This window comes from Typopeltis vanoorti, chromosome 23 (genome assembly GCF_054136105.1).
Source record: "Typopeltis vanoorti isolate ZY-2024b chromosome 23, IOZ_Tvanoo_1.0, whole genome shotgun sequence".
In the NCBI taxonomy this organism is placed as follows: domain Eukaryota; kingdom Metazoa; phylum Arthropoda; class Arachnida; order Uropygi; family Thelyphonidae; genus Typopeltis; species Typopeltis vanoorti.
This window is the reverse complement of record NC_143571.1, coordinates 35,585,386-36,738,818: the sequence shown is the minus strand read 5'-3', so window position 1 is coordinate 36,738,818 and position 1,153,433 is coordinate 35,585,386. Positions and strand designations below refer to the sequence as shown.

At 35.9% G+C, this 1,153,433-nt stretch overlaps 1 protein-coding gene, 1 long non-coding RNA gene and 3 other non-coding genes across 5 annotated transcripts; 2 read left to right on the top strand and 3 right to left on the bottom strand.

Moving 5' to 3' along the window:
• The first annotated feature begins 166,790 nt into the window (after nt 1–166,790).
• TRNAE-UUC (transfer RNA glutamic acid (anticodon UUC)) lies at nt 166,791–166,862 on the top strand. Its single transcript has one exon. It is a non-coding gene; the product is annotated as a tRNA-Glu (tRNA).
• A 1,846-nt stretch (nt 166,863–168,708) lies between these two features.
• TRNAE-UUC (transfer RNA glutamic acid (anticodon UUC)) lies at nt 168,709–168,780 on the bottom strand. The gene has a single exon. It is a non-coding gene; the product is annotated as a tRNA-Glu (tRNA).
• Nucleotides 168,781–174,367: 5,587 nt separating this feature from the next.
• TRNAE-UUC (transfer RNA glutamic acid (anticodon UUC)) lies at nt 174,368–174,439 on the bottom strand. The gene has a single exon. It is a non-coding gene; the product is annotated as a tRNA-Glu (tRNA).
• A 68,194-nt stretch (nt 174,440–242,633) lies between these two features.
• LOC150093779 (uncharacterized) lies at nt 242,634–243,290 on the bottom strand. The gene is made up of 2 exons (XR_016550346.1): nt 243,089–243,290; nt 242,634–242,823 (listed from the first exon to the last, which is right to left on the bottom strand). It is a non-coding gene; the product is annotated as an uncharacterized LOC150093779 (long non-coding RNA).
• A 328-nt stretch (nt 243,291–243,618) lies between these two features.
• On the top strand, nt 243,619–1,134,435 carry mgl (low-density lipoprotein receptor-related protein megalin). Its single transcript, XM_090412774.1, has 79 exons — nt 243,619–243,724; nt 302,042–302,161; nt 317,765–317,899; nt 326,697–326,819; nt 336,730–336,849; nt 341,605–341,721; nt 342,642–342,764; nt 353,278–353,397; nt 359,044–359,169; nt 369,626–369,786; nt 372,103–372,338; nt 372,448–372,636; nt 373,767–373,981; nt 386,225–386,365; nt 398,628–398,837; nt 406,514–406,709; nt 419,854–420,107; nt 429,850–429,999; nt 432,312–432,605; nt 452,592–452,705; nt 467,687–467,806; nt 479,088–479,327; nt 487,041–487,175; nt 498,976–499,101; nt 500,650–500,781; nt 501,712–501,831; nt 511,664–511,789; nt 527,562–527,764; nt 531,534–531,718; nt 536,596–536,824; nt 543,777–543,954; nt 560,688–560,819; nt 576,387–576,571; nt 582,074–582,226; nt 600,786–600,886; nt 608,747–608,921; nt 615,876–616,101; nt 620,367–620,591; nt 639,119–639,301; nt 644,739–645,046; nt 649,582–649,810; nt 665,465–665,602; nt 677,839–677,994; nt 703,110–703,347; nt 709,971–710,138; nt 736,501–736,622; nt 741,256–741,366; nt 754,481–754,609; nt 759,631–759,756; nt 771,004–771,120; nt 786,392–786,680; nt 810,322–810,545; nt 826,631–826,903; nt 842,126–842,635; nt 863,907–864,165; nt 879,992–880,120; nt 891,757–891,933; nt 912,213–912,439; nt 914,886–915,131; nt 915,252–915,371; nt 925,540–925,662; nt 933,557–933,682; nt 948,419–948,673; nt 971,417–971,556; nt 985,054–985,212; nt 997,520–997,598; nt 1,005,588–1,005,842; nt 1,022,345–1,022,479; nt 1,040,440–1,040,562; nt 1,042,374–1,042,502; nt 1,049,579–1,049,732; nt 1,059,418–1,059,564; nt 1,061,333–1,061,553; nt 1,070,271–1,070,450; nt 1,075,020–1,075,142; nt 1,081,805–1,081,978; nt 1,096,125–1,096,215; nt 1,110,192–1,110,309; nt 1,131,978–1,134,435. Exons 1-79 carry the CDS (start codon nt 243,637–243,639, stop codon nt 1,132,314–1,132,316), a joined length of 13,773 nt encoding a protein of 4,590 aa, XP_090268900.1. The 5' UTR covers nt 243,619–243,636; the 3' UTR covers nt 1,132,317–1,134,435.
• Nucleotides 1,134,436–1,153,433: the final 18,998 nt, after the last annotated feature.

Sequence of the window (1,153,433 nt, the reverse complement as noted above, 5' to 3'; positions counted from 1 at the left end):
GCGAAAATAGAAATTTTCAAGAAGTTCTGCTTATTTTGTGACGGAATAAAAAAAAGCTAACAGGAAAAAAATTATTGTTATTATATTATTATTCGTCTGCTTATTATTTTCAAGAAAAGATGTGTTTAAAATAAATTCTATAATAACTTTACATTGGAGCTAGAATAAATCAAAAAATAAAAATCTTTATAATTCGTTAGAAAATTGATTAATAAAATAGATGAAAAATATTCATTTCATTTACTACGTTTTTTTCAGTACGACGTATAGAAACTTTGATTGTTGTTTTATACCACGAAAATATGATATCTTCAATGCATTTATCTCAAACTATATGCTTTTAAAGTTTTTAAATAATAGTCAGTGATGCTTTGTCGCTTCAGCAACTCTCGAAGAAAACTAAATATGGGTCACTGAATTATTTCCGAGATGCAGTGACCCTAGTTGAAAACCGGCACTGCTGCATTTTCTAAATAATGAACGTTCATACATAAAACAAAAGGTAAGAAAGAAAGAAGCACCGGGGTCTAAAACTTAGCATTGAAATAAATTGAAATAAAAGCCAACTTTTCTATTCGCTGTTCTGCATCCATGCAAGTACGCGCGCGCACACAGACTCCGGGCTACGAGCAATCACTAGGAATGCTATTTGTTGTCATGTCTACATCTACTACTTATTATTAAACATGCTGTTTGAATGAGCATACTATATTCTACATTCTAACAGTAAAATATTCTCTAGTTTCTAGAAGGAAACTTATGCTGCTCAGAAAAATGCTTTGCAATGCAGTTTTTCCTTCTTGGTACAATCCGGCTTTTGTTGGCATCTGCAGCAACAACGTTTTAAATAACTAGTTTCTTTGTGACTCGCCATCGTAAATAGAATGGAAAGTAAAAAAACTATTTAAATTGTATACTTGACATGTTCTCGTTTCCTCGAGCTTTTCTCCTTATTGCGCCACTTTTGCTTAACCTGCTTGAAAACCATTTTTGAACACACAAACATCCTCTCTGGTTTGCTCGCTTTTTTCAGGACTACATTTCGATGCTAGTAAAAATAAATAAATTAATTAATTAATTAATAATAAATAAATTTTAAGCGATTGTAAATACGAACCGGTTTAGAAACTGGTGGACATCTCTCACCTGAGTCTTAATGGAATTAGGGATTAGGAGGGATAAGAGAGAAATAAATAAGAGTGAAATCTCCCGATTTTAGGAATACATATGATAAACGATATGAAAGAGCACTGCGATAACAATCTCTTTTATTTATTTATTTATTTTTGCTTTGACTATCTTAAAACATTTGAAAGATCCTTTATTTATAATACTTTTGTCCCTGTCACAGAGCCTCCGTAGCTCAGTTAGAAATTTCTGGGTTTAAATCCCGTCTACTGAGCATGAAAACTTTCATGAGGCTTTTTTAACATGCAGTTTTGTTACTCGATCTCATGTGTATATGGGGAAGTTTCTACTTCTATAAACACGGGCAGTTTATTACCCGTGAAATAGTCAAACCGGCCACAGAACACACACGCAATTAATAGACTAGTTGGCAAGAGAATTCCTATTCTTAATAGTGATTGCTTTGACTAGAGCACAGCAGGATTTCGTTAAGGAGTGATCCAGTTCAAAAGGTATGATAATTTTTTATAAAGAGACCGAGAGAGAGAGAGAGAGAGAGAGAGAGAATGTAATAATGGGCACGAAGTGGTTTATTTATATTTAAGCAAAGCCTTATATGAAACTACTGATTAAAATATTGACTATTATTTACTAAAAATAAAGAGCCTAAAGGCTTCACTTCGGCGATGCAAAATTATAATAAATATTTGGGTTGGGGTAACTCGTAGTATGGCGGCGAGTGTATTCCGATAATCTCTCTGGTCAAATTTCTCACGAAACTTTTATTATTTCTGTATTCGGCTTTGAAATAATGTTGGATTTCTTATCCACTTACTTTATTATTGACTATTATTTTTTATGTGGATCCCATCTAAGGAAGAAGAACACAAAACGGATATGAATTGAATGGAAGTTTGTAAAAGTCAATGAAAAGAAAGTTTGAATATTTGGGTTTATAAACAATTTATGTTAACGAATCATGTTGGAATAAATTCAGGCTTATTTAGAAATTCTTTTAATTGACAAATTGTGTGGATTGTCTCATAATAGTTACGAGATTCGGTTACTTATCTGTAATCGAATTACCTTAACTAACAAAAGAAAATAGGGAGTTGAAGTTAACAAGATTTACGAAATATATACACCGAAAAGACAAATTAGATTGAACTTGGCTGAACCAGACTCCACTCAAGAGCATAATCAGAAGTTAGTGAAGAAACCGACTGGAATTAATATGAGTTCACTGAGGAATTATATGAGTAAAGAACAATTATTTTGAGAATTAATTATGACATTGTTAGGGATGAAGACCAGATTAAATCATGTTAGTTGATAATATGGATGTTCAATATGTAATTAGACAATATATTGTTAATAACAATAGATTTCAAAATAGCAATTTGCATAGCGGTACTAACGATGCTTGATATAAGTCAATTAGCATGCCGTTGATTATGTTATTTTCATTATTAATTACGATAGTTGATTACTATACATTTACTGCATTTTAAGTGACAGTTAATATAATAACAAGTGCTTATCAGGATTATTATTAAGCTGTTTGACTGTGCACGTTAATTATTAAAGATAGTTAAATATTATTGTTCTCTTTAATGGGGTTATTACAAACTGCGGTAAATTAAAGATGAATAGGCATCTTAAACTATTAAATCTATCAGTGTTGTTCCTGCGCATAAATAAATATAATAATAATAATAAAATGAAATGAGGGCTAAAACTAAAAGGATGAGAGATCATTTCTTCCAGGAGAGTGTTTCCTTTGTTATGTTTTTTTTTTTTTTTTTTTTTTTTTTTTTTTTTTTACGAACCTTCCTGAGAGTCGTTTTTGTCGTGTTGTAAGGTCGTTGACATTCGGAACACTATAATGTTTGGAATGAATCAAATATTTGATTGGTATTCAACTCATTTCGCTATATTTCTTAGCTCTCTTCGTGACATTTCGATTCTTGCTATGCGATTTTGTAATTTGTTCGCCAAAGAAACTGGTACGTCAACTCACAAAAACAGTCAAAACAGTACCAGCAAATGTCTCCTAATCTCTAGCAATGACGTCACCCAAACAGTCGTATTCAGCAATATAAATGACAAACTACCCAAAAAATGAAGTTTATTCTCTTGTGTATCTTTGCTCTGATGGCAGAAACTGTACGTACTGACAGCAAATGCAAATATAAGGATGGGAACAGTCCAATCGATTGTAGCTTCGATGTTAAATTCTGATTGATTGGTTGGGCTTTCTAAAAGATGTAATAGCGAAAAGGAATGTCTTTTCAACAGTCGCTATTCAATATATATGAGTTCATTTCTTTCCAGACATACATAACAAACTTTTCTTTGTTGATTGCTTCCCAATATTTTCTAGATATCAATATTTTGTTCTTAAGTCGATCCAAAGTCTTGAAAGATGGAAAACCCAACAACAAACCAACATGTCAACCTCATAACGATAATGGATACAAAGATAAATGGTCGATCTCGAAGAGAAATCCGACAATCTAAGATATTATATCTGTTGAGATTATTCTGAAAGATAGATTAAAGGAATTTCTGATTTCTTCATAAAGATTAATTTGTTCTTTTTAGTTTAAAACTCGTATTGTATTTCCTGAGATTTCTGATAAAATGAAGAAAGCTTCTGAGCCTAGATTTATTTGTAGTTTGATGTTAAAACAATGTAATCACTGGGGAAAAAATTGGAGACTGGCGATACTTCCATGGTTCGAAATATTATGTCGAATATGCAATTCTCATTCACATGAGAACTGCATCTTTGAGATTCTTCTATTATGCAGTTTAAACGATTTTCCATTCTATTAGATCAAATGGCCTGCTAAGCCTTTTTTAATCTAATTTTTACTAGAAAAAGAAGGTTAATTCTATTTTCTAGTCCCAAAAAGCGTCTGAAGAACCATGACTGTAGACCATGCAGACTGTTCCACTTCTGCGTGAAATCGGCTAACTAATGCTAAGTTGAAATGTCTTATAATATGTTTGTCGTCTCCCAGATTGGATTCAAAAACTATCTTTCCAAACTAAATGGCATCCTTGTTATTTCTACTTAATTTCAGCCTCGCGGGATCTAAGGTTTTGTGTTTGTGAGTTAAATTTAAGTATGCCAAGTTTTACGTCTTCCCTGTCTCCTCGAAATCAGTTATTACAAAGAGTGGGATGGCGTGACTATAAATTCTTCGTGAGTACTTCTGGTGGTGCATTCTGTCAACATAAAGGCAGTTGGTGACTGCATCTTTGTAGTTTGAGGAGAAAATGCCTGCATTACATTACACATCCATATTGCTTAATGTCTTGATATTTTTTTAAACTTCGTGTTAATCTTGTAGTTACAGAATAACCATATGAATAATCTCATAAATAATAATTACCTATAATCCATTTACGCCTATAAGATAAAACACTGATATAGCTAAGAAACATCGAAGTAATTTTATGGACAATAAATGTAACTCATGCATTTGCCAACAGTTTTATGGCATACAAAAATCTCTTCATAAAAAACCTTCTCAAACCCGTTTTAAATCTTTTTATTAGCTTTATTTTTTATGTTTGTATTCTAAAAATAATACTTTCCTGTGATTTTTTATGGTTTTTATGATTAATATTTTGAAGAAAAGGTGAAACGATCTTAAATATTTGGCTAATATCTTTTTGCTATGTTTCCCTATAAAAATAAGAAAGAAAGAAAACATTAACTACTTCAATATGTTCTCGGCTGTGCGACCAGTAGCTCACTCTGAAACTGTCAGTGCTTAAGATGTTTAATTATTGGAAAAACATGAACCGGAGGCATCGGTCAGAGATGAACCATGATCGTCAGATCAGGATATTCTGAAATTGAATTTTTTTCTAACATGTCTGAAGAACTGTTATACAAAAATGGAACTCAACCCGAAACGGATTATAAGCTTATCCATTCCTTTACAACAAAAACATTTAAATAAGTCAACAGTCATGTTTAAAAAATCTACTCTCCGGATTTTATTATCACAAAATTTGACGATCCTTCCGGCACTAAAAAAGGTTATCAAATGAGAAGACTTCCAATTTGTTTTCCTGTTTAATTAATTAATATATTTTATAAGTGTCCTTTGATGTCTTACTCCATCTTGTCGGGCTGTCACTAATTCGTCAAAAGTAAAAAAAAATGGGTTTTTCATTGTTTTTGTTTCGTAACTTAATTTCAACGCACTATCACGAAGAAGGAAAGAATGTTGGACATAATGTTAAAGAAAGACAACGTCAGACAAGGGAAAATATTAATTAGATGCGAAGAAGAAAAAAAAAAAAATTTTTGAACATGTAAGTTTCAGGATGGTCGGTAGGGCTGTTTTAGATTTCTAAACCTTGTTTAATTCATGCGTCCACATTATTATAATTAAAGTTGCATCTTAAATTTTTTAAATGAAAACTTTTAATACTCTTCATCAATAAAATATATTTCTGTTGAGTACTTTAATTAACAAAACAAATAATGGCGTATTTTACTTTCCACTTAGTCAAAATAAATTCAGTCATTTCGGTGACTAATGATTTTATAGCACTAAAAGTAATTTCAAAGACATGGTTTAATATTAATTACTGGCTGTTTATTAATAATTAGCTTTACTTCTATTCGTAAATTACTACCAAACGATAAATACAATAAAACTTTCTTACCTTACTGATTTCTACATTAAGTGATGATCAACTCGCTTTGTCAACAAAAATTAACTTCGTGGCAGATCACGAATCAAAGTCGCTAGACTGCTGGCTACACTTATTATAAGCATCACTGGGGCCCAAAAATTCCACTCACGCTCTAAGTTCCATATTATCAGACGTGATAATAATGCCACCTCCATATGAGAAGCTAACTGACCTTCACTTGAAAAGCCCTGATAAAGGTTCTTCCAGTCTTAGACGGAATTCGATCCGTCCAGTCAAATGACTCCAATTTGAATCGTTCGAATTCCGTCTAAAACATTATGACAACCAAGTAGTCACCTTTTTTTGTAGTCAATGAAAATAGGAAATTCGTCTTCATCTTCTCCTTCTCTGCAAATACCTCTATGAGTTATATCATTCAACTAATTTTACCCACTTATTTGTTAATTCCTTCTTCATCTAAAACCCTTAAATGATAGCTTTTAAAATACAACTCGTGTCATATGTAAAAATATGAGCCAAGTACTTTGGAAGAAGGAGATTGACTACAAAAAAAAGTGACTACTTAGTTGCCATAATGTTTTAACTGTTGAGCATATGTAAATTCCCTTCTGAAATTTGAGAAATCAGCAACAAGTAATATACTAATTATTAAATATGATATCCGTAAAGCAGCCTTTTAAGTAGCGTATAATTTAAGTTTAAGGGAGATGGTAAATCCCGTATTATTCTACAGCCGGATACGAAACTCGGATCGAAATCCTAGAGTTTCATGCCGAAACAACTATCGGCGAGCCCAAGCGTAAGTAATCACTTGGGAAGTACAACACCAGGGCAACTCGGAGCAAAGGTGGAGCAAGATCCGTCACTATCCTTAATATTCTCTCATAATGTAAAACGCAGCTCCTAGGAGATGTATTACTGTCTTACATTATGAGAAGAGGTCACTACCCAGACCGGTTTCAACCCTTTTTGAGGTCTCATCAGTGAGTAGGTAGACCTGGAATATCAAGGTTTTAAGTGAACCGAACTTGCATATACCTCTACTAACGAATATTAACTATTAACTTATGTCGCCGGTAAAATAGCCTTTTCGCTTGTTATAGTAGTAATAACAATATATAAGTACCCGGCTGTAGAATAATACGGGATTTACCATATCCCTTAAACTTAACTTATGTCGCCGGTAAAATAGCCTTTTGGCTTGTTATAGTAGTAATAGCGTATAGTTTAGCAAAATTGCAGCCGAATTCTTTCTTAGTACATATCTTACTTTTTTTAATTTACATACGAAATGTTCTTTGTAACTTAAATATAAAGAGCGAATAGGCTTCAGAAATCAGTTCTTTGTAAGGTTAATGTTATCTATAGTTGTCCTTATTTGTTAATCCCCAACATAAAACGGTTGACCATTTATATGATAGTATTATAACGTCATATTTCATCAATAGTGGAACGAATATCATTATTTTTATCTCCTACTAAATTTCATTCTTATTGGGAATCTTTTTTCTTTATTTACGTATCTATATTTTTTATTAAAATAATGTAACTGATATTTTATTTTCAAAAATAATTTAGATTTTAAATATGTTTTTTAAATAATTCTAATACTCTAATAATTGCGAACAACACCTTTATTTTTTCATAATATATTATTATAATTAACCTGAAGTGTCGACAACAAACACTTAACTGTGGGAGGTGGTGAGGTAAGAATAGATAGGACCTCTACAGTCCTTTTTAGGACTTCCAGGCTAACAAATGGCAATGCTGTAGCCAATGAAGTTTTAACTGAGGCTCGGCTATTGCCGTTACTCAGCCATGACCAGAGCTTTTTAGCTCAATAACACCCAATCCATACAGATACAGATTTTCTTCATTCAGATGACGGGATAAAGAGTCACGGACTCAGTCCATCGCCCAGTTCTTTTAAGAACTTTAAGACACTTAACTGTTTCATTATTACTGATGTAAATATAAATATAAATATAAATATAAATAAATATATATAGTTTAAAGTGAAAATGGTGTTCTAAATGATTTTTTCTGATGTGTAAATGATTTCTATCTAGTTTTCATATGTAAAATATATCGTAATAAAATATTTTTTTCGCATTTTTACTTGCAAAAATAAATAACTATTTGGTTAGCAAAATTTAATGAAGCAGAGCAACTCCAATAATAACTATTCACAGAGCTAATAAATCTTTTAAATTTTAATAGATTTATTAGCTTTTAAAGTTTATTTTAATAGTACTGAACTAATCTTTGATAGCCTCCATAGCTCAGTCGAGTCGGTTTAAACGATATTGGAAAGACCTGGATTCGAATCTGTCCAAGACGCGAAGAACAGACAACTGCTGCCATTTCATGACCCCAAACCTATAGTAGTATTGCCTGAAATAGTGTGTTACAGTTAATATTTTTGAGATGTTGGGTTAAAAACCCGAGTTTCCGAGTGAGAAAACGCTCTTTGCCTCTACCAGAGACCACTAACTGCAGAACGGCTAAAATACTCAGAAAAAAAATATTTCTAGTCGAAGGCTAGAATTCAAATGACAACAGTTGTTCTTCTTGCTAGCATTATGGTAAAAGAAACGTAATCACAAAACTACAAAGGCTTCTTAAATCGTAAATGAAGAATAAAATATGGGTGCTTATTTTCATTTCAGGTAATACGTTTTTGTAAAGTATTAAACATATAACCGTACAGTAATAATACAATTTATTATAAAATTTCTCCCTTGTTTTTACCGCTAATAATAACATTCACAAGAAAATATTAAGGATGCAATGTACAATATATATCTCATACTTAAAACAAACGGATATTCCATTATTCTAAACATTGTTTTAATTGATGAATGCATCGATTTCCCAATTTGCCTGTTGGCAGCAAAGTTTCAATAACTGGAATCTAAATGAGACACAGGCGCCATCTGGCGATATTAAACTTTCTGATCAAAATCTTTAATTATTTCTGCTCACTGAGCGATAAAAAAAAAAGTATTTTTTATGACCACTTGGTTTTGTGCTACACATTTCGGGATGGTGTAATCTAGTTGCGACACAGCCAACGTTGATACTAAAGACAGTTATTATCGTAGAGAACGATCCTCACCAACATCATTAGCAGAGCAATGACCCACGGCATCAAATTTGCTGCCACAACTTTCTGCATCAGATAAGTATAAGTCGTCAAAGTGATCCGGATACAAATCTATGAATAATGAAAGGCTTAGTAAGCAAAATGTATTTTATCTTCGGTAAAAGTCACAGAATTATCGATTATACATTTCAGGTATTTTTTTTTCCAAGAGATTCTTCTTAAAGAACACCGTATACTATGATATACATTGCAGATTTCAGGGACAGTTTTCGAACCTTCAAAGATTATAGTTTCCTTTTTTTAAAGTTTGACAATTATTACGAGTAAAAGCTAGTAAATGTACATGGGAACATTCGAGTATAACGTTTATTTAACTTTTTTCATCTCATGACACGTCTTTGAATCTATCATACATGAATCTCTATTCAGCCAATCTATAGTTATGACAATTGTTATTCATGACCATTTATGGCAAGTGCTTATAAATTAAACAGGAAAAAAATTAAGCTTTTTTTTTTTAAATGGCAAAGCTCAATTGCATACAGTCCTGTCTCGTGGTATCGTCAAATATGTAAAACAATATTTAGATCTCTGATAAACATCAGTATTTGGATTTTTGACAAACATCGGTATTTGGATTACCAAAATATTGAACTTCTGTATTTTGGTAAACATCAATCAATATTTTAAAACACAGTTAAAAATCACATTCTAAATATCATTTTGGACTCTATTGTTAATTAGAACCTCAGTCCTAAATAAATACACTTTGTATTCCTATGTATCATATAGTTACTAGCACTTTTTAGTGATTAAATTTACTTAGTATACTTACTATCTTTACAGAATATCTTTTCAGTGTTTGTTCGTTTACTATTAAAAAGTTCATGTTTGTTTGCTATTAAGAACAAAAGAGAAGTATTTTCACTGGCTCATCACATGTACTAGGACTGACAATAAGGAAAAATACTGCACTAAACGCAGGACCTTACTGACAGGATGGGTGAAGCATACATGCTTTTCGTATTCCCCTTTGTCTGTAGTGGAAAAACTATGAGTGGGGAGTTATTGAGCTATATGCTCGCCCTGTGAGATTAGTTGTGTTCAGCTAGATGTAGGATAGACATGGGTCTTTTGTATTTGCAATAATCTGCTTCACTGTAGTCAGTAGCTTGTTTGATAAGCGGGTTTGGATGATTCCTTGTGCTTGGATAGAACTTTTCCACTAAATCATGGAAAATACAGTAATTTTCAATTCAATAGTATTGAAATATTAAGAACATTATATTAATAAAAAGGTGTGTTTATAAAACTTGAAAATTTGGAGAGTTAAAAGAAAAAATTTATTTTTATCTCAGAATAAAGCTTTATTATTTCCTGTTATTAAAAATTATTTTATAAAAAAATTAAAATTAAAAAAATTCAAATATTACCCTAGTAACAATGGATTACAACGAAATTATAACAGCGTTTATAATATACCGTACTTGTTATAACATTTTATATGAATACCTAATTCTGAGCATGTTTTTCGTTCTGTTTTTTTTTTTATTCTTTATTTTCATAACTTTGCCTAAAATAAAAATCTGGCATGCATTGATAAGCGAAGGGTACACCTTAAAATCTTAAAAGAACTGGGCGATGGACTGAGTCCTTGACTCTTTATCCCGTCATCTGAATGAAGAGAATCTGTGTGAATGGGGTGTCATTGAGCTAAAAGCTCTAGTCATGGCTGGGTAACGGACATAGCCGAGCCTCAGTTAAAACTTCATTGGCTACAGCACTGGAAGTCCTAAAAAGGACTCTCCCCCCCTATAAATCGTAATTCGCGAAGGGTACACTACCTCCTGTGGGTTAATTTATAGATACAGTTGCCATGGTTGCAGACGCAATAAAATATGGAAGGAAGAATTGAATAGCAATATTCCATATGGAAACCGCTGCATTCTCTCTCTCTTTCACACACACACACACACACACACACACACACACACACACACACACACACACACACACACACACACACAAGAACCATCTCTTCACGGGAGGCCATTGTCGAAAGACTGCGGTGGTTTCAGCTACATTCCAGTGGAGCCCTACAGGAGAGAAAAAAGTGTGCTGGCTGACAAGTCAAGATTCTTGCTAGAGAATGGCTACCCATATGTTTCATACAATACAATCGCTGGATCGTTCGCGCATAATATCCACTATCCGTCAAAGTGAATTTAGAGTCATTATATGAAGCGTAATTTGTTTGTCATAATTAGGACTCGTGTTACGTATTGGCCAATCTCATATCGAATAATAACTCAATACTAGAAAAGAGAACATATGAAGTATTTTAGATTCCACACATACATGAAAATAGTAAAGCCTACACTAAGTCATATACTGACTCAGTATAGGTTTTATACTGAACCGAACAGGAACCATATGCCAGCTTAGTTGACACTTCCCCTCTCCAATCAAGGTCGTAGATTCCAATCCCAGTATAGGAATGTGGACGGTTGTGATGGTTTCTGCGTGTCAGATGAATTTGGTCGCCAGTATTAACACCACCCTACTTATAGGAAGTCTGAAATGGCTAAAGAGTTCCATGATGGCTTTGAATTCTCTGGTCTACAGTTACTGTGGCAAGAAGAAGAATTATACCGTAGTCATGGAAGTGCTCCTTGGATCTGAAATGAAATCAGAAATTTCTTTGAATGTGGTTTGTTTTGATTTACTTTAGAGTACATAGCCAATTATCTTGTCTTTATAGAAACGTAATTAATACTTCGATAAGGCGATTAATCTCATTGTCTGTATAATACCAGCTAACTCAATTTCACTGAAGAAATCTTTTTAAGTAAATGCCATAGCCAACAACTTCCCAGATCTTTCCAACCAAAGACTACCGCCGGTAAGAAATCAGGTACGAATGTTATTTTTAGTTTATTAACATTTATTTATTTATTCGTATGGGTTCTCCCCCCCCCCGTTCCTCCACCGTCCCCTAGGGCTGGTTGAGCGCTCCTAATGAGGAATTAAGTATGTATTTTATGATTGTAGATCCGTGTGTGTGTGTGTGTGTGTGTGTGTGTGTGTGTGTGTGTGTGTGTGTGTGTGTGTGTGTGTGTGTGTGTGTGTGTGTGTGTGTGTGTGTGTGTGTGTGTGTGTGTTCACGGGCCATTTCGCCTGTTCTCAGGGATGAAAAACCCTAGTTTCCGGATGGAAAAAACCCTCTACCACCGTATGAGACTGGCTAACTCACCTTTCGTCGAAAGAGACCAGATAAAGGTTCCTCACGTCATGGACGGGAATCTTACGCGGGTCTTTCCGACCAAAGGGCTTACCGACTGAGCTACGGAGGTCCTTCATTAACATTATTAGCTGAATTATAGTTTTGTTAGAGTAGTATAATAAGAATGCACTCGATGTACTTTTATATCATGATGTGTTTTTACATTAGCTAAACATGTAAATTATAACACACGCATATTTGCATAACCTTATGTTATATAACAGTCATTTGTTGATATGGTATGCATGCAACACAAAACAAACCATGAAAGCAGAGTTTAATCTTTCCCCATTGCGATATTTGCATACAAACGAAACAATGTATTCACTTTCTATCGTCTGCTTAATCAGATCTAACAATGGTTAAACCGGTAACTACAGCAACCATGTTAATGTTGGGTAATTATTATCATAAATAAAAATTCTAAGATTGTCAGCGTGGTAACTCAATTAGCAATCAACTGAATTTCTCCAGTATAGTCTGCATGAAAGTTAATTAAATTTCTACAGAGTGTCGAGTACGGCGTGCATCAGAACGAATCCACTAAACGCCGTTTGCTTCATTCTTTAAGAAATCCCTTTGTGCTTCTTAACGCGAGAGCATGCTGAGGTGTAACGAAGCCGAACAAACACACCTCTACGGGAGGTCTTGTGTTCTGCCTTCAAGGAGTGGCCGAGATAAAAAGCAATTCTCAAGAAAAATAAGCACAAAGTTCTTTTACTTCGTTGGCCGTTCGTGTGTCAGGAATCAGTTGGCGGCGGCGGCATCTTTCCGCTGACGTACATTCTCTCTCTCTCTCTCTCTCTCTCTCTCTCTCTCTCTCTTGTCGGATAATCCGTTCAAAGGGATTTCTATCGATTTCAATGAAGGCTTTCAGAGTCTTTCTAGTTTCTTGGCCTTTCTTCGTCTTATTGAAGGCGGGAATTGAAATCATCTTCTTTCTAACGGCAGATTACCGTAGCTACGTTACCTCCGGATCCGGCATATGTGTGTGTCTTCACATAAAGTGTTAAAGAATTTAATAGTAGCACTTACAGCACTTACTGTTGTCAGTGAAAGAACGTAGCATTTCTGTAGTTTCATCCGTGGAGAGTTTTTCTTTTTCTTTGTGGAACTTTAGAAGCGAATAGGTTAACTGTTATATAAGAGGCACGCTTTCTTTCCAAAAGAAAATTCTGCTTCTTAAAAAAAAAAAAAAAAAAAAAAAGGTAATTTTGAGTCTATTGTAAAATTGTTTCTAAATTGGATATTTTAACCTCGTTTGCTTTCATCGTTATGTCCATTTTTATTGTCCCTAATAAACATTAAATGATTCCATGTGTAATGTGAGCACCAAGAAATCCTTTTGTACCAAATTATTACGCTCTGATTCTTAAAGCGTACATGGTAATGTTAAGAGTCGTAAAATAATGCTGTTATGCATGTTAGGGAATCTTTTCTTACTAAGGTATTAACATTACTATTAGTTGGGTCATTAATGTGCCCTGTTTGGAGCAATAAACCATCTTTTTAAGTAAAGGCCATAGCCAACAACTTCCTAGACATTAAAAGCAAATAGTTAAGATTCTGCCATTCGGGGTGACAGCGTGTTAGCCTCCATTATTACTTTTTTTCTGTGCTTTTTTTATTTAAATATCTGAGTGTTATAGAGGAAGGAATCCTGTAGACTAACATTTCGGTTTAGATCAAAGAGATGACAAAGAAATTAAAGGATATGTATAAAAAGAAAATAAAACTAATAGACGAAAAAAGAGAAGAGAAGAGAGAGAGAGAGAGAGAGAGAGAATACCGAAAATAATCAAATATAACAGAAAAAAAACAGAAAATCTGTCTAACATGTTAAACAGATTACACAAGGTGGAGCTTGGGGGTATCCGGAGAGTTCGTCGATAAACAGTTAATCGAATGAACAATTCATCGGACGACAATTCGTCGAAAATGCAATTCATCGAAAAAACAGTTCACCGAAATTTTTAACTTTTCGAAAATGTTATGATAAAAGTGATCCCTTTAGAACAAATACTGAACCGTGCGGAGTGAGAAAGCAATGCTACTTTAATAGGGAATAATTATAGAACAATATCGTTTCTGATTGTCTTTCTTGTCCGATAACTGTTTCAAGTATGTTCATGGGACTGATTTGCCTGTTTCCGGGAGGAAAATCCCAGCCTACGTAGACTCCATTATTATTATTGTTGCTAGTAGTGATATGCGACTTCAATACAGCAATTATTATGGGATGAATTTTACTCTGATTCGCTAGTTGAAACTTTTACAAGAAAATATCGAACCGTTTTCAGTTCAGGTATATTCGGGGCAACAAAGAAATCACGTGTTCAAATTATGTGTTACAATAACTGTCTGACTTAGCGGAATTAGTGGAAGTTGTCGGTACAAGAAGTACCGACTTCTACTAATTCCTCTACAAAAACAGAACCGTGCAGACAGCAAGAAGCTGTCTGCACGGTTCTGTTTTTGTTCTAAATGGATGGCTTTTATCATAACATTTTCGAAAAAAAAAAAGATTCCGAAATGATATTAGCAATTCCGCTTTGGCTGGATCAATTTAATGAAATTTTAGTTACATTTTCCGGTGAATTGTTTTTGAGATGAATTGCATTTTCGACGAATTGTTTTTCGATGAATTATTCATTCGATGAGTTGCCTTTTATGAATTGTCTTTCGATTAATTGCTTTTCGATGAATTTTCATGGAACCGGAGATTGGAGCTATTTGCTTGCATCATGGCGAGTAGATGTTTCTCATTCTTTCGTTATTATTACATTACCGAATGGTAATTCCATTCTTTCAGTTCAACTATTTGAGCTATTTGGAGAGGGCAGTCGTGTTGCCCATGATGCTATACAACTGAAAGATAGCCATTCTTGTAACTGATCGAACAAAAAATAAATCAGCATAGATAATAATTTTCTTTATGATATGCCATTTGTAGTAAACATTATAATTACTAATATAACTAAATTACACTTTTTTTTCAAGCATCGAAACTTGAACATGGTACAAGCAATGCAAATGCGTTTGTTCCTTTGAAAAACAATAAGCACAGATAGTTCAAGTATCTCTTTCAACATAAAGTCTTATTACAATGTGTAAAGTACAATAAATGTTATGATATCATATTCTGTATTTAACTGAGTTGGAAAGTATGGATCGTGTTTACAGAATTCAATAGTTTTCTTTGTGTAGCAAAGAAAAACCCTTGATAGTCTTCATATACGTTTTGTTCTTGTAAAGACGACAATTTTCTTTGAATATCTGGTAAAGTACTATTGCTTTTCTTTATTTTCTCTGTTTTATACATTAGAAGGCTATATTATCTTATCCGAGACGTTGTTTTCTATATTATTGTCATTTTCAGCAAACAACACAAAGCTATTGGAAGGAGTAATAAAAGTAAGTTGAGACTACTGAAAATCTCGTGTTATCCCTTCGTCAGTGGAAAGCAGATTCATTCGATGAAAGCCATTAAAATGTTCGTAGCTCTGTCTCCAATAGCGGAAGAATTTTGAAACATTTCTGTTTTCTTTATTATAGTGATTTTCTTAAAATAAATATTGCTTGCGTTTTTACCTGTGCCTTGCAAAAGCTACAAAAACCATTTAAAAAAAGCAAATAAAATGCCGGAAATGGGAGCACTGTGATGATGAAAACAGAATTATCAGTAGCTTATCGAAAACAATTATATTTGATAGTCAAACTATGCCAGTATTTCCCTTGGGTAAGTTAAATCTAGTTGTTTACATCATTGCAAGCACTATAAAAATAATTTAAAACCCTATTCTACTAGAATTTTTTTTAGCGTAGAACTATTCTACGTAAACCCTATGGCCCGTGAGCATAAACTTCAATCCCTTAATCTCTTTCTTTATTTTTATAATACTTTATACAGCGTAGACATTTTCTCCAGTCCGGACATTAACGAAGATTGCAATCTGGGCTTGGTACGATGAGTTGTATACTCTACATCATCACTCCAAAACGTGCTTGATTAGCAAATAGAACAGAAATAATAAACAATTTCGTAACAATGATACGAACGTGACACGAGCTAAAGAATCGAGTTGCCTTTCTCAGTAAACGATCGTATTTTAAAAGGGAACTGTTCAACAAGATTCATTCGTAAACGGATCTTGTTAAACAGAATCAACAAAATCCGTCAACATTTCCTGAAAATTTATCCTTCAAAGTAAAGATTTGTCTAAGTCAACATTTCTTAAAACCTCACTTATTGAAACTAAAAATACTTCGTTTCCGTAAGTCAGTTTTTCAGGAAACGTTCAAGGCTTGATGTCCCTTGAATGTTTACAACATGAAGAAGAAAAAGAAAATTAATTTAATCTGCAATACTCCACAAAAGAGTTTATTATATATGCGCTTTTGATTGGAAGCTTTTACTAAGAACCACACACACACACACACACACACACACACACACACACACACACACACACACACACACACACACACACACACACACACACACACACACACACACACACACACACGTGATGCTTTTCAACTATTGATCAAAACGTTGTAGTAGCTTTTAAAGCTAAGTGTCTCCATCTTAAGCCTCTCCATGTCAAGAAAACGTGTAGCAAAATCCATACACATGATACATGATTTTCAAGGATTTACGGTTGCCAGCTTAATATCAAGGATGATGATAAACATCATTCGCAATGTCTGAACAGTCACTTCACGGTGTGTGAAAAAAAGTAGCCAGAAGTCGTAAATATTATGAATAACATCGTAGAAAAATGTTCCACCGCGAAGATAACCATTCTTGACAAACAAACACAGTAGCTAAATTTACAAAAGTTGACAAAGAAAATGAGCAAGAGTTATTATGTACTCACATGAAGCACTTCGGGCTCTGAATGAGAACAACACAGGAAATTGGAGTTTAGCCATAAGGAAGTTAAGCCTATGAGAACACTCCCACGGAAGATTAGGGTCTCAGGCACTTACGATGATCGACAGGGCTATGGGTAACATGTATGCAGCAAATGAATAACATGACCCATATTTGATAAATTCTAAGGCACTAAAGGAAGTTGAAAATATTCTGAAATACTAAGAGGAACTCTTTAAGATAAAGATTTCGACTCGGGCATTGGTCGAGAAGTTTTTCAAAAAAAAAAAAAAGAAGAAGTTGAAGAAAAACAAAAATAACCTTCAGTCTTTATATCACCTTTACTTCGTCTGAACCTACCGATTCAGCCTGGATTATGCGATATTTATTTATTCATTTCTACAAACCTTTTTTTCTCTCTCATTCTGTTTAACTGATGTATTATTATGGCCATGGCCAGTTAAATAGAATAAGCGAGAAAAGGATATCGATACAGGTGTTTGATGCTGGAATGGTAGGTAACAGTCTCAGAGACAGACCAAATTAACAATGACGAAGATTACTGAAATATAAGATTGGCAATGCGGAAGATAGATTAATTTTAATGAAAACGTTCATGTAAGCTAGTAGTAATGTATTACTAATGTAATACTATCATAATAGCTTGTACATTCATTGAGGTACATATCGGTAAATAATATGTATCTCAACGGGCATACGGTTATGAAATCACAACACCGAAATCTCTATTTATTCAAATGAGATTTACCTTCTTGGGATTACTGTAATCTCGATTGATTTTCTGGCGTGAACATATTATAAACGTTTCCCCTTCTGTATCCAAAATATTAGGTGGTTCCGTCTTGCACCAGCATTGCTTTACCTACAAACAGCTTCTAACTAATCAGGAATCCATCTGACCACTAATATTACTCTCGAATCTGGGATGGTATCTCTAAGAGTGCTCTAATAACAGTGGATTCTATACAGAACACAGCAGTTAGCTTTCTTTCATCAGTTCGCTTTCTGATGCATGCTTCGCTTACAAATCTCTGCCCTATTCATCAGAATTGGCATCAGTAATTCCCACACTATCAAATTCGCTCAAACGCTTGCCTGAGCTAATCAACTCTCCATTATAATAATAAATTATAACAGTTTAAAATAATAATAAATTCGATAATAATCTAAACATTCAGTGGACAAACCAATATCCATGCTATGCAAACCTCACTTACGAAAGACTGTTAATCTATCGCACATGTGGGCTACAAATTACATAATCAGGAAAATATCTACTCGGAGTCTGTGTAGCTCAGTGGTTGTAGCGCTTGATCGTACGAAGGAAGACTTGCTTTCGAATCTAGTCGGCGACTAGAAGAGATTTTTCTAAGCCTTTTTTCGAACGGTTCCAGAGTTAGTCGATCTCGGGCACAGGCAAGCGGGTGTTTTCTCCCGGAAACTTGTGTTTTCAGTCCCGTAAACTCAAGAAAATCGACCGTAGAACCCATATTATTTCAGACATTAAATATATTATGTTAGGGTTAGGGACCACGCGATGGCGACACTTGATGAGCCGTCTCTATTCACTGCGTGCCACTTAATTAGTGATAGCCTTGGGCCAGCAATCTCTGATTGGGTACCAGTGGAGATTGAACTGCCCACTCACTCTCCAAAAGTTAAACAGGGCTAAAACGGCCTCGCCTACTCCCTATACGGAATAAAAATGGCTTTAGCTGATTTTTTTTCTGATAGATCAAATATGAATTTTTTATTATCTTAATAAGGAATTATGTAATTGTATCATTGCTTCCTTTCTTCTACAAGTGAAGTTTCATTTTAATTGGCTTTACTAGTATTCTTATCGATATGGCTCTATAACTTTAATTCTCTATCAACCAAAATACGCAATTTCTACTTATATCCATCGAATGCTACTTTCTTCTGAATTAGATAACTTTGCATTCATTTACATTAAAACACACTTTCCTATCATCTTTTCTGATCTTTTTAAATAATTCTGTAAAGAACTGAGATCATCCAAAATTGACTATTCTATCTAGCTTCTTATCACCAGCAAGGAAAGATCCTAAATCATTTATTTAAATGTCTCCTCTCCAGTCATTTGTTCTGTGACGATGTTGTCTAAAGAAGGCATAATTAATACATTTGTTAAAGAGAGTAACTTACACCTTTAATAGCCTCAAGGGACTGAAAATTAACGAATCCAGTCCTACATGCTGATGTATACTGAAAACAGCACTGCGTAATTTATGAACGATTCTTTGTTCATCCGACCTAGCATTGCTATATAATTTATTCTTTCTTCTAATCCGCTAAAACATGTTACTAGAACTAGTTACCATTGAAGTTTACAAGTAGATTAAATGTGTGTAACTTCGGAGGGATCTTTTCATTTCAAGGAGATGGACGTTTTAATATTTTGTAATTTCAATTCAATATCCACAATACTGGTTCTCTCTTTAGTATTCCAAATGTATCATTCTTTGTCATTTACACTACTACTTTAATATTATGTACAGGATGATCAACATTAAAGTATCCGTATTTAAGTCCTTGCGGAGCACTACTCAGTGAACCAAATGCTGCGACACTTTGCAGAAATGCATTATGTGTCATGCGGAAGAGATATCAGAGAAAAAAATAGTTCCAAAATTCACCATCAGGGGCGGTATGATGAACCGAATGTACATGAAGTAATTCTTCTCTGTGTGTAAGAAGGATTAAAGCAACACAAGCATACAAAACGTATTTTTATTCACTTCCATTATGCATTCACAGACTGTGCTGTTCAGTGTGTTGCCCTTTCCGGTTTGCAACAAACTGCAGACTTTGCACAACGTGTTTAAGCGCAGAATGCTTATGGTCGGGAGCCATGTTGCATTATGATGTCTTTCATCGCTGGCAAGTTATCAGGATGATTCCATTAAAACCTTTAAGAAATCTCCACAACTGGAAGTCAGAATGGGTCAGATTAGGTGAACGAGGATTCTATGCAGTGTGAAACACACGGCTCATCACTCTGGCTTCGGTGAAATGCTCCCGAAGAACCTTCTTTACGGATCAACCGATTTGTAGAGGTGACCGATCCTGCATGAAAATGATTGAATCCATGCACAGGCGCTATTGTGGCCGTGGCACATCAAAAGTGTTTATCATATCGCGATACCTCTCGGCAGTAACCGAGCAGGTCACAAGACCCAACTGGAGAATATTCTCAAAGAAGAAAAATGGTCCAATGATAAACGAAGTTGCAAACTCGCAACAGACAATAACTTTGGGTGAATGCAAAGGAATTGTTGGATTGCATGCTGGTTTTGAGTAGCCCATACCCCGCAATTGTGAGTATTCACAGCTCCATTCAGGGGAAAGTCAGCCTCATCTCCCCACAAAATCATCCACTGCCACGCAGCGTCCAACTTCACTCGATCAAGGAATGTTAAAGAGAATGTCATCGACTTTCAAAGTCCTGCGGGCGCAACTCCTCTTATTATTTATGTTGAACGGGTAGAAATGCAGAATCTTCCGTAGAATTGTTCAGACAGTTGTGTGTAAGACACATCCATATGTTTTCATACGGCACCTGTACCTGAAGGAACCAGCTGTTATTCATGGCTTGCTCCACAACGGAAGTAGCAACTTCATTCACTTGTTGTGAACTGATTGGTTTGCGACCTCTTCCAGGTTTAACTTCCACACGACGTACAATGTATTTCTGAATTTGAATCGCTGGATGGCGCTTCCAAGGCCTTAAATACTTTACTTTTGATCACAATTACAGAAAAAACGTCTATTGTATATATCGCCTATAAAATTTAATCATTTGCTGTCTTGGTTGACCTGGTGGGTTGTGCCCTGACCGGTCCGAGACACTTCGCAAGTGCGGCGGTGAGGGGCCTCCACGTGGCGTTCCTGGACACCTTGACGAGTCCGATTGGCTCACTACGCTATTCCTCCCTACCCTGGTTAGTTCCCCTCCGGTAGGGTTTTGTTTCCTCGCTGGCACAACTTCTACTGATGAGAACAGCTCTGGCTCTGATTGGTTAGAGTTAGGAAACTTCTCAAGAGTAGATCCCAAGGTCTGGGACTTGTTTGATGGCACATCACTCACCCGCCCCAGCAGCGTCCTGAAGAAAAAGAAGAATCGTCATTGTAATGATTGTGAGCATTTTGTACCTGCCAGAGAAAAACAACAACCATCCCGTGGTCCGTCAGTTCCAGCTTTGAGACATTTCTTCTGCCCTGCTTGCAGTCCTGCGTTTTCCACTGCAGTAGGCCTCGGAGTACATCGCACTGCTAAACATCCTGCTGAGGTGAATGCTGCTATCCGCACCAAACGCGTTAAAATGCGTGTGACCGCCTAAGACGAAAAAATGCTAGCCACTCATGATATCCAGTTCTTCGCTACAGGTATAAAGAACATTAATGAGACCTTGGCTAAGGTGTTTCAACATAGATCGCTTGATGCCATCAAACGCCATAGAATAAAGGCCAGCTACAAGCGGCTGGTTCAGGAACTGACTGAATATCCATCTCAGGAAGGGACGGGTAATACTTCCGTACCTCCCGTCCCCTTCTTCTTCTTTCATCCATCAATCCCATGGGCTGTCTTTTGAATCAACTGAGGAGGCTTTGATTTCCAGATTGGCATCTTCCCTCGACAAGCCCTCTCTTTCTGAGTTCAGCCATACCTTTCTACAAGAAATTATCATTGCCCATTTGATGGGCCAGGATGTTGAAGATCAACTGAATCACTACCTCCAGAAGGAATTTTCTCAACACCGAACGTCTCGTCATCATCATCGGCCTCAGCCCCGCCCACCATTAATTGTGTCTAGGAGAAAGCTGAAGAAGAAGGCCTATGCAATAATGCAGGACCTCTACAGGAAAAACAGAGGGATGTGTGCCAAAACCATTTTAGATGGCGCTTCCCCTCGACCTCTGGAAGAACAAGACGAAATATTGGTGGAGTTTTGGAGTGCGGTGTTCTCCATTCCTCCTCCGCATTTTTCTGAGAGTGACTCGCCCACGGTATTGCGATCTATTCCTGCATCACAGCTTTATCGTCCCGTAGCCATTCAAGAAATAAAATCAGCTTTCTCTGCAAATTCATCTTCCCCTGGACCAGACAGTTTCCCAGCATGAAGACTTCGTACGGTGCCTCTCGTTATCCTATAGGACTTAAGAGATTTTCTTCTCTCTACAAGAGTGGCTCCACCATACCTTCGTGCCTCAAGAACTATTTTTATTCCCAAGAAGGAAACTTATACACATGCTTCAGACTATAGGCCTATTACTATATCACCAGAGATTCTTAGACTTTTCCATAAGATATTGTTCAGATGACTACAGCAATATGTACAGCACGACAATCGGCAGAGAGCCTTTATCTCTTCGGATGGCTGTACCTTCTTTCCTCTCTTCTTTCAGATTCCCGACGCCACCTTAATACATGGCGTCCCTGGACCTCCAAAAGGCCATTGATAGCGTCTCCCTTCTTGCTATTCTTAGAGTGTTATCTATTGCCGGATGTCCAGAACCTTTTCTTACCTATGTTAGGGAGCTCTATTGGTGGCTCCATCTCTATCGCAACAGGGGTCGTGTGACCACAATACCCGCCATGCGAAGTGTTCGACAGGGCGACCCTCTATCTCCTTTATTCTTCAATTGCATCATAGATGAGTTTCTGCGCTCTCTTCCTAACCATATTGGTTACTCTCTAGACGCCTTATTCTCGTAGCCTCCACAAAGATGGGCTTTCAGGAACTCCTTGACTGGGCAGTTGACTTCTTTCATATTAAAGGCCTGAATATTAATATCGAGAAGTCCTGTTCATTAGCTCTTGTCCCTTCAGGTCACGAGAAAAAGGTTAAGGGCGAGATTATAGAGTTTTCCCAGCGCGCAAGACCATTGCATGCTTTGACCATCCTAGAGGAGTGGAGAGAGGTGGTTGATTCCACAGCTCCACTTATCTAGAATAAGAAAACTTGCAGCTTCATCCTCTCCTATCTGTAGAGAGGCTTTTCATAGTCCTAGCATTCAAAAGGACTTTAGACGTGTGAAGGGGGTGGATCCAGTATCACGGCGCCCAGATTGAAACAGCAAGAGATGAGTATAAGAGATGGGCGTCTTTGGTTTACAGTTCTGTAGACGGTGCCTCCTTAGTAGAGTCACACTTGATACCCCCCCCACACACACACACAACATCACTGGGTACGCGACGGGAGTAGATTACTTCCAGGTTTTGAGTTTACTGATTTAATAAGAATTAGAATAAATGCTCTGTCCACTAGGGCCCCCCACAGCCCGATAGGGAAGTGAAGACATTAGCTGTAGGGTTAGCTGCCGTTACAGCGAGATTTTTGTCTCATATTTCCCAATGCTGTTTCAGGACACATGGCGTCCGTGTGCAGAGACATGATGCTGTGGTCTCCATATTGACTAACCGTTTTAATAACAAAGGTTGGGAGACCACAGTTGAACCACACTATAGAATAACTTGTGGCATTAGAATGCCAGATATAGTAATGAGGAGAGATGGTGGTGTTTGGGTAATTGATGTTCAGGTAGTGGGTACTGGACGCTCGCTTATCTATTGCCATAAGAGCAACGTTCAGTACTACGAGCGAAATGCTGACCTTGCCAGGCAAATAGAAGAGGAGTTTGGGGCGACTCCTCGTTTTACCAGCGCCACTGTCTCTATGAATCGCGTGTGGAGTGCCGCTAGATATAGAGATTTGTCTTTACTTGGTTTATCCAAGAGTGGTGTTAAAGTTATTTCTTTGAGGTGGCCTGACGTTACCATCAGCGCATGACAAATAGGATACCAAGGAGTGGCATCGGGTGATACCCTTGTAATCTTCCTTTTTATGTAAAGTAAATTGTAAAGGCTCCGGCTTTCTTAAGTCCTTTTGGACGTTATGTATGAGTAGTACTGCTCTATCAGTAGGAAGTATAATAAAATAAAATAAAATAAAAAATGGATCACTGGAAGGTGCTTCCAAGGCCTTAAATACTTTACTTTTGATAACCCCGTATATTTCCATTTCAGAAAAACGTGAATTGTATATATCGCCTATAAAATGTAATCATGGAATAATGACATTTATCCCTTGAGATTATAATAATAATAAAAAACCTAATTTAGTTGTTAAAACTTTTAAAAGCATTTTAATATATCAGTCATTATTGCCCTGAGTCGTTGACCATAATGCGAACACTTTATCAAACACGTACATTTTACTCGCTAGGTGGCGCACAAATAACAGAAAAAATCATCGTTATAATAACTCTCGTGATAACTTTCGTTCCTCTATGGCTGCAGAAAGTTCCTTACACGGTAGGTTAGATTCCAGTCAACGACTAGAAGAACTTTTGTGGGTTTTTATTTCCCAATCAAATAAGGACAAAAAATCTAACACAAATCAGTAACCAACTTTGTCAAAAGTGAATGATTAGTTTTTATTCTCAAGTCTGGTCGTAGCATCTTCTCTCTGGCCACGCTAGATGTTTTAAGATGAGAAACAATTACTTTTGCCTCAGAAGATGAAATCATTCGTACTTGAAAGAGTCTAGAAAAGTATCATCAGCTAGTGAAGAAATTTTAATACGCCACATTATAATCTTTTAGAAATTACAGAATATAATGCCGCGTATTAAAATTTCTCCAGCGTTCGGAGAAACCAATGCGATGAGCAGCTGTCAATAAAATATGGCTAATATTTCGATTATTATTTTCTTATTTTTAGTGTAATATTTATCCTAATTTTAATGGCTCACCACAAACTTGTAAACCATTTTTAAGGTCTTAAACAAATCGATATTGTTAATGTATACGAAACATTTCTTTACAGAATATAAATAGCAAACAGCTATTGATTGGACGTTATCCTCTGACCTTTCTAAACTAATCATAAGCTAGAGTAACAGACTTTTGAATGGGATGCAGCGTAACTACTATCGGATTTGATATTGACAATCAATCAGTCTTTTCCCTAAGAGTACGTTATCAACTGATTATCAGGGAAATCGCACTTCCATAAAGACAGGAAGTAATAAAATGAGGTCACCGAGAGAGATATTTGAATAATAACAGTGGCTTGTAATATTTAACAACGCTACAGTAACGAAAAATTCAAATAATCTTTGGAAAGACACATTAGTGTCTTTTCAAAGAATCTTTGAAAAGACATCTTATGGAAGTAATGAGGAATCGGATGTTTTGTTTGATAAGATTCTTAAAAACACAATCTTTCTCTCTCACACACATATATGCTAAAATTATATATCATGAATTGCAACGCCCTTTTGGTCTAAGTGGATTGATAAATAATTAGTGTTAAAGTATTGGAAGTCAATAACAAGATATTGGCAGAATGATTTAGCAGTATTGAAAATACTCTTTTATTTTTCATAACCACTCTGTTACAAGAATCACTTTCACTTTGTTGACGAGAGGGAAGTTGTTACAAAATTACGAAAGCGTTATTTAGGCGAATGAATGTAAATATATAAAATTGAATAAACTACCCGAAATAGACTATAATATAATAAAAACTAGTATAAGGTATCAGAATCCGCAAAGAACATACAACGCCTTATTTGTCCTTATAAGGACTGGCTTAAAGGGGCGAAGCAAGAATGTTTTTCATCTTCCCGTTATCTGTAGAAGACAGTGTAGGGATAAGGTGTTATTGTTCTATTAAAGCTCTGATCATGGCAAGAGGGTAACAGCAATAGCCGAGCCTCAGTTAGAACTTCATTGGCTAAAGCATTGCCATATCTCATCTCACGGTCGATTCTCCATACAACGCTTTCTTAAAAGAACTGCTGGGAGATAGACTGAGTCCTTGACTCTTTATCCCGTCATCTGAATGATGAAAATCTGATGTCTGATGGGATGTTATTGAGCTAAAAGCTCTAGTCTTGGCTGGATAATAACATCCATAGCCGAGCCTCAGTTAAAACTTCACTGGCTACAGCATTGCTATCCCTGGAAGTCCTAAAAAGGACTCCCATACAACGCCTTTCCCTTTATTTAAAAAATAAATGAAGAAGTATAAATATAACATAATGGTGTTGATTCAGTTTCTCTTTATAAGATAATAATTTAATAAAAAAGGATTTATTAAGAAATCAATATAGTACGAATTATAATTTCAATCCTATTTTATAGTTAAATATAGACAGCAACTTAACAAAAGTTTAAAAAATTCTAGAGTGTATATAAGATTATAACCTTCGCCATCTGAGCTGCCTTGGTTTACACCACGTAAACGATATGCCCTGCCAGGTGCCCGTATGCTTGTCTTTTATGAATGCTTAAACTAGTCTACACTGGCCTCATATTTGTTTCGAATTGTTGGTTCTTAATTTTTCGAAATTATTCTTATATATTTTCTAAATTTAGCCATAAAACACGACTGGATCCATAATATCCTTCATTTTAATAAATTACTAATTCCAAATTGAAGCCTTTTGGCACAATATTTTAACAATTTTACTAATTATTGAAAGGTCGTATTTGATCTAGATGTAATTAAAAGTGATGTGAATTTCTAAGTTTGGAGAGCTATAGTACTAGTACTATATCTAAGAACGCAATCTAGTTCATAAGGAATATCGTTAAGATGCACATGCGCAAGATACATAAAGGAAGCAGTGCAGCGCAGTTCCTAAACAACCTGATTTTCTTCTCATTATTTCTTAACCAAAGGTAGCATTTTAGCCTTTACAAACGTTAGTTCTTCATTTATTTATTTATTCAGAGCTATAGAAACAGTGAAATATTTGGAACCCTGTTGTGTTGTAGAATACTCGTGCTTCGCTTTCAGTCCATAAAGGAAAGCAAAGTTTGTAAAAAAAAAATCCACTGATTTGATATCCGACTCGTGAAGTGTGAGGCTCGCGTTTAAACCGATTAATATCCACGAGGGGAAAAAAAATCGAGGAGCCAATCAACGATTCTTTTCACTTACTGGAGGATTTCTTGACAAGAGACAGTATTTGGTAATTTAAACTTTTACGAATTAAGAATTAATTCGTTTAAAATTAACTTCGTATCATGAGACAAACGGTGTCAGCTAAAGTTGAATAACTAGCTGTGGCATTGCCATTTACCTCTTAGCCATTGTGCTGCACCAAATAAGTCAGTTGGGTTTTTATTCACTCCTCTGATGGATGGTCATTAGCGAGGGAGTTATTAACATTACAAAGAGATTCCGCCTGTCAAAGGATCTCTTTACTTTCCATTTACAGATTCGACTTAATTAGAAATTCTTCCGTCCGTAGTTGAAGTTGTTGTGCGAGTCGATAGCGTGGTAATGTCTGCGTTTTTATAGTAGGGCTGTTCATTTCAAACTCGTGAGGAAATTTATTATCCGAGGGTCTGAAACAAACTTTTAGGCTCTTAGATTCGTGCTTACCGAAGTGAAATGAATAGAATAACTTGAGAAAATTCCAACTGTAATTAATAAATATCCAATATAAAGAAAACAAGTATTGAAAATCTCACTTTTAACTAAAGTTTACTGAAATGCATCCTGCTTAGAGTAAATCAGTTTTGTTTAATTATTTGGATTTTTCGTAATTAACCTAAAAATCGAAATAAACAGAGACAGAAAGCAGCATGTCGTGTAGAAAAATTGTTAGTTTCCACCACAGTTAGAACTTGGGTTTTGAATTTATGTAGTAGTAGCAAATTGCGTAACCAATTGGAGCCTTCCTAGAGTGCTATCATTAGGCTCGGTTCGGCTTGTTTAATATGACTCAAAAGACACCGCTATAAATGTATTTTATTCATTAGGAAATGAAAGTTGGAACTTTAAAGAATACATTGTTTTGGTTACTACAGATCTCATTTGCAATGTTGCACTGCTGTTTCAATACCACAGACGGACATCCTCCCACTATAGGTCGTTTAGAATTTCGGCCAAAATAATTAAAGCTGAAGCCAGTGCACTGTGTTGTTATTTGCGCCTTTTTTTTTTCTTTTGGTCACCTCCGTAAAAGACTAGCTAAATGACCTTCAAATGAAAAGCTCTAATCAAGGTTCTTCACGTCCCTAACAGAGCTCCACCCTAGGTTTTTACAACAAACGGAGCACTGTCGTTGTTATGAGTTGTACTGTGGGAGAATGAACTCAAAGCTTATTTCTGAAGATATAATTTTACATCAATGTATGCACCCAAATAACTTATTACACAACCACTTGTTATTTTGATTTCATTGATGCATTCACAGATTAGCTTTTTGGTTACTTTCATGCCAATAGATTTGTAGAAGAAAGAACGAAGTTACATTGTTTTCTTCAATTAGAAAAAAAAATTCTCTAGGTTTTTCCCAGTTTTCTGAATTACTCGATATTTAGCATAGAAAGGATGGTCCCTCTCCCACTTCAGGAAGGGTGCTGCATTTTTAAGCCCCAACTCAGGAACATCGATGTAAAATATAGATTTATAATTCTGGTTACGATAATTAACGTGAGATGGGCAGTTGTCTGACATCATCAGGTTAGCATATATCTACATGCTAGCAAAAATACACTCATCTGACATAATGCAAATATTAAAGCTGCATATATATCAACAACCGAACAGTTTTGTTTTGCTTACCAAAACAAAACTGTTGTAAAAAGATAACCATGTCAGTAATAAGCACGGCCCTGCTTAAATTTCTGTAAATTTGCTTCAAACATATAATGACTACCAAATAGTTATCCAATTCAAATTAATATATGGATCAGAAGTATCGATCCTGTTGTGTTTTTATAAATAAAAAAACTCCATAATATGGAATGAATATCTTAAGTAACTCTGAGTAAAAGTGAAAAGAAAAATATCTTTCATTAACAGTGAGTCATCTTAGTATAATCCGGATGTTATTTGTCCTCTACATAATTCAAATTACAGCTTAGTGTTGATTTCCCTTTCCATCAGTGAATTAGCCGATCGTCCTACGAAGTCAATACGGTTGTTATTTTATCCAGAAACTTGGATGTTTCATCCTAGAAAAGCACGCAGTCCGCCTAAACGAACCTATGCCATTAACAGAGGCAATACACTGGCCTCATAGCCTCGGGTGCTTTGGCAGTAAAAACAACCACAGCCATGTGTTCGTCTATAGAGAAACACTCGCAGCTCTGTATGGTGTGCTGTTGCTTTATAAGAAAGTCAAGAGATGATCATTCTTCATAATTATCATGATTCAGTTCTTTGAGTGGATGCCTGGGTAACCTCAGTTGCTTTCGTGTAAGCTGAACTGTTTTTTTTATTGATTACGATTCTAAATTATTTTATGATTTGTTGGGTTGGTAAGTTAAATTGTTGTTTAATGCAACTAGTGAATCAGAAGGCTGAAAACAAACACTGGTATTTATTCTGCTGTTTGAAATTAGTGTTCAGCTTTTTGTTATGAAGGATGAAAACCAATGAGAGTGCTTTCTCTATAGCTCTAGAGAAAACCAATTAATACAATTTCTAAGCTACCGAAAAGCTATTTAACTAACAAACAGTCGCTAATATTGCTGACATCACCGTCGATCCACAGCGCATCTTCTTACTGATGTCACACATCTTTGGATAAATACCATAGAAGAGTCTGAAGAAACTCGGGAGTTGTTCTTAATATCTCTAACATATCTGATATCCTGGATATGATTATTTTGATGGACGGATCTTTATACTGAAACTTTGCTGGAATAAGAGATAACCGTTCTTTCATTTTCACTTTTTCTTTTATAAATATCCTCTGTACAAATTACCGAAACTCAATATTCTCTTCTTCAAACCATTCTGGAGTAAACTTTGATAGCCTTGTAGACGTTACATTTTTCATCCCTTCAGAAACTGAAATCTACAGATATTACCATGGTCACAAGTAATCAGAAATAGCATCAATAATTCACTCATCCTTATTCTTGTAGTCACCAATTCTTCACGCTTCGACTTAAGAAAGCTCATGGATCAAAGATTTTTCTATCTTATTATTTTTTCTGTTTACAAGATAACCATAGTTTTTGATAAAGAATACTTTACTTTCTTTCTTGAAGTGTCATTATTTGAATTTACTGCACTGTGTTCCATTACATGAATAGTAATAATCCATAGGTCTTCAAATCCAATGTTAAAATTTTTTTTTTGTTTCTGAAACTTTTTGACTACCCACACTGTTGTACTGAAGTTGAACAACTTCACATCTGTGGATAAAACAAATTAATGCGCATATCAATGTCTTCAAAATTAAAGTTAACGACAATTAATGAAAACATTACATATATGAGAAAAAAGAATATTAAGTCTGATTATTTTGAACAGAACATTTGAAGTAATTGTTTTCACAGGTAAAAACTAGTAAAGTGGTAAAGTGAAAATGACATTTTAACTGAATCTACTAACATACTTTTTGAAGCTGAGGAAGCTAACTCTAGAACACTGTAATGGATGTTCATAACGTGTGTTCTCAGGCCAATGTGTGTGATCAATAGATTTTCTCAAGCTTCAGCCGACAGGGGATCTAGCTATTAGCTTTTTGGTTTCAGTAAGATTGCTCTTACTGAAATACTGTTGCATATATCAGTCATATTATCTTGAATATATATATAAAAAAAACACTGTACTGTTACACGTACACTTTGAGTAGTTTGTGCGCTATTACGCTGTCCACCCTTCGCTTTCTGACTTACTACTCTGAGACATCACTAGCCAGGACAATTTTCATTCTTGTTCTTCCAGAAATTTTCTACACGCGAATATAAATTACAGGCGATAATTACCGAACGCATAATTGAAATCAATATATAACGCACTCGAACAATGTTAGATTAGTAATATTTAAAGACTAATTAGGCCCAGATGAATCTAAAAATTCCTTCACCACAGCTCAGATTATCAATAATCTGGAATCGAGTAACTGAGATAAACTAGCGTAGGTACTGGCCTACAAGTTGAAAGAAACACTAACTAGTATAATGTGGCGCAAGCGTGTCTCAAGATTGATTTTTGATAAAATAACATTTTAGTGAAGTCTATATAATAAGACTATCTGTAATGTTTATTCCTGCATAAGCTGCCTTTCTCGATCAAGTACTGATTCCAAGAATAAATGAACGTCTACATAACGTTTCAACATTAAATTCTTTTGGAAAAAAAGTCTAAGACAACAAACACGGATCTGGTTTCATAAATCGATAACATAGAAAGTATTTCTATTGCTCCCAGTTGCCGTCGTACTAACACTAAAGTTTATCCACCTTATGGAAATGGTAGTTTTCTACTGTTGAATAATCATTATGAATGTATAACATATATATAAAAGATGAGTGACAGAAGAAGCTAATTTACGAAATAAATGCATTTAAGTAGTACGGACTTAACCTTTCTACAGTTATGAATTTGGGAACTTCATATTATGGTAGAATCTCATCTCATCTTCCTTTTTCCCTCTTTTACCTTGCAGTTTCGAGGGTTTATTAATCAGTGTTAGCACTTTAAAGACATTTCTCCTTGATTATCGTGAGATATTGTAAAAAGTCGTTGTCATAAAAGAAATGTATTTCGATCGTTAGATGAAAACCCCCCACATAAGTTCAACGTCCTAATGTCCCATCGTGATTAACAATGATCGCATAAAAGTAAGCTGTTGGAAATGAGTATTGATTAAACCGTTTCCTTACATAGTTTTTAATAAAAAGTGTGAAGTGAACAATACCATCTGAATCTCCCAACTCCTTGTCACTTTGACGTCGGCTAAATTTTAATTAATCGAATCGCGTTTATTGCAGTTGGTAAAGGTCAGTGTATCTTACATTATTATTCCTTTACAGCTAATTACACCAGTAGGAAGACAGCAGCTTGCTAATTTATTGCTTTATAAGCATTTATGAGTTACACATTTTTAATATGCATGATCAGAAAACTAATTATAGACTTTTTTTGTACTTTAATTAAAATGTGGCTTGGAATGGATCGATGGTTTCGGTTGAGTTTAATAAACTTGGAACACGGTATTTAAAGACAAAATTTGGAATATGTGATTTTTTTTTTTTTTTATTAAACTACTTTTCGTGAGAAAAATCTTCGTAAATTCTCTAGGCTTAATGCTCTGTTTGTTAGTAGAATCGATAACAAATGACCTACTTATAGTATGAAAAAGTGTCATAGAAACTGCTCTATAGAAACCAAATTATCAATCTATTATTTCGATGCAGATTTAATTAATAAATTCAGCTAATAAGCTCCACTAAATGAACACCTGATTTTCTGTTTGTCTTCTATGAGTGGTAACACAGTCGTAAAAATGATACTGATTGTTATTGTGGCGATGCATGAATTACTGTAGTTGCCTTTGATGATTAAACCTTACAATACTCACTCTACGCATGTACTGAGTAAGAATATGTATTTGCATGGAAAGACTTAGATTTGAATCCCGTAAAGATACAAGGACCTTTTATAAGGTGTTTTTTTTTTTTTTCAATTAAAGGCGAGTCAGTCGCAGCAATATCTAGTTACATGCTGTTATGAGCTACACCCCAACTGAGCTCAACTTTTAAGGCTAAAAATATATATATAAATTACTCTGATATCCTTCTTCGTTTTCCTCAAAAACAAATATCTTTAATGTAGAGCGGTTCACCTTACAAGCTATCCTTATTTGGGTTATCGGCATAATCATTAAGGAAACAAGAATATCCCAACAAGAAATTGGATTTTTTTGAACAATTACTTTAAAAGGTCGGCAATTTTGTAACAAAAGTGAAAGTCTAGAACAAAGCTTCAGGTTGCTGATATTAACGTAATGATACTGTTAGAATAAAAGATGTTATGAAAGATGAAACACACTTTGGGAATTATACGAAACTCAGCTACAAGAGCCTCGCTTGTAATACGTGGAAAGCTGTTAATATTCCACAGTGGAGAATAGAAATTAAAAATTGATTGGGTGAGTATTTTGTCCCATTTCCGTATATTTTTGTAAGCTATAATTAAAGGGAACAGATAAATGTAATAATGTTTCATAATTGCTGGGGGAAAAAATCGAGGAATAATATAAATGTAATAATGTACAAATCAACAAAACTGAAACAGTGAAATAAATATTTTAATAAAATATAACTAAATCAGAATTCGAGAAGAAATATAAACATTAATATTACGCATTGAAAATTTCCCTCCATAGAAGGGAAAAGTGGCATAATCATCTGGTGCTCAAAGGGTTCATTCAACACGAACAGTTCGCAGTAAACGCAATTTGTATTTTCAACAAATTGAAAGAGACATTGCAATACTGAATCAACCTATGACGAAGGTTATCTTAGTACATCTTGTCATTAAAGCAACTGTTGAGCTGAAGATAAACACGTAGCAATGTGGAGAGGGAAAAAAACAAAAGAAATAATATTGCCCTCACTTCTAGAAGACAGGAATGAAACAAAACAATAAAATTTTATCGGAGAATGTTGCAGCTTTCTGTCCTTCCTGTACTAATATCGGGCTAACTGCTCCAAAACCTTGAAGGAATGGTGAAGTACAACACGAGCTCTTGGCACCAGATGTTGGCCCTCCGTACAGGAAAGAGGAGGATATAACGGATTTTCTGAGAATTCGATCTGATCCTAAGGATTTATTGGAGCACTAAATTACTTTCCTTATTAAAGTGTCACCGCCGAACGCAACGTCTGATCTTACCGTTACGCCTTTATCGGGATGAAGTTTCTCTATAATGACAAGAAAAGAAGACTGTGAACTTGGACATCTATTCTAAACGAAGAGAACGACGTGTAGTGTACTTGAGCTATTACTTTGATCGATTAGCAAATGGAGCACCGTCTATTTATCTTTCTAAATGGTTCTTATCTTCTACTGTTTGTCCCATACATAATTCAATTGGAGGGAAAGGGGGTAAGAAAGAAAGGCAGAAAGTAAGAAAAACGTTAACCCTATCTGTTACTGCTATTAAGAGCGCAGACAAGGGGGGGCCCATTCGGGTATGGAATACAGCAAGTAGTGGGTTTGACAAGAAAATGCTAAGAATGCAACCTGGGCTCTCAATCAATGGATGAAGTATAAGAGCGACTGGCCAACCTGCTGTTTCGACTAAAGTATTCAGCTTATTTTACAGATGGAAAGTGATTTCGATTGTCTTCAGCTTGTAATGGCCTGAAGATCAGTAGTAACAAATTAAGGTTATAAAATTCAGATATTCTTCTGCAAACATGACTTTCCCTTCTAGCAGCCTAAAACTGTTTCAGACTAGCGAAACCAAAACTTGGTGGTCTCGAAAACATCGCTGCTTTGCTTTTAAACCCATCTCTCTCTCTCACTCTCCATCTTCATCTCGGTCTTCCTCTGCTACTCTTTCCGTTTGGTATGCAGTTATTTAGTTTCTTTTCCATTTGTTGTTATGCATTATTTATGTTTTCATTCTTTTCATTTTCGGATTCAAAAAATGATTAAAAATTCCTTTTCAGATTCTTGTTTGTTTCTTTACGTACATTCTTATTCTTCTAAATGAAACTGCTGAGATATCCAAATATTCTATTAACTTTTCTTGCTTGTTATTGTACTTTCTTTTGTGATGCCATAAGGATTTAGTTCTACTCCTAAATATTATCTTATTAACTTGTTCAATGATTTTTCTATCGATTTCTAATTTACATATTGGGAGTTCTCTAGCAACTGTCATAATTTTAGTTTTATCTGTTGATATCTTCATATTTTTCTTTTCTATAATATTGATTGATTTATTGATCTTTATAAATCGTCTTCATTTATTGCTACTCAGATTATTCAAGTATTCTTTATTTTTCATTTTTAATATTTATTTAACACTTTTATTCACTTCTTTCATTATTTCATTCATCACTAAATTTAATAAAATGTTACTACTTAATTAGTCACCTTCTTTCAATTAGTTTAAATGCTTCAATCTTTCCTGCTTCTGCTTTCATTATGTGCGTATATGTGTTAATTGGTTCTGAAATTTAATATAAAGTCAATTGCCAATATTTTGATAATTATTCACCATGTATATGAAGTATTTAGTCAGATACGAAATTAGTGAAATATGGATGAGCAATTTGTTCAATTTCAAATTTACATTTCTTAAAAGAACTGGGAGATGGACTGAGTCCTTGACTCTTTATCCCGTCATCTCAATGAAGAAAATCTGTGTGGATGGGGTGTTATTGAGCTAAAAGCTCTAATCATGGCTGGGTAACGGCGATAGCCAAGCCTCAGTTAAAACTTCATTGGCTACAGCATTGTCATCTGTTATCCTTTAAGTCCTAAAAAGGACTCAAAGCTCAGGTAAATTCGATTAGTCTTCAAATTTACATCATTATAGTCCTTATAAGGATTGGCTTAAAGGGGCGAAGCAAGAATGCTTTTCATCCTCCCCGTTATCTGTAGAGGACAGTGTAGGGATAAGGTGTTATTGAGCAATTAAAGCTCTAATCATGGCAGGAGGGTAACAGCAATCTGTAGAGGACAGTGTAGGGATAAGGTATTATTGAGCAATTAAAGCTCTAATCATGGCAGGAGGGTAACAGCAATAGCCAAGCCTCAGTTAGAACTTCGTTAGCTACAGAATTGCCATCCATTACCCTGATTACTAAGTAAAGGGTAAAATCTCAAAAAATCGGACGATCTCCAGGCCACTTCTTAGTGGGCGAAAGACCGTCCATGTCTCAGCGTTGGTTCCACTCATTGACGGCCGCCCCGTCCAAGCACCCCGACGGGCTCCCCGTGTTCGCTCAGCGTTGGCTCCACTCAGTGTCGGCCGCCCCATCCTAGCACCCCGATGGGCTCCCCGACTCCTGAGCAGAACCGCTCAAATTCCGAGGAAAATAATTCACCAACAAGAACCCCTCAGCGGGCCCTGCCGGAGAACACCTTCCCCGGAGACTCAAGGTGCTCCCTTAAGGCAAAAACCCTAAGGGAGCGAACTCAAAAACTCATCACCCAGGATAACAGCAACAGCCGAACCTCAGTTTACTTCCTTGGTTCAGCATTGCCATCCATTACCCTGATTAGTAAGTAAAGGGTAAAATCTCAAAAAATCGGACGATCTCTAGGCCACTCCATAGTGGGCGAAAGACCGTCCATGTCTCAGCGTTGGTTCCACTCATTGACGGCCGCCCCGTCCAAGCACCCCGACGGGCTCCCCGTTTAAGCAGAACCGCTCAGCGTTGGTTCCACTCAGTGTCGGCCGCCCCATCCTAGCACCCCGATGGGCTCCCCGACTCCTGAGCAGAACCGCTCAAATTCCGAGGAAAATAATTCACCGACAAGAACCCCTCAGCGGGCCCTGCCGGAGAACACCTTCCCCGGAGACTCAAGGTGCTCCCTTAAGGCAAAAACCCTAAGGGAGCGAACTCAAAAACTCACATCCAGGATAACAGCAACAGCCGAACCTCAGTTTACTTCCTTGGTTCAGCATTGCCATCCATTACCCTCCAAGGGTATTGGATTGAATGAATCAATCACCGCATCTCACGGTCTGGGAGTTCCGTTGAAAGTATATTTGATATGTTAAAATGTAAATGGTGTGCTAAATAATTTTCAGAATAACATGAAAAATATAGTTAGCAAAAAAAATGAATTTTCAAAAACAAGTATAATAATTTAGATAAATATAATTAACTTAGATTAATATATTTTTAAATTTTCTTTAAATTTTAAAAATATTTAAAAATTTGAAATCCCAAACTCAGAATATATTATCACATAGAATAGCTGGAACTTCAGTCTTTTAACACTTTCATTGGCAAGCTGAAAATTGGAATTTCGTGTGGTGGCCAAATTTTTTTATTTGTTTATTTAGTTAGCGACGTCCACGCGATAACGCGTGATCGGCCGTTTGGTGAGAACTCTCGTCACGCGATATCGCTTGCTTGGCAATGAACATGTTAATCTAATACCTGAAGGAGGTTTTACGAATACTTCAAAAAAATGTAAAAAAAAAAAAAAAGCAAAACATACGGGAGTTCTGTTTATCAACGTAGGGCTTCTATAGTTCAGTCCTTATCGACAAAGCCCGTTGACTTAGTTTAGAATCCCATCTAGGATACAAGCATGATGAGAGTTTTTTTTTTAATGAAAGGGACTAAGTTCATTTCATATGGATTTACACATTATATTATATATTATTTATTACATTCATGAATGACGCGATTTATTATATTATACGCCCCCATCATTCACGAAATTCTCTGCTTCCTTCGTATCATCAGAAAATGTGCAAATATCCCCTTCACGCTATTTAAAGCTAAGTGATACCGAGCGACAGTGTGGATTTTGTGTGATCACCACGGTATAAAACCATTATAACAAATTTCAGTATGTAAAGACACAGTGGAAAGCATACAGACACGATTGTGCCCCCCCCCACACACACACACACGTGCAGTTAGCGTGAAAGATTTTCGAAGGAAAAAACAGAGCGGAAGAAGTTGTAATCCTAACACAAACCAAAGGGTGATCTTCTAAATACAGAATTTGCTATGAAGGGAACAAAGAATCGACACAAAGTTTGCAACTCTAGATTTCTGTAAGTAAGTGAGGTTATTTTAACTAATATTAGCGCTTTCGAGATTTGATTTAGTCTGAGTAATGATTCTTAAAGGAGATTTAGATCTTCGTGGTGTCAGCAAACTTCCTTTGCTATTCTTTCTGTTAATTTCAAATCTAATACCACCGAATTCCAGAATTAATTAATACGTCGCGAATCACCCATTATTACTCCATTACGATCAAAGGAGAAACATACTTATCATTGCATGGAGTCAAAGCATATCCCTCCTACCCCCCCCCCCACCCCTCAAAGCAGAACATCTTTCGAACAAGGCCATCCGGAACTGTTAGAATAAAAGTAGACGAGTCCTGGCCTGTGGAATCAAAGCAAGCGTGACGATCCTACATCAGACGAAGTAACGAACCATAAAGGAAGGATTTGTAAGAAGTGAGCGATTCTTTATTTCATTTGTAACTTCCGGAAATGGAGAGAGAGATATATCAGCCACAAATATCTCGTGATCGTAATGTAATCATGTCACCTAGCATCCAACATTACGGAAATGATCCTATAGAGAATATCACAAAGGGGAACAACGGAGAGAGAGGAAATTATCTAAATGACCTAAGAAGAAATGAAAGCCAAAAGTGATTTGCTTAGATTGTTCGTAGACTACTGTCTAAAAAGAATTCTCTTTGAAGATTGAGTAACTCGTTTTAGGATGATTTAAAATAGGATGAAAATTATCTTACAGAGAAAGAAACTTCGATCAAATAGGATAGGCCTTCCCATTGAAACTAGACTTTTTTTGTTATTTTCATTTACATACAGGAAGCTTAAAGATATCTTTATTACACTTCAATTTGCATTGCCGACATACTGAATTGCTTTACGAAAGGTAGCATTTCTTCCAACCCAATTTCAGCATTGAATAGTCAACAAAGTCTCTCTTCTCTCTCTCTTAATACAATTCACGAAAGCGATCTCTGCAACGTTTGATTAAACTTAGTGCAGCTAAAAGTATATTTGGTATGTTAAAACGTAAATGGTGTGCTAAATAATTTTCAGAATAACACGAAAAAGAAAGAAAAGTTAGCAAAAAAAATGAATTTTAAAAAACAAATAAAATAATTTAGATAAATATAATTAACTTAGATTAATATATTTTTAAATTTTAAAAATATTTGAAAAGTATTCCTTCCCGCCCAATTTTACCATTCATATCTACCCCTCCTCTATATTATAATGATCCTGTGAGCTATACCGGAAGTAGCATTGCTACCAACAACATCACAGGTGAAGGGTCAGACGAATAGGGTCATTCGGGTTGGAGGTTGAGCATAGGGTCGACAACTCCATCTCCTAACTTAACTAGTCACGAAACATGTACCAAGTAATCTTCTGGACCGATTTAAATAAATATCGATCCAAGCTTTGGGTCTTGGAAATTGGCAAAGAAGAAATATATAAAAATATTATTGGAAACCAAAGCCTTCATGAAGAGACAAATATTAATAAAAAAAGATAAATTTAATTTGGTCACATCCAGAAATTTCATAATAAGCAGCATTGTGTTTATGAGGAAGAATGTACACAAACCAATATGGAAATCTCCTGATGATCACAAATTCAATCAAATAGACCGTATCAGAATGAAGAAAATATGAGTGTGAATTAAAATAGATGTTGAAAAATATACAACGGGGAGAATGAAAATACAGTATTGAAAAAACATCTGTAATCATAAGAAGGATATCATAAAAAGTAGCAGCAGAAAACTTAATTGGAATTTAAAGTAAAATACAGCTTAAAAATGGTTCAATGAAGAATGGGAAGTAAAGAAAAAAGATAGAAGCATTTGCCTTAAAAAATCAACTGATATTCATGCCTCTCTGAGGTACAAAAAGAGAGCAGCAAGGAAGCCAAGAAAATAATAAGACAACAGAAAATAAAATTTTCTCGTGAACAGATTAAAGAAATCCAGAAATACTTTACAGTAAATAACTCTAGAAAAATTTGCCATGAAATTAAAAATCAAAAAATAGGCTCACATATGAAAACAACAATAATCAACAATAGCAATGGGTAAATATTAGCCACTAGAGATGAAACAGCAAACAGGTGGAGAGAGTACTTTAACAACTCCTAAATTCTGATGAACCTTCCGAGTCTTTTAAACAGAATACCTATCATACTTTACACCCAGAAATATTTAAACTTTCACTAGTAGAAGAGAGTATAAAGTAGCTCAAAGACAACAAGCCACCAGGTACTGATGGAATAGTAGCCGAACTCATTAAATATATGGCAGTAGTGAATAAGCTGGTAAATATAATATGGCAAAAAGAAGAGAAATTGAGATTATTCTAGTATATAAAAAGGGAAACAAAAATGAATGTGAAAATTACAGGGTAGGAGGGTTTCGCTACTGTCCGCAGGCTACAAAATTTTATCTAATATTATACTAAACAGAATCTTACCTTATGCTGAAGAAAATATATGCGAATATCATACAGGATTCCAAAGAAATAAAGCGACAGTTAAATAGATTTTTACGTTGAATAGACACTAGGGAAAAAAATGGGAATGTAATCTGCAGGTCCATGTTTTATTATAGACTTTAGAAAAGCATAACAGAAAGGGAAAAAAAGGCATACAAAACCTGAAGCATAACAGACCAAGATGTAAAAAAGTGTTGCAGATCTTTGAAAACGAAATCTTCAGAAAAATTATTGGACTTGTAAGAGATAACACAATAGATGAAGGAAGAAGACATAATCAAGAACTATTATTCCCACTTCTACCTGATGAAATCAGAGCATGCAAACATGTGAGGAGAGAACGGCTAAACAAGTATTCACAATGAAGCCTGGTGGAAAGCACCCTGGAAGTAGATCGCGGATGAGCTGGATGAGCAATATCCATAAAGATAGCTGAGATGGGATTCCAGGAACAATAAAAGAGCTCAACAAAGAAAGGAATGGAGGAAGTTGATACACGCAGCAAAGAACTCAAGCGGTTCAACAATACTCGTTACTATACGTAGAACGAAAGCGATCACTGCTGCTTTTGAGGATAATGGTACTCATTCAAGGAGTGAAGCTAACCGCTTTTATATTTCCCGTCGTCTGATAGTTGGGAAGCAATGGAAGAAAACATTTACAAGTATATATCTCGCCCTGTGAGGGCAGACGGGTTAAATGGCATTGGGTATTAGAATGGCTTTAGGTCTGTTGTGTTTGTAAACATCATTTTTGCTATAGTCTGCAGTTTGTTGTACCAGTTGATTAGGCTGATTTCGACAACAACAACATTACTGATTAGATGGGTGACGCAATTATTCTTTTCATATTCCCCTTTATCTGTGTAAGGAAATTTGTGGGTGGGGTGGGGGTTTGTGAGCTTTAAGCTCGACCTTTTGGGGGCTGTGGAGTTAACTGTGTTCAACTGAGAGCAGGATTGTCTTGGGTCTTTTGTGTTTGGGGTGTTCAGATTCTGTAGTTGGCAGCGTGTCTGACTAGTGGGTTTGGGTGGGTGCTTGCATTTCAGAGGAACTTTTCAGCTAGGTCATAAAGGAGCGAGCCTCCCTAGCTCTGTCAGTATATAGACGAAGCCCTTTGGTCGGAAAGACCTGGGTTCGATTCCCGTCAATGACGTGAGGAACCTTTATTTGTTCTCTTTCAACGAAACGTGAGTTAGCTGGTCTCATACGGAGGTAGGGACTCGGGTTTTTCGTCCCCCCCCCACAGAACAGGCAAACCATGGCTGTAATCCGTGAACACACACGGATTACAGTTATGAATACGTCCAAGCCATATGCCAGTCCTGAGTTCCGTTAAAATTGGGGGGGGGGGGGAAGTAATGGTGAACTACCCTGTAAAAATCTTACCAGGAGTACTTTGTGGGCAAAGCCTACAAAGTCACCTACGGTCGGAAACGACTGAAAGGGAAAATCAGATCAGATGAAGGAGCGGAAGGATATATGGGATTCTGGCCTCTTGGTGGATCTGGGTGTTTCTAATAAACCATGGGGCGTCCAGTATCATCCACAGGCACTTATTCTGTATTCGCTGCAATTTTAGAATGTTTGATTTCGAGGTATGTCTCCATGCTGGAGAGGCGTGTGTGATTACAGTGCGTATCACCATCTGGTATATTAGTAGTAGCCTGTTTCGTGTGTATCTAGTTTGCTGCGATTGATCATGGGGTAGAGTTGAGCTATAGCTTTGGGTCCTAGCACCTATGAGTTTGATGCGACTGTTAAATCAGAGTTTTTTTTGTCGAGTTGTACTCAGAAATATTTGATTTCTGTCTGCCATGGAATCTTTTCTTCGAAGAGATGGATATCATCATTGATGGAGGCTTTTCTTATGGAGAATAGTATGACTGTGCTTTTGTGGGGATTTAATTGGATCCTCTAGTCGGAGAACTATTTCTTCAATGTAATGATACTGTCCTGGAGTCGTCGGATTATCAGGTGGGACGGAGAGATCTTGCTAGTATCACCGTATCGTCTGAGTATAGGGCTTGGATTTTGTGCGACGTCTGCGACGTATATTGCGAATAGTAGGGGAGCCAGCAGGGAGCCCTGTGGAACTCCTGCGCCTGGTTAAGACTGTTCCGTTGATTTTTCCGTTTCTCTGCATGGTTATTTCGCAGAGGTATGTTTTTATTAATCTTATTAGATTTATTGGCATATTTGCTCTTATAAGTGTGTAGAGAAGGCCTTGGTGCCAGATCTTGTCAAAGGCCTTAGCGATGTCTAGGAATACCAAGCCGGTGTGCAGATTCCAATTATATTCTGTTGTGATGTATTCTACTATTCGGTGGATTTGCTGAGTTGTGCTGTGCTCTCTTTGGAAGCCAAATTGTTCATTTGGTATGATTCCTAGTTTATGTGTTGTTTCTTGTGGTCTGGAGAGGATGACTCTTTCTGTGACTTTTCCTAAGTTGGATAGTAGACTGATTGGTCGGTAACTTTGGGGAAGCTGGGGTTCATTGCCTGGCTTCTTTATGGGTATGATGTCGGCGGTTTTCCATGCTGTGAGAAATTGCTGTATTCTTATTATTGCTTTTGTTATGTTCACTAGGTGCACTATAGCCTTTCGTGGAAGCAACTTTATAATTTTGTTGGTGATGCCATCTGGAAGTGGGGCTGTTTTATTGTTGAGATGCTTTGTGATGTTCTTTATTATCCATATCGGGTATGTACAGAATTCCACTCGCTGGAACCCACAATCGTCCGTTGTCGGCTGGGGTTATTGCTGGCCTTGGATACTCTTATGATTTGCTCTGATTCAAAAATGTTATCCACAGGTTTTAAAATAGCAAAAGTAATGTATTAGAAATACATTACTTTTGCACAACCGGAGAGCTTAGACTTAACAGTTACAACTACTTATACTTTATAATATAATCATTTCAAGTCAATCAATACTAGATAATTTTCACTAACAATATCAGGAAACACGAAATTACCTGAACATCCGCGTATTACTCAATTCACTGCTTAATCTTCATGAAAAATCGCCAATTGCCAATTAATCAGACAATCCCAATTCACTGTTGATAATAATCAGTCATGACAACCTAGAACATAATCTTTTTCATTACTTCACTATCTCGCTACTCACAGCTGTTATCATTCAAAAAAAAAAAAAAAAAAAAAAATCACTACTCATGTATTCCCCTGATTTTGACTTTTTTTTTTTTTTTTTTTGGCTAGATGGTTGAAGCAAGAATGCTTTCATATTCCCGGTTATCTGTAGAAGACAATGTATGGATGGGTAATATAGTGCTATAAGCTCCGATCATGGCAGGAGGGTAACAGCAATAGCCGAGCCTCGGTTAAAACTTTTGGCTACAGCATTGCCATCCATTACCCATTTTAGTCGCCTCGTACGACATGCATGGGGTTATTTTTATTCCGGCCACCACACGGGATCAAATAGCGTTTTTTTTTTGTTTTTTTTTTTGCTAGATGGGCGAAGTAAGAGTGCTTATCGTATTCTCCGTTATCTGTAGAGGACAATGTAAGGATACGGTGTTATTGAGCTATGATCATGGCAGGAGGGTAACAGCAATAGCCTAACCTCAGTTAGAACTTCATTGGCTACAGCATTGCCAGCCATTACCCTCCTGGCTACCCATTTTAGTCGCCTCGTACGACATGCATTGGCCGCAGTGGAGCTATTCTTATCCCAGCTACTACACGGGTCAAATATTGGTTCTTAAGTCCTTATAAGGACTGGCTTAAAAAGGCGAAGCAAGAATGCTTTTCATCTTCCCCGTTATCTGTATAGGACAGTGTAGGGATAAGGTGTTATTGAGCTATATAAAGCTCTGATCATGGCAGGAGGGTAACAGAATTATTCAAGCCTCCGTTAGAACTCTATTGGCTACAGCATTGCCATTCATTACTCTCCCAGGGTTCCCATTTTAGTCGCCTCGTAGACATGCCTGAGCTACATTGGGGCTATTCTTATCCTGGCCACCACACGGGAGAATCAAATATTTATTTATTGATTTTTAAAGCTCTGATCATGGCAGAAGGGTAACAGCAATAGTCGATCCTCGGTTAGAACTTCATTGGCTGCAGCATTGCCATCCGTTACCCTCCAAAGGTATTCTCCAGTTTTTAAGTTCCCAAATATTGGTTCCTTATAGTCCTTATAAGGACTGGCTTAAAGGGGCGAAGCAAGAATGCTTTTCATATTCCCCGTTATCTGTAGAGGACAGTGTAGGGATAAGGTTAATGAGCTATTAAAGCTCTGATCATGGCAGGAGGGTAACAGCAATAGCCGAGCCTCAGTTAGCACTTCATTAGCTACAGCATTGCTATCCATTACCCTCCAAGGGTATTGGATTGAATGAATCAATCTCCAAATATTGGTTAGGCTTAGTCTCATGGAAAATATCATTGATATGTTAAAATTTAAATGGTGTTTAAAATAATTTTCAGAATAATTGGAAAAATATTAATAAATAAAATAAAAATTACGTTTTTAAATATTGTTTAAAATTTACAGTATTTTATAAGTACACATAAATATTTTAACAGTAAACTTGATTTTATAACTCTACCTTAAATGTTCTTGTCATCTGATATTTGAAATGATTGCAAAAAGACATTGAAAATATTAACTGAAATTGATAATGGCAGCAACATAATATTGCCGTTTTCTTGCATCAAAAAGAAATAATTGTAAAATTATAGATATACTGCATACAAGATTACATTTCTTGAACCAAAATCAATTTTAAGGCGGGCGAGAGAAAGAATGTTGTTAAGGAATACATTGCATTATTTTTAGCAAAGCTTCTAACGCGTACAAGAATCTTTCGGAAAGGGATAAAAAAACTTTTCAAACTCTCCAACATAAAGTATTTTTTTCACTTCAGTTGTTTTCGTACTTTTGCCGTTAGAAACAAAAAAGCTGCTCGCATCAATATTAGATTAACGTCCTCTCATACACGGTTAGATTAGAATATAGTTTATTGGTCGCTTAGGACAGAAATAACTTGAGAACCATCCACAGCAAAGGGGAAAAAAAATCTTGGAATACATCCAGTGAATTACAAGAATGGGAATCTCTGATTTAAAAAAAAAAAAAAAAATATATATATATATATATATATACACCACAGCCACTGCAGTTTCGAAAATGTTCAACATTATTATGGTAGTCGTAATGCTTGCGACAGTTATCTTATTTAGGGCGGGCCGTATATTATAAAATGTGATCTAACCTCAGATGGAATTTCAAGTTTATCATTTTCTTAATTTAGCCGAATGTATTTTCAAAATGTAAATTCCATTGTGACCAGTTTTATTTTTTTTTATTCTTCATAAAAGAAAGTGATATTTTATTTTATTTTATTGTTATTCTTTACACTTGACGTGTGTGTGTATATATATATATTTATATATTTCTTAATTTAAGAAAAACGTTACCTCCATTTAAAATTTTTATTGTACGAATAATATCTGCAGCCCCATTAAAATCTAAACACAATTCCAAAGATAATATGGAAAAAACTATTTATGTTGTACACATTTTAGCTTCCATATGTGAAGAGGGCGCTGCAGTATCTTGAATGATTACGTTGCCATTTGACCAAAAGGATTTTATGTTCGATGTCACAGCACAGGATTTCACAGATTTCGTTGGATTTCAATTTCAGGAATGCGATTGCGTGTGTGTGTGTGTGTGTGAAATAAATGTCAAGAACTGCTATCAGCCTGCTTTTTGTTCGTATGAAGATTATATTATCAGTAAATAAATGTTTCGTTGTGTAGTTGTTTAGAATCCAATAATAAAATAGTCTTTTCACGATGAACACTTCAGGATGCATTCTTTGTTTTGAAAATCCCAACTTTCGGACTACCAAAAAAAAAAAAAAAAAAAAAAAAAGATAAATCATACAAAATATAATGATTCTATTAAGAAAAGAACATAAACGAATTCAGTAAAATATAAAAAAAAAATAATATATTTTTTAAATTTCCTTCAAATTTTCAGAATAAAGTTGCAACTGTATTTTTTTATGTTGGGCATCAAACATAAACAAGTTGGTTTCGTCGTATGCATAATAAGGAACGCTAATTTAATTGTTTTACTGTGAGGATCGATATAAATGTTGCGCACAAAAGTTCATTTCCTTATACAGGATGTCCCAAAATTCACGCAAGATTTAAATTTAGCGCCATTTGTGCGGTAAAGTGTTGCCAACGAGAAAAAAAAGACAGCGTGACAGCTGACAGTTCAGGGTTATTAAAAATGACCACACACAGCGAAGAGAGTTCGTTGAATGGATTATGGAACAACAACAAGTGGATGCTTATTTTTCGAACAAAATCATCTTCAGCGATGAGGCTCATTTTCATCTTGATGGCTTCGTTAATCGACAAAATTGTCGCATTTTGGGTTCAGAAAATCCACGAGTGATTGTTGAGAAACAAATGCATCCACAACGTGTCACTGTTTGGTGTGGATTTTGGGCTGGAGGCATCATCGGTCCATTCTTCTTCGAAAATGCGGCTGGTAAGGCAATAACAGTTAATGGTGCTCGCTATCGCGACATGATAATCCAGTTTTTTGTGCCTAAATTGCAAGATATGGATGTGGACGACATGTGGTTTCAACAAGACGGTGCCACATGCCATACAGCCCGAGAAACAATTCAATTACTGCATGAGTCATTTCCTGGTCGTGTAATTTCCCGTTTTGGTGATCAGAATTGGCCGCCCAGATCATGTGACTTCACGCCGTTGGACTTTTTTCTTTGGGATTTTTTGAAGTCTAAGGTTTATGCCAACAAGCCCACGACCACCCACGCCTTGAAGGAGGAAATTGAGCGCTGTATGAACGAAATTCAGCCACATTTATTCAAAACGGTCGTGGAAAATTTCGACAAAATAGTGCGTATGTGCCAGCAAAGCCGTGGAGGCCATTTACCCGATATACTATTCCATGCATAACCCTATACTGTATACTTTATGAATCAATAAGAAATTACAATTTTTAATTAAAAACCTGTGTTTTCTATCAAAATTACTTCTTGCGTGAAATTTGGGACACCCTGTATATATATATGGCAACCTACATGGTCTGTTGCTTCCTCATTTGTTCGTATTTTGAGAACTAGAAAATTATTAGACTTTTTATAAGGTAAATGTTTTAATGGTTAGGAAGAGAGAGAGAGAGACGTTAATTACTGCCTTCCATTGAAAGAGCTAACCAATATGCCTGCGTTGTTCATCATTTTCTCAGTCAAAGGATATCTAAAGATTGATTCCTTGAGATCTCTCTCTCTCTCTCTCTCTCTCTCTCTCTCTCTCTCTCTCTCTTCACTTCAATATGCTCAAGCTACCCAAGACGAATATCTGCATTCATTCATCCATTCATTTTATATCACTTTACTAAACTGAACTGTTTCAAAGGGAAACAAACAAAATTGTATTCTTTCATGGTTCAACTCTAAAGAGATATAACGAAACTTTTTTTACTTCCGGCAGACAACATTTTCCACCAGCACTTTTGAAACTGCTAAAACCTTATAAAATTTAATGTGTGCTTCATTCTTTATATTCTATTTCATTGAACTCAGACCAGTTATATAAACTATTTCCTAAATGTAATAAATATCTACCATTGCATATCTATAAAATGATGTGCTATCCGCTGCTTTACAAATGTACAACTATTTCTTAAAAACATGAAAGATCTTTAGAATTCTTCACCCCATTCCATCCACAGTGCGAAGATGCAATCGGATTTTTGTGTTTGTTTGTTTGTTTGTTTATATTTGCTTGGAAACACTGATGATGAATTCTGTTCAACACGATGGTGGCATCAGAAATGAAAGAAGAGGATCTAATAGTTAATGCACTGAGTTCGAAGATGAGTTAAATATAATTTTTTAATTACAGACTGGGATTCAAGACTTTTCAGAAATAGAAAGAGTTAGGTGGAACTACAACAGAACGCTGAAGTGGGCGATGTCCACTTTAATATCTGCAGAAAAAGCAGAGAAAAGAGACTGAGCGTGTGTACTACCGAGTTGAGCAATCAATAAAAGAAAATGGTTTAATCATCCAGTCTGTTTTCTGTTGAACATAATCCATGATTTTAAAGACGCTTTCAGGTACTTCTTCAAGCATGGAAGTAGAAAGCATTTGGAATTGATTTGCAAAGTGTAAGTGACTTCTTATTGGAGAATTGCTCTCTTGGTAGAGAGCAATTCTACTATTCAGTCATTTGAAAAGCTGAATGAACATGGAATTCTTGGTGGCAGACTTGGATGAATTCAGCTTTGAAGTCAGGTGATGAGGAGCCATTTTGTAAAATTACGCACAAATGGATTTTAAAAGAATTAAAATTGACTGAATTATCTTCACACCACTGAAGAATAATATAAAGATGGACATTTATGGAGTCTACCGGAAATATTACGGCAGTTTGGTCATGCTAAGTACATGACCAAACTTCGGATTGAGGAGTACTGTCATACGCAAAGATATGTATCAGAATGGTGATTAGTGAAAAAATGTCATTAATACACGTATATAGAATGGAGACAATGGAGAAGCGGGAAGGAATTAAAGCAAAATTCCAGGGAACTCCAGGATTGGTGGAAATGGGAAAACTGTAGGATTAAATTTTAACCATTCTCATACACAACGAACGAAGAGAAAAGTAACCAGACACCTAATTATTAAATTCATACGGAAAAACCATACGATGCCAGCCTTCTCAAGAGACCTTTGTGTCATACTCAATCTGACCTTGGATATATTGAGAACAGACTGAATTTCTCCAAATCTTTCCGTAGCATTTATTTAGAAGTGGAAGAAGTGGGTGTAATAAACTGACCCAAACTACATATATGTTGGAAATCACTGATGAGGAAAGATATTTTAGGAAATAATTAATTATAAGAGCTACGTGTTGATAGATATTTTCGTTATTTTGGAGAAAACTAATAAGAATAATACATTATTATTTTGCCGAAACACATTTGTCACTCTTTGTAGGATGCATTAGATATGGGTAAATTATATGCTGAAGGTATATGACCATAGAAGGAACATGCAAAAAATCCTACATAAGAGTTTAGCTCCGGGACAATACGTGAGGATAACTGGAAGAATACCATCTTGATTTTAAGTGTTTCTAGTTCATGTAACTCAAAATTTTCATGATTTCTCGCTAACAAAACTTGATGAAGAATTCACTGAGTGTGAAATAATACATATATTGCAGAGGAGACCTCCTTTGGTCGTTAATGTTGGAGTTTGAAGAGATGTACGATGCTAGATTATGGAGTCTAGATTGGGTGGACAGAAGTTATTACCAGACCTTGCCTCTTTCCATTTAGGTAAAAAGACAAGTTTCTTATTTATATATACTGTATATATATTTGGTTATGTGTAGTACCAAATCAAACTACAGAAAGAATAATTTTATGGGAAGGGGCATTACGTGTATAGAAAAAGATGTATATTGAATTGCGATGTTAACTACCTATCGGGAAAGTAATATTTATATATCTGGATAGATTATTATTAAACAAAAGGTCAAGAGTGTTTAAGAATGGCTATGATAATCAGTAATTCCGGTGAGTTCTTTTATCATTGGAATAGTATCATAATACCTCAGCATCTCCTCCAGCTGAATCTGTCAAAGTGGAAAACAGGTTAGCCAGTCAAATTGTGTATCTTAGAGTCTCTATGGAGAATGACCTCGATGCTGGAGATGATTTGTTTTCTTCAGAAAGTCTATAAGAAAGAGAGAAAATCAAACAGTTCAAATATTTGCTGAGCTAAGGAAAAAGGGAAACAGGTAATGAATTATAAACGATGAGATAAGAATATATTTATCCAGAAATGATAAAAATATGAGATGTATTTTTTCATTTACGAACGTATGATATCAGAATGCCTTTTCAGACAGAGAGAGCCTTGCAATTCCTAAACTCTATCTGCTGCTGATAACAAAACACTCGAAATAAACAAACTTTTTTTTATTATTTTAGTAGACTTTCATCACTTACGAAGTACCGAATCAATTTCCATTGAAGATGCATTTGTATTTCTGAGGACTTAACATAAAAAATAAATAAATAAATAAACTTCTAGAGATTATTTGTTATTTTTCTATATTTTCTTTCTTTGAGAAATTACAAATATTTAAGCAAATTTGTTTAAATATTTTAAGTAAACGTATTTGATCGGTGAACTACTTAAGTGATTTAATAATGGTTGTATTATGTTTTGAACTCACACACACACATTAGATGATACTTCTGTAAAAAAATAAACTTATCTTGAGGTTTAGATTTAAAACGCAGGTGGGTATAATGTAAAGGCCTTGTTTATTCTATTTGTGTCACATAAAATACATGCTCTCGCACAGCAGTAATGTTTATGAAAGGCAAAACGAGATTTATTAGTGGAAACTCTCCACTTTCATGGATCTTGGATGGGCTGAACTTGGATCATTTTAAATCAAGAAAGTATGCCCTTTTGAGTTTCACGCTTTTCCGATGGCGTCGTTGACAAAATCAAATTTTAGTATCAGCAGATTTCATCGTATAGATCAAATCTTGCGTTAATGTACGAATTTCCACTCTATAGAAAATGTAACAGTTTTGATCTAAGGCAGAAGAAAAATATCATTTATTTTATACTTTATTGAATGGGGGTGACAATAACACACTGTACAAGACAAGAAAGAGTTGTTAAAATCCACAGCAAAAATCAGTAGCAATAGTTACTCTGAATCTCTTGACAGCAACCTTCACAATAAAGTAGAAAAGACGGCTGACTAAATAGATACGCTATCTATTCATCTTTTGTGCCTTCCTGTCATGATTAAAATCGCGAAAGGAATGTATGTAGGAGAGATAAACACTGCTCTTTTTTTCTTTTAAGTAAATGTCCTTTAGAAATAAGTTTAATTAAATAACATAACCCATCCAACCTTTGTCTGCACTCCAACTAGTCGCATTTGTATTATCTGATGCATCTAAATTATATCCGAATTATAAAAGTTTTAAATCTCATCGCTGCCGTATCTAAATTAAAAATATCTTCTGCACATTTGTATAAACAACAGTTACTTAATGAATATTTAATTAATGAAATACATTCGTCTTGTAAACTAAGCTTCTGTAACCTCTTTAACTTATTAAATAAAGGTGACCCAAACTAATCTGAGATTCTTTAGAATCTTTTCGTTCCCGTGTGAATAACCATAATTGTATTATGATATAAATCGTTTTAAACTGAAATTAAAAGCAATAGACAGACCACTTATCTGCTTCAGAATTTATAAGTGCTACAAAAGTAGCACGAGACAACATAACTATGTACATGAAACAATAGGAAAGAACTGGAAAACTGGAACTTGAATCAAATTGCACGATCATTTTAATACTAGGGTTAGATTTTAAAGAATAGATGTATTATTCTAGAAATAAAGAACTGAATGTGGATTCTCAGTAGAATTTTGAACAAACTTTGCATATAATTCTATAGATAATTTTAATGATTACGTCATATTAGACTTATTTTAACAGTACATCCTATTCCATCTAATTGGACTTGATACGTATACATTTAAAGGCTTGTAAATAATTTGGTCTTTTATAAACCAAATTTTATACAGAAATCGGTATTTTATAAACCTAATTATAACTATAGAAGAACACGTATGACACAGTAAATAACTTTTTCGTTATGTAAATATTTCGTCTTATGTATCATAGACATCATCAGTACACTTATCGAACAACAATAGGAATTGAATTTTAAAAAAAAACCGTAGCGCGCATGCTTAAATTGGAATCCCTCTAGGGCTGAAATTAAAACAAATTAAATTAAATTAAAATATAATTTATGATACTACCTGGCGTATACGAAGTACCTTGTTCGTGTAACTTGTTTTACTATGGACAAAGAGGAAGATTTATAAATAAACGTATCTCTGAGCATCAAGACCACCTCGGTCTTATCAAACCTCACAAATCTGGCCTTGCACAACATGGAATTGAGAACACTAACCACAGAATCCAATGGCAAAACGCTAAGCTACTACATAGATCCATATACAAACATGAACGTTCGTATAAAGAAAGTGCTAAAGCCTTATTTCATAGACCTAATCTTAATCAGAACGACTGTCTCACTATTCCAAAAGTTTGGGAAATTGTTATCCTCCATTGTATTAAATAAATTGATCTGATATATTTTAATGTAATTTAATTGGTTTTAATTTCAGCCATTAGTTTTAATCCATGAATATGACTGTATACTTAGAGGGATTCCAATTTAAGCATGCGCACTGTTTTCTGAAATCAATTTTTATTGTTGTTCGTTAGTTGTACTGATGATGTCTTATGATACATAAGACGAAATATTTACATAATAAAAAAGTTATTTATTGTGGCAATGCTTTCTAATCCTTCTAATTCTTCTGAAAATAAATTTCAGAAGCGAATGTTGTGATACTTTAGAATTTTCAATAATTATTTTTTTCCCGACATTTTTGATGGACTTGTAAGTTCCTAATGATGGTCGAAGCATTACTTACTGTTAGGGGAACAGGTTTATGTTGTCATCATCACTTTACATAATTTTAATGATATTTGAAAGAAAACGTGTATTTTTCCTTAATCCCTTAAGCTGTTAACATGCAAATGTTTCTGTATTTGATTTATATTTGTTCACATACGCTAGAGACATTTGAACATTTGGATAATCAAAAGTTGAATTTTTCTTCAACATTTTCACAACAAAACGATCTGCTAACTACGGTATCTTGTGACAGTTAGAATGTCTTTGGCTTGCAGCAAATATTCATCCACTTTCTCTTTTGTAATTGTAATTATCCAAATACCTTTAAAAAAATACTTCTCGCCATTTCAATTGCGAGTTGACAAAGTTTGGTATAAGTGACTGTCTTTGTTTTCTGTCTTGCTAGCTGAAATAAATCCATCTTTCTCTTCTTTCTAACATTCTCATCACAAATTTTCTGTCTAGTTGAGCAAGTTAACTCTCTACAGTTTTGCTACCTGAGATGAAATTACGTAATGTTTGTAAAGAAACATTTTTACGAAAGAAATACAAAACTTCGAAGTTTATTAAGTACAGCACAGTTTTGTAACTTCTTTCTCTGGTGGTGAAAGTACATTTCGACTTTCATTTTTCCACAGATGCGATCTTCGGTCTCTCCAAGTTAGTCTGCAAAATTGTCAACATTATTTTGTTTACGTGCGAAGCTAGCAGAATGCATATTTATGAAGAACAAACCATGTACTCATAATTTTCTCTTGTAGTGTGTTAAATTTGAAGCTGAGTGTTGGATTAGTCAGAAATGCGTTTTTAAATCCTTATGGAAATGTAATCGGTCATTCTTAATACATCCAATCTTAGTGACAGGCAAAATATATAGAAAGCCATAGCCATGTCCTAACCATTAGCTAAGTTTAAAACTGTGGATGTCTTTCACACATCAGATGTTTCATTATACTCTAAACTGTTCCTTGGGTGTTATTTTCTAGCATTTTAAGAAATTGCTTAATAGAATCTCTTGAAATTTATTGAATCTCTTTTGGAATTCCCTTAATAGGGCTTCTGATATAAATGACTGTGCTCTGCGAAGGTTTTGCTTTGTCCTGTTACAGCTCAGTTTTGCTGATACAAGAATTCTTTCAAGTTTATAAATGAGCCTGCTTTCAGAAGCTTGTGAGACGGGTTGTCCACGTCAAGGAAAATTTTGTGAACTTCAGCGAAAATTGCAAGATGGATTATAAAATGAAAATACGCGTTTCAACAAGTAGTTTTATGTAATGAATTATAGAGATAAGTTAGTGTATGTAAGGCTTATCTTATAATTCACCACTTGTCATCACCACTGAATCATAGAAAGACCGTACGTGGGAACGAATCTAGGGCTTTTCGACTAAACAATGTCGATGATAACAAATTAATACTAAATCTCTTTGATTGTAAACGAAAAGCTTCCTTAAATTATTTAGATTCCAAACAAACTAGGCTTGTTTGCAAAATCAAGTCTTGAGAACTCTAAAATTTTTTATTTAACAATTTGATCTATTCTTAAAAATTAGAAAGATAAAATGTTACGAAAAGTTAACACCGCATAATAAATTGAATTTTAAACATTTTAAAGTTCAACTATTTTAAGTTGAAGCCAGTTTCTCTACAGCATCAACTGTTAGTCAAATAATTAAACTATATAAACAGAGAAAAATCAAGACGTTGAGAGTTAAATGCAGTCACATCAGACAAATAAATAGTAAAGAAAAAACATTTATTTAGAAACACCGTACTTGTGCCAGCGCACATTGTTATGTTCAAAAGGTGGAGAAAATAACTCGAACATGAAAAGATTACTAATTGCTGCTTATCACGTGCAAATAACCAAGTTGTAAGTTTGCTCCAAGTATGTTGACCTACAAGCATAAATTTATTACTTAAAAGAAATATTACTTCATCAGTAATCTTGTTTTACTACATTAATCCGTTCTTTGCGTTACTACCACTTCGTTTAATTGGATTATTTACCTTCTCGCCAAGATAGTAGCGCTAGCAATAAGTACTCACTGCTACAGCATTCTATACGCCAACTAATTTGCTGGCAGATGGAAGTCCACACACAGACTGTCAACTATAATTTTATTAGATTGTCCCAAACGTCAACTGAAAATGTTTCCCCTGACAACGAACAAACTTCCCTGTTTAATTAACTGACAGTTTATTATTTGAAATTCGCAGTATACTGTGAGGATCATGTGTGATGGAATAACAATGTCGGTGTTATTCTATCACGCGATGCCACGTAGACTTAGGTGATCTTATTCCAAAAATGTGCATATTGTTTCACACGTTCCTGTTTTGTACAATGTTCAAGCACTGTTTAGATTTCTATTTGTTTCATAGCTGGCATCGGATCACTCATAGTTGTAAATCTAATCCTAGAGTTCCTTAAAAATATAAATCATTCTATAATAATAATAATAATAATAATAATAATAATAAATTGTTATACAGTTTATTTGAGACGTAGTTTCATTGTGTTTTTACACTACACGATTTAAAATAATAATTTATCATTATGTATATTCAATATATTTTAAACTATTTTTAAATACTAAAAATATAGCATACGCATTAAACTTTTCATATTGCAGCAGCCATATTGGAAATGGATTCTGAAAATGACTACAGTTAGTGATGTAATATGGAAATAGTTTTCGCAATCTAAATGATCTAATCCAGTATAATAAGTTGCTTCAGTTGTTAACGTACTACATGAATAGCATAATTTATAGGTATCTTAACGCTACATAATATTCTATAATAAAAATCAACGATGCTTACAGGACCTCAGTGCTCACACCCTAAACAAATTGGCTTTCATAATCACATATGCCTAAATATGTGTTCATGAGCGTCAAGTGCTTGTGTCCTCGGTCCATATTCGGGTTCTGGAATAAAAAAAATATAAAAAAAACTTCGAACCCCGTATGATATTAGCTGCCTCACCTTTAGTCGAAAAGTCCTGATAAATGTTCTTCGCATTCCGAACAGGATTCGAATCCAGATCAGTCATTTGAAATTGACTGAGCTACGGAGGTGCAGTCATAATATAACGTACAGTACCGTAGTATTGTATAGTGTAAAATATTTTAACGTAGCATACATAATATTGTATACTAAACAGAACAAATAATTTCTACTATATAATATATAATAATAAAACTGTTTCACATGCTTCATTTAATATTTACCAGTCATGATATTAATCCATTGAAATTATTTCACTTCTAGCTTGTAATGTGATTTTATTGAATAAAAATGAAACTAAAATTGCAATTCTTTTTTAATGTATTTCTTCGTTCTTTTCAGTTTTAAAATATTCAAAATTGCAAATGAGATTTATAAAACAAAATAGTTGAATATTTAATATTATTTATATTTATATTATTTTATTTTTTGAAATGTTTCTTTATTTATTATTTATTTACTTTTTTTCTTGAATATTGTCAGAAAATCCTATATTTTAAATTCTTTGCTAATGAGAATAACGTTGCTTCTAGGAATCAATTTTTTATCCTATTTTTCATAACTCTTTTACGACATTCTATCTTATAACATTTAATTCAGAGAAAGTAAACTCAGCACAGAGTAATATTCACATTAAATTATATTCATGTTACAACAATAGCAGTAAAGGAATACAAAGAAAAACAAAAAGTTAGTGCCGAATTAAATCAGCACAGTAGTATGGGGGCCACATCAGACAAGATCAAGATAAGATAAGAAATCGTGACGTGATTAGTTGTTGAGATGATGACGTCATTGTGTGCATGACATCATGAGTTTGGAATGTTTGGAAATTCCCTGGGGACATAAATGATAATGGCTTCAGTTCTTCTGTTTTGTTCGCGTATGGAATTATGAGTGATGATTAGAGATAAGGATACGTGTCGTGATTGTTGGGACACTTCTGACAAGATTAAGATCCAGATAAGATAAGGAATCGTGTCGTGGTGTGTGTTATTATCAGATGTACATAAGTGACGTCATTTGTTAGTTGTAAACAAGTCACGTTATTGTTTTGAATGGAGAGGGACACATATTAGTGGATAAGGCTTCGTATTGTGATTGGTGGGACACTTTTAACCATATCAAGATCAAGATAAGATAACGAATCGTGACGTGCATGTGTGTTGTTTTCAGATGAAGATCTGAAAACAACACACATTTTTGAGATAAGATATCAGGTTTTGAGATAAGATATCTTGGAATTTTCCCAAGGTGACACACATTCGTCATTATCGTCATGTTTTGTCTTTGGTTGTCTATAGATGACTCTACTAAATTTCCAATACATTTTGGGTATTTCTTTCCTGTTAAGTGGGAATTCTTAGAGTAGAGTCGTGATAGCGGCAGTGATTAGGCTTTGCTTTTCTGAATAATTTAATTATATTCTGGTGTCCCCCAAACACACACACACACACACACACACATTAGACATGAAAAGTCGCTAATGTATCCATGTTGATACTCTAATATGTACCCTATGATTATTCTTATGAAAAAAAAAACTATTCAGTATTAGAATTACACTTACCAAAACATACGGGCAGTGATTATCGAAATTACAATTATCAACTGTTATGTTTAAGTTAAAAAAATTAAATTACATTTCTTTCCATAATGGGAACATCTTGGTACTATTTAGGTTTTCTGAATATTCCAAACTGTTGATTTTTAACATATATTAACAGCACAGAACACAAACACAAGTCTGAAAATGCAGTTGACTTTTTTTTTATTATAGGTTACTGGGGCTAACATATATTCACAGCACAAAAACACACAAAACATAGGAGTTGAAAGATATTTCTGTAAATAACCAAACAAAGCAAGTTGACTACTTAATTTAGATTACTATCCGATTGGTTCTCTGTATTAATTCTTTCCCACAGTTGCTCATGCTATTTTCCCAAGCTTGGTAGTAAAGTAAAGTAGTAAATTAATGCTTACCTTTATTTTTTTTAAACCAATATGACTATTAATTTTACCATCGAGTCCTTCTGATCTTAACCTATTTCTGTAACTGAAATTGATTTATTTTTTTCTTTAGCATTAGTAATTGTAAGTAACGGATATGAAGCAAACAGGGTTTTGAACTTGCTGTAGCATTTTCTTTTAGAAACTTCTTTTGCCAGCACAACACATAAATAGTTATTTCTTATTATTTCAAATGAATATTAGCTCTGTAATATACACTTTGTTAATTTCTATGTTACCTTTTATTTGCCTGTAATATTATTAACAAATTGTGTTTACTGAATACAGAAATTAAATGAAGTGAAAAAGACAGTATTTTTTTTCTTATTCTTCTGCTTTAACATTTGCACTGATGTTCATAGTGTATGATTTGCTACTGGTGTTTACGTGTACTTCATGTGATTATTCTCCATGTGACATTTCACAACAAGTTGAACTATGGTTTTTACATAGTTCAACTATGTAAAAATCATTTCCGTTAGTCCCAATTGACTGTTGTCCTCTCAAGCCGACATTTATTTCACAGTAGGGATATTTATATATATTTTTAACACAATTATTATATTAGATATTCTTTCCAATACAAATAAATAATTATTTAGTTTTATTTCAAATAAAACTTAGCTCAAAAAGAAAGAAAGAATTAAAGAAAAATTGTAAAGAAAAAAATGTTCACCCTCAAATAAATATTTATGATCACAGCAAACAAGAAATTCATCAGCTTTTTCAAAGTTTTGAAATTCATGCACATATTGTTTTCATCATTTGGTATATATTTAAATTAAGAATGCATCTGGCTATTAAGTTCGTTAATGGATTTTGATTTTTCTCTTCCAATGGCGAGTATTTTTTTATATATGCATGTTGATTCACTTGTTATCTGCATGCTATGATACCTTTTTATTTTTTTGTCACTTTTCATGCGAAATATTCTCCACTGAAATTCTGCCTTTTAATTTAATACCCATTTCCTTTTGCTTCCCAGAGTTGACACAGCCTCAGTGAGTGGATTTTCAAAAAAAAAAGTCTCTGGTTATTTTGTGGCATGAAATTTCACAAGGGAAAAAAAAAACGTTATGGTCTTACTTAAATTTGTATAACACATCAACGACATCCAATTTGTTCATTTAAATTTGCACATTTTATTTGAGTGAAATATTATTTACAAATTGTATTTACTGAATCTAACATGCAGAAAATAAATAAAGTTAAAAATGCAATCTATTTTTTTGTTCCTTAATCTTCTTATTGTTAAATTTGCACTATTGTTCAAAGGTTCTTCCATGCTTGTGGAATTGCCATCATCTGGTTTTTGACAATTTAACTCTCATCTGAAAGTTAATTTTCATTTGGTGATCGTTGGGAATTTATTACTGTAGTAAAATTAAGGGTTGCATATTTATTTTTTTGAAACCAATACATATACTTCTAAGAATTATTAAAAGCACAGAATCTTTCGTTATTTTTCCAAAAGCATTTAAAAGTGCACGTTATGTTTTCATGTTTTGGGCATCCAATTTCATTTAAATCAAGAACACGCCTCCCTATTAACCTCGTTAATGTTTTTGATTTTTGTCTTCCTTTGGCGAGTAATATTTGATATTTGCATGTTGATTCTAAAAAAAAAAAAAAAAAAAAAAAAAATCAGCTAACGCCTTTTTATTCCCGTATACGGGAGTAGGCGAGGCCATTTAGCCCTATCTAACTTTTGGAGACTGAGTGGGCAGTTCAATCTCCACTGGTACCCAATCAGAGACAGATGGCCCAAGGCTATCACTAATTAAGCATTAAGCGGTACGCAGTGAAGAGAGACGGCTCAAATGTGCCGCCATCTCGTGGTGCCTAACCCTAACACAATATATTTAATGTCTGAAAATAATGTGGGTTCTATGGTCGATTTTCTTGAGTTTACAGGACGAAAAACCCGTGTTTCCAGGAGGAAAAACCTTCTTGCCCGTGCCAGAGATCGACTAACTCGGGAACCGGTCGAAAAAAGGCTTAGAAAAATTTCCTCTAGTCGCCGACTAGACTCGAAACCAAGACTTCCTTCGTGCGGCCAAGCGCGGCGGTGTGCAAACGCCACATCCACTGAGCTACACAGGCTCCTTTGTTGATTCTATCATCCAATTTCTTAGTTTGTGCAGAGATAGTGAACCAATTTCCCACTTCAGCTGATGGTTAATTTTATTAACCAAGAATTCTGTTTTTTATATCTTTCAGGTAATTCTTTCCAAATACAAGGTGATTTTGTCAATGCATATCTTGCAATAATTCCATCAGAAATACAAATTTCTTTAGGAAATAAATTTGAAGTCTTATTTATTAGAAATTGCACATCAATTATTGCAGTGATAACCAAAAATTCGTATTTTTAACCAGCTGTAGATTTTTCATATTCGTTTTCCTTCATTCTTCTTCTTACATTACTTCATTTGGCACCACAAATAAATAGTTATTTATTATTATAATTATTATTTTCACTGATTATTAGCTCTGATCTTATTTTTTATGTTAACTTTCTGTTACTAAATTCTGAACAATTAGAACTTTTCACAAAGAAACTTTCAAAGAATTTTGTGACTCACCCATTATTTTTACATTACCAAACACAAAACATCACAACAAATACAGCAGTTGCAGTGGATGAATGATTATTACCTTAAGTCCAAAGTCACTCAACTGTATGTTTTTTTCTTATAGTACTGTTTACCCTTACTATGCCCTACCCTGACCATCACTTCAAAATGAACCTCTTGTTCAGATAACTGAATGACATGTTTTCACGTGGTGCTGGATATGCTGTTGGCGTATTTTTATCTTACTTTGTGTAGGGAAAGGTAAGCTACAAAATTCGGGTGAGCCACAAAATTCTTTGAAAGGTTCTTTGCAAAAAGTTCTAATTGTTCAGAATTTGGTAACAGAAAGTTAACATAAAATATAAGATCAGAGCTAATAATCAGTGAAATAATAATAATTATTATAATAAATAACTATTTATTTGTGGTGCCAAATGAAGTAATGTAAGAAGAAGAATGACGGAAAACGAATATGCAAAATCTACAGCCAGTGAAAAATACGAATTTTTGGTTATCCTATAATTGATGTACAATTTCTTTTGAATAAAACTTCAAATTTATTTATAGTGGGAAATTGGTTCACTATCTCTGGACAAACTAAGATATTGGATGATAGATTCAACATGGCGAGATTCTTCCTTTGGCACGTAATATCAAATATTACTCGCTAAAGGAAGAGAAAAATCAAAAACATTAACGAGGTTAATATGGAGGCCTGTTCTTGATTTAAATGAAATTGGATGCCCAAAACGAGAAAACATAACATGTACTTTTAAATGCTTTTGGAAACATAATGAAAGATTCTTTGCTTATAATAATGTTCAGAAATATATGTATTGGTTTCAAAAAATAAATAGGCAACCCTTACTTTTACTATAGTAATAAATTCCCTAAGATCACGAAATGAAAATTAACTTTCAGATGCGAGCCACATTTTCAAAAACCACATGATGGCAATTCCACAAGCATGGGAAGAACCTATGAACAACAGTGCAAATTTAACAATAAGAAGATTAAGGAACAAAACAATAGATGGCATTTTTAACTTTATTTATTTTCTGTATGTTAGATTCAGTAAATACAATTTGTAAATAATATTTCACTCAAATAAATTGTGTAAATTTAAATGAACAAATTGGATGTCGTTTGAAGTGTTATACAAATTTAAGTAAGACCATAACATTTTTCCCTTGTGAAATTTCATGCCACAAACTAACCAGAGACTTTTTTTTTTTGAAAATCCACTCACTGAGGCTGTGTCAACTCTGGGAAGCAAACAAAAATGGGTATTAAATTAATAGGCAGAATTTTAGTGGAGAATATTTCGCATGAAAAGTGACAAAAAAATAAAAAGGTATCATAGCATGCAGATAACAAGTGAATCAACATGCAAATATCAAAAAATACTCGCCAATGGAAGAGAAAAATCAAAAACCATTAACGAACTTAATAGCCAACCTGTTCTTCATTTAAATGATATGAAATGATGAAAACAATATGTGCATGAATTTCAAAACTTTGAAAAAGCTGATGAATTTCTTGTTTGCGTTATCATAAATATTTATTTCAGGGTAAGCATTTTTTCTTTTTTTCTTTACAATTTTCTTTAATTCTTTCTTTCTTTCTGAGCTAATTTTCATTTGAAATAAGACTAAATAATTATTTATTTGTATTGGAAAGAATATTTAATATAATAATTGTGTTAAAATATATATAAAAATATCCCTACTGTGAGATAAATGTCGGACTGAGAGGACAACAGTCAATTGGGACTAACGGAAATGAGTTTTACATAGTTGAACTATGTAAAAACCATAGTTCAACTTGTTGTGAAATGTCACATGGAGAATAATCACATGAAGTACACCTAAGCACCAGTAGCAAATCATACACTATGAACATCAGCGCAAATGTTAAAGCAGAAGAATAAGAAAACAAAATACTGTCTTTTTCACTTCATTTAATTTCTGTATGTTAGATTCAGTAAACACAATTTGTTAATAATATTACAGCCAACTAAAAGGTAACATAGACATTAACAAAATATATTACAGAGCTAATGTTCATTTGAAATAATAAGAAATAACTATTTATTTGTTGTGCTAACAAAAGAAGTTTCTAAAAGAAAATGCTACAGCGAGTTCAAAACCTTGTTTTTCTCATATCCGTTACTTACAATTACTAATGCTAAAGAACAAAAAATAAATTTCAGTTACAGAAATAGGTTAAGAGCACAAGGAATCAAAGGTAAAATTAATAGTCATATTGGTTTTTTAAAAAAATAAATATAAGCATTCATTTACTACAGCAATAATTTCCCACGGGAACGAAGATTTCCAACCTAAACACACGATTTCTCAGATTTCTCTCCTACATGCAACAAAATTGGCGACGAGATAAGAGGGATATCTTTTAGATAAGACTTAATGAGAAATCTACAGTGTTGGAAAATGAATTTACATACATTTTATTTATATATTAATTTTGCTCAGTTATTCTGTTAGAATATGCAGTTAAACCGAATTTTAAAAGTAAAATAGAAAAAATAACCAATGAATTTGAAAAAAAAATCATTTCACTTGTCAGAATTCCATACTCTAACAACTCTCTGAATTCGAAACCGGAAATAACACTTAGACTAAACAAAACGGTGCATATACATTCCCACCAAGCTTGGGAAAATAACATGAGTACCTGTGCAATCTAAATTAAGTAGTCAACTTGCTTTTTTGGTTATTTACAGAAATATCTTTCAACTCCTATGTTTTGTGTGTTTTTGTGCTGTGAATATATGTTAGCCCCAGTAACCTATAATGAAAAATCAACTGCATTTTCAGACTTCTGTTTGTGTTCTGTGCTATGAATATACATATGTTAAAAATCAACAATATCGGAATATTCAGAAAACTTAGATAGTACCAAGATGTTCCCATTCTGGAAAGAAATGTAAGTTAATTTTTTTACAACTTAAACATAATAATTGTAATTTCAATAATCTCTGCTCGTGTGTTTTTGTAAGTGTAATTCTAATACTAAATAGGTTTTTTTTTCATAAGAATAATCATATGGTATATATTAGAGTATCAACATGGATACATTAGCGACTTTTCGTGTCTAATGTGTGTGTGTGTGTGTGTGTGTGTGTGTGTGTGTGTGTGTGTGTGTGTGTGTGTGTGTGTGTGTGTGTGTGTGTGTGTGTGTGTGTGTGTGTGTGTGTGTGTGTGTGTGTGTGTGTGTGTGTGTGTGTGTGTGTGTGTGTGTGTGTGTGTGTGTGTGTGTGAGGGACACCAGCACATAATTAAATTATTCAGAAAAGCCTAATAACTGCCGCCATCACGACTCTACTCTAAGAATTCCCACCCTTTAACAGAAAAAAAATACCCCAAAATGTATTGGAAAATTAGTACAGCACAATATGATATCACAGAGAGACAAAAGTTCCCGAGAAATTTCCAAACACATAATGTCATGATTACTTATCTCTAAATGACACCCACAATGCTCTATGTGAACCCAACACACCACGTGATGTCCCTGGCAGTATGGGGGGCAGCGAAATTCCAAACATTGCAAACTCTATCCTCATCTGAAAACAACACACATGCACGTTATCATTCATTATCTAATCTTAATCTTGATCTGGTTAAAAGTGTCCCACTAATCATGATATGAAGCCTTAGCTACTAATATATCTCCCTTTCCATTCAAAACAATAACGTCACTTATTTACAACTAACAAATGACGTCACTTATCTACATCTCATAAAAACATACACCCACATCACGATTCCTTATCTTATCTTGATCTTGATCTTGTCACTAGTGTCCCACCAATCATGACACGAACCCTTATCTGTAATCATCATGCATAATTCCATATGCGAACAAAACACAAGAACTGAAGTCATTGACACATATGCTCCCAGGGAAATTTCAAACATTCCAAACTCATGATGTCGTGCACACAATGACGTCATCATCTCAACAACCAATCATATTACGATTCCTTATCTTATCTTGATCTTGATCTTGTCAGAAGTGACCCTCATACTACTCAGCACTAAACACAAACACTTCAGGAAAAATCAAATTATTTCTCTTCGATATTTTTATGCTACTGCTTTTTTTCGAAGACAAACAAGGCATCTATGTTATGATGAAGTTACGATCAAATTATGCTTTCCATGATAAACATACAAAAATACATATAAACACAACATCATTTATGAGTGTTTTTTTTTCATTCCATCTATTCCTCTTTTCATATATTTTCAATTACTTTTTTTGTAAAAAGACAGCAGAAAAAGAATGTACCATCCTTGTAAAACAAATTTGACTATTTCTCTTCCATTCTCCGAGCGATTTTAATGTATTGATAACGTATTATATAATTCACTTACAGTGAGTTTGATGATCGAAACATCTGACTCCGATATACATAATGAACGAAGTCGTAAAATGGAATAAAAACTCACCATCTGACATTTAAAGCTTTCGAAAATATTCTAGTAAGTAAATAATGAACGTTTGCTGTCTCCATCAAATCAAATCTTTGGCCTGTCTATGATGCATGCACGTACTGGATGTGTATAGAACTGACAAAGTGACATAGTAACCTGGTTATCACAAGCAAGCTATTTACTCTGTTGTTTTTTTTTTCAACTTCTCCCAAACAATTTTTATTCCTACACGACAAAAATATTCGGTGCATTTCTAGATGAAGAAGATGAGCAAGGTTGAGAGCCTCAACCTTGCCTCGTATTTCTAATACGAATACTTTTCAATTCAGAGTTTTGCACGCATGCTACTGGTGAAATCTATCCTTACTGCAAGTTGTCAAAATGGCGACAGTTTAACAACTTAATCCTTTTTACGATACACAAAATTCCAGTGAATATTTCGCATGTAACAACAATTTAGAAACTGAATCAGGCTAATCCATGTGAGGATATGCGTATCAAACAGTAGTATAACATTTACAAGAAAGTAAGAATGCATGAAAAAAATAAAATAAAGTAAAACAGATGCCCATTTCTCTGTTGTCTGCGGGATTTTGTTTATCTCCCTCGATTTCCGACTCTTTTATTTTTGGTGGTATATCCTTAGATATTTTTCTGTGGAGTTACCTAAATGATAAAAAAATGTACCATCAAAAGTTAACACTTCACTATAAGGCTCTTCGCTGCATGTTATACTTTTGTTGTATCTCATTTTTTAAATAAATATTACATTCAAATTAGCAATTTTGAAACATGTGGTTACCTACTCATTATAATAATGACATTCTTGGGAAACTCCGATACAATATTCACCAGACTTAAGTAGCTATCGCGTCATACTGTACACCCACAGATACGAGACCCTTCGACACTTCTGCGCCTGTCAGAAGAAGGAGAATCCATTCCGATAATAGGGTGATCAATCCGTCTTGGGAGATGAGTTGTTTATTATTACACGTCGGAAAATCACCTTTTCTCTTATGAACATTGTAGTTTTTAAAGTGGTAACTATTTTCCTTGTATAACAGTTGGAAAATTTTACGTATAAAGCACGTGATTTGCGTGTCAATGACCAATTCGTACATCGGCCTATTTCTTCTTCCCCTTCAAAATAAATTGACTCTTCTTGGCAAGTTGCGAAACTAGGGTCTCGGATCTGCGGTCGGACAGTGGAAACTTATTGTAAATCTTGGATCAATTACGTTTATAACTATTATTTTATGAAATTAATTATTTACAACGAAATAGAAATTGATTACTAAATAAGTGGTCAGTTTTAGGGCAATATAATTTCTATTTCAGTAGCTGTATAGATAGCACTAATATTGATTACACTTATCCATAATATGATGAGCAAATGTAATGTAATCTTTGTCACTTAAACAGACTCTTTTATCTTTTCCTGATAAACAAGTTTCTTTCATTTATTACAAATCTATTTGGAAATTTCGAAATATTTCTTCCTCACATTTTTATCCAAAAGAAACCTTAATTAAATACAAATTGGAAGAAAAAATGTTCAATATTTAAGTCTTAGAGACGTTTCGAAATAAAACCACAATCGTCTGCCTCTCACGCGAAACAATCACCAGCTTACCAAACGACAGTTCCAAGTCGCGAGCCGGAAATGGAACATTTGTAGGAAAGTTTGAAGTGAATTATTTTCCCCAGAGCAGTAATTGTCAACACGTTAGAGTGATGTGTATGGCTAATGACACGGGAACACTTCCTTCGCAAGAAAACGCAATTTATTAGACTAATTCTCTACGCGTAGAACGAAGAAGTTTTCTGTTCATTGTCGCGTGCATCTGAAAAGGAAGGTTTTCTGGAACTACGCATGCCTACCCACCAAATTAAATTTATTTGGCAACAAACGACGGCAAGCGATGCACATCAAACAAGCTTTGTAAAGAGTTGAGTGGGGGAGGAGAGAATTTAACGATATCTACGTTCTTTTCGTTACTGAAATTCCTAGAAGGAGACAAATAACACCACGAATAATTGGCTACGAAGGCCTCCCCATACGCACACATCCTGTCTCGTGTCCTGATAACTAAACACATGCTGTCATTCAAGGAATGCGGTATTCCTCAGCTGTCATGGCGACTTGGTACTGTTAGAAGGTGCGCTAATGAAACACTCATACTTCACAGGCAGCTAATTAGGTGATTTCGGGGAAGAGATTCATGGAAAAATTCACGCACATTGCGGCTACAGAAATGGTTATAAATAGAGCCATCGTGGTGGATAGTTAACCTCGATAACAGGGTTATAAATGTAGCAATTCTGATCAATTGAGTTGCTATTTCGTTATAAGCATTGATCATACAATCTGGATACGTTTTGATACATTTTAGACTTTCAAAAGCCGAATATTCAAATGTGCAACTGTGGACATTGATGTAGAAAGCATTGATTAGGCTTGGGATCTTAAAGTTATGGTGGATAGGAAATATGAATTGTAAAGGTTGCATAGCAAAATATTTCAACAACTTAGGAGATAATTGCGATGCTGAAATGAACGTTGAGATTAGGAAAATAAGTCATTTTGCCTCTTTACAAGACCTTGATAAGATCACACTGGACTATTGTGTGCAGATTTGGCCTCCTGACTTTCGGAGGGGATAAAAAAGCGGTGGAAAGGCCGAAAAGAAGAGTAACGAAGATCGTATCGGGATTATGCAATGTAGACTACGATGATAGTTGGAAGTTTTTTTCCCCCACTTGGTTATACGACAATATATTTAGTTTAATCCTTTATCCAAGTGGAAGCAAACAAAGTTTGCGCCTGAAGTATCTTCAGGACTGAAGCAACTCGGGGTAAAGGTAAGGTGAGACATCTTTTGGCAACTCGTATAGGTACATATGACTTCTCCGTTGCTTCTGCCTTAGTATCACCACTTCTGGGTCTGGCTCCACTGACGAGACCTCAATTAAGGTCGACACTGGTCTGGGTAGTGGCCCTTCCCTTAATGCATATCATTATACATGTCCGCAAGAAGATGTGCTTTGCATTATGGGAGATACTGAGACAAGGAGTGATGAGAGCTTGGTCCACCTTTACCACGAGTTGCCTCAGTCCTGAAGATACTTCAGGCGCAAACTTTGTTTGCTTACACTTAGATAAAGGATTAAACTAAATTTACTACGATGATAGATTTAGAGGACGTGGACTGCAGACACTTTTAAACATATGATAAAGAGGGGTGATATTACAGAGGTCTATCATCTTCTGAATAGGTGTTAGAGGATATCGGGTGGTGAAATTTTTCATCATGTGGGAGAAGGACATGGGTTATTCATGAACATTAAGTTTGTGTGCGGTTATGAAAGGGGTAAGAGTTAGATTTTTCTCTCAGAGAGCAGTGAGAGAGTAGAATAGTTTTCCTCTTGAAGTGGTGGGTGAATCTAGCGGAATTGAGTTAAGAGAAGGTGCGACAGCTGGTTAATAATAATAATAATAATAATAATAATTTCAGAAAGATTGTTTTGCTGTTAAAATAATCTCCATAGATTGCATTTATGCAATCTATGGAGGCATATATATCACTATACAGGCATATATATCACTCCCAAACACGAGAGGCAGCAAGGCTTACAGCAAATAAATGTGCGACTTGGGCTGCACTCAAGAACAAAGTGATCTGTTTGTATCTCCTTCTAATCTGCTGATAATCTTCTTGTCCGTCGAGGATACCTTCACGAATAGTGCTATGGATAACGATGAAAGTTTTTCCCCAAAGAACGAATGTGAAAGGAAGACGTAACATGAAAAATCAGTGGTGTCATCAGTAATTTTTCTGAGCCTCAGAACCTTACAGCTTAATAGAGATCCTGAGCGAAATGAATTAAATATTCTGGGTGGTGTAGGCCAAATCCATTCTAAAAAAATATCCAGTGTTGGAACTTTAATACTCAAAAAAGACCCTTCAACCTTACTCTTTTTTTTTTTATTTTGACGCTATCTAGAAATTTTTACACGATTATCGTAAAAATAACTTCCAATAAAAAAAAATTAAGTGAATATAAATTTTGGTAGTTGTTACACACACAAGCTACTAATGGGTAAGTATAGTATTGCTGCTTTGGAATTACTGCAGAAGAAATTAAGGCTATTGTATGCTAGTGTATACATACAGACAGCACACTGAACAGTACAGCCCGTGAAAGCATAGCGAAAGTGAATAAAAATGTGTTATTTATGCTTGTAGCTTTGCTCCTTCTTACATACAGATAACAATTACTACATCAATATTCGGTTTGTCATACAGCGCCCCTGGTAGTGAATTTCCGAACTATTTTTCCCTCAGATATCGCTTTCGCATGGCGCACAATGTATCCCTGCAATGTTTCGCACCGTTTGGATCACAAGGCCTTAAAGGATATTTTTGATAATTTTGATCTCCCTATATATATATATATATACATGGGTGATATATATATATAAATATATATATATATACAGGGTGATATATATATATATATATATATATACAGGGTGATCAAATTTCTTCTTCTATATATATATACATATATATAGAAGAAGAAATTGCCAAAGAATTTATCGATTTTTCAGAAGAAATGGTTAACGTAAACATTTCTAAACTCTTGTGCAATCCTCCTACACACCATGTCGAAGACAGTAGTGATGTAAGAGGATATATATATTACTATTTTATGTATCAGCTCTATTTCTAAAAAAATGGCAAAAATCCTCAAGCAGTAAAAGATTCATCCCTTATTCACCTCCCTTAAGATAGCTTCAACCCTGGCTTCTACCAGTAAAACCTGAACATAACACTTTTAAATATCCAGGTGTGTACTCTTTGGTGATCGCTGTAATATTTCTCCATATTGTGGACAAAAACGGAGAAATCAGTTGAATTTTGTATCGAAGAGCATTCTCAGAAATATCACCAATGGTAGAACCTGGATCTTAGCCTAATCCGGTCATGTTCTTAATTCTTGATATCCCGACGACCATCAATCCACTATACACTTAGTAAACTGGGATAGATCCGAAATTATATACAAATACTATGATGAACTTGAAAGAAAAACCTTGAAATTAGGATATTTAAGGTGAAACAGGGTTTCAACTTAATGCTAACCTCAGATACAACCTTAATGAATGTTACTCCTCTGATATTCAGCTATGATAGTCGCGAAATCGCGTTGTTTAGCACGAGAACAACAATCAATCTATTCCGAGAATGAGCAACCCATTGATCATTTGAAACTATGTTAGATGTATTGAAGTAATTTGTTTTCTATGTATCTCTGATTTTTTTCATTTCCATTTAATGCACTTGATGAAGTCTTCTAGAAAGAAGAAACTAGTGGTGCCTTTAAATATAAATGAGGGAAAACTATTATTATTCAGACAGAGAATATCTTCTATTGTTGCACTGCTTAACTATTTCAGTTTATTTTTTTTCCCTATGAAATGAATTGACATGTAAAAAAAGATCTTTAAATATTCCTGACAGGTAGTATTTTTCCCAAGACAAGCAGCATTAATATTTGTTTTTCTGTGTTTGTTTTGCTGTTAAGATTGTTCTTTAAGTGATACCTTACGAGAAAATGTTAACAGAAGACCAAATTAGTGAGAGAGCTTAGTTCACCAGATTAATGATTATTTGTTATTCCTTTCTTCCTTAATAGGCTGCTCGTCTTATGGTTTAATGACGTACAGTTTACTAATGATGATAACACTCGAGAATGTCTCAAGAATTGGCACGAAATTTCATATAATAAAGCGCTTTAACAAAGTGTGCGTTTGAACTACCTTCAGATAAAGTCGATCTCTCATTAGGAAACAATTTTGCCCACATTTTGTTTTGTTCCTATTATAAAATTGCAATATCGAAATAAGAATAGATTCGATAGAGATTACACAGATTTGAATAAATTAATACGGCTGCATTTGTCTAAGATGAAACAATACCAGAAACAAAACAACAAAGCAAGACCAATGAATGAAATTAAAGTTTCAAAGGTTCCACTGGAAAATCATATTCGCGAAATTCTCTTCCAAACTATTTACTACAAAATTAGCGGCGCAGGAGTGCTAAGATTATGGGAGATTAATCTTACTTATTGCCTTCTATTCAGACACTTCAATCCCAGAGCTCTAAGGAATTGTCTTCGATGAAAAAAAAAAAAAAAAAAAAAGACATTTGGAATTTGGAATTCTCCACGTCACATATGACGTCACATATGTACTTTAAATAAATATTTTAAACATATTAATACAGTGAACAGTTAAAAATGGCCAAGCTTTCTAACATAATAATTGTGAAATATACAATGAGTTCATCATTTGATTTTATTATTGCATAAAACTTTTTGATAGGATAATATAATGCATAAATTCAAAATATTTCTCAAAAAACTCCGCAATCAAAAATCTGTAAGGCATTTAAATTTTGCGATACTCGTACCATCCAATTCGAAACTCGAGATGCTTCAAAAAAATCTACGAACACCAAAACAATATAAGAAAAAGCAAGGAAAATAATTATAAAAAAAATACTGAACGCTCTATTTTTGTCAATAGTTTTAGCATCGAAAAATATTAAACGAAAAAATAGCAGCAATTATTTTGTTACTTTGCTATCAGGCAATTATTGCCTGATAGCAAAAAGAAAGAATATCTATTATTCCTTCTTTTAATAATTTCATATCTAATTTGAATTTGTGCTTATTGTGATTGGAGAACTTTCATAGAAATATTTATAATGTTAATTGCAGGCTAAAATTATTTGGAGTAAATATGAGGCTGGGGATTTAAAATTTTAAGACTATGTGTACTTATTATTAAGTAAAAAGAATTTACACTATAAATATCATTAGTAACTTTAATATTCCTTAATATTATTAATTTATTTTAAATATTTAAAATAAATAAAGTGTAGAGATATTTTAAAAATATCTCTACACTCTTATTTTAATTATCAATATTATAAATATTAGAAAAATACTAAAAATTTTCTGCACTGCTTATAGAGTTTTGGTCGAATGAGTGTGATTACGAGAGACCGGCATGATGGTTGTTGTTGCGAAGAATGTTTTTGATTTCAGTGGTGATTAGTGAGTTTTAGATTTTGTGAATCTTCTTTCATAGCGGAGTACAAGGCAAGACTTTGACTTTTGATGCAATTTTTCGGCCCTTGCCCGTTCTCTTCGCCATTATATATATTTCTCAGGTACGCGTATTTGAATACTTTTAAACATGAACAGTTTAAGTCCCGACGACTTTGTCCAATCTCTGGATAAGAAGCTGACGCTCGACCTCCTCAAAAAAACTGTTGAAGAAATTTGAGGTAGAGTGGCCAGGGTTTCTAAACCTATATTCACCGACAGATGACTCCACAGAAGGGGACAACTCAACACCAAGGGAAGATGAACCTGATAATCTCTGCTCCCACACCAAAATACCATACAGAAACCCATGCTCGAAAAAGCATAAAACAGAGGAGACTCAGGTAAACGAGGGGATGGAAGAAGATGCCCCCAACACTGACCTTCCCACACCCAACAATGAAAAAGTCCCGCCAATTTTACTACGGGAAAAAGAACGATGGACGGCCCTTAGGCCTATTATGCAAACCCACCAAATTGCCTATTCATGGGCAAAAAACGTAGATGACGGAGTTAAAATACAGCCTGCCACAATAGGCGACTACAGACACCTCACAAAAACCATGGATGAGTTAGATATTAAATATCATACTTAGTCACTGAAGTCAGAGAAAAACCTAAAAGTTGTACTCAGGGGAGTAACAGAAAACATCTGCACAGATGAAATAACCGCCTCCACGATCTCCCACCTGTCAGGGTCAATAGAATGTTACGGGCCGACAAGAGTCCAATGCCCCTAGTACCCGTATACCTAACACACAAAAGAACATACAACATAACAACGATCTGTGGTCTGAAAATCACAACTGAACCATTAAGGAAAAGAGCCTCGTCGGGCCAGTGCCACAGATATCAGAAATACGGACACTCAGAGAAACTCTGCAGAGCAGACTACAAATGCCTCAAATGTGGACAAAACCACCCCTAGCAACCTGCTTAAAACCCAGGACCTCACCAGCCAAATGCGCGAACTGCGGGGTCCCCACCGGGTAAACTACAGAGCCTGCAGTCACTACCCTAAGAACAAAACAGACAACAAAAGAAAACAGATCTCTGGACCCTGCCCACAGACACCAGAGTCGACGGCTCCCCAGTTGCCTGACACCCAACAAAAGACAACAAAGCACCAGCTCTAACAAATGGAAAATATCAACAGTCCGGAAAGCCACCGTCGAAGCAGGACATACGCCGAAGTAGCCCGCCCATCAAAAGATATCCAGCAGGACCAAATTCTTCCAAACATGACAACAGTCATCACAGCCTCATTGGCAAACATGCTTCAAGACATCAATAAGTCAAACCCTTCACCAAACTCCACAAAAAGATTTCTAAAAGAAACTCAAACCATCTTATCAATACTTGTTAACGAACAAAACTAGATTACTCCCAGACTCACCACAGATCGCCGCTTGGAACGCCAATGGCCTAAAAAAACAAGACACTCTGGAGCTTCAAGAATTCTCTCACAGATACAATCATCCTAATTAATGAAACTCATCTAAGACCTGCAGACAATCAAAAACTGAGAGGCTACACACTGTATAGAAATGACCGACTGGACTACAGAAGTGGTGGTACAGCCATATTTATCAGGAACTGCATCAGTCACAATGGAATACTCAACCCCCCAACCTCCAACCTAGAACTCACTGGTGTCGAAGTCCACTCAAACCCCACTGGAAGACTTAAAATCTACGCCGCCTACAAATCCCCCGCTAAGACCCTGCTATTTTCTGACTTGCATGCTGTACTGGGTATAAATGAATCCATCATCGTCGCTGGGGACTTAAACTTCAAATATCCCTCCTGGAACAGTAGAACCACAAATAAAAATGGCCGTATCCTCTTCAGCTACACAGGATTAAACAATGCTGTCGTAACAGGACCTACCGAACCAACCCACAGCCCAACTGGCACAGCCGACATCCTAGACATCGCCATCCTACACAACATTATACCAGTACAGCATTCAAGCACTGAACGAATTATCATCAGATCACAACCCAATCCTACTTCACTTACGGAACAAAGACCAGTCACCTACCCCCCCCCCCAAACCTCCATTGTCCGGGAGAAACTTAGCAAAGTGCTACCAGAACACATTGGTCCGGTTCCCCCATATAAAAGCCAAGGAAGAAATATACACCGCAATAAAGAACCTCACCAATCAAATCAATAAAGCCATAACAGCAGCCACAGTATCCACGATTACCCACAAACAAAACCGTCTCTCGGAAGAAATCATGGATTTAATAAGGGAAAAAAAACAGACAAAAAAGATACCATAACACACGTGCTCCCCAGAACAAAACAGCCCTCAACAGACTAATCAAATCGGTCCGAGAAGCTGTCCAGAACCACAGGAATCAACAATGGGACAACAAGCTCACCTCCATCTCCACAGCAGATCATTCCATATGGAAATTCCTAAACAACCTCAGGAACAAGCACAAATCCCTCCCCTCTCTCCAAGCAGAACAGCACCTTGCATACACAGATGCTGACAATGCTGAAGCCATAGCAAGAAACCTAGAGAAACCATGCAGTCCTGCATATGAGAACCTTAACATCAGCCATGTATACAAGATCCATCGTAAAGTCAGGTTCACGGGAAATCGTCCCGATGACAATCCAAGCATTATAATGCCTATCTCACCTACCGAAATAATCGGCATCATCAACCACCTCAAGATCAAAAAAGTCCCAGGTCCCGACGGCATCTTTACCAAAGTCATTAAGACACTACCACGAAAAGCCATAGCACATCTGGCAAACATCATAAACTCCATCCTCAAATGGCAGCACTTCCTCCAGTCATGGAAAATAGTTGACATCATCCCAATTCACAAACCAGGCAAAGACCCACACCTACCTATAAATTACCGTCCCATCAGCCTGCTATCCAACTTAGGAAAAATAGCAGAGAAAATCATCCTCATCAGACTCCAAGATCATGTCAACCAACTAAATATCATTCCACATGAACAATTTGGCTTCGCTGAAAACAACAGCACCACCCAACAGATCCATAGACTGATAGAATACATCACCACAGGATTTAATTGGAATCAGCACACTGGAGCCGTCTTCCTAGACATCTCAAAGGCCTTCGATAAGATTTGGCACCAAGGGCTCCTCTACAAACGTATCATCGCAAACCTTCCACTAAATATGATACACCCGATTAAATCATACCTCTCAAACAGGAGGATGCAAGTCAAAATCAATGAAACAGTCTCAACCCAACGGAAAATCCTCGCTGGAGTTCCTCAAGGATCACTGCTAGCCCCCGATCCTGTTCAACATCTATATGGCAGACATCGCTCAAAATCCTCTCACATCCACCATCGCTCTTTATGCAGATGACATGGCTATACTAGCCAGATCCTGTCAACCACATCTCGTAACCAAAAAACTACAAGACACCATCCTGAATCTAGAAAAATGGTTTACAGACTGGCGACTACAATTAAACCCCAAGAAAAGCACAACGATACTCTTCACAAGAAGACGAGCATCCCCCAAAGGAGACTTCACCCTGTTCAACTGTAAAATTCCCTGAAGTTATCGCCCAGCTGTACCCCTTGATCAACAGACACAGCAAACTTAGCACAAGAAACAAAATTCTACTCTACAAGAAGTGATCCAGCCCACAATTATATACGCCTCCCCAGCCTGGAGCCATACCTCCAAGACAAACATCCTCAAGCTACAAAGACTACAGAGCAAGCGCCTGTGAATGATACTGGATGGCCCATGGTTCATCAGGAACGCCCAGATCCACCCGGATATTAATATCCCCTAATTTCTCCACTACTACGCTCCCTAGCAGAAACATGCTTTATGAAGACATCTACGCATCCAAATCAACTAATACAACAAGCCGGAAATTATGACGGTAATGACCACTGGAACCATAAAAGACCGAAAGCCATCCTAAGACTCCACGACGTGTAACCACTTCTGCCCACTCAGGGCGAGCTAAAATAGTTCAAAAATCTCTCCAATCACTGCTCCCGAAACAGACAACAGGGAATATAAAAAGCGTCAAGCTTCACCCTCTATGCTATATATGTCCTGCGTCTGCACTGCTTAACGCCTTGATGGTAGCATGTTTCAGCGAGATATTTAAGAAGGTACTAATTTTAGTATTCATGTATAATCTGAAGTTTTACGATCTTTTCAGCAATGAAATATTGTATATCTATCTATCTATCGCAAATTACCAGCTTGGTTGGCTGTAGGATTAGCATATTTGCTATCCAACCAACAGTCTATGGTTTCTAAACGCCTCATAGGCATGGATGTTTGTGAATGTCTTTACGTGGGAGGCGAAATTTATCGCCCGGTGTGAGACTGCTTCCCCGCTTACTAGAGGTCTGTATTGGTTTGAGAAAGTTCCATATTTCGAGTGTAGAGTGAGGTTTCTCTATTATTTCATTGGTGTGAGTTACGTGAAAAAAAAAAAACTTTCATGACTTCAGTTCCTCAATAAACAGAATGGTGAGCTTATACAAGGCAACCGACTGAAACTGGCTTAAAATTACTTTAAAAAAAGATTACTTTTTTATACAAAAAAGTAAGTCGTAGTTATTCCATCTTGTATTGTTTGCTAAGGCTCAGATAAAAATACAAGATGAAAATAAGAATACAGTTGTTTGACAAGTATAACTAAATTGCGTTTACAAAGTGACTGTACTTTTTGGATTAGTTGGAATTACAGTCAAACAATTTATACTATGCATGTTGTATGTTATATCCTTTCTTCTTCTTCTTCCTCTTATATGTTTAGGTTCAATAGCCCATCATTCCTAAGTAACTAGGTATCTTAGAAATCGATTTAATGCTCTGATAAATCTCTACATGCTGTATTATGCTTATCAACTGCGTGTATTTTTCTGGTCGGTTGCCTATTTTGTATGGCTAAAAACACGAAGAATTTCTGTCAGGGAAATTCTTCATGTTTACTATGAAACTAGGTTTCTTCAATCACGTGTTATGTCATCCTGTCGACTGTGCTATGGAGACATGTTCGTACTTATAAGCTGATTTAACGTAGCTACTATTTTTTTTTCTTTTATTCACTCATTTGTCTGAAAAATACTGCTAAAATTTACAATCTTTAGAAACACAAAATCGATTATTTGTATTTTTAAGATATTTGTAACTTTTCCACTCCTTCTTGTACAAAAACGAAATAAATAAATAATAATAACACTGACATTCCTCTCTGTACATAGCCATATTTCCTCTTACAGTTCTTGAGTGGCTGAGGTGAATGTAAAATGTACATTGGATGTACATAAGTCCAGTAGAAGTTGCATACATTTCATATTTCCATGCTGCTCGCTTTACGTCCTTTGATTCAGTCATTTCCCACTAAATATCACCCAATAACCAGAAGAAATATTCAATGGATAATTACGTTTGTCGTATATTGCCATAGTCTTTTCTCCTATCTACGAACTTGCCAAAGAATTGCAAAAATTTCTTAACTCTTCTGGGCGATTGAGCATACCATATTTACATTGCAAAGGCAATCACTATTAACATGATTCCTGAACTACTCTTAAGTCATCGCATTCATCTTTCTAACTCCGTGAAATGATTCACTAAATCCATTGTTGTTCATCTAAACACATGAGTGGGTCTAAAAAATGCGTTATTCTTGTATATGTATTAGCGACTGTAACGATATAAAAATATGTCTCATGAAGCAGTAATAATTAACGATTAGAATTCTGTAAGAAGCCCTCATATGTTGGTACATTAAAAGTAATTTTTCATCTTTTAGTATCTCGTTGAAGAAAACGTATCATTATGGAAACGAAGCTACAACATAAATTTAAAATAATTACAGTAGCAGTGTCTTCAGAATAAAAATTACTTTGATCCCACAAAATTTAGCAAGGAATTTTGCTTTCTTTTTGCTTTTATAATCCTTTCAAATCTCCAGTGATAACTTTATCTTAAGTTCCATTTTTTATGTGCTTTCTCAAGCCGTTCATCATCACTTTCTTTTTAATCTTATGTGCGTAAGATGGTTAGTATTAAAGCCTCGAGTTTTTTTTTCTGTTGATTTACAGACGTGTTTTATCTCCTGCTTTTCACTTTTTTCCCCTCTACACTATGACAATCCCGCAAAGCTATTTTTGAAAATATTTTGCAACACACAAAATTAATTAACATACATGAATAACCAATCTTTAGGCAAAATGCCGTCGATGAAGAAAATAAAATATTGCGTTGAGTTCCATATATATATATAATTGGTTTTCCATAATTAAAGATAATTAATTAACTATAATTATAGATAAAATTTATAATTAAAGTTAATTATAAATTTTAATTTATAATTAACTTTTAATTATAATTAAATTTTAATTTATAATTAACTTTAAAATTAACATAAACTTAATTAACATTAATTCAAGTTATAATTGGGTTTATTTCTTAATGTCTGTTAGGTATTGCTAAGCTATGTCAACAAAGCTGTCACGCATGCGCGAAATAAACAACTAATTACAATAAATCACCTATAACGATCAGGGGAAAAAATAGTTCCATACTTCCCAGTGCAACTTTAGTAATTAAGTTGATTTCATATTGCTATTTTAACCATAATTATTTCTAACAGCATTAAACGGCATATTTAGTTTATTAACAATTTGCTATTCAGCCCATAAAAGACATAATAATTCATAATTCGAGCGAGTATTACGTCTATATTATAAGTATCTAAAGTCCATTCAAGTGTACTATTATTGTTGTAATTATTATTATACTTTTGGTATGCTTATACTAAGTAAATCATTGTGGTTGTGATAGATTCCATCTCAGCTCGTACAATGACGTCGAATTTTCCCTTATGATCAAAATTTCCTGAAATTGCCTAAAAATCGAAATATAATCCACTTTCAGTGGTTCTAACAACTACTGAGTAAGTTAATAACAGAATATTAATGGCATTAATATTCATATGATAAATGCAGATTATAAAAAGTCCCTAAATGAAAAATCATATTCGTCAAAATATCCATTACCATAGAAAAACATATTATTATTTATTTGCAAGATATCCTGTCAACTCGGTACATTTATAGAATTAGCCAACAAATTGAAAAAAATCGATTTTTTCCAATTACAACTGGTTTCAAAAAAATCAGGAATTTATCATAAATAATAAACAATAATTACTTTTAAAATAATATATAAGTATTATTTATAAGTGTATTTTTTCTAAAAATATAGAATAAATATAAGCATTTTAAAATATTTTACAAATTATTAATACACCTTTTATTTATTTATTAGTAAATACTTATCGATCTGGATTTTAAGACAATCCAATACCCTTGGAGGGTAATGGATGGCAATGCTGTACCAATGAAGTTTTAACTGAGGTTCGGCTGTTGCTGTTACCCTCCTGCCATGATCAGAGCTTTAATAGCTCATTAACACCTTATCCCTACACTGTCCTCTACAGATAACGGGGAATATGAAAAGCATTCTTGCTTCGCCCCTTTAAGCCAGTCCTTATAAGGACTCTTGACATTCGTGAGGGAGATCGACCGTGAGATGCGGTGATTAATACCCTTGGAGGGTAAGGAATAGAACAATTTCTTTATCTCCAATTTTACTTGAGATTCTGGATTTTTGTATGCTGTATGTTTTTATTATTTTACGCTGTGTTTCACTTTATTTATGTATTCCAAAGAATAAATATTATTTTACGCTGTGTTTCACTTTACGTATTCCGAAAAATAAATAGGGTAGGAGTCAAATGTAAATAGGATATGAGTCAAGTGGATGTCTAATATTATTATTATTAAGCAAGATATTCCTAAGAAAATTATGATGTGGAAGGAATACCGTGTGCATAAAGATACTGTTCGTTATGAAAATTATATTATAAGCAGCAGAAAGGAACAGTCACAACAGCTGTACGGAAAGCAAATTATGAGTATGAAAAGAAGCAGGCTCTGCAAGTTAAAGAAAACCCAAAAGAATTCTGTCAATATCCTGCAGGTAAAAAGAAAAAAAAAAGAATGAACATGAAAGAATAACTCTTCTGTCGATTTTGCTAAAAACTATCAACTTTGTATATGCAACATGGAATTCACTGCTACATTTTCACTGGATGTTAGAACTGTTGCACAAGCTGAATAAGAATTCAGCAATAGGGACTGATGGGAATATCAGCACGGGTGCTAAAATAGTGTTCAGCAGAACTGGCAATTCCTTTGACCAGGCTGTTTAGTATGAGTCTCAAAATAGGGAATATTCCACGGGAATGGAAAGAATGTATGGTAATTCCATTGCACAAGGATGGTGAAAAGACCAGTGTATCCAACTATCGACCAATTAATATCTCAGGAGTGGTGGTGGTGGTGGTGGTGAAAATTTTGGAAAAGTTGGTTAGGGTTCGGATTCAGAAATGGGTTGACAGTGAATCTCTACAATGAACAGCGTGGGTTTACTAAGGGAAGGTCATGTTTTAGCACCTTGCTCACATTCTATAACAATGTTACCATTGAATTAGACAAGAGGAATGGATACACCGTGATACTTTTGAATTTTGCTAAGACTTTTGACAGATTACAGCATGATAGACTGTTGCATAAATTGGAGAATATGGGTTTGAATTATAAAATATTGGCCTGGATAACAGGATTACTACTGGCAGATATCAAAACGTAGTACACGGGAAATGTGAGCCTGCAAGATTTAAGGTAACCAGTGGTGTACCACAAAGATAAGTGCTTGGTTCACTGTTATTGAATCTGCACATTAATGATATTGGGAAAGATTTGACATGTGACGTACTGCTATTTGCTGATGGTGCAAATGTGATGCCGACATTGTCATCTTTATTGAGTACAAATAGTAAATTTTGAAAAGCTCTATGCAGGAGAGTGTATCTTGATCTATGCAGTACTTGCAGAATGATTTGAATAGGCTGGAATTGTGGGCATGGGAAAATGGTTATTCAGTTCAATGTCAGTAAGGGTAAAGTCACACACTTTGGCGTGATTAGAGAGCCAATGTCGGTGGGTCTATTGGTCTATTATATTGGTGGGATTATGCTAGAGATCGTGGAGTGTTAGTAGATAACCAGTTGAAGTTTAGGAGCCTTGTAGCAAAGATTTCAAATACAACTCAAAAGATAATTGCAATGCTGAAACGAACTTTCACATGTAAAGATAAGGACGTTATTTTGTCTCTTTACAAGGCCTTGATAAGACATCACTTGTATTGTTATGCGCAGGTCTGGTCTCCTGGTTTCCGTTGCAATTCTGATACAGTGGATAGAGTGCAAAGGAGAGTGTTAAAAATGATCTGTAGAGGGATGATGTGATTGAGACTTACAAACTTCTGAAAAGATCATACAGGATTTCAATTGATGGGGAATTTTTCACTTTATGAAGGGTCGGGAAAGGATAAGAGGGAATCTTTGGAAGCTGAGAATGAATGCCGCTAAGAAGGGAGGTGAGGACTAGATTTTTTTTCTCCTACAGTGGTGCGTGATTGGAATGCATTGCCATTGGATATTGTGTGTGTGTGTGCAAGCAGTGTGAATTAATTCAAGAACAAGTATGATAGGTGGTGCGTATGATATGTGGCCTCCCACGATGAGTCCCTGACTCTGTGGAGGTATCTCAATAATAATAATAATAATAATAATAATAATAATAATAATAATAATAATAATAATAATAATAAATGGATTGCCTGATTATCATAATTACAAGAGAAACTTAGACCACATCTTCTCTGAATACCGTGTACTTGGGGGAAAAAAAGACTCGAAAATTGCGTCTAGTAGATTTATTAGAGACAAAGTGCTTTTGTACTTCGCAAATGTTTTGTTACGAAGCAAGCAAGATACGAGTTTTCGTTCGGAGAAGAAGTACTATTTTCGTGAGATCGACAGTGTGATCTTTATTGAGTACCAATAGTAAATTTTGGATAAAAGCTCTTTGCAGGAGAGTGTATCTTGATCTCTGCATATGCTGTCATGCATGCCTTCAGGATTATAATCTAAAGTTTCCAATTTTCTCTAGGCGAAAATCAGACGTAAAGGTATTAGCGGGGATAAAGCTATACAGCCTCTATGCCAGAGTTTCATAATCAAATGGCTGTCACTTATTTTCTTTAAAATAGGAGATAGCTTAAGATAAAACAATTAAAATAATAGTTTGTTGATAGGTATTGAAGATTCCAGAAGTCTTCTCACAAGCAATAAAGCACCGCGCAGATTCCTCTGGGATTCAGAAGGCCAGTTAGCCAGCTGGCTTATGAAAGATTTCGAAAAAGTATCCTCACATATCGGAGCTCATAGTAGCATTAACTTTCCTTTAGTAATTAATGGTATCAGTGGTGTAGCTTACTTTGTGTAATGCCTAAACCGCTTTTAGTCAATCGGCTTAACAGCTTACATCATCCCCTGTTGAACTGAAGAAGCACTTTTAATAACATCCAGTGCAAATCCGAAGAGATCTTCTTCCATTGAACTAGTATAGTTGCCACTTGATTCCACGATTCCATTCAAGCCAAATTATAAAGTATTAGATGTTCCAATTGGTCCCTCGAGACTCGTAATTTAGTCAAAGGTTATATTTTGAGTAAGGGAAATAGAGAGAGAGAGAGAGAGAGGAGAAGGGAAGCATAGTTTAGTGTTCTTGATAAAAGAGAAAAACCATTATGCCAAGAATTGTAATATTTCCTAGCCTTAAATAACTAGTATTTTTCTTAGATACCTAATAGTGCAAATGATCGGCATGTATTATAAGATTCTTAATGGATGCCTATAGGTATATTTTGTATCTCTAAATTCCGTGTAGTCTTCTGGCCGGTAGGATGAAATAACCCTAGTTTCTTGGAGGAAAAAAAACCCTTACATCTTCATATGAGACCGACTAACTCACTTTCACTTGAAAAGCCCTGATAAAAGTTCATGTCCTAGATGGGATTCGAACCGAGTCTTTCCAACCAACAGGCATCATCAAAATCAAATAATTACGAGTCGCTCCCGAAGATTTGTAGTGAATTCATTTATCCATAAAGCATCATCTGTATACAAGTTAAAATCTGAAGTTAATATCGCCGATTTTGATAGCATGTTTAATGCCACTTTCGTTGATAATGTGATCTATCATGATTACAAAGAACGGTGAGGAAAAAAGGTTTTATACCTGATGTTATTCATCATCTTCTTATTATTATTCTCCCTAACATGGATTTTAAGCCAGGTGTCATGCCATCTCTTTCTTGGTCTTCCGATTCTTCTTTTCCACTTATTTTATATCTGTATAATGTTTTTGGTAATCTGCTGTTGTCCATTCGATCTAAATTTTCTCTCCATTTTTGTTTATACTGTCTTATGTAGTAATTAATGGTTTTATATTGAAGGATTGCAAAATTTCTTCATTTGTTTCGTGGTTCCACTTGGTAGATCCAGCTGTTTTTCTGAGAAAAATTTCTACTGTTTGAATCCGTTTTCTTCTCTCCTTTTTGTGGTCCATGTTTCACTTCCGTATAGTAGAGTTGGTTTTGAGAAGACATTATGTAATCTGATTCTAGTGTGATTTTGTACTAGGGATGGCTTACAAATATTATTTATTATGCCATTTACTTTGGCAAAGTCTAATATTTTAGTGTCTATGTCTTTTTCTTCTTCGCATGATAGATCACATCCCAAGTATTTGAAAGTATTTACTTGTTCTAATATTTTATTATCTATCACTATTTTACTTCTGATTGGGTTTTCTCCTTTGAATGCGATTATTTTTGTTTTTTAAAAAAATTGTCATATTATATTGTTTTGAGATATTTTAATGATTTTAATGATCTTTGTAAGTCATCTTCTGATGTAGATAATACTATTTGATCATCTGCAAAAAGTTGTGTATCTATCTTCATTTGTGGGGTTATTTGTATAGCAAATGGGTATACAAATATACAATCTGGAAACAGTAAAATCCCAAATGGATTATACTGTTTCCAAATTGTTATAATTTTATTTATATATATATTGGAAAGCAGAGGTGATAGGGTACATCCTTGTCGTACTCCTCTTGATATATCTTTCCTTATACCTGATTTTAAATCAAACAATCTTCGAATATGTATCTTTTCAGTTCTAACGGCTGAATTACAATTTAATAATACGTTTGTTCTTTGTTATATCCCACGTACATCACACAAGTGTAATGTTTTGAAGCACTTTCCATCTTGACACTTTATCCTATGCCTTCTGAACCTACACATCTTAAAATAGACACTGTTTCTATATTCCCACCCATAATTTTCCGACTGTTTGTGCTAAAGTAAAAATCTGGTCTTGACAACTTTTCTTATCGAGTTCCAAAGAAAACGTAGTTAGGTCTAATAGAATTCTACTCTTTTACAGTTCATCCCACAGATGTTCAATAAGCATTGAGATCAGGGCTCTGTCGAGGCCAGTCAAGTGTGATGACGTTCATGTTCACAAACAACGCAATTACATTGTCTTACTGAAAGAGAAAATGGTCATTTCTTAGAAACGCCACAAAGTAGGAAGCATTACATTGCCCAGGATGTTCAGAAACATCTTGGACGTCAATGTTCGTGGCACCACAAACAGAGGTCCTAGGCCGAACCAGGAAAAACAGAACCATACCATCACACCGCCTCCTCCGAATTTCATACTTGGGGTTACGCACTGTGATAAGAGACGTGTACCGGGCGTCTGCCACACTCATACCCTTCCATCTGCTCAGAAGAGGGTATAGCGTAATTCGTCGCTCCATAATACAGCTTTTCAAGCTTTCACGTCTCACTATATACGGTTTTTGCACCACTGAAGACGACGCTGCATGTTAGTAATGTGAGTTTGCATGTTGTGGTTCGACAATGGAAATCCTTGTTGTAAGACTCGGTTCTGAGTGTTTTTGTGCACATTCATGTTCCAGTCGATGCCCGGAACTCTGCATTCAACGTATCAGCCGATGAATATCGATTTTTACATGTTATCCTTCGTAACACCCTACGTTCACGGTCAGTTTAGTGCAGTATTTTCTCCGCTGTGGGTAGCAGTTGCAGATTCTATCTCAGTATGGTATCACTGATTGTTGATCGGGGATGGCCCAATTTCTCAACAATTTTGCCACACAGATAGGGCTGCAACATTGCATCCTATCACAACGCCATTTTCAAACTCCGTCAGTTCCCTTCTCGCAGCCATTTTCAGCAGGACGCAGTTGTATTGACTTCACAGCATCATATTCCTCCAATTTATACTGTCCACAAATACGTAACTCGTTACAAGTGATAAAGGATTCGAAAGTTGATCGTCTGTTTTACTGCATGATGCATCTTCCCTATGGGGTGTCCGCTGACTTCTTTCCAATCAGTGTATTATATATAATAGAATCAATTACCAGGCATGTTGTATTACCATGTAAATACTCTGAAATGTCTACATTTGTGTTGTATTTGTATACCGAATATAAAAAACTGAATTGAAGACATTGCGGATAATATTAAAAATTAATAAATGTAATGCCAGTAGAGTAAGCAAAAAGTGATTCTTCAGTAATTCTAATTAGTATTTATTTTATTTTATTTTTTTTTTTAAGTTTGTATGCGTTAGGCAATTAGGAATAATAAAAAACGGGAGAAGAGGTAATATTCAAACAACACTGTATCATCACCGAGTTTATTTTTCTACTTAACGTCTAAATGCTATTAGCGTATTAGAGTCCATCAGCATGCATTCTAGATCATGTTAGAAAAATTGAGTTCCTTTTAAAATCTTTCGTAAATTAGTATTTGATATACTAAGGCTAATATTTTTTATCGTTTCATAGTGAGTACTTATTTAGAGGAGAACGAAATTAGGTTTTTCTTGTGGTCAATAAAAGTTCTTTCTTTTTGCCCATTATAAGAAAAGCAAAGAAAGTGCTTAATACGCATGATTTTCACATTAGGGAAACTATCAATACATAAATAAACAAAAATTGATGTGAAGTTAATGATAAATTTATAAACTTCAAAAAAAAACACACAAGTTGCTGAATATTTTCTCTAGATGTCGCTATGATCAACGTTATTGCAATAAACATCATCCACAGAGAACGTTGTAATAAATTCCAATCTAAGAGTCCGGAGATCTTCACACCCATTAAATCAAAAGCCAAACTATAGTAGGATTCTTTATTTAAACAAAAGCGAAGAAACTTTAAAACCAACTCACGAAAATGTGACGAATGCTTTTCTTCACCTTCAAGATTTATAACGAATATAAAAAAACCTACTCGCAGAATTTTGAAATAGGGAAATAAGAGCACATTACTGGCATTGGAAAAGCAGAACATTATTTGATTCGTGACCCTTACTAATATTGTCAGCTAAATTTCCGCAAGCAAGCTCTGACGCCATAGTGGCTATTCTTTAGCGCTATGACAGCGTCTAATGTTACGGTTCCATTTCGCAGAAGTCATCTTTGCCATATTTATAGGTCAGCTGAGTGCTCTGGCATATAATGGAGATCGGTGGAATACATTAAATATGAATGAGCTTTGCTAGAGTTTAAGTTTCTTCTTTGATGTATTAAGCCATGAATAAATGGACCACAAAAGATGAAAACTGAGTTTTTGACCAACACGTTTTGGACATTTCGAATATCTGCCCTTATTAAAGAAAGTAAACCTGACGTCCATCTCTTTCACTTAATTTTATGAAATATATAAAAGCTTCTCTAGAAAACACAAAATTGGCGATATAAAAACAAATCGAAGTCAGAAAGAGTTTTGAGTTGTATCGTGATCCAAAGTATCAAAGTGTAACTTGGAGAATTTTTTTAACTTTTTATAGCAAATTATAGTCTGAATAAATACAGATTAATGAATGTCCTACACGTGAATAAATGCAACTTCTTTTAAGTGTACCCAGTTCCCTCTAGCGATATTTTAGCTATTTAAGATACATTATAAGTATATGAATTTATAACTAGTCTTTGGTGAGTTGAGATGTCATTTATTTCTTTCTTAAAGTGCGTGGTCCGCATATTTATGACCTAAATTGAAGTAGGCTGGCATTACTCCTCTTGATGACGAAAACTTTTCTACTCTGCCACCTGGTTACACTCACAATCAATTGTTACCATGGGAAACAGAAATAAAATGTCATACTATATGACATCAAGTATCAAATAAAACTATTTTATTATATATACAGAAATATAATGTTTAAAGTATTACCTTTGACTAAAGTTACATTAATTGTTATGATTACCCAAAGAGTAAAAGTTATTATCAGATCAGTACGCATCTCAGAGACTCCAAAATTTTAATCAAGGAGCAGAATTTTTCTTTCAATAAGTGTAAATTTTTGTTACGCTTTAGAGAAGAAAATATAAAAATAAACTCAAACGTTCTTTCGGTCCTAACTCAGATCTCCACACATTTTACCATTGCTGCTGTTGAGTGCAATTTTGTGATAGAAGAAAGGCAATGCCTATCTAAGTGCTATTTATTTGTATGTACTCATGTACGTTCTGCAGTCGATCTTCCTAAGTATCGGGGTTTAAAACCTGAGTTTATTCCTGGAAGAAAAAAACTTACTATGCGTGGTCAAAGAACAACCAAAGCCGGAGTTGGCTGGGGTGGGGGACTCCTAGAAAAAGTTCTTTAAGGCTTAAAAATATATAAAAAATTATTCAAAAATATTTCTTTGGAAAACAATGAGGGTATGTTTTCTTAAAATTTATTATAATTATTAATATTAACATGTAACATCTAATGATCATGTATATCATATAATCATGTAACATGTAACTCTCTCTCTCTCTCTCTCTCTCTCTCTCTCTCTCTCTCTCTCTCTCTCTCTCTCTCTCTCTCTCTCTCTCTCTCTCTCTCTCTCTCTCTCTCTCTCTCCAGAAGTCTGGTATTTCGTTAATCATAACATGAAAACAGGCCAGAAATCATACGTCATTTATTCTTACGGCAAAACCAGCAGGAGTGAAATTCGAACTGTTATGATGCCGCTAAATAACCGACAGACATACCTAATATTTTCCATTATGGAGAAGCAACAAAAACAACAACAACAAAATTCCTATTAAGTACAGAAACCGTTTCATCATAACAAGATCAATAATTCCATCAATCAGATAAAACAGGATTGTTCAGAGAATGATAATAGATTCACTTCTTCGCGAAACATTCTGCTGGCCTTTCAAGATCTGTTACTCTACGCACCTAAATAGTCCTTATATTTAGTTGACAAGAAACATTCCTGAATTTTACGTATCTGCACTAAGATATCCGGTCTTATAAATCATCTTTTGGATGGTGGTTAGTTCAGGAAGTGTTCATATATCTGATAGTTTCCCATGTGATCTATTGAATTTAGTTCTTCGAATATTTCAGCTGGTGGCATGTTTTAGCTATCATTTTCAGCTGTCTAGTGGGGTCTTGATAGATTAACATTTTCTTGATCTTCAGCAATGCATTCAACAACTTATTTCTGATATTTAACTCACTGTGAAATTTTTCAAACAGATATATTTCCAGTATGATATCCTTTTATAATCTCTCAAGAATGCAGCTTTTCTGAGAGTTATCGGGCTTCGAATTTTAGGATCCTAAATCGTAGACCAATTAAATCTCTTTCAAATATTCAACTTTCTTCTAAAGGTAAAAGGCCAAAGATTTTATTTATTTCACTATATTTGGCTATAAAATATGGATGGATCCATATTTTATAGCTAAAATATAGCCAAAAATGCACTACCTGATCCAAAATAGCCCGACGCCTGCTCATCTCAACTCTCACTCTAATATGAAAGACATTGATATGGAGTTGAACTACTCTTTGTTGCTATAGCAACCTTCAACCTTGTGGGAAGGCTTTCCACTAGATTTTGGCACGCTGATGCGGTAATTTCCTTCATTCTTTCAGAAGCGCATTAGTGATGCGGGTCATTGTTCTTGAGCGGTTCGGTCTGGCTCACAATTGGCCTTTCAATTCATCCTAGGTGTTCGATGGTTCAGATCAGCGGCTGGCCAAGTTCTTCAATCAACCATCAACCATCTCTGGAATGCCATTATAAGCCGTAGCATTACGATTCCTCTTCAGTGAAACTAGTGGTTTTAGCCAAGACATTAAAAAAAAACGCCTCAAACCATGATGACCATTTCACCAAACTTCAAAATTGTCGTTTAAGTAATGCATTCCAAAGCAACTCCGATGCCAAAGATTATATTATCACAAGCTCTCTAGTAAATTTCGATTCTTTTAAGTTTCTTTCTATATTTCTACATTTGCCAAATCAAGACTCATCCGTAGAACTACGATGGTGAAGAGTGATTTATTATCCAGAGAACGCATTTCTACTGCTTCAGAATCCAATGACAATAATCTTTGCACCACTCAACGACGCTTAACGTTGTCCTTGTTGATGTTAAGTTTGAGTGCGGCTGCGCGGCCATGGAAATCTCTACTTCAGCTCCCGATGAAGAGTTGTGGTGCTAGAGTTGTTTGCAAAGGCATTTCGGAACTCGGAAGTGAATATTACAACTGAGGACTAGCGATTTTTTTTTTCGCTTCAGCACTCGACGGTCCAGCTGATTCTATGCGGCCTACCAGGTCCCAATTGTGTGATGCTCCTAGGAATTTCCACTTCACAATAACATCATGTAAAGTTAATCGGGGTAGCTGTAGCGGGAAGAAATTTCCCGAACTGAGTGGCTACATATGTGGCATTTCGACGTGGCATGATAGTGCAACGTTGAAAATTACTAAGCTTTTCAGTACCGTCGATTTTACTGTTAATATTTCTCTATGAAGATTGCAAGACTGTGTGCTTCCTCCTTTAATATGTATTAGCCGGGGGGGGGGGGGGGGAGTGATTAAAGAGATGTCTTGCTCCTCGGCAGAGCTCGTGTCGTTTAAGTAGTGCATTCCAAGGCGACTCCGATGCCAAAGGCTATACACTCTCTGTGCAAAAAGAAACCGAACTTTAAAAAAATATAAGGAACTAGTGGCGCCATCTGTTGTGTCTTTTTGTTAACGAAAGCGGCAACCTTCCTTAGTGTTGTATCAACTGTTTATGACATTTGTTTCATTAGAAGCCGAGTTATAGTGCGAAGAGTGACATTGTGTTTTGACGAACGGTCGGAAAATGAGTTTCAAACAGAGAGCTGCGATTGACTTTTGTGTTAAACTTGGTATACATTTTACAGAAACGCACCAAATGCTTCAAAAAACATACGGTGATGAATACTTATCTCGCACTCAAGTTTGCGAGTGATTTAAGTGATTTCAAAGTGGTCGTGAGACGATTGAGGACGACGAAAGCCGGGGCGTCCAAAAACTGGACTGAGCGAAGTTAACATCCAAAAAGTGCGTGATTTCATCAAAGAAAACCCGAAATCTTCTGTGAGGTTGATTGAAGATAAATTGGGGGATTCCAAAATCAACTGTGCACAACATTTTGATCGAGAGTTTGGGCTTTCGTAAATTGAATTCACGATTTGTTCCCCACAAGATGACCGCAGACCAAAAAATGTATCTAATTGAACACTGCAAGGACCCCATTAAAACCGCTCGTAGGACTCAAACTGCCTTGAAACGATCGTTATTACTGATGACCAAATGTGGTACTTTGAGTATTAGCCCGAAACAAAGCGCCAGAGTGCTAAATGGAGACCACCGGAAGAGGGGTATCCCAAACAAAAATCGCTTGGAAAAGTCAAAAGTAAAGACAATCTGATTTGTTTCTACGATTCCAAAGACATTATCCACAAAGAATTCGTTCCGTCTGGCTAAATGGTCAATGGTGAGTTTTATATCGAAGTTTTGAAGCGATTGATAGCGAGAATTCGTCGCGTACGGCATGAATATCGTGACCACCGACCGTTCGTCAAAACACACTGTCACTCTTGGCACTATAACTCGGCTTCTGATGAAACAAATGTCATAAACAGTTGAAACAAAACTAATCAAGGTTGCCGCATTCGACAACAAAAAGATACAACAGGTGACGCCACTAGTTTCTTCTATTTTCGAAAAGTTCGGCTTCTTTTTGGACATAGGGTGTATTTCACAAGCTCTCTAGTAAATTTCGATACTTTTAAGTTTCTTTCTATATTTGGCTTTAAAATATAAATGGATCCATCACAAACTCCTTTTTAATGTCTTACATGTGCCAAATTGAAGCGTTTTGTTTTATACTTTATTATCCAAGTAGGTTATATCCCATGGAACAATTTCTGCAGTTAAGGAAGCGGAATAATCTAGTAACAAAATTTTGTCGGAAAAAAAAAAAAAAGAGTTCTATACCTCCAAGAAATAATTAGCCTCAGTATTTATGGACTTAGCATCGAGACTCGTTATTTATAGACAACGAATGCATTATTGCCCACATAAGTTGGAGTCAGTTGCAGCAATTTTTTTGACAAATTTCGAAAATCAATGAAATCAACATTAATTGACAATAACGAAACAATTCTAAAAAATAGTATGTGAAATCATAAACACTTTAATTAATTAATTTATTTATTGGCGTTGACGAGGAGCCTGTGTAACTCAGTGGTTGTGGTGTGTACACACCACGACGCTTGACCGCACGAAGAAAGACTTGGTTTCGAGTCTAGTCGGCGACTAGAGGAAATTTTTCTAAGCCTTTTTACGACCGGTTCCCCAGTTAATTGATCTCTGGCAGTGGAAAGCAGGTTTTTTCCTCCCGGAAACTTGGGTCCTGTAACTTATGTTACATAACGTAACGTTATGGGACGTTTTCGTCCCGTAAAACTCAAGAAAATCGAACGTAGAACCCACACTCTTTCAGACATTAAGTATATTGTGTTAAGGTCAGGGACCCAGAGATGGCGGCACTTGTTAGTGACAGTCTGGGTCCAACTATCTTTGATTGGCTACCAGTGGAGATTGAACTGTCCCCCTCAGTCTCCAAAAGTTAGAAAGGGCTAAAAAGGCCTCGCCTACTCCCTATATACGGGAATAAAAAGGCGTTAGCTGATTTTTTTTTTTTTTTTTGCGTTGACGTTATTGCTTATGGTTGGGTTTAATGCTCACTGACGTTATAAATATCTTATATACTCTCTCTATGTTTCCTGATAGAATAACTAATGAACATTACATTAGACAATTATGTCTTTAAATTAGACTGCTAATTTCATTTCTCTCTCTCTCTCTCTCTCTGATTCCTAAACAAATTATTCAGAGCCCTTAAAACGAAGTGATTTTAAGCATTTGTAATTAGCATCGGTAAACTTAACAAATTTATTAAGAAGAAAAAGGAGAAAAATAAAAGTAAAGAACCCGCTCAATTTTCCCATTATAGTTAGTGACAAGAAGAGTGTTTGGACAGTGACAACACCATCGCTGTCAGGTCGCGTAACCTCCGCTATACAACGTAACACGAAGTTTATTGTCATGCTGTCAATGGAGAGGATCAGCTTACAGCTCGTTATGACAAGCCACAAATTATATCTGAACTTGATAACTAACCAATAACGCTCTCAAGTAGAGTTTTTAAAGATGAAATTCACTTCTAGTATTCACTTCTCTTTGAAATTCAAATAAAAGAAAACTCAATAAAACGTCAATAGGGTCTCCTTAATCTTTTTTGATAATAAGATATTGGGTAGCACGTATTCTGAAGAAACTTTAAAGCCGAAAAAAATAAGAATTTTCGATATTTCGATATAAAATGTGTATTGTCTTGCACACTTCATTTTTTCTTTCCTAGAAATGAGAATAATGTTTCTGAAAGTCTTTATAATATAATTTATTCATATTTCTATATGTAAAAAATGTTTAAATATGTATTAGAATTCTATAAGATAGCTTCGAGGAAATAAACAAAAACATCATGAATATTTCGTAATTTATGTTACATACTAGGAGGAAAATGCCACTAGAGTGCGCATATAGCAGGCAGTCAAAAATTAATTTTTTTTTTTTTGTAAATTTCATTCCTGTAACAACACGCTGAACCTCAGCGTTAACAACAGTTGTGACTATAAATAATGCAAAACAAATGCATACGACGTTCCCAAAAGATTTGAAATTTCTGTATTTGTTTTGATGTATTGAAGCGATAATTTCTATTCTAAATTGAAATTAAAGAATTCAAGAATTCCTATTATTATTTTGTCCAATATTTCGGTAATGCAAATATCAGAGTAAGGAATCAAGAGACGACAATATATTTTGAATACGCTTATTTGTTTTACGGTTTATTTAAATGAAGTCTTTTCGATTTATCTATCTTAATTCTTCACTAGTGCATAATAATTCAACTTGGGGTGTCTCTCTGTCGGTCTTTTCACCTTTGTGACGAGATTAGTATTCATCAGAAGTTTCTAAACTGGCAAAGTTTGTTCAAGTAATAAACTCGAAAACCAATCTTGCTCGGTAATATTATTTTCTGAAGTCTTTAGAAGTTCTTGTTTTTAATAACTTAATAATAAGTTACAGAGTACGCCAATTTTGCAAAGTGATTTTATAAAGCTTTCTTTGAACGGGTATATGAGCTTCCAAGGCCACCAAAAAAAAAAAAAAAAATCTATAAAAATTTCTATAGTCAACCGGAAAGTATTGTGTTGTACAAAGTTTTCGTTTTATTTGTTTTGATACGACCAATCAAAACCGAGACGCATGAATGGCAAAGGTCAAACGTGAGTTGTTAAGTAGTAAGAACGAACTAACAAAAAAAAAAAAATAATAATAATAACTGATCCACTTTTTCTTGAGTATCCAAGCACATCTTAATTCCTGTTACTCTCCTTATCTACGAAACTAGAGCAAGAGATAAGTCGTTAAATTTCTCTTCCCTCTGGTGACCTAATAGATGTTTGCCACCAACAACCAGAAAGTCTAGATAATATATTCATAACGGGACTTGGACCCGACACACTTTTATTTCCATCAGGGAAGAGCGCGCGCATACTAATAGCCCAAGAACAATATTGTTTAGCGTCTCTGCCGTTGCTGTTTTTTTTTTTATGAGAAACTTTCTACCGTTCGTAGCATATTTATTTTGCACGTGACAGTACTCTATCCCACATAAAAATCGTTCAAACAAAGAGGCACCGAAGATTGTGTTAGATGTAGTCAGTAAAGTGTAGAGGAGATTATCTTTAAATAAGTAATGTTTCTTTTCTTCGATGTTTGCGAGATGCATGCGTTATTTCTAAACATCCTTACGACTCTGTCTAGACGTAGAGATAGGAATCCGTTTTGATGGCCGTTCATAGGGGAACCAAGTCACTTTTTTTTTTTTTATTCTGTCACCATTGTTTCTTTGGAAAACAGTGGGGAGAAAGTTTGCAAAAGTTTGCTAACATCAGCGTACCACAGCTGCCCTGGAGAGTCAAACATCCTAATGATGTTCGGAGAGTTGCGCTTCGACTTATCTTTCAGTGAAATCGGTATCCTGTTGGAGGTACAATAAAAATGGGTAACGTGCATATTGGTGTCCCATTTCATGGCGTATGAAACTTATTTCACAGTTCTGTTTTTGTCTTTTTCATCTCTTGTGAACATGCAGACGTAAGTTTTGGAAATTTCATTCTGGATTTTTTTTTTTTTTTTAAGTTTTGTTTTTTCATTTGCATTCAAAACAAAGAAATTTATTCAACAATTGCTCGTACAGTTTTCTTTCCTAAGTGTACAACTTCAACAAAAGTTCAAAAACAAATAAACATTTTTTTTTTTTTACTTTTGATATTTTTGAATATCAAAATTTGAAGTAACGAAAACATTTGATTTCAAATTCAAAACTTATTGCTTTTATCTTGGATTGATCTAATGTTATTCGTGAACAGCCTTTATGAGTTATATACTTATTTATTTACGAATTTATTTATTCTGATATTAAAAATGACAGTCACTTGTATTGTCAATAATTCAGCATCCAATTGCAAATCTGCCCAATAAAGTGTTTTAATTTTATTTATATTCATAATATCAAAACAAATAGTATGTATTAAAGATAAGCAATTCTAAATCTAACTTGAAGTTCCAATTTTTTTTTTTACTTCCAGTCAGGTGACTGTGTTTAACTTAAAATCATTTTTCTTAGGTTTCAATACTACAGAAGGTTATCAGACTGTAACAACCACCTTGGGATGGAATATTTTTGTAATTATTTATTTTATAATGTTCAGAAATCTTTTCCTAAGATTTTTGACATATATGTCTAAAGATATATGTCTATATTGTAAAACGAATTTCAAATCTTAGATGTTGCCGTGTTTCGTTGTGCCTTCTTAGAGGTTTTTACCATTTCAATAATGTTCTCTGGATAGAAAGTCCTGGGTTATTTGATCTTATACGGCGGTTAAAGTCTTTCTCCACCTGGAAAAAAAAAAAGCTTTAGCTGTATTTGCGGACGGCTAAATAATAGCATAAGAATGAAAATAGATTAATTTTTACTTATTTTATTTTTTTATTATAAACCTAATTTGGACAGTTAATCTTATATCCATAGTTGAACTGTCCAAATTAGGGTTTATAATAAAAAATAAAATAAGTAAAAATTAATCTATTTTCGTTCTTATGCTATTATTTCGTCGCCCGCAATAGCTAAAGCTTTTTTTTTTTTTGCTTCACTGTGTTCTTTTGTAATTATTCGAATATAAACAAAGCAAGTACTACTTATCTACTGAAAAAGCTGCAAGTTTGGGTCTCTCAAAAGGCATAATATTTGTGAAGCCCTACTCCGCAAAAACTAAATAAGATCTTGAATGTTTAAGGTTCTTTTTTTTTATAAAAAAATAAAATATTAATATGAATTCATTGTTTAGTATAATGTACAAAGATGGAATATTGTTTATTTGTGCTTTGCAAAGAACCGATATTCGGAATTTATATGTTATTATTGTACCATTCATTCTATTGTTCATATATTATCATGCTTCTGTTATTGCCAAACGACACTTGGAAAAATGACAACAATGCAAATACACTTAACTGCTGTAGACAATCAATAACCAGCTCATTATACAACAATAGATAAATTCTGAAGCACCAAATATTCTTATGCCAATCTCATTCACGAAAGTCAGTCAACTTTTATATCTATAGATACGACAATTCAAGATTTTAACAATGAACGAATTACAAATAAGCAACAACAAATTGTTTCTTCCGTAGCAATAAATAAATAGGACTGATGCGTTAGATTCTATAACGAAATTCTTGGCAAAAACAAAAATAATTTTGCTATTACTCTTTGGCAGATTTGTAATTTGGCAAAAACAAAATTATTGGAAAGAACTTTTCATCTTTTTATTCTATACAACCTGATTGTGAAGCTGATATAACAAACAATGCACACTTTATATGAGGAAATAAATGAAGACTGCAGCCTAGAAAAGGGTGTGTATTGTCATGTAAATCGCAACTATCATCGCTAGATGGCGTAATACACAAGACACTGCTGCCAAGAGGCTATCTTCGAAAAATAAAAAAAAATAGAATCAATTCTTTATCTTATCTTTAAATATTACAGACTGTTTGGGAAAAGTAAAAAATTCCATTTTAAAATAAAAATGATAACGAAAAACCTGCTGATAAATATGCACATATTTCTTGCGGAACAACAACTGTGTTAAATCTCTTTGAAGGATATTGAAAGTGACTAATGCCAGTTCTGCATATAATATGACGTCCAAACCCATTTGCTTCAAATGTTCCGTATTGTGGCATAGGAAATAAAAACCTGTATTACGAGTGAAATGTATATAAAGATATCTCTCAACTGTAATCGGATTATATAATTCAATACGAGTACGTGACATAAAATATTTTGCTGGTCGTTCATAACTAAACCAATGGATGGAAAGATTTTAAAGAGAATCCGAAGAATGTTTGGTTGTCTTGCATTTATTCTACCCAAGTTGAAAATAGACCAAAAAAGGATCCTCCTCTGTTTCTTTTTATTTCTTGCTCGCCAGTATCTCCCAAACTATTCTTCAGGGGGGGGGGGGTTAAGAAGACCATCGACATTTGACCGCATCTCATACGGTTAAACCCTCCACGTTCTGTGTGTATGATATTTCATGTAAATTAGAAACAAAATTATAAAATAAAAATAAATTTGTCATAGATATTCTTGAACAAACAGTCTCTAATAGCGATCCACATTGCTGCTAAAGAGAAATTTATATTTCATTTCTAAGTCGAATGAAATAAAGTTTGATTTTTTTCCATCACTTTCAATGGTGTATCAATTTCTATCGCAACTAGAGCCTTAGCTACTTTTCCAACAGGCTGAAGTTTTCTTATGTGATTGTTGGCCTCTTAAGGGTTCAATGATCTTACTAAATCCTGTAAGCATCTTACCAACTCGTTTCCTTTTCAAGCCAGATAGATTTGGCGTAGTGCAGGTTTAGACCGATAAGTGTTACCTTTGGTAAGACATCTGTAGATAATATGAACATGCTGGTCAATGTGGGAGAATGGCTTTTAAAGTAACGAATAGATAAGCTGGTTAGTTCCCTTATGAAACAAAAATATTGTTTGAGAAATTTGTGGAGCTCAAAACCATATGAAACTATATTTGATATAAATGTAATTTTATATAAACTTATGTATATATTAAAAATAAATACGTAAATAAATAAAAATTAAAATATATCGCTATCATAGTTACTTCTAATAGTTGAAAATTCTGTAAACTAATACGCGAAACGGTGATCGCTTCTGTATATTGTTCACTTTTAAGCAATTGATAGCCCATTGAGTAAACCCTGAGAATATCTGAAGATAATTTTAAAATAATAGATAATAATGATGATGTCAGAACTGAAAATCTTTTAAGAACAAACAACTATTTTTTCTTAACTTGGTTAAGAAAAAATAGTTGTTTTCTTAAAAGATATTTTCTTAACTTGGTTAAGAAAATATTCTATCGTTTGTTGAATTTGTGAAAACAATAACCTTTTGGTTACTGAATAAATGGTGACGTCAGTAGTAGGGGTGACGGTTCTGACCAGATCAAGATCAAGATAAGATAAGGAAAGTGGGTGTGGCTTCCTGACGTCATTGTGAGTGACGTCCATGAGTTTGGAATTTCCATGTGGGCAAGTGTGTGAATGGCTTCAGTTCTTGTGTTTTGGTTCGCGTATGGGATTATGGGGGATTTTTTTGGTTCGCCTATGGAATTATGGGTGATGGTAGAGATAAGGATTCGTGTTGTGATTGGTGGGACAGTTTAAACCAAATGCTTCCGGTGTGCGTGGCTTCATGAGTTTGGAATGTTTGGAATTTCCATGTGGGCAAGTGTGTGAATGGCTTCAGTTCTTGTGTTTTGGTTCGCGTATGGAATTATGGGTGATGGTAGAGATAAGGATTCGTGTTGTGGGTGTGTGTTGTTTTCAGATGTAGATACGTGACGTCATTTGTTATTTGTAAATAAATGTCGTCATTTGTAAATAAGTGACGTTGTTGTTTTGAATGGAAAGGATGATATTAGTGGATAAGAAATCGTGTCGTGATTGGTGGGACACTTCTGACCAGATCAAGATCAAGATAAGATAAGGAATCGTGTCGTGGGTGTGTGTTGTTTTCAGATGTAGATAAGTGACGTCATTTGTTAGTTGTAAATAAGTGACGTTATTGTTTTGAATGGAAAGGGAAATATTAGTGGATAAGTAATCGTGTTGTCATTGGTGGACACTTCTGACCAGATCAAGATCAAGATAAGATAAGGAATCGTGACGCGAATGTTTGTTGTTATTGAGTTTGGAATGATAATTTAATTTAACTATATTCTATGTCACTCAAACATACAGTTTTTTTTTCTTCTATAGATGGTTGTACTAATTTTCCAATACATTTTGGGCATTTCTTTCCTGTTAAAGTGTGGGAATTCTTAGAGAAAGTCGTGATGGCTCTCGTGTTTCGAGTTTTTCTGAATAATTAATTATATACTTAAAAAACCTGTCCTTAAACACACATACACACACACACACATATATATATTAGATATAAAAAATCGCTAATGTATCCATGTTGATACTCTAATATATACCCTATGATTATTCTTATGGAAAAAAAAAAAAAAACTATTCAGTATTAGAATTACGCTTACCAAAAACATACGAGCAGTTGTTATGTTTAAGTTAAATGTGACACACATCTGTCATTGTCGTCTGTGGAAATTCTTAGAGTATGTCGTGATGGCGGGTGTGATTAGATTTTTATGAATAATTAATTATATACTGGTGTCACTCAAACATACCGTTTTTTTTTATTTTTATTTTTTTTTTATTTTATATAGATGGTTGTACTAATTTTCCAATACATTTGGGGTATTTGTTTCCTGTTAAAGGGTGGGAATTCTTAGAGTAAGTCGTGATGGCTCTCGTGTTTCGAGCTTTTCTGAATAATTAATTATATACTTAAAGTACCTGTCCTTAAACACACACACACACACACACTAGACATAAAAATTGCTAATGTGTCCATGTTGATACTCTAATATATACCCTATGATTATTCTTATGGGAAAAAAAAAAAACTATTCAGTATTAGAATTACGCTTACCAAACAACATGCAATCAGTTATGTTTAAGTTAAAAAAGTACTTACAGCTTTCCAGATGACTCTTCGAAATTCGATTATTCCAAAATAGTTCAATTTTATATCCACAACACAACACAAACACAAAAACCACAAAGAATGAAATTTCTGTAAATACTGTAACCTGAACTAGTTACTTCGTCCTTTAGATTACGGAGCGTATATGGTGAGGTTTCGTCATTGCAATATCCCCCAGCGAGCGCTTTTCTTCAAAGGGGATGACATGAGTCACAACCGTAAATTGTGAATTTATTTTCCAATTTAGATTACTATCCGAATGGTTCGTTCTCTGTTTAATTCCTTCCCACAGTTGCTCATGCTATGTTTCCTAAGCATGGTAGGAAAGTCTATGCGCCTTTTTGTTTAGGGTAAGTGTAATTTCCTGTTTCGAATTCCGAGTGCTGTTAAGGTATGGAATTCTGACAAGTGAAATTATTTTTTTTTTTTTTTTCAAATTGAATGGCTATTTTCTGTATTTTAAAATTCAGTTAACTACATATTATAACCAGAATAACTGAGTAAAATAAATAAATTGTGTGTGAATTACTTTCCCACACTGTTAATTTTCATTAAGCTAGTTTGTAGATAACTGAGTGACTCATTTCCGGTCAGCCAGTCATCGTTCTTTTCATAGCCGTATATAGCGCTTACTTCAAAGGTAAAATATTTCCAGGGTAGTGTATTAGTCAAGCTTTCATGTGAGTAATGTTTACAATAGTGTTAGGTAGCAAAGATTTGTAAATGACCTCATGTGATCTTTGAGACCTAACTTGTGCGCATCACTTCCTATCCTACACATATTGCACTCAAGCTTAATGTTGTGACTAAGAGTTTTCGAGGGTGTTACTCTACTGATGGGTAGCAAAGGTTCGTAATTTGACCTTGTCTGATCGATGAGAACTAAATTATTCATTGTCACATGTTGTGATTATTGGTTTTCCATTGGTTCTGATTTTTCCCACACTGTTAGTTTTCATTCATTAACTTTGTTTCTAGATAACGAACAAATAAGACTTTTACTTCAATGAATCAAAAAAAAAAAATTCTCTGGTTACTTTGTGGCATGAAATTTCACAAGGAAAAAAAAAAAAAAAAAAAAAAAAAAAAAAAATGTTATCTTCTTTCTTAAATTTGTATAACACATCTACGACACCCAATTTGTTCATTTAATTTACACATTTTATTGAACGAAATATTATTTACAAATTGTATTTACTGAATCTAACAATACAGAAAATAAATAAATTGAAAAATACATCAAAGGTTCTTCCATGGTTGTGGAATTACCATCGTATGGTTTTGACAATGTGATTCTCATCTGAAAGTTAATTTTCATTTGGTGGTTGTTTGTTGGGAATTTATTACTGTAGTAGTAAAATTAAGGGTTGCATATTTATATTTTCGAATCCAATACGTATACTTAATAAAAAAAATAAAAAAACGCGTTTTTTTATTTTTTTTCCAAAAAAGTTTTCATAAAAAACGCGTTTTTTTCCTAAAAAGTTATCATAAAAAACCAGTTTTTTAAATTTTTTTTTTTCCCAAAAAAGTTATCAGTATCAATTGGAGGTGACATCACTAAAAGATATCCGCAAACGATGAGCTCACTCATCTCCACTAGGCTGAGCAGACATCTTCTGGAGGAGAGGGGATGGTGTGAGACTAGGGTGATGGGGTTAGGTTGGGGGAGCTTTGCAGGGAAGACATCTGTCACCCTCTGTGATATCACAGTATGAGAGACATATGTTCCCCAGAAATATCCAAACACATAACGACATTGTTGTCATGTTTTGTTTGGCTATGGAATTGTGGGTGATGTTTTTGAGATAAGATATCTTGGAATTTTCCCAGGGTGACACACATCCGTCATTGTCGTCATGGTTTATCCAACACCATGTAGAAACATGTCCGTGAATCATCTGCGCAAAAGTTTCATTTTGGAAGGAACGGGCAGGGTTAAGGGTCAGGTAAACAGTACTATAAGGAAAAATAAACGAGTCAAGTGTCTTTGCAGTTACGACAATTCGTTCATCCTGTGAAGTTATCGTATTGTGTTGTGGTGATTGGTATCCAGGAAAGTAAAGTAAAGTAAAATAATGGGTGAGCCACAAAAGTCATTGAAATTTTCTTTCTTCAGGAAAATAGCACGAGACAAAACTCTTCACCTAGCTCTAAAAGGATGGAAACCGATTATTATTTTAGAAGACACGTACATTGTGATGTATTTATCCCGGACCACTTGGGAAAAATTATGCAGGAAGTGGTCTGATATCCTCGGCTACTTGCAAAGAAGAGTTGACTACGAAATGGACCTCGGTGATTGTTATATTCTGAAATGCCAAGATGGGGAACTAATACTTGATGATACAGGAGCTGCTGGAAGTAAGGTTTTTTCTATTAGTTGTGAAGAAGCTGAGAGATTTTCAACAAAAATGTACGACATTGATAATCATTTACTATTTTTGGAAACTGAATTACCATCTGTCAGATTAATGGGAAAAATTATCGCTCAACATTTAAATTCATCAATGGTAAAATTAGATTTTCAAGATTTTATCCAATTCGATAAAGATTCTTTATTTTGGGACATTTACGAACATTTTACAAAAACTGTTTGTGTATATTTGCTGACAAAAGAATACACAGAATGTTTAGCGAGGCATGGTGTCATTTCCAGACTGACACAATATCAAACGTATGGAAGTGTGGTTACCATGGTATCTGATTTAAAAATTCTTTTGCGTGACCAGCTATTTTGATGTAATGTAACCAAGAAACAGTGAGTAACAAAAATTTTATTCATTGAACTCTTTGGAAAATGTTAAGAGTCTAACTAAATATTGTGAAATATTTTAGGTAATTACATGTTTCGAATTTTTCTCAGTGAATATACTTGTAAATAGTATTTCAGCAAAATAAAATGTGCATTTGTAAACTTAAATGAACAAAGATGTGTTTTTGTTGTTGTGTTTTTCCACAGTGAATTTTTACTCAGTTATTCTGATTAGATCTTGATATTTAAATCCACAACTTTATATCTTAATGCAATTCTGTTTAATTATTTTAAAAAATCACAACTGTGAATTAATGCCAGGACAGGAAAAAAAAAAAAAGTGTTGAAAACGAAAATCCATGTATTGATTATTTTAGAAATTGTCTAATGCTATCTATTGACATTATTTGAGTTATCTGAAAACAAATCGTTCACATAATCGAAAATCCGAACTGTTAGAATTTGGTTATTTTACAGAGAGAGAAAGAGAGAAGCATCTAATTAAACCAACAAAACGTGACTTTAACACTTCTTTAAAGTTTGGCATAGAGAAAATGTTAGTACTCTACAGATAACACATATACAAAATTTTACCTTTCCCTACACAAAGTAAGATAAAAACACACCAACAGTATATCCAACACCATGTGAAAACATGTCGTTGAGTCATCAGCGCAAAGGTTCATTTTTGAAGGAACGGTCAGGGTAGGGGATGGTAAGTGTAAACAGTACTATAAGGAAATACCAGAGAGTCGAGTGAGTTTGGACTTAAGGTAATCGTTCATCCACTGCAGCTGCTGTTTTGTGATTTGTGTTTGGTAATGCAAAAATAATGGGTGAGCCACAAATTCATTGAAAGTTTCTTTGTGAAAAGTTCTAATTGTTTAGAATTTTGTAAACGAAAGTTACCATAAAGTATACGATCAGAGCTAATAATCAGTGAAATAATAATAAATAACTATTTATTTGTGGTGCCATATGAAGTAATCGAAGAAGAAGAATGAAGGAAAACGATTATGAAAAATCGACAGTGGGTGAAAAATACGAATTTTCACTTATCATTGGGATAATTGATGTACAATTTTTGTTGAATAGCAGTTCAAATTTATTTCCTAAAGAAATTTGTATTTCTGATGGTTTTAGTGTAAGATATGCAGTGACAAAATCACCTTGTAGTTGGAAAGAATTACCTGAAAGAGTTAAAAAACAGAATTCTTGGTTAATAAAATATAACCATCAGCTGAAGTGGGAAATTGGTTCACTAGCTTTGGACAAACTAAGAGATTGGATGATAGAATCAACATGCAAATATCATATATTACTTGCCAAAGGAAGAGAAAAATCAAAAACATTAACGAAGTTAATAGGGAGGCCTGTTCTTGATTTAAATGAAATTGGATGCCCAAAACGTGAAAACATAATGTGTACTTTTAAATGCTTTTGGAAACATAACGAAAGATTCTGTGCTTTTAATAATTCTCTGAAGTATACGTATTGGATTCGAAAATATAAATATGCAACCCTTAATTTTACTACTACAGTAATAAATTCCCAACAAACAACCACCAAATGAAAATTAACTTTCAGATGAGAATCACATTGTCAAAACCATACGATGGTAATTCCACAACCATGGAAGAACCTTTGATGTATTTTTCAATTTATTTATTTTCTGTATTGTTAGATTCAGTAAATACAATTTGTAAATAATATTTCGTTCAATAAAATGTGTAAATTAAATGAACAAATTGGGTGTCGTTTTTTTTTTTTCCATAAGAATAATCATAGGGTATATATTAGAGTATCAACATGGATACATTAGCGATTTTTTATATCTAATATATATATGTGTGTGTGTGTGTATGTGTGTTTAAGGACAGGTTTTTTAAGTATATAATTAATTATTCAGAAAAACTCGAAACACGAGAGCCATCACGACTTTCTCTAAGAATTCCCACACTTTAACAGGAAAGAAATGCCCAAAATGTATTGGAAAATTAGTACAACCATCTATAGAAGAAAAAAAAACTGTATGTTTGAGTGACATAGAATATAGTTAAATTAAATTATCATTCCAAACTCAATAACAACAAACATTCGCGTCACGATTCCTTATCTTATCTTGATCTTGATCTGGTCAGAAGTGTCCACCAATGACAACACGATTACTTATCCACTAATATTTCCCTTTCCATTCAAAACAATAACGTCACTTATTTACAACTAACAAATGACGTCACTTATCTACATCTGAAAACAACACACACCCACGACACGATTCCTTATCTTATCTTGATCTTGATCTGGTCAGAAGTGTCCCACCAATCACGACACGATTTCTTATCCACTAATATCATCCTTTCCATTCAAAACAACAACGTCACTTATTTACAAATGACGACATTTATTTACAAATAACAAATGACGTCACGTATCTACATCTGAAAACAACACACACCCACAACACGAATCCTTATCTCTACCATCACCCATAATTCCATACGCGAACCAAAACACAAGAACTGAAGCCATTCACACACTTGCCCACATGGAAATTCCAAACATTCCAAACTCATGAAGCCACGCACACCGGAAGCATTTGGTTTAAACTGTCCCACCAATCACAACACGAATCCTTATCTCTACCATCACCCATAATTCCATAGGCGAACCAAAAAAATCCCCCATAATCCCATACGCGAACCAAAACACAAGAACTGAAGCCATTCACACACTTGCCCACATGGAAATTCCAAACTCATGGACGTCACTCACAATGACGTCAGGAAGCCACACCCACTTTCCTTATCTTATCTTGATCTTGATCTGGTCAGAACCGTCACCCCTACTACTACTGACGTCCATTACTTGTTTGGCAACAATGAGATAGTACTCCTCTTTCTTGTATCTAACTATAAACCAATTAAATGCATTAAAAATCATTAATAATAATTGCAAGATGACTTTGCTCCTGCTGATGCGTCCTCAATAAATGTTGAAATCGTTCTAGATAGTGATCCTTCCATAATCCATATCAAGATATACACGTCTTAAAGGAAGTGTGCTGTGCATTATGGGATAATTAGGCAATTGATCGACCTTTATGTATAAGTAGTCTATTCGTGAAGTTATTTGACGAGCAAACTTCACGAGCGTTTAACCAAAATAGACTAATTATTTTGGTTAAATGCTGCCTACTGCTACTTCCATATTTATCTCCGGCAAGTAATCAATATTATAATCCAATTAGCATATGTCAAAACTTCGTATAAAAATGACTATGCATATATTACAAAACACTACGTGCTGCGAATTTGTTGTTATAACCATAAAGCACAGTACTGAATAATTACCGGTGATCTAATTGCTGTTGTGAACTCAAACTTGCTTCATATGAATTTGAATATTACACAGTTGAAGACTGTTTCATTGCAAAAAAATAAACGAATAAAAGAAAATTAAAAAATTTAAAAAATAAAATAAAATGAAGAGGCAATGTGATCTTAGTTTCATTAATATTCGCATGCAAATGATAATCCTTTTTTAAATATTTTTTACCGTTAGTTTCATTAGTTTAGTAATGAAGAAAGAAGAATGTTTCAAGGTGTATAAATTACATATTAATTCACCAATTTCATTTTCAATATCGACGCATCTGCAATTATAATCAGTATGTGTTTACATATTGATTATAATTGTATACATGCCGAATTTTAATAGCTTTGACAAAGTGTTATCATACAGAATATTTACATTTATACACTTTCACATGTTACATTTTCAGTTTTTGTACAAACATACTATAAAAAGTGTATTCGTATGTAAATATACATGTCAATATTCCTTGCTTCATAATGTATTATTATACACCGTATTTACATATATACAATTACAGACATTATTATTCCATTTTTATTGCTACAGAAACTCAGTATACCAATTACTGAGTGCATTAAAGTCTTTTGACTCCATAAAGGTTTGATAATAATAACAATAATAATAATAATTTTTTATGAATCAAAAATTTTTAATTTTCATGCATACGTACTATTTACAATTTAAAATTATTGTAAATGTATACATTTACAATGTATACAAGTACATATATGAGCATAGATTAAATGCATAATAGGGTAACAGTGACGGCATTACCCTATTACGTCCATTACTCCATTATCCTAAAATGGGTTAGGTACTAATATGCGCAGTAAAAGGATGATGAGGTGGAGTAATCCACTGATTTCGAAGCTAGCATTAGCTTTTCTGAAGCCAGTAGGAATAACGATTAATTAAATTAACTTTTTAAAAGATTAAAATTTTTTTAATGTTCTGCAACTGTTCAGATGTGTTTACATTACATGGGAAGTTGTTGAGTAATGTGGGTGTAAGATGCTACTCACGGTAACTCCTTACAAATTGTTATAATGCCTGGTTGTGTAGAGAGTTGTGTTTGGTTTTGTTATGCGTTTCTCCGTTATTACGATAACCGTTGTTGAAATAATATCTAAGTACGTATTATCTTAGATGCTTTATACAGAGGATTTTGTGTTTTGCCATTAAGGGTTCGGTTATTTCCTGGTGTGTATTGGGTCTCCAAAGCACCGTCGAAACGATTCTCCGGTGAAGATTTTCTAAATTGTATAAGTGACTGTTCGGTATGTGTATATCTTCTGCTGATATTATTATAATTATTATTATTACATGACACCTCCATAGAGTCTCAGGACTATATACAAGCCACTCTACACCACACGATCCAACTAATATGCTTATAATCCACCATCTACATTACATAAAAATCACCGTCTGCTCTACACCTCTGTTAATTCCATGCATTTTCTGAGCAGATTGCCTATTTTTGAGGGAAGAAAAGCCCTACCACCTTCAGGAGAAAAGTCTTGCCACCCTACTGAGACTGGTTACCTCGCCTTCAGTTGAAAAACCTATAATTATTCCTAATTAAATGAAGAGTATTGAACCGTGGGTTTTCTATTCCAATAAGGCATGTCCCGTTGTTCTTCCAACTGCGCAAAGGAAGCGCCATTATCATTAAGTACATACAATGAAAAAAAATTGTTTATTTTCTCCCAGGTTTCTAAACGTAAAGGAAAAAAGACGGTCTCATCATTGTATGGGCCCTTCCATTTTATTGCGTACTTTGTTCTACTAGAGTTGATGTTTGTTAGGCCATCGAAGTTGGTTCTCGTTTTATACCAAAATAAAGCAGTTTATGTCTTCGCTTTTCACGCAACATAGCTTACTTAAGATTAATTTGTCTCTCCTTGAAAGTTTCGCACCTTTAAATTATTCTTAAGACATTACTCAGTGGAAATTATTCCACTTAACCGCATGTACTCATCTGAAGAATGATTCTCTCCAACACCAAATTTTGTTTGAGTATACACATTGTCAAATTAACTTCGCCCTTCAACTACTTTGAGAAGTACCTTGCGAAGGTCAATTTAAGTGAGAGGTGTACATTCCGTTAAAAAATATTAAAGTAAAATATTGTTAGATTCTATTGAGCATAACAAGTTTGAATAAAGATAATTATTTTATTGCTTAAAATAGAATAATCGTTTGCAAAAATAAATACATAAATAGCCAATTATATTCTTTCGCTAGCAGGGGCGAATGCTGGTCTTGAAATTCACGCTTGCTCTTGTTATTGCTCAGGGAGTGAGAGGTGTGATTGAAGTCTGATTAGCGGAATTATGAATTACTGACCATTTAAAACTATATATTTAGAAATTTGTGTACATTTAATCATACAAATACAACATTTATTTTACAAATGATATTCTATCATTTTCAATTTAGCTACTTGAATACAAATTCTACCCTACGGTTCTTCTTTAGAACTGGTCAATAACATCATCGTAAAAAGTTGGTTGTAACTTAATTTTCCCAAGCAACACGCACACTTTTAAAGGCTGGCTGAAGCTCACTGGCTAGAGCTACTTTGACTGCGTATGCCCTGTGTTTAAGACGACGTGAAGGGAGCGGAAATGGCTATGCGCGCGCATGAAATCACAGTGCTGCAGCGAGGACCTGGAAGCTCCTACAACTGAGCAAGCCAAGGTAGCTTTCACTAGACGAGCAAGCATCGGCCTTCGATACACAACGCAAAGCTCAATTATTGCCGCGCAAGCTTAAGACGTCTTCCGTCTACAAAAATAAAAGCCTAAATGGAATGTTTTTAAATGCATGCATTTATTAACAAATAAATATTACTTCTTTCTCAAGTAATGAGCTTGCGCAGCAAGCATAGCAAGCATGGAGAATTCACCACTGTTCGTCAGCCTTGAGAAGAGCAAAGTCATGCGCAGATTAATGACGCCCAATCCCAACATGAAATATTGAATGACACCAATAGATATTTCAATTTGGTTGACGTCTTTCACAAATTTTAAGTTCTTAATCTGTTTACAGAGAAAATAAATTCTTATTATGTTGCTCAATCATTCACGAGACGTTCCCCAATTTCTAACCAATCATTATTATTTTATCAACCTTCCCAATGTATTGAAAATATAAATTATCTCGTAATAGACACACGTCATGGGGCAACATCTAATAAACTCTGAGTTACTTTTCCCATTTTCGTCAATGGAAATAGATGGACACACGCATTACAACCATGGAATGTTCTGCAAGTTACAGGCCATAAATATCGTATCGGAGTTCTCATTTCATCTTCTCATCTTCACCATCATTATTTATTTTCAAGCACCTTATAAAATGAAAGGCACAAGGAAATGCAAAATACATGTCGTGGAGATAAAGAGAGGACAGTTTTCCTTCACACTGTCCATATGAAGCAACATGAATACAAATCAGCCTTGACCAAAACATTCGTTTACCCCAACCCTGAAAGAGAGGCGATAACAAAATACCAGCAAGCTCTCTTTTAGCACGATTTTTATGCATTTTTAAAATATTAAAAAATTAGTAATTTTTTATAAAAATTATACGTAATTTTAAATAAAAACAAATTCTGCTAATTTCTTTTATTTTTCCTTTCGATGGGAAACATAAAAAACATAGCCTTGCTTACTCCATCAATACTGTGAGCTGGATAAAGAATTTTAAAAATTTTTTGGCGCTTTTTTTTTCCCCATTTTTTTTTATATAGTCTACAAACTCTTCTTTACAGTCAGCACGTAGAACTTTATGAAGCCGCCTCAGGCTTCTAATAAGTGGCACAGTAGTCTCACACCAGTTGATGAAAGTCATTTTCAACCTAAAGCCAATCAAAAACATCAATGCTCGCTGCAGGATGCGAACCAACCCATAGGGTAGTCATTCTTCACACTTAGACATCAAAAATAGCTGGCCAAGGCTGGTACTCATTTTCATAAGTATCTAGAGAGGAGAGTATGGCAGACATCTGTCGCCATCACGTAGTTCCCTAACCCTAACACTATATATTCTTGTCTGAATAGTCTGAATTCTCGGGAACAGGCTGATAAAAAATAGATTTGAAAAAAAAAAATTCTTTAGTTGGCTACTAAAATGGAACTACGGCCTTTTCTTGGCAGTCTGTATAGACGTAAACAGCATTTCCCTATACAACACCTGTGATTTATAAATAAATTTAAATAATAAATATATAATTCATTCATTTCGTATGGTGATTCAACGACCGTGAGTCCCTTTTACAAGAGGTACAGCACCACCTCAATCTCCCCCCCCCCTATTTTTATCCGGGCTCGAGACCGGCATAGCTGACAATTCAGACCTATGGCTGGAGGGATTGTCTGAAGTATTCCTGACTGGATCCGTGTGTGTTCACGGACCCGGTTTGCTTGCTTGCGGGATGAAAAACCCCAGATAAACTTGGGGGGAAAACCCTGCTGTCCACGCCAAAGACCGGCTAACTTGGCTATGGCTGGGGAAGATCCTTAAACTCCTCACGTCGTCGACAGGAATCGAACCCCAGGACACTCCTTCCCCAGGCATATGGTTGCGAAGCACGCAGCCACTAGGCTAACCGCGCAATGTATAATAATCATCATATAATGTATGAATTTTGTTGAACATTATGACTAAATAACGCATAATTATGACCTGTTTGAATAACAAAAAGTCGCACCGAAAAAAATAAGCGCTAAAAAAATTAAATTCTGGATTTTGTGTTGATGTATTCCCTCGCTATTGCACACTTGTCGAAAATTATTTCCAAATAAATAAAATAATAATAATGATGTGTTATTATAGTTATAAATGTTATTTTAATTATTGAATAATAATTCATAAAATAAATTAAAATATAATTTAAAATATTGCTTTGATATATTTTTATTAGCCTTCTGCTAGTGCGGTTTGGGACCAGCAATGGATTATATTTTCTGTAATGAAAATATCCTCAAATTTCTAACGAAAAAAAATTAATCCTCCCCAAAGAAATCTAATTCGTGAACCTTGATTTTTATACGGTAATAATACATTTAAAAGGGTATCACAATCTTCCTCCTACTAAGCAAATGGAATCTTTCGGTACATATGAATTTTACCATCTGCAACATGAAACGTGATTTGCGTCTCCATCAAATTTAGATTAGTCGTATTGGTCTAAACGAAATTATTTCTAGGTACGAATTAAATTTAGATCAAATGTATATTGAACCTCAAGCATACAGGTATGAAACTGTAATGATGACATTATGGTTGTAACACTCACATTTGATGAAGTTATTTTATTCAAACCTAAACAACGGTGGCTTGGCTAGAAAACAGTTGCATTCAAACACCATGGACATACGTCAGAGTGCTCGATGAATCATAATGACATGGATTAATAACAATGAAGAGTATGGAATATTCATTTTATTATAATTATGCCACTTCGCGGTTAGCTAAGCTTGCAATGGGATTTAAAAATTAGCTTCTCTGTAATGTCCAGTTAAAAAGGGTCATGATTGTACTTACGATAAGCACTTGTGTAATTTAAACTTGAATGTGGGGTAAGTTTGCCAACAGATCTACATAATCAGACACCATGACGCAAAATTTAGCGAAGTTAATGGAGGCTTTTCTATTAGCAGAGTGCGTTTTGCCATTAAGGGGTCAATTACATTTGCACACGAAACTAGACTGAGAAATGGATCTACGTCTTAAAATAAAAATAAACTTGAGGAAAATTGAAAGGTGGGGGGGGGGAAGACGCTGTAGAATGAGCTCTGTAGATCTGCGAACTTAGATTAGAAAAGCATGGGCAGAAAAAAAGAAGAAGAAAAAAACTGATTATAGACATTTCGAACGTCAAAATCGACTAATACTTATTTTAATACTTGTTGACTAGATTCCTTTTTTCATTCATTCATTTTAATAATTATTAAATAATGAAAAATAATAACGTACCAATATTATCCAACTTACAGGCAAAACTGACTTGCTTTTCAGTGCATATTTTAAGTAGTATAACCAGAAAAGTGGCATGGAGGAAAAAAAAGAAATAAAAGACATTGAAAGAAAGGATAATAACTCCTCTAGAAAAGTGCGAAACACCAGGCGATCTCATCTAGATAGTAGCAGCTTAAAGCTAATCAATAAATAAAACGTTAACGGACTGTCGGTCTTCGAATGGTGCACGTATCTCCACGATCCCTACAATAAACAGAAATAACAAGGTCTGTATTCCTTTGAAAGGACTGCAGCCCTTATTAATAATCCACACGCACATACAATCCAAGAGAATCTATATTCGTCGCGTGCGTGATTCTATCTTCTCACTTTAGTAAAAACAAAACTAGGATTTCTTGTGATATATTTTTCTTGATTTACTTCCGAAAAGTTCTTTCGCAACTTTTTTCTTCTTTCCTATTATTATTATTAGTATTATTATTCTGAAGCACAACATCATGGATCGCTTGCAGACGTTGCTAAGCTACTTCCAATCTCTTTCTCTCTCTTCCCCCCAACCCCCACCACCCATCCTGCCTCATACAGTTACTTCTGTAGGCTGAAGTTTCTCAGCTTCAGCAATCACTTCATCGTGAACGGCCCGAAAATTACATCGAAATCCAATCGAGATATTTATTCGTGCATGGAAATACCATCCTCGCCTCTTGCGCCCGACTGGCGCGTCATCTACATTGCTTTGGCGAGCGTCTCCAGCCAAGTAAAAATACCTTTAAGCGTTAGAAATAAGATTTACGAACTGCAGTTTTATTTACGTGTAAGGTACAAGGGGGAGGAATGTGAGGGGGGGGAGCAAAAACTCCTTAATCGGTTCATTTTGTTTCTTACGTTCATAACGCCAGAAGCAGGTTAGTGTGGGAGAAAAGACAGAAGAACTTTCTCATCCGTGTACAAAACGATCAACCTTTGTCTGACTTGCCATCGAAGATAGAAGTTTTTACTTGTTTGATTTCCTTCCTGGTAGAAGAAGCTCATCGCCTTAGGATTTCTCTCCCATCTGATTCGGTAACTCTCGTCTTATCTATAAAGAAGGGAAAGTAAGAGAGAGAGCGAGAGAGAGAGATCAGAAAATGGCTTTAACTAAATACTTAATATCTCCAACTTTATCATCTTCACTGAGCTATCAGAAAAACGAAATATCAGTATCCCTGCGAGCTCACAATCCCTGACATTCTGGTTGTACAGAGCACTTGCGTTTCTGGTTGTGCAAGTGCCGCTTCTATCTAGAATATGCACACTTCGTTTTCCTTCATTTACATTAGGGAATGTTCGTTAAATGCAATTGAAGACACAGCGTGATAAAAATATATAACTCGTCAGTTGATTTTGTCATCTATTGTGCACGCTTAAAATAAACTTATATTAAAAAAAAAAAAAAATGCGCAGAACTTGTTTCTTTCATGTTTGTTTGATTAACTAAGTATTTCGCAACACATACATTAAAAAAAAAATCCAATTAGCATCAGAAATCATTTTTGTTTCCATTCTACTTTTTATATGCAATGACAGGAGGGATCATTTTTAAATGATAAAAAGACATATGGGAATGATACATCAGCTGATGCAGCTTTTTTTCGAGTTGTTTTGACATGTTAAGAAGGTTCAATAGAGACTCCAAGAATAGTTCTAGAAATGAAGTTCAAGTGATATATTTTCCAGAGTTTTTTAAACTAATCAAGGACACATAAACAAGCAATCGGTATCACTGAAGATTTGCAGGATACTCACCAGAGATTTATGGCACACATCGGACTTGTGTGTTTCCTTCCAATTATAATTCCCTTTGGTCGGAAAGACCTGGGTTCGATTCCTGTCAGTGACATGAGGAACCTTTATCTGGTCTCTTTTGACGAAAGGTGAGTTAGCCGGTAGGATTTTGTTTCACCCGGAAACCCGGATCTAGACACATCGGGAGGACTAGGACTAACCACCTAGGACTAACCACCACGGTTTGGAAGGGCTAAGGACAGCTCCTTAACAGGATACTACGTAAAAGGAAGATGAAGATAATTCCAATAACTGAAGCCCGAATTTAAAAGTTGATTTAAGCATTGCTGATGTATGATAAATAATGATTATTTTGTTAAAATATTAATGTTAAATACCCGCTCTCCAACCACAATTCTCAAGATTCATCTCATTGTGAGCATGCACGTGATTGTCTGTTGAAAATGTTCAAGAATATATCGTTAATATTTAGAAAATTGCAGTTGACAAAACCAACTTTAATTAAACAATTTAAGTGGACTTATTGTTTTTATCTCCGTTATTTATAAGATTATTGCCTTTAATTAATTCAAATAAAGAATTTCAACTAATTTAACACGTCATATACCGAAGTCAACGTAGATCGATTTTTGCATGTCTAAATCCTCGTGCTATCGCACGAGGCACACTTTATCCAATTATACAAGCACAGGTTTACACATCAGTCACTGCTACTGTTTTCAGACATGCAGATATGGTGCAGTACCGATGCCATAATGGGTTTTCATAGCTGCTGTCACACTCGATTCACGTATTCTGATGATAAACAGTGGCCCTCAATCAAAGAGCTGATAGTGAAGTGTCAGCCCTTTAAGTCCACTTAATTCCACCCAATAAATCTACCGTAGATAAGTTCGGAGTGTGATAAATGAAGACCTATTTCTGCACACATCGAGCATGCTAACTATATCTAACAGTTTCCCTCAAACAATGACAGATTAATCATAGTGGACTCGAGGAGGACGAGCCTCCAACCTCAGAGCCTTTCTAATGCTGATGCATTTTCTCCAACGCGGTCAGCACAGATGGAGTCACGTGACCGGCCACTACACCTAAATGAGTCGAAGGCTGAAATTAGAGTGTATTAATGCTAAGGAAAACAGATACAGCGAATATAGTTGAGCCTTCCTCTTAGAGGTCAAGAATGAAATATTGACAGGTTAAAAGGCAAATATCAGATGAGTGCAATAAGGAATTAGGTTCTCACCTCTCTCTCTCTCTCTCTCTACATAATAAAACAGTTTTGTTTGTATGATACATGACTCATAAGATGGAGGTGAGGTTGTGTGTTCTACATTTCCATGACAACAGTTGGTTGTGCTTGGCGTCCACCAGTTGAAGCGTGGCATAATATTTTACGTTGTTAAGAACGATTCCATCCTTTGCTGAGAAATGGAAACATTTCTCGGAAATGCATTCCCTTTATATCTCCAGTAAGCATAGTGATGATGGCGTTACAGCGGGCCATGAACATAGCCTGATGATTTTTCAGAATCATCCATGTTCCGGTGGGATTCAAGTCGACAACATGTTGGTAACAAACAGAAATAGTACTGTAAAGGTGTGATACGCTTGGTATCAATATACGAGTATATTTGTTTTTCCAATCTGTCTTTACAAATGCAATTTCCTTCTAGATCGATGGTAATTGATTTTAATAGATTTTATTAAACTTTGACGAATCATCTCAGTTTGGGTTTAAACATTCCGTTTTATTTCCAAAATTAAGTAAACGTAATTCAATATGATGCAAAAAGGGTGTATAATGAACGACAGTTAATAAATTGAACCGTATGTTATGCATACAAAAAAACAAAAAAAAATTTTTGGATTCAATTGCTATGTTAATACGCGCTGTGACTGACTATATTAAAAATGCAGATGCATTATTTATAGATCGAATTAATCAGCAGATTGGTATGTAACAATTATAGCTTTAAAAAGCTAAAGACATTGCCTGCAGGTCTATTAAAAACAAAAAAAATGGCCTTGTTGAGGATATAAATTGTTCGCATGTATATAAATGTATATACAATATGTGTATTTATATATATTTAGCATAAAATATATAAGAATGTTACCGAAGTCTTAACAAATCATGTAGCAAAAACAACTATTGGATGTAAATCTGAAGCAGCAGTTCTCCTTCCAACTGTATATTGAATATTGACGCCCTCCCTTCACAGTTAAGCAAAATAAGGCTGCGCCAATAACAACTATAATGTATTGAAGCAAAGCTGCAACAGCAATAAATAAATTCCTAGAACAATATATGTAATAGGATTTTAAAAAATCCTGTAACCAAATAGAGAGACGTAAGCTGCCTGAAACAATAGATATAAGAACAATAACACAAAAACAATATATTAAATAGATAATACAACTACAGCTAAATGTATTACAACAATAGATTTTACATGAGATAAATGTCTTGAAAGAAAAACATAACAACAACAATAGGAAAAATGTCCTGAAACAAAAACACAACAACAATAAAAAATTATACAATATAGACACAATAAGTATATGTATTCTTGGAAAATGTATCGGAAACCTACATCCAATAACATAAGACAAATGTCCTTGTATTATAAATCAAACAGCTGTAGATAAATGCATTGAAATAACAGATACAACAATTATTGTACAATAGATCAGTGTACTGAGACAATAGATACAATAACAATAGATAGGTACCTTTGAATAATATAGAACAATAAGAACAGATAGACAGATACGCAACAACAGAAACGCAGTAACAATAGATAGATGCGGCAACAATAGAAACGCAGTAACAATAGATAGATCTGGGAACAACAGAAATAAGACAGTAACAATATATAGATGCTCTGGAACAAGATACGACAACAATATATAAAGACCTTGGCACAATTGACACAAGTACGATATGTAAACGCCCTGGCACAATAGATATAACAATATGTTGTTATTGTATCTATTGTTCCGAGACTCATAAAATTTCAACAATTATGTAATAGCTGACCTGTGCGAAACTTTTACCTTAAGATGAGGTTATTAAGAACACCACTAGGAAGCGCTGCTGAAGTTCGGCTTTCCCAATAGCAGTTGTCGTTATTTGCATTCTCTATAGGCTTGCTTGTTCTAGAATTCTTATCGTCAAATCGACGACTACCCACCAAGAGACGGAGTGAAATGTAGCGCGTGATCTGTGACGTATTACCTAGCGGCAACTGAAAGATTAACTGTCATACTGTCCATTCGAGGCCTTTTGTACGGTGACAGAGGAAAGAAATACAACCAACACGCATCTTCGCTTTTTCCATCGGTCACTGAAGGTCGAGTGTCAGTCGTACATAAAAATGAAAAGAAGGAAACTACACACTCGCTGATAGAGTGGCCTGAATTCCTTTTATCTCCACTCCACTTTCCCGTCACCCAACCCCCCCCCCGAGCTTTTATTCATGCTTAAGAAATACGAAGCAAATTTTTTATCTGCCTCTTTTCGCAGGTCTATTATTCTTCGGCGGTCCGAAGTTGTGTGTGTGTGTGTGTGTGTGTGTGTGCAACTGTCATCAGGTAAATCGCATGTAATCAATCATCATATCAACGATGCCTCTTCGACTGAATCAAATTCGGTCTTTGTGAAGTTCTTAACCATACACGTTAATCTGCAGCACTTCGTTCTCAGAGTAAAAGTATATTGTCACGTGATTCGATAACAGAATATAAAACCGGATTCGTTGACGTAAAAATAACTCTATTCTAATACAGTTGCGTAACAAAAATAAAAATAAAAATAAAAAAACATTAATAAAAATAATTGCTCAGGGAAAAGTCCTTACGATCATCTATATATGATTCCCCAACATAATTAAATAAAATTAATTAAATAAATTTATAAAAATTAATTTACTTAATTAAATTAATTAATAATTAAAACGTTCCCAAAAATAATTAAATGCCTTCTTTAAAAACATAGTAACATGCACCATTAACATCCAAGAAAGAAATGATAATACCAAATTGCGAATGGCCTTAGGTAAGGTTTAGTACCAAGACTTTCACCAATCTCAAAAGGCTCTAAAATTTCATTTTAGTACGTATTATGCCTTATAGTTACACGGAAGCATATAAGGATGAAAGAACTTGATGTCTTGTCTTCTTTCTTAATGTTTATACGAAGTCAGTGGGACGCCTATGAACACTTTCCTCTGTGAAAATCTATGCATGCCTTCATCTAAAAAATCAGGGTGAAGGAATAATTTCTTCTGTACATCTGGATGGCTTGTTCACATGCAGAAAATCTGTAAGCGTACCTTATTCCCTTACAGAATTTTCCCCACATAACTTAGTCACCTGCAAGGAATGTCTGTATATTCCTTATTGCTGATAATTTTGACGGTAATATATCAGAACAGATAAAGATAAGTAAACAATTATTTATTGACTTATTGCTGATATTTCGCTGGTATTATAACCAGCATCTTCAGAGCACAAAACAAAATTTGTCACAGTACGCGAGACTACAACATGATGTAATAATGGGACTAGTTTGAAAAATTGTAGAACAACACAAAGACTAAAGTCTTAATTAGGCGCCCTCTATGTTTAAAAAAAAACCGAGAAAGCAGGTGCTAGTTATGTCTTAAGATGACTGTCTCCCGAATTTATACAGCCATACTTGTCAAGATTCGAAGTATGTTTCATGGCTTCTGTTGCTTCTAAGAATAATCTCTCTGACTTGTAAAACTTTCTGTGCAGTACTTTTTGTTCTCTTCCAGTTGATCCTGTGTGAAGGGGTATCCAAAGCAAGGTCTGCTAGGTCCGACTTGCCATAGCGATAGTGCCGGATGTATCTTTTATGTTCACCGATGCGGATGTCCACAGTTCTTCATGTTTGACCATAGTAAATTTGATCACACGAGCAGGGTACTTCGTAAACTCGTGGATGTGATAAAAGAGGGATGCTGTCCTTGGGTGAACGGGTGAGAGTTGCTAGTTTGACACACGGTCTGAATACAGTGCGTAGTTGATGTTTATTGAGACCTCTAGATATCTTTTCCGATGTGCCTTTAATGTTGACTGTTTTGTTGTAGTTCTCCGTGGTGGATAGTGGGAGGAGTTTCTTGGGAGCATTTAGTATTTTGTCTATCTTGTGGGGATTGTAGCCATTGGCTAAAGAGGTATGGCATAAGTGAGCCAGTTCAGCAGCAAGGTCATTGGAACAGATTGCTTTCGCTCTGTAAGTTAGCGTTTTTAATATACCATACTGTTCAGAAGAGTGAGTGATAGTGCGATTGTTTGTGTAAATATCTCCCTGTATGTGTGGGTTTTCTAAAAACTTAGAATGATAAGGAACCATCTGGAAGACGCGTGATTAGTGTATCCAGGAAGGGCAGACAGTTATTAGCTTCCAGTTTCATTATAAAGTAGATTTTTGGGTGTTGGCTATTTAAATACGCTAAGAATGTATCCAATGTGCCTGGATCATGTGGCTAAATAGCAAGCACATCGTCAACATAGCGTAGCCAAAGCGTTGGATTGAGTGTGGCTGTATTGATAGCTAGTTTTTCCAGGTGTTCTATGTAGAAGTTAGCTAACGGGAGAAAGAAAGGGTGGGAGCCCATAGCTGTCCCATCTAATTGTTGGTATATTTTCCCTTTCCATGTGAAATTTCCTGTATTGTGAATTTAAATAGTTCAAATATATCAGGGGGAAAGTGTGACTTTAGCAGATCAAGGGTTTCAATTAGTGGCATTTGTGAATAGTGAGGTGACATCAAAAGCTCACCATTACGTTTGAACTTATTAAGGTATGGTGTTCTAAAATACTTTTTAGGTGGGCAGAATTTTTGACAAAGGAGGGAGAATTGTTTGTGAGAGTGGCTAGTAGCTTAGCTAAATGTCTAGCCAGTTTGTCCAAATGTCCATATAGAGCACCAAAAATTCACAAACAAGGTACACCCTTACGCCCTATTGTGGATGGTATAAATATTCCCACATACAAACTAGCTAGAGGGATTATTCTTAGAAGCAACAGAAGCCATGAAACATACTCCGAATCTTAACAAGTACGGCTGTATAAATTCGCCTAAGATTTGGGAGACAGTCATCTTAAAACATAACTAGTAACTGCTTTCCCTCTGTTTTTTTTTTAAAGATAGAGGGCGCCAAATTAGGACTTTAGTCTTTGTGTTGTTGGTACAATTTTTCAAACTAGTCCCATTATTACGCCATATTGTTGTAGTCTCGCGTACTGTGACAAACTTTGTTTTGTGCTCTGAAGATGCTGGTTATAATACTAGCGAAATAGCAGCAAGAAGTCAATAAATAATTATTTACTTATCAGTCTGCGTTCTGATATATTACCGTCAAAATTAGTCATGTGCGACGAACACGTAAGCTTTTCTACACGTTTATTCCTTATTGCGTTCATGGTGTGACTATGTACACTGCTTGAAAAGAAGTCAAGAGATACCCCCCCCCCCCATGGGCAAGATGCATCGTGCCATGTAACAAGTCACGTGTTTGTATCCAGTATAAAATGGAAGAATGTAATATTCCCAAGAAATGGCTCTGAGAAGACAAAAAATGGCTCTGACGGAGTTTAAAAGAGGTGTTGCGATACCATACTGAGATGAAAGCGCAGGGAATCAACTGCAAGTACTACTCACAGTGGACGAGTCACCACACTCGCCGAATGTCTGAGGTGTTCGTAAGGATAATATGTAAAAACTGCCATTCGTCGGCATGAACGTTCGATGCAGAGTTCCTGACATCGATTAGAACACGAATCTGCACAAAATCACTCAGAACCAAGTCTCACCGCATGGGTTTCCATCGTAGGACCGCAATATGCAATCCCTGAATTACCTGAACCAACATGCAGTGTCGTCGTCAGTGGTGCAAAGAGCGTGTACAATGGGAAGTGGAAGCTCGGAAAGTTGTCATAGAGGGGCCAATCACGCTAAACTCCACTATCGAGCAGATGGACGGCTGTGGGTATGGCAGATGCCCGGTGACCGTCTCTTACCAGAGTGCGTAGACCAGCTATGAAATTTGGAGGTTGCGGGATGATGGTATGGTCCTGTGTTTTCCTGGTTTAGCTTCGGACATCTGTTTGTGGTGCCACGAACTTTGAACTCCGAGAAGTATCTAAACATTCTAGACAATGTAATGCTTCTTACTTTGTAGCGTTTGTACGGAACTTACCATTGTCTCTTTCAGCAAGACAACCGTGTCATAAGATTGCTGCTGTAGCTGCGTGGGTTGTGGACCGACCATTACCACACTTGACTGGCCTTCACAGAGCCCTGATCTTAACCTTATTGCACATCTGTGAAATGAAGTAGAGCGAGATCTGAGGTCAAGGGACATCTGCCCCACCACAGTCCAGGAACTCATTACATGCCTACAGGAAGTATGGTTCAAAATTCTCTAAATTGATCGCTATAGTACGCTTACGGCGACTTTTTTCTTAACAGTGTATGTATTTATGACTACTACTTCAGAAAGTGCCTTTGTCTTCTTTTGCGGAAAATGTCTATCTTTTCTTCTTCTTTTTTTCTGCAAATGAAAGTCTATAGAGTCGCGTGAGTTCTTTCTACTGCAATACAAACCAATCAAAGATTTCAGTGCCTTCACACACGCAGCCAGTACAACATGAAGCTAGAAAGATACGCTCACACGGAGTATTGTAATCTGTATAACTTCACTGACACTGTTTTGCTTTTATTCGGAATAGATAGAACGTTTTAGACAAGATGACCAATTCGATAATTCCCAAGAGTCTGAGTCACGAAGAAATGGTCAGTCAAAAAAAAAGAAAAACTAAAACCTTATTTTGGTTTTAAAATTTCATACTAGCGATTGTGTACAAAATATATTCAGATAGCGATGGAAGATGTCACATATCAAAATTTCGAACATCAGTGATTTATATACATATGGCAGTAAAACATAAGAAGATAAAAGCTTCTTCATGCATGTTGTCCGAAAATTTTCTCTTCAAGTTTTGTCTTTCAACTCTCAGGAGATGGACTCGAGGGTTGGGTTATAGTAAACAAACTCACTGAAGCCAACAGAGACTACTGAATAAAAAATATTATAAATAAAAGGTAAGCACAGATGTACTTGAGCTCTCTCTCTCTCTCTCTCTCTCAGTCAATCTAGAGAGAAAGAGAGAGAGAGATTTTGCTTCTTCTTATCTTCCATACATTGTTGAATTGCATCTGAGTAGATTCATGATCTTTAGACACGAGACCATTTGTTTGTTGTTTTTTTTCATGACAAGAGGCAAATCATAAACTATACACTGAATGAAAAAGTATTTCGTACTCACATATACATTTTAATTTAGCTTTACATTTGTGTTTATTAAGATTGTCGTTCGTTCGTTAGTTCTGTTATTGCTGCATTCATCGCAGCGAATGGATGTCCTCCATCTTATTAAGGTGGTTGTTATGACTATTTGTTCCCTACGCCATGGTGACTTTTTTTCGAAGCAGTGTATGTATTTATGAGTACTACTTCAGAAAGTACCTTTGTGCTTGGATTATTCACAGTTAACATGAGATAATTCGGCTGACTTCAATAGCGGAGTGCGGCAACTACCTTCTCTCTTGCATATAACCTCGTCAATGTGTGGTTTGCAATAGTATGGATTTTTATTGTTTTTTTAAACTAGTTGAATTTAAGAACAATTTTGGATAATCAATATTTCAAAAATATACTTACAGAATGATCAAAATTAAAGTGTCTCTGATTAAGGCCTTTTGGAGCGCCACCCCACCCAATGATTCAAATGCTGCGAAATTTTGCAGGAATACATTTCGCGTCATGCGGAAGTGTCAACTGAGAAAAAAAAGTTCCAAAATTCACCACCAGTGGCGCTGTACGATGTACCGAACGTAACTGTAGTAATTTTTCTGTGTGTGTGTGTAAGAAGGAGAAAAGTGACACAAGCATAAATAATGCATTTTTATTCATTTCCATTATGCATTCACGGGGCTGTGCTGTCCAACGTACTGACCTTCCCGGTATACCACAAACTGCATCCTTTCCAGTGTTCAAGGCAGAACGCGGCTCCGAGGTTGTGCACATGCTACGTTGTGGTGTCCTTCAGGGCTGGCAATTTATCAGGATTTTCCCTATAAACCCTGTCTTTGAGAAATCCCCCAGAACCAGAAGTCACAGAGGGTTAGATCAAGTGAACGATGTGGCCATGCAGTGGGAAACGCAAGGTTGATCACTCTATCTTCCGTGAAATGTTCTTGAAGGACCTCCTGTACGGATCGGCCGATGGCTGAAGGACTCCATCGTACATGAAAATGATTATATCCATGCACAGGAACTGCTGTGGCTGTGACACAACAAAATTGTTTATCATATTGCGATACCTTTCGGCAGTAACTGAGCAGGTCACAGAACCCGACTGGCGAATGTCTTCAAAGAAGAATGGTCCAATGACAAACGAAGTTGCAAACCCGCACCAGAGTAAATTTGAGCGAATGCAAAGGAATTTGTTGGATTGCCTGCTGGTTTTGCATATCCCATAACCGGAAACTGTGGGTATCCACAGGTCCGTTCAGGTGAAAGTAAGCCTCATCTCCCCACAGAATGACCCACGGCCTCGTGTCATCCAACTCCACCCGAATAAGGAGTGATAAAGCGAATGTCAGTCGACATTCAAACTCCTGAAGGGGCAACTCCTGTGTAAGGGTTATCTTGAATAGGTAAAAATGCAGATTCTTCCGTAGAATTTTCCAGACAGTTATCTAAGGCACATCCATGTATCTTGATACTGCAGAAACCAAAGCTGTTATTTATGTCCTGCTCCACAATGGCAGTAGCAACTTCATTCACTTGTGAACTGATTGGTTTGCGACCACTGCCATGTCTAACTCCCAACGATCCCATTTCGTGAAAACGACTAAACATTCGTCGTAGAACATTGGACATAGTGGACCTTGTCGACATTTGTTCAGGCGACGAAATTCGCGGAGTGCAGCAACAGCATTGCAATTGTGTAGGTAGTACAGCTTCACGAGCAAAGCACGTTAGGGCAAGGTTAGTGTCATCACTGTGGACAGTATTATCAACCAGAAGAAAGGGAAATATCCCGTGTACATCCCTTATGGCACCTTCTAAATTATATGTAAATTCCATACATTTGGTGTTTGCAGTACCCCCTGGCAGTGAATTTTGGAACTACTTTTTTTCAGATATTGCTTCTGCATGGAGTACAATAAATGTATTCCTGTAAAGTTTCGGATCATTAGGAGATTACATAATAATAATAATAATAATTTTTTCATACGTTCTATTTATATTACAGAGATATTGTGTATATGTACATACACACGACATTAGTTATACTACTTTTATTTATTTATTTATTTTTAATTAGTTGAAGAAGTTCGGGATTGACAGTGGCATGCCTGTCCAGAAGCCACTAATTTCTGCGAAGATTCTAATGCAGTGGGCGGTATGTGTAGGATGATATAGTTTGTACAGTTTATGTTTCCAAAAGATCATATCTGGAACATAGAAGCTCCGGGTGGCTTTTCCCTAGTGGCGGTTATATTTATATGTGGTATAGGTGGTTGTCTGAGATCTTGTTTTACGGCATGTACTTCTATCTCTCCTGTAGTTTTAACATTTCGGTTAGTATTTTATGTTCTGTCATTTCAGTATGGATAAAATATTGTGTCTTTGTTCCCGAAAGATTAGCAGCATCCTTTTATACTGCAATGATTTTATATTGAAAGGACTGACAGAGTTATAATAACTAAACCATGAAGATACTTTGCAGTTTACAAGCTTCGAGCTTTCAGTACAACTAGTGAATAAATAAAAAAGGATTTTGTAGAAGTCATGTTTATCAGGACCAACAAACAGTAATGTTTTACTAGGCAGGTCAATGTACTCGTTTTGGATCCTACAAAGTCAGGAGCACGCAATTAATTAAAATGTACAGTCCAAAAAAAAATTTTTATTTTTTTATTTTGTGAATTTATATTTATTAATGTTTTTTTTTGTTTTTTTTTCGAAAAACTGGAAGGGAGGCCCAATTATAAATATTTAGAAACGAAAAAGTCTCTCAGCACATACACGGTCCAAAAATGCCAAGCGATGTATTTATGACCCTTTGTAAATTATAAATAAATAAATAATGAATACTTAACTTACTTATGTGGCTCCCAGACGCGAAAGTTTTTTTTTTTTTTTGTCAACTTGTGGTTCGGTGTCAGGGTGGGGTAATATTTTTTCAATTTTTTTTTGTATTTTTATATATTTTTTCAGAGTGCTGTAAATCTTGCTGTAGAGACCAAAACCACAGAACCCTTTGAAGCCACTTCAAGCCTCCAATGAGCAGGGGTGTGGTCGTACACCGGATATTGAAATCCATCTTCAACAAAAAGGCAATCACAAGCAAGATTCGAACCCACAGCCAGTTGATTGGAGATCGCAAATGCTGACCATTCACCCAACCAGTGTGGCATTGGGTGCCTTTACTTTTTACGTGATCATTGGGCAGAAGATTCCAAACACCAAATAGGTCTTCGTTGACAGACTAACCCACCTAAAGGAACCAAAAAAAAAAAAAAAATGTAACTTCGACATATTTTAAGAACGATTGCCAAACTTCTCTGTAAAACGATACGCGTATACATACTTTGATTTTCTGAGAGAATGGAATGGGGGGGGGGGGGGACATGAATAAATAACACTGTGATTTCGTTGTGAATGTATTCGCAATACAAATCAAACATAAGTCAGTACGTGTTTTATAATATATTTCTTTCTTAATATGAAGTAGCCACATCAGCCATCGGTTTCGACATATTCCACTAAGTTTTTCACTCCTCAAAAAAATTCGAAAAAAAAAAAAAAACAGATGAGATATTCTATAGGTGATGTTTTGGTTTCAGAAAAACTCCGAGAGTGATTTGAATAAAAGGACAAATTTCCGTTAGTTTAGTATTCACGACAAAATACAGAAGAAAGTCAGACGATTTAAATGCAAGCAGCAGCTGAATGGAATTTCGATTTTACGATAATGTTTTCGCTGTTCACGTTAAAGACACGTGCATGAAGAACGGTGCCACCGAAAGTATTTGTTATTCGAAATGAAACCCGAACTTTTTTTTGAAGAGAATACAAATACAAGTTATGAATTATTAAATATTGAATACTTAACTGGATGTAAAATAGGTCGTCATTAATGTAGCTCTGTGGAACAACCAAAAGACAGATACAGTGTACGGTACATTGTTGCGAGTAACCTATATTTAAAAAGTCAAAATATCATCTAGTGAAATACATATCACTAGACAAGCTTGTGCTGTTATTTCTCTTGCTCATTTCTATGACGTAACAATCATATTTCAGACCAGTTGTGTGAAGGCGTTTTGTAATAAGCAATAAAAATGGGCTGTATTATAAAAAATGTAAAAATGTAATCCATTTCCTATTGGTCTTATTAAAGATACTGCAAATATTGATGTAATACAAAAACGGGATATGACAGAATATCATCAAATGTGTTAAAATCATGTGTGAAGGAATTGGGTAACACTTCTGACGCGGAAGTGTAATTTAAATCTCTTAACTCAATCACAGTGACGAAGTGCAGTAATGTAACACAATTCCATTGCACAAATATAAAATTAAAACCAAGATAATAAAGGCTAGTTTGTATTTCTGAAGGAATTATTAAATTTTTGGAAAAGTTTGGTCAAAGTCGTCAAAAGGGGATATAAAATGAATGAAAGTTACGTAAGTTGCTTGTGTTAGATAAATACGATGATTTCATGTGGTACACTGCTTGGAAAGAAGTTAACGGACACCATAGTGTGAGGAACAAACAGCCATGGCGCCCACCTTAATAAGATGTAGGACCACCTTGAGTTGCGATGACTGCAGCAGTCCTACGAGGCATACTTTCTACAAGCGTACGATTCCGATCAATTTAGGGAATTTTGGACATGTAAGGAGGTCCTGGACTGTTGAGGGGGGGGGGGGAGACGTCCCTTAACCTCAACAGTGCACGAATCTGTTTTTGTGCAGATTCGTGCGCTAGTCGATACCTGGAACTCCGTTTTTCATATTATCCTTCTTTGCACCGTACAGTGACGTTCCGTGAGTGTGATGGGTCGTCCACTGCGGGTAGCACTTGCAGTATGGCATCACTGATTGCTGACTTGGGACGGTCCAATTTGTCAACAGTTTGCCGAACAGATAAGCCTACAACATGGCATCCTATCACAACGCAACTCCATCAGTTCTTTTCTTGCAGCCATTACACCCGGACACAGCTGCACTGACTTGGGAACATCCTATTCCTCAAATTTATACCGGCTATAAACACGTGACTCGTTCCATGGCGGGACGCACCTTATCCATGGGGGGTGTCCGTTCACTTCGTTTCAAGAAGTATAAATACTAGCAGAATTCATGGCTATAATAGCCCAATGCAATGAATGAAAAATTGTTGTATATGTACGTTATATGATATAAAATATCAGATAACGTACATGGGATGTGATATAAAATAATTGAATAGGCAGCAGGGATATATTTGGGTGTTTTCAGCTAACAATAAACCACTCAAGCAGAGGTTATAGATCTTTTCACACAGAAAATAACAATAAATGCATCTTAAGTCCAATTTCGAAACAATTAAATGTATCATTATGTAAGTTTAATGGCTTTTATACTAAAAGAACAAAATCCAGTTAATATTGGTTTGGCCTTAGGTCACTTTTTATCTGCTTGAATTCATAAAATTTTTATTTTATGTTATCCCACCTAAGCAATAAAAATAAACCGAAAGGAACATTATGTTGGATTATCCTGTGAGTTACCTAGAAATTCTCTTTCCTATTTGTGTTTCAATAGACCCCCATTACATTTTATTAAGAATCATAAATCAATGTGCTCCGGTAATTACCACCGATAGCGAAACTAATCTGGATGGCCTTGACAATAGACAGGTGTGCCTGAGAACACACATGCAAAGAAATAAAAACATAAAAAAAAGTATCCAACAGTTAGGAAGTAATGGTCAGTTGCAAGTGCTCATTATTCACTGACACCTTTAGAAGCAATTGGAAAAGTTCTGCGCTTTTATTGATGACGCTATCAATCTTATAAGTTCGTAAATCTGGTTATAATAACATCTTACACTTTTGGCAGGCTCCATTTATCTACTTCGACCAGACAGACGTATACGAATGAATGAAAAGCAGTGAATTTTAAATAAAAAATAAAAAAAATACGCTCCTAAGATAGTTATTGGAGTATGATAACAAAAAAAAAAAAAAAAAAAACGGTGCTCATGAAATAAAAGCTAAGAGAAATTTTCAAAAAAGTTCAGAACCAACTTCGCAACGAATTGTAATAATTTTTATAGAAATGGGTTAAGGATTGGATTTTATAATTATCAAAGTGTTCATGAATGCCAATGGTGTTAAATTGATTTTTTTATTGCGACAATAGGGTAGCCATAAAAAAAATATGGATGAGATAGTCTAATAAATAAATAATAAATTTATTTATTACACTATCTCAGAAATAAATAAATAATAATGAAGAGCTACAAGTTGCCTATTAAATCGGATCAAAATACGGAATGCATTGTGAGAATTGATGAATATATGTGAAGGATTTTGTCCAAAAAACTTATCATACACTTGGAACTGACCGATGATAATATGGAAATGGGTTTAACGCTAGAAGATAATACAGTCAGAATTACCATTTATCCTTCAAACATACATATTTTTTTAACCTTTGGCATTGCATTCTTCGTGGACGAACTCCTCTTGTTCCCTCTTAAATGTGATCCATCAGCTATACACATGTTAACTCACACCATCCAATCCAGTGAACGGTTTCCAGTGCCTGATCACTGCTCACGGATGCGACAAAGCCAGCTGAACATTCCTTACTTGTCAAGCTTGCAGGAAGGATGCCCTCTCTCTCTCTCTCTCTCTCTCTCTCTCTCTCTGTTTTATTCATGCTATGAATTCTCCAGCTGTAAATTTGAAGAACATTCGGCTGATAGTTTGTCATAGGATATAACAGAGGAGGTACAGAAGACACCATCTCTGCACGAAGAAATCATCTCCTGCACTCTCTGGCAGAGAAATGATGCACAGAATAATGAACATCTTATGTTCGTTATTTAGAGTTTGATGGCAAAAATTAGCGACGTAATTTTACTGGCTAGGTGGAGAAAGAAATTCGAATAATTGCACCTTTGCAGACATACCCAAATACCCCACTAGATCTTCTAAATGTTATGAGATAATAACAAGGGTAATTCATTCTAACTAGTTCGCTTTTCGTGTAATAAAATCTGTGTTTTCCCAGTAGGATAATGTGAGGAACTTCCATTTATTCTTTTAGCCACTTTGGAGTGAGTATATTTCGTCCAAACGATAGTGCAGAGTCGTTCCAGCAAGGAGGGCCTAAAATATTTTTTTTCTGTAAACACACATTATATCTTTGTATATAATATAATATATACTTGAAATTTACTGAAGACTTCTATTTGCTGATTATAACTTTTAGCAATTGTTCTCTACGATTTATCATTTTTATAATCAGTGCATTTCGCTAATTTATATATATATATAATGAAAAAAATCTGTGTGGATGAGGTGTTATTGAGCTAAAAGTTCTAGTCATGACTGGGTAACGGCAATAGCCGAGCCTCAGTTAAAACTTCATTGGCTACAGCATTGCCATTCATTACCCTGGAAGTCCTAAAAAGGACTGATATGTAAGTAAAGCCCTCTCCAAAAATTAAGATGATCCCCCGGACCACCCCCTACGAGTGGCCGAAGGACCTTCCAACTCAGCGTTGGTTCAACTCAGTGACGGCCTCCTCCCCCCACCATTGAGCAGAACCGCTCATATTCCAGGGAAAAGCATCCAAAGGCCCCTCACAGGCCACGCCGGAGAACACCCTCCCCGAAGACTCAAAATGCTCTCTCAGGGAAAATCCCCCAAAATCCAGTTCCCCCCCTCACCGGGGATAAAAATTCCGGAAGAAACCTAAGAGAGAAAAAACTCTGCGTCCATTTTAGTCGCCTCTTACGACATGCATGGGCTACTCTTATCCCGGCCACTACACGGGAAGAACAGACTCTCACCAATATTGAATGGCAGAGATGTGACAGCTCTGCCATTCAATATTGGTGTTCTCGAGACCTTATACGCACGCATGTGCATAATGATACAGTGAGTTTATTCTTCTGTTTAAACTCTAGCCTTTATTCTTTTCAGTGTTAGATACGTTACTCTGTGTTTTAAAAACCATTTCCTTTAGATTGGTTACTGGTATTTATATGTTTATCTCACACCTATTGAAGTTTACTCAGAGCAGAGATGAAGGTTACTCAAGCACACAATTTATTAATTAACAACACCTTATAGTCCTTATAAGGACTGGCTTAAAGGGGCGAAGTAAGAATGCTTTTCATCTTCCCCGTTATCTGTAGACAGTGTAAGGATAAGGTGTTATTGAGCATAAAGCTCTGATCATGGCAGGAGGGTAACAGCAATAGCCGAGCCTCAGTTAGTACTTCATTGGCTACAGCATTGCCATCCATTACCCTCCAAGGGTATTAATCACCGATGTTTAAGTAAAGGCGAACTCTAAAAATTCGGACGATCCCTAGACCACTCAATTGTGGGCGAAAGACCGTCTATTTCAGCGTTGGCTCCACTCAGTGATGGCCTTCCGCCCACCACCGCTCATATTCTGAAGAAAAGCATTCACTGACAAAGCCCCTCACCGGGCCGTGCCGGAAAACACTTTCCCCGGAGACTCAAATTGCTCCCTTAAGGCAAAAAACCTCAAGAGAGCGAACTCAAACTCTCGAAAAATCTGAGCCCGAGGGGTTACCAGCAACAGCCGAACCTCAGTTAAACTTCATTGGTACAGCATTGCTATTCATTACCCTCCCAGGGTATTAATCACCGCCTGTATAAATAAAGGTGAACTCAAAAAATTCGAACGATCTCTAGGCCACTCCATAGTGGGCGAAAGACCGTCCATATCTCATGGTTGGTTCCACTCAGTGAGGGGCTCCCCCACCACCGAGCAGAACCGCTCAAATTCCGAAGAAAATCATTCACCGACAAAGCCCCTCACCGGGCCGTGCCGGAGAACACTTCCCCCGGAGACTGAAATTGCTCCCTTAAGGCAAAAACCTTAAGAGAGCGAACTCAAAACTCTCGGATCTCATCGCCCAATGGGGTAACAGCAACAGTCGAACCTCAGTTAAACTTCATTGGTACAGCATTGCCATCCATTACCCTCCAAGGGTATTAATCAATCACCGACTGTTTAAGTAAAGGTGATATCTCAAAAAATCGGACGATCTCTAGGCCACTCCATAGTGGGAGAAAGACCGTCCATATCTCAGCGTTGGTTCCACTCAGTGACGGGCTCCCCGACCACCGAGCAGAACCGCTCAAATTCCGAAGAAAATAATTCACCGACAAAGCCCCTCAGTGCGCCATTGCTCCCTTAAGGCAAAAACCTTAAGAGAGCGAACTCAAAAACTCATCGCCCAAAGGGGTAACAGCAACAGCCGAACCTCAGTTAAACTTCACCGGTACAGCATTGCATTGCCATCCATTACCCTCCAATGGTCGCCCCAACCTCCATTCCTATTAACAACACCATAGTCCTTATAATAAGGACTGGCTTAAAGGGGCAAAGCAAGAATGCTTTTCATATTCCCCGTTATCTGTAGCGGACAGTGTAGGAATAAGGTTATTGAGCTATTATTATTAAAGCTCTGATCATGGCAGGAGGGTAACAGCAATAGCCGAGCCTCAGTTAGAGCTTCATTAGCTACAGCATTGCTATCCATTACCCTCCAAGGGTATTGGATTGAATGAATCAATCACCGCATCTCACGGTCGATTGATTCCCCCTAACAACACCAATTCTTGAAACTACATTAAGTATAAAGATCATATTTAAAAATAAGAGGTGTGTTTAAATACTTTCTATTCTTTATAAAATATATTAACTATTTAAGATGTATGGAGATATTTTATAACAAATTCTTAGATTGTTTCCTTATTTTATATACAATATCTAATAACAATCTGTGAATTAAATTCTATTTTCCTTTTATTTACTATAATTTACAGTAGGCAACTATGTGTGTATATAAAACAGTAAATGCATGTGTCTGAAAATCTCAATATGCATAATAGCTTTGTTATTTTGAAATGGTTATATTTATTATTAATATATATAGTAAGTGCACTATGCTATCAAACGTTAGGGTACACTTGCGATTGGCAAAACTTTAAAGAGAAGATGGAGGGAGGGATTCTTCTTCTTCTTTTTTTTTTTTTTTTTCAGAATGATTTCATTGGGTTTTTTAGTAGAAAACTTTCATATTATCCTACAAAAGAGACTACAAAATTTCAGCGTTATCCTATCTTCTATATATATATATATATATATATAACTGGTGTTCGATGTTGATGACAGACAAGCTGTAATAAGATAAGAGCGAAGTAAATGCGTGAACAAGATGGAGTATCTGTTTCTTCCGTGCGTGCTTTTAATAAAATCAATGCATTCCCAGGACTTTTGGTTCAGCCCAAGAGAAAGAGAAATTTAAGAGATTAGTTTTTATGGAGCGAAACATCATTGTGTAATTCTCATACCGTTGCCATAGTTTCCTGTACTCCGCGCTGAAATGCAGACGGTAAAACTAGAAACAAAGGGGAAAAAAAGTAGCAAAACAAACAGGCAGACGAAAAGAAATAAACGAAATGCTTTGTTATTGGAAGAGCTGTAATGGTTTTGAATAAAAGACCAATTTCTCAATGGTTTGGCGTGCAAGACAAGATCCACGAAGTTTCCGAACAACTTAAATGCCTCACCGAACTGAATAAGATTTCGATTTTACAATAACGTCCTTCAGAAGTACGCCTTAAATACACATTGGAAGCAGAGGGAAGAGAATGACCAGATGCACTCTGTAATGGAAAGGACTGTTTGGACTTCGTAGAAGCCTCTTCGAAACGAAAAAAAAAAAATGCATTTAGCGATATTCGTGTTTTCCAACTGTCGTTCTCACGATGGGAAGCTGGTCACGTTCTTCTCGTAATCCTTCTTGTCTGAGAAACGTCAGTCTTCGCTGATTCTCACCATAATTCTTAAAGGCAAAAAGCATTTCATGATGAAGATGTGCCCTCTCTCTCTCTCTCTCTGTATGTGTGTCCGTCCTGTGCTCTCCCGTTTCTTTTCTTTTCTTTTATTTTTTGCTTGCTATTTTGACTGTCCTTTCTTTATCCCTCTCCCTTTTTCTATTCTATTGTTTTCACTTTTTCTGTTCATCTTTCACATTTCTTCTCTATTTTCATTAATTCTCTCGTTTTTTTCTCCGGTTTTCCATGTTTTACTTCTATCCTCCTCCATTCTTTACCTCTTCATTTGCATGCCCCTTTCTCTCTCTTTAACTCTGGCTAAACATAACACGTAACCACAGTAATAATATTTTATAATAAATAAATATTTCGTCCTAAGTATCATAGGACATCTTCAGCACAGTTAATTCAGTACAGTTAATTCTCCTAAAGACAAACTCTCACCTTTGATGCTACCTGGGTGTACGTGGTTCCATGTTCCTGTAAACTGTCCTACTATGGACAGACTAGCAAACGCATTTTGGAACATCAAGACCATATCAGTCTTATCAAACCAACGTCACAGACCCAATTGCACTGTAATGAAGTTCTTACTGCCCCTAAATTCTGAGAAATTGTCCTAAATTGTGTTAAATAATTTTATACTCATTTTAATGTAATCTCTCTCTCCCTCTGTCTCTCCAGACATAATTTAATTTAAATTATGTCTCTATTTTTATTTTTATTCTTCTTCTCATTAATCACACACACACACACACACTGGCTTACTGATTAGAATTAGTAACGATAACGAATCCCTTTTGGTTTGAATCCATGAATGGGAATCATAAAATTTCTTAGGATTTCGCTAGCAATGGCGAATTGGACAGTCTCATGTGGAGTTGGAAGAACTTTATCCCTCTCGGAAACTCGAATTTTTACCCCCCCCCCGCAAAAAAAAGAAAAAAAGTCCAATCGGCCCGAAGCGAGCATGCTCACGGACGTGTGCGTGAAATTCCAAACACGCTAAACCAAAAGGAAACCTAGGTTCAATACCAATGGTATCGGAGTGTGAGAGAAACATACAGAAGTGCTATTAACCAGATAAGTCCATCTCATACGTAGTTGGGCGCTGTTTTTCTTCCTGAGCATTTTCATTCTCAAAACGCGTCAACCAAGCACCAAACACTTTCAGTTGACCGACAATACGCATGCCCTTAGTTGTTTTTGCATAAAGATAAACGACAGACCGACCAACTCTTAAAATTTGGAGTTTGGAATTCATAACCGGTGTCCAATATTAATACTGTACCATAAGTGCCTTTTATAATATTTTATGCATCAAATATTTGAAGGAATGACATTTTTCTAAACAAGAAATGATTTGTGCTTATCTGTTGCAGTGCAGCATTCCACCGCTCTAACACCGAATCCAATAACTCTTTCCATCATTTACATGAGAATGGCATTTTATTGAGAAGCCATAAACACATCCATCTAACGTCGCCTAAAATTTATTGTGAAATGGAAGGACTAAATCGATAAACACTACACCGGGCACCTCATCCCACTAACATTTCATTTCTGCGAGTTTATACGCTGCAAAAGAAATAACTAAAATTGCAATATGGTAATCAATTTATTATGCCGTTCATGGAAATATTGAGCATGCATACAGATAGCAATTGATGTGCTTAAAGTTACGGGACAACCCACTAAAACCGGGGAAATGTGGAGAAACGAATATATTACACAAAGACTTACAATAAATGGATGAGACTGATTTTATTGCTGAGCATAAATCGATGGCGATGAAAACAAACAGAAAGGAGTAACACGTTCTCTGGAAAGAATTAGTTTAATTTTAGTGAGGATATGTGTGTGTGGGGGGGGGATTATCTCAGTCGCACAATATATATATATATATATATATACAAACTAATACAAACAGATCACACTTTCACTCAATATCCAGAAGAAAAAAAAAAGGTTGTTTCGAAGACTAGAAAAAGGGATGGTATCATTCATAGGTGCATAAATAGATTACTTATTGCGATTAGAGGTCATTTTTCATTAATCATGGCTGTCCCGTAATCGCTCATTCCTTTATATCCCTCCTATATCCCACTTTACTGCTGTAAAAAAACAAAACAAACTCCGATATTCTGCTGTGTTTATAGAGAAAGGCTGGTTCGTACACGGACAGTTAAAGTCACATTCATTAAAATGCATGAACAGGTCATTTAGACGCAGTTTAATAGAACACGTTCATTAGCTGTTCTCTTATCTGTATTTTAATGAGCTTGAAAAGAAAGAGAGGGGGGGGAGTGATCTATCGAAGCTCATCAAGTATTGCCAAGTATAATTTGGAAGTCACAAATGCACTACAAACAATCGAATGCGATTCCAAAAGGGTAAAAAAATGTTAATGAAAATTATGAGAACAATTTCAGACATTGAGGAGTACGAGCATGAGATGTAATTAAGGTTTTTGCACATGTACGATAAGGACTAGGGAAAACGTATACCGAAATGAACGGTACGTAACTTTTGAAGGGGGATGGGTTACTTTTAACGTATGACATATACATACGGGAAACGTGCAGTATCTTATTGCACACATTCAGGGCATGCACCATTGCTCAAGACTATCGACCTGGTAAACAATCCCTGGATGGAAGAGGATTCTATTGACACTCTGTACACCTTCTTTCGGCTGAATAAATTCATAAAGCATTTGTCCTGTCCCATTAGCCAGTTCCATAAATTAGCATCAAATGGAGAATTCGGGGGAACCGATGGACTGTTTTTCTTAAGAGAAGGTGCAATGGGACATAATAATGAGCTTTATCATTCTTAAACAGATAAAAGCACTCTTGGCTTTGTTGGCGCGCCTTTATTATTTCGGTCTTCTCTATATTAGCGAAATTAATACTGATGAATGAAAATATCCTCTCACATGCTTAGTACTATTGTTCCTAAGCAACCGAACTGTTGCTGAACACGTCACATTCCATCATCATCATCATCATCATCATCATCATAGAATTGTCCGAAGGTCAATAGTTGCTGTGCTGCAGCATTTCGTGGCGAAAATTCCCCTATGAATTTCCGATGTCTATCATAAATAGCTAAATTTCAAGTGCTTTTAATCTGAATTTAATGTCTGTTATATCTGTTGTATTGATCATTTCTTTGTAGACAAAAAAATGTGTAAGCTTTTAGGTAGAAAAACCGCATTCGTCATTTAAAGCTGCTCGAAATAGCCATAATTGATGAGTCTAGATCTGAATTCCATGATTCTCTAATCCTTAGTCCATCCACGGTATTAATGTACCTTCCCATCCACAAAGTTACAGACTTTGTGATCACAAAGTCTGTAACTTTGGGATGTGATCACACCCACACACGCATACACACCGCCCCAATATGACATGCCGAAGGAAGTAAAACTTTTCGATGTGTCGATTTATTTGAAAGCCCGAATTTTATTTGCCATCTATGATAGGCGTAGCCTACTTTTCGATATACTTCTGTATGCCTTCATTTCTTGAACTTCCCCTAGTTCATTATCGAAGTCAATTGTTGCGTATACTGATCTAGGTCCTGAGACCCTGAGGATTTTATCCCTACCAAGAGGGGAAATCAGTTGAGTTGTCCAAGAAGCGTTAGTGTGATATACTTCTCAACTATCCACGTTCACAGCAGTAAAAATCTTAATGCCCCCAGAAAAAAATCCCCACCTCTGTCTGACAAAAATTGGGAAAAAAATCTAGAGTTAAGAAATAAATTTCGCAAGCATTTTTGACGCTATTCTAACTTGCAGCCAAAATACACCCATCTTACTCTTCCGACAAATGAACAGAAATAACAGTAAGCGCCACGGAGAAGTGCTCACGATCATAGATGAGTATAAATGAGGCTCTAACTATCCTAGACTAATCGTGATTCTCCTTGGGAGCTGCAAAAATTAATAATACACGCCCTAATGTAAAAATCCGTTTAGCAAATCACTGGGTTAATAAGAATCTCGTACGCACTTGTGTGACTTCTGTCACTGTTTGCATCCTAGCCGTAATCTTAACATCAATAAATCTTATTTATTCAAGTAGCGCTCTTCCTGGTCGTATTAATCAATAGTTGGTGTCACATAACTATGCGTGGCATGCTCTTCGCTATAATTAACTCCTTCCTCGGTGAGAAAGCAGCTAGTGTCCATCATTAAGAGAAGTTCTGTGTTAATTAGTATACCGGAAATGAAGGTAAATTATCCTTATTTTACCTTTCCTGTATCATTTGTCTACTTCTGTCTCCGGAGAACACTCCATCATAGCAGTACTTGTGCGAGTCTTAATGATCGTATTACCAAATGGCCTCCTTTGTAAAGCGTCTTCATCCAATAGTTTCCACAGCATGTACAGCCAACGACCCTGTTGACGTAGTTGCGTATTTTTAAGTTTTTGTCCTGCTCCGGGAAAGTCTTATAAACCGAATATTCTTTGGACGTTCCATAAATTCTACTCCTCCCCCCCCCTCCCTTCACACGCAATTAATTACTTGAAGCAAGTGATTTATTTTCTGGTAACCATGGTGATGTCATTACATTAAAAAAAATTAATTTCAAAATTTTTCTTCGTTAACTCTAAACCTTTCCGACTTTTCAGTGCAAGTTTCGTTTTTAATTCCAGTCCTTTCTCTGATCTCTCTCTCTCTCTCTCTCTCTCTCTCTCTCTCTCTCTCTCTCTCCACGTTATGGTCTTCAGCTGTAAATAGCTTCTCTTCGCCTCCCATTTTTCTTCCAATCTTTGAATTTGTCCCCGGACCCATCCTAGTCACTTAATGGTAGGACTCAGAAGTAATGGTCGCTCGTAGCTTTTGTATTCTGACATTTTTTATTCTAAAATAGTCAGAGATTTTTAAAAAATTGAAAAAAAAAAAAAAAAACGGACAGCATTAGGCTAACAACTAAATTCACTATTAGGCAAAATATATCACTCCTTTTTAAAAAAAAAAAAAATGAAGAAAATGTAATAATAACTTTTGTAATTATTTCCTACAGTTGCCTTTTATTACAAAAAATGCAATTCGTTATAATTTTATTTACAAACTTGTATTATTCTTATTATAAATAGATTAGCGCTAGAGTGTTTAGGTACGCAGGCAGCGCTAACCACTGAAAGAAATATAATTGACCCTTGAAAAACGCGGGTTTGAAATGCGCGGTTCTACTTATACGCGGTGTTTTTTTATGAATAAATATATGGAAATAGTTTAGAAAATTTGAGACAATTTGAAAAAACTCGCACATGAACCTCGTAGCGTAGAAATATCGAAAAAATTAAGAAAACGTTTGGGATGTCATGAATACATAAAATACATGTAGATGCTAGTTTATTTTATCATTGACTACTATCAAGTATACATAAATCGATTATAAAAAGTTAACATTTATCAAAACTTACGCACACAAACACTTACATACCGTACATGGCCATTTGCAGTCGAGAGAAATGTAAACAAACGTAAAGACGCAAGGTTAAATCATAACTGTATAAAATTAACTATTATTATTTAGTTAAGTAGTTTAATTAATTAGAATAAAATAAAAATTTTATAACGATTCATTCATTAGTGTATAGGCTAGACCAGGGTTTCCCAACCTGTGTTCCGCGGAAAGGGAGTAAGTGTTCTGTGAAAAATTATCATGATATGAGTTGGAATGATTTAAATACTGCGACAAGTTCAAACATGTTTGAAAATCAGGCGCTCCTCACTTTGTGTGTGGATTGTCTATTAAGGCTAGCGTGCGCTGGTCTTGACTCATCCGCCCGCGGTTGTCGACACCTCCTAGCGCGAGAGAAGTACGGAGATATCCAATCTAGGAAACGTTCGGTCACAAACAAGGTCAATGCGATGCGATGCGGACGGCAAGCCTATGGTGTACGCTGTCGCATTTTTAGGATGCGATAGTGCCTCTTCGGCGATAGTGGCTTTCGGGTCAACAGTAGGTATTAGTAATTAAGTTTTTGGGGAGTCGAAAGCTATACACGGATTTTCCAACAACGCTGGAGGTCGCCGTCTCTAACTCCCGCAAGGGTCAACTGTACTTAAAGGTTCGATTTCACTCACCCAGTCCAAAAACTTTTCTAGGCTTTTTGTTGTTGTTGTTGTTGTTGTTGTGCGAAAATACCTTAGCATGTAGTCTATTCCGTCCTTCCCCAAAAAATATTTAATTTTTATATAAATACTAGGGGAATCCTCCCCCCGAGTTCCGGACTGGTAGACCGGTTCTCCTTGAATTCTGATGACTCGAATTTTGAATACTCGACACTCAGGGTAGCCCCTGAGTTTCAAAACGTTTCATGATTTTTATATTATAGGGTAGATTTATAAAAGTAAATAGTTATATATTTCAAGGAAGCTTCGTTTTAATCATAGTATATTTCGTACAAACATGCTTTTATTTGCATATTTCACATTTTCTTTTTATAGATAGACAAAAGATACTTGAGATTCTTTGAAATTCCGAAAATTTGTTACTAATTTTGAAATTAGTAAGCAATAACGATCACAGATGGCGCTTCAAATGTGGACACACGTAATAGGTTTGTTATTGTTGTTTGAAATTCGATTTTAATTCCAAACCTTTCGATGGTAAAGCGCAAACTCTACGCCACCAAGGCCGTCTTTCCTTTTATTTTCGTATTGTTTTCCGACGTATTTTTAGACTAGAAGATAGTCGGTATTTATCACTTGTTTTCTTCTTAAATTCGTTTTAGTCACATCTTTTTCTTTCGAGATGCTGTTACAATATTAAATTCTGCCTGAAGCAATGTACTATTTCCCGACAAGCAAAGTCCCCTAAGAGTACTCCGTCTCTGTTGGCATGCGGATGAAGTTCAAGCTTCTTAACGGATTTTGAGAAACAAGCAGATTAATTTCTTTCAGCCTCTTTGGCAAGAAGCCATACAAGTCTTAAAAAAGCTTGCTGTTTGTCCACAAAGAACAAAGAAAAAGAAAAGTAGTTTAAGACTGCATAAGAATTGGGCGACCCTTTTATCTACATGTTGAACAAATTCCAAAAAAGATTTAACAAATATGAAACGTAAAGTAATGAGAATGGATTTATTTAGAAGTCATCGTACAAATCGACGCCTTGCTGTTGGGGATAATAAAATGCTCGCTGAAGGAGGTAAAAAGCAATCGTAGCCAATAAATAACTGTAATGGATAATAAGACTTTATTTATATCTCGTCACACGTTCTTAAACACAATATCTGTCGGAAAGAAGAAACGGGACTAATATTTATTGCAACATCCTTGTCCAAACGGGGTCTGTAATATTTCCAAAGGAACACCAAGAGTATTTCTCTGTATTCGTTCACGGCTGTCAATTGCGACATTACAAAAAGGAAAACCGTATACGAAAATTACACACTGCGTTGTTTTCGATAAACTATGAACTCCCAATGGCGTCACTAAATGTTGTTGCTATGGTAACAAGAAATAGATGGTTGGCTAACGGCTACTTCCATAGCAGAAATTTCGAACTGCTCACTGGTATGTTTTAGAGCGGTTTGACCTCCAGTCTCCATTTATTTTATACGATATTGTATATACGAATGCCCATAACAATTCTTTGAATGATTTTTTTTTCTATCTTTTCTTTTTTTTCCTGGTTTCCTGAACGTTTGACAATGCATGCTTACCGACAAATCAGGCATGCCTAGACAAAATTCAATAAGATGTGACTTTTTCAAAAAAAACGAAATTTCCCCAAGAATGGATAAATTTCCAAACTGCGGTAGACGCAAGTTTAAGATTGTTTGTGTCTGCCGTTCTAGATCTATTGATCTACAACAATAAATCTAGATCCATTGTTCTAGATCAGGCAGTGCAAGACGTTACACTACGTGATCTGGAACTCGAGCATATTTTTTAGGAAAAAATTTCCATTGGACACAGAAATTTGCTAACCTATAGAAGAACATGGGTTCTTCTATAGGTTAGCAAATTTAATTACCAAAATATGGTAATTAAGAGAAAACACACGTAGCAGACAGAGTATATTATGCATTTTATCTTTTTTATGATTTATAACACATTTTTTTGTATTAGACCCAATGACTTTTTTATGTATTAAGTCACTAGGCCTAATACTAAAAAAAAAAAAAAACAGGGATGGCAGAACCAATTTTTTCTGCCCTCAATAAAGTTTCGAAAATCTAACTTGACTATTTTTTTTTTTTTACCTTGGGGAGAAAAAAAATATCTATAAGAAATAATATAAAGTATTATTTTCTATTTGGCAGAAATTCAAAAGTGCAAACTCAGCAAAAAATATATTTAAAAAATGTATTTTCGAAATTTTATTTTGCAGGGTCTGAGAACGAGTCTATGATTTGATCCCAATTCATTTTCTATGTTGTTTCGTTTTCAATGGCAAGGATTACTTGGTTCGATAAGCCTTCTCAACTCATCATGTTTAGCATTGACGCTTGAACTAAACTGAAAGTACGGCCATAAAATTTGTAATGCGCATTTCACATATTTTTAATTCTAATTTTATTCGCGTTCAACATTTTTATTCTTGTTTTGTTTTTGCTGTCCGACGATGTTGTCTCCGTGGACAAGTGTCTCTGCTTCTCTTCAAATCTCCGATTCCTAACAGGGTCAACATCGGTTAATACGAAAAAATAAGAACGGATTTCTAACTTCGGAAGAATAAAAACTGAATAATTAATGACGATTTCAAATGTGTGCGTGTGCGTGTATGCCTTTACTTTTTTCACATTTATCATTCATGTTTATTACCAAATGTATTATCAGTTTTATTTTTATAGTATTTTAACACATCAAATTTATTTCATTCGGTTGAAATTATTATTGTTATTGTTGTTCTGATAATTATTGCAATTCTTGCGGGAAAAAAAAAAAATTTTAATTCATCAAAAAAATTTTATGTAAACTGCAGCATACAAAGATGATTCTATGCTGTATATGTAACTGTAAACTACAAATGTAAATTATTATTGTAATTATTATTAATATCAATAATACATGAATTATACTTTTATATCAAAATTATGTAAACTATAATTTTAGTTAATTATAATCTTGCTGAACCATTTGTAAGAAAAATTTGTAATGTCTCCTAAACCTAAATTTACCAGTATATGCAAGTAATTTATTTGAGTGCTAATAAACTGTTAAAAAAAATTATTTTCCGTTTCAATTTGCGAAAACAACATTTTGTTGGCGTTTCGGTATAAATAAATAAGTAGTCTAAAGGAACACATCTCCAGCTATTTAAGAAAAATATTTGAAAATAGGATGAACGCTGTTTAAAATACAGACTTACTGTAAGTGCTAATTATCTAAAATGAGCTACATGCGGTAAATGTCTTCTGAGAGCTTGCTGCCTTTGAACATTTAATGACATTTGGATTTAAAAAAGACATTCGTAGGCTTTTCAAATTCTTAAGAAACAGATTTTTTAATCAAAAGGGTTATTACAGAAGCAAGACGAAATCCCTTGAATTCTCACTGTGTGTGTGCGTGCGTGCGTGCGTGCGCGCGCGCGCTCGCGTGTGAGAGAGAGAGAGATCGTTTTAAAAGTTACTCATATATATATAAAGTACACTTGCAAAGCCTTGCTACATTTATTCGAGTGTAAAAGATTCAGAGTGTAATATTCTTACGTGAATATAACACATTAGTCCTGTCAATTGACTAAGAGTTAGATACTATGAAACCCTTGCTCTATAGACCAAACGCAAAATTTTTCAAGCCATTTCAGGACCCCAATAAGCAGGGTACAATGAAATTCTTTGATAAATGATTTCATTTATCACATCGCTACAGCGATGTGATATATCTATCGCTACAGCGAGATTCGAACTCGCAGTTTGTATTTGAAATAATCCCAATAATTATTTTAACATAGTTTATTTTAAGTAGTGCATATACTTTTGCTTTTTTTAGTTACCAAATATTATAAAAAAAAGTTTTAAAACTAGCCATTAACACTGCACTATTGTTATTGCTATGGTATTTTCAATTTCGAATCCTAAATAGGAAAGATGTAGTTCGGGGCGATTGCTGGTCTTGAAATTCACGTTTGCTCTTGTTATCATTCAGGGAGTGTGATTGAAGTCTGATTAGCAGAATAATGAATTACTGACCATTTAAAACTATAGATTTAGAAATGTATGTACATTTAATCATACAAATACAACATTTATTTTACAAATGATATTCTATCTTTTTCAATTTAGCTACTTGAATACAAATTCTACCCTACGGTTCTTCTTTATGAAGTGGTCAATAACATCGTCGTAAAAAGTTGGTTGTAACTTAATTTTCCCAAGCAACACGCACACTTGTAAAGGCTGGCTGAAGCTCACTGGCTAGAGCTACTTTGACTGCGTTCAAGATGACGCGAAGGAAGCGGAAATGGCTATGCGCGCGAATGAAATCACAGTGCTGCAGCTGGGACCTGGAAACTCCTACAACCGAGCAAGCCAAGGTAGCTTTGACTAGACGAGCAAGCATCGGCCTTCGATACACAACACAAAGCTCAATTATTGCCACGCAAGCTCAAGACGTCTTCTGTCTACAAAAATAAAAGCTTAAATGGAATGCTTATAAATACATGCATTTATTAGCAAATAAATATTACTTCTTTCTCAAGTAATGAGCTTGCGCAGCAAGCATGGAGAATTCGCCCCTGATGTAGTTGATAAATTAGACGGAGGAGGGGGGAGGAAATGCACATAGAGCGAAAAATACGAAATAATAGAAATAAATTAAAAGTACTAGACATCTCCTGAGAAAATTGGATTTCGAGGAATGCACGTTTAAGTCCACGGCTGCTCAGGTTCGTTCAAGTTAATAATAGATTGTTGTTTACACTAAATTCGAATTTCGACTTAACCAATGCTAGTGGATGCTTACGATGTGTTGATTAGGACATTGAGAGAAGAAACCGGGAACGAAACTCGAGTATTTAAATGAGACATTTAACCAAATCCAATTAAAGACGTAAAATATACATTTTACAGACATTTCGCCCTCCGCGAGTTGATTGATGAGGGGACAGTTTTATTTGGAAAAATCTTTTAAGACTTGGTTTTCGATGTTGATGGAATCGTAGATCTAGAACCAGTGTTTGATCATAATTTGTGAATTAACAATTCTTGGGGGGGGGGGGGGGAATTCTGAATAACTAAATCTGTTGTGAATTTCCATAATGCAAACATTAGTAATTATGTTTCGCGATAAAACGTAAAAATAATCTTTTCATTTCACAATAAATTTCAACACTAAATATAGCCTTTAAGGCTCCTTCTTAACAGTAAACACTTCGCTTACACCAGGGGGAGATTCGCTTTGAAAACGCAGTTGAGTGGGATTTGGGAAATTCATTGATTTACCACATCCTAGGATCAAATCCTTGATCCACACTGTTTCTTCTTGCATTTTGTAGACAAAATACGATCTTTGTAAAGGAAAACGGCAATGGAAGATAAAAATGGGAGTTTATTAACTGATTTTAGTACTGTTGGATCCTCCTTCCTGTCTTTTGATCCGCCATCTTGTTTTAACGTTGTTCTTATTAAGGTTAATTAATTGTATGTTGATTACTAATCCAAATATAGGGAAATTTCTATTATACTGCACCACCCTATATTCAGATTAGTCTATGCAAAATAGTGTAATCAAATATTAATTAACTTTAGCAGTCTAATGTTTATATATAGGCCGAATTTTACATTAACATTTGCGGTTCCCGCTAGGTCCGATAATTTTATGAACGGTGCAGTGAAAAAGAATCAGACTGACAACAAATTGAAGTCAATAAAACAAAACATTTAATGCAGGGTTATATAATATATACATAAGCATACTTTGGATACAAGATAATGCAAAATTATCTCAGTTCAACTACACATAACATTCACTTAACTTTTGGTATTAAACACTGAGCTTCAAAATCTAATTTCTCCCTAATAAGCAAAGATAGTTCTAAAGTTCTTTACCACTGAAATTCACAGCAAATATTTTAACAATTGTATTCTCTAATTATCCCTTAGTCAGGAATCACATAGCTCAGTCAAGAGATAGCTATCGCTTTAAGGAGGGAAGACTATTAATCTTCTAGCTTTGGCAAAATTCAGCATAAACACCACAAGTTAATATTAGGATTTAACAGAAGGAGATAACTCTTATAACTTCACCCTAAAATGCTATAAAGTAAACGCACTACTAGGCTCGCGCTTTCTATTTTTAACTCCGTCTCCATGACAACAATTAGAGCAGTACATAAGCATAAGCATTACATAACATTAGATCTTTACATACAGAAATTAAATAAAAGGATAGTTTTCAATTCAAATAATATATAATTAAATATGATGAACACAAATTCTTCTACTATTAAATTAGGAATAGATAAAATAATCTGAACGTCATTTTTATACAGAGTCCTTTCCATTATTAATACATATTCTAGATTAAATAATTAAATAAAAAAACTCAAAGGTAATTATATGAATAATAGTTTATAACAAGAGATTTACATTAAATAATATCTACAAATGTAGCCTTTGATATGGTGGATTATGTTGGATTCTGAAGGGAGTATTAATAATTTTAATTTCTCTTCATTCAGAATCCAACAGTACTTTACTATTACTGTTGTCTATTGTTTTAATATAACGACAGGCACGTTCTTCAAAATTTGAAGGGGAAAAAAAAGAAAGAAAATTACAGTAGATGCTGAAAGAGAGTATAAAGAATCGATCGGAATCCCATTGCCATGGATAAATGTGAGAGTTCATATATATGTCAAATGATTTTTACTATCCTGTATGAACCACCATCGTGTTTATTGGAGGTTTGAAGTGGCCTCAAAATGGTCGTCGAAAGAGAGAGAGAGAGTTTGAATTCGCTGTTATAGCATCTCAAATATGGCTTCTATCTATTGTATTCGTTGTATAAATAGCTGTCAGTTTCAACTGTACCTTGATAGACTGGGTTCGAATCCCATCTAAGAGCAAAGAATCTTTATTGGGATTTTTCAAATGAAGGGAGGCTAACCGATCTCATACGGAAGAGCATAATTTTCTCCAGGAAAATCCACATTTTTCAGCAAACTAGATAGCAGAACACCACACACACACACACACACACACACACACGAGAGTGGTCTGAAAAGTTCTCGGCCTCTACCATAGATGGCAACACTATCGGTAAGATTTTTTTTCTAAGTTGGTACATCTGTCATAAGCATCCATGTGAAATTGCAAGTCATTCTATCAAGTAGTTTGTTTAATACAACTGTCTGAAGCAAAAGTGTTGTCTGTATCCGTTGAAATGGATAAAATTGAGCATCGTGCGGTTATAAAAGAAGATTTTAACACCAAACGAAATTCATTCGAAGATCATAAACGTTTATGGGCACTCTTCTTCGTTTTCGACGATTAAGAAATGGGCTGCCGAGTTTAAACGTGACCGTACCAGCCCTGAAGATGATCCACGTGAAGGACGTCCAAAAAAGTGTAACAACACCAGAAATCATCGATCAAGTGCACGATATCGTATTATTGGATGACCGGCGAGTCAAAGTGCGTGAAATTGCTGAGACTAGAACGTGTAGGATATATTTTGCATGAAGAATTGCAAATGAAAAAGCTGTGTGAGATGGGTGCCGCGCTTGCTCACAGCAGATCAAAAATGCACTCGCATGAAAATCTCTGAACAGTGCTTGGAGCGTTTTAACAAGAATAAAATTCATTTTGTGCGTCGATTTATTACTATGGATGAGACTTGGATTCACCATTACACACCAGAATCCAATCAGCAGTCGAAACAGTGGACAGAAGCCGGTTGTTCAGCGCCAAAGAAGACAAAGTCGGTTCCATCAGCGGGAAAGGTTATGGCATCGATGTTTTGGGATGCCGAAGGCATTTCATTTATTAATTATCTTGAAAAGGGTAAAAGAATAACCGGGGAATATTATTCCGATCTTTTAACCAGACTAGACGAAAAAATTCGTGAGAAAAGACCCGGTTTGCAGAAGAAAAATTCATCTTTCATCAGGAAAATGCACCTACACACAAAGGTGTTTTGGCAATGGGAAAATTAAGAGATCTGCACTATGAATTGTTGGAACAGCCACCCTGTTCCCCAGATTTGGGTCCCTTTGACTTCTATTTCTTCTCAAAAGTAAAACTCTTCCTCGCTGGTCAGGATTTTTCTTCGAATCAAGAGATGATTGCAGCTGTAGAGGGGTATTTTGCAGATCTTACTGAGAACCACTACAGAGACGGGATAATGCCGCTGGAGCATCGCTGGAATAAATGCATTAGTCGTAAGGGAGATTATGTTGACAAATAAAAATAATTTTGAAATTATAAATTCGCTTTTTCATTGTTAGGCCGAGAACTTTTCAGACCACCCTCGTATATATAAATATATATAAATGTTCGTAACACAATGTTCGCATAGACTCTTATTTTCTTCCGTAGTCAATGTTTCTTGATGAGTGGGAACACCATGAGAATAAAATAAAATAAAATAAAAACATTGCTAGTGAACTAACGAACTATCGAAGTCCAAATCCCGCACTACGTGCGAGATTTGGACTTCGATAGCTGTCAGTAATAACTTGAATGCTGAGTGGGAATGTTTGAATTCTGTAGAAGATTAAGTCAGGCTTAGGAGGATTTCACTGAAACACTATTGACCTTGAGAACGCACACAGTTTAGACCAGTGTTTTTTAACGTTTCCAAGATTGCAGAACGTTAGATAAAATTAATTCATTTGGCAAAATCCCTCTCAAAATTGTGATAAAAATTACATGAATTATGCTTTTATATCAAAATTATGTAAACTATAATTTTAGTTAATTATAGTCTATCAAAATCTAATTTCATGTTCCGATCAATGTGTTTGGAAGACTTGCACAAGGTAACACTTGTGTAATAAAAATATTATGATTTCATCTATTAGCTCAAACAGTCTAAAAATATATTTGACATCGCGAAAGCCATTGAACTTCCGTGTGTATTAATCACATTTAATGAGAAACCTGTTTCATCGCATAATATTGGAGTCTCCAAGAGAGCTGATTTGATAAAATTTGTTGTTAGCACTTGATTCAACTCAGCACTTTTAACTTTTGCCTGTATCCATTCAGTGCTTAGCGCTGCTTCTTTCATTTTTGCAATTAATCTTGTCTGTTAGCGAGCATATTAACCCCATCATGAATATAAACTGAAATTCTGTCGGTCATTTTTAAATTAACATTTAATAACTCGATATCCTTAATTCCTACCAATTCAAAAATTCTTTTGAAATTTCATTTTTCTCTCAATCTTCGAATCTCGCATCGGTGAATAGCAAATCCTTACAATCTCTGTCAACTTTACTGAAAACGTAAACTTTGATATTTTAATTATTTTTCAAAGTTGTTAATGGCATATGTTTGCTCATTGTGATGATGGGATTCGAAACTATATTGTTAGTTTCGAAACTTATCTTCTAGCATTATAAGACATGTGTCCAATTTGCAAAACCTAATAATGTCTTCTCCTATGGTAATAATAAAGATAAAAAAAAAGAAAAAAAGAAAAAAAAAAAAGAGATTTGAGAAATATATAGTATAGTATGCTTATATCAAGGAACGATAGAAATTAAGCTCATTCTTTGGAAAAGAGAAAGCTAATCTCTATCAAAACCTTAGAATCTCGACCAATATATCGGTGTCAGTAAACTTAGGTTCATACTCACAACAAGTAGGATGGAATAACTTTAAATCAATACCAAAACAGATGAAATCAGCACAAGAAAAAAAGAAAGAAAAGAGAAATAGAAACGAGCATTTATGAAGCTAACAATGGATATTTGAAAAACTATAAAACAGAGAATTAGTATCACATGATAAAAGATTTTTTACTTAAATGTAATGAACTCATCACGCATGCGCAAAAAAAATAAAATAAAATAATAAAAAAAAGGTAAACCAAAGAGAGGATTCTACTAAGTCTTTCTAAGTATGTTCTGATATATTAAATTCAACTGCATATGAAATGTCACCAACGACTACCTGAAAATCCCTAAATTTTTCCATTACAATTCCCTAAATGCTGTAACATAAGCATAAAGATCCCCTGCAGATTTAAAGCGATGGAATCGTCACTGGCTTCATTAATTAAGTGGAAAGTTTCAATGTTATTTATAAGCGCGATGTTAATGGATTTTTCTATTTGCTTTACTACCAGTTTAAATAAGGACGATAATTTAATGGTAAAGATTTATCTTGCATTTAGTAATTGGTGTAAATATGGGCTCAGCTTTCTACTTTTAGGGATGCACTGACAGAATACAACTGTGTTAAAAGGATTGGGAATTAGATGATAGAACTCGCTTACAGAACAATGGGAGAATTGCTTTCAACTTATGGGAATTGCTCAAGTTTTTGCTTCTCTTTTTTTTACATATCATACTTAATGTATTCCCTTCCATCTTATTGTTCGCATTGGGACAAACGCTTTGTTAAAGGAAAGTGCTTTCGACAAAGCTAATATTGGAAATGACAGAGTTGGTGATTGGGCTTACTCTCTCGTGTGTGTGTGTATGCGCGTGTTTAACAAACACGGTCAAATTGTAGTTGGTTTGCAGGACACCAAGAGCGTGATGATTATGTGAAAGAAATGCATGCCTTAGGAATCATTCTTGCCGGTTAGTCTGCAATGAACAGTATTTCTTAATCTCGGTTCGGTGGTTATGGAAAGATTTTCCAGAAAAATAAAAAAAAATGTCGTGCCTAATTATACCAAGAGATATTTGGCACGCGCGCTCACGAACACCGATTTGTCCGTGCATTGGGAAAATAAGGAGTCCATTGGAATTTTGAACTTAGTCTAGTTAAGCTTCGTTATGGGTTTGGCGCGATGTTATTTCCACTTTTACAAAGGAAAGCAATTTATCACATCATTCAATGACGGCAGAGCTTTCACTTTTCACCTATTGACTTACGACTTGTCACAGCAATAGCGGCATTCAAAGCTCACGCTGACAAATGTAAGACATTGACCAATTTTTTGCTTGTACGTTAAAATTTTCTAACGCACAGAAGCACTTTTTCTGTTTAGATTAGGTGATGTGAATCGGAGATGAAATGATATTTTCAGGACAAATCGTGTTTTTTGGAATGAGCGGGGAAGGATAAAAGAAAATTACTAAAGTTTTGGAGCTATTTAAAGACTTATCACAGCCAGTTATGTAACTATATATCCAGATGGAATCTAAACACTATCCTGCTGTAATAAATCTCTGAGTCTCGAGTTTCCATCTTAATAAAATTCGAAACTACAAAACCAAAAATTCGAAACTCCTAAATGCCAAAGCAACTTTTCACGAAAATTCACTTCTGCAGACAAAGCAAAGTCTAATTTTTCGCAAATGCATCTAAAGTTGTGAAGGTGCATTGCATTTAGGTTTGTAAAATCATGAATTGTCGAGATTATTTGTCAATTGCACCGTTAAAAATCGGAATTTCTAATTGAAAAAGAAGCAAAAACTTTCTTCTGATTGAAAAGCAAGATCACTTCACTCAATAAGAGGTTTAAATGAATGAGGATGAGAAGGGAGAGAGTATCTTTAAGACAAGATTTTTCCCGATACTTTCATTTCATCGGTAATATCGTATTTATGCTTATTGGATCCCAGCTGGTATCCAAATATGAGTACGAAGACAAACGGGACAAATCTTTTCCCAATTTGCACAACCTATTAAAAATTCACTTCTGCAGTGAATCGGGGGTGCCGAAGAGCAATACTCTTCTTAATATCAGTCAACAGTTAGTAGCACCCGAATTGCAAGTCTTTGCGAAGCTCCAAGCTCGAGTATCTTGTGGATGCCGTAATTTTAAAGCACTTCTGACTGACTTTTTAATTATTCTGAAAATTAATCTGAAAATATCTGAAAATTAATCTGAAAATGTTGCGATCACTTACGGGTGGCTACAGGCCTCCGTAACTAAGCTGACAATAATAGTGACTTTGGGTTGGAAAAGATCGACTTGTGTTCGAATCCGCTATAAGTCAGGACGAATTTTTGTAAGGACTTTTCAAATGAAGGTGAGTTTGTCTCATACGGAGGTGGTAGAAATCTTTTTTTTTCCAGAAAAAATTCGAGTACTTCATTCCTTAGAACAGATAAACTAGAAGAGTAACGCAATTAGCATTCATAATACGGTGGTGACCTCATAGCGATGTTGTTTTGGGCGTAATTACAAACTACAACAACCTGAGCTGAACTCAGGAGCTGCCTCTTGACTCTTTCTCCGATTGCTATTTCTTTATGAGCTTAAGTTCGTTTGCAGTGTTAATTCCTGGTGTATATGATATATATTAATTAAGCACAAATTCTAATTTGCGTTTACAGGTTTACATTTGCGTAATATTTCTAACGATGTGATTGAGATTCACATAAGCAGGGGCGGCTCGTGCATAGGCATTGCGGAACTGCAGCACCCCCAAATTTTCTCGATATATATAAATAAACTATTCATTTATTTATATTTGCTTGTAATGTTTAATTTAATCATCAATCCTATACAATTCTCTTATTTTGTATAAAAAATAATAAAAATCCATCTCGTAGCACTTAGGAGGGCGAAGGACGCTAGCAGCGCTGTGTTTACCACAGTGTCATATTGCTACGCTCGCAGGCATATGCACGTCATAGTGAGATGCGAGCTATTAGCGTAAATTAGCGGCACTGTCCGTCGCGCAGTTCCACTGTTGTTTATATGCAGTTTGTGCCAGTATAGTACGCCCACAAATTCGAGACCCTTCGATAGTTCTGCGCATGTCAACAGAAGGAGAATCCATTCCAATAATAGGATAATCAATCTGTAATGTGGGATGAGTTGTTTATTATTACCGGTCGGAAAATTAACTTCTCTTTTATGATCATTGTAGTTAACTATGTTGCTTATATAACAGTTGAAAATTTGTACCTATTAAAGCACGTGATTTCGCGTGTTGGCGACCAATTCGTATGTCGTTCATTTCTTTCTCCCCTTCAGCATGAATCGACTATTCTTGGCAAGTCTCCAAGCGAAGATCTCTAAAGCGTGGGCATACATAGTAGAGTGTTTGTAGTGCTCATCGTGTTTACTCCTCTCTTTAAATATTTGAAATAGCACTATCCAAAAGTTGTAAATCCATTCCTTTAATTACAATTAAAGGAATGGATTTTATTTTTAAGTAATTTTGAATTATACTAAATTATCATTTTATCGATAAAAAACAATATTTTTTCATAAAACAAAACAAGAAGAATATATTTTATTTTTAAGTCATTTTGAATCATACCAAACTGTATAATTTTATCGATAATAAAAAAAATTTTTTTTTAAATTTTTATCATAATTTTGATATTTTATCCAAACACACAGTGTGTATGTATATTTCGAAAGTTGCAGCACCCCACGATTTCAAGCCACGAGCCACCACTGCACCTAAGTAAATAAATAATAAACTTATTTGCCTCTCAAAACTGTTTTAATCTCTCTCTCTCTCTCTCTCTCTCTCTCTCTCTCTCTCTCTCTCTCTCTCTCACTCAGGAAATATTAGTGCAAAGAAGTCACCCTTTTTGAACGAAAGCTTATTTAGCTGCATGATGATCGCGCTAGTCACATCACCAAATCAACTATATCTAAATATGAACGACGCAACTGTGTTGGTAATTCAGCAGAAAATTCTTCACTGGATTATTTAACGTACGTATCAATATTAATGAAAAACTTCAATAAATAGTATGCTGTTTACATAAAGTAATGAAATGTGTTGTAGGGTTAAGGTAGAAAGGGCTGTATTGTGGCGCCATCTCTGAGCAGTAAAAGATAATCAATTTTAAACCAGCTGCTTAATATTTTAAAGGATAGTACACATATGATGAATGCCTAAAAGACAGGTATTACACAAAAAAAAAAAAAAAAAATCAGTACTTTTTTCCCCTTAAGATCCGCTCTCTCGCAATATCTTCAGATAGTAATTAAATGTCACGGTTAAAAACAAACTCTTCAAATAAAAACCAAATTTTATAACGCTAGCAAAATTCGATTTTCTTGTGCATCTCGTAGTGATGAGTTGCAGAGATAATGAGTTCTGCACTCACGAGAGAAGTGCGATAAGATTTAAATTAGAGACTTCTTCGTGTGTTTCATTAAAACGAAGGCATATTCCATGTAGACATCAAACTATCGTGTTTCTTAAGTAAGGCGTTTTAATTTTTCTTCCTTCGCTTCTAAACTCCGTCCTGCGATTTGCATATTCTATTATAAAATTACGTACATTTGAGGTCATCTTAAACAATAAATTGATTATGATTTGAGTAAAAATAAAACTTCAAAATTATTATAATTACTTTTCGTCTAAGACGGAGCAATATACTTAGCTCTGTATCAAAATATTCTTCAAGGACTAAATAAAATACAATATTTGCTTTCTGTCAAGAAATTAACAAACTTCGTATTTTAATTTACTAGCGTAGAAAATATGAAGCCGCCACCTATCCGAATGTTCTTACATAAACCAATTATGGTATCGAAAATAAATTTTACTTCCTAATAAATGGTAATTCGCTTTTAAAATTATTATATATTTACTAAAAATACTTCTTTTTGACAAAGGATAATAATAAGGAAAAAAAGCGACTAATATACAAAGCATATTAGTCGTTCTTCATACAATTAAACTTGGCATTTTCGGATTAACACCATTAGATATGACGACCTCTATCGGAGTATTTTTTTTAAGAACGAAAATGAAATATAATAAACAGAAAATAAATTTTATTTCCTAATAAATTGTAATTCGCTTTTAAAAATATTATATATTTACTAAAAATACAATTTATTTGACAAAATATAATAATAAGAAAAAAAAAGCGACTAATGTACAAAGCATATTAATCATTCTTCATACAAATAAATTAGCATTTTTGGATTATCAGAATTAGATATGACGCCCTCTATCGGAGTATTTTTTAAGAACGAAAACGAAATATAATAAACAGAAACACAACAGATGTTTACGTACGTTTTACTAACATTCATTAACAAAGGTGCAAAATGTAACAACATACTGTAGTCAAAACCAAAACAACTTTTTTTTTTCTTCTTTGTTTTATTTAATTAAAAGCAGCTCGGTAACTTTTTCCATTATGAATCTTTGCAAACATGTGCAGTAAATCTTGTGAATCATTATCACATCAGACATAAAGTTCAAAACTTCTGTTACGTTTTTTTTTTTTTTTCATTTCTTCTTGAACAACAGGAAAGAATAGCATTCTCTTCACTTCCATCTAGAATCTCGTTTGCAGTTTCTGAAGCAAATATCACGAAGATACATTTGGGTTTTTTTTTTTTTTCCCCTTCAAGAATGAATAATTTTGTCGGCTCAAGGATATAAGCCTCTAGAAATGCATCAAGGAGAAAGGTTTTCTTAGAATGAAATACAGAAATAAGTAGCGGCAAATTATATTTAGGTGGAGTTAAATATTAGCTTTGATAGCCCATCTGCTGAATAAAACTTGATTTAGGCATTTTGAAGATTTCCAGGCAACATTTTTTTTTTCTATGTAAGCGTAATCTTGCTTTTTGCACAATATCACTAATCTGAAGTTAGCTGTTGTTGTTTTTTTTTTTTTAATATCTCAGCAGTCCGATTTCTTTTTTTCTTTTTTTTATGGAGAAAAGAAGAAAGTGTTTATGTACCACTAAACTGGGTATTTGAAATGTTTACTTTTTTTTCTGCATCTTAAATTTTTAATTTGCTTTTATTCTGTTATCTAGCATCGCTCAACACTTAAAAAATCATCTCTCCAAGAGATATCATTTTCTATTTTTATATCCCAAAATTTGAGGAGAAAAAAAAAAAAAAAAGAATAAATGAAAGTGTTTTAAAGCTTGCGATTTTTTGTTTCCAAAAATAAGATAAATCAGCCTAGGAATGATATGACAGGCCTTTTATAATTGCGTTAGAAACTTGCTGTAATGGACAAAGTGACCATGAATGCAAAAAGTGCTTCCGATACGTAATTTAGCTGTTCGAGTACAACAACTATCGTTAGACTGAAATTATTAAATTTTTACATTCCCACTGCTTTGAATCAAACAAACAAACCCATTGATTTGTCTATTTTTATTCAAAGATATATCCATTTAAAAAAACTAAGCAGTTTACAGCAATATATAATGTGTTAAAATGTTTTCTTGATTATGAAAGCGCACGCACGCACACACACGCACACACACACAGTTAACATACATAATATACTGGCCTCAAAGCCCTTTAGTTGCTTCTACCATTATTTCAAATAACTCGACCCTCAACAGAGAATGTTTTTCTGGGCACAAAATCGCTACACTCCAGAGCAACAAATCAGCATCCATTTCTTTGTTCTTGATAATATTCCAATTTTTTCTCATTCTAAAGTTCTTTCACAATCAGTTTTTCTGTACATAAAACAGTTTATTCTGTCTACTTTCAGTTTTACTAATTCGACATCATTTAATAATAGGGGTATAAAATATTATAAGGGGGGATATTAAGAAAATGACATTTTAAAAATTTCAACCTCTTCTCAGGTAATTAGCAAACACCTTTTCCATAATGCTAAACCATTATAATCAGTTGTAGGCTCGATCCTAGTAGCCAAGTATACGAACCTTTTCTAGGCTTTTTTTTTTCAGCAACTTCCCAATTAATCGAGCTAATGCCAACAAGTCGGTTGTTCCGACTTGTTGGCATTAGATTGAGTTGACAACAGACCAGGATTTTTGACAATGCAACTGAGAAAAAATCCGCCGTAGACTTCATACTGTTTCAGACGTTAATACTATTTACGTTCAGGAACACAATATGGCGGCAGTTGAGTTTCGCATTCTCTTCCTGATATCTTCAAAATCATCGGTAGTCACGAATTCCACTATCGTATATCGGTGATGGCTATGAATGGAGACTTCACTGGCTTGAAAGTTATTTGGTCTAAAAGAGCATCGCTTACTTTATTTGGAGAATTAAAGGCATTACAGAATTTATTATTTTATTTATAATGAAGAAGGAGACGATTTTGCTAAATTTAAAGCAACAAATGAAATATATATACATACATACTGGTCACTACATTAGAGACTTTTATTTTTCATATAGGCATGTGACTGTCAATACCAAATCTCTTCAATTCCCAGAGCAGAGCTGGGTGATTTTTTGGGTGGGGAACAGCCTTCATTAAATGCTTTGGTCAGCTGCTACACACTGGAAGTTCTCTTTGTCCATACAGGCCTCCTTAGACTATGCAGTCTAGTTCCTGACAGACTGTCTTAGGACCACAGTTACACCTCTTAGACAAGCAATGTGGGTTATTTTTCTACTGATTAAACACCCAGAATAGCTCTCCTTTTGGGAAATGGTTTCCCAGAACATGCGGTGGACGCTCGTGACCAAGTATTTTGTCTATACGATGCGTAAGTGACATTTACGTGCATCTGCATAAATATTTCTAATTCATTAGCTGGTATAAGTATATACAAGAGTGGCCCATAAGCCATGAAGTGGTTTGAACATTTAATAACTTTTTTTATTTATTATATTTTTTGTTATAATGAGCTACATTATACAGAACCTAAAGATTTTTTTTAATTAATTATGAAAAAGCAGTTATTTTAAACCTCTTATTGACTTATGGGCAACTCTATATACAGATTAAAAATGCTGATATGAATTCAAGTGATTTCGCTGTCTTCATGTTATTAAATATATTGAAAGATCTTTAATACAAACGTCTCCTTTGCATAGTCGACAGATGAATTCGACATGCACCCTTTGATGGAAAGAGACCGCGTACCAGAATCTACACGACTCGCAAAATCTTTATAATGTCTTTTCAATTGATAATGAGTTAGCCAGTTCATATGATTACAGATGTAGCATCGTTTTTTTCCTCTGAAAAACTTAGAATTCTTTCCAACAAACCGATCAGGTAACACATGCAGTTAATAGACGTAACATACATTTGAAAAGTGGAGTAAAGTTTGGGTAGATTGTAAGGTCCCAGGAGATGTGTATAATTCGATCAGTATTCATGTAGTGCAGATGCATCCACACATGCTAATTTATCGCATTTTTATGCATAAGGATGGTCGTCAGAGGATATAAAATATTCGAATATATGTTCAGGTATTTTTTAAAGAAAAAATCTCTCCTTTGGTTGGTTGGGTTTCAATTATTTTCTTCCATATTTTCAATGGAAATAATATGGTGACAGTATATGAAATATTTTTGAAGTAAAGAAGGGAGGAAAAAAGAATTGGAAAGGTTCTATAATTTTGGTATGCATAGTTGGGATAGAAGAGGTTTAAATCTTGAGAGTTATGGAAATCTGAAGTGATCAATACTTTGTGATGAATAGGGGAGGTGAACGAATTACATGAAGCGTATGCAGAAGGGAGAGAAAAAAAAAAAAAAAGATTCCAATAAGTATTTGGATACAGAGAGAGAAGCTTCAAATATTTATAGAGATGTTAAAAAGAGGAAGTAGAAAAATTAAACCTAGGATCCATAGGATCGAATATTCAACATAACTGTAGGCTATGTGAACCCATTGAGAAACAAAACATTGAAATTATTCATTATTCTAGCCTCTGTATTTTATGCACTTTTATGTAGTTCCATTGGTAAAATATCCCTCGAAGCTAAGTTTTTTCTTTCATATTTTTTCCTTTAGTCCAGTAAAAGTGACCAATCCGAAAAACAACACGACAAAATTAAGGTTGAAAAATAATAATTTAAAAAAAATAGCGTAAAATAGTGTGGATTATTCAGATAGACTTGTCAGAGCCCTCTGCTAAATTCCTGCTTCTCCGAATTCATCGCTATTTAGCAAATCGCAGATGTATTTGTATTCTGTACAGCGAATCAGTTGTTACAAATGAATCAATTATCAGCACACACATCCTGCACAGAATACATCAGTCAACGAATTCTACGAAACAAACAACATTTTTGCACAAAAATATCCTTCTTCCATGATAAAACCAGGGTCATGATACCATTCAATTCCTCTGAGCTCAGTGCAGACTACAAAAACCTGTTTGCATAGACCTTAAAAGACATCTCTAGTCAAGGCTATCATTAAATTCAAACATCCTGCTTGGCAAGAATGCAACAGGTATTTCCAAAATAAATTTGCCTTTTTCCGTCATCTCTATAAGAAAAAAAAAGTTCAAAGTAGGGACGAGTATTATTCCAATTTGACATGAAAAAGATGTCTTATGTTCAAAATAATAAATCAACCGAAATAAACAATACTACAGAAGTGGTTATAACAAAATTTATACCTTATTGCGAAATCTGATATTTATACCGATAGATGGAGCCACATTTCTAATACCGGCGTAAGTACTTACCTACAAAATCTGACACAGATAATGTAAAAATAATTTATAAAAATTGCAAAATAAATTATGGAATTTAAATATTGTTTCATACTCATATTACACACTAGTATATCGTCCCTTCACCTCGCTATAACTTGCTGTTTTTGCAATAATCGACCTAATTTATAACACTATATCCGCACAGACATGCTGGTTAAAATGAGCTTAGACATCTGCTGTAATCAACCCGCTTTTAAAATATTACCACACCTCTGAACACATGCCGGTAGAAATAATCAACTGTTAAATATCTTTTTATTTTTAATGTCTAAAGTAGAAATGTACTTTAAATACTAATACTAAATAGGGCGTTGATTTAATCGGAAAGTAAGATTATCTTGTTGCACTCCTTGTGAAATTTGTTTCTACACGTATTGCACACGAATTTGAGAGGATATCCTTAAATAATCGCGTGATTTACGGAAATAGATGAGTAATGAATAAGGAAATGCGATATCGTAATATAAGGGAAGGGCATATTTGAACTGTCATCACAAATGCGATTTTGTTCCCTTATTTTTAGCTTCAAGTTGCAGTTTTGTAGAAGTCGCCATCATCAGTGTAAACATTGACTATTTATGAATGCTTATGGGATAGTATTACAAATTTACGCATCGATGCCTGTGGAGTATTTTACGTATATACATATCACATTTGTCTCTTTGGGACCGCCTTCTGGGTCATCTATTGATGTCACCAAAGCGAGCACGTGCGGTATTGAAGCCCAGTGAAGAACAACGAAATGGGTAGAATTCATAAAATATCCCAATTCTATAGTTTTATAAACATGCTAGTGATAAACACGCACACAGTTACCCTGCACCATCGATTTACATATCCCACGGTTGTCTGGGATGTTACGCAACCTACCTTTAAATGGTACCGTGTCCTACTTTTTTCGTATTACGTTTGGAAGGGGAAATGACCTTTTACCTATTTTGTACCTTGCATTCTGCAATCTGGTGTGTCATCCGACTCGGCTATATGTGGTGTGTAAAAGAAAACTCCCACCTGTCTTGAAAAACAACTCTTTATTCCCCCCCATCATCCCCTTCTAAACCCTGAATGAATCTATGTTAATAGCACACGGAGAAAATTGTGTCATCTAGTGTTGTGTTAGGTATGGTAGCATTCTTAATGGTCATTACATGTTTGTATTTCGTATATCTCGTCATCACCATCACAAAGATCCACCAAATAACTTTTTAAGTTAAAAAAAAAAGCTAAAAATAAACTCGCATTAGTACATTCGCCATTTATTTTTTATTCTAGAAATAATTTCAAGTTCATTGCTTCCTGACGTCACCATGCCAACAGCATTCATCGGCACGTGTAATCCAATACAGAACAATGATTATGCTAGCAGCAAAAAAAAAAAAAAAAAAAACCATCCGCTTTTATACCTGCTGCGCTAACAGCTATGCATGTGTCTTAACTTGTTGGTGGTCACTGCACTTTCGCCTGCGCTAGACGTAACATGCGCCAGTGGTATTCGTTACTTTTTTTTTTCTTTGTTAGACTTGTTCTTCTTTCCTTCCTACCACCCCTTAACCTGGAATGAACTGATATAGTTGCGCGGTATTTGATACTAATCACTCACTTTGTACCAAATCCCACATCTCATGGTTAAAAGAATTAGGGTGAGAATTTTATATCTTTGCGCTTGACTAACCAGTAGCTTTTCCAGTTTAAGTGGCTCACAGCTATTCATCGTTGTTCTACAATGGTTGCTCCCAAGAATAAGAATAAAGCATCGTGCCTTTGACTTGCATGACTGGAAACAATAAAAATGAGTTCAAATAAAAATTTGCATTCTTTTTCTGTATGGTAAAAGTACATCTGTTTATTGGAAGCTATTTATATTTACTAAATTTACTAAAAAAACCAAATATTCTAATTAAAATAATCATATATGGGGAAAAAGTCTTATCTTCGCAAATGTTTTTTGAATAAATTAAATTTTTAAAATAACACCTTTTTCTTTTTTTCATGACCAGAGATGAAATAAATGGCAGGTCAGCTGAGAACTTTAATTTATACATGTCAGATATTCCGCACAACTCAATTCATCCGTCATGGATGATGATGATAAAGCATTATTAGCCAGATCTCTCCGACCACACTCCTTACTAGAAAACTTCAAGAAAACCTTCTAAAGTTAGAGAAATGATTCTCCAAATGGAGACTACAAGTGAATCTCCAAAAAACCTCAGCCATTCTCTTCACGAAAAGATCGATATCTCCAGCAGGAGACGTCTTACTATTCAATACTAAAATTCCCTGGCAGACAGAAACAAAATACCTTGGTTAAAAGTTAAAAAATTAACTTTTAATCAACACTACGTGTTGATGTGTTGGTTAAAAGTCATCGCCCAGATCTACCCCTAATTAACAGGAACAGTAAACTAAACATCAGAATCAAATTGCTTTTATACCAGCTGCTGATTCGTCCCATGGTCACTTACGCTTCTCCAGCCTGGAGCCACACCTCCATCACTCACATTTTCAAACTGCAGTACAAAACAAGTGCTTGCGAATGATCCTAAACGCCCCATGGTTCGTCAGAAACAATCAACTTCATCGAGATACAAATATTCCTTATCTCTTCTCTTTCCTACAATCTTTAGCAACAAAGTTTTTCCTAAAGACGTCCATACACCCCAATGAACTAGTTCAGCAAGCTGTAGCCTACGAAGTAACAACGGATATATTTAAACATAAAAGACCAAAAGCCATTGTAGCTTCCTGTAGCGATGCATAATCGCTACAGCCTGTATAGCTCAGTGGATGTGGCATTTGCAAACCACGGCGCTTGGCCACATGAAGAAAGACTTGGTTTCGAGTCTAGTCGGCCACTAGAGGAAATTTTTCTAAGCCTTTTTTCGACCGGTTCCCGAGTTAGTCGATCTCTGGCACGGGCAAGCGGGTTTTTCGTCCCGTAAACTCAAGAAAATCGACCGTAGAACCCACATTATTTCAGACATTAAACATATTGTGTTAGGGTTAGGGACCACGAGATGGCAGCACATTTGAGCCGTCTCTCTTCACTGTGTACCACTTAATTAGTGATAGCCTTGGGCCATCTACCCCTCATTGGTACCAGTGGAGATTGAACTGCCCACTCAGTCTCCAAAAGTTAGATAGGGCTAAATGGCCTCGCCTACTCCGTATACGGGAATAAAAAAGGCGTTAGGTGATTTTTTTCATTAGATTCAATTATAATTAATTAATTAACAATTATACATTTCCAATTAATGATTATTCTTGAATGATACAATTTTTTTTTGGGGGGGGGGGGGGGGTACATAAGTATTTTCAGCCCGCTAGAAAAATATACACCAGTTTTCCCTTAATTGCTATGCTTTTGAAATCAAAATCACCGCTGCCCACATTCCCCCCCCCCAAAAAAAAAGAAACTTTCCCATTACAACATTTTTTAAACCAACCCAGGAACCGAGCGACCGGGATGAAAGTAAAGATTTTGCCATTTTCTATCAGAACATGTTTGTAACTTTTAGATGAGTCAAATTCCATTCGTTTGGGTCGCATACTTGCATACCAAAACTTGTAACGAATTCCGAAATGTGGGTGCATTCGCAGAAAGGCTCACTAGACGGCAGTGAAGATTTCGTCTCGCGATTTCTGTACCGAGAAATGAAAGCTCCCGGATGTATCTGATTCAAGTGACATACCAGATTCGAAGCAGAGACAGTTCTTTAGCTTAAAATCTCACTTCCAGAATTAGTAGAATCTTTTGATAGATCAAAATCTCATCTGATCATTCAAATCATTCTGTGTGACCTGTCGGATGCACTTTCTGTTTCGGATATACTTCCTGTTCCATAGTGGATGCAGAAGGTTTTTTTTTTTTTTTTATAATTTTAAATTTTAAAATTAGAGATTTTAAATCAGATATAAAATTCACTGCCGAACTAGAACGAAATAACTGCCTTCCATTCCTGGATGTATTTCTCACACGATGCTCTGGTAGATTTAAAATCTCCATATATCGAAAACCAACTCACACAAATAAATATCTGCACAGTCAATCTCATCACTTTCCACCACAAAAGCTCGGAACTATTTCTACCTTAGGACACAGAGCACGCTCTCTTTTAAATGAAGCAGATGAGCTCAAAAAAGAAATTAGTCACCTTTCTCTTATCTTTAAACAAAATGGATATTCTGAAAAAACGATTAAGAAATTTCTTCTGGATCCTCCTAGGCAGTGTACTATGGAAACTACTGATTTTAAAGGTAGCATTCAATACCTTACATTAATTCAGTCTCCAATAAATTGGCTAAAGTCCTTAAAAAATACTACATCAGGACCTTTTTCACTACACTCCCTAAAGTCCGTTCTCTTGTAAGCCATCCGAAGCCTATTCATCACAACCTGAAATATCCAGGTGTTTACAAGTTGTGGTGCGATTGTAATATTCCTTATTTTAGACAGAATAACAAATCTGTTGAACTTCGTATAGAGGAGCATAAGAGAGACATCTCCTATAAAAGATCACATGCATCTGCCCTATCCAGTCATGTTCTTTTCTCAAACAATCCTCATGATGATCTACAAAGTCACTCAGTGTGCTGGGATAAATCCGAAAACATTTTTCGCTGTAGTGATGAGTCTGAAAGGAAAATCGTGGAGTTCAGGGAAATCCTCCTTAATCCTAAACAATTGAACAACAATTTGAGTTACAACATCCCTGATAGCCATGCTGCAGTTGTTCAATACTGGCGTTCACTAGAACCTGCAAGCACGCATGCAACAAACAATACCACGTTAGACAGAACAACTTGAAAAATACGTTTTTGTGTCAATTATGTATTGCATTTTTTGCCTGTAATTCTCAGTTTTTTGTAACTTCAATTTTTATTGCTGTGTTCTACCTTTAGTGGATACCTGAAGAAGGCTGTAAAAGGCTGAAACTAGTTGTATCATTTTCATTAAAACTTCATATTTTATCTTGGTTTAAGTCATTAAATATTTATTCTTTAAAATGTACCATTACAACAGAGTAGAAGCTCAGGAATATATATATATATACAAAATAAATTATTCTGCTATCAATAAAGAATATTTTCATAATACCATCTTTGCTTTCTCCACTACATTTTTTTTTTTTTCTTTGTGAATTCACTTACATCCCCAGGAGTTCCCAAACGGATGACTGAAAATCTGAAGGATACTTCAGGATGGACTGTTTTTCATGTAATTCTGCTTGGTTGCATCTGAATTGGCATTTGTGCTATTCAGTAGATATGAGGTCGGGTCAGACGCTTCAAAGATTCAAGTTTTCTCTTTCTTAATTTAAAACCACTGAGCAGAAGGAAGCAATTGATTAGCCGCATCTTCCCTTGTCAGAAAGTTTTCCATTTTTTTTTTTTTTATAGAATGAATAACGAACAAAAGGTATAATGTGCAGGAGGTAGACAAGGAGAGGAAGCTGAAAGCTGCCCTCAGGCGATATTCAGTATTGTCGAACAACAATAAAACGACGGTGAGTTTAAAATCCTGCAAACCCCAGCACCCGCTTGGATACTGAGAATACTCAAAATCCACGACACTACGTCATCTCTACTGATCTACAACCAGGTGTGCTTACCAGATAACGTAAAAAGCAGTCTGAATGTGTGTGTGTGTGTGTGTGTGTGTGTGCCGGATATAAGATTTCGAAATAAGATATTGAAATAAATACACCCCAAATTTAAGTTATTTGAGACAACAAAACAAGACCTTCAAAGAACCCGATCTTCTAATATTTCAGATCAACTTGAAATCGTATTCATATTATGTTCACCTCTATTAAACCTCTTGGTGCTATCAGAGGCCACTTTGACTGAATAGGTTTCACATGACGCTTCTGTTTGTGCAGACAGAAACCCGACAATCAGATCTCTTTGATGATGGAGCGAATTTTCCGTAGCATTTTCTTAATAACGATAAGGCAGGTATCTTTAAGTGTAAGCTGAATGTTTTCGTTCCTGAGAACATAAGTAACTGATAACTAGATTCCTCGTGATTTTAATTATTGAAAAAAATCAACCAGTCTACAAATTTAGTCAGCTACTACTACTACAATAATCCACATAATTATTTAAACAGAAAACCCGTTTCAAATGTTGAGTCACAGTTGCACAAAAAACCAACAGCAAAAGACAAAATCAACAGGGATGTCAATTACAGAAATATTTTCACGATTTGCGCAGTCCCAGAAGAATCAAACACACCGGATCATATGCAAGCTAGCTTAAGTTCACTACACGTGCAGTCTGCGTTGAAGTTTTAAAAATCATAACACCATTTCAATAGATTCCCAGTGTGTTCGATAGTTTCGTAAATAGCAAACATGGGTTGACAATAGATCTCTCCAAACAGGTCAATTGTGCCTCGAGGAAACGGGTGGGCAGAGAGCTCCTCTCGTCAAGCCCGTGCATTACAACAGATATATGGTCCACTCCTAGACAGGGAGGGGGAAGTGCTATAAAACAGTAATTATTCCCCCTGCTCCATAGGTAGCAGGCGCCATGATGGCTTCCCTCTTTCCGGTCAAACTGATGGTTCTAAATTAAGAACAGCAAACTCGAACTTCAACATATTTCAGTTGACTGTTAAGATCATTATGTAGTTGGTGTAGTTAGGTATAAGCAACGAACCTTTCGTATGTGCAAGACTTTAAGTATTTTCTTCACGAGAATCCTTCCTTCACCTCGAACAGCACACAAATAATTAATTTTATTGCTGGCTGTCTTCACTAGACTAATGAACTTTGACTTAGATGTGACCAAAATAAGGTGTCGAATATGAGTTATTAGCAAGTCTTCAATCCATTGTGCGTGTTTGTGTGTGCGTGAGTTTTAGAAAATATTTACAATATAAGCATTCCCCCCCCTATTAATTTAGCATTAATAGGGGGGGGGGAATCCAGAAAATAAATACAAGTCTGAGATAATTGTGTGTGCGCAAATATGTTCCATTACACCTCTGCTTTAAGGCGTGATTTTCTATGGGCTTATCTGTCTCTCCTATCAGAAAGACAATTGGCAATAAAACTCGGTGACAGTTGCTGTGGAGGACGCCAAAGCGATATCAAGAGATGATAAGGCCGAAAAAGTAAGGGGGGGGGGGGGTTGTAGGGGGAGATTATAAGGTAAGCACTAGATAGTATCGTACACTATCCTCGATACGTTTCCTTAGAAATGCAAGAAAATGAGAAAAATAACTCAACTATCCAAGTAAGTTCCCGCATATAAACTAAACCGGAATTAAACTGAAACTCAAAATTTAAAAGTCATACGAACATGGTATTAAAGAAATGGACACAAACAAAATTTAAAGACATCAAATACACGTTAGCACAGTGGAAAGATATTTAATTAACTGTAATTAAATATAGAAAGATTTCGGTTTAAGTTTCGTACACGATCATTAGTGGGACCAAGTAGAACTAAGCAATACAAACAAGAACAGTGAAGGCGTTTGGGCAATTTTATCTTTTTTTCAGGTGCAGTCGCGTAGAAAATTAATTACTTACACTGTACATCAGTCAAATGTAAAGCTAAAGAAATAATTTGGTACGAATCGAAGCAACATTACAGTTTCACACATTTTCGAAAACTGAAAATAACTCAGAACTTTTTAATCTTTTGCATGATTTCGCAAAACGAGTTTTGATCACTTAGTCTGTCTGTCCGTCTGCCAGTTCTGGAAAGAAATTGAAGGTAAACTAAACAAGGAAAGAGATGGATTGATAGATTTTTTTTTTATTATTAAACTTGATAAAATGTACATTGGAAGATTAACAAAAAAGGACTACTTACGTATTATAAGAATGTATATGACAGAGAAAAAATGATTTTCTTTTTAGATATACAATAGAAATGAGGGAAAAAATATACATTAGTGGTAGACAGGATGTGTCTTTTCAGCAGGAATCAATATTACAGTTCAGCATCACTCTTAGTTATCGTTCAGATGAAGTGTATTGTCTTCGGCAATCCAGAACAGGGTACCAGTTGGATTCCACTCCTCTATGAATTTTGCGACTGTTCCTGTTTCTTTGTAATAATCAAATTCCAGTGAAAGCCTGCTTTGTAGTTTCCTCAGTAGGCTACACATGAAGGTTTCTTTCGATTCAGTGATGGATGGATGTTGGTTATTTCTGGTGTGCTTAAACTGTAAATGACGGCCTTGGCGCAGATGAAGAGGAAATTGCATATATTGTGTTTGTTCTCTTCTGTATGGACTAAATTCCAGTAGTCTTCTTGGCTGGGTACGTAGTTACAGGTGCTAGAGGCTGTATTCAGGGCGTAGGTGATCATCGCTTTGTTTGCAGGACAAATTAGATATGTGTGTTCCGCATTGCCTGAAACTTCGCGGATTAGACACCGATCCGATTGTCTTAACTGAAATTTGTGGAGCTTAGTAGGAGTTTGCAAGATGTTATGCCATAGCCTCCATTGTATCGGTATCTGGTTTGGCACACCTCGATTGATGTGGAAGATTCCACTGAAAACTGGGATGGCATGTGCAGCTACTAAATGAGAGGGTTAAGGATGAATATACGAAGGGCAAGGTTGGAGCCATTGATATGAGGAAGTGGTATATTTTCTTATATCTCCCATGTGGTCTAGTGGCTAGGATACCTGGCTTTCACCCAGGAGGCCCGGGTTCGATTCCCGGCATGGGAATATATTTTTTTTTATATATATTTGATAGCCTTCATAACTCTCTTCTCCGGAAACGCTGTGTATATAAATACCTTCATTTTCTTTCCTTCCATGGATAGATAGATAGAGATAAAGGAAGAAACAAATAGATAAAGAGACTTTCGCACTACCTTTAAAAATTAAACGTATAAACGTATATATCTCCTCTATGTATCAATGTATATCCTCGATAAGTCTTGACTCCAGGAGGTGTTTATAATAATAATAAACATGAATCATGTATGTTCAAATATCTTTCCTTTTAGATCTCGCATTCTTATTTTTTGAATATGTGATAAAAATTGAAGTTGATTTATCGTGGCAATTTTTAAGCATTGTAACGTTTTTTGTTCTTTAAATTTTAAATTTCATTTAAAATTAAATTTTTAATTTTTTTAAATCTTAAATCCTCTTTCCTTAAACTGTAACGTAAAAGTTTTTAAAAAAAATTCATATGAATGCTATTCTGTAGACAGCATATAGAAAAAAGAAAAATGCAGAAAAGGAATGAAAAACGAATAGGGAAAGATAAGAATGCCTTGAAGAAAGTGAAGTTAGGGAAAGAAATTTTCCCAGCAAATATATCCAGTCTGCGTTTTACAGGCTATAATTGCCACACTCCTCTTCCCTTCTTTGTACTCATGTCGGTCCTTTGTTAGAGGTCCAAAGTTCTTTTAGTTACTGTGGCATTACAATTTTAACCTTGCCAAGGTCGAGCGAAACATTATCTCGTACTCTTTGACCCTACCTTCCATCCTACCACACCGGAGGGGCAGAAATAGTGACGCCTAGGTAGTAATCTCTGTGGAAGAAATCGTACCGCTTCCCACACCCCTGCTAAGACATGCAGGGAAGAAGAAGAAATTGTAAACAATGGCAAACAAAATTCTTCACAAAAGAGTTTGGGGGTGGTCCGTAAAAGGGAGAGTGCATACCCCTTAAGTTGTTTTCGGTGTTTCGGTGACCCACTGCCTTTGGGGAAAATCTAAACGAGTTTAACCTGGTTTAGAAATTTTGGAATTGTCAGTTTTGAAAAATTAGCGAATTTGGGTGAAGATAGTTCCAGCCAAGGGCGGATCCAGTCTTCACGTTTGAGAACAGATTAAGAAGGGAGAAACAAGCCTTTGTTCTTAGCATGGGATTAGCGAAAAGAATAATAATAATATTAATAATAAAATAGTCCAGAATATATTCTACAACGCTCTTAGTCTAAAATTCAAATTAAAAAAATTTATTACAAAGAACTCTAAATAAGCTAATTTAAAAAAAAAATCTTGGTTTTCTGATATAAATGCATGCTATTTTTTTAGCCTCATGCATATAGATTTAATCTTGGAGGGGGCGGAGCGCTCAGGATTTAACCTTTGGGGAGGGGGAGAGTTGAGTAGACGTTTTGCGAATACACACTACACATCGCATACGACCTATGACTGAGCATCTGCAGTGATCGCTAATTCATAAGTAGCACACAACATAAATAAAAAATAATGAATTTTAATTAGGAAAAGATTTTTGGAAATTTTTCTAGTGAGTTTTCCTTTTCTTTTGGGAGTGCCCGGGCCACTTGCCCCCCTGGGTGCGCCACTGATATGAAATACAGTATTATTTCTTTTATGAAAACCATTATAGTTGTAGTACTGACTATAATACTCAGCACTAGTGTTTCTGTAACCTCATCTGATATAACAGATCGACATTTAGAGGGAAAATTAAAAAAAAAAAAAAGAAAAGAAAAAGGAAAGAAAATGAAGGCATTTATATACACAGCATCTCCGCAGAAAGGAGTTATGAGGGCTATTAAGTGCAAATGCGTTGACAAAAATATATATTCCCATGCCGGGAATCGAACCCGGGCCTCCTGGGTGAAAGCCAGGTATCCTAGCCACTAGACCACATGGGAGATGTTCTAGTTTTTCCTAACTAATTCTTTTGCAGTGAAGACCAATGGATGATTATAATACTAGTGATGTTTAATAGGAAACCATAAACTGATATGATGTTGCCATCGATCATTCAACAACTCTGCAAACACGGTTAAGGTTACATTATATTTTGAAATTAAAATTTTAATTGAGCTTTTAAGTTAAAAGAATCAAAATCGTTTTCCTTAATATAAAATAAGGATAATTCCTATGCCGAGAAAAACATCAATCAATCAATTTATTTGAATAAGGTAAATTTATTGCTGACGTCAGATAGCTTCTGCAAAAACACCAGCTTTTTTATTCTTTCGTATGCCATTTTGGATTCTAAATGCATTGTTGTTGACACCAATCCATGTTTCCAGCAAATACTGCTCCAACTTATGAAGTCAATTATTATCATTTTGATTCTAAAAATTTATTCACGAAAATGCTGCTATAAGTAAATAAAGTTTATTTCTATTAATTAAATGTTAATTATGCATTTCATTTATGAATTTTAATAATAAATATTTTATACCTATTAGAGGGAATCTTTAAAAAATGCAAAAATTATAAACTCAAGGAGAACTACAAGTTTTATTTCTTTATTCAATTTAACTTATACAAATTCGAACCCCACAGCATACGCGTCAAATAATAGCCGCCGCCCCCACCCTCCTGTGGTCGAATTACCACAGCCTGAATTCACTGATAATTTTGCATGGGATGGGGAACGACAATTCCCAATCTCTCTCCCATTGTAACTCCTGCTGAAGGATCGTTAAGGGTCGCCGTGCAGTTTCGTTTGGGCAAAACAAAAAGTAGACTCAGAACTAACAGAGAAAAAATTCCGCGTTGTGCGGAGTCATGATGGAGTGGTCCCCCCCCCCCCCCCCCAATGAGTCATGGGACTCCGAGAAGTGGCATCTAATAAAAATAATGTAATATCTTCCCAATGCAGATGGAGTTAATTTGTTCTGCACAGGCGCTGTGAATAATGTAAACAAATACGACAGACAGCATACGTTTTGGTAAGTGGTATAATGCTATGAAATATTAGAAGCATGCAGTGACGAATGCAAGGAAAGAACGATAGGAGAAATTTAGATTTTCCTTCTAAGGAATCAGAATTAAGAAATATTCTAATGTAAAGTTATATTGAATTGACGAGTGAGGAAGCCTGCAAATGTTAAAAGAAAGCAGAAATACATCAGCAACACTGAAAGACGCGTTCGAAACAAATTGGAATGCTACAAGTGCAAAACAAACGAAAACGGGAAGACGAATACCGAAATAATGCATTTGTACTGCTTCTTTTAAGTTTCTTGCGCATTCGCATAACGTTGTAGTTGTCGTTCATTGAAGTCGATTTCCAACCTGCAATTTCGAAATACTTAGGATAATAAGTACACAGATCACTAAAGAAACGTGTCTTTAGAATTCTAGACGAGATGTCAACATGAGCATCATGTTGACATCATGTGGGCTTATCGATAAATTCAAAGAACTGACTCAACTCTGTTGCATCTGCAAACATGACTTTTTTATTATTATTGTTTTTTTTAATAGTTCATTTATCCCAGAAAGGTTTCCGAAACAGGAAGATGGGAATTATTTGTAATATAACCGGAATAATCCATAAACATTCTTGACAAGATAACAGAAACTGAAATCCTATATTAAACATTATAAAAATTCCTCCTTCGTTTCATTTCATTTGAAATATTTCCTGTTTGTTGGGTAATAATCGTGCAACATCCGTACCGAAGACTTGTGAAATACGATGGTGTTGCAAGTGGTGTAATTTTGACAGGATTCTTGCACATATCCAGTGTATAGCTTGGAAGTCATGAGTAGCAGCGAGTGCGAATGTTACGAGTGATATTCCTCACTGTTTATGCGATCAGTTTTGGTTTAACGCGTGTTATGTAAAGGTCTGTGATATTTCATAATAAATTGTATCTGAGAGAAACCGCGATCTCCGATGTCAGTATATTATGGTTTATTTTTTTTTATTATTATTCTTTGTTCAATAATTTCTAGATTGTAACTGAAAATAAATAAACCATCATGTATTATATTTGCAGTGTTTTTTTTTTAAAGTTTTATCACATTTAACACATACTAGTAATGAATGTATCTGTCAGATACACGCGACCCACGCTGCAATTTTTAGAGCATGACCTCCGCAGGGTTAAGGAAGCGCAATTAAACAATTTTGTCACACTACTGGCGAGCATCCTACACAGAAAACAGAGTAGACAACAAGATTCAATTGCCATACGTTGTTCAAAGTTCCCATTGGTCGTAGCATTCATATATATACACATGGCACGTATTTCTAACAGGCAAGTTATTCTCGTTTTATGACATTAAAACCTTAGGTTGTAAATAATCAGAAATCCCATGCATATGTATGATCAAAAATATCCGGACAGCTGGCCATCCTTATTCCCACTCTATTACGAAAGGCATTAATATGGAGCTAACAGCCTTCAATCTGCAAAGGGTTTTGACTAGATTTTGGTACGTTGCTGCAGTAATTCTCTTTCCTTCTTCTAGAAAAGCATTAATGAAATCGGTGTGTGGTGCCAGGCAAATGGGATTGAGATCAGGACTCGGCGCAGGCCAGTCAAGTGTTTCCTCGTGACATTCCTGCACAGACTTCGCTTCGTGGACGAGGACATTGTCATATTAATACAGGAAAGGAAATAGGGACTATTTCCCTATTAGGGACCCGTCAATGGAAATAGGGACTAAGCCCAAACCATGAAAAACATCTCCTAAACCATAGGCCTCCTCCAAGAAACTTCACAGTTGGCACAGCATATTCAGGCATGTAGCGTTCTCCTGGCATTCACAAAATCTACTCTTCCGTCAGACTGCCAGATGGTAAGCGTGATTCACCACTCCACAGCCCTGGTACGGATACGACGAGCTTTACAACACTTGGCGTTGCCCTTACTGATGTTAGGTTTCCATGGGTTGGGAGCTGAAGTTTCCAGAGTGACTGCGGGGCTATGGAAACCGATGTTTTTCAGCTTTCGAGTAGCGGGTGTGGTACTGGTCTTGCTTCTAGAGACATTTCGGAATTCCGTAGCGAGTGTTTCGTTTGAAGACAGGTGATATTTTCGCGCCATGCGCTTTTGTACTCTGGTTACACTGTGTGATTTCATGTGGCCTGCCAGGTGGCGATTGTGCTGTTATTGCTCCTAGGCGTTTCCACTGTATAATATCACTTAAAGTTTATCGGGGCAGCTGCAGGAAAGTTTTTTTTTTTTTTTTTTTTTTTTTTTTTTTTTTTTTTTTTTGCCGTGTTGCTTTTTTTCCTCATTTCCTCACATGATGCCTTTTCCTGGTATAAAGCTACAATGGAATACGTCTCTTTTTATTATAAATACTACCACTACTGTTACTACTACTACTACTACTTATAATAATAATAAATTGTTAGAAATAAAATAATATAATAAAATAATAATAGCACACTGTTTTTTTTTTAAATAATTTAATTGAAAACGATGAATAATAAAAATTTAAAATAATGGAAAATAATTTGTTTAATTTTTTTTCCCTTTTTTTTTTCCTTTGTTTAATTTTTTTTCCCTTTTTTTTTTCCTTTGTTTAATTTTGCTCTCAAAAATGTTAGCGCAGATTATGTTTTGTCCTAAGTCTTTGTTGAAGCTCGAATTTTTTGCAGCGTCCCCCCTTTTTTTTCTTTTTTAATTAAACATATAATAATTAAAGTTATTTAAACGTCTTATTCAGTCAATTTTTTTTATTTAACATTGATTATAAATTCAAAACGATTCGAATTGTATAAAATTAAAATTACTATATTATAATAAAGTGTTTAGAATTCATCCCGTTTAAAAAAAAAACCTTAGATATTTAATATTTTTTTATAATTTGGCGCAATGTTTAGGAAAGCTCCTAAACTTTAATTGTATTTGTTTGCACAGCGTTACATCAATAATAACGAAATGCAATTAACATTAATATTAATAATCCACATATACGGATCCTGATGTTTTTCCCCTTTGCTATTTTTGCTTCAACTGGTAACGATATATAATCCTTGTCAGTTTTAGTGTCCCTTGTTGTTGGCTACCTCCAGGTGGTTTCCATTTATGGGAAGAACTTTCTCTCCACATATCTGGAAGTTAGAAACCACCCTGAAGATATCATCAATCTCTGAGGCGCCAGCGATGCCTGGTGGTGATCGCTCTAAACTTATCTAGATTAGGATCTTCTTTACAGTTCCAATCGCCCCTCCAATTACCATTTCTGTACCACCACCCCCCTAAGGTAAACTGCAATTGTCTGAAGAGAATGTTTTCTCCTTGGCTAATTTTGAAATACAATTGCTGGACTTGACAAGCGAAGACTTATGGAGCTCCAAATTTGTACGTCTTGGTACAATAGAAGAACTGGTAAAAGAAAAATACATACTGATTTCACAGCGCAGTAGCAGACTGCTATAAAAGAACTACAGAAGGCAGACTCAATGATTTTCAATACTTGGAATAGTCTTCCGGACTCATATCATGAGTTGAAAAATAATTGCATTTGGTGTTCTCAATATTTTTTACAATATCAATATCAATTATTCATTTTTAAATTACAATTTTTAAATTGTTGTGAGGGACAGGTTTGGCTCTTCCGTCTCAAAAGTTTGCCGACCCCTGTCATAGACGAACTAACTTACCGTATGCCGTTTATCTTGTTGCTCATATATTCGTATGTATATTCCAGCACAAGGATTAACATTATGAGAGAGAGTATGGAACTTTCTCCACCTTTTCCACAAGCTACTTCGATATTTCAGTAGTAAAGGAGACGATTCCAAGGAATCGTTTTTTTCCCCCTTTTTCTGTTAGTACATATTTAGACTTAACTGATGGATAGCATCACGTGGAAAAGATGGTGCAAGTTCTGTATGCTCTCTTTATGGTATTATCTGAATAATTTGTTTGCTTAAACACTAATGGGCTAACTTCGTGAGAAGTAAATGATCCGTCTTTATTCTAAACAGGTAACCAATAGGATTTAGAACATGTTTAAAATATCTGATTAAGTTACCTCATATCACCAAGAAGAGAAGCCTTAAAATAAAAAAAAAAAAAAAAAAAAAAACATTGTCAGACCTATTTCCATTAGGGAATACGTGGTAATTTCATGGTGTTAAGAATTTAAAATTTTAAAATTTTCCCAAAAAATTAGGCATGACTTATTACGGCTTAAAACCTTGACCGCTTTGAAGATCAGGTGGTTAGCCCTATGTCTGTAGATGCGTGTGTTCACGGGCCGGTTTGTCTCTTCTGTGGGACGAAAAACCCGAGTTTCCGGGTGAAAAAAAAAACCTACGTCTGTAGGTTTTTTTTTCACCGCCTAACTCACCTTTCGTCAAGAGTAACCGAATAAAAGTTCCCCACGCGTTTGGCGGGAAGCGAACCCAGATCTTTCTCACAAAAGAACTTCGTCAATACCGATTGAGAAAATGAAGGCATTTATATACACAGCATCTCCGCAGAAAGGAGTTATGAAGGCTATTAAGTGTAAATGCGTTGACAAAATTATATATTCCCATGCCGGGAATCGAACCCGGGCCTCCTGGGTGAAAGCCAAGTATCCTAGCCACTAGACCACATGGGAGATGTCGTCAATACCGATTGAGCTACTTCTTTATTTCATTTTTTTCAGTGAATTATGTTAACATTTTAACTGCACATTCTAAATACACTTATCCTCCAATTATCCTGCACCAAAGTATTTCAAGACGACATTTTAATTTCTCGAGTCAATTTGTTTTCACAGTATCGTAGATTTTTTCTTGTCAGTCTGTAGCTATGCCTCTTGGTAGTGCATTTTAGCTCATCCCTCGTCTGTGTATTTTCAAAGTGCTTCCAAATAGCGTTCTTTGTCTAGGTGTGTTTCTTTTAATGTCTTTTAACAACAGCATTTGTGGTATTATTTCGAATTCACTCCTTCTGTGATAGGTACATCTGTAGGTCAGTCGGAAGGAACCTGCTCATTAGTTGGAAATATCTGCGTCCGAATCGCAAACGCACACACGCACGCACACACACACACACACACACACACACACACACACACACACACACACACACACACACACACACACACACACACACACACACACACACACACACACACACACACACACACACACGATACTTTTAATCTCACATCCACCAATACACACACCCTTATTAAGATCTTTGAATATGTTCGGATATTATGAGAGAACCGAAATGATATCAGTACGATATTTCATGTAATAAATGAAAACATCAAAATACAAAGAAATAGATGAATTTCAAATGAAAAACAAATGCTTTCATTTGCATGAAATGGGCATTTAAATGCATTATCTAACCTTCTTGCATTTATATCTCCTGTTTTTATCTTGAATTTTAATGGACATTTTAAAATATTTCATCATACTCTTCCGTGTGGACTGCAAACATGCTGATTACCCATATTTAATTGCTTAATCGTAACCTTGCTGACCTGTTGGGTTTTGAAATTGAGGACTGAGGAACTTGTTGTAACAATGCAATACGAACGAACAGGATTCTTTGTTTTGTTCTTGTCGTCGTTGTTTCTTAAGTAATATGGCCGACTCAAACTGACCATAATTTCATTTTGTGTTGCGACAGAGGAAAGTTAAAAATTAAAAAAAAGAAAAAAGAAGAAATCTAGAAAAACACAGAGTTTTTCTTGAGTTTTTTAAATAAAAAATTCTTTACCAAAGAATTACCGATTTATCGGTGATATTATAAATTCGTATTATTCCAAATATCGATAATATAATAATCTATTATCGATATTTGGAATCCTCTCAGACCACCCCTGTTACATGCATATTCAAAAACGAATCGACGCTAGACAAACACTTCAATTCACAATTCAGATGCAGATCCAGTTTTCAGTTCTCTCTACCAGCTTTTTTTTTTTTTTTTTTTTTTTTAAGGGCGTAATGCCAAATGTATTTAATATACATCTATGTATATTAATATAATAAAAACATATATAGGATATTTTTTTATTTAACTGAAAATTCAAAATTTTTTTCCAGATTTGTTGATGAGGATGTGAGAGGGGGGGGGGTGAATGGCCTCTTCCTTGGATCGGTTACTGTTTCATATCGTTATGAACATTACATGACTTTTTTTTTTTCCTTTTTGTAATTCTTTTTAGTTGCAATGTGTTATTGACTTTCCAGGAAGGACGGTATATCGATCTTGTCATCCTGTATCCTGTATCCTTTATCCTGTGCATCGTTAGCACTTTCCTCGAATTCATTTAAGTCACTTTCTGCAATGACTCGTCGATCGCAAGAATTGTTCATGTTGAAATTTGCATGAAATAAATTCGAGGAAAATGCTAACGAAGCACAGGATACAGGATCGAATTCGTCATATCGAACGATTCGATATGACTATTCGTAAGCACGGAATTAAGCTTTAAATCATTTCAAAATTAATGAATAGCAGAAAAATGGAAGAAATGAGATACACAACAACAGCAATAAGATGATCAACGGAAAGGAGAAATGTCAAATGACTTCTGACATCGAGACATTCAATATTGGCAGTTGTCACCCACAATAAATTAGCATCTTATATATACAATTGCTTAATTTATTATTTACATATGTGTGTGTATAATAATTTAAAAAATCCCATGTGGTCTAGTGGTTAGGATATCTGGCTCTCGTCCAGGTTCATGTTGAAATTTTTTTTTTTCCCGATTGGGATTTTAATACACATTTAATGGTGCTAATAACAAGCTTTTAATTTATGTACGTCGATGTTGAACATAAACACGATTTTAAAATGCATAAATCAATACAATAAGCAGAAAAGATCAGCAAGAACTTTATAACAGAGAACTTCTACTACTTAATCTTCTATCGGAGACGGCCCATGAGTGAACGTGGAAAGAGCTGAAGGTATTCCATGGAATATTCTTGGAATAAGTAAAATATAAACTAAAATTGAATATAATCCAAGATCTAAGAAATAGATACCTATTAATAACAAGTGGAGAACAAGAAGAAAACAAATCTATTGGATTTTGAGTTAACAATAAAATAAAAGATAAATTACAATAAGTAAAATACACATGAAAAAAAAAAAAACTGTCAAATCACAATAAGGCTAAATAAAAGTAGCTTGGATAGTGCATGTTTATCTTCTTGCAAGAGTTGTTGTACTGATGAACAAGCGGAATCTGTTTATGAGAACCAAAGACATCTCTAGCTTCTAGAGATGGGCAAATATTATTTTAATATTTTAATGCAAACGTAGCGAAAAGGAAAAATCAGAATGAATCATCTGTTGGTATTAATGGCGTGGACACAAGAAATTAAAGGGGGAAAACTGCTAATGGCATTTGCAGAAGAAAGAAATCTAAAAATTCTGAACCTTTAAAAAAAAAAAAAAAAAAAAAGAAAGAGCCCAATATAATTATTATTACATGATTACTAATGACTTTCTTAAAAGTTAATTAACAAACAGAAGTAGAAAAATTAAAGCTATCATTATTTATATAACTTTTTTTTGTTCTTTCCTTTTATTTATTTATTGATGGTGTCATTGGAAGGAATAAAAATGCTGTTGTGAATAGATTCAATTTTTTACACCAAAACCAAATGGTAAAAAACGCAGTTATTTTCACACCAAGATTAGGCTAAGTTTATTAAAATATTAATACGTTGCAGAAATCCACAAAATGTACCGACGAAATCTACAAACTTCACATTTTCATCTATAAACTAAATAAAAATAATTAAATAAAACCTTCGTTAACTTAGCCTGTGTTGTTTGCATTACTTAATTATTGTCGTTGACTGCCATGTAGGCAACATTGCTTGACCTAATGCCTCTGGGATACTAAGAATAGCCAACATCTTGCTCATACTGAATGCAACCCCTTGCTGATAACAAATGATGACTCTTGTATCTGGACTGGTCACATTATTATCATTAATTTGGCTCAGGTCATTCACTGGAAGGCAGCGACGCTCTTCACAACTGCACATACGTGGCATCATGGTGGACCGAAAGTCACGAACACTTTAAAACAGACTGACAGACGTACAAAGAAAAGGAAGAGCTGTTCTTTAAAACATTTTCTTGAACATTGGAAACGTCTTCTCTTAGTGATGTGCGGACAGTTCATACACATATTTACAAAGGCAAAATAACAAGAGCCGTATTGTGTTGAAGAACGAATTGCGCCTTAGGGTGGAGTAAGAAAGAGACCATTGGCATTCCGAGGAAGACTGGGCCCCCAGTTCGGTGACATTGAGAGCAATAAAAAAAATATATATATAAGATGCAATGTAAAGTGTGGAACGTGGGAAGAAATAATGCACTTACATAATCATAAGGGAACATAAAAACCACAATGGATTTATTTTCTTTGGGGATAATTACAAATGTTACTTAACTTCTTGTGTATGGATAGGTATTACTGGCATGCCACATAACATATTTGTTCGTTTTTTTAATTCTTTTTTTTTTCTCTCCTGTAATTGTGAATTGTCGTAGCGCCGCTTGCAATCTTGAGTATTTTTAAAACCAGTTTTTTTTTTTTTAGGAAGAATAACTACTGCACATTTCTCTTTCTCTGAGAAATGTGTTTCGCCTATAATAACATTTTTATGACGGACTATAAAGTATTTTCTAAACTTTTCCAGTTATATAAATTCTTTTTTATTCTGCCAATTTTTGTGGCAGAATTAGACAAAGCACTTCGACCAGATACACAATTATACATGACGAATGCCATACATTATCTACAAGGTATCGCAAACTGGGAAATCCACAAAATCATTTCCATACGCTTGTCTGAACAAAATGACACTGTTATCGAAAATTAACTCCAAACTAGAATCAGAAGAATAATCGATCGGACTGTTCACAGATCCATAAGGAGAATGTTGATGTTGATTTCTGATTACCTTAATGCAAATAGAAATGTACAGTAGGTGTCTTTGTGAGGTTTCATTGTTTATTTTCTTTCCTTTTTTTAAGGCACGAAAACTTACCTTTTAGTTTTGATTTGGAATAAGTTCAAATTCCAAAATCAAATGAACTAAGTTAGCCGATCACAAACGAAAATGGCCCAATATTTTTTACTGCAAACTGGATGTTTTCAGTCCTAAATCAGACAATAGAAGGCCTGGCCTATGACAATAAGCCAATCGATATCCGTGATATATGATGAAATAGAGAATTTTCACTTGGATAAAATTTCGGAAACTTTTTTCTGAACAAAAACTAAGATAAATGTCTACAATTAGTTAATTTTTTGTATAAGTATAATCGATAAATATATTATTAACTTTTAATATTGTTTAATAGCACATGATCCCGATGTTTATTTACCTTGAATTTAGGAATCCACCAAATGATCACAGTTTGGTCCCGATTTCATTCAATTGAGACTGCAGACATAGCATAAGAGAGAGAGAGAGAGAGAGAGAGAGCGAGAGAGAGATTACACAGAAAACAAGAAAGAAAATGTAAATTAAAGATATCATGCGATTAGAATATTTTCAACAATGTTCCTATTGTTTCTTGTTGTTTTAATTAGGAAAATTTTAGAAATAATAATAAGAAAAAACTTCAAAAGCTCATTGTTGTATTGTGGTACATGCTGACTCCTTTCTTTTCATTCATCACTTGCTTCTTCTGATTAAAATTAATTCTCACCTACAGTCACATAAAATTACCGTTCAATTACTGCTACGAATATGTGTTACACGGTAATTAATTCATTTTCATTGATATTGTAAGGGAAAAGCAACAGACTAGAAAATCTACGCTGTCATTTATCGTCGAGGAAGGAGACTCATGGGAAGAGAGAAAAAGAGAGAAATGAATTACTGAAATAGCTTTAGGCCATGTGTCTGGGTGAAATAGACAGCGTAACTTTCACTTGACTCGTCCCCGTGCTTTGCAGAACATTGCCCCTAATACTTGTTCAAAACAGGCCACTAAACTATCTACTCAACCTGTCTGCTGAAGTAATAATTAAAACTTATATAAATTCCCGACGAGCTAATTGTCAGATTGTCATTTTTAAAACGTAGTTTAAATATTTGTTTTATAAATGTTATTTGTTGGAAAAACGTACACTAAAATATTGTCAAATGCAACAATAGGAGAAATTAGAAGTATTATAAAGAATGAGAAATGACGTCATCAATTGTTAGATGTCTTTCATTGTTGTGTTTCACGATGTATTTCATTCTTTCATTGTTGACAATAGAATAAAAGAAATGTACAATTTAAAAAAAAAAACTTTCTAATCACTTGCAGAAGTTGCGATATTTACGACTACGGTAAAGCAAAGTCCAAAAGGTTCTGAGAGAGAGAGAGAGAGAGAGAGAGAGAGAGAGAAACGAGCTTAGAATAGTCTAGACTGCAGCACTTAGTGCCACGTCTCCGCTTGGTTTAGTGTCCCTCTTTACTTCAGTGTCCGGGACGCCTTCTCCCTTCTCCGCATGTTACTACTACACACACACCTGCTTACATTTCTTCTTCTTATTTAATTATTCATTCGCCCGTTTTTGAGTTCTCATTGTACATTATATGGCAGGATTATTTATTTATTTATTTCAACCGGACCCACGGTATAGGCGGGAAATGGTTCGTTCCGGGTCAGGTACTGTCCTCGCATCTGTTAAAACAGATCCACTCAATTACGTTCTTCCGCAAAGTCTATATTTAATCAATTGTTTAGGTAGCTTGTATGACAGTATTGTGGTCACTTGGTCATTCATTGTTCGAATCAACTTACTTGTAGGGCTACGCATTGTTAGAACCGATCTCAGAAACATCATTATGATACCGGTTCGAACAAGCTCATCCGTCTCTAGTAGGACAAATAGTGCCCTGAGGAATTCCAATGTATATTTATTTAAATTATCGTATAGTAGTTTGAGATTTACTTCATGGAAATGTCCTTCCCAATAAGCCTGATATTATAGAGTAAATTAAGGATGAAAACTATAAATAAATTGAAAGAAATACAGATAGGTATATAATTTGTATAAAATCTATGTCATTTGTGTATAATCTCTATAATATTCATATCTATGTCATGTCAAACTTACTAAACACTTCCTATATGCTTTTAACGTAACATGTTTTATATAATACTCAGCAGAAGTTATTTATGGATATCCAACTATAAAATATGGAAGAACAGAGTCGTATTTAAGTCGCTCTGCGTCAAGGGAAGGAAGATTTCATCAATCTTCGATTTCTCTCATTGTTTTCTAGGAAATTGGATAGATATTTTAAAAATAACAATAACCTATGCTAAAAGCATATGTTGTAGATCTAATTTCATAGTATTTTGTTAGTGCATTTCGTTGACGTTAATAAGATCAGATTTGAAGAAAATTCAAATAAGGAGCAGGGTAAAGGAAGAGAATTATTATTTTTTTTTATCATTTCATTTCTTAAATGGTTCTTTGTAGAAAATAGTATGATCGTATAACAATCAGGAGAGAGCTCCTATAGTTGTATAAAAAGAAAAGAATTACAGTTGCTATTTTTTGAGGAAATGTCAGATTTCAATACCTGTTCAAGTGAACTGATAGATTTTAAAATGCTTGTTCCAGGGCCGCTACCTGGTACCGACCGGCACAACGCTTTACTAGGAGTACAAGTCCAGGTCTTGCTTGAGGCAACACAGGTATAAACAGGTTTTTGTGGATCCCTGTTGTATCTCCCGCGCCCTCTCTCTCTCTCTCTCTCTCTCGTTCGTTCGTTAGCTCGTTCATTGCTTTGCTATTTGACTTCGTATGCATCTGACCCGCCAGTATATGCTTGGCTTTCACTCTTCAATCATAGCTAATCAAAAGCCAAATAAATCAGATTATAAATAATAAAATATCTACAATTAAATTATCTCCTTCAAATAAATATAAAGTATTTCAATTTTTTTTAAAATTAATCTTTAATTACACTTGGCTTTTTTTGTAGTCTGAAAGGTTCGAAATTTCAATAAAGAAAAAACAACAAAAAATACACCCAGAAGCCCTAAAAGGATAAAATATCATTACGTGCTTGGCGTCTGCTACATATGAATAAACATGCACGCGCAGCACAAGTATTTTCTTTGTTAAAACTTCTGTGTATCCAGTATGTAGGTTTCATGCAGAGAATGACGTATTATATCTATTTTTTTTTTTAATTTCTTTTGCTCATATTAATAATATTTTTATTTTATCATTAATTGTTGTTTTCTTTTCCACTGTAAATGACGTGATTGTTTAGGGTCATTTTCTAGGAACAGCTGAACGAATCAACACGGAAAAAAAGTAGGAAACATTTAAAAAGAACACACTTCATAATATTCTGTAATTGTGAAACATCTGATCTGTTACTGGTACCAACTGTCACACAAGGACACCAAACAAGAGGACACTAAAGAAAATAATTTGTGACATATTAAGCTGGATTTTTAATGGATGGCTGTGTTACACGTACTGTACTGTCTATTTACAGCATAATATAAATACATGCGCGCACGTCTTTTTTCTTTTCTTTTTTTTTTTTTAAATTGGGATCAATTTTTTAAATATGCTTATTTGCGAACTAGTTATTTACTATAACTGATATTACAGCTGAATAAGAATTTACAGTTTTTCGTGGAAAAACGAATGATTAACTCGGTTAATATAAAAATAATGTTTTTAAATTTTAAAATGTAAACTAATCGAGATATTAAATAATAAATTACTAATTGATTACGTGTGTGTGTGTGTGTGTGTATGGAGAGAGAGAGATAGGATAAGATTTGCAGTTCATTATTTTTTATTTATTTTTGATGAAATTGACAAACTTGAAACAGTCCGGCTTTCCCGACTCAATATTTGCCAAAAGAAACTTTCATTGTTGCCATTATCGTCTGCTACAATCAAAAGTTGCCAAATGTTATTGTGACTGCTGCAAACAACATATTGTAAACGAACCAAAATATGTAATTACTGCAATCATCAAAATTGCCAAACGATAGTAGTATTCTGGAAATGACGAATATAATTACTTGGGGGGTGTTTTTCCCCACTTTTTTTTTTTCTTTCCTATCAGCAAGTAGCTACACTTGAAGTAAATTGAAACTGTTTGTCAATTTCTATACAAAGATACGAGTTCGAAGCAGTTTCTGCCATCATTCGATAACATGGTTTCTTCACCTGTGTGTACTTTGCGACGGCTGACCACAAAGATGTCAACTTCCCCTTCGAGGGTGCTTTATTTTTTCCACGACTACCTGTTAATCATGGAAAGTAATTTATTGTCCTCAAAACTCTTCAGAGGCACTCGAAAGATTCCACGTTCACAATTCCTGCTTTCTCTCGTGACCCGCCCGCAGCCTTGTTTCTCTCAAAAGCCACGTGCATCGCAAACACTTCCTTGCCGGCTACCTGGAACGATAAGTACCGTACCATTCGGTGCCACCCAGAAACCCCCGTGGATTCAGCTACTCTACAGCTGTATCACGCAGTCCCGGTGGTCTTTCCTGCTTATTATGAAGGACAACTGTGACACTATCTTGTACTGGTTATTTCTTGCCAAATACTGAGGTTATGAAATAATATGTGCTAAAGAGCGCTCCTGAGAAACAATCTCATGATTGTGGCAATTATCGCTTGCCGCAATCACAATTTGCTAAACGAAACTGATCGTCGCAATTAACGTCTGCTGCAAACAAAATTTGCTAGGCGAAATTGTCTCTAATTGTTGCATTTATTGCCTTCTATAATCAAAATCTATCCTTGATTGTTGCAATTATCGTCTGCTAAAAACAATATTTGCTAAGCGAAACTCGCATTGTTGCAATTATCGCGTTACTTGTGACAATCAATTGTTGCAATTATCGTCTGCTGATGACAATGTTTGCCAAACGAAACTGCCTCTCATTGTTGCAATAATAGCTCGTTACTTGCTACAATCAAAATCTGTTCTGGTTGTTGCAATTATCGTCTGCTACAAACAATATTTGCCAAACGAAATTCTCATTATTGCAATTATCGTCTGCTACAATCAAAAGTTGCCAAATGGTATTGTGACTGTTGTAATTATTGCCTGCTGCAAACAAAATTTGTTAAACGAATCAGTATGTAATTATTGCAATCATTAAAATTGCCAAACGATAGTACTATTCTGGAAATGATGAATATAATTACTTGTTATTTCATTTTCTCACAAAGGAAATGCAATAAATAATAATTGAAATAATAAAAGCAAATGCGATTTATTTCATTTATGGGCCTATTGTAAAATGGACGCAATGCAAATGAGCTCATTTTCATTTGATTCAGAAACAATGCTTGTTCTTGAATTAACATACGCTATTCAGTGAAAGATTACTTTTATATAACTTTATATAATCTAATCTTAATTAACCTTTATATAAAGATTAATTTTATATAACTAATTACTTTTAATAATGGAAGACTTTAATCAGTTGTCCTGAAAATATACATTGAAATGAGATTCTTTGACATGAATGATAAAAAAAAGGCTAACTTCAGGACAATGCACTCAACTTAACTTTTAAAGTTTAAGAGAGCAAGGAAAAGAGAAGGGAGTTAACTTAAAATGTGAGAAAAAGGGAAGTGGGATGGTTAATCCAATGCTTGAAGTAAAGGTGAGGGAGGGAAAAGGTGAGACAATTTATGCCAAAGTTATGCATGCATTAGGTGTCGGTGTGTTCCTCCTCCGTAAAGTAGGGTTCACCTTATGAATCATCCACGAAGTTTTAATGGCTAATTATTCTGAAGTTCCCTCACCCTTGATTTTGTTTCGTTGTTTGGCCTGAAAAAGCCATAATAAAATTCTTTTCTTGTCTCCAGCTGGATTTGGACTCAGGTCTTTTAAGGTTTCTTCATTGGGTTATGGAGTTCTGATCTGTCCCTTGATAATAACCAGCCTATGTGTAATCAATCCTTTGGCAAGACTATGTGATCTCTCTCTCTCTCTCTCTCTCTCTCTCTCACAGTGTCGGCTCGAGGGTATGTGCCGCCCCTAGGTCAGTTTTATCAACGCATGGTAAGACAAGACAGGCATCATAAAATTCTTTATTGTTAAAAGCAGTTTATAGTTATTGTATAAACTGCTTTTAACAATAATGGGTGGCACTGCTTTACCACCAACGCTTCGACTCTCTGGTCCTCTTTAATACTATTACTTTTTTTTTTTTTTTTACGATGTTGCCGCTCCAAACCCATTGCGCCCCTACGTCGGTGCCTCTTGTGCCTAAGCTTAGAGCCGACCCTGGATATCCAGGAACTTCCCCGCTCATCTTGGGACAGATGCCAGAAGGAGGAAAAATCTCTGCACTTGAGGTTAAGGATACAAAGAGCAGGAGAGTGGAAGAAATAGAGAAAGGCGAAAATAATGTAGGATCATCACAACGAACACCAGGACGGCTTGACTTATTTCAGTTTTTTATTATTAATCAAGGTTTTACTAATTTTTTTCGAAGGTTGAAATTTTACCCCGAACTATGTAGCAAAATCTGGCGCCCCGTAGTCTTAGCGCCCCTCGGCGATTGCCTAGGTTCGCCTAATGATAAAACCGCCCCCCCCACACACACAGTCTTCCTTGTACGAGTATATATATTAACGATACCTCCTCCACTTCAGAATCAAGATGAAGACTCCTGAGAATTTAGTACTTCATAATTTTTTTTTAATTTTTATCAACTTTCCATTTTTTTTATTTCTTATTTTCTTACTATTCGACATAAGACAGTAGTAGCATGTACTGCACTATAGTTTTTATAGAAAAAAAAAACATAAATCAATCGTTTTTTTTTTTTAATGTTTATCCTAAACCCTGATTAGTATAGTTAAATCCTTTTGAAGTTTAGCTTATTTTTTTATCACCCCTCCCCTCGTTAGTATTAGCATTACAAGTAGATTATCTACGTCTTCAATGATCTTAGACATTTTCTTCTGAGATATTTCATTTGGGGTATTTCCACTCTCCCCTAAATTTTTTCCAACTCTCACCTTCCAGGAAGTTCCATCTTGTATTGCTGCAACCTTGCATCATCAAGAAAAATCGGTGTGCTACTCACGTCTGCCGAGATTAAAAGTTTAGCACAAAGGTCAGCAACTATTTTATCCGGGTTACTTTCCCATGCGGACCTGTGGTACTTCCAGTCGGTTATTTATTACCCTTTTAGTTGCGTTTCGCAACAGTACTAAAATACCTGTGTCGTTTTTTCAGTTCGTCCGTAACAGATGGACAAAGAACTGCTCAACAAGTCGCTCTGCCCATATGGATTTTGATTAAATTTGGTATTTACGATGTAAAACATTGCATTTAATTGAAATGAAATAACATTTACGTAATTATATACCAGTGAATTATAGAAAATCCAAATACGTTGTTGCCATGGTGATGGCAACAATGTTTTGCTGACGTCTGTTGTTGTACAGTCTATGGTGCCACGGGTATTAGCAGAGAGGTCCTTAACAGTATTTATTCATTTCCGGGATTGTTATGTAACTATCGCGCACACGAGAGGCTCCCAAACCTATAACACATCAGAACCGTGTATGGGCAAATGGTCAAAAAGAACAAAGTAACCTGTTAACATGTTTTTGAACTAGAGGTCGTCTTTGGAAAAAATTGTGCATGGAAGGCTGTTCCAAATCGCAGAGGTAGACAGAAGGGTAATGTTTGGACTTAGACAATGCTAATTTGGATCTTTTGGGTTCAACTGGCTTGAGAGAAATAAAAGGAATGGTGGCAGCTATTTAGCGATACAGCGTCCATGAAAATACTTATCGAAGAAATATCAGGCAGAAGTAGTACATCTATGTAGTGACTGGTGACACTGTGCTAGATGATGTCGTCTTCTGAACATTGAAATTGACGAGGTTGTTCTCAGCTCACTGAAATATAACAATGCGACCAGAGTCGCCCCTAGGAATTTTGCCGCACATGCAGTAGCATACTTTGCCGCCCCTTATTTTTCGTATAATTTATGACAATTTTGCCGCCCCAAAAAACTTGCAGCCCCTTGCAAATACACGTCTTGCACCGTCGGTACAGCCGGCCGTGAATGCGATCAATCTTTGAGGCATGGATCTCATGTAGCTAATGCATGAGCACTGTTGAATAAACCTTCATTTCATTGGCAATGGTAGGATTCTGGGTAGGTGTAGATCACTTAGAAATAGGAGTAAGAGCGTGGATGCAAATAAAGGGCCATGGGATACTATGGAATTAATGAGGTGGGGGGGAAACAAAGACACCCGTATACCATGAACTACTGGGAAAGAAATTAGCAAACCATTTGCAAAGAATGGAAGGTACACAATCAGAGATTAAATTGGTAAGTAGGCTTTTTTCAGACTCGATCGAATATCTGAAAAGGTCGGGAACTGCTACAATTGGTTCACCAAACAATTCCATAACTTGTGTCCATAAGCGCGTGATGTTGGCAAGGTCAGGACCGGCGCCTAGTATTTTTTCTTGAGTGTGCTATTAATGTTCGGCGCCTTTCCAAAAAAGTTTTTTTTTTAATAAAGTGTGAATAAAACGAACAGGAAATGAAAAACAAATGAAAACCGCTTTACAGTATAATGTTACCTACGGATCAGTCCTGCTTATACAAATTTTTTCAAGTTATATAAATTTTCAAAATAATATAAAATAGTAACATAAAGGTTATATTACTATTTACCGCCCTAACAGCCCGCCAATATAACAGGCTCGAATGTCGAGATGAATGAGTCATCAGTAGTAAGCCGATTTTTAGGGCTGGACCACATGCATCCCATCCGATTAAAATTAGGATATGGCCCTTACACGGAACTCAACAATTAATCATAAGTTGATTTATGATACATCAAAAAATAAGAACTATTTTAGGTATATTTTCGTAAATTTTTATAAAAAAAAAAATTACAGTGATATATTAATCGGGTCCAGGATACAATTTCAGAATTTATTTGTTCGTTTCCGGGAAGATCTGAAGGGGCCCGAACTGAAGACGACGTACATTCATAATTATATGTACCATTCGTTGTTCGTTTAAACTCGTATCTCATATTTTTTGACATCTTTTAGGCGCCTTTTCTTCTGCGACGCCTGTGTATATTGCACACTTCGCACACGCCACCAGCCCGGCCTGAACAAGGTGATTCGTTGTTTGCCAAGATAATTTGTTTTAATTGACCAAAACGATTGTGTTACTTAGGAAACAACATTCTCTGGGAGAATTTATTGAAGTAAATTCTAACGATAGATAAACCAGCATATCTTTAATTTAGAAATAAAAATATGATTATTGAATTTTAATAAAAGCAATCACAACTCAAATGGAATGCTAGTCGTGTACATTGTTTTTAACCCTCGGGTTAAAAACAATGTACACGACTTCCATAAATTCTTTTGAGGCTAATCTATTTATTTGTTTTTTCTTTAAGTCAGTTTTCAATGGCTCATTTACCCGACCCACTATTTACTTGAGATGTTTATTTATTTATAGCAACACTACCCAATGTGCATTAAACTTTATAAAGTGTTGATTATGTTAGCTAGAAATTTACGTTTATTTCCGTTTGTTCAGTAAACAAATTGCAGTAAAAGCTTCAGTTTAATAGACTTCAGTTTGTATTAATAGTCATTTCTGTATCATACAGAGATTGAAATTTGCACTGAAACTACCAAATAAACAACTAAATAAACTAAGCCCATTAGCGCGTGCACCGTTAAATCTCAAAACACAAACGATCGTTTGGTGACATGTAAAGAACTCGTTTCACACTTCAGTGATTTCGCATTACTTTTTTTTTTTTTTTTTTTTTTTTACGTGTTGGAGCATAAATAAAACTATGCAAAATAAATATGAAACCAATTTCGAAATTGCTCAAAGGTTGCTATTTTCAAACAATGGTGATGATTAATAATAAATTTAGAATTCTTTCTGTATTTTGTGTTTTATGTTATGGGAAAGAAAATATGTGAGGGAAAAACAATGCATTTACGGAAATCGGGACTAAAGATACTTAAAGATTAATACGTAATAAATAATTATATTTACATTAATTTGAAATATATTTAAGTACGTTCCAACAGCAACAATACGGTACAGCACGAATATCCAGTCTAACGAATTTAATTCGGCCCTGGAAAATTTAATCAGAAAATCGATAAAAAAAAAAAAAAAAACAAGTCTACACGAACTCATACCATTAAAATGAGCTTGCTTGCATGGATCCAAACGTTAATATTCGTGGGATTTGAATTCACAACCTGCTGGTTGGAAAGCGGATGTTCTAACCACTGCTGGCGCCATCTTCAGAACCTCAGTTTAAAAGAACAAATGGTTACAAATATACAACAAACGTTCTATTCAATAAGATGTATTTTATTTAATACGGTATTACCTAGTTTTCTATAGAGATAAATTTTGATAACTTTTAATAATAAAACTTTTGAATGAATCTAATAATAGGTATTGTTGCGTTTTTTATATTCATATTCATTTCCTTACCATTTTTTTACAGCTAATTTGTCCATCCTCAAGTTTGCATATGGATGACACGTCTTTCGTTTGAAACCCCTTTCTCCTTCATGTCTGTATGAAAAGATTAGATGGTGTGACACCAACTACATTACCGTATTTATCACCACAGAGAGAGAGAGAGAGAGAGAGAGAGAGAGAGAGAATTGCTCTCTTTTGGGCAGCAGCATATTTTGGTGCACCACCCCAAACATGAGAACAGCATTCTAAAGTTGAGTTGATTTGGAATTTTTTAATAGTCATAGAAGTTGTACACATTAGAAGAAGCAGCATCTTGAGCAGGAAAGAATATCACGTGTTTTAGAGGCTCGAGAAGCTATGGATGTTGTGTTTGTGACATGAAAGACTAGCGATGTAACTGAGCCCTTGAAGAGAAACCGTATCTCGACTGTAATTCGGAGTATTATCAAATATAAGGAGAAGTGACGTGAGATTTCTTGAGGAGAACAACACAGATCTGTGTTTTCTCGAAGTCAAGTCCACAAGGGTGAATAGTTCCAAAAGGTTAGCAAGTCAATGATTACGCTTATTATATAAGCGTAATCATTGACCAATATTCGATCTACTGTAACTCCGGTTCTAAGCATTATCAGCCGATCTCTTTTATTGCACAGAGATATACAAACAGCTTGAAATATTTGTAGTGTTTAAGTTCAGTTAATAATAGCAACAATAATAAAATCCAGAACACTTTGAAAATAGTCAACCCCACTCCCAAGAAAGTTTTTTTTTCTTCTGTTTTATTTCCTTCCCACTCCAATACGTCAACAGTCACATGATTCAGTTTATCTTCTACATCCACGACATATTGCAGTAGCCATTCCTTCCATAATAATCATGTTCTCATGCACACACACACACACACACACACACACACATACACACACACATTCTAAAAGGTTGTTTTTGAATCGATTGTTGCAAAAGTCACATGCTTACTGCTTACGTCAGCAGCTTATGAATCAAAATTTGCATTCCAATTTCACTTATCATCCCGGATATGGTCGCCATGACCGGATGTGGCTGATTTCATACCGTACCTGTTTACGAAATCAAAAAACAACCCACGAATGATACAGATAAGATTGTTTTCAGCAATTAAACGAAACTCCTTGGTTGCAATGCCACATAACAATCGCCATTTTGCAACTTGTGCCACTTTCGGAGGTCACACAGAGTACAAGTTTCCGATGAATATTTATGGTGATAAGTATCTTGAAGAATTAACTCGAAAACATCAAGTACGAGGTGTAACTATGCCATGCGAAGAAAACATCCCCGTATTCTTTTGTAATTAATTCATGACTTTACAGAAAGGTGTAACATCATTCTTGGTTTTAAAACAACCCCACCTGCGACACCATCGGATTACTTTGTCATTTTAATGACAACAAGCACATTTCCACTCCCCTATTCTCATATGCATATCTCTGTGGGTTCGCAATAATTAAAAAAATGATTTATGAATAAAAGATTTCCACATCTGGTAACCTTTCTATTTTTTTTTTTTTTTTTTCTTGAATCAAGGCTATCTAAAGTCGTCTGACCTAGTTTGCTGTTCTGTATGTTCAAGCCAAGAGCTCTTAGACGGAATGTAGAAAGAAAACTAATACTGATAGCAAATTAAACTATTTGGTATTTCCTTAGCGGCAACTGAAGTACCTCATGGGAATTATATGGTCCTTTCTTCAGATTTTAATCACCTGTTATTCGTATATCAATATTAGAACCATAAAGGTATTCGTTATCGGTCGGTATCAGAACCATAACATTTTTAAATCTAGTTTGTTTTACTCCATACCAGCATTGTGGGAAATAAATGCCTAATAAAATTAGAGCAAGTTAGCTTCTGTTTATAGATACCGGAGTGCACTTAACTAGGATAGTATGAGCTGGACTAGAGATAATGAATAGAATTAAAATAAAATATTATACTTGATGTGCAGTGTTGTTTTAAAAAGTACCTAGTCTCTCTCTCTTCGCCTATCTTTGATTCTGCATTCAAAGAGTAGCTTTGCTAGTTAAGGTTGGGAAATTATTGATTATTTAAGTTTACAAAATATCAGCCATCCAGGAGGGAATTTTCTCAATTTTAGTAGTTGATTTTTTTGAGAAAGATTAAACAAAACAACTTTATATTAACATGAGTTAGGCTGAACATGGGTGTGGGAGATACGATCATTTCACGATTCGACTGTTAATAGCTGCAATGTCATCTAACTATGCACGTATCGTGGTCTAGTTACGTAGTTCAGTTCTTGCAAGTTCTTTCGAAGATTGTAAACCATGTTCGGTTGTGTTAATAAATGACTGATTAACTGTGTGTTTTTTTTTTAATTTTTCCAAACAAGAAGGCTGACATAACAAGCCAAAAGGCTATTTTACCGGCGACATAAGTTAAGTTTAAGGGAGATGGTAAATTCAGTATTATACTATTCTACAGCCGGGTACGAAACTCGGATCGAAATCCTAGAATTTCATGCCGAAAAAACTATCGGCGAGCCCAAGCGTAAGTAATCACTTGGGTAGTACAACACCAAGGCAACTCGGAGCAAAGGTGGAGCAAGCTCCGTCACCGTCTTTAATATTCTCTCATAATGTAAAACGCAGCTCCTAGGAGATGTATTACTGTTTTACATTATGAGAAGAGGTCACTACCCAGACCGGTTTCAACCCTTATGTATATAGGTGAAGCGAGCTCTAAAAATAAGACGATCCCGAAAGATCGCTCAAATCAGCGTTGTTCTACTCGATGACAGGCTCACCCCGTCACCGAGAAGAACTTCTCAGCATTGGCTCCACCCAGTGGCAGGCTCACCCCCACCACCAAGCAGAGTCAAAATCTCAGCGGTGGCCCCACTCAGAGACAGGCAAAAACCTACCTTCAAGTGGAGCTTCTTAAAGCCAGATCCGCCCCGCATCGGTTTCCACCCTCATTGGGGTTAAGTAGGTAGAATGGGAGTTCATGTCTTTCGTCATCGGCCTTTGGAGTATAAAGATTGCTTGAGGGTCAGTTTTATATATATATATATATATATATATATATATAAACGTGACTTAAATTAAATTAAACCAAGTGTCTGTAGACGTCTCTTGTTCCTACAAGAAAGAGAAATGAAAAACAATTTAAACTTAAATTATATAGGATTGAATTTTGGAACTTGACTAATTAGCTTAGTGCCGAATTAACATGATCCATTGTTTTGAAGGGCGACTGACTGGAGAAAATCTCCTGACTTCTGTTCTTTACAGTTTACACTGCAACATATCTGAAAGAAAACTTTAAAAAAAGGAAAAGAAAAGAAAAAAAAATTATTAATTAAATCTGGAGTTGGTCTGAGGAAAAGAAACCTGATATGACTTTGAAAGAAATCAATGGAACTTCAAATGAAACTCCCAAAATAAAAAGGGATGGACAGAGTGGGGGGGGGGGAGAACCTGGCCCGAGAGATGCAGCCCACAAGGAGCTGCACCGCCTCGATGTAAGCCTTCGCAGCTCGGGTTCTTAGGTCTACCCCCTCCTTTGTGGATTAATAATCATAAATCTGTTGGGGCAAGCGAAAAAAATTATATATATATATATATATATATATATATATATATATATTTTTTTTTTTTTTTTTTTTTTTTTTTTTTTTATATATATACTCTCTCCTGCGTGAACTAACTCAACTTTCCTAGCTGTCGTAACCCATGGAAGTATTTACGTCCAAACCACTCAGTGTCTTCTTTGATCTCTCACTCTGTTAACTTTCTGAAGGTGCTGCAGAAGTACTTACTCTCGACCTCTGTCAGGTCCAGATGACCTGTTACCTGGTTGGGCACGGCCATGGCTATCTCCTCAATATAGATATCCTTCCTCTCCATTTCTTTATTATTGCAGTCCCGTTTTTAAACATATTTTCACCCATAACTAGTTTGATTTCTTCTACAGAAAATTCTTCAGCCTCTTCCTGTATTGTTGTTTTGGTCTCCATTTCATCAGCTTCTGATGAAATGGAGACCAAATGAGGTTGTGTTATCTGGTTTTATGAACATTAAAAAATCAAACTACCTGGTTTGATTTTTTAATGTACCCTTCTTCAGGGCTTCGTGACCGCTTTTGTGTACCTTCTTCTTTAGTAGTTTCCATTTCCTCCTCCGTTTCGCATTCTTCCTCTGCTTCGTTTTCCTTCTCTGTATCTAAAGTGGTAGTTTCTTGTTGGTTGTGTTCCTTTATTTCTTCCACTGCGGTTTCCGGGGTGGTGGCTTGATCCTTGGCTGTTTCGTCTTCCTCTGTTCTTTCTTTGCTGGTCGTTTCTGCATTCTTAGTTACGGGCGCTTCCTTCTTATCGCGTTTTTGATTCCCTGTTGCTATTGTGTTATGTGCAGCCTGCAGGGTTGGGAAGTCTTCCCGTTCTGTGTCATTAATATTTACTGCTGGTGTTACTGTGGCTGGCGTGATAGCACCTCCCATCCTTTCTGCCTGGTTTCTGGATGGGCAGATGTCTACTTTGTGATCCATGGTGCCACATTTAAGGCAAGGTGCCTCACACTGAGCTAGGGCATGTCCTGCCGCCATGCAGTTCCTGCATTTGTTCTTGGGGCAGTCTTTACCTAGATGCTCCAGAGAACCGCACTTATAACACTGTTTCTTAACTCCAGGGTAGTTAACTACTACCCTGGCAGAGCCTAGAAAGACAAAATTGGGGACTTCGGCCTTCATTTCCATACGGAAAGTTACTTCGCCAGTCTTCCAGTCAGGGAAATCTGTATCGCTAGCGATTTTTACGTCGCGTACGACTCCCCATTTCGAAAACACTTTGTTGATTATTTTGGTTCCCCCTTCCAGATATTCTACAGGGAACCTCTCTATCCTTATTGTCTTGAAAACACTCCCTACTACAAAGGGAAATTTTTTTTCCCTTGACATTCTAGTCCTTTACTTAACTTGTTCCTGGTTTCCACATTCTTTACTACTACCTGGAACCTGCCTGCCCCATAAGGGGTAAAGCCAACTATATTTTCTGCCCCTACTGCTTCGCTAAGAGTTTTCGACACCGTCCTCTTCGGTATGTCGGCGTCCGCTTCGATGCCAGGGGTCCTGACTCGCGGTGAAAACGAAATCATGATTTAGAGAAAAAACTAAGTTCCAGAAAGGAAGAATCTTCAGAAACAGGGCTAAGCGATTCCTGTTTGCCGAAATCTCCTGCTAGAGGCGGTAGACTGCAAAACAAGCACAAGGCAAAAATAGACAAAAATAGAAAAAAATAGATTGCAAACGATCTTACACTAGGATCAGGGACAGGTTTCTGGAACATGGAGCTCTCTCTCTCTCTCTCTCTCTCTCTCTCAGGGTCGCTGGTGACAAAGAAGGCCCTCCTATTTGTCAATAATAGAAGAGTTCTTCACATCAGTAATACATCAGCTCAGCTAAATTAACAATTAATGAATACATCACAAAATAACCAAGGTGTTCCATGAAAATTTCAGGATTTGTGAAGTGTTTCCGTCGTAGGAAGTTTGGGAAACGCTAGATTACCTGGAATATCAAGGTTTTAAGTGAACCGAACTTGCATATACCTCTACTAACGAATTGCTAAACTGGTGTACTTATATATTGTTATTACTACGGTAACAAGCCAAAAGGCTATTTTTACCGGCGATATAAGTTAAGTTTAAGGGAGATGGTAAATCCCGTATTATTCTATAGCCGGGTACGAAACTTTCATCGAAATCCTAGAGTTTCATGCTTTTTGGCTTCTTATCGTAGTAATAACAATATATAAGTACACCAGTTTAGCAATTCGTTAGTAGAGGTATATGCAAGTTCGGTTCACTTAAAACCTTGATATTCCAGGTCTACCTACTCACTGATGAGACTTCAAAAAGGGTTCAAACCGGTCTGGGAAGTGACCTCTTCTCATAATGTAAAACAGTAATACACCTCCTAGGAGCTGCGTTTTACATTATGAGAGAATATTAAGGACAGTGACTGATCTTGCTCCACCTTTGCTCCGAGTTGCCCTGGTGTTGTACTACCCAAGTGATTACTTACACTTGGGCTCGCCGATAGTTTTTTCGGCACGAAACTCTAGGATTTCGATCCGAGTTTCGTACCCGGCTGTAGAATAATACGGGATTTACCATCTCCCTTAAACTTAAGAACGCTGACATTTTTTGTAAAAACAAATTCTAAGGGAGAAAAAAAATTATTGACAATAAATATTGTCCCTAACCAAACCATATGTAAAAAATTCCTATAATATGGAAGCAAGAAAAACTGACTGGCGATTTCTGTCATAGACAGTATGGTTTTTTATCTATTTAGAGAGGAAACTCTCTGTTAGCAATATTATTGAACGTTTTTTGTTGTTGTAAAAAAAATATTTGAATGACGTATCATTTTGTAACTTTTTGGTTTTTATTTCGATAAAGAGCTGTTATTTATTATTATTATTAGTATTATTATTATTAGGGGCCGAAGCAATTATGGCTTGAGAGCTGTATTTGGTCTGTTAATTGCGTGCGTTCTTTTGTCCGGTTTGCCTGTTTTGTGGAATAAAAACCCCGATTTTCCGAGAAGATATAAAAATGAATTTTTACTTTCTTCCATCTTCTGATACAAACTGTTTAAACCTCCTTCCAGTTGCATAAGAAATAATTATAAAAATACATGAAATAAATACAGAAGAAATGTAATATTATATGATATTGTAAAAGCTGACAATACCGTGTCATATAATACACGTTTGTGAATTTGCGTGTTTAAACAAAAAAAGTAGACGAACTGGATTTTTAAAAATGCGTGGAATGCTACAGATGACATCCGCAAATCATTCTCTTCTTTCCACGTGTAATGTTGACAGACTGGGCGTCTGATATTACAGCTGCACGTCCATCGTCCTTGGATCAAGTATGAACATTTTTTTTTTTTTTTTTAATTTTCTATAACCACTAAATAAACTGAATTGCGTAATAGGAGGGAAACCGTGCCATCCCGTGTTACCCAGGAAATCTTTTCATCAACTGCAGGTATGTTGTTATAGCTTGAACACCGCAGCATTTCCAACAACAAGCGAAGCGTGGGATTAAACTACATATTGATATCCTATCGTGGTCGTGATGAATTATGATGCGGGTAGCTGAGGCACGCGAAGCTTTTCCCTCTGACACAGTATCAAAATCGACAATAGTTTTTTGTAATTCATTTATACTAATTATTTATGTATAATTTAATTAACATTGGATTATTCCTATAATAAACAAAAATGGATGAGATGAATTCATTTTTATAAACTGCTATTTTATTATAAAATGTTAAAAGAAAATACTCGCAATGGCGCTGTGTTAAAGATAAATAATTATTGAAGTGAGAGCGATAACGCTGTTTTCGTGGAAATCATTTTAGGGAAACATTTAGGGAAAACGGCAGGAATATTGAAGAGAACGTTTTACGTTTTCTTTCTTTTTAAAGACAAGCCCTTATAAACTCAAGTAGCTATACAAGCTCGTCCATAACAGGTGTCCCATTTGGGATTTAAACCCACGACCTACTGATTGAATAGAGGTTACTTTTTTTTTTTTTTTAGAGCGAATAAACTGTACGATATTATTTTTAGCGATATTTTAATAGACTGTATCAAATAAATTTTAAAACAATGAGAGCCAAGTGGATATAACTTGGTATGAAAATCTTTGCTTTTGGATTCTGCGTAAACTGACTACATGCAATTATTCGGGGTTTCACAATCATGGGGAGATTCCCCAAATCATGTTCCTTATTAAACATGTTAAACACTAGTGATACAGGTATTCAAGATTATGTGCGCGCTAAATACTAACATTTTCAATATTATACATCTACAATGTACAGCCTATGAATAAGTCACGAAACTAGAATAGGAGAGAGTGTTGATGGGTAAGCGTATAGGATCGGGCCTCCTGGTTAAAATATAATGATTTTTATTTAGTAGTTTTTTATTTAATAGATAAATCAAACGAAGCATCTATATTTTAGGAAATTATCCCTGTCGATAAATATTTATAATACAATTTAGGATATTATTCCATCACATACAATGTATCTTCCAACCACTTTAGTCATCTTTGAGATTCTAAAATCTAAGTAATTTCTTTTAAACACAGATTCATCATTCGTAAACAAAGATGATCCTGTGTTAGATGAACCAGGATGAAAGTTTAGAACATTCAGAATTGTGTAAGATAGGACTCTGTTCTCGGTTCATCCTACTAAGGATCATCTTGTTCTATTGGAATACCTCAGGACAGAATCAGAGGCCGATTACCAAAAAAAACCCTGCAATTTGGGTATGAACGCTATAAGAGGGTTAACAAAGGTTTGCTTTACCCACAAATGCTCATTTGCGTATGCAAATTTAAAACGTTTTACGTACAAGTGTGCTAAAAGGAACTTTTGTTGCATATTACTAACGTAACAAGTTGCAAACATAGAATATAATTACGTAATTACCGTATGTACTTTCTAGTACAATGGATACATTTGATTGCTACTTTCTATCGATACATACTGGCAAATTGCAATACTTAATAGATGAGGTAATGTTTGGTTTAGAACAAATTTAAGCATTAGTTCTACAAGTGTTGTTATGCAGCAGTTAAGTGAATGTGCAAATTCCTATTGTGTGTCGTTTGTGTAATGGAACGCTGATAATCATCTGAAGATGTCTTCATTATCAGAGTAATAAGACAATTACACGAAACTACTCTGTTTATCATTCCTTTTCTTCTTCGTGTTGGTACATCAGATAGACTAGTTGCTTCTTCATACGAACTTTAATCTCATTATAGTATTAAATTGCTTCAATGTTTTATGTCCCTTCTTCAGGGGACTAATAATGATGATGGATACCAAGCTCTACATCAATGTTATGCTATTATTATTGTTAATATTTATCGTAAAATTTGTGTTGAATATTACGCTGACAGAGACGAATATTATTTCAAGCTTTGACTATATGGAGATATTTAGATTTTTTTTTTCTTTTATTTTTTTAGAAGTTATTTCTTGCTACAATCATAGCACCAAGAATATCCATGCCACTATTTTAATTTTTACAAGTTTTTAAATTCGGTCCCTAATATAAATAGCCACACACTAACATGGCAAATCGCTTTGTATTTGAACTTGCAACATATTGATACAAACAAACGCAAATGATCAAATCAAACATCTCACCACATTTTTTTTTTGTAATAGTCTTATTGGGTCCATTCACCATACCATGAATTATAGTTCGTTAACCTCAGCGTGATAGAATTGCAATAAAAAACGAATGTTATACAAACAATTTTTAAATCTGTCTCTTAGTACTATCATATACAACCATTCTTAAGTACCATAGCTTGCATTTTAATTGGGTCTCCTAACCACCATATAAAATTAGACTACTTGTCATGATTATTTATTATATAATTATTTAAAAAAAAGTAATAAATTAACTGCTTGTGTCTCATGGTACTGTTATGGTAGCGATGACAATATGCAAATCTCATTCTCTTAGGAAGTGATGGTCTAAGTAAGTAGGATATCTTAGCCTTGGGCAGAAATACAAGATGAGGAAAAGAACAGATAAAAGTTCAGTTACCAATGCTGCATTTAAGATTAAAACCAGGAAGACTAGCTCTCAACTATCAAAATAAATAAAATAAACAAAAATGGTCTCGTTTGTGTGTTTATGGATAAACAAAAACATAGAAAACTTTGCTTAATGCAGAGGAATTCAATGAATATCAAAAGGATTAACATGTGAAGCTGTTTAAGACCACACACACACACACACACACACACACACACACACTGAAAGAGCAGTAGCACTGCATTGAACTGCAAGGTTCTTTTCCAACCTTCCAATCAATTGGTATGTCCGTTCCCATAATAACTTCCACCTATTCCTGTATTGAATTTTAAACTAAACTAAACTTCCTGATATATTGTTCCTTCCTCTCTCTGAGTGTGGCTAAAAGACGTCTTTCAGAAGATGTATATAATCCATGTTCATACAAAATTACAACACGAACTATGAGAGAAATACTAGATGGATTTCTAATTGAAGATTTCAAAATTCACATTCGTATTATTATGTACTTAAATAGACGAAAACTATCGCCTATTTTAAGTACAACATTAAATGACAATTTCGTTTCGGGCTGCTTACCTTGTTCGGAATTCAATGTATGTTAGAAATTGTTATACTTTCATGTATTTCTCTGCAGACTTCTTTAGAGTAAGTTAATGGGAAACAGACGGAAATTGAGTACTTAGTTACTCATCAGTGGATCTAAACTGTTTCTAGGAGATGGATATTGGTCATAAAATACATGACGCGAAGAAAAGACAGAGTAGATGGCCAATTACTATGAACTATGATGAGAAAAAGAATGACGCTGCATTTCTGAAAGGAGGATAAAAGAAAGTGGAAATTTCGCGAATGTTTTTTTCTTCTTCTTCCTGAATTTTACAGCAAATTGCCCTCCCCCTATAGTAATGTCTTTCTAAAATCCTTAAATTTATGTCCAATAGTTTATTATAATTACAAACTTATTACGAAAATTTTTTAAATAAACTAAGTCTTGGTGATATTTACGCATTGCACAATATTATATATGATGGAATTCCCCCCTCTCCCTTGTATCGCAAATTGTGTTCCGCTTGCTTGCTCAAAGGTAGTGTGGGAACTGTTCTATTTCAGTTTATTATAATATTGTCCTACCTTTTCTCTGTTGGAATTTAACCGCACATTCAATGATGGGTTACAGACATCGTTTATTGAAACCCAAGGACACGCCTCACCAAACAAACTCACATAGGATGATGATTTAGGGATCTAGAAATTATCTTTGTAAGGAAATGACTAATTTAGATTTTTTTAAAAGAAACTATTGGACCTATTATTTCGTGAGAATTTTAAAATTAAACTAACTTTAAAAAAAAAAAAAAGAATTCTTTGCCATTTGAAACTGCAGGGTGGCGCATAAGTCACGAAGGGGTTTAAATATTTTAATATACTTTTTATTTATTAATTATTTTTATTCTCGTTTGTTATAATGAAATACAGAATGTGGAGTTTTGTTTTATTTTATTTTATTTTGGTGAGTTTTCATTGTCGCACCGCTAGAGCCACAGTGGAACTCCTCAGGCACATTTTTGAAGAGTGGATAATTTCTCCAGGAACTGCAATTAATTAACCATCGCGTTCTCCAGATCTGATGGTTCCCAACTTCTTCCTATGGGGCTACCTAAAGAAAAAGGTGTATGCGAACAAGCCCTAAACAATCCAACAGCTAAAGGAGAACGTTCATGCAGAAATGAGGGTGCTGAAGTCAGTAACAGCTCTCATGGAACATGGCGTAGAAATGGCCGTCTTTGTCAAGCGATTAAATGATTTTGTCTGCCGAAAACTGCATGTTTTATGAATTAAATGATTCATAAACTGTGAATATTTTTCCTCAGCTCAGGAAATCTATTCAGGGAAAACATTTTTAAATGATTCAAAGATTTGATACTTCAATGACATTCTTCTTACAAACGGGAAACGTGATAGTGAAAGGATATTATGAAATGTATCAAATAATAATAACACAAGTCGTGGCTTTAGAGTTTGCTGGATTCAAGGTAGTACAATGCTAACGGCATTTAGTGGTGGAGGTTCCAGTAAGCTATGTATCTAAATTTGTCGATCAGATTGCAGTACGAACTCGAGACAACTAACTTGCTCGCTTTGTCCAATGAAAGGGACCTTCATTGGAAAGATATGAGTTTGAATCCCACCTAAGATATGACTAATCTTTATGAAGGATTTTTAATCCGAAGATAAGTTAGCCGATCTCATACGGAGGTAGATGATTTTTTCACTATTGTTAAGTCTTGCTTGTTTTCTTTTTTTCCAGACAATCATCATAGGGATCCAACGCCCAGCCGTTTTTACCATGACACCCATAGATATCCGAAAATGGGGATCCTGGTGTTGTGCACGCAATGCTTTATCGCCTGTTTCTGCAAACGAGCAGGCCTACATGGTTCAGCCATTATTAATAATCTAGTGAGCATGTCTGAAAGGATCGCTGGCGTTGTAGTGAATTTTCCTCCACATGATTTGAGGATAGGGCTCAACTCCAAGCTTGCTGCATGCTAGTATAATCTAAGGTAATGCTAGTATTGCACTTTCAAGACCATTTATTGTTGCCGGATAGTGAGCGTCCATATGCAAAGATCCTCACCCACCAGGGCGAGAATCTCTTTCGCAATCTAAAACTCCTTTGAGGCTGAATTCTTCATCTAAAAACAGTGTCCCTCACAAAACCTAACCAAGTAGGAAAACCGTAGATACCTAATTTTCTAACAAAAGTAGGGAAGAAAAACATGTAAATGTAAATGAGTAAATGTATATTCAGAGCTTAAAAACCACGGACCGAAAACAACACAGCACATCCTGCTACCAACTAGAAATATCGTTCTTATTTTTGACACATCTCTAAACCTTCTACATCCCTAAATACACTTCGACGCTTTAAATATCAGAAATACGGGCATGCTCAAACTGTCTGTCTGTCGTGAGTCTACTACCCGTGCCAGAAAGTTGCTGTCTTTCGCATACCAAGAACAACTTCGTCAGTTATTTCCCACATTCTTTCTTACTGAGAGATGGATGATGATGATCGACTTAAAATGCAATATTGTAAGTCGAACACTAATCTTATGCTATGCCATTTTCTCGTGGCGTGCCACCACTTTACCTAAGTGACCATAAAAGTATTTTATATCTATATACTACCTAATTAAATTAGTTTTCTTTATTTCCTTGTACATAAAATTTTATTTACTCCTTTCATTATTTATTTTACCTTGTATGACGTTGTAATCTTTTAGCATGGGAAATCTGGCCTTAGCTGTCCTTGTGCTAATAAAATCAAACAAACCAACTTCAGCGTTACAAATTTAACAGGATTTATTAATGGGTCAAGTTCCAGTGACGAATTAAAAAGACAATAAGAGTGATTAATTCTCCTGAGAAATCAGAAGGAAAAAAAAATCTAAATTTTAGATTTAAAAAAAAACAAACTTGGACATTTTTTAATTATAATACAAATTCTAAATTTGAAATACAAGCTCTGAGTGAAATATTGAAGTAAATCATATGAATAAAACAAGAAACGTTAAAAAAAAAAAAACTATTAGTCAATTGGTCTGCCGCTGAGAGCCCAGCCATCCCCTTCTATTCATCAGTCTCCTTTTCCTTGAAGCTACAGTTCAGATCCATCCCATGGGCATCAACGTAATACTGTAATCTCGCGTTGTATCAGCCTGACTTCTGTTGTTGTCTTCTGGTGATATAGTCTGGTGGTGAAATGGCATCTCCATTTGTAGGCAAAATGACCAACTGGCAGAAAAACTGGCGAGAATGAAGAGAGAGAGACTGAAAAAAATTATTACTATAAATATTGTGTATGAAGAGGTGTTCTGAATGTGACAGGTATCCAATACAAATCACAATAAAGTTTCGCTTCTCAATTTTATGAAGGGTTATAAGACAAACTGTCATATCGAAATAATAAGGAAGAGCGTGCATACTTTATTTATTTATTGTTTTTAATACTTCCTTGTATAAGAATATAACAACAATAATCAGACACTAATAATCAAATATCAACAATAAGGTGCATATTAACATATCGACATATAAATTAACATATAAATTATTAACACAATTCCAAAATATTAATATTAAAATGATAAAATATTAATATTTGCAAGCCTGGTCGGTTGTACGATTAAACGTGTGCGTTTTTCAACCAAAACCGAAAGCTAGTTTGAATCCCAGGATGGACAAGAATGTTTGGGATTGTCTTTAATTGGGAGATAAATTTCAACTCCAGATATGAAACCACCTTCCTGGAGGCCTGAAGTGGCTTGAAAAAGTTCCACGTTTGTTCTTTAGCACAGGGTTTCTGACGATGTAAAAATAATATTTAGTTTTACATCGGCTAGGGATTTAAAAAATCCCTAGCAGCCCGCGGTACTGATATACTATAGGTTTCCAATCTTTCCTAGTGGGAAACATAAAAAATTAAAATATGAAATATGTTTAATGAACATACAGATTAATATTTTGATATGGAAATATTACTTTTTTTTTTATCTTATTCATCTCCCCACTCCCCAGAAATCAATGTTATTCGGTCTAGAATACGCGGTTAAAATAAACTTTAAAACTTCCATTTAAATTGTTTTAAAAATGGGACGATGGCGCCTTGCTAAGATGAACTACTTGTTCAAAGGCTACAGCAACTTCAACTTAGTTGCAAACAATAATTAACTACAAACCTCTTCCTACATAACATTTTTTTTTTTCATCTTGATAAATAAAATCAACTAACAGGCCATCGAGTCCCTAAGGCTGTACAGGTTCGTGACCAGTTTAGCGACTCTCATCCTTTCGAGTTGCCACATGTTCCTTTTTTTTTTTGCTTCTTTGTGGTTTTTGCTATCAGCACAGAAAATGGTTCGTAAAATCATAACATTAATTAAGTTGATATATATTGGATTGGAGGGCAAACTGAGTAGAGAAAAGAAACGTAAAAAGGGGGTGAGGTGGGGAAAGAGAAAATAGGTTTTTCCCTAATAATAAAAATAAAGCTGTCTTACTCAGGTCAAAACAAAAACAACATAATACAAAACATTTTACTTGCTGCCAACAGTAAGTCTATGTAATTAGGCTCAGAGCATCATCATGTATAATTATTATGCCAGACATTGTCTTCTGGTATACAAGAATTCGGATGCTTCATTGCAGAATCTAATTATTTTTGGAATTGTTTTCCCATACTGTGACATAGCTGCACGTATGTTAGCCAACGTGATGTGACAGCATAATGAGAAACTATCTAAAAAAAAAAACTTAATTATCTAGAAAAAACATTAATACTACTCGCGTCTAAATACAATTCAAACAACCATTTCTAACAAAAGTTAACTTCTAGTTGATCCATACTTTTTATTATACGAAATTAAAGTATGGAAACGGAACTACTATGCCAGCCAATTCTTCTCCAATCCCTTTAATCAATATAAATCAGGAATTTTTGAATTTGGAAGATTTAAAGATGATTAAAGTTTCAGAAAATACGACATTCAGGGTTGGATTAACGAAATGTGTGGTTCTATTATTGAAATACTCAGATAGCCCTTCCGCAAAACTGTCGCCTGAACACAAATAGTTTGTAGATTCTCAGTGAACCGTTTAAAAATGTAGCAAGACAAGCTTAGATGATGTCATTGCTCCATGACTGGGTGATGCTCTCGAAAAGCCACTTCCGTAGCATGAGGTGGGAGTAGACGAGGGGGGGGGAGAAGATGAACAGAGGAAGGGGAAACAAAAGAGCAGGGGATGGGTTTAAGGGGGAAAGAACAAAATGTCCTTCTCATATCTCGGCGAACGAGGCGTTTTCTATGCTGCTTGACTTCCACGCACTGACTCACTCACTCGCACCCGTTCGGCAGAGCAGAAAGCGTGGTCGACAAATTCGGAGATCAGCAGTATACGAACAGAAATGCGAATTTCATTACGGAGAGAGCGTCTGCCTCTAATTGCCTGCGTGAAGATCATCTGGATAAATGCCACGGAGGGAAGCTCCAAAGTAGCAAAAGATTAATGAGAAAATAAATGTGATTCTTAAGTTGCTCGATGTTTTTTCACTTGGATCCGTTAGGGTCCGGTAATAGATACGAGCTTGAAAACGATGAAATAGAAGAGGAAAAGACAGTTTGGATTTTTATCTCTTGCTTCGATTTGGCGAATATTTCATTCCTTTGTGTTCCCAAAAGGTCAATGACCTCTCAGCGAACTGGGAGGGCTCTTAGAAAGAAATATGATTTTGTATTATATTTTTGATTGCTTTAGAACACCATTAGTTCTTATTGTTCAGATAATGTTTGTGGGTTCAATGGGGCAAATGTGTGCCATGTTGTGGCATTGTTTCATTGTCTATACAACAACTTGTACTACAGTGGGTATTAGAATTTCTTTGGTCTGTATTTCTTGTTTCTCCTTCTATAGCTGTCTGTTTTTATTCTTTTTTTTTTTTTTTTGTCCTGTTTCTTTGGTTGCTCTTTTCTCTTGTTTTGCTCTCTCTCTCTCTCTCTCTCTTTCTTTGATTTGCATCACGAAGAGGAGAATTATATTTTTCAGACGAAAAGATGCATTCAATAGGAGTCAAACAACACTTCCACTAAGAGGAAAGATTTCACAGTTTTTTTTGTTGTTGTTGTTTTTTTAATGTTGGTGATTAGAACGAAAAAAAAAATAATAAAAGGATCCATTTTTATTTTCCTTTCCCAAAATAATTTCTGAGAAGGGAAAGAATTTCTTAGGAAATTCTTTAAAATTTGCTCTTTCTTTAAAAATAGCTCAAAGAATTTTTAAAAATTTTAAGCAATTGTTTGTTTGCATTCTTTAAACAATGTTCATAATACCCAAGCAATTTTCTCTCAAACACTTACAGAGAATAAAAACAAAATAAATAAAATAAAATATATTAAAATGAATTAAGATATTAAATATTAAACTTGGAATTTAATTTATCAAATGAATTTATACGAATTCTATAAATCGATTTTATTCGAATTCTATAATAAAAATTTTCTAGAAATTTTTTTCTGAGGAATTGACAGTTAATAAATTTACTAAATTATTATCAATAATTTCTGTATTTTATTTTAGAATTTTCAAATAATAAATTATCACGTCTCAAATTCTGCTTTATGTTTGCTTCGATACGATGATCAAAGAACTTCCCCTCTCGAAGTCTGAATATTCCAATTGGAATATTCAGACTTGGGGGAGGGGAAAATACCTCCAAATATAGTAAAAAATCTCTGCACTTTCATTTAATATCGGTGTTAGTAATCCTGTACAAGATCAGATTGCTGTGAATCTATCATAAAGGATTTTGGGAGTCAGGGAAACATCGTTATCATTTTTACGTGCGTGTTTGAGAGACAGGGGTTGTGTTTGAAAAATAGTAATAACTGGAATTCGCTCTCAAATAAATAAACAAATAAATAAAAATGAAAACGGATGAAATTTTCTTTTAACCACCAAAGCAAAGACAGAATACCTTAAGGATTATATTATGCTTTTATACATTTTCCGGGAACCGCATATCAAACATAGATTTGCTAACATAAAGATCATTATTCAACTTATGCGTTTTCAAAAATATAATAAAATTATATAATAAAAATTATAACAAAACCAAAATATGATCATTCGATTAAGAAATTATCTATATCAAATACATCCTAGTCTCCATGTTTCTAATTTAGTACAGTATTTCTTAAAAAAAAAAACGAACAAAAAGTGCGGTTATAAAATTTGCTTATCAATAATATAAGATTCCAACTTATCTACAAAGTGACTTCAACTTTTGGTAAAAATCATTAACCTGATTATTCAGATATCTTTATGATCGTTGAAACAACAAACTAAATTAAACTACTTTCTTAATATATTTAACTTAAATTAACTACCAAGCTATTTACACAAGTCGATCTATATAGGTACTTTAAATTAAGCGTAGGCAGCCATCTTTCTTGTCGATAATCGAAAGGTAGCTACATCGTTATCTCTTCTATTTACCGAGAAATTCCATCATTAAGGAATCCTGCATTAAGGAAATGAACGATAGAGTGCCATTAAAGATCTCAATTTTCCTGTTCTATCATCTTCTGTTCAGCGACCCACTTTTGAAGTCGTGCATTTCTTAAATTAGATGGGAAGTGGTTATCCTGTCTTGTTTTGTGCTTTTGTGAGAGGTGCTTTACCCTATGATTGACCATTGAGAAGGGGGGAGGGGGTTGTTAGGGATCACTGAAGTAAAACAAAGCCGGTGCATCAAACAACTTATAAAGGTGATTTGGTAAGAACAACAACAAAAAAAAGTACTCTCGTGTCTTCATGTACAGAATACAGAATATCAGACAAGTCCGATTTTGTTTAACAACAAAATATATAGGAAAATATACACTTGTCAAGCGCGGTACACGGAAATCTTAGCACTTATTTGTTTCTTTTTTAGGAGTAACATCTTTGAGGCTAATGTAGAATGTCATAGTTGATCACATTTTCCTCCGTTATTCTTTTAAGTGTATTGCAAAGGACTGTTTTTCTTTAAACATTTTTGTTTAACTGCAAGTTTTTAAGAAGGTGGCACAATTAAAGGACATCTAGCCACATGATCTGTAGCTTCAAGGTTATTTACCCCTCGAGATGTCTTATCCATTGACAAAAGATTTCACTATTTATCATTAGAGTGGTCATCAGAGACCACTCACTGAATTTAATTTATACATCATTATGTAAATGAGTGATCTTAGCATAATACATCGCTTAAAGTGAGTTTACTTTCGGTGAAGATAGACTATTCTATTCTCTATATTTATAGGTAATTACTAATAACCCCTCCTCTAAATAAGTGGTTTCTCCTCTTCCTACTCCATTTCACTACTGAATAAAGAGTTTTAAAACTATAGTTCCATTACTTCTCTTTACCTTTGTGCAATACGATATATTATTAGGAGATTAATAAATATAAACGTTATGCTTTTAATAAATATTTATTATTCTTATTAATCCATGCACTTAGAGGCCTATGATCTGTTAAGAATGTCTGGCTTTCGTAACTATAACTTCTGGATAATATGATTAGTTTTAAGCCTAAATATATATTTTTGTGAGTAAATTGCGCGTGTTCTCTGGCCGATTTAGGGGAAGAAAAAATCTCCCGCTTCCATACGAGACCGATTAACTTACCTTTAGTTGAAAAGCTATGGTTAAGGTTTTTCTTCCTGGTGGGATTCCAACTAAAGAGTATTGTCAAAAAAGACTGAGCTACATCGTTTATTACAACTGTTAATAAATATTCAAAGATTGGTGACATTAAGTTAACTTTAAAGAAAATTGCCATTACAGGAAATACGGATTTGCTTTTGTTAACAACCATGCAACAATTTCTTGATTAAAAATCACCTTAACAACATCTGTCATAATAATAATAAACGTAAGTCTTTAGTCCTTAAAAGGACTGGCTTAAAAGGACGAAGCAAGAATGCTTTTCATATTCCCCGTTATCTGTAGAGGACAGTGTAAGGATAAGGCGTTATTGAGCTACATAAAGCTCTGATCATGGCAGGAGGGTAACAGCAATAACCGAGCCTCGGTTAGAACTTCATTGGCTACAGCATTGTCATCCATTACCCTCCCCGGGTACCCATTTTAGTCGCCTCGTGCGACATGCATGAGCTACATTGGGACGATTCTTAAGTAAAGCCGTGTATAAAAATTAGAACGATCCCTAGACCACTCAATAGTAGCCGAAAGATCGTCCAACTCAGCGTTGGCTCCACTCAGTGATCCCCCCCCCCCACCGGGCAGAACTGCTGATATTCCAGGGAAAAGCGTCCACCGACGAGGCTCCTTACGAGCCACGCCGGAGAACACCCTCCTCAGAGACTCAAAATGCTCTCTCAGGGAAAACCTCCCGAAATAAGCCCCCCCCCCCTCACCGGGAGCAAAATTTTGGAAGAAACCTGAAGCGAACTCTCGAAACTCAGCGTCCATTTAGTCGCCTCTTACGACATGCTTGGATTTGCATTGGAGCTATTCTTATCCTGGCCACCACACGGGAGTACCGTCATAATAAACGTAAGAAGGAGAAATTGTTTTAAAGTATGCAAATTTTATTAATAAATAAAAGGTGTTTTTATAAATCTTAATAAATAAGTAAAAATTAATGCAAAATAAATTTTATCTTTTTTATATTTTTTATAAAAGATCCTATCTTCTTAACTTTATTTTATAAAAGGTGTTTTTATAAATCTTAATAAATAAGTAAAAATTAATGCAAAATAAATTTTATCTTTTTTATATTTTTTATAAAAGATCCTATCTTCTTAACTTTATTTTATAAATTTCATGGACTTCATGATTTTCTTTTCTCTTTACAGGGATTTTGCTTCCTAGTTACATATAATAGACAGTATGAGCTTATTCAAAATGTGTACCGCCATTTCATAATTTTACTATTATACTACAAATGATACAAATAATAAATAAAAGTAGAAATAACAAAGATAAGGTACACTTTAAGTTTGGGTTGCGTTGTATTTCGTTAGCGATTTGTTACATGACAAATTTTAAGACGGTATTCAGGTTGCTTTCACTGAGTAGCCATTTTACAAATATACTGCACAAGCGCCTCTACTCGACGTTGCAGCAACTATGGCTATCTACGTATTTCAAAACATGAACTATACATTGTTTCATTGTTTGTAATTTTGAATATTTGTTTATTTTAAGAAATAATTTTTTCTTAAATATAAATCACACTATTTTTTGAATATTTAAGAAATGGTGTCTAACATTTTTAACAACCCTGTATTTGCTTGCTTGTTGTTGTTACCACATCTCAACAGTTAAGATGGACGGTTATTATTATTATTATTATTATTATTATTATTCTGTAGAATGAATGTCAGATGAAACACTAATCACACAGTGAGTATGATCGAAATATTTATTCAAATCTCGATATTGAGCATCCTTTTATCAATCAACTGGAGATGCGAGAGGTTGGGCGATGGAAAAGGTCAAGAAGGGCTGCTCCCTAGTTAAATGAAATATATTTATATTAAATCTAGAGTTAATTTGTGTTTCAAGATATTATTTTCAAATAAACATAATGTCTGTAAACTCAGATCAATTCACAGCGAGTATGAGTTGTAAGTTTGTGTAAGTTTGTGTATTTAGATATTTATTTTTATATGTGAATCGTACCTTTGAAAGGCTGTAAACCTAAATAAAGATAGATAAGTATCTACAGCAAATTATAATGTGACCAGTGACCAATCAAAAATACAATTTTAGTACACAGTGACTTGGTAATTGCCCAACATTGCCTTCGTAAAATGATAAATTTGCAGATTTTAATGTTAAATCTGCGATCAATTTATTCACTTGGCATTCTTACTCATGTATTGAAACTATATACGATTTTTCTCATTATTCTTAACAAATTTTCAGTGGATTCAGTTAAGAACTTTTGTTGATGTTCATGTTTACAATTAGAAATAAAGTGTAATGAACCACACACGCAAAAACTTAGCAAAACGGTACATATGGCAAAAAAAAAAAAAAAAAAAAAACCCGACCATTCCTCTTCACTTGAGTGTCAACTTTTTTTTTTTTTTGCTACATTAGTTTTGTTCTTTTAATGCTAATATTATTTCTCCGTGTTTAGTATATATATTACACAGTGAAACAAAGCTTTATATTGGACAACTTAAACAAAATATAACTGAAGCAACTATTTTGCTTAGCAGTGGCAAAGACAAAATGTAGAAGTTGCATTGATAACAAAAAAGTCAATTATTGCCAACAAATATGCCATTTCCATTCAAAGGATCGCATTTCCCTGATTGCTACACATTAGCTAAGTCAATCAATCAATACAAAAACAAACATTCAAGTTACAGTGGTGGACTTCAGATTCGTACGTTAGCGATACTACATCAATCAAGAGTTCTGATGGAAAAGTAGTTTTGCACGCACAAATGCACGAAAAAAAAAACTTCATTTATATACAGGCAGTATTATAACACAGTTGCGTAATGTTATCAACGCTATCCTCATTATTGTTATAAATGAAATGTTTCTATCTGTTCCTTTGTGTACATGCTAGTATTAAATATATATCCTTTATAATTTTATGTGGCGTAGAAAATTGCCAACTTATTATAAGTATTGAGATTTTATCTATTGAAACATATTACAAAGAAAATATGACTCTTCGAAATAATATAGAATTTTTTTCAATTTTTTTTTCGATGAATAGTATATAAATGCTAGGCTTAATCCTTATTATCAAATGCAAATGGTTTCGGTATTTAAGATTCCCGTATGATTGACTATCTGTTGTCTACTTATCAGACATAAACTCTTGTATTCGATGTACTGCAGGTGCAAGGCTACTTAATACACTTCTCTAAAACTACAAGAGAAATACGAATCCTTGTGAACTGTGTAATCGAAAGCTGGTTATTGGTTGACATCACGGAAAAGCAGCATTTCAAACTATCACATACGTGCTACTAGAGACCGTCATCGCAAAGGACTAAGATTTTAATCCTGACATCGATAGAAACAAACGTGTTTACTCAGAATAGGATTATCAAGTTCGAAGTCTTTTGAGATATTCGATAAGACAACTTGAGCCATCATGACAGAATAATTTAACAAGTAAATCCTATACGACGAAGGTATTTTTGCGTAATTCGAGTTGACGATGGTAAATCAAGAAGGAAAAGTATACTTCGCAGTGAAATAAAAAGGCTTTCAAAGGAGTTCTTTACTGAGCGTTTAATTAAATTTAGGATATTATTAACTTATCTCCCAAGGTCAATAGAATCCTAAGTTAAACATTACTCGTATTTATCTGATTCCACTTCTTCGTTGTGCCTTTGTGACTTCAAATGAATGCATATTGGTAGCAGATTATTTTGTTTTTGCTTTTTATTCAGGTGATTAATATTTTTTTTTAATATTGCGATTTTGGTTTAGATAATTATTCTATATGTTTACAGACATATATAATACATATCCTAATATATTTATTCTATATAAAGCATAGAATAAATATCTTATATAATTCCTCTTGTGCCTTTTTATTGCACGCACATCTGGCAACATATTTCGCTCACCCACCAATAGAAAGATCTGCTTTTTACTTCCTTGATAACTATACTCTTACTCAACCTCCAAGGAGGAGTCTCATTCTTTCACTTCTTAGGTGCTTAAAAATCTTTCCTCTTTCTGTCTTGTTAAGTCCCTACATCAACTTATACCTCCCCATCATATTTCCTCCTATTCTCCAAACTTTGCACTTCACCCCGCTTTAATCTATTCATATTCAACATTCCATAGTCCTGACATCACCTAAGTTATCCGCCTTCTACCGTTAAACCCAGACGATAAGCCTACACGCAATAGTCCAGTAAGGGCTGATCAAAGCTTTATTTAGAGAAACAACTTCCTTATTCTTACTCAGTACCCTTTGTTATATGCCCCCCCCCCTTAAACTTCAACTCCTCGTCCATCGCACCTGACCTGATCTCTTCAATCTCCTAAAGCTCAATTCTAATCTCATCAATATGATACAAACCTTTTTCAGTCCAAAATACAAACCCTTCTTTGCGAAATTAAATTCGGGTTAATTTTCCTCAGCATCACAGAGTTCACATCACTGCGAACTCATGCTATGTTGAAACCATTTCACTCTTCTGTGCATCATGAAAAAACAACTGTACACCTTTCAAGAAATCTACAGTATCCTTAATATTGAAGTTAAATAGCAGTGGTCCAAGATTAGGAGTCCTACAGCACACCCTTTGTCATGCTCCTTCTCCTTAACAACAAAAGATAGCATGGGATTTCTCGATTCCAAACTTTTTGATATCTGTCAGAGAGTTGCCCTCTTATCCATGTTATCAGCTTATTTATGAATCTTTTCTCAATCACCTTAATTTCTGTAATAACCTGTAGTACAATATCTCTGTTAAAGGCTTTGAAAAGTCCAGTAATATTGTCCTAGGGTTAATGCCCTTATCCAACTCAGTTGTCACTTTATTATAAAATGTAAGTAGATTTAATATAAGGTGTTAACAAAGCCATGTTGTACCCAGTATCTATCCATGTTTGAGTTATGTCATAACGAACTTTTCCGGGATTAAGGAATTTTAATCTCACTTTGTTCCCAATGTATAACTGGGTGTAAACATATATTTTCTAATTATTATATTTAAAAGCCAAGTGAATTAAATAAACGGCCAATAAGGTAAATACCAAAACAATTAATAAAGTCCACACACACACACACACACACACACATACAAAAAAAAAAAAAAAAAAAAAAAAAAAGCTGCCTAGCAACGGCAAAAACGTAACATAATTGACACTTAACAACAAAATTATGAGTGTAAGATGACGTTCACTGGCGGCGATTGAAGTTTTCCTCACATTGCCCACTGACTACTTTAACAGGCCTCCTCGCGAAAAATACTTGTCGCGTGCAGTATATCGTAATAGGAGATTTAATCCGAAGTTCAAATTAAGTTAAGAAGCAAGTCACTTACTATTAACAAAATGCAATATTGATGAAACAATTGTTCGTTATTTTAAATAATTTCTGATAGAGAAAAAAAATCGAGAAATAATTTTAAAAGTATACTTGCAATAATCACTCACAATTCAGTAAGAGGTTTTGCCAACTAAACTCTTCAACACGCTAATCACTGAACTAGGAAATTTGCGTTCTCCACAATTAGTATATTCTCGGGTGCAGATTTCTTACGTTCCATCATTAGTATAAAATTCATAAAATAGACATATTTCAAAATGACTACATCGACAAAAGTCAGTCTAAGAGTTATTAGCTATCCCTAAAGGAGTGATAGTTTTATCCAGTAGGAAGGCTCTTATTTCATATTATTCTACATTTATTGCAGTTCTTTCTTTCATCTTTCCGCTAATCAACATCTATATATTAATCGTCAAAATAGGTTTAACTGTCACTCGACATAAGTGAAAATCAGTACTGTAGAAAACAGCGCTTATATTACCTGATGTATAAATAGCGATATTTATTCACGTACAGAGTTTAGTTTATTTATTCCCAAAATCAATACTTCCGCAAAGTAAAACTGCATCACAATTTACTTTATAGATATCTTTATAGATATAAAGCTAGATTTAGTATATAGAGATACTATGAACCATAGATAACTTTTTATTTGGTTTTTATATGAAGAATTTGGACCACTCCAACAATACGTCTTATTATTAAAGTGGTCCAGAATCCTTATGCAAAAACGCATGTGGGACCAGAATGTTCCACATGTTTCAGCAGATTAAGGAAGTGTGCTTATAGCCTATGATTTATATTTAAACCCATCATGCTCTCCAACTCATTCTTGAACCTTTTTTTATCTCTCGATGAAATAATGGAGTTGTCATTCTGGGTTGCCACCGCCACTATCTTGACGTGACTTGAAAAAAAGTAGCATTTTTGGTATCTAGAGCAAGGTTTCGTAATTATCTTTCCCTAGCCCACCCACGTTACTGATGTACAATGAATTTACGACCTTTTCGTGGGTTCGATACATATCTGCAGTCATTGCATAAAAAATCAATCTACGTAATATGATCAAAGAAATTAATTATCCATTCTGCAAGAAACATTATCTTAGAGTTTATATTTTCGGAAGAATTATTTTATATCAAACGTCAACAAAAATATAACAAGTGGATTTAATAAAGAGAAAGAAACTCGCGATACTTGGTGAAGCCGATGGAGGGATAGCAATTAATCATTAGGCGTTTTTGTAATCAATTGTTCTTGTAAAAAACGCTTAATAAAAATAAGAAAAAAAAAACGAAATTAAATAATCAAAATGAAGTAAACATTACCCTGATTTTAAGAAATTACAGTAGTATTATTTCTATTATTGCGACAAGGTGTATTGTTTTACTTGAGCTAACGGTTATCAGATGGCTAACAAAACAGATGAAAAGATTCACCTGGTATGTTATCTTGGAACGTTTGCCAAGAACCCCCCCCCACACACACGCACACCACCAGCTTGAGGTGTTGCCACCCAGTATGATAGAACAGATGATTCATACTTCTTTCGCCATATCCCAGCGCTAACATTAGACTCAAACAACAGGAACCAGCATTCGTGGTACCAGGAGACCTTATCCCATTCTCAAGTGTCTGGTGCGAGTGCTTATGTTCCACTGTACTCGTATCTGCTTATTTTTAGCTGGCAGGAGGGAAAAACATGACGAGGTTGTCTTCTGTTCTATCTCATCTGTAATAGATTCCAATAGATTGTGCATTCCAACATACCCATTTGTAGACCACTCTTGTATTGTGTTGCCATTGGAACCGATTTTGACTCGTCTGTTGGTCTTCATGATTTATGTAACCCTCAATGGCTTTGTATATCAACAAACTGTCACTGGCCACACGACTGTCCGGCGAATAGATTCTTTTCTGATTGTTGGACCATTCTTGGTACATTCTAGACACTTGTTTTTCATGAACATCACAGGAGATTGTTTCTATTATATCAGCATGCCATTCTCATAAAATCAGTTAATAGAACATACTGAGTTAAGTATTCTCAATTCCTAAGAATTCTTAATTTCTTTATTTATAGGAATTAAGAACACAAAATACTTATTTATTTATTTATTCTTAGGAATTAAGAACATAAAAATATTGACGCCATTTCGAATGCTACGTACCGTATTTACATGATTAATTTAGTTTTTTTTTTTTTTTGTTTGTTATTTATTTATTCGGGTTCATGTGACCTGAAGATATGTTAAGTGTTTCCAGGAAGCCAAACGACTTAAGGAGAGAAGCAAGAAAAATCCCAGCGGTACAAGTGGCATACGAAATTAGTTGACGAATGTGTAAGCGGTGTTTATGATAAGTGTGAGAATCTGAGAACAGAATACACCCACAAATCGCGTATGATCACGTGAGAGTTCGCAGTCATTTATTCAAATATATCCGACTCCTTTTTTTAGCCCGAGGCTTGGAAAGTGTGGCCTCATAGTGCAATAGACTTGAATGTCAGGTGTCATTAACCTCTTTACTAAAAAAAGAAAATAAAATCGTTAACGAGATAAGACTTCGGTTCTATTCGAAGCGCTATCGTGAAATCTAGAAGCGTCCTATATATTTTCTTTAACCTTACAAATATTGATGCTCATGTTGTAAAGAAAGTTAACATATGAACAGACAGCTTCTTGTACTGGAAACTTCTATTAATTCCGCTAGAGTCAGACAGTTATTATAACACATAATTTGGACACGTGATTTCTTTGTTGCCCCGAATATACCTGAACTGAAAACGGTTCGATATTTTTTTGTTAAAGTTTCAACTAGCGAATCAGAATAAAATTCATCCCATAATAATTGCTGTATTGAAGTCGCATATTACTACTAGCAACAATAATAATAATGGAGCCTGCTTAGTTCAGTCGATATATACATGTATATATATATATATATATATATATATATATATAGTGTATTTGTTTTAATCCGTAACATAAACTCAAACATATACGTAACATATACTAGGTGGTAGATGACCTTCATCGCCCGGTGAAACATCACCACCACCACCCTGCTTACTGAGGGGGGGGTGAAGTGGCGCATGCTATGTTTGACCTTCAGAGCAGGGATTCCGGACTCCCCCCCCCCTCCACCTCTCTTCTCCATGCAGTGTTCGTGGCATCCTTCAAGGGCATGAATAACATACGTAGAGACTCAGACCCTCCTCCATTTCGAGGGTAATACTTAAAACGGTGTTAACGAGGCCGGTCGCCAAAGAGTATACAGGCCTCCGAACCAAGTAACGAGTCGGAGGACCACTCTGCCAGGTCGTGCCTGGAGAGGGCCTCCGAGTAGTGGTTATGTGGGAGGCACTGTCGAGGCCACATAATGGCAAGGAAAGTGGTCGCTCTCTGTATGGGTTTCATGTTCACGAGTCTATCTTCCTCCCGCTGCATGTCTCCACTCTTTCCTTTCATCTAATAACAAACCGTAAATGAAAAATGAAACAGACAAGCAATGACGGCAACACGGCGAACATAACAACCAGATCATTTAAACAATTCAAACCAAAGACAATATTCCAAATTTACCAGGATCCATACCAAAATAAAATAAAATAAAATAATTTCCACATCCACTTCACAAACATTCTCGGCATAAATTCCAACATAAACGATGTTCATCGTCATCTTACAGATATCCAAATCAGACCTCGTTCTCTTAACAGAAATCCAAATGACAGCTTACATCAACCATAGTTCACCGTCAATCCTCAAATTATATACTTCGCGATTCATTTCGCCACAAAGGTGGCACTTGCCTTTGTATGTTCTATCATTGCCTGCTGGAAAATTCCGAATTTAGAATTCCCTGCTTTTGATCTCTGGTTGAAGGTTACTTTGTCCCATTTAATAAAAACATTCATCTGCTGCATTTACCAGTCTCCAAACTCTGAAAACCACAATGATCTCTTTACTTTCCTCTCTATGAAATCGACCCAGCTGGAGTTATGGACCTGCATGTCTATAACTCCAACTGGGTCCCCTTCTCCATATTACAGATCAGACCAGTCGTAATGCGGAAGTTTTTGTTATAAGCAACGATCTAACGCAAATCGTGCAGCTACCTACCCGAATTCCAGATAATCCCCTCTACTCTTCCAATACTCTTGATACTCCTTTCAGACACATTGTAGAAGTTACTTCTCTCCTAGGTAACTCAGACCACAATCTAGTGCAAGTTTCCAGTCTCGCAGAACGCCCTCCTCTGACCACACTCAATCTGGTGTCCTCTGGCACTACAAAGGTACAAAGTGGGATGATCTCCGGAACTACTACTCTTCTTTCCCATAACATGACTATTGCTTACTCTTTTTATACATAATTGACCTACTCTCAATCATTACAAATCCCATCCATAGTTTTCCCGCAATAGCACTCTCCACTCTCACCCTATTCCTTTGACAAACTATGTAGTTCCCAGCCATCCCTTATATCAAGATAATCTGCAACCAGTGCCTTAATTTTACTATCAGGGTTAGCTAGTCTCATACTGAAGTGGGTGGGCTTTTCTTCCTTTAAACGCTGTTTTTTCCCCCCCAAAACAGACTAAAATGCATTGGTTCGGAAGAACACATGCAATCAACAAACATAGTAGACCTCGTTGCTTTGCTTGCTTCGATATAACTCAAAATTTTTTTTACTAAAAACACTTTTTAAACTAAAATTAAAACGATGTCACATATTTTTATCAGAGATCCTAAACATGATATTTCGTTAACTTCTAGAGTTGAAAAAAAAAAAAAAAAAAAAACTTAGTAGAGAATATAAACGCCAAATTGCATAAAGTTTACTCATCAATCGCTAGAGGTTTTCTTTTCCCTCTCCACCTACTTTTTATCATCTCAACACATTTTATTCCCTGGAAAACATTAATTAAACCAAACTTCGGATGACTGGAGATATTTTTATCGAGATTCCAAATTGCCTGCCTCGTTAGCTGAGTGGTTAACGTATCCACTCTCAAACCAACGAGGTCCAAGTTTGAATCCTTGTAGGCATGGATATCTGTGATTGTCTTTTAGAAAATGAAAATTTCATCGCCCGGTGCGGGACTACTGCTCCGCTTATTGGAGGCCTGAAGTGGCTTGAAAAAATTCCATGTTGGTCTGTTAGAGCAGGGTTATCGGACTGTGTAAAAATAAATAAAAAATACAAAAAATAATAAGAAGAAAAGATTCTTAGTCTGTCCACGGGTACTGATGTACTATCGGTTTACAACTTTTCGTGGGTAGGAGATACACACGCACACACACACAGTATATAGCAAATAATAACGAAGTTGCTATCATAACAGACTCAGTTAAAACAACCAGCAACAAAATGTAAGCGATACTCATTCTTATAATGTCACTTGAAAAAAGTCAAAATTCATGATAACTCTTGGGATCAATAAGTATCTTTTACATTCTGAAATGGTTACCATAGAATGTTAGTCACTAACTGCATTCCTCAAATGCCAAGTAAATGATTAAAGGAAGCAGGGCAAACCCATTGCCTTAGAAACCGGCTTTTAATACTAATATCTCGTTGTATACATGAGTTCCAAATTATGCTTTGTAATATTATTTATTTTTATTTACTGCTTTAGTTTCCAAGGTTACGATTGCGCAAAAGCTATTATCTCTTTTAAAAGGAATACAAAATTCTTGTCAATAAAGCTGTAAGACTGAGCCATTTACAGAACTAAAATTGATGGTGAGAAGAAGGTCATATTTCTTTGCAGAAAGTCTTTCTATTTTTAATAAGTTTGAGCATTTGACGATTTTATGAATTTATTTAGTATAATTTTACCTGCAGACTGCACACCAAAGTATTGTCTCGTGATTTCATTTTCTCCACGGAAGGCTTTATCAAATAATAATTATAAGAAATATGCTGGGTAATGGATACCTCCATGGGTGAATGTTTCTGTATGAGTCCCATCCCTGAGAATTTGTGTTCAAATCCTGTTCGAAAGTTTTAAGTATCTTCTAGGAAACGTTGATTTAGTCTATAGGTTTTTGTTTTCTAATTATTGCAGAAAACAGACAAATCAGCCTACGAACACACAGGTAACGGACATATTATAGTGACATCTCATATTTAGTTTCCTTTTCCGTGTTATGTGAGATATCTAACATAAGCTTCAGCCAGATTTAAAGAACTTATATTGTATCTCGTATGTAAAATGTATTTTAGCGAGTTTCGGACAATGCATAGGATTTTAATCAAATTTAGTATAATTTTTGTCGGACTATTTTAGGCAAAAATTATATGTCATGTTGTCAGAAGTAACGCGATGAATGATACTAGTAATAGCATCTCGTTTATTTCCAATAGCATCACAAGTAGTAGTATTCTTGTGTAATACATAAATCTCTATAAATAAATAGAAATACTGGATGGGAGGAAGGCATGAATGAAAAATCGTATAACCAGGAAGTTGTCACGGGCGAATGCTGGTCTTGAAATTCACGCTTGCTCTTGTTATCATTCAGAAAGTGAGAGGTGTGACTGAAGTCTGATTAACGGAATAATGAATTACTGACCATTTAAAACTATATATTTAGAATTTATGTACATTTAATCATACAAATACAACATTTATTTTACAAATGATATTCTATCTTTTTCAATTTAGCTACTTGAATACAAATTCTACCCTACTGTTCTTCTTTATGAACTGGTCAATAACATCGGCATAAAAAGTTGGTTGTAACTTAATTTTCCCAAGCAACACGCACACTTGTAAAGGCTGGCTGAAGCTCACTGGCTAGAGCTACTTTGACTGCGTATATGGCCTGTGTTTAAGACGACGTGAAGGGAGTGGAAATGGCTATGCGGATGCATGAAATCACAGTGCAGCAGTGGGGACCTGGATGCTCCTACAAACGAGCCAAGGTAGCTTTGACTAGACGAGCAAGTATCGGCCTTCGATACACAATACAAAGCTGAATTATTGCCGCGCAAGCTTAAGACGTCTTCTGTCTACAAAAATAAAAGCCTAAATGGGTTTCTTATAAATGCATGCATTTATTAACAAATAAATATTATTTGTTTCTCAATTAATGAGCTTGCGTAGCAAGCATGAAGAATTCGCCCCTAGTAGTTGTACACTAGGGGTTCTAATACACCGGACGATGAAATTCATCTCTCACTTAAAAGCATTCACAAACGTCCATGCTCACGGCGAATTTGAACCCAGGTTTATAGGTTGGAAGGCAGAGTTACTATTCACAACCAATCTTAAAACTCTATTGCTTCGATGAAATGAAGTAATAGCAAGATAAATTTAGCAGAAAAATGTCTGAAAAGTTCTTATCAGATACTTAATCCTACCAAGAATCATACGAAGACCTCCGATTCTTGAAAATAAATGGGATTGCTCAGTTCAATTTTTCCCATAAAAGCAATCAACGGTTCGTTCGGACATTCCCACCTTGTATAATGAATGGTCAGTGTATATGGAGAGGATGAATGCTTTTCAGAGAGAGAGCATGACAACTGGATGTAGCTACATGCAATCTTAAAAGGATTTCAACAACACATAAGATGCTGCATGCCAAGAAAGAGCTCCATCTTATAAATCTTTGGCAACAATAAAGAAGCATTGCCGATCGGGAATGGGTCAAGACACACCTCATCTTGACCATGAAACAATGGAAATCGTTCTTAAGGTGCATCGAGGTGCATTGTAAATGCTCTTACAATGTAATGGGCTTGTTTGCGTCTTTGGAGGATGTCGGGAAAACGCTTTATAGCTCTCTGCTGTCTCAATGATGAAGTTTTCGGGTATCGGTGTAGCAATGCGTGTGTGCTGCTTCTAATAGTATGGATTAGGTCCACTGATTCTAATTTGATCACAGTACATGGTATATTGATTTCATCACAGTACATTGATTTTCTGGAGAAATCTGTGTCCCAAATTGGAGCGATATTATGTTACTGAATTTATACGTTCCAATGCGATTTCAAACGTGATGCAAATATTGTGGTTGCCTGGAATTATGGTAGAATATATAATAAGGTTATATTATATATTCTATAAGGTTATGAAGCCAGCATATTATATCTATAAAGTGCGTGGATCATTCTGGCTGGTTCGTCTATTTTGTGAAATGAAAATCCCGAGACTTTCCATAGAAGAAACTTTGCTACCTCTCTATGAGACCGGTTAATTCACCTTTATTTGAAAAGTCCTTAGACTGAATTCGAACCCTGGTCTTTCCAACCAAGAAGCATTGTCCATGCCGACTGAGATAGAGAGATCTGTGATATGAAAAGAATAACTTTGTATTACAGTGGCTACTAGAAGAGCTTAAAATTCATAGAACATAATCAGGGAAGAACAAGACAGCCTTATCTATTTGCTGAACTAATTCAGAGGAAAAGTGGAGAAGGATTCTACCATTTTTAACAGAAATTATTAGTGAATCATCCGTGAAGCATTAAAACAACCTATTAAAATGACTTATTAGTAGGATACTATATACTAGCGGTGGCAGTATCAGTAACTTACTTTTATGATGTCTTACGATAAGTTCAGTTTGGAACTTATAGAAATCGCACTGAAAACAAACAAACAAAAAAAGGATCCAACTAATTCTTATAAAACAATTGTTTAAATACAAAGTAAGACAAGTGAATTATCTAAATTAGAATATCAGTAGGGTTGGCTGAATAAGGGCAAGGAAGCAGTAAGAGATATAGCTTTCATTTTAACACCAGCTTTCTTACTTTACAAACACAGTCATTATCAATGAACCATTTTATAATTATATGGAGTCATACTCATGGTTATTCTTCCATTTAATTAACAGAAATCTTTCTTTACATAATGCAAGTATGTAACGTACTTGAGTTTCGTTATGCTTGACGAACAAGTCAAGATTTCGCAACGAGCTCAGATGAATTCAGCTGACATGGGGAAAGGGGAGTACAACATTTCCTTTTTTCCTAAATTCGGTCACCGTATATTATTCATATCAGATCTTCCTTGTAGACAGTTTCTTATTTTACATAAGGATAATTTGAGAGGTCAAACATAGAAAAAAAGGTTACTGTTCTTATGGCACAGAAGTGAGCGACTGGAATGAGCAATGATGCATCTTAATTGGATTGTCATTCAACAAAATTGTGTTGTTCATAGTGATGAGCACGTGTTCACAATTATGCTTACTGGCAGTGATTACGAACGCCTTTCATGCACACTCAATCCAGAATGTAATAGTGAAATATGCTACGTCATCACACGCAGCATTTAATGCTATTTTAAGGTAGCAGATGATTTTCACCACCTGTTATGAGACTACTGCTCTGTTTTTCCTCTGATATTGGCTTCAAAAGTATCTCCAAATTATCTATTTTTATTCCATTCACGGTGTTAATGTACTATATGTTTGGAACCCTTCATAGTGATTAATGTAAAAAATGTTTATGTCAATCCGATATATCCCTACAGGTAGAGGTGACTGTACATCAATAGGCTCACAATGGCAGACGGAGAACTTACTGACATCTCAACGGTTGTTATCATATAGTTCCGTGGCAGTAGCCTATCCGTTTGTGGCAATGGTAGATTTTGCATTACCTGAAATCAATAGGTAACATTATCAGCCAACGAAAATGTGATGCCACTCCAGTCAAATTAAAAAAAAAAAAAAAGAAAGAAAGAAAGAAAAAGCTAACACCATATCACCAAGAGACAGGAAAGGGTAATCGGAAGCGTGATGTGGAAGTTTTATCGATATGGAAACGATAAACCAGCTGCTCAAAGAGTATAACGGGAATCAGGATAGCAATATAATATATGTAAAGAAAAATATGTAAAGACCTTCGGGATTTTTCTACAAATGCACAACTGCACGTATGCCAAACATCCACCATGGCAATCAGCCACTGTTCATTCCCATCTACAAACTGGTATATAGAACGTTTGAAGTTCCTAATATGGAGCGAAACCATAATAAACGAATTTTCCATCAGAAAGTCGAGTGTGATGTTGCAGATGCGTGGAGAATGACTTATGTGGTGGAGATGTAATGGTATGAAGTAGTTTCCATTGATATAGAGTTGGACTGTTGGTTATAACGTCTTGAAAAAATAATATTGTCGTTTAAGCGATGATGCTTCTGCATAATACAATATTTCATGTCAGTTTTTCCGACCAGACTGGTTTCACTTTCATTTATGACAATGCACGATATGCAGGTACCACCATCAAACCAGCAGAATACATTCAGATGGTCCACATCTGAATGTGTTCTGTACTTCTATACAGCGCAATAATATGACGAAATATTCAGCCTCTCCTGATAAATTCTTCTCATGATGTGTCCTGTTTCTACTAAAGAAATTCTGGCTATAGGGAGTATTCCCGCTGCAGAGGGATACCTTGCTAGATACCTTGGACCGAACCAAATGGTAAGTAACGCATTTTTAGGAGGCTTCTTGATTAACTAACGCATAATCTCGCTGTCAACTGCACCACCAGGTCATGCCTGGAGGAAGGCTGTGTAATGGTATGCGAGGGGCACTGTCGAGGTACATATTATGGTTTGGAAATAGATGCTCTATGTATGGACATGTTTAAGAGTCTATTTTTCTCCTACTGCATGTTTCCCCTTCTCTTTTTCTCTTCATCTTTTGAAACATTAAATATAAAACTGAGCCCGAATAAGTATAGTGTCTCTGCGTTAAACTAATAAATAAAACTCCCTCCAAAATTAAAGAAAAAAAAAATTCAAACTCAAAAATCTTTCATATTAATTTTACCAACATCTGTTGCATCAACAATAACTTAAATTACGTGCATTATCATTTCAGTAATCTAAACTTGATGTTCTGTTTCTAGTTGAACCTCAAATTTCTGCTAAATCAACCATAACCCATCTTAACCATCCAAATTACATCCTTTATTATTCCTTCCACCATAAGGGAGATACTCGTGCCTTTGTGTATTATGATATCCCTTGTCAAGGTATGTCTAACCTATAATTCCACCTTTTCCTCTCCTGTGACTTAAGATTTTTTTTTTGCTATAAATTGTCTCGTTTTGACTTCTTTGCCGTTCTATCTTCAAATCTCTATTTCATTCAGTCAAAATTTCGAAACCATAAAATTATCTTTTTAAGGGATTTCAATGTTCACAATTCTAATTGGCTCTTTTTTTAAATTTCACTGACCAAGCTGGAACCAACAACTAAAAACAGATCATTAATCTCCCTACCACAATTCTTGACGATCCTCTTCACTCACTCAACACGCTGGACTTTTCTTAACTTGTTCTCCTTCCAAGTACTCTCATGAGACTGCTCCTCTTGGTAATTGAAATGACGAACTCATCCAAGGTTCATCTCTGGTGGAATCCCTCTTTCATCCATTAGTTCTACTTTCCATGGCTTGACCACTGTTTTCATTCTTCCGATCCAGATACCTGTTGCAATCTCGTTACACAAATAATCCATGTTGGAATGGAGGCATTCATTCTTCACTCTGTTCAAATTTCTCAACCCATATCTAAACTGTGGTTTTCCAACAAGTGTTCCAAGGCAGTCCAAGAAAAGCAAACAGCATATCACGAATGACTTGAGACCAAAACATCAGCTTCCTATATGCTTAAACAGTTGCCCACAACATTTGTAAACAATCATCAAAAGGACAAAATCTAAATGCAACAAGGATAAATGTAGAAAACTCGCTGCTTATGCTACGGAGACAGTCGCGCTGTATGTTCTCTAGCCAAAGCTATTGGGAGCAACCTTTCTCAATCTGTGCTATCTACTTGATCTCACCCTAATGGTAGCATTGTAATTTCACCTAAAGACAACGCTGATGTCCTACCTTCATTCTCTTCCAGTTCTTCGGTAAATAAGCATGACAAATTACTTTCTTCTATGCCTAGCACATTACATTTCATGCCTCGTGTGACTTTCCCACCAGAATGATATCAAAAGAGGCGTGAATAACTTGGATACCACATAGGCAATTGACCCCGATGGAATCATGACATTGTACTCAAGAGAGAGAGAGAGAGAGAGAGAGAGAGAGAGAGAGAGAGAGAGAGAGAGAAGAGAGAGAGAGAGAGAGAGAGAGAGAGAGAGAGAGAGAGAGAGAGAGAGAGAGAGAGATGTGCTTCTAAATTAACACCTGTTCTTTGTCATCTGAAAGTCATTCAAAGTAGCCACATTCACATTTCGAAATGACCCTGCTGTACCTTAGAATTCTTCCCTAGCTCAATATACCAATAAAATAATATAATTGAAAGAATAAATTTAAAGAAAATTTTAGAACAAAATTTAAAGGCTACGGATAGGTCCTTACGCGAGACCCATGAGCCAATTAATCAACATTTATCAATAAATGCAGTTGCAACTTTATTATTAGGTGCAAAGCCTACTGGAAATTCTGCTTATAAAAATATGACACTTCAGTTTCTCCCGGCAAGAAAACCACACACAGAAAATAAGTGGCTCGCAGGTCTCAGATACACTTTTATGCATATTTTGAAACAACTGGCGAAATCCATATGAGAATAATAAGACGCGTAATAAGTGTATTGCAATTAATTGCTAACGTAGACGTTCCGCGATGAGTCTTGAACTGTAGGGAGATACCGGGTTAACAACAACAGTAAGCCAGGTAAGTCAGCATTTAGGGCTATTGAAAAGTTTGTCACCATTTAGTTCGGCGCATGTTATAATTAATCTGTTCTAGATAATGAAAATTATTAATAGACTTGAACGTGACTAAAAGCCAAAGAAGCAATAAAAATATGATAGACACTAGGGTTTATATTTAGTTCTCAGATTGGAATTAAATATAAATTGCAATAAATAATATAAAATATTATCCCAGAAACAATAAATTTCTCTGTAAGTTAAAAATTGGTTAACTTCTCAAGTAACTAACAGTATTGTTTATTAATCTGCTTAATATTTAACTGGATATTCTTAAGTTAACTACGATAAAAAGATTTCCGACAAAAATTATCACATTGAAAAAAAAAAAGAATAGTTTTTGATGCTTTATTAATAATGTATGTTATATTTTATGCTATATATTACATTGTATATTATGCTACATTCGGTATTATAAGTACTTGTAGTCGATTGAGTGTTTGCCGTGGTAGTTTAAAGTATATTGCAAAAAAAAAAAAAAAACTATAAAATTAGATACAGTTTTCGTATCATTATACACTGCTTGGAAAGAAGTCAACGGACACCTCTACGAACAAGGTGCATCGTGCCATAAAACGAGTCACGCGTTTGTGGCCGGCATAAATTGGAGGAATATGATGTTCCCAAGTGAATGCAACTGTATCTGGGTGAAAGGGCTGCCAGAAAGGAACTAATGGAGATTGAAAAATGCGTTGTGATAGGATACCATATTGAAGGCCTATACGTTGTGCAAATTGTTGACAAATTGGACCGTCCCAGGTCAATAATCAGTGATATCATACTAAGATGGTAGTACTTACAGGGATTCAACTGTAAGTACTACCCACAGTGGATGACACACCACACTCACGGAACGTAATCGTAGGGTGCTACTGAGCATCATTTTGGACTATTGTCCAAAATGATGGTCCAAAATCCCCATTGATATCGCTATCGTACGCTTGTAAGAAAGTATATTCCGTAGGACTTCTGTAGTCATCGCAGCAAAAGGAGGTCCTACATCTTATTAAGATGGGCGCCATGGCTGTTTGTTCCTCACACTGTGGTGTTGTGACTTCTTTTCAAGCAGTGTATATATATATATATATATATATATATATATATATATATATATATAAACTCTCTCGCCTCTTGGGAAGTAGAACTCCGATCTCCATAAATATATGGAGACCAGAGATACTTCCCAAGAGGCGAAGGAGTTTATTTTTCTTTTATTATTATTATTTAATTATTTTAATTCTTTATGTCTACACATTACTGTTGTGTTATAGGTTTTGTAGTCTTTCATGTGCGTGGGGGGGTTTAAAATTTTTTTTTTCCTGTGCTAGGTATATCAAGAAATCATCAGGTTTAGCAGACATAAAGAAATTAATACCCTTTGTTTTTATATCCTTTAACCCATGCCACAGTGATTTGCGAGGGGGGACCATCCATAATTTCTGGAAACCTATGTGAATAGCTCAGGACATTGGCGCACCCAGGGAGGGGGCCAAGGGGCCTTGGCACCCCCCAAAAGAAAAAGGAAAAAAAACACCAGAAAAATTTCCAAAAATCTTTTCCTAATTAAAATTCTTTTTTTTTTTTTTTTAATTTATGTTGGATCGTGTCTTCTATTTCTATGTTCGTTATATGTTCCTTATGAATTAGCGGTCACATAAGGTGGGAATACCCTATAGCGCTCGAGAATCCTGGGCGCTGTGAACGCAAGGCGAACGAAGTAGTGCTGGGGAGCTACTTCGTTTGCCCGAGTCGGGCCACAGGAGATCACGGGTATCATGTATTGGCGATCGCTGCAGATGCTCAGGCATAGCGCGTATACAATGCGTAGTGTGTATTCTCAAATCGTATACTCAACTCGATCCCCCCCCCCCCCCAAGATTAAATCTTGAGTGCTCGGCCCCCTCCAAGATCAAATCCTGAGTGCGCCACTGGCTCAGGAGAAAAAGACACTAAGTTCTAAATAATCTACAGACACCCCCCCCCCCAAAAAAAAAAGCATAGACTATTACCCTTTCTTCGATGCGAAATGTTTCACAAGTCCCTGCACAAATACTTGTATTTGTGAAGGGACTTTTATAACTGTATTAAGTGTATGGTAATTATAAAATAAAACCTCTCTGACGAAACTGTGTGTAGGCCCTATCTCTTTCTTAATAGGGGCGTGATTCACTATTTATTCCAGCCTGGTGAAGGCGTTAATGTCACTACACTTATTTATTAAATTCATATACAGATATGAGTAAACCGTGTAAGTTAGATTTCGTTTTTATAACGATAGAAGTTAGTGGATTTACTAATAAAAACTGCCGAAGAGTATACACTACACCATCAGCGAGAGAATGTAACTACTATACCTGAAAGTGCAGAATAACATACATTACTAAAGATTGGTTTAAGCACGAAAATGTCACATCTCAAAGTATTTAAATATCACATCTCCGGAGATGAAAAGAAAGAAGGTTTTATGTTAGTTTTGGATCTGTTCAGTTTCAGCGGTAAAGCATGAATGAAGAATGAAAAATATGTTGCTAGAGCTTTCGACATGACATTAAAAATTGAAAAAGTTTATCACTTGATAAATGTGCACAGCGAACACAGGCCTTGAAGTGAAAGCGCATTTAATATCCCACTCCGTTTTCCTTGAAAGTTCTTATGCGAAAGTGAATTACTGTCCAAACGAAACATCGAAAGAGGTCAAATTTGACCTACTTTAAGGTTATCTCGGTAATCTATAACATTATTATTGATAATTTATGTCGTTCGATGTACACTCATATTTCTTAATTACTCATATTCAAGATTTGTGCATTTGGTGAGGTGAAATTTTTTCTTGAACATCTATGTTGCTTATTATTTATAATAATTATGTATCATATATTTTTTGATTAAAATATTTTCACGTAATCATTCATTGTCGTAATTTCATGTTCTGCAATTATTTTTCTCGAAAAACACCTATTCCGTGAAAAAGGAATATTTTTATGTTGGGCTTCATATTCTCAAAAGATGTTTAAGAAACATTAGTCTAGAAATAATTGTTCGAGCCATTTCACAATCATCTCCATGGAATTGCCCATTTATAATAATAATAATAATTGACGCTAGAGGGAGGCTTATGAGGCAATAACCTGCAAGTATTTTTTATTTACTTTTTTTTTTGCGAAATAACTAGCCTTTTACATTTACAGAGTCGTTTTGGATTTTATTTTTATCGTTTATAGCTGAGGAAATGTACAATAAGTTTCCCATAATATAATAATACTGGCGGTAAGGAGATTAAAATATAATACATATCAAAGGTCATACGTATCACACACAAGCATGTCTGTATTCATTACAGTGTCTCTTTCATCATGAATCTAGATTACAATTCAGAATAATGCTTAGCGTAATCTAATTCAATTTATCGTCGAGCCATTGTAAATAAATAGCCTGTCTCACTGCGACCTATTTATGTATGATAGCGCTTTGTTTTGTGTCATTACGTAGTTATGATTGATTATAAAAATCTATTGATTTTTTCCATTCGCCCTTTTATTCCTAGAAAGTTCATTTACTTACCACTTTGCCTCTTTATAGTTTGTTACAGTAAGCGAAGTTAAAGAAATAATTCGTATTCTGTATTTGTGTATGAAAAGTGGCTGCGTAAGTCTCATTGAGATAATTTCCTTTCATTCATCACTGGAAGTTTCAGTAATCTAACTATGGCGCATGTATAATAGCCCTGCTTTGTGCTTTCATATAAATTCTGTACTTTTTTTTTTTTTAAAAAGAAAAAAAGATACTTCAACCCACATTGCAAAGTTATGTATGATTCTTTTCAGTTCGTATACAGTTAACATTTGTTACAAGCAATGAAGAGTGCGAGCGATTAATAGAAATTCGCAAAGGTAACATATGCTTTAAAAAAAAAAGTAGGACAATTAATCATTTTAAAAATTGAATTTGATATTTATTCAAACAATAAACGAAAAGATTTTTTTGCCCCAAAACTTTCAAAACAAGGTTTGGATCTTTAAATATATATATTTAAATATATATATATATATATATATATATATATATATATATATATATATATATAATTAAAATATATATATATATCTTAACTGAATTCAACTTCGAACTTTGTGCCCAGCATAAGCTTTAGTGTAACAAATGCGTTTGTTTTTATTAAGTCAGTTTGAATTCTTGTTAAAAAGATTTTTTTTTAAAACAAAAATCCTTCATGTAGCATGCGTGTGTGTGTGTGTGTGTGTGGTGGAAGAGAGTGCTTGCATGTGCGCACACTCCCACATCGTTGTACACATAAAAAACAGCTGCTTTGGGCTAACTTTTGAAATCTGTTGATCTGTATTTACCTTTAATAAGTAGAGTTCAGGAACTACAGACCCTTGGTGTGCAGTGTCCTAGCATAGTACAGGGACATCCGTCTCATGGCTTTCATGCATACCCTACTGCTGTTTCATAAGCTCATATTGTAATAATCTTCTACTTCTCGAGAAGTAAATCTTATCCCCATTCAAGTTGAAGCAGAATACTCCGTCTCCTTTCATCACTGGACTTAGTACTAGATTTTGCAGAGTTATCGTATATGTGTGCTAGAATGTCTAGGCTTAAGAAGAAAGTTTATGTGTACCAAATGAAATTTTTTCCTCTGATTTCTGTAACACAAAATTACACATTTCTTTCTACAAGGCATCCTTTAATTCTTTTCACGAATTAAGCTTTTTTGATTTCTTTTCGCTTCTTTTGCTTTTTGGCATTTTTTTTTTTTTCAGATTATAACCCTTATGCACTTCATATATTTTGTTCTGCCGTTTCCTGTATCTTAGTTTCTGCGTTTTCTAGCTGGTCGTTGGCTATTTAGAGGTACGATAAAAAGCTGGGTGATAATTTACGCAATTCGATATTTTGGTTAACGGTTTTTTCCGTTCAGTGTGATGTCTGTGTGTCACTGAGTACAGACTTTTAATATTATCTTTAAGATATGAGTACTTTATTTAAAAAAAAAAATATTCCATAATATATTGTAGCCATTATGGAAAGAGTTCTCACAATTTGCGAGAAATCATTCGTTAAGTCTAAGTCGGAACCTCATTATCGGAACATGACAATGAAGTGACGAATGGTTAGCGTATCCACTCTCCAAACAGACCGCGAGGTTTTTGAATTAGTAAATTCAAATTAGTAAAGACATTCACAGAATCACGGTGAGATCGAATCCACAGCCTTGATGGTGAATAATGAAGATGCTGTCCATTCGACAAACTAGGCAGCAACATTTACGTCATTATAAGATTTCGCTTATCGAGAAAACGAAAGAAGTTTCGCTGAAAAGATCAACAAATGCTTGTGACGTATTATGCCTCCTTTCTGTGCAAGTGTTCTTCTTCTTATTATTATTATCATTATTATTCGTATTGTTCTTGTTTTGTATTTGGAATATGGCGTTATTCATTATAACAAAAGTGTTGCTATATTTCGTTTCCTACACATAAGACATACACATTCATTTACAGGCAAACCCCAACTTACGAACATCACATTATGGACTCATTCCGTGAAATGGGTCCGTAAGCTGAATGTTCTTAAATTTAATTTTATTTATTTTTTCATAAGCTATATTGTTAAATTTATTAACATATCAGTGAATTTCGAACATTATAAAATGTTCCTAAGCGTGGGGTTCTGTGTTCGTTAAGTGAACTAGGGGGTCACAATTTCCTAGCTAGTGCGGTGTTCGTAAGTATGAATTATTCGTATGTTGAAAGTAAGTAAGTATTTATTTTTAATCTAAAGGATTTCCTAAATAAATTTATAATTTTTAATTATAAATTTATTTAGGAAATCCTAAATAAATATATATATATTTATTTAGGAAATCCTAAATATATATATATATAGATTGAAAATTAATTTTTTTTTCACTTTCGATAAATTTAGATTTTATTTTTCTTTAAATAAATTTAGAATTTAAATTGGAAAATTTAGATACATGTTTTTCAATTTGTATTTTAGTCTTACTGAATCTCTCTGCTTCAGGGACTTATGAAAAGTGCCGCTCATCCTAAAGAAAGTTTTTACCTTAGGCAAATAACGCTTCTGGCGACGATGTATCCATCTATGGACTTATTGATACCCTATTCTATAAACGTTTACTGTTAGAACCGAAGGTCTGCGAAGAACGAGGATACATCATTGAGCAAAAAGTGGTACTAAATGGTCAGACATAGACCTCACACAGAAACTTGTCGAATGAGATTTGCATTCGAATAGCTTAGCATTACCTAACTTTGCAACTCTAATTTCAAAAAAATATGTCCATATTGTTCATGATTACACAAGAATTTTTCATAAATCAGAAATTATTTACACAAGCCTTTGATGATATAACGCATAACTGAAAATTTCGCGCCACCTATTATTCTATTCATAGAAAGTTCTTTTATCACGAACAAGCCATATATTTCCATGAGACTTGGTTCATTAAGCAATAGTCTCACACTGGGCGATGAAATTCACCCCCCCCCACCCCCACACACTTAACGATATTCATAAACATTCATGGTCAAAGAGGGATTCGAATTCGAATTGTTGAAGACTGGATAAGCTTACCAGTCTGCCAACCAAGCCGAAAATTTTACCATTATAATGAATACATAAATACAAATAAAGAAAACAGTCTACGATATTTATACGATATGAACCATTAGTTACAATTTTTTTCTCAGCGCGCTTTGAATTTAAGACAGCTAAATATTCATATAAATATATTAAGTAACCCTAATGAAAATGATGTCAGCTCAGCAAGGCTCAGTTTAGAACCTTTTCTGCTCTTGATTTTCATTAGTGATATCGATATGGAAGTTAAGTTTATAATCCAAGTTTACATATGGATAAAAAATGAGCAACAAGGATGACTATAAATATTCTATAAATGGATTTAAATAACCTGAAATTATGAATTTCAGGTTTAAAAAACGAAACAGAATTTTAATACTTCAATGTGTAAGGGACTCTGCAGTATAGGCAGGGAATAACTCCCAGATCAAAATATAAGTTAGAAGTATTCAACTTGATGATATTCTGGAATAACTGGACCATTAAATATATCGGATAAACATGGTCTGATCATACGTACCCTTTTGAACAGGACAGCATCGTTTTTTTTTTTTTCCCCATATTTCCTGGCCGTCCGGTCGTTTTAATAAAAATGCTAATTTTGTCCTGTTTTTAATAACAACTATAAATATTCATAAATTATTGGTCAATCATAAATTATTATTCATAACCTATAATCGTATATCAATATCATGGATAGCAGTAATTTGTGTAACCATGGTGTCGCATTGTTCGATACCAAATATCGATATCTGCAGTGATTTATTCAGAGAAAATAAAAACTAAATGTTGGCAACACTTGCGCCTCAGACGCGGCGTCTGTTATGCTGTAGCGTTAGTTTTTGTTTTGCCTGTATGTTTACTGGTGGCTTTGTTATTCAATGTCGGTGGTTTAAATTTCATATTTTTTTAGTTTTAAGTCTATCCTTGCAATGTCAAAGAGGCGAAACTGCAGTTTTAATGAAGATCTCCAGAAAGAATTCAAATTTATTAAACTGGACAAGATGAATGGAAAGAAATACAGGACAGCCTGAACGAGGAACTCATCACACGCACAGAAACAGAGGAAACTCGTGTATTCGATCAGTGAACCCTCATAAAATCTATATTATGAGGAAGTTGGATACATGGAATAAAGAAAACATTCTTGTATCTGATAGATGGGTACAGATTTTGTTTTCTGAAATGAACGAAAAACGCCTAGATTTTAAGACTTTTGTAATATTGTAGAGTTTATTCTTTGTCTTCCATGAAGTAGAGCACCTGTTGAGAGAATATTTTCTGTTATGAACAGTATGTGGTCAAAGGAGAAATAGATTAGTGTTGAGACAATGAGGCTATGTTAGTTGTAAGACAAAATTGTGTCAATCAATGTGAGAAGTTTTATGATAAGGTGTCGAAAGACCGAAATTTGCTGTGTAAGATCACTTCATCGGAGATATATTCATGATACGATCGTGGTGAAATACAGTACTCCTCTACGTCTACCTACATTTTTGCAAGAGTTCTGTCACTGAAGAATAATGGTAAGCTCAATATGTTTATGTACAATAATAAAACTTTTTTTATCGTCTTACTTTTTCATGAATAGAGAATATTCCATAAATCCCGTCCCTAATGTCCCATTTTTGTCTCAAGGAAATATGGTCAGCCTAGATAAACAGTAAAAAAAATCTACAAAATCCCAATGGAATGAAATTTTAATTTCATTCTATTGGGATTTAGTTTCAATCTAAATCCTGTGACATGGATGTTTGAAAGTCTTTAAGTGATAGTTTTCATCGTCCAGTGCAAGGCTGACGTTCTACTTACTAGAGGCTTAAAATTGATTTGAAAAATGACTATATTTGTTCTTTAGAACACGGTTCCAGAATTATCTAACCCATATTCTACCTACTGTACGTGGTAAATTATGGGCTTTTTTTTAATTTTTTATTTAGTTGTTGTAGTATTCGCATTATGAAATTTGCATCTCGGTAGAGAGAGTCTCAGTCTTTATCGACGATGCCCTTTGGAGTATTGATAAGATTGGAATTCGAATTCCGTATTGGAAACACAGAACTTTTATAGAAGATAGCTGGTCTCAAAAAGGAGATTTTTTTTCAATCTCGGCAAAAGAGATTTTCATGCCGTAATCCAGTTAAACCGACATGAAAACACACACACTTTGAGAGCGACGCACAGCAAACAATATCGATAGGATTTACCGCCTATCCCAACACGAACTGGTTTATATGATGCCAAGTTACTGGATCGTGAGCGTAACACGTTTAAGATGATGGTGGAGGCATTTCGACAGAAAGAATTACTCTAGTCAGCTGAACTTGGATATGATATATGGAGACCGTTATGGGAAGGATGTAAATTTGTTAAATTTAGTAGAGACTAATTGGAAGTGGGGCATGTCCTTGTCTGCACGGGAATCCATGGGCATCGAGTCTAGGTGTATCAAAACAAAATAACAATGAAAAACAAATAAGAAAAGGAAATAAGAAACAAATTAAATTATGGCGTATGCATGTCCCTGTAGATATGGTTTTGCTTTTACTGTTTATGCCATTCAAATAGTCCATTTACAGCTAAAACACTAAACATTATTTCAAATCGTTTTGGTAATAAAAATGTAACTATACAAACCTTATTATATACTATAGTAGTGTTGAACATGGATTAGTTCATGGGTGATGCATAATATACAGCCACTGCCGTTGAAGTCGACATCACCTTCTCGATGTGTAGCCTGTTTCTACCAAAGGAGGACTGGTGACTGCACCGATCATCCCTGCTGTAAAGGATACCTCGTAGTTGAAAGAAATGCCAACTAGATTTACTAAGTAGTAGAAGATGATCTTAAAACACGCAACCACCTCTTGAGGACTTGAATTGGCTCTTGCCATGTCTGGTTCCCAGAGTAGGGGTAGATTCAAGTTTCTATCCCCTAACCTTTCCAATATGCTATGATACCCAGCATAAGTAACACCCATCAAAGGTATACCAAACATACTCTAGAGTCTAGAACCTCTCTAGCAGTTCAGTAGGCTGGGTACCAGACAGCGCACTGAAACAAACCAGTGAGATTATGCTGGCGCATAATCTCACTTCCATCTACGCTGCGATGTCCTGGCTGAAAGAAAAACGTGTAATGATATGTGTGTGAGGCAGAAGTCTAAAGTCTATCTCCTCTCGTTGTACGTTCCTCTGCTCTTTTTCTCTTGGTCTATGAAATATTAACATCACTTTAAACCCAAATAAAATCGCCGTGATTAAAATAAAAAAAAAAACTCCTAAATATCCCCCTAAAAATTAACAAGATTCCCCTAAAAGATCCCCTTAAAAATTAACAAAAACTAATCAAAATTTCAAAAAATGTCTTCCACATTCACTTTGTCAATATTCGTATTATGAACACAATCTAAATCGGGAGCACCGTCATATGCAGATAACCAGATGTTTTATTTTTGATGGAATCTCTGTTACAACAACCACGGTGCATCTTAACTTTCAAACTACCCTCTGTATGAGTCTGATATCAGATAAAGCCGATCTCATATTCCTTACCAGTTCGTTTTTTTTTTTTTACCTTCTAGCTTAGGATTTCCTTGCCTTGTTATGTATCGTTCGTTCATCTGCTGAAAATCAGATGTTTAAAATCATTCTGACCTCTTTGACTTCTTATCCGTGGAGCTTGATTTCCTGTAATTCAAATTCCCTTACAATGAAATCCTTGATAACTTTAATGTCCACAATCGTTAATATATTCCCTTTTCACAACATCCACTGACTCAACTTAAAGAGAAGCGGAGGTACTTGCCGTAAGCAATGACCTAAAATAAATCATTCATCCCCAAACCAGAATTCTAGACAATTCTCTCCACTCAGGATCTTTTCTTTACCGGTTCTCCTTTCAGGTACACTGTTCAGGTGACTATTCATGTTGGTAATTCAGATCCCAATCTCATGTAAGTTTCATTTCTAGTACAACTCAAACTTTTTATAACAATCCAAATGGGAATGGGAAGATCAGAATTTTTGCTCCTCCTTTCTCTGGTTAGACTACTGTTTCCACTGCTTCTTCTCTAGATCATGATGCATGCTGTAATCTTGTTACAGAAGTTATCCATGCTGGAATGAAGGCTTTCATTCCCATCTCAGTTCAAAATTCTCGTCTTATATTCAAAAGACCTCAAAAAAGGCTAAATGTAGAAAACTCGCCACCTGTGCCAATGGCAGTCATGCCTTCAGGTCCCTTGCCAAAGTTGTTTGGTGCAATCTTTGTCCATCGGTGCTTCCACCTCTTCATCGTTCATTTTCTCTAAATAGTCATATTGCAATATTAGCTAAAGATAACGCTGATCTTCTGACGTTAGTTTTCTCCTCCAACTCCAGAATAGATAACCAAGGCAGATCGCATCCTTCTTTAGCTAGATCATTACGTTGCATGACTCATGTGACCTTCTGCCAGAAATATATCAAGAGAATCTTGAGAAACCAAAAAGGCTTCTGGTCCTGATAGAATCCCATTACTTGTGCTGAAGAGATGTGCAATTATCATCTGTTCTTGTTCATCTATACATTATGTTATACTGATGTGACATTAACCAACAGCATGAAACAAGCTCATATGTAGCCAATTCCAAGAAAAAATAATAATAAGATATGTGTATAGAGGTGTATAGTGTGGATGGTCTGAGAGTAAATGCCATCAACCTATTGTTCTAACCACAACGTTGCGTGAAGTAATGGAGATCATCACTAGTCAACTTCTCTGAAACCCGGAGAACTGTCAACTAATCAGTAGTCACCAATATGGATTTCAATAATCAAGATCAACAACAAATATCCTCTCTTATATACCTACCATTTCCAAGGCATTTGATAAGGTTTGGTATCGAAGGCTTCTCTACTAATTGCCATCTTATGGTCTGCCTTTCTCCTTTCGTAATTGGAATAAAATTTTTATCCCAGTTCGTGTAATGGTGGAAGATATTCTTTCTTTACAGATTTTCTTATTAATGCATGCATTTCCCAGGTTTTTTTATTTCTTCCATCCTTTTCATCATATACATAAACGCCATGTGGACAATTCTCATACTTCTGTTTGGTCCTAAAACCATTCCCTAACGATGTGCGTGCGTACATGTGTGTCTGTGTCGCATTATCCTGCTGTAATGGTAGATGGATCAACTGTGAGCCTGCAGAGACCTGTTTGGTAACAGTGTTTAATAAATTGTGATATTCACAGCACCAATATCAGGGGTTATAATTTGCCAAGAATGCTACCTGAACGCAACCACCAGTACCAGAAGCGATCACACATATATTTCTATTCTGCAGTTATGTTTATTTTTCCAGTACTTGGACAAATGCACCTAGTCCAGATCAGGAGAATTATCTCAACCCTAACGCTTTCAATGTCATACTTAACAGAAAACATGATGAACTGTGGTATCGGTAGCGATGTAATGTTCAAGCACGTCTACCTGATTCGCACTCGGTATGAGTCTTCTATTTACCATCTCTGATCGTAGTGAGCTCTACATCGTATTTCAGGTCGGATAATTGCTTGGAGTTATGTTGGGTGTGTATGCAACACCCCCTCCATAGAAACCGAGGATATGAATTTCAATACGTAATGTTCGGATTCAAAACCTCTACAGTTGTGGATATCCTGAACTACTGGATTTGATAATGCGCATCAATAGATTATCAAATCGAGAAGTTCAGGATGTCCACAACTGTAGAGGTTTTGTAATTGTTCTTGTCCCTTTTTATCAGATTTAGTGGTGGTTTCTCTGATTTTTTTTTTTTTTTTGTGTTCATTTCACTGCCACCTTTTTTCCATCTTTTAATGAACTGTCACAATTAATCTCGGATGTTGTAATTGTGCAGCATTCGGGAGCGAGCTGATTAATGACTAATATGGCATTCTACGATAACATCTACCCGGAAGTTCACAGCTCACTTGTGGTATTAATTACAACGCTAGTCATTTAGACCTCTAGTGTAAGGTTCCAGATAATCCAACCATTAGTCTGCCCACGATACTATGCAAGACAGGTTTACAACCTTTCATGGGTGAGGATTATTATGTGTAATAATAATAATAATAATAATAATAATAACTTAACATACCACTCTTGTCTTTACACTTTATTGTATCATGTGATTTATGACATGCAGTATTCGTGTAAAATGAGGATATCTGTATTAATTTCGTAACAAAGTGTACATAGCAAACTTCTCTACACATACAGGCTTATTTATTATTTCAGGTAATCCTAGAAATCGATGGGAGCGGGGTGAAAGCGATACTGGCAAGAGTTACAAGAATTGAGATTTTTGTGAAATAAAAGTTCTATTAGATTATTTAAAAAATAATTCGCAGCAGGTATATAAATTATCTGGAATGGGATGTTCGGTTGCTACACTGGAAGATTTAAAAATATTTTCCACACAGATTTGCAGCCTTTTAAGTGGATGTAATAATTTTGGCATATAGAACAACTTATGAAATTCCCATTGTATGATCTCTCATTGACAGTTTCCTCTCAGGCCGTTCAGTGCTTGTCGGTGGACTTCCTTTCTTCAGATTTCCATCCCAATGCTGGAGTACTCTTTGGATACTCCAAGAGAGCATTTATGAATAGGAGGAAGGGTACTCCTATTCATAAATGCCCTTCTCTCTAACCTCAAATCCTATCTACTGTTTTGACGATGACAGTATGCTTCGTCTGTTGGTAAATTTGTAGTGCCCATATATTCCACGCTACCACATCTTTCATAATCTTCCAAAAAAACTTGCCTATCAGAACTAAGTAGATCAGGGCTGTCCACAGCACTACCCGCGGGCAGGATTCGGCCCGCTGTGCGATTTTTTGCGGCCCGCCTGTGGGTTTTGATTTTTACGAGCAAAAAAATAAAATAATCTGTATCAAATGCGTATTAGATACTTTAATTCTATCACTAATCGATAATCTCGATGTTGGTTACTTTATTTGGTGTTTTTACATCACTATATACCCACATGTTTTTCAAATATTCGATGAGTCAAAGAAGCGTTCTTACGCTGTTTCGTTCCAACGCGCATGCTACGGGCGCTCACGGGGAACTTGAGCGCGCAAATAGTGTTGTTCGTTTGTTCGGCTATTGAGGTTGTGCCGCTGCTGCTCACCAAATTACTAGATATGCATTGTGATGCGGCCCTCGGATTAACTAAGGTTGGACAGCCCTGAGGTAGATGATGTATCTATATCTTCAGTCTGTGAATTACCACAGATTGGAGATATAACTTTAATACTATGAATGAAAGGAAATACTTAGCTGTTCACTGATGATGCAAAACTGTAGTTACAGTTAAGTAAGCTGATGTATATATCTTGCAGAATTATTTAAATAGACTGACAGTATGGGTAATGGATAATCACTATCCGTTTAATTTGGCAAAGTGTAAGGTTGTGAATTTTAGGATGAAAAAGATTACAAGCTGTGTATTAAATTTATGGAACAGGACTGCAGTAGATTCAGGACTTAGTTGTGATGGTGGGCAGGGAGTTGAAGTTCTGAGGCTATTCATGATCGATAGTTTGATGCATTTGAAGAGTAGAGTATTTTGTTTGTTTTTCAATATCAAATGGCTTAATTTTTTAGTAGTAATATTAGATTGGTTCATTTTATAATCCTAGGTTAGTAGTCTTAGTAACATGGCTTACAACTCATTCTGTTTTTGTTTGCAAGTTTTTAATTTTTATTTTGAGATTTTTATTTATTTATTTATTTTACATTTTCTCTGCATCATACTCAATGACGTATAAGTTTTTTCCCCCCTTTTCTTTCGTTCTTTTCTTTTTTCGTGGGCGTTGGAAAAAAAAAAACAACAACCCCGTAATACGATATTAGTATAGGGATGTTAGTTTTCGGTTTTGCACATCATGCCAAGAGCTTAGTACATCTACGATAATATGGCTTTTCAAAACAAACAAACAAACAAACAAAATAAAAAAAAACAGCATGTGTAAGGGGATTTTTGTTCATAGACATATGTAGATAACATGCACTTGGAAAGAAGTCAATGGACACCATAGTGTGAGGAACAAACAGCCATGCCTCCACCTAAATAAGATGTACGATTTTCTTTGGCTGCGATTACTGCAGGAAAAACGGGACCATACCATCACACCGCCATCCGTGAATTTCCTAGTTGGGGTTAGTTATGCACTTGGTAAGAGACGGTCACCGGGTATCCTCCATCTTCTCAGTAGAGGATGTAGCGTGATTCGTCGCTCCATAATGGGAAGTGTGTACAATTGAAGACGACGCTGTACGTTGGTTCGGGTAATGTGGGGATTGCATATTGCAGTCCTACCATGGAAATCCATGTTCTGAGGCTTGGTTCTGAATGTTTTTGTGCAGATTCGTGTTTCAGTCGATGCCCGGGACTCTGCATCCAACGTGTCGGCAGACGAATGGCGGTGTTTGCATATTATCCTTCGTAGCACCCAACGGTCATGTGTGGTTGATTATCCACTGTTGATAGCACTTGCAGTTAACTTCCTGCTCTCAGTATGGTATCACTGATTGTTGACCTGGACAGCACAATTTCTCAACAATTTGCCGAACAGATAGGCCTGCAACATGGCATCCTAAACGCCTCTTGCAAACTCAGTCAATTGCCTTTTCGCAGCTGGACATCATATTCCTCCAATTTATACCGCTTACAAACACGTGAATCATTACGTGAACACTGCATCTTGCTCACGGGGATGTCTGTTGATTTCTTTCCAAGCAGTGTATTCAGAATGGTAAACGTCCATCATTATATATCTTTGCATAAGAATTGATATACTCATGTTAATAATGTGATGCAAGCAATATATTTTCCCTTTCAAAGTCTTATAAACTTCATGGTTTCAGGATTCGCTATATTAATTTCCAGGACTTGGAATTCCAAAAAAATAAGCATTCAGTAGCTAAATTGTGCTAAAATTATATAATCTCATTGTGGTACTATTATCACTAATAATCGTAATAAGACTACAAAATGTTGGCATTCGTGTTTCCGAAACTTTCAGTACTCGCGTAATCCTTATGAATTTTAATAGCACGGGAGTATTCCCTCTCAGACTAAGGCAACTTGGGAGAAGTTATATTAGTATTTCATTCGAATACGAATAATTTTTAAAGTATTTTTTTCACATTTGCGTTATAATAAATTTCCAATACGTGAAACATTTAAAAAAAATATTAAACATATTTTAGTTATACGAATACAATACACAGTGTAGAAACAAAAATTATGAAATTTAAATTTGATAAAAATAAAAATCTTGAATTTTTGAAAACTGAGCATAACTACCATACCAAAACTCGCAGTTGATGGATCTAAGGTCGGTGCAAGTCGTTAAAGAGGACTTTAATTTATTTCTTGCTACGGGAAGGGTAAAAGTAGTACTTGCAGTACAACACAGTTATTGTTTTATATGGTTTTAAGTTTGTTTGTTTTTTCTCAGTATTGGCACGAATTTGCTAGCATCACTAGGTATACATACGAAACATACTGCCATGCTTCCAATCTGTGCCTAAAAATGTACCGAAAAAAAAAAAAAAAACTGACATTGGTGCTTATGTTCATACATTTTCATATAAAGATGGTTGCTTATTAGGCGGAGCAACAATTTATGCCTGGGTAAGATGATTAAGAAATACTACTAGGTTTTAAATATTTTATTAATATAATTTACTTCAACATCTCACTACTAGTGTTTATTTAAAGTTTTCATCAATATTCTATTTTAGAAAAGCATATAAATGTTTCATTTTTGTTATTTAACCGAAAATTCAATATTGTTTTGATTTCTCGAGGAGAAAAGCGATCACATCTGTCGTTTTGCACGAATTTCTGCAAATAAAAATACAATATGTATATTATTTTTTTCGATAGTCGCTTAATACTGCAGCCTAAATTAATATTCATCAATAAATATTAATATATGCCGAACTTTAAACTATTTTTTTTTTAAGTTTGTGAATGGTTTTGATATATAAATGACAATATCCGAACATTTAAAAAAAAAAAAAAATCGTAACACAGCATGTGCGTAATAACATATGATAAATATCGCCTCAGTCAGTGTATAATAAATGTGAAAACTTCAAACACTCACAAAACCATGTGACTCCGAACTTCACAATGGCATAACAGCGAGTACAGATTCTTTATAAATCCAGGCTAAGTGCGGAACTTCAAATAATACAAACTTACACAAACAATGGCGTTTTAACGATATATGTGATATATTGAAAATTTGACCACGATACAGATATAAAAACATTCCCGGAATAAAATCTCGCTTCGAGTAGCCTTTAAACTAGCGGGTTTGTGAATGACAGATAACTGATTGTAGTAAAAGACTAGTAAAAGAGAGAAAGAAGAGATTTAACTTATGCACGATCCTTGGCCAGCTTTGCGCACTGTGAATGCGCACTGCCACGCCACCGTCGATTCTCCGATCGCCGGCTAGAGAACCTGTTTTGTGGTTGCAAGTGTGTAACCTGTGCGTGACATCGTACCTGAAATGTTTACTGGTCGATAACGTGGAGGTAGTGATGAGCTGGATGAAATCTTTATATGTTTGAAGTGTGGTGATGTTTTGTGATCGTGTTTGCCACCTGTGACCTGTGATTTGTATATTGTGTTGATTGCAACTGAAGAATGTGTCGAAACTTGTGGAAATTTTGGCTTTTCTTAACAATATTAACTATTTGGGAATGTAAAATACTCACGGATTCAACGGGATCTGGTAAGATGTTAATTTTGTCTCTGTCCTAAGAATGTATATAAAGCTTAGCCGAGAAGTGATTATTATTAATATGATCGATATATTGTTGACTCTTTTGTAAGAACAATTCGAGGAAACCTTCTTGAAACAAAAAAAAAAAAAAACTTTGACTTTAGATACATTAAGAGATGTGCATTTGTTCTCATTTTTTAAAACATTAATACAAAATTGAATCATAGGTGATTTTCAAATGCAGATATGCTACTGTCATACTGTATTGTATATGTTCCCCCTCTCTAAAAGAAAAAAGAAGAAAAGAAAAACAAAAACAAAAACAAAAAAACGCCGAAGTGCGTTTGTATGATTAACTTTCTGAGATGATACTAGCAACGTTACCTGTGACAAACGCTGTGGACACGTGGTTGCGTCCTAACTGATATAATTACTTGGATCGCGTGAATGGCATCTGTGAATCCAGCTTAGTATAGTGATGAGAGTGGTTTCACAAACAGGAACTTAATGATAAATATGAGAAAATAATTTTTTGTGTGTACAACTTTTCTTTCACAAAAAAAAAAAGAGAAAAAAGTAATTACATAATTTAAATATTATCGTACATTGAGGTCGGTTAAAGTATTACATTCCATAAACTATTTACATTATGATATAGATTCTTCTGCAAATGGCAATTGTTTTTTCGTTTATTTTGAAAAAAAAAAAAAAAAAACAGATTCCGTGTGTTATAATTAAATAGGCTCAGAACATGGATTATTTCTATAGTATGCTTTATTTATTGTTTATTTCTGATTGCCCTCCTCGATGAGTCTTTGGACTTTTTGGAGGTATAATAATAATAATAATAATAATAATAATAATAATAATAATAATAATAATCTAATGCGCTCCTAACCAGCAGCTTTCATATTGCCCGGGCAAAAATAAAATAAAATAAAATAAAAATAAATAAATAAAATAGAAATAAATAAATAACATAAAATAGAATAGAAATAGAAATAAATAAATAAAATAAAATAGAAATAAAATAATAATAAAAATACTAAGAAAACCATTTTTTAAACGTGACTGGCATTATAATCATCCCTTTATTTGATATAAAATGTATTTATTTTTTGTTCAAAGAGGCTAACAAAACCTTGACTATTTAGCATTTACCATATTATTTAATATATTCGTATCTCACGCAATCATTATTTGAATATGAATTCTGTCAAAACTCTTTTTTACATCTTTGTATTCTCATTCCCTTTGTACATTTATCCATTCTGTCTTCCCTGTGAATATATCCCAGACGTGCTAGGTTATTGTTTGGCAGTTGCGTTGCTGCTGTTATTAATTCGTAAGACTTGCTGCGAGAAGGGCTTTGACAGTCCTTTCCGTTTCATCTTGATTTTTTCTCTCTCACTTCTTTCTCATTTTCCTTATCCTCTGTCCTTTCAGATCATTTGCTCTCCCTTCTCCTTTTCTACTCTATAGAAGACACTTTAAACTCCCCCCCCCACAGAGAATTAAACTTTCTTCTGTTTTCTTAGTATGCTTAATAACATGTTATATATATATATATATTTATTTATTTATTTATAAACTCACATTTTAAATAATTACCAAACACTACGAGTCGTTTTTATAGGTCTTAAGTAATAGATAAATCAGATTTTGTTCCGGCAGCGGTAGATGATGTCATACTAAATTTGGACCGCATTCCATCAGAAATTTGGCAAGTCGTTGTTATTCATTGGTTAACTAATATTCTTTCTTCTGGTTTCGGTTTTCCTGATGCAGTAATTAACAAGTAAAATCAATGTAATTCACGTTATGTATACTGCAGATAATAATAGTAGCTTGCGATGCGATATGTTTTTTTTTAGTGGTTTGTGATTACTTTGTTGTTTGATTATGCAACATAAAGGCACCTGCCAATTTAGATATTGCGTTTGATTCCATAACTGGAATTAGTCAATAAAAACTTATATTGTATGCTGCGACACGTTAATTGTGCTGATTTTTTTTATTTATTTATTTTATTATTATTTTTAACTGAAGGCTTGTTTCTTACACCTGATATCGCTTCTTTCAGTCGACTATTTATGGAACCTGTTGGAATACTTTTTAAAGTATGAAATGGGAGTTTTCCTGGAGTCACTGAGATATTTCTGAAGTGAGAAAAGTCGATATTTTTATTTGGTTCACTTGCATCCGTCTAATCTTACCGGAAATTAATTTGCCAAAGACTGCTAGCAAGTTTATAAACTTCCATGTTCATAACCATTTTCATTCAAAATTGCTTTATTTTTACATATATTATTGATGTGAATGATTTGGTGGAACACCTGGAATGGAGACGAATGCTAGAGGAAGTATAAGTGAAAGAATCGGAGGCTTATGATGTGTTGAGTGGGTTAGGGAATGGATATTATCACCATATATTTTTAGGGAAAGTGTTGACTGTGCCTTTGACCTTGTTTAATGAGAGTCTTACAATGGAAAGAAGACAAAATAGCTGCTACTCATTGGTAGTAGTAGGACACACGATTCCAGTTTTTATAGACCACTCACATTTTTCACATATCTGCAGTTGTATAATGTTAAGAAATTGGAGCATTTTGAGACAGAATTTGATTGATAGACATAGGATTCTGTTAGCATGGATTTGTAAAAGACAGGAATTGCTTTAGTAGCTTACTTGCATTTTATGATCCAGTGATTGAGTGTTAGATAAGGAAAATGTGGTGATATACGTGGTGATATTCTTTGCAAAGGCATTTGAGAGATTGCTTCATTTTAAGTTGGTGTACAAACAGAGTAAGATGGGGATGGATAATAGACTGGTCAAATGGTTGAGAGATTGGCTTTCTATATGATGCATGCCATCAAGTTGTGCATGGAGCAACAGTATCCCAAACAATAATGATAATCAGGTTCTGTTCTTGGGTCCCTTCTGTTTATTTTATTTCTTAATGATATTCCACGTGGATTGACAGTATATTCAGTTTATTGTGGATGATATAGAATTGAGAATTATAAGGGAGGGATGCTGATGTGAACTCCTGTGAGGAATTTAAGATAGATTTTTAGCTTGGATGAATGAGTGGAATTGCAGTTTTTAATGTTATATAAACACAAGATACAGGAAGTACAAAGGTATAGGGCATTGTACGTTATTGAGGGAATAATATGGTGGAATGTTTTTAAAATATGGATGAGATTTGGGACGTGGGGAACTGATGTCTTACAATTGCCTGAAGTTCAGAGAACATGTGACAGCATTGATCATACATACTACACATGGACTGTGGTGCTCAGATTTGGTTGATTATTTTTCTGTTGTGATGTGGAAGCTCTGAAAAGAGTTCAGGGATGCTCAACTAATTTAATATCAGTACTCAGGATATGTTGGTTATGGGGAGAGGTTCAGGAAATGTAAATTGCAGAAGTTAGTGAATAGGTAGAAAAGTGACGATGTGATAGAGATGTTTAAGTTAGTTTTGTGGATTTTATTGGATTAATACAGAATGCATTATTACACAGGGCAGAGAATGAGAGGCCATTCAAGGAAGTTATGTAAAGGTAGTAAAGAAGGGACTGAGGAGTAGATTTTGTACACAGAGAGTGGTGAGCAAGTGATTAGAATACCTTACTGGAATGAATAAAAGTGTGAAGGAGTTAAACATAATAGAACCTTATCATTGCATGACATCGTCATGATAGGAGGTTTTGTTATAAAACAAATGATTATAGCAAACATCAATGATAGTTTGTTATAACGATAATAATAATGATTCCATGGAGGTCTGAATAATGATAATAACAAGTAAAGCTTGAAATATCAGTTTGATGGTTTGAATGATAATTATCTCAGTTTTTAGTTATATTTTGCAATGTGAATTCTAACTATGAATCCCATCTTTGCTTCCCAAATTTTAAAACCTTACACTATGCCATTGAATTGGTAGTCCCACTCATTTGCCCATCTACACAGTCTATTGAAGTCTTCTTGCAAGGCTACATCATCTGTTCTACTCTTCGAAATTCTTTCCAACTTCACATCATTGCCAGCTATATATATCACCTTTCATGCCCTTTCCAGTATTATTTACATACAGATTAAACAGCAACATCCCCAAAACCAACCACTGAATCACACCACTAGTGACTTTCCTCTTCTGGGATATTGCTCCTCCATATACAACTTGCTGACCCATCAGACAGCCAATCTCCAATCCAACTACCATTCAACCTCATCTGTTTTCAATTTTGGAAAATATAAATAGACTACTATGTATGCATCACCTATGTCCAATGCATTTGTCACCTTGTTATAATAAGTAAGTAGATTGCTAAATCCATGCTGTCCATTAGTGAGAATGTGGGCCTCTAAAACCTTGACCACAATCTCACCCATATAGATCAGCCTATAATTTGGAATAATTTTGCTTTCTTTCCACTCCTTTATAAATTGGATCAATCTGGGACTCATGTCAAAGAGGTACATTAATGTTGTTGTTAATTCTGTGGAACATTCCGTCAAGCCACATGGTGATATACCATCAAGCCCTACATCCTTACTGACATCAACTCAATTCCTTATATACCTCCTGCTCACTGACCATCAGTGGCTCCTCCTCCCTTTTCACTGCTCTCTCAAGTTTGCATAATGTTACATCCAAGAGGATGAAATGCCTTTATGAACTGATCATTCAACATTTCAACTGTATCCTCCTCAGTTATCATTTTACTGTTTTTCAATAACCAATATCATCATTCTTTCTTCCTTCTACTTCCTTTTACTTTTTCTGCCATTATCAAGTGATTCACCTTTCTTGCTTGCTTTTTTTGTACTCTCATACATCCAGTGGTGAGCTATGCTATAAGGGGCTCGCACGAGCCCTTTTTTAAATTTTTCTCAAATTTGCGAGCCCCTTGTTCTTCTTGTTTAATAATCTTGTAGAACTAGAAAATACCACCATGGAATGTATACATGCTACTATAATTGCTACTTTAAATTCATATGGATTTTCTGATAACTATATAAATAATCATTTCATTGCATTTTGTTCAGATGGAGCTAGTATAATGTTAGGAAACAAATCAGGTGTTGCAATCATCGTTTACACTTAGCATTAGACGATTTGATAAAAAGCATTAAAGAAATAAATCATTTTGAAATATTTATGGATAAATTATATGCTTTTTATCATCAATCACCAAAAAATCAACGAGAATTAAATACGATTGCAAAAGACCTTGGTATTGAAATTTTAAAGATCGGCTGTGTTTTTGGACCACAATGGGCAGCTTGCAGTTTATGAACGGTTCTTGGTTTGTGGAGAAATTACCAAGCTTTATGCAAGCATTTTGCATCAAATGATAAATATAAGAGCTTTTTAAACCGGCTTCTCAATTTGGAATTTTTAAAAGATCTAGCTTTAATGATTGATATCCTACAGGAATTATCATATCTGTCAGAAGCTCTACAAAGTCGCAATATAAGTATTATAAGGGCTAAGTCAGCGATGATGCGAGCCCTTTGTTAAAATTTCCACAGCTCACTACTGCATACATATGACTATTACCACTCATCTTGTGTTGCCTCCATAGTGCCTTCTGATTCCAAATTACATGCCTCACCTCTTCATTCATCCATTTCACACCTCTCCTATCGACCTTGAGAATGTATTCAGGTATAGCTTGTGCTGGACAGTTCATGAGTAAATCTCAAGCAGCACCTTACCATCCAATTCTTCATTTCATGATATAGCTACAAGCCATCTCTTGAATTTATCATAATCACCAGCCTTATGGTTCCACCTATATCCCTTTCTCACAGAAGAAGTCCTCATATGGCTGGTCACCACCCAACTAATCACTTGATACTCACTTCATCAACTGCAGAAAATTTTGACACGTCATTGACAATAACATCCTCTGATGAGATAATAAAATCCAAGATATTTGATCCTTGCGTAATCTCTGTTACATATTGCCTAAGGTAATTGTCTCTCAGAAACTCAAGAAATTCATTCTCTTTGCCCCCCCCCCCCCAGATACTGCTTATTCATTCCAATCAATGTTACCACAATTAAAATCACCTATAATGATATCACTTTTTTTTTTTTTAGCCAGATCAATTTGCCTATACATTTCCTTCTCACTGTCCTCCACATTACTAGTTCTGTCTAACGATAAGCTTAGATGTTGATGGTTATTCATGACTTATTTTTAATGGTGCTAACAACACCAAACTCACTAGTTTATAAAAAGATGTTTTATTAACTTGCTTATATTTTGCTGAATTTCAGCAAAATATAAAAGCACAACACAACATGTATTTGTTAAAGTGAGTAAGTGGAACAATACAATTGTAATGGACAAAAGATCTAAAGTCCTATTTTGGTGCCCTCTAATATTGTAAGGGGAAAAAATTACAGCTATGTGGGAGTTGCTTTTAAGATAACAGTCTCCCAAATTTTTAACAAATTAATGCAACCATATTTGTTCAGGTTAGGAGAATTCTTCATAGCCATGGTTGACTCAAAAAATAATCTTTTGGATCTGACGACTTCTAAATAGCACATTGGTTTTCTTCCATCTAATTCTGTGTGAAGGGGTTTCCAAAGCGTGGTCTGCCAGTCCTGACTTGCCATAATAATGATAGTGAATGTATTTTTTATGTTCTTCCAGGTGGATGTTAACAGATCTTCCTGTCTGCCCATAGCAGGCCAAGTCACAGTCACAAGGAACTTCATACACTCCAGGGGTGCTAGAGGATGAAGTTTATCCTTAGGCGAGCAAATCAGACTTGCTTTGATTTGCTCTGGCTCTGTGTGTCAGAGTTTAAAACATTTTAAACTCTGCTTCCCTTTCTCCCCTGTCTGTTTTCATGAAAAAACATTATATCCCTTCATCTCTATCTGTCAGGATGTCATCTTCATCCAACCACTTCTCACTTATTCTGACAATTTTTGGGTGACTGTTCTCTATCAATACTACAGTTTCATTCTCCTTATATGAACTTGAGGTTTCAATGTAGTGTGAAGGCCATGTTTCATTCGTGCTTTGGCTATCTTTTCTGATGTACCTCTGACATAATGAATAGATATGGTAACGTTGTGTTCTGTCTATTAGAGCAGTGCTTCCCAAACTTATGGATTTAATTTTCCAAACTTATGGAAAAATTTAATTTTTCCAAAGGCCAATTCCCCCACCCCCTTTGGAAAAATTAAAATATTTCACAGCCCACATCGAAAAAAAAATCCTAATGCAGACATATATTATTGTAATATTTATTGTATTTATATTCAATACAATTTATATTCAAGATTTTGCATTTGTAAGCTTTTTTATACTTCTTATCAATACCATTGAAATGAAACTTATATGAATAAGCATATATTTACTAATATTCATTAAGCACACCGAAATATGCAGGAAGCAAAATTTGTGAACCAACACCAATGTTGGATTTTTTACATTAAAATATTAACAACAACATAAAATAAATAATAAAAATTAAATACGTTTCTTTTAAGATTAAAAAAAAATCTACTTAGTCTTAAAACATTTAAAATTTGTTTTCATTATTTCAAGCCCCCCCCCAAACAAAACTTATGGCCCCTAGTTTGGGAAGCACTGTATTAGAGGAGGGAGAAGTAATGTGGACTATGTAGTATTTTATTTATTTTGTAGGAATTGTAGCCGTTGGCCAAGAAAGTATGGTGAAGATACTTGAGTTCTGTGGACAGAGCTGCATCGTTAGAACAAATGGCTGTGGCTCTGTGTGTAAGTGTTTTTAAAATGCCATACTGCTGGACTGGATGATGATGATGTGATTGTTTATATAGATATCTTCCTGTGTGTGTTTCACTTACTTACTGTTGCATACACATGTTATGTTCTGCTCTGATGATGCTGGTTTGAAATTCAGTGAAATATGACCAATTTAATTTTTATAAAATAGTGCATTTGATGTTGTTAATACCATTAAAAATAAGTCATGAATACTAGTTCTGTATTAACACCAAACTACATATTTCATCTTGTCCACCTCTACCTTACACCATACTGCTTCAAAACCAGTGCCATATGTGCTCTTTACATCTCTAGGCCATAATTCCTCTGCTACTATTAAGAGTACTCTGCTTCCCTTTCTCTCCTGTCTGTTTTCATGAAAAAACATTATATCCCTTCATCTCTATCTGTCAGGATGTCATCTTCATCCAACCACTTCTCACTTATTCTGACAATTTTTCGGTGACTGTTCTCTATCAATACTACAGTTTCATTCTCCTTATGTGAAATACTTCTGACCTTCATAAACCTAATTACTAAATCATTTCTGGTTCTATAACAAGTCTTACTGATTCCATTTCTCGGATATGACTTCTCCATATTCTTTCTCTTCCCTCCCCCTCCATTCCTCTCTATCATCACTGATCTTACCTTTCCTCAGACCTAAATATTGTCCCACATCCCTAGTCATCTCAATCCTTTCTTTTACACTCACACATCCACTCCTGTATCCATTATCTACACTTTCCACACAGTCGCCATATCTGCCCTATTTTCCTGTCTGTCTTGTATGCCTTTACTCTCATTTTCTTCACTCATGCCACTTCACCTCTCTATTCCAAATTCCCTCTTCTATTCATTTCAGTCATTACTCTCTTGCAGCAACAATTTATCCAGCTGACTTACACCAAATCCATTTATATGTAACTCATCTATCACTTATACAGCTTCATCTGTCTCTCAAATTTATCCCATACATTCATGAAATGAATTAATTTCTTCTCACATAACTCTGCTGACATGTCCAAACATGATCCAAATATACAGACACGATCAAATTTCCCTTCTTTACCTGACCTATACTACCAACCTTACCTAATAACAAACCATTCATAATCTTTGCTAACTGTCTCAACTCATCACTATTATACTTGGGAAACACACTGCCTACCTTTTCTATCAAGCTCTCCTCAACAACCTGATTTCCATCCTTAAATTCTTCTTGTTACCAACCAAATCATTTGTGCCTACTACTTCTACTACTAGCAACTCTTTTGCTCGCATAATCCTCGTATCCATTGCTTCAATCACTCTGCTCATTCTGCTCCCAGAAAAGGAAACCTTATTCAAAACCTTGAGCCTCCATAGTTCAGTTAGTACAGACGAAGCCCTTTGGTCAGAAAGACCTAGGTTCGATTCCTGTCAGTGACGTGAGGAATCTTTATCTGGTCTCTTTCGTTGAAAGGTGAATTAGCCTGCCTCATACAGAGGTGGGAATTTTTTTCACTCGGAAACTCGGGTTTTCATCCCCCAGAACAGGCAAATCAGCCCCATGAATACACACATACACACGGAGTACAGTCATGAATACATCCCAGCCATATGCCAGTCCTGAGCCTAGATAAAATTAGGGGGTTGGGGAAATCAATGGTGAACTACCCTGCAAAAATCTCACTAAGAACACTTTGTGGGCATTGCCTACAAAGTCACTTAGGTTCAGAAATGACTGAAAGGGAAAAACCACTATCACCATACAAATTCTTATTAACCACACCTCTAATAATTGAATCCCCATACATAGTCACTCTCGAATAATTTGTCACCTCTTTCACACTGCCATCTTTTAATCCAGTCTTTCTCAATCTTCTATATATATATATATTTTTTTTTTTTTTATTATAGTATATATATATATATATATATATATTATAATAGTATATTATACTGGTGGTAGTATATATAATAATATATATACTATATATATATATACTATAATATATATACTATATATATATACTATATATATATACTATATATATACTATAATATATATATATATATATATATATATATGTATAATATATATATATGTATAAAAGATATATATATGTATAAAAGATATATATACAGTATATATCTTTTATCCTCATCATTTCACTTTGTCTAATTATTTCCTTTGTTTCCCCAAAGATTTTTTTTTTGTTTACTGAGAGTTTCAATTTTCTTCTTTGTTCTGTTACTTGAAGAGCTTCTTCTGACAGCCATTTACAGTGATTTAATCAGATTTTCTGTGCTTTTATTATTATATATTTTGTTTCTTCTCACAGTTCTTCCATTTCTTTTCCTGTTTTATCCAAACTTAACTTCTTTCTTCCAACTTCTACTTTAAATGCTTTATTTATATGATTTAAATCAAATTTGATACAGCCCTTAATTTTACTTAAACTTCAGCAATTAGTAATTAATGATCAGTTCCACACTCTGCACCAGGCAGTGTTTTTGCTTTGATAGCACTTCTTTTACTTCTGTTGCCAACAGTAATATTTTTTCCATTATTATGCAACACCTCCAAGGAGTTCAAGGACTCATCATGGGAGCACATACTATTCCATTATCCAACTTACCCTCTCCTCTACTTAATCCTATAACTACACAATGACACTGCTATCATCAACACATAACATCATCTACTGCCCACCACCTCAAATAGAATTTGTTGCCTGTATCTCATGGCCAGTTTGCCTGTATGTGGGATGAAAATCCTGAGTTTCTAGGAGAAAAAAACTCACTCTATTTTTTTGCTACTTCTGTATGAGATTGACTTACTCATCTTCAGTTGAAAAAGCCCACATAAGGATTCCTCTCATCACAACGAGAATCAAACTCGGTTCCTTTCCAATCAAAGGATGCCTTGTTCTATTGTTCTTCCAATTGCACTATGGAGGTATTTCATGAAATGAACTCCTTTCTCCTCACATAACTCTGCTGGCATGTAAGCATACTATTATACCTGGGAAACACACCACTGCCTACCTCTCCTACCACACTTATCTTTCTCTCTCTCTCTCCTCAACAGCCTCCTGATATCCATCCTTAAATTCTCCTTGTTACCAGCCAAATCATAATCTATTTGATTTCTGTATTCACTGTTTGGTGAAGTATATGTGTACTACCTTCTTTTATTATTATTATTATTATTATTATCATTATTATCAGAGACCTTCAAGGAATCAAGGACGTATCGAAAGAGGCTGTACATCACTCATACAAGCTGTGATATCTTCTCTTAAACTCATTCACACTAGATCTAACCACTTTAACAGACAAACTGTTGCACTCACTCACTGCTCTATGAGAGAAAATTGCCTCTTTCTTTGCTGCACACAAATGCAACTTCAACAGATCTCCCCTTCCTTGTCTTCTCCCCACCTTCCATATAATGAAAAAATTATGAAAAAGATGCAGTCTTGTGAGTTACCACTGGTCACCTTCAATCTGGCAGATTCAAACTTCCCATAAGGGGAATATACTTAAAGTTTTTTTTTTCTATGTGACCTTGGAACTTCAAATTCCTCTCCATCATAATTCCAAGATTTTTAGCCTCATCAGTTTCTCTAAGCATGATCCCACCAGTATAATATGCCACTTGATTTCTCATTATACCAAAGTGCAAAACTTTACAGTTAACTAATTGAGAGCTGTTATCTTAGGCCCACACTTCAGCCTATTCAATTTTTTTTCTAAGTACTATATATGAGTAGCAATCTTGATTGCCCACTATCTTTGCATCATTATCAAATAATTGAGCATCATTTCTCCTGTCAGTTTTTTTTCCAATAACATTAATGTATAGGTTGAACAACAATGGTTCAAGGAATCACAGTACACCACCGGTCACCTTCAATCTGGCAGATTCAAACTTCCCATATACTACTTTCCGATACCAGAGTGTCAGCCATATTGTTGAAAGAAAGTGATTGCATTAAAGAAATTGTTCTCAATACAGAATTCCAATATCCTTTCTTCTGCATCATTCCTTGGCACTAAACTAGATTTTCCAGGGATTCCATATTCTTCTTTTCTCTCACTTTTATATTTTAATCACCTAAGCAATAGAAAATCTGCCTTCTTAATACTGCACACTACCTGTTACAGTCTGTTGTTAAATTCTTCTATCCCAGTGCCCCAGGGCTCTGTACTGGGAGCACTACTCTTTAATTTGTACATTAATGATATATCAAAAGATTTGAAGGGGAATATTCACTTGTTTGCCAATGACAACTATACTGTTCAAAACAATTAGGGATATTTTGATTTTCTTGTAAATTATAAAGTTATGAAAATAATTTACAAATGTAACACATTTATTTTAAAATACTCTTAATATACAACAGTGTAGAATACGCAGCTGCGGCTAAGACTTGTCGAAACATGTCTTAGCCGTATTAGCATGTGGAAGGTATAAAAGCGTGGCTTGTTGCACTCACTTCCACAGTGCATAATTATCACTTCAATTGTAAACTTGTGTCACCTACCACCCATTATTTTGTTAAAAATGGTAGAGCAACACGATTGTTGTTCTACCATTTGGTCGATTAGAAGCTGGACAAACACAGCAAGTTGTCGCTCAAGCATGTCGTGTATCTTAAAGCGTAATTTGTGACTTTGGAATTGCTTTCTGGAGACGGGAAATGTTCGAAATCTTTTCATTCCATAGGTTTATATGCTCGAAGACCGATAGTTTGCATTCCACTTACTGCAAATCACAAAAGAGCCCGAAGATGGGCACAGGAACACCACAATTGGACAACGAGGATTGGGCTCATGTACCTTTTAGTGACGAGTCCAGGTTCAGTCTGCAACCAGATAACTGACATATCTTGAGATGGCGTGAAAGTGGAACAAGGAATAATCTACAGCTTTTTCGTGAACGACCTCAACGTCAAGGTTGTAGTTTGATGGTATATGCTGGAATAAGCATAGGTAGCCATACTGCTCTCTATTTTATCAGAAATGGTTCCTTAACAGCCCAAAGGTATTGCAATGAGATTTTGAAACCTATATTTTGTCCATATGCTGCTGCAATTAACCAAGAATTCATTTTTATGGATGACAATGCTCATCCACACCATGCAAATTTGGTGCAAGAGTGGTTTGAGGAAGAAGGTATTGAACGAATGGACTGGCCTGCCTGTTCACCGGATTGTAATCCAATCGAACATGCCTGGGATGCTTTAGGTAGGTGTGTTTCTACTAGATTGGTGCTGCCACGATTGCTTCAAGAGCTCGAAATTGCTCTCACAGAAGAGTGGGGAAATATCCCACAAAAAGTGTTTGATCATCTTATCCAGTCCATGAAATCAAGATGTACCTCTGTTTTGGCTGTTAATGGAGACCATATGCCCTGTTAGAAATTAACAAAAACATTTTTGGCTATTCTTGTTGTTATTCTTGTTAAACTTATTTCATACTGAAATTATAATTTGTTAAATTTGTAATAAATATTGATTATTTAAACAATATATCATCAATTACACCCTATCCATAAGTAAGAAATATTGATTCATGTATAAAGTACCCAATAGTTATAATTATTTGCAGAAATTTATAATTATCTGACAGAAACTAAAATATCCTCTAATTGTTTTGAGCAGTGTAGATGGGAGGGCTGTAGATGTCTTACAGGATGATTTAAATAAATTGGCAGTATGGGTGAAAGACAATGGTTGTCAATTCACTGTTATAAATTGTAAGGTAATGCACTTTGGGATGAAAAGATTACTATAGTGATGATACTAGTTTACAGGAAATTGATAAGACTTTGATCTAGGGGTGATGGTGGATAGAGATTTGAAATTCAGAGGACATATTTTTAGCCAGCCTGGTTGGTCGAGTGGTTAGCATATCTGCTCTCCAGCCAAAAGGCCATGGGTTCAAATCTTGTCGTGGGCATGGACCTTTGTGATTGTCTGTGAAAATACTAGCGGTGGTGGTAGTGGCCAGTAGATGGTGTTGGAGCAGTTGCAGTTCATCATAGTTGGTGGATTGAGTGGTGGAGACAGAGAGTTGTAGAGTAGGTGACCTACCTCGATGAGTCTTTGGACTCCCTGCAGCTGTCACATAAAAAATATAATAATAATTATAATGATATTGGATAGATTGGCAGACTGGGCAAAGAAGAATGGATGTCAATTTAATGTGGCAAAATGTAAGGTTATGAATTTTGGGGTGAGAAGATTACAAGCTGTATACCACATTGATGGAAGTATACTCCAGGAAATAGATGAAGCCATGGGACTGGATAGGGAGTTGAAGTTTAGGTGGCATATAGCAAAAGTGTCTAAAGCAGCTCATCCGATCACTTAGTTACTGAAGAATAGATATTTTGACGGGTAGAGACAAGCAGGTTATTGTTCCTCTTTATCAAACCTTGATAAGACCCCCATCTTGACCACTGTGTACAGATCTGGGTACCAGAGTTTCTTGGAAATGAGTGACCAAGATGGTAACAGGTCTATGGAATGAACCTTACAAGAACAGGTTGAAGTTTTGTGAGTTACAGAAACTGATTGATAAGCGGAAAATGGGTGATATGATTGAGGCATACAAATTACTGAAGGATTTTTACAAGATTAATTCACAGGAAATTTTTCAGAATGGGTCTGGTGGTGGGAAAACTACGTTCCATCCATGGAAACTGAGTAAGAGTGTAGTTAGCGAGGGTGGTAGAACTAGGTTTTTTGCTTGGAGAGTAGTGAATGAGTGAAATAGGTTGCCAGAGTCTGTTGTGGGTGCGATGACTGTGAATGAGTTCAAAGCAAAGTGATGCTTTGAACACGATGTTTAGGACCTCCCTTGATGAGTCTAAGGACTCCTTGGAGTAGCTCATAATAATAATAATAAAATTGCAAGAGTTGACAGAATAGCTCAGAGGATTACTTGGATTCCAAAGAACACATCGACAAGTAAAGATAGGGAGATTATTATCCCTCTTTATAAGGCTATGATTCGAGCACATGTGGACTATTGTGCACATGATCACGTGCGTTTTTGATCACCATTTCTCGGTGAGTGGTGGAGAGGATTCAGAGACGAGTGTCCAAACTGGTGACAGGTCTGTCATTCTGTGGAATGTTCCCTGTGAGGATAGATCGAGAGTGTGTGGGTTGTAGAATTTAGCTGACAGGGAGGAGATGAAATATGATAGAAACTTATGAATTACTAAAGGGATTCTATGAGATTGACACACACAAGAAATTTTCAGTGCATGGGGAGTAGGAGGATAAACAAGTCGTCATAGTTGGAAGTTCTCTAAGAATGTGGTTAGTAAGGGTGTACAGACTATAGGTTCTTTACTTGGAGAGTGGTGAATGAGTTGAATGGATTTCCAGAGGTGGTTGTGAGCTCCCTAACAGTGAATAGGTTTATCATAATGTGTGATAGGTATTGTGTTAATGGATAGAGTGGGCGTCCCACAGTGAGTCTTTTGACCCCATGGAGTGCCCATATAAATAATAATAAATAATAATCTTCTGCATTCTTAATACCGTTCCCTCATACACAACACTCTGATATCTATCAGACAGCCAGTTCCCAATCAAGTTCACAAAACTGACATCTAAACCCCCATCTGTTGTAACTTAAATATCAGCTTATCATGTGGCACCCTGTCAAATGCCTTTGTAAAATCCAAAAAAAATGGCAGGATATGCCTTTCCCTCATCAACCAATCTTGTTACTTCGTTATAAAAAGCAATCCGATTAATAAAACAAGAAAAGTACCCCCTTAACAAATCCATGCTGACTCTCACAGATAATAGGACTCTCTCATCTGCCCAATGTCGTAAATGAACCCTCACTATTTTCTCCAAAATCTTAACACCTGCTGATGAAATACAAACTGATCTATAGTTTGATGCTTTAATTCTACTACCACCCTTATGCAATGGCACTATCTTGCCCTCCTTCCATCCCTTGGACACCTTTACCATAGCCAGACCCCTCACTGAAAAGTCAGGTCAGTGGAGCCATGAATTCTTTAGCACATTTTCTCAAACCCATTGCAAAATCCCATCCAATCCCATTACTTTATTGACATCCAGAGTATCAGTATTTGAAACACACTGTCTTCTTGCACTTCTAAAACTCAAACCAGCCCTGTCCCTCTAGTATTAAAATTTACTTCTCCATGATGAAATGTCCCAATAAAATATTCATTGAACAACTCCACTATGTCCTTTGCATCAGTCATTCCACTCTCATTTTTATCCACCAATGTTACTCTTCCACAATCATTCCTCCTCTTACTGGCCACATAATGAAATAAGTTCTTAGGATTTTCTTTGGATCTCAGGACCAGATCCTTCTCATATTCCAGTTTTGCCTTCCTTACCATACTAGTTTATCTCCTAGTCTGAGTCTTAAATTCTTCATGCATCTACTCTCTTTATATCTATTCCATAATCTCTTTTTTACTTGTAGTTCCCATTTGATATTGTTTGTCATTCACCAAATTGTGTTCTCTTTTTCACATTTGAGTCAAATGTGAAAAAGAGTCACAAAAAGTCACATTTGACGGGTGTCAAATGTGACTTTTTTTTTAATCACAAGTAGTACACTGTGAATAAAAAAAAAGTCACATTTGACACCCGTAGATGCCATATGTTCACTCCCATACCTCACCAAGTTTTGAGAGTGAAGTCTTGCTAGAAGAAGTGGTAGAGTTGTAGATTCCCTTTCCACACAGAGTTAGTAGGACAATCACAAACATCCATGCCCATGGTAGGATTCGAACGTGCAGCCTGTTGGCTGGAGAGCGGATACGCTAACCACTTGGCCAACCAGGCTGGCAACCTCTCCTGCTCCTCTCATCTCCTGCTCTTCACCTTCTAATTTCATGGCTTATAGGAACACCCTGCTAAATATTCTGTCCTGCCCACCTCCACCTCACACCATATGCTCTCAAAACTATTAGTATCATTGCCCTCCAAATCCTCAACTCTGAAAGGACACAACTTATGACTACTTGTGATTGCTACTAATAAATATTTCTTCACCAACTCCCAAGCACTGATGAGATCTTACCCTTCCAATTCCTCCATTCATGGAACTGCCCCAGGGTGATTATAGTAATCTTAGAAATCAGCTGGGGCAGTTCCATGGATTCCACATACATTCCTATCTCTTTGATAGACCTGCATGTCTATTTATCTTCCAAGTCAAACCATGTGGCCACTCTTTCCAACCAGGGACACAGATGCTATCTCAGTTACAATCAAATCTTCCAATGCTATGACAAAATTCAAAACTCTCAAACCTCGTGTTCTTTCTTCTACATGCTGCCTAAGACATTTGTTCCTCCTCCTACCAATTTATACTATAGTTAAAATCTCCCATAATGATCATTCTTTTTTGTACTTGCCAAGCTTCACTGCCTGAACATCTCCTGCTCTTCACCCTCTATACTCCCTGGCTTATAGGAACATTCAGCTAAATATTCTGTCTTGCCCACCTCCATCTCACACCATAGGCTCTCAAAACTATTAGTGCCATTGCCCTCCAAATCCTCAACTCTAAAAGGACACGATTCATCAGTTATCATAAATAGTACTCCACCACCATATTTGTTCTTTCTATCCTGCTAAAAATGCTATACCCTACTACTTGTATTCCTGTCAGTATATCATCTTCTGTCAACATGTCCCAGTGATACCAATAATCTTTGGATATGCTGAGACTATCCACACTACCAATTCACCTCCTTTATTTTGGATGCTCCTGGCATTATCATAAAGAATCACCAAGGCATCGTCACTGTTCCTATATCCCTGTTATTATGCTGACATAGTATTCTGTACACTGCTTGAAGATACATATCAGGACTTTCATTTGATGATGATGTGATGTACAGTGGCTTGAGAACAAACAGAATCTAGTTTTGCACTCGGCCTACACTGTAGCTTACAACACAAATCAGTAAATCAAATTTCAACTTTCAAAAGGCAAAGTTCTAAAAACTTACTTTTTGCTCAAATAACATTTGGGCATTCTCCTCCCTCACCAGGGCCATTGGATCCGCCTTCTAGTTTTCCATAGTTCCATATTACAGCATCATCCAAAGCTTGAGGCTGATATCTGAGACATACAAGTAGAAATAGTGAGGTTATTATTACTCTTTATAATCTGTGATATGATCACATCTTGACTGTGCACAGATTTGATCACCTGCATTTCTTGGAAATGTGTATATGGTGGAGAGGATTCAGAGATGAGTAACTGTGGTATGATAGATTTGTTATATAATAGAAGCGATTATATAAGATTGCTACAAAAGTAATTTGTGAGGACTAGTTTTTTTGTTTGGAGAGTGGTGAATTACCAGAGGTGGTTGTGAGTGAATGAGTTTAAGGAGCAGCATGTTAGGTATTATGTGAATAATGGTTAATGAGGTTCTCCTGCGATAAATCGTCTGACTACATGAACGTGCCTATAATAATAATAATCTTATGTATTTGGATTCACCATAAAACATAAATAAAAAACCAATAGCACTCATTAAACAATTAGTTCAAAGGTATTTTTAATTTTCTTTAAACATATAATAGAATCACATCCCTTTCTCATAATATTATCAATATCTAGAATAAATTTAGTTTAATCCTTTATCCAAGTGTGAGCAAACAAAGTTTGCACCTGAAAATATCTTGAGAACTGGGGTAAGGTAGTACAACACTGGGCAACTCGTAGCAAAGGTTGACCAAGCTAACATCACTCCTATCTCAGTATCTCTCATAATGCAAGACACATCTCCTTGTGGATATGTATAATGTTATGCATTAAGTTTAGCCCTTCCCTTAATGTCAGACGATTTATTGTAGGAGAACCTCATTAACCATTATTCACATAATACGTAACATGCTGCTCCTTAAACTCATTCACTCACAACCACCTCTGGTAATTCACCACTCTCCAAACAAAAAAACTAGTCCTCACAAATTACTTTTGTATCAATCTTATATAATCTCTTCTATTATATAACAGATCTATCACATCACAGTTACTCATCTCTGAATCCTCTCCACCATATACGCATTTCCAAGAAATGCAGGCGATCAAATCTGTGCACAGTCAAGATGTGATCATATCATAGAATTATAAAGAGGAATAATATCCTCACTATTTCTACTTGTCAGTCTCAGATATCAGCCTCAAGCTTTGGGTGATGCTGTAATATGGAACTATGGAAAACTAGAAAGTGGGTCCAATGGCCCTGGTGAGGGAGAAGAATGCCGAAATGTTATTTGAGCAAAAAGTAAGTTTTTAGAACTTTGCCTTTTGAAAGTTGAATAACCAACATTGTATACTCCTGAAACCATCTTTGTTATCTGCCTCTGTACCCTTCCCACAGGTAATTTATCCCCTTCAAATCCTGGGGACCAAATCTGAGAACACAATAGTCCAAGTGTGGTCTGATAAGGGCTTTATACAGTGGAATGACAACTCTTTTATCTCTGCAGGTCACCGTCCTTCTCAGTATTGCAACAATCCTCGGGGTTACTTTCACCACCTTTGCAATATGTTCCCTGAATTTCAAGTTTCTATCAATCACCCCCCCCCCCCACCGATCTCTTGTCTTCCTTACTTCCTCCAGTACAGCTCCTCCAACAGAGTATGCTGCATCCCATCGATGTATCCCAAACTTCAAGACTTTACATTTTGCTGCATTAAAGTGGTTCCCCCCTTTCATTTGCCCATCTCCAGTTTATTCAAATCCTCTTGCAGGGCTGCCACATCTGCACTATTACTAATAACCCTTCCTAGCTTCACATCATCTGCAAACAACTGAATATCACCCTGCAATCCACTGACAATGTCATTTATATAAAGGTTAAACAATACAGGTCCCAGTACTGAGCCCTGTGGGATCCCACTTGTAACCTTTTGCCTCTTTGATATTGCTCCACCATACACAACTCTCTGATACCTATCAGATAGCCAATCCTGAATCCAGTTGACTAACATCTAAACCCATTTGCTGCAACTTAAATATCAGGTTATCATGTAGCACCCATCAAATGCCTTTGCAAAATCCAAAAAAAAAAAAGGCAGAATATGCCTTTCCCTCATCAACTTGCTCTTGTCACATTATTATAAAAGGCAATCATATTACTAAAGCAAGAGTGCCCCTTAACAAATCCCTGTTGACTCTCATAGATAACATTACCCTCATCTGCCCAATGCTGTATATGGTCCCTGACTAATTTTTCCAAGATCTTAACAACTACTGATGAAACACAAACTGGTCTGTAATTTGACACTTTTAGTCTAATACCGCCCTCATGCAATGGCACATGCATCCTTCCATTTCTTGGGTACCTTTCCCGTAGCAAGACTTTCATTGCAAAGCAAGGTCAACGGAACTGTTAGTTCTTTAGCACATTCTCTCAAAACTCGTGGTGAAATTCCATCCAGTCTCACTGCTTTTTTGATATCCAGAGTACTCTGTATTTGAAACACGCTCTCCTCCTGCACCTCTAAACCTCGAACCTGCCCTATCCCTCTGGTTTCAAAATTTAATCCTCCAGTAGGAAATAAAGGTGTTCATTGAACAACTCCACTATGTCCTTTGTATCAGTCACTATTTCCATTTTTATCCAACAATATCATTCTTCCACAATTATTTCTCCTCCTATTGGCCACATAGCTAAAAAATTCCCTAAGATTTTCTTTGGATCTTAGGGCCAATCTCTTCTCATATTCTAGTTTTGCATTCCTTACCATACTAGTTACTCTCCTGGCCTGAGTCTTATATTCTTCATTCTCTTTCTTTGCCAGATTGGCAAGAAAAAGACCCAGAAGGAGACCAAGATGTAGGTGGATTGATACAGTGAAAAGCATCTTAGAAGACAGAGATATAAGATCTTATAATGATGGCAGTCTTGACAGATAGCAGGTTAATTTGGGGGACAACGATTGTTGATTGGAAGTTACTGATGATGTAGCTTTTTCATGTAGAACCTGTGCACTCTCCCCTGAGGGTACAAATCAGGAATTTGATGATGATGATCTTTTATTCAAGTGTAAGCAAGCGAAGTTTGCATATGACGTTTCTTCATTACTAAGCTGCCTGTATATAGAGGCTAATAGCTTTACATTAATTGCCTTAGTATGCCATAATGCAATGCATGCATCCTTTCACATGTGTGTATTTCTATGCATTATAATAAGAGCCTCCCCTGAACAGTTTCTGTCATTATATAAGTAAAGGATCATCTCCAAAAACTAGGCTATTCCTCAGATCACTCTAACCTCAATGAGTGACTTGAAACATCATTTTAACTTATTAACTCTCGATCATTCACAGATACTCAGTGATGGTTCTACCCAGTGACAGACATACACTACCACTAAGTAGAACCATCTATCTCTGAGAGCAAAGCATCCACTGAAGGGTCCTGATAATGGCCAGGTCTGTAGAAGCCATACCATAGGCAATCATCTAATGGAACGCTGTTATTGGGCAGACATCCCTTCTCTATGGAAAACCACATTAGTGGAAGCCAGACCCAGATGACATATCAAGGATTAAAGTAATGCAGATGTCACATATATATCCCATATACGACTAACAAAATGGTGTAGCATTTTATTATTAAAATACTGTGGATTAGAGCTAGTTGTAGAAAGTTTTTTTCACATTATAAATTAAATTAAAATGCCAAGAAATTATATTCTTATTTAACACTTTATCTGAGTGTAAGCAAACAAAGTTTGTGTATAAAATTTCTTCACGAAAAAACTGTGCACAGTAGCGAGATGCAGCTCTATCATAGCCTTATATCTACTTGCCACTGTGTTCTTCAACATCCAAGTAAGCATTTGAGCTATTTTTCCAACTTTTCAAACATGTCCCCTGGACTTCAACTCTCTGTCCACCATTACCCCCAAACCCCTAGTCTCATTAGTCTTCCTGCACTTCAGTGTCATCAAAGTGATACACGGGATATAACATTTTCAATCCAAAATACATTACCCACAAAGTGAACAAGGATGTAATAGTTGTCAATTTATCATGCTAGTCACCCATCTTGCCTGTGCTGTGTGTTGCTCATGAGAATGCTGATACCTTTTTTTTATATTCCCTCCACAGTGTTTTCTTTCTTTGCAACCCTTGCTTTATATTGCTGCTTATCCATTTAACTCCTGCTTGGTTTATCTTCCTGATACTGCTTCCCACAAACAATCACTGACAATTTTTCTTGCACTATTGACATTCATCCCTTGTAGTTTCTTATACCAAGGCACTACTCTAGCTGTCTTCTAAGTTTGCCATAATTACCAGCTTTGCAGTTCCACATAATACTATTGCTTGACAGAGAATTTCATATGATAAGCAATCTCTCAGAACAAGACAGCATGGTGACATTCTCTGATCAGAGGCAGATTGGCTATCTTGATTATGGATGCATTTTCTGATGCTATTACCAGATCTAGCACTCTCAAACTCCTGGTCCCCTCCATCACATAAGATTTTTGTCTTAACCAACCTCTCCAATACTCCTACCATCACCACTCCTGAGATGATGATTGGTCGATAATTTGCTACCCAAGTCTTGGAACCTCCTTTATGCATTGGAACTATTTTCCCCACTTTCTACCCCATTGGGAGCAATCCAGAGTTGAAACTTAAATTAAAACAATGTAGTTAAAGGCACTGCCAGTTCCATAGCTGTATTCACATTCAAGTTCCATAATATGTTATGCACCTCCAATTCATCTATTTCCATATTAGCCCCCCCCCTCTCTCTCTTTTGTTGTTATTGCAGTATCACTATCTGGATGATATACTCTTATAAAGTGCTCACTTAGTAATTTAACTATTTTGTCTGCTTCAAGTTACCTCTCTACTGCATTCATCAAAATTACTTTTCCATAATCATTCTTCCCTTTACTTCCCACATACTGAAAGAACTCTGTTAATTTCCTCTCATACTCTGATGTTGCATATCTTACCATATTTGGCACCCTTTTGACCTATGCTTTGTATTAATCATGTGACTGCTGGTCACCCTCCTCTTTGATCAAACTAATCAGTTTAACTTGTTACTCCCCTCAAACACTCCTTTACCACCTCCCATGTACTTATTTATTTATTTAGCATTTGGCTAAGAAGAATATATGCATATGCCACCATACACACTCAAAAAAGGACATACAAGATATTAAAATGTAAAAGAATACATTAATGTGAAGTGACACTGTAGTCATATATACATATAAAAATATACAAATAAACATAAAATTAAAATTGAATGTATAAGTTCAATAGCCAATCAACAGCATGTGTAGAAACTGTTATAAAGTCAGTTACTGGTCCCATGTAGGCTCCATGAGGACAGTCAAACATGATATGTTATATAGTTTTGTTATCCTCACCACAGTCGCAAGATGAGTTTGGTCTTATTCCCCAAGTAAATAAGGAAGCTCAAGTTTTGGCCCTAATGACTCATATAGAATCTGGTTTTGAAAAATAAAATGCCTTTAAACTGGTGCAGTCTTTATAGACTTGACAGCTGCATATGACACCATATGGAGGAACAGCATGATCTACAAACTCCTTAAAATACTGAAATGTAAAAAAAGATCCATCTGATCAATGCCATTCTATCAGTTCTGGCCCTCTTCTATTCAATTTGTATATTTCTGACCTTCCAAGGACAATGTCTAGAAAATTTGCATATGCTGATGATCTATGTATCACGTTCTAACACTAGATCTTCTGCACTAAAGAGCACGTATTAATTAGTGACCTAGATAAGCTAAACCACTTCTTTGAGAAGTGGTGTCTTATTCAAGCACTACCAAGACTGAAATGCTGTTTCCATTTGAACAATAGCATGACATGAGACATCTTTAAGAGTGCCACTAAATGGGAACATGCTACTGCACAATTTTAATCCAAAGTATCTGGGCATAACCCTGAACAGAACCCTCTCCTTTAATAGACATCTCTCCAATACTGCTGCCAAGCTCAGAACTAGAAATAACATGTTGCATAAACTTGCTGGAAAACAACCTGGGAGGCTTGTGCTCCACATTAAAGACATCTGCTCTGGGCCTCGTTTACTCATCTGCTGAATACTGCTGTCTGTCTGAACAGTGCACATGTTAAATTAATTGATACTGTGTTGAATCAGACAATGCATATCATTTATGGAACAATAAAGACCTACTCCATCATATTGGCTACTACCAGTTCTGAGCCACATACAATCACCACAAGACAACCCAATATAACAAAATTTGCCAGAATCCACTGCTTCCTATACACTCTGATATTGACAGCTTTACATCACAGAAGCTTAAGTCAAGACACCCACCTATTGTAACAGCATGATGACTTGCTCATCATAGCGTTATAATAGTGACAGAATGGACTGCCAAAGCCCTGGTAATCTGGCAGACTGTCTTTAACCAAATAGCCCTCCATCGGGGTTCAACCTACCTCGAAAAATATGGACCTCTCTAAATAGGGTTCGCACCGACCATGGTAGATGCAGAGCTACCCCATGCACTATCAACATGTAACCCTTGCAGTTTCTCATACCATAGCATTGCTTGCTTCCAGCAGTCTTCTGAGTTTGTTATACTTACCAGCTATGTAATTCCACATATACCTCATATTAACTGACATGAGGAAAAGAAATTTAACACATTTAGACACCTCACCTCCATGGTCAAGACCACATGATCACTCTCACCAGCTGTTGGAAATGTGGTCAACTTGGTTATAGCCAAATTCTCTGATGCAGTTACTAGATCTAGCACTCTCATACCCCTTGTACATTCCATCACATGCTGCCTCAGATAATTATTTCTTAGTAACTGCATAAATTCCATTTCTTTTCTCTCGTGTCTTTTCCTCCTTCTAGTCTGTGTTCCCATAGTTGAAGTCTCCTATAATAAATATTCATTCTCCACTCATTGAGCTTATTTATTGATACATGCTATCCCATCATTCTTCATATCCCCTGTCTACAGCAACAAGCAACTGTATTTTGTCTTACTGGCCTCTTTCTCATACCAGATGGCTTCAATGCACCATTTTCACTGACCTCTAGTTGAACTCTTGCTCTTTTTGGCTGTTCATCAACTATCATCAACAGTGTCCCTGTTGATGATAAACCTGGAAAACCGCCCCAGGAGGCAAAAAGTTATAGACCTATCGCTTTATTCAGTTGCACCTATAAAATGTTAGAACTCCTTCTTTACAACAGATTGTCCATACCTATCATGCAACACGTCCCATTTGAACAAGCTGGTTTTAGAGAAAAATGTGTTGCTGTGATCAAGTGCTTATTTTAACATCATACATAGAAGCTGGATTCCAGAAGCAAGAAAAACATTAGCTGTCTTCCTGGACCTAATAGCAGCCTATGACACAGTATGGCATGAAAGTCTTATATATACATTTTTTAGTATTGTTCCATGTAAATGGACTGTGCACTTAATTTCCTCTATGCTCACAGAATGTTGCTTTTAAGTTATATGAGGATATAAAATGTCCCGACAACGAAAACTTAATAATGGTCTTTCACAAGGGTCAGTATTGGTGCCCTTACTTTATAATCTATACACATATAAACTTGCCGCTACCATCTCATGCAAGTTCTGTTATGTTAAATATTACAGAAAATGGAGGCTACAGCTCAATCCAGACAAAACAGCAGTATCAAGCTTTCACCATAATAATCACATGTCAGATCCCATTTTGCATATCTGCTTTGAAGGATGTTTACTATGACACAATAAGTTTCCAAATTACTTAGGTGTGACCTTGGACCGCATGCTCTCTTGTAAGCAACATCTAACAGACATTGCTGCTAAGTTAAGAACCCCTAATAACATAATACAGAAACTAATAGGCACGACACGGGGTGCAACAAATGATAATCTATGGATTACAGCTCTCGGACTAGTTTTTTTTTTGTTTCCGAATATTGCTGACCAGTGTGGCTAAATATTAAACATGTTAAACTTGTTATTATTATTATTATTATTATTATTATTCAGGCCTCCACGGAGTCAAAAGACTCATCGTGGGAGGTTAACATGCAATAGCCCTTCTATGTCCACCACTATCCTTACACGTTATACTAACTATCCCATTCTAGTTTGTAACTAGCAGTACTAACTTAGACATTTTTTGTATGTTCTCACACTTAATCACTCCATTGGTATCTGTGGACTCACTCAACAACCCCCCCACACACAAATAGCTCTTTCAGACTCTAAACACCAGATTCATTCAAGTACAAATCATCTGCCTTATGAGTTGCCAAAAGGTGTCTCACCTTATTATTAAGCTACTCTGGATTAGAGAGAAAGATGTTGAAAGTTTTTTCCACTTGGTTAGACTATAATAAATTTAGTTTAATCCTTTATCCAAGTGTAAGCAAACAAAGTTTGTGCCTGAAGTATCTTCAGGACTGAGGCAACTCGTGGTAAAGGTGGACCAAGCTCTCATCACTTGTCTTAGCATCTCCCATAATGTAAAGCAAATAGAGGTAAATATAAAGGTTTATCTCATATAGGTAAATATGACTTCTCCATTACTTCCACCTTAGTATCACCACCTCTGAGTCTGGCTCCCACTGACAGGACCTCGATAAAGGTCAAAACCAGTCTGGGTAGTGGCCTTCCCTTAATGCATAGCATTATACATGTCTGCAAGGAGATGTGCTTTACATTATGGGTGATACTATGACAAGTAATGAGAGCTTGGGCCACCTTTACCACGAGTTGCTTCAGTCCTGAAGATACTTCAGGCACAAACTTTGTTTGCTTACACTTGGATAAAGGATTAAACTAAATTTATTATAGTCTAACCAAGTGAAAAAAACTTTCAACAGTTAATTACTTAAGAGTTCATCAGTAGTATCAACATTGCAGTGTCTTCTACCATCTGGGTGCACACTGTCTCAGGGTTAAATGCTTTAACTGCTTGAGACTAGGCTATTTTTTAAGGGTCATGCAGGAAATACAGAGTAGCATACACAAAGTCAATATCTGCCCTCAAAGAATTTATGCATAGAAAATTAGAGGCTCAGTAGAACCTTCCAAACAAAGCAGAAATCCTATCCTTCAATCTGCAAACATATTCTGAACTACAAAAATAATAGAATAAGAAAATACATTTCTAGAAGACCATGCTGAAGAGTATTAAAAAGAAAACTTCTCTATCAAGTTATTATTATTATTATTACACCCTCCATGGAGTTGGTAGACTTGTTGTGGGAGGTTTATTCAGCTGACAACATATCTATCATTCCATCAGTGGCTCTAACAGGCACTTAAGAGCCCACGGCCTTCCAAGTATCCTTGGATTTCCTAACTGTCATATGAGGATAAGACAGTTACCCCCTATGCCTCTAAGTATTCTTGTCTCTAAATTGCATGTGTTCTACTGGTCGGTTTGCCTGTTCTGAGGGACAAAAAACAAAACCAAGTTTCTGGGAGGAAAAACCATCTACTTCTGTATGAGACCTGCTAACTCATCTTTAGTCGAAAGAGACCAAATAAAGGTTCCTCACATCATGGACAGGAATCAAACCCAGGTCTTTCCGACCAAAGGGCTTTGTCTATTCCGACTGGGTTATAGAGGCTCTACATCTATCATACTGAATCTTAAAATTCTTAACATTCTGTGCATTTCTCCATGTAAAAAAAATCCACTCTTCACCACATTCTTACATAACTTCCAAGAATGGTCTTATATAATCCTCTCTGGATTAATCCGATAAAATCTCCTCACCAACTTAAACATCTCTATCATATCACCTGTCTTCCTCCAATCCACATTTCTTCAATCACTCTCCATAGCCAACTTTCCATAGTCCTGATATTGCCTTAGTCACTCTTCTCTGTACCCTATCCAAAGTTTCCACATCACATTGAAAACCCAGTGACCAAATTGGAGCACAATAGTCCAAGTGTGGTCTGACCAGTGCTTTATACAATGGCACAGCCACCTCCTTATTTCTACCTGTTAGAGCACTTCTTATCATAGCGGCACTCTTGGATCTCATCCACTTCCTGCAGTACAGCACTTTCAATATAGTACACAGCCCTATATTTCTGCACTCCAAAATGCAGCACCATGCACTTGTTAATACTAAAACTACAACCCCTAGTCCAAGTCAAAAGTCTGTTCAAATTTTCCTGAAGGGAATTAACATCAGCTGTGCTACTTATAATTTTCCACAACTTTGCATCATCAGCAAACAAATGAAGATTCCAGGAAGTCCACATGATATATCATTTACAAACAAGTTAAACAGCAGGGGCCAAGAACAGAACCCTAGGGCATATTCTGTGGCCATATTGCATCTAATTGGTGAGAGAGTGATCTTTGCAGTCTTGACCTGCAGGTGGTTAAACATATGGAATTTTCAGTTAATTAGGGAATGGTAAAGAATTATTTAATAGCAGACTGCCCACTGAGAGTTGGGGAAAGGGATAAATTGGGAGTTAAATTGGGATGAGTAGGAGTGGTATCAATAAACATGAGCTACAAAAAAAAGAAGTTTGTTGAAGGATTTAAGGAGAAAAGAGTTCAGCAAGAAGCACATGAGTAGTACAAAATGCAACCAGTATGATAAGGAGGACTGAATCAGAGTATGAGTAGACAGGCAATCCTAATGAGTTCTTTCAATATGGCAAGTAAAAGGAAAAATGACTTTGATGAATGCTAATGATAAAAACAATAAAGGTAGATTGGAGAGATAGAAGGCTCATATTTAATCTTTACAAGCATCAAGAAGCCCTAATAGAAATAGCCAGCAATACAACAAAAACCGCAATAGTAAAAATACGTAGAGGTGTAAGACAGGGGCACTCTCTTTCACCCATATTGTTTAATCTGTACATTGAAGATGCAATAAATAAACTGAAAGAACTAATAGAAACCGGAACTAAGATAAATGGAATTGATATTAACTGGCTACGGTTTGCAGATGATATAGCAGTTTTAGCTGATAACGAAAACAAACTGAAAGCCACCCTAACAAAGATGGAAGAAATCTTCACACAGTACAGCCTAAAAATTAATTATAAGAAAACAAAAATATTAATTACAAGTAAAGCAAATCCAATGAAAATAAACCTGGAAATAAATGATAACCTACTACAACAGGTATCCTCTTTTAAATATCTTGGAAGTCTTATCACAGAAGATGGAAGAAACCAATCAGATATTAAAGCACGAATAATCCTAGCCAAAAAAGCATTCTATAACAGAAGAAACATTTTTACCAGTAAAGGACTTAGCATCCAGCTCAAAAAAAGGCTAGTGAAAACATACATATGAAGCATTGCATTATATGGTTGTGAGGCCTGGACTCTAACAAAACAAGACATGAAAAAGTTGGAGGCATTTGAAATTTGGTGCTGGAGAAAGATGATGAAAATTAGTTGGACAGAAAAGAAAAGTAATGAAGAAGTTCTGAATATAGTTCATGAAGAGCGGTCATTAATGAAACACATCAATAAGAGAAGAAAAAGTGTCCTAATTGGACACCATTTGAGGCATGTGGGGACTGATTACAGAAATAATGGAGGGGACTGTAGAAGGACAGAGGCCACGAGGCAGACCGAGAGTTTCATATATAAATAACATAATGATGCTAACTGGCACTAAGAGTTATGAAGAGATAAAAAGGAAATCACAAGACAGGATGTCGTAATGTGCTGCTATATTTACCAATTTTCGGATTGATGCACCGAAGAAGAAGAAGAGAATGCTAATGGTATGGAAGTTACTCCAGCTGGCAGTTGAATTACCAAGTGAACACTTTGCAAAAATGTATCGTATCATCTGAAAATATTGCAGCAACAGGGGATCTTACAGAACCTTGATGTGAATTCCACTGTGGGATTAGATAGTTTATTAGCTAGCTTGTTGTGAGAATGTGCCTTTGACTAGGTTGTTTAAGTCTTTGCTTTGGGTGGATACCAATGCAGTGGAAAGAGGGAAAAAAATAGTTTCATTGCATAAAGGTCACAAAAGAGAAGAAAATTATTAATCAGGCATTAAAGTTGGTTAAAGCAAATTTCTGGAATGGTTGGATAGAAACTGAATATTCTAGTGGGGGGGGGAGAGCATGGTTTTGTGGCAGGTAATTTACTCATGTTTTATAACAGGTGACAGCTGAGTTGGATAAAGGGAATGACTAAACTATGATAATGCTTGAATTTGCAAAGTTGTTTCACAAGATACCACACGAAACTTTTTTACATAATTTGGACAAATGAGTATGGATAAGAGGCTGATGATTTTTGATAACAGGATGGCTGATGGAGAGACACTGGATAGTAATTTATGGAGGAGTAGAGTCCAGGAGAAAGCCTGTTACTACTGGTATGTTGCAGGGCTCTTTGTATCTTTGCAACTGTTCTTTAATTCTTATTATTAACATCTGACTTTCATGATGTCAAAGGACTCATCACAGGAGGTCTATACTTTCTCATGCCACAATATCATTGAATCATGCCTTGAGCCCATTCACAGCAGAAACTGTGAATGAGCCTATTCACAGTTTCTGCACTCACCACACTTTCAGGCAATACATTTCACTCATCAGTCACTCTATATGCAAAGAATATACTTCTTACTCCACTGGTCATACCCTCCTGATACAGCTTCCATGGATTAATTTGGTAACAACCCCTCACCAACTCAGTCATATCCCCTCTTCTTCTTATGTTCAAAGCCTTTGTAAATTGCATTCCCTCAGTCTCTCCTTATATCTGAAATTCCATAGACCTGACACTAACTTAGTAAACATTCTCTGGACCTTCTCAATACATCATCATTCCCCTGGACCAGGTGACCAAATCTGTGCACAGCAGTCCATATGTGGCCTGATCAAGCCTCATACAAGGGAACCATAACCTCTTTCCTTCTGTATGTCAATGTCCTCCTCCTCATCATTATTATTACTATTATTACATGACACCTCCAGGGAGTCCCTGGAGGTGTCATGTAATAAGTAGAGAGTAGGTGTAATATGTAAAGAGTAGGTGACCTCCCTCATCGAGGGAGGTCACCTACTCTACAACTCTCTGTCTCCGCCACTCAATCCACCAACTACAGTGAACCGCATCATCTACTGCCCACCACCAGTATTTTCACAAACAGCCATGCCACGGTAGGATTCGAACCCACAGCCTTTTGGCTGGAGAGCAGTTATGGCAAATTATTGCCATAATCTGTTGGGATGTTCTTACAATTTTAGCAGTGTTACCCCTAAATTTCAAGTGTCTGTCTACCATCACTCCCAGATCACTCATTTCCCCATCAGTCAGATACTCTGCATCCCAACCTTGCCTACCAAATTTCAAGACCTTCACTTTGGAACATTAAACTGACAACTCCACTAATTTGCCCACTCATATAGTCTATTCAGATCTTGCTGCAAGGCCACACCTGCTCTACTTCTCATAGCCCCTCCCAACTTTGCATCATTGGTAAACAGCTGCATATCCCCAGTTAAGCTAGTCCCAATGTCATTAGTATACAAGTTAAACAATAATGATGCCAGAATAGATCCCATTTACTAACTTCTCTTTTGGGATACATGTACAACTTGCTGATACCTGTCCGACAGCTAATCAGCCATCCAACTTACTAGTCTGTTATCTAATCCCCATCTGTTTCAGTTTAGCTGCTAACTTGTCATGTGGCAGTCTGCTGTATATGCATCTCCTTTATCAAGTGAATTTGTCACCTTGTTGTAATACATAAGTAGATTGCTGAAACATGACCTCCCCCTAACAAACCCACACTGATTATCATAAGGAATACTACTATTATCAACCCACTTCTGAATTCTAGTCTTCAGCAACTTCTCTAATACCTTAACAACAACCCTAGACACACAGATTAGCCTATTATGGCCTTAGTCTTATTCCCCTGCCCCTTATGAAGTGGAACAATTTTTCCCGCCTTCCATTCCTTTAGGACTCGCTCTGTTTCAAGACTCATGTTAAATAGTTGTGCCAAAGGTGCCATTAATTCCATATTCCATAGAACATTCCCTCAAGTCATGGCAATATACTGTCAAATCCTATTGCCTTAATAATATCAAGTTTACTTAATTCCTCATACTGCTGCTTATTTACCATCGGTCCCTCCTCTGCCATATGCAATGCCACTCCAGCTTTTCCTGATGTTGTCATCACAAGGATGAAATACACTGATAAACTGATCATTGAATAATTCAGCTATATCCTTTGCTGGTTACTAATCTGCCAGTGTCATCAACTAGCATCATCCTCCCACAGTAATTTTTCCTTCTACTTGTCACATATCAAAAGAACTCACTAAGATTTTTCTTAGCTCGATTGGCTAATTTCTCATACTGCACTTTTGCTGCCTTTACCAGCTACCTTCCTTCCATGCAATGATCATTACCATCATTTATTAATTTGAACATTAATGATATAAGAAATGATCTGAAAGGAAATATTCAGTTGTTTGCTAATAATGCAAAATTAAGTAGGGAAGTAGTTAATAAAGATGATATAGAAATCTTGCAGGATGTTTTAAATAGACTGAACTGACAACATGGGCAAATGAGAATTGCTATTATAAATTAAAGATAACAAGAAATTATATACTTGTTTTAATCCTTTATCCAAGTATAAGCAAACAAGTTTGCACCTGAACTATTACACTTGGATAAAGGATTAAACCAATTATATAATTTCTTGGTATCATTACTTTATAGTATAACCAAGTGGAAAAACTTCCAACAAGAATGGCTATTGGTTTAATGTGGCAAAGTATAAGGTTATTTGAGATTCAGATGATTGAGATGGCACTTTGAGATTCAGAGATTACCAGCTTGTGCTATATTGATGGAACTGGGAAGTAGGAAATTTATGAGGGCAGGATTTTGGGAAATTGCTGGTGTCCTGTGAGTTAAAATTCAGAGGGCATGTTGCAAAAATGGCTAAAATAGCTCATAGGGTAACCCACTTATTGAAGAAGATACTGATAAGCATCTATAAGGTGGTTATTATATCTCTTTATAAGGCTCTGAAATAGCCCTATCTGGACTATTGTGCAGATTTGGTCTTCTGGGTTTCTTTGGGCAGAGGTTGAGAGGATCCAGAGGCAAGCGACTAAAATGGTGGCAAGTCTATGGAATGCTCCTAATGAGGATAGGTTGAAGATTTATCGGTTACAAAAATTGGTTGATAGGCAGAAAAGGGGAGATATGATAGAGACACATGTAAGTTACATGAAGGTTTTTATAGGATATTTTTAGCAATGTGGCCAGTAGACGGAGAAACAATTGTGGAAGAATGACATTGTGGGATAAAAATGAGAAATAGAGTGACTGATGCAGAGGACATTGGAGTTGTTCAATGAGCGCTTTATTGGAGTATTTCATCCTGGAGGAGGTTATAATACTAGAGGGATAGGGCAGGTTCAGGATTTAGAGGTGCAAGAGGAGTGTGTTCCAAATACTGAGTACTCTGGATACCAGTAAAGCTGTTGGACTGGATGGTATTTCACCAAGGGTTTTGAGAGAATGTGCTAAAGAACTGACAGCTCCATTGACCTGACTTTTCAATAAAAGTCTGGCTGCGGTAGCAGACTGGAAGTGTCTAATTATAGGCCTGTTTGTGTGTCATTAGTAGTTGTTAAGGTCTTGGAGAAATTAGTGAGGGACTATATACAGTGTTTGGCAGATGAGGATAATGTTATCTGTGAGAATCAACATGGATTTGTTAAATGGCACTCTTGCTTTAGTAATGTGATTGCCTTTTATAATAAAGTGACAAGAGTAGTTGATGAGGGAAAGGCATACACTGCCTTTTTTTTTTTTTTGATTTTGCAAAGGTGTTTGACAGGGTGCCACATGATAAACTGATATTTAAGTTGCAGCACATGGGTTTAAATGTCGGGATAGTCAACTGAATTCAGGATTGGCTATCTGATTGGTATCAGAGAGTTGTGTATGGTGGGGCAATATCAAGGAAGCAGAAGATTACAAGTGGGGTTCCACAGGGCTCAATACTGGGACCTGTATTGTTCAACCTTTATATCAATGATATTGTCAATGCATTGCAAGGGGACATTCAGTTGTTTGCAGATGATGTGAAGCTGTGAAGGGTTATCAGTAATAGTGCAGATGTGGCAGCCCTCCAAGAGGATTTGGATTAACTAGATAGATGGGAAAGTAAATGAATGAATGCAGCAAAATGTAAAGTCTTGAGGTTTGGGGTCCATTGATGGGAGGATGCATACTCGATTGGAGGAGCTGTACTGGAGGAGGTAGGGGAGACAAGAGATCTGGGGGTGATGATTGATAGAAAACTGAAATTCAGGGAGCATATTGCAAAGGTGGTGCGGGTAACTCAGAGGATTGCTGCAATACTGAGAAGGACGCTGACCTGCAGAGATAAAAGAGTTATCATTCCATTGTATAAGATCCTGATCAGACAACACTTAGACTATTGTTCTCAGATTTGGTCCCCAGGATTTGAAGGGAATAAATTGACTGTGGAAAGGGTACAGAGGCGGATAACAAAGATAGTTTCAGGACTGTAGAATATGAGTTATGTGGGTAGACTGAGGGAATGTGGACTGCAGAATTTGGTGGATAGAAGAAGGAGAGGTGATATGATTGAGACTTTTAAACTGTTGAAAGGCAGTTAGTTACAGGATAGACATTGAAGAGTTCTTTCACTTGGTGGAACGGTGGGAAGGAGCGATGCCAAGGGGCCATCCCTGGAAGTTACGAAAGGAGGCTGTGCGCAAGAGGGTGAGGAGTGGTTTCTTTGCATGGAGAGTGGGTGAACCTTGAAATGCATTGCCTGAAAGAGTGGTTGGAGTGGGAATGGTCAATGGGTTCAAGGAGTGGTATGATAAACTTTGTGTTTCCTAAAAACGACCTCCCACGATGAGTCTTTTGACTCCATGGAGGCCTGGATAATAATAATAATAATATTGAGGAAATTTTTCAGTACACGACTAGTATTAGTAGTAGTTGTGTGTGGGGGAGGAAAGAATTATCGGTTATCGCTGGAAATTGAACAAGAGTGCAGTTAAGTTAGCATTGCTCAAGGACTAGACTTTTGCTAGGAGAGTGATGAATGAGTGGAATGGGTTGTAAAAGTCAATTGTGAAGTAAGCTTGACAAATTATGCAAAACCTACTCACCATGCAAAAAATATACCTCCCCCCTCCCTTTTTTTTTAATCATATTTCCTAATAACTCAATAGAAGTTCCATTGATTAGTGATGCTGCATCTGTGTTTTCTTTGAACAAAATATTCTCTTTTGTTGAATCTGCTGCTTCTCACCTGCTGGCAAAATCTATTTACCGCATACAAGCGGGAAAACATATTTATTGAGCCCAGTGAGTGCTTTTCCATATTAAATAAGTACAGAGCAAAATATGATGGGTATTGCATAAAAATGGTTAGTATATAATAAACTGTGGTCTCTTTGAAGATTCCTGTATAATAATAATACTAATAAAAACAAAGATATAAATCACCTTCGAAAATTAAAACAGCAGCAACAGTTATTTGTTATGCAGTGACTTTGGTATGGGGGTCATTTTCTCTGTGAGAAAAGGGTATATGTGGAACTACAGGGGGGGGTATGAAGAGCTCAGGAGACAGCTTGCGGGTGTAGCGTGTAATGAGGAGTTAGCTGGAAAAGAGATCAATGCAGCTTGGGGGATTTTCAAAAATGTTTAGTAAATGGAATGTCTAAATGTATTCCAAGGGTGAGAAGGTTAAATGAGGTGGGTGTGAGATGGATGAATAAAGAGATTAAGCATGTGATACAGAGAAAAAGGGCATTGTGGAGGCAGCATAAGAGAAGTGGAAATAACCAATTCCATGACGTCTACAAAGACCAAGCAAGGAGGGTGACTTGGTTGGTGAGGGTAGCTAAAGAGAGGTATGAACAGCAGTTGGCTAATGAAACCAAAAAGAATCCTAAGGAATTCTTTCGATATGTAGCCAGCAAAAGAAAGAATAATTATGGACGGATGACATTGATTGGAGAAAATGGTATAAAGACAGCTGATGCAGAATGCTTGGTGGCGATACTTAATGAACAGTTCATAAAGATCTTTCAATCTTGTGAATGTGACTTCATGGAGGGATTGAGAGCAGTTGATGATGGGGAGGAGAGACTGACTGTAGGTGAGCAAGAGGTGTATGGGGAGTTGAGTAAACTAGATGTTAATAAGGCTGTGGGACTTGATAATATATCACATTGTATTCTGAAAGAATGTGCCAGGGAGTTGACACCTGCTTTGACATATTTTTTTAATATGAGTCTTGCAAGTTCCTAAGGAGTGGAAGGAGGGCAAGATTGTGCCACTTCATGAAGGAGGTGATCGAACTCAAGCATCAAACTATAGGCCTATCTGTGTGTCAGGTGTTGTGATTAAGTTGTTGGAGAAGCTTGTGAGAACTAGGATCCAGAGTTGGGGTTATAACAATGGTATTATCTTTGATGGGCAGCATGGATTTGCTAAAGGGAGGTCATGTTGTAGTAATCTACTTAATTATTACAATAAAGTGACTGCTTCCTTGGACAGAGGAAAAGGATACACTTTTCCTCTGTCCAAGTAATATACTTGGATTTCGCAAAGGCTTTTGATAGAGTACCTCATGATAAGTTGACAGTCAAACTAGAGCAGATGGGGTTGGATATTAGATTGGTGCATTGGATTGGAGACTGGCTATCCGATAGGTATCAACAAGTTGTGTATGGGGAGAGCGATATCCAGGAAAAGGAAAGTCACTAGTGGAGTGCCTCAGGGGTCTGTTTTAGGTCCATTACTGTTTAACTTGTATATTAATGATATAGGTGAAGATTTGGATGGAGATATTCAGTTGTTTACAGATGCAAAGTTGGGACGAACCATGAAGTGTAGTGAAGATGTTGTGGCCTTACAGGAAGATTTGAATAGATTGAGTGATTGGGCACGGAAATGGGGATGTGAATTTAATGTTGCAAAATGTAAGGTTTTAAAATTTGAAAAACAAAGATGGGATGCAGAATTTATGCTTGGTGAGAATATATTGTTGGAGGTAGAGGAAATAAGAGATCTGTTGGTGATAGTGGATAAGGATCTAAAATTTAGGGGACACATCGCCAAAATTATGATGAATATGATGAGCTGTGTGTGTGTGCAATAAAAAGACCTCCAGATGAGTCTTTGACTCCATGAGGTCTTGGGGTGGTAATAATAATAATAATAATTGTGAAGACAACACAAAGGCTTCTGGGAATGATGCAGTGGACACTGACGTGTAGAAGTAGGGAGATTCTTGTTCTGTTGTATAAGGCTTTGATTAGGCCACACATGGACTATTGTGCCCAGATTTGGTCACCGGGTTTTCAGAAGGATGAAGAGATGTTGGAAAGGGAGACTGACTAAGGTAGTTTCTGACCTCTGGAATGTCGAGTATGAGGAAAGATTGAGAAGATGTAATTTGCAGAGTCTAGTGGACAGGAGGAAGAGGGGAGATATGATAGAGACCTACAAGTTGGTAAGGGATTGTTATTGGACCAATGCTGGAGAAGTTTTACAGAGAATAGTGGGACATCAGGGGAGAACCAGAGGTCATCCCTGGAAACTGTATAAAGAGGGTGTGAGTAGGGGAGTGAGAGGCAGGTTTTTTTTGTGCAGAGTTGTGAATGATTGGAATGCCTTGCCTGAGAATGTGGTGTTTGCAAAGAGTTTGCATGTGTTTAAAACACGGTATGATGAGCTGTGTGTGTGATAAAAGGACCTCCCAGATGAGTCTTTGACTCCATGAGGTCTTGGGGTGGTAATAATAATAATAATATGGTTCCCTTCCAGTCAGCTGGATAAAATACCTCTTTAATAATCCACTCTATAATGTATGTAACTGCCTTGAAACAGTTGAACGCCATTTATTTATTTTTTACTTCTGTCCTTCAGCTCACTCCCTCTGGCTGTGAATAGCCCATACGTTACAAGTTCTTTTCTTTATCTTGGATATAGTCCTAATCTAGTTTTGCTTTTCTTATCATGCTAGCCACCTTTCTGGTAAAGAATGTAAAAAATGCACTTTGTACTGCTCATAAGTTTGCTGCTAACATCTCACTTTTTATTCCCTCTGCAATTTTTTCCCCTTCCAGATTCTGCTGAATGATGCTATTCATCCATTTTACTTTAACTTGATTTATCCTCTTATTTATCCTGGATATACAGTCTAATGCCACTTCCCTCAAATGCTCCTTGATCGTTTTCCATTCACATCCTTTCCTTGCAGTTTCATATGCCATGATATGACTCAGACTCACTTCCAGAGTATAGGCATATCCCAGTCATATGACAGTTAGGTTCCAAACCACTGTCTTATAGCAAATTAATGCCTTTTTTTTTCACTTATAGATACATGTAATGGTTTAATAATGTTTTTAAGAAGTCATATACATAAATAAATGACATTGCCAGCCTGGCTGGGCGAGTGGTTAGCATATCCTCTCTCCAGCCAAAAAGCTGCGGGTTCAAATCCCGCCATGGGCATGGATGTTTGTGATTGTCTTTGGAAATACTAGTGGTGGTGGTGGTGGTCAATGGTAGATGGCATTGGTGTAGTTGCAGTCAGTTGGTGGATTGAATGGTGGAGACAGAGTTGTAGAGCAGGTACCCTCCTTTGATTAGTCTTTGGACTCCTTGGAGATGTCTAATAATAATAATAATAAATATAGCATTTATTTATGTTAGATATGCAAACAAAAATTTTAAATTTTCGAAAAGGAAAAATTTTGATTTTGAAAAACTTGGCTTCAGAAACATGGCAACCAATTTGGTCATTAATCTATACCATTAAAAGTTTTTCCATTGCAATAAGATTGTCACATTTAATTTATGGATAACTGTAGTAATAACTAGTATAGGCACTTTCCACTTCTTTAAGAACTTTGCTTTAAACACTATAACAACAGTTGTGTGAGGTAAATTTAACCTATGGTCTATCTCATTGTTCATCATCAGTAAATATAATAATTTTAACCTTAGTATCTAATATAATCTGTTGACGTGCTTTTTCATCTGGAAGCAACAGCATCCTTACTTTGAATTCTATCTGCCATTATTAGCAGCAAAAATAAAATAAAATAAGAATTATAACCAGCTTACAATTCATAGCAAAATACAAAACACAGATGTAGTGAGCAATGATGTTGTAAGTAGTCATGAAAACTCTGAAGCATCATGTCACTAAAAATGTCATAAAATTTAACCTTAGTATCTAATATAATCTGTTGATGTGCTTTTTCATCTGGAAGCAACAGCATCCTTTTTGAATTCTATCTGCCATTATTAGCAGCAAAAATAAAATAAAATAAGAATTATAACCAGCTTACAATTCATAGCAAAATACAAAACACAGATGTAGTGAGCAATGATGTTGTAAGTAGTCATGAAAACTCTGAAGCATCATGTCACTAAAACTGTCATATGAACGAATGCAAATCATCATGTAATTGGCAAAAAGCATTGTATGAACAGATTGTCTCATAAACTGAAGGGTTATAATGCAGGATATTACTGTGTATAGTCCGTGTGGTTAGCCTAGTGGCTATGCACTTCGCAACCATATGCCTGGGAAAGGAATGTCCTGGGTTCGATTCCCATCGCCAACGTGAGGAGCTTAAGGATCTTCCTCAGCCATAGCCAAGTTAGCCGGTCTTGGGCGTGGACAGCAGGATCCCCCCCCCAGTTTATCTGGGGTTTTTCATCCTGCAAGCAGGCAAACCGGCTCCCATGAACACACGGATCTACAGCTATAAATACTTAACCCCCATGAGGGGGCTCAACTCGCCCCAATAGGGACGGGGGAGAAAAGGGAGGAAACTCCATATGAATAAATAAATAAATAACTGTATATATATATATATATATATATATATATATATACATACATGTATATTATAATTTTATATATATATATTTTATAATATATATATATATATATATATATATATATATTTGAAATAATTAAAATTTTTTTTGTATTTTTTATTTATTTAAAATCCATTTTCCACTTAAAAATAATCACAAACATCCATGTCATAAGCAGAATTTGAACTAACATCCTGTTGATTAGCAAGCAAGTATGTTAAGCACTTGACCAACCAGGCTGTGACATATACATATATTGCTTCTTATATGAAAATTTCACATCTTTATCTGTCTTTCACATCAAAACCAGATGATCATTTTTCCCCATTCGGATACCAAATGGCTGTGTTGGTTAAATCCTCTGGTAGTATTACATGGTATCACCATATCAGGCACTCTTAAACTTCAGGTCTCCTGCAATTATATGTTATTAAGATAACCATCTTTCAGTAGCTGAATAAATTTCATTTCCTTTATCATGATGTGTCCCCCCCACTTCCAGTATTTAATCATAGCAGAACTACTATCTGAAAATATCATTAAAATATTGAACTTATACCATGGAGAAACCATATAATTAATTATTATTATTATTATTATTACGAATCAGGCCTCCATGGAGTCACAAAACTCATCATGTAGGGCCCATCCTGGAAAACACAAAGTCTATCATACCACTCCTTGAACTCATTGACCATTCGTGCTCTTGTCACTACATCAGGCAAAATGCATTCCAAAGTTCAATTCCCCCCCCAGCAAGAAACCACTCCTTTCCCTGTTGTTCACAACTTCCTTTCATAACTTCTAGGAATGTTCCTTGTCTTTGCTCCTTCCTTCTGTTTCTGCCAAACGAAAGAACTCCCCCAGTGTCAACCCTGTAACTGCCTGTCGACAGTTTAAAAGGCTCAGTCACCTCTTCTATTTACCAAACTCAGCAGTCCACATTCCCTCAGCCTATCTTTATATCTAACATTGTACTGTTCTGATACCATCTTTATTATATCCCTCTGCACTCTTTCCATGGTTAATTTATCCCCTTCAAATCCTGGAGACCAAATTTGAGCACAATAGTCTAGGTGTGGTCTTATTAGAGCTTTATACAATGAAATGACAACTCTTTTATTTCTGCAGGTCAGTGTTCTTCTTAGTATTGTGGCAATCCTCTTCACCACCTTTGCAATATGTTCCCTGAATTTCAGGTTTCTATCAATCATCATCATCATCTCCAGATCCCTTGCATCCCCCACTTCCTCCAGTACCTCTCCTCCAGTAGTCTTCCATCGATGTACCCCAAACTTCAAAACTTTACATTTAACTGCATTAAATTGACACCCACATTCATTTACACATCATTATGTCAGCTTCATATCAGTTGCTAACAAATGAATATCCCCCAGCGATCTATTGATAGTGTCATTGATATAAAGGTTAAACAATACATGTCCCAGTAATGAGCCCTATAGAACCCCCATGTGTAATCTTCTGCCTCCTTGAAAATGCTCCCCATACACAACTCTCTGATACCTATCAGATAACCAATTCACTAACCTGGCATCTAAACTGATGTACTACAACTTAAATATCAGCTTATCATGAGATACCCTGTCAAATGTCTTTCTAAAATCATAAAAAAAAAAAAAAAAGCAGAATATGCCTTTCTCTCGTCAACTACTCTTGTCACTTTATTATAAAATGCAATCATATTACTAAAACAAGAGCTCACCTTAACAGATCCATGCTGGCTCTCACAGATAACATTACTCTCATCTACCCAATGCTGTAAATGGTCCCTCACTAATTTCACCATGATCTCAACAGCTGCCGATGAAATACAAACTGGTCTATAGTTTTACACTTCCAGTCTGCTACTACCCTTATGCAGTGGCACTATCTTAACCTCCTTCCATTCCATGGATATCTTTCCCATGGCCAGACCTTCATTGAAAAGACAGGTCAAGGGAGTTGTCAGCTCTTTAGCACATTCTCTCAAGACCTGCGGTAAAATTCCATCCGGTCCCATTGCTTTATTGATATTCAGGGTACCCAGTATTTGAAATACATTCTCTTCTTGCGTTTCTAGACCTTGCACCTGCCTTATTCCGCTAATATTGAAACCTTCTTCTCCAGGATGAAATACTCCAATAAAGTGTTCATTGAACAACTCCACTATGCTCTTTGTATTGGTCACTCTATTCCCATTTTTATCCAACAATGTCATTCTTCCACAATCCTTTCTCCTCTTACTGACTACATAGCAAAAAAATTAATTAGAATTTTCTATGGATCTCAGAGCCAATCTCTTCTTATATTCCAGTTTTGCCTTCCTTACCATACTAGTTACTCTCCTGGCCTGAGTCTTATAATCTTCATGCATCTGCTCTCCACTCCTCTCCTTGTATTTCTTCCATAGCCTATTTTTTAACTGCAGTTTCTGTTTGATATTGTTTGTCATCCACTTTAAACCAAATTATACTCTCTTCTTCACTCATGGTATACAGCTTGCCATTGCTGCTAATAAATTTTCACAAGTTCCCAAGCATTGATGATATCTCGCCCTTCCAATTCCTCCCTTTATGGAACTGCCCCAAGTTGATATTTAAGAATATTATAATCACCTGCTTTATAATTCCACATACATTCCTTTCTCTTCGATATTCCAGTATGTCTATTCATCTTCCAAGTCAAAACCACATGGTCACTCTCTCCAGTGGAGGGCAGAGATATATCTCATTTATAATCAGCTCTTCTGATGCTATGACTAAATCTAAAACTCTTGAACCTCATGTTTCTTCTATTACATGTTGTCTAACACATTTGTCCTTCAAGAATTTCAGAAATTCCACTCCCTTGTTACTATATGCAGTTGTGTCTTCCCAATTTATACTGCTACAGTTAAAGTCTCCCATAACAATCATTCTTCTTGCACTTGCCAAGCTCAACTGCCTAACATCTCCTGCTCTTCACACTCTGTGCTCACTGGCTTATAGCAACACCACTAAATAATCTGTCCTGCTTACCTCTACCTCATACCATATGCTTTCAAAACTATTAGTGCCATTGCCCTCCAAATCCTCCACTCTGAGAGAACATAAGTCATCACTGCATTTTCCCTTCCTGTACAGTCAAAAAATACTATACCCTGCTACTTCTGTTCCTGCCAATATATCATCTTCTGTCAATCATGTGTCAGAGATCCCAATAATCTTTGGACAGGCTGATGCTATCAGCACTACCAATTCATCTCCTTTATTCCTGATGCTCTTGGCATTAGTATAAAGAATCAAGGCATTGTCACTGTTTCTATGTCTATCATTATCCCCCTTCCAGACTCCACTGGATTCAGCATTGTCTGATGTATTCCCCCTTCTCCGAAGCACCTATTCCCACAAGAGGCCACCCCTGCTACCATCCATACTGATAATTCTAGTTTTCCTGCTTTGATAAACTGACTCGTTCAGAGAACAATCCTTCCTCATTCAAACGCAAGCCATCTCTTGCATACAATTCCTTTCTGTTCTCAAATGCCCTACAAGCATCCACATAATCCAAGTCCCCTCTTTAGATATGTTCTGACTTTTATACTATTCATTATTGATGCTCTTTTTCCCAGCTCTGCATTATCACACCTGGGCAACACACTATCTTCCTTCTCTCAGTCTTGTTCTGTACAACCTCTAGCATGAACCTCAGATCTCTTGCCACCTGATTCACACTGCCTCTCAAGTCATTCATGCCCACCGTTACAATCATCTCATCCACCCTTTCACCTTGCTTAATTGCCATAGTCACACTGTGTATTGTTCCTCCAGGAAACATTCCTCAGACTTTCTATTTTGTACACCATGGATCATTTAGTCTCCATACATCACATCTCTTACCTCTCTGTTTCTTCCTTGCTCACCTGCATCTCTCACTCTCTTTCCTCTAACGTTTTCTTTCCTTGTTCCCCTATTTACCTATTGTTCTGTCATCTCTCCATCTCTGGTACCAACATTCTCTCTCTCTTGTGATTTTCTCATTCCCTCTCTTTTACTGGTTCTCCTATTCTTTCCCCCTTCTATCATTCCATGATTCTCTCTCACTCCTACTCTGATTCCCCTTGCATTTGTTGTTTCCAGTCACCTAATTTCTTCTTTCAGTGCATCTATCTCTTTCTGCAAGCTACCTACTCTTGCCTGTCATATTAAGAATATTCAATTTATTGCTTACTGAAATACAATAACCCAGATTGTACCTTATGTCAAATTGTTAACTGTAGATACTGGTACTTTTGTATAGCTAAATACTTACCTATCTTCTAGACTCCATTATTAGTCATTCAAGAACATATTAAAAGCACAGCTCATTTTAACCAGAAATAAAGGACATAAAATTTAAGCTTGAAGAAAACAATGTTTAGCTTTGACATCACTTCCCTTTTTCACAAGTGTTTCATTAGCAGATATGTTACAGTTTCTCATGACTTTTTACTAGACATAAAATTATTTGAATTATATCTCTATAAAGAAGTTGGATAGCTGATGTGACCTGCTCTCTTACATGGGTAAAAGACCTTGTTTCATTTCTCATCACTGATGTGAAGAACTTTTCCCTAAAAAAAAAAGGCTATGAACCCAATAGAATTATCAGGTTTTTTCCCTTCCAAGATGATGTGGGTTTTTCATGATTATCTAAAGAACATCATAAGCATTACTTTTTTTAAATACTTATTTTCAACATGAAATAAACAACATCAAGAATATCTAAAATGGTTAGTTAGTTATCCAGAAAATTGTAGACTACTATGTCCTTAACCTGATTAATCTCTCAGGAAAAAGAAGAGTTCCAATTTCCTACATAGCATAGCTGGATTATCAGAACATATTGTGCAGATTCTAAAAAAAAAAAAAAATCATCTGTTAGCCACATTCAAATCTATCAACAATCTTGCTGACATTGTGCTACCAGTTAAGAGCAGATTAGCATTATTGCCATTCACTAGAGTAATCAAGTGCTGTAGTCCTGTAATCTCTTGCATTTCAGTCAAACTGACTGTGCTGCAGAAAAAATGTTGATGCATCCTTTTTTCCACATGTGTGAAAAAAACGGATGGCTCAGACAGTCAGCACCATAAACTTTTTTTGTCTTGGTACACTTCCGTAGCAGTTTTTCCTAATTTACAGTAAAATTTTTTCCACAGAACAGGCAAACCAGTCCTTTGAACACACACTTCTACAGACATAGAACACCTCCAGGAATAAGGAGTAACCAACCTATTCCGTAGGATTTCGGTTCCGAATGGATACCTACATGGTAAAATGTGTAGGTCTATGAGTGAGCATAAATTAGGATAGGAATTAGGATAGTCTTATAACCTCCCTTATGCAAGGGAATTATTTTTCCCTCTTTCCACTCCTTTGGAAATCTACCAGAGCTTAGCCAGCAACATTGCTAGTTCCCTTGCACATACTATCAAAACCCAAGCTGATATCCCATCTAATCCCACAGCTGTATTTACATTGAGATTCTGCAATATCCTAAGAAACTCCAATTCATCCACCTCTTTTCTCACATTAATGTCTGTCACATATGTTAAAGCAGTAATCTCACTAGGATGATATACCCTTGCAAAGTGGTCACTCAGTAACATAACTATTTTATCTGCTTCTGTCTCCTCGTGACCATCATCATCTCTCATTAAGGTTAATCTTCCATAGTCATTCTTCCTCTTATTTGCCACATAATGAAGGAACTCTTTGGGATTTCCTTTGACCTGCTTGGCTAGATTCTTCTCATAATCTGATTTTGCCATTCTGGTCATCACCTTTCTTGTCTGATCCTTGTACTGTTCATGAGTGTGCTGGTCATCTTTCTCTTTATATACCCTCCACAGCATTTTCTTCTTCTGCAGCTCGTGCATATTACTTATCCATCTAACTTCTACCTGATTAATCCTCCTTACCTTAAGTATACAGCTTAATATTTCTTCCCCTAGATCAGTGCTTCCCATACTTATGGATGTAAAAGCCCCTTTGGAAAAATTAAAATATTTCACAGCCCCCATTGGAAAAAAATTGTAATACAGACATATTATTATAATATTTATTGTATTATAATATTCAATACAATGCAAAAATCAAATGCAAATATTACATTTTTAGCATCTTACATACACATTTGACATGGCACACTTAGTCCTAAACCATTTTAAATTTGTTTTCATTATTTCATGGCCCCCTGAACAAAACTAACAGCCCCCAAGGAGGCTGTGGCCCACAGTTTGGGAAGCGCTGCTCTAGATAACCCTTAACTATATCCCATTCACTACTAACATCTTTACCCTGCAGTGTTTTATGCCATGGCACAGATTTAAGCTTCTTCCTGAACTTGTCATAATCACCTGCTTTGCAGTTTCACATATACCCCTTCTTGACAGAATATTCCTCATGTTTTACAATTTCCCAAATCAAGGCCTCATGGTCACTTTCACTAATCAGAAGTAATGTGGTCACTGTGGTTATGGATAGCTCTTCTGATCCTATGACCAGGTCTGATACTCTCCCCTCCATCACATGCTGACTTAAGTAATTATCTCTTAGTAGGTGTATAAATTCTATTTCCTTCCTGCAATGTGATCTTTCTTGCTTCCAGTCTATATCTGCATAGTTGAGTTTCCCCCCCCCCCCATAATAATCACTTAATCTGTATTCATTGTACTAATTTGGCAATGCATGTCTTCAGATCGTCTGTGGAACTTCCTGGCCTATAGCAACAACCAACTGTATATTTTGTCTTACTGTCCTTAATCTCACACCAGACTGCTTCAAATGAGGCAGCCACCATCCGACCTATCTCCTATTCTTTTTGGCTGCAATTCATCTGCTGTCATCAGCAGTACTCCTCCTCCTTCCCCTATCCTATCTTCTCTATCTTCCCTGAAAATACTAAACCCTTCACATGTAAATGATGTAGTTACAGGGAATAGCTCCCTGTAACTACATCATCTATTGTTAGCCAATTCTCACTAATGCCTATAACTTTTGGTGAGGTTGTACTAACCAATGCCAAAAACTCCTCTCTTGTTTCTGATACTTCTGGCATTAGAATACAGAAACTGCAGCATCCCTTTATGCTCTCGCCCACCCAACTTTACTTCCTGAATTGACTACCCTATTAAATTTTTTTGCTTGAGAAACTAGATTCTGCACTTTCCATTCTCACACTCACTCGCCTCATGAGTACCTTCACACAAAGTCACTGGTTTCCACCCTAATTGCTTAAGTTTTCCTGAATTTGCACTTCAGCATGTTTGGTGAACAAAGCTCTCTCTCTCTCTCTCTCTCTCTCTCTAACACCAAAACCATTTAGATGCAGTCCATCAACATTGTACAAATTTTCAAGCATTGTCAAACACAGATCACAGATAGACAAATCCTACATCATTCCTTCTGTACAATCTATGTATAGACTCATTCACTACCAATGTTATCCTTTTCAGTTCACCTCTGTCATAGCATGGTGGAAGACTTGCATTCTTCACCTTTCTTTTTAGTTTTGCCTCTTCTAATAACTCCTTTACATCCTCCCTCATAGAATATTTCTTGCCTCTCAAATCATTGTCTTGATTGGTAAATCAAGACAATCATTTCCTTGGACTTTCCTTTTTACATCTGGATGACATGGCTGATATGGTGAATTTTTGCACCTGTTTATATTAAGATTGATTATTATTATTATTATTGTTATCCCAAGACCCCATGGAGTCAAAGACTCACCTAGAAAGTCCTTTTATCATACACACAGCTCAACATACCATGCCTTAAACATACTCAAATTCTCTGCAGACACCACACTCTCAGGGAAGGCATTCCAATCATTCACAACTCTGCATGCAAAAAAAACATGCTTCTCACTCCCCTGCTCACACCCTCCTTATACAGCTCTCAGGGATGACCTCTGGTTCTCCTCTTATCTCCCACTGTTTTCTGTAGAACCTCTCAAACATTGATCCTATAACAACCTTGTGTTAATTTGTAGGTCTCTATCATATCCCCCCCTCTTCCTCCTATCCACAAGACTCTGTAAATTGCATCTCCTCAATCTTTCCTCATATTCGACATTCCAGAGGTCAGAAACTACCTTTCAGTTTCCTTTGGACCCTTTCCAACATCTCTTTGTCCTTCTGAAAACCAAGTGACCAAATCTGGGCACAGTAGTCCATGTGTGGCCTAATCAAAGCCTTATACAATGGAACAAGATCTCCTTACTTCTACAAGTCAGTGTCCTCTGCATCATTCCCAGAATTCGTTGTGTTGTGTTGTCTTCACAATTTTGGTACTGTGTCCTCTAAATTATAGACCCTTATCTGTCATCACCCCAAGATATGTTATTTCTTTCACGTTCAACAATATATCTCCACAAAACACAAATTTTACATCCATTCTTTGTTTCCCCAATTTTAAAACCTTACATTTTGCAACACTGAACTGGCATCTCCATTTTCATGCCCATTCACTCAATCTATTCTAGTCTTCTTGTAAGGCCACAACATCTGCTCTACTCATAATAGTTCATCCCAACTTTGCAGCATCTGCAAACCACTGAATATCCTCATCCAAATCTTTGCCAATATTATTAACATACATATTAAACAGCAATGGCCATAAAACAGATCCCTGAGGATCCATGACTTTCCTTTTCCTGGATATTGCTTTCCCATACACAACTTGTTGATACCTATCAGATAGCCAGCCTCTGATCCAATGCACTAATCTAATATCCAATCCCAACCGCTCTAGTTTGACTATCAACTTATCATGCAGTAATCTATCAAAAGCCTTTGCAAAAGCTAAGTATATTACTTTATATCCCGCTCCTCTGTCCAAGGAAACTGTCACCTTATTGTAATAAGTAAGTAGATTAGTAAGACATGACCTCCCTTTGGCAAATCCGTGATGTCCATCAAAGATAATACCATTATTGTCAATAGTCACACCAGCCTCCAATCCAATACACTAATCTAATATCCAATCCCAACTGCTCTAGTTTGACTATCAACTTATCATACGGTAATCTATCAAAAGCCTTTGCAAAATCCAAGTATATTACTGTGCATCCCTCTCCTCTGTCCAAGGAAACTGTCACCTTATTGTAATAAGCAAGTAGATTACTAAAACATGACCTCCCTTTAGCAAATCCATGCTATCCATCAAAGATAATACCATTGTTGTCAACCCAATTCTAGATCCTTGTTCTCACCAGCTTCTCCAACAACTTAACCACAACACCTGACACACAGATAGGCCTATAATTTGATGCTCGAGTTCTATAACCTCCCTTATGAAGCAGCACATTCTTGCCCTCCTTCCCTCCTTTGCAACTTGACCAAGTGCAAGACTCGTATTAAAAAATTATGTCAAGGCAGATATCAACTCCCTGGCACATTTCTTCAGAATACATGCTGATATATTATCAAGTCCCGTGGCCTTATTATCATCTAGTTTGCTCAACTCCCCCATGCACCTCTTGCTCACTTACAGTCAGTCTCTTCTCCCCATCATCAACTGCTCTCACTCTCTCCATGAAGTTACATTCACAGGAATGAAAGACCTTTATGAACTGCTCGTTAACTATCTTCACTATATCTTTACAACAGTTGTCCTTATACCATTTTCTCCAATCAATGTCATCCTTCCGCAATCATTCTTTTTTTTTTTTTTTTTTTTTTTGCTGGCTACATATCGAAAAACTCCCTAGGATTCTTACCAACCAAGTCTTGCCTGGTCTTTGTAATCCTCATGGAATTGGTTATTACTGCTTCTCTTATGCTGCCTCCATAATACCCTTTTTTTCTTTGTATTGCATGTTTAATCTCTTTATTCATCTATTTCACACCTACCTTATTTAACTTTCTGACCTTTGGAATACATTTAGATATTGCTTCTACCAGATAGTTCTTGAATATCCCCCAAGCTGCATTGATCTCTTTTCCAGCTAACCCATCATTCCATGCAACCCCTGCAAGCTGTCTCCTTAGCTCTTCATAATCACCACCCTTGTAGTTCCACATATAACTTTTGTCACAGAGGTTCTCACATTGCTGTCCCCATTTCACCAAACTAAAAATGCATCTTTTAAAAACTAAAAGTTTTTTTATAGAATTGTTATATATTTTTTTTTACTTTTGTAAAAAAAAAATATAATTATCAAACTGAAGTGTTTGAATAAAATTAAAAAAACAAACAAAAGAAACTATTCTTAGAATTTATCAGGCTTGACACTATCCTCAGTGTGATATTTTTGTTGGACATAATTCAATTGTGTTTAAATGTTGTATACAGTGTTTTATGTAGCAAGATGATGAAAGTAAAACACTGATGAAATGTAGGTTGACTATATTTATTTCATTGTCCTGTATTTATTCTCCAAAATTTTGGATTGTCTTAATGTAGAAATCTTAGTCAGTGTGCACATACAGGTGTTCCATGAAAGAATACGAGTATTTTAAGTGCAGAAATTTTTCAAATCAAATTCTTGATTTGAAAATCCTTGCCTTTGTTTTGTGTGCATGCATGCAATCATCCCATTGTAATCAGTAAATATTAATATGGTTAGCAGTTCACCAAAAATGGTTAATGTGTTTTATGGTATGAAAAATTTGAGTCAGTGATTCCTGCAGTGAGAATTTCAGGAAATTTATCTGACCAACCAATCTAATGATAAATGATTATTACCCCCCCCCATTTGGTTATGTAAATGATAAAGTGTAAACATCAAAAGTGATGATGGCTTCACTGCATAAGTTAAAAATAAAATTAGAGATGTAATTACAGTTATGCTAGAAATTTATGCTATATAGAGGCCATCCCTGGAAGTTACGAAAGGAAACTGTGAGCAAGAGGGTGAGGAGTGGTTTCTTTGCATGGAGGGTGGTTGAACCGTGGAATACATTGCCTGATGGAGTGGTGAGAGCGAGAACAGTCAATGAGTTTAAGGAGTGGTATGATAGACTTTGTGTTTCTTAGGAAGGACCTCCCACGATGATTCTTTTGACTCCATGGAGGCCTGAATAATAATAATAATAATAATAAAAATGAACAATGATAAATAAACAATACTTGGATACCTGTGTAGGTCTGTGGAAATGGCATCGATAGTACTATGCTACCAAAGAGAAAGACTGTCGTAAATTCTGCTGGATTCCAAGATAGATAGTTGATCACTAGCAGAGGCAAGTGGGGTTTCCCTTCCTAAAAAATTGGTTTTTTATCCCATATATGTTAAAAATTGACTGTAGAAGTCACACTAATTTTTATTTATTTATTTATTTTATTTTTTATGTAAAGCTCACTCACCGATGGTTGTAACCTGTAGTACTGCATACCGTGGATGGGTTAAGGATTTATTTTTATTTTATTAATTTTTTATATATATTTTTGCTTTGGTAACATAGCATTAGATGCAAAAGACTTATCATGAGACATTACATTGTCACACACTTAGCTCATCATACCATGTCTCAAATGCATTCACTCTCCATACTCACCACACTGTCAGGTAATGCATTTCAATCACCTATCAGTCAATGCAAAAAGTCCTTCTCATTCCCCATCACTGCTCACACCCTCCTTATGCAGCTTCCAGGGATGGCCTCGTTCTCCTCCTGTTTCACCCCATTCAATGAAAAACCACATCCATATTAATATGGTAATAATCCCTTACCAACTTGTATGTCTCAGTCATATCACTCTCTTCCTCCTCATATCCACTAGACTCTGCAAATTGTATTATTATTATTATTATTCAGGCCTCCATGGAATCTAAAGACTCATCGTGGGAGGTCCTTTCTAAGAAACACAAGTCTATCAAGACTCATCGAGGGAGGTCCCTCCTAGGAAACACAAAGTCTATCACACCACTCCTTAAATGCATTGCCTGTTCTCGATCTCACCACTCCATCAGGCAATGCATTCCATGGTTCAACAACCCTCTATGCATAGAAACCACTCCTCACCCTCTTTCTTACAGTTTTCTTTTGTAACTTCCAGGGATGGCCCCTTGTTATGACTCCTTCCTGCTGTTCAACCAAGCAAAGGAACTCCCCAGTGTTAACCATGTAACCACCTCTTAACAGTTTAAAAGTCTCTATCATATTGCCTCTCCTTCTTCTATCCACCAAACTCTGCAGTCCACTCTCTCAGCCGATCCTCATAACTAACACTGTACAGTTCTGACACCATCTTTGTTATCCGCCTTTGTATCCTTTCCACAGTTAATTTATCCCCTTCAAATCCTGGGGACCATATCTGAGAACAATAGTCAAAGTGTGGTCTGATCAGAGTCTTATACAACGGAATGATAACCATTTTATCTCTGCAGGTCAGTGTCCTTCTCATTATTGCTGCAATCCTCTGTGTTACCTTCATTACCTTTGCAATATGTCCCCTAAATTTCAGTTCTCTATCAATCATCAACCCCCAGATCTCTTGTCTCCCCCTACTTCTTGCAGTATAACTCCTCCCATAGAGTATGCAGCATCCCATCAATGTGTCCCAAACCTCAAGACCTTACATTTTGCTGCATTAAACTGAAACCCCCATTCATTTGCCCATCTGTCTAGCTTATTCAAATCCTCTTGTGGGGCTACCACATCTGCACTATTACTAATAACCCTTCCCAGCTTCGCATCATCCACAAACAACTGAATATCCCCTTGCAATCCACGGACAATGTCATTGATATAAAGGTTAAACAATATAGGTCCCAGCATTGAGCCCTGTGGAACACCACTTATAAAACCTTCTGCCTCTTTGATACTGCTCTACCACAACTCTCTGATACCTATTAGACAGCCAATCCTGAATCCAGTTGACCAATCTGACATCCAGACCCATGTGCTGCAACTTGAATATCAGCTTATCATGTGGCACCCTGTCAAATGCCTTTGCTAAGTCTAGGAAAATGGCAGTATATGCCCTTCCCTCATCTAATGCTCTTGTAACTTTATCACAAAAGACTGGCATATTGCTAAAACAAGAGCGCCCCTTCACACATCCATGTTGATTCTCACAGATAACATTACCCTCATCTGCCCAATGCTGTATACGGTCCCTCACTAATTTCTCCAACATCTTACTAACTACTGATGACACACAAACTGGCCTATAATTATACACTTCTAGTCTGCTACCGCCCTTATGCAATGGCACTATCTTACCTTCCTTCCATTCCATGGGCACCTTTCACGCAGCCAGACTTTCATTGAAAAGACAGGGCAAAGGCACTGTTCAGTTCCTTAGCACATTCTCTCAAACTCGTGGTGAAATACCATCCAGTCCCACCGCTTTACTAACATCCAGAGTACTCAGTATGTGGAACACACTTGCCTCCTGCACCTCTAAACCTCGAACCTGCCCTATCCCTCTAGTATTAAAATTGATTCTTCCAGGATGAAATACTCCAATAAAGTGTTCATTGAACAATTCCACTATGTCCTTTGCATCAGTCACTCTATTCCCATTTTTATCCCACAATGTCATTCTTCCACAGTCATTTCTCCTCCTACTGGCCACATAGCCAAAAAATTCCCTAGGATTTTCCTTGTATCTAAGAGCCAGTCTTTTCTCATATTCCAGTTTTGCCTTCCTTACCATACTAGTCACTCTCCTGGCCTGTCTCTTATATTCTTCATGCATCTTCTCTTCACCTGTTTCCTTATATCGCTTCCATAGCCTCTTTTTTGCATGCAGTTCCTGTTTAATATTGCTTGTCATCCACTTTACTCCAAATTGTGTCCTCTTCTTCACTCATGGATTACAGCTTACCATTGCTGCTAACAAATATTCCTTCACAATTTCCCAAGCATTAATGATATCCCGGCCTTCCAATTCCTCCCTCCACAAAACTTCACCAAGTTGACATCTAAAACTTCATCAGCATGTTTTCATACACTACATTCTGACCAGAAACTACTTCAGTCAGTTTTCTCTGGACCCTTTCCAATATTCTTCATCCTTATGTAAACCAGGTGACTAAATCTGTGTGCAATAATCCATATGGCATGTGATTATAGCTTTATACAAGGAAGCCATAACATCCATATCCATTCCAATATTCTTCATCCTTCTGAAAACCAGGTCACTAAATCTGTGCACAGTAATCCATATATTGTCTGATTAAAGACTTATACAATGGAACCATAACATCCTTACTTCTATATGTGTGTCATCCACATCATTGGCATAATCTGTTGTTGTCACAATTCTAGCAATATTTATGTTTTGTAAATAATCTAGAAACCCTGCTATAGAGACTGAACATGGAACCTTTTCAAGCCACTTCATGCTTCTAGTAATTAGAGTGGTGACTTTACACCTGGCAATGAAGTTCATTTCCCACTTAAAGACAATTACATATCAATGCCTAGGGTGGGATTCAAACTTGGAGTGGGTACATTAACCACTCAGCCAACCAGACTGCAAATTACAGACAGTAACACGAGTGTTAAGGTTTAAGGCTATACTTGCAGTTGTATGTTGTACTTTCTCTCTCTCTCTTGTAAAGCTTTGATTCATTGAAAGCTTGAAGGATGAAGACTGGCTACCCATATGTCTTCAGAAAGTTTGTTAAAGGATCTCCTCCTCCTACTTCTTTTAGAAAATAAAATGTTAGAGGATTTATTTTATTTATTTGTATGATATTTGTTTATGATTTATTTATTGTTGTTTATTATTGAAACCTATCAAGACACGTCTAACACATCAGAATACAGAAAATGAATCTAAATGCCACAAAGTATTATAGAGAGAGATCAGTACTTCTATGCCAGTGATACCAGGGATTATAGAGAAAAATACTCCTACGATCAGTCTAGTGACTCCACAGTGTTCTTGAAATAATAAAATACAGTCTTCAACTTATGACAAGGTTCTCTTCCAATGATACTTTCATAAATCAAGAAGCTCGTAAGTCAGAAATCACTATATGAACTGTATAGATGTATGAACATTCAGTAACATTAATACATCCCTAAATGCTAAAATGCATAGATCTGTTTTGTTATAATTTTGGCTAATTTTACTCCTTGTTTATAGTGAAATAACATCATCATCATCATCATCAAATTCCTGACAGGTACAGGATATTACTACATGAAAAATTTACATCACTACTAACTTCCTATCTACAATTTTCCTCCAAATCATTCTGTTACTTGTCAAGACTCCATCATTGTCAGATCTTATATTTCTATCTTCTAAGGCACTTTTTATCGTATTAGTCCACCTGGGATTAGCTCTGCTAACACATTCCTGGATGCTAACAATGTCAAGTTCTTTCCTAATTTCCTAATTTTTAATATGATATTGCCATTGATGCCATCTGTTCACATTCCTAATCTTTCTCAGGACTCTCATGGTCTTGTATACAGCAAATTTAGTGTTTTGACTAATTTCTCTCTTATTCCATATAAATTTATTCAGTTGACTTCCTACCATACCAGCTTTGTTGATTCTGTTGTCTATTTCCATATTACTGAAATGTTTTACTTGTTCTGTAGGTTCTCCATTCACAATGCAGTTCATATTTTCAATGCTTCTGCCTATTTTCATTGATTTGTCTTGTTATTGCTGACCTTCATACCATATCTATTACAACAGTTATTCAATTTAGTCAAGGAATCTTGCAGACTTGTAGCGGATTTATTTAGAAGTATAACATCATCTGCATCAAGCAAAGAGCTGTCAGGTTTAATTTTGATACCAGGTTTAATACCACTTTCCTTTATAATGCCATCTATATAGATAATGAATAACAGAGGGGATAATGTAAATCCTTGTCTGACACCAGATTTAACATTAAACCATCTTCCTGTACTTCCTTCGATTCTAACTGCTGATTTACAACTCAAATAAAGACTAAGTATTGCATGATATAATGCCCTACTGACACCATACAACTGCAGCATTTTGAATAGCTTCTCTCTTAGCACCTTGTCATATGCTTTTACAGATCTACAAAACTTAAATACAGATATTTGTTATATTCTCATGACTTCTCAACTATTTCTCATAAAATGAAAATCTGATCCTGACGGTCTCTATTTGGCCTGAATCCAGCTTGTTCTTCACCAAGCTTCCACAATCCTTCTCAACCATTTCTTACCAGGAACACTCAGTAGAAAAATTCCTCTGTAATTCTCACATTCAGTTTTACTTCCCTTTTTATATTTGGGTACTATGAGAGCTCTACTCCAATCATCTGGAATTCGTCCCTATGTCCATGCCTTCTGAACTATGCAGTGCAGTCACTGTAAGACTTTTATACCACATACTTGAGCATATCTGGTCGAAAACCATCTACTCCAGCTGTCTTTCCACATTTCAGGCTTTTGATGGCTTTTTCTACTTTACGTTTGGATATATGTATTCCTGATTGCATGCCTGTTGAGTTTTTTTATGACTGTGCTGTCACTGATTGTTTCATTTAGCAATTTTTCAAACTAATTATTCCATACTTCAAAGCTTTCTTTTTCTCCAGTTTTCATGCCACCTTTATCATCTCTAATTCCTTTTACAGCACTCTTTCCTTCATTTCTGAGTTTCTTCAACAACCTCCAGAATATCTTGCCACCTTCTTGATATTTATTTTCTATGTTCTTACTTCCCATGACTTTTGTTTAGCTAGTTTTACACAGTGTTTACCTTTCTTACATTTGTCTCTGTATTCTCTAAGAGCACAAGCTGATTTATTTGCCAGGAACTTTTGATATGCTTTCTTCTTTTCCTTCACTGCCTCTTTAACTTCCTGTGTTCACCATGGAGTTCTGATTTTTCTATCCTTGTAGACAACCTCACCACATGCCTCTCTGGATGAATCAATCAACATTTTCTTCAGGGCTGCTTGGCACTGAATCTCCAAGGTTTTCTTCCTGTTCCCGAAGTCTTTCATTTTTTCTTGAATAATGTTTGTGTATTTTAGTCTACCATTCATGTCTGAGAGCTGCTCAACTTTTATTCGCTTTAAAACTTTCTTACATGTTATTCTTTTCAATATGAAATTCAATTTTATCCTGCTCAAGACCAAACGATGATCACTTCCAATTTGAAATCTTCTGTACACTTTGGTGTCCTGTGCCAAGGAGAAAACATCACTATGAACAATAACATAGTCAGTGAGACTTTTCTTATTCCTTGCCTCTTCTCTCCATGTGAATTTGTGGACATTTTTATGTTAGAACATGGTGTTAGTAATAACCATTCCATACCCTGAGCAGAAATCCAACAGGTCTTTGCCATTATTATTAGCTTTGCTCTTTTCTCCAAATTTTCCCAAAACATCTTTGTATGTCTGACAATCATTTCCTACTCTGCTGTTTAGATCCCCGACAAGGACGAACTTTTCTTTTTCATTGTGTCAGTTGCTTTCTCTAAAGTCTCAAAAAATTCATCCACTTCTACCTTAGTAGAACCTTCTGTAGGACCATAGGTACAAATAAGTCTCATTGTCCAGTTCCCCATTCTCATATTTGCTCACATCACTCTACTTGATATTGCCTAGCGAAATAACTCGGTGTTCAAATTATAACATAAAATTTCTGAATAATAACAATAAAATAATCAGCTGAAACAATTGGAGCAAGAGTGATTCTTCAAATTTCTCTATTCTTTAAATAGAGAAAGATGTTGGAAGTTCCACTTGGTTAGAATATTAATTATATATTTAGTTAAAGGATACTTCAGGTGCAAACTTTGTTTGCTTACACTTGTATAAAGGATTAAACTAAATATATAATTTATAGTCTAATATATAATTTATAGTCTAACCAAGTGGGAAAAAACTTCTAACATCTTTCTCTAATCCAGAATAATTTAATAATAAGGTGTGACACCTTTTAACAACTGGCATATGGAAATATGACTTCTGCATTGCTTCAACTTTGGTATCTCCTCTGGGTCTGGCTCCCGCTGAAGAGACCTCAATAAAGGTCGAAACCAGTCTGGGTCGTGACCCTTCCCATCATGCATAGCATTATACATGGCTGCAAGGAGATGTGTTTTGCATTATGGGATACCAAGGAAAGTGATGGGAACTCAGTCCATCCTTGCCACTAGTTGCCCCAATCCTGAAGATACTTCAGGTGCAAAAATATTTTCACATGTGTTACACTTGGATAAAGGATTAAATTAAATATATAATTTATAGTCTAACCAAGTGGGAAAAAACTTTCAATAAATTAAAATTTGAAAACTTTTTAAAAATCAAAATTAATCAGAAATCAAAATAGTGTGTTATTTTGCTCATATAGTTATGACCCAAAAGTTGAATAATGAACATACTCGTCTTTACATTTGTCAGCTTGAATATTGTTTTACCATTTCCTATTTTATCCTCCATATTTCATACTTATAATGAGGATGAAATATGGGAGGCAATAAATCCATTTTATTCCTACATATATTTTCACATGTGTTGATCATTTACTTTACAAAAAATTTTGTTGGTAGTAATTCTACTGGACACACTGTGTTGAAAGAGTAGTTTACATACTTTTGGTAACAAAATATATATTGTTTTTTAGAAGAGCCAAAATGTTCACCCGATAGCTTTCGCTGTAATAATGGTCGATGTATACCAAGGCGATGGGTTTGTGATTATCAACGAGATTGTGAGGATGGGGAAGATGAGCATCAGTCTTGTCGTAAGTAATGTAAACCCCCCTTTTTTTTTAATCAGCATTTTCTTTCTGTAATTTTGTTGCTCTGTATTATAGATGATGTGTTAGAAATGCTAAAAAAAACAAATTTTTAAAAAATTCAAATTTTACTATCTCTGAAGTTGATGTGAGGTTAACATTTGGAAGATCTGAGAAAATATACTGTATATGTTGGGGTATAAGCTGATATCTGATGTTAGGAAAAACATTGCTGAAATATGGGATCATCTTATACTCTAGGTATGCGGTACAATCTAAACTTTTGAATTTGACATGGAAAACATTATCTAGCTCCTACAGTCAAATATACTGTACTCTAATAAGGTTTTGCTTTGATATTATTAATTTGAATATTAATATATTGATATTAGTATATTAATATATTTTGTATATTGTAATTTGTATTTTGTAAATATTGTATTCAATAAATGTATTCATAGTTTTTTTTTTTTTTTAAATCTTAATGAAATTTTACTCATGTGGTGACATGAATTACAATATATGAAACCAAAGACTGATATGAACATAATAGTAGTTTTAATAATTGTCTTGTGCCAAAAGACATTGTTCATAAATTACAGTAAAGAAAATACCAGCTGTGATTATTTTTATTTATTTACATAATTGATACACAGTCAAAACAAGTTTTAAACAACAATTTGACTGGTGATACAGAACAATTCAGATTCTACCCAAGAATCTAAGAATAGTCTTTCAGGTAGCGTCATAAAATATGGACTGTTCCAAGTAATGCTGTTTTTTGTAGGTCATATGGGGTCACTTTATTGATGTTTAATTGCTGTAAATAGTTGAAGAGCTTCTTGGGATACCTTTAGTTTGTTTAAACCACAGCCTGCCAACTTTGTTTGCCAGATCTCGATATTTAATAATTTTTTCCAGTTCTTTGTTGTTAATGTTGTTATCACTGGGTACTGCAATATCGATAATCCAAACCTGTTGATGTTCGATAATTGTGATGTCAGGTCTGTTGTGTTCCAAATGCCGATCAGTTTGTATTCGAAAGTCCCAGAGAATTTTTGCCGTTTCGTTTTCCATTATTATTATTATTATTATTACAGCATCCTCTATGGAGTCAGCAGACTCATAGTGGTAGGTCCACTTGCATGCACATTATATGCAACATACATATCATATTGAATCTTGAACTCATTTACACTCCCTGCACTTACAATAATACATTCTGGCAAAGTGTTGCATTTGTCCACCACTCTCCATATAAAAATTCTACCTCTCAAATCCTTCTTTACCACACTTTTACACATCTTCCAGAGATAACCTCTTGTTCTTTCCTTCTCACTCTCCACTCCTTATATAACTCTCTCTGTATTAATCTAGTAAAATTCCCTCACTAACTTAATTGACTCTATCTTATCACCTATTTATCTCCTATTCACCAAACTTTGGGATCCACGTTCCTTCAACCTCTCTGCATAACCAACATTCCAGAGTCCGAATGTTATCTCAGTTCTTTATTTCTGGATTGGATCCTCTGCAATGTTTCTATTATCACCGTGAAAACCAGATAACTAAATTTGGGCACAGTAGTCTCTGACCAATGCCTTCTACAATGGCACCACTACTTCCTTATCATAGCAGAAGTATGATGCAACACTTGCAACTTTAGTTCACTGTCTACCATCACCCCAGATCTCTTTCAGCACAACTCCACCAATACGATACACAGTTTTGTATCTCTGCACTCCAAATTTTAATATTAATATTAAGTATTAAATGAATATTAAATTTATTGTTAATATTAAATGAATATTAAAACTACAACCCCTCCCCCCACTCATTTGTCCAGGCCAAAAGTTAGCTCAAATTTTGCCAAAGGGAATTAACATCAGCAGCACTCCTCATAATTCTTTTCAACTCTTCTTAGAAATATACTCAAGAATTATGAAATTAGAAGAAAAGAAGGCCTTCAAATCATATTTTGTCATATCCTCCAAAATGGATGACTACTCAAAAGAAGTTACTAGTTACCAAAGAAACTCTTATTTTTTCTGATAAACTGTCTTGTGTTAACACCCAGTAATTAATTAGGACATGGTATGGTCTCCTTACCATATGTTGGCAACACACACACTCACGTGTGCGCGCACGCGCGTGTACACACACACACACACACACACACAGAGTCCAATTATTAAAATCAGTCAATCAGAATAGCCTTCGAACCAGTTAATACCTTATGAAGTTTCTGACATTTTCTGCCACATTCCATTCTACAAACATGTTGTGGGTATACACGATTCTTTGTTCTTGCAGTAAGTTGTATGTGAGTTAAACTGGCAGAAGTTTTGAAATTTGTAAGACTTGTTCTTGTTAAGACCTATGCAGTAGAGTAAGAAATGAATTCCAGACTTACAGAAATGTTCTAAGAAAGAAAAGGGCATTTCTGCCAGTAATTTAATTACCTGCTGGATTTCTTTTCTGGACATGGACTAGTGTGATTACGAGCACTATGCTCACAGAAAGCTGTGCATAGCTTCACATGCAGAAATCTGCATGAAACATGACAAGTCTTATTCATTATATCATTGGCAATATCCAGAATGGAAGAGATCTAATTTCAGAATGGTAATTTGAAATAAGAAGTGATCATCGCCTGTTTCCCTGCAGGAATGAATGTTGCAGTGAAAAGGCAAATTTATCAGAACAGTTTAAAGATGTAAGTTTCAGCTGAAGATAATAAAATATTATATATATATATATATAAGTGAAAGAATTTCAAACTAAGAACCAATCTAAATTGAGAGACCAGTTGACAAAATCTGAAGAAAGCATTAGTATATATGCCAAAAAGTACATGGATCAGTTTTAAGAGCTGTAGCTGATTTTCCTTATCCAGTGTGAGAACATTATCCTGCTTGTTAGAGGGCTGAAGTAGCTTGAAAATAAGAAACGATAACTTTGTGGGATTGACTTTTTGTTGCTGAGCTGAAATTTGTATTTTAAAAAGAAAAATAAAAAATAACAGTAGCTCTGTAGTGGATTCTCAAGAAAGTAGAGAAATCGATTAGGAAAGGAGAAAGAATCATATAGAATATTGTGGGCAAGTAAATCAGCATGTGCAGGGAACAAAGAAAACTATATGTGAATGCTAAGTTACGTATAAAAGTAGCTAATGAAAATACTTGAGAAAGGAAACAGAAAATAAATACCAGGCATCTCAGGATTGAAACTTATGTAAATAAATTCCATTTACAGAGCACTTTGTTTAATTGCAACTTATGTTTGTACCATGAATATATAAAACATATTACAAACACACACATATACATATATTCCTCAAGTGTCTTTAGCTTATTTATCTCATTTTTAATCAGATTCTGACATGGATGCTATCTGTTCATTTCTCTAATTGTTTTTGGGACTCTCATATCTGAGATCTCCAGTATTTGATTAAGTGTTATATTTCTAACCCAGCTCTCAGATTCATAAGTTAAAATTCGTTTCAACACTGTCTTGTGTTGAAAGTTTAGTGTTTTGATTAACTTTTCTCTTATTCTTATAAATTTATTAATTTGACTTCCTACCTAGCTTTGTTAATTCTGTTATTTATTTCCATATTTAATTTTCCATATTCACTAAAAATTGTGCTTAAATAATTGAAATGTTTTACTTGGTAGATTCTCCATTCAGAATGCAGTTAATGTTTTCAGTGTTACTGTCTATTTTCATAGTCTTTGTCTTTTGTTTCTAATTTTCATACCAAATTTATTAAGTGTTTTTATTCTGCAGGCTTCCTGGATCTGTTTATAACATCATCTGCATAAAGTAAAGAACTGAGTTAAATACTTCCAGTTTTGATATCAGTCTTAATGCCACTTTCCTTCAGAATGTGATTCATTATACATGATGATCAACAGTGCAGATAATGTGCACTCTTGTCTCATACCTAATTAACATTGAACCATCTTCCAGTACCTCCTTCAATTGTAACTATTGACTTACAATCCAAATATAGACTGTATTGCTTGATATAATGTCCCATTTCCACCATTTAATTGTAGTGTTTTGCCATTTATCCTATGCATTTTCCAGATGTACAAAACTTATTATTATTATTCCTGATACCTCCAAGGAGTCCGAAGACTCATCGCGGGAGGACATCTTCAACTGTCTCTACACCTTACCTTTACTACGAATCAACGCCATCTACTGCCCACCTCCAACACCACCACAACTAGTAATTTTTGTCTGTAAATTGCGTGTGTTCTGAAGGGCCGATTTGTATGTATGCGGGATGAAAAACCCGAGTTTCCGGGAGAAAAAACCCTGCTAACTCCATATGAGATCGGCTAACTCACCATCGATTGAAATCGACCAGATAAAGATTCCTCCCGTCGCGACGAGAATCGAACTTAGGCCTATTCCAATCGAAGGGCGCAATGTACCGTCGTTCTTCCAATTGCGCTACGGAGGCGCTCCGTTATTATTATTACAGCAGTCTCCATGGAGTCAATAAACTCATCATGGGAGGCCCACTCAACCAATAACATCTATCATATTGAACTTTGAAATTATTTACAGTGCCTGCATTCACAATACACTCTGGTAGTTTGTTCTATTCACCATCTCTCCATGTTAAAAATCTGCTCCTCACACCCTTCTTTACCACATCTTCATACAACTTCCAGGGATGGCCTCTTGTTGTTCCCATCTTAATCCTCACTCGTTTTATAATTCCTTCTGTATTAATCTGGTGGATTCCCTTAACCTCATGTCAATATGAAGGTCTCTATCATATATTTTCTTTTCCTCATATCCACCAAACTGTAATCCATCTATTCTTCTGTATAACCAACACTCCGGAGTCCCAATATCACTTTGGTCATTCATCTTTGGACCTTTCTAGTGTTTCCACATCACAATTAAAACTAAAGCAACCAAATTTCATGCATTCACCACTCTCCAAGCAGAATCTTGTCCTTGCTAACTGCATCTTTACTCAATTTCCAAGAGTTACTCCCTAATTTTCTCTAGGGAGTTGATAGATGGAAAATATGGGATATCATAGTATATACAATACAATTAAAGAGGGTTTATAGGTTTGACACTCAAACTTTTCAATACGTGACAAAAAGAGAGAAAACTAGGGAGTGACTCTTGGAAATTGAGTAAGGATGTGGTTAGCAAGGACAAGATTTTTTTGCTTGGAGAGTGGCAAATGCATGAAATGGATTGGTTAGAGTTGGTTATGAGTGCTTTGTCAATGAATGCATTCATTGATAAAGCACTTATGTTTGAATAATGGTTAGTGTGTGCCTCTTCCATGATGAGAAAAATACCCATTGTGGAGATGCATCGAACATATACATTGGTTTCCAAAAGCTAAGGATGAACTACATTTTTACTTGTATATAAAACCATTTTCATTACTACAACCAAATGTGTATATATAACTTTATTGCCAGCATACTAATAAATTATATTACATAAAAATGTGTTATAAATTTTGTACAAATTAAATTACAATATGTTTTTGGCAAAAGTTACTAATTTCCTAAGGATGTAGTTAATGAATTAATGTATAGTGCTTACAGAAAACTATGTGGAGAGGCATTTCAGTAAGGAATATGTCCACCCGAACTGCAATGCAGCTCTCACAATGTTGTACCATGCTTAGCATCAAGTGATCCAGGAGTGCTCGAGGCAAACTGGCCTACTCTTACTTCAGAGTAAAGATAAGGCCTTGTTTGTTTTCTGGAGGGGAATTTTGAGCGGCAATCTGTATCAATATTGCGTCCCAAACATGTTCTATGGGGTTGAGATCTGGGAGTGTACTGGCCACTCAATTCAATTAATATCCTCAGTCTCCAGAAGTATCTCCACTGCTTGTGTACAATATGGTGTGGCATTGTCATCCACAAAAATGAATTCTTCTTCTGCATTGCCACAGAACAATCGAACATGACGTAACTTAACTGCAATATCATTCACCAGTCACAGTCCCTTTTTTCAGCACTTGTACGTCCATTACTTCCATTACTTACCATAGCTTGGTATATCCATCAACCCTGCATTAGTAAGGTGGGGGTGTCACAGTTGTAGTCAATTTAAAATCTTTGGGGTCTCTGATACCCCCACCTTACTAATGCTGGGTTAAGTGTAATGCCTCCCAAAACCATGACCCCAGCACTGCCATATCTATCCCTTTCAAGAACATTCTCTCAATAGTAAGCATTAGCACTTTCATGGCAGATCAAGTGTTGTTAGAATTGGAGGAAAGACTAAAATGACTTTCATCTGTAAAGAGTACATTAACCCATTAGTGTTTTGTTAATTTTTATGGATACTACACCACTGAAAACTTGCTCTACGTTGAGCTGTGGATAAAGGAATGCAGAACACCTTTGGACGCATAGGACTACTTGTCGCAAATGTCTTACCATAGTTTGTTGAGATATTCATGTAACTGAGCTTGAATGGAGATGACTTGTAAGATGACAGCCATGGTGCATCGATTATGTATGCTCTTATAACTAAAAATCTGTCCAAGCACCGTGGTAGAGTGAGGGTGACTTCTTTGGGACCATTGGTTTCAAATTTTCTGGGCAGTATTTCAAACCAAATTGGTTTGAAACACTGTGTGACAATCCAAACTCTGGCAATATCAGTAATTCTATCAGTAATTCTTTCTTCAAGCTTTCCAATAATTCTTCTCGTGTGAAATCATCTTGATGATGTCTTTGAGACATTAGAAGACACTCGAGTTTGCAACTTTATTTCTTCACGAAAAGAGCTTCATTCAAACACAATTCGCTTAGAAGCCCTTTGCCTCTTTTTATCCTGTTGAGTGCTACCATAGTAATCCCTTTGCACGTGACTCGAAAATTTGAATGTCTACTTGATATCGTCAGTTATACAAATTGCAACAAGCTGATTCAGCTGAATTTGCAGTTGTCATTTTTAGAAATATTTTCCGTCCTTAGGTTTTGGACACCAGTGTAATGATGGCATCATCTGCATAAACTAAAAAGCTGGGTTGAATGTCTCCAATTTTGATATTAGTTTTAATTTTACTTTCATTCATTATGTACTCCATATAGATGATGAATTACAGTAAAAATACTGTCTTACACCTGATTTTACATCAAGCTGCCTTCCTTCCTTCCTTTATATCCTTCAGTTCAAACTGGTTATTTCTGACTTAAATATAGGATAGGTCAGCTTTTCTCTTGGTGCTTTACCATGACTTTTCTAGAGCTAAGAAAAAAAAAACCATATACAGAGATTCTGGTTATGTTCCCATGATTTCATGAATCACTGTTTTAACATAAAAATTTCGTCTTGATAAGTCCTATTTGGTCTTAATCCAGAACTTAGCCACCTAAGTTCTGGTTAATTTCTAGTCTTAATTCTGACAGTGAAATGATGACCTTGTAAGCTCTGAGATGCAAATTCTCTTTTCAGTGGTCTTACAAATGTATCTAAATTGGTTTTCTTCAAGTTACCGCATTGGTTTGACTTTTGTATTCTATTTAAATTGATGAAATTTAATATGCAATAATAAGAACAACTTTCTTCTTTCTCACATCTCCATTCAGAAATCTGGGATAAAATAGCATTATTATTATTATTATTATCATTATCACCCAAGACCCCCATGGAGTCAGAGACTCATCTAGGAGGTCCTATTATCATACACGCAGCTCATCATACCGTGCTTTAAACATACTCAAATTCTCTACAGCACCACACTCTCAGGCAAGGCATTCCAAGCATTCACAACTCTGCCAAAACATCTACTTCTCACTCCCTTGCTCACACCCTCTTTATACAGTTTCCAGGGATGACCTCTGGTTCTCCCTTGATCTCCCACTGTTTTCTGTAGAACCTCTCCAACATTGATCCTATAACAACCCCTTACTAATCTGTAGGTCTCCATCATATCTCCCCTCTTCCTCCTATCCACAAGACTCTGTAAATTGCATCTTCTCAATCTTTCCTCATATTCAACGTTCCAGAGGTCAGAAACTACCTTAGTCAGTCGCCTCTGGACCCTTTCCAACATCTCTTCATCCTTCTGAAAACTAGGAGACCAAATCTGGGCACAGTAGTCCATGTGTGGCCTAATCAAAGCCTTATATAATGGAACAAGAATCTCCCTACTTCAACAAGTCAGTGTTCTCCACATCATTCCCAAAAGTCTTTGTGTTGTCTTCACAATTTTGGCAATCTGTCCCCTAAATTTCAGATCCTTATACACTATCACCCCAAGATCTCTTATTTCTTCCACCTCTGAACAGTATATCCTCACCAAGCAAAAATTCTGCATATCATCTTTGTTTCCCAAATTTTAAAACCTTACATTTTCCAACATTGAACCTGCATCTCCATTCACAATCATTCAATTTATTCATGTCTTCTTGTAAGGCCACAACATCTTCTCTATCTTCATGGTTCATCCCAACTTTGCATCTGCAAACAACTGAATATCTCCATCCAAATCTTTGTCAATATCATTAATATACAAATTAAACAGTATAATAAATTTAGTTTAATCCTTTATCCAAGTATGAGCAAACAAAGTTTGCACCTGAAAGTATCTTCAGGACTGGGGCAAGGTGGTACAACACCAGGGCAACTCGTTGCAAAGGTGGAGCAAGATACCAACACTCCTCCAACACTCCTATCTCAGTATCTCCTATATAATGCAAAACACATCTCCTTGCAGTTATGTCTAATGTTATGCATTAAGGGAAGGGCCACTACCCAGACTAGTTTCGACCTTTATTGATGTCTTTTCAGTGGGAGCCAGGCCCAAGTTGAGATACCAGGCAGAAGCATTAGCAGGTCATCTCTACCTATAGGAGTTGCCAAATGGTGTGCCACCCTTTTTTAATAAATTACTCTGGATTTAGAGAAAGATGTTGAAAGTTTATTTTTCACTTGGTTAGAGTATAATAAATTTAGTTTAATCCTTTATCCAAGTGTGAGCAAACAAAGTTTGCACCTGAAAGTATCTTCAGGACTGGGGCAAGGTGGTACAACACCAGGGCAACTCGTAGCTTGCTCCACCTTTGCAACGAGTTGCCCTGGTGTTGTACCACCTTGCCCCAGTCCTGAAGATACTTTCAGGTGCAAACTTTGTTTGCTCACACTTGGATAAAGGATTAAACTAAATTTATTATACTCTAACCAAGTGAAAAATAAACTTTCAAAATTAAACAGTAATGGCCCTAAAACAGTCCCTTGAGGCACACTGCTAGTGACTTTCCTTTTCCTGGATATTGCTCCCCCCCTTACACAACTTGCTGATACCTATCAGTTAGCCAGCCTCCAATCCAATGCACTAATATAATATCCAACCCCATTCGCTCTAGTTTGACTATCAACTTATCATGCAGTAATCTATCAAAAGCCTTTGCAAAATCTAAGTATATTACTGTGCATCCCTCTCCTCTGTCCATCAAAGATAATACCATTGTTGCCAACCCAATTCTGGATCCTAGTTCTCACAAGCTTCTCCAACAATTTAACCAGAACACTTTACTCACTGATAGGTCTATAATTTGATGCTTGAGTTCTATCACCTCCTTTATGAAGCAGCACAATCTTGACTCAATGCAAGACTCATATTAAAAAAATATGTCAAGGCAGATGTCAACTGCCTAGCACAACATTCCTTCAGAATACATGATGATATATTATCACGTCCCACAGCCTTATTATCATCTAGTTAGATCAACTCATCGTACACACTTGCTCACTTACAGTCAGTCTCTCCTCCCCATCAACAACTGCTCATTAAGTATCTCAACTACATCTTCCACAACAGCTGTCTTTATATCATTTTCTCCGATCATTGTCATCCTTCCATAATCATTCTTTTTGGCTTCATTAGCTAACTGCTGTTCATACCTCACTTTTGCTACCTTTACCAAACAAGTCATCTCCTTGCATGGTCTTTGTAATCATCATGGAATTGGTTATCACCACTTCTCTTATGCTGTCTCCACAATGCCCTTTTTCTCTGTATTGCATGCTTAATCTCTCTATTCATCCATTTCACACCTACCTTATTTCACTTTCTGACCCTTGGAATACATTTAGCATTGCTTCTACTAGATAGTTCTTGAAAATCCCCTAAACTGCATTGATCATCTCTTTTCCAGCTAACTCCTCATTCCATGCTACACCTGCAAGCTGTCTCCTGAGCTCTTCATAATCATCCTCCTTGTAGTTCCACATATATCCCTTTCTCACAGAGGCCCTCACACTGCTGGCAACCACCCAGGTAATCACTTCATGGTCACTCTCACCAATTGGTGGGTGATTAGACACCTCATTTATGATTACATCCTCTGATGAAATGATCAAATCCAAGACCCTCAATCCTTCTGTGCTCTCTGTTACATACTGTCTGAAGTAGTTGTCCCTCAAAAACTCAAGAAACTCATTTTCTTTACTTCCATTTGCTATCTCATCCTTCCAGTCTTTATTGCCATAATTAAAATTGCCCATAATGATCACCCTTTTCTTATTTGCTTAGATATCAGTACAAATTTGAATGCCTATTTAAAGAGAGTACTGAAGCCTTGTTTCACCTCTCTGACTTGAATTGGAATTACTGTCTATCCTTATCAAAAATTTGGGAGGTTTGATTTAAATAACATATCATTAAAGTTTTTTTTACTAATTAAGACCAATAATGATATATTATAAAGACATAAGGTCTTAAGAAACCAACTAGATACTACATCTATCTGATGATCTGTTTGGTATGATATTATAAATTATATATGTGTGTGTGTGTGTGTGTGTGTGTGTGTGTGTAATTTTTTTAGGCTTTCATGATTAACCTTTTCTTGAGTGAAAGCATAACATTATTGGCAATTTAACATCAAATGGCTCGTTCTATTTCGAATAAATCAATTGTTTGCATTCTACCTTGTAAAAATTACTTTTAAGCCACTGACGATAGTCTGTTAATTTGAAACTGAAATAGATGGCAGTCTATTTAATAAGTAATACTTTTACCTTATGTTTTCGTGAATATATTGTATATCCATTGAAAGGATTAAACCATGATTGACTATAAAATCCATGTTGCCAGTTTTACTAAGTCATATTTTATGTCACTATGATTGTCTAGATCAGTGGTTCTTAACCGGTGTTTCACCAGCGAAAGATGTCACATGACACAGTTTTGAGTACAGTTGGCTACTCTGATCCTAAAAATTGAAGACTGCTATGCCCGTTGATTTCTACACCAATAGACTGCTAGACTGTATTAAAGGATTTGTTAGAGTCCCTAGTTTCAAAAACATTACCAGCAATATTAAAACCTGTATTAGACCAAGTTGTAAACATGGTAAATTACATCAAGTTAGCATGCCTTTTTAAAAAACTTTGCATATCTATGGAAGCCAAGTACGAATCTTTGCTTTGGCACACTGAAATAAGATGATTATCCAGGGATAAAGTGCTATTCCGAATTTTAGAACTTCAGAATGAATTATTGGTCTTTTTTCAAAACGAAGGTACAGATGCTTTTGTAAAATGTCTTCAAAATGATATTTGGTGTGCTAAAATGGCATATTTAGTCGATATTTTTAATTACTTAAATAGCGTTAATACAAGAATTCAAGGGAAAAATGAAAATGTTTTGCCATCCACCGACAAATTGTCAGCTTTTCAGAAAAAAGTATCTCTTTGGAAAAACCGCATATCGGAAAAAAAAACAGTGGATATGTTTCCCTCGCTCCATAATAAAAATGTCGAGGGAATTATTTCTGTTATGACAGAACATTTAACAATATTGGAAGAAAAGATTTCAAGTTATTTTCCTTCCATACGAAATCCATTTGGCACAGTCAATACATCGAGTTGTGAATTTTCGTCACACGAAGAATAATTAGTTACCTTGTCAACGAATCGTACTCTAAAAATGAAATTCGCTGAAATAACTCTTGAGGAATTTCGGATTTTTGTCCAAGCCGAATACCCAGCTCTCTCCACAAGGGCACTGAAAATTTTGTTACAGTTTTCAACATGATATTTGTGTGAACTCGGTTTCTCAATTATTAGCGAATGTAAAAAGTAAAAAGAGTGAAAGACTTACCAATATAGATAAAGAGATGAAGGTAGCTATATCATATGTTAGACCTAATATTGCCGACATCTGCAAAAGCCAACAAGATCAAGTATTGCATTAAAATAAGTTCCATTTTTTATAAAAGGCAAGTCCATGAATATTTTTATTTTTAGTTTTATGACTCTAATGCTTTCAGTGTTCCCCAAATTTTTCTTATAATCAAAAGTGTTCTGTGACTTCGAAAAGGTTAAGAACCACTGGTCTAGACACATACTTGCAGCAAAAATTTTGTTTCTGCAGTAGGTAATTTGATAGATACTTTGTTCACATTGCTGTACTGAGAAATTTATGGTGTGTCAGCTTCCAAGTTGAATTGACACACCAGCTTGTTTTCTTTGTGATCCTTTGGAAAATATTTTATAATTAGTTGGAAAGCCACATATTTCGTTGTTGATGTTGTAAAGTTCTTGTATTAATGCTAATCCTATATTTCTTCTGTTTATGAATTCTGTTAGGTTATATACAGCCTTGATGGAGTGCTGAAGATTTATTTGAAGGCATGCCAGGGAAGCAGTGCTGTTTTGGCTAGCTTCATTATTCCTTTCCATAATCGATGTTTTTAATTTTGAGCTGTTTGTAGTAGTTGAATGTTGGGCAGTCTTTTAGTGCCATGTACTTGCTGTCATTTTTGGTTTTGGCATGTTTGTTGATTTTGGCGCTTTATACAGTTCATCTCAGATTTATTTTGTGGGCACTTGCTTAGCTTGTGTTTCTTAGAGAAGAGAGGCACCTCAGAATGTTTATGTAGTCTGTACAGTGGCAAATTCTCTACAGCATTTTAATACTGGTTTACAACAATTTTATTATTATTATTATTATTACAGTGGGTGTCTCTATGGAGTCAGGCGCCTCATCACAGGAGACCCTATATTGACATACTAATCATTATTCACACAGTATCTGTCATAATTCTCCTTAAACTCATTCACAGACGAAGCACTCACAACCACTTCTGTCAGTGAATTCCACCCATTCACCACCCTCCAAGCAAAAAATCTAGTCCTAACACCTGTGTTAACCACACTCTTACACAATTTCCAGGGGTGAGTGATCCCTTTTATTCTCAACATTGGATTGACTTCAATAATTAGGTTTCTGTTGTATGTTTTTTTATTTGTTGCGATAAAATTTTGTGATATCTTTGTATTCCCAGTTAAGAGTTCTTTGTTCTATAAGCATATTGAGTCATTTTCATTGTTTGTATCAGTTTCACTGAGAATATCATATATAATTAGCCTTGGAAGATGTTTATTAGTGGGATTTGTTTCTAATGTGTCTTTACATGTAGTAAGTCAATGTCTCTCTTTTCTTTAGTTGAATTAAGACTCCATTATTAATACGTTTGCTATTCCGATTTTGATTTTTCTTGGATGTATTTTATTTTTTATGATATTTTTAGTTTCTTTGCTGTTTAAATAAGCTATTGGTTTGACATTTAATTTAAGGCAAGGTTTTTTATCTGCTTCATGTTTGTTTTCATTGCTGTTTAAATTAGCCTGTATTTGTTGTTGTAGATTCTTCCTTGAATACTTTTGTTTCATTTTTCATTTTCTTGAATACATTCATTAGTTCACTCACTGCAGTTAGTATGCCCATTTTTTAAATCATTTTTTAAATTACTGCTTACTTTGGCAACATTATGCAGAAAATCAAGGGCTCTCTCAAACTTGACCTCACAGTGTGCCACCATCGTAGAGTTTCTTTCTTTATATGCAAGATTGCAATATGATGTTTCAACTTGTTCTCCTAAGTTTATGTAAGGTACAAAGTTTTAGAAAAATATATTTACAGATATGCTGTGTATTCCTAGAAGTGACACTTCCATTGACTTGACCTTCGGAGGACTGTTCCTTGTGATCTTTGTCCCTCCAGAGGTAGTAGCATGTGTGTGTGAGTGTGAGGGAGATACTGACCATTGCTATAGCAGTTAATCATATGGTGAAAGGGACGTTGTCTTTAAGGTTAGCTGAACAATGGATACAGTGTCACCAGCTGTATTCAGACCAAATGGGTAGAATAAAAATCACTTATACACTGTTTGAATTATGATACTGCAAAGTAAATTACTCACTGTTATAAAGGACATGGTATAGCTATCAGTCACTACTAGATATATCCAGTTTTCCTGTTCGAAACCACACAAAATCAGGTTTAAAAGAGTATTGATCAGAGGCACGTCTGAGCAATGTGTGAGTGTGTGTCATAATGCACTTTTATATACTGAGAAGAGAAGTTTATGAAGGTTTAAAGCTCGAGTTTTAAGTTTTTTACTGGACAGTAATAATGATTCAGGAGGTTTCAAGCCAAAGTTCAAGCTTACCCACAACATATTGATACCTTTTGAGTGATAGTGATATTTCAAGGAGTATCTGCTGTCATCAATCTCTAAGAAGATAGATGTTCAAGAAATATCTTCCATTCTGAAAACTTGAGGTCTACAATCTGTACCTTTTTAGAAGTGGCAGTCCTTCCACCAAACTGAACTCTGCTGGTTCAACCAGTGAATCAAATCATTTCAGTTTTCAAGTGCTTCTACCGTCCGTGCATTTTGCCTAGTGGCTGTGCACTTCTCAACCATATGCTTGGGAAAAGAGTGTTCTAGGTTCAATTCCCGTCGGTGACGTGAGGAGCTGAAGGATCTTCCTCAGTCATAGCCAAGTTAGCCAGTCTTGGGCGTGAACAGTAGGGTTTTTCCCTTAGTTTATTCTGGGGTTTTTCATCTTACAAAGCAGGCAAACCAGCCTTGAGAACTCAACACTACGGACATAGGATAAACCACGGCGTAGGGCTGACCACCTTATCCTGTGAACGGTTTGAGGTCTGATGATAAATAATCCTCGACACCACAAGGTAAAAGAGGGAAAAGAAAGATGAGATAAGATGATATGAAGTGCTTCTACCAGTGATCCATCTTTAAAAGGAACTAGACAAGGAGACAGATGGTAAAGATAAGCACTTGGTCAGGGATTGGTGGAAGCTTTTGGACATAATGAGGACATCAAAAACATTGGCTGGCTGACTGAAGTTAAGTGCTTCTCCATAAATACTCATTCATGGAGAGGCCTTGTTACATTGCCCTGATTTAAACTGCAATGATGGTATTAACTGAAAGTTTGGGAGATTCTTATCTGATGCAACTGCAATTAGGTTTTTTTTTTCTTTGTCTTGTTTTGCTTAGTCAAATCTCTGAAGCAGTTATCTCTGTTTATTTTAATTTTTAATTTTCTCAGCATGCAGCACCTGCCTTAAATGGTTGGCTGATTGTTAAATGTCTGCCTTGTTTGAATTATTTACTTTTACTCTGAAGATGGACTACATGTAAGATTCAGTGCAAAATACTTGTATGATCTTTTATGTACCATTAAATAATTTGTTTTTACTACTGTGGTAACGTGTATTCACTTGATATTATTATTTTGTTATGTTTGTCAATCCTTATTTTTATTGCTTATTTTTAGCTCCACCTCAGTGCAATTCTAACCAGTTTTCATGTGGTCAATATGTATTTAATCGATCTTATTGCATTCCTCATTATTGGCGCTGTGACAGAGTTGTTGACTGTGTGGATGGTACTGATGAAGGAGAAACATGCAGTAAGTATATTTGTGTGTGCGTGCGTGTGCGTGTGTTTCGAGTGAAATGCAGTTTATATAAATGCTTAATATTTTATGCAACATACCACTGAATGTGGGAGGGAGGGTGCATGCTTCTCCAGTTTCCTATCATACCATCAATTATCTAATTTATATTGTATTATAATTATACTGACAGTTATGTATGATGTTGGAACCACTTATATTCATATTTAATACATTGATTCTGATTCTGGCTGGAATTTTAGTCCATAAGCTTGAATTATCATTTTGGTTATTTGTTTTTGTTTATTATGTAAACAAGGAAAAGAGCAGAGAGAGAGAGAGAGAGAGAGAGAGAGAGAGAAATCACAAAAATACGAGGACAACACTCTATGTTAGTCAGGAGTAGACAGTCTTGATATCTTTTGACAGTGGATTTGAAATTATTCAGTATTTGGCTTGTACTATACATTGGTCATATATGTAACTGGCCTTCATCACTTTGACCAGTTAAGTAAATGGCTGGTTTGTAGTATGAACTAGATTTGACCATTTAAAATATTGATCGATATGGGTTTTCTGTCCACCAGTGGACATTTTAGGAATGGAATTTGGCGAAAATGTAAAAAAGAGCCAAGCATAAGAAGACATTCATTTTCATTTTGATCTTTGCACTAATGTTTTTATTTATTTATTTTTTATGAGACTTCCACCCATGAAAGGTTGTAAACCTTTCATTAGTACCATTAGTACCATTGATTAGCTATGGTACTAATGGTACTAAGTACATTAGTACCATTGATTAGCTATGGATTTTTTTTTCTTTCTGATTTTATTAACACATTCGCTGCCAACTACGAGTATACTCATAGTTCATATATGAGCTTTACAAGCCAACTACGAGTATACTCGTATGTCGATTTACCGACCTCTTATGTCAAACACGAGTTAACCCTTAATATATTTACCTTAATTTGGACCCTTGGATTCTGAATAAAGCAGAGAGCACGTCTAGGGGCTTGGTAGGAGGGAAATAATTTCAACTAAAATATTGTATATTATATGTGTGCCTCAGAAGCCAACTACAAATATACTCGTATGTCGATTGCCAACCTTCTATGCCAAGTGCGAGATAATCCGTAGTATAACACGTAATTTCTAAATCAATTTAAAACTAATGAAATCAGTAAAAATAAAAATCAATCAATAAAATAAAAAAACAATTTATTCAAATTAAGAATGGTACATTTTAAAACAATTTTCCATGCACAATGGTGGTTTTTCCTGGCAAACAGGACAATAATAATGTGTTTCGCATGTTCGTTTGTTTCGTGTACACACACGGCATGGCTTTGTCCGGCGATTCTTTTTTTCTCTTGGTTGTAAAATTTCCAAATAATGAAAATCCTGATATTCTCTGATGTTGTAAGCTCATCCATTCCAACAAAAACTGAGATAAATTGATCTCTAAATTTTAACGCAGTCATTGCATTTCCAGTAATCGTTATAAAATTTATGCGCATTTTGAATGTATACCTCAAAAATGCGTATTGCCAATTTCTTTGGCAATTCGCATCGTAAGGTGGAATAGTAAGAAAGCATTTGATCAGAAAGATCAGTGCCTGACATCCCCAAATTATAATCCCTAACGATGTTTGGTTTTAATTGAAATTTACCATTCTGATTTTGCATTTCAACCATTTCAAATTTGTGCATATTTGAAATGGAAAGAACTTCCCTCTTATCCTTCCATTTGCTGACTACAACAGGACCTCTTCTTTGCCAGACAAATTCCCCTTTCTTTAGTTTCTTCTGAATAACATCTGGCGGAATGTTTTTCCTATTATTTATCAGCGTTCCACACACGTACGATTTTCTGTCGGTAAGCGATTCCGTCAGAGCTACAGAATTATAAAAATTATCCATATGCAATACATAACCCCTGTCTAAATATTCTTCCATCAAGTGGAATACAATATCATATGCATGACCCATTTTCGCTAAAGAGGATTCAGATTTTTTTGTATAAATTTTTATTTTTATCACCAAGCCATTCTATTCGCATAGTTCATAGAATTTCACGGCATATTTATGTTTGTTGTTTTTTATGTATTGCTGAAATGCCAGTCTATTGCACCACAACACCATTGACTCATCAATACGAGATTACTCGTAGTTGGTGTATGAAACAAAATTCGTCTGATAAGCCGGCTACGAGATCACTTGTAGTGACCTTGAAGATGCAAAAAGGGCTTGGCGTGTGGGAACAAACTATGCCTGAGGAGCGTGTCAGCGAACATGTTAATTTATATATATATATATATATATATATATGTTTTTTTGTATTTTTTAAATTCATTTTTACTTGGTATAGAAACTCTGCTCTAGGACCAAACATGGAACTTTTTCAGGCCATTTCAGATCTCCAGTAAGCGGGGAACTGGTCTCGTGTAAGTGTAAATTCATGTAAGTAGAAAATCCTAGATAACAAAGTAGCTGACATATTGACCTGTAGTTATGCTTAAACATAGTCCAGCCATGGCAGTTAAAATATATATCAACCATCTTACATTCCATGTCTGTGGAATATGTCAGTGATAATAATGTTAGTGTCAGTAGTACACATTTACTAGCCATGATAATTATTTATATTGTGGCCAGTAGGAAGGTTAATGACCTATAGATCACGAATCTGGGAATACTCCTGTTTTCTTTAATGAAAAAACACCTAAGTTCGCTGCTTTTTTTCTTGATAACATTACCAGGGCAGATCTGTGCAGAAAAAATGCATGATTAGATAGCTTCACTGAAAAGAATAACAGTTGTTTTTTGAAACAAATAATGACTTGTAGGTGAAATCAGTTATTACACTTGATGCATCTCCATATAATTCCTTGCTTCAAATAGCTCAGATATGACAGCTGTGCTTCAAGACTAGATAAAAATTTCCAAGTATTATGGAAAATAACTGGATGGTGTTTCACCACAAGTTTTGGGAGAGTGTGCTGGGGAGCTGACAGTTCCTTTGACCTGGCTTTTCAATGAAAGTCTGGCTGCTGGAAAGGTGCCCATGGAATGGAGATGGGGGGGGGTGAGATAGTGCCATTGCATAAGGACGGTAGCAGATCATCAGTGGTTAGTGAGATCTTGGAGAAAGTAGTGAAGGACCGTATGCGGCATTGGGCAGATGAGGGTAATGTTATCTGTGAGAGCCAACATGGATTTGTGAAGGGACGCTCTTGTTTTGGCGATGTGCTAGCCTTTCGTGATAAAGTTACAAGAGTATTGGATGAGGGAGGGGCATGTGCTGTCATTTTCTTGGACTTGGCGAGGGCATTTGACAGGGTGCCACATGATGAGCTGATATTTAAGTTGCAGCACATGGGTCTGGATGTCAGATTGGTCAACTGGATTCGGGATTGGCTGTCCGATGGGTATCAGAGAGTTGTGTATGGTGGGGCAGTTTCAAGGAGGCAGAGGGTTACAAGTGTAGTCCCACAGGGCTCAGTACTGGTTCCTATACTGTTTAACCTTTATATCAATGACATTGTCAGTGGATTGTAGGGGGATATTCAGTTGTTTGCAGATGATGCGAGACTGGGAGGGATTATCGGTAACAGTGCAGATGTGGTAGCCCTGCAAGAGGATTTGGATGGGCTAGATAGATGGGCAAATGAATGGGGGTGTCGGTTTGATGCAGCGAAGTGTGGGGTCTTGAGGTTTGGGAGGCATCGATGGGACACTGCATATACTCTATGGGAGGAGTTATACTGGAGGAAATGGGGGAGACAGGAGATCTGGGGGTTGATGATTGATGGAAACCTAAAATTTGGGGGACATGTTGCAAAGGTGGTGAGGGTAACACAGAGGATTGCTGCAATAATGAGAAGGACACTGACCTGCAGAGATGAAACGGTTGTCATTCCGTTGTGTAGGACCCTGATCAGACCACAATTGGACTATTGTTCTCAGATTTGGTCCCCAGGATTTGAAGGGGATAAATTAACTGTGGAGGGGATACAAAGGTGGATGGCAAAGGTGGTTTCAGGACTGTACAATGATAGTTATGAGGATCAGCTGAGGGAATGTGGACTGCAGAGTTTGGTGGATAGAAGAAGGAGAGGCGATGAGACTTTTTAACTGTTGAGAGGTGGTTACAGGGTTGACACTGGGGAGTTCTTTCGCTTGGTTGAACAGCGGGAAGGAGTGATGACAAGAGGCCATCCCTGGAAGTTACGAAAGGAAACTGTGAGCAAGAGGGTGAGGAGTGGTTTCTTTGCATGGAGGGTGGTTGAACCATGGATGCATTGAATGCATTGCCTGATGGAGTGGTGAGAGCGAGAATGGTCAGTGAGTTCAAGGAGTGGTATGATAGACTTTGTGTTGGGGGGGGGGACCTCCCTTCTTCGATGAGTCTTGATAGACTTTGTGTTTCTTAGGAAGGACCTCCCATGATGAGTCTTTTGACTCCATGGAGGCCTGAATAATAATAATAATAATAATAAAGTCTCTACTTCCTTTTCACACTGTTATGTGGGCAAACTACTTTGCTACAAGTGATGGATAGGAAGTTATTGTTGAGATAAGGCATCAAACCTATAGACTAGTCTTTTTCGTAGTGGTCTTCAGAGTGTGGTGACTTCTGACATATCTCTTTGATTGTGAATGATGTCAATATAATGTTCACTCTCCCAATTTCATAATTTTTTTCACTTGATATGTGTAAATTGTCAACAGTAAATTTTATACAATCTGGATATTTCTCGAAAGGAGTTGTGTTTTTGGGAGTATCTTAATAGGTTTTAAAGTTTTTGAACTGATTTATAAGAAAATTCCAATGTATGTCTTGTAGTATAGAAGTAATGACAAAAAATTGAATTATTGTATCTTAACTTTGCAATGTGTTGCATGGTGTTTCTACTCTGCATAATAATTTATGAACAGCTATTTTTGAATAACTGATCAGAGTGAACAGTTTGTAGAGGTCAAGTTTCTTTTTCTTCATATCTTTATCTTCTCTTGAAGTACAAGTTGCTTTAAATTATACTTTACAAGAAATTATATTCTTGTTTTTTTAAATTTTCCATAGACTTATTTTCCATAATCTCATTTTTAATCTAAAGCATAAGCAAACAAAAATTTACCTTTGAAATTGCTTCATTACTAGGTTATATGTATATAGAAGCATTTGACTTCATTTCAAGTTGGCCCAGTATCTCATAATACACAACATGCTCCCTTCTCGTGTGTGCTGTTGAGTTTGCTTTCAATGTCCCCATAAGTCTTGCTCCCATTGTTACAGCCTCAATAAAGGTTGAAACTGCATAATAATCTGTTTTTAAGAATTACTGATGTTGATTTTTATAAACATAGGAGTACTCTAACTGAGATATGAGAACAATATTCTGTGGTGGAGTGGATTTGAAATTTGTGCAGGGGTGGTATATAATTATTATATACCATCCCTTATTGTTAAAAATTAGCAAAAGAGAAAACCTAGTCTCTTAGATCTGAGGAAAGAAATATCTAAGAAAGCCTGAGGTTAAAAATGATCCTGAGGGTATTATGGAAAATCAAAATGCAGAAATAAGACAGGATTGAGATTAACAAGTGAGCATCATCTTCCACTCAATTTTTTTGTCAGCACTTCTAATGATGTTCATCCATTGTATGAGAAGGAGGCATGACTATTATGTTTTTTTATTTTTATTTTATTTATCACAAATGGAAGATGTGCTCAGCAACTCTGATAATGTATTCAATATTGGATGCTGACTCAACATGGCCCATTTGCTACAAAATCAATAATCTACTGAAAAGTTTTTATAACTGGCCAAACAAAGTTATTGATTGGCTGATTTCCAGACATCTAATGGTACCAAGGATTTACAGCACTCCCAAGGTACTCCTAAGGTATATCTTTATGTCCCATTGGAAATGCCAGGGACTCACTCGCATCTAACCTGTGCAAGTATTTATCCTGACTGGTGATTCATATTGACAAGACTGAGACATATGTAAAAAATTCCCTTCATTTCATTGAAAAAACAAAGGAGTCTCTGCAACCAACTTTTTTTTATATGAATCCCCCCACCAACGCACATATACAGCCCCTCGTAGCATATCAGTGCCATGTGTGAGTTACTGGTAAGCCCCAACATTATTAACTTGATTATGGATGTTCCCATAGATGACACCTTACAGCTTTTATAGAATCTCTTCCCACCTGATAATGTATCATCGTTCCGCTTGTTTTTTTTTTCAGTTTCGTGACAAACAATGAACTGAAATAAGGGTGAACTATGTGCTCATCCTTTTCTCCTATAGTTGGTGTACTTATCGCTGGAAGATTTTGCAGTATAGACTAAAATGGAAACTCTGACTGTGATTTGTTGACACAATTTTTATCATTTGGCTGAGGCCCAAACAACTAGGAAAATTTTATTATGGAAGATCAAAATATTGTCCTTGAACAGTCTACACATTACTGCAGAAGTAGAAAACAACAGATCTCCCAATACTCAGTTCATTTGTGTATTAGAGAAGGCCAGCTCACATAGAGAGAGAGATACTTACATGCCCCTTCCTACCACCATTCAGCACAAAAAAGTGATATAATCAAGACCTTTACATGACAGAGTGTACACCATCTCAAATGATAAATCAAGAACTTGAGCACCTTTGTACAACATTGTCATAAATTGATTATGATTATAAAACTAAATAAAATAAAATAAAATAAAATCTTTCAAACAGCTAGGACAGCCAGTACTACAGAAAAGCCATAACTTTATCATATCTTAAACATGTAGCAGATACAATAGCAACTATTTTTATACTGCAACAAACATGTGAGCAATGCTTAGTGGATTAAATATTGCTTAGTCTGGAATACTAGCTAGGAAAAGTGCCCCTATGTAGGCACTAGAAGGAAGCCTAGATTATAACTTGGGGTGTGTAAGAATTGTTTCTCATATTTTGGGAAGTTTAACATAACCTTTTTTGTTTAAGTTAGATTGGTTTTCAAGGGCAGCTATAGCTCTGCAAAAAAAAGTCCATTTGAATTTGCTGTAAGAAGCATGGTTGTTTTTTCCCCATTTGTGGATGATTCCAAGATGTAGTCCAGACTGTCTATAGTCTGATTGGAGATGTATTTTTTATGTATTTCAAGGAGATGTTGGCTGATCTTCCATTTGCCTGTACTAGACCAACTTGCAGTAACAAGAAACTCTAGATACACCAGGAACTGAGATAGAAAGGGGTTAGTTCTTCATCTCTCAGTCCAGGAAAATGGATAAGAATAGCCAGTTTCTAGCAGGAATTTTGAAGCAAGTGGAGTTTGTATTCTTTAAAATTCTGGTGATCCCTGGACATAGGAAATAGTGATAACACTACTGCAATATGTATGTAGAGAAGTTTGGTGATTGAGGGGAGGATTAAGTACTTTGCTAATCCATTTGGAATCTTAGATAGCTATTAGATAGTCTATCCATAGTTAGAGCAAGCTATCTAATTTTTGTCTTATCTAAGATTCTGATGAAATTAGCAATTACAAACAGTCAGATCATGCAGATCATGTTTTGAAAAAAAAAAAAAGAAAAAAAGAAAACTATTTTTTTTCATAGTACTTCAATTATGAGCAACTTAAAAAAAAAAAAAATGCAATTGCCCTCAAAAACCTGCCTAATTAAAATAAATATGGGTTTTGTTAAATTTAATTGTGTTAAATTCTCCAAAAACAAGAAACAGTAATTTGTAGACATTGTGAATCACAACCTGGGCTACTTACTAATGCCCATAGAGGATGATCGTCTTAGCTATAAATCTAGACTTTACTCTTGGAACATTAAAGTGTTGTTTAATTCAACAATTTAATGCTTCCATTATTTCACTGTTTTAATTCCATTAAACATCTAATATGAGTTCTAATCAGCACCCAAGCTTTAACACACTGACATTGTAGTCCTTCCTCTAGGACACTTAATCCACCCAAAGTGGAAATGTTATAAATTCACCAATTCTCCAAATTTACACTTCCCACCTTTCAGTACATATAATTACTACTACTACTATCAGATGTTTTCAGTTTTATGTTTGACAAGACCTAACTGTTTGCATTTAACATGAAACAGTAATAATAATGATACTAAGTATCTTATTATTTTCATTATCATTATTATTATTGTTATATATGTGGATATATTTTTGTCATAATAATTATATGTTTTGTAACATTATGTAATTTATCCTCTGATCCTGATTTATGCTCATGTGTAGACCCACATTTTACTGTGTGGGCATTCGAAACCAAGATCCGTATGGAATGGGTTGATTACTCCTTATTCCAGGAGTGTCTTATATCTGTAAAAATGTGTACTCACATGGCTGGTTTGCCTGTTTCTGAAGGACGAAAAACCTGAGTTTCCAGGTGAAAAACCCCTCTACCTCTATATGAGACCGGATAACTTAACTTTAGTCAAAAGAGACCAGATAAAGTCCCTCACTTCATGGATGGGAATCAAATCCAGGTCTTTCTAACCAAAGGGCTTTGTCTATACCGAATGGGCTACAGAGGCAACATTTATCATATAGACTTCTTTTTTTTATCTTTTTTATCTATATTTCATAAGTAGTAATATTATTACTTATAAAATTGATCAACATGATTTTATTTTATTAATTCACTAGTTGGATAAAGCAGTACTCATTTATCTTCACTGTATGCTCCATTAAATGAGCAGAGTTATGATCAAAACATTATTTTATATTATCTCAGATAAGCATTTCATTAAATGTGAAACAACTTTTATTATAGATTATAGGCATTGTCAGCCCAATGATCATAAATGTGGAAGTGGTCTCTGCATAGCAGCCAGCAAAAAATGTGATGGATATTATGACTGCAGAGATGAAAGTGATGAGAAACAATGTGCACAAAGTAAGTAACATGTGCATGCACATACACTATATACATGACTTTAAACAGGTTCATTACTAAATATACTGTACTTAACAAATTTTATTTAAATTTATACAGTTAGCAAAGTCTAAAGCATATAAAACAGCAGTATTAGTAGACCATGAAACATCTCCTTATTTATATGTTCTTAGATATTTATTATTATTATTACCCTAAGACCCTCATGGAGTCAAAGACTCATCTAGGAGATCCCTTTGTCATACACATAGCTCATCATACCATGCCTTAAACACATTGAAATTCTCTGCAGACTCCACATTCAGGCAAGACATTCCAATCATTCATAATTTTGCATGCAAAAAACCTGCTTCTCACTCCCATGTTCACATCCTCCTTATACAGCTTTCAGGGATGACCTCTTGTTCTCCCCTGATATCCCACCATTTTATTAAAAACCTCTTCAACATTGATCCTATAACAATTCCTTACTTGTAGGTTTCTATCATATCACCTCTCTTCCTCCTATCCACTAGACTCCGTAAATTGCATCTTCTTAACCTTTCCCCATATTCAACATTCCAGAGATCAGAAACTACCTTAGTCAGTTCCCTCTGGACCCTTCCCAACATCTCTTTTTCCTTTTGAAAACTAGGTGACCAGATCTGCGCACAGTCCATGTGTGGCCTAATCAGAGCCTTATGCAATGGAACAAGATCTCTTTACTTCTACAAGTCAGTGTCCTCTGCATCATTCCCAGAATTCATTGTGTTGTCCTCACAATTTTGGTACTGTGTCCTCTAAATTATAGATCCTTATTGACTATCACCCCAAGATATGTTATTTCCTTCACATCCAACAATATATCTCCACAAAACATAAATTCTATATATCTTCTTTGTTTCCCCAATTTTAAAACCTTACATTTTGCAACAGTGGACTGGCCTCTCCATTTCCATGCCCATTCACTCAACCTATTCAAGTCTTCTTGTAAGGCCACAACATCTGCTCTACTCCTCATAGTTCATCCCAACTTTGCATCATCTGCAAACAAATGAATATCCTCATCCAAATATTTGCCAATATCATTAACATACATATTAAACAGCAATGGCCATATAACAGACCCCTGAGGCACACCACTAGTGACTTTCCTTTTCCTGGATATTCCTCCTCCATACACAACATGCTGATACCTATTAGATAGCCAATCTTTGATCCAGTGCACTAGTCTAATATCCAATCCCAACCACTCTAGTTTGACTATCAACTTATCATGCAGTAATCTATCAAAAGCCTTTGCAAAATCTGAGTATATTACTGTGTATCCATCTCCTTTGTACAATGAAGCCATCATCTTATTGTAATAAGTGAGTAAATTAGTAAGACATGACCTCCCTTTAGCAAATCCATGATGTCCATCAAAGATGATACCATAGTTATCAACCCAATTCTGGATCTCACCAGCCTCTCCAACACTTTAACCACAACAACTGACACACAAATAGGCCTATAATGTGATGCTTGAGTTCTGTCACCTCCCTTATGAAGCAGCACAATGTTGCCTTCCTTCCACTCCTTTGGAACTTGACCCAGTTCAAGATTTGTATTAAACAAACATGTCAAGGTAGATGCCAACTCCTTGGCACATTCCTTCAAAATACATGGGGATATATTATCAAGTCCGACAGCCTTATTAACATTAAGTTTGCTGAATTACCCATATACCTCTTGCTCACTTACAGTCAGTCTCTCCTCCTTATCATGAACCGCTCTCAAACTCTCCATGATGCAACATTCACAAAAATGAAAGACCTTTATAAACTGTTCATTAAATATCTCAACAATTTCTTCTGTAGCCGTTGTTCTTATACCATTTTCTCCTATCAGTGTCATCTTCCATCATAATCTTTTTTTTTTTTTGCTGGCTACATATTAAAAGAACTCTCTAAATTTCTTGTTGACTTCATTATTTAACTGCTGCTCATACTTTGGTACTGTTACTAACCATCACCCTCCTTGCCTGTCTCACCTATCTTATTTAGCATTCTTACCCATGGAATACATTTAGACATTGCTTGTAATTGTATATAATGCTATAGATTTAACCTTTTGTGGGCAGGAGACAAATGTACACGACAGCATAAAAGGTTTTAAAATAACGAAGGTAAGTTTTCTGCTTTCGTAAAAGAAAGAAACTGCTTAGTGGTGTGCTAAGAGATGTTAAAAAGATATAGGTGCAGTGGTGAGCTATAAGGGGGCTCGCAGGGGCTTGTGCGAGCCCTTTGTTAAATTTTTCTTAAATTTGCGAGCCCCTTGCTCTTCTTATTTACTCCTTTATTTTTTTCAAAAAAAACCCTTTTTTTTTTTAAACATATTAAGCGACAAACTCATACGGTAACCTAACAAAAATGAGTCTATTCAGCAGTGTATAGATTATTTGAAATTATTGTTTCAACTCCTCTATAATGAATGTGCCCAAGTTTAAAAATAAAATAAATACATGCGTGTCTTTATCCTTCTCTCTTCTGGTAGCCAACGTATGGAAAAACCAGTAGCCAATCAAATGTTTTATAAAAGATTATAAAAGATTTCATTATTATATTTTGATAGTTAAAAAATGTTTTTCTTATGTAAGAAAAACATTTTTTAACTTGCACACAATAAACTGTGCTGTGTTAAATTAACACAGCACAGTTGATTGTGTGCAAATATTTCATGTTTAGATCATGAAATATTTGTTTAAAAATGATAGCCTTTAGAGATTGATTGTCCTCTCATTGTACACAAGCTGTATTAATAAGTTTTTGTGTGAAATATGTTTTTTTTTTTTTTTTTTTTTTTTTTTTTTTTTTTTTTTTTTCCCCCACGATGCGAGCCCTTTGTTAAAATTTTCATAGCTCATCACCGTATAGATGCATCGGCAGAAATGATTTGTAAGTGAGTGTGGACCATATTTCCTGATCTGAAAAAAAGAAGATCCAAGTTGCACATTCAAATTTGAAGCAAGTTATAGGTGGTCCAGGATTTTTAAAACTAGAACTCTGATCAAACCAACTACAAGGCATGGGAAAGCAGCATCAACAGAAATTTTGTAGAACTTTTAAGTTACTCACTTTCCTGAAGTGCTCATCTTCTACAAAATAGTCTTTTCTGTATGAAAAAAAAAAAAAAAAATGCAAAAAACATATGATGAACCAAAACTACGAGAAGACAAAGCATCCAGAGATAGTCTAATATTGTTGTTGGAATCAACTACCTAGGGAAACTTCAAAATGAAGCAATTTTCTAATATTATCTATCCGGGTGATTCTAGTTCATCCCTGATGTCTTTTAGCAGAAGTCAAGTCCTCCAGTGCTAATTTAAGTAAGCTATTGGATCTAGCTATATGGCCCAGCCACCAGAGCTGTTTCTGATGTATTTTAGTGATGATATTTTCTTATGTTGTAGTGAATTTTCCTTCTAACCTCATTATTTGTTGTGTGTGTGTCATATATTATCTCCAAAGGTTTTCTGTAGAATTTCATCTCAAAAGCCAAAAATCTTTTCTCATCTTTCTTTAGCAACATCTGACTTTCAAATCTATATAGTTTTTTATTTCGTATCCAAACACAAGTGGGACAGTAGTAAGTAATTGGTACAACATTATTTACAATAAATTAGGATACATTACAAATGAGAACAGCTTAAATTTAGTAGTAGGTAAATTATACATGGAATAATAAGTAAAATATGAAGGAAAAAGAAACTATACATAAGTTATATACAATAAATATGGTCAAATATAATAAGCCGAAAGGCTATTTTACCGGCGAATTTGTTAATTAAGAGGGAGATGTCAAATCCCGTTTTATTTTATAGCCGGGTACGAAACTCGGGTCGAAATCCATTAACCTCATTAGAGTTTCAATGCCGAAAAAACTATCGGCAGAACCAAGTGTAAATGATCACTTGGATAGTACAACACCAGGGCAACTCCATGCAAAGGTGGAGCAAGCTCCCTCATTAACTTTAATATTCTTTCATAATGTAAAACCCAGCTCCTAAGAGATGTATATATATTGTTTTACATTATGAGAAGAGGTCACTACCCAGACTGGTTTCAACCTTTTTTGAGGTCTCAGCAGTGAGTAGGTAGACCTGGAATATCAAGGTTTTAAGTGAACAGAAACTTACATACCTCTACAATCGAATTGCCGAAGTGGTGTACTATATGATTTATCATATGTTGCAAAAGAAGCATAGTCGTACCTGGCTATAAAATAAAATGGGATTTAACATCTCCCTCTTAATTAAATATGGTCAAATGTTCCTCCAAAGTATGTGCAATCAACTGTTCTTTCTGTGTAGGATATAAGGTCCTCTTTTGTGCAAGGTGATTGAAGAAGGGGACAAGAAAGAAGGTGTTCCATGGACTGGGTTGTCCACACACACTCACAATTATCTGGTCCAGTGAGGTAGCCCCCATTTGTTGAGGTTTTGTTTACAGTGTCCTGTCGTTCATAGTCTGTTGAGGGTTCCACATTTTTAGGTGGTTCAACAGTTGCTAGGAAGTTATGTCAGGATCTTAGTCTTTGGGGCACTGTAGTCTGGCTAAACAGTGGGTGGCACTCATCATTCATTTTTCTGCTTCTTTCATCAGTTGAGAATGCAGATCTTTGAATTGAAGGGGGAGGAGTGCAATACCAGCTAAAGTATACAGGTCTCTTAGTGGTGTTGGTTTCAGGCATCCTGTAATTAAGTGGCAGTTTTCATTCAATGCTGGGTCAAGTTTTTCAGCATAGCAGGATCTGGACCATACAGGGCAGGCATATTCAGCAGAAGAATAGCAAAGGGCCAAGGCAGAAGATCTCAGTGTGCTAGGGCAGCACTTCCCAAACTGTGGGCCACAGCCCCCCTTGGGGGGACCTTAGTTTTGTTGAGGGGGCTGTGAAATAATGAAAACAAATTTAAAATGTTTTAAAACTAATAAGATAGATAATATCTGTCTATATAAAAATATAAGATAATGTGCCATGTCAAATGTGTATGTAAGATGCTAAAAATGTAATATTTGTATTTGATTTTTGCAATATTCGCTGTGTATGTTTTGTATTGAATATAAATATAATAAATATTATAATATATGTCTGTATTACGAATTTTTTTTCGATGGTGGGGCTGTGAAATATTTTAATTTTTCCAAAGGGGCCTTTACATCCATAAGTTTGGGAAGCACTGTGCTAAGGTATGCACCCCATTTGGAGGAAGTAAGCTTTCTTAGTATGTTGTTTCTTGCATTAACTTTTGCCTTTGTTTTTTTCTGTGTTTTATATGAAAGAGTGTGATCGAGAGTTATACTGAGATAAGTTAGATTCCAGGAATGTTCTATATTAGAGTCTTCCCAAGAAATCTGTTGTTTCCTGTTGGCTTCCTTATCATTAAGATGGAAATGACCAGTCTGGGTTTTCAAGGGATTTGGTTTTAATTGATTACTGCTATAATATGTGGTTAAACTATTTAAGGGAAATGATAGAGTAGTTTCAATGGATTTGAAATTTTTTGATTGAGTAGCTATGTCAAGATCATTAGCATAGATAAAATTTCTAGTTCCTGGAAAGATGGGGAGTTCATTGAAGTAGATTTTTATTTCTGAGTATCAGATGGTTTATGGTATCATATGCTGCAGTTAGGTCTACAAAGACTGCTCCTCTGGCTGCTTTTTGCTCATAACCATTTTCTATATATTGAGTGAGGTTGAGAATTTGTGATGTACAGGATTTGCCTGGTCTAAATCCAGCCTGCTCAGTAATAAGATGGGGTTCTATTAGGGGTTGTAGCCTATTCAGAATTAATTGTTCATAGAGCTTAAAGAGGTTGCTGAGTAGTGATATAGGCCTGTAATTTTTTTGCTTCAGTTGGAGTTTTCCCTGGTTTCAGAAAGGTCACAACTTTAGCATGCCTCCAGATAGTTGGTATCCTTAGGATTTGGAGACAAGTGTTGTATAGGTTTAATGACCACTTTTTAGTCCTGGATCCAAAATAACATTTTGGATCCAGATATCATCAAGGCCTGCAGATTTTCTAGGTTTTAACAGGTTTATGGCAGCATTGAGTTCAGTGATTGTAAAATCTGAGTTAATCATATTTTCTTCCTCATTTGGGGTTCTAAATATCTTATTTTTTGGGTGCTTTTTAGGGAATTTTCCATTCAGCAGCAGCTAGTGAGCAATTTGATTAGCTGTTACCTGTGGATGCTCATATGAAATCCTTCCTAATTCTGTTGATAAAGTTCCATGCCTTTCTGCTACTATGAGTCATATCAAGGGCTTCTATTTCTTTTTCCATGAGGAATGCCTTTCCTCTGCCATCTTGTTGCATAATTTTTCTCCTGCATGGATAGTCTCCTCTGAGAAGGGGTTGGTGTTGTAAAGTTGTAAGTAAATAAATAAATTCCGTATGATGATACAGCATTCCCCCCTTTTTACGGGAGTTCATGGTACTATCTAGTCCCCCCCAAATTTTATCTGGGCTCCGGAACTGGCATAGGCTGACGAATCAGACCTATGGCTGGGTCAATATGCCTGACTGTAATCCATGTGTGTCCTTGGACCGGTTTGCCTGCTTGAGGGATGAAAAGCACCAGATAAACTGGCGGAAAAAACCCTGCTGTCCAAGCCCAAGACCAGCTAACTTGGCTATGGCTGAGGAAGATCCTTGAGCTCCTCACGTCATTGACGAGAATCGAACCTAGGATACTCCTTCCCCAGGCATATGGTTGCAAAGCGCAAAGCCACTAGGCTAACCGCGCGGACAAGTTGTAAGTAATTAGCATACTGGGCTTGTATATCACTGACTGGAAAGTAGTTTGTGTGACATCCTTGGGGGATGTGTTTAGTGGAGATTTTCCTCAGTATTTTTATGAATTGGGGATGCACTTGAAGATTTGGAGGGACTGGCCCTATGAAGACATCAAGATCTTCCATGAAACTCTTCCAATTAGCTTTTTTGAAATTAAATCATCATGTTAAGCATAATGGCTGGGTTAAATGGTCTATGTTGAGTATGTGGAATGGGATTTAAAACCTTTTTAACACAAATGTTGGATATTTTTGTGCTAACAAACATGAGGTCCGAGTTATATCCCCGCTTCCATCTGCCACTGTTGAAAGATGCAGGAGTTTTGGATTATGGAGAGGTTTAGAGAAAAGATTTCAGCCCATTTTTCATCAAGTTCTCCATCTTCATTGGACTTTGTGCAACCCCAGTTAATATTATGGCTGTTAAAGTCACTTAATGCAACATTAGTCATGTATGCGCTATTATTGAGGAGGATGTTGGGGAAGGAGGAAGCTTCTTTTGGTGGTTTATAAACTGAGGATTGAGATATTATTAAATGTGATTGTAATAATCTCAATGTTTCTTTGTTCGTTGGGTCAGTGGATGATGGAATTAAGTTTTCTTTAGTAAATATTGCACTGCCATGTTTATCATGGGGTATCTCTTTGAGGAATTTCATGCCAATGATGTAAGGTGTGGTGGCACCTTCCCCTCTGTGAGGTTCTTGCAGGCAGAGCACATCGCAGTCATTATCTCTGCAAATATTTGCAATGAGATCTTGCTTGACACTGGAGAAACCTTCAGTATTAAATGATATTATTTTAGGCCTGGCCCCAGGTGGGATCCTTTAGGGCAGGAATTTGGGAATATTTTAGTTTGATCACTTGCATTTGGTTGGTAGCAGCTTTAGCTTCCCCTAATGGGTAGTCACAGGGTGCAGGAACAAGAACCTAACTGCTGTGCACCCCAATCTGTATAGTAAGACAGATTTACTAAGGGTATTGATGAGGTAGAGTCTTGTAGTTTGCTGTATTTTATTGTCCTTGCAAAGGATGTAATCTCTGAAGGACAACAGTTGCTTTGACAATGCATGCTTTAATGCCATGTTTAAACCAGCCATCTCTGTGTTGTACACTTCCCAAGTAGGTGAAATTTTCTACTTCTTCAAATTTTTCATCATTAACTGAAAATTTTATAGAGTTATTGCCTGAAGACATCGTTTTTGATTTGTGAATGCTGATCTTTAATCCATAATCATTAAGTGCCTTAGAAACTCTCTCTGTTAATTCTTATAACTGATGTTCATTCTCTGCCATTAGGTCACTGTCATCGTCGAATCTGAGATTATTGATTTTTTTTGCCACCAACTGTAATTCCAATACCACTGTTAATCAATGGTAACTACAGCAAGCCTTTCAAAGTGGAAAGAGGTGTGTGTCAAGGCTGCATAACTTCACCAATGCTTTTTAACCTTTATTTGGAACATATAATAAATTTAGATATATGTTGATTGATAACTTAGATATAATAAACTTTTCTTGTGAAACTGAAGAAATCCTTGAGGGAAACTTTTCAATTATTGACTGAGGCTTATGTGGAAGAGTGCATGCCTCATGCACACGTTTTTGAATGGCACAAACGATTTTTGGAAGGCAGAGAAAGAGTGAAAGATGATGATCTCTTAGGCTGCCCACACACAGCAGTTACCGATGACAATATTAAAAAAAAAGTGCGAGATGTGATTCGAAAAGACAGAAGGTTAGGTGTTTGAGCTGTAGCTGAGAAAGTTCATTTGGACAGGAAAGGTGTTCGCTGCATTTTAACAGAAGAATTGAACATGAAAAAGGTTTGGGCAAAAATGGTTGTCAGATGAACAAAACGAACGTCTCAAGGAACTGTGTTTGGACCATTTGCAACGCATTAAGGATGAACCAGATTTGTTGAATTCGGTAATTGCTTGTCATGAAACTTAGATATTTATGTGTGATTCGGAAACCAAGCAACAATCAATGCAGTGGAAGTCAGCAACATCTCCAAGACCAAAAAAAAAGCATGCATTAGTTGTTCGAAGTTCAAGGCCATGTTGACTGTTTTCTTCAATATGCAGGGTATTGTGATAGCAGAGTGAATTTCCAGTGACCAGACAGTAAATCAGCAGTATTACCTTGAAGTCTTGATGAAATTGCATGAAAAGATATTTATGTGTGATTCGGAAATCAAGCAACAATCAATGCAGTGGAAATCAGCAACATCTCCAAGACCAAAAAAAAAAAGCATGCATTAGTTGTTCGAAGTTCAAGGCCATGTTGACTTTTCTTCAATATGCAGGGTATTGTGATAGCAGAGTGAATTCCCAGTGACCAGACGGTAAATCAGCAGTATTACCTTGAAGTCTTGATGAAATTGCATGAACGTGTGAGAAGGAAACAACCAGAATTGTGGAGAAACGGTTGGATTTTGTTCCAAGACAACACGCCAGCCCACAATGCTTTGTCTATGAAGCAGTTTTTAGCTAATCACAACATCACTGTGCTTGAGCACCCACCCTATTTGCCAGACCTGGATCCCTTCGACTTCTACTTCTTCCCAAACATTCAAGTCTGTGCTCAAAGGAACCCATTTTTGTTGGAAGAAGATGTAAAAGCAAAAATGATGGAGATCCTTAACAGCCTTTCAGAAAATGATCTGCAGAATTGCTTTGAACGTTGGCAGCATCGTATGTAGCTCTGTGTCAACTCAGAAGGGAACTATTTTGAAGGAAATCATAGTTGATTTTCTCAATTTGTTAATTAAAAAGAGATAAGGCATAGTCTCATTTTTTTCTGAGCACTGTGATATTATTTTGCAATTACTACTGGAATTTCCAAATTAATTCTGTATATGTTGTAATAGGTTTCATGGTATGATAAGAACACAGATGGTTAAGAAAATAACTATTTATTAACTTAAAAGCTAATATTTCTTATCATACCGTGAAACCTATTACAACATGTCTGACGAACACATAAGCCTATCCATGCGTATAAATAATTCTGTATAATTTAGTAAAATGCAGCAATATATTTGATTTGCCTTTATTGACATTGTTGACATTGTCTTTATATTTAACAGATGAAACAAATTGTCACTTAAATGAATTCCGTTGCTCAAATGGGGTAAAATGTATTGATGAAAGCAAAAAATGTGATCATTGGAATGACTGTGGCGATAATTCTGATGAAAAAGACTGTGGTAAGTAGCTGAAAGTAGAAAATAGACCAAAAATTAGTTTATTTATGCATAAAAATGAATGCAAAAATTTAGATTTAACATTATCACAGAATTGTACATGGAAGAGAGAAAGAATTGATGAAATATGCTGGTAATTGTGATTGTGAAAAGTATTTGTAAGTTGATGTCATTTGATAGTGATTTCCTAGTATCTGGGTACAGAAATGTTTAAATTTTAGAAATATTTAAAAATTTCTTAATTCAGTCTTGTAAAGTTGTATGGTTAATTACTACTTCTGCTGATTCTTTAAATCATTTTTAAAAGTATATATAGCTTTATGAATTACTCAAGTTTCTTTCCGTAGAAGATATTGGCTTTTTTGCTATAGTCCACTATGGCAGGAAAAAAATAGTCTTTGGTTTCTATACTGTGCTTTTCTTATATGTGGAGAGAATGTTCATAATAATATTGTGTGGATGTTGCTAATAAAATATTCCCCTAAAATTTTAGGTTCTTGATTTAGAAGGTTTTTCATTTGGCATCAGCACCTGAGCATCTAATAATGACATATTTTAGGAAAAAGTGATGGAACTTTTTATGTAAGTGGCTTGCATAAAAAGTTATGTTATAAAATCATGTGAAAAATCGGGTATGTACTATCAGTGAGAGACCATGTGGATACTTTCATCACCATCCATGTATGTTAAGTATGAAACTGTTCACCCCCCCCCCTCTCTCTCTCTCTATCATTTAGCATACTTCATTCAAACACACCATGATTTTTCTCAGAACATTGTCATTAATCTTGGATGAAATGCCAACTATCCCTACTTCTTCTTCATCTTTTCCATCCTCAAGATGGGTTGAGTCACCCACAGGTAAGAACCTTTCATTCTTCTCTTTTCAAAGCAAGCTCTTTCATATGTCAACAGCTTTGAAAGCCCAGTGCAGTTCTAAGGACTTTATGCATATCACTTTTGGTCTTCCCCTTGGTCTTGTATCCTCCATAGTGCCCTCAAACACTAGGTGAGGAAGTCCCTCCAGTTCCTTTCTCACAATGTGACTAAACCAATGGAGTTGATGCTTTTTAACTGTGTTAAGAATTGTTGAATTAGGGATATTCAAATCTTGAAGCACTTGTGCATTAGTCTTATGTTCTGCCCAATGAGTTCTGTTTATTTTCCTGAAGAATTTCATTTTAAAAGCCAACAGTGTCTTCTCTGCTTTTTAAAAAAATTTTTTTTAAGACCTCTTAAGTTTCTGCCCCATGGAGAGCTGTTGGCAGTATTATACTTTCATATAATTTTATTTTGTTAGTTGTAGGATTTTTGTTATTATTTTTCAAATTTCATTAAGTTTATTCATTGTTGACCATGCTATAGAGAATGTATTTTATTGTTGTTATGTCATTTAAATTTGAAAACAAGTATGGTCCTAGATAATCCTCATTGCCTAGTGAGATCTGTACTTACATATTGACACTAACAGAGAATTGTCATCCTGTGATGTCTTCTTTCTCTCTCTCTCTCTCTCCTTTTACATGCAGTATAAGAGATATCATCCATGTGGAGATAATGCAGTTATTGATATTACAAAAGAGATAGCATGAAATAACAGCAGAGATGATAGATGAACTTCAGGTACTCAGGATATTAAAACATCATCATGTGAATTTGGTAGTGGGCTTAGATGCAATATCTGTGCATATATTATGAAAAAGTAGAAGAGAATTGGCAAGGCTTTGACCAAGTTGCTTAAGCCCCAGCACTACAAAGTACCGAAGAAATGGAAAAGCAGCAAAATAGCTTGATTATTTAAAGAAGACTCTCCCAGCACAGTTATTTGAAGGAAAGGTCATCTTGCCTTAGTAATGTCCACTTGCTATCTGCAAGTGTCCGTTAAGTTAGATAAGGAAATAGCTATGCCAAGTTTTGCTGGACTTTGCAAAAGCATTTGGTTATCTGAATCCATTGAAGAATGGTTTGGAGATCTGAATTTGGGATTTTAGAAGTTGATATTCTGATATCTTGATTTGTGTAGTGCAAGATTTGCCAAATGAGAAAGAAGAATGCAGTGTGCTATCATAAGGAGAGGTAAAAAGAGAGATTGTATGTACAGTCAGTTGAAGAGGATTGTTGATATATAAAAAGAGGAAAGTAGCTACCTCAAAATTAATTGTTAAGTTTGAGAAGAAAGATATCCACCATCATACATAAGGTACACCCAACAAAGAATCCAGCATCCAGCTTGCTCTTCCTCAAGTTTCTCTAAACATTTCCATTTGTTTAAAGTGTGTCAGATAATTTACTATCTAGAAGCCACACACAAAACTCTTTCAAGCCATTTCTGGCTTCTAATAAGTAGAGTGTGATCACATTAGGGATTGAAAATTTTCTACTACTTAAAGACATTCACAAACTCCATGCTCTCAGTGGGATTAGAACTATGACTCGCTGATTGGAGAGTAGAAGCATTATCCACCAGGCCAGTCATGTCGATCAGTTTTATTATTATTATTATTATTATTACTAAACAAGACCTCATGGAGTCAAAGACTCATCTAGGAGGTCCTTTTATCTTACACACACATCTCATCATACCGTGTCTTAAACACATTCAAACTACTTGCAGACATCACGCTCTCAGGCAAGGCATTCCAATCACTCACAACTCTGCACGAAAAAAACCTGCCTCTCACTCCCTTACTCACACCCTCCTTATACAGTTTCCAGGGATGACCTCTGGTTCTCCCCTGATCTCCCACTATTCTCTGTAGAACTTCTCCACCATTGATCCTATAACAACCCCTTACCAACTTGTAGGTCTCTATCATATCTCCCCTCTTCCTTCTCTCCATGAGACTCTGCAAATTACATCTTTTCAATCTTTCCTCATACTCAACATTCCAGAGGTCAGAAACTACCTTAGTCAGTCGCCTTTGGACCCTTTCCAACATCTCTTCATCCTTCTGAAAACCCGGTGACCAAATCTGGGCACAATAGTCCAAGTGTGGCCTAATCAAAGCCTTATACATTGGAACAAGTATCTCCCTACTTCTACATGTCAGTGTCCTCCGCATCATTCCCAGAAGTCTTTGTGTTGTCTTCACAATTTTGGCGATGTGTCCCCTAAATTTTAGATCCTTATCCACTATCACCCCCAGATCTCTTATTTCCTCTACTTCCAACAATATATTCTCACCAAGCATAAATTCTGCATCCCATCTTTGTTTTCCAAATTTTAAAACCTTACATTTTGCAACATTGAACTCACATCCCCATTTGCTTGCCCAATCACTCAATTTATTCAGGTCTTCTTGCAAGGCCACAACATCTTCACTACTCTTTATGGTTCGTCCCAACTTTGCATCATCTGCAAACAACTGAATATCTCCATCCAAATCTTCACCAATATCATTAATATATAAGTTAAATAGTAATGGCCCTAAAACAGACCCCTGAGGCACTCCACTAGTGACTTTCCTTTTCCTGGATATTGCACCCCCATACACAACTTGTTGATACCTATCAGATAGCCAGTCTCCAATCCAATGCACTAATCTAATATCCAACCCCATCTGCTCTAGTTTGACTGTCAACTTATCATGAGGTACTCTATCAACTCTATCATTTTGCTGGACTTTGCAAAAGCATTTGGTTATCTGAATCCATTGAAGAATGGTTTGGAGACCTTTTCATTACTAAGTTCAAGTGATCTTGAGCAGTTAAAAAATGATATCCTTACTGAGCTCGAGTATACTGAAGCACACTTTTACATTTAAAAAATCTCCACTAAAACAAATTTTAAACAATTTGAATTTCTAAGGCATGTGGAAACATCTATTTTGAATGTAACTCAGTTAAACTCAAGCATTTCTTTGTCTTCATCTGCTTTCTGTAGGAAAATATTTGCATTTTCTTATAACAGAAGTTTTCAGTGTTTCCCCATGTATAATGAAAATAGTAAGAAGTGTGCATACTGACTATAAGTCATAAAAATTGCATGAAATCATCAGAGAAAGGGAGACAATTAGACTAATCAGCTAATAATGAAGTCCCACCATGGAATAAGCCTATAGTACATCGGTAATGTAGATGGGCAAAGGATTATGTTAATTTTTTTTATTAATTTTATATTTTTTAATTATTTTTACATAGTTCAGAAAATCCTGCTTCAAAGACTCAACATGGAATGTTTTCAAGCCGCTCCAGGTTCTTTAATAAGTGGAATGGTGGTCTCATACCTGGCAGTGAAATTTGTCTCTTATCTAAAGACAATCACAAATTTCCATGCTCACTGTGGGATTCGAACCTACAGCCTGTTGGTTGGAGACAGCAGATACACTAACAGCATTCGGCCAACTAGGCTGACAATTTACTCAATTCCCATAATATAACTCCTTTATTTGAGATATGTTAAGAGAGTTTTGTATTGTTATAAAATGAGATGGTACATAGACTAAGGTGCATTATTATTTATATGTGCTGAAAGATTCTGATGGTGCATGTCAGAAAATCTTATGCATATCAAAAAATTTTCATATCTTTTAGATACTTTATTGTTAAATTTTAAATAAAAAAATGGACTAGTTTATATCTCATTTTTAAACACTGTTGGAAGAATTCTTTTGAAATATTAATATAATTCTTCATATCAAAATGGGTTCCTAAGATTAAAAAAAAAGTATTTCTTGCAGAAATTATTATAATTGAATTAAAAGTTTTTAGCATGATACATAAATAATACAAGCATTAATGAAATGTGTTTTTGAACAGATTTTCCACCATGTCATGCCGGCCAGTTTCGTTGCTCAAATGCGATTTGTATTCCAACTCGTTGGAGGTGTGATGGACATGCAGATTGCACAGATCAGTCAGATGAAATGAATTGCAGTATGTGAAACATATATTTACATTATAATTTCTTTTATATTATCATGAAATCATCATAATAAAATTTAACTTATTATTCACTTGGTTTTATACATATTGATTATTTAATTAATTATTATTGTTTTCAGTTTAATGAGTTATTATAAAAGCATAAGTTGAGATGAGCACACAGCCAGCACTGTTGAACATGTTGGTAGTAAAGTTATTAGTATTTTTAGTTATTATGTTCATTTCGATTGTTAACATTGAATATCATGATTATATTATCATGATAGTCATAAAATATTGCCCAATATTATTGCCTATTATTAATTCATTAATAATATTTATAACCAAATCTAAACTTACATTTGATCACCTGCATTACTGTGTCAAGCATGTGTATTGATCTGTGCACCAAGATCAATAGTTTGCTTCCTTTCAAAAAGATGGGAAGCAAAATAAGACAACCACTTGTCATTTTGATCATACCATTTTGATCATTTATGTTTGCTATGTCAGAAATTACTTGTAAGAATGAATATATCATTTTTCAAATAACAGAAAATGAAGCACTGTAAGAAGCTGATAACTTGTTACCAGCAATTATTGATTTAGCATAAAAAGTTATCAACAGAAAAAAAAGCTAAAAAGTCTTTAAACTCACTGAACTTTTTGATGATTTTTGTTTATTAGTGTGAATTTTTCCTTTGTATTTTAATTATTGTAAATATGATCTTAATAAATTAACATTAAAATATACTTAAAAATTTATTTAATTTGGAAACTAAAATTAAATTTTAAAACTGTCATAAAATTAAGACATCAGTTTTTGAATTACAGAAATTTATGTATGAACTAGGCATTTTTAAAATTACTTCTATGGTAATTGCAAAAATCTGAAAACTTTGTGACATGTATGCTTTGTTTAAATTTTTTAGCATTGATATCCTGTCCAGATACAAAATTCTTGTGTCCATCAGAGAAACGTTGTATTGAGAAAGAAAGATTATGTGATGGTAAAAAAGATTGTGAAGATGGTGCTGATGAGAAAGATGCTTGTTGTAAGATTTTCAGATGTATTAATTTTAAAAAAATTTTATGAAAGCAATTTGAAAAGTTTAAAAAAATGAAAAAAAGTATAAAAATCTGTAGCATCTAAGTAAAAAGGAAATACTGTATATTGTATAATTATTATTTTTTTTATGTTTTAAGTTTGGCTCTTGATATTTTGCTCAGGAAGCCTGAAAGTGATCTACTTGGATAGGGTAGTATAGTGCACATCTCACTTTCTGTTGTGGCCTCAGACTTTCAGTTAAGCATCATCTTGCTTGTTGGAAGCTTGAAGCAGGTAAACTATGGGAATGAGCTTCAGCATTGTGAACACCTTTAGGGTAACAGGAAAGTTAAAAGGAGAAAGAATGAATTTTAAGTAATAATTTCATCATTCAAGATATTTCATTGTACATGTATCAAGAATTGTATACAGTGATGCATAAGTCACACCACATAGACCATTAACAATATTCAAATTATTGGCCATACACTTTCAGATGCTTTATGCAAGATTATTATTATTATTATTATTATTATTATTATTATTATTATGGGCAACTTCAAGTAGTTGTTAGACTCATCGACAGAGACCCTAAAGATCATGTCAAAAACTATTCAACAGTCATGGCATCCACAATAGACTCTGACAAACAATTCCACTCATTCACTACTCTCAAGCAAAAAACCTAGTTCTAACACCCTTGCTAACTACGCTCTTACTCAGTTTCCATGGATGGCCCCTAGTTCTCCCACCACCAAACCAGTTCTGAAAAATTTCCTCTGAATTAATCTCGTAAAAATTTGTATTTATATTTCTAAAAAAAGTAATTTGTATGCCTCAATCATATCATCCCTTTATCACCTATCAACAAGTTTCTGTAACCTGCAAATTTTATCCAAGATTTATCCAAGTGTAAGCAAACGTTGTTTGCTAACACTTGGGTAAAGGGTGAAACCAAGAATATAATTTCTTGGCATCTTTAATTTATAGTTTAACCAAGTGGAAAAACTTTCAATACTGATGTATAGCTTGTATAAATTGCTGAAAATTAAGCAATATTCACAAAATGTACAGTATTTTCTTTAGTCTGAAGTTTAAATGAAAGTTATGAAACATTTTTAGGTAGCAGCTCATTTTATATTTGAAAAGCTATCTATGAGGTAAAATTATAAATTTCTGATTTAGAATATTTCAGTTATTGACCTAATTTTCAATCTGAATTGTAAAAACCAAACTTTTTTACAGTCTGTGCATATTTACATTAGCTTATTATGTAGATTTCAGATAAGTAACATTAATTTAACCTAAAATGTAAACCTTTCAAAATTTAAACCTTAATGCCAGAATTTTATAATTTCTCAGACTAGTTCTTAGTTCTGATATTATTGTTTGCATTTGTACTTTTCATGTTATCATTCTCTGTGCTTTATTTATGGTTCCTTCATGGTCTGTCCTAATGTTCGATTTCCATCAGTATCATTTGTTCTGTTTACCATGATTTTTATTATTTTTTTAAATTTTTTCCACAATTTTTTACATTTCCTTTTATTTTCTTTTGTTATATTTCCTGCCATTTCCTTTATCTCCTCATTTTGATTCCATTTTCTTGGGAAATTCAGTTTGCTATAGTGAAGATTTTCAGCTTTTACTGTTTGTAATAGTCAGCTTAAAATAGCATTAGTCCTATGGGAATCATACACCAGGACTGTTCCATATTTCATTATAAGCACATCATTTGTTATAGTGATTTTCACTATACAAGTAGTGTATATCTGCTGAACTTGATCTCTCAGTAGGTGTTTTGTTGTTTTTTACCGACTGATGAAATCATAAGCAGAGGTTATTCTTGAGTGCTGCTCATCCATATCTTTTGCCTTTTTATTAGTACATGATGTCTCTGTACTACCACAAAAAAACAAAAAAAAAGTCAGTATAGGTAAAACTAGTGACCCATGCTGCTATGTAATCAGATTCACTCTCCCATATCTTTGGAAATTGCTCATTCTGGAGGGCTGTCATTGGCTGTCATTCAAAACATTACTTTTCATCTGTCCAGCTACTAATTCTTACAAATCCTAACTCCACCCAACTGTGGAATATTGCTCACACATTTTTGGCGTCTAAAACATCTAAAAATTCTTGATACTGTTCAGAAGAATACTGCTTAGCTAATTACCACCTCTTTCGCAGACTCTTACCAGTAGCGCACTTTCTCACATATGATAAAATTGTGCATTGTGTCTCTTCTACAGATATTTATTTGAGTACTGTTCAGTAGAGAACCTACAGTAACACAAGCAATTGCTGACCATCATCCTTTTATAATTGAACTATTGACTCACTGAACGTGCAACCACCATTCATCTTTCAGTTCATCCATTTCAGTTTTGTAGAACAGACTTCTCGTGTAATATTTCCAAACAAAAGACTATAACCTTCACCTCTTTTAAAAGAATACTAACAGATTACTCTTCTCTTGATCCCTGTCAGTGTATGACATTGGTTTACTATGGGTTTTGTAGTTTGGTGTGTCGGAATGACATATGTATGTATATATATATATATATAGATATATATTTTCAGAATTCATTTTTACTCGGTTGGAATATTATGAAAAAGCTTTAATGACTGATACTGAGAGATAAAAAGATGACATGATATATTTGAAAAGATACTACTAGTTTACTAATTTCGTTGAATTGATCAACATCTTCAGGTATCACAATCAAAGAAGTATATAAAGAATTACAGAGACTTAAAATTGTAATAACAGAACAAGTACAAAAAGACAGTAGCGTGTTTGAAAACAAAATGCGAGCTTGAGTTCCAAACAAGCGTATACTACGTGCTGTCGCGAGTGCATCAGTACTGAACAGAGGCAACGTGTGCATCAGAGAGATTAAACCTCAGGCTGTTGTTGATATGAGAGGAATCTAGAGAAATTTCCCTAGATTCGACAATCTTTCTCTCGAGTTCATCATAGCACACGTGGATGTTAGAAGTTTGAGTCCAGTTCACAATGTGTTGGCAGCCTTCGTCTGAAAAGAGAACATGGCTAGAAAGAGTGCTAGCTCTAGTCCTGTTATATGAGATATCTCGACGATGTTCTTCCAAATGTAGAAGGATGGATTTAGCAGTCTGGCCATAGTATGGCTTTCCACAATCACATAAAATCTTGTACACTCCTGGAAACTGAGTTGGAAGATGTTTCTCTTTAGGTTTGCTAAGTATTGAACGAAGTTTTGGAAGCGTAGTGAAGCAAGTTTTGAAGTTAAACTTCTTGAGGATCTTTGACAGTTTTGGTGAAATAGAGCTGATGTAAGGCAAAGAGATGAAGGCTCTTGGGGAAGAGGGATCTTCTGAAGTAGTTGAGTGACTGGGGGAAAGAAATTTGTCAATTTTCTTAGGAGAGAAACCATTATTAATAAAAGTTTTTTTAAGAAAAAGGAGTTCATTTTCAATTTCTGTTTCTTCTGTAAGTAATGATTTGGCTCGGTGAGCTAAGGTGGAAATAATACCAGATTTTTGTGGGGGATAGTGATGGGAGTCAAGCATGAAGGTATCTATCAGTATGAGTAGGCTTTCTAAAAATTGAGATTTTAATACTCTCAGCACATCTGGTAAGTTTCAGGTCTAAAAAGGGAAGGCAGTCATCTGATTCCAGTTCGAAGGTAAAAGAGATTTTTTCATGGCACTTGTTTAGGTGGTCTAAAAATAAATTGAGGTTGTTGACACCATCTTCCCAGATGAGGAAAATATCATCAACATAGTGATACCAGAATTTTGGTTTAAGATGGAAGGAGTTAATAGCTTTTTCTTCAAAATCGTTTAGAAATATATCTGCGAGAATCGGAGAGAGTGGGCTGCCCATGGCCAGACCTGAGTTTTGTAAGTAGATCTTATTGTCATATTTGAAGTATCCTGGCTTTATGCAATGGGAGAGAAGAGCAAAGAGTTTTTTTGATAATTTGTTCTTGAGAAGATCGAGGACTTCTTGAGCAGGTACATTTGTAAAGAGGGAAACAATATCGAAATTGGCCATTAAATCTGTTTTTTTAAATTTGATATCCTTGATTTTAGAAACAAAATCTGCAGAGTTTTTAATATGTGAAGAGGAAATTCCAGAAAGATTTCTTAGAAGCCTTGCGAGATATTTGGAGAGGTTATAGGTAGGAGAGTGTATGCCCTCAACTATAGGTCTGAGTGGGCAGTTTGTTTTGAGAATCTTGAGGAGACCATACAGTCGTGGGATTAAGGGATGAAGTGACCTAAGAGAAAGACGAATGTTTCATTGTAACTCCAAGGTGGTTTTTAATAAATTATTAGTTCTATTGTGTAGTTCAATCATAGGGCCACTATTAATTTCGGAGTAAGTATCACTGTTTAAAAGTTCCAAGATTTTATTATGGTAATCAGACTTGTCTAAGATGACAGTCGCATTCCCTTTATCTGCAGGAAGAATTACTATGTTATTATTATCTTTTAAAGACTTGATAGCTGTTCTTTCAGTGTAAGAAATGTTGTCTGGTGGAGATCTAGCTTTATTTATGGTGAAAATTGCTTCCATACGGAGGAGATTAGCTTCTTTGTTTGGTAATAAAGAAACTGCCTTTTCTATCTTTGTTAAGAGATGTTCTTTAGAGATGGATGTAGGAGCAGTGACAAAGTTGAGACCTTTAGCAAGTATGCTTTCTTCTGCCAAAGATAGTTGATGGGATGACTTATTGATAACAACTTTAATAAATTTAGTTTAATCCTTTATCCAAGTGTGTGCAAACAAAGTTTGCGCCTGAAAGTATCTTCAGGACTGGGGTAAAGTGGTACAACACCGGGTGACTCCTTGCAAAGGTGGAGCAAGATACCAACACTCCTAACTCAGTATCTCCCATAATGCAAAACACATCTCCTTGAGGATATGTATAATGTTATGCATTAAGGGAAGGGCCACTACCCAGACCAGTTTCGACCTTTATTGAGGTCTCTTCAGTTATGGGAGTACATTATGGGAGATACTGAGATAGGAGTGTTGGTAGCTTGCTCCACCTTTGCAAGGAGTCGCCCGGTGTTGTACCACTTTACCCCAGTCCTGAAGATACTTTCAGGCGCAAACTTTGTTTGCACACACTTGGATAAAGGATTAAACTAAATTTATTATGGTCTAACCAAGTGAAAAATAAACTTTCAACATCTTTCTCTAAATCCAGAGTAATTTAATAAAAAGGTGGCACACTGTTTGGCAACTCCTATAGGTAAAGATGACCTGCCATTGCTTCTTCCTTGTATCTCCACTTCTGGGCCTGGCTCCCACTGAAGAGACCTCAATAAAGGTCGAAACTAGTCTGGGTAGTGGCCCTTCCCGTAATGCATAACATTATACATATCCTCAAGGAGATGTGTTTTGCATTATGGGAGATACTGAGATAGGAGTGTTGGTAGCTTGCTCCACCTTTCCAAGGAGTCGCCCGGTGTTGTACCACTTTACCCCAGTCCTGAAGATACTTTCAGGTGCAAACTTTGCTTGCACACACTTGGATAAAGGATTAAACTAACTTTATTATAGTCTAACCAAGTGAAAAATAAAATTTGATAAAAACTTTCTTTAAGTAGGTAGAGTCAAAATGAGAAGTTTTGCTATCCTATATATATTTAAGAGAATCATATTTTCTAATGAGGTTGATTTTATTTAAATTCTGTATTTTAGAAGCTTTAAGAGTGCTAATTTCTTTTAAATAGTTCCAAGATGAACTGTTTAGAGAATGAGATAAACGTGTTTCATGATAGGTCTTCTTAGAGAAATAAGCGGCAAGACAATGTTTGGTATTCACTGGTCAAAGAATATCAGAAGAATCTCAGAGCAATTGGATTATACATCAACAGATTTGTATTTCTCAAAAGATGTAAGTGCAATTCTCTTATTTCACGCTTCCTTAATTTTAAAGAATCGATAAAAACCGCTAGAGCTGAAAGGATTTACAAGAGAACAAAACTAGATCTTTTATCGGAACGCATTTGTGATACCAAACGTTGTCTTGCCGCTTATTTCTCTAAGAAGACCTATCATGACACTTCTAACATCCATGTGGGCTATGATGAACTCGAGAGAAAGATTGTCAAATCTAGGGAAATTTCTCTAGATTCCTCTCATATCAACAACAGCCTGAGGTTTAATCTCTCTGATGCACACGTTGCCTCTGTTCAGTACTGGCGCACTCGCGACAGCGCGTAGTATATGTTTGTTTGGAACTCAAGCTCGCATTTTGTTTTCAAACATGCTACTGTCTTTTTGTACTTGTTCTGTTATTACAATTTTAAGTCTCTGTAATTCTTTATATACTCCTTTAATTGTATCTTTTCAAATATATCATGTCATCTTTTTATCTCTCAGTATCAGTCATTAAAGCTTTTTCATATATATATATATATATATATATATATATACATACAGATACATACATACATACATACATATATTAGGTCAAGTACCTTTTGTCTACTTGTATATGAGATATATATGATTTCTGCACTGCATTACTTCAACCTTGATATCTCTCTCGGGTCGGCTCGTACTGATGAGCCCTCAAGTTGAAACTGGTCTGGGTAGTGATCCTTTCCATTATGCATTGCATTATACATGCCCAAAAGGGGGGGGGGGTGCTTGCATTATGGGATACATAATGCAAAATTTCATGTGCAGAACTTTGTTTTGCTTACTTGGGAAAAGGATTAAAACCAAGTATAAAATTTCTTGGTATCTTTAACATATATATATATATATATATATATTTATATATATATATATATATCTTACTCAGTGGAGTGTTTGAGATCACTTTTCTTCTGAAGTTCTAAAGGTTTTGGTTTTGCATCTGTGAGTGAAACTGTATGATTATTTATGTTGCTTTATGACATATATAATTTTCACATGGCATATTCCGGTAATTGGACCACATTTTTTTAATAAGCTATATAAAACACAATGAATTAATAAAAGACCTGACAAGTTTCGTAAGTCGTTTGACTTGCATCTTCAGGGGTAAAAGGTAACTGAAAGTTAAAACAACAAAAAAGAGATTAATAGTTCATACTATACAGTTGTAGCCGTCTGACTATTCATAAAATTAAAAATCAGAATGCAGATTCAAAGCAGTGTTGGGTTTAAACAATGCTGGATGATGCCACGTTCTGTTGTTCACGTTCATAATGTCTGAGGTATATTTTTTATTAAAGCTGACCAAACTTGGTGGAGAATTAATCCTTGATTTTTCTTGCTTTGTGTTGGTATTTTAAGCATGTTAGCAGCCTCTTTAAATTTCCTTATGTAACAGTTTTTTTCTACGTACGATGTTTGTATTCTTCCATAGTACATTGTGGCCGGTGAAAGTGGTATGGAAAGCTAGACCTGATTTTTGTTCTCTTCTGATTTGCACATCCTTTTGGTGTTTGTTCATGCGAATTTCCCCAGATCTTCTTGTCTGTCCTACGTAGCAGATGCCGCAAGAACAATAAATTTTGTAAACACTGGTTTTTTTAAAGGATGATGAGGAGGTTTCGGGGGATGTAGAAATCTCGAAATATTTTCCAGCGGCAGAAAGGCTACTTTGATGTCATATTTGTTAAATAATTTAGCCATTTTGTCTATAACATTTTTGATATATGGAAGCGCGATAGCGTTTTTGAAATCTTGTTTCTGAGAGATGTTTGTAGGAGGTGTGTGGAGGATTTTTTTGATAGTCTTGGTTTCATAACCATTCTGTTGAAAGATCTGTGTTAGATATTCTAATTCTTCGTTTCTCTGTTTTTCTGTGCTGGAAATGTTATACGCTCTGTCCCTTATGGTTTTTATTAGACCTATTTTTTGCAAAGGGTGGTGGTGGTGTGAGGCCGCATTTAGAAATCTTCCTGTGTTGGTGGGTTTTCTATATATTGAGAAAGAAAGTTCATTATCCTTTTCATTGACTTCTAATCGAATGTCTAGAAAAGGCAGTTTCCTAAGTTCTTCTTGTTCTAAAGTTAATTTTATATTATTATGCAAATTATTTAGGTAATCTTTGAAAGCAATGAGTTCATCTGTTGTTCCTGGCCATATGATGAATATATCATCGACATAGCATAGCCACATTTTTGGTTTTTTATGATAATTGTTTAAAGCATTATTTTCAAAGTTTTCCATAAATAGGTTAGCTAAAGCCAGAGAGAGGGAAGTGCCCATAGCCAATCCTTCTTTTTGTTCCCAAAATTTGTCTTGATACATGAAAAAAGTATTATTTATACAATGTTTATAAAGATCTATGATGTCCGGAGGAAAAAGGTCTTCTAGGAGATTCACAGTTTCGTTTCTTGGAACATTTGTAAATAGGCTGATAACATCCAAACTTGCTAAGATGTCTGAAGGTCCAATATAAATATCTTTTACTTTTGAACATGAACAACAGAACATGGCATCATCCAGCATTGTTTAAACCCAACACTACTTTGAATCTGCATTCTGATTTTTAATTTTATGAATAGTCAGATGGCTACAACTGTATAGTATGAACTATTAATCTCTTTTTTGTTGTTTTAACTTTCAGTTACATTTTACCCCTGAAGATGCAAGTCAAACAACTTACGAAACTTGTCGGGTCTTTTATTAATTCATTGTGTTTTATATAACTTATTAAAAAAATGTGGTCCAATTACCAGAATATGCCATGTGAACTTCTAAACCACAGAAACCTCCACTTACAATATATCATTTCGTTATCGTTATTGTTTTTGATATTGTAATATCTTCTTACTTTACTCTATATGTGTATAGTATGTTTTCATAATGATCTTTTCCTCACTTATTCCCTCAAATAAATTCCTTATCCTAACTTCAATAAAATACCTTGTTCGGTGCATCAAGTTAATATACCTAAATTCTTAAGCAGTCTCAATATTCAATCTGGGTCTACTCTTAAGAATGGTTCCAAAAAGGAACCATTCTTAAGAGTAGTGTACGTGGATAGAAGACAAATTGATTGCTGTTGGACAACACCTATTCCTTTGTTTCAATACTGGCGGTGATTCCTTTTTCGGATTCAGGGAAAATTTCTGTTATACTGCACCACCCTGAATCCTAGATTATTGAACAGTGCAAAATGAAGTAACCAGGACTCAGTTTAGCACACTTTCTTAAATCTCTTAAACACTTTTGGTAAATTCTAAACCTTATCTAACAACTAAAACTTAATTCACAGTCGTAGCCTCCCTTGTAATTTACCTCACGCCGTGGTCCGAACTTAATGAGCGGTGCAATAGAAAGGAAACAGGCAAGTCATCAATTAAACTTTAAAGAAAAACATTTAATCAAAAAACAGACAGTTTACACATTACGAACAAATACTGACATATATTTGCACTAACTTTAAGGAATGAGTATAATTATGCAACTGGTCAAATTCTCCCATAACATGTATAGACATCAATTCACGTAGGAAATTCTCTCTAAGGTCCATCATGCAATTTATACACTACAATGCTAAAGGTTATTCACTTATCAACAGCACAGTTAGCTCTATGTACTTCCACACTAATTCCTTCATTTAAATCTTAAGGTTCCACTACTTTTTTAAACACAATCTCTAGTCCTTTCATTAATCGTAGCCTTCAAAACCCTTTTACAATTACAGATTTCCTTCTTTAACACAATTACTAAACAAACCAAAGTTTCTACATTACCAAATGCTGGGGAACTATTTGACCTTCACATACATCACAACAGAACTTCCGATTCTTGGTCCCTTCTCTTTGGTAGACTGGCTCGGCAATCTCCATGGCGATCGGGAACTCTGCTCTGTTTGGCTATTCGTTGACCCGCGATCTACCCATTGACATTTCACCGTGCTCCAACAACCTCCGAAGGACCTTTATCTCGAAGCCCTCTCCAATGCAGGGGGAAGAAAAAAAGCTCTCGAGCTGCCTCTGCAACGTCTTTTAAATCCCATGCCTGATGCTTCCTTTCTACGTCATCATTCTCTCTCCCTTTGCCCACGATACCTTACTTCTCCCAGCACAACTCTCTCCTAGCGTGCCTTACGGGGGGGGGGGAGAGAACTGCATGCACGTCCTACTTGGTGCACGTGTTTAGCTTCTGGCCATCAGTATCTAATCCAATTATCTTTCTCCCAGCAATACACAAGAATTTACACAAAGTTAACATAGCTTAAACATTAGAAAATTTACACTAATTATTTACAACCCAATATACGGGTAAGTATTTTCTCAAATTATTAGTGTTGCTGATAAATTACAATTAACTTTATTCATCTTATATATCAATATTAGCCCCAGAAACATTAATGCATGTTAAGTCTGAAGGAAACAAACTGTATTAAATTTCAGTTTCATTCAGAACTTAACAATATGCAGTATTTATTGCCTTTTCATTTATTATTTTTTGATTACATAACATTTATTGTTTTTGTGTATTGTTTTTGATCGTATTGTTTTACTATGTTGTTTTCAGTGAACTGATATGTATGATTTTTCTCCCTCAGCCAAAATTTTATGTCCATCTCTACATTGTCATTTTAAGTGTAGAGCTTCTTTAGAAGGAGGAGAATGCTACTGTGATTCTGGTATGCAGGTTGATCCAAATAATAGCCACAGCTGTACAGGTAATTTTAATATTTCAATTTTATGTTTTGGTGTTCTTGTTACCGATACATGTATCATTTTGTTGACATTTTTTACTGCATTGATATGTTACTGCATTGATATGTTTCTTATAAACTCATTCAAATCAGTCGTTTTTTCAAGCAGAATTTTTAGATCAGACAAATTTCTGTTGGATCTTGCAGTGTAAGACCTACTCTCCAAATTGATGATTGTAACTGATGTTGGACAGTCTACATAATGATGTATTGAACAAGTCAATATTTATTTCAGCACTATTTATATCCTCCTGGAAAAACCATTTTATGGTACAGAGACTGGGATTATCAAACAGAAAGAGATTGAAAGGCTATGAAAACAAGTTTTTTCACTGTGTGGCATATAAAAGCAGGGTGTATATTCAGTGTTAGGTGTGCAACACATCAGTAATATTCATGACGTAGAATCTTTGAGCAGTTATTTATTTATTATTTATGTTAGTTATTTATTTGAAATAAATAGTCATGAACTGTAACAAATCAAGACATTCACAGTGTGAATGTAAATCAGATAATAGTAGTGTGTTGCAGTCGAAGCACATACATTCTGTCTAGTCATATATGAAGTGAAAGAAATGTGAAGTCTGCAGCAAGGCATTAAGTATGCATTCTTAATGGCTAAAGGTTAGCAGTGATTTTGCAGCATGTGTGCTCTCTCTCTCTCTCTCTCTCTCTCACACCACACAAAATTTGCTCATTCGTGCTGGCACTTTCTCTCCTTGCTCTCCCACTTACCTGATTTCCTGTCATCTCTCCATTCCTGGCTCTTGCACTGCTCCCGCCGTCCTCTCATTCCCTCTTTTCCCTTGGTTCTCGTATTCTTTCCCATTACTCTCACTTCTACTCTTATTTGCTTCACATCTGTTCTTTCCAGTCTCCTAATATATTCTTTCATGCTTCTTAATTCATTCCTTATACATTCACTTCATTTTTCAGTGCGTCTCTCTCTAAGCAGCCTACCTACTCCTCTTGCTTGACATTCACCCTGCCACCCAACACCAACAATAGTGGAATGTGAATAATTTTATATTCTTATTCACATTCCACTTGTCTTCTTCTCCCTTGATCATGCTCCTCATCTCTCTTGGTTAGCATTCACTCTGTCATAACACTGCTGAAGTCTGTGATGCTAATTTCAATATTGTCAAGTTCTTCCCATTCTGTACATTTTAAGCTGACATGCACTACCTGGTCTCTCAACTGCCACATTTCTAACATGATGCAAACATACTGCAAGCACTACATACCACAAAATCCCATAATATGCTGTGTAAAATGTAGTTTTTAATTTCCTTAGATAATTTCCTTATCTTTACTTGTTAGCCTGTTTTTCAACATCCAAGTAATTTGTTGAGTTATTTTACCAATTTTTGCAATATGTCCTCTGAACTTCAACTCTTTGTCTACCATTATCCTCAAGTCCCTAGCCTCATCGATTTCCTGCAATTCAGTACCATCAATATGATAAACCATATGCAAATGTTTCAACCCAAAATGCATAGCCTTACATTTTGCAACATTAAATTGACAATCATTATCCTTTGCCCACGATGCAAATTTATTTAAATCATCCTGCAAGATATCTATCCTGCAGGATATTTAAATCATCCTGCAGGATATCTACATCACAACTATTGCTCTTCCCAGTTTTGCATCATCAGCAAATAACTGAATATCCACTCTTAAATATTTCTCTATGTCATTGATATACAAATTAAAGACTAGTGGCCCTAGTACCAAGCTCTGAGGTACTCCACTAGTCCCCATCATTCTCCTAAATTCCACTCCACCATATACTACTCTCTGGTGTCTCTCCATCAGCCACCCTTCTATCCATGCAACTAGCATTATAGCTATTCCCATTTGCTTCAGTTTTTGTAATAGTTTTCTATGTGGTATGCTGTCAAATGCCTTGGCAAAGGCGAGCAGTATCATGGTGTAGCCATTACCTTTATCAATTTGGTTAGTTCTGTTGTCACTTTATTATAAAATGTGAATAAGTTACTAAGACAGGACTTACCCTTTATGAAGGCATGTTGTCCACTATAGAGCATTGCATCCCTATCCACTTACGGTTGTATTTTACCTTTCACCAACTTTTCCGATATTTAAAAACTACTCTGGATATATTAATTATTCTGTATTTTGCTACCTCTGTCTTGGAGCCACCTTTATGCAATGGTACTATTTCATTCTCTTTCCAATCCTTTGGAAAGAGCATGATAATAATAATAAATTTCATTATTTTTAAATTATGCATTTTTATAATTAACTGTTTAGAATCAATTAATTCTTTTTGAATTATGCATTTTTACACACTAGTCAATTTATTTCAAAACTGCATAAACAAAGGTAATATATTATGAAAAAAAATTAATTCAGCTTACTAATGAAACACATTATATTTGTAAGTTGGAATGTGCCTGCACCTGGTTTTAATACTCCTTTCCTTAGGGAAAATGTTACATATAGATAATATAGTCCATATAGATTATAAATAATTGGAGCAGTAAACAGCTCTGCCATACATTCATAGTATTATTTAACCATCTTGTTGTACATCAGTCAATTCTTCCTGCTAACGTTCAACTGAAGTTTATAATTTAGCATTTTTACTTTATAACTGGAATATTTTGGACAGCCCTTCTCTTCTCACCTTATCATTTGCTTATCCAGATCTACAGAACTTGAAAAATACAGTCAAGCCTTTGTCATGTGTTGCAATGTTTTTTTTTTTTACTGTTGTCTTATAAATCTGGTCCAGACAGCTCAATTTGGTTAGATTTGACCACCTTGTATAATATTTTTTAGACTCTTTATGAATTGAGAAATTCAGTTATAATTCTCACATGTAGTTTTATTTATCTTTTCTATAGATGGGTATTATGAGAGCTCTGATCAAAAGGCCAAACATTATACAGTGTATCCACTAGAAGTTTTATAATTTCAGCCTATATTTGGTGATTTATTTTCAAATAACAACTACTTCATCTATATTTCCATATTTTAGATTTCTGACTGCACCGCTTTTTCTACTTCCAGTATCTAAATATACTCATGATTGCATTCTTCCTAGATGTTTGTTACCACTATTTTGAGAAATTCTTCTTGTTTAATTCAATAATTAAACTTCATTAATTAAAATATTAATTAATAATTAAAAATAATTAATTCACATCTTGTTTAATTTAATAATTTTTGAAATTAATGCAGACATCTAGAATATCCTTACCTTCAGTTTTTATCTAATGTTTATCATCTCTGGTTCCTTGTAAAATACTCTTTCTTTCTAATCTTTTTCAATAGAAAACACTTAAAATTTGAGAATATTTTGGTCATAGAACATTTTGCCTTCATAATACTTATCTTCTGTGTGTGCTTTTTGAACTCACATCATGATTTTTGTGTAGCTGTTTTGCTCTGTATACTTCAAGAGCAAATGCCAAATTACATGCTAGGAAATTTCAATAGTTAGGCTATTTAGACACAATTTTTAATGAAGATGCCAAATTAAATATGGAAATAGATAACAGGATTAGCAAAGTCGGCATGGTAGGAATGTTTAATAAATTTATATGGAATAAGAGAGAAATTAGTCAAAGTGTAAACTAGCTGTATACTAGACAGTGTTTAAATCAATTTTAACATATGGATCTGAGAACTGGATTAGAAATAAAACATTTGATCAAAGACTGTTGACCAAACATGTGAGAGCTCTGCAAAAGATGGGGGGGGGGTGAATAGATAGCATCAATAAGAGTATTATATTAAAAATGAGGATATTATGAAAGAACTCAACATTATTATCATTCAAAAATGTGTGACAGAGCTGATCTCAGTTGGTGTAGTCATTTAAACAGAATGAGAGAGAGGTAAGGTTAGCAAAACAAGTGTTTTTTTTTTTTTTTGTCAGGATGGCAGGGAAAAGACCCAGAGTAAAATCATGATTGAGGTAGACTGATACAGTAATAAGTGCCTTAGAAGATATATCTGATGATGTTGGAGTCTTGACAGAGATTACTTTGGATGAAAAGTCTCCAAAGGTTAGTAAAGATGTAATTACATAACCCTTTTATGAAGTACACTACCTTAGAGTACTTGCTGGAATTGGATGATGATGATGATGAATTTTCAGTATGATTTCTTTTCCATGACTGACCATATAACTTCTTGAATTCACTATGAATATCTAATATTTAGCCAGTTTTTCTAAGTTTAGTTCTTGTTTTTAAACGTTTTCATTCTGTTTACTCCAATAATATTTGTGTACTGGTGAAAACAAGTAGACTTTGAAAACTGCTGCCTTCAAAACTTATATATGATACTCACTTTTTTTCTTGCTGAAAACTGAATGGTGATCATTTCGATGGCCCTGAACCAGTGTGAATATACCAGTATCAATAATAACATTGAAAAACTTTTCTCCATGTGAATTTATGCACATATTTATGCTTAAACATGGTCTTAGTAATGAATAGTCCAATAGTCCTGAATAGAAATCTGGCAAGTACTTGCTTATTGTTATTAACATTAATACTACTGAAAAATTGATTCCCCAAAAAAAGTTTTGTAAAATATTTCTATATTTCTGGTATTCATTTCATGCTCTGTGTTTTTTAGGCCTCCAACATTTTTGCTTTTCCTTCTATCATCTCCACTGTAATTACTCAAAAAATTCTACTTCTTCCTTGCTGAAACCTGGTTTGACCATAAACACAAATAAGTTTTTTCATCCGATTTCCAATTTTGAAATTGTCTACATCATTCTGTGTTTGCAATCTCATTCCATTCAAGGAATTTATCTTTGTATTAAATATTAGCTACTTATTCCTTTTCCTGATCACTGTAGACCAAATGTAACATTATATACTTATAAGTATCCCATCTATTTGTTTTGTTTTGGTAACAGTAGCACTTATATCATCATGGGATTTCTGTGATTATCGATGCAAAAGTTTGTATTATCATATTAGTTCCATCTATATTTCACCAATACTCTGATGTTAATAGTGCTGCCTTTGGTTCTGTTGATTTGCTAGTTGTTTTAGTTTTAGTAAGGACTTTTTTTTTTTTTTTTTTTAACAAAATCTCTCTGTTTTCATCAGGGAACAAGTAGCTAATTCCCTGATGAAAACAGGACTTTGTTTAACTGGGTAATGTTCCATCTTGCATCATTTGATTGAGTACCATCGTATTTGTTTGTGGTTTAAGTCAATACAGAATAGAGTTTGGTAGGATAAGTCTCAAGCTGAAAATTACCATTATCCTTCTTCATTTGGTAACCAGGTGAAAACCTAATAAGAGGATAGACCATGAGAAGTTAAGGACCAGACTTCAGATGCTCTCATCACTTTGTTTGCATTCTTTACAGGGAATGTGGAGGTCTCTTCAGTTAAGTAGCTTTGACTGAAGTAAAAGTATGAAATAAGTTTCAATTTTATATTGATTTTGTGTATGGCAGAAAGGAAAAAAACTGTTTGATGAGGTTTTATTGCAAATTATTCGTCATATGCCACTCTTTTTTGCACATATAAGTCTTTTTGTTCTATTTGTTTTAATAAATCTTTTGTATTATCAGATTATGTGATTGGATTTATATTATTGTTTTAGATATGGATGAATGTAAAGAATGGGGCTATTGTGACCAAATCTGTGTAAATACAATGGGGAGTTTTTTATGTTCATGTGTGGCAGGATATAGTTTGGTGCCACCTCGTCATTGTCGAGCTGATAACAGTAAGAAGAACTTGTTCATTTTGAATATTATTAAAGAAAAGAAAAATATATTTTTGCAATTTAATATAAGTTTTATATTTATCTCTACTAATTTCACATGTATGTTTCTATTGAGAAGCATTATGTACATATATATGATATTTTTTAGCTTAAAGGCTGATTTTTTTTAATGTGAATTTCACCTATAACACTTTATCAAATCTATCATAATACTTAAGTACTGTGATTTAAGTAAGCCATGTGTTTTGTAATTTGGAAACCCTACTTCTGAGACTAAATATAGTAGTTTTTGAGCCAAGACAATTCATTGTCTTGGCTCAAATTGTCTTGGCAAATTGTCACATTGTCTTGGCTGCCACTGTGGGATTTGAATATAAAAGCCTTTAGGTTGGAGAGATGTTATATCTAGCCAAACAGGCTAGCAAAATGTTTTTTTTATTTATTTATTATTTTTATTATTATAATTTTTTTTATATATAAATCTCACACATGAAAGGTTTTTGACTTATAGCAAATTTATATTAGTACATTTGTGTCAGTACATTTTGGCCTATAGTACATTTCACCAGTAGCAGCTTGTGTGTTTTCACCAGTAGCAGTTTATTAGTTTGAGGGAAAGTAGTGGAATCGTGTCAGCCAGTTTTGGTGGAACAGTAACCATGAAAATACCTCTATAAGAACAGAAACAGTGAAATAATGACTGGAATGAGTCTTTGAGAGAAGAGTCATCAATTAACCGAATTGCCCTTTCTGGACCACACAAGTATTTTTAGAGAGGTTATGGTGCACTATCCCATTTGTGAGAACAATATTCTAAGGTAGAACAGATTTGAGATTTATTACTATTATTATTATTTGACACCTCTAGGGAGTCCAAGTACTCATCGAGGGAGGGTACCTGCTCTACAACTCTGTCTTCACACCAACTGACCGCAACCACACCAACACCATCTACCGCTGCCGGCCACCATTCGGATTTCCACAGACAATCACAAACTTCCATGTCCACGGTGGGATTCGAACCCACAGCCTTTTCGCTGGAGAGTGGATATGCTATCATTATTATTATCATTAATTATTATTAGTATCAGTATTAGTAGTAGTATCTTCATCATTATCTGAGATGCCCAGGAAGTCAAGGACTCATTGAAGGTAGCCACATGTCACTCCCACATCAGCTGTCATACCTTCTCTTAAACTTGTCCATACTTAGTATACTATTTCGTTTTTATTACAAAAGAAACATTAATGCAAAACGATTACATAACAATATTAACACGTTCGCTGCCACGCTACTTTGGCATGGTCTGTTCCCCTACGCCGAGCAGTTTTACTTCTTCAAGGTCAGTACGATAATCTCGTTACCGGAGGTAAACGTCCTACGAGTATACTCGTAGTTGGCTTGTACAGAGCATATACGGTCTATGAGAATACACAGTTTTGATGCTAGCCCCACAAGCCAAGGATTTTCACTTCTTCAAGGTCACTACAATAATCTCGTTCCCTGCGGTAAGCGTCATACGAGTATACTCGTAGCTGGCTTGTGAAGCAGGTTTAGCCACTACGAGTATACTCGTAGTTGGCAGCGAACGTGTTAATTAAATGTTTGCTCTATGGGGATATCGCTCACTAAAACTGTTTATAAGCTCTTCTAAATTTAAATTATATGCCTGTCCGCCTCTATCAATATAGTTGCTAGACCAACCAATCTTTCTTGGCCATTGCTGTTCACAAATAATTTTTAATCAGTTTAAGCTTGGAAAAACTTTTTTCTGCACTTGCTATGCTAACAGGAAGTGTTAGTGTAGCAACGGTGCCTACTGCAGTATGGCTGAACGAGCTTCCTTATTAAGCTGCACCATGAGGCAGGCTGCCTCTATGCTACCCCCTGTTGACAGTGCTGCAGGTTGATAAATCTTAGCAACGTGAATACTCATTATTTGAATAATCTCGTTAGCTTCCGATCAAGAGTATCATCTTCATTCATAAAGTTATTCTTCTACATTCATTCTTTCTTTTACTCACATCATAATGATAAACTTCTTTTGGGTTGCCTTTAGCTTGTACAAGTGCTTTCTAAAAAAATTGTGATAATCACCACAAAGGAAATGAGGTAGAACCATGTTTTAGTGTTTATCAGAACTTTTCAACCTCCCATACAGCCAATGTCTTTTTGATGCTCCTACTTAGATTTCTGTAAGATGCTTGTAACTTTTGTATCATGAGCTTTTTATGTTTCATAACTCTTCTCTCCCTTATTCTCACAATACTCCTTCCACATTATCTCTTGCTTAATAAGGTTGCAGGTCCGCGCGGTTAGCCTAGTGACTATGCACTTCGCAACCATATGCCTGGGGAAGGAGTGCCCTAGGTTCGATTCCCGTCGGTGACGTGAGGAGCTGAAGGATCTTCCTCAGCCATAGCCAAGTTAGCCAGTCTTGGGCGTGGACAGCAGAGTTTTTTCCTCAGTTTATTCTGGGGTTTTTCATCCCGCAAAGCAGGCAAACTGGCCTTGAGAACTCAACACTACAGGCCATAGGATACACCGGGGCATAAGGCTGACCACCTTATCCTGTAAACGGAGTGAGGTCCGATGATCAATGGACCCTTGACACCGCAAGGTAAAAGAGGGTATAAGGAAGATGATGATGATGATGATAATAAGGTTGCACATCCATTTCACTTGCATCATATTTGTTCTTCAAACTCAAGGGACATATTCGGAACTTTTCAGAACTTTTCAATCCCCCCCCCATACAGCCAATGTCTTTTTGATACTCCTACTTAGATTTCTGTAAGAGGCTTGTAACTTTTGTACCATGAACTTTTTATCTCTCCCTGATTCTCACAATACTCCTTCCACATTATCTCTTGCTTAATAAGGTTGCACATCCATTTCACTTGCACCATATTTGTCCTTCAAACTCAAGGGACACATTTGGATACTATATTATTTAGCATCTTTTCAAACTTACCATGCACTGCTGATCCATTCAGTAACTAAATAAATAAATTCCATGTGATGATACAGCTTTCCCCTTTTTATGGGAGTTCGCGGTACCATCTAGTCCCCCCAAATTTTATCCGGGCTCCGGAACCGGCATAGGCTGATGAATCAGACCTACGGCTGGGTCAGTATTCCTGACTATAATCTGCGCGCGTGTGTGTCCTCGGACCGGTTTGCCTGCTCGCGGGATGAAAAACCCCAGATAAACTGGCAGAAAAAACCCCGCTGTCCACGCCCAAGACTGGCTAACTTGGCTATGGCTGAGGAAGAGCCTTGAGCTCCTCACGACGTTGACGGGAATCGAACCTAGGACACTCCTTCCCCAGACATATGGTTGCAAAGCGAAAATCCACTAGGCTAACCATGCAGACATTCAGTAACTGATACCATGGGATTGAACATTGTATTCTCCTGAGAATGTCATTATTTCCAGCTTTGTAATTCAGCATGTAGCCTATACTAACTGGAACATCCGTATAGTTTGCTACTTCTCAGTTCAGTATGGCATGATCACTGTCAACAACTGGTGGCAAAGAGCAGTCACACTCTTAACTGAGCCAGCTTCTGATGCCATGATCAAATCTATCTTTCTTTGGCTTTGAGTTGCAGTTTGTAGATATTTGGGATGGCGTTTGTAGATAATCAGGATGTGTTTGAGTTGCATTTGAATGAGCATGAAAATTTGCATTTAGGGGAATTATTTTGGGCAGGATAAGGAATGGAAGCTAAGAACAAGGTTTGATTTTCTTTTCTTGACTACTTGTATAATAAACTATAACACTTTTTTATGAATATTAGTCAAGTGAGTTTTAATTTTTCGTCCTACTAGTTTCATCGATTTTTTGCTATCGGCATCTTCAGGGATACAATTGTAAGCGATATGAACGTAACAGACTAGGTTTTAACTGACAGTTCTAATTCATACAAAATTAGTATTGTGCGAAACAATGCACGTTTCTCGGGAACATGATTTATTTGTTACGAGACATAATGTAATTGGCGTGAAAGTTCATTTCTTTGATGTTTAGTGATCTAATTAAAGTTTTCCAAATTTCCGGTAGGATTAGACCTTGATTCTTATTTAGGTTTCCTGTTGAACGGGAAACCATAGCAGCCTCCTTGAAGGTTCTGGAATGGTAGTTTTCTTCTATATAGGGCATATGACGCTTATCCCACTCAATAAGATGGTTAATAGAGGCAAAGTAGGAAAAAAAGCCTGAAATATCTTGTCTGTTGTTTCTAACATAGCCTATGTGCTCCTTCAGACCTCTAGAAGCCTCGTTTTGAGGCTTCTAGAGGTCTGACCAATGTAACTAACACCACAGGAGTAAGGTATATTATATACTCCAGAGTACTTGTAGAAAGGATGAGGGTCTTTCGGTGATCTTAAAAATTTTCGAATAGTATTGACCGGCTTGAATGCTACTCTAATATTGTGTGGTTTTAGAAGGATAGCCACTTTTTTGGAAATGCTGTTGACAAATGGAATAGTTATAGTACTAATGTATTGGGTGTCATCACGTTTTCTTTGTGGTATATCCGAAAAGAGAATCTTGTTATAGAGTCTTTTAGGATAACCATTTAAGGATAGCTCTCTCTGGATATTGTAGTTAATTCTTTTTGTAAGTCATCCTGGTCTGTGGTGTACTGTATAGCTCTTTTCTTAAGCATATGGATAATGCTAAGTTTCTGGGATATATGATGTGACGAGTTGAAATGGAGGCAACGTCCAGTATTCCTAAGTTGAAATGGAGGCAACGTCCAGTATTCCTAAGTTTTCTATACACAGACTGGTTGATACTGTTATTGGTTTGTTTCTTTATTAGGATGTCTAGGAATGGAAGTTTTTCATCTTTTTCAATTTCTAATGTAAATTTGATGGTATGGTGGAAACTATTGATTTGGTTGAGATAATCCATTAATTCTTCTTTCGTATGATTCCAAATGATAAAGATGTCATCTACATATCTGTACCAAGTTTTCGGTACCAGGATGACTTACAAAAAGAATTAACTACGATATCCAGAGATCTATCCTTAAATGGTTATCCTAAAAGACTCTACAACAAGATTCTCTTTTCGGATATACCACAAAGACAACGTGATGACACCCAATACATCAGTACTATAACTATTTCATTTGTCAACAGCATTTCCAAAAAATTGGCTATCCTTCTAAAACCACACAATATTAGAGTAGCATTCGAGCCGGTCCATACTATTCGAAAATTTTTAAGATTACCGAAAGACCCTCATCCTTTCTACAAGTACTCTGGAGTATATAATATACCTTGCTCCTGTGGTGTTAGTTACATTGGTCAGCCTCTAGAAGCTTCGAAACGAGACAGAAGAAGCATATAGGCCAGTGATGGCAAACCTTTTTACCCAGGTGTGTCAAACATCTTTTTTTTTAAAAAAATATTGACATTGTTGCATTATAAATTTAACTACTTAATCATAGATGGTGACTTATACATATCGTATTAGGCTATTTATTTACTAGGACATTGATATACAATCTATGAATTCATATTATACAATTAATTTAATAAACTGAAATTATTGAAATTAGTTTTTTCATCAGAATACCAATATTTTTCAACATCCAAGGTGTGTCACCTGAAACCCTCAAGTGTGTCAGTGCTGACATGCGTGTCGTAGGTTCACCATCACTGATATAGGCTATGTTAGAAACAACAGACAAGATATTCAGGCCTTTCTTCCCACTTTGCCTCTACCAACCATCTTATTGAGTGGGATAAGAGTCATATGCCCTATATAGAAGAAAACTACCATTCCAGAACCTTCAAGGAGGCTCCTATGGTCGCCTCTTCAACAGGAAACCTAAATAAGAATCAAGGCCTCATCCTACCGGAAATTTGGAAAACTTTAATTAGATCACTAAACATCAAAGAAATGAACTTTCATGCCAATTACATTATGTCTCGTAACAAATAAATCATGTTCCCGAGACACGCGCATTGTCTTGCACAATACTAATTTTGTATGAATTAGAACTGTCAGTTAAAACCTAGTCTGTTACCTTCATATCGCTTACCAATTGTATCCCTGAAGATGCCAATAGCAAAAAATTGGTGAAACTAGTAGGATGAAAAATTAAAACTCACTTGACTAACATTTATAAAAAAGTGTTATAGTTTATTAAGAACAAGGTTGTTGAGAGGGAAGATAGATTGGACGGTTTTGGAGTTGAAGTTCTAGAGGAGGATTAACATTGGAAAACATGTTGTATAATTTGGTCAAAACTTGAGTGAGAATAAGTAATAGTATTTTATTTATTTATTTATTTATTTTATATTTATCCCCCCCCCCCCCACATGAGACGTACAAGACCTGTAGCACATTAGTGCCGTGTGTGAGGTGAAATGAGGATTGAGAAAGAAGAAAACTTATTGACATTCTTCTTAAAGAGATGTAAGTTGAAATTACTGGGAAACACATCATGGGGATGGCTGTTCCAGAGGACAGAGGTAGATGGAATAAATGAGGAAGAGGAGAGGTGCAATGATTTGCAGTATTTTGGGATTTTGGACAGCCACTGCTCTTGTTTTAACAGACCTAACAGCATGTAGAGGAATGATATGGAGCAGTGACCATGTAAGTACCTGTAGAAGAGACAGAGAGCTGAAACATTGCATCTCCAAGACGGAGGTTGAAGTGAGCGTATGAGGGAAGGGTCATCTATGAGTCAAATTGCTCTCCTGTGAACAGTATCAAGAATTTTTGAGGAAGTTTTAGGTGCACCACTCTAAATGTTTAAACAGTATTCTAAGGATAGGCAGATTTTGAATTTATATAGGGTTTCCTGTTGCTAACATAAGCAACAGGAAATCTGAGATATGTGTTGTGGTATTCTCTTTTCTACCGAGCATCCAGTTTGTCTGAAGTAAGAATGATGACAGTCACAAGGAACGTGTTAAACACCAGGAAGAGCCAGAGGAGAACATTTATCTTTGGAAGATGGAAATCATAATGATAATTTGTTGATAGGGAGAAAAGTAGCCACTAAATTGTATTTCTTAAGAATTCTTGAAATGGGTTTTGAGATGCCAGAAACGTATGGGATTGGGACTTGGCATACTGTTTCCTTGTTATTTGAGCTAGGATTATAGAAATTAAAAAGCTATTGTGTAATCCTATTTGAGAAGCCATTGAGTTTCATGTGGTGTTGTTTGATGTTTAAGAGTTCTTGCTGTAATTGTTTAGGTGTAGAAGAAGTAGTGCGAGCACATTATATTAAAGTTTTTATAATTCCTTTTTATTATATGGTATGAAGGTGATCAGATCTTCTGCTCTACTCACCATCAGGTGAATTAATTACTTCCATTTCTCGAAAGCCAACTTTCGCTGGATGCTACATTCAACAGCAATCTGCTTACCATGTCCTCACAGAAAACTGGAATTATAAAAACTTTAGTATGACATGCTCACTATTTGTGCTATGTCTCAACAATTACAGGAAGAATGCTTAAGCATCAAACAATACATGAAACTCAATGGCCTCTCAGAAAGGACCACACAACCGTTTTTTAATTCCTATAATCCTAGCTCAAATAATAAGGAAACAGTATCTAGTCCCAATCCTATACATTTCTGGCATCTCAGAACCCATTTCCAGAATTCTCAATTTCCACAATTTAGTGGCTCCTTTTCTTCCTATCAACAAATTATCATCATGGTTTTCATCTTCCAAAGATAGACATTTTCTTCTGGTTCTTCCTGGTGTCCACTAAGTTCCTTGTGACTGTCTTCTTTTTTTCTTTGGACAAACCAGACACTCAGTAAAAAAGAGAGTTCAAGAACAAAAATCTTATATTAGCAACAAGAAATCTGAGAAATCTGGCTTTGCATCACACTGAATAGATACAGACCACTATATCCTATGGTCTCAAACATGCTTACTTTATCTGTATCACTATAAATTTGAACATTTGGTTAAAGTAAGTGTTGCGGTCATATTAAACCATTTGAACTTAAAAATCAGGATAACTGCTTCTCACTATCTAAGTGAGATATGGGATATGGGATAGTCCTATTCCAATCACTCATCACAAATTTTTTTAAAAAATAGATTTAATGAATAATTAATGCAATGTTTCCTCAGTTATACCATTGTGTTATTTTATGTATAACATCACACAGCTCTTACTGTTTCAAATCAATCAATTGCTTGTGTTCTATCTTGTAATTAACTATCGCTGATGATGGCCTGTAATATTCAAGCTGAAATATAGCTTTAAATAAATATTCTTACTTATTCCTTATGCTTTTCATGTGAATTAAATAATTTTTAGTTAAGAAAGGATATGTGAAATTAACAAGCAAATTATTATGACTGCTCCGAGCTGGCTCCTTCAATCTGAGGAGCTAGTGTGGCAGTGCCGTGGTATATGAATCTGGATAGAAAGATGTTGGCCATGCATGAGAGATAGTAAAGGAGTATTTGAAGAAAGCAGCATCAGACTATATACCCAGAGTTAGTTGGATAAATCATTTAGATAGATGAGTATTATTGTTAAGCAAAACTCGTAGAAAAAGAAAGATTCATGGAGGATATATAAAGAGAAAGTTGATAAGCTAGATCATAAGAAGTACAAATCACTGGTATGAAGTGACTAGTACGGTTTAAAAAAAGGCTAAGGTGGATTATGAGAGGAAATTAGCTTGGCAGGCAAAAGAAAATTGCAGAGGGGGTTCTTATACTGAGTGAAAAACAGCTATGGAAGGATAACTTTACTGAGTGCTGATGGTAAGGGGGCTAAGAGAATCAAATGGAATGGTTTAGTTGCTAAGTGATTGTTTTGCAAGTATGTACCATCTAGGTAGAGATGTTGCAATGCCAGATGTGACATTTACTGATGTGAGAATAGAGATAGATGAATTGGTGGTGTTTACAATATTGCAGAACTCTAATGCAAATACAGTCACAGTATTCGATGGGATATCATCTTGTGTATATGGAAATGTGTAAAGGAATTGAGAGCTTCTCTGGCCAAGCTGTTTAGTATCAGCTGTGGGGAAATGCCACAGAAGTGGAAAAAGGGCAAAATAGTTACATAAAGGGAAACTCCAAGACAGGTAGCAAATTATAGACCACTCTGTATCTCAGAGTGGTAGTTCAAGTATTAAAGTTGGTAAAAGGCAGAGTTCAAACTGATGGGGAACGGTACAGCATGGATTTTGAGAAGGGTAGGTCTTGCCTTGGTAATTTACTCACTTCTTGGAGCTTCCCTTTATGTAACTGTTTTGCCCTTTTTCCACTTCCTTGGCATTTCCCCACAGCTGATACTTAAACAGCATGGCCAGAAGAGCTCTCGGTTCGTTTACACATTCTCACATAATCAAGCCAGCCTGGTTGGCCAAGTGGTTAGCATGTCCACTCTCCAGCCAAAAGGACGCAGGATTCGAATGTGGGCATTGTTTGTGATTGTCTGTGGAAATGCTGGTAGTGGCGGGTGGTAGATGCTGTTGGTGTAGTTGCGGTTAGTTGTAGTTGGTAGATTGAGTGTTGGAGACAGAGTTCTAGAGTAGTGCCCTCCCTTGATGAGTCTTTGGACTCCCTGGAGGTGTCTTGTAATAATAATAATAATAATAATATTTTAACAAGCAGGGATAGAAAAGTTATTATTTCTCTTTATAAAGCTTTAATAATAGCATAGCATATTTTGACTACTGTGTATAGATATCGTCACCTGAAGATTCTGACAGATCTGTGAAATTCTCCCTGTGAGGATATACTGAATGCCTCTGCATTACAATGGCTAGATGATGGGTTGAAAAGAGGGAATGTGACAGGAAGATATTATCAAAAGGGGTTATTGAAAAGGCAGAGGATGAGGCTTTTTTTTTTTCAATACATGGCAGGAAAGCAGAGGATGAGGGTTATCCCTGGAAATTGAGTAAAAGTGTGATTATAAAGGGTGTGGGCCTCCCACAATGAGTCTTTGACTTCATGGAGATACAGAGAAAACACTAATAACAATGAAATATTTCTGGTTATATATGTCACTATGGATGAAATATATTGCTCATGCACTCTGTGATCACCATATATTTTAGTGTAATATCAATGGTATGTATTACAGTTTTAATATGCATTTTACATCCATGGCAAACTTTGATATGCATACCTACCAAGGCCAGTTCAGTAGTTAACAATGCTGCTTAGAAAATTTGCTTTTCAGCTTAATGGCTGAAAATAAAACACAGAATCATCACAAAGCAATATTTTTGCCATATGTCTTCCAACTAAAACCAGCTTAAAACCATTTCTTTGTATATTTTCATTTCATTTTTTTCCCCAATAATTTTTGTTGTGTTTCTTATTGTTATTGACAAAACACTACCTCTTATGCTTCTGATAAAAATGGTAAATACATTGAAATTTTGAACTGGTGAAGATCATCGCTATTATATTTTATTTTCATAGGTACCTCCATGAGATTAATATTTGCCCATCATAGTACCATTTTTAGGATTGATTCTGAGGGGCTTGTATTAGATGTAGTAACTAATGCTACAGCAGCTAGTGGATTGGATTATCATTATGACCGTAATCTGCTTTTCTGGTCTGATACAGAAACTAGAAAAGTATGTATGATTATATTATTTGTGATTATTGATTAGATTCTTTTAAATGCACATCATATTTATTTTTGATACCAAATTAATTTTTTTACTCCATGAAAGAATGGATTTAAACATCTTTGTGTCATTAAAATGTGATTAAATGAATTTCATTAATGTGTATTCATGGTGCCACACATACATTAGACACTTGTTATAGTAAACGCTACAATAATGAAATGCTGCATTATAATTTACTAAAAAAAAAAACCCTGTCTGAAGTTTCCTAGCAACATTACTATTATTGTTGGAATTGCAAAATTCAAAGACATTCACTATTTTTAATTGCAATTACTAGCAGATGATCTAATTCATGCTGAAATTGCTGATTTGCTGAATGCAATAGATATACTTTAAACCAGGGATCAGCAACCTTTTCAGACTCATGGGCCACATTCAACTTTTATTTTTAATAATCGGGCCACAAGCGTTTATTTAAGAGAAATAGTGAGTGGAAAAAAAATACTTAAGTTATCAATTTTTATTATGTCAATCTTAAAAAACACCGAAATATTACAAGATATGAAACAAGCATGAAAATGAAACACAATAAAAAATTATGATCACGTAAAAACAAAGTAATATAGTGTATCCATCACAATATATACATATGTCTCCCTGCTTAATGTGACTTTTGTGATTGTTTTCTCTTAGCCAGATTATCTAGATCCACTTTATAACATGAGGGTTCAAATTTGAATCGAAGCATGCAAATGTTCATCATTCAGTCGAGAAGAAATTTTATTTTTTCTAAAACACATGGCAGAAAATGCTTATTCGCAAATGTAGGTGCTTCCAAATGTGACTATCATCTTTGCGAAACTGATTAATCCTTCAAAATTTTTTTTTTGGTAAGCATTGATTAATGTCGACATTAAAAGCATTCAAACATAATCACATTTCGATGCTATTTTTTATGAAAATCCACAAATCTTGTTGAAAATTCCATTTGTAAATCTTCAATAATATCAGCAAAAGTTTCCTTTTGTTGGTATTTCCAAGTTGCATGGGAGATATCACAAAGTATAGGTATAAAATTATTTTTAATTTATTATTCATTATTATTTATTATTTAAATAATACATTATAAAATGTATTATTTAAATAATTCAACATACAGGACACATGGCATATAAGTATGGTCAACCTTTTATGGGCCACTAAAAATGCACATTTGGGCCGCATGCAGGAAGCCGGTTGCCGACCCCTGCTTTAAGCTCAAATCTTCCCAGCCTGTTACTGCATCTGAAAGATGAGTTGCTATGGCCACAGATGTGAAAGGAAGTCACCTAGCTTTAGATGTTTCGATGTTGAAGTTTAATGGAGAAAATACACATCTAGAGATAATAATTATTAGCTAAATTTATTTTGCTAATAAATTACTCAGAAGCTCAAAGCTGTGAGCTTGGAGGTGTTGCTTGCTGATCTGTTTGGTTTTCTTTTACTAAGATGAATCTGTTTAAACAGAATAACAAAAATAGGAAATGATTTATAAAATTATTGTAATTATCATTAGTGAGATTTGTTTAGACATTCTTTCATGTAATTTGAAATACAGATTTTAGTTCCAACTAATTTTTCTATTTTTGCATTGTTTGTCTTCTGAGTATTTTTATATGATAATTTTGTATTTTGTGCTATAATTGCATGACATCATCATAAAATATTGTTTAAGTCCAATCATAGTAATTTTTTAATGGCTTTGATAAAATATGTAATTATATTTTAATTTTTCTACATTCAAAGAGTTTAGAGATTAAAAAAAAACTAAATAGAGAAATATAATTTCTGTGTTTTTTTTCTGATATAATTTACATTTTCATATGGAAGTAGCAGGATTTTTTCTCCTAGAAACTCAGGTTTTTATTCTGCATACAGACAAATCAGTCTTCAGAAAATGCAATTTACAGAAAAAAAATACTAGTGGTGGTGGGCAGTAGATGGCATTGGTGTAAATAATTATAGCTGTGGTTCGTTGTAGTTCGTGGATTAAGTGATAGAAACAGGAAAGCTGTGAGTAGGTGCTCTTCCTCAATGAGTCTTTGGACCTCCTTGGAGGTGTCACATAGTAATAATAATAAAATTTACAGACCCTGTCTCTTTATATGTAATAAATAATAATAATATATTTTGGTGGTATTTTCCTTCTTACTCCAACCTGTCCCTTTATATGTAATATATAAATGCATACTCTTATAAACAATGTTTTTTTTTTCTTCTTTTTTTCTTATGCATATGATAGCACTTACACTTATTAATTATATTTTTAATTTTTTTTAGATATATTCTATTCGGTTAGATAGTTGGAGACAACCCAGAGTTACTGGAGATATTACAGTTCCTTTTCCTTGGAGTCCTATATCTTTGGCAGTAGATTGGGTAGGAAATAAATTGTATGTTTGCGATGCACTTGGACAAAAGATTGACATTTTAGAATTGGATGGAAGGTGGCATGCTATTCTTATTAGCCGTAATTTATCATCTCCTTTGGATATTGCCCTTGATCCTACCATAGGGTATGCTTAGTAATTAATTCTGATTATGCAATTATTGTATATTTTATTTTTTCCTGATTGAAACTGTTACATTTCTTTATATAATTATCAACTTTAACTCTGTTTTTAGGTATATGTTCTTCAGTGATGCAGACAACATTGATCGGGCACACATGGATGGGACTCAAAGAAAAACAATTGTGAATACATTCATATATAAAGCATCAGGGATTGCAGTTGATTTTGTGACAAAGCGACTGATATGGTGTGATTCCCAGCTTGACCAAATAGTCACAGTGGACTATGATGGCAATCAGAGGTAAATATATAATTCAATCTTTTTTGTTTACTATAAACAGAATCTTTATTTTTGTGTAGTTTATGTCATACACCTAATCATATGCTTTTGTCTAGACACACTGATCACTTACACGCATGTGCACAATGGACACTAAATTAACATCACTGTTGTGACAGTGATGTTAATTCAGTATGAAAGCATTTCTATATGAAATCATATAGAAAACTAATCTAAAATAATGCACTAAGATTCCTCTGATATATCCATGAAATGTAAAAATCTACTGCTAGATATTTACTTGAGAAATTGGATTTGTTATTATTATGGACTTAATAGGAACATGTGTCATGACTACTCATAACAATAAAAACAAAATTTCAGTATATCATCCCTTTTATGAGGGTGCACATTAAATGTATATAATATAATTTTCATATGATTTATTTAGCCCAAAAAAACTTTTGCCCTACTCTTAAGGGCAAAACTTCATCTGGTGCATGTGTGCGTGCGTGCATGCACGCACGTGCACACACACACACACACACACACACACACACACACACACACACACACACACACACACACACACACACACACACACACACAAAATAAACATTAGAAATAGAGTAATTATTATTTGAATTGAATTGTCGGCGATGAATTGTCCGGACACAGATTAATGTTATGAATGGCTATTTAATTTCAACAGCGATGACCTCGATTGACCTAAGTTGTAAATGTAGCATGCATTTTTATTGTATGTTTATCTGTTTTGCCTGCATGCACTTTTTTCAGGACTTGTTTGAAATGATAGTACCACATTTTTTGTAGTTTTGGAATTTCCTGCAGGAAAAATTGAAAATTATTTTCTTTTATTTTTATGTTATCAATATATACATGCTGCAGTTTTTAATCTTTGATCATTTAATGCATTGTCTTTGTGCCAATGAAATAGCTCTGAATTAAATGACATATAAAATAATTATATTTATATTCTTATTGAATTTATTAAATCTTATTTACTAAGGGTGATGGATGAAATATACCAAATAATACCAAATCAAAGTTTGTTTCAGGCATTCTTTTTTTACTAAGTGTCATTGAATTAAATTGAGTTATATTATTTATTTATTTATTTATTTTTACAGACATTCCATTGTTCGTGGCAGTACTCGTGTCCCATCACCAAATAAGTTAACAGTATTTGAAAATAAAGTTTATTGGACAGATGGCACAAGACAAGGAGTTGTAAAAACAGATCTGTATAATAATTCACAAAGTTTGTCGATAATTTATAGAGATCGTAGTCTGTTAAAAGAGCCAAAAGCAATTACTGCATACCATCCACTTCGTCAACCTTTAGGTAAGATTATACAAATAACAAAAAGATAAACTGATAGCCAGTCTTTTTTATTGACTCATAATTTTATATTTCTGATTAAAGTTTCATTTTAGTAATCCAAATTATTACAGTGAATTCTCATTATAGCAAACTTGCAAGAACCACTGGAATAGTTTATTATTATTATTTTATTCACATAATTGATACACAGTCAAAACAAGATATCATTTAAACAACAATTTGATTGGTGATACAGAACAATTCAGATTCTACCAAAGAATCTAAGAATAGTCTGTCAGGTAGTGTTGTAAAATATGGACTATTCCAAGTAATGCTGTTTTTTTTTGGTCATATGGTGTCATTTCGTTGATGTTTAATTGTTGTAAAATAGTTGGATAGCTTCTTTGAAGTTGCACCAAGTGCACCGATAACTATTGGGATGACTTTGGTGTGTTTAAGCCACAGTCAGCCAACTTCGATTGGCAAATCTCTATATTTAGTAATTTTTACAGTTCTTTGTTGGAATTTTTTTTTTTTGTCTACTTGGTTAGACTATAATATATTTCATTTAATCCTTTATCCAACTATAAAAAATATGCTTAATGCATAGCATTATACATGTCCGCAAGGAGATGTGCTTTGCATTATGGGAGATACTAAGACAAGGAGTGACGAGAGCTTGGTCCATCTTTACCACGAGTTGCCTCAGTCCTGAAGATACTTCAGGGGCAAACTTTGTTCTTATACTTGGATAAAGGATTAAACAAAATATATTATATTTCCAGTTCTTTGTTGTTAATGTTGTTATCACTGGGTAATGCGATATCAGTAATCCAAACCTGTTAATGTTCGATAATTGTGATGTCAGGTCTATTGTGTTCCAAATGCTGATCAGTTTGTATTCTAAAGTCCCAGAGAATTTTTGCTGTTTCATTTTCCAGTACTGTCTCTATTTTATGCTGCCACCAGGTATCAGAAGTAGAAAAGTCATATTTTCTGGATACATGCCAATGAATTATTTTAGCCACTTGATCATGGCAGTATTTATAGTCAGTTTTAGCTATTTTGCTGCAGACACTGATTGGATTAGTCTCACCTTCTGATCGCATAATCTGCATTTGCTGTTATTATTGATGTTCAAAATTTTTGCTTTCATTGCATTGTAATGGCTGTTCGTGAGCTGCTAGAATAAATCCTTCTGTTTCTTTTTTAATATATCCATATTGTAGCCATTGCCACATGTTGTTCACTTCAGTTTTGTCGTCAGTATCTCGAAGAAATTGGCATGCAAGGGTTTATTTTTCCAGCGCACATATCGGTTATTTTGTTTCCTTTTTGTAATCGGATTTGTTTTCTGTTGCTTTTAGAAGGCTCTATTGTTGATGTAACTTCTTAAACTAATTTCTTCTTCCACAGTCTGTCTCACTTGCAGCAGACCCTGTCCACCTATTCTCCTTGGTAGGTACAACTGGTCACACTTCGTGGATGTAATGCATGATGCATAGTCATTAATTTTCTAGTTTTGCGGTCCAGTTTGTCGGTCTTCTTTGTCCAGTCTATTATGCCAGCTGTTTATTGGATCACTTGTATAGCCCAAGAATTTATTGTTCTAATTGTGTTTAATCCATTTAGTTTTGTTTTCAGAATATGTCTAACTCTTTTGATCTATTCTGATTCTTCCTGTTGTTTAACTTTCAAGTGGAGAATATCACTGGCTTCTGATATTCCTAGGTATTTATAGTGTTTGTCAGCTGAAATTGCTTTTATATATTTCTCTTGATCAAAATTAAAATTGCTAGTGTCATTAATTTTTCCTTGTTTAATAGATAAAATTACGCATTTATCTAAACCATATTCCATTTTGATGTCCTGACTGAAAATAAAACTGTGTTCACTAAAGAGTCTATTTGCTAGGCCGATTTTCCATACAAGATCAAGTCATCCATATACTATGGATGGAAAATTTTAATATTATATTTAGGAATTTCATATCCAGTTTTGTTTTCTTCAGAATCATAGACAAAAGTATCAAAGAAATGTTGAAGAGCAATGGTGACAAGGAATCACCTTGGAAAATTCCACGTTTAATGCTAATATCTCCGAATCATTCATTATTCACTATTAAAGTTGTTTTCCTTGATTTCATAGCAGCAGCCAGAAACGAACTATGTTTTTGCTAATTCCAAATATTTGTAGTGATTTTAGGATCCAGGAGTGTGCGAGGGAATCGAATGCTTTCTTTATATTGGAAGTTTTTTTTACCACAAGTTGCCTCAGTCCTGAAGATACTTCAGGTGCAAACTTTTTTTGCTTACACTTGAATAAAGGATTAAACTATAAGTTAAATTTATTATAGTCTAACCAAGTGGAAGGAAAGAAAAAAAAACTTCCAACATCTTTCTCTAAATCCAGAGTAATTTTGATAATAAGGTGAGACCAGTTGCACTCCAGACACCTTTTGGCAACTCGTATAGGTAAATATGACTTCTCCATTGCTTCCACCTTAGTATCACCACCTCTGGGTCTGGCTCCCACTGACGAGACCTCAATAAAGGTCTAAACCAGTCTGGCTAGTCGCCCTTCCCTTAATGCATAGCATTATACATCTCCGCAAGGAGATGTGCTTTGCATTATGGGAGATACTAAGACAAGGAGTGATGAGAGCTTGGTCCACCTTTACCACGAGTTGCCTCAGTCCTGAAGATACTTCAGGCACAAACTTTGTTTGCTTACACTTGGATAAAGGATTAAACTAAATTTATTATATGCTTTCTTTATAGTCTGTCCATGCTATGTTTCTTTTGAATTTCTGAGAATCATTTTAAGGATCTGGTCTTTTGTTCCTCTAGATTTTTGAAAACTGCCTTTTTGTTCATTCGGATAAGTCTGATTATCTCTCTTGATCTCTATAAGTAGTGGTATGTGGAGTTTGCTATGATTGCAGTGAACAGCTTAAGCATAGTAGGTAGGCATGTTATTGGATGACAGTTACTTGGGTCTGCACCCTTATCCTTATCCTTCATGAAGAGAAAAGTGCACCCAGATATCATCCAGTCTTCCACTGAGCCTGACTGCAACAAATAATTAAATTGTTCTGACATTCAATCATGTAGACTGGTTAGATGCTTTAACTAAAATTCATGTAGTTCATCTTTGCCAGTTGCACTCCAGTTTTTTAATTTTCTAGCTTGTGCACTGACCATTTTTTAATGATAATGACATTTTGCATTTGTTTAATTTCTGATTCTATTTCTATCCATGAGGTATCTTTATTGTGTTCAATAGGATTATCCCAGATGGACTTCCAAAATTTGGGTGTTCTTCTTTTTCTGGTGGATGATTGTTTGCATTTGTATTTCTCTAGAGATACTGAAAGAACTGACGTTGGTTCTGTCAAAATTGCACATTTTGTACATATTGGTTTATTCTTGCTTCATATCTTTTAATTTTCTGTGCTGTCACTATAATTCTTTGTTTTAGCTCTTCGGTAACTTCAGCAATTGTTTTGTTGACCAAATTATGTGGTAATCAGTTTTTGATGTTATTTTTCAGCTGTCCTCCTTTAAAACTCTTTAAATTGCTTATATCAGCTCGAAGTTTGTTGACATTTCAATCGAACTGGATTTTCCATGGTGCAGATTGTTTCATCCTCAGCTTTTGCTGTTTGCAACCAAGCTTCACTGTAATGATATAGGCTGTGCTGTGTAGGATCTGATTTGTTTCCTTTATACTGTTAGTTATGATGGTTTTAATCACAGCATTTCATCTAAGAGGGGCTGTTTTTAGTAGATTTATATAAAGCTTTTAATGGTGGTAGTCTTATGTGGTCATTTATGGAGTTCATATGTTCCAATATCCCTGACCTCATTATAGCAAACTTGCAAGAACCACTGGAATAGTTTATTATTATTATTGCATAGGCACCTCCATGGAGTCCTAAGACTCATTGTGGGAGACTGAAACTATCAACACCGAAACGCAAGTATGAAATTTCTGTGGGACACAGTGTTTTCTCTCACCCTGTCAGATAGTTATGGTGACAGCAAGGGAGCTATGATTGCCCCGGTGTGAACATGTTAATATTGAGTCGAATAAAAGAGTAGTCAGAACTGTGTGAGATGGATGGAAGTTCACAAAAAAGACATGCTTTAATCAGTTGTAGGAGTGACCAGTTTATTTGGAACTTCATGGATAAATTCATAAAGTTCCATGTACCTATAAACATATAGTAGGACCTACGATTTTTGTAGGTTTTACTACAGATATTAAACTATTCACTGCCATTTCATGTAAAAAGGTCAGTCATTGTCAAATTGTAGTGCTTATTATCGAACTATGGAATTGAACAAAATTGACACACTGTTGTTGATAAAGATGCTTTTAAAGATGACTAGTGAGGTGGACACAATTTTGTTCAGTGCAAGGTTTTATTATTATTATTATTATATTTATTACACCCTCCATGGAGTTGACAGACTCATTGTGGGAGGTTCATTCAACTGACAACATATTTATCATATAAAATCTTAAAGTTCTTAACATTAACAGTTACATTGTTAATGTTAAGAATGCATTAACAGCACATTCTGGTATTGCATTCCATTCACTGACAATTCTACATGTAAAAAATCTACTCCTCACACCCTTCTTCACAACACTTTTACATAACTTCCAGGAATGACCTCTGGTTCTTCACCTCTACTCACCTTCTCCCCTCACCTTCTACTCTTTTTATAATCCTCTCTGTATTAATCTGATAAAATCCTCTCACCAACTTAAACATCTCTATTATATCACCTCTCTTCCTCCTATCCATGAAACTCTGCAATCCACATCTCTTCAACCTTCCTCCATAGTCAGCATTCCAAAGTCTCAATATTGTCTTAGTCACTTGCCTCTGGATCCTCTCCAATGTCTTTACATCACATTGAAAACCAGGTGACCAGTTCCTTATACGGTGGCACAACCCATCATAGCAGCACTATGATGTACAACCTTTGCAACCCTAGCAATATGCCCTCTAAACTTCAGTCTACTGTCAACCATCACTCCCAAATCTCATCCACTTCCTGCAGTATGGCACCATCAGTATAGTACACAGCCTTATATTTCTGCACTCCAAAATGCAATACCTTGCACTTATTGATTTTAAAACTACAACCCCTCTCTTTTGTCCAAGTAAAAAATCTATTTAAATCTTCTTGAAGAGATTCAGCATCAGCAATGCTACTTATGATTCTTCTCAACTTTGCATCATCGGCAAATAACTGAAGAACCCCAGTCAGTCCACATGATATATCATTAACAAACAAGTTAAACAGCAGGGGACCAAGAACAGAACCCTGGGGCTAGCCACTGGTTACCCTTCTTTTTTGAAGGGTAACCAGTGGCTAGTTCATATTCAACATACTGGTATCATTCAGAGAGCCAATCTCTGATCCATCTAACCAATATGCTATCTATTCTCATCCTCTGCAGCTTGTACCCTTATCATGTGGTAATCTATCAAACACTTTTGCAAAGTCTAAGAATATCACTGTATATGATTCTCTCTTATCTAACACACTCGTCACCTTATTATAAAATGCAAGTAAATTACTGAAACAGGATCTACCCTTTACAAATCCATGCTGATCTTCATAAAGAATGCCATGTCCATCAACCCAATTCTGTATTCTATTCCTTACTAATCTCTCCAACACCTTGACCACAACTGCAGTTATGCAGACTAACCTATAGTTGGAGACTTCTGTCTTAGAACCATGCTTGTGGAGTGGTACTATTTTACCCTCTTTCCACTCCTTAGGAATCCTACCTACTGCAAGACTTTCATTAAATAACCAGGTCAAGGGCATAACCAACTGTGGTGCACATTCCTTAAGCATACGTGGTGATATGTCATCCATTCCCACACCCTTATTCACATCTAACCCAACCAACATCTGATACACCTCTGTTTCTTTCACTTCTAATTCTCCTAATACTTGCATTTCTTCTCTATATTGTACCAGTCATTTATACCAGTATGATATACGCTGATAAAGTGATCATTCAATAATTCCACTATATCCTTTGCAACTGTTAGTCTTTTGCCATGACTATCCACAAATGTTAGTCCGCCATAATTATTCTTCCCCTTGCTTGCTATGTAACGGAAAAATTCCCTTGAGTTAACCTTCGCCCTGACCAATCAATCACCTCTCATACTGCACTCGATCACCACCAACTGTCTTGTACTTCCTCCATAACATTTTCTTATCTAGCACAGCTTGCTTGATTTCGCTGTTCATCCATTTCACTCCCAGTCTATTTACTTGCTTAACCCTCGGTATGCAATTATACATTACTTTCATCAGATACTTCCTTATGAGTTTCCAAGCATTGTCAACATCTTTTCCGCTCAGCTCATCTACCCAACGTACTGATGCTAACTGGCTACAGAGCTTCCTATAATCACCTGCTTTATACTTCCACGTGTATCAATTTTTGGCATTGACTTTTTCTTGTTTCATCACTTCCCAAACAATCACTCTCACCAACTGGAGGCAGTGTCAACATCTCATTAACAACTACATCTTGTGAAGTTATCACCAAATCCAAAACATTAAAGCCTCTAGTTGCTTCAATCACGTGCTGCTTAAGATACTTATCTCTCAGAAATTCCACAAACTCACTGTCCTTGTTCCCATACGCTATCTCCTCCTTCCAGTCTATATTTCTGTAATTGAAGTCTCCCATCAGGATCACCTTCTTTTTACATATCCAACTAATATTAAACATTTCACAATCAGTATTCTCTACATTCCCTGGTCTATAACAGCATCCTATCAGATATACTAACCTGTTTATTTCAACTTCGCACCATACAGATTCAAAATTTGTGCATGTACCATCAACTTCCACTCTTTGCAGACATAATTCCTCTGCAGTCATTAACAGCACTCCCCTTCCTCTTTTCACATCTATGTCCTTCCGGAAAATTATATAACTTTCTAATTCTATTTCCGATATCACATCCTCTTCAGATAACAAAGTTTCACTTATTCCAATTACTTTAGGGCATACTAGTCTCAATCAATGCCACAAACTCAGCTCTTTTGTTTTGAATACTCCTTACATTTGTGTATAAACATAACATTTGCTGTGTGTTTGAGGCCATCCTACCAGCACCAACATTCTCTATTCTGGTTGCTATACTACACCTCTGTCTTCGGTTTGACCACTCCCATTTCCCTGATCCTGACTGTGAACTTTTAGGTAAGCTAGTTTACCTCTCAAAAAAATAATACTACTATGAAAGAATATAATATAAAGCTAGAGAGTGACAGTTTCATTCTTTAATTGGTGAATATAGGAAAAAATAAAAAATCTGCTTCATGGATTTGAAATTTAAAGCTTTTGATCAATTAACAATACATTTTTAAAGATGGCAGAAGTAATTTTAAAAACCAGAAGGCTCTTTATGAATTCAAAACTGGAGAAGCACTTTTTATTAGCTGTGGATAAACAGTGTTTTTAATAAGGAAAAACAATTTTGTGATGATAGTCAATCTTCTCCTGCTTGTACAAAGTTTACAGAATAAATGGGTGCAAGTTTATTTATATCACCTGTGTAGCTCAGCGGATGTGGCATTTGTACACCGCCGCGCTTGGCCGCACGAAGGAAGACTTGGTTTCGAGTCTAGTCGGCGACTAGAAGAAATTTTTCTAAGCCTTTTTTCGACCGGTTCCCGAGTTAGTCGATCTCTGGCACGGGCAAGCAGGTTTTTCCTCCCGGAAACTCGGGTTTTTCGTCCTGTAAACTCAAGAAAATCGACCGTAGAACCCACATTATTTCAGACATTAAATATATTGTGTTAGGGTTAGGGACCACGAGATGGCGGCACATTTGAGCCGTCTCTCTTCACTGCGTACCGCTTAATTAGTGATAGCCTTGGGCCATCTGTCTCTGATTGGGTACCAGTGGAGATTGAACTGCCCACTCAGTCTCCAAAAGTTAGATAGGGCTAAATGGCCTCGCCTACTCCCGTATACAGGAATAAAAAGGCGTTAGCTGATAGCTGAAGTATAAGCAACTTGTTTGATTATTCTACACTCATAGTAGATGAGAGTAATAGTATCACGGCAGTACAGGAGTTAATTTGTGACATTCATAGTACCTTTGCCATAGCTGATTTGTGTAGTTTGAAAGAGAATAAGTGAAGATTTTTTCATGAAGTAATGAAAACATTGCTTCTTTGACATTGGACTAAGAAAAGTGGAAAGGATAACAATAAACAATGCCAAAAATGTGTAGTTCTGAGGCTAATTTAATGTGGATTTTCGAGGAAGTTTACGTTAGTTCTTAAATCTTGTTGGTTTCTCACTAGTATCATTCATCAGGCACTATGCTGCAAAATCTATTCATTTATGGATGTTATGGACATTATTAAAGATCCTTAAGAAAACACAAGGATCTTTTAGATGTTGTTAAAGAGAAAATGGGAGTTAGAAAACAAGAACTCGACTTCAAAGACTCAGTGTAAAAATCTGAAGAAAACACTGATTGATTCAGTCAGGGAAGCATGTGGTGAAATTGTTTGCAAGGATAGAAAAATTCAAACTTCATAGTGACCTCAAGAAGTAAAAGAAGCAGTCCTAAAAAATAAGAAAGAGCATATAAAAATTCCTGGTAAGTGAGATAAAGAACGAATAGAACAATGTGTTCTGGAGGCTATAGCCGAAACTGTAAAAGGAATTGCAGATGATAAGAGTGACATAAAAACTGAAGATAAGGATATTCTGGATATCTTGACTAATTCCTTTGACAGATGGTTAAATGAGATAAGTAGTGGAAAATATTAAAGATGAATGCTGTCAGGAGTTCATATCAATACTTAATTTTTTATAGTACTTGAGGCATAGTATCAAGATAGCTAAACACGTTAAATCCAGTAAATAACTTTAATAAAAATAACACAATTATATCTTACTGAAATTAAGAGCAGCAGCATAGGTAGACTTTTAGCTCTTGGAAAATTTGTAGATATGTGCCTTTTATAGTGTGGCAATTTTGATAATTGATAAAATATCCTGCCACTGGTGCCTTCTAATACTCTTGCCCTTGGTAACTGCCCCAATGCCAAAGCATTCCTATGCCTTTGTTTAACAGTATATCATGTGACACTAACAAGCAATTCAAAGAGAGAAGAATAAAAGATAAATGCAATAATCAGTTAACCACTGAAATGGTTGTCACTTGCTAGCAGGATCATAATAATAAATTTAGTTTAATCCTTTATCCAAGTGTGTGCAAACAAAGTTTGCACCTGAAAGTATCTTCAGGACTGGGGTAAAGTGGTACAACACTGGGCAACTCCTTGCAAAGGTGGAGCAAGCTACCAACACTCCTATCTCAGTATCTCCCATAATGCAAAACACATCTCCTTGAGGATATGTATAATGTTATGCATTAAGGGAAGGGCCACTATCCAGACTAGTTTCGACCTTTATTGAGGTCTCTTCAGTGGAAGCCAGGCCCAAGTGGAGATACCAGGCAAAAGCATTAGCAACTGGGGTAAAGTTGTACCACTTTATCCCAGTCCTGAAGATACTTTCAGGCGCAAACTTCGTTTGCACACACTTGGATAAAGGATTAAACTAAATTTATTATAGTCTCACCAAGTGAAAAATAAACTTTTAGCAGGATCGTATTAAATTTATAAAAAAAATCTGCTTTTACGTAGGATGAGAATCACCCAAACTTTCAGGAGGAAGAGGCAATCATTTAATTCAAACTAGATGTAAGAAGGCTTGAAAATTTTCTTTGAAGAGATGTTTATAATTAAAACTACTTCTATGGAGAAGGTGGGCCTCATTCCAAAACATTTTTTCAGAGACAGAGGTGAAAATTTATCGTTTGTACATGGCAGGATATTAGAAATTTTGTTGATAGGAAAATATATAGGTATGAGGTGAATCTCCTTTGAATTTTTTTTTTAAGACAAGCCTTATAAACCCAAGGAGCTATACAAGCTCACCCAGAGCAGAGGCGTAGATAGGGGAGGGCGGAGGGGGCGGCACTTTGAATCTTTTTGAACTTTTGTAGTTATTTCTAAGATACAGTCTCGAGAACTCAGTTCCAAATATTGTAATACTACTGCGAATTTTCCTCACAAGTGCTGTAAGTGTTGCTAGTTGTGAGAGGAGTTTTTCTAAATAAAATTGATTAAGAATTACCTACATTACTATAAAATAGACTTCGCAATGTCATCGACAATTTTGCTAACAGAAAAGGAAGAAAAGTAACATTTTAGAATGTTGAAATTAAAGTTTTACTTCAAAAATAAGCATAGTGTTTTAATTTATTTCCCTATACATCATTTTGACTTTTTGTAGTATTTGAGAGTGGCGGCAAACTCAGGGACCGCCCCGGGCAGCAAAAGCTCTAGCTACACCACTGACCCAGAGCAAGCTTTTACAAACATCCCTGTCCATGGTTGAATTCGAACCCATAACTGTTAGTTGGAGAGCATGTATGCTATCCACTTTGTCAACCAGGCTGCTATTTTCATTAAAATTCTTCAGAGCTGTTTGAAGTTACAGTTATTTACTGCATTTAATGTGTTTTGCTATCACTTGAGGTAGAAAATCCCTTTAGAAACAAGTAGGCGATATTCTACCAGAAATGCATGATGCTCCACCTATATACTTATCATATCTCTCGTCGAACACATTTATACTCACAACTTTTAATGATAGTACATTTCACACACTCACCACACATGCCATCAGAACTTGGGCCTCACATTCTTCTTAACAACATCCTTATTCAGCTTCTAGAGATGACCCCCCCACACACATTCTGCCTCACCCACCATATGCTGAAAAATCCCAGTTGTGACTATACTGTACAATATAGTGAATTTTTATGTCACTTCCAGTCTTAACAGAGTGGGTGTGTCTTTAAAGTGCTTTGATAATGATAGCTTGAGCTGGTGGAATGTTTGGGGTATAAATATTTATAATAATTATAAATAGTTTTTATTCCAGAAACATTAACATGAATCACTACAATAGCTATGGAAATTTGAATATGAAAATATCCCTTTCCTCTCCTTTTTAATAAAACATAACAATTAAAACAATTAAAATAAAAAACAATTGTAAAGCGGATGACTCATGTAATGAAACAGGAACATGGATGAAAAAGAGGTTCCATAAAAGGATAAAGCAAGAAGTGGAAAGCACTTGCATGAGAAATGTAACACTCAAGCCAGAAAAGTAACTAATATAGAAACGAAGACAAAAATGGAATATGAGAAGAAAAATCCTAAAGCAGGCTTTCATTATATGGCCAGTAGGAGGAGAAATAATTAGTTGGACAAATGTCTCCCCTTGGTTGGAAATGGGGAACAAGTGACCAATACAGATGATCTAATGGAGATATTTAATGATCACTTTATTGGGGTATTGCTGGCATGATTGGCCGAGTGGTTAGCGTATCTGCTCTCCAGCCTAAAGGCTGCAGGTTCAAATCTGCCATGGGCATGGATGTTTGTGATTGTCTGTGAAAATACTAGTGGTGGTGATGGGCAGTAGATGCTGTTGGTGTTGATGATGCGGTTTGCTGTAGTTGGTGGATTTCAGTGGCAGAGAGTTGTAGAGTAGGTACCCTCCCTCAATGAGTCTTTGGACTCCTTGGAGGTGTCACATAATAATAATAATAATAATAATAATAACAATTAAAATAAAAACGTTAATCATTAGGCCCTTTCTTGTTCTTGTATTTCCACCTTGGTTTTTCTGGTCTCATAAAAAAAAGTAATAAAATAAAATATGATCTATGCCAGTTAGATACTAAGATATTGTATAGATACTAAGTATATTAAAATAAAAACATTAATAATTAGGCATTTTCTTGTTCCTGTATTTCCACCTTGATTTTTCTAGTGTCATAAAAAAAAGTAATAAAATAAAATATGATCTATGCCAGTTAGATACTAAGTATATTAAAATAAAAAGATTAATCCTTAGGCCCTTTCTTGTTCCTATATTTCCACCTTGCATTTTCTGGTCTCATAAAAAAAAGTAATAAAACAAAATATGATCTATGTCAGTTAGAATACTTGATAATTTCAATAAAATATTTTTATTCTCTAAACAACAGAATGAACACAGCAACATTGTAAAACTGTTTTGGAAACATTTCATAATTCTATAAGAGCAATTGTATTATTGATATAATAATTAGTTAATTAATGAATGGATTTTTGTACCTTTTAGTAACAAATCCATGTAGAATAAATAATGGAGGCTGTCAGCATATGTGTGTTGTTACTATTTCTGCAGATGGATATGGGTTAGGATATAGATGTCTTTGTAATATAGGTTATGAGCTAGCAACTAATGAAAAGGACTGTTCAAGTAAGTTTCATATATTATCATATACATTTTTCTTAAATATATTGATTATATATATATATGTTCTGTATTTATTATATATTCTCCATTTATTAAAATCACATTTAATATAGAATTTTTATTATAATACTATTATATATATATATATATATAGTTACTATAATACTATATATATATATTCTTCTTCTTCTTTCACTATGCATTCCTATGCAGGGTCTGCGTGTTACTTAGATACGACTACTTGTTAGTACCACTCCCAACCGACCTGTTGCCTAGTCTGCCACTGGGGGATATATTTTTGACTGTAGAAGTGTATGTTCACAGGGCTGGGTTGCCTGCTTACGGGATGAAAAATGCCAGATAAACTGGTGGAAAAAACCCTACTGCCCGTGCTCAAGACTGGCTAACTTGGCTATGCCTGAGGAAGATCCTCAAATTCCTCACAACGATAGGTCTTATTGGAGAGTTTAATTTATGGATCTTAGGAGTCCATATAACCTAGGGATTAGAGGATGAATCAACCTAAGGGAAAGACGGATGTTTCTTGGTAACTCTGAGGTGGTTTTCAGTAAATTGTTGGTAATTCTGCTTTTATTAATTGAATCCTTCAAGTAGTGTAATAACTTGCACATGAGGAAACTTGGTGGGAGTATTGTAGCCAAGTCATCATAGCTGATATTAAAAAAAAAAAAAGAACATAAAAAGGAGGGAGTAATTTCTGGATAATTAAGAGAGATTAAATATGTTGACTGTTCATATTATCAGTTATTTTTGGCCATAGATGTGAAATCAATTATGAAAAGAAATTAACTAAACAGCACTAAGAAAAGGTGAGAGAATTTTATCGTAGCAAGTAAAAGAAAGAATGACCGGGAAGAATAACATTAGTGAATTTGGATGGTAGGTCAGATACAGTAGAAATAGCTAGGTTATTGTTCACTTTTAATAAGGTATACATTCTGGGCAGATCCATTATCTTGCTGGATGATGAGAGAGAGCTAAACAAAAGAATAGAGGGAGATGAGTTAGAGGTATAAAAGCTATTACAATAGCTTAACACGTTCCCTGCCAACTACGAGTATACTCGTAGTTGGTATATGAGCCTCACAAGCCAACTACGAATATACTCGTATGTCGATTACCGACCTCCTTTGCTAAAGCATAAGTTAACCCATAGTATAAGCACCTTAATTTGGACCTTGGCTTGTGAGTAAAGTGGAGAGCACGTCTGGGGGCTTGGTAGAAGGAAAATAATTTCAGCAAAAGTATAGTATACTAGGGGGATCTTTCCTCCCCCTGACACCTACGGCACCCAACCCCCCGAGTTCTGGATGGGTAGGCTGGTTCTCCTTGAATTCTGATGACTCGAAAGGGGGGTCTCCCCCCTCCCCTGGTGCCTACGGCACCCAATCCCCTGAGTTCCGGACTGGTAGGCCAGTTTTCCTTGAATTCTGATGACTCGAATTTTGAAAACTCGAAAGGGGTGGTCCTGCCCCCTGGTACCTACAGCCCCCCCCCCCCGCGAGTTCTGGACTGGTAAGCCAGTTCTCCTTAAATTCCGATGACTCGAATTTTGAAGACTCAAAAGGGGGTCCTCCCCCAGCGCATATGGTGCCCAACCCCCTGAGTTCCGGACTGGTAGGCCTGTTCTCCTTGAATTCTGATGTCTCAAATTTTGAAGACTCGACACTCAGGGTAGCCACGAGTTTCAAAACATTTCAAATAAGTGACACAAAAACGTTACAAAAAAAGCTTATCATTTTATATTATAGAGTAGATTATATTGGAGCCTCACAAGCCAACTACGAATACACTCGTATGTCAGTTACTGACCTCCTATGCCAAGCACGAGTTAACCCATAATTTGTAAATCAAATTACAAATGGTACACTTTAAAACAATTTTCCATGCACAATGGTGGTTTTCCTGGCACACAGGACAATAATAACATGTTTCCCGTCATTTATTTATTTATTTTTATTTTAATTTATGCACTACGAGATTACTCGTAGTTGGCGTATGAAACAAAATTCTGTCTGATAAGCTGGCTATGAGATTACTCGTACTGACCTTGAAGAAGTAAAAGTGCTTGGCATGCAGTAACAAGCTATGCCTGAGGAGTGTGGCAGCGAACGTGTTAATTCAAATGCAGCAGTTAGACTGGATGGGTTATTGAAGGAATGTGCAAGAAAGAGAGTTAGCAGTGCTTCTAACCTAGTTTTTTAACTTCAGTCTCAGCACATACACGATTCCTAATGAATGGAAGGAAAGCAAGATAATTCCATTTTTAAGATTTGGAACTAGGATTGATGCAGTTAACTGTAGACAGTATCTCTGGTGTGCATCATGAGGTTATTGGAGCAGCTCTTAGATTAATTGGATAAGGGACATGGATACACCATAATACTTTCAGATTTTACTAAGGCATTTGACAGGATTCCACATTTGAGGTTATTATAGAAACTCAGAGGAATGGGCATGTGAATTAAATTCATGACATAGTAGAGTGAATGATGAATTGAAAGGAGGGCACACATTTTATTAGGAAATAATTTTTTTTTTAACCTTAGTTTGTGAATTTTCAGATAACACCAACATTCCGTTATCTGATACTATTAAGTTTACTATATGATGCTCAGTCGTGAAGTTATTTCACGTGCAAACTTTGTTTGCATACACTTGGATAAAGGATTATTAAATCAAGAATATAATTTTTTGGCATCTTTAATTTATAGTATAACCAAGTGAAAAAAACTTTCAACATATTATTATTATTATTACATGATACCTCCAAGGAGTCCAAAGACTCTTTACGGGAGGGAATTCCACTCCACTCTGCTACACACGCATCTCGCCTACTACTCAATTCACCTACTACACACAACTATCATCAATGCCATCTACCACCAATCACCACCATCAACTGATGGCCAATTTATCTGTACATGGGATGAAAAACCTGAAATACTGGTATAGAGGTATAGAGGATGATATCCAGTTATCTGCTGATGATGATGCTAAGTTGGGGAGAGTGATAAGAGACATGGCTGATGCAGAATTCACTCAGGTTGAATAATTAAATGGTCCTAATTACTGATGCCTCTAAATTAATCTATCTCCCTGTTCTTTTTTTCTATAAAGTTTAAATTTATTTTTATTTTCATTGAATTTTTTTGTGACAATCCCATCCAGAAGGGGTGGTTCAGAGATGGCATTAGATTAGTGCTGTGGATGGGCAGAGAGAAGAAACTTGTTAACACTGGATTGAAGGCCTGAAGATCATATTTTTTTAGAAGAGTGAATGAATGAAGAAGAATAAAAATTGCTCTCTGAGTAATTTGTAGATGAATTGTGAAAGGATGTTGAATAGCTGCTGCTTCATGTATTTTAACAGATTTAGAAGAGATGTGAGGAATTATCAATGGGAATATGATGAACAGTATCCATGGAAATATTTGTAGAAAATTTTATTATTAATAGGTCATTTCTTCTATACCAAGTCAGGAATTTTTGGGGATCTTTTAGGGCACTATTCCAAATGTAATATTGTGTGGAGATTTATTTGTTGTCGAACTTAAGTGTCAAAAGCCAGATCTCTGAACTTTATGACAAATAATAGACAGTGTTGACAGGAAACCAGTAATGAAATATTTTGTTGACCATGATAATATTAGCTATATCCCTTGAGGTTAGTATTCCAGCAAATCATAATGATGTCTATACTTGTCTTTTATTGAGTATTTTTTTTATAACTTACAAATAGATTCACTTAAGCAAACTTGACTTTAAACATAAAAAAAAAAACTGATTGTCCTGGCAAGTTTCCTTTCATAATGCAGACAATTTAAGTCATATCACTGAATGACATAATTTTTTGAAATATTTTATTTGTATAATTATAAAATTATATCATTTGTGTAAATTAATTTGGAAATTTTCCTGTCATTGCCTTCTGTTAGGGAGTTATAAAACAGTGCTTCCCAAACTTCTGGATGTCAGGGCCCCCTTTGCAAAAATTAAAATATTTCACGGCCCCCCCTCAAAAAAAAATCGTAATAGAGAGATATATTATTATAATATTTATTGTATTTATATTCAATACAAAATATACACAGCGAATATTGCAAAAATCAAATGCATGTATTACATTTTTTGCCTCTTACCGTTTGGTTCTGAAAATGATGCGGGCTGTTCTGGTAAAATATGAAATACTGTCCTTTTTTTTTGAGTCTGTTTCTGCTTCTTCTGATTGTTCGCGGATTTTTTTTTATTTTTTATCAGCCACTTCTCCATCTCAGGGTTAAATTTTTTAACGTAGAATAGATCAAATAATATCACCACTTACCGATACTGACACACCACAGACTGATAACATGAAATTAGTGAATATTACCTGAATAAGGGAATTCCCGGACCAGGAACATTTTTCTCTTTTGTGACTTTTCTCCCTTTAAAGAATTAATCCTAACGCGAAATAGACAACAAAGGCAGGTTATTAAAACGTGCACGTGATTGGTGCGGTATTAACAAAAGATCGCGCAACCGAAAGATAAAAGCATAGCTGACAATTGAGTTGAAATGCTAACTCTCTTCAACGGAATTCCATATGTGAAACTGCCATAACATTCATTATATATATATATATATATATATATATATATATATATATATATATATATATATATATATATATATATATTACTTAGTTTTAACACTTTTACGAATTTTAACACGTTCGGTTAAATTTTATTGCTGCCTTGGGAAATCGAACTCACACACATCTAATTAATAACAATAGTTTTTAGTTAGATACTGTGTTTGCCCATGCAACATATGGTTTTGTTTCAGTCTATACAGCATAGTTTCTGTATGAGGGGACATGTGATTCATTAATTAGTGTGTTTTTATCCCAGTTGTCTCTAATTGCACTATTTGTTGAGAAATATATTACACAGACTCCTCATACCTTATTCACTGGCATAATAAAAGTACTTGTTTTTATTGCCTCTGCAGTATAGTGGTTGTTAGGGAGGGGTGTTGTTTACCACTGCAAGCGAGTTACTATCTCCCTACATGAACTTGTTTAAGCTTTTTTTCATGTGTGAAGTATATGCGAAACTTTTATTGGTAACAGAAAACTAACTCGGATGACAGTGATAATATAAAACGAGTTTTGATATGTATATAAAGTCAATATCAACAGTCCCTGATTACGAACGTGTGATGAAAGGGACAGGAAGATTTGGAGCTTCCCTGGAGAGCATTCGAAGTAAATACAATTAACCAATGCTTTGAAATTAAACATATGAATAAACAATATTTACTAATATTCATTAAGCGCCGAAATACGCAGGAAGCAAAGTTTGTGAACCAACACCAATGTGTGAATTTTTGCATTAAAATATAAACAAAAAAGACATAATAAATAATAAAAGTTAAATAAGTTTCTTTTAAAATAAAAAAAATCTACTTAGTCTTTAAAGCATTTTAAATTTGTTTTCATTATTTCACGGCCCCCCTCAACAAAACCTACGGCCCCCAAGGGTGCCGCGGCTCACAGTTTGGGAAGCGCTGTTATAAAATATGCACCAGAAAAACAACAACAACAAAACCATGTACCTCTCAAGAACTGCATTTTTTATGCAACAGTTCTCTATTTTATTATTAAAATAATATTATTTTCATATTTTCTCTGATGTTATGTTGAATTTTTACCACCCTTCTCAAAAGTAGAATATACCCAGTCTGCTGCAGTACAGGTGTGCTAACCTGATACAGTTAATTATATAGTATTTAAAAAGCTATATTATGGAGTTTGAAAAGTGCTACTATCTTGAATTCAGCATTTCTTGTTTGCTTATAGTTCAGAATGGTTAAGGTTGTAACACAATAGTACCAAGCATACATACAAAACCCTCTTTCGAAATTGTAAAGGAGCACAGAAAATGCATTCCAGCATTCCAGATGACAATGCTGTACATCCTCACTTAATACAGTTTCCAATGTTGAAGATGGTTTTGAATGTCTGACAAAAGGTAAATTACTGTGTGTGTATATTGTTAGAGTGTGTATGTGGTCTAACCATGAAGGTAATAATCCTTTATCCGAATTCAACACAAATAATTTTTCCAATGTAGCATGTGTAGAATCTATTCAGCATTCTGCAAAAGATAATGCTGCTAAAATATGTCCGAAATCTGTGTTAATCTGGCAGATTGAAGATCATGAGATATTGAATGTGAGTCAGATTTGAAATGAGGGCACAAATGGGATGTTGTGACAGGTTGTTATGCATGCAAGAAGGAAAGAGAGTACTAATAAAAGTATTATGGTGGTAGCAGTGCAAAAGACATAGAAGTATGTGTCTTTTGCACTGCTTGAATGGAAATATGAACGTAGTGGGCAGGGGGAGATTCAGTACAATGTTTACAAAATTTTGAACTGTCAGTGAGTGCTTCACAATACCATACACGAGTTGGAGAGACTAGAAAAGTGCTTGGCAAATAGCAGAAAAGTTAAGAAAGGAAACCAAACAACGAAAAAGTTAAAGAAATTGATGAAAAAGGATATTATGATATACTAATTCCATTAGTTGGGATGTATTATATGAATGAGTAACAAAAGCATGTTTTCTGGAAGTCAAGATTACTGATGAAACAGAGGCTATATGTAAACAAGTAGAATGAATGGATGATGTGATTGTGTGTATTGGAATGAATGATTTGAAAAGAGACAAGTATGTTATGAGAAGATATCAAAGAATTGTATAAGGAAAAAGAGCACAAATGTCATGATAGTCTGTAGCCACACTATGATGAGAATAAGCCGAGCTAGAGAGCTGAGATTGTGAATGCTTCACTGAGTAGGCTATATAGGAGAAATTGCATGCACAAAGCTCAATCAGCATACGTGTAATTGACCATGCCCAGACAAATTGTGTGATCATACTTTATAATTTGATAGATTTGCCTCTCCATGTAGTCATTAATAAGCTAATAGTGTATCAACGGGTGCTTAAGGGTCAAAGCTTATAACTGAGAGGAGACCTTGACATAGCCTTTAAGGGAATGTGGAGAACCGACCAAGGCTTGACCTTATGTCCAATCCTCACTTACTCATGGTGCACCCTGTTAGATATCTACCTTATATTCAATGAACGAGGAGTGGGCTGGCAGTTTGGGAGTTAGCTGACCAAATTGTATTCTTATTGGCTTAAAACACAATGTAAAATGATGGTACAACATCATTTTACATTGTGACAGAATTTCATGCCAGCTTGGGCATCGCTCAGTTAAACAAGCCACCTGTTGTTTTTTCCAGGGAACCAGGGTGAACAGCGAAAAGTCAGCTACTGGAACAAATCTTAAAACACATCCCAACTCAACATCACCAGAGTTCAAGATTGGTACTATCAACATAAGAAGCCAAATGGCAAAGAAATGGAACTAAACAAAAGAATTGAATAAGTACCAGATGAACATAATAGGGGTGACTGAAACAGAAAAGACAAAAACTGGTGAGATTTTTCTAAGCAATAAATACAAAATGTTATATTCAGGCAATAACAATCAGAGAAAAGGAGTGGATATAGTATTCAGCACTAAATACAAGGAAAGTCTTCTTGAATTGCTTCTTGAAATATGAGTTTTTGTTACATTTTATGGCTATTGTTTCTGAACAGTGCTTAGAATATCGAAAACTATAGTCATCACAAAAACTCAATAAACGTTCACAACCCTATATAATCTCCAAGAGTTGGAAGCTCCAAAACATAAAAAGTTGGTCACAACTCCGACCAATAGAAAACAACACAGATACACCAAAGACAAAAACACTAAGCCGACGCGACATAGCCTCCACTTTTCCCCAAAACTCCGAAGATGACACAGTTGAAATGCCTCACACCCTGTTACTCCCGCCCCTAATCTTGTTTCATCATTTTCTATCCTTTCTCCAAAAATTTCTATCTTTCACCTTCCCAAAGAATTCACAGCCCACCCTTGAAACCCAGGTTTTAAATTCACATACCTTTGTACCCACAATTCTCCCACATCTCTCTATCTCCACATTTCCAACCCCCCCCCCCCTTCTTTCAGTCATACTTCAGTAATATAAATGGTTATCACCATACACTAGATGCTGCTCAATGTGAAGACAACCAGGAACATCCTACAAAGATATGTCCAAAATTATTCCTTCCTTATATTCTTCATGTATAACATCAGTAATGCCCTAAAAATTATTATTATTATTATTAAGAGAGACCTCCAGGAAGTCAGGGACTCATCGAGGGAGGCCACATACTACACACACCAGCTATAATACTTATTCTTGAATTCATTCACCCTGCTTGCACTCACAACATCCAATAGCAATCCATTCCAATCATGCACCACCCTCTGAGAGAAAAATCTAGCCCTCACACCCTTCTTGGTGGCCTTCATTCTCAGCTTCCAAGGATGCCCTCTTGTTCTTTCCCCACCCTCCATAAATTGAAAAATTCCATCAATTGAAATCCTGTATGACCCTTTCATACAGGGAAGGATTTGACAAGCGACATACAGTTCATTTCAGCATTGCAATTATCTTTTGAGTTGTATTTGCAATCTTTCCCACATAGCCCCTAAACTTCAACTTCCTATCTATTAACACTCCAAGATCCCTAGCATCATCAATTTATTCCAGCCTAATCCCACCAATATAATACGAGATTGAATATCTAATCATGCCGAAGTGAATGACTTTACATTTACTAACATTAAACGGACACCCATTTTCCCATGCCCACAATTCCAGCCTATTCAAATCATTCTGCAGAGACTGCATATCAGCAACATTCCTGATTACCCTACCTATCTTTGCATCATCAGCAAATAACTGTATCTCGCTTGTCAAATCCTTCCCAATATCATTGATGTACAGATTGAATAACAGTGGATGGACCAAGCACTGATCCTTGTGGTACACCACTTGTTACCTTAAACCTTGCAGACTCAGATCTCCCCGTATACCACTTTTTGATATCTGTCAGTCAGCCATCCTCTTATCCATTCTAATATTGTATAACCTAAATCCATTTTCTCCAATTTATGCAGCAGTCTGCCATGCTGTATTCTGTCAAAAGCCTTAGCAAAATCCAAAAGTATCATGGTGTATCCATTCCCCTTGTCTAGCTCAATGGTAACATTGTTATAGAATGTGAGCAAGTTGCTAAAACATGACCTTCCCTTAGTAAACCCATGTTTTTCATTGCAAAGTAGAGATTCACTGTCAATCCATTTCTGTGCAGGCCCTAACCAATTTTTCCAAAATTTTCACCACCACTCGTGAGATACTAATTGGTCGAATGTTGGATACATCAGTCTTTGCACCACCCTTGTGCAATGGAATTACCGTACATTCCCGCAGAATCTTCCCTGTTCTGAGACTCATATTAAACATCTTGGTCAAAGGAATGGCCAGTTCAGCTGAACACTCTTTTAGCACCCATGCTGATATTCCATCAGTCCCTATTGCTGAATTCTTATTCAGTTTCTGCAACAGCTGTAATACCTCAGCCTCACTCACCTGTGTTTCTTCATCTAGTGAAGAGGTAACAGTGAGCTCAATGTTGCGTTTACCAGGTTGATGAGCACTCATTAACTGAACAACCTCTTCTGCATCTGTAACCCTCATGCCATCTGGATTTAGAAGAGATATTCTTTCATATTCATTGTTTCTTTTACTTACAGCATATCGATAGAATTCTTGTGGTTTATCTTTAGCATGCAGAGCCAGTTTCTTTTCATAATCAGAGTTTGCTTTCCATACAACAGTTGTGACTATTCTAGCCTATTGCTTATAACGTTCATAACGGACATCATCCTTATGCAAACAGTATTCCTTCCACATCATCCTTTTCTTACGAATCTCTTGCAGAATAAGATTACACACCCATTTGATTGACTCCTACTCTGTTTATTCGTTGAACTCTCGGTACACATTCTGATATCGCATCATTTTAGTATTGTTTAAATGCTTCCCATGCACTGTCGATATTCTTTCCATCCAGCAACCGATCCCATTCCACTGAACTCAGTTGGGTCATAATTTCCTACTTTGTAGTTCAGCATGTAACCTTTTCTGAATATGAATTTTTTGAATTTAATAAACTCAGTCACTTCCCAAGTGAGTACTGCATGATCATTGTCACCAACTGGAGGCAGAATAGTTATGTCTTTAACTGAAATGCCCTCTGACACTATAATAAAATCTAACACTCTTTGAACTCGAGTACTTTCTGTCACATGCTGCTTGAGGAAGTTGTCCTGCAACAACTCAGTAAATGCATTTTCATTCTTCTCATGAGATTCTACTGCTATCCAATCAATAATTGGATAATTAAAGTCGCCCATTATGATTACTCTTTTCACGCTCATCTTTTCTATTTGGTGATGCATTTCTTCATCACCAGCATCCAATCCACCAGGTCTGTAACAACACCCCACTATGTAATTTGTCTTGTTAGATTCCATCTCATACCAGATTGAATTGAGTAAAAATCCAATGACATCATAAAAGGGGTACTCCTAAAGAAAAATAGGCAAAATAGCCATAAAAATTAATAAAGAAACAATTTTGTTTGTTTCATTAAGCTATTTTTTTATTGAAAATTTAAATTTCATAATTTTTGTTTCTACTGTATGTATATTGGATTAGTGTAGCTAAAAATGTGTTTAGTAACTAGTAAAAATGTTTCACATGAATTTATTATAGCACAAATTCTAAAAAAGAAATACTTTTATAATTATTCATGCTTGAATGAAATACTATTAGAATTTCTCCCAAATTGCCTTTGCCTCAGAGGGAGTGGGCACCTGTGTTACTGAAATTTTTAAAGGGGTATGCGGTAGTACTGAAAGTTTGGTAAACATTGTAATCCCATGAATGACAAGACTAGTTGGTTAAGAAAGGAAAGCATAAACTGTGGAAATATAGTGGGAGATTTGATTAAGGAATCAACTTCAGCTTCCTATTTGAACTAGCCACGTTTGACAGTTATCAGAATACTCATCAGCTTGGTGGTTGCCTTTATTTCTAATGCCAGAAAAATTAGGTATAGAATAGTGGTAAGGAATTCTTAGCATTGATAAGAATTCCTTACCTTGGACCGTGTTTGGTCCACTAGCGTAGGGACCAAAAATCATTGGCATTTATGAGATCCGGCTGACAGTAGGGAATATCATTATATGATTAGAATGTGATGGATTCAGTTTATAGAGAAGACAGACAAAACAGGCTGGGTAGGAAAGTATTGCAGAGGAATTAAATCCATCCAGAGTGTATATATATATGTGTGTATATATATGTGTGTGTGTGTGTGTGTGTGTGTGTGTGTATACACACACACATATTATATATATATATATATATATATATACACAGGTAGTCCTCGACTTACGCCGGGGTTCCGTAATTTTGTATTTTGTATTTATATGTACATATAAATACAAAATTAAGAAAGAAAAATTTAAATTTGATACTTTAATTTGAAATTCCTTTTGAAAAAAGTTAGTAATGATGTATATTTTTCATCTTGTATTATCATAATGTCCTGTACACTCCCTTAGGGTAGTGAAATCAGGGATTTGAAGATGATGATCAATTTACACCTAAACTCTATAATTAGGTTTTGTATTATGTTATAAATTTGTAGTCTTCTAATTGGTATAAATTCGTTTTATATGAATCAGCAACTGCTCTTTGGCAAGAGGTTTTAAATAACTTCTTATTTTTGCATTTCCCCTTCTTACTGTGATATCAAACTTTCATATTAGTTATTGATTATGATTTTGTCGCATTACAGAAATATTGAAAAAGTTATGGCATTGTAGTTATTTTCCTCACTCTGATATATATTCACTGGTTGTATACATATCAGCGGTAGTTGCACAGGTTGTGGAAATATTTGGTAACAAGTATTTCCACATATGTAGATCAGTACATCAGAAGTAAAAGAAAAATTTTATGTTTTCCTCTCAGAAATTGTTGTCAGAGGTTATCATTAAATGTATGGCATGAGAATTAGTAGCTCTGCAGTACATGTAAATATCTACAAACATTTTTATTCAGCATATATCTGTTCAATATGTGTGTATGTTATCTATTCAGGCCCTTTTTTTTTCTTTTTTTTTTTTTTTTCTGAACATGCTAGTGATATTTTAATATAATTTTATTATATGAGATGTTTTAATTTACAACTAATTTAATGCATTTTATGACTTAGGAATTGAAGAGTTTCTTCTTTATGCTCAACAAAAGTTTGTTAGAGGAGTTCTTTTATCACCTGTGAATGCTGAATTTAGTGATTCTATGGTACCAATTGTTAGCAAATCAGCTCGTTTCGTTGGACTTGATTTTGATGCCCGTCAAAAGTATATTTATTATTCAGATGTTATTTTAGATGTCATATACAGAGTGAAAGTTGATGGCACAGGTAAATAGACTTTAGAAATAAATAAATCTTATTTTAATTATAACGATTAACTGCAAACATTTATATTAGTTTCATGTCATTATCACAGTGTCAAATTGTGGCAGTCTAATTTAGCTTTCCATACTACTCTGTGTTTAGGTTTATCTTAAATGTATTCCATGTCTGAGAATATATTCCTTATTTCAGTGATTTTTTATGAAAACAAACAACTTCTTTTTCATTTCCTCATGGTTCTCTTGCATGAATGACCTTGAGTCTGGCTTTCATAGCATAATCTTCTCAACAGTTTGTATGCAACTGTCATCTCTTAGCCTCTGCTGATCTCCATGAAATCCAAGTACCAAAATCTGTGAGCACTAATATGGATGTGTTCTTATTATAACAAGAACAGAATTATTCCTTATCTTTGCATATCGGCATTCTCTTTATAGTTACAGTAATTCTTTGGGAATGCTTAAGGGTCAAAGCTGGATGAGTGGGAGGAGACCTCCACATAGCCTTTTAAGGAATATGGAGAACCAACTAGGGCTTCTGACCTAATGGCCAGTTCTCACTTCTTGTGGTGCACCTGTTATCTATCTAGCTGGATCTAAGTGAACGAGGACAGACTAGCAATTTGGAATTTAGCTGACCAAATTGTATTCTTATTGGCTTAAATCATAATGCAAAATGATGGCACAACATTACAGAATTCAATGCTGGCTGGGGAATTTCCTGGTTAAGCAAGGTCCCACATTGTTTTCATTAGTGAACCAGGGCAAACAGTAAAAAGTCAGCTGCTAGAACAAACCCCAACTCAACATCTTTTTTTAATTAATATTTTAGTATACATTGTCATTTCCTGAAAAATTTAAAGTTATGTGTAACCAATGTATAAGTTTATCTACAAGAAAAACTCAACATCAGCAGTTCAAGACTGGCCCCCACCTACATAAGAAGCATGAATGGAAAAGAAATGGAACTAGCAGAAGTATTCGATAAGTACCAGATTAACATAATAGATGTTACTGAAATAAATAAAACAAAAACAGGTGATATCTTTCTTAAGCAACAATTACAAGATGTGGATTTCATACTTTGGTGGATAGGAGGAAAAGAGATGATATGATAAAGATGATTAAGTTAGTGAGAAGATTTTATCAGATTAATCCAGATGGGATTATAAAAAGAGTAGAAGATGAGAAGAGGGAAAAACCAGAGGCCATTCCAAGAAATTATGTAAGAGTGTAGTGAAGGAGGGGTGTGAGGAGTAGATTTTCTACAATTGTCAGTGAATGGAACATATTACCAGAATGTGTTGTTAATCCTAGGAGTGTTAAGGATTTTAAGATTCAGTATGATAAATATGTCATCAGTTGAATGAACAACCTCCCACAATGAGTCTGCCAACTCCATGGAGGGTGCAACAATAATAATAATCTAACATAAATATGTGCACAAATTCATATGTAGAGAAGATGCAAAAAACAAGAAAAGTCATGTTTGTTAATAGCAATGTTTTCCCACTTATAGAGGATTTGAAACTGGAAGTGATGGCCTTTAGTGTTGAGCAGGATAAGATTGAATTTTCATATTTAAAAGAGATCATGAAGAAAGTTTTAAAATGAGTTTTGTTGAATAGCTTTCAGAGATGAACTATAGATTTAAATACACACACACACACACACACACACATTATTCAGAAAAAATGAAAGAGATTGAAAACAAGAACAAATCCTTGGAGATTCACTGTCAGGCTCTTAAGAAAACATTGATTGATTCAGCTAGGGAGGCATGTGGTGGAGTTGTTTGCAAGGATAGAAAAATCAAAACTCCATGGTGGACTCAGGAAGTTAAAGAGTCAGTCAAGGAAAAGAAGAATGCATATTGAAAGTTCTTGGCAAGTAAGCCTGCTTTTGCTCTTAACAGAGAAGAATGTAAGAAAGCAAAATACTGTATAAAACTAGCTAAACGAAAGTCATTGGGATATCATCTTTCATTTCTTGTTTAACGTCACAAACCATTCATTTGTTTAATAGCATTACAAGCTTGGTTGACATGATCATCTACAACTTTAACTTATGAATAATAGATCCCAAGTATATGAAATGATTTACTGCTTTGACTTTACCAACGGAGATATAAGTCTCTGTCTTCTCTACCAACCACTAAATATTTTGTCTTTGTAAGATTAACTTTCTGGTCTCCCATTTTGTAAACATCAACCAATTTTCTCATAATAATAATGTCATCCTGATCTTGAGCAATTATCTCTCGATCATCAGCAAACAGTAGTGAATGAATGATGCTGCTGTCCCTTATCTCAACTCCCACACATTCTTCTACATGAAGTATTCCAGTGTGCAAACACTGCATCAGGATGGATCTTGTGACATCCCACAATCCTTGTCCACCAGACTTAGCAGTAAACTTGTTACCAGTCCATCAGATTTAACGAATGCTTTGAAACCTGTATAAGGAATTAAAATAATCTGGAGGCTATTGAAAATGGAGGAAACAGTACTGTAAAAGGAATCAGAGATGATAAAGATGGCATGAAAACTGAGGATAAAGATGTTCTAGATGTTTGGAATAATTACTTTGAAAAATTGCTAAAAGAAACAAGCAATGACAGCATCTTGGTAGAAAATGCTCAAAAGGAATGCAGTCAGGAATAAATATCAATACTTGAAGTAACAAAAGTCATCAAAATCCTGAAATATGGAAAGGCAGCTGGAGTAGAATGAAATTCAGTCAGAAATGCTCAAATATGGAGGTATGAAAGTTTTACAGTGGCTGCATTGCATAATTTAATTCAGAAGGCCTGTTCAGAGGGTCGAATTTCAGGTGATTGGAGTAGAGCTCTCATAGTGACGATCTATAAAAAGAGAAATAAAACCGAGTTCTCCTGGTAAGATTTATGCAAGTATACTTGAGCAACAACTAAGAAAACTTGTTCTTCATGTTGGAGGCTTAATGGATTTTTTACAACACTCACAAAGAATTAAAATAGAATTTAATACTCCTATATTTCGTCCTAGTCACTAGGACATCTACGGGGATTACAAAATCAATTAATGTAACATATGCACAAATAACAAACAATACTAAGCCCAACCACGTGGGTGACACTAAAGTCCTATCTAGGTAGAGCGCCCTCTAAGGGCAGTAGTAGGTGGCCTGGAATGTAAGGTGGGAACTCTGGTGATGAGTGTTTCCCAAATCTTTGGAAGCTTAATGCAACCATATTTATTGAGATTTGGTTGGTTTTTGAGAGCTGCTGCTGCTTCTAAGAAAAGTCTCTCTTTCTTGAATTTGCTGTGGTGGAGCATGGTGGTTTTCTTCCATGATACTCTGTGGGTGGTGTCCAAAGCATGGTCAGCCAAGCCTGAATGGATAATTCTTTATGGATAATATTTCAGCCAAGCCTGAAAAAATAGCCAAGATACTAAAACAGTACAATCTACACACAGCATATAAGCCCTACCGCAAACTGGCTACCCTTATCCGTTCTACGAAAGATCAGCTCCCTCCTCTCTCTCTGCCTGGAGTTTACAAAGTACCCTGTTCCTGTAAGCTGGCGTACTTTGGACAGACAGGCAGATCAGCATCCATCCGTCTAGAGGAACACAAGTCTTACATCTTCAAACACAACTATGGCCATTCAGGCTTGGCTGACCATGCTTTGGACACCACCCACAGAGTATCATGGAAGAAAACCACCATGCTCCACCACAGCAAATTCAAGAAAGAGAGACTTTTCTTAGAAGCAGCAGCAGCTCTCAAAAACCAACCAAATCTCAATAAATATGGTTGCATTAAACTTCCAAAGATTTGGGAAACACTCATCACCAGAGTTCCCACCTTACATTCCAGGCCACCTACTACTGCCCTTAGAGGGCGCTCTACCTAGATAGGACTTTAGTGACGTAGTTGGGCTTAGTATTGTTTGTTATTTGTGCATATGTTACATTAATTGATTTTGTAATCCCCGTAGATGTCCTAGTGACTAGGACGAAATATAGGAGTATTAAATTCTATTTTAATTCTTTGTGAGTGTTGTAAAAAATCCATTAAGCCTCCAACATGATGTCCTCACAGCACTTAAGCCTCTACACACGTAAGAAAACTTGTGGAAGGGAAGTTGGAAGAGCTGGATTCAAGCCAAAAAGTAGTTGCAAGGATCAGATTTTCAGTTTAAGACAAATACTTCAGAAATCAGGAATATCAAGTTTTGTAGCTCTGGATAAGGTATGTGGCAAATTGCCAAGAAAAAAGCTGTTCAAAATGTTACAGTTATATGGTGTAAATGGGGCATTATATCCAGCAATTCTTAGTCGATATTTGAGTTGTAATTCAGTTAGAATTGATGGAGTTACAGGAAGATTGTTTAATGTTAAATCAGTTATGAAACAAGGGTGTACATTATTTCCACTGTTATTCATCATCTGTAGGGATCACATTGTGAAGGAAAGTGGTGTTATATGAGGATGTGTTGAAAAGTTGTGATAATAACCATGAAGGAATTGAAGTAAAACCATGAAACTTACACATTATTCTGTATATTTCCAACGAAGTGTTATACACTTTGCTGTTACAATGCTGCTGCATCATTTGCAATCCTCTGAGAAAAAATCTTTACCTTGTTGCATAAACCAGTCTTCAGCTGCAGGTGTGACTTCATTATCTGTGGTAAATTTTGTTCCTTTCAAGAATTTTTTTAAATATGGAAGTAGGAAATAGTCAGATAGGGTCAGATCTAGCAAATAGAGTGGGTGAGGCAGACATTGAAAGCCCAAGTTGTCTATTGTCTGTTGGGTTTCATGAGTAGTGTGAGCAGGGGCATTGTCCTGCAAAAGCAACATGCCTCTACTCAGTTTCATGCAGTGTTCCTTCAGTACCTTGTTCAATTCCTTCAGAGCTGTTGAATAAACTGCTGCTGTAACAGTGTCACCTTTTTTTGAGGTACTTGGTAAGGATTACACCATCCATATCCCAAAAAGACAATGGCAAGAACCTTCCCTGCTGACATTTGAGTTTGGAACTTCTTTGGCCACGGAGAACCTTTGTGTCTCCAATCATTGACTGTTGGTTGGTGTCTGGGTCATAGTGATGATGCCATGTTTCATCAACCGTCGCAATACAAGTCAAAAAATTTGCACCTGGTTTCTCAGAAATGATTCAAAATCCCCTGAGATGACAGCACACATTTTCTGTTTTGGTCAGCATTCAAACATTTGGGGAACCCACTTTGCTGAGAGCTATTGCATGTCCATATGTTGGTGGATGACTCCAACTCATATCCTGAATATCCCCAGAGTCTGCAATGGTTTTGGCTGGTATTTGTCTATCATCAAGGATCATGGCATGCACTGTTGATGTTTTCAGGTGTGATCGCTGTGGAAGGTCTTCTTGACCTGGAGGCATCTGTTTTCTCAGGATGCCCAGTTTTAAACTTGGCCACCCACTGACAACTGTTGAATATGCTCTGTCTCATGCAAAGTTTCATGAATCTCAGTGCAGAATTTTCTTACAGAACAAAAATCTTGATGACGGCCTGCAACTCCACATCTTCAAATTTCTTCAAAACCTCTGACATGTCTTCTTATATATCCTGAAAGAAAAAGAAGAAATTATTTGATGAAACATGGGGATTAAAGGGTTTTAATATATGTTCTTTCTTGTGGTATCAGTTGCTGTAATATAATTTTTGTTCTAGGTGTTTATCAGAACTTTTCAGCCCCCCCCATATCTGATATCAAAATTTGATATGTTAATCTCTCTTTACTTATTTATTTTCTTATTTATTTATACATCTAAATAAATCCATTTTATTCAGCCAACTGTTTTCTCAGGAGTAAAAAATGAAATGCAAATTACAAAAGAAGAGATATTTGGTATGTTAGCCAAAACACTAAATTAGCTGTACACAAGACAGTATTCAAGCCAATTTTAACTTATGGATCTGAGAGCTGGGTCAGCAGTAAAACACTTGACCAAAGACTAGAGACCACAGATATGAGAGTCCTGAGAAAGATTAGGGGCATGAACAGATGGCATCAATGGCAGACTAGATTGCAATTACCACTCCTAAAGGCAAACTATTCCACTCACTCACTGCTATGTGAGAGAAAAACTGAGCTCTTACCCCTTTCTTGACTGCAGACAAATTTAACTTCCATAGGTGACCCAGTGACCCAGTGTTCTCTCCCCACTTTCCATATAATGAAAAATTACATCAGATGATATCCTATAGCATCCATTCCAATGTTTATAGATCTCTTTGCACCCATTTCACAGCTTCTTTATCCCCTTTGAACCTGGAAGACCAAATCTGCACACAGTAATCCAGTTGTGGTCTTATCAAAGCCTTATAAAGAAGCAAAAAGACTTACTTATCCTTACATGTAAAGGTTTGCTTCAACATTGTAATTATCCTCTTAGTTGTATTTACAATTTTGCTATGCAGCCTTTGAACTTCAAATTCCTATCAACTATTATGCCAAGATCCCTAGCCTAATCAGTTTCTTGTAGCATAACCCTGCTAATATAATATGCCGCTGGAAATCTCATCGTGCCAAAGTGGTGCATAACTTTACAGTTACTAACATTAAACGTTTTGTTTGCCCAAATTTCCAGCCTATTCAAATCCTTTTGTAAGCATTCCTGATCACCCTGCCTAGCTTTGCGTTATCGGCAAACGATTGCACATTTCCTATTAGACCCTTCATAATGTCATTAATGTATAGATTGAACAACAATGGCCTAAGGACTGAACCCAGAGGTACACCACTAGTCACCTTAAATCTGACAGATTCACTCCCAATACAACTTTCTGATATCTGTCTGTCAACCATACATCCAATAAAGTTATTCTTCCACATTCATTCTTTCTTTGATTGCAGCATAATGATAAAATTCTTTTGGATTACCTTTAGCTTGCATAGCTAATTTCTTTTCGTATTCCCAAATTTAGCTTTCCTCACAATACTCGTTACTTTTCTGGCCTGATCATTATATTTCATAACTTCTCTCACTCTTTTCTCATGATATTCTTTTCACATCATCTTCTTCTTATGGATCTCTTGCTTAATAAGGTTGCTTATCCATTTCACTCTATTTATTTATTTATTTGTTTTTTTTTTTACATAAAAAAAACCCAGTACATTTTGTATATAACTCACCAAAAAATAAAGTGCTCAGCTTGAGATTAACACACTTATGATTTTTAATGCGCTTTCCTGACAGAAAACGAAGACAATTTTCAACAATAAATACTTTATACAGTAAACAATTGACATACATGCGTGCTAAAGGATATTTCCCCCTAATATAAATTCGCTACTTATAATCACATGCGAGATACAGGCAGACACAATTTTAATGAAGATAAAATCTGATTTTTAAGTCACACTTTGAAAAATATATGAAAAGATGAAGGGTTACTACAGTTTATAGACCGTCTTATATCGAAACTGCATTGTATAAGTACCGCATTATACGAGAGTTACCTGTATTTCTTTTCTCTTTCTCTTATAATATTTGTTTATTGTTTCTCTGAAGTTTACTTGAGATAATAACAGTGTTTTTATAACTTATGAACATATTATGTAATTTATATTAAAGAATATAAATACCGATGCTTTTTTTTTACAGATATTAGTATAATTATTTCCTTCACAATTTATTCCATTCAGGTAAAGAAAATGTGTTAGCATCTCAAAATGAAGGAGTGGAAGGTCTAGCATTAGATTGGGTATCTAGTAATCTCTATTATATTGATAGCCGTAAAGGAACTCTCAATGTTATAAGCATTAATAATTTTCAGTATAGAAGAACTCTTCTACGAAACTTGAAACGACCAAGAGCTATTGTTGTTCACCCTAATAAAGGGTAAGTGAATTTTGCTTTATTGTGAAACTACAAATGATTCTTTTCTTTCTTTTTTTTTTATTTTTTGGCAAAATAGATAATGTCCTATTGAAGGTGATATGCAATACATAAGATATTGTAATATGTACAATGTACTATGTATTGTACATTATATGGAGAAGAACATATTATATGTTCTTCTCCAATGACAGAATTATTTATTATAAGCCTTAAGTCTCAAAAACTGCTCTATTATCAGAGTAATGATCTGAGACAGAACAGAGATACATAGAAGTGCAAATGCAGAATGAAACGAATACAACTTCTGGTTATTACTAGGGAAGATGGAGTTTTTTTTTATATAAATAATGTTTGTTAAATAATTTAATGGTTGCAACATTAAGTTACAAAAAATATTGGAAATGTCTTCTGCTACATATATAATGTGACTCTTTTTTGTAAAGCTTCCCAAGACTTTCCTCAAAATTTGTGAAGTAATTTTATTCAAACATTGGATATAAATATTGATCATTTGTCCTTCTCTTTCCTCAGTTATGTATGCGTGATTTTGGTAAACAAATTAAGTGATCTGGGAGTTCAGAGATCATTAGAAATGAATGTGCCATCAAAAAATTCATGAGTATCAAATTGTAAAACTTTCATTAAAAATTAGTGTGATTGTACACCATATTTATGAATATAGCTTTGTTTCACTTCATTATTATGCAGTTATTCAATGTATGCCACTAGAACCATTCTGAAAATGCCTGTGTAGTGCAATCATCAGAGTTACTTGCACCTTGGTTAGAAAGATCTGGATTTGAATCTTAAAACATGATGAACATTTATAATGGTTTTTCAAATTAATGAGTTTCTTATATAGAGGGTTTGCAGAGCTTCCCCCACCTTTCCAGAAACTTCCAGAAAGGGGGGCGGTTCTGCAACCTTGTTCATGCGCACACAAAATACACAGACAAATGAAAAATATTCTTGTTCAATAACAGAGCCAACAGTATTATTAGGATTATGAAAGACATTTCAGATTTAATTAGGCAAGAAATTATGTAAGATTGCAAGAAAGAAAGTTGTTGGTAGAATCTAGTTATGAAATCCTAGCGCCTATGTGGATAGATTTTAGGAAATGATTTGTATGCCTCTGGAGTCACTTGCTATAATGCTGAACTATAAAGCAGGAAATTATGACCAACTGAAGAGTATACTGAGCTCAATGGAAGGGTATCAGTTGCTGGATGGGAAGAATATCAACAATACATGGGAAGCATTTGAAAAATACTTAAATGATGCAGTATCAGAATGTGTCCCGAGGTTCAAAGAATAAATAGGGTAGGAATCAAATGGATGTGTAATCTTAAGCAAGAAATTTTGTAAGAAACAGATGATGTGGAAGGAATACTGTGTACGTAAGGATGATGTCTGTTATGAAAATTATAAACAGCAGGCTAGAATAGTCACAACTGTTGTATGGAAAGCTGAGTATGAAAAGAAACTGGATCTACAACCCATAAGAATTCTATCGATATGCTGCAAGTAGAAGAAAGAATGAATATGAAAGAATAACTCTTCTGAATGGTGTGAGGATGACAGATGCAGAAGAGGTTGTTCAACTAATGTACCCATTTTGCTAAAAGCTATCAACCTGGTGTATGCAACATTAAGTTCACTGCTACCTCTTTACTGAATGCAGAAACTCAGGTGTATGAAGAGGAGGTATTAGAGATGTTGCACAAACTGATTAACATTTCATCAATAGGGACTGATGGAGTATCACCACAGGTGCCTAAAGAGTATTCAGCTGAACTGGCTATTCCTTTGCCCAGGCTATATAACTTGAGTCTCAGAACAGGAATAGAAAGAATGCATGGTAATCCTATTGCACAAGGGTGGTGCAAAGATTGACCAATCAGTATCTCATGAATGGTGGTGAAGAATTTGGAAAAATTGGTTAGGGCTCACATTCAAAAATGGCTTTACTAAGGGGAGGTCTTGTTTTAGTGACTTGCTCACATTCTATAATAATGTTACCATTGAACTAGACAGGGGAAATAGATACACCATGATATGTTTGACTTTTGCTAAGGCTTTTAACAAAATACAGCATTGAAGACTGTTGCATAAATTGAAGAATATGAGTTTAGATTATAAACTCATATTAGCATAGATTAAAGGATGGCTTACTGACAGATATCAAAAAGTGGTATTACTATATGAGGTATGTGAGCCTGCAAGATTAACTAACTGGTCTAATGTTATTCAATCTGTACATTAACAATATTGGGAGGGATTTGACAGGCAATGTACAGCTATTTGCTGATAATGCAAAGATAGGTAGGATAATCAGAACTGCTGCTGCTGATATGCAGTATTTACAGAATGATTTGAATGGGTGGAATTGTGGGCATGGGAAAATGGATGTCAGTACAACATCAGTAAATGCAAAGGCATGGTGCTTTGGCATGATTAGATATCCATTGTTGTATTATATTGGTGGAATTATGCTAGAAGAAACTGATCAGGCTAGGGATCTTGGAGTGTTAGAAGATTGCAAGTTGAAGTGAAGGGGCCATGTTGAAAGATTGCAAATACAACTTGAAGATAATTGCAATACTGAAATTAACTTTCACATGTAAGAAAAGGATGTCATTTTGTATTTTTACAAGGTCTTGATAAGATCTCACTTGGGCTGTTGTGCACAAGTCTGATCTCCTGGTTTCTATCGTGATTCTGATACAGTAGAGAGAGAGTGTGCAAAGGCGAGTGTTAAAAATGATATCAGGATTGTGGAATACTGATTATCAAGACAGATTGAGAATTTGTAGACTACAGATACTAGCAAACAGGAGAAAGAGGGATGATATGATTGAAACTTAAAAACTTCTGAAAAGATCATACATGATTTCAGTTGATAAAATTTTTCATTTTATAGAGGGTGAAAAAAGGACAGGAGGGCATCCTGGGAAGCTGAGAATGAATGCTGCTAAGAAGGGAGTGAGAGGCTAGATTTTTCTCTCATTGGGTGGTGTGTGATTGGAATGGATCACCATTGGATGTTGTGTGTGTGCAGGCAGTGTGAATGAATTCAAGAATAAGCATGATAGCTGGTGCATGTAGTATGTGATCTCCCTCAATGAGTCCCTGATTCCCTGGAGGTCTCTCTTAATAATAATATTAATAATAATAACAAGACCCTCAATAAACTCACAAGTAAAATACTAAAACAAGCAAAAACATACCAAACTAATGACATCTTCTCCGAAGAATTTACACTAAGTGAACTAAATTCATCAATAGAGAAAACTGCACCTAATAAATCTCCTGGTAATGATCTTATCTTTGGTCATATGGTCAAACACCTTGGCAAAAATGCCAAAGAACAACTTCTGGACATTCTCAATACTGCCTCTTGGCGAACAGGCAAACTTCCAAAAGACTGGAAAAAATCAGTTATTGTACCCATCCTGAAACCTGACAGAAATGCTGCAGAATGTCAAAGTTATAGACTTATCCCATTAACTAGCATACTTTGTAAAATTACTGAAAGAATCATACACTCCAGGCTTATGCACTGGCTGACAAAAAATAAGAAAATGAACTACTACCAAACTACCTATAGAACCTGTCATTCGACAACAGATCAATTATTCCACTTCTGCCAAACAATAATAATAAACAAGAATACTCATTTCAGGAAAAACCAACAAAAAAGACAACTGCCATATTCCTTGATATGACTGCTGCTTTCGATCGTGCTTGGATCAAAAAATTAATACAAACAGTACATGATATTGGAATTAGAGGAAACACTTTAATCTGGATTGCTGATTTCATTAGAGGAAGAAAGATCAAAGTCAGAATCAATGCAGCAATATCAAAAGAGCAGAGAACATGGGCTGGTGTTCCCTAGGGCTCAGTACTCAGTCCCTTACTATTTCTTCTATGTGTTAATAACATTCATCCCTACCTTACAGAAGACACAAAAGTAACTTGCTATGCAGATGATATAGCCATCTGGCACACTAGTGCTAAAATCAAAGAATCAGAGGAGATTCTAAACAAATCCATGAGAGGATTAGAAAAATGGTCAGATGAACTTAAACTCAAAATCAACCCAGACAAAACAAAACTAAGCACCTTTAGTACAGACAGGAAAAATAGACATTCCTACAATCCCAAAGTCATGATCAACAACAAGCTAATTGAAAAAGTCACAAATCCAAAATACCTTGGTATTACGCTTGATCAGGAATTATGTTTTGCCCAACAGAGCTTTAAAAAAATTAAATATACTGAAAAGGCTTTGTGGAACAAATTGGGGCGCAAAGCCAAAAATCTTCAAAACTACTTACACTACACTAATAAGGCCAATGATGGAATATGCAGCACCTATCTGGTCACCTTTGGCCTCATCGGTAAAGAAAAAATTAGACAAAATACAAGCAAAAGCATCCAAGATTATCATTGGTGCAGTCTCATCCACTAACAACATCAGAGCCCAACAGGAATGTGGGCTTGACTTGCTGGAGGACAGACGAAAATTTGCCACTATAAAATTCATAAATAATATCAGAAGCTACCAAAGCGATCATATCTCCCTAAAAACTTATGAACATTGGAATCAAAATTGCAGACTTCACAAATCATCAACTTTACAATATGATGACACTTTCAGGAAAGAAATAGGTCTTGATCAGCTAAATGACCACATAAACAAAGAACCTCTATTTTCCAGTCTTAACCTTCAAATACTTCCATAAATCTAAACCTTACCGAACTCTGTACAAAAAAAGAACCAAAAGAAATGCTCAAAGAAAATGGTCTAAATACTCTCAACCTTCTTTCATCCTCCAAACAGGTTATTTGTTATACCGATGGATCGTCAGACACCAATATGAGTAATGGAGGCGCTGGTGTTCTTCTTCTACTCCCGAAAGGTGAAAAACTTTCAATAAAAGTTGGATCTGGGAGAATCGCTTCCAATTTTACCAGCGAACTGTACGCAATAAATAAAGCACTTGAAGCCTACTTAAAACTATCATCATCTCAACAATCTGAAGGAATTATAATTTACAGTGACTCAAGATCAGCTCTGGAGGCAATCAGAAATGGCAATACCAAGCTCATACAAGACATTCATAAACTCTTAAATCAACTAAAGTGTTTAGGAAAACGTTGCATTTATAATGGATTCCTGCTCATGTAGGCATTGATTACAATGAAGCAGCTGATAAATTAGCAAAAGAGGCCAGAGAACTCAACCAAGAAACTCACATGATAACTCTTGCTGATGCCAATGCACTAGCAAAAGCTAAACTAACTCCACTGAAATCAGTGATACAACATCAAATTCCCGAAATCAGTGCTGACAGAAAGACCTCCACCACGATAGCAAGACTACGAACAGGACATTATAGAGGAATGAAGATCAATACAGATGATACGAGAACATATAGAAACTGCAACTGCCCCAATACTGAGCTGACACCCACTCACATCTTTACTTGTCCAGCAATTACAGCAGCCTTGCAAGAAATGGATCCTAATCCTGAACAACAGCTCTATACAAACAAAATCATCGGCATAGCCAAAGCAGTGCAAGGAGCACACGGAAACATAAGACTCTTCAAAGGACAAGACAACAACAACAATAATAATAATATAATTTAAGTATAACATGTGTATTCCATAGTGCCCTTGTTTTCAATGCAATTTACAAATTTACCCAACTCCCTATGTATGTTAAAATTCTACACTAGTACAACAGAGGATTATGAAGCAAAATACAGTAGTTAATAGTTCATTATAGAACAACAATGTAATTCTGTTCTCCACTGTTTTTCATAACCAGTTTGTTCTATTAATTGAATTAATTTCTGTGTCTTTAGGAAGTCTTCTTAACCATTTCTTGGAGCTAATGCGAAATAAACAACTCATGATACTATTCTTATTCTGCTTACACCAAAATTAATGCACTGGAACTGAAAACACATGTAATAACTGAGATATCATTACTTAAGGTAAATACCATCCTGGTTGGCCAAGTGGCCAGCAAATCTGCTTTTCAACAGAAGCAGGCTTCAGGTTTGAATTTCCTCATGGGCATGGATGTTTGCAATGGGCTTTAGGGTGGAGGAATGAAGTGACTTGGAAAAGTTCTATGCTTGGTCTCTACAGCAGGATTTTAGCTTAATTTGTGAAAAAATCGATAAAAAATTAAAAATTGGAAGAAAATAAGCTAAAAGGGTCAACTACATTTACAGAATACAAATAATCTTATTAAAGAATTCTTCTTCTTCCTATGGCCTTATAGCCCAAATCGTGCCTTGGATTCTTGCATTTGTTGCCTACTATCCTGTCTGTCCAAAACTTGCTTCTCCGGTTTGGTGTTGCAATATGATGTGTTATTAAGTAATACTATCTATCCACCTTGTTCTTGAATTTACTCTTGGTGTTATAATCAAGAATTTTAGTATATATAATCTTCTTAAGAATATTTTCATTTTCCATATGAAAAAGATATCCTGCCCACTACAACTTTTTTTGAACTTGATTAAACTAGATATTGTAGGTTCTTTATGGAGTTGATATAACTCATGGTTGTATCTGATCCTCCAGAGACCATTATCATTCACTGGGCTAAATATTTTTCTAAGGATTTTCCTTTCAAAAGCTGAAATCATATTCTCTACCCTTGCCATAAATATCCAGGTTTCACATCTGTAGGTGAATTATCAATTTATATATTTGTATTTTGGTCTTCCAATGTATTATAGTAATTTACAGTAACATAAAAAACTAAGAGTCAGCTATATTCGCAAAAGACAAATAATGCTATTAAAAAATTCTACAGCAGCATCAAAAATACTAAGGTCAGCTATATTACAAACATCTTGTTCATACCAGGGAGACAAACTCCTGAAACTTCTCTATACCTGATCTTAACTGCTCTTAACCTGGTCTTAAGTACTGGTAAGTTAGTGTATGCGAAAGTTGCAGTGATAGAGAGGAATTGAGAAGGAGGGCAATGATAACTAATGAATGAATTAATACACAGGTTGTTAGAATGATGTAGAATTTGTGGACTGCATGTATGAGTATATATGCATTCCACAAACAAAAGAGGGTATATTTATATATGAGTCAACACTCATCACAAATTCAGTTACACTGAATTCAAAACGTGTCATTGACTATTGGTGGTATGTTTACTCTACTCTGCAATTTATTGTTTATTAAGTTGCAAATATTTTGTTGTCCTGATTTATATTTTTGTTTAATATGGAGAAGTTTTTATTTAAATGTCTAAGGTAAAGTGGCCAAAGGGAAGATGCTCATTGTGAAAATACAACTGGCATTCCTTCAGGCCAAGTAATAGAGTCATGGTACCTTCCCAGACCGATTCAACATTTGGTGCTGTGCGCAGCTATCATAATTGTTATTTAAGTTATGGATTTACATATACTGGATCTGAAAATCATCCACTTCCTGAGTGTGTTGTATGCAGAGAAAAATTGAACAATCAAAGTATGGTTCAAAGCAATCTGAAGAGACACTCTTTAATACTAAACACAATAATTTAATAGGTAAAGATACAGCCTATTTCGGTTATTTGCTCTCTTCTCAGGTAAAGCAAGTCAAGTAATGAAAAAAATAGCAACAATTGCAGGAAAGGCTCAAGTAGTGAGTTATAAGCAGTGATGAACTATAAGGGGCTCGCAGGGGCTTGCCCGAGCCCTTTGTTAAATTTTTCTCAAATTTGAGAGTACCTTGTTCTTATTGTTTACTTTTTTATTTTTTCAAAAAAAAAAAAAACACAATTTTTTCAAATATATTAAGCAACAAACTCATACGGTAACCTAACAAAGTGATTTTATTAAATAAAATATTATATTTACTGTTACCACCATTTTACAAATAAGAATTCACTTTTGGTAATCATATATAAATAAATGGGACTATAAATAATGCCCCTTGATTGGTACTGTTGATTATCATGTGAACTATAAAAACAGAAGAGAAATACAACGTATTTCAATATTATTGTGTTTAGATGATATTTATTTATTATTTATAGATTGTTTGTCATAAAAACTTCTATCGCAAACAAAACAAATTTATTTTGTTTATAAAAAATGCGGATTATTGCATATGTGCAATTAATAAAGATTTTATTCTTATTATATTTTGATAGTTAAAAAAATGTTTTTCTTATGCAAGATAAATTAACACAGATGATTGTGTGCAAATATTTCATATTTAGATCATGAAATATTTGTTTAAAAATGATAGCCTTTAGAGATTGATTTTTCCCCTCATACTTTTTGATTAAGGAGTACACAAGCTGTATTAATAAAAGTTTTTGTGTGAAATACGGCTTTTTTTTTTGACGATGCGAGCCCTTTGTTAAAATTTCCATAGCTCACCACTGGTTATAAGGTAGCTAAAATAATTGCCAGGAACATGCAGCCATATTTATACAATTACATAAACTTTGATTTTACCTGCTTGTTGTAAAGAAAATAGTTAAATCTGTTTTAGGAGAGGCTGCTGAGAGGGAGATGTTAAATTTACCTCTGTTGAATGATACTATTTCTCGCTGCATAGAAGACAGGTCCTCTGACATTCAGAAATGAGTAGCCAAAGAAGTATATGGCAGTGAAAAAGTTTCACTTCAACTGGATGAGTCAACAGACATAAGCAAAAAATGCCAACTACTGAATTACATAAAATTTTTGGACAGAGAACTGTTCAACTGTTGTTGAACAGTTCTTATCATGCATTGAATTACCTGTTACATCAACTGGATCAGACATATACAATTCTATGACAGCCACATTGGAAGAAAATAAGCTATGTTGGGAAAAATGTATTTCAGTGTGCACTGATGGTGCACACTGAAATACATTTTTCACTGAAATACAATGACTGGTCAAATTAAAGGTTTTATTTTAAGATTAAAGCAAGATTTTCCTAAGGTAGGGTCCACTTGTTGTTTTATACATCGAGAAACTTTGATAGCTAAAACGATTCCTGAAGCTCTGAGAAGCTTAATGGGCTCAGTAATTGTGATGGTTAACTACATTAAAACTATATCAGTTAAGACTAGATTTCTCAAAGTCACGGGCAAGGAAGCAGGAAATCGTCATGAAACACTGGTCCTTCACACTGATATTCGCTGGTTGTCCAAAGGTAATGTACTCTCCAAGTTTTGCTGAGGAATGAGTTATTAGAAATTTTTGCTACAGAGACCTGAGTATGCCACCCTGATTAAAGATGAGACAGGTGTTCAAAAGTTGCTTACTTGGCTGATTTTTTGGACATTTAAACGGCCTGAATGCAACTATGCAGAGGAAGGAAGAAAACCTCTTTACATCAAGTGACAAGCTGAATGGATTCTTAAAAAAATTAAAATATGGAAGGCAAATATGGAAACAATGATCTTGAAATGTTTCCTCTCACAGATGATACTGATCCAGAGATTACTTCTTGCTTAATTTTAGAAAATCTCTCAGTTTTGGAGAATAAACTACAGCATTATTTTCCTTCCCTCAATGTGACTGAGTACAATTGGGTCCATAATCCCTTTGCTGTTACTGTTGTAGTGGGCTCAGTAATTGTAATGGTTAACTATATTAAAACTATATCAGTTAAGACTAGATTTCTCAAAGTCATGTGCAAGGAAGCAGGAAATCAGCATGAGACACTGGTCCTTCACACTTTATACAAAACATCTATCATTAAAAGAGGCAAAAGAGTTAGCAGAACTTCAGGCTGATTGAATTTTTCAGCTCAAGTTTAGGGAAACAACAACACTACTTCAATTCTTGAATTTGGCAAAAAAAAGAGTTCTCAGTATCTACACCACTACATTTTTTGACAACTTACTTGTGCGAGCAGGGATTTTCTGCATTGGCCAACATTAAAAGTAAGAAATAGGAGTGACTTCTTAATCAAGAATTACAGGTGTGTTTGTCTGTGATTTGATCCCGTATTAAACAATTGTGCAAAAGTGAAAAAGTCTATATTTCTCAATAAATTATAAAAACGATGTAATTATTAACTCATTAGTTTTAACCATTCCAGTGCATATTACTTACAATTTACTTGTTCCTTTTGTATTAATAAATAACTCTGTTGAAAATATTTAATACCCATTTTATATTTCCTCATATATTCCCATTTTAATAAAAATACTTTTTGCTGTTTTTTTCTTGCAGCACAGTAACGCAATTTCATGGCACACTCTTGGAGAAACACTGTAATACAGTGACAACTGAGTTGGATAAAGGGTATGGCTACAGGATGATACTGCTGGATTTTCCAAAGGCCTTTGACATGATATCACACACAACTCTGTTACTCAAACTACAGCAAATTGGGAAGAATATTACACTGGTGATATGGATAAAAGGGTGACTGATGGAGAGATACCAAAAAAGTAGTATATGGAGGAGCAGACTCTATGATAAGGCAGATGACTAGTGGTGTGCTACAGTGCTCACTGCTTGGACCACTGCTGTTTACTTTCTACATAAAGGATATAGGAAATAATTTGAGAGGAGATATTCAGTTGTTTGCTGATGATGCAAGGTTGGATAGAATAATAGTCAATCAAGATGATATAGAGAGCTTGTAGGATGATTTGAATAGGCTGACAACATAATAGATGTCAATTTAATGTGGACAAGTATAAAGTTATGCATTTTAGGATACAAAGATTATAAACTGTGTATCACATTGAGGGAACTGCACTTCAGGAAATTGTTGAATGCAGGGATTTGAGGGGTAGTAGTAGTAGTAGATAGAGAGCTGAAGTTTAGAGAGTATATTGCTAAAGTTGCCAGGATAGCTCACAGGAGTACTCGATCATTGAAGAACTCACTAACAAGCAGCGATAAGGGAGTTATCATTCCTCTTTATAAAGCTTTGATATGACCACATCTGGATTACTGTGCTCAGGTCTGGTCACCTGGGTTTCTTGGGGATGAGGAAGTGGTGAAGAGGATCCAGATGTGAGTGACCACTCACTAGGAATACTCCCTATGTCACAGTGGTGTTCAACCTTTTTTACTGTGCAAGCTACTTTTCTATACTAAGTTATTCGGCGATCTACTCTCTTATATAGATCACGTTACCCCAACTTGATATCTGATTATGCACAAATCAAACAACATTTTCCATTTACCATTGTAAAGAAATAATCCATTTCCCATTCCTTGTGAAAATGATACGTCTTCGATTTCTTTGATACACTCATGATTATCCTCAAATTAAAAAAAAAAATAACTTTTAAATATTTTATTAAAATAAAAAATGTTTATAACTTATCAATTAGCAAACAAAATAATGGTAAATCCAACGATAAATTTAGAGCAACTGAAACTCAACTGAAATTCTAACAGTGGGTAGTGGGAAGTGTGTGATGTAGTTACGAGTAAACACAATTATAAACGAAACGCATAAGATGTGCTTTGCTTATAATCGTATATTCACTCGGCTCACTGTTTGATTTCCACTGATCCAAATTAATTCATTTACCTAACCTTATAAGAAAACTACTAATTTGACAATTTTAACGAAAAATAAATAAACAATAGTAATACACTTAAAGAGAATTAAAAAATAATACAAAATAATCATCATCATCATCAAATTCCTGCCATGTACCCTCAAGGGGTGTACAGGATATGATAGTACAAATGAAAAATTTACATCATTTCTAACTTCCTATCTACAATTTTCCTCCAAATCAGCCTGTTACTTGTCAAAACTCCAACATTATCAGATCTTATATTTCTGTTGTCTAAGGCACTTTGTACTGTATCAATCCACCTATATCTTGGTCTTCCTCTCGGTCATTTTCCTGCCAACCTGGCAGAGAACACTTGTTTGGCTAATCTTTCCTCACCCCATTCTATTTAAGTGACCATACCATCTGAGGTTAGTTCTGCTAATGCATTCCTGGATGCTGATAATGTCAAGTTCTTTCCTAATATCCTCGTTTTTAATATGATATTGCCATTGATGCCATCTGTTCATGCCTCTAATCTTTCTCAGGACTCTCATATCTGCGGTATTTTGTCTTTGGTCAAGTGTTTTACTTCTGACCTAGCTCTCAGATCCATACAAAATACAAAATAATGATAAATAAAATATTATGTTTTCAGTTTTAATTAAATTTGTAAGTAAGGAGGAATATACAAGAGATCGACCAAAAATCGCTTCGCGATCGACGGGTTGAATATTACTGCCCTATGAGGATAGATTGAAGGTTTGTGCATTGCAAAAGTTAGTTAATAGGCAAAAAAAAAGGGGGGGGGATATTATAGAAACATATTCTGTTACTTAAAGGCTTTTATAGGATTGATAGAGGGGAAATGTTTCAGCACAGAGCGGTTAGCAAGGGCATGAGGACTAAATTTTTTACCTGGAGAATGGTGAATGAATGGAATTGGTTGCGTGAGTCATTTATGAGTGCTTTGCCTTTTTATTATTATTATTATTATGTGACACCGTCACAGAGTCCAAAGACTCATTGAGGGAGGGCACCTACTCTATAACTCTCCATCTCCATCACTCAATTCACCAACTACAACGAACCACATCATCTACTCCAATGCCATCTACTGCCCATCACCAGCACCAGTATTTTTCACAGACAATCACAAACAACTATGCCCATGTCAGGATTTGAACCCACAGCCTTTTGGCTGGAGAGCGGATATGCTAACCACTCGGCCAACCAGCCATCTTTTAATGGTTTCAAGGAGAGGTATGATAGATATTGTGTTGGTAGTTTTGGTCTCCCACGATGAGTTTTAGGATTGCATGGTGGTGCCCTTGCAATAATAAAAATAATTATAATAATAAAGCTGTTAAACCTGTTACACATTTATTACTGTAGGTGTGTGTACTTTATTGATATGCCAATAGTTAGATCACACAGTACTTTATTAATATATTATGACAGTGTTGATTAATATGATCATACAATAATTTATTAATACATTATTATATTATATAATAATATAATATAATTATATCATGCAATAATATAATAAAGTAAGTATTATATTATATAATGTAATTTCTTCAGTTAGTTACTGATATATATAATGTGTAATATTAACTGCCTTTATTTTATTTCTAGATATGTGTTTTATTCTGAATGGGATAGACCAGCAAATATCAGCCGAGCATATCTTGATGGTACTAATGTAATGGTGTTTCGTGGTGTTTTGTTGGGTTGGCCCAATGGTTTAGCAATTGATTACCAAAAGGATCGTTTATATTGGTGTGATGCTCTTTTAGATCATATTCAACATGCTAATCTTGATGGTACTGATGTTCAAACAATTAACTCACCTCGTATCAAACATCCTTTTTCTTTGGTAGTTTATGGTGGTAAGTAGTTAGATGATTTTATGTTCATTATTGACAGTGTTAAATGTGTTTCTTAAGAAAATGTTTAGTGTAAGAAGGTAATGTAAAGTATATATAATATAGTTATGTCTAATTTCACATTCCTTTTATATATTAGTGTTAATTGCCTGCTCTGTAATCTTCAAAGAAAGTATCACACATTATCATAACAGCAGAATAGCAATATCTCTAAAACTGTTGGCATAATCCTGACACAAACTACCATATTTAATTTGCCATCTTCATTGAAAATTGTGCCTAAATAGCTGATGCATTTTATTCAATAAATTTTCTATTGAGAATACAGTCAAAGTTTTCCATGATCCTGCCTAGCTTCATAGTTGTGATGTTTATTGCTAATTTGCATGCAAAAGTCGTTACAGCTGTTATTCTGAAGATAGCATGGTTGGCCAAGCCAAGTCCTGTTTTTTTTTCAGCAGCAGAACAACCTGAGTGGCCTAAATAAGACAAGCCACAAGACTAAAGAATTTGGTAGGCATCTGGATAGTTGAGTGGAAGAAGCTTGTCTTTCTCCACTCAACTTTCCAGAGGAAAGGGTACAATTTGTTGAGAAGCCTCAGAACTTTCACAATACTTTCTGATATTCCTGTAGCATAAGGAAGAGGAATGCAATTTATTCCTTGTGCACAGAGGCAGGGAGCCTAAAACTATTAAATTCTTTGGTTATAAAGGACTTGTTAAATTTCTTTGTTAATAATGAAACTTGCCTATTATGGACTTTTTTCACCTCATAAACAGAGGCACATGTCAGAACATGTGCTTGAGACTTCCTTGAGATTGCTAGTAAAGTCTATTATTAGCTGTAATAATACTTTTCAGAGGAAACTACCTTATTCTAATCCATCATTTCCTGAATTGAAAGCTCTTAAATTTCTAAAGAAAAATAACAATCCTGTTATCATAGGAGCTGACAAAGGAGGCAAAGCAGTAGTTGCAAGGTGGAAAAGAATATTTTAAGAAGGTTTTCTTGCTGCTATGATTTTTCTACTCATCGTCACCTCTTGTCTAAGCCTACCTAGTCTAGCCATAAATACTACTACAACTTGAACAGCAATAAATCTTTAATCTATCAGTAAATCATTTACCTTTCAGCACATACAAGTTGCATTTTGAACACTGAGTTCATATATCAGCACTCAGTGTTCAAAATGTCCCACTTTTGCCTTCACGCACGACCAAAGTCTGTGAGGACATATATCAATGGCAACATGCACAACATCCAATGGAAATGCTGCCACTGCTCATTCCAAATCATCCACCTTCAGACTGGCAATGCAGGGGTGTTGTTTCTTGCATGCTACTCTCTCAAACTCTGACCATAATTTGAAACCCAACGAATTCAGATCAACACTTCCAGATAGTCATATGTGGTTGGGCACATCCACCTCCAACCACTGTTGTGTGGTCCTTGCCTTGTATGCAGAGGCTTAATCTTGTTGGAAAGTCCACTGCCAACGAAACAAGGTATTGTTCAGGTGCCAAACCACAGGTTCCAGCATGGTGTTTTGATACACTTTGGTGGAGGTTTTGACCCCTTGCTCTCAGAAATGCAACTTGGATACAACTGATACATCACCCCACTAAATCATCACTGATCATCAACAATTGTTTTGGTGGTTAAACAACTCTTCATTGATGAAAATCTTTCATCTGTAAAGAGGATATCTTTGTCTGTTGTTCACATATTGCCAGAAAAGTGCCTTTGATTTTATCAGCATCTGTCATATAAGTTGTGGTGTTAGAAAGTGTTCAGTAAAACGATGATAGGCTTTCATCTCCCCAGTCATCAGTTAGTACATGTGATATCGTTCTCTGCAAAACGTTCATCTCTTATGACGTCACTTTCTGCTTTCTCAAAGGATTATGGTGGAGGCATGCCTTCACAAGCTGTTACATTCTAATGCAGTTGTTTATTTTTTAATGGTATATATATTAGAATACAGAATAATGAGTAAATAATTATTTATTAACTTATTGCTGATATTTCGCTGGTATTATAACCAGCATCTTCAGAGCACAAAAACACAGTTTGTCACAATACGCGAGACTATAACAACATGGGGTAATCAACGGACTAGTTAAACAAAATTGTAGCAGCAACACAAAAACTAAAGTCCTGATTTTGGCACCCTCTATCTGAAGAAGAAAAAAATTGCAGCTATCACACAAGACTAGTGTCCTAAACAGAGAAAAAACCATACTAGTTTTTTCTTAAGATGACTGTCTCCCAGATTTTAGGCAAATTTATACAGCTATATTTGTTGAGATTTGGAGTGTGTTTCAGGGCTTCTGTTGCCTCTAAGAACAATCTCTCCGACTTGTAAGAGCTTCTGTGCAGTACTTTTATGTTCTTCCAGTTGATCCTGTGTGCAGGGGTATCCAGAGCATGGTCTGCTAGGCCCAACTTGCCATAGTGATAATGCCGGATGTATCTTTTATGTTCACTAATGCAGATGTTCACAGTTCTTCCTGTTTGACCATAGTAGGCTTGATTATATGAGCAAGGTACTTCATAGACACCTAGATGTGATAAAGGAGGAATGCTGTCCTTGGGTGAACGGATAAGAGTTGCTAATATGACGGTCTAAATATGGTGCATAGTTCATGTTTATTAAGAATTCTAGAAATCTTTTCGGATGTGCCTTTAATGTATAGGATGGTGACTGTTTTGTTGTAGTTCTCTGTGGTGGATAGTGGGAGGGATTTCTTAGGAGCGTTTAGTATTTTGTTTATCTTATGGGGATTATAGCCATTGGCCAAGAAGGTGTGGCGTAAGTGAGCCAGTTCAGCAGCAAGAGCATTGTCATTGGAACAGATTGCTCTTGCTCTGTGGGTTAGCGTTTTTAAAATGCCATACTGTTGAGAAGGGTGATGGTGTGATTGTTTGTGTAAATATCTCCCTGTATGTGTGGATTTTCTAAAAACTGAAAATGACAAGGAACCATCTGGAAGACATGTGATAAGTGTATCCAGGAAGGGCAGACAGTTATTAGCTTCCAGTTCCATTGTAAAGTGGATTTTTGGATGTTGGCTATTTAAATTCACTAAGAATGTTTCCAATGTCTCTGGGCTATGTGGCCAAATAGCAAGCACATCGTCACATAATGTAGCCAAAGTGTTGGTTTGAGAGTGGCTGTATTGATAGCTAGTTTTTCCACGTGTTCTATGTAGAAGTTGGCTAACGGGGGAGGGGGAAGCCCATGGCTGTCCCATCTATTTGTTTCTATATTTTCCCTTTCCATGTGAAACATCCTGCATGTATTGTGAATTTTAATAGTTCAAATATATCGGGGGGGGGGGGGAGTGTGACTTCAGTAGATTGTGGGTTTCTATTAGTGGTACATTTGTGAATAGTGAGGTGATATCAAATCTTACCATTAAGTCTGAGCTTTTTAGGGTATGGTGTTGTAAGATGCTTTTTAGGTGGGCTGAATTTTTGACAAAGGTGGGAGAATTGTTTGTGAGAAGAAACTAGTAGAGGTTGTTTTCTCTGTTTAGGACTCTAGCTTTGTGTGATAGCTGTATTTTTATTTTATTTTTTTCAGATAGAGGGCGCCAAAATCAGGACTTTAGTTAGTCTGTGTGTTGCTGCTACAATTTTGTTTAACTAGTCCGTTGATTACACCATGTTGTTATAGTCTTGCATATTGTGACAAACTATGTTTTTGTGCTCTGAAGATGCTGGTTATAACACCAGCGAAATATCAGCAATAAGTTAATAAATAATTATTTACTTATTATTCTGTGTTCTAATATATAATCATTAAAAAATAAACAACACGTATGACGAAACACATAAGTCTGTCTACACATTTAAGGATTCTTTACGGAAATGATATCGTATGCAAGACACGACAATATGGTAAATGGAAGTTAAAATTAGCGCGGCAGGTTAGCCTTCTTAAAGAGGTGCCGAGACACCAATTTAATACTGAACTGTGTAAAAATCAAAAACAAGTTCCACTCGGCCAAAGCCCAACGCATTTATAATTGAGTGAGTATTGCGCTATTATGAGAACAAATTAACGCCACTCGTCTGGAGTTAGCAAAATCAAATTCAACCATCAACGTGCTACGTGAATTACTATATTATATTCTGAATACGGAACTATGGGAGATTGTAGACAACATTACCGACGCAACGGCTAAAAAAGAATTCAACATAGTCAAAAACTGGCACCAAAAAAAAAGTTTGAAAATCTCCAACAATGCAGCGCTATGCAATGACTGCAATTACAACAAGATTGCATTGTCATGAATTTATCATCTCTCACCTTTAGCAAAGAAGCCGCTAGTGCTTTAAGTCGAGGGCACAATTTTGCTGTGACTCCGAAACACGTTCCAAAAGCCGAAATAATGGCGTCCATCGAACGGGGAATATACGACCTGCCTCCAACAATAGCTAATAACATACGTTTAGATGTGGCCAACATCCTAATCAAATCTAAGCCTCCCAATCATTGCTGTAAAAGAGCTACAGAATAATAGCCAGATTATCATAACAAAAGCAGACAAAGGGAATGCAACTGTGGTGATGGACACAACAGAATATGAAAACAAAATGCACACTTTTACAAGATTAGTCAACATACAAAATTATAGATCACAATCCCACCAACACACAAAAGAATAAGATACGTAAATTATTGAAAAAAGTCACTTCCTGGTCCAAAGACACAGTAAACAAACTCAAGCCCTTCCATGTTAAAACACCTAGAATTTATGGAGCACCAAAAATTCACAAACAGGGTACACCCTTACGCCCTATTGTGGATAGTATAAATAGTCCCACATTCAAACTGGCTGGACATTTAGCTAAGCTACTAGCCACTCTCGCAAACAATTCTCTCTCCTTTGTCAAAATTCAGCCCACCTAAAAAGCATCTTACAACATCATACCCTAAAAAGCTCAGACATAATGGTAAGCTTTGATATCACCTCACTATTCACAAATGTACCACTAATAGAAACCCTCAATCTACTGAAGTCACACTCCCCCCCCCGATATATTTGAACTATTCAAATTCACAATACATGCAGGATATTTCACATGGAAAGGGAAAATATACAAACAAATAGATGGGACAGCCATGGGCTCCCCCTCCCACCCATCAGCCAACTTCTACATAGAACACATGGAAAAACTAGCTATCAATACAGCCACGCTCAAACCAACACTTTGGCTACATGACAATGTGCTTGCTATTTGGCCACATGGCCCAGAGACATTGGAAACATTCCTACCGCATTTAAATAGCCAACATCCCCAAAAAAACCACTTTACAATGGAACTATAAGCTAATAACTGTCTGCCCTTCCTGGATACACTTATCACACGTCTTCCAGATGGTTCTTTATCATTTTCAGTTTTTAGAAAATCCACACATACAGGGAGATATTACACAAACAATCACACCATCACCCTTCTCAACAGCATGTCATTTTAAAAACGCTAACCCACAGAGCGAGTGCAATCTGTTCCAATGACAATGCTCTTGCTGCTGTACTGGCTCATTTACGCCGCACCTTCTTGGCCAATGGCTATAATCCCCATAAGATAAACAAAATACTAAATGCTCCTAAGAAATCCCTCCCACTATCCACCACAGAGAACTACAACAAAACAGTCACCATCCCATACATTAAAGGCACATCCGAAAAGATTTCTAGAATTCTTAATAAACATGAACTATGCACCATATTTAGACCGTCATATTAGCAACTCTTATCCGTTCACCCAAGGACAGCATTCCTCATTTATCACATCCAGGAGTCTATGAAGTACCCTGCTCATGTAATCGAGCCTACTATGGTCAAACAGGAAGAACTGTGAACATCTGCATCAGTGAACATAAAAGGTACATCCGGCATTATCACTATGGCAAGTTGGGCCTAGCAGACTATGCTCTGGATACCCCTGCACACAGGATCAACTGGAAGAACATAAAAGTACTGCACAGAAGCTCTTACAAGTTGGAGAAATTGTTCTTAGAGGCAACAAGTGCCCTGAAACACACTCCAATAAATATGGCTCTATACATTTGCATAAAATCTGGGGGACAGTCAACCTAAGAAAAAACTAGTACGGTTTTTTTTCTGATTAGGACTCTGGTCTTGTGTGATAGCTGCAATTATTATTATTTTATTTTTTTTTTATTTTTTCATATAGAGTGCGCCAAAATCAGGACTTTAGTCTTTGTGGTGCTGCTACAATTTTGTTTAACTAGTCCGTTGATTACACCAGGTTGTTATTGTCTCATGTATTGTGACAAACTATGTTTTTGTGCTCTGAAGATGCTGGTTATAACACTAGCGAAATATCCGCAATAAGTTAATAAATAATTAGTTACTTATTATTCTGTGTTCTAATATATACCGCTAAAAAATAAACAGCATGTATGGCGAACACATAAGTCTGTCTACAAATTCTAATGCAGTGTGGTCAATCTGTTCTTTGACTATTAGATGTGTCTTCTGTATCTTTATAATGGTTAGCAGTCTGATACACAAACATCCTACCGATCCCATGTGTTTTTAGCATGTTGAAATTAATAGGTGGTTGCATCCCAGCCTTGTGAAGTGCTAGTACAACTACACAGTTCTCATAATCTACTCACTTCATGTTAACAAGTACAGCTAGACAACTCTCTCCCTTCTGATGAATATGTGAATGTTGGCTCTGTGACACTAACAGAACTGGGCTCACACAATTCTGTGGGCAGCGCGGGGGTGTGTGAAATTGTAACAGTATTTATGGCAAGGCTATATATTTAGCCATATCACACTTAATAAATAGATTGATAATGTCTCCAGTTGGGGTGAAGATTTAAAGAAAAAACTCAAAATCTTCTACTCTCATCCTCCTAGAATATATGGTCTTCCAAAAATCTTTTAAGACCTGACATCAGTTGTATTCGCTGTCCTATAATATAAAGTTTCTAAATATCTGTCAGTGTTGCCATCTACATTAGAAACTTTATTATGTGGGGACAGCCAACCCATTCTGAAGGACCTAAATGATGATCACAAAGAAACAACACTATTTGAATTTCTTACAAAAATAAATTCCTTCCACCAGAAAATACAGTTTACGTTAGAGCTTGAAAAGAATAGCCAGTTGCCTTTTCTAGATACACTAATCAAGAAACAAGAGGATGGACAAATCCAGCTCACAATCTACTGCAACTGGACGTTACCTGCACTTCAAATTGACTCACCATATTGCACATAAACTCAGCATAATTCATAAGCTTAAGAATAGAGTGACCAACATTATCTCAAAAGAAAAAGATCTCCTTGATGAACTCACTCTCATATCTCAGACCCTGGTAAACAACGGTTACCCAGGAAATATAATCAAAAAGATTCTTCATAGAAACCCTCCACAACAGCAACCTTCTGTCATACAATATACATCGTCCATCGTCATCCCTTATGCAGGCTCAGTGTCAACAAAAATTGCAAAACTCCTTAAGTCCTTCAACATCAGAGTTGCTCTTAAACCAATCAAGACAATATGCGAGATTTTAAGATCACCAAAGGACATTAATGCCTTCTTCAATAAATATACAACATTCCATGTTCCTGTGGATTAAATTACATAGGGCAAACATCGAGAAGCATGGAAATTCGAAAAAAAAGAACATGTAGGAGATGCGAACAACAACAACAACAGAACAGAACAGAACAGATACTTCAGGATTAGCCCATCGCTTCTCGATCACTAACCACACCATTGATTGGGATAAAAGCTCCATGCCCTATATAGAAGAGGATTTACAATGTAGAAAGTTTAAAGAAGTTGCTGTGGTACTCTGCTCTGGAGAAAATGTAAACAGAAATCAAGAATTGATTCTGAAAAACATCTGTAAAAGCCTAATAAGTTTGCTCAGCTTACCAGAATTTCATTTTGCTAAAAACTATATAACGCACTCAAAAAACAATGACTAATACACCATGTTCCATCCTTATGATGTTACGCATCAGTTTAATTTATTTCATAGTGTTACTCCATTCTTTTTTACTAGCAAACGTTGAGTCCCATGTACTGTTACACATGTCCTGAAGAAGCCGGACAGAACTGCTGGCGAAACTTGTAGACAATTGTATATATTTTTGAAAAAATCTCTGGTCAACTAATAAAGCCAATATAAAGTTCAAGTTTAATATTTAATAAGTGACCAAATACAGCATAGAGATAAAATCCGTAGTTTCATTTAGGCCTTTCAGATATTATGATTAGCTTAGATATAGTCTTTTTCTCACCAGCATTCTTTTTTCCTTCTAACATCATCAAGCTTTCCAGTGTTGTTTCCCATTCTAGTTACTTTAATGTTCAATCTGTTGATAAATTATATCAACAGGTTGAAGGTATAATGTGGAAAATCCTCATTCTTCCATGTTTGCAAAGTACTTTATGGAGTGCTATGAAGGTCATCTCCTTATTGATGATGCACCTAAACATACACTCTGGTACAAATATATTTGCTGTGTATATTATAAATGATAAAAAATTATATTATTGTTTTAATCCTTTATCCAAAAGTATGAAAACCAAAGTTTGCACATGAAGTATCTTTATGACTAGTTTACTTGTACAGTTATCTTCTGTATACATTTTTTAGCAAATAACTATAACTCTTATAAAATAGACAAAATGCACTCTCCCTTCCTATCCCCCAAACCTGACACAAAAGCTCATAACAAAATCATTCCTACCTCTTGTATCCAGGGTGCATCTGAAAAGATAGCTAAAATTATTCATAAATGCTATCTTCTTGCCACTTTCAAACCCCACATCTAGCCTGCTACCTTCATTTGTTCTCCAAAGGATCAGCCTCATCTTCTCATGTATCCTGGAGTGTATGAGTGTATAGAGGTCTTTGTACCTGCAACTTAGCCTATTTTGGACAGATAAGTAGATATATTAACATTTACCTTGAAGAACATAAGAACTACATTTGTTTTCCTGTTTGTGGCAAGTTAGGACACACAGACGATCTAGGTACTCCTAACAGAATTAAATGGAAGAAGACAGCTGTGTTGCATAGAATTTGCTATAGGTTTGAAACGCATTTTAAGAATCAACATTGGCTAGAAAATATCTCGAACCTCAATAAGTATGGCTACATTAATTTGCCTATGTTTTGTGAGATAGTCATTTTAGGACCACATTTAGCTTGATGTCTCTGAATTAGCTTTGATTTTTTATCTGATCCCAAGAGGACAACTTAATAGTACATTAGTTCCTTTTCAGATTGTCTCTGTAATATTCTGGTTGAGTTCTGTTTATCAGACCACAGTTGTAATTTGTGCTCTGAAGATGCTTAACTCAGTGAATTATTTATTTATTTTATTTTTCTGCTGGTGGTTATACCATAAAAGCACTATTATGAAGAAATTTGCACTCCTGGTGCTAATAAGTCCCATTATTTAGGGCACAAAATTCAAGTGGTTCTGATTATTGTTAGGATAAATTTCAGTCTCTGATCATTTAATTTCTTTTTGAGAGGGCTGTTGAAAAGGAAATTGCTATAGCGAAACTTCCTATAGCAAACATTTAGCATTGCTTTACTCCTTGCATATTTACATTATTTTGAAAGTTGATTGTAATAATAAATGACTTATTAAAATATTTGTTCTGCTACTTGAAGTTGAACATGAAATTATATGTATTATATAAAAAAATTCAAAATTCTTATAGAATGGCTCTATGTAACGGATTGGCGGTTGGATGCTATCCTTCGAATGAACAAAGTTACAGGAGAACATGAACAAACTGTTGCCAGTGTTGAGGAAGGTAGTCGCCTGTATGGAATTAAAGTATTCAGTCATGACAATCAAAGAACTGACAGTAAGTGAACATTTGGTCTACTATCACCATTTTTCTCTCTCTTATCTTCTGTCTCTCAGAGATATAATGCAGTATGAAATGCAACATTCAGTTTAAAAAACAGAGGAAACCTCAGATTTCCTGTCTCTTTCTCTCTCTCTTAATCTGTGAGTCATATTATTGCAGTTTATAACTGAATAGTATGATTGATAGATCACTTCTCTCTCTCTCTCTCTCTCTCTCTCTGTGTGTGTGTGTGTGTGTGTGTGTGTGTGTGTGTGTGTGTGTGTGTGTGTGTGTGTGTGTGTGTGTGTGTGTGTGTGTGTGTAGGAGAAACTTTCTATAGATAGCATAATTTATTTATTTATTTAGCATTTGGCTAAGAACACACACACACACACACAAAAGAAGGACGTACAAGACAATAAAATATATAAGAGATCTATAAAAGGATACAGTGTGAGGTGACACTATAGTCATATATACATATAAAAATAAACAAGTAAGCATAAAATTAAAATTGAATGTCTAAGTTCAACAGCCAATCAACAGCATCTGTAGAAACTGTTATAAAGTCAGTTACAAGTCCCATATAGGCTCTGTGAGGAGAGTCAAGCATGATATGTTATATAGTTCAGTTATTTTTACCACAATCACAAGATGAGTTTGGTCTTATACCCCAAGTAAACAAGGAAGATCAGTACCTACGATAGTTGTTGCTGATCCTATTTAGGGAGGTCCATATTTTTTGAGATAGGTCGAACCCTAATGGAGGGCTGTTTGGGTTAAAGATAGTCTGTCAGATTACCAGGGCTTGAACAGTCCATTCCATGTGCCATGCCTCAGTGACAAGTCATTGTGCCATTATAATAGGTGGAATTATAAGTTGTGTAGAGGCCTAAGTCTTGACTAAGCCTCTGTGATGTAAAGCTGTCAATATCAGACTGTATAGGAAGCAGTGTAGATAGCATAAGAAAAGATTCATCTAGTAGTATGGGTCTGGTGATGAAAATGTTTAGAAATAGGAAGCAGTGATTATTTTCAATTTCTACTGTAAATTTTATTCTGGGGTAAGGCTATTGACTGCATTTAAGACATACCTGTGTCCTGGTCCTGTGGCCATACCACAAATATATCCACCTGTATCCATTATAAAATTATTTACACAGGGCATTGATATCAGGTGGAGATTTTTTTTCTGATTATGGTGGAGTTACTTTTAGTGGGATATTCCTGAACAGTGGTGCCATGTCAAAACTCACAAGTAAGACAATTTTTTAAATTATTTTGAATTCCTAGTAATGGTTCAAAATGTAGCGAATTTTTAACACATGAGGAACTTTGATTTCTGTGTCGTGTCAGTTTGTTCTAAATATTTGGCTAAATTAAAACAGGGCTATCTGTATTATTAGTTATGGGCCAAAGTGGTTTATTATTTTATGGATCAATCTGTACATACATACAGGGAGAATGGTGTTAGTATGGAGATAATTTACTTGTTATCTATTCATTAGTTGCTGCCTTTTTTTTTTTTTTTTTAAATATTTAGTGATTTTATTCCATTGAGAAGAGATAGGATTTCTCTCCATTAACAGATATATATATATACTTTCTTAAAAGAGTTAACATTTTATTTGTGTGTATGTGTGTGTGTGTGTGTGTGTGCACGCGTGCATCAGTTAAGTTGTTAGTGACTTGCTAAGATGTTATTGCAAATTAAACCTTTACTGAGGAGTTGAACTGATGTTTGGAATGACCGTGAACAGTATTTTCATTTGTGTTGTGATGTGTATCTTCTTGGTATAATATTTTATTTTTATTTTTATTTTTTTCAACATACAACACAGAGGATATGTTTTTCTTATATAATCACTCATTGAAACGCATTGATATTTTGCACCCCTACTCAATTTTGCATTGTGTGCATTTCTGATTTTTCAAACCAAAATACTCTTTCTTTTCCTATTGTGTTGTGAATAATAAGCATAATTATTAAGACAATATGCATAGCCTTCAAAATAATATGTGCAGTCAAATATTGTTAAAGTTTAAGGACTTATTTGTATAGCTTTAAGAACAGTAGATAAGAAGGCATTTACATTAAAATTATTTGACACATAATTAAGTAATAAAACGTGTTCATTCATAAAATATTGACTTATTCAGCTGCAGTTGATGTTGCAATTACTTATTATAAATAGAAACTTTAATTATTAAGAAATATCTATATACAGCATTAAAGAGAAATATTAAAATTGGGTTTATATAATGTGTTTTATAATTGCTGTATTGCTAGATTACTTTTGTAAACATTACTTTCTTTTTATTATTAGGTCGTCATCCATGCAAAAACAACAATGGAAACTGCCAAAAATTTTGCTTTCCTGTTCCTTCAAATACTAGTCAAGGTCCAGATTTACAAGTGCATTGTGGTTGTCCTTATGGTGAAAGGCTAGGAAGTGATAACCAAACCTGTGTTCCTGATCCTGATGCTGAACCCCCTGTTAAAGCATGCCCCAATACATGGGATTTTACATGTGATAATCAGAGGTGTATTCCAAAAACATGGGTATGTGATGGCGATGATGACTGCCTAGACAATTCAGATGAAATGCAAAACTGCACACGTGAGTTAATTATTAATCCTAAATCAAAATAATGACTTTAGTTAGCTTAATTTTTATTTAAATAAATGTTATCATGAAATGCTACTGATATCCAGCATTTACAGGATGATTTGAGCAGGCTGGCAACGAAAATGGCTGTCGGTTTAATGTTAGTAAGTGTAAAGTTATGCACTTTGACATGATAAGATTTCCAGTGACATATTATATTAGCTGGGTTATGCTACAAGGAACTGATGAGGCTAGGGATCTTGGTGTAATGGTGGATAGGAATTTGAAGTTCAAGGTCACATAGCAAAATTTGCAAATACAACTCAGAGGATAATTGCAATGTTGAAGCGAACCTTGACATGCAAGGATAATTGCATGTCAAGCAAATATTTTGTCTCTTTATAAGGCCTTGATGTTAGCCTGTGTAGCTCAGTGGAAATGCCACCTTGTATCATCTGCGCTAGGCTGTACAAAGATAGACTTATGATTCAAGTCTAGTCATTGACTGGAGGAACTTTTTCTAAGCCTTTCTTCTAATGGTTCCTGAGTTAGTCAATCTCTGGCATGGGAAAGCAGGTTTTTTCTCCCAGAAACTGAGGTTTTTCATCCTGTAAGCTCAAGAAAATTGACCATAGAACCCACATTATTCTAGACAGTAACATATCCTGTTAGGGTTAGGTACCAAGCGATGGCATATCACTTGGTACCAAATCCTAATAATAATAATAATAATAATAATAATAATAATAAGCTAACACCTTTTATTCCCTTATAGGGAGTATAGCCTTTTGAACACTGAGTGGACAGTTCAATCTCCACCGGTAGCTAATCAGAGATAGCTGGCCCATGTCTATCACTAATTATAGATGGCCACTGATGAAGAGACCAGCAAACAAGCCACTTATAATTAGTGATAGACATGGATCAACTATCTCTGATTGGCTACTGGTGGAGATTGAACTGCCCACTCAGTCTTCAAAAGGCTATACTCCCTATAAGAGAATAAAAGGTGTTAACTTATTATTATTATTTTTATTTTTATTATTAATGTCTTGATAAGACCACACCTGAACTATTGTGCACAGATTTGATCTCCTAAGTTCCAAGGGGAATAAAGAAGCTGTAGAAAAGATGCAAAAAAAGAGTAACAAAAATTATACGGGATTATGGGATTTAGATTAGGACTAATTGGCAGTATATGGATTACAGATTCTAGTTAACAGGAAAGAGGGGTGATTTGATGGAGTTCTATCAATCATCAGGAATTCGTCCCTCTGTCCACACCTTCTGAACTATGCAGTGCAGCCACTGTAAGACCTTTATACCACCATACTTAAACATTTCTGGTCGAATATCATCTACTCCTGCTGCCTTTCCACATTTCAAGCCTTTGGTGGCTTTTTCTACTTCAAGTATGGATATGTATTCCTGACTGTATGCCTGTTGAGTGTTTTTTACCACTGTGCTATCACTGCTTGTTTCATTTAGCAATTTTTCGAAGTAATCACTCCATACTTCAAGGATATCTTTTTCTTTCATTTTCATGTCATCTTTATCATCTCTCACTCCTTTTACAGAACTCTTTCCTCCATTTCTAAGCTTCTTCAACGACCTCCAGAAAATCTTACCACCTTCTTGATATTTATTTTCTATGTTCTTGCCAAAGTCCTTCCCATGACTTTTGTTTAGCTAGTTTTACACAGTGTTTTGCTTTCTTACATTTGTCTCTGTATTCTCTAAGAGCACAAGCTGACTTATTTGTCAGAAACTTTTGATATGCTTTCTTCTTTTCCTTCACTGCATCTTTTACTTCTTGTGTCCACCATGGTGTTGTGATTTTTCTATCCTTGCAGACAACCTCACCACATGCCTCTCTGGCTGAATCAATCAGGGTTTTCTTCATGGTTTGCCAGTGAATCTCCAAGGTTTGGTTCTTGTTCTCAAACTCTTTCATTTTTTTCTTGAATAATGTTTGTGTATTTTAGTCTATAGTTCACATCTGAGAGCTGCTCAACTTTTATTCGCTTATAACTTTCTTACATGTTATTCTTTTCAATATGAAATTCAATTTTATCCTTCTCAAGACTAAATAGTGATCACTTCCAATTTCAAATCCTCTGTACACTCTGGTGTCCTGCACCAGGGAGAAAACATCACTATCAACAATGACATAGTCAATGAAACTTTTCTTATTCCTTGCCTCTTCTCTCCATGTGAATTTGTGCACATTTTTATGTTGGAACATGGTGTTAGTAATAACCAGTCCATGTCCTGAGCAGAAATCCAACAGGTATTTGCCATTATTATTAGCTTTGCTGTTTTCTCCAAATTTTCCCAAAATATTTTTGTATGTCTCATAATCACTTCCTACTCTGCTATTTAGATCCCCAACAAGGACCAACTTTTCCTTTTTCATTGTGTCAGTAGCTTTCTCTAGAGCCTCAAAAAATTCTTCCACTTCTACCTTAGTAGAGACTTTTGTGGGACCATAGGCACAAATAAGTCTCATTGTCCAGTTCCCCATTCTGATATTTGCCCGTATCACTCTACTGGAGACTGACTACCATTCAAGAAGATTAGCCTCATATTTAGTGTTGAATACTATGGCTACACCTTCTTTTCCTTGATTGCCATTGCCTGAGTCTAACATTTTGTATTTATTGCTCAGAAAGATCTCACCAGTTTTTGTCTTTTTTGTTTCAGTCACCCTATTATATCAATCTGGTACTTATCTAATTCCTCAGCTAGCACCATTTCTTTGCCATTCAGACTTCTTATGTTGATAGTACCGATCTTTAACTCTGGTGATATTGAGTTGGGGTGTGTTTTAGGGGTTCTTCCAGTAGCTGACTTTTCGCTGTTCACCCTGGCAAAAACAACGGGGACCTTGTTTAACCGGGCGACGCCCCAGCCGGAATGAAATTTTGTCATGTTGTACCATCATTTTGTATTTTGGTTTAAGCCAATCAGAATACAATTTGGTCGGCTAAATCCGAAATTGTCAGCCCACCCTCGTTCGTTCAGTATCCAGGTAGATAAGGTGAGGATTGGACATTAGGTCAGAAGCCCTGGTCGGTTCTCCGCATTCCTTTAAAGGCTATGTGGAGGTCTCCTCTCAGTTATAAAGCTTTGACCCTTAAGCACACCTAATAATAATAATAATAATAATAAATGCATTTCTGTGGTTTAAAAATACTTTAGTACTACATATCCAGGAAAATTTCATTAATGAAAAGGGAATTCAAGAACACAAACTTTGAAATATATAGATTCAAATTAGTTCTTTTTTTTCAAACAGAAGGAATAATAGAGTTGTATTATGAAGGAATAATACAGTATATAAGATATTATATGCTAAACTACATAGCTGGAAATTATGAGAAACTCAGGAGAATACTAGAATAAATTTAGTTTAATCCTTTATCCAAGTGTAAGCAAACAAAGTTTGCACCTGAAGTATATTCAGGACAGAGGCAACTCGTAGTAAAGGTGGACCAAGCTCTCATCACTCCTTATCTCAGTATCTCCCATAATGCAAAGCACATCTCCTTGCAGACATGTATAATGCTATGCATTAAGGGAAGGGCCCAGAAGCCCAGACCGGTTTCGAACTTTTTTGTGGTCTCATCAGTGGGAGCCAGACTCACAAGTGGTGATACTAAGGCAGAAGCAATGGAGAGGTCATATTTACTTATATGAGTTGCCAAAAGGTGTACCACCTTATTATTAAATTACTCTGGATTTAGAAATTTAGAGAATATAAACTTCCAACAGGAGAATACTAGCTTTAGTCCAATGGTATTGTTTACTAAATGGGAAGGATATTAGCAGTGCATGGGAAGTTTTGAAAAAATAGTGCTTAAATGAGGCAGTATGTGAATGTGCCTCTAGAATTTGAAGAACAAATAGGGTGGAAGTGAAATGAATCTATGTTCTTATTAAGCAAGAGGTCCATAAGAAGAAGATGATGTGAGAATATCATGAGAATAAGATTGAGGGGAGTTATGAAATATATAAAGTGCAGGACAGAAAAATATTGTGTGGAAGGTATTGTGAGAAATCTAAATCAGAGTATGAAAAGAAATTGGCTGTCCATGCTAAAAACAACCCAGAAGGATTTTATCACTATTCTGCAAGTAAAAGAAAAAATAAATGTGGAGACTAACTGTAATGAATGCAAGTGGTACCTTTTTAGTCAGAAGCAGACAACATTATTAAAATACTGAGTGCTCACCTTGCTTCTATCTATCAGCCTGGTATATGAGGTAGGTTCCAAAGGTTTCTGGCCTGACATAAAAATTAGTGCCAATTTTAAAACACTGTGCATCTCAGATAGCATCATCTGTGGGTAACTTAGTGTATCAGTTTCAACTCTGTACCTACGTCATTCAGTTGGAGGTATTCATTTGACTAACACATGACACACTAAGTGGCTGTAATGTTAAATATTGAGAACCATGCTGTGATGTGATGCTGTGAAGTTTTTCACCAAAGAAGGGCTTTCTCCAAGTGCTATATAAAAAAAATGGTGCTTATGGGGGAGCTTCTCCTTCATATTCAACCAAACTGTTTAGTGGCCTAGGAAGAGACATAATCGAAGATGATCCTTGTGATGGTCGGCCTGTGGAAGTGATGACTGAGGAAAATGTCTCTCTTGTTGAGGAGGAACTGATCAATGACAGATGACTGAAGCTCAAAAAAATCTCAGCAAAGTTGGGGCTTTCTATAACAACTGTGTTTCACATCATTGACGAGAAGCTTCACATGATGAAGGTCAGTGCAAGGTGGATGCCCCAACTTCTCTCTTCAATTCAGAAGGGACATCATGTAGCCTGTCCCCGCAAGTTTTTAGAGCTGTGCCAAGGGACTTAGAGAGAAGTGATGGAATCCATTGTCACTGGAGATGAAACCATGAATTACGATCCTTTATTATGATCCTCCTTCCAAAAGGGAATCCATGGAGTGGCGCAAACCAGGCGAAGCACCACCGAGAAAAGCCAAAGTTATTACTCAGTCCACCAAGAAGATTATGGCAACAATCTTTTGGGATTGCCAGGAAATTCTCTTGATTGACTTCAAGGAAAGAGATACCACCATGAATGCAGAATATTATGCTTCACTCCTGCACAAACTGAGTGATGCCATAAAGGAAAAGAGACAAGGAATGCTGAGTTATGGTGTTCGTCTGCTTTATGACAATGCTCCAGTTCATTAAGGCTGTTGTTGCGAAGGCTGCAGTGAAGGACTGTGGCTTCCAGGAGATTGATCATTCACCCTACCGCCCAGATCTAGCATCAAGTGATTACTATCTCTTCTTGAAACTGAAGAAAGATCTTTGAGGAAGAAAATTTGCAAATGATAATAAGCTGAAAGATGCAGTTTCAGGCCATTTTGCAGACAAAAGTACAGACTATTTTTTCAAGGGCATACAAATGTTAATTCAATAATATGATAAGTAAAGTAAAGGGAGATTATGTGGAAAAGTTGCACAGTTGTTTTCTTTCTATCACCTCTAAACGTTAGTCAGGCAGGAAACTTATGGAACCACCCTCGTATGTAATATGCTGCACATTGCTACCACTACACTGAATGAAGAGATAGAGATGCATAAAAATGAGATTTAATAGCTGTTGTGTAACCTGGATATCAGCATGTGTGCTAAAGAAATGTTCAGCCAAAATGGCTTAGCCCCTGACGTGTTTGTATAACTTGATCTCAGCTCAGAAAAGATCCCACAGGAATGAAAAGAATGCATGAAGGGTGGCTGAAAAGTTCTGACCATCATTTTTGTTCTAAGTGTTTATCAGAACTTTTCAGCCATCCTTTGAAAACAAGGGAAAGAGTTTTTTCTCAGAGGATTGCAAATGATGTAGCAGAATTGTAACATGTGTATAACACTTTGTGGGGAATATTAGAATAATGTGTAAGTTACATGGTTCTACCTCAATTCTTCATGGTGATTATCATTCCTTCTTAGCCTCTCCCCCCATAATAGATTGGTTGTACAAGGGTGATGCAAAAACTGATGTGTCTTATGATTGACCTATCAGTATCTCTGGAGTGGTGGTGGTGGAGATTTTAGAGAAGTGCTGATAAAAATCTGCACACAGAAATTGACGGGCAGACAAGCTATACTCTGCAAAGAACATCATCGGTTTAGTAAAGAGAGGCCACATTTTAGCAGTTTGCCATGTTTTATGGCAATGTTACATCTGAGTTGGATAAAAGGAATGGATATAGTTGAATGTTGCTAAGACCTTTGATGGGATATCACATGAAAGGCTGTTGCATAAACTGGAGAATATGGGTCCGGAATATAAACTTTTGACTTGGATATTTGAATGGTTGACAGAAAGGCATCAAAAAAGTGGTATATAGTGGGTGTGAATCTGCCAGGTTTAAGGTGACTGGTGGTGTATCCCAGAGATCAGTCCTTGGACTATTGTTATTCAATCAATACATTAACAACATTAGGAAGAATCTAACAGGAGATGTTCAATTGTTTTCTGATGATGTAATGATAGGCAGGGATATCTAGGAGTTCAAACTGATATCTAGCACATCTGTACAGAATGATTTGAATAGGCTGGAAATTTGGGCAAATTATAATGCTATGAGTTCAATGTTAGTAAGTGTCAAGTTATGACTTGGCATGATGAGGTCACCAGTGATATGCTATATTACTGGAGTTATGCAATGAAAAACTGATTGGGCTAGGAGTCTTAATGTCATGGTGGATAGTATTACTTACTATTATAATAACTGAACTCATGTAAAATATTCTTTATTAGTAGAATTTTTGCCTGAGTATCACAGGCATCATCAGTACAAGTACAAAGGCTAATTAAACAATAACTGATATATTCACAAAGTGCCATCTAAGTAGCTAAGGTTAAATTTTCTAAATTTATTAAAAAAATAATTAAATTAAATTAAATAAATAACAGTTACAAAAGTTAGGAAAGATTTGCTGATTTATAGAGTACTATCTCCCATAAGGGGGGAAAGATAGACCATCGGATCTGTTTAGGTTAGGGGAGTGAAGTAACGTTTCACGTTTCTTTGTAAAGCCGTTCCATGAGGAACCTACTTTTGTGAATGACTTTTGTCTTTTTCCAATGAACTCTATGTCTAGTGTTGATGGCATGCTCTGCAAGTTCAGAATGTTCATGTTTCCTGTTTGTCCGAAATATGATAACCCACAAGAGCAGGGAATCTGACAGACACGTGGATAGCTGAGATGTGGGAGCTTGTCCTTTGGAAATGTGAGGAATGTAGAGATTTTGGTTTTGTCAAAAGTTCATAATTTCGGCATTGCTCTGAATAAGGTACCCATAATAGATTTTTTCCATAGCATAGACAGAGGTATTCGATCCTTATCCCAAAAAAACAGCTAATAGGACAAGATTTGAATGTGGAAAAAATCTTTTTAATGCCAAACTTTCTCAGCCAAACCTATTGTACGCTGAACAAAAAGCACTGAAATCAATGAAGAATAACAAGAACCTAATTATTACGAAAGCTGACAAAGGGAAGGCTGTAGTCATTCAAGACAGAAGAGAATATGAGAGAAAAATGTTACTGATACCCTGAGACTATTCAACTTATAGGCTCCTCACTTCGGATCCTACTGGTAGTCAAATAAAAAAGAGTTAATGCTCTTATAGATAATATATCGATATGGGATGAAGATAAAAAGAAAACACTAAAATCCTCCTATGGGTGCCCACCTAGATTATATGGTCTTCCAAAAGTACATAAGCCAGGAATTCCATTAAGACCTGTTGTAGACTGTATAGGTTGTCCTACTTACAAAATTTCAAAATTTCTATCAAATTTACTCACCTTCTTCAACTAGAAGAAATGCTACGTATATAAAAAATTCTTTGGATTTCAGAAATAAAACTTCCGATCTTCATCTAGGCGATTCAGAGATTATGATTAGTCCAAATGTTGTTTCTCTATTTATGAATGTTCCATTAGTGGACAGCATTGAATTACTGCACCAAGAATTTCCTCCAAGCATAGTCAAATTATTTGAATTTGTAATAAAGTCCAGTTATTTTTCCTTCAAAAACCAGTATACCAACAAATCGAAGGAACAGCAATGTGTAATCCTATATCTCCTGCTATTGCCAACCACTTCATGGAGCACTTCAAACAATGTATTTTTGACAACATTTCACCCAGACTTAACCTTTGGTTCAGATATGCAGATGACATTTTTGTCATATGGAAGGGCACTTCATAAGAAACAGTTTCTCTCAAAAATAAATGCACTTCATCCAAGGAATCAGTTCACCCTAGAAGTAGAAGTAAATAAGCAGTTAGCCTTTCTAGACCTCTTAATTCTTTATCAACCAGATGGTAACCTACAATTCACAGTCTATAGGAAGGAGATTCATACAAGCCAGTACATCCATGCTGAATCACATCACCATCCCAGTCAAAAGTCAGGTACTATAAAAACACTGGTTTATAGAGCCCAGCCCACTCCTTTTGTTCTTCAGAAGAACTATTACAAAAAGAATTACAATATATTAATTCTTCCCTCTTATCCAATGGTTATAAGAATTCCTTCATAAAAAGAGCTTGAAGTAGTCATGCCTCAGTATTCTCTTCAAATACAGAAGAAATAACGCATATACCTATCTCCTATGTGCAAGACGTTAGCAAGCGCATAGCTAAAGTGTTAAAACCACTAAATATTTGTGTTGCCTTTCTACCCATCAGAAAAAAACCAAAGAAAAATCTCTACATTCCTCACGTCTCCAAAGGACAAGCTCCCACATCTCAGCTATCCAGGTGTCTACCAGATTCCCTGCTCTTGTGGGTTATCGTATTTTGGACAAACAGGAAGATCTGCTCTGATCCAGTTAGAAGAACACAAGTCGTATATTCAGTACCTTAAACCTGAACAGTCTGGACTTGCACAGCATGCCATCAGCACTAGACATAGAGTTCACTGGAAAAAGACCAAAGTCATTCACAAGAGTCGGTTCCTCATGGAACAGTTTTACAAAGAAACGTGAAATGTTACTTCACTCCCCTAACCTAAACAGATTCAATGGTCTACGTCTTTCCCCCTTGTGGGAGATGGTATTCTATAAATGAGCAAATCTTTCCTAACTTTTGTAATTGTATACACATATATATAAAATTTTTTATTTATTTATTTAATTTAATTTAATTTAATTTAATTTAATTTTTAAAAAAAAAATTAATTTAGGAAATTTAACCTTAGCTACCTAGGTAGTGCTTTGTGAATATATCTGTTATTGTTTAATTAGCCTTTGTACTTGTACTGATGATGCCTGTGATACTCAGGCAAAAATTCTACTAATAAAGAATATTTTACTTGATGGGTTAATTCCGTCATTATAATGGTAAGTAATATGTCTACTCACGGTATTTCCTTACTAAAACTTATGGTGGATAGTAATTTGCAGTTTAAAGATCACATACCAAAAATTGTAAATGAAAGATACAAATACAATTTCTAATACAAATCAGAGGATAACTGCAATGTTGAAACGAACCTTGACATTTTTCCTTTTTACACAGATTTAGTAATGACCAAAAGAATGGTGACACGGATCCAAGCGGCTGAAATAAGGTTCCTCTGAGGGGTTGCTTGACTGACAAGACTTGATAGAGTCAGAAGTTCTGCAATTCGGGAAACCCTCAATACCCAACCACTGCTTCTCCGTGTTGAGAGATCACAGTTACGATGGTACGGCACCTGGTCAGAATGCCACAAGAGAGGTTCCCCCAGCAAGCCCGTTTGGCCAAGCCAGAGGGTGGGAGGCCACACGGAAGGCCAAGGACTCACTGGATAGTTATATGCAGAGCCTTGGTTGGACACGTCTGGGCGTCCCACCAGAACACCTGAGCTTGGTGACGGAGGATCGTGACCATTGGAAGTTCCTCTTGCAGCTGCTGCCCCACAACCCAATTAGGAAAGGTGGGCCTTGAAGATGGATGGATGGACACAGATTTTAATAATACTGCACCTGGTCTTCTGTGTTCAAAGGGGATAAAAGAAGCTGTGGAGAGGGTGCAAAGAACAGTTGCAAAGATTATATTGAGATTATGGAATGTAGACCACCAGGACAGATTGAGTGAATGTGAATTGCAGATGCAGACACTGTAATCAAGAGAAAGAGGGAAGATATGATACATACATTACATTAGCCAGGCACTGTCAGCCGGAGGGGGGACTTTTGGCCTTAAGCACCACATGTCGCCACTGGGCATGGTCCTCTGCGACTGTCTGCCACGTTCTGGTCTCCAGCCTGACAGCTTGCTGGTCTTCCTTCTCCTGATCTGCCCATCTCCTTCTCGGTCTCCCTGATTAGGGTCGGGCCTCCCACACTTGTCTCGCAGTACTTTCGAGGCCCATACGGTACAGATGTCCCAGCCATGGAAGACGCCGGGCTCGCAGCTCCATCAAGACGTCTGCCAAGTTGTATAAAGCGTGTATGGCAGCATTGGACCACCTCCTCCAGACTCCGTCTGCCATGACCCCTCCATAGATACGTCGTAGCATCTTGTTCTCAAATACTTTCAGATGATCAACTTGTCTCGCCATGAGAGTCCACACTTCAGAACCGTAGAGGAGAACAGGCCTGATCAAAGTCTTGTATAGTCCCAACTTTGTAGTCCAAGACAGCAATTTTGAGGCGAAAAGGGGACGTACCTTATAATAGGCCACATTTGCAGCATTTACCCGACTCTGGACATCAGCCTCAACTTTGTTGTCTTCAGTCACGAAAGAACCAAAGTATCTAAATACCTTCACCCTCTCAAACTGTGCAGCTTCCTCTGGATCTTGAGCATTATGGCGACTCAAAAAGGTATTTTGTCTTCTCAGCATTTATCTTCAGGCCAACTTCTTCTGCAGCTTCTTCAATAGCAGTAACCAATGCCACTGCGTCGTCCCATTGATGCGCCATGACGTTCAGGTCGTCCGTGTAGCCAAGAATCCTAACTTGCACACCCATGTCAACTCCACCTGCCACTTGCTGTGTGTTTCTAATTACTTTTTCCAACACTAGATTGAAGAGAATCGGAGAAAGCCCATCACCCTGCTTCACACAAGTCTGTAATTGAAATGAGTCTGACAGGTCACCTTTTGCTTTCACTCTTGCTCTCGAACCAGCTACGCACACCTGCACCATTTTTCGGAGTTTTCAAGGAATTTCCAGCTCTTCTAACACCTGCCATATTTTTGGGCATATTATTGAATTATAGGCATTAGAAAAGTCTATGAAAATATTATGAACTTCCCGGTTATATTCCCAGCACTTTTCAAAAACTTGGTGCAACATGAAGAGTTGGTCTATTGTAGAACGGTTCCTCCTGAAGCCCATCTGGTAGTCACCAAGGCACTCTTCTGCATATGGTGTGAGGTGCATTAGCATGATGTTAGACAGCACCTTGTAGCCAGTCGACAGCAGTGAGATACCCCTATAGTTGATGCATTTAGCCTTATCTCTTTTTTTATATACTGAGTTGATCAGTGATTCCTTCACTCATCCCGCAGCCGTTCTTCTCGCCAGATCATCAAGATGAGCCTTTGCAGCTGCTCCAGCAGGACGTCCCCACCATTCTTCAGGAGCTCCGCTGGTATGCAGTCCACTCCTGGAGCCTTATTATTTATCAGCATGCGGATAGCACGAGTAATCTCACTAAATGTCGGCTCTTCAATAAATGGTTCAGCAGTTTGATAAGTATAATCCTCTGATATTGATGTTCCGGCATTGACATTCAGCAAGTTCGCGAAATATCTACGCCACCGAGCGAGAGCATCTTTTGAGTTTGTTAATAGATTTCCACTCTCATCTCTTATGGTTGGCGCTTGTGTCTGGGCACCTTGCATGGCTTTGATCATCCGGTACATCTCCTGTCCATTATTCTTCACCCTATTTCTCTCTCTATACTAGCCACTTTCTCATTAAGATACTTCTGCTTTTCCCTGCATAGACATGTATTCACCACTCTTCTCTCCCTCACATATGCAGCTTTATTCCTGCTATCTGCTAGGTAGTTCAATAGTGCTTCCCTTCATTTCGCTACAGCTTCTTCACACTCTCTATTAAACCATGCTTTTCTCCTCTTCTTTCTCTTTCCTACAGTTCTTGAGGCAGCTAACGCGACCGTATTTTTGATGGTGTCCCACATCCCATTCAGATCATCCTCTTCCTCCTATAACTCCCCAAAACGATTCTGCAACTCTAACTGGAAAGCCTGCTTGCCTTCCGCTGTTTTCAACTTGTCCAGGTCCCATGCCGATCGTATGGTAGGACATGTGGGCTTCTGAACTGCAATTCTATGCTTGAAATCATAGGCTACCAGATAGTGGTCGCTGTCTCCATCTGCTCCTCTGAAACTTCTCGCATCCGAAATGGAGCTGTGGTGACGTACATGGTCTATTTGGTTAGCTGTTCTACTGTCCGGTGATCTGCAGGTCTGCTTGTGGATGTCTTTATGCGCAAACATAGTGTTCTTTACAAAGCATCCCGTAGCGGTGGAAAAACTCGCAAGTCGGATCCCGTTATCATTGCACTCCTCATGTAGGCTCTCACTACCCACGAAAGGGCGCCACACACGTTCTCTCCTCAGCTTCATGTTGAACTCTCCCACTACTAGCTTGACGTCATGGGATGGTAGATTAGCACAAGTACGCTCGAGCACTTCATAGAAAAAATTTTTAGCTTCCTCCGAGCTTTCTTCCGTAGCGCATGACAGTTCACAATGGACACATTTTGAAAACATCCCTTAACTCTAATAGTGCACAGCTGATTGTTCACAGGTTTAAAATCTAAAATATTACGCAAAAATTTATCACTAACTAAAATCGCAGTTCCGAATACTTTTTATCCTCTGTCGTCACCACTATAGTATGTGTATGTGACATTACAAGATTGCGGCGAGCCATGTCCCAACCATCGCGCCTCTTGTACAGCACAAAGTCCAATTTTATACTGTCATAAGACATTCATCACATTAAAAAGAGCTCCTTCTTTCACCAAACTACGTATATTCCAGGTCCCAAAACGATTAATAGTCATTGTTGCAAAGGTGTCCGAATTCCGGGGCTTCTGTGGTGTTTGTTTCGTAACCAATAGGGTTTTTACAGGAGGGATGGTTGTTCCCTTGCTAACCCTCCCCTTATATTAGGATTCCTTAACTAAATTGAGCAGCATAGTACTAGCGACAGAAATCCTTAAGCAGTTGCATAAGGATTTCTGTAATAAGAAATCCTTATGCAACGATTAATAAGCTTCTAATCAAATTAGACTTAGTTGCTCACACATTCTCTACCATTACAGTTTCATAAAGTATACTCACTAAAAACCAATAGACAATTTACACCAACCTATATGCAATGTGCTTAACCTAAACATCATAATTTTAAAAGAAATACTCCTCAACAAAAATATTTCACTAAAACGTATAAACAACTTTATACAGCAAAATCAACCACCAGCCACATGTCACAGGATGGCTACAGATGAATGATATGATAGAGGTCTATAAGCTTCTAGAAGGGTGATATAGATTATCAACTGAAGAAATTTTTCATTATATGGAAGGTGGGGAGAGGACAAGGGAGCATCTGGCAGTTAACTTAGTGTGTGGTTAAGAAAAGAGTAAGAACTAGATTTTTCTGTGGGGAGTTAACTTAGTGTGTGGTTAAGAAAAGAGTAAGAACTAGATTTTTCTGTCAAAGAGCAGTGATTGTTCAACTTATTTCACTCATAGGGAGTGGAACAATTTATCTATTGAAGTAGTGAGTTCATTCAGTGTGAATGAGTTTAAGAGAATGTATTCCATCTGGTCTGAATGATGTACAGTTTCTCTTGATGAGTCCTTGACTCCTTGGAGGTTCTGATTATGATGATGATGATGATAATATAACACCAGGTCACATGATCTTCAGTAGCTGTCCCAAATATCAGTCTTCATACATCCTAAAATGGAGGGTATGGAGGTGACACGTGCAAATAAAATAGTTGACTTACTAAGTGATCTGTTTTTGGAAGTTTTTCCACTTGTTATACTATAAATTAAAGATGCCAAGAAATTATATTCTTGGTTTAATCCTTTATCTAAGTGTAAGCAAACAAAGTTTGCACCTGAAGTATTTTCAGGACAGAGCAACCTGTATATTGAAGCTAATGACTTCACATTAAGTCATTTGCTTTAGTATCCCATCATGCAAAACACATATCCTTACAGACATGTATAATGCTATGCATTATGGGAATATGGAAATATGACTTCTGTATTACTTCAACCTTAGTTTCACCTCTGGGTCTGACTCCCACTGATGAGACCTCAATAAAGGTCGAAACTGGTCTGGATAGTGACTCTTTCCATAAGGATATGTGCTTTGCCTTATGGGATATTAAGGCAAATGATGCGAAATCATTAGCTTCTACATATGAGTTGCCCTATCCTGAAATTATTTCAGGTGCCAACATTGCTTACACTTGGATAAAGGATTAAAATTAAAGAATATAATTCCTCTTTAATTTAAGTGATCAGTTTGTAAGGGTGTTTCATCTGAGAATAGATTCATTGGAGACACTTAGGATTTTGGAGAATATCAATGTGAATATGGCTATGGGATTAGATGGGATATTGGTATGCATATTATGAGAATATGCAAAGAAATTGGTATTGTCTCTGACTAAGTTATTTTAATTAATCCTGAGCATTGGTGAGGACCCAAAGAAGTGAAAGGAGGACAAAATAGTTCTGTTGGATAAAGGAGGCTTTAAGACAGAGATCACTAATTATCGATCTTGTGATTGGTTGTAAAGGTATTAGAGAAGTTAGTCAGATTCAAAATTCAGGAATGGGTGGATATAACGTGGCTTAGTAATTCCTGATATATATACACTGGTGTCCAAAAGCTAAGGGGGCACTGCGTTGCCGACCTCTGATCTAGATGATGTCTTTGAGACATTACAAGACATCTAAGTGTGCAACTTTATTCCTTCGCGAAAAGTGCTTTCTTTAACACATTTCATGTAATGCAGTCTTTTTGCCTTTTATCCTGTTGAGTGCTACTACGTGATACCTTTGCATGCGATTTGAGAATTTGAATGCGTACCTGCTTTCTACTTAAAATCGTCAGATATACAAATTACCACAAATTGATTCATTTGAATTTGCAGTTGTAATCTTCAGAAATAGTGTTCTTCCTTAGGTTTTAAACACCAGTGTATTTTGAAGGGGATATATAAGATACTGTGTTAGTGCTACCTGAGAAGTTTACATTATTACTAACTTAATGCCAGCAATTTTCTTCTGAATTTATTTGTTACTGTCAAAACTTTGGTATTGTTATATCTTACAGTTTGGTTCTTCTGAGGAACTTCTAACTGCATCAACCCGACTAGATATTATTTCTGTTTAATTTTGTTTAAGCTACCATACCACCTTTGATTAACTCTGCAACACATTTCTGAGCAGTGTAGCTTTGCAAACGTATTCCTGAATCTAGCGGTGTTAAGTTCTAACAGTTAAATTCCTTCCTGTTTTCATTTTCAGTATGATTTACTCTATTCTTTGATGAACTGTTTTATTTCTAACCAAGCTCTCACATGGTGCTGTACAAGAATCCAGTTGACACACTTACCCAATTGAAAAGTCAGTTAATTTCAGGTTCATTGATTTGGAGGTTTGATAATTGAGATATCACTATATCTGCATATTTTAAACTGAAGTTGTTTGACTATGATTCTTTTTTAAAACTCAAACATTTTCCTTTTCAATGTGTTATGCATTTTCTTAAATAGCATCATCTAATAAACAAACTTAGGTGTTAAATGTTATTCATAACTTATTTTAACTTATTAAAATTTGGGAGACTGTTATCTTAAGATCAACTCCTACATAGCTGTAATATTTCTTTCTTTCTTTCTTATAACATTAGTTGGTACCAAATTAGGACTTTAGATCTTTTCTTCATTTCAATTGGAATTGCTTCACTTACTCGTTGCATGTTAAGTGTAACATGTAATATGCTCTAAAGATGCTGGTTTGAAATCCAGTGAAATGTAAGCCAATTAATGAACATCTTTTTTTTATAATTTTAGTAAGTTTGGTTTTGTAATACTGTTAAAATAAGTTATGAATAGATGATAATTACTTTCTTGAAATCTTTCCATTCTATATTTCTAGAATTTATTTTCTACTCTCCTGTTTAATCACTAATTAGAACTTATTTCTCTTTTTATATTTACAACTTCTCAGATGACTCAAAATTTTTGAACTGCTTATTTACTAGAACTTTGTGGAATCATAAGTGTAAATCAGTCTCATTATCTAATTTCCCCTTTTTGAAATATGTCCATATTACCACTGAAAATTGACTTTATTCAAGAATTATATTTTTATGTTTAATGATGAATACTGTAAGATTTTGAAACACTTAAATGCAGATACCAAAGAAAACAAAATTAAACACAGAATTTAAATTAGAAGAATTTTTAAATTACTACACAGAATTGTGGACAGACAAATATTTTAAAAAAAAAAGACAACTGGCAAACAATTAACGAAAATGAAAAGGAAATAACTAAAGAAGAATTAGAAATCAGCCTGAAAGAAACAAGAAACGGAAAATCACATGGAGAAGATAAGCTAGGTTCAGAACTATATAAATACGCAGGAACAAGATTCAAAGAAAGACTCTTATTATTTTAAAATAAAATTTATTCAACTGGTATCCCCCCAATAGAATGGAAAAAAGCAATTGTGATTCCTATCTTTAAAAAAGGTAATAGAGATGACCCTAAAAACTATAAGAGGTATCAGTATACTAAATTCCTATTTTACAAAATATATAGCAGAAGTTTAAATAGCTTAAATAGCAAACTAATGAAATATTCCAAAAACTTATTTTAGAAGTAAAGAATGAATTTAGAAAAGGATGATCATGTATAGACACAGCCTTTTGCCTAAAATTAATAATAGAGAAAAGAAGAGAATACAATTTAGAAACACATATTGCATTTATTGACTTTGAAAAAGCATTCGACAAACTTAAAAGAAACATATTATTTAACATATTAAAAGAAAGACAAATACCAAATAATATCCTAAAAGCTATCACAAGTATATATGAAAATAATCGAATACAAATAAGATTAAATCACGAGCTATCCTATACAAAAGAGATGAACCAATGGGTCCGACAGGGATGTCTCCTCTCAGCAACTCTTTTTAATATTTACTTAAATGAAATAATAATAAAATGGAATAAAAATATACATCAAGGAATTAAACTTTCTCCTACAGTGAACTTAAACACTCTCCTTTTTGCCGACGACCAAATAATAATTACAAATTCTGTAGATAACTTACAGAAAGCTATTTTAGATCTAAATGAGAAAGCCAAAGATTATGGTATGATAATATCAACAGAAAAATCAAAAACTATAGCCTTTAAAGGACAAGATCCAGCAAGAACTAAAATAGTAATAGATAACAAGATCTTAGCACAGGTGAATTCATTTAACTACCTAGGATGTATGATCACATATGAAAATGAAAAAAATATAAACGTAAAAATTGCAAAATATTTAAAAATAACAGGTGTAATTAACTCTATATTTAAACCAAACCTAGTTCAAAAACAAACCAGACTAAAAGTATACAATACATTAGCCCTTCTAGTCTTAATGTATGGAAGCGAAATCTGGACAATAAAACAAAAAGAGACAAACAAAGATTAATAACAGCAGAAATGAAGTTTATGAGAAAAAGTGCAAAGTATACCATATTTGATCACAAAAGAAATGAAGAAATAATGAAAGAATTAAACGAAGAACCAGTAATAGAAAAAATTAAAAAATATAAACATAAATGGATGGAACATGTTCAAAGAATGAAAACAGAAAGATTACCAAAACAAGCCTTAGCCATTAGGAAAAAGAAAACCAGGACGTCCTCTTAAACGATTCAACGATGACTTCTAAGGAAGAAGAGGCCATGCTAGGCCTAAATCCTTGATACGCATGATGATGATGAATACTGTAGATGCTCCACTTTTCTCTGATTGTAGGTGTCTGAATAAATTACTTTGTGCTGTTTATTAAGGTAGATCTAATTTGTTTCGATCTTCTGTCTCATTAACACAGATTCAACGTGGAATTTCTTTATCTGTCTGTTTTCTGTTAATGGTATGTATCTTTAGTGTTGTTAAGGCTGACCTTTCAGTTTTGTCTTATTTCCCTGATGGGAAAGTGGGGGATACCTACACGTGTCGTATGACGTGGTACCATCATATCATATGTGTATGTTCAGAAGAATAAAATTTTGTTAGGTAAGTTCCAAATGGTCAGTTCATCAGTATTTCCAGTGGATGCCTGCCGATCCCTATCATGAGAAAGTGAGTATTGAACATTTGGTCTGAAGTCCTTGTAATTTCTCCACATTCCTTATATGAGAGTGACCTGAAAAGTTCTTAGCCTTGACCATAGATGGCAACACTATCAGCAAGATTTTTTTTTTTTCTAAGTTGGTACATCTGTCATAAGCATCCATGTGAAACTGCAAGTCATTCTATCAAGTAGTTTGTTTTATACAGCTGTCTGAAGCAAAAGTGTTGTCTGTATCCCTTGAAATGGATAAAATTGAGTATCGTGCAGTTATAAAATCTTTTGTAAAAGAAGGTTTAACTGCAAAATATGGGAACTCTTCTCCTTCGTTTTCGACAATTAAGAAACGGGCTGCCTAGTTTAAATGTGGCCTTACCAGCCTTGAAGATGATCCACGTGAATGATGTCCAAAAAGTGTAACAACACCAGAAATCATTGATCAAGTGCACAGTATGGTATTGGATGACTGGCAAGTCAAAGTCCGTGAAATTGCTGAGACTATAGGCATTTCAAAAGAACATGTAGGATATATTTTGCCTGAACAATTGCATATGAAAAAGCTTTGTGCAAGATGGGTGCCGTGCTTGCTCACAGCAGATCAAAAATGCACTCGCATGAAAATATCTGAACAGTCCTTGGAGCCTTTTAACAAGAATAAAACTGATCTTGTGCATCGATTTATTACTATGAATGAGACTTGGATTCACCATTACACACCAGAATCCAAACAGCAGTCAAAACAGTGGACAGAAGCCGGTTGTTCAGCGCCAAAGAAGACAGAGTCAGTTCCATCAGCAGGAAAGGTCGTGACATTGGTGTTTTGGGATGCTAAAGCATTTTGTTTATTAATTATCTTGAAAAGAGTAAAACAATAACCAGGGAATATTATTCCAATCTTTTAACCAGACTAGACGAAAAAATTCATGAGAAAAGACCCGGTTTGCAGAAGAAAAAAAACATCTTTCTTCAGGACAATGCACCTGCCCACAAAAGTGTTTTGACAGTGGTTAAAATCACAGGAATTGTTGCACTATGAATTGTTGGAACAGCCACTCTATTCCCGAGATTTTGCTCACTCTGACTTCTATCTCTTCCCAAAACTAAAACTCTTCCTTGCTGGTGCATTTTTCTTCAAATCAAGAGGTGATTGCAGCTGTAGAGGGCTATTTTGCAGATCTTACTGAGAACCACTACAGGGATGGGATAATGGCGCTGCAACATTGCTGGAATAAATGTATTAGTCTTAAGGGAGATTATGTTGAAAAATAAAAATAATTTTGAAATTATAAATTCATTTTTTCATTGTTAGGCCGAGAACTTTTCAGACCACCCTTGTATATGAAAGTATATGCCTACTTCATGTTATTTACCTTTAACCCTGTTTCAATAAATAATGCAACCATTTTGATACACATTGATTCTTTCTGAAGAAAAAAAGAAAATGAAATCTTGAGTAAAATTCTGTGAATTTACATTACAAAATTTAAAAATAGAAATGTAATTGTTTTTACTTTCTATTTTATATTTTTCTATTACAGTATTATTTATTATTTGAAATTTATTATGCTTTTTTTTTCTCCTAAAATTTTCATATGGACAGGATCTACTTGTGGACCCAGAGAATTTCAGTGCACTAGTGGACGTTGCATTCCTTTATCATTCAAGTGTGACTCAGATAATGATTGTGGAGATTACTCAGATGAAACTGGTTGTGGTAAGTTTGAAATAGGTAATGTGATTTTTTTTTATTTTTTAAACAGGTGTAGATACTCTCCAACAAAATATTTTAGGTGGTAATGTTGATTTTGTCACTTAAGGGTCAAAACCAAATAATAATGGGAGGAGACCTATTACAACACTTTTTGAACGAATGAGGATGAGCTGGCAATTTGGGACTTGGCTGACCAAATTATACTCTTTATTGGCTTAAACCACAAATACATATGATGGTACAATATGATAAGATTTCATGCTGGCTGAGGCGTTGCCCAGTTAAACAAGACTGTTTTTGTCAGGGAATGCAAACAGTGAAAAGTCAGCTACTGGAACAAGCTCCAGCTCAACATCTAGTAGAAGAAGAATCAATCTAACATCAGAAGAAAAGAACTGAAGATAGGAACCTTCAGTATTAGGAATATTAGTGGAAAGGAAGTCGAACTTGCAGAAGAATTCAAAAAGTACTGTATCCATACAATTACTTTTTTGTAATTGTATTGTTACAATTGGCATTAGTGAGACAAAAATTGTGTCACTTGTGAGATTTTACAAAGTAATAAGTACAGGATGTTATTTTCAGGCAATAATGATCAAGGAAAGGAAGGAGTAGCGAACATGAAGACAAACTTCATGAAGATAAACTTCTTAACTGGAAGGCAGTTTCAAGCTGAATTTTGTGGGAAAACTTCAAAATGGGGACATGGACAATGAAACTTATTTGTGCCTATGATCCCGAAGGTTCTCCTAAGGAAGAAGTGGAGGAATTTTTTTGAGTCATTAGAACAGGCAGCTGACATAAGAAAATGGAAAAAGTGGTTCTTGTTGGAGACTTGAACAGCAAAGTAGGAAATTAATCCCACCAGGTATATAGAAACATTTGAGGAAAATTTGGAGAATAGGGCAAAGCTAATAATGGTAAGTATTTACTGGACTTTTGCTTAGGACAGAGACAAGTCATTACTAACACTATGTTTCAACATCTTCTGCTTAGGACAGGGACTAGTCATTACTAACACCATGTTTCAACATAAAGATGTGCACAAGTTCACATGGAGAGAAGACACAAGAAATAGTAAAAGCTTCATTGGCTACATCATTATTGATAGAGATATCATCATGCTCATTCGAGATACAAGAGTGTAAAGAGGATTTGAAATTGGAAGTGACCATTACTTAGTACTAAGAAGGATTAAAATGGATATCACATTAAAAAAAAAAACAATATGTAAGAAAGTTTTAAAAAGTATTAAAGATGAGCAGCTTTTACAAGTAAATTGTAGACTGGACCATAGAAACATTATTGAAGAAAAAATGAAACAAACTGAAAACAAGAACCAAACCTTGTAGTCTCAGTGGCAAACTCTGAAGAAGACATTGATTGATTCAGCTAGAGGGGTATGTGATTCTTGTAGAAAGGCTTATACGCTGGTTAAACATGATAACTAAATACTTGAGGAATTGACAGCGTACACTAGAAATATAAAATTATTTCTAGGGGGCCTGAACTTTAATATATATTTTCCGATATTTCGGCAATGTCATGTTGCTATCTTCATGGAAACTTAAGATAAAGACACGTGCATGCAAGTACTACATAACAGCAAATGATAAACGAAGCGAGGAAACTACCGTTTTCCTAAAGTCCTGATGGTGCCTACTGGTGGACTATATTTGGGCTGAAGTTCTTCTGATATATGTTTCCCAAATTAGGGACAGTCTCATACATCCAAATTAGCTGAGGTTTGGCATGTTCCTAAGGGCTGAGGCTGATTCCATGAATAGTCTTTCATATTTGAACTTGCTACGGTGTATTACTGTGGCTTTCTTCCACCTTATTCTGTGGCGAGTATCCAGAGCATGGTCCGCAAGGCCAAAGTGGCTGTACTGGTGAAATCAGATGTAGTCCATGTGTTCTGAGATTCTGATATTTGCTATCCTACCTGTTTGGCTAAAGTAGGACAATTTTCAGCTGCAAGGGACCTGGTATACACCAGGTAGGTCTAGGGGAAGTGGTTGGTCTTTAGTTGAGCGGATAAGGGATGCCAATTTTCTATATGGTCTGTAATAAGAGGTCAAGTCATGTTTTTTTAGGATTTTGTTGATTTTTTTCCGAGGCCTCGGATGTAGGGAATGGTGATGGATTTAGAGTAATCTTTTTTGTGAATGGGGTGGGGGAAGGTGGGTTGTGGATAACTGGTTTTAGTATTTTTCAGATTTTTTTTGGGGGGGGGGGAGTAGCCATTGGCTGAGAAAGTGTTAAGGATGTGATTTAGTTCAATAGTTAGGGTTTGGTCATTTGAACAGATTAGTTTTGCCCTGTTGAATAGTGTTTTAATAACTCCATATTGTTGTGAGGGGGGGGGGAATTGTTGGTGAATGTATCTGCCTGTATGGGTGGGTTTTCTATAAACTGAGAAAACCAAGGTTCCATCAGTTTGGTGGGTGACTAGTGTGTTTAGGAAGGGGAGGCTATTGTTTTTGTCTTTTTCCAGGGTGAACTTGATTCTAGGGTGTTGGTTGTTTAAGTGTGTTAAGAAGGAGAGGAGTGTATCCGGGCCATGTGGCCAAATAGCGAACACATCATCAACGTAGCGAAGCCATATGGTAGGTTTTTGTGGGGTAGAGTTTAAGGTTTTTCTCTTCAAAATCTCCATAAAGAAGTTGGCCAAGGGTGGGGAAAGTGGTGAATCCATGGCTGTCCCCTCTATCTGTTTGTAGAATTTTTCCTGCCAAACGAAATAGCCTGAGTTCATTGTGAACTGAAATAGGGCTGAGATATTGAGAGGAAATTTAGCTTGGATTCTCTAAGGTTTCTTTGAGGGGGGACATTTGTGAATAAGGAGGAGACGTCAAAACTGACCATTATGTTGGAGTGTAAGGTTTTCTATACTGGCTTTGAAGTGGGCTGAGTTTTTTATGTGTGAGGGTGTGTTGCGAGTATAGTGTGAGAGTGCTTTGGCTAAATATTTAACTAGTTTGTAAGTGGGAGAATCGATGCCATCCCCTTTCGGACGTAATGGCATATTTTCTTTATGTATTTTTGGGAACCCATATATACGAGGGGGGTCTAAAGTTATATGGTTTTAGTCTGTTAGTAATCTCCACAGGCCAAGAAGTGACCTTCTTAAGGAGCCTATGGAGTTTTCTAATTTGTGAGTTGGTGGGATTGTATTCAGTGGGGAGGTAAGTAGCTCGATCTAATAGTAAAGCCTTCAGCTTACCTGTGTAGTCATTATGATTGAGTGCTTACAAAGTAGCTAAATATTTAGCCAAAGTGCTCTCACACTATACTGGCAACACACCATCACACAAAAAACTCCACCCACTTCAAAGCCAGTATAGAAAACCTTATACTCCAACATAATGGTCAGTTTTGACATCTCCTCCTTATTCACAAATGTCCCCCCTCAAAGAAACCTTAGAGAATCCAAGCTAAATTTCCTCTCAATATCTCAGCCCTATTTCAGTTCACAATGAACTCAGGCTATTTCGTTTGGCAGGAAAAATTCTACAAACAGATAGAGGGGACAGCCATGGATTCACCACTTTCCCCACCCTTGGCCAACTTCTTTATGGAGATTTTGAAGAGAAAAACCTTAAACTCTACCCCACAAAAACCTACCATATGGCTTCGCTACGTTGATGATGTGTTCGCTATTTGGCCACATGGCCCGGATACACTCCTCTCCTTCTTAACACACTTAAACAACCAACACCCTAGAATCAAGTTCACCCTGGAAAAAGACAAAAACAATAGCCTCCCCTTCCTAAACACACTAGTCACCCACCAAACTGATGGAACCTTGGTTTTCTCAGTTTATAGAAAACCCACCCATACAGGCAGATACATTCACCAACAATTCCCCCCCCCCTCACAACAATATGGAGTTATTAAAACACTATTCAACAGGGCAAAACTAATCTGTTCAAATGACCAAACCCTAACTATTGAACTAAATCACATCCTTAACACTTTCTCAGCCAATGGCTACTCCCCCCAAAAAAATCCAAAAAATACTAAAATCAGTTATCCACAACCCACCTCCCCCCCTTTCACAAAAAAGATTACTCTAAATCCATCACCATTCCCTACATCTGAGGCACCTCAGAAAAAATCAACAAAATCCTAAAAAAACATGACTTGACCTCTTATTACAGACCATATAGAAAATTGGCATCCCTTATCTAAAGACCAACCACTTCCCTTAGACCTACCTAGTGTATACCAGGTCCCTTGCAGCTGAAAATTGTCCTACTTTGGCCAAACAGGTAGGACAGCAAATATCAAGGACTACATCCGATTTCACCAGTACAGCCACTTTGGGCTTGCAGACCATGCTCTGGATACTCGCCACAGAATAAGGCGGAAGAAAGTCATAGTAATACACTGCAGCAAGTTCAAATATGAAAGACTATTCATGGAATCAGCCTCAGCGCCTTAGGAACATGCCAAACCTCAACAAATTTGGATGCATGAGACTACCCCAAATTTGGGAAATATATATCAGAAGAACGTCAGCCCAAAGGCTAAGAACTCCTAATATAGCCTGCCAGGGGGGGCCCCATCAGGACTTTAGGAAAACGGTAGCTTCCTCTCTTCGTTTCTCATTTGCTGTTATGTAGTACTTGCATGCACATGTCTTTATCTTAAGTTCCCGTGATGATGGCAACGTGACGTTGCTGAAATATCAGAAAGTATATATTAAAGTTGATTTAATTTATATTTCTAGTGTATGCTGTCAATTCCTTAAGTATTAGTTATCATTATTAGGGAGGTATGTGGCGACATTGTTGGCAAGGATTGAAAAATAAGAATGCCATGATGAACACAAGAAGTTATTGATGGATATCTTTAACTTCTTCTGTCCACCATGGCAGATAGAAAGCAGTCCTGGAAAAGAAGAAAGCATACTGAACGTTCCTATCAAAGAAGTTGGCAGATGCCCTAAAAGAATACAGAGAAAAATGTAAGAGAGCTAAATTATGTGTAAAAGTAACTAAACAAAAGTCATGGAAATTACATTGGTAAAAATATAGAAAATAAATATCATGAAGGTGGCAAAATGATCTGGAGGTTATTGAAGAAGCTTAGAAATGGAGGTAAGAGTACTGTAAAGGGAATCAGAGATGATAAAGGTGATATGAAAACTGAAGATAAGGATATCCTAGATGTCTGGAGTAATTACTTTGAAAGACTGTTAAACAAAGCAAGCAGTGACAGAACCATACTTGAAAATTTTCAAGAGGATTGCAAAGCAGAGTATATATTAATACTTCAGGTAGTAAACACTGTCCTAAACTTGAAATGTGGAAAGGTTTAGATGATATTTGACCAGAAATGCTTAAGAATGAAGGTATAAAAGTTTTGCAGTGGCTACACTGCATAATTCAGAATCTTGGATAGAAGGTCAAATTCCCAATGATTGGAGTAGAGCTCTTATAGTACCCATCTATAAAAAAGGGAATAAAGCTGAATATGGGAATTACAAAGGAATTTCCTCTACTAAGCATTCCAGGTAAAATTTATGCAAGCATACTTAAAAAGAAGTTGAAAAAGATTACGGAACAGAAACTTTGAGAAGAAAAAGCTGGGTTCAGGCCAAATAGAGGTTCTCAAGATCAGAATTTCACTTTACAACAAATAGTTGAGAAATCATGGAAATATGACAAGGATTTGTACTTAAGTTTTGTAAATCTGGAAAAGGCATACAACAAGGTGCCCAGAGAAAAACTTTTCAAAACACTACAATTATATGGGGTGAATGGCACATTATACAGAGCAATGCATAGTCTATATTTAAGTATATATCTCAAGTATAGTCAGTCAGCAGTTAGAATTGAAGGAAATACAGGAAGATTGTTTGATGTAAAATCAGGAGTAAGACAAGGATGCACATTATTTCTACCCTCATTCATCATATATATGGATCACATTATGAAAGAATGTGGAATTAAGCCTGATATTAGAATTGGAGATGTCAAACTTAGCTCTTTGTTTTATGCAGATGATATTGTACTCCTAAATCCATCTAATGCAAGTGTCAGGATTCATGGGAGACTTGCATTAAATTGAACAATAGCTATAACAAATATGGCATGAAAATTAGCAATAAAAAGACCAAAACTCTGAAAATAGTCAAGCATAGAAAACTTCAGCTGCATTCTGAATGGAAATCCTATAGAACAAATATTTCAGCTATTTAGGCACAGTTTTTAGTGAAGATGACAGGTTAAATTTGGAAATAGACAACAGAATAAGCAAAACTGTGTGTATTCAGGTGGGTAGCCAGCTGAATAATTTGAAAGTGCCTTAGAAGCATGGAATGTTGGATATAACAATATTGGAGTGTTTACAAGTAATAGATTGATTTGGAGAAAAATTGTTGATACAATTTCAAATTGTATCAACAAATATTTCAGCTATTTAGGCACAGTTTTTAGTGAAGATGACAGGTTAAATTTGGAAATAGACAACAGAATAAGCAAAACTGTGTGTATTCAGGTGGGTAGCCAGCTGAATAATTTGAAAGTGCCTTAGAAGCATGGAATGTTGGATATAACAATATTGGAGTGTTTACAAGTAATAGATTGATTTGGAGAAAAATTGTTGATAGGATATGTCAACTTAATCATGTAGTGCTGTCATAGCAACCTGAACACCCTTTGGAGTTATATATCAGAAAATTGATGATGATTTTGTGTACCTTGCATTATTTATCTTTCAATTTGTACAAACTGTTTTGCCCAGATAAAGGATGTATGGCAGAAACTTTGAAAAATCATCACCATCAGGGCCCAAACTTGTTGTTCTTAACAACAAGTTTGGGCCCTGATAGTGATGATTCAACAAGTTGAATTTTGGTGGGTTGGTGAACAATTTGTGCTAAATCATTACTAATAGCAAACAGTTTGTATTTTCTTCCAAGTTGGTCTGGAAAATATTAAAATGGCAACAAGTCTGTATCATGGATGGTGAAATCATCATGGAAGATTATCTCACGGTTAAGGTAACAAGACTGTATTATAAATAGGTTATTGAAGTCATAGGAGTTAGGAGAAAGGCAACAAAGTGAGGTATGGAAATCTTGAGCCAAAGTAGATCATATAACGTGTCTGATACAGGGAATATCAGACCTGACAAACATGCAAATCCAATCCTTCTTATGAAAGGCATCATGGAAGATGTAATGAAGAAAGTTGAGGTAGATGTTGATGCAAAAGATGCCTGGTGTGGTTCAGTGATGAATATCAGGTTTGGATGTCTAGGTGGTGGTGCAAATTATTGATATTAGAAATCAGACCTGGATGTTAATAAAATCAATCTGAAAATTTTTTATTATATGGAATTCTGATATTTTGCTAAATTTTTGGATGTGTGTATATATCATCATTATCAGCCATTGTCGATCCACTGCTGGATGAAGGCCTTTCCCATGTCACTCCTGCAAATCTGATGATATCATCAATCCACCGTGATTTAGGTCAGCGTTGTGGTGGTTTTTCCTCTCATGGAATCCAATCCAGTACTTGATCTTGTCTTCAAGCAATATACCCAGCCCATTGCCACTTCAGATGTTTCACTCTTCCTATGGCGTCAGATAAAATGTTTTGGTTTAGTTTCTTATCTACGTATTTCTTTTGTGATCCAGTCTTGTGATACCAAGCATATTTCTTTCCATACTAAATTGTGTTGTTCTTAATTTCTGAATTTCTTTTGAATTTAGTGTCCATGTTTCACAGCCATATGTCAATATAGGAAGAATACATTGGTTAAAAACTTTTCTCTTCAGGCATAATGGTAGTTGGCATTTGAATATTGAATGTAATTTTCCAAATGCTTTCCACCCAAGCATCGTGTGTCTTTTAATTTTGTCCATGATATTTTGTTCCATTGATATCTGTTGTCCTAAGTATATGTAATGGTCTACTTGTTTAATTTTCCCATTATTGATTTTTATTATTTTTGGTTGGACATAGCTATTGAAAATAACTTGGTTCTTCTTTAGGTTTATCTTTGGGTCAGCTGTTTTGCTAGCAATTTTGAGTTCATGGATACAAGTCTGTCATTCCTGTGCAGTTGAAATAATCTTTACTTCATCTGCAAAGTGTAAATGGCGTAAATACCTTCCATTTATCTTCAGACCTTTTCCTTCCCAATCAAGAAGTTTGAATATTTCTTCTAGGCATGCTGTGAATAATTTTGGGGAGATTGTGTCACCCTGTCTTATACCTCTCTGTATTTGCTGCTGTGGCATTGGTGTATGCTGACTTGATGGTTCTGATGTATGGCTCCTTCACTTGTTGGTTTCGTAATGCTTTAAGTATTACACAAGTTTTTAGTGAATTTAGCTTTCTCATAATCAATAAAACCAAGACATAATGGTAACTGATATTCATTACATTGTTCAATAATCTGCAGTACAACTTGAATATGGTGTGTGTGTGTGTGTGTGTGTGTGTGTGTGTGTGCATGCATGCGCGCGCCTACAATGTTTTGGTACTCTTTTGATATTTTAAAAGATTTTTTGGTGATTACTGTGGGAGATATTTTATTAACTGCAGCAACTCAAGAATTATTTGTTGTCTGTCATGGGTGAGAGTATAATAATAGCAAAATTTATAGATCAGGGGCATGCAGCATGGTTAAGGACTTGTAGTCATCACCACTCTTACACATAGAGTGTCCAGATTCCAATCCAAATGTGGCAACAGCTATACTTGGACTCCTTCCACACAACCTGGAAAATAAGCAGCAGCAAGATTATTTGCCAGCTGATCGAGAAGCCTCCTGAAGTGTTACCAATTAGTTCATTCATTCGACTGGTTCATGGTAGTTGGCCTGTGGAAATTGCTTTACTGCTGCACCCTCCAGTGGAGGAACTACTGGCTCCTTAGTTAAATAATTACAGTGTAGAGAGCATGAACATACAGGCTTTCATCCACACTGTATATAGAAAGAAAAGGGATTGGGCAGAACCATAAATCCTACTCTAGAAACAAAAAAAATGGCAATTGCCACTTCATCTGATAGCAGGACTGTGGCAACACTGGGAGGTTAAAAACATCGACCTTCTATTACGTCATTCTTCTCTGTTCTTTCACTTTGTGCTATTTATCTGAAAGATTTTTGGTATCTGTTCTATAAAAAAATATTCTCTAACTTTAACAGTTTTATTATTATTCTCCCCTTCCCACTTTCCCCCTTTCCGTTTATCAATTTTTTTGTGATTTATGTTCTCTTAGTTTATTCCAATATATCTTTGTGTATTTGCCTATGCAATCTATCTGCCACCTTCTCATAAAATAGAAAAATGTAGAATCCTAGCAAGAAATTTCCCAGTAAGTTAATCATTATGTATTTGCAAAGCACATGCTAATATTAACTTGCTAGGAACTTTTGATATGGTGTAAACTCAGCATGTAAATCAGAAAATCAAGTGACATGGATGTTACATCATCTCCCCCCTCCTAGACACACACACACACCACCACAACCACTTGGGAACAGCTTTCATTGAATGCTTTATTCAATTGCTGCAAACAGGAAGTTCTGTTTGTCCATACAAGCCTTCTCAGACAACAGTATCTTGTACTTGACAGACTGTCTTAGGACCACAGTTATGCCTCTTAGACAAGCAATATGGGCTATTTTTCTACTGATTAAATGCCCAGGATATCTCACCTTTTGAGAAATCTCTCAGCTCTGCTGTTTTAAAAACCATGGCTCTAGCCAGACATGCACCCACAGTAAGCCCTTTATTATTATTATTATTATTATTATTATTCAGGCCTCCAAGGAGTCAAAAGACTCATCGAGGGAGGTCCTTCCTAAGACATAAAGTTTGTCAAGACTCATCGAGGTGAGGCCTCCCCCCGAGAAACACAAAGTCTATCATACCACTCCTTAAACTCACTGACCGTTCCCGCTCCCACCACTCCATCAGGCAATGCACTCCACGGCTCAACCACCCTCCACACAAAGAAACCACTCCTTACCCTCTTGCTCACAGTTTCCTTTCGTAACTTCCAGGGATGGCCTCCCCTCATCACTCCTTCCCGCTGTTCAACCAATCGAAAGAACTACCCAGTGTCAACCCTGTAACCACCTCTCAACAGTTTAAAAGTCTCAACCATATCACCTCTCCTTCTTCTATCCACCAAACTCTGCAGTCCACATTCTCTCAGCCGATCCTCATAACTATCCTTGTACAGTCCTGAAACCATCTTTGTCATCCGTCTTTGTATCCTTTCCACAGTTAATTTATCCCCCTCAAATCCTGGGGATCAAATCCGAGAACAATAGTCCAAGTGTAGTCTGATCAGAGACTTATACAACGGAATGATAGCCCTCTTATCTCTGCAGGTCAGTGTCCTTCTCATAACAGCAGCAATCCTCTCTGTTACCCTCACCACCTTTGCAATATGTCCCCCAAACCACAGGTCTCCATCAATCATCAACCCCAGATCTCCCGTTTCCCCAACTTCCTCCAGTATAACTCCTCCCATAGAGTATGCAGCATCCCATCGATGTTTCCCAAACCCCAAGACCTTACATCCTGCTGCATTAAACTGACACCTTCCCCCATTCATCTGCCCATCTATCTAGCCCATTCAAATCCTCTTGCAGGGCATCAATTTATTGCACTTTGAAAGATCCTTTGTTTTTCTCATTGCGATCAACACTGTTGACAATTACTAACTAGCAGCATTCTTAAATAGTATCTAGAGCAGCGCTTCTTAAGCTTTTTACACTCGCAACCCCTTTTCACCCGAGAAATTTTTACACGACCCCGGGTATATAGGTATATAAAATAGGTATACAAATCAAATATTTGCTGATAATAAATCATAAAGAAATTTATTTAAAAACAATTCTTTGGTATACATGTAATTTTACATTTACATAAAGAATTACAAAGTATAGCCTCAAATCTGAATTAATTTTTGGTCATTGCATGTTCAGAAACTTTTTACTGTTGCCAAAATTTTCGCGACCCCCACATTCGGTTACATGACCACATTTGGGGTCACGACCCACAGTTTAAGAAGCTCTGATCTAGAGCACATGACCAAGTATTTTGCATATATGCTGCATGAGTGACATTTACATGCATCTGCATAAAGGTTTCTAATTCAGTGGTCAGTATGTGTATTACTACTATAGGCACTAAACTAAATCATTAGAAACAATTCAAATCATAACTGAAACAGAACTAATGCCCTAACAAATGGGAGATCTGGGAGATAGATCTCTCAGTTGATTTAGAGAAGTCAGGCTAGCTGGTCTCAGAATGAGTCCATCAGATCTTTAGCAAATTAATGCATCCATACTTGTTGAAGGTGGAGGAGTGTGTCATACAGATCCTGATTCTAAAAATAGTTTTTTGGACCTGTAGTGAGTTTTATGTAATACCAATGTCTTCCTCCATTTAATCCTATATGAAGGAGTATCCAGAGCATGATCTGCTATTCCCAACTTGTCACTCAGCCATAAAGATCACAGAGGTAATTTTTGTGTTCTTCAAGGCAGATGTTAACTGATCTACTGGTCTGTAGGCAAACTGCAAGCATATACTCTAGGATGTGTTGCAAGAGGATTAAGTTGATCTTCAGGAGAGCAGATGATGGCAGCTAGCTGCATGAGCGTTTTAAAGGTGGAATGGAGATCATATTTATAGAGAACTTTTGCTACATTCTCTGATGTGCCCCTTATTATATGGGATGGGAATAGTTTTGCTGAGATCCTGTGTATTGTTTGCAGGAGGGATGGCAGTTGCATGTAGTATTTTATCTATTTTACATGGGCTGTAGCCATTGGCTAAAAAGGTGTTGCAAATGTTCCTGAGCTCTGTTTCAAGGGCTGTATCATTTCAACAAATAGCCCTGACTTGGTAAAGTGTTTTGAGGATGTCATGCTGTTGAGATGGCTAATATGCTTTTCATATGCTTTATTCTTTTCTGTGATCATGGCTTAACTGTTTGCATCAATTTTGCAGGGTAGAAAAATCAAAACTTAAATTTTCTATCCTGCAGACAACTTCAGTCCATGCCATCCTGGCTATGTCAGTAAATGTTTTCTTCAGAAATTTTCAATTAGTCTCCATGGTTTGGTTCTTGTTTTCAAAAATTCTCATTGTTTATATTCAATAATATTTATGTAGTCAAGTCTACATTTCACCTGTAAAATCTATTTAATTTTAATTCTTTTTTAAAACCTTCTTACAAAATCTTCTTTTTCAATGTGATATTTAGTTTTATCTTTCTTAAAACTAAGTGATGATCACTTCCAGTTTCAAATCTCCTGTATACTCTTTTTCTCTTAAACCAACATGAAGATATCACAATCATCAATGGCATTGTCAATGAGACTCTTCTTATTTCTTTTGTCTTTTCCCCATGTGAATTGGTGCATGGTGTTAGTAATGACTAGTCCATGTCCAGAATAGAAGTCCAAGCTACTTACCATTATCATTGGCTTTGCCCTTTCCTCCAAATTTCCCCCAAACATTTCTGTAATGTGTGGGATTCATTTTCTACCCTGTTGTTTAGATCTCCAGCTTTTCTGTTTAATTTTTGTCAGCAGCCTGTCTTCACTAATGGCTGGAAAAATTCTTCTACTTCTTCCTTATGAGAACCATCTATTGGATCATAGGCACAAATAAATCTCACTTTCCAGTTTCCCACTTTCAAATTTGCTCACATAACTCTACTTGAAATTGTCTGCAAATGAAGAAGTTTATCTTCATGTTTGTAGTTGAATTCTGCCACTACTCTTTCCTCTCCCTGATCACTGTGCACAAATATAACATCCTATTATTTATTATTTAGAATGATCTCACCTGTATTAATAATAATAATAATAATATTATTATTATTATTTATGGCATCACCATGGAGGCCCGAGACTTATCATGGGAGACCCAAATCAACCACCATACACACAAATCCTATCATCCCTCTCTTTGAATCCTTTCACTGTCAGGGAACTCACAACCAATTCTGGCAATCCATTCCACTCACTCACCACTCTCCATGTGAAAAATCTAATCTGCACACCCCTACTAACCACACTCTTACACAACTTCTGTGGAGGACCCCCTTGTTCTCAATTTGTCATATATTGAAAAATTTCACTTACATGAATTTATAAAACCCCTTTAATATGTTAGAAGTTTCTATCATTTCCCCACTTTTCTGCCTATCAACTAAACTTTGTAACCCACAAACCTTGAGCTTATCCTCATAGGTAGTATTCCACAGACCTGACACCATCTTAGTGACTCATCTCTGCATCTTTTCGACCACCTCCTGGCCCCAAGAAACCCAAGTGATCAAATTTGTGTGCAGCAGTCAAGATGTGGCTGAATCATAGCCTTATAAAGAGGGATAATAACTTCCTTATCTTTCTTGTTAGCGTGTTTTTCGACATCCAACTAATTTGTTCAGCTATTTTACCACCTTTTGCAATATGCCCTCTGAACTTTATCACATTGTCTACCATTATCCCCAAGTCCCTAGCCTCATCAATTTCTTGCAAGCCAATACCATCAATTTGACACACCATATACAATCATTATTCTTTGCCCACAATGCCAATTTCTTTAAATCATCCTGCAGGATATCTACATCACCTTTATCAACTATTTCTCTTCTCAGTTTTGCATCATCAGCAAACAACTGAATATCCTCTCTTAAATCTTTCTCTATTTCATTGATATATAAATTAAAGAGTAGTGACCCTAGTACCGAACCCTGAGATACTCCACTAGTCACCATCATTCTCCTAGACTCCAGTCCACCACATACTACTCTCTGGTGTTTGTCTGTCAGCCATTCCCCTACCCATACTACTAGCCTCATATTCATTCCCATCCTTTCTAGTTTTTGTAATAGTTTTCCATGTGGTATTCTGTGAAATAACTTGGCAAAGGCAAGCAGTATCATGGTGTAGCCATGACCTTTATCTAATTCTGCTGTGACTTTATTATGAAATGTGAATAAGTTACTAAGCCACGCTGCCCACTATAGAGTATCACATTCCTATCAACCCACTGTTGTATTTTACCTTTCGATAACTTTTCCAATACTTTAACAATCACTTCCGATATATTAATTGGTCTGTAGTTATCCTCTTTCCATGCCCTTGAAACCTTGCCAGAGCTGTGACTTAGATTGAACAACTTTGTCAGAGGCAATGCCAATTCTCTTGCATATTCACATAGTACATGGGCTAATATGTCATCCAGTCCCACTGTTGTGTTCACATTCCTAGTTTTTAATATGCTGAACACCTCCTGTTCATCTATCTCAATGTTCATATGCATCTCTGTAACATCTGCAACTGCAAAATAACCAACTGGATGATACACCTTTGCAAAATGATCACTCAGCAAGTTTAATATAACTTTAATATTTTCTGGATGTAAACAGAAATTTAGATCAAACCAGTAGCTTGCAATTTTTTGAAGGTTATATTTTGTATATAATCATGTTGTTTTATGGAAGATGCATGACTTCAAATTTTCATAATTACATTGAAAGGGATACATTTAAATAAGACTATTTATTAATTAATAGTCTCACATAAATCATCCAATTTCAAATAAACTCTATGTTAGCATTGCTCTCAGACCAAGAAGATGTTTTATAATGCAACTGTGAATGGCACTTAATGGATGAAATGTGATTTTGTTGTTTTGTCTTATTATTATTATTATTTTCTTTTGCAACAAATATCTAAATGTAGGCATTTAAGAATTTTCTGAACTTTAGGTTCAGGATGCTCCCATTAAGATCTACAAGTATATATATAACAAGCTTAGTATTTCATGGAGAGGTGCTCCATAAAACACTGTGCTTGTTATATATATACTTATAGGCAAGTTTATCTTTTAAAAATGGATGTATAGTGAAGATTTTGATCATTTAATGATAAATAAGGACAAAATTAATTAATGCCATGAAATGTTTATTTTTCAGCAAATGTTACATGTGAAGCATCTGAATTTTCATGTGAAAATGGACGTTGTGTGCCAAAATCTTGGAAATGTGATTCAGAGAATGACTGTGGAGATGGGTCAGATGAAGGAGAATTTTGCAGTTAATAATTTTATTATCTATTTAAAATAAGAATTTTAATATTGCATGTTTGTATTTAGTCAAAGATCTCCTACATATCTATGATAATTTACATCAATATATAAATCAAAATTTTTTGATTAGCAGAAATTAGCAGTCTGCAAAATTTAATCACCTAAGTAATTTATTATTATTACTACTACCCCAAGACCTCATGGAGTCAAAGACTCATTTGGGAGGTCCTTTTATCACACACACAGCTCATCATACTGTGTTAAACACACTCAAACTCCTTGCTGACACCACACTCTCAGGCAAGGCATTCCAATCATTTATAACTCTGCACGAAAAGAACCTGCCTCTCACTCCCCTACTCACACCCTCTTTATACAGTTTCCAGGGATGACCTGGTTATCCTCCTATCGCCTACTATTTTCTGTATAACTTCTCCACCATTGATTCTATAACAACCCCTTACCAACTTATAGGTCTCTATCATATCTCCCCTCTTCCTCCTGTCCACCAGACTGCAAATTACATCTTGTCAATCTTTCCTCATACTCGACGTTCCAGAGGTCAGAAACTACCTTAGTCAGTCATCTTTGGACACTTTCCAACATCTCTTCATCCTTCTGAAAACCAGGTGAACAAATCTTGGCACAATAGTCCATGTGTGACCTAATCAAAGCCTTATACAACGGAACAAGAATCTCGCTACTTCTACACGTCAGTGTCCTCAGCATCATTCCCAGAAGCCTTTGTGTTGTCTTCACAATTTTGGCTATGTGTCACATAAATTTCAGATCCTTATCCACTATCACCCCTAGATCTCTTATTTCCTCCACCTCTGACAATACATCCTCACCAAGCATAAATTCTGCATCCCATCTTTGTTTTCCAAATTTTAAGACCTTACATTTTGCAACATTGAACTCACATCCCCATTTCCATGCCCAATCACTCAATTTATTCAAGTCTTCTTGTAAGGCCACAACATCTTCACTACTCTTCATAGTTCATCCCAACTTTGCATCATCTGCAAACAACTGAATATCTCCATCCAAATCTTCATCAATATCATTAATATACAAGTTAAACAGTAATGACACTAAAACAGACCCCCCTGAGTCACTCCGCTAGTGACTTTTCTTTTCCTGGATATCGCTCCTCCATACACAACTTACTGATACCTATCAGATAGCCAGTCTCCATTCCAATACACTAATCTAATATCCAACCCCATCTGCTCTAGTTTGACTGTCAACTTATCATGAGGTACTCTATCAAACGCCTTCGAGAAATCCAAGTATATTACTGTGTATCCTTCTCATCTGTCCAAGGAACCAGTCACTTTATTGTAATAAGTAAGTAGATTACTAAAATATGACCTCCTTTTAGCAAATCCATGCTGTCCATCAAAGATAATACCATTGTTGTCAGCCCAACTCTTGATCCTAGTTCTCACAAGCTTCTCCAACAACTTAATCACAACACCTGACACACAGATAGGCCTATAGTTTGATGCTTGAGTTCGATCACCTCCTTTATGAAGTGGCACAATCTTGCCCTCCTTCCACTCCTTAGGAACTTGACCGAGTGAAAGACTCGTATTAAAAAAATATGTCAATGTGGGTGTCAACTCCCTGGCACATTCCTTCAGTATATGTGGTGATATATTATCTAGTCCCAAGCCTTATTAACATCTAGTTTACTCAACTCCCCATACACTTCTTGCTCACTTACAGTCAGTCTGTCTCTCCTCCCCATCATCAACTACTCTCAATCTCTCCATGAAGTCACATTCACAAGATTGAAAGACCGTTATGAACTGCTCATTAAGTATCTCCACCCATTCTGCAACAGCTGTCTTTATATCATTTTCTCCAATCATTGTCATCCTTCCATAATCATTCTTTCTTTTGCTGGCTACATATCGAAAGAATTCCTTAGGATTCTTTTTGGCTTCATTAGCTAACTGCTGTTCATACCTCTCTTTAGCTACCCTCACCAACCAAGTCACGCTCCTTGCCTGGTCTTTGTAGACCTCATGGAATTTTTTATTTCCGCTTCTCTTATGCTGCCTCCACAATGCCCTTTTTCTCTGTATCGCATGCTTAATCTCTTTATTCATCCATCTCACACCTACCTTATTTAATCTTCTCACCCTTGGAATACATTTAGACATTACATCTACTAGACAGTTTTTGAAAATCCTCCAAGGTGCATTGATCATCTCTTTTCCAGCTAACTCCTCATTCCATGCTACACCCACAAGCTGTCTCCTGAGCTCTTCATAATCACCCCCCCCCCCCTTGTAGTTCCACATATACCCTTTTCTCACAGAGGTCCTCACACTGCTGGCAACCATCCAGGTAATCACCTCATGGTCACTCTCACCAATTGGTGGATGATTTGACACCTCATTTATAATTACATCCTCTGATGAGATGACCAAATCCAAGGCCCTCAATCCTAGTGTGTCCTCTGTTACATGCTGTCTGAGGTAGTTATCCCTCAAAAACTCAAGAAACTTATTTTCTTTACTTCCAGTTGCTATCTCATCATTCCATCATTCCAGTCTATATTGCCATAATTAAAATTGCCCATAATGATCACTCTTTCTTATTTGCTTGGCTAATTTGATTATACATTTCATAGTCACTACCATCCACATTTCCTGGTCTATACCAACATCCAACCAAGTATTTCATTCCATTCACCTCTATCTCACACCATACTTCTTCAAAACCACTGGCACTATTTCCCTCTTGCATCTCTACTTTGTATGGACATCTCTTTGTCTATCATCAATAGCACTCCCCCTCCCTTTTTATCCCTTCTATCCTCACGAAACACGTCATACCCTTCCATCCTCTATTCCTGTCAGGATGTCATCCTCTTCCAACCATGTCTCACTTATTCTGACAATCTTAGAGTGAAGAGACGCAATTAGTGCAACCATTTCATCTGCTTTGTTTCTTATACTTCTAGCATTTGTATACAAACACAACAGCTCATTTTTGGATCTACATCTAGTTCCACTGATACCACTCACTCGATGTGATCTCTCCATGCTCGACTTATTTATTTAATTAACGTATTTAATTTATTTATTATTTTGTTTTGTTATTTTTACTTATTTGTTTATTTATTTATTTATCCATTTTTTTTACTGTATGTATACTCTGAATAGTTTTTTGGGGGGGGGGGGGGGATGGATTTTGCTCATGCAGTGGTCTAGTCAGTAATATATTATTATTATTATTATTATTATTATTGTATGGATATCTCCATGGAATCAGAAGACTCATCATGGGAGACCCATTTTTCACATACTAGCCATTAATCACACAATATCTATCATATCTCTCCTAAACTCATTCACCACTGAAGCACTCACAACCACCTCTAGCAACCCATTCACCACCCTCAAAACTAAAAAATCTAGTCCTAACACAGGTTAGTACTACATTTTTATAATTTATAGTTGCTAATCACACTCTTACACAATTTCCTGGGATAACATCTCTTTCTCACTGTTCCTACCATGTTCTGAAGCTTTTGATAGACTCAATTATTTAGATTTTAAGAAAAACTTGTGTTTTGTATTAAAGTAAATTTGTCCACATAGCCAGTGCATAGTAGAACAATGGCAGCCAAGGCATCTTTGTTTGGGGAGTTTAATATGTGAGATTTTGTTTGGTGCAGTTTGTGTGGGATTTGTTTGTCATGAAAGATGAAAGATTTGTGGAAGGAGAGTGAACTTCACAAGCAAATATATTAGAAGTCTTTGGAAAGTGAGTGCCAGTTGTGTATGGAGAGTAAAACATGTGATATTGGTATATGCAACATTGAGTTCATTGCTGCCTCTTCACTGAATGAAGAAACTCAGGTGTATGAAGAGGAAGTATTAGAGCTGTTGCACAAACTAAATAAAATTCATCAATAGGGACTGATGGGATATCATCATGGGTGCCAAAAGAGTGTTCAGCTGAAATGGCTATTCCTTTGACCAGGCTATATAATTTGAGTCTCAGAACAGGAAAGATTCCACAGGAATAAAAAGAATGTATGGTAATCCTATTGCAGAAGGGTGATGCAAAGACTGATGTATCCAACTATCGACCAATATACCACCTTATTATTGGATTACTCTGGATTTAGAGAAAGATGTTGGAAGTTTATTTTTCACTTGGTTAGACTATAATAAATTTAGTTTAATCCTTTATCCAAGTGTAAGCAAACCAAATTTGCACCTGAAAATATCTTCAGGACTGGGGTAAGGTAGTGCAACACGAGGCAACTCCGAGCAAAAGGTGGACCAAGCTCTCATCACTCCTTGTCTCAGTATCTCCCATAATGCAAAGCACATCTCCTTGTGGACATGCATACTGCTATTCATTAAGGAGTCGCAATAATAAGGTGGTACACCTGTTGGCAACTCCTATAGGTAAATATTATTATTATTATTATTATTATTCAAGCCTCCATGGAGTCGAAAGACTCATCGTGGGAGGTCCTTCCTAAGAAATACAAAGTCTATCAAGACTCATCAAGGGGAGGTCCCCCCTAAGAAACACAAAGTCTATCATACTACTCCTCAAACTCATTGACCATTCTCGCTCTCACCACTCCATCAGGCAATGCATTCCATGGTTCAGCCACCCTCCATGCAAAGAAACCACTCCTCACCCTCTTGCTCACAGTTTCCTTTCGTAACTTCCAGGGATGGCTTCTTGTCATCACTCCTTCCCGCTGTTCAACCAAGCGAAAGAACTCCCCAGTGTCAATCCTGTAACCACCTCTCAACAGTTTAAAAGTCTCAATCATATCACCTCTCCTTCTTCTAGCCACCAAACTCTGCAGTCCACATTCCCTCAGCCAATCCTCATAACTATCATTGTACACTCCTGAAACCATCTTTGTTATCTGCCTTTGTACCCTTTCCACAGTTAATTTATCCCTTCAAATCCTGCAGACCAAATCTGAGAACAATAGTCCAAGTGTGGTCTGATCAGGGTCTTATACAACAGAATGATAACTGTTTTATCTCTGCAGGTCAGCGTCCTTCTCGTTATTCCAGCAATCCTCTGTGTTACCTTCACCATCTTTGCAATATGTCCCTTAAATTTCTGGTTTCTATCAATCATCAACCCCAGATCTCTTGTCTCCCCTACTTCCTCCAGTATAACTGCTCCCATAGAGTATGCAGTGTCTCATCGATCTTTCCAAACCTCAAGACTTTACATTTTGCTGCATTAAACCGACACCCCATTCATTTACCCATCTATCTAGCTTATTCAAATCCTCTTGCAGGGCTACCCCATCTGCACTATTACTAATAATCCTTCCTAGCTTCGCATCATCCGCAAACAACTGAATATCCCCTTGCAATCCACTGGCAATGTCATTGATATAAAGGTTAAACAATATAGGTCCTAGTACTGAGCCCTGTGGACCCCACTTGTAACCCTCTGCCTCCTTGAAACTGCTCCACCATACACAACTCTCTGATACCTATCAGACAGCCAATCCTGAATCCAGTTGACCAATCTGACATCCAGACCCATGTGCTGCAACTTAAATATCATGTGGCACCCTGTCAAATGCCTTTGCTAAGTCTAAGAAAATTGCAGTATATGCCTTTCCCTCATCTAATGTTCTTGTAACTTTATTATAAAAGGCTAGCATATTGCTAAAACAAGAGCGCCCTTTCACAAATCCATGTTGTCTCTCACAGATAACATTACCCTCATCTGCCCAATGTTGTATACAGTCCCTCACTACTTTCTCCAAGATCTTAACAACTACTGATGACACACAGACTGGCCTATAATTAGACACTTCCAGTCTGTTACCACCCTTATGCAATGGCACTATCTTACCTTCCTTCCATTCCCTGGGCACCTTTGCCAAAGCCAGACTTTCATTGAAAAGCCAGGTTGAAGGCACTGTCAGTTCCCTTGCACATTCTCTCAAAATTCGTGGTGAAATACCATCTAGTCCCAAAGCTTTACTGACATCCAGAGTACTCACTATCTGAAACACACTCTCCTCCTGTACCTCTAAACCTCGAACCAGCCCTATCCCTCTGGCATTAAAACTGACTCCTCTAGGATGAAATACTCCAATAAAGTGTTCATTGAACAATTCCACTATGTCCTCTGCATCAGTCACTCTATTCCCATTTTTATCCCACAATATCATTCTTCCACAGTCATTTCTCCTCCTACTGGCCACATAGCTAAAAAATTCCCTAGGATTTTCTTTGGATCTTAGGGCCAACCTCCTCTCATATTCCAGTTTCACTTTCCGTACCACACTAGTCACTTTTCTGGCCTGTGTCTTATATTCTTCATGCATCCTCTCTTCACTTGTCTCACTATATCTCTTCCATAGCCTCTTTTTCGCATGCAATTCCTGTTTAATATTGTTTGTCATCCACTTTACTCCAAATTGTGTCCTCTTCTTCACTCGTGGTATACAACTTACCATTGCTGCTAACAAATATTCTTTCACAATTTCCCATGCACTAATGATATCCCGGCCTTCCAATTCCTCCCTCCGTGAAACTTCCTGAAGTTGACGTCTAAGACTCCTGCATGTCTATTCATTTTCCAAGTCAAAACCATATGGTCACTCTCTCCAACTGGTGGGAGAGATGTCATCTCAGTTATTATCAACTCTTCTGATGCTATAACCAAATCCAAAACTCTTGAACCTCTTGTTCCCTCTGTTACATGTTGCCTAAGACATTTGTCCCTCAAGAATTTTAGAAATTCCATTCCCCTATTGCTACATGCATCTTCCTCTCTCGAATTTATACTACTGTGGTTAAAATCCCCCTTAACAATCATTCTTCTTGCACTTGCCAACCTTAGCTGTCTAAACATCTCCTGGTCCCCATCCTCTGTGCTCCTGGGTCTGTAACAGCTCCCCACTAAATATCCTGTCTTGCCTACCTCTCTCTCACACCATATGCTCTCAAAATCATTTGTCTCACTTCCTTCCAAATATGACCTCTCCTATTGCTTCTGACTTAGTATCTTCATGGCTGTGTCTGCCTCCCACTGACGAGACCTCAATAAAGGTCGAAACCAGTCTGGGTAGTGGCCCTTCCCTTAATGCATAGCAATATACATGTCCGCAAGGAGATGTGCTTTGCATTATTGGAGATACTGAGACAAGGAGTGATGAGAGCTTGGTCCACCTTTGCTCGGAGTTGCCTGGTGTTGCATTACCTTACTCCAGTCCTGAAGATGTTTTCAGGCGCAAACTTTGTTTGCTTACACTTGGATAAAGGATTAAACTAAATTTATTATAATCTAACCAAGTGAAAAGTAAACTTCTAAGAAACTAACAGAAATAGCCTTGTACTATAAACATGTAAGTAATATGGTGGAATTAATGGGGGGGGGTTTAAATCAAACTTCTTTAGCATTGGTTGGTACAGTCTTGCTAAAAGTTAGATAGACACCTATGAGACTGGGTTGACAGCAGATGATGTAGCTATGGGAATTGAATGTGAGGGATATAACATTTTTAGGGATGATATAAAAAATAGGATGGGGACAAGGGATACTGCTGATAGCAGATGAATTGCTATCAAGGAAACTTTTGAGATCAGTAATGCAGATGTGTAATGCCAGTTCATTTAAAGCAAACCAATGTGAGATTGTGTCTAATATAACCAAATATACAGTTTCACTTTCACTTGAATGTGAAAGTGAAACATGGTTGTTGTTGTAGGGGGGGGGGGGGAATGATGTGGAAGACTTGCATCAACAAATTACCAGAAGTGTAGGCAGACAGCAGAGGGTTTTTTCATCTTACAAAACAGGAAAACCTGCTGGTGAAACATTATAGTTGACAAACGTAATATGTTGGCTACATAGCCTTAGTTACTCTAATACTAGTCAAACCCAATCACACTTATTAATTCTAATATGTAGGTTTTTATTATCACTCTTATTACAGAACACCTTCAAGGAGTCCAATGACTCATTGCGGGAGGGCCCTCTCCTCTGCTATTTAATCCTCCAACTACACATATCTCACCCCCTCCATTACTCAGTCATCAACTATACTACCACTACTATTATCCACCACAACCAACAACAGTATTTTTTGTTTGTAAATGGTGTATGTTCTCATTGCCGATTTGCCTGTATGTAGGGAAAAAACTCTGCTACCCCCATATGAGATTGGCTAACCCACCTTCAAACAAAAAACCCATATAAAGATTCCTTTCTTTATGACAAAAATCAAACTCAGGTTAATATTGCTTCCCTCAAACATCTCATAATTTATAACATTTTTCCTTTACAGTTTTCACCGCTCCATTCTCTCTTCAAGTTTTTCATAATCACTGGTTCCAGAAGTCCACACATATCCCTTTTTAACTGAGAAATCAACATACTTAGGATCATGCAGATTAACTCTGTATAATCACCTAGTCGGATGCAAAGTGGCTAACTTGGTTATTAACAAATTCTCTGATTTTAATCTCATTGAACACTCTGAAATTCAGGTCCTAAAAGCAGGAAAGAAAATGAAGTGGAATGGGAGCATATAACTACCTGTTTTAGGTAATTATATGCTGCCTATGTTGTTCCCTCCCATTTCCTTTTAATTTATATTCCTACAGTTAAAGCCCACCATAATAATTACTAAATGTGTGCCCATTAACTAATTGCTAATGCATACCATGTACATCTTTTGTGCTCCCCCTACACTTTTATCTACAGTACACGTATTTGTTCTGTTAGCCTCTGTCTCACATCAGACATCATCAGGTGTGCTGTCTTCCACAATCTTGCCTTCTTGCTTCTGTTCTTGTTTGCTATGTGTCTTCTACTGATCTCAGCACCCTTTCCCCATATCTATTTTCCCATTCTGCACTCTTTTCTTCCTGCAAATATACTACCTTCTTACATTCTATCACTATATCTTACCAACACCAACACTTCTTGCCTTTATTCCTAATATTTCTCACATTAGTAAAGATGAATTAAAATGTTCCCTATGACCCTCTTATCATTTTCTTTTCATTCTGTGCTTATCACTCATTTTTTTTTTTTTTTTTTTTGTACCAGTCAAAACTATGAAGTATCTTTCTTTCCTTCTTTGCCATCTAACAGCATCTTCGTTAATCTTTAAAGTAACAAAACACAACATTTGTATGCTCTCATCAAGCACGCTCCTTTTCATGGAATTACTATGACAATACTGTTTCTTTACTCTCCCTCTTTCATATTTCTCTCTTCTTTCTCTGCATTCTCTTTCATCTCTCCTTTCTTTTTTTCTTTCTGTGTGATAATTCATCAAACACTTCTCCAATGTTTTTCATATTATACTTGACAAGAAATTATATTCTAGTTTCACTTCCAGATCTTAGTATAGCATAAAATAAACACAAGAATATAATTCCATGTCAAGAATAATATACTTTCCAACCTGGTGTTTTTTTGGGGGAGGGAGGGGGGGGGGAGGGAGCTATACTTTTTTGTAAGATGGTGGGGAGCCAACATCTGTAGTTGGAAATATAAGGAATGAAAAGAAATGTTGCACCTTTTGGATTATAGAATTTTTTATAAGTTTAAAAATATCTATAATCTTATAGTAATTGACTTGTGTGTTTTTGGATACTTGACTAGATTCTTTCTTCTTGTTTTGAGCTTTCATAGCTCAGTTAGTTTTTTGATAAAACCCGTTGACTGGAAAGATCTGGGTTGAATCCTCTCTAGGACATAAAGGTCCTTTATCAGGACTTTTTTTAATTTGGAGGTTGGTTAAGTAGTCTCATATGGAGGTGCCAAGTTTTCCTGAAAACTTTTTTTTTTTTATGTTGTGACCAGCAAACCAGTTAGGAGAACACATGCAATTTACCCATAAAAAAATATATTTAATTATGAGACTAATCACCATATCCTGAATTTCATGACCAATGAAATCCAATCTTGGCAGATCATCCTTTTAAAAGGCCTGTTTGGAATTAATTTTTTTATGTGATTGCCACCTTTGAAAGTTTTATACCTAAAGCTCATTAGTACTGTGGATGGACTAAGGATTTTTTTGTATTTTTATTTATTTATTTATTATTATTATTATTTTATAATCTGGAAACACTGCTCTAGAGACCAAACATGGTACTTATTCAAGCCATGTCAGGTTTCTTGTAAGCTGGACACTGGGTGATGAAATTCATCACCCAGTGTCCAGCTTCAGTTGAAATGCCTTCTTAAACATTCATATTGTCATTATAATAATACTTTTTACTTTTATAAATCTACTACAGGCTGCATCATATACTTCTTAACTAGTTTTGCAAAGTTGTAGTTATTTTTTTAAATTTTTTATAAATGTTTTTAAATGAAATGTGCATGTTCTCTTTATTCCTCAACAGAATGAAGAATTATAGATTTTACAGGCATGACAACAAAAACCTCTAGAGAAATGGTATAGCCAAATTTATATTTCTAAACCTTACATACAGGAAAAATATTCTATTATTATTATTACTGGATACCTCCAAGGACTCACTGTGATAGGACATGCTACACCAAATAGTATTTTGATATATTTATCAAACTTTTCATATATTTATCATGAATCCCATAAGAAGTAAAAGATACCAGAAAGAATATAAACAAAAAAAAGCTTATAAGGAGCTTTTTTAAATCTTTTATTATAAAAAATATTTAAACTGAAATACTAATTTGATGGTCCCGCATCCCACTTTCCCTCACATCCAAAGGATTGAAGAGAAAATGGAGTAGTTGAATCACTGAAGGATCAGTTCTTTATAAGCTATTTTTTAGTCTATACTAACTACCCCTCAGTAAATTTTCAAATGAACTTTTTAATTTAAAGATTTTTTTTATTTATTAGCACATTTATGGGTATTCATATTGTTCATGTGTATATAAAATTTATTTATTTATTTATTTTACTATTGTAGGTGGGGTTTGGACCATCAAATTAGTATTTTAATTTAAAGATTTTTTATGATAAAAGATTTAAAAACACAACACTTCTTAAAAGCTTTTTTTTTTTTGTTTATATTCTTTCTGGTGTCTTATACTTCTTATGAGACTTCTTAAATATATGAAAAATTTGATAAATATATCAAAATAATATATGGTGTAGGATGCCCTTCCTCAGTGAGTCCTTAGAGGTATCAGGTAATAATAATAATAGAATCTTTTTCCTATATGTAAGGATTATGGGTGTTTTATCTATATAGTAAGATAAGTCCTATAGCTTATTAAGATTTAATAACATAGAATTTCCTTCTTTACAGCGGAAAAAACATGTGCTTACTATCAATTCACCTGTCCAGGATCTGGCCATTGTATTCCCCAGAGCTGGGTATGTGATGGTGATAATGATTGTTTTAATCAAGGAGATGAGCAGAACTGCCCACCTATTGTCTGTACATCATCTCAGTTCCAGTGTGCCACTTTAAAACAGTGTATTCATGAAAGTTATCACTGCGATGGCGTTTCTGATTGTCAAGATGGATCTGATGAATTAGGATGCCGTAAGTAAATAAGAATTGTTTATTTTTCTAGGAATTGTATTGCAATTATTATAAAGTTATTATTATTATTATTATTATTATTATTATCATTATCCTAAGATCACCATTGAGTCAAAGACACATCTAGGAGGTCGTGCAGTGTCTGCAGAGAATTTGAATGTGTTTGAGGCACAGTATGATGAGCTGTGTATATGACAAAAGGAACCTCCGTGAAGAATCTTTGACTCATTAAGAAGTCCAATCATTTCCAATGCATTCCAATCATTCACAACTCTCCATGACAAAATCTTGCTTCTCACTCCCTTGCTCCCACCCTCTTTATATACGTTCCAGGGATGAGCTGTTGAAAAGCTATGAAAAACCTCTCCAATGTTGATCCTATAACAATCCCTTACCCACTTATACATCTCTATCATATCACCCCTTTCCCTCCTATCCACTAGACTCTGTAAATTGCATCTTCTCATCCTTTCTTCATATTCAACTTTCCAGAGATCAGATTCTACATTAGTCAGTTGTCTCTGGACCCTTTCCAACATCTTCCTTTTGAAAGTTTTGAAAACCAAGTGATGAAATCTGTGAACAGTAGTTGATATGCCTAAATCACGGCTTTATACAATGGAACCAGAATCTCCTTACAAGTGTCCTCCACATTATTGCTGGAATTTGTTGTGTTGTCCTCACAATTTTTGACAATGTGTTTTCTAAATTTTAGATCCTTATACACTATCACCCAAAGATCTCTTATTTCTTTGACCTCCAACAATGTATCTCCTAACCAAGAGTAAATTCTGCATCCCATCTTTGTTTTCCAAATGTTAAAACTTTACATTTTGCAACATTGAACTGTTGTCACCATTCCTGTGCCTATTCATTCAGTCTATTCAAGTTTCTTGTAAGGCCACAACATCTGCTGTACTTCTTATGGTTCATACCAGTTTTGCATCATCTGCAAACAACAGAATATCTCCATTCAAATCTTTCCCAATATCATTAACATGCAAGTTAAACAGCAATGACCCTAAAACAGACCTCTGAGGCACACCACTAGTGTCTTTCCTAGTGGTGTGCATCAGGGGTATGTTTTGTATGGGCGATATTGCCTCCCCATACACAACTTACAGTTTATCAGTTAGCCAATCTCCAATCCAATGCACTAGTCTAATATCCAATATCTCCTTCATTCAATGCAGTTGTCACCTTATTGTAATAAGTAAGTAGATTACTAAAACATGATCTCCCCTTCAGCAAATCTGTGCTGTCAATCCAGTTCTGGATCTTGGTTCTCATCAGCCTCGTTATTTTTGACAATTTGCATTTTCCCAGAACTGATTTTTTTTTTTTTTTTGTTTATTTACTTTTTATTTATATTCATACTGATATTGCTTTAATGGCAAAATCTATAAAACTTAGAGCTATATTCCAAGTTATGTTAATTCTCTACAAATTCTATATAATAAATTAAAGATGCCAAGAAATTATATTTTTGGTTTCATTCTTTATTCAATTGTAAGCAAACAGTTTGCCATGAAGTCACTTCACGACTGGGTTATGTCTCTATAAGGATATGTATATCATTATACATATACTTACAGACATGTATAATGCTATGTATTATGGGAAGGGATTGAGGTGAAAAAGTAAAGGGGTACAAGAGAGCCTAATAGTATTAGGAGAAAGAAAAGGTAGATAGTATGAGAGACAGAGAAAAGACCACAGCCCTTTTATATTATAATATAGCCAAAGGCTATCAGTTTTTCTTTTTCACCAAACTCGTGTAGATGAACAACCAAAACTCCACTTGAAACTAAAGTGCAAAAATAACTGATACTGAGGTGGTTAGCCTTATTTGAGTTAAGCACCTTGAGTTGGCCTCCTCTGCCTGGGATTGCTCTTCAGTCATCCCTACAGTTGACCATAAGACCACATTGAATTAAGAGGATGGAACCATTTAAAAACCTCTCATAGCAAAAATAGACAGAATTTTATCTCCCCCTTGTGAATATTGCATAACATGGATGGTCTACAACACCTAGCCATAAATATGATATCCCCTTGATTGCTTCTTTCTAAATACAAAAATCATCTGACTGAATAATAAAATTTCAGCAATACAATATTATATCATCCTACCACTATGCATTTGGATGTCATATTGCTGGTTTTCAAATCTGTGTTTCTTTCTAACCTTCCATAAATGGTATTTTAATTCATTAATTGTAAAAATCAAAATTCTCTTCCCATTGCTAACAGCTGGTGGCACTACAAAACAATAACTTGTTCTGTTGTAAGTAATTGAATACCCGATATGTTACATAATTTGTTCTAAATATGCAGGACAGGAGGGCAGCTGAAGAATGTATGTTCCACTGTTTCGAATCAGTAAGAGATATCACAGATTGGACCTCCGATGTTAAAGTATCTCCATTTGATGGTATTGACTGGAAGATGACCATATGCAATTCTCTGAGCAAGATCCCTCCTGTTAGGATATTCTTGGAACTCAATAAGTTATGAAACAAAGCGTTGTTGTCAATACCCAACTGAGAAAGTTGAATAGTCGAATAGATCAGCAAAATAGATTAATGATTTCTTTATACTAAATTTTTCTTTTTTTTAATGGAAATAATCTAAATGCTAGAGTGTTGTAGCAGTCTTAGAGTTAAGCACAGAATGTTGTAGTATTCAGGAACAATCTCAGCTTTTGGACCTTAATAATCATTTACTTCAAACAGGGGAAGATGAAAATGCAAGTAGTACAGGAGAAAGTCTGCACATGTGTGATTGGTCTGCAATATTTTATGGGTTTTTAAAGCTGTACTGCTTAAATAGCAGAATTTTAAGACTGAAAGTGCAAATCCTTTGTGCTTTTCTGATAGTTGAAGAAATTCCTTTTTAAAACTTCTTGGTATTGGCTGGACTAAAAAATTTGCATAGACTTACTATATAATTGCTTTTCTTCAGCTTCTGTAATGTCTGTAATATTTCTTATGTACAACTGAGCAGGGAAGATTATGGTTTTGAGTACTATGGCTTTAGAAGAAATGGAAAGTGGCCCTATTTTCCAGCATTCTAAGATTTCAATGTTCTTGTATATAAATTCTTGAACTGGTACTATTGAGTAAGTGGAGAAGGGAATTTCAAGTATAATTGAGAGAACCCCAAGTTCTCTCTTAGGGGTTATTCCAAAAGGAATGCCTCCAAGATCCCACTTTCCAAAAACTTTTAATTTTGTCTTATCTGCATTAGTAGTTAATCCACTGATCTTGCTGAATTTTTCTGAAATACCAAAAAAATATGTATATGGAATCATTATCCTACAAAGTGTCCACTACATCATTGGCATATGCTAATACCTTCTTTTCCTTCATAGTTGAAGGAACTGTTATTCCTTGCACAGCACGTTTATTGTCAACTTCCTGTAAGAAAGGGTCAAGAACCAATGCAAAGAGTAACGGACTAAGAGGGCAACCTTGCTTGACTCCTTTTTGAATTTTCACTGGGTCTGACAGGGACCCATTAACTAGGAAAGGGGATAGTTGAATTGGCATAGGCTCATTTGATAACAGATAGCAGCTTTTTACCCATACCAGTTTGCTGGAGGATGTGTAACAGAAAGGGATGCCTAACATTATCAAATTGCTTGAGTAAAGTCTACTCATGGCACTGCCTTTGACTGCTTTTTCGTATTAACTAAGCAGAGTAGATCATGTAGCAGAAACAGGTTAAATTCTAATGCTTGACCTGGAACTCCATACACCTGTGTGTGCTTTTATTTATGTATCTCATTCTCACTTTGAGCCTGTTATTGATAATGTGGAAAAATATCATGTAGTTAGTATTAGATAGAGAAATAGGTCTCCAGCTGCTGATTAAGATCTGATCTCTATTTGGGTTTTGGAATGAGGATGGTATGGTAGAAATTCACTTGGTATGTGTCCTGACAAGAAAAAATAATGAAACAGTATAAATAGAATGGAAAGAATAAAATCTCAGGCCTCGCTGTAAAGTTCTATACCTAGACCATCAGTTCCTGGGGATTTTCTTGTCTAGCATTCTTTATAGGCTGTGGTAACTTCAAATGCTGTAATGGGTCTGTCAAACCCATGTTGGATATGAACAGGAAAGCCATTAATTTTCCAAGAGTTATAATTTCCAATAGTACTATTGGAAAGGAGTCAAGGATGTCTTGAGTGGTGGACATGTCATTACTGATCTTTATTGAGGTCTCATCAGTGGGAGCCAGACCCAGAAGTGATACTAAGATTGAAGTAATGCAGAAGTCATATTTCCATATACAAGTAGCCAAAAGGATAGCACCTTATTTCTAAAATACTCTGGATTAATAATAAATGTCAAAACTTTTTTCACTTGGTTATAGTATAAATTAAAGATGCCAAGAAATTATATTCTCTGTTTTATCCTTTATCCAAGTATAAGCAAACAAAGTTTGCCCATGAAGTCACTTCATGACTGGGTTATTTGTATAACTCATCTTTTTTTTTCCAAAAGCAAAAAATAAAACAAAATAATACACACACACACACACACACACACACACACACACACACACACACACACACACACACACACACACACACACACACCATCTCTTCTTTTTTTTATCTCTATTTCCATAATTAATTAGTTAATAATTATTTCCAGCCGGTCTGGTTGGCCGAGTGGTTAGCGTATTAGCTCTCCAGCCAAAAGGCTGTGGGTTCGAATCCCACCATGGGCATGAATGTTTGTCATTGTCTGTGAAAATACTAATGATGGTGGTGGACAGTAGATGGCGTTGGTGGCGATGATGCGGTTCACTGTAGTTGGTGAATTGAGTGGTGGATACATAGAGCTAGAGTAAGTGCCCTTCCTCAATGAATCTTTGAACTTCTTGGAGGTGTCACATAATAATAATAATAATAATAATAATTAAAAACATTCACACTTATCACATTCCTTATATTCACTAAGCCAGTTTGCATAAACAGTTCATTATGATTGCACTCTTCATTTTGAGGCATATGAAATATATTCCACTGAATTTTTCCACCTGTTATCTGCCTTCATACCATACCATAAGATACCACGCTGCCTCAAAACATGTTCACTGTTAACTAACTAGTCTGATACTTGAGAATAGACTTGATAATAGTGGGATGAAAAATCCAAAATTTGGGTTTTTCATGTGACAAAATAGTCACACCAGCTGAAGAACACTCACTAGTCTCATAACCTTATATGCATCTCCCATGTATCTCCAGAGTTGCCACACTTCTACAGCAGTAATCCGGTGGGGGAGGACATTCGCCCATACACAATTCCCATCAGTATATCTTAATCCAACCATGTTCCATTTTTCACCAATGACTTTCAGGTATATAACCAAATAAATTTCTTCCTTTCTGACTATCTGCAACATTTCAAACCTACCACATACACATACACCAAACATCGAAACAGCCAACTATTTTTATTTTTCATGTGATTCCCACTTGTAAAATCTTGTAAGCCTTTAGTACCGTAAGTGGGCTAAGGCTTTTTCTCCTATTAATTAATAAAATTTTATAATTATTTGGTTTTTTTTTTTATTTTTTACATAATCTGAAAACCCTGCTCTAGAGACCAAACATGGAACCTTTTTCAAGCTGCTTTAGGCCTCCAATAAGCAGGGTGGTAGTCTCTCACGGGGCAATGAAATTCATCTCCTACCTGAAGACAGTCAGAAATATCTAAGCCCATAGTCGGATTCAAACCCATGACCTGTTGATTGGAGAGCCGATACACTAACCACTTTGCCAACCAGGCCAGCGTACATGTTCTTTTTTCCACAGACTGAATTGATCTTCATATATCCAGCTCATCTTCACACTATTCTTATAGATTTCACTATTGCTTCCAGTATTCATGCTCCCCACTCCATATCTTCCCCCACTTCTTCTGTTTTGTTGTCTTTGCATGTGTGTTCTTTTATTCTTACTTATCTTTCACTCCCCTTACTGGTTTTTCACTGCTCTTCTCTTTACATTTCTATCATCACACATCTACTCTATTTTTTTTTTTTCATAACTTTAACCAAGACCTCATTTCTCTATCTCATATTTTATCCATAAAATATTGTTTTATTTTATTGTAAAATAAAACACTTTTATACTATTTTATATTTTAGTTTATGCTATTATATATTTTATAACTATCTCCCATGAATGATTATATTTAAGAAAGCATGTTTCTCTTATTCTTTTATTTAGATTTTATTTTATTTTGAATAAATCATTATGTTTAACTTATCATTTAAGCCCTTTGTGTTTGAAATAAATCTCTCTCTCTCTCTCTCTCTCTATATATATATATATATAAAGGATGTCCCAAAATTCACGCAAGATTTAAATTTAGTGCCATTTGTGCGGTAAAGTGTTGCCAACGAGAAAAAAAAAAAGCGTGAAAGCTGACAGTTCAGGGTTATTAAAAATGGAGCGCTACACGAAAGAACAACGCATTTTCATTGTTGAGCAATATTTTAAAAATAATGAAGGTTTGGCAGCTACAGTTCACAATTTTCGTACAAAATATGGTCGGAATAGTGATTTAACTTCATCAACTGTGAAAAGATTAATTAAAAAATTCAAGGAAACTGGATCAATTAGTGATCTTATACACTCTGGCCGTCCTTCAACAAGTCATTGAACAGAAAACATCGAAGCAGTTTGTGAGAGTCCGGGAACATCAATTCGGCACTGTAGTCTTGAATTGGGCATTTCAAGAAGCTCTCTACAGCATATTCTCACAAAAGATTTGCATCTTTATGCTTACAAAGTTCAATTGACTCAAGAACTGAAGCCTACTGACCACACACAGCGAAGAGAGTTTGTTGAATGGATTATGGAACAAAAACAACAAGTGGATGCTTATTTTTCGAACAAAATCATCTTCAGCGATGAGGCTCATTTTCATCTTGATGGCTTCGTTAATCGACAAAATTGTCGCATTTGGGGTTCAGAAAATCCATGAGTGATTGTTGAGAAACAAATGCATCCACAACGTGTCACTGTTTGGTACGGATTTTGGGCTGGAGGCATCATCGGTCCATTCTTCTTCGAAAATGCGGCTGGTAAGGCAATAACAGTTAATGGTGCTCGCTATTGCGACATGATAATCCAGTTTTTTGTGCCTAAATGGCAAGATATGGATTTGGACGACATGTAGTTTCAACAAGACGGTGCCACATGCCATACAGCCCGAGAAACAATTCAATTACTGCATGAGTCATTTCCTGGTCGTGTACTTTCCCGTTTTGGTGATCAGAATTGACCGCCCAGATCATTTGACTTAACAGCGTTGGACTTTTTTCTTGGTTTTTTGAAGTCTAAGGTTTGCCAACAAGCCCACGACCACCCACGCCTTGAAGGAGGAAATTGAGCGCTGTATCAACGAAATTTGGCCACATTTATGCAAAACGGTCATGGAAAATTTCGACAAAAGAGTACATATGTGCCAGCAAAGCCGTGGAGGCCATTTACCCGATATGCTATTCCATGCATAACCCTATACTGTATACTTTATGAATCAATAAGAAATTACAATTTTTAATTAAAAACCTGTGTTTTCTATCAAAATTACTTCTTACGTGAATTTTGGGACACCCTGTATATATATATAATTCTGATACACTACTTATGAATTCATTTTAACCTTTTTTTTTATATTTTGAAGCATCTTTGGCACCAGACCAGTGTGATAGAGAAAAATCATTTCAATGCAAAACTTCTCGTATATGTATCCCAAGATCGTGGTATTGTGATGGGAATGCTGACTGTGAAGATGGAAGTGATGAACCGAACACTTGTGGTGTGTGGTTAAGTTTTTGATTTTCAAATTTTTTAAAACTTCATTTAAAAGATTCTTTATAAAATTTTATAACACACACACACACACACACACACACACACACACACACACACACACACACACACACACACACACACACACACACACACACACAGTCACTTTATGAGTTATAAATCCTTTAAAAAACATTTATTTTGACACAAGAAAACAAATTTTTATCACTGTTTTCATCACTTACTAAACATTATTTTGAAATAACTGTTAGAGAGTTTATTCCTGAGGTCTTTGACTGTTTAAGAGCTTACTTTATTTTTCGAGGAGCATTTATTCAAGCATTCTTTGTAAAGAATGCTTGAATAAATCGAATGTATGCACAAATCGAATGTAATATACAATTCAATTGTATGCTTCTCTACTCTACAGTTGATAATGTATTGAATACATCATAATTAATTCACGATTTTCTTTGCATTTTTTTAAATTTTATTTCAGCCTTTATTCTCATTATTTTTTGAATTTTGTCTAACACTTATTGGGAACATTTATCAGGCCATATATTCATCCTACTGACAAACAAAATGGGACAAATATCTTGAATTATGAATCCTACAATGTTCCCATTTCCTCTTAAGGCAAGGTGTGTCAACACTGTAGCAATTAACATTGTTCTTTAAAGTTGATGATTATGGTAGGTGAATTTCAGTAATGAGATGATAAGTCTGTAGTAACTTTTATACTTCTGCACTATGTAAATAACTCTTGAAAAAATAGCTGGAATGATGACTGTTTTCATAAAATTAGACATCGGAAGTTTGAAGTGTTTTTTTTTTTTGCCATGTATTCATCGTCTTTAATTATTTATTTGATAAAACAAATAGGTAATTATGCTGGACCAAAGGAACTTATTTAGGCTTTTTTTTTTTTTTTTTTGCAACCACTTTCTAAGTTAGTTATTATTATTTTTTGCTAACCTCCATGGAGTCAACAGACTCATCATGGGAGGCCCACTCAAGCAACATGTCTATCATAATGAGCTTTGAAGTTATTTACACTACCTTCACTAACAACACACTCAGGCAATGCATTCCACTCACTAATAACTCTTCATGTAAAAAAAACTACTCCTCACCACCTTCCCTATACATCACCCAGGGATGGCCTCTCGTTCTTCCCATCTTAACATCCATTCTATTTATAATTTTTTCTATATTAATCTGATAAAATCCCTTAATTAATTTGGATTTCTCTGTCATATTGAAAAGCATGCTAACAATAAAGATAAGGAAATTATTATCCCTCTTTATAAGGCTATTTGGCCACATCTTAACTTTTGTACACAGATTTGGTCACCGTGTTTCTTGGGGGACCAGGAAGTGGTCAAAAAGATTCAGAGATGAGTGACCAAGATGGTGACAGGTCTGTGGAATACAATCTATGAGGACAGGTTGAAGGTTTGTGAGTTACAAAGTTGATAGGCAGAAAAGAGGGGACATGATAGAAACTTTTAATATAATAAAGGGGTTTTATAAAATTGATGCAAGTGAAATTTTTCAATATATGACAAATAGTCAAAGAACTAGGGATCCTCCATGGAAGTTGTGTAAGAGTGTGGATAGTATGGGTGTGTGTGTGTGTGTGTGTGCGTGCGGACCAGATTTTTTCTATGGAAAGCAGTGAGTGAATGGAATGGATTGCCAGAATTGGTAATGAGTTCCCTGATGGTGAATAGATTCAAGGAGAGGTATAATAGGATTTGTGTGTATGATTATTGATTTGAGTCTCCCGCAATGAGTCTCTGTACTCCATGGAGATGCCATAAATAATAATACCTACTACTTCTATCAATGCTACAACTCAGCTCTTTTATTTCTGATACTCCATACATTAGTATACAAGTATAACAATTCTCTACTCTTTGAGGCCATCTCATCAACACCATCACTCTTTACTCTCTCTCTCTGACCATACCTATTTCCTCTGATTCTGACTCTAATTTTCATTTATATTCCTATCATCCCCACTATTGTGCACTGCATCACTCTGCTCTGTCATAATCACCTCCTCACCTTTGTATCCATTTTCTTCCTGTCCTTCCACAACCTGCTTCACAACCTCTCTCTGATTCTTAGTGGTACTAATTTTATATGAATCCTGTGCATTGTTACCAAACAACAATCGCTCCAAATGACCAATACCAAACCCATTCAAATGCATCCCTTCAGCCTTGAACCATTCCAACTTCCCTTCAAATTCATTCCATACATTCACAAACTGAACACTAATTGATCATTGACTTATTCATCATCATCATCAAATTCCTGCCATGTATCCTCAAGGGGTGTACAGGATATGATAGTACTACATGAAAAATTTACATCATTACTAACTTCCTATCTACAATTTTCCTCCAAATCAGTCTGTTACTTGTCAAGACTCCAACATTATCAGATCTTATATTTCTATTGTCTAAGGCACTTTGTACTGTATCAATCCACCTATATCTTGGTCTTCCTCTGGGTCATTTTGCTGCCAACCTAGCAGAGAACACTTGTTTTGCTAATCTTTCCTCGCCCATTCTGCTTAAGTGACCATACAACCTGAGATTAGCTCTGCTAATGCATTCCTGGATGCTGACAATGTCAAGTTCTTTCCTAATATCCTCATTTTTAATATGATATTGCCATTGATGCCATCTGTTCACGCTTCTAATCTTTCTCAGGACTCTGATATCTGCGGTCTCTAGTTTTTGGTCAAGTGTTTTACTTCTGACCCAGCTCTTGGATCCACAAGTTAAAACTGGTTTGAATACTGTCTTGTATACAGCTAATTTAGTGTTCTGACTAATTTCTCTCTTATTCCATATGAATTTATTCAGTTGACTTCCTACCATACCAGCTTTGTTGATTCTGTTGTCTATTTCTATATTTAATTTACCATCTTCACTAAAAATCGTGCCTAAGTAGCTGAAATGTGTTACTTGTTCCACAGGTTCTCCATTCACAACACAGTTGATGTTTTCAATGATTCTGCCTATTTTCATTGTCTTTGTCTTTTTATTGTTGACCTTCATACCATATCTATTACAACAGTTATTCAATTTAGTCAGTAAAGCTTGCAGACTTGTAGCGGATTTATTTAGAAGTATAACATCATCTGCATAAAGCAAAGAGCTGACATTAACATCTCCAATTTTGATACCATGCTCAATACCACTCTCCCTCACAATGCGATCCATATAGGTAATGAATAACAGAGGGGGATAATGTACATCCTTGTCTCACACCAGATTTAACATTAAACCATCTTCCTGTACTTTCACTGCACTGCTGACTTACAACTCAAATACAGACTAAGTATTGCTTGATATAATGCCCCATTGACACCATATAACTGAAGCGTATTGAATAGCTTCTCTCTTGGCACCTTGTCATATGCCTTTTCCAAATCGACAAAACTTAAATACAGATCTCTCACTGATTTTCACTTTAGAACTTGGTAAAATCAACAAACTTTCACAGGTTTACACAATAATACCACTTTGAATTAAGAATATGAGATAGTAACAGTTTGTCTGTTTAATCTTGTCTACATATTGTTAGTAGAAGTGGAAACCAGCCCACTGGGTTTCTAAACTTACAGTTGAATGTGTTTTATGTACTTCCTGTGGAGAAGAAAAATTCATGAGAATTTTTTTTTTTTTTTTTTTTTGATAATGTGTATTCTAAGTGACATTTATCAATACTTTTTTCACTCTAACATTTGAAACTTATCAAAAGAATGTTATATCTTGAGCTCTATTCTAATAGAGTGGGGGTGGGGATATCGTTTTGGCCTCAGAATTTTATCAGTTTACTCATATGTATACCATATTTCAGTTTATATGCATTACTTTAAAGTGTTCTAAAGTCTTTCCCAGTGCATGATCCCCATTAGCTGTAGTTACCTATTCGTAATAGATGTTCCCTGTACTGAATACCACTGTAATGAAATGATTTTCTAATAAGGTCTACTAAAAAGTTCTAGCCTAATTTCTATAGAACCAGTGCTGTTTTAAGCTCGCTATCGCAAAAGAGTAAAAACTCAAAACACTCATAACAGTGACTGAATTTCTCAGCAAATGATGTCACAATTAGTAGACAGAAGAAATTATGGGAAATTCTATCTCGACAATAGAGCAATTTTTATGTTTGACAGGAAGAACTATACGTAAACAAAATTAATATATTGTAGGTATTATTTCTGGGAAAATTACTCCTCTAAGTAAAATAGGCTAAATAGCCATAAAAATAATAAAAGTAATATATTGTTTTTCCAGGCAATACAAAAACAATGTAAATAAAGGTAATGGTGTAACAGAACAGTGGAAATTGTAGGATATAGCAGAAAGCCAATAGAAAAAACAGCAGAAAATAGAAAAAAGGAAATCTTTTACAAGAAATTGTACATTGATGACAAAACACAAATGATTACATGTTGTAATCATTGTAAACAATTTGTAATGATTGATTTGTCATCAATCATTACAAATGATTGATGACAAAACACCAATACAAAAACAATGCATAAATAAAGGTAACGGTGTAACAGAACAGTGGAAATTGTAGGATATAGCAGAAAGCCAATAGAAACAGCAGAAAATAGAAAAAAGGAAATCTTTTACAAGAAATTGTACATTGATGACAAAACACAAATGATTACATGTTGTAATCATTGTAAACAATTTGTAATGATTGATTTGTCATCAATCATTACAAATGATTGATGACAAAACACCAATACAAAAACAATGCATAAATAAAGGTAACGGTGTAACAGAACAGTGGAAATTGTAGGATATAGCAGAAAGCCAATAGAAACAGCAGAAAATAGAAAAAAGGAAATCTTTTACAAGAAATTGTACATTGATGACAAAACACAAATGATTGGCAGGAATTAAAGAGCCCAGAAAAATAACGTGAAAAAGTACTAATGCAAACAATTTGAAATAAGATATAAGAAAGATCTAGAAGATTATGAAATTATAAATATGAAAATGCAGAATTAGTGTTTAAAATTTGAAATGTTATGTTAAATTAAATTTAAAAAAAAATGCTACATGTCAGAAATCTTCATAATAAATTAATAACATGCAGAGTTTAGCAAAGTTTAACTTGGAAAATGAAAAATTCTACAACTGAATGTTGTACATAATTTTTTTTACCTTATTATTATTATTATATATATATATATATGTGTGTGTGTGTGTGTGTGTGTGTGTGTGTGTGTGTGTGTGTGTGTGTGTGTGTGTGTGTGTGTGTGATTATATGCTTCAACTCGGTTGTTGTGATACATTTTTAAAAATAGATTTAATGACTTAAAAACCGAGATTACTTATAAAGATTTAATAAGAATAATACAACTAGTTTCGGCTTATAATAGCCTTCATCAAGTATTCTTAAAGGAAGATAATAATAATAAACATTGAAGTATCTAAAAACTGAAAATACAGGTAAAAAATCGCCACACATAATTGATACATAAAAAACGTTGTATTTTTTCAAGTTGTTCTAACAGGCGTGCCATTGTTTATTGCAAGTATGTGTGCAGACTCACATGAATGCTAATATTGAATAACTGCAGCATGGCTATCTGGGATGTTATAACTCAAATTGTTATTTAAGTGGACAGGATTCAGAAGGATTTCCCTTGATTCTATAATTTTTCTCTCAAACTCATCATCACAGCGAAAAATATTTTCTGATCTATCCCAGCAAACAGAGTGGCTTTGTTACTCATCATTAGGATTATTTGAAAAAAGAACATGACTGGATAACGCAGTTGCATGTGATCTTTTGTAAGAGATGTCTCTTTTATGCTCTTCTATACGTTACTCAACAGATTTGTTAGTTTGTCCAAAATAAGGGATATTGCAATCGCACCATAATTTATATACACCTGGATATTTTAGGTTGTGATGAGGAGGCTCTGGATGGCTGATTAGAGAACGGATTTTAGGAAGTGTGGTGAAGAATGTCTTGATGTTATATTTTTTAAGGACTTTTGCTAATTTGTTAGAGACTGTGCTAATATATGGGATGGAGATGCTGCCTTTAAAATTAATAGTTTCTGTGGTGCACTGTCTAGGAGGATCCAGAAGAAATTTCTTAATCGTTTTTTTTAGAGTAACCATTTTGTTTAAAGATAAGAGAGAGTTGATTTATTTCTTTTTGTAGTTCATCTTGTTCATTCAAGAGAGAGTGCTCTGTGTCCTAAGGTAGATATAGTTCCAAGTTTTTGTGGTGGAAAATGATGAGAAAGATTATGCAGATATCTATTGGTATGAGTAGGTTTTCTGTATAGAGAGATTTTTAATCTTTCAGAGCAACGTGTAAGCATGACATCCAGGAAAGGCAAGGAGTTATTATTTTCTAGATCAGCAGTAAATTTTATATTAGGATGTTGGATGGTAAGATGATTAAGAAAATCTATGAGAGATGTGTGCCTGTGATTCAAACAATGAAAATATCATCAACATATCTTTTCCAAACTTTCGGTTTAAATGAGAAGGAAGATATGGCTTTCATTTCAAAATCTTCAAAAGCTAGAACTGGGGACAAAGGATTGCCCATTGCCAGGCCTTGTTTTTGTTGCTAACATCTTCCTTGAAGATGTTAGCAACATCTTCCCCCACAAAAAATGCGTCCCTAAACAAAATAATATATATATATATATATATATATATATTATTAATAGTAACCCAAGTTTCCAAACTTATTTTCCCGCTTCAAAACACACCCCCATGTTCCTTACCCCCCTCCCCTGTTTATAAACAACCTTCAGCAGGATCTTGGAATTGGAAGGCATCATAGAACCAAAAACAAGGTATGTACAAAATGTTTCCACCTCTTTTATTCTGCCATAATTGCCTTCTATACTCACCCATAATGCCCTAAAAATATATATATATATATATACCCCTTTTTTGAGTAATGTTAGCCAATGTATTAAAATAAGGGACACTCCTAAACAAAAACAGCCTATAATAGCCGTAATTATATTAATAAAAAAAATATATATATATATCAAACCGGTGTCATCCTCAGATAAGCTTCTTAAAAAGCTTCGAGGATGCAAGCAGAAACATTACATCTCAACTAAGATCAACAGAGAGGGAAAAAAAAAAAATTAACAGACACCTCCAGGGAGTCAGAAACACATCAAGGGAGGCCACATACTACGCGCACCAGCTATCATACTTACTCTTGAATTCATTCACACTGCTTGCATTCACAACATCCAATAGTAATCCATTCCAATCGTGCACCACCCTATGGGAGAAAAAATCTAGCCATCACCCCTCTTCTTATAGTTACTTTCTTAGCGGCATTCATTCTTAGCTTCCAATGATACCCTCTTGTCCTTTCCCAAACCTCCATAAATTAAAAAATTCCATCATTTGAAATCCTGTATGACCCAATGTATTATACCCTTTCAGAAGTTTGTAAGTCTCAATCATATCACATCTCTTTCTCCTCTTTACTGGTGTTTGCAGTCTACAAATTCTCATTCTGTCTTCATAATCACTATTCCATAATCCTGATATTATTTTTAACACTTTCCTTTGCACTCTCTCCAACATATCAGAATCACAGTGGAAACCAGGAGACTAGATCTGTGCACAATAGTTCAAGTGAGGTCTTATCAAGGCCTTCTAAAGACGCAAAATGGCATCCTTATCTTTACATGTGAACATTAATTTCAGCATTGCAATTATCTTTTGAGTTGTATTTGCACTCTTTGCTACATGGCCCCTGAACTTCAACTTCTTGTCTACTAACACTTCAAAATCCCTAGCCTGATCAGTTTTTTCTTCTAGCAAAATCCCACCAATGTAATATTAATCATGACAGAGCGAATGACTTTACATTTACTGACATCCATTTTCCCATGCCCACAATTCCAGCCTATTCAAATCATTCTACAAGTACTGCATATCAGCAGCATTCCTGATTACCAAACCTGTATTTGCATCATTCATCAGCAAATAGCTGTATGTCACTTATCATTATCAATATTGTTAATGTACAGATTGAATAATAGTGGACCAAGCACTGATCATTGTGGTACACCACTGGTTACCTTAAATCTTGCAGACTCACATCCCCCTTTTATACCACTTTTTGATATCGGTCAGTCAGCCATCCTCTTATCCAAGCTAATATTTTATAACCCAAATCCATGTTCTCCAATTTATGCAACAGTCTGCCATGCTGTATTCTGTCAAAAGCCTTAGCAAAATCCAAAAGTATCATGGTGTATCCATTCCTCTTGTCGAGATCAATTGTAACATTGTTATAGAATGTGAGCAAGTGGCTAAAACATGATCTTCCCTTAGGAAACTCATATTGCTCATTGCACAGTAGAGATTGACTGTCAACCTATTTCTGAATGCGAACCCTAATCAATTTTTCCAAAATCTTCACTACCACTCCTGAGATACTAATTTGTTGATAATACATTGGTCTTTGCACCACCCTTGTAATATGGAATTACCATACATTCTTTCCATTCCTGCTGAATCTTCTGTGTTCTGAGACTCATATTAAACAGCCTGGTCAAAGGAATAGCCAGTTCAACTGAACACTCTTTTAGCACACATGCTGATATCCCATCAGTCCCTATTGCTGAATTCTTATTCAGTTTGTGCAACAGTTCTAATAAATCATCCTCACACACCAGTTTCTTCATCAAGGGAAGAGGTAGCAGTGAGCTCAATGTCACGTACACCAGGTTGATAGCTTTTAACAAAATAGGCACTCATTAGTTGAACAATCTCTTCTGCATCTGTAACCCTCATGGTATCTGCATTTAGAAGAGTTATTCTTTCATATTTATTCTTTCTTTTACTTGCAGCATGTCGATATAATTCTTGTGGGTTGTCTTTAGCACGCAGAACCAGTTTCTTTTCATATTCACACTTTGCTTTCCTTACAACAGTTGTGACTATTCTAGCCTGCTGCTTATAATGCTCATAATGGATGTCATCCTTATGCACATGGTATTCCTACCACATCGTCCTTTTCTTACGAATCTCTTGCTTAATAAAATTACACATCCATTTGACTCCTACCCTATTTATTCTTCGAACTCTTGGGACACATTCTGATATCGCATCATTTAAGTATTGTTTAAATGCTTCCCAAATATTGTCGATATTTTTCCCATCCAGCAACTGATCCCATTTCACTGAACTCAATATACTTCTCAGTTGGTCATAATTTCCTGTTTTGTAGTTTGGCATATAACCTTTTCCAAATGGAACATTCATACTTAGTCATTTCCCAAGTGAGTACCACATGATCACTGTCACCAACCGGAGGCAAGATAGTTACAACTTTAACTGAAATGCCCTCTGACACTATAATGAAATCTAACACTCTTTGCTCTCGAGTTCCTTCTGTCACATGTTGCTTGAGAAATTTGTTCTACAACAGCTCAATAAATGCATTTTTTTTCATTCATTATGAGATTCTACTGCTACCCAATCAATATTTGAATAATTAAAGTCTATCATTATGATTACTCTTTTCATGCTCATCTTTTCTATTTGATGGTGCATTTCTTCATCACTAGCAACTGATCCACCCAGTCTGTAACAACACTCCACTATGTAATTGATCTTGTTAGACCCCACCTCACACCAGATACCTTCAAACTCACTGCTACATGAAATGCTGTTAGTAGTAGTACTACTACTACAATGATAGGTCTCAACTCTAACTGGATTCAAGTCATCCTATATCATTAGCAGCACGCTCTCTTCTATCCTAACCTCGCTATTCTGCCTAAAACTGTACTTTATGCTCAACACCAGTTAGTATGTCTGATTCTGAAAGCTGGTCTCACTAATGCCTGCAATCTGAGGACCCAGCATATTGACTAAGGCAACAACCTCTACCCCTTTGTTTTTCTGATATTCCTAGCATTGGTGTACACACATACTCATATTAAACTATGCTGCTTAATATGAGTCTCAGAACAGGGAAGATTCTGCAGGAATGGAGGGAATGTATGGTAATTCCATTGCACAAGGGTTGTGCAAAGACCGATGTATCCAACTATCGACCAATTAGTATCTCAGGAGTGTTGGTGAAGATTTTGGAAAAATTGGTTAGAGCTCGCATTCAGAAATGGGTTGACAGTGAATCTCTACTTTGCATTGAACAACATGGGTTTAATAAGGGAACCTCATTTTTTAGCAACTTGCTCACATTCTATAACAATGTTAAAATTGAACTAGACACGGGGAATGGATACACCATGATACTTTTGGTTTGTGCTAAGGCTTTTGACAGAATACAGCATGGTAGACTGTTGCACAAATTGGAGACAATGGGTTTGGGTTATAAAATATTAACATTGATAACAGGATGGCTGACTGACAGATATCGAAAAGTGGTATACGGAGGATGCGAGTCTGCAAGATTTAAGGTAACAAGTGGTGTACCACAAGGATTAGTGCTTGGTCCACTGTTATTCAATCTGTACATTAATGATATTGGGAAGGATTTGACATGCGACATACAGCTATTTGCTGATGATGTGAAGATAAGTAGGGTAATCAGGAATGCTGCTGATATGCAGTCTTTTCAGAATGATTTGAATAGGCTGGAATTTTGGGCTTGGGAAAATGGGTGTCAGTTCAATGTCAGTAAATGTAAAGTCATTCGCTTCGGCATGATTAGATATCCAGTGTCGTATTATATTGGTGGGATGAGGCTAGGGATCTTGGAGTGTTAATAGATTGGAAGTTGAAGTTCAGGCCATGTGGCAAAGATTGCAAATACAACTCAAAAGATAATTGCAATGCTGAAACGAACGTTCACCTGTAAAGATAAGGATATTATTTTGTCTCTTTACAAGGTCTTGATAAGACCTCACTTGGACTATTGTGTGCAGGTCTGGTGTCCTGGTTTCCGTTGTGATTCTGATATATTGGAGAGAGTACAAAGAAAAGTGTTAAAAATGATATCAGGATTGTGGAATACTGATTATGAAGGCAAATTGAGAATTTGTAGACTGCAGACACTAGCAAACAGGAGAAAGAGGGGTGATATGATTGAGACTTACAAACTTCTGGAAGGGTCATACAGGATTTCAATTGATGGAATTTTTCAATTTATGGAGGGTGGGGAAACAACGAGAGGACATCCATGGAAGCTGAGAATGAAATATGCCAGGAAGGGTGTGAGAGCTAGATTTTTCTCTCAGATGGTGGTACATGATTGGAATGGATTGCCTTTGGATGTTATGAGTGCAAGTAGTGTTAATGAATTCAAGAAATAGTATGATAGCCGGTGTGTGTAGTATGACTGACTCCATGGAGGTCTCTCTTAATAATAATAATAATAATAATAATAATAATAATAATAATAATAACCGAAACCTGATGCATGTTTAATACATATATCAATGAAATTAATTTACTTTAATTAAAGGCAGTTTATTAAATTAAAAACTGTATTTTGTCTTATGTGCATGCCTTTTAACCTCTTGACATGAATCTGAAAAATTGAATTGAAAAATTTAATTGGGGGGAAGTTGCTTAATTGGGGTCCAATTATGCTGTTCCTGATGTTGCCCAATCAACTGAATCCACTGTGTGTGTGTGTGTGTCAACTTGTCATAAACCAGAAAATTTCCAATTTTGCACTTATTTTTGTCTAAGATTGCTGAAATGGAGTATTGTATTATAATATATGAATCATAAAGTTGGCAAATAGTTATTTTTTTTAGGTTGTAAGTAATAATATTTTTTCAGGGGAGATTGATTGTCCGGCAAACCATTTCAAGTGTAACAATTCACACTGTGTTTTTAAATCATGGATATGTGATGGTGCCGATGACTGTGGAGATGGTTCAGATGAAGATCACAGACATGCATGTGGTAAGTGTCATTTGATCATTATCAGTAACTCCTGCATGTTGGTTAAGAATAATGATATATTATTTTCTTGAATCATTTCTTTATCAGTGTGAAAAACTTTTTAGGGCTGTCATATCTTTCATTTCATTTTTATTTATTCAATTTTTATAAAGTGAATCATCATCAGTTACTTGATACTATAAGAGACCAACATGATTATTATTATATTACCAATCTCTTGTCATGATTATTATTATATTAGTAATCTAATTTTACTCCAAATTAGTCTCACTTATCTACAATTCAGTGTTCATTATCATTCATTTCCTGATATGTATCGTCAAGGCATGTTCAGGCTTCTCTGACAGTACTACATGATTGACTTTACATTATTATTAATCTCATATCAACAATTTTCCTGTAAATTAATCTATTATATTATGTCAGGTCTTCCTCTGGGTCTTTTTAACTGCCATCTTTGCATCAAACACTTGCAATCCATTCTTCATTGATTTAAGTGGACATACTGTCTTAGATTAGCACTGCTTACGCATTCAGAAATTAAACAATACCAAGTTCCTTTGTAATATATCTTCATTTTACTATGATTCTGCCATTGTTGCCATCTGTTCACTCCCCTTACCCAGCTCTGAGATTCATAACTTAAAACTGGTTTGAACACTGTCTTGTATACTGCTAGTTTAGTGTTTTGGCTAATTTCTTTCTTATTCCATATAAATTTATTTAGCTGGCTCCCCACCATACCAGCTTTGCTTATTCTGTTGTCTATTTCCAAATTTAATTTGCCATCCTACTAAAAATTGTACCTAAATAGCTGAAATATTTTACTTGTGCAGCTAAAATTGTTTATATTCTTGCCTCTTTTCATAGTTTTGGTCTTTTTATTGCTGATTTTCATGCCAAAGTGGTTACAGCTATAATTCAACTTAGAGAATCCTGGGGACTTACAATGAACGCATTTAGGAGTACAACATAGTCTGCTTTAAGCAAAGAGCTGTTAGATATCTCAGATTTAATGCCACTTTCTTTGATAACACAATCCATTTAGATGATTAATAAGAGTGGAATCAAACCATATTCCTGTATTTCCTTCAATTCCGATTGCTGACTTACAACTTAGGCTACATATTGCTCCATATAATGTTCCATTTATCCCATATGATTGTGCTGTTTTGAAAAGCTTTTTTTTTGGGCACCTTGTTGTGTGCCTTTTTCAGATCTGCAAAACTTAAGTACAGATCCCTGTCACGTTTTTTTCCCCATAAAGTGAAGATCTGATCCTTACAACCTCTATTTGTGCTGAATCAAGCTTGTTTTTCTCTAAGTTTCTCTTCCACAATTTTTCTAAACCTGTTTTCAAGTATGCTTGCATAAATCAAATCTTACCTAGAACGCTTAGTAGAGAAATTCCTCGATAATTCTCACATTCATCCCCCCCTTTCCTTTTTTTTTTTTTTTTTTAAAATTTTTTTTTTAGCTGCAAACTGTGAGAGCTCTCCCAAATCATCTGGGATTTCACCTTGACCAGACTTTGTATTTTCTTCTTAGGACCATCCCAATTTATATGCCCTAGTGATCAGTGGCAGTGCCCTGGTGTAACAGACAGATGTGTTAATATAAGCAAAGTCTGTGATGGAAAACCTGACTGTCCAAACAGTGCCGATGAAGGTCCAGGATGTAGTAAGTATCATCCAAGAATATGTATGCTTTCAATTAAAGTTTATTATAATTGTTAGCAACCCTTTCTAATTTTAGATTTTTAAATCTTTTATGAAGAGAAAACTTTATTAACATCAGCTTTCCATGGAGTCAAAAGACTCATTGTGGAACTTATTTCAGATAATTAAATTGTTAATTTAACTAAATATTTGATTTGTGGTTATATAGGGGGAAAATGTAAATGCTGCTCATTTTATTAAACCTAGAAAAGTAAAATATACAAACTTATAGCATTGTATATTGTTTAAGGAAATTAACAATGTAGACTTGATAATAGCTAAAAATATTTAATCATTGCTTACTATATTTTGCCATGCCAAAGTTGAAGCATCTTCAGGGATTAATACACTGTTATAAACATGTGCACAAGGCACACTTCAGTAATAAAGAAGAAACAGAAGAGATACAGGAAGACCTAAAGTCCTGTAATTATGCCACCTATTGGCTTTGGTTGGGTGTTCTTGGCCATTGGGCAGACAGTCAGCCCAATGGCCAAGAACATCTAACCAAAGCCAATAGGTGGTGTAATTATAGAACTTTAGGTCTTCCTGTATCTCTCCTGTTCCATCTGTATTACTGAAGTATGCCTGCTTGCAGGTGTTTAATACCAATGTATTAATCCCCAAAGATGCCAGTTTAACTTTGGCAAAATATAGGAAGTAATAATTAAATACTTTTAATTATTATCAAGTCTACGTTGTTAATTTCCTTAAACAATACATGATGCGGGAGAATCAACGTATAAGCCTAAATACCAGGAGTACAAACTTATAGTACTGTTTTTAAATATAATTTTGTTCCAAATACATGTTAAAGGTCTACAAGTTTCTTAATGGTGTCTGAGAAGAACATCTCAAAATTATTAATATTGAACTTTTTTATTTTTGGTAGCCATAGAGACTTGCAGCACCAAGAATGTCGGATGTACATATAACTGTACAGAGACCCCCACTGGACCAATATGCTTATGCCCAGTTGGAAAAATCTTAAATGATTCAACCACTTGTATCGGTAAGTTATCATTTGATCATCATTTAAATTAATGTCATATATTCGCTTAGCATAACATGTTCCTTTAAGATAGGTTTCCAATAAGGCAAGATTTAAGTTCATTAAAAAAAATCATATATATATATATATATATATATATCAATGGTGTCGCATGCCCATTTCGGTTGGGTGTGCTGTTATGACTTATGCAACTGGTGCTACAAAATTCATGTCTGTTTGATCATGATTGTTTTTATACATTTTTATTGACGTATGAAAGTTTTAAGCGTATATAGCACATCAGTTTACTCTTTGAATTGGTCTGATGCAATTAATTGTAGGATAACTTTGAATACTGAATTTTAATTTATCAATTAATTTAACCAAATCTGCACAGAGTTGGGGCAATGTGATTGTTTTAAGATACTATATATTAGAAAACAATGATGGAGAATACGTTTTGCCCATATTTACAATGGGAAATAGTATTGTAGTCAAAGGATGTAAGCCTTGTCCTACTCTTCCAAACTTTGTATTTGGTTGGTATATTTGAATTACTCAAAGGAATAAAATTTGGAAGAGGAGCTTGAGGCAGGCGTATCTCCTTCAACTATAATACTATTTCCCATTGTAAATATGGGCAAAAAAGTTATACATTTATCGAAAATTATATATTAAAAACTTGTCTATATTATATATAAAAACTTTCCCATCAGCCCACACTTCAAGCATGCAAAACTGATGAAACTCAGAAAACAAAAACAGCAACTCATGATTAATGACAACATTCAATTGGATTGGTTGACACAACCAATCACAGACCCTAGGTACTATTGTCTTAGAACTCACCCAGCCTCGCTTTCTGAGTGGTTTAAACTTCTTGAACTCTAAGAATTTGACCTGCTGCACCATCTTTTCAAAGGGCACAAAGGTGTATGCATTTTGAAAGCACACACACACACGGGCTATAAACGCAAATGTGATGGAATGTTTATGCATCAAAAAGTGTCCTCTTCATGAAGCATTAGTCTATTGTGTTTATTTACTTTTAGGAATCATGTGAAGTCTCGAAACAAAAAAAAACTTGATCAAAACTGCCTGAATGCAATAAATGCAAAAATATAATATCAGTGATATTGCTATTCGGTGGATGAGCAATGCACACCTGGAATATCCTGATATATATACAGGGTGGTTCAAAATTCCACGTACAAACTTTGAGGGGAGGTAGAGAATATCAAAATCAACCATATTCACATAGGAAAGCATGACTGGAAACGCCACCTGAAAGTGATAGGTGGTGCTGTTCACCAGCACTCCAGGTGAGCAATTGGGGCTTCTTGTTCAAGCTTTTGACATTGTACGAAGAACATGCATCGTTTTACTAATGCTAAGATGGTAGACATGCACTTCATTTACGGGTTAGCTGATGGTAAAGGACAAGCCGTTGTACGAATGTATCATGAAAGGTACCAAACAGATGTGTACCGCATCGCTAAATGTTTGCGCATTTGCATCAGAATTTGTGTCACTATGGATCATTCAGGGATCGCAGGCATGATAGTGGGTAGCCACAATCGACATAAAATCCCGCCATGGAAGAGGTGTTGCATGCGATGGACAGTAATCCAGAGACAAGCACACATGACGTTGCCTCTGATGTAGGAGTATCTTGATCCAGTGTATTGCGCGTTTTGCACTCTGAGTCCTTACATCCATTTCATCTGCAATGGGTCCAGTGACTGATGGTTAAAGATTATCCTCGACATGTGGAATTCGTGCAGTGGTTTCTGCAGAAAAGTGCCTGATTTTCCAACTTGTGTTTTGTTCACAGATGAAGCTTCATTTACCCGTGAAGGGGTCTTCAATCACCACAATGCTCATGTGTGAGCCCATGAAAACCCACACGCTATGCTATCATATGCTGCACAACAATGCGTCGCCATTGATGTATGGACAGATATCGTCACTGACTGTTTAGTCAGCCCATACCTGTTACCACCCTGACTGGACTTCCAGAAGTTCTGCCAGATTTACTGAACAATGTTCCGATGACTGTGCGTTGGCAGATGTGGTTCTAACACAACAGGGCTCCAGCCCATTTTGGCATTTCTTTGCATCAGTATTTGGACAGGTCCTTTGGGACTCAATGGATTGGGCGTGGTGGACCCGTCGCATGACCCATGCTCACCTGATTTATCGAACATTGGTTTCTTTCTATTGGGGAGGCCATTAAAGCCATGGTGTACAAAACGTCTGTTGCCTCTGACATGGACCTTGTGGCAAAAATCGCCATCGCTGCTGCTAATATCTGGGAAACTGCAGGTATTTTCAAAAATGTACTGCAATCAATGCGTCATCGGTGTCAGGCATGCATCACTGCTAATGCTCATAACTTTGAGCACCTAATGTGAAACCATATTATGTATCCAACTACTATTGAACTGTTCAGTTATACCTAATAAAGTTTTTTTACACTACTTACTGCCTTGTGTTATTTCTGTATCTTTGTGTCCCTGTTAGTACCTTCCGATGGTGTTTCCGGTCTTGCTTTCCAGTGTGAATATGGTTGATTTTGATGTTCTCTACCTCCCTTCAAAGTTTGTATGTGGAATTTTGAACCACCCTATATATATAAGTAAAGGTTAAGGCATGGGCTGTACTAGAATTAGGGTCAGTAATGAAATAAACACAAAGAAAATTTTGAATTAAAAATTCAGTAAAATTTAAGGTTAAATATAACTTACAATTAGATTGTAGAATTTTACAAGTATTTGAAATGCTTAAATTTTTTAAAAGCACTGTGACACATTATTATTATTTTCACCATATTTTTTCTGTTATTGTTTTGGATAACAAATATTTCAATTCAGTTAAATTAATTTGTGTTACCTACTGATAAAATTTAGTAAATACAGTGTGTGTCTGCATACTGTGATACTGTTCACTATATTTGTGCTACTGATTTTTTCTCCTGAAATTTAATATTTGAATATTTAATTTTATGCATTTCTCCTGAAATGCATAAAAAAGTAAAAATTAAAAAAAAAACTTGATCAAAACTGCCTGACTGTGATTTTCTAAGACAAAGGAACAGAATTTTTCTTCGGTTCCAAATGAGTAAAATTTGATGGTAACTATTAGTCCTTGGGACAAACAAACTATATATTTGTTTGGGTAAAGGATTAAAACAAGAATATGTATATATATCAAAAAAAGAGGAATACCAAAACAAGAATTTCTTATTTAGTATAAAATACAAATCAGTATTATGCTTCCAATTTAGTAGGCAATCTTGCACTTATTCCTATTGTTGTGTTGGAAAATGTGATGAGTCATCTCCTTTTTCCGACCCAACATAGAGTTAGCTCAGAGGGAGTGGATAAGGACATACTTATTCCTCCAAACAGAAAATGTGCTCATTAATGACCCAAGAACATGTGTATATCCAGATTAGTAAATTCTAAGCTATGTTAAAGTATCCCATAAACTAAATAGAGAAGGTTTGTTAAATCTATTAAGGTAGAAAATCATGTATAAATTCTAAAAGGATGTGTACAAGCTAATAATAATTTTAGGCCATGTCAAAGATAGTTCGTGGCCACGGTATCCAATCGGCAGCCACTGTACGTATGACGACACCACCAAGTGGGGGCGCTGTTTTGGAGTATATAGGTTTCGGCAGGGATTTGAATCTCTCTCTTTTTCTTCTCGTTTGGTCGGTACCTGGTTTCCTGTGCGGAAGGCTGTATAGCTGTGAAAAGCTTGCCACCATGCATAGCAAGAATCTCCCCTTGCTATGTGTGCTACGTGGATCAAAGCTGCAGCTATAGTGCATCCAGATTCCTAAGAAGAAATGGCCACTGATGAGTTAACGTCAGTGTATAATTCAGTGTAAGAGTGTTTCGTTTCATGTGGAACAAAGGAATAGTGAAGCCGCCATTAAAGAAAGTACAGTAAAGAGATCCGAATATCCAGATAAAGCAAGAACGGTAAGCAGAAATCTTTTCATATTAATATCGGAGTAACTGTGGAGTAAGAAGAACTATCCTTTAAGAACACAGCCCATTTCCGTGAAGTGTTACGAGGACTGTCTGCAGTTTGGACATTTTGTCTATATCTAAGGAAAAGGCATTTTAGGCTTGAGCCAAGTAGGAGACCGAGGCTACGAACTGTTTGTGTCTAAAGGATAATAATGTTATACTGTTAAAACCTAATTGAATGTTAACTAAAATTTTGGGGGAGGATTAAGTCTAAAATATAAGAAGGAGCATTGCCTCAAGAAATCTATGTCAGAGTTACTGAATTGACTTGTATATATATGTAATTAGCTTGTGTGATAGTAGATTGGTTATTTAGTATATGCTGTCAGTCTGAGGATAGTTATATATATATAAGTGAAGGAATTTGTGTCAGTATAGAGGATTACAGTGTAGAAATTTTGGATGTGTTAAATTAAGAAAAGGGAGGGAACCCAGACTCTTTTAATTTAAGGATTAACTAACTTGTATCATTGTGTTTTGTGCTAAAATTGGCCTTTGACAGGATTCCACATGGAATTCTAATCAGTAAATTGCAGCATATGGGAATGGACATAGGGTTGGTGAGATGGATAGGAGGGTGGTTGACGGAGAGATATCAGAGAGTGGTTTACTCGGGAGTAGAGTCCACAAGACGGCCTGTGACTAGTGGTGTGCCACAAGGATCTGTTCTTGGACCACTGCTGTTTAATTTGTTCATAAATGATATAGGAAATGATCTGAGAGGAACGGTACATTTGTTTGCGGATGATGCGAAGTTGGGTAGGGCAATAGTGAATGCAGATGACGTCAAAATTTTGCAGGATGATTTGGATAGATTGGAGGTCTGGGCTAAGGAGAATGGATGTCAGTTTAATGTGGCAAAATGTAAGGTTATGCATTTTGGGATGAAAAGATTGGCGGCAGTTTACTGCATTGGTGGAATCCTGCTCCAGGAAATTGATGAGGCACGAGATTTAGGAGTGTTGGTGGATAAGGAATTGAAATTTAGGGGACACATTGCAAAAGTGACCAAAATAGCTCATCAAATCACTTGGTTGCTGAAGAATACGTTGACAAGCAGAGACAAGCAGGTTATTGTTCCTCTCTATCGAGCCTTGATAAGACCCCATCTAGACTACTGTGCTCAGATTTGGTCACCTAGGTTTCTTCTTGATGGGGAGGAGGTGGAGAGGATCCAGAGGCGAGTGACCAAGATGATAGCAGGTCTGTGGAATGAACCGTATGAGAACAGGTTGAGGATTTGTGGGTTGCAAAAATTGGTTGATAGGCGGAGGAGGGGAGATATGATTGAGACATTCAAATTACTGAAGGGTTTCTATAAAATTAATTCAGAAGATATTTTTGAGAACAGGGCTGGTTGTGGGAGGACTAGGGGACATCCATGGAAACTGGGCAAAAGTGTGGTTAGTAAAGGTGTTAGAGCTGGGTTCTTTACTTTTAGAGTAGTGAATGAGTGGAATGCGCTCCCTGAGTCTGTAGTGGAAGCTGTGACAGTGAATGAGTTTAAGGCGAGGTATGATAGATACTGTATGAATGTCAGATAGTTGTGATGAATATGATTTGGGACCTCCCTCGATGAGTCTAATGACTCCCTGGAGTTGCCCGTAATAATAGTAATAAAAATAAACGTATTTCTTTATGTGTAATCAAATGAGTTTGTCATGCTTTCTGTGGATTGAATTACCGCTTGGAAAATTACAAACCGTGCATAAAAAGGGAACCCACTAGTAATATAAGAAACGGGACCACGACTGCATACTTCATGATCCCTGCATTTTCTTTCTCAAGTAATCTTGGTTAGTGTATCAGAATTTAGTTGCCGGCTGGCGCAGTCGTTAAATAATATAAGTTTGTCGGCAAACGAATTAACTGATAATAAGTAAAGTACAAAAATTTAATGATAACAAAAGATAGAGTTTAAGATAGGACAAATGAGAGATAAGATGCTAATAAGACCAACACCACCAAGATATAACACTATCTAGAATTCATGAGAGATTTTAATGGCCAGAAATCAATCATGATGTTAAGAGTTCTGTAAAATATTGCTACACCAGTCAACTGAGGAACCCATGAATGGTTTCCTCAGTTGACATAATAAAATGCCTAGTTAGTCCATTTAAGCATATTTTTGTAGATGCTGTTAGCTCCCAAAATAACTGAAAGCAGTCTTTCTGTCAGTCAACTGTCAGCCTGGTTGGCCAAGTGGTTAGTGTATTCGCTCTCCAGCCAAAAGGCTGTAGGTTCTAATCCTGCAGTGGGCATGGATGTTTGTGATTGTCTATGAAAATACTAGTGGTGGTGGTGGTTGTGGGCAGTAGATGGCATTGGTGTAGTTGCGGTTTGTTGTAGTCGGTGGATTGAGTGGTGGAGACAGAGTTGTAAAGTAGGTACTCTCCCTCGATGAGTCCTTGGACTCCCTGGAGGTGCCACGTAACAATAATAATAATAATATAACTGAAAGTATTGATATCTACTTCTGATTACATTTCTGCTGAATATTTTTTACTGCTGTTTTTTTATGTTTATCTCATTTAACATTTTGAGAGCAAGATGTGGAAAATTTTTCACTTTATTAAAATTAAATTAAACTTGCCAAGAAATTATATTCTTGTTTAATCCTTTATCCAAATTGAGCTATTTGTATCCAAATTAGGCTATTTATATATAGAGGTAGTGACTTCACATCACTTGCCTTAGTATCTCATAATGTAAAGCACACATCCTTTCAGAAGTGTATAATGTTATGCATTATGGGAAGGGTCACCACTCAGACTAGTTTCAGTCTTTACTGAGGTAATGTTAAGATGCAGGGGGTACCTCTCCACAAACTCTGACTGATCTAATCTCATTAATGGGAGCCAGACCCAAAAGAGATACCAAGGTTGAATTAATGCAGAAGTCATATATTTCTTATATACAACTAATAAAAAAATATATATATCACCTTTTTTATTAGTTATCTGGATTAGAGATAGATGTTGAAAGTTTTTTCACTTGGTTATAAATTAAATTACGCTTGCTAAGAAATTATCTTCTTGTCCAAGTGTAAGCAAACAAAGTTTGTATGTGAAGGTTATAGTCCTAAACCAGTCAGTAACAAATCAGGAGGCTTCCTGGTCAACTGGCACATAATCCCTGCCACCTGCCATGTAGAAGGGAGAAGAAGAAGGTTTTAAAATTAATCACAGCATATTTTCAGGCTGTCCAATTTTGGTTTCTTTTAATGCCATTTTATCACATTCGCTGCCAACTACAAGTATACTCATAGTTGGTATAAGAGCCTCAAAAGCCAACTACGAATATATTCGTATGTCGATTACCAACCTCCTGTATCAAGCACGAGTTAACCCTTAGTATAAGTACCTTAATTTGGACCCTTTGCTTGTGAATAAAGTGGAGAGCACATCTGGGGGCTTGGTAGAAAGGAAATAATTTCAGCTAAAATATAGTATATTATATATGTGCCTCAGACGCCAACTACAAATATACTCATATATCGATTACCGACCTCCTATGCCAAGCACGAGTTGACCCATAATTTGTAAATCAAATTAAAACTAATAAAATCAATAAAAATAATAAAATGAAATCAATAAAATAAAAACAAATTTATTCAAATTATGAATGATACACTTTAAAACAATTTTCTACGCACAATGGTGGTTTTCCTGGCAAACAGGACGATAATAATGTGTTTTGCGTCATTGTTTTCGTGTACATACTCGGCATGGCTTTGTCAGGCGATTCTTTTTTTCTGTAGGTGGTAAAATTTCCAAATAATGAAGATCCCGAATCCTGCCGATATTCTGTGATGCTGTAAGCTCATCCATTCCAACAAAACCTGAGATAAATCGATCTCTAAATTTTAATGCAGTCATTGCGTTTCCAGTAATTATATTATAAAATTTATGTGCATTTTGAATATATATATCAAAAATGCATATTGCCAATTTCTTTGGCCATCTAATTGTCTTTTGTAAGGCAGAATAGTAAGAAAGCATTTGATCAGAAAGATCGATTCCTGACATACCCAAATTATAGTCCCTAACGATATTTGGTTTTAATTGAATTTTACCATTCTGATTTTTCACTTCAACCATTTCAAATTTGTGCATATTTGAAATGGGAAAAACTTCCCTCTTATCCTTCCATTTGCGATGATGAATTCATTAAATTCATCATCACTCATATTAGCATAAACTTCTAATTCTTTATCAGTAAGTTTTCTTTTACTGGTCATGGCACAACTGAAGGTTTTTAGAGACTAGACGCAATAAACACAGTCATCAGCACATGTAATATATAGGTGGGGGTGATACGAGATTACTTGTAGTTGGCGTATGAAACAAAATTCTGTCCGATAAGTCGGCTATGAGATTACTCGTAGTGACCTTGAAGACCCGAAAGCACTTGGCATGTGGGAACAAACTATGCCCGAGGAGCATGGCAGCGAACGTGTTAATGTACAAGTTTGTACTTCTTAATTTATTTGCGTTTTCAGACAAACTTTTTTTTTCTTCTTTCAAAATGACAGCCTCATCCTTTAGGTCTTCTGAAGCTCCTTCTCTATATTGCATTCTACTTGTAAGACCTACTGCATGTTAAATCTAGAAGTCTGATTTTTTATCGCTTTTGTGTATTAATATAGTTGAATATGTATGCCAAAAATCATATGAAAATTCAAATGAAATATTTCATTTGAAGTATTTATGAGAAATACTCTCTATAAAAGAAAGATAACTGCAGCTTTTTTTTTTTTTCATATCTCGACATATTTATATCTTGTATCAAGACAATTTTTTCTGACCTTCTTAGTCATGTGAAGTAAGCAGATTACCAGTTGAGAGTTTTTATGTCACCAACAGTAATGTAAAATTAGAAGAAAACATTAAAAAGAATTATTTTACTTTTATATCAGTCACTTAACAATGAAAGTAACATAACTTATAGCATAGCAGTTTGAAGTGTTTTTAAAATTTTGTACTTTTTAACCAGTTCTACCTAGCTAGGCAATAAATTAACTGGTACTCACCTCTTAAATATAATTTATTTACATATCACCATCACATCCAGTGTATCCTTTTGTATCAATTTTAATAGTAAGTAAGTCAATTTTAATTTTAAGAGCTACCATGTAAACATCAAACATAATCATTCAGTCATGGTGAAATAACTTTTGATGCTTGAGTGACTATAATAATTTCTAAACTCTGAATTTTTTTCTCTGAATATATAATTATACCTGCAATATTGCTACAACAGATGTTGTGAGCATGGCTTATGGTGACAGTATTTAGTTTTATTAAAATAACTTTCATGGCAAAATGGTAGAATGGTAAAAATTCTAATGATTTGCTGAATAGAAATGGCTGCCGTAATTAATAGGATGCAGAAAAAAATCTATCTAAAAAATAGAATAACCAAATAACCCACTCACTTTCATCAGAATTCAAAATTATGCAGCTTTAATTTAATTTTGAATTTAATGATTTCAGATGAAAGTACCATAAGTGAGACAAGGGTTAGGTAATCCAAGAATCCTGCTCTAGAGATTAGAGGCCCTTGGTGGCTTGAAAAAAAAAGCCACCAAGGGCCTTCAATTAACATAGTGTGGTCTTGACATCAAGTAATGAAAATCATCTATCACCTAAAACAGCTGATGTGCATTTGGTTTCAATTTCTATTAAAAAATATTGAAAGATTGATTCTATTTTTTATATTTTAATGTTTTTAACCATTATATTTGATAATATTTTATCCAATATGTATAAACTTTCTAATTGTTTTGTATCTTACTTCTTTTTAAGACTTTGATGAATGTGCTATACCAGGATCATGTAGCCAGCAGTGTGTTAATAGTAAAGGTTCCTTCAAATGTCTTTGTCAGAAGGGTTATTTACTGGTTGCTAATCATCATGTTTGTAAAGCAATAAGTATGATTACATTTTGTACAATACTATTTTATTCTTATCAATTTACCTGTATTAATGAAGTTTAAAAATTTTAGTTTAGGAACTGAAAAATATGCATTAAAATGGATACTTTTATGTACACTATATTTTGAGAAGTATTTAGATACCAGTAATGTTCTGGTCTGTTCTCCAAACTGCTCATTTTGTATTATGAGTCTGGAAAAATTATTTATTGGTGTTGAGACCTAATACAGTGAGTCAGAAAAACTTGATTATTTGGGTGGAATGCTGAGAATTTGTAAACTCAGCTAAGGGATACAAACATAATAACGATATGAATGTCAATAAGTACGATTATGAATTTGGTGAGGGTCGACTTGTCTGTGCGTTGGGTTTTGACATCCTTAGATAGACTCAAACAATCAGTCTGGGGATGGAAAAGGGAAAGTTGCTTAACTGGGCCAACTGGACTGTAGATGTAAGTACACAAAAAACACTAGGAAGAAACCTGTTATGTCTATATCAATAGACAAATGCCAAGAGCATCAGCAACAAGGGGTTGAGTTTGCTGCATTGGTTAATATAGTAGTTTCCAAACTTTTTTGGTTCACGGCACCCTTAGTATATCAAAATATTTCCACAGTGTCCAAAGTCAGAACATAGTTCTACCTAACAGTTGCAGTATGCAGTTATTTCAGTCAAAATATTGGAATATTTTGCAGCATTCCAGGGCACCAGTTTGGGAACCACTGGGTTAATATATTTGGTATATGATTATTGACATTAATGAAATTTAGCACTCCAGATGTAGTATCTGAAATCGAATGTAAAGAATATAGTATTTTTAATAAGGGCAGAAGGGATAGCAGAGGAAAGGGGCTACTACTAATAATGGTTCAGATGATTTGTATACAATTTGGGTAAAATCTAATGAAAACAATAATATTGTTGAAAATTTATTTATCACTAGGTTAGACTATAATAGATTTAGTTTAATCCTTTATCCCAGTGAGAGCAAACAAAGTTTGCGCCTGAAAATATCTTCAGGACTAAATATAGTGTTGTACTATCTTATCCAGTAAGTAGTGCAACACCAAGGCAACTCGTGGCAAAGGTGGAGCAAGCTACCAGGCACTTCTAACCCAGTATCTCCCATAATGCAAAACACATTTCCTATGTGGATATGTATACTGTTATGCATTAAAGGGATTGGCCATCTACCCAGACTAGTTTCGACCTTTATTGAGGTCTCTTCAGTGGGAGCCAGGCCCAGAGCTGGAGATACCAGGCAGAAGCAGTAGCAAGTCATCTGTGCCTATGGGAGTTGCCAAAAGGTTTATCACCTTTTTTTTTAAAAATTACTCTGGATTTAGAGAAAGATGTTGAAAATTTATTTATCACTAGGTTAGACTATAATAGATTTAGTTTAATCCTTTATCCCAGTGAGAGCAAACAAAGTTTGCGCCTGAAAATATCTTCAGGACTAAATATAGTGTTGTACTATCTTATCCAGTAAGTAGTGCAACACCAAGGCAACTCGTGGCAAAGGTGGAGCACCAGGCACTTCTAACCCAGTATCTCCCATAATGCAAAACACATTTCCTATGTGGATATGTATACTGTTATGCATTAAAGGGATTGGCCATCTACCCAGACTAGTTTCGACCTTTATTGAGGTCTCTTCAGTGGGAGCCAGGCCCAGAGCTGGAGATACCAGGCAGAAGCAGTAGCAAGTCATCTGTGCCTATGGGAGTTGCCAAAAGGTTTATCACCTTTTTTTTTAAAAATTACTCTGGATTTAGAGAAAGATGTTGAAAATTTATTTATCACTAGGTTAGACTATAATAGATTTAGTTTAATCCTTTATCCCAGTGAGAGCAAACAAAGTTTGCGCCTGAAAATATCTTCAGGACTAAATATAGTGTTGTACTATCTTATCCAGTAAGTAGTGCAACACCAAGGCAACTCGTGGCAAAGGTGGAGCAAGCTACCAGGCACTTCTAACCCAGTATCTCCCATAATGCAAAACACATTTCCTATGTGGATATGTATACTGTTATGCATTAAAGGGATTGGCCATCTACCAAGACTAGTTTCGACCTTTATTGAGGTCTCTTCAGTGGGAGCCAGGCCCAGAGCTGGAGATACCAGGCAGAAGCAGTAGCAAGTCATCTGTGCCTATGGGAGTTGCCAAAAGGTTTATCACCTTTTTTTTTTAAAAATTACTCTGGATTTAGAGAAAGATGTTGAAAATTTATTTATCACTAGGTTAGACTATAATAGATTTAGTTTAATCCTTTATCCCAGTGAGAGCAAACAAAGTTTGCGCCTGAAAATATCTTCAGGACTAAATATAGTGTTGTACTATCTTATCCAGTAAGTAGTGCAACACCAAGGCAACTCGTGGCAAAGGTGGAGCAAGCTACCAGGCACTTCTAACCCAGTATCTCCCATAATGCAAAACACATTTCCTATGTGGATATGTATACTGTTATGCATTAAAGGGATTGGCCATCTACCCAGACTAGTTTCGACCTTTATTGAGGTCTCTTCAGTGGGAGCCAGGCCCAGAGCTGGAGATACCAGGCAGAAGCAGTAGCAAGTCATCTGTGCCTATGGGAGTTGCCAAAAGGTTTATCACCTTTTTTTTTTTTTAAAAATTACTCTGGATTTAGAGAAAGATGTTGAAAATTTATTTATCACTAGGTTAGACTATAATAGATTTAGTTTAATCCTTTATCCCAGTGAGAGCAAACAAAGTTTGCGCCTGAAAATATCTTCAGGACTAAATATAGTGTTGTACTATCTTATCCAGTAAGTAGTGCAACACCAAGGCAACTCGTGGCAAAGGTGGAGCAAGCTACCAGGCACTTCTAACCCAGTATCTCCCATAATGCAAAACACATTTCCTATGTGGATATGTATACTGTTATGCATTAAAGGGATTGGCCATCTACCCAGACTAGTTTCGACCTTTATTGAGGTCTCTTCAGTGGGAGCCAGGCCCAGAGCTGGAGATACCAGGCAGAAGCAGTAGCAAGTCATCTGTGCCTATGGGAGTTGCCAAAAGGTTTATCACCTTTTTTTTTAAAAATTACTACTTACTGGATAAGATAGTACAACACTATATTTAGTCCTGAAGATATTTTCAGGCGCAAACTTTGTTTGCTCTCACTGGGATAAAGGATTAAACTAAATCTATTATAGTCTAACCTAGTGATAAATAAATTTTCAACATCTTTCTCTAAATCCAGAGTAATTTTTAAAAAAAAGGTGATAAACCTTTTGGCAACTCCCATAGGCACAGATGACTTGCTACTGCTTCTGCCTGGTATCTCCAGCTCTGGGCCTGGCTCCCACTGAAGAGACCTCAATAAAGGTCGAAACTAGTCTGGGTAGATGGCCAATCCCTTTAATGCATAACAGTATACATATCCACATAGGAAATGTGTTTTGCATTATGGGAGATACTGGGTTAGAAGTGCCTGGTAGCTTGCTCCACCTTTGCCACGAGTTGCCTTGGTGTTGCACTACTTACTGGATAAGATAGTACAACACTATATTTAGTCCTGAAGATATTTTCAGGCGCAAACTTTGTTTGCTCTCACTGGGATAAAGGATTAAACTAAATCTATTATAGTCTAACCTAGTGATAAATAAATTTTCAACATCTTTCTCTAAATCCAGAGTAATTTTTTAAAAAAAAAGGTGATAAACCTTTTGGCAACTCCCATAGGCACAGATGACTTGCTACTGCTTCTGCCTGGTATCTCCAGCTCTGGGCCTGGCTCCCACTGAAGAGACCTCAATAAAGGTCGAAACTAGTCTGGGTAGATGGCCAATCCCTTTAATGCATAACAGTATAAGTATACATATCCACATAGGAAATGTGTTTTGCATTATGGGAGATACTGGGTTAGAAGTGCCTGGTAGCTTGCTCCACCTTTGCCACGAGTTGCCTTGGTGTTGCACTACTTACTGGATAAGATAGTACAACACTATATTTAGTCCTGAAGATATTTTCAGGCGCAAACTTTGTTTGCTCTCACTGGGATAAAGGATTAAACTAAATCTATTATAGTCTAACCTAGTGATAAATAAATTTTCAACATCTTTCTCTAAATCCAGAGTAATTTTTAAAAAAAAAAGGTGATAAACCTTTTGGCAACTCCCATAGGCACAGATGACTTGCTACTGCTTCTGCCTGGTATCTCCAGCTCTGGGCCTGGCTCCCACTGAAGAGACCTCAATAAAGGTCGAAACTAGTCTGGGTAGATGGCCAATCCCTTTAATGCATAACAGTATACATATCCACATAGGAAATGTGTTTTGCATTATGGGAGATACTGGGTTAGAAGTGCCTGGTAGCTTGCTCCACCTTTGCCACGAGTTGCCTTGGTGTTGCACTACTTACTGGATAAGATAGTACAACACTATATTTAGTCCTGAAGATATTTTCAGGCGCAAACTTTGTTTGCTCTCACTGGGATAAAGGATTAAACTAAATCTATTATAGTCTAACCTAGTGATAAATAAATTTTCAACATCTTTCTCTAAATCCAGAGTAATTTTTAAAAAAAAAGGTGATAAACCTTTTGGCAACTCCCATAGGCACAGATGACTTGCTACTGCTTCTGCCTGGTATCTCCAGCTCTGGGCCTGGCTCCCACTGAAGAGACCTCAATAAAGGTCGAAACTAGTCTGGGTAGATGGCCAATCCCTTTAATGCATAACAGTATACATATCCACATAGGAAATGTGTTTTGCATTATGGGAGATACTGGGTTAGAAGTGCCTGGTAGCTTGCTCCACCTTTGCCACGAGTTGCCTTGGTGTTGCACTACTTACTGGATAAGATAGTACAACACTATATTTAGTCCTGAAGATATTTTCAGGCGCAAACTTTGTTTGCTCTCACTGGGATAAAGGATTAAACTAAATCTATTATAGAAAACAATAATAGTAATAATGACTCATGTAGCAGTGAGTTTGAGGCTGTCTAGTGTGGAATGGAGGCTAACATGATGCTACAGTGTTGATACAGACCTGGCAGTTCAATTTGCGGAGGACAAAGAAATGCATCCCCAAATTAATCTGATGGATACTAAATGAGTAATTCTTATGATTGACTTAAATTTTCTGAACATTGAATGAGTACCAAAAAAAACTTGTAATAAGAATGAAGGAGAATTTATTCAGCTGATGCGAGACAATTTTCTTAAGTAGCATAAGGAGCAAGAAACTTTAGGCCAAAGATTGGTAAAGCCAATATTGTCTCTTTGTTCCCAAAAGTCCAACTATATCATTTTATACTGTAATGATATTAATCTGTTTAGTTCGTAGTGTGCACAAAATGTGTACATTGTTATAGCATATCTTAGTATATTTTGGCATAGTGCTTTGTAAATTAATGTTTTTATGCATGTAGGAACTATGTCTTTTAACCTGTAAGGTTTGTTAGTTATTGCCTGGAGTTTGTTTTGTAGATGACTTATGTGGCTGTTCCAGTTCATATCTGCATCTAGGTAAATTCTAAGGTATTATATTATTTCAATCTGAGTGATGATGTGGTTTTACTGTTCTGTGTCTTTTGTATGTTGGAGAATGGTTGTTGGATGATAATATATTTATTATTATTATTACGTGACACCTCCAGGGAATCCAAAGACTCATCGAGGGAGGGAACTTACTCTACTCTCTGTCTCCACCACTCAATTCACCAATCACAACTATACCAATGCCATCCATCACCAACCACCACCACCATCACTAGTATTTTCACAGACAATCACAAACATCCATTCCCATGGTGAGATTCGAACCTGCAGCCTTTTGGTTGGAGAGTGAAACACTAACCACTCGGCCAACTGGTTGACTCAGTGAATTTCTGAATATCATTAAGATATTCAGAAATTCACTGAGTCACATAGACTTACAACATGACATACAGTGAGCAGATGTATGTAATGTTGTAAGTTGTTTGGGCTATGCTTGTGTTATTATGGATGTGGATATGCTGAGGGATACATTGAATTATGATAGATGGATGACATTGAAAAACAGAGTACAATTAATGGTAAGGTGACAAGCGGCATTGACAGTGAATTAGTGTGTGTAACTGGCAATAAAATAGCTAAAGTGAATGATAGCAAAACCATGATGCAATATTTCAAAACTGAGGTGAAAAATTTGAAGTGAAATAAAGAGAATCGGAGATATGTATGGAAGAGTGAAGAAGATGAAAACAAATGATGTTGGTATGAAAAAGATAACGAAAGACCCTTGAGTGGCGTTGTATGACAATTCAATTATTAGAGGTATGGTAAATGAGAAGATAAACAAGGTTTGTTATTTGGGAGGTAAAATGACTAGAGTGATTGAGGTGTTGGATATGAGGAGTAAGCAAGCAAAGAAGTTAGCAGTGGTAGTAGGACAAATGACTTGATTGGGAACAAGGAGAATGTAAGAGCAGGAGGTTGTTGAGAAGGATAAAAGATAGCATGATAGGAAAGAGTCAGCGTGTTGCCTGGGTACGAGGGTGATAAGATGATGCAGACGAGAATTATGAATATGTAAAATTTGGAGAAAAGATTCTGCCTGTGGTAAAATCGTCTGCATTGTTAATTTATATCCTGTTGTGGATGGTTGCATTTCTTTGTTCTCTCTGCAGTAAAGGCACCTACATTCCTCATGTTTTGTATTGGATTTACATTGCCAAGTTGTTTCCGAAAGGCCTGTAAAATGGAGATTCCTAAGACAATTCCTTCACATTATATGATTTCCATCAGATGATTCATGCATTTGTCACACTTCACGACTCACCTTTCTTCCCTTGAGCAACTTCAGCGTGACTGTAAAAAATGGCAATGGCTTTGTTCTTCACTCGTTATTGACCACGGTCCACTCTGTCTACAAATTTCAGCACACAAAATTTGGATACTACTTAGCCAATTTCAGTGAATTATACATCTCTGTCTTCAGTGTGAGTAGAATTACCTTGCAATCTTTTCAGATTAAAAACAGGAGTTAAAACCACTTTATTATTATTATTATTATTACGAGCAACTCCAGGGAGTCCTTAGACTCATCGAGGGAGACCCCAAATCATGTTCATCACACCTAAATGGTATTCATACAATATCTATCATACCTCTCCTTAAACTCATTCACTGTCACAGCACCCACCACAGACTCTGTCAGCCCATTCCACTCATTCACCACTCTAAAAGTAAAGAACCCAGCTCTAACATCCATACTAACCACACTCTTGCCCAGCTTCCATGGATGTCCCCTAGTCCTCCCACAATCAGCCCTGTTCTCAAAAATATCTTCTGAATTAATTTTATAGAAACCCTTCAGTAATTTGAATGTCTCAATCATATCTCCCCTCCTCTGCCTATCAATCAATTTTTGCACCCCACAAATCCTCAACCTGTTCTCATAAGTTCATTCCACAATCATCTTGGTCACTTGCCTCTTGATCCTCTCAATCTCTTCCCCATCAAGAAGAAACCTAGGTGACCAAATCTGGGCACAGTAGTCGAGATGGGGTCTTATCAAGGCTCGATACAGAGGAACAATAACATGCTTGTCTCTGTTTGTCAACGTATTCTTCAGCAACCAAGTGATTTGATGAGCTGATTTGGCCACTTTTGCAATGTTCCCCCTAAACTTCAACTCCTTATCCACCAACACTCCTAAATTTCGTGCCTCATCAATTTCCTGGAGTACAGTTTTACCAATGTAGTAAACTGCTGCTAATCTTTTCACCCCAAAATGTATAACCTTACATTTTGCCACATTAAATTGACATCCATTCTCCTTAGCCCAGACCTCCAATCTATCCAAATCATCCTGCAAAATTTTGACATCATGTGCATTCACTATTGCCCTACCCAACTTGGCATCATCCGCAAACAAATGAACTGTTCCTCTTAGATCCTTCCCTATATCATTAATGAACAAATTAAGCAGCAGTGGTCCAAGAACAGATCCTTGTGGCACACCACCAGTCACAGGCCATCTTGTGGACTCTACTCCTGAATAAACCACTCTCTGATATCTCTCCGTCAACCACCCTCCTATCCATCTCACCAACCCTATATCCATCCCCCCATATGCTGCATTTTACTGATTAGAATTCCATGTGGTATCCTGTCAAAGGCCTTAGCAAGGTCCAGTAGAATCACTGTAAACCCATTACCCTTATCCCGTTCAGCCGTCACTATGTTATAATACGTGAGCAAGTTACTGAGACATGATCTACCCTTCACAAAACCATGCTGTCCCCGATACAGTATCCCGTTTTCATTTATCCAATCTTGTATTTTCCTCTTGACTATTTTCTCCAAGACCTTGATAACGATTCCTGTTATGATGATTGGCAGGTAATTTTCAACAGCAGCCTTGGAACCACCTTTATGCAGCGAAAATATTCCCCCCCCCCCTCCTTGGGACTGACCCAGACCCGAGGCTCAAATTAAACAAAATGGTCAAGGGCACTGACAATTCTTTAGCCGCTTCACGTACGACACGATCTGGTATACCATCCAATCCCACAGATGTATTGACATTTAGGTTTCTGTAATAGACTATTTACCTCTACTTCATTCATCACAATTCCAGTGTAAGCTGTTGGTTCCTCCATTCCTGCAATGTCACCACCTGGATGATATACTCTTGCAAGTGCTCACTCAGTAATTCCACTATATCGCCTGATTTGGATACCTCCCTACCCTCAGCATTTTTTAAAATCATTCTGCCATGAACATTTTTCCTTTTACTTGCAACATATTGAAAAAACTGTTTGGGATTCTCTTTAGCCTGCATGGCCAATTTTCTTTCATAATCCGCTTTTGCATTTCTTACCACCCTTGTTACCTTCCTGGCCTGAGCTTTATACTGTTCCTGCACCTGCTGGTCACCTTTCTCCTTAAATTCCCTCCACAATTGTTTTTTTTTTTTTTTTGCAGCTCAAGCTTAATAGTGTTATTCATCCATTTAACCCCTACTTGATTTATTATTCGGACTCTTGGTATACAGTCAACCATTGCCTCCTGCAAACACTTCTTAACTACCTCCCGTGCACTATCAACATCCAGCCCTTGCAGTTTTACATGCCATGGCACTGAGCCAAGCACACTCCTAAGCTTGTCATACTTACCAGCACGGTAATTCCACATGTACCCTGTCTTAATTGTAAATTCCACTCCTTTAGCCACCTCCCAAGTCATGACCTTATGATCACTCTCACCAATTGGTGACAACATGGTCATGTTCGTTACAGCCAGATTCTCAGATGCAATTATTAGGTCAAGCACTCTCTGCCCCCTAGTATTTTCCACTACATGCTGTCACAGATAGTTGTCCCTTAATAACCGCATAAAATCCAATTCCTTCCTCCCATGTGCCCTCTTCTCCTTCCAGTCAATGTTACCATAATTGAAATCACCCATAATAATTACCCTCCTTCCACTCATTTCTTCCATTTGCCTATGCATACTATCCCCACCATCTATTCCATCACCTGGTCTATAGTGGCACCCAATTGCATATTTTGTTCTGCTAGCCTCTATCTCACACCAAATAGCCTCAAATGTGCTCTTTTCTCTATCCTGCAGTTCAACTTCTATACTCCTTGGCTGCAACTCATCAGCTATCATCAATAACACTCCTCCCCCCTTTTTATTTTCCCTGTCACTCCTGAACATGCTATACCCGTCACATTCAATCCCATTAGCTTTATCATCTTCTGTCATCCATGTTTCACTAATACTAGCAACCTGTGGCCTGGAAGTGCTAACCAAGGCCAAAAACTCTTCCTTCTTGTTCCTAATACTCCTGGCATTAGTGTACATGAATTGCAGAAGCCCGTTAGTCCCATCCCTACTTTGATGCCTTATACTAAATATTCTGATCTGTTGTCCTTCGTACTCGCTTGGGCATATTATACTCATTCATACACTCAACTGCCTCCCTAAAGTCTGCATATCTACCCCCCCCCCCCTTCATAAATCTAGTTTCCCCGAGTCTGTACTTCCACTTCATTCATCAACACTTTTTCAAGCCTCCGTACACCAAATCCATTCAAATGTAACCCATCCATCTTATATAAATCCTTTCTCCCATCGAACTCACTCCACAAATTCCACACCACTCTCCATCCATAACCCACGCATAAAGTCATTGGCAATTATGGCCCTCCTTCTAAACACTTCACTGTCATACCGTGGCAAAATACTTACCATCCTAACTCTCTCACTCCTCTCTTTTGCTACCTCAAGTAATTCCCTCACATCCTCTATCATTTCCATTTTGTCTTCTTTCAAATCATTTGTTCCTGTCACGACTATCATTTCTTTCACCCTCTGTTTTTGCACTCGAATAGACTCGCTGACGTTCTTTATGTTCGCATCCAGTCGGTACGATTTCGTCAAACTCTCAACTATCACACCTCTTAATAACGATTCTCTGTACAGCACTCACTCCTTCATTTTATTTACGTTTACGAACATTCTCTTATTTTTAGTATCAGATTTTCGCCGTTTATTAGTCGGTATGTTCGGTACACATTTTTGCATACGCTCCAGTTGCTGTTTTGCTCTGTGTATCGCTCCGCTCAACCGTGCGATTTCACTACTTGCATCTATCTCACCATTTTCATTATCATTTAAATCATCCATTCGTTCTGTATTTCTACCTTCATTTACATTTTCAATGACGCTCTCACACCTATCTGGTACTACCTCGCAATTCTTTATCACATCACTATTTTCTATATTCTGACTTTCTTTAACAATATCACTCTCGCCACCCGAAACATGCTTTAGATCCTCATTCTCCTTACACTTTCTGCACATATTAACTCCACTATCACCATCTAACCAGACTCCACTTCGCAAAGCATACATCTCACAGACAGCACATTGCATAAACTCTTTTATATCAAAACTCTTAAACAAACATGGTGACCTGGCTGCCATTTTTTTTAATCGGTGCCATATGGATGCTATCTTATCTTAAAAAGAATAATTAAAATAACACAGTAAACACACAAAAATCACACAGACACACTAAGAAACGAAAAGCAAACAATACTACGTAAAATTCTAGTAAAATTGCACTTTAAACCGATAAAAATGGGAGCAGCAATAACAGTGTGTGCGCACACTTGTGTGTGTGTGTGTGTGTGTGTACACACGCAGTGCCCTCTGTCGTAGTTCATCTTACAAGTAATAATAATAATAATAATAAAATTATTATTATTAGAGTCTGAGATTTGACTATTGTAATGTTTTGTATACATTAATAGCTGATATCTTTAAAACTTAGAACTGTTATTATCATATAGTTTTTAAAATTGACGTAACAGTCAATCTATGAAACTCCACAATATGGGAAGCCTGAGACCCAGTGGACCAATTTAACCTCCCAACTGGCCAGGATGTATATATATACGTCCAGCAAATCCTGGATCGATTTAGAACACCTGTTGAAAGAACATGGATATGAAGTGTAATTTGGCCATCATGCCCATTAGAAGGTGCGATAATTCTTCATGCTGACGAGAACACTTAACCAGATTACCTTGTGTATGTAGCTATGTTCAGTTACCTATAGCAAGAAACACAGTTGCTTGCCATTTGCTCAGTAACTGGAATCTAAGTTATATTAGACTAAATACCTACAAGTTATTTATTTACTACTTATTTTATCATATAATTATAGTTTTAAATGCCAGTGCAAATAAGAGATCCTTTCATACTTTCTTCACTTAATATTGTGTCACTTAGGAAGATCAATTTCACTATCAATTTTTTTGCTAATTATCTTAGTCACCGATTTTTTCCCAGAACTTGAGTCAAGATAACTATTTTTGTCAATTATATTATAAATTCATGAAAATTCCAATCTTAAAATAAATACAGCCTTCATCTGTTCCAAATTAAGTTTTCTTTATTTTTTATTCATAATCTTAGTTCAAAGATTAGTTCACAGATTGTGTGCTTTTATAATTTTGCTTCATAGAGAACTATACATAAATCTTGAATCATATCACGTAATGTATAATTTTTATAATGTAATCTGTAGTTCCTTGCACTTCAACTTTCTTGGTTTCCCCTCGCTCACTCACTACAAATTGGAATAAATGGCGATTATAAAGTCGACTGTTATGTACATATTTTATGCTAATTTTGATATTATGCAGCAGTTTTGAAGTAGCGATACTTTCCCTACAGTTTATCATTCGAAACATGCATGGTGCATGCATCAAAATGAAATTTTATTTCCAAAATTTTCATAACAAAGTTAAAATTGTATTTCACCTTTGATCGCTAACCCTCCAAAAAAAACGATCACCTGCCCCACTCCACATACACACATATACTTCTAAGTAACGTATGTGCACTTTTTTTATTTGAATTCGTTACTTTTCCAAAGTAATTGTACCAGATAACTTTTAATATTCTGATGCTGAAATTAAATTGTGATTATTATAAATGAGCAAACTTTGTATATTTTCTCATTTATATTATATCTTAATAATATAAATCATTAAATTATGTGATATTGGGAAAATGTTTAAAAAACAGTCATCCTACAAAAGCAATATCAAAATAAAATGTTTCGAATATCTGTAAATCAATCAGAAAGATGTAAAAAAAACCAAAAAAAATTCAAAATTCTGTGTGTATTCAGCTATTGTTAGGGACTTTTTAGTGTGTCTACTGGACATGTTCTTTCCTCACTTTCTCAACAATTTTCGTTAGCGTACAGACTGTTACTCGAGCAGAAAGAAATGTTAGCAAGTATATCACCCCAACTCTAAAATCCAGAGTTGGGTTGACAACAATGGTATTATCTTTGATGGATTTGCTAAAGGGAGATCATGTTTTAGTAATCTACTTACTTATTACAATAAAGTGATTGCTTCCTTGAACAGAGGAGAAGGATACACAGTAATATACTTGGATTTCACAAAGGCTTTTGATAGTACCTCATGATAAGTTGACAGTCAAACTAGAGCAGATGGAGTTGGATATTAGATTAGTGCATTGGATTGGAGACTGGTTATCTGATAGGTATCAACAAGTTGTGTATGGGGGTGCGATATCCAGGGAAAGGAAAGTCACTAGTGAAGTGCCTCAGGGGTCTGTTTTAGGACCATTACTGTTTAACTTGTATATTAATGATATTGGTAAAGATTTGGTTGGAGATATTCAGTTGTTTGCAGATGATGCAAAGTTGGAATGAACCATAAAGAGTAGTGAAGATGTTGTGGCCTTGCAAGAAGATGAATAAATTGAGTGATTGGGCATGGAAATGGGGATGTGAGTTCAATGTTGCAAAATGTAAGGTTTTAAAATTTGGAAAACAAAGATGGGATGCAGAATTTATGCTTGGTGAGAATATATTGTTGGAGGTAGAGGAAATAAGAGATCTAGGGATGATAATGGATAAGGATCTAAAATTTAGGTGACACATCACCAAAATTGTGAAGACAACACAAAGGCTTCTGGGAATGATGCAGAGGACACTGACTCTATACCCCCCCCCCCCCCACAAAAAAAACGATTATGTAACACATATGCACCTTTACTTTTTAAATAATTCAAATCCCTTTTTTCAAGATAATTGCATCAAATAATTTATAATTTTTCAATAATAAAAATGAAATTGATCATTATAAATTCAGAAATTATTTTAGCATAAATACTGTATCAGTCTGTAATAGAAATGTCAGTATTTCTGTGTTAGGATGTCTGCTAATCAACAACTGAAAATGAAACAAGACATTCTTGATGTACTACAGCTTGAGGCACTTTAGTGTGACTTCTGACGAAGTGTTCTCTCTGTTCTTTCTCAATAGCAGTGAGAATAATCTAAGCCTTTAGATTTTCCTCAGCTAAGAGGATTATTATTGAGTATTTCTAAGATGTAGATTATTTCAGAAATAGCAACCAGTAGAAGTGGTAATATTTAGAATTATTTTAAGAAAAAAAAACAAAAATAACACTACTGAACTTTCTTTTGTGTGGTATGCATATAAAATGTTTTACATGATGATAATATAGCATAGTATTTCTAACACTTAGAATAATTTCAGCAGAAAGCTGAACAGCTGATTTTATATTGCAAAGAAATAGTACAGAATTAAAAGCTTTGATGGTACAACAATATTATTGCCTTATTTGTTTTGTCAAAACGGTAAAATGAAGTAATAGTTTTTGAATACTGTCTGTGAAAGCTTTCAAACAGTAGAAATTTAGGGTAGTTATGTAATTGAGTTCCAGGAGAGGAGAAGGAGGTGGGGGGAAGCAGTAGAAAATCTTCAAAATGAGCAAAAGTTATTTTGAATAACATTACTATATAAATTACTGTAATATGAAGGATATCCATATAGGATATCCTTCATATTATATTTTCAACATATCTACAGTGGTTATGCACTAGATATTATAGTAATGTACATCCTAAAAAAAAAAAAAAATCTGTTGCAACCTTAAGCAGAGGACAAAGAGTCCCTGTTAAAATATCATTGGATATAAATATTTGATACTAAAAAAGACTCACAATCAGAAACCAAGTAATTCTGCTTAACATCATTTGTTGTTCATAAAAACAAAAAAAGAATCATTTCTAAAACTGAAAGGTGACAATCCATATAATGGTATTTTGCAAGGAATGAAAGCAAAAGATCATATTTATTTAAAAAAATGTTATTTAAAAAATATAAATATTTGATTGTTTAATGCAAACAAACATTTGAAAATTTGCAAAAAAAAATTGCTTCTGTATTGTCAGTAAAGTGAAAGAACATAAAGAACACACAGCAAATTTGCTACCTAAATAGATTCATTTCAAAGATTCATTTTAATCTGTGGTCATTTCAGAATTGATTATTTATTTTTGCACATGTGAAATTCGATTTTATTTTTGGGAAGAAACACAATAAATAAATTGTGCACTAGAAAAAGGTCAAATATAGTAGGACAGTAAAGGAAATTCCAAGTAACACAAAGGTTGCTCCACCACAATTAATCCACTAATGGCTCTAAAATCACAGTTAAGGGATTAACGGTGTAGGAGGGTAATTACATGATAAAAGGTAGAATGCCGATGAAGTTTTGAACAACAAAAAAGCTAGGGGTGGTCTAGCTATTTCATCCACCTCGACTGGTAGGGAAGTTAAATATCAAAGCATTCACCTGATGCTCTCATAGGGGGTATCCCAACGAAAGCCCGAACTGTTTTTGATTGTACTAACATGAGGCAAAGCTATGGTTTGATGCAACAATTTTAAATATTCCTTTTGCAATTTTATAAATAATTGTTTTTCTTTTAAAAGTACAATTTAATACTGTATCTTCATAACCTTATATTTTGTATTTCACTCTTGTTCATTATTATAGCTAGGAATGTAAACAAAATACTTTCCCTTTATTAACTGCATGTAGCAATGGGGAGAAAAGTTACTCGAGACTTACTAATTTTATTATTATTTTTTTCCCATAAATGTGATTATCACGTGCATTTCTCATTAATTATGATCTTGGGTTAAATTTCTAATCAGTTAACTTTAAATGACTATAACTTAAGAAATATATTTAATTGTTGTTAGCATTTATTATTATTATTATTATTTTCTGTCCTACTATTTAGAATGTGGGATTGCCAAATTACTGAAATTACTATATCTATATATATGTGTGTATTTGTATGTTTTTCTATTACACTGCTTTATTTAATTCATTTATATATCTTTTTTTTAATAACAACAAAACATAAAAAGACTGGACAGATGCCTACCTTGTTATCTCAAATCGACGGTCAATATTAATTGCCAATCTGAACACTACAACATTAGAGAGAGTTCCAGTAAAGGTGGAGAATGTAGTGGCAACTGCATCAGATATGGCTTCAGGCACAATTTATTGGTCAGATATGTTACTAAAAAAAATATTTCGTCTAGTGAAAGATGGGCAACCAGAAACAGTAAGTACTATTTGAATTTTTATAAATTTTTCTCCATTATATCCCCCCCCCCCATTGAATGCTTTTTCTCAATCCATCTTCCTTTATTACATATTAGGCATGTTATGGCCATAAAGCACTTAGTTTATTTTACAAGAGGTAAAAATCCTCTCTGCTATTTTCATATGAGACAAACTAACAAACTTTTAGTTCTAGAATGCTTATAAATGTTCCTGTCCTAGAGAATTCAAACTTAGGTTGTTCCAACCAAAGGGTATTATGGCTACTATGAGGTATGTTCCAAAATTTTCTGGCCTGACATACAAAATTCGTGCCAATTTTAAATTGGTGACAGAAATGACAGATTGCACCATCTTAGTGTACTTATTGAAACTAAATACACTTAGGGGTTTAGTGTACCAGTTTCAACTCTCTGCCTGTGTCATTCAGTTGGAGGCATTCGTTTGACTAACATGTGGCACACTAAGTGTCTGTAATGTTAAAAATTGAGTACCTCATGGTGGTAAAGTTTTTCACCAAAGAAGGGCTTTCTCCAAGTGCTATAAAACAAAAAAAAAAAAATGGTGTTTATGAGGAAGCTTATCATTCATATTTCACTGTGAAGGAATGGGCTAAACAATTTCTCCTAGGAAAAGACAGCAAACAAAGATGATCCTCATGATGGTCAGCCTGTGGTAGTGATGACTGAGGAAAATGTCTGTGTTAATGTCTCATAAATCTTGATGTCTCATTTGTAAAGCGTCTTGTGGGTCAGCCGAAGAGCATATGTGATGACAAAGCTGAGGCGTCATTTCTATGGTATTCGATATCTTGAACATGTTCTTCAATTGATTTTTCTATCTGTCCATAGTTAGATGACCAGCAGCTGCACCACAGCTGATAAACACCCGGATATTGAAGTGGGCTATGTCGAGGTTTTGCTGACCTTAGTAGTGATCTCATCTTGATAAAGGAGGTAAATGCTGCATTGATTTTATATTCCTCAAGTATTTTTGCTAGTTTTATGGAAACAGAGCTAATATATGGGAGTGTGATGAATCCTCTGTTTTCTTCTTCATTAGAAATTTCTCTGGTCTCATGTTGGTTGAGTAGTCTGGAGATGGTGTGCTCACTAGTCATTTTGAAGGAAAGTGTTTCTTAAATATTGAAGTTATTTGGCTAGTTCATCCTTTTCAGTGATGAGTTGGCAGACTCTTACTCCTAGTGTGGAAATGATACCCAATTTTTGAGGGTCTATAATGATGGGATGAAGCATGTAGATATGTATCAGTATGTGTAGGCTTTCGAAATATAGAGACTTTTAATTTACTCGATTCCTTAGTTAGTAGAAGGTCCAGAAATGGGAGTGAACCATTAGATTCTAATTCATAGGTGAATTTTATGTTAGGGTGTTGATGATTCAGGTACTCATGAAAAAGCAGAAGTGAAGGTAGTCTAGTCCATGGTTCCTATAATCACCTGCTTTATACATCCATATGTATCCATTTTTGGCAGTGACCTTTTCTTGTTTCATCACTTCCTAAACAAGTACCTCATGATCACTCTCACCAACTGGCAGCAGTGTCAACACTTCATTAACAACTTGTGAAGTTATCACCAAATCCAAAACATTAAAGCCTCTAGTTGCTTCAGTCATATGCTGCTTAAGATACTCATCTTTCAGAAATTCCACAAACTCCCTCTCCTTGTTTCCATACACTATCTCTTCCGTCCAGTCTATATTCCTGTAATTAAAGTCTCCCATCAGGATCGTCTTCTTTTTATATGCCCAACTAATTTGTCTAACATTTCACAATCAGTATTCTCTGCATTCCCTGTTCTATAACAGCATTCTATCAGATATACTAACTTGTTTATTTCAACTTTGCACCACACAAATTCAAAATCTGTGCATGTACCATCAACTCCACTCTTTGCAGACATAATTCCTCTGCAGTCATTAACAGCACTCCTCCTCCTCTTTTCACATCTATGTCCTTCCGGAAAATTATATATCCTTCTATTTCTATTTCCGATATCACATCCTCCTCAGCCAACCAAGTTTCACTTATTCCAATTATTTTTGGACATACTATCTCAATCGATGCAACAAACTCAGCTCTGTTGAGTCATACATAATTGTGTGTAAACACAAATCTGTTGATTTGTGCTATCTTGTTTCACAGGTAGACTCTGATCATTTGCTATATTAACTTCTGGGCTCTGTGCCTTCTCAGAAAACTATAGACTTTCTAAATACCCAACACCAAACCCATTCAAATATAATCCATCAGCTTTATACCATCTTCCCTTCAAATTCACTCCACAGATTTACAAATTGAATCCCCTTTGTCTCATACAACTCAGCCATCTTACTATTCATTATCTCTACTCTCCTCAATTCACTGTTGCCATATCTGGGCAACACACCTATGACTGTCCCAAGAACACTATTCTTCTTTACCTGCTGCAACAACTTCCTCAAGTTCCTATCTACATTCTTTTTCTCCCCAACTGAGTCATTTGTGTCCATGACTACCACTAATTTTGATGCCCAGTATTTCCTTTTCTGCAATACATTAGTTAATTGCTTCATTGTTCCACCAGGAAAGCATGTTTTCTGCACTTTATTAGTAATCAGTAATCACACCTCTAATGATCGAGTCCTCATACACTGATATATGACTATCTTTTGACCCTTTCTTCATAATATTGACTTCCTCCTTTTCATTATTATTATTATTATTATTATTATAATTATTCAGGCCTCCAAGGAGTCAAAAGACTCATCCTAAGACAAAGTCTGTCAAGACTCACTGAGGGGAGGTCCCCCCCCCCCCCTGAGAAACACAAAGTCTATCATACCACTCTTTAAACTCACTGACCGTTCTCAGCCAAATGAAAAGTAAAATGAAACATCTTGAAGAGGATATTAAACATCTAAAGAAGTTTAATATCCTCTTCAAGATGTTTCATTTTACTTTTCATTTTCACTAACTCCTGATTAAGCCCTTCTACTATCCCCACATTTGCTCCCATTTCTAATCGCTCTAATCTCTCAAGACACTTTTCACATACATTAATGCTTTCCTTCTTCTCATTTACCCAACCACTCCACAAATCTTTCACATTTTTTGCTGTGTACATATAGCAGTTTCGCAATGCATCCACTGTGAAAAATTAAACACAGAGCCAGACTTTCATACAGAAGCCTTCTGTGCTGCTGATGTACATTTCTTTATGGACACCATCTTCAGAAGCTGAAGCAGTACAATCAAATAACTAGCAAAACACAATATAAACAACAAAAAATTTCAGCAACATCACTGAAGGACACTTTTATCCAAACTAAAAAAATGCAGCACAATTTGCGATAAAAAGTCTTGGTATACACTAATTAAAAACACTTTTTTTTAACACAGCTGAAATCTACTTTTACGTTCATTCACAACACTGGCGACACAATTTGTAGACATTAGGATGGCAATCCTTATTGCAACAAGTAATGTCATAATGAAAAGATAAGAATGCTGATTAATTAACAAATAAGATGTTAAACAATAGTTTTCAAATCATTTTTCAGTGAATTTAAGCAGTAAAACAAAAAACGATGCTTTCTTTTCTGAACTAGTTTTGCATACATCTGTATAGTTAACTTTTGTTATACTGAACTCATTTAAATGGACCATAATATATATATATATAGTGGAAAGTTTGCAATGGTGTACTTTATGGCATTCATATTGTGGAAGTAATAAATGACTTGACAGAATACTGATTTTATTTTCAGGTAATTGACAGTGGTTTAGACTTAGTGGAAGGCTTAGCTGTTGACTGGGTAGGAAAAAATCTATATTGGGTAGATTCAAGACTAAAAACTTTGGAAGTTTCCACTTTAAATGGCGAACACCACATTGTTCTTCTGAATGAAAATATAAGCCAGCCAAGAGGGTTAGCCCTCGATCCACAGGAAGGGTAATTGGTGATTATAATCTAATTATTACCTTATACAGTATATATATTGTTTAAAAAAATTGCAATGTGTAATATCTGACTTTTTGCTATTATACAGTGTCTTATTAGATCAGCCCAGAAAAAAAAAAAAAAACATCAGAAGTTTGCAGACAAAAATTTTTTTTTTTTTAAATTGAGTATTAACTTTTTTTGCAGTTGAAATTTAAATGCTGGAATTAAGGATTTTACTACAGGAAAAAAAAAATAGTTCTTTTAAATATGAACTGATTTTTGTTCTATATGATAAATAAATAATACATGATTGATTCTCACTATAGCAATATCAATATAGCAAACTCATTGACTATAAAAAACTATTGAAAATTCCCAACAAAATTCCCCTAGTTCCATTTTATGTTATAATAAATTTCACTTTAGCAAACTATAAAAAGCCATTCCTATAATGCCTGTGGATTTTCTATAATGAGAGTTGATTGTAATAATGGAATAAGGAACATAAATGCATGAATTGTGAGTGGATAAAATCCTGGGTATATTAACTTTCTAAAGTTAACATGCTCTCTCCCCCCAAACATCCAAAGATGCTATATTCTTATTCCAGAAAGAATATGACTACATTATAGCTATCATTTTTTTTTCTTTTTAATGTAAGTTCCCACCCATGTGAGCATATAGTACATTTGTACTGTGGGTTGGTGGACTAAGGATTTTTTTTTTCTATTTTTATCATTTTTTTTATATATAATTTATGGCCTCCAGTAAGTGGGGGGCAGTGGTTTCACACTGGGTGGTGAAATTCATCTCACACCTAAAGACAATCACAATTATCCATTCCCATTGTAGGATTCAAACCCATGACCGGTTGGTTTGAGAGTGGATATGTCATTCATTCCTTACATGATAGAGCCTGCAGAATTTCCACCAACATAGATAAAAGAAACCCAAGAGCTTAGAGTATCTTAATTCTGTCTTTCCAAAACTGGCTATAACTGTCAAAATTAGTAAAAAGAAATTCTATTTCAACCTCCAAAACAATCAGAAAAAAAAAGACTATAAAGAACAATGATTCTTCCATATATACAGTCAATCAAAGATAAAATATAAAGATTGCTTTGCCAACAAAACTTAACAGTCACTTTCTACCCACTCAACAAAATCTCTGAAAATCTGAAACCTTATAAACCTCCACATCCACCACTCAAAAAAATGAGTTATCTACAAGATCAGTTGCAACTGTGGTCTACAGATTGGCAGATCTGATGAGATATGCTGATTGGAACACTTCAAAGATAGAGAATGAAAGAAAGCACAAATAAAGCCTGGCAGCACATATAATGGAAACAAAACACCAAGTAGAATGGCAACAAACAACTGAAATGCTCCATATTGATTACCATTTTTACTCGAGTGTTCTTTGAATCATCCTCTACAATGTGACAAGGAATGACTCTACATAAAGTCTGATATTCCTTAATCCATCATGACACACTTGTACTTACTAGTAGTATGTTACAGCAACCCATGAACCAGAGGCAGCATAATAGTGTTGAGTTTGGCCTCCTTTGTGTAGAGACACCTTATGAAACTGATTAGCTTTTGATATGTCAATCGTTCAACCCAGTTTAGCAAATGATTAACTGAAATCCATGTACAAGCAATTCCTCACAAGCCAGTTTCATGGCTACTGAAATGTATGCTATTTCTAAGCTCTCCTCAAAACCAATTGAAAAAAATTTAGAATATTCTGATATTTTGAACCACGTTAAAATTATTCTAATTTTCTGAACTTTTTCGAATAACATTTTTTTTATAATTTATATTACATATTTATGTGTTTACAATATTATATAATCTACAAAGTATGTAGATTTAGATTATGCTAATTCATATTTGGTAATAATTATTTTCTATGCAATAAATTAGAATTGCAAATCATTCAACACATTTTCTTTGATTATTCTAATTGTTTGATTCAGTGATGTAATTGCTATGTTTTGAAAAACCTTTCTTTTCATAAATACAGATTATTATTATATTCCTGTGATTTGTCTCTTTATGATAAAATAACATTCTGATCCTGACAATTCCTATTTGATCTGAACCCAATTTGTTCTTCCTGAGATTCTGTTTCACAATTTTTGTTTACCTCCTGTCATGTATAGCTTGCATGAACCTTACTTTGGAACTTTTATGAAGAAAATTACACTCAGTTGTTCTCGCATTCTTTTTTCTTTCTTTTTTTCTTTTTATTGATGGATTTTGTTCCAGTCATCTAGAATTCAATCTTCTGACCAGGCCTTTAGAATTATGTATTCCAATCCTTATAAATCTGAAATTTAGGCGACATATTGCAAAGGTGGTGAAGGTAACACAGAGGATTGCTGCAATAACGAGAAGGACAATGACCAGCAGAGATAAAAGCGTTATCATTCCGTTATATAAGACTGATCAGACCACACTTAGACTGTTGTTCACAGATTTGGTATCTAGGATTTAAAGGGGATAAATTAACTGTGGAAAGGGTACAAAGGTGGATAACAAAGATGGTTTCAGGACTGTACAATGATAGTTATGAGGATCGGCTGAGGGATTGTGGACTGCAGAGTTTGGTGGCTAGAAGAAGGAGAGGTGATATGATTGAGACTTTTAAACTGTTGAGAGGTGGTTACAGGGTTGACACTGGGGAGTTCTTTCGCTTAGTTGAACAGCGGGAAGGAGTGATGACAAGGGGCCATCCTGGAAGTTACGAAAGGAAACTGTGAGCAAGACGGTGAGGAGTGGTTTCTTTGCATGGAGGGTGGTTGAATGGAATGCATTGCCTGATGGAGTGGTGAGAGCGAGAACAGACAATGAGTTTAAGGAGACTTTGTTTCCTAAGAGGGACCTCCCATGATGAGTCTTGATAGACTTTGTGTTTCCTAGGAAGGACCTCCTGCGATGAGTCTTTTGATTCCATGGAGGCCTGAATGATGATAATAATAATAATAATAAAAACATTTATACTTCCATATTTGAAAATTTCTTGCTCAAATTTCTTGTTCATCTGCCTCTTATTTAACAGTCTTTCAAAATTAATTATTCAAATGACCAGAATATCTTTATTTTCAAATTTTAACTTATCTTTATCATCTCTGATTCTGGTTCTTTTATGATGGTTTTTCTACTTCCTCATTTCTAAGCTTTTTGATAGCCTGCATTTTGTCTCCTTCATATGTATATCATCTACTTTCTTATCAAATTCTCTGCATGTCTTCTGTTTTTTTTTTTTTTTAATACATAGTTTTCTATATCATCTCAGGGTACCTACTGACTTAGTTGCTAGTATCTTTTTATTATATGAATTTTTTTTCTTTTTTCAGGACTGTCCACCTTGAAGATTGGATATTTTAATCTTTGCAAACAACTTCATTATATACCATCCTGTCTGAATCAATCAATGTTTTCTTTATAGTTTACTGTTAATAATCCAACATCTGTTTCTTGTTTTTGGACTTTATTTTTTTCCTTTAGTAATATGTATTTATTTGAGTTCATCTTGGAAACTGCTCATCTGTGATTCATTTTAAAATTTTCTTACATATTTTTCTTTTCAATAAGATATTAATTCTTATTATGCTCAAAACTAAACAGTGATTACTTACTGTTTTAAATTTCATGTGTAGTCTTGTATCCCAAACTAGTCTAAAAATGTGACAATAATAATATAGTCAACATGAATTTTTATATCTTGTATGCTCTCTCTTTTGAATTTATACAAATCTTTGCATTGAAACATTGTGTTTGCAATGTCTAGTCCATGTTCTGAACAGGAATCAGGCAGACACTGTATTTACCATTAGTATTAGTTTGGCTGTTTTCTCTAGATTTTCCCCAAACTTTTTATATGCCTAAGATTCATTTCTTTTTCTGCTGTTTATGTCCCCAACTAGAAACATTTTTTATTATATAGAAATAGTGGATATTAAAGATCCCAAATTATTTTGAAGCCAAATATTTGTAGAAACTGTTGAAGTTTCAGAAATTTGGCCAGAAAGCTTACAAGAATACATTCTTTGGCATTGGAATTACTTTAGCTTGCACTCCTTAAAAGAACATGACCACTGTCCAAGTTGATGGACAAATTAGAATTAAGCAGTGGAAATAGTGATTAATGCTGTTATGTGTGTAGAATGAGAGTGTTATGTAGTGGAGATGGTGGAGAAAAAGATGAGAGGATTTTTTTTTTTTTAGTTGAAGGATCTTTGAAGTTAGCCATACATACAGACATACATACATAGAGGCAGCATGTCTTTTCTCCAGGAAACTCAGGTTTTCATCTTGCATACAGGCAAATAGACCAAAGAATTCATGCAATTTACAGATAAAAAAAAAAAAATTTCACTTTTGGACCAAAGATTGAATTTGGTGTTGACAATGGCTAATGCTGCTGTGTATAGAATGTAGAATAAGGAGTGGGGTTGGTTGGTTGTGTGGAGTGGAGTGCCTACTGTGATATGTCCTTGGAGGTGTCATGTAATAATAGTAATAATAACAATTTATAATTTTAATTATAATTGAAAAAGAGAAGAGTGTCTTTTATTATCTTGTCTTGTCTTTTATTATTAAAAAGCTAAGAAGACTATCTCAAGTGAGTAATAACACTTTTATTTGAAGCATAAGGAGGCAAATATTAAAATTATTATTTAGAGTAGTAATTTCTACAGTAGTAGTGGTTTCCATAAATTTTTGTAATGAATGTTGAACATTGCACATGACTCTAATGAAGGAAAGGATACTTTTTATTTGGTTTAATAATAAGTAATGTTAGGTAAGTTTGATTTAAAATTTGTTATACATGCTTACTTCTAAATCATATATGTTATTCCTGATTTAAACAGGGCTCGTCTTCTCTTCTGGACAGACTGGGGTGAAAATCCTCGCTTAGAAAGTGTTGGTCTGGATGGTACAATGCGACATGTAATTGTTCACACAAAAATATACTGGCCAAATGGATTAACAGTTGATATTCCAAACAGAAGAGTATACTTTGCTGATAGTAAACTGGATTACATAGATTTCTGTAATTATGATGGCTCTGGAAGGCATCAGGTTTTGGCTCACAATCATGTAAGTTATTTATTTTATTTGCACTATTTGTTTTGGTATTTTAGTATTGGAGATTTCATTGTTTATCTGGAATGCTGTGACTGTGTGTGTGTGTGTGTGTGTGTGTGTGTGTGTGTGTGTGTGTGTGTGTGTGTGTGTGTGTGTGTAAATTAATTTTATTGATATATCCAACCATGAGTGGCTTTAACAACAGGCACTTAAGTGCCCATAGACTTCCAAGTATCCTTGGATTTCCTAACCATAATATGAGGATAAGGTGGTTACATCCTATGCTTCCAAGTATTCTTGTAGTTTACTGCTAATAATCCTGTGTGTGTGTTCTGCTGGCTGGTTGTTTGTTTTGAGGGACAAAAAACCCAAGTTTCCAGGAGAAAAAGCCTTCTATGAGATCAGCTAACTGACCTTTATTCGAAAGAGACCAGATAAAGGACAGGAATTGAACCTGGTTCTTTCTGACCAAAAGGCTCCATCTATACTGACTGAGCTATGGAGGCTCTTATTGAATATATAAAGCTTATATATACAAGAGCCACTTTCCCAGTCAAATATGGATGTAACAACATCAGTTGAAATTATCAATAATGACCTTAGTATAACAACTGAACAGATACAAGGCAAAATGCAAACACATGAAACTGTTCTACAAGTAGAAACTGGAGAAAAAACAGAAAACCAAGTAGAAACTGCAGAAGAAACAGAAAAGCAAGTAGAAACTGGAGAAGAAATAGAAAAGCAAGTAGAAACTGGAGAAGAAACACAAAGCAAGTAAGGCAACTGAGAGAACTTAATATGTGACAAGATCATCAAAAAGGAAAGATGAATTAATAAAAAAAAATTGAGGATAAACAAAAGAAAGTAAAAGATGTGTTAAAAAAGGAACTATATCTAAAAGGAAAAGAAGTAATAAAAAATGTAAAGATGGAGAAGGTTGCAGATCATTAAATGAAGACTCTTCAGGCTCAAAAGAGTTTATGGACTACGAAGAACCATCTTATTCGAATAAAGGGAAAGCAAGAGATACAATTAAAGAAAAAATAATAAAGGTTACTGATTCGAAGTTTTCTCAGTATGATAATCATATACATGAAAAGAAAATAACTAGCTTCTAAATCAAAACGATAGGCATGAAATTGAAATAATGGAAAGGAAGTGTAAAAAGCTAGAAAACAGTTTACAAGAAGCAGGCTACATAATTGGTACTTCACAGATTGAAGACCTCATCCAGTTCATCCAAAATCTAGAAATTAAAGACTTACCACTGACTCATTAAATGTATAGGGGATTCCACAGGCAAAATAAACAAGAAACTATTTAGACACTTATGCTGTGCCATAATATCAGGTTTTTGTTTCTCAGAGAAACATACTTCTGCAGATATAAAGTTATAATAACTTTAATATATAGATATCCACTTCTTTCTTATTGGAGCTTTGGAAGGATTTAACAGGGTTGGAGTAAGAGTTCTTATTCTTGCTCCCCCTTTCTTTTTGTCATTCTGTAATACCCAAAGGGATGCAAAAGGGGTGGTATCTATATGCAGATCATTCCATTTGCATGGAGCATAAATGTTTATGCTCCATGTAATGGAATAGTTAGACAAAAATTCTTCTAGGAATTGGAGCAGTATTTATATGGTACCAACTGCATCATCATAGCAGCTGGAGACTGGAATTGTATTGAAAATCCCACATTAGACAACATAGGAGGACATTCCAGTAGTGGAAAAGTGTGATATGCAGTGTTAAAGACATTCCGTGACAGTGCTCAGCTAGCAGACATATGTAGGATTTGCAATCCTAATCTCCAGGTTTACACATACATGAAGCAAGGTATTTGTACCTGTCTTGATAGAATTTACATCTCTTCTTCCCTTAGAAATAGGATAACTCAGATAACTTATCTTGACATCAACATGTCAGATCATAATCCAGTTATACTTAAATTCTGTTGCATGGAACAAGTAGAGATCAATTCTGGACCATGGAAACTTCCACCAAATTTTCTGTCAATCTTTTCAACCAAATTTCAGATCCTCTGTTCAGATTGCAATAATGTTACCTGGAACTGGGATATGTGGTTAAAATTCAAATGAGCAGTAAAACAGAATATGATTGAATTGGGAAAGGAACAGGCTTTCCTCAAAAGAAAAAAGTTAAAAGACCTGTATAAAGAGAGAAGCTGGTTCTCTTAATGCAATGGTATAGAATGTAGCAACATATTAGAAACATTAAAATAGAGATAGAAGTGGAAAGGCAGAAACAAGTAGAAGAAAGAAATTTTAAAATGAGAATGCAGCACATAGCAGATAGACCTTAGCAGAATACCAGCAATATGACATCCAGATGCTTTATAATATTGTACTGTAGAAATTTTATTGTTTTTATAGTTCAATCAGATGATTTTTGTATTTAGAAAGAATCATTCTAGGAGATATCAAATTTTTGGCTAGGTGGTGTTGACCAGCACTTCCCAAACTGTGTTTAAATGCTGCTACACATCATCATCATCATCAAATTCCTGCCATGTACCCTCAAGGGGTGTACAGGATATGATAGTACTACATGAAATATACTGCTACACAAAAAGTCAATATCAGGTGAAATATTTGAAACTGCAATTCTTAGATTTCTTCTTTGAAATGAAACTTATATGAATCAGCATATATTTACGAATATTCATTAAGTGCCGAAATACGCAGGAAGCAAAATTTGTGAACCAACACCAATGTGTGATTTTTTCCCCTTAAAATATAAAAAATAACAAAAAAGAAATAATAAATAATAAAAATTAAACATTTCTTTTAAGATAAAAAAAACTACTTAGTTTTAAAACATTTTCAATTTGTTTGGATCCTATGCCCCCCCCCCCCTAAGGGAGCATAGGTTTTGTTGAGGGGGCTGTGAAATAATGAAAACAAATTGAAAATGTTTTAAAACCAAGTAGATTTTTTTTTATCTTAAAAGAAACATTTAATTTTTATTATTTATTATTTCGTTTTTGTTATTTTTTATATTTTAATGAAAAAAATCACACATCGGTGTTGGTTCACAAATTTTGCTTCCTGCATATTTCGGCGCTTAATGAATATTAGTAAATATATGCTGATTCGTATAAGTTTCATTTCAAAAAAGAAATCTAAGAATTGCAGTTTCAAATATTTCACCTGATATCGACTTTTTGTGTAGCAGTATTTAAACACATCCATCACATTAAATTGTTATTAAACTTCTTTTATGTTTTTAATTCTTTCTTTATTACTAATCATTTTATGTTTCATGTGCTTGTACTGCAAATGCACAATAACAATATATCTGTCTATACAAAAATATGAGATAATGTGCCATGTCAAATGTGTATGTAAAATGCTAAAAATGTAATATTTGCATTTGATTTTTGCAATATTCGCTGTGTATTTTTTTTTTTTTAAATAACGAAACCTGTGGTGCATTCATAATTAGAAGAAACACATGTATAAACCACAGTAAAAATTATTTAATTGTAAATATTTCATCCTAAGTGTCTTAGAACATCATCAGTACAGTATTTAAACAAAATTAGGAATAACATACAGTTAGGGCGCATGATTACAATAAAATCTCATGAAAACATGCATAACGTGTTAAAGTAGTACAAAAAAAAAAAAAAAACACGTTAATTATTTAACACAGTTTTGTATGATAATTTCCCATACTTTAGGAATAGTAAGAACGTCGTTGCGATTTAGGTTCGGTCTGTTTTTTGGTCTAAAAAATTAATTATTTAATTTTGTTTAAATACTGTACTGATGATGTCCTAAGATACTTAGGATGAAATATTTACAATTAAATAATTTTCACTGTGGTTTATACGTGTGTTTCTTCTAATTATTCGCTGTGTATGTTTTGTATTGAATATAAATGCAATAAATATTATAATAATATATGTCTATATTACGATTTTATTTCGAGGGGGGAGCATGAAATATTTGAATTTTTCCAAAGGGGGCCCTGACATCCAGAAGTTTGGGAAGCACTGGTGTAGACTACCCACATTATGCAATATTCACCAAGGGGAAATAAAGTTCTGTCTATTTTTGCTATGAGAGGTTTTTTAAATGGTTCCTTTCTCTTAATTCAATGTAGTCTATGATCAATTGCAGGGATGACTGGAGAGCAAACCCAGGCAGAGAAGACCAACTCAAGGTGGTTAACTCAGATAAGATATGGGGATCAGTCATCTTTGTGCTTTAGTTTCAATTGGCCATTTCATTGTTCATCTACATGAGATTGGTGAAAAATGAAAACTGATAGCTTTTGGATATATGATGATACAAAAGCCAGCAAAGGTTGGTCGATTGGTAGAGCCACTGCCACTAATGGCTTGCAAAAAGTTAAGCAAGTCTGAGCTTGGTTAGTAGTTGGAAGGAATCAATCATTCAATGTTGTTGGCACACTCTCCCTCAATGAGTCTTTGGACTCCCTGGAGGTGTCACATAATAATAATAATAATAAATGAGCTGAGGCCTTTTCTCTATCACTCATGCTATCTATCTGTCTTTTCTTTCTACTAATGCTATCAGGCTCTTGCACCCCATACTAACTACTCTAGGCATATGATGAGCACCCCTTTACCTTTTCACCTCAATAAAGTTCAAAACCAGTCTCGGTAGTGGCCCTTCCCATAATTCATAGCATTATACATGCCCATAAGGATATGTGTTTTGCATTATGGGATCCTAAGGCAATTGATGTGAAGTCATTTGCCTCCATATACAAGTGGCCCAGTCATCAAGTGACTTCATGTGCAAACTTTGATTACACTTGGATAAAGGATGAAACCAAGCATATAATTTCTTGGCATCTTTAATTTATGGTATAACCAGTGAAAAAACTTTCAGTACCATCACTAGTTCAAACAGTGGACCAAGGTGTGATTAAGATCATGAAACGATTGTATAGAAAAAAACTTTAATGTTGGACTTTATTATGGAAAAAAAAAATCCTCTTTTATTTTGGAAGTCCCTTACAATTAAAGAAGCTATCTATAACATTTGTACAGCCTGGACAGAAGATAAAAAAAATGAAACAATTGAAAAGTCATTCTATAAAATGAATTTTAGAGCATTGCAGGTCCAGAAAGATGCAACTTTTTACATCTTTTCATATAGATAAGGAAAGGTTTTGATTATGCACAACAGAATAATAATAATAATAATAATAATTATTATTATTATTATTATTATAAGGGCACTTTCATGGACTCCGAAGTATCATCGCAGGAGACCCAATCTATCCACACAATCTATCATACCTCTCCTTGAACCCATTAACAGACAAAGCACTCACAACTGACTCTGGCCACCCATTCCACGCACTCAAAACTCTCACATATAGTCCTCACACCCTTACTAACCACCCCAATATTCAACTTCCAGGGATGACCCCTTGTTCTGATCCCTCTAGCCAAGTGCTGAAACATTTCTCCTACAGCTATCCTATAAAACCATTTAAGCAACATTTCCATTATATCCTCCTATCATTATATCACCGACTTCTGCAATCCACAGACCTTCAATGTATCCTCATAGGGAACATTCCACAATCACCATCTTGGTCATTCGCTTCTGGATCCTCTCTACTACGTCCTCATCCCCAAGAAACCCAGAGAAGCAAACTTGAGCACAGTAATCTAGATGTGGGTGTATAAGGCCTTATAGAGAGGAATAACAACTTCAATCTATCCTTCAATCTGTCCTCATAGGAACATTCCACAGGCCACTCACCATCGTGGTCACTTGCTTCTGGATCCTCTCCACTACATTCTCATCCCAAAGACCCAGAGAAGCAAACTTGAGCACAGTAATCTAAATTTGGGTTTATAAGGCCTTATAAAGAGGAATAACAACTTCCTTATCTCTATTTGTTAATGTGTTCTTCAATAGCCAAGCAATCTTATGGGCTACCTTAGCAACTTTAGCAATATGTCCTCTAAACTTTAACTCTGTCTACCACAATCCCTAAATCTCTAGCTTCATCCAATTCCTGGAGTAAGGGGCTATCAATGTGATACACAGCTTGTAATCTATTAACCCAAAATGCATAACTTTACATTTCTTGACATTAAACTGACACCCATTAACTTTTGCCCATACTAATAACCTATTTAAATCATCCTGCAAGCTCTCCAGATTGTCCTGATTCACTATTACTCTACCTAATTTTGCATCATTAGCAAACAACTGAATATTTCCTTTTAGGATTTTTCGTATATCATTTATGTGCAAGTTTAACATCAATGGTCCTAGCACTGCACCTTGTGGTACACCACTAGCCACTGTTTTCACCTCAATTTTGCCCTTCCATATACCACTTTTTGATATCTTTCTAGCAGTCACCCTGTAATCCACTTAACCAGTGTCATATCATCCCCATTTGTTCTAATTTGCATAACAGCATTCCATGTGGTATTCTGTCAGATATCTTTGCAAAATCATTGTATAGCCATTTCCTTTATCCAACTCAGCTGTTACTCTATTATAAAAAGTTAATAAATTACTAAGGCATGACTGCCCCTTCACAAAACCACGTATACCCTCATACAGTATCATATTTTTATCTACCCATTCTTGAATTCTCTTTGAAACCAGTGGGTTTGAAAAAGTGAGTTTGAAACCAGATGGCTTCAAACTCACTGCCACATAGCTCTCAACTCCCAGCTGTATTTAACTCTTCCAATATCATTATCATTATCCTCTCATGCCCTGTCTGTCCTTCCTAAAAATACTGTACCCTTTACCCTTTTATAATCCTTTAGAGTTATACAAGTATCAGATGTAATGTCAATGGTTTAAGTATACTAGTTTTGTTTCAGAATTTGTATCTTTCAACTCTGATTGTCTTTCATATTTATATTGATTTAAGCTGGATAGATTCATATATATTTATATAAATTAAGTTATTTATGTCATTTTCAGTATCTTCTTCATCCTCACTCTCTTACAATTTTTGAAGATACATTGTATTGGACTGATCGACAGCTAAACAGAGTGCTTTCATGTCATAAATTCAAGGGATCAAATCAAACAGTTGTATCACATCTAGTGAGTCAGCCTCTAGGAATTCATGTTAACCACCCTATTCTTCAACCGCAGTGTAAGTATTTGTCTTTAAAAACATTTCTCATATTATATGTATAGGAGATTATTAACATGAATAATTCAACTTCAGCAATATTGAATGCTACAATGTTGGGTTTATAATGAAACTCACCATGAGAGAAAAACTACTTTAGAAATTCACCATTCATACTGATATTTCCGAGCTAATTATTTCTAGTCTCTCTCTCTCTCTCTCTCTCTCTCTCTCACACACACACACACACACACACACACACACACACACACACACACACACACACACACACACACACACACACACACACACTATTAATTGTATGTTACTTTCTGGTTTAGAGACTAGAATTACTATATTAACAATGTGGCATCATACATTGTGATAATGCCACTTATTATAGAATATGATTAAGTGAGTTATAAAGTATTGCCTTTCATGGAGATTTATCTCCAACACAATATTGTATAATTTCCTAATTAACTTCTATTTAAACATCCATAAGCATGTTAGAGACAAAATTTGATGATACTTAAACATTGGATTTTCAGGACTGAATCATACAGTCCATCTTCAGTGCTGTTATTACAGCAAACCGCTCAAACAAGAAACAGCATTTAGTAATCAGCTAACCCACCTAAAGTATCTTAGGTGGTTAGCTAGAGAAAACAAATATAGAAAACTAACAGTTCCAGAGCAGCAAAAAAAAAATAAATTAAGAGATTTGAAGGAAAAAAAAAAGATTTTTCTGTCTTCTTAGGATAAGAATCACCCATACTTTTGCCATGAAGAACATGGAAAAACAGCACTCATGAATTCTTGTCTTCAGTGTTCATGCTGTGCTGAACTAGAGGCATCTGAATTTGAAGATACAATGTATCTTCAAAAATCTGAGACGTGTATCTCATGTATCTGAGGCATCTGTCTCATGTGAAATGTAAAAGTTTTCTCTTCACCAATGAGGAAAAGGTACTCTGCTGATACCACTATGTTTATCACAGCACTTTCCTGCTAATGTAATTAAGATTTTTGACATCATCATGCACTCCTAATATATCTTAAATCTTACCTATATGGTAAGATTTATGATTTCGTCATGATTATTTTGGTTGGTAGAATAAGATCTACAATTAGACAGATCAAAGCACACCCCTGGGAATGCATTTCTGGTTCATTCTTATGTATGGTTTTACAGTGACTAGAAGACATATTGTTCTCAATTATTTAACTTCTGTCTTCACTCTGGGATTCTTAAGTGTCAGAGCTGTATAATTGGGAGGAGAACTCCAAGCAGCTTTTTAAGAAATGTGGAGAAACTCCCAGGGCTACTGACCTTATGTTCATTCCTCACTTCCTTGTGGTGCACCCTATTAGATACCTACCTGGATACTAAACAAATGAGGAAGGACTGACAATTTGGAATTGGCTTAAACCACAATGCAAAATGATGGTACAGCATGATAGAATTTCATGTTGGGTGGAGCATCACTCAGTTAAACATTGTTTTTTTCAGGAAACTAGTGTGAACAGAGTAAAGCCCAGTGTCATAATGAGGGTATGAAGCGCCTGTGGCAAGTGTCTAACTTGTGCCCTCCTAACCCAAAAATGATAAAAATTTTGAAAAATTTAAATGTAACAAGTTAAATTTTACTGAATGCAATATGTTAAATACTTACTATTAACCCCATTAAAATGAGTTACCTGTAAATACAATTATGTATTTGTATAAATAAATGATCTATTAAATAAGAACAAATTTTTATTTATATTCAGTGACAAATAAATTAAAGAAATACACGACATAAGTATAATATGCATTTTTGAAAATTATGGAGACAACTACCGTGTTTGAATAAAAACTTTAGTTTAATATAACTAAAATCTACATTTGACGTTTCGACCTTTATGTCAAGGTCATCTTCTGGAGCATACACCTATACACAGAGAACAAGCTACACTACAATCAGACTGGTTTGTTAAAGATACCGGTCAACTGCTGCAACAATTGTTGGCCTGACCTCTGGTGAAAAAAAATAAAAATAAAAAATAAATTATACAACAACACTAGAGTCCTATTATTAGTGTTATCTGTTGGTTGTAGAACTACATTGGGCGTAACAACAAGTATCTATCTATATACATATATTAACATCATGAATATACTTGTACATTCCAGCTAGTTGGTATGGAATGGTTTCTAATACTAGCTGAAAATTGGCTAGAGTCCTGACTTATGCTGGATCTTATATATTAGGTAGGCTGAATGTGTGCCATCCAGATCCTCGGAATTTTCATACCATCTTTGTTGTTGTTGATATTTGGGTGGTTTATCAGGATTTCGCAGGCTTCCTTAAATTTCCTTTCATACCAGATTTTTGTGTGGTGTAAAGAGCAGGTGCTTTTCCAGTTGATTTGGTGTAAGGTGTTGAGCGCGTGGTCTGAGAGGCTTGCTTCACCATAATGGTTATATTTAATGTGTCTAATGTGTTCTTTCTTGTGTATAGGGATTGTCCGTCCTGTTTCACCAATGTACGGTAAGTTACAGGTGCAGCAAATGCAATAGACTCGAGGATGTGCTAATGGGAGGAGAGGATCCTTAGAGGAGTTGAATATGGTTTTAAGTTTAGTGGGTGGTTTAAAGGCGGCATTAAGGTTATAATCTTGTAGGATTCTGTTGATTTTTTCTGATAACCTTTTAATGTATGGGATGGCTATGGTTTTACTGTAATCTAGATTCATTTTTGTTGTTATTTTATGGAGTATTTTATTAATAGTATTTTTGCTATAGTCATTATTTATGAATATGTCACTGATGATTTTTAGTTCTTGTTTCAGGTTAGAACTTGCTGGTTAGAACAAATTGTTGTAGCCCTGTTTTTAAGGGTGTTAATGACTCCATATTTTTGTGATGGGTGATGGTATGAATTAGCATGTATGAATTGGCCAGTGTGTGTTGGTTTTCGGTAGACCGTGAAGGATAGACTGCCTGAAGGAAGACGTGGGATTAGTGTGTCTAGGAACGGAAGCGAATTTTGATTTTCCATTTCGATGGTGAATTGTATGCGTTCGTGTTGTTTGTTCAGGTGGTTAAGGAATGTGTTTAGCGTTTGTTGCCCATGCAGCCAGAAATGTGTTTTTTCACCAGAGGTCAGGCCAACAATTGTTGCAGTGGTTAGTCAGTATCTTTTACAAACCAGTTTGATTGTAGTGTAGCCTGTTCTCTGTGTATTGTTGTATGCTCCTGAAGATGACCTTGACATAAAGGTCGAAATGTCGAATATAGATTTTAGTTATATTAAAATCATTTCTTTCTAAAATTCTTTTTAATAAACCTTCTCCCCACGTGCTGTTCCAAAAACGTGCTCGCTCACTTACATACGTCTCCATGACAACAAAACAAAACATAATAAAATTGATCTATTACATAACGTTAAATTTCTACAAATAGGAATAAATAGAGAATATTAACATAGTAATAATTAAAATAGCTTAATAATATTTAATACAGTCTTTTCATTATTAATACATATATCTTTGATTAAATAATTAGATATTAGACAAAATTAAAGTAGTTATATGAATATTAAATTGTAAGTAAGTTGTTTACATTAAATAATATTTACAAGTCTAGCCTTTGTGATGGAAGATCATGTTGGATTCTGAAGCAAATAATAATTACTCTAATCTCTACATAATCAGAATCCAACATTAGTAAGGTCTTGGAGAAAGTAGTGAAGGACCGTATACAGCATTGAACAGATGAGGGTAATATTATCTGTGAGAGTCAACATGGATTTGTGAAGGGGCACTCTTGTTTTAGCAATATGCTAGCCTTTTATTTTATGATAAAGTTACAAGAGCATTAGATGAGGGAAAGGCATATACTGCCATTTTCTTAGACTTAACGAAGGCATTTGACAGGGTGCCACATGATAAGCTGATATTTAAGTTGCAGCACATGGGTCTGGATGTCAGATTGATCAACTGGATTCAGGATTGGCTGTCCGATAGGTATCAGAGAGTTGTGTATGTGGGGCAGTTTCAAGGAAGCAGAGGCTTACGAGTGGGGTTCCACAGGGTGCAGTACTGGGACCTATATTGTTTAACCTTTATATCAGTGACATTGTCAGTGGATTGCAAGGGGATATTCAGTTGTATGCGGATGATGTGAAGCTGGGAAGGATTATTAGTAATAGTGCAGATGCGGCAGCCCTGCAAGAGGATTTGAATAAGCTAGATAGATGGGTAAATGAATGGGGTGTCGGTTTAATGCAGCAAAATGTAAGGTCTTGAGGTTTGGAAAGATCGATGAGACACTGCATACTCTATGGGAGCAGTTATACTGGAGGAAGTAGGGGAGACAAGAGATCTGGGGTTAATGATTGATAGAAACCTGAAATTAAGGGACATATTGCAAAGATGGTGAAGGTAACACAGAGGATTGCTGCAATAATGAGAAGGACGCTGATCTGCAGAGATAAAACAGTTATCATTCCGTTGTATAAGACCCTGATCAGACCACACTTGGACTGTTGTTCTCAGATTTGGTACCTAGGATTTAAAGGGGATAAATTAACTGTGAAAAGGGTACAAAGATGGATAACAAAGATGGTTTCAGGACTGTACAATGATAGTTATGAGGATCGGCTGAGGGATTGTGGACTGCAGAGTTTGGTGGCTAGAAGAAGGAGAGGTGATATGATTGAGACTTTTAAACTGTTGAGAGGTGGTTACAGGGTTGACACTGGGGAGTTCTTTCGCTTAGTTGAACAGCGGGAAGGAGTGATGACAAGAGGCCATCCCTGGAAGTTATGAAAGGAAACTGTGAGCAAGAGGGTGAGGAGTGGTTTCTTTGCATGGAGGGTGGTTGAACCATGGAATGCATTGCCTGATGGAGTGGTGAGAGCGAGAACAGTTAATGAGTTTAAGGAGTGATATGATAGACTTTGTGTTTCTTAGGAAGGACATCCTACGATGAGTCTTTTGACTCCATGGAGGCCTGAATAATATAACAATGATTTGTATTTATATTTCATAGATCTGGAAAAGCCATATAACAAGGTGCCATGAGGACAGCTCTTCAAAACATTACAGATATATGGTGTAAATGGACTTATATCAAGTAATGCATAGTCTGTATTTGAGCTGTAAGTTAGTTGTTGGAATTGAAGGAGTTAGAGGAAGATGGTTTGATGCTGAATCAGGTTTGCAGCAATGGTGCCCATTATCTCCACTATTGGCAATATTAATCTTATCTCTTTATTTTATGCAGATGATATTATTAATCTTCTAAACAAATCCATTACAATTCTGCAAAGATTCCCTGACTAATTTGAATAACTGTTATAATACATCTGCTATGAAAGTCATCAGTACAAAGAGAAAGTCAATGAAAATAGGCAGAAACATTGAAAACATCTATTATATCCTAAATGGATATAACCTATAGAACATGTAAAACATTTCAGTTATTTATGCACAATTTTTAGTGAAGATACCAAATTAAATATGGAAATAGACAACAAAATTAGTAAATCTGATATGGTAGGAAGTCAACTGAATAAATCTATATGGAATAGGAAAGAAATTAGTCAAAACTAGCTGGATCTGAGATTTGGATTAGAAATAAAACACTTCATCAAAGACTGGAGACCACGGATATGAGAGTTCTGAGAAAGAGTAGGGGACTGAACATATGGCATTGAAGGCAGTATCAGACTAAAAATGAGGATATTAGGAACGAATTTGCCATTGTTAGCATTTAGCTTTTATCTAAGATGGTCACTTAAACAGAATGGGAGAGGAAAGAGTAGCAGAACAAGGGTTCTTTGCTAAGTTGGCAGGAAAAACACCCAGAGGAAGACCAAGATGTAGGGGGATTGATACAGTAAAAAAGTACTTTAGAAGACAGAAATAAAAGATCTGATAATGTTGGAGTCTTGGCAGATAACAGATTATTTTGGAGGAAAATTGTTGATTTAAAATTAACAATGGTGTAACTCTTTCATGTAGTACTATTATAATATCCTGTACTCCTGAGGGTATATATCGGAAATTTGATGATACAAAATTAATTACGGAAAAAACTCACGTACAAAGATTATTTAATAGTATAATTTTCGCCTGTGTGTCACAGGCATCTTCAGTACATTAAACTCAAATTAAACGATAATTGACAATTCCAAAAAGCGCCACCTAAGTAGCTGGTGTAAGATAACTAAAAAGGTCAATAACTTTCCTAAAAATAAAAAATAAAAATAAATAAAATAAAAAAATAAAAAATAATAATAATAAAAAAATAAAAATAAAATAAAGAAAAATAAATAAAATAAAAAAAAAATAATAATAAAAAAATAAAAATAAAATAAAGAAAAATAAATAAAATAAAAAAATAATAATAATAAAAAAATAAAAATAAAATAAAGAAAAATAAATAAATAAATAATAAAAAAAAATTAATACAATAAAAAGTTAGGAAAGAGTAGCTGATTTGTAAAGTACTATCTCCCATAAAGGGGGATAGACGTAAGCCGTCGGATCTGTTTAAGTTAGGAGAATGAAGTACAGTTTCACATGTTTCTTTATAAAGGCGTTCCATGAGAAACCGACTTTTGTGAAGAACTCGTCTTTCTCCAATGAACTCTGTGTCTAGTGAAGATTGCATGTTCTGCAAGTCCAGACTTTTTCAGGTTTAAAGTATTCAATATAAGATTGGTGTTCTTCTAGCCGAATAGAGGCAGATCTTCCCGTTTGTCCGAAATAAGATAATCCACAAGAGCACGGAATCTGGTAGACACCTGGATGATTAAGATGTGGAAGCTTGTCCTTAGGAGAAGTGAGAAAGGTGGAGATTTTTCTAAACGGTCGAAAGGCAACAAAAATATTCAGTGGTTTTAAAACTTTTGCTATACGTTCACTGATGGCTTGTACATAAGGGATAGTAATGCGCGTTATTTCTTCTGTATTCGAAGAAGAAGACATATTAAAACTACTCAAAGTTCTTTTAATGAAGCAATTCTTATAACCATTAGATAGAAAGGAAGAAGTTATATATTGTAGTTCTTTCTGTAAAAGATCGTCTGAAGAACAAAAGGAGTGGGTCTGATGAACCAGTGTTTTAATAGTTCCTACCTTTTGACTGGGATGGTGATGAGATTCTGCATGGATATAATGGCCTGTATGAGTCTTCTTCCTATAAACTGAGAAATGTAGATTACCATCTGGTTGGCGAATTAGAAGATCTAAAAAGGCTAACTGCTTATTTGATTCTACTTATAGGGTAAACTTGATCCTAGGATGAAATGCGTTTAACTTAGTGAGAAATTGTTGAAGTTCATCCGAAGAGCCATTCCATACAGCAAAAATGTCATCGACGTATCTGAACCAATGAGTTGGTCTGGGAGAAATGTTGTCAAAGATACATTGTTCAAAATGTTCCATAAAGAAATTGGAGATAGCAGGAGAAAGAGGATTATCCATTGCTTTTCCTTCAATTTGTTGATACAACTTCATTAAAAGAACTTTGAGTAGTTTTAATATGTCTTCCTCTTCAAACACATAAGAAATAACGCGCATTACTATCCCTTATGTACAAGGCATCAGTGAACGTATAGCAAAAGTTTTAAAACCACTGAATATTTTTGTTGCCTTTCGACTGTTTAGAAAAATTTCCACCTTTCTCACTTCTCCTAAGGACAAGCTTCCACATCTTAATCATCCAGGTGTCTACCAGATTCCGTGCTCTTGTGGATTATCTTATTTCGGACAAACGGGAAGATCTGCCTCTATTCGGCTAGAAGAACACCAATCTTATATTGAATACTTTAAACCTGAAAAGTCTGGACTTGCAGAACATGCCATCTTCACTAGACACAGAGTTCATTGGAGAAAGACAAGAGTTCTTCACAAAAGTCAGTTTCTCATGGAATGCCTTTATAAAGAAACATGTGAAACTTTACTTCATTCTCCTAACTTAAACAGATCCGACGGCTTATGTCTATCCCCCTTTATGGGAGATAGTACTTTACAAATCAGCTAATCTTTCCTAACTTTTTATTGTATTAATTTTTTTTTTATTATTTATTTATTTATTTTTCTTTATTTTATTTTTATTTTTTTATTATTATTATTTTTTTATATTTTTTATTTTATTTATTTTTATTTTTTATTTTTAGGAAAGTTATTGACCTTTTTAGTTATCTTACACCAGCTACTTAGGTGGCGCTTTTTGGAATTGTCAATTATTGTTTAATTTGAGCTTAATGTACTGAAGATGCCTGTGACACACAGGCGAAAATTATACTATTAAGTAATCTTTGTATGTGAGTTTTTTCCGTTATTAATTTTGTATCGATATGTCTACTCACGGTATACCTCTTTTAAAAGGAATTTGATGGTGATGATGATGATGTCTTCACTCTGGATCTGAGTGAAGACTAAAGTTGATGTTGATATTATTTTTGCTATCTGGCTCCATTCTGAATTTCACTTCACCTTTTTACAGAACATCAGTAGGTTTTGTCTACTTATGTAGAGAAGGAGGTCTTCTTCTTAGCTTCGCATGTTACACAATTGTTTGCCTGTAATGTTTTCAAGAAATTAATAAGTCTTCTGCCCATCTTCTCCTAGGTTTTCCTCTTGATCAGTGTCCCTTTGGTTTATATTTCCAGGCAATATTTGGCCATCTGTCCTCATTCATTCTTTTTACATTGTTTTTCCAGTTTTTTCTATGGTTTGTGATGTCTTCTGGTATGTTAATTATGGATAACCGTTTTCTTATTTCTTCATTTCTTATCTTGTCTATTCTATTATGCAAGTGGTCTTAGAAACTTCATTTCTGCAGCTTCCACTTGTTTTTTTCTTATTTACCCCAAATCCATGTTTGACTGCCATATTTCAGAATTGGTTTGGCTATTATTTTATATAGTTTTATCTGGGTTGTTCTAGACATCTGTTTATTGAAGTGTCTGTTCAAAGTTCTAATGACTGCTAGGAATTTTTGCTTTTTATTTGCATTGTCGATTTCTCCAATGGGTTTATGTAATTTCCTAGATATTTAAATTTGTTCACTTGTTCTATCACTTTGTTGTGAATTACTAGTTTGCATCTTTTAATTTCTTTACCTTGAAATGCTATCGATTTCTTTTCATTTATTGAGATTTTCATGTCCTACTGTTCTATTGTTTTGTTCAATATGTGTTGATTTTTCTATAATTGGTCTTCATTTTCAGCAAAAATAACTTCATCGTCAGCACAAAAGGCTGGTTAATTCTTTGTTTCCTATTTTAATTCGTATAATTTTGTTTTTCCTCCACTCTCTTGAAATTTTTTCCATATATTTCTGTGTATAAGACACCCCCATGTATAAGACGAACCCTACTTTTTCAAATCCGAAATTAAGAAATCAATATTTTAAACATCTCCACTGTCTAATCATACACTCAGTGGGAGGAGGTCCAAACTGTCTCTCTGAAGCTTTATATCCATGTTTGTGTAATTGATGACTTTTAACTTAATTTTTTTTTTTTTTTTTTTGTGACTAATATTATTTATTTGACACTTCCAGGGAGTCCAAGGACTCATCACGGGAGGGAACCTGCTCTACAACTCTGTCTCCACCATTCAATCACCAATTGGCCGCAACTACACCAACGGCATCTACCATCAATCACCACTGGTATTTCCACAGACAATCACAAACATCCATGCCCATGGTGGGATTTGAACCCGCAGCCTTTACGCTGGAGAGTGGATATGCTATCCACTCAGCCAACCAGGCCGGCAAATTTTGAAGAATATGAGAATAGTTTTTTATTTTTGGACATTTTTATGGACTAGTGCTCAAAATATTGTTAATGCATTAACTTACCCTGCCAACGAGTTGCAGACATATGAATGCTTTCAGAGTTCTGATTGGTTTATTCAGAATCAGCCATTAATGATGTCAATCGAGAGAGTTAACAAATGCTAGTGATTGGTGGAAGCCTGGTACCCGGAGACAAGTACTGGCAGTTGTGCCACAGCAAATGTGGGTCTCTCAACTGGTTACCTCCGTGTATAACACGACCCCCAATTTGTAGTCTAAAAATTTTAGAAAGAAGTATCGTCTTATACATGGAAAAATATGGTATATTGAAAGAAGGAGGTAAAACATACAAAAAAGACTCACCATGTCATCATTTCAAGAAAGATGTTCTTGTTAAAATACTACTAGCAAAGTTCACTTTGTTCCAGGTATTAACAGCTCCTCTCATCAAATCTTGGTCATCAAATATCAGTTAGGGATTCCCTAGTGGGGGTGGCAAGGATTTTGAAAAACTTTAATTTTGCTTCTATATTTGTCCTATAACCAATTTTCAAATTTTTAGCTCACCACTAAGGATATGCTGTCAGCTCTAACTTTACCTGGAGTTTAACCTCTTTTTTTTTTGTGGCTGCTATTTTTTGTAATTTAGGAAAAACAGTCATTCTCTGGTCAGCAGAATTAGTGACTACCACCAAAACTACAGCCTTTATGGTGACTCTCAGAAGCCTAGTCCTTCTAAGCATCTTTCTCAGAAGTGATTTTAAGCATTGTTTCTTCAAGGAACTTAATAGGCATTGTTACACTGCACTAACTTAAATCGGAATGTTTTCTTATCCATGTCAAAAGTTTGCAAGATTCTTATTCCTAAGTGGATGTAATTAATTAATTAATTAATTTTTGTAAGTTTATTAATAATTCTGTTAAGCCTGCTGAATTGTTATTTTTATTTATTTTTGTTTTCTCTAGCATGCAGCACTTGTTCAGGTGAAAAGAATGTTTAATGATCATGTTCTAGACATGTTTAACATGATTATTAAATATTCTTCCTGTTTGAATTAGTTTTCTGTAATGGTTGCAGATGGACTATATGATTCAGTTCTGAAATATGTATAAGGTGATTTTTTTTTTTAAGTATCATAAAATATTTTGTACATACTGCGTTATGTGTGTTTATATATCTAATGAAAAGCAGATGAATTGAATAATAAGTAGTCATTTTAAGGAAAAAATATTACAATGGAAAACTCACATTTGAAGATTTATTTGTGTAAAATGTTCATAGTATGATTCAATGACATCTTTAGTATAAAATTTAAAAATTAAATATGACAAGAAATCTAACAAAATAATCGACAATGCAAATACAATGGTCAGATGGGATAATGCGGAGTAGCAATGCTGTATTTAGTATTATGTGCTAGTGGAAGCTTATGATGCTGGTTTAAGGAAGTTGAAATAGTGCACTTGAGAGACTTGAATACTGGTTTAATAGTTCCAATATTTCCTGTCTGTCCCAGGGACATCATCTGGGATATAATCTGAGAATTGTAATAACATATACAAACAAGAAAAGAAAAAAATAAATAAATGGAAGATTGTAGGCCTAAAGTCCTAAGAGGGGTAGAGGGGTACCCTTGTGGGCGCTGGTAAGTAGCCTTGACTATTGGACAGTAGGTCCAGTGTTTCCCAAATTTTGGGAAGTTTTACGTGACCATATTTATTAAGATTTGATCAGTTTTTTTTTTAATCTATTGCTGATTGCTAAAAATGTTTGCATTTGCTGCAACAAAGAATAGTATTATCCCTTCCCCCTACATATATTGATTGTTAACAAGATGTCTAAAACATGGTCAAATAGACCTGACTGACCATAATTGTGGCAGATATATTTCTTGTATTTATCAAGATCTTCCACAAAATAATGTGAACACCTGTGAAATAGGAGATATGTCTTTATTAATCAGTTTTGAGACCACCACTTGCCTTTGATACAGCTGCCAACCAACTTGGAATAGATTCATACAACTTTTAATAGTCTCCAGTGGAATGTATTACCATTCGTCGGTCAGAATATATGCCAACTGCTTGAGAAATATTGGAGCAGGGAATCTGCTTCTCACTCTGCTTTCCAAAATTGCCCAGAGTAGTTTGATGATATTCAGGAAGAACTTCAACATCTGCCCTGGCCAGGGCTGTTGTTGTTGGAATCATTATTGGAAAACAACATTTGAACCATGTATGGACATTATGATCAACCAGAATGTTCATGTATGTGCTAGCAGTAACTCAACCATTTAGGGTTATGATGGGGCCAGCCAAATATCAAGATATGGTTGCTCAAATCATCACAGATCCCTCCCTCCTCATGTTTGACAATCGGAAGTTCTGTGCAGACTGGTTTTGTGGAAATAGGATTTTCGAGGTGGATATCGAGTTCAGCTGTCACATTTGCTGCAGTAGTTCTGTGTCATTTGGACCTAATCCTTGTTAGTGTTTGATGGTCCCTGTCATTCAATTTCAATTTTAATGCCACTATTCTTCTTCACTGATTAAGTCTTGCCATGCTTTGTATGCATAGTCATAACCATGGAGACTATTGTTCTTGACACACCAACCAATTGGGCTGTTCTGATTACAGAAGTCTGACAAGTCACCCATTTCACCGACAGCTCAGACTACCACTGCTGAATACAACTTGTAATACACTGGCATACAACTTAGAGAACACAAACAAAGGAAAAAAACAAACGATATTGATATTGTTTATTTTTTATGACCGTGTATCGTATGCTAATGACAACTCCTATAACAATTGTGTTCACATTATTTTGTTCATATATTTGTATGTATGTATATATATATGTATACACACACACACACACACACACACACACACACACACACACACACACACACACACACACACACACACACACACACACACACACACACACACACAGCAATCCCTCGATTAGTGTGCCTGATGCGTTCTTTAAAACAGGCGCATTAATCGAAAACTCACTAATCGAATATAATAACCTATGGGAAAATGTATAATTCATTCCTCGGATTTCTTTTATGACCCTTAATTTTTTTTATAAAACAATTAAGGTATGTCTCAGGGCCTAGTTAAAGGAAAACCATGAAGCTGAAAGACAGTAAAACATATTCAGAATGTAAATTTTATTATTCTACTTCTTAATAAAGAATTCAGCTAACGTAGTTTGGCAGGCATTTTGTTTCTTTTTTTCATACAACCGACGGTATGGCCTTATTGCCGCTTCATCTCTTCTGCAAATTTTACTCCTTCTCTCTTCATCAGGGTCGGCCTCTAAGCATTGCTGCTTAAAAACTTCGATTGCACGAAAAATTATTTCAAATTGTTTCTGTGACTTCTCTTTTGGCTGACTATCAGTGGTTAAATTTTCTTCATATTATTCGGGATCTTCCCACTGTGCATCTAAATTTAGCAGGTCAGAATCGCTCAATTCTTCAGAATGAGATTTGATTAACTCTTGGATGTTATCATTGAAGGGGAGAAAGAAATGAAGCACGTACAAATTGGTCGCCAACACGCAAAATCACGTGCTTTATAGATAAAATTTCCCCAACTGTTATACAAGCAAAATAGTTACCACTTTTAAAACTACAATGATCATAAAAGAGAAGTTAATTTTCCGAAGTGTAATAATAAACAACTCATCCCAGAAGACAGATTGATTACCCTATTATTGGAATGGATTCTCCTTTTTGATATGTGCAGAAGTGTCGCAGGGTCTCGAATCTGTGGGCATACTATAGTAGAGACGACATAAATTTTGGCGTTAAAAATTTGGAATATAGTGTACATGGAATAGTGTAGTATGCCATTAAAAATAACTTTGTGAAATGTTTTAAATCGGTAACTAAATTATTTCATTCTAGTGAGTGATTTTTTAAAATACACACACGGACAAAGCAATTAGCACACTTGGAAGAAAACATGGTACAGTGGCAAAACTAAGCAAATAGCTAGAGTGCGGGGTGGATCCAAGTTTGGAGCGATTGCACATGCCCACACACCCTGCGGTGGCACTGCAAGCACGAACCGGCAGCCTTATAAAGCTGGCGTGTAGTCGATAGCCGATTAAAGTGAAAAGCACCTGCCAATGCAAGCTAGAGTACAGAGTGACAGTAATGCTGGGTAGATGCCAGAGATGTAGATTTAAGCAACTGATGGATTTTGACAGAGGCATGATCATCGGCCTGAAAACCGGAGGGTGGTTGGCATGCACATGAACTGTTCTGATCATACCGTCCGACAGTGTTGGGAGCTGTGGACACGTTCCGGCACTTCCACACGGCAGAGCGGCACCGGTCAGATCAAGAGGACAAACGCTAGAGAGGATTGACAGATTGTGCGGCAAGCACGGAGGGATCCCACCGTGACCCGGTCGCTATACAGGCAGATGTAGGGGCTCCTGTTTGCCCACGAACCATTTCCTGACACCTCGCAGAAGCGAATCTACGATCCCAGCCCCCCTTATGTGTGCTACCATTAACACCACAACATTGCCGACTCCGTTTGCAGAGGTGCCAGGCGAGAGCAATGTGGAACGGCACAGACTGGCAACATATGGTCTTCAGCGATGAGTGCCACTTCGTCTTGGGGACAGATGATCATCGTGTATGGGTGTGAACCGCTGGTCAAGGACACAATCCCGACCTCGCTATCGAGCACCACACCTCCTGTACAGCAGGCATTATGGTCTGGGGAGCCATAGCCTATGATAGCCAATCACCCCCTCATAGTGGTACATGGTGCATTGACGGGGCAGCGGTATGTGGACTACATCCTATGGCCCCATGTTCTCCCATTCCTGGCCGGTATACCAGGAACGCTATACCAGCAGGATAATGCCCGTCTGCACACGGCTCGGGTTGCCCAGGGCTGCCTATGTCATGTACAGACACTTCCATGGCCTGCCCGCTCCCCGGATTTGTCCCCTGTCGAGCATGTTTGGGAGTGGCTGAAATGGCAGCTGTCACCATGCCTCAATATCCAGGATTTGGAGCACATCGTCCGACACGTGTGGGCCAGTCTGCCGCAGGACAACATCAGGTGTCTGCTCGCCACCATGCCGGACCGTATTGCAGCATGTAATGCCGCACGATGCAGTGCAACGCACTATTGATGATGACCGGATTACGTACCACAGATCCCTTTGTAATTGTCCTTCAGCTCTGTTTTTGTCTGCTATCATGTGCATCACTCACTTGTATCATTACACCAATAAAATTTCGGTTGAATCCTATGCTTCCTTCTTGGTGCGCTAATTTCTCTGTCCGTCTGTGTAGTTAGCCATAAAAATGTATAGATAGAAAATTTTTAAAATCTGTAACATTTATTTTTAAGATGTATATAGGTGCACTAATCGAATTTTAGAGGCGCACTAATCGAAAATGCACTAATTGGGGGGGGGGAGCACTAATCGAGGGATTGCTGTACATATATTAGCATCACAAGGATTTTAAAGCAGTGGGTTCTGTGCTACTCTGCTTTATGTTTATGTATAACTGTTATATTTGTGTTGTTTATTCTTCTTCTGTTTACTTGTGCATTGTTTAATTTTTGAATTTTATACTGAAAGTGATATTTGATTTGAGCAGAAATTTTACATAAATAGAACTTCAGATCCATTGTGATAATTTATCTTAATATGTTTACATTTCAGGCACATTTGATAACCTAATGTTTTGCCTCCAGATATATACCACTTCATTTAGAACTCATTGAGTTTGTTTTGATCACTTTCTGTAATATACTTTTAAAATTTGGAAAACAAAAATGGGATGCAGAATTTATGCTTGGGGAGGATATATTGTCGGAGGTGGAGGAAATAAGAGATCTGGGGGTGATAGTAGATAAGGATCTGAAATTTAGGGGATACATAGCCAAAATTGCGAAGACAACACAAAGGCTTCTGGGGAGATTCTTGTTCCATTGTATAAGGCTTTGATGAGGCGACACATGGACTATTGTACCCAGATTTGATCAGCTGGTTTTCAGAAGGATGAAGAGATGTTGGAGAGGGTCCAGAGGCGACTAAGGTAGTTTCTAACCTCTGGAATGTCGAGTATGAGGAAAGATTGAGAAGATGTAATCTTCTCAATCTTTGGTATAAGGAGGGTGTGAGTAGGGGAGTGAGAAGCAGGTTTTTTTTCATCCAGAGTTGTGAATGACTGGAATGCCTTGCCTGACAGTGTGGTGTCTGCAGAGAATTTTGAGTGTTTAAAGCACGGTATGCTGAGCTGTGTGTTTGATAAAAAGACCTCCTAGATGAGTCCTTGACTCCATTTGGTCTTGGATAATAATAATAATAATAATAATAATAATACTGTCTTGTGTAGATAATGTACTGCAGTATGTAATGGTATATTTTCCTGACTTGTTTTCATTTCTTTGGAGGAAAATTGATGATCTGAAACACTCATTAAAGTACCATCTAAAAGGCACTGTTAATTACTATATTTATTTATTCTGTTCCTCTCATCCTTTCACTGGGATAGAAAAATCATTCTCACCACTATATCTATAGATAGTTTTTAACATTTAGTACTAATTTTGGCCTCTTGCTGACTTGAAAATGAATAAGGTTTGATTGATTCCAGTGACTTTTTTGCTGTTTACTGTAAACATTTCACTTAAATGTTTATAGGTTTACCTATAAACAAACAAATGCATTACATAAAAAAATATATAGAATTATGTAGCTGAAGATGATAATTTGTTCTACAGGCATAATTTTATAGGCATCTGTATAATATTATAGAGCACCAATTAAACTTACTTGATTTGTTGCCTTTAACAATGATAAACTGCTTATTTTTACTCTCTTTATTAATTAATATATTTAGCATATTTCAGGCTCAGACTGTCTTCTTTACATTCTTCCTTTCTTTTTATTAGCTAGCAATCCATGTGCCAATGCACCATGTAGCCACTTGTGCCTTCTATCGCCAACTCAGAAACAAGAATACAGTTGCATGTGTCCACCTGGGTTTGGAAAAGACAGATCAGCATCTGGACAATGTGTGCCAGGTAAATTTGTAATATTATTCTTGTAGCATTAATCATTGTAAATTATAACAGTAATTTATATATGTTGATTTATCATGTCTGTTTAATTTCACTTAAATGTTAATATGAATTTTTTTTTGTACTGGTCAGTGACTTGTGAAAATTCTTTGTTCAGTTCTTTCTTTTAAGGTTGCACAGTGGTCAGAATTAATAGAGAAGTTATGGAGATACAATATAGATGTTAGAATAAATAATTACTGTACTTATAATTAAGAAAATAATATTTGACATTTTCACCTCTGTATTGAGGTCATCATCATTTTTGGCAGGCCATAAATTCTGGGAGCACAGGCACTTATTACTTTTTAAATTATTTCCTCTGGACACATGATCACTGATTTGATTAATTCTGTTGTTTTCTTTTTGATGCAGTTTGTAGGATTGTAGTTAACTATTTGGTATATGTTGTGGTCAGATACCAATTGGTTCATTTTCTCCAGGTATGCTGTCTGATCATGGACGACGGTGGCATTGCCTTTATCTGCTTTGGCAATAACGTCTCAGTTATTCCTTAAAAATTTTAGGGCTAATTTTTCTGCTTTGGTTAAGTTTCACCTGAGCTGTTTATTGGAATTTAGGATGTAGGATGTTTGCATTCATATTTTATTGGCTATATTGGAAGGGAAGAATTTTAGACCTCTTTCAATGTGGAAAATGAAATCTAGTTTGTTTGCTGGCCTTGGTGCAATAGCATAGTTCAGGTCTTTTTTCAGAAGTGAGAGTTTTCTTTCATTAAGGTTGTAGCTGAATGTGTTGATAATTTGGCCATGGTCCATTGGAGGTTGGTTGCTCCTAACTTCGCTTGTTAGTGATTGGCTGTTCCTCTGGGCATGGCATCTAGATTGGCTATTGCTTTCTTGTTGTTTTAGTCCTTGAAACTTTGCTATTCGTTTTTCTTTGTTCTTAAATAACACGTGCTTTGCTGAGTCATCTGTGATCCTCTAATTATAAGTAAAGTAAAGTCATAAATACACAAAACAAACACACCACTACAACCGATAGTTGAAGGAATCAACAGTCGACATATTTCTTCCTGATATCACAGCCCTCTTTGTCCACATACTTTGCTCAAAGGTATTTCGTCTGGCAAAATAATTTTTACCTACAAAAAGAAGGTACAGCCATGGGCTCACCACTCCCCCCCCCCCCTAGCTAGCTTTTACATGGAAGACTTCGAGCAGCGAGCTCTAGATTCAGCAAGCCCAAAGTCTGGCTCAGATATGTTGATGGTATTTTCGCCATTTGGCCCCATGGCCACGAAACATTAAATACATTCCTGACCCACCCAAGCAAACATCAGAAACATATCCAATTCACCAATAAGATTGAAAACAATAACTCCCTTCCTTTTCTAGACACACTTGTCACACATCTTCCCTTAGGTTGCCTCTCCTTCACTGTCTACTGCAAACCTACACACACATACATAAAAATTCATACCACCATCCAACAAAAACTAGGAGTCATCAGCATCCTCAAACACAGAGCCCTAACAATTTGCTCCAATGAGCAAGCTCTAAACATGGAAACGAAATTATTAGTCAAGCATTTGCAAAAATGGCTACAATAAATCACAAGATCCTCCACAAAAATACCATTCAAAGCAAAAAAGAGACAAGACTTCCATATACCATACATTAGGAGCATATCAGAAAAAATAGATTGACTACTGCATAAATACAATATTTGACGCAACCTTCAAACCTTCTGCAATTAAGAAATTTACTCAGGTCATCCAAAGATCCTCCTCCATACATTGTCCACCCGGGGGTTTACAAAATTCACTGCACCAGCACCCTGTGGTAAAACACTATGGTAAAACAAGCCTATCAGACATGCACTTCAAACATGTCATAGAATTGACTGGAAAGGCACCAAGTCCTTACAATGCACTAAAACTTGGTTTGAAAGAAATTTCAAAGAAGCCTGTGAAATGCTGAAACATCATCCAGATCTAAACAAGAATGATGGATTAACAATTCCAAGAATTTGGAAGACCCATTTTCAACCCATATAGTATCCACAACCCTAAACAGAAGAAAAACTCTAATATGAAAGGACTTTAGAAATTGTTTAATTTAGTTCCACTATAAAACTTTTTATTTATCATCTGTATATTATTATACTGATATGTATGAAAAGTTTATTTCTTTTGTGAATTAATTTTTAATTTTGTACATACAGCAATAACTCGCATTGTCGGCGTAATCGGTTCCACCGATATCCCGGACTGTTTGAAACCGGACTAATCGAGGAACTAAATACATACAAAAAATGATAATTGGTTCCAAAAAAAATATTCTCCCTGTTTTTCAATAAATAAAACGAGATTAATAAATTCAAATGTCTTTATCAAAAATAACACAGTCCAACACAATTTTTGCTGACTTTTATATGAGACTTGTTTTTTACTAATTTGGGTGCACTGATTTCAAATATCAAACCCATTTTTCTCTATCACGTCAGGTTTTTCTTCTATGGCATTTTCTTTTTGCTAATTTGTAAGTTTTTGATAGTTTTAAGGAGGAAGTACTATTTAGAGGATCAAAAAAATCGATTTTTTAATATTATTTTCTGAAAGTATGTACTTTTAAAAATCTGTTCCTAACTTTTTATCAAGAAATTCAAAAAATTCCCAAAGATATAGCCTGTTATTCAAAGCAGTGCGCAGATCAGAATCGGAGCACTCACTGCTCTCGCTTGTTAGTAAACGAATAATGGGAAGATGCATCTTGACTAATTGCAACATAATTGTTAAGCTCTCTTTTTTATTAAATAAACAAAAATAGCAATCATCTACGTGATTTTTCAGTTCACGCCAAATCATTGGAATGCCAAAAGCTAATTTTTGACGTTTTCCCTTGCTCCACTGTCATAAATGTTCTACACATGACTTACACACTTTATTTGGAGCCCATGACTTGTCCTGATCTGCAATTTTTACGTCAAAGTATGCAAAGTACACTTTCTTAACGAAATCAGTGATATTTGTCCTTTGACTGGGAACAGTAAAGCTGCCACAAATGTAGCAGAAGGAATCTACATTATTGACACAATTTCGAGTAGTAGACATGATGTATTTTCTTCACTGCCGACTAACATGCAATTAACAAGACAAAAAAAAAACAGAGACTTTATTAAAACATTATAAGCGCTCATCATACTTTCACGATCGTTCTTTGTCCGCTATGACGCATATAGCATTCATTTGTTTTAGGCAGTTGTCATCGTCTACTTTTCATCACCTAAATGTATTAGGTAGATTATCGGCCTCTCTCGCATTCAAAGCGCCAGTACGTGCCGTTGCAGGTTCTTACACATTTATTCGTTTACTAACAAGCAAGAGCGGTGAGTGCTCCGATTCTGATCTGCGCACCGCTTTGAATAATAGGCTTTATCTTCGGGAATTTTTCGAATTTCTTGATAAAAAGTTAAGAACAGATTTTTAAAAGTACATACTTTCAGAAAATAATATTAAAAAATTGATTTTTTTGATCCTCTAAATAGTACTGCCTCCTTAAAACTATCAAAAACTTACAAATTAGCAAAAAGAAAATGCCATAGAGGAAAAACCTGACATGATAGATAAAAATGGGTTTGATATTTGAAATCAGCACACCCAAATTAGTAAAAAACAAGTGTCAGATCATAATCAGCTGAAAAAAAATTTTTTTTTGTTGGCCAGTGTAATTAAACAAAAAAAAAACACGTTTTTTGTAATTCATTTTTTATTCTCTAAAAATTGCAATATCGATGTCTGCACATTTTTCTTCTTTGGTTTTTTTCTCTTTATACATTTCTTTGTAGCAACGAATTGCTTTGTTTATTGTTTGGCGAATTGTAAGGCTACATTCAACATTGGGATCAACTTCCATAATATGCTCTGACAAGGTTTCAACCATTCCAATAATTTTTGATAGTTGTTCAGCTGTTAATTCTCGTGCATGCACTTCAACACAGTCGTCGTTGTCTAAGTTGTCCTCCTGCTGTTCATAAGCTTGTTGTTCATCCATGTTAATAAGTATTTCATTATCCAGTTCATTAGTGTTCAATTCAATGCACTGAATTACGTTGACGGAATCTAATCTTTGAAACCAAGTTGCTGTCCAATTTCCACTATGTTATTAGTGACTTCAGCAAAATGAGTTTCAGAACCAATGAAATCATTTGCGCAATACGGTATGATATGTTTCCATACTGCTCTCATATTGCTTGCCGTTAATTCATGCCATGCTTTGCCTATATTTTTGATAACATTTCTGATGTTGTAGCTCTTCTAAAATTCCATTAAAGTAGGCGCATTTTCTCCTGTTGTAGCTTTTATGGTTTGTGAAAAAGTGCGGCACAAATAATAGGCCTTAAATGTTGCAACGACACCGTGATCCATTGGTTGGATCACCGATGTCGTATTTGGTGGAAGAAAAGTTATTTGTACATTTTCATTTAAATCAAAAAGACCAGTCGGATGACCGAGGGCATTATCTAAGATCAATAAAATCTTAAAATCTAATCCTTTTTATTCTGCAATAACGTTCTGTCGTAGGGCAAAAATAGTTGGTGAACCAATCTTCAAATAAAACTCTTGTGATCCATGCTTTCTTATTTGAATGTCACAGCGCTGGGAGATTATTTTTTGATATATTTTTAAGAGTTCTAGGATTTTCTGCACAGTACACAAGCATTGGTTTTAATTTGAAATCCCCTGCTGCATTTCCACTTAATAACAGTGTGAGACAGTCTTTTGAAATTTTATATCCAGGGTATGACTTTTCATTGCTGGCTATAAAAGTGCATGATGGCAACTTTTTCCAGAATAATCCCGTTTCATCAATGCTAAATATTTGGTCATCTTTGTAGCCACCTTTTTGTATGATTTCACTCAATTCCTTCGGATATCTTAAAGCAGCCTCTTTATCTGCACTGGCAGATTCACCAACAATATGAACATTGTGAATACTAGTTCATTGCTTAAAATGAAAAAAAAAACACTCACGACTTGCTGTAAAATTTTTACTAGTTCTCTCACCTTCGTTTTCTATATCATCAATAGTCTTCAAGTCATTGTACAAAATGCATTTGACTAAGCAGAACTCGCTTTTGAGTTAAGTCTTCGATCAATATGGATAATAGCCGCTCCATATTTACCATTTGAGTGCTTCTGGTTTTAGTCACTATTTTTGATAAATAAGAAGCTGTAGCCATACCTTGCAATTTGTATTGATCTTTTTTTTTGATAAGTTTTGAACTGATGACTTATCCATTCCTTTTTCACGGCCTATTTTAGCAAAGGATGCACCTTCTTCATGAAGCTTGATTATATCGAGCTTTTGTTCTAAAGTGAGCCATTTACGTTTCTTGGTGACAGAATCACTTTCACATTTTCTTTTTGCACTCATTATGTAGTTTTTTTAAATGGGATTAAAATTTAATTTTCACAAATTCAACATTAAAGTTCACAGACGTCCACTGCTTACTCATACTATACGTAGCTTACACATTAAGATGTTGAACATAATGCTGCGTTTACATTCTCACCGCCAAGTCTAGGTACATACATATACAATGGGGAACCCCCGAAAAAATTGAAATATTGTATCGCTTTTTTTTTAAACCGCATAAAAATAAACCCCACAAAAAGAGACTTGACTGTATAAAGAGAAAAAAACCGAACATTTATCTATTAAAAAAATAATTTTGTGTACTAATTTTTTATGATTTTAAACTGGACTACAGTGAATCCAGACTGATCGAAGCCGGACTATGCTAGGTATTGCTGTATTTTATTTAGTGATATTTTTATTTTATTTTTATTTATTTATTTTTTTATTTTTTCACCAGTGGTCAGGCTAGGATAAATGATTAATAAAGCATTTAGATTAATCTTACTTTTGTGTAGTGTCATGTATCTTGTGTCCTCTACATATTCAATGTCAAATATTATTTTCTTAATTTTAAGTAATTATTCTAAAGTATGTGTATTGTCTCTCCATAAATTCTTTACTATGAATTCCTTGTTCGGGTAATAAGATCTAAAAATAAGCATTCATCCACAGATCAGTTTTATCAAGACATTAGTGGAAGCTTATTGTCATAATATCCATCTTTGCATCCTGTTATATTGTTATTCACTACTTATATTTTACAAATTGTTTATGTAATAAATTCATTTGAAAGAAGAAAAAAAATAGTTTCATTATGGATTTAGAAAGAAAAAATCAGCAATTTAGGTAGAAGGATTACAAAGACAAAATATAAGTAGAAAAGGTTATGATAGATGCATTATCAGTAGAAATATAAGTAAAAAATTAAGAAAGATTACACATTATGTAAGTGACAGCAGAGCCAAGTCATTATAGATGATGACTTAAAAGTCATCATCTATAATGACTTCCACATATTTAGCCATCTCCTAAGTCAAGACCATATGATCACTTTCACCAGTTGGGGACAATTTGGTCATATTGGTTATATACAATTTCTCTGATGCAAATACCAGATCTAGCACTCTCAAACCCCCTAGTACATTCCATCATCATTATGATTATTATTATTATTAACATCTGACCTCCATGGAGTCACATGTTAATAATAATAATCTCCTCGTGGGAGGTACGCAACATTCATCCTACCATGCCTTAAACTGATTCAGTGTGTCTACATTCACAACACACTCAGGTAATGCATTCCGCTCACCAACCACTCTCCATGCAAAGAACCTTCTCCTCACTCCTCTGCTCACAACCTCCTTATGCAGTTTCCAGCAATGGCCTCTTGTTCTACCCCCCCCCCCCCATTCTATGGAAAATCTCTTCCATGTCAACCTGATAACAACCCCTGACTTGTTTATATGTCTCAATCATACCCCCCCCCCCACTCCTCCTTTTCACAAGGCTCTGTAACTTACATTCTCTCATTCTATCCTTGTACACCACAAGGATAGAATGAGAGAATGACCATTGATCACCTTTGTGAATCTTCTCTGGACCCTTTCCAACATATCCTCATTACCTTGAAAACCTGCCAACCAAATCTGTTCACAATAATCCATATGAGACCTGATCAAGGCCTTATACGATGGAATGATAACCTCTCTATTTCTATGTGAGACGGTCCTCCGCATCATCACCATTATCCAATGTGTGTCTTCATAACATGTGCAATGTGGTTCCTGAATTGGTTCATGGACAATTCATTGCTGCGAAAATTCATTGCAGGGAAAATTCACCCTGGTAATTATTCATTGCTGAAAAAATTCGCTGAAAATGTTATTCACTAGAAAATTGAAATGATATTGCATTGATACCAATATATAAAAAGTAAATGGAGTGCAGGATAAATTTCACAAAATCCTCCTTCACAACTCAACTCTGCAATACTGTGGCAATAGACTTACTATCTTGTTTCTCTCACACTTATTTGTTTTGCTACTTTCAGTAACTTTTTTAATGTTCTCCCTGATACCATATTTGTCTACTTTCAAATCATTTGTTCCAGCTGAAACAATCAGCTCTTTCACTTTACCATTTTGAATTCTAATAACCTCACTAACTTTGTTAATCTTTGCAGCTGGGATGCATGATTTTGTCACATTCCCACCAAGCACACCTCATAATAGAATTGCCATACAACACTTTCTCCTTAATTTTTCTTTCTCTCTTAGTCAAGTATTATTTTCTCTTTTTTCACACCTCTTTCTTTCTTTTCTCAGCTGAACCATTTGCCAGATGTTTCCGTATTTGCTCTAACTGATGCTTTGTCTTGTGCAGCACTCTGCATAACTGCTATCTCCTCATTACAGCCAACTTTTTATTCTTCACATCTATCACACTACTATTATTTATAGCAGGGATCGGCGACTTGCAGACTGCATGCGGCCCATAAAAGGTTGACCATACTTACATGGCATGTGGCCGGTATGTTGAATTATTTAAATAATACATTTTATAATATGAATAATAAATGAAAAATAATTTTATACCTATACTTCGTGATATCAAATACGTACAACAAATCTTGTTGATTTTCATAAAAATAGCATCGAAATGCCATTATGTTTGAACCCTTTTAATGTCGACATTGATAACCTACCAATCCAGCTACAGGTGGAAGTTTTGGAATTACAACACAATGAAACATTAAAGAATGCATTTTCGTTAGAAAATATCCGAAAATTTTATTGATGCTTACTAAAAAAATTTGAAGTATTAATCAGTTTCACAAAGAAGATGATAGTCGCATTTGGAAGTGCATACATTTGCAAATAAGCATTTTCTGCAATGAGTTTTAGAAAAAATAAATTTCTTCTCGACTGACTGATGACGTACATGCTTCGATTCGAATTTGCACCTCAGGTTATAAAGTGGATATAGATAATTTGGCTAAGGGAAAACAATCACAAAAGTCACATTAAACTGGGAGACACACATATTGTGATGCATAAACTATATTACTTTGTTTATGTGATAATTTTTCATTGAGTTTCATTTTCATGCTTGTTTCATATCTCGTACTTTTAAAGATTTTTGTTTTTTTTTTTAAATTGATATAATAAAAATTGATAACTTAAGTATTTTTTTCACTCACTAGTTTCTCTTAATTAAACGCTTGCAGCCCGATTATTAAAAATAAAAGTTAAATGTGCCCGCGAGTCCGAAAAGTTTGCCGATCCCTGATTTATAGCATCACTTTTACTCTCCAGACCTGTTTTCTGTTACACCAACACACACATTTTCACACATATTTCATATTACTGCTCCAATCATTAAATTTACCTGCACTTCTGGCACTCACTTTCATAACATTTTCGGCATACTCTCCCACTACTCTCACTTTTGAACCAAACTCTATTCACCTTTGATAATATTTCGCAAAAATTGCACTGAATGAAGTCCCTCTGGTTGAATTCCTTAACAGGAATTCTTGGGATATTGTTCTGCTTCACATCAGTGCCATGTGCCACATCATCTTACTTACCATATAAAATATTAACTTATTTTTAAGAAAATTTGGACTTAATTCTAATTAATACCATGCTATAATCTACTTCTAATACAATTTCTAACTAATATTACTAGTTTTTCTAAAATAAACAGCTTATCTTTCGGAGCTATCTAAATACAGGCACTACTAGCACCACCTACTGGCCACCCAAGTTATAAATTGGTTAAGTTCCACTTTTTTATGTAGGGAAACTAGAATCTTTGTTTGCAGATATATAAGAAAGAAAACAAATTCTGATGGTGATCCTTGAGCATTATTAATAAATGCATACATATAGTGGTAATCCTGGTAATGACATTAGGTACACAGTGAGCTTCATAAAAGTCCTGTGAAATAGTGAGTAGTTCAATGAAATCATAGTTCAGTGATATCCAAATTTCTGGAAATTCGTAACTATTGATGAGTATATATGGTGAGCTTATGTGAACAAGTACCATGAAAAACTTTGCAGAAACTCAAGTAGTTGGTCTTGATATCTCCTAAGGCTAATTGGATTTATTATAAAGACCTATAAGTGCACCTTCATCTAGTGGTCTGTTTTCAGAATTTTTAGAACTGAGTTATCAGTTTTTACTTTGTTTACACATTACTGTGATTGTGAATCAATCTTTCTTTATTACTGTGTTTGTAGGCTAATGCTGAACTGCTTCAAGGCTCTGTTCTTTCACCTACTCCTTTCCTTCTCTTCATAAATGGTTTTTTAAAGTTAACTGTCCAGTTCTGGTAATAGTGTGTTCCACACTTTTTACTCATTTGGCAACTCTTGCAATACACACATCACCTAAACTTGTGGAATACCTATTTGTATGACCCTAAAATTTTGATTTCAAAACTTATTTTCTCTGGGGTTCTGATAACTTTGTTACCTTCAGTACTACAAATTTTGGTCTTGTTTATTTCTTCCAAAAAAAAAAGAACACCTTTCTTCCATTATTACGTTTGACAATATCAAAATCCCTAGACAAGAAAAGATTTCTCTTCTGGGATCATTTTAACCACTTCAGTTGTTTTTTTGGCATACCCCCCCCCCCCTGCAAAGCATATAAGAAATTACGTTTCTCTTCTGCTATAGGTGTTCTTTATCTCTGAATAACTACTATTAACCCTATACAAATCACAGATCTCTCCTGCTGTTGAATACTTTGCTCACATTTGCAGTGGTTGCGTCTAAGTATTCTCTGAAAAATCCTTTGCTCAAGTGCAGAAAAGAATTAAATTTAGTAATGACCCATTTTTTTCCAGTAGTTTCTGTATAACTGTCATGAGACCCAAACAACATTTGTGTTTCGGTTAGGAAGACTTGTGCAATATATCTTCAGACTTATGCAGTATGTGTTAATTCTAGGACTGAAATTATTCAGCACAATTGGGAGAATACTGTCAGGAGCAGAATAATTGTCAGTGTCCAAGTTATTCGTGGATATTCATTTTTGTCTTTCTGGTGAAGAAGAGAAGAGCTATGCAGTGAATTCTTCTTGGTATTGGAAAGGTGATTTGCCTTGGTCATATACAGAGCGTGACAAATAAACTTTCCCACTTGCTAATGCAAGTAGATTTTGTCAGTGAGTAGCTGCAGACTGGACAACAGAATGGTTTTTATTTGAATACAACAGAATAGTTCTTATTGGGACATATCATTAAAAATGGGTCTGTCTTGGGCAAGTACTTTTTTTTAATGGTGAGAAGGATTTTGTATAATTTGTTGAGCCCTGATCATATATACAGGAGTTAAAAGAAAAGAATCCTAACAGCAAGTTTTTATCTTTGTGTGATTTATGTTGGAGTTAGAGGAGAAGAATGCTGCCATTTTGGCTAAGTCATTGGTCTTGACAGAGGAACAAATGGACTGCAATTTGAGTATCAGAGGTTAATTTTGTCCTTTTTTGAAGTTAGTTTAGATTTGTTGACTTTTTAAATTGCAGCTTGAGTGCAAAGCTACAGTTTTTTTATAAGTCATTCAAAAAATGTTGAATGTTATCATAGCAATTTAGAGGTTGTAACTCAGTTAGTATTAGTAATGTTGCTTGATTGTAATGGATTTGAATTCCCTTCTCAATTGAAGGAGAGTTAAGTCAGTCTCATATGGAAGTTACAAGGTTTTTCCTCCCAGAAACTTTATTTTTTATTCGTTAAAACATAAACATTGGCCATAAAAACACTCATTTAACATACATAATACAGTAGTTTCATTACTCAGTTGCTTCGGCATAATTTCAAATGTGACCACTTTGACACTAATTGGAAAATCAAGGCTTAGATGAAGGTTTTGGTAGAAGAGGATGTAATCCTTAATTTCAACAAGAACATTTCTATTTGCTTTTTCTATCTTACGTATAGATATATATGATTACATATCTCTTGAACATTTTCTATTACTCTTTTGTCACTGCATTTCTGACTTTAACAGCCTTTCAAGGTAATTGCTCCAAACCTCCCAAATACAATATCTTCAGTTTTTATGTTTTGTTTATCATCTTTGATTCCTTTTAGCATTTCTGAGCTTTTTTTTTTTTTTTTCAATAGCCTCCAGAACATTTTGCTTCCTTCATATTGTTGTTTTCTACATTCTTACTAGATTCTTCCTATGACTTCTGTTTAGCTACTTTTCACATAGCTAAGTTTTTACTATTTTTTCCCTCTGTATTATTTCAGGACATATACTGACCTAGGTGAAGGTAACTTTTATATGCTTTCCTCTTTTTCAGGTTTGGATTTTTCTGTAACTACTCATATCTTGTACAGAAATTCACAAATACTTACCATTATTATTAGTTTTCTCTTTTCTCTAGTTTCCAAAGCTTTCTATATGTATGATATTCATTTTTTGCTCTGCTGATTATCTTGAACAAAGATCAGCTTTTTCTTTATCTTTATGTCATCTCCCTATCTTTATGTCTTCTAATAACTCAATAATAAACTTTACTTTTTCTTCAGTATAACCTTCTCTGAGGCAATTAACATAAATTTCATTGCACAGTATGTGAGACCACTAACTGCTTATTGAAGGCCTGAAGTGGTTTAATGTTAAGAGAGTTTCAGATTATTTAATCCATAGCCCACATCCATTGCAGTAATAGTATAGGCCATGTCTTTCCTAGGTTGGATTCACATAATTGAGTAAAAAAATCCAGTTTCATTGTTCCCTTTTTGAAATTGCTCACATCACTCTTGAAGCTGTCTTCCATTCAAGAAGCTTATCTTCATTCATTACACTATTATCTTCATATTTACATATTACACATTATCTTCATATTTAGTATTTGAATTCTATGGCTAGACCTTCTTTTCTCTGATCCCTGTTGCACAAACATAACATCTTATTTTTATTTAGCAGTATCCTACCTGTTAGTCTTTCTTCATTTTGCTAATACCAATTATTTTGCCACAACACTTCTTTAATAGAGGCTAATGGTTAATTCTTCTGTCAGTTCCATTTCTTTTTCATTAATAATGTTGCATAAGTAAGGTGTCCTCGTTACCTCCAATTGGTGAAAGCGATCATGTGGTATTGACTTGGGAGGTTGCAAAAATCTGTGGATTTTTCTGTTAAGAAGGGGGTATATACGGAACTACAGGTTAGACGATTATAACAAGCTTTGGCGTGAGCTTGCAGCCATCCCATGGCAGAACATATTGCAGGGGGAAAATGTTAGCAGTGCATGGGATAAAATCAGCGGGTATCTGAGGAAAGCAATATCAGATTGTGTCCCCATGGTCAGGAAGTCAAACAAGGCAGGCGTTAGATGGATGAGCAGTAGTATCAAGCTTGATCTGCAAAAAAAGAAAATGTTATGGAGAATTTACAAGGAGAAAGGCAATCAGTACACCCATGAGCAGTACAAGGCTCAAGCTAGGAAGGTTACCAGCATAGCAAGAAAAGCTAAATCAGATTATGAGAAGACCTTAGCCAAAGAGATCAAGGGTAATCCCAAAGAGTTCTTCTGCTATGTAGCAAGTAAAAGGAAGAATGACTTCGGAAGGATAACTTTAGTGGGTGCTGATGGTATTGAGGTGACAAAATCAGATGTAATAGTCGAGTTACTGAGTGATCACTTTTCAAAAGTCTATCACCCAAGTGAGGATATCTCTGCACCTGTAGCAATAACTAATGTGAGAATTGAAGCTAAGAAATCAGAGGTATTTAATATATTGCAAAATTTAAATGCAAACACTGCTGTAGGTTTAGATGGAATATCAGCTCGGGTGTTGTGTGAATGTGCAAATGAATTGTCAACCCCTCTTACTTGGATATTTAATTTAAGTTTGAACTCTGGTATGGTCCCTAGGGAGTGGAAGTTAGGCAAAGTGTTTCCTTTGCATAAGGGTGGCTCTAAAACTGCGGTAGTTAATTACAGACCAATCACCATCTCAGGAGTAGTGATAAAGGTATTGGAGAAGTTGGTTAAAGACAAAATTCAAGAATGGGTGGATCGGGATATGATACTCTATGGAAGCCAACATAGTTTTGTTAAAGGTAGATCCTGCCTTAGCAATCTATTAACTTTTCATAATAGAATGACATCTGAGTTGGACAAAGGAACTGGCTACACAGTGGTACTTCTGGATTTTGCTAAGGCTTTTGACAGGATACCCCATGGAACACTGTTATGCAAATTGGAGCAGATGGGAATGGATACTAAATTGGTGATATGGATAGGAGAATGGCTCAGGGAGAGAGATACCAGAAGGTGGTGTATGGAGGAGCCGAGTCCAGGATGAGGCAGATGACCAGTGGTGTGCCTCAGGGCTCTGTGCTTGGGCCATTGTTGTTTAATTTTTATATAAATGATATAGGAAATGGCTTAAAGGGAGATATTCAGTTGTTTGCTGATGATGCAAAGTTGGGTAGTGCAATAAAAAATCAAGCCAATGTTGAAAGTTTGCAGGATGATTTAAATAAGCTAGTAGAATGGGCAAAAGGTAATGGATGTCAGTTCAATGTGGAAAAGTGTAAAGTCATGCATTTTGGGATTAAAAGATTACCAGCTGTGTACTACATTGATGGAACAGTACTCCAAGAGATTGATGAGGCTAGGGACTTAGGGGGTTTTGGTAGATAGGGAGATGAAGTTCAGGGGAGACATTGCTAAGGTGTCCAAGATTGCACATAGGATTACTTGGTTGTTGAGAAACACACTGACATCCAGAGATAAAGAGGTTATTATTCCCTTTATAAAGCATTGATACTTCCACATTTGGATTACTGTTCTCAGTTCTGGTCACCTGGATTCCTTGGAGATGAGGAGGCTGTGGGTTTAGAGAAGAGTGACTAAGTTGGTAAGTGATGTAAAAAATGCTCCCTGCATTGATAGATTGAAAGCTTGTAGATTGCAAAGGTTGGTTGATAGGCAGAGAAGAGGGGATACGATAGAAACATTTAAATTACTGAAAGGTTTTTATAGGATTGATGCAGGGGAAATGTTTCAGCTGTGTGATAGTGATGGAAGAACAAGAGATCATCCCTAGAAATTAAAGAAGAGTGTGGTTAACAAGGGTGTCAGAACAAGGTTTTTTGCCTGGAAGGTGGTGAATGAGTGGAATTCATTGCCTGACTTAGTTGTGAGCTCTTCATCTGTAAATTAATTCAAGAAGAGATATGATAGATATTGTTGCTAGTTTGGGTCTCCTGTGATGAGTCTACTGACTCCATAGAGATATCCGTAATAATAATAATACTCCTTATGGCAAGCATGCCTTTCCTTATTCAAGTTACATTGGGGAAGTTTGTTCCAGTAGTTGATCATATTTTATCACATCCTACCATCATTGTAATTTGTGGTTTATGCTTTTACAGATTACAGTTTATTTGGATAAGTCCCAAATTGTCAGTCCATTCTCATGTTTAGTATCTAGTTGTATACCTAATAATGGTGCTACAACAAGAAGGTGAGGACTGGACTTTGGGTCAGAAGCCCTTGTCAATTCTCTGGATTTCTTACACGGTATGTGGTGGGCTCCTCTGAGTTATGTAGCTTTGGTTGTTTTCATTTGGCAGAATGTTTTTTATAATAAGGAACTGACCACTGCATGCTGTTTCATCCAACTCTGTTGTCTCCTCACTTTGCATTAATTTCATCGCTGTGATATGGAGACTTCTAGTAGCAAAATGCAGTTCACTTCAGAGTGATGGATGATCTAATGAATGAGACACTGCTTTGATCTTTTATGCCCTGGTATTTATACTTTCTGTTCTTCACCTTACTCAAAAATAAAATTTGAGATAAGTAGTCAGCACTCACTACAGCAAACACTGTTATAGAAACATACATTTCCAACCAAAACTTCATAGGTATACAGTGCTTTGTCAGAAGAAATTCACTTTATCATAAAAACTATTTTTATGGTCCCCATGAGTTTGCCATGGTTGGAGTTGACTGTACTTATTTAGCCACATTTTTTCCAATAGAAAGCTATTTTGCACATTTTAGTTTTTATATGAATACTTATATTATTCTGTCATTAGTATTTAAGTTGAAATATTAATTTTATGTTTTGAATGTGTGTAATAGTTTGCTTTCTTCATTACAGTTGACACCCCATACTTAATGGTTATGAGAACAACTCAGTTGGTTGACATGAGTCTCACACCTGGTGATAAATCAGTTGGCTACTTCACACCTGTTATTGGTATAGAAAATGGCTATGATTTTGATTATGATAAACACCAAGGAACATTGTATTGGATCCAGCTTGAAGAAGATGATAAAGAAAATGTAAGTGCTGTAGAGTGACATTAGGTAGTGCAAATGTGGAAATTGTTCAGCATTTGAAATGCATACTGATTACAAAAAGCATACAAGGATTGAAAAATTGCTATCTTTAGGATTTTGCATTTAGTTTTAATATTAGTGCTAATCTAGAGTTTCCTATCATGTTACATTTTTGTATATTTACATTCCAGTCTACTCTTACTACAGCAGACATAATTATAGTGAACTTACTCACTCATTCACTCTAACAAACTGTTGAAAATTATCACCCAAAGCCCTGTAGTATCAGTGCTATTGACACATCTGAGGGATCACACAATTTGTTTATGTCTGGGGAGGGGAGTTCTCCAAGAAACTCATGCAATCCCTCAGATCTGTCAAAAATGAGCAACCTGAAGGATCATTTAACTCAGTAGTAGCTCTACTCAGCAACAGGCTCACTCTGTCTCCAAGCAGAGCTGCTCATATTCCATGGAAAAGCATCCACCAATATGGCCAGAAGACAACTTCAGCAGACTTTCCACATCCACCGTAAAATAACTGCATCAGTGGGAGCCAGATCCAGAAGAAATACCAAGGTTGAAGTAATGCAGAAATCATATATTTCCTTATACAAGTCAACTGAAGGTTTCACACCTTATTACTAAAATACTCTGGATTAGAGCTAGTTGTTGAACGCTTGATTATACTATATCTGTCTTAAAGATGCCAAGAAATTATATTCTTGGTTTCATCTTTTATCCAAGTGTACACAAACAGTTTGCACTTGAAGTAACTTTACAACTGGGCTACTTGTATATAGAGGCTAATGACTTCACATCAATTGCCTTAGCATCCCATAATGCAAGGCACATACCTTACAGACATGTATAATGGTATTCATTATGGGAAGGGCCACTACCCAGACTGGTTTTGAGCTTGGATAAAGGATGAAACCAAGTGAAAAATGTTTAACAGCTGGCTCTAATTGAGGGAAAAATTGTTTCAGTTGCAGTGTCACTGTCAGTGTTTGTATGCTTCATCATTAGTTCATTTATGGTTAGATGGAAGTTTTGAGTGGGGGACATGTAATGAGAGAAGATAGAATATTGGACATGACACCAATACAGAGAGCAAACAGTCTTGCCATTACGTGGCCTCAACAGTTTCTCCCAATACTACTAGTGAGACTCCTTCAGTAGGCATGATCTGTCAGAGTATGCAGCAGCAGGATTGTGTGTGTGTGTGTGCCAGTTGGCTGGGAAACCTGACTCACTACTGACAGGTTTGGGCATGTTTACCATCTACAACCAACTTGCAACACCACTGTTTTTACTGATGTACTCCAAAATGGAGAGGTTTTGGATCTCTCAGTATTTTTGGCATGCCCATAAAAGTTATAACTCACTTCACAGAGAAAGGAGGAACAGAAACCAGAGCTCTGCACTGGAAGCCAAACATGGTATGAATCATTTCAGGCCTCCAAAAATTTAGCTGGTGTGTATTTCACTGGTGATGAAAGTCATCTTCCATCTGGTGGGTCTCGTTTGCATTTCCTCCAACTAGGAATATATTCTTTTGCACTGGATTTACCAGAGGCTCTTTTCGTAGATACAGGCCACACCATAGGAAGGCAGGGTTGACCTGACAGGGAGAAGCTGTATAATGCACATTGCCTGAATTAGTGGCCCATTTACTTGATCATGTTATTCATTTAGCTGATTATATAGATTGTGTGTCTCTGATTCCTGCATTTTCCTTTAATGCCATGGCATTGTTTCTTTAGTAATTCTTCAGTTGGTTGGGCCACTCATTTCCTTTGAGATGAAGAAGTGACTAAAGTTTTTGTTGTAACTTCATGGATGCATTATAAGTCAAAAACTGTGGGATGTTTCTGTCTTCAGACATTGGATATCGTATTAGTTTATTTTGTAATGCTCTTTATACTGGATTTGTGTAGTAGGAATGGTCAGGTTATTCCAGTAATATTTATTTGTTGTTGGCGTTTTAGGTTTAAAAGCAATGAGACGAAGTGTCATATGTTCACTTACTGTTCTCTAGTCAGAACTTAAAATATTATTAAAACACTTAAGGAATAGAACAACGTAGTTAGGAATATAAATTAAATTAAACTTTAATAAATATTTTCCGATATTTCGGCAATGTCACATTGCCATTTTCTAAAGGAACTTACAAAAAAGTTACGTGCAATGTAGGCACTACAACACAGAAACTGGGAATGAAAAGATGGAGCTGTTGTTCTCCTAACAGTCCTGATGGTGCCCTCTAGCGGGCTAAGTAGGTGTTCTTGGCCATTGGGCTGAAGGTCTGCAGATGTAGGTCTCCCAAATTTGGGGCAGTCGCATACACCCAAATTTGTTGAGGTTTGGAGAATTTCTCAGGGCTGAGGCTGATTAAATAAAGAGTCTTTCAAATTTGTATTTGCTACGGTGTATTACTGTAGCTTTCTTCCACCGTATTCTGTGGCGTGTATCCAGAGCATGGTCCGCAAGCCCAGAATGACTGTATTTGTGAAGATGGATGTAGTCCTTGTGTTCCGAAATTCTGATATTCGCTGTCCTGCCTGTTTGGCCAAAGTAAGACAGTTTACAACTGCAAGGGACCTGGTAAACTCCAGGTAGGTCTAGGGGAAGTGGTTGGTCTTTAGTGGAACGGATAAGGGATGCCAATTTTCTGTAAGGTTTGTAACAGGAGGTCAGGTCATGTTTTTTTAAGATTTTGGTAATCTTTTCCGAGATGCCTCGGATGTAGGGAATGGTGATGGATTTAGAGTAATCCTTGTTGTGGGGGAAGGGAGGGGATCTGTGGTTTGTAGGTTCTAATATTTTTTGGATTTTTTTTGGGGGGGGTAGCCATTGGCTGAGAAAGTGTTGAGGATGTGATTTAGTTCAGTGTTTAGGGCCAAGTCGTTTGAACAGATTAGTTTAGCCCTGTTGTATAGTGTTTTCACTACTCCATATTGTTGTGAGGGGGGGGGGGGATTGTTGGTGAATGTATCTGCCTGTATGGGTGGGTTTTCTGTAAACTGAGAAAACCAAGGATCCATTAGGCTGGCAGGTGACTAGTGTGTCTAGGAAAGGGAGGCTGTTGTTTTCCTCTTTTTCCAGAGTGAATTTGATTCTGGGGTGTTGGTTGTTTAAGTGTGTTAAGAAGGAGAGAAGTGTTTCAGAGCCATGTGGCCAAATAGCGAACACATCATCAACGTAGCGAAGCCATATGGTTGGTTTTTGTGGGGCAGAGGCTAAGGCTTTTTCTTCAAGGGTCTCCATAAAGAAATTGGCCAAGGATGGGGAGAGTGGTGAACCCATGGCTGTCCCCTCTATTTGTTTGTAGAATTTTCCCTGCCAAACGAAATAGCCTGAGTTCATTGTGAACTGAAATAAGGCTGAGATGTCGGGAGAAAATTTAGCTTGGATTAGCTCTAAAGTTTCCTTGAGTGGGACATTTGTAAATAAAGAGGACACATCAAAGCTGACCATTATGTCAGTATGTTGGAGTGTAAGGTTTTTCTATGCTGGCTTTGAAATGGGCTGAGTTTTTTATGTGTGATGGTGTGTTGCCAGTATAGTGTGTGATCTCTTTGGCCAAATGTTTAGCTAATTTATATGTGGGGGAATCAATGCCATCCACTATGGGACGTAATGGCACATTTTCTTTGTGTATTTTTGGGAGTCCGTAAATACGGGGGGGGGTATAGAGTTAAACGGCTTTAATCTGTTGGTAACTTCTACAGGCCAAGAAGTGACTCTCTTAAGGAGCCTGTGAAGTTTTCTAGTTTGAGAGTTGGTGGGATTGTAATTGATAGGGAGGTAAGTGGCCCGATCTAATAGAAGAGCATTCAGCTTACCTGTGTAGTCCTTTTGTAGTCACCAAAACATATTTGTTTTGGTGACTACAAATTTGAAAGACTCTTTATGGAATCAGCCTCAGCCCTGAGAAATTCTCCAAACCTCAACAAATTTGGGTGTATGCGACTGCCCCAAATTTGGGAGACCTACATCTGCAGACCTTCAGCCCAACGGCCAAGAACACCTACTTAGCCCGCTAGAGGGCACCATCAGGACTGTTAGGAGAACAATAGCTCCATCTTTTCATTCCCAGTTTCTGTGTTGTAGTGCCTACGTTGCACGTAACTTTTTTTGTAAGTTCCTTTAGAAAATGGCAATGTGACATTGCCGAAATATCGGAAAATATTTATTAAAGTTTAATTTAATTTATATTCCTAACTACGTTGTTCTATTCCTTAAGTGTTTTAATAATGCATAACCAACGTATAAGCCTGTCTGCGAGAAAGAACTTAAAATAATTCTATACTATTTTAACCTCTGTACTTTTAAGCTGATCTCATTCATTTTCTATGGATTAAAGCATGATATATTTGTGATATTTTTCCATTTGGATTTCCCAGCTCCATCTTGCAATTTTTTGTGGAAATTTGTTCTGTGAACTAAAAATATTATGCATAATTTATGTAGATGTCCATTTTCATTTGTGATATTGTGGTATGTGAAAGGTCCTATATATTTTGTAATTCCTAAAACATTTGCTCCTATTTTTGCTTTAAAATCTCCACCTATGATGTGGAGATTATTTGGACATTACAGAGGTAAGCTTGAGAGCTGATTATATAATCCATTTTTGGGATTTTTAAACTTCACTGCTCTACATTAAATTATGTTGAATGAAAAATTTTATTAATGGTAAGAAGATAAGAATGACGATGGTTTCCTGTATTTAAAGATAAGTTAGGAACCTATCAGAGGTCATCCCTGGAAGTTAGAAAAAGGGGTGTGAGGAGTAGATTTTTTACATGGAGGAATTGTCAGTGAATGGAACACATTACCAGAATGTGTTGTTAAAGAGTGTTAATTAAGATTCTATATGATAAATATCTTGTCAGTTGAATGAACTTCCCACGATGAGTCTGCCGACTCCATGGAGGATGTAATAATAATAATAATGATGATGATGATGATAAATACAGAATAAATGGTGCAAAAAGTAAAGAAAGAAGTTTCTAAATTCATGCACTTATGAAGAATAGTTCTTTTGATGACATCCTGAATGTCATCAAAAATCAGCATGGAAGGCTTTTAAAGCTTACTTTCAATTTTAATAGATGAAAATCTATTAATTTATCAATGGCCAGTATGTGTCAGTGATAAGAGAGTATTGATGCCATACTTTCTTTGAACTGTGATATGCACATGTGCTGTGTGTCTGGTTCTTCATCTTTTTCTTCTATAACCCCTCATTCATTTATTCATATTTGAATATATGTGACCACTTTTCTACACATTCAATTAATAGTAAATTATCTGTTTCTTATTTTTATTTTATTTTTCATGAATCGTTATTACAGCACCATTAATTGTACAAAAAAAGACAAAAAATGTAAGCTTCTTAGTATTGAATGCTTATTACTTGATTTGATTTAAATTTTTAAATATTAGTTATTATTATTGTTATTATATATTTATGATTTAAATTTTGTTTTTAATATAGGGTACTATTCACAAAGTTAGCTTAACTGGAGGAAATCAGTCCAAATTCCTTTCTGAAAGTTTTATTGGAGCACCTTACATTCTTGCATTTGAATGGGTTGGGCGGAACTTGTATGTTGGTAATCGTAAAGCCTCTAACTTTGAAATTATTAAGGTAAGTCTTATAAGAATATATATCAAGATCTTGAATTTGATGTAAAGCAATTTACTAAAGAAAGAATGTAAAAAAAAATTAAACTGTTGCATTTTACATACAGTGCTTTAAAAATTATGAGGGATGATATCAATATTTTCTTAAATATAGTATGCTAATGACATTCATAATAAGATATAAATGCAGCATACTGATTCCAAAGTGTTATCATAATAGGTAGCGATATTAATTATTTAACTCATTGTATGAATGTCACAGTTGGAGCAACTAAGATGTAGCTGATATCGTTGAAGAAATTATGGCAACATATATAAATTCAAAAAACAGTTAAATAAATCACAGATGCTGATTGAAAAAGACAGGAAGATTCTTGGAAGAGTTTTGCATTCCTCCAATCATGCACTGGATTTTCTATGGCCTAATTTCAGGATATCTGCTATTAAGTATGGTGCAATATTGCAGGATTACTTCCTGCTTTAGACTAGGAATTTTTGTCAAGCTTTCTGAAGATAAGAACTCAACATTAAATTATCCAAATTGTTGATATTCTGGGTGCTTCTGTGGTATCAATGATGAACATACACATGGATTACAGTCAAGAATACTGACCCAGCCATAGGTCTGATTCATCAGCTATGCCGGTTCTGGACCCTGGATAAAATTTAGGGGGGGGACTAAGATGGTACCGTGCCTCCCCATAAAGGGGACTCACGGCCATGTATCATCACGATTAGTAGTAGTAGTGTGATGTAGTGGGCTGAGAAAATGACCAGGTGAGTATCACCATGATAATGCACCATTCTGTATCATACTGCAAGGCCTGTTGCAACATTGTTTGAGGAAATGGAGGGTGTAGAGTTTAGTTTTACTATCTTAGTTTCATTAAATTTATTGGAAACAATTTATCAAAGAAAATTTGTTGAACAACAATTCATCAGGAGAAAAAAAAAGAAGTCAAATGGCAGTTCATTGAACAATTCACCAGACCCTAAATAGAAAAATCAGGTTCAAAAATTTCAGTTACTTGTAAAAAATAAGACTTTGACATCATTTTGTGTGTGTGTAATTTAATGTGGATGTGTTTACAGAACCTAAATAGTATGACTGAGGAAAGGGAAAGACTATTAATATGTGTGGCCATCCATCCATCAGGAATCAAACCAGAATAGTTTTGAAAAGCCTTGATTCTTGATAAATGGATGGCCACACATAACTAATAATTTCTCACTTCCCCAAATCATACTATTTAGGTTCTGTAAACACATCAGCATTAAATTGCAAAAACATGGTTCCAAAGTCTTAATTTTTACAAGTAACTGAAAAATAAAGTTCATTTTTGAACTGGATTTTTCAATGTAAATTTTCAATTTACAATGTTCAATGAACTGCCTATGAACTGTCATTTGACTTTAAAGAAGAGGATTCCCATTTACTTCTCCTCTCCTTTCCAGTTGCATAGAGTGGTTCAGGTACACAAAGATATCTGTAGTTGGTCAACATGAGTTGTTAAGAAATGATAAGTATTAGGAGTAGAAAGGATTTTATTGTATTTACGTCATTAAATTCCTGACATATACTGTCAGAGGGTACAGGATATTATAATATTACCACATGAAAAAATTTCATCATTACTAGTATTCTGTAACCTTTCCTTCCAAATTAATCTGTTATCTTTCATGACAATTCATAGACCTTATTATATAAACTTCTCTTTTAAGGAACATTTTACTGTTATCATCACATCTATATCTTGATCTTCTGCTTTGTCTTTTTTTCCTTCCATCCTGGCAAAGAATACTTGTTTTGCTAACCTTTCTTCTCCATTCTGTTTAAATGATCACACCACCTGAAATTAGCTCTTCTAACACATTCCTGAATGATACCAATGTCAAGTTCTTTTCTAATAGCCTCATTTTTAATATGTTGATGCCATCTGTTCACTCCCTAATCTTGCTCAGAATTCTCATATCAGTGGCCTCCTCTCTGTGATCAGTTGTTTTATTTCTAACCAGCTCACAGATCCATAAATCAAAATTGGTTTAAATTATATCCTATGTACACCTTGGTTAGTATTTTTCTTTCTCATTCAATATAAATTTATTCAGTTGACTTCCTACCATACTAGCTTTGCTAATTCTACTGTCTATTTGTATATTTAATTTGCCACTTTCATTAAAGTGACTAATTGCTTGATATCATATCTTATTTACACCACATAACTGCAGCATTTTGAACAGCTTTTCTCTTGGCACTTTGTCATGTTCCTTTTCCAAATCTACATAACTTAAATACAGATCCTTGTTATATTCCCAGGAAAGTGAAAATTTGATCATGGCCACCTCTTCAAGCTTCCCTTCCACAATTTTTCTTAGCTGTTTCTTAAAAATATTTGCATAAATCTTACCAGAAATGCGGAGTAGAAAAATTCCTCTTTTATTCTCATATTCAGTTTTATTTCCCTTTTTATAGATGGGTTCTACAAGAACTCTTCTTCAATTATCTGGAATTTGACCCTCTGACCAGGCCTTCTGACTTATGGAGTATAGTCATTGTAACACTTTTATGCCTTTGTATTTGAGCATTTGTGATCGAATATCATCTACTGCAGCTACCTTTTCATATATGAGGTTTTTGGCAACTTTTTTATTTTTACTTATGTATTGATATGTATTTCTGTTGAGTTTTTTCTGCCATCATGCTGTCACTGTTTCTTTCATTTAGCAATCATTCAAAGTGTGTTTGTTTTTGTGAGTCTGTTGTGTTTATTTTGTTACCAATACTAATTTTTACGTTTGTGCTATTAAAATTGACAGTTTTTATATGACTGTTGTCTTTTCTTATAATAATTTTCTCTCTGTATTGTATCCAGTTTTATTCATTGTATTCATCAGGATGGGTGAGAGTTTTAACACACTGTTGCCCAGCCTGCACCATTTAAAGACTACATTATTCATAAAATAGTTGAGAATGTCATAGTTTGCTATACATGTGGCATGTATGCAACTTATGGTTTAAAAATATGGTAGACAAGAGGAGTGTGTGTGTGTGTGTGTGTGTGTGTGTGTGTGTGTGTGTCGCGTCGCGTCGCGTCCCCCCCCACACACACAATAGTAACCCTACTAGGAAGTAATTTATTCCTACATGCTCCATTGCATTACAATGCTTGTATTACATGTAGCTTACAAGTACTGATTAACATTTCTATTTATATTTTTGTATCAATTTTCATATTTACATTTATATTTTTATATATACATATATTAACACTATATATACATATATTAACACTATACAGTATAATTCACATAATATCAGTATTTATGTTAGATCACAAGGACTGGAAGTTGATTTTATTAGCAAATTTAATTAATTCTATGTAATACTTTTCAATAAGTCTCTGTTTTGACACTGGCCACTTGTCTCCCGAAGTGATGACGTGTTATATTAGGGCATCCGGATGGAGTCCAATAGCTGACAGTCGTAAAGTATGTGGTCAACAGTCTGTTGAAGGTGTGGACTGCAGATGCATGATGATGATTCTGGGATATGGAATCCAAGATATGGAACCTGGAGAAATGGTGTGTTTTTTCATCTGGAGTCTGCTTCTGATGCTAGGAAAGAATTCTTTTGTTGTTGATCCGTTTTTTTTGATGTTTTCCATTCTTCTTCCCACATGTCTAGGCTTTTCTCTTCTGCAAGTGTTTTTATAGCAGATTTTGAAAATTTCTGGTAACTTATTTCTAGCCATTCGTTTCTAGCTGCTTCTTTAGCCAACTGATCTGCTCTCTCATTTCCTGCTATTCCAGTATGCGCTTTCACCCAGCAGAACTTGATTTCCCATCCCTCTAGAGTGAGATTTCGAACCAGATTTCTTGTTTGTTCTATTAATGCAATATGGTTGTTCTGGTTTTTTATGCCATCTATAGTGCTTCTACTATCACTATAAATTGTTGCTGTCTTTTGCTGAGAGGTGTTGAGTTCAAATTTCTGGAGATATGTAAGTGACTGAACTATAGCAAGTTGTTCTGCTTGGTTGTTGGAATAGAGAGGATGCAGTCTAGAGCAGCGTTCTTGTATAATGGACTGTCTGTTGTATGCAATGAAAGAACAACTGACGTTCCTTTTGGTTTTGCTTCCATCAGTATATATTTGGAATTCGTCACTTTCAGAGCTTTCCTTCTCCTTAATATTTTCTTTTTTCTTTGTTGTTGTCAGTGTTTTCTTTGTTGGGTGAGGCCACTTACTGTAGTGAAGCAGACGTTCGTAGCAATTTGGATCTGTGTTGTAACTTTTGATATATCTTCTGGAAGTGACTTCATACATAAGAGATAATTCTTGTATTTTCAGGCAGATCAGTGTTAGAGCTGCTATAACGCAAGCTGCCTCGAAAGATATTGTCCTGCATCCTTTAATTATGCATATGGCTATAAGCCGTTGAACTCTGTTTAGTTTTTGTCGGTTTATCTTTGATTTTAGTGTATGTTTCCAGGCAGGTGCAGCATAAGATATCAGTGGTAGTACAGCACCAGTATATATCATTTTCAGCGCTCGTTGGCCTAATCCCCACTTAATCCTTACTGACTTAGCTAGGAGGTTTACTATTTGTAAGCTTTTTTCGGCAACACATGAGATGTGCTTATTGAAGGTGAATTTTTTGTTTATTGTTACTCCTAGGTATTTTAGCTCACTGCCTACCTCGAGAACTTCTTGTTTAGGAAGACTGTTACAGGTTGTTTAGATTTTTTTCATGAGATGCAAAGCATTTTAGACTTGGTGCTATTGAAGGTCACTATCTTCTCGCGTGCCCACTCTGCAATTTTAAAGAGTTCTTCTTTGGCCATTTCTTCTAACTGTAAGCCGTCACTTTCCCGAATCATTATCATCACATCATCATCAAAGGCTATGACTTTTGTTTCAGTAGTGACAGGAAGTCTTAAAAGCAAGTCATACTGGATGTTCCAGAAACCTGGCCCACAGCAGAAACCTTGCAGACAGCCTCATTTGACTTTTTTCATTACAGTTGTGGTTTTTAATATCATGGTTGCTCTTCTGTCTGAAAAATAATTTTTTTAAGGTAGAGTAAGTTTTTAGGGCATTCTAAATCAATCTATTAATTGATTGATTATGGCTGACCACCACACAGCATCGGAGGATTGTGTACTGCGAACTCTTTCACCTCCATAATTACGTCTACTGTGCTGAAATGAGGTCTGAATGCGTATTGATTGCTGCTTAATAAGTTTCTTGAGTAGACGTAGTGCATTATTCAGTTTATTAGAAGTTTTTCTAGTACCTTACCAGCAACGTTTATGAGGCTGATTGGTCTGTATTTATTAATTTCGTCAGATGTTTCTTTTCCTGGTTTGATTATAGGTAAAATTTTTGAGTGTTTCCATATTGAAGGAAATCGTCCTCATTTTAGGCATTTGTTGTAAGCTGTTGTTATGAATTCGGAGAATTTGAAAAATGCTGCTAAGAGTATGTTGCTGCTTATTCCGTCTTCTCCAGGAGTTTTTCTTGGATCCATTGATCTTAATATTGACTCGATTTCATTAATTGCAAATGAGTTGTCATCAAGAAAGTCTATATCTGTTTCCATTCTTTGTAAGTTTTGTGGATTTTTTCATCTGTTGATTCATCGGCATCGGGAATAAACTTTTCTATCATAATAGCTGCAGTTTCTGCTAAGTTTTTAGTGTAAGTGCTGTCTGTTTTCTTGATAGTTGATAGTATAGGTGTTGTCTTGTTCTTGCTTGCTGCTAATTTATGTATGCAATTTCAAGGATTTGATATGGTTGAAACCATACAAAATTTTTTCCATGATTCTGTTTTCATAGAAAATAATTGTATGTTCTCTGGTATAGTCATCTGAGTGCGTTGACACATTTTCTTAGGACTGTTAGTTCGTCGTTCCACCATGGTACTGATTTTCTTCCATCGATGTTTAGCTTCTTGGTTGTTCTGAGTGTTTGATCGCTGAATTTTTTCAGACCTGATGAAAGTACAGAAGCAAGGAAGTCTATATCGGTTTGTGCTGATGCCCAGATGGCTAGGTTTTTGTCTAAGCTGAGCTGTTTTTCGCTGTTCGCTTTAAAGTGATGTTCTCAGATTAAGCGTGAAAATTCTCTTTTTAATGCTTTTATAAATTTCTCTTGGTTGGTTTTATTGGTGAAGTATTTGATGTTAATGCGATGGTTTTTGTTATATATTCCATTTAAATTTTTTACTGATAATGAAACTTATTACGTGGTGGTCAGAATAGCTTTCATCTTATTCGTATTTCCATTCAGAAACCCGGGGTATAATAACATTGTTTGCCATTGTTAGATCGCTGAAGCTGCTTCCTCTGGTATTTTCGAATGATGGAGTGTTACAGTCGTCATTTAGTATATGTAGGGAATTTCATGCTATGAACTCTTCCAAATTTTTACCTCAATTTTTGTGCTCTCATTAAACCATAAAACTGAATGGGCATTGCTATTTATTCCCATAATTAAACCATGGTTGATGGTAAAATCCACAACATTGCCCATTTTTTATAAAGTCATATTTTATGTCAGTGTGATAGTTTAGAAAAGTTTTAATTCCTCTGTACGTAATTTCAATACCGAGTCCTCGTTGCTGTGCTGAGAAATTAATATTGCCTCAACTTCAGGGTTGACCATGAGTATTGCAGCTCTCTTTCTTTCAGATCCTTTGGAAAATATTTTAAAATTACTTAGAAAGCTGCATATTTTGTTGTTGATTTTGTAGGGTTCTTGTATTAATGCCAGTCCTATATTTTTTCTATTTATGAGTTCTGTTAAGTTATTGACAGCCTTGATAGAGCATTGTAGATTTATTTGAAGACATGCCAGAGAAGTAGTGCTGTTTCTACAAGCTTTATTATTGCTTTCCATAATCCATGTTTTGAATTTTGTAGTAGTTGTATGTTGGGAAGTCTTTGCTTAATGCCATGTGTTTGCAGTCGTTTTTGGTTTTGGCATGCTTGTTGTGATTTTGGCAATTTATGCAATTCATCTCGGATTTATTTCGTGGGCACTCGCTGAACTTATGTTCTTTAGAGCAGAATGGACAGGTGGTTTTCCCCTGCAGTCTCATGTATGATGGTGAAATTTATTGCAATTAATTATTAAATCACTTAAGGAATTGAACAACGTAGATACAAATATAAATTAAATTACACTTTATTAAATATTTCCGATATTTCGGCAACGTCACATTGCCATTTTCAAAAGGAACTTTATGGAGACCTTTGAAGAAAAAGCCTTAGTCTCTGCCCCACAAAAACCAACCATATGGCTTCACTACGTTGTTGATGTGTTCGCTATTTGGCCACATGGCTCTGAAACACTCCTCTTTTTCTCAACACACTTAAACAACCAACAACCCAGAATCAAGTTCACCCTGGAAAAAGAGGAAAACAACAGCCTCCCTTTCCTGGACACACTAGTCACCTGCCAGCCTGATGGAACCTTGGTTTTATCAGTTTATAGAAAACCCACCCACACAGGCAGATACATTCACCAAACAATTCCCCCCCCTCACAACAATATGGAGTGGTAAAAACACTATACAACAGGGCTAAACTTATCTGTTCTAGCGACATGGCCCTAAGCACTGAACTAAATCACATCCTCAACGCTTTCTCAGCCAATGGCTGCCCCCCCCCCCCCCCCCAAATATCCAAAAAATATTAAAACCTACAAACCGCAGCTCCTCCCCCCCTCCACAACAAGGATTACTCTAAATCCATCACCATTCCCTACATCTGAGGCACCTCGGAAAAAAATTACCAAAATCTTAAAGAAACATGACCTGACCTCCTGTTACAGGCCATACAGAAAATTGGCATCCCTTATCCTCCACTAAAGACCAACCACTTCCCCTAGACCTACCTGGTGTATACCAAGTCCCTTGCAGCTGTGAACTGTCTTATTTTGGCCAAACAGGCAGGACAGCGAAAATCAGAATTTCTGAACATAAGGACTACATCCGTTTTCACAAGTACAGCCATTCTGGTCTTGCAGACCATGCTCTAGATACACGCCACAGAATACGGTGGAAGAAAGCTACAGTAATACACCGTAGCAAATACAAATTCGAAAGACTATTTATGGAATCAGCCTCAGCCCTAAGAAACTCTCCAAACCTCAACAAATTTGGATGTATGTGACTGCCCCAAATTTGGGATGCTTACATCAGCAGACCTTCAGCCCAATGGCCAAGAACACCTACTTAGTTCACTAGAGGGCACCATCTCGGGACTTTTAGGAGAACAATAGCTTCATCTCTTCATTCTCAGTTACTGTGTTGTAGTGCTTACATGCGCATGCCTTTTTTTGTAAGTTCCTTTTGAAGATGGCGAAATATCGAAAATATTTCTTAAAGTGTAATTTAATTTATATTCATATCTACGTTGTTCAGTTCCTTAAGTGATTTAATAATGCATAACCAACGTATTGCAGTTAAGCATCTCAGAATGCTTGCGTAGTCTGTGAATAATTTATCTCCATAGGATATCTCCAAATTCTCCATAGGATTTTGACACCGGTGTGTACATGTGTGTGTGTGTGTGTACATGACATGTAAGCAGTGGGGAGCAATAGAGGACAGGAGGATTACAATATTGGGATTTGTGGATATCAGTAGTATTATTGGGTGAAGAGAATGAAAGATGTACATATAAATTTGACCTCAGACAGTGTGGCAGAGGAAGATTGATCTGATGGCCATGTGTGTATTTGAGTGTCAGTTAAAAGCAGGATCGATATGTGGAGAGAGAAATAGAGTTTCTAAGGCATATTCCGGTAATTGGACCACATTTTTTTTTTTTTTATTAAACTAAAAGCACAATAAAGAAATAAAACCCGACAAGTTCCGTAAGTCGTTTGACTTACATCTTCAGGGGTAAAAGGTAACTTAAAGTTCAAAACAACAAAAAAGATAAATTATTTACAAATAGTTCTTACTATACAGTTGTAGCTGTCTGACTGTTCATAAAATTAAAAAATCAGAATGCAAATTCAAAGCAGTGCTAAGTTTAAAGTGTATGCTGGATTATGCCACGTTCTGTTGTTCATGTTCATAATGTCCGAGGTCTGACTGAGGTATATTTTTTATCAAAGCTGACCAAACTTGGTGTAGAATTAAGCCTTGGCTTTTATTGCATTGTTTTGGAATTCTCAGCATGTTTGCAGCTTCTTTAAATTTCCTTGTGTAACAGTTCTTTTCTAAGTAAGACATGTTTGTTTTCTGCCAGAGTACATTGTGGCCGGCGGAAGTGGACTGGAAAGCTAGACCTGATTTGTGTTCTCTTCTGTTTTGCACATCCTTTTGGTGTTCGTTCATGCGTATTTCCACAGATCTTCCTATCTGTCCTATGTAGCAGATGACACAAGAACAATAAATTTTATAAACACCTGGTTTTTTTAAGGGATGATGCGGAGGTTTCGGGGGATATGGAAATCTTGAAATTTTTTCCAGCGGCAGAAAGGCTACTTTGATGTTATGTTTGTTTAGTAATTTAGCCATCTTGTCTGTAACATTCTTGATATAAGGAAGCGTGATAGCGTTTTTGAAATCTTGTTTCTGTGAGATGTTTGTAGGAGGTGTGTGGAGGATTTTTTTGAGTCTTGGGTTCATAACCATTTTTTGAGGATCTGTGTTAAATATTCCAATTCTTCATTTCTCTGTTTTCTGTGCTGGAAATATTATAAGCTCTGTTTCTCAGGGTTTTTATTAGACCTATTTTTTGCAAAGGGTGATGGTGTGAGGCCGCATTAAGAAATCTTCCTGTGTTGGTGGGTTTTCTATATATTGAGAAAGAAAGTTTATTATCCTTTTCATTGACTTCTAATTGAATGTCAAGAAAAGGAAGTTTTCTAAGTTCTTCTTGTTCTAAAGTAAATTTTTATATTCTTATGTAAATTATTCAGGTAATCTTCGAAAGCACTGAGTTCATCTGTTGTTCCTGGTCATATGATGAAAATATCATCTACATAGCATAGCCAAATTTTTGTTTTTTTTTATGATAATTGATTAAAGCATTATTTTCAAATTTTTCCTAAATAGGTTAGCTAAAGCCAGAGAGAGGGAAGAGCCCATAGCCAATCCTTCTTTTTGTTCCCAAAATTTGTCTTAATACATGAAAAAAGTATTATATATAAAATGTTTATAAAGATCTACGATGTCTGGAGGAAAGAGGTCTTCAAGGAGATTCACAGTTTCATTTCTTGGAACATTTGTAAATAGGCTGATAACATCCAAACTTGTAAAGATGTCTGAAGGTCCAATGTAAATATCTTTGACCTTCTGAATAATTAGATCATTGGTTTTATTGTGAGCATGCCATGTGAGATCTCTGTCTAAAGGTCTATAGGTATTAGAATCTTCAAGAAGAGTTTTCATTTTATTGTTATAATCTTCAGAGTTCAAAACTACTGTTGCATTCCCTTTATCTGCTTTGATTATAATGATATTTTTGTCTGATTTTAGTTCTTTGAGGGATGTGTATTCCATGTAAGAGGTTCCTTTGAAGTAATTTGCTTTGCAATAGTTAAGCATGTACTCTGTATGCGGATGAGATCTGATGTGTTACCAGGTAAATTTCTTATTCCCAATTACCAGAATATGTCTTATGAACTTCTAAACCACAGAAACCTCCACTTACAATTAAATGATCACGGTGAGTGCTTTTTGTATAAAGTTACGCAACTAGAGCAATTACGTATTAAACATCTGAATTTCATCAACCGTCTTATATTCTTAATCCGATGCAAAGATAACGAAATTGTACCTAAGTTCATCCAAATCAAGTGTGCATTCCATACAAATAAAGCTAACAGAATTTACCAAAGAATGGAACTAGCAATTCTGAGAGGAAAGGATTTCAGCCACTGGATCAGAATTAGCACAAATAAGCCGAGATACGTTTTCTCTACATAATGATTAGTCACATCTCTTTCGTCCGACCTGTGGAACAACATTGACATCATCACATATAACAATGCTGCAGCAATTTCTGATCAGAAGAAGCATACTTTAATCAAAAAATTTAACTTACTTCTTCACAAAAAACAAAAACAAAGAAAACACCTAGATTATTCCAAAGTAGTTATCAACCTTTCTTCAAGAGTCCTATCAAGAACTGAAAAAAATCTTCTCCTGAAAGGTTTCAACTTTGCCTTAACTCCACGTTTCCTACCAAAAATTGATCTAATCTCTCAAATAGAAAAAGGAATAAGAAATTTACCTGGTGATACATCAGATCTCATTCACTTGCAAAGCAAATTACCTCAAAGGAACCTTCCTTACACGGAATACACATCCCTCAAAGAACTAAAATCACACAAAAATATCGTTATAATCAAAGCAGATAAAGGGAATGCAACATTTTTGAACTCTGAAGATTATAACAATAAAATGAAAACTCTTCTTGAAGATTCTAATATCTATAGACCTTTAGAAAGAGATCCCACATGGTATGCTTACAATAAAACCAATGATCTAATTAAAAAAGATGCCTAATTGGACTGAAGAACTTAAAAGAACTCTACAATCAAAACACCCATTAGTTCAAAGAATTTATGGTGTACCAAAAATACAAAAGATAGGTATTCCCTTAAGACTGAAAGTGGATGGAGGAGACTCTCCGACCTCTAATTTAGCAAAACATCTCACCAAACATGATTTTACCTCACACAGGAAAAACATCTTCTTTCATCAAGAACAGTGTGCATTTTATTGAGAAGGTCAAAAATATTTACATTGGACCTTCAGACATCTTTACAAGTTTGGATGTTATCAGCCTATTTACAAATGTTCCAAGAAATGAAACTGTGAATCTCCTTGAAGACCCCTTTCCTCCAGACATCTTTACCGTAGATCTTTATGAATATTGTATAAATAATACTTTTTTCATGTATCAAGACAAATTTTGGGAACAAAAAGAAGGATTGGCTATGGGCTCTTCCCCCTCTCTGGCTTTAGCTAACCTATTTATGGAAATTTTTGAAAATAATGCTTTAATCAATTATCATAAAAACACAAAAATTTGGCTATGCTATATAGACGATATTTTCATCATATGACCAGGAACAACAGATGAACTCATTGCTTTCAAAGATTACCTGAATAATTTACATAAAAATATAAAATTTACTTTAGAACAAGAAGAACTTAGAAAACTTCCTTTTCTTGACATCCTATTAGAAGTCAATGAAAAAGATAATAAACTTTCTTTCTCAATATATAGAAAACCCACCAACACAGGAAGATTTCTTAATGCAGCCTCACACCATCACCCTTCGCAAAAAATGGGTCTGATAAAAACCGTGAGGGACAGAGCTTATAATATTTCCAGCACAGAAAAACAGAGAAATGAAGAATTGGAATATTTAACACAGATCCTCAAAAAAATGGTTATGAACCCAAGACTCAAAAAAATCCTCCACACACCTCCTACAAACATCTTACAGAAACAAGATTTCAAAAACGCTATCACGCTTCCATATATCAAGAATGTTACAGACAAGATGGCTAAATTACTAAACAAACATAACATCAAAGTAGCCTTTCTGCAGCTGGAAAAAATTTCAAGATTTCTATATCCCCCGAAACCTCCACATCATCACTTAAAAAAACCAGGTATTTATAAAATTTATTGTTCTTGCATCATCTGCTACATAGGACAGACAGGAAGATCTGTGGAAATACGCATGAACGAACACCAAAAGGATGTGCAAAACAGAAGAGAAAACACAAATCAGGTCTAGCTTTCCATTCCACTTCTGCCGGCCACAATGTACTCTGGCAGAAAACAAACATGTCTTAGAAAAAAACTGTTACATAAGGACATTTAAAGAAGCTGCAAACATGCTGAGAATTCCAAAACAATGCAATAAAAGCCAAGGCTTAATTCTACACCAAGTTTGGTCTGCTTTGATAAAAAATATACCTCAGTCAGACCTCGGACATTATGAACATGAACAACAGAATGTGGCATCATCCAGCATACACTTTAAACTTAGCACAGCTTTGAATCTGCATTCTGATTTTTTAATTTTATGAAAGTCAGACAGCTACAACTGTATAGTAAGAACTATTTGTGAATAATTTATCTTTTTTGTTGTTTTAAACTTTAAGTTACCTTTTATCCCTGAAGATGTAAGTCAAACGACTTACGAAACTTGTCGGGTTTTATTTCTTTATTGTGCTTTTAGCTTAATAAAAAAAAAAAAAATGTGGTCCAATTACCGGAATATGCCTTATGAACTTCTAAACCACAGAAACCTCCACTTACAAATAAATAGAGCTACTGAGAAAGGAATTGTAATCCATGAAGACTGAGTTGATGCAAAAAAGGTGAGAGAATGAGAGAGGCAGAAGAGATGAAACTAGAAAAAATCAAGAGAGAGAGAGAGAGAGAGAGCATGTAAGCAAGGAAGAGGGGAGGGAGAGAGAGAGAGAGAGAGCATGTAAGCAAGGAAGAGGGGAGGGAGGGAGAGAGAGAGAGAGAGAGAGGCTGAAAGTAGAAAGAATCAAGGATAACAGTGAGAGAAGAATGAATGAATCAATCTGTTTGGAATATCATGTATGGAGATTTAATGATTCAGGGTGTGCAGAATAGAGAGTGTGGCAATGGCAATGAAGGGAGGTGAAAAATATAGTGGAGATGATAGTAATGGTTGGTATGAATGACCAGAGCAAGTGTGATTCATGTACCGAGAGATTTGAAATTGATATTAGGGATAAAACACAGCAGAAATGTGTTAGAGATAATATAGTGAGTTTGTTTCCCCAATATGATAATGTAGAGTGGAGGAGAAGAGTAATGATAATGAATGAAATGATAGTGAGAATGTGTAGGAAGAAAGGTCTGGAAAAATGAGGATAGAAGAAAAACTATATGCGAGAGATGGATTGTATTTGAATGAAGGATACAGGCATTTAAAGAGACTGCTGTTTTCTGGACAAGTAAGTGTAGGCAAGAAAAATTAGAATTGCAAGGGTGGCACGTAGCAAGGATGGACTGATGTGGAAATAGTGGCTTGATAAATGAGGGAAGGTACACTATATTGCAGAACCATGTGGAGTATCTGGGGTGTAATAATACCTATAAGGATACTTGTAATGCACTGGTTTTTCTGTATACAAATGCTATTAGCATTAGGAATAAAGTGAATGAGTTTGTGGCATTAAATGATGCAGTCCCTCCAAAAATTTGGTATCAGTAAAATTTTATTAACTGAGGAGGATGTTCTGACAGGAATAGAAATTGAAAGGTTCAACACATTTCAGCAAATTAGGGAAGTTAAACATGGTGGTGGAGTGTTACTTGTAATAAGAGATGAATTATGCACTCTCAGGGTGGAAAATCACAGTCGGTTTTAAACTAATAGCTTTGATAGTATATGGTGTGAGATAGTCATTTTTAAGACAAGATATTTAGCGGAATGTTGCTATAGACCAGCAAATATAGATGGTGATGAGCAGGAGATATTTAGGCAAATTAGTTTGGCAAGTGCAAAATGACTGATCATTATGGGGGACTTCAACTATAACAATATAAACTGGGCAGAGGAGACACCATGCATTACTAAGGGAATTGCATTTTTGCATTTCTTGTGGGACAACTGTCTTATGCAGTATGCTATGGAGAAAACACTTAATCAAGAATTTTGGATTTGGCCATAGCATTAGAGGATCAGATTTTGACTGATATATGCTTGCCTCTAGTTGGTGAGAATTGCCACATAGTCCTGAACCAACTTACAGCTGTACAGTGGATGAAAGAATTTGAAGGAAGACAAGTTTAGTACTGCTTAAGAAAAATTGTTGAAAGCAATGGCAAATTGCTTCCCTCAAATGAAGAATATACCATATTTCGTCAAATATAACTCGCACTTTTTTCCACAAAATTAAAGTTAAAAAATCATGGTGTGAGATATATGTGGGGATTTTCAGAAACTAAAGTTTTTCAGGAAAATACTAAATTGACTTTTATAATTAAATTCTCAGTATTCATTCATAATTTTCATAATTTCATTTCAAGATTTCAGAATTTCATTTCATGATATCATAATTTCATTCATAATTGCTCACATTATTTATAAAATGAATGCATTTAAATTTTAATAATCAACGTTATTTACATGATTGGCCACTCACCTTCAGCATGCGATATATTTGAATCTTTTAGCGACAATGCTTCTGTAATTAAATTAATTTTTTCTGATGAAATCATGTCCCAAGCTCTCAAAATCTAGTTGCACAACAGTTCTAATGATGGTCTCTTAATCCTAATCCACCCCGTGCAATCCAAGATCGAGTAGAAGTCAATGTCCTCAATCCCATATTTTCTCTACTGGTTGCCTCCATCTCTATGCATATGATTAGTGTGTTAACAAAAGATTGCTTGACTCAATGACAAAGGCAAGCTAATTATTGTTGAGTTGAAATGCTGAATTCCAAAATGTCTGAAACTGCCATAACAACATTCACTATCTATTTCTTAAAATTTAAGGTGTGGTACAACAATATTTTTATGTGTCAAGTTTGTGTTGACTAGTGCTGACCTCCCACAATAAGTCTTGTGTCTTTATGGAGGTGAAGAAAATGATAATAATAATATTCAGTGGTGAATTTTTACAAAATTACTAAAGTTTAATAAAGCCTTTTCAGTTACCATAGATTTGTCTCAGAGATCATGATTGTCTTAATTTTCTTGAGATCATTATACAATGCTGAACTGCATTCAGCATTGCATAATCATTATGACACACACACATGCTGATTTTCCCAGTGGTGGCTGAATCCACATTTAACTACCCCCCCCAATAGTTCTAATTTACCCGATTTTTTCATTTCTTACCTCTTGCTCACATTCTCTCTCTTCTCCCAAATGTCTAACTTTAAAACCATTCAAATGCAGTCCATCAGGCATATAAAAGTCCCTTTGTTCATCAAATTCACTTCATAGATCTATAAACTGCACACGTTTCTTCTACACAATTTTCTTATTGACTCATTACAACTGTAGTCCTTCTTCTCATTTCATTTCTAGCATATAAGCCAGCCTGGTTGTCCAAGTGGTTAGCATAGCCACTCTCCAGCCAAAAGGCTGCCAGTTCAAATCTCACCATGAGTATGGATGTTTATGATTTTATGTGAAAATCTAGTGGTGGTGGTGGTGGATGGTATTGGTGTAGATGATAAAGGTAGTTGCTATTGATGGAGACAGAGAGTTATAGAGTAGGTGCCCTCCCTTGATGAGTCTTTGGACTCCCTTGAGATGTCATGCAATAATAATAATAATATTATTATTATAGCAGCTGGCTCAGAGTCTTTACTTTCTAACTTTTTTTTTTTTTTTTGCTTCTATCAGTAATTCTTTCATATCTTCTCTCATTGTATATTTCTTACCTTTCAAATAATTTGTTCCTGCCAAAATAATCAACTCTTTCACCTCTTGCCTCTACAAGCTAACTGCTTCACTAATATCCTTGATCTTTACACCTGCAAAGCATGCTTTCATTGCATTCTCATTAAGTATATCTTTTATCATCAAATCTCCATACAGTCACCTCTCCTTACTCTATTTCTTACTCTATTCTTTCGTTCCTCCTCCTGATGTGCCGCACACCTATTGTTTCTCAATTCACTCAAGTTTTGTCCTATGAAGGACAAAACTTGAGAGAATTGAGAGAGAAATAGCATAAGCATGTTATTTCTCTCCTCTCTGTTGCTTCATCATCCACATTACCTTCAGTGATGATGTCTTTCATATTATCATTCATATTTCTCCACTGTCACTTATTCTTCCACAACATTTTCTGCAAATACTTTCATTATCTTGCCTTATATTGTTAATATTAGTTAATTCATTCTCCTGCTTTCGATATGACTCACAATTCTTGCAGTTGCTCACAAAAGATTTCTGGTGCACCTTCTCTCTACTCTTGGTTTCATACCATAAACTATTCGCTGTTGATAATGAGTACGTTGAACACATACACTGCGTCGAACAAAGTCCCCTCATGTTAAATTCAGTGAATATGTGTTTGCCACCATTTTTTTGTATGCATTGGTGACAAGTAACTGTTTAATATGAGTAATATACTACCAATAATAATTATTAAAATTACTAATATTTATTGAAATAAAGACTTATTTGTATGCCATATGCTGCTCTTGTACATGGGATGCATGTACTTTCATGCTCGACACTGGCACCACCTCTGATGGTATACAAATTCATTATACAACCCCATTGTAATGGATATGCAAACTAGGTTGAATATTGCTGAAAAATGCTGGATAAGAGAGCAGCTGGTATCAGAGAGTAATGTATGGAGGTACTGAGTACTAGTGAGGTACCACAGGATTCTGCACTTGTGGAGTTGTTGTGTATGTCTTGTATATTAATGATGTTAGAAATGGTCTAAATGTAATATCCAGTTTTTAACTGATGAAGCAGAATTGGTGAGAGTGAAGCCAATAACAATCCTCTGTAGACATTTGAGCAGACTGGCTCTGTTCAAATCTGTTTGCTGACCAGTTACAGTAGTCAGTGAAGCTAGATACTTGGAAATGATAGTGGTCAGAGAGTTTAGTAGAAAGTTTAGTATTCACATTTTTTCCTCTTCACAAGGCTTTTATAAAAACACATCTGGACTGCAGTGTTGTATAGTCATCTGGGTTCTATAGAGATTGGAAGATAGTCAAAAGGATTCAGCAGTAGGTAACCAAAGTAATATGTGGCCAGTAGAATTGTGCACATAGGACAGATTTGGGTTTAATCTTCAAAGTTTGGGTGCTATACAAACAAGAAGAAGAAGAAGAAGAGGAAATATGATTCATATAAGTTGGTTAGGGAATCTTACAGTAGGAATGCAAGTGAGATTTTTAGCTTATGGCAGATGTGAAGGAGGATAAAACACAGAGTCTTCCTTGGAAGGTGATTAAAGGCATGTATGTATATGGTTAGATAATATATGAGATCTTAGTTCTTTTTATGTGGCATGTGATGAGTATGTGAAACAGAACAAGTGCACCTTCATTGAATGTGTTCAAGGAGAGATGTGAAAAATATTTAAGGCATTGTGTAGTCCCTCTCTGTAGACATTGCAGAAGAACTTGCATTAGAAACAAATAATTATTACTTGACACCCTGAAGGAGTCCAAACACTCATCGAGGGAGGGCTGTTATATCTGTTGGTGGAGAGGTGTCCACTGCATCCACTACACCAGCACCATCTACTACCCCATTACCACCAGTAGTATTTTCACAGACAATAATAAAATAATAACTAAAAAAATAAATAAAATGAAATAATAAAATAAATAGAATAAAATAAAATAAAATAAATAATAATAAGTAATGATACAAGGCTAATCCTACATGTTCTGAGGTATTCAAAACATATAGGATTACCCATTGTAATTTCTCTGTTGTGCCAAGAAGCATAATCAAGTTTGATGTTCATGGTGGTCATGTTATTTACATACATGAATTGTTTATATTTGCTAATTTTATGGTATTCATATTTTTATTTAGGTTGATGGCGAACAAAATTTTCGCCGAATTATATTAAGTAATGATGGCACAGAAAAGGGTGTAGCTAAACCAAAGTCTGTTACTGTGGATCCAGAAATAGGGTAATTCTTATGCTTTTACAAATTTCTGTATATAATCAAATTTATGAAAATGATTTATAAAACATGTTATATCTGTCAGTTGCTGAGATATAATTAAAGATGCATTTGAAGTCATTAGTGTATACATGAATATTATTCACATATGATTTTATTATGTAGATCAGAAATGGTGTAAAATACTTTCAAGGCTATGTCATTATTGATATTAGTCATTTAGCAATCATTACATATGATGCTTTTCAAAAATGTTCCTCATTCCATCTGCTAATATGGTAAGTCCACTGGCTCATTCACTGTTTCAAGCAATTTTCAAATTGCTCTTTTTTTTTGTGATTTCTTTTAATATTATTAATTATTATTATCCCAAGACACTATGGAGTCAAAGACTCATCTAGGAGGTCCTTTTTTCACACACACACACACACACACACACACACACACACACACACACACACACACACACACACACACACACACACACACACACACACACACACACACACACACACACACAGCTCATCATACTGTGCCTTAAACACACTCAGATTCTCTGCAGACACCATACTCTCAGGCAGGGAATTCCAATCATTCACAACTCTGCATGCAAAAAATCTGCTTCTCATTCCTCTGCTAACACCTTCTTTATACAGCTTCCAGAGATGTCTTCTGGTTCTCCCCTGATCTCCCACTGTTTGCTTTAAAACCTCAACAACACTGATCCGATAACAACCCCTTACTAACTTGTAGGTCATTATCATATCACCCCTCTTCCTCCTATCCACTAGACTCTGTAAATTGCATCTTCTCAACCTTTCCTCATATTCGACATTCCAGAGATCAAAAACTACCTTAGTAAGTTGTCTCTGGACCAACATCTCTTCATCCTTTTGAAAACCAGGTGACCAAAACTCTGCACAGAAGTTCAGTGGCCTAATCAAAGCATTATACAATGGAACAAGAATCTCCTTACTTCTACAAGTCAGTGTCCTTCTCATCATTACCAGAATTCTTTGTGTTGTCCTCGCAATTTTGGCAATGTGTCACCAAAATTTCAAATCCTTATCCACTATCACCCCAAGAGCTCTTATTTCCTCCACCTCCAACAATATATCCCCACCAAGCATAAATTCTATATTCCCATCTTTGTTTTCTAAATTTTAAAACCTCACATTTTGCAACATTGAACTTGCATCCCCATTTCCGTGCCCATTCACTCAATTTATTCAAGTCTTCTTGTAAGACCACAACATGTTCTCTACTCTTCATAATTCATCCCAACTTTGATCATCTGCAAACAACTGAATATCCCCATACAAATCTTTGCCAATATCATTAACAGACAAGTTAAACAGCAATGGCCCTAAAACAGACCCCTGAGGCACACCACTGGTGACTATCCACTTCTTGGATATTGCTCCCCCATACACAACTTGCTGATACTTATCAGATAGCCAATCTCTAATCCAATGCAGTAGTTTAATATCCAATCCCATCTAATTTAGTTTGACTATCAACTTATCAATCAGTAATCTATCAAAAGCCTTTGCAAAATCTAAGTATACTACTATGTATCCATCTGCTCTGTCCAAGGAAGTCTTGACCTTATTGTAATAAGTAAATAGATTACTAAAACATGACCTCCCTTTAGCAAATCCATGCTGTCCATCAAAGATAATATCATTGTTGTCAACCCACTTCTGTATCGTAGTTCTCACCAGCTTGATTCATATTAAAAGTACAAGTTTCATATTAAAAAAATATGTCAAGGCAGATGCCAACTCCTGGCACATTACTTCAGAATATGTGGTGATTATATTATCAATTCCCACAGCATTATTAACATCAAGTTTGCTCAATTCCCCTTACATCTTTGCTCACATACTGTCAGTCTCTCCTCCCCATCATCAACTGCTCTCAATCTTTCCATGATGTCACATTCACAAGAATGAAACCCTGTGTGTGTGTGTGTGTGTGTGTGTGTGTGTGTGTGTGTGTGTGTGTGTGTGTGTGTGTGTGTGTGTGTGTGTGTGTGTGTGTGTGTGCGTGCGTGCGTGTGTGTGTGTGTGTGTGTGTGTGTGTGTGCTTGTTTGTTTGTTTGTTTTCTGGCTGTCTTGTGTGCATTTAAGATAAAAAATCCAGGTTACAGGAGCTATGAACCCTATTACCTCTCTATGAGATTGGCTGATTCACCTCCAATTATAAAGCCTATACATGTATAAAGATTTCTCTTGTTGTCAGGACAAGAATCGAACAAAGGTCTTTTCCAGTCAATGGGATCATTGGCCCATCATTCTTCCAACTGGACTAGAGAGTATCTGTAAAATATTTCACTTAGTTAGGAAGTAAATTATATTTGACAAGAATTTATATTCTTGTTTAATCCTTTATCTAATATAAGTGTACAAAGTATGTGCATGAAGTGTCTTCATGACTTGGCCACTTTTATATAGAGACTGTTGACTTCACATCAATTGCCCCTCAGTATACCACAATGTAAAGCACATTTCCTTTTGCATGTGTAATCTCAATCAAGGTTGAATCTGGTCTGGTTAGTGGCTGTTTCCATAATACATAGCAATATTCATGTCTCTGAAAGGAAGCATTTTTTTTTTTTTTTCATTATGGGATACTGAGGCAGTGATGTGAAGTCAACAGACTATATATATATACAAGTAGCCTAGATGTGAAGATACTTCACATGCAGATTTCGTTTGTTCACACTTGAGTAAAGGGTTAAACGATAATATAATTTCTTGGCAAGTATAATTGCACACTATAGAGATGCTAAAAATAAAAAGATGTGCAGTCAATCTTGAGTACAGTTCTGTTGATGCTGAAAAGCATGGTCACCATGCTCTGTAAATTGGAATGAGCTTGTCTGTTCATCTTCAGATACGACAATATATACCTAGCTTTTCTGTTATGAGACTGTAACTTCTTTGCAATCAATTCATCACAATCTTAAGAGACTTCTGAAGATTGGTACATCTGTATCAGAATGCTTTGGTGTGATCTGAATGAGATCATCTTATGAACTAACTCATTAAATGTTGTTATGAATCAGTTATTGTGAATCAGTTCCATTGTACTTGTGACAGATATGCTAAACATTTTACATTTTGTGGAGGTCATGTCTACTGTGAACTCGCTGAAACATTCAGATCTGCAAGTTTTGTTCATGATTTCTTTTCTGTTTATAAAATGAACATGCCATAACTTTCATTGACATTTCTGCTAGTATTGAAGCAGAATTTTTAGCATAGCTTTTAGTATTCTGTAAAATACAATTCTCACCATAGGTAAATATAGCATTTTATTTTATTTTTTTACATTTGAAAATTGCATTCTATAGCGTTATGGTTGGCAGTAGGTGACACAAAAAAACTGTTCTACTATTGCTTAGTCGCAAACTTCATATGAACAGTGATGATGTTATTTCATGGTTAATTCAGAAATGTTTTGAGGATACCTTATACATTTGAGGACAATTAATATTGCATTCTAGATGCTAGCCATAATTAGATATATTCTAGCAACGAAACACACAGTAATGCCAGTAATTCGGTCGGTATCAGTATGTCCTTTGGTTGCAATGGGGGGTTCAAATTCCATCTAGCATATGAGAAACCTTTATAGCAGTTTCTCAGCTTAAGGAATTTGAATAAGCAGTTTCATGTGAAAGTGGCAGTTTTTCATTTTGCAAAACAGATAAGCTGGCCAGAGGATACGTGCCACTAGATATATCGGACTATGCAGATAGGACTACTCTTAACCACTCTGGCATAATATTAATTAGATATATACAAAATTAAGTTACATGGCCGTGACAGGACATTGAGCCATCTCATCTTTCTCTTAACTTGATTAAGCAAATAATGATTTAGATATTTATTAAATTTATTAAATATGATTGGAAAATTTAATAATATGATTAATATTTGATTAAGAAGAAATTTAACACTGGAGCAAAGAGAAATGTCTCCAGTAGGACAGCTTTGTATAGTGTTATGGTTGGCAGTAGGTGACACAAAAAACTGTTCTACTATTGCTTAGTCGCGAACTTCATATGAATAGTGATGATGTTATTTCATGGTTAATACAGAAATGGTTTGAGGATACCTTATACATGGTCTGAGGGATGGAATACAATTAACAGAGCCAATTAACACTGGCTGCTTACCTACTCTATGTGGAGTTAATTCTAAGATTAGCCTCTTGGAACAAAATAATGAAATCCAGATATTTATGCAAGGTGTATCCCAAAAGTGTGATAGAATTAGGCATAGACAAAATGCTATCGTCTACTTTTATTAATACTGCCTGCACATTTCAATGCTTTTCTTTAGAAGAATTACATATGTACATCACATTTTTATGTAACTTGATGAAACAGGCACAGAGGCATATGAAATGATTATGACAGTGTTTGAAGATCATTATTTCTGTTTGGCAGGTGTTTTTGTGGATAATATCAAGATTTCAGAGTTGTTGTTATTGTTATTTGGGATTATAGCCAAAGCAACTAAGGCTATGAGGCCAGTGTATTGTGTATGTTCTTCTGTCTGGTTTGCATGTTTTGCAGTATGGAAAACCATGAGAGAAAACCCTGCCTTTTTTTTATGAGACCAGCTAATTTAAATTCAGTTGAAAAGTCCTTATAGAGATGTTAAAGTGATGTTTATTTTGGCTAGTACAAATGATTTAGCAGGTTACAAGTGTGGTATGTATGCAAGAAGATATGAAAGGGTTGTTAGTATATGAAAGTATATGAAGAATGGGAAAGAAAAAGTTATGAGTCTGTTTCCACAGTGTGATAGTATGATAGAAATGATAGGTGTGTGTGTGGGTGGGACCTTCAGATGGAGAACTTTGATTGCAAACGAATCAATTTGCAGATGCCAGAAGAATAGTGTAGAGTGGGTTTGATGGAAGGAAGGATTTATATAAGGTAGATGGCTTTCATTTGAATGAATTTGAAGTCACGAGTCTTGAGAAATGTTGTTCGATGATAGTTCGAGAAGAGTGTTTTGAGGAGATGCAGGTGAATGTGGGTTTAGACAACCTGGAGATTACTAAGTAAGAGAGTGATCACATGATGCTGAATGTAGCTCCCTATTCTTAACTTTACTAGGCTAAGCAACACAAGGTGTAACAGAGTTTGTGTGGTGAAAGGGGTATTGCAATTTATGTATGCTAATACAAGAAGTATTCAGAATAAAAGTGAAGAGTTTTCTGCATGGTTAGTGCAACTTGGCCAAAAGCTATAGGCATCAGCGAAATTTGGTTGACTGAGAATGATATATTCATAGCAATAGAATGCAAATGATATAGTATCTTTAGAGAAGACAGAAGGATGGGAGTAAGGGTTGCTTTGGGGTGTACAAGAATGTAGTTAGAACTGTTCTCTTTGATGGACACCATGGGTTTGCTAAAGGAAAATCATGTTTAGCAAACTGCTTACTCATTACAACAAGGTGACAAATGCACTGGACAAGGGAGATGCATACACAGTTGTATATTTAAATTTTGCAAAGGCTTTGATATATTTTAACATAACAAGCAAATAATTAAATTCAGTGGGGGCTAGATAGTAGATTAGTGCACTAGATTGGCGATTGACAGTCTGACAGGTATCAGCAAGTTGTGTATGGGAGAGCAACATCCCAGAAGAGGAAAGTCACTAGTGGTATGCCTCAAGGATTTATTTTAGTGACTTTGCTGTTTAACTTGTATGTTAATGTTATTTGTAGATGATGCAAAGTTGAGAAGGATTTTGAGGATAAGAACAGCAAAAGTTCTCTTGCAAAGCTACAGAACTTAAATAGACTGGGTGAATGAACAAACTAGTCAAGTTACGAATTCACTTTTGCAAAGTGTAAGGTTGTAAAATTTGGGAAGCAAAGATTTGATGCAGAGTTTAGGATTGGTAGGAAGTGATGGGGATGAGGGATCTCGACATGATTGTGAATTTAGCAAAATTCAGGGACATTTTGCTAAAATTGTGAGGGCAGCACAGTGGATTATGACAATGATGCAGAGGACTCTGATGTGCAGAAGTAAGGATGTCATGATTCCATTGTATAAGGCTTTGATCAAACTGCATATGGACTAATTTATACAGATTTGGTTACATGATTTTCAAAAGGATGAAGAGATGTTGGAAAAGGTTCCAGAGACAATTAACTAAGGTTGTTTCTTATTTTTGGAATGTAGATTCAAAACCACTTGGCCAACCAGCTGGCCTGGTTGGCCAAATTTGTCTCCTTTATTTATGATTTTGCAATGGTATCAAAGAACTACATAGCACACTGCTGCTCTGATGAGGATGTAGTTGTACAAAGCAATGATCACACATCTCATGGTTTGTGGGGATTATAGTTGATCATCTGGTTTTCATTGTGATGAGTCAAATCTGGAGAAAATTCAGAGAAATATCAGTCTAATATTTATATTGATTAAAGCAATATCAGGCTGAAATGTTGATTGTAATAAGAGTCTAAAGCAATAGCACTTGAAGAGTTTATTTGATTGGCAGAAAAAAAGGGATTTTACAGGATTAATCTTTTCTCAGCAACAGCCTCTTGTTTGTTGCCTCTTTCTCTTTCCTTCCACTCTATATGTAAATTGGAGGGTGTCATGAATGCTAAGAATGTGGTGTGTGTGTGTGTGTGTGTGTGTGTGTGTGTGTGTGTGTGTGTGTGTGTGTGTGTGTGTGTGTGTGTGTGTGTGTGTGCGTGCGTGCGTGCGTGCACGTGCGCACACAAGTTTGAGATTCAGTATATAAAAATTTGTTATTGGTTGAATAAGAACTCTTGTAATAGGCTATTGAAAGTATGAAGTTTTGTTAATAATAAGAAGAATAAATATTATTTAAATTAAGGGGATATTAAATCCCACATTGTTTTAAAACCGAATAAGTTTTAAGAAACTCAAAGATTGGAATCAGAGAGTTTCGTGCCAAATATAGTATAATAAACTATAAAAGTATCGACGATTACTAGCGTGAGCTAATGCAAGTCGTCCTAGTACATAGTATAAACTCTGGTAACTCGCAGCAAAGGTGGTAAAGTTCTGATCGCTATTCTTGGTATTTTCCATAATGTAAAACACATTTCCTAGGAAATGTATGCTGTTACTACATTATGGTGGGAGGTCACTACCCAGACCGGCTTCAGCCTTTATTGAAGTTTCATCAGTGAGTAGCTAGACCAAATTAATACCAAAGGGTATAGCAAAAAGAACTTATATACTCTGCTATACGAGTTGTCAAAAAGGTGCACCCATTAAACATTTAAATAATGTTTATATCACTGAAATGAAGCCTATCAGCTCTTTATATTTAAGTAGAAGAATAAAGTATAAATACTCATGTTGTGTCCATTGGTTTGTCACAGCCAATGGAAGAACATGAAACAAAGCAGAACATAGAACACTCAAATGTTAATCTAATTTGATAACATTTTAGTGGTAAATTCCGTCTCCTTAGCCTTCTTGATCTCCTGCTACATGCATTCTCTAATTTATCTCTAGATAGGAGATAAAAACCCTTTCTGCCTCCATAGGATGTGAACCACTCACTTTTAGTTGAAAAACCATTTTTCAGTAGAAATGGAAAACGTTCCTTTTATCCTAAACAGGAGCCAAGAGATCCCCTAATTGGACATGACCAATGCTATCAGTTGTTTTATGAAGCCTTTGCTGTGAGGATTGTCAATCAAATGGTGTTCTTTCTTAGCTGTAACTATGATACATGTATTTATTTACAATTAATATTAATATGATTATTTAATAATAAACTTTAAATGAGATTTAGTTAAATTTTTTTTTGTTATTGTTGAACTCTCTTTTTATTTTAATTAGGAACTTGTTCTGGTTAGATGAAGGAGGAGTTGGAGTTCCCCAAAAAGTAGCACGAGTAAACCTTGATGGAAGCAATCCACTTGTTCTAATAAAAGATGGACTGCATCATTTGGAAGTTTTAACGATCGACCTTTCAAGTAAACGTCTTTATTGGACTCAAAGTTTCGAGGGCAAGGTAGGAATGATAGGGATATTCCATAAATAATAAGCATCACTATGGATATTGTTATGTATTACATAATTTTGTAGTTTATTAATGATTTTATTTTGTTAAATACTATTATTAGTAGTAATAATAAAACATCAAAATGACTTAAAATTACTTGGAAAGAAACACCTTCAGATGAATTTTAATACAACATTGACAGCAATGTGCAAACAGTACTCATTCATGACACTGTACCATTAGTCAGCAACCCAACCAATTTGCATGCTGTCAAAACCATTTACTGTTGACCATCCATTTATCTAATTAGCATATAATTTTCTGCATTGAACATCCTTCTTCTACTCTGCTGTTGTCAAGAAATAGTACTTCATAATTTCCAATTCATCAAACATGAAAGATGAAGTATGACTCAAACTCACAGATGGGGCAACATAACTTCATTTGCTTTTTATTTGATTAAAGGTATTATTTTATTTCTGAGGAGATCATAATTGGAATTTGAATTGAATTAACTATTACACAAATATTTCAAGAAATACTTCACTGGGTGCTATTTCTTAAATAGGGTTATAAACATCATCATCTTTACTATCAGATACTGACAATCCAGATTTTTCCTGAATCCAGCTTGCTTTCTTACCTAAGTTTCTCCACAATTTTTCATAGTCGCTTTTCAAGTGTGCCTTCATAAATCTTACCTGAAATATTCAGTAGTAAAATTCTTCTGGAATGCTCATATTCACTTTTATTCCCTTTTCTTATAGATGGGTATTATGAGTGCTCTACTCCAATCATCTGGAATTCTGACCATGCCTTCTGAATTATTCAGTACAGTTACTGTAAAACTTTTAAATGCATATTTGAGGATTTATGGTGGAATATCAGCCTTTCTACATTTCAGGTTTTTTTTTTTATTTGGCTTTTTTTTCCCCTATCTCAGGTATTGATATGCACTCTTTTTTACATTCTTGTCGTGTATTTTCTACTTCTGTTCTCTCACTACTTATCTTATGGAATAATTTTTGAAAGCAGTACTTCAGAAATCCTCTGTAATGTATTTTTTACCATTGTTCTCTCTCTCTCTCAACTTATCTTGTTTAATAATTTTTGAAAGTAAAACTCTAGAAATCCAGGATATCTTTATCTTCAGTAATTTCTTTATCATATCTGATTCTTTGATTCCTTTATGTTTTCATATGACTTTTATAACTAGTTTGGTGCATAGCTTAAGTTTCTTTCATTTTCCTCTATATTCTCTGAGGGCATCTGCTGACTTAATTCTTTAGAACGTTTGATATGCTTTTTTTTTTCTATTCTTTTCTTTTTTAGAACTATCTCTTTAACTTCCTGAGCCCATTCATGACCTTGGAATTTTTCTATTTTTATTGACATTTTGCCATATTCCTTACAATCTGAACTGATTGATGTTTCTACAGAGTTTGCCATTCAGTCTTTAAGATTTCGATTTTGTTTTACAAACTCTCATTTTTTTCTATAATGATATTTGTATTTTTCAATACAGTTCACTTCTGAGTGCTACTTGCTTTTTTCTTTTTAATTCTTTTTTTTTTTTTAATAACCTTGAATATGATATTCATTTTCATACTGAAAACTACGTGGTAGTCACTTCCTATTTCAATTCTCCATTTACTCTTATACGATGTACCAGCCTGAAGATATCACTGTCAATAATAACAGAATCAATAAGACATTTCTTGTGTTTGGGGTGTTCTCACCTTGCAATTTGTGTCCACCTTTATGTTAGAATGGTATTAATAGCAACTATTAGTCCTTGTCCTGAACTGAAATCCAACAGGTCCTTGTCATTATTATTAGCCTTGCTTTCTTTTCCTCCAGATTTTCACAGCATGTTTATTTGTCTGATATTCATTTCTTCTCTGCTTCAGAAAAGGGGGTTTTTGAAAAGGAGGTTTCACAGTGCTTAGTGATAAGTTGCACATTTATTGTCAAGAAGCAAAGTTATTTTTTGGCAATATGAAGATTTATATTTAGTTATACACTACTTTGTAAAAATCAATGGACATCCCATGAGCAAGGTGCATTGGGTCATGTATAGCGAGTCACGTGTTTGTCATTCATCATCATCAATTTCCTGATATGTACCCACAAGCAATGTTCAGGTTACTATGACAGCACTACATGAATAAGTTTACATTATTATCAATCTCCTATCACAATTTTCCTCCAAATCAATAACTTGTGGGCATTTCAGTATTGTCATATCTAACATTTCATGCTTCTAAGGCTCTTGTCAACGAATCAATCCACCTAGACCTTGGTCTTTCTCTGTGTCTCTTTTCTGTCATTTTGGCATCAAACACCTGTTTTGCTAACCTTTCTTCATCCATTCTATTTAAGTGGCCAAACCTCAGATTTTGAATTATTGCCAACTGAGCTAAGGTTATGAGGCCAGTGTAATTACATCTCTTATTCATCCTATGTTATGTACAATGAATACCTTCCTGGTATGTGAGGAAAAATCTTACCACCTATATATGTGATGACATAAGTATTATTATCATCTGACCGCCATTGAGTAAGAGACTCATTGTGGGAGGGACACACTATTGTACACAATGCTCAACTACCCATTCCTTAAACTGATTCAATGTATCTACATTCACAACACACTCAGGCAATGCATTCCACTCACCAACCACTTTCCATGCAAAGAACCTTCTCCTCACTCCTCTGCTCACACCTTCCTTATACAATTACAACAATGGCCTCTTGTTCAACCCTCCTCTCCCATTCTATGAAAAATCTCTTCCATGTCAACCTGATAACAACTCCTGACTACCTTATATGTCTCAACCATATTCCCTCCCTCTTCTTCCTCCTATTCACAAGGCTCTGCAACTTACATTCTCTGAATCTGTCCTCGTACTCCACATTCCAAAGACCACTGACCACCTTTGTGAATCTTTTCTGAACCCGTTCCTCGTCACCATGAAAACCCTGCAAACCAAATCTGTGCACAATAATCCATATGAGGCCTGATCAAGGCATTATAACCTTTCTATTTCTGCATGTCAGGGTCCTCTGCATCATTGTCATTATCCACTGTGACGTCTTCACAACATGTGCAACGTGGCCCCTGAATTTCAGGTCCTTGTCCACCATCACTCCTAGATCTCTCATCGCCTCTATTTTTATTAAAGTTTCCCCACCAAGTGTATATTTTGCATCTCATTGTTGCTTATCAAATCTCAAAACTTTACCCTTTGCAACATTGAACTGAGAATTCCACTTACCTGCCCATTCATGCAATCTATTCAAGTCCTCTTGTAAGGCCATAACATCTGCTTGACTCTGCATTGCTCTGCCCCAAGTTTTGCATCATCTGCAAACAGCTGCATATCACTAGTTAAACCCATCAAAATATCATTAATATACAAACTGAACAACAAGAATAGTCCCAAAACTGACCCCTGCAGTACACCACTGGTGACCTTTCTCTTTCGGGATACCGCACCCCCTTATACAACTTTCTAATACCTATACGATAGCCAGTCACTGATCCAGCTCAGAAGTCTGTTATCCAATCCCATGGTTTCAATTTACAGATTGTCATGTGACAGTCTATCAAAAGCGTTTGCAAAATCCAAGTACACCACTATGTATGCATTTCCAATGTCCAAGGTATTTCTCACCCTGTTATAGCACATAAGTAAGTTAGTGAAACATGATCTTCCCTTAACAAACCAATGCTGATAACAACAGTGAATACTGCTGTTATCAACCCATTTCTGTATCCTACTTCTCACCAATCTCTCCAATACCTTCACCACAGCTCCAAATACACATATTGCCCTCTAATTTGAAGCTACTCTACAGACCACCTTTATGCAGTGGAACCATTTTACCATCCTTCCACTCCCTTGGAACCTATACTGTTACAAGACTTTTGTTAAACAGGCATGCCATTGCTACTACCAGTTCTCTGGAACATTCCCTTAAGATACACATATGTGGTGATATGTCATCAAATCCTATCGCCTTATTGGCATCAAGTTTTTTTTTCCTCATATACCTTCTCCTCACTCACAATTAAGCCATCCTCTCCTACGTCCTCTACACTTAAGTTCCTCATCATTCTACCCTGATCAGGATGAAACACCCTTATAAATTGATCACCGAATATCTCAATAATATTTTCTGCAGCCATTACCATTCTACCATTTTCATCCATTAATATCATCTTACCATGATCATTCTTCCTTATACTTGCCACATATTTTAAAAAACTCTCTAAGATTTTTCTTTGCCTGATTTACCAACCAAGTCACTCTCGTAGCTTGTTCTTTATATTCTTCATGTAACTGATTATTACCATTATTCATTTTGTACTGCCTCCAAAGTACCTTATTTTTCCAGATTTCATGCTTAAGTTTTTCCTCATTCATGCATTTTACACTTACCTTATTGAGCCTTTTTGCCTTCGGAATACATTCACACATTGATGCTGTTATGTATTTCTTCGTCAGTTTCCAAGCAGCATTTATTTCCTTTCCACTCAACTCCTCATTCCATACTACAGCTCCAAGATTTTCTCCTTAGCTTGTCATAATCACCAGCCTTATAATTTCACATATATCCTTCCCTTACAAAAGCCTGAATATGGCTAGCCACAACCCAGGTGATCACTTCACGATCACTCTCACCAACTGGAGGAAACTGTGAAATCCCACTCACAATTACATCCTCTGATGAAATGATCAGATCTGAAACTCTCGATCCTCATGTGCCCTCCTTTACATGCTGCCTGAGATAGTTATCTCTCAAGAATTCGAGAAATTCATTTTCCTTATTCCCAAATGCTGTCTCTTCATTCCAGTCTTATTCCACCATAATTAAAATCACCCATAATAATTATTCTTCCTTTGTTCACTAATCCAAGTTATGTATATATTTCTTCATCACCACCCTTCACATTTCCAGGCCTCTAGCAATATCCAACTAAATATGTCTTCCTGTCAACCTCCACGTTACACCAGACTGCCTCATAACGATTGCTACTATTTCCCTCTTTCATGTCCACCTTATGTGGACATAATTCCCCAGCTATCATTAGCAGTGCTCCCTCTCCCTTCCAGTCCTTTCTATCCTTGCAAAAAATACCGTATCCTTCGTTTCTATTCCTGTTAGGATATCAACTTCATTCAACCACATTTCACTTATTGTAATGATTTTGGGGCAAATAAACTCAATCAGTGAAACCATTTTATTTCCCCTATTTCTTATACTTCTGACATTTGGAAACAAACACAGTAATGCATTTTTAGGCCTATAACCAATCCTATCAAAGCCACTTGTTGGTTGTGATTTCTCCTCCACACCTGCCCAATTACCTTTATCTCCACTAACCTTGTATATCTGCTCTGTCTCGACTTCTCTACCCCATATTGTAATATACTTTATCTTCATACACACACACACACACACACACACACACACACACACACACACACACACACACACACACACACACACACACACACATGTTCACTACTGCCATTTTCACAATCCACATTCCTTATGCAATGTCTCCCTGTCCAAACTGCCCCCCCCCCCCCATTTTCCCTATTCCTCTTGCATTCCTATTCTCTCTTCATCTCTCACACTACTCATATTTTCATTTCCAAGCATTGTTGTCTCTTCAATAGCACTCTCCTAATTTTTCACTTCATCTCTTGCTTCTGATTTCTTGCATGTATCACATACTGTACTTCCACACACTGTGCTTCTATCCAACAACACATTCTCTCCAGTGCACTCACTACAAAGCCATTCAAATGCAATCCATCATGCCTGTATAATTTCATTCTTCCCTCAAACACATGCTGTACATCCACAAACTGTACTCCCTTCTCCTCACACATCTTCACTAGCATACCATCTTGATTTTGGCTCTGCATTGCAACTCATCATTGTCATACCTTGGCAACACACTAACACCTTTTACCACTGTGCTGTTATCTTTCACTCTTCTCAGTAACCTTCTGATATTTACCCTCACATGCTCCTTATGTCCACTTAGATCATTAGTCCTCACAATCACCACCAACCCTCTTTCTCATTTCTTGCTCATGTACAATGCCTGAGTTATCTTATTCATTCTTCCTCCTGGATAGCAGACCTTATGGACTAACTAATCCTCTAACTATGGAATCTCCATATATTGCTATCCTAGAATCACTCATCACCTCTTTTACTCTTTTTTCTTTCATTCTATTTTCTTGCACACTTTCATTAGTTGCCACTAAATGTGTAACATCAATCTTTAAAGGTACCTGTGGCATAATTAATGCACAGATACCTGATGATGTACTGTTACTTTCAGTACGAAATATTTGTACCTTTAATTCATTAAAGTTTATTACTGTTGGTTAAGTTATTAACATCACTCCACATATTCCTCATTTCATTTTTCATTTTCAATAACTGTTTCATCAAATCTTGCATTCTGAGAATTTCACTTTCTGTCACTCCCACAGTCTCACTACCTCTCTTTCTGCCACACCTTCCTTTCCTCATTTATACTTTCTTTTGCTCCTTTCTCACTAACTTTTTCTTCCATACTCTTGCATTCATTTATTCCCTCAGTTTCATTTCTGTTTCTTTTATTTACTCCATCTTTTATCTTTTCAGTTTGTTTCACATTCATTGCCTAATAATATATCTAATATATATTATTAGATATATATATATTAATATATATTATTAGATATATATATATTAATATATATTATTAGATATATATATATTAATATATATTATTGCCTAATAATATATCTAATAATATAACATGGTCTAATAATATATCGTACTTTCTACAAATAGTAATATGTTTATTTTATAATTTTGAATAACTACTCCTATTAATCATCTCTTAAGAATATTTGTTTTGTTTTGTTTTTTATTTAAAAAAAAAAACAGATTGAAAGCATTACATCAGAAGGAAAGGACAGACGTGTCATTGTTTCTTCAAATTCTGGCTTATCAAAACCTCAAGGATTAGGTGTTTATAACAGTCGTTTGTATTATCTTGATTCAGTATATGAAAAGATAGTTCGCATCAATTTACCTGATGGAACAAATCCAGTAATCTTGGAAGACAATGCTTCTGGCCTAACAACAATGAAAGTGTACAGTAAAAGGCCTGGTAAGTTTATGTATATATATATATATATATATAAATATGTGTGTGTGTGTGTGTGTGTGTGTGTGTGTGTGTGTGTGTGTGTGTGTGTGTGTGTGTGTGTGTGTGTGTGTGTATGCGTGTGTGAATCACACTCACAAAAGGTAATAAATAAATCTATCGTACATTAGTACCAAAAGCTCACTGTGGAGCAAAACAGGAACCTTTCTTGTCAAGCCACTTCAAGTAAGCAGATTGGTTAACTTATAACAGATGATGCAGTTCATCCCCCATCTGATAATTATATCATTGGATTGCTGTTACTTGTGGATAAGATTCTCTACCATAGATAGCACCAATTTAACCTCAAGAAATTAGAAAGAAATGTTTAGAAAAAAAAATATTACATATTTTGCCGGTTTTCTTCCACATGAAAGAAAGAGATGGGAGTGAATTGTTTATTGACTACTCAACTAGTTTTGGGAAAATTATTGTGCTTCACATCATCAGGAGAAATAAGTGAATAAACTAAAAAGCAGGTTTTAACAGAACATACATAATGAAATATTTGAAAACAGGATTAACAATAGAAAGTGCATTTGTTATGAAGTTGTTTGCTGATGCGTTGTCAGCTACGAACTACTGGTAACCACATGCATGTTATGAATTAGAGAAGACCAGACTTGATGCAAAATCATCATCTTGTTTTTATTACACTGTTGAGGATATTTTATCATTTTAGCTGATTCCTTAAATAGTCTTGAGATAAATCTGTAATCTATGTGGAACATTTTAGTTTGTTGCCATAATACTTAATGTTTGGTTTCAGTTGTATATGCTGCCAATCCTGATTTAGGTTTCCTTTCATTCTCATCCTTTAGATTGGCTTACTTTTCCCAGCCTGCCTGTCTGTCTGCCCTATGTAGTGCACACTGTTTGATCTTGTAGATACCAGGTTTATCGGGAGGTGGATGAGGAGGTTTCAGGAGACTAGAGATCTTACTGAAGGGATAGAAGGCAATCTTTATATTTTGTTGGCATTGTATTCTTGATATTTTATCTGTGACTGACTGTATATAGGGAAGAATCACAGTTCCTCTGAAGTCTTGTTTTTCATGTTCATCTGTCTTCGAGGTTGATGTGCAATTTTGTTAACCAATGCATACTGTTGCAACCACTTTTTGGTAGGATGGTACTGAGGATATTAAGCTCTTGGTTTCTTTTATCTATATTGGTGGAGATTCCATAAGTTCTATCATGTAGGGAAAAAAATAATGTCTTTTTCACAAGGTGGTGATGAGATGCAGCATGCAAGTATTATGCATTGTATGTTGGCTTTGTATACACTGAGAAATTCAGTGTGTTTTGCTGGGATAATTCTATAAGTCTATTATTATTATTACTATTATTATCGTTATTATTATTAGGAGAGAGCGAGAGACCTACAGGGAGTCAGGGATTCATCGAGGAAGGCCACATACTACATGTACCAGCTATCATACTTATTCTTGAATTCAGTCATACTGCTTGCACTCACAACATCCAATAACAAACCATTCCAATCATGCACCATCCTATGAGAGAAAAATCTAGCACTCCCCCCCCCCCTTCTTAGTGGCATTCATTCTTAGCTTCCAGAGATGCCCTCTTGTCCTTTTTCCACCCTCCATAAAATGAAAATTTCCATCAACTGAAATCCTGTATGACCCTTTCAGAAGTTTCTAAGTCTCAATCATATCTCATCTCTTTCTCCTGCTTTCTAGTGTCCTGCAGGACACTAGCAAACAAGTGAAAGAGATGTGATATGATTGAGATTAATCAATCTGTCTTTATAACCAGTATTCCACGATCCTGATATCAATTTAACACTCTCCTTTGCACTCTCTCCAATATATATATCAGAATCACAACGGAAACCAGGAGACCAGATCTGTGTACAATAATCCAAGTGAGGTCTTATCAAGGGCTTGTAAAGAGGTAAAATGATATCTTTACGTGTGAACATTCATTTCAGCATTGCAATTATCTATTGAATTGTATTTGTAATCTTTACTACATGGTCCTTGAACTTCAACTTCCTATCTACTAACACTCCAAGATCCCTAGCCTCATCAGTTTCTTCAAGCATAATCCCACCAATATAATACGACCCATTGGATATCTAACCATGCCAAAATGAATGACTTTACATTTACTGACATCCATTTTCCCATGCCCACAATTCCAGCCTATTCAAATCATTCTACAAGTACTGCATATCAGTAGCATTCCTGATTACCATACCTATCTTTGCATCATCAGCAAATAGCTGTATGTCGCTTGCCAAATCCTTTCCAATATCATTAATGTACACATTGAATAACAATGGACCAAGCACTGATCCTTGTGGTACACCACTGGTTACCTTAAATCTTGCAAATTCACATCCCCCCGTATACCACTTTTTGATATCTGTCAGTCAGCCATCCTCTTATCCACACTGATATTTTATAATCTAAACCCATATTCTCTATTATGCAACAGTCTACCATGCTGTATTCTGTCAAAAAGCCTTAACAAAATCCAAAAGTATCATGTCATATCTGTTTCCCTTGTCTAGTTCACTGGTAACATTGTTATAAAATGTGAGCGAGTTGCTAAAACATGATCTTCCCCTTAGTAAACCCATGTTGCTCATTACAAAGTAGAGATTCACTGTCAACCCATTTCTGAATGCAGGCCATAACCAATTTTTCCAAAATCTTCACCACCTCTCCTGAGATACTAACTGGTCGATAGTTGGATACGTCGGTCTTTGCATCATCCTTGTGCAATGGAATTACCATACATTCTTTCCACTTCTGCGAAATCTTCCCTGTTCTGAAACTCATATTAAACAGCCTGGTCAAAGGAATAGCCAGTTCAGCTGAACACTCTTTTATCACACATGCTGATATTCTATCAATTCCTATTTCTGAATTCTTATTCAGTTTGTGCAACAGCTCTAATACCTCATCCTCATACTCCTGACATTCTTCATCCAGTGAAGAGTTAGCATCGAGCTCAATGTTGCATACACCAGATTGATAGCTTTTAACAAAAAGGGCGTTCATTAGTGGAACAACCTCTTCTGCATCTGTTACCTTCATGCCACCTGCATTTAGAAGAGTTATTCTTTCATATTCGTTCTTTCTTTTACTTGCAGTATATCGATAGAATTCTTGTGGACTGTCTTTAGCATGCAGATCCAGTTTCTTTTCATACTTAGACTTTGCATTCTGTATAACATTTGTGACCATTCTAGCCTGCTGCATATAATTTTCATAACGGACATTGTCCTTATGCAAACAGTATACATTCAGCAGACTCCAACTGCTGAATATATGTAGGGGATGGTGATGGCATTTCTAAAATCCTTCTGAGGAGATGGCCAGAGAATGGGGGGGGAACTAATTATTTTAAATTTTAATTCTGTAATTAAAATTTAAAATAATTTTTAAATTTTTTGCGTTCACCTTGTTTAAAACACTAAACAAGGTGAACGCAAGACAGTGTTCAAACCAATTTTGAATTATGGATATGGGAACTGAGTTAGAAATAAAACATTTGATCAAAAACCACGGATATAAGAGTTCTGAGAAAGATTAGGGGAGTGAACAGATGGCATCAATGGCAGTATCATATTGAAATGTGGATATTAGGAATTCTATCAACTAGTCCATGGAAAGTTAATAGCTACTAATGTCATTGCTCTCAATACTGAAGGCAGTTGCCATCAGGCATTTGCATCAGCCTTAGGAGCTGATGTTCAATTTTAAATACTACATATCCTGTATTATTATATCTTATATTTATTTGTTCCTGACAAATGTTTGGATAAATATTGGCATGGAAAGTTTTATTGTTAAACTGTTAAGCCATTATTAAATTAAATTTTACATTAAATTAAACATTAAATTATCTTTAAAAATGAAGTTGCATTTTTATACATCTTATTACTATTGGTGATGTTTATTTTTATTATCAACAAATTAAACCAGTGTGTAGTAATCTGTCCATTTATATGACCACAGTAGGACAGTTGGATGTTTCTGATAATTGAAGGGTTGGATAAATGAAGGTATGATTACATGCTGTACCAAAAGTCATTTGACATACAAGGGTCAGTTAATTGAACTTTTTGAAAGTCAGATAAACAGTAGATTAGTGTAATTAATAAATGGTAAACTGCTATTTGAAAAATAATTTTTGTGCTAATATTATTTGAATTTTAAAAGGTACCATTTTTTCTTCTCTCGTATTTAATTTAGCACTTGAAAATCATCCTTGTCGAACAACTAATGGTAACTGCCAGCAGTTGTGTGTTCCTTCTTCAAAAACTGAACGCAGATGTCTTTGTGGAACAGGCTTTAGTACTGAGGGAGAAACTGGTTGTAAACCATATTCAGTGTTTGCTGTGGTATCTGAGTTAGACAAAGCACGAGCTTTCAGTTTAGAAGATCATAGCGAAGCTATGATTCCCATTGCTGGACAAGGTAAAATTTTTAATCTTGCTTCTAATAAATACCAACTTTCTGTTGCTAAAATACTGTAAGAGAATGAAACAAATTACTGAAATATGGCCAAAAATTTATTATAAGAAAATTAAGAAAGTATACAAGATAAACAAAGTTTAATTTTTAAAAAGGGGGATGGAATATATCAATATGAACATCTCAACAGGAACATTGAGAAAAATTAAATTTTATAATTTAAATTTTTAAATTAATTTTAAAGTTAAACAAATGAAATTACAAAAAAAAATTGATTCAAATAGCATTCTAGTATTTTAGATGTGACCTTGCTTTCTGCTTTAAAACAGTAAATTGGTAATTTTTGTTTGGGTAAGTTTCATCTTTCATAAATTGTAGTAGAAGCTCATTGTTCAGCAAAAGGGATGACCAAACAATTCATCTACTCTTACATATTTTACTACTACTAGATGGCACATATTTCCTCCCAGACTGTCCTGTGGTTGGAAAGACCTACTGAATTCTGTCTGGGGCTGTGAAGAACTTTTATAAAGGCTTTTTACTGAAGATAAGTTAACTTGTCTGACATGGAGGAGGTATGGTGTTTTTCCTGTCCTCATAGCCTTTGTTACTTTGGCACCAATTCCAGATAGCCCAGACCAGAAAATATGTCAAGAATGACACTGCTACAAATTGCTTTCTGAGTTTGTCAATAATCACCAGCTTTGTAGTTCCACATACATTCTCCCTTCTTAATTGAAACTTCCACTTTCCAGATCAAGACTGTTTGATGATTCTACAGAATGGGATGCAAAGTGGTTACATTGAATATGGACAAATTCTCTAATGCTGTCACTAGATCCAGTACTCTCTAACTTCCATCATGTGCTATTTTAGGTATCTCTCAATAGCTGCATAAATTCCATTTCCTTCTCTCCCTGTGTTCCCATTGATGCTTCCAATAGCTAATTTAGTATGCATGTCATCCATATCTCCTTGTTTCCCCCCCTCCCTCCCCCACACACCTCAAGCCTATAACAGCAACTATGTCCTATTGGCTTTTATCTCACACCAAATAGCTTTGAACGTACTGCCCCTTTTGACATTACCTTTCTGCCAAACTTTTACTTTGCAGTTCTTTTCTGTTGTCATATACAAAATCCTTCACTGAATCATCATCTCTCTATCCTCCCTGAACATACAGTATCCCTTACATTCTGGCCCACACAGAAGAAAGTATTCTTCTGTTAACCATGTCTCACTGATGCATATTATTTTTGACCAATTAAAGCTAACCATTACAAGAACTCCTCACTTTATTCAAGATACTTCCATAAGTAGTATACATGCATTGTGCATATATGCTGATTTCCATAAATTAAGGAACATACAGAAAAATTGCAATAACTCAGAGGGAAAAGAAAAAAAAAAACATATGAAAGTCAGGTACATTATATAAAAAGTGACTCTGAGCCTGGTTATCATATACAGAAATAAGTGGCACTGTCAGCAGTTATTGATTGAGCAGAAAACAAATGATTTGTGTAAAGCAAATTTTTATATATTTTTTCCTATACTGTAAATATATATATATGTATATGTATATATATCGAATGGACAACAGCAGACTACCAAAAATATTATATAGATACAAAATGAAGGGAAAAAGAAGAATCAGAAAACCAAAAGAGATGGCATGAGACTGGAACAGGTCAACTGGCCTAAAATCCATGTTAGGAAGAAGAAGAAGAATATATATATATATATATATATATCTATCTAAATGGTAGATTACTGTGTGTGCGTGCGTGCGGGTGTGTGCATGCATGCATGCACAGTAATCTATGATTTAACTGACTACGTCACAATTTTCTTTGCACCAGACCATCTTTGCTTATTCTATTATTTGTTTATATATTTCATTTCCCATCTTTTCTATATCCAAATAATTGAACTGTGTCACTAGGTCTGTATGTTCTTCTCCAGTTATACACGATATTTTTTGTTTGCCTCTACATTTTCCATTATAGAAATTAATGGAATATATTTTAAATAATTGAAATATATAACTATAGAATTACACATATGCCATAGTAATAACTTTTTTATTATGTAAATATTTCGTCTTATGTATCATAAAACATCATCAGTACTAGTAGGTGCTGATGATGTTTTATGATACATAAGACAAAATATTTACATAATAAAAAAATTATTTACTGTGTGGCATACATGTTATTCTATAGTTATGGATACCCCAGAGGTTTCACTATATATATATATATATAAAGGTACACAAAGAAAACTACCCACTGAGACCTATAGTAGATAGCATTGACTCATCCACCTATAGGTTATCAAAATATCTTGCATCATCCATAAAAGCTTTTTCAGGAAAATCTTCTTCTCATATAAAAAACTCAACAGACTTTGTCTCTAAAATATAGAATATAGAACTCAAGTCTTCTGACATCATGGTGAGCTTCAATGTAGTAGCCCTCTTTACAAAAATTCCGATGCAAGAAGTTCTCCATATTTTAAGTAACAAGATTTCAAAGAAGATGTTTTCTCTGCTATCTCATTGCATTAACTCTGGCTACTTTGAATTTGAAGGTAAACTTTACAAACAGGATAAAGGATTAGCAATGGGCAGCCCCCCCCTCTCCAATACTAGCGAATATCTTTTTTGAAGACTTTGAACAAAAGGCAATCTCTTCTTCTAATTTTAAGCCAAAAATTTGGCTTAGATATGTGGATGACATTTTCCTCATCTGGGAACACGGTATTGAGAATCTTCGCACTTTTCTCAATCACTTAAACAACTTCCATCAAGACATCAAATTAACCATGGAGATGGAAGAAAATGGATCTCTATGTTTCCTGGACGTTAAACTTACTAAAACACCTGAGTCCATAAAAATCTCCATCTTTAGAAAACATACCATCACTATCTGGCACAGAAGATGGGTATCATCTCAACTCTAGCATATCGTACTAGGTCTGTACTGTCAGATGAAGAGGAACTAAAAAATGAGCTACAACATCTTAAAAGGACCTTCAAAAACAATGGCTATTCTTCAAAAAGTATCAATAAACAGCTATACCACTGTCAACAAAACAATGTAGCAATGCAGGATGACCATCAACAAAGCAACGTAGAAATACAGGACGACCCCAAAGGCTATATCTCCTTGCCATACATCAGCACGTTCTCCAAGAAATTGAGTAGAATTTTAAGAAAGTTTAACATAAAAACGTGCTTCTCTACTCTTCCCAAACTAAGATCAAGTTTAAGCAATCACAAACAAGCTCACAACCATTTAGAATTCCCAGGCGTGTACAAAATCGCATGTGACTGCGGGAAACCATACTATGACCAAACAGAAAAGTCCATCCTCCTACGTCTCGAGGAACACCAAAGAGACATCACTTACAAAAGAACTAGAGCTAGTGCCCTCTCAAGCCATGTCCTGTTTTCGGTTAACACAAATAATGAAGGCCGCCAACATGAGATAAACTGGACAACAACTTCAAACCTGCACATATGCGACGATGAGGTAGAACGCTGCATAATCAAGTCTAAAGAGATTGTCATGGACCCTGTTCATTTAAACAGTAACTCAGCTATAATTTGCCTGACTCTTTTAGCTCTGCTGTCAGATATTGGCGCACTCGTGAAATCACACACACACAGGTTTCTAGCAATAGAACTTTAACACGGACTGTAGCTCCAGTTCAAAATAACTGTAGTTTATAGTCGATTTTATAATTTATAGTTTTATAGTGACTCAATGTTTCTTTACAGTGTTTTATTTTTATTGGCTTTGTATGTTCTATCACACCTGAAGAAGTCGGCCACCCCGATGAAACATGTTGCGTATTTTAATAAATTTCATTTAAGTATAAAGAGCTAAAAAGCTTCATTTTGGCAATGAAAACATTACTTAAATTAAGGGGATATTAAATCCCACATAGTTTTAAGAGTATATAAGTTCTTTTCGCTATACACTTTGGTATTAGGTCTAGCTACTCACTGATGAAGCCTCAAAAAAGGCTGAAACCGGTCTGGGTAGTGACCTCCCTCCATAATGTAATAACAGCATACATTTCCTAGGAAATGTGTTTTTACATTATGGAAAATACCTAAGAATAGCGATCAGACCTTTACTCACCTTTGCAACGAGTCGTCTGGTATTGTACTACGTACTAGGATCACTTGCATTGGCTAACGCTAGTGTCGCCGATACTTTATAGTTTACTATAGTCGGCAAGAAACTCTCTGATTCCAATCTTTGAGTTTCTTATTCGGTTTTAAAACTATGTGGGATTTAATATCCCCTTAATTTAAGTAATAAATTTCATTATTTATTGTAATTCTCGGATCTCAGTCAGTATATAAAAAGCATGAATATATATATATAATGGAAATATATGTGATTCTTATACCAGATCATTTATTTAATTTAGGTATAGTCTTGACAGCATAAGATAGAAAATTTATTCGAGATGATAATATTCACCTTCACAGACACTAGAAAGTTTAATGGAATACCTCTTTTATTTATTTATTTTTTTACTGGAATGAGGATATCACTAGAAATGAACTAAGTATTAGTTTAATGACTCCAATATTTCATCACTGTTACAGAGACATCATAGGAATACAATATAAGAATTGTAACTTGTACAGAAGCAACTCCAAAACAAGGTACTTGATGAGACCAAAAGCTTGAAGTCTTAGGTGAGGCATTCTCTGTGGTGTCGCTAGGCAGCCTTAGTTGTTGAACAGGAGGTCTCTTTTAGAATTACCGTTTTCCATATCTTGAGAGATCCATACAACCTTATTTATTGAAGTAGGATTGGTTTTCAAGATCCACTATGGATTCAAAAAAAAGGCTCTCATATTTGGATTTATACTGTTATATTAGGAAGATATGATTAAAATGTCTAGAAAGAACAGACTATTTTTACTTTTTTTTAATGTCGTAAATTGAATGAAGTGAAACATTTAAAACAGTTCTTACATACACCATCCATTAGATAATATACCAGATCAGATGGTAATGGCTTATAAAAGAAATTACTATCATAGATTCCATGTCCCTCCCAGTTTCACTCAACTTAACCAACAACAGTAATGAAAAGTCAAGGACAGAGAAATAGATTAAATGTGGAATAGAGGTGAACCTCTCAGTTTTCCGGATTCACTTCATAAATATATGTGGTTTTAGTTCCAATTTCAATAATATTCATTTCCATCTCCAGTTTACAAACCTATACCTAGTTTCCTCTTAAAATATCAGTGTCTTCAAGTGCTACAATATCTCAGTTTTTCAAATTGCATATATTTTCACTCTTTTTATCAAACGTGAAATTTGTGCATATGCTTTCTTTGATATATCATGTAGAGAATCCAACCTTGAATCTCTTCTTTTTTTATATTCTTTGGCTAACAATCTCTCTCTGCCTCAGTCTACAAAATTCATTTGATGTTGCTATCATAGAGGTGCATATTGTTAAAGTGTCTAGAAAAGGAAAGCTGTTGTTTGACTCGTGGTCAGTAGTGCACTTGATATGGAAGGACATGGTATTATTTGAGAGTTAAAATTTCTATGGCTTGTTGTATCCATGTTTTGTTAATTAGTGGCAGAAACCTGTAAAAAGTCAAGCACTTTAATAAATTATTATTTTATTTTATTTTTTATTTATTTTTTTATGTTGGGCCCATACACAGGAGGTTGATTGGCCAACCTATAGTACATTAGTACTGTGTATGGGTGGTGGGTTGGGAAAGGAGGAATTTGTTTACATTTGATTTGAATGACTTTAAATTGTATTTGTTGGGAAACACAGCAGGTGGAAGACTGTTCCACAGTGCAGCAGTTGCAGGGATGAAGGAAGAGGAAAAGAAATTTGTTCTGTTTGTTTCTAGGTGTACTGTGAAGGGATGTTATGCAGCAGCTGCACGTGTTCCAATGAGCTTAGTACTGAGCGGGGGAATTATTGATGTTATTTCGGATGAGCATTTCCCATGGAAATATTTGTAGAATATACTTACTGCAGAGACCAAACATCTGTGTGAAAGTGGGGAGAGAGAGTTGGTAAGGGATGGATCATTGATAAGTCTAATTGCCCTCCTTTGTATTGAGTCAAGCATTTTGAGAGAGTTTTTAGGGGCCCCACTCCATATGTGGGAGCAATATTCAATAGTTGGGCAGATTTGTGACTTGTATAATGTTAGTAGCTGTTCAGGGGTGAAGTAACGTCTTGAGCAGAAGAGAAATCCTAGTTTTTTTGAGGCTGAGGATGCAATGTTTGAGATATATTTGTGCCAGAAGAGGTTTCATGTGAGGGTGATTCTGAGGAGCGAGATCTCAGGCTGTCTGGAAATTTGGCCATCGTCGAAAAGGATACTGGGAAAAAGTTGTTATTTTTTATGGGAAATAGTACAGAATTGGGTTTTGTTGGCATTAAAATTTATGAGGTTATCTGAACCCCATTGTAGGATAGCTTGGAGATCGGAGTTGAGGGTGGTGGTGGTTGATGTTCTGTAAGATGAGGTGAGTTGTGTATGGTAAGGCTTATCAAATGCAAACGAGGAGTGTAGTGTGCTGTCATCTGCAAAACTGTGTATTGGGTTGGAGGTTAATTGCAGTAGGTCGTTGATGCACAGCAGGAACAGGGTTGGTGAAAGGACAGAACCTTGTGGGACCCCAGCGTTAATTGAGTGGTGCGAGGATAGGGAGCCATCCACCATCACACAGTGTGCGTGCAGACATAATTTCATTACCTTTGACTGGCAATCCACCTACAGAAGTACTGGGTCTGGCCTTTGTGCCAGACCCAGTCAAAAGTTTTGGAGATATCTAGTGCAACCACTTGAGATTCGCCAAACCATAGCATTTGTCCAGAGATGGGTGACATATGTGGGTAGATCTCCTGTTGATCGGCAGTGGTGGAATCCATACTGGCGGTCATTTATTTGGTGAGTGTCTTCAAGATAGTGTAGGAGGTGGGAATTGATGATTTTTTCATTACCTTTGACAGGACTGAGGTAAGCGAGATAGGGCAGTAATTGAATGGTAGTGACTTGTCACCCTTCTTGGGAATGGGCTGAATATAGGTCAATTTCCAGTTTGTGGGATAGATTCCAGTGGAGTAGGAGAGTATATATAGGTGACATAGGATAGGGGTCAGTTCTGGAGCAAAATTTTTCAGAACAATTGGGGGAATGCCATTGGGACCAGGAGACTTTTTTGTGTCTAATTGGGACAGTATTTTTCTGATTTCATCCTGGCAAAATGATATAGGGGCATTGTATGTGTTGGGTATCTGGAATGTTTGGGGGACATTTATCATCGTCATTTATGCATGCATTTGAAGCAAAGTATGAGGCCAGAAGACTGGCTTTTTCTGTGGGTGATGAGGCAGTAGAGCCATCAGGGTGTGATAGGGGTGGGAATAGTGTTGGACAGAAGTTGCAGCCAATTGCTTTGGCAAGAAACCAAAAGGCTCAGCTGCTAGTTTCCTGCTTTTTGCTCTTTCGAACTATGTTTTGGAAGCACTGATTGTTTTTTTGCATCTATTATGGTCTTCGGTGTAAGCTTTGAGAGAGGATGAGGTTCTTGATTTCAGCTAGTTGTGGTATGTCTGGTGTTTCATCTCTACAGCCTTGGCACATCTTTTGGAGAACCAGGGTTTCATTAGGGAATGGCAGTTCAGAGTGTTGTGTGGAATGTACGTATTCATGCCGGTGAGGATTATTTTGGTAATAAGCTCGGTGCATACAACACTATATGTACTTTGGGTTCTTCCTCAGCCTGAAGAAGTACCAAATTTTGTTCTATGAAACTAGTAATTAATTTATTAAAGTGCTTGACTTGTTATGTGCTTTTTGCTAGTAATTAGCAAAATATGGTATTATTCAGTCTCTGAGTGTGGCTAAACTGTGAAATATCATCTATGAAGACAGACAGAAGGTTGAAGAAAAACAGTGCTGAAAAGTTAACTGTCCAGATGAACTAGTTTGCAAAAGCTGTTGAGGATAGGATTGTTCATATCTCTTCTTTGAATTTGTTTGAACATCTTATTTTGTCTAGTGGGGGGGATGAGCATGATGAATCAGAAGCTTATCAGTAGTGATTTTATTCTGTGATTTCAGCATGAGGTAATTAAAGTCAATCAGAAGGGGGGGGGACTTCCAATAAATGGCTAAGTAGAAGCAAAGACAGTTATGGGAGGACAATATTAATTGAAGATAGTTAGTTGACAGGTAATCAATGCAGGTGATGTAAATGATGCATCTATTGAACAGTTGACTGTGTTTTTTATCCTGCCAGTGTGATTTAAGTCTTGACCATGGAGGGAATAATGAAGAAGAGAGTAGTAGAAGCAGGAGGCATATATATAGAATTAAGTAAAGACAGCAAGAATAGAACAGTCGACTTGATAACATATTGTATCATGCTTTAGGAAATGTTGCCGGATGTTATCAGCACTATTCTTCTTCTTTACCAACAACTGCTCCAATAGAAACTCAGATTAAGCAGACCAAAGCTCTCCATTTCCCTGTATTTTCCCAAATCCTTTTTTCCCATGAACACTGTTTCAGTTCAGGTTTCTTTTTGTTAAATCTTCTCTTATCTGGTATCTCCACCTTTGTCTGTAGTCTTCTTCTTCTTGATCTCTTCCCCTGAATTTTCATTTCATACATTATTCTTGGTATTTATTCTCATTATATGTCTAATCCACTCAAGTAAGAATTCACAGGCATTTCTTTAATTACTTTTCCATCCCATTCCTAATGTTCATATTTCTTGTTCTATTTTTTTTTGTTTTTGCCAGCATTGACCATAAAACTTTCATTTCCATTGCTTATATTCTACTGTTTTTGTTAGTCTCCATGTCTCTGCTGCATAAGACAAAATAGGCAAAATGTAACTTCTTTAAAAGTTTAATAAAGAAATTATTTTTGGCTATTTTTGTCATGGCAAATGCCAAGAATTATATTCTTGTTAATCCTTTAGTAGTATAACCAACTGAAAAACTTTCTGAAAAGTAACCTCTGTTAATCAAAAGTTTGCATTTCAATGGCACTGTTCCAAAGTAGACTACTTATTCTGTTAAAAAGAATTTGTCAAAGTGAAATCCTGCTCATTATCTCCTGATTTAAACTTCCATCACTAGAAAGTATACATCCTAGATATACCTGAATTACACCACTCTTCAATACTTGTCAATTGAGTCTAACACCACTATTGTCTGCATTTTTTCCCTTCAATTTAAAACCATTATCTCATTCTTCCTTTTGTTAAGATGCAACCTATAGTTCTGTGTTGAACTGTACAATTTGTCCAGTTTCATCTCTACCTCTTTTTCTGAATGTGCCCAAATTACCATATCATCTACAAATTAATTGCACACTCCAAATTACCAAATTTAGTATTCATTCAGTTCTTCGATTCAACATTCATACATGTTTATGATCATAACTGTTTCTCCTTTTCTATGTTTATCTTTTCCAAACTTTCCCAGACTTTTCCTGTTGGCCAATCAAAAACTTTTCAAATCAGAAATGTCATAAATAGGCTTTTTCCAAATTCTCAGTGTCTCTTCATTTCCCTTATAGCAAAAATCAAATCAAGTTGATCATCTTTTTCTAAAACCAAACTGCTTTTCTCTTCTTTTAGACATTTCTCTATTTTCTCTTTTATTCTTGTTGCCATTATCCTTTTTATAAATCTTTGTGCATTGACACAATAATGATATTCCTCTATAATTACTACACTGTCTTCTTGAATGTCCTTTATCAATAATCAATAATCTCTTAAGTCCAGTCATCAGGTATTAGATCAGTCTAAAGATGTCATATAATGTTACATTTCAGTTCTATACTACCAGAAGCTTTGATTAGTTCAACGGGAAAATCATCTTTCCCAGGTGTTGTGTCGGAAAAAGTGCTGATTCACTATTGGTGAGTCATCCTGTTTCTGACCCAACACACGGTAACGATTAGATCTAAGGATAAGGACATACTTATGCCTCCAGAAGAAGAGCTAAATGGATAGTGTACATATGTTCACTCAGCGGTATGTCTTACCAACTGAGGTTGTAGATATTAAGTAACTTTGGGAAATCTATATTTAAAGTTGATAATGTCTGTGTGAAATTAGCAAGGGAAAATTATGTCTCAGTACTGAAATATTGTTATTAGATGTATATAAGATGATCTATGTATTAGAACCATGTCAAAACAGTTCGGAGTTGCGGTTACCAATCGGCTGCAGCTATGAGCATGACGTAGTCATCGAGAGAGGGCGCTCGCATTTTGCAATATAAGGTCCGGCGCGAGATTCAAATCGCTCTCTTGTTTTCTGTTCCTGCATTCCCATCCAAGTCCTAGATAGCTGTGGAATCTTGCCGCCGGTGCCCACCAACAATCTCCTGGTTGCTGTTGTGCCGTGTCGAGTATAGTCACCAAAGGAATGAGGTCAGAATTCCAGTAAAGAGCCGTTGGTTAGTTATGCCAGCGTGTAGTCAGCGAGAGGGAAACCTTTCGAAGATAATAGAAGTAACTCGCTGATGCCATGAGAAAACATGGTGAGAAAACACGGAAGTGTAATCACAGTGAAGCCCCGGTAACTCCGTGAAAAGACAAGGATGGTAATGTACAAGTTTTCATACTCATTTTAGAATAGTAACCAAGAAAGGAATAGGAACCAAGGAATTTAGGAGCTCCACACATTTAACTTTCATATGATGCCTAAAGGACTGATTTTGGACTAGTCTGTCTATGTCAAACAAGCTGGTGCCACTCTAAGCTTATGCTGAGGAAGGAACCAAACCTTTGAACTGTTTATTAGGAAGAAACTGTATGATATTATGTTAAATATTAGCTTGAATATTAACTAAGTTGGGGAGGATAAAGCTTGAGCACAAATAAGAATATTATCCCATGTTAAAATACAAGACGGATTGCGTCTGATATGCTCTACACAAGGATTATATAACTATGTGCATGTGTTTTTTTTATATGTGAGCACTGAGTAACTCTGTGTGGAATGATCGAGTCTGAATATAATAATACAAAAAGGGTGTGGGATTGTTAGATTAAAATTAGGAGTAGAAATTTTGGATATCTTAGCCTAAAGGGGGGGGGGGGGGAGTTCAGACTCTTTAGTGTTGAAGTTATTACTTAAAGTGTATATATATGCAAGTGTTTAAAATAAATGTATTTCTTTAACCCAAAGTTCATGAGTCTGTTGTTTTCTGAGATTTGAATTACCACTTATTAAACCTTCGGACCTATATAAGTAAAGGGGGAATCCATTTTCATAAGATAGAAAGAGGGGGAGCCACAACTGCAAATCACGTGATCCCTTTGTTATTTTAGAGTTGTCTAATTGGGTATCAGAATTCAATTGCCAGCTGGCGCAGTCATTTTAAACAATTATAAATTTGTCGGCAACGGAATAGCTGATATCCTAAAGTGATAAATAATAGTAACTTAGAATATGAATTTTTTTAGGGACTGACGACATAACACAGGGTATTTTTTCCTTCTTCAACCTCTGCCAAACTCATTTCCTTATTATCCTCTCATCACTGTATTCATGCCAATTTATTTCACTGTGGCTTTCATTTTTGTTTAACGTATCTCCAAAATAATGTTGCTAGATCATCCTAATCTCTCTTCCAGTAGTCAAAAGATTTCCATCTCCATTTATTAAAAATCCTGGATGCCCATTGCATTTGCTTCTATTCTTGATTAGTCTATATAACATTTCTTGATCCCATTAATATCTTCTTCCAACTTATGTGTAAAATCAATCTAGTTATCTTTTCCTCTTTAATTATTTTTTTTATTGGATCTTTCTCTGATTATAAACAATTCTGTCATAATTTTGATCCAGTCTATATGAACTTCCAAAAACCTTTACTTTTTGACTTGACTGCATTTTTAACTCTTTCATTCCACAAGGGTATTTCTTTTCCTTTTCTGCTTCCATTTGTTTTCCTACACGGCTCTTTTGCTGTTCTCACCATCATCATCATCAAATTCCAGACGTGTACAGGATATGACAGTACTACATGAAAAACTTACATCACCACTAACTTCCTATCTACAATTTTCTTCCAAATCAATCTGTTACCTGTAAAGACTGCAACATTATCAGATCTTATATTTCTGTCTTCTAAAGCACGTTTTACTATATCAATCCACCTATATCTTGGTCTTCCTCTGGGTCTTTTTCCTGCCAACCTGGCAGAGAACACTTGTTTTTGATTATTATTATTATTATTATTATTATTATTATTATTATTATTACATAATGACTAATGGTATAAGGACAATTGCTGCAGAAGATATAGTGGAGATATTTAATGAGCAGTTCATAAAGGTCTTCCATTCTTGTGAATGGGACATCATGGAGAATTTGAGAGCAGCTGATGATGGGGAGAGACTGACTATAAGTGAGCAAGAGGTGTAAAGGAAATTGAGCAAACCTGATGTTAATAAGGCTGTGGGACTTGATAATACACCATAATATTTTAATTATCATAATACTTGATAATATCACCATGTATTCTGAAGGAATGTGCCAGGGTGTTGACATCTGCCTTGACATATTTTTTTGAAATGAATCTTGCACTGGGTCGAGTTCCAAAGGAGTGGAAGGAGGGCAAGATTGTGCCACTTCATAAGGTGATAGAAATCAAGCATCAAATTATTGGCCTATCTGTGTGTCAGATGTTGTGGTTAAGTTGTTGGAGAAGCTGGTGAGAACTAGTATCCAAATTGGGTTGACAACTATGGTATTATCTTTGATGGACAACATGGATTTGCTAAAGGGAGGTCATGTTTTAGTAATCTACTTATTACAATGATGACAGCTTCCCTGGACAGAGGGGAGGGATACACATTAGTATACGTAGATTTTGCAAAGGCTTTTGATAGATTACCACATGATAAGTTGATAGTCAAACTAGAGCGATGATGTTCGATGTTAGATTAGTGCATTGGATCAGAGACTGGCTATCTGATAGGTATCAGCAAGTTTTGTATGGGGGAGCAATATCCCGGAAGAGGAAAGTCACTAGTGGTGTGCTTCAGGGGTCTATTTAGTTCCATTGCTGTTTAACCTGTATGTTAATGATATTGGCAAAGATTTGTATGGGAATATTCAATTGTTTGCAGATGATGCAAAGTTGGGATGAACCATGAAGAGTAGAGAAGATGTCGGTGCCTCACAAGAAGACATGAATAAATTGAATGAATGGGCACAAGAATGGGGATACGAGTTTAGTGTTGAAAAATGTAAGGTTTTATCATTTGGGAAACAAAGATGGATGTAGAATTTATGCTTGGTGGGGATATATTGTTGGAGGCGAAGGAAATAAGCGCTCTTGGGGTAATAATGGATAAGGATTTGAAAATTAAGGGACACCTTGCCAAAATTATTAGGACAACACAAAGAATTTTGGGAATGATGCAGGAGACACTGACTTGTAACAGGAAGGAGATTCTTGTTCCATTGTATAGGGTTTTGATTAGGCCATACTATGCATATATTTAGTCACCTGGTTTTCAAAAGGATGAAGAGATATTAGAAAGAGTCTAGAGGTGACTGAGGGGTGATATGATAAAGACTTACAAGTTAGTAATGAGTCGTTATAGGATCAACGTTGGAGCGATTTTACCAAAAACGGTGGAAGATCGGGGGAGAACCAAATCTCATCCCTGAAAGCTGTTTGTAAGCAGGGGAGTGAGAAGCAGGTTTTTCATGCAGTGTTGTGAATGATTGGAATGCCTTGCCTGAGAGTGTGTTGTCTGCAGAGTATTTGAGTGTGTTTAAGGTGTATTATGATGAGCTGTGTATGACAAATGGACCTCCTAGATGAGTCTTTGACTCCATGGGATCTTGAGATAATAATAATAATAAAAAAATAATAAAATGATGCTTTATTATCCTGTCGCTAATTCCATCACATTTTACGGGTTTGTCATTTACTTCTTTACTGATGATTCCATTGTTTTTTCCATTTTGTCAAGTTCAAACCCAAAAGATCCAATTTCCTCTCCATCATAACTTCATCTATGAACTCTTCCACTTTCTTTACCTGTAAGTTTCAAGTTACTCATCGTTTGAGTTCTCAATTTCCTTTCCAGTCCAAGCTTTTACCATTTATATCTATCCATCTTTCATTCCTTTGTTTCTTTTTAGCTGAAATAAATCCACTGCCAACTTGCTGAGCCTGTCACAGTTTCACTAAATTACCATTAGCCAAGTTGTTCAAGTTTCTAATGAGTTTTCATCAATCAGGCATCTTCTTCTAATTCCACTACTTCCTCACACTTGTCCATGTTGTTGGACTTTGTGAGACACTTGTTCTATTGATGTGGTTATTTAAGAAAATCCTAATGATAGAAAAGGTCCAAAATAGTCAAAAGGGAATAGAATTGTTCTACTTCAATAGTGCTATGACTGAGTCTTCAGATTTCAGACAGTTGGCCTATAATTTGAAGAGGTCATAGTTATGGCATTAGTACAGAATTGAGAATTGTGTTGATAACAGCATGAAGGAGTTCAAGAAGTTGACTATCATCATCAAGAAGTTAACTATCATCATGATTTGGGTTTATAGCAATAGAATTCTTTACAAATATCAGTAGGAATTTTCAAGAGAGGATCATGTTTTAGCACTTTATTTGCTTATTACAACAGGGATGACATTGTACAAGCAAGTGACATAATATATTGTAATATATTTGGATTTTTCTAAGGTCATTGATAGATTGTCACATGACAAATTAGTATTAAGACTGCAATGGGTGAGGTTGGATAGTAGATTTATGAGATAATACTGATTAGACAACCGATATAGGAGGGACAAGAGAAATAGTAACCTAGAAGATGATAGTCACCAATGATGTGCAATGATTATCTGCTTAAGGCCATTATTCTTTATATTTTATGTTATTGATATTGGGAGAGGTTTCAATGGCAGATACATGCATGACACAAAGTTGAGGAGTGCAATAATGAGAAAACTAATATTATGTCTACAATGATTTCAGTTGATTGTGCAGATAGATGAGTGCACAGAAATTCAATGAAATTTTAAATTTGGAGACTAAGGCAGGATGCTGTGTATATGCATGGTGGGGGATGTATTGAGTTAGGTGAAGGTGACCTTAATTGGGTTGCATATTGAATACTGTGTGCTTTTTTTGTGAAGAAGAAGAGAAAGAATTAAACATTAAAAGCCTTAATTAAACTGTTCATTTTTGGTCTAAACTGTTAAAACTGAGAACTTTTATTGTTAAAAGACCATAAGATTTAATGATTACAAATACAAAGAGCCAACAAGTTTCACAAGCCACTGTCTAGCATTTTCAAGGCTGTACTGGTGTGAAAACAAATGCATCAAGTTACATGAAAATATACACTTTAGTAACTGTTAGGCCGTTACATTTGATAATTCGTGTTTGATGGCGTGCATGCGTTTGAATGCTTCAGTCAGAATCCGGTACATGACCACGTGTTGTGTAGTTTTTCACATATTGTAGTTCTGTTGAGCTGAGAGAATTGATGAGATATTTCCATATGTGTCAGCCTTAATTAAATTAGATATAGCTCGGATAACAGTACCACAGCATAAACAAGCAGAATGTTCTCCCCATTCATGTTTATTCTCCTTTGTTAGTTTATGCCTCTAATGATTTTTTGCAATACTGGGTTGACAGGTCATTGAGAGAGCACCTTCTTAGCATAGTCCAAATTTTGTTTCATAGTTTAATGATTTCTCCAGAAAACGTACCTTGCAGAGGGTGGTGATTACATCGTTATATCATATTTATATACTTTTGGGTGTTTAAAAGTCTAATCCCATAGGCATTTCAATGTATACTGTGTAAGCCTAATTTATTGTGGTCCATAAAGATTAGATGCAATTCAATTCTTTACCAGCCTAATAATGTTGTGAATATGTGATCATATTTTGGTTTTTCTTTGTAAAAGCCAGTTGGTCTCTAATAATGTTTGATACACATATGTGAATTCATTTTCACATAAATATAAATAATATGTTATAATAAATATCCAAGAGTTCATAAATTTAGATCATAAATAAGTTCATAAATCTTAATTCTTAAGCATGTTCATCCAATTTTTAATTCTTTCTGCAATTTTATTTTCATATGTTGCATTGTTATTTATTAAATGTTTAATTGCATGCTTGGCTTTAGTCAGAGATGGTCTCTCAATTGTGTTTCATAATTTCCTAATAATTGTACTTCAGGTGTAAACCTTTCATCAGGGAATGACGGTGATTTATTTAGACTCTGAAAGTAATGTGTAAATTCCTCACCAATTTCTTTTTCTTGGGTAACTAAATCTGCTTGGTTTTTATTTCCATTTGAAGTTTACATCCTATTTTGATTGGCATTGATGTAATCAAGTAACCAATCTCACTACATCTGAAGAACCTCATTCAGTGGAATAGTCTATTTGTTATTTTCAGTTTCTTCAGTTATTTTTTTCTCTGTCATTTCTGTCAACAAACACATTACTAGTTAAATTTCTACAGCTGCTATCATCTCAGCATTCTCTAGTAGATGTTGAATTCCACTGTATATTGTTTATAAGATATAATAAGATTTGTCCCTGTTTATTACATTCACTTGTAGCATTTTTTCTTTCGGGTTTTCTGTAAATTGAAGAGTTTCTTCTACTTTCAACTCTCACTATAGCAAACACAGTTTTATTGAGCTCAAGCAACAAACTACTGAAGCCAAGTAAGATTACAAATTACCAAACTGAAATAATACAACAAACTACTGAATTGTTCTAATGAAAACTTGATTACATCAATGCCAATCTAAATGAAACTTTCTATAGTAAACTCTCTACCATAGCAAACTTTGTCAGTCTGGCCAGCCCGGTAGTGTACTTACTCTCCAACTGATTGGTTGCGAGTTCAAATCCTACTGTTAGGCAAGGGTGTTTGCAAATATGTTGGTGGGAAATAAATTACGTTGCCCACTGTAAAACTACCATGCTACATATTGGAAGTCTTAAAGTGTGGAAAAGTTCCATGTTTGGTCTTTAGAACAGTATTTCCAGATTATGTAAAAAATAAATAAATAAATAAAATGATGATGATGATGATGATGGTGTGTGTGTGTGTGTGTGTGTGTGTGTGTGTGTGTGTGTGTGTGTGTGTGTGTGTGTGTGTGTGTGTGTGTGTGTGTGTGTGTGTGTGAGTGAGTGAGTGAGTGAGTGAAAACCTCTACTCTACTCATCATACTACTGTACTAGGTTTACAATGTTTCCTGAGTGGAATCACTAAAAAATTTAAAAACTATTCCATTTGGAAATGTTATTGCAATTTCCTTTTTGTTTTAGTTATTTAGAATTAAAAAAAAAGTTGACAGCTAAAATTTACACACTTGCAAAGCATCATAAATGAAATTCAGAAAAAGAACACACATGGGAATTAAAAAACATTGATTATCTAATCCATTTTATGTAATTATAATCTACTCTATATATATAAAATGATAAGCCTTTTTGTGTAACGTTTTTGTGTCACATTTTTTGTCAAGTTATTTGAAACGTTTTGAAACTCAGGGACTACCCTGAGTGTCGAGTCTTCAAAATTCGAGTCATCAGAATTCAAGGCTACCAGTCCAAAACTCGGGGGGGGGGGGGGAACCCCCTTTTGAGTTTTCAAAATTCGAGTCATCAGAATTCAAGGAGAACTGGTCTGCCAGTCTGGAACTCAGGGGGGGGGGTTGTGCACTGTAGTTGGGTAGGGCAAACCACCCTTTTGAGTCATCAGAATTCAAGAAGAACTGGTCTACCAGTCTGGAACTTGGGGGCTGGGTGCTGTAGGCACTGGGGGGGGGGAACCCTCCTTTCGAGTTTTCAAAATTCGAGTCATCAGATTTCAAGGAGAACCGGTCTACTAGTCAGGAACTCAGGGGGTTGGGCGCCCGGGGGGAAAGAACCCCCTTTTTGAGTTTTCAAAATTTGAGTCATCAGAATTCAAGGAGAACCGGTCTACCAGTGTTCGGAACTCGGGGGGTTTGGCGCCAGGGGTGGAAATCCCCTTTCGAGTCATCAGAATTCAAGGAGAACTGGCCTACCAGTCTGGAACTCTGGGAGTTGGGTGCTGTAGGCATCAGGGGGAGGAATCCCCTTTTGAGTTTTCAAAATTTGAGTTATCAGAATTCAAGGAGAACCAGCCTACCAGTCCAGAACTCGGGGGGGGGGGGGGGGGACTAGGGGACGGAACATTCGAGTCATCAGAATTCAAGGAAAACCGGTCTACTAGTCCGGAACACAGGGGGGGCGTAGGCACCAGGGGAGAATCCCCCTAATACCAATATAAATTGTGTAACTTCTGTAAGCACTCATGTAATCATATCAGTAGTTCACTTCATGATGTAAAACTACAAGTTTTTATATCTTATATTTGTGCTGTTATTATTTAGTCTATTATATTTCTCATTTGTATAATGCTGTTTTTTTTTTATATATATATAGGGCATAACATTCTACATTTAGATGTGCATGTTGCAAAGAATCATATTTATTGGGTGGAATTCAATCAGGGAGAAAGAAATGGTATATATCACATAAAACCAGATGGGACTGAACTCACTCATGTTATTTCTGATGGCATAGGCAGTAATGGTATCCGTGGGTTGGCAGTTGACTGGATTGCAGGTATGTTGAATTCCGCTGTGTATTATTTATAAGATATAAAAAGCATTGTTCCTGTTTATTACATTCAGTTATAGCAAATTCCTGGGACTCATGAATAGTTGTTATAGTTTATTATAAAATTGTCAGAACTTTTCAGTAGTTTATTACAGTGAGCTATTTTGTCGTAATGGTATTTGCTATAGTGTAACTCAGTGGAAGTAGCGCTTACATCCTCTGCGCTAGGCCACCCAAAGGTAGACTTAAGTTCAAGTCTAGTCACCAACTGGTGGAACTTTTTTTTCTAAGCCTATCTTCGGCTGGTTCCCAAGTTAGTCAATCTGTGTCATAAGCAAGCAGATTTTTTCTCTCAGAAACTTGGGTTTTTTGTCCCATAAACTCAAGAAAATCGACTGTAGAACCCACATTATTTCTGACAGTAACCTATCCTGTTAGGATTAGGTATGATGAGATGGCAGCACTTGTTTGCTCGTCTCTTCATCGGTGCTGCCTATAATAAGTGATAGACATGTGTCAGCTATCTCTGATTGGCTGCTAGTGGAGATTGAACTACCCCACTCAGTCTCCAAAAGCTAGATAGGGTTTAAAGGCCTCATCTACTCCCTATAAGGGAATAAAAGGCATTAGCTGAAATTTTTTATATGGTATTCTCTGCAGAAATTCATCAAAATAAAAATGCCTTTTTATTTTGTATCAGTCTTTTTTTTTTTTTCTGCTGTTGAATCATGCTGCATGCAATATTCCATATAGAAGTATGCAAATTTTATGTGGACCTGCAAATGAAACTTCTACATTTTATTATTATTATTATTACACTCTCTATGGAGTCGGCAGACTCATTCTGGGACATTCATTAAACTGACAACATATTTATCATACTGAATCTTAAAACTGTTAACACTCCCTACATTAACAACATATTCTAGTAATGCATTCCATTCACACACAATTCTCCATGTAAAAAATCTACTCCTCACATCTCTCTCTCTCTCTTCAGCACACTTTTTCTGATAAAATTGACTCACTAACTTAAATATTTCTTTAATTGACCATATTATCTTATATTAGCTCTGCAAACACACTCAAAGATTAGTGAATGTAAGCAATGTCAAGTTTCTTCCTAATTAGGTTTTATAATTATTTGTTCTGGTTTTGTATAATTATTTATTAATATAATATTATGCAAACAGTCCTGATTTTGTGTAATCATTTATTTATATCATATTATATAGTTCTGGTTTTTGTAATGATGTATTAATATAATGAAAATTTTTATATTAATATATGTACAATACTTAATGCTCACAATAGTTAAGCCTAATTACTAAAATTAGTATATGTTTAAACATCAAGGTAGTGCACTTTGTAACATGAACTTTCCTAATTTTAAAGTAACTGTATCAATTTATGAAATTAATTTATTCATCATCCTCATCACTATCAAATTTTTGATGTGTATCTATAAGGTATGTATGCAATACTAGGATCACTATATGATTAAGTTTACATTGTTACTGATTTCATTTCAAAACTTTTCCTCCAAATTACTCTGTTATTTTTTAGAATTCCAATACTCCAAATTATATGATCTAACTACAATGCTTCAATTTTGTTAGATCATATATTTCAGTCTTCAAAACACTTCTACAGAATCAATTGACCTTGATCTTGGTCTGTTTGGGAATTTTGCTATCATCATTCAGTTTCCTTATATATATATATATATATATATATATATATCCTCAAAGGATGTGCAGATCATATGACAGTACTACATGATTAAGTTTACATTATTACTAATCTCCTATCAACAGTTTTCCTTCAAATTACCATAAACAATTTCAATATTTTCCTCAAACCACTTCAATATTGTTGTATCTAACATTTTGGTCTTCCAAAGCACATCTGACTGAATCAATCCACATAGATCTTGCTCTCCCTTTGGGTCTTTTTCTTGCCATCTTGGCATTAAACATGTTTTGTTAAGCTTTCCCATTCTGTTTAATTGACCATATTACCTTAGATTGGCTCTGCAAATACTCCAAGATTAGTGAATGTTAACAATGTCAAGTTCCTTCCTAATACCTTCATTTTTAATATGATTCTGTCATTGATGCCATCTGTTTGGGCCAATGATTTTTCTCAGAATTCTCACATCTGTTCTGTAGTCTCTTCTCAAGTGCTTTACTTCTAGTCCATTTCTCAAATCCATAATTTATTCAACTGGCTTCCAACCATACCAGCTTTATTTATTCTGTTGTCTATTTCCATATTTAATTTGCCATTTTCATATATACCTAAATAGCTGAAATGTTTTACTTGTTCTATAGGATCTCCATTGAGAATGCAGTTGTTTTCTATATTTCTACCTCTTTTCATAGTTTTGATCTTTTTATTCTGATTTTTATTCAAAATTTGTTATAGCTGTTATTCAAGTTAGTTAAATAATCCTGGATAATACTTGCACTGGATTTGTTTAGAAATACATTATATGAATAAGAGTGGAAATAGAGTGCACTCTTGTCTTACATTTGATTTTGTATCAAACCATCTTCTTGTATTTCCTTCAGTTCTAACTGCTGACTTCAAAATTAAATATGGACTATATGTTTTTCTGTATAAAGTTCCATTTATCCCATATAATTGTAGTGTTTTGAAAAGACTTTTTCTGAGTACCTTGATGTATTCCTTGCCAGATCTACAAATCTTAAGTGCAGATCCTTGTTATTTTATTGGGATTTCTCAACTATTTGTCTTTAAATGAAAATCTGATTCTGAAAATCTCTGGCCTGAACCTAGCATGTTTTGTTTGAAGTTTATTTTCCATAATTTTTTTAGCCTCTTCTCGAATATGTTTGCATAAATCTTACCTAGAACACTTAGTAGAAAAATTCCTCTGTAATTTTTCTACTAAGTAAAAATTCCTCTCTGTAATTCTTGCATTGTTTTATTCCCTTTGTATAGATGAGAACTGAGCACTTTACTCTTGATCATCTGGAATTTAAGCAGGAATTTGATTTGTTTAATCAGGTAATACCCCAGTCAGCATGAAAGCCCATCATGTTGTACCATCATATTTATTTCTGTTTAAACCAGGGATTGGCAAACTTTTTAGACCATTGACCCCATTCATGGAATCCTTGATCCTTCATCGACCCCCATTATGTTAAATAAATACGTTAAATTTATTATTTAACATAATAAATAAATTCATTATGTTAAATGAATAAATGTTATCAATAATAACATTTATTATTATCAATTTAAAAATAATAATTCCTTCACTTTTTTACTTCATTACTGCTTCTCAATAAGAAATGTTTAAAGAAATTTATAAAGAATATTAAAAATTTAAACCCCCTTTTGACCTCTAGATATTTATTGACCCCTTGGATAACCACATCAACTCTCAGGGATTGATATCAACCACTTTGCCAACCCCTGATTTAAACCAGTAGAGAGTACAATTTATTCAGCTAAGTCCCAAATTGCCAGCCCATCCTGTCAGTACCCAGTGAAACCATATTAATGGGGCACACCATGTGAAGGTGAGGATTGAACATTAGGTTACAACCCCCAGTTGGTTCTCCTTATTCCTTAAATACTATATTATTATTATTATTATTAAGAGAGGCCTCTAGGGAGTTAGGGACTTATTGAGGGAGACCACATGCTACACGCACCAGCTGTCATACTTATTCTTGAATTCATTCACACTGCTTGCCCATACCACATCCAATGGCAATTCATCCCAATCATGCACCACCCTATGTGAGAAAAAGCAGAATTGCTAAGAAGTGGGTGAGGACTATCACTCCTCTTTCTCCTGTTTGTTAGTGTCTGCAGTCTACAAATTCTTAATCTGCCTTCACAATCATTATTCCACAATCCTGATATAATTTTTAGCACTTTCCTTTGCACTCTCTTCACTGTATCAGAATCACAGTGGAAACCAGGAGACCAAACCTGTGCACAATAGTCCAAGTGAGGTCTTATCACGGGCTTGTAAAAAGGCAAAATGAAATCCTTATCTTTACATGTTAAACTTCATTTCAGCATTGCAATTATCTTTTGAGTTGTATTTGCAATGTTTGCTACATGGCTACATGCTGTATGGAGGTCCCTGCTTTGTTGCAGCCTTTTTCATTTTATTTTAGTTAACTCTGCCAAGACATTCTTAGATGCTAACAATATTAATTTCCTTTTGAATATGTTCATTTTTAATATGATTTTACCATTTATGCCATCTGTTTAGTTTCCTAATTTTTTTCTCAGAACTCTCTAGTCTTTGATGAACTGTTTTATTTTTAAAACAACTCTCAGAACCATAAGTTAAATTTATTATCGGTACTGGTGTGTATGGCTAGTTTAATAATTGGGCCGATTTCTCTTGTTCCATATAAATTTATTCAAATGGTTCCCCACTATCTTCTCTTATTTTATTATCTGCTTCCATATTTAATTTGTTGTTGCTAAAAATTGTGCCTACTCAGCTGAAATATTTTACTTGTCTTATACCTTCTTCACTGTGAATACAGTTGATATTTTCCATGTTCCTGCCTAGTTTTATAGTTTTTGTCTATTCATTGCTAATTTTCATGGTAAATTTATTATGGCTGTTATTTGTTTCAGAGGAATCCTCAGATTTCTACAGAATTTAAGATTATAATGTCATCTGTCTGCCTAAAGTAATATTTCTAAGTTGAAAGTATGATTATTTCCAATTCTATGTTTTAATGCCCTTATCTTCACAATATATTTCATATAAACGATGAATAAGAATGGAAATAGCACAGACACTTATGTGATTATACATCTTCCTGTACCTCCTGTTCTAACTGCTAACTTACAACTTAAATATTGGCTGTGTATAATGTCTCATTTACTCCATATAAAACTGTACCATTTTAAAAAGCTTTTCTCTTAGTACCTTGTTACATGTGTTTTTTCCCAAATCCACAAAACTTAAATATTCCCATGATTTTTCAACTGATTGGCTTAAACCCAGTTTGTTCTTCTTCAAATTTCTCTTTTTTAATTTTCCTCAAGTATACTTTCATAAATCTTATCTGGAACACTCAGCAAGGAATCCCTTAGTGATTCTTACATTCTGTTTTATTTTCTTTATTGTTGATGAGTATATGGCATTGTTTTTCCATCCAGAAACTTAAAATTTTCATTGCACGAAAGGCAAACCAGCCAGATGCAGATAGGATTAATTGCTTTATCGTAAACAGATTTCTAAGATGCCAATTTCCTTAGACATGACACAATGTTGCTATAGAATTCTATGTTTATTTATTCAGTATGTTAAAATTAACTAAATAAATATTCATAAAGCATAACATTTTATTTTGTTTGCAGAATAAAAATATACACTGTATTATTTCTTTCTCTCTCTCTATATATATGTGTGTGTATGTATTTTTTATTCTTTCAGAAAATTTGTATTTTACCAATGTTTTTCCTCATGAAACCTATATAGAAGTTGCATGGTTAGATGGCACACATCGTATGGTTCTTTTGAAAACAACAACAGATTCTCCCCGTGAAATAGCTGTGAACCCAGTGAAACGTTACTTGTATTGGATAGATTATGGACAGTACCCAAAAATAGAAAAAGCTCTTTTAGATGGAACAAACAGAACTCCTATAGTAGTAACAGGCATTAGTAATCCAAGAGATCTAACAATTGATATTGCAGTTCATGATGTCTATTGGGTTGATTCCAGAGAAGATGCCATTCAGGTAAAAGTATATAAAATCAGTCAATAAATTATTTATTTTGTTTGTTTGTTTTCAAATCCCTCTCCCCATCTATTTCTTTCTCTTGCTCTTTCTCTTACATTACTTGCAATCATAATTCTAAGAATGTATAGAGTATAATCCCTCATTTATTGTTCTCATATCCATTTAAAATTCGAGCAGTATACCATATTGTCTAAAGAAGTGGCAAGGTTTCTCCTCCTGAACTTCAGGTTTTTCACCCTTAAAAAGCAGATAAACCAGCCAGAAGAACATGAAATTTACAGATACAATATACTCACATCGTTGGGCTTAGCTGTTTCAGCCACAATTCCAAGCAACTACAATTTGCCATAACATTACAGTTTTAAATAGATAATCGTCAAAATGCAATTGTGCAGTAATGATAAAATATATTACATTTCATTATTCATATCTTCTGAGTAATACTATTGAATTGATCCAATTTGTAGTATTTACTTAAAGAATTAGCAGTGACACAAATTATAAGTTGAAAGCTCAGTTTTCATTTGACTTTTTAAATAGTGAAATCTTACATTTGTGAGTGCTTTAGTCCACCATAGTTTTTAAGATTCATAGTGAGGGAAGAAAAAATTACCTAATTATATGATTCTCTTAGGTTTATACTAGTGCTGTTGTTAAAATTCAGGGGGGAGGGAGAATTGGACTTTATTAAGTCAAGAATCACTGTTAATGGTATATTAGTAAATAAGGAAGTGATGCCATTTGCTTGAATTTTTAAGAATGTGATTTTTTTACTAGATTTGCAGATATCAGATATTCTATAGAAGTCCACTGAAGATTGCATCTGTGAGATAGAGAGTGAATTGAATCGGTGAGAATGGGATCATTTATGAGCCTAATTGCTCTTCATTAGACAGTATCAAGGATTTAGGAAAGTTTTAGGTGCATAAGCTCAAACATATGAACAGTATTCTAAGCATGTGTAGATTTGGGATTTGTATATAGTTAAGAGTTGGTTGGGTGTGATGTGATGTGTTTGTGTCAGGAAAGACTGGAGGTAAATGGTAGTCCAAGCAGAGAGAGAGAGGGGGGGATCTGTTCTCTTTTGGTGATTTGTATATTACTGAGGGTAAGGGAATATGTGATGAGATCTCTTTTTGTAAGAGAGGCTACAAGTCTGCATTTTGGTGGCATTGAACATGACCAGATTGTCCTCACCCCATTGAATGATACTATGTTGATCAATGTTTAAGGCATTAGTTGTACAAAAATCTTGACACTTGGGATATATGTACACTGCATGGTTTATCAAATGAGTAGGATAAATGGACAGTGCTATCATCTGCAAAGCTGTGGATATGATTAGTGGTGATTAAGAGTAGGTCATTTATGTACAGGAGAAAGGGATAATATATATATATATATATATATATATATATATATATATATATATAGGGATAACAGAATGATCATTGACTCGGTTGACATACATAGTTTTATGAAAAAAATTGAATGACTAGAATCGAGATTTAATTAAAAAGGTTTTAATATAAACACACTACTAGTTTCTCGGCTAATCCTAATGATGATAACCAAAGTCACAAAGTCTGCTGGGAAAAATCTACAAACATCTTCCGTTGCAGTGACGAAATAGAGAGAAAAATTGTGGAATCAAGAGAAATCATCTTCAATCCTGTTCATCTAAATAACAACTTAAGCTACAACCTCCCAGATAGTCATTCAGCTGTAATCATGTACTGGCGTTCACGTGATGCAGCAAGCACGCACTCTGCCAACAATGCAACAAATGAAAGAACAGCTTCAAATACAAATACAACGTTTTCATGCTAATTATGTATAAAGACTGTCTATGTTGTTCATAGTCTTTTAACCCTCAATGTTTAGTGTTTTTTCTTTTTTTTTCTTTTATAATGTCACCTGAAGAAGGCTGTTACAGGCCGAAACTAGTAGTGTGTTTATATTAAAACCTTTTTAATTAAATCTCGGTTCTAGTCATTCAATTTTTTTCATAAAACAATATATAGGGATAATATATATATATATATATATATATATATATATATATATATTATCCCTATAATAAACAAAAAGATAATATATGTGTATGTGTGTGTGTGTGTCATCATCATCATCAAATTCCTGATATATACTCTCAAGGGGTGTACAGGATATGATAGTACTACATGAAAAATTTACATCATTACTAACTTCCTATCTACAATTTTCCTCCAAATAAGTCTGTTAAATGTCAAGACTCCAATATTATAACCTGGCAGAGAACACTTGTTTTGCTAATCTTTCCTCTCCCATTCTGCTTAAGTGACCATACCACCTGAGATTTCCTGAATGCTGACAATATCAAGTTCTTTCCTAATATCCTCGTTTTTAGTGTGATATTGCCATTGATGCCATCTGTTCTTGCCTCTATCTTTCTCAGGACTCTCATATCTGCAATCTCTAGTCTTTGGTAGTGTTTACTTATAACCCAGCACTCAGATCCATAAGTTAAAATTGGTTTAAGCACTGTCTTGTATACAGCTAATTTAGTGTTTTGGCTAATTTCTCTCTTATTCCATATAAATTTATTCAGTTGACTTCCTACCATGCTAGCTTTGTTGAGTCTGTTGTCTATTTCCATGTTTAACTTGCCATCTTCACTAAAAATTGTGCCTAAGTAGCTGAAATGTTTTACTTGTTCTGTAGGTTCACCATTCACAATGCAGTTGATATTTTCAATGTTTCTGCCTATTTTCATTGTCTTTGTCTTTTTAATGCTGACCTTCATATATATATATATATATATATATTTAAAATGCTCTATTAATATGCACTCCTTAATGACTATTTATGGTTGATGTAGTAGATGGTTTAATGTCATGTAATAGGCTCACAATGTCTTGATCTCCTTTGTAATTTCTTTTATTTCCATATATATATATATATATATATTATGTTGGCAAATAAGTTCGTTCGGTTTTTCAAAGTGGAATGAAACACATTTTATTTAATATATGTAATACACACTAGTCAGTTATATATTGATCCTCTTTATCAGTGACCTCTTGCCATCTGGCCACCAACTTCATTATGCCACGTTCATAAAATTCCTGAGGTTGACTGTCGAAAAACTGATCCAGGTATCTTTGACAGCCTCCTCATTAGCGAAGGTTTTCCCATTTCAGTGAATTCTGCAACGATTGGAATAAGTGGTAATCAGAAGGTGCCAGGTCCAGTGAATACGGAGGATGCAGCAAAACATCCCAGCCAAGATGTAATGATTTACTCTGGGTTGTTAACGATGTGTGGGGTCTGGCGTTGTCGTGGTGAAAGACAACTCCTTTCCGATTTGCCAATTCATGATGTTTTGTGCTATTTGCACGGGCCAGTCGCATCAGCTGTGAGCAAAGACAGTTGAATCAATCATTCTGTCTGACAGTAACACCTCGTAGTGGACAACACCTTTATAATCCCACCACGCAGAGAGCATGATCTTTTTTGGGTGCATTCCCACTTTCAAGGTTGTTTGCAGAAGTTCGCTCTTGTGCCCCATGATCTTTTACATACCATGTTGTCGTACACTACCCATTTTTCATCTCCCATAATCATCTGCTTCAAAAATGGGCCGTTTTCTTGGCGACGTCGGATCGGCAGTCATTTTGGAGGAGCAGTCATATTGGCCTCAGTCAATTCATGCGCCACCCAAACATTGAGTTTTGAAACATATCTCAGCTTGTGCAAATGGTTTTCAACACTTTTATGGGATATGTTCAGTACTGCAGCAATCTCCCGCACTGTTTATGACAGATTTTTGTCGACGATATCCCTCAACATTCGAATCAACTTCGATCAGGCGACCAGAGCAAGGTGCATCACTGATGTTGAAATCTCCAGAACAGAATTTGGCAAACCACTTTTGGCATATGCGCTGTGTTAAGGCATCATCCCCAAATACACTGCATATTTTTTATGGGCCTCCGCAACTCGTTTGCCTTTTTTGAAATAAAAAAGCAAAATATGCAGGTAATGTACGTTATTTCCTTCCATTTCTAAAAAATATGTTACATACACGCAACTGAAGTAGGCCGAATGAAAATTCACTGAAAGGTTATGTGAAATGTCGCCTTTCAACTGCACAATAGCATTGCGCGATAGCACAATAATAATGACAGGTGAAGCGGCGTAAACTTATACTAACACATAAACTGAATGAACTTATTTGCCAACCCTATATATATATATATATAATATGGTTCTGTGATGAAAATATTGAACTGGGAATCAAAATAACATAGAGATATACCTAAAGAGAACACATAAAAATAATGATATGATTATGATATAATTATAGCATAATTCTGCAGCATATGATAACATTATCTACTTTGTTTCTTTATTTTGTTTAGCAGTTTAATGCTTGTGTGTGCATGTGCGCGCATGCATGTGTGTGTGTGTTTATAAGATGTATGCATTTGCTTTTTAATCTTTTGATTGTTATATTTATTTATTTTATTTTATGATTTTTTTTTTTAAAGAGGGTCTCTTTTAGTGGTGGGAGACGCCAGTATGTGCGAAGAAATTTGCCTAATCCCATGGGCGTGGCCATTCACGATTCATTTGTATACTGGGTGGATAGAAATTTACGCACTATATTCCGTGCAAGTAAATATGTTGGGAACAACAGTACTAATACAGAAACTCTAAAATCTGATATGGACACTCTCAGAGACATTGTGATATTCGATGTGAAAAATCAACCCTCAGGTAAGTTATTTTTATCTCATATCTCTGCATCAGATTTTTATAACATTACATATTTCTTCACTATATATAAAAATGATTGTTACTTAAGGATTAGCATGAGCTCCTTTTGCTATGAGCCATTCTACCTCCACCTATGCCTGTCATACTTTTTCTTAAATGTATTCCACTCTCCTACCATCCTTCACAAGAAAATTCTGAAAATACAGTAACTCAAGTTTCTGCGTGTCCATACAGGTGGGTGAAGATGGGAAAGGGGGGTATTGTCTATGGACACCTTTCATGGAAAATGAGTAATCCCTCAATGGATATTTAAGATACTAGAATAGTATTACATGAAAAGTTTATATTATTACCCTATCATAACTTCATAAGATAACTTCCTATTGATAATTGTTCTCCAAATTAGTCTTTTACTTATCAAGACTCCAATATATATCATCAGACCTTATGTTTTAGTTTTCTAAGCCACTTTTCACTGCATCAATCCACCTAGATTTTCATTTTCTGGGTCTTTTTCTTGCTATCCTGGCATTAAATGCATGTTTTGTTAACCTTTCATCTCATTCTGTTTAAGTGAGCATACCACTTGAGATTAGCACTGCTCACATATTTCTGAATGTTAGCAATGTCAACTTCCTTCCTAATATCTTCATTTTTAATACTATTCTGATATTGATGCCATCTGTTCACTTCACTGATTTTTCACAGAATTCTCATATCTGGTTTTTGATCCACTGTCACTATTTTGTATAGCTAGTTTAGTCTTTTGACTAATTTCTCTGTTATTCTATATAAATTTATTGAGTTGCATTCCCCATCATAACAGCTTTGCTTATTCTGTTGTTTTTTCTATATTTAATTTGCAACCTTCACTAAAAATTGTGCCTAAATTGCTGAAAAATGTTACTTGTTTTATTTCTCCATTCAGAGCAGCTGATATTTTCAGTGTTCTTGCCTATTTTCATAGCTTTTATCTTGTTGTTTTCAAAGTTTATTCATGCCAAAATTGTTACTGCATTTAATTCAGTTTAGTTAAGCTATCTTACAGAGACACTTGTTCTGGATTTATTTATGACATCATCTGCATAAAGCAAAAAGTTAAGATTAACATCTCCAGTTTTGATATCTTGTTTAATGCCATATTCCTTCATAATGCTATCCATGCAGGTGATGAATATAAGTGGAGATAATGTGTGTCTTGTCTTACACCTGATTTTACATCCCTTCAATTCTAACTGCTGACTTACAACTTTTCTCTTTGGCTCCTTATTTTATGCTTTTACGCCTATCAAATATTAAATACAGATACTGGTTTTATTTCCATTATTTCCTAGTTATTGATCTTATGAGTGGGGGGATGTGAAAAGTTCTGATAAACACTTAGAACGAAAATTACTTAACTTTACGTCTTCTTGTTTATCCTAAAAGAAAAAGAACAAATAATTACAATTTGATGACACATGGGGCTTAAGGGGTTTAATGATATGTTCTTTCTTGTGGTTATATCAGTTGCTTTAATATCATTTTTGTTCTAGATGTTTATCAGAACTTTTCATCCACCTCTCGTACAGTGAAAATCTCATTTTCTCTACTTGGCCTGAACTTTGCTTGTTTATCTTTATCTCCAATTTCTCTCTCATTATTTTCCTATACTCTCTCCTCAAATATACTTTGATAAAAATCTTGGAACACTCAAGCAGTTGATTCCTCTGTCGTTTTAGCATTCAGTTTTATTTATTTATTTATTTTTGTTTCATAGATTGGTACTTTGAGAGCTCTACTTCAGTCATCCAGAATTCAATCTTCTCAACTATGCGGTGCAGTCTCTGTAATTTTTATAATTCCTATTGGAGCATTTCTGTTCGAATATCATCTTCTCTTGCTGCCGCATACTTGTTTACCTCTTGTTACTCACATTCACCTTTAATGTTGTTTTGTGATGGCCATGACTAGAAGAGTTCTGTAATAATGTTAATAGTTGCAATTCCAGTTGATACAAATGAACATTACAGTGCAACACCTATCTTGAAGTTCTCTTATGCTGAGAATGTGGGAGTTAAGAAATATCAAAAGGACACAAAACTCATATATTCCTATCCCATTTTCCTATAATTTCAGCATATTTAAACTTTATGTCGTGAGAGAGTGTCTGTTTGGAATGCATTAATTGCATGAACTATGATGGCATCAGGCTTCAAATAACTCCTAAAGTGATCCTCACATACCGATAGGAGGAAGAGAAGTACGTTTAAGTTAGTGAGAGGATTTTATCAGATTAATCCAGAGGGGATTATAAAAAGTGTAGAAGGTGAGAGGGGAAGAACCAGAGATCATTCCTGGAAGTTATGTAAAAGTATGGTGAAGAAGGGTGTGAGGAGTAGATTTTTTACACAGAGAATGTCAGTGAATGGAATGCATTACCACAATGTGTTGTTAATGCAAGGAGTGATTCTATATGATAAATACGAGGGTGGTCTGAAATATTCTCGGCCTAACAATGAAAAAAACGAATTTATAATTTCAAAATTATTTTTATTTTTCAACATAATCTCCCTTAAGACTAATACATTTATTCCGGCAATGCTCCAGTGCCATTATCCCATCCCTGTAGTGGTTCTCAGTAAGATCTGCAAAATACCCCTCTACAGCTGCAATCATCTCTTGATTCAAAGAAAAACACTGACCAGCGAGGAAGAGTTTTAGTTTTGGTAAGAGAAAGAATTCAGAGGGAGCCAAATCTGGGGGATATGATTCGGCAATGCTCCAGTGCCATTATCCCATCCCTGTAGTGGTTCTCAGTAAGATCTGCAAAATACCCCTCTACAGCTGCAATCATCTCTTGATTCAAAGAAAAACACTGACCAGCGAGGAAGAGTTTTAGTTTTGGTAAGAGAAAGAATTCAGAGGGAGCCAAATCTGGGGGATATGGTGGATGTTCCAACAATTCATAGTGCAAATCCCTTAATTTTCCCATTGCCAAAACACCTTTTGTAGGCAGGTGCATTGTTCTAATGAAAGATGATTTTTTTCTTCTGCAAACCGGGTCTTTTCTCACAAATTTTTTCATCTAGTCTGGTTAAAAGATCGGAATAATATTCCCCAGTTATTTTTTTACCCTTTTCAAGATAATTAATAAACAAAATGCCTTTAGCATCTCAAAACACCAATGCCATGATCTTTCCTGCTGATGGAACCGACGTTGTCTTCTTTGGCTCCGAACAACCGGCTTCTGTCCACTGTTTTGACTGCTGTTTGGATTCTGGTGTGTAGTGGTGAATCCAAACCTTGTCCGTAGTAATAAATTGACACACAAAATCAGTTTTATTCTTGTTAAAATGCTCCAAGTACTGTTCAGAGATTTTCATGCGAGTGCATTTTTGATCTGCTGTGAGCAAGCGCGGCACCCATCATGCGCAAAGCTTTTTCACATGCAATTCTTCATGCAAAATATATCCTACACGTTCTTTTGAAATGCCTATTGTCTCAGCAATTTCACGCACTATAACTCTCCGATCATCCAATACCATATCGTGCACTTGATCAATGATTTCTAGTGTTGTTACACTTTTGAACATCCTTCACGTGGATCATCTTCAAGGCTAAATGTTTAAACTTTGCAACCCATTTCTTAATTGTTGAAAACGAAGGAGAAGAGTGTCCATAAACTTTTATGAACTTTGAATGAATTTCTTTTGGCGTTAAACGTGTGGACAGACTTATGTGTTCGTCGAACATGTTGTTTATTATTTTAACGGTATAATAGAACACAGAAACTAAGTAAATAATTAATTTATTAACTTGATGCTGATATTTCGCTGGTATTATAACCAGCATCTTCAGAGCACAAAAACACTATTTGTCACAATACGCAAGACTAAAACAACATGGTGTACTTAAAATTGTAGCAGCAATACAAAGACTAGAGTCCTGATTTTGGCGCCCTCTATCTGAAGAAAAAAAAAAAAAAAAAAAAAAACCGCTATCATATATTACTAGAGTCCTAGAAAAGTGCTAGTTTTTTCTTAATATGACTGTCTCCCAGATCTTGACAGCATTCCTCCTTTATCACATCCAGGAGTCTACTAAGTACCCTGCTCATGCAATCAAACCTACTACGGTCAAACAGGAAGAACTGTGAATATCCGCATCAGCGAACATAAACGATACGTCCGGAAATATCATTATGGGAAGTCGGGCCTAGCAGACCATGCTCTGGATACCCCTGCACACAGGATCAACTGGAAAAACACAAAAGTACTACACAGAAACCCATATAAATCAGAGAGATTGTTCTTAGAGGCGACAGAAGCCCTAAAACATACTCCAAATCTCAACAAATATGGCTGTATTAACTTGCCGAAGATCTGGGAGACAGTCATATTAAGAAAAAACTAGCACTTTTCTAGGACTCTATTAATATATGATAGCGTTTTTTTTTTTTTTTTTTTTTTTTTTTTTTTTTTTCAGATAGAGGGCGCCAAAATCAGGACTCTAGTCTTTGTATTGCTGCTACAATTTTAAGTACACCATGTTGTTTTAGTCTTGCGTATTGTGACAAATAGTGTTTTTGTGCTCTGAAGATGCTGGTTATAATACCAGCGAAATATCAGCATCAAGTTAATAAATTAATTATTTACTTAGTTTCTGTGTTCTATTATACCGTTAAAATAATAAACAACATTCTTTTGGCGTTAAACCTTCTTTTACAAAGACTTTTATAACTGCACGATACTCAATTTTATCCATTTCTAGGGATACAGACAACATTTTTGCTTCAGACAGCTGTATAAAACAATCTACTTGATAGAATGACTTGCAGTTTCACATGGATGATTATGATAGATGTACCAACTTAGAAAAAAAAAAATCTTTTCGATGGTGTTGCCGTCTATGGTCAAGGCCGAGAACTTGTCAGACCTCTCTTGTATGTTGTCAGTTGAATAAGCCTCCCAAGATGAGTCTTTCGACTCCATGGAGGGTGTAATAATAATAATAATGATAATGATTTTTGTGGCTATTTTGTTGTTTGTTCTAATTAATGTTAGGTCAAGGAAATTGATGGATTTTTCATGTTCTGTTTCTATGGTGAATTTTAGTCTGTTGCTGAAGTTTTTAAAGGATGTTTGTAAAGTGGTGATGCATATTGGTTCCCCAATGCATAGAATATCGTCCACGTATCGACCATAAAAGGTGATGTTGATGGGGGGGGGGCTAAGTAGGTGTGATTCTATGTGTGATAGGAAATTCAGTTAATTGTCCCCTAATATTTTGGCACATAGGGAGTCTGAAAATTTGGATATAAAAATTATTGTTATATTTAACCTCCCTACTGGCAAAGTGGATGAAATAGTGAGACCAAATTGCACTTCTTATCCATGTTATTCAATGGGTATTACAGAATCACATCCAGATTTATCTAAACGTCTATAGACATCATGGCCAGTTGGGGGGGGGGGGAGTGTTAAGAAGTTTGCTGAAATTAGTAGTTTGATTACGTTTATGATATCACTGGGCATTAATTTTCTTCATGAAGCTAGGGTGTGGTCATCTGTGAGTAGTGCGTGCACAATGTCTAATGTTCGTGGGATGTCTACGTTAGTGTATAACGAAGTGAGGATGTCTTCATGGGATAGAGCTAGGTTTTTTATTTTTTTGGAAAAGGTCGTCTGTGTTTTTATCATAAATTTGGACTTGGTAAGTAATGGTTTGAGTGGTTTGGCTACAAATTTCGATAAAGGTGATGTGGTGGTGTTTTTGTATGAGACTATGTATATACAGTATATGATTCTGTTGGCATTGAGTTTCAGTGTTTTAAAAACAGTCGTGTCTTCTTTCTCATAAAAAGAACCTCATCTTATCCTCTCTTTTCAGTAAGATAACAATCACCATACATCATCGTCGTCGTCATCATCAAATTCCTGCCATGTACCCTCAAGGGGTGTACAGGATATGATAGTACTACATGAAAAATTTACATCATTACTAACTTCTTATCTACAATTTTCCTCCAGATCAGTCTGTTACTTGTCAAAGCACGAATATTATCAGATCTTATATTTCTGTCATCTAAGGCACTTTGTACGCTATCAAACCACCTATATCTTGGTCTTCCTCTGAGTCATTTTCCTGCCAACCTGGCAGAGAACGCTTGTTTTGCCAATCTTTCCTCGCTCATTCTGTTTAAATGACCATACCAACTGAGATTAGCTCTGCTAACGCATTCCTGGATGCTGACAATGTCAAGCATCCAGGAATGCATTAGCAGAGCTAATCACGCCTCTAATCTTTCTCAGGACTCTCATATCTATGGTCTCTAGTCTTTGGTCAAGTGTTTTACTTCTGACCCAGCTCTGAGATCAACAAGTCAAAACTGGTTTGAACTCTGTGTATACAGCTAATTTAGTGTTCCGACTGATTTCTCTCTTATTCCATATGAATTTATTCAATTGACTTCCTACTATACCAGCTTTATTGATTCTGTTGTCTATTTCCATATTTAATTTACCATCTTCACTAAAAATCGTGCCTAAGTAGGTGAAATGTTTTACTTGTTCCACAGGTTCTCCATTCACAATGCAGTTGACAATTTCAACGATTCTACCTATTTTCATTGTCTTTGTCTTTTTATTGCTGACCTTCATACTATATCTATTACAACAGCTATTCAATTTAGTCAAGGAATCTTGCAGACTCGTAGCGGATTTATTGATAAGTATAACATTGTCTGCATAAAGCAAAGAGTTGACATTAACTTCTCCAATTTTGATATCATGTTTAATACCACTTTCCTTTATAATGTTAATGTGATCCATATAGATAATGAATAACAGAGGGGATAATGTACATCCTTGTCTCGCACTAGATTTAACATTAAACCATCTTCCTGTACTTCCTTCAATTCTAACTGCTGACTTACAACTCAAATAAAGACTAAATATTGTTTGATATAATGCTCCATTGACACCATATAATTGTAGCGTATTGAATAGCTTTTCTCTTGGCACCTTATCATATGCCTTTTCCAGATCTACAAAACTCAAATAGAGATCTTTGTTATATTCCCATGATTTCTCCATTATTTGTCGTAAAGTGAAGATCTGATCCTGACAGCCTCTATTTGGCCAGAATCCAGCTTGTTCTTCACCAAGCTTTTCTTCTGCAATTCTTCTCAACTGTTTCTCAAGTACAATCACCATACAGGATTAGATATTCTCCTTGCACTTAGATTTGCCTCTATTTCTTTCCTGGCAAAAACATATCACATCAGTAATTTCCTCAGTTCAAAAGCCTGCTCATTCTTTCTCACTCAAGGTGGTAATTTTTATTCATCCAAATACATACTCTGTACAAATCCCAATTTGCCCATCCTTAAAATACCGATCATATGTTTGGAATGGTGCACCTAAAATCTCTGTAAAAAGTCTTGATGTTGTGTGGAGTAGAATGATACTTTTTGGACTTGTTTAAACATAAGAAGCAGCTGTCCATCATTCCTTTTCAGTCTAATTATAACTGCACTGCACCTATTTCTCCTCTTTAGCTTCATTCCATCTGCTGCTGTTTTCTGGAACAGTCTTCCTCATCAAGTATTCCCAACAAATGCAACCTTCAATTTTTCAACTAAAATTCTGACTGATTCCTTCTTTTCCAGTCCATACCTGCATTCATTATAGGTTCTTCTGCTATTTGTTTGTGAATTGATATTAACAAAAAACTTCTCATGAGAGTGCATATCTCTCTTTTTGTTGAAGCACTTTCATTTAAATGGTCATATTGTCAAGCTGCCAAGAGAATTTGGTTTGGTTTGGTTTATTTATATTTATGGCTGAAGCAACAGGTTATGAGGCCAGTGTATTATGTATGTTAATTGTGTGTTTAAATTACAGTCACAAACATCCAGGTATGCTTACCACTCGGCCAACCAGACTACTGCCAAGAGGAGGATGTTCCTTAAGATTCTGTCGTAAATGTAACACTTTTTGCTTCCAAGTGTACGGTAATGGAATGGTTGTTGGAAGTTTTTCCATGTGCTTATACTATAATTAAAGATGCCAAGAAATTATATTCTTGGTTTAATCCATTTATGCAAGTGTAAGCAAACAACGTTTGCTCCTGAAGTATTTTCAGGACTGGGCAACTCATATATAGAAGCTAATGACTTCACATCACTTGCCTTATAAATAATTTCTCAGCATCTTTAATTTATAGTATAACCAAGTGGAAAAACTTCCAACAACTATCTCTAATCCAGAGTATTTTAATAATAAAGTGTGACATCCTTTGACTACTTGGATAGGAAAAATATGACGTCTGCATTACTTCAACCTTGGTTGAAGTAATGTAGAAGTCATATGTGATCTGGCTCCCACTGACCCAGAGGTGATATGGCTCCCACTGATGAGACCTCAGTAAAGGTTCGAACCGGTCTGGGTAGTGACCCTTTCCATAATGCACACATTATACAAGGCCATAAGGATATATGCTTTGCATTATGGAATACTAAGGCAAGTGATGTGAAGTCATTAGCTTCTATATACGATTTACCCAGTCCTGACAATACTTCAGGCACACCTTTGTTTTCTTACACTTGGATAAAGGATTAAATCAAGAATATAATTTCTTGGCATCTTTAATTTATAGTAATGGAATGGCTTTTTGTCACTGTAGGCAATGCTGTTTACATTGATGACTTTACAATTTTCTACCATTCCTTTATCATGAGGATCATTGCAAGGAAACTTTAACATATATCTTCATGGACTTTTAAGTAATGACCTCAGATTTTCAACAGAAAAAACTATGTAAGCAAAGTTTTGCCAACACCTCAATCTTCATCCTAACCCAGTGTTAAGCATGAGACAAACTATTATTCCAGTAGCAACAGATGCCAAGTTCCCAGGACTTATTTGTGATAAAATGTTTACATTTTCTTGCACACATTTGTCAAGTAGGTGCAAGAGAGTACAAAGCATCCTCTTGTATCCTGTTCTTTGCAGAATGAGTACTGATCTGTGTTCTTTGTTTGATCTGCATTGTGCATTTATTTGTTTAATGCCTGATTATGAGTCACAAGTCTGTACCTCTACAAGGGAGAGCACTGTTTAATGGTTGGATCCACTTCATCAGCAAGAAATATGAGTAAATACTGGTCATTTCTGCATTTCACATTGAGAGGTTTTATGTTACTTGGCTTGACATTCCTCTCCTCCACTGATGTTGAAGTCAAGTCATCTCCTATACTAATACTATTCATTGTATCACTCCTGTGATCTTTTGCAAGAAGGGAGTCAGAAGAATCTTGAATATCCTCGATATAAAAAAAAAAAGTCTGTAATAAAATTATTGAACCATTATTCTCACCTCAGTTCTGTATTAAATAATGGTGAGGATCATTAACAGTCAACGTTTTTGCCACTCAAAGACTCTGCAGGAGAAATTATTCCACTCTAGATCCACAGAGGATCTTCTAGCCAGCATCACATCAGCATGGATGTCATAGTAAGGTTTGAAAGTGGGGGGGGGGAAGAAACGTATGTTGCTCTTAATATTTCCATGGCATTTAATTGGGTTTTGTAGAGAACTCTCAACTGTTATTGTGTGGCCAGTTTTCTCTCTGGCTTTTCACAGGATGTGATGGTTGATGACTTCAGATTGCCATACTAATGAAGGAGTGCAGAAGGACTCTTTTTTTCATTTACCTACTTTCTTTCTTTCTCCTATGCATAAATGACCTTTTCACACTGAACTTAAATCCTGTTCATAGTATTGATGATGATAGTTTTCTCTCTGGCTTTTCACAGGATGTGATGGTTGATGACTTCAGATTGCCATACTAATGAAGGAGTGCAGAAGGACTCTTTTTTTCATTTACCTACTTTCTTTCTTTCTCCTATGCATAAATGACCTTTTCACACTGAACTTAAATCCTGTTCATAGTATTGATGATGATAGTTTTCTCTCTGGCTTTTCACAGGATGTGATGGTTGATGACTTCAGATTGCCATACTAATGAAGGAGTGCAGAAGGACTCTTTTTTTCATTTACCTACTTTCTTTCTTTCTCCTATGCATAAATGACCTTTTCACACTGAACTTAAATCCTGTTCATAGTATTGATGATGATAGTATGTTTACTTCATTTCTCATAAGAATTTGAAGATCTTATAATGATGAAATCTTATATTACTTAATTATTCCATGCTTATAGATCTATAGCAAGTACTTTAACTACTTATCTCCATGCCATGTCATTCTCCATTGGGTTGGACAATTTATTCAACTTTTTTGTCATAAACACATAGTCATATAAAAAAAAAAAAAATTCTTATCCCCTTCCAGCTACATAATACTGAAATATGAAGGCAAGATCAGATCTCTCTCTTTTTTAATTCTGATAAAATGCTTAATTAGGCTTATTTTCATTCTGTGTTCCTGTGTTCATTGGATACCAGTTTTACTCACTAAGCATTCACATGGGTTATAACCTCAAGCTATTTTAGAGCAACGTTAGCCTGCTGATTGTTTATTATTATTATTACGTGACACCTCCAGGGAATCCAAAGACTCATCGAGGGAGGGAGGGCACCTACTCTACAACTCTGTCTCCACCACTCACCATCCACCAACTACAATGAACCACAACTACACCAATGCCATCCACCACTGATCACCACCATTAGTATTTTCACAGGCAATCACAAACATCCATGTCCACGTCGGGATTCAAACCTGTAGCCTTTTGGTTGGAGAGCAGATACTCTAACCACTTGGCCAACCAGGCCGGCAACACAGTCTATGTGTCATCCCACCAACTCAGCTACTCATCCTCCTCCTCTTCTTTCATTCTGTCTTCCTGTTTCATTGGATATCAGTTTTCCTCACTTAGCATTCATTTGGACTGTAAACACCAGCTATTCTAGATTAGCATTAGTATGTCTTTTTCTCTTAACCTTTATTCATAAGTGGTCCTAATTTGTGGTATGTTCTACATTCTCTTGTATGTATGTAGGATTGATATACAAAAAAATTTTTGTTATAATATGACAAGAGTGAGATGCATCAAAAAAGTTGCAAATGCCAATAATTCAGTATGCAGACTGTGCATGAGAAATGGTGTGCAGTTTGTTGATGTATGGTGTGTCGTTGATGGTAGAAAGTATTGCAATTACAGGATCAATTACACATGAACCTATTTGGTGTTTGTTTCAGGGAAAAATTTTTGTCCTTAGTAGTAGATGCCATACATATGTTGCTCAACTAATCATTATTTTTAGTAGATATTATCGATATTATTATATATTATTATTACTATTATTATTATTATTATTATATAACATCTCCAGGGAGTCCAGTGGTATTTTGTTTATTTTTTACTGTGTTGTTAAACAGTGTTGTTTAGTGAACTATTATTATGCAATATACTTTCAGTTTTCTTCACTAAGCGTTCATTTGGACTGTAAACTTCAGCTACAATGCCAAGAAGAAGAAAGAAAGGCTGAAAAAACCTATAGCTAGAATGAGCAAACACTGGATGTGACTAAATTTCCCCAACTATATGACTACTCTGATCGAAACCAGAGCACGATGCAGCTTTCCCAAATAATAAGCAATACTGGAATAGCCCAAAGAATTCATAAATATAACAGTAATCAATACAATCCTCTTTTCCTCTATATAGGAAAATTTAATTTAATTCTATATTTAATTGACAAACACTTAAAGAAGAGGAAGACCTTACCATCTTACAGCAAGAACTAAAACATATTAAATGGGACATCATAGGTTTAAGTGAAGTTTGCAGGCAGGATGAACATTTAATAAAATTAAAAAAATGGAGACTACTTATACTATTATGGGAAAACTAAAAGACGATAAAGAGTTGGATTTCTAATTAAGAAAACAATTACACACCTTATAGAAGAATTTAATTATACAGATAAAAAGAATAATAGAAATCACACTAAAAATAAACTCCAAACTTAAAATGAGGATCATCCAAATATATGCTTCCACCTCATCCCACACTGATGAAGAGATAAAAGCATTTTATGACTCACTGCAGCACACTCTAGACAAAAAAAGAAATAGCAATCAAAACTTTACTATAGTAATGGGCGATTTTAATGCAAAAGTAGGTCATCCCATTTACTAAATAGACACAATAGGACCCATATATATATGGTACAAGCAGCAACTCAGGAATGACTATTACAGAATTCTCTATCAGTAACAAGCTTTATGTTATGAATACATTTTTTAAGAAAGCCCTCAAAAGAAAATGGACATGGAGAAATTCAAACAGAGTGATAAAAATTGAAGTATATATTTAATAATATAAATAATATAAAATGGAAATGGGCCAGACATTTATCCGAAAGAGAAGATGAGCGATGAACCACCATACTAACGAACTGGATTCCAAAAGAAGGGAAACAAGGCCGAGGACATCCTAAAAGAAGGTGGAGTGATGAATTGTGAAATTTTGTTGGAGAAAATTGGTCAACCATTGCCAAGAACAGAGAAAGGTGGAAAGAACTGGAGGAGGCCTTCATCCAGCAGTGGACAGAAAAGGGCTGAAAAGAAGAAGATACTTTCAGAAACATTTTTCTTTATGGCACCAATGCATATAAGAAAAATGGTGACATCAATGTTGACTGATATCAATGATGGGATTTAGTGCAATGTAGTGTGTGTTTAATGTATATGTTGCCGAGAATGAATGACTTGTGGTGTGAGAGTGAGAATGAAGAAAATATTTGTCAGAAATGTTTCGTAAGTGAGTGAGTATAAAAAATGCAAGTCATGTCAGGAGTGAAAGAATTAAGTGACTGATATTATGGATATAAGGAAGGATTATTACAGTGTTGTGGAGAATGTAGCAGGAGCAGTGAATGATAGCACAAAATATGAGTGAGAGCTTGAAGAAAATGGTTGAAAGTAACAATATGGATGAAGAAATACTTGCATGGAAAGAAATTGCACAATTTGCAGACTCCTTCATAGGACAAAACGTGAGCTGAAGCGACTGGAGAAACAACTGTTTCTGGTAAAGAATGATGGAGAATGAAGGAAAGAGTGAATGAAAAAGCATAAAAGTATGAGAAACTGGGAGAAAAGAGATAGTATCATATGGGGATTTGATGATGCGAGGTGTACTTAACAAGAGGTGTACTTAACTTAGCAGAAAACATGCTTCTGACTCCATAGTTCACACCCTCCTTATACAGCTTCCAGGGATGACCTCTGTTATCCCCCAGTCTCCCACCATTTTATGAAAAACCTATCCAACATTAATCCTATAACAATCCCTTACCAACTTCTATGTCTCTATCATATCACCCTCTTCCTCCTATTCACTAGACTCTGCAGATTGCATTACTCAACCTTTCTTCATATTAAACATTCCAGAGATCAGAAACTACCTTAGTCAATTACCTCTGGATCCTCTCCAACATCTCTTCATCCTTTTAAAAACAAAGTTACCAAATCTGTGTACAGTAGTCCATATGTTGAATAATCATAACCTTATACTATTTAATCAGAATCTCCTTACTTCTACAAGTCAGTGTCCTCCACATCATTGCCAGAGTTCATTGTTTAATTTTGGCAGTATGTCGTCTAAATTTTAGATCTTTATCCATCATCACTCCAAGGTATCTTATTCCTTCACCTCCAACAACATATATCAGCACCAAGTGTAAATTCTACATTCCATCTTTGTTTCCCAAATTTAAAAACATTACATTTTGCAACATTTAACTGGCATCCCCACTCATGTGTCTGTTCACTCATTCTTTTCAAGTCTTCTTGTAAGGCCACATCACCTCCTCTGGTCCTCAATAGTTCATCCCAATCATCTGTAAACAACTGAATATCCCTATCCAAATCTTTCCCAATATTATTAACATACAGGTGAAACAGCACCGGCCCTAATACACATCCCCAAGGGACACCACTAGTGACTTTCTTCTTCCAGGATATTCCTCCCTCATATACAACTTGCTGATACCTATCAGATAGCCAATCTCCAATCCATTGCACTAATTTAATATCTAACCCCATCCACTCTAGTTTGACTATTAACTTATCATGTGGTAATCTATCAAAAGCCTTTGCAAAATCTAAGTATTCTACTGTGTATCCATCTCCTTTGTCCAATGAAGCTGTCACCTTATTGTAATAAGTAAGTTAATAGATTACTAAAATATGACCTACCTTTAGCAAATCCATTCTGTCCATCAAAGATAACACCACTGTTGTCAGTACAATTCTGGATTCTAGTTCTCACCAGCCTCTCCAACACTTTAACCATATTATTACTTATAATAAAATTAGTTTAATCCTTTATCCAAGTGTGAGCAAACAAGTGATAAAGGATAAAGGATTAAACTAATTTTATTATACTCTAACCAAGTGAAAAATAAACTTTCAACATCTTTCTCTAAATCCAGAGTAATTTATTAAAAAAAAGGGTGGCACACCATTTGGCAATTCCTATAGGTAGAGATGACTTGCTAATGCTACTGCCTGGTATCTCCACTTGGGCCTGGCTCCCACTGAAGAGACCTTAATAAAGGTCAAAACTAGTCTGGGTAGTGGCCCTTCCCTTAATGCATAACATTAGACATATCTGCAAGGAGATGTGTTTTGCATTATAGGAGATACTGAGATAGGAGTGTTGTTAGCTTGCTCCACCTTTGCAACGAGTTGCCCTGGTGTTGTACCACCTTACCCCAGTTCTGAAGATACTTTCAGGTGCAAACCTTGTTTGCTCACACTTGGATAAAGGATTAAACTAATTTTATTATACTCTAACCAAGTGAAAAATAAACTTTCAATATTATTACTTAGTTACTTGGTTATTTTAACATCTCCATAGAGCCTTGTAATAAGCAGTCTCATAATAAGGAAGAGCACTCTAACCACACAACCCACCATATACAACTTTTAATCTGCCATCTACCACACCAACCAGATATCCTGATTAGCTGTGTTGTTAGTATCTACTCTCCATGCAAAGGTTATGGGTTTGAATCACACTGTGGGGATGGATGTTTGTGGTTGTCTTTAGGTGTGAGATGAGTGTGAATTTCATTTAGTTGGGAATTTCATTGTTCATTGCAAGACCACTCCACTTATTGGTGACCTTAAATTGCTTAAAAAAAAGTTCAGTGTTTGGTTTGTAGAGCAGGGTTTCCAGATTATGTGAAAAATAATTTAAAAATACAAAAAATATATAAATGAATAAAAATAGAGAAAAAACTCATTAGCCGACCCTTGATACTAATGTACTACTACTAGGTTTACTAATAGTAAACCTAGTAGTAGTATACTAATATACTAATATGTTTGCAACCTTTTGTGCATGGATTCGTAAAAATAAAAAAAAAATTGAAATTGAAATTGAAATTTTTTACTAAATCTTGCAAAAAAGATTTAGCAAAAAATCTTCTCTGTCACACAGTTTGAATTAAAAAAAAAAAAAGATACGGAATAGCTGTTGCTCATTTTATAAATAGAACACTTATAGAATAAATTTTGGAACATCATCTAAATGAATTTCAAAAAATTTAATCTTTTCAAAATTTTGTGATACTTGCATGTGTGTATAAAATTTTTGACAGTTATTAACATCTCAACTTTTACATAAATTTAGGTGATACACCTTGTGTCAGAAGAAGCAACCCTGTATGTGAACAGCTATGTTTTGCCATGCCTACAACATATACAGAAAGCCAGTGGAAGTGTGCATGCTCCTCTGGGTTTTTATCAAAAGATAAGAAGAAATGTGAAGGTAAATGTTATTATGTTTTCTTCTTTTATTGTAAACAGAATCACATCTGTTATATCATTCCAATTTCCACATGCTTCTTCTAAAAAAAATTCAGTGACACTGAAGTCATCAAAAACTTCAAGAACTTAAAAAAAGAAAAACTGCAAAGTGATGAAAGTGCATACGATCTTAATATAATAACTTTTCCCCTTGCTTAGTAGGAATAAGAGAGCATTTCTCTACTCATATTTATTCTGAGATTAGCTTTACCTTTATATATGCTTGAAATACCATTATTACCTTTATATATGGTATTTTACTCAAAATGCTTTCATTTTTAAATACTCAGTCATCTAATAAGGTGTGCTTATAGGGCCAACCATGAGGTTTATTTCTTAGAGGATAAAGTCAGATACCACAAAAGAGATCTTTTGTGGTATCTGACTTTAAGGAATGCACATTAAGAAACAGACCTTCTGGCTGATGCTTAATCCTTGCCTTCCTGTTACCGTATTCATTGGATGAAGAACAAAATGAATAACTGCAGGCAATTTGGGACTTTACTGATCTATATGCACATTATGTGGCAAATTGTAATCAGACATCATGCTGGCTGAGTCATTGCCTGGTTATACAAGACTTCTGCTGTTTTCATCAGGTAACCAGGATGAAAAGTCAACTACTGGAACAACCTTAATCTCAGCAGAATTGAAGACATGTAAAGCAAGATGAAAAATAAATATCAAAAGAAAAAGAAGTAAAGTTAACAAAAGAATTAGAAAAGCACTATATCAACATAATTTGTTGTTATTGAAACTATGAAGATTGAAGTGGATGATGATTCTGCCTGAGAAAGTCATCTAAGCCAAGAAAGAAAGAGAGAGAGAGATAGAGGGGGGGGATACATATCAAACACTAAGCATGAAGATGAACTTCTTGAATGAGCCACTTTCATATAGAGAATCGTTGTGGATTTCAGTCTGGAAAATATGACTATGATATTTAACTATGATTCTTCTATGATGCCATAGAAGAATCGATTAAGAATTAATTAAAGAAAATGAGTAGAGAAGGAAGTTGATATATTAAAAAAAAATGGAAATTAGTTCTTGTTGCATATCTGACAGAGAGAGAGAGAGTCTCAAAGTCTCATTGATTACATTATTGTTAATAATGAGGTTCAGGATGCAAGGGTATAGAGTGAATTTGAAATAGGAAGTATTTTCAGCTAGTGTTCATCAGGATAAATATGATCATCCCATTGATAGAAAAAAAGAAGAAAAAAGGACTAACATTTTCAAAAGAATTAAAGATCTCCAAAAGAATCAAATGTTGCAAATATTGCTAGGGAAAAGTGTAGGAATTTGAAAACAAGAACTAAAATCTTATATAAAATCTAAATTTTGATTCACTCTGCGAGAAGGTATGACATGAAATTGACTGTAAGTCAACTTTAAAATAGAAAATTAAGTAGAAAAATGAAGTAGGATGTGAAAAAGAAGAACCTATTTAAAAAGTTTTTGGTTAATAATTTGGCATGTGCTATTGGAGATGATAGAAAAAACAATGTAGAGCAAACTTAATTTATATAATTAAGTTTGCATAAAAGTAGCACTAAACAAACGTCATGGGAGTTTTGGAAAAACATTTAGAAGATTAATATCATGAAGATGAAAAAATGCTTTGATGCTACCGAGAAAATTTAGAAATGGTGAAAAGGTTACCACAAACCAAAGACCAAAAGTGATATCAAAACTAGATGTTCATATAATTTGAGTAATTACTTTGAACAATATATTGCATTATATTTGGTAACAAATAAATATGATAGACAATATTAATGTGTATTGTGATCACAATTAACCATTAATACTTGAAGTAGAACATATCTGTTTTTCTTCCTCTTCATCCCATTATTTCTGTCTTTTGAATTTTGTATTTTCTTAAAGAGTGTAGTCTACAGATCTTCATCTCTAATGTTAACAATTATCATATTTCTCCTGAACCTTATGACTATAAAACGAATGACCTCTTGTGAGTGGTTACACAACTACTTAGCATTAAAAAAGAAAAGAAAAAAAAAACCTGAAAAATTATCCTGAAATGGTGTTCAATCCAGTTGACTTTCATTATTATAAACTCCATAATTGCAAACTCACTCAGTACAACTACTACTGAATGCAAAGTATTCCTGTAGTTTCTAAAGTTAGCATGAACAATAACTATAATATTTTAAGTCATTCTCTAACAACATTGAAGTTTCTATTTTGCAGAATGTTGATGTCAAGTGAGGTAATATCTCAGTTAATCAGGAATTAATTATTATTATTATTATTTTTATGGGTACTTCATGGATAGGGATCCCAGATACGTTGAAAAAAAAATACGGGACACTTATGACTGAGGGTGAAAGTATGCACATCCATCACATATGCCAGTCTTACAAAATGATTCTAACTTTCCAAGCGTGTGCGTGGTAAGGTTTATTATTCACACACTTTACTAAGTATAAGTAAACAAATAGTAAATCAAATTGTTAGGCTGCATATTTTCATTAAGCCACTTTAAGTTGCCTTCAAATGGTTGCAGATACAAAATAGATTAATACAGTAATGCTCTTCTCACCTGACAATATTCTTATGAATCAATCAGTCTTGCAATACTTTTCTGAAGAATGAATTTCACTTAACAATTGTTTGTTTTTAAGAATCATGTCATGAAAAGTTACACAATCCTCACCGAAGAATGATTTTACAGACAATTTGTTTTTCTCATCAGTCCACAGTGCGTTCATGTGAGAAAATAATCTTTTGACACACGCATTTGTTCTAGTGATACACATAACGAACTCACAAGCCACCACAAATCGTGCACTCCACTTTATCTGTCTCGCCCAATTTAGTAGATTTTTTTAAAAACAGAAATTGAGCTTTTAAAGCGTCTGTATAATCACATTTCCTTTTCGGCATTTTCAACGTTCAGCAGGGCCACAGGAGAATTGAAAAACCATACATTTCAACAGCAGCCATACAGTAATTAATACTCTGCAAGCACCAATCTGTTTCTCTCCGAGCAAGCTTCTAAAATGGCGTGGGTCAAGCAGACCGTTCCATGCTATTTAAAGCTGAGCCGATATTACGCCAAAATGTCAATGCACATGCTCACTGTTCTAACGAACTTATCATTGTTGCAGTGTTGCCATCACTCGCCTTGAGAAAACAATGTGTCTACAGTTCCCTGTAATGATGGAGAGCGATGTTTGTAATAGAATAGAAATTGTAACTCATCAATTTTATTATTCAGTCTTGAACTCTAAAATACATGAGAAACAGCTGTCCCGAAGAGTTTTCTTGGGACAACAGGACGCATTAACCAAAAACGGGACGATCCCGTTGTTGCAGTGTTGGACGTCTGGGATCCCTATCTATGGAGTCAAAAGACTCGTCACAGCAGACTCACACTATCCATTAACACAATGCCTATCATACATCTCCTTAAACTTATTCACTGTTCAGGTGCTCACAACCACCTCTGACAATTCATTCCACTCATTCACCACTCTCCAAGTAAAGAACCTAGTCTGCACACCCTAACCACACTCTTAGATAACTTCCAGGTGTGATCCCTTATTTTCCCCCTACTCTCTATCTATTGAAAAAATTCTTTTGTGTCAATCTTAAGAATCCCATTAGTAATTTATAAGTTTTTGCCATATCTGCTCTCCTCCACCTGTCAGCTAAATTCTTCAACTGCACACCTGCAATTTATCCTCATAGGGATTTTGGTCATGTTCCAAGTAAAAGAAAGAAAGAATAACTTTACTTCATGCAAATGATATGTGTGTAGCAGATGCAAAAGGAATTTTCAACTAATAAGGGTGTTTAGCTATGAGCTGTCTACGTGTTTATGTAGCATAGAACTCAATGCTACCTTCCTACTGCATGAAGAAACTTGGGTGTATGAGAAGGATGTACTATAACTAAATAAGAATTTCACAATAGGGGACTTATGTAATATTAGAATGGATGCTAGAAAGGTGTTTGGTTCAACTAAGTCTTTTACCTGGTTGTTTATTTGAGTTTCAGCACAGAATGATCCTGTTGTATTGTACAAAGTATGTGCAAAGGCCAATGTATCTCTGGAGGGAGAGAAAGGTGTGAAAAGAGAGAGGGTGAGAAATATGAAATATATGAAAATTTCATATTTTCAAATATCTTCACAATAAGTGAAGATATTTGAAAAGTTTATGAGCGCTCACATGCATTAACAGGTTGATACTGAGTGTATAATTTACACTGAACAGCATGAGTTTATAAGGAAGATCATGTTTGAGTAACTTGCTCACATTTTATAAAATTATTATGGTTGAGTTAGACAATGGTTATGGATATGCCATGATCTTTTAGACATTATTCAGGCTTTTGACAGATATAGCATGGAAGGAGTGATCTCATAATGGGATCTCCTAAATGTTCCTGATGAAGAGATATGGTCAGAGCTGAAAGAGCAGGGAGATAGGCATGAGGTGCATCCTGATCCATAAGGATGGTTACCTGGTTACAACCAGAAACATGATTCTTATTTTTGATACTCCTAAGCCTCTAACATCTGTTAAAACAGATTGTCGTGTTAGACCCTACATCCCTAATCCACTTAAATGCTTCAAATGCCAGAAATATGGACATGCCCAAACTCCCAGGTTTATAGTTTTGCTAGGGAGAGCATGCTTCAGTGGTTGGACCTAATCCATCAACAGGGTATCCAGCTAGCTTCCCGTACTTTTCTCATATCACCCATTCAAAGTCTTTATGAATGGGTGATATGAGAAAATATCACCCCCCCCACCTCCCTCCCCTATATCACTCAGATGAAAATATTTGTCTCTTAATTATACCCTAAAAATAAATTTCCTTCCTGATCATCCTACATGGACTAGTCTCTTTTCTCTCCATTGCGAGGTCCAATATCACACACGTCAGACTACAATTCATTCCTTTGGGATGCATGTTAAAGAGGCTACAGAAGCTATTTGCATAAATGCCAATAGCTTCCATGAAGGTTGACAACATTACCTGCACCAAACAAAATAGCCACAGATGGTATCAATGGCAGTATCACATCAAAAAGGAGGATATTAGGAAAGAACTCGCCATCATTATGGCGAGTTATTTCTCAGGTAGTATGGTCATTTAAACAGAATGGGAGAGGAAAGATTAACAGAATGAGTGTTCTTTGCCAGGTTGGCAGGAAAAAGGCATAGAGGAAGACCAAGATGTAGATGGATTGATACAGTAAAAAGCACCTTAAAAGACCGAAATATAGGCTCTGATAATATTGGAGTCTTGACAGATAATAGATTAATTTGGAGGAAAACTATTGATCAAAAGTTAGTAATGGTGTAACTTTTTAATGTAGTACTATCATAATTAACCTGTACATCCCCTGAGGATAAAAATCAGGAATTTGATGATGATGATGATGATGATGATGATGAACAAAACAATATTCCTCCATGGTGGGCTTGCACTCCATCCTACAACCTCTCACTTTGTCAGCTACAGAAGTCTCATACACCATCATCTGTCTACCTTCAATTGTTCAATGCATAGAAAACAACCCACTCTGATTTTTTACCCATGTCTACTGATGGTTCAAGATCAGATATCTCTGTTTACTGTGTTTCCTAACATTATGTACTATCTCCAAACAGATCTCACTCCACTGCAGTAAGTATACAGTAGAGCTGCATGCCATTCAGCTCGCACTTGTGCATATAAAAGAACACTCCTACTAGAGGTGTGTAATTTATACACTCTTTCAGTTCTTTTACAGGCTATCTCCTGTCTGATATATAATCCACATCCAGTGCATCCTTGGTAAGGTGTTATAACTTTTGTACAAAATAAAGTCTCTTAAGTTCGATGTCTGGTTGTGTTGGATTCCCAGCCTCATTGGAATTAAGGTAAATAACATTGCAGGTGCAGCTGCTAGATCAGCTCATACTTTTTTTGACATACTCTTTGACAGGCCCATATTTTGGAACCATCAAACACGTTCACACAGGTTATAAAATCAAAGCCAATTGCCCACTCACAATACTCCTGTCAGGAAGTACTGACAAACAAATGCTTGAACAAATTATATGATGCATTTAAATTTTTACAAAAATTTAATTTATTCAGACACATTTGATAATGATCATAGATTGCTCTGTTATTTGGTTTGGGGTTACATTGTCAGTGCATGATGCTAAAAGTTTATTTTTTGCTCACGCAGTCAAAGGCTTTCCTATAGTCTATAGATGCCAAATATATTGGCTTATTAAATTCTTTATGCTTTTAATAATAATTTCAAAGAAAAGTAACTATCTGCATATCTGCCTTGCAGAATCCATTTTGTTTGTTCTTTATCTTATCTCTGTAATGACTCTCTAGTTTTTTTTTTTTATAATTTTAGCATATATTTGTAACCACTATTGAGAAGACATTATTTATATGGCTACTCCATGCGGTCAAAAGACTCACCACAGGTGACTCACTCTAGCCATTAACACAATACCTATCATACAGCTCCTTAAATCTATTCTCTGTTGGGGCACTCAACCACCTCTGGCAATCCTTTCCACTCATTCACCACTCTCCAAGTAAAGAACCTAGTCCACACACACCCTTACTAATCACACTCTTAGACAACTTCCAAGTGTGACCTTTGTTTTCCTCCCCACTCCCTGTGTATTTAAAAATTTCTTTTGTATCCATTTAGTAACTTATAAGTTTCTATCATATTCCCTCTCCTCTGCCTATTAGTTAAACTTCTGCAGCTCACATACCCTCAATCTATCCTCATACGGAACATTCTACGATTTCTTACTGGCTTGGTCACTTATCTCTGAATCCTCTTCACCAACTCCTGATCTCAAGAAATCAGGTGACCAAATCTGTGCAGAGCAGTCAACATGTTGCCAAATCATAGCCTTATAAAGAGCGATAATAACCTCCATATCTTTACTTGTCGATGTATTCTCCAGCATCCAGGTGATCCTCTGCGTTATTTTGCCAACTCTTGCAATATGTCTTCTGAATTTCAAATCTCTATCCACTATTACCCCCCCCCCTCTCTCTCTCTCTCTCTCTCTCTCTCTCAGATCCCTAGCCTCATCAGTTTGATACAAAATATGCAATCTTTTCATTCTGAAGTGCATTACTTTACATTTTACAACATTGAATTGATAATCATTGTCCTTTGTCCACAGTGACAATTTATTTAAATCATCCTGTAAGATAATTACATCATCTTTATCAATCATTTCCCTGCTTAGTTTTGCATCATCGGCAAACAACTGAAAATCCCATCTTCTGCATATTCACATTTTCTGCCTATATCATTAATATACAAATTAAAAGGTAGTGGTCCTAGTACAGAGCCCTGGGTCACTTCACTAGTCACCTTCATTCACATTGATTCCATTCCACCATACATTACCCTCTGATGTCTGTCTATCAGCCACTCCCCTAACCATTCCCATTTGCTCCAACTTATGTAATAGATTTCCATGCAGTATTCTGTCAAATTCCTTTGCAAAATCCAGCAGTATGGTTTAGTCATTTCCTTTATCCAGTTCTGCTGTCAGCTTATTATAAAATATGAATAAATTACTGAGGCAGGACCTACCTTTTTACAAAGCCATGCTGCATACTATAGAGTATCATATTCTTATCCACCCATTCTTGAATTTTACTTTTAACTAACTTTTCCAAAACTTTAACCACCACTCCAGAAATTCTAATTGATCTGGAATTTGCTTTTGTCATGGAGCTACCTTTATGTAAAGGAACTATCTTATCCTCTTTCCACTCCCTTGGAACCTTGCGAGAGACTTAGATTAAACATCTTCATCAGGGGTACTGCCAGTTCACTTGCACATTCTCATAGTGTACAAGCTGACATACCATCCAGGCACACTGCTGTATTCACACTGATATTTTTCAATATACTGAGTACCTCCAGTTCATCTACCTCAATGCTCACATCAATCTTTGTCACCTGAGTAACTGCAAATTCACTACCTGGATGATATACCTTGCAAAGTGATCACTTAATAACTAAACTATTTCTTCTGCTTCTGTCACTTTCCAGCTATCAGCACTTAGCAAGGTTATCTTTCCATAACCATTCGTTCTCTTAATTACTACATAGCAAAAATACTCTTTTGGATTTATTTGGTCTGCTTGGCTAATTTTCCTCTCAAAATCTGATATATCCTTCCTTATAATACTAGTTACCCTTCTTGCTTGTGCTTTATATTGCTCATGGACAGGCCCGGCTGGTGGCGTGTGCGAAGTGTGCAATATACACAGGCACCGCAGAAGAAAAGGCGTCTAAAAGATGTCAAAAAATATGCGATAAGAGTTTAAACGAACAACGAATGGTAATATGATTATGAATGTATGTTGTCTTCCATTCGGGCCCCTTCAGATCTTCCCGGAAATGAACAAATAAATTCTGAAATTGTATCCCGGACCTGATTATATCACTGTAATTTTTGATTAAAATTTACGAAAATATACCTAAAATAGTTCTTCTTTATTTTTTGATGTATCATAAATTACCTTATGATTAATTGTTGAGTTCCTGCTTATACGATTTATTTAAAAATAAATTGTATAAGCAGGACTAATCCATAGGTATCATTATACTGTAAAGTGGTTTTCATTTGTTTTTCATTTCCTGGTCGTTTTATTCACACTTTATTCAAAAAAAAACTTTTTTTGGAAAGGTGTCGAACATTAATCGCACACACAAGAAAAATACTGGGCGCGGCACTGCTCATGGACATGCTGATCACCTTGTTGTTTATATTTCTTCCACAATGCTTTTTTTTTTTTTTTTTTTTTTTTTTTTTTTTTTTTTTTTTTTCAGCTTCTGCTTTATATTGCTAGTCATCCACTTAATCCCTACTCAGTTTATCCTGCTGACCCTGGGTATGCACTCTGATACTGCCTCACTCAAACAATCTTTGATCACTTCCCATGCACTGATTGATGATGTTCTTTTTTAAATAACAAAACCTGTGGTGCGTTCATAATTAGAAGAAACACATGTATAAACCACAGTGAAAATTATTTAATTGTAAATATTTCATCCTAAGTATCTTAGGACATCATCAGTACAGTATTTAAACAAAAATTAGGAATAACATACAGTTAGGGTGCATGATTACAATAGAATCTCATGAAAACGTGCATAACGTGCTAAAGTAGTACAAAAAAAAAAAAAAAAAAAAAAACGCGTTAATTATTTAACACAGTTTTGTATGATAATTTCCCATACTTTAGGAATAGTAAGAACGTCGTTGCGGTTTAGGTTTGGTCTGTGTAGTAGGGGCTACAGAACTTTCTTTGTATAAACGTTCATGTTTAAATAAAGATCTATGTAAAAGTTTAGCCTTTTCCCAATGGATCCTATGGTTTGGATTTTCAATTCCGTGTTGAGAGAGGCCAGATTTCTGTGGTTTAAGAAGACGAATGTGGTCTTGATGTTCCGAGATGCGTTTCTGAACAGACCTACCTGTCTGTCCAAAGTAAGATAATTTGCATGAGCATGGAATCTCATAAACACCAGGTAACATCAAGGGTGAGAATTTGTCCTTAGGAGAAGGTAATAAGTTGTAAATTTGGTTGATAGGTTTGTAAGTAGTGGCAAAATTGTATTTTTTTTTTTTTTGTACTACTTTAGCACGTTATGCACGTTTTCATGAGATTCTATTGTAATCATGCGCCCTAACTGTATGTTATTCCTAATTTTTGTTTAAATACTGTACTGATGATGTTCTAAGATACTTAGGATGAAATATTTACAATTAAATAATTTTCACTGTGGTTTATAAGTGTGTTTCTTCTAATTGATGATGTTCGTTCCATGTAGTTGCTTATACCATGGTACTGCTCCAAGTTACCTCCTAAGTTTGTCATAATCACCAGCTTTGTAGTTCTGCATAAACCTTCTTGACTGAAATTTCCACATGTGGAGCAACCTCCAATGACAAGACTGCATGGTCACTTTCCTTGATTGGAGGTAGAGACTTATTCTATGATAATTTTATAGTCGTTACAAGAAATTATATTCTTGGTTTAATCCTGTATTCTAGTGTAAGCAAACAAAGTTTGCACCTGAAGTAACTTCAGGACTGGACAATTCATATATAGAAGCTAATGACTTCACATCACTTGCCTTAGTATCACATAATGCAAAGCACATATCTTTTACAGACATGTATAATGCTATTGCATTATGGGAAGGGCCACTGCCCAGACTGGTTTTGACCTTTATTGAGGTCTCACCTGTGGGAGCCAGACCCAGAGGTGATACCAAGGTTGAAGTAATGCAGAAGTCATATTTCCATATACAAGTAGCCAAATGTTTCACCTTGTTCTAAAGATAACTCTGGATGAGGCTTTTGTAATCCAAATGCTGCTTATTTATTTTTTATTATTATCATCACACACCTCAATGGAGTCCAATGCACATTGTGGAAAGTACCTTTGTCTGACACACACATTTCATCAAATGGTACCTGAAATGCATTCATCATTTATACATTTGCCACTCTTCATGCAAAAAACTTGCTCGCCCCTATACTCATACCCTCTTTATAAAGCTTCCAGAGATGGTCTCGTGTTCCACCATTCTATAAAAAAAAAACATCTTCTGCATTAATCTCAAATTAGCCTCTTATCAACTTATATGTCTCAATAATATGCCTCTTTTTATCCACTAGACTCTGCAAACTGAATTTTTTCAACCTTTGTTTATACTCAATTCCAGATACCAGAAACTACCTTAGTTAATTGTCTCCAGATTCTTTCCAATATGTCTTCATCCATTAGAAAACCAGGTGACCAAATCTTTGCACAGTAGTACATATAGGACCTACTCAAGGCATTATACAATGTAACCAGAATCTCCTTACTTCTACAAGTCCATCTTCCACATCATTTGCCAGAATTCATTATGTAGTTTTGGCAATCTGTCCTCTAAATTTTAGATCCTTATCCACCATCACCCCAAGATCTCTTATTTCCTCCACCTCCAGCAATATATCCCCACAAAGTGTAAACTCGACATCACAACATTTCAACATTGAACTGACATCCCCACTCACATGCCCATTCACTCCATTCAATTTATTCAAGTCTTCTTGTAAGGCAACAACATCTGTTGTTGCCTCATAGTTTGTCCCAACTTTGCATCATCTGCAAAGAATTGAATATCCCCATTCAAGTCTTCCTCCCCAATATCATATATATATTCAGGTTAAATAGCAGTGGCCCTAAAACAGACCCCTGAGGCACACTTCTAGTGTCTTTCATCTTCTGGGATATTGCTCTTCCATACACAACTTGCTGATATCTAACAGATAGCCAATCTTCAATCCAATGCACTAATTTAATATCCAACCCTATCTGCTCTAGTTTGACTAGTAACTTATCATGTGGTAATCTATCAAAAGCCTTTGAAAAAATCTGGGTATACTATTATGTGTCCATCTCCCTCGTCTAATACAGCTGTCACCTTATTGTAATAAATAAGCAGATTGCTAAAAGATGACCTCCTGTTAGCAAGTCCATGCTAATCCATCAAAGATAATACCACTATTGTTGACCCAATTCTGTATCCTGGGTCTCATTAACCTCTCCAACACTTTTAACCACAACAACCCGACACACAGATTGGCGTATAGTTTGCTACTTGAATTTTGTCACCTCCCATATGAGGTGGTCTTGCTTTCCTTCCATTCCTTTGAAACTTGACCCAATGTGAGACTCATATTAAATAAATATGCCAAGATAGCTCCCTGGCACATTCTCTCAAATTTCATAGCAATATATCATCAAGTCCAACAGCCTTATTAGCATCTAGTTTACACAATTCCACATATGTTTCTTGCTCTCACAGTAAGTCTCTTCTCCTCCTCATCCACTGGTTTCAAACTCTAAATGATGTCACATTCACAAGGAAGAAAGACTTTTATGAACTGCCTATTTGCATGTAAGAACTCTTTTGACTTTTTTAAACCCAAGGGAGTTCTATCTATTGACTTCATTACATAACTGCTGCTCATACTGCGCTTTTGCTACTCTTACCAACTGAGTCAGCCTTCTTGCCTGTACTTTGTATGGGTATGGCCTGTTCTTTGATTATGTGATATGTCTAAATAAAACAGCTATTTTTAAATTTTTTTATATATTTTTTTTCAGATTTGAAAGAATATCTTGTATTTACTACTCGGCGTGAAATAAGGAGTATTCATGCAGATCCTCATGTTACAAGTGTTCCATTTCCTCCAAGAACAAATTTGACCAATGTAGTTGGCTTAGATTTTGACTATGCTGATAGGAGGTTATTTTTTACACGTAAGGATTCATTAAATTTTTTTTTTTTTTGGAATGAATTATGAAAATAATAATATTATTAATGTACTACTAGATATATTAATTTTTCAGCTATATGTATAGTTTATACCACTTTTTGATGATACATTTATATTTATATTTTATTCAGCTTATTATGTTTGACGTGACTATCTGTATATTGATATTATAACACATTTGGTGTAAAAATTCAAAAATATAAAATTACTCATAATGTAGAATTGATGGAAATAAATTTCAGCCCAGAATATCAAAATTAGTGAAGTTTAAATACTTTTAATATTTTGTCTCCACCACTCAGATTTCATTGGGATTCAATGTATATGCATGCAGTCAATAAAAAGAAGTAATGAAGTAGACTTGAAGCCCAAAGTACTATCATATCTTGAAGATATGTAGAATACAGTAATATTTTCCAATAGCTATATTTATTTAGCTAAAGGCAGTTCTTAGGAGAATCTGCATATTTTGTGTGTGTGTGTCAAAGGTGGGGGTTCTCTCTCTCTCTCTGATAACTAAACTGCTACAATTTAGAAAATCATGCCTCCCATCACAGTTTTGATTATTTGAATTATCTAGTGGTCTGCCAGGCATAACATCTATAAATTTAGCTTAATCCTTTATCCAAGTGTGAGCAAACAAAGTTTGTGCCTGAAAGTATCTTCAGGACTGGGGTAAGGTGGTACAACAGCAGGGCAACTCGTTGCAAAGGTGGAGCAAGCTACCAACACTCCTATCTCAGTATCTCCTATAATGCAAAACACATCTCCTTGCGGATATGTCTAATGTTATGCATTAAGGGAAGGGCCACTACCCAGACTAGTTTCGACCTTTATTGAGGTCTCTTCAGTGGGAGCCAGGCCCAAGTGGAGATACCAGGCAGAAGCATTAGCAGGTCATCTCTACCTATTATCTCTAAATCCAGAGTAATTTATTAAAAAAGGGTGGCACACCATTTGGCAACTCCTATAGGTAGAGATGACCTGCTAATGCTTCTGCCTGGTATCTCCACTTGGGCCTGGCTCCCACTGAAGAGACCTCAATAAAGGTCGAAACTAGTCTGGGTAGTGGCCCTTCCCTTAATGCATAACATTAGACATATCCGCAAGGAGATGTGTTTTGCATTATAGGAGATACTGAGATAGGAGTGTTGGTAGCTTGCTCCACCTTTGCAACGAGTTGCCCTGCTGTTGTACCACCTTACTCCAGTCCTGAAGATACTTTCAGGTGCAAACTTTGTTTGCTCACACTTGGATAAAGGATTAAACTAAATTTATCATAACATCTATAGTTGTACCAGAAGAAATATATCTGGTGTTCTAGTGAAGAAGGTTAATTTTAAAGCCTATCCAAAATAGACCATCTTGCAGATACATATAAATCCTAGAACTGAAAATGGAAAAGTTGATATTTACAAAAGTGGATAAAGGAAGCTGTCTTATTGTGGGTATAAAAGTTGTGTAGAAATTCTATTTCTTTAAAATTCTCACTGTTTCTTCTCTGCCCTTGATATAGAGAATAGTAATGACTTTAACATTATCAGTATGTTGTTGGTGCTACATACTTTATTCTTTGTAAAAAATTAAGTAATTATTCATGATTTCCGAATGAACCTTTTGATTCTACCATTATTGGAAATTATGATGTAATATTTAATTTTTAATTACGAGGGAGATCTGGAAAGTTCTGATAACACCTAGAACAAAAATGATATTAAAGCTTCTGATATAACCAAAAGAAAGAACATCCTAGTAGAAGAGTTATGAAGGTAACTTATGTTCTTATATACTTATATCCTTGTTCTTTCTTGTGGTTATATCTGTTGCTTTAATATAATTTTGTTTCTAGGAGTTTATCAGAACTTTCCAGGCCCCCCCCCCCCCCACACACACCTTGTATACTCGTATAATTAACTTCTTGGTTATAGATGATTTTCATGATAAAATTTACCACTATCGTCTTTCTCATGTGGAGATTTAATTGCTTAAACCATATTGTATTGGTTTCTAGTGACAAAGAAATGCATCAGCAAATAAAGACGATGCTCACGAAAAGAGTAATCATGATAGGAGACTTTAATTATCCAAATATTGATTGCGTAGCAGTAAAATCTCATGAGAAGAATGAAACCAGATTTATTGACAAATTCCTCGATCAGCATGTTACAGAAGGACCTCAAGGTCAAAGAATATTGATTAATTTTAACGGTATAGATGAGAACACAGACTGATAAGAAAATAACAATTTATTAACTTATTGCTGATATTTCGCTGGTATTCTATCCGGAATCTTCAGAGAACAAAACCAGTTTGTCACGGTACGTGAAACAACAACAATCCAGAATAACAATGGGACTAGTTTAAATAATTGTAACATACAACACAAAGACTAAAGTCCTAATTAGGTGCCATCTATGTTGAGGGGGGGGGATAATAAATAATTATAATAATAAAATAGAAAGTGTACACCCCTTGAGGGTAAATGTCAGGAATTTGATGATGATGATGATAAAATAGAAAGAGAAAGCAGATATTAATTTGGTCTTAATAATGCTGTCTCCCAAATCTTTGGCATTATACAGCCATGCTTGTTGAGGTTTGGAGTATGTTTCAAGGCTTCTGTTGATTCCAGGAACAACCTCTCTGACTTATAAAAGCATATGTGCAACACTTTTGTTTTTTTCCAGTTGATCCTGTGTGCGGGGGTATCCAAAGCAAGGTCTGCTAGACCTGACTTGCCATAGCGATAGTGCCGGATGTACTTTTTTATGTTCGCTGAGGCAGATGTCCACAGTTCTTCCTGTCTGTCCATATAAGCTCGATCACATGAACAAGTCACTTTATAGACTCCTGGATGTGATAAAGGAGAGATTCTGTCCTTGGATGAACGGATGAAAGTTGTCAATTTCACATACAGTTTAAGTAAAGTGCATAGTTGATGTTTGTTAAGCACTCTAGATATCTTTTCAAATGTGCCTTTAATGTATGGGATGGTGACAGTTTTGTTGTAGTCTTCTGTGGTACACAGTGGAGGGGATTTCTGGGAAGTATTTAGTATTTTATCTATCTTATGGGGATTATAGCCACTGACCAAGAAGGTGTGATGTAAGTGAATGAGTTCAGCAGTGAGAGCACTGTCATTGGAACAAATTGCTCTAGCTCTGTGGGTTAGTGTTTTAGGATATCGTATTGTTGAGCTGGATGATGGTGTGATTGTTTGTGTAATATCTCCCTGTATGTGTGGGAATTTAACCTGCCATACTGTAAATTTAAATAGTTGAAATATTTCAACTATTTAAATTCACAGTATGGCAGGTTATTTTACATGGAAAGGGTAAACATACAAACAATTAGATGGATAGCAATGGGCTCTCTCCTTTCACCCCCCCCCCCTTAGCCAACTTCTAGCACACTTAGAAAATCTAGCTATCAATACAGCCACTCTCAAACCAAGGCTTTAGCTATGCTATGTTTATGATGTGCTTGCTATTTGGCTACATGGTCCAGACACATTGTATACATTCTTAGCACATTTAAATAGCCAACACCCAAAAATTCATTTTACAATGGAACCAGAAGCTAATAACTATCTGCCCTTCCTGGATACACTAATCACACATCTTCCAGATGGCTCCTTATCATTCTCGGTTTACATACAGGGAGATATTACACAAACAATCACACCATCATCCATCTCAACAATGTGGTATCCTAAAAACACTAACTCACAGAGCTAGAGCAATTTGTTCCAATGACATTGCTCTCACTGGTGAACTCATTCACTTGCGTCGTCACACCTTCTTGGCCAGTAGCTACAATTCCCATAAGATAGATAAAATACTAAATACTTCCCAGAAATCCTTCCCACTGTCACCATCCCATACAATAAAGGCACATCTGAAAAGATATCTAGAGTGTTTAACAAACATCAACTATTTAATGTTTGTTAAACAAACATCAACTATTTGTATTTAAACTGTATGTGAAATTGGCAACTCTCATCCGTTCACCCAAGGACAGAATCTCTCCTTTATCACATCCAGACATCTAAGAAGTGCCTTGTTCGTGTGACCGAGCTTACTATGGACAAACAGGAAGAATTGTGGACATCCACCTCAGTGAACATAAAAAATACATCGCACTAGGCTTCTTATAAAAGCTTTTGTGCAACGCTTTTGTTTTTTTTCTAAAGCATGGTCTGCTAGACCTGACTTGCCATAGCACGTCAGGTTTAGCAGACTATGCTTTAGATACCCCTGCACCCAGGATCAATTGGAAAAAAACAATAATGTTGCACAGACACTTTTATAATCAAAGAGGTTGTTCCTGGAATCAATAGACGCTTTGAAACATGCTCCAAACCTCAACAAGTATGGCTGTATAAATTGCCAAAGATTTGGGAGAAGTCATCTTAAGACCAAATTAATATTTGCTTTCTCTTTCTGTTTTATTATTATTATTATTTCCCCCCCCCCCCCCCAACATAGATGGTGCCTAATTAGGACTTTAGTCTTTGTGTTGTAGTTTACAATTGTTCAAACTAGTCCCATTGTTATACCGGATTGTTGTTATCTCACATACTGTGACAAACTGGTTTTATGCTCTGAAGATGCTAGATAGAATACCAGTGAAATAACTGCAATAAGTTAATAAATAGTTATTTTCTTATCAGTCTGTGTTCTCATCTATACTGTTAAAATTAATCAACATCTACACCAAACACAGAAGCCTTCCCACACGTCAAAGAATGTTAGATTTCTTAATTTGTTAGATATAGTGTCAGAGGGGACTTTAGTTAAAAGACATGGCTACTTTGCCTTTGGTTGGTGACAATGACCATGTGGTACTCACTTGGGAAGTGGCTAAGTTTATGAATTTTCCATTTAGAAAACATTAAATACTGAACCAAAGCAGAACTTATGATCAACCGAGGAGTATGCTGCATTCTGTACCATGGTATAAGTTGTTGGATGGGAAGGATATCGACAGTGCATGGACACTTCATGATTGGTATTTAAATGATGCAATAACAGAATGTATCCCTAGAGTTGAAATAATAGAATAGCATTGAAATGGATGAGTAATCTTATCAAGCAAGAGATTTGTGATTTGCATAAGGATGATGTCCATTATGAAAATTATAAGCAGAAAGCCAAAAGAGTAAATTCTGTTGTACAGAAGAATTCTATCGTTATGCTGCAAGTAAAAGCAAGATTCAATATGAAAGAATAATTCTACTGAATGCAGATTGTGCAAGAGTGAACAGATGCAGAAGAGGTTGTTCAACAAATGAGTGTTCATGTTGCTAAAAGCTATCAATCTGGTGTATGCAACATTGTACTCACTGCTACCTCTTCGCTAAATGAAGAAACTCAGGTATATGAAGAGAAGGTATTATATCTGCTGCACAAACGGATGCTAAAAGACTGCTCAGCTGAACTGGCTATAATGAACCAGGATATAATAATAATAATAATAATAATAATTATTATTATTATTATTATTATTATTATTATTATTATTATATAAGCACCTCTGTGGAGTACCAAGATTCATTGTGGGAGACCCAATCTATCCACACAATCTATCGTATCTCTCCTTAAAGAGAGATACGATAGATTGTGCTCTCATAACTGACTCTGGCAACCCATTCCACTCATTCACAACTCTCCAAGCAAAAAATCTAGTCCTCACACCCATACTTACCACACTTTTATTCAATTACGGATGTTGACTGTATTGTTCTGGTTCCTGTAGCCAAGTGCAGAAACATTTTCTCTGCATCCTATAAATCCCTTTAAGCAACTTAAATGCTTCTGTCATACCCCCCCCCCCCCCATTTCTCCTATCAACCAATTTCTGCAATCCACACATCTTCAAAATATCCTCATAGCGAGCATTCCACACGCCACGAACCATCTTGGTCACTCATCTCTGAATCCTCTCCACTGCTTCTTCATCCCCAAGAAGCCTAGAGGACTAGAATTCAGCACAATAATCCAGATCCAATAATCCAATAATCTACTTGTTAATGTGTTCTTCAATAGTCAACTAATCTTATGGGCTATAGTAACTTTAGCAATATGTCCTCTAAACTTGAACTCTCTGTCTACCACCATCCCTAAATCTCTAGCTTCATCTACTTCATAGAGTATAGTGCCATCAATGTGATACATGGCTTATAATCTATTTATCCCAAACTGCATAACTTTACATTTTTCCACATTAAACTGAGAACAATTATCTTTTGCCCATAGTGACAGCCTATTTAAATTGTCCCACAAGCTCTCCAAATCATTCACAACTTTCTAAGCAAAAAATCTAGTCCTCACACCCACTATACTTGATTAACTATTACTCTACCTAATTTTGCATGATCAGCAAACAACTGAATATTTCTTTTCGGGGTTATTTCCTATATCATTTATGTACCAATTAAACAGCAATGGTACCAGCACTGAACCTTGCGACACACTAGTCACCTGTTTTCATCTTGATTCTGTCCCTCCATATACCACTTTTTGATATCTCTCCAGCAGCCACCCTCTTATCCACTTAACCAGTGTCATATACATCCCCATTTGTTCTAATTTGCATAACAGAGTTCCATGTAGTATTCTGTCACATGCCTTTGCAAAATCCAGCAAAATCATCATTTAGCCATTTCCTTTATCCACCTCAGCTGTTACTCTATTTTAAAAAATTAGTAAATTACTAAGGCATGACTGACCCTTCAGAAAGCCATGTTGACCCTCATACAGTATCATATTTTTATCTAGCCATTCTTGAATTCTCTTTTTGACCAATTTTTTTAGTACTTTTACCATCACACCTGAGATACTGATTGGTCTATAATTTGCTACTGCTGTCTTAGAATCTCCCTTATGCAAGGGTTTTATTTTGCCCTCTTTCCAATGCCTTGGAACTCTACCAGAGCTGAGACTTAAATTAAAGAGTCTAGTCAAAGGCATCGTCAGTTCCCTTGCACATTCTTGCAAAACCCTATCTGATATCTCATCTAATCCCACAGTTCTATTTACATTGAGAATCTGCAATATCCTAACAACCTCCAATTCATCCACCTCTGTTTCCACATTAGTGTCTGTCACATATGTTAAAGCAGTAACCTTACTAGGATAATATACCCTTGCAAAGTGGTCACTCAATAACTGAACTATTTTATGTGATTCTATCTCCTCATGACTATCATCACTCATTAAGGTTAATCTGCCATAGTCATTCTTCCTCTTACTTGCCACATAATAAAAGAACTATAGAATAATACATATCCCACAGTAAATAACTTTTTTTTATCATTTTAAATATTTCGTCTTATGTATCATATGACATCACAGTACACTAACGAATGACAATAGGAATTGAATTTGAAAAACAAAAAACAGTAGTGCGCATGGTTAATTTGGAATCCCTCTGCCTAAACAGCCTTGTGTTCATGGATTAAAAATTACTGGGCTGAAGTTAAAATTACTTAAATTAAATTAACGTATACCAAATAAGTTATTGAATACAATTGAGGATAACAATTTCCCAAACTTTTGGAATAGTGAGACACTCATTTCGATTAAGATTAGGTCTATAAAGTAACACCTCAGCACTTTCTTTATATTACCATTCATGTTTATATGTGGATCTGTGTAGTAACTTGGCATTTTGCTGTTGGATCCTGTGGTTAGCATTTTCGATTCCATATTGTGCAAGGCCAGATTTTTGAGGTTTGATAAGGTGCATGTGGTCTTGATATTCAAATGTGCATTAATTTATAGATCTTCCTTTTTGTCCATAGTTAGACAAGTTACATAAACATGGTACTTAGTATATGCCAAGTAGCATCATTAGTTCGAGTTTGTCTTTTGGAGAAGGTAGCAAATTGTGAATTTGATTGATGGGTTTGTAGGTAGCAATGAGTTGATATTTTCTCATAATTTTTCCACACATTCAGAGATGCCTTTAATATATAGAAGGGGAGGCCTCTGGACTTCTTCTTGTCTAGGTTGATTTGTAGGAGAGTGGTTAATTATTTTTTGGATTGTTATTGGATTATATCCATTTAGTAAGACTGTTTCTTTGATGATTTCCATTTCTTGTTGTAGTGATTCTTCAGAAGAACAAATCTTGTGTGCTCTGGATACTAAAGATTTTATGATGGCATATTTTTGAGATGGATGGTGAACTGATGTATTATGGATATAACAACCTGAAATAGTTGGTTTTTGATAGATGGAAGTGGAAATGGATCCATCTTGTTTGCACTGGATGCATATGTCAAGAAAGGAATACCTGTTGATGATTCCTTTTCTAGTGTGAACTTGATACGAGGATGCAGGGTGTTGATTTTTTGTAGGTGATGTAGGTGAAGAGCTAATTAGTGAGCAGGAACATTCAGCATCAATTAATAGATTCTTAGACTTGTTGCCCATTCAAAATTCATCTAATCCTTGTTATATGATGCCTCAAGAGTATCTCTCACATATTACACCATTTAGACTCTGTCGAGGCTCTAACAGAGCAGATGGCCAGCAGGATCATGTGTCAACTTACCAACAAAGCCTTCTATTGCATTAGCATTATGTTTAGCCCTGTAAACAGATATCATGCAGCTTATAAAACCAGTTTCCTGTTATATTCTTGAAGCGGTTGGTAGCCTTCATGGTCAATTTGGCACAGTGTCATCCAAATGCAACCTCCAGAACAAAATATTTCTGTGCTCCAAATGAAGAATAAACTAAATTTCATTTCTGAATTTTCTTCCCTGTTTTGTCATTTTTATAGAACATTTCTGTGGTTCCTAAGTCATTCCAACAAAGGGTGTATGATTATAGGAATACAATTTGACATTTTTAATAAATGCAATTAACATTTTGTTCATTGTAAAATAGCTGTACATGCTTACAGCTGTATGCCCCTTGTTACTAACTGCTTGATTGCAACTTTGTACATATTGCATGACTGGGGAAAGTGCTGGAGTTTGCAAAAAAAAAAAAAAAAAAGAGATGGAATCAAATCTCAAGTGTTACATTACATTGTACACCAACAAGCATTATGTGAGTCTTCCTGGAGACTGTCTAATACAATAGACAAGGTAGTAAAAGTAAAGAATTTGATGATAAACATTGGAAACTGTGCTCTTATACATAGAAAATTAAACACATTTTTAGATGAACTTGATGCCAGATATTGTGACTTGCTTCTATACAGTCGAATCCAGGTTGAGTGCTGGCAAATGTTTAGTAAGATTTTTCAAACTTTGTAAAAAAATGTTATCTCTTTTAATTGGAAGCAATATAATTCAATACTAATCTAACTAAAAGCTTCAGGATGTCACTTTCCTTAGCCTCACTACCTTTCCTAACTGATATCATGCAGCATTTGAATGTGTTAAATATTTGATCTGCAAGGAAAAGACCAAAATAATTTGTAATCTTCACAGTTATAAAACTGGTTTCAAAACAAGCTTCCATTGTTAAAATTATCTCACTTCAAGGAACATTTTAATACAATGATACTTGGTGAAACTGTAGATTTTACAAAGTATATTAAGAATTTTGATGAAATATATATTACACAATTTGATGAAATCAAATCAAGCCGACGTTTGTTCAGTAATCCTTTGAATGTTACTTTGAAAACAAAATCCCATTTATCAATTGGAAACTTCAAGCAGATGAATTTATTACAGCTTGATCAGAGACTGAAGCAGAATTGTTTAAACTATTTTTCAACTGAGAAATACCTGAAACATAAGAGATTTGGGATCAAAAATTACTTCAGTGTTTGATTGAAAGTACTTATACATGTGAGAATGCATTTTCTGACATGAAATACATGTCAATGAATTTCATGTCAGAAGTAAAAACATGGGAACAGCATGAATAATTCTGCTCTTGAACAGTTACTTCAGCTTTCAATGACAGAATCCAAGTGGACATGCAACAATTTTAGCAGAGTTTAATCATCCATATTTTTCTCCTTAACTGTTTTTTTAATCCTGTGTGTGTGTGTGTGTGTGTGTGTGTGTGTGTATTCTAATAACAATTAATGAATTGTTTATATTAGTGCAATGCTAATTAATTAACTGAGTGATAATTAATTGTTTAGATAAGAAAGTTAAAATAACTCTTGTTTTAATTATCACAAGTTATGGTGGCATTATTTCCAAAACCCCCATCTAGTCATGACTCATGTCATCAGAAAGATTTGGTTTATTTATCTTCAAAAAAAATATTTAGTTTATTTATCCTCAAGATAGATTTGATTTATTTTAAGTCCTATTTATATAAGAGAAGTCCTATTCAGTATTGAAATGCATTTTGGGGGTAATTTTGTTAAATACTTCATAACTAAAGACAACTTGAATTCTTTGTAAGGACAAAGCTATATCAATCAGTACTTTGAATGCTTCATAGCAAGTCAAGTACTTCCAGTATAACAGGTTCATTAAATGCCCAATGTAACAAATACTATATAATAAGAAGTTAGTTTTAAGAATGTTTTGTATAGACATGCAAGTAGTGTATAAGACTTTAATGTTTTTCAGTAGCTAATCTTTATCACATTTGGTCACCTGCCACAGCTATAAATAATCATGAATAAGGATGGATAGCACTCACTCACCTCACAGGAATTTAGAAGAGTACACATGCACTCTCTTGCATACCCATACCCCCTTCCCCCCCAAAAAAAAAATAAATAAAAGCTCTAGTTTCACTGACCTTTCATTTCCACACTCTCAGTGATCAATACTTTCTTAAGACACCAGACCCTAAATCCATATAAGTTCAGTCTGTCCACATTATATAAGTCCTTCCATCAGATTCAGTCCATATGTCTACAAACTGCACATCACTCATTCTGCACAATCTAAGCATTGATTCATTTGCAATCATTGCTCTTCTCCTCGACCCACCTCTATCATATTCTGACAATAGACACACTTTTCACTCTTTCACTCTTCTTGTCATTTCTTCCAATAACTCTTACGTATCTTCTCTCACACATACTTTTCGCCTTTCAAGTCTTCATTTCCTACTAAAACTATCATCTCTTTTCCTTTTTTGCATCTTGACAGCTTCACTAATATTGTTCATTTTTGCAGTAGCAATCAAGATTTAGTCACACTCTCATCAAGTAAATGAGAGCATGTTATGTATATCAGTTTATGAGTCACTATAAAATTTTCTCTCCTTCTCTTACTTTGTCATATGTTCCTGTTTCTCACCCAGCACCTCTTGTTTCTCTCTCTTCTCAACTCACACTTTGTCCTGTGAAAGACTCCACATATGCACACTATTTCTTTTCAAGAGATCCTCTTCATTTTCCTAATCTTTTACCACTTCACTTTCATCGATAATCTCATTGACACTTTTATTTTCAAGACATTTGCCAATACACCAATCCCTTGATTAGTGTGCCTAATGCGGTCTTTAAAACAGGCACATTAATCGAAAATGCACTAATCGAATATAATAACCTATGGGAAAAAATATAATTCATTCCTCGAATTTCTTTTTTGAACCTTAATTTTTTTTATAAAAGAATTAAGGTATGTCTCAGGGCTAAGGAAATCATGAAGCTGAAAGACAATAAAACATATTCAGAATATAAATTTTATTATTCTGCTTCTTTGAGCTAACATAGTTTGGCAGGCATTTTGTTTCTTTTTTTCATACAACCAATGGTATGGCCCTATTGCCTCTTCTAGTCTTCTGCAAATTTTACTCCTTCTCTCTTCATCAGGGTCGGCCTCTAAGCATTGCTGCTTAAAAACTTCGATTGCACGAAAAATTATTCAAGTTGTTTCTGTGAAATCTCTTTTGGCTGACTCTCAGTGGTTAAATTTTCTTCATATTGTTCAGGATCTTCCCGCTGTGCATCTAAAATTAGCAGGTCGGAATCACTCAATTCTTCAGAATGAGATTTAATTAACTCTTGGATGTTATCATTGAAGGAGAGAAAGAAATGAAGGATGTACGAATTGGTTGCCAACACGCGAAATCACATGCTTTATAGATAAAATTTCCCAACTGTTATACAAGCAAAATAGTTACCACTTTAAAAACTACAACTGATCATAAAAGAGAAGTTAATTTTCTGATGTGTAATGATAAACAACTCATCCCAGAAGATGGATTGATTACCCTATTATCGGAATGGAGTCACTTTTTTGTGACATTCGCAGAAGTGTCGAAGAGTCTCGAATCTGTGGCACACTATAACAGACGACATAAATTTTGGCGGTAAAAATTTGGAACATAGTATACATAGTTTACATGGAAGTAGTGTAGTATGCTATTAAAAATAACTTTGTAAAATGTTTTAAATCGGTAACTAAATTATTTCATTCTGGTGAGTGATTTTTTAAAATAGTTAGCCAATAGTGGATAGTGGATAGAAAATTTTTAAAATCTGTAATAACATTTATTTTTGAAATGTACATAGGTGCACTTATCGAATTTGGGTATTGAAAAAAAAATGACGCATTAATCGAGGGATTACTGTATTCTCCATTCCATTATCATGTGTTTTATTCTCTCCACACAACTGGCAATCACTCTCAAAACATTTCCTCTATATTTACTAGTCTCTCTTTTCTCATGCAGATCTTTCGCCTTTCATAACAAATACATTTCTCTCACATACACACACACTGCACTGAATAATGAGAAATGTAATAATGTGAAGTATTACAAAGATTATAAAAAGGAAAACTTGGTACTTTGGCATTAGATAAATAAATTAACAATACTCTAGTTTCCAGTCTAATTAGCTTGGTTTTATTCTTACCCCTCTCTCTCTCTCTCTCTCTCTCTCTCTCTCTCTCTCTCTCTATATATATATATATATATATATATATATATATATTGCTTGGTTAAAGATACCAAGCAATTTTTTTTTTTTATCCCAAGGTAAAAAACTTTCTAGATATATATATATATATATATATATATATATATATATATATATATATATATATATATATATATATATATATATGTGTGTGTGTGTGTTAAAGATACCAAGCTATTTTAAACCTGGTTTTACTCCATTTCCCAAGTAAGCAAACAGACAAACAAGTCAAGTTTGTACCTGCACGTATACTTATTGGAAGTCTAGCTGACCCTCAAAGTAGTGCAAGCCAAGGCAACTCATGGTAAAAGTAGAATAAGCTCTGATCACTATTCTTAATATTTATCCTTAATGCAAAGCCCATTTCCTTGAGGAGATTTATGATGCTATGTATTAAAGGCAAGGGACCACCACCCAGACCGGTTTCGACCTTTATTGAGGTCTCATCAGTGGGAGCCAGGCTAGAAATACCAAGATTTTAGTAATACATAGCTTATAAGTATTTTACCAGAACAGGTTATCATAAGGTGTTTTAACCTTATTAAATAAAAATCTCTAGATGAGATATAAATGTAGAAAGTATTTTACCTTGGGTATAATAAATGTTAAAGATACCAAGCTATTTTAAACCTGGTTTTACTCCATTTCCCAAGTAAGCAAACAGACAAACAAGTCAAGTTTGTGCCTGCATGTATTGGAAGTGTAGCTGACCCTCAAAGTAGTGCAAGTCAAGGCAACTCATGGTAAAAGTAAAATAAGCTCTGATCACTATTCTTAATATTTACCCTTAATGCACAGCCCATCTCCTTGAGGAGATGTATAATGCTATGTATTAAAGGCAAGGGGCCACTACCCAGACCGGTTTCGACCTTATGAATAAGTAAAGCTGTCTCTAAAAATTCAGATAAAAGACTGTCCATCTCAGTGATGACCTTCCGCCCACCACCACCACCGAGCAGAACCGCTGAAATTCCAAAGAAAAGCATTCACCGACAAAGCCCCTCACCGGGCCGTGCTGGAAAACACTTTCCCCAGAGACTCAAATTGCTCCCTTGAGGCAAAAATCTTAAGAGAGCGAACTCATAATAGCCCCTACCGGCTTTGACCTTTATTGAGGTCTCATCAGTGGGAGCCAGGCTAGAAATACCAAGATTTTAGTAATACAGAGCTTATAAGTATTTTACCAGAACAGGTTATCATAAGGTGTTTTAACCTTATTAAATAAAAATCTCTAGATGAGATATAAATGTAGAAAGTATTTTACCTTGGGTATAATAAATGTTAAAGATACCAAGCTATTTTAAACCTGGTTTTACTCCATTTCCCAAGTAAGCAAACAGACAAACAAGTCAAGTTTGTGCCTGCATGTATTGGAAGTGTAGCTGACCCTCAAAGTAGTGCAAGTCAAGGCAACTCATGGTAAAAGTAAAATAAGCTCTGATCACTATTCTTAATATTTACCCTTAATGCACAGCCCATCTCCTTGAGGAGATGTATAATGCTATGTATTAAAGGCAAGGGGCCACTACCCAGACCGGTTTCGATTTTATGAATAAGTAAAGCTGTCTCTAAAAATTCAGATAAAAGACTGTCCATCTCAGTGTTGGCCCCACTCAGTGATGACCTTCCGCCCGCCACCACCACCGAGCAGAACCGCTGAAATTCCAAAGAAAAGCATTCACCGACAAAGCCCCTCACCGGGCCGTGCTGGAGAACACTTTCCCCAGAGACTCAAATTGCTCCCTTGAGGCAAAAATCTTAAGAGAGCGAACTCATAATAGCCCCTACCGGCTTTGACCTTTATTGAGGTCTCATCAGTGGGAGCCAGGCTAGAAATACCAAGATTTTAGTAATACAGAGCTTATAAGTATTTTACCAGAATAAGTTACCATAAGGTGTTTTAATCTTATTAAATAAAAATCTCTGGATGAGATAGGAGATGGACTGTGCATTAAGGGTAAATATTAAGAATAGTGATCAGAGCTTATTCTACTTTTACCATGAGTTGCCTTGACTTGCACTACTTTGAGGATCAGCTACACTTCCAATATGTGCAGGCACAAACTTGTCATGTTTGTCTGTTTGCTTACTTGGGAAATTTAGTAAAACCAGGTTTAAAATAGCTTGGTATCTTTAACATTTATTTTACCCAAGGTAAAATACTTTCTATATATATATATATATATATATATACAGGGTGTTCGGGATAAATTTGACAGTTTCATAAGGAAAAAGAAAATCTTCTTTGTATCTATTAAATTTAATGAATTGACAAAAAAACATTACAGGCAGAGTTAATTACAATACTATCAACAAGATTTACTCAAAATAACCACCATTAGCATCGATCACAGCTTCAATTCTGCTTCGGAACCTCGAACAAGCTGATGCTACAGTCTCCCTGGGAAGGGCCGCAAAAACTGTTTTAATTTTATCCATTAACTGGGCTTTTGTATTACTGGAAGTGCGATTGGTGTCTTTTTCAACTGCGCCCCATACAAAATAATCCATGGGGTTAAGGTCTGGGGAGTTTGGAGGCCAAACATTTGGACTGGTGAAGTCGTAGAAATTTTCAGACAACCATTTTTGACTTTTCCCAGAGGTGTGGCAAGGGGCCGAATCCTGCTGCCATACATACGGCCTACCATTGGCTACCCTTGTTATCCAGGGCTTGACTACAGTTAGCAACTCCACGAACAAAGCCCGAATTCCAATGCCAGGGTTCTTCAACACCTGTTCCTGCAGATTTGCGAGGAATTCTGCTGTACGAACGCAATCAGATCGTCTGCTAGGGATCTTTCTTCTTGCTACATCCTCGTAGTCACCATTGCAAGTCTCTAGTTCATGCCTGATTGTTTTTACTGTATTCAGGGAGCATTGGGCAGCAGTCGTAATATCCTTATTTTGATGGCGGGCACAAATCATCATGATACAAGTTATTCTCTTCCATGATTCAGGTGGGTTCCAGCTATCCATCCTTTCTGACATCTTGTATATGAATGAAGAAGGGTCCAAACTTTTAAATGAAGAGAAGTGTGTGTTAATACATGTAACTTACGGAAAAATATAATTAATTATAAATATGTCAAATTTATCCCGAACACCCTGTATATATAGTGCTGATGTTGATGGCATCGAATTCAGCATTCTAATTCATCCCAAAGATGTTCAATGGGGTTGAGGTCTGTACTCTGAGCCATCCAGTCCAACACTTTAAAATTGTTTGGTGGAACACAGTCTCGGACATGGAATATTGTCATGGGGAAACATGCAAGGTGTATTTCCCCATGAAGTGTGGAAACACTTCCAAAGTAATTCCACAGCATCGGAAGCATGAAGTTGTCCAGGATGTCCAAATAGCCATCAGACGTCATGTCATGGTTTTGGACACGCATCCATCAATGGACCAAGCCCCATCCAACTGAAACTCCCCCATATCATTATGAAACCGCCACGAAACTTGACAGTGGAATGATGCAGTTCTGCTGGAACCATTCCCCTGGTAATCTCCAGATCCAAATATGACCATCAGAGTGAAACATTTGAAAGCATGATTTTTTTTGGTACAGAACCCTTTTCCAATCGTCTGCGGTTCAGGAATGTGTGAAAGACACCAATCGAAATGTTGTTTGGTGTTGAAAGTGGGGTCTGATGTGTGTCTTGTTCACAGCAGCTCTGCTGTGGTAACCTAAACCATGCAACTCTCTGTGGACAGTTATAATGCTGACTGATGTCCCTGCAGCATTTTCCAGGTTGACTGTGAGGTCTGCCGCTGATGATATGTCCAGTGCTCGAACATTCCAAGACAGAGCTCATCAATCTCAGTCATTGAGCGTCGGTGGCCTCCCAGGGCCTTTACTTACTGTGGTAGCACCATCAACTTTCCATCTATGAATGACATAAGCAATAATGGATTTTAGTATATTGAGAGAGTAGCAATGTCATGGACAGAAAGACTTCTGATGTAACACCCAACTACCATCCCACGTTGGAAGTCTGTCAGTTCAGCTGAATATGGCCTCTTAACATTGAGTACAGTGCAAAATATTCGGCACATCCCACCTTTTATTAACAGACTTACACACTCACTTCCTGAATAAATATATATTTATATATATATATGTATATGTATAGAGAGAGAGAGAGAGAGTCAGGCAAACTAAATTATAAAGGGAGGAATGGTGTGAATGTGAGTGTAAGAGCGACAATGGTATATAACTGTGTTAATGGCGGGAATGGGCTTTGTCATGGAAATGTTGACGAGGCGAGAATGATTTCAGGTTTGTGTTCGTCCGGTTCAGACCCATCATATGTGTGCAAAGATGTCTACATTAGAGAAGAATAGAGATATGCGAGTTGTCCAACTGTGTCAAGCAGACTGCAAACAAGAGTATACAAAAGAACATAAAGGTAGATTATTATACAGACCTGGTGGATCGGCTGCTGCTGATGAATTAATTATTATTATTACGTAACACCTCCAGGGAGTCCAAAGACTCATCGAGGGAAGGAACCCACTCTACACCTCCCCGTCTCCATCCTCAACTGCTTTCATCATCCACACCAACGCTATCTACTGCCACCACTACTATTTTCACAGACTATCACAAACATCCATGCCCACAGCGTGATTCGAATCCACAGCCTTTTGGCTGGAGAGCGGATACACTAACCACTCAGCCAACCAGGCCGGCAAATGCATCACCAAATAGAAAAGGTAAGCGCGAAAAGAGTAATCATAATGGGAGACTATAATTATCCAAATATTGATTGGGTAGCAGTAAAATCTCATGAGAAGAATGAAAATGCATTTATTGAGCTGTTGCAGGACAACTTCCTCAAGCATCATGTGACAGAAGGAACTCGAGGTCAAAGAGTGTTAGATTTCTTTATAGTGTCAGAGGGCGTTTCAGTTAAAGATGTAACTATTCTGTCTCCAGTTGGTGACAGTGATCATGTGGTACTCACTTGGGAAGTGACTAAGTTTATGAATGTTCTATTCAGAAAAGGTTACATGCTGAACTACAAAGCAGGAAATTATGACCAACTGAGGAGTATACTGAGTTCAGTGGAATGGGATTGGTTGCTGGATGGAAAGAATATTGACAGTGCATAGGAAGCATTTAAACAATACTTAAATGATGCGATATCAGAATGTGTCCTGAGAGTTTGAAGAATAAATACAGTAGGAGTCAAATGGATGTGTAATCTTATTAAGCAAGAGATTCGTAAGAAAAGGACAATGTGGAAGGAATACCGTTTGCATCAGGATGACGTCCATTATGAACATTATAAGCAGCAGGCTAGAATAGTCACAACTGTTGTACGGAAAGCAAAATCTGATTATGAAAAGAAACTAACTCTGCATGCTAAAGACAACCCACAAGAATTCTGTCGATATGTTGCAAGTAAAAGAAATAATGAATATGAAAGAATAACTCTTCTAAATCCAGATGGCTTGAGGGTTACAGATGCAGAAGTGGTTGTTCAGTTAATGAGTGCCCATTTCGTTAAAAGCTATCAACCTGGTGAATGCAACATTGAGCTCACTGTTACCTCTTCACTAGATGAAGAAATGCAGGTGTGTGAGGCTGAGGTATTAGAGCTGTTGCACAAACTGAATAAGAATTCAGCAATAGGGACTGATGGAATATCAGGACGTGTGCTAAAAGAGTGTTCAGCTGAACTGGCCATTATTTTGACCAAGATGTTTAATATGAGTCTCAAAACAGGGAAGATTTTGCAGAAATGGAAGGAATGTATGGTAATTCCATTGCACAAGGGTGGCGCAAAGACCGATGTATCCAACTGTCGACCAATTAGTATCTCAGGAGTGGTGGTGAAGATTTTGGAAAAATTGGTTATGGTCTGCATTCAGAAACGGGTTGACAGTGAATCTCTACTTTGCAATGAGCAACATGGGTTTACTAAGGAAAGGTCATGTTTTAGCAACTTTCTCACATTCTGTAACAATGTCACCATTGAACTAGACAAGGGGAATGGATACATGATACTTTTGGATTTTGCTAAGGTTTTTGACAGAATACAGCATGGCAGACTGCTGCATAAATTGGAGAAAATGGGTTTGGGTTATACAATATTAGCATGGATAACAGGATGGCTGACTGACAGATGTTAAAAAGTGGTATACGGGGGATCCGTGTCTGCAAGGTTTAAAGTTAAAAGAAAGCTCTGCAAGAACTGTCATCAACCCATTTCTTCAAGTTCCCATCATACTTGTTCCAGCGGTAAAAGAGTTCCAAATCTGAGACACTTCATGTGTCAGGTCTGTGATTGTGCATTCTCCACCGCAGTTGGCCTTGGCGTGCATTGCACCTCGAAACATCCGGCCGAAGCTACTGCTGCAATAAGAATGGAGCGCATCAAAGGTTTGCAATGTTTAAAGTTAAAAGAAAGCTCTGCAAGGACTGTCATCAACCCATTTCTTCACGTTCTCATCATACTTGTTCCAGTGGTAAAGGAGTTCCAAATCTGAGACACTTCGTATGTCAGGTCTGCGATCGTGCATTCTCCACCACAGTCGGCCTTGGCATGCATTGCACCTCGAAACATCCAGTCGGAGCCACCGCTGCAATAAGAACGGAGTGCGTCAAAGCACGTTGGACTGCCGAAGAAGAAAAGATCCTCGCCGCTCGTGAGATCAAGTTGATGGCTCAAGGGATAAATAAATCAATAAGGCTTTATTTAAGGTGTTCCCATTAAGATCCTTGGATGCCATCAAGTGTCAGACAGAAAGCCAGTTACAAAGCCTTAGTTCAAGAATTGGCAGCCCATCCGCCATAGGTAGGGACAGGTAATATATCTGTATCTCCTGTCCCTGCCTCTCCATCTTTCTGCCACCATCCTGCTGTTGAAGAAGATGCTTTGATTCTCAGACTGACATCATCTCTAGATGATCCTCCTCTTCCAGAATATAACCATCAAATTCTTAAATCTCTCATCCAGACACACCTTCTGGGAATGGATATCACAGATCAGTTAAATGACTACCTCCATGCTGAATTCTCCTAACACTTGATGTCTCGTCAACATCAGCCTACGTCTCATTCTATAATGACTTTGTCAAATAGGAAGCAGAGGAAGAGGGCCTATGCAGGCCCTCTATAAAAAGAATAGAGGAAAATGTGCCAAAACCATCTTTGATGGTGCTTCCCCTCCACCTCTAGCAGACTTACATGATGATTTTGTTAAATTCTGGAATACAGTCTTTTCTGCTCCACCTCCACACTTCCCTGATTATGATGACCAACCTACGATATTGAGATCCATTCCTGTCCTTCAAATATACTAGCCTGTCTCCATCCAAGAGATTAAAGCAACTCTTCCATCCAATTTTTCCACCTCTGGACCTGATGGTTTTCCTGCATCTAGTCTTTGGAAGGTGCTGTTGAAGATTCTTCAAGGCTTATTGGACATTCTCCTTTCCAGTAAAGCAATACCACCATACCTACATGCTCCAAGAACTATCTCCATTCCGAAGAAAGAAACTTCAAGCTGTGTATCAGGCTTTAGACCTATTACCATCTCCCCTGTGATACTTAGACTCTATCATAAAATCTTAGTTAAATGACTTCAGCAACATATACAGCATGATTATAGAGAGAGAGAGCTTTTGTCCCTTTGGACAGCTGTGCCAAGAATATATATCTTCTTCTCTTCTCTCTGATTTCTGCCGCCGCATTAAGCCTCTATGTATGGCATCGCTGGACCTCCAAAAGGCCTTTGATAGCCTCTCCCTTCCTGCTCTCCTTCGAGTGCTGTCTATTGCTGGATGTCCAGAACCCTTTCTTTTCTATGTTATGCAGCTTGGGTAGCTCCATCACTATCACTGCAGGGTCCCATGTGACTTCTATTTCCGCAGTGTGGGGTGTTTGCAGGGTGATCCTCTATCTCCCTTTTCTTTAACTGCATCATAGATGAGTTTCTTCACTTTCTTCCTAGCCATATAGGCTACTCTCTAGGCACTTCTTCCTTTAATGCCATGGCCTCTGCAGACAATCTTATTCTCGTAGCCTCTACTAAAATAGGCTTGCAGGAACTCCTTGACCCAGGCAGTTGACTTTTTCTCTATTTGAGGCCTTTCTATTAATGTAGAGAAGTCCTGCTCTTTAGCTCTTGTCCCCTTTGGTTGTGACAAGAAGTTTAAGGTCGAGACTATATAGTTTTCCCTGCACGGGAGGCCATTGCATACTTTGACCATCCTGGAAGAGTGGAGATACCTCAGTATCATGTTCACCCCAAAGGGAAGGTCTTCTGTCCCTTCTATCCTAGAAGCTGGGATCGCTTCTTTGAGTAAAGCTCCTCTCAAGCCCCATCAAAGACTATTTCTCCTTTCCCACTATCTCCTACCTCACTTTTACCACAAGTTGGTGCTTGGTAGGACATATATCTCGGTACTGTCCCAAATGGACAGCTATCTGTTCAGCCGTGAGATCATGGCTCTGACTGCTACCTGACACCCCTACTGCATATTTCTACTTGAGGGTGAAGGATGGTGGGCTCGGGATTCCATCACTTAGGTGGCTAATCCCAAGTCTGCGGCTGTCCAGAATCGCGAAGTTAGAACGATCTTCTTCCCCGATCTGAAGAGAGGCTTTCTATAGCCCATTAATACAAGAAGGCTTTAGGCAGGCTAAAGGCTGGTCCCATTATCAAGGTACCTTAATTGAGTCAGCACCCACAGAACACAAGAGGTGGGCATCTCTGCTGCACTGTTCTGTAGATGGTGCTCCTTTAAAAGAGTCATATCTGGTGCCTCCCCAGCATGATTGGGTAAGGGATGGCACCAGACCCATCCCTAGGTTCGAGTATATTGACCTTATCAGGACGAGGATCAATACCCTGCCCACTCGAGCCCGCACAGCTTGACGGGGTAGTGATGACTCAAACTGTAGTGCTAGCTGTTAAAGATACCAAGCAATTTTAAACCTGGTTTTACTCCATTTTTCCCAAGTAAGCAAACAGACAAGTTTGCGCCTGCAATTGATGCAAGACTAGCTGATCCCACAGGTAGTGCAAGACCACGGCAACTCGTGGTACAGGTGGAGCAAGCTCTGATCACTAATCTTAATATTTACCCTTAATGCCAAAACACATCTCCAAGAAGGGGATGTATGATGTTTTGTATTAAAGGCAAGGGGCCACTACCCAGACCGGTTTCGACCTTTATTGAGGTCTCATCAGTGGGAGCCAGGCTAGAAATTCCAAGATTTAGTAATGCAGAGCTTGTAAGTATTTTACCAAAGCAAGTTACCATAAGGTGTTATAACCTTATTAAATAAAAATCTCAGGAGGAGATATAAATGTAGAAAGTATTTTTAACTTGGGTATAATTATGTTAAAGATACCAAGCAATTTTAAACCTGGATTTACTCCATTTTTCCCAAGTAAGCAAACAGACAAAATGTCAGTCAAGTTTGCGCCTGCAATTGATGCAAGACTAGCTGATCCCACAGGTGGAGCAAGCTCTGATCACTAATCTTAATATTTACCCTTATTGCCAAAACACATCTCCAAGAAGGGGATGTATGATGTTTTGTATTAAAGGCAAGGGGCCACTACCCAGACCGGTTTCGACCTTTATTGAGATCTTTAACATAATTATACCCAAGTTAAAAATACTTTCTACATTTATATCTCCTCCTGAGATTTTTATTTAATAAGGTTATAACACCTTATGGTAACTTGTTTTGGTAAAATACTTACAAGCTCTGCATTACTAAATCTTGGTATTTCTAGCCTGGCTCCCACTGATGAGACCTCAATAAAGGTCGAAACCGGTCTGGGTAGTGGCCCCTTGCCTTTAATACAAAACATCATACATCCCCTTCTTGGAGATGTGTTTTGGCATTAAGGGTAAATATTAAGATTAGTGATCAGAGCTTGCTCCACCTGTACCACGAGTTGCCGTGGTCTTGCACTACCTGTGGGATCAGCTAGTCTTGCATCAATTGCAGGCGCAAACTTGACATTTTGTCTGTTTGCTTACTTGGGAAAAATGGAGTAAAACCAGGTTTAAAATTGCTTGGTATCTTTAACATAATTATACCCAAGTTAAAAATACTTTCTACATTTCTGTAGTGCTAGCTGCTACTACATTGTCTCCATTCTGAACAACAGCTTTAAGAACAACTCAAACGTCACTAATCACTAATAGACTTAGTGATTAGTAATGTTTGAGTAGTTGATGCCCAGGTGGTGGGAACAGGGCACCCACTAGCCTATAGCCATAATAATAAAGTAATCTATTATAAAAATAAAAAAGATCTAGTTAGTATGATATGGGAGGAGTATGGGGCAACTCCTAGGTTTACCAGTGCCACCATTTCTTTACATGGCGTATGGAGTGCAGATAGTTATAAGGAATTAAAACAGCTTGGGCTTATGCAGAAGGATATAAAAGTTCTTTCCTTGAGGGTCCTACAGGGCACACTGGTGGCATGGTGTTTCCACCAGAGAATGACTACAATGATAACTAGAACAGGCATAGGGTAAAACACTTGTAAAGGCTTAGGCCTATATCAAGTCCAGACGAGATGTCTGGATGTGATGTAAGGGTGGTACTGCCCATAACCAGTACAAAGATTAATAAAAAAATAACAAGTGGTGTACCACAAGGATCAGTGCTTGGTCCGCTGTTATTCAATCTGTACATTAATGATATTGGGAAGGATTACAAGCGACATACAGTTATTTGCTGATGATGCAAAGATAGGTAGGGTAATCGGGAATGCTGCTGATATGCAGTCTTTGCAGAATGATTTGAATAGGCTGGAATTGTGGGCATGGGAAAATGGGTGTCAGTTCAATGTCAGTAAATGTAAAGTCATTCACTTCGGCATGATTAGATATCCAACGTCGTATTGTATTGGTGGGATTATGCTTGAAGAAACTGATGAGGCTAGGGATCTTGGAGTGTTAATAGATAGGAAGTTGAAGTTTAGGGGTCATGTGGCAAAGATTGCAAATGCAACTCAAAAGATAATTTGCAATGCTGAAATGAACGTTCACATGTAAAGATGAGGATGTTATTTTGCCTCTTTACAAGGCCTTGATAAGACCTCAGTTGGACTATTATGTGCAGATCCGGTCTCCTAGTTTACATTTTGATTCTGATATATTGGAGAGGTACAAAGGAGAGTGTTAAAAATGATATCAGGATTGTGGAATACTGATTATGAAGACAGATTGAGAATTTGTGGACTGCAGACACTAGCAAACAGGAGAAAGGGGGGTGATATGATTGAGGCTTACAAACTTCTGAAAGGTTCATACTGGAATTCAATTGATGGAATTTTTTAATTTATGGAGGGTGGGGAAAGGAAGAGAGGGGCATCCTTGGAAGCTGAGAATGAAGACCCCCAAGAAGGGTGTGAGAGCTAGATTTTTCTCTCAGAGGGTGGTGCTTGATTGGAATAGATTGCCATTGGATGTTGTGAATGCAAGCAGTGTGAATGAATTTAAGAATAAGTATGATAGCTGGTGTGTGTGTGTGTGTAGTATGTTGTCTCCCTCAATGAGTCTGACTGCCTGGAGGTCTCTCTTAATAATAATAATAATAAACATATATATATATATAAATCATCCTGAATCCTGAACACTTAAACAACAATTTAAGTTATAACATCCCAGATAGCCATACTGCAGTTATTCAATATTGACATTCACGAGAGCCTGCACACACACACGCAATAAACAATAGTGCACCAGTTAGAACAACTTAAAAAATACAACGTTTTTTGTTTCAATTATGTGTTGCAATTTTTACCTGTAATTCCCAGTTTTTTAGATACGTCAATGTTTATTACTATTCTCTTCCTTTAATGAATACCTGATGAAGGCTGTTATAAGCCGAAAGTAGTTGTATTATTCTCATTAAATTTTATAAGTTATCTCGGTTTAAGTCATTAAATCTATTTTTTAAATATATACATATATATATATATATATATATATACATACACACACACACACATACATACATACATACACACACTATGCTGAGAAAGGTATTTAGACACCTTATGTACCATGCAAATATTCATGGAGTGTTTGTGTAAGTCTGGCAATAAAAGGTAGGATGTACTGTACTGTGGATATATATATATATATATATTCATTCCCCTTGCCTTTTTTTTTTTTTTTTGTATATGCTCCTTAATGTAGTTATATTTAAATAGAAAGGAATTAAATAGTATTATTTTTTCCTAACAGAAATAAGGCCAGATGGAAGTATTTCATGGGTCAACATTGATAATATGGATGAAGTAAATGTTGTTTTGAATAAGGGTATTAATCCTGAAGGAATCGCTTATGACTGGACAAGCAAAAGAATATATTGGACTGATTCTGGAAATCGCAGCATATATGCTATGAATTTGGATGGCTCAAAGTTGGTAACAATAACCCGAGTGGAAAGACCACGAGGCATTGTGTTGGATCCTTGTAAAGGGTAGGTTTCATATAGACTTTTTTATTTCTTTAGTTCACAGTTAATTTTATATATTATTACTATTTTAATTTATTTCCTAACTTATTAAAAAAAAAGATAAATAAATAAATAAATTATATATATATATATTTATATACACACACACACACACACACACACACAATTAAAAACGTTATGCAAGATTAGCTGAAACATGTGAAACTTTCCTTCATTCTCCTAACATAAACAAATCCAGTCTGTCCCCTTTGTGGGAGATAGTACTTTTTAAATAAGCTAATCTTTCCTAAATTTTTTAATTGTATATATATATATATAATTTATTTATGTTATGTTATTTATTTTTAATAAGTTAGGAAATTTAATGACCTTTTTTTAGTTATCTTACGTTAGTTACTTAGGTGGTACAATTTGAATTATATCCTTTGCTTGTCACTGCTTATGTACCATGATAAGTGCTTGTGCTCTGAAGATTATGGTTAAAAAGCCAGTTATTGTTTAATTAGCTTTTTACTTGTACTGAAGATGCCTGTGATACTCAGGTGAAAATTCTACTAATAAATAATATTTTTTGTGAATTACTTCTATTATTATAATTTTAAACAATTAAAGAAATATTTATCATGTGGCTAATATTTCACTGGCTTTTTAACCATAATCTTCAGAGCACAAGCACTTGTCACAGTACATAAGCAGTGACGAGCATAGGATATAATTCAAACTGTAACAGAGAAAATACCTGAACTTAGTGCCTTCTAACATCGGATAAATAGAAGTTTTTAAAGGTGTTGTGTTGAACTTAAAAATGACTCTCCCAAATTTAAGGCAAATTAATGCAGCCATATTTTGGTTTCTTTGTTTTGGTTTGGAGAGATTGCCATTGCTTACTCTAAAAATATTCTCTATGACTTGTAATAAATTTTTATTGCATAGAGAATATTTTTAGAGTAAGCAATGCCAATCTCTCCAAATTGCAACAAGTATGGCTGCATTAATTTGCCTTAAATTTGAGAGAGTCATTTTTAAGTCATTTTTTTCTTCTATCTAATTTTGTGTGATAATGTCCAAAGCATTGTGACTTGCCATAATGATGTTAGCAAATGTATTTCTTGAATTCTCTAATACTGATATTATTATCAGTTCATCCTGACAGCCCATACTAAGCCAGGTTATAATCACAGAGAACTTCATACACTTCATTATATCACTGAAGTGTATGAAGTCCTTTGGTGAAACAGACTAAAATAATGATTAATTTTTTGGAAGATTTTTTTTTTTTTTCACTTGGCTATGCTACTTGGCAATAATTATATATTGGGTTTTATCCTTTATCCAAGTGTTAGCAAACAAAGTTTGTGCCTGAAATACTTTCAGGACTGGGGCAACTTGTGGTAAAGGTGATATAAGTTCTCATCACTTGCCTTAGTATCTCCCATAATGAGAGATACTAAGGCAAGTATCTCCACTACCCAGACCAGTTTCAACCTTTATTGAGGTACTGTTTAAGTAAAGACGTCTCTAAAAATTAGGTGATCCCCCAGACCACTCCCTATAAGTGACTGAAGAATCGTCCAACTGAGCGTTGTTCCACAGTTACAGGCTCACTCCATCACTGAGAAGAACTTCTCAGCGTTGACTCTACCTAGTAGCAGGCTCACCCCACCACCAGACAGAGCCATAATTTCAGCGGTGGCCCCCACTTAGAGACAGGCAAAAACCTACCCCAAGCAGAGCTTCTCATACCTCAAGGAAAGGGACCACTTCTGCACAAAAGCACATCAGTGGAAGCCAGCCCCAGAGTTGGTGATACTAAGGTGGAAGTAATGGAGAAGTCATATTTACCTATACAAGTTGCCAAAGGGTGTCATCACACTCTATTATTAAAATTCTCTCGATTAGAGATAAGGTAAATATAGGTAAATATGACTTCTCCGTTACTTCCACCATAGTATCACCACCTTTGGGTTTGGCTCCCACTGATGAGACCTCAATAAAGGTCGAAACCGGTCTGGATAGTGGTCTTTCCTTTAATGCATAGCATTATACATGTCCACAAGGAGATGTGCTTTGCATTATGGGAGATACTAAAGCAAGTGATGAGAACTTATACCACCTTTGCCATGAGTTGACTTGAATCCAGAGTAATTTAATAATAAGGTTGTGCACCTTTTGGCAACTCCTATAGGTGGGGATGACCTCTCATTGCTTCTGCCTTGGTGTCTCCACTACTGGACCTGGCTCCCACTGACGAGACCTCAATAAAGGTCGAAACCAGTATGGGTAGTGGCCTTTGCCTTAATGCATAGCATTACACATAATCCGCAAGGAGATGTGCTTTGGATTATGGGAGATACTGAGATAGGAGTGATGATAGCTTTCTCCACCTTTGTCACGAGTTGCCTTGGTGTTGCACCACCTTAGCTCAGTCCTGAAGATACTTTCACGTGCAAACTTTGTTTGCTCACACTTGGATAAAGGATTAAACTAAACTTATTATAGTCTAACCAAGTGAAAAATAAACTCTCAACAATTTCAGTTTTGTGTTCATCTGGTTCTGACCCATCAAATGTGTTCAAAGATGACTGTGTATATAAGGCACTAGAAAAGAATAGAGATCTGCAAGTTGTCCAGCTGTGTCATGCACACACATAGAGAAGAGTATACAAAAGAACATGCAGGTTATATAAGAAAAGTGGATATTATATCTAGCATTATTTCAAAGCTGAATGTAGAAACTATGAAAGTTTCATAAAAATTTATGAAACTTTCAGAGTTTCCACATTCAATATAACAAAGTAACGCTGGATCTAATATCCACTTTACTTATATAATTTTGCATCACCAAACTGAAGCCTTTTGGCTTTTTATTTTAGTAAATACTTTTACACAATAACTAAGAATTCTCTTAGGAAAAATACACGGAGTTTTTGCTCTTAAGGTTTCTACCGAGTCTGGCTCTCTCTCTCTCTCTCTGAGGGGGGAGGCTTGGGATTTCAAGGGATTTTGCTTTGAGAGAGCAATTTGCATCTCTGGGGGGTAAGTGTTTTCCGGTGTAGAATATGTGTGGTACTATTCAATGGTAGGGCAAGCCTGTCATTGAGTGGGACCAGTGCTGAGTTGGATGATCCTTCAGTCACTCGTTTAGAGTGATCTGGGGTATTGCCTAATTTTTAGACAGGACTTTACTTATATAGTCTGCCGGTTCCAACTCCCACTGAGCCGGGGAGGGGGGAGCAAATCAGGAGATTTGCCTGAGAGAGCAATTTGAGTCTCTGGGGATTGGGGAGGGTAGGAACGGCTGGGTAGTGCTATGCATTATACATGTCTATAAGGTTATCTATTTTGCATTATGGGATACTAAGGCAAGTGATGTGAAGTCATTAACTTCTTTATACGAGTTGTCCCAGTCCTGAAAATAGTTAAGGTGCAAGCTTGTTTTCTTACGCTTGAATAAAGGATTAAATTTATTTTATTCTATTGTCTAGTATTATTTCTGTAGCTTTATATTAATGAATATAAACCTTGTTTAGTTGTTCTATTTCTAATTTTAAAATATTAAGTTCTGTTTTATATATATATATATATATATATATATATATATATAAAAAATATTTTTTTATATATATGGGGTATTCTATTAATATTGTATTAATGACAGAAATTTAAGTCATTAAAATTATTGAACATATTTATTATATATATATCTTTATATTTATTATATATATATAATAAATATGTTCAATAATTTTAATGACTTAAATCCCGAGATAATTAAGAATAAAAGTTTAATACGGACACAACTAGTTTCATTGGTAAGCTAACTTCGGCAGGTTTCAAAGCACAAATATATATACAAAAAAGACACAGAAACATTATACGCTAACAGAGTTATCAAAAAAACTGAGTTCAAATTGGAGTCCGTGCTTCAGTTCTAGCTACATTTGTACACGTGCGTGTGATCTCGCAAGAACACCAGCACTGAACAGCAGAGCTGTGTGAATTTGGCAAATTGTAGCTAAGGTTGTTATTTATGTGGATAGAATCAAGGGTGATTTCTTTTGACTCCTTGATACGCCTTTCAAATTCTTTGTAACAGTTGTGAATATTAGAAGTTTGATTCTAGACCGACAGAAACATTATACACTTACAACAACAGATTTATCAAAAAAACTACAGTTAAGTTCAAATTGGAGTCCATTCTTCAGTTCTAGCTACATTTGTATGCGTGCGTGTGATCTTGCAAGAATGCCAGCACCGAACAGCAGAGCTATGTGAATCTGGCAAATTGTAGCTAAGGTTGTTATTCATGTAGGTAGAATCAAGGGTGATTTCTTTTGACTCCATGATACGGCTTTCAAATTCATCGTAACATTTGTGAATATTAGAAGTTTGATTCCAGTCTATTTGGTGTTGGCGGCCTTCATCAGAGTTTATAGAGAACAAGACATGGCTGGCGAGGGCACTGGCTCGGATTCTATTATAAGAGATGTCTCTTTTGTGCTTGTCAAGATGGAGAAAGATTGATTTTTCAGTTTGTCCATAGTAAGGTTTACCACAACTACAAATAATTCTATATACATATATATATATTATACAGTAAAACCCCTTTTTTACACTTTTCAGGGGACTGATGGAAAAAAGTGCAAATAGTAGGAAAGTGTAAATAGCAGGAAATGTAAAAAAACATTAAAAAAAAAGGCTAAAAGATGACTTACTGCTAGTATGTGAGTCTACATACTAGATTACAAAATTTAATAACTGAAAATAAATGAATTTACAATGCACTTACATTTATCTAGTTAAAAAAATCTTAAATTGTTGATTGTTTTTGCTTTTCGTTTTTTTTTTTTTTTTTTTGACTTAATGCCAGAATGCTTTACCTGTTTTTTTATTATCGTGTTCAAAGTGGACATGGAGAGTCCAAGATCTTATGCTAAATGCACATGTCTTCCGGCATGCCAATTTACACGTCCCACAGAATTGCCATCTTTTCTTCTACCGAAATACATTTTCTGTCTTTTTTCTCCATGTTACTAACATGGATAATCCACCATGTTATAATCCACCGCAACTTGAAAGCCACTTTCACATGCTAAATTACGTTGCAGAAATTCTGCAATATCAATTCGTACTGTGATTGAAAAATCATGGTATCGCTTATCACTACAGTATTGCTGCATGCACGCAAGTCACCATGAATGGCGGAAACGAAACTACAGCCGAAAGCAACGCCACCTGAGAAAAGAAATGGGCAGATTTCCGCTGAAATCGATTAGAAAATCGGTATTGCCACCGAGAAAAAAAAACGCAAATCATGGGAAATAATGTCCACATCAAGTTGTTAATGGTTGGAAAAAAATACATCGTGAGAATAAACCTTAAGATGGGACCAACAGAAAATAATGTAGAAAGTTTATTTTTCACTTGGTTAGAGTATAATACATTTAGTTTAATCCTTTATCCAAGTGTGAGCAAACAAAGTTTGCGCCTGAAAGTATCTTCAGGACTGGGGTAAGGTGGTACAACACCAGGGCAACTCATTGCAAAGGTGGAGCAAGCTAACATCACTCCTATCTCAGTATCTCTTATAATGCAAAACACATCTCCTTGCGGATATGTCTAATGTTATGCATTAAGGGAAGGGCCACCTCCCAGACTAGTTTCGACCTTTATTGAGGTCTCTTCAGTGGGAGCCAGGCCCAAGTGGAGATACCAGGCAGAAGCATTAGCAGGTCATCTCTACCTATAGGAGTTGCCAAATGGTGTGCCACCCTTTTTTAATAAATTACTCTGGATTTAGAGAAAGATGTTGAAAGTTTATTTTTCACTTGGTTAGAGTATAATAAATAAGGTCGAAACTAGTCTGGGCAGTGGCCCTTCCCTTAATGCATAACATTAGACATATCCGCAAGGAGATGTGTTTTGCATTATAGGAGATACTGAGATAGGAGTGTTGGTAGCTTGCTCCACCTTTGCAACGAGTTGGCCTGGTGTTGTACCACCTTACCCCAGTCCTGAAGATACTTTCAGGCGCAAACTTTGTTTGCTCACACTTGGATAAAGGATTAAACTAAATTTATTATAGAAAATGACTTAAATGGCAGGAAAACGTAAATTGCGGGAACATAAAAATGGCGTTTTACTGTATATATATAATTTATATATAATAAATATATATATATATATATATTTTTTTTTTTGATAGCAAGTTGGCTTGCAATATTCTTAAATTATTATAATTGTTATCTCTAACAGTCACAATAACCTCTTTAACATTATTGTTGTATCCAATGAAATATAATCACCAATTTTTTTGTAATCTCTCTTATGAGGTTTTAAAAAGTTCCTCAATAAAATTTTTTGTCTTCTTTTCTATATTCTCATTTCTTCTGATTCTGATTTGCATGGAGAGTTGTGAATGATTAGAATGCATTGCCTGTGATCATGGTTTCTGTAGAGAATCTGAATGTATTTAGGCATTTTGTGATGAGCTATGTATATGACAAAAGTGACTCCATGGGATCTTAGGATAATAATAATAATAATGTATCTGCATTGAAATTTATATACATGTATACAAAGGTAATTAGCCCTTAATAATTAAGAAATGCTTGTTAATGTTGCAGGTTTATGTATTACACTGAATGGGGACGCTTTGGAAATACAGGAAAAATTTTTAAATCTACAATGGCAGGTAACAAGAGAACAGCAATAGTGGAAGATAATCTTACTCAGCCTAGTGGTTTGGCACTTGATTATGATGATCAGAAACTCTACTGGACGGATGCTTTGAGGTATTCTGTTTTTTATTGGTTATTATATTATTATTATATTTATTTATTTTTTGTTTTGAAATTGGCATTTGATGTATGAGTTATTTTGTTTGTGTGGGCATGTGCTTATACATGAAGAGGAATTTGCCAAATTCATATGTTTCATTCTTGTATTATTTTAAGCAAAAAATAAATAAAGAAATAAATTAAAAAATATATATATATATTTATATATATATATAATTATTATTATATGACTGCTCCTCTAAGTACTCTAGAAGCTCATTGAGAGAGAGAGAGAGAGAGAGAGGAGCCTATGTAGATACTCAAATACCTATTATATCTCTCCTTCAACATGTTTTCTGAAGATGCACGTACAACATCTATGGTAGTCCAATGCATACCCACTACACACCATGAGAAAAAGCTCAACCTCACATGATTCCTAACACTATTCCTAGCCACATTCCACAGGTGACCACAAGTTCTCTCTCTCCACCTTTCATAGGCTGCAAAATCCCACAGGTGTCTGTACTGTAAGATCCTGTTTCTTTCTTTCTTTCTTTCATATCTCCTTTCCTCCATCTGTTTCTCAGATTTTGAAGACCTTATTCTCTTAATCTGTTGTCCTCAGATACACAATATTCCATAGGCCAGTTATCACTTCAGTTCCTACTTGCTGAATCTTTTCAGCTGTCATCCACCCCCATCTCCTTAGAACTCATGTGACCATGTCTACATACAGTAATCTAGACATAGTCTTATCAGAGCCTTGTAAAATTGGAGAATAACTATCTTATTCTATGCAATCTATGCATAGCAGTCTTATCAGAGCCTCTCATTCTATGCAGTCTTATCAGAGCCTTGTAAAGTTGGAGAATAACTTCCTTATTCCTTTAATAGTATTGTTACACAATGTGATAACCTAATTATATAACCTAATAAAATGATAACCTTGGCAATGCGACATTCTTTAAACATTAAAGTATTAGTAACTTTCAGCTACTAGTAAATTCTCTGATGCTTGATCACGCACATGCTGGTCTTACTATGTGTTTAAGTTGACCATGTTTAACTGTGTGTTTTTACTGAAAATATGCTGGTTATGTTTTGAAATGAGGAATCCCCCTTGACATTCAGTTCATTTCGAGTTTTTGTAATGACAGTTCAAGAACTGCCTGAGATTTCCTAACCACATTGTTTGTAATTGGAAGTTCCCATTCATTTTCATGTATATTATTTATTTATTTTTTTTTTTAATACAACCCACAGAAGGTCTGTGGGTTGTATTGGAAGTCTGTTCCATGTTTAGTATGTACTCTAGGTGGACTGGGAGTTAGATAATTTGGGAATCCTGCTTTAAAGACAAGCATGGCAATTTTTCAAGCCACTTCAGGCCTTTAATAAGCTTTTATAACAGGCAACAAAATTCACTTACTACCAGTAACTAGAGGAAATTTGATCATTTGGTATTGTTATCTGAATGTGCTCTTAATCACTGGATTCAAATAAAGTATAATGCAGTTTTAAAACAAGCATTTAATAATTAGGAGAGTTGACATCTGCCGTTATGTATTTGTTTCTTATGAGTCTTCCATTGGGTCATGTTCCAAAGGAGTGAAAGGAATGCAAGATTGTACTGCTTCATAAAGGAGGTGACAAAATTCAAGCATCAAATTATGGCCACCTGTGTGTCAGGTGTTTTGGTTCAAGTGTTAGAAAGACTGGTGAGAATCAGGATCTAGAATTGGGTTGACAACATGATATTATTTTTGATGGACAGTACAGATTTGCTAAAGAGAGGTCATTTCTTATTAATCTGCTTACTTATTACAATAATGTGACAGCCACATTGGATATGGGAGATGTATACATAGTAGTAGTATACTCAGACTTTGAAAAGGCTTTTGATAGATTATTGCATGATAAACTGAATAGTCAAACTGGAGCAGATGGGATTGGATATTATACCAGTGCATTGGATTGAAGATTGAATATCTGATAGGTATCAGCAAGTTGTGTATGGGGGAGCAATATCCAAGAAGAGGAAAGTCACTAGTTATGTGCCCCAGGGTCATCTGTTTTAGAGTCATTTCTGTTTAACCTGTATGTTAATGATACTGGGAAAGATTTGAATGGAGATATACAGCTGTTTGCAGATGACACAAAGTTGGGACGAACTATGAAGAGTAGAGAAGATGTTGTGACCTTACAAGAAGACTTGAATAGACTGATTGAATGGGAGTAGAGGTGCCAGTTCAATGTTCAAAATGTAAGGTTTTAAATTTGGAAAACAAACATGGGATGTAGAATTTACACTTGCTGGGGATATATTGTTAGAATAGAGGAAATGAGAGAGTACTGTTTGGATAGGGATAAAAGATCTTGGATAAGGATCTGAAATTTAGAGGACATATTGCCAAAATTGTTAGGTCAACACAACAAATTCTGGGAATGATGCAGAGAACGCTGACCTTGTAGAAGTAAGAAGATTCTGGTTCCATTGTTTAAGGCTCTGATTAGGTCATATATGAACTTCTGTGCACAGATTTGTTCAGCTGGTTTTCAAAAGGATGAAGAGATGTTGGAGAGGATCCAGAGGCGATCGACCAAAATAGTTTCTGATCTCTGAAATGTTGAATGTGAAGAAAGGTTGAGACAATGAAAATTGCTGGGTCTAGTAAATAGGAGGAAGAGGGGTGATATGATAGACATATGTTAGTAAGGGGTTATTAAAGGATTAATGTTGAAGAAGTTTTTCATAAATGGCAGGGGGGGGGGAACAAGAGGTTATCCCTGGAAACTCTATAAGGAGGATATGAGCAAGGGAGTGAGAAATAGGATTTTTGCATGGAGAGTTGTGAATGATTGGAATACATTGCCTGAGAGCATGGTGTCTGCAGAGAATTTGAATGTGTTTAAGGTGCAGTATGATGAGCTGTGTGTGTATGACAAAAGGGACCTAATAGATGAGTTTATGACTCCATGGGATCTTAGGATTAATAATAATAATCAGCATCTGTATGCCTAACACAACATTTTTGAAAGCATTAAACAAAAAAGCAGCATTTATCATACCTTTTGCCATACGTGTAAGCACCACAACTTACATTTTGTATAGATCTTTCCTTTCAAGGCATGCTAGACCTGTAGTAGGGACTGTGAACTTTCCTCATATAAGGGTGCAGCAGTAACACAATTCTTTAGGCTGGCTGCTGGATAGTACACCTTGCCTGTTATTTTTATCAGAACTTCAACTAATAGCCTCAACCATTACTATCCATATTAACTTTTTTAACTACATTCTTTACTATTTTTCCCACACTAGAGGGATCTGACATCTGGTGTTAATGAATGATAAATTTTGAATCACTTCTGACAGAGAATATAGATAGTTAAACCTGCTAATTTTGCCACATATGCTAGTGGCTTCTTCTGGGTTAGGATGAACAAAAAAAAAATAAATATGCAATAAGAGGTACACATGAACCATTACATAACTAAAACCACTAAAACCATGTAGGAAACATTATACAAAAGTAAAAAAGAAACAGAAACACATGAAGCATAGGAGCTGACATGGGTCAGTCATTATTCAGCAGATATGCATGATAGTTGGCACAAAAGTTCAAGTCTGATGTGTCAAAAGATCTAATAAGTGACTTCCAAATGTCACATAAAATCATTCCTTGGTTTCTGTTGAGAGTGCCTTGTGAGTGGATAATCATCTTAGCCTCTTTGTTGTTGTGAGCTCTGAAGTTGTCTTCTATGTAAGGCATGGAGCTCTTATCTCATTCAATATTGTGTTGAGTGTGAGAAAAGTGGAGTGCCAGATCTGAGCTGTCTTCTCTATTGTTATTGACATCTCCAATATGCTCCTTTTGCATAATTTCCAAACTTCTAGATGTTTTACCTATGTAAGCAAGGTCACAAGAACATGGAATATTGTAAACTCCAGGATGTCTGTTGAAAGGGTTGTGGTCCTCCTTAGATGAACATAACAGAGCTTATATAGTCAAAATGGGCTTGAAAGCCACTCTTATATCATGAGATTTCAGGAGATTGGCATTTTTGAGAAAAAGTTTTTTAAGAAAAAATTTATTAAGTTAAAACTGATGTACATTTATGCATATTTAAATCAGTATACTTGTGCCTTAAAAATATATTAATTTAGACATTTCTTCAGTTCTGCAGTTCACCACAGTGGTTAATTTCTTGCTAGCTTGAGAAAAACTTAGGTTCAAATTCTGTTGTGGTGTGGGGAATTTTTTTTTTTGTGCTATTTTTCAGGTAATACAAAATTATACATATGATGGGATTTTTATTTCTCCCTCATCGAAAAGACAAACTGGCTCATTGATATAAATTCTCACATTTATTTTATTTTTATGGTCTCACGAATCAGTACTATTATGTGACTAAAAGAAATTATCGTCAGCTCCTAAGTCTATCTATACATACAGCTCATGCATACAGTTTTTTAAAATTTGGGATGGAAAATAAAATGTACATGAAAATTAATTTTAAATAAACATGCTAGCTTATGTGGCTTTCCTGAAACAAGCATACATCTGGTAGAAATAACAAACTGTGGGAATAGGACTAACCACTGTATTCTAGTAAGATCAAATGTTGAAAAGATTAATAAAATTAACCTTTTCAAGACCTTGAATTCATACTCCATGGATTTAACTAAAGTGATGAGATAACCAGGAAGATAAATTTTCTTCACTGTTTTTATAATTTCAAACAAGAATATATATATATATATATATATATATATATATATATATATATATATATATATATATATATATTTGATTTTTTTTATTTTATTTGCTTTGATTTTTCTTTTTTTGTATTTATGTTTGTTTATTTTATTAAATGACGTGAGGAGCTCAAGGATCTTCTTCAGCCATATCCAAGTTAGCTGGTCTTTGGCGTGGGCAGCAGGGTTTATCTGGGGTTTTTCATCCCACAAGCAGGCTCCCTGTGAACACACATGCTACAGTCATAGGATACTCCAGGAATAAGGAGTAACCAACCTATTCTGTACGATTTCAGTTCCGAATGCCTACACAGTAAAAATTGTAGGTCTGTGTGTGAGCATAAATTAGGATTTTATGAATTTCTCACATTATAGTCTTACATTATCAGCCCTTCCTTCTTTGAAGCAACAACAGTTAATGGAGAAAGCTCTCTTGCCATGTTGAAGAATTTCTTCATCCCCAAATTGTAAAGATTAACTCTTTCCAACAACACTATTCTCCAGTAAGATGGAGTGCCACATGAAATAATGCCTTCCTGAACAAATGGATTGGTAGGGGCTGATCAATTGGTTGATCGCTGCATTCACCTGATCTTAACCCCCATTAGATTATTTAAATTAAGGGGATATTAAATCCCACATTGTTTTAAAACCGAATAAGAAACTCAAAGATTGGAATCAAAGAGTTTCTTGCCAAATATAGTAAACTATAAAGTATCGGCGACCACTAGCGTGAGCTAATGCAAGTGACCCTAGTACGTAGTACAATACTGGACAACTCGTAGCAAAGGTGGTGAAGTTCTAATCGCTATTGTTAGGTATTTCTCATAATGTAAAAACACATTTCCTAGGAAATGTATGCTGTTATTACATTATAGTGGAAGGTCACTACCCAGACCGGTTTCAGCCTTTTTTGAGGCTTCATCAGTGAGTAGCTAGACCAATTAATACCAAAGTGTCTAGCGAAAAGAACTTATATACTCTGCTATACGAGTTTCCAAACAGGTGGAACCATTAAGTTACTTAAATATAAAGAGCTAATAAGCTTTATTTCGGCGATATAAACATTATTTAAAGCCTCAAAAAAGGCTGAAACCGGTCTGGGTAGTGACCTTCCACCATAATGTAATAACAGCATACATTTCCTAGGAAATGTGTTTTTACATTATGGGAAATACCTAAGAATAGCGATTAGAACTTCACCACCTTTGCTACGAGTTGTCCAGTATTGTCTTATTATCTTAATGGAAAAGAATGCCAAAGGTTTTGGAAACTGATGATGGTATGATTATGCCAGTTCCAGGAAAGGTGAGAAGGGAGATTTCGTCTTGACTCTTGAGCTGAGCATCATCAAAAAGAAATAGAGATCTGAGGTATTTTTTTATGGAGAAAAAGCAAAATTGCATTTTGGAAGTATTGACATTGACTTGGTTGCTTTAACTACAACGAAGAATACTGTGGAGATCAGTGTTCAGGACATTTATTATAGATGATCTTGAGATGTTTGAGCACATCTCAAGATTCATGGCTTGTCGTATGAGTAGGATTAGTGGAGTGTGCTATCATAACAAAACTATAAATAGGGTTTGCAGTCAATGACAGCAGGTCATTTATATAAATTGGGTAGAGGGTGGGTGAAACGACAGAGTCCTGAGGGTCCCCAGCATTGACAATAAAGTCCGAGGAGAGAACACTATCCACTATTACACATAGGGATCGATCTGAGTGAAAACTGGCAATCCATTTACACAAGAACAAAAGGTAGCCAAATGATTCTACGTTGTTAAGACCTCAATGCCAGATTTCTAATTGCTATCAAAAGCCTTGGAGATGTCAAGATCAATGGCACAGGTTTCTTCAAACCTTTCCATGGAATGGGCCCAAATGTGACAATGTAAGCCAGAAGATCTCCTGTAGATCTAGAGTGGCAAAATCTGTGCTGGTGGTCCTTAATTAGATAGCGGTTCTCAAGGTGTTAAAGAAGTTGACTATTGATAACCTTTATTATTACTTTAGACAAAACTGTGTGAGAGCAATAGGTGGATAGCTTGATGGTAGATATTTATCTCACCCTTTTGGAGGGGGGGTGGGGCTGGTTGTATATGAGCTTTCTTTGATGCTGAAGGGTAGATCCCAGCTGAGTACAGTTTAGTGAATAGATGACAGAGAACAGGTGTCAGTTCAGGAGTACATCTCTTGAGCACAATGAGTGGAATTCCATCAGGACTGGGCTGCCTTTATAGTATCCAAGTTCTTATAGATTTTTCTGATGCCTTTCTGTCAGATGGTCACCAGAGTCATGAGATGCATTGTTCTATGCAAGGAAGGAAGTAATTTGCCATGGTGATCTATGTACCAGTTTGAGGAGAAGAATGAAGCCAAGACATCAGTCTTGTCTTTAGATGATGTTACAATGCTATTGTTAAGACAAGACAGAGGAGAAAGCGCAGATGGAGAAGTTGTGCTTGGCAGCTTTGGTGAGGGACCAGACAGTGTGATTGCAAATGACACACACATCAAGATTTCTACATTTATCCTTGTTGAATACACACTTTGCCCTTTTGATGATGGTTTACAAGTTTTGCTGGGAATTATATAGGTTGTGAATGAAGTTGGTGTTTTGGTCTCAAGCCACTTGTGAAAGGCTATTTGCTTTTCTTGGATAACACTGGCACACTTTTTGGAGAATTATGGTTTAGATATAGATTAGAGAATTTGAACAGAGGAATGAAAATGTCCATTCTAATATGGATTATTTCTCTAACAAGATCACAACAGATATCTGGATTTGAAGAATGAAAAAAATAGTCTGACCATGATTGCGAGGAGTAAATGTCATGCAAGTCCTCCCACTTGCCATTGTTGTAATGCCAAAACATGCAAGGGTTGTGAATGGCTGAAGGAAGGATGCTCCACCAGAGATGAAACTTGGATAAGACTGGTGAATTGCCAAGAGGCAGTCACCCGAAGAGAGCATCTGGATCGAGAACTAGTTTAAGAAAATATCTCTGGTGTTGGGTGAGTGAAGAGTGATGAATGATCTCTTTTAAGCCATTACTTAGAGCAAAAATCTCTGCCTCTCTTCCAGCTTAGTGATTTCAAAAAAGGGAGCCAATACATGCATTTTCTATGGGTTGGGTTTGTGCAAATAGAAAGATAAAAATAGTTATTAGTTATTATTATTATTATTCATGACACCTCCAAGGAGTACGAAGACTCATTATGAGTGGACACCTACTGTACAACTCTCTGTCTCCCCCACTACACTGAACCGAATAGAAAAAGTAAGTATATATACATACTAAAACTATATGCTAAAAATTACAAATTTAAGTTCAAATTGTCTCTAATCCATTGGATTGCATTCAGGGTAGCCTGGAACAGGTCCGTCAATGTGCCCTGAAAACTCTGCAGTGGACAGTCCTGGATAATATGATTGACAGTCTGTTGATCAGCACCACAGTCACATGTTGGGGATTGATGCAGGCCCTCACTTGTACATCATGGAAGCACATCTGGCATAGCCTGTCCTCAGGCGGTTGAGTGTGCTCCATTGCTGTCTGGGCAGGTCAAAGCCAGGGCATCTATTGTGGGGTCTGTAATGTGGTGTCCATTTTTTATTGTTGATCTGGTTGCTGATTTTTCCAGATCAGGTCATGGGACTTTTAAGCGAATAGGTAGTAGATTTTAGAGGTCCTCATGGATGGATATTATTTCCCATACATTTTATCCACTCTGTGTTAGTGGCAGTTTTACTCCTTATGTCTGGTGGTAAGATGTTAGAGAGTGTTAGTAGCCGCTCAACAGGTGTAGACTTTATGAAACCCATGATGATTCTCATGGTATTGTTAAGTTGAATGTTGACTTTACTGACATGATGACTCGAATACCACAGTGGAGCACAGTATTCTGCACAAGAGTATACTAGGACATGGGCAGCAGTTTTCAAAGTGTTGGCTCCTGCCCCTCTTGCCCAAACACACAATTCCTGATGATATTATTCTTAGTTTTTAGCTTTTGGCAGATGTTTTCCAGGTGTTTCTTTAAGGTTAAAGAGCAATCTAATGTGACTCCAAGATATTTTGGGTTGGGGTTGTGTTTCAAAGTTTCCCCACTGAATGAGACCTTCAACTGTTTATCAGCTTGATGATATTTCAAGTGAAATGTATTGTTAAAGGTAGCAAAAGAAAAGAGTGACAGAGTTAGGATGGTGAGTCTGTTGCCGTGGTATGACAGGGAGGAGTTTAGGAGGGCCATAATCGCAAATGACTTTATGCACAGGTTATGCAGACGGTGTGGTGTGGAATTCATAGACGTGTGGAATGAGTTTGATGGGCGAAAGGATTTATACAAGATGGATGGCCTGGATTTGGTGTGCAGAGACTGGAAAAAGTGTTGCTGAATGAAGTGAAAATGGATGTGCAGAACCAGGGAAACTAGAACTACCAAGGAGGGGGAGGGGTGGATATGTGGACATCAGTGAGACAGTTGAGTGTAAAAATGTATATAATGTACCCGAGCCAATACTAAGGACAAGAAATCGGAATGGAATAGTTAGAATAACGCATCAAGATAGGGGTGGGACAAAGGGACCTCTGCATTTCATGTATACTAATGCCAGGAGTATCAGGAACAAGAGGAAGAATTTTTGGCCTTGATTGGCTCTTCCTGGCCACAGGTTATTGGCATTAGTGAAACATGGCTGACGAAAGATGATATAGTTAGTGGGATAGAATGTGTAGGATATAGTGTGTTTAGGAGGGACAGAGAGAATAAAATGGGGGAGGAGTGTTATTGATGATAGCTGATGAACTGCAGCCAAGGAGAATTGAAGTTGTATTGAATGATAGTGAAAAGAGCTCATTTGAGGCTATTTGGTATGAGATTGAGACTGACAGAACAAAATATATAGTTGGTTGCTGCTATAGACCAGGTGGTGGAATAGATAGTAGAGATAGTATGCATAAACAAATTGATGAAATGAGTGGAAGGAGGGTAATTATTATGGGGGATTTCAACTATGGTAACATTGAATGGAAGGAGGAGAGGACACATGTGAGGAAGGAAATGGATTTTATTCAATTATTAAGGGATAACTATCTGAAACAGCATGTAATTGAAAATACTAGGGGTGTGAGAGTGCTTGACCTGGTAATAGCATCTGAGATTTTGACTGTAATGAATATGACCATGTTGCCACCTATTGGTGAGAGTGATCATAAGGTCTTGACCTGGGAGGTGGCTAAAGGTGTGGAATTTTCGATTAAGACAGGGTATATGTGGAATTACCGTGCTGACAAGTATGATAAGCTTAGGAGATTGCTTGGATCAGTGCCATGGCATGTAAAACTGCAAGGGCTGGACGTCGATAGAGCATGGGAAGTGGTCAAGGAGCATTTACAGGAGGTTATGGCTGATTGTATACCTAGGGTCCGAATAGTAAAACAAGTAGGGGTTAAATGGATAAATAACACCATTAAGCTTGAGCTGCAAAAAAATAAACAACTGTGGAGGGAATTTAAAGAGAAAGGTGACCGTCAGGCAATGAACGGTATAAAGTGCAGGCCAGAAGGGTAACGAGTGTGCTAAAAAAAAGCAAAAGTGGATTATGAAAGGAAACTAGCTGTGCAAGCTAAAGAGAATCCCAAACAGTTCTTTCAATATGCTGCAAGCAAAAAAAAAAACTGTAGATGGCAGAATGATTTTAAGGAATGACGATGGTAAGGAGGTCACTGAATCAGTCGATATAGTGGAATTACTGAGCGAGCACTTTGCAAGAGTATATCATCCGGGTGGTGACATTGAAAAAATGAAGGAACTATTAGTTTATATGGGAATTGTGATGAATGAAGTGGAGGTGAATAGTCTATTACAGAACCTTAATATGAATACATCTGTGGGATTGGATGGTATACCGGCACAGGTCTTACGTGAAGCGGCTAAAGAATTATCAGTGCCCTTGACCATATTGTTTAATCTGAATCTCTGGTCTGGTTTAGTCCCGAAGGTGTGGAAAGAGGGGAAAATAGTTCCACTGCATAAAGGAGGATCAAAGACTGTTGCAAATTACCGACCGATCAGCATATCAGGAGACGTTGTCAAGATCTTGGAGAAAGTAGTCAAGGGGAAAATACAGGAATGAATTGATGAAAATGAGATACTGTACGGGGGACAGCATGGCTTTGTGAAGGGTAGATCATGCCTCAGTAACTTGCTCAAGTTTTATAACACAGTGATGGCTGAACTGGATAAGGGTAATGGGTTTACAGTGATACTGCTGGACCTTGCCAAGGCCTTTGATAGGATACCACATGGAACTCTAATCAGTAAACTGGAGCACATGGGGATGGATATACGGTTGGTTAGATGGATAGGAGGGTGGTTGATGGAGAGATAGCAGAGAGTAGTTTATTCAGGAGTAGAGTCCAAAAGACAGCCTGTGACTAGTGGTGTGCCGCAGGGTTCTGTTCTTGGACCACTGCTGTTTAATTTGTTCTTAACGATATAGGGAAGGATCTAAGAGGAACAGTTCATTAGTTCACTGATGATGCAAAGTTAGGTAGGGCAATAGTGAATGCAGAAGATGTCAAACTCTTGTAGGAAGACTTGGATAGATTGGAGTTCTGGGCTAAGGAGAATGGATGTCAATTTAATGTGATAAAATGTAAGATTATGCATTTTGGGGTGAAAAGATTAGCAGCAGTATACCACATTGGTGGAATTGTACTCCAGGAGATTGATGAGGCCAGGGACTTAGGAGTGTTGGTGGATAGGGAGATGAAGTTTAGGGGACACATTGCAAAAGTGGCTAAATCAGCTCATCAACTCACTTGGTTGTTGAAAAATACCTTGACGAGCAAAGAAAAGGAAGTTATTGTACCTCTGTACTGAGCCTTGATAAGGCCTCATCTCGACTACTGTGCTCAGATTTGGTCACCTAGGTTTCTTCTTGATGGGGAGGAGGTGGAGAGGATCCAGAGGCGAGTGACCAAGATGATAGCAGGTCTATGGAATGAACCTTATGAGAACAGGTTGAAGATTTGTGGGTTGCAGAAATTAGTTGATAGGCGGAAAAGGGGAGATATGATTGAGACATTCAAATTGCTAAAAGGTTTCTATAGGATTAATTCAGATGATATTTTTGAGATCAGGACTGGTGGTGGGAGAACTAGGAGACACCTATGGAAGCTGGGCAAGAGTGTGGTTAGCAAGGGTGTTAGAGCTGGGTTCTTTACTTTTAGAGTGGTAAATGAGTGGAATAAGCTGCCAGAGTCTGTTGTGGGTGCTATGATGGTGAGTGAGTTCAAGGCAAGGTATGATAGATACTGTGAGAGTGTCGTATAGTTGTGTGGACATGATGTTTAGGGCCTCCCTCGATGAGTTTAAGGACTCTCCCTGGAGTCGCCCGTAATAATAATAAAAATGTGCAAACTTCAGTAGTAGAGAGATTTGAGCAAAGATGCCATTTAGTATAATAATTGCACAGAATTTTAATGCCAGAACTGAGCACAGTATTGGCTACTTGCAGGTGTTTAGTCTGAGTTTCCAATGCCAGATCGTCTGCACATATGAACTTTCGAGAGGAGGTTTGTGGCATGTCACTAATGTATAAATTAAAGAGGAGCAGAGCTAGCACAGAACCCTGTGGTAGCCCATTTTTTAGTACTTTAAAGGGGCTATTTTTACCATTCAGTTATACCTTGAATTTGCACTTTGATGTCATGCACTTTAGAATCGTAATCATCTTAGGTCTTGTATTACAGTTGCAAATTTCAATATCAGTTCATTCACCCAAACTGTGTTGTGTGAAGTGGACAGATCTATGAATGCTAGTGAAGTTTTAAGGCCTTTTTGGCCTTAAAACCAGGTCCTTTTGGAAACCAGGTTCTATATGTGTAGTAAGGACAAGTACTCGACGCAGTAGCTGTGAGAGTCGCTGAATCCAGCTTGTTCATTTGGTACTGTGGCATTAATCAATGGATAAATTCGATTATAGAGTAATCGTTCAAAATGTTTATAGAGAATACTTAGTAAAGATATTGGTCGATAGTTTGCTGCACTAGGCTCTTTTCCTGGTTTTAGGATGGCTGTAACTTTGCTCCTCAGGAATTCCTTTAGGATGTTCCCATTTTCTAGAATTTTACAGAAAAACTGAAAAAATCACTTACTAGTGTTACTTCCAAGATGTTTAATGAACTCAGGGTATATACCATCTAGGGCTGCTGCTTTGTTATTTCTCAGTGATTTAAATGCTTGAATCAGTTCATTTTCAGCAAATGGCATTGAGAGGTGGTTATTTTGTTTGACACTTCTGTAAACATGGATATATTTGGTCCATATTTCTTTAGAATAGGATGCACTAATCTTTACTTTCTTAGATTTTTGCTGGATTCTAATCGCTATGTCTTTAGGTATGATATGCATGACTTTCTGCTTAGAAACTGATGCAGTTCCGAGTTTTCAGAACAAGGCCCCAAACCTTGTGGCTAGAGTGGTCGAAGTCTACATTTTTGGTTGTGGTTTTCCAGTGTTGCCATCGTTGTTCATTAAGCATTTCTAAAATTTTTTTTTCCAATTTCAGGATCTTGATATTTTTTGAATAGTTCCCCAGTTTCAGGAGACCAGCATGGGGTGTACTGTTTCCGGAAACCTCTAGGTATGCATCGTTTTGCAGCACCTATCAGTACTCCTACAAAACATTTGTAATTTTTCACTTCAGGTTTGACCCAATGGGTGTTAGTTTCAGCTTGTTTAGAGTACTGTTCCTAGTTAACTTTGCGAAAATTCCACAGATTGTATAATTGGGATTTGAGTTCCTATAGTGACTATAACAGGTCTATGTTGGGATTGTGAAAAGTTTTCAAGTACTTTCCTATCAGTGGGTAAAGGATCATCCTCAGTGTTGCTAGTAACAAAGCAGGGGTCAGGGTTTGAGTCTTTCTTCCATCTATCTGATTTAAAAGTTCCAGAGTCTTTTGCATCAAAAACCAGTGATAGCCCAAGGCTTTCAGCCCATTCCATCAGTCTAGTACCGTTGATATCATTTCTACAATAGCCAGGAGTAATGTTGATTGTTAAAATCTCCTATGTAGACTGCTGGATGTTGGTGAGCAGGAAAGCTGGGATAGACCAAGTTGGTTTTGGTGATTTGTAAACTGACGCTATGGTTCTGCCAGCTGCCTTTGCTCTGATGATTTTGATGTTATTATGATTAGAAAAAGATAGTATTTTGCAGTTTTCCATGTTCTCTTGCACATTAGATGGCAGAATGCCATCTATGTGTGAGAGAACATGTGTCCTGTAGCACTGATATTAGCCCTTCTCGTAATCCCATCTTCTTTGCTGATATAGAGATTACATTGATGTTATTTTTTGTGTAGATTTTTCCAAGCAGTTCACTTTTGGCCTGGGAGGCATGCTCTATATTAATTTGCAGGATCCATAAGATGAATTTAGTTTTCCTTATTGTTTGGTCAGTTTTGGAACCTTTTCGAAAAGGTCGACTTTGTTTCTTCCTTTGCCATTAAAATGACTGTACTGTTTGGAAATTTTGACTGTATGAATTAGAGCTTTGAAGATAAGAAGTCAAAAAGATCAGAATGATTTTCAGAATTGGGAGAATGGTAGAGGCAGCAAATAAATGAAACAAAATGTAACAAAGAAATATTTAGCCACAGGAGGTCAAAAAAATGAGATTTTACACTGGTGTCCAAAACCTAAGGACAAACGATATTTCTGAAGATTACAACCACCAATTCAGACAAATCACTTTGTGGCAATTTGTATAACTGATGATTGTCAACTTGGCTACATATTCAAATTTTCAAATTTCACTCAAAGGGGTCTTGTGGTATCACTCAACAGGATAAAAGTAAAAGGCTGCACTAAGAATTGTGTTTGAAGGAAGCTCTTTTCATGAAGGAATAAAGTTGCAAACTTGGATGTCTTGTAATGTCTCAAAGACATCATGTAGATGATTTCATGCATGAAAGAATTATTGGAAAGCTTGAAGAAGGATGCAGAATTACTGATATGCCAGAGAGTTTGGAATCTCACATAGTATTGTATTTAGGTTCTTCACAGCATTTCAAACCAATGGAATGTGCTCCAGACATTTGCTGAGGTTTCCCTGCCATGGAGCATGAAGACAGATTTTTGGTTATAACAACAGCAAATCTTAATCGTGCACCATGGCAGGTCATCGTGCAAGTCAGCTTAGTTCAAGCACAGGTACACGGATATCTCCCAACAGTGGCAAGACATCTGTGACAAGTAGGCCTATATGCCCGAAAGCCTATAGTCTGGGTACCTTTATCCACAACTTTGTAGAGCATCTTTTCAGTGGTGTTGTATCCATAAAATTTGAATAAGACACCAATGGGCTAATGTAATCTTGACAGATCAAATTTGTTTTTGCTTTCTTCCAATTCTAGATGACACTTGATCTGGTGTGAAAGTGATACTGCTTAGCATTGCAAGAATGTTCTTGAAAGAGATAGATATGGTGCTGAGGTCATAGTGTGGGGAGGCATTATGCTTAATGTATGCACCAAGTTACAAGCACTCATAAAAAGGACTATGACTGGTGAACAATATTGCAATAAAGTTCTTCAAAATCATGTTTGATTGTTCCACGGTACCGTAGGCAAAGAATTCATTTAGTGGATGACAATGCCGCATCACATTATACACGGGCAGTGGAGGAATTCCTGGAGATCAAGGATATTAATCGATTTGAGTGGCGAACACCCTCCCCAGATCTCAATCCAATACAACATATTTGGGATGCAATTGCCTTGCTGCTTGAAATTCCCCTCCAGAAAACAGACAAGGCTTTATCTTTGCTCTGAAGGAGGAGTAAACCAGTTTGTCTCTAGAACTCCTGAAACATTTGATGCTAAGCATGGTACAATATTGTAAGAACTGCATTGCAGTTCAGGATGTACATATTCCATACTGAAATGTCTCTACACATCATTTACTATGAGTACTGTGCATCAGTTCCTTAACTACATCTTTAGGAGATTTGTTACTTTTGCCAAAAACATATTGCAGTCAAATTGTATGAAATTTATAGTGCATTTTTTGTGCAATATAATTTATTAGTATGCTGGCGTGATGTAGTCATGAATTTTTTCCTTAAAAAAAAATGGTAAAAATTTAGTTTTCCTTAACTTTTGGACACCAGTGTATTTTAAGGAATAACAGAATGCACAAAAACACAAGTACCTTGCTTATTGTGGAAGGAGTTATACAGGGTGCAATTTGGACAGCTAAGATAAGTTGTGGTTGATTTAGTAAAAACTTTAGGTTCAGTCAGAAGCAGAACACCAAGTTTGGGTGACTGAAGATTGTGATGTACATCATTTAAGTTACTGCCTGATGTTGTACCAATATCATGGATATTGGTGAAGTGAATATGAATTTTTTTTTTTTTTGTGCGTGTATGTGTGATTTTGGAGTTTCAATATTTTTTTGAAATTTTGCTATATATACAGGTAACCCTCATATAACGCAGATGTTAGGTTCCATAGAAATGCTGGTTATATAAATCACATTATGCGAGAGTCAGATTACATAGAAAAAAGTAGGGTTACGTTCCGAAATCGTTTTTTTTTTTTTTAAATTATATAAACAACAATGATACCCACCACATACCCAACAAATACCCAACAAAAATATATTTTTATTTAATTCTTGTAATTCATGTAAGTTAAGAAAACATATAAACTATGAAACAAATATATAGTATAAACTTATAAAATTACAAATTCTACGTAAACTTCATTGCACATAATGAAGTGCATATTTTAATCGTCTTCAAACTGTCTTCAAAACGAACACTTCGTAGATGTTCTTTATTTACAAGTGGCCAGACATTGTCATCACTTGAAATCTCTTGGACATCATTTGTATAATTCTCACTGCTTACTTCGGCTGGTTTAGTTATCAAGAAGTCAGTAATAAGACCTTGCTTACCACCATGCTACAATTTTTTATTAAGTTCATAATATGGAGCTAAACAAATGTCCAATTGTCTCTTGAATTTTCCGGAGCACTCCATTGAGGGATCATTATCTATCAAATAGCTTCCTAACTTTCTTGCAAGTCCAATCCTTCTGCTAATTTCTTTAAACTGAATTTTTTAACAGATTCATCAATTCAATTCAACAATCAGAATCTTCGGCAGAGCTTTCCCTGCCATTTGGTTTGACATTATCTATTAATTGTACCAGTTCCTCCTAATCAATTAATCAATTCATTTCCCATCAATTAATTCACTAATTTCGTTTTCAACAATATCGCAAAAGAAGCTTTTTATGTGGCCATTACTATAAAAATAATTTTTTACATAAAAAAAAGCATTACATATTGTATGTAACTCATCAGAAAATAAAGTGCTCAGCACACTTTTAATGCGCTTTCCTGGAAGAAAACGAAGACAACTTTTAACAATAATTAACACTTTACACAGTAAGCAGTTGACGTACATGTGTGTTAATGTATTTTCCCTAATATAAATTTGCTACTTATCACTACATGTGCGATATGGGAAGACACAAATTTAATGAAGATAAAATTTGATTTTTAAGTCGCGTGAAAAATATATGAAAAGATGAAGGGTTACTACAATTTGTAGACCGCGTTATAGCGAAACTGCATTGTAGAAGTACCGTGTTTATACGAGGGTTACCTGTATATATAATATTCATCCAAGCTTGATTTGCTTTCTCAGCTTTAAGTAAAATGCTAGTTATATTCCACTAATTCGAGCCCTACCTAAGGGCCTATGAGTTGTGGAAATACCTTCTGAACATGAATGCTGTGCCAAACAAGTGGCCTTTTGCAGCTTCCCGGGTTTTAATCCATCTAACTCAAGTGCTTCTAGATGTTTTTTTCACTGTTTTGGGGATGGCTCCTAAAGCACCTATTATGGGAATAACTTTCGTTTTCTTTTGCCAAATTCATTCAACTTCGACTTGCAACTCACGATGCTTTGTAATTTTTTCAATTTCATTTTTGTCGATTTGGCTATCTCCTGGTACTGATATTTCAATAAACTGAACACCCTTGTTTTCACTTTTTTCGACCACTGTTATATTGGATGTATTTCATTCCAAGCTTTTGTTGGTCTGCATTTTTAAATCCCAGAGTATTTTAGCTTTTTCATTCTCAATCACTTTTTGGTCAACTTTATGCTTCCAATAGTCTTTAGATACTTTAAACCCATATTTTTTACATTAATGCCAGTGAATTATCTTAGCTACATTATCAATCCAAGCTTGATTTTCTTCCTCAGCCTTAATTAAAAGGCTGGTTATATTCCACATATATATATATATATATATATATACATATATACACACACACACACACACCTAAACCTCTTTTTATGCGATAGATACGTTCCCAAAAATTACGCTTGGCGCTAGCATCGCAGTAGCAAGTGGCGGTGAATTTGAGTTGTGCAAAGAAAGTGATTTTTAATCGGTGAATAGTCCTTTTTTTCCCCGTTTTTCTACAATTTTGAGTGCTAAATTGTTTCTCTGAATACGAGTGTACTTCGGTGGTTGTTTTTTGGAAGTTAGTTGCTGTCGCGATATAATATATTTTGGTTACCGTCGGAATCAAATGCATAACGGTGGAAGACAAAACGAAGCTGAGTTTTCATTACTGCATTTAGTTATATTTCATTTTATTTAGTGTACTTAAATGTTTTGTTTTGCTTGTAATTGTTTGTACTTTTTTTTCTTATTTATTTAACGGAATTTATTAATTGAATAATTAACGATTACGCTACTCGACAGTAAGGAATGATGGCGGATTTAGCTGCAGTCGCAAGTGGCGTATCGCCAAGTCCTCCGCCATTTAAGAACTCTATTATAAGCAATATCATAAGGGACTTTGTGGAATGTAGTACTTGTGGCATGTATGGGTCTCGGGAATTAGATATGTGGCTTGTGAAAGAGAGCGGAGAGCATATGTGCGCAAAATGCAGGCAGTGGGAGGAAATAAGTGCATTCGAAATATCAATATCCGACCTTGTTGCTCCAGGAACGGGGAATGAATGTAGGAAGACAAGTAGTGTGGTAGGAGAGAATGAAAAAAAAAAATATATATATATGAATGAGAAAATAATAGTTGATAGTGTGGAAGGCATGAGTGACTGTGAAAGTTTAGGAGATGTTTTTGTTTGGGAGAGAGAATTTAGATTAAGAGTGACTGACCTGCAGAGGGAGATAGATGAGCTGAAAGAGGAGGTGGAATGTCTTGCGAATGAGAGCAGAAGTATGAAAGATAAGATTAGGAGAATGAAAGAGATAAATGCAAGCCGAATCAGAGTAGGGGAGAGAGAGAATTTTGGGAGTGTTATTACTATTACTATTATTACGGGCAACTCCAGGGAGTCATTAGACTCATCGAGGGAGGCCCCAAATCATATTCATCACAACTATTTGACATTCATACAGTATCTATCATACCTCGCCTTAAACTCGTTCACTGTCACAGCATCCACTACAGACTCAGGGAGCGCATTCCACTCATTCACTACTCTAAAAGTAAAGAACCCAGCTCTAACACCTTTACTAACCACACTTTTGCCCAGTTTCCATGGATGTCCCCTAGTCCTCCCACAACCAGCCCTGTTCTCAAAAATATCTTCTGAATTAATTTTATAGAAACCCTTCAGTAATTTGAATGTCTCAATCATATCTCCCCTCCTCCGCCTATCAACCAATTTTTGCAACCCACAAATCCTCAACCTGTTCTCATATGGTTCATTCCACAGACCTGCTATCATCTTGGTCACTCGCCTCTGGATCCTCTCCACCTCCTCCCCATCAAGAAGAAACCTAGGTGACCAAATCTGAGCACAGTAGTCTAGATGGGGTCTTATCAAGGCTCGATAGAGAGGAACAATAACCTGCTTGTCTCTGCTTGTCAACGTATTCCTCAGCAACCAAGTGATTTGATGAGCTGTTTTGGTCACTTTTGCAATGTGTCCCCTAAATTTCAATTCCTTATCTACCAACACTCCTAAATCTCGTGCCTCATCAATTTCCTGGAGCAGGGTTCCACCAATGCAGTAATCTGCCGCCAATCTTTTCACCCCAAAGTGAGTGTTAGAAGAGGAGAGAAAGGAAACAGAAGAGAGGGAATAAGTGAGAGGTATGTGGGTGCTAGAAGAGGAGAGAATGGAACAGTAGAAGAGAGGGAATGAGAGAGAGGTATGGGAATGCTAGCAGACGAGAGGATGGAATGAGAGAGAGATATGAAGGTGCTAGAAGAGGAGAGAATGGAAACAGTAGGAGAGATGGAATGAGAGAGAGGTATGGGAATGCTAGAAGACGAGAGGATGGAAACAGTAGGAGAGAGGGATATGGAAGTGCTAGAAGTGGAGAAAATGGAAACCGTAGGAGAGAGAGGGAATGAGAGAGATGTACAGGAGTGCTAGAAGAGGGGAGAATGGAACAGTAGAAGAGAGAGAGGTGTGGGAATGCTAGAAGAGAGAATAGCAGTAGAGGAGATGGAATGAGAGAGACCTATGGGAATGAAAGAAGAGGAGAGAATGGAAACAATAGGAGAGAGAGAATGGTAAGAGGTATAATGTATGGTGACTCAATGATCCGTGGTGTTCAAGATAGGATGCGTGAGGAGTGTTTGCCAGGAGGAACAATAGAAAGGTTGGCTATGGCAATTAAGAGAGGTGAAAGGGTGGATGAGATCATTGTGATGGTAGGAACAAATGCCTTGAGTGGTAATGTAAGTCGGGCAGTGAGAGATATGAGATTTTTGCTTGAGGCTGTGGAGTGCGTTTGAGAAAAGAAAGGAATTATATGTGAGAGACTGCTTACATTTGAATGAGGAAGGACGTAGGCATCTGGAGAGATTGCTGTTCTGAACGAGTCAGTGTGTCCCAGTGAGGATGATAGCAGGGGTGGCCTTTTGTGGGAATGGATACTTGGGAGAAGGGAGACGATGTCAGGTAATACTGAGCCCAGTGGAGTCTAGAAGGGATAATGATGGATATAGAAACAATGGCATTTATATGCTTTATACTAATGCCAGGAGTATCCAGAATAAGGGAGTGGAATTGGTGGCGCAGATAGCATCAGCCTGGCCAAACATTATTGGGTTCACTGAGACGTGGTTGACAGAAGGGGATATAATAACAGAAATAGAAGTCGCTGGGTATAGCATTTTTCGTCAGGATAGGAGGGGAAAGCGTGGTGGTGGGATACTGCTTATGATAAGTGATGACCTATGTCCTCTAAGGAGGCTTTGGAAGGAAGTGAGACAAATGATTTTGAGAGCATATGGTGTGAGGTAGAGGTAGGCAAGACAGTATATTTAGTGGGGGTGTTGCTACAGACCCAGGAGCACAGAGGATGGGGACCAGGAGATGTTTAGTCAGCTAAGTTTGACAAGTGCAAGAAGAATGATTGTTATGGGAGATTTTAACTACAGTAGTATAAATTGGAGAGAGGAAAATGCATGTAGCAATAGGGGAATGGAATTTCTAGAATTCTTGAGGGACAAATATCTTTGGCAACATGTAATAGAGGGAACAAGAGGTTCAAGAGTTTTGGATTTGGTTATAGCATCAGAAGAGTTGATAATAACTGAGATGACATCTCTCCCACCAGTTGGAGAGAGTGACCATATGGTTTTGACTTGGAAAATGAATAGACATGCAGGAGTATCAAAAAGACGGGAACTTATGTGGAATTATAAGGCAGGTGATTATAATAGTCTAAGAAGTCAACTTGGGGAAGTTTCATGGAGGGAGGAATTGGAAGGCCAGGATATCATTAGTGAGTGGGAAATTATGAAAGAATATTTGTTAGCAGCAATGGTAAGTTGTATACTACGAGTGATCAAGAGGACACCATTTGGAGTAAAGTGGATGACAAACAATATTAAACAGGAATTGCATGCGAAAAAGAGGCTATGGAAGAGATATAAGGAGACAGGCGAAGAGAGGATGCATGAAGAATATAAGACACAAGCCAGAGGAGTGACTAGTGTGGTATGGAAAGCGAAACTGGAATATGGGAGGAGATTGGCCCTAAGATCCAAAGAAAATCCTAGGGAATTTTTTAGCTATGTGGCCAGTAGGAGGAGAAATGACTGTGGAAGAATGATATTGTGGGATAAAAATGGGAATAGAGTGACTGGTGCAGTGGGCATAGTGGAATTGTTCAATGAACACTTTATTGTAGTATTTCATCCTAGAGGAGTCAGTTTTAATGCCAGAGGGATAGGGTTGGTTTGAGATTTAAAGGTACAGGAGAAGAGTGTGTTTCAGATACTGAGTACTCTGGATGTCAGTAAAGCTGTGGGACTGGATGGTATTTCACCACGAGTTTTGAGAGAATGTGCTAGGGAACTGACAGTGCCTTTAACCTTGCTTTTCATTTAAAGTCTGGCTGCTGAAAGGTGCCCAGGGAATGGAAGGAAGGTAAGATAGTGCCATTGCATATGGATGGTAACAGACTGGAATTGTCTAATTATAGGCCAGTCTGTGTGTCATCAGTAGTTGTTAAGATCTTGGAGAAAGTAGTGAGGGACAGTATACAGAATTGGGCAGATGAGGGTAATGTTATCTGCGAGAGTCAACATGGATTTGTGAAAGGGCGCTCTGGTTTTAGCAATATGCTAGCCTTTTATAATAAAGTTACAAGAACATTAGATGAGGGAAAGGCATATACTGCAATTTTCTTAGACTTAGCAAAGGCATTTGACAGGGTGCCACATGTTAAGCTGATATTTAAGTTGCAGCACATGGGTCTGGATGTCAGATTGGTCAACTGGATTCAGGATTGGCTGTCCGATAGGTATCAGAGAGTTGTGTACGGTGGGGCAGTTTCATGGAGGCAGAGGGTTACAAGTGGGGTCCCACAGAGCTCAGTACTAGGACCTATATTGTTTAACCTTTATATCAATGACATAGCCAGTGGATTGCAGGGGGATATTCAGTTGTTTGCGGATGATGCAAACCTGAGAAGAATTATTAGTAATAGTGCACATGTGGTAGCCCTGCAAGAGGATTTGAATAAGCTAGATAGATGGGCAAATGAATGGGGGGAGGTGTCAGTTTAATGCAGCAAAATGTAAGGTCTTGAGGTTTGGGAAACATCAATGGGATACTGCATACTCTATTGGAGGAGATATACTGGAGGAAGTAGGGGAGACAAGAGATCTGGGGTTGATGATTGATAGAAACCTGAAATTAAGGGACATATTGCAAAGATGGTGAAGGTAACACAGAGGATTGCTGGAATAATGAGAAGGATGCTGACCTGCAGAGATAAAACAGTTATCATTCCGTTGTATAAGTCTCTGATCAGACCACACTTGGACTATAGTTCTCAGATTTGGTCCCCAGGATTTGAAGGGGATAAATTAACTGTGCAAAGGATACAAAGACGGATGACAAAGATGGTTTCAGGACTGTACAAGGATAGTTATGAGGATCAGCTGAGGGAATGTGGACTGCAGAGTTTGGTGGATAGAAGAAGGAGAGGTGATATGATTGAGACTTTTAAACTGTTGCGAGGTGGGGAGTTCTTTCGCTTGGTTGAACAACGGGAAGGAGTGATGACAAGAGGCCATCCCTGGAAGTTACGAAAGGAAACTGTGAGCAAGAGAGCGAGGATTGGTTTCTTTGCATGGAGGGTGGTTGAACCGTGCAATGCATTGCCTGATGGAGTGGTGAGAGCGAGAACGGTCAATGAGTTTAACGAGTGGTAGGATAGACTTTGCGTTTCTTAGGTGGGGGGGACCTCCCCTCGATGAGTCTTGACAGACTTTATGTTCTTAGGAAGGATCTCCCACGATGAGTCTTTTGACTCCGTGGAGGCCTGAATAATAATAATAATAATAACTACTGACTCCATAGAAAAAGTGAAGTTTGGTTCCAAACCTGAAATATAAGCAAAATAATAATAATAAAAAAAAAAAAAAAAAACATTAAATTCAATAGGATCATAAGATATTTTATTTACATTTCATGAGAACACACATACATATAATGAATTTTAATAACTTTAAAAAAAACATGTTCATTTCATTTGTTTGCTAGGGATTCTATAAAAAATTATGTTATTCGCTATCAGTTTCTGACAATAAATGCGAAAGCTTTTGTTTTCATGAGACTAAGAATGGTATTATCGTCATCGACTTCCGCCTCAACTTGTGGATTCTTCTTGTCATGTCTTGAACAAAAGTACCACTGGTTGTTTCAGTAGTTTTAGGCACGAACTCAGTTATTAATCACTGTGTTGATGCTTTAGATAAGTCGTGATATAATTCTCTGTATGAAGACATTAACAACTTACGCTCACGTGAAAATTTCCCAGCACGTTCTTTATTTGGATCATGTTGGGCAAAATAATTGCCTTATTTTCTGGCCGTTTTAAGACCTTCTTTAATTATATCAACAATAAAATTAGGATTATCTTGATCATTATCATTAACCTCTTCGCTTTCAGGAGTCTCAGAAACAATCTCCACTATTTCGTCTTCGCTAAGAGGTTTATCAATTAACAATTCTTCGATATCTGCCGACGTTAGATCATCGAATCCATCTCTGCCAATTTCACATGCGAAACTTATATTGGGGAATTCTACAGTATGATTGAAGGGAACAGGAGCATTCTCTTTAACACATGCAGGCCAAATAGCTTACCAGCATGCATTCATAGTTTCTGGTCTCAATTCAGAAAACGATAATCGAACCTGATCAATACAATCGATAATTGAAAATTTTTTCCACACATCCATAACTGACAGTGTTTCATCATCATTTAGCTTGTTCAAAACGTACTGAAATGTTCGTCTGACATAATATGTTTTAAAAGTCGCAATTATACCCTGATCTAGAGGTTGTAACAATGATGTGGTATTGGACGGCAGAAAAAAAAATTGCACATTTGGGTGTTCTATGGCAGGATAACCGGATGCATTATCAAGAATCAAAAGCACTTTAAATTCGAGACCCTTGTCATTCAAATAGCATCTAACTTCTGGCACAAAATGTTTGTGGAACCACTCAGTGAAAATATCAATGGTCACCCAAGCTTTTCTGTTGGCCATCCAACGAACTAGCATTTTGAAAATCTATGCCTTTCATTGGCCGTGGTCTTAATGATCGATTTATGAGCAGTGGTTTTAACATCCGATCTCCTAAAGCGTTCAAACAAAATAGGAGTGTTATGCGATCCTTTGCTGCTTTGAACCCACCAACAGTTTTTTTGCATTTTTGATACGTAAGTTCTGTTTGGCAATTTTTTCCAGAAATGGCCTGTTTCATCCATATTCCAAACTTGTTCTCAAGTGTAACCTCCATCTTCAATTATTTTAGCAAGTTTTTGTGGAAATGCTTTAGCAGCTGTTTCATCAGCCGAAGCCGTTTCACCTTTAATTTTTATATTATGAAGAGCATTTCTTTTAATAAACTTAGCCAGCCAACCATTGCTTGCATGAAATTCATATTTTTTCCTCGATCGAGATGAAGTATCTGACTTCAGTTTTTTAATCTGTTCATAAAATCGCAGTGCTGATTGCTTAGTGGAATTTCCGTCAACTGGCATTCTTTTTTGTGTGTTATCTTCTATCCACATCACTAAAGCTTTTTCAGCCTTTTCTAGAACATCTCTTGTGTATGATGATAATTTTGCACTCGATTTTGGACCAGAACATACCGCTTTTCTAATAGCCTCTTCATTTTTCTTTATAGATCTGACAGTTGATTCATAGACTTCAAAATGCTTACCCACTGCCATCGCACCTTCCCCAGTTTGAAGATGATCTAAAATTTGAATTTTATATCCAAGGAAATGGCTTTCCTTTTTTTTTTTTTTTTGGTTATCGGCAACATCATGTGAGGGCTGGATTAAAATCTTCGGTTAATGAAATGAGAGTTTGAAAATTATGTATAGCTTACCATTTATTATTTCTTGGCAAAATTATTAATTTTATAACTCGATTTTTATTTTTATTTCACTTAAAAATGCAAATGCAAAAAATGCGGTAACTGTGTTTTCTACTCAAACACCAAATTCAAACTGCTAAGAACTGCTTTTTTATGCACAGTCAGTTATGTAATTCGGGGAATTCCCAATAAATGAAATTCGTAAGAATTTAGAATTTTCTTAATTGAAACCAGAATGCAATTCTACAAAATTCTCAGAATTTTCTTAATTGAAACGAGAATGCAATTCTACAAAATTCTCAGAATTTTCTTGAATTACTGATTTTTTCCTAACTTAGATTTTAGGTTGGTCGTGTAAAAGTGAATAAAAATCCATAAAAAAAATTTTTTTTTGATATCCCAATTCACGTAACTCCGAATTCACATAAAAAGAGGTTTAGGTGTATATATTAATAAATAAGGATTGAACTTTCTAGTCAAATTACATGTGTATATATCAACCTGCTATGCACTCTCAGATAATGTACAACTAAATAATGGATTTGGCATAATTTTTTTATTTATAGTTTTTATGCTTGTAAACCATTATAATTTAAAATACTTATTATGATTTAGTGTCCAAAATTCAAAGTTAATTAAAATTTTACTAAAGCAGCCATACTCAAATACTTTTTTAGGGAGAAAATAGAACGAGCTGATTTGGATGGTAAAAATCGTGAAGTGCTTGTATCTGCTACGATATATCCATTTGCTATAACTGTTCAAGGAGATTACATTTTCTGGACTGACCTACAGTTAAGTAAGTATTAAGAGAATTCTTTTTTTTTTTTTTTAATTGCATGATGCATTTTATGGCTATAAAATCGTATATATGGTGTTATTTTTATGTTAATGTGTAGAATATGCAGTATGTAAATTTTATAGCAATTCCAGGAATTACAGTACTGTGATTTAATTTGAAGAAACGTGTTTATTCCAACATGTAAACTCATAAGTAAAATCTCATTACTGGGAAATTAAATTTCCAATGCTTTGTATATAAAATCTTATATGTTCTTGAGGTCTATAAGATTACACATTATAATTAATTTTCAACCTGAGTTATAGTATGATAGCTATCGTTATTGTCTTATACAGCTTTTAATAACATGAAATATTATGATTAGTAATTCCTTACTTTCTTTATATGACTAATACCAGATTTTATTGTACAATGAAATCATGTGGAGAATTCATGACTAAACAAACACACGTAATAACCACAGTAATAAGTTTTAATAAGTAAATATTTCATCCTAAGTATCTTAGGACATCGTCAGTACAGTTAATTCAAACAATAGGAATAACATACAGTTAGGGTGCATGATTACAATGGAATCCCAATATGCATACAGTAGCATGTTATAGAATTAAATTAAAATATATCTGGAGTAAAAAAAAATATTACATTAAAATAAGATAACATATATAAAAATCATTTTACACAATTTTGTATGACAATTTTCCATACTTTAGGAATAGCAAGAACGTCATTACGGTTTAGATTTGGTCTGTGAAGTAGGACTTCAGCACTTTCTTTATATAAATTTTCATGTTTATATAAAGATCTATGTAGAAGTTTGGTCTTTTCCCAATGGATCGTATGGTTTGGGTTTTCAACTCTGTGTTGAGCGAGGACAGATTTCTGCGGTTTGAAAAGATGAATGTGGTCCTGATGTTCTGAAATGCTTTTCTGAACAGATCTTCTTGTCTGTCTAAAGTAAGACAACTTGTGGAAGAATGGGACCTCATACATGCCAGGTAACATCAGAGGTGAGAGTTTGTCTTTAGGAGAAGATAACAAGTTATAGATCTGGTTGATGGGTTTGTAGGTAGTGGCAAGATTGTATTTCTTCATAATTTTTGAAAGATGTTCGGAGATGCCTTTGACATAGGGTATGGAAATCCTATGGGCTTCTTCTTTTCTAGGTTGATGTGTGGGGAAGTGACTGATGATTTTTTGAGTTGTTTTAAGATTGTATCCATTTAGTATGGCAGTATTTTCGATTATTTCTAGTTCTTGGTTTAGAGATTCTTCAGAGGAGCAGAATCTGTGTGCTCTGGTAACTAATGATTTAATGATGCCAAATTTTTGAGATGGATGATGAGTGGAAGAATTGTGAATGTAGCGATCTGAAAATGCCAGCTTGCAATAGACATACGTGGCAATGGAACCATCTTCTTTTCTCTGAATCTGTAAATCCAGAAAGGAGATACCCTGTGGAGATTCTTTTTCTAGTGTAAAGTTGATGCGAGGGTGCAGAAGGTTAATTTTATCTAGAAACAGGTGTAATTCTTGTTCGGATTGATCCCAGACTGCAAAGATGTCGTCGACATATCGTAGTCAAATTTTTGGTTTGGGTTCAAATGTGAAAATTTTTTCTTCAAGGTATTCTAGGAACAGGTTCACTAAGTTTGGTGATAAGGGAGACCCCCATTGCTGTTCCTTCTTCTTGCTTGTAAATTTTACCTTTCCAAGTGAAGTAACCGGACGTGATAACAAATTTGAATAATTCAACGATATCAGACAGAAATTTTTGAGTTAATAACTCTATTGTTTCTTTGTGGGGAATGTTAGTGAAGAGGGAGACAGTGTCGAAGCTAATTAACATGTCAGTTTTTAACAGTTGAATGTCTTTTATTTTTGCATGAAACTCTGTGGAATTTTTAATTGATGAGGCTGAGTCCAAAAGATGGCTTGTGACTAGTGTTGTGCCGCAGGGCTCTTTTCTTGGACCACTGCTTTTCAATTTGTTCATCAATGATATAGGAAAGGATCTGAGAGGATGTGTTCACTTGTTTGCTGATGATGCAAAGTTGGGTAGAGCAATTGTGAGTGCACAGGATGTCAAAATTTTACAGGATGATTTGGATAGTTTGGAGGACTGGGCTAGGAAAAATGGATGTCAATTTAACGTGGCAAAGTGTAAGGTTATGCACTTTGGGGTTAAAAGAATAGCAGCAGTATATCGCACTGATGGAACTGTACTCCAGGAGATTGATGAGGCCAGGGATTTGGCAGTGTTGGTGGATAGGGAATTGAAGTTTAGGGGGCACATTGCAAAAGTGGCTAAATCAGCTCATCAAATCACTTGGCTTCTGAAAAATACTTTAACATGCAGAGACAAACAAGTTGTTGTTCCTCTGTATCGAGCCTTGATAAGACCCCCATCTGGACTACTGTGTCCAGTTATGGGCACCAGGGTTTCTTCGTGATGGGGAGGAAGTGGAGAGGATCCAGAGACGAGTGACCAAGATGATAGCAGGTCTGTGGAATGAACCTTATGAGAATAGGTTGAAGATTTGTGGGTTGCAGAAATTGGTCGATAGGCGGAAAATTGGTGATATGATTGAGATACTCAAATTACCGAAGGGTTTCTATGAGATTAATCCAGAAGATATTTTTGAAAATAGGACTGGTGGTGGGATGACTAGGGGCCATGCATGGAAGCTGGGCAAGAATGTGGTTGACAAGGGTGTTAGAGCTAGGTTTTTTTACTTGGAGAGTGGTGAATGAGTGGAATAAGCTGCCAGAGTCTGTTGTGGGTGCTATGACCGTGAATGAGTTCAAAGCAAGGTATGATAGATACTGTGTGAATGTCGAATAGTTGTTCTTGACATGATGTTAGGGCCTCCCTCGATGAATCTGTCAACTCCTTGGAGTTGCCTGGAATAATCATAATAATAATAATGAAATTGAAAAACTAGGGTTGAGAAGTTGCAATTTACAGAGTCAAATGGATAGGAAGAGGAGGAGTAGGGGTGATATGATAGAGATGTACAAGTTGGCAGGGAGTTGTTATAGGATCAATGTCAAAGAGGTTTTTCATAAAATGGTGGGTGTTCAGGAGAGAACAAGAGGTCATCCTTGGAAGCTGTATAAGGAAGTGAACAAGGGAGTGATAGAGATGCAGGTTTTTTTGCATGCAGTCTGAACAATTGGAATGCCTTGCCTGAGAGTGTGGTATCTGCAGAGCATTTGAATGTGTTTAAGTCAAGATATGATGAGCTGTGTGTATGACAAAGGGGCCTCTTAGATTAATCATTGACTCCATCTGGTCTTAGGATAATAATAATATAATCATCATAGTTTATTCAAGTATTAATAGGGAAATATGTATACCAAAAAGCATATAAAAGCAAGTCACCACTAAAAATCTATATATATAAGTAATATGAGACTTGTGAATCATCTGACATTTCTTACCAGATAGCAGCTGGTAAGCTATGCTAGATGCTTCACAAGTCTCATTTTACTTATGTATAAATTTTTAGTGTGATAGGAGGTTGCATAATTCCTCTAATTTTCTGAGGTGGTATATTATTATTATTGCATGACACCTCCAGGGAGTCCAAAGACTCATCGAGGGAGGGTACCTACTCTACAACTCTGTCTTCACCACTCAATCCACCAATGCCATCTACTGTCCACCACCACTCTGTCCTGTCAGGTGTCTTCTCCCTCCAGGAGATTGACTACCACCACCATCACTAGTATTTTTTACAGACAGTCACAAACATCTATGTCCATGGTGGGATTAGAACCTGTAGCCTTTTAGCTGGAGAACAGATACGCTAACCACTTGGCGAACCAGGCCAGCATTATCTCCCTATGATTGTGTGTGTGTGTGTGTGTGTGTGTGTGTGTGTGTGTGTGTGTGTGTGTGTGTGTGTGTGTGTGTGTGTGTGTGTGTTCATCTGCTTGAGTAATTGTTTTCCATTTCATTTTTATGAGAAAAATATTTTTTTGTATTATATAATCATTCATATAAGACCATATAACTTATGATATAACCTATGATATGATATTATCTCCCTATGATAGTTTGTATGTGTGTGTGTGTTCATCTGCTTTCCAGCCAAAAGGCTACAGGTTCTAATTTCCCCCTTAGGCATGGATGTTTGTGATTGTCTGTGAAAATACTAGTGGTGATGGTGGGCAGTAGATGGCGTTGGTGTAAGTGATGTGGTTTGCTTTAGTTGATAGATTGAGTGGTGGAGATAGAGTTCTAGTGTAGGTGCCCTCCCTTGATGAGTCTTTGGACTCCTTGGAGGTGTCACATAATAATAATAATAAGGTGTAACAAAAAAATTTCTGTTTGTCTGATTATGAGTTATGGTCTTATGAATGATTATATAATACAAAAAATAATTTTTCTCAAAAAAATGAAATGGAAAACAATTACTAAACACAACCTACTGTCTTAGAATAGTAACTGGAGCTGTTTATCAACTACAATGGATACAGTTGCACATGTATGTTATTATTATTTATATCAGTTTGTATTGTTTAACAGCAGTTTTTGTTTAAGTCTGTTAACGTTTTAAGACCTTACTTAATTAATACACGATGAACATTTGTTATACCCTGTACATATTTATATGTATTACAGGAGGTGTGTATCGAGCTGAAAAACATACAGGAGCTGGAATGGTTGAAATGGTAAAACGGCTTGAAGAATCCCCACGCGATATTCACGTATATGCACCAAACAGACAAGAATGTAAGATCAGTTTCTCTCTCTCTCTCATGTTATTAATATAAAGTGTAGATTTCTTAATATCTCAGGTAATTTTTATGTTCCTCTAGAAACAAACATGTCCAGATAAACACAAGCTTCTTTGTTCTTTCCAGTCATAATTCCCTTTGATTGAAAGACATCCACACGGCAGTTGGCCAGAGAACATGTAGTAATAAATATAGTAGAATTTTGGTAATAAAATTAACTCTGTTATCAAAATATAATTAGGCTTATTAGTGGTGAAACTCTTGTAAGCAGTATCTATCCACAACACAGAGTTATAGCAAGAAATAAGTATGTTAAGTTAAACAAATTACAAACATTAAGCATTAGAATATGAAACAAACATAAAAAATTGATGCATGTATTGAAAACATATAGTTTTTAATGATAATTAGTACATCAGTTAATAAAAAATTAATAGTTTTCCATTAATTAAAAATTTTGAAACTGCTCATGAAAATGGAACAGAGTTGGTCAAGGATCATTATCCAGAGATTAGGCATTATGTGATCATTATTATTATTATTATTACTACCCCAAGACCACATGGAGTCAAAGACTCATCTGGGAGGTCCTTTTATCACACACACATCTCATCATACCATGTCTTAAACACACTCAAACTCCATGCAGACGCCAACACCACACTCTCAGGCAAGGCATTCCAATCATTCACAACTCTGCATGAAAAAAACCTGCCTCTCACTCCCCTACTCACACCCTCTTTATACAGTTTCCAGGGATGACCTCCGGTTCTCCCCTGATCTCCCACTATTCTCTGTAGAACTTCTCCACCATTGATCTTATAACAACCCCTTACCAACTTGTAGGTCTCTATCATATCTCCCCTCTTCCTTCTGTCCACCAGACTGCAAATTACATCTTCTCAATCTTTCCTCATACTCAACATTCCAGAGGTCAGAAACCACCTTAGTCAGTCACCTTTGGACCCTTTCCAGCATCTCTTCATCCTTCTGAGAACCCGGTGACCAAATCTGGGCACAATAGTCCATGTGTGGCCTAATCAAAGCCTTATACAATGGAACAAGAATCTCCCTACTTCCACACGTCACTGTCCTCCGCATCATTCCCAGAAGCCTTTGTGTTGTCTTCACAATTTTGGTGATGTGTCACCTAAATTTTAGATCCTTATCCACTATCACCCCCAGAACTCTTATTTCCTCTACCTCTAACAATATATTCTCACCAAGCATAAATTCTTCATCCCATCTTTTTTTCCAAATTTTAAAACCTTACCTTACATTTTGCAACATTATACTCACATCCGCATTTCCATGCCCAATCACTCAATTTATTCAAGTCTTCTTGTAAGGCCACCACATCTTCACTACTCTTTATGGTTCATCCCAACTTTGCATCATCTGCAAACAACTGAATATCTCCATCCAAATCTTTGCCAATATCATTAATATACAAGTTAAACCGTAATGGCCCTAAAACAGACCCCTGAGGCACTCCACTAGTGATTTTCCTTTTCCTCGATATCGCACCCCTATACACAACTTGTTGATGCCTATCAGATAGCCAATCTCCACTCCCCATCTGCTCTAGTTTGACTGTCAACTTATCATGAGGTACTCTATCAAAAGCCTCTGCAAAATCCAAGTATATTACTGTGTATCCTTCTCCTCTGTCCAAGGAAGCAGTCGCTTTATTGTAATAAGTAAGTAGATTACTAAAACATGACCTCCCGTTAGCAAATCCATGCTGTCCATCAAAGATAATACCATTGTTGTCATCCCAACTCTGGATCCTAGTTCTCACAAGCTTCTCCAACAACTTAACCACAACACATGACACACAGATAGGCCTATAGTTTGATGCTTGAGTTATCACCTCCTTCATGAAGTGGCACAATCTTGCCCTCCTTCCACTCCCTAGGAACTTGACCAAGTGCAAGACTCGTATTAAAAAAGTATGTCAAGGCAGGTGTCAACTCCCTGGCACATTCCTCCAGAATATGCGGTGATATATTATCAAGTCCCACAGCCTTATTTACATCTGGTTTACTCAACTCCCCAAACACCTCTTGCTCACTTACAGTCAGTCTCTCCTCCCCATCATCAACTGCTCTCAATCTCTCCATGAAGTCACATTCACAAGATTGAAAGATCTTTATGAACTGCTCATTAAGTATCCCCACCACACATTCTGCAACAGCTGTCTTTATACCATTTTCTCCAATCAATGTCATCCTTCCATAATCATTCTTTCTTTTGCTGGCTACATATCGAAAGAACTCCCTAGGATTAGCTAACTGCTGTTCATACCTCTCTTTAGCTACTCTCACCAACCAAGTCACCCTCCTTTCCTGGTCTTTGTAGACCTCATGAAATTGGTTATTTTCACTTCTCTTATGCTGCCTCCACAATGCCCTTTTTCTATGTATCGCATGCTTAATCTCTTTATTCATCCATCTCACTCCTTCCTTATTTAACCTTCTGAACCTTGGAATACATTTAGACATTGCATCTACTAAATAGTTTTTGAAAATCTCCCAAGCTGCATTGATCTCTTTTCCAGCTAACTCCTCATTCCAAGCTACACCTGCAAGCTGTCTCCTGAGTTCTTCATAATCACCCCCCCCTCCCTTGTAGTTCCACATATACCCTTTTTTCACAGGGGTCATTGCACTGCTGGCAACCACCCAGGTAATCACCTCATGGTCACTCTCACCAATTGGTGGATGGTTTGACACCTCATTTATAATTACATCCTCTGATGAGATGACCAAATCCAAGACCCTTAATCCTCGTGTGCCATCTGTTACTTACTGTCTGAGGTAGTTATCCCTCAAATACTCAAGAAACTCATTTTCTTTACTTCCAGTTGCTATCTCATCATTCCAGTCTATATTGCAATAATTAAAATCACCCATGATGATCACCCTTTTCTTATTTGCTTGGCTAATTTGACTATACATTTCACTATCACCACCATCCACATTACCTGGACTATAACAACATCCCACCAAGTATTTGATTCCATTCACCTCTATCTCACACTATACTGCCTCAAAACCACGGCACTATTTCCGTCTTGCATCTCTACTTTGTATGGACATAACTCTTTCTCTATCATCAATAGCACTCTCCCTCCCTTTTTACCCCTTCTGTCCTCATGAAACACATCATACCCTTCCATCTCTATTCCTTTCAGGATATCATCCTCTTCCAACCATGTCTCACTTATTGCGACAATCTTTGGGTGAACAGTCGCAATTAGTGCAACCATTTCATCTGCCTTGTTTCTTATACTTCTAGCATTGGTATACAAACACAACAGCTCATTTCTGGATCTACAGCTAGTTCCACTGATATCACTCACTCAATGTGATCTCTCCATGCTCGACTGGGACCATTTCCCTTTCTGTTTCTTCATTTTAGAACCCTTTTCAATTCCAACTGTTTCCTCTTTGATCCCTGGTCATCCTATTCCTTTCCTGCCTACACATGCTCTCTCCTCCTCTTGGAGCATCCACCTTTGTCATGCTGTGTAACCCTGTCCACCCTGAGCCTCCCCATTTCCCTGCTCCTCTTGCACACCCAGTCTGTAATTTTCTATACTCATACCACTCACTTCCCCATTCATATCCACTTCTTCAATCTCTCCTGTCTTACTCTCCTGCTCTTCCACATCACTTTCCTCTCGATCTGATTCATTCTCTCTGTTCACTTCTCTACCTTCCAGCAGCAGTCTCTCCAAGCGACTCACACCATAACCACTCAAATGCAGTCCATCGCTCCCATACAGCTCACTTCGTCCCTCAAACTCATTCCACACATTAACAAACTGTACTCCCATCTTCTCACACATTTCAGCCAGCATATCATTCATAATCCTTGCTTTCTGCCTCATTTCACCACAGTCATACCTAGGCAACACACTGACTACCCTTCCTGTTACACTATTCTCTTTTATCCTTCCGAGCAGCCTCTTGATATATATTCTGACACGCTCTTTGTCCTCTCTGAAATCATTTGTACCAATTAATACTATTAACTCTTTTGCTCGCTCCCGCCTCATATCCAATGCCTCGATCACTCTACTCATTTTACCGCCTGGAAAACATACCTTGTGCATTCTATCCTCTAGCACACCTTTAATAATGGAGTTGCCATACAACGCCACTCGCTCATCTTTTGTTAACTCTTTCATGCCATCATGATCTATTTTAATAGTTTTGACCTGAATTCTCTTAATTTCATTCCGCATCCATTTCATTTCTTGCCTCATCCAATCCAATTCAACTTCCGAATCTCGCGACACATTCTCTCAACCCTCTCTTCTCACTTTCACTCTCATTCATCCTTCTTTGTTTCCATACTTTCGGTCCAACTTTCGTGCAGTCCTTTTTTATTTAAGCTTGGCTAGTTTGTCTCAGGTTTGCAAGTTTCCTTGAACAAATACTCATATTTTTATCAGTATCCATGAAAAACAAACTCGTGGTTCTGCTTCACTCTAAGACTGTTGTAATGCTGGCGACCAAGTATGATAATTATAAATCATTTTAAGGTTGATCTTTTAAAAAAATGACATAATTAACTTTCTTCTTAGATTAAACAATATATGACAATATAGATTAAGCAAATGTGATTAAATAAATATAGGTTAAACAGTATATAAATAATAGAGTTGTTAGTATTTAATCAAAAGATAAAAGTTATAATGTAATAAAATCTTCCTTGACCCAAAATAAAATGCATTATTTATTCTAAACTAATGATCAATATCAAAAAAACTGAAATCTTGATAAATCTGGAAAAATCCAAGGAACATCTAAATGAAAGAAGCTAGCCCATGCATTTTTCCCTAAGAATTCAACAAACTAGGTCCTGTTAACAATTTTTACAACATGGCTATACTAGCTATGAGAAGAATTTTATAAAATGAATTTTGCATTGCATAGTATTTATTCAAACTTGTAATGGCCATGAAGTTTGTGTGTAATGCAATAACAATCCTACTTTACCATAGGATTGTGCCTGTTTACTTGCGCAACTCTCCTAACAATGTTTTCAAAGCTATCGCAGTAAAACTCTTATGTTGTTTTCAGAGACATTTTATAACCTATGATTTTGAGCTGTTTCATCATTTCAATGACATATATACATCATGCATGGCTTCTTTGCAGGCTAACAGATCGCAATCTCTTCATCTGTTTTATTGTAGTTAAACATTAGGCTTATTAGTGGTGACACAGGTATTTTCTTCCAGTCTTAAGTCTCAAAAGTGAGACTGGAACAAAAAGATATTTATTAAGTTTTTGTTGAATTCAGTTTAACAAGTATTGATGTTTTTAATGTGACTTCTTCTCACAAACGGTTGTAGGCCTATAGTACATTACTATTGTGAGTAGGCTAAGGATTTTTTTCTATTTTTGTTCATATTCATATTAATTCTTTTTTTTTTTGTATTTTTTTATTGTTTACATAGACCAAAAATCCTCTCTAGAGACCAAATATGGAACTTTTGCAAGCCACTTCATCCTCTGTTAAGCAAGACATTGGTCCCACACCTCATGATAAAATCCATCTACCACCCAAACACAATCACATCGACACCCACAGCAGATTTGAACCAGACTGCAAGAGAATAAGGTTCTCTACAACACTGAAGAATTTAAGGTTATAGAAATTAACTGTTCTATAGTTTTGATGATTTGTGTAGTGAAAGCTAGGGTTTAATGATAATAAAAGAATGTCATTTGTTTTGATTTGCATGCATTGGAGGAGGTCACTGATACACAATCAGTAATTCATAATACAGAAGCAGTCGATAAAACAAAGTTGTTTTCTTTCTTAAGTATTTTCATTGGAAACTTTACTACATTTAAAGGGCTAGTAAATAGGCAAAAAAAGAAAGAAAAAGATCTTTATTGTACCCAAGCATTAGTTGCATATTTTGAGGATAAATATTTATCCACTTTCACATGAGGTGATAACCCTGTTGCAGAAGTTATAAGAAGAGTGATTGTAAGATGCAAGTTTACTTAATAGGACTTTTGTGTCAAACCCAGTTGATATATTTAGAAATACCAAGAGCAACACTGGAGTTTCTCCATTCTTTTCTATGGCATTTGTCCAACAATTATTATTATTATTATTATTATTATTATAATTACAGGACACTTTCAAGGCATCCAAGAACTCATCAAGGGAGGAGGAGGGCAATCTACTGTACAATGCACAACTCTCTATCTTCAATAAATGCCACTACCATCATCTGCACACTGCCATCTACTGCTCACCACCATCACTAGTATTTTTTTATCTGTAAATTGTGTGTATTCTCGTGGCTGATTTGCCTGCATGCTGAAAAAGTTTCCAGGAGAAGAAACCTGCTACCTTCATATGAGATCAGCTAACTCACCTTCAAATGACAAAGCCCATATAACGATTCAGCTTGTCATGATGAGATTTGAGCTCAGGTCTTTTCCATTCAAAGAGTGCAACATACCATTCTTCTTCTTCTATTGCTCTACAGAAGCATTTAAATCACTCAGTAAATATATATCATATAGCATCAAAATTATTCAAAGTGTATTGCATTGTTTGGAATTACAGCGAAAAACAACTAAAATTGTTGTGTAGAGTGTTATTATTATTAATTGTCTGTTTTACAAAATGTGAAACCCAAGTTTTGAGGAGCAAAATTTTTCCACACTTCCATTTGAGACTGGGCAACTCACCAGTCAACTAAACAGGCCCTTATACCGATTCCACATTATCATTTTGGATCTAACGACTTAATAAATGGAAATGTTAGGTTCTCTTTTGGCCTTACAGCTGCATGAAAAATATTATTATTATCATCATCATCAAATTCCTGACTCCATGGAGGTCAGATGTTAATAATAATAATAATAATAATAATAATAATGATAAACATCTGACCTCCATGGAGTCAGGGTCATCGTGGGCAGTACACACTATCACACACACAAAGCTTATCCAACCATGCCTTAAGCTGGTTCAAAGTGTCTATATTCACAACATTCACAACACACTCAGGAAATGGATTCCACTCACCAACCACCCTTCATACAAACAACTCACTTCTCTGCTCACACTCTTTTTATACAGTTTCCACAAATGGCTTCTTCTTTTATTCCCCCCCCCCCCATTCTATGAAAAAAATTTTCCATGTGAACCTGATAACAATCCCTGACTAACATATGTCTGAATCATACCTTCCTGCTCCTCCTATTTACGAGGCTTTGCAATTTATTATTATTATAATAAATTGCAAAGTTCAGTAATAATAATAATAATAATAATTATTATTATTATTATTATAATTATTATTACACCTCCAGGGAGTCCAAAGACTCGTTGAGGGAGGGCACCTATTCTACAATGTCTCCACCAACTACTGCAAAAACCTCATCATCTACACCAATGCCATCTACTGCCCACCATCACCACTAGTATTTTCACAGACAATCACAAAAATCCATGCCCACAGCAGGATTTGAATCCGCAGCCTTTTGGCTGGAGAGCGGATATGCTAACCACTCAGCCAACCAGGCCGACAAATGATTCTGACCATAATTCCATAATTTACGTTCTTTCAATCTGTCTTCATGCTCCACATTCCAAAGACCACTAAACACCTTTGTGAATCTTCTTTCAAACCTTTCTAACATATCCTCATTACCATGAAAACTGGGTGTACACAGTTTTCATGGTAATGAAAACTGGGTGTACACAATGATCCATATGAGGCCTGATCAAGGCCTTATACAATGGAATCATAACCTCTTTATATCTGCATGTCAGGATCCTCTGCATCATTGCCATTATCTGGTGTGACGACTTCATCACTTGTGCAATGTGTTGGAAGTTTTTCCACTAAATTAAAGATACCAAGAAATACTCGGTTTAATCCTTTATCCAAGTGTAAGCAAACATGTTTGCACCTGAACTATTTTCAGGACTGGAGCAACTCATATGAAGAAGCTAATGACTTCACATCACTTGCCTTAGTATCCCATGATGCAAAGCATAAGGAATAACCAGTTTTGACCTTTATTGATAATTTTAATAATAAGGTGTGACACCTTTTGGCTACTCGTATATGGAAATATAACTTCTGCATTACTTCAACCTTAGTATCACCTCTAGGTCTGGCTCCCACTGATTAAACCTCAATAAAGGTTGAAACCGGTCTGGGTAGTGACCCTTCCCATAATGCATAGCATTATACATGTCCACAAGATGTGCTTTGTATTATGGAATACAAAGGCAAGTGATGTGAAGTCATTAGCTTCTTCATACGAGTTGCCCTAGTTCCTGAAAAAAGTTCAGGTGCAGACTTGTTTGCTTACACTTGGATAAAGGATTAAACTAAGTATATAATTTCTTGGTATCTTTAATTTATTGTGCAATGTGGTCCCTGAATTTTGGGTCTTTGTCCACCACCACCACCACTCTCAAATCTCTTATCTCCTCTACCTCCTTTTCTCTACCAAGTGTATACTTTGCATCCCATCATTTCTTACCAGATTTCAAAACCTTACACTTTGCAATATTGAATCGATAGTTGCACTTATCTGCCCATTCATATTGTCTATTCAAATCTTCCTGTAAGGCCATAACACTTGCTTGACTCTGCATTGTTCTCCCTAGTTTTGCATCATCTGTAAACAGTTGCATATCATGAGTTAAACCCATCCCAATATCATTAATATACAAATTGAAGAACAATGGCCCAATCAGTATTGCACTCAGGATTTAATCTTGGAGGGGGCCGAGCACTCAGGATTTAACCTTTGGGGGGCCGAGTTGAGTAGATGATTTGCGAATACACACTACGCATCGTATACGACCTATGACTGAGCATCTGCAGTGATCGCTAATTCATAAGTAGTATAGAAATAGAAGACACGACACAACATAAATAAAAAAATGAATTTTAATTAGGAAAAGATTTTTGGAAAATTTTCTAGTGTTTTTTCCTTTTCTTTGGGGGTGCCAGGGCCTCTTCCCCCCCCCCCCCCCCCCCCCGGGTGTGCCACTGGGCCCAATACAGACTACTGTGGCCCATCACTAGTGACTGTCCTCCTATGGGGATACTGCATCCCCATATATAATTTACTGATACCTATCTGACAGCCAGTCATCAATCTAACTGACTGGTCTGTTATCCAATCTCATTCATTTCAGTTTATTTAACAGCTCAACTCTGTATTGGTAGCAGAGAAGATCACATTGGTAGAGAATACAAAATTACTGAGACAGTAAAGGCACAGTGAACCTACAAAGTTTGGGAACCTTTGTTAGATTGTTAGCATATCTAAAAAAATAGAATTATGCTAAAACTCCAATAGATTTTTTCCAGTGTTACATGAATATAACATCAAGGAGAGAAGAGAAAATCAGAAGAGAAAACTACATTCAAAACATGTCTGAGAAGTGATTGCCATTAACTTAATCAATATTTTTTAAAACTAAATAAATAAATCATGAATAGTTAATGGTGATCACTTCCCAGAAATTTGAAATTGACATGCAACCAGATCAGTTAAAATTCAGATAATGTTGTAAGACTCCACAAGCCCATGGAACAGACAAACAAATTCAAACCTTCTAGATTGAAGAATCTTTGTTTTGGTATCAAAGAACTGTGTGTCCACTATCAGCAAGGTCAGACTTGTCATATTCTAAAAATGTAACACATTTAACTTACCTAGGCACTTGATAGACACCTGGCAGGAAGAGAAGTGGTAATTTGTTCTTCGTAGATGGTAGAAAAGAACACAGCTTCTAATATAGTTCCATGCTACCAATATAGATTGTAATTGCAAAGAATCAGTGCTGTTTGTTAGTTTTTTTAATCACCAAAGTAATTTTTATTTTATGTAATTTCTTTAAAAGAAGGGAATCAGAAGTGCATATTGTACAAACTCTGTTTACAAAACGTTTGATAATGCCTGTCTTCTGTGATGGATGGATGTATCTACCAGCAAAGGAAGGTTTTCTATAAACAGAAAATTCAATATCCCTTCTATCAATGTGAATTATTAAGGTATCCAAAATGGAAAAACTGTTGTTGGATTCACATTTGATACTTGAGTACATGGAGTTTATTTTATCTAAAAATTATAATAATTTTGTCTCTGAGTGGGACCAGCTATGAAAATAACATCCATGAATTGAATCCAGATACAAGTTTGAGGGAAAACGGTATACTGAAGAGCTGGTTTTTTAGATGTTCCATAAAATAATCAAATAAAGTTGATGAGAGACTTGACCATTGCTGTTCCTTCACTCTGCTGATATTTATTCTGCAGTGTAAAATATCCTGTGTTGATGGTGAATTTAAACAGGTTAACAATGTACTGGGAAATCAGCTTGTGATATCGAAGAGGGTCCTGAAGTGGTATGTTGATGAACAGGGAAACTACATCAAAAGAAGACATTATTTCATTATACAGCAGACACTGATTCTTAATTTTATCTTTAAGGTTAGTGCAGTTTTTAACATAAGAGCTAGTGATATTTTGAAAAAGATTAGAAAGATATTTGGCAATATGGTAAATGGGAGAGCTGATACAATCAATTATAGAGCACAAATAGCTAACCAATTCTGTGAACTGTAGGAAGACCATAGAGACATGCTGGACAAACATAAATGAATTTGCAATTTCTTAACAGTGATAGCATCTCATGAATGTACATGGTCCAATAATTTATTTAATTTGCTTATTTATTTCTGAATTGGATCCTTTCGAATTACCCTGTAGGTTGATCTGTCACTGAGTAAGATATTAAGCTTTCAGTTATAATCTGTAGTATCCATTAGAACTGTGGCATTACCTCTATCAGCCTTTGTGATTACAATATTAATGTAATGGTATAAAGAGAAAAGAGCTTGCAGTTCTCAAAAAAGAGTATATACAAAGGAAAAGGTTTTGCTTTGTATAAAGTCTGGGCAGTTTCAGACTGCAGTCTCCAGAGCTCAGTTGTAGCATCTGATGGAGCCCTTTGGTTGGAAAGACCTGGGTTTGAATCCTGTGCATGACGTGAGGAACCGCTTTCATTGATTTTTATTCAAAGGTGAGTTAGCCAGTTTCATATGAAGGTGGAGGATTTTTTTCTCTCAGAAACTTAGATTTATTGTCCTTCAGAACAGGCAGACTGGTCCTATGAACACATGTATTTATAGGAATCTAACTGCAAGATGGAAGAGATTACAGTTTCTTCATCTTATCTTTCTATTTCACATTATGGATCTCAGATAGAGATCCATAATAATTAACCTTCTGAATGAAGATGACACTTGGCAGGAGAGGAACTTCAAACCATAATTTATTTGCTTCTTTTTTGCATAACTCACTGATGCCTTTTTTCACACCTACCTTAATATCAAATTAAGATATCCATTGAGCCTTACTTTGATATGACAAAATTCAGACACCTTAATAAAACATTTGATTCATCATTTGTTAATAGTCTCTTTGTCAAATTTATAACATAGTTGCCATGGATAGAGGCAAGTGTAGTGGTTGAGGTGGTTTAGTTTTTAGTTACAGATTAGTTACAAGCTAGTAAGTACATGCTATGTAACTCACATCTTGTGGTTTTACAATATGTGTATTACAATATATGACTTTTACAATATGCCCTTTGAACTTTAACTCTCTATCCACCATTATTCCCAAGTCCCTAGCCTCATCAATTTCTTGCAATCCAATACAATCAATGTGATAGACAGTATGCAACCTTTTCAGCCCAAAGTACATAACCTTAATTTTGTAACATTAAATTGATAATCATTATCCTTTACTCACAATACCAATTTATTTAAATCATCCTGCAGGATGTGTTTGCATCATCAGCAAAACCTTTCCTTATATCATTGATATACAAATTAAAAAGTAGTGGCCCTAGTACAGAACTCTGAGATAGTCCTCATTCTCCTAGATTCCACTTCACCATATACTACTCTCTGGTGTCTGTCTGTCAACGACCTATCCATTCCAATTTGCTCCAACTTTAGTAATAGTTTTCCATGTGGTATTCTGTCAGATGTCTACAAAGTCCAACAGTATCATGATGTAACCATTTCCTTTATCCAATTCTGCTGTCACTTTATTATAAAATATGAATACATTACTAAGATAGGGCCTACACTTTACAAAGCAATGCTATCCACTATAGAGCATAATATCCCTATCCATTTTCTAATTCTTTAACAACCATTCCTGATATATTAATTGGTCTGTAGTTTGCTACTTCTGTCTTGGAAATAGTAATGTAATGGAACTATCTGACCCTCATTTGAGTCTCTTGGAACCTTGCACATCAACAGAGGCAATGTCAGTTCTCTTGCACATTCACATAGTATCCAGGCTAACATGCCATCCAGTCCTACTGCTGTATTCACATTGATATTTTTTAATATCCTGAACACCTGTTCATTTATCTCAATTTTGACATGCTGTTTTGCTGTTCCTTCACTCTGCTTGTATTTATTCTGCAGTGTAAAATATCCTGTGTTGATGGTGAATTTAAACAGGTTAACAATGTCCTGGGAAATCAGCTTGTAAAATCAAAGAGGGTCCTGAAGTGGTATGTTGGTGAACAGGGGAAACTACATCAAAAGAAGGCATTATTTCATTATCCAGCAGACACTGATTCTTACTTTTATCTTTGAGGTCAGTGCTGTTTAATTCATAATAGCAAAACTATTCCTTCGACCTTACTAGTTTGTTAGAGTAAGATTTGACTGTTACCTGATATCTGTCACATCAGCAACTGCAAAATCTCCACCTGGATGATACACCTTTGCAAAATGATCAGTCAGCAACTCAACTATTTGTTTTGCTTCTGTCACATCCCTACTATCAGCATTGATTACAGTCATACTAGGCAGGATTCATTCTTGTCCTATCTTCCTATAGCACAAACAACATGACATCCTTGCAATCTGACACCAAGGAACTCTTGTAAAGGAAATTCATAATAGCAAAACTATTCCTTTGGACCTTACAAGTTTGTTAGAGTAAGATTTGACTGTTACCTAATATTTTGTTAGAAAAATTGTAATCTATTTCTTTAATTCATAGGTAAAGAAAATCCTTGTAGTATTAATAATGGTGGTTGTGCTCACTCTTGCCATCAAGCACCAAATGGGACTGTGGAATGTTTATGCAATTCTTCTTATAAAGTGGTTAATGAGGGACGAATGTGTGTTCGTAAGTATGCATTTATTAATAATAATAATTAATTATCATTTATTAATAGTATTAGTCAGAATTAGAAAATGATGATGCACTCATGAACTTAAACATTATAACTGCCTACCTGGCATGTTGGTCTCCTTTGTATAAGATAACTGCTTGTACCTCTCTTGATATTGCCTCCACTATACCACAGAAGGTGTCCTGGGGTATTCTGGACTAACTATACAGAATAACATCCAAGGATCAACAACCAAGCAAGGCACTGACATTGACTGGCACATGCTATATTTCACATAATCCCACAGTTGTTCAATGGGATTCAAATCAGTAGAATAGATGGCCGGGGAGCACACAGAATGTACTCTTTGAACCATGGTTGCATAATGCAAGCCTTGTGACATGGGATATTATCTTTTACTGGAAGAGTCCAGATCCCTTGGGTCACAATGTAGGGCAATACCTAGTCCAATGTAATATCCAGGCAAGAATTAGTGGTCAAATGTTCATTGGGGAGATGAGAGGACCCAGTGATGTCCATGAGAGCAATCCCCCATACAGTATTCTACCACCACAGTCCTATTTCTGGCAACCATGCAGCTTGATTGGCTGGAAACATGCTGGATAGTCACAGTATTTTGGTTCGTGTGTGTGTGTGTGTTATTATTTTATTATCAGGTGGTGCTGTGATCAGCTTAGTGTAAGTACTTAAATGTGTGCATTCTTAACAAATTAAGTTTGTTTAGAAGTCTCCGCAATGACTTAAAGTGAAACATATAAAATGTGTCACACCTTATTATTAAATTACTCTGGATTAGAGAAAGATGTGGGAAGTTTTTTTTTCACTTGGTTAGGCTATAAATTATATATTTAGTTTAATCCTTTATCCATGTGTGTAAGCAAACAAAGTTTGTGCCTGAAGTGTCTTCAGGACTGGGGCAACTCGTGGTAAAGATGGTATAAGTTCTCATCACCTGCCTTAATATCTCCCATAATGCAAAACGCATCTCCTTGTGGACAGGTGTAATGCTATGCATTAAGGGAAGGACCACTACCCAGACTGGTTTCGACCTTTATTGAGGTCTCATCAATGAGAACAAGACCCAGTGGTTGTGATACCGGGGTGGAAGTAATGGAGAAGTCATATTTATTGGATGAAGGATTAAACTAGATATATAATTTATAGTCTAACCAAGAGAAAAAAAAAACTTCCAATGTCTCTTCTGCTTTGGGTGGTGGACACCTTTCTACATATTCAGCAATATATATATATATATATTTATATTAGGATAACCAAGCAATTTTATATGCTTGGTTATTTTAGCTCCTAATCCCAAGTATGCAAACAATTAAGTTTGCGCCTGAAACAAAGTTCAAGTCTAAAGATGGTACAACACCTGTGCAACTCATTGTAAAGGTGGGTAAAGCTCTGATCACTATTCTTAGTATTTTCCCATAATGTAAAGCACATCTCACTAGAAGATGTATACTAGAAGGTGCAAACTTAATTGTTTGCATACTTGGGATTAGGAGCTAAAATAACCAAGCATATAAAATTGCTTGGTTATCCTAATATACAATATACCCAAGTTAAAAATTTATTCCCATCAATATCTCCTCCAGAGATTTTTATTAAAGCTTAATACACCTTATTGCAACTTATATAGGTAAAGTTGATAAGGCTCTGTATTACTAAAACCTTGGTATTTAGGGTCTAGCTACTCACTGAGGAGACCTCAAAAAAGGTTGAAACCGGTCTGGGTAGTGACCCCACCCATAATGCATTGCAGTATACATCTTCTAGTGAGATGTGCTTTACATTATGGGAAAATACTAAGAATAGTGATCAGAGCTTTACCCACCTTTACAATGAGTTGTACAGGTGTTGTACCATCTTTAGACTTGAACTTTGTTTCAGGCGCAAACTTAATTGTTTGCATACTTGGGATTAGGAGCTAAAATAACCAAGCATATAAAATTGCTTGGTTATCCTAATATACAATATACCCAAGTTAAAAATTTATTCCCATATATATATATATATATATATATATATATATATATATACACACACAGTAAAACCCCAAAGTTACGCAGTAGGTGGGACCAATAAAAAGCACTTAAGTCGAATTTGCGTAACTCAGGGTATAATTTTGCATATAATTTATATATACAAACATACAATTGGGACCAAAGGTTTACAGAAACACCTATATTTTTTAAGAAATATAATCATAATTGTAGTTTTTCGTCCATAAAAAAAAAGTTATTTCGATGTCGATGGTTTCATAAAATCTAATAGATTTGTCTGATGGCATAATGTCTTTTTCTTGTCATGCAAAATTTCTTCATAGTAAGCTAATGATTTTTTTATTCCTTGCCTTGTGGCTACAATTCATTCCTCGTTAGAATCTATGTCCTCCAAAATCTGTAAACCTTTCTTTTATGATTGTTCTTACTGTGGATTCCTGTAGATCGAACTTCTTTGCTAGCTCACAAATTTTCATTCTGCCTTCAAAATCCTTAATAATGTTGAGTTTTGTTTCCAAAGTCAATGTTTTTCTTTTCTTGATAGCAGTAGAAGAATCGGACTTGCTTCTTTTGGATGACATTATTATTTTTTATGTGATAAAATTTTTATCGAGAACATAACATTAAACAATCGCAAGGTTTGTAGACTATAAAAATCATGTATGAATGGAGACCATGCGAAACACGTCAGTGCTTGTTCATAGCATGTGCGACACTGGCGAATGCAGCCGGCACCTGAATGATATGACTAGTGGTGAGGCATGAAGCGGGACGGGAATACGTACATATAAGGAATCACGTAACTCCGGATTCGCATAAGTCGGGGGTATGACTGTATACAGATATTGATAATTTATATAATACAAGTTACGATATGTACATGTTGGTTGAGGTCTCTTCTGCCTCCATGAGTATCGGAAAAAGGGACATTACAATGTTGGCATACCACTTTTGTTCCATCACTGCATAGCTTGTCCACTTTAATAAATTTGAATTCTTTCTGGAGATCGTAATTAAAACTGCAGTTTGGCCTCTTTGACATTGCAAGTGTAGACTTAAAGCTTTAAAAAATAAGACTTAAAACTTTAAAAAAATCTGAAATTTAAACCACCAACATTGAATAACAAAGCTACTGGTTAGCATATAGGCAAAACAAAAATTAACGCTACATTAGAATAGATGCTGTGTCTGACATGCACAAATGTTGCCAACATGTATTTGTTTTATTTTCTCTGAATAAATCACTGCAGATATCAATATTTAGTATCGAACACTGCAACTCCGTGGTTATACAAATTACTGGTATCCATGATAGTGATTTACGATTATAGGTTGTGAATAATAATTTATGAGTGACTAATATTAAAATATATTTATAGTTTTTATTAAAAACAGGACAAATGATGGAAAAGTTTTGAGAGAAGCAATCGGAGCTACATTTGGTATTTATTGATCTGGAGGAAGGGTATGATAGAGTGCCAAGGCAAGAAGTCTGGAGGTCTCTGAGGGAAAAGAAGGTATTAAAGAAATATATTAGGCTGGTGCAGGAGATGTACTGAAATGTGAAGACAAGAGTTCGGACCTGCCTTGGAGAGACAGAAAGTTTTCCAGTGACAGTTGGTTTGCATCACAGGTCAGTATTAAGTCCATTCCTGTTTAATGTTGTGACAGAGGAGGTGAGAGAAGACACGCCTTGGACTATGTTGTATGCAGATGACATCGTGCTGTGTGCAGAATCAAGATAGGAAGTGGCAACTAAACTGGAAAGTTGGAGGAAAGTACTGGAAGGGAGAGGTATGAGACTCAGAAGCAAGACAGAGTATATGTGTTGCAAAGCGATGTCAGCCAGGAAACAGATCTGGAGCTGGAAGGAAATGTCATCAGGAAGGTCAGTGACTTTAGATACTTAGGTTCAACAATGAAAGAGGATGGTGAAGCTGAGAAGGAAGTGGGATGCAAGATGGAGGAACTGGAGAGAGATGGCTGGAGTGCTATGTGATAAGAGGGTGCCGATCGATCCAAAAGGTAAAATCTACAGGTCAGTAGTGAGACCAGCTATGACGTATGCTATGGAAATTGTGGCCCTGAGGAAAAATAACATCAGCAGGATGGAGGTAGTAGAGATGAGAATGCTTAGGTGGATGTGCAGAAATGACTATGTGACGGGAACGGTGAAAGTTACAAACTTAGGAGCGAAGATACAGGAGGCAAGGCTGAGATGGTTTGGTCATGTGATGAGGAGGGAGGACGAATATGTGGGAAGAAAGGTCATGCAGATGGATGTGCAGGGGAGGAGGAAGCGTGGTCGACCAAAGAAGAGAGGGAGTGAGCTGGTGGAATCGGACTTGAGAATGAAGAAGTTGGATGTGGTTACAGCCCAAGATAGGAGGTTGTGGAGGAGACACACTACAAACAGCAACCCTACTTAAGTGGGACAAGCTGCAGAAGAAGAAGAAGAAGAATTAAAAACAGGACATAATTTACATTTTTATTAAAATGACAGGACAGCCGGAAAATATGAAAAAAAAAAAGGTACATATGGTCAGTCTATCCATATGGATGATGAATAACAGTGGATATAGCATGCACCCTTGTTATATGCAGATCCTTTTCATATTCTAATGATTTCTCAAATTTTTTTGTAGTAAGTTGGAATCTAGAGACCCTTATTTGGCCTGAACTCAGCTAAATCTTTTTCAGTTTTTTCTTCAACAGTTTTTCTTTATGCGTGTATAAAGATGTACCTGATGTCTCCATCATATCACTCTGTCTCTTCCACAAGATTTTGCAGATTGCATTTCTGAATATATCCTCATAGCTGATCACAGCCGTGCTATTAAACTCTTTTACTTGGCTTTAAATCCTTTCTATAGTTTTTGATCTGTTTATAAAATCCTAATATCCAATAGAAAACATGCAATCGAATTATCATATATATGCATGTGTGTATTAAATCTGACATTAAAATGAATATACTTAAAGTAATTGTTTTCTTTTCTGTTTAGCTGAAAACATTACATGTAGTGATAGCAAATTTGCATGTGCTAATGGAAAATGCATTCCACGTTTATGGGCATGTGATGGAGATGATGACTGTGGAGATAACACAGATGAAGATGAAAAGTTTTGTGGTATGTATTGTTATTTCTCTTATTCTTTGAGAATATTTGCTAATATTTAGATTATTGACTAATTTCAAATTTGCAGAAACATACCAGAGTATAATGAACATCTTAAGAACAATAACATCATCACATTTCCCATTTGACAGTAGAAGATTAAAGTTTTATTAATAGCTGTCATATTTGCCATATTATAATAAACAAAACAAACATTTTCCAGACAGACTGAAACCAACTTTGATATTGTTGGTTTTGAAAGTATATCCTACTCAGTCTGTAGCCTACTTTATATTACTTTTCCATATATAAAGAAGGCTACAGACTCACCTTTAGAATTCCAGTTTCCTTGTTGATTTCATTTGTTAGATAGATCCTGTCTAAACTTCTATTAAGTTAGATTATCCCTTTTCTACACATTATCTGATATCAATAAGTTTCTGCTCTTTCTATTTATAATGATTTGAAATGGTGCTAGCTCCATCCCCACAGATGCTTAAGCCCTACATCCTTATTCACATCCAGTCAACTCAGTTCCTCATATACCCCCCGTTCACTGCAAGTGAACAGCAGGAATATGAGGAACCCTCACAGTCCACTCAAGTTCTGCATGATATCACAGTCACTAGGATGAAAGACCTTTATGTATTGCTCATTTCATATCTCAACTATATCCTCCAGAGCGGTTTTCATTCTATCATATTCACCAAATCAGGAGACCGCTTGCATGTATACCATGGAATGAGGAATTGGATGAGAAGGAGATCAATGCTGCTTGGACCCTACTCATGCCTCCATAATGTTTTCCTTTGCATGTGTAACCTCTTCAGTCTTTGTTTTATACCTAGCTTATTTAACCTTCTGACCTTTGGAATACATTCAGACATTACCTCTGTCACATATGAATAGTTCCTTAGTAGGGCCCAAGCAGCATTCATCTCCTTCCCATCCAATTCCTCATTCCATGGTATAAATGTAAGCTGTCACCTGAGTTTGTTATAATCACCAACCTTATAGTTCCACATATATCCCTTTCTCACAAAAGTCCTCATATGGCTGATTACCACTCAACTGATCACTTCATGGACACTTTCATCAACTGCAGAAAGATTTGGCACTGCGTTTATAATGGCATCTTCTGATTAGATTATCAAATCCAAGATCCTTTATCCTTGTGTGCTCTCTGTTACATACCGTCTAAAGTAGCTATCTCTCAAAAACTCCAGAAATTCATTCTCTTTGCTCCCAGATGCCATATCTTCATTTCATTCTATAATCATAATTAAATTCATCCATAATGATCACCTTTTCTTATTTGTAGGGTCTGTAGCAACACCCAACTAAATATTTCATTCTGGCCACTTCTACTTCACCCCATACTGCCTCAAAACTGCTGCCACTGTTTACTCTTGCATCTCCACCTTGAATGGGCATAACTCCTCTGCCATCATCAGCATGTCTCCTCCTTTGCTGCCCTGTCTATCTTCAAAAAACATCCTTTCATCTCTATTCCTGTTGGGATGTCTTCCTCATGCAATAATGTCTCCACATCTCACTTATTCCATCAAATTTTGGGTAGATGAACTCAATCAGTGCAGTGATTTTGTTGTTCTTATTTCAGATAATTCTGGTATTCATATATAAACATAATAGCTCACTTCTGGTTTTGTAACAAGTCCCATGGAAACCATTTCTCAGGTGGGTATATTAAGATGTCTGTTTAATGTGACTGCATACAAGATTTAAGCTTTAAAGACTTCATATTCTTTTTTTTTGAGACTATATTAGAGAAGGTGAAGGAGACAAGAGATCTTGAAATAATGGTCAATAAAGAGTTGAATTTCAAGAGACTCAGTGCAGAAATGGTAAAGACACTCCAATGATTGCTGCAGTGGTGAGAAGAACATGCCCAGAGATAAGAATTAAGTGGACCCATTTATTGAGTTCTTCATTAAACCACATTTGAACTATTTGATTAGTTAAAATGTGGTGTAATCAAGACAGAACTGGCTACATGAATTTCAATAAAATGAGGCAATTTTTGAAAGGATACAAATGAGTATAACAGAGATAATATCAGGATTGTAGAATGTATGATATTTGAGCTGATTGTGGAAATGTAATCTATAGAGTTTGGTTTGTAGGAGGAAGTGGGAAGAGGGACAATTAAATTGGGACATATAAGTTGTCTCAGTTGAGGCATTCCTACCGATAGACATTAGGAAGATTTGCCAGTGATAGGATAGAGCAATAGAAAGGGGGATAAAAACAAAGGGCCATCCCTAGTTCTGCAAGAGAGAGAGAAAAGTAAGTTTTTTTTTTTTTTTTTTTTTTTTTTTTTTTTTTTTTTTTGATTGGAGCAATGGAGAGCAGAGAAAGGCATTGCCTGAGTAGGTGTTCTGACAGTGAATGGTTTAATGTGTGGTGTTATCAAATTTGTGGGATGTCTAATAGACCTCTATTGAGAGACTTCTTGAATGGTTGAAGATCCAGTGATGATGAGATTATAACAAAAAACTCCCTGAAAATGAGAATGAAATTGACATGTAGAATGGCACTAATAGTACTCTGCTAACTACATTGAATTTCCACAACTTTATAGCAGAAAGTTTGATTGTTTGATTGATACTAACACTACTCATTTCCTTCCTCCTTCCCCAAAAAATGTAAAATTACATTCAAGAAGCCCTTTCAGCATAAGTCTCTTATGATGTATCACATGAGATTTCCATGTTAGAAAAAACATTAATTACCAAACTAATGTTTTGTTTTGTGAGTCACAAATCATTTTCAGTGTGTAAAATGAAGAACAATGAGAATTTTTAGTTCTTGTTTCAGGACTTGCTGGTTGGAGCAAATTGTTGTAGCTCTGTTTTTAAGAATTGGAATTGGACATATGAGAACAGACTGAGGGAATATGGTCTTCAAAGTCTAAGAAATAGATGGATGAAATTGAGATGAGATATGATAGAAATGTACATGTCGTAAAGGGTACATATAAGTAAGGGGAGAATGAGGGAATTGAGGGAAGAATGAAATTATAGAGGCATGATGGGTTGCATTAGAATGGCTTTAGAGTGAGTGCACTAGAGAAAGTTTTGCTGGATGGAAGCACAGTGTATGCGTGGAAGTACAGTGTGTGATGGGTGAGAAGTTGAAAACTGAGCAGATATATGTGTGGTAAGTGGTGAGATAGGTGACTGGGCAGGTGTGGTGGAGAAATAATTACCAACAAGTAGCTTGGATAGGACTGGTTATAGACCTAAAATGAATTACTCTGTTTGTTTACAAATGCCAGAAGTATCAGAAATAAGGGAGATGAAATGGTTTCAATGAATTGAGTTTATTCACCCCAAAATCACTGGAAGAAGTGAAACATTGTTGAATAAAGATCATAATCTAATGGGAATAGAAATGGAAGGATACAGTATTTTTGCAAGGATAAAAAGAACAGGAAGGGAGGAGAAGTGCTGCTGTTGTTAGCAGGGGAATTATATCCACATAAGGTAGACATGAAAGAGGGAAATAGTGGTAATGGTTACGAGGCAGTCTGGTGTAACATCAAAGCTGACAGGAAAATATATTTAGTTGGATGTTACTATAGGCAGGAAATGTAGAGAGTGGTGATGAAGAAATGTATAAACCACTTGGATTAGTGAACAAAGGAGGGCAATTATTATGAGTGATTTTAATTATGGTGGTGTAGATTGGAATGAAGAGATAGCATTTGGGAATAAGGAAAATGAATTTATCGAGTTTTTGAATGATAACTATCTCAAGCAGCATGTAAAGGAAGGCATGCAAGGATCAAGAGTTTTAGATCTGATCATTTCATCAGCGAATGTATTTGTGGGTGGGGTTTCACACTTTCCACCTGTTGGTAAGAGTGATCATGAAGCAATCACCTAGGTTATGGCTAGCCATATGCAGACTTTTGTGAGGAAAGTACATATATGTGGAATTATAAGGCTGATGATTATGACAAGCTTAGGAGACAGCTTGGAGCTATAGCATCGAATGAGTGAGCAGTTGAGCAATAAGGAAATAAATGCTCCTTGGGAACTGACAAAAGAATACATAACAGCATCAAAGGTTGAATGCATTCCAAAGGCCAAAAGGCTGAATAACATAAGCATAAAATGGATGAATGAGGAGCTTAAGCATGAAATCTGGAAGAACTTTGGAGGCAGTACAAGATGAATAATGGTAATAATCAGTTGCATGAAGAGTATAAAGAACAAGCCAGGAGACTGACTCAGTTAGTAAGCAAAACAAAAGTGCAGTATGAGTAGAAATTGGCAAATCAGACACAGAAAAACCCTAGAGAGTTTTTCAGATATGTGGCAAGTAGAAGGAAGAATGATAATGGTAAGATGATATTAACAGATGAAAATGGTAGAATAGTAACTGCTGCAAAAGACATTAATAAAATTAGTTTAATCCTTTATCCAAGTGTGAGCAAACAAAGTTTGCACCTGAAAGTATCTTCAGGACTGGGGTAAGGTGGTACAACACCAGGGCAACTCGTTGCAAAGGTGGAGCAAGTTACCAACACTCCTGTCTCGGTATCTCCTATAATGCAAAACACATCTCCTTGCGGATATGTCTAATGTTATGCATTAAGGGAAGGGCCACCACCCAGACTAGTTTCGACCTTTATTGAGGTCTCTTCAGTGGGAGCCAGGCCCAAGTGGAGATACCAGGCAGAAGCATTAGCAGGTCATCTCTACCTATAGGAGTTGCCAAATGGTGTGCCACCCTTTTTTAATAAATTACTCTGGATTTAGAGAAAGATGTTGAAAGTTTATTTTTCACTTGGTTAGAGTATAATAAATAAGGTCGAAACTAGTCTGGGCAGTGGCCCTTCCCTTAATGCATAACATTAGACATATCCGCAAGGAGATGTCTAATGTTATGCATTAGACATATCCGCAAGGAGATGTGTTTTGCATTATAGGAGATACTGAGATAGGAGTGTTGGTAGCTTGCTCCACCTTTGCAACGAGTTGTCCTGGTGTTGTACCACCTTACCCCAGTACTGAAGATACTTTCAGGCGCAAACTTTGTTTGCTCACACTTGGATAAAGGATTAAACTAAATTTATTATACTCTAACCAAGTGAAAAATAAACTTTCAACATCTTTCTCTAAATCCAGAGTAATTTTTCATGACATTAATAAAGAAAAAGCAAACTTTTTCTTTATATTGAAAATTTATTTTTCACTTGGTTACTCTATAATAAATTTAGTTTAATCCTTTATCCAAGTGAGAGCAAACAAAGTTTGCACCTGAAAATATCTTCAGGACTGAATATGGTGTTGTACTATCTTACCTGGGTAAGTAGTACAACACCAGGTAACTCCTTGCAAAGGTGGTCCAAGCTAACATCACTCCTATCTCAGTATCTCCCATAATGCAAAATACATCTCCTTGCAGCTAGGTATAATGTTATGCATTAAGGGAAGGGCCACTACCCAGACTAGTTTCAACCTTTATTAAGGTAGAATGGGAGTTCATGCCTTTCATCACTGGCCTCTTTAGATTTAAAAAAAAAGTTGTGCTGAGAGTCAGCTTGATAGTGAGAGAGGAGGAGAAAAGATAGAGTGGATAGTAGTAGATACTTAAAAGAAGCCTCAGTCGATCTACTTGGCCTGACTTAAATGTCAGCACCAAGCAGATCTCCGACATTATCTCCCTCCATCCGTTCTTTTCAGCTTTCCCCGGTCAGTCACCTCTTCAGGTGTCTGCCCGAGGAAAGTGGGGAAAAACAAATGAAAGAAGCACCACATGAAAAAGAGGAACTAGTAAATAACATTAAAAATTACATATAACAATTTGTAAGAAACTAGGTAAATTCTGAAATTTCAACCTGAATGACCAGTTTAATACTGAGAAGAGCGGGGGCAGAGCCTGGCCTGGGTGATGCTGCCCACAAGGAGCTGCACCGCCTCGGTGTAAGCCTTCGCAGCCCAGGTTCTCAGGATACCCCCTCCTGTGTGGAATAGACATAGACCTTTTTTACAACAAAAATTCTAATCTGAAAGAGGACAAAAAGAAGAAAAAACAAATTTTTTTTTTTTTTTTTTTTTTTTTTTTGCTCTGGCAGATCGATACTAGGAGTCGACTGACTTGTTAGGCGAGGTTTAAATCCTCCTGCTGTCTATTGTTGTGGGTTTTAATGATGAGATCTGCTAATTTGTCTCCACGGACGTGGTTTAGCATGTAGAGGCCTCTGTGCAGTGCTAGTCCCACGTCGTCCTCTGCATCGATAAGACCAATGATCTTTTCAGGAGTGATTTCATCTATATTATCAACAAACACGTCGTTCCATTCTGCACTGACGACTCTTGGCCCGTTTTGTCCTGTGAGTATCAGTTGAATGTCTCCGAATGTTTCTATTGCTTTTCGCAGTCTCGCTGCCTCCTCGCAGAAATCTTTTAAAAGATGCAATATAGGTGCATTGGCCTTTGCATGAGGGAACTTTGTGGGTTCTGAAGTTGACTTTATATTTCCAACTTGTGCTGGACTTCCTTGTTTCAATTTTTTAATATTTACTTCTTCAGGGCTGGCTGGCCTCTTTTGTGTGGTTTCTGCATTGTTGATTTCCATATCTACTGCCTCCGTGTCATCGTCTATTGTGACTGCAGTGATAGTTCCGTTTTGTTGGTGCTGCTGGTTATTTTCAGTTGCTACGTCTGTAGTGGCGGTTTGATCGGTGGCCAGTTCCTCCTGCCCTTCATCTCTCCTGGTTGCAGGCTTCTCCACTGGTGTACTTGGCAGTGTTTCGGAGGTGGCAGTATGATTCTTTGTTGTTCCCTCATGCGCGGCCTTCAGGGTGGGGAACTCATTCGGTTCTGCACCAATAACATTTTGGGCTGTAGTTTCCGTGTTGGGCGTAATAGTGCCTCCCAATTTTTCAGCCAGATTTCTGTCCGGACAGGTGTCTATTTTATGGCTCTTAATGCCGCATTTTAGGCATGCCGATTGGCACTGTGCTAGTGTATGACCCGCTGTTAGGCAGTTCTTACACTTTAACTTCGGGCACTGGGCCCCGAGATGAGTCAGGGCTCCACATTTAAAACATTGCCTCTTCACTCCCGGGTAACTCACCATTACCCTGGCCGATCCGATCATTTCAAAATTCGGAACTTCTGTTTTCATTGTTAACGAGAACGTGACTTCCCCCGACATCCATTCAGGGTAGTCAGCGTCTTTGCCTACTTGGACATCTCGTACGGTTCCCCATTTCGAAAAGACTTGATTAATTATGTCGTTGCCTCCTCTTGGTATTCCAGAGGGAATCGCTCTATTCTCATCTTTTTAGAGATGCTACCAACGACAAAAGGATGGCAAAGTTTCCCTTGACACTCAACCCCTTTGAGTAGTTTCTCCCTTGTTGTTGTATTTTTACAAACTACTTGATATCTGCCACCCCCATAGGGGATAAAGCCAGAAATATTATCTGCCCCTACGCAGTCAATTAGCGCTTTCGCAAACGTCCTCTTGTGTACACTTGCGTCGATTTCGAACCCGAGGGTTCTTACTCTCGGTAGAGCCGAAGACATACTTCAAAAAAAAGGGAAGAGTCGACCCTTGTACGATCCGAGTCCACAAAAGGACAGACCTGTAGAAAAGGCCAAGCTTTCCCTGTTTGCAGATAAGAAAAACCTGTTAAACTTAGGTACAGGGGGAACACAAAGAACCAAAGAAGAAAAAAAAAGACAAAGGGTTCTTACCAAGGCAGCAGGACTGTAATAGGAGCTCTCTCTCGGGGTCTGGAAACTTGAATCCAAGGCTTGGATACTTTCACTGCAGAGCTGGAACATGGAGCTTTCTCTCGGGGCCGCTAAATCAGGTCTCTTCAGTGGGAGCCAGGCCCAAGTGGAGATACCAGGCAGAAGCATTAGCAGGTCATCTCTACCTATAGGAATTGCCAAATGGTGTGCCACCCTTTTTTAATAAATTACTCTGGATTTAGAGAAAGATGTTCAAAGTTTATCTTTCACTTGGTTAGAGTATAATAAAATTAGTTTAATCCTTTATCCAAGTGTGAGCAAACAAAGTTTGCGCCTGAAAGTATCTTCAGGACTGGGGTAAGGTGGTACAACACCAGGACAACTCGTTGCAAAGGTGGAGCAAGCTACCAACACTCCTATCTCAGTATCTCCTATTTTCAGGTGCAAACTTTGTTTGCTCACACTTGGATAAAGGATTAAACTAATTTTATTATACTCTAACCAAGTGAAAAATAAATTTGCAAAAGACATTGTTGAGATCAATTTATAAGGATATTTCATCCTGATCATGAGGAACTTAAGTGTAGAGGATGTAAGAGGGGATGGCTTAACTGTGAGTGAGCAGAAGGTATTTGAGGAAATAAATAATCTTGCTATCAATAAGGTGATAGAATTTCATTACATATCACAACACATCTTAAGGGAATGTTCCAGGTAATTGGCAGTAACATTGACATGCCTGTTCAATAAGTCTTGCAACAGCACAAGTCCCAAGGGAGTGAAAGGAGGGTAAAATTGTTCCACTGCATAAAGATGGCGATAAGGCTGGAACTTCAAATTATAGGCCAATCTATATATTTGGAGTTGTGGTGAAGGTACTGGAGAGATTGGTGAGAAGTAGGATACAAAAATGGATTGATAGCAACAGTGGACTGTTAAAGGGAGATCATGTTTTACTAACTTACTTATGTACTATAACAAGGTGACAAATATCTTGGACACTGTGTCAGGGAAGATGCATAATCAGTAGTGTTACATGGATTTTGTAAAAGCTTTTGATAGACTGTCAGAGGACAAACTGTGAAATAAATTGAAACAGATGGGATTGGATAACAGAATTCTGAGTTGTATCAGTGACTGGATGTGAGATTAGGTGTCAGAGAGTCATATTTGGGGATGCAGTATCTCAAAAGAGGAAGGTCACTATAGTTTACTGCAGGGGTCAGTTTTGGAATTATTTTTGTTCAATTTGTATTTTAATGACATTGGTTGGGTTTAACTACTGATATGCAGCTGTTTGCAGATGATGCAAAATTTGGAAGAGCAATGCAGAGTCAAGCAGATGTTGTGGCCTTACAGGAGGACATGAAAAGATTGCATGAATGGGAAGGTAAGTAGAACTGTCATTTCAATGTTGCAAAGTGCAAGGTTTTGAGATTTGGTAAGCATCAGTGGGATGCACAGTATACACTTGGTGGGGAAACTTTAAAGGAAATAGAGGAGATGACAGATCTAGGAGTGATGGTAGACAACTAGCTAAAATTCAGGGATCACATTGCAGAAGTTGTGAAGATGTGAAGATTGGATAATGGTAATGGTGCAGTGGACCCGGACATGCAGAAATAGAGAGGTTATCATGTCGTTGTATAAGGCCTTAATCAGACCTCATATGGGTTATTGTGCACAGATTTGGTTGCTGGGTTTTCATGGTGACAAAGACATGTTGGAAATGCTCCAGAGAAGATTCACAAAGTCATCTTTAGAATGCATTTTTGAAAATTATGGAGACAACTACCGTGTTTGAATAAAAACTTTAGTTTAATATAACTAAAATCTACATTTATCACCTTGGTCGTTCTCAGTCATTTCCCATATTTTCAGAACCTGGTAACCATATCTGTGCACTTTTTCTCCATTTATTTAACCTTTAGTATCTTTCTAGATCTGGCTCGAAGACCTCAATAAAGGTCAAAACTGATCAGGGTAGTGACCCTTCCCATAATGTTTTTGCATTATCAGATACTGAGGAAACAGATATGAAGTTTGCAACCTCTATATGCAAGCAGACTAGTTGTAGAGATTTGTACATGAAGTAAAAATTATGTTTGTATTTCATGGTCAAACTGTGTTTACTTATGCTTGGGTGAAGGATTAAAACAAGAATATAAATTCTTGTCAAATATAATATAATATAAATCTGTACACTTTGTTGCTTCCTTATCAAGATCCATATTTCTACAACTTATCCTACATAAGGCTGACAGGCCAGTCAATTAAAAATGGTTATCTGAACATCTTATTTTACATTCAGTTGAATAAACCTCATAAATCTGGATTAGCCCAACATAGACTTGACTGTAGTCAAGGATCCTCTGAAATAATACTAAGTTGTTGAACAGAAGTATTTTTAAATGCGAATGTTGTTCAAAGAAAGTACTAGAACCCTATTACATCATCCAAATCTTAATCACAATGATGGTTTATTCTTTCCCCAAATTTAGAAAATTGTGATAACAGTTGTGTTATTTATTATTTATTTATTTATTATTATCATTTATTATTTTTATTATTATTGTAATTATAATAATCATTATTTACTATTAATATATTCTTTTATTTTATTTTTTATCTTCTAAAGTTCCCAGTAGTGTTTTAGTTTTAAACCTGGTAGGAAGTCATTTGCATCTAAAAGAAATAACCATTGTTACAGTACATAGTTGTAATCTGTTGCATTTAAATTTCTCATTGTTTTTTTATAAGCAACTGTAGCTCAGCCAGTATAGATGACGTACCCTTTGAAAGACCCATTCTCATGTGGAGGTCACAAAGCTTTTTTCCTAGAAACTTGGGTTTTTCATCCCATAGAACAGGCAAACCATTGAGAAGAATACACTCAATTTGTTGACATTGTAAATCAATAAGAATTAGACCATTGAGCCTAACATGAAAGGAAAGTTCGGATTGTTCTTGTTTACACACCGAACATGTTTTACAATACACAAAATGCAATATCTGTTAATTAATGTCAATTAAATATTTCATTATTAAACTTCTGTTTTCTAATAAAGAGCTCTTTGGTTTGGTATTGATAATAAGTTCATCATTATTTCATGACCAAAACTTTGATTTATCACAACATTTTCTATAGGTTGCAAGAATAAACGGGCATGCAATGGAACCAACTATTGCACAAATAATTAATTTGCATAATACCTTCTAATCCAAGGGATCAGATACATAGTTCATTTAATAGGAAGGTTCACTATAGTGAATTTACAGTAAAAATAGTAACTCCCACATGCCATGCCTATGAAACAATAGATTTAATTTTAATTTATTAAATTTAATAAATATATTAAATTTAAGTTACCTTGATTTTGTATGCATTAATCATTATCTGATTTTAGAGGCAAAAATACTTTGATTTGTAAAGTGGAGAAAGTATATCATTTATTTTGTGTGTTATCTTCATTAAAAACTTATACTTTTTTAATAATGGTATGGTGTTATATATTTATAATAGAATTACATACATGCAGTGCGGTAGAATTTCGCTGTGGTAACGGTCGTTGCATTTTTAACACGTGGAGATGTGATCATGAAAATGACTGTGGAGATGGAACTGATGAAGATCAGTGTGGTACGTATGTGTATATATAGTTTCTTCTTTTTAAAGCTGTTTTTAAATTAGTGAAACCATTATTTAAAAATAGTTAAATAATTTCTGCATGTTAATAATAATAGGGATCATATTTAAGTTCTGTAGATCTCAAAAAGCATAACAAATGCACCAGATGAAAGCTGTACAGAATATGCAGTTATATAGAACGAATCTCACATTATACAATCAATATGCAGTCTCCATATTTAAGTCGTAAGTTAGCGGTTAAATTTTTGAAGGCAGTACTGAAAGAGAGTCTGATGTAAAATTGAGTGTAAGACAAGTATGCATAACAGCTTCTCCTTATTTATCATCTATTTAACAGCAGAATGTCACTTGGAAAACTACTACGTAGGTTGGAGCAAATGGAAATGGATATGAAGCCAGTTGCATGGATGGGGGGGGGGGATGCTGGCAGAAGATACCAGGGAGTAGTATATGAGGAGTGGAATCTAAGAGAATGAGGTTGACCATAGAGAGCCTCAAGGCTCTGTGCTAGGACTGACTCTTTAATTTGTATAATTAATGATATAGGGAATGATTTGGAGATTGGAGGATATTCAGTTGTTTGCTGACGATGTAAAGCTGGGAAGGGCAACAGTTGTTGGCTGTGATTACAATATACCTTGACATTGTGCACAGATTTGATCATTGATTATCTGAGTTTCTTGAGGATCAAGAGGTGTTGGAAGGGATCCAACAGATGAATAACCAAGCTGGTGACATATATATATGGAATGCTCCCTATGAGGATAGATTGTGAGGTGGTGTGTGGGTTACAAAGTTACATTGATAGGTAGAAAAGAGGAGACATAATAGAAAGTTATAAGATAATAAAGGGGTTCTATAAAATTTAAACTAAAAAAATTTTCAATAAATGAAAAATAGAAAGAAAAATAAGGGTCCCTCCTAGAAGTTATGTAAGCGGTGGTTAGTAAAAGTGGGCAGACTTCTTGAATTGGTGAATGAGCAGAATAGATTCCTTTAAGTAATTGTGAGTACACTGGCAGTGAATGGGTTTATAGAATGGTATCAAGAGGTATGAGCCTCTATAGCTCCGTCAGTAATAGATGAATCCTTTTGGTTGGAAAGACCTGGGTTCGATTCCCATCAGTGACACGAGGAACCTTTATCTGATTTCTTTCAATGAAAGGTGAGTTAGCTGGTCTCAGACAGAGGTAGGGTTTTTTTTCACCCTGAAATGTGGGTTTTTCATCCTCCCAGAACAGGCAAACTGGCCATGTGAACACACATGGATTACAATCATGAATACGTCACAGTCATATGCCGTTCCCAAGCCCAGATAAAATTGGGGGGTTGGGGAAAGCAATGGTGAACTATCCTGTAAAAATCTCACCAGGAACACTGAGTGAGCAATGCCTACAAGTTACCTAGGGTCAGAAACAACTAAAGGGAAAAACCCCCACCACCATTAAGAGGTAGTCTGTATATATATAAAGTTTAATGTAGGGTTTACAATGATGAGTGTTCTGACTCCATGGAGATAATAATAATAATAATGAAAGAAATCATTGGAAATAACACAGTAGAAATGTAACAATAACAATCATAGGGAAACAGAACATAGGTAATCATTGTAAACAGAATAAAGGAAATTGAATTGCTAGAAATATAACAAAAGAAATTGTGAGAAATTATTATTATTATTATCCTTAGACTCCATAGAGTCAAAGACTCATCTAGGAGGTCCTTTTGTTATTCACACACCTCTCATTATTCTGCACCTTAAACACACTCAAATTCTCTGCAGACACCACCCTCTCAGACAAGGCATTCCAATCAATCACAACTATGCATGCAAAAAACCTGTTTCTCACTCCCCCTGCTCACACCCTCTTCTCCCCTAATCTCCCACTGTTTTCTGTAGAACCTCTCCAACATTGATCTTACAACAACCCCTTACTAACTTGTAGGTCTTTTCATATCTTCTATCTACCAGACCCTGTAAATTGCATCTACTCAATCTTTCCTCATATTCGACATTCCAGAGATCAGAAACTACCTTAGTCAGTCACCTCTGATCCTTTCCAACATCTTTTCTTCCTTTTAAAAACCAGGTGATGAAATCTGTGCACAGTAGTCCATGTGTGGCTTAATCATAGCCTTATACAATGGAAAAAGAAGAAGAATCTCCTTACTTCTACAAGTCAGTGTCCTCTACATCATTCCCAGAATTCTTTGTGTTGTCCTCACAATTTTGGCAGTGTGTGCCCTAAATTTCAGATCCTTATCCACTATCACCCTAGGATCTCTAATTTCCTCCACCTCCAACAATATAACCTTACCAAGCTTAAATTCAACATCCCATCTTTGTCCCAAATTTTAAAACCTTATATTTTGCAACATTGTAACCTGACATCTCCATTCCCGTGCCCATTCAATCAATCTCTTCAAGTCTTCTGGTCAAGTCTTATTCAACATCTTCTCTACTCTTAATAGTTCTTTCCAACTTTGCATCATCTGCAAACAACTGAACATCTGCATTCAAATCTTTGCCAATATCATTAATGTACAGGTTACACAGCAATCCCTAAAATAGACCTCTGAGGCACACCACTAGTGACTTTCCACTTCCAGGATATTGCTCCCGCATACATGACTTGCTAACACCTATCAGATAGCCAGTCTCCAAACCGATGCACTAATCTAATATCCAACCCAATCTGCTCTAGTTTGACTATCAACTTATCATGCGGTAATCTATCAAAAGCCTATGGAAAATCAAAGTATACTACTGTATATCCCTCTCCTCTGTCCAAGGAAGCCAACACATTATTGTAATAACTAAGTAGATTATCGACCTCCCTTTAGGGGTGCTTAAGGGTCAAAGCTGTATAACTGAGAGAAGACCTCCACATAGTCTTTAAAGGAATGCAGAAAACCGACCAGGGCTTCTGATCTAATGTCTAATCCTCACCTTCTCGTGGTGCACCCTGTTCGGTATCTACCTGGATACTGAACGAACGAGGATGGGCTGACAATTTGGGATTTAGCTGACCAAATTGTATTCTTATTGGCTTAAACCAAAATACAAAATGATGGTACAACATTACAAAATTTCATGCCGACTGGGGCGTCGCTTGGTTAAACAAGGCCCCCGTTGTTTTCACCAGGGTGAACAGTGAAAAGTCAACTACTTGAACAAATCTTAAAAAACACCCCAACTCAATATCACCAGAGTTAAAGATTGGTACTATCAACATAAGAAGCCTGAATGGCAAAGAAATGGAGCTAGCTGAGGAATTAGATAAGTACCAGATCGACATAATAGGGGTGACTGAAACAAAAAAGACAAAAACTGGTGAGATCTTTCTGAGCAATAAATACAAAATGTTATATTCAGGCAATGACAACTAAAGAAAAGAAGGAGTAGCCATTGTATTCAACACTAAATACGAGGCTAATCTTCTTGAATGGCAGGCGGTCTCAAGTAGAGTGATGTGAACAAATATCAGAATGGGGAACTGGACAATGAAACTTATTTGTGCCTGTGGTCCCACAGAAGGTTCTACTAAGGTAGAAGTGGAGGAATTTTTTGAGGATTTAGAGAAAGCAGCTGACACAATAAAAAAGGAAAAGTTGGTGCTTGTTGGGGATCTAAATAGCAGAGTAGGAAATGATTATCAGGCATACAAAAATATTTTGGGAAAATTTGGGAAAAAAACAAAGCTAATAATAATGGCAAATACCTGTTGGATTTCTGCTCGGGACATGGACTGGTTATTACTAACACCATGTTCCAACATAAAAATGTGCACAAATTCACATGGAGAGAAGAGGCAAGAAATAAGAAAAGTCTCATTGACTATGTCATTGTTGATAGTGATGTTTTCTCCCTGGTGCAGGACACGAGAGTGTACAGAGTATTTAAAATTGGAAGTGATCACTATTTAGTCTTAAGCAGGATAAAATTGAATTTCATATTGAAAAGAATAACATGTAAGAAAGTTTTAAAGCGAATAAAAGTTGAGCAGCTCTCAGATGTGAACTGTAGAATAAAATGCACAAAGATTATTGAAGAAAAAGAGTTTGAGAACAGGAACCAAACCTTGGAGATTCAGTGGCAAGCCTTGAAGAAAACCTTGATTGATTCAGCCAGAGAGGCAGAGGTTGTCTGCAAGGATAGAAAAATCAGAACTCCATGGTGGACACAGGAAGTTAAAGAGGCAGTGAAGGAAAAGAAGAAAGCATATCAAAAGTTCCTGGCAAATAAGTCAGCTTGTGCTCTCAGAGAATACAGAGACAAATGTAAGAAAGCTAAACAGTGTGTAAAATTAGCTAAACAAAAGTCATGGGAGGACTTTGGCAAGAACATAGAAAATAAATATCAAGTAGGTGGCAAAATATTCTTGAGGTTGTTGAAGAAGCTTAGGAATGGAGGAAAGAGTGCTGTAAAAGGAGTTAGAGATGATAAAGGTGACATGAAAACAGGAGAAAAAGATATCCTTGAAGTATGGAGTAATTACTTCGAGAAATTGCTGAATGAAACAAGCAATGATCGCACAGTGGTAAAAAAACACTCAACAGGCATACAATCAGGAATATATGTCCATACTTGAAGTAGAAAAAGCCGTTAAAGGCTTGAAATGTGGAAAGGCAGCCATTTCTGGCAGAAGATATTCGACCAGAAATGCTGAAGTATAGTGGTATAAAAGTCTTCCAGTGGCTGCACTGCATAGTTCTGAAGGTCTGTACAGAGGGACGAGAATTCCCGATGATTGGAGTAGAGCTCTCATAGTACCCATATATAAAAAGGGAAATAAAACTGAATGTGAGAATTACAGAGGTATTTCCCTACTGAGTGTTCCTGGCAAGATCTATGCAAGTATACTTGAGAAACGGTTGAGAAGGATTGTGGAAGAAAAGCTTGGTGAAGAACAAGCTGGATTCAGGCCAAATAGAGGCTGTCAGGATCAGATCTTCACCTTACGACAAATAGTTGAGAAATCATGGGAATATAACAAATATCTTTATTTAAGTTTTGTGGATTTGAAAAAGGCATATGACAAGGTGCCAAAAGCGAAGCTATTCAATATGCTATAGTTATAATATGTCAATGTAGCATTATGTCAAGCAATACTTAGTCTTTATTTGCGTTGTAAGTCAGCAGTTAGAATTGAAAGAAGTCCAGGAAGATGGGTTCATGTTAAATCTGGTGTGAGACAAGGATGTACATTATCCCACTCTGTTATTCATTATCTATATGGATCACATTATGAAGCAAAGTGGTATTAGACATGATATCAAAATTGGAGATGTTAATGTCAGCTCTTTGCTTTATGCGGACGATGTTATATTTCTAAATAAATCCGCTACAAGTCTGCAAGATTCTCTGACTAAATTGAATAACTGTTGTAATAGATATGGTATGAAGGTCAGCAATAAAAAGACAAGGACAATGAAAATAGGCAGAATCATTGAAAATGTCAACTGTGTTGTGAATGGAGAACCTGTGGAACAAATAAAACATTTCAGCTACTTAGGCATGATTTTTAGTGAAGATGGTAAATTAAATATGGAAATAGACAACAGAATCAGCAAAGCTGGTATGGTAGCTAGTCAATTGGATAAATTTATATGGAATAACAGAGAAATTAGTAACAATACTAAATTAGCTGTTTACAAGACAGTGTTCAAACCAGTTTTAACTTATGGATCTGAGAGCTGGGTCAGAAGTAAAACCCTTGACCAAAGACTAGAGACCACAGATATGAGAATCCTGTGAAAGATTAGAGGTGTGAACAGATGGCATCAATGGCAATATCATATTAAAAACGAGGATATTAGGAAAGAACTTGACATTGGCATCGTCCAGGAATGCGTTAGCAAAGCTAATCTCAGGTGGTATGGTCACTTAAACAAAATGGGCGAAGAAAGATTAGCAAAACAAGTGTTCTCTGCCAACCTGGCAGAGAACACTTGACGACCCAGAGGAAGACCAAGATATAGGTGGATTGATACGGTACAAAGTGCCTTAGACGACAGAAATATAAGATCTGATAATATTGGAGTCTTGACAAGTAACAGACTAATCCGGAGGAAAATTTTAGATAGGAAGTTAGTAATGATGTAAATTTTTCATCTAGTACTATCATATCCTGTTGTACACCCCTTGAGGGTACATGGCAGGAATTTGATGATGATGATGATGATGATGACCTCCCTTTAGCAAATCCATGCTGTTCATCAAAGATAATACATTTGTTGTCAACCCAATTCTGGATTCTGGTTCTTAGCAGCCTCTCCAACACTCTAACCACAACACCTGACACACAGATCGGACAATAATTTGTTGCCTGAGTTCTATCACTTCGCTTATGAAGTGGTACAGTCTTGCCCTCCTTCCATTCCTTTGGAACTCGACTCAGTGCAGGACTTATATTAATACAATATGTGAAGGCAGATGCGTACTCCCTGGCACGTTCCTTCAAAATACATGGTGATATATTATCAAGTCCCACATCCTTATTAACATCAAGTTTGCTCAATTCCCCATATACTCCCCCCCCCTTGCTCACTTAAGTCAGTCTCGCTTCCTCATCATCAACTGCTCTCAAACTCTAAATGATGTCACATTCACAAGAATGAAAGGCCTTTATGAAGATACTGCTCATTAAGTATCTGCACTACATCCTCTGTCCAAAAACAAACCAAACTTTTCGAAAATAGAAGAAACTAGTAGCATTACCTGTTGTATCTTTTTGTTGTCGAAAGCAGCAACCTTCATTGGTGTTGTGTCAACTGTTTATGATATTTGTTTCATTAGAAGCCGAGTTATAGTGCCAAGAGTGACAGTGTGTTTTGACAAACGGTCGGTCGTCACAACATTCATTCCGTACGTGACGAATTCTCACTATCAATCGCTTTAAAACTTCTAGATAAAACTCACCATTGACCGTTAGACTGGGCAGAATGAATTCTTTGTGGATAATGCCATTAGAATGGTAGAAATAAATCAGCATTGTCTTTACTTTTGACTTCTCCAAGCGACTTTTTTTCCGATGCCCCTCTTCTGGTGGTCTCCACTCAGCACTCTGGCGTTTTGTTTTGGGCTCATACTTGAAACACCACGTTTTCACCAGTAACGATCATTTCAAGGAAGTTTGAGTCCTTACAAACGGTTTTAATGTGGGTCCTTGTAGTGTTCAATTCGATACATTTTTTGATCGTCTTTCAACTTGTGGGGAACAGATCACGAATTCAATTTACGAAGACCCAAACTCGCAGTCAAAATGTTGTGCACAGTTGATTTTGGAATCCCCAATTTTTTTTTTTAATCGATCTCACGGATGATTTGGGGTTTTTTTTGATGAAATCACGCACCTTTTGGCTGTTAACTTGCTCAGCCCAGTTTTTGGGTGGCCTGGCTTAATTCTTAATTGTCCTCAAGCATCTGACAATCACTTTGAAATTGCTTAAACCATTCGTAAACTTGAGTACGTGATAAGCATTCATCACCGTATGCTTTTTGAAGCATTTGATGCATTTCGGTAAAACGTTTACCAAGTTTAACACAAAAGTGAATCGCAGTTCTCTGTTTGAAACTCATTTTCCGACCTTTCGTCAAAATACACTGTCACTCTTGGCACTATAACTCGGCTTCTAATGAAACAAATCTCATAAACAGTTGACTCAACACTAATGACAGTTGTCACTTTTGACAACAAAAAGTTACCACAGGTGGTGCCACTAATTTCTTCTATTTTTGAAAAGTTCAGTTTCTTTTTGGACAGAGACACCGTCTGTCCAAATAATGACTGCTATGGAAGATATATTCACCATACCTTCCATAGCAGTCATTCTTATACCATAATGTTTGCTAGCCTGATTGGCCTAGTGGTTCGTGTATCTGCTCTTCAGCCAAAAGGCTGTGGGTTTGAATCCCACCGTGGGCATGGATGTTTGTGATTGTCTGTGAAAATACTAATGTTCATGGGTGTTGGTGTAGATGATGCAGTTAGCTGTAGTGGGTGAAAATGGAGTGTTGTAGAGTAGGTGCCCTCCCTTGATGAGTCTTTGGACTCCTTGGAGGTGTCACATAAAAATAATAATAATGTCATCCTTCCATAATCATTCTTTTTATTTTTTGCTGGCTACATCAAAAGCTCTCCCTAGGATTATTTTTGGCTTCGTTAGCTTACTGCTGCTCATACTTCACTTTTACTACCTTTTCCAACCAAGTCATCCTCCTTGCCTGTTCTTTGTAATCCTCATGGAATTGATTATTATCACTCCTCTTATGCTGCCTGCATAATAGCATATTCCTCTGTATCGCATGCTCAATCTCTTAATTCATCTATTTCACACTTAACTTGTTTAACTTTCTGACCCTTGGAATTTAGACATCGCATCTACTAGACAGTTCTTGAATATCCACCAAGCTGCATTGATCTCCTTTCCAGCTAATTCCTCATTCCATGATTCACCTGCAAGCTGTCTCCTGAGCTCCTCATAATCACCAGCATTGTAGTCCCACATGTATCCTTTTCTCACAGAGGTCCTCACTGTTGGCCACCCAGATAATCACTGCATATTCACTCTCACTAAATAACATAAAAGAAATCACAAAAAACACAACAAAGAAATCATTAAAAATAGGATATAAGAATTTGCAAGAAAAAAGAAATATCTGGAAACAGAACAAAGAAAATTGTACATTGATGACACAACACAAATGATCATTCCGCATTGATCAGCCCATGGGGGACCAGAAAAGCAATAGACACATCTGGTGTGACTATTAGATTCCTAAATGGATAGAGATCCATTGATTTCAGGCATAAATTGATAATGTTCTCTTAGAACTGAAAATTAAAGAAATATTTCACAATATACAGTATTTCTTTAATTCAAAGCTTAAGTAAAAGTTATAAAGTTTTTAGATACCTAGCTTGTATTAAAAAAGACTCTTTATCCATAAGGTAAAAAATTCTAAATTTCTGATTTAGAATGTTTGAATCATAAATTTTCAATTTTAATTTTAAAAACTTAAATTTTTACGGTCTGCACATATAAAGTTCATTATGAAGATTTTAGGTGATTTTTGATATTTAAATGTCAATTATAGATTTTTATAATTTATGCTCTTCTGGTAATTGTTCTTTCTTATGTCTCCTATTATTCTTTGCATTTTTGCTTTTGATGTTGTCAGGGGTGAATGCTGGTCTTGAAATTCATGCTTTCTCTTGTTATCATTCAGGGAGTGAGAGGTGTGATTGAAATCTGATTATAGGAATAATAGATTACAGGTAACCCTCGTATAAGGTTCTATATTTCTATAATGTTAGGTTCTATAGAAATGCCGCGTTATATAAATCGCATTATGCGAGACCCAGATCACATACAAAAAGTAGGGTTATGTTCTGAAATCGTTTTTTTTTTTTTGAAAAAAAATTATATAAACAACAATGACGTATCCAACAAAAGTATATTTTTATTTAATTCAAGTAATTCATGTAAGTTAAGAAAATATATAACTATGACACAAATACATGGTATAAAATTATAAAAATTACAAATTGTAATTAAGTTTCATTGCACATAATGCATAAATGTTTTAGGCAATATAAAAATAAGTGCATATTTTAATCTTTCATAGCACGAGGATTTGAGGATTGGTTAATAAACTTTAGTTTTGTCATGTAATCACCTGATGCATTACTACAAAACAGTAGGGTAATTCTGTCTTTTGGAAACTTTGAATCCAGGAGCTGATCTTTCATTTTTCGAAATATAGGTGCATTTTGGCATTTTTTTTTCCAATATTACCTGGATTCATCAGCATTGAACACCTGGTCTGCATTATAAATGTTTATAAACTTTGGGAGATTTTTGTTTAATAAGATTTCCATCCAAAAGAATTTTCTTTTGAGTGCATCTTCTTTCCAAATCATTAGAGATTTCTTCATTTTTCTCTTAGAAAATTGCATACACGAGCAACGAGCTTTGCACTTACCGTTGACCCAGCAATAAACACTTTCTCAGATTTTATGTTCACTGTGTTTGATTGTTTGAATTGTTGATTCATTTAAATTCCAAGTCATTACAACAACTGGTTTTTTTCCATTTTTCAACTGATCCATGATTTTATTTTTTTTTCTTCAAGACGAATTTTCTTTTCAATATTCATTTTTTCCCTTTCAATGCAATTTGTGGCCATTGCTATAAAAATAATTTTTTTACATAAAAAAAAAGCATCACATATTAATTATGTAACTCACCAGAAAATAAAATGCTCAGCTTGAGATAACACACTTATGATTTTTAATGTGCTTTCCTGGCAGAAAACGAAGACAATTTTCCACAATAAACACTTTATACAGTATACAATTGATACACATGCGTGCTAAAGGGTGTTTCCCCTAATATAAATTCATTACTTATAACTACCTGCGCGATACAGGCAGACACAAATTTAACGAAGATAAAATTTGATTTTTAAGTTGCACAGTGAAAAATATATGAAAAGATAAAGGGTTACTACAATTTCTAGACTGTGTTTTTGTCAAAACCGCGTTGTATAAGTACCGCATTGAACAAGGGTTACTACAATTTGTAGACCGCATTGTATAAGTACCACGTTATGCAAGGGTTACCTGTACTGACCATTTAAAACTATATATTTAGAAATTTATGTACATTTAATCATACAAATACGACATTTATTTTACAAATGATATTCTATATTTTTCAATTTAGCTACTTGAATACAAATTCTACCCTACGGTTCTTTATGAAGGTCAATAACATCATCATAAAAAGTTGGTTGTAACTTAATTATCCCAAGCAACATGCACACTTTTAAAGGCTGCTGAAGCTCACTGGCTAGAGCTGCGTTGACTGCGTATGGCCTGTGGTTTAAACAACAGAGTGAGACGATGTGAAATGGCTATGCATGTGAATGAAATCACAGTGCTGCTGCAAGGACCTGTAAGCACCTACAACCGAGCAAGCCAAGGTAGCTTTAACTAGACGAGCTAGCATCAGCCTTTGATACACGACGCAAAGCTCAATTATTGCTGAGCAAGCTTAAGACGTCTTCTGTCTTCAAATAAAAGCCTAAATGGAATGCTTATAAATGCATGCATTTATTAACAAATAAATAGTACTTCTTTCTTGGTTAATGAGCTTGCGCAGCAAGCATTGAGAATTCACCACTGGATGTTGTCATTTTGTGGCTTTATGTATGGTTCCTGCAAATCCTTTGGGTTCTGTCCACAATGTACAATTTCCTGCTATTCTGTTTTCCACAGTTTTCTTTTGTTTTATTTCCACACAACTTTTCTGTTATATTTCCCAAGATTTTTTCTTTTGCTCATTTCTCATGATTCTCATTTGTTACATTTGCCACGCTTTTTTTTTTTTTTTTTTTTTTGTTATATTTCATGACATTTTCTTTATCTCCTCAATGTGTCATCATTTGCTAGGACACCCAGTGAACTTAAAATAGCATTAGATCTATGGGACTTTTGTCAGAACTTCTCCATAGTTTATTATATAATATAATTTCATTATGGTGATGTTCTGTGTGGTCAACATGATTATATAGAGAAACCATGACTAAGTTTAGGTAGAGAATTCATGACTAAGTTTAACACACGTGAACCACATTAGTAGGTTTTTTATTGTGTAAATATTTCGTCCAAGGTATCTTAGGACATCATCAGTACAGTAAGGCTATACGAGTAATCCAAATTGTGTGTAGTGGCACGTTTTTTTTTTTTGTCATTCTTAGTATTGCCTTACTGTACTGATGATGCCCTAGGATACCTAGGACGAAATATTTAAGCAATAAAAAACTTTAACACACGTGTGTTAAACTTAACATGGTCAGCAGCTGCTCCAATTTTGATAATTTTGATATCTGTGTTAAAGCAGATATCAAATTTATCAGATAACTAATAATAAATAATTAATAGCAGATAACTTTTAAAATGGTTAAATTATACATGTGTGTGCATGTGCACTCACTTCTAATTCTAAACAGAAAAGAATACACTTATATATGTGTATATATATCACACATATAAAAAGTTAAATTGACACCTGGCATGCCGTGGATACTGAATCAAACCACAAAACCACTATCACCCAGAACCATCTTATATCTTCCTCAGATAAGCTTAGCACAAGCTTCAAGGAAGGCAGCAAAAATGTTAATCAGAAAACAAATGTAGTGCCGTAGTGAAAAAAAAAAGTATGTATATTTCTCAAAAATGAATATTCAGTATCTTGTAGTAAAGAGTAAATATAATAATGAAGTTTTAACTATACATATGTAAATATTCTGTAAGATAATAATATAATGAACCTATCATTATGCATAAAAATTATTATATAATTCATGTATATAAATTTATATCCTGCATGCATTCAGTATAAGTCGAATTTTAATCCAAAATTGAAGACTGCAGTTTTCAAACTGCATGATTAAAAGAGCTTTTTGAGACACTATAACAAAATCATTCTCATTGCAAACAATATTAGTAAATTATTGTAATGTGCATGTTCATAAAGATTTATTATAAAAATCTGCTGTATAATTACAAAAACACCCTGCATTTCTGAAAATAATAAATGTACCCCAGCTCTTTGTACTCATCCAAAAATCTATGTTTTAAGTGTATATACAAATATATAAACTAAATGCTCTACATGATAATAAACATTCTGAAATAAAAAAAAAGGTTATCATTATATTGGTATCTCATGGAATCAGAAGACTCATCATGGAAGACCTATTATTCACATACTAGCCATTATTGATTTACTTGCACAATACTGATAATACCTCTCTTTAATTCATTCTCTGATAAAGCACTTACAACTACCTCAGGCAAATCACCCATTCACTACCCTCCAAGCAAAAAATCTATTCATAACAGACCTTCAATCTATTCTCATGGGGAGCATTTCATAGACCTTCTTCACTCACCTCTAGATCCACTCCATTTCTTCTCTCCATGGAATCCAGGTGACCACATAATCTGATATTCTGTTTTGGCTGTCTTTGTGATATGTCCTCTAAATTTCACCTCTCTGTCCACAATCATCCCTTAGTCCTTCTCCTCATCAGTTACCTGCAGTTATTTTTTTTTTTCCTTTAGTTATTTACTATACTGTCTAATAGAGAAGCTTGTTGGACATTATTCATAACTTATTTTAATGGAATTACAGCAGCAAATGAACTAAATTATAAAAAAAGATATTTATTAATTGGCTTATATTTTGCTGGATTTCAAATTAACATCTTCATAGACAAAACAGCATGTTACAGTTTACACACAACACTGAGTAATTGAAACAATTTAAATTGTAATGGACAAAAGATTTAAATTCCTAATTTGTCACCCTCTAATGTTGTAAAAATAAAATAAAAAATAAGAACTATTACAGTTGTATCTGCTCGTCAGGATGTTCTTCGGTAGCCAAGTAATCTGATGAGCTGCTTTAGCCACTTTTTCAATATGTCCTCTAAACTATAATTCTCTATCTGCTAACACCCCCAAATACCTGGCTGTATCAATTTTCTGGAGTACAGTTCCATCAGTGTTGTACAGAACTGGTAATCTTTTCAGCCCATAACCTTACACTTTGCCACATTAAACTGTTGTTCAATTTGTATGCTAATGATATTGGGATGGGTTTAACTAGTGATATGCAGTTGTTTGTAGTGATGCAAAATTGAGGAGAGCAATGCAGAGTCAAGTGGATGTTATGGCCTTATAGGAGGAGTTGAATAGATTTCATGAATGGGCAGATAAGTGAAACTGTCAATTCAATGTTGCAGAGTGTAAAGTTTTGAGATTTGATAAGCAACTATGAGATGCAAAGTATAACACTTGGTGGGGAAACTTTAATGGAAGTAGAGGACATGAGAGATAGCTAGGAGTAATGGTGGACAAGGAAATTCAGGGGCCACATTGTAAACATTGTGAAGATGTTACATCAGATAATGGCAATGATGAAGAGGACTCTGACATGCAGAAATAGAGAGGTTATGATGCCATTGTATAATGTCTTGATCAGGCTTCATATAGGATTATTGTGCACAGATTTGGTCGCCAGGTTTTCATGGTGATGAGGATATGTTGGAAAGGGTCCAGAGAAGATTCACAAAGGTGGTCAGTGGTCTTTGGAATGTGGAGTACAAGCATAGAATGTAAGTTGCAGAGCCTCGTGAATAGGAGGAAGGATATGAACAAGACATATAAGCTAGTCAGGTGTAGTTATCAGGTTGACGTGAAAGAGAATTTTCATAGAATGGGAGAGGGGATAAAACAAGAGGCTATCACTAGAAATTATTTAAGGAGGGTGTGAGCAGAGGGAGTGAGGGGCAGGTTCTTTTTATGGAGAGTGGTTGATGAGTGGAATGCCTGAGTGTGTTGTGAATGTAGACACATTGAACTAGTTTAAGGCACAGTTGGATGAGAAATGTGTGCAATAGTGTGTACTTCCCATGATGAGTCTCTGACTCCATGGAGGTCAGATGATAATAATAATATCATTCTCCTTTGCCCACACTGCAAATTTATTACATTAACACATATTACCACTGCAACATGTTTTGAGCAGTATACTCACTGATTCCAATAATGTAGTACACAGGATGTGATGTCTTTCTCAAAATGCATCAGCTTGCACAGGCTACAGTAAGCTGCCAACCATTTACCTTTTCATACTGCCAGTCTTCTATGCAGGATCTCTACATTTTATTTGCTATCGCCTTCCTACTTTTGCATCATCAGCATACTGAATGTTTCCCCATCAAATCATTTTCTGTCACTGATGTACAAATTAGACAACAGAAGACCATATACTGAGCTCTGCAGTATACCACTAGTCTATCAACTATCTGTCTATCAACCATTCCTATCATCCCCTTCATATCCATTCCCATTTGTTCAATTTATGCAACAGAGTTCTGTGTGGAATTCTGTCAAATTGCCTTTTCAAAATCCAGCAGTATCACTTAGTAGTCATTTTCTTTACCCAACTGCATTGTCACCTTATTATAAATAATAAGGAAATTACTCAGGCAAGACCTACCCTTCACAAAATTCCTATCAATCCAGTCTTGAATTCTGTCTTTTACCAACTTCTCTAATACCTTGTAAAATACATTGCGTTCCTATTAAGACAAAAGCCTAATGCAGGAATAATTTCTTAGTATTTTTAATTTAATTTATTATTTAAGAGGTCGTAAATATATTTTTCAATTTGTTTCCAGTATATCTTCCATGTCAAGAAGGTGAATTTACATGTGCTAACTTCCGCTGTATTCCAAAATCTCAGCTTTGCAATGGGGCAAATGACTGCAAAGATAATAAAACCTCTGATGAGACCCTTGAGCATTGTCCTAATAATCGAACCTGTCCTGGAAATCATCTGAAATGCAATGGAACAAATATTTGTGTTGAGCCTTACTGGTTATGCGATGGGGACAATGACTGTGGTGATAATTCTGATGAAAATTCATTTCTTTGTTCACAAAGAACTTGTCCACCTAACAGCTTCAGGTAAAGTAAAATGTACTTCTCTTATGCATCAGTTATGGCCTGTATGTTCATTTCATTTCCATTTTATCATATATAATCTTACAGTAAATTGGTAAATTTTATTTAACACAGTCTACCTGTTATTATTTTTATTTTAAATGACTGAAATTATAGTTAATTTTGTATGAGTGCTTCATCCTTGACCTGGTTATACACCATTTTATAGCAGAAGGAAAAAAAATTAGTTTGTACTGTTATCATTATTATTATTAGTAGTAGTAGTAGTATTACGCTGGCATCTTTGTTCAAAAACTCTTGAGATATTCTCAATAACCATTTTAATACACAATACTAACCATATAGCTCGTTCATTCCATTCGCTGGTGAAGCACTCACAACTGCCTCTGGCAACCCATTTCTCTCATTAACTATTCTCAGAACAATCTAGTTCCTTACACCCTTCTTAAAATTACACACTTACACAATTTTTGATAGTGACCATCTTGTTCTCTCCCATCCTGTAATATAATGAAAAAAAAAATTCTTCTGCATCTCTCCTATAAAACTTCTTTAGTAACTTACATGCTTCAAATCCCTTCTTTTGTGTCTACAAATCAAACTTTATTACTCTTAAAAAATCTGCAGTTCCTCATAGGAAGCACTCCACAGAACAGTGCCCTTTCAATCACTCACTTCTAGATCCTCTCCACCACTCTCTCTCTCATGTGCAATCTTATATATATATATATACAGGTAACCCTTGTATAACGCAGTACTTATACAATGCGGTCTACAAATTGTAGTATCCCTTGTTCAATGCGGTTTCAATATAACGTGGTCTACTTCTAGTAACCCTTTTTTTTTCACATATTTTTCTTGGTGGGCCTTAAAAATCAAATTTTATCTTTGTTAAATTTGTGTCTGCCTGTATCGCTCAAGTAGTTAAAAGTATCGAATTTAGTTTTATTGTATCCCTGAATAAGGTACTATACAGAGGCTTTTGCAGTCTGTGTCATTCTCAACAAACAGTGCAGTTAGAGACAGATGGAATAAAAACAATGCTAACTAATAAATCACATGTTCCCTCTCACAGAAACTATGCTGTATAGACTCAAGCAAAACCATATGTTGCATCGAAACACAGTATCTAACTAAAAACTATTGTCCAATTTTTCAATTATGAAATAAGTGTTTGTTTTATTGCATTTGAAATTCTCGATGTCATTATGACAGATCACAAAGGCTAACTTAAAATAAAATTCTACCAAGAATTGAAACATGCCATATAATGAATGTATGAGTTCGCCTGCACCTCAAACGCAAACAAGAAGCCATGAAATTCAACCAAGGGTTGAAACGTTTATGTGAGTTGAGCCAATCAGTAATGAGAAGTTACACCCTGTTGTGAATGTGTTAAAACTAATAGTGAATGTTGTTATGACAGTTTCAGATGTTATGTAATTCGACTGAAGAGAATTAGCATTTCAATTCAACACTTGCGGTTGCCTTTGTCTTTGGGTAGCGCGATCTTTAGTTAATACCGCACCAATCATATGCACGTCTTTATAGCTGCTCTCTTGTGTAAAACAAAATTCAGCTTGTACGTATTGTAATAATTAAAAAAAAAGTTGAATAATTTATAAGCGTATAAAAGGATATCACCTGTAAATTGTTGACGTGCCAGCAAAATTCTCAGATGTGCCACCTCTGGCACGAGTGCCACAGGTTTGCCATCTAGGGTTTAGAGTATGAAGTGTTTATTGTTGAAAATTATCTTCGTTTTCTGCCAGGAAAGCACACTAAAAATCATAAGTGTGTTTATTCTCAAGCTGAGCAGTTTGTTTTCTGGCAAATTACATACATATATAATGCTTTTTTTTATGTAAAAGTTTATTTTTATTGTAATGGCCACTAAAACTGCAACGAAAGGGAAAAAACCAACGTTGAAGAGGAAATTCATTTCTCTCGAAGAAACAATTAAAATCTTGGATCGGTTGAAAATTGAAGAAAAACCAGGAGTTGTTGTAAGGACTCTGAATTTAAATGAATCAACTATTCGAACAATCAAACAAAATGAACATAAAATCCGAGAAAGTGTTATTGCTGGGTCGATGGTAAGTGCAAAGCGTGTTGCTCGTGTTCGCGATATTCTAATAGAAAAAATGGAGAAATCTCTAATGATTTGGATAGAAGATTGTACTCAAAAAATTCCTTTGGATGGACACCTTATTAAGCAAAAAGCTCTCAAAGTTTATAAACATTTAAAAGAACTTGATCAAGATTCTTCTGAAGAAATCTCTCATTTGGGAAAGTTGTGCTGAAGATTCTGATTGTGATGAATCCATTAAAGAATTCAGTTTAAAGAAATTAGCAGAAGGATTGGACTTGGCAAGAAAGTTAGGAAGTTATTTTACAGATAATGATCCCTCAATGGAGCTCTCAGGAAAATTCACGAGACAATTGGATATTTGTTTAGCGCCATATTATGAACTTAATAAAAAATTGCAGCATAGTGGAAAGCAAAGTCTTATTACTTCTTGATGACTAAACCAGCCTAAGTATGCAATGAGAATTATACAAATGATGTCTAAGAGATTTCAAGTGGTGACAACCTCCGGCCACTTAAAGAACATCTACGAAATGTTATTTCTGAAGACAGTGATGATGATTAAAATATGCGCTTTATTTTATTTTGTCTAAAACATTTATGCATTCTGTGTAATGAAATTTATGTACAGTTTGTAATTTTTATAATTTTATACTACGTAATTGTCTCATAGTTTATGTTTTCTTACATGAATTACCTCAATTAAATAAAAATGTTGTTTTTGTTGGATATGTCATTGTTGTTTATATAATTTAAAAAAAAAAACGATTTCGGAACCTAACCCTATTTTTTCTATGTGATCTAAGTCTCGCATAACGCGATTTATATAACGTGGCATTTCTATGGAACCTAACATCCGCGTTATACGAGGTTACCTGTATATATACGTGTAGAAAGTTTTTTACCTTGGGTATAATATATGTTAAAGATACCAAGCTATTTTAAACCTGATTTTAATCCGTTTCCCAAGTAAGCAAACAGACAAGTAAGTCAAATTTGTGCCTGCAAGTAGTGCAAGTCTTAGGCAATTCATGGTAAAGGTGGAATAAGCTCTGATCACCATTCTTAATATTTACCCTTAACGTAAAGCACGTCTCCTTGAGGAGATGTATGATGCTATGCTTTAAAGGCAAGGGGCCACTACCCCTGGTTTCCAGACCACTACCCACCTGGGTAGTGGCCCCTTGCCTTTAATGCATAGCATCATACATCTTCTAAAAGAGATGTGCATTGCATTAAGAGTAAATGTTAAGAATAGTGATCAGAGTTTATTCCACCTTTACCACGAGTTGCCTAAGACTTGCACTATTTTGCTGGTCACCCAGACTTGCACTACTTGCAGATGCAAACTTGACTTACTTGTCTGTTTGCTTACTTGGGAAATGGATTAAAACCTGGTTTAAAATAGCTTGGTATCTTTAACATATATATATATATATCATGATTATCAATTCAAATCATTTCCAGTCTCATTAATATACAAATTGAACAACAGTGACTCAAGGGCAAAGCCCTCTGACACACCACTGGATATCTAGCGGTGTGTCAGATGTCAGTATGCTGCTCTATTGTTCTGACAGGTTTCTTTCTGATGCCATTTTTAAAAACTTCTTAAATTAACAGTTCATGTCAACAAATGTACCAAATACAATAAATCCACTAGGAACCACAACAATACGAGCTCTGACACAAAAAAATGAGACTAACTGTATTGCTTGAGAACGGAGAGTGGGAGGGGAGAGACAAAGTGATGGTTATAGAGCATGTTCTAACTTGTCACCCTGAGATTAGGCTCAACTCTATCGCTTTACTCAATATGAGTGGATGCGTGTTCAAATATAGACGTTTTCTTACCCTCAGTCGGAAAATGTTGGAGTGCAAGGGTAAACAGCAAGTTAACATCAAATTTCTTGTGAAACTGAAGAAATCCATGATGGAAACTTTTCAATTATTCAGTGAGGCTTATGGTGAAGAGTGCATGTCTCAGTCATGCATTTTTGAATGCCACAAACGATTTTCGCAAGACAGAGAAAGTGTGAAAGATGATGATTGCCCAGGCCGCCCACACACACAGCAGCTACCTATGACAACATTAAAAAAGTGCGAAATGTGATTCGAAAAGACAGAAGGTTGGGTGTTCGTGCTATAGCTGAGAAAGTTCATTTGGACAGGGAAAGTGTTCAATGCATTTTAATAGAAGAATTGAACATGAAAAAGGTTTGTGCAAAAATGGTTCCACAAATGTTGTCAGATGAACAAAAAGAACGTCGCAAGGAACTGTGTTTTGAACCTTTTGCAACTCATTAAGGATGAACAGATTTGTTGAATTCGGTAATTACTTGTGATGAAACTTGGATATTTATGTATGATCCAGAAACCAATGACAATCAATGTAGTGGAAGTCAGCAACATCTCCAAGAACAAAAAAAGGACAAGAGTCATTCAAAGTTCAAGGCCATGTCGATTGTTTTCTTTGATATCCAGGGTATTCTAATAGCAGAGTTTGTTCCTAGTGGCCTGATGGTAAATCAGCAGTATTACCTTGAAGTCTTTGCACGAATGGATGAGAAGGAAATGACCAGAATTGTGGAGAAACGGTTGGACTTTGCAATGAGACAACGCACCAACCCACAACACTTTGTCTGTGAAGCGGTTTTTAGCTAACTACAACATCACTGTGCTTGAGCCAGACCTGGCTCCCTGTGACTTCTACCTCTTCCCAAAGATCAAGTTGATGTTCAAAGGAACCAATTTTTTGTCTACAGAAGATGTGAAAGCAAAAACGATGAAGATCCTTAACAGCCTTTCAGAAAAGGATCTGCAGAATTGCTTTGAATGTTAGCAGTGTCGTATTTAGCTGTGTTTCAACTCAGAAGGGATCTATTTTGAAGGCGATCGTAGTTGATTTTCTCAATTTACTAAATAAAAAGAGATACAGGCAGAGTCTCATTTTTTTGTGTGTCAGACCTTGTATACTAAAAATACTCAAATTAATTTTAAAGAAAAACCTATCTTACATGAGCTTGAAATAGTTGGCCTGGTTGGCTGAGTGGTTAGCGTATGTGCTCTCCAACCAAAAGGCTGTGGGTTCGAATCCTGCTGTGGGCATGGATGTTTGTGATTGTCTGTGAAACTTCCAGTGGTGATGATGGTGGTGGGCAGTAGATGGCATTGGTCTAAATGATGATGGTAGTTGCGGTTCATTGTAGTTGGTGGATTGAGTGGTGGAGACAGAGAGTTGTAGAGTAGGTTCCCTCCCTCAATGAGTCCCTTGGACTTTCTGCAGGTGTCATGTAATAATAATAATAATAATAATAATAAAATAACACATCTGCACTCAAAACTCAAAATAGTCTCAAAACAACAAAAATTATTTCTTGAAAGAGAAAAAATTCCATTGCTGCTTTGTCCTTCCTTTTGAATTGATGGTTCACTGATGACAATCTGTTAATTTTAAATCAAAATATTTTCATTAATTAAGTATTATTAAACTTTGTGTGTCTGCATGTTTCCATAGATCTTTCAGCTTACATTCCTCAATTATCCAACCACACCAGGAAAGTAGTTTGCTGGTCAGATAATTGAAGCATTGGATGACTGAAGATACAATTACATGGTACTTTATCAGAAGTCAGTCACATTGATCCATTCAAGGATTAGTTAAGTGAAACTCAGATAATTGAGAGATGGCTGTATATATTGAACTTAAACACCACATGTTTAAAATAACATAAAATTTAAGCATATCATTGCTATTGAAACATATGATTTCTTTGGAAAGAGTCTAAGCTTCTCTGCAGAAGCAATTTTGATGTGAATAATGTTTAAGAAGAGTGCTGAAGTCCGAGTTCGTCACTCTGATTTGAATTAGATAGATAATTAATGCTAGAAATGTGAGAAATTCTTCCTAAGTCACCATAATTATTTCAATTTATTTTATTTTACTGTCAGGTGGTGCAACTTTAAAGAATTACAGCTTTTTTTAAGCATTTCATCTCTGACTTACTTGAACAGTTATCCATTATTAAAATTTCTTATTAGTTTCAAACTACCTTGTCATCTTTATATTGCTCAGAATAGATTAAGTTATCCTTCACAAAATATTTGATGGTTAAGGTATCATATAATTGTACAGTTTTTATTTTTCACTCTGTATCCTTATTACACATAAGAAGATCCTTATACCATGTACAAACTTGATGAATTCCTGCTTGAATTAATGATTTGTGCTTCTTGATATTTATTATCTTCTTCTTCTGCAGCTTTTATTATTATTATTATTGTTCCGGGAAACTCCAAGGAGTCGATAGACTCATCGAGGGAGGCCCTAACATGTCAAGAACAACTATTCAACATTCACACAGTATCTATCATACCTTGCCTTGAACTCATTCACGGTCGTAGCACCCACAACAGACTCTGGAAGCTTATTCCACTCATTTACCACTCTCCAAGTAAAGAACCTAGCTCTAACACCCTTGTCAACCATGCTCTTGCCCAGCTTCCATGCATGGCCCCTAGTCCTCCCACCACCAGTCATATTTTCAAAAATATCTTCTGGATCAATCTTATAAAAACCCTTCAGTAATTTGAATGTCTCAATCATATCACCCCTCCTTCGCCTATCGTCCAATTTCTGCAACCCACAAATCTTCAACCTATTCTCATAAGGTTCATTCCACAGACCTGCTATCATCTTGGTCACTCGTCTCTGGACCCTCTCCACTTCCTCCCCATCACGAAGAAACCCTGGTGCCCATAGCTGGGCACAGAAGTCCAGATGGGGTCTTATCAAGGCTCGATACAGAGGAACAACAACTTGTTCGTCTCTGCATGTTAAAGTATTTTTCAGAAGCCAAGTGATTTGGTGAGCTGTTTTAGTTACTTTTGCAATGTGCCCCCTAAACTTCAACTCCCTATCCACCAACACTCCCAAATCCCTGGCCTCATCAATCTCCTGGAGTATGGTTCCACCAATGCGATATACTGCTGCTATTCTTTTCACCCCAAAGTGCATAACCTTACACATTAAATTGACATCCATTTTTCCTAGCCCAGTCTTCCAAACTATCCAAATCATCCTGTAAAATTTTGACATCCTATGCACTCACAATTGCTCTACCCAACTTTGCATCATCAGCAAACAAGTGAATACTTCCTCTCAGATCCTTTCCAATATCATTGATGAACAAATTGAAAAGCAGTGGTCCAAGAACAGAGCCCTGTGGCACTCCACTAGTCACAAGACGTCTTTTAGACTCCACTCCTGAATAAACCACTCTTTAATATCTCTCCTTCAACCACCCTCCTATCCATCTCACCAACCCTATATCTATACCCATCTGCTCCAGTTTACTGATTAGGGTTCCATGTGGTATCCTATCAAAGGCCTTGGCAAGGTCCAGTAGTATCACTGTAAACCCATTACCCCTATCCAGTTCAGCCGTCACTGTGTTATAAAACGTGATCAAGTTACTGAGGCATGATCTACCCTTCACAAAACCATGTTGTCCCCCATACAATATCCCATTTTCATCTATCCAATCCTGTATTCTTTTCTTGACTAATTTCTCTAAGACCTTGACAATGATTCCTGATATGCTAATCGGTCGGTAATTTACAACAGCAGTCTTGGAACCACCTTTATGCAGTGGAACTATTTTCCCCTCTTTCCACCCACTCGGGACTAACCCAGACCCGAGACTCAAATTAAACAAAATGGTCAAGGGTACTGACAATTCTTTAGCTGCTTCTCGTACAACATGAGCTGGTATACCATCCAATCCCACAGATGTATTGACATTGAGGTTATGCAATAGACTACTCACCTCCACTTCATTAACCACAATTCCCGTATAATCTACTGGTTTATTCGTTTCTGCAATATCACCACCTGGATGATATACTTTTGCAAAGTGGTCACTCAGTATCTCAACTATCTCAACTGATTCAGTTACCTCCCTACCATCGGCATTCTTTAAAATCAATCTGCCATGTACATTTTTCCTTTTACTTGCTATGTATCTAAAAAACTGTTTAGGATTCTCTTTAGCCTGCATGGCCAATGTTCTTTCGTAATCCTTTTTTGCTTTTCTTACCACACTTGTCACCCTTCTGGCCTGCGCTTTATACCGTTCATGTGCCTGTCGGTCACCCTTCTCCTTAAATTCCCTCCATAGTTGTTTCTTTTTTTGCAGCTCAAGCTTAATGGTGTTATTCATCCATTTAACCCCTACTTGATTTATTATTCGGACTCTAGGTATACAGTCAGCCATTGCTTCATGCAAGCACTTCTTAACTACTTCCCATGCACTATCAACTTCTAGTCCTTGCAGTTGTACATGCCATGGCACTGAACCAATCAAACTCCTAAGCTTGTCATACTTTCCAGCCCGATAATTCCACATGTACCCTGTCTTAATTGAAAATTCTACACCTTTAGCCACCTCCCAAGTTAAGACCCTATGATCACTCTCACCGATTGGTGGCAATGTGGTCATATTTGTTACAGCCAAATCCTCAGATGTAATTACTAGGTCAAGCACTCTCTGACCCCTAGTATTTTCCATTACATGCTGTCGCAGATAGTTATCCCTTAATAACCGCATAAAATCCAGTTCCTTCCTCCCATGTGTCCTCTCCTCACTCCAATCAATGCGACCATAGTTGAAATCTCCCATAATAATCACCCTCCTTCCACCCATTTCTTCTATTTGCTTGTGCATACTGTCACCACCATCTTTTCCATCACCTGGTCTATAGCAGCACCCAATTGTATATTTAGTTCTGCTAGCCACAATCTCACACCAAATGGCCTCAAATGTGCTCTTTTCTCTATCTGCAATTGAACGTCTATTCTCCTTGGCTGGAGCTCATCAGCTATCATCAACAATAATCCTCCCCCCATTTTATTCTCTCTGTCATTCCTGAACACACTATACCCATCACATTCAATCCCACTAGTTATATTTTCCCACATAAGTAGGGTCGCAATTTGTGGTGAGTCTCCTCCACAACCTCCTGTCTTGGGCTCTAGCCACATCCAATAACTTGGATGTGGCTACAACCTTGTCTTGCTTCCTCTCTCCTTTTCCAAATTTTTATCCTGGTATTCCTCTAGGTCTTTTTACCACAATCCTACCAAAGAACACTTGTTTTGCTATCAGTTCCTCTCCCATTCTGTTTAAGTAACCATACTATTTGAGATTAGCTCTTCTAACACATTCTTAATGCAAACAATGTCAAGTTCTTTCCTAATATCCTCATTTTTAACATGATACTGCTATTCATGCAATCTGTTTACTCAATTAACACTCCTACTAGCAAGGACGTATATATATATGTCCAGATAAATCTGGATACAATTCTGTACACCTATTGAATAACATGGATAAGAAGTGCAAGTTGGTCTCACTATTTCATCCACCTCGGCCGGTAGAGAGGTTAATCTTTCTCAGAACACTCATATCTATGGCCTCGTCTATGAACCACTGTAATATTATTAACCTTGCTCTCACATCAATAATTAAAATAGGTTTGAACATTGTCTTGTATACAGAAATAGATAACAATTCTGTTATCAATTTCCAAATTTAATTTGTTTCCTTAAAAATTTTCCTAAATAGCTGAAATGTTATACTTGTTCTATGTACGTTCTCCAAGAATGCAGTTGATATTTTCATGTTTCTACCTATTTTCCTTATGCTTTCTGATATTCCTATCATATTTATCACAGTAGTTCATCAGTTTATTCAGGGAGTCCTGCAGACTTGTAGTTGATTTATTATAATAAATCCATTAGTAAAGAGCTGAGATGGGCAAAAGGTAATGGATGTCAGTTCAATGTGGAAAAGTAAAGTTAATCATTTTGGCATTAAAAGATTACCAGCTGTGTACTACATTGATGGAACAATACTCCAAGAGATAGATGAGGCTAGGGACTTAGGGGTGTTGATGGATAGGGAGATGAAGTTCAGAGGACACATTGCTAAGGTGTAGAAGATTGCACATAGGATTACTTGGTTATTGAAGAACAGAACACACTAACATCCAGAGATAAAGAAGCTATTATTATTCCCCTTTATAAGGTGTTGATACTTTCACATTTGGATTACTGTGCTCAAGTCTGGTCACCTGGATTTCTTGGAGATGAGGAGGTTGTGAAGAGGTTTCAGAGTAGAGTGACTAAGTTGGTGAGTGATGTAAAAAATGCTCCCTACATTGATAAATTGAGAGCTTGTGGATTGCAGAGGTTGGTTGATAGGTGGAGAAGAGGGGACATGATAAAAACATTTAAATTACTAAAAGGTTTTTATAAGATTGATGCAGGGGAAATATTTCAGCTATGTGATAGTGATGAAAGAACAAGAAGTCATACCTGGAAATTAAGGAAAAGTGTGGTTAACAAGAGTGTGAGAATGAGGTTTTTTGCCTGGAGGGTGATGAATAAGTGGAATGCATTGCCTGACTCAGTTGTGAGTTCTCCGTCTGTAAATGAATTCAAGAATAGATATGGTAGATATTGTTTTGATAGTTTGGGTCTCCCGCGATGAGTCTACTGACTCCATGGAGATACCCCTAATAATAATAATAATAATAATTAATATTTCCAATTTTGATATCAGGCATTCTAATACTACTACTACTACTACTTTCTTTTATAATATAATCAATGTAGAAGAAGAAGAATAGTGGAGATAATGTACACCCTTGTCTCACACCTTATTTAACATCAAACAATCTTCCTCTATTCTCTTCAATTCTAATTGTTGACTAACAAATATAGACTAAGTATTGAGTGATATAATGTCACATTTACACCATATACCTATACAGTACCGTTGATAGGGTGTAGCATAGAGGCAGCCTGCCTTGCAGCGTGGCTTAATAATGGTGCTCGTTCAGCCATATTGGTGTAGGCACCAGTGTGGAAACAAGTTTTTTCAAGCTTAAACTGATTAAAAATTATTTGCGAACAGCAATGACCCAAGAAAGATTGGTTGGTCTAGCAACTATATTGATAGAGGTGGACATAGCTTATAATTTAAATGTAGAAGAACTTATAAACAGTTTTATTGTGCGATATCCCCGTAGAGCAAACATTTAATTAATATTATTATGTAATCATTTTGCATTAATGTTTCTCTTGTAATAAAAACAAAATAGCAATTGGAGATTTTCTTATATTTTTGTCTATAATCCATCAGGGGCGATATTTAATTGTTTGCCTTGGGGCTCAATCTAATCTGGCGATGGCCCTGTACCTATAGGATTTGAACAACTTTTCTTGTGTCGCTTGTCCCCTTTTCCAAATATACAAAACTTAAATTCAGATTCTTGTTATATTTCCATGACTTCTCTGCTGTTTGTCTTATGAAAATTTAAACCTGTATTTGGCCTGAATCCAACTTGTTCTTCTGCAAGCTTCTCTTCCATAATTTTTATTAGTCATTTCTCAAGTATATTTGCATAAATCTTACCAGGAACACTAAGTGGGGAAATTTCTCTTTTCTTATCACATTCAGTTATATTTCCCCTTTTTTTTTTTTATGAATCCTATTCTCTTCTCCAATTATCTGGAATTTGACCCTCTGACCAGGCCTTCTGGATTATGAAGTGCAGCCACTGTAAAACTTTTATACCTTCATATTTGAGCATTTCTTGTCATATATCATCTATACCAGCTGCTCCACACTTCACGTTGGAGCAGGCTTGTTCTACTTGAAGTATTGATATGTATTCCTGTTGAGTGTTTTCTGGCACTACTGTAACTGCTCATTTCATTTAGCAAACTTTCAAAGTAATTATAGGTATTATTTCTGGAAAAATTCCCTTGTTACTCCTCTAAGTAAATATTATTTTTATGCCTGTTTAGCTTATTTTTGTTCAGACGTACCCCTTTTTTATAATGTCATTGGCTTTTTACTCAATTTTTAGGGCATTACTGATGTTTTAAAGACAGATATATGAAGAATATATACGAAGAATAATTTGGACATGCCTTTGTGGGTTGTTGTTGGTTGTCTTCTTATTCAGCAGCATCTGGTGTATGGTGATATACATTTATCTGCTGTTGAAGTATGACTGAAAGGAAGAGGGGTTGGAAATGTGGAGATAAAGAGATGTGGGAGAATTATCGGTGAGGAAAGAGGTGTATGAATTTAAAAAAAATGTTTTTTTAAGGGTGGGCAGAGAATTATTTGGGAGGGAGGTGAAAGATTGAAAGAAGGAATAAGAAAGACAGAAAGAAGGAAGTCTGATTCCTTTTTACAATACTCTTTCCTTTATTTGTGAGCTTCTGCAATGGCCTCCAGAATATTTTACCACCTTTGTGATATTTATTTTCCATGTTCTTACCAAAATCATCCTATGACTTTTGTATGGCTAGTTTTACGGTGCTTTGCTTTCTTACATTTTTCTCTGTATTCTCTAACAGCAAAAGTGACTTACTTCCAAGTAACTTTTGGCTTAATAATATTTTCCTTGACTGCCTCTTAACTTCCTGAGTCTACCACGAAGTTCTGATATTTTTGTCTTTGCAGACAATCTATAGTTCACCTAATAAAGTTGCTCAACTTTGATTTGTTTTAAAACTTTCTTAACTCTTCTTTTTGTTATGAAATTCAATGTTATCCTGCTCAACACTAAATAGTGATCACTTCCAGTTTCAAATCCTCTGTATACTTTTGTGTAATGAACCAGTGGAACACATCACTCTCAACAGTAATATTGTCAGTGAGACTTTCCTTATTTTTTGCATCTTCTCTCCATGTGAATTTGTTCAATTTTTATGTTGGATCATGGTGATGTTAGTAATAACTAGTCCATGTCCTGAACAGGTATTTACCATTATTATCAGACTTGCTCTTTTCTCCGAAATGTCCCAAAACATTTTCATGTTTGGTAATCATTTCCTACTTTATTGTTTAGATTTCCAACAAGGTGATTTTTTATATTGTGTCAGCTGCCTTCTCTAATGCCTTGTTTTTTTTTTGATAATTTTTCTGGTATTGATTTCTAAGGGAGAGTTTTTTTTCTGATCCATAACACTATCAAATTATTTATGATGACTTGCATTGTTGAATGTTGTAGAGGAGTTACTTAAAGAATAATGGAACGTAGTGGGATGAAAGACTCATAAATATTTTGGAAGTTTATTTTCCACTTAGTTAGACTATAATAAATTTAGTTTAATCCTTTACCCAAGTGTAGGCAAACAAAGTTTGCACCTGAAGTAGTTCAGGACTGAGGCAACTCATAGCAAAGGTGGACCAAGCTCTCATCACTCCTTGTCTCAGTATCTACCATAATCCAAAGCGCATCTCCTTGTGGACATGTATAATGCTATGCATAAAGGGAAGGGCCCCAGACTGGTTTCAACCTTTATTGAGGTCTCGTCAGTGGGAGGCAGACCCAGAAGTGGTGATACTAAAACAGAAGCAATGTAGAGGTCATATTTACTTATACGAGTTGCCAAACGTTGTACCACCTTATTATTAATTTACTTTGGATTTAGAGAAAGATGTTGGAAGTTTATTTTCCACTTGGTTAGACTATAATAAATTTTGTTTAATCCTATACCCAAGTGTAGGCAAACAAAGTTTGTGCCTGAAGTAGTTCAGGACTGAGGCAACTCGTAGCAAAGGTGGACCAAGCTTTCATCACTCCTTGTCTCAGTGCTACAGGTTGCCTCAGTCCTGAACTACTTCAGGCACAAACTTTGTTTGCCTACACTTGGGTAAAGAATTAAACTAAATTTATTATAGTCTAACCAAGTGGAAAATAAACTGTCAACATCTTTCTCTAAATCCAGAGTAAATTAATAATAAGGTGGTACACCTTTTGGCAACTCATATAAGTAAATATGAGCTCTCCATTGCTTCTGCCTTAGTATCACCACTTCGGTGTCTGCCTCCCACTGATGAGACCTCAATAAAGGTCAAAACCAGTCTGGGTAGCGACCCTTCCTTTAATGCATAGCATTATACATGTCCACAAGGAGATGTGCTTTGCATTATGGGAGACACTGAGACAAGGAGTGATGAGAACTTGGTCCACCTTTGCTACAAGTTGCCTCAGTCCTGAACTACTTCAGGCTCAAACTTTGTTTGCTTACACTTGGGTAAAAGATTAAACTCAATTTATTATACTCACAAATATGTTCCCATAAAAAAAATTCACTTTCTCCTGGCTATTACATAGCCTCAAAATTCTGTCCTGCATACTATTATAGCTCAGACTCACTCACTGTATAATCTGATAGTTATCTGAAAGCTAGATTATGGAATATTTTAATAGCTGGGGAGGATTTCACTTAATGTGTTACCATCAGATTCGGTTCTGTGTTGTGTCTGGTGTCCACCTTAGAATTATTTTATGGCCTACCTATTGAGTATAGATAGATTCTCTAAGAGCACAAGCTGACTTATTTGCCAGGAACTTTTGATATGTTTTCTTCTTTTCTTTCACTGCCTCTTTAACTCCCTGTGTCCACCATGGAGTTCTGATTTTTCTATCCTTGCAGACAACCTCACCACATTCCTCTCTGGCTGAATCAATTAGTGTTTTCTTCAAGACTTGCCACTGAATCTCCAAAGTTTGGTTTCTGTCCTCAAACTCTTTCATTTTTTTTTCAATGATCTTTGTGTATTTTATTCTACAGTTCACATTTGAGAGCTGCTCAACTTTTATTCACTTTAAAACTTTCTTACATGTCATTCTTTTCAAAATGAAATTCAATTTCATCCTGCTCAAGACTAAATAGTGATCACTTCCAATTTTAAATACTCTGTACACTCTGGTGTCCTGCACCAGGGAGAAAACATCACTATCAACAATAACATAGTCAATGAGACTTTTCTTATTCCTTGCCTCTTCTCTCCATGTGAATTTGTGCACATTTTTATGTTGGAACATGGTGTTAGTAATAACCAGCCCATGTCCTGAGCAAATATCCAACAGGTATTTGTCATTATCATTAGCTTTGCTCTTTTCTCCAAATTTTCCCAAAGCATTTTTGTATGTCTGACAATCACTTCCTACTCTGCTATTTAGATCCCCAACAAGGTCCAACTTTTCTTTTTTCATTGTGTCAGATGCTTTCTCTAGAGCCTCAAAAAATTCCTCCACTTATACCTTAGTAGAACTTTCTGTGGGACTATAGGCACAAATAAGTCTCTTTGTCATGTTCCCCATTCTCATATTTGCCCATATCAATCTACTTGGGACTGCCTGCCATTCAAGAAAATTAGCCTCGTATTTAATGTTGAATACAATGGCTACTCCTTCTTTTCCTTGATTGTGATTGCCTGAATATTGTATTTTGTATTTATTGTTCAGAAAGATCTCACCAGTTTTTTCTTTTTTGTTTCAGTCACCCCTATTATGTCGATCTGGTACTTATCTAATTCCTCAGCTTCTTTGCCATTCAGGTTTCATATGTTAATAGTACCGATCTTTAACTCTCGTGATGTTGTGTTGGGGTGTGTTTTCAGATTTGTTTCAGTAGCTGACTTTTCGCTGTTTGTCCTGGTTCCCTGGCGAGAACAAGGGGGGCCTTGTTTAACCGGGCAGCGTGCCAGCTGTCATGAAATTCTGTCATGTTGTATCATCATTTGAAATTTTGGTTTAACCCAATAAGACTACAATTTAGTTGACTAAATCCCAAATTGCCAGCCCATCCTCTTCATTCAGAATCCAGGTATATACCTAACAGGGTGCACCACGAGAAGGTGAGGATTGGACATTAGGTCAGAAGCCCTGGTCGGTTCTCCGCATTCCTTTAATGGCTATGTAGAGGTCTCCTCTTAGTCATACAGCTTTCACCCTTAAGCACCCCAGTCTGTTAATTGCATATGTTAATTTGGGCTGGTTTGTCTGTTTTGTGGGATGAAAAACCTGAGTTTCTGGTTAGTAAAAATGGTACCAATTCCTATTGAAATCTTGCTCTGTAGGCTGAGTTTCAAGTTGGTTCAGAATTCCATTTAGCAAGTGCCACTGATGGTTTCACAACAGGTGGTGGAATTCATTTTGCAAGCAAAAAACATGCTGACATTAGGATTTGAACCCACAGCTAGTTGGTTGAAGAGCTGAGAACCAATCCTTGCAGCCATCAAGACCAGAAAATTAGACAGTGGATTTGAGACTATTGTTTGTTTAGACATGATGTTATGAAATTCCTGTAAAATCAGCATTTTTTTTATTTATTGAGTGTTTTCTAAGATTAACTGGCACATCCTTAGTATGTTATTGTAGTTTTTTTTTCATGGATTTATTGTATTTGTGTATTTAGTAACATAATTATAGAATTATTGTTAGTTTTTAATAGTCTTAAAAATGGTGCCAAAACCTTGTCACAGCAACGCAGTATCTAAGATTCTTCTCACCAGCAACTATGTTAACAAAAGTTAACATAGTTGCTGGTGAGAAGAATCTTTGTCATGCTGAGTACAAACACTTCAGCCATGATGTTGATAATATAACCAAGGATAATCTGACATTGAAAATATCCCAGTTGAAAGCAATTATTAGAAAATTTACCAGAGAATTGGAAATGAAGTAGAGAAATGTGTAAAGAAACTTAGAGACAATACAAAAAAAATGATCAGGAAAAGAAGAGTGAAAAGCACTGAACTTAGTAATAATAATAATAATAATAGCTAGGTAAGTCATTTAAAGTATAAGAATTAACTGACAGAGTCACCTTCCCATGGGCAACAATTAAGAAATGAGACAAACAATAGAAAAACAGAAAAGAATAGTAACAGAGATGGTAGGTCTTGTTGGAACTTATAATTTATGTAGTGATAGTAGTTTGAGAGAGAATATGCAAGAATATACCAAATTTTATACCAGAGAAAGAAATTTCTTTTATTACTTCATAAACAATATATCTAAATATAGCTCTTCATGTTAAGCCACTTCACAGTTTCAGATTTTACTAAGATCTGTTTGAAGAAGCGAGGAAGAAAAGAAAGGGTAAATTTTTTTGATTTTCTACTGAGATACAATAGTACTAAATTAAGAAGGAGGGCTATGATGGCAAATGATTGAATGTGCAGGCTGTGTAGAATAAATGGATGTGAGTTTTTGGATGTGTGAGAGCGTGTTTGATGGCAGAAAAGACTTATATAAGAGGAATGGCTTGCACTTGAATGTTTTGGCATCAGAAGCCTGGAAAAGTAACTTATTGGGGGTGAGACCTAATGCAGAGAATCAGGGAAAGTAGATCATCATGGGAGGAATGGCAAGAATGTGTGTGCATGTGTGAGTTCAGCTGTGGTATGCAAACTTGATATGAATGGCATTGAGCATGATTATATATCTTTTGAAGGGGTGGAAATGTACACTTTGGGTTCAGACCTTTTGAGTGTATCTGGAAGGGGAAAAGATAAGTTTGCCAACAAAGCCAAGCTGACTGTACATCCAAGTATAAGAAAAATCCAGGTGGTAATTTATTACATTGATATACAAATACCAAGAGCATCAGGAACAAATGTATCCATAGTGAATACATTTGTTCATTGAGTTCATTGCTTTATTGAATATGTTGTGTCATAAGATTATTGGCATATGGAAAACCTGGTTTTCAGAGTCAGATGTTGTGAGAGCGATCAAGTGTAAAGGGTATAGTATTTTTAAAAATAACAGAAAAGATAGGAGAGGAGTGGGGAGTGCTACTAATGATATCAGATGAATTGAGCCCAGTTAAGGTAGAAACACATGAAAGCAATAATGGTAATAATGATGTCTCATGTAGCAGTGAGTTTGAGGCTGTCTGGTGAAGTAGAAGCTAACAGGATGAAATATATGTTGGCTGTTGTTACATATTTGGCATTTCAGTTGCTAGTTGATGACATGCATTGCTAAATTACCCTGATGGGTACTAAACAAGTAATCATTATAGGTGACTTAAATTATCCATGCATTAGGGTAGAAGAGAAATCTCATGAAAAAGGAGAATTGATTGAATTGTTGCAGGACAACTTTGTCAAGCAGCATATGAAAGAAAGAACTCAAAGGCAAAGAGTGTTAGATCTGATCATAGTGTCAGATGAGGTCTCTGTTAAGAATATGATGATTTTACCACCAGTTGGTGATAGTGATCAAACTCTATTTCCCTGAGAAGTAGTTAATTATACAGCGTTCCAGTTAGAATAGGTTACATGATGAACTACAAAGCTGTAAATTATGACCAACTCAGAAGAATTGGTCTCATGGTATCATAGTACTGAATGGGAAAGATATCAATCCCTAGAGTTTGAAGAACATATAGGATGGGAGTGAAGTGTATGTGCAACCTTATTAATCAAGAATTCCATAAAAAAAGATGATATGGAAGAAATGTCATAAGAATAAGAGTGAAAGGAATTATGAAATGTATTAAGTGCAAGTTAAGATACTGTATGGAAATCTAAACTGGAATATATACAGAAATAAAATAAAAATACAGAAAGAGACTGGCCGTGCCATCTAAAGGCAATCTCCAAAAGAATTTTATCATTATTCTGTAAGTAAAGGAAGGAATTGTTTTTTATTTACCATTCTTCATCTCTGTAACGAGATTGTTTTACACTGAGTATCAAGAGTTTATTCCGTTTAACTCTCTTTCTTTTAGAATCTGGAAAATTATTGACTTGAGTACCAAAAATATATGCATTTAATGAAACTAAAACATTATATACATTTTAAATAAAATTGCATAAATAACTACAAAATTAATTGGATTCAGAGCCCTCAAAATAAGTCTACACTTTAGAGATTTTCTTATCCTATAAAAATAAAATCATTCATTCTCTGACTCATTCTATTATTGGGTTGTTTAACATATACTTAATCATGTCTACCAGACTAAACACTTTGCTTACACAACAACAAAATGTTCATCAGAGTCAGTTTTCTTGTCAGGCCTTTTCCTGAAAACATAGAACTACCTCTTCACTTCCATGGAATTCTTTTTTTAAATTCCTTATTTAACATACAATTTTTTTTCAATCATTCCTCCTGTTTCACTGGAGTATAAATATTCATACCTGTTGAAGTTTAATTTGACTCACAAATTACCAATTTTTGTAAGTTTTGAGAAAAGAGTTTCTTCTATTACTTCATAAACAACATATCTAAATATAGCTCTTTATGCTAAGCCACTTTACAGTTTCAGATTATACTAATTCCATCACTTTCTCCAGTAGAATAACAAATAGATCCAGCATCCTTAAGACAGAAGACAAAACTTTTCATTCAGCATTTCCTAGAACATTAATTGGAACGTTAAGGAAAACATGTAGAGAAAGAGGCAGCTCTGGGAAGAGCCCACAGGAATAGAAAGAATGTATAATAGTTCCATTGTACAAGGATGGTGCAAAAAACAATGTTTTTATCTACTGACCTATCAATATCTCTGGAGTGGCAGTGAAGATTTTAGAGAAGTTAGTAAGAACTTGCATACAGAAATAGGTTGATAGACAAGTTATACTCTTCAAAAAATAGCATGGGTGTACTAAAGGGAGGTCAAATTTTAGAACTTTGCTCATATTTTATAACCATTTTACAGCTGAGTAAAATAAAAGGAATGAATACACTATGATACTCTTGGATTTTACTAAGGTATTTGATAGCATACCATATTAAATGTTGTTGCATAAACTAGAGGATATGGGTTTGGAATATAAAACTCTTGATTTAGATAAGTTGATGGTTGTCATCCACTTATTCCAGTGTTGTACCCCAGGGATCAGTCCTTGGACCATTGTTGTTGAATCTATACATTAATGACATTAGGAATGATCTAACAGGATGTTGAATTGTTTGCTGATGATGTATAGATTGACCGAGTAGTGGCATGGTATGGTATCAAGCACTTGCAGAATTAGATAGGCAAAGTAGATATTAAATCCAACATTATTTCAATGCTGAATGTTTGTAGAAACTATGAAAGTTTCGTAAGTTAAGCTGAGAGCTTACCAGAATATAATCCTTGGCATCCCCGAGTTGAATTAGATTGGACTACTTAAAAAACATGGACGCTGCCCAATCGTCCATATATTCACCTGGTCTCTGAAGAGAACCAACCAATTCAAAACAGCTATCAAGCCAGTGAAACCTTTATCAAATGGACTAATAAAAGGCAAATATATGGACACTTGGGCAGCACCCATGTCTTTTAAGTAGTCTAAGCTAAGGCAGTTCGGGGATGCTGAGGATTGTATTCTTGTAAGCTCTCAGGTCAATTTACAAAAATTTCATCATTTCTACAAACATTTGGTTTGTAGAAATGATGTGGTGGATATTAAATGTTAGATTTAATATCCACTTTGCCTATGTAATTTTACATTGCTGAAATGAAGCCTTTTGGCTCGTTCTTTAGTAATTACTTGCAGAATGATTTGTATAGACTGAAAATTTGGGCAAATTATAATAGCTATCAGTTCAGTGTCAATAACGCTCTTTGACATGATGAGATTTCTAATGGCATATTATATTAGTGGAGAAATGCTTGAAGTAACTGGCTAGAGATCTTATGATGATGGATAGGAATTTAAAGATTACATAGCAAAAATTGCTAATACAACTCAGAGGATAATTGTGATGTTAAAATAAACTTTGACATATGAAGCAAGTCTGGAAAGTTCTGATAAACACCTAGAACAAACAATGATATTAAAGCAATTGATATAACCACAAGAAAGAATATACTAGCAGTTATGAAGGTAACTTTGATCTTACATTTTTTATATCTTATAGTACATATCTTAAAACCCTTTAACCCCCATGTTTCATCAAATTGTAATAATTTGTTCTTTTTCTTTTAGGATATATAAGAAGATATAAAATTAATTAATTTTTGTTCTAGTGTGTATCAAAACTTTCCAGCCCTACTCCCCCCCCCTCGTATAAGGATATGAAGTCATTTTGCATCTTTACAAGGCCTTGATAAGACTGCACCTGGACTATGTCCACAGATTTGGTCTTCTGGGTTCAAAGGGGATAAAGAAGCTGCAGAAAGGGTACAAAGAAGAGTTATAGAGATTATATTGGGATTATTGAATGTATATAGATTATCAGGACAGATTGAGAGAATGTGAACTGCAGACTCTAGTTAACAGAGAAAGAGGGGTTATGAACTTCTGAATGCATGTTATAGGATATTGTCTGATGAAATTTTTTGTGTCGCTAGTGACATGAGTGAATGTAGCAGTAAATTTGAGCTGTACCAAAGAAGTGGTTTTAATTAGTGTACAGTGTGGCATTTTATGGCAAGTTGTGCTGCATTTTTGTCAGTGGATGCAAGTGTCCTTCAGTAGTGTTGTTGTTGTTAGAATTTTTTGTTGTTTATATTGTGTTTTGCTACTTGTTTGTTCATACTGCTTCAGCTTCTGAAAATGGCATCCATAAAGAAATCACATCGATGTCACCAAAAGCTTCGGTACGAAGATCGAGCTCTGCCTTGGATTTTTCACAATGGATGCACTGTGAAAATTCCTATACATATGCACCAAAAATGTGAAACATCTGTGGACAATTTGTGTAAATGAGAAGAAGGAAAGCATTAACGTGTGTGACAAGTGTCTTAATAGAAGAAGATAATAGTAGAAGAGCTTAGGCAAGAATTAGTGAAAACAAAAAGGAAATGACTCATCTGGATATTAAACATCTACAGAAGAGATTAGCTGATGAGAATGAGAAGGAGGAAGTTAGTATTATGAAGAAAGAGTCAAAGGATAGTCATATATCATTGTATGGGAACTCGATCATTAGAGGTTTGATGACTAATAAAATGGACAAAACATTCTTTCCTGGTGGAGAAGCAAATAACTGATGTGTTGCAGAAAAGGAAAGAGGGAGTGTCAAAATTAGTGGTAGTCATGGGCACAAATGACTTGGGGGAAAAAAGAATGTTGATAGAGACTTGAGGATAGAGTAAGTTATCTGAATTCAGTGGGTGATGAAGATAGGAAATAAATGCCACAAGTATGGAAAGGAAATTTTATGCCAGAGCAGATTTCATTTTGACATTCACTGACAGGATGTCAGATCTGATGAATTCACAAATACTAATATTATAATGGCAGATGAAATCATCATACTGTATTTTTGATAATTGATGTGGATAGTACCCGTTCAGTTTGCCATTGAAATTTGTTCTGTATAAAATCACAGGTAAGTATAGTTCTTGTTGGCATTGCATGCACATCATTTATGTTTGTTAAATCCAGTATTTTTTTGTGAAACATTAGGTGCCAGTATGCATTCTTTCTTAGCAGGAAAAGTCAAATAAAATTATATTGCATCCATAATTATACTGCATGTCATGTGTCACTGTTAATAAAGGTGTTGCTATGCCGTACTGTTGTGTAACATCCCAAAAAACACCAGTAAACTTCATGAAAGTTCAATACATGATTAAAAGTCATCTGAGTGTGAGATTACTAAAATTATCTGAATGTATGATTCAATCATTATAACTGATAACTGAAAAAGCACAATAATTGAAATTTCTAACTCAAGGTTCTGGAGGTGGTATCATGGTATGGGGCATGTTCTGTTGATACAGAACAGGTCTACTGATATTACTGGAAGGTTGGATGTCCACCAAGAAATATCTGAGCATTGTTGCTGTTCAAATGCACCCTGCAGTGTTGACATTTTATCCAACAGGTGACAGTTATATCATGGTCTATAATGCTACTGTCCATTGTGCAAGAATTGTTCAGCAGTGTTTCAGCAAGCACAACAGTGACTTCCACCATCCTCCCTGGAAACCACAAATCCTGGATCTGAAACCCATTGAGAATGTATGAGATATGTTAGAAAAACAGATGTGAGCAAAATCCTCTTCTGTCAAATCTGAACTAGTTAAAGAACTATCTGGCGGACGACTGGTATATTGTAGACATCAATGCAATCCAACACCTTGTGGAATCTATAACAAACTGCATGTGCTGTAATTTGGGCTAAAGAGTCTAAAACAATATTAAATAAAAGTTGGTGATTCATTGGCCAGTATGTGTAGATTGCTCTCTCAGAAATTCAAAAAATTGTATTACAGAGATTTCTGAATGGCCTTCAATCTAGTAAACTTTTTATTGTTATTATTATTATTATTACATGACACCTCCAGGGAGTCCAAAGACTCATTGAGCGAGGGCACCTACTCTACAACGCTGTCTCCACCACTCACTAACTACACCAACGCCATCTACCACCAACCATCACCACTAGTATTTTGACAGACAATCACAAATATCCATGCCCACAGCGGGATTTGAACCCGCAGCCATTTGGCTGGAGAGCGGATACACTAACCACTCAGCCAACCAGAACTTGATACTTCCATTTAAATTTATATTTAAATGGAATTTTTTCTTTAATTAAACCCCCCAAAAAAGATGTTAAATACATATGGGTTAAATATATTCTCAGAATGATATGGCTATTAAAAAAATTAATTTGCACGAATTAAATCTATCTTTGTATGAAATAATTATTACCGAGACAAAATATAATTCCTATGTTGTAAATGTTATGTTATATGATTACTGTATTTTGTATGTTTAGGTGTCCTAATCATCGTTGCATACCTGCTACTTGGTACTGTGATGGGGATGATGACTGTGGTGATAGTGCAGATGAACCTGAAGAATACTGTAAGAGTGAGAAAAGAACTTGTTTTGGTGACTTGTTTACATGTGATAATGGTAATTGTGTTCCACGTATCTACATATGTGATGGTGACAATGACTGTTTAGATAATTCTGATGAAGACAATAGGCATCAGTGTGGTATGTTAGAATATTGTTGTTTTTATCTCTCTTCTGTCTGTTTTATATATATTTTTATATATAATAAGCAATTTGTCATATTTAATTTTACATTTAATGTATATATTATTTTCTTTATTTTTTCATTGATTTATTGTCTTGAAAGAAATTTGAAAGAAATACAAATAATTGTCACAGGACTTTATATATTAAGCAATATTTATTTATTTATTTATTGGTTTTAAATATTAATGGTGAATTTTTCATATAAATTGTAATTATTCTCATTTTTAGGTTTAATGGAATAAATACTATAAATGGAATAAAAAACAGCACATATAAATAATTAAACATGTTTAATCAAATGTGTTAACATGCTTTTTCTTTGTAGTTCTTTTTTACTTTTACTAATACAAAAGCGTATTAGTAAACCTATAGTACATTTGTATCATAGGTGGGGTGAGGATTTTTTTTTTTTCCTTTTTATTGATTTTATATATTTTTTGTAATTTTTTTATTTATTTTTACATAGTCTGGAAAACCTACTCTATAGACCAAATATGGAACTTTTTTCAGCCACTTACAGGCCTCGAATAAGCAGAGAAGAGGTCTCACACCCAAGCAATGAAATTCCTCTCTCACCTAAAGACAATCACTAACATTATTATTATTATTATTATTATTTCGGGCAACTCCAAGGAGTCGACAGACTCATCGAGGGAGGCACTAACATCATGTCAATAACAACTATTCAACATTCACACAGTATCTATCATACCTCGCCTTGAACTCATTCACATCATAGCACCCACAACAGACTCTGGCAGCTTATTCCACTCATTCACCACTCTCCAAGTAAAAAACCTAGCTCTAACACCCTTGCTAACCACATTCTTGCCCAGCTTCCATGTATGGCCCCTAGTCCTCCCCACCAGTCCTATTCTCAAAAATATCTTCTGAATTAATCTTATAGGAACCCCTCAGTAATTTGAATGTCTCAATCATATCACCCCTTTTCCGCCTATCAACCAATTTTTGCAACCCACAAATCTTCAACCTGTTCTAATAAGGTTCATTCCATAGACCTGCTGTCATCTTGGTCACTTGCCTCTGGATCCTCTCCACCTCATCCCCATCAAGAAGAAACCCTGGTGCCCATATCTGGGCACAGTAGTCTAGGTGGGGTCTTATCAAGGCTCTATACAGAGGAACAATAACTTGTTTGTCTCTGCTTGTTAAAGTATTTTTCAGCAACCAAGTGATTTAATGAGCTGATTTAGCCACTTTTGCGATATGCCCCCTAAACTTCAACTCCCTATCTACCAACACTCCCAAATCCATGGCCTCATCAATCTCCTGGAGTACGGTTCCACCAATGTGATATACTGCTGCTAATCTTTTCACCCAAAAATCCATAACCTTACACTTTGCCACATTAAATTGACATCCATTTTCCATAGCCCAGTCCTCCAAACTATCCAAATCATCTTGCAAATGTTTGACATCCTGTGCAATTACTATTGCTCTACCCAACTTTGCATCATCAGCAAACAAGTGAACACTTCCTCTCAGATCCTTTCCTATATTGTTAATGAACAAATTGAAAAGTAGTGGTCCAAGAACAGAACCCTGTGGCACACACACTAGTCACAAGCCATCTTTTGGACTCTACTCCTGAATAAACCACTCTCTTATATCTCTCCATCAACCACCCTCCTATCCATCTCACCAACCCTATATCCATCCCCACATGCTGCAGTTTACTGATTAGGGTTCCATGTGGTATCCTGTCAAAGGCCTTAGCAAGGTCCAGTAGAATCACTGTAAATCCATTACCATTATCCAGTTCAGCCGTCACTGTGTTATAAAATGTGAGCAAGTTATTGAGGCATGATCTACCCTTCACAAAACCTTTTTCCCCCCATACAGTATCCCATTTTCATCTATCCAATCCTGTATTTTTTTCTTGACTAATTTCTCCAAGACCTTGACAACAATTCCTGGTATGCTAATTGGTTGGTAATTTACAAGAGCAGTTTTGGAACCGCCTTTATGCAGTGGAACTATTTTCCCCTCTTTCCACACAGGACTAACCCAGACCCGAGACTCAAATTAAACAAAATGGTCAAGGGTGCTGACAATTCTTTAGCCGCTTCACATACGACGTGAGCTATTATACCATCCAATCCCACAGATGTATTGACATTGAGGTTTTGTAATAGACTACTCACCTCCACTTCATTCGCCACAATTCCCGTATAATCTATTGGTTCATTCATTCCTGCAATGTAACCACCTGGATGATATATTCTTGCAAAGTGCTCGCTCAGTAATTGAACTATATCAACTGATTCGGTTACCTCCCTACCATCGGCATTCTTTAAAATCACTCTGCCATATACATTTTTTCTTTTACTTGCAACATATCAAAAAAACTGTTTGGGATTCTCTTTAGCCTGCATGGCTAATGCTCTTTCATAATCCGTTTTTTCTTTTCTTACCACACTCATTACCCTTCTGGCCTGTGCTTTATGCTATTCATGTGCCTGACAATCACCTTTCTCCTTCAATTCCCTCCATAGATGTTCCTTTTTTTGCAGCTCAAGCTTAATGGTGTTATTCATCCATTTTATCCCTACTTGATTTATTATTCAGACTTTAGGTATACAGTCAGCCATTGCTTCATGCAAACACTTCCTAACCGCCTCCCATGCACTATCAACATCCAGCCCTTGCAGTTTTACATGCCATGCCACTTAACCAATCAAACTCCTAAGCTTATCATACTTACCAGCCCAATAATTCCACATGTACCCTGTCTTAATTGTAACTTCCACACCTTTAGCCACCTCCCAAGTCAAGACCCTATGATCACTCTCACCAATTTGTGGCAACGTGTTCATATTCATTACAGCCAAATTCTCAGATGCAATTACTAGGTCAAGCATGCTCTGACCCCTAGTATTTTCCATTACATGCTGTCGCAGATAGTTATCCCTTAATAATCACATAAAATCCAATGCCTTTCTCCCATGACTACTCACCTATAATCCTCTCCTCTCCTCCTTTTACATGCCCACAGCAGGATTCAAAGCTGCAGCCTGTCGGGTTTAATGTGTTAAATGTTAGTTAACACATTTTTGCATAAAATAAGAATGTTATTTTAAAATGTGCTCCTTTTATTATTTATTTCTTATTATTATTATAATTTGCAAGAAGTTTTTAAAATAATATCAGTAATTTCATTGGTAATGTAATTATCACATCTGTATTTTGAACGAGCTTGAAGTTGTCATGTACACGTTAATAGGTTTAACACGTTCACTGCCATGCTCCTTGGATGTTTGTTACTGCATGCCAAGACTTTCACTTCTTCAAGGTCAGTATGAGTAATCTCGTGGCCAGCTGTAAGCGTCATACGAGTATATTTGTAGTTGGCTTGTGAGGCTCATATACCAACTACGAGTATACACACGTTCGCTGCTACACTCCGCATGCCAAGTAATTTCACTTCTTCAAGGTCAGTACGAGTAATCTCATTGCCGGCAATAATCGACATATGAGTATATATTCGCAGTTTGGCTTGTAAGGCTCATATACCAAGTTCAAGTATACTCATAGTCTGCAGCGAACGTGTTAATAGGAAGAGGCATAGGTTTAATGGAGCAGTACTTATGAAACATTGGTATTGTTCTCTCTTCTGCTCTAAAATTTTCATGCTTTTTTTTTGCAGGAAGGATAATTTCCATTAGATTGTTTGAACATGAAAGATGCATTATTGAAAACCTGAAGAGGCTTGAAAAAGTTACATGTTGGATCTCTAGATTAGGCTTTCTGGTTATGTTAAAATATAAATAAAAAATATAAAATAAAAATAAAGAAGTAATTAAAATAACCTAGCCCAATGGTACTAATATATACTATAGATTTACAACCTTTCATGGAGTGACTTTGAATAAAAGGGGTATGTATATATATATATATATATATATATATATATAGAACTATAAGGTAGGTAATTGAAAAGACTGCCCAAAACAGTCTGTTTGCATAAAAAAAAGCTGCATGATACAGCTCATCATACCTTGCCTCCAACACATTCAAATTCTCTGGTATTGTGTATTGGAGTGGCTTTCAACTGGAGTAGATAAATTATTGATATACCTAGTCTAGTCATAAATAATGGTACAACTTGAACAGTGCATAAACCTTTAATCTATCAGTAAATCATTTACAGCTTTGCGCATACACACCACATGTGTAACGTGAATATAGCACCACTCAATGTTCAGAATTTTTCCCTTTTGCCTACATGCACATCCAAGGACTCTGAGGCCACATATCGATTATGGTAAACATAACATCCAATGGAAAAATGCTGCCACTGCTAGCTCCAAATCCATCTTGAGGCTGGCGATACTTGGATGTCATTTCTTGCAGGCCATTCTCTCTCTCTCTCTCTCAAGCTCTGGCCACAATTTGAAGTCCAACTGATTGAAATCAAGATTTCCAGACAGCCAATCATATGGTGATATATGGTCAGACACATTCACCTGAAACCACTGTTGTGTGATCCTTGCCTTGTGTGCAAGGACTGAGTCCTGTTGGAAGGTCCACTGCCTACCACGAAACAAGGTGTTGTGCAGGGGCCATATCATAGGTGCCAGCATAGTGTCTTCATAAACACTTTGGTGGAGCTTTTTATCCCTTTCTCATAGAAATGCAACTTGGATACCCCCCCCCGGCATATCACTCCCCCACAAAACCATCAGTGATGCAGGGTGATGACCTCTGAATCTTGGGTTGGCACATGCTGTGCAATCATCTGGGGTATATACCTGATCATTTTGACTGTTAAATGACTCTTACTCTTCAATAGCGAAAAGGATATCTCTTTGTCTGTTGTTCGCATACCACTAGAGAAGTGCATTTGATTTTGTCACCCTCTGTGACATAAGTTGTGGTGTTAGGAAGTGTTGAGTAGAATGAGGATAGGCTCTCATCCCTAGGTCATCAGTTAGTACATGTGACATTGTTCTCTGGAAAACATCCATCTCTTATGACATCACTTTCTGCATTCTCAGGATTATGGCAGAGGCATGCCTTCACAGCCCTCATAAGCTGTTGCTTTCTAACACAGTGTGATGGACCTCTTCTTTGGTGATCAGATATGTGTTCTATATCTTCATAATGGTTAATAGTCTGATACACAAACATCCTGATGATTCTGAGTATTTTTAGTGTTGAAAATAGCAGATGCTGCATTCATTCCAACCTTGTGAAGTGCTATTACAGCTACACAGTTCTCATAATCTCCCCACTGCATGTTAACCTGTACAGCTAGACAACACTCTCTCTTCTGATAAACACGTGAATGTTCGCTGTGCACAGAACCACTAATGGAACTGGGATCACAATTCTGTGGGTTGCATGGGGATGTGCAGAAGTTGATAGTATTTATGGCAATGACTGTATATAAGGAAGAGTATATATGTATACTGTATATTATCGCGTATAATGCGAAAAATTTATGGTTAAAATTTATGGTCTGAAGTTAGGGGTTCGCATTATATGTGGATCTTAAAAAATATCACATCTTATTAGACTTGCACACACAATATATACTACCTAATGCCTATGCAAATATACTTGACCCACTCGCATTCGGCGACTGAGCATGCATCGTATCTGCGCATAAAGCCAGTAATGTAAGTAGTGCTAATATCCTGCTCCCTTGGCGGGATATCAGCATAGTTAGATCGGTTTAACCACAGTTCATTTTAAATATTATTCATTAAACAGACTTAGCCTGAAAATGAGCCAACAGAAACGTAAACGTTCATCTTTTGAAGCAGGATTTAAATTGCGTGTCGTGCAGTTTGCAGAAGAACATAATAACAGTGTTGCTCTGAGAGAATTTGGTGTAGCAGAGAATAATATTAGACTTTGGCGTAAGAAAAAAGACAATCTTGAAAAAATCCCCAAAACGAAATGTGCCCATCGTGGAGATGTAACATCCTTTCCAGAACTCGAAGAAGAGCTAAATGAATGGATTTTTACGCGCAACGACAAGATGGCATTATAGTAACAAGAAATGCAATTTGTTTTCGAGCTCTACAACTAAAGAGTGGTAAATTCAAGGACACACCAGGTATTTCATCTTTTCTTGCTTCGCCTGGGTGGTGCAACAGATTTATGGAATGCAAAACATTAACATTACGTCACCGAACATTGCGCAGAAGTTACCAAAGCAGCTAGAAGAAAAAGTGGAGTCCTTTCATAAATTTATCATAAAATTACGGAAGTGTCACGGATATGAACTTTTCCAAATAGGCAATATGGATGAGATGCCCATGTACTTTGATATGCCTGGGAATCGAACAGTAAACTAAGTTGGTGAAAAGAGTGTCCTCATAAAAACAACATGAAAAAACACATTTTACCGTTGTTCTAGCATGCATGGCAGACGGAACTAAATTAAAGCTGACAGTGATATTTAAAAGGAAGACAATTCCAAAGCATATGAAATTTCCACCAGGAGTCTTTGTTCATGCCAATCAGAAAGGTTGGATGGATGAAGAAAGTGTACAATTGTGGCTGGATCAAGTATGGAACATACATCCAGGCAGCTTGTTACATCAACAAAGCATGCTAGTCTGGGATATGTTCCGGGCACATTTAATGGAAGCAAGCAAAAAGAAAGCACGTGAGCTACGTACAGACCTAGCAGTCATACAGGGTGGGCTAACTTCCGTTTTGCAGCCGCTTAATGTCAGCTTGATTAAGCCATTTAAAGATCACTTACGTGAAAAATGGAGAAAATGGATGTCATCTGGTGAAGATGACAAAGGGTGGGAATTTTCAGAAGCCTGAGATCACCCTATTCACCAGCTGGGTTAAAGAAGCTTGGGATTCAATACCATCTGAAATGATTCAACGCTCATTTCTTAAATGTGGAATAAGTAATTCAATGAATGGATCTGAAGATGACATCATATACGAAAGCAAGGATGATGCACAACAAAATGGAGAGCATGATGACAATGACAACAACTGCTACACTGATGATGCAATGCCTACAGATGAATTTATAAATGAAATGTTTGATGACTCAAAAGATGAAGAAGAATTTAAAGGATTTGACATTTTGTTTTAAAATAAATATTTCTTTCGTTAATTCGTATTGTTTTATTTATAATGTTAGGGAACACGATTAACAGATCACATTATACATGGACATGGCATTTTAGGGCTAGTTTTCAAACAAAATTTCTAGTTTGCATTATATTTGGATCGCATTATACACGAAAATATATGGTGTATATATATACAGGGTGTTCGGGATAAATTTGACATATTTATAATTAATTATATTTTTCCGTAAGTTACATGTATTAACACACACTTCTCTTCATTTAAAAGTTTGGACCCTTCTTCATTCATATACAAGATGTCAGAAAGGATGGATAGCTGGAACCCACCTGAATCATGGAAGAGAATAACTTGTATCATGATGATTCGTGCCCGCCATCAAAATAAGGATATTACGACTGCTGCCCAATGCTCCCTGAATACAGTAAAAACAATCAGGCATGAACTAGAGACTTGCAATGGTGACTACGAGGATGTAGCAAGAAGAAAGATCCCTAGCAGACGATCTGATTGCGTTCGTACAGCAGAATTCCTCGCAAATCTGCAGGAACAGGTGTTGAAGAACCCTGGCATTGGAATTCGGGCTTTGTTCGTGGAGTTGCTAACTGTAGTCAAGCCCTGGATAACAAGGGTAGCCAATGGTAGGCCGTATGTATGGCAGCAGGATTCGGCCCCTTGCCACACCTCTGGGAAAAGTCAAAAATGGTTGTCTGAAAATTTCTACGACTTCACCAGTCCAAATGTTTGGCCTCCAAACTCCCCAGACCTTAACCCCATGGATTATTTTGTATGGGGCGCAGTTGAAAAAGACACCAATCGCACGTCCAGTAATACAAAAGCCCAGTTAATGGATAAAATTAAAACAGTTTTTGCGGCCCTTCCCAGGGAGACTGTAGCATCAGCTTGTTCGAGGTTCCGAAGCAGAATTGAAGCTGTGATCGATGCTAATGGTGGTTATTTTGAGTAAATCTTGTTGATAGTATTGTAATTAACTCTGCCTGTAATGTTTTTTTGTCAATTCATTAAATTTAATAGATACAAAGAAGATTTTCTTTTTCCTTACGAAACTGTCAAATTTATCCCGAACACCCTGTATATATATATATATATATAGATAGATAGATAGATACACTCAGCCTGTTTTCTACCCACTACAGGGTGAAGGCCTCTCCCATTGCAGAAGGGTTGGGTCTACTATCCCCATGGTGACCCGATCCATTTTGAGGAATGTTTATGCACTTGTATGAACGTGAAAGACAATCACAAACATCCATGCCTAGGCAGGATTCAAACCTGCAGCATCTTGGCTGGAGAGTGGATACGCTAACCACTCAGCCAACCAGGCTGGTGAAGAGTATATATATATATATACAGGGTGTTCGGGATAAATTTGACATATTTATAATTAATTATATTTTTCCGTAAGTTACATGTATTAACACACACTTCTCTTCATTTAAAAGTTTGGACCCTTCTTCATTCATATACAAGATGTCAGAAAGGATGGATAGCTGGAACCCACCTGAATCATGGAAGAGAATAACTTGTATCATGATGATTCGTGCCGGCCATCAAAATAAGGATATTACGACTGCTGCCCAATGCTCCCTGAATACAGTAAAAACAATCAGGCATGAACTAGAGACTTGCAATGGTGACTACGAGGATGTAGCAAGAAGAAAGATCCCTAGCAGGCGATCTGATTGCGTTCATACAGCAGAATTCCTCGCAAATCTGCAGGAACAGGTGTTGAAGAACCCTGGCATTGGAATTCGGGCTTTGTTCGTGGAGTTGCTAACTGTAGTCAAGCCCTGGATAACAAGGGTAGCCAATGGTAGGCCGTATGTATGGCAGCAGGATTCGGCCCCTTGCCACACCTCTGGGAAAAGTCAAAAATGGTTGTCTGAAAATTTCTACGACTTCACCAATCCAAATGTTTGGCCTCCAAACTCCCCAGACCTTAACCCCATGGATTATTTTGTATGGGGCGCAGTTGAAAAAGACACCAATCGCACTTCCAGTAATACAAAAGCCCAGTTAATGGATAAAATTAAAACAGTTTTTGCGGCCCTTCCCAGGGAGACTGTAGCATCAGCTTGTTCGAGGTTCCGAAGCAGAATTGAAGCTGTGATCGATGCTAATGGTGGTTATTTTGAGTAAATCTTGTTGATAGTATTGTAATTAACTCTGCCTGTAATGTTTTTTTGTCAATTCATTAAATTTAATAGATACAAAGAAGATTTTCTTTTTCCTTACGAAACTGTCAAATTTATCCCGAACACCCTGTATTGAAAGCAGGTGAAGAAAACACCACCTTGCAAAACCCCCAGCATTAATTGAACAGTTAATAAAGAACTATCCACCTTCACTCATAATGTGCATCCAATTCTGAGAGCTGGCAACCCCATTCAGAAATCAGGGGATGTACCACATGATGGGAGCTTATATAATAGAGCTTTATACTAAACCTATTGAAAAGTCTTGGAGATATCAAAAGCAACCACTTGAGATTTACTATGCTTTTCACCATATTTTTCCAAAGATGGATGATGTAAGTAATCAGATCCCCCTACTGAACTAATGACTGATATTGACAGAATACATATTGCCAATAATTTATTTTTGTATATTTTTTTATTAATTTTGATTTTTTACATAGTCTAGACATCCTGCTCTACAGATCAAATGTAACTTTTTCAAGCTCAGGCTCCAATAAGTGGGATGGTGGATTCTTCTCAACCGAAAGATAATCACAGACATCTATATCCACAAAAAACTTGAGTGCCTTCATGGTATCATAGATGTTGAGTATTGGGTTTTTTTCCCTTTATTTTAGAGAGAGCTAAGTTGAGAGAAATTGGGTAGTAGTTTGATTGTCAAGATTTGTCATCCTTCTTAGAAATGGATTGTACATAGTGTAATTCTCAGGCTCTGTGATAGATAACAGTAGAATAACAGTGTAAAGAAGAAGAAAAAAGCATCATAGGATGGGAATTACTTGCACCAAACCTTCATAACAATAATAGACATCCCTGGGACCAGGAGGTTTTTTAGTACCCAATTTGGATGCCAAATTCGATCCAAAATATAAGATTCTTTTCATCTCCTGCTAAAAGGTCAAATGGGACATTAAGTGTTTAGTGTTTGGAATAGTTGAGAAGCATTTGCCAAGACCAGCTGCACAAAAATTTGGGTATAAGTGAGAAGCTGGGAGGATGGCTTTTTTGGTAGGCAATGATAGAATAGAACCATCTATCTTATTTTATTTGAGAATATTTATAGTTTTTGTTTTAAATGAGTGTGGGATTGACTGAACTAGTTAGTTTGTAAGTAAACATTGTATTTTTTTGTTTAAACACAATATTGTTGGCATGGCATGGCACTAATGAATGGACAAACAATGGCAGCAAAGATCGCATTGGCATGCAATTTGAATTTGCGGGATTTTATTCAGCGCAGTGTGTGTGAAATGTATTCATTGAGAAAATTAAAGGATATGTGGAAGGAAATTGAAGAGAGAGGGTGTATTAAGTATTTCAAAAATGAGTGTCTCTTAGGTGACGAGAATGCATCAAATATTCATAGAGTGGACAGTACCAACAGTAAGAAGGAAAATGATGTTATTGATGTTGAATGTGTGGCCATGGAAATATTGGAGAATAAAATGGACATTAATAAAAAAATTGTGTATTTGCATCTTATCCTTCATAGGACAAAGCACAAAATTGAAAAATTGCAGAAGTGGCAAGATATTAGCAGGGTTGAAAAGAGAAAGAAGCAGACAGTCTGAAGGAATAATAAAGACCAAACAAACAAACAAGAAAAACAAGTTAAGGAAAAAAATATGTACAGAGACTCAATGATCAGGGGAATACTTAACGAAAGTGTGAAAAAATGTTTTCCGGGTGCAAAAATTCATGATATTAAGCCATGCCATCCGGATGCAAAAAGGTAAGTTGAAGGAAATTATTATTATTGTTATTATTATTATTATTATTATTATTATTACTTAGGCCTCCAAGGAGTCAAAAGACTCATCACGGAAACACACAAGTCTATCAAGACTCAACGTGGGAGGTCCCTCCCAGGAAACACAAAGTCTATCATACCACTCCTTAAACTCATTGACCATTCTCACTCTCACCACTCTATCATGCAAAGAACCCACTCCTCACTCTTTGCTCACAGTTTCCTTTCGTAACTTTCACTGATGGCCCCTTGTCATCACTCCTTCCTGCTGTTCAACAAAGTGAAAGAACTCCCCAGTATCAACCCTGTAACCACCTCTCAAAAGTTTAAAAGTCTCAATCATATCACCTCTCCTTCTTCTATCCACCAAACTCTGCAGTCCACATTTCCCTAAGTCGTAACTAACATTGTACAGTCCTGAAACTGTCTTTGTTATCCGCCTCTGTACCCTTTCCACAGTTAATTTATCCCCTTCAAATCCTGGGGACCAAATCTGAGAACAATAGTCTAAGTGTGGTCTGATCAGGGTCTTATACAACAGAATGAAAACTGTTTTATCTCTGCAGGTCAGCATCCTTCTCATTATTGCCGCAATCGTTTGTGTTACCTTCATCATTGCGATATGTCCCTTGAATTTCAGGTTTCTATCAATCATCAACCAAAGATATCTTGTCTCCCCTACTTCCTCCAGTTTATCTCCTCCAATAGAGTATGCAGCATCCCATTGATGTGGTCCCAAACCTCAAGACCTTACATTTTGCTGCATTAAAATGACACCCCCCATTCATTTGTCCATCTGTCTAGCTTATTCAAATCCTCTTGCATGACTACCACATCTGCACTATTACTAATAACCCTTCCCAGCTTCACATCATTTGGAAACAACTGAACATCCCCCTGCAATCCACTGACAATGTCATTGATATAAAGGTTAAACAATATAGGTCCCAGTACCGACCTCTGTGGAACCCCACTTGTAACCCCTCTGCCTCCTTGAAACTGCTCCACCATACACAACTCTCTGATACCTATCGGACAGCCAATCCTGAATCCAGTTGACCAACTTGACATCCAAACCCATGTGCTGCAACATAAATATCAGCTTATCATGTGGCACCCTGTCAAATGCCTTCGCTAAATCCAAGAAAATGGCAGTATATGCCTTTTCCTCCTCTTCTGCTCTTGTAACTTTAAAAGGCTAGCATATTACTAAAACAAGAACACCCCTATACAAATCCATGTTGACTCTCTCAGATAACATTACCTTCACCTTCCAATGTTGTATACGGTCCCTAACTAATTTCTCCAAGATCTTAACAACTGCTGATGACACACAAACTGGCCTATAATTACACTTCCAGTCTGCTACTTCTCTTATACAATGGCACTCTGGGCACCCTTCCTGTAGCCAGACTTTCATTGAAAAGCGAGGTCAAAGGAGCTGTCAGTTCCTTAGCACATTCTCTCAAAACTTGTGGTGAAATACCATCCAGTTCCACAGCTTTACTGACATCCAGAGTACTCAGTATTTGGAACACATTCTCCTCCTGCACCTCTAAACCTCGAACCTGCCCTATCCTTCTAGTATTAAAACTGACTCCTCTAGGATGAAATACACCAATAAAGTGTTCATTAAACAATTCCACTATGTCCTCTGCATCAGTTACTCTATTCCTATTTTATCCCACAATGTCATTCTTCCACAATCGTTTCTAATCCTACTGGCCGCATATCTAAAAAATTCCCTAGGATTTTCTTTGGATCTTAGGGCCAATCTCTTCTCATATTCCAGTTTTGCCTTCCTTATCATACTAGTCACTCTCCTTGCCTGTGTCTTATATTCTTCATGCATCTGCTCTTCACCTGTCACTTTATATCTCTTCCATAGCCTCTTTTTCACATGCAGCTCCTGTTTAATATTGTTTGTCGTCCACTTTAACACCAAATTGTGCCCTCTTCTTCACTTGTGGAATACAGCTTGCTATTGCTGCTAACAAATATTCCTTCACAATTGCTCAAGCACTAATGGTATCCTGGCCTTCTAATTCCTCCCTCCATGAAACTTCCCGAAGTTGATGTGTAAGACTATTGTAATCACCTGCTTTATAATTCCACATATATTCCTGTCTCTTTGATACTCCTGCATGTCTATTCATTTTCCAAGTCAAAACCATATGGTCACTCTCTCCAACTGGTGGGAGAGATGTCATCTCACTTATTATCAGCTCTTCTGATGCTATGACCAAATCCAAAACTCTTGAACCTCTTGTTCCCTCTATTACATGTTGCCTAAGATATTTGTCCCTCAAGAATTCTAGAAATTCCATTCCCTTATTGCTACATGCATCTTCCTCTCCCCAATTTATAATGCTGTAGTTAAAATCTCCCATAACAATCATTTTTCTTGCACTTGCCAAACTCAACTGCTGTCTAAACATTTCCTGGTCCCCACCCTCTGTACTCCTGGGTCAGTAGCAACACCCCACTAAATATCCTGTCTTGCCCACCTCTACCTCACACCATATGCTTTCAAAATCATTAGTGTCACTGCCTTCCAAAGTCTCCATTCTTAGAGGACATAGGTCGTCACTTATCATAAGCAGTACTCCACACCACACTTTCCCTTTCTATCCTGCCGAAAAATGCTATACCCTGCTACTTCTATTCCTGTTATTATATCCTCTTCTGTCAACCATGTCTTCAGTGAGCCCAGTAATCTCTGGCCAGGCTGATGCTATCAGCACCACCAATTCCTCTCCTTTATTCCGAATACTCCTGGCATTAGTATAAAGCATAAAAATGCCACTATTTCTATACCCAGCATTATCCACTCTAGACTCCACTTGGCTGACTGCTACCTGATGTTGCCCCCCCCTTCTCCCAAGTATCCTTTCCTGCTTCCATCCATCTTGGGCATTCTAGTTTCCCTGCATTGACACACTGACTCGTTCAGAACAGCAATCTCTCCAAATGCCTATGTCCTTCCGCTTTCAAATGCAAGCGGTCTCTCACATATAATTCCTCTTTGTCCTCAAACACTGTCCAAGCATCCGCATATTCCAATCCTCTCTTCTGACAAATTCTAGCTATTATGTTATTCAATATGACTGCTCTTCTGCTCAGCTCATCACAATCATATCTAGGCAAAACGCACACTATCTTTCTTCTCTGCGTCTTCTTTTGTACTACCTCAAGCAAGAATCTCATATCTCTAGCTGCCCAATTTACATTACCTCTCAAGTCATTTTTTCCTACCATCATAATCATCTTATCCACCCTTTCACTCCTCTTAATTGCCATAGCCACACTTTCTATTATTCCTCCAGGCAAACACTCCTCACGCATCCTATCTTGCACACCACGGATAATTGAGTCACCGTACATTACACCTATTACCATTTCCTCTCTCCTACTGTTTCCATTCTCTCCTCTTCTATTATTCCCATAACTCTTTCTCATTCCCTCTCTTCCACTTATCCTATTCTCTCCTCTTCTATCATTCCCATACCTCTCTCTCTCTCTCTCTCTCTCCTTCCTTCTCTTCTATCATTCCCATACCTCTCTCTCCTCTTCTATCATTGCCATACCTCTCTCTCTTATTCCCTGTCCTACTGTTTCTATACTCCCCTATTCTATCATTCCCAAACCCCTCTCTCTTACTGCTTCTATACTCTCCTCCTCTATCATTCCCAAAACTTTCTCTCACTCCTACTCTGATTCGCCTTGCATACATCTCTTTCATTCTCCTAATCTCATCTTTCATACTTCTCATCTCATTCACAAGACATTCCACCTCCTCTTTCAGCTCATCTATCCTTTTCTGCAAGTTAGTCACTCTTACTTGTCATTCTTTTACCAATCAAAACCATCTCCATAAACTTCACAGTCATTCAAGCCTTCCATGCTCCTGACTCTTATTTTCTCATTCATACTTCGCTCGTCACCTGCTATAAAACAGGTATCACACTACTCGTCTCCCGACATTCATTTCCCATCCCTGAAGCAACAAGGTCGGTTATCGATATATCCAATTCATTAATTTCCTCCCACTGTCTGCATTTTGCACATATACGCACTCCCCCTTCTCTCACCTGCCACATATCCAACTCCTGAGAAGCATACATGCTTCAATCACTGTGCCACAAAGTCCTTTATTATATTACATATAATAGAGTTCTTAAATGGCAGAGGACTCGGTGACACGCCATTTATGATTGCTGTTGCGTCCACCATCATTCCTTACTGCCAAGTACGTAACTACTAAACTAATTGCCAAAAAATATATATGAACGCTATAATCAACTATACTAGATAGCGAAAACTTATCTTCTCTTCTACCACAATGCTGCTGACTGTGACCTGGGCTTCTCGATAACCCAACAAAACTCCGTAACAATGAAACTCCAAAAGCAGAACCACTAAATAACACTTGTGTTACTGAGAAAAAAATGCAGCACAATTCACAAAAGAATTCACACTATACACCGTTTAAAAAAACACTTTTCCCTACCTCCGCTCAAATTGCCCGCCACATGCTTCAGCGACGTGGCGGGTCTTGGTTGATACAAGTGATTTGAGAGGCAAGAAGTATTCTGTGAGGGAGTATGTAAAGGAGTTGTTAGAAGAGACAAAACTCTTCTAATTGCAGCAAAACAGTTAAGAATGAAACTAACATCTGTAAAACTAAGTTTGGTGGGAACTTGAGAAAAATTTGAAGTCACCTTGCTTTTTGTTTTCATATGACCATTTTTAGTGTTAAAATTATGCAAAATGATTTGAAATGTTGTGTTACATTATTTCCATACTTGTTTCTATATTAAAACTAAAGAATGTTAAATAATTTACATTTCTTTGTTCGACAGAGTTTTTCTTTTACTGAACCAATGCTTAGTACTACCCGTTCTAACTAAGCATTCTACTCTATAAGTTATTTTGTTTTATTCCAAATCATTTATATGTCTGTGTACTTTTCTTAAATTATTTAGAAACACGTGAGTGTGATTCAGATAAGGAATTCACTTGCCCTCAGAATAAGCAATGGGGTCGAGCTTCCTGTATTCCAAAACGTTGGGTGTGTGATGGAGATCCTGACTGTGTGGATGGTGCTGATGAGAATAATACTTTACACAACTGTCCTGCTCCAGAACCATGCGAGGCAGATCAGTTTCAGTGTACTAATAATCGCTGCATTAATAAAGATTGGGTTTGTGATCATGATAATGATTGTGGAGATGGGTCAGATGAACCAAAAAATTGCAGTAAGTATTATCAGAGAGTAAGTATTGCTAATTGCTAATTAATAATTATCGATAATTAATTGAATGTGAGTGTGAGGAAAGTATGGTAAAGGAGTGATCAGTGAATGCTTATGTAGCTCTCTGTTGAGATTCTGTTGTCATTGATGTATACTGAATGAAAGAGTTTGAGTCATTTTCCAGTTGGTGTAACAAAATGCATAGCTGAGGTTTTGCTTGGAAGGAATGAGTAGCAGTCAGAGTCATTGGTGGGGGATGTAAAGAAAGTTGGTACTTATATCAGCAGTTGGCTTAGTCCATTTGTTCAACCTTTCTCTTCTTGTGCCCCCCCCCCTCCCACCACCACCACTACCACATACACACACACTTAATAGTGAACCTAAAACATACAGAACTACACTTTCACCAGATTCATAACCATATTCATTGACATTCATATTATTATCATATTTGCATATCTTGGCTGAACTTATATATACATTCTCATCATTCCTCCCATGATCTACTTCCTCTGATTCTCAGTTAGGTTTCACTCGAATAAATAATTTCTCCAGGTTCTTGATTATAAATCTAGTCAAGTGAATGTTATTCCTCTTATACAAGTTTTCTGCTGTCAAACTTGCTTTAGACATCCAAAAACTCAGTATTATATTATCTCCTTCATATACTAATAATTGTCTTCTCTCACTCTTCTGTCTCACTTCTTCCAGCAACCCTTTCATATACTCTGTCATACTCTATTCATCACTACTTAAATTATTTTTTCTTGTGAGTGCTACTATCTATTTTACTTTTCTTTTCAGTTTCTTAATTGCATTTGTCACATTTTTTATTTTTACTTCCAGAAAGTCTGAAGTGGTGACTTCAAGATCAAATTTACTTGAGCAAATCAACATATCACATGATTTCTTTTTCTTACATTAGAATTGACTTACCATATTATTATTGTTGTTGTTCTGATATCTTACCAACTTCTGTACTTTGCAGTCTGTTATCATTATGTGTATTTTTTTCCCCAAATTATTTTTTTCCTCAACTTTTTCTAACTTCTGGTTCGATTGTCTAATAATTGTCTAATAATTTGAATCCTTTCTTTTAGGCTTACACAGTGATTTGAATACATTTTGGAAAATTATGGAGACAACTACCGTGTTTGAGTAAAACTTTAGTTTAATATAAACTAAGATCCACTTTCGACGTTTAGACCTTTATACCAAGGTCATCTTCTGGAGCATATGCACTGTATACAGAAAACAAGCTACACTACAATCTACATAATTTGTTAAAGTTACTCACCAACCATTACAACAATTATTGGCCACAATTTTCTGGTGGAAAAAAGTGGATCTTAGTTTATATTAAACTAAAGTTTTACTCAAACACGATAGTTGTCTCCATAATTTTCCAAATTGTATCTAATAATTTGTTTTAATCTGAAAATTTCATGTGTCAAATTATCTTCATATCAACATTGATATTATCTATGTAGGCTGTTCAATAAGTAATAAGACTATATTTATACAGAAAAGAGATTACCTTTAATCGTCATCATTTACATGGTCTTTTTCGAAGTAACTACCGTGAGACTCGATGCATTTGTCCCAACATTGCGTCCACTTCTTAAACACATGTGAGAGTCTGTTTTTTGAGAGTTCTTTCAAAACCGCCTCCGCAGCTTTTACACATGCTTTGTTGCTTTTGAAATGGTGGCCTCTTAGTGGTTTCTTGAGCTGAGGAAACAGCCAGAAATCGCACAGTGCAAGATCAGGACTGTATGGAGGGTGTGGTAGGATATCTGTGTTGTTCTTCTGCAAAACGTCCACTACATAATGGCAATATGTGGCCTTGCATTATCGTGGTGCAATAAGAAGCCATTCTTCAGCAATGGATGCTTCCTTTTGACGTGCTTGATGATAATCGCTGCTGTGTTGATTGTTGTCTCTGTGATGGACATTGAAGGTCTTCCCTCACGTGCAAGATCTTCCACATTTTGCCTTCCTTCCTTAAAAGTTTTATGCCAGCGAAAAACACTTGCCCTCAACATTGCTTCATCGTGGAAAGCTTCGCGTATCATGTTAAAAGTGTCCGATGCCGATTTTTGTAAACGCACACAAAATTTAATTGCATAACGCTGTCCCAAGGACGCTTCCATTTCGAAGACTGGTCGCGCCTCGTAGGCACGCCAATGAGCACTTGCGTTTAGTCACGTGACACTCTGGCACATCAGCCCGTATACGCCATCTATCAACCTCTTTTGTTAATACAGACAGCAACATTTCTTTATTCCACAGAAATTAATATTGTGATGAGTGGTTTCGCCACAGTAAAATTAGTCTTATTACTTATTGAACAGCCCACGTACATTTGTCCATTTTGGCATACTCTGTTGTTCTGATGGGTTTTTGCACCATTTTTATGTCTAAAAATATTAAAATAAATACACCATATTCAATAATTCTGTAAAATTCAATAAAACAATATATAGTTTTGAATATAGAGGGCTTATTTCAAGTTCCTATTTTTGAGGAACTCGAAATAAACATTCTACATTCAAAATTGCTCACCTCAAAAGATTTCTTTAAATGTTTATATGAGGAGGAATTATTTATGGCTTGAGTTTTGCTGTAATAATTATAAGTGTTTATAATTTCAGTTTTATTGCCTTTTTTTATCTTTGCTGATGGATATTTTAGGGTTGTTTTTTAATTTATTTGATAGCTAAGGTTATAACTGTCATGTTTTTAGTTTTGTTTTGGCTCTGAAATTAAAATATTTTCTGTAGGGTGGATGGCAAAGCAAAGTTAGACCTATATTGAAAATGTCTATTTTGAACTCATTGAGGTTATGGTTTGATAGATTGGTTGTGTTGTTATCTATAGTTTGGAAGGTTTTTCCTTATTAAATTCTTCTATTTGTGAAATAGCAGTCAGGTAGCATCATACCCAGAGGGAATGATATTCTGTTAAGGTAGCTCTAGAGAAGCAAGTCAGCGAGGTTTCATTATTTTTTTATTGTGCTGGTGAATTCAGTTATTAAAGTTGCTCAATCTGGTTTGACAGCCCAATTTTTCTTGGCAATACCTACCTGTTACACCTATGCAACACTATTGCTCAGGATTATATCTTCGTTTTCCATTGTAGTGCTGAGTTTTTTTTTTTTTTTAATTGAGTTATGTATATACCCTGAGGATGTTAAAAAAGTATTGATAAAACTGGTTGGTTCATGAACCATAATTTAATAACTTAATATATTGGTCCTATTGGAAAATGTATGTGATGCGTAATACCCAATATATGTATAGTAGCCAATATAGCCTTTGATTCTCTATAGTTCATGTGTCTATATATGATATTATAATGTTACATATGTACATTGTTCTTGTCTAAAATATTCATTTGAAAAAAAAAAGTCTTTCAGAATGGGAGAACAGAGTGCTTAAATAGCTTTGGACATCAGAACATTTTTTTTTAATATTTAAATAAATTAATGAAATAAAGAGCCAAAAGGGTTCACTTCGGTGATGTAAAAATTATTTAAATTAAGGGGATATTTAATTCCACATTATTTCAAAGCCGAATAAGAAACTCTAAGATAGAAATCATCAAAGAGTTTCATACTGAATATAGCAGCTATAAAAGTTCGGCGAGTCCAAGCGTAAGCAAACACCTTGGTAGTACAATACCAGGAAATTCGTAGTAAAGGTGGATAAAGCCTAGGATCGCTATTCTTAGTATTAACCCTAATGTAAAACTCATCCCCTAGGAGATGTATGTTGTTTTACATTAAGGGAGATAGGTCACTACCCAGACCAGTTTCAACCTTCATTGAGGTCTCATCAGTGAGTAGGTAAACCAATAAATACCAAGATTGTAGTGATAATAGCTTTAATACTTTACAGTACGAGTTGTTAAAGAGATGCACAGATAAATTAATGAAATAAAGAGCCAAAAGGCTTCATTTTGGCGATGTAAAAATTATTTAAATTAAGGGGATTTTTAATCCCACATTATTTCAAAGCCGAATCAGAAATTCTAAGATAGAAATCATCAAAGAGTTTCATGCCGAATATAGCAAGCTACAAAAGTTCAGTGAGTCCAAGCTTAAGCAAACACCTGGGTAGTACAATACTGGACAACTCGTAAAGGTGGATAAAGCTAGGATCACTATTCTTAGTATTAACCCTAATGTAAAACTCATCCCCTGGGAGATGTACGTTGTTTTACATTAAGGGAGATAGATCACTACCCAGACTGATTTCAACCTTTATTGAGGTCTCATCAGTGAGTAGGTAGATCAATAAATACCAAGATTGTAGTGATAATAGCTTTAATACTTTACAGTACAAGTTGTTAAAGAGGTGCACAAATAAATTAATGAAATAAAGGTCTATGTGGTCTATGTAGTCTGGTCTGTTTTACATTAAGGGAGATAGTGACCTATCTCCCTTAATGTAAAACAATATACATCTCCTAGGGGATGAGTTTTACATTAGGGTTAATACTAAGAATAGTGATCCTAGCTTTATCCACCTTTACTGCGAGTTGCCCGTTATTGTGCTACCCAGGTGTTTGCTTATGCTTGGACTCGCCGAACTTTTAGAGCTTGCTATATTCGGCATGAAACTCTTTGATGATTTCTATCTTAGAGTTTCTTATTCGGCTTTGAAATAATGTGGGATTAAATATCCCCTTAACTTAACTTATATTTAAATATTTTTTCTTGGCAATCCTAAACTTGTAACTAGTAATATTGTGAATAGCTAAGGCTTAGATGATACAGGAACTTTCTGCAGTGAGGATACTTTTTCAAACTACTTCAGTCTTCCTTTAAGCAGGGTGGTGATCTTACATCATATTTTTCAAAGACTTGATAAATTACCACACCACCATCAGTTGGAAACTAAACTGAAGCAAATGGGATTGGATGATAGATTAGTGAGTTGGATAGGCAACTGGCTCTCAGATAGATATCAGCAAGTTGTGAATGGGGAGCGAGGGTGCATTATCCTTGAAGAGGAAGGTCACTAGTGGTGTCCCTCAGGTTGTATGTTTTGGGACTATTGTTATTTAGTTTGTATATTAATGATATTGTGATGGGTTGAACTGGTGATATATAACTGTTTGCAGATTATGCAAATCTGGGAAGAGCGATGAGCAATCAAGCATATGTTATGGCCTTACAGAAGGACGTGAACAGATTGTATGAGTGGGCAGGGCAGCAGTATGGAACTGTTGGTTGTGTTGCAAAGTGTAAAATTCTGAAATTTAGTAAGCAGTAATGGGATGCTAAGTATACACTTGGTGGGGAAATTTTGGAGGAAGTTCAGGAGACAAGAGATACCTTAGAGTGGTGGTGAACAAGGATCTGTAGGTCAGAGGTTACATTGCACATTGTGAAGTAATCACATCAGATTATACTAATGATGTGGAGAACTTTAATATGCCACAATAAATCCATATCAGGCCTCACATGGATATATATATATATATATATATATATATATATATATATATATATATATATATATATATATATTGAACAGGGTCAAGTGAATGCTGACTAAAAGGTAATTGGTCTTATTTGTCTTTGGGAAATGGGATATGAAGACAGATTGAGGGAATGCAGTTTGCAAAGCCTTGTGAATAGGAGGAAGAGAGGGGATAGGATTGAGATTTAAGTTGGTAAAAGGTTGTGGTTAATGTGGAAGAAATTTTCCATAGAATGGTGGAAGGGGGGGTAGGGGTAGAATGGGGGGATATTTTTGAATGCTGTCTAACATTAAGGAACAAGTTCTTTGAATGGAGGACATTTAGTGTGAGTGTAGAATGCATTGCTTGACATTGTGGTGAATGAGGATACACTGAGTTTAAAGCACCATTTGATGGGTGTTGTGCATGTAATGTGTACCTCCCATGATTAATCTTTTGACTCCATGAAGGTGTGGCGTTAATAGTAGTAGTAACAGTAATAATAATCATCATCATCATCATCATATGTATCAAGGATTTAGGCCTAGCATGGCCTGTTCCGGCCTTAGAAGTCATCGTTGAATCGTTTAAGAAGTCGTCCTGGTTTTCTTTTTCCTAATGGCTTGTACTTTAAGGCTTGTTTTGGTAATCTTTCTGTTTTCATTCTTTGAACGTGTTCCATCCATTTATGTTTATATTTTTTTATTTTTTCTATTACTGGTTCTTGGTTTAATTCTTTCATAATATCTTCATTTCTTTTGTGATCAAATAGGGTATACTTTGCAGTTTTTCTCATAAACTTCATTTCTGCTGTTGTTAATCTTTGTTTGTCTTTTTGTTTTATTGTCCAGATTTCGCTTCCATACATTAAGACCGGTAAGGCTAATGTATTGTATACTTTTAGCCTGGTTTGTTTTTGAACTGGGTTTGGTTTAAATATAGAGTTAATTACACCTGTTATTTTTAAATATTTTGCAATTTTTACGTTTATATCTTTTTCATTTTCATATGTGATCATACATCCTAGGTAGTTAAATGAATTCACCTGTTCTAAAATCTTGTTATCTATTACTATTTTAGTTCTTGCTGGATCTTGTCCTTTAAAGGCCATAGTTTTTGATTTTTCCGTTGATATTATCATACCATAATCTTTGGATATCTCATTTAGATTTAAAATAGCTTTCTGTAAGTTATCTTCAGAATTTGTAATTATTATTTGGTCGTCTGCAAAGAGGAGAGTGTTTAAGTTAACTGTAGGTGAAGTTTAATTCCTTGATGTAAATTTTTACTCCATTTTATTATTATTTCATTTAAGTAGATATTAAAAAGAGTTGCTGAGAGGGGACATCCCTGTCGGACCCCTTGGTTTATCTCTCTCGTATATGATAGCTCGTGATTTAATCTTATTTGTATTTGATTATTTTCATATATATTTGTGACAGCTTTTAGGATATTATTTGGTATTTGTCTTTCTTTTAATATGTTAAATAATATGTTTCTTTTGACTTTGTCAAATGCTTTTTCAAAGTCAATAAATGCAATATGTGTTTCTAAATTATATTCTCTTCTTTTCTCTATTATTAATTTTAGGCAAAAGGCTGAGTCTATACATGATCGTCCTTTTCTAAATCCATTCTGTACCTCTAGAATAAAGTTTTCGGAATATTTCATTAGTTTGTTATTTAAGATTCTGGTATATATTTTGTAACAGGAATTTAGTATACTGATACCTCTATAGTTTTTAGGGTCATCTCTATTACCTTTCTTAAAGATAGGAATCACAATTGCTTTTTTCCATTCTATTGGGGGGATACCAGTTGAGTAAATTTTATTTAAAAATAATAGGAGTCTTTCTTTGAATCTTGTTCCTGCATATTTATATAGTTCTGAACGTAGCTTATCTTCTTCAGGTGATTTTCCGTTTCTTGTTTCTTTCAGGCTGATTTCTAATTCTTCTTCAGTTATTTCCTTTTCATTTTCGTTAATTGTTTGCCAGTTGTCTTTTTTAATATGTTTGTCTGTCCACAGTTCTGTGTAGTAATTTAGAAATTCTTCTAATTTCAGTTCAGTGTTTAATTTTATGTTTTCTTTGGTATCTGCATTTAGGTGTTTCAAAATCTTATATACATTGGGTCTTATTTTATATAAATCATATTCTGAATTAGAAACAAATTTATTCCATGATTCTCTATGTCTTTTTCTGACTTCTCTTTTAGCTATGGCTCTTATTCTTTTATATTCTATTTCATCTTCTAATCTTTTACTGCTTAACCATTTGTGATAGGCTTCTTTTTTCTTTTTGATTATTTCTTTGATTGTATCATCCCAGATCTTCAGTTTTTTTCTTTTATTGAATTTTTTTCTTTACTTTATTTTATTTTATCTAGATATTGGTTAATTCTTTGTTCATATAGCCATTGTACATTTGTGTCATTCAATAGTCTAGTTTTATAAACAAATGTTTCAATTTTTATTTCTGTTCTTGTTACTTGTAGCCATTTAGGTGGTAATCTTAATTTTATTTTGACAAGGAAGTGGTCACTGCTTATTTCATATCCTCTGTGAACTCTAACATCTAGTGATAATTTTGATGTCTTTTCATTTAATATGAAGTAATCTAATATTGATTTCCATCCTCTTGCTGCCCAAGTATATTTATATATGTCTTTATGTTTATAGAAGGAATTCATTATTTTTAGGTTATTATAAACTACAAAGTCAATCAATTTTTTACCATTTCTGTGTAGGGTGTGTTCTCCATGTATTCCTATATTATTATTAATTTTCGTGTTTCCAATTCTTGCATTTAAGTCTCCTGCTAAAATTATGTAATCATTTTTATTTATTTTATTATATATGTTTTGTAGCTGATTATAAAAATCAATATTATCCTGTTCTCTTCCTTCTTCTGAGGCATATAAACCAATTATTGTTAAATAGCCTCTATCTATTTTTATTCTAGCTTCTATTATTCTTTCATTCCATAATTTATAATGTTTTAACTGTTTTGAAAGGGAGTTATGAATCCAAATCATGACTCCTGCTTGTGCTCTTTGGTCTCTGTCGACTCCACTGTATATCACATTAAAATTTTCAGTTCTCATAGTTCCTTTTAATTTCTTTTTTGTTTCAGTGATTACTGCTATTTTAAAATTTCTTTCATTTAATAACTGGTCTAATTCTATTTCTTTATATGCTATTCCTCTTACATTCCAGTTCGCTATGTGTATTATATTTTGTCGTTTCCATTTTCGTTTTCCCTTTTCTATTCCAGGGTCGTTTCCCATAGATTCAATCCGATTATCTTTTTCTGTCAGCTTACAAGTACATGTTCTCCATGTCAGGGAACTAGCCTTACGATGGAATAGTTCAGTGATAGGGCTGCTACCTTAAGGCTTCTGAACTAGCCTTCTTCCGAATTTAAACCCATAGGAGGAATAGGGTATATTGAAGGGAAAAGAGTAGATTATAGAAGAAATATAGTAAGGTTTATAGAGAGGGCATAGTTTGTAAGGCCAGAAATGAAATGACCCCATGGCCCTCGAGTACTCTAATAGCATAAGGGTCATAAAGTAAGAAGAGTTGGCTGATAAGGCCTTATAGGAAAGATTAAAGTAAGTGGATCTTCCTCAAAGTAGAAGAAGGAGAGGATAGATCCAGCTAGGGGTCCATGGGAGTGCCGCTTCCCTTACAATCAAGATGATTGCCCATTATGGCCCTGTTGGTCCACGAGTCCTTATTCAGTATATTCGGACCACCCCACCATATATATATATATATATACACACACACACACACACACACACACACACACACACACATGGTGGGCTCCCCTATCCGCCACCGAGGGGATATGCTCTCTAGGGGCTACAGGGTCCCCTGAGAGAATAATAATAATACTAATGAAAATTGTCATCCAGTATAATCTCTCCAACTATATGTTTAATATACTTTTTTTGACCACTTGTTGAGAAGAAAAGGGATACAGAATGATCTGAGAAATTAAATGGACCTAATGCTGAGGTAATGGAAATATGTCTTAACAGTGGTAAGGCCTCAGGTTCGGTGGCTACTTCTCCATTTTTTGATGAAGATAGTACTGAATGTACTTAGTCTAATATTCAAAGTTGAGCACTGCTTTGCAGCTAATAGTGTTATTAATTTTTTCATTAACTTTTGCATTTTCTTGCATGCAGGGATTTTGATATTTTGAGGAAAAAACACATATAAAGATAATAATTAACTAATGAGATTTATTTAGGTAAATAAATGATCATGCAAATTTTGCCTTGTCACCAACACACTCTCTTAAACATAAGAAAAATACACTAAGCACATCATGCAGGTGCACCAAATGGAAAGCAAATGCAAACTGAGTATGAAAGTCAGTATCCTACATTCCTAACTAGCACTCTCTATGGGTGCAGTGATGGAATCTTGCTGAAGGTCTTAATATGATGGACTCTCAGATTTCTGATAAAATGAGGCAGCTGAATTTATTAAGATTAATGTTGTAGCACCATTGCAGATTCTAGAAATAGTCTTTCTCTGATTTATATTATGTATAAAAGGGAGAGTTTTCTCCTAGAACCTTGTGCTTTGACCACACCAGCCTTTCCAGGAAATCAATCACATCCGAGTCTCTTTATTAGCCACTCACTTCTCCTTCATAAATCAACTCCTCATCATCCAAACCCAGCTCCCCTCTCCCCTTCCCCAAAAAATCCATTATCGTTCCCTACATCCAAGGCATCTCAAAAAAAAAAAAAAAATAGTCATGGTATAACATACATACCTAATTAAAGCTATACCAAAAATTAGTTATCCTTATCTGCTCACAAAAAATCTTCTCCATCATCTAGATCAGGGCTGTCCAAAACATGGGGTGCATGCTGCCTGCCTGTGGGTTTTAATTTTCACGAGTGAAAAAATAAAACAAGAATTTGAACCGAATGCATATTAGATATTTTAATTCTATCACTATTCAATATTGGTTATTTTATTCAGTGTTTTTTTACATCACTATATACCCACGTGTTTTTCAAATATTAGATGTGTCAAAGAAGCATTCTCACACTGTTTTGTTGTAACGTGCATGCTCCGGGCACTCACGCAGAATGTGAGCATGCAATTAGTGCGCAGTTAATGTTGTTCATTTTAGCTTTCCTGTGCAGAAATTTCGCTGTTGTTCACTAAATGACTAGATATGCATTGGATGCGGCCTTCAGATAATTTTTTTTAATGCGAACCTTGGATTACCTAAGATCGGACATCCCTGATCTAGATAATGTTTTATTAAACTCTTTGAGATTGCTTAACCATACATAAATTTATGAGGGTGGTCTGAAAGGTTCTTGGCTTAACAATGAAAAAAAATTTATAATTTCAAAATTATTTTTATTTTTCAACGTAATCTCCCTTAAGACTAATACATTTATTCCAGCGATGCTCCAGTTCCATTATCCTGTCCCTGTAGTGATTCTCAATAAGATCTGCAAAATACCCCTCTACAACTGCAATCACCTCTTGATTAGAAGAAAAATGCTGACCAGCGAGGAAGAGTTTTAGTTTTGGGAAGAGATGAAAGTCACAGGGAGCCAAATCTTGAGAAAAGGGTGGATGCTCCAGCAATTCATAGTGCATATCCCTTAATTTTCCCATTGCCAAAACACTTTTGTGGGCAGGTGCATTGTCCTGATGAAAGATGATTTTTTCTTCTGCAAATCGGGTCTTTTCTCACAAATTTTTTCGTCTAGTCTGGTTAAAAGATCGGAATAATATTCCCCAGTTATTGTTTTACCCTTTTCAAGATAATTAACAAACAAAATGCCTTTAGCTTCCCAAAACATGATGCCATGACCTTTCCTGCTAATGGGACCGACACTTTGTGTTCTTTGGTACTGAACAAGCGGCTTCTGTCCACTGTTTTAACTGCTGTTTGGATTTGGGTGTGTAATGGTGCTCCAAGTCTCATCCATAGTAATAAATTGATGCACAAAATCAGTTTTATTCTTGTTAATATGCTCCAAGCACTCTTCAGAGATTTTCATGCTAGCGTGTTTTTGATATACTGTGAGCAAGCGAATATTCAAAATATATCCTACACATTCTTTTGAAATGCCTATAATCTCAGCAGTTTCATGCTTTTTGAATCGCCGGTTATCCAATAGCATATCGTGCACTTGATCAATGATTTCTGGTGTTGTTATACTTTTTTGGGTGTCCTTCACATGGATCATCTTCAAGGCTGGTTCGCCCATGTTTAAACTCGGCAGCCCATTTCTTAATTGTCGAAAACAAAGGAGAGGAGTGCCCATAAACGTTTATGAACGTTTAATGAATTTCTTTTGGATTTAAACCTTCTTTTACAAAGAATTTTATAGCCACGCGATATCAATTTTATCCATTTCAAGTGATACAGAGAACACTTTTGCTTCAGGCTGTATAAAACAAACTACTTGATAGAATGACTTGCAATTTCACATGAATGCTTATGACAGATGTACCTTCTTCTTTTTCTTCTTCCTTTCCAGGCTTATAGGCCAAGTGCCTGTTCCAGACTCAATTCCATCTTTTTAAGGGTCTTACTCTGCATCGGACACCTTTTGGGTGGTAATTTAAAATTTGTTTAGGTATTCTGTTTCTATTCATTCTGACAAATTTCTTTAGAGCACAGTTAAAAAAACATTGAGTTAAATTATCCTAGTGTATACAATTAACTATTTCATTTAGGGAGTTTGTAATTCCAAGTTTATTTCTGATTTTGTTACTTTTAATTTTGTCCATTATTGTGACTCTTTCTGTGCAGAAATTTCATTTCGGCTGATTGAATTCTGTTCTTCTTTCATCTGCTTTTTTTATTCTCCATACTCACTGCCATAAAGTATGGTAGGTTTAGCTACTGTATTGTAGATTCTTATTCATGTGTGTTTTTGTACGTAATTGTATTTAAATATTTTATGTATAATAATGCCTGTTACTTTTAAAAAGTTTGATAGTTTCGGTTCTGTTGCCATCTATGTTCGAGGCTGAAAACTTTTCAGCAGACCACCTTCGTGTATGTATATATATATATATATATATATATATATTAAGGATACCAAGTAATTTTATAAACTTGGTTTTTTTTACTCCTTCTCCCAAGTAAGCAAAACAGTTAAGTTTGTGCCTGAACATAGTTCAAGTCTAAAGCTAGTGCAGCACCAGGGCAACTCGTTGTAAAGCTCTGATCACTATTCTTAGTATTTCCCATAATGTAAAACACATCTCACTAAGAGATGTATACTGTTTTACTTTGAATAAGAAACTCTTGATGAGATAAAGATGCGAAAAGTTTTTTTACCTGGGATAATATATATTAAGGATACCAAGTAATTTTATATACTTGGTTTTTTTACTCCTTCTCCCAAGTAAGCAAAACAGTTAAATTTGCACCTGAATGTACCCACCTTTATAACAAGTTGCCCTGGTGTTGCACTGCCTTTAGACTTGAACTACGTTCATGCACAAACTTCGTTGGTATCCTTAATATATATTATCCCCAAGGTAAAAAACTTTTCACACATTTATATATATAATTTCATATCCCTATGAAATTTTTTATAAAAAGTTATTAGAAAGAAATTATGACAATAAACTGTTACCTGTGAAATATTTTAATTAAGAAAACATGATACATAGCATTATGATATATATAATATTGCAAATAATGAAGTAACATATCTGTTCCCGAAATAACTCAATTTAATAAAGATTAGTATTTCCCCCATCACTCCAGTTTTTTTTTTTTTTTTTTTTTTTTCCTGAAACTATATCTAATATAAGAACACAGTTAAAGAAACATTGAGTGACATCATCCTAGTGTATACAACATCTCTTTCTCCTGCAAACTAACTTACTTTAGACAAAAAATCTGGAAGAACAGCAAAAATCTGTTTGCTAAAAAATATGAATGGAACATAGAAAACTCTGTCCATTATCAGTACTGCAGCTATTCTGGAGTAGCAGACCATGGATACAGATCACCAGATCCAATTTGGAAAAATTGCCCTTTTATACAGAAGCACATATTAATCGGAGAGACTGTTTCTGCAGTCTATCATAGTGTTACAACATTGTCTAAATCTTAACAGATTTGGCGACCTCACTTTACCAAAAATCTAGGAAACAATCATTTTGAGACCTTCAGCAAGATTCCATCTCTGCCCTTAGGGGATGCCAGATAGGATGATGTGCCTTTTAACACTCAGTCTGTGTTTGCCTTTCATTTGGTGTGCCTGCATGCACATGTTAATGTATTTCTCAGTATCTGGAGTCTATAAAGTACCCTGTTCCTGTAAATTGGCATACTTTGGACAGACAGCAGATCAGCTACACTCTGCCTGGAGGAACATAAGTCATACATCTGCAACCATGACTATGGTCAGTCAGGCCTGGCTGACCTTGTCTTGGATACAACCCACAGGATCTCATGAAAAAAAACCACCATGCTCCACCACAGCAAATTCAAAAGAGAGAGACTATTCTTAGAATCAGCAGCAGCTCTCAGGAATCAACCAAATCCTAACAAATATGGTTGCATTAAGCTTTCTAAGATTTGGGAAATGCTTATCACCAGATGTCCCACTTTACATTCCAGGCCACCTACAACCGCCCTTAGAGGGCGCTCCACCTAGATAGGACTTTAGTGTCACCCACGTGGTTGGGCTTAGTATTGTTTGTTATTTGTATTTATGTTACATTAGTTTTTTTTGTAATCCCTGAAGATGTCTCATTGACTGAGTCGAAATATTGGAAGAATTAAATTCTGTTTTAATCCTTTCTGAGTGCTGTATACAATCCATTAAGCCTCCAACATGATGTCCTCACAGCACTTAAGCCTATACATATGTATTTCTTTGTGCCTTGAAGATGCCTTGGTGATCAAAGTGAAATGTTGCCATAATAATTTAATTAGCTAAATAAATAGTTAATTATTTTCTCTAGATGTATTTTCTACTCTAAACATCAACATGAGTGAATAATCTATATCTAAGCATCCATACCAGATTAAAGATGCCCAGTGATCATTTGTTAAGTGTATCTTCATAGTTCTGATTTAAACCGATATTTCTCCTCGAAGCTTTTACTATTTGTTGTTAAAAAATGCACATCATATTTTCCTTAATGTATCTTAATTCAGAATTACATATTTTAAAATGTAATGAAATAAGATTCTAAAATCTTTCTGTTATATAATGCTGCACTGCTTTAATTTTTGAAAATAAACAAAGTAAGAATCAGGACCTTTATTTTAAAGTTTCAGGTTTACAAATGCAAATTTCTGCACTCAAAAGTTGCACAAAAATTTGGAGCGAAGATGTATTCAAAGAATACATCTTCGTTCCACAATTATTCAAGATATTTTAATTTTCAAGGAAAGCTAAAAGTCCATATTGTGGTGCTCATTCCCATTGCAAGAAAGACACGTTGCTATATGAAAGAGTCTGCAATATTAAATAATTTTGCAGAATAATGAGGTTTATGTTAATGAAGGTCACTCCTTCATTAACATAACCTTCAGAAATGTTATTATTTCTTGATGTCTTTGGTATATAGACTATGAATTAATTTAAAATGGATTATTATTATTACTGTGAAAAGCCTCATTATTCATTAAAAATCTTATAACTTAAAGAGCATCATTTTTTCAAATTTTTATGTAATAAACTATACTGTCCTTACTTTATCTGCAAATGTATCTTTTGTAATTCTGCAGGTTTCCGAACATGCTCTGCAGATGAGTTTTCCTGTCGTAATGCCAAGTGTATTCGCACTACATATCACTGTGATGGAGAAGATGACTGTGGTGATGGTAGCGATGAGCTTGTTAAAGACTGTGCAACTGAAACTCCTACATGTTCTGGTGCTCAGTTCCGTTGCAAGAATGGACAATGTATTCCATATGAAAGGGTCTGCAATAAGCAGATTGATTGTGATGATGAATCAGATGAACCACCCCACTGTAATATCGATGAATGTGCTAAAGTAGAAACTAATCAATGTGGTCATAAATGTGTAAATACTCTAACTGGTTTTTATTGTGAATGCAATGAAGGATACAAGTTGATGAATGATGGAAAAGCATGTGAGGATGTTGATGAATGCCGAACAACACCTGGAGTTTGTGCTCAGTATTGCTTTAATACTCCTGGTTCATATTACTGCAAATGCAATGAAACTTATTATGAACGAGAATTAGATGGACACACTTGCAAACGGAAAGACAGTAAGTAATAGTAGTACTACGATTATTATTCTCCCTTTTTCTCATCATGCCTATTGGTTTTTCTAGTATTACTCATTAGATAAAAAAAAACAAATGCACACAAAAACATAGAGACAAATGTTAGTGCAAATATGCAATTACATTCAGAGACTATTTACCTAATTGTTTTAGCAAATACTTTGTATGTGTTGCCTAGGTATGATAATGATGAGCTGAGCAGAAGAGCGGTGATATTGAATGGCATAATAGCGAGAATGTGTGACAAGAGAGGACTGGTATATGTGGATGCTTGGAGTGCGTTTGAGGAAAGAGAGCAGTTGTATGCGAGAGACCGTTTACATTTGAATGAGGAAGGATGTAGGCATCTGGAGAGATTGCTGTTCTGAACGAGTCAGTGTGTCCCAGGGAGGATGATAGCAGGGGTGGCCTCTTGTGGGAATGGATACTTTAGAGAAGGGAGACAATGTCAGGTAACACTGAGCCCAGTGGAGTCTAGAAGGGATAATGCTGGGTATAGAAACAATGGCATTTATAAGCTGTATACTAATGCCAGGAGTATCTGGAATAAGGGAGAGGAATTGGTGGCGCAGATAGCATCAGCCTGGCCAAAAATTATTGCGATCACTGAGACGTGGTTGACAGAAGGGGATATAACAACAGGAATAGAAGTCGCTGGGTATAGCATTTTTCGTCAGGATAGGAGGGGAAAGCGTGGTGGTGGGGTGCTGCTTATGATAAGTGATGACCTATGTCCTCTAAGAGTGGAGAATTTGGAAGGAAGTGAGACAAATGATTTTGAGAGAGTATGGTGTGAGGTAGAGGTAGGCAAGACAGGATATTTAGTGGGGTGTTGCTACAGACCCAGGAGCACAGAGGATGGGGACCAGGAGATGTTTAGACAGCTAAGTTTGGCAAGTGCAAGAAGAATGATTGTTATGGGAGATTTTAACTTCAGTAGTATAAATTGGAGAGAGGAAGATGCATGTAGCAATAGGGGAATGGAATTTCTAGAATTCTTGAGGGACAAATGTCTTAGGCAACATGTAACAGAGGGAACAAGAGGTTCAAAAATTTTGGATTTGGTTATAGCATCAGAAGAGTTGATAATAACTGAGTTGATGTCTCTCCCACCAGTTGGAGAGAGTGACCATATGGTGTTGACTTGCAAAATGAATAGACATGCAGGAGTATCAAAGAGACGGGAACTTATGTGGAATTATAAGGCAGGTGATTATAATAGTCTTAGACTTCAACTTCGGGAAGTTTCATGGAAGGAGGAATTGGAAGGCCGGGATATCACCAGTGCATGGGAAATTGTGAAAGAATATTTGTTATCAGCAATGGTAAGTTGTATACCACGAGTGAAGAAGAGGACGCAATTTGGAGTAAAGTGGATGACAAACAATATTAAACAGGAATTGCATGCGAAAAAGAGGCTATGGAAGAGATATAAGGAGACAGATGAAGAGATGCATGAGGAATATAAGACACAGGCCAGAAGAGTGACTAGTGTGGTAAGGAAAGCGAAACTGGAATATGAGATGAGATTGGCCCTAAGATCCAAAGAAAATCCTAGGGAATTTTTTAGCTATGTGGCCAGTAGGAGGAGAAATGACTGTGGAAGAATGATATTGTGGGATAAAAATGGGAATAGAGTGACTGATGCAGAGGACAGAGTGGAATTGTTCAATGAACACTTTATTGTAGTATTTCATCCTAGAGGAGTCAGTTTTAATGCCAGAGGGATAGGGTTGGTTTGAGATTTAAAGGTACAGGAGAAGAGTGTGTTTCAGATACTGAGTACTCTGGATGTCAGTAAAGCTGTGGGACTGGATGGTATTTTGCCACGAGTTTTGAGAAAATGTGCTAGGGAATTGATAGTACCTTTAACGTGGCTTTTCAATGAAAGTCTGGCTTTGGCAAAGGTGCCCAGGGAATGGAAGGAAGGTAAGATAGTGCCATTGCATAAGGGTGGTAACAGACTGGAAGTGTCTAATTATAGGCCAGTCTGTGTGTCATCAGTAGTTGTTAAGATCTTGGAGAAAGTATTGAGGGACCGTATACAGCATTGGGCAGATGAGGGTAATGTTATCTGTGAGAATCAACATGGATTTGTGAAAGGACGCTCTTGTTTTAGCAATATGCTAACCTTTTATAATAAAGTTACAAGAACATTAGATGAGGGAAAGGCATATACTGCCATTTTCTTGGATTTAACGAAGGCATTTGACAGGGTGCCACATGATAAGCTGATATTTAAGTTGCAGCACATGGGTCTGGATGTCAGATTGGTCAACTGGATTCAGGATTGGCTGTCTGATAGGTATCAGAGAGTTGTGTATGGTGGAGCAGTTTCCAGGAGGCAGAGGGTTACAAGTGGGGTCCCACAGAGCTCAGTACTAGGACCTATATTGTTTAACCTTTATATCAATGACATAGCCAGTGGATTGCAGGGGGGATATTCAGTTGTTTGCGGATGATGCGAAGCTGGGAAGGATTATTAGTAATAGTGCAGATGTGGTAGCCCTGCAAGAGGATTTAAATAAGCTAGATAGATGGGCAAATGAATGGGGGTTTCAGTTTAATGCAGCAAAATGTAAGGTCTTGAGGTTTGGGAAACATCGATGGGATGCTGCATACTCCATAGGAGGAGTTATACTGGAGGAAGTAGGGGAGACAAGAGATCTGGGGTTGATGATTGATAGAAACCTGAAGTTTAGGGGACATATTGCAAAGGTGGTGAAGGTAACACAGAGGATTGCTGCTATTATGAGAAGGACACTGACCTGCAGAGATAAGAGGGTTATCATTCCGTTGTATAAGTATCTGATCAGACCACACTTGGACTATTGTTCTCAGATTTTGTCCCCAGGATTTGAAGGGGATAAATTAACTGTGGAAAGGATACAAAGATGGTTTCAGGACGGTACAAGGATAGTTATGAGGATCGGCTGAGAGAATGTGGACCGCAGAGTTTGGTGGATAGAAGAAGGAGAGGCGATATGATTGAGACTTTTAAACTGTTGAGAGGTGGTTACAGGGTTGACACTGGGGAGTTCTTTCGCTTGGTTGATCAGCGGGAAGGAGTGATGACAAGAGGCCATCCCTGGAAGTTACGAAAGGAAACTGTGAGCAAGAGGGTAAGGAGTGGTTTCTTTGTGTGGAGGGTGGTTGAGCCGTGGAATGCATTGCCTGATGGAGTGGTGGGAGCGAGAACAGTCAGTGAGTTTAAAGAGTGGTATGATAGACTTTGTGTTTCTCAGGGGGGGACCTCCCCTCGATGAGTCTTGACAGACTTTATGTCTTAGGAAGAACCTCCCTCGATGAGTCTTTTGACTCCTTGGAGGCCTGAATAATAATAATAATAAAATAATAATAATAATTCCAGTTGTTCAAAAAAAAAAAACTTTATGCCACATACTGAACTGAATATGGTATCATGGAAACATTAAATTACATCTGTCTGAAACTAACAAACAAATTCTTTTATATTATTTTTATGACAGTCCTACATACTAAAGATTATGAACCTAGAACACATGAATGCCATTGGTAGATTCAGGTAATCCAGGAATTCTAATCAAGAGAACAAATAGTAGTAGTACTTCTTAGTTCACCTCAGAACTAATAAGCAAAGTACTGGTAACCCTTGCCATTGAAAATCATCAGCAGGATCTGCTCATATCGTAGTTTTTCTACTTTTTTGATAGGATTCCTTTTTTTAAAAAAAATAATGAATATAACTGCTGTTTTAATAATACTGACTGAATTTTAGATGTAAAAAAAAAAAAAGAAGGTATCAAATTGTTTTTATAGTTCACATTTTTTAAATTTCTGTTCTTTGTTTTCTTAAACAATAATATTAATGGAATGAAAAGACAATTTAGCCAGATTTATCAACATGTTGATTTAATGCATTTTCTATTCTTATATTTTATCGTTCTCAAAAGTTGCTTTTATCTTTCATACAGATTGACTTATGATGTAGACTCATTGTATGTGAATAATGATTTAATATAATGATAAATGTTTAATTTAATCCAAAAATAACTCCTAGAGCATTTTTCCGGGTATTTGTGTTATAGTGTATGTTAATAATCCTTGGAATATTAATATGAGGACATATATATTTTGCTTTATGGTTTGCCAATTGGCTGGCGGCATACTCTCCAACTGACAGACTATGGGCCCAATTGTACTGTGGGAATGAATGTTTTGTGAACGTTTTTCAGTTGGAAATAAATTTCATCAGTTTAACGTGTATTCACAATCCTAGTTAGCAGCAGCAGCAGCAGCATCAAGTGATTTGGAAAAGTTCCACATTTTTCCTCTTCAGCAGTGTTTCAAAATTATCTAATCGTTATCCCTCACAGTACTAATATTAATGTACTATAGGATGATACAGTCTTCACTAATCAGAAATTGGTTGGGAAGCAGGCACGTAGGCATTCTAGATAGATTTTTTATTATTATTATTATTGAAACATAATCTTATGTACAAAGGTCACTATGAATTATTTAGACTGGATGATCACTCTGCATTCAGGCAGAGTTTATATAAACAATGATGGTTAAAAAATTGCATTCACAAGAACTTATCAAAACAGTAACACCAATATTGGATCATTCACATGATTTTAGTCAATTATATAAATAGGAGATTCCTTCTCCCCACTTTATTTTTATTTTTGAGGGAGAATAATGTTACTACTAGGTTGAAAAGTTGACAATGATGTTCTTGCTCTGCTCAGCCAGGAGTTGATACCTTTGGTTCCAGTGTTGATGGAATCAAGGGTGTTTTTTTTTCCTTGTGGTGATGATGTTCATGAAGAAGGCAACTTCTCAACTTTTGTTTGAAGACTGTTTTAAGTTATGAATCTGAGAGTCAGTTTAGAAATAAAGCACTTGAACAAAGACTAGAAACCATGCATATGAGAATACTGAGAAAAATTTAAGGGAGTGAACAAATGACATGAATGGCAAAAGCATATTAAAATGAGAATATTAAGAAAAAAATTGACATTATTGGCATTTAGGAATGTGTTAGTGGGCTAATCTCAGGTGATATGGTCACTTAAACAGAATGGGAGAAGAAGCAAAGCAGGTGTTTGATACCAAGATTTGAAAATTTAGAGAAAACATCAAAGCAAATAATAATGGTAAGTACTTGCTGGATTTATGTTCAAGACATGGATTAGTTATTACTAGCACCATGTTCCAGCATAAAAGTATGCACAAATTCACATGCAGAGAAGATGCAAGAAACAAGCAAACTGTTACTATGTTATTGTTGATAGTGATGTTTCACCCAATGGTTCAGATCAGAAGAGTATACAAAGGATTTAAAACTGAAAGTGATCATCCATTTAGTTTTGAGCAGGATAAAATTGAATTTCTTATTGAAATGAAGAGTAGAAAATAAGGGGATAAACATCCTATGTTGTTTTATAGCCAGTAAGCTAAACTAAAGATCGATAACTATGATCTAGAAGTTTCATGCCGAAAAACTATCGTCGAAGGCAATTCGAAGTAAAGGTGGAGCAAGCTCCCTCACTATTCTTAATATTTTCTCATAATGTAAAACACAGCTCCTAGGAGATGTAATACTGTCATTACATTATGAGGAGAGGTCACTACCGAGACCGGTTTCAACCTTTTTTGAGGTCTCATCAGTGAGTAGGTAGACCTGGAAGATATCAAAGCTTAGTGAAAAGAACTTACATACCTTCACTATACGAATGCCATAAAGGTGTAATTATATTTTAGTTAAGATAAAAAGCCAAATGGCTAGTTTTCTGGCACCTTAATTTAGAAAATAAGGGGATAAACATCCTTTGTTGTTTTATAGCCAGTAAGCGAAACTAAAGATCGATAACTACAATCTATAAGTTTCATGCCGAAAAACTATCGGCGAAGTAAAGGTGGAGCAAGCTCCCTCACTATTCTTGATATTCATAATGTAATGTAATTCTCATAATGTAATGACAGTATTACATCTCCTAGGAGCTGTGTTTTACATTATGAGAAAATATCAAGAATAGTGAGGGTGCTTGCTCCACCTTTACTTCGAATTGCCTTCGCCGATAGTTTTTCGGCATGAAACTTATAGATCGTAGTTATCGATCTTTAGTTTCGCTTACTGGCTATAAAACAACAAAGGATGTTTATCCCCTTATTTTCTATATTAAGGTGCCAGAAAACTAGCCATTTGGCTTTTTATCTTAACTGAAATGAAGAGTGTTTAAAAATAACTTTAAAACTAATCAAAGTTGAGTAGCTTTCTGAAGTGAACTGTAGACTCAAGTACGTAAACATTATTCAAGAAAAAATGAAATAATTCACTGGTAAACTACTAATAAATTCACATGCCTCTCTGGACAAATTGATTGATTTGGCCAGAGAGGCATGTGGTGAGGTAATCTGCAAGGATAGAAAAATCAGAACTCCATAGGTAATTAACGAGGCATTCAAGGAAAAGAAGAAAGCATATCGCAAGTTCCTGGCAAGTAAGCTAGCTTGTGCTCTTGGAGAATACAGAGAAAAATGTAAGACAGCAAAGCACTGTGTAAAGCTAGCAAAACAAAATTATGACAAGACTTTGAAGGAATGAAATATCAGGAAGGTGACAAAATATTCTGGAGACCATTGAAAAAGCTTAGAAATAGAGAAAAGATTACTGTACAGGGAATCAGAGATGATAAAGGTGACATGAAAACTGCAGATTAATATATTCTACAGGGTGGCTCTTAAGTCACAAAGGGGTTAAACATTTTTATTTATTTATTTAAAAATTTTTTATTAATTAATTATTATTATTTTTTGTTATAATCAGATGCAGAACCTGGAGTTTTTTATTCCTTATGAAAAATCACATCATGTAAATGCCTCCCCTTTTCAGCTTCACAAAGCCAGGCCCTTTTTTATTGGCATGTTCCATGACAGTTGTTAATGTTTCTGGCTGCGGCACTCTAATTTCTGCACAAATGTTCTCCTTCAGCTGTTGGATTGTCTAGAAATTTGTCACATACACCTTTTCTTCAGGTAAAAGGAAGAAGTTAGTAGCCAACAGATCTGGAGAACATGATGGACATTAATTGCCGATCTTGTCAAAATCATTTGCTAATCAAAAATATGTCTTATGAGTTCCACTGTGACTCTAGCAGTGTGAGCAGTGAGAAATCTCCAAAATAAAATTTTAAAAATCTGTTGGTTCTTTATTTCATAATAACAACAAAAATAATAATAATAAAATAATAAAAATGATTGATAAATAAAAAAAATTAAATGTTTAAACCCCTTTGTGACTTATAGGCTACCCTATATATGTCTGGAGTAATTACAGTAGTAAACAAATTAATCCGAAGTGCAGTTTTTTGTTTTGCTTTGGGTTTTGTTTTACTTCACAATAATTTTGGTTGGTTTCGGTTTACTATTTTTGATTTTGGTTTCAGTTTACTATTTTTGGTTTTGGCTTTAGTTCACTTTTTTGGTTTTGGCTTTAGTTCACTATTTTGGTTGAATGCTGCACGTTTTAAATGTTTTAACTGTCTTTATGATGTTTATTAATAGAGTTGTGCATTTTTAATATTATTATTATTATTGAGGCCTCCATGGAGTCAGGAGAGTCATTGTGGGAGGACCTTCCTAGGAAACACAGTCTATCATACCACTCCTTGAATTCATTGCCCATTCTTGCTCACGTCACTCTATCAGGCAATGCATTCCACGATTCAACCACCCTCCACAAAAAGAAACCATTCCTCACCCTATTGCTCACAGCTACCTTTCATAACTTCCAGGGATGGCCGCTTGTCATCGCTACTTCCCGTTGTTCCACCATGTGAAAGAACTCCCCAATGTCAACCCTGTAACTGCCTCTCAACAGTTTAAAAGTCTTGATCATATCATCTCTCCTTCTTCTATCCAGCAAACTCTGCAGTCCACATTCCCTCACCGATCCTTATAACTAACATTGTACAGTCCTGAAACCATTTTTGTTATCCATCTCTGTACCCTTTCCATAGTTAATTTATCCCCTTCAAATCCTGGGGACCAAATCTGAGAACAATAGTCTAAGTGTGGTCTGATCTGATCAGGGTCTTATACAATGCAACGATAACTATTTTATCTCTACAGGTCAGCAGTCTTCTGGGTTACCTTCACCACCTTTGCAATATGTTCCCTGAATTTCAGATTTTTATCAATCATCACCACCAGATCTCTTGTCTCCCCTACTTCCTCCAGTAAAGCTCCTCCAATCGATTATGCAGCCTCCCATCGATGTATCCCACCAAACTTCATGACTTTACATTTTGCTGCATTAAACCGATACCATTCATTTGCCCATCTGTCTAGTTTATTCATGTCCTCTTGCAGGGCTGCCACATCTGCACTAGTACTAATAACCCTTCCCAGCTTCACATCATCTGCAGACAACTGAATATCGCCTGACAATGTCATTGATATAAAGGTTAAACAATACAATTCCCAGTAGTGAGTACTGTGGGACTTCACTTGTAACCTTCTGCCACTTTGATATTGCCCCACCATACACAATTCTCTGATACCTATCAGACAGCCATTCCTGAATACAGTTGACTAACTTGACATCTAAACCCATGTGCTGCAACTTAAATATCAGCTTAGCATGGGGTACACTATTAAATGTCTTTGCAAAATCCAAAAAAATGGCAGAATATGCCTTTCCCTCATCAACTGCTCTTGTCTTAATTTATTATAAAAGGCAATCATATTACTACAGCAAGAACACCCCTTAACAAATCCATGTTAACGCTCACAGATAACATTATCCTCACTGCCCCAATGCTGTATTTGGTCCCTCACTAATTTCTCCAAGACCTTAACAACTACTGATGAAACACAAACTGGCCTATAATTAGACACCTCCAGTCTGCTACCGCCATTATGCAATGGCACTATCTCACCTTCCTTCGATTCCTTGGGTACCTTTCCCATAGCCAGACTTTCATTGAAAAGCCAGATCAGTTCTTTAGCACATTATCTGAGAATCCATGGCGAAATACCATCCAGTCCCACAGCTTTACTGAACATCTAGAGTACACAGTATTTGGAACACACTCTTCTGTTGCACCTCTAAACATTGAACCTGCCCTATCCCTCTAGTATTAAAACCTATTTCTCCAGGATGAAATACTCCAATAATTTTGTTAAAGATACCAAGCAATTTTAAACCTGGTTTTACTCCATTTTTTCCAAGTAAGCAAACAGACAAAATGTCAAGTTTGCACCTGCAATTTATGCAAGACTAGCTGATCACACAGGTAGTGCAAGACCAAGGCAACTCGTGGTAAAGGTGGAGCGAGCTCTGATCACTAATCTTAATATTTACCCTTAATGCCAAAACACAATGAAGATCCTAGAAAGGGTTCTTGATGGTAGATTGAGGGAGGAGGTGGAGATTGCAAAGGAACAATTTGGCTTCATGCCTGGTAGATCAACAACAGATGCTATCTTTGGGTTACGACAGATAATGGAAAAATATCGAGAGAAACAAAGGGAGCTACATCTGGTATTTATTGATCTGGAGAAAGCATACGATAGAGTGCCAAGGCAAGAAGTCTGGAGGTGTCTGAGGGAGAAGAAGGTGCCGGAGAAATATGTCAGGTTGGTGCGGGAAATGTACAGAAATGTGAAGACAAGTGTTCGGACCTGTTTGGGACAGACAGAAAGTTTTCAAGTAACAGTTGGCTTACATCAAGGGTCAGCATTAAGTCCGTTTCTGTTTAATATTGTGATGGAGGTGGTAACAGAGGAGGTGAGAGAAGATGCACCTTGGACAATGTTGTATGCAGATGACATCTTGCTGTGTGTAGATTCAAGAGAAGAAGCGGAAACTAAACTGGAAAGATGGAGAAAAGTACTGAAAGAGAGAGGTATGAGACTGAGCAGAAGTAAGACAGAAGTATATGTGTTGCGCAGTGGGCGGTGGCCAGAAGACAGATCTGGAGCTGGAAGGAAATGTCATCAGGAAGGTGAGAGACTTTAGATACTTAGGTTCAACAGTGGAAGAAGATGGAGGAGCTGAGAAGGAAGTGGGATGCAGGATACAAGCGGGTTGGAGGAACTGGAGGGAGATGGCTAGAGTGTTATGCGATAAGAGGGTGCCGATCAATCTGAAAGGCAAAATTTATAGGACAGTAGTGAGGCCAGCTATGACATATGCTATAGAAACTGTGGCCCTGAGGAAAAATAACATCAGCAGGATGGAAGTAGCAGAGATGAGAATGCTTAGGTGGATGTGCGGTGTGACCAGAAAGGATCATCTGGGAAATGACTGTGTCAGGGGAACAGTGAAAGTTACGAACTTAGGAGCGAAAATACAGGAGGCAAGGTTCAGATGGTTTGGTCATGTGATGAGGAGGGAGGATGAATATGTGGGAAATATGCAGATGACATCTTGCTTCTTCTTCTACAGCTTCTCACACTTAAGTGGGGTCACTGTTTGTTATGAGTCTCCTCCACACCTTCCTGTCTTGGGCTGTCACCACATCCAAGTTCTTCATCTTCAAGTCCTCTTCTACCAGCTCCCTCCATCTCTTCTTTGGCCGCCCACGCTTCCGCCTTCCTTGCACATCCATCTGCATGACCCTTCTTCCCACATATTCATCCTCCCTCCTCATCACATGACCAAACCATCTGAACCTTGCCTCCTGTATTTTCGCTCCTAAGTTCGTAACTTTCACTGTTCCCCTGACAACTTTCACTGTTTAATATTGTGATGGAGGTGGTAACAGAGGAGGTGAGAGATAATGCACCTTGGACAATGTTGTATGCAGATGACATCTTGCTGTGTGTAGATTCAAGAGAAGAAGCGGAAACTAAACTGGAAAGATGGAGAAAAGTACTGAAAGAGAGAGGTATGAGACTGAGCAGAAGTAAGACAGAAGTATATGTGTTGCGCAGTGGGCGGTGGCCAGAAGACAGATCTGGAGCTGGAAGGAAATGTCATCAGGAAGGTGAGAGACTTTAGATACTTAGGTTCAACAGTGGAAGAAGATGGAGGAGCTGAGAAGGAAGTGGGATGCAGGATACAAGCGGGTTGGAGGAACTGGAGGGAGATGGCTGGAGTGTTATGCGATAAGAGGGTGCCGATCAATCTGAAAGGCAAAATTTATAGGACAGTAGTGAGGCCAGCTATGACATATGCTATAGAAACTGTGGCCCTGAGGAAAAATAACATCAGCAGGATGGAAGTAGCAGAGATGAGAATGCTTAGGTGGATGTGCGGTGTGACCAGAAAGGATCATCTGGGAAATGACTGTGTCAGGGGAACAGTGAAAGTTACGAACTTAGGAGCGAAAATACAGGAGGCAAGGTTCAGATGTGATGAGGAGGGAGGATGAATATGTGGGAAGAAGGGTCATGCAGATGGATGTGCAAGGAAGGCGGAAGCGTGGGCGGCCAAAGAAGAGATGGAGGGAGCTGGTAGAAGAGGACTTGAAGATGAAGAACTTGGATGTGGTGACAGCCCAAGACAGGAAGGTGTGGAGGAGACTCATAACAAACAGTGACCCCACTTAAGTGGGAGAAGCTGTAGAAGAAGAAGAAGAATGCCAAAACACATCTCCAAGAAGGGGATGTATGATGTTTTGTATTAAAGGCAAGGGGCCACTACCCAGACCGGTTTCGACCTTTATTGAGGTCTCATCAGTGGGAGCCAGGCTAGAAATACCAAGATTTAGTAATGCAGAGCTTGTAAGTATTTTACCAAATCAAGTTACCATAAGGTGTTATAACCTTAGTTTTCCTACTTTTAAGTATTTCAGAATTATTTCTGATGTAGTGATAATGAAGCACACAGAGTGAAAAGGAACATGGAGATTCTGTAATAAATATGCTTGATTCTTATGTTGGATAACCTTGGAATCTTTCTTGGAGAATCGGATTTAAAATCTAAATCCAATTTTAAATTAAAATTGGATTTAGAATGGGCTATACTAACACCTTATGGTAACTTGTTTTGGTAAAATACTTACAAGCTCTGCATTACTAAATCTTGGTATTTCTAGCCTGGCTCCCACTGATGAGACCTCAATAAAGGTCGAAACCGGTCTGGGTAGTGGCCCCTTGCCTTTAATACAAAACATCATACATCATTCAAGGTCTTGGAGAAAGTAGTCAAGGGAAAAATACAGGAATGGATTGATGAAAATGAGATACTGTACAGAGGACAGCATGGCTTTGTGGAGGGTAGATCATGCCTCAGTAACTTGCTCAAGTTTTATAACAAGGTGACGGCTGAACTGGATAAGGGAAATGGGTTTACAGTGATACTGCTGGACCTGGCAAAGGCGTTTGACAGGATACCACATGGAATTCTAATCCGTAAACTACAACATATGGGAATGGATATAGGGTTGGTGAGATGGATAGCTGGGTGGTTGATGGAGAGATATCAAAGAGTAGTTTATTCAGGAGTAGAGTCCAAAAGACGGCCTGTGACTAGTGGTGTGGCACAGGGTTCTGTTCTTGGACCACTGCTGTTTAATCTGTTCATTAACGATATAGGGAAGGGTCTAAGTGGGACAGTTCATTTGTTCGCTGATGATGCAAAGTTGGGTAGGGCGATAGTGAATGCAGAAGATGTCAAACTCTTGAAAGATGACTTAGATAGATTGGAGTTCTGGACTAAGGAGAATGGATGTCAATTTAATGTGACAAAATGTAAGGTTATGCATTTCGGAGTGAAAAGATTAGCAGCAGTATACCACATTGGTGGAACTGTACTCCAAGAGATTGATGAGGCCAGGGACTTGGGAGTGTTGGTGGATAGGGAGATGAAGTTTAGGGGGAACATTGCAAAAGTAGCTAAATTAGCTCATCAACTCACTTGGTTGTTGAAAAATACCTTGACGAGCAGAGAAAAGCAAGTTATTGTACCTCTGTACCGAGCCCTGATAAGACCTCATCTCGACTACTGTGCCCAGATTTGGTCACCTCGGTTCCTTCTTGATGGGGAGGAGTTGAGAGGATCCAGAGGCGAGTAACTAAGATGATAGCAGGTCTATGGAATGAACCATATGAGAACAGGTATGAAGATTTGTGGGTTGCAGAAACTAGTTGATAGGCGGAAAAGGGGAGATATGATTGAGACATTCAAATTGCTAAAAGGATTCAATAGGATTAATTCAGATGATATTTTTGAGATCAGGACTGGTGGTGGGAGAACTAGGAGACACCTATGGAAGCTGGGCAAGAGCGTGGTTCGCAGGGGTGTTAGAGCTGGGTTCTTTACTTTTAGAGTGGTAAATGAGTGGAATAAGCTGCCAGAGTCTGTTGTGGGTGCTATGACAGTGAGCGAGTTCAAGGCAAGGTATGATAGATACTGTGAGAATATTGAACAGTTGTGTGAACCTGATGTTTAGGGCCTCCCTCGATGAGTCTAAGGACTCCTGGAGTAGCCCGTAGTAATAATAATAATAATAATAATCCCCTTCTTGGAGATGTGTTTTGGCATTAAGGGTAAATATTAAGATTAGTGATCAGAGCTCGCTCCACCTTTACCACGAGTTGCCTTGGTCTTGCACTACCTGTGGGATCAGCTAGTCTTGCATAAATTGAAGGCGCAAACTTGACATTTTGTCTGTTTGCTTACTTGGAAAAAATGGAGTAAAACCAGGTTTAAAATTGCTTGGTATCTTTAACATAACTATACCCAAGTTAAAAATACTTTCTACTCCAATAATTTGTTTATTGAACAACTCCACTATGTCCTTTGCATCAGTCACTCATTCCCATTTTTATCCCACAGTGTTGGATAATAGTGTAAACAATCCTTTCCTTTATGCTTACACGGTGATCAGATTACATTATGCAAATTATGGAAACAACTACCATGTTAGAGTAAACGTGTTGACAGTTTTAGTGTTTTATTCATTTTGTGTAGCTGGGCCTTTAAAGGAATGCGGAGAATTGACCAGGGCTTCTGACCTAATGTCCAATCCTCACCTTCTCGTGGTGCACCCTGTTGGGTATCTACCTGGATACTGAACGAACGAGGATGGGCTGGCAATTTGGGATTTAGCTGACCAAATTATATTCCTATTGGTTAAACCAAAATACAAAATGAGGGTACAACATGACAAAATTTCATACCGGCTGGTGCGTCGCCCGGTTAAACAATGCTCCCGTTGTTTTTGTCAGGGAACCAGGGCAAAAACAGCAAAAAGTCAGCTACTGGAACAAATCTGAAAACACACCCCAACACAACATCACCAGAGTTAAAGATCGGTACTATCAACATAAGAAGCCTCTGAATGGCAAAGAAATGGAGCTAGCAGAGGAATTAGATAAGTACCAGATCGACATAATAGGGGTGACTGAAACAAAAAAGACAAAAACTGATGAGATCTTTCTGAGAAATAAATGCAAAATGTTATATTAGGGCAATGATAATCGAGGAAAAGAAGGAGTAGCCATAGTATTCAACACAAAATACGAGGCTCATCTTCTTGAATGGCAGACAGTGTCAAGTCGAGTGATTTGGTCAAATATCAGAATGGGGAACTAGACAATGAGACTTATTTGTGCCTATAGGCCCACAGAAGGTTCTACTAAGGTAGAAGTGGAGGAATTTTTTGAGGCTCTAGAGAAAGCTACTGACACAATGAAAAAGGAAAAGTTTGTCCTTGTTGGGAATCTAAATAGCAGAGTAGGAAGTGATGGTCAGACACACAAAAATGTTTTGGGAAAATTTGGAGAAAAGAGTAAAGCTAATAATAATGGCAAATACCTGTTGGATTTCTGCTCAGGTCATGGACTAGTTATTAATAACACCATGTTCCAACATAAAAATGTGCACAAATTCACATGGAGAGAAGAGGCCAGGAATAAGAAAAGTCACATTGACTATGTTATTGTTGATAGTGATGTTTTCTCCCTGGTGCAGGACACCAGAGTGTACAGAGGATTTGAAATTGGAAGTGATCACTATTTAGTCTTGAGCAGGATAAAATTGAATTTCATATTGAAAAGAAAGACATCTAAGAAAGGTTTAAAGCGAATAAAAGTTGAACAGCTCTCAGATGTGAAATGTAGACTAAAATACACAAAGATTATTGAAGGAAAAATGAAAGAGTTTGAGAACAGGAACCAAACCTTGGAGATTCAGTGGCAAACCTTGAAGAAAAACTTGATTGATTCAGATAGAGGCATGTGGTGAAGTTGTCTGCAAGGATAGAAAAATTTGAACTCCATGGTGGACACAGGAAGATAAAGAGGCAGTGAAGGAAAAGAAGAAAGCATATCAAAAGTTCCTGGCAAATAAGTCAGCTTGTGCTCTTAGAGAATACAAAGATAAATGTAAGAAAGCTAAACAGTGTGTAAAACTAGCTAAACAAAAGTCATGGGAGAACTTTGGCAAGAACATAGAAAATAAATATCAAGAAGGTGGCAAATATTCTCGAGGTTGTTGAAGAAGCTTAGGAATGGAGGAAAGAGTGCTGTAAAAGGAGTTAGAGATGATAAAGGTGTCATGAAAACGGGAGAAAAAGATATCCTTGAAGTATGGAGTAATTACTTTGAAAATTTGCTAAATGAAACAAGCAGTGATGACAGCACAGTGATAAAAAAACACTGACCAGGCATGCAGTCAGGAATACATATCCATACTTGAAGTAGAAAAAGCCATCAAAGGCTTGGAATGTGGAAAGGCAGCAATTTCTGGCAGAAGATATTCGACCAGAAATGCTGAAGTATGGAGGTATAAAAGTCTTCCAGTGGCTGCACTGCATAGTTCAGAATGCCTGGACAGAGGGACGTATTCCAGATGATTGGAGTGGAGCTCTCACAGTATCCATATATAAAAAGGGAAATAAAACTGAATGTGAGAATTACAGAGGTATATCCCTACACAGTGTTCCTGGTAAGATATATGCAAGTATATTTGAGAAACAGTTGAGAAGAATTGTGGAAGAAATGCTTGGTGAAGAACAAGCTGGATTCAGGTCAAATAGAGGCTGTCAGGATCAGATCTTCACTTTACAACAAATAGTGAAGAAATCATGGGGATATAGCAAAGATCTGTATTTAAGTTCTTTCGATTTGGAAAAGGCATATGATAAGGTGCCAAGAGAGAGAAGCTATTCAATACGCTTCAGTTATGTGGTGTCAATGGGGTATTATATCAAGCAATACTTAGTCTTTATTTGAGTTGTAAGTCAGCAGTTAGAATTGAAGGAAGTACAGGAAGATGGTTTAATGTTAAATCTGGTGTGAGGCAAGGATGTACATTATCCCCTCTGTTATTCATTATCTATATGGATCACATTATGAAGAAAAGTGGTATTAAACATGATATCAAAATTGGAGATGTTAATGTCAGCTCTTTGCGTTTATGCAGACAATGTTATACTTCTAAATAAATCCGCTACAAGTCTGCACGATTCTCTGACTAAATTGAATAACTGTTGTAATAGATATGGTATGGAGGTCAGCAATAAAAAGACAAAGACAATGAAAATAGGCAGAATCATTGATAATGTCAACTGTGTTTTGAATGGAGAACCTGTGGAACAAGTAAAACATTTCAGGTACTTAGGCATGATTTTTAGGGAAGATGGTAAATTAAATATAGAAATAGACAATAGAATCAACAAAGCTGGTATGGTAGGAAGTCAATTGAACAAATTCATGTGTAATAACAGAGAAATTAGTTGGAACTCTAAATTAACTGATACAAGACAGTGTTCAAACCAGTTTTAACTTATGGATCTGAGAGCTGGGTCAGAAGTAAAACACTTGACCAAAGACTAGAGAACGCAGATATGAGAGTCCTGAGAAAGATTATAGGCATGAACAGATGGCATCAATGGCAATATCATATTAAAAATCAGAATATTAGGAAAGAACTTGACATTGTCCTCATCCAGGAATGCATTAGCAGAGCTAATCTCAGGTGGTATGGTCACTTAAACAGAATGGGAGAGGAAAGATTAGCAAAACAAGTGTTCTCTGCTAGGTTTGCAGGAAAACGACCCAGAGGAAGACCAAGATATAGGTGGATTGATATAGTACAAAGTGCCTTAGACGATAGAAATATAAGATCTGGTAATGTTGGAGTCTTGACAAGTAATAGACTGATTTGGAGGAAAATTGTAGATAGGAAGTTAGTAATGATGTAAATTTTTCATGTAGTACTATCATATCCTGTTGTACACCCCTTGAGGGTACATGGCAGGAATTTGATGATGATGATGATGATGATGATGATGATATGTAGCTATAAAATGGATACATCTCCTTGAAAGCATTGAAAAATATATACTCTTTCTCACCACATATCTGTGACTAAAAGACAAATTGCCAACGAGTGTGGTGTTAGTCTAGGTACTGTTAATGCAATTTTAAAGACGTTTAAGGAGAAAGGTACCTTTTTTCCTGACAGAAAAAAAAATTTGGATGAAAAAGGAAAATTACAATTACTCAAGATTGTTTACTAGTTAGGAAAAGTAAAATGAATCCAATGTCTACTTTAAACTTAAATAGAGACCTGGAGGCTAGTGGGATTAATGTTTCTAACATGACAATCCATCAAAGTTTGTTGAAAGCAGGCAGAACTGCCTGTAGACCAAAAAGAAACAACTGTTGATGAAGGCTATGCAGAAAAAGAGGCTCCAGTGGGTAATAGTGTACAAAGATTGGACTGTTGAGGTCAAAGAAGGTCATATTCTCAGATAAGAGCCATTTCTTTGTCCAAACAGAGTAAGTACCTTATGTTTGCAAATCAGTGGCTTAGAAGACTTCTTCTGCCCACTTTAAACAAGCTTCTTAGAAACCCAGCTAAAAAGAGGTTCTGTGGTTTTTTTATTCATGATGGTCCAGGATCACTTTTGCCTGTTGACAGTAAAGTGACCAATACATACAAATATTGGAGAAAAGAGTGGTCCAACTGATTCAGAAAGACAAAAAACTTTCTTCCAACAGGATCTCACTACTTCGAAAAAAGTGAAAGAGTTCCTCAAAAACACAGCATCCAATTGCTTCAGTTGCCAGGTAACTCTCCTGACATTAACCCAGTAGAAAATTGTGGGCCCTTGTAAAAAAGAGACTTGGAAAATTAAATTGTGATACAAAGGATAACTTAATACAATCCATTATAAAAGTATGGTTTTGAGATGCAGAAATAAGAAAAATATGTTCTGCATTGGTAGCATCCATGCCTAAGCAAATTAATGAAGTTATTAGGAATAGAGGAGCACATATAAATTATTAGGCAAAATTGGAGTTCATTTTTTTGCTTATTTTCTTGCAAAATTAAAATTTTTCTTTAAAACCTAAGTGTTTGGATTAATTGTTCTCTACTGTACTTTGAAAAATTGCTAAGTGTAACAAGCAGTGACAGCATGATTATAGAAAACACCCAACAGAATGCAATCAGAAAATACATATCAATACTTGATGTAGCAAAAGCCAACAAAAACCTGCAATGTGGAAAGGCAGCTGGAGTATATGATATTCAACCAGAAGTGCTCAATTCTGAAGGTATAAATGTTTTACAGTGTTGATCGAAGTAGAGTTCTCTTATAGTATCCATTTATAAAAAAAAAAGAAATAAAACTGAATATCAGAATTACTGAGCAATTTTTCTAATGAGTTGGACTGGTAAGATTTATGGAAGTATACTTAAGAAATGGCTAAGAAAAATTCTGGAAGAGAAGCTTGGAGAAGAATAAGCTGAATTCAAGCCAAATGAAGGTTGTCAGGATCAGATTTTCAATTTAAGACGAATAGTTGAAAAATTCTTTGTCCGTGTGGTTAGCCTAGTGGCTTTGTGCTTCGCAACCATATGCCTGGGGGAAGGAGTGTACCAGGTTCGATTCTCGTCGAAGACGTGAGGAACTTGAGGATCTTCCTCAGGCATAGCCAAGTTAGCCGGTCTTGGGCGCGGGCAGTAGGGTTTTTCCTAGCAGATCCCCCTAGTCGTCATCATCATCATATATATATGTGTGTGTGTATATATATATATATATATATATATATATATATATATATATATATATATATATATACACACACACATCTATTAATTACATATAGATATAATTCTGTAGTAGATATAAATGTAATTCTGTCATATATATATATATATATTAAAAAGTTTTAATGACTGATACCAAGAGATAAAAAGATGACATGGTATATTTGAAAAGATACTACTAGTTTACTAGTTTCGTTGAATTGATCAACATCTTCAGGTATCACAATCAAAGAAATATATAAAGAATTACAGAGACTTTAAATTGCATTAACAGAACAAGTACAAAAAGACAATAGCGTGTTTGAAAACAAAATGCGAGCTTGAGGAAATGTAGACTACACGCTGTTGCGAGTGTGCCAATAATGAACAGAGGCAACGTGTGCGTCAGAAAGATTGAAACTTAGGCTGTTGTTGATATGGGAAGAATCTAGAGAAATTTCTCTAGATTTGACAATCTTTCTTTTGAGCTTGAATGTACCAGGAGTGTACAAGATTTTATGTGATTCTGTAAAGCCACACTATGGCCAGACTGCTAAATCCATCCTTCTACGTTTGGAAGAACACCGTAGAGATATCTCCTATAACAGGACTAGAGCCAGCACTCTCTCTAGCCACATTCTCTTTTCAGTTAACTCAGACGAAGGCCGCCAACACATTGTGAACTGGACTCAAACTTCTAACATCCATGTATGCTATGATGTGCTCGACAGAAAGATTGTCGAATCTAGAGACATTTCTCAATATTCTTCCCATATCAACAACAGCCTAAGTTTCAATCTCTCTGACACACATGTTGCCTCTGTTCAGTATTGGCACACTCACGACAGCACGTAGTCTACGTTTATTTGGAACTCAAGCTCGCATTTTGTTTTCAAACACACTACTGTCTTTTTTGTAGTTGTTCTGTTAATCCAATTTTAAGTCTCTGTAATTCTTTATATATTTCTTTGATTGTGATACCTGAAGATGTTGATCAATTCAACGAAACTAGTAAACTAGTAGTATCTTTTCAAATATACTATGTCATCTTTTTATCTCTCAGTATCAGTCATTAAAACTTTTTAATGATATTTCCCACCGAGTAAAAATGAATTATAATAATAATAATAATAATAATATATATATATATATATATATATATATATACAGGGTGTTCGGGATAAATTTGACAGTATCGTAAGGAAAAAGAAAATCTTCTTTGTATCTATTAAATTTAATGAATTGACAAAAAAACATTACAGGCAGAGTTAATTACAATACTATCAACAAGATTTACTCAAAATAACCACCATTAGCATCGATCACAGCTTCAATTCTGCTTCGGAACCTCGAACAAGCTGATGCTACAGTCTCCCTGGGAAGGGCCGCAAAAACTGTTTTAATTTTATCCATTAACTGGGCTTTTGTATTACTGGAAGTGCGATTGGTGTCTTTTTCAACTGCGCCCCATACAAAATAATCCATGGGGTTAAGGTCTGGGGAGTTTGGAGGCCAAACATTTGGACTGGTGAAGTCGTAGAAATTTTCAGACAACCATTTTTGACTTTTCCCAGAGGTGTGGCAAGGGGCCGAATCCTGCTGCCATACATACGGCCTACCATTGGCTACCCTTGTTATCCAGGGCTTGACTACAGTTAGCAACTCCACGAACAAAGCCCGAATTCCAATGCCAGGGTTCTTCAACACCTGTTCCTGCAGATTTGCGAGGAATTCTGCTGTACGAACGCAATCAGATCGTCTGCTAGGGATCTTTCTTCTTGCTACATCCTCGTAGTCACCATTGCAAGTCTCTAGTTCATGCCTGATTGTTTTTACTGTATTCAGGGAGCATTGGGCAGCAGTCGTAATATCCTTATTTTGATGGCGGGCACGAATCATCATGATACAAGTTATTCTCTTCCATGATTCAGGTGGGTTCCAGCTATCCATCCTTTCTGACATCTTGTATATGAATGAAGAAGGGTCCAAACTTTTAAATGAAGAGAAGTGTGTGTTAATACATGTAACTTACGGAAAAATATAATTAATTATAAATATGTCAAATTTATCCCGAACACCCTGTATATATATATATATATATATATATATATATATATATATATATATATATATATATAGCAAATGACCTAATATATTTAAATCTTAAATAATTAAGTCAATTTTGTAGTTATCATATTTAAAACTTTTTATAGTATGAGATATATGTATATCTTTTTTTTTCTAATTTTTGCATCTAAAACATTTCTCTTTCAGATGGTCATCCTTGGTTAATATTTAGCAATCGATATTATTTGCGTAATATGAGCATTGATGGAACTGTCTATAACCTTATCAAAATGGATCTTCGAAATGTTGTAGCCCTAGATTTTGATGATAAAGAAGACAGATTATATTTTTGTGATGTTGGTAATAAATCAATTGCTCGCATATTTATTAATGGTTCTGGTGAAGAAACTCTTATTCAACATGATGCTAATGGATTAGAGGGTCTTGCTGTAGATTGGATTGGCAGGTAATTGTAATTTATAAATCTAAGGGAGGGGAGTTCTTTTTTAAACTACTTTATTTAGTATAATAGAAGAAAACTGGTTGAATTACATGACTTCACATCATTGTGACATTCATAAGTCCAATGGAACTGTGTTTAAAAGATTAGACCAAAAATTTAAAGTCCTAAGAATGGTGGTTATTGTGGGTGCTGTGTTAGGTAGGCTTGGCTGTTAGACAGTACCTCTAAGAATTATTGTGAAGGGTCACCACTAAGACCAGTTTCAGCCTAATATTAAATTGCTAGCACCATCTCCTACAAACTCTTCTTCTTTAAATGCTATTTCCTAACAGAGTTCAGTGACCACCTTTGCAAATTTACTTCTGTCTTTAGTTGCTTTGATTAACAGCTCTGTGTTCAGTTTAATCTCGTTTTTTTTATATTGTCTAGCCATGATAGTTTTCTTCTTCCAAGTTTTCTCTTTCTGTTGATTTTACCTTCTAGTATTACCTGGAGAATATTATATTTATGGTTTCTCATTAGATGTCCTAAGTAGGCAGTTTTTCTTCTTTTCACAATATTGAGTAATTAATTCTTGATTTTTATTATTCTTCTCAGTACCTCTTCATTCTTCACCCTTTCTTCCAAGGCTTCCAGTTTTTTTATTGTATTTGCCTTAACATCCATGTTTCAACTCTATATAGCAAACTTGACCATACATAGCACTTCATCATTCATACTCAAATTTCAATGTTGAAGTTGTTGTTACATAAAATGGGTTTCATGTTGATAAAGGACTGTCTTGCAGTTTCAATTCTTGATCTTATAACCATTTCATAGTCTGAACTTTCATTTAGCCAGGATCCTAGTTATTTGAATGTGTTAACTTGTTCGATTTTATTTCCATTTAGAAGTAAGTCAGCTGTTATCGAAGGGTTGTTGCTTATTATCATAAGTTTTTTTTTTCGGTGTTAATTTTTAGGCCCACGTCTGCACTTTGATTTTGACACATTCTATGAGTAGTTGAAGATCTTGTATATTTGTTGTAATTAAAGCAGTATCATCTGCATAGTGTAAGTTATTTATTAGTTGGCCATTTATGATTACTCCTTCCTTTCTTCCTTCTGAGGCCTAGAGAAATAAGACTTCTGAGTAGATGTTAAACAGAAGTGGATATAGTACACATCCTTGCCTCACTTCTCTTTCAATTTTGATATTGCTTGTCTTGATGTTGTCTGTTAGGACAGATGTAGTCTGTCCCCAGTAGAGGTTTTAATGATTCTAACATCCTTATCATCTAGGCCTAGTTGTTCTAAGATGTTTATTATGCTGGACCTTATCAAAAGCCTTTTTGAAATCAATAAAACAAATATAAAGGTCAGTTTGTTGTTCTCCCATCTTTGTGCTAAGACATGAGCAGAAAAGTGCTTTTCTTGTTCCTAGGCCATTTATTATTATTATTATTATTATTATTATTATTATTATTAACATCTGACCTCCATGGAGTCAGAGACTCATCGTGGGAGGTACACAGTATTGCGCACAATGCTCATCCAACCATGCTTTCAACTGATTCAATGTATCTACATTCACAACACACACTCAGGCAATGCATTCCACTCACCAACCACTCTCCATGCAAAGAACCTGCTCCTTACTCCTCTGCTTGCCTCCTTATACAGTTTTCAGCAATGGCCTCTTGTTCTACCTCCCTCTCCCATTCTATGAAAAATCTCTTCCATGTCAACCTGATAACAATATATTCTCCCTCAATCAGATTCCCCCCATCCTTCTTTCTCCTATTCACCAGGATCTGCAACTTACATTTTTTCAATCTGTCCTTGTACTCCACATTCCAAAAACCACTGATCTTTATTTCTAGGCCCTGAAACCATTTCTGGAACTGAGTTTCACTAATGAGATCATCACATTTTTGGTTTATTCTGTTATGAGTAATTTTTAGAAATATTTTAAGAGTCTGGGTCATTAGGCTCATCAATCTTAAATCACCAGAAGTTTTTTTATTAGGTTTTTTAGGTAATGCAATGAAGATTTGAGTTCATCCAGTCTGAGGGTAATTTACCAGTATCATAAATTCTGTTGAATAATTTTACAATTTTATCAATATTGCTGTCATTGATTAGTTTAATCATTTCTACTAGTAGTTCATTGAATACATACGCTTTACCATTTCTTGATAAATTGATCAACTTGACTACTTCCGACTTCGAAATAGGTGGGCCTATGACATCTTCTTCTTATTGTGCTATCTTCTATCGAAGGTCAGCGACCATCTTGGCGAACAAACTGCGGTCTTGTGCTAATCTGAGCAGTTGTGCACTGCTCTTTCCTGTCCATGTCTTGATGTTGTCAAACCATGATATTCTTTTTCTTCCACTAGTTCCTTTGCCATCAATTCTTCCTACCAAAATAGTTTGCAGAAGTTGGTATTTGCTGTTTCTCATGATGTGGCCAAGATATGATGTTTTTCGTTTCTTGATTATTTGTACAAGATGTTTAGCTTTGCCAATGGATTTTAAGTCCTCTTCATTGGTAATTTTTTCTGTCCATGATATCTTTAGCATTCTTCTGTATAGCCACATCTCAAAGGCTTCGATTTTCTTGATGGTTGTCACCTTCAATGTCCATGTTTCAACTCCATAGAGCAGAATAGACCACACGTAACATTTCAGCATTCGGCATCTGACTTCCATGTTTAGGTCTTTATTGCAGAATAGTGTTCTCATTTTCATGAAGGACTGCCGTGCAACTTCAATCCTTGTCTTTATATCTATTTCTGGATCCCACCGTTCATTAAGCCAACAACCAAGATATTTATATCTTGACACTTGATCAATATTTTTCCCATTGAGTGTCAGTTTCATTGATGAGGCTGGATGTTTGCTGATGATCATGTATTTTGTCTTGTTGATGTTTATATTTATTCCCATTCTTTGGCTTTCTATGTATACTCTGTCAATGAGTTTTTGGAGATCCATAATGTTATCTGCAATTAGCACGGTGTCATCTGCATATCGTAGGTTGTTAACAATCTTTCCATTTATTGTGATTCCCTCTGGACATTCTTCCAATGCTTTTTTAAAGATTACCTCTGCGTATATGTTGAACAGGAGTGGTGAGAGCACACATCCTTGTCTCACTCCTCTTTTGATGTTAATATCACTGGTGGTAATGTTGTCTAATTGAACGGTTGCTGACTGATTCCAATACAGATTTGTTATTAGTCTTATGTCTTGTTCGTGCTAGCCTTATTTGTTGAAGGACTTCTATTAAGTTAGTGTGTCTGACTTTGTCGAATGCTTTTTCAAAATCTATGAAACACATAAAGACAGACTTCTGTTTTTCTATGCATTTTTGTATCAATATTTGGGTACAGAAAACGGCCTCTCTAGTACCAAAACCATTCCGAAAGCCGAATTGTGTTTCACTTAGAGTTTCTTCACTTTTTCTATAAATGTGATTCTGAATTACTTTCAAAAATATTTTTAATGTTTGGCTCATTAGACTAATAAGTTGGAAGTCACCACAGGAATTCGCTTTGGGTTTCTTTGGGATAGTGATAAATGTAGATTTGAGCCAATTTGATGGAAATTCATCACTTTCATATATTTCATTAAATAGTTTTTCAAGAAGTTTGATGTTATCTGGTTCTATTAATTTTAAAAATTCTGTTTACACATCATCTGGTCCACTGGCTTTTCCTGTTTTACTTGTTCGTATAGCATTCTCTATTTCGCATTTCATGATTGCTGGTCCTTGAATGTTATCTTTTATATTTATAGGCTTCTGTCTAGTATCATTGAAAAGTTCTGTTACATATTTTATCCAAATCTGTGCTTTATTCTCTTCTTCTAGAACTATTTTTCCATTTTCGTCTCTTAGAGACACTATTTGCTTTTTCCTCAGTTTTCTGGAAATTTCGTTGATTTTCTTATACAGATTGAAATTATCATGTTTCTTCTGAAGCAGTTCAATTTCAGTACATCAATTTTTCATCCAATTTTCCTTGGCTTCTTTTATTTTTTTCTTGATGATGTTATGTGTTTCTGTATACCTGGCTAGGTCTTTGTTTTTGTACATTCTTCTTGTATCAATAAGAGAAAGAATCTCATCTGTCATCAGGTTATGTGAATAATATAAAACAACAGGAATGGATGACAGAATGTCATCCATTCCTGTTGTTTTATATTATTCACATAACCTACTTCTTCAATACTTGTTGTTACGATGGCATTCTTTAAGCTATTCCAAAGAGATTCCACACTTTTATTTTCTTCTATGTTAATCTGTTGTAATCGCAGGTTAAGCTGTGTCTTGGCACTTTTATTTATGTTCGGGTCTCAGTTTTTCTACATCAATTTTCTTTTTCTTCTTTTGTGATTTTTTAGCTGATTTTAATCTAAGACGTACTTCTGCAACTATGGGATTGTGGTCTGATGAGATATCTGCTCCAGGATAAGTCTTTGCACTCTTTATACTACTGTGGAATCTTTTATTTATCAGTATATAATCAATTTGATTTTGGACAATGTTATGTTAGTTATCTTGAGGCGATTTCCAAGTGTACAGTCTTCTGGGTGGAAGTTTAAACCAGGTATTTGCTATTGTTAGATCTTCTTCCTGACAGAACTGGACTAGGCGATCTCCTCTGTCATTTCTGGTGCCTAAGCCATGTTCGCCAACAATTTCTCCATCACCCCCTCTTCCTACTTTTGCATTGAAGTCACCCATCACTATGTTTATATCATGTTTCTTTGTTAGGTTTTTAATCTCTTTTAGGTGTTCATAAAACTCTTCAACATCTTCTTCACTTTTGTCAGCTGTGGGTGCATAAGCTTGGATGATATTTATGTTAACGGGGTTTCCCTTAAGTTGTAACAGCATTATCCTTTCAGAAAATGGAATCCAATTTAGTACTGATTTATTGATTTCTTCATCTACTATTACAGCTACACCATGTCGATGTTTGTTCTCATCATTCTCAGAGTAATACATTGTTGTATTATCTTGTTGACACTTTCCAGATCCTGGCCATCTTGTCTCGCAAATTCCCAAAATCTGGATGCCCAGCCTCTTCATTTCTCTTGTGGCATTTCTTAATTTGCCAGCTTCATACAGAGTTCTGACATTCCATGTTGCAATTTTAAAAGTGGACACCATTTTGAGCCCAGAGATTCTTCGCACCCACCCCTGTCTCATTTAAGGGACGCCGGGAACTTGGGGCCAATTGTAAGGGTTTGCTCACCATGGTGGTTGTTCTGGAGATAAGGTAGAGCAGTAGTTTCTCCGTTTGCTTTCTGCTCCGCAGTATTACAGACATACACAATATAATCATATTGCCATCTGCAAATCTCTGATCACAAGCTTTTCCGTCATCATTTGGCTTCAACCTTGTGTCAGTACTGACAATGCTGCTTCCCAATCAGGGGCAGTGACCCCAGCAGGTGCTTATTTAATGGCGGCACTACTCGCCATGTCACCAAGTTGTCATTGGGCTTTGTGAGGTTTTAAGTGAGACAGAGTTGCCATTTCTGCTCCCCCACGCCCTGATAGCTCAGGCACTGTTGGTCCATGGCTGCTTATTTGCCAGATTGCTCTGCTTATATCGCAGCTAGCCTCCATATCTGAAGGCTGTTCCCCGATCCACCACCTGGGGACGCACCTGGTAGTAGTCAGCTCTGCCCCGGGATCCTATGACTATATTCCTTGAATTTGTTACGTCTTGTCTATTATTAGAAGGTAGTGCCTTAATGTATGCAGTCCAAACTTATCCTTTCTAAGATGTTTCTAGGATTATCTCTCCTTCAAGTAGCATAGGATGTCGTTTTTTCATCAATCCCAAGAATTCTTTAATTTTTTTGTGAAGATTGAAGTCATCCTGTTTTTTTTTTAGATCCTCAATTTCATTACATTTTTCTTTCATCCAGTTTTCTTTCACTTCTTTTATTTTAGATTTTATCTTGAACTATATCTCTTTATATTTTGTAGTATATTTATCTTAATGCAGTGTTCATAAGGGATACGATCTCAGCAGTCATCCATTCCTTCTGCTTGTGAGCTGTACTATAACCCAATATTTCTATACATATTTTTAATAATTTTTCTTTTAGTTTCTTCCATAATTTATTCACTTCTAGTTCATCATTGGAGTTCCATGTAATTATTCTATTAAGTTCTAATTTAAGAAACTTCAACAAAAAAAAATCGCTCTAAACTTCATTGTGTGATCCAAAAGGATCACTATAAATTCATCACCTCTGACCTGAAATCATTTCAAGATACTCAGTGGTGGTGGTGCCACCATTGAGTATCCTAGAGGCAAAAACTTACCACCACACGTTCCACTCCCAGGAAGCTTACCTTGTAAGTAATTGGGGGGGGGGGGGTTGTCTCCAAAAACTAGGGTATCCTTTAGATCACTCTAACCCAGTGTTTTTCAACATTTTTTAGATCATGCCCCACTTCAGCATCTCAAAGATCTTGATGCCCCCCATGGACAATTTGATCAAATTGCCCCCCCCCTTCATTCTAGTTTATTAACTAGAATGAAGGATCATCCCAATCAGTAGCAGCTCCACTCAGTGATAGGCAAAAACCTACCACTGAGAAAACCTGCTCATTTGTTAGGACAAGCACCTACCAAAAGGCCCTGATCAAGGCCACATCAGTAAAAACTATGAAAAATACTCAGCAGTGGTTCCACATAGCGTCATGCAAAAAAACCTACTACTTAGAAGAAATACTCATCTATTAGGACAAGTACCAACTGAAGGGCTCTGTTCACAGTCATGTCAGTAAAAATTATGCTATTGCTAGCATCCATTGGAATGCAGTGATCAAAATCACTTAAGCAGGAACTCATATCTGTAGAAACTACATCAATAGGATCCACACCTATAGAGGAAGATATAAATGCAGAGATTAAATCAAAGCAGAAATCATATATTGCCCATAAGTTCTAAAAGGGTGTATTACCACATTATTAAAATACTCCAAATCAAAGATAGTTATAGAAAGTTTTTTTCACTTTGTTGTAATTATATTATACTTGACAACAAATTGTATTCTTGATGTGAATCTTGTTTTAACTCTTAATTAATCAATTCTTTTTTAATCCTAAGATAAATTATGTGAAGTCAACAGCCTCTAAATACAAGTACACATGTTTGTCTGTGTAGTGCCCTGGGAGTAAAGTGGTTCTTACTGGCTAGGACTGGGATTCTAGGTTTTGATCTGTCAGTTAATGGAGCTGATGTTTCACACAGTGTTGTCTAGTAGTGCTGCTGCTGCTGATTCCAGAAGCAGTCTTTGATATTTGCATTGCAGTAAATATCAAAGACTGTTTTTTGAAATCAGCAGCAGAACTAAAAAAACTTACCAAACTCAATAAATATGGTTCTGTGAACCTTTCCAGGGTATGGGATATAGTAATTCTTAGACCACTCCTAACTGCTAAGGTTGCCTACCAGCATCCAAGAGAATAATCTTCTTAATATCTTCCACTTATTATTTGTATGGTTTGCGTATATTGTTAAAATTCTTATATTGTATCTGTGAAAATGTCTCTTTACCAGGGACAAAATAATGGAATCATCAAATCTCTGTTTAATTCATTCCTCATGCTAGCTTCGTTTTATTAAACCATAATATGAACAATGTTACTCACCTTTGAACAACCATTTAAAAGTTTGGAGAAACTCTTGTGTTTGCCCTTGATATTTCCATGGCATTTGATTGAGTCTGCATTGTGGCTTTGTTACTAAGAAACCATCTTATGAGCTTCTTCTTTCCCTTCATTACTGGATCACTAGTTTACTAACTGGTCATTCATTTAATATCTTTGTTTATAGTTTCTTTGTTTCTTCTCATCAGTTGCCCCTTTCAGTGCCACTATATCAGGGCTTTGTTCTTTTATCTATGCTCTTCCAACTATACATTAATGACCTTGCTCATTAATAAATCCTGTCCATAGTTTTGAGTAATACATTATGTTCCTCTTCTTCATTTGAGAAGCATTGCAGTATTCAGGCCTCAAGCTTCTAGATATCCATAATCAGTGTTTTAAACACAGATCTCCTCACCATTCTCAAATGGGGTGAAGAAATTCTACTGAATTTCAATCTATCAGCAAATTCCACTCTTCATTACTAGAAGAAAGAACTTACTTCACTCTCTCCATAACCTTCTTAACTTGAAGTAAAGAGGAGGTCTCAAAAACGTGGTCTCCTCTTTCCATCAAAAACACTATTTTAACCTGCAGAATTTTCCCAACAATTTACGAATTCTAAATCCTCTCGAACTTGAATACTGTTCTCATATTTGTGTGATGCATCAAAAATTAAATTTCCTTAAGAATGCATATGTTATCTTCTGGAAGGCAGTCTCCTTAATAGATGACCACTCCTTTATCACAAACCCTATCTGCTGACCTTCTTATAAATGCTCTATTTTTTCCATGGATGCTTCTCCACCAATCATTCCTCCATGTTCCTCTTATCAGACAAGAATATGCATAGCCTGGTTAACATCCATGCACAGTTCATTTCCAAAAGCATCGTACCAAGTTTTCATTTTCTTCTTTCATTCCATCTCCACAGTTCTCTGGAACAGCCTTCCTCATACGATTTTTTTTGCAAAGAATATGAATCAGCTCTTCAATAAATTCATCATCATATCCTTTCTTTCTCCATAATTACTCACCAATGCAGTTGTCATGTGTAGGTTTTTTGTGATCTCATGTGCCTGTGGTTGACAAACAAAAAAAATAAAAAAGTGATAAACCACTGATCGATAAAAAAACAATGTATGAAACATGGCTATGGAGTGTATTCAGGAAACTTTGACTGACTGCACCCCCAGAATTAAGAGAATGAATTGCAAAAAATAAATGAATGATGAACTTTAAGGCAAGAGCTACAGAAAAAGAAAATGTTACAGAACCAATATTGGGAGTAATATGATAACTTGGCACATGAGTGGCATAAAGAACTTGTCAGGAGAGTGACAGCTATAGTAGAGAACGAGAAAGCAGACTGTGAAAGAAGATGACATGTGACAAGTAAAAGGAAGAACAACTGGGCAAGGATAACCTTAATGAATGAAGATGCCAGGAATGGTTTGATAGACAGTAAGTAACTTATTTATGACGTAATTACATTAGTAAGGTATACACTGCACTACACTACACTACACTACACACACACACACACACACACACACACACACACACACACACACACACACACACACACACATGCACACACACAGTAGCTCTACAGAAGCCAAGGTCAAACTAGATGAAAAAGTTAGAGGTGGATTGGGCAGATATTTTTGTATCAAGATCTTGCATACCTTTAATAATACAGCATTTCTAATTCTCTTTAATACAAGAGAATTAGAAATGCTCCTAACTTGGTTGTTTAACTTATGTCTCAGTACAAGTATGATTCCTAATGAGTGGAAAGAAGACAAGACATCAGAACTTATGAAACAAATTATAGACCAATCATTATCATAAGAGTAGTCATTAGAGAGGCTGGTCTGGAAAATCTAGAAGTGACTGTATAGTAGTTTTATCCATTATAGAGAACATAGGTTTGTGAAGGGTAGTTTTTACTTTAGCAATCTTTTCACTTTGTTTCTTTTCACAAAAGAAACAAAGCAGAAGAGCAGCTTCCAGAAGTGAACTATACCTGACAATGTACAAATATTATTGAAGGGAAAAAAATGAAAAAGTTTGAAAACAAGAACCAACTTTCCAGACTCACTTGTAGTAGTGAAGTTGCTTTCAAGGCAGCTTGAAGATGCTAAATAGGAAGTCCTGGAAAAGAAGGAAGCATATCAAAAGTTCCTAGCAAATAAGTCAGCATGGGTTCTGAGAGAATATAGAGAAAAATGTAAGAATGCAAAGCAATGTGTAAAAGATGAACAAAAATTATCAGAAAACTTTGATAAGAATCTAGAAGGGAAATGTCAGGAATGGTGCAACATATTCTGGAGACTTAAAAAATCTTAGAAATGAAGAAAAGAGTACTCTAAAAGGAAAATGAGAGATGATAGAGTTCCAACGAAAAACCGCAGATAAAAAAGAAACATTCGTTGTGTAGCATTATGGAGACAAACTCTCATGGTTAGAGCCCTTACTTTCCTTTGATTTAAGATAAAATGACACTTGATATTTAGACTATTTTATCAAGGTCATCATCAGGAATACATATAACACACACAGGGGTACTTAAACTACAAGACAGCATCAAAATACTGTAGTGAGCTACACCCATTAATGCTGTAGTCAATCATTGACCCAAGTTTGACTTCTGGTGAGGGTAAATAAAAAGAGAAGAAAGATAAATAATAAGACGTGATAATTAAATACATAAATAACTAGAATTACATCAATCACTGCTGGTTAGATTTTAGTTCTCCTCTACAGTTCTGTTAATGGTCTGGGGATCACTGGTTAAATATTGATCTGTGTATTTCTATTCTTCCTGCTTTTTTTACTGTGCTAACATTACAATGATGCAAGTAAGAATGGGTGATATGCATTTTTTGAAAATTATGGAGACAACTACCATGTTTGAATAAAAACTTTAGTTTAATATAACTATTTAATCAGAAAAAATCAACAGAATCCTACAACATTATAACCTCAATGCCACCTTTAAACCACCCACTAAACTTAAAACCATATTCAACTCCTCTAAGGATCCTCTTCTCCCATTAGCACATCCTGGAGTCTATTGCATCCACTGCACCTGTAACTTATCGTACATTGGTGAAACAGGACAGACAATCCCTATACGCAAGAAAGAACACATTAGACACATAAAATATAACCATTATGGTGAAGCAGGCCTCTCAGACCATGCGCTCAACATCTTACACCAAATCAACTGGAAAAGCACCCACTCTTTACACCACACAAAAACCTGATATGAAAGGAAATTTAAGGAAGCCTGTGAAATCCTGATAAACCACCCAAATATCAACAATAAAGATGGCATGAAAATTCCAAGGATCTGGATGGCACACATTCAGCCTACCTAATATATAAGCTCAAACATAAGTCAGGACTCTAGCCAATCTTCAGCTAGTATTAGAAACCATTCCATACCAACTGGCTGGAATGTACAAGTATAATCATGATGTCAATATATGTATATAGATAGATGCTTGTTGTTGCGTCCAATGTATTTCTACAACCAACAGATAACACTAATAATAGGACTCTAGCATTGATGTATAATTTTTTTTTTTTTCTCACCAGAGGTCAGGCCAACAATTGTAGCGGTTGGTCAGTATCTTTAACAAACCAGTTTGAATGTAGTGTAGCTTGTTTTCTGTGTATAGTTGTATGCTCCAGAAGATGACCTTGATATAAAGGTCGAAACGTCGAATGTAGATTTTAGTTATATTAAGCTAAAGTTTTTATTCAGACACAGTAGTTGTCTCCATAATTTTCAAAAATGCATTCGGATCACCATGTAAACTTAAAAGAAAGGAAAAAATAATTGGGTGATATGTTTGTATAATTAAGGTCCCCCATTATGATTGCTCTTTTCATGCCCATCATCTCTATTTATTTGATGATGTGTTTCTTCATTACTAGCAACCGATCTACCAAGTCTGTAACAGCACTCCACTATGTATTTGATCTTGTTAGATTCCAACTCATACCAGATGGCTTCAAACTCACCACCGCATGAAAAACTGTTACTACTATTACAATCATAGCTCTCAACACTAACTGGATTCAGTTAGAAAAGGCATCTAATATCATTAGCAGCACACCCTCCTCTCCTTATAGCCTTAGTATTGTTTTTTTTTTTTTTTTCAGTGTTCTATTTTCTCAGCTCTTCCCTTAATGTAAGGAATGGCATGGCATTATTGTAATCCTTTTGATTTTTTGGTTGCATTCTTGTGAAGGATTCTGTTGATTGGTTTTCTGTTGGAACTGTTCTTTATAAACATTTTGATTGTCATTTGAAAAAAATATTTTTTTAGAGTTTGCTCATCATAGCAAGTTAGAGCTCTATTTTGAAAGTACTAATGACACCAAGATTTTGTGTTGTTTAGCCTCTGAAGTAGACCAACACTGTAGCTGCAGAAACATCTTTTGCTTATTCTTCAATATTAGGGTAACTGTAAATCTATAAAGAAACATAAAATACACATGTGAACACAATGGAAAGCTTTTTAATTAACTGTAATTAATTATACGAATATTTGCATTTAAACTTCTTACCATCATTCATCATTGTAATTGAAGTAAGTGCATCTGAGAATGATATATTTTTCCAGGTAAATATAATACCATTAACATCAGAAATAGGTGTGGGGGGGGAGGCTTGGGTAACAGTGAAAGATCTTGGCACTTTCTTTAAAAAGACATTCAAATTTGTGGGAGAAACTGTGTAATAATTTAGCATCATCCCCAGAGGATACTATGGCTAGTATTAATAATTACATGTTTTCATCTGTCACCAAACATATTTGTGAACACCATCCCTATGTTAAATCCAAAAAAATGTCATAAATCTGGTATTGCTGATATGTAATTACTAATACAGGCAGTCCTCTGTTTATGCCTCAGTTCCATTCCTGAAAAAAACGGGCATAAACCAAATCGGCGTAAAACAAACCCAATTTTAATGGGAGGTATGAAGTTATGTTCTGCACAGTCGAAAAATATGCACATAAAGTATGTGTAACATTATTATATTTAAAGCTTTAATAATACATACATATATAATTAAAATAATTTTTTTTTTTTAAATAACGAAACCTGTGGTGAAAAATACATATATATTTGTTAAAATAAAATTATTAATAACAAAAACAAAACAAAATTATATACAAAAAATATGAAACTTCGAAAAGATATTACATATTTCTATGTTGAAGTTCCTGGTTTCAGATCACCTGCATTTTTTTTTTTTAAAGTATCCAGTGTTAACTGCCTAGATTTTCTTTTTCTTTCTTTAAGGAGTTCAGTATGAGGTCGAATAGATGCAATTGCACTCCTTTTTACATTCGCACTCCATTCCCAATCGTGGTCCATTTCGCAGAGTTCATCAGTCAATGTCTCTATGCTTGCAAGGATATGCTGTAAATCGGCCGTTTTCATATCTCTCAGAGGACATTCTTCATTTTCTTTCTCTTACTTTGGATGTTGACTTAATTGTTCGGCTAATTCTTTTTAGTCTTCATTGGAAAGCAGTTTATCATGGCTCTCTAAGACTTCTGTCACATCTTCAGCTGTAATATTGTACAATCCCACCTCTCGTGCAAGCTTGGTAACATCTTCAATAACATTCTCCTCTTGCTCTAATTCCTTGAAGTCGTGCATAAATGCTGGAAGAAGTTTTTGCCATGCTACTTTTAAACACTTTGCTGACACGTCGTTCCAAGCTGCCTTGATGTTGTTAATGCCCTTCAAAATATCGAATGATCGCCAATAGTCTTTAATAGTTTTTCCTGAAGTGTCCAAGACTCTTACCATTTCCATAAATGTTATACGGAGGTAATAGGCTTTTGAAGATTGATATAATCCCCTGATCTATTGGTTGCAAAAGCAATGTTGTGTTTGGGGGGGCATGTAAACAATCTTGACATCCAATGGTGTTCTTACTTCAGCAAGGTTTTGAAGATGTCCAGGGGCATTATCCAAGAGAAGCAATGCCTTGGCTGGCAAATCATTTTCTTTACAGAAGCGAAGCACGATAGGACAAAAATAATTTGTGTACCGATCTCTAAAAATGTCTTGTGTAACCCAAGCTTTCTTGTTCCATTTCCAATAGACCGGCAGCATGGCTTTTAGACCCTTGAATGCACACAGTGTCTGTGAATGGTACACCAACATTGGTTTAAGCTTCAAAGTTCCGGAGACATTTGCACCCAACAAAAGCGTTAAGTCTATCTTTTGCAACTTTAAAACCTGGAGCATAACGTTCTTCACAGGAAATGATGTGTGATGACAATTTTCCAGTAGAGAAAGCAGTCTCATCAACATTAAAAATGAGATCAGGAGGATAACTTCCTTGTTCTACACAGTCTTGAAATTCTTCAGGAAAAGTAGCCGCTGCCAACATCTGCACTTGCTGCCTCACCACATAATTTGACACTGTGGCACTTACTTTGAGACTTAAATATCACGAACCAACCTTTGCTTCCTAAAAATGTTTCTTCGCCTCCATCTGTCTTTTTTTAAGATCCTCAAAAATTGTTTTTGCTTTCTCAGTTATAACAGCCTGCATCAGAGGAATGTTTTTCTGATTCAAGTCATCCACCCATAATTATAATAATTTTTCCATTTTTTTCATGAAGTTTACACCTGCTATAACAAAGCCTCAAAAAAATCTTCCACTTCTACCTTAGTAGAACCTTCTGTGGGACCATAGGCACAAATAAGTCTCATTGTCCAGTTCCCCATTCTCATATTTGCCCACATGACTCTACTTGAGACTGACTGCCATTCAAGAAGATTAGCCTCGTATTTTGTGTTGAATACAATGGCTACTCCTTCTTTTCTTTAGTTGTCATTGCCTGAATATAACATTTTGTATTTATTGCTCAGAAAGATCTCACCAGTTTTTGTCTTTTTTGTTTCAGTCACCCCTATTATGTCGATCTGGTACTTATCTAATTCCTCAGCTAGCTCCATTTCTTTGCCATTCAGGCTTCTTATGTTGATAGTACCGATCTTTAACTCTGGTGATGTTGAGTTGGGGTTTGTTTTCAGATTTGTTCCAGTAGCTGACTTTTCACTGTTCGCCCTGGTTCTCTGGCAAAAACAACAGGGGCCTTGTTTAACCGGGTGAAGCCCCATCCAGCATGAAATTTTGTCATGTCGTACCATCATTTTTTATTTTAGTTTAACGAATAAGAATACAATTTGGTTGGCTAAATCCCAAATTTTCAGCCCATCCTCGTTCGTTCAGTATCCAAGTAGATACCCAACAGGGTGCACCACGAGAAGGTGAGGATTGGACATTAGGTCAGAAGCCCTGGTCAGTTCTCCGCATTCCTTTAAAGGCTATGTAGAGGTCTCCTCTCAGTTATACAGCTTTGACCCTTAAGTACCCCTTTTTTTCCCCCTTTTTATAAATATAATTCCACACCCACACATGCAAACATACCTATTTCAGATAGTAGTATATTTACTGGGCTCTCTTGTGGCTCCACATGAAAAAGATACCATATTCTCCATGTGCCTACAATTAAAGATGCCAATAAATTATATTCTTAGCTAAATGCTTTATTCAAGTGTAAGTAAACAATGTTTGCTTATATTAAAGTTCTATTTTATGTGAACTAGTCATGTATGAACATAGCAGAATCTGGAAAGTGGATGCAATGCTTAAATCTTAACAGATCAGAATTTTGGCAAAAAAAAGAAAAAAAAATTGGACAAATCTATAATCACTATGTTTGGCTTTAAATTATTTTGATTTCTTCTCAATCCTCAAAAATATGAGATACCAGCCATAGATTGCTAAACCCATAAAAAAAATAAATAAATAAAATAAAATAATTGACCCTTTTGAACATCCTCAGTACAGGTCACAAGTTTTGATAAATATTTCTTCTTATGGTAACAATGACCAGGAAGAAGTGCATTGTTGAAAAAGATTACTCTGAATTTTTGAGTCTTATTGCTCTAATTCTTATAAGTCTCTTATTTTTTCTGTATTCATATCTTTCTGAATCCTATTTCAAGACCTTTTTATACACATTTTATTTAAAATTTATATCAAAATATATTTATTCAAAAATGTCATTATAACATCTGTGCATGTTTGTAATTTATATATTTGAACTATACTAGAAAGATCTATTGGCTGGACCGAACCAGCAAACAGCTAGATGTTGCAGAACTGAATGGCACTAATAGAAAGACACTAGTAAGTCAAGGCATATCTGATCCTCGTGCTGTAGCAGTTCATCCTGGAATTGGGTAAGACTTTTTGTTGTTGTTGTGCATATCAGTAATAAATGATGAGTTTGATACCTTTCCAGACTTTAGGTGTTAAAATAAATCTTCATTAACTGTAATATCCTTGATGTATGTAACAAATTCTGTAGTGTTCTTGATAAAGGATGGTGACTTGCCTGAAACCAAAGCTATCTCTTCCTTTATTTTAACACCTAAGGTTTGGAAACGCTATATAGATGATGTCTTCATTATTTGGAGCCATGGACATGATTCCCTTATGGTTTTCCTCGAACATCTCAATAGCTGACATCAAAGTAGTAAGTTTACTGCCAGCTTGAAACGGATAATTCCTTGCCTTTTCTTGATGTCAAACTGACTCGCTCTTCTGGTAAACTCAAAATATTGATATATAGAAAGCCCACACATGCCAACAGATATCTGCATAGTCAGTCCCATCACTTCCCTCCTCATAAGCTTGGAATAATTTCCACCTTGGGACATAGAGCCCGTTCTCTTCTGGATGACCCAAATGAACTTCTTACAGAAATAAACCATCTGAAAACTTCTTTCGAAGTTAATGGATATTCCAAGAGAATCATTGCAAAATTCTTTCTTAATCCTCCTAGACATTACTCAGAAGAAACAAATAGATTCAAAGGCAATATATCTATTCCTTACATAAGTACAGTTTCACATAAATTAGCAAAAGTTCTAAGAAAATACAATATCAGAACCTTGTTCATTCCACTTCCAAAGATCCGTTTCTTAATAAGCCACCCAAAACCTTGTCATCATCAACTCAAATACCCTGGTGTATATAAAATATTGTGTGATTGTGATATTCCCTATTTTGGGCAGACAGACAAATCTGTCGAATTGCGTATGGAAGAAGATATGAGGGACATTACTTACAAGAGACAGCGAGCCAGTGCATTATCTAGTCATATCCTTTTCTCGGCTAATCCTAATGATGAAAACCAAAGTCACAAAGTCTGCTGTGAAAAATCTACTAACATCTTCCGTTGCAATGATGAACTAGAGAGAAAAATCGTGGAATCTAGAGAAATCATCTTCAATCCTGTTCATCTAAATAATAACTTGAGCTACAACCTCCCAGATTGCCATTCAGCTGTAATCATGTACTGGCGTTCACGAGATGCTACTAGCACGCGCTTTCCCAACAATACAACTGACGAAAGAACAGCTTTAAATACAACCACAACAATTTAGTGTCAATTATGTATAGAGACTCTCTATGATGTTCATAGTTTATTTAAGCTTCATTGTTTTAGTGTTTTTTCTTTTTTCTTTCTTTTATAATGTCACTGATGAAGGCTGTTAAGCCGAAACTAGTCGTGTTTTTATATTAAAACCTTTTTACTTAAATCTCGGTTCTAGTCATTCAATTCTTTATAAAAATATGTATGTTAACCGAGTTAATGATCATTCTTTCATATATATATATATATATATACAGGGTGTTCGGGATAAATTTGACAGTTTCGTAAGGAAAAAGAAAATCTTCTTTGTATCTATTAAATTTAATGAATTGACAAAAAAACATTACAGGCAGAGTTAATTACAATACTATCAACAAGATTTACTCAAAATAACCACCATTAGCATCGATCACAGCTTCAATTCTGCTTCGGAACCTCGAACAAGCTGATGCTACAGTCTCCCTGGGAAGGGCCGCAAAAACTGTTTTAATTTTATCCATTAACTGGGCTTTTGTATTACTGGAAGTGCGATTGGTGTCTTTTTCAACTGCGCCCCATACAAAATAATCCATGGGGTTAAGGTCTGGGGAGTTTGGAGGCCAAACATTTGGACTGGTGAAGTCGTAGAAATTTTCAGACAACCATTTTTGACTTTTCCCAGAGGTGTGGCAAGGGGCCGAATCCTGCTGCCATACATACGGCCTACCATTGGCTACCCTTGTTATCCAGGGCTTGACTACAGTTAGCAACTCCACGAACAAAGCCCGAATTCCAATGCCAGGGTTCTTCAACACCTGTTCCTGCAGATTTGCGAGGAATTCTGCTGTACGAACGCAATCAGATCGTCTGCTAGGGATCTTTCTTCTTGCTACATCCTCGTAGTCACCATTGCAAGTCTCTAGTTCATGCCTGATTGTTTTTACTGTATTCAGGGAGCATTGGGCAGCAGTCGTAATATCCTTATTTTGATGGCGGGCACGAATCATCATGATACAAGTTATTCTCTTCCATGATTCAGGTGGGTTCCAGCTATCCATCCTTTCTGACATCTTGTATATGAATGAAGAAGGGTCCAAACTTTTAAATGAAGAGAAGTGTGTGTTAATACATGTAACTTACGGAAAAATATAATTAATTATAAATATGTCAAATTTATCCCAAACACCCTGTGTATATATATATATATATATATATATATATATATATATATATATATATATATATATATATATATATATACAATAAAAAGTTAGGAAAGATTAGCTGATTTATAAAGTTAGGAGAATGAAGTAAAGTTTCACATGTTTCTTTATAAAGGTGCTTCATGAGGAACCAACTTTTGTGAAGGACTCTTGTCTTTCTCCAATGAACTCTATGTCTAATGAAGATGGCATGTTCTGCAAGTCCAGACTATTATCCATTATTAATTTTGTATCGTTATGTCTACTCACAGTATACCTCTTTTAAAACTTATGCTGCAAAAAATGAATGATTCCAGGAAGGTGGGAGTTATAGTGATCTGGAAATTGAAGTTCAGGGTGCTTATTGCAAAAATAGCAAACTCTGCACAATTTCTGAGATGTTGAGAATTATACTGATGAGTATAATGACATTACTTTTCCTCTGTATGGTCTTGATATGATTGCATCTATGCCATGTTAAAGTTAATCACCTTAGTTAATAAGTGAATAGTAAAGAGGATTTAGAAGCAAGTGAGGGTTATTTTGGATTGCAGAATTTAGGCAGTGGGCTGAAAAGAGAGTATATGACAGAAACATACCAGTTACTAAAGAGATGTTTTATAGGCTTGATTTAGACTAGATTTTTCAATGCAAGTGATGAATAAGCAGAGTGGGTTGCCTAAGTGAGTAGCAAATACAGTGCTAGTAAATGTGTTTAAGAAAGGGTATTATAGGCATTATTTGAGTATAAAGCTTGAATCATTGAGTTCCAAGACTCCATGGAGTTATTATTACAAGAGACCTTCAGGGAGTCAGAAATTCATCAAGACCACATATCACTCACACCACATATCATACCTTATCTTGAATTCATTCACACTGTCTGCACTCTTAACCTTCAAAGATAATCAATTCCAGTCATGCACTGCTCAATGATAAAAAAAATCTAGCTCTAACCCTTTTCTTTACTGCATTCATTCTCAATCTCCATGGACGCCCTCTCTCCACCCTCCATAAAATGAAAAATTCCATCTGGTGGTATCCTATATAACCTTTTCTGAAGTTTACAGGTCTCTATCATATCACTCTTCCTTTTTTCTGTGTGCATCTGCAGTTCCACAAATCTCATGATCTATATTCCACAGTCCCAATATCATCTTTAACACTATACCACATAACCATACACTCTCTCTCCACCAAATCTGCATCACCTCTGAAACCAGGCGACCAGATCGGCATACAGTAGTCCAGAGGTTGTTTCAAAACCTTCTCAAGAGGCAAAATGACTTCCTTATTTTTACATGGCTCTGTTCATTTCAGCATTGCAACGTGCATAACTTTACATTTACTAACATTAAACTGATAGCATTTTCCAATAACCACAATTCCAGCTTATTCAAACTATTCTGCAACTACTGCATGTCATTTATATTCCTGATTACCCTGCATATTTTTGCATCAGTCCTTCCCAATATCATTAATGTAAAGATTGAATTACAATGGACTGAGGACTGATATCTGTGATACATCACTTTTTTTTTTTAATATATATCAATCAGCCATCCTCTTATCCAAACTAGTAATTTATAATCCAATCACATATCCTCCAACTTATGCAACAACCTTTCATGCTGAATCCTGTCAAGAGCTTTAGCAAAGCCTGAAACATCATGGTATAGCCATTCCCCTTCTCTAACTTCTCTATGACATTATTATTATAAAATGGGAGCAAGTTACTTAAACATGACCTTCCCTTAGTAAATCCATCCTGTTCATTGCAAATTATAGATTCACTGTCACCCTATTTCAGTATGTGATCTCTTACCAACTCTTCTGAAATCTTCACCACCACCATCCCAGCGATATTAATAGTAGACACGTCAGTCTTTGCAATGCTTTTGTGCAATAGGATTATCATACATTCTTTCCACTCCTGTGGAATCTTCCCTGGGGTGAGACTAAAATTATACACCCAAGTTAAGGAATGGCTAGTTCATCTGTTTTAGCATCTGTGCTGATATCCTATCAATCCCTATTGCTAAAAACAGCTCTATCACCTCCTCATACACCTGAGTTTCTTCATCCATTGTACAGGTAGCTTTCAAACCATTCTGCGAGTACCGCATGTCATTTACATTGAACTTAATGTTGCATATAACCAGTTGGTAGCTTTTAGCAAAATGGGAACACTCCTTAGTTGAATACTGTCTTCTGCATTTGCCACCAGCATACACCCTCTTGCATTGACAAGAGGTTTTTCTTTCAGATTTATTCACCTCTGAAACCAGGAGACCAGACCGGCATACAGTAGTCCAGAAGTTGTTTCAAAACATAACAATAGAACTCTTTTGGGTTCCCTTACTTTGCAGGACCAGTTTCTTTTCATACACTCACTTAGTTTTCTGTACAATAGTTATGACTCTTCTGGCCTGCACCTTATAATTTTCATAACTAACATCATTCTTATTCACACACAATATTCTTCCCACATCCTCTTTTTCTTAAGAATTTCTTGCTTATTAAGACTGCACATCCATTTCACTTCCACACTGTTTACTCTTCGAACTCAAGGACACATACTGATTTGCATCATTGATGTATTTTTTAAATACTTCCCATGTACTGCTGATTTCCTTCCCATCTAGCAACCAATAACATAGTATCACACCTAGTATTTTCCTCAGCTGGTCATAATTTCCTTCTTTGAAGTTCAGCATGTAACCTTTTCTAAATGGAATAGTCATAGACTTAGGCTGCTTCCCACATCAGTATAGCATCATCAGAACAATCATGTCTTTAACCGAACCTCTGACACTAAAATCAGGTCTACTACTTTTTTTGACTTTGAGTTCTTGAGTCTCATGCTACATAAGGAAGTTGTTGGCAACAGCTCAATAAATTCAGCTTCATCTCATGACCAATAACTGATCCACTAGGTAATTAGTAACACTCTTACTGTGTATTTGATCTTGATAGATCACCTCACTACCCTAACCATACTGAAATCATTACTTTTGTTTAGTTAATTTTAACCTATTGCTTTACTTTTGTACATTTTTCTCTGTATTCTCTCAGAGCACAAACTGACTTACTTGTCAAGAACATTTAGAGATATGGGATCTTTTTGTTTTGTTCTTGTATTATAAATTCAGATAAGGATAAAGAGTTTACATGTTAGCTAAAATCTAACTAATTGGTTTGTTGCATGTCTGTTGTCATTTTTCCTGATAATCAAAGTTGATTGCCTGGATTATATATATTCATCTTTTGATCTGTTATCAAGCTTGGAGACCACAGAATTCTTATACCATATATATATATATATATATATATATATATATATATATATATTTATTTATTTAAAGAGAAATATAAGGAGACAACTGAAGAAGTTGGAAAAAACTCAAACCTTTGCAGGCACTCCCCAAAATTACAGAGGTGCCCATACATCTTCACTCCAATAGCCCAAGTATCCCTGATTCATAATTGCTTCACTAAATAACACTTTTCTCTTCAGACACCTTATTCCAAAAAACCATCAGACATATCTATACGTGTGTGTGTGTGTGTGCGCGTGCGCGTTCCTCTTATATAAATGTATGAGGGGATGTGCATATGACTCCTGCATAGCCTCCCTCATCCTGTATTTGTCATCTTTCAAAATTTTGTACCTGTCAGAACTACCAGCACTTTCACTTTCCTACCTTGCATTCTAACATTACAACTTGCATTACAAGGAAAACATGATTTCATCATGCTCTTATTCAGCACGTGTATATATTATATAATTATTATTAAGCCCTCCATGGAGTCGGCAGACTCATCATGTGAGGTTCATTCAATTGACAATATATTTATCATATAGAATCTTAAAATCCTTAACACTCCTTGCATTAACAATACATTCTGGTAATGCATGCCATTCACTGACAATTCTCGATGTAAAAAATCTACTCCTCACACCTTTCTTCATCATCTTCACCACACTCTTACAGGGGATGACCTCTGGTTCTTCCCCTCTCACCTTGTACTCTTTTTATAATCTCATCTTGATTAATCTGATAAAATCCTCTCACTAATTTAAATATCTCTATCATATCACCTCTCTTCCTCCTATCCACCAAACTCTGAAATCCAATTTCTTCACCCTCTCTCCATATCCAGCAGTGGCGGCTCGTGGCTTGAAATCGTGGGGGATGCTGCAACTTTCGAAATATACATACACAGTGTAAGTACAGTGTATATGTTTGGATAAAATATCAAAATTATGATAAAAATTTAACATGAAAAAATATTGTTTATTATCGATAAAATTATACAGTTTGGTATAATTCAAAATTACTTAAAAATAAAATCCATTATCACAACCCCAATAAAAACTATAACAAATGTTATGTCTTTAATTGTAATGTCCAAATATTTAAAGAGACAGAGTAAACACAATAAGCACTATGAACACTCTACTACTGGCGCAAACTGCATATAAACAGCAGTGGATCTGCGCAATGGACAGTGCTGCATTACGCTAATAGATCGCATCTCACTATGATGTGCATATGCTTGAACATGTAGCAATATGACACTATGGTAAACACAGTGCTGCTGGCATCCTTCACCCTCTTAAGTGCTTCAAGATGGATTTTTATTATGTTTTATACAAAATAAGAGAATTGTTTAGGATTGTTGATGATAAAATTAAATATTACAAGCAAATATAAATAAATTAATAAATATATTTATATATCGAGAAAAATTGGGGGTGCTGCAGTTCCACAGTGCCTATGCATAAGCCACCCCTGATATCCAGCATTTCAAATTCCTGATATTGTCTTAGTCACTTGCCTCTGGACCCTCTCCAATGTCTCCACATCGCTTTGAAAACCAGGTGACCAGATCTGAGCACAATAGTCTAAGTGTGACCTGACCAGTGCCTTATACAGTGGCAGAACAATGTGCAGCCTTTGCAACACTAGCAATATATAATATTGTCCCTTCACTATCCTTCTCTTCCTTTTTCATATTCCCTCTTCCCATTCCTCACTCTCCTTCTTTTTTTCTTTCATATTCCCTCTTCCCTCTCATATCTCCATTCTTTCTTCTCTGCTATGGGAGAAATGCCTTTTGTAACCAGAGTTATTGTTTTTTTTTCCTCTATCTCTCCATATTGCACAAGATTCTTCTGATCTCTTTCTGTCAAAAAATGTATTTTTGCCAAAAAAATGTCTATTTGAAATGCTAGGGAACATTTAGTGAGATATCAATACAAGTTTTGGAGGAGAATTAAGGGAGGTGATTGATTTTTACTAGATCCCGGTGCAATAGAAGCCATCTGCATGCAAAACAAGGTGAAATCAAACTTGAACAAAAGCCAGTAGATTAAGCATGGGACCTTTTAGAATCAATTTTGAATATGTTGTTAATTTGCTAGCAACTAGAACTAGAAAACTGAGATTCTGATAAAGCTAGGGATGAAAATTTGGTGGAATGGGGATCAAATATCTTCATACCTATAAGAATAATATTTATAGTGCATTATATTTTCTGTTGATGATAAGAAACAACAATTCTACTCAAGGAAATGAAGCATAAAAATTGCAAAATCAGCCCTCTTTAAGATGTTAGATTAATTTCATTGCCATCGACCACCCTGATGCTTTTTTGGAAGCCTGGGAGAATGTTTGGATAAGATTGACGGCATTAGTGCTGTACCTCTGGAGAAGAAATATCACTAGATTGCAGTAGAACTACCTATCAGATAGATAGCATCCACAGTATGCTTAGAAGGATCATTGTGAGGGAGAAATCAAGAATGTAAGTGGTCAGGTAAACAGGTGAACAGTTATTGTAAGGAGTTATTGTTTTTGACAGTAAACTTCTGCACATCAACCTGCTGGATCAGTGTATTTGGATAATGGAAGCTGCACACACCTGCCACTGAATTAGCAACTTTTATTTAATACTGTGGTTTCCATATAGGCATGCAACTGCCAATACTGACCCTCATCAATTCCCTGTGCATAGTTTGGTGATATATATATGGATCAGGAACAGCCTTCATTAAATGCTTCGGTTAGTTGCTGCACACAAGAAGTTCTGCTTGTCTTTATAAGCCTTCTCAGACAATGCCAAGCTCATTCTTGACAGACTATCTTAGGACTACAGTTATGCTTCTTAGACAAGCAGTGTGGGTTATTTTTACACTGATTAAACACCCAGGATATCTCATCTTTTGAGAAACCAGCCAACTCTGATATTTTCAAAATTGTCGCTCCATCCAGACGGCACAATAAGCCCTTTATCAAAATTTGAAAAATAAAAATCCTTTGTTTTTTCCCATTGCAATCAACACTATTGACAATTACTCACCAGTGCATTCTTAAATAGTTGCCTAGAACTCATGGTGACACACACACACACACACACACACACACACACACATCACCAAGTATTTTGCATATATGCTAAATAAGTGATGTTTATGTACACATAAAGGTTTCTAATTTAGTGGCTGGTATGTGTAGTTAGCTCCAGTTGGGGAAGTTAAAATCACTGAGGAAGACTTTGTTATTAGGTAAGCTGGAATATAGAAAATTAACATTTAAGGAACGAAAACATATACATTAAGAATGACTGATGGATTAAAGACATACAAATGAAGATGAATAGAGTAGGGGAAAGAGCTTTTTTTAGATTTATCAAGAAAGAGAAGATTTTTAATTTAGACACTCTCTGATAATAGAATATTGAAATTGAGCACATTTGCACACATGCCACTTTTAAGACAAAAAAATTGCCAAAGAGTGTGTGTCTTTAGTAAAAGTGAGATAAGTACTGATTGAAGAAGATGAAAGTTTCATTTAGGAAAAGTGTATGAACTCAACTTAACAATCTGTGGTTTAAATTAAGTTCAAATTTAGAAGTACGTGACATATACAGTACTGAATTTGTTGCTAAGTTATATTCACAAGACATTTTGTCTGCCTCTGCAAATTGTGGCTTTGGCAATTCTGTCTATGTATTATTAATTGGACACCCTTCCCCTCCAAGCATGCCTAATGGAATGGAAGCATTAAGATAATGCTTCCATTCCATTAGGAAAGATTTATGCTTGGTGAGGATATGTTGTCAGAGGTGGTGGAAATATGAGCTCTGGGGGTAATAGTGGATAAGGATCTGAAATTTAGGGGACACATAGCCAAAATTACAAAGACAACACAAAGGCTTCTGGGAATGATGCGGAGGACACTGACTTGTAGAAGTAGGGAGATTCTTGTTCCATTGTATAAGGCTTTGATTAGGCCACACAGGGATTGGGATTGTTGTACCAGATTTGGTCACCTGATTTTTAGAAGGATGAAGAGATGTTGGAGAGGGTCCAGAGGTGACTGACTAATGTGGTTTCTGGCCTCTGGAATGTCGAGTATGAGGAAAGATTGAGAAGATGCAACTTGCAGAGTCTGGTGTACAGGAGGAGAGGAGATACGATAGAGACCTACAAGTTATTAAGGGGTTTTTATAGGATCAATGCTGGAGAGGTTTTACAGCAAATGGTGGGAGATCAGGGGAGAACCAGAGGTCATCCCTGGAAACTGTATAAAGGGGTGTGAGTAGGGGAGTGAGAGGCAGGTTTTTTCGTGCAGAGTTATGAATGATTGGAATGCCTTGCCTGAGAGTGTGGTGTCTGTAGAGAATTTGAGTGTGTTTAAAGCACAGTATGATGAGCTGTGTGTGTTTGATAAAAGGACCTCCTAGATGAGTCTTTGACTCCATGGGGGTCTTGGGTAATAATAATATAATAATAATAATAATTGGAAATGCTGCTATTTGCAGTACCCACACACATACACATTAGGTGTGTGTGTGTGTGTGTGTGTGTGTGTGTGTGTGTGTGTGTGTGTGTGTGTGTGTGTGTGTGTGTGTGTGTGTGTTGTCTTTCTGTAAGAAACCATTCTAAAACTCCCCTAAAAAAAAGAAAGAGTGGAATCGCTTCATAATGTTTGATGTAACTCTGGAAACCACTCATATTACAATGTTGAAGAAAGAAAAATGTAACTGATACTTTACTGTGCAGTCCAAAAATGTTTTGGCCAGTTCAAGCCTCCACTAAGTAAAATGGTGGTATTACATGAGACACTTAAACTGATGTTAGCTTCCTCCATTCCGATGGAATAATGCCAGTTGTCTGGCATGTTATGCCAGTATGGAATAACAATAGGCTCACTACTGGAATAGTGTAGGCAAAGGATTGATTATTGCAAGCACTCTGAAGATTGCCATAGTTTTGCATACTCCCACATTGTGATGATCTAAACAGTTCTATCAGCATTTTAAGACTTCTGGTATCTTTTCTTACCTATACTCAGCTCTGTAGACAAAAACAGGTGTTTCAAATTAGATTGACATGAACATTCAGCCTTTCTGGCACAAGCATTCTCATCTCTGTTTCAGCCTCTAAAACGATTTTTTTTTCCCCTTTTGTTCTGGTCATTGTTTCTCTCTTGAATGATTCGTATTATGTAGAAATGATACATATTTTGTAGAAATAATGGGAAAATATATTTTCTCCTTATGCTGGATGATACATCTAAACTTTCTCAAAATTATTGATTCTGTTTAGAAAAGAACAGTGCAACTAATCAATGATACCTTTCTTCTCTATCACAGATACTTTCTTTTTGCTGACATTTTTGTAGGCATGTGTATTTGTTTAGCTGAGAATATTCATAATCCTTCCACTTCCTCCAGGCCCTCTAAAAACAAACAGCAAATGTCATCAGTTATATAATGATTCACTTTTAACTAAATCATATTTTTTCTCTTCTTTCATTCTCTTATTCTCAGAAAAAGTGTTCCTTGTTCAGCATATAACAAAGTCTGCAAGTAATTATTTGTTATTTAGTTTTTTATATAATCCTATCCTTCTAATAATTTAATCCTCTTTTCAAGAGGATAGGATTAGAAAAAAATAATGATTGTTCAAGAGAGAGAATGAGAAGAAAAAAACTGATGAAGTACATTTTATAAATTTTTAAAATTATTCCTAATGTTGGAAATTAAGTTATGCTAAGTTTGTTAAAAAAAAAAAAATTAGCAGTTTGACAGTTTTTTTTCCTCTTTTTTCCCAGTCAACATGCATTATACTGACACTGAAAGAAGTATTGACTCATTTTTTTAAAGTTTAAATTAAAATTAAGAACTATAAATTATTTTACTAAATGCTTTCTTTTCTATTTACTAAAGCATATATTTCTTTCAGATATCTCTTCTATACAGACTGGGGCCACCATGCTTATATTGCAAGAATTGGTCTGGATGGTACAAATTTCTCACGTATTGTATTGTATGAAAATAAGTTGGTGTGGCCAAATGCTTTAACAATTGATTATTTTAGTAACAAAATCTTTTGGGCTGATGCACATTTAGACTATATTGAGTAAGTAGATTTTATCTTTGTATAAGATGATCCCCAGTTTCAGAATTTTTTTAAAACTTTAAATATTGTCTTATGTGAAATATATGGTATACATCTTAAAAGTACAAATCTGATCACATATTTGGTCTGAAATTAGCATGATCTTTTCCAAGGTTTTCTTTTACATTTTCCTTAGCCTTTCTTCAAGTTTGCTTGCATAAACCTTACCTGTCCTTCAGAATTATTATGCTTCCAGGGAATAAGAAGACTCAATGCAGGAGCAAAACTCTTTACAGACTACAATATATATCATGCATCTTCTTCTTCGTCTCCCTTCTACATATTAGGCCTGCTGGCCTGTTATAGAGCTATCTTAAGCCCTTCTAAGTCGTACCAGTCCCAAGGATAAGGTGACTAGCCCTATGCCTCCCGGTATATTCTATGGCTATAGCTGTGTGTTCACGGGACCGGTTTGCCTGCTTGTGTTAGGGAAAACTCCAGATAAACTGGAAAGAAAAAACCTGCTGTCCATGCCCAAGACGGGCTAATTTGGCTATGTCTGAGAAAGATCCTTAAGCTCCTCACATCGGTGACAGGAATCAAACCCAGGACACCCCTTTTCCAGGCATATGGTTGCAAAGTGCTTAGGCACTAGACTAACCGCACGGACCAAGGTGACATGGAAAAGATTCATTATTGGGAAGGTACTCACCATCCTCTCCATCAGTGCCTTCTCATCGTCTGCCATAGAGATGACCTCTTGTTCATCTCTGGAAACTCATCTCTTACATTACCTAATATCCTGTGGAGTATTTCCCTACATCTATTTGACAGGTTTCTCTTACCAACTAATATTTCCTTATCGTATCACTTCTTCTCCTGTCTTCAGAATATGCATTAAAGAAATCTGCAGATCACAGTCTTTATCTAACTCTTCTATGACATTATTATAAATGTGAGAAATTGCTAATGCATGACCTCCCTTTAGTAAACCCATTATTTTCCTGGCTAAGTATAACTTATCTATCAACCAGTGTCTACCAGTGCATAGTTCTTACCAGATGCTCTAAAATCACCACTACTCCAGAGATACTGATAGATCAGTCATCTGTTGTACTGCCCTTGTACAATGTAATTACCATTAATACTCAAATTATACAAACATGTCAAGGGCCTAGCCATTTTGGTTGAGCATTCCTTTAGCACACGTGCTGATATCCCGTCTCTTTCTGCTGCCAAATTCTTATCCAGGTTATTCAACAGCTCTAGATTCTCCTGCATTCAGTAAAGTTATTCTTCTACATTCATTATTTATTTTACTGCTGCCTAATTAATTCTTTTCATTTTCTTTTAGTCTGCAGAATCTATTTCTTCTCATACTCCAACTTAGTTTACCATATAATACTCATAACTTTTCTGGCCTGAGCATTATATATTTCATAACTTGTCTCATCGTTATTCTCACAATATTCTTTCAGCATTATTCTCTTCTTATGGACCTCTGGCTTAATATGGTTGCACATCCATTTCACTCCAACTCTGTTTGTTCTTTATAATCAAGGGACACATTCAGATTGCTGCATTATTGTAGCATCTTATCAAAATGTCCCATCCACTGCTGATATCCATTTCATCCAGTAGCTGATACCATGGAATTGAATATAATATTCTCCTCAGTTTTTCATAATTTCCAGATTTATAGTTCAGCATATAACCTGTCCTAACTGGAACATCATATACTCAGCTACTTCCTAGGTCAATATCATGTGATCACTCTCACCAGCTGGTGGCATAAAAAGTCATGTTCTTTGTTGAGATCCCTTCTGATGGTAGGATCAAATCTAACACTCTTTGGTCTCAAGTTGCTTCTTTGACATGCTGCCTGAGAAAGTTCTCTTGCAGCAAAATTTTCTCTTCTTTCTTTCTTATCATAAGTTTTCTATGCTGCCCAGTCAACATTTAGATAATTTAAGTAACTCATAATGATTACTTGTTTGTTTCCTAACTGGAACTCAAATCACCAGAAATCATTAGTAATATTCCTCCTTCCCTCCTGTTTTGTCTGTTCTGTTCTTACTAAAAATACAGTACTCTTTAAACTCAATCCCAGTTACAATATTTGACTCTGTCTTATGCCGCAATTTATTTACCAAAGTAACAATTTCAACCTCTTTGTTTCTGATGCTTCTGGCATTTGTGTGTAGACTAACAAGTTATTATTTGGCATTTTCTTATACTTACATCTACAGTCTTCTTGGCTCAGTTATACAATTTTCTCTTTTACCCCCCCCCCCCCAGATATATTCACAAAGTCTGAACCCAAAGCATGTATTTCCATCCCTTTGCCAGACACATAATCATACTTGGTGACATTCACATCGTTATCACATTTGCATACCATAGCCAAACTTATACAGACACACACATTCTCATCATTCCTCTCATGATGATGATCTAATTTCACTGACTCTGCATTAGGTCTTACCCCAATAAGTAAATTCTCCTGGCTCCTGATGCCAAATTCATTTAAGTGAAGCCATTCCTTTTCTCATCCTTCTCAATCTCTAGCATAAATCTAATCTTGAGTGTCTAGGTCACTTAATTGTGTGTTTCCAGACAATAAAAGCATCGTCTACATATCAGCATCAAACATATAGTTTTCTGATATTTAGTGCCAAAACTTCATTCTCAGATGTCTTCATAAATAAATGGGCAATGGAAGGCAATAGCAGGAAGCCACTACTAAACCATAATTTTGCAAGTAAACCTTTCCTTTAATTTGCGGTAGCCAAAATTGCATTTAGCGAATACGATAAACAATAGGAATAGTTATAATTCATCCATCAGTTAGCATAAATTTGAAAAAAAAATATATGCATAATCTATATTAGAGTATAAAATCATCAAAGTTAATAAAAATCATTTGCTTAAATTTTTATTTAATGTATAAACATTGGATTGAGCTATTTTTTCACAAAAAAAATTAAGTAAAGATATTTGAATAGTGCTCCACGTTTTCATCTTGTCATGCAATTTGCAATAGCTGGCGATCACTTTATCAAGATTTCAGCAGGCTTTGAAGATTCATTCCATATCAGGATCAGCTTCAAACAAAATTTCCTTAGCATGCTCAATGTGATTGAAAACTATCTCAAGTTCTATCGCAGTTAGCTTCTTATTCATAACTTGTTTGCACTCCTTATCTTCTTCTTCTTCATATGCATGCTGTTCTTCTAGTTGAAGGAGATCATTCTTGCTTAACTGTGAATGGGAATCGAACAAGTTTCTCACATCTTCATTATCCAGTTCATTAAATCCAAGTTCTTTTCCAATTGTGCTGATTTCTTTAATAATGTTATCAGCTGGGTTATTAAAACCAATGAAATCATTCACACAGTGAGGTATGACCTTCTGCCATATGATTCCTTTATTACTGCAGCCTTCTTTAGCGGTCTTTCACTTTTCCATATCTTCTTCTTCTTCTGCAGCTTGTCCCACTTAAGTAGAGTCGCTGTTTTTGGTGAGTCTCCTCCACATCCTCCTGCCTCGGTCTGTAACAACATCCAAGTTCTTCATCCTCAAGTCCTCCTCCTCCACCAGCTCCCTCTCTCTCTCTTCTTTGTCCGACCATGCTTCCTCTTCCCCTGCACATCCATCTGCATGACCTTTCTTTCCACATATTCATCCTCATTTCTCAGACAATCCTTTCTGGTCACACCACAGATCCACCTAAGCATTCTCATCTCCGCTACCTTCCTCCGGGCTACGGTTTCCATAGCATACGTCATAGCTGGTCTCACTACTGTCCTATAAATTTTGCCTTTTAGATTGATCAGCACCCTCTTATTGCATATCATTCCAGCCATCTCTCTCACCAGTTCCTCCATTCTGCTTGTATCGTGCATCCCACTTCCTTCTCAGCCTCTCCATCCTCTTCCACTGTTGAACCTAAGTATCTAAAGTCCCTAATCTTCCTGATGACATTTCCTTCCAGCTCCAGATCTGTCTCCTGGCTGTCATCCACTTTGCAACACATATACTCTGTCTTGTTTCTGCTCAGTCTCATACCTCTCTCTCTCTCTCTCTCTCTCTCCCAGTACTTTCCTCCATCTTTCCAGTTTAGCTGCCACTTCTTCTCTTGATTCTGCACACAGCAAGTTGTCATCCGCATACAGCATTATCCAAGGCATGTCTTCTCTCACCTCTTCCATCACAATATTATTATTATTATTATTATTACCACGGGCTACTCCAGGAGTCCTTAGACTCATCGAGGGAGGCCCTAAACATCATGTTCACGCAGCTGTTCAACATTCTCACAGTATCTATCATACCTTGCCTTGAACTCGCTCACTGTCATAGCACCCACAACAGACTCTGGCAGCTTATTCCACTCATTTACCACTCTAAAAGTAAAGAACCCAGCTCTAACACCCCTGCTAACCACGCTCTTGCCCAGCTTCCATGGGTGTCCCCTAGTTCTCCCACCACCAGTCCTGATCTCAAAAATATCATCTGAATTAATCCTATAGAATCCTTTTAGCAATTTGAATGTCTCAATCATATCTCCCCTTTTCCGCCTATCAACTAGTTTCTGCAACCCACAAATCTTCAACCTGTTCTCATATGGTTCATTCCATAGACCTGCTATCATCTTAGTCACTCGCCTCTGGATCCTCTCAACCTCCTCCCCATCAAGAAGGAACCGAGGTGACCAAATCTGGGCACAGTAGTCGAGATGAGGTCTTATCAGGGCTCGGTACAGAGGTACAATAACTTGTTTTTCTCTGCTCGTCAAGGTATTTTTCAACAACCAAGTGAGTTGATGAGCTGATTTAGCTACTTTTGCAATGTGCCCCCTAAACTTCATCTCCCTATCCACCAACACTCCCAAGTCCCTGGCCTCATCAATCTCTTGGAGTACAGTTCCACCAATGTGGTATACTGCTGCTAATCTTTTCACTCCGAAATGCATAACCTTACATTTTGTCACATTAAATTGACATCCATTCTCCTTAGTCCAGAACTCCAATCTATCTAAGTCATCTTGCAAGAGTTTGACATCTTCTGCATTCACTATCGCCCTACCCAACTTTGCATCATCAGCGAACAAATGAACTGTCCCACTTAGACCCTTCCCTATATCGTTAATGAAAAGATTAAACAGCAGTGGTCCAAGAACAGAACCCTGTGGCACACCACTAGTCACAGGCCGTTTTTTGGACTCTACTCCTGAATAAACTACTCTTTGATATCTCTCCATCAACCACCCAGCTATCCATCTCACCAACCCTATATCCATTCCCATATGTTGTAGTTTACGGATTAGAATTCCATGTGGTATCCTGTCAAACGCCTTTGCCAGGTCCAGCAGTACTGTAAACCCATTTCCCTTATCCAGTTCAGCCGTCACCTTGTTATAAAACTTGAGCAAGTTACTGAGGCATGATCTACCCTTCACAAAGCCATGCTGTCCTCTGTACAGTATCTCATTTTCATCAACCCATTCCTGTATTTTTCCCTTGACTACTTTCTCCAAGACCTTGACAACGACTCCTGATATGCTGATCGGTCGGTAATTTGCAACCATAGTCTTGGATCCTCCTTTATGCAGTGAAACTATTTTCCCCTCTTTCCACGCCTTCGGGACTAAGCCAGACCTGAGACTCAGATTAAACAACATGGTCAAGGGCACTGATAATTCATTAGCCGCTTCATGCAAGACCCGTGCCGGTATACCATCCAATCCCACAGATGTATTCACATTAAGGTTCTGTAATAGACTATTCACCTCCACTTCATTCATCACAATTCCCATATAAACTAATGGTTCCTTCATTTTTTCAACGTCACCACCTGGATGATATACTTTTGCAAAGTGCGCGCTCAGTAACTCCACTATATCGACTGGTTCAGTGAACTCTTTACCTTAAACTCATTCCTTAAAATGATTTTGCCATGTACAGTTTTTTCCTTGCTTGCAGCATATTGAAAGAACTGTTTGGGATTCTCTTTTGCTTGCATAGCTAGTTTCCTTTCATAATCGGCTTTTGCTGTTTTTACCACACTCGTTACCCTTCTGGCCTGTACTTTATACCGTTCGTGTGCCTGCAGGTCACCCCTTTCTTTAAATTCCCTCCATAGTTGTTTCTTTTTTTGCAGCTCAAGCTTAATGGTGTTATTCATCCATTTAACCCTTCCTTGTTTCACTATTCGGACCTTTGGTATACAATCAGCCATAACCTCCTGTAAATGCTCTTTGATCACTTCCCATGCTCTATCAACGTCCAGCCCTTGCAGTTGTACATGCCATGGCACTAATCCAAGCAATCTCCTAAGCTTGTCATACTTGCCAGCACGGTAATTCCACATATACCCTGTCTTAATCACAAATTTCACACCTTTAGCCACCTCCCAGGTCAAGACCTTATGATCACTCTCACCAATAGGTGGCAACATGGTCATATTCATTACAGTCAAATTCTCAGATACTATTACCAGGTCAAGCACTCTCACACCCCTAGTATTTTCAATTACATGCTGTTTCAGATAGTTATCCCTTAATAATTGAATAAAATCCATTTCCTTCCTCACATGTGTCCTCTCCTCCTTCCATTCAATGTTACCATAGTTGAAATCCCCCATAATAATTACCCTCCTTCCACTCATTTCATCAATTTGTTTATGCATACCATCTCCACCATCTATTCCATCACCTGGTCTATAGCAGCACCCAACTGTATATTTTATTCTGCCAGTATCAATCTCACACCAAATAGCCTCAAATGAGCTCCTTTCACTATCCTGCAATACTTCAATTCTCCTTGGCTGCAGTTCATCAGCTATCATCAATAACACCCCTCCCCCAATTTTATTCTCTCTGTCCCTCCTAAACATACTATAACCTACACATTCTATCCCACTAACTATGTCATCTTCCGTCAGCCATGTTTCACTAATGCCAATAACCTGTGGCCAGGAAGAGCCAATCAAGGCCAAGAATTCTTCCTTCTTGTTCCTAATACTCCTGGCATTAGTATACATGAATTGCAGTGTTCCCTTTGTCCCACCCCTATCTTGATGCGTTATTCTAAATATCCCATTCCCATTTTTTGTCCTTATTGCTGGCTCAGGTACATTATATACATTTTTACACTCAACTGTCTCACTGATGTCTGGATATCCACTTCCCCCCCTTCTTGGTAGTTCTAGTTTCCCTGGTTTTGCACATCCATTTTCACTTCATTCAGCAACACTTTTTCCAGTCTCCGCACACCAAGTCCATTCAAATGCAGGCCATCCATCTTGTATAAGTCCTTTCGCCCATCAAACTCATTCCACACGTCCACAAATTCCACACCACACCGTCCGCATAACCTGCGCATAATATCATTTGCGATTATGGCCCTCCTTCTAAACTCCTCTCTGTCATACCGCGGTAACAGACTCACCATTCTAACTCTGTCACTCTTTTCTTTCGCTACCTTTAACAATACTTTCAAGTCCTCTCTCATAAAAAATTTATCACCTTTCAATTCATTCGTACCAGCCACAATTGTTATTTCTTTCACCCTCTGTTTTTGCACTCTAATGCTCTCACTTACATCCTTAAATTTCGCACCCGGTAAGTATGATTTAGTTCCACTCCCATCTATTACTCCTCTTAATAACGAGTCACCATACAACACTCTCTCCTTCATTTCGGAAACTCGCCCACGCTGTTTATTTACGTTAGCCGAATCACTCTGGAAAGAGTTTTGCAGGTGCTCTAATTGCCGCTGCGCATCTTGTATCACTGTGCGCAGCCTAGCGATCTCACTTCCTACAAATAATTCCTCATTTTTTTTATCATTCAAACCATTTTCTCTTTCTGTATAATTGCTCGCGCTCTTTCTTAGATCACCGCTCACATTGCCATCTTGTACACCGCAATTCCCTATCGATCCACTATTTTCACTCGCATTCTGGCTTTCTTCAACCATAACTGTCTCACAACCTGACACATACTTCGACTCCTCACTTTGCATACACTTTCTACACATTCTCCCACCACTATCACTTTCAATCCATACTCCAGCCTCATTCGGGAATGCATACATTCCACACACATCACATTGGACAAATTCTCTCACATCAAACAGGAACGGACTTGATGCCTCCCAGGCAGGTCCGAACTCTTGTCTTCTCATTTCTGTGCATCTCCTGCACCAACCTGACATATTTCTCCAGTACCTTCTTCTCCTTCAGACACCTCCAGACTTCTTGCCTTGGCACTCTATCGTATGCTTTCTCCAGATCTCTCTTTTCCATATCAGGGATTGAATATAATAAAGCCTTATAGATATCTAAATTAAAACAAAATGAAGGAAAAGTGATTGAGCAAGAAAACAGAAATTGTACGTGCACTTGCAATGATAGCTTTGAGTCAACTGCAGTGTCACCGGCCACTGCTTACTGCACTGCCACTGCCCACTGACTGTTACACTGAAAAGTTCTGCCACTCGCTGCAGATTGGCAACAAAAAATTTCACATAACATAAAAAAATCACGTTAACTGATTAATCACTCACTTAAAGCGAGAAATAGTATCATTTCACTCACTCACACTAACTGATTATTGTCAGGGCCAGTTCCCATAAGGGCCGTTGAGTTTTAGTCATTGTGTCTCTGATAAAGAGGATGCTAGTAGCACTATAGAAAACTGTAGAAACCTATAGAAGACTGTACTGTATTACACTATACTATAGATCCTAGCAGCAGAATATGCAGCTTGTAAACAAGCCGACAGTAGTCGCGGCGTTAATGCTTCTGCTATGATCCCCTTTTAATAATGCAATCCTAAATGATGAATTGGAGTGGAGATAGTGTGCATCCTTATCTTAAACCTTATGTTACATCAACCCACCTTTCTGTATTTTCTTTATTTCCTACTATTTACACCCTCAAGGGCTCACTTTAGTGAGTACAGGCATGGCAAACCCGAGGTACCTGATGCTGGACCATGCCTTACTTCATGTAATATACATCTGTTATATTATCTGTAGACTGGTCTCTCCCTTTTTTTTTTTTTCTTTTCTTCTTACTCCTTCCCTCTAATGCTACTAGAGCAGCGTTTCTCAACCTTTCTAAGACCAAGGACCAGTAAAATGCTGAAAACAATTCTACGGACCACTAAGTTGCAGAGGCTTAGCGAGGAGTTGGGGGGGGGGGATCTGCTCTGGGCAGTACTTTTTTGGCATTTAAGAAATCTTGCCTTACTAGAAAACAGCAACTGAGTGATGAAATCGACTTTGACAATGTCATCAACAATTTTATGAACAGAAAAGCAAGATAAATAACATTTTAGAATGTTGGAATTAAAGTTTTACTTCAAAAATAACATAGTTTTTAATTTATTTCCCTATACGTCATTTTGACTTTTTGTACTTTTTTTTAAAACCTAAGTAGGAATTACCATCATTTCGGAAAAACTTATTATGTTATAAATGTGCCATTTATAGCATAATAAATCTAAAAGCATGTTTTGAATACATATGAAAACATAATTAATTAAATTGGAAGTAAATGATTAAAAGTGTATCATCATTGAACAAAGTTTTAATTTTTATTAAACAAATAAATAATATGATCTAATTATGTTACTGCTTACTTTTAATGAGATGGTTAAGCTTCTCGTCCCTTGCAGAGTTGCTGGATATCTGGCTCAATATTGGTCAAATTCAGTCGAAGATCAGCACACACACACACGAAGATGATTTCTGTATTTTGTTTTTATTTGAAGGAGTGATGAAAATCCTTTCTTACAAAGATAAGTTGTAGAGAATTGCATGACGATTTTCAATGCTTCTTTAGATAATTCAGGAAATTCACTTCTCACTGAAGGCGAGATCCAAAATCGAGCCAAACCAAGATCACGGAATTGCATTTTAAGTCCACTGTCACTTGAAAGTTCAATTACCTGTTCTTTTTTCGATAACGAAAGGTCGTTCTCGTGACTACAAGCCTGAAATGGATCGTGAACCCACAGAAATTTCTTATAAAAGTTATTTGGAAAATATGTTTCAAAATTCCGTTTGAGATTTTTGAGGTGGTCACAGACCCTTTCCAAACTCAGAATCAACAAAAATATAATTTTCCACTAAAAAGGTTTCCAATGTTGGAAAAGGTGCAAATTGTCTGTCTTTTATATAATTAATCCATAAAACCAGTTTTTTCTCGAATGCTTTTATTTTGTCGTAGGCATCAAGAACAGTTAAAGAATTTCCCTGAAGGGAGAGATTTAGTTCATTTAATTTCGTAAATATGTCTGAAAGATAGGATAGTATTGATAACCATGCTTCGTTAACAAGGAGTGATGCAAAATCAGAATTATGTTCATTTACAAATAATAAAACTTTGCCTTAATTGAAATAACCTTGTTAGTACTTTGCCCCTGGAAAGCCAGTGAATTTCAGAATGAAGCAAAGGTTGTATATATTCACTGCCCATTTCATCGCAGAGTACTGATAATAACCGGTTATTTAGTGGTCGAACTTTAATAAAATTAACTAACTTTACAGCATTATATACAGTAGCACAGTTTTAAATTCTGGTGGCATTCCTTTGGAGGCTAACGCTTCCCTATGTAAGAAACAATGTACCCAATTCATATCCAGAGCTACTTCCTTGATCATAGAAACAACCCCACTATGCCTGCCTGTAAGGGCGCAAGCTCCATCCGAACAGAAGCCTATACATTTTTCCCACTGGATCCCTTTGTGTATTTTGTAATTATTGAGAGTGTGAAATATTTCTTCTTCAGTTGTTCGGGATAGCAAAGTTTTACAAAACAGAATATCATCATGAATGTTGTTATCATGCACATATCTTACGTAGCATATTAACTGTGCATCACTTGTAACATCAGTAGTCTCGTCTATTTGTAACGCATAATAAGGACTCTTCTTAACTCTTTCGATTAACTTAGATTCTATGTCACCTGCCATATCATTAATTCTGCAACTGACAGTGTCATTTGAAAGAGGAATCAAATCAACATCTTTTAGTAACTTGTTGCCAAACATCTTTTTTGCCACATCTTTTATAGCTGGAAGTAGCAAATTTTCCTTGGATAGAATGAGGTTTCCCTGTTTGCACTATGTGCAAACTTAAGAAATAGGATGCTTCCAGTGCATTGCTATTAATGGAACCCATGGCTGAAACTATATCTTTCCCATGATTTAATGTCCCTAAGTGTCGTCGCTTAAAAAATTCAATTGGCTTATTTTTCCCATCACAATGCTTAGTTTCTAAATGTCGTTGGAGTTTCACAGGTTTCATGCACTCGTTTGACAACAAAAAACTCCATAACAAAAAACATATCGAGGTTTCTGTTCATTTTCATCTCCACACCAAGTAAACCTGAATTCCAAATATGAACTGTTATATTTCCTACTGTATTTTTTCTTTGAACTGCTTGTTTCTTCTTCTTTAGTAATATCAGATTTACTCGCTATTACAACACTTGTATCACATTTAGGGTTAGCATCACCTGTTTGCCCTTCTTTTCAAAATCCTAGTTCTAAGCCACTTTTCCATTATTAAAAAATATATAAATATATATTAATCGGGTTAACTCAGGACACACTCTGTCGAAGTATCACTTAGCATTTCTCAAGATATACTGAGCCTTGGTTGAAGGAGGGAACCTTCTAATAAAAATCAATAAACAACAAGCCATTGGTTGAAATGTGGATAACACATGTTCACTTCAAATCTGACAAAACAGCAAGGGAAGGCAGAAGCAATAAAACTATATTATTGTTCACTTCACCCCTCTTTTATTATTATCATTCTGCCGCTACAAATTTAGCGGCAGAATGACGAATAATAAAAATGGTGAAGTGAACAACAATATAGTTTTATTGCTTCCACCTTTGAACATTCTGATGATATTTGTTGTTTTTTTAAGTCTCCATTTGATTTCAATAATTTTTACTTACTTATTCAATTTTAATTTGTTTAGATAATTAAAATATATATATTTATTTAATTAATTTAAGTCTGCCTGCGGACCACCTGTGGTTCGTGGACCATAGGTTGAGAAACACTGTACTAGAGTATTCAAGGGATAGGGATGAATCTTTTCTATTGCTATTTCATTTCATCTTATGCAGTAGGAGACTGCATAACCTAGTAGGTGGAAGTCCCAACCTAGCTGGCCAACATGGGATGAATTGAGGCACAAAACTTCCCAGATGTGTGGAAACTGCCTCTGAAACCTTACCATTTTTTTTTCTTGCAGTGATTTCACTCCAAAATCTATTATTATTATTATTATTATTACATGACCTTCAAGGAGTCCAAAGACTTATCAACGGAGAGCAACTTCTTATCTCCATCTCTGTCTCCACCATTACCATCATCATCTACACCAATGCCATCTATTGGCCACCACTAGTATTTTCACAAAGAATTACAAACATCCATGCTCATGCCAGTATTCAAACTCTCAGCCTTTTGTCTGGAGAGCAGATATGCTAACCACTTGGTCATCCAGGCCAGCATATGGTTGTGCCTTATAATACATCTCATGCTTCATCAGTTGTTGCACAGAATAATCAGAGCCATGTTCAGTGCTTAGGGAGAGGGTCCTGTTCAAGAAGTATATTACAGTCTCCAACAAAAAGTCAGTGATATTGTGAATGAGGAACACAGAAGGTATAGGATTAATCTTAGAAGGGAATTTTACATAGCCACATGAAATGTTTGGGGTCTACAGATGAGTACTCTTGAGATTGTCTATATAGAGATGGATAGGTATAAAATTGCCATTCTGGGAATTACAGAAACTAGATGGAATGGAGAAGGCCACTTCAAAAAACAGGATGGTAAGCTAGTTGTTTACTCAGGAGACTACTCAAAGCATCATGGGGTAGCTGTGATACTGAAAACAGTTCAGGCAAGACACCTTCTTGGTTATAACCCCATTAATGATAGGATACTTTCTATTAGACTTAAGACTCAGCCTACTAATGTATCAATTGTTGTAGTTTATGCACCCCACACAAATAGGCCTGATGAAAAGAGTGAAGAATTCTATGAAAACTTAGAGACTGTTTTGGACTGCCTACCAAGGAGAGACTCACTTTACGTCTTAGGGGACTTAAATGCAAAAGTGGGAAAGAGTATGAGAGTCAGGCCAGAGTGTGGCACGTTTGGTCTGGGTGAACGTAACACCCGTGGTGAAGACTGTTGGAATTTGCCCTTGCTAACAGATTAGTTATTACCAATACCTGCTTCCAGAAACATCCACGATGGACCTATGCTTGGACATCTAACACTGATAGGCCAAGGCACCAGATTGATTACATCCTGGCTCACAAGCAGTGGAAGACAAGCATCTCTGATGTGAATAGTTGTCCTGGTGCAAATTGTGGTACAGACCATCAGCTAGTAAGAACCAAAGTAAAACTGAGACTCTGAAAACTTCCAAGTCAGACACATCCTACTAGACTAGATATTAGAGTAATTCACAGAAGAAACATCAATTTGGTTGGATAATTTCGGAGACCAATGAGTAGAACTCACCAGAAATGCTTTGGGAAGTTGTCAAAGTGATAATACAGGATACAGCCAAGAAGTATCTCAGACCAATAAGAAGACTAAGAGACCCATGGATATCAGATTCAACATGGGAACTAATCAAAAGAAGGCAGTTGGAAAAACAAAGAGACACAGGGACTGAAGAATATAAGAGATTACATAGAGAAGTCAGAAGAGCCATCAAGCAGGACAAGGCAAAGTTTTATACTAATAAATGTGAAGAGATAAAGTTCCAGATGAGGAGGCACAATTATAAAAGGATATTTTATTTAGTTCATGACTTAAAGCACAAGTTTAAGCCTAAATTGAATGTCATCCAAGACAGGATTGGATCATTATTAACAGAAGAATCGGAAATCAAAAACAGATGGAAAGAATACTGTGAGGAACTGTACAATAGAGTGGATAAAGAAAATTTGGAGGAGCCCTCTCACCAAGAAAATTCCGATTTGGAACTTTCCCCACTTAGGCATAAAGTTGAAAGAGCAGTTAAGCAGCTTAACAGCAATAAGGCCCCAGGTGCAAATGAAATCCCAGCAGAGTTAAGGCCACAGGGGATGGAGAGATAAGAGTGTTTCATTGATTGATTATAAGAATATGGGAGAGAGGATCATGGCCTAGAGACTAGAAGAAGTCAGTTTTCATACCACTACATAAGAAGGGAGATATGAAGGCTTGCAAGAACTATAGAACTATTAGTTTAATATCTCATACAAGCAAAATTTTATTGAAGATCATGCTAAATGGGATTGAGACCAGAGTTGAGGCAGAGATGCCCGAGGAACAAGCAGGTTTTAGGAAAGGTAAGGGCACCAGAGATGAGATCCTTTGCCTTAAACAGATCATAGAAAAATATAAAGAATTTAGATTCCTTCTGATAACGTTTCTTAGGTTACTCTTAAACTTTTGACTGTTCAGCATGTAAAACTGTGGGAAGGGAAGTAATGAAAAGAATGAGGGGTTTCCTCAACACACTATCAGGTTGATAGCCAACTTGCATATAGAGCAAGAAGCCATGGTAAGAACAGGTATTGAATTGACTCATTGGCTTCAGGTTGGAAAGGGAGTTAGGCAAGGATGCTTACTTTCTCCTCACTTGTTTAATATATATGCTGAGGACATCATGCATGAAGCATTAGATGAGCTGAAGACAGGAATTAGGATAGGCAGTAGATTAATCAGTAATCTGAGGTACATTGATGATATCGTACTTCTCTGTAATATGACAAAGAAGAACTAGAATAAATTCTTGATAAAGTTAACAAAATCAGTAATAACAGAGGACTTCAACTCAATCCTAGCAAGACAAATATTATAGTTCTCAAAGGAAATACAAACAGCGAAGCTCTTGAGAAACAAGTGTACCTTACTGGAGAAAAAAATTGAGGAAGTCAGCAAGTTTGTATGCCTCAGATCTATTATTAATGCAAAGAATTGCTGCTCAGAAAAAGATTAGGAATGGCTAAAACAGCAGTCAGAGACTTGTCTACAATCTGGAAGGATGAATCTATTTCCATGGAAACAAAATTGAAGATTTTGGATGCAGTTGTTTTTCCAACAGCGACTTATGGATGTGAGACTTGGAAGCTAAAGAAGTCAGTAAGAAAAGGATGGCTGCTTTTGAGATGTGGTGTTACAGAAGGCTGTTGAGGATGTCATGTTAGAAAAGATCAGTAGAACTTTAAGGATACTGACAGAAGAAAGTTAAAATGGTTTGGATACATTGAAAGGATAGAAGGAAGACTTCTTAGAACAGTGATAGAAGGTAAAGTTCCTGGGAAAAGAGAAGTGGTAGATCATCAATGAGGATGGTGTATGTGGAGTGACTGATCTCCAGAGAGTTGAGGCTTCCAGAAAAGCATACAACTGGACTACATAGCGAGGACTGGTGTGGCACATCAACGGGCATCGGAGTGGCCGTACGGCACCTGTGGATGCCCAATGAACAGGATGATGATCATGCTGCTGACTTCCAATTTAAATATAGACTGTGGATTGCACTGTATAATGTTCCATTTACCCCATATTAGCATTTTGATGAGCTTCTCTCTAGGCACCTTGTGTACTTTACCAGATCCGCAAAACTAAGTGCAGCTCCTTGTTATATTTTCATGATTTCTCAACTATTTATTTTACAGTGACAATATGATCTTAACAACCTGTCTTTGGCTTCAACCCTGCTTATTTATCCCCAAGTTTCCCTTCCACAGTTTTTCCTAGCTCTTCTTAAATATTCTTGCATAAATCTTGCCTGAAACACTTTGTAGAGAAATTCCTCTGTAATTCTCATATTCATTGTTATTCCCCTTTATACATGTAAGTGCTCTACTCCAATCATCTGGAATTTGTACTTCTGGCCAGGCCTTCTGAATTATGAAGTGTAGCTACTGCAAAACTTTTATACCTCCTATTTGAGCATTTTTGATTGCATATAATCAGCTCCTACTTCCTTTTCACATTTTATTTTTTCTACCTCAGATAGTGATATGTGCATTCCTCTTGAATATTTTCTGCTACTGTTCCATCATTACTTTTTTCATTTAAGTCTTCTAAAATAATTACTTCCAGAATATAGAAGATAGAAAAAACACATTGATTTTCAGTTGTGAATATTGGTTCATCTATTTTTATTTTTAGGGTTGCTTACTCGTAAGGGTCAAAGCTAGATAACCATGAAAAGATTTCCACATAGCCTTTTAAGGAATGCAACGAACCAACTGGGATATCTGATCTATCATCTAATTCTTACTTAATTGGTGAGAACCACACAATTGGTCACCCAGTTAATTGTGATCTGCCTGCTTACCAACCAAACAAGGGTGGGCAGGTAATTTGGAATTTAGCTTACTAAACTGTATTCTATATTGACTTAATCCAAAACAGATTGGTGGTGCATGATGAAATTTCATGCTGGCTGCTGTGTCACTCAGTTAAACAAAGGCCCTCCCTCTCCTCAGTGTTTTCATCAGAAATCAGAGCTGGAAAATACTCAACATCAGCATTGCTCACATAAGAAGTCAACTTAGAGAAGTTTCAAATTGATACAACCGTGTTACCAACATAAAGAAGGAAAAAAACATTGGAATTCTGAATAACAAATATAGATGTTATATTTAGGTGATAATTATTGGGGAAAGGAAGGAGTAGCTACGGTATTCAACACTGAACATTAAGGCTATCTTCTTGAATAGCAGACAGTATCAAAAAGAGCGATGCGGATAAATGTAAAAATTAAGAATTTGTGCCTATCAAGCCACAGACGGTTCTACTAAGGAAGAAATAGAGGAAGTTTAGGACAGCTAACCCAAAGAAAAATGTAATAAATGGATACTTGTAGGAGATCTTAACAGCAGAGCAGGAAACGAATACCAGATTAGAAATGTTTTAGGAAAATCTGAAGAAAAGAGCATACTTATTAATAATGAGATATACCTGCTACATTTCTCTTCTGGATATGTACTAGATATTACTAACACCATGTTCTAACATAGTGATATGCAAAATTAACAGGACAAAAAGATACAACAAATAAGAAAAGACACATTGATTGTGTTATTGTAGATTGTGATAGCTTCACACTGGTTGAGTATACAGGCAATTTGAAATAGGCAGTGGTCAATATTTAATTTTCAGAATGATATCTGAAATTCATAATGAAAATAAAAATATATTATTATTATTATTATCCAGGCCTCCATGGAGTCAAAAGACTCATCGTGGGAGGTCGTTTTTAGGAAACACAGTGTATCATACCACTCCTTGAACCCATTGACCGTTCCCGCTCCAACCACTCTCTCAGGCAATGTATTCCAAGGTTCAACCACCCTCCACGCAAAGAAACCACTCCTCACCCTCTTGTGCACACCCTCCTTTCATAACTTCTAGGGATGGCCCATTGTCATCGCTCCTTCCTGCCATTCCACCAAGAGAACTCTCCAATGTCTACCCTGTAAACTGCCTCTCAACAGTTTAAAAGTCTTGATCATATCACCTTTCTTTCTTCTATTCACCAAACTCTGCAGTCACATTCCCTCAGTCGATCCTCATAACTCATATTGTACAGTCCTGAAACTACCTTTGTTATCTGCCTCTTTACCCTTTCCACAGTCAATTTATTCCCTTCAAATCCTGGGGACCAAATCTGAGAACAAGTCTAAGTGTGGTCTGATCAGAGTCTTATACAACAGAATGATAACGCTTTTATCTCTGCAGGTTAGTGTCCTTCTCAGTATTGCAGCAATCCTCTGAGTTACCCTCACCACCTTTGCAATATGCTCCCTGAATTTCAGTTTTCTATCAATCATTACCCCCAGATCTCTTGTTTTCCATACCTCCTCCAGTACAGCTCCTCTAATCAAGTATGCATCCTCCCATTGATGGTTCCCAAACCTCAAGACTTGACATTTTGCTGCATTGAACCGACATCCCCCATTCATTTGCCCATCTGTCTAGTTTATTCAAATCCTCTTGCAGGGCTGCCACATCTGCCCTATTACTGATAACCCTTCCAAGCTTCACATCATCTGCAAACAACTGAATGTCCCCTTGCAATCCATTGACAATATCATTGATATAAAGGTTGAACAATACAGGTCCCAGTACTGAGCCCTGTGGAACCCCACTTGTAACCGTCTGCTTCCTCGATATTGCCCCACCATACACAACTTTCTGATGCCTATCAGTCACCCAATTCTGAATCCATTTGACTAACCCGACGTTTAAACCCATGTGCTACAACCTAAATATCAGCTTATCATGTGGCACCCAGTCAAATGGCTTTGCAAAATCCAAAAAAAATGGCAGTATATGCCTTTCCTTCATCTAATGCTCTTGTCACTTTATTATAAATGGCAATCATATTACTAAAGCAAGAGCGCCCCTTAACAAATCCATGTTGATTCTCACAGATAACATTACCCTCATCTGCCCAACACTGTATATATTAACCTCATTAATTTCTCCAAGACCTTAACAACTACTGATTACATGCAAACAGGCCTATAATTAGACACTTCCAGTCTATTCCAGTTTTGCCTTCCTCACCATTCTGGTCACTCTCCCGGCGTGCGTCTTATATTCTTTGTGTATCTGTCCTTCATCCCTCTCCTTATATCTCTTCCATAATCTCTTTTTCAACTGCAGTTCAAAGACAAGCAGTTCTCAGAGGTAAACTGTAGACTCAAATATATGAATGTTATTCAAGGAAAAATGAAAGAGTTTGAAAACAAGAATCAAACCTTAGAAATTGATTGGCAGACACTGAAGAAAACATTTGATTGATTCAGCCAGTGAGTCATATGATGAAGTTCAGATGTTGGATTTAGGAAGTTAAAGAGGCAATCCTGGAAAAGCAGAAAGCGTGTTTAAAGTTCCTTGCAAGTAAACGAGCATATGTTCTGAGATAACTGAGAAAACATAACAAATCAAAAAGCAGTCTGTAAGTGTCTAAACAATAGCCATAGGAAATTGTTTTTGTAAGAATACAGAAGATAAATATCAGGAAAAATATTTTGGAGGCTATTGAAAATGCTTAGAAATAGAGGAAAGACTGCTATAAAAAAAATTCAGAGATAAAGGTGACAAAAAAAAACTGAAGAGTTTTTTACTAGTTATCCTATAAGTTTGGAGTAATTATTTTGAAAGATTGTTAAATGAAACAAGAAGAGTGACAGAGTTGTGGTAAAAAATATTCAGTAAAAGCAAAAATCAAAAGTACATATCAATACTTGAGACAGAAGAATCTGTTAAGAACCTAAAATGTGGAAACACAGCTTGAGTACTAGATATTTAGCAATAAATGCTCAAACACAGAATTATAAAAGTTTTGCATTAATTGTACTAAGTAATTCAGAAGGCTTGGTCAGAAGTTTGAATTCAACACTACTGGATTAGAGCACTCATATCCATTTCTAATTAAGAAAATCACACCGAATGACCAACAAATCTTACCTGGATGTTCCAGATAAGATTTTATGTGTAAGTATACTTTGAGAAAAGGCTAAGAAAAAGTGTGGAAGCTAAATTTGGAGAAGAACAATTTGGGTTCAACCCAAATAATGAATGAATATAAGAAAAATTAGTCAAAACATTAAACTAACTTTCTACAGGGCAGTGTTCAAATCAATTTTCAGTTATGTATCTGGGAGCTGGGTTAGAAATAAAATACCTTAACAAACAGTCAAGACAATAGGTATGAGAGTATGGAGAAAAATTAAAGCTAATTTCAGGCATTGACACCTAAGATTAGCTCTGCTCACAGATTAGCAGAATGTGAGAGGAAAAGTTTAGCTAAGCAGGTATTTGATCCCCAGGATGGCAGTAGAAAGACCAAGATCTAGACCAGTCTCAGTTAAACATGCCTTAGAAGACTGAAATATAAGATTATAAGATTTGACAATGTTAGTGTCCTAACAGATAACAGGCTGATTTGGAGGAAAATTTTCAGTAGGATATTAGTAATAAAGCAAACTTTTCATATAGGCTGATCCTAGTATTCTGTATGCTTCTGTAAGTTACGTAGCACGAATTTGATTAAGATAAAGGTTTTTTGTTATTTTATTTTATTTTATTTATTTATTTGAAAATAATGTTTTAACAATAAAAAAGTTTTTTAGTATTAATTATAATACAAAATTTTAGTATTAAAAAAAAATTTTTTTTTATTTATAAAGAAATTTAGTTATAGTATAGAGTGTTTTATTCTTGTTTTTCTCAAGGTTTGCCGATTTCGATGGTCGCCATCGTTACCAAGTTTTAAGTGGTAATGCTGTACCACATGTATTTGCTATTACTGTATTTGATGACTGGATGTATTGGACAGACTGGAATATGAAAGGAGTATACAGAGCAAACAAATTTACTGGAAAAAATTTGGAAATTCTACGCAACACATCTCATAGACCATATGATATTCAAATATATCATCCTCTTCGCCAACTTCCTTGTAAGTTTTAAAGCCATTTTGCTGGTATTTATATTTATTATTAATGTGATGAATATAAAAAAGATGTCATTAAAATTCAGTTAATTTATAAATATTTAATATTAGCATGTCTTTTTTAGATTCTTATTTATGTTATTATTATTTCTACTACCCAAGACCCCATGGAGTCAACGACTCATTTAGGAGGTTCTTTTATCAAACACACAGCTCATCATGCCGTGCTTTAAACACACTCAAATTCTCTACAGACACTACACTCTCAGGCAATTCACAACTGTGCATGCAGAAAACCTGTTTCTCACTTCCCTGCTCACACCCTCTTTATACAGTTTCCAGGGGTGACATCTGGTTCTCCCCTGATCTCCCACTGCTTTCTGTAGAACCTCTCCAATATTGATCTTATAACAACCCCTTACTAACTTGTAGGTCTCTATTATATCTCCCATCTTCCTCCTATCCACCAGACTCTGTAAATTGCATCTTCTCGATCTTTCCTCATATTCGACATTCCAGAGGTCAGAAATTACCTTAGTCATTTGCCTCTGGACCCTTTCTAACATCTCTTCATCCTTTTGAAAACCAGGTGACCAAATCTGGGCACAGTAGTCCATGTGTGGCCTAATCAAAGCCTTATACAATAGAACAAGAATCTCCCTACTTCTATATATGAATGCATTTTTATAGTTTTTGGTTTTCATCAACAGGGAAATTTCAAGGGAATGTATTACATTATGGAAAATTATGGAGACAGCTACTGTGTTAGAGCAAAACTTTAGTTTAATATAAACCAAAATGAACACTCGGCGTTTTGACCTTCATATCAAGGTCATCATCAGGAGCATACACATATATATATATATACAGAGAAACAAGTTGCACTACAATATACATGGTTTGCTAAAGTTACTGACCAACCATTACAACAATTATTGGCCTGACCTCTGGTGAAAAAAAAAAAAAAAAACCTTTACTACATCAAAGCTAAGAGTCCTATTATTATTATTATCTATTAGGTTACAAAATTAAATGGGGCTGGAGAGCTACATGTTTATATATATATAATAAATAAATAAATAAACTGTGATTATACATGTAAATTTCAACCAATTGGTATGGAATAGTTTCCAATAAAAGCTGAAAACTGCTTAAAGTCCTAAAGTTTGCTAGATACTAAGTAGGCTGAATATGTGCCATCCAAATTCTTGGAATTTTTATGCCACCATTATTGTTGAGATTAGGGTGGTTAATCAGAATTTCACAGGCTTTTTTAAATTTTCTTTCATATCAGGTTTTTGTATGATGTAAAGAGCAGGTACTTTTCCAGTCAATTCGGTGTAGGATGTTGAGAACGTGATCTGAGAGGTAAAGGTTTTTTTTTTTTTTTGCCAGAAGCCAGGCCAATAATTGTTGTAAGGATTGGTCAGTAACTTTAGAAACCATATAAATTGTAGTGTAGCTTGTTTCTCTGTATATATGTGTATGCTCCAGATGATGACCTTGATATGAAGGTCTAAACGTCAAGTGTTCATTTTGGTTTATATTAAACTAAAGTTTTGCTCTAACATGGTAGTTGTCTCCCCAATTTTTCATAATGTATTCTGATCACTGTGTAAGCATGAAAGAAAGGGAATGTATTGTTTTTAACAGAATATGTATTCTTCTTCTTCTACTACTACTACTTATTATTATTATTATAAGCCTTCCAACCAGAAAATTAAGAAGACAATCCTACGAACTACACATTTTTCATATTTAATCTTTATACTTTAGCAGTACGTTATCACTAAATATGTTGAGATCAATTCGTGTTTCTGTGTAGAAAACTGGACACTTTTCTAATCAGAAACTGTTTAATTAAAATAACTATACAAATATAATTATTTATGGAAAATTTTAAAAAATTCCATAAGAGGTACACTTTCTCATTCCAATTTAATTTCAGGAATAAAAAAAAAATTCTTCTCAAGGAAACAAATTCCTTTCCTAATCCTCTCTAGGATTAACAACTATAGCTTTTCACTACAATCAGTTCCAAATTAAAAGTCATCTCACTCTGGCCCATAGTTAACACCCTTTGCAAATAAATAATTTTATCCTACCTGAGTAGCTTCTGTGAAACAATTTTCAGAAAATTACTCTGCTCCAGGAAGTTATCCATGAAGAGAAAATACTTATATTAATCTGTTGATTTTACAATTTAAATGAGTTTAAAGCACAATTTGATGGGCTTTGTAACAGTGTGCACCTCCTGTGATGAATCTTTCACTCCATGGAGGTCTGGTGTTAATAATAATAATAATAATAATAAGCTAAAGTTATAATTATGATGACAGATCTATAAAGACTATATAAAAATGTTAGTCTGTTACTTAATTCTGAATATTTAGTGCATCATCTAATTGTTTTCAAATGTAAGTCTATGTTAACGATTGAATTTTCTATATAGATGAGAATCCCTGTGGTGACAACAATGGTGGATGCTCTCACCTTTGCCTTATTTCACCAGGTGGAGTTAGTTACTCTTGTTTATGCCCTGATAATTTCATCCTTTTGCACAATAATCATACATGTATTGCCAATTGTACCAAAGGTCATCATCTGTGTGGTGGAGGTGATGAGCGTTGTATCTCTATTTTTTTACGATGTAATGGAAACAAGGATTGTAAAGATGCCTCGGATGAAAATGATTGTCGTAAGTATATGTTGATCACATAATTTATGTGTTTTTTAATTTTATTATATGCATATATAGATATCTATCTAATATAAATAAATGTTGCATATACCTAACAGATGCAATCATTTATTGCAGCTCCATTCTTGTGTAAGCCTGGTCAGTTTCAGTGTCATAATAATCAGACTTGTGTTCCTCGGGTTCGGATATGTGATGGGACAAATGACTGTGGAGATCATTCAGATGAAAAATTCTGTGGTATGTTAAATAAAAACAAATATTTATTGAATAACTTAACTTCTTTTTAGTTTTTAATATATTCTTTTAATATGCCAAAGTGCATAATGGCTTAACATTAAATGCATAAACTATATATATGTACATATATTACATTGTTTTATTATAACACTTGTTCTCAGCAATTACAGTTCTGTTGCAACAGTGGCAAATGATAGTACCATAGAAGCTATGAAGATTTCAAGACCATATGCTTCTTTTTATACCTGTATGATTATGAGCCATGGTTATAATGTACATAACCCTGTCCAGTGCTACGAAAATGTGTCCAGATATTTTTGATCAGATAGTGTGTGGTATTATTTATTGATTCTTCAATTAATAATTGAAGAATTGTTTATTAATAATCATGAAACACTCCAGTATTTTAATTAATTAAGAGGGCGATGTTAAATCCCGTTTTATTTTATAGCCGGGTACGAAACTCGGGTCGAAATCCATCGACATCCATAGAGTTTCAATGCCGAAAAACTATCAGCGGAACCAATTGCAAATGATCACTTGGATAGTACAACACCAGGGCAACTCCATGCAAAGGTGGAGCAAGCTCCCTCACTAACTTTAATATTTTTTCATAATGTAAAACCCTTCTCCTAAGAGATGTATATATATTGTTTTACATTCATTATGAGAAGAGGTCACTACCCAGACCGGTTTATTGATAAATTAGTATTACAGTAATGTTTCATTCATTCATTCTAATGAAGAACAATTTAAATATAATTAAACATTTAGAACAACATTTTTAACATATTTTCAAAAATCTTTTTTTTTTTAAATTTCTAAATCATTAATTAACTTATAGATCTAAATTATGCAAAGTTATTTTAACTTGGTTTATAGTTTAATAGGTTACATTATCAAATTATTTTAAACAATTTATGAAACAGTGCTTAGATGATCTACAGGCAGATTTCAATATGTTGCTTTTTATTTATAAAAGTCGGAACAAGTTTTATTTATATTTATTTATATATAAATAAAGATTTATACAACTCAGAGTAAGTATTTAACCCAAAGCTCAGATTTGATGAGCTCCACACTGCTGCAACTTTCACATATCTCTCCAGTGTCCTGTCATAATACTGAATGCTTGTTCAACAAATGAATAAGAGCATGGGATGCTCATAAAGTATGCTACAATTTTAAGAAGAGATATGCATTAAATATTTGCTTTAGTAAGAGCATCAAAGGTTACTAACCACTTATACTATACTGCTTTATCTAAATCTAATTCATTTCTCTACAAGGTTCCTAGAATCCTTGCACTCATATGGTTTGTTCATATCAACTTTGAAAATATGAGAACTTCAATAACAGTCGGCAAATTATTGTATTTTACCTGTTGATCTTTAAAACAAAGAGTTGTAAAACAAAAGATAATTAACGTAATCCTTTCTTTTAAGCTTACACGGTGATTCGAATGCATTTTTGAAAATTATGGAGACAACTACTGGGTTTGAATAAAAACTTTAGTTTATTTATGAGCCATGGTTATAATAAATTTTAGTTATAATAAACTAAAGTTTTTATTCAAACATGGTAGTTGTCTCCATAATTTTCAAAAATGCATAATTAACTTGACTAAATTCAAATTTTTATTCTAAATAAGAAATTTCTTTGCTCTAGAGACATGTAAAGTCATCTTTAATTTATTTTTTATTGCTTCAGACTTTTTTTTTTATTCTTGAACAGGTAAATATCCATAAAAGAATTGCCTTCTTCTGCATCAGTTTATTGTGAAATTTGTTCATGGCACCATATACATCAGGTGCAGAAAGATTGTTTACTGCCAACTTCTTCAGAATATTTTTGAAACTATTTAGAACAGTTTACCTATTCTTTGGATTGGAATAATCAAAGTCTCTGCTTTGTTCATCAAATAAGTCTTGGGTGTATCACCAGCCAGTATTTCATCAACAGTAGGCAATAATGAAAGCTATCTTGTTGGTCCATATCACACGAGATTAGCTGTTTCACTTTTAAAAAATTTCAATAATTCTTTAATGGCTTCCACCTGTTTAGCAGACAACATCCACATCTCTTCTTGATTACAAATGTTTCTACACATTATAGCATGTCTTCTTTGCTAAGTTATGAATTTATGTGGGTAGGACATTTAGCCTGGATGATTCTATCATTGTCATCTAATAAAAGCTTATAAACAGAATTAAACACTTCAGAATTGACATTAGCATTATCCGCTAAGCGTGCTGAGAGGCAGTAAAGATTAGATTGAATTTGCACTCTTGTCAAATTCTTCATAAAAATCTAAAAGTCCATAGTAAGTTCTGTTTTCGTTTGTAAAATATCTAACAACCAAGGAAACATTATATATATATATATATATATTTTTTTTTTAAATCAGTAATAGTTGCTGCAATCTCTCTGGTCTCCCTTCTTCCCTTCTTGAAGACTGGTGTTAGATCTTGAATGATATCTCTATCAAGAATAGAACCCCTCCATTCAAGATTTAACAAGAGAACAATATCAAGCAAAAGCACACTTGTACTCTTGGCAAAGCAGACATAATATACGAAGATATTAAATTTGCTTAAAAAGGAATTAAAATATAAAAGAAGTTGAATCTTAAATTAAAGTGAAATCAAAGGAGGAAATAAATATTAAATTGTACTATGTTTAAGGATATTGTCTAAAATAGATGGAATCTTAATTTGTCAAAAACATCAATGTTAAACTATGCCATGTATAAAGTCGTGTATCGTCTTGCAAACGAAAGTTCAAAGGTTGCAGTTTGACCATCAAAGATGACATAACGAGCGATGAGTAGGCATCGTGGAAAGTGCAAGAAATTCACGTTCCCAAAAAGAGTGATGCGCATACAGCAAGGAGGTGAAGTCACTCGATGACAGCAAATGGGAGAGGGTCGTAAACAAGTTTGGAGTGCGGAAAGAGAGTGCTATAGAAGGGTTTAAAACAGATTCACATCGTGGAGAGAGTTCTCCTTTTTACATGTTGAAAGTATAAAATATAATACAAGATGATGGCAGTGTTCGAGTTTTAGACCATCGATGTGGATCTAACTGATGAGAAAGCAGCAAAGGATTCCTTTGAAGGTAAATCATGTTAGAAGTGGTGATGCAAAAAGTTCGTAAGCCCAGAAAAAACAAGTGGCTTATTCGGGACAAGTATGTGTTTTGCATTATGGGAGATACTGAGATGGGAGTGTTGGTAGCTTGCTCCACCTTTGCAAGGAGTGTCCTGGTGTTGTACCACCTTACCCTAGTCCTTAAGATACTTTCAGGCGCAAACTTTGTTTGCTCACACTTGGATAAAGGATTAAACTAAATTTATTATCCTTTTTACATGTTTTCTCTTGGTTCCTGTGGTGTTCCCCGGTCGCGTGTGCCCTCTCCGTGGGTCTCCTTCTCAAAGTTCCCGAGCGGATCAGCATGCCTGATAACCAACAAGACATGTGAAGATGGTAAAGCGACAGCATGTTTCCCGTTGCTGAGCGATGCGAGTCGAAGAAAATATAGTGCAAGATGATGGCAGTGTTCGAGTTTTAGACCATCGATGTGGATCTAACTGATGAGAAAGCAGCAAAGGATTCCTTTGAAGGTAAATCATGTTAGAAGTGGTGATGCAAAAAGTTCGTAAGCCCAGAAAAAATAAGTGGCTTATTCGGGACAAGCATGTGACTCCCGCGTGGCAGCAATCCATCATACGGAGGGACAATCTATAACAAAGAACAGACGGAAGGATCGAGAAATCTCCTAACAAGGTGGTAATGTACAAATCTTCCCTTTTATGTGCTCTCTATTGGTGATGAAGGTGTAAAATGGACAGAGTTTAGAAAAGAAAAGAGAGAGATTTTGAGACAATTTCCTTTGTTATGTTAATCGAATTGGACTGGTAGTCTACGTTCATAAGTTGTTTGGACCAAGTTAAATGTGTATGGGTCGTTAGTAGCAGTAATCTAGTTTAATACCGACATCCATGTTTGTGATATAGATGAACACAAGATTCTCATGAGTGTGTTTGAATAGTCTGTATGTTTGATTATTATTACCCTGCTTTACTTATATTTTAGTATTAACCTTGATTTTGTTGATTATATGTGTTATTTAAATTGTAATGTTCTTAGATAAATAATAAATATGTTTTCCCATGTATACCTGAGTTTGTCTGAGTAAGAGATTGAATTTTACCACTCACGAAAATATCGAACCTATGTTTAGAGAAAAAGGGGGAAATTTAAGATTGTCAAGGCCATGACTGTATACTGAGAACTCAGTCTACCTAACTGCTTAATCTATATAAGGTATTACTTGAATTCTGGGAAAGTTTCTTTGGATAAGAATTTCTATCCTAGAGTCCTGAGTGGCGCAGCATAAACAAATAAATTTCATCAGAGCTCGAAGAGAGAAATGGCCCCAGAAAGTCAGTATAGAAGCCAGATCTCAGTAGGCACAAAGAGAACAATAGAGGTAAAATATATAATGAAACAATGATGTAACACTGGTATTATTATGCCTGTCTGCCATTGCTTTGGTGCTCGTCCAGATATCCAAGCAGCCTGAAAACATTCGAGCCAGCCAGAGAACATCATCTCGATTTAAGGCTTTTAGCATTTTGGGCTGAATATCATCATTACATGGAGCCCTGACCGATTTTAGCGATTTTATTGCTGAATGGACTTCTTCTGCTATGAGACTAGTCATTGCCCTGATCTGCACCTCTTGGATGTCCACAGCTGCTGTGCCACCTGGGTTGAGAAGGCTCTCAAAGTATTCCCTCCATCTGTGAAGGATATCCTTCTCGGTTGTTAAAAGTGCACCATCAGAGACCTTAATTGCCCTTGCGGTGCACAATTTCCTCCCTCGAAGGCAGTGAATGGCAGTTAGAATACTTTGTTTGTATTTGCATAGGAGGAGTCTAATCTTTCTCCAAAGGACTCCCAAGCCTTCTGCTTTGCTGTCTTTACTGCCTCAGCAGCAACTTTTCATGCCTCAATGTACCGGAGAAGCATCTCAGGTGACCTTACCCATGTTAGGAAGGCCTCCTTTTTTGCCCGGACAGCTTTTTGGACCTCTTGGTTCCACTGAGGTGTCCTTTTCTCACTGCCTGTTGCCATGCCGAGCCACTTTCTGCCCCAGCTTGAGAGTGCAGAGGCAGTGACAGCTCCCACTCCTCTTCCTCCACATCTGCAGTATGCTTGGGAATCTCTTTGAACCTAGAGGAAATGTTATCTGTAAAATTCTTCCTCACAGCCTCATTTTCCAATGCCTCCCATTTCACGTGGTATAGCTGCTTGGGTGTACCAGCGCTGATGGTAGCATTTGGTTTCTGTAGCTGTAGAGTGCAGACAACAAGGTGGTGGTGGTGGGTTGACAGTTCTGCCCCTCTCCTCACATGAACGTCCAGCACTGAGTTTTCTGCTGGGACTATAAAGAAGTCAATCAGAGACCTTTTTCCAAGTGTATCCCTGTATAGTTTGCCCACTGATTAGAGGTCCCTCGACACTTCTGCGCATCTCAGAAAAAGGAGAACCCATTCCGATAATAGGGTAATCAGTCCGCAGTCCGTATTGTGGAATGAGTTGTTTATTATTAAAGGTCGGAAAATTAACTTCTCTTTTATGATTATTGTAGTTAACTATGTTGCTTGTATAACAGTTGGAAAATGTTACCTATAAAGCACGTAATTTCGCGTGTTGGCGACCAATTCGGACGTCCTTCATTTCTTTCTCCCCTTCAGCATGAATCGACTATTCTTGGAAAGACACGAATCAGGACCTACAAACGGTGGGCGAACTATACCAGGTATACTTGTGGCTTCTTGGTGCTGGAAGAAGGTATTCATTATGGACAAGTTGTTGGACTTCTGCTGTACTAACAGCAGAAGTCCAACAGCCGGGAGCTTGTGAGTATTCCCACACCCACCTGAGCAGACACTGTCAGGCTCGCACCAGACTAGTAGAGTTTCCACCCCTCATCCAGGTCGACAGTTCTAGAGCCTCTCCTCTTGGTCGAAGAAAGCCCGACTAAATCTAGTTGGTAGTGCTTGACTTCCTCGACCAGTTCCTTCTTCTTCCCTGCCAGAGAAAAGATGTTCCAGTTGCCTAAAGCCATAGTCTGGTGCCGTTGTCATTGCCATTTCCGTTCTTTTGCAGAACCATTTCTTTGCGCTGCCCCTAAACACCTCCTCAAAGAGGTAGCTTGCCCATTGATGAAGTTTCCTCTAGCAGAGTGCTGAGGAGTGGTGTCTAAGGAAGACTGTAACATACTTTTCGAACGGGTCCCTCTGCCTAAATCCTGAACACATCCCTTGGTGACCCGCGTGATGGACAATGCAGTATGACCATTGTATGACAACATGACCATGTTATAGTGTTTGGTAATGAGATATTTGCAGTACTGCCTCGGTTCAGAAGTGCTCAGGTTTCCCCTCATCGCAGCTAAGCCATTCCGCTATCCACCACCTGCGGACCCGTCCAGTAGCTGAGGCTCACCTTGGGATTTTATTTTTATTTGATATTATAAGCTTTAATTTAAAATTTTATTTTATATTAAAATTAATATTTATAAAAATTCCTTAGTATGGCACAAATATGTCTTCTGTACATTTTTCCAAGGGTTCCAAACCACATTTTAGTTTTAGGAGGACAGTTTATAAATATATATATTCATTTTTTTAACATTATATTTCTTTTATTAATATATATATATATATATATATATATATATATATATATATATATATACAGCTAATTCTCTTTTTACATGGCTTTTTTTACACGATTTCAAAATAAACAGTATAGAAAACAAAAGTAATTATATTTTTACACTGTATATTTTGATTTAACATGGTTCAAATGGTGCTTATTCTTAAAATTTCTGTTTGAGTTCAGTTCTGTTAAAAAGGGTATTTCCATTATAATTATCATTTCCTAGTACAGTACATATGTACTTAAACTTGAATTTTGGGAAACCCCCCCCCCCCCTCAATGTTTTAAATATCAGGAATACTCTACACTACAGAATGTAGACAAATGCCAAGTAGAACTTATATAGCGGAATCACAAAAAGTGTTGGTGGCTTTAAAGCAGCCAAGACTATTATTTTGCATTAAAATAATAGTCACACGATCAAATAAAATTGTGGATTTTAACATGTACCAGTACACTGGAAGGCAAATAAAAAAGGTTGGTTTACAAAAGAAATTTTTAATGAATGGTTCCATCAATGTTTTGTTCCAGAAGTTAAAACACTATTTGATAGGAAAAAATCTGGACATTTAAAGTTTTATCGATTATAGACAATGTGCCTATAATGTTTTAGAACACCCGAATGTGGAATTTTGTTTTCTGCAACCTAATACAACATCCTTAATACAACTACTAGACCAGGGTGTGATTGCTACCTTCAAAATTTACTACATGAGAAGAACATTCCAATACATTTTGGATAAACTAGATAAGGATAATTTACTAACAGTTATTGATGTGAGGAAGAAATTTTCTATTTTGGATTGCATCAAACTTGCTAAGTCGGCATTATCAGAATTGAACCTATCAACTTTAAATGCATGCTGGAAAGTTACTTGGCCAGAATGTGTGAAAAAGAAAATCCCTGTACCTTTGCATACAACTGAATATCCCAATATCATCAGATTAGCACATGCAGTTGGCAGAGAAGGATTTGATGATTTTTCATCTGCAGATATTGAAGAATTGATGTTGACAAGGCTGTTAGTGATGACGAAATAATAGAAGCTGTCCTTGAGAATCACGATGAAAAAGAAAAAAGTGATGATGATGATGATGATGAAGAGATTCTACTCACTGCAGAATTAATTACAGTGGCTTCAAATGTCTAGTAAAATTGCAAAGTTATTTTCTTACACATGATTCAAATACTGAACAAGCTGGAAAGTTTAAACGTGAACTAAAGAGTCATGTATGGTGCGATATGAAGAATTATACAAAGATCTAGTCGAAACAGGATTTCAACAATTAATCACAAAGTTCTGGACAAAAAAAAAAAATCGACCTTCAGAATTGTTGGAAATTAGAGATAATTAAGTTCCTTTTACTGAAGAAAACAAGAAAACGTTTTGCCATTGCACTATGAACAGGACAGCCAAATGTGTTTCAAGTGATGGAAATGATTTAATTCCAGTCTCACACAAAAGAATATGGCTACTGTCAGAAAGCGATGCCGAATAAAATTGAACTAATAATCATATGTGCAGGTGTATTTGGACATTTTCACATTTTTGTTTTATTAATGACATGCTATTTTCTTTAAGAGATGCATGTATGTATATATATATATATGTGTGTGTGTGTGTGTGTGTGTGTGTGTGTGTGTGTGTGTGTGTGTGTGTGTGTGTGTGTGTGTGTGTGTGTGTTTTGTTTGAAAATAACTTATTATTCATATCAGGATTTCACATCTGGAACCATTCTTCTAGTTTTTCATATGCACCGTATTCTTTTTTACATGGTTTTCATTTACATGATTTTTTCTGGAACTAATCTACTGTAAATGGAGAATTTGTGTGTGTGTGTGTGTGTGTGTGTGTGTGTGTGTGTGTGTGTGTGTGTGTGTGTGTGTGTGTGTGTGTGTGTGTGTGTGTGTGTGTGTGCGTGTGTGTGTGTGTGCGTGCGCGCGTGCGTGCGTGCATATATACACACGTATACAGGATGTCCCATAAATTTGTATGTTGTAAATATAGAATGAATGAATGAATGAATTCAAATGAAATATAGGTATCCCTTACTTAACGCAACAAAATTAATTGCGACAATCCCTTTATATACATTGCAAGAGTTTTAATTAATGCATCTTTAAATTTACCATCCAAAAACATGCAAGCCTCAAGGAGTGTTTCCTGGCCGAGAGAAAGAAAGTCATGAGCATGATGATGTCATTCCTCCCATGAGAAATAACTTTGCTTTCAAAGCTCTTTTGCTTTTAGATAATGCAACTGGTCATCCAAATTCTCTTAATGATCTGTGTGAGAATGTGGAAGTTTTATTTTTTCCACCAAATACATCATTGCCACAACCCATGGGTATGGGTGTCATTGCAACTTTCAAAACCTATTTTCTTTAAAATACATTCTCAAAGGCAGTAAAAACAACAATGGGCGAAAATGCAATTACACTCCAAGAATTTTGGAAAAATTTTAACATTAAACACGCAATTGAAAACATCAATGAGACATGGCAGCAAGTGTCTTCTAGCTGCATGAGAGCTGTTTGGAAAAACCTTTTGCCAGAATGCGCTAATGACTTAGGTGGTTTTCAAAATCCTGTGAACAACAAGATTGAAGAAATCCTTGCAATTAGTGAAGACCTTGGTTTTGATGGTGTTGATGCAGAATATGTTAAAGAATTATTGGATTCAAATTCAAAAAATTTGAGTGACAACAAACTTCTTGAAATTGAACAACAATGTGCATATGAAGACAGCGAACAAATGGAATGTGAAGATGAGGTTCCAAAGGAGATAACAATCAAAGAACTGGATGGAATATTTCACAGTTTAGAATCGCTTAAGCAGCAAGTAATGGATATGGATCCAGATGTTAATCGAAGAATGCTTGTTTGCTGAGGTCTAGAGAGTCATTTTGCTTATTATCGTAGAATTTATGCTGATAAGAAAAAACTAAAACTGTTCAAACGACTCTTGATAACTTCTTTTTGATAAAAAATTGCAGTAACTGATGTAGGTACAAGCATTTATTAAACATTTACTTTGCATTCATTTTTTATCTTTCCTAAAAGAGTATCATATAAAACGAATTATTAATACAGTAATCGATCATGAACAAATTGTAATTTTTACCATTGATTATTATATTTGATTAATGTGATTATGATATATGTGATAATATCGAGGGATTAATTAATCGCTTTAATCAAGGGATACCTGTATTTGAATATTTCTGTAATTTCAATATTCAATGTAAATATTTCAATATTTCATATTTTTATTGTTTACTAAAATTCTCAAATATGATTTTATTTTATTCTGGATGTCAGAGAGATTCTTTTCCCCTTCCCCTTTCCCCTTCCCCTTCCATTTTGTTTTGATTAATACACTAGTGATATAAGTCATATAATATCTTATAATTTTTATAAATTTGCTTTTCCTTTTAGACTTACCCTGTGGAGAACATAAATTTAAATGTCGTGATACTGGAAAATGTGTTTCAGCATCTTGGCAGTGTGATGGTGATAATGACTGTGCAGATGGCTCAGATGAGGATCCTTCCATATGCCGTTAGTGAAATAATTGTTCCTTCTAAATGATCATAAATCAAATAATTTATATTTGATTTTTTATTACATAATTACACAGAAGAAAATATCAGTGAAATTATGTTCTTGCTATACTTATCATATTTATCTGAATTTGGTTATTCCTGAAAGATACTGTCAGAATATATTGAATATATTCTTGTGGGTTGATGTGTTTCTGTAATGTGAAATTTCAATTTTATTATTATTATTAACACCAGACCTCAATGATATCTAAAGACTCATCATGGGAGATAAATATTGTGACATACAAAGCCAATCAAACCATGATTTAAACTCATTCGCTGTATCTGCATTCTCCACAATGTCAGGCAAAGCATTCCACTGATCAACCATTCTCCATGCAAAGAACCTACTCCTTATGCCTCTGCTCACACCATTCTTATACAACTTCCAGGTAAATCTCCTTACCGAAACCTCACTCACAATTACATTCTGTGATGAAATGATCAGATACAAAACTCTCGATCCTCACATGCCCTCCTTTTCATACTGCTGAGATAGTTGTCTCTCAAGAACTTGAGGAATAAGGAATTCATTTCCATATTCCAATATCTCTTCATTCCAATCTATACTGCCATAGTTAAAATCACCCACTTCTATCTCACAACAGTTTCTCCAGTTCACTCACTCCAAAGCCATTCAAATTCAATCAGTCACGTTTGTATAATTTTATTATTCCATCAAATACATGCCATACATTCACAAACTGAACTTCCTTATCTTCACACAGCTCTGCTAGCATATCATTCATGATTCTGGCTCTCTGTCTCAACTTACTATTGCCATACCTCAGCAACACACCTACAACCTTTCCCACTATACTGTTATCTTTCACTCTCTTCAATTTATTTATTTATTTATTCTTATGTCCAATCTAGAAAGCCAATTCAGGGCCTCATCTGTCACCTTGTGGATGTCCTGGAGACCACCGCAATGAAATTGGCTCCTTGGGCAGTCATTCACAATATGAGTAATCATCTGGGTCATGAGAAACAGTCACAATAAGGGTAGTCTGACAGTCTCCATTTATGTAGTAGGTAGCCACATCTGTCCTGGTTAGTTCTGATCCTGTCGATAGATGACCAAATCTTTCTAGGAAGAGCAAAACCAGGCTACAGAGCACAGGGATCTTCAACCAGGAAGCCATTTGTTGGAAGATTGTTGGACCAGTGCTTCCACATGCCAGGTGTTGATGGTAAGGCAACTGAAAAGAGTTCGTCCATGGACCAGAAAAGGTTTCTTGATTTTAAGCGATGATAGGTGGATTTATGAAAGTCTGGTGCAGGGGCAGGAGTGGGTTGCCCATTACTTTATTAAATTCTTTAATCGAGGCTTGTCTTTCTGTGTATTTGGTGGAGCAATGTTAGATAGGACAGGCAGCCAGAGGAGAGGGGTGCTTCTCAGTGTCCCACTAATTGTGTGCATGGGAGAGTTTAGTTGGGTGTCTATAATGTTGGTGTGCACACTTTTTTCCAGATGGGGCATAGTATTCTGCTGCAGAAAATGCAAGGGCTAGTGCAGACGACCTTAGGACTACTTCACCACAACCTGGGGTTGTGGTGCAGTAGTCCTAAGTTGCAGCTGTCCTCACAACATCCACTAATTCTCTTACTCATTTCCTCCTCATTCCAAAGCATGAATTATCTTGCTCATGCTCCCTGATGGATAGCAAACCTTATGGGCTCTCTCATTAGCCAATCCTCTAACAATGGAATCTCCATACTGCTATTCTCGAATCACTCATCACCTCTTTTAACCTTTTTTCTTTCATTCTATTCTTTTGTACACTTTCATTTGTTTTCACTAAACATCTAATATCACCCCACATATTCTTCATTCCATTTTTCATTTTGAATAACTCTTTCTTCAAATATTTATACCTATTTATTTTTACATGAACTATTGCACAGCACACAAAAGAATGAAAAACCTGTGGTATGCTAGTTTCATTGACATGGGTTAGATAAGCCAGAAACCTTGCTATAAGAAAAAGCAAGATTTCTTTATGCTACTTCATGCCACCAGAAAGCAAAATTATTGCACCTCATTATAAAAATTAGGGTCCACTTAGGCTGGGTTCAAAGCCTACTGTGGCATAGTTGGTTCTGATTGTCTTTTAGTGGTAGGTCAGTGTTTCCCAACATGGGGCATATATGCCCCACAGTGGGGGGGGGGGGCAATTTGAAAATAATGTTGCATTCGTCACCTCATCACTGATATACTCAAAAAACTCACCATTGTCGATGTTGCAACCCTAACTTTCCGAGAAAAAAAGCTGACATCACTAGTACAGTGGTCAACATAAATACATTATCAAAAAGAACTCTCAGAAAAGCAAAATGATGAGTCTATTAGAACTTTATTCAACATAAAAGGAACAATGGCATGGCTTTCTGATGAGACAGAAATGAAATACCAAAATTCAACTAGTTTTGCAAAAAAAATACTGTTGCCCTTCCCGTTGTCATATTTAGTTGAATGTTGCTTTAGTGCTGTAAATGACTTGCTACTGAAAAAAAGAAATCATCTGGATATCACAAACCACGGGGATTTGAGATTTAAATGACTCAGTTAGTACCTCAAATAAAAACTCTTTGCAACAGACATCAAGCTCAAGGATTACATTAACTAGGATTTTATTTTCCCAAATTCAGTTCGATTTATGTTTTATAATATACAAAGTGTAATATAAAATTTATATTCATTGAAGAAAGTCAAATTAAAAACAGTTTTACCTGTTTTCTTTTTTATTTAAAGTATATATTTATATTATACTTTTTCAGAATTTGGCTGACTGTTATGCTAGGGGGGGGGGGGGGGAGCATCAAAATCTTTGAGGCATTGAGGTAGGGCATGATCCATAAAACATTGGGAAACACTGTGGTAGGTGATTTCATTGCCTTGTTGTGAATGCCTGCTGTTTAGAAAACTGAAATGGCTAGAAAAAGTCCTAAAGTTAGTTTCAAGAGCAGGATTTCCAAATTATCCTTTTGCTCACCTATAGTACTATAGAAGTACAACATTGTGATTTTTCTGGAGAGCCCTGATAAATTTCCACCTTATCTGGAAAAAAATTCATAATTGGTGTTATTACAGTCAGATTGCATTCCATAGTCTATAATAGGAAACATAAGGATATTATCAACTTATCCCCTGAGGCTAGAAGTATGTGATCATATATCCTACAAGAATTTGGGAAACTTTGGAAGCAGCATTGGATCCCATAAACCTAAATCTAAACTTTAGTATCAACTTATTGGAATATATCCTGGCTATACCTAGCCAAACTTGCAAATGTGAACAATACAACATATGTCAGGCATAACATCAAATCACTGATGAATGATTAGACGTTTTGAAGAAACAGGATCATTAGGCTTGGCAGAAATCACAAACCAATCAAGTTCCATATATGCTCTGTTATAGTTGTCACCTTGCTAATCTTTTGGCTGTTTCTTTCTCCTTTAAATTTTCTTTTGTGCACTTGAGGAAATCTGAACAACTTAAATACCCTTTCTTTTTGTCTTGATGGTATCCCACCTCAGTTGTATTCAAAATTTGTGCTCCATTATTAACTACCTCACTGTATCATCTATATAGTCTTTCATATTCATCTTGCATCTACCTTTAACATGGAAATAACACTCTATTCACCCCATTCCTGAAAGGGAGATAAAAATCAGCCCGTCATCTCCTATTGTGGCCACCTGAGTTTTGTCAGAAGACATAGAAAAAGTCATTAATAACCATCTACTTCACCATCTTGAGGTCCATCAAATAATCATTGACCACAAGTTTAGATTCTGCTTTTCTCCATCCATAATAAATCTTGCCAAAATCACCACCATTGGACACAAACCTTGGAAATATTGAGGAAACTCTTATGGTTGTCCTTGATTTCTATGACATTTGATCATATCTGGCACAAAGACTGCTTTACTTAATTGACATCTTATGTTTGACTGCCCACTCTCTGGTAACCCAGTCTGTCATGTAGATGCTTCCTTTGTTCACAATTTCTCACCAATGCATAAGTATTTGAGGGCTCTGTACTTTCATGATCTTTTTCCTGTACATAACTGCGCTTTTCTCAGAACCTCAAATATTGTCCATAGTTTATAATAGCACATGCTTATCACTCTTTTCATTTGTCAAATTTTGCAGTGCTCAAATATTCCACATAATATATAATATGTAATTTTATCAAAGCTACATATTCCACAATCAGTGCCTTTAAATACAGACTCCTTTACCATATTTAAGTAGGATGAGGAGAGCTTTGTTGACTTTAATGGTAGAAAGGCGAAGTCCTCTCTTATTTCATGTAAGTAAAATCATACTCAACATTTCTTCACCTTTGATAATATTGAGATCTTCACACAAGGTCAGACTGATAGGGCTGACTTAAATTTTTAGCCTTTACAACCTTATGCTCATCATATACACACAGTGTCTCCAGAAAACTTTTTTCCTGCTGAACATACCACTTTTCAACATTACAGCTAACAATGTATAAATGTTACCCATTATAAGGGTATTTTCTCGCATTTGGGATGGTGCACTACAAACCTTCCTAAACATGTTTGATAATATCTAGAAAAGAGCTGTTCATTTAGTTCTCTCTCTCTGTCTTATTCTCTTTTCAAAAATCTTAAAAATGCAGTTAGTTACCATGTTCTCTTTCTCTCTGTTATGAAAGAGGAGGATTCATACAGACTCACTCATTTTCTCATAAATATTCAGAAGCAGAATATTCTGCTTTTCCACATGGCTGCTGCCATTTGCCCACTTTCAAATATCAGTAGGCAAATCAGTTTGAACTAACACACTTTTTCCATGTAAAATCTTCCATCTGAGGTGATCCAGGTTCATAAAAATGAACATGAATTGCCTCAGATTGAAGAATTCAGAATCTGATTGATTATATACTTATAAAAACTAAATATAAAACCTTTATAAACTCAGCAAGAACTAGATCTTTCCTGGATGTTGACATTGGAATTGACCATAATTTAGTCATAGCAATATTTGTGTTGAAATTTGGATTTAGAACCACAAGAACAATAAAAAGACAAAAGTTTAGCCTTACACAACTCAAATCAAACACCACTAAAAAATTATTTAAAACATATCTTGCTTCTGCTCTTTCTGAAATCTCTGCTGATTCTCTTGATCCTCATATCTCTTACCAACAGTTTCAAGGACAGCTATTGAAGCAGCTGAAAATATCCTAGGAAGAAAATGTAGTATTAATAAACATTGGATTAACCAAAAATATTATAGCTTTGTGATCAGTAGGGAAGATTACGACCAATTCGGCACATTGGAAACAACAACGAATAGTATAATTATCTAAAAAGACAGATTAAAAAGGAGGTAAAGTTTGCAAAAATATAAAAATAAATGGTTATCTGAAGAATGCAAAAAAAATGAGGATAATCTTCATAAGAATAACCATACAACATCATACCAAATAATTAAGAAATTAACAAAGCCTTTTGTTTGCAAGAGCTGGATAATTCAAGATGAGGATGAAACAAATATTACTGATTATGAAAAAAATTGAAAAGTTAGCATGATTATTCAAGTAAACTATTCAAGAGTGATGATAACTAACAAAATTTAAAGGGAATTGTCCCGTGATAACAGAATATAGTGATTATCCTATAATTAGCAAAGTGGAAAAGAACTATCTTAAGATCAAAATCAAGAAAATTACCAGGAATTGACAATATTCTAACACAGCTACTTAAAGAAGAGGGAGAACCTATTGTTAGTGCACTTCACATAATTTGCCAACAGGTGTGGAATACTAAGATCTGGCCAAAAGACTGGTTCAGTTATCCTTATTCCCATTCCAAAAAAAGGAAACAGCAAAAAATGGAATTTTTTTATACTAAAAACTTACAGACAAAATGGAATTCAATTTTTTCAGACTTCCAGGCTGGATTTAGAAAGAATAGGACTATAGTTAACTATATATTTATGTTCCATATCATTGGAAAAAATATGTAGAACATAATAATGTGCCATAATTTTATTGACCTACAGAAAGCCTTTGATTTTCTTTGGCATGATGCCCTTTGGAAAATTCTGCAACATTACAGAATAGACAGAAAAATAATATGACTGCTTGAATCCCTGTACTTATCTTTTGAAAGGACGGTTGAAATCAATAATTATAGCACTCCCTTTCCAATGGCATGTGGAGTGAGACAGGAGTGCAAATTGTCACCAATGTTATTTAACTGCTTCCTCGAATTGTTATAAAAGAAGCCCTGGAGAACTGTGATATTAGAGTGATGGTAGGATGAAGAAGAATAAATCGTCTAAAGTTTGCTGATGTTATTGATCTTCTAGTGGAAAACAAATCAGATCTTCAGGATTAGCTTATACTCTTTAAAAATATGACTTAAATACCTAGGCAGTATCTTTAATAAAGATGGAAGATCAAGAGAGGATATTAAAACAAAAATTGCAAAAGCAACAACAGCACTCCAAAAACTAAAACCACTTATGGACAGATACAAGCTTATAATTACAAACAGATTACACCTTATTGACACACACTAGTTAATTCGGTACTTCTATATGGAAGTGAAAAGAGATTACTGGTATTTCAAATGAGGATATAGATGACTCCTAAATATGGCTGCTATAGATGACTCCTAAATATGGCTGCTATAGATGACTCCTAAAGATACCATACACTGATCACATCACAAATTTTGAAGTAAGACAAAGAATCAGTTCTTTCACCAGTCCAAGAGATAACATCATAACTAAGATTCGAAGGAAACAACTTATGTGGCTTGGACACATCAGCAGATCAAATGGTCTACCAATGCAAGTTGTTGAAGGACTTATTCCAGGAACTTGAAAAAGAGGCAGACTTAGAATAAAAAAATAAAAATTGGACAATATTAAAAAAATGGACAGGTGCTTCACTTACAGAACCAAAAGCAAAGTGTTAATCAAGGACTACATGAAGATTTCTGCGAGGAATATTTCCTAATGTCTACTCTACAGTCCTATGTGGAGTATGGGATGAAGAAGAATCAGTTTGAAAGCATCGGTTTTCACTTGGTCACTGAAATTACGCAAATCTGAGCCCAATTAACTCTCTGGTCATCCTCTGGATTTTCCATGGCATTTTTGCTTCAAATACCAATTTTAAAAAATTCCAATCTTAAACTTATAAGTAACTGCTGGTCATCATCTGTTCACTGGCCATCCTCAAACCTGCTAAATCAAATGAAATTTTTCTTTTCTTCTTTCATTTCAATTACCTCCTTTCTTTGGAGATTAAGTCTTCCTTACATTGTTCTCAGTTACAATCTATAGTCATTCATAATTGCTTCTTAACCACTTGTGCACTTGGATGTGGAATATGCAACATCTTGTGCATGTGTGTGTGTGTGTGGGAGTTGATTATAAAAAAAAAAAGGATTAGAAAGATTAGAATTTTTAAAAATTGGTGTTTGAAGCAAAAATACCATGTGAAATCCTGAGGCTGACCAGAGGAAAATCGTAGATACAGTGTTGATTGCTGCTTAGAAAACAGAAAAGTAAGAGCTGATTAAATTAAAAAAAAAGAACAAACATATAACAGACCAATTAAGAAAAAAATTAACTGAAATGAGAATAAGAAAAAAAGCTTTTTCTGGATTAACCAAATATCTTTATACTCCTTGAGGGAGCCTTTGTGAACAGAAATTACAGTGTTTATTTTCTTTATCATTAGACTTGTAAGTAGATTTTCTATTTTACAGAGTTAACAGATAAATTTGGGTAGTTAACAATAGCAGTTGTACTTATAAAGCTTTTGCTTTTTTTTTTTTTTCCTTTATAGATAAACGTGAATGTGATTCTGAGACACAGTTCCGTTGCAACAATGGCAAATGTATTCCCAAGCTTTGGCATTGTGACTTTGATGATGACTGTGGTGACAACTCAGATGAACCAGCACACCGATGCAGTATGTTGAGTACAGTTATTCAATTTAAACTGAATTATTGGATTTCTGATATCAGTGATGTCTTTATATATTTTTTTAATTGTTAATGATATACTTTTTATATGAATCAGAAGAGTAGGTGGCAACATATCTGTTAATTCTTTTGAAAAAGATGCCATTAGTGTTTTTTTTTTCTTGCCCCATGTTTTGACAGTTTTAGAAATATGGTATTATTCTCTATGTTTAATTATATGCATTTTGGTTATTTTACTTAATTTCATTACTTTTTCTTTTGTCTACAAATATTGTTTACCTTTATCGCATAAACTAGATCTAAATGATCGTAAGAATTTACAAAATTAAACACATCTGTTGAGGATATAAATAATTTATTCTGATATGTTAGCTTACAAGAAAGAAATAATTTACTTTCTTTCTTACAGTGGAAGAAATAATATCTATCAGTGTCTTGAATAAACATTTGTGTTGTGTATCTGACTATGTTTAGTCATCAGAAACGGAATAATCAATTTCCTGCATTGAATAAATACAATTTCTTTAAGGTTGGAAAATAATCATTGCTTTTGGATTTGGAACATTTATAATAACTTTATCTACCTTATTTAAAGTCTTTCAGTTTTAATCTTCATTCTATGCCATATAGGATTTTTTCAGCTGATTTTGGGATCAAATCTCTTTTTGGAGAAATCCAATCTATCTGCTGTGATAGCCTCTTTTGTACTTATTAATGTATTCATTTATTGTCATCTCAGTAGTCTTGCTAACTTGAGTTTTTATAATTTCATATTTCTAAAATATAATAATGGGATTTCTTATATAAATCAGTGCAGAAATAATGGGTGATTCATAAATTGATTGCATCAAACTTGGCTTCACCCTTATATAATTGAATTATCTTTCTTTCCTTCCATTCACTGGGAAGCATGCTCCTGCTGAGTCTCAAATTGAACAATCAGGTCAACAACATTTCCAATTTTCTTGCAAATGATAGAATTTTTTTGGTTTGTCTTTTGCTTGCAGAACCAGTTTCATTACATACTCAGACAGCTTTCCATGCAATGGTTGTGACTTTTCTGGCCTGCTCCTTATAATTTTCATAACTGGACATCCTTATGCACCTTTCACTTTTTCTTACAAATCTCTTACTTAATAAGATTACACATCCATTTTACTCTACTCTATTTATTCTTCAAACTCTAGGGATACATTCTGATATTTCATCATTTAAGTATTTTTTAAATGCTTCCCATTCACTCTCAATATTTTTCCCATCCAGTGACGTAGCTAGAGCTTTTGCCACCCGGAGCGGTCCCTGAGTTTGCTACCCCTCTCAATACACACCAGAAATACTACAAAAAATCAAAATGAAGTATAGGAAAATAAAATAAAGCACTAGATTTATTTTTGAAGTAAAACTTTAATTTCAACATTCTAAAATGTTATTTTTCTTGCTTTTCTGTTAGCAAAATCATTGATGACATTGCCAAAGTCTATTTCATAGTAATGTAGGTAATTCTTAATCAAATTTATTTAGGAAAAACTCCTCTCACAACTAGCAACACTTAGAGTAATTGTGAGGAATATTCCAATATTTGGAACTGAGTTCTCGAGACTATTTTAGAATTAACTGCAAAAGTTCAAAAAGGTTCAAAAGTGCCATTCTCTGTGCCCCTCCCTAGCTATACCACTGTTCCCATCCAACAACTAATACCATGGCACAGAACCCAGCATATTCCTCAGTTGGTCATCATTTTCTGCTTTGTAGTATAGCATTATAACCTTTTGAATGTTCTATTCAAAAGGTTATATGCTAAACTTAGCATATTCTACTTTACTTAGCAAATTTTACTTTACTTAGTAAACTTTACTTAGCAAATTCCCAAGTGAGTACCACATGATCACTGTTTCCAACCAGAGGCAGAATAGTTATACGTCTTTAACAGAAATCTCCCTCTGACACTATAATGAGATTTAACACTCTTTGATGTCATGTTCCTTCTGTCACATGCTCCTTCAGGAAGTTGTCTTTCAACGGCTCAATAAATTCAGTTTTCATTCTCTTCTCATGAGATTTCATTGCTACCCTATCAATATTTGGATAATTTAAGTCTCTCATTATGATTACTCATCTTGTACCCATCATCTTTGTTTTGGTAATGCATTTCTTCGTCACTAGCAACCCTATCAATATTTGGATAATTTAAGTCTCTCATTATGATTACTCATCTTGTACCCATCATCTTTGTTTTGGTAATGCATTTCTTCGTCACTAGCAACCATTCCACTAGGTCTGTAACATCACCTCACTATGTATTTGATCTTGTTAAACTCGACCTCACACCAGATGGGTTCAAACTTACTGCCACATTATATCAGCTATTTTCTTATTTAGACTCAGTCATTACCACAGATTTTTCTCATTTATTCCTGTTACTCCATATACCATCCAGCTTAGTCACTGATGAACCACCACTCCTCACTACATTTAGCTCTCTCTCTAGTCCACTACTCCTTTATTTTAAACTCATACTTTTTATCATCTTTTCCAGCCACCTAAACTTGTTACTGTCATAGCTGAGTTGTACACCAATATGTTCCCTACCACACTATTAACTTTTACTCTGTTCACCAGTCCTTTATATCAATTTGTCATTCTCCATGCAAAACTTTATTTCGACTAACACTAACTATGCTGCATTTATGCCCTCATATCCAAAGCCTCAATCAACTCTGTTCATGATGCCTCTCAGAAAATGCATCTCTCTCTCTCTCTCTCTCATCACTATACCTCTGATAATGGTATCATCATAGAGTACTGCTCTTTACCTATTTTACCATATTGACCTTCATTGATTTCTTTTTTACTCTTCCACATCTATGCACTAGGCTAAAATGACTTCAAAAAGTCACTTTAGCCTAGTAAGCAGGATTGGCAATCTCACACCACAAAATGAAATTCTTCTGTATTCACAAACACCAGTCCCACAGTGAGGTTAAAACCCAAATCCCCAGTTTTTTGGTTGGAGAGCAGAAATACTATACTATCCACTCAGCTCCACAAGTTGGCAGTAGGCTAATAAAATAGCAGTTACTAGTGATGATGCCAGTAACACTTCTTTGTTGTAGCCCAGTGCGTTGGTATAGTGTATTAGGTTCAAATTTTGTTTATGACATAAGAAACATTGATTTGGCTTTGCAGCTAATGCAACTTAACATTAGTTGTATTATAACCTTCTTTTTTTCTACAATAAAACAGATAGAGAAAACTATAAAATAAGATAAAACACCTATTGTTATCATACTTACATTTTTAAGAAGCCAAGTTACATGCTATATGAAATTCAATATGTAAAAGAAGATCAAATAGGAGAGGATATATATATATATATGTATATATCATTTTTATGCACTGTATATTTGCAATGTTTATGATTTTGCTGTATATTAGTTATTCTCTCAGTAGTTGAGTTGTTGTTATATTCTTTTATAATTTTATTATATTTATTAAACTAAATAAAAATCAGAGAAGGATCTTAGTGGATGTAAAGAGGGAGAGTGAAAGAGATGATTATATTGATGGACATAAATGATCTAGCAATCAACATTGTGGTATGCAAGAAAATATGAAAGATTTGCTAGCACAAGTGAATGAGAACAATGAGAGAGAGAGAGAGAGAGAGAGTAAGGATTTCAGGTATGCTGCCACAGTATGATAATGGCAAGTTGAGAAGAAAGGCCATGATTGCAAATGACTCATCATGTAGGTTGTGCGGGAGGAGTGGTGTGGAGTGAATTTAATAGACAAAAGAATGAAAGACTGATGGTTTGCATTTGAATGGATTTGGAGTTTCGTCTTGAGCTCAAAAATGTAGTTCAATGAGTGCAGGCATCCTTGAGACAAATGAATGGAAGAATGATCAGATAATGTTTAATGTAGCTGTTCAAGTTCAGAATTTAGTGGGATAGACAGCACAATATATGAGGGTGGTTGCATAATGAATTGGGTGTGTATGTGGGGAGGGGGGAGCATTGGTTAGTTCAACTTGGCTAAAGGTTATGCATTAGTAAGATTAGCTGACAGAAAATGATATAGTCATAGGGATGAAATTTATTTATTTATTTATTTCGTTTGTGAACTACAGAAAATGTAAGATCATTCATATAAGTGATTAAAAGCATACATTAAGAGACAAAAATGCCACTTGCATAAAATATTATACAAAAACATAAAATGTCAAATTTCATTCATCTAGTGATTAATATACTTTAAAGCTATTTCATTACACTGCATTAAATCTTCTCGGATATATATATTATTAATGTCTATTAGGCAGCATTGCAGAAGATGATCCATAGTTTGTGTTTCACCACATGAGCAGCTGTCATTGTCTGTGTAGCCCCATCTGGCCATATTCTGCTTTGATCTGCCCATTCCAGAACGAAGTCTATTCATTGTCTTCCATCTTTGCCAGTCTAGATGTAAGCCAGATGGAAGAGATTCATTTAAGTTCAGAGCCTCTGGAGATTGTTCTTGCCACATTGTTGACCTTGTGGTTTTTATGGAATAGGGATGGAATACAATAGATATAGTATTTTCAGAGAAGACAGTGCAAACAGGATGGGAGGGGGAGGACCTTTGCTAATGATAGCAGAAGAAATGAAGCTGAAAAGTAAGAGTAAATCAGGACAGTTCATATGAAACTATCTGGTACAAGATAATAGTCAACAGGATGAAATATACACTCAGTTGCTGCTATAGGCCAGGGATTGCAAAATAAAGAATGAAGATTGCATGCCTCCGCTCATCATTCACCAGAAGGACATTAATCAGAAAAATCCTGATTAATCTTGATATTAATAAGTCTCTTGGTCCAGATGGTATTCCTCAAGTTGTACTCAAAACTTGTGCTCCAGAATTAATGCAATCCTGTATTGTCAATATAACCTGTGATATTAATCCGGCATCTACTCAGCAGCATGAAAGCAAACCTTTATCCAGCCTGTACCTACTGGCAATAAATGTCTGTCATCAAACTACCATCCCGTTGCTCTCGCCTCAGTACTTACTCTTAAAAATAACAGAAAAGGTCATCAACAGCTAATTGCTCCACTACTTAGAGACTCACTAATTACTTAGTGATCACCAATATGGATTCTGCCATTCTTATTCTTTGCCAGACCTCACTAATCTTGCCCATCATTGGACACAGACCATAGAAAGATTTACACTTTCCATGGACTGTGTCCACACACGCATACAGAAGCACCATCCCATTTGTTGTAATTTGCATAATACAGTTCCATGTAGTATTCTGTCCAATGCCTTTACAAAATCCAGCATTGTCATCGTGTAGTGATTCCTTTATCCAACTCAGCTGTCACTCTAGTATAAAAAGTTAGTATCGCCAGTCTGGTTGGCCGAGTGGTTAGCATATCCACTCTCCAGCCAAAAGGCTGCGAGTTCAAATCCCATCGTGGGCATGGATGTTTGTGATTGTCTGTGAAAATACTAGTAGTGGTGGTCGGCAGTAGATGGCATTGGTATAAATGATGAAAGTAGTTGGTGGATGTGGTGGAGACAGAGAGTTGTGGTGTAGGTGCCCTCCCTCGATGAGTCTTTGGACTCTCTAGAGGTGTTATATAATAATAATAATAATTAAGACATGATCAACACTTCACAGACTAGAACCATACTACCCCCCCCCTCATGAGTATCATATTCTGATCCATTCATTCCCAAATTCTCTTTTTGACTCACTTTTCCAGTACATTTGCTACCACTCCTTAGCGCCTCCTTTATGCAAGGGAATTGTTTTGCCCTCTTCCCACTCCCTTTGGACTCTGCCAAAGCTATGACTTAAATTAAACATCCTAGTCAGAGGCACTGCAAGTACCCGCACATGCTTGTAAACTATGAGTTGATATCCCATGTAATCCCAGTGCCATATTTACATTGAGATTCTGCAATATCCTAAGAACATTCAATTTATCTAGCTCTGTTCTCACATCTGTCACAGCAGTAACCTCACTTGGATGATATACCCTTGTAAAGTAGTCTGGTTGTTCAGTAACTCAACTATTTTATCTGCTTCTGTCACCTCACTACCATCGGCACTCATTAAAGTTATCCTCCCATAGTCATTCTTCCTTTTACTTGCCACATAATGAAAAAACTCTTTTATTTCATGGCAAGTAGAAAGATTTCCTTTGGCCTTCTTAGCTTATAAAACTTTATCATTTCTACCTGCATTTATGTATCTCATTAAGTCATTTAATTTACATAATCATGTTTCATCAATACTAATAAACTTGTACTCTATCATTTATACTAACGTATTTCATTTAGTCATTTAATTCATATTTAATTTATATTTAATATTTAAGTTTCTAGCTGTCCATGGTAATTCAGAGATAGGAGAGGTGTATTGGTGAATTGTTATTATGTGACCTCCATTGGTCTGACAAAAAAAAAACTATTCTGGCAATGCTGCAGAACCAAGGATGCTGGAAAATTAGTGGTGTACTTGTAATTACTCCAGACAGTATAAAATGGACGAGACTAGAGTTGCAACAGTATTGGTGTGGTGATAGCTTCAGAAGATCTGGTTGTAACCAGTCATGTGAAATTTTCAATTAAGAATGGATATATGTGGAATTACAAAGCAAGTGATTATAAACAAACTGATGAGCCATTTTACAACATTTCTGTAGCATAAGAATCTCGATAGTAAAGATGTTAGCAGCCTATGGGAGACTGTCAAAGGGTGTGTAAAGATGTTAGCAGTGTATGGGAGATTGTCAAACCAAGTATGAATTAGATGAATGAATAACATCATTAAGCAGGAATTGCTGAGAAAGAAAAATTGCAGCAGGTATATAAAAAGAAAGGTGACCAGCACATTCATGAGCATTATGAGACACAGTCAGAAAGGTAAACAGTATGGTAAAAAAAGGCAGAAGCTGATTATGAGAGGAGGCCAGCACAGCAGGTTAAACAAAATCATAAAGAGTTCTTTTGCTATGTGGCAAGTAAAGTTATCCTTCTACAGTTGTTCTTCATTTAACAAGTACTGATGATAAAGAGACAACAGAAAGAAATGAGCTGTGCTGTGCCACCAGACGGGTCCCCAGGTTGCTGATCAGGAATGGCCACCAGAGATGGTGGCTAACTGCAAATAGCCAATAAGCAGTCCCAGACAAGAAGCGGCAATACTAACAGGATGTGGTGGGTTAGTGGACAACTCCAGTAACTCTATAAAATGCCACAGAAGTCCAATGACGGTACTGCATCAAGGTGAACTTAGGCTGCCCTAAGCCTAAATCTATATGCTCCTTCTGATTCTCTCCCAAGCTCTTCAAGGAAGACTAAGGGTTTGTCAGATAAGTGTTGATGTGCTGACAGTAAAAGGAAAACACGATTGAAATCTGATGCCAAAGTACAAGAAAAAAGACATGCCGGCTCAGACGTTGCCCGGTCAAACAAGGGCCGCGTCCCCAATTGAGTAATCGGGGTTGGATCGAAAAATTTTAAAAATCAGTTACTGAAAACAAAGACAAAAAAATCAAACTCAGGCCTGTAAAGGATGGAATATCAATTGGCACATAGAATGTCTGTACACTCTGGGCAACTGGAAAATTGCAGTTGCTTCAGGAAGAAATGAAGAAATACAGATGTGATATATTGGGTATTTCAGAAATGAGATGGACATTGTCAGGTGAATCAAATGGTGGAAGAGTTCTCTGGTTAGGAAATGAAAGTAAGCATGAAGCAGGTGTAGGCTTCCTGCTAAGTAACAAGGCCTGTCAGGCAATGATAGGATACAAACCAGTTAGTGAAAGAATAATAGTTGCAAGATTCATGCCCAACCATTTAATATCACAACTATTGAAATATATGCACCCACTGCAGAGAGTGCAGATAAAAACATTGAGAGATTTTACAGGGATCTACAACTAGTAATTGATGAGGTGCCAAAGCAGGATATACTCATCATTGGAGGAGACTGGAATGCAAAGATTGGCAAAAATAACCCAGGATGGGAAAAGGTTATGGGAAAATTTGGATATGGAGAAAGAAATGAACGTAGAGAGATGCTTCTGGAATTTGCCACGGATAACAACCTGATGATTTGCAATACCAAATTCCAACAAAAAGATTGTCGTAAATGGATGTGGCGCTCCTTCGATGGCAAACACAGGAATATGATCGACCTGATATTAATAAACCAAAAATGGAGAACCTCAGTTCAACAGTGCAGATCATTCCAAGGAGCTGATATTGATTTGGACTGCAGCTTAGTGATTGCGAATATAAACTAAAACCAAAACAGAAGTACAAAGGAAAGTTCCAAAAAGCTAGAGACATCTCAAAACTAAATGAAGACAGGCTAAGAACAGCATATCAGAACATATTAGAAACTAAGCTTAAGACCCCAAGTAAAAAATAAAGTATAAATACAAAAGCAGAACGACTGACTACAGTGCTAAAAAAAGCAGTAGAGGAAGTAATTCCTGAAAGAGAAAAGATCAACAAGAAATGGATAACTCAGGAAACCCAAAAATTGGTACAAGTGAAAAGAGAACTGAAACTTAAAAGAGATAATTCAGAGGCAGCAGATGAGTTATACCGTCAAAAATGCAATGAAGTATGGAAAGCAGCAAGATCTGATAAAGCCAAATGGTTGGAGGACCAGTGCAAAGACATTGAACAGTACTATGGAGAACGCAAAACTAGAGAGGTCTACAAACTTATAAGAAATGTCAATGGGAAGTGGCAAACAAGATCAGTAGCAGTCAAAGATGAAAATGGTAAAGTACTGATGGACAAGACAGAAATCATACACAGATGGACAAGATATTGCAGTGAACTATATAAAAATCAACTAAATGATACTGCAACAGAAGTAATCAAAGAACTAAAAGCAATCTCTCCACCAGCAGAGATCTTTGAAAATGACATCTTGGAAAAGGAGGTGAATAAGGCTATAAAACATCTCAAGAACAACAAGAGTCCTGAAAATGACAACATAATAGGCGAGATGCTAAAATATGAGGAAGACTCAGTTGCAAAAGAAATACATAAGCTATGTAATGAAATATGGAGATCAGGGTATGCCCCCGAAGAGTGGAAAAAATTGGTCTTGGTTGTTCTTCATAAAAAAGTCAGTGCTTTTGAATGCACCAATTACAGAACTATTGCATTAATGAGTCATCTTGGCAAAGTGCTGATAAAAATACTAACAGCGCACCTGAAGGGGCATATGGAGGCACATCTTCCGGATGAGCAAGCCGGATTTCAACAAGATCGAAGTACAATGCAACAAATACTCGCACTAAGACTAATAGCAGAGAAAGCTCGATGAAAGAACAAAAAGATATATTGCTGTTTCCTGGACTTCCAAAAAGCATTTGATAATATTGACCAAAATATAATATGGGCTGTCTTGGAATCCAATGGTGTGGACAATAAATTGATCCACCTGCTGAAAGATATAAACAGCCAAGCACAAGCAAAAATCAGAATAGCAGGTGAGACTGGAGATTGGTTTGCCCCTAGTCAAGAGGACCCAATATCACCAATCATCTTCATCACACATTTGGGAAGAACACTAGATAAGATTAAAGAAGAAGGTGGAGTCATTTCAATAAATGGCATGAGAATAAACTACCTCTGCTTTGCAGATGACATCGTCGTGATTGAAGAAGACACAGCAAGTATAAAATAAGCATGTAAACACAAGAAAGATATTTAATTAGCCAAATATTTCGGTCTGAAAATTGCAGACCATCTTCAGTGGCACTACAAGAACAGTTTTAAAAAATACAAGGTGGAATACTAACAATAGATCATTTAAAAATAGAACAAGCTGCATGATGTTATATCATTAAGTATTAAAGGGAATATTTTTAAGCAGAGACATGATTGAAATAAAGATATTAATTAATAATTTCAATAATTTTAAATAACATAAAATTAATACGAATTAATGAGTTATCCTGATTAGACTTTCCCAGATTTTTTTTTTGATACAGATATACAGTCATTCCGATTCAGGTTAGGACGATGGAGTAAGGCCTCTACACTTTCTTTGAATAAACGTTCAAATTTATAGCGGGATCTATGTAAGAGGCAAGTTTTTGACCAAAGGATGTTGTGGTTAGTTTCTATCCCGTGCTGAACCAATCCAGATTTTTTGGGTTTCTTGTGATGAATGGAGGAAGGATTGATGTTCTTGAATTCTTTTTTCTAGAGAGCGTCCGATTTGTCCAAAATAGGAGAGATCACAGTTGCAGGGAATTTGATAAACTCCAGGAAGAGACATAGTTGAGCGTTTGTCTTTAGGAGAAGGAAAATGGGAAGATAATTTGTTAATAGGTGAATACGTAGCTGTTAACTCATATTTCTTCAGAATTCTTGAGATAGGTTCTGAAATCCCGGAGATGTATGGAATTGGAACTCAACGTATTGAATATTTGTTGTTTAGTGGAGGATTATAAGAATCGAGAAGATGTTGGGTACTCTTTTCGGAAAAGCCATTGAGTTTCATTTGTTGTTGGATAGTAGAAAGTTCTTTCTGTAGAAAATTAGAAGTAGAACAATTAAATTTAATTTAATTAATTAAAGAATCAGCCCATCATCAAAAGGATGATGGGCTGATTCTTTAAGAATATAACGACCTGTGAACATTGGTTTCCTGTTGGTTTCTTGTAGTGCCACTGAAGATGGTCTGCAGTTTTCAGACCAAAATATTTGGCTAATTAAATATATTTCTTGTGTTTACATGCTTATATTATACAGTCTTTATGTCACAAGTATCCTTAAAATATCAAGATACAGCAAGGCTGAAACAGACATTGCAAACACTGTACACAGAAGGAAAAAGATATGGACTAAATGTCCACTTTGAAAGAACTAAAACAATAATATTTGGATAACAGGAGTTACTGAACAGAGTTACGATAGACAGATTTCAACTAGAAGATGTGGAACACTTCACATATCTTGGATGCTGCATGACTTGGACTCCAAAAAAGAGATAAAAATTAGAATAGCCAGAGTAACAACTATTTTAAAAGCCATGGACAAAATATGGAAGAGCCGAGCTATAAAGATGCATACTAAACTGTGCATTACCTGTCTTTAACTGTACATTACCATAACCTGTCTACGAGAATAAACTGTGCATTGTAGAAACCTGTATCTTCAGCAGCATGCTCTATGGATGCAAGGCCTGGGTACTCCTGAGAGAATCTGAAAGGAGGATATTGGCATTCGAGAGGAAGTGCTATAGAAAGATCTTGAGAATAAGCTGGATACAGAAAGTGAACAATGAGGAAATCTACAGACGAATACAACCAATAGAAAATCTGATCCAGAAAATAATCAAAAGGAAACTACATCTGTTTGGCCATATATGTAGAATGAATGATGAGAGAAAATGAAAAACGTTGCTGTTTGGAATGATTGAAGGAAAGAACAAAAGAGGAAGACCAAACAGAGAATGGAGTAATGGCATCATCAAATGGTGCAGAAACTCCATACACAAACTGAGTCATCTTGTACAAAACAGAATGCAATGGAAGAATCATATCAAGATGGCAGCAGACATCTACGGGCATTGGACCCATGGTTGTTGATGTTGATGATGGGGTATGGATTTGAAAAGGTAAAACTTACCTAAGTAATTTGCTCACTTTTTATAATAAAGTGACAGCTGAGTTAGATGAAGGAAATGGAAACTGCTGGACTTTCCTAAGGATTTTTAGAGGATACCATATGAACTCTATTGCACAAATTGGAACAAATAGGATTGGATATGAAACTAGTAATATGGATAGGAGAGTGATTGGGGAGTGACAACAAAGAGTAATATATGAAGGAATTAAATCCAGAAGAAGACAGGTAACTAGTGGTGTACAGCAGAGTGCTCTTTACTTGGGCCATTGGTATTTAATTTGTACATCAGCAATATAGGAAGTGGTTGAAGGAGAAATATCCAGTTGTTTGCCAATGATGAAAAACTGAGAAGGTGATAATTAGGAAGATGATATTATTATTATTATTATTATTATTATTATTATTATTATTATTATCTGACCTCCATGGAGTCAGAGACTCATTGTGGGAGGTACACACTATTGCACACAATCCTCATCCAACTGTGCCTTAAATTGATTGAATGTGCCTACATTCACAACACACTCAGACAATGCATTCCACTCACCAACCACTCTCCATGCAAAGAACCTACTCCTCACTCCTCTGCTCACACCCTCCTTATAGTTTCCAATGATGGCCTTTTGTTTTACTCTCCCTCTCACATTCTATGAAAAATCTCTTCCACGTCAACCTGATAACAGTCCCTGATTAGCTTATGTCTCAATCATATTCCTCCTATTCATGAGGCTTTGCAACTTACATTCTCTCAATCTGTCCTCATACTCCACATCCCAAAGACCACTGACCACCTTTGTGAATCTTCTCTGGACCATTTCCAACATATCCTTGTCACCATGAAAACCTTCAACCAAATCTGTGCACAATAATCCATATGAGGCCTGATCAGGGCCTTAAATAATGGCATCATAACTTCTCTATTTCTGCATGTCATGGTCCTCCACATTGTTGCTATTATCCAATGTGATGTCTTCACAACTTGTGCAATGTGTCACCTGAATTTCAGGTCATTGTAAAGTCATGACATCCACTTGACTCTGTTGCTCTCCCCAGTTTAATCCAAGTTGTTTATACATGTCTTCATTTACTTCATACCTTCCACATTTCCAGCCTATAGCAACATCCAACTAAATATATCTTCCTGTCAACCTCCACATTACGTTACACTGCCTCATAACCATTGCCACTATTTCCCTCTTTCATGTCTACCTTATGTGGATAAAATTCCCCTGCTGTCATCAGCAGCACATTCCCACCTTGCCTTCTTCTTTCTATCCTCGTAAAAAATACTATATCCTTCCATTTCTATTCCCATTAGAATATCATCTTCATTCAACCATGTTTCACTTATGCCAATGGTTTTGGGGCAAATAAACTCAATCATTGAAACCATTTCATCTCCTTTATTTTTGATACTTCTGGCATTTGTAAACAAACAGTAATTCATTTTTAGGTCTATAACTAGTCCTATCCAAGCTACTTGTAGGTTGTGATTTCTATACCACACCTTTCCAATCACCTTTATATCACCACTTACCATATATGTCTGCTCAGTCTCAACTTCTCCACCCATATCGCAATATATTCCATCTTCATACACACATTCACTGCCATTTTCAACATCGACTTTCCCTATTCCATGTCTCCCTGTCCACCAAGGCTCCCATTTCCCTTGCATTTCCATTCTCTAGTCATCTCTTATACGACTACTGCTTTCACTGGTAAGCACTTCTTTCTATTCAATACCACTCTCCTGATTTTTCCCTTCATCCCTTGCTTCTGCTCTCTTGCACACATCACAGACTATACATCCACACACACACACTGTGCTTCCATCCAGCAACACTTTCACCAGTGCAATCACTCCAGAGCCTCAAACACATGCCATACATCTACAAACTCTACTCCCTTCTCCTCACACAGCTCTTCTAGCATATGATTTATGATTTTGGCTCTCTATTGCAACTCATCATTGTCATACCTTAGCAACACACTGAAAACCTTTCCCACTACACTGTTATCTTTCAATAACCTCCTGATATTCTTTCTCACATGCTCCTTATGTCTACTTAGATCATTTGTCCCCACAATCACCACTAACTCTCTTGCTCATTTCTTTCTCATATTCATTGCTTGAATTATCCTATTCATTCTCCCTCCTGGATAGCTGACCTTATGGATTCTGTCATTAACTAATCCTCTAACTATGGAATCTCCATATACTGTTATCCTGGAATCGCTCATCACAACTTTTACTCTTTTTTCTTTCATTCTATTCTCTTGCACACTTTCATTAGTTTCTACTATATAACTAACATCACTCCACATATTCCTCATTTCATTTTTCATTCTCAATAACTGTTTAGTCAAATCTTGTATTCTGACAATTTCACTCTCTGTCACTCCTGCAGTCTTGCTACCTCTCTTTCTGCCACAGCTTACTTTCGTTCATACTTTGTTACATACGTTCTGCCACAGCTTACTTTCATTCATACTTTCTTTCGCTCCCTTATAACTTTTTCTTCCACATTATTGCACTCCCTCAGTTTCACTAGCTTTCTTTTCATTTCAATTTCTTTCATTTACGCCATCTTCTATCTTTTCAGTCTGTTTCGCATTCACTGCCTTGTGGTCTAAATATATATCACACTTCCTACAAATCCATACTTTCTCTCATCTTCTGTTCATTCTCTCTCTCCATGAACACATCTCTTTCACTCCACTATGCATACATATTACACTTGTGACATTGAATCATTTTTGAAAAGTCTTTGTGGTAATGCCACTTGATTTTTGCTTACTGGTAATACGTGAAAAAAAAAAAAAATGGATATACAAACTCCTGGGCAAAATTTCTCTTCTTTTAAGTAGTATCATGCAAGACAAATCTCATACCTATTCTAGTAAGCTTTCACTTTCAAAACTTTATTAAATTTGAAACTTTTTTTTGTTATTGGCTAAAAAAACAAGAATATATTTATTATCCTCTCTTTTAATAAAAAAAAAAAAAATCTGTGCTAGGTGACTACTTGATATTGATAACAATTTTCTTATTATAGGAAATCGTAATTGCACCACTGGGTGGCAAAAATGCCCCACACATGGCAATTATCGGTGTATTCCAAGCTGGTTATTCTGTGATGGTAAAAATGACTGCAGAGATAACTCTGATGAAACAAATCCAGATTTCTGTCCACAATGTCATCAAGTTGGAGACTTTCAATGTAAAAATAAGCGATGTATACCTTTGAGATGGAGGTGTGATTTTGAAGATGATTGTGGAGATAATTCTGATGAAGATCAATCAATATGCTGTAAGTGTCTTATTCATTATCTTTTTTTTATGCCATACATATAGAAAAGGATCACACTTCCAGGATCACAAGTTCCTAGAATAATAACAAAAATTTTTAGGTAGTTTGCACATAATTTTTCCAAACTCTATAGTGTGCTCCCAAACACTAAGAATGCATTCTATTGAAAAGCTTTAGCTTTTATGCATATCCATGTAATCTGTAGACAATACCATTATGTGTGTTTTGCAAAATCCATAAATATATCTAAGATTTATTTTGTGCACTCATGTCAGTTCACATGCAAATTATTTTCAGAATTCTTACAAGAAATTTTCAAGTCATTTGAATTTTTGTTTTAATTGATACCATTTAAACCAAATTGCTAACAGTGACAAAAGGACAACACATTTTAAAATAATTTATAACAACAACTATGCTCCATGAATCTAATAAAATTAGTATTGGTATTTATGATGTCATGTGAACACATTCTCATGTCTTGACATGAGAATGTGTTCACATGATTCAATTTTTGTTTTCAATTATCTGGATAATTTCTTTTGGAAAAATTTGATAAAATGATTCAAACTGATAGTAATAATTTGCCTGGATGGAATTTAATGGTAGTTGTTGTTTAGGGCCTCTATTAAAGTTTGTCATCCTCAACTCTGAACACTCCTTGAGGGTATGTATCAGGAAATTGATGATGATGATTAAAATGTGTTGTGTTGTTTCATTTAGACCATTTATAATGTGCAAAATTATGCATAAGCCAAAAATGGACAACATTTCATAAAGCTTTGGAACCATTTACACACTCATTCAATTTTACATAGGCTCTGTCATCAATAGAGATCTTTGAATAATATCAGCTTGCTACACATGTCATAATAGTACTTATGAAACTGGTCGAAAAACCAAAAATGGAAAATTCAGTCCTGATCAAACTGCATTATACATGTAGGTATCTGAATAATCTGAAGTATATTTGGTCATATGTATGGATTATAGTAGACTAAATATTGGCCCTGACCTTAATGAAAGATTTTTTTTCATTATAATTGTACTATTATCGCTATAATGATCTTTTTTTCACAATGTTCAGCAGGTTTCTTTAATGGCAAGAAATTATAATAATAATTTCTCTCAAGCCTGATGGAATTTAAAGGAAATTGGGTATTTAGGATTACTACTAAAATATGTCCAGTTTCATTTGAAACTGGACATATTTTAGTAGTATAACTTTTACTGTATTCATAACAGTGCCTCATTATATAAACAATGCCTGAAGATAATTAATTAATTAAATGAACCTGCTAATATTTCACATTGTCTAATCATCATCAGAGTTACAACTGCTGTAGACACATAACTAACACTTTTACTAACTTCCAGGGATGACCTCTTGTTATGTCCCATGTAGCCAGATGCTGAAACATCTCTTCTGCTACAATCCTATGACGCCCTTTAAGTAACTTAAGTGTTTCCATCATATCCCCTCTTTTTTGTCTTTCAGACAATTTCTGCAACCTATAAACTCTCAATATATCCTCATAGAAAGTATTCCACAGACCACTCAGCATCTTGATCATTTGCCTCTGGATCCTCTCCACCACCATCGAAATGTCTTTGTATATCAGGCCTTAGAAATAACAATTTCCTTGTAAAAAATAAGGTTGATAAGGTAGCTCCATATACCACATTGAGATATCTATCTGGCAGCCACCCTCTTATCTGCATAACCAGTGTCATATCCACATCCCCATTTGTTCTAAGTTGCACAACTGAGTTTCATGTGGTATTCTGTCAAATGCCTTTGCAAAATCCAGCAGAATCATTATGTAGCCATTTCCTTTATCCAACTCAACTGTCACTCTATTATAAAAAGTTAGTAAATTACTAAAGCATGACTGACCTTCACAAAGCCACATTGTCCCTCATAGAGTATCATATTCTTATCAATCCATTCTTGAATTCTCTTTATGATTAATTTTTCAAATACTTTTACCACCACTCTTAAGATACTGATTGGTCTACAAATTTGCTATTGCAGAATCATCCTTATGCAAAGGAATTATTTTGCCCTCTTTCCACTTCTTTGAAACACTATCAGAACTGAGACTTAAATTAAAGAGCTTATTCAGAGGCATTGCCAGTTAACTTCCAAATTCTTGCAAAACCTGAGCTGATATTACATCTAATCCCACAACTATATTTACATTGAGATATGCAATATTGTAACTACTCTATTCATCCACCTCTGTTCCCACATCAGTCTATCACATGTGTCACTGCATTAACCTCACCCCATTTAGATGATATATGCTTGGAGGTCAGCTTTATCTTTGGATGAAGTAACAATGGCACCATCAGGATGAGAGAGAGGTGGAAGCGACATCCAATGGCCTTAGCTAGGGACCAGACGGTATGACTTTCATTTGGAGAGGAGTAAGAGAAGTATTCAATAGCTGGGCAGATTTGTGATTTGTATAAGGTTAACACATTCAGATGTTACTTCACCTCTGAACAGAGGCAAAGTAATGTCTTGAGCGAAAGAGAAATCCTAGTTATTTAGATGCTGAGGATGTTATGGTTGTGATGCCAGAAGAGGCTTGATGTCAGGGTGATTCCAAGAGAAATCTCATCTTGGCTGGAAATTTGAGTGTTGTCAAAGATAATACTGGGAGAAAGTGATTCTTTTTTGTGAGAAATAAGGCAGAACTGGGTTTTGCTAGCAATTAAATTAATGAGGTTATCTGAACCCCATTGGAGGATGGCTCAGAGATCAGAATTGAGGGTGGTTGATGTTCTGAAGGTTGAGGTGATTTGTGTACAGTAAGATTTATCAAATGAAAGGGAGGAGTGCAGTGTGCTGTCATCTGCAAAACTCTGTATTAAAATTTTCATCTGCATCTGTATTAAAATTGACAAGGTTATCTGAACTCTATTGGAGGATGGCTCAGAGATCAGAATTGAGATGGTGGTGTTTGATGTCTTATAAGTTGAAGTGATTTGTGTAGAATGAGGTTTATCAAATGATAGGGAGGAGTGTAATTTGCTGTCATCTGCAAAATTGTGTATTGGGTTGGAGGTCAACTGAAGTAGGTCATTGATATATAGAAGGAAGAAGGTTCTGTTCTCTCACTCCGGTGAGAGAACAGAACCTTGTGGAATCCTGGCATAAGTTGAATGATGAGAGGATAAGGTGAATCTCGAGTGCAACCACTTGAGATTCACCAAATTTCTCCATGACATTTGTCCAGAGATGGGTGATATGTGTAAGTAGATCTCCTGTTGAGAGAGCCTCCGTAGCTCAGTCAGTATAGACAAAGCCCTTTGATTGGAAAGACCCGGGTTCAATTCCCATCAGTGATATGAGGAAACTTTATCTGGTCTCTTTCGACGAAAGGTGAGTTAGCTGGTCTTATACAGAGGTAGCAGATTTTTTTCACCCAGAAAATCAGGTTTTCTGTACAGAACAAGCAAACTGTCCCCATGAACACATGCATCTACAGATATAGGACACGCCAGGAGGTATAGGGCTAAAAACCTTATCCTCTAGTTATGGTTGCAGTTGCAAAGTCCAGAAATACTTGGAAAGGTCGTGGGCGATTAGATCTGTTAGGACCACTGATAGAAGAAGATCTCCTGTTGATTGACAGTGATAGAATCCATACTGGTGGTCATTTATTAGTTGTGTGCCTTCAAGGTAGTATAGGAGTTGGGAATTGATGGTTCTCTCCATGACTTTAGATAGGACTGAAGTGAGTGAGATAGGGCGGTAGTTTAATGGCAGTGATTTGTCACCCTTTTTGGGAATGGATTGAACATAGGCTAGTTTCTAGACTATGGGACAGATACCAGTGGAGTAAGAGAATATATCCAGGCAACATAGAATTGGAGCTAGTTCTGGTGTACAAACTTTCAGGAATACCATCAAGGCCAGGAGACGTTTTTTTGTGTCTAATTGGGACAATATTTTTCTGATCTCTTTCTGGCAGAAGGATATAGGGGACATTGCATATTGGGCATCTGGAATGGTTGGGAGCATTTACCATGGTCAGTTATGCATACATAGGAAGCAAAGTATGAATCCATAAGATTGGCTTTTCTGTGGAATATGATGCAATAGAACCAACTGATTATGATAGGGGATGGGAATAGTATTGTAAAATTTTTCTATTGTCTTGTCCTTTTTCTATGTCGCCATTGTAAAATTTAATTTCTCCTTTATTTATCTTACGTATTGTTCTCTTTAAATCTTAATTACACTTATATTGCACTTGTATCTGTGCCCTTAGTAAAATCCTTCTCTAGTAAGACTTTATTCTCTTGACTTCTATATTTCTCTTGGCCGATCTTTACATATAAGAATGATGCTAGTGGTTTGGGGGACAAAGGGAATATTAATGGTCAATACCAACTACCTTGTCTCTACACTGGTTCTAATTCCTTTTTCGGATTCAGGGAAAATTTATTTTTCACTGCACCACTCTGAATACTAGATTAACAAAGAATGTAGAATCAAGGAACCAGAAACAGTTTAGTTTACTATCTTATATTACTATAGGTTACGTTTGCAGTCGTAGCCTCACCATAAATTAATCTCCCGCTGTGGTCCGTATTTTATGAGCAAGTGCAACAGAGAAGAAAATCAGGCAAGTCATCAGTTAAACAAAAGGAACAAAACATTTAATTCAATTGATACATATTACACATTATGAATACACTCTGATTAAGTAATCTGCAATTGCTAATGAATGAGCTCATAGATTCTCTATATCTGTCTTAGCATGTATGACAAAGAACTTCATTTATGATTTACGACTTAGAAAGATCACACTTATTTATCAATATTAAAGACATTTGTTAACTGAATTACTAATGTAGCTCCACATGCTCTCGTACAATTTCTTTCACAAAATACTCATAATATACTCTATCATTAAAATAAATAATCTCTAGAGGTCCTTCCTAAAATTTACAGATATCGTTTTAGTACACATTTACATAAAAAACTAGACTGTACATTACCAATTGCTGGGGAAACTATTTGGCCACCTCACATATCTCGTCAGGACAAATACTTTCGACTCCACATTCCTTCTGCTTTTTCTGAGGCATTCTTCAAGGGTTCGATCTGCACATACTTCTACCTCCGAAAATAAGTTGACGTTATTCTTTGGTGAACTGGCTCAACATCGAAACGAAATCTCCGTAAGCATCGGTGAATATCTTCTGCTGGGTTGGTCGCCGATTGGTAAATTTTTGGGAAATCCACAGCAAAGTTCCTCAGTCATTATCTCGAATCTGCAGGGAACAAGGGGATGCCACGAGGAGGCTCCACACACCACAGCAAGACTGCACGAGACCCGGAGTGTAAGAGAGCACAAGCCTAAGAGTAAGAAGAATTTTTCTGGTGTTGCACAACTTTTTAAATTGTGCGCCACACGTTAACACTACGTCATCTATTTCTCCTCCCATTTTTCAGTGTTACTTTACGTCACCCAGTATTGAGCGCGCCACGGAATCCTTAGCATGATTCTCGGAATGCATGAGGGGGGGGGGGGGCTACTTGCTTACGAAAAGGGTGCACCTGTACTCTTTGTTGCATGGGTTTTCGATTCTGGCCACCTTTTATTTAATCGGATTATCTCTTTCTCCCAGCAATTTATAAGTACTTACACTTAAGCAGTAAGATTTAAGCAATTTAGCAATTCATAATACTTTACATTATAACAAAATAAATGAAAGATTCTCAGTTTAGTAATATTTTAGTAATTTACAAGAGGTTTAGTATATTCTGATATATCAATAATTGATTCAAAATGTAACCCCATGTTAAGTCTGAGGGAAACGTAAATTAATCCAATTTTAGTTTCATTCAGAACTTAGCAGTATTGCATTTTGCTCTTTCAAACTCTGTTTTGGAAGCATTAATCATTTTCTTGCAGCTATTTCAGGCTTGAGTATAAGCACTAAAGGAGGATGGAGTTCTTGGTGTAAGCCAGTATGGTGTGCTTGATTTTTTTATTTGTACAGCCTTGGCACATCTTTTGGAGAACCGGGATTACCAAAGTAATCCTTACTACTTTGGTGATGTTTTTGGATTGAAAAGCCAGAAACAATAGTTGAACCATGGGAATGAGGTATTGAAGTCATGAAGGCTGTCCCACTTGGCACTATTATAATGCAAAAGTACTCTTATATGGGATAGCTGTGTGTAAGCATTAATGCATCGGGGAGGAGACAAGCACTAGATTGTGGTCAGAATTACCTAGGGGACAAACTATTTTCACTGTGTATTTCGATGGATCACTGGTGAGGAAGAGATTTAGGGTGTAATGGGGAGTAGTTAGGGTTATCTGGTATTATAGTTGGCATGTAAACAATTTGTGTAAGATCGTTGGTGATGACAAATGTTTCAGCATCTCTTCATGCTAGATCTGTACAACAGGAGGAGGAAAGAAAGTTAATGTTGTGCACAAAAATCTCACAGGAGGATGACTTTGCTGTTAGGGAAGGGGGGGACTGGAGAAAATCAATTTTTAAGGAGAGGACATTAAAGAATTCAGAGTAATTGGTGGCATTAGGGGAATGATTGAGACAGCAAATGAATTTGACTGAGTGGGGAAGGGAGATTTTCAACCCAAGAAGGTTATCATCACAGCTCATCATACTGCACCTTAAAAACACTCAAATTCTCTTAAGACACCACACTCTCAGGCAAGGCATTCCAATCATTCACAACTCTGCATGCAAAAAACCTGCTTCTCACTCCCCTGCTCACACTCTCCTTATACAGCTTCCAGGGATGACCTCTGGTTCTCCCCTGATCTCCCATCATTTGCTGTAAAACCTCTCCAACATTAATCCTGCAACAGCCCCTTACTAACTTTTAGATCTCTATCATATTGCCCCTCTTCCTCCTATCCACTAGACTCTGTAAATTACTTCTTCTCAACCTTTCCTCATATTCAACATTCCAGAGGTAAGAAACTACTTTAATCAGTTGCCTCTGGACCCTTTCCAACATCTCTTCATCCTTTTGAAAACCAGGTGACCAAATCTGTGCACAGAAGTCCATGTGTGGCCTCATTAAAACCTTATACAATGGAACAAGAATCTCCCTACTTCTACAAGTCAGTGTCCTCCACATCATTCCCAGAAGCCTTTGTGTTGTCCTCACAATTTTGGCAACGTGTCCTGTAAATTTCAGATCCTTATCTACTATCACTCAAAGATCCCTTATTTCCTCCACCTCCAACAATATATCCCCACCAAGCATAAATTCTACATCCCATCTTTGTTTCCCAAATTTTAAAACCTTTCATTTCATAACATTGAACTCACATCCCCATTCCCATGCCCATTCACTCAATTTATTCAAGTCTTCTTGTAAGGCCACAACATCTTCTCTGCTCTTCATAGTTCATCCTAACTTTGTATTATCTGCAAATAATTAAATATCCCCATCCAAATCTTTGCCAATATCATTCACATATAAGTTAAACAGTAATGGCCCTAAAACAGACATCTGAGGTCTACTAGTGACTTTCCTCTTCTGGGATATTCCTCCCCATACACAATTTGCTGATACCTATCAGATAGCTAGTCTCCGATCCATTGCACTAATTTAATATCCAACTGCATCTGCTCTAGTATGATTATCAACTTATCATGTAGCGATCTATCATCTATCATATATGAAATCTAAGTACTATGTATCCCTCTCCTCTGTCCAAGGAATCCATCATCTTATTGTAATAAGTAAGTATATTACTAAAACATGACCTTCCTTTAGCAAATCTATGCTGTCCATCATAATACCATTGTTGTCAACCCAATTCTGGATCCTAGTTCTCACCAGCTTCTCCAACAACTTAACCACAACACCTAACACACAGATAGGTCTATAATTTGATGCTCGAGTTCTATCATCTCCACAAACTTTCCCTTCTTCCACTCTTTTGGAACTTGACCCAGTGCAAGACTCATATTAAAAAAATATGTCACGGCAGATGTCAACTCCCTGTCACATTCCTTCAGAATACGTGGTGATATATTATCAAGTCCCACAGCCTTATTAACATCAAGTTTTCTCAACTCTTCCATACATCTCTTGCTCACTTACAGTCAGTCTCTCCTCCCCATAATCAACTGTTCTCAATCTCTCCATGAAGTCATATTCACAAGAATGAAAGACCTTTATGAATTGCTCATTAAGTATCTCCGCTATATCCTCTGCAGCGGTGGTTGTTTTCATACCATTTTTTTCTCCAGTCATTGTAATCTTTCCATAATCTTTTTTTTTTTTTTTTTTGCATGCTGCATATTGAAAGAACTCCTATATATGTGCAGGTGGCAACTGCTGCACATATATAGAATGCATAGTTTGGAAAGTGAGATGAATAGTGCTGGTGAAGGGAAATTTGAGTTTCTGCCAAGAAGATTAGGTGTGGTTTGGTAGATTGGAGATAACCTGGACACAGTTAAGGTCGGAATTGAAGCCACGGATATTAGTGAATTTCTGTAGTTTTTTTTTTATCTGCAACGTTATCAAAACTATATTTTTGTTTAGAAATACTCACTTGGCTGAGTGTTAAAGAGTTAATTTATATCATCATCATCATCAAATTCCTGCCATGTACCCTCAAGGGGTGTACAGGATATGACAGTACTACATTTACATCATTACTAACTTCCTGTCTACAATTTTCCTCCAAATCAGTCTGTTACTTGTCAAGACTCCAACATTATCAGATCTTATATTTCTATCGTCTAAGGCACTTTGTACCGTATCAATCCACCTATATCTTGGTCTTCCTCTGGGTCATTTTCCTGCAAACCTGGCAGAGAACACTTGTTTTGCTAATCTTTCCTCTCCCATTCTATTTAAGTGACCATACCACCTGAGAATAGCTCTGCTAATGCATTCCTGGATGCTGACAATGTCAAGTTCTTTCCTAATATCCTCATTTTTAATATGATATTGCCATTGATGCCATCTGTTCACGCCTCTAATCTTTCTCAGGACTCTCATATCTGCGGTCTCTAGTCTTTGGTCAAGTGTTTTACTTCTGACCCAGCTCTCAGATCCATAAGTTAAAACTGGTTTGAACACTGTCTTGTATACAGCTAATTTAGTGTTCCGACTAATTTCTCTCTTATACAATATGAATTGATTCAATTGACTTCCCACCATACCAGCTTTGCTGATTCTGTTGTCTATTTCTATATTTAATTTACCATCTTCAGTAAAAATCGTGCCTAAGTAACTGAAATGTTTTACTTGTTCCACAGGTTCTCCATTCACAACACAGTTGACATTTTCAATGATTCTGCCTATTTTCATTGCCTTTGTCTTTTTATTGCTGACCTTCATACCATATCTATTACAACAGCTATTCAATTTAGTCAGAGAATCTTGCAGACTTGTAGCGGATTTATTTAGAAGTATAACATCATCCGCATAAAGCAAAGAGCTGACATTAACATCTCCAATTTTGATATCAGGTTTAATACCACTTTCCTTCATAATGTGATCCATATAGTTAATGAATAACAGAGGGGATAATGTACATCCTTGTCTCACACCAGATTTAACATTAAACCATCTTCCTGTACTTCCTTCAATTCTAACTGCTGATTTACAACTCAAATAAAGACTAAGTATTGCTTGATATAATGCCCCATTGACACCATATAACTGCAGCATATTGAATAGCTTGTCTCATGGCACCTTTTCATATGCCTTTTCCAAATCGACAAAACTTAAATACAGATCTTTGTTATATTCCCATGCTTTCTCAACTATTTGTCGTAAAGTGAAGATCTGATCCTGACAGCCTCTATTTGGCCTGAATCCAGCTTGTTCTTCACCAAGCTTTTCTTCCACAATTCTTCTCAACCGTTTCTCAAGTATACTTGCATAGATCTTGCCAGGAACACTCAGTAGGGAAATACCTCTGTAATTCTCACATTCAGTTTTATTTCCCTTTTTATATATGGGTACTATGAGAGCTCTACTCCAATCATCGGGAATTCGTCCCTCAGTCCAGGCTTTCTGAACTATGCAGTGCAGCCACTGTAAGACTCTTATACCACCATACTTCAGCATTTCTGGTCGAATATCATCTACTCCTGCTGCCTTTCCACATTTCAAGCCTTTGATGGCTTTTTCTACTTCAAGTATGGATATGTATTCCTGACTGCATGCCTGGTCAGTGTTTTTTATCACTGTGCTGTCATCACTGCTTGTTTCATTTAGCAGTTTTTCAAAGTAATTACTCCATACTTCAAGGATATCTTTTTCTCCTGTTTTCATTTCACCTTTATCATCTCTAATTCCTTTTACAGCACTCTTTCCTCCATTCCTAAGCTTCTTCAACAACCTCCAGAATATTTTGCCACCTTCTTGATATTTATTTTCTATATTCTTGCCAAAGTCCTCCCATGACTTTTGTTTAGCTAGTTTTACACACTGTTTAGCTTTCTTACATTTGTAATTTATATCTTATTAATTTATATCATTAACAGTTAATTAAATATTAGAGCATGTAGTAAGCAACTTGCCGATATTGGGTGCTATGTACTCAATGTATGTATGTACCAAAGAGTACCTGGAACCTGCTCATTGTATGACACTGCTTCCTGCATACCATGATGCTCAGAACTCACTCTAGGTAGATCTAATAGAATTGGTACTGGATTATTCATTCACTGGTCAGGAACTCTCCTGATATATTACTAGTAGGTTCACAAAACACTCCAGTGAATTGTTTGTGAACACTTTAGTGCTTTTTTTTATATATATATAACATGAGGGTAGCTCTGGTCCCTATAGTAGTACAGTCATACCCCGAAGTTACGCCGTAGGTGGGACCAACAAAAAGCGCGTAAGTCGAATTCGCGTATCTCGAGTATAATTTTGTATACAAACATACAAAATATTAGTCAATTGGGACCAAAGGTTTACAAAAACACGTATATTTTTTAAGAAATATAATCATAATTGTAGTTTTTCGTACTTAAAAAAAAGAAAGTTATTTCGATGTCAATGGTTTCATAAAATCTAATAAATTCATCTGATGGCATAATAACTTTTTCTTGTCATGCAAAATTTTTTCATAGCAAGCCAATAATTTTTTTATTCCTTACCTTGTATTCATTCCTTTTATTTTTTTTTTATTCCTTACCTTGTATTCATTCATTTTATTCCTTACCTTGTATTCATTCCTTTTTTTTTTTTTTTTTATTCCTTACCTTCTATTCATTCATTTTATTCCTTACCTTGTATTTTATTCATTTCTCATTAGAATCTATGTCCTCCAAAATCTGTAAACCTTTCTTTTATGATTGTTCTTACTGTGGATTCCTGTAGATCAAACTTCTTTGCTAGCTCACAAATTTTCATTATGCCTTCAAAATCCTTAATAATGTTGAGTTTTGTTTCCAAAGTCAATGTTTTTCTTTTCTTGCTAGCTGTAGAAGAATCGGACTTGCTTCCTTTGGACAACATTATTATTTTTTATGTGATAAAATTTTTATCAAGAACATAACATTAAACAATCGCATGGTTTGTAAACTATAAAAATCGTGTATGAATGGAGACCGCACGAAACATGTCAGTGCTTGTTCACAGCATATGCGACACTGGCGAATGTGGCCGACACCGGAAAGATATGACTAGTAGTGAAGCGGGACGGGAATACATACATATATGAAACCGCGTAACTCCGGTTTTGCGTAAGTCGGGGTATGACTATATTTGGAATGCCTTTGAATTCAGTGCCTTATCCCCACTGTATGTATGAAGTTCATGAGAAGAAACTGAAGAATCTGTTGTGGACAACAAATAGGACAACATTTCATGCATCCAATAAGTAGGGAGGTGGTGTTTTACCAGGTTTTTGGATTTTGAAAGAATAAACATTTTCTTTAACTTCAGAAAAAATTGAGAGATTTAAGTCAGGAGATCTTTCAGGAACCTATTTCACACCTTTAATTTTCTCTTAAATGTGTAATTTAATGTATCCTATATATTGCTCAAATAATACTAGATTGTTTATTTTCCTGATTGTCATTTAGAAAATTTTGTTTAATCAGTTAAACCATTTGGAAAAGTGGTGAAAAGAATTTTCCCCATGTTTCCAGGCTTTTCAAACACCCTGTAGTTAACATTTCCTACAACAATGCTATGAGAAGGGTAGAGGCTATATGTTACATATTGTACCAAACTTATTGGGAATGCAGATTTGGTGTGTTACAGCAATGCAGTATCATTTGAGCAATATATATATATATATATATATATATATATATATATATATATATATATATATATATATATATATATATATATATCACTAATTTATAAGCCCAAAGGCTATTTTACCAGCGAACATGTTAATAGAAAAGGGGATGGTAAATCCCTTTATGTTTTTATAGCCGGGTACGAAACTCAGATCGAAATCCATAGAGTTTCATGCCGAAAAAACTATCGGCGAGCCCAAGTGTTAACGATCACTTGGGTAGTACAACACCAGGGCAATTCCATGCAAAGGTGGAGCAAGATCCGTCACTAACTTTAATATTCTCTCATAATGTAAAACCCAGCCCCTAAGAGATGTATATATATTGTTTTACATTATGAGAAGAGGTCACTACCCAGACCGGTTTCAACCTTTTTTTGAGGTCTCATCAGTGAGTAGGTAGACCTGGAATATCAAGGTTTTAAGTGAACACGAACTTACATACCTCTGCTATCGAATTGCTAAAGTGGTGTTCTCCTATACTCTTCTCATAATGTAAAACAATATATATACATCTCTTAGGAGCTGGGTTTTACATTATGAGAGAATATTGAAGTTAGTGACGGAGCTTGCTCCACCTTTGCATGGAGTTACCTGGTGTTGTACTACCCAAGTGATCATTTACACTTGGGCTCGCCGATAGTTTTTTCGGCATGAAACTCTATGGATTTCGATCCGAGTTTCATACCCAGCTATAAAAACATAAAAGGATCCTTTCGGCTTATTAAATTAGTAATTAACAATAAATATAGGAGTATACCACTTTGGCAATTCGATAGCAGAGGTATGTAAGTTCGTGTTCACTTAAAACCTTGATATTCCAGGTCTACCTACTCACTGATGAGACCTCAAAAAAGGTTGAAACCGGTCTGGGTAGTGATCTCTTCTCATAATGTAAAACAATATATATACATCTCTTAGGAGCTGGGTTTTACATTATGAGAGAATATTAAAGTTAGTGATGGAGCTTGCTCCACCTTTGCATGGAGTTGCCCTGGTGTTGTACTACCCAAGTGATCATTTACACTTGGGTTTTGATCCGAGTTTCGTACCTAGCTATAAAAACATAAAGGGATTTACCATCCCCTTTTCTATATATATATATATATATCATCATCATCATGCGTATCAAGGATTTAGGCCTAGCATGGCCTGTTCCGGCCTTAGAAGTCAGTGTTGAATCATTTAAGAGGACGTCCTGGTTTTCTTTTTCCTAGTGGCTTGTACTTTAAGGTACTATATATACTTGTACTATATATATATATATATATTTTTATTTTTTTATTTTTTTATTAACTTGTTAAAATAAACATTACACGATAGGTAACAAGGACTATTTACATATTATATATTATAAGTTTTTAAGTATATATGTTTCGGAGAAAGAAACATTTTCCTTTCGGGTGTACAATACAGAATGCAACAAATGAATTAAAAATTTACAGTTCAGTTTCAGTCTGAGTTATCTTTCAGATGAAGCACATTGTCATCGTCAATCCAGAAGAAGGTACCAGTCGGATTCCACGCCTCTATGAATTTCGCGACAGTTCTTGTTTCTTTGAAGTGCTCAAGTTCCAATATCAGCCTACTTTTTAGTTTCCGATGGAGGATATACATGAGGGTTTGTGCAGTTTCAGTGATGGATGGGTGCTGGTTACTTCTTGTCTGTTTTAGGTAGAAGCTGTAGATGACGGCCTTAGCGCAGATGAAGAGGAAATTGCATTTTCTGTGTCTGTTTTCTTCTGTGTGGACTAAATTCCAGTAGTCTTCTTGGTGTGTGCGTAGTTACAGGTGCTCGAGGCAGTATTCAGGGCATAGGTGATTATCATTTTGTTTGCGGGACAGGTCAGATATGTGTGTTCCAAGGTACCTGAAACATCACAGAATAGACAGAGATCCGTTTCTCTTAGCTGAAATTTGTAGAGCTTAGAAGGAGTTGGCAAGATGTTGTGCCGTAGTCTCCACTGTATATCGGAATCTGGTTTGGCACATTTTGATTTATATGGCAGATCCCAATGAAAACTGTGTGGTATATGCAGCCTTGTAGATGAGAGTGTTACGGCTGAGTATAAGAAGGGCGAGGATGGGGACACTGACATGAGGAAGTGGTATATTTTCTTGTAGTTGGAGGGAAGAATTGGAAGTGAGGCTTCAGATTGTACAAGATGAAATATTGGCCCCGAGCAGTTTCTAGAAGGAATACTGATTTCCTGAGGTGTAGCGATATCTGGATAGGCTTTTATAATGGAGGCTTGCAGCTGTTGATATTGCTTTTCAGTTTTTGGGTTCTTCATTGGTAGGCTTGTGAATGCTTTCCACTTTAGGGTGTGGGTTAGGAGGTCTCCTATGACTCTTATTCCTGCCCAGTTCCATGTAGGGAAAAGAAAAGGCTGGCCCGTTGTGAGACTTGTGATGTTTCTGTTCGCAAATAGTGGTTCTGTAAGTACAGCTGATTCTGTTGATCCTGTGAGTGTGTGATGAAGTCCTGTGTTTTTCCATTGCTGTAGAGCGTCTTTGTAAAAAAGAGGTAGCTTAGGAGGAGATGGTGCAGGACTGGCCATTCGGAGGATTGTGGAAAGTGTAAGTCCTCTGGTGGATGATTTTGTGATGTAATCGAAGGTGGTCACATAAGTGTGATTGCATTGAAGTGTTTTTAGGAGGAGGATTATCCTGAAAGATCTAATCTTGTTTTCAAGGGAAATCAGGCCTTGACCTCCCTTGCTGAGTGGCTTGCAGAGTTGAGGGTATGTTGTCCAGTGAGTTTTGTTCCAGAGGAAACGTTTGATTTCCTTTTGTATGTGGTGGAGAAATTCTTCAGGAGGTGTGAGTACTTTGAGGGTATGCCATAAGATACTCGCAGCCATCTGGTTAACTATTAGTACTCTTCCTCTAAGTGAAGACATGGAACGAACGCTGTTCCATTTACCTAGCACCTGTTTAAAATGATTGTGCAGCTGTGTCCAGTTCAGTGTGTTATATATTTTGGTGTTGCCAAGGTGTACACCTAAGTATCTTTGTCCTTCGCTTGACCAGGTACATTCGATCGGAGAGTCATTTCTAGACTTCCATCTGCCTGACCACAAGCCCGTGGTTTTGGCAGAATTTAATTTGGCCCCGGAGGCTTGTGCATATAGTCTGTGTGCTTCTTCGGTTACTGTCATTTCTTCTTCATTTCGTACTATTACAGTGACGTCATCGGCATATGCTGATAAGGTAATTTTTTGATGTGGCTCTATTATTTTGGTTCGTTTGGAGATGATGGTGTCGTGTACTCTTTTTAAGAATGGTTCTATGGCCAGTGTGTATAATTGACCGGAGAGGGGACATCCTTGCTTGATACCTCGAGAGTATGACAAAGTGCGAGTGAGCCTGTTGTTGATTTTTAAGCAGAAGTGTGCATCTCTGTAAAGCAATTGCACTGTTTCAATGATGAGAGGACCATACCCAAATGCCTTTAGAACTTCATAAAGGTACTCGTGCTCTACCTTGTTGAAAGCCTTCTCCTGATCAAGGCTGACGAGAGCTAGGTCTTCATGCTGGCTGTTTGCGATGTGGATGAGATCTCTTATTAAATGGAAGTTATCATGTATTGATCTTCCTGGAACAGAGTACGTTTGATGTTGGCCAATAACTTCGGACAGTGTTGGCTTTATTCGGTTTGCTATAACTTTGGAAATTATTTTGCATTCGGTATTAATTAGGGAGATTGGACGCCAGTTCCGGATATCCGTGTGGTCTCCCTTCTTTGGTATCAATCGTGCTACTGAGGTCGTGACGGATTGTGGGAGGCCATTGATGTAGGCTTCTTGTAGTGTTTTGAGGAGAAGTGGTCCGAGTTGATTCCAGAAGACTTGGAAAAATTCTGACGTGAGACCATCAAGGCCAGGAGATTTGTTCTTTGGCAAAGACGTACATGCGGTTTTCAGTTCATCTGCGTGATTTTCTTTTCTAAGTGGTTCCGATCTGTTGCAGAGATTTTTTTTGTTTCTTTCAGTATTTCGTGAATGGCATGATGGGATGTTCCTGTAGTACTGTATGCATTCTTGTAGTATTGTAGGATTTCAGAGGTGATTTTGCTAGGATCTTCTGTGATGCTGTCATCTTGAAGTCTGATGGCAGAGATGGAATTTACTGCCTGGCATTTTTTTTCCAAAGAGAAAAAATATTTTGTGGGGGCGTCTGAAAGATTTATTTGTGTATGCCGCGATCTAAGTAGGGCACCTTTTGCCGATAATTCTGCCTGTCTTTGCATGGCTTGGAATGCAGAATGATGTTCAGGGCTTTCTTCTGGGAGATACTTGATTCAAGTTGTCGGATTCTAATGTTCCTCTGTTGATTTTTCTGGTGACTGTAGATCTGCGTAAAGGATTTCATTCATGATTTTAAGTGGGGCCACCATGTTTTCATTGGTTCTGTATCCACTTTCGAGTGAGTGAGGTTGGTTATTAAAGCCTGAGTGTTTGTTATATAAGCTGGATCTTTCAGGAGAGTATTGTTGAAGATCCAATAGGCACTTCCTGATTTGGATGCTTCCCAAGATAATGAAAGTTGCAGCTTGACGAAGCAATGATCTGAAATGTAGGAAGGGATGTGTGAGATGTTTCTAACTAGAGGCAAGGTGTGTTTGGAAATGTAGTATCTGTCCAGTCGTGCTTGGTAGAGTGGCCTATAGATAGATAGATAGATAGATATATTAAAAATACCAAGAAATTTTATACTTGGTTTTAATCGTTTTCCCAAGTAAGCAAAACAAAGTTTTGCTCGTGAAATATATTCACTTCTGAGCTACTTGTATATAGAGGCTAATGATTTATGCATTGCATTATACATGGCTGAAAGGAGGTATGCTTTGCATTATGGGATACATACTAAGGCAAGTGATATGAGGTCATTAGCCTCTATATACAAGTAGCTCAGACATGAATATATTTCATATGCTAAACTTTGTTTTGCTTACTTGGGAAAAGGATTAAAACCAAGTATAAAATTTCTTGGTATTTTTAACATATATTACATGCAAGGTAAAAAACTTTCTACATATATATTGCTAACAGTTAATAAGCTGCTATTTAATCCACCTCCTTGCCATATGGAAGATAGAAATAGCAAAAAAGGTTATATATCCTTACCATATATCAGTTCTGTTTAGCCAAAGTTCTTAAAAAATATAACATCTCATCTCATCTTCCTTTTATCCTCTTTTACCTTGCAGTGTCGAGGGTTTATTAATCATCAGACCTCCATCCGTTCACAGTATAAGGTGGTCAGCCCTACTCCCCAGTGTATCCTATGTCCTGTAGCGTTGAGTTCTCAAGGCCAGTTTGCCTGCTTCTTTGCTTGATGAAAAACCGCAAGATAAACTCTGGACTTCTTTCACTCCTCTGCTTAAACTCTGTTCTTTGCTCAGTGTGCCCAAACAAAAATATAACAACCTGAAATATCCTGCCATTTACCGTATTTTGTTCAACTGCAAAATGCCTTATTTTGGTCAGATGGAAAAATCCATTGAATTACTTCTAGAGAAACATAAAAGAAAAGTGACATATGACAGAACCAGAGCAAGTGCTCTGTCGAACCATGTCCTAAATTTTTCTGTTGCTAATGAGGAAAACTCTATCATTCATTCAGTCTTATGGGACAAATCAGAGAATATCTATAGATGCTGTGATAAACTGGAAAGAAGAATTGTAAGAATCTAAAGAAATCATCCTCAGTCCAGTCCATATCAACACTAACCTCAGCTATAATCTCTCAGACTATCATTGCTCTGCTATCCAACTTTGGCGTTCATGAGACCTTGAACGCATGTGCCCACCCAACAATGAAGAGATACACAGAACAGCTTCAAACATTAATACATTAATGCTTTAATGTATACATAAAAGAGATGTGACATATGGCAGAACCAGAGCAAGTGCTCTGTCGAACCATGTCGAACCTGAATTCCACTGACACTAATGAGGAAAACTCTATCATTCATCAAGTCTTATGGAATCGGAGAATATCTTTAGATGCTGTGATAAACTGGAAAGAAGAATTGTAAGAATCTAAAGAAATTATCCTCAGTTTAGTACATATCAACACTAACCTCAGATATAATCTCTCAGACTGCCATTGCGCTACTATCCAACTTTGGCTTTCACAAGACCTTGAACACATGTTAACGCTTTAATGTATAGATTTTTTGTCTTTTAAAATGTTTGTTGGTAGTTCCCTCTTGCTATGCACCCAAAGAAGTATTCTGCAAACCTAGTTGTGCAGTCTACTTAATTAAAATACTGTTTCTATTTTTATCTCTCAGCTTATAGTCATTTAATCTATTAAAAAAAAATATATATACTGTATATATGACTTGTAGTGTTGACTCGGAATTGGGATATGTTCATGCTTTTTATATACTGATCAGATCCGAGAATTAAAATAAATAATGAAATTTATTAAAATACACAACATGTTTCATCGGGGTGGCCAACTTCTTCAGGCGTGATAGAACATACAAAACCAATAAAAAACACTGTAAAGAAACATTGAGTCACTATAAAACCATAAATTATAAAATCTACTATAAACTATAGTTAATTTGAACTGGAGCTACAGTCCGTGTTAAAGTTCTATTGCTATAAACCTGTGCACTGTTTCTTTACAGTGTTTTTTATTGTTGGCTTTGTATGTTCTATCACGCCTGAAGAAATCGGCCACCCTGATATATATGATTACTTGACACATTGCTGAGAAAATTAAAGGTGTGAAATGCCAAAGTAAAGTACTCCCTTTAGCAAAAGAAACTAAACACTTAAATTTTTAATAACTTTAGTAATGTGGTACAGCATTCTTGCACAAGTAAAAACTATCTACAAAGCATTTTAAAACAAAATTAGGCAGCTAGATCAAGCATTATTTCAGCTAGACAACTCACTTTTGATTGTATTGTCATATATTATGTTGTATTATACATAAAGAAAGGCTTAGGTATTGTTCATTATGGATAATAAAGCTTAACAGTATAACTAACACCAAATGTATTAATGTATTGGTGTTAGTCAGGACCGGTCCGAGAGTATTATCTGTTGCTTCTAGGCAAAGAAAATTAGCACCCCTCCTATATACATTGTCTCTCTATATATATTTTGTCATACTCACACAAACACACATACACCTACACATGTGGATATTTATAAAAATAATATCATTATGAACAAGTATTATGCTCGTTTGTTCTGTGTGACCAATGTCTAACGTACAGTCAATAATTATTTGAAAATATTTTGTGGCAACAATAGATTCTAAAATTTTCTTTTTTATTGCACTGGCGAAGATGTTTATTATTTCATTTTGAATATCTTTTCCAAGATAATGCACATATGTATCTTTATCTTTTATTCTTCGAAGATGTTCATTCATTATTGGATCAAGCATTTCAGTTTTTTATTATTAATCAAGGTTTTATTAATTTTTTTTTCGAAGGTTGTAATTTTTCCCTGAGCTATGTAACAAAATCTAGCGCCCCGAAGTCTTAGCACCTGTATGCGATTGCCTAGGTTCGCCTAATGATAAAACCGGCCCTGGTATTAGTTATACCATTAAGCTTTATTATGGATGTTGTATTATTTTGGATACAGTATACAGATTACAATGGAAATGCAAAACAAAATAACTGATAAATGCTATATTTGGTAATGATTTTTTTCTGCTATGGCAGACTTATTTTGAAGAGACAAGGTGAATTACAGGTATTTTCCAGACAAATAATTATCTAGAGTACTTGAATTATTAAACAATGACAGTATTGATCACTAAACATGTGATTAGAAACGTCTTTACTGATTGCAGAAGTGTTTGGGCAGTTGCTGAGATGCATTATGTATTTGGTATTACTTCCTAGCCTCCATGGAGTCAAAGGACTCATCAGATTACAGTATACAGATTACAATGGAGTCCACATTGTAATTCATTTAGAGACACCACAATAACTATTGTACCTTACCCTCAAAACATTCAGCATTAGAGTATTTACTACTCCAGCAACATATTCTGTTCATTCCCACTCACCATACAAAAAATCTCCTTTTCGCTTCCTTACTCACATGATCTTTGTACAATTTCCAAAGATAACCTCTCATTCCATTAGGCATAATACAAGTCCTTTTATCCATCAAATTTGCTCCTGATATCGAAAAATGTTATACCATTCCAATTACTCATCCTGTGCATTGACTAATTTGCAATCAATGCCTCTTTTCTCAATTCACTTCTATCATATACCTTGGCATGGGACTGACAAACTTTATTCTCTGAATCTTCTTTTTTGCTTTTATTAAATCATTTATTTTGGTCAAAATTCTTAACTCTTACTTTACATTTTGGAAATCGTATGGTATCACTAATATCTTGAATCTACACACCAGGATACATCTAATCTTAGAATCATCATCATACAATATTGTCTTCTTAGTTATAACTTGTTCGTGCGGTTAGCCTAGTGGCTGTGCACTTCGCAACCATATGCCTGGGGAAGGAATGTCCTAGGTTCGATTCCCGTCGAAGATGTGAGGAGCTCAAGGATCTTCCTCAGCCATAGCCAAGTTAGCTGGCTTTGGGTGTGGGCAGAGTTTTTTCATCCCATAAACAGGCAAACCAGCCCCGTGAACACACATGGACTACAGTCATGAATAACTCCATTAGAGATGCAGCAGAGGGGGTGGCATGCTGGCTGCATTATTTCGCCGTGACTCATCATTAGGAGGAGACCCAACCCGTCTGTAACAGATGGGAGGGAGAGATAGATAGAAAGTTATAACTTATATAATATAATAGTCACATTTTCAGATCTTTTACTGTTATTTCTCTTTTTGACATGCACCCTTCTGATACTAACTCACATAATATATCTCACAGACTCTTTCACCATTTTCACATATGGTATATTACTCCCAAATCACTCACTTTGAGTAAATACATCACATGCACACTACATCTCATGCGGTCTCTCATATATTCCTTGGAAGAATGACATCTTGCCAGCCATTGTCCTGGTTCATTTTGGCCATTAGTTGCACTATAATAATATATATAGCGCACACTTAATAAACACACAATTAGTCAAACAAATACTGCGTACTGAATGTACAATACACTGTACAATAAACTAAATTCATTAAAAATTTTTACAACATTAACAACTACAACCTAAATTATAACTTACCTTTCTTCAAATACACAATAGGCCAATCTTTTTCCATGTTAAATATGCACCACCTTTATAAAAACATCTGTCCTTTAAGTCATTCACAAAACAAAACAAAAAGAAGACCAGAAGCATCTCTCTGTGTGACCTTGTGGTTTAGTATATGTAATCTCCCTGTTTTTTAAATTGAATCATAACCAGAAATGAGATATTTATTTCATTCTTTGCATGATTAAAGATAATTTGTCTATGTGAAAGGAGAAAAAATTGTTATGAGAGATTAAAAAGTAAAAATCGCATGTGATTTTCTATGATTTTTAGGTCATTAATTTAGAATTCTTTCTGGAAGGGATACTGATTCTGAGCGATCTTGCAACATCAACAATAGTCAATCACATAAAAATGCCATGATTGATGGTATTAAAGAATTTTACCCCTCCCTCCCTTTTACATGCAACTAGTATACATGACAGATTCTTATTGGTTATGTGTACTAGTTGCATGTTACTCATCTGGCTGTCCTCCAAATCTATTACTGGTCCCTGACTTTTATATGTTTTGAACTTAAAAGAGATAAGTAAACTTTTAAAAGCTTAGGAGAAATTAGAACTGTTTAAAGAACTGTTTAATGTAAGCTTATAAATTTGAAATTCCAATGCTCTCTCTTGCCATTGAAAAATGTGTGTAGCAATCCAAGGATCATACTTTGAAGATATCATTATTTAAATCATATTTCTAATTCTTGGAATGTCTGTGATGATGGTCATAAATGGTCTAAGAATGATGTATGTGTGTGCAGTGGCACACAAGGGCCCCCCCCAAAGGAAAAGTAAAAAAACACTAGAAAATTTTCCAGAAATCTTTTCCTAATTAAAATTCATTTTTTTATTTATTTTGTGCCATGTCTTCTATTTCTATACTACTTATGAATTAGCGATCATTGCAGATGCTCAGTCATAGGTCGTATGTAATGCATAGTGTGTATTCTCAAATCGTCTACTCAACTTGCATCCCTCCCCCAAGATTAAATCTTGAGTGAACTACTGTGTGTGTGTGTGTGTGTGTGTGTGTGTGTGTGTGTGTGTGTGTGTGTGTGTGTTTCAAATGGGAAGTTACAAAAAACCTATATTAGTAGCATGAGTGGACAATAATGTAGTAATGAGATGTTATCGGTCTTGGAAATTTTGAAATTATATACAAATTTTATAGAATTATATGTGCCAGTGGTTATATTATTTATCTCTCTCTCTCTCTCTTTCCTAGCTGAACTCTATCGAGCATGTTCTGAAAGCGAATTTCAGTGTGAAAATAAAAAATGCATTCCTTTAAGATGGCGTTGTGATCATGATGATGATTGTGATGATGGAAGTGATGAAAAGGAGTGTACCAATTATGAATGTCAAGTAAGCAACGTTTTATATATTTTGATAAGGTTTTATATATATATATATCTGTGTGTGTGTGTGCATGCATAAATCATGTCCAGAAAGGTTGTAATGGAGTAAAAGTACATAATCCCGATACCCTTCTCAAGTGTCCAAATGTGAAATATTACAAGCTAACTAAACTCACTAATTGAGTAGAGTAGTGGATTCACATTGAATGTTTTTGCTATAGGCAGTGAAATACATTTACCACTTCAAGAGAGTTATATATGTTACTTTGGGATGTCACTTAACCAACCAAGCCTGTAAGTATGATATATATAAGTAGTGGTGAGCTATAAGGGGCTCGCGCGAGCCCTTTGTTAAATTTTTCCCGAATTTGCTCTTTCTTCTTGGTTTTTTTTTTATTTTTTCAAAAAAAATTTTTTTTCTTTGAAACATATTAAGCAACAAACTCATATGGTAACCTAACAAAAATTAGTCTATTCGGGAGTGTAAAGATTATTTGGAATTATCGTTTCAACTCCTCTATAACGAATACACCGGCATGAAACTCTTTGATTCCAATCTTTGAGTTTCTTATTCAGTTTTAAAACAACATGGGATTTAATATCCCCTTAATTTAAATAATGTTTATATCGCCGAAATGAAGCCTATTGGCTCTTTATATTTAAGTCACTTAATGGTTGCACCTTTTTGACAACTCGTATAGCAGAGTATATAAGTTCTTTTCGCTATACCCTTTGGTATTTATTTGGTCTAGCTACTCACTGATGAAGCCTCAAAAAAGGTTGAAACCGGTCTGGGTAGTGACCTCCCATCATAATGTAATAGCAGCATACATTTCCTACGAAATGTGTTTTTACATTATGGAAAATACCAAGAATAGCGATCAGAACTTTACCACCTTTGCTGCGAGTTGCCCGAGATTAGCTAATGCAAGTATGATATACTTAGCTAATGCAAGTATGATTACTTAGCTAATGCAAGTAGTCCTAGTACTATGTACTAGGACTACTTGCATTAGCTCATGCTAGTAATCGCCGATACTTTTATAGTTTACTATATTCAGCATGAAACTCTTTGATTCCAATCTTTGAGTTTCTTATTCGGTTTTAAAACAATGTGGGATTTAATATCCCCTTCATTTAAACATAATAATATTATTATTATTATTATTATTATTATTCAGGCATCTATGGATAACTAAATACTTAAGGAATTGACAACGTACACTAGAAATATAAATTAAATGAACTTTAATATATACTTTCCGATATTTCAGCAATGTCACGTTGCCATCTTCATGGGAACTTAAGATAAAGACACGTGCATGCAAGTACTACATAACAGCAAATGAGAAACGAAGCGAGGAAGCTACCGTTTTCCTAAAGTCCTGATGGTGCCTCCTGGCGGGCTATATTAGGTGTTCTTGGCATTTGGGCTGAAGTTCTTCTGATATATGTTTCCCAAATTTGGGGCAGTCTCATGCATCCAAATTTGTTGAGGTTTGGCATGTTCCTAAGGGCTGAATAGTCTTTCATATTTGAACTTGCTGCAGTGTATTACTGTGGTTTTCTTCCACCTTATTCTGTGGCGAGTATCCAGAGCATGGTCTGCAAGCCCAGGGTGGCTGTACTGGTGAAATCGGATGTAGTCCTTGTGTTCTGAGATTCTGATATTTGCTGTCCTGCCCGTTTAGTCAAAGTAGGACAATTTACAGCTGCAAGGGACCTGGTATACACCAGGTAGTTCTAGGGGAAGTGGTTGGTCTAGTGGAGCAGATAAGGGGATGCCAATTTTCTGTATGGTCTGTAACAAGAGGTCAAGTCATGTATTTTTAAGATTTTGTTGATTTTTTTCCAAGGTGCCTCGGATGTAGGGAATGGTGATGGATTTAGAGTAATATTTTTTTTTGTTAACGGGGGGGGGGGGGGCAACTGGTTTTAGTATTTTATGGGTAGCCATTGGCTGAGAAAGTGTTAAGGATGTGATTTAGTTCAGTAGTTAGAGCTTGGTCATTTGGACAGATTAGTTTTGCCCTGTTAAATAGTGTCTTAATAACTCCATATTGTTGTGAAGGGGGGGGGGGGAATTGTTGGTGAATATATCTACCTATATGGGTGGGTTTTCTGTAAACTGAGAAAACCAACCAAGGTTCCATCAGGTTGGCAGGTGACTAGTGTGTCTAGGAAGGGGAGGCTATTGTTTTTCTCTTTTTCCAGGATGAACTTGATTCTAGGGTGTTGGTTGTTTAAGCGTGTTAAGAAGTAGAGGAGTGTATCCAGGCCATGTGGCCAAATAGCAAACACATCATCGATGTAGCGAAGCCATATGGTAGTGTAATAACTCTCTACTCTATATGTATATATACATTGTTATTATAATGATCTTTTCCTGACTTATTCCCTCATATAAATTCCTTATCCTAACTTCAATAAAATACCTTGCTCGGTGCATCAAGTTAATATACCTAAATTCTTAAGCAGTCTCAATATTCAATCTGGGCCATTAACCATTCTTAAGAGTAGTGTACTTGGATAGAAGACAAAGGGATTGCCATTGGACAACACCAATTCCTTTGTTTCAAAACTGGCACTGATTCCTTTTTTGGATTCAGGGAAAATTTCTATTATACTGCGCCACCCTGAATCCTAGATTATTGAACAGTGCAAAATCAAGGAACCAGAACTCAGCTTAGCACACTGTCTTAATTCTCTTAAACACTTTTGATAAATTCTAAACCTTATCAAACAACTAAAACTTAATTCACAGTCGTAGCCTCCCTTGTATTCACCTCCCGCCTTGATTCAAATTTAATGAACGGTGCATAGAAAAGAAATCAGGCAAGTTATCAATTAAACTTAAAGAAAAACATTTAATCACAAATCAGACAGTTTACACTTTACAAACAAATACTGACATATAATTGCACTAACTTTAAGGAATGAGTATAATTATCCAACTTTTCTAATTCTCCCATAACATGTAAAAACATCAATTCATGTAGGAAATTCTGTCTAAGGTCAATCATGCATTTTATACACTACAATGCTAAAGGTTATTCACTTATCAATAACAAAGTTAGCTCTACATGCTTCCACACTAATTCCTTCATTCAAAACTTAAAGTTCCACTACTTTCCTAAACACAATCTCTAAAGTCCTTTCATTAATCGTAACCTTCAAAACCTAATGTTCCTTTTACAATTACAGATTTCCTTCTTTAACACAATTACTGAGCAAATCAAAGTTTCTACATTACCAAAGCCTGGGGAACTATTTGACCTTCACATACATCAGGACAGGACTTCCGATTCTTGGTCCTTTCTCACAATTGACGTTATCGGCTTTATTCTACTGATAGGCCCGGACTAGACATATTTCCGCTTGCTCACCGCTCTCTGGTAGACTGGCTTGGCATGGCTTAGCAATCTCCATGGCAATCGGGAACTCCGCTTGGCTATTTCTTGACCGGCAAACTCCCCATAGACACTTCAGCGTGTTGTAACGACCTCCAAAGGCCCTCTATCTCGAAGACCTCTCCAATGCAGGGGGGGGGGGGAAGACCTCGAACCAGCTCCACAATGCCTTTTAAATCCCGCACCCGATGCTTCCTTTCTAAGTCATCGCTCTCTCTCTCCCTTTGCCCACGACACCTTATTTCTCCCAGCACCTAGCGCCACTCTCTCTCCTCGTGTGCTTTACAGGGGGGGGGAAGAGAGAAACCTGCATGTACACGTGTTTAGCTTCTGGCCATCAGTATCTACTCCGATTATCTTTCTCCCAGCAATGTGTACAAGAATTTACACAAAGTTAACATAGCTTAAACATTAGAAAATTTACAATAATTATTTACAACACGATATACAGATAAGTATTTTCTCAAATTATTAGTGTTGCTGATAAATTACAATTAGCTTTATTTATCTGATATATCAATATTGGCTCCGGAAATGTTAGTGCATGTTAAGTCTGAAGGAAACATGAAATGTATTAAATTTCAGTTTCATTCAGAACTTAACAGTAGGTTTCTGTGGGGGCAGAGTTTAAGGCTTTCTCTTCAAAAGTCTCCATAAAGAAGTTGGCCAAGGGTGGGGAAAGTGGTGAACCCATGGCTGTCCCCTCTATCTGTTTGTAGAATTTTTCCTGCCAAATGAAACAACCTGAGTTCATTGTGAACTGAAATAGGGCTGAGATATCAGGAGAAAATTTAGCTTGGATTAGCTCTAAGGTTTCTTTGAAGGGGACATTTGTGAATAAGGAGATGCCAAAACTGACCATTATGTCATTATGTTGGAGTGTAAGGTTTTCTATGCTGGGTTTGAAGTAGGCTGAGTTTTTTATGTGTGATGGTGTGTTGCCAGTATAGTGTGAGAGCTCTTTGGCTAAATATTTAGCTAGTATGTAAGTGGGGGAATCAATACCATCCACTATGGGACGTAATGGCACATTTTCTTTATGTATTTTTGGGAGCCCATATATACAGGGAGGTCTAGAGTTATATGGTTTTAGTCTGTTAGTAATTTCCACAGGCCAAGAAGCGATCTTCTTAAGGAGCCTATGGAGTTTTCTAATTTGTAAGTTGGTGGGATTGTATTCAATGGGGAGGTAAGTAGCTCAGTCTAATAGTAAAACCTTAAGCTTACCTGTGTAGTCATTATGACTGAGTACCACAGTGGTGTTCCCCTTATCTGCTTTGGTGATAACTATTTCTTTGTTTTTCTTCAATTCCTGTAGAGACTTGTATTTACTAATGGATACGTCGGTTTTTGAGGGTTTTGCTTTTGTGAGAACACAGACTACATCCAATCTAATATCGTTGGCGATGTGGTTTGGAAGGTGGCGAATCCCGCATTCAATCTGGATCATTAATTCCTCGGCCGGTAATTTCCTAGGAGCAATGACGAAGTTGTGACCACGTGACAGAGTGTTGAGTGCTTCAGGCTTCATGATGACTGAAGAAAGGTTAACTACAGTGTTGGTTTGTAGTTTTGGTTTGGACGTAGAGTTCTTTTTTAATTTATCAAACTTATTGATATGTCGACTTCGTATTCATTCTAATTCTTTTTTTTGCCGCTGTGCATGAGACGTCATGTAGAATTGACCAAAGGCCGTGATTTATTGTATTTAAAAGCTAATTCTCTAGCACTAAAATAGCTCTATTTACTTAGGCTAGGGAACCACGTGTAGCGTTAATTTGCTCCCAAAGTAAAGCCTGGCTTGCCCGGTTGTAGATACTGCCCCAAATTTGGGAAATATATATCAGAAGAACTTCAGCCCAAAGGCCAAGAACACCTAATATAGCCCGCCAGGGAGCACCATCAGGACTTTAGGAAAACGGTAGCTTCCTCGCTTCATTTCTCATTTGCTGTTATGTAGTACTTGCATGCATGTGTCTTTATCTTAAGTTCCATGAAGATGGCAATGTGACATTGCCGAAATATCGGAAAGTATATATTAAATTTCATTTAATTTATATTTCTAGTGTATGCTGTCAATTCCTTAAGTATTTAGTTATCATGTTTAACCAGCGTATAAGCCTTTCTACAAGAAAGGCATCTATGGAGTCAAAACACTCATCATGGGAGGTCCTTCCTAGGAAGAAACACACCTAGGAAACTTGCTCTCACCATTCTATCAGGCAATGCATTCCACAGTTCAGCCACCCTCCATGCAAAGAAACCACTCCTCACCCTCTTGCTCACAGCTTCCTTTCATAACTTCCAGGGATGGTCCCTTGTCATCACTACTTCCCACTGTTCCACCAAGTGAAAGAACTCTCTAGTGTCAACCCTGTAACTGCCTCTCAACAGTTTAAAAGTCTCGATCATTTCACCTCTCATTCTTCTATCCACCAAACTCTGCAGTCCACATTCCCTGAGCCGATCCTCATAACTAACATTGTACAGTCCTGAAACAATTTTTGTTTTCTGCCTCTGTGCCCTTTCCACAGTTAATTTATCCTCTTCAAATCCTGGGGACCAAATTTGAGAACAATAGTCTAAGTGTGGTCTGATCAGGGTCTTATAAATGCAATGATAACTCTTTTATCTCTGCAGGGCAGCAGTCTTCTGGGTTACCTTCACCACCTTCGAATTTCCCTGAATATGCTCCCTGAATTTCAGTTTTCTATCGATCATCACCTCCAGATCTTTTGTCTCCCCTACTTACTCCAGTAAAACTCCTCCAGCAGAGTATGCAGCCTCCCATCAATGTATCCCAAACTTCAAGACTTTACATTTTGCTGCATTAAACTGATACCCCCATTCATTCGTCCATCTGTCCAGTTTATTCAAATCCTCTTGCAGGGCTGCCACATCTGCACTATTACTAAGAACCCTGCCCAGCTTCACATCATCTGCAGACAACTGAATATCCTCTTGCAATCCATTGACAATGTCATTGATATAATGGTTAAACAATAAACGTCCCAGTACTGAGCCCCGTGGAACTCCACTTGTAACCTTCTGCTTCCTTGATATTGCTCTCTCTGATACCTATCAGACAACCAATCCTGAATCCAATTGACTAACCCGACACTAAACCCATGTGCTGTAACTTAAATATCAGCTTAGCATGGGGTACCCTATCAAATATCTTTGCAAAATCCAAAAAAATGGCAGTATATGCCTTTCCCTCATCAACTGCTCTTGTCATTTTATTATAAAAGGCAGTCATATTACTAAAGCAAGAACACCCCTTAACAAATCCATGTTAACTCTCACAGATAACATTACCCTCACTGCCCAATGATATGGTCATTGGGCAGTGATCATTGGGCTGTATATGGTCCCTCACTAATTTCTCTAAGACCTTAACAACTACTGATGAAACACAAACTGGCCTACGATTAGACACCTCCAGTCTGCTACCACCCTTATGCAATGGCACCATCTCACCTTCCTTCTATTCCTTAGGTACCTTTCCCATAGCCAGACTTTCATTGAAAAGCCAGGTCAGCTCTTTAGCACATTCTCTCAAAACCCATGGCAAAATACCATCCAGTCCCAGAGCTTTACTGAACATCCAGAGTACTCAGTATTTGGAACACACTCTCCTCTTGCACATCTAAACCTTGAACCTGCCCTATCCCTCTAGTATTTAAACTTACTTCTCCAAGATGATATACTCCAATAAAGTGTTCATTGAAGTACTCCACTATGTCCTATGCATTAGTCACTCTATTCCCATTTTTGTCTGACAATCATTTCCAATAAAGTTCATTGAAGAACTCCACTATGTCCTATGCATTAGTCACTCTATTCCCATTTTTGTCTGACAATCATTTTGCAAGAGCCTCCGTAACTCAGTCAGTATAGACGATGCCCTTTGGTTGGAAAGACCCATTCCCATCAGTGACGTGAGGAACCTTTATCTGGACTCTTTCGACTAAAAGTTAGTTAGCCTGTCTCGTATGAACATAGGGAGTTTTTTGCCCAGAAACTCGGGTTTTTCGTTCCCCCAGAACAGGCAAACCATCCCCATGAACACACATGGATTACAGTCATGAATACGTCCCAGCCATATGTTGGTTCCAAGCCCAGATAAAATTGGGGGTTTGGGGAAAACAATGGTGAACTACCTTGTAAAAAATCTCACTAGGAATACTTTGTGTGCAATGCCTACAAAGTCACCTATGGTTGGAAAATGACTGAAAGGGAAAAAAACAGGAATCATTTCTCCTCATTCTGGCCACAAAGCTAAAAAATTCCCTAGGATTTTCTTTGGATCTCTTCTCATATTCCAGTTTCACCTTCCTTACCATACTAGTCACTCTGCTGGCGTGAGTTTTATATGCTTCATGCATCTGCTTTTCATCCCTCTCCTTATATCTCTTCCATAACCTCTTTTTCACCTGCAGTTCTTGTTTGATATTGTTTGTCATCCACTTTACACCAATTGTGACCTCTTCTTCACTTGTGGAATACAGCTTACTATTTCTGCTAACAAATATTCCTTCACAATTTCTCAAGCAGTTCTTCCCTCCATGGAACGGTCCCAGAGCAAAAATGGCTGCAACATCAAGTGATACCACAGATTTTGATCTTTTTAAAACCACTCAAAAAAAAAAAAAATATAAAAAGAATGATTCTCCAGGACATGACTCACCACTGGTATTCAGCAGAAAAACCAGGAGCTACCATCAACTCTAAGTTTAATCGCTGTGCCACTGCTATGATCTCTCGCCTCAAGACTGGCCACACAAGACCAGTCAAGTTTAGCAGTGACATAAAAACTTCCCCATCTGCAAAATCTGTAACGTCAAGGAAACATCGGCAATGCATTTACTAAATTTTATGAATATTTCCAAATGTGAACTTTATAACAACCCAGAAAAGGTGCTGTGCAAAATATATGAATTTGGGAAATCATGTATTTTATGATTTCCCAAATTAGATATCAACTTGGGAAACTGTCCCAAGTTAATATCTAAGATTATTATAATCACCCGCCTTATAATTCCACATACGTTCTCTTCTCTTTGATACTCCTGCATGTCTGTTCATCTTCCAAGTCAAAACCATATTAATTTCATTTTTTACAGAATAAAAATATTATAAAAAAAAGCTAAATAATATCTATTAAATAAATAATACAAAAATGCAGAAAGAAACTGTACTTTCTAAAATATTTCTTGTTTTGTATTTGTTTTTCATATATGTGTATCATTACAATATTATTTCAGTTTTCAAAGAAATTTCCTTCTGTTGCCATAGAATTTTCCCATGATTAATTGTCAGCAAAGAATTTTCCTGAACCCACAGTTGTTCTTACCAACCAGAAGAAGATTAGACACTCGATACACAATCACATCCTCTGGTGATATATCCAGATCTAAGACTCTTAGCCTCATGTGCCCTCCATTACATATTGCCTAAGATTGATGTCCCTTAAGAACTCAAGAAATTCATTCTCCTTATTCCCTGATGCTATCTCTTCATTCCAATCAATATTGCCATAATTGAAATTGTCCATAATGATCCAAGTTTGCTTGCCTATACATTTCTTTGCATATTTCCCAGCCTGTAGCAGCACCCAACCAAATATCTCATTTCACACCATACTGCTTCAAAAATCATTGCCAGTTTTTTCTTCTTGTATCTCAACCTTGCACACTCATAATTTCCTAATATGTCTAACAAGGGAGAGCAGACATATTAGACAAATTAAATAACTTTAATCAAAATAGCACAAATATTTTGTACTGAAAGTAATACTACATTTTCAGCATGTGGAACAAATAAGCAGTTCAAAGAGACAGAATACAAAATAAATACAACAGTCGTTAACTAGTGAAATGCTTTCCTTTCTTTCAAAATGTAAGTGAACTATTGTGTTAGAAGGATCACATCAATCATTTCTGATATTTACATAGGATGAGAACCTCCCAAACTTTTGGGAATGAAACAATCATTCCAATTCAAATTAGATCAATATGAAAGGAACTTGAAAACTTTCTTTGAAGAGACAGTCATATTTAAAACTGCTTCTGTGAAGGAGATGAGCCTCATTCCAAAGGATACTGATTGGTATCAATACTATGTTATCAAAGACTAGACTTTTAAGGGTTTAAATTATTCAAGGTAGTACTGATGTTTGACATTTATTTTTCCACAGAATGGCCTGTGCATCCAAAGTATGTTAGATTACATTCACAAGAATTGTGGTAAACACTAAATTGGGCTTCTTTTAGGTAATCTGTTAATCGTTTCCTCTGCCATTCCAAGTATATTTATATATATTCTTTTCAAGCATCAAACTTCCTTTCAGTCCTTCAGTATATTCCCATATATTCCTTTCAAGCATCAAACTATAGGCCTATCTGTGAGTCAGGTGTTGTGGTTAAGTTGTTGAAGCTTGTGAGAACTAGGATCCAAAATTGGGTTGACAACAATGGTATTATCTTTGATGGACACCATGGATTTGCTAAAGGGAGGTCATATGTTAGTAATCTACTTACTTATTACAATAAGGTGGCTGCTTCATTGGACAGAGGAGAAGGATACACAGTAATATACTTAGATTTCTCAAAGGCTTTTGATAGATTACCGCATGATAAGTTGATAGTCAAACTAGAGCAGATGGGGTTGGATATTAGATTAGTGCATTGGATTGAAGACTGGCTACCTGATAGGTATCAACAAGTTGTGTATGGGGGAACGATATCCAGGAAAAAGAAAGTCACTAGTGGTGTACCTCAGGGGTCTGTTTTAGGGCCATTACTGTTTAACTTGTATATTAATGATATTGGTGAAGATTTGGATTTAGATATTCAGTTGTTTACAGATGATGCAAAGTTGGGATGAACCATGAAGAGTAGAGAAGATGTTGTGGCCCCTACAAGAAGACTTGAATAAATTGAGTCATTGGGCACAGGAATGGGAATGTGAGTTCAATGTTGCAAAATGAAAGGTTTTAAAATTTTGGAAACAAAGATGGGATGCAGAATTTATGCTTGGTGAGGATATATTGTCGGAAGTGGAGGAAATAAGAGATCTGGATGTGATAGTGGATAGGGATCTGAAGTTTAGGGGACACATTGCCAAAATTGCGAAGACAACACCAAGTCTTCTGGGAACGATGTGGAGGACACTGACTTGTAGAAGTAGGGAGATTCTTGTTCCATTGTATAAAGCTTTGATCAGGCCACACATTCCATGTGTGGCCTGATCAAATTGTGCCCTGATCCATTGTGCCCAGATTTGGTCAGAAGGATGAAGAGATGTTGGAAAGATCCTGGTTTTCAGAAGGATGAAGAGATGTTGGAAAGGGTCCAGAGGCGACTGACTAAGTTAGTTTCTAACCTCTGAAATGTCGAATATGAGGAAAGATTGAGAAGATGCAATTTGCAGAGTCTGGCAGACAGAAGAAAGAGGTTTGGGAGGGATATGATAGAGACCTACAAGTTAGTAAGGGGTTGTTATAAGATCAGTGTTGGAAAGTTTCTACAGAAAACAGTGTGAGATCAGGGAGTGAGAAGCAGGTTTTTTTCATGCAGAGTTGTGAATGATTGGAATGCCTTGCCTGAGAGTGTTGTGTCTACAGAGAGTTTGAGTGTGTTTAAAGCACAATATCATGAGCTGTGTGTGTGATAAATGGACCTCCCAGATGAGTCTTTGGCTCCGTGGGGGTCTTGGGTAATAATAATAATAATTTTTTTTTTTTAAATATATATATTGGTTATTTTGAAAATATTCAAGGCACAGAAGTCTAATAGTTCTTGACCACTGTTATTCAATGATATTTCTCCATAATATTATCCTAAGGCATTTGGAATTGGACTATTTCCAATTCTAGCATTTATTTATTTATTTATTTATTCATATGGAGTTTCCTCTCTTTTCTCCCCCGTCCCTATTGGGGCAAGTTGAGCCCCCCTCATGGGGAGTTAAGTATTTATGGCTGTAGATCCGTGTGTTCACGGGGCTGATTTGCCTGTTTGCGGGATGAAAACCCCCAGATAAACTGGAGGGGGGGCCTGCTGTCCACGCCCAAGACCGGCTAAGTTGGCTATGGCTGAGGAAGATCCCTAAGCTCCTCATGTCGGTGACGGGAATTGAGCCCAGGACACTCCTTCCCCAGGCATATGGTTGCGAAGTGCATAGCCACTAGGCTAACCACACGGACATTCTAGCATTAAGATCTGCTTAATATATAGTCATTTTTATTACATTTAAAATGTTAAATTTAAAAATTTTTAATTTAAATTATTATCATATCGTTGTTGTTGTTATCATGGAAGTTTTTGCTCAGCAATATATGTTAAACCTTCAACTTTGAGACTTGAAAGTAATATGTGTTTCCCTATGGCAGGTTACTAGCAAGACGATAGGTATCCTAATGCTGGGACTGCCACCTCAAGGCAACTAGGCTTGTCTTTTTTTAGTAGATAGGTGAAACTACAGTTTAAAGAGGAAACAGTCATCCCCTTGCCCTCAATTTGTTCAAATAGCATGAGGGGGGGGGGAGTAAAAAGTAAGAGAGAGTATTGGGAAGAAGTCCAGTCTACAGATATAGTATAACCAGCGATGAGCTATAAGGGACTCGTGCGAGCCCTTTGTTAAATTTTTCTAAATTTTGCGACCCCTTGGTCTTTATTTTTTTATTTAAAAAAAAAACATAATTTTTGGAAATATATTAAGCAACAAACTCGTACAGTAACCTAACAAAAATCAGTCTATTCGGCATTGTGTAGATTATTTGGAGTTATTGTTTCAACCCTCTATAACGAATGCACCCAAGTTTGAAAATAAAATAGGCACATACACTATCTTTACCCTTCTCTCTTCTGGTAGCCAATCGTATGGTAAAACTGTTGATTATCACTTGAAGTATAAAAATAAAAGAGAAATATAACGTATTTCAATATTATTGTGTTTAGATAATATTTATTTATTATTTATAGATTGTTTGTCATAAAAACTTCTATCGCAAACAAAACAAATTTATTTTGTTTATAAAAAATGTGGACTATTGCATATGTGCGATTATAAATGATTTTATTCTTATTGTATTTTGATAGTTACAAATTTTTTTCTTATGTAATATAAATTAACACAGATGATTGTGTGCAAATATTTCATGTTTAGATCATGAAATATTCATTTAGATCATGAAACCCCCCTTTTGAGTCTTCAAAATTCGAGTCATCAGAAATCAAGAACCGGTCTACCAGTCCGAAACTTGGGGGGGTCATACCCCCCCTTTCGAGTCCTCAGAATTCAAGGAGAACCGGCCTAGGAGACCCAGTCCGCAACTTAGGGGGTTGGGTGCCAGGGGACTGAGCCCTCCCTTTTGAAGACTCGACACTCAAGAGCTACCCTGAGTGTCAAGTCATCAGAATTCAAGGAGAATTCTGATGACTTGACACTCAGGTCTACCAGTCTGGAACTTGGGGAGTTGGGCGCCATAGCCCCCCCCCCCCTTCGAGTCTTCAAATTTTGAGTCATCAGAATTCAAGGAGAACCGGCCTACCAGTCCGGAACACAGGGGGGAGGCGTCGTAGGTGCCAGGGTGGCATAGCCCCCCCAAGTATTATTATAAAATATCAGCAAATTGCTCAGATGACCTCTTTTTTTTTTAATTTTTAACATTATTAACGTTTTTTTAATGTTGGTAAATTTTTGTCAATAGTTGGACAAATCAGTGTTTGCTTCACCCTTATGTAATGGGATTATTTTTCATGCATTCTCTCCATTCCTATGGGATCTTTCTTGAGCTAAGACTCAAATTATACAAATATTTCAAGGGTCTAGCCAGTTTGGCTGAACATTCCCTTAGCATACATGCTGATATCCTGTCTGTCCCTATTGACACATTCTTATCCATGTCATGTAACAGCCCTGGAATCTCTTTCACATGCACCTCTATTTCTACATTATTTTGAACTATTGAATCTGTTTATGTTACATATATAGATAGAACATGCAGTTCATTAACAAATGTATCATTAATAATGATTTCCTTATAACTGTATATTTCTCTAATATATTCATTGTGTCTTTCTTTTCAGCCAGATCAGTTTAAATGTGATAGTGGCCATTGTATTGCCAAGAGACTAAAATGTGATGGAAATAAAGATTGTCGTGACGTATCAGATGAAACCCATTGCCCTACAAGATATCCCGGTGGTCGATATTGTCAAGAAAATGTTTTCCAGTGTAACAATACGGTATGTAATTTCTGCATTTGAGGATGTGTGTGTGTGCATGCATGTCATGATAGTGAAACAGTGAAACTCTTTCTTAATGTTTAACAAAGAAGTGCTAAAGTTTTGATAGTGATTTTATTATCAGTGTGCAGTGCACAACTAGTAACCTAGAATATATACCCCTAGTATGATGCTAAACTCACCCATTTCTAAATGCAACATGCCTTAGCTGAATGGAACATTTCCTTGAATTCGAGAGAGGCAGGAATTATGTCAGTGTTCTAGCATCATTTGTGGAAGACTAATCTGTGTGGTTGTCTAGCAAGTAAGTTGAAAGTTTTACTTTCATCTTATTGATTTGTCATGCTTTGTGTACAATATCATCCCTGGGGAGGATTTATTTATTTATTCGTGTGGGGTTCCCCCATTCCTCGACCACCCCCTTAGGACTGGTTGAGCCCTCCTAATGAGGGATTAAGTACTATATCCTGTGACTAGCCTGTGTTCATGGGGCTGGTTTGCCTGCTTGTGGGATGAAAAACCCCAGATAAACACAGGTGTGTGTGTGTGGGCAGGGGGGGGGGGAACCCCTGCTATCTAAACCCAAGACCGGCTAACTTGGCTATGGCTGAGAAAGCTCCTCAAGCTCCTCAAATCATTGACAGGAATCATTGGAAAGATACTCACCACCATCTCCATCAGTGCCTTCTCATCATTTGCCATAGAGATGACCTCTTGTTCATCTCTGGAAACTCATCTCTTACATTACCTAATATCCTATGGAGTATTTCCCTACATCTATCTGACAGGCTCCTCTTACCAGCTGATATTTCCTTATTATATCACTTCTTCTCCTGTCTTCAGAATATGCATTAAAGAAATATGCAGAGCACAGTCTTTATCTAACTCATCTATAACATTATTATAAAATGTCATCACACTTTGGATACTCCTTCACACATGGTTAGATTTATTTTATTTTTTATTTTTTTATGTTAGGCCTATATACGAGAGGTTGGCTGGTCAACCTATAGTACTTTAGTACCATATTTGGGTAGTGGGATGGAAAAGGAGAAACTTGTTGACATTCGATTTAAAAGCCTGTATATTGTATTCCTTGGGAAATACATCAGGGTGAAGACTGTTCCACAGTACAGCAGTAGCAGGGATGAAGGAGGAGGGAAAGATGGAAGGAAACCCAATATGCTATACAGACGTCATTACAGGGTCAGAGTGACTATTTTTTTTAGAGTCAGCAGTGGCTATAAAGCATTCTCCTAACCTTAACAAGTATGGCTGTGTTAATTTGCCAAAAAAATTGGGAGACACTCATCTTAAGATCACCTCATACACAACTGCGATATCTTCTTCTTTTATGCAACATTAGAGGGTGCCAAATTAGGACCTGATATCTTTTGCCCATTACAATTTGAATTGTTTCACCTACTTCCTGTTGTGTATAAACTGTAACATGCTGATTTGCTCTGAGGATTGTGGTTTGAAATCCAGTGAAATATATGCCAGTTAAACATCCTTTTCTAATTTAGTATTTTGTTCGGTGTTGTAATATCATTAAAATAAGTTATGAATATCATTCAACACCTAAGCCTGTCAACAAGATTGACGATCCTCCTCAGGGATGATATATACACAAAGTACAACAGTTTGATAAATTGAAACTAAAATTGGCTACACAACTAAAAAGTTAGACTTCCTCAAATGATGCTGGGACACCAATATAATTCCTGTTTTTCTCAAATTCAAAGAAAGTTTCATTCAGCTAAGGCACATTGTATTTACTGACAGGTGAGTTTAGCACTCCTACATGGGCAAATTGCTGCTAATTGCACAGAACTTACCACATTAAACAGTAGTACAGTAGCTCTATGTGAAGAACTGTTTAACAAAAAAAAAAATCCTTAACTGTTTAACTGTGGACTACCATCATATCTCCAAAGTGTCAGTGAAAAAAGGAATTCACAAAGATTAAAAGTAGACACCTAAAAATTTGAAGCCCTTCATCAATGCCATCATACTATGCTTCGACCATAATTTCATCACGATTACTTGGCTACAAATTTATCATCACAGGCACATACAGAAAAAAAAAGCTGTTAATGCTCTCATTCGATGTCATAACTTTGCTATTGCACTGAGACAATTCCTAAACTAGAAATTATGACAGACATAGGGCATGGTATCTACAATCTTCCACCCTCAGTAGTCAAGGAAGGCCACACGCACACACAACATTCAAGGCAATCCATTTGAATCACACACCACTCTATGACAGAAAAATCTAGCCCTCACTCCCCTTCTTAGTAGCATTCATTCTCAGCTTACAAGGATGACCTCCTGCCCTTTCCCCACCCTCCATAAAATGACAAATTTCATCAACTGAAATCCTGTATGACCCTTTCAGAAGGTTGCAAGTCTCAGTCATATCACTCCTTGTTCTCCTGTTTGCAGTCTACATATTGTCAATCTGTCTTCATAACCGGTATTCCACAATCCTGATATAATTTTTAACACTCTTCTTTGCACTCACTCTCTCTCTCCAATATATCAGAATCACAACGGAAACCAGGAGACCAGACCTGCGCACAATAGTCCACGTGAGGTCTTATCAAGGCCTTGTAAAGAGGCAAAATGACATCCTTATCTTTATATGTTAACGTTCGTTTTAGCATTGTAATTATCTTTAGAGTTGTTTTTGCAATCTTTGCTGCATGGCCCCTGAACTTCAATTTCCTATCTACTAACTCTAAGATCCCTAACTTCATTAGTTTCCTCAAGCATAATCCCACCGATATAATACGACATTGGATATCTAATCACACCAAAGTGATTGGCTTTACATTTACTGATATTGAACTGACATCCATTTTCCTATGTCCACAATTCCAGTTTATTCAAATCATTCTGCAAGTACTGCATATCAGTAGCATTCCTGATTACCCTACCTATCTTTGCATTATCAGCAAATAGCTGTATGTCACTTGTCTAATCCTTCCCAATATCATTAATGTATAAATTGAATAATAGTGGACTAAGCACTAATCCTTGTGATACACCACTGGTAACCTTAAATCTTGCAAACTCACATCCCCTGTATACCACTTTTTGATATCTGTCAGTCAGCCATTCTCTTATCCACACTAATATTTTATAATCCAAACCCATATCCTCCAATTTATGCAACAGTTTTTCATGCTGTATTCTGTCAAAAGTCTTAGCAAATTCCAAAATATATCATGGTGTATCCATTCTCCTTATCTAGTTCCATGGTAAGATTATTATAGAACGTGAGCAAGTTGCTAAAACATGACCTATCCTTAGTAAACCCATGCTGTTCATTGCAAAGCAGGGATTCACTGTCAACCCATTTCTAAATGCAAGCGCTAGCCAATTTTTCCAAAATCTTCGCCACCACTACTGAGATGCTGATTGGTCAATAGTTGGATATATCGGTCTTTGCACCACCCTTGTGCAATGGAATTACCATTGATTCTTTCCATTTCTGCAGAATCTTCTCTGTTCTGAGAGTCATATTAAACAGCCTGGTCAAAGGAATAGCCAGTTCAGCTGAACATGCTTTTAGCACCCATGCTGATATCCCCATTGATGAATTCTTATTCAGTTTGTGTAATGTCTAATACCTCTTCATACATCTGAGTTTCTTCGTCCAGTGACATCTGTCACCCTCACACCATCTGCATTCAGTAGAGTTATTCTTTCTGGTTCATTCTTTCTTTTACTTGCAGCATATCAATATATTCTTGTGGGTTGAAAAGAAACTGGCTTGTATAGCCAGTTTGTTTTCATACTCAGATTTAGTTTTTTTGTACAATAGTTGACTCTTCTGGTCTGCTCCTTATAATTTTCATAACTGATGTCATCTTTATGTACACAGTATTCCTTCCACATCATCCTTTTCTTACAAATCTCTTGCTTAATAAGATTACACATCTATTTGACTGCTACTTTTTTTTATGTCACTTTCCAAATTATTTTTTGTAAAGTTTTTTTTTTTTTTTTGTGATGTGCAGTTTAACCATATTTCAATAAATTTCCTTCACCATATGTGGAGATTAAAGTTAAATAAATTGTAAGACATTCAGTGGGAGGTGAAAGACTTGCAAACATATCACCAACAGAATGGCTCTGGTTTCTTTCTCCCCCCCTCTCTTCTTACATGCAGCGTAGGCGACAACCTTTGCTATGAAGACCAAACATGGCTCAGCCTTTGAAAAAGCAAGGTTGTACTTCATGAAGCACTGAAAAACATCTTCCAATTACAGGCTAGTTAGCATTTCCTCCACCTAAGGAAAGAAGGCATGCCTTTGCGGTTGCAGTACTTGTGAGATGAACCAGAGCCCCATTTGTGGAATGGCTACACCTTAGAAAGGTTGGAATGACTTAACTGTGAGAAGCTGTGTGTTGCACATTGACAGCCATTATAGCCAGGAATATAAACTATGTAGAGCAGTAGTTAAGAAAGGTGATGTAGAGGTCTACAGGATAATCTAAACAGATATCCTGTGAACAAATGATAATGGTTGCTAGTTTAATGTGGCAGTTGAACTGTAATGTTGATGATATTTGACAAGGTTATATTCTTGTTTTCATTCTTTGCACATGCTTGAGCAAACAAAAGTTCTGTGAAGTACCTTTAGAGCTAGACTACTTGTATTTGAGAAGTTGTTGACTTCACATTGGTTGACTTACTAGAATGACAGACAAAATCCTACCAACAGGTCCAAGTACCAGCCCTATGCAGTGACAGAGGAAACCCACTACATGCTGCACCTAGACTTTATCAGTGAATGGCTAAGCTCATCATTGTACAGTTACATTACCAATCTGATGTCACTGACTGGCTGGTAAAAGCCACTCACTCCTACTCTGTAGGGTAATAGCTACTGGTGAAAATTATGTTCAAAACAACAAAGGATTCCAAAAACTATGAGTGATCTAAAGTAACCATTCTCTGATGCTTCTAATGCTGGATCTGAGCCCCCCCCCCCCTCCCCAAATTTTAATTAGAAGCAACAATCACCCCATGCAAGAGTTATACCCTTTGAGTGGTGTCTTCAAGCTTCTTTGAACTTCCTGTTATAATAGAATTTGGCATGGTGGTGTAGTAATTAGGTTTCTTGCCAATCACTTCTGGTCAGTATCAATGGCTAGGTCAGACAGATCTCATTTTTTTTGAAACATAGATATTTGATGTAGCTTTTGTACCCCTCTTGTCTAATGAGGGGTACAAAATAGTTTTACCTGTTTGGCCAAAATTGAAAAGTTTCTTCCATTTTGAGAAAGGTTTCAACGTCATTCTGATTTTATCAAAATCCCTTTGTCATATGGTTTGGCTGTAACAAAAGTATAGTCAGTATTTCATATGACTGAGTTGTTGATACAGGATTTTTTGACAATATTTGCATTATCCCAGCCTGATTGGCCAGGTGGTTAGTGTACCTGCTCTCCAGCCAACAGGTTCCAGGTTCTAATCTCGCTGTGGTGGGTATGTATGTTTGTAATTCTTTAATGGGAGATGAATTTCATCACCCAGTGTGAGACCACCACTCCACTTATGGGAGGCCTAAAGTGGCTTTCTTGAAAGAGTTCCACCATGTTTGGTCTCTAGGACAGGATTTCCAAACTATGTAAAAATAAAATTAATTAATTTTAAAAAATTAAATACAAAAATATATATTATTGATAAAAATAGAAAAAAATCCATAACCCACCCACAGTACAAAATGTACTATAGGTTTGCAAACAACCTTTCATGGATGGGAGCAACATAAAAAAAAAAAAAAAAAAAAATTGTATTCGTTGTTGATGAAAGTCTTTTTTTTTTCTTTGTCTAAGAGTGTTCATTAGAGCAAGTTTATGAATCTAATGACTGAAAGTCTGCATGCATGCATGTATGTACTGTTCTGTATACATTGGTTTCTGATAAATCAGGAAAGACATGAATGGAGAGCATATAACTAAAATGGCAAAGAAAGGAAGGGAGCCTTGCTTTTCAAATTCAAACATGAATTTTTTTTTTTTTTTCTGTCATTTGTTCAAGTGGCTAAATAAAGTCTTTGAATGCCCAAGCAGCCAGATAACTAATATATATCATGAACTTAATGTAATCTAATTTAATCCTCATATATAATATATATATATATATATATATATGTATGAGGATTAAATTAGATGATATATATATATTAAAGGTGAGGAGTCAAGAGCTATTTGTTCAAAGGACTCGATGTAAAAATTTGCTATGGGGAGAGGGAAAGTGGAGAGCATAGCTGTACTCTGCTTCTGCAGGAATAATTTACTTTACCACACAAAGTATCCTAATTACAAGGCTGGTGATAAGAGGACAGTAAGCAAAATTGTGTTAATCAAGTGTTGCATTTTCTTAATGTATGAGGAGAAGATCCACCAATTCCTTGAGTGTTGCTGCTAGCTTCTTGGATAAATAATAGGTGGGATGTTATTTTTATGTACTTTAAGTAAACTATATATTCAGGGGGCATGGAACAGGTGAGGGAGTATTTCTTTTTTTTTTTTTTTAACTATATCAGCTAACCTACTCTACTGAATAAATATTTCATGTGGCAGTGAGTTTGAAGCCATCTGGTGTGAGATGGAATCTAATAAGATCAATTACATAGTGGGGTGTTGTTACAGACCTGGTGGATTAGTTGCTAGTGATGAAGAAATGCATCTCAAAATAGACAAGATGAGGATGAAAAGAGTAATCATAATGGTAGACTTAAATTATCCAAATATTGATTGGATAGCAGTAGAATCTCATGAGAAGAATGCATTTTCATTCTTCTCATGAGGGCCCCATCAGTGGGAGCCAGACCCAGAGGTGATATGAAGATTGAAGTAATGCAGAAGTCATATTTTCATATACAAGTTGCCAAAAGGTCTCACACCTTATTATTAAAATACTCTGGATTAGAGTAGCCCCAGTCCTGAAAATAGTTCAGGCACAAACTTGTTTGCTTACATTTGGATAAATGATTAAATCAAGTATATAATTTCTTGGTATCTTTCATTTAATTTATAGTATAACCAAGTGGAAAAACTTCCAACAACTATCTCTAATCCAGAGTATTTTAATAATAAGGTGTGACACCTTTTTGCAACTTGTATGTGAAAATATGATTTCTGCATTACTTCAACCTTGGTATCACCTCTGGGTCTGGCTCCCACTGATGGGACCTCAATAAAGGTCGAAACCAGTCTGGGTAGTGACCCTTCCCATAATGCATAGCATTATACATACCCGTAAGGATGTGTGCTTTGCATTATGGGATACTAAGACAAGTGATGTGAAGTTATAAGCTTCAATATACGAGTTGCCTCAGTCCTGAAATAGTTCAGGCACAAACTTGTTTGCTTATACTTGGATAAAGGATTAAACCAAGTATATAATTCCTTGGTGACTTTAATATAATTTATAGTATAACCAAGTGGAAAAACTTCCAAAACAAAGTTTTGCACGTGAAATATATTCACATCTGAGCTACTTGTATATAGAGGCAACAGACTCCCACTTATGAGACCTCAGTAAAGGTCGAAACTGGTCTGGATAGTAACCCTTCTCATTATACTTGCCTGAAAGGGGGTGTGCTTTGCATTATGGGATATATATACTAAGGCAAGTGATACAAAGTATTAGCCTCTATATACAAGTAGCTCAGACATGAATATATTTCACATGCAAAACTTTGTTTTGCTTACTTGGAAAAGGATTAAAACCAGATATATAAAATTTCTTGGTATCTTTAACATATAATAAACCCAAGGTAAAAAACTTTCTACATCTTTCTGTCATCCAGAGATTTTTATTAATAAGGTCAAGCACCTTTTGTCTACATGTATATGAGATATATATGACTTCTGCATTACTTCAACCTTGGGATCTCTCCCAGGTTCAGCTCCCAATGAGTCCTCAATAAAGGTCGAAACCAGTTGGAAGCTTGGGTGATGATTGGCAATGCTGTAGCCCATGAAGTTTTAACTGAGGCTCAGCTCTGTTGCTGTCACCCAGGTCCTTGGGGGGGTAATGAATGGCAATGCTATAGCCCATGAAGTTAACTGATGCATGGCTGTTGCTGTTACTCCACAGATGAAATATGAGCGGCTCTGTTTGGTGGTGGGGTGAGCCTGCCACAGGGTAGAGCAAATGCTGAGAGTTCTTCTCAGTGGCAGGGTGAGCCTGTTACTGAGGGGGAACAACACTGAGTTTTTGATCCTGCAGATCGCTCATTGTTGGGGGGATCTCCTGAGTTTTTGGAGAGGTAACCCTGCACTTAAACAGGGAAACCGATCTGGATAGTGGACCTTCCCATTATGCATGCCCAAAAGGAGGATGTGATTTGCATTGAGGCACTTTGACAGTCTCACTGTGAACTCTTGTTTTTGTCCATTGTCTTCATGTACCCATTTGTTACCAAATTAAATTGTTTATTTACAGTTTTTATTGGTGTTTCTTTCACATCACATATCTCACTATCTGCTTTTCACTGAATTGTATAAAAATTCATCATACAGTTTTTATGTATGATGAATTTTGATAGTTTTTCCTTAATTTATGTAAACCAGTACATATATTGTATATATACTCTTTGCAGGAGACAAGGTGGAAGAGGGGAATGGCAAAGGAACTGGGAGATGGATATAAATTGTTCTACTCTGGAGTGAATAACAAGGGAAGAAATGGTGTAGGAATTGTGGTGTGTGGCAGAATGAAGGGTGAAGTACTGGAAGTGGGTAGAAGGAATGACAGGATCATGCGAATGAAATTGGGTCTTGGAGAAGAGCGGGTGGTCATATTATGTGTATATGCCCCGCAAGTTGGTTGTACAGCAGAGGAGAAAGATGAGTTCTGGAACGTGTTAGATGAAGAAATGAGGGAATTGGAAGAAAATGAGATGTGATTGTCGGAGGAGACTTGAATGGACACATAGGAAGACAGAATAGAGACTGTGAAAGGGTGCATGGTGGCCACAGAGTGGGAATGATGAACCAGGAAGGAGAGAGGTTTGTGGACTTGGCAGTAGCGTTTGATCTGGCAATTGTGAACTCGTTTTTCTACAAGAGGGAAGAACATTTGATAACATTTAGGAGTGGTAACAACAGTTCACAAATTGACTACATTTTGACTAGAAGAAAACATCTTAAGGTTGTGACAAATTGTAAAGTAATTCCAACAGATCAAGTAGCACAGCAACACCGACTGCTGTGCGCAGACTTTAAAATAAGATTGAAGATAAGAACCTCTGGATGCCATGGAATGAAGAAATTAAGTGGTTTCACTTAAAAGAGGAGAGTGTGAGGAATCGTTTTAGGGAGAGGGCGTTAGAGAGGATTTCGGATGGACTGGAAAGTGTACAAGATTGGTGGAAACATAATTCAAAAGTAATCCTGAGCTGTGCAATCGAGGTGCTTGGTGAGACATCTGGAAAGATTAGAGAGCAGAAGGAGGGTTGGTGGTGGAATAATAATGTACAAGTGGCAGTGGCAGCTAAGAGGAAGGCAAAGCAGAAGTGGGATGAGTCAAGAGTGGAAGAGGACAGAGAGGTGTACAAAGAGAGAAAGCAAGAAGCCAAGAGAGTTGTGGCACAGGCGAAGGCCATGGCATATCAAGATCTGTATGATCAATTAGAAACAAAGGAAGGACAGAGAAAAATTTACCAACTAGTGAAATGTAGAAATAAAGCAGCAGAGGACATCTTACATGTGAGGCAGATCAAAGATGCTGAAGGAAGAGTATTATGGAGGGATGTGGACATAAAAAACAGATGGAAAATATACTTTGAGGGACTTTTGAATGAGGAAAATGCAAGGACTCACAAAGGAGATAGGCAGCCTTCTGAGGGGATGGTGCAGAACATCAGTAGAGTGGAAGTGACGGAGGCCATGAAGAGGATGAGAAATGGAAAATTGGTGGGCCCCGACAGAATTCCAGTGGAGGCATGGAAGGCACTGGGGGAAGAGGGAATTGACCTGCTGTGGGACCTGTTCATGAAAGTTTGCCAACAGGAAAATATACCCAAGAAATGGAGGGAGAGTACTCTTGACCCCATCTACAAGGGTAAAGGAGATGCACAAGACTGTAAAAATTACAGAGGAATAAAGTTGATGTCCCATACAGTGAAAATCCTAGAAAGGGTTCTTGATGGTAGATTGAGGAAGGAGGTGGAGATTGCAAAAGAACAATTTGGCTTCATGCCGGGTAGATCAACAACAGATGCTATCTTTGGGTTATGGCAGATGATGGAAAAGTATCGAGAGAAACTAAGGGAGCTACATCTAGCATTTATTGATCTGGAGAAAGCATATAATAGTGTGCCAAGGCAAGAAGTCTGGAGGTGTTTGAGGGAGAAGAAGGTACCGGAGAAATATATCAGGTTGTTGCGGGAAACGTACAGAAATGTGAATACGAGTGTTCGGACATGTCTGAGACAGACAGAAAGTTTTCAAGTAACAGTTGGTTTGCATCAAGAGTCAGCATTAAGTCTGTTTCTGTTTAATATTGTGATGGAGGTGGTAACAGAGGAGGTGAGAGATAATGCACCTTGGACAATGTTGTATGCAGATGACATCTTGCTGTGTGCAGATTCAAGAGAAGAAGTGGGAACTAAACTGGAAAGATGGAGAAAAGTACTGGAAGAGAGAGGTATGAGACTGAGCAGAAGTAAGACAGAGTATATGTGTTGCACAGTGGGCGGCAGACAGGAGACAGATCTGGAGCTGGAAGGAAATGTCATCAGAAAGGTGAGAGACTTTAGATACTTAGGTTCAACAATGGAAGAAGATGGAGGAACTGAGAAGGAAGTGGAATGTAGGATACAAGCAGGTTGGAGGAACTGGAGGGAGATGGCTGGAGTGTTATGCGATAAGAGGGTGTCGATCAATCTGAAAGGCAAAATCTATAGGAAAGTAGTGAGGCCAGCTATGACATATGCTATAGAAACTGTGGTCCTGAGGAAAAATAACATCAGCAGGATGGAAGTAGCAAATATGAGAATGCTTAGGTGGATGTGCGGTGTGACCAGAAAGGATCGTCTGAGAAATGACTATGTCATGGGAACAGTGAAAGTTAAGAACTAACTTTAAGGAGCGAAAATACAGGAGGCAAGGTTGAGATGGTTTGGTCATGTGATGAGGAGGGAGGACGAATATGTGGGAAGAAGGGTCATGCAGATGGATGTGCAAGGAAGGCGGAAGCATGGGCGGCCAAAGAAGAGATGGAAGGAGCTGGTAGAAGAGGACTTGAGGATGAAGAACTTGGATGTGGTGACAGCCCAAGACAAGAAGGTGTGGAGGAGACTCATTATAAACAGTGACCCACTTAAGTGGGAGAAGCTGCAGAAGAAGAAGAAGAAGACTCTTTGCAGTGGCCTCAGCACAGAAGCTGAAATAGCATTCATTTAATCATTTATTATTGTTAATAAATTTTTATTCTCCAGATGCTAGTTGAATCTACAAATCATTTATGACAAATGCTGGATACCATACAACCTTTTGAGTATACTCAATCTGGTAGACTGATAGTTATATGTTAATAATATTCATAAATGTGTTAAACTATTTATTAGCGGTGTAAGTCAGTGGAGGATGAACATTGTACAATTATAAACAGATCTCTAAAGCATATATTTTGTTAATCAAAAGTCCTTGGATTCAATTTTTCTTTTTTATTATTGGTTTGAAAGCTTCTTTTTTTTTACCTATATTGTTTTTGTTTAGTCTTATTAAATGTATAATTTTTTAAAATTTTTTTTTTGATATTAATCATTTTCTTGATCCTATGAGAATTAAGTATAAAATAATTCCACCAATCAGAAATAAACTAATGTAATTCTTCTTTGCCATTTATAAAAGTTATAAAAAATTATATGTAAATACAAAACGTGTTAACAATACCATTAAAAAAATCTGAAGGAATTTTTTTAAAAAAAGATAAAGAATTAGAACATAAACCTAATAAGGATATGTTCAGCAAGAATATTAATCAGTAAGAATAAAAGTGTATTTAGGTGGCAAAGATTTTCAATGTGAGTTCACCACTCTGCTTAGACCTAATGTAGTTTGAAAGAGTTTCATGTTTGATCTCCACAGTACAATTTCTGGATTATCAACCCTTTACTTACCCATGGTATCTAATATGCAATAGTTTACAACCTTTCATGAGTTGTAACTATTATTTTTTAGAATGGATATTTCTTGAGGGAAGCTGTATTTCATGTTATCATTAAATATTAGCTGCATAGTTTTATAGATATTTTCCTCCTCCCTTTATTAGGTATGTATTCGACATGATTTCCTTTGTGATGGAGATGATGACTGTGGTGATTCTTCAGATGAACAGGAATCCCTTTGTCGTAAGTTTAGCATTTGGTAATCAAAACTTACATTAAGTGAACTAGTTACAGCGAGATACCTAATTTATTCAGATTTGCATCCTAGAAAAATGCATTCATTTTAAAAGAGTAGAAAAACATCCTAATATGACTCACACATGCATGTGTTTAGTATATACATATTTGATTACACAGGTATACATTACTGATTTTCCAACAATGGATGGTCCAGCACCTCCTTTAGTCCAGACAAAATTACAAAATCACACTTGAATTTCCTTTTTGGATTTTGATTTGATTTTTATAGCACAGTGACATCAGAGTCATACTGCACAAGGACACAGGTTACAGCAGTATATATGGTAAATGGTTAGTAGCAGTGGTGAGCTATGGAAATTTTAACAAAGGGCTCGCATCATCGAGCAAAAAAAAAAGGCCTAACTTAACCCTATAATACTTATATTGCAACTTTGTAGAGCTTCTGACAGATATGATAATTCCTGTAGGATATCAATCATTAATGCTAGATCTTTTAAAAATTCCAAATTGAGAAGTTGGTTTAAAAAGCCCTTATATTTATCGTTCGATGCAAAATTCTTGCATAAAGCTGGGTAATTTCTCCACAAAGCAAGAGCCATTCATAAACTGCAAGCTGCTATCGTGGTCCAAACACACGGCCGATCTTTAAAATTTCGATACCAAGGTCTTTTGCAATCGTATTTAATTCTCGTTGTTTTTTGGTGATTGATGATAAAAAGCATATAATTTATCCATAAATATTTCAAAATGATTTATTTCTTTAATGTTTTTTATTGAATCGTCTAATGCTAAGTGTAAACGATGAGCACAATGCCAAATCACAATGTTGGTAAATTTTTGTAGAAGTTTGATTGCAACACCTGATTTGTTTCCTAACGTTACACTAGCTCCATCAGAACAAAATGCAATGAAGTGATTTTTTTATATAGTTATCAGAAAATCCATATGAATTTAAAGTAGCAATTATAGTAGCATGTATACATTCCACGGTGGTATTTTCTAGTTCTACAAGGTTATTAAACAAGAAGAACAAGGGGCTCACAACTTTGAGAAAAATTTAACAAAGGGCTTGCACGAGCCCCTTATAGCTCACCACTGGTTAGTAGGACAATCACAAACATCCATGCCCTTGGTGGTATTCAAACCTGCAGCCTCTTGGGTAGAGAGTGAATGCACTAGCCACTTGGTCAACCAGACTGGCTTAAATTTCCATTACTGCCAAAATAGTTCACTGGAATGTCACAGATGATGTTGCATGTGGGCTTAATTATTTACAGTTGTACATTATCTGCAGATGGTGATGATCCCTTGAATTTGAGTAAATCTTAGCTTATTTTGCTTACATTCATCTAAAATATAGAACTTCTAAGCAAGGTCTAGTTCATGGTAGTTGCAGTGTCATGGTAAGTTGTGGCCTTTTTTAACATTTAATAATTCTCCTGATGAAAATGTTGGCAATGGCTGTGTAGGATTTAATGATGTAGCAAAGGAGAAAGAGGTTGTTCATGAGTTGCATTAGTAACCAAAAACTAATGTAAGGAAAGATTTTGTGCAGTATGGCACAAAAAAAAAAAAAACAGTACTGAACTTTAACACCCCCTTCAGTATGCGCACTATGAGATATGCTGTTCAGTACTAGTTTTTTTTTTTCTGCCATTGTACATTAAGCAACTTTGCTTCAAGATGTTGTGTTCCCTTTACAACATTGAATATCTATGACAAATCAGTTAGCTATGAATCAGATAGTAATCCAGGAGGCCTTTAACTGTGAGACTTTGGTGATTAGCTCTACAATCCCAGTAAAAAATTCTAAGTCTTGCCACTTCAGAAATGGTTTGTAATATTGTTAGTAGTGCAGAAATTAATGAATCTGTTGTCATTTATACTACACTGTGTCAATACACCTGTATCATTTCTATTTGTATTAATGTGTGTATTTCATTAAATCGTTTGATTCACATTTAATACCTGTATTAAATGTGAATAATCTAAAAAATTAATAATCTTCTTTCATTGATACTAGTAAGCTTGCACTGTATCATTTATACTAATGTATTTCATTTAATCACTTAATTCATATTTAATTTACATTGAATATTTAAGTTTCTAGTGGTCCATGGTGTTTTAGAGACCTTGGAATGATGTGTAATTAGTGGTTCAGATGGGAATTGATGAATTATCATTGCATAACCTCCATTGGTCTGGCAAAACAAGTAATCTGACAAGACTTTGGAACCAAGGGTGCTGGTAGATTGGTGGTTTATTATTCTAAATCCTGCATTTATGCAGAATTTAGAATAATAAATATTTGGGAAGGCAGAGTAGGTTTGTATGCTGGTAGTCTTCAGGCAAGTCAGTGTGAGAATAGGAATAAACAAAAAAATAATGTTTAATATAGTTCCTCAGGTCCCAAATATTTGAATAGGAAAATCATTACTAGATAAACGGGATGTTTTGGACATGGTCATGAAAAGATATTGCAATCTGCATACACTAATGCCAGAAGTATCAGGAATAAAGTGAAGAGTTTATTATTATTATGTGACACTTCCAAGGCATCCAAGGACTTATCATGGGAGGGCACACTACTCCACAACTCACTATCTCCTCTACTGCATAACTACCATCAACAAACAACACCATCTACCGGCCACTACTAAAAGTATTTTGCATTGATTAGGGCTACTTGAGCAAAAATGATGTCATTGGTGAGAATTTGGAGATACATATACATGCATGCCTCATGTTCCTTCACCTGTAATTAGTAAGGAAATTTTCTTTTGGCATGATATACTTACTGTTTTACATAGAAGTCTTTACTATATGTTGCAAGCTACTGTTCACAGCAGAATCCAAGAATGGCTGTCATATCATTCTTGAATGCTCACATACTAACCGATGATTATTCATTTGTCACCAATAGACAATTAAACACAATTCCCATTGTACCATTTATGTACCATTTTCATGGTACATAAATGGTAAAAAATGGTACAATTATCATTGTACCATTTTTTGTTTAGGAGTGTCCCTTATATTTAATACATTGGCTAACATAACTCAAAAAGGGAGTATATATATATTTTAGGGCATTATGGGCAAGTATAGAAAGCAATTATGGCAGAATAAAAAATGTGGAAAAATTTGTACATACCTTGTTTTTGGTTTAAAGATGCCTTCTAAATCCAAGCTCTTGCTGAAAAGTTGTATGTAAACGGGGGGGGGGGAGAACATGGGGATGTCTTTGAGACACGGGAAATAAGTTTGGAAACCCGGGTTACTATTAATAATATATATATAAATATATATATATATTATTTTGTTGTGGGGAGAGGGAGGGAAAAACTAAGGGGAAGAGTATCCTTATGTGGAAACTGGGGCAAGGGTTTACGGGGTGTGGACTGCTTCGGTCATCGTCAGAACTTTGTGGGAATGACTGTAGGGCTATGTCAAGGCTGCAAGTTGCATCTGCTAAATTTGGGCATTTGTTGTCGCTAAATGGCCGGAGGGGTGGCTTAATTTGTAAGTTTTGGAACGTCCAACATTCGGAAATTAGGTAGGGGCAGTGGACGTTGATAGAATTTCCATCGCATTTTATGGCAATAGTTTCAGATATTCTAAGCATTGTTTCGTTTTCTTGTTTGTCAATGATTATGGCTTTGTCAGTTTGGGGGATGTGTTTTAGTTAAAGGGCGTGAGCTGCAATTTCTGTCTTCCCCGTATTCTGTGTTTTGTTTTTCTTTTTGATGTTGCGATGTTTTTTTGTGTTCAGATATTCTGGAATGGGAATATTGCAATCCCTGAAGTGCTCTTGTAGTCTTGTCCATAACGACCTAATTGTAGAGCCCGTGTAGGTGACTTCACAGTCTTTTTGACAAGGAAATTTGTAGACTACGTTGTGGTGCTCAAATATTTCTTTGTGAGTGAGAGATTTAGTAGGTTTTAGGAGAGTTGCTAATTTTTGGTTTGTGGTGAATACTAGCTTAGTCCGTGTTTTTGAAAATGTATTTGTAAGCCTTGTATGTGTTTTGGATGTATGGCAATTTGATGACCATACGTGTCGGGAAGTCTGCTTTTGTTGTGTTATTGTTAAGACGGGATTTTGCTGTATAGTTCGCATAATTTATTAGATGTGTGGGGTAGTTGCGATTTTTGAAAACCTGTGTTAAATACTTGAGTTCTGTGTTAAGAAAATTGCTGTTGGTTGAGAACTTGTAAGCATTGATAAACTGTGATAGGATGACTGATTTTTTAATGGAATATGGGTAGTATGAATTGAAATGGAGGTAGTTTCCGACATGTGTGGATTTGTGGAATATCTTCGTGGCTATTCTGTTATGGCTTCTGATTAACGTAGGATTTAAGAAATTGATGGATTTGTTCTGTTCTGTTTCCATGGTGAATTGTAGTCTGTTGCTAAAATTGTTGAGGGATGTTTGTAAGGCGGAGATGTGTGAAGGTTTGCCAATGCATAGAATATCGTCTACGTATCTGCCATAGAAGGTGATGCAGGGGGGGGGGGGGAGTAGAAGTGATTCAATGTGTGCCAGGAATAATTCTGCTAATTGTCCACTGATGTTTTGGCCCATTGGGAGACCGAAAATTTGAACATATAAGGAGTTGTTGAATTTAAAGAAGTTGGCGGATATTGTGATATTTAATCAAACTAATAATGTCATTTGGTGTTAATTTTGTGCGTGTGTGTGTAGGGTGTGGTCCTCAGAGAGTAGTGTGTGTACGATATCTAAAGTTTTGGGAATATCCACGTTGGTGTATAATGAAGTTGCATCTAGTGAGGGGAGGATGTCATCCTGGGATGGAGTAGTGTTGCTTAATTTCCAGAATAGGTCATCTGTATTTTTGATCATACAGATAGACGTTGTTAGTAGTGGTTTGATGAGTTTGGCAACAAATTTTGATAAAGGAGCTGTGGTGGTGTTTTTGTAGGAGACTATGGGTCGTATCGGATAACCGTCTTTGTGGGTTTTGATGTTCCCGAACATATAGGAGGTGCGTGTAGTGCGGGGGGGGTTGTGTGTCTCATTGTGGTTTTATCTATTTTGTTTTGACTTTTTAAGGTGTGTAAGGTGCTGTTTATCTGTTTTATGAGGTCAGGGGTAGGATCATTGTGGATTATTTGGTAGGTGTGTTGGTCGTTTAAGAAGGCCATTATTTTGTTGTGGTAATCAGTTTTATTGATGATGACAACAGTGTCTCCTTTGTTAGCATTTGTGATCATGATATCAGGGTTCTTTTTTAAAGATAAAAGGGCACTTTGTAAGTTGGGAATGATGTTGGGTTTTACTATTATTTTGCTATTTATAATGTTGTTTATTTTTTGGAATATTGTGTCTCTGTTTGGGTCATTTTCAAGTTTCGCTTGGATTTCAATAATGATGTCTTTTTTCGGTACGAATTTAGGAGTTATCGCGAAGTTAAGACCTTTGTTTAGGATGATGATCTCGTCGGGTGTGAGGATGTGGTGTGACAGATTTTTGATGGAGTTGTCAAGTGTGGGTCGTGAGGCGGAGGTGTCAGCAAGATTGGGAACAGTATGTGTAATGTATTTTGTGCCCCTGTTAAGGCAAACCATTTTTTTGTGTGTCGAGTTTCAGTTAACAGCACGTAGTCGTTGATGTGTGTTTGGGTGCTTTCAGAGAAAGCTGCCCATTCATTAGGGGACATTAAGGTTTTCAGTCTACGTTTTGTATTGTGGATGTAAGAATAAGCTTGATTTTTCTTTCTGAATCTGTCATATATGGCCTGCTTGATGAGTGCTCGTGAAGCTCGATAGCAAATTTTTTTGTTCCCGGGAATGGAGCAGTTACCATGTACTGTAGTAAAGTTTGGCGTGACGTTGTGTTGTAGGCAGTGCTTGAGGAATGTTATGTGCATTTTTTGCACGGTGTATGTGAGGATGGTTTTTTGGTAGTTTACTTTTGTGAAGGTTATACATTCGTTAAAAGTATGACGTGAGCTCATGACATAGCCTAGTGTTTGGAGCGAGTGCTAAAATGATCTTAGAATTAAAAGTGTATTTTGTATCACGGGGGGGGGGGGGGGTATGAGTAGAGAGACAATGGTTGAAGGGTTTTATGGTTACAAACACAATAAAAATTAAGTATAGTTTCTGGGAAATTCCCATGCTACTCCTCTTAAACACTATTAATATAATTAACGGCTATTTAGCCTGTTTTTGTTTAGGAGTGTCCCTTATATTTAATACATTGGCTAACATAACTCAACAAGGGAGTATATATATACTCCCTTGTTGATATATATATATACTCCCTAAAATATATATATATTTTAGGGCATTATGGGCAAGTATAGAAAGCAATTATGGCAGAATAAAAAATGTGGAAAAATTTGTACATACCTTGTTTTTGGTTTAAAGATGCCTTCTAAATCCAAGCTCTTGCTGGAAGGTTGTATGTAAACGGGGGGGGGGGGGGGGGGGGGAGAACATGGGGATGTCTTTGAGACACGGGAAATAAGTTTGGAAACCCGGGTTACTATTAATAATATATATATAAATATATATATATATATATATATATATATATATATATATATATATATATATATATATATATATTATTTTGTTGTGGGGAGAGGGGGGAAAAACAAAGGGGAAGGGTATCCTTATGTGGAAACTGGGGCAAGGGTTTACGGGGTGTGGACTGTTTCGGTCATCGTCTGACCATCGTCGGAACTTTGTGGGAATGACTGTAGGGCTATGTCAAGGCTGCAAGTATAAGGGACACTCCTAAACAAAAACAGGCTAAATAGCCGTTAATTATATTAATTACTTGGTTTAATTCTTTTTCCAAGTGTAAGCAAACAACATTCGCACCAGAAGTATTTTCAGGTTTGGGTAGTGACCCTTCCCATAATGCATATCATTATACATGTCTGCAAGGATGTTGAAAGTTTATTTTTCACTTGGTTAGACTATAATAAATTTAGTTTAATCCTTTATCCAAGTGTGAGCAAACAAAGTTTGCACCTGAAAGTATCTTCAGGACTGGGGTAAAGTGGAGCAAGCTAACATCACTCCTATCTCAGTATCTCCCATAATGCAAAACACATCTCCTTGCAGATATGTATAATGTTATGCATTAAGGGAACTAGTTTCAGTTATCTCTGCAGTGGTTTGTGTATAAACCACTGGTTTCCTTCCTTAGAATCCTCTTAAATTGAGCTTTTTTAATATAGTCTGGTTGGAAATGTGTAACCTCAAGAGACAGTTAATGTCTGGTAAGTGTAAGGTTCCATTTTGCTGCTGTTAGAGGCAGATAGAAGCCCATTATGTTTTTTTTATTTCTTGGGCAACCTTGGCTAGCTCTTCTTGTAATGGTTCCTGTCTTTTGAAACTGCATGCATAGTACTGAGATGACACTTCACAAAACTTTACATCATGCCACCTTTCACCTGCAACTTCTCAGCTTCAAGTTGGTCAAAGGCCTCCCATTTCAAAGAATCATTTAAATGATGATGTCTTGCTAGCCTGGAGGTACTAGAGATGTGGAAAACATACTGATCAACTGAAAACCGAATTGAAGTGATGTGATTGCAACAATGTGTTTTTTACAGGCATGAGGAATCTGCATTTTGTACTTGAGTAGTACATCAGTTTCTATTGTATACCTAGAATTTGCATGTTAGAATGCCTTTAAAAATAGCATGCTGTTAAAAATTAAATTTTTAAGAAAAATATGCTTGTTATTAAAACAATATTCATGAAAGACATTTTGTTCTGTTTATTTTGTTGAGCAATGTACATGCCTGCCCAGTATGATAGTCTTATTAGTGTAAGTATTGCTAATAAAATTATTGAATTCCAATAATGATTAGTTTGTTCATCTACTGTATTTCTTTCTTTCTTTATAATATGCATTTAGTTTTATAAATAATATTACAAGCTTTGCATATTTCAAGTCATTAACTTTTTTTTTTTTTTCATTTCAGATTCATTTTCCTGTGATCTTACATACAAGTTTCAATGTGCAAATCATCGATGCATTCCATTTTGGCAAATTTGCAATGGACAAGATAATTGTGGAGATGGAAGTGATGAAAATAATCACACTGTTTGTTCTAAAACTGAGCAGTCTTGTAAAGCAGGTGAATCTATGTGTGCAGATAACAAAAAGTGCATCTCTATATACAAAATCTGTGATCTTCAAAATGACTGTGAAGATTTATCGGATGAAACTGGATGTCGTAAGTAACTTGTTATGTCTAATTTTCCCTTAAATATCAAGTAGTTGTTGCCTCAGTAGTGTAATTGGAAGAACAGCGAAACATTGTGCCCTTCAATTGGAAAAGACCTGGGTTTGATTCTCGTCTTTACGAGAGGAATCCTTATAGGCCTCTTTCTATTGAAGATGAGTTAGCCAATCTCATAAGGAGATATGGCAGGTTTTTTTTCTCCTGTGCACAGACAAATCAGCCTTCAGAACACATGCAATTTACAGACAAAAAATACTGTACTTGGCGATGATGATCGGTAGATGGCGTTGATAATAGTAGTGTAGGAGTAGGAGAATGAAGTAGTAGTGGAGAGGGTGAGTTGTATTTGAAGAGATAGTGTCCTCCCATAATGAGTCCTTGAACTAATCCACTAAATCTATAGTACATCTAGTACCGTGAGTGAATTAAAGTTTTATATTTTATTAATTTTATATTTTTTGTATTATTTTCATAATACAAAACCTTTTTTTCATAACCTGAAAAATTTCTATGTTTGGAAATTTTTCATTTTATGCAACATCCCATAGAACCCCCTTCTCATTATTTGAACTACCTCATCTGCTTCTGATACGAGAGTAGTTATTCTTACATAGTCATTCTTTTAGGTTGCCTTTAGCATCTGCAGCCAATTTCTTTTTATTATTATTATTATTATTATTTAAGCCTCCAAGGAGTCAAAAGACTCATCGCAGGAGGTCCTTCCTAGGAAACACAAGTCTATCAAGACTCATCATGTAAGGTCCCTCCTAGGAAACAAGTCCATCATACCACTCCTTAAACTCATGACCATTCTCGCTGTCACCACTCTATCAGGCAATGCATTCCATGGTTCAACCACTCCTCACCCTCTTGTTCACAGTTTCCTTTCATAACTTCCAGGGATTGCCCCTTGTCATCACTCCTTCCCGCTGTTCAACCAAGCGAAAGAACTCCCCAGTGTCAACCCTTTAACCACCTCCCAACAGTTTAAAAGTCTCAATCATATCACCTCTCCTTTTTTATACTCCAACTTAATTTTCTGTACGATACTCATAATTTTTTCTGGCCTAAGTTTTATATATTTCATAACTCCTCTCACTTTTATTCTCACAATATTCCTTCCATGTCATCTCCTTCTTGTGGATCTCTTGTTTAATAAGATTGCATATCCATTTCATTTCCATTCTATTTTCATTTGTTCTCCAAACTCTAGGGGCACATTCAGATACCACATCATTTAAGCATCTTTTCAATGCTTCCCAAGCACTGTTGATATCCTTTATTTTCAATAACTGATACCGTGGAACCAAAGATAGTATTCTTCTGAGTGTGTCATAATTTCCAGATTTGTAATTCAGCATATAACGTGTCCTGATTAGAACATCCATGTAGTTTACTACTGCCAAAGTATAGCATAATCACTGTCACCAACTGGTGACAAAACAATCACATCCATAACTGAGATGCTTTCTGACTCTATGATCAACTCTAACACTCTTTGTCCTCAGATTGCTTCTTTCGCATGCTACCTGAGAATGTTTTCATGTAACAGCTCAATAAATTCTTTCATTCTTATCATGAGTTTTCTCTGCTTCCCAATCAATATTCAGATAATTTAAGTCATTCATAATAATTATTCATTTATTACTCATCATAGCAATTTGGCAATGCATTTCTTCATCCCCAGCAAATGAACCTCCAGGCCTCTAGCAACACCCCACCATATATTTTATCCTATTATTCTTTGAGTAAATATACTTCCATATTCATCCAGAAATGCTCAAATATGGAAGTATAAAAGTTTTGCAGCAACTACACTGCATATATCAGAAATCCTGGTCAGAAGGTTGAATTCCAGATGATTGCAGTAGAACTCTCATAGTTTGCATCTATTAAAAGAGGAATAAAATGAGTTTGAATTTGAGATTTAAATTTATGTAATATTTATGCAAGCATACTTTAAGAAGAGGCTAAGAAAAATTGTGCAACAATAGCTTAAAGCTTGGTTTAGCCCAACTAAAGGTCAAGATCACATATTCACATTATGAAAAATAATTGAGAAATCATGGGAATATAACTAAACTGAATAAGAGCTGTAAAAATTTGTCATCAAAATCTAACAATAAGAGGTTCTATAGGTTCTCCACTGCATTCTCAGTGGAGAACTTATAGAAATAATAAAATATTTAGGCACAGTTTTTAGTGAATATAGCAAATTAGATATGGAAATAGACAATAGAATAAGCAAAACTTGTATGGTAGGGAGCAGCTGAATAAATCATATGGAATAAGAGAAAAATTGGCCAAAACAATAAATGAGCAGTATAAGACAATTCGCTCCTTATTCTCTCCCTTCCTGCCATGGAGTTAAAAATGTCAGTCTTATAAAACCCCTTTAATAACATGCTTCTATCATGTTCTCTCTTATTTACCTATCAGCTATCATTTGAAGCCTACAGACTTTCAGTCTATTCTTATATGGAATATTCTATAGACCTGCCAGAATCTTGTTCACTCACCTCTGGATAATCACCACCACTTCATATCTCCCCTGAACTTCAGTAGCCTCTCAAGGTTCTTCATCATCTTTCCCATGCCATCATCATAATACATAGCTTGCAATTTTTCAGCAACCTTACTCCTTGCATACTGAAATAAAAACTTTTATTCTCTTTCCCACAATGTTAGATTTTATTTCTGTTATCCATCTCTATACCACCTTTATTTACTTTAGTGCTTCCTAGTTGAGCATCATAAGCAAACAGCTGTATATCCTCCCCATACTCCCAAGTTATTATTACTTTGAGTCCTGCTTCAGCAAGGCAGGTGGTCCTAAAAGATCCAACTAACTTCAGTCAGCTAATGGATGAATTTGCTTGCAATTGTCAACAGTACTGTAAGTCTCTTTCCCCAAGGTCTGGGGACAGGGCTCAAGGCTTGCTGCAGTGTAGTGCAGGTAGAGCATGTGGGATAATCCTGATGTTCCATTTCTGACTATATTTATTGCTATCTGGTGGCAATCACTGGCACTCAAGATGAATATAAATTATACCATTGTTTCTTATCATATATACAAGTAAAAATTCAATATGGAAAACTCTTCTTTATTCAAAAGGATTTAGAAGGATTGGCAGGAATTTCCCAAAACAGTTAAAAAAAAAAAAAACTACATTCCTGTAATATTCTTGTTGAAATATCATAGCAGCAATACACACAAAAACTACTGCAAGCAACATCAGTACCAGTGATACCAGTTATGGTAACACCTCCTAAAACTCTCAATTATTCTGGAGGTGTGATATCAGAGTGGGATCTTCTTAATGTTCCAGATGAGGAAATATTTTCAGACCTTAAAGATCCAAGAGTGACAGGCATGAGGTGCATCTTGATACATAGGGATGGTCATCTGGTTCTCAACCAGGAATATCATCCTTGTATTTTACATATCCACACCTCCAACATTTATAAAAGCAGAGCATCTCAACTGTCCTGTTGTGCTTTACATCCCTGATCAACTAAGATGCTTTAAATGCCAGAAATATGGGCATTCCAAAACTGCCAGTTATGCTTTGCCATCTGTAGCTTCATTGACTATCATTCCACCTAGCTTAACATTATCGGTGACCAGCTGAGTATTTCCACTTAATTAATTTCCTACATAACTGATGTACTAATAAAACAGCAAAGGACAAAGTACATGGTGTTTCAAAATGGTAGGGGGGTATACAACTTTCAATGATAATAGAAGGTAAATAGCGATAGATGAAAAACTTTTATTACCATGCAAATGTTGTGTAACATTTTAAAGTTTCAACACAGATGGTTAAGGTTCAGTATGACTGCCTCCAGTAATCTGTAATCAATTTCCTGCCACACATGGCAAAACATATCTTGCATAACTTCAGGAATGGTGGCAGTAATTCTGGAATGCAGCGCATCCAAATTGGCTGGTAGTGGTGGTACAAACACTCGATCTTTCACAAAGCCCCATAAGAAAAAATCTAATGGTGTAAGGTTAGGGAATGCAGTGGCCATGCTACAGGTACCTCTCTACTAATTCATCTGCCTGTAAAATGGGTGTTGAGGTACAACCTCAAGTAATGAGGAGGTGCTCCATCTTACTGGAAATGTAAGTGTCCATCATGGTCATCATCATCTAATTGTCCGCACGGTTAGCCTATTGGCTTTTGCACTTCGCAACCATATGCCTGAGGAAGGAGTGTCCTAGGTTCGATTCCCGTTGACGACGTGAGTAGCTTAAGGATATTCCTCAGCCATATCCAAGTTAGCTGGTCTTGGGCGTGGAGACAGCAGGGTTTTTCTGCCAGTTTATCTGGGGTTTTTCATCCTGCAAGCAGGCAAACTGGTCTCGTGAACACACACGGAATACAGCTAGGAATACTGACCCAGCCATAGGCCTGATTCGTCAGCCTGTGCGGGTTCCAGAACCCTGATAAAATTTGGGGAATAGATGGTGCCATATCTCTCCCGTAAAAAGGGGACTCACGGATACTGTATACCATCACATGGTAAGGAAGGATCATCTAATTGTGGTATTAGGTACCTATGTAGCATGTCCAGATACACACCATTAGTAACGGTAGACTCTGAAAAAAAGAAGGTTCCATACACTTTCTTCTTGCTCATGGCACAAAAAATAGCCTTTGGGATGCCACAAACATGTTCTACAATGGCATGTGGATTTTTGCTTCCCCAAATTCTGCATTGTGAGTGTTTACTTGCCCACTTATGTGAAAAGTGCACTTGTTACTGAAAATGATTATGTCCAAAAAGTCTTAATTTTGTTCTATCCTACTGATCATTTCCATACAGAAATCCTGACATATCTTCTTATTGTCTTTCTTCAAATGTTGTACGAGAGAAAATTTGTAGGGCCTTAAATGTAGATGCTGTCATAAAACATGTCACACAGTCGCATGTAGAATTCCAATTTGATGAGATGCCCGTCTGGTTGACGTTCCAGGACTTCTCTGGAAATTTTCCCAAACTTCTTCCTCAACAGCATCAGCAGCAGCACGTAGCCTCCCATTGACCTTGGATGACACACAGAACAGTCTGTTTCCACAAAATTCTTGTGCCACATTTAGATTGTGTGCCTATAGAAGGTTCTTTGTCATATTACATGTGGAAATTCCTCTGAACTTATGTTGCAGACTTAGTTTTCTCAAACCAAAACACACAATGTGCTCTCTCAGCATCATCAAAAATCACCATTTTCAAATGGTGTGACATATCACACCATCTAGTGTTATCATTTGGTAATAAAGTTACATGTCCAAAAATTGGTGTGTTTCAGTACATTATGACACTCACTCAGCTTTTGTATGTTTTCCCGTGTTATTCTCTGTTCTCCTGCAAAGTTGTATACCCTTTGAAACATCCTGTATTACTGAGCATTGGATACAACTGCCCCAAACACACCACTTTTGGATAGGTCTTCATTTTCTGTCCATTAACCATCATCTTATCCAAATCACCAACTTTGTATCCAACTCCATTTACTCTAGTTTATGCCGCAGAGTTCCATGCGGAACTCTGTGACATAAACTAAAAAACTACGTTCCTGATAAATACAATAGAGGTATTTGATAGGATTCCTTTGCAAAGCCCAGCCAAACTTCACTCTCCTGCTTATACACTATTCAATGTATGTATCTAAAGTAATCTGCATCCCTCTCCCCCAAAAAACACTCTAGCTTATGGAAAGTTTATTTTTCACTTGGTTAGACTATAATAAATTTAGTTTAATCCTTTATCCAAGTGTGCTATTGCTTTCACTATTATTCATTATTCCATTACTATTTTTAAAAACTTGTTGAACATATATTGGTTTTCACAATATAACAACATATTATATCCATAAAAATCATCCATAAGAAGTATGAAGTGAGACAATTGCAACAGGATGAGTGGTGTGGAGCAAGACAGAGAATAACTCGGATGGATGGAAAGACTTATATAAAGCAGATGTTTTGCATTTGAATGGATCCAATTTGGGGGGGGGGGTTTGAAAAATTGCTGTTCATTAAGAATTCAGAAGTGCAGATTTAGGAAAGCTAAGCTACAGTATAATAAATTTAGTTTAATCCTTTATCCAAGTGTGAGCAAACAAAGTTTGTGCTTGAAAGTATCTTCAGGACTGAGGTAAGGTAGTACAACACCAGGCAACTTGTTGCAAAGGTGGAGCAAGCTAACATCACTCCTATCTCAGTATCTCCCATAATGCAAAACACATCTCCTTGCAGATATGTATAATGTTACTCATTAAGGGAAAGGCCACTACCCAGACTAGTTTCGACCTTTATTGAGGTCTCTTTAGTGGGAGCCAGGCCCAAGTGGAGATACCAGGCAGAAGCATTAGCAAGGTCATCTCTACTTATAGGAGTTGCCAAACGGTGTGCCACCTTTGGTGGGAGCCAGGCCCACCATTGGTTGGCCTGGCTCCCACTGAAGAGATCTCAATAAAGGTTGAAACTAGTCTGGGTAGTGGCCCCTCCCTTAATGCATAACATTATACATATCTGCAAGGAGATGTGTTTTGCATTATTGGAGATACTGAGATAGGAGTGATATTAGCTTGCTCCACCTTTGCAACGAGTTGCCTGGTGTTGTACTACCTTACCCCAGTCCTGAAGATACTTTCAGGCGCAAACTTTGTTTGCTCACACTTGGATAAAGGATTAAACTAAATTTATTACACTGTAGCTTAGCTTTCCTAAATCTGCACTTCTGAATTCTTAATGAACAACAATTTTTCACCCCCCCCCCCAAATTGGATCCATTCAAATGCAAAACATCTGCTTTATATAAGTCTTTCCATCCATCCGAGTTATTCTCTGTCTTGCTCCACACCATTCATCCTGTTGCAATTGTGTCACTTCATACTTCTTATGGATGATTTTTATGGATATAATATGTTGTTATATTGTGAAAACCAATATATGTTCAACAAGTTTTTAAAAATAGTAATGGAATAATGAATAATAGTGAAAGCAATACCTTTTTTCATATGCCTTCCATCCTTACACTTTTTATGTGAAGAGTAGAAGATATATATATATACAATACCTTCCTGTACTTTCTAGTATTTTGGAGAGAATTTGGGTCTCCTTCACAGATGTTACAGTGAAAAATTTACCAGACTGACTGGAATACATTTACATGGTGTGACATATCACGCCATTAATGGTAAGACAAACATTCATCAATGAGGCAGTGATGTACATAACAGATGACACTGTACAAGCACCAGTAGCTGCAGTTTCATACACATTGTCTTGATTTATATTCTCTCCAATAAAGAGGTGGAAATGTAAAGGCCAAGCAGCAAAATCATATCAAGTCAGAGAACAGAGTATATTTCATAGATCTCCACTACTCTCAATGTAGCTTTTAAATAGGTTTGGATTTTGGATTTATATTACACAATTAAGTCAGAGGAGTCTTATTAGAGACAAAGTTTATATATCATCTGTTACTTGTATAACCAAAACAGTTGTTATTGGATAAAATCCAAAAAATGAATAATACTATAACACACACACACACACAGAGAGAGAGAGAGAGAAAGAGTAGAATAATTTGATTTCTTTCCATTCTATAAGGCAGTTTGAGAATCTGATATTGCCTTCACTCTGATTCTACTGAATGTAATTATTTTACTACTGAGCTGCATACTGTTCAGCCTCTACTTGAAAACAGAAAAAAAAATGCTAGAAGGTAGAAGGAATAGATGTGAGTTTTTGGATGTATGGAGTGAGTTTGAGGGAAAATTAGATTTGTATAAGAGGGATGGCCTACACTTGACATCAGGAGTCTTAAAAAAATATTAATTGATATAAGACCTAAGGCAGAGAGTCAGGGAAACTGAATTCTGATGGGAGGAATTGTGAGAATCTGTGTGTAAGAGTGACAATATTAGATAACTGTCTTAATAATGGGAATGGTTATTATTATGGAAATAATTAGGAAGAGAGAACGATTCTGTGTTCATCTGGACCAGTCAAGCATGTGTAGAGATGTCTGCATAAGTAAGGAACTAGATAAGAACAGAAATCTGTAAGTTGTCAACCTGTGTCATGCAAACCACAGACAAGTGTATACAAAAAAGCATGCAGGTAATTTATTATGTCTGTACACAAATGCTAGGAGTATCAGAAACAAAGGAGTAGAGTTTGTTGTCTTGGATAATGTATTAGGATCTCATATTGTAGGCATTAGTGAGACATGGCTATCAGAAGCAGATGTACTAACTGGTATCAAGTGCAAAGGGTACAGTATTTTAAGTAAGGATAGACAGGATAGAAGAGGAGGAGGAAGGCATGCTGATAATGATATCAGATTACTTGAATCCAGTTAGAGGTTGAGACCTATGACTGCAATACTAGTAACAGTTTTTTCATGTGACAGTGAGTTCAAAGCCATCTGGTGTGAGGTGAAGTCTAACAAGATTAAATACATAGTGGGATGTTGTTACAGACTTGGTGGATTGGTTGCTACTGATGAAGAAATACATCACCAAATAAATACGATGGATGTGAAAAGAGTAATCATAATGAGGGACTTTAATTATCTGAACATTGATTGGGTAAATATGACATGAGAAGAATAAAACTGAATTTATTGAGGTGTTGTGAGACAACTGCTTCAAGCAGCATATGATATAAGGAACTCATGGTCAAAGAGTGTTAGATCTGATTATAGTGTCAGAGGAGGTTTCCATTAAAGACATAACTACGTAACTATTCTGTCTCCGGTTGGTGACAGTGATCATGAAGTACTCACTTGGGAAGTGGCTAAGTTTATGAATGTTCCATTCAGAATAGGTTGCAGGCTGAACTACAAAGCAGGAAATTATGACCACCTGAAGGGTGTGCTGGATTCTGTAAAATGGTATCAGTTATTGGATGAGAAGGATATTCACAGTGCACGGGAAGTGTTTTAAAAAATACTTAAATGATGCTATATCAGAATAAGTCCCTAGATTTCAAAGATAAATAGAGTAGGAGTGAAATGGATGTGTGATCTAATTAAGCAAGACGTTCGTAAGAAAAAGATGATGTGGAAGGAATATCATGTGCATAAGTTATAATAATTATAAGCAGCAAGCCAAAAAAGTCACAAGTACTGTATGGAATAAGTTTGAGTATGAAAAGAAACTGGCTCTGCAAGTTAAAGACAACCCAAAAGAATTCTATCATTATGCTTCAAATAAAAGAAAGAATGAATTTGAAAGAATGACTCTACTGAATGCAGATTGATGCAGAAGTGTTTGTTCAACTAATGATAGCCCTATCCACTGCAAACTGCATTATCTCAACCATTCTTCATATTCAATATTCCAGAGATCAGACACTATTTTAGTCAATTGCCTCTGAACCTTCTCTACCATCTTGTCATCCTTTTGAAAGCCAGGTGACCAAATCTGTGCACAGTAGCCCATATGTGGCCTAATCAGATATTTATATAATGGAACCAGAATCTCCTTATTTCTACAAGTCAGTGTCCTCTACATCGTTACCAGAATTTGTTGTGTTGTCCTCAAAATTTTGGCAATATATCCTCTAGATCCTTATCCACCATCATCCCAAGATCTCTTATTTCCTCCAAATCCAATAATACATCCCACGAAGAGTAAATTCTACATCCCATTGTATAATTTAAGGAGATATGTTTATATAGAGAATATTATCATAATATGAATCCTACCAGCTGCGCCATTATTTAAATATAGGATTTTTATTAATTTAATCCTGTATATAGAAATGATCTCTGTTCGACAATTATTTTTAATTTCCGAGTGTACCTATATATTATATGCACAAGGGTTCACTCCGATTGGTGCAATGACCTCCTTTTTTACTATTTCTTTCAGAATCCAAAAAAATCACTGACTCAAGACCAAAATACAAAATAAATACATTTAATATAACAAAAACAATATATGTACACTTCAAACAAATATTACATAATTTTTTATTACATAACTCACTACAAATATTACTTAAATATTTGTAGTGAGTTATGTAATAACTCACTACAAATTAATTGGATCCAAGGCCTTTTTAAAAATACACTTATCACTTAAGACTAGACTAAACACTTTGTTTGCATAACAAAGTGTTTAGTCTAGTCTCTCTCTGTCAGTTATGTCAGTTTCTCTCTCTGCGAAGCCCTTCTCCGAAGACATATGACTTTATTTTTCAATTTTCAAAAGATCCTTTCTTATCACTTGTGTAGCACACATTAATTCTTCCTGACTTAATTCTGTCTTCTTTTTAGTAGAAATAACAGTTAGATTCGGTGTCCTTAATACAGATAAAACTTCCTAATCAGAGTTTTCTCGAACATTCCTTTAGTATAGAATCTCGAACATTCCGTTTGCTATTTAACGTAAATAGCAACTTATGCTTATTGACAGGCTTAACTCTTCCACTTTAAAAAAATTCGCAGTTATACGATTCCCTTTTCGGAATCTACTACTAATCTTCCAGTTAGCGTTTCCTCGAATATTCCTTTTAAAACATCTATAGCAATATTTTCTTTTATATATCAATACTTATTCCACTTTGAAACTTCATAGTTCCACAATTCCTTTTTTGGAATATACTATTGATTTTCCTCCGACTGTCACATAAAAAAAGTCAAATTCCCCTGAATTTAAATATCTGCCGGCTTGTGTTCTAATTTTCTTTCGAACGCTATCTTGTTTTCTCTCCTGTTGCTTTGATACTGAACCCTTTCTGTCAACTGTCAATCACACATCAAACTTCTCGGCGAGCATGCGCACTCCATGAAAGTGGCAAGCAAGAAACTAGGTATAATGGCTGACACATTGTCTCCGTTAGCAACAAGAGAATGTCTTCATAAAACACAACTTAATATTTTAAATTACAATAAATTTGTTTAAAGTAACACAACTTTTCAAATCTGGTAAGTACATAAATTTTTAATTGCTTTACATATCATTTTTGACAAAACAATTTCTTTAACGGGCACATCGCAAGTGCTGACAATGCGTGTTATGAAACTAAAACTAATAAACATACTAACATAAACAATTCGTAAAAATATTCAGAATTTTAAATTATGATTATTTTTACGCCGTCTTTGTTTTCCAAATTTTAAAACCTTATATTTTGCAAACTTGAACATTGAACCGGAATTCCACCCTGTGCCCATTTACTCATTCTATTCAAATCTTCTTGTAAGGCCACAACATCTGCTTTACTCCTCATAGTTCATCCCAACTTTGGATCATCTGCAAACAGCTGAACATCCCCATTCAAATCTTCCCCAATATCATTAACATCCAGTTAAAAGAGGTCCAAATACAGGCTGATTATAAAATAATGTCAAGTGTTCAGAGCCCTCTAGCGAGTAATGTATTGGACGAATATTCAGTAGACGTACACAGTGGAACATGGGGATTCGATTTAACGGAAAAAAAATAGTTCCAAAAGTCGCCAACAGGGGAAATTTAGTGCTGCCAAATTAATTTTAGTAGGTGTGACTAATGAATGACTAAATGGCAAATGAGAAACAGCACACATCGATTTCATTACATTTATTGTTAATTACAAATGCGGTTCAATATGACCACCATTCTGATGTTCCAGGAACTGCATATGGTGCACAACATTTTCCACAGTGGCTCGCAACATATCGGAATTGATTTGTCTCACATGTAACGTTATTCGATCTTTCAAAGTTGGAATATTGGGTACATGTCCTTGATACACGATGCTTTTAAGAAATCCCCACAGCCAAAAGTCACAAGGATTGAGATCAAGCGATCTCGGTGGCCATGGCGTGGGAAATGCACGACTAATGATTCTTCTGTCAGAGAAATGTTGTTGCAAAACATGCTGTACCTGAAGTCTGATGTGGGGTGGTGCACCATCCTGCATGAAAATGGTTGAATCGAGACATCCTCTTTGCTGCAGTTGTGGAACCACAAAGTTCTGTAGCATATTGGCATACCTGTTAGCATTGACGGAACAGGTCACTGGTCCATTTTGGTGATTTTCCTCGTAAAAGTATGGACCGATGATAAAAGATGCTGTAAATATGCACCACACTGTGAGTGGATAGGCATCTGCTGACACACGTGCAGATTAGTTGCAGCCCAAATGCGACAGTTGCATGTGTTAATATCGCCATTCAAATAAAAGTGCGCTTTGTCACTCCATAAAATCTGCCACGGCCATGCATCATCCACTTCCATGTGTGCTAAAAATCTCAGAGATAAGTCGATTCTTGTGGTCACATCACCAGGGCGCAATTCTTGAACATGACTGATTTTATAGGGGTAAAACTTCAACATCTGATGTAGGATTTTCCACACCGTTGTGTATGCGATATCCGTTTGCCGGGATGTTGCTCGTGCAGTGCTGGTATCCCTGCACATTCGTCATCTCCTGTTCCACAATAGCAGTTGCAACTTGTTCAACTTGTTGGTGATTGATTGGTTTGCATCCCCTGCACTGCTAGAGTTCCACTAGTTTCAAATCGCCGAATCAGTTTTCGTAAGTTTGCTACACTAATCGGTCCTTTTCGTAAATTTTTCATACGCCGAAAATCACGAAGACAAGCACTGCCATTATTGTTCCACTGATAATAGAGTTTGGCTAACAAAGCACACTCACATAAGGTAAGAGGCATCGAAAAGCAGTTCGTCTACGAATGATAAGAAATCTCACAGGCTTTCCTTTTATTGCATGATCGCTCACAAGAAACGCGATAATGCTAATTAATGCATTTTACTCGGTAAAAAGCGCCAAAATTTCCCCTGTTGGCGACTTTTGGTACTTTTTTTTTTTCGTTAAATCGAATCCCCATGTTCCACTGTGTACGTCTACCGAATATTGGTGTGTTTCATCCAATAATTACTCGCTAGAGGGCTCTGAACACTTGACGTTATTTTATAATCACCCTGTAGATCCTGAGGCATGCCACTAGTAACATTCCTCTCCTGGGATATTGCTCCCCATTCATAACTTGTTGATATCTATCAAACAGCCAATCTCCAATCCAGTGAACTAGTCTAATATCCAACTTTATCCACTCTGGTTTGACTGTCAACTTATCATGTGGTAAGCTATCAAAAGCCTTTGCGTAGTCTAAGTATACTACTTCATATCCAATCCTGCTGTCACCTTCCTGTAATAAGTAAGTAGATTACTAAAATATGACCTCCCTTCAGCAAATCTGTGCTGTCCATCAAAAATAATACCATTATTCTCAAACCAATTCTGCTTCCTGATTCTCACCAGCCTCTCCAGCACTTTAACCACAATGCCTGACCCATAGATTTTCCTATAATTTGATGCTTGAATTCTGTCACCTTCTCCTTTATGAAACAGTACAATCTTGCCTTCCTTCCACTCCTTTAGAATTTGGCCAAATGTAAGACTCATATTATACAAATATGTCAATGCATATGTCAACTCCTTGCCACATTTCTTCAAAATACATAGTGACTGAAGTCCCACAGTTTATTAACATTAAGTTTGCTTAATTTCCCCATATACCTTGTCCTCACTCATAGTTAGTCTCTCCTCATCATCATCCATTGCTCTCAAACTCTCCATGATGTCACAGTCACAAGGATAAAAGACTTTTATCAACTACTAATTAAATATTTCATCCATATCTTCTGCAGCAGTTGTCCTCATCATTTTCTCCAATCACTGCCATCCTACCATAATCATTATTATTTTATTTATTTTTTTTTTTTTTTTGGCCTCATCAGCTAATTGTTGTTCATACTGAACTTTTCCTACCCTTACCAACCAAGCGATGGTCCTTGCCTGTTTTTGTATTCCTCGTGGAATTGATTATTATCACTCCTCTATGTTGCCTCTCTAACCTTTTTTTCTCTTATTGCAAGCTTAATCTCTTCTTTCATCCATTTCACACCTACTTTATTTAACCTTCTGACCTTTTGGAATACCTTTAGATATTGCTTCTACTAGATTGTTCTTAAATTGCATGCAAGCAGCATTGATCCATGCTTTCGCATTCTTCATTCCATGCTTCAGCTGCAAGTTGTCTCCTGAGCTTCTCATAATTACCAGCCTGTTGTTCCACATATACCCTTTCCTCACAGATGTTCTCACATGGTTGACAACCACCCAGGTAATCACTTCATTCTCATTCTCACCAACTGGAGGTAGATTTGACACTTCATTTATAATAACATCCTGTTGTGACCTCTCTTACTTATTGCCTGAGGTCTAGTACAGGTTTTAATATTGCCGGTAATGTTTTTGAAAGATGTCATGTGACATATTTTACTGGCAGAACACTTGTAACCAGTTCGTGGAACACAAGTGTTCCAGGGAACACCGGTTAAGAACCACTGATCTAAACACTTCTTCCCATCATTACTGACCTCAAAAATTGGGCATTATTTCAACACCAAGAGCAAGCGTTCATTACTGACAATGATGAATTAGCTAAAGAACTCCAATTTCTAAAAAACAGTTTACTACAAGATGACTACAATGAGCACATTGTTTCAAGACCACTATTTCGTGATGCTTCTAATGACATAGAAATAAAAGGTTTCGTTACTCTTCCATATATTAGCTCTATTTCCATAAAACTTGCAAAAATACATCATCATCATCGAATTCCTGCCATGTACCCTCAAGAGGTGTACAGGATATGATAGTACTACATGAAAAATTTACATCATTACTAACTTCCTATCTACAATTTTCCTCCAAATCAGTCTGTTACTTGTCAAGACTCCAACATCACCAGATCTTATATTTCTATCGTCTAAGGCACTTTGTAGCATATCAATCCAAATTTCTTGGTGGATTAATATGGTACAATGGTCTTCCTCTGGGTCGTTTTCCTGCCAACTTGGCAAAGAACACTTGTTTTGCTAATCTTTCCTTGCCCATTCTGTTTAAGTGACCATACCACCTGAGATTAGCTCTGCTAACGCATTCCTGGATGCTGACAATGTCAAGTTCTTTCCTAATATCCTCATTTTTAATATGATATTGCGGTCTCTAGTCTTTGGTCAAGTGTTTTACTTCTGACCCAGTTCTCAGATTCATGTGGTTTGAACACTGTCTTGTATACAGCTAATTTAGTGTTCTGACTAATTTCTCTCTTATTCCATATGAATTTATTCAACTGACTTCCTACCATACCAGCTTTGTTGATTCTGTTGTCTATTTCCATATCTAATTTACCATCTTCACTAAAAAAGGGTGCCTAAGTAGCTGAAATGTTTTACTTGTTCCACAGGTTCTCCATTCACAACACAGTTGACATTTTCAATGATTCTGCCTATTTTCATTGTCTTTGTCTTTTTATTGCTGACCTTCATACCATCTCTATTACAACAGTTATTCAATTTAGTCAGAGAATCTTGCAGACTTGTGCTGGATTTATTAAAAGTGTAACATCATCTACATAAAGCAAAGAGCTGACATTAACATCTCCAATTTTGATATCATGTTTAATACCACTTTCCTTCATAATGTGCTCCATATAGATAATGAATAACAGAGGGGATAATGCATATCCTTGTCTCACACCAGTTTTACATTAAACCCTCTTCCTGTACTTCCTTCAATTCTAACTGCTGACTTACAACTCAAATAAAGACTAAGTATTGCTTGATATAATGCCCCATTGACACCATATAACTGTAGCGTATTGAATAGCTTCTCTCTTGGCACCTTGTCATATGCCTTTTCCAAATCAACAAAACTTAAATACAGATCTTTGTTATATTCCCATGATTTCTCCACTATTTGTCGTAAAGTGAAGATCTGATCCTGACAGCCTCTATTTGACCTGAATCCAGCTTGTTCTTCACCAAGCTTTTCTTCCACAATTCTTCTCAACCGTTTCTCAAGTATTGCATATATCTTACCAGGAACACTCAGTAGGGATATACCTCTGTAATTTCACTTCCTTTATCAGCATGAATCACTACTCTGATTAGTAAAACCTTGACATGGCCCACTCAAATATCCAGGTGTTTACCGAATGTGGCACCGATGCAGACAGAACAATGCACTGAAAAACACATAAGAGATATTGAATATCAAAGAATTGAGGACTCAGATTTGTCATCCCATGTACTCTCTTCAGCTGACCCACAAGATGAGTGTTATAGGATGAGTCTGAACTATTACACCGTTGCCATAACATAACTGAGAAAATTTGGGGATCCTTAGAAATGACACTGGATCCAAAACACCTAAACACATAAACCCTTAGTATCAACTTGTCTGAATACATCCTAGCCATAGCTAGCCAAACATGAAAATGTGTAAGTATGCAAGTGATTATTAATATCTTATTCCAGTTTACTGCTTTATAAACTCTTATTTATATCCCTACTCTGCTAACAGAATAAGTTTAAAAAGTTAAAAGTTTGAATAAAAATTATTTATGATGTATGCTGTTTTTCTTACTGCACTCTGTTTTTTGGTATGTAGACACTACAGGTACCTGCGATGATGAAAAGCATGGAGGTTGCCAACACAACTGTACTTCATTGAAAGGAGGAGGCTATATCTGTACTTGTCCATATGGATATAAAATAAGTGATCAGGATCCCAAAGCATGTGAAGGTAATTTTTTATCACTTACTACTAACATCTTTCAGAAACATGCATGTTACAAACCACTGACACGACACTTCTGTGTCGTGTCAGTAGAAATCTCTTTCTACTGACACAACAGAAATATTGAAATAAAATAAATAAAAATAAATTCTGTGTGATGATACAGCGTTCTCCCTTTATCTGGGAGTTCACAGTACCATCTAGTCCCCTCAAATTTTATCCAGGCTCCGGAACCGGCATAGGCTGACGAATCAGACCTATGGCTGGGTCAGTATTCCTGACTGTAATTTGTGTGTGTCCTCAGACCGGTTTGCCTGCTTGCAGGATGAAAAACACCAGATAAATTGGCGGGGAAAAAACCCTGCTGTCCATCCCCAAGACCGGCTAATTTGGCTATGGCTGAGGAAGATCCTTGAGCTCCTCATGTCGTCGACGGGAATCGAACCTAGGACACTCCTTCCCCAGGCATATGGTTGCGAAGCGCAAAGCCACTAGGCTAACCGCGCAGACAATATTGAAATATCATTATTCTTATTATTATGGGTATCTCCATGGAGTCAGTAGACTCATCGCAGGAGACCCAAACTATCAAAACAATATCTATCATATCTCTTCTTGAATTCATTTACAGATGAAGAACTCACAATTGAGTCAGGCAATGCATTCCACTCATTCACCACCCTTCAGGTGGAAAATCTAGTTCTCACACCCTTGTTAACAACACTTTTCCTTAATTTCCAGGGATGACCTCTTGTTCTTCCATCACTATCACATAGCTGAAATATTTCCCCTGCATCAGTCTTATAAAAACCTTTTAGTAATTTAAATGTTTCTATTATATCCCCTCTTCTCTGCCTATCAACCAACGTCTTCAATCCACAAGCTCTCAATGTATCAATGTAGGGAGCAGTTTTTTACATCACTCACCAACTTAGTCACTATCCTCCGAACCCTCTCCACAACCTCCTTATCTCCAAGGAATCCAGGTGACCAGACTTGAGCACAGTAATCCAAATGTGGAAGTATCACCGCCTTATAAAGGGGAATAATAACCTCTTTATCTCTGGATGTTAGTATGTTCTATTCTTCAATAACCAAGTAATCCTATGTGCAATCTTGGACACCTTAGCAACGTGTCCTCTGAACTTCATCTTCCTATCCACCAACACCCCCAAGTCCCTCGCCTCATCTATCTCTTCAAGTACCGTTCCATCAATGTAGTACACAGCTGGTAATCTTTTAATCCCAAAATGCATAACTTTACACTTTTCCACATTGAATTGACATCCATTACCTTTTGTCCATTTTCCAGCTTATTTAAATCATCCTGCAAACTCTCAACATCGGCTTGATTTTTTATTGTACTACCCAACTTTGCGTCATCAGCAAACAACTGAATATCTCTCTTCAAGCCATTTCCTATATCATTTATTAATATAGGAAATGGCTATTGTTATTATTTACAAATTAAACAATAACAGCCCAAGCACAGAGCCCTGAGGCACATCACTGGTCACCTGCCTCATTTTGGACTCTGCTCCTCCATACACCACTTTCTGGTATCTCTCCCTGAGTCATTCTCTTATCCATATCACCAGTTTAGTATCCGTCCCCATCTGCTCCAATTTGTGCAACAGTGGGGTATCCTGTCAAAAGCCTTAGCAAAATCCAGAAGTACCACTGTATAGCCATTTCCTTTGTCCAACTCTGATGTCTTTCTATTATAAAAAGTTAATAAATTGCTAAGGCAGGATCGACCTTTAAAAAAACCATGTTGGCCCCTATAGAGCATCATATTCTGATGCAACCATTCTTGAATTCTCTCTTTAACCAACTTTTTCAATACTTTTACCACCACTCCCAAGATGGTGATTTGTCTGTAATTAACTACTGCAGTCTTAGAGCCACCTTTATGCAAAGGAACTACTTTGCCTTCCTTCCACTCCCTAGGGACCATACCAGAGTTCAAACTTAAGTTAAATAACCAAGTAAGAGGCGTTGACAATTCCTTTGCACATTCACACAACATCCGAGCTGATATTCCATCTAAACCTACAGCAGTGTGGGCATTTAAATTCTGCAATGTAATAAGTACCTCTGATTTATTAACTTCAATTCTCACATTAGTTATTGCTACAGGTACAGAGATATCCTCACTTGGGTGATAGACTTTTGAAAAGTGATCACTCAGTAACTCTACTATTACATCTGATTTAGTCACCTCAATACCATCAGCACCCACTAAGGTTATCCTTCCAAAGTCATTCTTCCTTTTACTTGCCACATAGCAGAAGAACTCTTTGGGATTATTCTTGATCTCCTTGGCTTAAGGTCTTCTCATAATCTGATTTAGCTTTTCTTACTGTGCTGGTAACCTTCCTAGCTTGAGCCTTGTACTGCTCATGGGTGTACTGATCGCCTTTCTCCTTGTAAATTCTCCATAACATTTTCTTTTTTTTTTTGCAGATTAAGCCTGATACTACTATTCATCCATCTAACACCTGTCTTGTTTGTCTTCCTGACCATGGGAATACATTCTGATATTGCCTTCCTCAGATACCCACTGATTTTATCACATGCACTGCTAACATCTTTCCCCTGCAGTATGTTCTGCCATGGCATGGCTGTAAGCTCACTCCGAAGCTTGTTATAATTACCTAACCTGTAGTTCCATATTAAAGCCAATACCACGATTGCTCTCACCAATTGGAGATAACGAGGACACCTTACTTATGCATATGTCCTCTGAACCAGTGACCCAGGTTCAACACTCTCACACAACGAGTCCCTTCAGTTATGTGCTGTTTCAAGTAATTAGCTCTGAAGGTGTATGAATTTCATTTCCTTTTTGCCATGTGAAATTTCCTCCTTCCAATTGATATCACCATAATTAAAATCCCCCATAATAATCCTGCACACATTGCACTAATTTGCTGATGCATGAATTCAATATCACCCCCTTTACCCCCTGGCCTATAGCAGCAGCCAACTGTATATTTGGTTGTGTTGGTCACTATTTCACAATCTTCTCTATTCTCCCTGAAAATACTGTACCTGTCACATTCAATTCCAGTAACCACATCTTCTGCTGACAGCCAAGTTTCACTAATTCCTACAACTTTTGGTAAGATTGTGCTGACTAATGTCAAAAATTCTTCTCTTTTTATTTTGAATGCTTCTTGCATTAGTATACTAAAATTGCAGATTCAGTTTTGTTCTTGCCAGCTTTAGAACTGATATACATATCACTACTTTCAGTAGTCCCATGCCAGTTTTTATCCACTCTATTCTGCAATTTATTCCTTGAAAAAGGATCAACAAATATACATTCACTGCATAAGTTTCTCCTTCTTACACTCAACCTTTTCAATTTTAGTTTGCCCAATTTCTTCAACTTGTTAAGAGAACAGTAACTTCTTCAATCGCTTATGACCTTCCATGTTCAGATGCAACCCATCTCTTGCATACAGCTGTCTTTTGCCTTCAAACACACTCCAGAGATCAACAAATTTGAGACCTCTTTTTTTGCACATTCTTGCAATCATATCATTCATTATCATTGCTCTTCTCCTTAACTCATAATTGTCAAAATGAGGCGGCACACACACACACACACACACTATCCTCCTTTTGACACTTTTCTTCTTCATGATATCTAACAATGTTCTTAAATCTTTTGCTACCCAATTAATACTACCACTCAGGTCATTTGTACCCACCATAACTATCATCTTTTCTGTCATATCCCCTCTCTTTATTGCTAAAGTCGCTCTCTCTGTTGTTCCACCAGCCAAGCACTCCTCAGGCATACCACTCTCCATACCCTTAATCATAGAATCACCATATATTGTACCACTCATAACTTCATTCAAATCCAAACAAGCATCACTCACGGCCTCATTTTCTATGCTATTCAGCATGACTCTCCCAGTTTCATTACTTTCCCTCAGTACTCTTTTACTAACTCCCCCACTTTCACGACATCTCATTTCTTCTAGACCTCCTGTGCTTTCATTCTGTTGACTTCCAATCACTCCCATTCTATTTATTATCTCATCATTCACCAAAGACTCTCCCTTATTAATCCTGTTCTAGTTACTTCAGTTAAAGTAATCTCCATAATCCTAATTTCTCTATTCAACACATTTAACTCAGTTTTAATTTCCAGAACCTCCTTACTGAGCACATCCAGTTCCTCTTGCAGGAGATGAAGGTCACTTTTCATTTTCACGAACTCCTGCCGAAGCTCTTCCGCTATCGTCCTGACGTCTGCTTCCATTCCTAATCGCTCCAGTCTATCCTGACACTCCTCACATACGTTGACGTATTAATTTTTCTCATTTAGCCAAACAGTCCACAGATCCTTCACATTCTTTTGTGCATACATATAGCAGTTTCTGCAACGCATCCACTGCAAAAAATTCAATATCTTTAAGAAACACTCTGTATAATTACTGATACATATTTTAATTTTAATTGCATTTCTTGAGTGTTGTTGCCCATTGATCAATTATGATTTTCTTGAATTTCTAGAGAATTCATAATGCTTTGAAAAAGTAAATATGACCTCATTAATTAACTCAACATTCCTATCCATGTTGATTACATCATCAATAGTTATCAAGGAGCTAGAAATTTGGATGGCCTGGTTGACTGAGTAGTTAGCATATCTGCTCTTCAGCTAAAAGACTGCAGGTTTGAATCCCACCATGGGCATGGATGTTTGTGATTGTCTGTGAACAAACTAGTGGTGGTGGGCAATAGATGCTGTTGGTGTAGATGATGCAGTTTGCCATAGTTGGTGGATTGAGTGGTGGAGACGGAGAGTTGTAGAGTAGGGGCCCTCCCTCAATGAGTCTTTGGACTCCTTGGAGGTGTCACATAATAATAATAATAGTGAAAATACTTTTGCCAGCCTGGTTGGCTGAGTGGTTAGTGTATCCCCTCTGCATCCAAAAGGCTGCAGGTTCAAATCCCGCCTTAGGCATGGATGTTTGTGATTGTCTGTGAAAATATTAGTGGTGGTGGGCAGTAGATGGCATTGGTGTAGTTGCAGTTTGTTGTAGCTAATGGATTAAGTGGTGGAGACAGAGAGTTATGGAGTAGGTACCTTCCCTTGATGAGTCTTTGGACTCCTTGGAGGTGTCACATAATAATAATAATAATTAACAAGCCATTATTGTTGCCATTAATAAGCCATTGATTATTTTTCCTGAAGATATAAGATTCATGCAGCCCCTTACAGGAATTAATCACTGTAATATGTTCATGTATAAGATGATATTTGAAGTTAAAAAAAAAATTCTTGGAAAACATCGGGTGTAAAATCTGAACATCTGAATTCAGTGATAAAAAACATTATCAAGCATTCGTCTAGCTTTTAAAGTAATGTGTTGCAGTGCTATGTTAGATATGTATGATATGTTAGAACATGTACTGTGTTCTAATATGCTTTTGCTTTTATATTATGCTAATTAGAATATTAATATACTGATAAGTGGTAGATTAATATATTTTATATATAAATATTTTTATTTAATAAATGTGTTCATTACAGCAAACATATAGTTGTTTTCATTTAAATCTTAATGAAACCTTACTGGCATGATGAATTACAATATATGAAACCAAAGACTTGTATAAACATAACATTGATCGTCTCATACTGGAAGACATTGTTTGGTTAAATTACAGTAAAGAAAATACCTGCTGTAATTTCTATTCCTACATTATATTAAAGTAAAAGTAATGGGTAAGAAGCTGTTGGTGAGTGTAAAATCTGTGGTCATTTTATACAGTGAGCACAGCACAAAATAAACATTTTGAAAATAAATTTTGGAGGTTGTCTTATACACCTAGTTACCTTGTGATTAGCATAATATTGAAGTTACAGTAAAATGGAAATTAAATGAGACATGGTTATTTTGATATTATATGTTACCATTAGATCAATGTAGATCAATGCTTGAATCAAAGTTCTGGCAGTTCTTAATGGCCAAAAACTCAATAGTCTAGAATTATTGCTTTGTTGTTGAATTATTGATTTGAGTTCTTAGCTTGTAGACTTCAGATATTGTAAAAATTAACTTTAAAATTTAAATTAAATTGAAATTAATGTATTATTTCAGGCAATTAATGTATTATTATTTGGCTCTTTATATTTAAGTAACTTAATGGGTACACCTTTTTGGACAACTCGTATAGCAGAGTACATAAGTTCTTTTCGCTATACCCTTTGGTATTAATAATTTGGTCTAGCTACTCACTGATGAAGCCTCAATAAAGGCTGAAACCGGTCTGGGTAGTGACCTCCCTACCATAATGTAATAACAGTATACATTTCCTAGGAAATATGTTTTTACATTATGGTAAATACCAAAGAATAGTGATCAGAACTTTCCCCACCTTTGCAACGAGTTGCCCATGTTTGTACTACGTTCTAGGAACTACTTGCATTCAGCTCACGCTGGTATTCGCCGCTACTTTTATAGTTTTTTATACTATATTCGGCATGAAACTCTTTGATTCCAATCTTTGAGTTTCTTATTTGGTTTTAAAACAATGTGGGATCTAATATCCCCTTAATTTAATTAGTATTATTTCAGTTTATTTCAATTTCAGGAAAGCAATTATTGATAATGATAATATCAATAATAACACTAGTCAACAAAAATTGTGTAACCAGTTTTAAAACTACGTATGTTAAGGAGAATTTAAAAGTGGAACTTGTTATTTTATGGCTTAGAATTAAAAAAAAAATGGAATCTGTGTTTTATCAGCATATCAGAATTGTTTTGTTATAAGAATAACAAAATGTAAGCTTCGTTAAGCATTATTTCTTGATAATAATTAATAAAAAATAATATATATATAATTGTCAATTAGAAAAAAAAATTTTTTTTAAGCTGAATATAAACAGCCCAAATTTAAGTACTTATATATTTTACTACTTTACAATAAATAAGAAGTTTAAAATAAAATTTAAAAGTGCTTATAAGTACTTTTAAGTATAAGTTCACCCTTGAACAACGTGGGTTTGAGACTGTGTGGGTCCAATTATATGCTGATTTTTTTCAATAAATATATATTATTATTGTTATTATTAAGAGAGACCTCCAGGGAGTCAGAGACTCATTGAGGGAGGCCACATACTACACACACACACACACACCAGCTATCATACTTATTCTTGAATTCATTCACACTACTTGCACTCACAACATCCAAAGGCAATCCATTTCAATCATGCACCACCATCTGAGAGAAAAATCTAGCCCTCACACCCTTTTTGGCGGCATTCATTCTCAGCTTCCAAGGATGCCCTCTCGTCCTTTCTCCACCCTCCATAAATTGAAAAATTCCATCAATTGAAATCCTGTATGACCCTTTCAGAAGTTTGTAAGTCTCAATCATATCACCCCTCTTTCTCCTGTTTGCTAGTGTCTGCAGTCTAAAAATTCTCAACCTGTCTTCATAATCAGTATTCCAGAATCCTGATATCATTTTTAAAACTCTCCTTTGTACTCTCTCCAATATATCAGAATCACAACGGGAACTAGGAGACCAGACCTGTGCACAGTAGTCCAAGTGAAGTCTTATCTAGATGGTTGTCTTCACAGAATTAGTACTATCTATCCATCCAAGAACAATTTTTGTAGATATTCTCATCTTAATACAGCCTAATGGGATCTACCATCTTCAATCAAAAGAATCAGAACTAATAAAGGATGATATATCCATACAACTTCACATCATCCTTCTCAGAAGTCTAGCATTATGGAAATGTAATTTCTATAATGTAAGTTCATCATGCATATACACACACACACACACACACACACACACACACACACACACACACACACACACACACACACACACACAAAACATATATATATATATATATATATATATATTATATATGATATATATGATATATATATTATATATTTATATATATATAATATATTATACTCCACAGAATTGCTTCTGGAACATGAAATGATGTTGATTCTAAATCAATTTTCCTCTCTAAAGGTTATAACTCTGTTCTTATCTCTTAGAATAATAAACAGCCATGGCTTTCACTTTTATTCTTCTGAGGAAAACAGTTCAATAGGTTTCTATGCCTTATTATTATTACCCCAAGACCTCATGGAGTCAAAGACTCATCTGGGAGGTCCTTTTATCACACACACAGCTCATCATACTGTATCTTAAACACACTCAAACTCCTTGCAGACACCACACTCTCAGGCAAGGCATTCCAATCAGCATACCAGTCATTTTGGACTCTAAAATAATTGTGTTTTACAGTCCAAAATGACTTCTAGTTCCCTCATTTTACTCTTGGTTATTTCTTGCTGCAAAAGAGAATTTTTTATTGGAGAATATTTAAATATTTTCATACTTCTTCATATGCTGCTAATTGCCGAAGATAGATCATCTCGCAAATCATACTGATCAACTCGGGCCACACCATCTAACTCAGAATCATTATCATCTTTATCGTATTCAGAATCTGTATTGAATTCACTATGACTGCTACAAGTCACTGATGCTTCACCTTTCAAATTTTTAACATAAAATACTTTTGTTACAGCTAGATGTAGTGCATGGTTGTAGCAGTATTGTTAAATAGTCAGTGATAATTTTCTGAATTTTTCCATAACAACTGCACCATCCCTTGTAATTGCAACCGCATCACTTTCAACTTTTAACTGAAAGTTTTCTAATGTTTCCTGAAGCAAGGATAACACTTTTTCTGCGGGACAGTTCCCATGTATTCTTACTAAACCAAGGTTCATATAGGTCTCATTGCAGTATACGTGAACATTCATGTATCTGCGATTCTTGCAACTGGTCCACTCGTCTATTGAAATACTCAGTTTTTTATTATCATATTTGAATACTTCCAATTTCTGGATGTACAGCTGTTTCACTTTACTATAACAATTATGCATTAGTGTCATAACTGAAGATGGACTTCTTGGCAACTGCATTCCTTTGCTTGTGAAACTTTCCCTAATAAACTCACTTTTTGTGATGGTGTTCACTAATATCCCATCCAAGGCTGCTAATTTGCTTACGGTTTCTTTTAAATCCAGTCCCTTGACATAATGTAAAATTGTCATTTGTCTCTTAGAAGATGAAGGCATTGGCTCATCATTATTCAATTCAGACTTCAAAAGGAACTTATAAAAAAGGCACGTGCACGTAGGCACTACAACACAGTAACTGAAAATGAAGTGATGAAGCTATTGTTCTCCTAAAAGTCCTGATGGGGCCCTCTAGCGGGCTAAGTAGGTGTTCTTGGCCGTTGGGCAAGGTCTGCTGATGTAAGCCTCCCAAATTTGAGGCAGTCTCATATAACCAAATTTGTTGAGATTTGAAGAGTTAGGGCTGAGGCTCAGCAAACAAAAAAACAACAAAAGTCCAACTCGAGTATTAATATATATATATATATATATTTTTTAAATACTAATGCTTGAGTTGGAATATGAAATATTTATTAGAACATTTTAAATAAATTTTATTTACGAACCAGTTCATTTTGTTTCAGACAATCTATAAAAAAATATTAAAATATGCATTTATTAAAAATTTTCCCGATTTCCCAACCAAATTTTCTCGGGATCTGGGAACGGGAAACGAAAAAAAATTCCCAAGAATGGACAGGAGGGAATTCCTGCCCAGAAACCCTAGTTCCAGGAGAGTGGAAAGAGGGTATGATAGTTCCATTGCATAAAGGTGACACCAAGACAGAGGTAGCAAACTACAGACCAATTAATGTATCAGGAGTGGTTGTTAAAGTATTGGAAAGGTTGGTTAAAGGTAAAATCCAACATTGGCTGGATAGGGATGCAATACTCTACAGTGGGCAACATGGCTTTGTAAAAGGTAGGTTCCTGTCTTAGTATTTATCCACATTTTATAATAAATTTAAATACTACATGGAAAACTATTACAAATGTTGGAACAAATTGTGGATATGAAGCATGGATTCACATGCTTCATCGTAGCATGAAGTAGCTAATAGCATGGATAGGAGGATGGCTGAAATACAGACACCAGAGATGAGTATATGATGGAGTGGAATCTAAGAGAATGAGAGTGACCAGTGGAGTATCTTATGGTTCTGTATTAGAGCCACTACACTTTAATTTGTATATCACTGGTACAGGGAGAGATTTAAGATGGAATATTCAGTTGTTTGCTGATGATGCAAAACCAGGGAGAATAGATAAAGGTGATGTAGATATTATTTAAATTAAGGGGATATTTAATCCCACATATCCTGCAGGATGATTTAAATAAATTAGCATTGTGGACAAAGGCTAATGATTGTCAATTTAATGTTGCAAAATGTAAGGTTATGCACTTTGGGTTGAAAAGGTTGTATGCAACCTTTTCAACCCAAATTGAAATTGTTGATATTGGAATGCAGGAAACTGACTTGGGGATAATGGTAGACAGAGATTTCAAGTTCAGAGGGCATATTGCAAAAGTTGGTAAAATAGCTCAAGTGATTATTTCAGTGTTGAAAAACATACTAACAAGTAAAGATATGGAAGTTATTACATCCTCTTTATAAGGCTATGATTCATCCACATATTGACCACTGTGTGCAAATTTGGTCACCTGAGTTTCTTAGGAACTAGGTGGTTGTAGAGAAGGACTGTGCAATGCTCCCTGTGAGGACAAGTTGAAGGATTATGAGTTGCCAAGTTTAGTTGATAGGCAGAAAAGAGGGGACATGATGGAAACTTTTATGATATGAAAGGTGATTTATAAATTGATACACAAAAATTTTTTCCATGTATGACATGTAGTCAGAAAAACAGGAGCATATGTGGAAGTTGTGTAAGAGGGTGGTTAGTAGGGATGTGCAGACCAGATTTTTTGTGTGGAGAGTGGTGAATGAGTGAAATGGATTGCCAGAATTAGTTGTGAGTACCCTGATAGTGAATGAGTTTAAGGAAAGATGTGATAGGATTTATGTGTGTAAGGGTTAGTTTAGGTCTCCCATAATGAGTCTCCAGACTCCATGGAGAAACTGTTGGGAGAAACTGTCCATATTGGGAAGGGTATGTCTTATCTTAGGAATTCGCTTACATTTTATAATCAAGTGACAATGGAGTTGAATAAGGGAAATAGCTACCCAGCGATATGGCTAGACTTTGCAAAAGCATTTGACAAGATTCCCTATAGAACTGTGTTGCATAAATTGGAGCAAATAGGGATGGATATGAATCTGGTAATTAATTTGGATTAGAGGGTGGCTGATGGACAGATATCAAAGAGTGGTTTATGAAGGAGTTGAGTCCAAGAGAAGACAAGTGACCAGTAGTGTACCATAGGTCTCAGTACTTGGTTTTCTGCTGTTTAATTTGCATTATAATGATATATGAAATGATTTGATGCGAAGTGTTCAGTTTGCTGATGAAAAAAAAAAAAAAAAAAAAAACCTGAAAAGAGTGATAGTCAATTAAGATGATGTAAAGATCTTGCAGGGTGGTGTAAATAGACTGGCAGTTTGGGCAAAGGTAAATGGTTACCAGTTTAATTTGGCTAAGTGTAAGGTGATGCACTTTGGAAAGGGATCAGAAGCTGTGTACTATATTGATTAAGCCAGGAATTTGGATGTGACTGTGGACAGGAGTTGAAGTTTAGAGGGCATATTGCAAAGGTAACTAAAACAGCACATCAAATTATGTAATTGTTGAAGAACACAAGCATGGAGAGAGAGAGGTTATTGTTCCACCATATAAGGCTTTAATAAGACCGCATCTGGACTACTGACACAGATCTGGACTCCCGGATTCTGTAGGGATGAAGAAGTTGTGGAGAGGATCCAGCAGCGAGTGAAAAAGATTGTGGCAGGCCTGTGGAATGCTCACTATAAGAATAGATTGATGGTTTCAAAAATTAGCTGATAGGTGAAAAAGAGAATTCATGATAGAAGCATTTAAGTTATTAAAGGGGGGGTTTTATAGGATTGACACTGAAACCTTTTTTCAGTACATGGCAGGAAGGGAGAGAACAAGGGGGTCACCAGTGGAAGTTGTCTAAGAGTGTGGTTAGCACAAATGTTTGGACTAGATTTTTTACTTAGAGTATCTTGAATGGGTCACTAGAGGTGCTTGTGGGTACTTCATCGGTGAATGAGTTTAAGGAAGGATATGATAGGTATTGTGTGAATAACTGATCTCTCATGATCAGCCTTATGACTTCATGGAGATAACTATAATAATAATGATAATTAAATATAAAATTTACTTATCTTTTCACAGCTTACATGGTGACCGATGTGCAGCAATCACCACCTAGAGGCCAAGTGTATTGCCTCAGTATGATAATGCAATAGGGAGAAGAAAAGCAGTGATAATAAATGAGATGATAGTGAGAATGTGTAGGAAGATAGGTTTGGAATTATGTGGATACGTCGAGTACCTTTGAGGATAGACGGAAATTGTGTTCAAATGTAATCCATCTCTTGCATACAATTTCCGTCTAGCCTCAAAGGTACTCCATGTATCCACATAATTCCAAACCTATCTATGGGCAAGTGAGTGTGTTAAGACAAGGGTTCCAAGGGTAGAATGTAGCAGGGATGGCTTAGTATGATTAGTAGTTTGATTAATAAGAGGGCATATGCTATATTCCAGAGCCAAGTGGATTATGTGAGGAATAATAATAGCTACCATCATTTTGTATTTGGTATTTTTGTATTATAAAAGTCATCAAAGGCTTGAAATGTGGAAAGACAGCAGGAGTAGATGATATTCAACCAGAAATGCTGAAGTATGGTGGTATAAAAGTCTTACAGTGGCTGCACTTCATAGTTCAGAATGCCTGGACAGAGGGACGAATTCCCGATGATTGGAGTAGAGCTCTCATAGTACCCATTATTAAAAAGGAAAATAAAACACTGAATGTGAGAATTACAGAAGTATTTCCCTACTGAGTGTTCCTGGTAAGATTTATGCAACTATACTTGAGAAGAATTGTGGAAGAAAAGTTTGGTGAAGAACAAGCTGGATTCAGGTCAAATAGAGGCTGTCAGGATCAGATCTTCACTTTACGACAAATAGTGGAGAAATGATTGGAATATAACGAAGATCTGTATTTAAGTTTTGTTGATTTGGAAAAGGCATATGACAAGGTGCCAAGAGAGAAGCTATTCAATACGCTACAGTTATATGATGTCAATGGGGCATTATATCAAGCAATACTTAGTCTTTATTTGAGTTGCAAGTCAGCAGTGAGAATTGAAGGAAGTACAGGAAGATGGTTTAATGTTAAATCTGGTGTGAGACAAGGATGTACATTATCCCCTCTGTTATTCATTATCTATATGGATCACATTATGAAGGAAAGTGGTATTAAACATGATATCAAAATTGGAGATGTTAATGTCAGCTCTTTGCTTTATGTAGATGATGTTACACTTTTAATAAATCCAGCACACGTCTGCAAGATTCTCTGACTAAATTGAATAACTGTTGTAATAGATATGGTATGAAGGTCAGCAATAAAAAGACAAAGACAATGAAAATAGGCAGAATCGATGAAAATGTTAACTGTGTTGTGAATGGGGAACCAGTGGAACAAGTAAAACATTTCAGCTACTTAGATACGATTTTTAGTGAAGATGATAAATTAAATATAGAAATAGATAATAGAATCAACAAAGCTGGTATGGTAGGAAGTCAATTGAATAAAGTAATGTGGAATAAAAGAGAAATTAGTCGGAACACTAAATTAGCTGTATATAAGACAGTGTTCAAACCGTTTTAACTTATGGATCTGAAAGCTGGGTCAGAAGTAAAACACTTGACCAAAGACTAGAGACCGCAGATATGAGAGCCCTGAGAAAGATTAGAGGCGTGAACAGATGGCATCAATGGCAATATCATATTAAAAACAAGGATATTAGGAAAGAACTTGACATTGTCAGCATCCAGGAATACATTAGCAGAGCTGATCTCTGGTGGTATGGTCACCTAAACAGAATGGGCAAGGAAAGATTAGCAAAACAAGTGTTCTCTGCCAGGTTGGCAGGAAAACGACCCAGAGGAAGACAAGATATAGGTGGATTGATACGATACAAAGTGCCTTGGACAATAGAAATATAAGATCTGATAATGTTGGAGTCTTGACAAGTAACAGACTGATTTGGAGGAAAATTGTAGATAGGAAGTTAGTAATGATGTAAATTTTTCTTGTAGTACTATTATATCCTGTACATGTCAGGAATTTGATGATGATGATAATAATAATAGTTATATGAAGACTAGCAGTGCACTGTTTTTTCTGTATACAAATGCCAGGAGGGAGCATTATGAAAAAGGGAATGAGTTTCTGATGTTGATTGACTCAGTCTTTCCAAAGATTTTCGGTATCATCAAAACGTGATTAATGGAGTAGGATGTTCTCACATGGATAAAAATAGAAGGGTACAGCAGAATAGGGAAGGTAAATGGAGTGGTAAAGTGTTACTCACTGTAAGAGATGAACTACTGCATTCTATTAAGGTAGAGAATCAGAGTGGAAAGAACACTTAATGGCTTTGAGAAGATATGGGATGTGGGATAGTACAAGATATTTAGTGAAATACTGCTATAGACAAGGGAAAATAGTGGTGATAAGCAGAAAATGTTTAGGTAAATTTGTTTTAAGCTAGTGCAAAGCAAGTGATTATTACAGGGAACTTCAACTATAGCCATATAAACAGAGTAGAGGGAGCAGCTTACAGTACTAAAGGAACTGAATTGTTGGACTTCTTGAGGAACAACTGTTTTAGTCAGTATATGGTAGAAGGCGCATGAGGATATTAATGACTGACTTAGGTAATATGTAGTGGAGGGAACATGAGGATCAAGAGTTTTAGACTGTCATAGCATTAAAGGGATCTGATTGTGATGGAGATTTCACACTTCTCCCAAATGATGAAAGTGCCATATAGTCCTGACTTTGAGGATGAATAAGCACATACAAGTATCAAAGCAGAAAGAATTTAAGTGGAATTACAAAGTAGGCTGATAAGAGACTTAGAAACCAGCTTGGACTAGTACAATGGATGAAAGAATTTGTGGGAAAAGAAATTAGTTGCACATCAGAGATACTTAAGAAAAATTTGTTGAAAGCAGTGGCAGATTGTATATCTTGAGTGAAGAATATCAAGTGATTTGGAGTCAAGTGGATGACTAAAGAAATTAAACAGGAATTTCAGATGATAAAAGAGAATATAGAAAACATATAAAGAGAATGGAGAACAACTGGATAAGGAATAGCAAGGTGACTACTATATAGTAAGGAGAGAAATATTAGCATTACAATATGCAAGCAGACTAGTGCTGCAATCCAAAGAGAATCCCAAAGAGTTTTTTTTTTTTTTTTTTCACTATGCATCCAGTAGTAGGAAAAAGGACAATGACTTGACAGTTTTTCTTGCTGGATGGAAATTGGACTTGGGTTACCAGATGACATAGTTGGTCTATTTAACGATCACTTTATCAGAGTGTTCCATCCTGGAAAAGCAGGCATTATTCCTAAAGGAATAAGGAGGGGCTAAGCATGGTAAAAATGAATGAAGAGAAAGTATTCCAAATCTGAATACTCCAAATGTCAATAGGAAGGGGGGGGGACAGTCATATGATGAGTTGCCACTGATTACAGAATTTTGCCACATGTTTTAAGGGAGAATGCTTTGGAACTGACTGGATAATTTCAATCCTGCTCTAAAGACTAAACATATTGTGTTGCAACCACTTTTAGACTTCCAATAAGAATGAATTTGGGTTTGGTTGGGATTATGACCAAAGCAACTATGATGTAACCAGTGTATTGTCTGTTATTATTGTTATTATACAGGTATCTTCATGGAGTCAGGAGACTCATCGCAGGAGATCCATTATTCCCCCAATACCTATTATACCCTTCCTTAAATTCATTCACTAACAAAGCACTCAAAACCATCTCTGCCAATCCATTCCACCCACTCACCACCTTCCATTCAAAAAGTCTAGTCCTAACACCCTGGCTAACCATGCTCTTACACATGAGTGACACCTCATTCTCTCCCTTCCTGCCAATGAAAAAAAAACGTTTTTAGTGTCAATCCTATAAATCCTCTGTAATAACTTGTGTACTTCTATTGTATCTCCTTTTTTTTTGCTTATCAGTTAGTTTTTGAAGTCCACAGACCATCAATCTATTCTCATAGCGAGATTTCCACAGATTTGCAACATTCTTTGTCATTTGTCTCAGGATTCTCTCCATCAATTCTTCATCCCCATGGAATCTAGGTGTCTAGATCTACACAGAGTAGTCCAGATGTGTCATTATTAAAGCCGTATATAAAGAAACAATAACTTCTCTATCCCTACTTGTTAGTGTGTTCTTCAACAACCATGTAATATCGTATGCTGTTTTCACCACTTTTGCAATATGCCTTCTAAACTTCAACTCCCTGTCCACAATCACCTCTCCCCCCAAGTCCCTGACCTCATCAGTTTCCTGCAGCTCAGTTCCATCAATAGAGTATACAGCTTGTGATCTCTTCTTCCAAAAGACTATTTTGCCCTCCTTCCACTACATTGACACCTTCCCAGTACTGAGGTTTAAACTGAACAGCTTGATCAGATGAACTGGTAATTCTCTTGCGAAATCTCATAGTGTATGGAACAATATTTCATCTAATCCCATGGCTCTGTTCACATTAAGGTTCTGCACTATTTTAATCACCTCCATTTCTTCAGCCTCTATTCTTCCATCAGTCAATATCACATCTTGCATTGCAGCATCACCTAGATGTTACACCCCCTGAAAAATACTCACTCAGTAATTCAAATTTTAAGGTCCTTCTTCCATAATCATTCCTCTTTTTACTTGCCACATAGCAAAAGAACTCTTTAGAATTTATTCTGGTTTCATCAGCTAGCTTTCTCTCATAATTAGTTTTGGTCATCCTTCTTGCCTGTTCCTTGTACTGCTCATGGGCATGCTGATTATCTTTTTCTTTATAATATCTCTACAACCTTTTCCTTGCCTGCAATTCCTGCCTAATGAAACCGTTCATCCATCTAACTCCTACCTGATTTATCTTTCTAACTCTGGGTTACCTAACTTATTCTGAGAGTGCTTTCTTCCTCCCATGCAACCACCATCTCTCCACTTCAAATTGTTATGCCGTGGCACTGTTGAAAGTTGACTTCTCAGCTTGTCATAATCACCTATTTTGTATTTGCATATAGTCAATGTCACTTCTGGCATTGCAACATCACCACCTACATGGTACACCCTGCAAAATGCTCACTCAGTAATTCAAGTATTTTGTTTGTTTCTGTTACCTCCCCACCATCATCACTTTTTAAAGTAATCCTTCCATAGTCAGTCCTCCTTTTACTTGCCACATGTTATATCTTCTTCAATTAGTTTATCTCTTACATAGGGACACACACCGCCAGATTTTTGGGAGGAAAATCTTGCCACTTTCTTGTGAGCCTGGCTAACTCACCTCTAGTTGAAAAGCCTTTATAAAATGTTCCATGTTGAACATTCCTGCCAAATAGTAAATGCATATGAGTGAAGATGCTATTAGCTCACCCAAGCTAACAATATTTACACTTCTTAAACACTTCACTAGCAAAGTGAGTATTTAGAACTCGTGATTTTTTTTTTATGTTATTCCTGCCAACGATTGCTATTCCCTACATACAAGAAATTTAGGTTACTTTCAAGTTAATGCTTTTAATCTGAAAATAAACACTGGAAAGAACACAGTCTGGCATTTTTTCTTTTGTTTTGCTGATTATTCCCAACTGATTGTTGACTCTGTTTTACTGACAATGCCACAAATATGATGTCATATTTTTATTATTATTTAAAATCCAGATTGTGTTTTCTATAATTGATAAGTTAATGTTTTGCAAAGTATATGTTTTAATAAACTCTATTTCCAGATATTAATGAATGTGCCACGTTTGGTCATAACTGCTCTCAATTGTGTACTAATATGAATGGCACATATGCTTGTAGCTGCCACCAAGGCTTTGTGAAATATGGAGATCACTGTGTATCTAATGGTAGGTAACTTTAATTTCAATATACTTTATTATTTATCAGTATAATAACTTAGATATAAATAGACATTCTAAGTAATGAGATAGTACATCTGAATGTATTTAGTTTGATACATTCACTGGGGGACCTAACCTAAATACTTCTAAGCCATGCATGAACTTTATTTTTAACAATAAAACTGCAACATTGTATTTTTAGGTTTTTGTTTCTCTGCAGCCACAAAAGGTTGTAAAGCTATCCCACATATTTAGTACCATGGGTTGTTAAAGGGTTAGATAATCCAGAAATCCTGATCTAGAGACCAGACAAGGAACTTTTTAAGCAATGTTAGCTGTTCCAATTAAATCAGATTAAATTTATTAAATCAGAATGAGTGCCCATCACTATTTAAGATATGAGAGTCTTATTCTAATCACACATAATTAAAGTTTTTTTTTTAATACAGTTAATTAATAACTAATAATACAATGTTTCCTCAGTTCTCCTGAAACTGAGGAATCCTCATGGCACAAGTATCTCCTAAAGCCCCCCTAAAATGACATACATGTGCATAAGGTGGTGCTGATATTCAGAAGACCAAAACAGATGGGATCCTTTTAAATAATAAGAATAATGTTATTTATCAAAGCATCAAGGATCATAGAAGGATGAAAGCAGGTACAGTATTTAATATTAAACATAAAGATTAGTTTTTTTGTTTGTTTGGTTTTTTTTCTTCTAAAATTAAACCCACACAAAAAGGTTACAAAACCTATAGTACATCAGGACTGCAAAAATAAAACTGCAACATTGTATTTTTAGGTTTTTTTCTATTCTCTACACCCACAAAAAGTTGTAAAGTTATCACACATTTAGTACCATGGATATTATTTACTTATGTGCAGGCAAGAAGGGATCACAAGGAATCCTTGAACAACTAAAAGTTGTATTTGGAGAATACAGAATAATGTCAGCAGGACAAAGGAACAGAGATGGAATGAAAGAAGAGAGAGAAAGGTTAATTCAGTAGGTTCAGGTTAGAAGCTGAATAGTGAATGGATATTGAACAAAAAGCTGATCATATTCTTACAGTCTTAAGAGAAAGTGATGGAATGATAATCACCATTTCAAGAGAATATTTTCCATGAAAAGAAGATGCATAAGATGGAAAACAGAATATCTCTACTACTCCAGAATATCTGGAGCTGTGAGAGAATGATAATCATTTAATCAATAATTTGAAGGCATCTGATGTTTGGGTGTCAGGTACCAGCTGCAATCACTATTGGGAGATGAATAGGCCCTCAGTACCAACCTTTATAGCATCCAGAAAAATCAATAATGGTGTAAATTCATTGTTTCCTCCCCATGGTATTTTTGTAATATTTTTCTTATTTAACATTATTGCTGCTTAATGATGATGATTGAGTTTCATATGTATTATAAATAAATTATTTCCCTTATGAAAAGAAGATATGCAGTATTTAAAACTTTAATGCATCAGCCATCTTCTATGCCTTCCTTACTATAATGTTTTCTTTTACTGTTCTGAAATTTTATATTCCTACCTCTAGACACTGGTCCACCTGACTGAAAGAAAAGTGGCCTCAAATATACAAAAGAAAATGAAAAACCTACTGGTTTTTCACCCTTCAATTTAAATCATATTTTAGAATAAATTCAAAAAATTCATAATTGTAATAATAATATCAAAACAGTTCTTTGATTTTTTTATAGTATTCATTTCTGTCTTTTGTTATAGAAAACACATACAGAAAAAAATTAATTCTTAATACCTTATGCTATAAATGTTTCTACATTATTATATACTTAGGTCCATCTCTAGTTGTAATGTTTGCTTCTGGTCCAGATGTGCGTGCATTTGATCTAAGCAGAGAACACCAATTTCCTGTCATAGCTGGAGAAAGTCGTATACAATCCATTGATTATGATCCTGTGAAAGGTATAGTTTTGTGTTTTATTCATAAATATAATAATACTGTATATATAAATCCTCTAATACCTTTTCATTTTCTAAATTTTAATTTAGAAAATAAAATTTTAATCTATCAAAAGTGTTTGATAGATTACCACATGATAAGTTGTTGTATAAGCTGCAAAGGGTGGGAATAGATAGTATATTGGTTAGATGAATCATAAATTGGCTCTCTGAATGATACCAGCAAGCTCTGTGCGATGGAGCAGTGTCCCAAAAAAGGAGGGTAACCAGTGGCATGCCACGGGGTTCTGTTCTTGGATCCCTGCTTTTAACTTGTTTGTAAATGATATATCATGTGGACTACTGAAGATCTTCAGTTATTTGCCGATGATGCAAAGTTGGGGGGGAATTATAAATAGCACTGCTGATGTAATTTCCCTTCAGGAAGATATGAACAGATTTTTGATTGGGCAAAGGAGTGGGGTTGTAGTTTTAATATTAATAAGTGCAAGGTGTTGCATTTTGGAGTATAGAAATATAAGGCTGTGTACTGTATTGACGGTATCATACTGCAGGAAGTGAATGAGATTCAAGATTTAAGAGTGATGGTTGGCAGTAGACTGAAGTTTAGAGGGCATATTGCAAGTGTTGCAAAGACTGTAGTGCTGCTATGAAAAGACGTATTCTAACATGTAGGGATAAGGAAGTGGTTGTGCCACTGGTCAGACCACACTTGGACTATTGTACTCAAATTTGGTCACCTGGGTTTTCAATGTGACATGGAAACATTAGAGAGAGTCCAGAGATGAGTGACTAAGACAACATCAGGAATTTGGAATGCTGGCTATGAAGAGAGGTTGAATAAATATGGATTGCAGAATTTGGTGGACAGGAGGAAAAAAGGTGATATGACAGAGACATTTAAGTTAGTGAGAGGATTTTATCGGATTAATTCAGATGGGATTATAAAAAGAGTAGAAGGTGAGGGGGAGAAGAACCAGTGGTCATCCCTCGAAGTTAGTAAGAATGTGGTGAAGAAGGGTGTGAGGAGTAGATTTTTTTACATTGGAGAATTGTCAGTGAATGAAACGCATTACCAAGAAAATATTGAAAATATTGTATAAAATATTACCAGGAAAATATTAACAACACATTACCAGAATGTGTTGTTAATGTAAGGAGCATTAAGGATTTTAAGATTTGGTATGATAAATATGTTGTCAGTTGAATGAACTTCCCATAATGAGTCTGCTAACTCCACGGAGGGTGCAATAATAATAATAATAATTTACATTTTTATTTGTATATTATATTATATATTATACTTTATGCATTTATGTATTATATTTTATCTCATCTGGATATTTTAATTACAATAATACTATATAAAACTCAGGACTAGCCATGAATAGCCTTCTTTCTCCTACGTTAGCAAATCTTTATAGAAAGAACCATTTGAGAAGGAAAACCTGGAAGAATGCTGCCTAAATCTAAAATATGGTAGAGGTATATTGATGATATTTTTCTAATTTGAAAGCCAATAACCAACATCCCTACATTTAAATCCAACTAAAGAGTGTGCTAAATTAAAAATTTCTATTTTTAGAAAACCAACCCATACTGACAAATATCTTTGACTTCTATATCACTAATGGTGCATTAATTGTATGAGTTGGTAAAATTTCTTGAGGTGGTGCACTTATTATAACCATTTTGTAGAAAGGTGTTTTTTATACATTTAGGTGCTTTGTATAGCTCTCACTTGTCAGTAATTAGACAAATTGAGATCCTCTTTTTACCAATATAGACCTCAAAATCTCAGCAGAGTAGGATGTCAACTAAAAAAATTTATATGGAATAAGAAAGAAATTAGTCAAAACAAAAAACTAGCAGTGTACAAGACAGTGTTCAAACCAATTTTAATTTATGGATCTGAGAGCTGGGTTAGAAATAAAACTCTTAATCAAAGACTAAAGACTGCTGATATGAAAGTTCTGTAAATGATTAGGGATTGAACAGATGGCATCAGTGGCAGTATCATATTAAAAATGAGGCTATTAGGAAAGAACATGACATTGTTAGCATTCAAGAATGTGTTAGCAGGGCTAATTTCAGATGATATGGGCACTTAAATAGAATGAGAAAGGAAAGGTTAACAAAACAAGTACTCTTTGCAAGGATAGCAAGAATAATATCCAGAGGATGACCAAAATCTAGGTGAATTGATACGATAAAAAAGTGCCTTAGAAGACAGAAATGTAAGATATGATAATATTAGAGTCTTGGCAGATAATTATCTGTCAAGCCATGATTGCACAGAGAGGTGGACCAATGCATTATTAGTCAGGTGTTCCTAATGCAAAGCTACTTAGTGTAGTTGATAAATTGAAGAATGATGTTATTATTATTATTAACACCAGTCCTCAATGGAGTCAAAAAATTCATTGCAGGAATCAAACAATGTTACACCTAAAGCCCATCAAACCGTGCTTTAAATTCATTAATTGATTAAGGTAATTTCTGATCTCTGGAATGTTGAATATGAAGAAAGGTTGAGAAGATTCAATTTACAGTCTGGTGGATAGGAGGAAGAGGGGGTGATATAATAGAGATGTACAAGTTGGTGGGGGGGGGGGGGTGCTATAGGATTAATGTTGAAGAGGTTTTTCATAAAATGGTGGAAGGGGAGAAGAAGAGGACATCCCTGGAAGTTGTATAAGGAGGGTGTAAACAAGGAAGTAAGAAGCAGGTTTTTTGCATGGAGAGTTGTGAATGAATGATTGGAATGCCTTGCCTGAGAGTGTGGTGTCTGCAGAGAATTTGAATGTGCTGAAGGCAAGGTATGATGAACTATGTGTGTGTGTGTGTGTGTGTGTGACAAAGGGACCTCCTAGATGAGTATTTGCCTCCATGGTGTCTTAGAATAGTAATAATAATAATAATGTATCTACATTCACCACAATATCAGGCAAAGCATTCCATTGACCAAGCATCCTCCATGCCTAAGAAAAAAAATTCTCCTTATGTGCCTGCTCACACTGTCTCCTTGTTCTACCTCCTTCCCCCATTCTACAAAAAATTTCTTCCACATTAACCTGGTAACAATCCTTTACCAACTTAAATGTCTCAATCATATCCCTTCTCTTCCTTTTATTCACAAAGCTTTGCAACCTGCATTCCCTCAATCTGTGATCATAATCTCACATCCCAAAGGCCAGATATGACCTTAATCGGTTTTCTCTAGATCCTCTGCAATATATCTTCATCACCATGACAATCAAGGGACCAAATCTCTGTACAATAATTCATATGACCTGATCAAGGCCTTATACAATCTTCTTCTTCTTATTGTGCTATCTTCTATCGAAGGTCAGCGACCATCTTGGCGAACAAACTGCGCTCTTGTGCTAATCTGAGCAGTTGTGCACTGCTCTTTCCTGTCCACGTCTTGATGTTGTCAAACCATGATATTCTTTTTCTTCCTCTAGTTCCTTTGCCACCAATTCTTCCTATCAAAATAGTTTGTAGAAGTTGGTATTTGCTGTTTCTCATGATGTGGCCAAGATATGTTTTTTGTTTCTTGATTATTTGTACAAGATGTTTAGCTTTGCCAATGGATTTTAAGACATCTTCATTGGTAATTTTTTCTGTCCATGATATCTTTAGCATTCTTCTGTATAGCCACATCTCAAAGGCTTTTCGATTTTCTTGATGGTTGTCGCCTTCAATGTCCATGTTTCAACTCCATAGAGCAGAATAGACCACACGTAGCATTTCAGCATTCGGCATCTGACTTCCATGTTTAGGTCTTTATTGCAGAATAGTGTTCTCATTTTCATGAAGGACTGCCGTGCAACTTCAATCCTTGTCTTTATATCTATTTCTGGATCCCACCGTTCATTAAGCCAGCAACCAAGATATTTATATCTTGACACTTGATCAATATTTTTCCCATTGAGTGTCAGTTTCATTGATGAGGCTGGATGTTTGGTGATGATCATGTATTTTGTCTTGTTGATGTTTATATTTATTCCCATCTTTGGCTTTCTATGTATACTCTGTCAATGAGTTTTTGGAGATCCATAATATTATCTGCAATTAGCACGGTGTCATCTGCATATCGAAGGTTGTTAACAATCTTTCCATTTATTGTGATTCCCTCTGGACATTCTTCTAATGCTTTTTTAAAGATTACCTCTGCATATATGTTGAACAGGAGTGGTGAGAGCACACATCCTTGTCTCACTCCTCTTTTGATGTTAATATCACTGGTGGTAATGTTGTTTAATTGAACGGTAGCTGACTGATTCCAATACAGATTTGTTATTAGTCTTATGTCTTGTTCGTCTAGCCTTATTTGTTGAAGGACTTCTATTAAGTTAGTGTGTCTGACTTTGTCGAATGCTTTTTCAAAATCTATGAAACACATAAAGACAGACTTCTGTTTTTCTATGCATTTTTGTATCAATATTTGAGTACAGAAAAGGGCCTCTCTAGTACCAAAACCATTCCGAAAGCCGAATTGTGTTTCACTTAGAGTTTCTTCACTTTTTCTATAAATGCGATTCTGAATTACTTTCAAAAATATTTTTAATGTTTGGCTCATTAGACTAATAAGTCGGAAGTCACCACAGGAATTCTCTTTGGGTTTCTTTGGGATAGTGATAAATGTAGATCTGAGCCAATCTGATGGAAATTCATCACTTTCATATATTTCATTAAATAGTTTTTCAAGAAGTTTGATGTTATCTGGTTCTATTAATTTTAAAAATTCTGTTTGCACACCATCTGGTCCACTGGCTTTTCCTGTTTTACTTGTTCGTATAGCATTCTCTATTTCGCATTTCATGATTGCTGGTCCTTGAATGTTATCTTTTATATTTATAGGCTTCTGTCTAGTATCATTGAAAAGTTCTGTTACATATTTTATCCAAATCTGTGCTTTATTCTCTTCTTCTAGAACTATTTTTCCATTTTCGTCTCTTAGAGACACTATTTGCTTTTTCCTCAGTTTTCCGGAAATTTCGTTGATTTTCTTATACAGATTGAAATTATCATGTTTCTTCTGAAGCAGTTCAATTTCAGTACATAAATTTTTCATCCAATTTTCCTTGGCTTCTTTTATTTTTTCTTGATGATGTTATGTGTTTCTGTATACCTGGCTAGGTCTTTGTTTTTGTACATTCTTCTTGTATCAATAAGAGAAAGAATCTCATCTGTCATCCATTCCTGTTGTTTTATATACAATCTTAATTTGTAGAAATAAAGAGGCTAATTATATGAAGAGCCAAAGGCTTCAATTTGGCGACATGAACTTATTTAGGTTAAGGGATATTACATCCCATGTTGTTTCTTAGCTGAATAAGAAACTCAAAGAGTTTCATGCCAAATATAGAAACTATATAAAGTTCGGCGATTCCAAGCATAAGCAAATACCTGGATAGTGCAGAACCTGACCCATTTGGTAGTGCAAGCTGAGGCAACTCATAGCAAGGGTGGAGCAAGCTCTGATTACTATTCTTGGTATTTACCCATAATGTGAACTTAGCTCCTAGGAGCTGTATTACTGTTCTACATTATGAGAGAAGGTCACTACCCAGGCCGGTTTCAACCTTTATTGAGGTCTCATCAGTGAGTAGGTAGACCAAGTTTGTAGTGAACAGAACTTACATCCCTTCTATGAGAATTGCCAAGAAGGTGTCCTAATAAATTACTCATTATATTATATAAAGAGCCAAAGGCTTCAATTCGGCAACATGAACTTATTTAGGTTAAGGGATACTATATCCCATATTGTTTCTTAGCTGAATAAGAAACTCAAAGAGTTTCATGCCGAATATAGAAACTATATAAAGTTCGGCGATTCCAAGCGTAAGCAAATACCTGAATAGTGCAGCACCTGACCCATTTGGTAGTCCAAGCTGAGGCAACTCATAGCAAGGGTGGAGCAAGCCTCAATCAATATTCTTGGTATTTACCCATAATGTGAACTTAGCTCCTAGGAGCTGTATTACTGTTGTACATTATGAGAGAAGGTCACTACCCAGACCAGTTTCAATCTTTATTGAGGTCTCATCAGTAAGTAGGTCTACCTACTCAATAGTTTGTAGCGAACAGAACTTACATCCCTTCTATGAGAATTGCCAAGAAGGTGTCCTAATAAATTACTAATTATATGAAGAGCCAAAGTCTTCAATTTGGCAACATGAACTTATTTAGATTAAGGGATATTACATCCCGTATTGTTTCTTAGCCGAATACAGAAACTATATAAAGTTCGGCGATTCCAAGCATAAGCAAATACCTGGATAGTGCAAGCTGAGGCAACTTTTAGCAAGGGTGGAGCAAGATCTGATCACTATTCTTGGTATTTAAAAAAAAAAAAAAGAAATAAAGAGGTTCTGAAAGAGGTTCTGGTCCTCTTTAAGAAATAAAGAGGACCAGAACCTCTTTATTTCTACAAATTAAGGTCCTCTGCATCATTTCCATAATCTGATGTGATGTCTTCACAACTTGTGCAATGTGACCTCTGAAGTTCAGATTCTTGTCCTCCATCACCACTCCAAGGTCTCTTATCTCCTCAACTTCCTCCAAATTATAGGTTTTGGACAGATTGTGGGAATGTCATCTGTAGATTTGGATGAGCAGGAGGGTGGGGGAAATGATACAATAGAAACATAAAAGCTGATAAGGGAATTTTATCATATTAAAATGACACAGTGTGGATGGAGAAAGGGTTTGGGAGAAGAAAACTTTGTATAGTGCCGAGCAGTGTGAGAAGAATGAACAGTAACCCCCTCCCCACACACACACACACACCTTTTAGACAGAAGTTGATGAGTACAATTCATTGCTGGAAAGTCCAGCAAGTGCACAGACCAGACATAGTTTATAACATCCTCTTACAATGTCTTGGAACTCCACGAAGGCCTGGTGGTAATAATAATAATAATTAAAAGTATGGTCCTTCAGTATATTTGACTAATTTATTTTGAAAAACTTGATAATACTCCCTCTACATATTCTTTATTAAATTTATTGTAGAGATTCTAGCAGTATTTTTTGTTACATTTTAAGCTTTTAGATTTCATTTTTTGCAGGTATGTTGTATTGGACAGACACTTCTGAAAAAACTATAAAACGCTCCTTTATTCCAAGCCCAGATGATTCAAATCAAAGCAGTGGATATCCCCAGAATCTGGAACTTAAAGGCTTAACAAAGCCTACAACTTTAGCTGTTGACTGGGTAACAGGGTAAGTTTCATTGTTGGAGTTTTAGTTTAGAAAACAATATTCAAATATATATGTAATGTGTGTTAATCTTCTGAAAAATCTCCTGTATTAAAAAAAATAATAATAATTAAATGAGTAAGTTATTGTGACCTTTGGGGAATGCACGATGTTTCAGTTCAGTCAGAGCAAAAAATTACATGGCAAATGTTTCTCGTGTGCACAGGGATTAAACATTTGCTGAACATGGGAAATCTTATAGGAATAAGAGCAGAGAATTTGCCTTACAACTTTGTAAATTATGCATACAGGTAATTTATGCATAAAGCTAAAGACAATGCATTACACCATGTGCTGCTTCATGCAACATTTGCTATCTGTTAGTTTGATAAAACAACTTCACAAGAAGTACACAATCCATTGGTAATAGTGACATTGTGCTTTACACATTGTCTGCTCACAGGCAATGAACTGATGCATTCCTTCCGCAGCTACCTGCTGTTATAGAAGCTTTTTTGAAGCATATGTCATTAGGGACATTTGTCATTTGCATAAATGATATGGTCACAACTTTTCACTGCATACCAGTATTACATACATAATTTACATGTATTGCAGTAGCATGTATCACCCTAGTGGCAACTTTTATTAGAGTGTGCTGAAAAGTTGTGATAATCACCATGAAGTAATTGAGGTAGTACCATGTAACTTAAACATTATTCTATATATTTTCCACAAAGTGTTATACACTTGTTGCTGCATCATTTGCAATCCCCTGAAAAAAAGTATTTTTCTTGTTGCACAAACCAGTCCTTAGCTGCAGATATGACTTCATCATCTTGATAAATTTTGTTCCTTTCAAGTGTTTCTTTAAATTTGGGAATAGGAAATAGTCAGATGGAGCCAGGTGAATAGGGTGGGTGAGGCATACATTGAAAACCCAAGTTGTGTATTGTTTGTTGTGTTTCATGAGCAGTGTGATCAGGTGAGTTGTAAAAAAATCCTGCAAAAGCAACATGTCTCTGTTCAGTTTCCCGCAGCATTTTTCCTTCAGAGCTATTGAATAAACTGCTACTGTAACAGGTTCACCTTTTTTGAGGTACTTGGTAAGGATTACACCATCCATATCCCAAAAGACAATGGCAAGAACCTTCCCTGCTGACTTTTGGGTTTGGAAATTCTTTGGCCATGGAGAACTTTTGTGTCTCCACTCCATTACGAGGGTTGTTCAATAATTCCATGCAAAAATGAAAAAAACATGATATTTTAGGGACAAACGTTTTTTATTTTTCAACATTATCTCCTTTGAGGTCTATACACTTAGTCCAATGATGCTCGAGTTTTTTTATCCTGTCCATATAGTATGATTTGTCCAACTCTTCAAAATAGGCAGTTGTTTCGGCAACAATCACCTCATCGTTTGATGAAAATATCTTTCCTGCCAGCCATTTTTTCATGTTTGGAAACAGATAGTAGTCCAAGGGAGCCAAATCTGGAGAGCAGGGAGGATGCAAAAGGACTTCTTAGCATAAATCGAACAATTTTGCAGTCACAGTTGCAGAAGAGTGAGGTGATGCATTGTCGTGGTGAAAAAGAATTTTATTTTTTGGCAAGTGTGGTTATTTCATTATTTAAACGATCCAGCAAAGATACATAATACACTCCCATAATTGTTTTGCCCTTTTCCAAGAAGTCTATGAAGATTATGCCACGATCATCCCAGAAGACGGTGGCCATAACCTTTCCTACTTGAAGGAATGGTTTTTGGTGCAGGTTCTCTGCTTGCAACCCATTGTTTTTACTGTTCCTTGGTCTCAGGCTTGGTAGTGATGAATCCAGGTTTCATCCACTGTTACGAAACGATACAAAAATTCCTCTGGATTCCGTTGAAACAGCTTCAAGCTGTCCTTGCAACAGTTCATTTGCCTTTTAAAAAGTAATATTTAATCACTACATAAAATTCTTTCTCATCCATTTTTCACATATCACGAAACTTGATCGATTCAAATGAACATCAAACACAGAGTAATAGCTCTACCTGACTGAAACTTAGTGTGTGATCCTCCAACAGTTGCCAGCATCTAAAAATAACCTCGATGGTGGCACCATCTCTTAGACTTTGCACGGACTTATCGAACAGCCCTCGTAACTGTTGTTCGGTCTCTGGGTCATATTAATGAAGCCATTTTTCATAAATAATATGAGCCAAAAAATTTGCACCTGATTTCTCAGAATGACTCAAAATCCCTTGAGATGACAGCACACATTCTCTCTTTTGGATGACATTCAAACGTTTGGGGATCCACTTTGCTGAGAGCTTCTGCATGTCATGATGTTGGTGAATAATGACCCCAACTTGTTCCTTGGATATTCTGAGAGTCTTTGCAATGTTTTTTGCTGGTGTTTGTCTATCATCTAGGATTATGGCATGCACTGCATCAATGTTTTCAGGTATGATTGCTGTGGAAAGTCTTCCTGAACCTGGGCCATCTGTTGTCTCAGGATGCCCAGTTTTAAACCTTGGCCACCCATCTGGCAACTGTTGGATATGCTGGGGCACTGTTCACTAAAATTTCACACAAAGTTTGGTGAATCTCACTTGTGGACTTTTCTTGCAGCATGAAAAAATTGATTTCTTCCCTATTATGGATTTCTGCTCATTACATGGATTAGTTATTATTAACACAATGTTCCAACATAAAAATTTCAATTGACTATGGTATTGTTGATAGTGATGTTTTCTCGCTGATGCAGGACACTAGAGTGTATAGAGGATTTAAAATTGGAAGTGATCACCATTTAGTTTTGAGCAGGATAAAATTGAATTTCATATTGAAAAGAAGAACATATATAAGAAAGTTTTAAAATGAATAAAAGTTGAGCAGCTCTCAGATATGAACTGTAGACTAAAATACACAAACATTATTAAGCAAAAATGAAAGAGTTTAAGAACAGGAACCAAACCTTGGAGATTCAGTAGCAAGCCCTGAAGAAAACATTGCTTGACTTAGCCAGAGAGGTATGTGGTGAGGTTGTCTGCAAGGATAGAAAAATCAGAACTCCATGGTGGACACATGAAGTTAAAGAGGCAGTGAAAGAAAATAAGAAACCACATCAAAAGTTCCTGGCAAATAAGTCAGCTTGTGCTCTTAGAGAATGCAGAGACAAATTGAAAAAAGCTAAACATTGTGTAAAACTAGCTCAATAAAAGTCATGGGAAGACTTTGGTAAGAACATAGAAAATAAATATCAGGAAGGTGGCTAAATATTATGGAGGCTATTGAAAAAGCTTAGAAATGGAAAAAAGAGTGCTGTAAAAGGAATTAGAGATGAAAACTGGAGAAAAAGATATATCCTTGATGTATGGAGTAATTTCAAAACATTGCTAAATGAAACAAGCAGTGACAGCACAGTGGTAAAAAACACTCAACAGGCATGCAATCAGGAATACATATTCATACTTGAAGTAGAAAAACCCTTCAAAAGACTGAAATGTGGAAAGGTAGCAGGAATAGATGATATTCCACCAAAAATGCTCAGGTATGGAGGTATAAAAATCATGCATTGGCTGCACTGCATAGTTCAGAAGGCATGGACAGAGGGATGAAGTCCAGATGATTGGAGTAGAGCTCTCATAGTACCTGTATATAAAAAGGGAAATAAAACTGAATGTGAGAATTACAGAGGTATTTCCCTACTGAGTGTTCCTGGTAAGATTTATGCAAGTATACTTGAGAAATGGTTGAGAAGCTTCCCTTTTTTGATAGAATAGTTGAGAAATAATGGGAATATAACAAAGATCTGTATTTAAGTTTCATAGGCCTGCAAACAGTATGTGACAAGGTGCCAAGAGAAAAGCTATTCAAAATGCTAGTTATATGGTGTCAATGGGACATTATATCAAGCAATACTTGGTCTTTATTTGAATGTAAGTTAGCAGTTAGAATTGAAGGAAGTATAGGAAGATGGTTTGACATTAAATCTCGTATCAGACAAGGATGTACATTATCCCCTCTGTTATTCATTATCTATATGGATCACATTATGAAGATAAGCAGTATCAAACCTGATATAAAAATTGGTGATGTTAATCTCAGCTCTTTACTTTATGTAGATGATGTTACACTTTTAATAAATCCAGCACAAGTCTGCAAGATTCCCTGACTAAATTGAATAACTGTTGTAATAGATTTGGTATGAAAATCAGCAATAACAAGACAAAGACAATGAAAATAGCAAATGCATGATGAAAGGAGAGCCTATAGAACAAGTAAAACATTTCAGCTACTTATTGGAAATTTTTTCCACTTGTTATACTATAAATTAAAGATGCCAAGAAATTATATTCTTGGTTTAATCCTTTATCCATGTGTAATCAAAAACAAAGTTTGCACCTGAAGTATTTTCGAACCGGTTAACTCATATGTAGAGGCTAATGACTTCAGATCACTTGCCTTAGGATCCCACAATGCAAAGCACATATCCTTACAGATATTTATAATGCTATGCATTATGGAAAATGTCACTACTCAGACCAGTTTCGACTTTTATTGAAGTGGAAAAGTAAAGGGTTGTTCATCATACGCCTAGAGTAGTTAGTATAGGGGTGCAAGAGACCCTGATAGTATTATGAGTAAAAAAGACAGATAGATATCATGAGAGAGAGAAAAGACCTCAGCTGTTTTTTATTTCATCATATAGCCAAAGGCTATCAGTTTTCCTTTTCACCAATCTCATATGGATGAACAACCAAAAAAACCAATTGAAACTAAAGCACGAAGATGACTGATACCCAGGTGGTTAGTCCCATCTGGGTTAACTGCCTTGAGTTGGCATTCTCTGCCTGGGATTGCGCTCCAGTCATCCCCACAATTGGCTATAAGATTACATTAAATTAAGAGGATGGAACTATTTAAAAAACCTCTCATAGCAAAAATAGACAGAATTTTATCCCCCTCCCTTGGTGAATATCGCATAATGTGAGTAGTCTACACCACAGTGATAAATTTGATATCTTCTAGAATGCTTTGGATGGGCTACACCATCAAGTGATAAATTTGATATCTTCTAGAATGCTTCTTTCTAAATACAAAAATCGTCTGACTGAACAATAAATTTCCACAATACAATATTATAAAGCATTTGGATGTCATATTGCTGGTTTTCAAATCCATGTTTTTTTCTAACCTTCCATAAATGGTATTTTAATTCATTAATTATAAAAATCAAAATTCTCTTCCCATTGCTGACACGTGGTGGGTATTGTAAAAAAATAATCTGTTCTGTTGTAAATAGTGGCATGTCCAACACATTACATAATCTGTTCCAAATACGCAGAGCAAGAGGGCAGCTGTAAATGCATGTTCTACTGTTTCCAGTTGGTAACAGATGTCACAGATTGAATCTCCGATGTTAAAATACCTCCATTTGATGGCATTGACTGAAAGGCAACCATATGCAATTCTCCAAGCAAGATCCTTTCTGTTAGGGTACCCTTGGAACTTCATCAAGATGAAACAAAATATTGTTGACAGTACCCAACTGTGGAACCTCACAGTGAAAGAGATTAAAGATTTCTTTATACCAAATTTTACTTTTTTAATGGAAAGAATGTCAATTCTGGAGTGATTTAGCAGTCTTGGAGTTAAGCACAGAGTGTTGTAGTATTCAGGAACAATCTCAGCTTTTGGATCTTTATAATCATTAACTCCAAACAGGGAAAACGAAAACCCAAGTAGTACCGGAGAAGGTCTGTACATGTGTGATATATAATCATTAACTCCAAACAGGGGAAAATGAAAACCCAAGTAGTACCGGAGAAGATCTGCACATGTGTGATATTTTATGTTTGCAATATTTTATGGATTTTTGAAGCTGTATTGCTTAAATAGCAGAATTTTAAGGCTGGAAGTCCAAATCCTCCATGCTTCATTGATAGTTGAAGAAATTCCTTTTTGACTTTTATTGAGGTCTCATCAGTTGGAGCCAGATCCAGACATGACACCAAGTTGTAGTAATGCAAAAGTCATATTTCCATATACGTGTAACCAAAAGGTGTCACAACATATTATTAAAATACTCTGGATTAGAGATAGTTGTTGGAAGTTTTTCCACTTGGTTATACTATAAATTAATTATATACTTGGTTTAATACTGCATAGCATTATACATACCCATAAGGTATGGGTATGTATAATGCAAGTGATGTAAAGTCATCAGCTCCTGTATACGAGTTGCCATGTCCTGAAAATACTTCAGGTGCAAACTTTGTTTGCTTACACTTGGATAAAGGATTAAACCAAGTATATGATTTCTTGGTATCTTTAATTTATTGTATAACCAAGTGGACAAACTTTCAACAAAAGAGAAATATCACAATAATTTGGAGTGGTAAAAAACTGAATAAAGTCAAGTACATTTATGTAAAAATTTATGATGGTTATTGAATACAAATGACTGGCACTATGAGTGGCAAGTACATCACTGATTTTCCAGCATCCTTGGATCCAGAGTCTTGCTGGGATTAGCTGTTTACTTGAGCCAATGGAAGCTACTTAATAATAAATCATTAGTACCCAAAGTAAAGTTAAATATTAAACGTAAATTAAGTGATCAAATGAAATAGGTTACTAGATGAAATAGGATTATGAAATAAACAGGTATTAAATGTAAATTAAATGATTTAATGAAATACATACATTAAAACAAATAGAAATGATACAGGTTTATTGACACAGTACAATATAAATGAAAACAGGTTCGTTAATTGCTGCCCTTAAAAGGATATTAGAAACCACTGCAAAAGAGGAAAAATTTAGAATTTTACTGGGATTGTAGAGCTAATCACAAAAGTCTCACACTTAAGAGCCTCTAGGATTATTCTCTACTTCATAGCTAATTGATTCATCATCAATCTTTGGTGCTGTAAGGGGAACAGAACATCTTGAAGCAAAGTACTTTGATCTTTCCCTGCTTTAACAGTTTTTGTGTACTTGTGCAATTCATGAACAACCTCTTTTTTTCTTTGCTACATTAAATTCTGCACAACCATTGCTAACATTTTTATCAGGAGAATTATTAAATGTTAAAAAGGCACAACTTACCATGACAGTGACAATTACCATGAACAGGACCATGCTTAGAAGCTTTATTTGGGGATGAATGTAAGCAAAATAAGCTAAGAATCACTCAAAACCAAGGGATCATCATCAACTGCAGATGAATATAATTAAGAGAGCATGTCCCACCTGCAATGCTATCTGTCATGGTCCAGTGCACTAGTCAGTTATTCATGGAAATTTCAGGTGCAATTTCATTATTTTGTTTAGACTGAAGTAGGTGCCGGAATTGCCAGAAAATCATCGTGTACCTGTATAGGTAAATGATCTTTGGCATAAAATCGACATTTTAGAGTGATTTTCCATTTCATTTCTGAAATCAGAACAAGACATTTTGTGATAGCAAGATTCTTTGATATAGCTACAATACATCATTTAAGCGAGGAGTTGAGGTGGTGAGATATCAGAGACTAGAGGCTGACCAAAGTCAGTTCAAGGTAGCCAGATGGTTGCAAGTGAGTAGTTCCATGGTTTGCAGACTGTGGAGCCAATTTCAACTTTCACCAATAGCATCCCAGAGATACAGTGAACGAAGGCCACAAGCTACAACTGATATTTCTGATTATTTGCTTGCAAAAACAGGAGTGCTACCCTAAATCAACTACAATGTGACCTCATTTTAGCTATTGCAACATTGGTCTGCTTCCACTGTGTACAGAAGGCTTCACAAAGGCAGCCTGCATGCTAGGCAAAGAGTAGTCTGCATGCTGCTATTACCATATCACTGGAGAGTACATTTGAAATGGGCCAGGTTCAATGTCAACTGGACCTAAGTCAATGGAGGTTGGTATTGTTAACAGACAAGTCCCAATTTGCTCTGCAAAGCAATATCAGGCATATTCTGATCTGGAGAGAACCAGGGACACATTATCATCCTTCTAATATTCATGAAAGGGGCACTTATGATGGAAGTAGTGCAATGGTTTGGGGAGGTATCTTGTTACGTGGACACACCGGCCTGTATTTGCTTCCTAGCAGAATCACAAATGCTGCAACTTACAGAGACAAAGTCCTGGACCCCCAATGTTCGTGCATATGTGAGTGCGATAGAGGAGATATTTATCCTAGAAGATGATATTGTAGGAAAAATGATGATGATGTTCGTCCTTATTGAGTGAAGCTGTTGAAAGTTTATTTTTCACTTGGTTAGACTATAATAAATTTAGTTTAATCCTTTATCCAAGTGTGAGCAAACAAAGTTTGCATCTGAAAATATCTTCAGGACTGAATATGGTGTTGCACTAGCTTACCAGAGTAGGTAGTACAACACCAGTCAACTCGTAGCAAAGGTGGAGCAAGCTACCAACACTCCTATCCCAATATCTCCCATAATGCAAAACACATCTCCTTGCAGATATGTATAATGGATATTATACATATCGGCAATGGATATAACACTCCTATCCCAATGGATATTGGGATAGGAGTTTTGGTAGTTTGCTTCACCTTTGCTACGAGTTGCCTGGTGTTGTACTACCTACCCCGGTAAGGTAGTACAACACCATATTCAGTCCTGAAGATATTTTAAGGAGCAAACTTTGTTTGCTCACACTTGGATAAAGGATTAAACTAAATTTATTATAGTCTAACCAAGTGAAAAATAAACTTTCAACATCTTTCTCTAAATCCAGAGTAATTTAATAAAAATGGTGGCACACCTTTTGGCAACCCCTATAGGTAAAGATGACCTCGCTGTTGCTTCTGCCTGTTATCTCCAACTCTGGGCCTGGATCCCACTGAAGAGACCTCAATAAAGGTTGAAACTAGTCTGGGTAGTGGCCAATCCCTTAATGCATAAGATTATACATAGCCACAAGGAGATGTGTTTTGCATTATGGGAGATATTGGGATAGGAGTGTTGGTAGCTTGCTCCACCTTTGCTATGAGTTGCCTGGTGTTGTACTACCTACCCCGGTAAGGTAGCATAACACCATATTCAGTCCTGAAGATATTTTCAGGTGCAAACTTTGCTTGCTCACACTTGGATAAAGGATTAAACTAAATTTATTATTGAGTGAAGCTCATGGACCAGTATCTTCAAAAAGAGACTATTCTACATATGGACTGGCCAGAGAGAGAGAGAGAGAGAGATCTACTGATGCTACTATTGTATCTAACATTGATCATGTCTGGGATAGTCTAGGTAAACGCATTGCTTCTTTAAACCCTCCCCAAAACCTTGAGAGACTTAGGAGAGCTTTGCAGGAGCAGTGGGTATTATACCAACTGAGCTCCTGGACACAATTATAAACAGTATGAAACATTGTTGGGAGTGCTATATTCCTGTGAGGGTTGACCACATTCCTTATTGAGGCAGTTCAACGATCTCATTTTAACCTCATCTATTTCTTTAGCATTTCATATTGTACTGCTTTTCATCACATTGCATAAAAATTCATCATACAGTTTTTGAGTTATCGTGATTTTTCTCTTTGTTCTTCAGTTTATGGAAACCAGTATGTGTATATATGGCATTAATAATTTTAATAATTTCTTTCATATAACAAAATAGAGTATAAAATATTGCACAGATTCAGTTATTGTTGTTTTTTTAAATGATAAAGTTATTTTTTTTTAAAAAAAAAATCTAGAAACTTGTATTGGATGGATACAGACTTATCTAGTAGTCGACCTAAAGGTCGGATCTTTGTAAGTATGCCAGATGGACGTTATCGCCATGTAGTTGTGACTCATGGTCTTGAGCATCCTACTTCTCTAGCCTTGGATCCTGAAATGGGGTAAGTAACATTGCCTTTTATTTTTCATACTATTTTTATCACAATGCATCAAATAATAAGCAAAAAATTTATTCTTGGAGTAACTGTATTTGTAATTTGTGAACTAGTTAACAGGATTCTTGCAAGCTGGTTAATTTTCACCACACATATCAAGGTTAAAACGTAGACTTCATTACTCACAGCCACTAGCAAATTCTGTTATTAGACTGCTAACCTTAGTGGCTAAGCAGATAAAGCTTCCACTTCAAGCTAAAAGCTTATGGAGAGGACCTCTCAGTGATGGTGCTAGAACTTTTCATTCATCCTTATTTTCTATGCTTTACTTCTTGTATTCTTTCCAGTTCCCCTGAGACATTTTTGCTGTCCTATTTTCCAGGTGAGTGACACTGCTGTGATCCAGCATCATACCATAGTGATTACCATGAAGAATGGCCTGTAGACATCTCGATAGTGTGTATGGGTTGGAAGGGGGGTCCTGGTAGTCTTGCATTACTTTGGCCTTCACTAAAAGCAATCCCTTTAGGTACAGGAGTTTCAGTACTATCAATGGGGGAAACATCAATTATGCTAACATCTTATAAAACACTCAACTATTCTAGTGGTGTGACATCAGAATGATATCGAGATGAAGAGATATGTTCAGAGCTTAAAGATCAGGGAGTAACAGAATTTGCTCATCAAGCTGCCCAGGAGTGTCATCCTCATTTTTGACACCCAACCTCCAGCATCAGTAAAAGCAGGATATCTCAACTACTAGGTTCTACATCTCTAATCAACTAAAATGCTCTAAATGTCAGAAATATGGAAAAGTGCCTTGTGTTAGCTCTGCTGTCAGTGCCCAATGTGGTGGTAAAGGGCATGATAATAAATCTTACTCCGCAAAGAAACATAAGTGTGTCAGCTGTGAGGGGGATCATCCAGCCTGCTTAACTGACATGCATACCAAAGGTGGAAGGATGAAAAAGAGATATAAATGATAAAATGAATAAAATATCTCATCTCAGGAAGCAAGAGGGGAAACTAGACATTACAACATCTGTCCTGAAATCCTCATGCTGAGAAGGTGGCTGTTTAATAAATATCAATAGCAACACAAACACGACACTTTATGATCTGAGTTCTCTGTGAACTGCATTACTCACCCAACTTATAACATTCTCACTCCTGAAACAACTCCGAAAATGATCCTGCTCAATGAGAATCCCCTTGTCAAGAAATTTATGGCAAGGGCATTACTGAATGAAACCAAAACACAGCAACTGATCCTGACACATCACATGATGTATTAAACATTTTACCAGAAGAAGAGAGAGAGAGATGGACACTGGCCATCCATACTTTCCAAAATATTGACAGATACAAGCCAGACAAAAGTAAGGCCTCAACCTCTCAGAAATTGTACAAGTCTGAAAAACCAAAAGAAAGGGAAAAGTCTTACATTGGAACTGTCATGGATCCCACCAAAATATCAGTGATATCAAGGTTCTTCTGCAGAAACACAAACCTGTCTGTTGCTGTCTGCAGGAGATGCATTTAAAATCCAGTGAGGAGTCATTCTGATGACATTACACTATTTATTCCTAAAATTGAACTAGAGATGGACCTGCTTATAGAGGAGCCACTATCCTAGTGAGCAACCATACTCCTTTTCAGCACACCAGCTTAACACCATTCTGGAAATGATAGCCACCCACCCTTCAATATGTGATTTTATTGTTATTCTTTTGTGTCTTTCTAAGTACCTGATTTTTTTTTTGTTTTTTTTTAGAACAATGTACTGGACTGAAGCAGGATCTGCTCCTCGAATTGAATCATCATGGATGGATGGTACTAAACGGCACGTTTTAGCTAATGAAAAAATGGGTTATCCATCTGGAATAGCTATAGATTATGCAGGCAATCATCGACTTTACTGGTGTGATACCAAACTAAATACTATTGAGTCTATGAAATCAGATGGCAGTGATCGTGTGGCTGTTATTACTGGTGGTAAGCTTGCAAGATAATTCTCTACATATATGCTACTTAATTATTACCCATCAGCTAACTTATAATCAGAATAATGAGCACAGTATCTATTTAAATATAAAACAACTCCCCGCACCCCCCTCCATTTTTATTGTTATTATTTGATTCAAATTTCAGGAATTATTTTATATCCTTAATTGTTTACATACGAGGATGGTCTGAAAAGTTCTCAGCCTTGACTATAGATGGGAACACTGTCGGCAAGATTTTTTTCTAAGTTGGTGCATCTGTCATAAGCATCCATGTGAAATTGCAAGTCATTCTATCAAGTAGTTTGTTTTATACAGCTGTCTGAAGCAAAAGTGTTGTCTGTATCCCTTGAAATGGATAAAATTGAGTATCATGCGGTTAAAAAATTCTTTGTAAAAGAAAATTTAACGCCAAAAGAAATTCATTTGAAGTTCATAAAAGTTTATCAGCACTCTTCTTCTTTGTTTTTGACAATTAAGAAATGAGCTGCCGAGTTTAAACATGGCCATACCAGCCTTGAAGATGATCCACATGAAGGATGTCCAAAAAATGTAACAACACCAAAAATTAATCAAGTGCACGATATGGTATTGGATGACTGACGAGCCAAAGTGCTTGAAATTGCTGAGACTATAGGCATTTCAAAAGAACAAGTAGGATATATTTTGCATGAAGAATTTCAAATGAAAAAGCTTTGTGAAAGATGGGTGCCATGCTTGCTCACAGCAGTTCAAAAATGCACTCGCATGAAAATCTCCGAACAGTGCTTGGAGAGTTTTAACAAGAATAAAACTGGCGTTGATCTGTTACTATGGATGAGACCTGGATTCACCATTACACACCAGAATCCAAACAGCAGTCAGTAAAACAGTGGACAGAAGCCGGTTGTTCGGCCCCAAAAAAAAGACAAAGTCGGTTCCATCAGTGTTTTGGGATGCTAAAGGCATTTTGTTTATTAATTATCTTGAAAAAGGGTAAAACAATAACTGGGGAATATTATTCTGATCTTTTAACCAGACTAGACAAAAAAATTCGTGAGAAAAGACCCAATTTGCAGAAGAAAAAAATCATCTTTCATCAGGACAATGCACCTGCCCACAAAAGTGTTTTGGCAATGGGAGAATTGCCAGGGAACCAGGGATTTGCATTATGAATTGTTGGAACATCCACCTGCTCCCTCTGACTTCTGTCTTGTCCCAAAACTAAAACCCTTTCTCGCTGGTCAGCATTTTTCTTTGAATCAAGAGGTGATTGAAGCTGTAAAGGGGTATTTTGCAGATCTTACTGAGAATCACTACAAGGATAGGATAATGTCACTGGAGCATTGCTGGAATAAATGTATTAGTCTTAAGGGAGATTATGTTGAAATATAAAAATAATTTTGAAATTATTTTCAAATTTGTTTTGTTTTTTCATTGTTAGGCGGAGAACTTTTCAGACCACCCTCGTAAGCAGTTTTAAATTTACTTTTTTTTATTTTTGATGTTCATATTTGATTATTTATCTTAATATTAAATTCCATATATAGAATCCCAAGTTAAAAATATATATATTTTTTAAACATTCAGAAAGAATTGAGTTATGAAGCAGAAATTTTATTGATGTAGTAGTCGATAGTATTTTAAGTTTATATGCAAGCTTCTAGGGTTATTTTCCATAATATATGAAATAAACTAGTATATCTACAGTCAAATATTTACACTGCCTACTTTCACAGTGTAAATATTTTATATCTGATATGCTTCCTCAGGATTTCGAATTACACAAAATACACTTCAAACATGTTAAATATGGAGAGCTTTAACTATATCATTCAAAAGGGAGAGAAATGTCATACTTTCTGCTAAAGCACAACAAATAAACATCATGTGTATAATGTCTTGAGGATCAAAGTTGTATAACTGAGAGGAGACCTCCACATAGCCTTTAAAGGAATGTGGAGAACCAACCAAGGCTTCTGACCTGATGTCCAATCCTCACCTTCTCGTGGTGCACCCCGTTGGGTATCTACCTGGATACTGAACGAATGAGGATGGGCTGGCAATTTGGGATTTAGCTGACCAAACTGTATTCTTATTGGCTTAAACCAATATACAAAATGATGGTATAACATGACAAAATTTCATGCCGGCTGGGGCGTCGCCTGGTTAAACAAGGCCCCCTTTGTTTTCGCCAGGGAACCAGGGCAAACAGCGAAAAGTCAGCTACTGGAACAAATCTGAAAGCACACCCCAACTCAACATCACCAGAGTTAAAGATCGGTACTATCAACATAAGAAGCCTGAATGGCAAAGAAATGGAGCAAGCTGAGGAATTAGATAAGTACCAGATCGACATAATAGGGGTGACTGAAACAAAAAAGACAAAAACTGGTGAGATCTTTCTGAGCAATAAATACAAAATGTTATATTCAGGCAATGACAATCAAGGAAAAGAAGGAGTAGCCATAGTATTCAACACAAAATATGAGGCTAATCTTCTTGAATGGCAGGCAATCTCAATTAGAGTGAAGTGGGCTAATATCAGAATGGGGGAATTCAACAATGAGACTTATTTGTGCCTATGATCCCACAGAAGGTTCTACTAAGGTAGAAGTGGAGGAATTTTTTGAGGCTTTAGAGAAAGCAACTGACACAATGAAAAAGGAAAAGTTGTCCTTGTTGGGGATCTAAATAGCAGAGTAGGAAATGATTGTCAGACATACAAAAATATCTTGGGAAAATTTGGAGAAAAGAGCAAAGCTAATAATAATGGCAAATACCTGTTGGATTTCTGCTCAGGACATGGACTGGTTATTACTAACACCATGTTCCAACATAAAAATGTGCACAAATTCACATGGAGAGAAGAGGCAAAGAATAAGAAAAGTCTCATTGACTATATTATTGTTGATAGTGATGTTTTCTCCCTGGTGCAGGACACCAGAGTGTACAGAGGATTTGAAATTGGAAGTGATCACTATTTAGTCTTGAGCAGGATAAAATTGAATTTCATTTTGAAAAGAAAAACATGTAAGAAAGTTTTAAAGTGAATAAAAGTTGAGCATCTCTCAGATGTGAACTGTAGACTAAAATACACAAAGATTATTGAAGAAAAAATGAAAGAGTTTGAGAACAGGACCCAAACCTTGGAGATTCAGTGGTAAGCCTTGAAGAAAACCCTAAATGATTCAGCTAGAGAGACATGTGGGGAATTTGTCTGCAAGGATAGAAAAATTAGAAGTCCATGGTGGATACAGGAAGTTAAAGAGGCAGTGAAGGAAAAGAAGAAAGCATATCAAAAGTTCCTGGCAAATAAGTCAGCTTGTGCTCTTAGAGAATACAGAGACAAATGTAAGAAAGCTAAGAACTGTGTAAAACTAACTAAACAAAAGTCATGGGAGGACTTTGGCAAGAACATAGAAAATAAATATCAAGAAGGTGGTAAGATATTCTGGAGGTTGTTGACGAAGCTTAGCAATGGAGGAAAGAGTGCTGTAAAAGGAGCTAGAGATGATAAAAGTGACATGAAAACGGGAGAAAAAGATATCCTTGAAGTATGGAGTAATTACTTTGAAAAATTGCTAAATGAAACAATAAATAACGGAAAAAAACTCACATAGATAGATTATTTATTAGTATAATTTTCGCCTGTGTGTCACAGGCGAAAATTATACTAATAAATAATCTTTCTATGTGAGTTTTTTTCCATTATTTATTGTGTACCGATATGTCTACTCATGGTTTACCTCTTTTAAAACTAAATGAAACAAGCATTGATAGCACAGTGGTAAAAAACATTCAACAGGCATACAATCAGGAATACATATCCATACTTTAAGTAGAAAAAGCCATCAAAGGCTTGAAATGTGGAAAGGCAGCAGGAGTAGATGATATTCGACCAGAAATGCTGAAGTATGATAGTATAAAAGTCTTACAGTGGCTACTGCATAGTTCAGAGGGCCTGGACAGAAGGACGAAATCCAGATGATTGGAGTAGAGCTCTCATAATACCCATATATAAAAAGGGAAATAAAACTGTTTGTGAGAATTACAGAGGTATTTCTGTACTGAGTGTTTTCCTGGTAAGTTTTATGCCAGTATACTTGAGAAACGGTTGAAAAGGATTGTGGAAGAGAAGCTTGGTGAAGAACAAGCTGGGTTCAGGCCAAAAGCGGCTGTCAGGATCAGATCTTCACTTTACTACAAATAATTGAGAAAGCATGGGAATATAACAAAGATCTGTACTTAAGTTTTGTTGATCCTGAAAAGGCATATTACAAGGTGCCAAGAGAGAATGTATTCAATACACTACAGTTATATGGTGTCAATGGGGCATTATATCAAGCAATACTCAGTCTTTATTTGAGTTGTAAGTCAGCAGTTAGAATTGAAGGAAGTACAGGAAGATGGTTTAATGTTAAATCTGGTGTGAGACAAGGATGTACATTATCCCCTCTGTTATTTATTATCTATATGGATCACATTATGAAGGAAAGTGATATTAAACATGATATCAGAATTGGAGATGTTAATATCAGCTCTTTGCTTTATGTGGACGATGTTATACTTATAAATAAATCCGCTATGAGTCTGCAAGGTTCCCTGACTGAATTGAATAACTGTTGTAATAGATATGGTATGAAGGTCAGCATTAAAAAGACAAAGACAATGAAAATAAATAGAATTGTTGAAAATGTCATCTGTGTTGTGAATGGAGAACCTGTGGAACAAGTAAAACATTTCAACTACTTAGGCACGCTTTTTTAGTGAAGATGGTAAATTAAATATGGAAATAGACAACAGAATCAACAAAGCTGGTATGGGTAGGAAGTCAATTGAATAAATTCATATGGAATAAAAGAGAAATTAGTTGGAACACTAAATTAGCTGTATACGAGACAGTGTTCAAACCAGTTCTAACTTGTGGATCTGAGAGCTGTTTAGAAGTAAAACACTTGACCAAAGACTAGAGACTGCAGATATGAGAGTCCTGAGAAAGATTATAGGCGTGAACAGATGGCATCAATGGCAATATCATATTAAAAACGAGGATATTAGGAAAGAACTTGACATTGTCAGCATCCAGGAATGCGTTAGCAGAGCCTATCTCAGTTGGTATGGTCACTTAAACAGGCTTGGTGAGGAAAGATTAGAAAAACAAGTGTTCTCTGCCAGGTTGGCAGGATGACCAACATATAGGTGGATTGATATGGTACAAAGTGCCTTGGTCGATAGAAATATAAGATCTGATAATGTTGGAGTCTTGACAAGTAACAGACTGATTTGGAGGAAAATTGTAGATAAAAAGTTAGTAATGATGTAAATTTTGCATGTAGTACTGTTATATTCTGTACACCCCTTGAGGGTACATGTCAGGAATTTGATGATGATGATATAATTTCAAATAGGGTGATTGTTTATCTAGATCTTCATGTTTGAAGTTTAATGGAATATTTTCAGCACTGAGAAAGGATTAAAAATAATTTTAATGCTTCCAATATTTCATCTCAGTCACTGAGATATCTTCAGGAATTACAAATAACTTTTGTAACAACACATTCAAGTACAATACAATACTAAGTGAGACACGTAGGTGACTCTGAAGTCCTATCTAGGCTGTGTACCCTCTATGGGCATTTATAGGTGGCCTGTGATATAACATGGGATCTCTGATAACTGAAGATTCTCAAATTTTGGTAAGTTTTATGCAGCTGTATTTAAATAAATTCGGTTGATTTCTCAGTGCTGCTGCAGATTCTATAAACAGTCTTTCTTTTTTTAATTTACTGTGGTGTGTGATTTCTGAGTGCAGCAGCACTCAGAAATCAACCAAATTAAATAAATATGGTTGCATAAACCTTCCAGTACAAACTGCCAAAAAATAGATGCATGTTGAAGTATAAAGCCGTGTATAAGTATAAAGATGTTGACAATGCATGGAAACTCACATGGCAGTATATAGCAAAAGCAATATACTAGGGGTGTTCCAAAAAAGACTGAACTTTTTAAATGGTGCTCATGGGAAACTTTAATTATCAGAGATCCCACAAGCACTATTTAAAAAGTTCACCTACCCAACGTACTGATGCTAGCTAACTGCAGAGCTTCCTGTAATCACCTGCTGTATACTTCCACATGTATCTATTTTTTGGCAGTAACCTTTTCTTGTTTCATCACTTCCCGAACAAGTACCTCATGATCACTCTCACCAACCAGCAGCAGCATCAACAGCTCTTTAACAACTGCATCGTGTAAAGTTATCACTAAATTCAAAACATCAAAGCCTCTGGTTGTTTCAATCACATGCTGCTTAAGATACTTATCTCTCAGAAATTCCACAAACTCACTCTCCTTGTTCCCATACACTATCTCCTCCTTCCATTCTATATTCCTGTAATTATTCTTCTGCATGGATAACTAAAACACTTTCTACCATATAGAAAAAATGCATTACACACCACCTTAGTCTTTAATCAAGAAGACATCAGAAGAATATTAAAATAAAGAGATATAAAATTCTGTTATCAGACTCTCAATCCACCATTCTCACCTGACAGTGTGTGTGTATATATATATATATATATATATATATACATTAACCTGTAGATCCCACTTTATGAACCACTCAATTTATGACCCTTCGAACCACAGAAGGAAGGTGATCAGGATTTGATTCTTTCAATAGGAGATTGCAGCTTACGACACTTAGAATAAAACATATTTTAACTAGTTTTAATAATTTTTAATAACTGAATCAAAGTGGTTTATTTTTTATCCAATAGCTAAGTTTTCTGTTCAAAATATTGTACATAATATATCAATTATATGATATATATGTATAAAATATTGTACATATATATCAATTAAAAAAATAATAAACATCACTGTGAGACACTGTCCTCAAATCGCTTCACATGTTCAGTGGGAATTAGTCCACATTGTGTTAAAGTTGCCTTTCCCTTCACTTTTTCCAAACATCTAAACATGAAATTTCAATTATTCATGAATCTGCAATGAAGTGATGAAACCTACCTCATGATTTCAGTTTTCTCATGCTATGATAATCTCCATCTTAAAGAATAAACAAAATGTTTTCAACAAATCGAAAAGTGCTGGGCCATCGCAATGAGCTACTATTAGAAAAAGAGAAGATCAGACACGCTGTTCATATACTGAAACTGAGCTACAGCTTCAGTGAGGGTGTTGTTTATCTTCTATACATAAGAAACTGGTGCATCAAGACATCACAGGGAGAGAATTTGAGTGCAAGCAAAGGATTTTCTGCTTGTTTTAAGAAAAGGGCTGACTATGTAACATAAAATTCAAGGTGAGAATTCAAATACTAACAACAAAGCACAAAAGATTTCACAGAAAAATTGGAGTTGGCTTGAAATTATTGAAGAGGAATGCTGCTGTTTATGACAAATTTTTAATGTTAATGAAACAGGACTTTATCAGAAATTGATTCCTTCACAAACTTACAATGCAAAAGAAGAATTGATTTCTGGGTTCAAAGCATCAAAGGATTGAGTGACATTACTGTTGGGTGTAAATGCAGAAGGTGATTGTAAATTGAGGGTCTTGTCGATCTATCATGTTGAAAGAATCTGAGAGCACTTAAAATTATATACAAGACAACTCTGCCAGTGATTTGGAAATGAAATACTAAAGTTTAGATGACTGCATCAATCTTTGAAGAATGATTATCCCAACACTTTGTTTCTTAAGTTGAAAAATATTGTGCTCACAGGGATCTGGCTTTTAAAGATGATTTGTTACTTTTTGGATAATGCTCTTTCTAGCATAGATTCTTTCAAGGTTTTGTGTTGAACATTTTAAAAACTGATAAAACCAATCAGTGTTGAGAATAACCCAATGATCCAAGAGTTTTGGTGAAAATTCTGGTTGCTGAAAAAACCATTAGAGATGCTTGGAATGAAGTCACAGAATCCAGCCTGAAAGGAGTTTGAAAGAAACTCTGTCCACAGTTAATGAAGATTTTGAAGGTTTTTAATCTTCTTTGAAGAAGCCAAAGATAGTAAGTTGGTTGGCTCTAGAAGTCTCTACTGAAAATGTAGACTATTGAAAACTTATTGAAATATCAGAGCAAGGAACAATTACAGAAAGGGAGGGGAAGCAGAAGGCAAAGAACCCACTTTTATTTCCTACCTTTACATTACAAAGACATAGAGAGGCATTTGAAAAAAAAAAAATTGACTCCAGTCTAAGATTTGGAAAATGATTATCCAAATTTTGAATACAGCTTGAAGGCTTTGTGAGAAATGCCTTGTCATGCCACAAGGAAATTTATTGAGAAAAAGAAAAACGACTCAATAGTTCAGAAGAAAATACTTTCAGAAATTTTTATTTTAAGAATGCTAAACAGGAAATCCTGTAACATTTTCACTTTTGCATAATAAGTGCTGTATATTAGTTATGACTATTTTTGTGTGGTATTATTTAATTCAAACTGTATTTCCATGAATGAAACTGCAGTTTATAGCACTGAGCCTATGGGAAGTTAGGATTCAGTTTATAATTGCTGAATTAACGATGGATATCCAGGAACCAATTAGATCATCAACAGCATTTATATATATATATATATATATATATATACACAATACAGTAATTTACCATAATTTTATAATATTTCATTTGTTTTGTTATTTCATTTTACTGCTTGTTTGTTTTCCGCTAAAGAAATTATATTTTCAATATTTTAAGAACTGCATCATCCAATCAGCCTAGACTTATTTGAAGATAACGTTTATTGGGTTACAAGAGATACAGGTGAAATCTTACGACAAGACAAATTTGGGCGTGGGATGAAAGTACAAGTTCGCAGAAGTCTGGAAACTCCAACAGATATTAAAATATATCAGCCACATAAATATAATACATCAGGTATTTTTTATTTTCATTTACTACTTAACAGTAATTTTTTATCATTATTTAAAATATATAAACTAGACTATGCTTAGTTTTAGATTTAATCATACTGTTTTAAATAACAATTGGATTAATGTTTTTTAATGTCAACATGAAATGAAACATTTAATGTTTTAATTTAAATATGTGATTTGTTGCTCAGTGAAATGTTAGTTTGTCTTTTTATATCTTTTTAACTATTAACACAAAACTTTGCATAATTGGGGCAGCTGCTTAATTGGGCCAAAATGTTCTAGTCCCAATGTGTCCCGATTAACTGGAATCTATTATATTTCTGTTTAAAATCTACTTTTCAAGTATTAACTCAAAATTTAACAGAATTGAAGCATCCACTTAAATGGGCCGAAATATTCTAGTCCCGATGTGTCCCGGTTAACTGAAATCTACTATATTTTGATCTCGAGATTTAGCAACAGTGGAGATAGTGCTTCAGAAATGGGTGAATGCCAAATTGTGGATACCAGTAGTGCTGTAGGGTGAAGAGAATGTGAAAGATGTACATATGGATTTGACCTTGGGCAATGTGACAGAGGTAGATAGTTTGTATAATGGCCCTGATTGGGTGTGCAAATATCAATTGAAAGCAAGATGTGTGGAGAGAAAGAGAGAGAAATGCATATACCAGCCACTGAATTAGAAACTTCACAGAAATTGGTGGTTTCCATATAGACATGTGACTGTCAAAACCATCTTCAATTCCCTGAAGATAGTTTAGTGAGATATGGATCAGGAACAGCTTACATTATATGCTTTGGTCAGTTGCTGCACACAGGAAATTCTGTTTGTCCATACAAGCCTTCTCAGATAATGCTGATCTTGTTCCTGACAGACTGTCTTAGGACCACAGTTACATTTCTTAGACAAGTAATGTGGGTTATTTTCCTACAGATTAAACACCTGGGATATCTCACCTTTTGAGAAAACATTCAGTTCTGCTGTTTTCAAAATTGTAGATCCATCCAGATTGGCATTCACGATAAGCCCTTTATCAAACTCTGAATAATCCTTTGTTTTTCCCATTGTGATTAACACTATTGACAATTACTGACCAGCAATGTGCTTAAATAGTTGCCTAGAACACAAGGTGACATACGTGACCAAGTATTTTGCATATATGCTGCATAAATGACTTTTACATACATCTGCTTACCTTCTTGTAGAAAATAAAACTAGAACAGTAAGATCTAAAGATTAAAAAAAAAAATTAAATACTTCAGAGCCTCTGTATTGTAATTCAGTCAATAGTGATGCTCTTTTGTTAAAAAAAGAAAAGAAAAGAAAATCTGAGTTCATATTCCATATTTTTTTCATCTAGAATGTAAAAAATTCTTATAAGTTGTTTTTGGCTGAAGGTGTATTAGTGAGTCCCATATGGAGTTGGGGATTTCATTCTGAGAACTTAAGTTTTGCATTCCACAACAGACAGACCTCTCTGAGAATATGTGCAATTCACAAAGTAGACTAAGCAGACAGAATTAACTAGTTTCTATCAGAGAATTAATTAGGTTTAGACATAATTAAGTTCTTGGCCATGAAAAGCCATGAACAAACAAATACATTAAGATTCGATGATATAAGTAGCCTTTATTTCCATAAAGTTTATTGAAGCAGGAAATAAAATATTAGTGTTACTATAAATTCATTTTTTCCCATCTATCCCCCCCCCCTCCATTTTTCCTTCTCATGTTCAGCTCGATGGTCTGTTACAGCTTTGTTACTTTTTTTTTTTTTTTTTTTTAAGGATGAAAAATCAGAATTTGCAGGAGGGAAACCCCTGCTACCCCACATGAGACCAGCTAACCTACATTCATTTGAAAAGCCCTGATAAAGGTGCTTTGCATGCTAGATGGGATTCGAACCTCAGTCTTTCCAACTGAAGGGCATTGCTGATACCAACTTAGCCATGGAGGTTCTATTTTAAATAATTAATTTTTAATTTTTTTTTTTTTACTCTAGATGCACAAATAAACTTAACTCACTAGTCTATGCTCTCGCTTACATTCTACAAGTTTTACTTATAAACAAAAGAATAATACTCAAGTTTTATATGTTCTACATCATCCCAATTTTCCTTGCACATTGAGCTCAGTGGCATCCAAGGTAACTTGGCTTCTATGAATTTTGATTAATGCTCTGATAGGCCAGGTAATCCTATCTGCATATTACATCATGACAACTGCATATATTCTTCTGGCCAGTTTACCTGTTTTGTAGGATTAAAAAACTCAAGTTTTTTAATCCTACAAAACACGTACCAACACATTTATACAGCTTCCAGGAGAAAAACTCTGCCATCCCTGTATGAGACTGGCTAACTCATCTTCATTTAAAAAGGCCTGATAATGATTCTTCTCATCCTAGACAAAATTCAAATCCAGATCTTTCCAACCAACAGGCATCATTGAAATTAACTGAGCTATAGAGGCTCTAACTTTATACGTCATTCATCTAGATACATACCTTTTGTAGAACTAATGCTCACTATGATATTATCTTTTATATCAATCAATCATCATCATCATCATCAATTCCTGATATGTACCCTCGGGGGGGGGATGTACAGGATAAGCTGATAGTATTACATGAAAAAGATTTTTTCATTTCTGTCTTTTAAGGTGCTTTTTACTGTATCAATCCATCTACATTTTGGTCTTCCTCTGGGTCTTTTTCCTGCCAACATCACAAAGAACACGTTTTACTAATTTTTCCTCTCCCGTTCTGTTTGAGTGGCCATACCACCTGAGATTAGCTCTACCAACACATTCCTGAATGCTAACAATGGCAAGTTCTTTCCTGATATCCTCATTTTTAATGTGATACTGCCATTGATGCCATCTATTCACTTCACAATCTTTCTCAGAAATCTCATATTAGAGGTCTCCAGTCTTTGATTGAGACTGGTGGATCTGAGAGCTGATGAGATGCTGAATTTTAACTGATGGATCTGAGAGCTGGGTTATTTCTAACCCAGCTCTCAGATCCATCAGTTAAAATTGATTTGAACACTCTTTTAGCTTCCTTTATCTTTTATATTCTATGTGTAATACATCTCTGTAACATGTTAAAATGTTATTTCATTACACACTATCACCATGATCAGTAATAGTATCTTATGTAAGATATGCATGCTTTTAGCTTGTAGCACTACAAAAATATATTTATGAAGAAAAGGTGTAGTAACAAATATTGTTATACAGTTACTAATTATATGAAGAGCCAAAGGCTTCAATTCTGATCGGAGCTAGCTCCACCCTTACTATGAGTTGCCTCAGTTTGCACTACCAAATGGGTCAGGTGATGCACTATCCAGGTATTTGCTTACGCTTGGAATCGCCAAACTTTATATAGTTTCTATATTCGGCATGAAACTCTTTGAGTTTCTTATTCAGCTAAGAAACAATATGGGATGTAATATCCCTTAACTTAAATATGCTCATGTCGCCGAATTGAAGCCTTTGGCTCTTCATATAATTAGTAATTTATTAGGACACCTTCTTGGCAATTCTCATAGAAGGGATGTAAGTTCTGTTCGCTACAAACTTGGTATTAACTATGTCTACCTACTCACTGATGAGACCTCAATAAAGGTTGAAACTGGTCTGGGTAGTGACCTTCTCTCATAATGTAGAACAGTAATACAACTTCTAGGAGGTAAGTTCACATTATGGGTAAATACTAAGAATAGTGATCGGAGCTTGCTCCACCCTTACTGTGAGTTGCCTCAGTTTGCACTACCAGATGGGTCAGGTGTTGCACTATTTGCTTACGCTTGGAATCACCAAACTTTATATAGTTTCTATATTCGGCATGAAACTCTTTGAGTTTCTTATTCGGCTAAGAAACAATATGGGATGTAATATCCCTTAACTTAAAAAAAATTGTTATACAGTATTTGAAATAGTGGATGACTAATGGATTAAAATTCATTAAGAATTCTGAACATTCTGGCTAACAGTGCTCTGGAGAAGTTGTGACAGACTCAGCAAGCTGGCAATGGATGACTTCATTTAAAAAGAAACAAAGGAATCAAAGCCAGATGAATTAATTGCTAATGAGCAGGACCGGAAAGGAAACTGACAATAGGAATAGTGGACATATTGACACTTGTAAAAAAAAGATGAGGAGTTAGTAGATGTTATGATGGAGAGAAAATTAGATGTTCATTTCAATCTATACCACCGTAATTAAAATCTTTGAAGATGAAACCATCACTCATAAACCATCTGACCTTTACCATTTGGCACAAAATAGAGCAACTTGGCTCATTTTTATTTAATAGACTTTATCTCCATGAATTGTTTTTATATGAATATTTCTGCATATATTTCCCTATTCATATGTGAATAATAATGATGAACAGACTATTCCTTTAGTCTTGCAAGTTTGCTATAGCGTGAGGTGACTGCAATTTTGTAATTAGGCTATAAATCTTATCATTTCATTTCATGTAAAGTTTTTTTTTTTTCGATGATATATCTGTTATTAATTATAAAGCTCTTATCTTATTTTATATTGTATTTTCAGTTCACAGTCGTTGTCCCCAGGAATCATGTTCCCATCTTTGCCTTCTTATACCTAAAGGATATCGTTGTGCTTGTCCTGATGGAGCTGATCTCCAAGGAAGCAGCTTGGCATCATGCAATGCAGGTAACTAAAAACATAAATATTAAGTATGGTTTATTTTTTTTTTTCTTTTCTTCTTTTTCTCTGTAGTAACTTCAAGGAACACCATAAAATCATGGCATATACTGGTTGGACAGAAATCTTACTTCATTTTCATGTAGGGTTTCCATTTGTCCTAATAACAGTTGAATTCACTTTGCCACAGGTTCAACTAGTACCTAAATAGTATTCATAGTAAGCAAAAGTTTAAGGCAGAAATTCAGGAAAAAGTAGATAGGAATATATTATTATCATCATTAGACCTCCATGGACTCTAAATATCATTGTTGGAGGTTCTGCTGTCATTTATAGATCAACCCATGCCTTAAACTATTTCTACATGCTCAGGCATTTCTTGCCTACCATTCTGTATACAAAAAATCTGCTCTTCACTATCTTGCTCACACCTTCTTTATACAGCTTTCAGGAATATGACTTTTGTTCTATTCCAATCTTCTCTCTATTCCATAAAAAAAAAAAATCTTCAATATTGATCTGGTAATAACCCCTTATCAATCATATCCCCTGTTCTCTTATTCACAAGGCTCTGCAAATTGCATTTCCTCAATATTTCTTCATACCCAACTTTCCAGAGACAGAAACCACCATAGTAAATTGTTTTTAAATCCTTTCCAGTATACTCATCTTCCTGAAAAAACCAAGTGATCAAAAAAAAAAAAAAAAAAATGAACAGTAATCTGTATGAAACCTCAAGATCTTTTATAATGGAACCATAATCTTCCTGCTTCTGCATGTCAGTGTCCATTGTACTATTACTATAATCTGTTATGATGTCCTCACAATTTTAGCAGTATGTCCCTTAAATAAAATATATTATTATTATTAGACCTCCATGGACCTTAAAGATCATTGTTCAACATCACCCTCTGATTCTTAACCTCTCTGCCTTCTGTAATAACATATTGTGTACTCTGCACTAGATGCATCCCCATCAATTGTATACTCTGCATCTCAACTTTACTTTTCGATTTTAAAATCCAGTACCTTACAACACCTTACACCTTCCTTTGGTTGGAAAGACTAGGTTTAAATCCCATCTATGACATGAATATCCTTTATTAAGGACTTTTCAGTTGAAGGTGAGTTAGCTAGTCTCATACATAAGTAATAGTGATTTTTCTTCCTGCATCTAAGCATATCCATGTGAATACACACAATTTACACAGAAAAGTAAATATTTAGGCATAAGACCTTATCTATACGAAAGTCAGTCTAGGTAGACTGAAGATCTTCAAGGTCTGAAGATCTTCATAATTATAGTGTGGATTATTATTATTATTAATTTCCTCTGTCCAACTCAGTTGTACATTTATTATAAAATGACAGCAAATTACTAAGACATGACTTTTCCATAATAAAGCCATGCTGTTCCCTAACAGAATATCAATTCTCTCTCTCTCTCTCTCTCTCTCTCTCTCTCAATCCAACCTGAATTTAGACTGTAATAACTAACTTTTCTGAGACTTGATTAGCACTCTGGAGATACTGATTAGATGATAATTTTCTGCATTTGCAATATTATTATTATTATTATTATTGCACCCTCCATGGGAGTCGGTAGACTCATTGTGGGAGGTTCATTCAACTGACAACATATTTATCATACCGACTATTAATATCCATAACACTCCTTGCATTAACAACACATTCTGGTAATGCATTCCATTCACTGACAATTCTCTATGTAAAAATTCTACTTCTCACACCCCTCTTCACTACACTCTTACATAACTTCCAGGAATGGCCTCTGGTTTTTCCCCCCACCTACTACTCTTTTATTGGATTAATCTGATAAAAGAGTGGTAGGTGAGAGGGGAAAAACCTCACTAACTAAATGTCTCTATCATATCGCCTCTTTTCCTCCTATCCACTTAACTCTGCAATTTACATTTCTTCAACCTCTTTTCAGTAGGACTGTGTTTTCCTCATTTTATTCCTTTAGGACCTTGTTTGTGTTAAAACTCAAATTAATACCCAGATAAAAGGCATTACTAATTTGTTGTCACATTCTCATGCTAAAATCTCTTGAAACTTTAATGCATTGAGAAATATTTATCATACCGACTCTTAAAATCCTTAATGTGTATCTCTATCCATTTATGCATTTTCACTACAACATAAAGTCTTGCCTAAATGATAGATCCTAGCAAAGGGTCAATCGTTAGTTTGATCAATTACTCTGCAGTTGTAACCCTCGTATCATCTGCATTCACTATGGTTATTTTTCTATATTCTATCTTTTATTTGCTATACAGTTACAGACTCTCTAAGATGAACAGCAAAAGTAATAGAACTCCTTTAGCATGATCGATTAACTGCTTGTCATGTTCAATTTTTTTTTTTTTTTTTTTTTTTTTAAGGTTGATACTTTTTACTATTGCTTTGTACTATTCATGCAATTGGTTGTCTCTGTGCTCATAAAAGTTTATTTTTTTATTTTTTTTTTTTTGTGGATCTCCCATTTAACAAGAACAAGATTACTCATTCATTTCATTGTATCCTATTTAGTTTTTTAACCCTACTGCTTCCACTAAATGCCTCTTGACAATACATTACTATCTTATTTCCCTCCCATTGTCTGACATTATGGTACTAGTTATGACTATCTCCTAAGTTGGTCAGAATTACCTACCTTATAATTCAACATCTAGCCATTCTTAAGCAAAACTTCCCAGGTTAGAACTGCATAATCACTCACATCAGCTGCAAACAGGATGAGCACATCATTTGTATATTGTACTTGACTGGAAATTATATTCTTGTTTTAATCCTATACTTGTAAGTGTGAAGCAACTTCATGACTGGTCTACTTCTATATATAGGCTGTTGACTTCACATCAATTGCCTTAATACCCCATAATGCAAAAACATTGTGGGAAGAGTCATATCCAGACTGGTTTCAATCTTTATTGAGGTCTCATCATAGACCCCAAGAAGATACCAAAGCTAAATCAATGCAAAAGTCATATATTTTCCGTATACAAGTAGAAGAAAGGTGTATCATTTTATTATTATAATGGGCATGGAAATTATTAAATAATAATTTCCACACCCATTTTATATGTTCATCCTCTGATACCAGATCTAATACCATTTGATCTCATGTCCCTCCATCACATCCCCCCCCATGATAGTTATCTCTCAGCATCCTTATGAACATCATTTGTTTCTTCTTGTGTGCTTCTACAGAGTCTATGTTATCCATAATGATTACTTGTTTTTTACCAACTGAGGTAACTAATTCACTGATATAGTTTATGATTGCTTACCTCTGAATCCTCTACCTTCTACTTCACACCAGCCTCAAACTATTATCTTTCTCCATTTATCAATATAGTTCTCTTGATGAAACACTACATTTGTAGGAGTCAATTCCCATGCTTTCATTAGCAACACTTTCTTCCTTATCTCTCTTATTCCTCCACTCTCTCTCTCTCTCTCTCTCTCTCTCTCTCTCTCTCTCTCTCTCTCTCTCTCTCTCTCTTCTGCCCTACCTGAAAATACTATATTCCTCACATTCTAATCCTGTAATTATATGATATCCTCATCTGTCTGCCTTTTAATATCATTTAAGTTTCATCAAAATTAATTCATTTGTTCTGTAGTTTCATGTATATGAATGAATGGATAGACAAACATGGTAAAGCTAATAGGTGTGGACAGACTTATGTGTTCGTCGAACATGTTGTTTATTATTTTAACGGTATAATAGAACACAGAAACTAAGTAAATAATTAATTTATTAACTTGATGCTGATATTTCGCTGGTATTATAACCAGCATCTTCAGAGCACAAAATACAGGAATGGATAGATGGAAATGGGATGGGGGGGTGCAGCATGGTTTTGTGAAGGATAGATCATGCCTCAGTAACTTGCTCACATTTTATAATACAGCAATGGCTAATTTGAATAAGGTACTGGGTTTACAGTGATTCTGCTGGACTTTGCATCTTCAGAGCACAAACAGTGTTTTTGTGCTCTGAAGATGCTGGTTATAATACCAGCGAAATATCAGCATCAAGTTAATAAATTAATTATTTACTTAGTTTCTGTGTTCTATTATACCGTTAAAATAATAAACAACAAAAAGCTAATAGGTGCTGTTTACTTTGAAATGCTTCAAAAAAAAATGAAAACATTATCACAGTGATTTCAAAAAATAGTTTTAACCCAAAACTAAATCGGATTATAATATGTGCATATATGCATGTGTATAACTTTGCACTCTTTTAACATTGCCATTATTGTCCATATAATGTCTCAGCTCTGGGTTAGTTCAGAGAGGGTGGAAAGAGGGGAAAATAGTTCCATTACATATGGGAGGCTCCAAGACTGATGTAGCAATTACCGACTGATTAGCATATCAGGAGTCATTGTCAAAGTACTGGAGAAGTTGGTCAAGAGCAGAATACAGGAATGGATAGATGGAAATGGGATGGGGGGGGGGGAGCAGCATGGTTTTGTGAAGGATAGATCATGCCTCAGTAACTTGCTCACATTTTATAATACAGCAATGGCTAATTTGAATAAGGTACTGGGTTTACAGTGATTCTGCTGGACTTTGCAAAGTGCTTTGATAGGATACTGTTAAATTTCGATGCAGTAAGAATTTTTTTCTTAACTTTACATCGAATTTTAAAAGAGGTCACGGACATTGTATATAGAAAGAAATTGATTTTACGCTGATTGTGGAATTTTTTTTTTTATATAAGATTTATATTAACAGTAGTTATAAATTTTTTTGTGAGTAAATCAAAATACCATACAAGTATGTATTGAAATGGAATGTTAAGCTGTATATTTCAAGGCCAATGCCTTTGAAAGCGGCCTGTAAATTTAGTGGTTCCGAGTTGAAAGAAAGTTTAGAATCCTTATTTGGAAATTGTAAAGTGCCTTCAATTGTTCAAAGCTTAACTTAATGTGTGTCCCAAGGACAGTGCAACAACAACAGGCAGCGAACAACTAAAAGGCTCTCCCGTGTATTGTTTTTGCGTGTTCTGGGGGGAACAAAAGTAAACGATAACGTGAAGGTCACATCCCCCTTTGTGCGCGGGAATGCTAGGGGTTCTCAACCCTTATTCCAGGGACCGCAAGAGCGAGTATAAGACAGGACTCAGAAGTATCCAGGGCTTTCTTTTATCCAGGTATCCAGAGGCAAGAGATCCGAGATATAACAGGTGAAGGCAGTATGCAGCGGTGCAGTGGCTGTATGTCGGTATGCATAGGAAGAAGGAAGCAGGTACACAAAAATGCAGTCTCCTCTTGTAGTGTCTCAGAATCCAGCATCGTGGGTCCATTCAACGTCCGAAGAAAAGTAGGGGATCTATAGAGAAGTCCACTGTAATATGCGTCAAGCCCCGGGAATTATTGGAAGTGTGATGGCGCTAAAAGAAAGAAGCCCGCACGAGTGTACATGGCCCAGAATGGAAAAAGCAGTATCGGTATGACATGATCCAATCCCCCCCCCCCCCCGAAAATCTTCTACAACGCGACGGAACCAGACCAAAGGAAACCAGCACAAGTGATGAGACCCAGAAAGAAAAAAAGCCTGCAGAACCAGATAAGAGACGATGGAGCCAGTTCAACAGTGAGTACTTCCTTGAAGTATTTATATATTCGGCCGGATGTTTATAAAGTTATATTATGTTTGTATGTTCTTTACTATGAGGTTAAGAAAATGCTGGTAGTGAATTAGATATAGCATACTTGTTGGTTGAAGTACATATATTCGGCGGGACATATATATGAAAGTTAAATTGTAATGGTTTGTCCTGGATTAGGAGGCTAAAGAGCAGCTGATATAAATTAGATATGAGATAATAATTCTTTGCAGCAGGATGAATGAAATCATAGATTGGAATAAGATAGTATTGCTGCATGTTCATTATGTATATACTGTGTATGAGATCTTAATTCTTAACAGCAGAGTTAATAACATTATAGTATTGCTATGCATTTTAATGTGTGTATATTAGATGAGATTATAATACTTAGCAGCAGAATGAGCAAGGTTACAAATTGGCATTTGATAGTATTACTGCATGTTATGTTCATCATGTATATACTATGTATGAGATTTTAATTCTTAAAAGCAGAATGATTAAGATTGTGGATTGTTAATTGTTAAATGTATTGCTGTGCATTTTAATGTGTGTATATCAGATGAGAATATATTTAGCAGCAGAATGAATGAGGTTACAGATTGGCATTTGATATTGCTGTGAATTTTAATGTGTAAAATTTATTGCATGAGATTATAATTCTTATCTTTTAATTTTTTGTAGTATCAATTCAATTAAGAAACTGTATTAATGTGTTAATGTATTCTAGTTTAAATAATGTGTTTAATATACTAAAGAATGTGTATTCACTGATCCTGATTCCAATGCACTGTTTCCAAAAAAAAAAAAATATGCGAACCTGTGTGCAAAGTTAAATTAGAGTAGCCACGACTGACAGTAAAGCTTGAGAGATAGAATTAGAGAGATACTGCAGGTGACTTGATGTTTGGGGCCTCCCTTGATGAGTCTAAGGACTCCTTGGAGTTGCCTGTAATAATAATAATAATAGAAAGTAGTGTATCAAACAATTATAAAATTTATGTCTCTATTTTTTTTTCCCCAGCTCATGAACTTCCTAAATCATTACCATATCGTTGTCCTTGTAAAAATGGAGGAAGCTGTCAGGAAGACTCTAATAATAAAGTTATATGTAAGTGTCCTGAAAACTATATGGGTCTTCACTGTCAAGATCATGTAGTGCGGAGTAAAAGGAATCCAAACATGCTACCTGCCAGTGGTCAGTTGCTTTATTCTTTCCTCATCATTTTGTTTATTTATATTATATTTAATTTAAAATATAATGCAAATATGAAAACACTAGTTTTAACAGTAATTTTATCAGAGTAACTTTACATACCATATTCTTAATAATGAACTTCGTATATCATTGAATCCAAGTTTATTTATGTGCAGTTTTATACAAATTACTATTTCAGAATATACAATTCTGGATTCCTTCTTCATGATATGCTAATAAGGTGAATTAAACAGATACAAAGCAGTATTATTTTGTATATAATGCTAATTCATCTGATTGGTCTAATTCAGACAACGGCATCCAGATCTAGATGTTGGGTGCTAATAGTTGGCATAAAGTGATACAAAACTAAACATACATTTAACAAACTTGGAAGTTCAAGAGCAATAATAATCATATGCTAATCATAGCATTCATAATGATTACTGTCTGTGCGGTTATCCTAGTGGCTTTGCGCTTCGCAACCATATGCCTGGCGAAGAAGTGTCCTAGGTTCGATTCCCATCGACGACACGAGGAGCTTAAGGATCTTCCTCAGCCATAGCCAAGTTAGTCGGTCTTGGGCGTGGACAGCAGGGTTTTTTCCACCAGTTAATCTAGGGTTTTTCATCCCGCAAGCAGGCAAACCAGTCCAGTGAACACATGATTACAGTCAGGAATACTGACCAAGCCATAGGTCTGATTCGTCAGCTATATGCTATGCCAGTTCCAGAGCCTGGATAAAATTTGGGGGGACTGAGATGGTGCCGTACCTCCCCGTAAAAGGGAACTCACAGCCGTGTATCATCATACAATTATTATTATTATTATTATAATGATTACTAGTAATCACATGATATATGTTATCTTTTGTTAATTCATCATTAAATTCCCACTATTTACTCTCAAGGGATGTACAGGATACTGGGATATTACCACGCCATGGAAGTTTACATTATTACTGACTTACCATCAACAATTTTCCTCTAAATTAGTCTGTTATTTGTCAAGACTATGGTATTGTCAGATTTTATATTTCATTCTCCTAAAGTAACTCTAGCTGTGCCAATCTACCTTAGATCTTGATCTTTCTCTGCCATTCTTACAGCAAATATTTTCTAATTTTACCTAATTTTACCTTCCCCACCATTCTGTTTTATTGACCATACCACTTCAATTATATCTGCTCATACATTCTTGAATGCTAATAATGTCAAGTTCCTGATAACCTCTCTTTGGCATGAACCCGTGCTAGTTTTTCCAGTTTGTTGCACATAATGTAAGTGAACACAAATCTCAGCTTGAACACTTAGTAGGGAAATTTCTCTGTAGTTCTCACATTCATTTTATTTTCCTTTTTATATGACTAGTCCTCCTGAATTATGCAGGGTCATAGTCACTCTTTTATGCCTCCTTATTTGAGCATTTCAGGCTGAGTATTTGGCACTGCTGTTATGCTGAAATTTTTGATTTAATATATGTATTCCTCTCAAGTATTGGGTACCACTGTTCTGCCATTGCATGTTTCGTTTAATAATCTTTCAAAGTAATTTCTCCATGTGGCATATCTTTGTTCTCAGTTTTTATGTAACCTTTTTTTCATTTCTGATTCCTTTTACAACAAATCTTTCCTCCATTTCAAAGCTTTTTCAGTAACCACTTGAACATGCTTTCATGTTACTGATAATCATCTACATTGAAGTCTTCCGATAACTTTTGTTTACTATTTTTACACTAAGTTTTCTTATATTTTTTTTTCTCAGCACAGATACTGGCATATTGACTAGCACGTGTACTTCGATATAATTATTATATCAAATTATTACATCTTATAATTATTAGTTCAGAAACCTCTCACCTTTTTTTTTTTTTTTTGCCTTCTTTGTTTCAGTAATAGTAGTTGTGTCTGTGTGGTACTTCTCTAATTCTTCTTGCATTTCCACATTTTTTCCATTGATACTTATTAAATTAAAAATAATGCCAAGAAATTATATTCTTGGTTTATCCTTTATCCAAGTGTAAGCAAACAAAGTTTGCACATGAGGTATTTTCACAACTAAACTACTTGTATATAGAGACTAATGACTTCACATTAATTGCCTTAGTATCCCATAATGCAAAGCACACATCCTTTTAGTGTGTATAATGCTAAACATTATGGGAAGGGCCATGATTTCAGCCTTTTTGAGGTATGTTTAAGTGGGAGGATACCTCCAAAAACTCATGCAATCCTTCAGATCACCCAACAATGAGTGACCTGAAGGATCATTTAACTTGTTACTCGGCAGTGGTTCTATTCATTTACAGGCCCACCCCACCACCAAGCAGAGCCCCTCATATCTCAGGGGAAAGCATTCACTTCAGTGGCCCTACCTCCTTGGAAACCACTTCAGTAAATTTTCCCACTATAAGTAAAGGAAATTCTCCAAAAACTCAGGCAATCCCCCCAGATTACTCTAATCTCAGCAAATGACCAGCAAAGGATCATTTATCTCATAACTCAGCAGTGGTTCCACTTAGTGAACAGACCAATGGCAGGCTCATCCTCACCACCAGGCAGAGCTTTTCATATCCCAGAGAAAAAGCATCCACTTTAGTGGCTCCACCTCTGTGGAACCACTTCAACAAAAGTGCATTAGTGGGAGTCACACCCAAAGGGATATCAACATTGAAGTATACAGAAGTCATATATTTCTCATATACAAATAGTCAAAAGATGTTACACCTTATTATTACAATATTCTGGATCAGAGCTAGTTTTTGAAAGTTTTTTCACTTAGTTATAAATTAAATTAAAAATGCAGAATTCAATTAAATTAAAGATTTTGATAATAAGGTGTGACATCTTTTCACTACTTATATAGATAGAAATATATGACTTCATTACTTGCATAACTTCAACCTTGCTATCAACTCTGGATCTTGCTCCTACTGATGAGTCTTCAATAAAGGTCAAAATTATCTGAGTAGTTGCTCTCCCATGATGCTTACCATTATAGACACCCAAAAGGATATGTGCTTTGCATTATGAGATACTAAGGCAATTAATGTGAAGTTATTAGCCTCTATATACAAGTAGCTTAGTCGTGAAAATACTTCACATGCAAGCCTGTTTGCTGATGAAATCAGCATGGCCATTGTTTGATTGGACAATGTCCCAGCTGGAATGACATTTCATCATGTTGCACTATCATTTTATTTTGATTTAAGTCAATACAGAATATATTTGGTCTGCTAAATCCCAGGTTGTGTCCTATCATGCAGTATCCAGATGGATACCTACTAATGAGAAAAACCACATGAAGGTGAGGATTGGCCATTAGGTCAGATGTTCCAGTTGGTTCTGCATTTCTTAACTAGCTATCCAGAAGTCTCCTCCTAGCTATCCAGCTTTAACTTTTTTTTTGTAATCAAATGTGTTAATTAACTTGGCAGATTTAGGAAAATGAAAGACAAGAAGAAGATATTTATTATGTGCACTACCATCATTGGAAATGTTCATAACTTCAACTAAAGTCTATAAATTAAAGATGCCAAGAAATTATATTCTTAGTTTAATCCTTTATCCAAGTGTAATTGCATCTGAGGTATTTCAGGACACAGGGCAACTCGTATATAGAGGATGATGACTTCGCATCATTTAGTATCCCATAATGCAGAGCACACATCCTTATGGACATGTATAATGCTATGCATTATGGGAAGAGTCACTACCTAGACTGGTTTCGACCTTTATTGAGGTGATAAAGTAAAGGGTTGCTCATCATAGGCCTAGAGCAGTTAGTATAGGGGTGCAAGAGAGCCTGATAGTATTAGGAGAAAGAAAAGACAGATATATAGCATGAGAGATAAAGAAAAGGCTTCAGCTCTTTTATATCATATAGTCAAAGGCTATCTGTTTTCCTTTTTCACCAATCTCATATAGATGAACAACCAAAAGACCTAGACCTAGAATCAGTGGTGAGCTATAAGGGGCTCGTGCGAGCCCTTTGTTAAATTTTTCTAAAATTTGCGAGCCCCCTTGTTCTGCTTGTTTACTTTTTTATTTTTTTCAAAAAAAAAAACAAAAAAAAAAAACCATAATTTTTTTAAATATATTAAGCGATAAACTCATACGGTAGCCTAACAAAAATTAGTCTATTCGGCAGTGTATAGATTATTTGGAATTATTGTTTCAACTCCTCTATAACGAATGCGCCCAAGTTTGAAAATAAAATAAGTGCATGCGCTATCTTTACCCTTCTCCCTTCTCGTAGCCAATCGTATGGTAAAACCGTTGATCATCACTTGAAGTATAAAAACCAAAGAAAATGCAGTATAACATATTGCAATATTATTATGTTTAGATAATATTTAATTTATTATTTATAGATTGTTTGTCATAAAAACTTCTATTGCAAACAAAACAAATTTATTTTGTTTATAAAAAATGTGAACTATTGCATATGTGCGATTATAAAAGATTTTATTCTTATTATATTTTGATAGTTAAAAAATGTTTTTCTTATGTAAGATAAATTAACACAGATGATTGTGTGCAAATATGTTTAGATCATGAAATATTTGTTTAAAAAATGATAGCCTTTACAGGTTGATTGGCATTTGTACACAAGCTGTACTAATAAAAGTTTTTGTGTGAAATACGGCTTTTTTTTTTTTTTTTTTTTGCTTGACGATGCAAACCCTTTGTTAAAATTTCCATAGCTCACCACTGCCTAGAATCCTAGTCTGACCACACTTTCTTGTGGCTTCCCCTGGACCCTTGAAGCTTTTGACCAAATTTCTTATGGTCCATTTCAAGGTGACTAATGTGGCAACGGCATCCAATTTTCCAATGAAGAGTCACAGAAAGAAATCAACCAATGCTACTGCATCTGGGGCAGCCGACACGTCTTAGGCTGCAGTCTGGGCTCCTGATGATAAATATACTACAAGAACTCATATTAACATTTTGCAACTCAACATCAATGGTACTCAGAGAAAAATGGATGAACTTAAATACATACTTTACAAAAACAATATCCATATTGCTTGTCTACAAGAAACAAAACTAAACAAAAATATGAACTTCAGCATCAAAGGATACACAGTTCTTAGGAAGGATAGAGAGAGAAGATCAGGTGGTGTGCTTGTTATCCATTTGAAAGACCCCAGAAATCAAATTCAAAGAAATCACTCTAAATCAATATTTAAATAATAACAGTTCAACGGAAGCTCAAGCTGTTGAAATACACCTGCCAAACCATTCTATTTCAATCACAAACGTCTACCACCCTGATAATACAAATATTGATATAGACATCATTGAAAACTAAGTGAAGCTCCAACTGATACAACCATCATACTTGGTGACTTAAAAGCAAAAAAGCCCAATGTAGGGCTCCCCCAATTTAGACCATAAAGGTCAACAATTGGAAGACCTCTTTACAGATTTGGAACTCACTAGTGTCCAATCCTCACCTTCTCGTGGTGCACCCTATTAGGTATCTACCTGGATACTGAACGAACGAGGATGGGCTGGCAATTTGGGATTTAGCCAAACAAATTGTATTCTTATTGCTTAAACCACAATATTAAATGATGGTACGACATGATAGAATTTCATGCCGGCTGGGGCATCGCCCAGTTAAACAAGGCCCCCGTTGTTTTCGCCAGGGAACCAGAGCAAACAGCGAAAAGTCAGCTACTAGAACAAATCCTAAAACACACCCCAACTCAATATCATCAGAATTGAAGATCGGTACTATCAACATAAGAAGCCTGAATGGCAAAGAAATGGAGCTAGCTGAGGAATTAGATAAGTACCAGATCGATATAATAGGGGTGACTGAAACAAAAAAATACCAAAATTGGTGAGCTCTTTCTGAGCAATAAATACAAAATGTTATATTCAGGCAATGACAATCAAGGAAAAGAAGGTGTAGCCATAGTATTCAACACAAAATATGAGGCTAATCTTCTTGAATGGCAGGCAAATATCAGAATGGGGAAATGGACAATGAGACTTATTTGTGCCTATGTCCCACAGAAGGTTCTCCTAAGGTAGAAGTAGGAATGTTTTAAGGCTTTATAAAAAGCAACTAACACAATGAAAAATGAAAAGTTGGTTCTTGTTGGAGATCTAAATAGCAGAGTAGGAAATGATTGTCAGACATACAAAAATATTTTGGGAAAATTTGGAGAAAAGAGCAAAGCTAATAATAATGGCAAATACTTGTTGGATTTCTGCTCAGAACATGGACTGGTTATTACTAATACCATGTTCCAACATAAAAATGTGCACAAATTCACATGGAGAGAAGAGGCAAGGAATAAGAAAAGTCTCATTGACTATATTATTGTTGATAGTGGTGTTTTCTCTCTGGTGCAGGACACTAGAGTGTACAGAGGATTTGAAATTTGAAGTGATCACCATTTAGTCTTAAGCAGGATAAAATTGAATTTCATATTGAAAAGAAGAACATGTAAGAAAGTTTTAAAACAAATAAAAGTTGAGCAGCTCTCAGATGTGAACTGTAAACTAAAATATATAAACATTATTCAAGAAAAAATGAAAGAGTTTGAGAACAGGAATCAAACCTTGGAGATTTCGTGGCAAGCTCTGAAGAAAACATTGATTGACCTGAGCGGCATGTGGTGAGGTTGTCTACAAGGATAGAAAAATCAGAATTTCCTGGTGGACACAGGAAGTTAAAGATGCAGTGAATGAAAAGAAGAAAGCATATCAAAAATTCCTGGCAAATAAGTCAGCTTGTGCTCTTAGAGAATACAGAGACAAATGTAAGAAAGCTAAACACTGTGTAAAACTAGCTAAACAAAAGTCATCGGAAGACTTTGGTAAGAACATAGAAAATAAATATCAAGAAGGTGGCAAGATATTCTGGAGGTTGTTGAAGAAGTTCAGAAATGGAGGAAAGAGTGCTGTAAAAGGAGTTAGAAATGATAAAGGTGATGTGAAAACTGGAGAAAAAGATATCGTTGAAGTATTTACTTCGAAAAATTGCTAAATGAAACTAGCAGTGATGAGAGCACAGTGATAAAAAAACACTGACTAGGCATGCAATCAGGAACACATATCCATGCTTGAAGTAGAAAAAGCCATTAAAAGTCTGAAATGTGGAAAGGTAGCTGGAGTAGATGATATTAGACCAGAAATGTTCAAGTATGGAGGTATAAACGTTTTACAGTGGCTACACTGCATAATTCAGAGGGCCTGGACAGAAGGACGAAATCCAGATGATTGGAGTAGAGCTCTCATAATACCCATATATAAAAGAAATAAAACTGATTGTGAGAATTACAGAGGTATTTCTGTACTGAGTGTTCCTGGTAAGTTTTATGCCACTATACTTGAGAAACGGTTGAAAAGGATTGTGGAAGAGAAGCTTGGTGAGGAACAAGCTGGATTCAGGCCAAATAGTGGCTGTCAGGATCAGATATTCACTTGACGACAAATAGTTGAAAAGTCATGGGAATATAACAAAGCTCTGTATTTAAGTTTTGTAGATCTGGAAAAAGCATATGACAAGGTGCCAAGAGAAGCTATTCAAAATGCTACAGTTGTGTGGTGTCAGTGGATCATTATATCAAGCAATACTTAGTCTTTATTTGAGTTGTAAGTCAGCAGTTAGAATTGAAGGAAGTACAGGGAGATGGTTTAATGTTAAATCTAGTGTCAGACAATGATGTACATTATCACCTCTGTTATTCATTATCTATATGGATTACATTATGAAGGAAAGTGGTATTAAACCTGATATCAAAATTGGATATGTTAATGTCAGCTCCTTGCTTTATGTGGATGATGTTATACTTCTAAATAAATCTGCTACAAGTCTGCAAGATTCCCTGACTAAATTGAATAACTCTTGTGATAGATATGGTATGAAGGTCAGCAATAACAAGTCAAAGATAATGAAAATAGGCAGAAGCATTGAAAATGTCAGCTACATTGTGAATGGAGAATCTATAGAACAAGTAAAACATTTCAGCTACTTAGGCAAGATTTTTAGTGAAGATGGTAAATTAAATATGGAAATAGACAACAGAATCAACAAATCTGGTATGGTAGGAAGTCAACTGAATAAATTTATATGGAATAAGAGAGAAATTAGTTGGAACACTAAATTAGCTGTATACAAGACAGTGTTCAAACCAGTTTTAACTTATGGATCTGAGAGCTAGGTCAGAAGTAAAACACTTGACCAAAGACTAGAGATCGCAGATATGAGAGTCCTGAGAAAGATTATAGTCGTGAACAGATGGCATCAATGGCAATATCATATTAAAAACAAGGATATTAGAAACAAGGATATTTTTTGTATTTATATTCAATACAAAACATACACAGCAAATATTGCAAAAATCAAATGCAAATATTACATTTTTAGCATCTTACATACACATTTGACATGCACGCACTTAGTCTTAAAACGTTTTAAATTTGTTTTCATTATTTCACGGCTCCCCCTCAACAAAACTAACGGCCCCAAGGGGGCCGCAGGCCACAGTTTGGGAAGCGCTGACATAAACAAAGAACCTCTTTCCAAATACCTCCATAAATCTAAACCTTACCAGACTCTGTACAAAAAAAGAATCAAAAGAAATGCTCAAGAAAAAAGGCCTAAATACTATCAACCTTCTTTCATCCTCCAAACAGGTTATTTGTTATACCGATGGATCATCAGACACCAATATGACTAATGAAGGTGCTGGTGTTCTCCTACTCCCAAAAGGTGAAAAACTTTCAATAAAAGTTGGATCTGGGAGAATTGCTTCCAATTTTACCAGCGAACTTTATGCAATGAATAAAGCACTCGAAGCCTGCTTAAAATTATCATCATCTCAACAATCAGAGAGAATTATAATTTACAGCGACTCAAGATCAGCTATGGAGGCAATCGAAAATGACAATACCAAGCTCACACAAGAAACCATCAACTCTTAAATCAACTAAATTGTTTAGGAAAAAGTTGTATTTTACAATGGATCCTGCTCATGTAGGTATTGATTACAATGAAGCAGTTGATAAATTAGCAAAAGAGGCCAGAGAACTCAACCAAGAAACTGACATAACTTTTGCTGATGCTAACACACTAGCAAAAGCTAGACTAATTCCACTGAAATCAGTGATACAACATCAAATTCCCGAAATCAATGCTGACAGAAAGACCTCCTCCACGATAGCAAGACTATGAACAGGACATTATAAAGGAATGAAAATCAATACAGATGATATGAGAACATATAGAAACTGCAACAACTGCCCTAATACTGAACTGACACCACTCACATTTTTACCTGTCCAGCAATTACAGCAGCTTTGCAAACAATAGACCCTAAACCTGAACAACAGCTCTACACAAACAAAATCACCAACATAGCAAAAGCAGTTCAAGGAGCACATGCACACATCTTCAAAGGATAAGACAACAACAACCAAAAGACCAATTGAAACTAAAGTGCAAGGATGACTGATGACTGACACCCAGATGGTTAGCCTTATCTGAGTTAAGCACCTTGAGTTGGTCTTCTCTGTCTGGGATTGCTTTCCAGTCATCCCTGCAATTGACCATAAGACCATATTGAATTAAGAGGATGGAACCATTTAAAAAACATCTCATTTCAAAAATAGACAGAATTTTATCTCTCCCTGGTGAATATTACATAATGTGGGTGGTCTTTACCACCTAGCCAAAAATTTGATATCTAGAATGCTTCTTTCTAAATATAAAAATCATTTGACTGAACAATAAAATGTCCACAGTACAATATAATAAAGCATTTGGATGTCGTAATACAGGTTTTTAAATCCAAGTTTTTTTCTAACCTTCTGTAAATGGTATTTTAATTCATTAATTACAAAAATCAAAATTCTTTTCCCATTTCTGAAAGTGCTAAAAATAAATAATAATAATTTGTTCTGTTGTAAGTAATGGAATGCCCAACCAGTGGCGCACTCAGGATTTAATCTTGGAGGGGGGGGCGAGTGCTGCTCACAGATTTAACCTTGGGGGGGGGGGTGAGTAGACGATTTGCAAATACACAGTACGCATAGTATACAACCTATGACTGAGCATTTGCAGTGATCGCTAATTCATAAGTAGGATAGAAATAGAAGACACGACACAAATAAATTAAAAAAATGAATTTTAATTAGGAAAAGATTTTTGGAAATTTTTCTAGTGTTTTTTCCTTTTCTTTGGGGGTCTTCCCCCTCTGGGTGTGCCACTGTGCCCAACACACATTATACAATCTGTTCCAAATACACGGGGCAAGAGAGAAGCTGCAGAATGCATTTTCTACTGTTTCCAATCAGTAACAGATATCACAGATTGGATATCTGATGTTAAAGTACCTCCATTTGATGGTATTAACTGGAAGGTGACCATATGCAATTCTCCATGCTAACTTAACAGGAGGAATCTAGCTTAGAGAAATGCAAGCTAGATTGCAATTCTCCAAGCTAACTTAACAGGAGAAATCTAGCACACTCATTCACAACTTTCCAAGCAAAAAATCTAGTCCTCACACCCTCTAATATAGATATGTATGCCCATTTCACAGAGCATCTGAAAACTGTTTAAAAAGTACCTTCCATTTATCAGTTCTTGATAGATATATAGTTTGGGTTAATGTATTCTAATGCTCATCTCATCTCATCCACTTGATAATGGGTTGAGTCCACTAAGAAGAAAGGTTCTCCACTTATCGTGATCTTTAGCCATCTCACTCATGACTTTATAGCTGGGTAGATAGGAATGTTCTTTCAGCAACTTTATCCAAGTACTTCTTGGTCTGCCTCTAGGTTTTTTTCTTCCTATATATCCATTCAGAGCTAAATATGGGAATCTATGAGGGGCCATTCTCTGAATATGACCAAACGATCTCAGTTGATGTTTAATTATTGTGTCTATTATATTATCTGGGAAGTTTAAATCTGCTCTGACTTGATCATTAGTCTTGTGTTCCATCCAGTGGGTGTTATTAATTTTTCTGAAGCATTTCATTTCAAATGCTTGTAGTTTCTTGATTGGCTGTTGAGTTAATCTCCAAGCTTCTGAAGCATAAGTGGCCATTGGGGTAATAATTGTTTTATATAATTTTAATTTTAGACTCGTTGGGATTTTTTTATTTTTCCATATTTTGTTTAGTTTATTCATATTGGTCCAACCTAGGTTTAGCCTGTGTTTTACTGTTTCCATATTGTTGAGGTTACTAGATATAAGATTGCCAAGATAAACATATTTATTAACTTGTTCCAGCAGATGATTTTTGAGATTTATAGAAATATTTTTCTTCTCTACCTGTCTTCATTATTTTTGTTTTATGATGATTTATTTTCATACCATAAGTTTTACAAGAGTCATTTAAAATATTAATAGTTTTTTCTAGCTGTGGTTTAGAATCTGCTAAAATAATGATATCATCTGTGTATTTTATGTGATTAATGTTGGTACCATTGATTTTTACACCTGGTTCATCAGCTATGGTTTTACAGACTTCTTCTAGGAAGATGATAAAGAGTTGAGGTGAGAGAGGGCATCCCTACATTACACCTTTCTCGATGCTGAAATCCTCGGTTTTAATGTTGTTTATTTTAACAAAAGCTTTGGTGTGTCCATAATAATTTGTAATAAATGTTAAAATATCCGAATCCATTTTTATGTTTTTAGGATAGTGATCAATTTGTTTCTATTAACTGAATCAAAGGCTTGCTTAAAATCTATAAAACAACAGATATGGGAAGGTTGTATTCCCAATATTTTTCTGCTATATTATTAATGGTGAAGATATGGTCTGTGGTGAATATATGTGGCCTGAATCCTTCTTGGTTTTCCTCTATGATTTTTTCTGTAAGCACCTGTGTTCTCTTTTGTATAATTCGATTGAATAGTTTATAACTATGACTTAAGAGTGTTATGGGTCTATAATTTTCACATATTCTTTTGTCTCCTTTTTTGTGAATTGGTATAATAATTCCTGTTTTCCAGTCAGTTGGGATTACTCCAGTGTAAAGAATTTGATTAAATAAATTCATTAAGAAATTAATAGCTTCCTTGCCACCATATTTCCATAGTTCTATAGATATTTCATCTTTACCCGTAGCTTTTGAAAGTTTCATTTGGTTTATTCCATTTATAATTTCTGCTGGAGTTATGGGTGGTGCCTTTTCATATATCATCTTTTTTGTTATACTTTCCTCCTCCTGTTCTTTTTGAAATAATGTTTGATAGTAGTCCTTCCAAATTATTTTAATATTTTGTATTGACCCAGTTTCTAGATTGTTTTTATCTTTCATTGTTAATGGTTTATCTTTATAGATCTTAGTTAATTCTTTGATAATTTTGTATACTGTTTTATTATCAATTCTTTTATTAGCTTGTTTTCTTCGCACAGTTTTGCTTTTTCCTCCAAACAGTTATTTTTGGCAGATGTGCACATTTTATCAATTTTGTTTTTAAGATTCTTATAATGTTGTTTATTTTCTTCTGTATTTTTTATATTTAATATATGCTTTGCTGTTCTTTTTTCTTCTAAAGTATTTAGAATTTCAGGGGTTATCCATTCATGATTTGGTCTTGATGTTGTACCAAGTATGTTTCTTGCAGTACTTGTAACAATTTTTTTACCTTCATTCCATGTATTTCCTATATTGTCATAGGAAAATTTTCTAAACTCATTTCTTATTAGCGTCTGATAGTTATCTTGCATAGATTTCTCTTTCAGTTTTGACAGGTCCACTTTGTTGATAGGAGCTTGTGATTTACGATACTTGAATTTTAGTGTTGCTGCAAGCAGTTCCTGGTCAGTGTCGAAGTCTGGAGTTTTTAAAGTTCTCACATTCTGCACTGATGATTTCCAGTTGCATTTGATTAGAATGTAATCAATACAGTTCTTTATTGTACCATCTGGTGAAGTCCATGTATATTTGTGGGAAGGTCTATGGAAAAAAAAGGGTATTACAGATAAATAGATTGTTTGCTTTACAAAATTCTAATATTCTTTCTCCTCTTTCATTTCTGTTATCAACTCCGAACCTGCCCATCACATTCTCCATGCCTGGGGTAAACTTCCCAATTTTGGCATTAAAATCACCCATCACTATTAATATATCTTTCTTATTGGTCTTGTCTATTAGATTATCATAGAAGGTGATTTTTTCATCTTCATGTGACTGGTCAGGGACGTAGATTTGAATTCACCTGTAAAGTGAACATTTTTTTCTTTACCTTTTAATCTGATAGTGATCATTCTTGAGCCATGTGGTTCTATGGCCATGACTGCATTTTGTAGCCTATTGTTCACTAAAATGGCGACTCCTTCTCTATGTATATTGTCCTCTCTGCCCGAGTAGAATAGCTTTCCTGAATTTAGGTTTATAACTCCTTCTTCTATCCAATGGGTTTCAGCCAAGCCTACAATGTCCCATGTAATCCTAGCAAGTTCTTTTTCCATCAAATTTATTTTCTCAGGTTTTAACAGTGTCCTTGTATTTAAGGTTAAGAGATGCAAAACTCTATTGGCTGACCACATACTAAACTTTTCGGCTGCTCCCTGTGATCTAGGATCAGTCGCGTTGGTTTCCTCGGATGCAGTAATATTCTCTTGAACACAGTGGAGACTCCTGATTCATAGGGTTGAATGGCAGAATAATGCAGCCGGCTTGCCACTCCTCTGCTGCATCCTTTGGTCCATGACTCCTTATTCTTTATTCGGAGCAACCCGTTGGGGTTTCCTCATCTGCCACCCAAGGGAAGCACCTAGTAGGAGTCAGGTCTCCCCCAGGTTTCTGATGCTACTATCAGATAATACAGTGATCAGGTTTGGTGATCAGTGTGGTATTACAATATGTGATAAAATATAATAAATGTTACCTGATGTATATCGTCATACAAGATTTACAATGATTTATATATCTGCGGACTACTATCTATTTACAGTCTGCAGACTGTAAATAGATAGTATGTTATGTTTTGTATTTTAATGTTTTGATGCATTATATAAATTTTGAATACTAGATGCTTTTTATGAAGTATATTGATAATGTGGAATGTAATTTTAATAATGTATATTGATGTTGTGTTTTAGTTGATTCTACTTAAAATGCTATTTTGATATTTCATTTGATATTTCTGCATTTTAGGCATAGCTGCTATTGTGGTTCCAGTCCTAGTTTTACTATTACTTCTAGTCACAGCCCTTGCTCTATTTATATTTATAAGGCACAAACAAAAGTAAGCAAACTATATTTGATAATTTGACAATCATTTTATTAATGTGTTCGTTCTGGTTAGAACAATTCATGATACATGTTTTGCCATGCACTGACTGTCATTGCTACCTTTCTTGATGTATCAGTATTAGTAATTTAATAATAATTAATATTCAATTATTATAATAAAGTAATTAAACTCTTAGAAGTTGGAACCATCAAAAAATGGACTGTTGAAAGTAGTGCAGCAAAACTTTATGTGTGTGTGTGTGTGTGTGTGTGTGTGTGTGTGTGTGTGTGTGTGTGTGTGTGTGTGTGTGTGTGTGTGTGTGTGTGTGTGGTTTAAAATATGTAGGGAAAAATATGTGTGCTAATAATAGCAATAATAAAGTCACAAAAAACAGTTTTAAAAATACCTATACTCTGAGAAACATTAGTAAAATCATAGCTACTGTTTGTGAATATAAGCATTAAAAGTTTGTAACATTGGCCATTGACACTATGGCTCACTGATCTTGATGGCCAAGTGGATAGCAGCATATCCCACTGTGGGCATGAAATTGGTGTTTGTGAATGTTTTAAGTGGTATATGAATTTCATCATATAGTGTGAAAACATCACCTTGCTTATTAGAAGTAACTGAATTAGTTTGAAAAAGAGCAGGGTAGCTCTTTTTTTCCAGATAGCCAATCTATAACACCATTCTTAGTATTATAGTTTACAACCACATGTTGAAGGGAAAACACACATTTAGAGATAATAATTACTAACTAAATTTATTTAGCTAAAGACACAGTAAAGGCAGGAACCTACAGTCTAGCTGGACCGGTCATGTGTGGGTTCAGTGATGGAAACTCACTGAAGGTCTCAAAATAATGGTCTCCCATGTTTTAGGTAAAGTGAGGAAGCTGAATTTGTTCAAATTTCGTGAATCTTGTAATGCTGCAGCAGATTTTAGAAATCTTTCTGATTTATGTCTTTTCCTGTATAAAAGGAAGAGATTATTTTTCATTGAAAAAATACTTCCATTTATTTATCCAACTCTGGCTTTGTAGTTTAGCATGTTATTTTTTCCTAATTGGAACATCTATATACTTTTCTACTTCCACAGTTAGTACATCATGATTACTGTCACCAATTCATGGCAAAATAGTCATCATTTAAGCATATTTTTTGAGCTTTCCATGCACTGTTGATATTGTTCTCATGCAGCAACTTATACCATGGGACCGAACATTGGTATTCTCCTGAGTCTGCCATAATTTCTAGCTTTATAGTTTAGCATGTTACTTTTCCTAATTGGAATATCCATCATTCATATACTTTTCTGCTTCCAGGTCAGTACAGCATGATCACTGTCACCAACATCCTTAACTGAGATCCCTTTCTGACACTGTGATCAAATCTAACATTCTTTGATCTTAAGTCCCTTCTTTCACATACTGCTTGAGAAAGATGTCTCACAACATGAGTTTTCTTTATTACCCAATCAGTGTTCAGATAATATAAGTTACCTGTAATGATTACTTATTTACTACCCATTAGGGTAATTTACCAATGTATTTCATCATCCCCAGGAACTGAACCACCGGGTCTGTAGCAAAACCTCACCGTATATTTCATCATGTTAAGATGAAATATATGGTGAGTGTTACTTCACACCAGATAGCCTCAAATGCACTGCAACATACAACATTATTATTGTTACTGCTTTCATGTGTTTCTATCCTAACTGGACTCAAATCATCTGATATCATTAATAGTGTCCCCCTCCCCTCCTTTCCTATTTCTGCTTCCTAAAAATACTATGTCCATTACACTTGATTCCAGTTAATACAACTTATTCTGAAAGCCAGGTTTCACTAATGTCAGCAATTTTCTTATTCCATGATATATTCACCAAAGCAAAAATATTAAACAATAAAATGAATATCAAATGCTTTGCCTAGAAGAAAAGAATAGGCATCAGAATTAGTGGTGGTGGTTGGCACAAATGACTTGGATAGTGAGATAAAGAATGTGAAAAGGGATTTGTTTGTAGGAGGTGAAGAATAATAGTGTCATTAGGAAAGTGATTAATTTGTTGCCCAGAGATGATAATAGTACAGCGTGAAGAAGAGCAATAATACTGAATGACAAGATGGCTGAATTGTCATTCAGTATTGAAGGATTGCATTTGAATGGGTTTCGTATTGGGCATTTGGAGTGATTGTTGTTTGCTAAGAGTGATTGTTGTTTGCTAAGTTGTTTGCACAGAGTTTATATGAAATTAGCATAGCTAAGTTGGAAGTTTCTCCACTTCATTATAATATAAATTAAAGATGCCAGAAATTATATTCTTGGTTTAATCCTTTATCCAAGTGTAAGCAAACAAAGTGTGTGCCTGAAGTAATTTCAGGACTGGGCAACTCGTATATAGAAGCTAATGACTTCACATACTAAGGCAAGTGATGTCGACAGGAAGAAGATGGATACAAAGGCGAGAAAGTGATTATGGCAGGGCAGAGTGATGCAATGCAAAAAAGGTTAGGATGATAAGCATATGAATGAAAATAAGAGTCAGGATCAGGGAAACAGAGATGGTCAGATGATTTGGTGTGAAGTTGAGATCATAGAATAGTACATCTAATAGGATGTTGTTATAGGCCAAGGAATGTAGAGAGAACGCTGATTGTAAAATGTTTAAACAAATTAGTGGGGCAAATAAAAGGAAGGCAATCCTAATGGGAAACTTTAATTACAGGAATATAGAATAGAAGAAAGAGATAGTGTGTGGTAATAAGGAGAGTGACCTTGTTGAGTTTCTATGGGATAACTACTTAAGGCATGATGAACAAATATGTAGCAAACAGATGCATTAAGAATATAAACTGAAGGCCAGAAAAGTTACAAGCATGGTTAAAAACAAAAAAAAAAAGAAGAATATGAGAGGAGATTAGCCAGTCAGATCAAAGATAATTCAGAAGAATTTGTCTGCTATGTGGCAAACAAGAGAAAAAATAATTACAATAATAATACTACAAGAGGTAGAAGAGTAACCATCACAAATGATAGTGGAATTATTTAATGAACTCTTCATCAGTGTATATCATACTGGTGTAAATGATGCTGTGCAGCATGTAGAAGAGAAGCAAGTATCAGAAGAATTAAAGGTAAAAGAATCAGAAGTGTAGCAAGATTCTTCTTCTTATTATTATTATTATCCTAAGACCCCATAGAGTCAAAGACTCATCTTGTGGGTGTTGTTTGGATTAGATGCTAATAAGGCTGTGGGAATGGATGACATATCACCATGTATACTTAAGGAATGTGGAAATGAGTTAAATATGCCCTTGACTTGGTTATTTAATACAACTCTTACAGAAGGGAAGATTCCTAAGGAGTAAAAAGAAATCAAAATAGTACCTCTCCACAGCATGGTTCGAGGACAGAAGTTTCCAATTATAGATTGGTCTGTATATCTGCATTTGCAATCAAAGTGTTGGAAAAATTGCTTAGGAATAGAATACAGGATTGGGTTTGATGGACATAAGATTCACTATGATGGTCAGCATGCATGTGCTTGTGAAGGGAAGGTCTTGTTTTAGCAATCTGCTTACATTTAATGATAAAGTGATGAATGTGTTGGATAAGAAGGATTCGTATACAGTGATTTTCTTGGACTTTGCAAAGGCATTTGATAGATTACTATGACAGATCAGTGTTTAAGCTGCAGAAGATGGGATTGGATAACAGATTGGTTAGACTGATTGAAGATTGGCTTTTTGAATGATACCAGTAAATTGTGTATGATGGAGCACTGTCTCAGAAAAGGAAGGTGACCAGTGACATGCCTTAAGGTTCTGTTCTTGGGCCACTACTGTTTAACTTGTTTGTTAATGATATTTCATGTGCATTGACTGGGAATTTTCAAATGTTTGTTGATGATGTTGATGTAGAATGATCAGGAGTATTGCTAATGTTAATTCTTCTACAGGAATTTTTAGCTTGGACAGATGAGTGCAGAGTTGTTGGTGGGTACATTGCTGGAGTACACTGTGAATCCAGGAAATGTAAATAAATTTAAAATTCCATATGGTAGATATGTTGCTAGTTGAGTGGAGCCTCTCATGATGAGTCTGTTGACTCCTTAGAAATTGCTATAATGATAATGATAATAATTTATAGGAAAAATTATGAAAAGAGTATTGATCTAATAAATCAATTATTAAAGATGATAGTTATAAGCAATAACTAGTTCAAAATGTTAAGATGAATCCAAAAAACTTTTATAAATATGTAAAAATAGGTAAGATTAACAGAAATTAATTAAGCATAACCAATTTGTCTGGAACAATTTTGAATGATCCATCTTGCAGAAGAATTTAATAAATATTTTTCAAATATATGTATGATAATAGTTGATTAGAAGAGAAAATATGAGTTGAAGGACAGATTCACCGAATTATTATAATACAGGAGGAGGAAACATTTGTTACCTTAAATCATTTGCCATTTGATAAGGTTGAAGGTAAGGATTCTGTCTCCCCCTTTGTAGTAAATTGATGTATGTTAGGTTATTTAATCCACTTTTAGTCATCTTCAATGAGCCACTGGGAATAGTTCCTTCTAATTGGAAGTTTGCAAGAGTTATTCCATTTCATAAGAGCAGGCTATCATATAAAGTGGGGAATTATAGACCAGTAAGTTTTCTTTGTGTTATAGATAAAGTAATCCACAATATTTTTGACAGGAATCACAAGCATGCCAGAGATGGTTTTATTTACTTATCTGCTTATTTTATATGAAGAGATCATGAGAGAAATAGACCAAGGTTATGGCTATGATATTATTTATTTGGATTTAGTGAAGCCTGTGATAGCATTCCACATAAGAGCTACTGATTAAAATGCACTAGATAAGTATTGATGATTATCTAATAGGATGAATGGAAAACTAGTTGACTTATAAATGACAGAAAGTAGTTTAGTATCCTTAGTGTTAGGATTCTTGTTGTTTAATAGATTCATTAATGATTTGGGTTCAAATATTAAGAGTAAAATTTCTTTCATTGCTGAGGATGTGAAGTTGGGCAGAGTAGCCAGTGGTTCAGATGGCATAAATTCTTTGCAGGATGATCTTAAAACATTGTAAGATTGAATGAGGAAGTGGAGTTTGAAATTTAACACAGACAAATGTAAGTATATCTGATTCAGTAAGAAGATAATATTAGATGAATATAAATTAAATGGAGAGTCTTTAGAAAAAGTTGATGAATACAGAGGATTTGTGTATTTTGGTTGATAGAAAATTTAAATTCAGGAATCATATTGGTAAGACAATTAGTAAAGCTTGGCTGTTTGTGGGGATAATTAAAAGAGGCTTCAGTTGTAGCAGACAGGAAGAACTGATACCATTACAAGCCTTTGGTAAATCTTAATGAACATCAAGAAAATAGATGTTCGAAGATTGACTAATGGAGATTGTAGGGATAGAAGGTATTCAAAGACTGTCTAATGAAGATTGTAGGCATAGAAGTTATTCAAAGACTTCTAATGAGGATTTATAATGACAATTATGAGAATTGCTTAGTTAATTGGCATCTGATGAATTTATTATTATTATTATTATCCTGGCCTCCATGGAGTCAAAAGACTCATCATGGGAAGTTGTTTTTAGGAAATACAAAGTCTATCATACCACTCCTTGAACACCCATTAACCGTCCCCACTCCACCCACTCTCTCAGCAATGCATTCCAAGGTTCAGCCACCCTCCACACAAAGAAACCACTCCTCACCCTCTTGCACTCAGCCTCCTTTCGTAACTTCCAGGGATGGCCCCTTGTCATCGCTCCTTCCTGCTGTTCCACCAAGTGAAAGAACTACAGTAGACAGAGAGAAGAAGAATTGAGATTTAATTGATGTTTGTTTATAAGTTCATTCAGGGCATATACAAAATGGCCCATAAGTCACAAAGGTTTTTAAACATTCAATAACTTTATTTATTTATTAATTACTTTTATCCTTTTTCGTATAATGAAATACAGAACCCAGAGGTTTTTTTGTTTTTTTTTTAATTTGTTATGAGTATTCACATTTTAAACCCCCTTCATGACTTATGGGCCACCCTATATAAGATAAATAGCAGGAGTTGTCTTCATTTTTCCAAACCATGCTCTACTACATAATAAGAAGATGGTAAAGAAAACAGTTAGTACAGATATATGAAGTTCATTTTTTACTGCTAAGTAAAAAAAATAATAATAATTAAAAAATTTTAAATAAAGAGGAAAAAATGAGAAATTGAATATGTAGAAGAAGATAAGCTGAGTGAATTTGCACAATCCATTCTATATGTTCACTGGTGGTGAAATTTATGGTATGCATATTGGTTGTCCAGAGTAGTGATTAGTCAGTATGTATTCAACTGCTATTCTGTTTATTTTATTATTTTTTTTCCCATTCTTATATTCAACATTCCAAAATCTAGAGACAATCACTTACCTCTGCACCTTCTCTAACCTTTCTATATCATACAGATATCTGGGTGACCAGATCCATGACAGAAATCTAAATGTGCTCTGATTATCCCCTTATATAATCAGGCTATCATCTCTTTTTTTTTTTACTTATCAGTGTCCTTCTCATGGCAGCAATTTCTTATAACTTTTACAATGATGGATCAGAAGCTGAAACACTTCCAGATTTCTCACCTCCTGGAGCAAAGCTTTCCTCCACTACAATTCATCTTGTTCCATCTTCTCTGACCAAAGTGCATGACTTTATATTTAACAAAATTGAACTTATATCCTCATTTATCTATTCAACTTACCAATCTATTCAAATATCCTTTGTAACAAAATCACATTGAAGCTTCCTAAAATTTGCATCCAAATTTAGCATTATTAGCAAATTGAATATGTCCTCTCAGACATTGAACTATATCATGAATATATTCATTAAACAACAGATATTCATAGACAGAACCTTGTGGTTATCCTTGCTTGTCACCTTTTCGTTTCAAGACATTGCACTCTGGTACACAACTCACGTGAGTGGGTTTATTATAGTGGCATTTGCCATAATGAGAGTTAAATGTATAACTGAAATTCTAACAATATTAGGATGTGTATAGTTTTCAGTTACTCATTTAAATAATATCAGATAACAATTGTATAAATCAAAATGTGCTTGATCTGTTGTATCTATATATAGCAGATTAAACACATTTTGATTAGCATCTTGAACTCAATGTTTTCATCATCCTTACATATATTTTTATTATTATTATTACAGCAATTCCTCGATTATCTGACCTTAGTAGGAAATCAATTTGCTGCACAGATAATTGAAGGTTCAATTAAAAGGTACAGTTACATGGTACTGTACCAGATATATAAAAGTTGGTTGACACAATATGTTCAAAGTTGGTTCACACAATAATAACTCATTCCAGAATCATTTCAGATAACAAATCAGAGTACTTGCACATCCATGGAGTCCTTAGAACTCACAAGGTCCATGGTAATCCATATAGTTCTTATCATGCCATTCATTAAACTCATTTAACAAATCAACTAATCAATACTCCCTCACAGTGAATCTCCAAACTCACAGAACAAATTTTTCCTCCTCTTTGTTCATTCCTTCCATTACTGTCCTCTGGAACAGTCTGCCATCGTATGTGCATTCCAAGGAGTACAAGCCACAGCTCTTTAAGATAAATTTTAACAAGCTCCTTCTTGCCACAGTACTATTGCACTATAGCTTGACTAACCTTTCATGGATGGATTCTCATAAAAAAATCACCTTCCATTCCATCCAGAAGTCCATTTCACACATTTATTACTTCCTAAGCAAAAAATCTTGTTCTAGCATCCTTGCTAATACACTGTTACCTGGGCATTCTGAAGAAGGTGTACCATTTCTTAATCCTCTCCATATCTTCCTTCTCTCAAAAGCCAGGCAACCAAATTTGAGCACATTAGTTCAGATGTTATTGTGTTAAGACAAAAGAGGGAGAGAGACAATACCTTCCTTATTCTATTTTCTTCAGTGTCTTTCTCACTATCCAAGTTATCCATTGTGCTGTTTTTATCTCATCTCATCATCATTCCTCAGCACATCAGGCTCAATAACCAGCAGTCTCCATATCTTAATCAGTGTGAAAGTGATGTCCTTAGGTTAGAAATTGGAAAATCCTTTGAATCTTAAGAGTTTTTCAGCTGAAGGTGAGTTAGCTAGCTTCAGACAGAAGTGGCAGGGTTTTTTTCTCCCAGATTCTCCAGGTTTTCATGACACAAAACAAACAAACCAGCCAGAAGAACACATGCAATTAACAGACATAATACATTGGCTTCATAACCTTAGTTGCTTTATCTATAATTCAGAGCAACAAACCATCCAACCAAGTTTCTTGGCCTGTCACAGCCAAGTAACTTGTGGTAATATAATGAGATATATTGATCACCTTTGCATTACTCCCACTGAACTTACCTTCCCCCTTGTCCACACTCACCCTCAAATCCCTGGCCTCATCAGTTTTCCTAGAGCAACAAACAAAAAGTTCATTTCCATCTATGAAATAACAGCTTGGGACTTTTCATTGAAAAATGTATGACTTTATTAAATATATGACGAGCCAAAGGCTTCAATTCGGCAACATAACTTATTTAAGTTAAGGGATATTGCATCCCATATTGTTTCTTAGCCGAATAAGAAACTCAAAGAGTTTCATGCCGAATATAGAAACTATATATAAATATAAAGTTCAGCGATTCCAAGCGTAATTGTTTCTTAACTAAATAAGAAACTCAAAAAGTTTCATGCTGAATATAGAAACTATATATATAAATATATATAAAGTTTGGCGATTCCAAGCGTAAGAAAATACCTGGATAGTGCAGCAACTAACTTAAGGTAGTGCAAGCTGAGGCAACTCATAGCAAAGGTGGAGCAAGCTCCGATCACTATTCTTGATATTTACCCATAATGGGAACTTAGCTCCTAGGAGCTGTATTACTGTTCTACATTATGAGAGAAGGTCACTACCCAGACCGGTTTCAACCTATATTGTTGAGGTCTCATCAGTGAGTAGGTAGACCTAGTTAATAATAATAATACCAAGTTTGTAGCAAACAGAACTTACATCCCTTCTATGAGAATTGCCAAGAGGTGTCCTAATAAGTTACTAAATATATGAAGAGCCAAAGGCTTCAATTCGGCTTCAATTCCGAATAAGAAACTCAAAGAGTTTCATGCCGAATATAGAAACTATATATAAAGTTCAGCGATTCCGAGCATAAGCAAATACCTGGATAGTGCAGCAACTGACCCTTAAGGTAGTGCAAGCTGAGGCAACTCATAGCAAAGGTGGAGCAAGCTCCGATCATTATTCTTGATATTTACCCATAATGTGAACTTAGCTCCTAGGAGCTGTATTACTTTATACTTCGCCATGTTAAACTGGTAGCCATTATATATTATCCTTAGTTCACATTTCCAGTCTGTTTAGTTATCCTGCTGAATCTTTATATCATCTTAACTTTCCTTTAAATCATTGCCTGCATTTTTGATGTATGAATTAAATACAAGGCCTTTCAGTACAACACTAATCACCTGCCCTCTCCTGGGTTCACTTTTCCTCCATATAGTATTCTTTGATGTTCCATCAGCCAGCATCATATTCATCCCCCATTTGCTCTAGTTTATGTAACAAAGTTTCATGTGTATGCTGTCAGATACCTTTGCAGAATCCCATACGATCATAATATAGCCATTTCCTTTATCCAACTCAGTTGTTACTTGATTATAAAAAACATGAAAAGATTACTAGCATGCTGCCTCCTCCAGATCCCACTATTCACTCTTTTCTATTTCTGCCTTTTACCAACTTCTCCAATACCTGACATCACTCCTGAGATACTGATAGGTTGATAATTTGCTACTTCTTGGGGCCTTCTTTATTCATAAAACAATATTTTCCTCATTCCGTTTCCTTGAGACTTTACCAGAACTGAGGCTTAATTAAACTGCCTAGTTAGAGGTAATGCTAATTCTTTTGCACATTCTTGTAATAGAGTGATTAATATCCCGTCTTATCCCCACAGTTGTGTTTGCATCAAGATTCAATAACCTCTGTTCCCCATGTTTTCCTGTCATATCTGTCATTGCAATCTGTTCACCTGGATAACAGATCCCTTGTAAAATGGTCACTCAGTAACCGAACTATTTCATCTGCTTTGTCACTTTTCTACTGTCAGCACTTGTTAAGGTTATCCACCCATAGTAAATTTTCCTTTTAACTTGCCACAAAGAAAAAGAACTATTTTTGATTTCCTTTGGCTTGTTCAACTAATTTTCTTTCAAAATCTCATCTGCTTTTACCTTCCTTATTGGTTTCTTGGATGTGCTTTGTACTACTCATGAGCTGCTGATCACCTTTTTCTGTGTATACTATCTACAAACTTTTTTTTTTCTGCAAATCCTTCTTAATGATACTCATCCATCTAACTCCTACCTGATTTTTTCTCTTGACTCTAGGTATACAGTCTGTCTGATACTGCTTTCTTCAAATATACCTTCACCATCTCTCTCTCTCTCTCTCTCTCTCTCTCTCTCGCATCTCTATCATCTTTATTTTCCAGATGCTTAAAAAGTTCTCTGATGCCATAGCATCACTCCTCAGCTTGTCATAATCACCTGCTCTGTAATTCCACATAATGACCCCCTCTTAACTGAAAATTCCATATGTCTGACATTCTCCTAGATCAAGATCTCATTATCACTTTCCCCGATCAGAGACGACGGCCATCTTGGTTACTGAAAAATTCTCTGATGCCGTTACCAGATTCGGCACTCTTGAGTACTGTCTCTTCCATTACATGCTCTCTCTCTCTCTCTCTCAAGTAATTATCTCCTTTCAGCTGCATAAATTCAGTTTTCTTCTCTCCCTGTGACTTTTTTTATATGGTATATTCGTACTATGGATTAACTGTTCCTCTCTTTCCAGTATAAAATCCTGTAGCTGCCCATCCCCACATAATAATTACTTGCCCTGAATGCATTGTACCAGTTTACAATGCATGCCATCCACATTCTCCCTTGTAACCTCCTGGACAATAGCAGTAGCCAACTATATATTTAATCCTGTTTCCTCTGTCCTTTGCTGCATAACATCATGCGCTCATCAAATACACTTTGCATCCCTATCTTCCTCTGAACTACATTCCTGTTTGGCTTCAACTGTTCTGCTATCATTAGCAAAATCCCTCTCCAGTCCTCTTCTCTCTGTTCTCTGAAAATACTACACCCTTAATATCTATCCTAATATACCCATCCTTATATACCCATTAATAGTCCAGATGCTCCTGGCATACACAAACTGCAGTATCTCCACTTTGGCCTATAGTGGAGATACTAACCTCCTCCCCCACGCTTTGTATTGACTCTCTCTTGCTCAATTTCAGAACCTGAGAAGGTACATTTAACACCATCATCTGAATAATTTTTCCATTCACTCACGTCCAGGATATCCAGATGCACATTGCATCTCCTCCTAAAAACTCTAGTTTTGTCACTTCCTAACTCTACAGATTGATTCAAATGCAATCATCACTGTTATATAAATCGTTTCAACCATCAAACTCACTTCATACACTGCAAACTTCACATCATTCCTCCTGCACAATCTATGCTGACTTATTTGCAATCATGGCTCTTCTTCTTAACTTGCTTCTGTTGTATACTGTGGCAGCATGCTTATAATCTATACTCTCTTTTCTTACTCTTCTTATTGGCTTGTATCAACAACTCTTTCATATCTTCTCACATACCACACTTGTCACCTGCCATTAGTACATGATAAAATAATCATCCTTGTTACTTTCTTCTCTTTGCATCCTAACAGCTCACTAATATCCTTAATCTTTTCCCCAGGGAAACATGATTTCATCATAATCTTTTTGTCATGGAGTCTTCATACAAAACTCTCTCTTTTCTATCCTGCCTTCTTTCTCTTTCAAACTATGCTTTCCTTGCAACACCCTTGCAACTCTTCCTTCTTTTGCTTCTCTCCCAGTGGCCAGGCATTCCTCCAGTGTGCTTCCTCTCTCCTTACCATATTGTCATTCTCATCTTCCATCTTTCTTTCATGCTAACACCTTGCTCATTCTTGCTTGCTTCCACTACTTTACTATCAACAAAAACAACAACCTTGCAAACATTCTCACTCACATTTTTTCATCTTTTGTCATTCACCTGTGCTGTCATACTTCTTACTCTCACAACACTTCTAACACTCACTTTCAAAACACTTCCTGCACATGCACTCACCACTTTTACTCTCCTTCCACAAATCTTTTATCCTTTGCAATGAATATATCTCATTTTTATTCTCCCTTTATGCAAATCTTCTGGCTGGATCTCTACATCAGTTTCATTTACTATTTCCTCACCAGCATGTCATCAACAAATAATTGGATATAACCTCCCCTTTCAAAATCACAATATGATTAGCATATAAAGATAACAGCAGTAATATAGCCATATAATCTTGTATTTATATCTTGAAGAAATTGGTTAATGTGCAAATTCTAGAATTGGTGGTCTCTAAGGGAATGCAGGTCACTTGCATTCTCTTAGAGACTCTTCTTCACTCTATGCTGTTCTCTGACTGTTCTCCATTAGCTACCTTCTTATCCATACCACCAGCTTAATATCTACGTCTGTTTGTTCCAGTTGATGTAATAATAGACATATCCTATTTACAAAATTTAGCATTATTGTGATTTATCCATTTCCTTTATTCAACTTAACTGTTCCTTTATTATAAAAAAATGAGTGCATTACTAAGGCTCGACCTCTGTCTTAACATTGCTTGCCATCCATTCCAGAGATACTAATTTGTTTATAATTTGATACCTCTGTCTTGGATCCTCCTTTATGCAGTGTTGTCCTCTATCTATTCCCTTGGAACCTTACTGTTTCTAAGACTTAAATTGTTCAAAGGTGCTGATATTCCATCTTATCCTGCTATCTTATTTGCATCAAGATTTTGTAATATCTTGATCCCCTCCAACTCATCTGCCATGTGTTATCTCGGAGTATACCCAGGCAAAATGATCACATAATTCAAATTTTCTGCAAAATATTTCTTTTTATGCACCTCCATGCTTGATGATGTTATTCATTCATACTATCCTTCATTTTTTCTCTTAATTATGCAATTTAGTCCAATATTGCTTTTTTTCAAATTGTTTGATTGTTTTCTACCTGCTGCTTTTTTTTTTCACCTTACAGTTTCTGCTGCCATGGTAATGCATTATTTGGGAATTAGGGAATTATGACAAATTCTTCTGAATTTGTCAAATTCCCTGCTGTATAGATATGCATATACACTTTCCCTAATCAAAACTCCACATGGCTGTTCACTTGACAGATCAAGATCACATGATTACTCTCTCTGGATGGGAATGGCTCTCAGTTATATATATGCATGATGTCATTAGGTTCTCTTTATCACGTTACTGTTTTAGGTAATTATCTCTCACTAACTGCATAAATTAGCTATTCTTCCTTCATTTCATGAGCTCTATTCTCTTCTTATCATAGTTAAAACATCCAGTATATGATTATTGATTATTGGACATTTTAACTATGAGAAGAAAGAAAATATGGGGAAAATTAAGAACCAAAAAATGGTTTGTTATTGTTATAGTGAGGTGATGAATGTATGAGTTTTTGGGAGTTTATTATAGAAAGTAATTTTGCTATTAGTTTTTCTATGGTGATAGTTGACTTTTTAAATTTTTTATGACACTTCCACAAGTTGGAAACCCATTACACCAGTGTGTAATGGGTTTCCGACAGTGCATTGCTATTTAGCCCCCCTCCCCCAAAGTCTTCCAGTAAGGGAAGTGGTGATCTCACACTGAGTCACTGCTAAATATAATTTTTATGTAACATTTGTTTTATTTTAATATAAATTATTATATGAAATATATTTTTGTTATAAATAGGAAGCAAGGGACTAATTTAGGTGGTAGCAGTCAGAGTGTGTCCTTTAGAAGTGGCACAAATGTTGAATTCTCTCCAACATTTATGGCTAGAAATGGTCCCCATGAAAACAATCATGAAGTAAGTTTATAATAATAGTTTCCTATTAATATCATTTTGGTATCTTAATATGATAATATTACCATAACTTAAGCCAGCTATTGTAAAGTATTACTAACCTGATCAATGACCTGCTCTAACTCTGGTTGCACCTAACTAGAAGCATGTTGGGCCTCCTTTGGCAAAGATAATCTGGCACCCATCTTGGCATTGACTCTTCTAGACAATGGAAGATGTCCTGGAGTATTCTAGACTAACTGGACAGAATTACATTCCAGAGGTCAGTAACTGAGCATAACACTGGCATTGACTGGTGGATGCTATGTTCCACCTGATTCCACAGATGTTCAATGGACTTCAAATCAGAAGATTTGAGGCATTGTGCAAATATGATTCAAATCTATGAATCATGTTTGCACAATGTGAGCCTTGTGGCATGGGACATTATCTTGCAGAGTCCAGATCCATCCGACCATGTTATCACCATGTAAAACATACCTGGTCTGAAACAATCTCCAGGTAACAATTAGCTGTCAAGATGTATTCATTGGAGATAAGAAGGCCCAGTGAGGTCCCTGGTATGAGGATATTGCCACCACCAGCTTGTTTCTGTCCAACTGTGCAGTCTGTTGACTGGAAACAGGCTAGGTGGTGATTAATATTTTGGCTCATGGGTGTATATCCATAATCCATAGCTTTTATTCAAGGGAGGTATTCAAGAGAATACCATGTGGCATATATGAAACATTAAATCCTGTAATGAAAATTAAACATTTTGAAAATAGAAAATAATTGACAAAAAAAAAGATGTCCAGAAAATAAATTTTCTCCTTCTCTACATACACCTCTACAGATTGCTTTGTGTAACCATCATTTTTAAACAAATTTAGAATACAGAATTTCTGCCCAGTCATACTAAAATAGAGGATCATGAGAGGGTGTCACTCCCCCCCCCCTTTTTTTTAATGACATAACATTGTTTATTTGAATTTAATCATACAAATACAACATTTATTTTACAAATGATATTCTATCTTTTTCAATTTAGCTACTTGGATACAAATTCTACCCTACGGTTCTTCTTTATGAACTGGTCAATTATATTGTCATAAAAAGTTGGTTGTAACTTAATTTTCCCAAGCAACATGCACACTTGTAAAGGCTAGCTACGTTGACTGTGTATGGCCTGTGTTTAAGCAACAGAGTGAGATGACGTGAATGGAGCAGAAATGGCTATGCACGCTCATGAAATCACAGCACTGCAGCGAGGACCTGGAAGCTCCGAGCAAGCCAAGGTAGCTTTGACCAGACGAGCAAGCACCGGCCTTCAATACACAACGCAAAGCTCAATTATTGCTGCGCAAGCTTAAGACCTCTTCTGTCTACAAAAATAAAAGCCTAAATGGAATGCTTATAAATGCATGCATTTATTAACAAATAAATATTACTTCTTTCTCAATTAATGAGCTTGTGCAACAAGCATAGCAAGCATGGAGAATTCATCCCTGGTTACTTCCTCTTATACATACTGCATTATACCACTTTATTTTGACCAAACTGAAAAGTACAGGTGTTATTTATGTTACATTAGGTCCCCTGAGAATTTCACCAGAGTTAGACTGAAGATGGAAAGAAGCCCCCCCCCCCCCCCTTTAATGGATTGGTCTTCCTTTTCAGACAGTTTGCATAACCAACCAATTTTGACCATATTTGGAATATTTTTTTTGTTCCTTATATTACTTAATGACACTGATGAGCGTCATCACAAACTAGAAGACTATATGTGCCAATTGTATGTTCTCTTACCTTGTAAAAATTAGAAAATTCTTTTATCCATAATCATATTAGGTTCATATCTTGTTTCGGAAATCATAAACATTCAACTTAAAACTGGAATAAAGAAAAGCAAAAAATATCTTGACTCTATCTGAATCAAGAAAAATATAATATTTATAAAAAAAAAACTTGAAAAAATTAAATAATAAAATTTCTATGTATGCTATATTTGATTGGAGAATATTGGATGGCTGATGTTACACTTTTTCATCCACCATGAATGATTAATCAATAATGCTAATTAAATTAGAGAAAATAGCACCTACCTCAAAATAACAACAATAGAAATATATAAAACACTTCATTTCCTTGCATATGTGAAGATTCACTTTATTTACTGAAAAAATTTACCAGTAGAATTACAAGGCAAAATAGTAATGATTCAGAATAATCTTTTACTTTCATCCTACTGAATATGTAGATGCTATTTTTCCTTGAGTTTCTTTGCTGAAAATATTAACATCAGATATTTTCATCCAATTCAGAAAGAAAAAAGTAATAGCACTAATTTGCTCAGCAGTTTTCATTCGATTTCATCATACTTTACATATAGACAGCATAATTTGATAATTATCTCCAAATAAGTAACCCAGGATGAATATTTAGCAAAGAAACTCAACTTAGTGAAATCTGTTTAATATAGAGTTAATTTCTTTAGACTGAAATACTAAAGGAAATATTAAAGAGGCAGCATTGTATGGTGATTCCATGATTATGTACTTTATGAGTGTATGAAATGAAATAATGATGATTAAAGATGTTAGAGACACTGTTAGAATGCAAAAAAGGTAAAGTGAAAGAATTAATAATTTTGGCCAGAATGAATGATTAGAAAGATGAAAGTGTGGAATGTAAGAGGATATGAAAAAGATATTGAAAGAAGTAAAAACAAAGAGTGAGAAAATAAAGTTTGTAAGTCTGTTGCCAAAGTATGATATGAGTGAATTAAATAATCGCAAATGAGTTAAAATATGAATTATGTAGAGGAATGGTGTGCAGTTTTTAAATGTTTGAAGTAGATTTAATAAACAAAATGGCTTGTAATCTGATATGGGTGCTCAGCTGTTGATTATTATTCATGTTGATGGTTAGTGGAGAAAACACACTTCTAGGGATAATAATTATTATCCCTAGACGTGTGTTAGTTAATTAATTATAATTGGTTATTAAATAGTTAGTTAATTATAATTATAATAATTATAATTATATTATAATAATTATAATTAACTTATAATAATAAATCAGATTATAATAATTATAATTAACTAACTAAAATTTATTTATCTAATTATGTTCTTGTGCCAATATTTTGCCTTGGTCACCAAGGCATCTTCATGGGCACAAATAAATGTACTAAGCTCTTGTGGAAAGGCTTAGACGTTGGTTATGCATTTTTTACTAAGTAATTTAAGGAAATTACAATGTCAACTAGTATATACATTAAAATAAAATTTTAATATACTTCAATATTTCGGCAACGTCACGTTGCCATTTTCAAGAAACTTAAGAACAAGACATGTGCACGCAGGCACAACAAACAGTAAGTGAGGAAGATGCAAGAAGCTATTATTTCTCCTAAAGTCCTGATGGTGCCCCCTATAAGGATTCTTTGAGTGGGACATTTGTCCCACTCAAAGAATCTTTAGAGCTAATCCAAGCTAAATTTCCTCCCAATATCACAGCCCTATTTCAGTTCACAATGAACTCGGGCTATTTTGTTTGGCAAGGAAAATTCTACAAACAAATAGAGGGGACAGCCATGGGTTCTCCACTCTCCCCACCCTTGGCCAACTTTTATATAGAGACTTTTGAAGAGAAAGCCTTAAACTCTGCCCCACAAAAACCAACCATTTGGCTTCACTATGTAGATGATGTGTTCACTATTTGGCCACATGGCTCCGATGCACTCCTCTCCTTCCTAACACACTTGAACAACCAACACCCCAGAATCAAATTCACCCTGGAAGAAGAAAAAACAACTGCCTTCCTTTCTTAGACACACTAGTCACCCGCCAGCCTAACGGAACTTTGGTTTTCTCAGTCTATAGAAAACCCACCCATACAGTCACCAACAATCCCACCACCCCTCCTCACAACAATACGGAGTCATTAAGACACTACACAACAGGACTAAACTTATCTGCTCAAATGACAATGCCCTAACCACAGAACTAAACCACATTCTCAACACTTTCTCAGCCAGTGGCTACCCCCCAAAAAAAATATATTGAAACCAGTAACCGCCCCCTTCCCCTCACAACAAGGATTACTCTAAATCCATCACCATACCCTATATCCGAGGCACCTCGGAAAAAATTACAAAAATCCTAAAAAAACACGACTTAACTTCTTGTTACAGACCATATAAAAAATTGGTATCCCTTATCCGCTCTGCTAAAGACCAACCTCCCCCCCCCCTAGACCTACCTGGTGTGTACCAGGTCCCTTGCAGCTGTAAACTGTCCTACTTTGGCCAAACAGGCAGGACAGCAAATATCAGAATTTCAGAACACAAGGACTACATCCGGTTTCACCAATACAGCCACTCTGGTCTTGCGGACCATGCGCTGGATACCTGCCATAGAATACGGTGGAAGAAAGCCAAGATAATACACCATAGTAAATACAAATATGAAAGGCTTTTCATGGAATCAGCTTCAGCCCTAATGAACAATCCAAACCTCAACAAATTTGGCTGCATGAGACTGCCTCAAATTTGGGAAACCTACATCAGAAGACCTTCAGCCCAATCGCCCAAGAATACCAACATTGCCCGTTAGGAGGCACCATCAGGACTTTAGGAGAAATAATAGCTTCTTGCTTCTTCTTCTTCCTCACTTACTGTTTGTTGTGCCTGCGTGCACGTGTCTTGTTCTTAAGTTTCTTGAAAATGGCAACGTGACGTTGCCGAAATATTGAAGTATATTAAAATTTTATTTTAACGTATATACTAGTTGATGTTGTAATTTCCTTAAATTACTTAGTAAAAAATGTACTAAGCATTTGCATCTAGGCACACCAACAGGAAGGCAAACACAGCTAATTTCACCTGATTGGAAAGAGAATCCTACAGTCCTGAATGGCATCCTCTATGGGTGTGGTGATGGAATTTTGCTGAAGGTCTCAATATTATGGTCTCCCATAGTTTTGGTAAAGTGAGACAGCCAAATTTATACAGATTTGGAAAATGTTATAGTGTGGCAGATTTCAAAAATAATCTCAGATTTATATTTGCTTCTGTATAGAAAGGAGGTTTTTTTTTTTTTTTTTTTTTTTATGGATTAATGACTGAACTTAACTTCCCTCTAGATACTTTGTATATGCTAGGAAACAGAAATAATCTATTGGATTTATATCTGCTTCTGTATAGATGGGAGGCTTTTTTGATGGATTAATGACTGAACAGAACTTCCAGAGGAAGTTCTGTTCAGTTCAAGAGAAAGTGTTGTTCAGTCAGAGAATGGCTGTGCAGGAGAATGTATGTTCAGGCACCCTTAAGGCAGGTGAGAATGAAAAGATTAAAAAATGCTGAATGCAGTTTCTCAGATTGCAAAACTGAATGGAGTACTGATTAAAAGATGCAAATTTACCCTGGGGATGTTGCAATGCATGTATATTAATACCAGAAGCATTAGGAGTTTTGGGCATTGGTTTCCTTGACAATGGACCAAAATTATAGACATAAGTGAGATTTGGTGTATATTGTCAAAGGAAGGTATTGTTATAGGAATAGAAAGCAAGTATTACTATATTTTCAGTGAGATTAGAGAAAGAGAGAGAGAGAACAGGATGGATGAAAGGTATTACTAATGATAGCAGAATAATTGTGATCAGTAGCAGTAGAAGTTCAGCAGGAAGGTATTGTTGAGGAAAACACTGTACTTGAAGTTTTGAAGTGAAATTAGAACCAATAGGACAAAATATATGGTTAGTTATTGTTTAGTTTAATAATAGGTTAGTTACAAGGAAAGGATCTTTAATAGTGCATAGGAAATGGTTAAGGGATATAAGATTGCATTTCCAGTATCAGGAGGATAAAACAGATGGGAGTCAAATGGATGAGTAGCATCATCAAGCAAATGCCGCAAGGAAAGAAAATATTGTGATGGGTATATAAGGAGAGGGTGTTCAACAGGTTCATGAACCATACAAAGTATAAGTAAGAATGGTGACCAGTGTGGTGAGGAATGCAAAATCAGATTATGAGCAAAAATTAGTCAAGCAGCCAAAGGAAATCTCATTGAGTTCTTTTGCTATATGATGCATAAAATGAAGATGATTATAGAAGAATAATTAATGACTAAACAAACACACGTAATAACCACAGTAATAAGTTTTAATAAGTAAATATTTCATCCTAAGTATCATAGATGTACAATAAAGAAGAAGAATTGATTTACTAAGTGATCATTTTGTGAATATGCATCATCCAGCTGATACTAATACAGTGATTGATGTGGCAGAAAATTATATGAGAATAAAGGTAAATGACTGGGACTCTTTAAAATATTAAGTTATCTCAGTGTGAATGCAGCTGTGGGATGGGATATTTCAGCCCATGAATTAAAGTACAAGAGAAATGGCTGTGTCCCTAAATAGGCTGTTTAATTAAGTCTCATCAAGGGCACAATTCCGAGAGAGAGAGAGAAAGAGAGAGAGAAAAAGGCTCCAAGTCAGGAGAAGCAAATTGCAGACCAGTTAATATGTCAGGAGTGGGATTTAGGATGGACTTCCTACAATGAGTCTGAAGATGCATTGTAGGAAGAGTAGTAGGAGATGCCCATACAATAATAATATTAGGCTTTATTGGTCACTATTCTCTTCATTCAGTGTTTAAACTTCAGAATTGAATGACTCCCTCAGTTTGATGTGTGCAGATGAGGCATATAGGAGAGAAAGAGTTTTCTCCTTAATCTTTGCAAATGTTATATCAAATAAGATTTTTATTAAAGTTGCATCTCTAAAAATAATAAATTTCCTGCTTTCTGTTTTCTCCTTCAAATGTTTCTCTCTCTCTCTTCTAGGCTAGTTCTCAACTGTTTCCAAAATAAAAAAAGTATGCACAAAGTAACATACCTTCAAGCATGATATCATATCATATAACACCAATTAATCAGATTGCCAGCCACATAAATAACAACACACAACTCCTAAATAAACATTTACATATAAATGGAGCCATGTACTGATTGAGTACAGTTGATTGAGATATCTTTTCGATAACAAAATTAACAGGTAGAATTATACTCAGATTTTAGTGATAATATACAACTTAAAAATTAAGTGTGACTAGTTATTTGCTGACTAGTGTAACTAATTCTTAAAAAAAAAACTCCTGTATAAAAGACTTTTTTTCTATTAATCCTCCACATATTTGCAAAGCCTAAAACACATTTAGTTGATATCAGTGCTTTAATTGTTGAGAAAAAAACCCAAGAATGTGCTGGAGAAACAAAATGGCAGATTCTCCCTTTTTGAAAATTACAGTTCCCCCCCCCCCTCCCCCAACACACACCAAAAAAAAGTTATAAATGAATTTTAGTATCAGCAAAAATATTCATTTTACCTGGCCCACTTCTTACAGTAATGACCTTATTGGATTCACAGCAATTCTAGAAACGTGAAATATTTGACAGACGTCAAGCATAGGAATGTTATTACCTTAAGAAGAAGTGGCTCAGGAAGAATTAAGTGGATGTTTGTTGAAAAATAATATTCTTGTAAAATTGCTAGAGGAGATAATCCTTACATAGGCTACTGCATAGAGAAGGGGTGAGAGGAAAGAAGCCAAATAGATGCTGAAATAAGTTTACCCCCATGCTAGATTTTCTGTGTCATCATATACAAGCTTATCAACAAATTCTGCTATGCATTTTATGTTTAGCCACTGTACAGCTTATAGCCATTTTTGATTTAAGAATCAACTTGCAAAATCCTTGAAAATTTAACAGCTGTTTCACACGTTCCACTGAATAAACCCCAGGCAATTTCAGCAATATGGTAATAGCAGCAACAACAGTAGTACTGTTGTTGCTGATATTACCATATAGGGAAGTATATTATATATATGGTAATATATTACCATATTAGTTTATGTTTGAGATGAATCTAAGGATGCATTCCACTATATAAGAATGCTGGATTGCATTTTGAATGGATTTAGTGTGAGTCAACTGGAGAGATCTGATTCTCTGATAGAGTAGAAGAGTAAGATAGGTGAGACTGAGGAGTGGTGGGAATGTTCAGCAAGAGGAGAGGAAAGGAGAACTGTTTAAACCAGAGAGAGAGAGAGAAGCGAGAGTTGAGAATGAGAGAATGCATAAGCAAGATGAACTGGGAAGCAAGAGGTCATGGAAGTCAGGGTGACTGGAACACACATCATAAGGAGAGTTGATCCTGGAAGCAGCAGTGAATGTGTGCATGAGAGTGGTCAACATAAGAACTGAATGGGCTAAGATACAAGAGGAATACAGTTGACCTTTGAACAACACAGGGGTTAGGGGTGCCTACCCTGCCACGTTTTTCAAAAATCTGCATATAACTTTTGACTTCCCAAAAACTTATCTACTAATAGCCTGTTGACTGAAGCTAGAGAAAATGTTATTAAGAAAATCATGAAGAGAAAATACATTTACAGTACTGTACTGTATTTATTAATAGCGTAATTTTACGTCATATGTTTACAAGAATGAATCGTCTGTCTATCAGTACCTACAACAATACTGTCTTATGTGATACAAAACACTGTTTTGTATCACATAATACAAAAATGAAAAGATAATGTGAAAAAGAAATTCATATTTATTTACAGGTATAACAATTCATGCACTGATAACGAAGCAGCAGCAATATGATTACTTCATGGTAGCCTAGCCTATACACTAATGAATGAATTGTTACAAAATTTTTATGGCATACAGTATTACAGTCATATTCATAACACAGTTATTACAGTAATATAGTAATATAATAATATACTATTATATTACTATATTACTATATAATAATATAGTAATATAATAATAAAATAGTATATAATAATATACTACAATGCATGGTCCCTAAGTGTTTGTGTGCATAATTTTTGATAAATTTTAACTTTTTATAATATATTTGTGTATACTTTATTGTAGTAAATGATAAAATAAATTAGGATCTACATATATTTTATGCATTCATGACATGCTTAACTTTTTTTTAATTTTTTCAATATTTCTAAGCTATGCGGTTCATCTGCGAGTTTTTTCACATTGTAGCAAATCTCAAAAATATTTTCCACTATATTTATTGAAAACAAATCCACATATAAGTGGACCCACACAACCCGCATTCTTCAATGGTCAGTTGTAGTTAGGTGTGAGGAAAATTACAGAATAGATGATAAGAAAGAAGAGGGTCTAAAGTCAGGTGTGGAGACATTACAGTTGAGAAGTGGAATAGTTAGAACTAATTGTAGACCCATATATGAGTTACTGTGTGGGTTACAAATACCAAGAGTATCAGAAATAAGGGAATCAAATTGTTGCTTTGCTTGAGTTTCTGTCCTGACAGGCGTTCATAGGAACAGGAAGAACAAGAAAGAATACTGTTAAAAAAAAGGGGGGGGGGATGTCAGAGCAATTGTGCCTGCATAATGTGGAGAAATACAAGACTGAAATAGTGACAGTAGTTTGGGGGCATTACTGCCTAAAGCTGAAGTGGATAGAATAAGATAAATTGAGTTAGATTATTATTATCATTATTATTATTATTACATAACCCCTCCAGGGAGTCCAAGACTCATCGAGGGAGGGCAAATACTCTACAACTCTTCATCTCCACCAACCGCAACTACCTTCGTTATCTACATCAGGGATGCACAAACTTGTTAAGGCCAAGGGCCGCATAGTTCCACTGTTACTTATGGGAGGGCCGCCAAAAAAAACTTGAAAGTCATCTACCATATATTGTTTATTTTATTTATACCTATCATAATTGTTACAAAAAAGGTAATAAAAAGTAAGTGAATTTAATTTGATGCATGACATTGCATTGATTTGACAATTGTTTCGATATTTGGTTCGAGTTTTGTAGTAGCCAACCACAAAATTGATTCTAAATTTTTATCAGTCAAGCGGTTCCTATTTTTCGATTTGTTAATATTCATGACTGAAAAAGTTTATTCACAAATATATGTTGAGCCAAAGAGGCTTGCACATTTTAATGCATTATCTAGCAATCATGTATAATTGTTTTTATCGACACAATGATAGAAGTTTAATAAATTGCCTTCGTTAAATTTATTTCACAGGCTCTCATCGGTTTGAATGTCGATGAGTTCAAGCTGTGCTGATTCGGGTGCATTTTCGGGCAAGATGGCAAAAGGATTGCTAAATAAATCTATCAACGGTTTCACTTTTTTAAAATCAGAAAACCGATCCTTGAAGGCTGATATCAAGTTATCAATCTTTTCAACATACACAGTTTTGAAGTTGACATTGAACTTTTCAGAAACTTTCTTATAATTAGGAAAATGGATGTAATTCCTTGACTTCAGTTGGATTTGAAATAGATTTAACTTGCACTGAAAAGACAAAATGTGACCGTAAAGTTGAGTAACCAATTGGTCTTTGCCCTGAAGTCGCGTATTTAAATGATTAGTAATGTCAACCAGAAAGGCTAAGTCACATAACCAATCTGGATTTTTTATGTCAGGGACGTTTTTGTTTTTTTCAGTCATGAAGATTTCAATTTCATCAATTAAATTTAGGAACTCCAATGTTTGTCCACGACTTAGCCATCTCACTTCTGTGTCAAAAATTAAGTCACCATATTCACTTTCAGTGTCTTCAAGAAACTTGAAGTTTCTTGAAGACACTATAACATTCCGATCAGCTCCGTCTGTAAATTCGGTGATTAAGGCCACAGGATTTTATAAAATTAATCGTTGATACCACAACTTTTATGATATGTTCAAATCCAAGTTTCTTAGGGCACAAGCTCTCCTGGTGGATTATACAGTGCAATTGTATCACCTCATTGTCATGCCATCCCAAATGCTGTTTCAATAATGTTACCAATCCAGAATTAGCTCCTATCATGGAAGGAGCTCCATCAGTCATGATACCTGATAATTTTGTCAGATCTAAATCAATTTTGGAACACTGTTTCAAAAGCCCAGTGAACATGTCATTACCTTTCGTTTGATCTGACAATGAACTCATTCCGATCAGCTCCTCACTTACCTCAAACTCTTGCATTATTCCACGTGCAAATATTAACAACTGGGCTGTGGAAGTAATGTCAGTTGATTCATCAATAGCTAATGAAAAATTGGTCCTTTACATTTTCCGACATTGCAGTAATTCTTCTTTGCACATTCATCCTGTTTAACTGAATTTTCTCTACATTTTTGGCTGATTCAGGACAAATTTTTTTAGCAACTATCTCAAAGCAATCTTTAATGAAATCTCCGTCTGTAAATGGTCGGCACCTTTTTGCTATAAGGCGAGATATTTAAAAACTTATTTCTGTTGCGATTTCCAAATCTTGAATAGGTTTTGTAAACATCACTTGCTGACCTGTCAATTCTCGTTTCAAAAATGAAATCTTTTGTTTACATAGTTCTTTGGGTAGATTTGAAAATGTAGAATGCAGACGTTCATAGTGTTCTTTTAGTATGGCTACAGCACTTTTGCAAATCAAGCACACGATATGATTAAATGACTGCACAAAACCATATTTTTTGGTCCAGCTGTCCTGAAATTGCCGTTTTTCATCCTGTAGTTTGCGTTTCCTACTTGGCCCTGCTTTATCCATTGTAGAATTTATTTTTTACTGTTTCCTAGGGGTGATAATTAATTGTAACAACCGCACTTACGAAAACAAAATACTCATATGACAAATAGACGAATTATAAAATTTGTTAACATTATTACTAACCGATTATCGTAAGTAGACAGGCAATCGTTACGTCACAGCTACTTTGCTTTGTGCATGTACCATTTTTAAAAATTACCTATCGTGTAACTTGTTAAAGTTAAAATAATACACGGTGAGGCTGGCCACCAGCAAATCAACGGAGGGGCCGCGGTCTGTGCATCCCTAATCTACACCAGCCCCCCATCTACCACCACTAGTATTTTCACAGACAACCACAAACATCCATGTTCATGGCAGGATTTGAACCTGCCGCCTTTTGACTGGAGAGTAAATATGCTAACCACTCAGCCAACCAGGCCTGCATTATTACTTATAGTAATAATGCCGGCAGATATTACTTACAGACTTGGATTTCAAGGAATTGTATACGAAAATTCACCTTACAAGCAAAAACACAAGAAGGGCAATTTTTATTATGTTAATATAGTATAGATTGCAATGAAGAGATGACATCTAGTAGCAAACAAAATGAATTTCTAAATTTTTTCATGTACTGCCTTAGGCAGTATATGTGACAAAGAGCACACTCAAAGATCATGAATCTTGGATTTTGATCATTTCATTAGTAAATGTTATTGTGAGTGAAATTTCAATTAGAATGACCATGTGCTGAGATGAGGCAGAGAGCAAGGATTATGAATGCTATGCTGGCTGAAATGTGTGAGGAGATGGGAATACAGCTTGTTAATGTGTGGAATGAGTTTGAAGGAAGAAGTGAACTTTATGGGAGCGATGGACTGCATTTGAGTGGTTATGGTGTGAGTCGCTTGGAGAGACTGCTGCTGGAAGGTAGAGAAATGAGTAGAGAGAATGAATCAGATCAAGCGGGAAGTGATCTGAAAGAGCAGGAGAGATTGAAGAGGTGGTTATGAATGAGGAAGTGAGTGGTATGAGTATAGAAAATGACAGAATGGGTGTGCAAGAGGATTAGGGAAATGGGGAGGCTCAGGGTGGACAGGGGTACACAGCGTGAGAAAGGTAGATGCTCCGAGAGGAGGTGAGTGCATGTGTAGACAGGAAGTGAAATGGGATGACCTGGGATCAAGAGGAACCAGTTGGAATTGAAAAGGGTTTTAAAATGAATAAGCAGAAAGGGAAATGGCCCCAGTCGAGCATGGAGAGATCACATCAAGTGAGTGGTATCAGTGGAACTAGTTGTAGATCCAGAAATGAGCTGTTGTGTTTGTATACAAATGCTAGAAGTATAAGAAACAAGGCAGATGAAATGGTTGCATTAATTGTGTCTGTTCACCCAAAGATTGTCGGAATAAGTGAGACATGGTTGGAAGAGGACAACATCCTGACAGGAACAGAGATGGAAGGGTATGATGTGTTTCGTGAAGATAGAAGGGGTAAAAAGGGAGGGGGAGTGCTAATGATGATAGAGAAAGAGTTATGTCCATACAAAGTAGAGATGCAAGAGAGAAATAGTGTCAGTGGTTTTGGGGCAGTATGGTGTGAGATAGAGGTGAATGGAATCAAATACTTGGTTGGATGTTGTTATAGACCAGGTAATGTGGATGGTGGTGATAATGAAATGTATAATGAAATTAGCCCAGCAAATAAGAAAAGGATGATTTTAATTATGGCAATATAGACTGGGATGATGAGATGGCAACTGGAGGTAAAGAAAATGAGTTTCTTGAGTTTTTGAGTGGCAACTACCTCAGACTGTATGTAACAGAGGGCATGCGAGGATTGAGGATCTTCGATTTGGTCATCTCATCAGAGGATGTAATTATAAATGAGGTGTCAAATCATCCACCAATTGGTGAGAGTGACTGTGAGGTGATTACCTGGGTGGTTGCCAGCAGTGTGAGGACCTCTGTGAGAAAAGGGTATACGTGGAACTACAAGGGAGGGTGATTATGAAGAGCTCAGGAGACAGCTTGCAGGTGTAGCATGGAATGAGAAGTTAGCTGGAAAGAGATCAATGCAGCTTGGGAGATTTTCAAAAATTATCTAGTGGATGCAATGTCTAAGTGTATTCCAAGGGTGAGAAAGTTAAATAAGGTAGGTATGAGATGGATGAATAAAGAGATTAAGCATGCGATACAGAGAAAGAGGGTAATGTGGAAGGCTGCATAAGAGAACTGGAAATAACCAATTCCATGAGGTCTACAAAGACCAGGCAAGGAGGGTGACTTGGTGAGGGTAGCTAAAGAGAGGTATGAACAGCAGTTAGCTAACAAAGCCCAAAAAAAATCCTAAGGAGTTCTTTCGACATATAGCCAGCAAAAGAAAGAATGATTTTGGAAGAATGACATTGATAGGAGAAAATTGTATAAAGACAGGTGTTGCAGAATGTGTGGTGGAGATACTTAATGAGCAATTCATGAAGGTCTTTCAATTTTGTGAATGTGACTTCATGGAGAGATTGAGAGCAGTAGATGATGGGGAGGAGAGACTGACTATAAGTGAGCAAGAGGTGTAGGAAGAGTTGAGTAAACCAGATGTTAATAAGGCTGTGGGACTTGATAATATATCACCATGTATTCTGAAGGAATGTGCCAGGGAGTTGACACCTGTCTTGTCATATTTTATTAATACGAGTCTTGCACTCGGTCAAGTCCCTAAGGAGTGGTAGGAGGGCACGATTGTGCCACTTCATAAAGGAGGTGATCGAACTCAAGCATCAAACTATAAGCCTATCTGTGTGTCAGGTGTTGTGGTTAAGTTGTTGGAGAAGCTTGTGAGAACAAGGATCCAGAATTGGGTTGACAACAATGGTATTATCTTTGATGGACAGCATGGATTTGCTAAAGAGAGGTCATGTTTTAGTAATCCACTCACTTATTACAATAAAGTGACTGCTTCCTTGGACAGAAGAGAAGGATACACAGTAATATACTTAGATTTCGCAAAGGCTTTTGATAGAGTTCCTCATGATAAATTGATAGTCAAATTAGAGCAGATGGGGTTGGATATTAGATTAGTGCATTGGATTGGAGACTGGCTTTCTGATTCGTATCAACAAGTTGTGTATGGGGGAGCAATATCCAAGAAAAGGAAAGTCACTAGTAGAGTGCCTCAGGGGTCTGTTTTGGGGCCATTACTGTTTAACTTGTATATTAACGATATACAAGTTGATATTCAGTTGTTTGCAGATGATGCGAAGTTGGGACGAACCATATAGAGTAGTGAAGATGTTGTGGCCTTACAAGAAGACTTGAATAAATTGAGTGATTGGGCATGGAAATGAAGATGTGAGTTCAATGTTGCAAAATGTAAGGTTTTAAAATTTGGAAAACAAAGATGGGATGCAGAATTTATACTTGGTGAGGATATATTGTTGGAGGTGGAGGAAATAAGAGATCTGGGGGTGATAGTGGATAAGGATCTGAAATTTAGGGGACCCATAGCCAAAATTGTGAAGACGACACAAAGGCCTCTGGTAATGATGCAGAGGACACTGACATGTAGAAGTAGGGAGATTCTTGATTAGGCCACACATGGACTATTCTGCCCAGATTTGGTCACCTGGTTTTCAGAAGGATGAAGAGATGTTGGAAAGGGTCCAAAGGCGATTGACTAAGATAGTTTCTGACCTCTGGAATGTCGAGTATGAGGAATGATTGAGAAGATGTAATTTGAAGAGCATGGTGGACAGGAGGAAGAGGGGGAGATATGATAGAGACCTACAGGTTGGTAAGGGATTGTTATAGGATCAATGCTGGAGAAGTTCTACAGAAAATAGTGGGAGATCAGGGAAGAACCAGAGGCCATCCCTGGAAACTGTATAAAGAAGGTGTGAGTAGGGGAGTGAGGGGCAGGTTTTTTTTCATGCAGAGTTGTAATTGATTGGAATGCCTTGCCTGAGGGAGTGGTGTCTGCAAGGAGTTTGAATGTGTTCAAGGCATGGTATGATGAGTTGTGTGTCGATAAAAGAACCTCCCAGATGAGTCTTTGACTCCATGAGGTCTTGGGATAATAACAATAATTATAATGAAGAGATCACCTTGGGTGGGAGCTAGCCATATGAAGACTTTAGAGAGCAAAGGATATACTGTAAAATGCTCCTTCACATAGGATTTAATAGAAGACAGCTGTACTGCCCTTAAGTTACTATGAGACCATCTTACTACCTTCAGTTGAAAAGCCCTTATTCTTTGCATCCTAGGCATTATTCAAACCCAGGTATTTCCAACCAAAGAGCATTATCAGTAACAGCTGAGAATAATATAATTGATTTCTGTGGTAGAACACACAACACTCAATTAGACACAGTTGTCATTTGTGCTCTGAAGATGCCGGTTTGAAATTCAGCAAAATATTAGTAACTGAAGAAATTATTTATTTTTTTTTTGTTCCTTTGGCATGGTTTATACTGAGAAGCACTATTATGAACTTTATTAAAGTGATTCCTTTCACTTGCTACATACTAATAAAATTTTCCCTCTTCATTTCGTTTGGCCTCTCTTACTAACTTGTTTTCATAATGCAGTTTTGCCTTCCCTACCATTGCTGCCACTCTCCTATGACTGGAGATCATTCTTTTCTCTGTATTGAATCTGCAATTTCCAACAGTTCTTGCTTTAAAATACTATTCATCCATTTAATTCATATATGTTTTTTTTTTCCTAACTATGGGGATGCAGTCTAATGCATTGTAGTCCTTCAGGCACCCTCTTATTTCTTCTTATGTACTGTGGATTCCTCAGCCATGCAGTTTCTCATTCCAGAGTGAGTTACCTTCAAGTTACCTTCTGTTGAATAATTATGTGCCATATACTGCCACATATACCTCTTTGAATAAAGTCAAAGCATTCAGGTGCATTGTAACTTTTGAAGTCAAAACTGCAAAACTTCCAGGAAGGTAAAAGATCCAAAGGATGGCCCAGAATTAGATGGATAGACAAAATAAACGAGGACCTGAAAACCAAATCACAACAACCAACACCAAACTGGACAGAATTGTTCCGACTCTCCCGGGGACAAACAGAAGTGGAAAGAGTTCATTCGGCCTCATCATCATCCACATAGATGATGGAAGAGAGAAGAAGAAGACCAGTTAGAAGTATAACAGTCACCTTGTTTAAAGGCAGATTCTCAGATTCTGTTTCTAGGTCTGGTGTTCTTGTAAACAAATCTTCTCTTCCATAGCATGCTTTCTCCTCTTTCCAGCCTATATCACCAAAGTTGAAATAACCACAGCAATAGACCTCCTTGTAATGGTGAGACTTATTTGTCTTTGTAATTCACAATTATTATGATTCAGTTATGATTCAGGACCTCTTTGAAGGCACGACTCTTCATTTATGGCCCATCCCAGAAAACGCAAAATCCATCACACAATGTATTCCATGGTTCAATCATCCTCCATGCAAAAAAAAAACATCTTACCCTCTTCATCCCCATTGTGATTACTTTTATTTAGGACTTTAAAATCTTTTGTCCCTTACAGTTTGAATTGTTTCACTTACTCATTGTCACATGTATATTATTATTATTACCCTAAGATCCCCATGGAGTCAAAGACTCATTTAGGAGGTCTCTTTGCCATACACACAGCTCATCATCCCATGCCTTAAACACTCTTAAACACATTCAAATTTTCTGCAGACACCACACTCTCTGACAAGGCATTCCAATCATTCACAAGTCGGCATGAAAAAAACCTGCTTTTCACTCCATTGTTCACCCCCTCTTTATACAACTTCCACAGATGACCACTTTTTCTCCCCTGATCTACCACCATTTTATGAAAAACCTCTTCAATTGATCCTATAACAACTCTTACTAACTTGTATGTCTCTATAATATATCAACCCTCTTACTCCTATCCACTAGACTCTGTAAATTGCATCTTATCAAACTTCCCCTATATTCAACATTCCAGAGATCAGAAACTACCTCTTCGTCCTTTGGAAAACCAGGTGACCAAATCTGTGACAGTACCCCATGTGTGTGGCTTAATCAGAGCCTTATACAATGGAACAAGAATCTCCTTGCTTCTATAAGTCAGTGCCCTCCGCATCATTCCCAGAATTCATTGTGTTATCCTCACAATTTTGGCAATGTGTCCTCTAATCTAGGATCCTTATCCACCATCATCCCAAGATCTCTTATTTCCTTCACCTCCAAAAATATATAACCACCAAGCATAAATTCTACATTGCATCTTTGTTTCCCAAATCGAACCCTGGTCTCCAGGGGTTCGATTCCCTACCGGGAAGGCATTTTTTGCCAGCAAAGGTTGGTTGATTGGTAGAGCCTGTGCTACTAATGGCTCACACAAAAAGTTAAGTTTCAGAGCGGTTAGTAGTTGGAAGGGGTGCAATCATTCGATGTTGTTGGCACACTCTCCCTCAATGAGTCTTTAGTCTCCCTGGAGGTGTCACATAATAATAATAATTTTAAAATCTTACATTTTGCTACATTGAGCTGTCATCCTCATTCAGGTCTATTCAAGTCTTCTTGTAAGGCCACAACATATGCTCTACTGTTCATAGTTCATCCCAACTTTGCATCATCTCAAACAACCGAATATTCCCATCTAAATTTTTTCCAATATCATTAACATATAGGTTAAACAGTAATGGTTCTAAAACAGACACCTGAAGCACACCACTAGTGAATTTTCTCTTCCAGGATTTTGCTCCCCCATAAACAACTTGATGATACCTATCAGATAGTCAATCTCCGATCCATTGCACATGTGTAATATCCAACCCTATCTGCTCTAGTTTGACTATTGACTTATCAGGCAGGAATCTTTCAAAAGTCTTTGCAAAATCTAAGTACGAGGGTGGTCTGAAAAGATCTTGGCCTAACAATGAAACAACGAATTTATAATTTCAAAATTATTTTTATTTTTCAACATAATCTCCCTTAAGACTAATGCATTTATTCCAGCGATGTTCCAGCGCCATCATCCCATCCCCGTAGCAGTTCTCGGTAAGATCTGAAAAATACCCCTCTACAACTGCAATCACCTCTTGATTCAAACAAAAACGCTGACAAACAAGGAAGAGTTTTAGTTTTGGGAAGAGATAGAAGTCAGAGGGAGCCAAATCTGGGGAATAGGGTGAATGTTCCAACAATTCATACATACATCAACAATAGTGCAGATCCCTTAATTTTCCCATTGCCGAAACACCTTTGTAGGCAGATACATTGTCCTGATGAAAGATGCATTTTTCTTCTGTAAACTGAGTTTTTTCTCACGAATTTTTTCGCCTAGTCTGGTTAAAAGATCGGAATAATATTCCCCAGTTATTGTTTTACCCTTTTCAAGATAATTAATAAACAAAATGCCTTTAGCATCCCAAAATACCGATGCCATGACATTTCCTGCTGATTGGACCAACTTTGGGTCTTCTTTGGCACTGAACAAGTGGCTTCTGTCCAATGTTTGACTGCTGTTTGGATTCTGGTGTGTAATGGTGAATCCAAGTCTCATCCATAGTAATAAATCAATGCACAAAATCCGTTTTATTCTTGTTAAAATGCTCCAAGCACTATTCAGAGATTTTCATGCAAGCGCGTTTTTGATATGCTATGAGCAAGCATGGCACCCATCTTTCGCAAAGCTTTTTCATTTGAAATTCTTCATGCAAAATATATCCTACACGTTCTTTTGAAATGCCTATAGTCTCAGCAATTTCAAACACTTTGACTTGCCAGTCATCCAATACCATATCGTGCACTTGTGAGTCAAAGTGTTTGAAATTGCTGAGACTATAGGCATTTCAAAAGAACGTGTAGGATATATTTTGCATGAAGAATTTCAAATGAAAAAGCTTTGCAAAAGATGGGTGCCATGCTTGCTCAACACCAGAACATCCTTCACGTGGATCATCTTCAAGGCTGGTACAGCCGTATTCAAACTCAGCAGCCCATTTCTTAATTGTTGAAAACGAAGGAGAAGAGTGCCCATAAACTTTTATGAACTTCGAATGAATTTCTTTTGGTTAATCCTTCTTTTACAAAGAATTTTATAACCCCACGATACTCAATTTTATCCATTTCAAAGGATACAGATGACACTTTTGTTTCAGACAACTATAAAACAAACTACTTGATAGAATTACTTGCAATTTCACACGGATGCTTATGACAGATGTACCAACTTAGAAAAAAAACCCTTACCAATAGTTTTGCCATGTATGGTCGAGGCCGAGAACTTTTCAGACAACCCTCGTATACTACTGTATCCATCTCCTTCGCCCAATGAAATCGTGTAATAAGTAAGTAAGTAGATAACTAAAGCATGACCTCCCTTGAGCAAATCTATGCTGCCCATCAGTTCACCCAATTCTATATCCTGGTTCTCACCAACCTCTCCAACACTTTGACCACAGTAAGTAAGTAACACACAGATAGGCCTATAATTGGATGCTTGCGTTCTGTCACCTCCCTTTTAAAGCAGCACAATTTTGCATTCCTTCCACTCAGTGCAAGACTCATATTAAACAAATCTGTCAAGGCAGAAGTCAGCTCCCTGGCACATTCCTTCAAAATACATGGTGATATATTTACAGTCCTCTTCAGATAACCCTGGTCTATATTCATTCCATTTCTAAGGCAGGGGTGTGCCGGCCATATGAGCAATGTGTGCGAAGCACACAGGCGCCAGGATAGTAAAGGTGCCAAAGAGGAGGAAATACTTTAAAAAAACGTTTTTTTTAAAGTGATTTTTTTATTGGAGGGGGGGGCACCAACTAAAGTTTTGCACACAGGTGCTGGACACTACTGGCATGCTACTGGGTATAGGGGCGCCAACTAAAGTTTTGCACACAGGTGCCGGACACTACTGGCATGCCCATGTCTACATGATATTTCCCTAATTTACTAGTGATGTATTGCTTGATTATTGAAGTTCTTAATTTCTTTATTATCTTATTAAGCTAAGTTTTAGGAGTTGACTAAATTTTGTCTTTGATTATTTGAAGACTTTTATCTCTTTATTTATGTTTCTTAATATTTGGTAGGGATTTTTGATCTCTTTACTGTGCTTAACTTCCATTTTTACTATAAAGTGATCATCCCATGTCTAGAGCATGGGATGATCACTTTATATTATTTTTTCCTTTTTTTATATGACTTGCACTCAAAGTTGTATACCTATAGTGTATTAAATACTGTAAATAGGCTAAGGGTTTTTATCATTATTTTTTGTTTATTTTTACATAATTTGGCAACCATGCTCTGGTGATAAAATTCATCTCTCACCTAAAAACAATCACAAACATTCATGCCCACAGCCTGTTGGAGAGCAGGTATGTTAGCTACTTTGCCAACTAGGTTGACTCAAATCCTGCATGTTTTTTTTTTCCACTGTTGTGTTGATAATTCATTTCTGCTTCTAGTGATTTTTTTTAATTTATGCATTGCATTATTATTTTTATCTGGGCATCTCCAAAAGATCCAAGAACATATTATACACAACTGAAATTAACTAACCCTTATTTATACAGTTAGCATACATCTTCTTAAACTGCTTAACATTAATACCCATCAACAGCCAGCTTAGTTTTGTCATGGTACCACCACCATAAGGTCTCCAAGTTGGCTTTTGGTATGGATTTTACAGCATTTCTTATTCCTAATGCAATTGAGATTAATCTATGCTGATCAAGGCGCTAGCTACTGCCATTGGCTTTGCATTGCCTTCATGTTTTCTACCATTAGTCCTAGGTCTTCCTTCTCTCCTCTGCATTGACTGAGCTTCCTATCCAACCTTTCATTTGGTTGTTCTAGGATTTCCTGCTTAGAGGTGAATGAAATCAGAGAGCGGGTTAATGTAAGGTTAATTATAGCTGCTTGAAAGGGTAATTATTACACATCTTTTCCCCTTTGAATCTCTGCATGTACATACAGTAAATATAAACTTGTATATTATTATATAAAAATTATTTTATATTGTTTACTTTGCTATAAATAACTTTTTATTATTAATTATTTTCTTATTTGTATTTGGTGAATTTTAGGAACCATTAGATGTAGAGTTCAACTTGGGTGATGTAAATAAGCCTACCGATTTTAGCAATCCCATGTATGATGTTATTGGAGGAACAGATGTTACAATCAACACAACAGGAAAGGATGGTGGGTTATATGAAGTTCCTTCAGATGTTCTTGATAAGAAAATAGTATATCATTCTGAAGGCAATGGAAAACCACCTTTATCAGCAGTTCTTGCACCATCCAGTGTTGTTCATAGGTCACCTCTTCATGTACAGCTTCGACAAACTGCTCTAGATCCTACATCTGTAGATACTGACAAAGATACACAACAACTAGTAGAAGAAGATAAATCAGAATGTTAAGTGCCTCTCTTTTGTGCTCTTCCACATCACTGAATCTCAGTAGCATTGCATCTCTCCATAATGAAAGTTAGTTTCACTCTCCATATTGGTGTCGAGGAAAGAAAAAAGTGTGACTAGGAATGCTGCAAATCCTCAAGTGGTTTCATATAGAGAAAATATATATATATATTATTATTGTTTTAAAATTAAAATTTGCTTCTATATTTTAAGAGACTATTTGAAGAGAAATCATTTTTGTTTCCAGCTGATAAAAGAATGGTTTATAATCTTAAATGCATAAGTCAAGTCATTTTCATGAACTATTGAACTGGACAGGGATTTAATGGAATGCCCTTCAGTTTATCATGTATTTATGAAATATGCATGATCATAACTGTAATGTAATGCAATTTCAGATAATAGATTTGTTGTTATTATTATTATTATTACAGGTATCATTCCACCTAAAGCAATGAATAACCCTGTCTTATTAGTGATGATAAATTTCCTTACCTTTTCTAGTAAGAATAATAAATGGCTTCTTGTATAGGAAATATAAATATTTTTAGACAGGTTTTTACTAACACATAAAACCAGGTTAGAATTTAAGAGTTGTGATCATGCATTATAAACAACGGTCATGTGTTTGGAGGATTTTGACTGCTGGGCAGGCCTCTCAGAATCATGCTTTTTCTTTGTCAGAATAATAATCTCCTTTTGTCTAATAAATTTGTATATACATACATACATACATACGTATATATATATATATATATACACACACACGCACACACACTAGGGGGTGCTCTGCCTCCCTGGCGCCGCCCCCCCCCCCAAGTTCCGGGCTGGTAAGCCGGTTCTCCTTCAATTCTGATGACTCGAGACATGAGACAACAATGTGTTTGTCTCATGAAGGCAAACACATTGTTCGACGTTTCAAAACAATGAAGAGACAAAAAACGCGACAAAAACATTTCAAATTTCGGCTTATCTTTTTATATATATAGAATAGATATACATGCATACATATGCACACACACATACATGCATGCACATGCACACACACATATACATGATCATGTTTGTATATATCTGTGAGTGTATGTGTGTGTGTGTGTGTTTAAGTTAATTGTGGCATAATGTATGCAGCTGCTCAGGCATATATACAGATTCCAAATTATTTTTGTTATATATTTTACAATATCCACTTAACTCTTTAATTTACTGTGATTTTAAATAGCCTATAAATATTTTTACAACCAAGAGTTATAAAAAAAAAATTTAAGATAGTTTTTAGATACATATTGTAGGCAGCTACATTCAAGAGCGACGGATATTTAGATACTTTAAGTAAGTAGTCTTGTATTGTTAATAATTAAAGATTCTTGAGTAATATTGTACAGCATGATAAGTTCAAGTGTGCCATTATATAAATGACCATAATTCATTTAGTAATTATTCCAAAGTAGATTTAAAGTGAGCACTTCTTGTGCTCAGAAAGATTTATCTTGTAAGATAAAAAAAAAAAAAAAAGCTCTATTACTAATGTGCACTAATAATGCCGTCCATTTTTATCAATGCACAATGAAGAATACATAAGATAATGTGATGTGATCTGTGATGGTTTTATACTTTTTTTTTTCTTTTTTTTTTTTGTGGTAGTATCATTCCTAAGAACTGGGTTTGACAATGACTATGTTATAAATAATTTTTCTATTAAAGGTATGTTGTTGTTAAATAAACAGATTTGTACTCATTTGTGAAGAGGGAGAAACAAGTAAAATTTATAATTTGATTGCCATGTTTCAAAATTTGTAATTTTTCATAATGTTACAGTGTGTAGAACATTACATGAAATGCTGTAAATCATGAAAGGATTTTGCATGTCCTGTTTCATAAAATAAATCATGATATGTGATAATTCATTATGTGAGCAGTAGTGTCTATAAAATGCTTTTCTGCATTTTTCACTGAAAAAAAATGTTACAAATTTAACATGTAATTTAATTATATTCTTCATACAATTTAATCTAAGAAAATATATAAATGTGACATAAATATTCAGTGCGGTATCTGAACAGCTGTATATTTTGTAGTAATGTATTCCCAATTTAGATGAATAGTTTTATTTAAAAAATGAGTTTGTTAAGTGTTTGTCAATAATATTTCTTCTAAATAGTTCTGTTTTCATTCCTTATTTAAGTGTGAATATTAAAGAAAAAAGAAAAGAAAAGAAAAAAGTTTGAAGGATTAAGTGTCATTAATAACATGAGCAGAATAGAAAATATTTCTAGAAAAATAAACATTGAACTAAATGGTATCTTAAAAATGTTAAAATCATCATGAACTGTATATATAAATAGATTGCAGATAAATACAGTACATGTGAAGAATTCATACCTCAAGAATTTAAGTGATGCTAATGCCTTTTGTCCATGTTTAAAAGTTGATTTATATTCATTTATAACTAATGAATTTCCTGAAATTTAATTACTAATCTGACATTTCACCTTTGGAAAATCTTGGATTAATAAATAAATTTCAGTTGAATTATTATTTATAAAATAACTGTTTTATTCAATTCAATCAAATCATGAATAGTCTTAAAAAAGTTTTCTCACGTAATTTACCACCAATTCATTATTATAAAAAAAACTGCCTGCATCAATTATAAATAGCAATAATTAGAATTATTTACTAAAATTAAAATAAAGAGCCGAAAGGCTTCAGTTCAGCTATGCAAAATTATACAAGTCAAGTGGATATTATATCCAGCATTATTTCAAAGCCAAATGTAGAAACTATGAAGGTTTCATAAAAATAATTTGACCAAAGAGCTTACGGGAATACGCTCATATGCCAGGATTCACGCGTTGCCTTAGCACAGACCACTTAGAAAACATAGGCGCTGCCCAAGCGTCTATATATTCACTTTCTATTAGTCCATTTTGATAAGGTTTCACTGGCCTGACAGCTGTTTCGAACTGGTTGGTTCACCTAAGAGACCAGGCACTGCATAAGCAAAGCACCCCTCTAAAAATTAGGCTATCCCCCAGACTACTCCGAACAAACAACCGAGAGGATCATCCAACTCAGCAGTGGTTCCACTCAGTGACAAGCTTGCCCTACCACTGAACAGAACCGATCATAGTCTAGGTCAAAAGCATTCACTGACATTTCCCAGATAGAGGACACACCAGAAAACACCTATCCCCGGAGGCTCAAATTGCTCTCTTGAGGCAAAACTCCCTGAAATCTTCATTCCCCTTCCCTCATCCAGAGCCAGACACTGTTTATGTAAAGCACCTCTCTAAAAATTAGGTAATCTCCAGACCATTCCCTATGAGTGACCGAAAGATCATCCAACTTAGCAGTGGTTTCACTCAGTGACAAGCTCACCCTTCCACTGAGCAGAATCGCTCATATTCCAGAGAAAAGCACCCACTGACTCAGCTCCGATAGAGGCCCTGCCGGAAAACACCATTTCCCAGAGACTCAGATTGCTCCCTCAAGGCAAATCCTCCAAAATCTTAAGCCCCCCCCCCATCAGCAGGAGCCCTACCTAAAACGGTATAAATAAAGGCCTCTCTAAAAATCAGGAAATCCCCAGACCACTCTAAATGATTGACTAAAGGATTGTCCAACTCAGCGTTGGTTCCACTCAGTAACAGGCTTGCACTGCCACTGAGCAGAACTACTCATTCCAAGGGAAAAGAATCCACCGACAAGGCCCCGATAGAGGCCACTCCGGAAAATACTTACCCCATGAGACTTGAATTCTTTTCCCCTGGAACACAAGCCATTCTGCTCTGCTCTGGGGAATTGCCTAATTTTTTAGAGGTGCTTTACTTATATAGTGCATGATCTTTGAGGAGAACCAACCAATTCGAAACAGCTGTCAGGCCAGTGAAACCTTATCAAAATGAACTAATAGAAAGAGAATATATAGACGTTTGGGCAGTACCTATGTTTCCTAAATGGTCCATGCTAAATCAACTCATGAATGATGGTGAGTGTATTCCCGTAAGCTCTCTGGTCAATTTATTTTTTACGAAACTTTCATAGTCTCAACATTCGGCTTTGAAATAATGCTGGATCTAATATCCACTTGACTTATATAACAATTATAATGTTTGCATTATAACTGGAACTTTATAACAAGTTTAAACCACAATGGGGTCTGAAGACATTTGTTTTGGAATGATGGAACTGACATTCTGACGTCCACTATGGAAGTCAGAATATATAATATGTTGGACTTATATATTTATCCCACACACTAGGGGTGCAAGAACCTATAGCACAACAGTGTGAGATGCAGAAAGGGGTTGAGAAAGAAAAACCTATTGACATTCTTCTTAAAGAGCTATAAGTTGAAATTGTTGGGAAATCCATCATTGGGAAGGCTGTTCCAAAGGACAGAATTAGATGGAATAAATGACAAAGAGGAGAAGCAGGTTCAATGAGTTTGCAGTTGTACTGAGGAATGTTGGACAGCTACTACTCTTGTTTTAACAGGCTTAGCAGCAAGTGTAGGAATGATGTTTGCCAATTTCATACTGTAGAAGGGACACAGAGCTGAAACATTGCATCTGTGAAATAGAGGTTGAAGTGAGCCTCTGAGGGAAGGGTCATCTATAAGCTGAATTGCTCTCCTCTGGACAGCATGAAGACTTTTTAAATTTTAGGTGCACCATCCCAAATGTGTGAACAGTATTCTAAGGATAGGAAGATTTGGGATTTATATAGAATTAGTAGTTAGGTGTGTGTAAAATAGCTTCTTGAGCAGGAAAGAATGCCTAGTTTTTAGAAATTGAGGAAGCTACTGATGTGATGTGTTTGTCCCAAGAGAGGTTGAAGTTAATGTCAGTGCAAGGAGAGATAGTTCATCCTGTCTGGTGATGTGTGTATTACCAAGGATGAGGGAAGATGAGCTGAGATCCCTTTTGCAAGAGATTCTTGCAATTTGGCAGGACTGTGTTTTGGAGGCATTGAAAGTGACTACGTTATCCTTGCCCCACTGAAGAATGGTATGGAGATCAGTACTTAAGGCACTGGTTGCAGATGATCTTGATGTCTCAGAACTACATGGTTTGTCAAAGGAGTAGGATGAATGCAGAGTGCTAGGTGAAAGATTGTGCACTAGATTCAGACCCCCACAGGAAAAAAATTACAATGAAACAATCAGCTTGTTATGTAATAAAAACAGCTGGCCAACAGACTTAAAACGGAGATTAAAGTCGTTACATCCACTAACGCCGCGACTATATGGCTCTCCCAAAATGCACAAAAGTGAAATACCTCTATGCCCAATAGTGGATGGAATTAATTCTCTCACATACTTATTATTGAAACACCTTGACAGTCTCCTAAAGGCACACATCCATAACTCGGATAACTACATAAAAAAATTCACAACATTTTGTTGATAAATTGAATTTCTTGCATTCATTAGATGGTCGAAAATAATATAGAATGGTTTTGCTTTATAATTGTACTATTGTCAATTTGAATATTATAAATTTCCACAAATCTAGTCACCGACTGGAGGAACTTTTTCTAAGCCTTTCATCGACCAATTCCCGAGTTAGTCGATCTCTGGCATGGGCAAGCGGGTTTATCCTCCCAGAAACTCTGGTTTTTTATCCCGTAAACTCAAGAAAATTGTTAGGGTTAGGTAGGTACCAAGAGCTTGTTTGCCAGCCTCTTCATCGGTGGCTGTTATAATCAGTGATAGACATGAACCAGCTATCTCTGATTGGCTACTGGTGAAGATTGAACCACCCACTCAGTCTCCAAAAGCTAGATAGGGTATAAAGGCCTCACCTACTCCCAGTAAGGGAATAAAAGGCATTAGCTGATTTTTTTTTCCACAAAAGAATCTGAAACTTCTCCAATATTATATCTAATCTAAGCATCATATTCGCCTCATTATCATATCCTTGTCTCCACAAATTTTTAAGCTGCAGATAATCTTTTTTCGTCTCCATTATGCTCAAATTCTGAAGTAAGCAATCTATTGGACAAAAAATTTGGTAAGGCATAAAAATAAATGTAAATGAAAGAATTAAAATAAATACTTAAAGAAATGCATAACCGCTTCGTTGATTTGTAAAGCCTTAGGTTAAGTTTTGAGTCTACTTTCATCAGTGTCAATTAGCTACAGATTCACTGTGTATTCCGCAATCAACAGTTCGATAATTTATAAACAATGCATGAAGTCTTTTCAACAAAAAAAAGCCCCAAATCTCACTTCCTAATAGAGGCTAAGTAAGATAAACATATGCGCCTCACGTCCTAATTGGAGAATGTGAGCTGCACTTAAAAAAGAAAGTCAGTAGTGTAAGGTGCCCCATGTACCACATCCACAGCGAGTGCCCAGGTCATTTAGGGCTTATGTTATTAAAAGCAGCAGTATTTATTGCAATATATTTAGTGAATATCCACATTTAATAAATGCTAATATTAAAATGTGTATTTTATTTTTTTCTACTCACTTCAGCACCCTTCGAAGAATGGGCCCTGATGCAACGCATCGTCTGCTTCTTGTGTTAATCTGTCTCCCTGATACTTTGATTTGAACTCATTCAGTCATGGCACTCACAACAGACTCTGGCAACCTATTCCACTCATTCACCACTCTCCAAACAAAAACCTTACTCCCTTAACTAAGCTCTTACTTAGTTTCCATGGACGGACCCTAGTTCTCCCACAACCACACCTGCTCTGAAAGATTTCCTCTGAATTAATCTTGTAATAATCCCTCAGTAATTTGAATCTCAATTCATATCACCCCTTTTCTGCCTATTAATCAGTTTCTGTAACCCACAAATCTTCAACCCGGTTTTGTAAGAGACATTCCATAAATCTACTACCATCTCAGTCACTTGCTGCTGGATCCTCTCTACCACCAAGAAACCCTGTCGCCAAGATCTGCATGCAATAGTCAAGAGGGATCTTATCAATGCTCGATAAAGAGGAACAATAACCTGCTCGTCTAAGTATTCTTCACTAACCAAGTGATCTGATGAGCTGCTGTAGCCACTTGCTATGTGTCCCTAAACATTAACTCCATATTCACTAACACTCCCTCGTCTCTAGCTTTGTAAGTTTCCTGGAGTGCAGTGCCTTCAATGTGGTATTCAGTTGATAATCTTTTCCCTCAAATGGCATAGCCTTACACTTTGTCATCTTAAGCTGAAATTCAGTCTGCACTATCGAAATCATCCTGCAAAAATGTTTTAATCAAAATCATATCAGCTAACGCCTTTTATTCCCGTATAAGGAGTAGGCGAGGCCGTTTTAGCCCTTTCTAACTTTTTGCAGACTGAATGGGTAGTTCATTCTCCACTGGTTATCAATAATTAAGTGACACGCAGTGAAGAGATGGCCCTACAGCTTCAGCCAGCCATCTCGTGGTCCCTAACCCTAATGGAATATTTTTATTGTCTGAAAATAGTGTGGTTTGTATGGTCGATTTTATTGAGTTTATGGGACAAAAAACCAGCGAGCCTGTGTAGCTCAGTGGATGTAGCGTTTGCACACCACGGTGCTTGACCGCACGAAGGAAGACTTTGTTTTGAATCTAGTCATCGACTAGGGAAAATTTTTCTAAGCCTTTTTTCCGATCGTTTCTCGAGTTAGTCGATCTCTGGCACTGGCAGCGGGTTTTTCGTCCCATAAACTCAAGAAAATCGACCTACATTATTTCAGACATTAAATATATTGTGTTAGGGTTAGGGACCACGAGATGGCGGCACTTGTTTAGCCGTCTCTCTTCACTGCGTGCCACTTAATTAGTGATAGCCTTGGGCCAGCTATCTCTGATTGGCTGCCAGTGGAGATTGAATTGCCCACTCAATCTCCAAAAGTTAGATACGGCTAAACAGCCTTGCCTACTCCCTATATGGGAATAAAAAGGCGTTAGTTTAGCTGGGACGAAAAATCCGAGTTTCTGGAAGAATAAACTCGCTTTCCCGTGTCAGAGATCAACTAACTAGGGACCTTACCAGTCAAAAAATGCTTAGAAAATGTTCCTGTAGTCGGCGACTAGAATCGAATTCATAACGCTCTTTCTTAGGGCAGTTTAGCACTGATGAGTTTAAACATCACTTCCACTGAGCTACATAGGCTTCCTTTTCTAAAAAAATGAAATCAGCTAACGTCTTTTATTCCCGTATAGGAAGTAACCGAGGTCATTTTAGCCCTATCTAATTTTATGGAAACTGAGTGGGGAGTTCAAAAAGTAAATGTTTACATCAACTGTACTAACTATTGCTCTAACTAACTTTGCATCATTTGCAAATAACTGAACAGTTCCCCTCATATGATTTCCTATATCATTAATGGACACATTAAGTAGCAGTTGTCCAAAAACAGGACCGAGCGGCACGCCACTAGTCACAGGACTTCTTTTGGAGTCTACTTCTGAAAAAAACTACTCTGATATCTCTCATAAACCATCTTATCCTCATCAACCCTAAATCCATTCCCATGTACTGCACTTTACTGATTATTATTCCAATTAGTATCCTGTTGAAAGCCTTTGGTCTGCGTGGTTAGCCTAGTGGTTATGAGCTTCGCAACCATATGCCTGGGAGAGGAGTGCCCTAGGTTCAATTCCCGTCTACCACGTGAGGAGCTTAAGGATCTTTCTCAGCCATAGCCAAGTTAGCCGGTCTTGGGCGTGGACAGCAGGGTTTCCCCCCCCCCCAGTTTATCTGGGGTTTTTCATCCCGCAAACCGGCCCCATGAACACATGCTGCTACATTCAAAAAATACATTCTCTCCCCCAGCGGCAGCCTCTGCAACAGGCCGGTTGGGGGTTGTAGGTAACAAAAAAAAGTCGGATCAAAATGTAACACGCAGATCGTGCATTGGAAGTGGGAGAAATGCGTAGAGGAAGAAGATCCTGTAGAAGGCCTTTTTGAAAGTCGGGCAGTATTACTACAAACCCATTACCTTTATCCAACTAACAGCTGTCACTGCATTATGCTGGCCTGGTTGGCCAAGTGGTTAGCAAATCCGCTCTCCAGTTAAAAGACTGGGAGTTCGATTCCTGCCGTGGGCATGTATGTTTGTGATTTTCTGTGAAAATACTAATGGTGGTGATGGGCGGTAGATGGAGTTCGTCTGGATGATTATGGTAGTTGCGATTCGTTGTAGCTTGTGGATTGAGTGATGGAGAGAGAGTTGTAGAGAAGGTACCCTCCCTCGATGAGTTTGGACTCCCTGGAGGTGTCATGTAATAATAATAATAATAGTAAAACGTTAGCAAGTTACAGAGGCATGAACTATGTTCTCATGGTTGCAATCACCCATAATAATTACTGTCCTCCACTCATTGAATCTATTTGCCTATGGATACTATCTCCATAATGTTTTCCATCCCCTGGTTTATAGCAGCATCGAAATGTATATTTTGCTCTGCTGGTCTCAGTCTCACACCAGATAGCTCAAATGTGCTATTTCGACTGGCTTGCAGTTGAACTTCTGCTCTCTGTGGTTGCAGTTCATCGATTATCATCAATAACACTTCTCCCCGCATTCTTTTCTCTTTATCCTCCTGAACACACAATACCTTCACATTCTATCCCAATAATTATACCATCTTATGTTAACCATGTCTCATTTACTGCCAATAAACTTTGGGCAGGTTAACCCAACCAATACCAAAAATTCCTCCTGCTTGTTCCAAATGCTCCTGGCAGTGATGTGCATAAAATGCAGAAATCCCTTAGACCCACCGCTATCCTGACGCTTTGCGCTAACTGTCCTATTATGGTTTGCTACCATACTAACGTAGGCATATTATGCACATTCTTACACTCAACTGCCTCACTGATATCTGCTTATCCACTCAGCAGCTTATACCCCTACTGAAATCTCTAATTTTACAGATTCTGCACATCCACTTTCACTTCATAGAGCAACACTTTTTCCAGTCTCCGAACAAGAAATCCATTCAGATGCAAACCATCCTTCTTGCATAAGTCCTTTCTCACGTCAAACTCACTCCACAAACTCCACACCACATCTCCTGTGTAACTTACGCATCGAGTCACTCGCTATTATAGCCCTCCTTCTCAGCTCTACTCTGTCATACAGCAGCAACAGATTCACTATATTAACTCTCTCACTCTTTTCTTTTGCTACTTTCAGTGATTTTTTTCATTACCACTCTCAAGCTATACTTGTCTCCTTTTAGAACATTCGTTGTAGCCAATACGATCATTTCTTTCATCCTACCATATTGTGCTCTAATAGCTTCAATAACATAATTAATGTTTTCACCAGGAAAGCACGATCTTGCAAATTCTCATCGATCACATCTTTTATGATGGAATCGTCGTATAACACTCGTTCTTTGATTTTTCTTTCTCTCTCTCTCTCTCTCTATCTCATACAATTCCTCATCTTTCTTATCTCACACTTCTTTCTGTTATTCAGCTGACCATTCACCAGACATTTTTGGATTCGCTCCAGCTCCAGCTTCACAACCTTGCTGTCTCCATCATTGCAGCCAACTCTTAATTCTCTACATCAGTCATACTAAGCTTGCCAGACGTCACGTATTTTGTGTCGAATTTTGCTGTCCCGTATTGTGCTTGTAGGGACAGCCTAATATCCCGTATTCGCCGGTCTGGCTGGCCGAGTGGTTAGCGTAATCGCTCTCCAGCCAAAAGGCTGCGGGTTCGAATCCCGCCGTGGGTATGGAAGTTTGTCTGTGAGAAATACTCACAGAGTATTTCTCATGATGTTGCAAAAGTAAAACATAACGAACAGTTGAATGCCATATCTGTAGACGATCCTCCCCTATGTGCAATACGTCTAGTATTGCACATGGGAGAGGATCGGATATTACACAATACATTAACATTCAGAAACACAAATTGAGCATTTTTATTTCCTATTTCAAAAGTATTGATGCGTGTTTTGTAAAACCAATACCAGATTTATTTTTCATTTTGTAAAACTAACTCACCAATACGGGACATAGGTCATACAAGACATGTATGACCTATGTCCCGTATTTGGTTTCCAAAATCTGGCAACCCTGGTCATACTATTCTTTCGTTCATTACTTTTACTCTCTCAATCGTGTCACATATAATCTCATTCTCAATGCTATGTGCAGTTATATCACACACACAATTTCAATCGTATTCTGAGTTCCACCCACTTCTTCAATCTCGCAACCTGAGGCACACTTTTAATCCTCAATCCCATAGCATTTTCGGTACACTTTCCCATCACTATAGCTTTCACACCAAATTCCAGCTGCCTACGATAATACATGTTTCGCAGCCATTGCACTGCAGGAATTCCCTTTTACTAAATTCTTTAAATAATGATGACTTGGTGCCATGTGCTACGCTATGTAACGTACCGCGCAAAAGAATAAATTAACAATATTTAAAACAAAAAGTTTAACTTTAACTAATCCACGATACAGTCTAATTCTAACACAATGTTTTAACCGATAACGCTATTTAAAAAAAAAAAAAAAAAAAAACTAAACAACATCGCTTACGGAGCTCTCTAAACACAGTCCGACCAATACACGCCACCTGATGATAAGAGTAGGCGAGTCAGTTTAGCGCTATCTAACTTTTGGAGAGTGGAAGGGGGGGGGGGGTCAGTTTTAACTCTACCCTAGCCAATAAGAAATAGCTGGTCCAAAACTTTCACTAATTATACACGACATCAGGTCAAAATTGAGTTTTACGAAGAAAAAAACCCTGAGGTTCCCGAAATGAATCCTCTTGCCAGTGCTAGAGAAAGATTAAATCGGGAACTGGTAGAAAATTGGCTTATTGAACTTGCCTCTAGTGTGCGACTAGAAATGTACTTCAATAGCTGGCCATTCTTAAGTTCAGTTCCAGTTGTCGACTTGTCTAGTTTATTCTTACAATTTTCTTTTAGACTGCGGACTTCTGGTTTTTTTTTTTTTTTTTCTATTCTCACTTCAACTAATATCATGCTGTTTCTGTAGCTGTTCAATATAGCGCTTTGTGCTGTGAAGGACAACATTTAAGCGCTCTCTTTCTCTATTCAGGTCTTCAATGTTCTTCTGAACCTTCGCTACTACCGCCTTTCAGTGTTATCATTGATATTTACATTTTCCGGTTTTGTTATCATTACTATATTGATATCGAATGATTTGGTATATGTTGGTGAAACATCCGACCTACATTGTGCTATGTTGAAGGAAGTAAGTGACAAATTTGCCTTACAAATTACTACACATAATTTCTTTCCCTCCACTTTCACTCTCAAAATTACACTCGTTCAGCAGTTATCGCTCCTGCCACAAATCTTTCAACTTTCCCAACCAGTGCATGTATCAAATTTTACAGTGGACCAAAGCACAAAAATTTAGCTAAGTAACAAAAACGTGTTAGTCGCCATTTTCGCTACACAAAGATGCCAAACACCCTTCAGTAGCAAAGTATATTTACTTTAACTATAATATATTGTTAAAGTAAATATATACCTTTAACGTACGTCGAAATAGCTCAATCTATGTCACACAATTATAAAACTATTAAACTATACATATTGCATTGATAAATTGCAGCAAATGAAGCTCTTGTTGCTTATCATACTGTGTGCGTCACGGCCAGAGTTTTTGCGCAATCAGCTGGTTGTTGACTTTGATAAATAACATTTATGAACAAAATTTTCTTCAGCACATACCAAATCAGAAGCACTAATTACCAACGTTTTATGACCATACATATTGGGCGGGGTAATAGAGAATTTGAATAAAACAAAAAAAAAGCATTGCAAACAGAACGGTCAAGGAGTGGTATGATAGACTTTGTGTTTCTTAGGGTGGGGAGGAGTATCTCCCCTCGATGAGCCTTGATAGACTTTGTGTTTTTTAGGAAGGACCTCCCACGATGAGTCTTTTGACTCCATGGAGGCCTGAATAATAATAATAATAATAATAATAATAATAATAATAATAATAATAGTAATAATAATAATAATCAATTTAGATGCATCAAACAAAAAATTCATTAAACTTTTTCCAATCGTTGTGCGTTACTTTTGCCAAATTGTGGTATTCAAGACAAAATTATAGACCTCATTTCCTTGTCTGGTGAAACATCGACCAACAGTGTGCTATGTTGAAGGAAGTAAGTGATAATTTTTGCCATACAAAACAAAATTGTTGCCTTCTGTGCAGACAACACGAAGAAAAATTTCGGTGGTTGCAAAAGACTTGGCAAAATAACGTGTGGCAAAAACTTGAAATTGAACTGAAGAGGCAAATTAGCAGCATTAGTTGTGGTGCACACATTGCACACAGTTGTCTCCAGTGTGCTGTCGACTGTTTACCAATTGACATTGAATGATTTGCAGTGAAAGTGTACAAATCCTTCAATATATACACAGTCAGAGTTGAAGAACTTAAAGACTTGTGATTTTTCAGGGTATAATTATGCAAAATTGTTAGAACATGGAAGTACAAGATTCTTGTCCTTGGGTACACCAATTGACAGAATTCTAAGCATGTTTAATTGGCCTCGTTCTTGTTTTCTTTCTCGAGAAAAATGCCCTGATGCGCTGCGAAAATGTTTTGAAGATTCCTACTTGAAATTGTGGTTGTCATTTGCAAGAGATCAAGTGTCTATGTTCCAAACATACATTAGCTTAATTGAAAAAGAAATTTTTCAGCTACAGAAGTAGTCATGAACATTGAAAGTCTTGCAAACAATTTAGAGTCCAGAAAAAGTGAAGTGTTTGTATCTAGTGTTCCAAAAAAATAACTGAAAATGTTAGTATACCCCATGTGCAAAAAGAAAACATAACTTTTCCAAAATAGAAGAAACTAGTGGCGCCACCTATTGTATCTTTTTGTTGTCGAAAGCGGCAACCTTCATTAATTTTGTGTCAAATGCTTATTAAGACTCATCGCGGGAGACCCGACATTGACACACTAACCATTATTTACACAATACCTCTCATACCACTCCATAAATTCATTGACAGTTGAAGCATTCACAACCACCTCTGGCAAAGCATTCCACCCATTCACAATCCTCCAAGTAAAAAATCTAGTCTTAACACCCTTGTTAACCACACTCTTACATAATCTCCAGGGATGACCCCTCGTTTTCTCCCTTCCTGCACTGGTCTTAAAAATATCATCCGTATCACTCCTGTAAAATCCCTTTAACAATTAAATACCTCTATCCCCATTCAAATACCCATTCACAATCCTCCAAGTAAAAAATCTAGTCTTAACACCCTCGTTAACCACACTCTAACATAATCTCCAGGGATGGCCACTCGTTTTCTCCCTTCCTGCACTGGTCTTAAAAATATCATCCGTATCACTCTTGTAGAATCCTTTTAACAATTTAAATACCTCTATCATATCTCCCCCGGGGCAGAGCTGACTACTACCGGGTGCGTCCCCAGGTGGCAGATTGTGGAACAGCCTTCAGATATGGAAGCTAGCTGCGATATAAGCAGAGCAATCTGGCGAATAAGCAGCCGTGGACCAACAGCGACTGAGCTATCAGGGATTGGGAGAGCAGAAGTGGCAACTCTGTCTCACTTAAAACCTCACAAAGCTCAATGACAACTCGGTGACATGGCGAGTAGTGCCGCCATTAAATAAGTACCTGCTGGGGTCACTGCCCCTGACATTGGGAAGCAGCATTGTCAGTACTGACACAAGGTTGAAGCCAAATGATGACGGAAAAGCTTGTGATCAGAGATTTGCAGATGGCAATATGATTATATTGTGTACGTCTGTAATACTGCGGAGCAGAAAGCAAACGGAGAAACTACTGCTCTACCTTATCTCCAGAACAACCACCATGGCGAGCAATCCCTTACAATTGGCCCCAAGTTCCCGGCGTCCCTTAAATGGGACAGGGGTGCGAAGAATCTCCGGGCTCAAAATGGTGTCCACTTTTAAAATTGCAACATGGAATGTCAGAACTCTGTATGAAGCTGGCAAATTAAGAAATGCCACAAGAGAAATGAAGAGGCTGGGCACCCGGATTTAGGGAATTTGCGAGACAAGATGGCCAGGATCTGGAAAATGTCAACAAGATAATACAACAATGTATTACTCTGGGAATGATGAGAACAAACATCGACATGGTGTAGCTGTAATAGTAGATGAAGAAATCAATAAATCAGTACTAAATTGGATTCCATTTTCTGAAAGGATAATGCTGTTACAACTTAAGGGAAACCCCGTTAACATAAATATCATCCAAGTTTATGCACCCACAGCTGACAAAAGTGAAGAAGATGTTGAAGAGTTTTATGAACACCTAAAAGAGATTAAAAACCTAACAAAGAAACATGATATAAACATAGTGATGGGTGACTTCAATGCAAAAGTGGGAAGAGGGGGTGATGGAGAAATTGTTGGCGAACATGGCTTAGGCACCAGAAACGACAGAGGAGATCGCCTAGTCTAGTTCTGTCAGGAAGAAGATCTAACAATAGCAAATACCTGGTTTAAACTTTCACCCAGAAGACTGTACACTTGGAAATCGCCTCAAGATAACCAACATAACATCGTCCGAAATCAAATTGATTATATACTGATAAATAAAAGATTCCACAGTAGTATAAAGAGTGCAAAGACTTATCCTGGAGCAGGTATCTCATCAGACCACACTCCCATAGTTGCAGAAGTACGTCTTAGATTAAAATCAGCTAAAAAATCACAAAAGAAGAAAAAGAAAGTTGATGTAGAAAAACTGAAAGACCCGAACATAAATAAAAGTGCCAAGACACAGCTTAACCTGCAATTACAACAGATTAATATAGAAGAAAATAAAAGTGTGGAATCTCTTTGGAATAGCTTAAAGAATGCCATCGTAACAACAAGTATTGAAGAAGTAGGTTATGTGAATAATATAAAACAACAGGAATGGATGACAGAGGAGATTCTTTCTCTTATTGATACAAGAAGAACGTACAAAAACAAAGACCTAGCCAGGTATGCAGAAACACATAACAGCATCAAGAAAAAAATAAAAGAAGCCAAGGAAAATTGGATGAAAAATTTATGTACTGAAATTGAACTGCTTCAGAAGAAACATGATAATTTCAATCTGTATAAGAAAATCAACGAAATTTCCGGAAAACTGAGGAAAAAGCAAATAGTGTCTCTAAGAGACGAAAATGGAAAAATAGTTCTAGAAGAAGAGAATAAAGCACAGATTTGGATAAAATATGTAACAGAACTTTTCAATGATACTAGACAGAAGCCTATAAATATAAAAGATAACATTCAAGGACCAGCAATCATGAAATGCGAAATAGAGAATGCTATACGAACAAGTAAAACAGGAAAAGCCAGTGGACCAGATGGTGTGCAAACAGAATTTTTAAAATTAATAGAACCAGATAACATCAAACTTCTTGAAAAACTATTTAATGAAATATATGAAAGTGATGAATTTCCATCAGATTGGCTCAAATCTATATTTATCACTGTCCCAAAGAAACACAAAGCGAATTCCTGTGGTGACTTCCGACTTATTAGTCTAATGAGCCAAACATTAAAAATATTTTTGAAAGTAATTCAGAATCGCATTTATAGAAAAAGTGAAGAAACTCTAAGTGAAACACAATTCGGCTTTCGGAATGGTTTTGGTACTAGAGAGGCCCTTTTCTGTACTCAAATATGGATACAAAAATGCATAGAAAAACAGAAGTCTGTCTTTTTGTGTTTCATAGATTTTGAAAAAGCATTCGACAAAGTCAGACACACTAACTTAATAGAAGTCCTTCAACAAATAAGGCTAGACGAACAAGACATAAGACTAATAACAAATCTGTATTGGAATCAGTCAGCTACCGTTCAATTAGACAACATTACCACCAGTGATATTAACATCAAAAGAGGAGTGAGACAAGGATGTGTGCTCTCACCACTCCTGTTCAGCATATACGCAGAGGTAATCTTTAAAAAAGCATTGGAAGAATGTCAAGAGGGAATCACAATAAATGGAAAGATTGTTAACAACCTACGATATGCAGATGACACCGTGCTAATTGCAGATAACATTTTGGATTTCCAAAAACTCATTGACAGATATACATAGAAAGCCAAAGAATGGGAATAAATATAAACATCAACAAGACAAAATACATGATCATCAGCAAACATCCAGCCTCATCAATGAAACTGACACTCAATGGGGAAAATATTGATCAAGTGTCAAGGTATAAATATCTTGATTGTTGGCTTAATGAAAGGTGGGATCCAGAAATAGATATAAAGACAACGATTGAAGTTGCACGGCAGTCCTTCATGAAAATGAGAACACTATTCTGCAATAAAGACCTAAACATGGAAGTCAGATGCCGAATGCTGAAATGCTACGTGTGGTCTATTCTGCTCTATGGAGTTGAAACATGGACATTGAAGGCGACAACCATCAAGAAAATCGAAGCCTTTGAGATGTGGCTATACAGAAAAATGCTAAAGATATCATGGACAGAAAAAATTACCAATGAAGAGGACTTAAAATCCATTGGCAAAGCTAAATATCTTGTACAAATAATCAAGAAACGAAAAACATCATATCTTGGCCACATCATGAGAAACAGCAAATACCAACTTCTACAAACTATTTTGATAGGAAGAATTAGTAACAAAGGAACTAGAGGAAGAAAAAGAATATCATGGTTTGACAACATCAAGACATGGACAGGAAAGAGCAGTACACAACTGCTCAGATTAGCACAAGACCGCAGTTTGTTCGCCAAGATGGTCGCTGACCTTCGATAGAAGATAGCACAATAAGAAGATCATATCTCCTCTCCTACATCTATCAGCTAGTTTTTGGAGCCCAGAGATCATCAATCTATCCTCATAGGGAACATCCTACAGACCTGTAACAATCTTTGTAACCCGCATCTGAATCCTCTCCACCACCTCCGCATCACCAAGAAATTCTGGCGACCAGATCTATGCACAATAGTCCAAATGCGGCCTTATTAATGCCTTATAGAGGGGAACAATATCCTCCCTATCCCTGCTTCTTAGTGTGTTCCTCAACAACCATGTAATTTGATGTAATATTTTGGCAATCTTTGCAATATGTCCTTTAAACGTAAGTTCTTTGTACACAATAACTCCAAAGTGTCTTGTCTCATCAACTTCTTGCACTTCAGTTCCATTAATATAGTAAACAGCATGCGATATCATCCTCCCGAAGTGCATCACCATACATTTAGCCAAATTGAACTGACAGCCATTTACCTTAGTCCATACTATCAGCCTATTTAATTCATCCTGTAAGATATTTACATCATTTGAATTGATTATTGCTCTTCCCAATTTTGCATCATCAGCAAACAAGTGGATATTTCCATTCAAGGTATTTCCAATATCATTGATGTGCAGATTAAACAATAGAGGACCAAGCACTGAGCCCTGAGGTACACCACTAGTCTCTTGCCTTTTCCTGGACTCAGCTCCTCCACAAACCACTGTTTGATATCTGTCCACCAGCCATCCTTTAATACAAATCACCATCTTTGGATCCATACCCATTTGCTCTAATTTATGTAACAGAGTTCCATGTGGAATCTTGTCAAAAGCATTTGCAAAGTCAAGCAGTATCATTGAGTAAGGATTTCCTTTATCCAACTCCACTGTTACTTTATTATAGAAAGTAAGCAAATTACTTAGGCAAGACCTACCCTTCAAAAAAACCATGTTGCCTCTTATAAAGTATCATATTGCTGTCCACCCAGTCCTGAATTCTAATTTTTACCAATTTCTACAAAATCTTAATCACCACTCTAGATATATTGATTGGTCTATAATTTGCAACCTCAGTCTTAGAGCCTCCCTTGTGCAATGGAACTATTTTCCCCTCTTTCTTTCCACTCTATTGGCACTTTACCAGAACTGAGGCTTAAATTAAACATCCTGGTTAGAGGATTTGCTAATTCTCTTGCACCTTCTCGTAACACATGGGCCGATATGCCATTTAACCCAATGGCAGTGTTAGTATTAATGTTCTTTAATATATTAATCACCCCAATTTCGTCTATCTCTAGACTCTCATCAGTCAATGGCACATTTGACACTGCATTATCACTACCAAGATGGTACACATTTGCGAAATGATCACTAAGCAACTCAACTATTTGATTAGCTTCTGTAATTTCTCTACCATCAACAGTTTTTAAAGTAATCTTTCCATGGATATTCTTTCTTTTACTAGCCCCATAGCGAAAGAGCTCTTTAGGGTGTCTTTTGGATTCACCAGCTAGCTTACTCTCGTAATTAGCTTTGGCTTTCCTTACCATACAGGTTACTCTCTTGCCTGCACCTTGCATTGCTCATTGGAACGCTCATCACCTTTTTTTTTTATACGTCCTCCACAAAAACTTTCCTTTATCTGCAACTCCTGTTTAATAGTATTATGCATCCATTTTACTCCTACTTGTTTCTTCTTCTGACTCTGGGAATACAGTCTGATACAACTTTCTTCAAATACTCCTTGAGAATCTCCCACGCACATCAACATCTCTCCCCTTGAATTTCTCATGCCATAGTACAGCTGAAAGCTGTCTTCTCAGCTTGTCATAATCACCATAATCGCCTTGTAATTCCACATATACCCTTTCTTAATAGAATATTCAGCACATCTTACAATCTCCCAGGTCAGGACCACATGATCGCTTTCTCCAAGTGGAGACATTGTAACTAAATTACTTATTGATATGTTCTCCAATGTTATGACCAGATGTAACACTCTAGAATATCTTGTCCCTTCCATCACATGCTGTCTCATATAATTATCTCTTAATAACTGTATAAACTCCATTTCCTTTGATCCTTGTGACCATTCCTTCCCCCAATCTATGTCCCCAAAGTTAAAATCCCCCATAATAATTACTTGACCTTCGTTCATCGTGCTAATTTGCGAATACATGCTATCTACATTCTCCATTATTCCCCTTGGATTATAGCAACAACCAATTACATATTTCGCCTTGTTAATCTCTTTCTCATCCCAAACAGCCTCGAAAGAATTACCCTCTACATACCTTTCACAGTGAGGTACTTCTATCTTTTTTTGGCTTTAGTGCTTCGTCTATCATTAATAAAACCCCTGCCCACATTCTGTCATCTCTGTCCTGCCTGAAAATACTGTACCCCTTACATTCAATCCAAATAACTATATCATTCTTAGTTAACCAAGTTTCGCTAATTCCTATAATTTTTAGCCATGTTGTACTAAGTAATGACAAAGATTCTTCACACTTATTCCTAATACTTCGAGCATTAGTATACATAAACTGCAATACTCCCTTCCTCCCATAATCTCCCTGTGTGCGAATTATCCCACTTTGTATGCTGTTAATATTCTGCGAACAAGTAATCCCAAATTCACAGCGATTAATGACCTTAGTACTATTTACAGCAGATTCTATGACCTGCCTCCATAGCAAATCCCATTTCCCTGTTTTTGACCCTTTACTCTTTTCTTTATCAATAAATGTTCTAAATCCCAAGCTCCTAATCCATTTAAGTGCAAACCATCTCTCTTAATATACTCCTTCCTTTTATCAAACTCATCCCAGACATTCATAAAATCAATATTTAGTTTCATTTCTTTGCAAAACCTTTTACACAATCTTGACACCATTCCATTTTCTATAATTGCTCTTCTGTTCAATTCATCACTATCAAATCGTGGTAGCACACTTATGATCTTTCCACTCTCACTCTTTGCATTCATTGCTATCATTAAATCCTTCAAATCCTGTCTTACAGAAAATCTTTCGCTACCTAGATCTTCGTCCCTATAACTGCAACAATCTCACTCACGCTATCTTTCGGCAATTTCACAGCCCCAATTATATCCTTAATCTTTGACCCTGGATAACACGCTTTAATTACTCTACCATTCTTCACACCCTTAATAATAGAATTTTCATACAGCACAACATCTTTTTTCTTCTTAACTTGATATCGTTTACTCCCACTGATGCTTGTTTTTGTTCCTGATCTTCTCTCACATTCTTTAGTATATCACTCAGCAATCTCTGTGTATCTATTTTTTGCACTATTTATTCCATGCACAGATTTACTTCTGTCATTCTCATACTTTGTCATTCTTAGTTCAC

Excerpts from the sequence above, each read along its gene's own strand:
- mgl (XM_090412774.1), top strand. The coding sequence starts at position 243,637 with ATGTGTCGAAACTTGTGGAAATTTTGGCTTTTCTTAACAATATTAACT. Across the intron at positions 948,674-971,416 it reads TGAAGATCAATCAATATGCT|CTGAACTCTATCGAGCATGT; the intron begins GTAAGTGTCTTA and ends TCTCTTTCCTAG. Across the intron at positions 1,022,480-1,040,439 it reads GGATCCCAAAGCATGTGAAG|ATATTAATGAATGTGCCACG; the intron begins GTAATTTTTTAT and ends CTCTATTTCCAG.